A 1,090,592-nucleotide genomic window follows, 5' to 3' on the forward strand; every position below is an offset into this window, starting at 1 on the left:
ATATATAAAATAGACAGTTAGTGGAAAGCTGCTGTACAGCACAGGGAGCTCAGCCTGGTGTTCTGGGATGACGGTGAGGGATGGGGAGAGGAGGGTGGGAGGTGGGAAGTCCAGAAGGCAGGGGAGACACGTACACAGGCTAATTCACACTGTTGTGCAGCAGAAACAATATTATAAAGCAATTATCCTCCAGTTTAAAAAAAATATTAATCCTTAAAGAACTGGAAATAGAACTGCCATAAGACCCAGCAATCCCACTGCTGTGCATACATACCAAGGAAACCAGAATTGAAAGAGACACATGTACCCCAATGTTCATCGCAGCACTGTTTATAATAGCCAGGACCTGGAAGCAACCTAGATGTCCATCGGCAGACGAATGGATAAGAAAGCTGTGGTACATATACACAATGGAGTATTACTCAGTCATTAAAAAGAATACATTTGAATCAGTTCTAATGAGGTGGATAAAACTGGAGCTTATTATACAGAGTGAAGTAAGCCAGAAAGAAAAACACCAATACAGCATACTAACGCACATGTATGGAATTTAGAAAGATGGTAACAATAACCCTGTATGTGAGACAGCAAAAGAGACACAGATGTATAGAACAGTCTTTTGGACTCTGTGGGAGAGGGAGAGGGTGGGATGATTTGGGAGAATGGCATTGAAACATGTATAACATCATATGTGAAACAAATCGCCAGTCCAGGTTAGGTGCATGATACAGGATGCTCGGGGCCGGTGCACTGAGATGACCCAGAGGGATGGTACGGGGAGGTAGGTGGGAGGGGGGTTCAGGATGGGGAACACGTGTATACCCGTGGCGGATTCATGTTGATGTATGGCAAAACCAATACGATATTGTAAAGTAATTAGCCTCCAATTAAAATAAATAAATTTATATTAAAAATAATAAAAAATATTAAAAGCCAAAACATTTTAGTTTTTATTGAAAATTCATCCATTTTTTTCCTTTATTTATTTTTAACTGAAGGATAATTACAATATTGTGTTGGTTTCTGCCACACAACATGAATCAGCCATATCCATACATACGTCCCCTCCCTCTTGAACCTCCCTCTCACTTCCCACCCCAACCCACCCATCTAGGTTGTCACAGAGCCCCATTTTGAGTTCCCTGGGTCATACAGCAAATTCCCATTGACTATTTTTTTTTTCAGTGTTATCATGCTTTTATTGATCAATCTGTGCCCAATTTAAAAATAAACAACCAAAAAATACCCTTATCTAAAAGCAAACTTCAGGATGAGAATTAAGGAATATCTGATGTCTCTGAGGACAAGGGTCTGTGAAGTGGCGTATTGACAGCACTTGCAATTTGAAGGTTTCCTCCAGAGGGGACTCCATGGTCTCATTAAAATAAATAAGTCACATAAAGGTGTGATTTTAGTTTGGACTATATTTTCTTTTTTTAAAATGTTAACTATATTTTTTAACTATTTACCATTCACTGTTTACATATGGCAGTGTATATGTTTCCATGCTATTCTTTCCATCTGCCACCCTCTCCTTCCTATCCACCCCTCATATCCACAAATGTGTCCTCCACGTCTGTGTCTTCAAAGCTGCCCTGCAGGTAGATTCATCAGTACCATCTTTCTAGATTCCATATATATGTATCAATACGATATTTTGAAAACTCATCAGTTTTTAAATGTTAACAAATAACTAGAAGTTGTTCAGACATCTTTGTGTAGGCTGCCAGGGGTAGGTTGGATTCCCAGTTGTTTGTTCATACCCTTGAGTCTGCAAGATGTAGTTTATTTCCCCACTCCACTGATGCTGGATTATCCTTGAGACTTGCGTTGGTCCATGGATGCAGTGTGAGGAAGTGTGTGTCTGTGTGATTTGGCTTGTCTTCTTTCATTTCTTTCAGAATCTGCCAAGAAAGTGTGTGCTCTGAAGAGTGCCTGTTCTAGACAGAGACCCGAGGGGCAGACCTGAGATACATTTGTTCCAGGTGATCCACAGTCCCATCAGGGAGAAAGATAAAATCTTTCTGGTCATCAGCTGCTGAGATTTGGAGGTTATTACAGAGCAAAACCCAACTATGCACCACCATTGGGTTCCCATCATTGTCAAACCACTCAGGCAAAGGACCCAGCAAGCGGCTGACACGTAGTGTGTACTTGAGAAATGGTTGCCCTTGGAATTATTCTGGGCCTGACACATCTCCAGGGCCTAACAAATCATTTAAGTTCGGCTTAAGCCAGTGTTTTGTAGAATGTTTGTTTTGTGTCGACTTGCCCTCTGAGAACCTTGAACACGCCCGTCTCTGCTACCTCTCATCTCTTATGTACCCACAAGGGTAAACGTCACTTTCTGTTGTGTCATAGAATGACAGATTGTAACATGAAGGGGAAATGCACGGTAAGCGGTGGTGTCATGATTTCTTGCTTGGGAGTTTTTAACTCTGTCTATTTTGATACATGTGATAGAGTTTAGATATTAAGGATTCAGATGGAAACGATTAAACCGCTCAGCCCTAGAAAAGTCCAGCAGGACAGTGAAAGGAATTTAACAACAGAAACAAGAAGTTGTCAGGACAGAGCCAAGGCGGAAGCAAGAACCAAGGGCTCCTGGATCCCAGAGGGGACTACGGATGCTGACCTGAGCTGGGGAGTCATCTCAGGGGCCAGGAGGATCAAACTGGGCCTTTAAGAGTGAATAGCTTTGGGGACTTCCCTGGTGGTCCAGTGGTTAAGAATCCACCTGCCAAGGCAGAGAACATGGGTTTGATCCCTGATCTGGGAAGATCTCACATGCCAGGGAGCAACTAAGCCCAAGCGCCTCAACTACTGAGCCTGCACGCCTAGAGCCCTCACTCTGCAAGAAGAGAAACCACTACAGTGAAAAGCCCACGCAGCATGACAGAGGCCCAGTGCAGCCAAAACTAAATTGATTAATTAAAAAAAAAAAAGGATTGAGTAGGTTATGTAAAAAGGTGGGGGTGGCATTCTAAGAGGGAGAAACATATGCAAAGACATGTCGACGTGGCCCTTAGTGTATTCAGACAACGGAAAGGAGTGGAGGTAGATGGTGGTCAGGCACCAGTGGGACGGGGCTAAGGACACAGTGTCAGGGAAGCCAGGTCCAGCCTGTGGACTGTCTTGGATGCCGTAGAGGTTTGTTTCCAAGCACGGCCGCCTGCAGTCAATCCCCTTGTTGGAGGCACGTGCTACTTACCCATCCCAGAGGAAGTCTGGGTCTCTGCACCTTGAATCTGGGCTGCCTTGATGTGCAGTGCAGATAAGTGATAGTGTTTCAGTTCCAGGCACTGGCAGTTTGCTTCTTCTCCCCTGGGAACCCAACCATCATTCTGTGAAAGCCTGGTGGAGAGGCTGTATTCAACAGCCCTACATTCCATTCCAATCGCCAGCTATGTGATTGCGCCATCTTGAATGTCCAGCCCAGCCAAACCTCTGATGACACCATCCCCAACCAACATCTGTTCCCCTAAGTGCAGATCGCCTGACCATTGAGCTCTCAGAATGTTAACTGATAATAATGAATTGCCTCTTGAGTCTCTGAGTTTGGGGTCGATCAGCTGTGTAGCAATAGATAAGTGGAACAGACGTCAAACAAATTGTCCCAGAAATCATTTGTGATGATTGCAGGTTGGTGACTTTAAAGAACTGATGAAAGGAACCCTGAAATGATGAGGTGGGCAGAGGATAAGCTGGCAGTTCTCCTGCTCTAGTGGGGGAGTTTCAATTAGAGTAGCTGTTTCCCTCAATTTCCTTTGTCTCTGTTGCTATTGTACCACACATTTCCCTCCCCATGCTAATGTCATAAGGAAACAGTGTGATGCTGAGAGAGAAGCTAGGCTTTGTAGTCAAGGGAGATGCAGTAACAAATTCCACCGATGTCTCCCGTGAAGTCTGAGATGGAGCAAGTAGCTTACTGAAGCAGACGGTTGGTCCCCTGCCCAGACGCCCTTTCTGGGACTAACCTACCCATGCCGAGATGCTAAGACTGTTGCCTTCCAGTTGATCTCTCCTCTGCAGGACAGCCCTTGGCCGATGGGGGCTCATCTTATTCTGAAGTTACTGCCTCCCACACCCCTTGGGAGTGGCCCCAGCCAATGACTAACCAGTACAGGTGTACAGAAATCTGGCAGCTGAGTTTCGAGGGTTAGATAACTCTGTGCCCCAAGCCTTCCCCTGCACCATGGACCAGGCTCAGGAAGTAGGCTTCCTGAGTTCGCAGCTTTCCTAGCTCTTTCCTCTTCTGCATCTTACCCCCTCCACTCCCTTACAGATTTTTTTTTTAAACTGAAAAAGATCCCCTCAGTAACTCTGTGCTCCGAATTTTGGTCTCAGGTTCTGCTTCTGGGAATCTCAACCTAAGAGACACACTCTCCCTTCTGTTCTCTTTTTCAAGCCCCTCTTTTCCAGAACTGGCTGAGATGATCTATTACTATGGCCTGGCATTTTATATACACCTAGTTAATGCTAACAGATTTCTTCTCTCCTCTTCCTCATTTGAACAGAGTAGACAAATGCGGCGAAAGTTCTTGAAACCCAAAGTCCTCAAATGAATTTTCCATAATCTTTGTATAATAAGCTTTTTAGAAAAATAGGCAAGTGGGAGCACTGATTTATAAAAAATGGGGAGATGAAGGCCTAGTTGGTGGAGCTGTGAGGATTAGTTGAAATAAAGGCTCCTCTGTCCATGGAATTCTCCAGGCAAGAATACTGGAGTGGGTTGCCATTCCCTTCTCCAGGGGATCTTCTCGACCCAGGGATAGAATCTGGGTATCCTGCATTACAGACAGATTCTTCACTGTCTGAGCTCTCAGGGAAGCCGGAAGAAATGTCTATGGACCTTAAATTGAGATGCTTGGTACAGAGTAAGTACTCAGTGAGTGGAAGCCGCTGCCCTTGTATTTGACCAGCCACAGGGAGCGAGGTCAATCCTTGCTTTCCAATCCCTGTGTCTGCGGCCAGCAGAGTGCCCAGCACAGAGAAGACACCCCTGTGTTTGCCCAAGTAAACTGCAGTGAGTGTGGAAGAAACTGTAGTTTATAAAGATGAGCCTTTTTCACAGTGCCACTCCGTGTGGGATTTGGGTCATAAATCCACGCTGAGTACTTCTCATCATCGTGGGCAGATTTCTCTGCCAGGGTCACAGATATGCAGACTCCTTTGCTTTGGTCGTTAACACAGTTTATTATTGGCACACTTATCAGTAAAGCATACATAAAATACAGCTGTTTTATAACACACGAGCCACTGAGTCTTTACATGTATAGAGGAACATATTAATATGCGAATGGAAAAATTAGTTCTTTTATAAAGTTTCACATAAATACACTGGGATTGCCCCCAAGGGAAAGTCCCCATAAAAGAACCAGGTGAGGGCTTTACAAAATATTATACAGGAAATATACTATGAAGAGAAACAACAGTCAACTCAGATACAATAAAAAAAAGAAACCCAGAAGTTTCAGATTTATTAAACTGCCCACAAAATTAATGGATTACATGGCTTGAAAATATTTGGATCAACAGCAATTATACAAACAAATACATTCTCAAGGGGCCAGGTGCCTTTCTTTACGTAAAAATCTGCCTTGGTGTCTCTGATGACAAAAGGTCATTTCTTGTTTCTGCACTCAGGCTCGATTGAACCAACTCGGGCTCGAGGACCAACTGACATTAGCTTGGCCATAAATTACCCTGCTGGGCCCTCTTCGCTGTTACCCAAAGAAAGAAAAGGTGAAAGAGAGAGAGAAAAAAATAAAGGTACGTTTAAATTACTTTTCAAAAGCGGATTTTTTTTCCTTTTCTTTTTTTACTGAAACAAGAAACTCTCAGATGCAAGTCAAAAAGCAGAAAATATTTTACAATATTAAAAAGTCATCTGTAGTTGGATTCGGCATAGAATGGGATCCTGAGCACTGAGGGTTTACTGACAATATGGCCTTCGTTGGATGGTTGGATGCGGGGTTGGCGAAGGGAAATTAACAGACATGGTTCAAACTGAGCCAGGAGAAGCGTTAGCATTTGCTCTTGTTTTAATTATCATCAGTGCCAGTATCTCTGTTACCTGCGAAGGCCTCCAGGGAGGGGTCATGGAAGTTTATTCGGAATGGTCCTCTCAATTAAAAAAAAAAAAGGAAGAAAGAAACTCAGATCATTGTGGTTTAGAAATCGGTATTTGCGTGGCAAAGTTTTAACGTCTTGCTCCTTCCTCTCCTGTAAGTAAGGATCTGAAATAGTGAGCGTGACCCACGGGGCTATGGACAGTGGATTCTGGAGCCGGTCACTCTTACTGGGAAGCCTGGGGCGGGGGGTTCTCTGATTTGGTCTCCTGAGTGGCCGGAGGTTTACTGTTCCATGGGCTGCTGTTCCCCAGGGCGGGTGAATTGGTGAAGTCCTCCTCGTCGTCCATGCCGTTGGCCGCATCATACTGCGTGTTTTCTAATCTAGTGATTAGCCTTTCGTCCTCGTCCCCAAACTCACCTCCCATCAGAGTTGGCTCTCCTACCACCATCACATCCTGTGAACAGCAGCTGACATTATTACAGGGAACCTTGGGAGAGAGAAGCCCACTTAAAACACTAGCGGGAGGAGGCGCTGGGGGACCTGGGTCAGACACACCGTGTCCTGTACACCGGGGCCAAGTCTCAGTGTCGGGGGGGCCAAGACGCATATTGGATTTCTACAGGAAATAAACATCGCCTCCTGACGGGAAACAACCACGCGAGTTTATGTCCTTAGTGTGCAGCCTGACACCGGAGAACGAGCAATGCTAGCAATCTGCAGAAATAAAAAAATGGATTTTTCAAAATTAAAAAAATCCACGCTTTGCAACTTGCCGACACTGGGGACTTTTGAGAGGGCAGTGGGCGCTGTGCGAGACCTCGGAAACGCCACCACCTTTACTGAGGGTCTCGGGACGGCTTTGCAAACTACTGAGAATAGCAGCCAACGCCGGGGAGGAGGCGGTTCTGCCGTCTTCACGCAACTCATTCTAAACGGCATTTTCTCTGTCCCAAGGACGGTATATGTTTTAATTGAAGACAGATCTCTCTTTTTTCCTACTCAGCCAGGCCCTTTTACACAGCCAACATCCTTGACATTCTGCTACTTAATTATGGTAATTAATTTAGGTAAAGTTTTCGATAAAAACAATGTTCACACTGATTTGACAATTTGCATAGCTAATTAAGTCATTAGCAAAAACCTGCTGATTGCCAACAAGCCCTGAATTTACCATCTGTTATTCCATGGTGCCTGTCACCTATCCCCACAAAGGCAACCCCACCACCAATCTGGGCAGTAAAGAGAACCAGTCTGTCCAGCTGGTGCCATTAAAGAAAGATGAAGAGAACTAATGATAATTATATCGATGAAGCTGGTCGTCATCAGAGATGGAAGCGTGCAAGAAGAATCTATCTAATCACTCCTTTAAGTACAAACTGTCCTTCCATGCAAACAAGGAAGGCACATCCTAGGGTTGGGAGCTTGGCAGAGGCCACCGCTGCAGAGGCTCGAGGACAGGGGAGAAGAAAGCCTACCCAAGGCATTGCTCTGGCCTCCGTGTTCCAAGGGGGCCCTATGGGCCCAATGGCTGACCTGGGCACAGCACAGGGCATCTGTCAGGTGGATCCTGCTCTGCCAACTCTGAGCAACAATCTACTTAAGAGTGCCTGACTGCCCTTGGCCTCGGCTGAAGCTGAAACATCAAGGCCAGCCAGATGCTTTTGGAGATATAAGTAAGCATTTGCTGATATGGGCGTGAATTTGCCTTGACAACTGGGCAAACGTTCTTTCTACTGGGGCAAGAGAGGCTGCCTGGGGCAGTCTATGAGTGGAACACTGCCTGTGGTCAGGAGAAAGGTCCAGCTGTCCCTCCAGGGCCCTTCTCAAATTTTGAAGGTGCCCATCGAACTAATCCCTTTGTGACCATCTGGTTTGTTTTGGAATGGAAAACCTTGTTTGTCTGATAGATCGATTCCCCTCGAATTAGAGGGAAGATAATCAATAGGTTTCACACTGTGTTTTCAGACTAATCACTCTTGCGAATTGATAACAAGGATGTTAAAGAGAAATGTCCCAGATGAAGTAAATGGCTCAAAGGTGACCTGAGTAGAGTCAGCCATCGACGTGCCGGCAGGGTGTTCAACTATGAGTCCCTACGAACATCCTTATGATGCCACCAGGAGCTAGACGTGACACTGACTTATAAGAGACTCACAAGGACTCCTGAAATGAGATGTAAAACAGACACAGAGTTCGAGTGTCAAGAAAGCCGATGGGACGTTAAATGGAACAGGGCTTTCACCTGACCCCTTGGGGTGTTGGGGATTCAAAAAGCGCCCTTCATTGCAGGCCCTCAGGACACTGTGCCTACAGTCAGGAGCAAAGGCAGGAGGCAAGACCAGGTTAAGATGCAGCAGAGCGCCACACGAGGGTGAACCCCAGCTCGTGACCTGTGTGCGGCACCCTTTGAAGGGCTGGGAAAACACAAGCCTTAGGTGTCACAGGGCAGGAGAAGAATGTTAGAACTGACGCGTGGGTCTGCGCTAGTATTGTGAGCCCAAGGTCAGCGAGAGAGGCTGCGGGAATGGGAGGAAGTAAGCATAATTTGGAAACAGAAGAAGCCGACTTAAACGTGATATTAGCCAAGAAGTTCCCAACACTCCAGATGCCTTCACTGTATCAGCAAACAACAGCCATTCCAGAAAAGTCCTCCGAAAATAGTGGCTTGAATCTCTTCAAATGGGGCTCATGCAGGCTCATAGTATGTTTGGTGTATCTTTGTTCCAGGAACAACTGGAAAAGATGCCCAGGCATAGATATTTTGGAGCATCTGAAATTTCAGAGAGATGCCATGTTTGCCTTACTGATTATAAAACATATCCTTAGCCAGATGCATAATCGTGGGTCTACGTATGAGTGTGTGTGCACACGTGTGCATGTGTGAGTGATGAATAAATGGCAAATTATAATAAAACAGACGTGTGCTAAGGACTTTGTATGCACCTAGAGGCTTGAGGACAGTTACACAGTTATGCACAGGACTCTAGCTGGCTCTGCTAAACCTCCAGGCTAGGATGTGTGTTCTCCACTCAGGTGGGCTTGACTTGCTATCTTCACAAAATGAGTGGAGACATAAGACACATTTTGTGTGCATGCTCAGTCGCTTCACTTATATCTGATTCTTTGCGACCCCATGGACTACAGCCCACCAGGCTCCTCTGTCCATGGGATTCTCCAGGCAAGAATACTGGAATGGGTTGCCATGCCCACTTCCAGGGGATCTTCCCAACCCAGGAATCAAAGCTTCATGTCTCTTGTCTCCTGCATTGTCAGCCGAGTTCTTTACCACTAGCACTGCCTTGGAAGCCCAGTGCACATTTGGGGCTCCTTCCAACTGGGGGTGTTGGCATCGTTTTCCCCACACACCCCCAGTCTTTAAAAATCCCCCCACATCATTCAACATCCACAGTGAGAGCTGAACTTCCTGCCCTGTCTTGTGGGACCGCCCCGCCCAGGAGGCGATATTGGTCCACCTGAGGGTAACCCATGTGGTCTCAACTCCCCACAAGGCAGACCCCTCTGCTCCTTGCTGGAGACCCTGGGATGCCACCAGCTGGTGCCCATGTACCTCTTCTCACTAAGCCCCCGAGCGAGGACCACCAACCTCTGAGGACGGGGAGGGACTCCTTTCAGGGCCCCTCAACACTTCTGCTTAAACTGGCCAGCAGGGGTCACTGCTGTGGACTGACACCGGTCTCCATCCCTCCCAGGGTTGAGGCTGCGGTTCGGGGTCGCTCCTAGCCCCTGCTCTTGGATGGAGTGAGACGCAGAAGCCAAGGATTAAACCCGAGCCCTTGCCGGACACACACGCTGCCGTCCGGCCACTAGGTGGACCACAGCCATGGCCGTGGTAACACGACCCCCTGTCCGTGTCTTCAGATAGGGCAGCTAAGGCCAGCAAGTGGCATTTCTAGTTAAACAGGAACGGGGTGTGAGTGATTCAGGACACACAAAAGATGTTATCCTTACGAGCCAGTCGGTGCTTATCATCTGACATCCAACCAGCCAGGGGACCTACAGAAATGGACACGTTTGCCTAACCTGGATGACTTCCCTGTTTCTCTCAGCCATCTCTAAGTTTCACTTAATGAAAACACGCTTCACTGCATGGTGAGGATACTGCTAACATTCTTCTTGCACTTTCTCACGGTGCCTTGCTCTTGTCCGAAGGGTCTTAACTCACTAAAGACCCTCTCAACACAGGCATCTTCCAGCAAAATGCAATGGTTGGTTGGAAGGACAAGAATGTAATGGAGTAGAAAAAGTTAGGTGCTCTTTAAAAAAAATTGCAATGCTTCTGACTGGGCCAGGTATGTGAAAATACATGGACAGGTAGCTGCTATTCTGTACCCACGGCAGACATCACTAATGGATGGCCTACCACATCCAGTTCAGGCTCAGAACCTTTCTGGACACTCTACCCTGTGAGTTGACCCCAGGAGACTGAGTTGGCAGGAGAGAAGAAACCTCTTCATCGTCCCTCCTTTAGATAGCCAGCTCTTCAATGATGGAGCTTGGGTGTCTTTTGGTTTTTTTTTTGTTTTTTTTTTTAAATTTTAAATCCAACCAGGCGTTGGATTACCAACACCTGCTGTAGTGTAGGGCACACAAAAGGAGCTCAGAAAACGCTTGGTGAACCGCTCTGAATTCTTGTAGTCCCTGTGCCTTTAAGTAGCTATGTCAGAGTTCCAGAAATCCCTGGAATGTTCTTTCAATTGTTTGTGGAAACTAACAACCTTTAGTTTCTAAAACTCTCAGATTAAATGAATGAATAGGCTACTTGTGTATGCTTTGGGGGCTGATTTATTTACACCTGGCCATTTTTTTTTTCTATTCATTTTCCATTTAACCAGCAGTGGGTATAACTTACTGGCACCTTAATAAGAAGACTGCTTTTCTCCTTTGATTTCCAGCCCCCTCACTCTTCAGGGATGATAGCCCAGTTAAAAACAGAGGTGACTCTGGTTTTATCTAAAGACTGAAATTCCTAACGCTCTTAAAATTAAAATGACACCTACCTCACAGGCTGGCCACTCTCTCATGACCCTTTCTTTTTAATGTACTGGGGAATGGCAACCGTACCCTCTGTCTATGGAGGACAGGAGGGGAGGCCAGATAATTCTCCGATACACTGGTGGGGTTGGGTTTAGCCGAAGAGAAGTGACCAATGGGACGTGGGGGCAAGTGGGTGGGGGGTCAGATTTGAAAGCCACACTTAGAAGTAAGTGGAGAACCTTCTGGAAAGGATGGTCCACTCTCACATGGACAGGAGACACAGCAGGATCAGAACCTGAAGGAAGAGGACCACAACCAAATCCTAGAGGGGAGACGAGTGAGAAAGAGGGGAAAGGTTAAAAAAAACTGCATTGGAGGTGGAGGGCAGCTACAAGAAAGGGCACACTCTCAAAGACACAGGGTCCAGAGGGCACTTCTGATGCACCATGAGAATCCCTGGGTTGGAAGGAAGGACAGTTGAAAGCCTGGTGAGGTAATGTACCAAGGGCACAGAGAAGGAACACCCGCAGGTCACTGAAGAGGCAAGATGGGCTTCAGGGAACGTGAGAACTTGTCAGTAAAAGCGGTAAGTGGTCTAATTCTGGGATGAAGAATTCAGAGTCTAGAAGGAATCAGGAAGAAAGGAGAGGACTGGGGAAGAAATCAAGAGGAGAGCAAGAAAGGTCCCATCTGCCTGGTTTGCCCTTCTGGGGACACCCTCGGCTATGAGTCTCAGAGTTCAAAGAAGCCCCCTTCTGAGCGGCCCATTTCCTTCGTCAAGACCCGGAACTGAAAGAAAAGGGTCAAGAGGTCAAGACAGTTCAGACCAAACCTGCGGCTGAACCTCCCTCTAAGCTAATGAAACAGGGAAAACGAAATCCACTGAGCTGCACTGGCCTTGAGTTAATTACCTGAGTCTTAAGATAAGAGGAGATGCCCATGTCTGGGGTGGGGTGGGCAGGGCTGGGGACAGTCAAATGACAATCTTGAGTCTGAGTGCCAGGAGCTAGCTTTCCAGTGGAACACAGGGTCCCAGCGATGGTGCCCAGAGCCCCTTATCTGCCACCAGGCACATCGCTCAGTGATATTTTAATTAAACCTTAGGTGACATATCTCCTGTCTGCGACTCTGACGGCATTTTCATTCCTGTCCTGCTGCAGCACAGACTCTGCGTATTGCTCTCTAGTTCCCAGTTTGCAGGGGCTGGTTTTCAGGACAGAGTCCTCCCCCTTCCTCCCAACTCCTGTCCTGCCTTCCCCTTCCCCAACCCCGCCTCCCGCCCGCCCGGCCCAGAAGGTCTTTGCAGCTAAGAGTCTTTTCCGCGGGCCCCCCTGGAATTGGGAGACGGTAAAGGCAGGAATTGCAGCCTAAAAGGAAAGCGAGACTTACAGGTACCTGACTGGACAGACTCAGGTTGGCGGCCGTGGTCTTCTTCTTGCTGCCGGTGCTGTTGGCGGCGTTCCCCGCGCTGCTGTTGGAGGTGCTGCTCGTGGAGTTTTTCCTTTTCCTCCGTTTGGTTGTCGGTTGCCTTGTGGGTTCTGCTGCAATATGGAAAATGGAAGGGGGATCAGTTCCCGGGCGACCACCACGGTCCCTCCAGTGACGCCGTTTTTGTAAACTGAAAAGAGTAGACTATTGACATTTTTTTCCCCGTGTTTTTTTTAACTTGACAAAACCCAAAAGGAGAAATCTGATGATCTAGTTTTAGTACAAAATGATGGAAACTCTTTTCTTTACCATGTCTATAAAATGATTTGCCTTTAATTGTTCTTTCTGATTTCATCTATATGTCTTGTGCTCAGTCATGTCCGATTCTTTGTGACCCCATAGACTGTAGCTCACCAGGCTCCTCTGTCCCTGGGATTCTTCAGGCAAGAACACTAAAGTGAGTTGCCATTTCCTACTCCAGGGGATCTTTCTAACCCAGGGATTGAACCCAAGTCTCCCTCTTCTGCACTGGCAGGTGGATTCTTTACCACTAGCGTCGCCTTGGGAGCCCATCTATATGTCTGGAATCTATGAATAAATCTTAGGGGTGAGTTATACCCCTATCACAATTTGAACTTAAAATATTATTACCATTATGAATTTTGAGAAAAAATTTTTATGGCCTACCTTATTTTTATAATAAAAGGAGGGCTCTGAGAATCCACCTGCAGTGCAGGAGACCTGGGTTCGATCCTTGGGTTGGGAACATCCTCTGGAGAAGGGACAGGCTACCCACTCCAGTATTCTGGCCTGGAGAATTCCATGGAATGTACAGTCCATGGAGTTGCAAAGAGTTGGACACAACTGAGAGACTGTCATGCTATTCACACTGAGATTCCTAGGGAGCCTCCAAGGCCTGAGAAAAGTGTGTGTGTGTGTGTGTGTGTGTGCATACGCACGCACATGTGTGCATTCAGTTGTATCTGAGTCTTTGTGACCCCATGGACTGCAGCCCACCAGGCTCCTCTGTCCATGGAATTTTCCAGGCAAGAGTACTGGAGTGGGTTGCTATTTCCTACTCTGGGGATCTTCCCGACCCAGAGATGAAACTTGTAACTCTTGCACTGGCAGGGGGATTCTTTACCACTAGCGCCACCTATATGAATTTATTAAATTAGGGACCCAGTGAGTAACAGCAGCACCTACTGGCCAAGTGTTATATTGCAGCCAAGCTCTATTACACCTTGAAATGATGAAGTAAAAAGAAGTGTCCATCCAACCAGCCATTGATGTAGAACTTGGGGATTCCCAAGCTCAGGAGAAATGCCCATGGTTTGCACCCTGGTGTTTAAAGGATGCAACTAACTTGAAAATTCCTGGGGGGAAAATGTTTTAATATGCTATAATCAATATATTAATGAAAAGAAACTAGACCTCTTCCAGAAGGTTTAGAAATAGAAAAAATATATATATATTTTTGAAACTGAAGGATGAGGCAAGATTTTATTGGAAGCGTACAGACTTATGGAAATGTGTAGTAGGAAGAATTTCATTTATTTATTATGCATTGTGAGCATGACTCAATGTTTTCATATTCCTGACATTTTCTGTCATTATTTTATATTCATAGCAACTCTATTAGTTAGGTGCTATATAATCTTTGTTTTGAGAATGAGAAACTTTCAGAAGCCTGTTCCAGGCACTTACTAAATGAATTGGAAATGGTATGTAAGAGCTAACCCTATTCTAGGTCCAGCCCTGATGGGAAGAAGGTAAGCTAGGGCCGTATTGGAATTAAGTGAGCGGACCTTTGGCATTTTCTTGAGACATCTTTGCTGCTTCTATTGGACAATGGGGTGAGTTTGTTTTAAGGCTCATTTCAAAGACTACTGGGTCCATCATGTTATTCCTGACTTGATGAAGAAGTAGAAGGTTTCTATTTATACACTATTTTTTCTTTCATAAATATTTTTGTCTTAATGTCTGAAGATACTCATTGACAGAGGGTATCTACCGTCCCTATCCATGGAGAGTATGGATGCTTATTCTGAAGGTTATCGAAACAGGAAACAGAATTGTTCCAACTTAGGCAGCTGGAGGTGAGCTGAGTGGTACAGTCTAAAGTTAAGCGAATACCCCAGTTTTCCCTGACCAGCGTCTTCTTCCTTTGACTTGAAATCTGCTGCTTTTATTTAAAAAAATTGTATTTTTTAATGGAATTTTGGGAAAATATGCCTCAAATGTCTGCTCTGTGTTGCTCCTACTGGCTGTACATAGCTGTAGGATTAGAGTCATGAACTGAAGACACAAAGACTTATTGTGACATAGGTCTCTATTGATTAGTCTTGCGCTAACTTTGGCAAGCTCTACTTTAAATCTCAGGCCTATTATACTGAATGGGAATAACAAGAAATATCTCATACCTCACAATAACGCTAGTGAAGATTCAATAAAAAAATAAAGGTCTGAGAGACTGTGATCTATGACTGTTTTCATGCAGTGCTGTAAGCAGAGTGGCTTGGCCAGTGCCTGGCATCTTGTAGGGGCTCAATAAATAGTTGTTGAGTTAATGACTGAATTAATGAATAATATATGAATTATGGGGCTTCCCTGGTGGCTCAGATGGTAAAGAATCTGCCTGCAATGCAGAAGACCCCTGTTCAATCCCTGGGTCAGGAAGATCCCCTGGAGAAGGGAAAGGCAACCCACTCCAGTGTTCTTGCCTGGAGAATTCCATGGATGGAGAAGCCTGGTGGGTGACAGTCCAAGGGGCGCAAAGAGTTAGAGATGACTGAATGACTAATACACACACACACACACATACACGTCATATGAATTATATGTGCATATATCAGGAAATAGAAGTTTTCAAGACCTGGAGTGAGTGAAATTTTTTCCCCATAAAACCTTATTGATATTGAAAGAGAAAATAAGACCAATTTAAGCACATTTAATATCTTTGAAAAATAATGTTCTAAATGTCGAAAATTCCCCTAAGATGGGGATGCAGCTATTCTATGTAAAGTAATGCTCATTTTCCCAGCTTTCTAAACATGTGCTTGATTATATTGACTATATCCTCTTTATTTAAAACCCCTGGCCAATTACCAGTGGAAGGTGACCATTATATTTCATGATTCAGAAAGCTATGTGCCTCATGTTAATAATTACTCTTCATAAAAACAATTTTTAGCGAATGGATACATTTTGCTTTTATGATCAATGAGGCTCAGCACACGCCTGGGAGTGAAAATGTATTAGATAGAAAGACAATTAATGATGACTCGAAGCAGTAATTTCAGAACCCCAGCAGGAGACTACAGTATCTAAACTGCATCCTAGGAAAGTGGAGAAATGGGGTCTTTTATGTATTCTTTTCATGATCAGAATACCCTTTGATATTATGTATCTTTAAAAATAGGGCAAAACTTTCTCCTCCTTCCTTCCCTTTTCTCTTCCATCTATTCCTTCCCCCCTCCCTCCCTTCCTTCTTTTTCTCTTCTGCCCATCCCCCCATTCTTCCTTTCTTCTTCCTTCTCCCCCTTTCTTTTCGTAATTTCTACCATTCTTCCAAGGACAAAGAAAACTAAAGTAAGCCATCTGCGGTCACCAAAGTCTTGTCCAGTGGAACGACCACTGGCCCGGGAGACAGTGAACCTTGGTTCTCATCTCGGCTTTATCAACATCTCAGTAACATTAAAGACATCAATTTCCTTCTGTGAGTTTCTGTCCTCCTAAATCTAGCAAGTGAGAAGACTGTGGAGCATGGTCACCACGTCGAAGAAGGATGTTTGCCCTTCACCAACTCAATGTCTTTGGATCCAACATCACAGTCAGAACATCCCTTATAAACTACTTTGCCTGATACGTTTATAATCACTCCCTTTTCCTATCCCTTCATGTCCAGAAGCAGCCTCGGAAAAAGCATGTAGGTGGAGAGTGAAGAGCGAGGCCGTACCTGGCGGGGCCACCATCCGCTGCCACTTCTGAAACAAGCAGGTCTTCAGGCAGTCCCGTGGACTGAGATTGTAGGTTTTATGTCTGGACATCAGTTCTTGCATTGGCTCCAGTATTACACACAACTGCAAGGGGTTCAAAGACAGGGGCTTCACTACTTGATAATATTATTTGCAATAAATAATATTAACAGCTGGAATTCATTTCGAAGCTTAAAGACACTTTTCTTCCCTCCTGCCCACCCCCACCATTTTTTATTTTTTTCTGTATAAGTGTGGAGGAAAAGAAATATTACCAACATTTGATAATGCTCACTCTCTTTACTATCATTTATAATATCATATTACAGCTGAGTGTGATTTACACACACACACACACACACATATTTCCCCACATATTCTAAACTGATGGTTGGGTGGATATACGCAGTTCTATTATGAAATGACGTGATTCTCTCTGGTTAAAGAAAAAAGCTCTTTCATATTAGCACAGCATGCTCAGATTTCTACTCTGGCTTCTGTTGTTTTTCCTGTTTGCATAACCACACACTGTGAGTTACAATGGCAGTTTATGTAGATTTTGTGGCAGTGAAGGTATCATTCAAGCTTTTGAGAACAAAGTGGTAACTTCAGGTACGTTTTTTGATCCTAATTCTTATAAAAAACCATGATGAACACGACTTCATTTTTATCCATGGGCTCATTTGTATTTTACACAAGATGTGCAAATTGGTAATGGATGGTAATGTATACTCCCACATATATTCAGTGTGGAGTTTTTGCCCTGGTTCTGTACGTAGTCACGCTTCTTGCTTCCTTTAGTTAGACCTTTCAGCTCTACTGCAGTCCAAGACATCTGACGACAAAGATTAATGAATGAAATAAGAAGGTAAATCCAGTTAGGACTGCCCTGGACTTTTCTGAATCCCTTCTCAGTTGGAAGCTTATCAGAACACTGCTGCATTGAGAGAGCTGTTGCTAAGAGGGCAAAGACCACAACTTGGAACAACGCATCCGTTGCTGTTGCAACAACAGCAATATGAACATTGGCAACGCATCTGTGCACGCATGCTAAGTCGCTTTGGTGGTGTTCAACTCTTTGTGACTCCATGGACTGTGGCCCGCCAGGCTCCTCTGTCCATGGGATTCTCCAGGCAAGAATACTGGAGTGGGTTGCCATGCCCTCCTCCAGGGGATCTTTCCCACCCAGGGATTGAACCTGCAGCTCTTACATCTCCTGCACTGGCAGGCGGGTTCTTTACTTCTAGTGCCAACCAGAAAGCCCTGGCAATGCACCTACCCATGTGAAAAGACATTATTTTATTATGAAAGACAGACTTTCAATCTCCGCCTTCATCCGCCCATCTTTTTTACCACCCTTTCCCTTCTGCCCTGTCTCATCTGAGTATTTCCCTAGAGGCCACACTTCTTATTGTCCACTGGGTTCCCTCAACCTGGAATTCTTCCCTCCTCTCTTCCTGGTTTATGCCCACTCATCCTTGAAGGCAGAGTCCCTTCTTCTGTTATCCCTTCCTCCCCAGGACTGTCCACTTCTTCCCATGTGGGCTGAGCCGAATACCTCTCCAGTTCTCCACAGCACATAGCTCCTTCTGCTCTATGAACTAATTTACATTTTGTAACCATCAGCTTCCAAGTCTCTTCTCTACTTGACTTTGAACTCTTTGAATGCTGAAATGAGACTATGCCTTTTATCTCTGTGTTCCTAGACTTGGCTCAAATGAATGGATGCATTGAAAGAGTGTTTCTCAGAAAGACTGGAAAACCTTTCTATGCCAATGTTCCTCAAAGTCTAAGGCACACTTTTATCAAAATCAGATGAGTTGATTGTTAAAAATGCAGACTTCTGGGCTCTGCCCTTTCTGTTTTACTGAATCTGGAGGTGGGGGCCTGAATCTGCATTTAAAAAGAGCATTCCCTCATCTAATTCTGATAAGTATTACCCAAAGCTGAGAGCCACTGCCCTGCAAATGCTGGGTTTTAGCAGAGAGAAATACAGAAGCAAGCCACGCACAGATCTCCAAGGGTTTTCTGCTCAAATTTCCTTCTCTTTTCACTGCCCCCACCCCACTTTCCCTCTTCTCAAGTCTAAGCATGATAATCAAAATTGTCGTCATCTAGAAAAATACCTTAGCCCTTCCTAGCTATCAATGATCTAAGCCAAAACCATTAACCCCACTTAAGGGCCAACTGTAATCTCCTTTCATTTGCAGTTTCTTCGGGAAAAGAGACTAAGATTTCACAGCTTGAGCGACACAGGTACAGTGTGATTCAGAGACAAAGTCACTAGTGCATGAGGCTGCAAAGTAGTGAGGTCTGGGTCAGTTCCCATCCGTCTTCAGTTTGCCTGTCTTCCTGTTGACTTGAGAGTCCTTTCTGAAACCTTTTAGAAACAACAGACTGGTTCCAAACTGGGACAGGAGTACATCAAGGCTGTATATTGTCACCCTGCTTATTTAACTTATATGCAGGGTGCATCTTGAGAAATTCCGGGCTGGATGAAGCACAAGCTGGAATCAAGATTGCCAGGAGAAATATCAATGACCTCAGATATGTAGATCACACCACACTTATGGCAGAAAGTGAAGAAGAACTAAAGAGCCTCTTGATGAAAGTGAAACAGGAGAGTGAAAAAGTTGACTTAAAACACAACATTAAAACCAAGATCATGGCATCTGGTCCCATCACTTCATGGCAAATAGATGGGAAAACAATGGAAACAGTGAGAGACTTTATTTTCTTGGGCTCCAAAATCACTGCAGATGGTGACTGCAGCCATGAAATTAAAAGACGCTTGCTCCTTGGAAGAAAAGTTATGACCAACAGAGACATTACTTTGCCAACAAAGGCCTGTCTAGTCAAAGGTATGGTTTGTCCAGTAGTCATGTATGGATTTGAGAGTTGGACTATAAAGAAAGCTGAGTGCTGAAGAATTGATACTTTTGAACTGTGGTGTTGGAGACTCTTGAGAGTCCCTTGGGCTGCAAGGAGGTCAAACCAGTCCATCCTAAAGGAAATCAGTTCTGAATATTCATTGGAGGGACTGATGCTGAGGCTGAAACTCCAACACTTTGACCACCTGATGCAAAGAACTGACTCATTGGAGAAAACCCTGATGCTGGGAAAGATTGGAGGGAGGAGAAGGGGACGAGGAGAAGGGGACGACAGAGGATGAGATGTTTAGATGGCATCACCGACTCGATGGACATGAATTTGAGCAAGCTCCAAGAGCTGGTGATGGACAGGGAGGCCTGGTGTGCTGCAGTCCATAGGGTCACAAAGAGTCAGACATGACTGAGTGACTGAACTGAACTGAACTTGAAACCTAAAATGTTAATAAAGAAAAACCTGTGAAAGAGGGAGGGTTCCTATACATTTAAGTCCATATTCTGGTGTGTTTTCCTCCACTAAGAATTCTTTATTGGAAATCAAAATATGTGTGCAAATTATAGACACTCTCAGGTCTTCCCTTGTCACTCTAAGCAAACAGAGCGAAAGGTTCCACATCCTCTCTCCACATGCAGATAAGACTGCATTATCCATCAAAGAACTACTATTAGCTTCAGACAGGGTCAGAAGATATTTGGATCAATTATTAAGTTAGAACAGTAAGAAAAGCTTTCAGAGAAATTCTAAGGACGGGGAAAACTTTTTCTTTTAATTAGGAAATGTTGTAAAGATTTTAAAACCATTTCCTTGTGGTCAATTCCCATTCTCGAGAAATTGATTTACAGTGGATATAAAATTTCATGGATGGAGTGGAAGAAACATGGACTTAAACTGAGAAGTCTAGGTATAATCTTATCTTTGGCTGAAACACTAATCATGCTGGCACTCGGCTTCATCTGTAAAACCATACATATCTCGGACATTTGAAAAAGTTGAGATGATACGCCTTGACACGTAAGTTCGACAAACAGTAGATATGATCATATATTAACAAGCACAGCACAGATTGCAAAACAAAGCACATTTCTATTACGTTAAATCAACAAGCATTTATTGAATTTCCTCCTAAGTTTCAGGCACTCTGCGTAGGAACTATGAGAATGATGGGAGAAGGCAATGGCACCCCACTCCAGTACTCTTGCCTGGAAAATCCCATGGACATAGGAGCCGAGTAGGCTGCAGTCCATGGGGTCGTTAAGCGTCGGACATGACTGAAGCGACTTAGCAACAGCAGCAGCATGAGAATAATACAGTCTTGGTCCCCAAAATTCAGTCCCTTAAAAATGATTTTAAGTATATTAAGAACACTATCCTATGCTTGCACTCAGCTGCTTAGAAAATCACATCTTCCTGAAGCAGATAGTTTCATGATTGCAAGTTAGATGGCAAATACTTTTATTATATGACAAGTTACCTATCTGGACCTAGAACGGGTTGTCAGCATTGAGCATGCTAAGAAATGGAAGAGTTGTATTTATCGTGAGAACTCAGGAGCTCGTTTTCTCTTCCTTTCTCCCCCTTTCCTCCTGGGTTTTTGGGCAATACTTCTTTCAGATGCTAATCCTCAGGATTTATCCCTTCCCCTTTCATGTAAAAATATCTTCCCATCGCTGTAACTCACCCCAAAGGAGTTTGCATCTCTGAATACTAATAAGGAATCCCCAAAGCCATTTTTCTTCTAGCGGAGGGGTACCAGGCTGGAGAGGCAGCGCGCACCGCCCCTTATTCATGTATGCAAATGAGTCTCCCCGCTCTGGGAGCCAAGCGGGCGCCTCTGCCCGGCTGCGTGCTGTAGGTGGCAGAACTAACTCAGACAAAAGCCTCCTTCTCAGGCAGCAAGCCAGTGCATCTTGGCAACAGCAGAAGCCTGAGGCCTTATGGAATGTGATCGGGAAGATGGTTCGTTGAGTAGGTTCCGGCAGTCACTCGCTAAATCCTTCTGGAGCCAGGATTCCTATTCTCCTTGAGGTCTCAGATCCCCTTGAGGATCTGGTGAAGGCTATGCAGCCCGTCTTCCGAATTTTGCACAAAATATTTGGAGGTTTATAAACCCTCTTACATTCCCATCCAGTGACTGTAGGTAAAGAGTCCCCTGTTTGTAACATACATGTACAGACTATGTAAGAGATTATACAAGAAGAGACAGATTTCAGAGGTGCCTTTGCCCCCACCTTCCACACACACACACACACACACACACACACACACACACCACTCCAGCCTCAAATGCATATTAATGGAACTGAGCAGACTAGCAAAGAGTTCTCTGATTTTAGAGAACAACGTTATCTGCAAAGTTGTGTCTGCTATAAAGTTCCCAGTCCCGGTCCCCCTGCTCGGAAAGAAAAGATTCAGACCATGACATTTGCAACACTGCATTAGCCTGCCTGAGTCTGGTCTCCACCTGCGGGGCTGCTGGAGGGGTGAAAGGATCTAAAATAGAAGCAGAGGCTAGGAAACTGAGACTCGACCCTGGCGCTCAGAAGAAGGCAACTTAAGAACAGAGAAACTAGTTTCCCCTACAGAGATGACATAAACTGACTTCCTGACCAAAGAACAGCCACCCAGAATCTGCCTCCATCCTTGAGCCAATGAACTTGTGCCTGGGATGCTGGCTACACTCCTGCCTGCTTTGCACTCCTTGTCCACAAACACAGCCCGCCTCAAACCCTTAACTGACTTGCGGGAGCTGGCCACAGCATACCGTTCCCTAGTTGCAGTTTCTCCGCTATTCCTGAATACGCTCAATTTCTGGTCTTTTGAGCTTGCCTCAGTTGACCTCTTTTTTGTTGTTTTAAGGTTTCTCGAGGACACTAGGGGAAACCCAGGACGTTGTGTGAGGGAACAGGAGTCAGCAAGGCCTGAGATCTCTCTGAACAGGAAGCCCCCAAACTGGTATTCATTGCCTGGTCCAGTTAAGATCCCAAAGAAAACCACTGGCCAGCCTGGCAAAGTTCTGAGGATGCTTGGGCAGACTTAGAGTTTTAGGCTGGGCTTGTGCCCTTGATCCTTCCAATTTCATTTTCTGGGATTATGGCCCAGCACTGACCCTCTGTTACAAAACCCAAACCTATAACCACAGCGATGACTTGCTGAGGGAATGAATGAACGGGTGGATGGATGAATGCATGTTGAACAGATATCGTGGCCAGATTTATAGCGAAGAGTCATTTGCTAGTGCCAGACAAATTAGGCATTGTCCTCTGGGCTTAGAGGTGATGAATTTGTCCGTTTAAAGCTGACTGATTGCCCTGTCTGTGCAGAATGCTTTGCACATGTATACATACATATATGCAATCACTACATGTCCTGGCTGAGCCAAGTGACCTTAGCTCAGCCCCAGACTCCTGCCTTTTCATAGTAACAAAGAGCCTAGCAAATCTGGACAGCATGTCCTTTTGTTTTATTTAAATATAACAGTTCTCCCAGAGAAATTTGATTCTCTTTAGCCGTACATAACTATACACCCATACTCTTTCTTTTTGCTTATCTCCTGATCTGAACCTGGGAATGGGTGGTGCTTAGTACAGTTGAAAATGAAATGAAATATTAGTCGCTCAGTCATGTTGGACTCTTTGCAACCCCAATACTGTAGCCCGCCAGGCTCCTCCATCCATGGGATTCTCCAGGCAAGAATACTGGAGTGGGTTGCCATTCCCTTCTCCAGGGGGATCTTCCTGACCCAGGGACTGAACCATGGTCTCCTGCATTGCAGGGAGATTCTTTACCATCTGAGCCACCAGGGAAGCCCTGGTGAGTTGGTGCTGGATTACAAAGCTGATGCCTTGGGATTGGCCTTTGGCTAACTCCCAAAGATGGGTTCTGACCACCAACATTTTAATTCAGTCTTTCTGGATGATGGATGACATGCTCTGAGCTTGAACCACCCACTCTTCGTATAGGGTCATGGTGATCACAGCAGCTCAGGCCATTTTCATGTTGTTCTTGCCTTAAAGACCTTCTTCCCTCCTTCTCAGTCATCTTAATGGGATATTGGCAAGCTACAGCCAGTGGGTTTACTGTGACCAAGCCTTCGTATTGTCCTGAGCTGCTTCTGTGTTGCAACACCACAGCTGAATAAGTACAACAGAGTTTATGTGACCCATAAACTCCCAAAATATGTACTATCTGGCCATTCACAGAAAGGTTGCTAACTTCTGTCCTAAACCAGTGCTACTCAAAGGAGGTGCTGTGCAAACCATTCGCTATGTGTCCTTGAAGGGATAATGAGCTCGAGGCAGAGCATAACTCAGTTCATTGCTTCCTTCATTAAGAAAGTCTTGTGTCAAAAAGTAAGTCAGATGAACTAAACAATGTATTCAATAAGGTGGTCGATTCACATTCTAAAGCGAGCTCCTTCCTCTGGTGTGGATCACTAAGAGTTTGCAGTCTGGCCCTGGTCGGCAAACCATATTTGATTAACACAGATTGACTATTAAGGTTCTCCAAGGTCCAGCCCAGAGCTAATATCTGTCTCTGACCATCCTTGCTTGCAAAGGACTCTTATATCTGCAGCACTTATTACTAATCTATGTACATCCCAGAGTTTATATTTGCATTGGGAATTTTCCTTTCTTGTGGATTTGTTTCATCGCCTTATCTATGGCAAGCCCTACTCCACTTTTCTCTCTCTTTTATTTAACACGGTATGAGGCATACTCAAATATTTGTTGAGTCATACCTTAATAATCACTGTGGTGTATCTAACCTATGTCTGTCTCTGGAGTATGTACCTGCCATATATTATATCATTAACCCTCACCACTTCCTGCTTCACTTTTAACAGGTGAGAAAACTCAAAGACTCAAAGCCATTAAGTCACCCAGAGTTGATATTAAAGAGTGTGATTCTTATAATGTATCGAAGCTTATATAACCATCTGAAGAGCAGAGAAGAGGCTCATAGTCAAGTTTGCCTGACTCTAGCCCTGCGCTCTTAACTAATTACTGCTCTGCTGTCTACCTCTCTGACTATGAATGGCCTAAGTCTCTGCCAAGATACCAAGTTCCAAGGCTTTCTCTGTCTTTTATATTGTTCCTTGTTATTGTGCAAGGAATAATGCACAGAGAGGTGTGTCTATATGGAGACAAGGGTGATACAGAGGGGTGCAGACTTTGGTGCCAGATCCATATGGATTCAAACCCACATGTCTGCCATTTACTACTAGCTGTGTGTTCTTGGCCAAGAATTTCAGCCTCTCTGAACTGCAGTTTCCTCATCTGTAAAATGGGGACACTGACGCTTATCTCTGAAGATTTGTAAGAATACATGTAAATCCTTAATGCAATGCCTGGATTGAGGTGGGTACTCAAAAGATGGAAATTCACATTATGATAAATACTGGCTGCCTCTATGGTGCAGTCCCACTGAGCCTATAGATCAATGTGTGATGTGATTGGTTAGCTAGTTGGGGAAGTAAATCACCTTATTTCCCTGAGACTTAGGGGCTCCAGATGCTCCAAGGGATGGTAATCAGGCCAATGGTACATGGAAATTTAGTAGCTAATGTCTCTAATAATTGGGCTTCCCTGGTGGCTTAGACAGTAAAGAATCCATCTGCAATGCAGGAGACTCGGGTTTGATTCCTGGGTCTGGAAGATCCCCTGGAGAAGGGAATGGCTACCCACTCCAGGATGCTTAGGGCTTCCCTGGTGACTCAGATGGTGAAGAATCTGCCTGCAGTGCAGGAGACCCAGGTCTCTGATAATAACGCATTTTTAGCGATAAATACAAAATGTTCAAATCCACAGACCAGAGTCCTTTTTTTCTTTTCTGTTTCCCCCAGTAACTTACTCTTCTGGGTAACTCTGAATTAGAAAAATATCAGCGGATAGGGGAGGGCTGGTTAAGAACAAGTTCTTATCTAAGGGTGAAGGAGCCTCTCCTAATTAAGAAACACAGCACAAAAAGAGATCTCATATAAAACAATAGAAAAAAAAAATAACTTACAGAATCTAGAAGGAAACAAAACAAGCAGATAATTCCCCTAGAAACAGATAAGAATGAATAACAGGCACCCACAGGAGTAAAACCCACTCTGCCTTCAAGGATGAAAACCAGGGGAGGTGGGGGAAAGGCTTTCCCTGAGAAGCTGTGCAATTCCAAAACATCAGATTATGATTCAGGTTTATTTCCTGATAGGATTAAAGGTAGATTGACTGTCAAATTCAAAACATCCTCTTTTTTTTTTTTAATCTGAAGATTCAACCAGGGGAGGCTTTGCCTTTTCTCAATTGTTTTGCAAATTGATTACTCAGGGAAGTTATCACGTCTGCCAGATATGGGCACCTCTCTGCATGTCTGCACGCTCTGCTCAGTCAGCGGAGGGGGTGCAGAGGACCCCCTCCAGTCTTGGAGGGATGGGAGGGACGGTCCTCTGCCGGAGCAAGGACTCACACATGTGCATTTCAGAATCTGTGCCTTGACCTCAATTTTGAGGCCATGAGGAAGGTGACCACGGAGGCCACTGGCTGCTTCTCTGACCCACCCCCAGGGGAGAAGCGCTCGGTTATTTTCCTGAGCTGCAGAGCCAAGCTCAGGGCTGGTTTCTGCTGTACCAGTCGGGCCCATGATGAGATGGGCCAAGATTTCGAATGTTTATTCTCTTTCCTTCGGACCGTGGACTAAATCCCTCCACCCCATCATTTGGCACGGGCACCCCTTCCACGCTGCTCTGGTCATTTGTTTTCTTGTCCTTAGATCCACCCCTTCCTCCCTGCTCTCCTGCAGAGGACAGAACCCTGCATATTATTTCCCAGCTGCTTTTGCCAACTGGCCTCGGGTGAGGTTGGGCCCGTTGAAGGAACCAGGGCAGACTGGGGGGGACGTGGGTTGAGCTATTTGAGTGGGGCTGCCATAACCAAGGAAGGCAAACCGGGTGGCTTAAAACAACTGAAACTTATTCCTTCTTAGTTGTGGAGGGCGGAAGTCTGAAATCAAGGTGCTAGCAGGGCTGTGCTCCCTCTGAATTTTCTAGGGAAGAAGTTCTCCTTGCATCTTCCATCTTCCGTTGGCCCTGGCTAGCCTTGGTGCTCTTCGGCTTCAGGTTGCATCACTGCAACCTCTGCTTCTGTCTTCGCCTCGCCTTCCCCCGCCCCGTGTCTCTGTGTTCTTTCCTCTCCTTGCAAAGGCAGTAGTTGTAGGATTTCCAAACAGTCACATCCTGAGGTTGGAGATAAACATGGATATTGGAGGAACATCACTCATGGTACGGCATGGGTAAAGGTAAGTAAGGGTGTTTCTTGTCCTTTCTGAGGTTCAGATGGCCTCTCCAACAGCTGTCACCAAGGTCCACGATGGTCCCAACTTCTACCACGTGGCCTGACAGGAAGCCCCCTTGCCTTTCTTCCCAGGAGGGCAGTAAATAGACTCACGGCTGCCTCATCTTCCCCTGGTGGCTTTTCTAGCTCTAACACTTCTATCAATAGCTTGCCGTATTATATCTCTATTAAATTGCCAGCTGTGAGTTTTGTTTTCTAGGATAGATTCTCATTGGCATTCATGGTTTATCAGATATTAGGCCATATCTAAAAGGTGTGTTCTTTCCTGGAAAATTCCATGGACAGAGGAGCCTGGTGGGCTGCAGTCCGTGGGGCCCCTGAGTCGGACATGGCTGAGTGATTGAGCACAGAAAGGTGTGTGGAAGCATCCTGGGTTAGGGGTTAAGCATGCATCTGTGTCTCTGGTTCAAATGGCAGCTACTTAGTAGTTGGATGACCTTGGGTGGGTTACTTAAACTCTGAGTGTTTGAACTTCTCCATCGGCAAAGTCAGGGTAACAATGGTATCTAATGGTATCTGATTAGGATGTTAGGAGAAACAAGAAAATCCACATAAATTGTGTCCCTAGGTTCTAACATGTGGAAAGTGTTCTCTATACATGTTTATTATGATGGGGCTAATCATCAATCTGTGAGGCAGGGGCTTCATGGAAGACATCTGGAAACTCGTCAGAACATACCTAATAAAATTTAATGGGCATTCCCTGCTCAGTGTATTAGGCTGGCCGGAAAGTCTGTTTGGGTTTCTCTGTACTGTCTTACAGAAAAACTTGAACAGACTTTTTGGCCAGCCCAATGTATACACATATATACACGCCGGTTAATTATTAGATCTTGGTGATACAACGGATGTTTAAAACATTCAGTCCACATGCCTTTCCTATAAGTAACTTGCTTTGACCACTGAGGCTTTGCCACACATATCATATTCATGTGCTCCACTAGCAGCTCTAAATCTGAGAGCACAGGAGCTGGAATGTTTCCAAAGGAAAAACATGACATCTGCCTGGAACTACCCCACCATCATTAATAAATACCTAATGAGTGGTGTCGGTTACCTAGAGGGCTCTGAGCAAATTTTAGGTACATTCTAAAAAACTCTTATTGCACAATTATTGTGCCCTCAGGGGGCCCCCCAGGTGGCTCAGTAGAATCACCTGCCAATTCAGGAGACGTGGGTTTGATCCCTGCGTCAGAAAGATGCCCTGGAGAAGGAAATGGCAACCCACTCCAATATTCTTGTCAGGAGAATTCCATGGACACAGGAGCCTGGTGGGCTACTGTCTACGGACGGGGTCACAAAGAGTTGGACACGACTGAGTAACTGAACATGTACACATATACATAAGCACTGAAAGTAAAGGTCAGTGGCTCAGAATCTCTAAGAGTCTCTTTATTGTCTGTTACTGTGTTAGGGTTCTCCAGAAAAATACACAGAACTAAGAGGGGATAAGGGTGAGTATACGCATGTATTTTAAGGAACTGGCTCACGTGACTGTGGTGGTTAGCAAGTCTGAAATCCATAGTTTCCAGAGCTGAAATCTTAGGCAGGAGTTAAAGCTTCAGTCTCGAGATGGAATTCCCTCTTCTCCAGGAAACCGCAGCTTTGTTTTTAAGAACTTCGACTGATTGGATGAAGCTCACCCAACAGTAATCTATTTCACTTAAAGTCAACTGAGGGCTGTTGTTGTTCAGTCGCTAAGCCGTGTCAGACTCTTTGTGACCCCGTGGACTGTAGCACGCCAGGCTTCCCCGTCCTTCACTATCTCCTGGAGTTTGCTCAAACTCATGTCGATTGAGACAGTGATGCCATCCAACCATCTCATCCTCTGTTGCCCCCTTCTCCTCCTGCCTTCAGTCTTAGGGCTGGATGATCACCAATGCCAACCAGATGCGAATAACTTTACAGCAAACCCTAGATTAGCCTTTGATTAAAAACTGGTACCTTAGCTAATCTGAGCTGAAATGTGACCCCCTCAAATTCCTACATTGACGTCTTAACCCCCATTGTGACTATATTTGGAGATAGGGCTTTAGGAGGTCAATAAGGTTAAATGAGCTCATAAGAGTGGGGTTCAAAACTGACGGATTGGTGGCCTTGTAAGAGGAGGAAGAGACATCACAGATATCTTTCTCTCTCCACGGCCACCATGGACAACAAAGCAAGAGGGAAGGCCTCTGCAAACCAGGAAAAGAGCTCTCAGCAGAAAGGGAACCCTGCCAGACCTTGATCTTGGGCTTTCCAGTTTCTAGAACTGTAAGAAAATAGATATCTATTGTTTAAACCACATAGTCTGAGGTATTTTGTTAAGGCAGGATGACTGTCTTAGGTCTGCCTAAAAGACACAGAGAACTATCATAGCCTCCCCACTACACTGCAAGGAAGTGGAGACCTGGGAAAAGATAAAATAAAAATCATTTTATTTTTAAAAATAATACCCAGTACCGAGCAACGAGTGTAATATCTGTGGGTGGAATGATTCCTTGAGTCCATGAATACCATCGAATGAAAAACAAAAAGGCAATCAGACATCAGAAAATGAGTCAGATAATTTTTTAGTTTATTTTTTACCAGAGTACAGAAGCCCCACAATGTGTCAGTTTCTGCTGTACAGCAAAGCGAATCAGCTACATGCAAACCGATATCCCCTCTTTTTTGGATTTCCTTCCCATTTATGTCTCCACAGAGCACTGAGTTCCCTGGGCGATCCAGTAGGTTCTCATCAGTTATCTATTTTTTTTTTAATTTTATTTTTAAACTTTACATAATTGTATTAGTTTTGCCAAATATCAAAATGAATCCGCCACAGTTATCTACTTTATACATAGTGTCAGCAGTGTATCTATGGGTCAGATCTTGCTTCATCCACTTGGTATTTATAGTAACTGGGGTACCAGGGATGTGGGGGTGAAACAGCAGATACAGCCTCTCTCCCTTGAAGCTTACTGTCTAGATGGGAGACAGATGATTAACAGGAATCCCAAACAGGCTGCATATTATGGAGGAGAGGGGCAAGTGACACCAGGAAAGGTCGCCAGGAGGCACTAATATTTAAGTTGAGATGAGTCAGCAGCCAGCCAGGTGAGAGAATGCAGCTAGGACAAAGGTTAAGGTGAGCATCTCGGGCTGAGGAAATACACACGGGTATGCAAGAGAGAACACAGAATTAGAAACTGCAGCATGAGGGTGTCTGGGCTGACACGTGTGGGCTACAGTGGACAGGCAGGCAGGGGCCAGGCTCGCCAAGGCCCCAGTTTCCGCCCCACAGACAAGTCGGGAGGGGCGACCGGTGTGGCCTCCACAAATGCCACCTGGCTGAACCCTGAACCGCGATACGGTAAATATCACGCTGTTCTTTCATCCGCACTTCCTGAGCCTGAGGAGGGCCTCATCGACATTGGGATGTGGCTGGTATAACAAAAGCACCAAATGTCCCCAAAGGGGATCACTAGCTGCTCGGGCTCCAGGCAGTGGAGACTGCCCGCTCCCCCCAAGCCGATCCGTGTTGATTGCCGCACTGGGAGCATTTGCACTGGTCCATGCAGTTCCTCATTGGAAGGACTGATGCTGAAGCTGAAGCTCTAATACTTTGACCACCTGATGCGAAGAACTGACTCACTGCACAAGTCCCTGATGCTGGGAAAGATTGAAGGCAGGAGGAGAAGGGGACGATAGAGGATGAAATGGTTGGATGGCATCACCAACTCGATGGACGTGAGTTTGAGCAAGCTCCGGGGGTTGGTGATGGACAGGGAGGCCTGGCGTGCTGCAGTCCATGGGGTCGCAAAGAGTTGGACACGACTGAGAGACTGAACTGACTGATGGGGTCCCTCATTGGAAGGACGTAGTTTTTGTCACATGTTGGTTATTTTCCCCTGGGAACTGAGAGACTGTGTTATTGTGCTGAAGCAATGTTTACGCACTGGCATTTATGAATGAGTCCTTATAATCTCAATACTGTGGGTGGGGGAATTCAGATTTGGTCCTTGGGAGTTGTCAGTCACAGGTTGCAAGGAACACGGCCATCTGTTTGTGCAGTTAAAACCCCGCTTGAGCATTAACTGCGTGTGTACCCTTCCCTCCTGCCCTGCTGCAAATACCCCAGAGGCTGTTAAAGACAGCGTTGCATCATGGGGTTTGGGGTAGCACTCCCACGGCCACTGTCTGGGAGGATGCCTGGGCTCCCTCTGGTCGGGTTGGGCATGTGGACTTGTCTGTCTCAAACCTGGGCACCCAGAGCACAGCTTTCTGTGCGGTGCCTGCCTGGGAGCTTCTGCCAGGCAACAGAATGTCCCAGCCGCTCCGCCCTGACACACAGGGGAGGAGTGATTTCTTAGCTGCCTGACTGCTCCTCAGGCACCGCCTTCATCACACCTGTGGAACCTTGAATCAGCAGGCATTTCCCTGCCCAAGGGTGAAGAGGGGTGGGTGGAAACCAACATTCGTGTTGACAGTGGCAGTGGTCTATGAAAATGGAGCTGGAAGAGGCTGGAGTCCACTCACTCAGCACTTAGGTGTTGAATGCATACTGTGTACCGCACGTTGCACTAGGCGTTGGGAATGCAGTAAACAGAAATAAAGAAAACCACTCCCCTTAAGTCAGTCACTCAGTCGTGTCTGACTCTGCAACCCCAAGGACTGCAGCACGCCAGGCCTCCCTGTCCATCACCAACTTTCGGGGTTTACTCAAACTCATGTCCGGTGTCGGTGATGCCATCCAACAATCTCATGCTCTGTTGTCCCCTTCTCCTCCTGGCTTCAATCTTTCCCAGCATCAGGGTCTTTTCAAATGAGTCAGCTCTTCCCATCAGGTGGCCAAATATTGGAGTTTCAGCTTCAACATCAGTCCTTCCAATGAACACCCAGGACTGATCTCCTTTAGGATGGACTGCTTGGATCTCCTTGCAGTCCAAAGGACTCTCAAGAGTCTTCTCCAACACCACAGTTCAAAAACATTGGTTCTTCAGCACTCAGCTTTCTTTATAGTCCAACTCTCACATCCATACATGACTACTGGAAAAACCATAGCCTTGACTAGACAGACCTTTGTTGGCAAAGTAATGTCTCTGCTTTTAAATATGCTGTCTAGGTTGGTCATAACTTTCCTTCCAAGGAGTAAGCATCTTTTAATTTCATGGCTGCAATCACCATCTGCAGTGATTTTGGAGCCTACTCCTCTTAAGGAACTACATTCTAGTGAAGGAGACGGATACATTTTAAAAGCAAAAGATACATGTTAGTGAGGAGTACCAAAGAGGGAGAAAAAATCGAGGAGGGTGGAAAATTTGGACATTTTAGCTAAAGTCACTGTGCTTAGAAGATTCATAGCTCTGCAGAGTCTCAAGGCTTAAACTCTTGGGTGTGTGAATATGTAAGGTTATGGCAGAGGGAATTAAAATCGCTAATCAGCTGATGTTGAGATGGAGAGAGTAGTCTGGATTATCTAGATGGGTATAATTTATTAAAAAAAATTTTTTTTTTAATTTACTGGAGTATAGTTGCTTTGGGCTTCCCACGTGGCACTAGAAAAAGAACCCACCTGCCAATGCAGGAGACATAAGAGATGTGGGTTCAACTCCCCTGGGAAGATCTCCTGGAGAAGGAAATGGCAACCTGCTCCAGTGTTCTTGCCTGGAGAATCCCATGGACAGAGGAGCCTGGCTGGCTGCAGTCCGTGGGTCCCAAAGAGTCTGACACGACTGAGTGACTAAACCCCCGCCACCCGTTCTCTTCATTTGCATCTCTGTTCCTGCCCTGCAGATAGGCTCATCTGTACCACTTTTCTAGATTCCACATATATGCATTAATATACGATGTTGGTTTTTCTCTTTCTCACTCCTTTTCATCCTAGACTCTGACAGGATCGCAGCCAATAGCAGGCGCTTGATAAACATCTAATTGAAGATAGGGATTATTCCAAAGTCCACATTCCTTCTACCACCTTCCTCAGCTGTGGCGAAGTTATGCCTTCCTTGAGCACACCGGTTTTGAAATCAAAATTGATTTAAAAAGAATCCTGCCAAGACCATTCTCCTGAGGCCAGCACTGGGCTCCCAGTGCCTCTGTGACCTCCCTGGAACCCGTGGCTCCCAGTGGTATCTTTCGGAAGCAGCCTGGGAAGTGACGATTTCCTGGTCTCCCGTCTCTCTTCGCTATCTGGTGTGAAGTTTCAGAATGACATTTCCTTCCTCTTAATTTCTCCAAAAGGCCAACAACACGTTATTGAGGAGTCCTGCGTCCAATCCTAACACCCGATGCATCTGATAGGAAAGCCGCTCGCTGCTTCTGTTTGTGCAGCGGAGACATCTTATCGCTCCTCCTGCACCTCGAGTTTCCATTATGAAATGCATCTCCATCACTCTTCACCTGTGTCCTTGGCAGCTTCCTCAGGTTCACGTGGCTTCTCAAACACTATTCCTCTTGTTCAAGTTCTTCAGGGTCCAAAATAAATCATCGCCCTGTCGCCCAGACTTGCACGTGCCCCACTGGCGTGCAGCTGAGTAGACAGATGGACGTAGGCAAACCAGGGATGTGGTTTAGGAAAGCCATACTATTGGAATACCTTTTATCTGGGAGCCTTCTGTCCCAAAGTACCCCAAAGAGATGCGGTTTTACATCACTTAAGGAAACATGCCAACGGATCGTTTTTCCTGCGGACAGTTGGCAGCTCAAACTATGACGAGCAGAAGCGCGCCTAAAGGTGAACCCAGCACAGTTTTCATTTAGGGATGACAGGCTCTAGTAAAAGGTTGTTTTTAAGGTTTCATGCTGGCTTAGCATGATCCTCTTGGGCACTAAAAATAAACAGATTATACAGAGCTAGGGTTCTGGGGGAAAAAATTCAGCTTCCTTTACTACCCTCCTTTTTATCCTCCCAACTTTCCTTTTTAATTTGTTTCTTTTAATTTTCAGTATGCCAAAAATAAGGTTTTCAGGAGCATAACAAATTATGGATTTCAGGCATCACAATATTTTCTCCAGGTGCACACACATACACACACGCAATGCACACTTACACACATGCACACACATGCACACACTGCAGTGTGGAATATACACACATACAAGGCACATGTACATGCATATACACGTGCACACACGTGTACACATATATGTGATATACACACGTACACATTCTTTTAGGTTTCTATGCCACGGCTAAAGCACAAACGCAGTGTTTTTCACAGAACTGGTGCTATTTTTAGACTAAATTGTAGGGAGTCTGCAGCTCTAATAAATGGACAAGAAGCACAGAACTCCAGCGCATCGTAACACACCAGCGTGAAAGCTAGCCTGGCCTTCAGCCAGTGAACTGTGCTTAGATGCTGTAGCAGTGGAAGTAAGAACACCTCTTACAAAGGAATGATTAATAAGCTGACAAACTTCCAGGCATTTATTTCCTATTCTTTAGTGCCAGCAATATTCACAGTAGCATGTTTTCAACTTTATTAGTAAAATCTCCCAGCCTGATGCGCCTTGGCATGTTCATGGAGGGCTTCTTAAATCTGCTGCAAATTATTTGGACAGGTGAACATTTGATAAACATTCCTTTTTCTCTGTCACCCTAACAGAACTTGTGTGTTTCTCTGACTCCATGACAGGTGGCATCGAACAATACCCTTACGTTTTCCCAAACTTGACACGAGTGGAAATCTTTTCCAACAGAGGGATTAGCGTCTGCTGGTAACTGACCCCCGGCCAGTGAGTGCAGCTTCCTGGGTCACGTCTGTTTCAGGGAAGCTCTGTCCTCCATGGCATCTGCCCCTCTGTGGGCACTTGGACCGTCTTTGGAGGTCAGCCACTTCTGGGGGCTTCCCAGGCGGCGGTAGTGCCAGTGCAGGAGATGTGAAGGACAAGGACTGACCCCTGGGTCGGAAGATCCCCTGGAGGAGGGCATGGCACCCCACTCCAGTATTCTTGCCTGGAGAGTCCCATGCACAGAGGAGCCTGGAGGGCTACAGTCCACGAGGTCGCAAAAGAGTCGGACACGACTGAGCACTGAGACCAGCTGGTTAATGGTTCCCAAGCCCCTCTTTGGGATAAACCAATGATATTAGTCATCAGGGAAGATGATGTAAAATGATGTAATGTAAAATTATGGGATGGAATGAGGGTGATCAACTTCTTCACCTGGGACTGCCTCAGATTTCAAACCACAAGTCCCGCATCCCAGGAAACTGCTCAGTCCCACTCAAAGTTGGGTGTTGGTTACCCCAGATGGTAGAGTCACCAGCTTGAGTAAAGGAAACCTGGAGGGGCTGGGGTGTGGGGTCAGACCCAGTTCCAAATTCCAGTGGCCCCTGTCAGCTCTGTGACCCTGGGTGACCCGTTAACCTCTTCAAGCTGCTGTGTTATCAAAATGGGGTGAAAGCCTAGTCTTAGGGTGCTGTGAGGTTTAAGTAACGTAAGATATTTAAGTTGTAGAACCCCATGCCCTGGCCCATTCCCACTGCCACGATCATTTCTGAAGTTATAAAAGTATCATGTCGGCAAAAATAAAAATAACTGCTACCTCATCTGTTGGATGAGACAAGGTCAAATCTGCACATATAGGGAATAATGAACTGTATCTATCTAAAACAGATAGCTAATAAGGACCTGCTGTCTAACATAAGGGACTCTACTCAGTATTCTGCAATGATCTATATGGGAAAAGAATCTAAAAAAGAGTGAATATCTGTATATGTATAACCAGTTCACTTTGCTGAACACCTGAAACTAACATACACACAGAGAGAAATAACGAACTTTAGAGCCGGGGTTGGGGCGCTCTTAGGTGGTTTGTGATGGGCTCTCGGAAGTGGGTTCTAGAAATGTGATGGCAAACGACACAGTCAAATCATGTGGTCCATGGTGGTCCCTTCCTCTTAACTCCCAGGCGATTTCCCCAGGAAAGCAAGACTTCAACCGACAAGTCCGCCTCATTCACCATCTCCTGGCTGGACAGATGGTGCTTATATAAAAGACCCTGCCCTCCACTAAAAAATTTTATTTTGGGGCTACATAAAAATGACGATGACTGGGAAGTCACCATTTTTAATTAAATGTATTCAGAGAGAGTACAGATTAATGCCTCTAACCAAGAGAGTATTGAATGCTCAGAGGCCAGCTCATGCCTGCTGAAGCAAAAATCTCCCTAGCACTGGAGCTTTTAAGAATTGCTATTTCCTGCATTAATAATACTCAAAACCACATTCATAACAATATAATTAGCAACACAGTTCCTATCATACCGCACGTGAGGACTCTGCATTATTAATTACACCAACAGAGCCTTCGCACAGAGAGCCAAGCTCTAATTTTAGCTTTCAAGGTAAATGAACCTAAATGTGGGGGTCGGGGGAGCCCCGCAGAGCAGGGTGCCCGGCGCACAGCTCCCATCTCTCTGGTGACCACTAAATAATAACGAATGCCCTGTCCACAGCGCCTTGGGGAATGACATAGGTTTCAAAGTCCAAGCTTGTGTGAATTTGGCTGCGCTCCCAAATTTTGTACATGGGAAAATATGACGAATATCCGAGCAGTGCTTATTCTATCTAAGGCTCCATTTTTAAATCCACAGGACATCGTGATACATGTCGATGGATGAGCTGAGCAGGAAGGCGTTCCTGAGGGTCTTAGAGACCACGTCTTACCCCGGTGGGCTTGGCGCACTATTTCCAGTGCCTCCTTCAACACTCTGGGTGACTTTGTTAGACTCTTGCCTCTGGTACCAGAAGCACTCGGGTAAGGAAGATGCGTATTTTGTCATCTCTGGTTTTGCTAAAGGCCTGTGCTAGTCCTGAGAAAGGAAATAACAATGCTGAAACTGTTGTTTAGTTGCTACGCCGTATCTCTTTTGTGATTCCATGGACTGTAGCCCACCAGGCTCCTCTGTCCATGGGATTCTCCAGGCAAGAGCACTGGAGTGCGTTGCCATTTCCTCCTCCAGGGGATCTTTCCGACGTAGGGATTGAACCCGGGTGTCCTGTGTTGCAGGTGGATTCTTTACCACTGAGCCACCAGGGAAGCCCATTGAAACAGAGCAGCTCTAACTTATATTCCTTGTGCAGCTTATAAGGGCACCCATTTCTGTATATCTTCACAGAAGTCTTACCCTCGAACAAATGTTTGCCAATTGGATAGATACAAAATGATAGGAAATTGTTATTTTCATTTGCTATCATGGATTACGAACAGCACAGCTCAGCTGAGATGGCAACAAGGAGGAGGATGTTAGACCCAGAATGAACTAGGGCAGGATCAGAGGATGCTTCTGGGGGGTGCCCTGGCTCTCCACCTGTCTGCAAGGTACCTAGCTGCCCTCATCAGCACCTTCCCCACACTGCCCTTTACTGTGAGATCACTCTGCTCAGAATGCCCAGAGTAGGCATTTCTCCACCAGAATCTAGCCCTTTGGTGTTTTCTTACTCTTTGTGTTCCATTAAAAAGGCTGTAATTATTTAAAAAGACTTCTCCAAGGATCTACCAGAGATTAGATGGACACTAGGCTAGCTTCTGAGGATGCTGAAATAAATAAGCCCTGTTCCCTAACTCAGAGGAGCTCAAAGCCCAGTGAGGAAGATGGACAAGTGAAAACAAAACCACTGAATATAATTCACTGTGAAAAGCAAAAACATAAATGAGACCTCTGTATACGTCATAAAGGGCTTATTCACTAACTCACTCCCGCCTGACAATGCACAAGCAGGTTAAGAAAAAGCAGTGTCTCCCACTGTAACTTTATGTTCCCATGCAGTATGAAGAGGCACTTCTGGTCTGGATCTGGGTCTTACTCAATGGGTGAAACCACAGTGACCTGACTCCCAGCACGTCGGTCCCCTTAACACTCAGGATGGGCGTGGCTGAGATGCCTTGCTCTCTTTTCTGTGTGAGGGTCAGAAAGGAGTGCCCACAGGAATGGAGCTGCGGAATGGACTTGTGGGCACGGCAGGGGAAGGAAAGGCTGCACTGAACTGAGAGCGTAGCACTGACGTCTGTACACTGCCACGTGTAAATTGGGGCTTCCGGGGCCTCAGGGGCAAAGAAGCTGCCTGCCGACGTAAGAGACAGAAAAGGCAAGGTTCGATCCCTGGGTCAGGAAGATCCCCTGGAGGAGGGCATGGCAACCACTCCAGTATTCTCGCTTGGAGAATCCCGTGGACAGAGGAGCCTGGAGGGCTACAGTCCACAGGGTCGCGAAAGAGTCAGACATGACTGAGCACTGAGTACCAGCTGGTTAATAGTCTCCAACCCCCTCTTCGGGATAAACCGATGATATAACTTCTTCACCTGGGAGAACCTCAGATTTCAAAACCAGAAGGTCTGTTGTGTGCGGTGATGCTATGCGAAGGCTAAGGATACGAGAAACAGTTACTTCTCTCAAGGAAGTTAGCTCTCAGAAAGACAGACTAGCGAACAATAATGAAGTTACACTGTGAGAAATAAAATAGAAATAGGTTTAGGGTGTAGAATTGTTGGGAGCTTTCCAGGTGGCTCAGTAGTAAAGAATCTGCCAGCCAATGCAGGAGACTCAAAAGACAGATTCCATCCCTGGGTCGGGAAGAGCCCCTGGAGGAGGAAATGGCAACCCAGTCCAGTATGGTTGCCTGCAAAATCCCATGGACGGAGGAGCCTGATGGGCTACAGTCCATGGGGTCACAAAGAGTTGGACACGACAGAGCACACCTGCACGCATTCACATGTGAAATAGATGGCTAGTGGGAGCTCAGCTCAGCGCTCTGTGATGGCGTAGAGGGTTGGGATGTGGGGGGCGGGAGGGAGGCTCACAAAGGAGGGGACACATGTATCACAGAGCTAATTCACGTTGTTGGATAGCAGAAACCAACACAACATTGCAAAGCAATTATCCTCCAATTAACAAAAATAAAGGAGACCCCAAAGAGGAAGGTCCATTGAGCTAGGTTTTGAATGTGAAAAGGAATTTTCCAGACAGAAAAGAGGGAAAATCACATGCAGACATGTAGAACATCAGGCCATAATATTAATGGCATATTTGAAGAGTGTCTGACATGACTTAGTGGTGGGGAGTGGGGGGAGCAAGACTGACAGAAAATGAAGCCCAGGGCCTATAACATGTGTATTATCAATATTTCCTATTATATATTTTGCATATATTAACAAGTATTTGGCAAAAGAATAAAAAATATCCCAGGTTGAAGTAGTTTGGAATAAAACATTGAATGAATTCAGTTCAGTTCAGTTCAGTTCAGTCGCTCAGTCGTGTCCGACTCCTTGCGGCCCCATGAATCGTAGCACGCCAGACCTCCCTGTCCATCACCAACTCCCGGAGTTCACTCAAACTCATGTCCATCGAATCAGTGATGCCATCCAGCCATCTCATCCTCTGTTGTCCCCTTCTCCTCCTGCCCCCAATCCCTCCCAGCATCAGGGTCTTTTCCAATGAGTCAACTCTTTGCATGAGGTGGCCAAAGTACTGGAGTTTCAGCTTTAGCATCATTCCTTCCAAAGAAATCCCAGGGCTGATCTCCTTCAGAATGGACTGGTTGCATCTCCTGAAGCAAATTCTCTGCAGGAATTCTCAGAGCCATCAGCTGAATTCCCAAGAGAAAGTGACAGGCTTTCCCAAATTTATTACTAGGTTGAATCCTTTAAAACAAAAATCAAATTTGCCATTTTTGTAGATAAGAAACAGTCAAATAGTGGCAATTTTATATGATTCAGCCTAGCATTTTACCACCAGGCTCTTTGATCAGGGACTTCTGTTTTGGAGAACAGTTTGTAAAATACGAATAGAAGTGTTTTCCCATCCAGAGCAGAACCCCTCGTGAAAGCGGAATATGTCATATTTTCCTTGTATACCGTCCCTACTTCTAGACTAATTGCTGTTTAATAAAAACTTTTGAAATCAGGCTGTCTGATGGACTTTTCTCCAGGACAAGAAGATCTACCTACAAATAGCAGAAATGTTTCCAAGTCACCCCTTAGGTATTTGAGGGCATAATATGCAAAAAGGAGAATCGGATCAACAGACAGCCCAAGATCAACAGACTGGACTCAGTGTTTGCCATATCACAGGCCTCACCCCTGAATATTCGTTGGAAGAACTGATGCTGATGCGGAAGCTCCAATACTCTGGCCACCTGATGCGAAGAGCTGACTCATTAGAAAAGACCCTGATGCTGGGAAAGACTGAAGGAGGGAGAAGAGCGCAACAGAGGATGAGAAGTTTAGATAGTATCACCGACTCAATGGATGTGAGTTTAAGCAAACCCTGGGAGATAGTGAAGGACAGAGGAGTCTGGCAGGCTACCGTCCATGGGGTCACAAAGAATCAGACATGACTCAGGATGGAACAGCCACAAGAAAGGCCTCACCCCATCCTGAAGACCAGAGCCAAGTAACAGACTCCGAAACTGTGTGATCCACCTGGACCACACGAGCTGGGCGCTCAGGGGAGCTGGGCTGCTGCTCAAATGCCCAGGCGGCCTCCACCACTGGCCAGAAGACAGAACCTCTTTAAGATGCTTTTGCCTCCAGTGACACAAAAGTCCCTGCACCCTGGGTGAGAAGGCGGAGCAGTGATGTGAAGTACAGGCACACGTGTGACCCCAGACTGGCCTGGGTAAGGACATGTGTCCTCATGGAAAAGGAGCCCGTCCAAGGGTGGAGGGGCTCCTGTCTGCCAGCCTCCGGAATCACGGGCCACCGATGGCTCGGGTGATGGAGCGTGGCTAGAGGACGGGGTGCCAAGGCAGCTGAATACCCTCCTGGGGACTTGAGGGGGTGGAAGGAAGGCCTAGACAGGGAGCACAGGTCAGGAGTCAGACATGTCTGCTCGTTAATCCTGTGCCCCGCCTTATCGCTGTGTGGCCTTAGGCCAGTTACTCAGTCTCTCTGTGCTCAAAATGCAGCCTCCTTCTCAGGGATGCTCTGCAGTTTAAACAAGATGATGCATGTAAGGCACCAGGCCCAGCCCTGAGCTGACGCGTCGCCAGTGCTGTGTCACCAATCCTGTTACTCCAGGTTTGTTTTGGTTTTTCTTCTGAAGTCATATTTATACATTGCCTTTTTGGAGATTTTTAAAAAGTTGATTTTTTTTTATTGTTATATGACATCAAAAATCATGTTTGCATGACTATGGGTCTATTTTTTCTTTTTTTTTTTAAGGATAGAGAGACTATCTTCCTTTTGATTCCTAGAAACATCAGTTTAAAAAAATTTTTTTCCCACCTAAATGACAATATAAGAAAACCCCAGGAGACTTTGTCAGGGACAAAACAGTTTACTTTTCACTAACAACTAGTTTCTCTTGATCTTCCTTCTTTTAGAAGGAAAAGCGTGGATTTCCTTAGTTTCTTCTTCCTGCGTGAAGACCTCGAAATAGACACACTGCAACCCGAGAAGTCATAATTCCAGGGGGAAAATATATTTCAAGGAAAAATTCTCTTAAATCCATGACAGCCTGGTCTGTCTTTCCTTCTTCGCTTCTTTACTGAGAAAACTGAGTCTGTGGCTGACAGCACAGAGGGTGTTGGGAATTCGGCATATCAGTGTCTGAGGCCAACACTAGCCATTCTTGGGATTTCCTGGTGGTCCAGTGGCTAATACTCCATGTGCCCAATGCAGGGGGCCTGGGTTCCATCACTGGTCGGGGAACCACACAAGCCATGACTGGAACAAGAAAAAGATCCCGTGTGCCACAATTAAGACTGAGTGCAGCCAAATAAAATTTTTTTTTTTTAAGAATAAAACAAAAAACCTCTAGTCCCTCTTACTGTTTTCTGTGGTTATTGTGCTGTGCGTAGCTGCTCTGTCCTGTCCAGCTCTTTGCGAAATCACAGACTATAGCCCGCCAGGCTCCTCTATCCGTGAGGATTCTCCAGGCAAGAATACTGGACTGGGTAGCCAGTTCCCTTCCCCAGGGGATCTTCCCAATCCAGGAATTGAACCCAGGTCTCCCACACTGCAGGTGGATTCTTTACTAACTCAGCCACCAGGGAAGCCCTTATGTGATTACAGATCACAGCAGTTTGCAAAGAGCTTTCGTGGAGGGTGGATTACTGTTCCTAATATTCCCCTAACCACCCAGAGGGGAGGGGCAATGAAGATCCCTCCTCCTTTTACAGGCAGTCAAATCGAGACGATGATGTTACGTGCTGCCCTGACCAGCGGTGATCAGGACTGGGGTGGGATTCGAGTCCGGGTCTTTTCCTGTCTGTCCCTGGCTGCCCTGGTTTCTGAAGCCCCTGCTCCACTGAGTTGCCTACAGCATAGTGCAGGGAGTTCCTTATTACAGGGGTCACCCCGACTGTTGAGGGAGGAAGCCCCCTTTCATTTATATCATGTCACCTGGTCCCTTTAACATCAGGGCTGGGGACAAGGGACATGGGCATGGGTGATATAGCATCTTGGTAACCGAGGAGGCGGGTTGTGAATGTGACTTGGTGAGCACCTCCCCATGAGTCACCCCCAAACCTCGCACTTGCTGGGCTAAAGTCCTGGGATGTCTCATCTGCTTTCTTAACACAGCAGCAGAAGAAAGAGGGGTTATTCTCTGATGGGCCTGGACTGCATTTCTAAGCAACAAACTCCGTTCTGCTTTCTCCCAGCATCAAGGAGGCATTAAGAATAAAGATGTGAATGGATAAAGAAGATGTGTAAATGGAATATTACTCAGCCACTATAAGGAATGAAGTAATGCCATTTGAAGCAACATGGATGACCCTAGAGATGGTCATACTGGGTGAAGCAAATCAGAGAAGGACAACCATCATGTCACTTATATGTGGAATCTAAAAGAAATTATAAAAGAAAAGAAAAAAAAATAAATAAAAGAAATTATACAAATGAACTTCCTTACAAAACAGAAACACTCACAGACTTAGAGAATAAACTTATGTTGCTGGGGGGAAGGGTCGGGGGAGGGACAGTTAGGGAGTTTGGGATGGACATGTGCACACTGCTGTATTTAAAATGGATAATCAAAAAGAAAAGATAATAGACAAGGACCTACTGTATAGCACAAGGAACTCTGCTCAATATTATGTAACAACCTAATTGGAAAAATAATTTGAAAAAAGAATAGATACATATATATATATATAAAACTGAATCACTTTATTGTATAACTGAAACACATTTTTAATCAGTTATGCTATAATGTCATGTAAAATGTGAAAAAGAATATATAATTCACAGGGATAAATTAGGATTTGGGGTTAACACATACAAACAAAAGTGAAAGAGAACGTCGCTCAGTCGTGACTGACTCTTTGCAACCCCATGGACTATACAGTCCAGAATTCTCTAGGCCAGAATACTGGAGTGGGTAGCCTTTCCTTTTTCCAGGGGATCTTCCCGACCCAGGGATCGAACCCAGGTCTCCTACATTGCTGGCAGATTCTTTACCAGCTGAGCCACCAGGGAAGCCAAACAGATAAAAACAACTATACATAAAGTAGATAAACAGCAAAGTGCTACTGTATATCCTCTAATAAACCAGAATAGAAAAGAATCTTCAAAAGAACACATGTATCTATATAACTGGCTTACTTTTCTGTACAGCAGAAATGAACACAACATTGAAAATCAACTATATTCCAATTAAAAAGAAATGACAAAAGACTGACTTTGTGAGCTGGGCTGCTGAGCATTGCATATGACTAAGAAATGAAAAATCCCTGCTCTGCACCCAGAGCCTTCCAATCCTGCTGCCTGGACTGTTTCTCTTTTCTATTCACTAGAATGAAATCAGGCAAGCCTGAGAAGGAAAAGCTATCATAATAGCAAAGATTCAATGGGAGAGGAGGAATGCTTATCCTAAAGCTTCGTTCAACGTGCCTTTTCCTTTTCCCTTCCCACAATTCTCATCCAGGTCAGTACAGATGTTTATTCCACCCATTTGTGAAGCACCAGCCATGTACACATACAGCATCAAAAGTGGATTTTCTAGAGTCAGCCCGCTCAAACCAGCTGTGTGACCTTGAGCACAAAACCTTCTTGAAGCCTCAGTCTCAGTTTCCTCATCTGAGAAATACCAGCTTGTGAGATTGAGTCAGTTAATCACTCACTCATTCATTTATTCCTTCACTCACTACATGTGTACTGAATACCTGCCGTGCGCCAGACATTTGTTATTTCTTTGCTCATTAATCATTTACTGAGCTACCTACTCTGTTTACTGGGCACCTACTACATGCCAAGCATTATTATTATTAAACACTACGGGGTTTATTTTTCATTTGACCATCAAGACAACCCTGTGGCAGTTCCTTTCATTATCTTCATGTTACAGATGATGAAATGGGAGCAAAGACAGTTGAAATAACTCAGGGTCACATCACCAGTGAGTGGTTGAACTGGGATGGGAATTCACACTCAGTCGTCCTGTGCCGGGCCTGGAGAATAAAGCACACCACTTGGTCCCTAATCTGAAGATGCTCACAGCTTAGTAGCGAGACAGGCGTGAAAGTGATTGTGATATGTAGGCACGGGTTCACGACAGAGCTATGACATATGGGGGGAACTCAACCCGTCTTAGAGATGGAGGTCAAGGAAACCTTAACAGATAGGGGATTTCAAGTGAAATCTTGAAGGACGTGTGTACTTTCTCGATGAAGGAAGGGAGGGAAGGAGGGGCAAGGCATTTCAGGTAGAGAGAGAAAGGGGTACAAAGCACAGAAAAGATCAGACGCGTTTGGGAAACCGTCAGGGGTTCAGCAGGGTTGGAATGCGGGATATTTACAAGAAAGAGGAGGGACGTGAAGCTAAAAGGATGAGCAGGGGCTTTAATTTTCTCTGGTCACATACACAGACCGGAGCAGTTGCCGCCTTCCTCCACGCCGGTAACCATGGTGATGACGGTGGTGATGATGATAATAGATTAGATTTACACGACACCTAGCAGTTTATGAAACACCACCACATACATTACAGTGTAGCATTTGATCCCACGAGGAAGGCAACACAGGGAGTAGTTTTAATCCCCCTGTTCCACAAAAATAGTTTAACCCCCAGTTGCTTACAAGAGTTTGTCCCAAATGTACTCAGCCACCCCCAAAGGCAGTGTTTTTTATTTGTTTGCTTTGCATTTGAAGTCTAGGAGTCTACTGTTACTTCTCTTATCCAGTAAGAGAAAAAAAAAATCAATCAGATCCACTAAAAGTTTGGAGTTAATGTTCACCAAATAACCATGTGCTCCCTTGAATCTCCTAATCCCTGCCCCCTCCCCCCACCACCCCAACTTCCAGTTGAGCCAAAGTCACATGACTAATTCTGACCAATGGGCTGGGACTAGAAGTGAGGTGTCATTTCAGGTTAAAGTAGTTACTTCCTTTCTTTTAATTGCTTTTCACCTGACATAAGGACATCTTATCTTCTAGATGCGATAGCTTCAAGATGGCAGAGGGTGGCCAGCTCAAGCTGGAAATAAGTCTTTATTGGGTCAAGCCAGCTGCAATTTTGGGTCTTATCTTTACTCTGACATAGCCTAACCTGTCCTTCCTACAACAGTTTTCCAATGTTGGCATTTATTCCTTACCTTCTATTAGTCTTTATCTCAGGCTGACACATATCTTCTAGAGAACAGAGACAAATAGAAGTATTTGAGAAAGCATGCTATTGCTAATCTCACAATAGGGTTGGCTGAGCTCACTTCTCTTTCTTGCTCAAAAGTCTTCAAAGATTTTCCACTGCTCCAGCTGACGTCTGAATTCCTGAGCCTGGCAGGTAAGATATTTTGTGATCTACTCATCTTTGTATTTTATTTCCCACCAGAATTTCCTCCCCAATTTAATTTCCTGCCTCAGTGCACCACATAGAGTCCCTGCATATGTCCTTCAAGAATTATTTATAGTCCTCCTTCTCCTACTGGATTGTAAGTTCCTTGAAAGCAGAGCTGTGGCAATTGTTTGGAAAAAGAAATTCTTCCCAGGAAGAACTTGGTACAAAAGGAATGTGCACGAGACTGAATGCCTTGGAAAAATGAATCTGTGAGAAAGGACCACTTTGCTTGGGACACTTTTAGACTCCCAAAGCAGTCTAGCTGATTTTAAAAATGATGTCATTTAGGTACTGATGAACCTATTTGCAGGGCAGGAGTACAGACTCAGATATAGAGAACAGGCTTACTTATGGAATGGTGGTAGTAGGGGAAGAGAGAGTGGGATGAACTGAGAGAGTAGCATTGAAATATAGATATTACTATTTGTAAAACAGATAGCTAAAGGGAAGGTACTGTACGACACAGGGACCTCAGCCTGGCACTCTGTGACCATCTAGAGGGGTGGGATGGGATAGGATGTGCGGATACCTATGGCTGACTTGTGTTAATGTATGGCAGAATACCGCAAAATACTGTAAAGCAATTATCCTTCAATTTAAAAAAAGAACAAGAAGGAACCCACCCTCCTTTCCTCTCTTCCTTCCTTCCCCAGTTAGTCTGAGATCCGGGCAGGCTTTATATTCTCTGGGCCTCGTCATAGAACTGAGGACTCTTGTTTTTTCCTGATACCTCCCAAGGCATGCAAAGACCTAGTGGATAAAGATATCTCAGTACAAAATAGATAAAACCATATCCAAGTACAAAAAGCATCCCTTGCACTCTGTTATTACAGTAATAACATGGCTGGTACTTTCTTCCCAACTTCTCCCCGTGGAGAATTGAAAAGGCACGCCACGTGAAGGTTCAGCAGCATCAGAAGGCATACACGATCAGCATAAACGTCTCATTCTAGATGAATCCACTTCAATTATATATTTAATTCAGCTGAGCACTCCCCAAAGAAGGGTTATTCTGTATTCACCTGCCAAAGTATTTCTGATAAGCTCATGGGGACAAGGATTTTCCAAAATTCATGCAACCTTTCTTATATTAATGCAGAAGAACTTGAAGGTTATTAAGTCCATGCTTCTGACAGCCCCTGCAGTTACAAATAAAGCAGCTAATGAGAAGAAAAACGGCCCCTACCGCCTTATTTCCTAATCCCCAGCCATCTTTACGCAAGAGTGCTGTGACAAATGGTACTTTTCACCTTTTTAGCACGCCCCTTCTCCGATTACAGATATAGATGGATAGCATGACCACAAGAGTTAAACTCCCCGAAGCAAATGACTGCTCTAGCACCCACCATATGCAATTTGGGTGAAATTTCCAAGTGCCAAATGAAATAATTGCAACAGGGAAGTCTAACTCGGCAAGTGAATTTATAAAAATTAAAAGGTCTGCGAGGTGATGCTCATGGACCCATTTGTCACATTTTTCCTCATTAAGATTTAATTGAAATGAACTCTGGTAACTGTAAGAAAAGTTACATTCTTATTTTAGACTAGCCGATACAAGAAGGTAATCTTTTAAGCGTCCAGTTTCCATTTGGGGTCAGCTCCATGCCCTGGTGTTTCACAATGGACACTCGCGTGATCATACCAGTGAAATTCAAAATACAAGAAATATCATTATTGCTACCAAAAATGCAGTCAAGTTTTGACATTTCAGGAGCCCGGGTGCCTGTGTTTGAAGGCGCAATTAAAACAGCTTCCGAACCAACTTGAAAATGTGAATTGGCCCCCTACCATGTAAAACTAATTTAAAGGAAATGGAGAGTCAAAATATTGTCAGCTAACATAATTACCTTATATAGACGAAGTCATTCATTTATCTGTACTTCAGTGTAATTGTAGAAGTGAGTGTTAGTGTAAAACACACTCTTATGTCTACATAAGGGGTGGGGGAGGATTTGAATATGAGAGTATCCTCGTCTGGACCCTGCTAGGCTGCTGATGCATAGAATGTCATTGAACAGCTTGCCAAGTCGTGTGATAGTGCTGGCTACCAGGAATCTCAGCTTCACACTGCTGTCTTTCCCACCAACACTGCTGATTGAAAAAATAAATTCCCAAATGGTCCATGTCAAGGTCACCAGCCCCACCCCCACCGCTAACCCACTGTATGTGTGCCACACTCCAGGGCTGTCTGACACTGCTGCCGTGCCATCCTTCTTATACATGATATACTTCCTTTGGGTTTCTAGGTCTTTCTCCCGATTGCCTCCCTCCATCTCTGATGGCTTCTCTTGGGTCTCCTTTCAGGGTTCTCTCCCTCCAGTGTCGGTCCTTCTCCAACTTTTCTGCTCCAGGTCTACCTGCCTCCTTGCTCAAGACCTTCCCACTGGAGTGGGTTGGATAATGTCCACCAAGGGAATGTAAGTTACTGCAGCCACTATGGAAAACAGTGTGGAGAGTCCTTAAAAAACTGAAACTAGAACTAGCATATGATCCAGAAATCCCACTCCTGGGCATACATACCTAGAAAAAACTATAATTCAAAAAGATACATGCATCCCAATGCGCATCGCAGCACTATTTATAATAGCTAACACATGGAAGTAACTTTTATGTCCATTGACAGATGAATGGATAAAGAAGATGTGGTGTATATATATACAATGGAATATTGGTCATCAAAAGGAAATGAAGCAATGCCATTTTCAGCAACATGGATGAACCTAGAGCTTATCATACTAAGTGAGTCAGAGAGAGATGAATACCATATGATATCACTTATATGTGGGATCTAAAATATGATACAAATGAACTTGTCTATGAAACAGCAACAGACTCACAGACACAGAGAACAGACTTGTGGTTGCCACAGGGCAGGGGGCTGGAGAGGGATGGATTGGGAGCCTGGAGTTAGCAACTGCAAACTATTATATGTAGAATGGCTAGACAGCAAGGCCCTCCTCTACAGCTCAATATCCCATGATGAACTGTAATGGAAGAGAATATAAAAAAGGATGTATGTGTATGTATAACTGAAACACTTGGTTGTACAGCAGAACTCAACACATTGTAAATCAACTATACTTCAATTTTTTAAAATGAAATATTAATACACACACATTTGTGTGAGATTCAACAGACATGAATTTGAGCAAACTCTAGGAGATCGGGGCTTCCCTGTTGGCTCAGATGGTAAAGCATCTGCCTGCAATGCAGGAGACCCAGATTTGATCCCTGGGTTGAGAAGATCCCCTGGAGAAGGAAATGGCAACCCACTTCAGTACTCTTGCCTGGAATATTCCATGGACTGAGAAGCCTGGTAGGCTACCATCTACCTACCAGGCTTCTCAGTCCATGGGGTCGCAAAGAGTCGGGCATGACTGAATGACTTCACTTTCACTTTCTGGGAGATAGTGGAGGACAAAGGAGCCTTGCATGCTGGAGTCCATGGGGTCGCAAAGAGACAGAGCTTAGTGACTGAACAACAACAATAAATGTCTCTCCACTCCAGCATAAGTATATGAAAGCTTGAATACCACTTTCCCTGCTCACCTCTGTAATTCCAGCACCCCACATCATGCCTGGCACCTAGCAGGCATCCTAAACATTTGCTACCAGAGTCGAGGAATGCTCAGCACATAATAAGTGATCAGGATATTCTGGTCATTAATGCTAAGCTTGGCGAGAGCAGCAACACACCTTCATTTTTATAATCCCCAGGCTTTGGAATACAGAGAGAATAAGAGATTATCTTGTGTATTATCAAAGGTAATGACTATTCTTTTGACTCCATCCAATAATCAGCATTTTAAGTATATCAAAGGTATTTTTCTCTATCATAAAACCATAGACAATAAAGACTGTTTATACACACAGTCATTGCCACAGCTAGAGATTGCCTAAAGCTACTGGGAAATTAATAAGGAAATAATAGTTTTCAGAGGGGTGAAAGACCTCTAATAAGAAAAAGCTAAGTGAGCACATGTAGTTAAAAGTTGAATCAACTGTATGTAAATATAGTTATCAAAAGCATGGTTATAACTACTTTTAAAAAAATGAGGCAGTCATTTTTTTGATTTAAATTGATCCCCTTATCAATTTATAGCTATGCCTAATGAAGTAAGATGCCTGATACTTTTAAGAAAGAAGGAATAACATAAGAATATTCCTTAGTCTCAAGTTGGGGGGAAGGCAAACTCTAGAGTTTTCTAGAAAATTCTACATCTAGGAAAACCAAAGTTAACCTTTATTAAATTTTTAAAAAGTAACTCTATGTGCTAATATTATCATATCCTAGATTATTCCAGAGAGTCACATTAAAACTGTGAAAATACTTCCTTTTCCTAAAGAATTTACAGAATTTTCATTAGTAGACAAATCTCCCTCAGGATTCCAGACATTGGTTTCTATGTGTGCCTCTGAACATTAGAATATTTTTGTATTAAAAACCTCTATGCCATGTTTTAAGAGGCTCTTTGGGTGTATGTACTGAACTACAAACCACAGTGTTATTAAAAACATTTAAAAACATCTGCTCAGAGAGTCTAAAACAACACAACAGAAAGACTAGAAGGCAGTCACAGCACCTTAGACCTGATCTTGTGAAGTATGAAACCAAAGATCTCCTTAAGGACAGGCACCTATGTATTCCCTGAGGACCCTGAGTCAGTGATGTTCTTTTGGCAGCTCTCCAGATTTCTTCCTCCTAGAATTCACAGACTCCCTGACAATGAATCTCGGTGGGTAGCAAAATGGACTGAATGCTCAATGGACGAGATGGTCCAAGAATTAACACCTGTGAGTGTTTCGGCTTTGGCTCCAGGCTCCCTGTTTCTTCCTGGGCTTCATCCTTCACAGTGATCTTCAAGGTTGTAATTGCCAGGTAGTCAGATGTTAAGAAGACTCCCAACTTATATTCAATCCCTTTTTGCCAATCTGCTGCTGCTACTGCTAAGTCGCGTCAGTCATGTCCGACTCTGTGCGACCCCAGAGATGGCAGCCCATCAGGCTCCCCCGTCCCTGGGATTCTCCAGGCAAGAACACTGGGGTGGGTTGCCATTTCCTCCTCCAATGCATGAAAGTAAAAAGTGAAAGTGAAGTCGCTCAGTCGTGTCCGACTCCTAGCGACCCCATGGACTGCAGCATACCAGGCTCCTCCGTCCATGGGATTTTCCAGGCAAGAGTACTGGAGTGGGGTACCATTGCCTTCTCCGTTTGCCAATCTACCTGTCTCAAATACCTTCTAATCCAACATATCAAAAAACAAACATGAAAACAAAAAACCAACTCAGTGACCCTCTGCACTCAGTCCCCCACCCTGACACCCACCCTACACAAAATCTTCGTCCAGTCCCTGCTCAGTAAAGGTGTCCAGCACCCAGCCTGTTTTGACAACCAGAGACAGAGCAGATACCTCTTTCTCCCTCACACCTTTTATCCAATCTAATCACTAACTTTTCTTTCCTCAGATCTTTCAGATGCACTCATTTCTCTGTGTTCTTCACCTTCAACAGCTTTGCACTGATTTAGGGTAAAATTTTGAACATCATAGGGGTCCAGCTCCTGCCTCCAGCCTCAAGTTGAACCATGCTCTCTATTTGGCTGTTTGGGTTCCAGCCACATTCAAATTTTTTAGTCCCTGAAATATCACTCTATAAAAGCCCCCTGCCCATACTGGGTCTTTATTCATTTTGGGAGAGTTTCCCCTCCATTCCCCTTCTACCTCCAACCTCCATGACTTCTACTTTCTCTCTTCCGACATGTGCTTTTCTTTCCTAGACCTTAGTGTGATTATAATTTTACATTCATGAGTGTTATTCATTCAGTGTGTATCTTTCCCATATGTTAAACTGTACTGACCTCAGGACCAACTAAATAGACCAATTACCTAGAACAAATTTAAAAATTTATCAAGACACTACCCCTCCAAAAAAAAAAAAGTCCCAAGCCCAGATTTTTTCACGGGGGAATTTGTCCAAGGTAATTTCATACAGAACTTCTGCAATAGCTTTAAAAGACAAGTAACTTCAATGCCACTTAGATATTCCTGGAAAAAAAAAAAAGAAAAAAGAGAAATATTTCTAAAACATTTATGAGGCCAGGTTACCAACAAGCCTCGGCACTGAGAACAAACATCATAAAAGGAGAACTTTAGTTGGATTTTTTTAAGACTGATGCAGAAATTGTAAATAAATATTAACAAATGGAACCTATGACACACCAAAAGTATTTGTCCCAAGTAGAATTTGTTCCAAGAATGAAATGATAATTTACTAAGAAACTTATCAAGGTAAAATAGGTTTGCACACAGAAGAATTGCCCTGAATCCACTCTCAGCTCTGCCAGTTATTGCTTGTCTGATCTTATTCAAGTTATTTAACCTCTGTAAATGTGAATGTTTTTTTTTTTTCCACTTTAGAGTGAAAGTACTAATAATACTGAGTTCTAGACTGGGTAAGGATTAAGTGAGTTGATACATGTAAAGATCTTAGAATACCACTTTGGATAACAACTGCACCAAGTAAGCACCAATTACTTTTATTAATATATCTAATCACAATAATAAAAAGAAAAATAATATCATCTCCTTGGACACTATAAATACATTAGATAAAATTCAATGTCCTTCTGTTTCTTTAAAGAGCTCTTAATAAAATAAGAATAGATAGATATTACTCTAACATAAGAAATATGTCTATCTCAAATCATAAGCCATCATCCTGCTTAATGAAAAAAATCTAGAAGTGTTCCCATTAAAGTCAGACACAAGATAAGGGTATCAATTATCCTATTATTTAACACTTTTCTGATGGTACTAGCCAATATAATTAGAAAAAAGAAGAAAAGAAAATATAAAATTGGACAAGGCTTTGTAAAATCACCATAATCTGCAAATGACATAACTTAGCTGGAACACCCACCCAAGAAGACAAACTGAAAAAAAAGTTCCTGAAACTATTAAGAAGATTCTCTATGATGCCTAGGAATAAAATTAATATACAGAACTCAATAACTTTTATAAATACAGTGAAACCAATTAAACTATAAATGAAAAGACCATATTTATGATAATGAACCCAAAACAGACAGAACCAAAAACAGATGTAGATGCAAAGTTATCAAGAGATGTAAAATAAAATACATGTCTGTATCCATATACAAAATAAAATACATGTGCACATACATGCAAAAAAAAGAAAAACCCTCAACACTTTACCAGGGGACACAAAAAGGACGTTAATATTGGAAAGGCTATCCAAAATTATGGGTAGAAAGACCAAAGGTCGTAAGGACAACAATTTCTCCAATGTTAATTTAATTAACTCCAATGTAAATTTAGTTTCCGTCTAGTCAAAGCTGTGCTTTTTCCAGCAGCCATGTATGGATGTGAGAGTTGGATTATAAAGAAAGCTGAGCACAGAAGAATTGATGCTTTTGAACTGTGGTGCTGGAGAAGACTCTTGAGAGCCCTTGGACTGCAAGGAGGTCCAACCAGTCCAGTCCTAGGTGTTCATTGGAAGGACTGATGTTGAAGCTGAAACTCCAATATTTTGGCCTCCTGATGTGAAGAACTGACTCATTGGAAAAGACCCTGATGCTGGAAAAGACTGAAGGCAGGAGGAGAAGGGGATGACAGAGGATGAGATGGCTGGATGGCATCACCGACTCAATGGATATGGGTTTGAGTAAACTCTGGGAATTGGTGATGGACAGGGAGGCCTGGTGTGCTACAGTCCATGGGGTCGCAAAAATTCAGACACGACTGAGCGACTGAACTGAACCGAAATTTAGCTTCTCCAATGTATATTTAATAGCATTCCAATAGAATATCAATAGATTTAGTTTTAATTAGATAGGCTAATTCATGGCCTGTATGTAGGTCAAGAAACAATAGTTAGAAACAGGCAGGGAACAATGGACTGGTTTAATATTGGCAAAGCAGTACGTCAATGCTGTATATTGTCACCCTGCTTATTTAACTTATATTCAGTGTACATTATGTGAAATGCTGGGCTGGGTGAAACACAAGCTGGAATCAAGACTGCTGGGAGAAATATCAACAGCCTCAGATGACACCTTCCTTATGGCCGAAAGCAAAGAGGAACTAAAGAATCTATTAATGAAGGTGAAAGAGGAGAATGAAAAGCTGGTTTAAAACTCCACATTCAGAAAACTAAGATCATGGCATCTGGTCCCATCACTTCATGGCAAATAGATGGGGAAACAATGCAAACAGTGACAGATTGTTTTCTTGGGCTCCAAAATCACTGCAGATGGTGACTGCAGCCATGAAATTTAAAGACACTACTTGCTCCTTGGAAGAAAAGCTATGACCAACCTAGAGAGCATATTAAAAAGAAGTCAATCCTAAAATAAATCAACCCTGAATATTCAATGGGAAGACTCATCCTGAAACTGAAGCTCCAATACTTTGGCCACGTGATTCGAAGAGCCGACTCCTTGGAAAAGACCCTGATGCTGGGAAGGATTGAAGGCAGGAGGAGAAGGGGACGACAGAGGATGAGATGGTTGGATGGCATCAACAACACAATGGACACGAGTTTGAGCAAGCTCCAGGAGATGGTGAAGGACAGGGAAGCCTGGTGTGCTGTAGTCCATGGGGTCACAAAGAGTTGGACATGAATGAGCGACTGAACAACAACAAATACACTTTTAAAGTTTAGATGAAAAAAAAAAAAAACAACTTTAAGAATTCTATAAAGAAGAATAATGATATAATCTTAATTCTACTAGATGCTAAAGTATATTGTAATGGAAAGGTAATTTTTAAAGCTTGCTTTTGGGGACTTCCTGGTGATCCAGGGGTTAAAACTCTGCTTTCACTGCATGGGGTGAATTTTCGATCCCTAGTGGGGGTAATTAAGACCCCACATACTGTGTGGCACAGCTTAAATAAATGAATAAATGTGGTTTGGGATAAAGAAGATAAAGACAGGTTAACAGAACAGAAATTAGAGTTTATAAGTAGGCTCAAATAGTTAGGGCAAAGAGTGAGTGAGTGAAGTCGCTCAGTTGTGTCCGATTCTTTGCGACCCCAGAGACTATAGCCTACCAGGCTCCTCTGTCCATGGGATTTTCCAGGCAAGAGTACTGGAGTGGGTTGCCATTTCCTTCTCCAGTAGGGCAAAGAAGAAAATGCCAAATTGAAATTTCAAATCAGTGGAGAAAATATGCATTAACTAACAGAGAGTGTTTAGACAACTGACTAATTAAATAGGATCTTCAGGCCAGATGGTAAAGAAATCTGCCTACAATCCAGGATACCCAGGTTCAATCCCTGGGTCAGTAAGATCCCTTGGAAAAGGGAATGGCTATCCATTCCAGTATTCTTGCCTGGAGAACTCCAAGGACAGAGGAGCCTAGTGGGTTATAGTCCATGGAGTTGCCAAGAGTCAGACACGACTAAATGATTAATATTTTCACTTTCACATTTTATACCCCCCAAATTCCATGTGGATCAATTATTTAAACATGAAAAAGTCCCCCAAATTTTAAAAGTGGCATTAGAAAGCATAGAATGTATTTTAATTATTACTAGCTCAGAGGACTAATGCTAAATATGAAACACAAAACAAAAGACATACGGGAAATACTGCTTCATGTGACACGTCAAAAACATTTGGATAAAACAACTTTATAGAAAATTTTAAAAATCTCAAAAACTTGTAATTTCAATTATATCATAAAAAAGGGTATACTTCTTTAAATTATAAGAAAAGAATAAGCCAAAAGAAAAATGGGTAAATTATATGAACAAATAATTCACAAGAAAGGAAATACAAATGGCTCTTAAGTATAGGAGAAGATAATAAATCTCTCTTGTAATAAGAGAAAGGCATATTACAATGAAAATGAGATACCATTTTTCACCTACAATATTGGAACATAGAAAAATTTGATAACCTTTAGTTGTTGAAAAGTGTGGAAAATAGTCATTTTATGTGCTGCTGGGGAAAATGGAATCTTGGTACAACCTCTATGTTGAACAGCTTGACAATATCTATCAAAATTGCAATGTATGTGTCTTTTGACCTGGAAATTTTACTTCCAGGAATTTCTTCTATGAATTTAGTCTTTTAGTTGCTCTTGAGTAAAATCAAATATGAGAAGACATTTGCACATCATTGTTAATAATAGAAAAAGATTAGAAATAACCCAAATGTCCATCAACAAAGTACTTGGAAAATAAATTATATCTCTAGAGTGATATACCTCTTTAGAATATATCTCTGTTGCTTTTATAAACAGGATCACTGCTCAGCTTTTAAAACAGTACGAACACTATATTACCATTTGTGCATACATGCATGTGTGTGTCTCTGTGTGTTTAAAACAGTATATATTTAAAGTATATGCAGAGAATATTCCAGGAAGAAAATGCAAGAAACTGACAATGTTGGTTGCCTCTAGGGAGGTGAACAGAGAGGTTGAAACTAGGTGTAAAAGGTATATATTTTAAAAATATTTTTACATTTTAAAAATTTTACAATATATATAAATACATTATCTATTCAAAATATAAATAATTAGTTTTTAATGATGTAATGAGGGCTAGTTAAAAGACCTACAATGCCTGACACAGGGTCAGCAGGCAATAAATGGCTGTTACGTTTGCTATTATTATGTTAAATAGCAATTGGAAGATGATGGTGGAAAATGGAAAAATCATGGAGTCAAGTGATTGTCTGTCTTGGATATGGGGTGCCCTGTCCCCAAGTATTTGGAGAAAGCAACGGCACCCCACTCCAGTACCCTTGCCTGGAAAATCCCATGGACGGAGGAGCCTGGTAGGCTGCGGTCCATGGGGTCGCTAAGAGTTGGACACGACTGAATGACTTCACTTTCGCTTTTCACTTTCATGCATTGGAGAAGGAAATGGCAACCCACTCCAGTGTTCTTGCCTGGAAAATCCCAGGGATGGGGGAGCCTGGTGGGCTGCCATCTATGGAGTTGGACACGACTGAAGCGATTTAGCAGCAGCAGCAGTCCCTAAGTATTAGAATGAGCCATATGAAATAGCCAATATTTAACAGCATTTGACCTGCAAAAATAGCAAGTTCATATAATTCAACCCCAAATTGCTTTATTCTTTGTAAATTAGACTGTAGGTGATCATGAGAATCATGGTGACCATTAGTTCAATTATTCCTCATCATTGAAACTTACCCAGTTTTCAATTTGGAGAGTTAGAATAATAGGAATACTGAACTACATGGATTAATTTGGTTCCTGTATTTTGGATAGTGAGTAGCTTGAATTGGATAAGGAAGAATTTATTTAAATTTTTTTCCCCCAAAACTCATTGCTGTTGCTGCTGCTAAGTTGCTTCAGCTGTGTCCGACCCTGTGCTACCCCATAGACAGCAGCCCACCAGGCTCCCCCATCCCTGGGATTCTCCAGGCAAGAACACTGGAGTGGGTTGCCATTTCCTTCTCCAATGCATGAAAGTGAAAAGTGAAAGTGAAGTCGCTCAGTCATGTCCGACTCTTAGTGACCCCATGGGCTGCAGCCTACCAGGCTCCTCTGTCCATGGGAGTTTCCAGGCAAGAGTACTGGAGTGGGGTGCCATTGTCTTTTCTGAAAACTCATTGATTCCTGAATTAAGATAACAAGTTTGGACGCTGAGAGTTTGGATAGTCAATGAGGGGTATCTGTTTTGCAGAAGAACCTTACAGCTTTCAAAGCATTTTATTATAAGTGACCTCACATATTTCTTAATCTATGGAGGTGTTATTCCAATGCCCATCCCATTTAACAAAAGGGGAACTGTTTCTGCTTTCAATTGCAAGCCCGTGCTAACAATGCAACACAACTGGTGTGGAGGGACCTGACAAAAGACTAGACCTCCTGTAGGACAGGGCACCTGTTCAATGGTAAGACTACAGGTCACGTCTCTTCTAACGCAAACACTTGTCCTTCCTGCCTTCTGTTAGTGAGATATCAAAAGTCCGGAAGCTCAGAATTATGTGTCAATGGTAGTAACAGAACTAATGGCTCAGTTGTGTCTGAGTCTTCGTGGCCCTATAGACTGTAGCCTGCCAGGCTCCTCTGTCTATGGAATTCTCCAGGCAAAAATACTGGTGTGGGGTGCCATTCCCTTCTCCAGGGGATCTTCCTGACCCAGGGATCGAACCTGGGTTTCCTGCCTTGCAGGCAGATTCTGTACCACCTGAGCCACCAGGGAAGCCCACAGGGAAGAGTAACAGCACTGGTCAGGGTGGCTACTGTTTTGCATATGTTTGTAAATTCTGTTAATCAACAACAAGAAAACTCTAATTTTTCTACCTAAGTTTCCCCCTCATGGTAAAACCATTGAAGAATAGATAGGTGACAGAAAACTCCTTCTGTAGGTAAAACATAGGCAGAATCCCAAAGGGACATCAAAAAGGGAAGAAGGAAGACAACCACTTTGATCAATTTCTAAGGCTACAGACATTTATTCTACAAAAGCCACATTGTGAAGCTTCTGGAGGTGAGGCTGCTCTTATGCCCAAGTTTCCATACTGATCTAAGGCTGTACTGAACCCAAAAGGGGTCAGTTCATCCCTCCCAAATCTTGGGAACACGCAGGAAGACAGGAGGGGGAAATGAGTTGCCTTCTCAGGTAGACTTCCAGTCTTAGGTTATGACTGACCTAGGAAATCAGAAGCAACATATATGAGATTCTCACGAGCACAGAAAAATTCAGTATCAAATAGGGAATCTGTTGGCTGGAGACCACAGTAGACCCAGGTATACAACAGGTGCTCAGGAAACATTTGTAGACTGAACGTGCCAGAGTAGACCCTTGTATACAGTAGGTGCTCAGTAAACACTTGTAGACTGAGTAGGACCAGAGTAGACCCAGGTATACAATAGAAAGTGAAAGTGAGGTTGCTCATTTGTGTCCGACTCTTTTCGACCCCGTGGACTGTAGCCCACCAGGCTCCTCCATCCATGGGATTCTCCAGGCAAGAGTACTGGAGTGGGTTGCCATTTCCTTCTCCAATACAATAGGGGCTCAGTAAACATTTGTAGACTGAATAGGACCAGAGTAAACCCAGGGATACAGTAGGGGCTCCGTATATGTTTGTGAACTGAATGGATGTGAATGAGTCCTGAAAATGGGGAATCAAGACAGAAAGCAAACCATAAACCATGCTATACTAATAAGTTGGCAGACCTCGGCCAACCTGGAACCTTTTGAGTGTAGCTTCCTCATTTCTAGCATAGATTCTTTAATATTTTATTTGTGGTATGTGTTAATATTTCTACTTTGTGCTCCTCCTTTTTAGAAGGCTTGAGTAGAAGTCCTTAGAAGTCACGCACATCTCCTGTGTTTTATAGATGAGGCACAGTCATCAGATAACGTTAATGACATCCCTCCCCTCCCGTCCCCGACAGGATTGTTTATAATTGCAAATAAGAACATCAGATCCTTAGAGAAAAATGCTGCAGGTGCTCAGTCTGTAGTGTCAAGGATGGTTAACAGCCTTCACACAAGTGCCCTTGATATTCCAAGGAAACACTTGGATTTGGGATTTTATAAATGGTTTCCTCTTTAAAACTTCCAGCTGATCAAGGAGCACACCTCAAGTTGAGGAGACTTACCATTACTAGCTCTCTATGCAGGGGCGAAGAGACAAGATAGCCACTCTCAGAACACCTGCATTTCAGTAACAGGTATGAGGGGGGAGAAACAACAGAAAATGGAAACTGATGATTACGCAGGACAATTCAACTGATGAAAACTGCTACGGGGAAAAGAAGCCAGGTAAGAGGCGACAGAAGATAACTAGGGTGGGGAGTCCTCTTTAGACTGGCTGACCAGGTGAGACCTTTTGGAGGAGCAGACGAGTCCTGAGACCTGACTAATAGGGAGAAGTGAAAGTGTTAGTTGCTCAGTTATATCCAAATCTTTGAGACCCCATGGATTGCAGCCTTCCAGGTTCCTCTGTCCATGGAATTCTCCAGGCAAGAATACTGGAGTGGGTAGCCATTCCCTTCTCCAGGGGATCTTCCCGACTCAGGGATCAAACCCAGGTCTCCTACATTGCAGGCAGATTCTTTACCATCTGAGCCACCAGGGAAGCCCATGCAAAAATCTGGCTGAAGTATCCCAGGCAGTGGGGTTGACGATGATGACATTGACGACAACGGTATTTACTGAGGACTCACTACATTCCAGGCTTTATTCTGAGCACCAGCGCCATTTTATTCAACCTTCTCCATGACTCTTTGAGGTAAGGGACTATTATTATTTCCATTTTCTTGATGGGAAAATCTAGGCACAGAAAGGACAGAGAGTTGCCTGTGGTTCTATAGCTAAATGATCTGATAGAGCAAGTTAGAGCCCCTGCTATGTGGGAAGGAACTTAGTAGGTTGGAACAGCAAAAGTCAGGCCGGGGCACTGGAGCCAGCTCTGAGATGAACTTGAGGAGGTCAGATCCCATAGGGCCTTGCAGGCCAGTGTCTATTCTATGAAAGTGTTTGCCATCCAAGGCATCTGTTGACAATTATCTGTTGACAGTCTGGCAAAACAGCCTGGACATCTCAGCAGAAGTGGCTGACCAAATCTTCAACCCAGCTCATATTAGCAGGTGATACTTCTGCAACATGAGAGTGGGTGGGGTACCAGACCCACACAGGATCCCACCCAGCCTGGCAGTTTACCCACTGAATGACCTCAGATGAGCCCCAGAACGGGATGAGTCTCAGTTTCTTCTGCAAAATGAGGCCATGCACACCCACTTCCCAAACCAGTTGTGAGGATTAAATAAAAGCAGAGAGAGAAGAACGAAAAGGTGAAAGTGTTAGTCACTCAGTCGTGTCTGGTTCATTGAGAACCTACGGACTATAGCCCACCAGGCTCCTCTGTCCATGGAATTCTCCAGGCAAGAATACTGGAGTGAGTAGCCATTCCCTTCTCCAGGGGATCTTCCCAACCCAGGGATCGAACTGCGGTCTCCCGCATTGCAGGCAGATTCTCTACCATTTGAGCCACCAGGGCAAGTTTCTGTCTAGCGCCCACTGTAGGCACTCAACAATCCTAGTTCTCTGCCTTCCCTTTCTCCTTAATTATGGTGCACACCCTCCATCCATTCCCAAGCTGCTGATGAAGATCAGGACTGGGGGCTTTAACCTCACCTGCCTTCCCTCCTTTCCACATGCTTGTTTATTACCTGCCTCCTCTGCTCTCTGAACTCTGCTAGGGACAGACAGTGAGGTCCTGCAGCCTAACAACAACTGCTCCCTCTAAGGAATGGGAGTTTCCTGTGGGCAGTGACACGGTGCCCATGCAAAGTTGGACAACAACGGAGACCAGGCACGGAGAAAGGTCTCGAGCCTCAGAGCGATGCCGAGAAACCGGCCCCTCTTCATGTTCAGGCTACTTTCCTGGATGTATGCATGTTCTCAGTTGCTCAGTCGTGTCTGACTCTTTGCGACCCCATGGACTGTAGCCCACCAGGCTCCTCTGTCCATGGGATTCTCCTCGCAAGAACACTGGAGTGGGTGCCATGCCCTCCTCCAGAGGATCTTCCCGACCCAGGGATCAAACCCACATCTCCTTCATCTCTTGAACTGGCAAGCGGGTTCTTTACCACTGAGCCACCTGGGAAGTCGGCCCTGGCTGTGCTCTTAAAATAAATTCAAACAGCTCTCCTCTTGCTTCCTGGTCTGCATTTTCCTGACGTGTTTGTGACCCATTCTAGACAATTAGAGGCTGAAACTCCAATACTTTGGCCACCTGATGTGAAGAACTGACTCACTGGAAAAGACCCTGATGCTGGGAAAGATGGAAAGTAGGAGGAGAAGGGGGCGACAGAGGATGAGATGGTTGGATGGCGTCACCGACTCAATGGACGTGAGTTTGAGTGAACTCTGGGAGTTGGTGATGGACAGGGAGGCCTGGCGTGCTGTGATTCATGGGGTCGCAAAGAGTCGGACACGACTGAGCGACTGAACTGACTGACTGAAACAATTAGGAAGGTTGTTTCTCAGGACCCGGAACTCTGGGCTCCGTCCTGCATTTCACTTTGCAATCCCTTATCCATTTCCGCCTAGAATCTCACTGCCCACCTTCCCATCTCCCCTGATTTTCAGTGTCTTGTTAAATGACAATTTCTTTCTCTTTCTCTAGTACCTGAGACTTGGAAATTACTTTCTTTAATCCAGCCCTATTTGTACCTTTAAGGGCAAGCATTTTAAAAGCACACATGGCTCTAAAATTGTTTTCAGTTAAGACTGCCCTGTTAGAATACTGTGTGTGTGTGTGTGTGTGTGTGTGTGTGTGTGTTTTCCTTTAGTGTACTGGTAGCCATTGCTTCTGCCTGACTTTAGGAATCCGTGTTTTCTGGACACTGGGCTATCTCTATGTTATGATTATTTTAGCTCTTTAAGAGTGAACTGCTTTAATCCCCTGATCACGCAGTCACGTGAGCTACTTTTCCATCTCCAAACGCAATTAAAAGTGCCCTTTGGGTGTTCCAAGTTTTAATCATTCTATGTGTGCAGGTTTCCTGGGCTCAGAAGGCCTTTCTCGGCCTCCTCTTGGATGGAGCTTTTCTCCAAGGAGGGGAAGGCGGAGCGGCGGAAAGTCAGAATGAGGTGGGAGGCCAGGCCCCTCAGTCTTAAGGCACCGTCTCTCCTGCAGGGGCCAGAAGCCAGTCCCCAGCAGCAGTGGGTGGGGTAGGACGCAGGCTTGGGGCCGAGCCAGGAAGCGTTGCCGCCAGGACCAGCTTAGCAACCTTAGGCACGGACTGACTTTCATCTGTAAAACGTGGATAATAATTGCTGTCTCATCCTTTTGCTGAGAGCACAGAGAAGTTCCTGCCTCACTAACGGTGTTATGATGGTCCCAATGGTGCTAAATGGTCTCTGAATCCATTCCACGTCTGACGCTCTAAGCCAGTGCTTCTCCAACTGTGGGTCACATGCCCTTGACTAGTGACCACATGCTCCGTGAGTCGGACAACACCCGAACCCCTTCATAGCCTGGTCAGTGGGTTGAGTCCACTGCGTGAACTTGGATGAACTTGGATATCCTGGTGATGTCCAACTGCTGTAGTCATTTTAAGGCTTTTAATTCTCATTTTCTGAACTTATCACAAACTGATAATGAACTGCAAGCCTGCGGCGATCCATGCTTTAGGCTGTGAGCCATTGGAGGATCATATGAAGCAGGTGCTGTGGGAAGCCCAGGAGATCTGCTGGGATGGTCGCCCCCTCACCACAGCCCCACACTTCAGTGCTTAGGAAGCCTGTGCTGCTGGTCTGCCTGCAAGAACAGTGAACGGTCGGCCCAGGTGCCAGCCCATCACCATGGTGACTGCCATAGTTCATCTCGGTCTCTGAGCAAGGATCCTGTTCCACCCTCAGGTTTGGCCTGGCATGTAGACAGGAAAGGGGGTTGGATTGCCATCCTTTCTCGTGCCATAAAACCAAGGAAAACATCCTGGCTGGCAGTCAAGCCTCAAAAAACAGCAGCAACAACAGAAACTTTTGGCAGGATTTCCAAGGGCTGACTCCTGCCACGGTCACTCTCCCCACAAAAGGCCACTTGGGGTCATTCAGTTGAGGGTCATTTTCCAAAGCAAATTGCCTAGTTCTTCCAGGCACTGGACGATACTCCTTTGGTATCAGTACAAGCTACATGCAGGGACCAGTGCTCTTTAGGGCCTAACAATCACAAAAATATCTTCATTCACTTGGGAAATTAAAGGTACAGGGTCAGAAAACATTAACGGTGAAAACTCAAGCTTTCAAGGCCAGTTGAGGATACTGCATTTTTGAAGGGATAGACTTAACAACAACAAAAGGTTATAAATAGCATTGAAAACACCCAGTGATGATGGTGAGATGTTTGTAATAAAATTTCTATTGAAAAGGGAGTTTCAAATATTTGGCACGTGCCTCAAACTCTTTCCTGCCCCCGTTCTCGGCAGCTGTCATTTGCAAATCCCTTCTCTCTTTTTTTTTTCCCTATCATCTGGGTTCAGAATGTCAGTGTAGAATTCAAGGCCATGACCGATGTACAGGAGATGATAAATGGAATGGGAGTTATTTGGCTTCCTGGTGTAGTCATTTCGAATAACATGTGCTCTTCACATGCATTATCGTTTTAACCCTCGCCGGCAGCGTGATTCTTGCTATTCACAGTGTACGTAATCACTCACATGTGAAAAAACTGGAGATCTGAGAAATTAAGGCGGTCAATCAGTAGTGACCTTGGAGTCCTGACCCACTGCTCTGGACAACACAGGAGGGGACTAGGGTTGATTATGCTCCTTCTGTATGCTGTGTGCATGTGTGCTCAGTCACTGTAGTCATGTCTGACTCTTTGTGACCCCATGGACTATAGACCGCCAGGCTCCTCTGCCCATGGGATGCTCCAGGCAAGGATCCTGGAGTGGGTTGCGACTCTTCCTTCCTCCAGGGTATCTTCCTAACCCAAGGATCGAACCCACATCTCCTGTGTCTGCCATACTGTAGGCTGATTCTTTACCCACTGAGCCACCTGTGCCAGGATCTTATAGTTTGTAGCTGATCTAATCTTATAAATCGTAATTTGTGCCAACCTGTGAGACATTATTCTTCCTGATTTTCAGATGACGAGGGTGGGGTTCAGAGAATTTAAACTTGTTCAAGACTGATATAGGTCATAAGGGGGCTAGGATCTGGACCCACATTGCTCTGATGCTGAAGCACATCTGTTTTACTCACTACGTGGCCTCAACAGTTCAGCCTCTGCAGAGAACACCACTGAGAGCAAGACATGGCTAGGGCATTTAGAGGAATGGTATTAATGACAGCAACAACTTGCATATGACTCAGTTTCAACATTTAGAGAAATGATTAAATTACCCTCACACTGGTATTTGCAGCTATTATAAATGGTTTATATGATGACTATGTAGAAACAGGCCAAAGTGTTTACCAAATAACATTAAGAAATCGTATGTGTACTGATTACATTAATGCAAAAATTATGCATATAGATGGATAAAAAGTAAGATCCACAAAGAAAATAGCTTTTGGCTGGGATACAGGACAATAAGATGCTTTAGCATTATTAGTTCCTCAGTCATGTCCAACTCTTTGTGACTCCATGGACTATAGCCTGCCAGGCTCCTCTGTCCATGGAATTCTCCAGGCAAGAATTCTGGAGTGTGTAGCCATTCTCTTCTCCAGGGGATTTTCCTGACCCATGGATTGAACCTGAGTCTCCTGCACTGCAGGCGGATTCTTTACCATTTGAGCCACCAGAGAAGCTTAAGATGTTTTAAAGTTGCATTAAATAAAACAAAATACTTAAAGAAGTGTGTGCATTCAGGCACCAGGAAAAGCTGGCCAAAGAAAATAGGCAAAAATAATCACCCACTAAGAAATGTGTCCTCAAGAATTTAAAGAAGATATTTCCAAAATGATGAGATGGCCATAATGGCACTTAGGGCAAAAATTACATACTGATTCAGAGCAGTTTTAGAGTAAAAGCTTTGGGAAGTCTGAGTGCTTTAAGTGGAGATTCTGCATACTGGAGTGATCCAAAGGCCCCGTGCCACGTTTCTTTCATTTCCTCAATGCATTCAACTCTGCTTCTTTTTAGATTTCATGGTAAAGTTCTAGGTAGCGACTTTGAAAATGAATCACACATTGTTTTTTAGATGCTGCAGGGCAAGTGAATTCATCTGAGTTCTATTACTTTGTGTGTGTGTGTCATTCAAAATCCAGCCTTCCATTCACCAAACTCCCATCCACCAATCATCCATTCAAGAGGCATTTACTGGGTGCCTACCAGTTTCCCTGATGGCTCAGACAGTAAAGAATCCCCCTGCAATGCAGGAGACCTGAGTTCGATTCCTTGGGTCAGGAAGATCCCCTGGAAAAGGGAATGGATACCCACTCCAGTATTCTTGCCTGGAGAATCCCATGGATAAAGGAGCCTGGTGGGCTACGGTCCATGGGGTTGCAAAGAGTTGGACATGACTGAGCGAATCACTTATCGTGATCTAGACCTTGTTAGGCCCTAGAAATATAAGACAGTCAACTTGTCCTCAGGTTCCTCTGAGTCTCACACAGGAAACAAGGAGAGACTAAACATGGAGACAAACAGGCGCATGGAGAGACGATTCCTATGCAGGATCTGCCAAGATGTAAGCCCATATCACAGGGGCAGGTGCCCCCACTGAGAGTCAGAGAGAGATGCTCAGAAGAGGGGATGGACAATGGGTCCTGAAGGATGAGGAGCTAGACTGGGGAAATCGGATGGAAGGGAAGGGTAGGAACCGCAGTCCAGGTAGTGAGCCATACTGTGCCAAGGCATGTAGGCAAAAGAGTATGGCCAGTTTGGGGATGGGCAGGTGGTCCGGTGGCTACAGGATGACACATAAGTGGGGAAGGGAAGTGGACCAAGGCTGGGAAGCACAGAGGCCCCACCGTCGAGGGCTTTGAGAGCCAAAGTCGGGAGCAGAGCACTTGATGGGCACACTAGAAACTACATAGGTGCAGCCTAAGTCATCTGCTGAGACCGACATGAGTGCGTATTAGGAGCAGAGGAACATTCTGGGGTGATCTGAGGTCCCCAGCTGAGGCTGGGCAGTGTGAACCGTGAACAGACCTACCTCTCACAGTGTCTTCAGCTCCTCACAAAAGGCAATGTGCCTTATCCATCCTTATCAACACCACACCTTGTTCCTTTTGTGCCCGGGGCCTAGTAGATGCCACCCAAAATGTCTCTTGGCCAGATGATTGACTTAAAATTTAAACACAAAGCCAAACTACCCCACATTGTCAAGGGATAAAGTGCTGTTATCCTGCGGTATCCAGTGGGCAGAGATTGTCTGTTTCTACTGTTGACAGCAGATGAGTGAAAATGGCACATCCCACTTACGGCCAAGGCAGAAATTCGCGGGGGTTTCCTTTAAATGCTTACGGACAGGGTTTCTGCATTACCAACCTTCATTCTTTTTATGGGATAGGAAATGAAACAGACGTCAGTTATTTCAGTTTCAATTTTAAAGTCTTATCTTTGAAGCTATTTAAAGAAAATAAATCCTCCACACAGTAAACATTCACATATAAGAACTGCATATAAGAAATCTGGGATGGTGGCAATTTCAAACCCTGAGTTAGAAAGGGTTTACACTTTCATGAAATGGAAATAAAGAAGGATAGGACTTCTGGGTGTTCTGACCAACTGGAACTCTTCTCATAAGCTCTGAACACAGGGGAATCTGATGAATGACTTGATCCCACCGAGAAGAAAGGACCAGAGACCCTACAAGAGCGTGCTTGCAAAGAGAAGGGAGCTTCACATGAATGTATCTCACTGGAAATCAGTTAAGGGGGTGTTACACCCCATTTCCTAAATAGGGAAACAGGCTCAGAAAGGTCAAATAACTTCTCCAAGGTCACACAGCTAGCAAGCGGCAGTCCTCAGATATATACTCTTGTCTGTCTGACCCTTACACCCAAGTTAAACAAGCTTAAAATTTACATTCCAGTCATATGAAGCCAACTTATTGGAAAATACCCTGATGCTGGAAAAGATTGGGGGCAGGAGGGGAAGGGGGCAGCAGAGGATGAGGTGGTTGGATGGATCACCCAGACAATGGACATGAACTTGAGCAAACTCCGGGAGATAGTGGAGGACAGGGAGACCTGGTGGCGTGCTGCAGTCCAGGGGGTCTCAAAGAGTCGGACTCGACTTAGCAACTGAACAAGTGAAACTGCCTAGAATTCAACCATACCCCCAGTTTTATCCATCCTTCTCTGATGCTACTCCTGGATGGGACCACATACTCATCTTTCAGAATCAATTCAAGAGCCAGTTCCTCCCTGGAGACTTGGCCTCCCACTCCCACCGTCCAACAGTCTCTCTGGTCTTTGTGCCTGGAGTCAGACTGTGGGTTCTAATCCCTTCTCAGCCATTCACCGGCCCTGCGACCTTGGGGAAGTACCTCCCTAAGCCTCAGTTTCCTCACCTGCAAAAAAGGGCCAACAAGAGTCCCATAAAGTTGTGAGCATTAAAAAAAACAAAATAACTCCTTGCCCAGAGCACAGCAGCATGCCTGGCATGCAGGAAACACTCAGTGATGTTAGCTAGCATTTTGTGCATTGCTGTAACCAGGAAGATGTCTCTCCCAGCAGAGTCTTTTTTCTTTCTCCCCTACTAGACAGTGATCTCCTTAAGGATGATGGATAAGTGGTGTCTCATAGATGCTTGTGGGATGAACCATGAATAATGGCGGAAGGAGGATGTGGCGTGGTCGGGGTGGGGGGGGGCGTGGCTGGGAGGGGTGGGGCGGGGCGGGGTACTGATGAACTCCACAGGCAGGTCTCATTGACCTGGACCCCCCATGCTTCTCCAAGGACACCTGGCCTTCCCGTAGACCAAGCTCTTCAGAAGACTGGAGGGACAGCCTGTCTGCTGCTGTGTCCAGCAAACATGGCACAGAACACATGCCTGAAATCCCACCTGCTTCTCCCCATTCTAGATCTAGCGTTCCCTCCCCAGAACACACTGATTGAGGGGCGCCATCACCCCCATGATAGTAAATTCCTTCACCTCCAGGAGACGGTGGACACGTTCGTGAAACACACCACCCAGTTTCCGGGACTCCTAACAACTGCTCACTCTGCATGCCCGTTCCCAGCCCGGCCGCAGCCAGGAGAACTACCCCAGGGACACAAGGTCAGTAAGCCCTGGCCCCTCGTAGGTCATAAGACGGCATCCAGGGGAAGCGAGGCCGCACGTGGTCAGGACGCCATCCCTGCTCTGCCTCCTCAAGCCTCCGCTCTGCTCTGCCCGGACCGGCGAGCCGGCTGGCACACCCCCGGGCACCACGCCCCTCCAGCCTTGATGTGCTGGAGTGGCTGAGGGAACGCAGGCAACCTGAGAACTCAAATTAAAGGACAACAGCCGGACTGTGACCACTTCAGAAACATCAGGTCCACAGAGTCCCCAGCAGCTCGCTGCCAGCTGCTCCAGCAACGTCATCCGTGTTCACATCTCCGGAGCTGGGCTATGTGCTTCCCCAGCTCCTTCCTCTAACTGGGGAAGCCGCCTCCTTGTAAACCCTCCCACAGGCCGCCGGGAGAGCGATTGGGAATTTCAGGCAAGGCTGGGTGATCATAACTGCTTACCTCCTGTATTGCTTAATTTTGGTTCCTGAAAGACAAAGCTTATTGAAATTTCAGATGTCTGAAGTATTTAAAAATCTCCTATCCCACCTTTCCAAAGCAGGGCGCATTGATGTTTAAAATTCTTCCTGTGATTCAGAAGGCCCTGGATTAGTATTTGCCCAGATAAAATGTCTGACTTCTTCCAATGCTGCGTGTGGCTAGTGAAATTCCTGGCTAACTCCGTTGAAACAACTCTTCAGGTGACTTTCTGAGGCTGGAGCCAAAAGCCCATTTCCTCAGAAGGATGGGAGAGCTTTTAAAGTAGTTTTTATAAATAAAATTATTTTCTTTCCTCTTTTTTTTTGGCTGCTCAGCATGTGGAATCTAGTTCCTTGACCAGGGATTGAGCCTGTACGGTTTGCACTGAAAGTGTGAAGTCGTAACCACTCTGGACCATCAAGGAAATCCCAATAAATGTATTTTCTTACTGCTCAACTGTTTTGCAAATATTAGGTGATAAGAGTACTAGGAAAATGTTAGATCCTGGTTCTAAAATGAAGAAATTAAGCTTTATTTCTCATTCTTGGTGACCACTGACCAGGCCAGGTCTCGTCATGGAAGCCCTGTGCACTGGTTTTGGGCTCTGAGTTTGAGATTCTGCTCAGCCATGACCTGCCAAGTGGTCCTCAGCTGCCCTGAGGGGTTGTGGATGGGAGGTTGGCTTCTACGCTGACCACCTTCCCCGCGAGACCCACAGGTCCCTCCCCAGGCTCTTCTCATGGGCCTTCCAAGCCAGCACACCTCTCCCTGCCAGCTTCGCCCACCAGCCCGTGACGACTACCCTAGGAAGGAGGCCACAGCTCCATGATGGAGGTCCATCCCCTGGCACACTGCCAGGAGGACAGAGTGGGCTCAGAAAGTGTCCTGAACCAATCAATAGGTGAGTAAGGGGTCGGGTGAGTGGAGGCAAGAAAAGCAAATGGCCACTGAACCAGGATGCATGAGCCTGGGAAGCCAAGTGGTGTTGGGAGGACTGTGAGTGAGAGGAGAGAGCCAGAGTCCATGTTGCTCCAAGGAGTTCCCAGCTGGAGGACAAAGATGACACATAACAGGCGCTGGGTAAACTGTGGCGACAAACACCAAGTGGGCACTTTCTGGCCGAGACCTTGGGCTACGCCCTCTGTGTGGGTTCTCTCTCTTAATCCTCACATTGGGCTTCCCAGGTGGCTCAGTGGTGAAGAATTCACCTGCAGTGCAGGAGAGGCCAGAGACACGGGTTCGATCCCTGAGTTGGGAAGATCCCCTGGAGGAAGAAATGGCAACCCACTCCAGTATCCTTGCCTGGGAAGTCCCATGGACAGAGGAGCTTGGTGGGCTACAGTCCATGAGGTCAGAAAGAGCTGGACACGACTTAGCAACTAAACAACAACAACAAATCCTTACACTAAACCCTACAAGGAGCTGACATAACTTTTGGTGAAGGAGATTAAGGATCCAGTGAGAAACACTGACTTCTCTGTCAAGGCAGGAAAGACATGATCCAATTCCTATCAATATCATCATTCTATGAGAATACTGTTTGCAGCAACAGGGATTGACCTAGAGAGTGTCATACTAAGTGAAGGAGGTCAGACAAACTAAATATCATAGGCTGCCACTTATTTGTGGAATCTAAAAAAAAATGATGCAAATGAACTTACTTACAAAATAGAAACAGACTCACAGACATAGAACACAAACTTACAATTGCCAAAGGGGGCAGGTTTGAGATGAGCAGACCCACACTACTGTATATAAAATAGATAAACAACAAGAATGCATTGCATAGCACACAGGACTGTATTCAATATCTTGCAATAACCTAGAATGGAAAAGAATCTGAAAAAGAATATATATATATATATATATGCATGTATCACATATATTTATGAATCACTTAGCTGTACACTTGAAACTAACACAAATTGTAAATCAACTATGCTGCTGCTGCTGCGTCGCTTCAGTCATGTCCGACTCTGTGCGACCCCATAGGTGGCAGCCCACCAGGCCCCGCCGTCCCTGGGATTCTCCAGGCAAGAACACTGGAGTGGGTTGCCATTTCCTTCTCCAATGCATGAAAGTGAAAAGTGAAAGTGAAGTCGCTCAGTCGTGTCCAACTCTAGCGACCCCATGGACTACCAGGCTCCTCCGTCCATGGGATTCTCTAGGCAAAAGTACTGGAGTGGGGTGCCATCGTCATTACAAAAATAATTTTTAAATCATCATTGTACATTCTTACTAGAAAGGCAGTGTTTTGCCATGGAGCACATAGGTTCTAGAGTTCAAGTTCCGGTCTGTCATTTGGGGGCATAAAGCTGGGTGACTGATTTTATTTCTATCCCCTGTGCCAGCTCTTTTACGGGAAAGTGAAAGTGTGCACTGTTTCACATGGGCCACTGTGGAGTCCAGCTACATCGGGACAGCCTGCAGTACTTCACTTTAGGTGGTAGCCTTGGAAATGCATCTCTCTGTTGCCCCAAACCATACATGGTTCCCCATGTCATTATCAGCAGAGGGCCTGATGCCATTCCCTCTCTGCTGGTATGATGTCCTTACTCTTTGCAGGCTGCAATCAAAAGACTGCAGACGTGGGGACCAGTGAACCTTGCTGATCCCACGGTGAAGGTCACCATTTTACTGATGACAACAGAGGAGCTGGGTGGGTGGGGCATGTAGGGAGGAGGGAAATTCAGCATTTATCACTGTGTTAAATGCAGCTGAAATATGTAAGAGTCTGTTCAAGATCTCAGCAGAGACTGAGCGACCGAGTCTAGGATGGACGCCAAAGTCCCAGATTCCTTGGAGGTGTCAGCTGAGGACATGTAGTGTGGGACTTCTCTATCTGCTTAATGAGAGGCATCATTAGATGGTTCAAAGGAAATCTCTCCTGGCCCCTGACAAGACACAATGCCAGGTGGTGTGGGGCCGCCTTCTGAATTCCTGTGGCTGGAACAGCACCGAAGACCCCCATGTCCTACCGGCTCTGTGCCAGCAGCCCTTACGGGAGCCAGTGCTGAACGCAGAGCCTGGAGGTTGGGGAGAACACAGCCTCATCTATCCCGCTGAGAGCTCTCTCCTCAGACCCCGCCTCCTGGGCAGACCCTGCTTTCCCTCTGAGCAGGAACCAGGGGGCCGTTCAGTGGGGAGTGCCCTGGCTGAGGGCGTCCAAGATGGCGGGCGCGTTGGCGTGAAGTGGCGAGGAGTGAGGCTGACTCTGGGTCTTGCCACAACAGCTGGATTTGGTTCTGGGGCATCTAAACCGAATAGAAGACTCTTCTTCCTTTACTCAGGACGGAGACCCTGCTATCCTCATGTTTAATCCTTTCGGGGGTTCCTGGCCCCGGTACCCCGGCCAGCCAGTTGCTCCAAGACCTGGCTCCCAGCTAACTCTCTCTCCCTCCTCTCCTCGGCCTCTCCCTTCACATCTCAGCATCACCAACTGCTCGGCTTCCCATTCCCTAACCTGTGCTCCTTCCGCTCCCTCTGATGGAAAAGGCCTTCCTCCTCCTTTGGCTTTTCTTTGTTGATTCTTTCACACTCTGCTCAGGCATCACCTCCTCCATGAAACCTTCTCTGGTTGATTCACCAGAGATATCTATCTTGTACTCCCTTAACTCAGTCTGGAAACTTCTATCATGATATTCACCCTTTCATATACAATGATCTCTCTTTATAAACCCTCATAGGGGAGGGTTTCTTCATAACGGGTGCCATGACTTTTGTCTTTGAATCTTCAGCATCTAGTTCAGGGCCCGTCACATTCCAATGAGGGCACAATTTGGAAACATTTGTGAAAATCATTCTTCACTTACAGAACAGAAAGTCCTGCCAAAGTATTTCAACATGTAGAAGTATGCAAACTTGATTGAACTTAGAGGACTGTGAATTCAAAATAAGATTCACAAGCCTGCCCTTAAGGATAAAGAAATTATCCGTATATTTTTTCTAGCCTTTGAATTTGATAATATCAACCATTTTACTATTTTTGAGCTGACTAAATCCTACAGCACTGCGGTTTTCCTTCTTGTTTAATTGACATTTTTAAAAGCTTAAAGGTGAATTTACTATGAATCTGATTCTTTCCACCTCTCAGAATCAACTGCCAAATAAATGACCACATTCCAATGCTTTCATCTAATAGTAAATATAAGTTTTCAGGTAGATAAAAAGGAAAAGAAACAAGGCACAGACACTCCAATGGGGTGGGCCCCTGGAGAAGCAGGGCGATGTGGAAGCCAGCAACTCAGAGGCAAAGGGATGTGGACCGTGGCCACTGCCTTCCTGTTCGTTCTGGAAGGCAATGCTGGCTTTATGAAGGAAACCGTATCCTCTACTTGCAACGTGGTGACTGCCATTCCACACTGAAAACAGCATTGACATATATACACTGTGCACGTGTGTGTGCAAAGTTGCTTCAGTTGTGTCTGACTCTGTGCAACCCTGTGGACTGCAGCCCGCCAGGCTCCTCTGTCCATGGGATTCTCCAGGCAAGAATACTGGAGTGGGTTGCCGTGCCCTCCTCCAGGGGATCATATATACACCACCCCGTGTAAAACAGACAGTTAGTGGCCATCTACTGTGCAGTACTTCAGTGCTCAGTAATGACCTAGAGGGGTGGGGGTGGGTGGGAGGGGAGCTCAAGAAGGAGCGGGTATATATACACACGCAGCTGATTCACTTTGTTGTACAGCAGAAATCAATGCAACATTGTAAAGCAATTATACTCTGATCAAAAGTAAATTTAAAAATATAACTAACACTGATTTATAAAAATGAGTATAGAATATTTAAAAAAGAAACAGTATGATGTTTGTTACCCTGACCAACTTTACTGTAGTTTTTATAAATATAAAAACTATATAAAGATGTTTGTTTCCAGAGGCCAACTCTGGAGGCTGTATTATGTGGGCAGAGAGTTTTGCCTAACATTTAATTTTTTTTTTTAATAAAAATTCACTGTATATCTAAACCAGAAAACCAATTGCACGTTACACAGAGAGTCCCCAACAAGCCTTAGAAATAAATGTCTGTGTTCCAGCACCGAGGTGAGTTTCTTCAGGGGACACTCTCTGGAAGGCACACTGAGCCCCTCCTTACACGTGAGGAGTCCCTGGACACAGACACAGAGACTATGAACTTGGCAACAGTACATTGGCGACTTGAGACAATCAGAAGGGACACAGCACCGAAGCATTTGATGAGAGAGACATTGCCAGCCTTTGAATAATTCATTCTGGGAGTCATACAAACGTAGCGAAGATGCCCCACCCTGACAAAGTCTAGGCTCAATGCTTTTTGTTAGTTAAATCCAATCATCCATTGATCACACACACACACAGGCACACAGAGTGGTGTAAGACATACACATTGTGCTGCTATTCACAGTCGCCAGGGCCTGGGTACAACCTAAATGCCTATCAGTGGATGAATGGATAAGTAAGATGTGGTACACGCATACAGTGGAATATTGCTCAGCCACAGAAGGGAATGAAATAGCGTCATTTGCAGCAACATGGATGGAGCTAGAGACGATCATACTAAGTGAAGTATGTTAGAAGAAGAAAGACAAATACTTCTTAGAATAGAGAATCACATCCATGTGGCATCTAAAATAAGACACAATGAACTTATTTGCAAAACAGCCTGACAGCTATAGAGAACAGCCTTGGGATTGCCAAGGGAGACATGAAGTGGGAGTTCTGGATCTGCAGATGCAAACCGCCATACACAGAATGGATAAACGACAAACTCCTACTGTACAGCACAGGGAACTGTATCAATATCCTGTGATAACTATAATGGGAAAGAATACGAAATGAAAGAGAATGTATATATATGTATAACTGAATCACTTTGCTGTGCAGTAGAAATTAACACAACATTGTAAATTAACTATACTTGAATAAGATACATTTTAAAAAGACATATGTATTGTGCTAGATTACCTCATTTTAATTCCTTGGTTCAAGATACGCATAAATCTCTAAAACACTTTTCAAACTCAACGGGAAATACCTCAGCCCATTGGTCTTACCCTGAGGTAGTTGAGGGTGAAATTTGTCAGCCCCATCCTGGTGATGTTTTTGGACAGCTGATCCAAGACCTGAGGATCTTGTGCCTAAACAGGAAAAAGAAAATCAAATATTTTATCCCCTCAAGACAGTATCAAGGAAGTCCCGACTGTGCTACTGCTGCTAAGACGTGCATCTTGCCAGTTTTTCTCAGAGGGTAGGTTGCTGGAGATAATTTGTTTTACATTTTGAAGATACTTGCATATAACGCTCAAGGTCACCTTTGGATCAATGGTGCAAGACTCATTGCCAGGGAGAACTGAACTGAGTCAGATGGGAGAAAGGACTTTATTTCCTCTGTGAGAGGCCTTGTGTCTTCCAGAGGAGGGTTATTAAGCCCGATCAGGACATCTCCAGGTCCCTGGCGCCCCCTTAACTCTGAGGGGAGGTGGGGTCTGGGTTTGGCAGAACCATGTTTTAGGGCTTCCCAGATGGTGCTAGCGGTAAAGAACCTTCCTGCCAATGCTAATGCAGAAGATGTAAGAAACTTGGGTTCGATCCCTGGGTGGAGAAGATTCCCTGGAGAAGGAAATGACAACCTACTCCAGTATTCTTGCCTGAAAATTACCATGGATAGAGAAGCCTGGCCAGGCTACAGTCCATGGGGTCGCAAAGAGTTGGACATGACTGAAGTGACTTAGCACACACGCACACATGCTTTAGGACTGGCCTTTGCTGTGGGTTATGATAATAGTTTTTTTTTTTTAAGATCTTCAAAATTTTTTTTCTAATCTCTATTAATTATCTACTGATGTTATTTATGGGGGGAGGACACCTTTCTGTTTTATTTTTGACCACATCATGAGGCATGGGGGATCTTTGTTCCTAGACCAGGGATCGAACCTGAGACCCCTGCAATGGAAACGTGGATTCTTAACCACTGGGCCACCAAGGAAATCTCATGACAGTGTTTGTAGCCGCTGGGAGTTGAGTCCTATACTTGAAAATTTTGGAACTGCCATGAAATATATTAATACATATATATTAAAAATGTCTAACTCTCCTCTCCGTTAAGCTGAGGCTACAAATAGATGTCCTCAACAACTTTAATCCTGAAGGACCGTAAAGGTATGCATTCTATTTTCAGAAATATCAGCCACATTAAAAATATCAAGATGTCATGTTTCATGGGCCACCCCCAGTGTTCTGTTTGGCGAGAAAAGAAAACAGATTCTTTCTGGATTCCGTTGTAAGGTGAGTCTCTTAGTCACTGCTCTTTCTTTCTGTTTGTTTTCCCTTCTTTCTTGATAGATATAAACTCTTGATAGATATAAACTCTTGCTAAACAGAGGAAGTCTTAAGTAAACATCTTCTTGCCTCCGGGTCTGCATTCCTGAGACCATCTAGGTTATACCAACATCTTAATTTATTCTTTTTCTGTACTTAATTTCCCTCAGAGTAATGCAACCAATTGGCTTTGTGTAGATAAATTAAAAAAAAAAAACTAATGTAGGTGAAAATAGCTTGCCATTTTTCATCTCAATTTCTGAAAAGAGGGTCCTCTGTACACATGCGTGCGTGCATCCTAAGTCACTTCAGTTGTGTCTGACTCTGAGGCTCTACGGACTGTAGCCCACCAGGCTCCTCTGCCCATGGGATTCTCTAGGCAAGAATACTGGAGCGGGTTGTCAATCAGTACTGGAGTGGGTTGCAATTACAACTGTGATTGTATTCTCTTTTCACCACATCGGGTCTTAAAAATCAGGCTCAAATCTGATTTTGCTCCAGAGCATTTTCTCAGAAGCTGCTGCATCGTGCACTCTGGAAGAAGCATTCATTAAGTCAGTGCCTGGTGATTCCTTCTCACGGGACTGACCTGATGAGTTTCTGTCAGGGCTTACCATTAAAACATCTCTCTAGATTGGCATCGAATCCACCCTCGGACCTTCTTGATGTCCAAGCAATTTGATATGATTTACAGCCAAATGCAATCAAGAGGAACCCAGGTCTTCCTCGGGTTTCCAATGCCGTGGTTAGGAAGTGTGTGCACACACATCAGCGGTGTGTGAACCCCACATCTTGTCAGATGGTTCCAATAAAAACTGGAAACTGTTTTCCTACTCCTTGTTTTATTTCTCTCATTTATACATAACAGGTTTATTAGCCCAGGCTGAGTGGTACTTGATAACAAATGCGTGGAATTTAAGAAAAGTACAGACTGTTTATTGAGGTAACCTCCATTTGGAGTTTAAAATAATAAAGTAGGAAAGGAAATAGTCTCACAATTTACCAAACTCAGAAACAAAGGAGGGCAAAAGGGGCCTATGGATGAAAATGGTTGATGAGAAAACTCAAAATTTAGAGTTAATCGCCTAAAGTGTGAAGTTTCTGGGAGCCCTTTCACAGTGAGAAAACAGGGCTTCTCTTTTCTGGGTAAGATGAGGGGATGAAAGGGAAGAAAGTGAAATAGAAATTAAGTACTTACGTGCATGGCTAGAATGCTTCTTGGGACTAACTCTCTGTATTGTCTAATGGTAAAGTGCCATGTTTTTATTCTCATGAGGTCGTCAAAGGTGAACTCCAAAATCAGTCTGCCTTCTGTACACACCTGGAAGGGACAAACAGGAGGATCAATGGTTATGCACTTGGTGATCGCGACGTTTTTGTAATTCACATGTCAGCCACTCAACGCGGTCTCCCTGACTCCTCTTGGCAGGTGCTCGATCTTGGCAAAAACGTGGCACAGGTGACGCATCCATGGAGCAAGGTCTCAGCTCTGAAATTAATGGGGTCAAAGGTCAGCACAGCAGCTCACCAGCCATGAGCTACTGGTAACTCAACTAGTTTTGGCAGAAAGTCCACGAGCCCCTATTTCTTCATTTGTAAATATGCGAACAAAACCCATCTTATAGCGATGCTGTGTCAAACACTCCTGGTACATGTGTCCCCCATAACATTAGCATGCTTTCATCTCCTTTCTCCTCCACTTTCATCATCCTTCTAGACTAAGAGTTTGAGCTCTGTTCTAATCTCGGTTATCCTACTCTGGGAGAAAGTACCTAATACAAGTATTTCGTGTAAATATGAGTTACTTCAAGCTCACCCAGGCAGGAGGAGAAGGGGACGACAGAGGATGAGATGGTTGGATGGCATCACCAACTTGATGGACATGAGTTTGAGCAAGCTCTGGGAGTTGGTGATGGACAGGGAAGCCTGGCATGCTGCAGGCCATGGGGTCACAAGGAGTCGGACAGGACTGAGTGACTGAACTGAGCTGAACTGAAGCAGAAGAAGTTTTCATTTCCAAAGAGAAATGTCAGAGGGTGGTGCTTAACCCAAGGCTGTGGGTTATCAATTACAGATGTTTGGAAAGAAAGACATTTTAGAGTAAATTCCTTGAATCACATTCTATTAGACATGACGAATTCTGCTTGTATAACGGGCCAGGCTTTGGGGAGCCAAATTAACCTAAGATAAATGTATATTATTAATGAAATATAGTGAGTCTTATAGAGTGATCAGAGACAAGGTAGCATTTTTATCTGCTTTTGAAAGTCAGATGATTTTTGGCATGCAGTTCATTTTTCTTTTTTTTTTTGGCAGCTTACAGGATCTTAGTTCCCTGATCAGGGATTGAACCTGGACTCATGGCCGTGAAATGGCCACGTCCTAACCACTGGACTGTCAGAAAATTCCCTAGTTCCTATTTTATTCACATTTCTTCTCACTGGTGTGCTGTGTGCTGTGTTGCTCAGTCATGTCCAACTCTTGTGCAACCCTTTGGACTGTAGCCCGCCAGGCTCCTCTGTCCATGGGATTTTTCAGGCAAGAATACTGAAGTGGGTTGCCATTTCCTTCTGCAGGGGATCTTTCCGACCCAGGGACTGAACTTGCATCTCCAGTGTCTCCTGTACTGCAGGCAGATTTTTTACCTACTATGCCGTTGGTGAAGCCTTTTTTTCACTGTTAATGACTTTGAAATGAAAGAAAATGTGGGGAAGTCTTACGCCACTCATCCTATCTCACCTCTAAGATGGGAAGCAGTGACAGGATATTGGTCCAGTTTAAATAACTGTAGCTCGTTATTCAGCCCACGTTTGCCTAGAGAAGCAGTACAAAAATAGGAGGCTTTGGCACCAGAAAGTCCTAGATTCAAATCTTGACTCTGTTTTCCACTTATTTTGCAACTTTCAGAAAATCAAACAGATTCCATAAGTTTCAGTTTCCTCATCTGCAGAATAAGGATCAGAATACCGCTAGATAGGGATATTGGGAAAGTATATTAAGTGAAATTTTGTATATAGATTGCCTAGTATTGTTGGTGTTGTTTAGTTGCTAAGTCATGTCCAACTCTTTGTGACCCCATGGAGTGTAGCCTGTCAGGCTCCTCTGTCCATGGGATTCTCCAGGCAAGGATCCTGGAGTGGGTTGCCATTTCCTTCTCCAGGGGATCTTCTTGACCCTGGGATTGAACCCATGTCTCCTGCATTGGCAGGTGGATTCTTTACAGCTGAGACACCATGGAAGCCTGCCTGATATTGTACTTGACAGTAAATGATAGTTTAAAGATGAAAGACATGCAACCAAAGAACACAGAGCCTTAGACCAGGGGTTATTGTAATGTCCTATCTGAGACCTGGGCAGTTATGAGCAGTGTATCTGGGGCTCTTCTGGGAAGAGCTAAGCCTCCACCTAACACTGAGATTCCCACTCACTTTCTTGATTCAACCAGAACAGCTTCAGTTTTATCTGTTTTAAGTAGTGGACCTCTGATCAAGCCTGACTGGAGAAAGATTTCTTAGGCTAAAAAAAGTACAAAACTTTGGAAATCATTGCACTTATACTTAAAGAAAAAATAACAATCAACTGAATAGGGAATATGATCATTTTAGAAATAGTCTAAACTATAGTCCATGAAGATAATTAGCAATGTAAATCATTCTTTTGGGCTTCCTAAGGCAGCGGTAGTGGTTAACCACCCGCCTGCCAACGCAGGAGACATAAGAGACACGGGTTCAATCCCCGAGTCAGGAAGATCCCCTGGAGCAGGGCACAGCAACCCTCTTCAGTATTCTTGCCTGGATAATCCCATGGACAGAGGAGCCTGGCGGGCTACAGTCCATAGGGTCAAAAAGAGTTGGACATTACTGAAGTGACATAGTACAGCACGTCAACCTTTTATGAAATCTTAATAATCACTTCAAATTTCTTTTCAAATGAGTCAGTTCTTCGCATCAGGTGGCCAAAGTATTAGAGTTTCAGCTTCAGTATCAGTCCTTCCAGTGAACACTCAGGACTGATTTCCTTTAGGATGGACTGGTTGGATCTCCTTGCAGTCCAAGGGACTCATTTGAAAAGACCCTGATGCTGGTAAAGATTGAAGGTGGGAGGAGAAGGGGACAACAGAGGATGAGATGGTTGGATGGCATCAACGACTCAATGGACATGAGTTTGAGTAAACTCTGGGAGTTGGCAATGGACAGGGAGGCCTGGCGTGCTGCAGTCCATGGGGTCTCAAAGAGTCGGACAGGACTGAGCAACTGAACTGAACTGAATAATCACTTCCTTCTTTGGGAATTTTATACCAAAAACCATCAATTACTGAACTCCAACTATGTCCTAGGCACTGGGTTAGGTGCTTCCTAGTCTCTCTAATTTAAAGAACTATTTTCTTTAAACAAGCAGAACACCAAGTGCAGGAGAATTAGTAGTAACCTGTTGATAGAGCATGACTTAAGAAAGATGCTTTGAAAAAAAAAAAGAAAGATGCTAATAACACCTGCCATTTTCATTTCATCAAAGGTCTCAGAAGCACTGTCAGATAATTATTGATAATCTGGGTGAAGGCCTCTGACTCAGATCCGATTAGCACAAGCTGTGGGTAATTCCAGGCGTTTGGGCTGCTTGCCCTCAAACTCCTCGACTGAGTGGTCTTCAGAGCCTCGTTTCTGGATCTTCGCCATGAGAGTAGAGTACAGTGAAATGGGGGAAGACTTCAGCGTCCCCACACCACTCCTCCAGAGCCTTGCCCGCCAGCATCAGACTTAATGTACCAAGGTTTTCCAAAGAGTTGCATGGAGATTAAGCCACACAATTCTTCCCTGTTAACAGGACAGAAGCCACCAGCAGGGGAGGCTTTCCCAGAAGAGAGGTGACTATGGCCAGACATGGGCAGAGAAATGTCTTGACAATACAGGACAGGGATATTTGGATGCCATAATCCTTTTCTTTTAAAGAGAGGGGTTATTGGATGTTTAAGCAAATATTAGCCCAGTTAAATGTCATGCTTTTTTTTTTATTATCTAATCTATTTGTTTTGTGTTTATGAGACAAAAACCTAAGGCAGAGACAGGTTCTGGTTTACTTCCACAGGAATAGAATTTCATAAGGGGAGGCCTGGGTGCAGTTCTTCTGATGAATTACTCAGCTGGAGAATCTCTAAGGCCATGTTCAACTGTGTTCTTTGTTTATTGTGATGCAGCAAACCAGCTGAGGACTCTTCTTGCCATCAAACTGCTAAGGGCCTCCGAAAAGAAACATTGCAACAACCTTGGATTCCTCCTTTCTCAGCTAAAACCAAGGACTCAGGTTTATCCGGGACATAACATGTGCAAGAGAGGAATTCTGAGAACTGAATCTAAGTGGCTGTGTTGAGTGTTTTCTTTAAGGGAAACTAAATGACTGAAGTGGGTGAAAGTCACTCAGTCGTGTCCGACTCTTTGTGACCCCATGGACTGTAGCCCGCCAGGCTCCTCTGTCCATGGAATTCTCCAGGAAAGAACACTGGAGTAGGTATCCATTCCCTTCTCCAGGGGATCTTCCTGACCCAGGGACTGAACCCAGGTCTCTGGGATTGCAGGCGGATTCTTTAGCATCTGAGGAGCCCTGGTGACTTCTTTGAATGAAAGGATGGGAGACAATTTGATCAATGCTGACCTTCCCCAAGCAATTCTTCCCACAGCCTCCTCCCAAGCCCTGCTCATCCTCTCCACGCCCTGCCCTCCTCATGGAGGTCAAAGGAAACTGAAGGTTTTGTGATTTATTTTATTTTACATGCAACAATCAGAAAATGAAATAGAGATGCTTAAGAAAAAAAAATATACATATATATATATATATATATATATATATATATATATTCCTTGTTTGGAATAGTTAAAAAAATGAGCATAGCTTACGAAGAGGAATTAATGTTTCCTCTTTTCAGAAAAACTCTGTGCATTCCTCGTAATCAATACAATTAATGTAGCTTTTATCTAAAGTTGGCCTTTAAAAAAAAAAAAGCTGCCTTTCACTTGGAATCCAAATTCAAAAGGGTCCCCAATTAAGAAAACATTTTCTGTTGTGCTGAATTCATGTTACTGTGAGCTCTGACATTTTGTTTCTGTGGTAACCAAAATCAGCTGATTAGTTGGCATGGCAACAGAAAAGATGTAATCCCAGCAGACACACTCTAATCAATGCCCCCAGCACAGATGGTCTCCGGAGGATCAACAAGAAAGAGGCTGGCAGGCATTCAGTGCATCACGTGTTGGCTTGAGACTAGGCCAGGAACAAGAGAACTAAAAAAGAACATTTCTCAAACTAACCCGTAGCTTTTTAACCCTTTTCTTTCTTTGCCTAATCGTAAGGCAATACTGACCATGTCGTTGTATAACAAAATGATTCTCATGCAGCTTTTACGAAATACAATATGCTTGTTAGATGGGAGTGTTCATTTAATTTTTCTTGGTCTTTATGCTTAGAACAGTTTGCATGGACTAAGGCTTTTAGATTAACAGTTGCATAAAGCTCAGTGTATCTTACTTGGAAATGTTGCACATGTCAATCCATAGTGGTTTAATTGCTAAGTTGTGTCCAACTCTTTGTGATCCCATGGACACCTTTGCCCCTCAGGCTCCACTGTCCATGGAATTTCCCAGGCAAGAATATTGGAGTGGGTTACTATTTACTTCTCCCGGGGATCTTCCTGACTCAGGGATTGAACCCGGGTCTCCTGCATTGCAGGAAGATTCTTTACCTACTTAGCCACCAAGGAAGCCCATAGGTAAATACATATATATATATATATTTATTAGAGTGATATACTCATTGATATAGTAATTCCATTAGAGTCAGGATGAGAGCATAAAGGGCTTTCCAGGTGGTGCTAATGATAAAGAACTTGCCTGCCAGTGTAGCTGGATTTAAGAGACACAGGTTCAATCCCTGGGTTGGAAAAATCCCCTGGAGTAGGGCATGGCAACCCACTCCAGTATTCCTGTCTGGAAAATCCCATGGACAGAGGAGCCTGGCGTGCTACATTCCATGGGGTTGCAGAGTCAGACACGACTGAGCATGCACACAAGAGTATAACATAATAAGAATGATGAACCAACTGTCAAAGACATCAGTGAGGATTCATATTGGAAAAAAAGTGAAAGTTACTCATGTTTGACTCTTTGTGACCCCATGGGCTGTAGCCTGCCAGGCTCCTCTGTCCATGGGATTCTCCAGGTAAGAATACTGGAGTGGGTATCCATTCTCTTCTGCAGTGGATCCTCCTAACCCAGGGATTGAACCCAGGTCTCCTGCATTGTGGGTGGATTCTTTGCCGTCTGAGCCACCAGGGGAGTCCAGGAATACTGGAGAGGGTAGCCTATCCCTTCTCCAGTGGATCTTTCCAACCCAGGAATTGAACTGGGGTTTCCTGCATTGCAGGCGGATTCTTAACCAGCTGAGCTGCCAGGGAGGCCCACACTGGTTGGTATTTCCATGGTACTTTTCCACAGTATTAAATCATTTCACAGTAAATAATTGAGATAAGAAAAGACCATAGCCTATGTTTATAGAAATGATAAGGAGTCCAATAATGGCTGTAATTATGGTTCCAGTTTGTGAACCCCAAAATGATGCAACATGTACCCCAGAGAGGGTCCCTTCAGTATTGGCCAGAATTCACATCCTCAAATATAATTCAAGGGTCTTTAATTCTGAAAGCCTTGGGGATTTCTCTTCTGATTATTAAGCTTTGCTTCCAATTTGATTCAAAGTTGAATACAGAAAAGAAAGCTTTCAGAATATATGTGTAAAAACTCTCATTACAGCATCTATAGTGTTCCTAGGGTCAGGAAATTGCAAAACATGCTTTGTGGTCCTGAGGAATATTAAATATTACTGTTGATTAGGGCTGTGGCTGATTTTTGATTCAGCAGTTGACCACATTTTCATAAAAGCAACTCAGAAATGCAGAGTCAAACGCTATTTGGAGAATTAGAGTTTATTGATAGTCTAAATTAGAACAATGCGAAAATGCCTGCACATAATGTGCTAAGTGATACCATGTACTAATAGCAGGCTCCCCTTTAAAAAAAAAAAAGCATCAGCTACCAAACTATTTTTCTTTGTGGTACTGAAAGGTCATTAGATTTCTGATTTCTACTAAATCACCATATTATTTTATTACACAAAGATGAGTTATTTTTAATTAATATAAGAACAAAAGAAAAATTGGAAAGATTCTTTGGGTAGTATAATAATCACCCAAGGAGCAAAAAAAAAAAAAAAAAAGAAACGCTTTGGAATATTCTAAAAATAAATGTGCATAATTAGCATCTGGACGAAGGCCACACAGCTAAGCTACATTTCCCAGAAAGTGATCTTTTTCATCACAGCATAGAAATATTCATTACTGGGGCTGGCAAAAGTATTGCCACGGAGTAGAGTCAGATGGGCGATCTAAATAATTAAAGCTTGAAACCCAGAGAGCTGAGTTCAGGAGAATGTCCCCATGTGGGAGGGGGTGCCATGCGAGAGGGAGCGCTCCAGCAGGGAGGAGGAAGCAACAGAGGAGAACCTTGGTTTCTTAATTTGAATGGTAAAAAAAACCACCTTATCAAGTCATAGGAAGAATGGGATTCTTTTTGATTTAAAACCAATCTGGCATGTACAGCACGATATCTTCAGAGCAACTATGTTCATTTCTGAAAAAGTTTTGGTCTGAGAAAGACATGGAGGAAATATACGAAAGGCTCATTGCAATATGCATTTTTATTTTCAGTGGCTACAGGCTTTGGAAGTAGCTCCTTCATTACAGCCAAGTTTAATTATCACGGATTTCTTTTTTCTCTGAAGGCATAAGGAACTGGTGTGTTTTTCTTGAATGACCTAAAAGTCCACTAGTGTTAGTGTGTTGAGTGGCTCAGTCGTGTCTGACTCTTTGTGGCCCCACTGACTGTAGCCCGCCAGGCTCCTTTGTCCATGGGATTTTCCAGGCAAGAATACTGGAATGAGGTGCCATTTCCTTCTCCAGGGGATCCTCCTGACCCAGGGATCGAACCCGTGTCTCCTATGTCTCCTGCCTTGGCAGGCGGATTCTCTACCATGAGCGCCACGTGGGAAGCTGTAACACCATGTATGTGTGTGTGTGAGTTGCTCAGTCACAGAATACTGGAGTGGGTTGCCGTTCCCTTTTCCAGGGAAAGTAACGCTAAGCTTACACAACAGATATGGAAGCAACAGAAAAAGGCTTTCCCTGCAGTGCTCGGGCTTTGTAATTCTAGAAATGGCTCCTGTATCCACAGGTGATGTAAATGTTTGGTGTCTTCAAAAATAAGTGAGTCATGGACAGAGTAAACCATCACCCAGGTGACCATTCCTTTGCACACAACAAAACTCTCAAGACCAGCATGCTCCATCACACGCAGTGGGAATCTTCCTTAGCCCAGACTGACAGCTTTTCTCTCTGCTCAATGGTTAAAAAGGGAAAATGGGAAAAAGCCTCCTCCTATTCCACATTTAAAATGTCTGTGGATGATAATCAAGATACCATAGACTCAACGGCACTGGATGATTCGTTTTTGCATTTATATAAGCATTTCTTTGCCTGTCGTTTTTAACACCCCTGTGGGCACCAGAAAGGTGAAATTGCACCAAGATCAAAGAATACTTTAAATAATAAATGTTTTATATCTACTCTTTCAGCAAAATAGTGTGTAAGTAGGAGACACATCTTCAGTTTTATAATTTAGGCTTCCGCAATTAACCCTGATAATTCAGCTTCTCTTAACTATAAAGAGAAGGTTGTCATTTGTGTTTTCAGCTAAAATAAAGAACTGGTTTTGTTGATGTTACAAACTGGTTTCACACTGAGTCTTAGTCAAAATGCAATGAACTAGTGTTCATTAAAATAAACTTCCATTTTCCAGATTCTTTGACTAAATATTTATTCTTACTAATTTTTCTGCTTGGGAGATGATATAAAGGGATTGTCTATAGCTTTCCATTTATATTTTTATACTTTTGTATTCCTTAAAGATTATGACTAGTTGAATTGTGGTTTGTTGATTTTCCCCCTGCTTCTTAATATTTGAATTTAGCCTTAAAAACTTTAATTTCAGTAACACAGCACAAATACTGACTGCACAATAATAGAAGAATGTTCTTTTAGTTGTAGGATATCCCTGAGTATCAAAACCGAAATTCTATGTAATGTATATCATCATGGGCTATAGTGAATAATACACAGTATCTTTCGAGTGTTGTATATTTGAAAGTTACTAATAGTCTTTAACACATTACTGACCAGAGACATATTAACACCACAGGCATTAGTTTCTAAAAAAAAATCCCCCAGTCAATAATATGTTAAAGGGCTTCATCACAAGCAAGACATTTTAAGCATGAGTAGTGGCTGGATGGCATCACTGACTCAATGCACATGAGTTTAGGTGAACTCCGGGAGTTGGTCATGGACAGGGAGGCCTGGCGTGCTGTGATTCATGGGGCCGCAGAGTCAGACACGACTGAGCGACTGAACTGAACTGAACTGGGTGATGGATGGGGGTCTTCCCTGGTGGCTCAGACAGTAAAGAATCTGCCTGCAATGTGGGAGAGCTGGGTTCGATCCCCGGGTCAGGAAGATCCCCTGGAGGAGGGATTGCAACCCGCTCCAGTATTTTTGCCTGGAAAATCCCATGGACAGAGGAGCTTGGGGGGCTACAGTCCATGGGGTTGCAAAGAGTTGGATATGACTGAGTGACTAAGCACAGTGATGGTTGTTAACTAAACTTATGAGTAATCACCTCACAATATATACATATATCAAATCAACGTGTTGTAAACGTAAGACTAATACACTGTTAGGTATAAATGGTGTAAGTGTTAGTTGCTCAGTGGTGTCTGACACTCTGTGAATCCATGGACTGTAGTCCGCCAGACCCCTCAGTCCCCAGAATTCTCCAGGCAAGAATAATGGAGTGGGTTGCCATTCCCTTCTCCAGGGGATCTTCCCAACCCAGGGAAAAACCTGTGTCTCCCACCTAACAGGTAGAGTCTTTACCAGAGAAACCTGTTAAATGTCAATTATATCTCAATTAAAAAAAAAAAAAAAGAAAAAACCCACCAAAATTGTAATTTAGTAGCCTACGTTTGATAGGCAGCCAAAACTCTCTTCTCTTTCTTGAAGGTTTATCCTGTTTGACTTTCTTGGGGTCTGTATCAAATGCACAGGGCTCCCCCAAAGAGTCTTGCCAGGTTACAAACCAAAGAGATGACCTCACAGGGCTGTTCGCATCTGACATGTGAGAGGTCAGCTTAAAGTTCCAGAAGAAAACCCTAATCAGTATCCTGCAGCACACCCAGAGGAGAGCAAGCCGTGTCGCCGAGCCCAGCCCGTACCTTGGTAAACATGGGCTTCCCATGCTGGGTGACCATCGCACACTGGTCACAGTCCACGGTGATGGACGAGTTGTGGTAGGACTCTTTCGAGTGTTTGAGAACGTAATACAGGTCGGTCACCCCTCCTTCAAACACAGTGCTAAAATAACGAGGGATGAGGGTCCTGCCGATAGCTGGAAGAGACATGCAGAGAAACAAACCATTAACAATAATATCCGGATGGTCCCATATACCCCACACCATGGCCAGACCTCCAACTGGATACAGATCATACCAAGAGGCAAATTTTTTCTCGTTACCAACTGCCATATCCTTTATGGCTTACAGGTAATAAAATAAAATCTCTATTCACAAAAAATTTATGCAACCATCTTTCCAGATTTGGCATTCATCAATAATTTAAGAGTTAGTACTTAAAACATAAAGGGGGAAATGCTGATGACTTTTGACCACATAGATATTCTTTAAGTTAACATATTTTCAAAAAATAAAACATATCCAATTCACTTGGACTTTTCAATGGATTGCACACCGGTTACTCAATCATGTTTTATTAGTAGTAGTAGTAGTCATAGTAATATAAGTTTTGATAATGTAATGCTTTGTGGGCTATGAATTATTTTTGGGCTTCACTCACTCATTGGATCTTCAGCACAAAGTCAAGAGAATAAGGAACTATAAGAAACACAAAGATTATTACAAAAGAAAGTTATTAGGAATGTTTGAAAGACACGTGACTTATGAGTAGATAACTGGGGTGTCTAACGTCAAATCTGCAAATGCCCGTAGGAGTTTGGGATGGACATGTACACACTGTGATATTTAAAATGAGTGACCAGCAAGGCCCTACTGTATGGCACAGGGAACTCTGCTCAACTTTGTGTGGCAGCCTCGATGGGAAGGGAATTTGGGGGTGAATGGATATTATGTATACGTATGGTTGAGTCCCTTTGCAGTTCACCCGAAACTATCACAATATTGTTAATCAGATGCATTCCAATATAAAATAAAAACTTTTAAAAAATCTGCATACATTGAAACACTTTCCATCACCATGTCTCAAACTGCTTTAATGAATGGATATCTTTAACAAGTGATCCCTATCTGTATACAAAGAAATCCATACCTACATGAATGTGCACTGCTCTATCTGCTTCTGGAGTTGAAAGAAAATCTCTTTCCAGAATCAAAGGGCCATCTTAAGAAAACCTGATACCTTCTACTTGGTCTAGATTGGTCTCTTTCATTCTGCATGTCCTGTCCTGTCCCATTTTAGTTTGAGCGGTTCGTAAGTAGCTGGGTCTCTCTGATATATGATGCTTAGAAACAGCTAACAAGCCCTTGCTTTAGCAGAGATTTCAAATCCTCTTACCCTGAAAATCCCAACTCATAATATCAGGAATTTTGCCTATGTGCAGATTTTGAGGCAAAGTACTAAAGCACTCTCAAGTGATTCAAGGTTTTAATAAATCTCTTACATTCACTATATAAGGCTTCCTGAAAGACAAAAATAATATTTAAGATAAATACATTACCAAAGAGTGCCTTAGTAGGAAAGATCATGCAATCATAACTTGAATGCTTAAAAATGTTTAATTTCATTTTAAAAGAATCAGTATTAATCCATTTCGTATGAATCTATATCTCTTTTGTACACGGATTTGGAAAAATACTATGAAAAGAATACTCTGCCAAATGTTTTCTGAAGTGATCGCTAAAGAATCCCAATGTGAATGCCTAGTCTCTGAATAATTTATATAGTTGTTATTGCTTCATATTTACTGCAGTGAAATCAATCAACAAGTGTGTGCTGAATATTCCAGGATCTTTGGCAATTTCATCCTAAGTAATCCTTATACATACACTTCCTAAATACTGCCTAATCCCCAATAGTGCATGCTTATTTGCTAAATATAAAATTCAAATAAGAGTCATTTGAGTCCGTCATATCCTTAAACATATGCATAGCTGATATGTCATAAAGAAAACTTTGCTAATATGAAAAACCTTATTGTACTTTGCTAAACAGCTAAAATTAATTAAATGCATTTCAAATATTCCAAGTTAAAACTAATTACCATAAATCAGCTCTAGCAATTTTGACATTTTGGGATATGTACTGTGGAAAGTAAACACACACCATAAAAATATAGATGTAGGGTGAAAATATTTCACTACAATATCCAAGGAATTGTCACATTAAAAAGGTTATGCAAATGAACATCACTGGATTAGCCACATTATCATTTATTCATGAATCATGCACAATTTAATTTCTCTGTAGTAGTGTTTGCTATATGTAAGCATTATTTTCATTCATAGTTTAAGGAAATTCAAATCGGAAAAAAGTTCAAAATTCCTTAACTTTCAATTGAAATTTTTCAATCTTTTTTTTTTGTGATAAAAGTCACATAAAACACAGCATACTATTTTAAAAGTATGTTCACTTTGCTGGGCAGCTCTCACCATCACCCACCTCCTCAAGTTTTCACCTTCCTAAACTGAAACTCTGTCCCCTTTAAATACTGGCTCCCCTCCCTGCCTCCTGACCCCTTGTTCCCTGGCATCTAATATACTTTCTGACTCTATGAATTTGACTACTCTAGGTGACGTGTATAAGTGGAATTATAGAGTATTTGTCTGCATCTAGTATATTCTCTCTGACTCTAGATAATGCACAAGCTCTATACTCAATAGACATAGAGGGTGTCGACTTTGCTTCACTGAATCCTTTCTGTCACTGAAGGAAATGATTGTTAGGGATACCTGAGGGTTGTTTTCAGTCCCGAGTCCTTTGTGGGACTAGCTCTACCATTTTCCCACTGTCTGACTTGGACCGTCACGCACAAGGCTCTGGTATCCTCCGTGGTAGACTAGCTACTCTGATGACCCCAGTGAATCACAGCAGTGGGATTCACAACCTTACGTATGTAGCCTCCTCTTTTCAGATCAGGCCTGGATCCTGTGTTCTGCTTTCATAAATAGAAGGTGGCTTACTTCACTCTGTATAAGCTCTAGGTTCATCTGCCTCATTAGAACTTTTTTATGGCTGAGTAATATTCCACTGGGGCTTCCTAGTGGCTAGTGGTAAAGAATCTGGCTGCCAATGCAAGAACACATAAGAGATTCAGGTTCAATTCCTGGATCGGGACAATTTCCTGGAGGAGGGCATGGCAACCCACTTCAGTATTCTTGTCTGGAGAATCCCCATGGACAGAGGAGCCTGGTGACTTCAGTCCACAGGGTTGCAAACAGTGGGACATGACTGAAGCAACTTAGTAAGCACACATGCGATATCCCACTGTGTATATGTATCACAACTTCTTCATCCATTTATCTGTTGATGGACACCTAGGTTGCTTCCATGTCCTAGCTATTGTAAACCGTGCTGCAGTGAACACTGGGGTACATGTGTCTTTTTCAACTACAGTTTTCTCAGGATATATGCCCAGTATTGGGAATGCTGGGTCATAGTGTAGTTTTATTCCTAGTTTTTCAAGGAATCTCTGCACCATTCTCCATAGTGGTTGTATCAATTTGTAGTCCCACCAACAGGGCAAGAGGGATCCCTTTTCTTAGCACCTTCTACAGCATCTGGTTTTTGAAGATTACACAGAGTGAAGTAAGTCCAGAAGGGAAAGACAAATATCCTATATTAATGTATTTATATGGAGTCTAGAAAGAGGGTACTGTTGAACCTATCTGCAGCAGAAATGGAGAGAGAGACACAGAGGACTGACTTGTGGACACAGTGGGGGAAGGAGGGGGGGACGGATGGAGGGAGCACTGACATATGTGCAGTACCATGTATAAGACAGACAGTGAGAACTTGCTGCATGATGCCGGGAGCTCAAACCCTGAATTCTGTGACAACCTGGGGGGGGGGGCGGAATTAAAAGGTGTTTGCTCCTTGGAGGAAAAGCTATAACCAACCTAGACAGCATACTAAAAAGCTGAGACATTACTTTGTTGACAAAGGTCTATCTAGTCAAAGCTATGGTTTTTCCGGTAGTCAAGTATGGATGTGAGAGTTGGACCATAAAGAAAGCTGAGCACCGAAGAATTGACGCTTTTGAACTGTGGTGTTGGACAAGACGCTTGAGAGTCCCTTGGACTGCAAGGAGATCCAACAAATCCATCCTAAAGGAAATCAGTCCTGAATACTCACTGGAAGGACTGATGCTGAAGCTGAAGCTCCACTACTTTGGTCACCTGATGCAAAGAGCTGACTCATTAGAAAAGGCCCTGATGCTGGGAAAGATTGAAGGCAGGAGGAGAAGGGAATGACAGAGGACTGAGATTGCTGGATGGAAATCACTGTCTCAACGGACATGAGTTTGAGCAAGCTGTGGGAGGTGGTGAAGGACAGGGAAGCCTGGCGTGCAGCAGTCTGTGGGGTCGCAAAGTGTCGGACATGAGTGAGTGACTGAACAACAACAGAGCGGTGGCATGGAGTGGGGGGAGGGAGGGAGGTTCAAGGGGGAGGAGACATGCCTATATCTGTGACTGATTCATGTTGATATATGGTAGAAACCAACACAGTATTGTAAAGCTATTATCTTTCAATTAAAAAAAATAAATTAAAAAATATATAAAGGTGGCACGAGTAACCTTGTGTCTGTTGGGGCCCAAACTTGAGAAGGCCTAGACGCTTCCACTTTGAGCTTAAGGGAAAAACTGGTTGCTATGTGCAAAGTCCAACTACTCTTTAAAACTGCCATCCTGCAAGAAGCCCAACCTAGCTGCGTGGAACAGTCGCATGAAGGGAAGAACAAAGGACAACATCCCCAGTTGAGCATCCAGCCAACAGCCAGCAGTAGCTTGCACGAGGAAGGATGTTCTGGACACTTGAGCCCCCAAAGAGCTGCCTTGAGTGTGTCTCACATGGATCAGAAGCAAGCTGCTTTCCAGAGACTTTGCCCAAACTGCAGAATCATGAGTGAATAAAACAAGCGTCTTGGGACATTCCTAAGTCAGTAATGGATAATCACAGCAGACTTTCAATCTCTTAGGCTACAAAGATGGACACATTAGAATTCTTCCCTGGAAGAGGATAGTTTTGCCCCTAAAAGCATGTGAATTGTAGAGATGCTGAATTCTGTACAGAGGAAGCAGATAAGAGACACTGACTCTGTGGACTGATGTGGGGCTCATCTTAGCTGAGACAGAAGCCAGCTCCATCTCTTGGAGGTCCCACTTATGTGAAATATGGACCCCCACTTTTTTGCTCGAGTTTGTGTTAGATTTCTGTGATTAGTAAACAGAGATATCTTGATTAATGTTGTCCTGTTTCAGCATGGAATAAAGGAGGGGACACACAAAATAAAGAGGAAGTGATAAGAAAAAGTTGTCAAAGACTGTATCTGTATTTTAATTGTTGCTGTTACAAACTTGGGCTTCCCTGATGGCTCGGTGGTAAACAATCCACCAGCCAATGCTGGAGACACAGGTTCGATCTTTGGGTTGGGAAGATCCCCTGGAGAAGGAGATGACAAGCTAATCTAATTTTCTTGCCTGGGAAATCCCTTGGACAGAGGAGCCCGGGGGGCTACAGTCCATGGGGCCGCAGAGTTGGACGTGACTTAGCAACTAAACAACAGCAACAAACTTAATGCCTTAAAATCCATCTGTCTATCTATCCTCTATTATTTATCTATCATCTATTACTTATCTTATAGTTCTGACAGTCTGATGTGGGTCTTGCTGGGCCCAAATTAAGGTGTCAGCAGGGCTGTGCTCCTTTCTAGAGGCTCTAGGGAAGATTCACTTTTCCTGCTTTTCCAGCATCCACAGCTCTCTCTTACTGCCTGACTGTGGCCACTTTCTCCATCTTCAGAGTCAGCAATGGTGGACGGCCTCTACGTGTCTCATCCTTGCCTCCTCCTCTGCCTCCCTCTCCCACTTCTGAGGACCCTCATGAGTGCTGTGTGCACGTGTGTGTGCTCAGTCACTTCAGTCGCTGAGTCTTTGCAACCCCATAGACTGCAGCCCTCCAGGCTCCTCTGCCCATGGGATTCTCCAGGCACAAATACTGAAGTGGGTTGCCATGGCCTCCTCCATGGGGATCTTCCTGAGCCAGGGATCGAACCCAGGTCTCCTGCATCTCCTTCACTGCAGGCAGATTCTTTACCCACTGAGTCACCTGGGAAGCCCCCTGAGTGCACTGGGCCCACCCAAATAATCCAAGATCATTGCCCACCTCAAGATCCCTCATGTAATCGAATCTGCAAAGTTCATTTTGCCAAAAGGTAACGTCTTCATAGGTTCCAGGGGTTAGGACTGAACTTTTCTGGGAGGCTGTTATTCTGTCTGCCATCAAAGAGCTTCTGTTCTACCAGGGAGTGGAGTCAAAAATACAAGACACGCATGCACACTAGATACATTTAATGTACAATGAATGGGAAAAGAAACCAGAAGAAAGAATTGCATGTGTTTGAGGAACCGGCTCTATAACACATTCATTGATCTCCTCTATAAACCTTTACTGAACCCAGAGTAGGTGCAGAGCTCCTTGGCAGGTGCTGGAAACACAAAGATAGATTTTTGTCCTTGTCTTAACACCTCATTTCTAATAACAAATATCTAAGTATCTGTAACATAATGTAAAAATAAAGTTAAAAAATAGATTTGTGATTTTGAACTTTGCTGTTTTCTTCTGAATCCTGAATTTGATGTACAATTTTATTACTTTTGAGGCACTAAGATTAAAATGTCCTTTTAATTTAATAAATGGTGCATCTGCACTGCACAGCCTAATATAAATGGCTTTAAAGTGAACATTTCAGATTTAGACCCCGTGGTCCCCTAATTCATCAGCCGCACCAATTCGGAATCTATTTAAGTTGTGTACTGTCCCACTCATAAGCTATACCTATGCTTTACATTGATACATTAATCCTTGGAATAGAAAATAATTTAAATATTGATATGATAAATCTACATTTGTGCCTCCATGAAAGGGATTGTATCTTTCAAATATACTTGAAAAGAGATTAAGATTCTAATAATTATAAAAGTGATTCTATTTTTCTAACACATTTAGGTCAAAGCTCCAAAAAACTGGAAAGAGAAAGTATGGAGAGTCAGATAGCATGAGAAGATTTTCTGTGACATGTGAGTGGAATACTGTATATGTTGTTTATCCATGTGTCTATGAAACAGAAAAGAAGATCACAGATTAAATTATTCAGGAGTCTGAAATGTGTATAAAGAATGTTTAAACAAGGCTCTACCTTGTAGGTAAACATGATTAGTTCAGAATAGCTAACAATTTGTGTGTGTGTGTGTGTGTGCGCGCGCGCGCGCGCACGCGCGTGGGCGCTATTTGCTCAGTCGTGTCTGACTCTGTGATCACGCGGACTGTAGCCCATCAGTTCCTCAGTCCATGGGAATTCCCAGGCAAGAATACTGGAGTGGGTTGCCATTTCCTTCCTCAGGGAATCTTCCCAACCCAGGGATTGAACCCCGGTCTCCTGCACTGCAGGCCGATTCTTTACCATCTGAGCCACCAGGGAAGCCCATTATCGTAAGGTAATTTGGGTGCTGAGCTCTGAATTCCAGTTCCTTGGGAAGTTTTTCCTTGTTGTTCTGTTTGTCCCCAAGCATTGGCCCTTCTTCCCCAGAAATTCTTGCTGTGAAAATTGGAGGGCTGATGGAGCTGTGGAGGCAGGATCTAGCTTCTCTTTTTTTCTCGTAGGGGTTACTTGTAGACATTAAGCTGATACCTGTAGATATTAGCTGATTTCCCCCTATTTAGAAACCAAATGGTACACATTGGTAGCTCTTAATCACTGAGAAGATATAAGCATCTGCCTTTTGGAGCAGTTTGTCTCTACTAATAATTATGAAATGTTTTTCTTAAACTCTTGAGGATGTTTAGAAGGAATTCACATGAAAGAAACTGTAAGAGAAAAATAATCACATGAGAAAACGTTCAAACTAGTAACCAAAACACATATTAAAATAAAATTAAAAAGATTAAAACATCAACCTGATGAGGTTGTGGTGAAATGACCATACTCAGATACTTCTAGGGAAATCAATGTAACAATTACTCCTAGTCTGGGGAGTGTCTAACTCTCAGATAGTTTATGAGATGTGATGCTAAGCTCTTGGTAAAGATCCTGGCTAAACTGAGGTTCTAATGTTCAGATCTTAAGTGCTCTGAAAACCATTGTCCAATGTGAAGACCTTTTGGTTTGGGGCCATCCCTTATATTCTAAATGTCTATAACTTCACCTTTCAAAGAAAAATCACTCCAAAAAATGTAAAAGGTTGAGGATCCCAGTGAAAATGGGGAATAAGAGCAATGCATATAACTAACAATATATTAGGACCACTTCACCCTTGACAATTATTTAACTAGTGATTTTCTACCTCATTGGAAAAGGAAATCATGCTACCATACTGCACATTAGTGCTTTTAATTAGGCATAGTTAATTATTATTAAGCAATTGAGAACTATGATTTTTAAACATTTTTTCATAAACATGACAATGGATAAACTGATGGCCTAAATCTGAGTAGTTTTTATAGAGTTGTTCTAAAGCTGCAGTACCTCAAAAATTCAAAAGGAAAGTCTACTAGAGATACCACTACATCATAAGTGCAAAATTCTACTACATAATACACGTGAAGATTCGGTCAACTTTAGACTTCTCTGAATTCAGATATTAGTAAATGCATTATGCTAACAGAACGGGAGTGCTCCTAGTTCTGAAGTAAACAACACTGATGTTTTTATTTATGGTACTTGTGACTTCATACATGGTAGCTCAGTTGTGTCCGACTCTGCAGCCCCATGAACTGTGGCCCACTGGAGCCTTTGTCCTTGGGATTCTCCAGGCAAGAATGCTGCAGTGGGTTGCTGGTTCCTCCTCCAGGGGGTCTTCCTGACCCTGGGATTGAACTCGCATCTCCTGCGGCTTCTGCATTGACAGGAAGATTCTTTACTACTGAGCCACCAAATATAACTATATAACCAAAACAATGCAATTAAAACATACTTGAACTTTGATGGGGGTGATACAGGATTAAGGCAGATTCCTTTGTCTTGATGAAGGTAAATCAAGCCCAAATCACTTGACTCATTATTTTCATTGTCATGTACCTTTAACTACTTTTTGTAAACAAAGCAATCTGATTTAAACATTCTTCTTTCTTGCTATTTCAAAGATTCTTTCATTCAATATATGTTTATTAAGTACCTGCAATGGGCCTGACATTGTTCTAGGTGTTGGGGATAAATAGCAGACAGTGGGAAGACAGAGAATAAAATTGGTAGGGAAGGAAGGCAGGCTGGTTTAGGTTGGCTGGTCTGCAAGGCTGCAGTGGCGAGGTGTTGATGGACTGAGTCTAGGCTGCACAGGTCATGTGAGCATCTGGGAATGAAAAGGTCCTATAAGGCAAAAGCCCTAAGACAGAAACGAGCTGGAACTGAACGAGCCTGGTGTGTCCCAGGGTCAGAAGGAAGGAAGTGTGGTGGGACCATAGTCACGGAGAGTGAGATGACAGGAGAGCTCAGAAAAGGAGGTGGGGCCAGACTCTCCAGAACCTTCTTGGCTGCTGCAAAGACTGGCAGCTCAATCTCAGTGCAGTTCACCTGACCTGCCTCTTGAGAAACCTGTATGCAGGTCAGGATGCAACAGTTAGAACTGGACATGGAACAACAGACTGGTTCCAAATAGGAAAAGGAGTACATCAAGGCTGTGTATTGTCACCCTGCTTATTTAACTCATATGCAGAGTACATCATGAGAAACGCTGGGCTGGAAGAAGCACAAGCTGGAATCAAGATTGCCGGGAGAAATATCAATAACCTCAGATATCCAGATGACACCACCCTTATGGCAGAAAGTGAAGAGGAACTCAAAAGCCTCTTGATGAAAGTGAAAGAGGAGAGTGAAAAAGTTGGCTTAAAGCTCAACATTCAGAAAACTAAGATCATGGCATCTGGTCCCATCACTTCATGGGAAATAGATGGGGAAACACTGTCAGACTTTATTTTCTTAGGCTCCAAAATCACTGCAGATGGTGATTGCAGCCATGAAATTAAAAGATGCTTACTCCTTGGAAGGAAAGTTATGACCAACCTAGATAGCATATTCAAAAGCAGAGACATTACTTTGCCAACGAAGGTCCGTCTAGTCAAGGCTATGGGTTTTCCAGTGGTCATGTATGGATGTGAGAGTTGGACTGTGAAGAAAGCTGAGCACCGAAGAATTGATGCTTTTGAACTGTGGTGTTGGAGAAGACTCTTGAGAGTCCCTTGGACTGCAAGGAGATCCAAGCAGTCCATTCTGAAGGAGATCAGCCCTGGGATTTCTTTGGAAGGAATGATGCTAAAGCTGAAACTCCAGTACTTTGGCCACTTCATGTGAAGAGTTGACTCATTGGAAAAGACTCTGATGCTGGGAGGGATTGGGGGCAGGAGGAGAAGGGGATGACAGGATGAGATGGCTGGATGGCATCACCGACTAGATGGTCGTGAGTTTGAGTGAACTCCGGGAGTTGGTGATGGACAGGGAGGCCTGGCGTGCTGCAATTCATGGTGTCGCAAAGAGCTGGACACGACTGAGCGACTAAACTGACTGACTGACTGACTGACTGACTGAAACAGCAGTTTCAGGCTTTAGCCAATGATGTGATCAGACGGACTTACTCTGTTTTTCAATGTATTATATTATATTATGATCTGATGAAGTTGCTGCTTTTAAATGTGTCATCCACCTGTCAACACAGTTTCAAAGTGCCACAAAATTTTTTGTTCCTCCCAGAAATCTAATAGGCATTTTTCTTCCATTTTCTACCAGAAGACTTCTATACGACACCACCTAGCAGAGATGCTGGAGGAACAGTGCAGACTGATAAATCTCATCCCGCTCTTAGGGAGCTTTTGGTCAAGTGATTCTTAGAGCTATGAGTTCATTAATTAAGGACAAATATAATAGGATGCAACTCACGGCTCATTCTTGTTCTCCGTTGTTTATTCATTCCAGACACACAAATGGAACCCATACATATTTGCTGAATCAGTGAGTGCAGTCCATGAATGGATTTACAGTTTAAAAGTTCCAAGAATTTACGTGTAAGACTTGCCTCATTTCACCTCATTTAATTCAACCAGTGATTGAGGGTAATCAGATAACTTTGGTTCATGATTTTTTTCAGCTATACCACAGAGTGTTTTTTCTCACTTATGTGCCTTTCATGATGGGCAAAATTCTTTATCTCTTTGTCCCACAGTTTTGATAATGACATTGTGCAAGGGAAATCCACAGCCACTGCGGCACCTCTTACCACGAACCAGTACCCTATAGGTATGAAATTTAAACCCTTGAATAACTTCCAGATTAAATCCATGTCCTAGTTACTGTGCCTCATGGACACAGGCCAGTGTTGATGGGAAGAGTGAGGCGTCAGAGAAACACCCGAGCTGAAGGGTGAAAGTGAAAGTCGCTCAGCTGTATCTGACTCTTTGCGACCCCATGGACTATACAGTCCATGGAATTCTCCAGGCCAGAATACTGGAGTGGGTAGCCTTTCCCTTCTCCAGGGGATCTTCCCAACCCAGGAATCGAACCCAGGTCTCCCACATTGCAGGTGGATTCTTTATCAGCTGAGCCACAAAGGAAACCCAAGAACACTGAAGTAGCTTATTCCTTCTCCAGCAGATCTTCCTGACCCAGGAATCGAACCGGGGTCTCCTGCATTGCAGGTGTATTCTTTACCAACTGAGCCATCAGGGAAGCATGGACACAAATCAGACACGGGGAACCAGAGGGAAGAGAGTAGTCCTGGCCGAGGAGACTGCATGCGTGTAAGGAGCGTGTGCATTTCCCAGGATTTGGGCTGCTGCCTTCTTTTAATCTTTAAAAATTAAAAAAAAAAATTAAAGTTTTCTTTTTAATGTAAACTGTTTTAAAAATACTCATTGATTTTGCTTCTGTTGTACATTTTGTGGCTGTGAGGCATATGGAGTCTTAGTCCCCCCACCAGGGACTGGCACCTTCTGCATTGGAAGGTGCAGTCTTAACTATTGCGCCATCAAGGAAGTAGCAACCAGATCTTATATGTTTATACTTCAGAAGAGTTTGTCTGGATGAACTGTTACATAACCATGACATTTTCTCACTCTTTCCTCAGGACAGTATGATAGTCTTTTAGTTATCCAAACTTTATAATGTAGTTTACATCTGGCAGATTTATTTCTGCCCTATTATTTTATTTCAACATTTTCATAACTGATACTGATACTGTTTATTTTTCTAGATAAACTTGAAGATAATTTTGCAAGTCCTGCCCCCCTACCAAGAAAAATTGGAAGGAGGTTTGTTTAAATTGAATTTGCTAAAAAATAACTGACTTCTTTAGAATACCCAATCATCCCGTACAAGAAGATAAAATGTTCATTTGTTTAAATCTTTATTTCCACCTCACAATAATTCTGTAGCTTTCTATAAGTAGATATCTAACAGTGCTTGAATATTTTAGTTATGCTGAATGGTTAATGTTTTTTCATTATTTTTCTGTCTGGAACACAGACATTTACTTCAATGCTCTTACTATTTTAATAGTCTTTTGGAAGGTTGCTTTGATTTTTCTAGGTGAAGAAATCTATGTATTTCCTTCTTTCTAATATATTTATATCATTAATTTCTCATTTTACTACAATAGTTGGAATAGCTCTTCCAGGACAAAAGGATAAATAATGAGGCGAGTAGTAGGCTGTCTTTCTTTCCCCTAATTTTTTTGAGCATTTCCTCTAAGAAGGGAAGTACTTTTTGTTGATTTGAGATCTGATCATTTAACTTATTATGGAAAGAGAAACAAATTATTTTTATAACTCTTGTGTTTATGATTTTGTCCTTTTTAATCCTGATGAATGTCTAATTTGATCAAGTGCTTCCTTGCTTATTATTGAGTTGGTTGTTTAAGTTCCTTTAGAAAATTACCTATTAATATATTTGCAGTTATTAAATAATTTTTGTACTTGATATAAACCTTTCTCTTGTGCACACACATATTTTAAATAAAGTTTTGCATAAATTCATGATTTTATTAATTTCTTTAACAAAGACCCATGAAAGCAGGGCTTTATATGAGGCACTCGCCTAGTACTAAATTAGAATGATGGAGCAAGAGAAGACCTCACCTTTAGTCCAGTGACTCCAGCATTTTCTAATTCCAGTGGGTTTCTGAAGATCTTAAGAAGCGCCCCCTAGCTAGTTCCATACTTCAAAAATACTATTAAAAAAGAATATGTTTAGCATGTTTCTCTGATTTGAGTAAAGTGAACTCAACTCATGGTGATACTGCTTAGCTTCTGATTAATGATTATGAATAACACTTAACATATGTGGGAAAAATATGGTACAGTATACTAACAATTATTTAATAAATATAATAAGATTATCCATGATTATATTTCACACCCTCACTTTATAGCAGAAAAATCTGATGGCTAGAGAAGAAAACTGCATAGCTACTTGGAGCCAGGGTAATATAAAGTAGAATGCTTATTCTTTTTAATCGACCAAACTTTGTTTGTTTCTATGCCTGAATTTAATTTTTATTAATTTTTTAGTTACATAAGTGATCTACATGCAAAAAATTAATACAGTGTGGTTGCAGAGAGTCACTAACTGTTCACTAGATCTGACTTCTTTTTCTAGGCGTAGAGTAGACCTCATTTCCTAAACTCTCTTACAGCTGAGAGGCTGCCTTATGACGGTGTTGTAACCAATGTCCAACGGATGTTTCTATTCTTTTCATTTTTTCCCACCAAGCAGACATCAAGGAAGACTATTCAACTTTCAGAAATAATGGATGAAATCATTCTATGTGTAACTGATAAGCTCTTTCCCAGCTCTAACAGCGAGGTGTTGAAGACCCAGGAGGGGATTCCATGGACCCCTGATAGTACACACTTTATCCACAACTTCACCAGCACTGAATATTGTCATCTTCTGCAATTTTTCTGCCATTTAGGTCACAAAGCATTTCCCTTACAATGTGACGACCCTCAAGTATGCAAAGTTTTATGTATGTGTAGATGATGAAATTAAGTAATTAACCACAGACTTCCAACTCATGGGGTTAATGTTCCAAGTGAGATATCCATATCTGACATTTTCAGATGGTTTGCCATTTTCTGGAATTTTTTTTTTTTACCCCAAACCCCTTCACTTTACTAAAAGAAAAATAACTCCTCTAAGCTAGAAAAGCAAAAAAAAAAAAAAAAAAAAATTCCATCCCTTGATTTTTCAAAGGTGCCAAACATCAAGAATTCTTATGAAATTATTTCAATATGATGATTTATTGGAACTGCTCAAACTCAAACCCATGGGGACACCATAAGTCATTCAGTTCTGTATTTTAATATCAGCACAGTTCAACTGAGTTAGAGAAAGGCTGCCAGAGAAACAGACATATGTGTGTGATTTCAAACTTAATCGAAACCAGGACTCGGCAACCTTTAGCAACGCCAGGAGTGGTGAAAGAGACCATTTCCTCTCTGTAGAGACAGGCAGACACGGGGAAACTGGGCCCGTCCCCAGGACTGGATATTACACAAGACGTTCCCTGTAAGGTGTTAAGTGGTCACTAAAATAGAAGCTAATAAAACATGACCCTTTAAAGTGGATTTTGAAGTCACGGGAAAGGTGATAGAATTAAAATAATAAACTGGCTGTCCCCACCGTTCTCCCAACTCCATTTCAGTCTCACCCATTCCCTTAGTGTTTCCAGGCTCAGCACACCTTGAAACCATCATTCACATGGCGTCCTTTGCCTGCAACACCCTAATCTTCCCTCTTCTGCTTCATCCTAAGTCCTAAGCAACCTTAATTCTCAGCTCAAGGACCACATCTTATAGTGCAGCGTCCCTTTTTCCCTTCTAATTTTCCTCTTCTGTCCTTAATACTCTTCTTTAAAATTATTACTATTATTTTGGCTGTGCCCGAGGCAAGTGAGATCTTATTTCTCAGATCAGGGATCAAACCTGTGCCCCCTGTGGTGAAAGGGCAGAGTCCCAACCACTGGCTCCCCAGGGGAGCCCTTCTCCTTGGCACCCTTAAAGTGATTTAAGCTTGGATGCTGTAGTCAAAGTTCTGAATTCATTGACTCCCTTGATGACCTTGAACAAACCATTTATGCCCTTCACAGCCCAGTTTCTTCATCTGTAGAAACGGGAATAGAAGATCTACACATTCATTGAGCAGTTACAGGTATTACTAGCATCATGCATGTAAAGTATTTGGCACAGAGTTGGACTCTGAAAGCGTTTAATGCATGTCATTGTTCCCACAATGCTCCGCGTGTGCACAGACCATACGGCTTACCCTGCAGCCCTGGAATCCTCCACTTTATTGTCTTTCCATCAGTGACTGAGGTTCCCTGAAGGCAGAGAACATTCCTCCATCATCTTAGAATCGCAGCACATTTGGGATGTGAATAGCTACTTAAGAGATGTCTGGCAAGTGGATGAAGGTAGACTTGGCATGTCTGCATAGAGAGGCTGCCAGCCCCAGCCTGGTTACATGTACACGTGGGGTTTTAATGCAGAAGTAAAGCCACTTTCAGAGTTCAGGGCTGGAGAACCAAAATCAGAAGGAGAAGAAAGGAAGGTTTTAAGGTCCCATGTCTGGAATTTTCATATCTGAATGTTCTGGTCCAGATAATTAAGGATCAAAGATTAGTCATTTTGAGAGATTCGTCTTGGGATTAAAGCTAATTTTGCATTTTATAAGTAAAAAAGTGTCTCAATTGAGACTCCTCAGTCTGAAGGGGCTTCACCCTTACCGTATCTGTGGGACTGATTTATAAACATCCAAGCTCCATAAACAAAAGCAGGCCTCTTTAAAAAGGAAACTAAAGGGAAAGAACCCTGGAGAATGGGAACGACAACTCATTCCAGTCTTCTTGCCTGGACACAATGCCATGGACAGACGAGTCTGGTGGGCTATGGTCCATAGGGTTGCAAAGAGTCGGACATGACTGAAGCGACTTAGCATGCATGCATGCAAAGGGAATGAAAGAGAGAAGGAAAGGAAGGAAAGAATGGAACGAAGTCAGGAAGGCAGAGAGAGAGAGAGAAAGAAGGAAAGAAGGAAAGAAAGAAAAAAAGGCCCCATCTGCAGGCCAAGTCAGCATTCCAGGGGCATTTTACAGGGATGTAAAAATCCTTGGAAATGAGAAGCAGTGAAAGAGGGTCAGCTTCGCATTCCACAGAAGTCCACTGGGGGCTGTGCTTCTGACCCTTAGACGGTGTCTACAAGCAAAGGAACAACGATTCCGACAGTGAATTCAATGCTGTGTAGGCTCTCTGGCAGCAGCGCTTAACAGCCCCACTGCACCCACCCGCGTCTGGTGAAACCGCGTGGGCGCCAGCTGTTGGAGTCTGACACGCTGAGTGCAGGTTTCAGAGAAACCCGAGGATTTAGGCAAGAGAAGGCAGCTTTTGAGTGCTCTGTGGGTTCTGGGATGGGTCTGATTTGCCTGAGCCTTGGTACCCAGTTACCAGCATGATGCTAATATCTCTTGTGCGTTAAACAGCATTAAAAAAAAAAAAAAAAAATCCCCTCACTACCCACCATCATCCAATAGCCCCTCCCTGGCTGCTCAGCTCCTCTCAGTAAACAGACTGTGACTCGCCTCCCCTTTCCCCAGGCTGAAAGGACACTTCTGGCGTCTGCACTCCATTGCCCCTGCGAGGAGAGGTCCCACCTCACAGGGAGACGAGGGTCCTTGGACCGCAGGGTCTGGAGCTGGGCCACTGAGCCCTGACAGGCACATGGGTCTCTCCTCTCTCTCACTCCTCCCTTTCTCCTCTGTCACTATCAAGAACTGACAAAAAGGCGCAGGGATGCTCCTGGAGCTGTTGCTCCAAGGTCTCAGTAGCCCTGAGCTCTTCCGAGGAGTGGGCCATGGGGTCAAGAGTGTGCACTTGGAGCCACCTGGCCTGAACTTGAATCCCAGCTCCGCTGCTGTGTGACCTCGGGCAAGTGACTCAGTCACCCTGAACTCAGATTCCTTATTTGTCAGATAAGGATGCGGACAGGGCCAGCCCCACAGGGATGCTGTGCAGAGCAAGTAAAAGCAACCACAGAATGCTCTCCCCTCTGGCTATTAAGTAATTATTAATCATATCCTAATTAATTTTTCTTCATAGCATTGATCACGTATTATATTTGTGTAGTATCTGCTCCTTCGCTGGAATGCAAGCTCCAAGAAGGGAGAAGCTGTGTCTGTTTGCTCCTGGCTGTATTGTCTCAGAACCCAGAGCAATATGGAATAAAGAGTAGGTACTTACTATTTATAGAATGGCTGAATTTTGCATGGGCGAATAAAAAGACATCAGGCTTCCTAGGTTGTGCTAGTGGTAAAAAAAAAAAAAAACCTGCCTGCTAATGCAGGAGACATAAGAGACACATGTTTGATCCCTGAGTTGGGAAGAACCCCTGGAAGAGGGCACGGCAACCCACTCCAGTATTCTTGCTTGGAGAAACCCATAGACAGAGGAGCCTGGAGGGCTATCGTGCATGGGGTCACAAGGAGTTGGACTTGACTGAAGCAACTTAGCATGCGCACACGTTAAGACATTACTATTATTAGTACTATTATTAGCATGCCATACAGATTAAATAGCATGGAGTGTGCCTGAGTACTGAGGTTGTGTTCAACACAGCGAATAAAGGCTGGAAAGAAAATAGGGAGGAGATGGTGGAGAAACGCAAGGAGGAAGAGCAGACACGTTCCCGAACAACTTCTGCACGGGAGGCAATGAGGCGAACGTGAGGCCAGCATCAGGGGAATGGGTGGGTGGGCCAATGCCATTGAAATCCTTGGCCAAACACCCACATGTGAGCGGTGCTTGAGGACCAGGGAGACAAGGAGAACTTGTGTTGGGTGGGAGTTACTCCGGCTGCACAGGAGTGGCAGCAGGTTGGCGGCGTTTGGGATCTCGAGGCATCTCCTGAGCTCTTTCCCAGGCTAGGGAATCAGGGGTGCAACTGCCTGCTTAGTAAAAGGTGCCCAGACCTTCCCATAAAGTGAGCTGGCGCTCACCTCATCCTCTCCCTCGCAGGTGGTTAGAGAAGAATCAGCTTGGGGTAGATGAGAGACCCAGCTGTGAAGCCAGACAGAACAGGGCCAAACCTACTTCTGTGGCTACAGGCAGCCACGGCGTAAGACAGTTAACGAGAATGGATCCACTTGCTCCTCGTCTCTGTAGACCCCTCCCCCTCCACATCACTGTAGTTGTTCAATTGCTAAGTTGTGTCTGACTCTTTGCGACCCCAGGGACTGCATGCAGACTGCCAGGCTCCATTGTCCTCCACTATTTCCCCGAGTTTGCTCAAATTCATGTCCATTGAGTCCGCGATGCTATCTAACTATCTCATCCTCTGCCATGCCCTTCTCCTTTTGCCTTCAGTCGTTCACATAATCAAGGTCTTTTCCAATGAGTTGGCTCTTTGCATCATGTGGCCAAAGTACTGGAGCTTCAGCTTCAGTATCAGTCCATGTCCCTACACATGTGTTATGTACCTTGGTGGCTGGTCATAAGCTAGTTCCATGGAGATACTATTACTTACTTTCTAGATGACCTTGAGGATTAACTGAAATAGAAAAAGGCACTGAATATCTAGCTGAGCTCCCAGGACTCAATAGACTCCGACAGGTAGGGGTACAGAGTTGGGACCTCACACTCAGCAAGTCCTCAGGACTTACTGAAGATGAGAACAAAGGTTGAAATCCAGATAACTCATCAAAAATCATATAAATCTCTCACCATCAACATAATACTTTGGTCACCGGACGCAAGGAGCCAACTCATTGGAAAAGACCCTGATGCTATGAAAGATTGAAGGCAAAAAGAGAAGGGGGCAGCAGAGGATGAGAAGGTTAGGTAGCATCACTGATTGAATGCACATGAATTTGAGCACACTCCAGGAGAACAGGGAGTGTGGTGTGCTGCAGTCTTTGGAGTCACAGAGAGGCAGACACGGCTTAGAGACTGAACGACAACAGCAACAACCAGAACCATAACCATCTACACACACACAAAAGATGATTCTAAGTGTTTTCATGAAAGGAACTTGCAAGATGGCTGCTTTTAAGGACAGAGGGGCTCAGGGTCTGTTCCCACCTTGCTCTCTCCTTTTCTAGCAAATGCAGAGCTAACTGTATTCACTGGTCTGCACTTCCAAACTTGTCCAAGATCCCAAAGATTGAAAACAGCAGAGCACAGTAACATGGGTACATTTTTCTTGCCTGTCTACCATTATTGTCTCAGTCTTTGGCAACTCTTTGTATTCTTTTCATGGTTTACGTTGGAATGACAGCTGGCCGGAATGACAGAATGTACCTGGCTACTTTAATAGCATCTCTACAAAATTCTTCCTCCTTCCATATCCCCTTCTCTCCTTCCCCTCTTCCTCCTCTCTCTTTCTTTCCTTTCCTCCAAGGTTTGTGTTTTCAGAACTTCACCCCCTCCCCCAGAGGGAACATTTTAGCAGCATGGGTTTATGACTACTGTAAAGAAGAAAGTTTGAAAGGCAAAGTCAGAGACGTGATTCCCCAAGCTTTATAACAAACTCCTGTCAAAACATAACAGAAAACCACAGCCAGACATGAGCCACGATGACAGAATGCAAGACCATAAAGATGATGGAGATCAGATGGGACAGGCACTTTATAGAAACAAACACCTTCCTCGCAAACAGACAGAGCAGGCATAACACTGAAAAAACCCTTCCTGGAAAAAAAAAGGTCTGAAGAAATAAGGACAAAAACATAAAATTCAAATGACAGCCCAGCCCAAGGAGATAAACCCAAGGCAGAAAGAATCCAATTTTACTAAATCAAACCGACATCTCTTCCTGACTTTAATTGACCTCAGTAACCTGGATCCTAAACAAACATAAAATTAAGAAGTCGGTAGCACCCACGGGTAGAAACGGACCATCCATGTGTAGACACTTGAAGTTTCACTGTCTCAGGACTTTCTTGGTTCTGTACAGAAACATGAACTCATTCACTCTGTGGGGGGTGGTGGCCACAGCGCCCAGTGTGAGGTCGACTCAGTGTTCCTGAGAGCACCCGTGGGAGGTTCAGAGTTGAGGTCTGCTCCAGCCATCAAATATCAGTTCAGGTTTCCATGGTGCTGTCATCATTGGAAAGAATTGAGCACAGGAAGGGAAGTGAAGCTAATGGATGCAGCATCCCAAGGCGCCAAGGAAAGTTCTGTCTCCTGTTAAACTGGAAGCATTACCATGGAGGAGGCACCACAATGACTTCTATTACCAGAAGTCCCTTAGTCATCAAGGCATGTATGTTTTGAAAAAAATCTCCCCATAGTCTCTCTGGTTTTCCTTTGCTGGACATTCTTGCTGACCCTTCTTCCTTCCTTTATTTATTTATTTTTCTGGGTAACTCTTCCTCTTCTTTAGCTTCTGACTTGGGAACTATTTCTTCCAAGGAGGAACTACTTCTCTGATTTCCGCAGGTCAAGGTGGTTCGGTCTGTCTCTTGCAAATTCTTTTGACAGCCTCTCCTTCTCTGTCATAGGATTTATCGTATCACAGTGGTTCTCCAACAGACTGCAACTTGGGGAGCTTGTTGAGATAAAGATTCCCAAACTTCACCTCCAAAAGCATCTGTTTCAGCAGGAGTGGGATGCGGTCAGGGTCTGGTATTTTTTAACAAGTATTCCAGATGCTTTGGTCACAGATAATCCCTAGAGCATATTCAGAGACTCTGGTTTATCTGACTTCTCTCTGAGTCCTCTTACTATGTCGGGTCCATGAGAACAGAAACCAGATCTGCCGAGTGTCACACTTGTGTCCATAGGGTTGATCTGAGCAATCAGCTTTCAGTAACAGCCACTCTTTTTGTTGCTGTTCAGTAGCTAAGTAGTGTCTGACTCTTTGCGACCCCACGCGCTGCAGCATGCAGGCTTCTCTGTTCATCATCAACTCCCGGAGCTTGGGGAAACTCATGTCCATCGAGTCGGTGATGCCCTCCAACCATCTCATCCTCTGCCGTCCCCTTCTCCTCCTGCCTTCAATCTTTCCCTGCATCACAGTCTTTTCCAATAAGTCGGCTGTTTGCATCAGGTGACCAAGGTACTGGAGTTTCAGCTTCAGCACTAGTCCTTCCAATGAATATTCAGGGTCGATTTCCTTTAGGATTCACTTTTTTTGATTTCCTTGCAGTCCCAGGGACTCTCAAGAGTCTTCTCCAGCACCACAGTTCGAAAGCATCGGTTCTTCGGCTCTCAGCCCTCTTTATGTTCCATCTCTCACAACTATACATGACTATTGGAAAAACCATAGCTTTGACTATATGGACCTTTGTCAGCAAAGTGATGTCTCTGCTTTTAAGTAGGTTTGCCATAGCTATACTCCCTATCTATGTATGTAGGCATGTAGATGGCTGTGTATCTGTATATGTACATGTATACATAGGTATGTGCATATGTCCACACACACACACACACACATATAGCCACAGAGTGAATATGGTATGGAGCTGTGTTTGGTAGGGTAGGTAGGTAGGTTACCATACCTACGTGTGTTTGGTAGGTATGGAGCTGTGTTTGGTAGGGTAGGTAGGTAGGTTACCATACCTACGTGTGTTTGGTAGGTATGGAGCTGTGTTTGGCAGTCCTGTGTTTCACAGAGATGAGAATGATCGTGGCATGGAGTGCTGAGGAGCAGTATATCATAGCCTCTGGTTGTCATCACTGATTCTTCCATCATGTATTGCCAAGAGAATGGACGGATTCTCAGAAAGCAAAACCTTCCACTTACTGGTGACTAGGTAAGAAGTGGCTGGCTCTATCCTGCCAGACACTCCACTGGGCTCCCCCTGCTGAGTCTCCCTGGGTGCAGACCCTGCTTAAGGAACCTCAGCTCCACCCGGTGGGAGTGTCCCCTGGTGGCACTTCTGCTGAGAAAACAAATACTTCAGTTCCAAACAATCAAGACTGCGGTGGGGCCACGTGTTGAGATAATTCTGGGAAACAGATTTGAAAGACGAGGTCTCTTTTCTATCAGTCACATCCCCAAACTGTTATAAATCTGGGACTGCCCACACTCCACTTAACATGTTAGAATACAATTGAGTGCTGAGCTTTACTCCAGGTTCATTATAGTGGGGACTTTGCATGATGAATGTGTTGGAGATGAGGGGCTTGCAGTAATCCAAGAAGGCAATTCCCAGAGCCAACAGGCCATTGCGAGCATGTATGAATTGATAACCAGAGTGATCACTCGTGCAATTTCAGGCTGTGGAGATACGAACAATATCTCGCTAGTGGATAATATCAGTTGTCAAGCATATGTTTTATAACCCCCAGGACTCCCTCTTGTTTTTGCAAGCTGCTGGTGGATATCTTCGATTTTTTTTTTCCTAGCTGCATAAGACTTTGGAAAGGTTAGATTTCTTTTTTTTTTTTTTCTCCCTTTTTTTTGACCAGAGAGGTTAATAGTAGAGAAAATGTAAGCAGAAAAAAGAAGTGAAGACAGAAAAAAAATTATGAAGAACCATTTCATCAGCCCTTTAAACACCACTGAAAACATTTCAAATGGGTATTTTAGTATCTGTAGTCAATGTGACAAGAAACCTGCATACGTCAGAGGCACTGCTTTCTCTGCCTGAAAGATTATGAGGGTGAGATTTAATTGTCACGACATCTTTTAGCCCTGGTGTCTCAGGGTTCTGTAAGAAAGGAACCATGTCTGTTCACCTCCACATCTTGAATGCCCAAACCAGCACCCTGCACAGTTGCTAAATAATTTGTGTTCGTTCATCACCTTGGGTTTCTTTTTTTTTTAAATTTATTTATTTTAATTGGAGGCTAATTACTTTACAATATTGTGGTGGTTTTGCCATATATTGACATGAATCAGCCATGGGTGTACATGTGTTCCCCATTCTGAACCCCATTTCCTCCTCCCTCCCATCCCATCCCTCAGGGTCATCCCAGTACACCAGCCCTGAGCACCCTGTCTCATGCATCAAACCTGGACTGGTGATTTGTTTCACATATAATAATATAAATGTTTCAATGCTATTCTCTCAAATCATCCCACCCTCGCCTTCTCCCACAGAGTCCAAAAGACTGTTCTTTACATCTGTGTCTCTTTTGCTGTCTTACATATAGAGTCATTGTTACCATCTTTCTAAATTCCATATATATGTGTTAGTATACTGTATTGGTGTTTTTCTTTCTGGCTTACTTCACTCTGTATAATAGGCTCCAGTTTCATCCACCTCATTAGAACTGATTCAAACACAATCTTTTTAATGGCTGAGTAATATTCCATTGTATATATGTACTACAGCTTTATTATCCATTCATCTGCCGATGGACATCTAGGTTGCTTCCATGTCCTGGCTATTGTAAACAGTGCTGTGATGAACATTGGGGTACATGTGTCTCTTTCAATTTTGGTTTCCTCGGCATCACCTTGGGTTTCTAAGAGTTGGAAGACAGGAACTGATCAGGTAGACTGGGATTAGGAACCAACCCAGGCAGATATGACCCAGGAAAAGGGGTGAGTCTCTGGGGAAGGTGAAGGTGAGTGACATGAAGCAAGAAGGAAGGAAGTTCTCTTAAGTCTGTGCTTCTGTTTCTGCTTTATATATAAAAGACTTGGAGAATAAAATATAAAATAAAAACTTAGAGAATGACCATATGGTTACCAGGAGGGAAGAATCAGGGGGCAGGATAGCTAGGGAGTTGGGGGTGGACATGTACACACTGCTATATTTAAAATGAATAACTAACAAAGTCAACAAAGTCCTGTTGTACAACACAGGGAACTCTGCTTAATGCCATGTGGCAGCCTGGATGGAGGGGAGTTTGGGGTAGAATGGATACACAAACCTAGACAGGATATTAAAAAGCAGAGACATCACTTTGATGACAAAGGTGCATATCATCAAAGCTATGGCTTTTCCAGTAGTCATGTATGGATGTGAGAGTTGGACCATGAGGAAGTCTGAGTGCTGAAGAATTGATGCTTTCAAACTGTAGTCCTGGAGAAGACTCTTGAGAGTCCCTTGGACTGCAAGGAGACCCAACCAGTCAACTCTAAAGGGAATCAATGGTGAATCTTCATTGGAAGGACTGATTCTGAAGCTGAAGCTCCAACTTTTTGGCCACCCGTTGTGAAGAGCTGACTCATTGGAAAAGACCCTGATGCTAGGAAAGATTGAGGGCAAGAGGAAAAGGGTATGACAGAGGATGAGATGGCTGGATGGCATCACCGACTCAACAGGCATGAATCTGTGTAAACTTCAAGAGATAGTGAAGGACATGGAAGCCTGGTGTGCTATACTCTATGGGGTCACAAAGAGTTGGACGTGACATAGCAACTGAATAACAACAACAAATATGTATGGATGAGTCCCTCTGCTCTCCACTCAAAACTGCTGCAACATTGCTAATTGGCTATACTCCGATATAAAATAAAAAATTTTTTAAAAAGAAGGTCTGGGTTGGAATTAAAAGACTTGAATGCTGTGGAAGAGGAAACCAATAGCTGCCTAAGACTAATACAAAAATACAGGCAGGGAATAGGTAAGGAGGGTTTTCTGAATCAACAGGGAATTGGCATTGCCAGGGAATGTTCTAGACTCTTGAGGGTTCTTCTTTGTGGAGGAATCTCCATTAAAGTGATATGCCTCACATCTCTTTGCCTCTTTGCTTACTCCACCTGGGTGAAGCAGGGGCATAAGAAATCTTACCAAAGAGTTGAAAGTTCAGAAGGCAAAGTTAGGCATGTGTAGCCCTCTTCATTCTGCTTCCTTCTCTTGGATACAAGCTCTACAGGGAATGTGTGTTCCACTCAGCTCTTGTAGCGCAGAATCTTCCCTCTAGGGTGACAAGCAATGCTGGTGATGGCATGAGTAAGTCGACTTGTTCTTGGACTTAATTTTAGGAAATCCATTTGCCTGGGGATATACAGTATGTTCTCCAAAGAGTATCTGTACCAGAATTATAAAGTCATCTGCATCTGGCATCTCCTTTGTCTTACTTCTCAATTGGTTTAGAACTTTTAAGTGTTAAAAAAAAATGTGTCATTTATTGGAATCTCAATTCACTGGACAAATAGTTGGCAGGTAGCAAACATTTCAACCCAATTTGATTTCACAAATGCTTTTCACACACCCACTACGTGTACAGCCCCATGTTGCCTTTCGGAATGTTTGCAGCAGTAACCAAGACAAGATTTCAGGCCAGGGTACCATACGACATTCTAGACTTGAGGGGGGGAGCAGATGTCATCACCGCTGACTTAACGGCAAAACCCACTGCCCAGTACCCATGATTAGATACGCAAGCGCTTTGGTTGACCTACGTTTCACATTACAAGGCGCACTTGCAGCTCCAAGAGTGTCTTATAATGTGAAGCCCTTGAAAGCAAGAACTCTGCCTTAGTCTTCACCTTGCTCTCAGTGTCTGGAACATGGATTAACCTAGAACATCATAATGGAGTTGTTGGCTAGATGGATGGATGGATAAGTTCTACTGGATATGGGAAGACTTGTGTTGTGAAGAAGGTAAAAATCACCTCCACCTCAAGTGATCAGAGTGACAAGTCAGAGAGAGAGAGAGAGTTTGAGCTCTTCTAACAGTTGCACTCTAAATAGATCATGCACATTTAGAAGATGTTTTCAAAAATAGTAGAGATTCTTTCTAGATAAAGAATCATGTTTCAACAGTAGGATGCTTTGAAACAAAAATGAAGGCTGCTAGGTAGGTGGATAAAAAATGTATGCAAAGATCTCCTGCTTCTTCCTTCCGTGAGTCTTTTCTTCTGGTCAGATGGTTAGGGAAGAATTAGCGGAACCATGACATTTGCTTTTTGATGGGGAAGATTATTTTTGATTCTCTAAATGACTGAGTCAGGTATGAGTAGGAGAATGCCAACAGTGAATGCTTATTTAAATTCAGAGAAACCACAGATTGAATTGTATGTCTCAAGGGGAACAAATAAAGACAAAAAACAAAAACAATGACTATCTGGCATATAGTGTGCCTTTGATTATCTCTTGCTTGAATGACATAAGTGAAATAGACACATGCTTAGAAAAAGAAAGCCCAGACAAGTAGAAATCGCAAAACACTGAGATGAGGCAGTGGTTCAAGTTACAGGCAATAGCTTTGGGGTATCTTTTCCTGCACACCCAAAGTCCCGGCGTCTTCAGGAAGCCTTGGGAATTAAAGGCAAAATAGCAAGAAGAACAACAGCTGTTGGCTAACTTCCTATGGCAGTTTTGAATGAAAGCTTTCGAGTTCAGCTTTTGCTCTGCAGACAGAAGTTATGAAGGGTTTTGAACCTTGGAATGGATCTGGATTTAAATATTTCCCAGCTTTAAATTTCCATGACTGCTTTTGGTAACAGCCCAGTAATGCTTAATTTTCTCTGTTAATACATGCATCAAATCACGGAGGAACTAAGAAGGAATTTTAATGGATCTGGTACGGGGTGAAAGCATGTGTTAGTTAGTGGGGAGAATGCACACATCTCTGTGTGCAAAAGGAGTCATTTGTATAATTTTTGAGACTTAATGAAAACCTCTACAAAAACAAGGTCATATAAAAGCTATTGTCCTGAGTCTATAACCTTGTATAATGATCTAAATTCTGATAACCTATCATTCTACCAATCTCCCATTTTACCACGTTTATTTTTCTACGCCTACCTCTAGACAGTTCTAACCACCTCCCAAAGATGGTAACTGCTCCATTTCCAAGCCAAATATATGACCAGAATGCAAGTTCCAAGAGGGAAGACTTTTTACCTCTTGTTCCTTCTGTATCTCTAGGGCCCAGACTATTTCCTGGCACAGAGCATGGACTCAATAAATATTTGTTGAATAAATAAATAAATGATGATAGCTATGAATTTAGCAAAAACAACACTCACTGAAAGTAACCAGAGGAAAGCAAGGGGGAGAAAGCCATGCCAAATAATAAAAAGGACAAAATGTTCTGCAAAGAAATGCCATTTTATTGCTTCTAAACATGCTCTTTAAAATCAATGGCTATCAAGTGCTACCAATTTATGTGATACTTAGAGATATTAATACTTGCATAGATTAGTAAGGCCACATTTATAATTATCATGTGGCATATATATCTAGAAGTGGCTTAAAGTACTGGAAATATTTTTTTAAGAGTTTAACACCCCAATCTAAAGAGTCTCTTGATGAAAATGAAAGAAAGTGAAAAAGTTAGCTTAAAACTCAACATTCAAAAAACGAAGATCATGGCATCCAGTCTCATCACTTCATGGCAAATAGATGGGGAAACAATGGAAACAGTGACAGACTTTATTTTGGGGGGGGGTGGCTCCAAAATCACTGCAGATGGTACCTGCAGCCATGAAATTAAAAGACACTTGCTGCTTGGAAGAAAAGCTATGGCCAATCTAGAAAGCATTTTAAAAAGCAGAGACATTACTTTGCCAACAAAGGTCTATCAAATCAAAGCTATGGTTTTTCAAGTAGCCATTTATGGATGTGAGAGGTGGACTATAAAGAAGGCTGAGTGCCAAAGAATTGATGCTTTTGAACTGTGGTGTTGGAGAAGACTCTTGAGAGTCCCCTGGACTGCAAGGAGATCCAACCAGTCCATCCTAAAGGAAATCAGCCCTGAATATTCATTGGAAGGACTGATGCTGAAGCTGAAACTCCAATATTTGGGCCACCTGATGTGAAGGACTGACTCATTTGAAAAGACCCTCATGCTGGGAAAGACTGAAGGCTGAAGGAGAAGGGGATGAGAGAACATGAGATGATTGGATTGCATCACTGACTGGATGGACATGAGTTTGAGCAAGCTCTGGGAGCTGGTGATGGACAGGGAGGCCTGGCATGCTGCAGTCCATGGGTTGCAAAGAGTTGGACATGACTGAGCGACTGAACTGAACCAAACACCCCAATCTCCTCTACCATGGCATACAGAAAGGCAAAATTGGAAATAGTGACAAAGTTTATTTTCTTGGGCTCCAAAATCACTGCAGTGGATGGTCACTTCAGCTATGAAATTAAAAGATGCTTGCTCCTTGGAAGGAAAGCTATGACAAACCTAGGCAGCATATTAAAAAGCAGAGATGTTACTTTGCCAGCGAAAGTCCATATAGTCAAAGCTATGATCTTTCCAGTAGTCATGTGTGGATGTGAAAGTTGGACCATAAAGAAGGCTGAGTGCTGAAGAACTGATGCTTTTGAATGTGTTGAAGAAGACTCTTGAGAGTCCCTTGAACTGCAAGGAGATCTAACCAGTTAATCCTAAAGGAAATCAAACTTGAATATTCATTAGAAAGAATAATACTGAAGCTCCAGTACTTTGGCCACCTAGTGCAAAGAGCCGACTCATTGGAAAAGACCCTTATGCTGGGTAAGATTGAAGGCAAGAGGAGAAGGAGATGGCAGAAGATGAGATAGTTAGATAGCTTCATTGACTCAATGGATATGAATCTGAGCAAACTCCAGGAGATAGCAGAGGACAGAGAGCCTGGTGTGATGTAGTCCATGGGGTCATAAAGAGATAGACATGATTTAGTGACTGAATGATAACAGTCTTCTCTACAGTTGCCAGACTTTCCTTTGTTTATTTTAAAGCAAACGGGTTTTAGTCTCGTGGAGAAAAGAACTTCACACTACATCAAATTAACAGGATCCTGAATTTGAGGTGTTTAAATAGATTATATTGCAGCTGGTAATGTGATGGTAGTAACGTAACTGTTGTTATCCAAACCCTTTCTGCCAGTTTTAGCTTCCCAAAAGTATCAGTCCTACTGCTATTAGAAAGCTGTTCATAGCTAACTAAATTTAAGTTCTTCTCAGGTGCCGGTCATTGGATTAAGTTTGTTTGTTTTAACTCTATTATTTCCTCTAATAGTCTCAATGACATTACACAGTAGTTACTACTATTATCTGAATGTTTTACATAAAGGGGCCCAGGCTCAGAGAGGAATGAGTACCTAGAATGTCTGACCCCCAAATCGACCAATCAATAATATTAATCCATCTCATGCCGCCTCTTTTATTGTGTAGGAAGGTTATATGTCCCTCGAGTTTTTATTTAACTTTATGCACAAACAAACCTCCCAGCACACCCAGAATGGTGTCAGCACATAACGGATGAATAGTGAAAGTTTTGCTAGATGATGCCACTGTGTGAATAAACGGTACAATAGCATCAGAGCAGATCAGTCGCTCAGTCGTGTCCGACTCTTTGTGACCCATGAATCGCAGCACGCCAGGCCTCCCTGTCCATCACCAACTCCCGGAGTTCACTCAGACTCACGTCCATTGAGTCAGTGATGCCATCCAGCCATCTCATCCTCTGTCGTCCCCTTCTCCTCCTGCCCCCAATCCCTCCCAACATCACAGTCTTTTCCAATGAGTCAACTCTTCGCATGAGGTGGCCAAAGTACTGGAGTTTCAGCTTTAGCATCATTCCTTCCAAAGAAATCCCAGGGCTGATCTCCTTCAGAATGGACTGATTGGATCTCCTTGCAGTCCAAGGGACTCTCAAAAGTCTTCTCCAACACCACAGTTCAAAAGCATCAGTTCTTCAGCGCTCAGCCTTCTTCACAGTCCAACTCTCACATCCATACATGACCACAGGAAAAACCATAGCCTTGACTAGACGAACCTTTAGTATAGTTGACTATTTTTTAAATATTAAAGAATCTATTTATTCGGAAAGCATCTCAAAGAGAATACAATAGTATCTTTTGGAGATGGCACAAGTCTACAGGGATCTTAAAGATCACCTAGTCTAACCATTTGCCAAAAGTGTCTGGCCAAGTTCAATCGTCTTTAAAATCTTTCAGTGGCTCTCCCATTGTTTTCAAGGTGATGCTGTTGTTGTTCAGTCGCTAGGTCATGTCCAACTCTTTGCAACTCCGTGGACTGTAGCATGCCAGGTTTTGTCCTTCACTATCTCCTGGACTTTGCTCAAATTCATGTCCACTGGGTGGGTGATGCTATCTAACCCTCTCATCCTCTGCTGCCTCCTTCTCCCTTCGCCTTCAATCTTACCCCGTGTCAGGGTCTTTTCCAGTGAGTCGGCTCTCCACATTAAGGTGAAATGCAGACTCTTTAATATGATTTCCAAGGGTCTTTCATGATGGGGTCCCTGCTTATCTCTTTGATCTTGTTTCTTACAAGTTCCCTGCATCCCCTGTTCCTCCTCATCCTCTCCTTCCTCCTCCTTGTCCCTACCATTCACCCCCCATCACAGAAAGACGCACAGTCTTGGCACTAACAGAATGTTTTCCTGCTCCTCTAAGTCTGACAACTCTCCCTTGCTTCTGCATTTTTAGCTCATGAGATTCCATCTGCCTGGAATGTCATTACCTTTCTCTGGCTAATTTCTTCCTAAAAACCACCTCCAGGACATTTGGAGAAGGCATCTCTTAGCAGTGCTTCTGCCATTTCTTCTGCTCTCCAGTAAGAGACCACAGCTCGCATTGCACTGGACAGTTTCCTTGATTCCCACCTGATCCTCTTTGAAGGCTGGAACTACAGCTGTTCTGATGCTCTGTCGCTGCAGGACCAGGGACAGAGCCGGCTGAATGAGCTCTTGGTGAATGAATGAGTTGGACCCAACAGCCAGGATTTCAATGCTCGCTGGGTTCTTGTCCATGGATACATCAGCGTATCAAGTGGGGAAAATGCAGAAGCAATTAAGTCTTTGTGCAGTACAGTCTTCTGACTTCTGGGAATGGCGTCCACCGGGGTCACAGTCTGAGCTGCCCTGAAAACTCATGGAGGCTTAACCACAGTCCCAAGACGACTCAGTTCTGTGGCTTCTCTGAGCCATAGGAAGCCAGTCTTGATGTGGGCATGCAGCTTCACCCGTGTTAGCATCTTCTGTTGTAAAGAATGGGCTTCCCAGGTGGCTCAGTGGTAAAGAATCCTCTTGCCAATGCAAGAGATGTGGATTCGATCTCTGGGCTGGGAAGATCCCTTGGAGAAGGAAATGGCAACCTACTCCAGTATTCTTGCCTGGAGAATTCCATGGACAGAGGAGACTAGTGGGTTACAGTCCATGGGGTCACAAAAGTTGGACACAACCGAGCATGCATGCATGAACGAATGATTGTAAAGAATGTCCGAAAGCTTCTTAGGAAGGCACATCTCTCGGGCTCCCCACATCTACATGGGATCCTCATTCCCTTCTGCTTTGTCCCAGGATCACAGCATGGCCCAGTTGGAAGGGTCTGTGCAGACCGTCTCGCTCAGCACCCTGATTCTGATATAGGCTGATGTAGGCCAGGGAGCTGGAATCCCTCAACATCGCACGATAGTGGGCAGGACCCTGCATATGTGTACCCAGGTTTTGTGCATTATCTTAAATTATTGACAGAACAGCTGTATGGGATGGTGTCTGTTATTAACCCATTTGTACAAATGAAGGAGGTAAGGCTTAAAGATGCTAAGTGGCTGGTCTAAAGTTCCACACCGGCTAGAACATCTAGTGCCTGGTCTCCATCCCCTACTCCAAACCACTGCCTTCCAATCAGAACACACATCAGTTACCGGACCACCCAGAGAATGTGAGATTTAAACCTCAGCAGCAATCTAAGCCCCTGGGTTTCATTTGCCCTGTCTCATTCTTTCTCTGTTTTGCATTATAACAGTGTCACTGAACTTCCTCTCAGTGCACTGCCTTGGGAGACATGTCACCGTAAAGCCTAAAGTATGAAGTTGGTCAGGAGTGACCAGCTTATGTTGACAGCTTTCAGAAGCCCTGATTTCAAAATCCTGCTTGCTCTGTGTCCCAATCCAGTACTTGGAACCAAGGCAGATTCTCAGGGAAAGATCAAGCAAGTACAACATGTACCCTTTTCCAGGGCACTCGGGGCAAAACTGCACTGGGTTGCAGATTATCACAAACCTCTCTTCATGTACGAGCTGTGTGACCTTGGACAGGCTGCTTCTCCTCACTGGGCCAGTTTCCCCATCTATAAAATGGGAGTGGTAACAGCCCTCCTCTCGAGTGTAGTGAGTGTTCGATGAGGTATTTGGAAGACAGATCATCAGTGGAGGTCAGTTAACCACGTGTTTAACACACAGGAGCTTCAGTGCAAGACCTCTCCTGCCTCCTACTCTGAACAGATGCCTATACGTGGAAGAAAACACCGCAGAAAACAGATCCTCTTGGATGGCCGCAAAGGGAGAACCAGATTACAGACAGGACTCACCAAGAACAGCAAGGAGGCTGGGCACAGAGAGCTGAGTCTTAGCCTTGTTAAAGGCTGCTGCTGCTGTTTAAAGAGAGCTTCCCGGGTGGCGCTAGTGGTAAAGAACCCGCCTGCCAATGCAGGAGAACTAAGAGACACGAGTTCCATCCCTGGGTTGGGAAGATCCCCTGGAGGAGGGCATGGCAACCCACTCCAGTGTTCTTGCCTGGAGAATCCCATGGACAGAGGAGCCTTCCAGGCTACAGTCCATTGGTTTGCAAAGAGTTGGACACAACTGAGCCGCTGAGCACACGCTTTTTAAAGAAACTCTCCTGGGAGGCTCTCTGAAGAAAAAAAAACACCCACTCTCCTCAATGTCTCCCTCCCCAATGTCTGCGTATCTGTAGTCATGAGGGCTTCTTGGCAGCGAGACAAGCCCATGAGTCATGTTGAGAGCCCAGTGCCTAAAGGATTATTCCCCTCGGTGTCATGCCCACACCACCATAATTCCGCGTTCCATTTGCTACTTCATGTTTTTAAAGCTTCTGGAAAATAAATAATCACTGAGAGGTCTAGAAATGGATATGGATGTCATGGGTGTGGTTCCTATTATTAGGGCAATGTGCTTCTGTTCTCCTCCAGCCTAGTAGAATATGGGTGGTGAATGCTGAAAGTATTAGGTTCATCCATCCAGCCCATCCTTCCACACAAATGACTGCTCCACTAGGAGCTCCCTGGGACCTTCCTCTACCTTCTGGAAACAAGGGAAAAAAACCACAAAAACTAACATTCATCGTCATCATCATCACTACTGTTATCACTATCATGATTATTTTTAGCTGCTTCTTATTATTACACATCAAGTCATTTACCTTAATTATCTCCATTTGATTGATGGAGAAATCAGTACAGACTTCTGATGGAGAAAGATTAGATGAACTGTTCAAGGTCACACAGATACTAAGTGCCCAGGAGTTAGGATGCCCAGTGCAGTAGGCTGCTTCCCAGGTGGCTCAGACAGTGAAGAATCTGCCCACAGCACAGGAGACCCAGGTTTGATCCCTGGGTGGGGAAGATCCCCTGGAGAAGAGAATGGCAATCCACTCCAGTTTTCTTGCCGGAGAATCCCACAGAGGAGTCTGGTGGGGTCCCAAAGAGTCGTACATGACTGAGCAACTAACACACTTTTGCACAGGGTGCCTCCAAGATGGCACCCAGCTATCCTTACCTTCTGGTGTTCATACCCGTGGGCAATCCTCTTCCCTCTAGTGTGGGCTGGATTTAGTGGCTTGCTTCTGGCAATACACCAGATTGTGGCCGAGGGGACGGGACATCACTTCCGAGGTTAGGTGACTAAAGGACCGTGACTTTCATCATGGCTGGCCTGTATTGCCTGCTCACCCTGAGGAAGCCAGCTGCCAGGTGTGAGCTGCACTATGGGAGGATGTTTCTGGTTTGCAGACACCAAGGACATAAATCTGCTAGCAGTCATGAGAGTGAGCCTGGAAGCAAATTCCCCCCAGTTGAGTGCTGAGATGAATGCAGGCCCAGCTGACATCTGGATTTAAGCTTTGTGAGGAACACTGGTCCAGAGGCACCCAGCAAAGACACACGGGGATCCCTAAACTACAGAGACTGTGGGATAATAAATGTTCGCTCTTTCAACTGCTCTGTTTTGTGCTAATGGACTACACGTGTGCTACGTGCTAAGTCGCTTTAATCTTGTCTGGCCCTTCATGATCCTATGGACCATAGCCCGCCAGGCTCCTCTGTTCATGGGATTCGCCAGGCAAGAATACTGGAGTGGGTTGCCATGCCCTCCTCCAACCCAGGGACTGAACCCACATCTCTTATGCCTCCTGCATTGATGGCTGGGTTCTTTACCATTAGCATCACCTTAGCAATGGCACCCTACTCCAGTACTCTTGCCTGGAAAATCCCATGGACAGAGGAGCCTGGTAGGCTGCAGTCCATGACGTCGCTAGGAGTCGGACACGACTGAGTGACTTCACTTTCACTTTTCACTTTCATGCATTGGAGAAGGAAATAGCAACCCACTCCAGTGTTCTTGCCTGGAGAATCCCAGGGACGGGGGAGCCTGGTGGGCTGCCGTCTATGGGGTCGCACAGAGTTGGACACGACTGAAGCGACTTAGCAGCAGCAGCAGCAGCAGCAAAAATCAAACTCTTACACCAACTTAGTTTGGTTGGAAAGGAAAGTGAAGTCCCTCAGTCGTGTCTGACTCTTTGCAACTGCAAGAGTACTGGAGTGGGCTGCAATTTCCTTCTCCAGGGGATCTTCCTGACCCAGGGATCCAACTCAGGTCTCCCACATTGCAGGCAGATGCTTTACCCTCTGAGCCACAAGGGAAGCTAGCTTGGTTGACCTCAAAGCTAAAGCGCTGGGCTCTTCCTCTGTGTCATTGTGTCCTTAGGACACCTGTCTTTGCGTTGTAATGTTGCAAGTCATTGCTCTGGGGACCTCATCCCAAGGATGACCCGCAATGGGGCAAAACACAAAAAGACTGGGAGTTGAGAAGGAGAAAAGAAAGAGTAGAGGGAAGTTGGTTAAGAAATCCCAAAGTCTGACCTTCTCATGCTCCACCATTGCTGGGCTCTAAGAAGGAGCCCAGATGTGCACAGTTCAAGAATTGAGATACGCTGAGTCTGCTGCTGCTGCTAAGTCACTTCAGTCGTGTCCGACTCTGAGCGACCCCATAGAAGGCAGCCCATCAGGCTCCCCCATCCCTGGGATTCTCCAGGCAAGAACACTGGAGTGGGTTGCCATTTCTTTCACTTTGGGGGCTAGATTGTAGACAGGGCATCATATACAGTTGCAGTATATGGGCACTGCTCAGAGGGGGAAAAAAAGTGAAAATGATGTGTTAGTCACCCAGTCGTGTCCAACTTTTTTTTATCCCATAGACTGTAGCCTGCCAGGCTGCTCTGTCCATGGACTTCTCCAGACAAGAATACTGGAGTAGGCTGTCATTCCCTTCTCCAGGGGATCTTCCTGACCCAGGGATGGAACCGGGGTCTCCCACATTGCAGGCAGACTCTTTAGCATCTGAGCCACCAGGGAAGCCCATAGGCACTACAGTTGGCAAGGGCGAACCGAAATTGGCTATATCCTCCTGAAGGGGATTACCTTCCAACTCATACGCGGGCTTCCATTGGCTGTGGTCATTACTTTGTCTTATTAATAACAAGTGGACTAGGACAGGACTTGTGGAACCTAGGAGTAGCCCCAGGAAGCTGCATGGTGTCACTCAACGGGGCTTCTCCTGGTTTATTTTCCCTTTGAGTTAAAGTCTTTGTGAACATCCCAGGCAGTCTCAAAGATGGTAATGATCTAACCAGAGGCCAGACAGAGGTAAATTTGGTATTGGTGGTGGTGTTTCAGGAGCTTTACTTGATCTGAAGCTTCAAAGCGGGAACTGGGTGGCATTCCTTTGGGGAGCCTGATAATAGGTGGGAGTCAACGAGAGAGACCCACTGAGAGTACTTGAGAGTGACAAAGGGGACCGCCTTCAGAGCTCCCTGCACAGTATGTCTTTCCAGCACCTGCAGACTCCACCTCCAGGGCCAGAGTCCTGACGACTCTGTCCTTCTAAGAAGAGGGTCATGCCTTGTTTCCTTCAGGGGCAGAGAGGATCCAGGTGCAGGAAATGTGTGAGGCACTTCCTCTGGTGCACTGGCTTGGGGTGCAGGGCAAGTTGGGTTGTGCATTTGGACATAAGCCAGAGGAGGCAGGCCCATTGCAGGGTCTTAGGAAAATACTGGGGCAGTGGGTAGACACAGGAAGACTGAAAAGCGTTGGATATCTGCAGCTGCTGTTCAGTTGCTCAGTCGCGTCTGACTCTTTGAGACCCCATGGGCTGTAGCCTACCAGGCTCCTCTGTCCATGGGGCTCTCTAGGCAAGAATGCTGGAGCAGATTGCCATTCTCTTGTCCAGGGGATCTTCCCAACCTGGGGATTGAACTTATGTCTCCTGCATTGCAAGCAGATTCCTTACTACTGAGCCACTTGGGCGCGCCTATATCCTCCATCCAAGTTCTTCTCTCTACATCCTGAATCTATATTCAAGACCCACTTCGGCTCTCAGCCTTTAGGGGCTCTCACGTAATGGACCTCACCGGACACATGGGACTCGAGGGGTTTCCAGTTCACTGCCCGGGGGTGACCAATGACAGATGCCTTGTGACCTGAGCGACATCGCCTGCGTAGCAGCACCGCCAAGCATCCTCCCATGTTTCCTCAGGCCTCAGTGCTATACCCGTGCTGCACCTCCCACCAGGACTGCTCTCTCTTCCATCTCCCTTTTATCCTCCTCACAGTTATTTATCGTTCTGGCAAACTCCTACCCATACTTCAAAACCCAATTCACAGACCATTTCTTGCAGGACATTTTTCCTGACATCTGGTGACCCACCCTCATCCCAGTATCCCAGGCTCTGTCAGAAGAGCCACTGTGTCCTCCCATAACAGCAGGTATTTCCTCTCACACAACATGCATTGTGCTGTATTATAAGGATCTGTATTTATGATCGCTCTTTCCTATTCACTGAGAATTATAGCTGAGAGCAGGCATTTCAGTATCCCAAATGCACACTCCAGGGGGTCAGAAATATTCTTTAAATGAATATATACATGTAACGGGAAAGCATGGGAGGAAGAGCAACCCCATGAAGAAGGTCTAAATGGTTTGTCCCTGAAATGTGCCCGCACGTAGAGGCATGGCGCTCTGCACTTTTTAATGAATTGCTCCTGAAGCCGTGTACAAGCCCCTGTGTCCTTGTCTTTTGAAGTAATGTGCTGCCTCCAGAGTTAATAATTAGGAAATATGAAGATGTAGAAACAAAGAGTCGGTGTTGGGCTGGGGAACTGGCAACGATTTAGACTACTTCTGCCACGCAGCAGAATCACTGGACTCCCGGTTTCCTGAAGGACACAGATAAAGGCCTGACACACATCCCTAAGTTGGTTTTACAGAATGCAGACCCCTCCCGAAGAAAACTTTTGACCACAGGAACATAGACTGACTGGTTAAAACTAGAAGGTTAGTGATGCTTGAAATTCCACCTTGATGTCAACCAATCAGAGAACTGTCCACAAGCCGATTCCACCCTGCTCTCTCAACACTATAACACTCCTCACTACAGCCTTTGGGGTGGGTCACACAGTCTTAATGGCATTAGCCCACTGTGGTCTCCTTTGCCTGGCAAAGCGATAGAAGCTACTCTTTTCCACTTCATCCAAAACTCTGTCTCCATGTTTCTATTTGGAACCTGGTGAACAGAGGCTGAGTTTCAACATCTCTACACATTCCACTGAAGGTTCAGAGAACTGGGGTCTGAGGACTGGCCTGGTCACCCAGGCCCTGCAGACAGGAGGCCCAAGCAACCGATGTGAAATGAACACGTGCCAGCGATTTACTATTTGGATAATGTCCCTTCGCTGTGGTCTGTGCATGTATCACTGAAGAAACACACCTTGGTCCCCGGGTGGGTTATAAAAGCCCAGGGTAGCTTAGAAAGGTTCCTAAACTGGCCAAAAAGTCCCCGAGCTTTGGGTTAAACACAAGGAAACGAAGAGGAGGCTCTGTTCACAGTGTTTGGAGTTTAATGAAATTGGACGATACGGCTTGCCTGGCACCCTCTCCAACTTCTAAACCCTCGTAAACTTCACAAGAATCAGAAACAGACGGTTGCATTCCTCTGATTCAAGTCATCAAAATATTGTATTGTAAGGATTATGTGAATTCCAGAGAACCTTAAAGAAAAGCATTTCTCTATCTCATACCCCCAAAACTCCAAATAGGATCCTCACAGCAGGGGAGAGTGTCATCTGACTTAGAATGTCTCGGGGCGGTTCGCCACGGCTTTAGCGACAATGGGAGCCCTGGCCCAAAGTAATTGATTCTGACTCAAATTAACAGCCAGCGAATTTGGTTCAGATTGATTTGCCAAGCTCCATCTTCCTAATAATCATAGGAAGAGAAAAATAACTTCAGGGGAGGCCTTTCTCAACTTTCTCACTTGACAAAATTCTACACATCCTGCAATGAGTCAATCCTTTTTAACCCTTTCCCCCAACATCAGGAAAAAAAAAAAATAACCCTCTCTCAAATGTGGCTGCTCATGTTCCCATCCTTTCAAATGGCCATCACAGGGAGCGCGAATAAATGTCAGCTCTTGGACTTCATTCAGAGGCTTGTAGGCAGTGCCTGGGTAAGGCTGAGAAAAGGTTCTGGAGCTAATGTAGGATGTCATGTGCTAGCTTTAGTTGAGAGCATGAGACTGACTTGTGATGTTCACTCTGGATGCAGGTGGATGGAGTGATGGGAAGCTTGCCGTGAATGTACTGGTTAGTGCTGCAACGCAGTCATGCCCTGAAATGGTACCGAAAACACGTGGGAGTATTTATATCTGCATCAGCCACGCTTTCCAGTTCTTGTGTTGGAGGAGAAGGAAGGTGGGACGAGAAGCCATTCTTTTAGAGACACGTGCCCTTGCCCAGAACACAACGACAACGTGTTCTGTGTGCCAACAATGTGGCTTTTAAAAGAGTAAAACCAAATTCTGCATTTGCATAAAGCTTGATAAAAAAAATAAAGGACAGAAAAGGTATGGATGTAACAGAAGCAGAAGATATTCAGAAGAGGTGGCAAAAATACACAGGAGAACTATACAAAAAAGATCTTCGCACCCCAGATAATCACGATGGTGTGATCACTCACCTAGAGCCTGACATCCTGGAATGTGAAGTCAAGTGGGCCTTAGGAAGCATCACTATGAACAAAGCTAGTGGACGTGACGGAATTCCAGTTGAGCTATTTCAAATCCTGAAAGATGATGCTGTGAGAGTGCTGCACTCAATATGCCAGCAAATTTGGAAAACTCAGCAGTGGCCACAGGAGTGGAAAAGGTCAGTTTTCATTCCAACCCCCCAAAAAGGCAATGCTAAAGAATGTTCAAACTACCGCACAATTGCAGTCATCTCACACACTAGCATGGAGAACGCAATGGCACCCCACGCCGGTACTCTTGCCTGGAAAATCCCATGGGCGGAAGAGCCTGGTAGGCTGCAATCCATGGGGTCACTGAGAGTCAGACACAACTGAGCAACTTCACTTTCACTTTTCACTTTCATGCATTGGAGAAGGAAATGGCAACCCACTCCACTGTTCTTGCCTGGAGGATCCCAGGGACAGCGGAGCCTGGTGGGCCGCTGTCTATGGGGTCACAGAGAGTCAGACATGAATGAAGCAACTTAGCAGCAGCAGCACACACTAACAAAGTAATGCTCAAAATTCTCCAAGCCAGGCTTCAGCAGTATGTGAACTGTGAACTTCCAGATGGTCAAACTGGATTTAGAAAAGGCAGAGGAGCCAGAGATCAAATTGCCAACATCCACTGGACCATCGAAAAAGCAAGAGACTTTCAGAAAACATCTACTTCTGCTTCATTGATTACACTAAAGCCTTTGACTGTATGGATCATAGTAAACTGTGGAAAATTCTTTAAGAGATGGGAATACCAGACCACCTTACCTGCCTCCTGAGAAATCTGTATGTAGGTCAAGGAGCAACAGTTAGAACTGGACATGAAACAACAGATGGTTCCAAATTGGGAAAGGAGTAGGTCAAGGCTGTATATTGTCACCCTGCTTATTTAACTTACATGCAGAGTACATCTTGTGAATTGCCAGGCTGGATGAAGCACAAGCTGTAATCAGGATTGCTGGGAGAAATATCATTAATCTCAGATATGCAGATGACACCACCCTTATGGCAGAAAGTGAAGAAGAACTAAAGATCCTCTTGAAGAGTTGACTCATTGGAAAAGACTCTGATGCTGGGAGGGATTGGGGTCAGGAGGAGAAGGAGATGACAGGATGAGATGGCTGGACGGCATCACAGACTCGATGGACATGAGTTTTGAGTGAACTCCGGGAATTAGTGATAGACAGGGAGGCCTGGTGTGCTGCGATTCATGGGGTCGCAAAGAGTCGGACACGACTGAGCGACTGAACTGATGAAAGTGAAAGAGGAGAGTGAAAAAGTCAGCTTAAAACTTAACATTCAAAAAACTAAGATCATGGCATCTGGTCTCATCACTTCACGACGAATAGAAGGGGAAACAATGGAGACAGTGATAGAGTTTATTTTCTTGGGCTCCAAAATCCCTGCAGATGGTGACCACAGTCATGAAATGAAAAGATACTTGCTTCTTGAAAGAAATGCTATGACCAACCTACACAGCATATTAAAAAGCAGAGGTATTACTTTGCTGACAAAGTTCCATCTAGTCAAAGCTATGGTTTTTCCAGTAGTCATGTATGGATGTGAGAGTTGGACCGTAAGAAGGCTGAGCACCAAAGAATTGATGCTTTTGAACTGTGGTGCTGGAGAAGACTCTTGAGAGTCCCTTGGAGATCAAGGAGATCCAACCAGTCCATCTTAAAGGAAATCAGTTCTGAAGATTCATTGGAAGGACTGATGCTGAAGCTGAAGCTCCAATACTTTGTCCACCTGATGTGAAGAGCCAATTCATTGGAGAAGATTCTGATGATGGGAAAGATTGAAGGCTGGAGAAGAAGGGGATGACAGAGGATGAGATGGTTGGATGGCATCACTGACTGGATGGACATGAGTTTTAGCAAGCTCTGGGAGTTGGTGATGGACAGGGAAGCCTGGCGTGCTGTAGTCCATGGGTTTGCCAAGAGCCAGACACGACTGAGCGACTGAATGGACTGACTGAATGACAAAAACCTATTTCTGTATAGTCAGCAGAAGCACAGTTATCACACAGGCACACACTCCACTTGGCGTGCCCAGCCCCTTCAGCTTGCTGTGCCGAGACTGTTTGGGCATCTCCATTTTCTGCCAGGTTACACCCATCCTTGCCAGCATCAGCTTTCCCCCTTTTCCCTTCGGGTAACTTCTCTTTCTTCTTTGCAGGGACCGTTTTAGAATTAAATGTTCATGTCCTGCTTAAAATACCATGATTGTTTATGAAAAGTAACTGTAATAAAGCTGGATACAATTAAAAGAAAAAAAGAAATTCTGCCTTGTCTTTGCTGTATTATCGCCTGACTCTGCTCTGCTCATTCAACTTTGTAGCAACACTTCTGTTTTAATTGTTGTTCCTACTCTCCCATCAATTAGAAAACCAAGAAAGCCTTTCGGAAATGTGTTTTCCAAAAGGAAATATGATTTCAAATCTGGGCTCACGGGTTCTGGTATGAGTGAAATTCAAGAGCCTTGCTGCATGGGATTTATCATTCCCATATATGGGATTCTGATTATCATTTGTCATGTCTTCGCTTCGCAGATATGTTCCAGATAAACAGATGCTCTTACTAAGAAGTGGCTCCTTAAGACTGGAAGAAGCATGAAGGTGCTTAGTCATCCAGAACTTTTGCAGGGTTGAGGGTTGTTTTATATAGGAGCAGACGTATCATAAAAAGCCATTATGAATTATTAAAGTTCCCATTGACTTACACTGAGGGTGAAATCCTGAACATCACGAGCATGTTATTCCCATTTCACAGATGAGAATACTGAGTCTCAGGGAGTGTTTAGGATCATACTAGCATATCAAAGACAGAGCTGAGATTCCAGTCTGCCTGGGTCCACAGCAATGTAGACAATCCTCTGTCATTACCTGCTGCCCCAGCCATCCTGCATTTGCTTCTTTTCTCCCAAAGTTACCAGATCAGAGAAATTGCAAGTGGAGAGACACAGAGATCATGCTTAGCAGCCAAGAGGCCCATGGTAGCCAGCCCATGGGAGAGACCGTGGCCAGCCCACCAGTGTTATGTTTCTGGTGGGGCTCTGATTATTTAGGGGATAAGCTGATCCCTGGACAATGCTGCTGCTGCTAAGTCACTTCAGTCGTGTCTGACTCTGTGCGACCCCACAGATGGCAGCCCACCAGGCTCCGCTGTCCCTGGGATTCTCTAGGCAAGAATACTGGAGTGGGTTGCCATTTCCTTCTCCAATGCATGAAAGTGACAAGTCAAAGTGAAGTCTCTCAGTCGTGTCCAACTCTTAACGACCCCATGGACTGCAGCCCACCAGGCTCCTCCGTCCATGGGATTTTCCAGGCAAGAGTACTGGAGTGGGGTGCCATTGCCTTCTCCATCCCTGGACAATAAGATGCTGTAATTCATCTGATGATGCTTCCTGCTGTATGACAACTTCTATTTGTGTATTTTGTTTTCAACTCTGCATCTTTATTCTTGGAGATTAATAAGATGAATCACTTTATTACAGCAAATCCTCTTACATTTTGACAAGGGGAGTGCAGAGTAGGGGTGGGGGGAAGCGGACAAGAGCGGGAGTTTGAATTGGGGAGAAGCCTAGACCCTACAGTGATTTTAGAGAGAGATGACATTTTTCTTTAATTAATTTATAAATTATCTGCAAGCTCAAACAAGAACAAAAGGCTCTCAAGTAGCTTGGAGTATTACAGCTCATATATGTCAAAGCGGTTTAAACAGGATTTGCACAAAGGAGAGTGGAGAAGCCTTTTAGAAGGAAAAGCGATGTAATTGCACTAAGAATTTAGGAAGCACTATCTCGCTGCAGTCAAGTTTATTCTGCAATTTGCACTCCCTGATAACAAAGAATTTCCAGATAGAAGTCCGGTTGGATCTGCTTTAATTGAAATCAGAAACCCCCAACTGATTACCAGCAGTTTGGGTGCTGAGATTCCTCAAAACCACTTTGCTCTGGGATAAATGAAAGTGCATTCTGCTTGTTGCTGTAAATCACTGGGTTTGGAAACACTTCCGCAGCCCAGCCCAGGCCAGGTAAAATATTCCCAGACTCTACATTGGTGGAGCTTAAATGAAGGAAGTTTCAGTCACAAAACCTGAGTTGTTTCTCAACCTCACATAAGGAATCCCAGTTCTCTGTGAGAAAGATCTGAATGCTCCATGGAAATTCTTTCCTGAGTAATTCCTTTTTCAGCATCCCCTGCCATTACAGAGAGGAAGTTTGTTTGTTTGTTTGTTTCCATTAAATTTTTTTTTAACTTTTTATTTTGTACTAGGATATAGCTGGTAAACAAACAATGTTGTGGTAATTTCAGGGGAACAGCAAAGGGACTCAACTATACGTACACATGTATCCATTCTCCCCCAAACTCGCCTCCCATCCAGGCTGCCACATGACACTGAGCAGAGTCCCCTGTGCTATTCAGCAGGTCCTTGTTGGTTATCTTTTTTAAATATAGTGATGTGTACATGTCCATCCCAAACTCCCTAAGTTTCCTCCATCCTTTCCCCTGGCAACTGTAAGTTCATTCTCTAAGACCAAGTCAGAGAGGATGGGTTTTGATTGACAAAGGCTGCCATATCTTGCTTTTAAGCAAAGATGTAGATCACTCTACAAAGTTAACTACACCTTATTCTTTAATCTCACAAATATTTATGGAGTGCCCCCTCTGAGTCAGATGCAGGGCTGGTTACATGATCAACCAGTGTTCCCCATCTACCCTCATAGAGTAGAAATCTACAGGACAATGAGCAGGTGATGACACTCATGAGTGTAGAGTCACAGATTGTTATAAAAATTGCCGGGGGAAGCCTGGACCCTCACTGGGAGAATAATGATGAGATTTCAGGAAGACGGGAGTGTTGGAGGACTTCCCTGTGGTCCAGTGGTGAAGATTCCACCTTCCAATGCAGGAGGCTCAGGTTCAACACCTGGTCAGGGGACTAAGATCCCACATGCCCTGCAGTGCAGTCAACAAGTTAAAAAAAAGAAAAGAAAAAGATGGGGGTGTTGGACAAGCCTCCTGTCTGGGAATAAGATGGTAGGAACAACAGCATGAGGATGAATTATTCTTCCACATCTTAGCTGTTCAGCCCTCTTCTTCCATTTTCCTACTGAGAGCCAGCCAAGATGCAGCAAGCATGGCAGATGCTTGAGATGAAAGTTGAACAAGACCTGCCCTCCATCAAAGGAGAGGGGCCGAGCATTTTATACTCTGCAGCCAGGTGCCAGGGTTGAAATCAGGACTCTGTTATGTGCCAGCCTGGACACCTTGGGTGAGTGACTTCACCAATCCCTGCTTCTTTTCCTCTTTTTAAAAGAATGTTATGGCACTCACCCCATGGGGTCATAGGATTATAAGGATGAAATGAATGAATATACATAAAAGGCTTGGAAACAGTCCTTGGCGTTTATGAAAGGTTTTGTGTCTGCAGACATACATGGAGTTTGCAGACTCATTGGAAAAGACTCTGATGCTGGGAGAGATTCAAGGCAGGAGCAGAAGGGGGCGACAGAGGATGAGATGGTTGGATGATATCACTGACCGGATGGACATGAGTTTGAGCAAGCTCATAAAGATAGTGGAGGACAAGGAATCCTCGTGTGCTGCAGTTCATGGGATCGCAAAGAGTTGGACACGACTGAGCGACTGAACAACAAGGGTGGGGGAGGTATGAGGGGGTGTGGATGATTACATAAATCATTCACTGAGGGAAAAGGCTTTATAAGTGAAGCATCATCCAAGTGCAAAGAAGGGAACAGTGGATTTTGCTAGAAAACATGTCTAAAAAGGCTCAGTGTTGCAGGAAAGAAACCCATTATGCCACGCATGCAAAGAGAGCTCTGTTCTTTGGTTTACCATCTTATGGCTTCGTTTTCTTCATCTGTGTGATGGGTGTGATGACCTCTTCGGAGGCTGTAGCTGAAGCATGTCATCAGAGTGAGGTTCCCTATGCAGCTGCACGAGGTGTCTGGACGAATCGCTCCACAGATCTTTGTTGGAGGATCACACAAGAAGGGGAGGAAGCCACCTCGCCCAGCTCTGCTAGAGCCAGCTCTGGCTTGCTCAGAGCTCAGCGAGTACCTGAGAAGGACGGGGTCCTGTTTTAAAACAAAACTTAAAGAACTTCCTGAATGAAAAGGAAGTGGGTGCAACTTTAATGATAGCCAACAGGGCAGCCTTTCCTTTTGTTTCTTTTTTGTGACTTTAAAAGAATTCCAGATACATTTGGATATTTTTGTTTGAAATGTAGGTGATTTACAATGTTGTGTTAGTTTCAGATGTACAACAAAGAGATTCAGCTGTATATATATGTGAATGTGTATAGATATTTGCTCAGTCGTCAAGTCGCGTCTGACTATATATATATATATATTCTTATATTCTGGGCTTCCCTGAAGGCTCAGATGGCAAAGAATCTGCCTACAATGCAGGAAACCCAAGTTTGATCCCTGGGTCAGGAAGATCCTCTGGAGGAAGTCATGGCAACCCACCCCAGTATTCTTGCCTGGAGAATTCCATAAACAGAGGAGCTTGGTGGGCTACAGTCCATGAGCTCACAAAGAGTTGGACACAACTAATACTTTCTTATGTTCTAATACACTCACACATGCATGCACATGTATGCACACACACACACACACACATATATCCTTTTTTGATTCTTTTCTCTTATAGGTTATTACAGAATATTGAGTAGAATTCCCTGTGCTATACAGTAGGTCCTTGTTGGTTATCTACTTTATATATAGTAGTGTACATGTGTAAATCCCAGACTCCTAATTTATCTCCCGCTTTCCTCTTTGGGAACCATAAGCGTGTTTTCTATGTCTGTGAGTCTGGTTTGTAAATAAATTCATATAAGTGATATCATATGGTATTTGTCTTTCCTTGATTTTCAAATTAACTTTCATTGTTTCTGTGTTCTGTGAAGCCCGTGCACACTGCACTTTGAAAGTTTGCATGTTCCTTCATCTATCTGGCAACATTAATCCGCTGAGCTCCTTCTGTGGCCAAGCACCGCGCTGGGCATCCGAGCACAGAGGCAGGCATTTTACACTTTCTGCATGCAAGCCCATTATTTGATGCTCCACACACGTAAGGGAAGACTGTTTCAAGAAGACAAGAATGTGTGCTCTGTGATAGAAGCCAGCACAGGATTTTATGGGAGCAAAGAGACAATCTCCTATTTGGAATTTGTAAGATGACTATTTAAATGCCTTATTCCCTTGTGATGCAAAAGACAGCAGTAAGCTCAAGCTTGGATTCTTCAACTTTGGAATGTTTCAGAGAAGAGTTTGAGAAAAACTTGAAAAAGTTTGCAGAAGGAGGAAAAGAGACTAAAGAAGAATTATAATCCTCACTTAGTTTCACAGTTCTCACCCTGAATAGTTCCACGCAGAATTAGTTCTAGGGAAAAGGTTTCTAACATTGTCTGGCAAAACAAACCAAAGAAAAATAACAACAACACGAACCACCTCCCAAATTTCTGTTGCCATGTGAAATAGTTTAGAGGTTAAAAAGTTAATTGTGCTAAATTGGGCTAAATAGAAATTTGGCGTAGGCATGCCTTGGCTTCAGAGAGAACTATAAGACAAAACTCAAGGGGAAGTGTAACATTCTAAATACAACCCTGGCAAAACAAAGCTTTTAATGAGAACAAGACAGCTATTATGATGGAAAAAAAAAGAAATATACAGAAAGTTTGAACCAAATAATTTTTTTTCAAATATTGAATTTAGCTTACATTTTACATTAAATTCATCCTTTCAATTAATATGTAACTGGAGACTCAGAGGAAGTAGCACAGAAAGCACACAGAAAGGTGCTTTCAAGGCACACACAGTCTGTTAAAATACTGTAGATGCAAAGATGACTAAAAGCATCCATTATCCATCCGTCTCCAAAGGACGTTACAGTCGCCTCACTTTGTACAGTTAGTTAAACCTCAAATTTTTATCTATGTATCTACCTATATAGTCATTAATTATTTGTTAACAGCCACTATGTGCCAGCCTATTTTATTTACTTTGTAGCACCCTATACTTCGGCCACCTAACGTGAAAAGCCAGCTCACTGGGAAAGACCCTGCTGCTGGGAAAGACTGAGGGCAGGAGGAGAAGGAAGCGACAGAGGATGAGATGGTTGGATGGCATCACCAACTCAATGGACATGAGTTTGAACAAACTCCAGGAGATAGGGAAGGACAGGGAAGCCTGGCATGCTGCAGTCCATGGGGTTGTAAAGAGCTGGACACAACTTAGTGATTGAACAACAACAAATTTCTCTTTTACGAGTACTTATCACAATTGGAATATACTAACTACTAGTATAATCAGCCATTTGGTATCTTATCACTCTTTTCTTCTATAAGGAATATGAGAGTTTAGCATCTCACCTTGTGGGTCTGCAAAAACATGCAGAATAAAGAGATGAAAAAACAGAATAGTGAAGAAAAACCACAGAGAACAGTAATATGGCCAAGTAAATGCAGTAATGGAAACTCTAGATGGTTAAGGGATTTTAAATAGTTAACGGAAATAATAAAAATCTCCTAAGTGTGCTGAGTTGTTAGAAAGGCTTCAGAGATGGTCCTGACTCTTTAAGGAGAAGGAAGACGCCACAAGGACAAAGCTAGGGATGTGCACTCATCCCCTTTTCTTCCCTATTGTTTCCCAGATCCCATGAGATAAAGGAAGATACTAGTAATATTTTTGGATTATTTTATACCAGTCAGGTGTTATTAAAACCACTTGTTATTTGTGAATTAATTTAATTCTCAGAGTCTATGAAAATGATATTACCATGATCTCAGGCTACATATATTGAAACTAACCAATGAAGAGCTGTAGTAACTTGGCTCAGATCTTACAGCTGCAAGTAACAGACACAGGACTCAAATCCAAATGGTCTTGCTTCCAATGTTTCTCCGGACAATGCAGATTCTACTTTAAAGGGCTCCTAATGAGTGGCTTATCTCATATTTTGTACCCAAGATTCACATTTGGAACTGGTTCTTCTTAGGAAATACTGCCATTTTAGTTAAAATTCAGCCATGATGTCTAGATGATAATATTGCTTTCATTTAAGTTGAGTCTCTTTCCACTTGAGGCTCAGAGCGGTCTATGCAATGAAGCCAGCCCACACTACACCACTGTTCTACCTGGCAGAGTCCAGCTCTAGTTCTCAATATCAGGAAGTTAACACAGAGCATAGTCTACACCATTGTCTTAAAATGTGTGTGCTGTGTGTGTGTGTGCGCGTGTGTGTGCATGCACGTGTACACACGGGTTGTTCCTATCCCAGCACTGCATATTTAGGACAGACAGAATACCAGTCCCACATGACAAAGAAATCAAAATTATGATGCAGATCATGATAAATCTAGAGAAAAGAAGATATAGATTAAAGTAATGAAGAATTCTTATACCAGAGCATGTGTGTGAATGTAGATATGTGAATGGGTAGTGCAGGTGAGGGAACACAGAAAACTGATAGAAAAGTAATATTTAAAAATGTAACTAGAGAATAAGAACTTTCTTGGGGTTAAGACTAAGAGTGACCAGAGAGGGAAGGGACCTGATGTAATGAAATTTACGAACAGGCGATTCTCAAGTGGAATAAAGGAAGAATTGCTTCACAACCTGACTGCCAGAGCTGGTCTCAGCCCCAGAAATCAAATGGCCTCAGAAAAGAGAGTCTCTTAGATGGAAAATCTTAGCAGTTTCAGTACAGAGGAGAGCAAAGAGGTCGTCCCTACTCCATCAGGACACCTGGAAAGTCTGCATTGCCCAGCAAGATCGATATGACCATGAACTACACAGTAACCTTGGAGATAAACCATAGAAAAAGAATATTTGTAACACATGTATACCTGTGGCGGATTCATTTTGATATTTGGCAAAAGTAATACAATTATGTAAAGTTTAAAAATAAAATTTAAAAAAATGCCCTTAAACACCCCCCCCCCCAAAAAAAAAATAGAAGAGGAAAAAAAGAGAGCAAAGAAGGTAAAAGATGAAAGGAAAATGCACTTCTAAGAAAAAGTAAATAAGAAGGACAAAATGTCCCATAAAAATTCATGAATTACAACAGCTTGATAAGATTATGAATTTAGTAAATTAAAAATTCAGAAGCAAGATGAAAAAATGTCAGATGGAGATAAATTAAAAATTAAAAAGAAAACACAACAAAACAAAATAGATTCAAGGGATTAGATCTGACAGACAGAGTGCCTGAAGAACTATGGATGGAGGTTCATGACATTGTACAGGAGGCATGGATCAAGACCATCTCCAAGAAAAAGAAAAGCAAAAAAGGCAAAATGGTTGTCTGAGGGGTCCTTAAAAATAGCTGAGAAAAGAAGAGAAGCAAAGGCAAAGGAGAAAAGGAAAGATATACCCGTCTGAATGGAGAGTTCCAAAGAATAGCAAGGAGAGATTTAAACAGCCTTCCTCAGTGATCAGTGCAAAGAGATAGAGGAAAACAATAGAATGGGAAAGACTAGAGATCTCTTTAAGAAAATTAGAGATACCAAAGGAACATTTCATGCAAAGATGGGCACAATAAAGGACAGAAATGGTATGGACCTAACACATGCAGAAGATATTAAGAAGAGGTGGCAAAAATATACAGAAGAACTGTACAAAAAAGATCTTCATGACCCAGATAATCACAACGGTGTGATCATTCACCTAGAGCCAGACATCCTGGAATGTGAAGTCAAGTGGGCCTTAGGAAGCATCACTACAAACAAAGCTAGTGGAGGTGATGGAATTCCACTTGAGATATTGCAAATCATAAAAGATGATTCTGTGAAAATGCTGCACTCAATATGTTAGCAAATTTGGAAAACTCAGCAGTGGCCACAGGACTGGAAAAGGTCAGTTTTCATTCCATCCCAAAGAAAGGCAATGCCAAAGAATGCTCAAACTACCACACAATTGCAGTCATCTCACACACTAGCAAAGTAATGTTCAAAATTCTCCAAGCTAGGCTTCAGCAATATGTGAACAGTGAACTTCCAGATGTTTAAGGTGGATTTAGAAAAGGCAGAGGAACAAGAAATCAAATTGCCAACATCTGTTGGATCATTGAAAAAGAAAGAGAGTTTCAGAAAAACATCTATTTCTATGCTTTATTGACTATGCCAAAGCCTTTGACTGTGTGGATCACAATAAACTGTGGAAAATTCTTCAAGAGATGGGAATACCAGACCACCTGACCTGCCTCTTGAGAAATCTGTATGCAGGTCAAGAAGCAACAGTTAGAACTGGACATGGAACAACAGACTGGTCCCAATTTGGAAAAGGAGTATATCAAGGCTGTATATTGTCACCCTGCTTATTTAACTTATATGCAGAGTACATCATGAGAAACGCTGGGCTGGAGGAAGCACAAGCTGGAATCAAGATTGCCGGTAAGAATATCAATAACCTCATATATTCAGATGACACCACCCTTATGGCAGAAAGCCAAGAAGAACTAAAAAGCTTTTTGATGAAAGTGAAAGAGGAGAGTGAAAAAGTTGGCTTAAAACTCAACATTCAAAAAATGAAGATCATGGCATCTAGTCCCCTCACTTCATGGCAAATAGATGGGGAAACAATGGAAACAGTGACAGACTTTATTTTCTTGGGCTCCAAAACCACTGCAGATGGTGACTGCAGTCATGAAATTAAAAGACGCTTGTTCCTTGGAAGAAAAGTTATGACCAACCTAGACAGCATATTAAAAAGAAGAGACATTACTTTGCTGACAAAGGGCCATCTAGTCAAAGCTTTTGTTTTTCCAGTAGTCACGTATAGATGGGAGACTTGGGCTATAAAGAAAGCTGAGCACTGAAGAATTGATGGTTTTGAATTTTGATGTTGAAGACTCTTGAAATTCCTCTGGACTGCAAGGAAATCCAACCAGTCAATTCTAAAGGAAAACAGTCCTGAATATTCATTGAAAGGACTGATGCTGAAACTGAAACTCCAATACTTTGGCCACCTGATGCAAAGAGCTGACTCATTGGAAAAGACCCTGATGCTGGGAAAGATTGAAGGCAGGAGGAGAAGGGGACGACAGAGGATGAGATGGTTGGATGACATCACTGACTTGATGGATGTGAATTTGAGCAAGCTCCAGGAGTTGGTGATAGACAGGGAAGCCTGGCGTGCTACAGTCCATGGGGTCAAAAAAGAGTGGGACACGACTGAACAACTGAACTGATCGGGTGATAGATTCTACCCAAAAACGTAGTATCAGAGGTTCCTTGAAAAACTAAAAATATAACTACCACATAATCATGCAATCGCACCCCTGGGAATATATCTTTGACAAGATATGTGCACTTTAACTTCCATAGCAGCGCTGTGTACAGTAGCCAAGACATGGAACCAACCTAAATGTCCATCAACAGATGCATGGGTAAAGAAGATTTGGTACACATACATAACAGAATACTACTCAGTCAAAAAAAAGAATGAAATAATGCCATTTGCAGCAACATGAATGGACTTGGAGGTTATCATACTAGATGAAATAAGTCAGACAGACAAAGGCAAGTATCATATGATATCACCTATACGTGGAATCTAAAAAAAAATGATACAAATGAACTTATTTTCAAAATGAAAACAGACTCAGACTTGGAAAACAAGTTTATGATTACCAAAGGGGAAAGGTTCAGGGGAGAGAGAAAGTAGGAGTTTGAGATTAACATACAATAACTACTATATATAAAATAGATGAACAGGAAGGACCTACTGCATAGCACAGGGAACTCTACTCAGTGTTCTATAATAACCGATATGGGGAAAGAATCTGAAAAAGAATGGATGTATCTACATAAATGTGGTCCATTTCCTCCTCGAGGTCAGTGATCCCCCTCCACATGGCCATGAACAACCAGTTGGAGTAGTTTCTGCAAGGAAACCCAGGGACCTTTGTTCCATAGTGTAATCATGTGTTTAACCATTGCCCCACCTAGACTGTGGGCTCCTGAGAAGCAGACTTCCTCACTCTTCTTTGCATCCCCTTGGAAGAGTACAAACACTTAGTAGGCGCTCAGGCCTCTTCCCAAGTGGTGCTAGTGGTAAAGAATCTACCTGCCAAAGCAGGAGACCTGGGGTTGATCCCTGGGCTGGCAAGATTCCCCTGGAGAAGGAAATAGCAACCTATTCTAGTATTCTTGTAGCTCAGCTGGTAAAGAATCCGCCTGCAATGCAGGAGACCTGGGTTCAATCCCTGGGTTGGGAAGATCCCCTGGAGAAGGGAAAGGCTACCCCACTCTAGTATTCTGGCCTGGAGAATCCCATGGACTGTATAGTCTGTATAGTCCATGGGGTTACAAAGAGTTGGACACTACTGAGCGACTTTCACTTCCCTTTCCTTTTCTAGTATTCTTGCCTGGAGAGAAGCCCAGTGGGCCACAGACCTTGGGGTCCCAAACAGTCGGACAGGGCTGAGCACACACACACACACAAAGAGATAAATGGTATCAAGATCAACACAGTGTTTCATTAAGGCTTAAGTCTGAATAAAAAGGAAAACTTGGAGGGGGCAAGGTGGGAGAACTTTATCTTCTTTAGCTTTCCTAGAAACCAAGGATATTCTCCTGCTCGAACTGAAGACAGAGCCACCTCCAAGGGAATACCTTTCAGATCAAGGGTATCATAGATTTTTATACTTATTACAACAATTTTCCGGTAGATGGCAGTAAGCCGTCTTGGTCTACACAGTCAGTTTATTACTACAATTTTCAAACAGATGGAGATAAAAGTATCTTGAGGGAGAGACACTGCTTCCTGATTCCCATGGAGACTCCATGTGTATACCTGCAGTGCCCAGGGCAGGAACTCAACATACCTATGTTCAAAACCTCACTCCTCTGATTGCTAGCTGTATGATCGTGGAAAAGTAATATAACTGCTTCAAGGTTCAAACTTCCTATCTGTAAAAAGGCTTAATAGAAGTTCCTATTTCATAGAGAGGGATCGAGGAGTTATTAAACAATACAAGTAAAAAATTAAGCATGACTAACTGGCACAAAATAAGACCTAAATGGTATTTTACATCATCCTCACCAAATTATTATTACTGTAGTTAAATTGTTTTAAAACCTGCTTCCTTTGTATTTTTCAACCCAAGAAGTTAAATCAGTCTCAAAATAAGTAGAGTATGCAGATCATGCCTAAAAATACAGCAATTATTTCAAACTGATAAGATATATTTTGTATTTTAAGCACTTCAAAGTGTGTTGTCTATTTCAAGTATTTGAATACAGGCATCTTAAAATAACTTCTGCATTTTGGTCTTGGGTGGAAAGTGATTAGTGATTTTTTTTTTTTTAAAGCTGCCCAGTGATTCAGCGCATCTCACAAATAAAATGTAAGGAATTTATTTACTGTATCGTGTGCTCAGTCACTCAGTCGTGTCCAGCTCTTTGCGGCCCCATGGACTGTAGCCCACTGGGTTCCTCTGTCCATGGAATTTTCCAGGCAAGAATTCTGGAGTGGCGTGCCATTTCCTCCTCCAGGGGATTTTCCAGACCCAGGGATCGAATTGGCGTCTCTTACATCTCCTGCATTGGCAGGAGGCTTCTTTACCACAGTCGCCACCCGCAGAGCCCATTTACTGTATTAGAGTATATCATTTCATCTGTTGACTCTTTCCTTACAGATAGCTCTGTGATGCCGTCCGAGAAATTACGTTTTAGCGCCTTGGCATAAACGGCATCTTCCCCTGTTCTTTCTCTGATATCTCCTCAACAACAAGCAACCTTTCCAAGTGCTGCTTCTCGAGTAATTGTTTTTTGTCAATGTTTTGTCAACTTGTCAGTTGCTTCCGCACAGTTTACGAGCCTTCACACAGCGCAGCTGTCTACGGTCTGATGGAGAAGTGCATCCCTTTGGGATGGCAGCCCTGTTTGAGTGAGTTCTGTTCATGTCCAGGATGATAGAGAGAGATTCCATGGGAGATTTATTGCCACTCTTTTGGCAGATTCAGATTTTGACAGAATTTCTTTGAATACAGAATGCCGACCAGTGCAGAGACACGAATGGATGGGGCCTGTGCTTCAGTATTTCATTTCAAGCTCCAGGTGTTTCCTTAAGGACAGGTTGGTCAAATGCCTTTGGCCCCTCCTGCCAGCAAGGTACCAGTTCTCACCACCAACCTCATCATCAGCATTTCCCAGGAGCCAGTTTTTGTTTTATACTTTCTGATAAAGCTTCTCTCTTTCATAATCCTACATTTCAGATCCCCATAACGTTCTCTTGATAAACTACATCTTTTCCATTCACCTTCCATATCAGATATTCAGACCAATTAACCTTCCTGACACTTTTTTTCCCCCCTTTTTCATTCTCACCATCACTCTGTTACCATTCTAAGTACCTTCCAAAAATCTAATTTGCTTCCAGTGGCTTGCCTGATATAAAGGCATAAGTACAAACACTTAATTTGAGGAAAAAAAATCTTACTACATTGAAATAAAGCAACTTTCCATTCTATGCATCAGTTGTGTTCCATTTAGGCTGTGACCAAAGGGAGAAGGGTGGACAACTGAAGGCCATGTAGAAAGTAGAGCATCTTTTAGGCAACAGATTAAACCCCAGTGATTCAGACCCCACCAATTCAGAACCTAAGTGAATTCACAGGGGTGGTCAAGGTTTCCTTTTATAATAGTTATAAAAGAGGATCATTTGGGCAGCTCCAAAGTATAAGCAGGGCTTCCCAGTTTGCACAGGGGTAAAGAACATGCCTGCCAGTGCAGGAGACACAGGAGACGCAGGCGCAGTCCCTGGGCTGGGAAGATCCACTGGAGTAGGAAAGGTCAACCTACTCAGGTATTCTTGTCTAGAAAATTCCATGGAGCCTGGTGGAGTCCATGGGGTCGCAAAGAGTCAGACGTGACGGAACGACTATGCATATGCACGAGTACCCGAGTAATTACCATGAGAACCAAACAGGGCGACTGCCAGAGAACCCAGCTGCATTAAGAAGGGGGCCCCATTCAGGCTGGAGCCAGGGCTCACATCTTTGAACCCTTTATTAGCGATTCTACAGACAGAAGGAGGTGTCTCTGAAGGCTCTTTCCATCCCCGAATTTTGCTATTCTGTGAAGTAAGCAAGCATCTGAGGACTCTAGCAGCATCAAAACAGAATATGTAAAATCAGTAGGTTAGGGACTTCCTTGGTGGTCCAGTGGCTAAGACTCTGAGCTCCCAACACACGGGGCCTGGATTCGATCCCCGGTCAGGGAACAATATCCCACATGCCTGCGGCAACTGGCGACCCCGAGTGCCACAACTAAGACTGAGAACAGCCAAATAAATAAATAAATGTTTAAAAAATCAATAGGTTAATTACCAAATGCCTTCACCTTTTCATCACCGTGCCCGTTCAAAGAATGGCTTCTAAATTACTATGACCTTCTCACCTCTTAATTTTCAAACAATAAGTTATACTTTGGAAATCTCTCTACCCTTTCTCTTTTTTTGTCTATTTCCCTGGTTCTCACCTTGATTTAGAGACCTGTAAATTCTGTATGAGGTCATTCTTCCCAGATCTTTACCCCATTTATACAAACACATACTGTGCCATGGGACACTGCAGAATCTTCCAAAAAAGTAGGCAGAGCAAACTTGCCCACACCATGACTTGTGGGCCTGGCTGTGTGACTTGCTTTGACCAAAGGAATGTTGCTGGTTTGACATGGCCTCAGGCATGTCTGTCATTGCCGTAAGGAGAATTGGGTCTGGGTAGCCCCTGGCCCCTGAATGAACTTGACCTACATACTGTAGTCAAGCCCTGCCTCTCCTAGCAGGGATGGCAGAGTTACAGCTGACCCAAGAGCAAGAAATAAATATTTGCTCTTTTAAGCCACTGAGATCTGGGCTTTCTATGCACCGTTATCACAATGATAGCTAACCCTTCCCTGGATTTTTATCAAGTGAAAACAGACTGAACCGACTTGCATCTCCCTGTTCGGGTTCTTCCCCAGTTCACACATGGGGGAGGTATTGTTTGTACAATAGACAGTACTTCAGGCATTAAGAGAAGAAGGGGGAAATGGTGCAGCTGCTTTGGAAGAGTCTGACAGTTCCTCAAAAGGTTAAACATGATTCAACAGCACCATCACTAGGTACCTACTCAAGAGACACAAAAGCACATGATGTCCACACATGAACTTGAACACGGGTACTCAGAGCAGCGTTATTCATCACAGCCCCAAAGAAAACAACCCAAATAGCCGTCAGCTGAGGAGTGGACAAATAAAATGTGGCCTGTCCACCCAGTGGACAAAGATCTGGTCATCAAAAAGAATGAATAACTGATAGGCACTCTAACACGGGTAAACCTTGAAGACAAGCTCAGGCAAAGAAAGAAGTGAGTTCCCAGGACCACATGCTGTGTGCCTCCATGAATGAAGTGTCCAGAATCCATTGGAACAGAAAGGAGGTTAGTGGTTGCCAGGGGCTGAGAGAAGGGAGAAAGGAATATGACAGTCAATGGGTATAGGGTGTTGGGGTGTGAAGAAATGTTCTAAAATTGATTGTGATTATGGTTGCACAGCTCAATGGATATAGTAATAACCACTGGATTGTGTATTTTAAATAGGCAAATTGTATGACATGGTTAGGGCTTCCCTGGTGGCTCAGTGGTAAAGAATTCGCCTGCCAATGCAGGAGATGCACAAGTCTCGGGTTCGATCCCTGGGTCTGAAAAATCACTGGAGAAGGAAATGGCAACCCACTGCAGTATCCTTGCCTGAGAAAACCCATGGACAGAAGAGCCTGGCAGGCTATAGTCCACGGGGTCGCAGAGTCAGACGTGACTATGTGACTGACAACAAGTTGTATGTGCTGTGCTGTGCTGTGCTGAGTCCCTCAGTCGTGTCCGACTCTTTGTGACCCCATGGACTGCAGCACGCCAGGCCTCTCGGTCCATCACCAACTCCCAAAGCTTGCTCAAACTCATGTCCATAGAGTCAATGATGCCATCCAACCATCTCATCCTCTGTCGTCCCCTTCTCCTCCTGCCTTCGATCTTTGCCAGCATCAGGGTCTTTTCAACTGAGTCAGCTCTTTGCATCAGGTGGCCAAAGTATTGGAGTTTCAGCTTCAGCATCAGTCCTTCCAATGAATATTCAGGACAGATTTCCTTTAGGATGGACTGGTTGGATCTCCTTGTTGGCCAAGGGACTCTCAAGAGTCTTCTCTGACACCACAGTTTAAAAGCATCAGTTCTTCAGCCCTTAGCTTTCTTTATGGTCCAATTCTCACATCCATACACGACTACTAGAAAAACACAGCTTTGACTAGATGGACCTTTGGCAAAGTAATGTCTCTGCTTTTCAATATGCTGTCTAGATCTACACCCTAAATCTATTTGTACTATTTTATTTACCACAGTGTTACTTCATTATTCTTCACTAGTCTGTCTTCCTAAGAGGTAACTTCCTTGAGAGAAGTAACTGTTTCTCGTATCCTTAGCCCTTCACATAGCGTAACCGCACACAACAGACATTCAATATAGCTCCGCAATTCAAGCAGCTGATCTCAACTGTGGACACACGGGGACCTTAAAAGGCAGAGGCCCTTGTTTTACGAATGGTGAAGTTCGGTCTCCGAGAGGACTAGGTAATTGCTGGAGGCCCCCGGCTAGTAAGTGTGCCAATCAGGACTGAAGTTCAGAGCCCCAGCCTCAGATTCCAGCTCCTTTTCCTCCCTCATCAGCAGTGCAGACATTTCAACTAGATCTGATGAGAAACTTGAGTAGATGAGAGTGCTTCCCAGCTATTTATACCCCAGACTTTTCTGGGAGGAAAGGAGCATCTCAGATGCATGCGATGCATAACCTTAGGTGAGCAGGCACGGTTCCTGGCCTGTCTCATCTGTCTCAGTTGTCCAGCTTGGCAAGCCTTCTTGCCAACTGGTACCCAGAAAAACCGTAGAACCCCTCATGTGGTCATCTTTCAGAGTGATTAATGTACACGGCTTCCTTTCATGTGTCTGCCAGGCAAGTGAGAAAGATACTCCAGAGTCTGGTAAACACTATGCAATGCCTTTCACCTTGACACTGGAGCTTATAAGCTGATTTGCAGACTCTTAGGAATAAAGTACAGAACCCACACAAGCCCAACATTTTAATGCAAAGAGACTGTATCATATTTAATCACTCCTCTCAATTTTCCTCCTTTTTTTTCTTCCTTAGAACTTCTCTATTTTTTTAACTGAGAACTCCTCCAAATCACTTTAGTTTTTCTGAACCCAGCCATGGCTGGAGCCATTTCATTTATATTTATAGCTAAATTCCAACTGCATATACTCCACACATGATTAATTCACAGATGAAGGGCTCTGAAGTTTGAACGTACTCAGTAAGTACAAAGCAGGGCAGAGTTTAAAAATGGGAGCTGAAGCCAATAATTTGAATTTATAAAAAAAAAAATTCAGAAATCACAGACAGTCTCTGGTTTAAAAATTTATGATCCCTTAGAAAACTACTTTTTTATGTAGAAAAGGAAAATATTAATCTTATGTTAACTAGGCGATGGCAAGAAGCCAAGTCTCAGCTTCAGACTTTCTTTCTTTGTATCTTCCCTTGGCATTACCCTAGTGGGAATGTTACCCAGAACCCTCTGCTGTCAGATGACTATAATATTTGGCCTTCAGAGTGAACTGATATGAGAACTACAGGTCTAGCTAGGTTTATACTGGGAATGAAAGACTCCCATTCCTCATGATGAAGTATACGTTTGACCAAAATGTTCCCTGTAAAATATACGACCAAAGACTAATCGCATTCACATATTATGAACTTTTCACTTTCCTTAGGTTTCTGAAGACACGGAAAGGTTGGCATAAATTAAAAAAAAAAGAAGAAGAAAAAAAAAAGAAGAACATGTTTAGGTAAAATATATGACCAAAGACTAATTGGGTTAATGTGTTATAAACTTTTTACTTTCCTTAGGTTTCTGATGACACAGACAGGTTGGCATAAATTTTAAAAAAAGAAGAAGAAAAGAAAATGTTTAGGGACTTCCCTGGGAGTCCAGTGGCTAAGAATCCACTTGCTAATATAAGGGATATGGGTTCAATTCCTGGTCCAGAAACCGAGATCCCACATATCTTGGGGCAACTGAGCCGTTGCACCGCAAGACCGAGTCCATGCTCTGCAACGAGAGAAGCAACTGACCACAATGAAAAACCTGTGGTCTTTTCTAGAGGAAGCCTTTGTGCAGCAGTGAAGACCCAGCACAGCCAAAAACAAATAACTTTAGAAACAGGTGTTTAACAGATTCCCCTTATACAAAGGGCAGACAAAGCATAACACATCTGCATTTGCCAGAGTAAGTCAGTCTAAAGCGTGCCTCCTTCACTCTGCTTTTATTGTATGTGCATTAAGACCTAGGAAGGAATCACGGGAGCAGCTGCAGACCCGGACTGCTCAGGTCTCAGCTCTACCACTCACTAACACTTTTAAATTCTGTGCCTCAGTTTCCTCATCTGTAAAATGGGATGCTAATAACTGCACTTGCTGCAAGGGGCTTAGAATGGTGCTTTGCATATAGAAAACACCGAATCAGAATTCACCTCTTCTTTTTCTCATCATTGCTACTAGAACTTAGAGAGTAGCATAAGATGCAGAAAATTAAACTAATTAATGAACGCCGTGCCATCAAAGTACCTGGGAGGTGAGGGTTATTTGGAACAGTACTTTAAGGGATTTATAAAGCTAGTGGCTGTAACAGAGAAAATATCTGTGGTAAAGAATACTTATCTTTTCCCTTTATCCTGTAGATGCCTGACTGGGAATGTGTGTGTGGGGGTGTCTCACTTTGTCCCCATTTCTGCTCCCAAGTGTGACTCTTGTCCTGGTTCTTTCTGAAATTACTTGTTAACAGAGGCAAAAGCACGCTTCCCCCGAGTGAAAGTTTTTCTTCTCTTTAATCAAATGAAGGAATGTTTAGAAGCACAATCTCCATGTTGATGTATGGCAAAACCACTACAATATTGTAAAGTAATTAGCCTCCAATTAAAATAAATAAATTTAAATTTAAAAAAAAATAGAAGCACAATCTCTGGAACCAACACGCCTAATTTCCAATCCTGGGCCCACGACTCTCGTACGCTGTGTGACCCTAGGCAAATTTGCTGATCTCTCTGTGTCAGATTCCCCTTTCTGTACGATAGAGATGATGGCGGAACATCCCGGTGAAGAAACGGGAAGCTTCAGAGAGATGATACGCACTAAGCAGTCAGAACTGGGCCTGCGATAGAGTCGACTCTCAGCAGCACATTTGCTGTTATTATTATCATAAACCTTCACATCTTGACAGTCTGCTTGGTGGAATTTTTTCACTCATCCAGTAAACATTCATTGAGGGCTAACCGTATGTTGGGGTTCATGCTGTGTGCCAGGGTTACAGAGAATCTAAATTCAGGACAATTTCTCTAAGATTATGTTCGGAAGGTGAAAAATATTTCCCAATTCTTTCACTAATACAATTAGTCATTAGCACAATTTAAAAGTAATATGTTCTAGAACTCTACTGATAACATTTAGTTGCTGTAAATGTTTGTCTATGTTTTAAAATACAAACAAACAAACAAAAAGAACACAAAAACCATGTTCTAAAGTACCAATGGGCTTCCCTGGTGGCTCAGCTGGGAAAGAATCCGCCTGCAATGCCGGAGACCTGGGCTCGATCCCTGGGTTGGGAAGATCCCCTGGAGAAGGGAAAGGCTACCCACTCCAGTATCTGTCCTGGAGAATTCCATGGACTGTATAGTCCGCGGGGTCACAAAGAGTCGGACACGACTGAGAGACTTTCACTTTCGCTTAAAATACTAAACCTGCGATGTATAGCAACAGTTGCTATCTTCCTTTTAGCATTGAGTTATGACATGTCTTTGCAAGTGGACACGCCGAAAGATCCCAAGGTTTTCAGAGTCATCTCAAAGGTGGTGCCTCCTAATATCTGAATGCGTATGTTCCTACAACATTGTCATGTAAATGTCCACTCTCTTTATTCCTACAAGACACAACACTTTCCACTCAATTCAAAGTTGTGCTCCCCAAATCAATATATAAATCCCTTCTGGAAGTTCTAATTCCTTCATTCCTATTTATGGGCCACCACATTCATGGGTAATTCATTTTTGCCAACTTTCCTCCCACGATTTTCCTGTGCCCTTATACCTTCCAAGTGTCATAAATTCACTCTGTCAACTTAGTTGAAATCAGCTCATATTTTCTCTGGAGACTTTGGGATAATTTTTCTTCCTGTGTTGTTACAAAGTTTTGAGAATGACTGTGTTATCTGGGGGGGTTCCCTGATGGCTCAGTGGTAAAGAATCCACCTGCAATGCAGGAGATATAGGAGATGTGGGTTTGATCCCTGGGTCGGGAAGATCCCCTGGGGGAGGGCATGGCAACCCACTCCAGTATTCTTGCCTGGAGAGTCCCATGGACAGAGGAGCCTGGTGGGCTACAGGCCACTGGGTCTCAAAGAGTTTGACATGACTGAAGTGACCGAACATGTACCCACATGTTATCAAGGTCTTAGGATACACACTTTCTTTTTAATTCCCCACCAGGCCTCAGACATTCATCCCTCCCATGACTTTAGATTCCACTCTGTGCCAGGCACTTGCCTTATGGTGGTGGTGATGGGAAAGGTAAGATTAGCATTAGATGTGACGGCTCCTAAGACAGGTGCCAACTTCACTGGGACTTTGTCCCAACCTCAATATGGGTGCTAATCAGTTGTGTATTTTAAGCACAATTGTTTGCTATTACTTAAGTCAATAGCTCTCATGAGTAAATCAAAATGTTTTAAGGTTTCCATAACTCTCTTGACTGTTGAAGAATTGATGTCTTCAAATTGTGGTGCTGGAGAAGACTCTTAAGAGTCCCTTGGATAGCAAGGAGGTCAAATCAGTCAATTCTGATTGAAGAAAAACAATATTCAGGGTTGAAGAAAATCAACCTGATTGCTTAGGTTGATTTTTTTCAACCCTGAATATTCATTGGAAGGTGATGTTGAAGCTGAAGCTCCAATGCTTTGGCCACCTGATGCAAAGAGCTGACATTGGAAAAGACCCTGATGCTGGGAAAGGCTGAAGGCAGGAGGCGAGGGGGTGGCAGTGGGTGCGATGGTTAGAGAGCATCTCTGACTCAATGGACATGAATTTGAGCAAATTCTGGGAGATAATGGAGAACAGAGGAGCCTGGCAGGCTGCAGTCCATGGGATTTCAAAGAGTCGAACAGGACTTAGTGACTGAACAACAACAATACATACCCAAAGCATCTGAAACTAATGAACCCTGAAGAAATAAAACACCCTGGTCGGAACTTAAAAGCCCCGTAGACTGGTTGATCCCAGGACCAAGAATAAGAACATCAAGTTTGAGCCCAAAGATATTGCTATGTTGCTGAGTGAGAAGCCGTGCACAACTCAATGTATAATGGCCAGGCTGGTAAAATTTTTACCCCACACACCCCAATCACTTCCCCCAGGGAGCTGCTGAGGGTGGAGCGGACCTCACAGGCACATATCTGGCAGAGATGCTGAGCTGCCAGACCCGGGTACCACTTCGGGAGTGTCCCCAAAGCTCTGCTGTCTGGGCTTTGGGAAAGAAGAAACAGCTCTAAGGAAGCCCTACTCCAACACTCCAGGTGTGGAGCAGGCAGCCTCAGGAAGCCCCACTTTTCAAGGGAGCGGGCAACTCCTGTGGCACTTGATATTCAGGCGTTCACACGGCTCCCCCGAGGACACGGTTTTTATTTTTAGAGGAGCCTCCGTTTGCTGACTGCCGTGCAGGGAACACTCAGGAGGCGCCATTAGCAGTCACTTGTTTCAGTAAACATTGGATGTAACATATGCCTCTCAAGTAATGTGTATCCAAACATACAATTTACAAATAATTAACATCATGTTAATTAGTCACATTAATTTATGCCACTTTGTGGAATTATTTCCTCAGAGTGTTTAGGAACGCTGCCAGGAGCTTGAGCCAAACCGTGTGGAAATGTGCTTGAAGTTAACGCTTGGGAGTGGCTGTGAGACACAGCTTGAGCTGCTAGTGCCCGGGGCCCTGCAGCGGATCGGAAATGAACTGCCTTTCGGTTGCCCTGCCTTGTGAAAACTCAGTCCTGCGGGTGCCCTCTCACCTTTCCTGACTCGCACCTTCTTTTTCATTCTTAGGTTTCTGCTGATTGTGGGTGACTGCCCCCCGTCCCCACCATCAAAAACAAAAACAAAACCACCGGCAGGGACACACAGGTGGGACTCAGCAAGCCCCCCGGTGAGTCTTCCACGTGGTGATGTTCTGCCCACCACTGGGGCTTGGTGATGAAAACATCAGCGCAAAACAAACCCGGAATTACGTCCTGTAAACACACGCTCTGAGACTGTGGCCTGGCAAAAGCAAAGTGTTAATATTCCAAATAAAGGGGCATCCCTGTAAAGTCTTCACCTGCCTTTGAAACACCGCCCCCCTCACAAAGATCAGACCCCACTCTCCTCAAAGGGCTTAAAATTCAGGGAGTAAGAGGGCTACAGTCAGCTGAGGAATGAAAAAGGAAGGTTTAAACAAAACAGATTTTGTAAAATTTTGCAAACGGAGTGCAAATAAGGTAGGAAACATGAACACACCAAACAATAAGATCAAGTCAAGGAAATAGTGCCGAAGGACAGGAGGGGATTGGGCTCATTTCCGGGGCCGAGTCCTGGTGGGAGTAAGGCAGCTTCCTAACGTGGCTGGTCTGACATGATTCAGGGGTCTTTGAAGCATGTCATGATTGCTCCTTCTCAGATCTGGCCGTTCTTATCAGTGACTCCACTGGTGATTGTATCTAAGGTTGATTTCATTGGGGGAACTAAACTGATAAAAGGAGATGGAATTTGGAACTCTTCCTTGAACTTCACAGTATTAATTCTGGAAAGCCCCAGATAAACCTTGGAACGTCCTCTGTTTGGGGTGATCCCTAAAGGGCTGATGATTCTAAATGAATGACGCGCAGCAATACTAAAATTCTGTGATTGAGTTATACTCCCAAGGTCCAAATATGAGCACAAAGAACTTTATGGAAATTTAATGCAGACAAGCATTTGAATGCGAGAATACTGACCAATATGTGAACATTATGGACAAGAGAAGGAACAGGAATCCAGGAAGCTCTCTTGAAACACTGTATGTTAGTGAAAACAAGGTCAACATGATGCCTGCTCTCTAAATCCCTGCTTTATCTCCTTAGTTGCAGAATAGGTCACTGCAAGCTGCCTTACTTCATTGAAACAGCAAGAAATTGAGAGCAAGTCAGCGACAAAATGATGGAGCATCCAGAGGGCTAATGAAGAGGCATGTAAGCTGTTATTAATAGCACTCAGCATCATTCTGGTCCTCAGGGAGTTTAATAATCTAGCGGGAGAAGCAGATGTGTTCCTTAAAATATATATATTATATAATTTTAATGCCAGTAAGATACTGGGTTGGCAAAAAAAATTCATTCAGGTTTTTCCATAAGATGTAATGGAAAAATTCATATGAAATTTTTGGGTAGCCCAATATGCTATAAGTGTAAAAAATGAGGCTCAAAAATGTATTGTGGGACCCAAAGGAAGCCATGATCCACTCAGAAAGTTAGAGACATTTAGCTCAGAGAAAGTTCCTTTCTTGATATTTCACCCCTGCTGCCTAAAGAGATGCATTCTGAGCTTTATTTCCATGTGCACACATGGATATGTAAAAATAGAGGGTATTTTTCCCCATGAGAAACCCTCGATTCATTGGTATGAGAACCACATTTAATCTATAACTTCTCCCAAAGTCTTGATTAGTAACAACATATTTTAAGTGTTGCTTTTTAAATTTTATTTAGGGCCTATTTGATTCACTTTAACCTTGATTCAATTTGGTTCTCTTTAATATTTATCCAATAATGTTTCAGAATCCCAAAGAAGTGAATACATGAAAGTTGTTCCCTAATGTCCAGGAAACCATTGAGAATATAAAAGCAGCAAAAATCATCCTAGGGTTTAAGGACGTTCAGAAACTTCAAAGAGATTCGAATGAAATCTGCACCTATTTTGCCCAATCTGAAATTGCGCTCGGCAGGAGAAGTGCTTCTCCCCATGTGCAGATATCAGAAAACGCATTTGAAAAAAATAGATCCATATTTTAATTAAAAGGGGCCATTCTGAGCCCAGCATGTGGAAATGTGGCATTAATATTTGTGACACTAGCCATGGGGGACGGGGTTGCAAAGAGGGTCTTGCCTCAGCAGCAGGAAGTCAAAGTGGATCCTTCTTGAAACCCAAGTCTCGCAGACATTAAGGGGTTTGTTCTTGCTTTAAAGTGCTCCCCAAGGACAAGGCATAGTGTTGGCAGGTCCAGAGAACCATTAGGAGGGCTACGGTGGGATCAAAGTTTAAGCAGGATAGTGCTTCTGCAGAACAAAAATGTGACGGATGTAGATGAGTGAGAGTTTGCATGGGTGTGTGTGTGTGTGTGTGTGTGTGAGCGACAGCCAATGACTCTGCCTATCAAGCAAACACAAGAATAAGTGTCAATTCCCAGTTACACAAATTTTAAAATGAGTATAATTTGCTCAACAGACTTCAGAAATGTGACGGTCTACTGAATACTGATGGTGTTTACTGGCATGATTTGTTCGATGGAGCATGACAGCCTTCCAACAGCCCCCTAGTTGGCATTTAACAAAAATGCACATATTCTGCCAACTTTCGGCAGCCACTCCTCAAAGCTGTGATGTGGACATCAGCCATCAGGGCTGGTAGCCAGTCCCGGCCCACTCAAGGCTGCCAGGCTTATGAACATGTACGTTTAAAATGGAACAGGTAAAAGAAAGCCACATTTGTGTGCACGAGACAATTTTTCTATGTCAAATGGACCCTTTCCTTCTCGTAAAGAAGACACTCATCGGTCTGTGTGTAAAACATCTCTTAAATGTAACCTGGTGCTTACGTGCTTGGCATCACATGGCCTTGGCTTATTTGTTAATGGAGCCCCAAGAGTTCAGTTTTGAGCCCCGTGGCATTTGAGTGTGGCATTTAGAGCCCCTATCAGCCAATGCCTTCTCTAGTCAGAGGGGAACAGGCCAGGAGAGGTAAGGGCAGGGCCTCTGAGCTTAGAATTTCACTGGGGTTGCATGTCCAACATGGCAGGCACCAGTGAGTTGTCACAGGTGGCTGTTGAGGACTTGAAATGTGGCTGGAGAGACCAGGGAACTGAAATTTTTGTTTAAATTTAACTGATGCAGAGTCAAATTTAAAATTTTAAGCAGTGCAAAATACCTTTCCATCAAGCATGGCTATGATGCTGGAATGATCCGTTTCCATCCATGTAGCGATTGTATCACACACGATAATATAGTCATTTCGTAGTTGAGAGAGTGGGGAACATGTGTCATTTCTATGATACTACCACACACTGTGTGTTCGTTCCTGTCAACACATCGATTCAGCTTGAATGGCTTTCCTTTGCAACAGACAGCATTATAATATGTTTATTTAAATATTTTATGCAGACAGCATAAATAACAGGGGTTTCTACATAAATCATAATTGAGAATTAAAATAATGGTGCTAGTTGTAAATCATTACATTAATTTCCAGTTAAAACAAATAAGTAGAGACAGATTTTAAAGTGTATAAGCTGATGCAAATCTAGGGGCAAATTACAAGCCCCTTCTACAACCAGAAAAGTTAAGACAAAATGGACTAAAAAAAAAAAAAAATCCCACCCTTTAGACTAAAAGAAGGAATACCACAAGTTTCAAGAGGTATGTTGACTGTGATTTACTGCAGCAGAAAAGAACAAAGCTGATTGTTGTATAAAAGTTAAATGTAATAAAATGGACAATATAAAAAGACATTTTCAGCAAATATCAGTAGATTTGAAAAGAGCCCCTGCCGCAAAACGTGAACCAAAAACGTTGCTACTAGAAAAGATGGTTCCTAGAAAATTTTAAATTACACATATAATCGGTGTGCTATATCAGTTAGATGGTGTCACGGGCCCAGCACACACTCAGTCTTCAAAGTCTGTCCTGAATCTGCTTCCATAGCCATTGTCATCCTACAGGTGTTGTTACAGGGAAGAACTGACTCCATGTTGGGTCTGTTTCTTTTACTTTTGCTTCTGGAATCTTTTGTTCACCAGAAGGATAATGTCCACACATATGGCCTGCCTTGGGGAGCCTTAACCAACTGCCTGAATGTTAAAACCAAACTGCCTTTGTTCAAGACCCTGTCCACCTGTGAGTGGCTACAGGAAAGAAGAGATAAACACACCCCTTCCCTGATGTTGGCCATTTCAGGAGATATTTGTAAGACTAATGGCCTTTTTACTTTACTCCCTCCCCTTCTCTCCCTCTCTGTTCTATAAAAGAAAGTGGCATCCAGAGAGTGATGACAAGATGGTTATTTTGAGACATTAGTCTGACCTCTTCTTGGTCTGCCGGCTCTCCGAATAAGGTCGTATTCCTTGCCTCAACCCCTTGTCTCTTAGTTAACTGGCCAAAAGGTAAAGAAACTGCCAAGAATTCCCCTGCAGTGCAGGAGACTTGGGTTACATCCCTGGGTGGGGAAGATCCCCTGGAGGATGGCATGGAAACCCACTCCAGTATACTTGCCTAGAGAATCCCATGGACAGAGGAGCCTGGTGGGCTTCAGTCCTTATGGTCCCAAAGAGTTGGACACAACTGAAGCCACTGAGCACGCAGGCGTGCACACAGCAAGCAGGGTGAGCTCAGACTTGGTGGCACTGTCCCCCATCACCTCTTACTTGCCCTGAGCTGGACACCACCTCACTGGCCTTCTGGCTTCTCTCTTGCCTCCTTGTAACCCATTCTCCACATCGTGATCAATGAGATCTTTTAAAAATGGAAATCAGTTTTCTCATTCCCACCACACTCAGAAAACACACAAGACCCACGACAAAGCCTACAGGCCCTGCATAAATGGCCAATGTCACTTCTAACTGCCTTTCTCCCTGCATCCTCCAACCACACTGGCCTTCCTTCTGCTTCTTGGAAGGTATCCCAACTTGTCCCCATTTCAAGGCCTTCGGACCCACTGTCCCTTCGTCTGAAGCCCTCTTTCCTCAGCTCTGTATATACATCGCTGATTAAGTAAATAAAAGGGATGTCAGGGGAAGAGTGAATTGGGTTAGACATCGGAATTTCCTCCATCCATTTCTTGTCATAGGCATTCATGCATTATTTCAACAAACAAACTACTTAATTCCTACACTTTGCCAGGCACTAGTTAGGAGTTGGGAAGCCAGATGTTTTTCTTAGAAAAATGTCTCTCTATAGGGAAAAAAAAAAAAAAGGGAAAATGGCTTCTGTTTGTGTCTTCTGTTTTCCTAAATTTTAGGAAGACTAAATTTATCTACAGCAAAGTTCTTCCAATGATGTTATGTTATCAGTACATGGAGCAAAAAAGACAAAACAAAAACTAGGGCTCGTAAGCAGAATATGAAAAGTTAATGATGTTATGAGTCTCAACCCAGAATGAAAACAGAAAACAGAAACTGCAATCTGGGCATCGGATGGAAGATGTCAGCAGGGCAGGTTCCTCTTGGGCAGGGGCCGTTATCTTATTACGTTTTGTGTCCTCCATGCCAGATCTGCAGTAGGAATTCAATAAAATTCCTGCTAAATTGAAATCATCACTTACAATAAGCCCTTAATAAGACTGTGAATTCCTTGAAGGCAGGAACTGTGGTGGTCGGTCTCTGCATCCTGGAGGCCTTCCTTTTAGGTACCCAGAGTCTCTGCAATTGTTTATCTGCATTGTGGTGAAAACCTCAAGTCTTGAACCTATCAGGCAGGTGACAGAAAGTGTGAAAAGCAAGCCAGGTGTGAGACATCACAGAGTGATGGAAATCAGGAGACTGGGGCAAGGTGCCCCATCTTCAGGGACCCAGTGTTACCAGATCTTCTGATTCTGTGTTTCTTTCAAAAGCCTGCAATTTAGGTTTTTACTTGAAACCTCCAATTTCTAAATATTGGCAATTATTTCAGAATGTCTGAAAGGACTTTGCCAGTGGACACATAGGCAGGCCACTCTGGGCTCCTTGGGTGGTCCGATTGTGATCCTGGTGTTATGAAAAAAGGGGACAGGAATAACCACTTGCTAACATCCATCCATGTAGTAAGTCCTGCCCTGGGACTTTCTTTTCTCTTCTCCTTCTGTCTCCCAGCTGCCTGAAAAGCACATCTCATTAGCTCTCTTTACAGCAGAGACGAGTAGGACACAGAAGGGTTAAGCATTGTGTTGGCCCCAAAGTTCATTCGCTTATGCTTGGAAGGGGGAAGGAAGGCTGTGAGGGGGGACGGTTAGGGAGTTTGGGATGGACAAGTACACTCTGCCATATTCAAAATGGATAACCAACAAGGACCTACTGAACAGCACAAGGAACTCTGCTCAACGTTATGTGGCAGACTGGATGGGGAGAGAGTCTGGGGGAGAGTGGATGCCTGCATGTGGATGGCTGGCTGAGTCCCTTTGCTGTGCACCTGGAGCACTGTTCTGAATTAGCTACACCCCAATACAATATAAAGAAAATTAAAAAAAGAAAAAGCTTGTTCAGATTTCCCAAACGAATCTTTTTGGCCAACGCAGTAATTCATCCAAGGTCACACAGCCAGTAAGTTGGTGTGGCAGGGGCTGAAAATCAAAGCCATTGATCTTTCTAATACACTGATTTTCCTTCTAACTCTCTAATTATAGATACCAGACTGGTTCTTAAACAAAGAGAGGAAAAATAAAACTCTCTTTCTAAAAGGCCCACCATGTTGGCTTGAATTTTAGGATGGGGTCATATTTTAAACATGACCAGGAGCACCACCCAGACACCCTCCAAAGAAAGACACGTCCTTAACTATGTCAAGGTTCTGCTGTACCTTTCTCAAGTACAGCCAAAGGGTAAACAGAAAGACCTAAACTGTACAGAAAAGGTCTGAGATACACTTGGCAGTTTGATCTTTCTCTCTTTGGTTTTTGCAGAGTTCATTTTGCAGACATGTGTTTCTGCTTAGAAATGCACAGAGGTGGATAAATCACTGGATTGGCGTCTCTGGAGCCAGCTCCATTAACTTTCCTGGCATGATCTCACCACTTAAGTCAACATGACTTAAGAGTTTATATAACATTTTATTAGGCTTTAATTCCATACTTTTCCTGAATTTCAATGTTCGTCTGTTAGTTAGAAAAGAAATGCTACTCGCGACTCAAAGACCGAAGTTTTCTAGCTTTGTTATTAATTAATTTCTTTGGTTAATTTGGAGTAGTCAGGAGGGAGAGAGTTATGAACACTTCTAAAGAAAAAAATCATATATATATTATATAATATTCATACACACATACATACATGTATTTAGAAGGTGACAATATAATCAGACTTCTGAGATGAGTAAATGGACAGAAGTTTAAAGTTCAATGTGAAAAATAAGACTGGGGTGGGAGGTGGGAGGCAGGAGGGGGTTTCAAGAGGGAGGGGACATATGCATACCTATGGCTGATCCATGTTGATGCATGGCAGAAACCATTACAATACTGTAAAGTAATTAAAAATCTAAAAAAATTTTAAAAATAAAATAGGATCATTTTATTGTGATTATATTCTTAGGCTTCCCTTGTGGCTGGTAAAGAATCTGCCTGCAATGCGGAAGACCTGAGTTCAATCCCTGGGTTGGGAAGATCCCCTGGAGAAGGGAAAGGCTACCCACTCCAGTACTCTGGCCTGGAGAATTCCATGGACTGTATAGTCCATGGGGTCGCAAGGAGCAGACACGACTGAGCAACTTTCATTTTCACTTCACCTGTGCCATGTGATTTCATGACTCTGGTGATTATATTTGACTAACTTTGTCTTCTGACTCCTGACCTCTTTTTTTAAACCAGACTTTTAATAACTATGTAGGTCAGAGTTTTCATTTAAGGAGAAAAGGAAATAGTATGACCAAAACTAGGCTTCCCTAGTGGCTCAATTGATAAAGAATCTGCCCGCAATGTGGGAGACCTGGGTGTGATACCTGGGTTGGGAAGATCCCCTGGAGGAGGGCATGGCAACCCACTCCAGGATTCTTGCCTGGAGAATTCCAAGGACAGAGGAGTCTGGTGGGCTACAGTCCATGGGGCTGCAAAGAGTCGGACATGACTGAGTGACTAAGCACACACATGACCAGAACTCAACTAATTGGAAACGCATCTTTCGGACAGAATCATTAGACGAGTGGACCTCAGCAAGTGAGAATTTTGCTCCCCGGGGTACAATTAGCGATGTCTGAAGACATTTTTGGTGGTCAAGATTTGGCGGTGTTGCCACTGGCCTCCAGTGGGTAGATCAAACCGCAAAACCGAGAAAGTGTGATACGAGAGTTTGCCCTGAAGAGAAAGAGATTATGGAGGTATCTTTCATCTCACAGGGAAAATAAAGCACTTGTTTCTCCAGTTCCTCTGGTGAAGAAATCTTATTTTGTAGCTGATATGGGCAATGCCTCTTGCAGTTTCAGAGAAGGCATGGAATTCCAGAAGCCTGAGCACAAGACCCATATTTTGCACAGGCCATCGAGTGGTCTTAGGTGAAGCCTTTTAGCTCTTTGAAACTTAGCTTGTTTATGTATCAATGGGGCTGCAGATGATAATAAGAGCTGCCCATCTGATCTCACAAGATACTGGAGAAAATTCAATGAGATGATGCCTATCAGGCATGATCAGATGTCACCACCACCACCACCATCAACACCATCTTTATCATCTTCAACATCCAGATGGACCACAAATGTCCATATTAAAGTAACAGCTTCCTTTTTCATTCATTCTTTCTTTTTCATTTATTTATTCAGCAATTATTTACTGAATTATTCATGTAGCACCTGCTACATGCTGGGCATCCTGCTAAATTCAGGGATTATAAATATGAGCAAGACGTTCAAACCTTATTCCCTTGCTGCATCAATTCCTGTTCTCCATGATCTTATGATCACTGGACAGAACAAGAGAAATAAATATGGGAATGGATGTAGAAGAGTCCTGATGCCTTATCACATGGTCCCTTTCATAATCGGCGAGCCTCAGAGAAAGATGTAACTGAGTTCAGGAATGGCTGGAGAGATGTATGGGACTGGCTTAGGAAACAGGTTGCATCAATTATTTGGAGTTTGGCCCAATCAGATTCAGGCACAGGCTCACTTTTCCAGAAGAACCAGGAAGACAATCATTGTCCTAGAAAGGATTATAGAGAACACTTCCACAGGACAGCAGGGCTCCTGTGGATGCAAATTTAATTCTCCTGAACATCTGAGAATAGACTTCTGATTTTAAAGCTAAATGACACCCTATCCAACCAGTCCATACTAAAGGAAATCAGTCCTGAATATTTATTGGAAGGACTGATGCTGAAGTTGAAACTCCAATACTTTGGCCACCTGACATGAAGAATTGACTCATTTGAAAAGACCCTGATGCTGGGAAAGATTGAAGGTGGGAGGAGAAGGGAATGACAGAGGATGAGATGGTTGGATGGCATTAACAACTCGGTGGACATGAGTTTGAGTAAGCTTCGGGAGTTGGTGATGGACAGGGAGGCCTGGCATGCTGCAGTTCATGGGGTTGCAAAGAGTTGGACATGACTGAGAAACTGAACTGAACTGAACTGACACCCTATCCTTCCCAACCTTCCCTCCAACACCCGGGAAGCTTTACCTCCCAACGTGGAACATGAGGTGTGTTCGTGTGCGTGTGCATTTGTGCATTTAGTGTGTCTGTTCCCACTGCGAGACAGTGACTGCTGTTGCTGCTCAGTCGCTAAGTCATGTCTGACTCTTTGCGACCCCATGGACTGCAGCATGCCAGGCTCCTCTGTCCTTCACTATCTCCTGGAGTTTGCTCAAGTTCATGTCCATTGTGTCATGCCAGACAGTGAATCAAGGAGCAAAAGGAAAGGAGAAAACAGTCTGGAGAAACAGCCTACTTGTGCCAAGTACCATCACCATGGCAACGGTTTTCAACTTCGAAAACACATCAGAACCTTTGGGGAAACTTTATGGAAGTATGGAGGCAAAGCACAGTGGTTAGGAAACAGAGTGAACGGGCTCAAACGCCAACTGCCACTGACCTTGTATGGACCTGGGGGCAGGTTGTTTAGCTTCTCCATGCTGCAGTTTCTGCATCTTTTATGGGGATAATATTGCCCATCCATAGGGCTATTGGGAGGATTCAATGAGATAATTTACACAGAACAGAACAGAACAGTGCTGGCACCCAGTAAGTGTTTACGTATAGCTGCTCTTACTGTGCTGCTACCATTTTTAACATTATCATCATCATCGTCGTCATCACCATCATCATTACAAGAGGCCCTGGGTTCTAGCCCAAAAGCATTCCATCACTTTTAAGGAATGAGGGACTAGGCATCAGTATTTTTTTCCAAAAGCTTCACCCGTTTGAAAAATCACTGACTTAGTATGCAGTTGGTTTTCCATAGCGATTGAAAAATAAATAAATGATGGAATGAAATACATCCAAGTGCCATGGAAGAGATCCAGAGTAGAAACTGAGTCAAGACAGAGTGAGGGCCAGAGAGATCCCTTGGCAGCTGGAAGACTGACCCTGCAGGATGTTGGCAGAAGGGCTCAAGGAAACATCTTCCCTTCGAACTTTAATTAATGTGGCAGGTGACGCTCATTCTTGGAAACTGTCCACATAGATTCTAGCCTTCAGCCAAGGGAAGCCCCTGATGAACTCTTGGTCTCCTTCCAGCCTTTCAATTATTTATTTCTCCTTTTTCTAAGGAAGAGGTAGAAGGGGAGAAGGTACCTGATGGCTAGGAAACTCGAGATTCGTTCTGTGCAAGTTCTGGTTGTGACTATCTTTCTGGGTCCACTTCACTCTGGAAGAGTTTGGTTGGCACCCCAACCCAGGCCTTTCCTAACCACTAAGTCTGCCCATCCCATAAACACACTGACTCTGGACCTTCAGCACATGCCACAGGGGGATTAGATTCTTCTTGATCTTTGCCCCAAACACAGCACAGAAGATGCTCAGCAATCTCTGTTGAAAGATGAAAACAATCCAAGCAAAACAGAGTATGGATCTTGGCTCCATAGTAAGTATTGGGACTTCCCATGGGGCTCAGTGGGTAAGAATCCCCCTGCCAATGCAAGAGCCACAGGAGACATGAGCTCGAACCCTGGGTCAGGAAAATTCCACATGCCACAGAGCAGCTAAGCCCATGCACCACAACTACTGAGCCAATGGTCTAGAGCCTGAGCCACAGCTAGTGAGCCCAGGTGCAGCGACTACTGAGGCCCTTGCACCCAAGAGCCCACGCTCTGCAACAAGAGGAAGCACCGCAGTGGAAAGCCTGTGCACTGCAACTAAAGAGTAACCCCTTCTCACTCTAACTAGAGAAAGCCTGCCCAGCAATGAAGACTCAGTGCAGTCAAAAATCAAAATAAATTTTAAAAATTATTTTAAAAAATAAGCATTGGCCATAAACTTCTAAAACCCCTATCCCTGATTGTTATAAGCCCATCATCTCCCACACCATGTCTTGCATCAATTAACATCTGGTGAGAATACATAGCAAACAGTGAGGAAGATGTTTAGACTTTATGTTACAGAGTTCTATTTTTGTTGAACAAGAGGATGATTCAAAAGATTACAATAACAAACAGAGAAGAGTGCCTCTCCCACCAGGATCTGCTACTAACTAGCTGGACCCCAGAAGAGAACTTGAATTACCCCAAGCCTTCGTCTCTTGGAGCCAAGGAATAAAGAAAAGAAAGCTTTTCTTCTTGGAAGCCCAAAGTGCTTCCTTTTGTATGTCTTCCTTGATTCTCATACTTTCTCTTAAAAGAGAGAAAGGCGAATATCCTATGATATTGCTTACATGTGAATTTATCTGTGAAACAGAATCCCTCATGGCTCAGTTGGTAAAGAATCTACCTGCAATGCAGGAGAGCCTGGTTTGATTCCTGGGTTGGGAAGATCCCCTGCAGAAGGGATAGGCTACCCACTCCAATATTCTTGGTCTTCCCTGGTGGCTCAGCTGGTAAAGAATCCTCCTGCAATGCGGGAGACCTGGGTTCTGTCCCTGGCTTGCGAAGATCCCCTGGAGAAGGGAAAGGCTGCCCACCCCAGTGTTCTGGCCTGGAGAATTCCATGGACTATACAGTCCAAGGGTTGGCAAAGAGTCGGGCACGACTGAGCAACTTTCACTTTCACTTCATGCGAACCAGAAACAGTTACAGATGCAGAACAACACGGAAGCCCGATGTTTGGTGTTAGGTTTTCATTGTCATTTAGTCACTAAGTCATGGCCCACTGGTTTGCAATCCCATGGGCCCTAGCCCACCTGGTTCCTCTGTCCAAGGCATTTCCAGGCAGGAATACCAGAGTGGGGCACAAAGAGTTGGACACAACTTGGAGACTGAAAACAACATTCTTGGCAGACAGGTAGGGGCTGGAAGGACAAAATGACATGAGGCTTATATAAAAGTGAGAGAGAAATGAGAATTCAAAAAGATTTGGGACATGAAATTAGGGCAGAGCAGCATGCCAGGGGTGGTGGGTCATTTGATGAGGCCAGGAACATGGAAGTGAAGGTGGGAACAAAGACCCCCGTGGCTGATCTGAACTAAGAGCTCTCGGGTTTCCATTTCATCTGTTACCAATGAGTTTTCTTTTTCTTTTTTTTTTTTTCAATCAAAAAAGACCACCCAATACCTCACCACTTTCACAGAAGAGATTTAAAAAAAAAAAAAGTCTGCTATTCAAATGTGCATTCCTGTGGTGACGGTCCTTTCCACAAGGCGTAAAACAATGGCCCATATTTAATTCTTTTCTACCTTTCCCCATCTTTCAAGGGTCTTCGTGACAATAGATGCAGAGTGGAGGCACACTTGTACTCTCTGCATGATTCCAGAAACTTCCGACTGGCTTCTTTGCAGAGATTCCCAATCTACTGTGCTGCGCCTGCCTTTTTTTTTTTTTTCTTTTTTTACAGCAGTGAGAGCTAAAATAGTGAGAATGCCCTCATCAAAAGGACGCCCTAAGATAATCCACATAACTAGAAAAGGTGCTGGCTTTTTCCATTGCAACTAAGGAGCTAATGCAATAATCACAGAGCAAAATAAGTGGGAGACAGCAGGATGCCTGTGTGTGCAGACAGACAGAGCCAGCAGAACAAGGAGATAAAGGAGCCTTGGGTGTGGGCACAGAACCCAGGGGAAGGGAGTTCTTGGAGGGTCTGTTGTTCATAGGAGTCTCACCCTTTCCCCAGGGCATGGGGCATTTACGACCTTAGACGCTGGTGGCTCAGATGGTAAAGAATCTGCCTGCAATGCGGGAGACCAGGGTTCAGTCCTTGGATGGGGAAGATCCCCTGGAGAAGGGAATGGCAACACACTCCAGTATTCTTGCCTGGAGAATCCCATGGACAGAGGAACCTGGCGGGCTACAGTCACAGGGTCACAAAAAGCGGGACACAAGTGAGTGACTAACACACACACGCTCCAGAGCGAAGCTTCAGGGATGCGGAGAGTTTTGAAGTCTATTTCTATTGACATTTCTGACAGTTGAAAAACAGAAGTCTTGAGACCAACCCACACCTGAAAGAGTGAGAGAGGATCAGGTGTGGGAGTTTGAGCCCTAAGAAAGGGCAGGGGAGGCTGAGTGCCTTCCTTCTGGGTGACCAGCCAGGAAAGGACTGCTTGGAGAAAAACTCCAGTACTTGGGCCACCTGATGTGAAGAGCTAACTTCTTGGAAAAGACCCTGATGCTGTGCCTGTGTGCCAGATAATCAAAGCGGGGATGAAGGCAGGCGAGTAAAATAGTTCTACAGTTCAGTTCAGTTCAGTTGCTTCTCCTGCTGCCCTCAATCTTTCCCCAAATCAGGGTCTTTTCAAATGAGTCAGCTCTTCACATCAGGTGGCCAAAGTATTGGAGTTTCAGCTTCAACATCAGCCCTTCCAATGAACACCCAGGACTGATCTCCTTTAGGATGGACTGGTTGGATCTCCTTGCAGTCCAAGGGACTCTCAAGAGTCTTCTCCAACACCACAGTTCAAAAGCATCAATTCTTCGGCGCTCAGCTTTCTTTATAGTCCACCTCTCACATCCATACATAACCACTGGGAAAACCATAGCCTTGACTAGATGGACCTTCGTTGGCAAAATAATGTCTCTACAGGTGCTGGCTTAATGCCAGTGTTATTGAGCCACTCAACAGACCGATAAATCCGAGAGATGAGGGGTTAAGGCAAGGAAGAGACTTTATTCGGGGAGCTGGCTGACCAAGAAGATGGCAGGCTAGAGCCTCAAAAAAACCATTTGTTGGGGTCTGGATGCCAGGTTCCTTTGTGGAGTCAGAGAGAAAGAAGCAATGAGGAACTGAAGTCAAAAGGCGGAATAGAGAGGGAGAGGCAGTGGGAAAGTAAAGTGAAAGGGTCTCCAGGCTTGCAAAACATCTCCAAGGGAAGGGCCAGCCTTTGCAAGGGGTGTGTTGTTGTTCAGTCGCTCAGTCGTGTCCGACTCTTTGTGACCCCATGGACTGCAGCACGCCACGCCTCCCCATCCTTCACTATTCTCCCAAAGTTTACTCAAACTCATGTCCATTGAGTCGGTGATGCCATCCAACCATCTCATCCTCTGTCACCCCCTTCTCCTCCAGCCCTCAGTCTTTGCCAGCATCAGGGTCTTTTCCAAGGAGTTGGCTCTTCCCAGCTGAATAGGGTCAGATCATCTCTCTATGAGCTGAATAAGGCACTTTAGTTTACAGTCGGGCAGGGGGGCAGTGTCCTTTGAGGCAGGCCATTATGTATGATGATAATAACAAAAGCAACAAAAAGGAAGTCAAAGAAACAGTTTCCAACACGGAGTCAGAACTTCTCTGCTACACCAGGACTTAGGACCCCGTGCGTGGGGACTGCAGGAGGGTCAGGGCCGTGAGGGAACAAGCCTCTGTCCACATTGGCCAGGCCAACCCAGGATCTCTGCTTGGAATATTTGCCAAGCCCAGAACGTGAACCCTCCCAGCACCCCCACCTCACCCACAGACTCTGAAGGAGAGTGAAGCAGCAGCTGCGGGTGGGGGACAGACGGAGGTGAGAAGAGAGGACAGTGCCTTCCTTGCCCAGTGCATCTTTCAGTCTGAACCAAGTCTGAGCTGCACAGCAGAGAAGATCTAACTGGAGCTCAGGATTTGGCTGTTACTCAACACTAGATGTTCCCGCAGGTGAACTGAAACTCAAAGTAGCTGAGTCATACCTGAGAGGGAGCAGACCAGATGAGGCTAGCTTTCTCCAGGGACAGAAGGAGGAAAAAACCTGCAGTGGGTTGAATAGCAGCCCCACCCCACTCAAAAGTTAGGTCCACTTGGAACCTGTCATGTACAGATGTGAAAGCTGGACCGTCAAGAAGGCTGAGCACCAAAGAACTGATGTTTCCAAACTGTGGTGCTGGAAAAGCCTCTTGAGAATCCCTTGGACTATAAGGAGATCAAACCAGTCAATCCTAAAGGAAATCAACCCCGAATATTCATTGGAAGGACTAATGCTGAAACTGAAACTCCAATACTTTGGACCTCTGATGTGAAGAGCCGACTCATCGGAAAAGACCCTGATGCTGGGAAAGACTGAGGGCAGGAGGAGAAGGGGACCACAGAGGATAAGATGGTTGGATGGCATCATCAACTCGATAGACATGAGTTTGAGCAAACTCCGGGAGATAGAGAAGGACAGGGGAGCCTGGCGTGCTGCAGTCCATGGGGTCGCAAAGAGTCAGACGTGACTTAGTGACTGAGCGACAACAACATGGAAAAAAGGTGGTGTTTGCAGATGTAATCTAGTTGAAGACGCAAGATTATCTTGGATTAGAAAGTGAAAGAAAGTGAAGTAGCTCAGTCGTGTCAGACTCTGCAACCCCGTGGACTGTAGCCTACCAGGCTCCTCCCACCATGTGATTCTCCAGGCAAGAATACTGGAGTGGGTTGCCACTTCCTTCTCCAGGGGATCTTCCTGACCCAGGGATTGAACCCTGGTCTCCTGCATTGCAGGCAGATGCTTTAACCTCTGAGCCACTAGGGAAGCCATCTTGGATTAGGGTGTATCCTAAATCCAATGATAAGTCCTTATGAAAGGTTAAGAAGGCAAAATGGGCTCAGAGACACTGGGGAGGGGTCCATGTGAAGACAGGGGCAGACAGAGGAGCAATGCGTCTACAAGCCAAAGCTTGCCAGGAGCCATCAGGATCGAGAAGGGACACCTAGAAGAATCTCAGAGCCTCAACCCAGCAGACGCCTTGATTTCGGCTTGAAGCCTCTAAAATTGGGAGAGTAAGTTTCCATTGTTTTCAAGCAGCCAGGTTTGGGGTGCTTTTGTTTGGAAGCCACAGGAAACAAAGACGCCCCGGGGTAAATTTGAAGAGACGCTGGGAAGGGCCTGACAAGCTTGGGCCACACAGGAGTTATGGGCGGGGGGATAGTTACCTGCCTAGGTCTGGCTCAGGGAGTGCAGTAATGAAGAGAAAAAGGCTCTCCAAAACCAGTCACGGCCCCAGATTGCTGCCCAAGGCAATCAGCTGGCCAAGGGGCAGGGCTGAGAAGGAAAGAAGGCCTCCCGGAGCCTGGAGCTGACCCCCAGTTTGCAACCTCACAAGGGGGTCTTGCCGCCTCGCTGAGGCTCCCTTTCTGGCCCTGGAGGAAACCAGGCAGCTCTGCTGAGGCTGGAATCCACACAAGCAAGGGAGCTCCCTGCCAGCAGCGGGAGTCCCTCCTCTGCTGGTCCTCTGGGTGGGTCGCATTTCCTTTCTACTGCAGAGATGTCTGCTGAAGCTCAGGTTTCGGGCTTTACTGTGGCTTTACCGAGCACCCTCCTGGTAGACGACCCTTTTATGGAGTCAGGCTCTTACAGAGAAAATCCACAATATTTCACAAAACCTCCGAAGTAGAAAGACCCGTGGGTCTTCACACAACAGCAACCTGGAAACGCGCCCATCCAAAGCAACGCTGCACTCTCTCCCCCTTGACTCGATTTGAAAAACAGGCGGTGGTTGTTTTCTCACAGAGCCTCATTGTGTTTTTTTTTTAAATAGGAGAAAGGGGCAAAGAAAGGGACCTTATTCCATCCACAAGGGTTGGATGGGGGCTTTTCCCTTTGAGTTGGGGGTGGCGGGGGCGGCGGCTGGAGGGGTGGGCATGAGCACAAGCCGGTTAGTTAGATCCTGAACACTCTGTCTGTCTGTCGGACTAAGATCACTCAATCTCTCCTCAGTTTTGTTCGGAAAGTGAAGCACAGAGAGGGTGAGTGATTTGTCAAACGACACACAGAGATAGGAAGAGATAGCACCTGCATCTCAGCCCAGAACTCTTCCATCTCTAGGCTTGGTCTCCGTGATCTGGGGGTGACCTTTGTTTAGTATCTGACAGTACAAAGGCATTTCCATCATACCATGGGGGCTTCCAACTGTGGCTGAGCAGCGATGGGAGGTCCGGTATTTCTTGGGCTCTGCAGTGTGCAAGCCCTGGGCTCCATGCTTTTCCTGGGTTTTTCCCTACTGCCCTCCTGACAACCCCCAGGTATCACTTCCATCTTAGGGTTCAGGGAGCTGAAGTCGAGTGTGAGCATGGGCTTAGTCTGGTCTGATTCTTTCCGATCCTTTGGCCTGTATAGCCTGCCAGACTTCTCTGTCCATGGGACTCCCCAGGTAAGAATCCTGGAGTACTTTGCCATTTCCTCTTCCAGGGGATCTTCCCCACCCAGGAATCAAACCTGTGTCTCCTGCATTGCAGGAGGATCCTTTAACCGTTGAACCATTGGGAAAGTCCAAAGTCGAAAGAGGAGCAGGATTTGGCTAGTTTCCAGCAGACCTGGGATCTCCATTTTTTTCTTTTAATGTTTACTTAAGTAACTACTTGCATTTTCTGCCCCCTTTATTTTTTTGTTGTTGTTGCTTTATTTTTATTTTTAGGCTGTCTCATGTGACACGTGGGATCTTAGTTCCCCTACCAGGACTGGAACCCATGTCCCGTGCACTGGAAGAGAGGAGTCTTAACCACTGGACCACCAGGGAATTGCTCCATTTGGTGTTCTTTCTGGTACACTTGCCACTCCGACCCCCCACAGAGCAGGTCAGAGGCAGAAGAATTAATGAGGGCTTTGCAATCAGGCAGAGCTGGTGTCAGGCTGGACTGTGGGCTCAGACAACTCCCAGAGCTTTGTTCTCTCTCAGCTATAAGGCTAACTCATGGATGGCATCGGAGAGGGAAATGGCAACCCACTCCAGTGTTCTTGCCTGGAGAATCCCATGGACAGAGGAGCCTGGTGGGCTACAGTCTACAGGGCCGCAAAGAGTCGCACAGGACTGAGCGACTAACAATTTCACTTCACTTCTCTTCAAAGGGTTTTGGTACTTGGTGGAACCTTTCAAGGCCATCCCACCGTTGTTCTCCTCTGAAGTTCTGCCCTAGTCCCGGTGCCTGACGATCCATCACATGCAACCATATGACATGTCTTGTGTTTCTGGTTATTTCGGGCTCCCTCCATATGGGTTTATGTAAATGATGTGGCAGAAGGAACTTTGTACTCAGAGAGATTTGGGCATGCATCTTCTTAAAAATTATTTATCTGTTTATTTTTGGCTGCACTGGGTTTTCATTGCCACGCGGGTTTTTCTCAAGATGCGGTGAGCTGGGGTCACTCTTTCGTTGTGGAGTGTGGGCATCTCATTGCCGTGGCTTCTCTCCTGGCAGAGCACAGTCTCTAGGGTGCAAGGACTTCAGTCGTTGTGACACACCGGCTTAGGTTCCCCGCAGCTTCCCTGCAAATTTTGGGAATCTTCCCAAACCAGGAACTGAACCCGTGTCCCCTGCATTGGCAGATGGGTTATTAATCACTGCGCCACCAGGGAAGTCCTGGGCAAGAATATTGCCCTGTTCAATTTTTGAGCTCTGCAACCAAGGGGCATGTGTCATAGCCTCTGGGTGCTTGCTCTCCTCCCCTATGAACGGGGTGGTGATATCTGCTGTGTTAGGTTCTCCAGAGGACTGGGCAGAGTTTCAGATGCAAAGAGCCTCACCTAGCACAGACTAGGTGCTCAGAAATGGTCTTCAGTAATGATGTATCTGCATGACGCACCTGGGTGATTCCACTATACATTGAAAATTGCAAAAACAACAAAAATACTGGCAGTGAAACTCATGACAGTATCAGATTCACATCGGATATTGGCAGACGAGTAAACTATTCAGGGCAAAGAAGGTTCAAGTCATTTAAAGGAATGAGATCAGGGACTTCCCTGATGGCCCAGTGGTTGAGAATCCGCCTCCCAATGCAGGAGACGCGAGTTCGATCCCTGGCTGGGGAAGTGGGATCCCACATGCCAAGGGATAACTAAGCCCTCCAGCCAAAACTGGAGAGAACCCACGTGCTGTAACGAAGATCTCCCATGCCACAATGAAGACCCAGCACGGCGACATAAATCAGTATTTTAAAAAATTAAAGAAAAATAAAGAACTGAGGTCATGAAACCCATGAGGATTCCTCGAATGCTGGGATGGCGAGGACACAAGGCCTGGACTCTGGTTCTGAGACTGAAGGATCAGACTGGCAAGATTCATCTTCTTTAACCTTGATTTCAGTACCTGGAAAATGAGGATGACAGCACCCACGTCAGGGAGGCCCCAACTAATCACACGGGATAAATCACACTTAGCATCTGGAACAGAGTCAAGGCTGGTAAGTTAAAGCTACAAATGTGGCTGATTTTTCAGGCTCTCTCCCGGATGATTGACTTTGCTAAGGAAGCCTCAGTTTTCTCATCTCTACAGTGATGATCACAAGATTTGTCTTGTCTCCTTCGAATGAGATACTTTGTCCTGCAAGTTTTGAGTGGAAAGCAAATTCTGGACACAGTTGAGTAAGAGCTTTGAGATGTCTTCTTGTCCATCTGATCTTCTCTTTTCTTAGTAGATTTACGATTGGAATATAGTAAGAAATGGACACACGTGCTTCTGTTGATGAAACACTAATTCAGTACATTTATTTATTTACAAGGACTTCCCAGGTGGTGCTAGTGGTAAAGAAGTTCACCTGCCAGTTCAGGAGACATGAGAGGTGTGGGTTTGATCCCTGGGTCAGGGAGATCCTCTGAAGGAGGCCATGGCAGCTCACTCCAGTATCCTTGCCTGGAGAATCCCATAGACAGAGGAGCCTGGAAGTTTACAGTCCATGGGGCCGCAAAGACTCGGACATGACTGAAGATGAACACTAATTTAAAGGTATTAATGGCCAGCACTTTGCAATTCTCTACAGGGAACCTAATGCTGTCTTAAAAACTGCATACCTGCTCTTACATTTACTCTCACAATACCCTGTAACCTGGGAGGTGTAATATTTTTTAATATCCATTTTGCAGCTGAAAAGTATAATAAGCATCAAGTCCACACTCTAGGCTAGGATCCGGGCTAAACATTTTTCAGGGATTATTTTACTCTCTGGCGTTGTGGTTCTGTGACCACTCATGCCCAAATTCTGGAGACAAATACCCTGAGTTTGAATTTGGGCTCCTCCATCCCAAGATATTCAATCTTTGGGTCCTTATCTACACAGTAGGCATAATAATAGTACTTACTTTACAGAATTGTTATAAAGACTAAATGAGTTAATACAAGGAAAGCTCTTAGATAAGACACATATTAAGTGCTCCATAAATGTTAGCTGTCATTGGGATGACTGTCTTTCAATGAGTAAAATATCGAACGAAAGCAATTGGTAACTAAGCAGCAAATGCCAAGAATGCGAAAAGCTCAGGCTCAGGTTGGAAGAACTGCTTCAGGAGACGCCCAGACACATTGTCCAGCCCTGGCTGTGACGTATGGTTCAGATCAAGAAGCACCAGCTAGTCACCATGTCACTTATCCAACCCACCCAGTTTATAAAGGAGAACAGGCTGAGATTCAGAGAGGGTGACGGGTTCGGTGTCACGCCGCAATCAGAAGTGTGAGCGCCAGCACGGAGACTGAGACTGACCCCCAGCCCAGGCGTCTCCGCGCCTCTGGACTTGCCCTGGGCACGCTCCTCCCAGCCCCAGGGCTCTCTGTGGCCCATGAGCCCCATCCACGCCTCTGGACTTGCCCTGGGCACACTCCTCCCGGCCCCAGGGCTCTCTGTGGCCCATGAGCCCCATCCACGCCTCTGGACTTGCCCTGGGCACGCTCCTCCCGGCCCCAGGGCTCTCTATGGCCCATGAGCCCCATCCACGCCTCTGGACTTGCCCTGGGCACGCTCCTCCCGGCCCCAGGGCTCTCTGTGGCCCATGAGCCCCATCCACGCCTCTGGACTTGCCCTGGGCACGCTCCTCCCGGCCCCAGGGCTCTCTATGGCCCATGAGCCCCATCCACGCCTGTGGACTTGCCCTGGGCACGCTCCTCCTGGCCCCAGGGCTCTCTATGGCCCATGAGCCCCAAGCCCACGCATCCATGTCTATTTTCCCTTCTTCTCTCCTGATCCTGTATCATCACCAGAATATAGTATGTTGCCCATTGTGAGCTTCAATCCTTAAAAAAAAAAACAAAACAAAAAACCCTCTTTATAAAAGGTGTTATGCACTGAATGTTGGTGTCCCCACACCAAAAAATTCATATGTTGAAATCCTACCCTTGGGCTTGATGGTATGAGGATGTGGGGCCTTTGGGAGGTAATCAAATGATGAGAATGGTACCCTCATGAATGGAGAGAGTGCTTTGTAAGGGGACGAAAAGACTGAAGCTTTGGGGACTTCCCCGGCAGTCCATGGTTAGGACTCCGAACTTCCAGTGCAGGGGGTGCTTGTTCGATCCCTGGTCAGGGAACTAAGATCCCACATGCTATAAAAAACCAAAACAAAGAAACAAAAAGAGCGAGAAAGGAAGACTGAACCTTTCCCTCTGCTATGTGAGGACATGGGGAGAAGGTGGCCATCTCAGAAAAAAGAGGGTGAATGTTGACCAACTGGAGGGAGAGTCATCTATCAGGATCCCCACAATTCTGGAAGCAAGATGCTGTTCTTGGACACAGAACTGAAGGTCAGGCTAACTGTGTGACTGGACTAGGATCTCATGGCCAAGAGGTGACAGCACTGGGACGCTAGCCCAGAATTCCCAGCTCTGGTCCTTTGCCCTCTGCCATGCTTCTCTGACAGCAATGACCCTGCCTCCCAGGTTGGTCCAGCCTATGGATACCAGTTTCCTTCATATCCGCTGCCCACCCCCAAATATGCAGGCATGGTGGCAGCTGCCTTCGGGGGAGCCAGGCCACCTGCCTGGCTCATCCTAGGCTTTCAGTCACCTAAAATCTGGACCCTGATTCTTAACCAAGTTCTTGCAGTGTAGACTCCTGCTGATTATCCCCTAAAAGATAAATGGAAGTATCTACCTTTATCCTTTTGTAATTAAAAATGCATTTTTATGTCTATTGATAAATATAGCTCTATATTTGATCTTTACATGGACCCACAGAAGAAGGTTTGGAGAAGGCAATGGCTACCCATTGCAGCATTCTTGCCTGGAGAAATCCCAGGGACAGAGGAGCCTGGTGGGCTACAGTTCATGGGGTCACATAGAATTGGACACGACTGAGCAGAGGAAGGTTCATAATGTTCTCTCCTTTACAGAAAACACATGTGAGATTCAGAAAGATGAAGTGCACTGCATCAGTTGTCAAAGGCAGACAAACCTGATAAGTGACAGAACCAGAATTCCAACCCAGCTATTCACAGAAGTCCTAATGTTTACTACCTGCCATTGGCCTGGACCGCTGAGAGCTTTGTCAATCTTCATTTTCAGCACCCACATTTCAGGCAGCCCTCTTTCCCAGGTTTCTGTCATTACTAGTGTGATAAATCTGTCTCTGTGTCTTCAGATATAGCTTTTTGTTTGTTTGTTTGTTTTTGGCTGTGCTGGGTCTCCATTATGGCACAGGTTTAGTTGCCTTGAAGTATGCGGGATCTTAGTTCCCTGACCAGGGCTGGAACCTGTGTTCCCTGCACTGGAAGGCAGATTCTTTACCACTGGACTTCCAGGGAAGTCCCTGCCTTCTGAGTCTTGATCAGAGGTCAGCAAACTAGGGCCTAAGGTTCATGTCACATACTGGCTCATCACCTGTTTTTATAATGTTTTATTGGAATATAGCCGTGTACATTTATTCAAGGATCTTCTAAGCCTACTTACATGCAATGATACCAGACATGAGTAGGTATGACAGAGACCTAACAGTCTGTAAAGCCGGAAGTATTTCCTCTCTGACTCTTCATGAAAAGTTTTGCACCTTCTGATCTAACTCATTGATGAAGCTGAACAGAAGCAGCCTGAGATCTGCCCTGTGCCCACCACTGGAAACCTTTGCAGATGGCTTGTGATCAGCACTCCTTAGAGTCAGAGCTTGTCCAGAGTCAAGACACAATTTAGTGATATACACCCACCAGCATCCTCTGTCTAGGGGATTTTTCCAGCAACAATATTGGAATGGGTAGCCATTTCCTTCTCCAGGATATCTTCCTGACCCATGGATTGAACCTGAGTCTCCTGCAATGCAGGTAGATTCTTTATGGCTGAGCCATGGGGAAGCTCCAATATATGCCAGTGCAAGAAAAATGGCAGCCCCATGAGTCAAGAGGCTATTCTCCACTAACATAAGCCACATGACCTCAAATGGCATTTTTTTGCAAATCTCTAATTTCAGGGGTGGACTGCCCTGTGACTCCACACACAAAAATTGTGAGTCTTTGCCAATATACTCTCTGCCGACCACCTTCCAGGGTGGTTCTCAAGGTGGAGTCACAGACAGTGGCCTCCCTGGGATCTGTGAGACTGCTACAGTAACTCGCCAATAACAACAGTTCAAATCCTGACTCTCACGGCTCATTGACTATTAAATAAAAAACAAGCCAGTTCAAGTTCATGGTAAAACATCACCCAGTGCAATTAAAGACTGCAGACTCTGATCAAAGGAAGCTCCTCTCAGTGGACCTCCCAGGTCCACTGCTTTCCACCTGCAGACCTTAGGCTAATACTCTACCCTAGGCAACAGGAGTCTTATCTATAAAATACAGGTAATGATAATACTCACCTAAAAAGGTTTTTGTGGCAATTAAATTTGTTAAAATATGTCACTCAGTAAGAGATCAAACCAGTCAATTCTAAAAGGAAATGAACCCTGAATATATATTGGAAGGACTGTTGCTGAAGCTCCAATATTTTGGCCACTTGATTCGAAGAGGCAACTCTTCGGAAAAGACCCTGATGCTGGGAAAAATTGAAGGCAAAAGGAGAAGGGGGCAGCAGAGGATGAGATGGTTAGATAGCATCACCGACTCAATGGACATGAATTTGAGCAAACCCCGGGAGATGGTGGAGGATAGAGGAGCCTGGTGTGCTGCAGACCATGGGGTCACAAAGAGTCAGAGGTGACTTAGAAGCTGAACAACAGTGAGAGAATGTTTGAAAAATGAAAGACGATCAGTCGTGTCCGACTCTGTGCGACCACACGGAGTGCAGCCCGCCAGGCTCCTCTGTCCATGCGAATTCTCCAGGCAAGAATACTGGAGTGGGTTGCCATGCTCTCCTCCAGGGGATCTTCCCGAACCAGGGATTGAACCCAGATCTCCTGCATTGCCCATGGTTTTTTTTTTTTTTTTTTTTTACCATCTGAGCCACCAGGGAAGCCAGAATGCTTGGCCTGTAGGAAAGGCTATACGCAGATTCGCTATTGTTATTTATCGAGTGTGTTGAATATGTAATTGTATTATAAGAGCTGTGCACGGATTACCTTGAACCTGTAACCCTGAATTGCAGTGTGTGGGCTCCTTTCCGAGAAGGAGGAGTTAGTCACAGCTGGTGTGTGGGGGATGGTGCAGAACCCACAGCCTGTGTTATCTCTGTGATATTCAGAAATAGATCTTTCACTGGATGATATCATTACTCAAATACTCAAAAAAAATTTTTTTTAAAGTAGCACACACACAGAAATAAGAACTTTGAGTTTAAACCCAATTTTCTCAACTTTCTCTAAAAAATTTGGAGGAGGGCTTATCCAAATCATAGATTTACCCCCTGAGAGCACGTCAACCATGAGAACATCACCTGTCAAATGGATGTCGGGAGGAAAATTCTGGCAAATCGCTATCTTGGGAATTTAGACTCACACTCCCTTTCAGTCGATCATGAGTTTCTTCATCTGCACAGAGCCAGGCTCCAGGTTTGTAGTGAGAGAGAAACGAGATCCTCCGTGTACAACCCACTGCCCAAAATGGGGGCTCCTGGCACCCCGAGAGCCCTCGGCTCCCCTGTTGCTGTCCCTCGGCATCTGGATTCCCTCAGCAGCCAGAACCCAAGCCTATTCTGGGCACAGGTCAGTCAAGCCCCCAGAGATGGAGACCAACCTACAATCAGAACCTTGGGCTTAACATGTGCGAACGGATGAACATCCTGTCCTGACTCTGGGAGCCCAAGTGTCCAGCAGCCCAGACGGAGGGGCCCGGTGGGTGACTCCTGGAGCCCAGTCCCTGTCCCACGGCAGGCAGGGTCCACGCCACTGAGAAGCACCCAAGAGCTCAGGGACACCGTGGAGCCCAGAGGTCCTCCTGCGTGCCAGAGGCCATCAGCACAGAGTGACTCGGCGAGCAGGCGGGTGTCTGGAGCCGTGGTTAGATGACACCAGCCAGGTCCAGGGGCCTCCCTGGTAGCGCCGTTGGTAAAGAATCTGCCTGCAATGCAGCAGACCCCAGTTCAATTCCTGGGTTGGGAAGATCTACTGGAGAATGGATAGGCTACCCATTCCCGTATTCTTGGGCTTCCCTTATGGCTCAGCTGGTAAAGAATCCACCTGCAATGTGGGAGACCTGGTTCAATCCCTGGGTTGGGAAGATCCCTTGGAGAAGGGAAAGGTTACCCACTTCAGTATTCTGGCCTGGAGAATGCCATGGACTGTATAGTCCATGGGGTGGTAAAGAGTTGGACACGACTGAGTGACTTTCACATACACACACACACACACACACACACACACACACACACGCACACAGAGCCAGGTTCAAGAAGTCAGTTGCTTTTCACACAGGGCAAAAGTGGGCTGCAGCCGGCTTGCTGTTGTTTTAATGACTCACCATTTTCTTAGTTTCTGCAGGAAAAATGATGCCTGGGATGCACTTCCAGAGCTGCCTCCCAGCTCCCTGCCCGGGTGCGTGGAGAGGACCAGGACTTCGGTGACAGTGACAAAGACAGCAGTGACTGTTTGGCAGTTACCCGGTGCCTTAAAGACGCTTCCTCATTCATTACTCAGAGCTACCCCTTATGAGGAAGGTGTCACTACCATCCCTGTTTTACAGCAAAAAAAAGAAATAAATAAAATAACTCAGAGATGTTAACCAACTGGCCTGTGATCACACAGCCTGTAAGTGACAGAACCCAGTTAGAAATCAATTCGAGTTCAGAACCAGCAATCCTAGCCTCTATCTCTAGTGATTCCCAGGATAAGCATGCCCCCCCAAACCAACATTCTCTAGTGGCCAAGTCAGAGCAGGAGAAGAGCAGAAGGGAAGGGAGCCTGGTGGAAGTTGCTTGAAGTCTGGCAATGTCGTCTAAGAAGATGCTAAGGCTGGCGGACAGCACCCCAGGCTCACTGCCAGACAGGCAAGAGTTAACAGTAGGGCAACTGTGCCCCTGTTGACTTGTGTTCCAGTTTCTTTTTTCAACTATCCTACTGGGAAGGACTGTAAGCCTTTCCCGCTCCTTATTAAAAACAGAAAATCTGTTTAGGCAGCAGCTACAGAACAAAGACAGATAGATAAGATACACAGGAGCAAAAAGGAGCCAGGCTACAGGCAGCCAGCATCTGTGGAGGTGGGGTTTGCATCAGCCATTCAACAGGCTGAGGATCTCCAGTTAAATCCCCTGACTCTGGCAGGGTTAGGAAAATAAGAAACAGTGGAGAGACAATAGCACGTTTCATTCTCTACACTAACAAGGAGAGAATAAGTCCTTCAGGGCGGCGGGGGTGGGGGGTGGGGGGAACCAAAACCAACTACTGCCTTCTTTCTTTCCCTTCCTTCCTCCCTCTCTCCCTTCCTTCTTCTTCCAACTCATCACTGAAAATTCTGATTTGTGACTAACAGGGTTTTGATTCTGAAGTGAAAATGTTAGTCACTCAGTCCTGTCTGATTCTTTAAGACCCCATGGACTGTAGCCTACCAGGCTCCTCTGTCCATGGGATTCTCTAGGCAAGAATACCAGAGCAGGTAGCCATTCCTTTCTCCAGGGGATCTTCCCAACTCAGGGATCGAACCCAGGTCTTCTGCATTGCAGGCAGATTCTTTACTCGTCTGAGCCACCAGGGAAGCCGTGATTTTGAAGGATGGTGGTAATTACCATGATATTCCTTTTCAGGGTTAAGGACATGAATCTGTTTCACAGTTAATATCTTTGCTTACAATCTATAAATACAAACTTTTTATGTGATACGCTCTTCCTACAATACCAGTCCAACGTCTTCAGCATGGGTATAATCTGCTCAAAGATTGTGTTGAAAACCCTTGTGGTTACTTATAAACTAATCAGTGAGTAGATACTTATTAACTAATCAGTGAGTGAATGAATACATGAATATCAGAAGTAGACGGCCAAAGTCAAGGTTATTTCTGCAGCACCTCCCCCACTACCCCTGCTGGATTTGGGGCTGTTGTTGTGCATCACTTTTAGATTGGGTAGCAATAAGAAACACTCAGGTCTTCTCAAAACCTGTGCTCAGATGCTCGGTCCTGTCTGATTCTTTGCTAACCCACGGACTGTAGCCCACCAGACTCCTCTGTTCATGGGATTTTCCAGGCAAGAATACTGAAGTGGGTAGCCATTTCAAAACCTAAGGTCTTCTAAAAACCTTCTTTTCACACACGCCCTCTGTTTAAGAATTCATTTTAGGTAGCTCTGAAATTTGTTGCAGTAGGTTTTGTGAAGTCATCAGAATTTTGCAGAGGTGGTTTCCTTATGCTGCTGAGTGTTCTGTTTTTCTTTGCAGTTGACGAGTAAGTCCTGGCATGAGTAAACTGTTATACGGGAACATCTGACCATATCTGGACACGCTGTGGTTGCACAAGTGATGGGGTAATTGGCGTCTAGAAGCCAGGGATGCTGCCAAACAACCTACATTTCATAGGACCTCTTCCTTCTTCCAGCTTCCCAGGTGCTTCAATGGGTAAAGAATCCACCTGCAATGCAGGAGATGCAGGCAGACATGAGTTCAATCTCTGGGTTGGGAAGATCTCCTGGAGGAGGGGATGGTAACCCACTCTAGTATTCTTGCCTGGGGAATCTCATGGACAGAGGAGCCTGGCGGGCTACAGTCCATGGGAGTGCAAAGAGTTTAACATGACTGAAGTCACTGAGCATGCATTATCATCCCCTCCTTCACCTCAAAATATAAAACTATCCACACCAAAAAGCCCACAGTGCTGAGGCTGAAAAACCAAATTACCCTCACAAGAGGTCTTGTTGAAGAGGAAGGGAACCCTGAATATCAAAATGAGGACACCTCTTCCTCTTCTGCACGCCTCCCCTCCTTGCAGAGAGGCCTGTTAAATTCCATGGGATCTCTGCCCAGAGCACAGAAAGAGCTCACAGGAAAATTAGAGTGAAGATCAGTAACAGTAATGATAAAGACCCACATTTGTACATCACTTTACTGTCTACAGAGCACGTGCCCATAGGTTAACTCAACTGCAGCTGCACTGCTGAGGAAGCTGGGAAGGTTGCCCCAAGAAGATTTCCCATTTTATGCATTTCCAGAGTTAACAGTTTAAAGCAAATTAGAAATAGCTTAAATGAAATACCTTTGGTCAAACAGGAAAGCAATTACATGATATTACATGATAGGAAATTGTAATAATCCATCCTAGGCGTCTTCTTCCGAATCTCATGCTGGTTGCAGTTCTTGCTGGCATCTCTGCTGATACCCAACCGTGGAGGTTGTCTTTGGTCTTTGAAATGCCAAAGATGAGAGCAGTCACCGCGGGGAGGTGATTGGAGGAGGGTACCGAGGTGTTCCCAGTGGTAAGTTGTTGTTCAGTCGCTAAGTCGTGTTCGACTCTTTGCAACCCCATGAACTGCAGCACACCAGGCTTCCCTGTCCTTCCCCATCTCCAGGAGTTTGCTCAAACTCATGTCCATCAAGTTGGTGATGTCATCCAACCATCTCATCCTCTGTCATCCCCTTCTCTTGCCTTCAGTCTTTCCCCATCAGGGTCTTTTCTAATGAGTCAGGTCTTCGCATCAGGCAGCCAAAGTACTGGAGCTTCAGCATCAGTCCTTCCAGTAAATATGCAGGGTTTTTTTCCTTTAGGATTGACTGGTTTGATCTCCTTGCAGTTCAAGGGACTCTCAAGGGTCTTCTCCAGTACCACAGTTTGAAAGCACCAATTCTTCAGTGCTCAGCTTTGTTTATAGTCCAACTCCCACATCCATACCTGACCACTGGAAAAACCATAGCTCTGACTGTACAGACCTTTGTCGGCAAAGCAGTAAGTTAGAAGCACCTATCTTTTGTTGTGTTCCCGGGTAATGGGCTAGACTGGGACTTGGTTTATATTTTATCCGTACATACTGTATTATTGCTTTGGCCAAAAAGTTCAATCAGGTTTTTCTATACCATCTTATGAAAAATCTGAACAAAGTGTCTGGTCAACCCAATAATTTCATTTCTGGGCTGTACTTTTTGCAAGGTAGGGATTGCCACTCACTCATGTACATATGGATGAGGAAACCGAGAAGCTGAGCGATTGCCTCACACGAGCAAACGATGCAGACACACAAACGGCAACAACCGTGATGCAGGCTTTGCGCCTCGGTCTGCCCGCCATGCCACCCCCACGCCACCCCCACGCCACCCCCACGCCACCTCCATGCCATCCCCACGCCACCCCACGCCATCCCCACGCCATCCCCTGGCCTGCCCCCGGCCCCCCACGCCCTCATCACCTGTAATAAAGAACTGCATTTCTTGGGAACTGCAAATGTGTGGTACCTTGTACACAGGAGGGATTGAATTAGTATTTGTTGTGGCTGTCATTTTTCTGGATAAAATTATAGAAGAAATAAAAGTCTCATCTTTTGATAGCACACACACACACACATCTTGTTCTTTGTCAACAGTAAAGGAATGGTGGAGGGCTTTTGTTTTCATTCAGCACTATGATAGCAAAATACCTAATTTATGAACAAGGAACCCCAAAATGAAGACCTCACTGGCATTCACGTCTACATGTAAGGAAGCTCCGTGAACCATGAGATGGTTGGATTTCTGCTAACTTGTGCCTACAATTCTGAGATTGTCGTAGCATTTCCTCTGTACCATGGATGTACTTGTTTTTTAAAACTCTTCATTTTGAAATAATTGTTGGTTCATCTGCCATTGTAAGAAACAATACAGAGAGATCCAGAATAGTCTTCCCTCCATTCTCCCCACTGGTCTCCCTGGCAGAGCCCAAGTATAGGAACGACTGCATCCAGGGAACTGACATTGGCTTTGATACCTCAGCCCCACCTGAGTCAGGGCTCACCACTTGTACAAACATTCACACATGTGTGTGTGTGTGTGCATGCTTATTTTCAGTCACTCGGTCATGTCCCACTCTTCGAAACCCCATGGACTGTAGCCCACCAGGCTCCTCTGTCCATGGGATTTCCCAGGCAAGAATGCTGGAGTGGGTTGCCATACCCTCCTCCAGGAGACCTTCCCAACCCAGGGACTGAGCCTCCATCTCCTGAGTCTCCTGCATTGGCAGGCAGATTCTTTACCACTGAGTGTGACCTTAATCTTATGCAATTTTATCACATGCATACTTTTTAAATTTTGTAATATGGTAAGTACTCTATGCAACTTCCATAAAAGTCAAATAGTGCAAAAACAATGATGAGTCACATTCCTAAAATAGATACAGTAGTTCAAAAGATTCACTGAAGATGTTCTCTGCCAGGCACTTTCATAAAATAAAAAATATTAGACAGGAAGAGAAAAGAAGAACTCAGCTCCTGCTGTCCTGGCACTTCTGGTCTCATGGGAAAGGCAGGAATATAGATAATTATAGAACCCAGCAAGTGCAAAATAAGTCTTTCAACTGCAGTTGACCCTGAACAACACAGGGGATCGGTGCACTGACTCCCAGTGCAGTTGAAAACCCACAGAGAACTTTATGGTCAGCCTTCTGTATATGCAGTTCTGCCCTGGCGGGATTCAGCCAGCCGGGGTCATGTAGTACTGCTATGCATATTTGCTGAAAAGTCCACGTGTAAGTGGACCCATACAGTCCAACCCCATGTTGTTCACGGTCAACTGTTGCTGCAAAAATAATCAAGATGAATAAAATTATATATCTTGGTAGTTATTATTAAAACGTTGGCCGTGAGCCCAAAGTCACTTAAACCCTTAACACTATATACATCTTAATATATTAATAGTGCCCATGCAACATATGTTGAACATTTAAAAATATGAGCTCTAATGATCTATCAAGATGATATCTGTGTATCTTTTCCCATTGCAACAATTTAATTCAATATGTTAAAACATAAAAATAAATCAAAGCCAGACTTGACTTATTTATACAGAGATTTCCCCATTTCTTTAGTACAAGATTATTTAGAATCCCATCAAATACACGTATCTGTCTGTGCTTAATTAAACAAAGATGTTTGTCAGATTAGGAAGGACTATTTGGCATATTGGCAGATGCTCATTAAGCTTTTATTAATGATAGGAAAATGAACGGTATATTTCATACCCGCACGAACACCTCTGTTGGGAGAAGTCAGTGTTGATAACTGAGTATCATCACATCCTGGGACTTCCCAGGTAGCGCTAGTGGTAATGAACCCGCCTGCCAACGCAGGAGACTTAAGAGATGTGGCTCCATCCCTGAGGTGGGAAGATTCCCTGGAGGAGGGCATGCAACCCACCCCAGTGTTCTTGCCTGGAGAATCCCATGGACAGAGGAGCCTGGCGAGCTGTAGTCCATGGGATTGCAAAGTCAGACTGGAGAGTATTTCGTCTCTTTCTGTATCACATCCCTCTATCCCTGGAGAGTGGAGAGGAAGTTGAAATGGTTTTACCTGGGAAGGACTGAAGTACAAGAAGGCAAACCCCCAGGTGTGGATCACATGCCCACTGGTGACACAGGCTAGACACCATGGCAAGTGCTGTCGGGACCACACAGAAGAGGAAACTTCTATTAACTAGTGAGCCTCGTTCACCTCCTATGACATAGATGGGTTTCTCAGGTGGCGCAGTGGTAAAGAATCCACCTGCCAATGCAGGAGACACAAGAGACACAGTTTGATCCTGGGTTGGGAAGATACCCTGGAGAAGGAAATGGCAACCCACTCCAGTAAGATGATGCTGTTAAACTGCTGCACTCAATATGCCAGCAAATTTGGAAAACTCACCAGTGGCCACAAGACAGGAAAAGGACAGTTTCCACTCCAATCCCAAAGAAGGGCAAAGCCAAAGAATGCTCAAACTACTGCACTCATCTCACACGCTAGCAACTTAATGCTCAAAATCCTTCAAGCTAGGCTTCAACAGTACGTGAACTGAGAGGTTCCAGATGTACAAGCTGGATTTAGAAAAGACAGAGGAACCAGAGATCAAATTGCCAACATTCATCAGATCATAGAAAAAGCAAGAGAATTTTAAAAAAAACCAAAAAAAACCATTTACTTCTGTTTCATTGACTACGCTAAAGCCTTTGACTGTGTGAATCACAAGAAACTGTAGAAAATTATTCAAGAGATGGGAATACCAGACCATCTTACCTGCTTCCTGAGAAACCTGTATGCAGGTCAAGAAGCAACGGTTAGAACTGGACATGGAACAACATATTGGTTTCAAATTGTGAAAGGAGTATGTCAAGGCTGTATATTATTTAACTTCTATGCAGAGTTCATCATGCAATATGTTGGGCTGAATGAAACACAAGCTGGAATTAAGATTGCCAGGAGAAATATCAACAACCTCAGATATGCAAATAATATCACCCTAATGGCAGAAAGTGAAGAGGAACCTAAGAGCCTCTTGATGAAGGTGAAAAAGGAGAGTGAAAAAGCTGGCCTAAAACACAGCATTCAAAAAACTAAGATCATGTCATCCAGTCCTAACACTTCATGCCAAATAGATGGGGAAAAAATGGAAACAGTGACAGACTTTATTTTCTTGGGCTCCAAAATCGCTGTGGATAGTGACTGCAGCCATGAAATTAAAAGATGCTTGCTCCTTGGAAGAAAAGCTATGATAAATCTAGATAGCATATTAAAAAGTAGAGATAACACTTTGCCTACAAAGGTCCGTATAGTCAAAGCTATGGTTTTCCCAGTACACATGTACAGATGTGAGAGTTGGACCATAAAGAAGGCTGAACACCAAAGAACTGATGCTCTCAAACTGTGGTGCTGGTGAAGACTTGAGTGTCCCTTAGCAAGGAGATCCAACCAGTCCATCCTAAAGAAAATCAGTCCTGAATATTCATTGGAAGGACTGATGCTGAAGTCGAAGCTCTAATACTTTGGCCAGCTGGTGAAGATCTGACTCATTGGAAAAGACCCTGATGAGGAAAGATTGAGAACAGGAGGAGAAGGGGGTGACAGAGGATGAGATGGTTGCATGGCATCATTGACTCAATCAACATGAGTTTGGGAAAACTCCAGGAGATGGGGAAGGACAGGAAAGCCTGGTGTGCTGCAGTCCATCAGATCGCAAAGAGTCAGATACGACTGAGGGACTGAACGGCAACCAATATTCTTGCCTGGAAACCCAAGGACAGAGGAACATGGTGGGTCACAGTCCATGGGGTCACAAAGAATTGGACATGACTGAACATGTGCGCGCACACACACACACACACACACAAACACACACACAAACACGGCAGATGCAGCACTCTGCTAAGTTCCAGAGATGCAAATAGCCCTAAGGATTTATCAGTAGCTTCGAGAACTACACAGTCTAACTAGTGAGCCAGCGACTTCGCTGGTGGTCTAGTAGTTAAGACGTTGCCTTCCAGTACAGTGGGTGTGTGTTCGACTCTTGGTTGGGGAGCTAAGATTCCACATGCCTCAGAAAAAAACAAAACATAAAACAGAAACAATATTGTAACAAATTCAATAAATAATTTAAAATGGTCTACATAAAAAAAAAAAAAAACTTAAAACTTGGAAATAGGTTAAACAAGAACCCCAAAATAAAATGTCAGGAATAAAGTTTAAATATCAACAATTATAATAAATATGATTAAGCTCATCTATTAAAACTGTTAGATAGGATTTAAAGGAACCAATACAGTTGTATACTGGTTAGAGGACAGAAGACAGTCGGAAAAAAGGCAATGAAAAAAGATATGTAAACAACTGCTAATGAAAGGAAATACAACAACAACAACAAAATCTTATAGTAAAAAATAAATAACAAGCCAGAAATGAGAAGCATTTCAAGGCAGGTACAAGAATGATATAAGGCCTGGTTTTATAGAAGCATGCGATCTAAGCCATGACAGTTTCAGGAAACCACAAAGAAAGGAGGAACTTGAGAGCCAAGTCAGGAAAGGGTTCTTGCACGTGGTGGTGTCTCTGTGTTTGGTGATGGGGTGCCCAGAGCTGGGAGCAAGACGGAAAGCAGGACAGAGACCTGCCTCTGGGGTTTGAATCCGAGAAGCTGAACTCCGCTTCTTGGCTCCTCTCTTAGCAGTGAGAGAGTTCCTTAACCTCTTGGAGACTCAGTTTTCATCTGTAAGTGGGGACAGGGTAGTGGGCATGGGGTAAGGTCACGGTGAGGTCTGCATGTACCTGTGATGCGCTTGGCATGTTTAATCAGCTCTGGAGGAAGATCGTCACTAGGTGTGAGGTTGGGGGGAGAGGAGGTAGAGTATGCACGAGGGTCAGAAGGATGGACAGAGTTCAGGGGGCCTGACGTGGGGCCGTGGACCTGAACATCTTTCCCAGGCTGTGAAGGGTCATTTGTCCTCATTCAGTTACGTGGAAACAAATGAGCACATAAAGTGTGCATAAAGTGTGGTCACAGAAGTTATTGACAACCAACTGAACAGAACGGAGAAAAGCACTGAAGTCTGTGGGAGAGAATTGCACAAGATAGATGGCAGGAGGGAAGGCTGGATCCAGCAGGAAAAGTGAGTGAAGCCGAGAGATACTCGCTGGGGAGAGAAAGGGAATGCAATCCACACGCCCCACATTCAGAGCTTCAGCCTAGCAGCCTGGTGACGCTGGTCCCTGTCAGGCAGGACCCCTCCTTGGGAAAGGATCTGAGAACTGGGCAATCTGAGTTTCTAGTTGATTCCATATAGCTCCAGAATATGACTTGTTTTTAGATCAAATATCTCGTTTTCTATAATTACATACTCCAATAGTTTATTATTGGAGTGCCAACTCCAACTATGTTTTTATATTTTTATATTTATTACATGATTAATGGCAACCCACTCCAGTATTCTTGCCTGGAGAATCCCACAGACAGAAGAGCCTGGCGGGCTACAGTCCACGGGGGCGCAAAGAGTCAGGCATGACTGAGCGGCAAACATACACCCACAAAGTTTATTATCCAAACTGAGAGGCCTTTGTTCTGGCAAATGTGAAAACAGCTGGGATGCCAGGAAAATGGAGAGAAACTGAAATATCCAGCAAAACCAGAGCGTGTGTTCCAATTTCATACAACCCACGTAAATAACTTAATAAATGATATTACATTTCTATTTTTTATTCTATTATAGAAACACTGGGAAATGGCTGGAAATATTTTCACTGTGTTTGGTGGGTATATTGGGGACCATGTGAATCAGAACGTGGATCTCTGTAAAATTGATTCTATCGCTCTACAGGCCACAGTGAAGGATGACATCTTCGTGGCCTTTGTCTTCACCACGGGAATGCAGCAAAGGTCAACTCAAGAGTTAACATTTGTTGAGCAATTATTTTGCGCCAGGCCTGCTGGTAAATTCCGTTCTTTTTTCACAGCTGCGCTGAAGTGTAATTGACATACAACAAACTGGACACGTTACTGACTTGGAGGGATTCTTAACCCCATGTGGCCATCAAGTGTCGAATTGATGTGCCTCAAATGTATAGTGTGTGACATGCAATGTTGGGTGCTGGTAGGGTTTCAGGGGGGTTCAGGGGGGCACCTTGTCCTGGCCTTCAGGTTTCCAAGTGGAGTGAGCCTCTTTAGAGTAATGCCCTGTGTCTCTCTTGGGCCCCCTTCTCACCCTGTCTCAGGAAATGTGGAATGAGTTATTTGGTAAACTCTGCAGGAGATTTTGAGAAAATCCAGCTTGGCCTCAGCCTCTCTTCTATGGAATAGACCTGCAAAAAGGACCCATTCCCTGCTCCTCTGCTGTCTGCTTTCAGGGCAGGGCCTGGGAGAGAGATGGATAGAAGAATTAGGAAATGTTAGCCCTGCTCACAGGGGATGGGTAAGCGTCTTCTCTGAGGATCCTAGGAGAAAGTCCAGTTGATTCATCGGCCTGAAGTCCCATTTTCTAAACTAGACTTCATCTTTTAAGGTATTAATACTAGCAATTTTTTATTTCCATCTTCTTGAAAATGAAAGTCGCTTAGTCATGTCTGACTCTTTGGTATCCCCTTGGACTGTAGCCCACCAGGTCCTCTGTCCATGGGATTCTCCAGGCAAGAATACTGGAGTGGGTTGCCATTCCATTCTCCAGGGGATCTCTCTGACCCAGGGGTTGAACCTGGGTCTCCTGTTTTGCAGGTGGATTCTTTATCATCCATCTCCTTGAGTTCTCTTTATTGTCAAACAAGTATAGAGATGAACATGATGTTTATTAGGCTTTCCCAAATCTCAGTGGTGGCAAATATAAGAAATATAAAACAGGGTCTCTGAGCTTATCACCAGGTTGGGGCAGGAAAACATATACACACACACATACATACACACAAACTTATAAAATTGAAAAGATATGAAATAAAACATTGCATTATTTCAGTGCCTTGCGGTAATGTAAATGGCATTAAGGTGAATTTTTTAGACCTTTCCTCTTTCATCCTTTTTCATTCATATGGTCAAGAACTGCAAAACAATGCAAAAAACAAAGTGATTTTAGGGGAGTGACTGCAACTGAATGCTTCTTTTAATTGTGGATGCTGTGACGTTGTGTAGTAAAGAAAGGAAATAACAGAGAAAAAGGAGAGAGTTGGGAATGAAGGCGGAGGAGAGAGAAGGGAACTTTTCTAGGTTGAGAGAGAATAATGATGATGACAATTAATAATGCTGAGCATAACACTTCTCAAGCATTTGCTATGGCCAGGCACTAATCTTCTACCTTTATGAACTCATTTAATCCTCACAACAATGCTGTAAGGTCGATACTATTATCTTTCATGTCAATTTCAAAGAGGAGCCAAATGAGGCAGACAGAAGTTAAGTGACCTTTTGGCAGTCCACGTGACCTTCAAGGAGCAAGAAATGAGTGTCCCTGGGCTGCCTTCAGTCCAGCCATGTGCTTCTAAACCTTTACACTCTGCGGCCACGGAGCAGGGTGGTCAGGCAAGGAAGTGCGAGCAGGAGGAGGGGCATGAAAGTGATCCAGAAGGAACAGCTGATGGGAATAAAGGACCGGAGGTGGGGCAGGCAAAGAGGATACCTGCCAACCAGCCTGACCAGAGTGGAAGGTAGGCCCCTGCCACTCTGAGCCTGGCAGTCTACAGTCCACAGGGTGGCAAAGAGTCAGACACCACTGAGCCACTGAGCACAGCCCAACATCTTCTAAGGACACAGACCATCCCTTCTCTACTTGCATGCTCTCTTTCTTGTCCCTTTCCTTCAATCAAAGCTGATCTTAACTTCCACCTTCTTCTAGACTCAGTGACGTGGAGGCAGGGAAACACCATATCTGCTCCTGGTTTATCTTTCTTTTGCTAAGTGTGTTCAAAATTCACCTCTAGGAATGAGGGCCGATATTCGGCTTCTTAGAACTTTACTGTGGGGGACTTCCCTGGTGGTCCATGGTTCAGACTCTGCACTTCCAATGCAGGGGGCACAGGTTCCATCCCTGGGTGGGGAACTGAGTCCTACATGCCACATAGTTGGGCCAAATTAAAAAAAAAACAACACTTTACTGCGTAGACAACTAAAATAGTCACCATTTGCAGGATCCATACAACATGCTGGGAGGCTACACAGAGGACTTATTGCTGACAACAGAGAGCACTTGGGAAGGTTTGTTTCTAGTTTAGAGGTAGGAGATGAGACTCAGAAAGGCTAGGGAGTATGCCCAGTGCCGCACGCAAGTAGGTAGAGAGGCATGGATCGGAATCCTGGTCACTTCTTCTCCAAAGCCATGCTCTTGTCCCTTATTGAACACTTAGCTTTTCGCCACTGTTTTCACAAGTGGCAGAGGATATAGAAGAGTGGGGGGAGGGCAAATGCAAAAGGGAGAAAAAAAGAGAGAGAGCGAGAAAGACCCTCATGCAATCCAACGTACTGGCCATCTCCTATTTTATTCCTTAGAATCAACAGTCCCTGACTATTATACAGCCAAAGAGGGCAGAAACAGCCACTCACAGTCCAGTTATGTGGTAAACCTGAGAACTTACCATTAAGATGAAAAGTCACAAGACAATAGAACTTTGGTGGGCAGAATTCTCAGATGCGCCACAGGACTCTGGTCCTTGCTTATCAATACAGTACTAATCCAGGTGCAGCTGCAAAGAGATTCTGCAGATGTAACTGAAGTCCCCGTTAATCAGCCTAAGATATGGAGGGTATCCAAGTGGGCTTGACCCAATCTCATGAGCCTGTTAAAAACAGAATATTTTCTGGCTGGTCACAGAAGAGGAAAAAGCTGAGAGAGACCCTGGGACAGCAAGGAGATCATACCAGTCAATCCTAAATGAAATCAACCCTGAATATTCATTGGAAGGACTGATGCTGAAGTGAAAGCTCCAATACTTTGGCCACCTGATGCGAGAGCCAACTCATTGGAAACGATCCTGATGCTGGGAAAGATTGAAGGCAGGAGGAGAAGGGGGCAACAGAGGATGAGATGGTTGGATGGCATCACCGACTCAATGGATACGAGGTTGAGCAAACTCCAGGAGACAGTGAAGGACAGGGAAGCCTGGTGTGCTGCAGTGCACTGCGTTGCAGAGTCAGACACAACCGAGCAACTGAACAGCCAAAACCCTAAAGCCACAAGAAGTCAAATTCTTCTAATAACCTGAACGAGCTAGGAGCCTAACCCAGCTGATACCTTGACTTGGGTCTTGTGACAGCCTAAGCTGAACCCATCTGATGGGTGTCTTATAAAACCAAGGCATAATAGATGTGAAGGAAATAGCAACCCACTTCAGTACACTTGCCTGGAAAATCCCATGGACGGAGGAGCCTGGTAGGCTACAGCCTATGGGGTCGAAAAGAGTTGGACATGACTGAGTGACTTCACTTCTACATTAAACCATTGTTTGTTGTAATTTGTTATACAGCAAAAATATAAATAAGTAAAAGAATATAAGAATTTCACTGTGATAATATTCATTATTGAAATGCACTCTGTTCCTCATTTTAATAAAATGTGTGCAAACCTTCTGCAAACCTGAGAAATGGGGAAACCTTTTCTACTTTTAGCCGCATTAAGTTTAACCATCTAGAAACATAGGAGACAGCTGCCTGTTTGTAAATGAAGACGTACAGTAACATGCAGACTAATTTATTTCCCAGACGGTATCTTTTCAAAAAAGTTTTAATGTCATTTTGAACATTGCTTGTCAACATGTTTATTTTATACAGAGAGCAAGGAAACAGTTGTGTAGGACAGTTGATGGGATTTGAGTCTTAAAGAAGTAAAAAGTGTTTGTTCCTATACCACAATGTTTTTTAATCTGTCAGGAAAAAAAAAAAAAAGGCCTTAGAAACAAGTTAAAAAGTAACAAGAAATGAGATCCCAGTTTAGGTTCTGTCAGCCTTCAAATCTGGCTATTTCGTGCCTCTGAGGATGAGAGTCAGAGATGGGGAAATGGGTGCAATGATGTAGAGGGAGGGGAGGACCAAGATCTACCCAGTGGCTCCTCCCTCATTGACCACCTGAAGCTCCACCTTCTCACTGACCATTGAGCCTCATCACGAGATGACTATCAGGACAACCAATATTTTATAAAGCACTTAGAACAGTAACAGCCATGGGCAGATGCTCAGGTAATGTCGATTCCTGCCCCTCTGGACTGCTGCTGCTGCTGCTAAGTCACTTCAGTCGTGTCCGACTCTGTGTGACCCCATAGAGGGCAGCCCACCAGGCTCCCCCGTCCCTGGGTCCTGGTTAGCTGGAGATGCTGCTTCCCCACTCCTGATGTTTCTTTCCTGTGGCAGCAGCTCAATTAGCTCAAGACTCTGGGCATGCTCAGTTCATCTGAGCTTTCTCCTCCTTCAAGAAGTCAACACTGGTCAGAACAGTCATCATTGAAAAGTCTACAAATAGCAAATGCTGGAGAGGGTATGGAGAAAAGGAAACCCTCTTACACTGTTGGTGGGAATGTAAGTTGGCTCAGCCACTGTGGGACACAGTAAGGAGGTTCCTCGGGAAACTAAAACCATAATCACTGTACGATCCAGCAATCTCATTCCTGGGCATGTATCCAGGCAAACTCTAATATGAAAAGATACACGTACCCCTACGTTCATAGCAGCACTACTCACAGTAGCCAGGACACGGAAACAATCTAAATGTCCATGGTCAGATCAATGGATAAAAAACATGTGGTACATACACACAATGGAATATTACTTGGCCAATAAAAAGACTGGCATATGCCATTTGCAGCAACATGGATGAACCTAGAGATCATCGTACTAACTGAAGTCAGTCAGAAAGAGCAAGACAGATACCATATGATGTCACTTATACGCGGAACATGGCACAGATAAGCCTGTCTGACACAGAACCAGAATTATGGACATGGAGAGCAAAGAGACGGTTGCCAAAGGCGGGGAGGGGGAGGGGGTGGGGACGGGATGGAGTGGGAGTTGGCACTGGTGGATGTAAGCTTTTGTGTGCAGAATGGATAAACGAAGTCCTACTGTACGGCACCCTGAACTACGTTCAGTACCCCACGAGCAGCCATAGTGTTAAAGACCATAAAAAGTGAACGTGTATTTACGTAAAACTGAATCACTTCGCTGCACCCCAGTAATTAACACGACTTTGTAAATCCACCATGCCTCAATGAAAAAACAAATAACAAACAAGCCAAAGGAAGTCAGCTGATCCTCCAGGACCAACTCAGCTTCTATAGGAGGTTTGCAAAAATCCAGCCTTACTGCACCTGGTTCTAGGGCTCAGAATAAGGAGCCCACTTGGACAGTGTACCTCACGACAAGCCCTCCGATCTGACCTCTTAATCAGAAAGGTGATGTTTCAGCCTATTCTTCAATGCTCTATTTTCTTACTTGTTGAGAACCAAGATGGGAAATAGGATGCTTGTTATTGGATTTTCTGTTCTGAACTCCCAATCACAACCCCCCAAACTGTAACTCATCTCTGTTTTATTCTGAGGTTCGTGATTGAGCAACTATGCTTCTAGACCATTCGCCTTAGTGGGTGTTCAGCTTTAGTTGCAAATCTCTCTAATAAATTACATTAAGAAGTTTTTGTCTTTGTTTTTTCTAACAAACTCACCCAACCTGGAAGCTCTACATTCCAAAGATAAATGAGAAGTAAACTTAAATAAATGCTTACAGGGTCCAGAAGATAATAATATGTCACTTTAAATAATCCATTACAAAAGCAACAATGCATTTATCTCCAAATATTTCTCTTTTGGAAAATTCCACTTGAGATAACTGTACAGCTGGACAGTGTCACATAGGGCTACTTCCTGCCTCAATACTAATATTATGCTTTCCCCAGCCCTAAGAGCGAACGTAAGTAGTTTCAAGTATAAACCGCTGCTGCTGCTGCTGCTAAGTCGCTTCAGTCGTGTCTGACTCTGTGCGACCCCGTAGACAGCAGCCCACCAGGCTCCTTCATCCCTGGGATTCTCCAGGCAAGAACACTGGAGTGGGTTGCCATTTCCTTCTCCAATGCATGAAAGTGAAAAGTGAAAGTGAAGTTGCTCAGTCGTGTCCAACTCTTCGAGACCCCATGGACTGCAGCCTACCAGGCTTCTCTGTCCATGGGATTTTCCAGGCAAGAGTACTGGAGTGGGGTGCCATTGTCTTCTCCACTTATGGTTATTATGAAATACTGACTGTATTCCCTGTGTTGTACAATATATCCTTGTAGCTTATTTTATGTCTAATAATTTGTATCTCTTAATCCTCTGTGCATGCATGTGTGCTAAGTCGCTTCAGTCTTGTCTTACTCTTTGAAACTCCATGGACTGTAGCCCGCCAGGCTCCTCTGTCGACAGGATTCTCCAGGCAAAATACTGGAGTGGGTTGCCATCCCCTCCTCCAGGGGACCTTCTCAACCCAGGGATTGAACCCGAGTCTCTTATGTCTCCTGTGTTGGCAGGTCGGTTCTTTGCACAATCTGAGAAGCCCCCTCAGTCCTCTGCACCTGTAATACTCCTTCCTCTCCCTACTGGTAACCACTACTTTGTCCTCTGTATCTGAGTCTGCTTCTTTTTTGTTATATTTACTGGTTTGTTGTATTTTTTAGGCTCTTAGTAGAAGAAATATCATCTTTCTTTTCAAATATCAAAGAAATAGTATCTTTCTTTGTCTCTCTGACTTATTTCACCTTGTACAATGCTCTCCATGTCCTCACATGTTGCCGCAAGAGGCAAGAGTTTGTTCTTTTTTATGGCTGAGTAATATTCCATTGTGCATATACACCACATCTTCTTTACCCGTTTATCTGCTGATGGAAAAGCATTATCTATTTTATATAGGAAGTTCCAAACAAACTAGGAACATTTAAGTCCAAAGTGGAAGAGGAAGACAGGCCGCCTCCCAGCCACGGGTGAGGATGTTTTCCACTTTGGACTTTCTACCATGATGTCTTTATTTTAGGGGCCAGTAAGTTATAGCCTGGGGAGTCAGAGGCAGTTCATCATCTGTTTTTGTAAATAAAGTTTTATTGGAACACAGCCATGTCTATTTATTTCCATCTCATCAAGGGCTGCTTTCTGCCTCCCTGCTACAATAGCAAGGTTGTTTTTTCTTTTCTTTTTCCTGTCCCAGGAGTTGAGACAGAAAGTAAATGGATGTTGAAACCCAAAGTATTTGCTGTTTGGCCCATTACAGAAAGAAAAAAAATTTCAATCAGCTTCAGTTAATATTTGTTGTTGGCCTAGAGGTCTGAAATCATATTTTTAATAAGTTTTTCTCAATTATCAGTGATAATGTATGGTGGAGATGTTATTAAACCCCAAACCCAAGAGTTCAGTTGTCTCTACTGGACTCAAACCAGCATTGACCCAATTTCCACTTTTCTTTGCCTTGGAGAGCAAATTTAAAAGAAAGTTCAGCTACCTTAAATAATAACATGACACTTTTTCAAAGTGTTTTTTTCCCCCACATAAACAAGAAATATAACTCTGTCAGCAGCTCAATAAGCCAAACTATGATGAATGGGCAATCAAGGAATATATACATATTTTGTAGAATATTCTTGATGAGTTGAATTCTACCTGAATCCAGCCATTCTTCATGTGTTCGTTCTTATTACAGTTGGACAGAAATAACAGCAGTCACGTTTTCTCTCCTCATAGTCATCTGACTTGGATTTCTGCTCACACGCATTGAAAACGAAAACGATACACATAGCAAAACACACACTCCATCTCAGCTGAGCTGAGCTTGCTTTTCATCATGAACGGTGCTGTTTTATTTGGCGCATTTGCGTTACATAATTAAAACCAGATAAAGCAGAGATCAGTTGCTAACAGGCAAGCTGCCATAGAGAATAGAAAGTTTATATCTGTGACGAGCACATCACATTAACTGTGAAAGACGCGGCCACTGTTTCCCAAAGACGGACTCTCAGTTTCTGTGGAAGAGCGTTCCTGCGGTTAAGTGCTGACCCCACCAGGACTAAAATTCCTTACCACCTTTCTTTACGTCTAGGCAAGGCCCTTCTGGTGGCTCAGTGGTAAAGAACCCGGCTGCAATGCAGGAGCTGCAGGAGATGGGACTTTCATCTCTGGGTCAGGAAGACCCCCTGGAGAAGGAAGTGGCAACTCTCTCCAGTATTCTTGCCTGGGAAATCCTATGGACAGGGGAGCCTGGCAGGCCACAGTCCATGGGGTTGCAACAGGGCTGAAGCTACTTAGCAGGCAAGGCCTTATGACCCATTGCTGCCAGTAGAATGTGAGAGAAGTGAGGTGTGTACTTTCCAAGCTGAATGGTAGGAAGGGATGTACCTTTTTCACTGTATTTCACTTCAATCCTGGAAGGAATTGATGACCTAGAGGCCTGAGGGTGATGGGGCAACAAGACAGGAGTTGGGGTCCTCAGTGAGCAAGAAACACATTTCTGTTGTGCTAAACCACTGAAATCTGGGGTTTTCTCGGTTACAGTGGCTAACGTTAATTAATACACTCATCCGTAATTCTACTTTATTCTATCATGCCACCTCCCTAATGTGAACAATTCCCAGTGACTGTGATAGTCACCTTCTTCTCCAGGGGACACTTCCCCACCTTTCTGATTAATTCTACTCGTCTGTTCTTTGTTAATTAGAGCCAGGAGGCACTTGGGAGATTACAGTCCAACCAACTGCCTTTACAGTTTAGTTAACTGAAGTTTATAAATGACATAGAGCAATTCAGTCAAGGTCCCATTGCTTGTCAGTGGCAGACCTAACTTTAGTGTTCAGTGTCCTCATGCCCCCAGAATTCAGTGTGTTTTTTTTTAACCTCACCATAGTATACCTTTGTGATCTATTAGTTTATACTTGGAGAAGGCAATGACATCCCACTCCAGTGCTCTTGCCTGGAAAATCCCATGGACAGAGAAGCCTGGTAGGCTGTAGTCCATGGGGTCACTAAGAGTCGGACACGACTGAGTGACTTCACTTTCACTTTTCACTTTCATGCATTGGAGAAGGAAATGGCAACCCACTCCAGTGTTCTTGCCTGGAGAATCCCAGGGACGGCGGAGCCTGGAGGGCTGCCGTCTATGGGGTCGCACAGAGTCAGACATGACTGAAGTGACTTAGCATAAGTGGAGTATAATCTTTAAACGTTAAGAGTTACTATATTGTACACCTATAACTTACATAATATTGTACAGCAATTATATTTCAATAGACAAAAGATAAAAAATAAAACAGATACTGTTTCTGTGGTAAACAGGTGATGAAAGGGAAAGATATTTGCCAGCTGCTAATGAACAAAGTTTGACACCCAGGAGACCAAGTTCTAATTTTGGTTGTGCTGGTATGGATGTGATCTCACTTGCCTCATTTAACTTCAATAGGCCTTTGTTTCTGCTTCCCTAAAATGAGGGAGTCGGACGAGATTACCTTGAATACCCTTTACATCTCTCAGGTTCTTTTTAGACTGAAAAGCTAACTGCTGGAGAAAACGTCAGACTTGGACCCAGAGGGCACAGCCCTACGTCTTGCCAGGTATGCCATCTGGGATAAGTTACTTAAATTCTCTAAGTCTAGCTTCTCCAACTGTTCGATGAGCCTAATACACTTTATCTGACAGGATGAAGTGGGATACAGGATGTGAAGATGAGTGGCAGGGCCACCCCCGGATCTTGATGTTCCAGTGTGGTGCTGGTGTTCAGTCCCTAAGTCGTGTCTGACCTTTTGCAACCCCATGGAAAGCATGCCAGGCTCCCCTGTCCTTCACTATCTCCCTGAGTTTGCTCAGGTTCACGTCCATTGAGTCGGTGAAGCTATCTAACCATCTCGTCCTCTGTTGTATCCTTTTTGAAGGCAGGAGAGCCTTCAGTCTTTCCCAGCATCAGGGTCTTTTCCGATGAGTCGGCTCTTCACATCAGGTGGCCAGAGTATTGGAGCTTCAGCTTCAGCATCAGTCCTTCCAATGAATATTCAGGACTGATTTCCTTTAGGATGGACTGGTTTGACCTACTTGCAGCCCAAGAGACTCTCAAGAGACTTCTCCAGCACCACAGTTTGAAAGCATCAATTCTTCACCGCTCAGCTTTCTTTATGGTCCAACTCTCACATTTGTCCGTGACTACTAGAAAAACCATAGTTTGGACTAATGTGGACCTTTGTAGCCAAAGCGATGTCTCAATTTTTTAATCCACTCTCTAGGTTTGTCATAGCTTTCCTCCCAAGGAGCAAGCGTCTTTTAATTTCATGACTGCAATGTGAGTCGAATCCAAATCCATGGCTAATTTAAGGAAATTTCCTTCACTTCAGTTATCCTAATGTGACCATTAAAGCTGCCCCAACCCCTTAGAATCTAGAAGCTTTTTCCTGGAAGTGATCATCAAAATCAAGTAATTAAAAAATGTAAATGTGGCTGATCAAGGCTAAACACAAGCTCTCAAGGATGGAATTTCCATGGGGCAGAAAGTTCTAACGGAGGAGCAGCCATGAATGGGGATTCCCCCAGTCCTTTCGCTAGATGCTTGGAGACCCAGAGTCCAGCTTCTCCCTTCCTTGTGGCTGTTCCTTCATCAGAGCCCAAGCCCAAATCCCACAGCCTCAGAGAGCACTGAGCCGCGCGTGGGTGAAAGCTGATTACCTCCCTCGTGCCAGGCACTGTGCTAGCCTCCGAGGGCATTTTTCTCACTGTACATTTACAGCCTTTCTCTGCAGTTGGCATGACGCTTCTCATTCTCACTGATGCTGAGGGGCTGAGGAGGCATGGGCCTAAGTAACTTTCCTAAAACAAAGCCTGCAGGGAGGATTGTTCGATTTCACAGAGACTGTGCTTCTGTTCAAATCTCAAGAGAAGTTAAAAATCTTTGGGTGGATATGAATAAGTGAGGCAGGATGTCTGAAATCAAACTTCCCAGTGAACCTGAAAATCAGATCTGCTTCCCCAAACCACGGGACTCTCTTCTAGAAGATGGATAAGACAGGAAGACAGTCAGAATGCAAGTCAGGAGGATCAGGTTGTTCTTGACCTTGGAGCAGAGCCACGCACACTGCACCTGAACCCTACATGTTTTTGAATGAACGAATGACTCGATGAAGGATTGGTTTATATTTGAGTTGCCAGGATCATACTGGTCCACGGATAAGATAAATCTTGTGCTGCCTTTTCTGTTTGTGTTTTTAGCACATGTCCTAGCTCTTTGCCACAAATCACATTTTTCTGTCCTTATTCATCCAGATTTCAGCCTTTGGAAGCCTGACCTTCTATTTTCTTTGGCTTCCTACCTTTCTTCCCCACTGCCCTTCATCTTCATCCCAAATGCTTTCAGGAAGAAAGCCTCAGATTTTCTTCTCTTTTTTTCCCTCCACTGGTGGAATATTGGGTGAGAGGAAGGACTTTTTGTTTTTATATACATTTAAATCCTATGACTTTATAAACTTAAAAAGAAACATGAGTTCATTAATGTAACACCATGTGCTTCTTATTAAGGGTCCTATTTTCAGTTGTGGGAATAATAATAATAAGGAAGATGGTGACTTAAGACATACATAAACTAAGTCTGGATTTCTTTAGAAATCAAACAATAGCAGACCCTATTGGGAAATATATCCACCCATACCAAAAAATGCTCACTCATTCATTCAAGGAGTTTCTTTTTTTCCCCCATTATTTCCTTTGTTCAGGGAGCTATACTGAGCCTGGATCGAAAAGGAGACTGGGGAAAAAGTTAAAATGTGAGAATATGTGACTCTAGGAACTGACTCAGGCGTTTTCAGGATAGGCAAGTTAAGCGTGGAATTAACCTTGTTCATCATAAACAAAAACGTGAGGAGTAAACAGTTGAGTGGGAGACCTTCTTCAATTCAACTCATATTGCAGATATAAATACTGGAAAGAGTCTCATGCTTGTTCAGCATCCAGTAAGTGTCAGGCACTGGGCTGGATGTGTTTATATTAAATTTTAGCTGCAGACTCAGACTTTATGAGACAGATCGTAAAAATGAGTAATCAAGACTAAACTGAATTATTCCAAGTTACAAGGTGTGGAAGGGCAAGAAAGGGGATTTGAACTCCGGTCCTTGGGGCCCCGAAACCCCTTGTTGCTACCGCAACCCCTCTGCATCCAGGAGTGATCTCTGTGCAGCAGAAAAACAAGAGCGGTTCCCCGGGAGCTGGATACGGGAACTTGGTAAGAGGACCGTCTTTTCCATCAAGTATGTATTGGCTCAGAGATCCCCCACCCCACCAAATTCAGGCAGGTGTTTATGCAGCTGCCAGCTCTGCAGGGCAGCTGCCTCAGGCCCCACAGCCCTAGGCAGCCCTGCATCACTGCGGAGCTCGCGGGATCCTGGGGCTGCAGGAATCGCCCAGCGTAGCGCACCCCTCGCTGTCACTGCGTATGAGGACGGCACCTGCCTTTAGTGAGCTTCGAGCATGGGCCAGTCATGCAGAGCTTCGATAAGCTCTCTGCCTACAGGATTTTGTTTCACCCCTTAACCCTTGGAGGAGGCACTACCATTCTCATTTTGAGTTTATTGTTAGTAAATGAGGAAAGGGTTGCTGAGGAGTCTGCTTTCCAAGGTCCACAATTTGATTGATAGTGAAGTTCGGAGGTGAGCCTGGCTTTGCCTCCTACCAAAATCGGCACTCATTTTTATTATTATTATTATTTTAAACTGGAAGATGAGCGCTTTACAATACTATGCTGGGTCCTGCCGTACTTGCCCATGAGTCCGTCATAGGCGTACACGTGTCCCCTCCCTCGTGAACCTCTCTTCCACCTCCCACCCTGTGCCACCCTTCTAGCTTGTCACAGAGCACCAGTTTGAGCTCCCTGCATCAAACAGCGAACTCCCACTGGCTATCTATTTTACAAATGGGGCTGTATACGTTTCAGTGCTGCTCTTCCAATTCATCCCATCCGCTCCTTCCCCCACTGTGTCCAGAAGTAAAACCTGCATTCTTAATCCTTAATCTCTAAACCTGATAACTACATGCAACTGACACACCAACCCAGATGTTCACAAATGGTCTCTGTGGCTTTGGGGAGCAGAATTCCAGGTGGGACGTGACCTGGGACAGGGAGCAGAATGGAACCCACCGAGAACAGGAGAAGCCAAAGAGGGTCCAGATGGGACCAGAAGGAATTCATAAAAATGTTTAGGGAAGGATTGGAGTTAATGCATATGCTACTTTTGTGGAGGATGAGATGGTTGGATGGCATCCTTGACTCAATGGACATGAACTTGGGCAAACTCCGGGAGATCGGGAGAGACAGGGAGGCCTGGTGTGCTGCAGTCTACAAGGTCACAAAGAGTTGGACATGGCTTGGCAACTGAATGGCAGCTGTGGCTTTGTCTGTGTACACACACACACACACACGCACGCATACACACTGCAGTAGGCTGTAGATACAATTTCTCTTTACTAATATTTGTGTCAATGAAGTTCTGAGTTGGAAGAGCCCATTCAGACATTGACAAGGAGAGGTGCATGGGCGAGGGCAGACCAGCCAACAGGTGCGGGCACCTTCCCAAGGCCAGGAGAAGCAAGTTGAGCAGCCCATGAACTTGTTTGCTGAGAGTCCACATGGGGCCTTTTCCAACCGCACAGGCTGCTCACTATGGACTCCGTGTACGGGGGCTGGATTGCCCTGGTTTACGGATTTCTTTGGGGAAGAGAAGGAGAGGCAGACCAAGGAGGGACTCAGTGCAAGGATGATGGGTGAGTAATTCCTGGGGAAATTATGAAGAAAGGAGAAGCCTAGCTTTAGATCTATAAGAGGGAATCAAGGAAAATCGCATCCCTTTTGAGCAAGGCTGGAGAGAGGTTTCCCCATTACCCCCAGGGATGGTGGGAAGGCGCAATCACCTTGGCGCCACGGAGGAAACTGCAGCAGACGTGAAGGACCACGTGAGAGTTAAGGCGGCTTAAACGCAGAGAGTGGCAGAGGCCGCGGGCCGCTGCTGCCCCCACGCTGGACGGGTAGGAAATTGTAGGTTTTTTTTTTTCCTTTTATTCCATTTTCTTAAAAAAGCACAGACCGGCATTTTGCTCTGTAGCTATAATGACTGTTACAGCACTCGATTAGAATACGAGATCTGATAATAATTTTAAAAAATGATAACGTAGCTTTGCTTCTCTCAGCATCTTGAGTGATTTGCCCAGGAGACAGTGTGGGGCCTTTTCAATCCGGTTGTGTTCAAAACAGAGAATGGGCTGCATTTCAATGAGGTATGCGCTCTATGTAAAGTTCTCGGCTCCAAGTCTGCAGGCACAGTGTTAGAACAACAGGGTCTCAGAGCCTAAACTCAGAATCTCTGCCCCCTCTTCTTGCCCCTAGCAATCCTTTTTTCCTCCTAACATACACATCTTCAAGTCTTGATATGTTATTTTTGTGGCTTTTCAAAAATGAGAAACAATATATTAGATGTCTAGCTTTGGATTCTGCATCAGGCAAGGTCGAGTCTCAGAAACAAAACCCACTTTAGGAATCCCAAGTAGAGGGGGTATAGCACAGCCATTGTTCTCACAGATGACAGAGGAGCCAAGACAACAACTCAGGGGCAGAGAGTGATCTAGAAATTACCCATAGCAGGACCATAGCCCGTCTGCTTCCCGTAAAAATACAAGAGTAAGATCTCTAAAAGAGGAGTGAAACAGGAGGGAAGGGGGCACGGCACAGTCTTTAAAAGCATGACATAGCCATAGGACATGACAAAAGCTGGGTAGAACCAGTTAGGTCCGAGACGGCGGAAGATTCGACTTCCAGTGGACCCTGAGCCTCTTTATACGCTCACTGAAATACATTGGCTAAATGACAGTCCCAAGGTTAACCACAATAGGTCAGAAAGTGGACAGTGGCCCAATTCCTGGAAATCACCACTCCTTCCCTGGAAAAATTGGAATAATCCTCCCACCTGTCTTCCCAGGTGAAAGTGAAAGTTGCTCAGTCGTGTCCAACTCTTTGTGACCCAACTCTTTGGACTATATAGTCCATGGAATTCTCCAGGACAGAATACTGGAGTGGGTAGCCGTTCCCTTCTCCAGGGAATCTTCCCAACCCAGGGATTGAACCCAGGTCTCCCACATTGCAGGCAGATTCTTTAGTCACAAGGGAAGCGCCAGGTGGCACAGTGGTAAAGAACCTGCCTGCCAGTGCAGGAGACCCAAGAGACTTGGGTTTGATCCCTGGATCAGGAAGATCCTCTGGAGAAGGAAACGGCAATCCCCTCTTTGCCTGGAGAATCCCATGGACAGAGGAGCCTAGTGAACTATAGTCCATGGGGTCACAAAGAATCAGACATGACTAAATATACACACACCCGCCCCCACCCATTAGCCTTTGGAATTACCTAGCCCATAAGAACTAACCATACCATATGCTGAGGCCTCTCACCTTCTGATATGACCCACACTCTGTCTGTGAAGTGTGTGTCTCTCTAGATCAAACCACTTCTCACCTATCACTTTGTCTCTAAATTCTTTCTGCGACAAGACATCAAGAACTCAAGCTTCACTACATTCTAAGACCTGGTGCGTGGTCTTAATTAAAAGACATGGGTTCAAGTCCCAGTTTGGATTCTGGCTGAGTTCAAGCCCTGGCATGTGGGTTTGGGTCCCATCTGAGGTGCATGGATGGTTTCAGCCCACCTGAGCTCTGAGGCCACAGAGGAAGACAGGAGTTCTGGATGCAAGGTCTCCTGGTAGGAGCAGGAACCACTCATGATCTGTGATATGGAGGAAAGGGAAATTGCAGAAGAACCAACTCATAGAAGAGATTCAGCCTCTGCTGGAGACAATGTCTGCATCAGCCAGACATTACAGTCACATATGCAGAATAGCCTGTGAGCCTCAAAGGCAAGCACCAGCCAGGAGTCTGGTGGTTGCCCCAGGCCTTAGATGTAATAGATGCAAGCTTGATCAACCTGGGTTCAAATCCTGGCTCTCCCACTTATAAGATTTCTGATTCTTGTTAAATTACTAAGTCTGGCTCAGTTTTCTCATCTACAGTATGGGAGGAAAAAACTCATCCACACAGGGACAGCACAAAGATGAAACACTGAAACGTGGCTTAAGCCTCCCTGCACTCAGGAAATGACTAGCTTCTTACTGTAGTGCAGTCTTCTCTGGGTTGCAGATAAATTATGATGCATTCGGAGAGCTAATGGTTTCTATTTGCTCATCTCCCTAAATCACTCACTGTATATTGTACAACCTAATGGAATGGACTGTGTCTGGGGGGAAAGTTCTAAGAGCAGTTAGGCCTTGATGTTGTAAATATGAAAATCTATTTGCAGAGCTCATCTTCCTTAAAGCCATCCCTCCTGAGAAATTAACAGTAGAAAGCAGCTTCCGAAGGAGGGTGCAGAAGGGGCTGGCCCAAATTGGGTGAAACCCATCTGTGCAATTCATCAACTTCAGTTACCCACCCAAATAAACAAAGATGGTTGGGCTAACCTCCGTGGCCAAGTGCTCTTAAAACAAGGACAGGCTGTCTTCACTCTCTAACTCATCACCAGGATGGGTGTTATAAACAATGCCACACCAGCTACTGCCAAGATTTCCTCATCAAGTATCAAAATGTACTTGGAAGAGCTATGGTTTTTTGCACCTGCTGTAGTCATCTTGGGAGTTGGGACGGGTCCTCCTAAGTGAGGACAGCCTTCAGGCTCGGGGGGAAAAGGTCAAACAAATGTAGATGCTAGCAATGAAGGCTGATTAGAAACTTCAACCTGAGAACTGAGGCCTGAGAAACTTACAGGAGAGAGACAAAGTCACTGAGAGATCTCAGTTACTGCTTCAGTAACTGAGATCATATTGGGGTAAACTTCCTAAAGTTTTACACAATGGGATTCTAGAGATGCTTTAACTATAGTTTAAAACAAGTTTCTTACTTGTCCAGAAAGAAGCTTGAGTCAGATGGCCAGTTTCCCCCAGGTGGAAAAGCAGTTATCTTAGATTTCCTCTTATGCCCTTTAAGTAGAAGCACCTTCACTGCTATTTATTAATCTATACAATAGGCAAATCATTTCCATTAAGGATTTCCAAGTCTTGAGGTGTAACTGCAGGATAGGCATTGTTATCTAAATCTTAGAGATGAGAACACCAAGATGAGAGAACTTAGGTGCATCTGCTGCTGTTTCTGCTGCTAAGTCACTTCTGCTACTGCTGCTAAGTCGCTTCAGTCGTGTTCGACTCTGTGCGATCCCATAGATGGCAGCCCACCAGGCCCCGCCGTCCCTGGGATTCTCCAGGCAAGAACACTGGAGTGGGTTGCCATTTCCTCCTCCAATGCATGAAAGTGAAAAGTGAAAGTGAAGTCTCTCAGTCGTGTCCAACTCTTAGCGACCCCATGGACTGCAGCCCACCAGGCTCCTCCGTCCATGGGATTTTCCAGGCAAGAGTACTGGAGTGGGGTGCCATTGCCTTCTCCCTAAGTCACTTCAGTCATGTCCAACTCTGTGCGACCCCATAGATGGCAGCCCACCAGGCTCCGCCATCCCTGGGATTCTCCAGGCAAGAACACTGGAGTGGGTTGCCATTTCCTTCTCCAATGCATGAAAGTGAAAAGTGATAGTGAAGTCGCTTAGGCATGTCCAATTCTTCACGACCCCATGGACTGCAGCCTACCAGGCTCCTCCATCCATGGGATTTTCCAGGAAAGAGTAATGGAGTGGGTTGTCATTGCCTTCTCCCTTAGGTGAGTCATCCAAGGTCAAACAGCTTCCATGTAGCAGAAGTGTGAATCCAATGCAGGCTGTTGGTCTCTAAGGCTCTGAGGTCCTTCCTCTTTCAGCTGGACCAAGTGTAGAAGAAAAATGTCACCTGCCAAGTCAGCAACAAAGGAAATTGCTGCCGTCAAGCCAGCAGCCACTGCAGCCACCCCCAGCTGCGCACCCTGAGGGGATTCAGAATGGAGAAAAGCAGGATACTGACCCCAGATACGGAAGGCGCATATCAGAGCGATGATTTCAGTGAACCCAGATTCTTACATTTTCCCATACATAGCAAAGGGCTAAATTCATTAACTTGAGATATCTGATTTTCTTTAATTAAGAGTTAGCTTTAGGTGTTTCAACCATCTAGTATTTTGTTGGAAAAAAAAAAAAAAGCAAACCTATATATTCTGGTTCCTCCTCTACTTCTCTGGAACAGTCCCTCAGAGCAATCTAAGAGGCTGTCATCTGGGCTTAGTATTCGTCTCAGTCATGTTTGAATCTTTGCTACATCATGGACTGCAGCCCACCAGGCTCCTCTGTCCATGGGATTCTCCAGGCAGGAATACTGGAGTCAGTAGCTGTCCCCGTCTCCAGGGGATCTTCCTGATTCAGGGATCGGACCCACATCTCCTGCATCGAAGGCAGATTCTTTACTGTCTGAGCCACCAGGGAAGCCCTCTTCCGGGCTTATGCCCTCAGAAATTTTGAGGAATAAAACACAATTCTCAGCTTTCAGGTCATGCATGCTTTTCCCAATGGACAATGCTATGTCTCTTTTGTGAGAAAATATTATTCAATCATTCATTCATCATTAAGCAAATAGCTAATGAAGGCTAACCATGTATATGGAACAGTCCAGGGCTCTGAAACATCAAGAATAAGCATGGGGTGGAACAGCTGTTCAAATGTAGGTCACCTGCAGTAAGTGCAAATTCTCTGTCCTGAAGGGAAGGAGGCTCTTCTGCAAGTAAGGACTGTGTGTGCTTGCTCTTGTTGTTCAGTCGCTTAGCTGTGTTCGACTCAGTGACACCATGGACTGCAGCCTACCAGGCTCCTCTGTCCATGGAATTTTACAGGCAAGAGTACTAGAGTGGGTTGCCATTGCCTTCTCCACGGATGTGAGATTTGGACCATAAAGAAGGCTGAGTGCAGAAGAATTGATGCTTTGAACTGTGGTGCTAGAGAAGACTCTTGAGAGTCCCTTGGACAACTAGGAGATCAAACCAGTCAATCCTAAAGGAAATCAACCCTGAATGTTCATTAGAAGGACCGACACTGAAGCTGAAGCTCCAGTACTATGGCCACCTGATTCGAAGTGTGGACTCGTCAGAAAAGACCCTGATTCTGGGAAAGACTGAAGGCAGGAGGAGAAGGGGACAACAGAGGATGAGATGGCTGGATGGCATCACTGACTCGATGGACATGAGTTTGAGCAAACTCCAGGAGATAGTGAAGGACAGGGAAGCCTGGCATGCTGCAGTCCATGGGGTCACAAAGAGTCGGACACGACTGAGCGACTGAACGACAACCACCTTCTATACTCTGATCTTCCCATTTTCTCATTCTAAACTGAAAGGGAGAAGTTAACCCATTTTCTTCTCATGATGAAGATCATCAAAAGGAGTTTAGGTGTCTGACAAATTCAGGTTCCCATTCCTTCTGTTAGGGAACCCCTCTCTCTTTAAGTTAATGATCCTTTGAGAAGCTGCTTCCTGTCCTGAGCTTCGTCTCTTTTCCCTGCCGGCTAGTTATCAACACTGTTGTGGTTACGAAGAGTTGACTGCTTGACCTTTTCTCTTTGATATTCCAGCGACCTTACCATGGCCTTGGTGACATTCTGAGAATCCCAGGATCTAAGTATTCTAAATATTATGTGAAAGAAGCACCCTTTGCTTCATCATGAGAGCCAGAAACATGTATTTGGAGGGAGAAATCTTATAGGAAAAGAAGCCTTATGTGTTATCAAAACATCTCTGTGTCTATAAACTTCTGTAGTTACACATCTTAATTTGATAAAGCAGAAGTTGAATGTAAATACACTGACTCATGCCTGGGGGATATAAAGGAGAAAACAATCTTCTGTTAATTGCTGAGACCCTCAGAATTACCACAGTTGATGTCTTCCTATCAATTCTCTTGCTAATACACAAGTAAATGAAAAGTTAGGTACAATCTTGTCCTTAGGGATCTATCAAGTCTAAATCAAAGAGCACCAAGGAAAGGGGTTACCTCTAACCCAGCCTCCGAACGTGGAGATAAGCAGGAACTGGTGCTCTGAGCATGTAATATTTATAATGCCATACAACTTTAATTTTTTTCTTCTTTGCTGTGGAAAGACAGAAATCTACTTTTTTTTTTTTCTCTCTCTCTCTTTCGGTAAAGCTCAGCACAACAGGAGGAAGGGAAAAAAAGTACTAGGCCATTTGGGATTTTCCACTGCCCCCATCAGTCTAGTTAGAGAGTACAGTGAGGACATGGAGCCAGAAAGAGGCACAGAGATGAAGATTTGTCAGTTGGTGAATTTCAGAGATGTTTCAGGGTTCTTAAGCCTGATGCTGAACCTGTGCTAAGCTGGTGATCATGCCTGAGTCCCTTTTGCATTCTTTATGGATACACAAAGCGGTCCTGACATGTTAGTTGCTCAGTCATGTCTGCCTCTTTGGGACCCCATGGAGTGTAGCCCACTAGGCTCTTCTGTCCATGGAATTCTCCAGGCAAGAATACAGGAGTGAGTAGCCATTCCCTGCTGCAGGGGATCCTCCCAATCCAGGGATCAAACCCTGCATTTCAGGCAGATTCTTTACCATCTGAGCCACCGGGTTCTTACACAGACATATGAAAATTTGAGACTGATGTCTGCTCTAGAAATCAAAGACAACTGTTCCTCACTGTGAGCACGGGCATTAGTTCTTCTCTTCCCTGGGGTAGAATTAGTATAAAAGTATTTATCTCCAAATTTCCTCTCCTCACCTCCAAGCCCCATTAATTTTTACACTGAGAATTAGGTAATTCTCTGGGCCAGACCCCCTGTAATTCTCAAGGAAAGTGGACAAATGGATTTCAGGGACCTTGACTTGGCTTATTGCAGGACATTGTCAGGGAGGCTGCCATAACATGAGACACACGGGGAATGAGTCCCAGAGAAAAACCAAAGACCTGACTGTTGATGAACCAAAGACCTGACATGATTTTATTTGAGACTCATCAATCTGGGGACCTACGGAATCTTTAGTGAGAACCAGGGACCTGTTGCAGCCCTGGCATCTTCCAGAACTCCTGTGCCCTGGCACTGGGGGTACTTACTCCCTAGAGGAATGATGTTACACTTTTTGTGGCCTGCACCCCTTTGACACCCTGACAAAAATCTATACTCACTGGACTTAGAAAAGTTCACAGACATACTAATACAAATATTTAAACATTTGTATATATTTTTATAACAGAAATCTTAGCTCATTAGTAATACATATTACAAAGCAGTTAGTGTAAGATGGTGGAGTAGAAGGATGTGAGCTCATCTGCTTTGGTGAGAACTCCAAATTTGCAACTTGCTGCTGAACAGGAGACTGTTGGATCCCACCCCCCAAAAAAGACATCCCACATCCAAGGGAAAAGGAGAAGCCCCAGTAAGATGGTAGGAGGGATGCAATCATGTTTAGAATCAAACCCCATATCCACCAGAGCCTCTCAGAGGGCTCAAAAAAACCCTTGTGTGCACCAGGGCCCAGAGATTCCACAGAGACTGAGTCAGACCTGCCTGTGACTGTTTGCATGTCTCCTGCAGAGGCACGGGTCAGCAGTGGGCACAGGTCAGCAGTGGGCATGGGTCAGCAGTGGGCACGGGTCAGCAGTGGGCACAGGTCAGTAGTGGGCACGGCGGGGACAGGGGCTGTGGGTGCAGCAGACCTGGGAAGCACGACATATGGCATAAGCCCTCTTGTAGGAGGTCGCCATTAGCCCCACTATAGAGCCACTGACCCACGAACTGGAGAACAATTTTACCAATGACATTCTCACACTGCTATGAAAGTTCTAGGACTCACAATGGATTTCTAACTCTTGGGATCCAACAAAGGGACTGAGAAACCCCAGGGAATTTGACTTTGGAGGCCAGTGTGATTTGATTGCAGAACTTACCCAGGACTGGGGAAACAGACTCTTGGAGGGCACAAACAAAACGTTGTATGCACCAGAATCTGGGAGAAAGTAGCAGTGACTCCACAAGAGACTGAGCCAGACTTGCCTGGGAGTGTCCAGGAGTCTCTGGCAGAGGTGTGGGTTTACAGTGGCCTGCTGCAGGGTCAGGGGCACTGAACAGAACAGTGCTGGCATAAGTCCTTTTGAAGGAGGTTGCCATTACCCCTACCATAGTTTGGCCATGGCCAAACAGTAGGGAGGGAACACGGCCCGTCAACAGAAAATAGGATTAAAGATCTACTGAATATGGCCTCACCATCACAATAAGACCCAGATTCCCCCACACCTAGTCCCTCCCACCAGGTAGATTCCACAAGCCTCTCATCCTTCTCCATCAGAGGGCAGACAGAATGAAAACCACAATCATAGAAAACTGACCAAACTGATTACGTGGACCACAGCCTTGTCTAACTCAATGAAACTATGAACCATGCCATGTAGGGCCACCCAAGATGAACAGGTCATGGTGTAGAGTTCTGACAAAACATGGTACACTGGAGAAGGGAACGGCAAACCACTTTAGTATTCTTGCCTTGAGAACCCCATGAACAGTATGAAAAGGAAAAAAGATATGACATTGAAAGATGAACTCCCCAGATTTGTAGGTGCCCAATATGCTACTGGAAAAGAGTGGAGAAGTAACTCTAGAAAGAATGAAGAGATGAAGCCAAAGTGAAACAACGCCCAGTTGTGGATGTGACTGTTGGGAAGTAAAGTCTGATTCTGTAAAGACAATACTGTACAGGAACCTGGAATGTCAGGTCCATGAATCAAGGTAAATTTGAAGTGGTCAAACAAGAGATGGCAAGAGTGAACATCAACATTCTAGGAATCAGTAAACTAAAATGGATCAGAATGGGAGAATTTAATTCAGATGACCATTATATCTACTATTGTGGGCAGGAATCCCTTAGAGGAAATGGAGTAGCCCTCAGAGTCAACAGAAGAATCTGAAATGCAGTACTTGGATGCAATCTCAAAAATGACAGAATGATCTCTGTTCCCATCCAAGGCAAACCATTCAATATCACAGTAATCCAAGCCTATGCCCCAACCACTAATGCTGAAGAAGCTGAATTTGAACACTTCTATGATGACATACAAGACCTTCTAGAAGAAACACCAAAAAAAGATAGCCCTTTCATCACAGGGGACTGGAATTGAAAAGTAGGAAGTTAAGAGATACCTAGAGTAACAGCCAAGTTTTGCTTTGGAGTATAAAATGAAGCAGGGCAAAGGCTAACAGTTTTGCCAAGAGAACGCACTGGTCATAGCAAACACTCTCTTCCAACAACACAAGAGACAAATCTATGCATGGACATCACCAGATGGTCAATACTGAAATTAGATTGATTATATTCTTTGCAGCCAAAAAAGGAGAAGCTCTATACAGTCACAAGAACAAGACTGGGAGCTGACTGTGGCTCTGACCATGAAGTCCTTATTGCAAAATTCAGACTTAAATTGAAGGAAGTAGGGAAAAATGCTAGACCATTTAGGTATGAACTAAATCAAATCCCTTATAATTATACAGTGGAAGTGACAAATAGATTTAAGGGATTAGATCTGACAGGGTGCCTGAAGAACTATGGATGGAGGATTGTGACACTGTACAGGAGGCAGTGATCAAAACCATCCCCAAGGAAAAGAAATGCAAAAAGGCAAAATGGTTGCCCGAGGAGGCCTTACAAATAGCTGAGAAAAGAAGAAAAACAAATGGCAAAGGAGAAAAGGAAAGATGTAGCCATCTGAATGCAGAGTTCCAGAGAACAGCAAGGAGAGGTAAGAAAGCCTTCCTAAGTGATCAATGCAAAGAAATAGAGAAAAGCAATAGAATGGGAAATACTAGAGCTTTCTTCAAGAAAATTAGATACCAAGGGAACATTTCATGCAAAGATGGGTACAATAAAGGACAGAAATGGTAAGGACCTAACAGAAGAAGAAGATTTTAAGAAGAGGTGGCAAGAATACACAGAAGAACTATACAAAAAAGATCTTAATGACCCAGATAACCTCAATGGCGTGATCACTCACCTAGAACCAGACATCCTGGTGTGCAAAGTCAAGAGGGGCTTAGGAAGCATCACTACAAACAAAGCTAGGGGAGGTGATGGAATTCCAGCTGAGCTATTTGAAATCCTAAAAGATGCTGCTGTGAAAGTGCTGCACTCAATATGCCAGCAAATTTGGAAAACTCAGCAGTGGCCACAGGACTGGAAAAGGTCAGTTTTCATTTCAATCCCAAAAAACGGCAATGACAAAGACTGTTCAAGCTACCACACAATTGCACTTATCTCACATGCTAGTAAGGTAATGCTCAAAATTCTCCAAGCCAGGCTTCAACAGTACATGAATCGAGAACTTCCAGATGTTCAAGCTGGATTTAGAAAAGTCAGAGAAACCAGAGATCAAATTGCCAACATCCGTTGGATCATAGAAAAAGGAAGTGAATTCCAGAAAAACATATACTTCTGCTTCATTGATTACCCTAAAGCCTTTGACTGTGTGTATCACAACAAACTATGGAAACCTTTTAAAGAGATGAGAATACCAGAGCACCTTACCTGTCTCCAGTGAAACCTGTTTCCCGTTAGAACTGGACATGGAACAACAGACTGGTTCCAAATCAGGAAAGGAGTACATCAAGGCTGTGTATTGTCAACCTGCTTATTTAACTTATATGCAGAGTACCTCATGTGAAATGCCAGGCTGGATGAAGCACAAGCTCGAATCAAGATGCCGGGAGAAATATCATTAACCTCAGATATGCAGATGACACCACCCATATGGCAGAAAGTGAAGAGGAACTCAAAAGCCTCTTGATGAAAGTGAAAGAGGAGAGTGAAAAATCTGGTTAAAAACTTATTCAAAAAACTAAGATCACGGCATCCAGTCTCATCACTTAATGACAAATAAATGGGAAACAATGGAAACAGTGACAGACTTTGTTTTCTTGGGCTCCAAAATCATTGCAGATGGTGACTGCAGCCATGAAAAGACGCTTGCTCCTTGGGAGAAAAACTGTGACAAACCTAGACATCACATTAAAAAGCAGAGATATCACTTCGCCTACAAAGGTCCGTCTATCAAAGCTGTGGTTTTTCCAGTAGTCATGTATGGATGTGAGAGATGGACCATAAAGTAAGCTGAGCACCAAAGAATTGATGCTTTTGAACTGTGGTGTTGGAGAAGACTCTTGAGAGTCCCTTGGACTGAAAGGAGATCAAACCAGTCAATCCTAAAGGAAATCGGTCCTGAATATTCATTGAAAGGACGGATGCTGAAGCTGAAACTCCAATGCTTTGGCCACCTGATGTGAAGAACTCACTCATTGGAAAAGACTCTGATGCTGGGAAAGACTGAAGGCACGAGAAGGGGACAGCAGAGGATGAGATGGTTGGATGGCATCACCCACTCAATGGACATGAGTTTGAGCAAGCTCTGTTAGTTAATGATGGACAGGGAGGCCTGGCATGCTGCAGTCCATGGGGTCACAAAGAGTTGGACACAACTGAGCGACTCAACTGAACTGATTATGTGTTCAAGCCACTGATGGGCTCCTAAGTTATAAGTTTTGGACCTTAAGTTACAAATCCATTCTAGAGAAATCTATGAAATAATCAAAGCTAACTACTAAGCACTACTTGTAAAATAATAATAATAATGAGTTGGGAAGAGATTATGGGGAAAAAATTGAAAAACCAAGTATAGAAATTCCTAAACAGGGAGTTTTTTGTTCCCCCATCCAAATTAGTACCAAAAAGCTACGAATTTCATGCATTGATAAAAAAAAGAGTTATAATCATGAAGCTGAAGCTCCAGTACTTCCACCACGTGATGTGAAGAGCTGACTCATTGAAAGACTCTGATGCTGGGAAAGATTGAGGGCAGGAAGTGAAGCGGGTGACAGAGGATGAGATGGTTGGATGGCACCACCAACTCAGAGGAGTGATTCTGGGCAAGCTCCAGGAGACGGTGGAGGGCAGGGGAGCCTGTCATGCTGCAGTCCATGGGGTCGAACACGACTTAGCAACTGAACAACAAACAACAACCTTTGTTAAATAATGATCATGTTCCTGTCATTGTCCTGAGTGTTAGCTGTACCAGTTCTCTAAATCTTCCCAGGGTATGGGTACTTCATACATGTGAGCCATATAGAACAGATAGAAAAAGGCTATGCCTCTAGGCTGTATGATGCTAGACCCTCCAGGATAAATAAGCTGCTATTAGTGTTTGTGCTGGGTTTTGTTTTCAGGTCAGAGCTTATAACACATATCCCATTAATAGTTTTAAGCCAGGTGTGTCCTCCTAAGTTTTGGACGAACAGGAGAAATGTCTTGCAGGAGGTAGCGTGTAAGCCATTGCAGTAAATCATTGCCAGGTGTGAACAGCTCAGATGTCTAATTTAGTGTTTTGCTTTTTTCACAAGAAGCACCCTTCATTAGGGACTTCCCTGGTGGCTCAGACGGTAAAGGTATCTGCCTACAATGTGGGAAACCCAGGTTCGATCTATGGGTTGGGAAGAAACCTTGGAGAAGGAAATGGCAACCCATTCCAGTACTCTTGCCTGGAGAATTCCATGGACAGAGGAGCCTGGTGGGCTACAGTCCATGCAGTTGCAAAGAGTCAACAAGACTGAGTGACTTCACTTTCACTTTCACCCTTCATTAAAATAAACATGAACCACAACGATACTTTTCTTTTATGCAGTGAGTCTTCTCTCAGTCACAGGTTATAGCACCAGCTGTTATGGGTCCATGTTCTTTTTTTCTTTTTTTACTTTTTATTTTGTATTGGGGTATAGCCAGCTGATTAACAATGTTGTTAGTTTCAGGTGGACAGCAAAGGGACTCAGCCATACACACTGATGTATCCATTCTCCCCCAAACTCCCTTCCCATCTAGGCTGCCACCTAGCAGAGTCCCCTGTGCCATACAGTAAGTCCTTGTTGGTTTTCCACTTCAAATATAGCCATGCGTACATGTCCATCTATGGGTCCATGTTCTTAAAACAGAGAGGAGAAAGGCTGGAGATAAGGAGGCAGTGGATACAGAGAACATCTCTCCTGAGTTTCTTCTCAAGATCGGAGCAAAAGTGTGAACGTGAGAGTAAGTATGGCAACATGTTTGTGAAACGCTGCTTTCACAAGTGACTATCGGGGTCAGAAATCCATTAAAATCCTTCCAGTAGGTTATCCCAAATGTGCAGACCAAATCCTGGCTAAAGAAGCTTCCTCGCAGTGTGGGCACTGCGCTAAGCTCTGCAGCTTTGGGGCAGAATAAAAGAGAATGCATCCCAGCTTAGACTGGTTGGCCCCAGGAGTGATCCATGCAGCTGTAGTTTTTCAGCTTTTGCTGACTCAGTGGCGTGCTGTGACCAGCTACGAGGCAATTTACACGATTCAAAGTTGGAATGATTCATTCTGTGTACGTATGGCGGGGGGCTTGAGGTAATTCCCATCCATTTGCATCTCAGGCTGCTGCCTTGGGAGGGAGAGCAAAGGCTGGTGTGTCAGGTCCCCTCCTAAAATTGCACCTTGCCCTGGTTAGTGTCAGCATGGGAACACGAACCTCAGCAGAAAGATAGAAAATACGTATGCTTGTACGGGAACTGATGCAGTCATGTTCTGGTGGGGCACCAGGGACCTCTCTACAGTGATCAGGGGTCCTCATGGAACTAGAGACACATCAGGAAAGGTGACAGATTTAGTAAGAAAACAGTTCTCAAAGCCTTTGAAATAGTGGACAGTCTTATAAAACCTCACCAAATGGGAGGGAGGTTTAAAAAGGAGGGGTTACATGTATACCTATGTCTGACTCACGTTGAGGTTTGACAGAAAACAACAAAATTCCGTAAAGCAATTATCCTTCAATAAAGAAATAAATTTAAAAAAAGAAACCCCAAAAAACAAAAAAAGCCTCACCAAAAGAAAAGTCAGACCAAAAATTCATAGTGCTTTAAAGTATATCTAGAACGTTGACTCATTGAAAAAGACCCTGATGCTGGGAAAGATTGAAGGCAGGAGGCAAAGGGGACGACAGAGGATGAGATGGTGGATGGCATCACCAACTCGATGGACATGAGTGTGAGCAAGCTCCTGGAGTTGGTGATGGACAGGGAAGCCTGGCATCCTGCAGTCCATGGGGCCGCAAGTTCGAACATGACTGAGTGACTGAACAACAAAGAGAGTTTTTAGTATATGCACAATCGGAAACAATTAGATCAGAGATTGGCAAATGTTTTCTACAAAGGGCCAAACAGAAAATATTTCAGGCTGGCCATAGGGTCTCTGTGAAGACGGCTGCCCTTGCAGGGGGAAAGCAGGCCCAGACAAACGTGAATGACTGGGCATGGCTGTGTGCCAATAAGGCTTCACGGATGGACATTGAACCGCGAGTTTCATATGACTTTCAAGTGTTGTGAAATGCTTTTCTTCTTTTGATATTTTTTCCCCAAGCACCTAAAACGTACAAACTCTCAGTCAGGTTTGAGCTCACTTCTCCAGTGAACCACAGGCCAGCTTCTTCAGGAAGTGGGGAGGGGGTGTGGAAAAGGCCGTTACAGCCTCCATGGACATCACAGCAACCAAGCCCAGAACAAGCTTCGAAGACTACCGAGTGTTCCATCTCCATCTTTAGTAACACCGAATTGCAAGCTTTCAAAAATCTTTGCACCACGCCATGTGCTTGCCCCAGCAGATCGCTACCCTCCCCAAATAATTCATGAATTCATCTTTTTCCCCCAGGTATGTCACTTTCAGTTCAACCACCAGAAAGCCTTTGCTGAGCACAAACTATACGTGTGGCTAATAGTGACCTGTGGCCTCCACCTGCGACTTCACAGGTGCTTTTTCCCACATTTGGCCACTGAGCAGAAGTTTCTAATTACATTTCCGGGATGCTCTGCACCCCAAGGCTAGATCTGTGGGGTTCCCTCAGCATGGATTGATCCAGCCTCCTCCATGTGCAAATAACTAACCTCTATCTACCTTCCCAAACCAGCTCGACGACTGGATGCTCGGGGAGGCCTCCTGGGCCCACCAGCATCTCTCCCTGGACCAGAGCAGGAGGTTCTGCATGCTCTCTCCGGCCTCATCCTATGCGTTCCTCAGAGCAGCTGGAAGGACTTTGGAAAAACATAAATCAAATCAAGTTACTCCTCTGCTTAAAACCTTCCTATGACTTTCTATTAAACTTAAAATGATGACACCCACGCCCCACCATGGCCTCTGAAGCCTCATGAGACCCAACCTCTGCCCACCTGTCTGATGCTTATCAGCATCACTTTGCTTCGCCTCCTCCACTCTCGTCTCAAACCCACCACCTGTGCACCTGCCATAGGGCCCTGCACTCGCCTCCCTCTGCCTGAACCCTGACAGCACTGGCACTGGGTTTATTTGCCTCCTGGCTCTAGGACCTCCACAGAGAGGCTTCCTGGTGCCCTCAGCCCAGTTCTGGGAATAGGCTGGTGGGAGAGACAGACAGTGCTCCTGTTCTCATCCATCTGACATTCTAGTAGGAGCAGACAGAGAGGAAACAAGAAATACACAAGTAAGATTGACCTAAGCAGTGCCACGTAATGTAAAGAAAATAAAACAAAATGATGTGACCAAAATTCTCTCACCATTGTAGAGCCAGCCTATAAAAGTCCTTGGAACACTGGCGGTATTACGTAAATGTTAGTTAAAATTGGATTCCTCTTTGTGTATGCACATTTTTTTAAAATATTATTTTATTTTGGAGTATAGTTGATATTGTACAGCAAAGTGATTCAGTTATACATACGCAAGTATCTATTCTTTTTCAAATTCTTCTCCCACGTGGGTGGTTATAGAACATTGAGCAGAGTTCCCTGTGCTCTGCAGTATGTCGTTGTTGGTTATCTACTTTAGATATAATCATGTGGACTCTTTTTTTAATGCTAAAACAAAAAGGATTATAATTTATGCACTGTCCGATGTTCTGCTTTTTTCTGTTGATGATATATCTTAGACAGTTTTTCCCATAAGCTCACGCTTATGAGAATTGAATCCTGGTGATAGATCATTTCTTGTTTTTTTCTCTTTTTTTGGTAATTCGAAACATCATTTCACTGAATATTATGAATATATATATATATATATGTAGTGGGCACCACATTAGTGAAGAACATTCCTAGGGGGCAAAATTGTTGAGTCAAAAGAATATAAGCCATATAATTTTGCTAAATATTGCCAAATTATCCTCAAAAATATTGCCATTTGAATGCCCACACACTCCCAGTGCACAACAGTAATGCTGCTTCCATGCACTTCACAGGTCCCTCTGTTGTCAAACGTTTGGTTTGTCAGTCTGATAGATGTCTGCTGGTTCCATTTGATTTGCATGTCTTTAATTATTAATTGATGCTTTTGAACTGTGGTGTTGGAGAAGACTCTTGAGAGTCCCTTGGACTGCAAGGAGATCCAACCAGTCCATCCTAAAGGAAATCAGTCCTGGGTGTTCATTGGAAGGACTGATGCTGAAGCTGAAACTCCACCTGATGTGAAGAGCTGACTCATCTGAAAAGACCCTGATGCTGGGAAAGATTGAAGGCGAGAGGAGAAGGCGATGACAGAGGGTGAGATGGTTGGATGGCATCACCGACTCAATGGACATGAGTTTGAGTAAACTCTGGGAATTGGTGATGGACAGGGAGGCCTGGAGTGCTCCAGTCCATTGGGTCACAAATTGTCAGACACGACTGTGTGACTGAACTGAACTGAATTATAATGAGCCTGAGAATCTTTCCATATGTTTATGGGCTATTTGCACTCCCTTCTGAACTGTCTTTTCATATATCCTTTGCCCTTTATTCTTAAGTTGTTCACCTTTTTATTATTCCTTTCTGTGGATTCTTTGTGAATTAATTTGCTTTATGATTCATATTACAAATATTTCTTTCACATTTGTCATTTTTCCTCTCACATTTATTTTTTTTATTTATTAGTGTATTTTTATTTGCCCTATGAGAAAGTTTTTTATTTGTATAAATGCAAACACACTATATTCCTTCATGGTTCCTTGGCCATGATTGTTTTTCGTGTAGTGAGGATCTTAGTGTCTCATCATGAATGAAGTCATTGTGCTAGTCCTAGTATACAAAATGCCACAGACTGGGTGGCTTTAAATGGCAGAAACTTATTTCTTCCAGTTCTGGAGCCTAGGAGTCCAATATCAAGGCACCAGCAGATTCAATGTCTGGTGAGAACTCCCTTTCTAATTCATAGACAGAAGTCTTCTCCCTGTGTCTTCATTTGGTGGGAAGGACATGAGCGCTCTCTCTTATTCCTCTTGCAAGGGCACTAACTCAATCCACGAGGGCTGCACGCTTGTGACCTAACCAACTCTAAGAAATGCCTACCACCTAATTCCATCACACGGGGGATTAGCTTTTAACACATGAATTTGGAAGGCCACAAACCTTCAGTCTATAGTAGTTATGATAAAAACAGAATTCCTAGAGTTGGCAATTAAAGGCACTTACAGAAAACTAAGGAAGTCTTTCCAGTCAATGATGAAATCTCCTTCTTGATGTCTCTGATGAAAAATTGGTCAGTTTCTCCTTCAACCATCATGGTGGCTCAGAGGGTAAATTTCCTATTTTAAGAGGCAGCCCTTTATATTGTTAAACAGCTTCTTATCCATTTGTTCAAATAAGAGGTAGAGGAACCGTGGTCCAGGCAGCGGAACAGGGTGCACAGAGGTCAAGCACAGGAGGTAACAGCATCTTTGGGGGCTGCTCATCCTTCAGCTTCGATGTGAGCTAGTTCCTCCTAAAATGAAGTCCAATGCTGTCTCCTGCTGATTGATCATGGCTTTGTAATAAAGTGAACCCATTCGAAATAACAGATTCTGCCAAGCTTTGTGGTCCACGCTGCAAAAATCAAACCAACACTCCCTGATAAGGATCATTACGAACTAATTTTGTAGTAAATCATGGAGAATGTTTGAGATGGAGAAGTCTATGGAACACCTAGAAATAGACACTGCACTAAGAACTGTGAGAGAGCTAAGGGAATGACTCCGACCTTCAGAAATAAAAGCTATGGAGAAGAGGAACAATGAAGAAAAGGCCAAAGACAGACTTATAGCCTAAAAGGATCATTATTCCCAAGAAAAACTTCAATCTTTCATTGCTCGCTTCTCTCTCCTCTGGGAGGAAAATCAGGAGAAATCCCTGAGAGGCTGGAATTCCCATGATGCACTCTGTTCCCAAGGTGGCTGATGCTGCATCCCCTGATAACACATGGATGCAAGGGTGCCAGATTCAGCAGGTAAAGGGGACTTGCCCTGCGGTCCAGTGGTTAAGACTGTGCTTCCAGTACAGGGGGCACTGGTTTGATCCCTGTTCAGGGAACTAAAATACCACATTCTATGCAGCATGCCATATATATGTGTACATATATACATATATATAATACATGTATGTATGCAGGAGTCAACAAATAAAAATGCAAAACATGCAGTTAAATTAGAATTTCAGATAAAATAATGGACTAATTTTTAGAGCAAAAATGTCACAAATATTGCAAAGATGCCCTAATTCGATCTGGCAACCCTCATGAATGGTAAACTTATTTTTATTTTGTAAACTCCACATTCTATAAAGATGGTCATTGGGGTAACTCCAAATTTACAAGGTCTTTATATTATCTGTTAAAAACACTTGGTTGCTGTGTAAGAAGACATTCTTGTCCTGAGAAGTTCCAAACGTCTTAGGGGAAAAAACCTAACCACAAATTTCATTTGTATATAAACATATTCTGATCTGAGGAACAATTACCACATGCTTTCCCACTGGAAACTTTCAGTGGATTAAAAAAGATCACTGTATTTGTTCTGTTTCTAGTGGCAATTTGTATTCAATCACATCATGCATGCAAAGCTGGTCATGAGTTGGAGAGCAACACGCTATGCTGGGGAGAAGCCAGACTATGTAGTGAGAAGTCTGTGGAAACCTCTTATCAGTAACAAAGTGGGAAGTGGTGGTTGTGTAGTCACTAAATCGTGTCCAACGCCATGGACTGTCGCACTCCAGGTTTCTCTGTTCCACAGGATTTCCCAGGCAAGAATACTGGAGTGGGTTGCCATTTCCTATTCCGGGGGATCTTTCTGACGCAGGGATCCAACCCAAGAATCCTTCATCTCCTGCATTGGCAGGCAGATTCCTTACCACTGAGCCACCTAGGAAGCCCATACAAGGTGGAAAGACTTGAGGTGAAAACAAAACCTCATTGAATTGTTAACTACAGCAATCATTTCTGACTTCCCCTGGACCAGTTTGAATACAGACGCAATCTAGATAATGCCTTCATAAAGAAAGTTAAAGCCCCCTGCTGAATAGATATGAATAAATGTCCTCATCAGCTTCCACCAAGTAAAGGCACAAATGAGTGAGAAAATCACAGTCAGTGTCGAACAATACTAATATAAATAGCTCTCATTTCGCCTGAAGTGTGTTTTATATATATTAACTCATTTGTTACTTACAACAGTCCCGTAAGGGAAGAACTCTTATTACTTCCACTTTACTGCAGAGGAGCCTAACTCACAGAAGAGTTAAATCATGACCCCAGGGTCATTGTGCCCACCTGCAAGTGGCCAAGATGAAATTCAAAGCAAGGCAGAGAATAGGATGCTTGCTTTCTATGAGGCGGCTTGTTCCTCAGATTATCTGACAAGGGAAAGACAAAACAGAATGACAAACCAGAATAGCCACATGGAGCAAATCTAATGGCCTCTCCAGAGGTCTTATTCTGATTATATCAGAATCCCCCCTGGCAGCCTCAGCCTCCACGGTGAAGACCTCACTGCTCAGTAGACAGCCTGTCAGCTGACAAGCATCACGTTTCTCTGAGGACCAGCCTCACCACCCATTATGCTCCCAGGCGTGAAGCAAAGCGGATGACGAGGGGAGAGTGGATTAGATGGCTGAAACTCACGCAGTAGCCACGTGACACACCACCCTGAATTGCCTGAACAAGCCTGCATGCATGGTTCTAACAGCACTAAAGCTTCCATCTGTTCCCCTTCCTCCACGGCCTCTCTTTCAGGGTACTTTCAAGAGGTAAGCAAGAACAAAGTGAAGGTGAGAGAAGCTCCTATTGTGTTTTAGGCATTGTTGGATTTTATCTTCCTCTCCAAGCAAGGTCTGCTTCCTTGCCAGCAGACCCTGGGAGGTGGGTTAGCATCTCTCTACTTCATTCTGGAGATGAAAGGAATGGCTGATGAGGTCTAGATGCCTTCTTGGTCTGCACAGGGACTGAGGTGTGAACCCAGTCCCAGAGGTGTTTTTGCACACACACACGCCCCCAAAGGAACACTAGCAATGTGACTATGGCTTCCTTCCTTCCTGTGACTTAAAAGGCTTGCTGCATCTGCCCTTGATGACCTTCCAAGCCCTGTCCCTCCCACTGTGCCATACTCAATTTCTCCCAGTCCTTGGATGTCCAATGTGCCTTCTCCATGGTCTGATGCAAATAATTCTTCCATATGGAAAACTCCTTCCCTCCACTTATACTGAATGGTTAAGTTTAAACATGGTACCTTCTAGAAAGCCATTCTCAATCACAAAAACATTCTGGATTCCTTTTCCTTCCTGTGTATTTTTATATCCTGAGTATCAGTGAACCCACATTCATTGGGCATCTTCTGTGTGCTAAGCTCAGCCATGTTTGACTCTTTGTTACCCAGGCCAGAATGGAGTAGCCTTTCCCTTCTCCAGGGGATCTTCCCAACCCAGGGATCGAACCAATGTCTCCTGCAATGGCAGATGGATTCTTTACCACTGAGCTCTCGGGGAAGCCCAGGTGTAGGTGCGATGTAAACATGCTAGGGTAGAATGGTGTGATGTGTGGGAAGCACAGAGATTTTCCTAGACGAGAATATCAGTGGTCTGTGTGTGTGTCAGTAAAATGACCGTCATGGCCAGTTTACGTTCTCTGGTCACCTGATGGGCAGAGAGCAGTTGCACAGGAGAACCTTTATGAGAAAGTTTTCCCATGAAAGGGAAGAAAATTTCCCTTTTGGTTAAATTAACCAGGGTTATTTTCTTTTGTTTGCAACCCCAAACTATAACCTATCCATATAGCTATTTACTGTTATTATGATTATGACTGCTACTGTTATTATGATTATTAGAAAGGAGGGTTTAATTAACATTATTATGATGATTATTTTTGATGCTATAACCAGACCACAAATTTCCTGTGTAAATTGGCAGTAGATACTAAATCAAAGGCAAGCTTCATACATCTCTATTCACTTTCACATTTATGCCCACACCTGCTCTCTCTCTCTCTCTCTCTATATATATATATATATATACATGTTTACATAGCTTGTATGATTTATAGGTAAAGACTGGATAAGGTTCAAAGCAAGAAAAAATTTACAAATAATATACTGGGCTTCTGATTTAATGTCTATCTTCAAGGTCAATGACAGTCACATAAAGAAAAATCTCTGATCAAATATTAGGGGGGGAGAGAGATTAATTAAGAATTTGGGTTTCACATATACATTCAACTATATATGGGCTTTTCCAGTGGCTCAGCAGTAAAGAATCCGCCTGCCAATGCAGGGGACATGGGTTCAGTTCCTGGTCTGGAAAAATTCCACATGCCGCAGAGGAAGTAAGTCCCTTTGCCACAATTACTGAAGCCTGAGAGCCCAAAGCCCATGCTCCATAACAGAAGAAGTCACTGCAATGAGAAACCCATGCTCTGCACCTAGAGAGTAGCCCCCTCTTGCCACAACTAGAAAAAAGCCCGTGCAGCAAGGAAGACCCAGCACAGCCAAAAGTAAGTAAATAAACAAATTTTTTAAAAAAAGACTAGAACCAGTCTTGTGACTTTTCTGCCTCCCCACAGCAGACTGAATCAGCGTCCACATCCTTCACATCCTCCCTGTGTTAGAATCACACATCCATGTGGCATCTGACTTGCTGGGTCTCCTATTGGAGTTGAGTGGGGTGTATTTTCCCACCCTTTGAGATTGGGCATGACCCTGTAACACCCTTGGCCAATAGATAGTGATTGTGAAATCTCAGGGACAGAGCAAGTTCCCCTCTCTCCTTGACCTCTGATAATGTGCTATGAGAACCACTGACCCAAAGCTGCTGTTCCAAGGAGGGTGAGGCATATTAATGCCCAGTAGGTGGGCCTGCAGCCGAGCCTGGCTGAGCTGAGCCTGACGTAGGGCTGCCCTACCCTACCGCAGATCCAGGAAGCAAAAAGTAAACAGCTGGTGCTTCAAGTCACTGGATTTTGTTGTTGCACAACAATAGGATGATATAGCTGAACCATATATCACTAGCCCTTAGCACATATTATATGATTCCTTGAATGACTATAAATCTCCAAAGTTGATGTCAGGGTCTGATCCACTGCTGTTCCCTGCACTCTTTAGGACAGTGTGTAACACATAATATTTAATGGTCTATGAGTCTATTGCATGAGCTGATTGTACTACTCTAGTCCTCTGTCACCAATAAGATGTGAGTTTAAGAGAAATAAGAGATCCTCCATTAAAAGGGGTAGACACAATACATATGGGATGTTCTTCCACTTTTCCCAGTAACTGTATAATCAATTTTTTTTTAGTGAATCAAATAAACAGGCAAATCTTACGAACCAAAGCTCTGCTGCCACTTTACACACTGTTTGAGAAATTCCCTGGCGGTCCAGGAGTTAAGACTCTCACTGCAGTGAGAGCGCAGGTTCAGTCTCTGGGCAGAGAAGTTCCCCGTGCCACATGGCACATGGTGTGGACAGAAAACCAAAACAAAGCAAAGCTGTTGGAGAAAATATTTACTGCATTTTTGAATGGTGGAGGGTCCAAAAAGGCCGGTCAAAATAATTCTGAATTTGTGTATTCCTTTATTCATGGAATAAGCCTTTTGACAGAAACCTGACTTTCTGCAAAGATCCTGATGCTGGGAAAGATTGAGGACAGGAGAAGGGAACAACAGAGGATGAGATGGTTGGATGGCATCACAGACTCAATGGATATGAGTTTGAGCAAACTCTGGGAGATGGTGACGGACAGGGAAGCCCGGCATGCTCCAGTTTATGGTGTCGCAAAGAGTCTCAAAGGACATGAGTTAGAGACTGAACAGCAACAAAGCACCATATTATCTTCTTGAGGTAGGAAGAGCAAGCTCGTGGTTCTTGGCCTGAAGTCCTTTATACTGTCCTGGGAGACACAATTCCTTGGACATCTAAACTTTAGTGTATCAAGAATTTGGCTAGATAGAGGGTTCTCTCCAGTGGGGTATAAAAGAAGAAGCATCTAACTAGGACCTCGGAGAAATCAGGAGACTTCTTGAAGCAGGTTGAGCTGGTTGAATTTTAAATGATGAGAAAGAGACAGCTGAGTGAATAATAAAATTGGAAAAGATAAAATAAAATCGACAGCATCTCTTCTCAGAGACATCATGGCTGGCAGGGTGACAAGGATGGCTTGGTTAGGAACCAGCTTATTCCTCCAAAGTTCGCAGTTGGAGCACAAGGTCTGTTCTGTCTGCCTTCAGTGGCTGTGATTCTATCTTCTCCATATTCCTCAGCCCTCTGGGAAAATGATTATGCTTTTTACTTTGGCAAGTTCTCTGGGAGAAAGCAAAGTCTGCAATGTGTGCGTGTGTGCGCAGTTTCCCAGTCGTGTCCTGCTCTTTGTGACCCTGTGGACTGGAGCCCACCAGGCTTCTCTGTCCTTGGGATTCTCCACAAGAATACTGGAATAGGGTACCATTTCCTTCTCCAGGGGATCTTCCCAACCCAGGGACTGAAACTGAATCTCCAGCATCTTCTGTATTGGCAGGCAGATATATTACCACTGAGCAACTTGGGTTTAGACAAAATATTCACAATTTTGATTTATTTGCCCTCTATTGTAAAATTAATGATAATCCTATTGTACTTAATATAGGGGGCAGAAGCTGTACATGGAAGTCTGGGAACTAATTTGATGAGACAAAAATTTGATATTTTGTGAATTATCTCACAACTCAAAAGACAATGCTGTGGGTCATCTTATGTCACTGAGAATTTTCAACTTAACATCTGTGACATATAAGAGCACCGTTATCTTTCTATTATTTACATTTGGCCAAATAACTGAGCATGATAATAAAATAAAATTCTAATTTTGTTCTCTAACTATTTAGAGGAAGGAAAAAAACCCTATAATTAAAATATTATACAAAATGACCAATGGATGCGGGGATAACGTAAAATAAATCCCAGAATTTAATGAGCTTTTTAATCATCACTAGTTAAGACAATTGCTAGGCCCTGTTATTTTCAGTAGCAAGCTCAAATCATTTCACGTGATAATTTCGAGGGTTAATTGTCTCAGTTTATTCAATGCAATCTTCTCCACCAGCTTTATTTTTATCTGCCAGTACACCAATATGCTGTAATTAGCATAAATTAAACTAAATGAATTCTGTGGGTTACTAAATTATTTTACACCCATCTTTTTTTATTTTCCTCTCCAAACATTTAAAGGTTAGGGATGGGTGAATGGTTTGATGGCAAATTCCAACATCCAGCTGCTCAGGTTCAGCTCAGAAGAAGAAAAAAAAATGCTTAAAAACTGAATGATTGATTTTTAGAAATCTTGAGTAGGAAAATACATCGTGAAAAATGTCATCACGCAAGATGTTGTATCATTATACACTGACCTTCACAGAGGTCCACAGGACTCATGGCTGGAAAGTGGGGAACTCGACATGCAAACTTAGATAATGTAGAATGAGAATGATTCAAGCGTGTGCCTCAAAAGAGCGATTTCCAGGGCTGAGACCGACACGTGGTGACCTTGGATGGCTACGGGAACTTTTGTGCTTAACAAAGTGAGTTTTGTCTAATTTAGAAACCTGGTTCCTTTAACTCTGCCCTATTGGTGGTAACCCATCTTTCACTGAGAACCTCAGCACAGATCCCCTTGACTTCCAGTCAACTTTAGAAAGTTCTACAGAATGGTCAGCCACTGCTCAACCTTCTTATTGTCTACCTGACCAGTAACCAGGATGACACTCCTCCAGGGCCGCTGAGCCTCTGCCCCACTGACATTTCCTGCCCACACTTCCTTCCTGCCTTGGACCCTCCCTGCTCCCCCTTTCTACCTCTGTCCTGCAGGAATTCACCTACCATTTATTACCTACCATTTTCCTCCTCTGCAACTCTCACCCTTTTCTTACTATCTCCTTCCTCAGCCAACAGCATTTACTGTGCGCCTATTAGGTACCAGATTCTGGGCCTTGTGCTGGAGATCCATTATTGGACAAAATAGAAATGGTGTCTGTTTCACGAAGAGTAAAGTCAACAGGAAAGACGGTAATTACAGTAAGTCCCCTGCGTACGAACCTTGAAGCTGTGGACTTTCAAAGAGCCGAACACGTGTTCACACGGCCCATCATGGATGTTAGCTGACGTGTCCGGTGCACACTGTCACACGTGTGTGCGTCCTCAACCAGTGCCTGTGCTTTTGTGTACTTTACTGAACTGTGCTGTGTAGAGCACTGTGTCTTTATTTCAAGACAAGATGCCCAGAAACAAGCATTAAAGCAGAGCAATGGACCTGCTGCAGGACTACCCAGGAGCCACTGGATCGTTTTTTAAGACAGTAGATAGGACTGAACCCACCAAGGAACCAGAACCTGTGCCATCAACATCCAGTGGAGTAATCTTGCCACTTGCCCTGGTCTTCTGTTGCTGACAATCCTTCAGCTCCACTATTTCCGACCTCCTCCCCTCCTCCCCCTTTCAGTACCTCTTCTTGCCTGTTCACTCCATGCCAGCCCCTTACATGCCAGCTGTTGTGCTGGACTTTTCAAGGTACTGTGCTATAAGATGACAAATGATCTCTTTATTTTTTAGTTTGTTTTTTTATCTATTATTTGTGTGAAAAGTATTATAAACCTATGCAAGTATCGTACTATACAGCTGATCATGTTAGCTGGGTACCTAGGCTCACTTTGTTGGATTTCCAAAGTGGACTTAGGCATGCGCTTTTGGGACAGAGCTCATTCATATGTAGTGGACTTGCTATATGATAAAGCCATCAACATACTCCACTCGGGACAGTAGAGATTGTAAGAAGAGGGGAGGGCCTCTCCTCCCCCCTCAAGTCTCCTTTGTTCTCTCTGGAAGCTCCGTCTCTCCACTACACTTGCTTTACTCCTGAATGGGAGGGTGAGACAGGCATGACCTTGGTCTCCATGGGAAGGGCACATGTGAAAATAGCAACGTGCTCTACAAACCCTCACTCTGCAAGCCACCTCTTCCTGCCCTAGCACCTCCAACACCTTGCAAGCAAGAGCTGGCCAATTTCTTCTTTGCTCCCAAACTACGGGTCTGGATTCAATGGCAGCTCTTCCTTGGAACGCATGCTTGGTCCAGGTCCAGGCCCTTGTACGGAAGGCATTCTGTGATATGTATGCTAAATCACTTCAGTCCTGTCTGACCCTGTGTGACCCTATGGACTGTAGCCTACCAGGCTCCTCTGTCCATGCAGTTCAGGCAAGAATACTAGAGTGGATTGCCCTGCCCTCCTCTGGGGGATCTTCCTGATCAACCCCACATCTCTTATGTCTCCTGTACTGGCAGGTGGGTTCTTTACCACCAGCACCACCTGGGAAACCAATTCTATGAGAAGCAGCTTATTAAATCCATCACCAATTTCTCATTTACTTGATCAGTGCCTCCTTCATAAAGATGCTCAGTAAATATTTCCTGAACAAACTAAATGAATAAATAATGTGTTAAATTAATGAATTGTTTTTAACATTATGATATCTACCAATCTGGTAGATGATGTTTGAGTAGAAACTTGTGACCACATGAAACTATTCTGGAGTGCATAAGAACAGAAAGAAGTTCTGAATTTATCATGAGTCTGCTTCAAGGCCAAAGGGATCTCAATCTGCCAGTTGAAAACCAACTGCCCATCATAAAGGGGCCTCGGGTCCCAAACACCTGACTAGAATGCTCATTTCATGAGCATTCCATGGGGTCTATCTTATCCACTGCTGAGTCCCTATTACTTAGCACCAAAAGGTGCTCATAATACTTGTTGAACATATTAAATGAAGGAGCTAAAATAAACTTGGGACTTATAAGACATATTTGTTTGTTAAGGGTTTCTGTGCAGGAATGTATCAGCTAGTGGCCTGCAGACGTGTTCTGTTGGATCTGAAGCTTGTTTTTCTAAAATTTGAATTGTTTACCAACATGGAGAATTTGACAATAGGAAAATATCTGACATTTAAAAAAATTTAACCTTTATATTTTTGAGAAAATATGAGAGAGAATCTAGAAATAGCGCTAGTGGGAATAAAACCAGGAGCCATTTGTTTAGAAAGCTCCGGGGCCCATCTCCTTTGAGAGGGGCATGAACTCTCCACCTCACGGAGGTCCACACCTGGCTGGCCTCATGCATCCATACACCCCGGAGGTTTTTGGTTCTGTGACTCTGATCTAAACAAGCATATTAGAGGAGAAGCAAGAGAGATCATTCGTGGTTAGGTGCCCTAAGGTGCTCTTTGATTCTTAATAATTTATAGTTGAAATCCTTTGTCTATTTTCTAACAGAGTTTAAAATGGAGAGTGATGGGATGGGAAGAAAAACCACTTTAAAAAAGTCTCTGCCTTTACAAATAAAACTCAAAATACTCTCCAAGCAGCCAAGTAAGCTGAAAACAGGGTGGGGTGCGTTAACTTGTTCTCCACGTGCTCCCTGCTGGCCTGTGGGGAGAAGGGACAGCCATGACTACAGACAGTCTAGAAAAAGCTAGAAGGACGTCTGGTTTGACAGTGAGATCCACCGACACCTCCAAAAGTGGAGTGGTTTCATTCAGAGTCTGGCGTCCGACAGTCAAATCCTTCTCCTTTGGGTTAGACCTGTCAGTAACATAATGAAGTGAAAATTATTGCGAGTCTGAAGAGAATCCAGGCTTCCTGAGAAATCTGGAGTCATTTATGTGTGGGTAGAACACTAGAAGGTGGCATGAAAGATAAATACTCGCGATCCAGACGGAAAAAAACAGACACCCAAGTAGAAAGCAAGCTCAGAAAGCCATTCCCTAATAGTTGACAGGATGGTTTTCTTGAAAGCTTTTTTAAGAAAATAAGAAAAAAAATAAATAAACAAAAAACAAAACCGTGTCTCCAAGGATATTTTATTGGATTTGAATTAGGACAAAAGTCTCAGCAACTTATCCTTAAGCAATATTCAAGCTGAGCTTTATCATGATGCCAAGAGTTGTTCTTGTTTAATTTTTTCCCTCTTTTTGTTTCTAATCCACTGTTTATTGGCCCAGAACCATCTCAAAATAATAGGTTGAGTCAACAGGGAAAGACGCAAAACTGAGGGCAGAGAGCAGTGGGCTCAAGAAAGGGCCAAAAAAGCAACTGACTCTGCCCTTAGTGCCGGAGGCTGGGCAACAATCTCACTGCACATAGCCAGGGATCTAGACTCCAGCAATCTTGTGAAGTATCCCTGGCTATGTAGGTGCTTTCTGAAAAACCCTACAAAATAAATTTCAAAATATGTATTTACCTATCCATTCATTCAACAATGTTATTGGGTACCAGGTCCCATGAAAGTCAATACTGAAGGTCTTACAATCTAGGAGAAGGTATATACGTATAAACCAATACCTATAAACCAATACCTATATCAATACATGATAACTGGTATGCTAGAATTACTTCCAGGGCACCTAAAGTACATGGCAACAAGGGAGTGTTTGGTCAGGGGAAAACTTCTAGGAGCAGTGTACCAGGTAAAAACGAAAGAAAAAATGGTGCCCAAGCAACGATCATGGGTACTCCTCGTTTGTCCATCTTATATGATGTGTTGTGCTTAGTCGCTCAGTCATACCCGACTCTTTGAGACCCCACAGACTGTAGCCCGCCAGGCTCCTCTGTCCATGGGGATTTTCCAGGCATGAATACTAGAGTGGTTTGCCATGCTCTCCTCCAGGGGATCTTCCCAACCCAGGGATCCAACCCAGGTCTCCCTCACTGCAGGCACATTCTCTACCATCTGAGCCACCAGGGAAGCCCATCTTACATAATAGATATCTACTTTTTCCAGGCACTGTGCTTGCCAGTGCTCTAGGCTCTGGTGCCCGAAGGTGTTAAAAGCATACAGCTTCACTGGGCAGTTTGAATAGCCCAGGGAAGTTGGGATGGACAACCTTGAGGGACGATGTGATGAGACAAAGATGAATGGATAGGCAGGGGCACCTTCCCTTAATAAATAACTTTATTTATTAGAAATAAAAAGATGACAAGCCAGATAGGGTTTTAGAAAGATCTCTCTGAATGCTGTATAGAGAATGGACTGCAAAAGGCAGAGACTAGGGGCAGGAGACCAATTAGGAAGATGGTCCAGTCATTCAGGTGAGAACAGATAAGGATTTGATTTCAAAATTCACTGTAAGGCTACAGTAATAAAGACAATATGGTTCTGGTATAAGGATAAACATATAGATCAACTGACTAGAATTGAAAGTACAGAAATAAATCTTCACATTTACTGTCAATAGACTTTAAATGAAGTAGTAGAGACAATTCAGTAGGGAAAGAAGTATTTTCAACAAATGATGCTAGGTTAACTGGATATTCACATAGAAAAGAATGAATTTGAACCCTTAAATCATATCAAACATAATAATGAGCTCAAAAGGAATCATAGATCCAAAACAGAAAACTTTTAGAAGATAACATAAGACTTTGGTTTAAGCAAATATAAATTGCAGCAAGATCTTTTTGACCCACTTCCTAAAGTAATGAAAATAAAAACAAAAATAAGCAAATGAGACCCAATTAATCTTAAAAGCTTGTGCAAAGAAAACCATAAACTAGACTAAAAGTTAAAAGAACTCAGAATAGAAGAAAATATTTGCAAGCAAAGCAAACGACAAGGGATTAATGTTCAAAATATACAAACAGGTCATGCAGTTCAATATCAAATAAACAACCCAGTCAAAAAAATGGGTTGTTCAGTCACTAAGTCATGTCTGGCTCTGTGTGACCCTATGGATGCAGCATGCCAGGCTTCCCTGTCCTTCACTGTCTCCCAGAGTTCGCTCAAATTCATGTCCATTGAGGCAATGATGCAATCCAACCATCTCATCCTCTGCCGCCCTCTTCTCCTTTGCCTTCTTTCCCCATATCAGGGTCTTTTCCAGTGAGTCGGCTCTTCACATCGGGTGGCCAAAGTATTGGAGCTTCAGCTTCAGCATCAGTCCTTCCAATGAATATTCAGGACTGATTTCCTTTAGGATGGACTGATTGGATTTCCTTTCAGTCCAAGGGACTCTCCAGAGTCTTCTCCAACACCACAGTTCAAAAGCATCAATTCTTTGGCACTCAGCCTTCCTTATGGTCCAACTCTCACATCTGTACATGACTAGTGGAAAACCATAGCTTTGACTGTAGGAACCTTTGCTGTCAAAATGATATCTCTGCGTTTCCATAGTTTTGTCGTAGCTTGGGCAAAAGACCTAAATAGACATTTCTCCAAAGATGGCCTACAAACACATGAAAAGTTGCTCAGGATCACTAATTATTAGAGGACTGTAAATCAAAACTACAATGATGTATCACTTCATACCAGTCAGAATAGCCATCATAAAAATGTCTGCAAACAATAAATGCCAGAGAGAATGTAGAGAAAAGGAAACTCTCTTACATTGTGGGTGGAAATGTAAATTGATACAAACACTATGGAGAACAATAGGAAAGTTCCTTGAAAAATTAAAAATAGAGCTACCAATAGTAACAAGGCAACTATTGGGCATATACCCTGAGAAAGCTATAATTCAAAAAGATACACACACCCCTATATTCATTGCAGTACTATTTACAATAGCCTGGACATAGAAGCAGTCTAAATGTACATCAACATAGGAATGGATAAAGAAGATGTGGTACATATATATACAATGGCATATTACTCAGTCAAGAAAAAAAGGAACAAATTGTGACATCTGTAGAGAAGTGGATAGACCTAGAGACTGTCATACAGAATGAAGTAAGTCAGAGAAAAGTAAATATAGTACACTAATGCATAGATCATGAGAAATGCTGGGCTGGAAGAAGCACAAGCTGGAATCAAGATTGCAGGGAGAAATATTAATAACCTCAGATATGCAGATGACACCACCCTTACGGCAGAAAGTGAAGAGGAACTAAAAAGCCTCTTGATGGAAATGAAAGTGGAGAGTGAAAAAGTTGGCTTAAAGCTCAACATTCAGAAAACTAAGATCATGGCATCTGGTCCCATCACTTCATGGCAAATAGATGGGGAAACTGTGGAAACAGTGTCAGACTTTATTTTGGGGGGCTCCAAAATCACTGCAGATGGTGATTGCAGCCATGAAATTAAAAGACGCTTACTCCTTGGAAGAAAAGTTATGACCAACCTAGATAGCATATTCAAAAGCAGAGACATTACTTTGTGAACAAAGGTCCGTCTAGTCAAGGCTATGGTTTTTCCTGTGGTCATGTATGGATGTGAGAGTTGGACTGTGAAGAAGGCTGAGCACTGAAGAATTGATGGTTTTGAACTGTGGTGTTGGAGAAGACTCTTGAGAGTGCCTTGGACTGCAAGGAGATCCAACCAGTCCATTCTGAAGGAGATCAGTCCTGGGGTTTCTTTGGAAGGAATGATGCTAAAGCTGAAACTCCAGTACTTTGGCCACCTCATGCGAAGAGTTGACTCATTGGAAAAGACTCTGATGCTGGGAGGGATTGGGGGCAGGAGGAGAAGGGGACAACAGAGGAAGAGATGGCTGGATGGCATCACTGACTCGATGGACATGACTCTGAGTGAACTCCAGGAGTTGGTGATGGACAGGGAGGCCTGGCGTGCTGCAGTTCATGGGGTCACAAAGAGTCGGATACAACTAAGTGACTGAACTGAACTGAACTGAATGCATAGATGTGGAATCCATGGTACAGATGAACTTATTTGCAAAGCAGAAATAGAGACACAGACGTAGAGAAAAGATATATAGACACCAAGAAGGTAGGAGGGATACGATGAACTGGGAGACTGGAGTTGACATATACACTACTATGCATAAAAAGATCACGAATGGGAGCTGACTATATACACAGGCAACTCTACTCAGTGTTCTGTGCTGACCTAAATGGGAAGGAAATCCAGAAAAGAGGGGATAGGTGCACACATACGGCTGATTCACTTTGCTGTGTAGCAGAAACTAGTTGTAAAGCAACTACATTCCAATAAAAAGTTTTGAAAATTTTTTAAAAAGATTCTTTAAATATAACATCAAAAGTACATCCCATAATAAATCAATAATGTGTACCTCATTGGATTACAAATTTTTGTACTTCAAAAGAAATTATTTAAAAAGTGAAAAGACAACCCAGAAACATGGAGAAAGTATCTTAAATTGTATGTTCAATAAAGGACTTTTACCCTGAATATGTAAGTAACTCTTATAGCTCAACAATAGAAAAGACTAGTAACATAGTTGATAATGGGCAAAAGATTGAGTACACACTTCTCCAAAGAAGATATGTAAATAGTGAAAGAGTCAGTTCCTAGGTAGGTTGATAGGAAGTCCAGGGTCCCCGAGGAGGAGAGGGGGGTCTGGGGCTCTCAAAAAGGAGATAAGGGTCTGGAATTCTCAAGGAGGAGAAAAGGACAAACGTCTTTTTTTTCTTTACATTCCTTAGTCTTAGTCACATAAAATGTTTTTTCCTTTAAGCCTGGAACTGATGATTACACAACAAACAACTCAGTTTAAACTCTCTAATAAGGATTATATAACAACAATGTATCCTGCTTGAAGACAGTTTTTCCTTCCTGAAAACCTTCTGGTTAGTCCTGTTATCTTAAAATTATTTGAGTGGGTCTAGTAAGATCTTTACAACCTTGAGATAGTCTTTTGATTTACTGTAATAACCAATTAAAAAGCATATAATTCCCTTGCTAACACTAGTGAGGGGGGCACTCTCCATTCCCCTTCTGATGTCTGTGTCAAAGGCTTTCTCTGTCCATTTTTATACTTTAATAAAGCTCTGCTACACAAGCCAATGGCACCGCACTCTAGTACTCTTGCCTGGAAAATCCCATGGACGGAGGAGCCTGGTGGGCTGCAGTCCATGGGGTTTCGAAGAGTCGGACACGACTGAGCGACTTCATTTTCACTTTCATGCACTTTCATGGAGAAGGAAATGGCAACCCACTCCAGTGTTCTTGCCTGGAGAATCCCAGGGACGGGGGAGCCTAGTGGGCTGCCGTCTATGGGGTCACAGAGAGTCAGACACGACTGAAGCGACTTAGCAGCAGAAGCAGCAGCTACACAAAATCTCTTGAGTGATCAAGCCTGCTCCCTGGTCCCAAAGCTAAATCTTCTTCGGAGATCAGGAATCTGACACCGTTCACCGTAACCTATCAGTAGCCAGTAAGCAGATGAAAACAATGTCCAGCATCAGTAGTCACTAGGGATACACACACCACACCCACTAGGATGAGTGCAGTCAGAAAGAAAATCACAAATGTTGGAGAGAACGTAGAGCTCTCAGAACCCTGAAGCTTGCTAACGGAAACATAAAGTGACACGAAAACAGTCTGGCAGTTTCTCAAAATGTCAAACATAAAATTACCATATGACCCAGTAATTCTACATTTATGCATCTATGTAAACATATATATATATATTTCTACACAAAGATTTATACACACATCTTCAGAGCTTCATTATTTATAATAGTCAAAGAGTGGAAATGACCCTGAAGTCTACAACTGATGAATGAACTTACAAATGGCAGTGTATCCATACAGTGAATTTATACAATGGAATGCTGTTTGGCAACAGAAATGAATGAAGTCCTGATATTAATACACCCTACAACATGAATGAATCCCAAAAATATTGTTAAGTGAAAGATGCTAGATACAAAAGGCCACATATAACACAATGCCATTTATAGAAAATGTACAGGAAAAAAAGTATACCTTTAGAGACAGAAAGGAAAGGAATATGTCAAGGCTGTATATTGTCACCCTGCTTATTTAACTTATATGCAGAGTACATCATGAGAAACGCTAGGCTGGAAGAAGCACAAGCTGGAATCAAGATTGCTGGAAGAAATATCAATAACCTCAAATATACAGATGACACCACCCTTACGGCAGAAAGTGAAGAGGAGCTAAAGAGCCTCTTGAAAAGTGGAGAGTGAAAAAGTTGGCTTAAAGCTCATCATTCAGAAAACTAAGATCATGGCATCCAGTCCCATCACTTCATGGCAAATAGAGGGGAAACAGTGGAAACAGTGGCTGACTTTATTTTTCTGGGCTCCAAAATCACCGCAGATGGTGATTGCAGCCATAAAATTAAAAGACGTTTACTCCTTGGAAGAAAAGTTATGACCAACCTAGATAGCATATTGAAAAGCAGAAACATTACTTTGCCAACAAAGGTCCGTCTAGTCAAGGCTATGGTTTTTCCTGTGGTCATGTATGGATGTGAGAGTTGGACTGTAAAGAAAGCTGAGTGCCGAAGAATTGATGGTTTTGGACTGTGGTGTTGGAGAAGACTCTTGAGAGTCCCTTGGACTGCAAGGAGATCCAACCAGTCCATTCTGAAGGAGATCAGTCCTGGGGTTTCTTTGGAAGGAATGATGCTAAAGCTGAAACTCCAATCCTTTGGCCACCTCATGCGAAGAGTTGACTCATTGGAAAAGACTCTGATGCTGGGAGGGATTGGGGGCAGGAGGAGAAGGGGACAACAGAGGAAGAGATGGCTGGATGGCATCACTGACTCAATGGACATGAGTTTGAGTGAACTCCAGGAGTTGGTGATGGACAGGGAGGCCTGGCGTGCTGCGATTCATGGCGTCACAAAGAGTCAGACACAACTGAGCGACTGAACTGAACTGAACTGAACTGAGAGGCAGCAATGCAGAGTGTACACATTTCTTAAACAGTGGTATTATTGGGGGTGATGGAAATATTCTGAAATTGGATTGTGGTGCTGCTCAAACAGCTATGTAAGCAAAATTTTAGAAATATTGAGTTGTATACTTAATATGGGTCAAGTTTATGGTGTGCATAAAATAAACAGTAAAGACGTTAAAAAAAAAGATGAAGAATGGAGGAACGTGATGTGAACCAACAATAAAAAAAAAAAAAGCATCAGCAGAATTTGAACTTGGAAACAAAAGAGATATAAAAGTGTGTGGCAGAAGAAAAAAACTGTAGCAATGAAAGATTGAAAACAAGGATAATACTGATGGATCAACTTAATTGAGCAACTGTTATGTGTCAGACACTGTTATGTGTCTAATATGAATCACTGCATGGTTTTTGTAGAAACCTTATTGCTGCTTCTACTGCTGCTAAGTCGCTTCAGTTGTGTCCGACTCTGTGTGACCCCACAGAAGGCAGCCCACCAGGCTCCCCCGTCCCTGGGATTCTCTAGGCAAGAACACTGGAGTGGGTTGCCATTTCCTTCTCCAATGCGTGAAAGTGAAGTCACTCAGTCGTGTCGGACTCTTTGTGACCCCATGGACTTCAGCCTACCAGGCTCCTCCACCCATGGGATTTTCCAGGCAAGAGTACTGGAGTAGGGTGCCATTGCCTTCTCCAGAAACCTTATTAGGTTGGGACTATTATTACCCATGGGATTCCCAGGTGGGTCAGTGGTAAAGAATCTGCCTGCCTGAAGACGCGGGTTTGATTCCTGGATAGGCAAGATCCCTTAGAGGACGAAATAGCAACCCACTCCAGTAACCTTGACAGGAAAATCTCAAGGACAGTGGAGCCTGCGGAACTACAGTACAAGGAGTTGCAAAGAGACAGACATGACTAAACACTGAACCCATTATGATCCATGCTTTATATATGAAAAAACCCTGCAGAGGCACAGAAAGGTTAAGAGATTTTCTGGCAGTTACACAGTAAGTGGTGATCCAGTGACACTGTCTGTGACCAGAAGAAGGATCAACTTCACAGGCCACCCAGGGAATTCCTTATAATGCTAGGTCATCCGTTATTTCCACAGGTTATCCACACTGTGATCTTGATCCACATGGCAGGGAACATGCACATCTCTTCTTTTCTGGCTGTAGATTCTGGCCGGAGCAACTCTATCCCAGCTTTGCCATTGCCTTCTGTAGGGATGTTCATTTACATATTGATGATCTCTGCCTGAGATCATCAGAAATGCCAAATGGTAGGGCCAGGACAACAGCCAGAGAGAAATTAACAGCAGTTAGGACTCATTCACTACTGAGAAGATATTTAAAAGGCAATTAACAGCTTCCTCCTGACAAGCAGCCAGAAATTGCCATGGAAAAGTTCACAGGGTGGAACACAGCTTCCTCTGCACAGGAAGCAGGAAGCCATCTCCTATCTGTCACGTGCTAAGAGGTTTCACCTTGAGAAATTGGTTTTTCTTTGGTCACTAGTCCAACCTGGGTACTAAGCTGCCAGAAGATGAACTGGAGAGGAATAAATACCAGGCTGCCATGTTTCTTAAGCAGAAATTTTACTTGTGCAAGGAATGCACAAGCAAGCGTTGCCTGCCTGCTGACCCCAGGCAGGTGTGAGACGGCCGTGTAGCTGGACTCCAAACTCAGTCCAGGCACATCTTTCCAGGGAGGGCATCGTGGTGTGGGCAGTGCTCAGAGACCAGCTGACTCCCCAGAGGCCTTTTGTCCACGTGGGGCCCTTCCACTGCTGGCCCATATTTCTGTGTGTCCTTGGGTGAGGACCATTATCTTTCTGGGCAGAAAATAAGAAGACTGCGGCAGATGGATGCCAAGATCTCTTCAAGCTCAAAAGTTCTTTTCCCAATGTAGAGTCTGAAACAGACCAGCCTGTTAACTGGGGGGTGTCCTCGATGCTCCAGTGCAGGAAAAAATAACAATATAAAGCCTGGCTCTTCCCCTTATGGTTAGAATAGTGTGTTGGTTTCCCGTGGCTGGCTGCTGTCACATATTACCACCAACTGGGTGGCTGGAAACAGACTTTTTCATTCCCAGCCGTAGAGGCCACAAGTCTAAAATCATGACCTCCTGAGGGCTGGTTCCTTCTGCGGACTCTGGGGAAGAATGCGTTTCAGGCCTTTCTCCAGCTTCTGGGGCTGCTGCAGACCTTGGGGCTCCTTGGCTCAGAGGCACGTAGCTGGAACCTTCGCCTCTGTCTTCACAGGGCTTCCCTGTGGTCCTCCCCGCTGTGTCTCAAACCTCCTGCTCCTTTCGCTCCTGGGAACACCTGTCATAGGATTGAGGACGCTCGCTAAATCCAGGAGTCCCTCTTGAGATCTTTAACTACATCTGCAAAACCTCAAGGGGCCTCCCAGGTGTCTCAAGTGGTAAAGAATCTGCCTGCAACTCAGGAGATGGAAGAGACCCAGGGTCGATCCCCTGGAGAAGGAAATGGCAACCCACTCCAGAATTCTTCCCTGGAGATTCCCATAGAGGAGCCTGGTGGGCTACAGTTCACAGGGTCGAAAAGAGCTGGACACAACTGAGCAGGCACACATGCAACGACCTAATTTCCAAATCAGGTCACACGCATGGGTACTGGGGCTTAGGCCTTGAGTGTATCTTTTAGGGGTACAGAATCACTTTGCTAACAAATAGCTAACACTTAGTGAGATTTTATATGGACCCTATGTGTCTCAAGGGGCTTCAGATGCATAACCACATTTATTCCATATGACACAAAACTTGGTGGTGATGGTTCCTGCTCAGTTGAGTCTGACTCATTGTGACGCCATGGACCATAGACTGCCAGGCTCCTCTGTCCATGGGATTCTCCCGGCAAGAGCACTAGAGCGGGTTGCCATTTCCTTCTCCAGGGGATCTTCCTGACCCAGGGATCAAACCAGAGTCTCCTGCATTGACAGGCAGATTCTTTATTACTGATCTACCTGGGAAGCCAATAAAAACTTACACACATCTTATAAATGAGGTTACCAAGAGATTGACTAACTGGCCCTTGTCACTCAGTGAGGAGGGGGACAAAAGACACCACCCCAAAATCTGCCACTTTGTCATGCTGCTGCTGCTAAGTCGCTTCAGTCGTGTCCGACTCTGTGCGACCCCATACACGGCAGTCCGCCAGGCTCCCCCGTCCCTGGGATTCCCCAGGCAAGAACACTGGAGTGGGTTGCCATTGCCTTCTCCGCCACTTTGTCATATGGGTTGTTTTAACCTGAGGGCAGTTAAGGCCTAGCAGACTCAGGGGAAGTGTTTATTTTTAACCTCTCCCTTAACTGCCTAAAATAAATTTAGATTGAGGGCTTTCATCAGGAAGAGAGCTAATACCAAAGATAATTTTTTATATCAGAAAGTCTTATCCACATGGCATAGAAAACATTGGTTCACCAAACACTCATCTTCCTGAGATATCTATGCCTCGCCTTTGAGACCCTGGGCCCTTGTCCCCTCCTCCTTAGCCCAGGGTGGTGTACAAGCCTCAGTCACCTGACTGTCAGGAGGAGCGCATGTCTTCGTGGGGCCTCTGTGCATAGCAGATTAAACTGGTCTGAGCTATGAGACCAGCCAAAGAGCCTAGAGGGACAGAAGGAAAAAGTTTTCCTCTCCTACATCCACTATTCAGCAAGGCATGTAGAATGCTTCCAGAGCACCCCTGCAAACAAGGTCTCGACGCTGCCTCCCACAGAGGCACAACGAGACAGAGTGCCAGGTTAATGTAGATTATAGGGAACATCAGATTTCATTCGTTTATTATCAAACAACACAGGAGGCGCTTCATATAGACTTCTTGATTAAACAAATGCCTGCAATGCCATAGACTTTTTATTGGACACTGGGGTAGAGATGTTAACAAGACTGCAGTAGGATCTGGAAAAATCAGAAATGGCTTTCCAGGCATAAAAGAAATGACATTTTGCCATTTGCAGAAACATGGGTGGACTTGGAGGGCGGTATGCTAAGTGAAGTAAGTCAGAGAGAGAAAGACAATTGCCATATGCTACCACTTACATGTGGAATCTAAAAACACACAACAACCAGTGACCTTAACACAAAAGGAGCAGACTCACAGATACAGAGAAAAAGCTGGTGGTTGCCAGTGGGGAGAAGGAAGGTGGGGAGCAGTCCAGGGGTGGGGAACTAAGAGATACAAATTATTAGGTATAAGACAAAAGATATATGGTACAACATGGGGCATGCAGCAACATTTTACAATAACTATAAAGACTGTAACCTTTAAACACTGTGAATCATTATACTATACACCTGTAACTTATATTCTAGGCAAGAACACTGGAGTCCATTGCCATTTCCTTCCCCAGGGGATCTTCCCAACCCAGGGATCAAACCCAGGTTTCCTGCATTGCAGGCAGATTCTTTACCATCTGAGCTACCAGAGAAGCCCACTGTACAGCAACTATACTTCAGTAAAAAATAAATTTTAAAAAAAAGGAAAAAGAAATGACTCGAGCTAGGCCTAATTCTTTGAGAGTTCCCTGGATCGCAAGGAGATCAAACCAGTCAATCCTAAAGGAACTGGAATTCAGGAATCAGTCCTAAATATTCATTGGAAGGACTGATACTGAAGCTGAAGCTCCAATCCTTTGGCCACCTGATGTGAAGAACTGACTCACAGGAAAAGACCCTGATGCTGGGAAAGATTGAAGGCAGGAGGAGAAGGGCATGACAGAGGATGAGATGGTTTGACGGCATCACCGACTCAATGGACATGAGTTTGAGCAAGCTCCAGGAGTTGGTGATGGACAGGGAAGCCTGGTGTGCTGCAGACCATGGGGTCGCAAAGACATGTGTTTGACCCCTGGGTTGGGAAGATCCCCGGGAGAAGGGCATGGCAACCCACTCCAGTATTCTTGCCTGGAGGATCCCATGGACAGAGGAGCCTGGCGGGCTACCGTCCATGGGATTGCAAAGAGTGAAACACAACTGAGTGACTAACACTCGCTAATACTAATATACGGATTAATTTGAACTAAAGGCAAGTGAGAAGAAGCAGATCCAAGCAAATTTCTCTTTCTTCCCCTCTTTGCTTACAAGTATATACTAGATGTTTCTTAACTATTCAAAGTCATGGATGGTTAGGTTAGTTTGAAAAAAAGAAAGGCTAAAGGTAAGACAAAATCATAGTTAATAACTTTAGTTGCTTCATTTTTTGCCTGAACTGGTGGTAAATAATAATGATAACAATAGAGATGATGACTAACTTCATTTCTCTCTCATTTCCACTTCCCTTTCTACTGGGACTAGAAATAGGTGATCAAGGACGATGACTCAGCACAAGAAACAATAGCTCTGCTTACTCTACAAGTCGGAAAATGCAGGCCTGGTTAACTGGGTGTTGATGGAGAACACTGGATTGCTACCTTGAATACCAAGCATACCCTGACCCCGCTGTGCACGTGAAATGCATTCTGTAAGGAGATGCAAATAGCTGCCTATTGTCATTACTCACTGACTAGCTTCCATTGGCAGGGAAGTTTCCCCAGGGGAAGAAAAATGATTCCAAAGTATGATTAAAACTCATACTTTAAGAATCTTAATAATCATATCAAAAAGACTTCTGTGTTTTTCCAAGTCTGTGCGTTTAGCTACCCCGCAGTCCTGCAAGTGAACAAAGAATACATATGATCATCTTACATTCATTTACCACCTCGTGTCTATTATACCAAATATATTATTTGATAATCACTTCCCCCTTTGATGAATGGATTGTGTTGCTTGATACTTTGCCCAAATTACTCTGCCAGTGACACTGCATGTACATTTGTCCCCTTTAAATATTCCTGAGAGTAGTAATGGGGGCCTCCAAGGCTCAAAGCACTGAGAAGATCCTTTTTGCTGTTATTCAGTCCCTAAGTCCTGCCTGACTCTTTTCGACCCCATAGGCTGCAGCATCCCAGGCTCTATTTTACCCCCAGATAGGACTGCCAAGATTAACCAAAATATCAAGTTCCTTTGCTTTAAGCAGGGATTTAGAAACAGTGATAACAGTGCTTATCTGCTGCAATCAGAAGCTCTATCTTTCAACAGCAAACAATGGGAAAACAAGTTCATTGTTATGTAATAAATGCAGTTTGGTAGACAAAAATCATGTGAAATGTAGAACCCAGTGGGGGATTAATAAAGACATCCAGGTAAGTTTAAAAATGCGAATAATTAAGCAACATCATTCTTTCTGAGAGGAAAAAAAAAAAAGCAACTGAGCATGTGAGTTTTACTTGGGGGGGGGGCGGGGGCAGTTGGTGGTAATGGTGCAGGCCGTCCACCCACTGGAGAATTATTTATTCAGCCTGCTTTGGTGCTGAGCACTGTCCCAGCTACCGGGAAACAGAAGAAATGGAGGAACACAGAACACGGATCCTGTCCTCAAGGGGTTGCCAATCGAGGCGGGAAATTTTTTTATTATGTAACTATTTGTATATATGTAACAGATATGATTTTATGTAGATGTACATGTGTGTATATTCTTCAGTCCACTTAATAAGCTGTCTAATGCAATGAAAAGGAAAAACGAAAAAAGTTTAAGAGAATTTTCAAGATAAGATTGAGTCTAAGAATTTTAAATGGCTTTAAACCAAATGCTATTCTGACAACTTTTACTCTCACTGCTATCTTTAGACACAAGACACATGGGCAAACATTGAGATTTGCATATTCAAGGCAGCCAGTCTGGATATGTGTAGTCATTGACCTAATGGCTGCGCTATAATTTCTCCAAGTATATTCTATAGCTCATCATCCCTTGAGGGGGGAAAAAAAATAAGGATGGGGAGGGAGGTATGATCAACTTAACTGGGAAATCATTGAAAATTTTCTCTCCATCTTAGAGATTCATAACAAATCCACATATGAAAAACTAGGTGAGGTATTGCATCAAAGAACCTAGTATAATTTATGAAAACCAGACTTTCCCAAACTTACCTCCTACGGATAGAATTCCTTGTGTAGCACCTATTTATTGGCATTCCAGAACATTCTCTCAGAAATACTGCAGTAATAGATAACAAACATGTATCTATTGCTCTTAAAAGAATATCTGTAGCCTGCTTGTACTGTTGATCCCAGTGACACCTTCCAGAGATTAAACCGTCATATCCTGCCGTGTGCATTTGCAGAAACTAATGTTTATATATTGAAGAAAACTGTGACGATTGAACCTCAAAGTAAGTAGGTATGTAAGAGGGAATAACCTGCAGTATGAAAGGTTATGAGTAAATGCACAAGGAAAAAAAAAAGATTTTATATACAGCAGCCAATCTGTTGTTAAAGAGGCTTTATGATCTGCTTGGTTTTCCTTATTCTTTTCTTCTCGACATACACATGATTCAATTGTTTTAGTCAATTCTTTCATGATAGCTTGGTTAGTGTCAAGTTGTAGACGACTCTGTCATAGAAAACAGCAGACACGGTCAGCTAAAGGAAGCCATGCTTTTCAACCACAAAACAAGTGCCCGCAGAGAAGCACAGGCAGGTCCTTAGCTTGATAAGAATATATTCATAAGATCAATAAAGTAAGTCAAAATAATTTTATTTCCACGATGTTAGTTCTACAGAGAGTGAGTATAACTTTGGCCTTTTGTTCTTCGATAAGGCCTTCTGTAGCACAAGAAAAATCACTTAAAAATAAGTCTCCTTCTCACAGGGTCCTAGGTTTCAGCTTTGCAACATGAGTAAGTGCTAGAGTTCTCCTGTACAGCACAGGATCTCCAGTTAACAATACTGAGTCCTACATTTAAACATTTGCTAAGAAGATGGATCTTATATGAAGCATTCTTATCCTCCCAAATGACTAAAAATAATAAACTATAAAGAGGCATGAGAAAGCATTTGGAGGTGACAAATACGTTTATAGCATAGATTATAATGATGGTTTCATGGGTGTAGCCTTTCCTCCAAATTCATCAAATCGTACACATTAATTACATACAGCATTTTAGATATCAATCATATCTCAATAAAGCAGCTTAAAAAAGGAAATAGACTGACACGAAAAGATAGGGTATGCACCAAATACATATCTTTATACATAAAAATAAGTAAATTTTATGGATATACATATTCGCCATTGGCCTTCCCAGGTGGCTCAGTGGTTAAAAATCTGCCTGCCAATGCAGGAGACACAGGAGATGCAGGTTTGATCCTTGGGTTGGGGAGATCTCCGGGAGAAGGAAATGGCAACCCCTCCAATATTTTCGCTTGGGAAATACCATGGATAGAGGAGCCTGACAGACTATAGGCCATAAGATCACAAAGAATCAGATTCAACTTAGCAGCTGAGCACAAGTGCATTCTCCATTACTCATACAATTGATCTGTTGGAAAACACCAGTGTATCTCCCAATTCCGCCCTTCCTGCCCCTGACCTATCATAGTTCAGTAAATTTAGTAAATTCTCTCCACTAAAAAGATGTTCATGTTTACAGTTATTGTTACTATGAGTAGCGTTTACTGTGGTTTTACATGGTAACACAAGTAATGCATTTGTAACAGCATCTGGCCCATGTAAAGATCCCCTGAGTGTTGGCTGTAGTTATAATTTGCCAGCAATTTGAAATTCAATTCCTCTTTCACGCCTCACAACATTATCAAGTAGACAGTATTGTTCTTCCCATTTTATGGATGAGGAAACTGAAGATTAGTGACACAAAACAGCTTGAAGCAAAAAGCAACCAGATCCTCAGAATTACTTTATGCATGATCCAAGGTCAATTTAAATACTTATTTTCTTATAACTCATTAAACTCCAACTGTTACAATGAGAAAAATTAAGAGCGGAGGAGTTCAGCAGCTCCTTCAAGGTCATGTGGAGTCAAAAGTGGAGCCTGGTGTGATGGCCAGTTTTCTGTGTTAATGTGGTTTGTAATTCAAGCTAACACTAAGTTAAGGTCCTTGGGAAGTTCACTTCCTAGATGTGAGTAAAGGCCCTCATCAGTTGACTTCAAGTAAGGGAGACTGTCCTAGTCTGGATGGGCCGAATTGTATTAGCTGAAAGTCCCAAAGAGCAGAAATCATAGCCCTCAAGGAAGAAGAAAGTCTACTTAGGGCTACAGCATCAGCTCACACCTGGCAGTGCCAGCCTGCCCTTCCCAGGGGGCCCACCCTGTAATTTTTGGGATTGCCAAGCCAGCCCCCACAATCACATAAGACAATTCCTTACAATGAATCTCCTAATGTGTATCTGCTACTGGTTCAGTTTCTCTAGTTGAAACACTTGGATTAAGACCCAAATCTCTGTGTCCAGAGACAGAGTTCAGCTCTGAACTATTAGCACCACAGTAACCATCAAAACTCAGCTTATCTCGGTCAAAGAGGTCTTGGCCTATTGACTTAATTATGAGGGCTTCCCTGGTGGCTCAGTAGTAAAGAATCCACCTGCCAATGCAGGAGACATGGGTTTGATCCCTGGGCCAGGAAGATCCCCCGCAGAAGAAAACGGCAACCCACTCCAGTATTCTTGCCTGGAAAATTCCATGGACAGTGGAGCCTGGTGAGCTTCAGTCCATGATGTTGCAAAGTCAGACATGACTGAGCGCATACGCCACTGCCAACCGTTAAAACTCAGCTCGTTTTGGTGAAAGAGGTCTTGGTTTTATCAGAACCCTATTGGCTTAATTAAGCAGCTTTAATGAGACCCACCAGGAGTAAATAATACAACTGTTCTTTAACCTGTAGAAATGCTACCTTTCTTGTACTAGTAACAGTACACAAATAGTAATAGTAAATTAACATTTACTGAGGAAGTACCACTTTCCAGCAAATGATCAAGATCTTTGAAGTCATAATCTTATTTCATGGAGATAGAGAGGTGGGATCCTACTCAATACAAGGATGAATTTTCTAAGCATAAAACCAACCTGGGCTGATTTGAGAGGTGGGAAGCTTTCCATCTGTCAAGGTCTGGAAACTCAGATTCAAGGCATTTTGCAAGTTAGGGAGGGAATCTGGCATTGAATGGTAGCTAAAGATGACAAACCATAAGCTCCCTTATTCCAAAAACTCTGTCCTCTGGCCATTTACATACTAAGCCTGCATAACATTATTTTTAAATTGCTGATAAAACTGTCCTCAAAGACTGAGTGCATGCAGACTTGAATTTCTGGCAAAATTAAATCAGTGAACCTTATCTCTACTTTTGTGGCCTCCCCCAATAAGGGTGTCTGCAAAGATCCATAAACAGGCACGAAACAAAAATGCAAATTAAACCAGAGTCAGTTCTCAATTATCCACATTGATAGATAGAGCAAATGGACAGATAATCCAAATCAGCAATCAGTGGCAAATTTTTTTACATTTGATTTTTAAATCCTGCACTCTACTGCTCCATGATTAAGAGGTGACTTTTGCTGGGAAAAAAAAATCCACTGCCTTGGTAGAATTTTGCTTCCCTTATTTTTATTTTTTTAATGTTTGAACTGAAATATTGTTACTTTACAATGTGCCAATCTCTGCTGTACAGCAAAGTGATTCAGTTATAGACATACAGACGTTCTTTTTGTATATCCCTTTCCTTTACGGCTTTTATATAGTTCCCTGTGCTATACATTAGGACATTGTTTTTTATCCGCTCTAAATGTAACAGTTTGCATCTACCAGCTTTAAATCCCCGGTCCAGCCCTCTCCCCCACCTCGATCTCCCTGGAGACCGCAAGGCTGTTCTCTATGCCTGTGGAGTGAGTGAGTGTCAGTCGCTCAGTCGAGTCCGACTCTTTGCGACCCCATGGACTATATTCCGCTAGGCTCCTCTGTCCACGGGATTCTCCAGGCAAGAATACTGGAGTGGGTTGCCATTTCCTCCTCCAGGGGATCTTCCTGACCCAGGGATCAAGCCTGAGTCTCCTGCATCGCAGGCCGAGCCTCCCACCTTGCTCCTCTATCCCTGGGAATCTCTGAGCAGGGAGACTGGAGTGGGTTGCCATCTCCTCCTCCACTACGTCTATGAGTCTGTTTGTATTTTGTAGATGGGTTCGTTTGTGCCCTATTTTAGATTCCACACGTGAAGGACATCATCTCTTTGTCTTTCCGACTCAGTGTGATAATCCCTGGCTGCATCCATGTTACTGCCAGTGGCGTTATTTCATTCTTCTGTGGCTGAGTAATATTCCCTTGCATAAATCTACCATATCGTCTCTACCCATTCATCTCTTGATGAGCATTTAGGTCATTGCCATGTTTTGGCTATTTTAAAACAGCATTGCTATGACCTAGGCATATAACCCACATCTTTTATGTCTCCTGCATTGGTGGGCGGGTTCCTTTTTTGTTAATTGAAGGATCACTGCTTTACAGTATTTTGTGGTGTTCTGTCATATATCAACAAGAATCAGCCGTGGGTACACCCTCCCTCTCGAACTGCCCTCCATCTCCCTACACATATTGCCCTTCTAGATGGTCACAGAGTCCCTGTTTGAAGTTCCTGAGTCACACAGCAAATTCCCATTGGCTATCTATTTCACACGTGGCATTGCAAATTTTCACGTTACTCTCTCCGTATACGTTACCCTCTCCCCCGCCCCTCCCCCCGTGTCCATAGGTCTGGTCTCTATGTCTGTTTCTCCATTGCTGCCCTGCAAATAATTTCATCACTATCATCTTTCTAGATTCCACATATATGTATTAGCATATGACATTTTTCTTTCTCTTTCTGACTTACTTCACTCTGTGTAATAGGCTCTAGGTTCGTTCACTTTGTTGGAAGCAACTCAAACACATTCCTGTTTATGGCTGCATAGTATTCCACTCTATATGTATACCACAGCTTCTTTATCCATTAGCACCGCCTGGGAATCCCAGCATATGGATTAGCAAACCTAAATTGTGCAGCTTCTTACTTTGTCAGAGATAAGACACCTTACATCTTAAATACAGCTCACACCAAACCTATTCACAGGGGAAGACTTTTCATCTTACCTTGTCCCTGAAACTCTGCATTTGTTCCCTTGACAGGGTTAGGCTGCAGGACAGTCAGTTTCTAGACGGTCTAAGCCAGAAGACTAGAGAGTGAAGGCACAGTGATCTTAGAGGTAGCTTCAAAGAATTTTGAGGAATTGAAGATAAAGTAGGAATTCATTGCATCCATTTCCTGCATCGCAAACCATGGCTCAGCAAAGAGAGAAAAAGCTTACCTTCATTTCCTCATGTTTCAATAAATAATTAAAACAACATAAAACAGTTCAAGACAGAATGAAATGCTGTGTCCTGGACTAGAACGTGGAAGGCAGAGATGCTCATCCGAGTCTGTCAGTAATTACCTGAGACAGTAGGCAAATCATTTGATTTCTCTGTTTCCCAGTTTCTGTATCATAGCAACAGCTACTACTTGTGGAAAGCTATCTTATGATGTCTTGGTAACTTTTTAAAAATCACTTTTGCAATTTAACTCAACAACCTTGTAAGTTAGGTGGGACGAGCAACCCCGTTTTACAGATGACAAAAGAAAGGCATAGAAAGTAATGTGCCCGAGGCAGGCGCATGGAGTGGGGTCAGATCAGATTCCAACCCACACGCTTAACCATCACACTACACTGCCTCTCTGTCAGAAAATGTGAGAGTTAAATTAGGTGTTCTCTCCGGATCCTTTAGCTCTTATATTCTGTGATTCTACAACAGAGCAAACTATCTATTAAATAAACAATTTTAAAGGGCTAGCCTCAGAGGGGATGTCCATTTCCAGAAATATGTCTCCTTCAAAACCCAGATGGAATATTATCTCCTCTGCCCCCAAGGCGCATGGCACAGTATAGCCTCTGTGAGATGAACACTGCTCTCAGTCTCAGCTTTGGCTCTCATCACACGGCATACACTATCTATCACCAGCTTGTCCTTCTTACCTATTTGGTTGTTGAGTCTTCCAGATCAAGACTGCTCAATGCACATACATGTTCTTGTCACTTCATGAGCTGATAGACATTAGGAGTTTTATTCTAGAGGAACAGGAGGGGAAATCCAGAAATCTAAAATGATCAGCAGATGGTAACACCGCATGTCTTTGGAAGAATCAGAAGTCTGAGGTCTGTTTCCTCCGCCTGAGAGATCAAAGACTCCGATTTCGATAAGGACTTGTCCTGCTCTGTCCTTTGCCAGTGCTTGTCCACATGTAGGAGAAGCAGAATGGCTTCTTGGAGAATTCAAGGTCACCACTACCTAGTCACTGGCATGCACTTGAGTTATTAGTGATGGAAGCAACTACTACATAAAATATCTAACAGATAGATAGAGAAGGGAGGAGGGAGGAAGGGAGGCAGAGAGGGAAAAACAATATAGAAATGAACAATGGGCAGACTCTGTATAAAACTCACCCACACCCTGAAGCAACCAGGCTGGGAGCCCAACCCTTCTCTACAAGAGCAACCCAGGAAGTCAGCCTGCTACAAGCCAGGCTTGCAGGAAGCCTGATTGCTCTTTCTCTTGACAATCCAAGAAAGCGAAACAGTAACTTCTGGAACAATCGGTTTAAACCAGCCAGGACTCAATTAAAACTGACTACTTGATTGCTGATTACATTTTGTCCCCACTTCCAACTTAGGATCCAGCATGAGAAAGCCAAACAGCACCCCCAACCAACTTGGGATGACCGCCTCCAGCTTCCCCAGGGCACGCGCCTCTAGCCAGGGCCGGCAGGAAACCTTCCTGTTTCCCACTCGGAAGCTTTCCCACTCCTATACCAGAACTCAGGTGCTGGTGACTGATTCTGTTACTGGAGCAGGCTTTGAATCAACATCCTTTGCTTTTCTCGTTTGGCTTATATATAGATATATTGGGTTGGCTGAAAAGCTAATTTGGGTTTGTCCATAACAAAGGATGGAAAAACCTGAATCAACTTTTGGGCTGACCATATAGAGATATACGCTGGTGCTTCAGTCATTAGGTTGTGTCCAACTTTTTGCAACTCCATGGACTGTAGCCCACCAGGCTCCTTTGTCCTTGGGACTTTTCCGGGCAGGAATACTGGAGTGGGTTACCATTCCTTTCTCCAGGGGGTCTTCCCCACCCAGGGATTGAACCTGGGTCTCCTGCATTGCAGGTGGATTCTTTACCAACTGAGCCACCAGGGAAGCCCATATATATATACATATATGTAAACACACACATATATCTGTATACACATATAATTTTATTCATATATATACATGTGGATATATATCCCACACAACCAATGAACTATAGTTTGTCTAATATTTTTCTTTGAACATATTCTCTAGAAAATTTTAAATTTCTTTTTAAAGTGCACTTTCACACTTCCATCTTAAACAGTGATAAACTAGTAATTTTCTAATCAGTACTAAATGTTTGCTAAGTTAAATCTCTTGATTCAGTTACCGCCTGGAAACATGTCACATCCTGCCCATTATTTAGTGCATGTAGCTTAGCTGAGTGAACACTGAGTTCAGGGGTAAAAAGCCTTGTGTTTGCACTCAGTTCTAACACTCACCTGCTCTGTGGACTAGGACAAGTGATCTAACCTCTCTAAGTCTTGGATTCTCACCTGCTGAATTCCTACAATTCCAAACTAGTAGGGTGATGGTGAAGACGACATTCCAGGGTACCTATGAAAATGCCAGGCAAAAGCTAATGCTCAATGAATACATGTATGTTCTAACAAACACAAAATAACAGGAAGTTATGAAAAAAACTGCAGCATCAAAATGAGGTTCCTTGAGTTTGTTCAAAGCTAAATTAGTATGTGGAGTCCACCATTGGTCAACTACCCAGCAGCCAGGAAATGTTCATTTAAATGAAGTAAAGTGCTGACAATGAAAAGCTATTTAAACCACATCAGATGAATCACATGATATTATGTACAAGGAAGGCTTTGAGCAGAAGGAGGACCAGCCTGAGGGTCATTTACAACCAAACTGTCATTACTGGTAACATGTGTTCAATGCCTATTTAAGGTGTTTTTGAATGTCGCTTAGAATTAAAGCAAGTAAAGAAAAAATATTCATCAGATGACAAAACAGTCCTAAATCCATCCTTGGACATTTTCCAGAAAAGACTGGATCTCTTTCAAAAGCCTTAGATAGCCGCTAACAGTAAGAAATCTGGAACACAGAAATTGCGTACATATATTATAGGTGTACACGTGTAATTATTTTTTAACAATGTTCGTGATAATGTGGGTCAGCTTGCTTTAGAAAAATAGCATAATTATGGTAGTTTCTCTGTGCTCTGTTGCTCTGTCTTGTCCAACTCTTTGCGACCCCATGGATTATAGCTCACTAGGCTCCTCTCTCCATGGAATTCTCCAGGCAAGAATACTGGAGTGGACAGCCATTCCCTTCTCTAGGGGATCTTCCCGGCCCAGGGATCAAACCCACATCTCTTGTGTCGCGTGCATCAGCAGGCAGGTTCTCTCCCACTGAGCCTGTGGTAGTTTGCTGGTACGTTATTTCATAAGTAAACGCACAGATTGATGAATCAACCGAAATGCATTTAAACGACGGCCACGGCTGCTCAGTTTTCTCTTGGGGGAACATAGAAGCAGAACCACGAAGACAGGTGCTCCCGGGGGCACGGATTCCTAATTCATTGAGTCAAAGAAGACTGCCAGGCCACCAGAAATAGGAAAAAAAGTGCCCCCGGGGGAGGAAGAGCAGAAGTCCTATTCCACAGAGAGAAAGAAACTGCCCTGGCAATTTCCAAAGCAAGAAGCTGGCGTACCGGGGTGATACAGATAGAAAGCCAGGCCAGAGGCTGTCTCCGTCCATGGAGCCCGCATGCAGGTCGGCACACGCGCCACGTCCCCCTCCACGAACGTGGACCAGCAGGATGTGGGAAAGCAGGCAGGAGGGGCTCAGGAGCCCTCTGCCCCAGGCACTCCTTGCCAATATTCTCAATTCTTCTTCAAACACAAGAGATACCTTTCTGCTCCTAAAGAAGAGACACCTGTGCACCATCTCATGAAGTCTTTGTTTTGCCCTTCCAATAGCCAGGGTCTCTTTTCTTATATTTCCTGCAGGCTAAGTTTCTATCTAGCAATGCAGGTGTCATTTCTCATGTCTTCCTGCACGAAGATGCTGTCTCCACTGCTGCGTTTTCTCTGGCTTTCCCATTCAAACAAAGTTGATAGTTTATTCCTCCCCACCCACCCCACCCCCATATTTTGCCATGCTTCTTTTCCTTCTCTCCCCCCGTATCCCATCTTTTTTCCCCTTTCATCTCATGTGCAGAAGTAAGTAATAAACACGACTTTCAGATGTCCACAGAGGGCTTGACTCCCCCAGGGGAAATCTTCGCTCTTTCTCCAGTGGGATTTCATAAGGCAGGCATTTCCTGTCAGTGGCCCCTTCTATGGCCAAGATTATTTAGAAATAAACCTTCCTGAGCTCCCATGTCATATACTTCTCGGTAAAATTTGGGCTCGGTAATAATAATAATAGTGGGGGCTCCTTCTCACATTAACATTCTCTTATTATATGTTCATCCAGTTTACTAAATAGGATTTGCTCTCACTTTGAAAAGCAAAACAAAGAAGTTAAAAACGAAGGTGCACCCACACTGGGGAAATTGGGGTGTTTCACGTTAAGAAGAGAGGTACGTGTTGCTGAGTCGTGTTCAGCTCTTTGCAACTCCACTGACTGAAGCCCACCAGGCTTCTCTGTCCATGGGCAAGAATCCTGGAGTGGGTTGTCATGCCCTCCTCCAGGGGATCTTCCTGACCTAGGGATCGAGCCTGAATTAAACAGTTCAGGATAGTGTCAGACAGAGCATGAGTATCAACACCAAGTAGGATTAAGTACTCAAAAACCTAGCAAGGTAAGAAGGGAAAAAAACGTTATGACACCTTCAAGTCAGTCAAATATAGATAAATATAAAATTAGAAATCTGTACATAGACTGTATATACGTTGATGGCATAATCAGTAATCAATGCTGTATTTACAATGTGTCATTGTCACACAGCAGGATAACTAATATAACATGCCTATCCCTCGTACTGATGTAATTTCTAGCTGACACAACATGAAAATACCCCAGGACCTCAATCTCCGAGGGGAACCACTGGAATGGCCTCCTTTGGAGGGCCACTGGTCACATGATCACTGGCATCCCTGTATCCCTCAATGGGTACCGTCAAAGGTTTGGGCAAGATGAGAGCACAATAAATATTTGCTAAATAACTAAAGGAGAGACCGTGATGATCTCACGGACAAGCTGAGGAGAGAAGAAAGAATTCGCAAGCAAGGCTCTGCAGGACTTTTTGCCTCAGCAGCATGCGTGCAAATAAAGCACTAAACTCCACCAAGAAATTAAAGCCACATTTAAAAAAAAAATCAAATGAGATCCTTTTTTCATTGGAAAGACTTGCATTTAGATCTATGGTCTGTTAATGTGTGAAAGCTGGTCTATGTCATCAGTAGCCAGATCCTAAAAATGCAGAAAATTCCCTGAATTACACAGAAAAGGCAAAAGTCGTCAACTTGCTGAAAATTAAAGCATTTTCCTTTTCGTACTATATTTCAGATGATTGCGGCTTTCAAAGCAACTTCATCTTTCACGTTAAGAACACAAACACAAACCCTCTAGCCCTCTCTGCTCATGCTGTGAATTCTGTTTCTCATGTTAAAAGAGGTTTTTTTATAAGTCCAGCCTTGATTTATCTCCTCATTATTATAAGGCTACATTGTTTAAAGGTAACACGTATGTTTACAGAGGATCGGCCAAGGTAACAGAGCTGGGTTACATGGAATTCAGTCCACAATTCAAGTTGAAAACTTACCATTTTCTCTTTGAATGGCAACTGAAAGAAGAAAATACAAAACCACCAGCTCAGTCAGGGAGCAGGAGGGGGAGGAGGGGAATTAGCAAATCTCTGAAAAATAAAGCCGCATAATCTGCTATATTTCAGGCTGCCTTTATCCTCCAAATCCCCCATCTTTGTTTAAGCTACAAACGGACTCTATAAAAATCAGCTCACTGGCCTCCCCTATTATACACCTCCCTGCACAAATCAAATGAAGCTTTGGCTGAAAAGCTGATAAAAAAAAATACACTACCACTGACACACGAGCAAGCTGATGTATTTAAAAAGTGGTTATCATTTCTAATTCTTTCCCTTCTCTGCAGGGACTAGATCATCTTTCTAAGGAGCACACACAGCTCTGGCACGGAGCACACTTTGCCTCTGCGTTTGTTTTCAATTGGGATTTTCTCAGATCACCACTGCACAAAGTGTTTCATCATTAGCATCGATTTTTAACACCTTGGGAGGAAAGTGAACAGTGGTTAGTGTAACTGTTTAATACCAGGGCATAACCAAGACTATCTTCTAATATTTGCTCTCCTGATCGAGTAATTTCCTGGAGAAACAAATTCCTCTTGGGCTGAAAACCACTCTGGCAAGGTATCATCAAGTACTTGAGGTCTAGGCTGTTTTATTTTCGCTTGTTTTTTTTCTATTTATAATGAATTCCAATTTCTGAACAGCAACATTGGAATGTAACAGATCCTTCTTGGCATTTTTTTTTTTTTTTTTTTTGGTCCTGGCTTTTCCCCTGATTGCTGGCAAATTGAGCAGGGGCTGGGGGATTGTGGAGGGGGTATTCAGTGCCTGTCTCTTTTGTAGATCTGCTCTAAATCCGGGACCCCTACCCAAATCTCAGTGCCTGCTTCACACAGTGCCACAGTGTCAGAAATCTCTGCTTCACGGTCATTACCACGGTTACAAGCGTATAGTGTCTAATCTTTGCTCTGTAACACTGAATTCCATGAAAGCAGAGACTCTTACTCATCTTTGATACTCTGTGCCCAGCCTCATGAGCTGGGTGTGAGAAAGACTCAATAGCTGTATCACTTACCCCATTATAGATTTTTTCATAATAAGGTTAGCTAATATTGACAGAGTATGTACACTCCAAACCAAGCACTTTACATACATTAATCCCACTTACTGCTCTCTCCAACTCCATAAAGCAGTGACTAATATCATCTTGTTTTTCAGATGGAGGCTTAGAGGGGTTAAGTCATCTGCCCAGACACATGGGATAGAGTCAGCATTTAAATTCACACAGGTTGCCTTCAGAGCCCCAGGGCTGACCCCCTAGACTCCCACCCTGGGCCAAGAAATCCTCAGCATAAGAGGGTCAAGTCTCCATTTCAGGGTAAATGGTACTGAAACCTTGGCTCCAGGTGCTAAGCTCTTTGTTCTGAGACATCCTTCAGGCACACAACTATCCTGTTCATGAAGAACTGTCACTGTCCTCATCCCCTCTGATTGTCAGGAGCACGGCAACCTGGAGTTCAAGTGAGTCCTCGGAGGTAGTAGGGAATGTCAGAAGCCAAGCTTAAAGCCCTGTCTGTTGGGCAAAGCTTTCCCAACGCTCCCCCAGGGGAGCTGGAATTGGAGGGAGGGAGGGAAATTAGGGAGAAAACAAAAACAGGCGCTGCTCTTGGTCATCAGAAGGAATCAGGGAGGGAAATGACAGAAGGGAAGTAGAGGGAGTCAAACAAAGCAGGCTGCAGGGTTCACAGGCGGGACTCAGGCGGGCATTTGTTGAACCAGAGTGGAATGGAAGGGAATAGAGTGGATTAGCCTGGAAGAGAATGGGTGGAGGTAGAATGAGGTGGAACAGACCGGTTTGAAACAGACTAAAACACGTGACCAGCTTTGCCCCTGGCACGTCTGTGGACGTGTGCAGTTGCTCAGCTGTGTCCGACTCTTGCAGCCCCGTGGGCTGTAGCCCAACAGGCTCCTCTGTCCATGGGATTTTCCAGGCAAGAATGCTGGAGTGGGTCATCATTTCCTCCTCCAGAGATCTTCCTGACCCAAGGATTGAACCTGTGTTTCCCACATCCCCTGCATTGGCAGACAGATTCTTTACCACTAAGCCACCTGGGAAGCCCTTGACACATAGGTTTACTCATTGCTGTGAACTGAATTGTGTCCCCCAAATTCATATGTGGAAGCCCTAACCAGGGCTTCATCACACTTGGTGTGATGATATTTGAAGACCTTTAGGAGATAATTAGGATTAGAAGAGATCAAGAGGGTGGGGCCCTCATAACAGGATTAGTGCCCTTATTAGAAGAGGCATTAGAAAACTTGCATGCCCTTTCCCCCCTGCTGTGTGCATGCAAAGAGGTCATGTGACCATGAGGCAAGATGGTAGCCAGGAAGAGAGCTCAGGAATCAGAAGTCAGGAATCAGACTGGCTAGAACTTTGATCTTGAACTTGCTAGCCTCTAGAACTGTGAGAACATTCATTTCTATTGTTGAAGGCACCCAGGCTGTAGTATTGGGTTGGCCAAAAACATCATTTGGACTTTTCCATAAGACAGCACAGTAAAACCCAAAAGAAAATTTTGGCCAACACGATATTTCACTGTGGTACCCCAAGGTGACCAAAATACTCACATTTTCCTAAAAGTCTTTGTGAGCCTCCTCAGCCTGCTTCCATTTCCAAATCCCTCATCCTGGCCTAGGCTGTCTTCAGCTTGTAACATTCTCCAAGAAGGTTTTTTTTGCCCATTGGGCCTGCTTGCTTCCATTCTAAAGCAGTTGGTCTCAGGAAAGCAAACCAATACAAGAGGGAAGGGATATGTGCATATTTATAGCTGAATCAGGTTATTTTACAGCTGAAATGAATGCAACATCATAAAGCAATTATCCTCCGATTAAAAGATAAAGTTAAAAAAATACAAATCCAAAGCTGCTAAGTTGCTGCTAAGTCACTTCAGTCGTGTCCAACTCTGTGTGACCCCACAGACGGCAGCCCACCAGGCTCCCCCATCCTTGGGATTCTCCAGGCAAGAACACTGGAGTGGGTTGCCAATCTGAGGCAAATTCAAACTCCTTTTTTAAAACTCACATGATGTAAGAGACAGAGGCAACCCCAAACTGGTGCTCTGTGAAAACCTAGAAGAGTGGAATGAGGAAGAAGTGCGGAGGGAGGGCTTCCGAGGGAGGGACATATGTATACCTATGGTCGACTCATGTTAATGTATAGCAAAAACCATCACAATACTCTTAAGTAATTATCCTCTAATTCAAAAAAAAAAAAAACACTCACATAGGTGGCCTTTCAAGCTGTGGGTGGAATTTGCAGAATATTCAGGAATTCAGAGGCCTTGCCTTGAAAGGTAGATCCGATTCTTCAAAGCAATTTAGTCTGAACTATTCAGCCTACCCCGTGGTACAATGGTAAAGAATCCACCTGCCAATACAGGAGCCAAAGGGAGACACAGGTTTGATCCCTGGGTTGGGAAGATCCCCTGCAGGGGGGAAATGGCAACCCAGTCTAGAATTCTTGCCTGGAGAAGTCCATGGACAGAGGAGCCTGGTGGGCTATAGTCCACGGGGTCGCAAAGAGTCAGACACCATAGAGCAAGCACACATGGATTTAAGCTATCAACCTTGAGTTGCTCAGATTCTCTCTCTCATTATGGATTTGAACCTGCTGCACAGAGGGAAGAAAAGTCTCCTTCCACAAAGAATGTTGTTTCAGGACACCCGGATTTACGATTGTCACCTCCCAGTCATGCCTTTTCAAAAGATTGAGACTTGGCTGGAGCCTTTTCACATAAATGCAAATACAATTATTACTTACGCATGTCCATACATCCCCAAATGGTAAAGGACAATACCACGCACTCACATAACAGTGCCTCCCTTTTCCTGCCCCGCCGAGCTCCGAATGTTACTTCGTTAGTGTGGGTTTGATCACAATGCTCTCTGCCACCACAGCTTCTATTCCGAAACCCAAGGAGGTCGCAAATGCTTTTAATATATAATTATTAACCTACATCAAGCAAATCGGAGTGGCTCAGTATACTGTTTTCCTACTAAATCTGGCCCCTCATTAATAACCTTAATTATTGTGCATGGACAGAACAGGATTTGTAGAGCTCAGAAGCCTGAAACTGCTATGGCAAAGTCATTACCATCTGCAGCTACAGTTCTATACAGAAGTCAAACTGGAAAATGTGAGAAACTGCCTAACACAAGAGTTGTATTTTGATAGAAGAAGACCGGGAGGATGCTTTCTCATCTATTTGGATGAACCAATATACACATCTGAAGAATCGGCTGTTAGGGACCAGAATGGAGCAGGGGCAGGGGGGAGGGGATAGGAATAAGGGATGCATTTTTCCCTGAAAAGGGGATTGTCAACAAAGCAAAACCAATGTAAGCTAAAAATGAACACTCTGCCCTTAGAAAACCAAATTATGCAAATCCATCCACTTTTACCTAGCTCCTGCTTCTCTGCACTGGCGAACTTTTCAGTCTGGGGACAAAGGCACAGGGGGACGTTTGTAATCCTCTGGGTTAGGTGCTGAGGTTACAGAAAATCACAGTCAAGGAAACCAGCCTTGATTGGAACCAGATACACCAGATTTTTAAAAAACCACTGGAACAAAAAAAGTAAAACTGTGAAGTAGGACAAGCATCAGACTCAGGCCACCGCTCAGTGCAGTGTTCAGATGCGATGTAACAGCGCGGCAACAACAAATGGTCCAAACCAAATGAATTTCCCTGGACGTGTGGACATATTTCCTGTGTCTAATATTAATGCTGGACTTCCCTGGTGGCTCAGTGGTTTAAAAAAAAAATCCACCTGTGAGGCAGGAGACACAGGTTGATCCCCGGGTTGTGAAGATCCCCTGGATAAGGAATTGACAACCCACTGCAGCAATTTTTACCTGGGTAACTCCTTGCACAGAGGAGCCTGATGGGCTATCGTCCACAGGGTTGCAAAAGAGTCAGACCTGACTTAGTGACTAAACAACAAGAACAATAATAAAGTCAGGTAGGGATAACGAGGGGTGTGATCTAGTCCCTCACAATCATCGGGTGCCCTGGAGTGGCTTAAACTTTAAACCTGGGGCAGATGATGTGAGCAGCATAATTCAGATGAATCTGAACAAATTTCCAATTACTGTACAGGAAAACTTGGTGTCTGATTCTTGAGCTGTTCTGGAAGTTCTCGGCAAACACAAGATGCACAAATACCATCTAGGAATTGGCCTTGGAGTGGGGAATCTGGCTGTTGACAGATCAAGCAATGGCACTGAATTATAAAACCAAACATTGACACCTCGGGGTTTACTGCATCTGCCTCAAAGGGAAGCTCTGGGATATAATGGAATAACAGAGGAGAAAGCCGTGTGAGATGGCAGCAATGGGCGAAAATTATTTGTGTGGCACCAGTGAACCCAGAATCTGCTCGTTTTCCAGCGATCCACTCTTACGACAAGCGTGGCTTGTGACGCGGCAGACGTGTCCTGATACGACGCTTACGCTGTCTTATCTATTGTACGCAAACCACCCTAGTCATCGAGGCAGTAATTAACTTCATTTTGAAGTTGCCTAATTACCATGTTTATTCTTCACACTCTCATCACATATTGGCTTATTTTTTAAAAAATATTATTATTAGTGGTAACAGATAAAATCTCCCTGTCTGGGCAAGATGAAGCTGCAGAAGACAATTTGTTATGTTACAGAGGCAGCCTGGCACAGGGAGAGGAGAACAGAATTAGATTCAGGAGAAACAACCTGAGTTGAAATGTTGACTTGGCCTTTGTTTTCTCATCTGATAAATGAGACTAATGATACTGACCTTTACAGAGTTGTTGGGTGGATTAGAGAGATGAGATGCTTTATGTGATACTGTAACCAAGTTTGTGGCCCAGAGGCTCTCCTTGAACGGCTGTAAGGATAATGATGATGACTAATAAAGGCGGTTCATTAGGTCAGATCTTTGAAGCAGGATGTGTGAAAACTCACACACTGGGGTAATTCATCCAACTACAGTATATTCAATCAGGCTGATTAAGTCAATTAAGGAGTGAGTGAGCAAATAGATGAATGAATACAAGGAAGATGGTGATTTAAGGAATACAGCAACATTGCTCATCACTAAACAATTCAGGCCTTGAACCACTGGTCCCGAAAAACAGTGCCTGGCACTCAGAATTTGTTGGAGGGAGTTAAAGAAAACATTGAAAAATATTCCCCAAAGGAATTTGCTGTATGTCTCTGGGAAGTCAACCCAGGGCTCCGTGTCAAACTAGAGGAATAGGATGGGGTTAGAGGTGGGAGGTGGGAGGGAGGTTCAAGAGCGAGGGGCATATGTATATCTATGGCTGATTTATGCTAATGTATGACAGAAACCAATATACTATTGTAAAGCAATTATCCTTCAATTAAAAACAAAGAAATTAAAAAGTATTCCACAATGGGCAACTATACTCCAATAAAAATTAATTAAAAACAATAAAATTATTGATATTAAAAAAATAAAAACAAAAACCATTTCCCAATGAACATTGTTACACTGCGGAGCACCCTTTCCTGGCCATTTGCCCTTACCTCATTCTACGTGGGCTTCCCTGGTGGCTTAGCTGGTAAAGAATCTGCCTGCAATGCGGGAGACCTGGGTTTGATCCCTGGGTTGGGAAGATCCCCTGGAGAAGGGAACAGCTACCCACTCCAGTATTCTGGCCTGGAGAACTCCATGGACTCTGTAGTCCAGAGGTCACAAAAAGCTGGACATGAATAAGTGACTTCACTTTCCACACTGTGTGTGTAAGTATTTATCCACACGCAGCCCTTGCCTAACCACCCACCCTACTTCTGTCTGTCATCAGGGGCCTTTCCTCTGGTACTGCCCACACTGCGATGCACCCTCTTCTCAGTTTGCACCAAAGATAAGGAAGAGCTGGTCTCTCTTTATACGGACTTAGCCATGCAGTGAGCTGCTGTCATATGGATACAAAAGAATGAGATGAGTCATCATTTCCCCAACTTAAGGGCTGGTCAGGTACCCAGTTTGTTTTGATCCACGTGAAGGCTTTAGCAGCAGTCAATGAAGCAAAAGCAGATGTTTTTCTGGAATTCTCTTGCTTTGTCTATGATCCAGCAAACACTGGCAATTTGATCTCTGCCTCCTCGGCCGTTTCTAAACCCAGCTTGTACCTCTGGACGTTCTCAGTTCACGCACTGCTGAAGCCTAGCTTAAAGGACTGGAGATGCACAGGGAGGCCTGGCGTGCTACAGTCGATGGGGTCGCAAAGAGTCGGATACGACTGAGCAACTGAACTGAACTGAACTGAAGACCTGCAAAGAGCTGATTCATCACAAAAGATGCTGATCTGGTAAAGACTGAAGGCAAAAGGAGAAGGGGACAGCAGAGAATGACTCTGCGTTAGTGACTAATGGGCATGAGTCTGAATAAACTCCAGGAGATGGTGAAGGACAGGGAAGCCTGGCGTGCTACAGTCAATGGGGTTGCAAAGAGTCAGACTCAACTTAGCAACTGAATGACCACAACAGCATGTACTTGGGGGAGAGCAAACAATGATGCGGCTTGCAGTCATTCCTGTTCTGTGTGCTCCAGGTCATTCTTCTCTGCTCTGATGTGGTGGAAGGTGGGGCGTGGAGTTAAATGGTCCTGGAGGACCTGTGAGAAGACAGCCTCAAACTGAATCCCCAGATGAAGCGGCTGCTGTCCCCCACCCCAGGGGCCAGATACTGGGAGCCACGCCTCCTCTCTACCTTCCTTCCCTCCTTTTAGAGATGGGCGGGTGTCCAGGGAGCTGGACCTAGGCAGGTGCAGGCAAGGGGCCAGAGACTCCACAGCAGGAGGCCAGCCCCCACTTCCAACTTCTCCCTCCCACCAGGCACCCTGAACCTCAGCTCTGGGCGGGAGGGGTCCCCACTACCCACCCGCCCTCTCTGGCCTCAGGCCCGCACACCTCTCACATGCATTGTTCTGGAACATTCCAACCTTCTCAGAGGACTTCACAGATCAAAGGCAATCAAATAAAATCCTTCCAGATGGAAAAGTTAATACTCCCCACACAGTATTCCCGAGTCTGTCCACACAGAAAGCCAGAGTCCGACTTTGACATCGTCTATCTGCCTATATATTTTAAAGGCTCTCTCCACCCTCAGCTTTGATTGGATGCTTGTATCTATACTTGATCTTATGTAACATTTCTGGAGCACTTTGCATTGAATAAATAGGGCACTGAACAGGAGGGGATTTAATAACTTTAGTAGAAAATACAAAGAAACACACTGAACTGAGTATAAGAAGATCTGGGAAAACAGAATCTTCCTGAAGCAAGCAAGATATCAACTGTGCAAGTTTGGGAACTTAATCTATACTTTACCTTTAAATTCTGAAACACTGACAGTGCGTTCTTCAGTTATTATTTTTTTTAAAGAAAACAAAACCAGCCAATGAACTAACAAGCACCCAAACCTCTAGAATTTGCCTCCTTTTGTCTTTAGGAAGTAATATAAAATAGGTCAGAAACTCAAATCAACAGAGACCTCTACACAAAAATATTTGCTATCAAACATTTAAATTAAAAAAAAATTTGTTGGGTGTTTCCATGAGATCTTAATTTTGATTTAATCCCTTAAAACTGGAATAACAAAAAATATTTGTTAACCAATTTATGCATGCATGGATGCTAATTTGCTTCAGTCTTGTCTGACCCAACTTTTTCCAACCCCATGGACTGTAACTGACCAGGGTCCTCTGTCCATGGGATTCTCCAGCCGAGAATACTGGAGTGGGTTACATATCCTCCTCCAAGGGATCTTCCTGACCTAGGGATGAAACCCACATCTCTGTCTCTTATGTCTCCTGAATTGGCAGGCAGATTCTTTACCACTGGTGCCACCTGGGAAGTCCCAACCAATTTATGCTTGGAGTCAATTTTAAATATAAACATTAGCAATATAGATATTTTAATAAGAGTAAAAGTAGAAATTAAACTGTAATTTTTGCAGTAATAACTAGCACAGCTAGAAGTGCAGGAACATGGACTTCCTGATCTATTGCTGATAGGAGTGTAAACTGATATCAACTTTAAGGATCAAATTTGGCCACATCTATTAAAAGTCTTTAATTATAAAAAATATTTTTAAAAGTCTATATTATGTCTATCCAGCAATTTTTCTTTTGTGAATAAATTCCAAGGGGAAAAAATCTAGGTTTATTCACAAAGATTTAGTGACAAGATGTTTGGTAAGACACAGCAAAAAACAATACAAAAAAAAAAAAAAAAACAGTACAAAAAATTAAAACATGGTAAATAGTCAGTAACAGAACATCAGTTAATCATATGAAACTCATATATAAAATAGAATATTACATAGGCATTAAAAGGGATATCATAACAGAAAATTTTATGTTAAAAAGATGCTGATTGTTTATATTGAGCCAAGGGAAAGACAACTTACAAAAAGTCCATGCCCTTACCATTCCAATTTTGTAAAGAGAAAGCATTTGAACATAGATGACAAAGATTGGAAACATAAGCTAAATATTAAGTGATTTGCCTCTGAGTTATGATAATTTCTATTTTTTCTTTCTTTTTTCTTCTTTTTCTTTTTCTGTATTTCAGAATTGTCATCAATAAGCACATATTGCTTGTGGTTATTTTTTAAACAATTTATACTACCCAGAAAAGGATTTTAGAGTAAGGATTTATCTCTTACCATGATTCGATAATGCTTATAGACAGCTAGTTCCTGTAGTCATTTAAATGAGTTTATTTCTATCCCAGCTCACATTCAGTTTAATTTAATAGTTAAGATTAGTTGTTAACATATATACACTTGTTGTTTTTGTTCAGTCAGCCAAATCGTGTTGAGTCTGCACTCTCATGGACTGTAGCCTGCCAGGCTCCTCTGTCCAAGAGGTTCTCCAGGCAAGAATACTGGAGTGGTTGCCATTCCCTTCTCCAGGGGACCTTCCCAGACCAGGGATCAAATGCACATCTCCTGCATTGACAGGAAGATTCTTTACCACTGAGCCACCAGGGAAACCCCAAACATACGCTGCTGCTGCTGCCGCGTCGCTTCAGTCGTGTCCGACTCTGTGTGACCCCTAGACGGCAGCCCACTAGGCTGTACTGTTTATAGAGTAAATAACTAATGAGAACTAACTGTGTAGCACAGGGAATGCTATTCCATATCTGTTGTGACCTAAATGGGAAGGAAATCCAAAATCCAGAGGATATACATACACACATATATAGGACTTGCCAGGTGGCGCTAAAGAACCCACCTGCTAACGTGGGAGACATAAGAGACACGGTTTCAACCCCTTGGGTTGGGAAGATCCCCTGGAGGAGGAAATGGTGACCCACTTCAGTATTCTTGCCTGGGAAAGCCCATGGACAGAGGAGCCTGGTGGGCTGTAGTCGAGTGGGTTGCAAAGAGTCAGACATGACTGAAGCAACTCAGCACACACACACGTAACTGATTCACCTTGCTGTACAGCAGAAACAGAGCACTGTAAATCAGCTACATGCCAGTTAAAAAGAAAGATTAGTCATTAAGTTCAGAGGTCTAGAGTGAGGATTTTGGGCTCCCTTTAGAATATCCTACCCATGGTATCAATGGTCTGATGTGGCAAATTGTTTGGAAGGAATCTACAAATGGGACCTGTCACTCAGAATGTGTATCAGGGAAAACAAAGATTAGGGATTTCATGAGCTGTGTCGCTGGATACACCACTGCCCCTCACCTAGTTTCTCACCACCAAAGGGAATGGTTCAATTTTCATCATCCTCAGACCAGTGTAATGACAATGCTGTCATATTGTTAAAAATGAAGAAGAGGAAGAAGACACAGAGTGGAGGGGCAGGCAAGGGGGTGGCGCTTAACGATGAAACATACAAGGAGCATCAGACACAGGAGATGATTTTCTTCAGCCTTCATACGACACATTGCCCGAGACTAGAAGCTCTCAGGCAGACTTTATGACTTTTGATATTTTTTTCCTGCAGGACATAAAATTAATTTGTACGTTGCTGCACAAACCCACACTTACTTGTATCAAATGGAAAGGCTCTTTCGTTTTCAGAAACTATCAATGAAAACTTTGTATGGCTACCGGTGTCCTCAGAGAGAACTGAAAATCTGGCTTGTATGTATTAAGTACAAGGAGACACAGAACATTTGGCAAATTAATGAACAAATGTTAGGAGTGTTAAGTGTAGAACGAATGAATATGTGAAGAGATGAAGTTAACATTTGTGGTCCCATATTGAATAAATTCTTATCATGGATTGTTTACCCATAGGATATGCAAATCTTCTCCATGCAGGCTGGGACAGTTCTAGTAATTTGGGGTTCTTTGATGAAGGGGAGTAATTATATATTCTGGATCCAATTCTTCTAAACTGGAAAATCCTTATCACTTGGGGCATCTCGCCAAAATTTTGTGGTAGAAGAAATTAAAAATTAATTTTTAAAAGGAGAGAGAGAAAGAAAGATAAAGAGATAGACTGAAAGATTCAGACTGCCTTCCAGTTTTCCCAAATGAAACTTTCCTGTGGGGTCTCTTTAATTAAACCAATCTAAGGGACGACCAAAGTAATCATCCTTTAGAATGTTGAATTTTGCCCACTCTATCAGTTTCTGAAACTCCTTTGAGGATATAAAATTTTTAAATTTTCTATCACAGGTAATTTTTTTGAAGAAGTTTTTTTTCAACAAGTGCAGAGCAGAAATGAAATTGTTACTTTTTTAAAATACACTAAAGCATAGCACTATTCATAACAGGGAAAATATGGAACACGCCCAAGTGCCCACCAGTGGATGAAAGGATAAGTAAACTGTAGTGTATATATACATATATATGTACAGACTTCCCTCTTGGTTCAGATGGTGAAGAATCTGCAGGAGATCTGAGCTCAGTCCCTGGGTTGGCAAGATCTGAAGAAAGAAATGGCTACCTATTCCAGTATCCTTCTTGCCTGGAGAATTCTATGGACAGAGGAACCTGGCGGGCTAAAGTCCATGGAGTTACAAAAAGCTGGACATGACCGAGCAACTAACACTTTCACAAGAATACTACTCAGCCACAAAAAAAGGAAATCTTACTATTGGCTACACCATGGATGAAAATAGAGGGCATTATGGTAAGTGGCAGAAAGTGAAGAAGAACTAAAGAGCTTCTTGATGAAAGTGAAAGAGGAGAGTGAAAAAGTTGGCTTAAAGCATGACATTCAGAAAACTAAGATCATGGCATCGGGTCCCATCACTTCATGGGAAATAGATGGGGAAACAGTGGCTGACTTTATTTTTCTGGGCTCCAAAATCACAGCAGATGGTGATTGCAGCCATGAAATTAAAAGAGGCTTACTCCTTGAAAGGCAAGTTATGACCAACCTAGACAGCATATTAAAAGGCAGAGACATTACTTTGTCAACAAAGGTCCGTCTTGTCAAGGCTATGGTTTTTCCAGTGGTCATGTATGGATGTGAGAGTTGGACTATAAAGAAAGCTGAGAAGAAGAATTGATCCTTTTGAACTGTGGTGTTGGAGAAGACTCTTGAGAGTCCCTTGGACTGCAAGGAGATCCAACCAGTCCATTCTAAAGATCAGTCCTGGGTGTTCATTGGAAGGACTGATGTTGAAGCTGAAACTCCAATACTTTGGCCACCTGATGCGAAGAGCTGACTCATTGGAAAAGACCCTGATGCTGGGAAACATTGAAGGCAGGAGAAGAAGGGGGTGACAGAGGAAGAGATGGTTGGGTGGCATCACCGACTCAATGGACGTGGCTTTGGATGGACTCCGGGAGTTGGTGATGGACAGGGAGGCCTGGCGTGCTGCGGTTCATGGGGTCGCAAAGAGTCGGACACGACTGGGCGACTGAACTGAACTGAACTAATGGTAAGTACAATAAAGTCAGAAAAAGACAAATACTGTATAACTTCATATATATAGAATCTAAAAGACAAAACAAACGAGCAAACAAAACAAAACAGAAATAGATTCACAGATACAGAGAACAAACGTGTGGTCACTAGATCCGGGCAGGAATGGGTGAAATAGGAGAAGGTGGTGAAAAGATAAAAACGTCCAGTTATAAAATAAGTAAGTCACGGTGATGTAATGACGATGTCATATACAGCCTAAGGAGTATGATTAATAATATTGCTACAACTTTGTGTGGTGACAGATGGTTACTATCCTTAGCATGGTGATTTATTTGTAACAATATATAGCTATTAATCCACCATGTTATACACCTGAAACATATATGCTCTGTTTTTTATGAATATACTATTGCATGCCAAGTATTCTTCAACAACAACAAAAATAAACAAAAAAACCTATTTTTCAATTAAGTTGATTGCATTTTATATCTGAATACAAATTTTCCTACCTTGAAACATTAAAATTAAAATGAACTGATGTGTTCATTACTTGGATTAAACGAGGAACATGAAATTAAAGATTCATGGGATAACACGGTTCAACACGTGTGATTAGTGGAAATAAAACGTTTAAAATGTTAAAGTTGGAATTGGAGACAGGAAAGGGCTGGCCGAGATTTCACGGTGCAGTCTCAATAAATATTTCTTGGTTTGGTCTCATGAGCACTAAACCGGGACAGCTAACATTTGAAAGAAATCAGCTTTGTTTTTGAGTCTCTAAAAAAGCAGTTTTCAGCGTTTCTTCTGCTGGCAGACACCCAACTGTTTAAATTCCTCTTTTGTTCTGTTGCCTTTGGTTATATTACCTCTTACACTGCCCTAAACAGGTCACTTGTGAGCCCTGGAGGCTTGGAGGTGTCTCGAGCGACGCGTACTCTGCTATCAGCCGCTTAGCTACATCGTGCATCCTTTGCTCCTTACCCACGGATCAGTCCCACCAGGGCTCCAGTAGTGTGAGTTGTTCTTTTGATTGTCCTTCTGTATCCTTTGCCCTTCCTGCTGCTCAAATCAGCACGCTAGGGACAGACTCCCGAGCTTTCAGCATCAGTCTGATTTTTGTCTCATGCTAATGCTGTGCTTGTCTAAAACCACTCAGGGACATCTCAGGCACCACCCCTCCTTGGGCTTGTCTCTGCCTTTGGAGAACTATATCCTGCAGGACATTTACTGATGTATACAAACAGGCATTTTTTCCTCTATAGAAAGATGTCGTCATCTGTCCATCTGTCCTAGAGGCATATTTTCATTTATAGTTTGATGGACATTTCAGTCCTATTGATGACTTGGACTATCTCTTTAATGTTATCTCTGTGTTGTATTTATACTTAAAAAAAACCTTATCTTTCTAATCCTAAATGTAACATTCTGTAACAAGTCTAAAATGCACAGCACATCTGAGAAATGCCCGGTTATGGAAGACTCTCCCTATCAGAAAGGGCTGGACCTCAATTCGGTCCTTTAAAAAACGCATCATGGGAATTCCCTGGCAGTCCAGAGCATAGGACTCTGCACTCTCGCTGCTGTGGAGCTGGGTTCAATACCTGGTTGAGGAACTAGGACCCCACAAACCAGGCGGTGTGGCCAAAAAAAGAGAGAGAGAAAAATAAAAGGAGTCCCATACGTAAAAAGGAAAAAGTATCAACTTCCTCAAATTATCAAGATCAAAAGCATACTTTGATAATTGATAGTAGACATAACCAAGTTTTTCAAATTCTATTTCAGTTCGGATTCATATACACAAAGTCATGGGACCTCTGTCCCCTCCAGGGAAAGTGAGTTCCACCTCTACTCTGAGACAGAACTTTTCACTTTGGAAAACTGATTTTTTTTTCTTTTTCAAGATCTTCCTTTTAGAGTCTGGTGGCTTGTCAGTGTGTTACTTTCATCACTAGTTCTAAAGTATTCATTTAACTAGTTCTGGTTTATATCCAACTAGTTCTGGTTTATGCACCCAACAAATACTATGCTGTGCTGTGCTTAGTTATTCAACCGTGTTCCGCTCTTTGTGACCCCAAGGACTTTAGCCTGCCAGCCTCCTCTGCCCATGGGGATTCTCCAGGCAAGAATACTGGAGTGGGTTGCCACGCCCTCCTCCAGGGAACCTACCCAACCCAGGGATCAAACCCAGGTCTACCACACTGCAGGTGGATTTGTTATTGTCTAGCCACCAGGGAAGCCCAACAAATACTATTCTGCACAAACTGTGTCTTCAGATGAAGCAATGGGTAACAGTGATGAAAAGATAAAGCCGCCACAATCACTGTCTGAGGACGTCGGCAGTGAACTTCTAGCCGAAGCTTGTGTAACAGATGACTGAAGGCCACGTGATGGAGGAAAGGGCCACGTGGCACCAGCATGTACAGAAAGGGGCGATGGAGCCTCTGGAGGGAACTAGGGAGAGAGGCAGGCTCCGAGGGGAGAGCACTGGTACCCAGGCAGAGAAGACAAGAAACTCATCCAAGCTGGTGCATTCTGTTGTTGTCCAGTCGCTCGCCCAGTCATGTCCAGCTCTTTGCCACCCCATGGACTGCAGCACGCCAGACTTCCCTGTCCATCACCAACTCCCACAGCTTGTTCAAACTCATGTCCATTGAGTTGGTGATGCCATCCAACCATCTCGTCCTCTGTCATCCCCTTCTCCTCCCGCCTTCAATCTTTCCCAGCATCAGGGTCTTTTCCAGTGAGTTGGCTCTACCCATCAGGTAGCCAATGGAGATTCAGCTTCAACATCAGTCCTTCCAATGAATATTCAGGACTGATCTCCTTTAGGATGGACTGGTTGGATCTCCTTGCTGTCCAAGGGACTCTCAAGAGTCTTCTCCAACACTACAGCTCAAAACCATCAATTCTTTGGCACTCAGCCTTCCTGATGGTCCAACTCTCACATCCGTACATGACTACTGGAAAAATCATAACTTTGACTAGATAGATCTTTGTTGGCAAAATGATGTACCTGCTGTTTGCCTGAGAGACACATGACAACTCTGTGTTCACTTTAATTTGTCTCTTCTCCCGAGAGATTGTATTCATCCTTTCTAACTTGCTCAGAGAGGTTTAATTTGATGTCACTCCTGCAGAGATTGGTTTCAGCCTCCGATATTGCTCTCACAGCATTCCAGATATTTTGCCTGCAGCACTTATCACAGTTGAAATTAATTCATAATGAGTGTTTCTTTGTTAGCTCTCTATACCTCAAGAATCTAAAGCCTAAACAATCTAGAATTGTCTTGGGTCTAGATTATAAACCTCATGAGGGCAGGAGCCCAGGCAGTCTCATTTACTGCATCTCCGGAGCAAAGCAGGAGGGGCACCAAGGAACAGGGTAACATTCTTAGTCAACAAGCACATGATGAGTAAGTGCACTGATTGTCACATGTCACAGCCTTGGGTTCTTTTGGCTCCAGCTGGTGTCACCTATAGCTTACAGGATTAAACTTGCAGAAGAAATCACTTCTCCCAGGTCCTAAAGGGTCAGCAGAAGGAGGATTCAGAACCTTACAGACAAAGGACATGTGGCCAAAGTTTTTCCTTCTCGATGAGCCGGTGCATTAAGAAGCAAGGAATAGGGACTTCCCTGGCGGTCCAGTGGCTAAGACTCTGCCTTCCAATGCAGGGGGTTCGGGTTCAGTCCCTAGTCGGGGAACGAAAATCCTACAAGGATTATGGCCAACAAGCTAAAACATAAGACAGAAGTAATATTGTAACAAATTCAATAAAGACTGTAAAAAAAAAAATCAGCAAAGGATAATAATGGAATCAGGTAGTTCTCATCACATTTTGTATAGGAAAGCTTCTGCCTGTAATGCAGGAGACCCAGGTTCGATCCCTGGGTCAGGAAGATCTCCTGGAGAAGGAAATGGCAACCCACTCTAGTATTCTTGCCTGGAAAATTCCATGGACAGAGGAGCCTGGTGGGCCTGGAGTCCATGGGGTCGAAAAGAGTCGGACATGACTGAGCAACTTCTTTCTTTCTTTCATTTACTCAAAAACCTAATAGTCTTTTAAAAACCACAGAGCAGTTCCTTAGAGCCAAGTCCCAGTTCATGTGGGCTTCCCAAGTGCCTTAGTGGTAAAGAATCCATCTGCCAAGCAGGAGAGAAAGGCTGGATCCCTGGGTCAGGAAGATCCCCGAGAGAAGGAAATAGCAACCCACTCCAGTATTCTTGTCTGTAAATCCCATGGAAAGGGGAGCCTGGTGGGCTACTACCTGTGGGGTCGCTAAAGGGTCGGACACGACTTAGTGGTTAAACACCACCACCCCTTACTTTGCCTGGGTCAGGATGTGATTCTTCTACTCCCTTCCTTCCTCACTGTCCTTGCTCGCCTTGACCTCTGTCCACATGAACTCTGCCCTCTGTTGCTGTCATGCCTCTCAAGCTCCATAGCAGGAAATCACCTCTCTTCTTGGGCTTCACCTGGCACTTAATACTTCCTTGATGATATTGGCCAGAAAGTGGTGTATCATAGCTATGAACTTGTCTCATTTCCCTGGTGGGCAGACTTCTAAGATAACCCTCAAGATTCTCACCCCCTTGGTGGGCACACCCTCCATTATCTTAGCCTCCCCACCCCCAGCCACTCTGTGTGTGAGTAGCACTTATGACAGTGATGAGATGTTGCTCCATGATTATGATACATCAGATCACAGGGGGATTGTGCAGAGGTTAATAAAGTCCTTAAACAGATTAAGTTATCAAGAAAGAGACTCTTTTTGGTGGGCTGACCTATTCAAGTGAATCCCTCATGTCAGAAGGGAGAGAGTCTTCTGATGGTCTGAAAGACCAAGTCTCCATGTTGTGCAGGGGACACATTTAGGACCTCTGCTGCTGCTAAGTCACTTCAGTCGTGTCCGACTCTGTACAACCCCATAGACGGCAGCCCACCAGGCTCCCCTGTCCCTGGGATTCTCCAGGCAAGAACACTGGAGTGGGTTGCCATTGCCTTCTCCGTAGGACCTCTAAATACTCTCTAATAACAGCCAGCAAGAACAGGGGGAACTTCAGTCCTACAGCCACAAAAGAACTGAATTCAACCAATAGTCCTGAGTCTCATAAGGGGTCACAGTTCCAACTGACATCAGTTTCAACCCTATGAGACCCTGGGTAGAGGATCTGGTTAGCCAGTGCCTGGACTCCTGACCCTTAGAAAACGTGAAATAGCAAATGTGTATTTTAAGCTGCTGCTGCTAAGTTTGTGGTCATTTGATAGCTGCGGCAGAAAACGGAAACACCCGTTCGATAGATGATTTCTACTTTTTGGCACACCACTGAATTCAAAGAATTTAGGGACATTTTATATTGTACTTGGCTCTGAACTATTTTGAAGATGATCCAAAGAACAACATTAAATTATACCTGGTCCCCATAAACCATGTTTATAAACCATGAAGAACTGTTAGCTGGACACTAAGTGGAATCTTGTGTTTTATAAAGAGTCGAGAGAAGTGAATTCGATCCTGGCTCTATCACCAAATAGCCAATTGCCTTGAATAAGTCCAAGCCAAGTCAACTTCTTGGTAGGTTATCTGTCAATATTAAAATAGCTACTTGTATTCATTGGAGGTGCTGAAGCTGAAGCTCCAATACTTTGGCCACCTGATGTGAAGACTAATTTAATTGGAAAAGACCCTGATGCTAGGAAAGATTGAAGGCAGGAGGAGAAGGGGACGACAGAGGACGAGATGGGCGGATAGCATCACTGACTCAATAGACATTGAGTTTGAGCAAGCTCCAGGAGCTGGTGATGGACAGGGAGGCCTGGCTTGCTGCAGTCCATGGGGTCGCAAAGAGTCAGACATGACGGGGTGACTGAACTGAACTGATACTGTTGGTAAAATCTCATGCATCAGGGGCTGCATGTATTCTATTTACAAATACCACCCTGCCATAGCCAGATATACTTTATGCTCATTTTATAGATGAAAATAGTGAGGTTCGGAGAGATTGGGTATAATAACCAAGGTTATGGGTTACTGCAGGATAAGGTCATAATTTGGAGGCTCTCTGTCTCACAGGTCTGGGCTATTAAAGTGAGGAGTTAATATAAGACCTTCTCCATTTGGGGCTTATAGCTCAGTTGGTAAAGAATCCACCTGCAATGCAGGAGATGCTAGTTCAATTCCTGGGTCAGGAACATCCGCTGGAGAAGGGATAGGCTACCCACTCCAGTATTTTTGGGCTCCCCTTGTGGCTCAACTGGTAAAGAATCTGCAATGTGGGAGACTTAGGTTCGATCCCTGGGTTGGAAAGGAAAGGCTACCCTCTCCAGTAGGAGCTTCCCTTGTGGCTCAGACAGTAAAGCGTCTGCCTGCAATGCGGGAGACCCAGGTTTGATCCCTGGGTTGGAAAGATTCCCAGGAGAAGGAAATGGCAGCTCACTCCAGTACTCTTGCCTGGAAAATCCCATGGATTGAGGGACCTGGTAGGCTACAGTCCATGTGGTCACAAAGAGTCGGACACGACTGAGCTACCGAACGACTTCTCCACTTGGATCATTCTAGAGATACAGACATAACGTGATTTCCACAGACAAGGCCCCGAGAAGACTCCTCCCCCCCACCTATAAATCAGTCACATCTGAGTTCCTGGCAGTGCAAACATGTCCAGGTTTAGACAATGACACAAACCCAGTGCCCAGGCAGGGAGGCTGCACAGATTTAAGGACCTGTTTACTGAGAACAACGGAAAGGAAGTCAAGCATGAACTTTCTGAGCTTCAAAGATATTCTCAGGGCCCATTTGGGAATAAGCATAAATCTTCAAATTTATCCAAAGTTTAGCAAATTCACAATGACAAATGTAACAGTTCCTCTAAATTGAAGTTCATCTCTTGGCAGTTTTGGAGGCTTGGAGAAAATGCCAGCAACACGGAGTTGGAAGGAAATAAATCTTTAGATTCCCTGAAAACATAGATAGTTATTATGGAAGACATATGGAGGATCCCATACTGTGCTGAAAAAGAAAATTTATAAATGTCAGCTTTGAGGCAGCAACGCTGGAAGGATTGAAGTGCTCCGCACTTAACTCTGATGGGCAAAATTATGCTGGGGGTATGTGTTCCCATGAAGAAAGAATTCTTCTTAACCTGTGCTGTTTCTGGGAGGAGCGATGAGGATAGAGAAGACTCCAGAATTCAGAGCAAGAGGTTAGTTTTTTTGTTTTTAAATCGAAACAAGTAACATTTAACAGATTTAATTTTCTTGGCCTCTAAAATCACTATAGATGGTGACTGCAGCCATGAAATTAAAAGACACTTCACCTTGGAAGAAAAGCTAGGATAAACCTAGACATCGTATTAAAATGAAGACACATCATTTTGCTGACAAAGGTCCATACAGTCAAAGCTATGGTTTTTCCAGTAGTCATGTTCAGATGTGATAGTTGGACCAAAAAGAAGCCTGAGCACTGAAGGATTGATGCTTTCAAACTGTGGTGTTGAAGAAGACTCTCGAAAGTCCCTTGGACAGCAAGGAGACCAAACCTGCAAATACTAAAGGAAATCAACCCTGAATACACATGTGAAGGGCTGATGCTGAAGCTGAAGCTCCAATACTTTGACCACCTGATGCGAAGAGCTGACTCACTGGAAAAGACCCTGATGTTGGGAAAGATTGAGGGCAGAAGTGGGCAACAGAGGATGAGATGGTTGGATAGTATCACCAACTCAATGGACATGAGTTTGAGCAAACTCCGGGAGATGGTGAAGGACAGGGGAGCCTGGCACGCTGCAGTCCATGGGATCACAAAGAATCGGACAAAACAGAGCAGTTGAACAACAACAACAGCAGCAGCAGCATTTAAAAATTCTCTACTATTTAAAAAAGATGCTGAGAAATGGGAAGAAAAATGGACCTCAATATAGACACTGACAGCAAGTGAGTTCAGTTCATCTCTACAGTACAAACGATCAGCATAATACCTTCTTCCGGGCTCATAGCAAGGATGGAATGAAGTACTACCATCCAATCCCACTCAGCAAATATGAGCCATGGTCCCCCTCTTCCTCCCTTACAGCCAGAGGCCCTGAGGGTGCAGAGGAGACCATGGTCCAGTCTTTTCCCTCCATGAGCTTTCAGATGCTCCTGATTTATGAAAAGCATTTATAAACTGCAAACCATGATCAGAATACTTGTCATTTGAACTCATCCACCAACCCAGGAGGTTACTGTTGGCCACATTTGAAAAACATCAAGGCAAGAATCCACGAAGTATCTCTCTCTCTCTTTCTTTTTTAGCAAATTAGAAGATCAGAGCTAGAATTACTTTGGCCTAAAAATTGGAATCTGTAACTGTCTTCTTTTTTAGGCAAAACCACAGTTAATATTGGAAGATCTTGATTTTTTTTCCCTTTTCCAAAGGGAAAGAAGTAATAAATAAAACTGGAATGCAAAACCAGGGAAGGTAGGAAGAGAAATGGTCTCATACACATTTCTCCTTTCCCTGGGGATGGGTCTTCTCTTTGCTCCCTGGAGGTTCTGAGCAGGGATGGTGCCAATTAAACAGTGCCCAGTCGGACTTCTCAGGGGGCACAGTGTGTGTAACGAATTCTCCTGCCAATGCAGGAGATGCAAGAGATGTGGGTTGCATCCCTGGGTCAGGAAGATCCCTTGAAGTAGGAAATGGCAACCTGCTCCAGTATTCTTGCCTGGGAAATCCAATGGACAGAGGAACCCAGTGGGCTATAGTCCATGGGGTCACAAAGAATTGGATGTTACAGCATGCATGAGTGTGCACACACACGCACACACACACACACACACACACGGTTGACAACAAAGCCCAGAGCTGAGACTAGAGAAAATACAGTTGGAAGTATCAGCTGTCAACAGATGCAATGGGACCTCAGGAAACAAATTATGAACATCTGCATCACCGACTCGATGGACGTGAGTTTGAGTGAACTCCGGGAGTTGGTGATGGACAGGGAGGCCTGGTGTGCTGTGATTCATGGGGTCCCAAAGAGTCGGACATGACTGAACAACTGAACTGAACTGAAAAATGTGTGACTTCTCAGAACTTCTGTAACTAATGTCAATGAGGCAATGTTGAAGAGGAGTCTGGATTTAATAGATCTTTTAATATTTTCACAGCTGGGCCTGCTGGCATGGAGCTGGTGGGCCATTTTCTTAACTAAGGTATGGCGCTGGTCTGACATTAGTTTAACAAGGTAATTATCAAGTGAAGAATAGCAGCCGCACTGCTGTGAACCTGAATAATAACGCTCATAATTACTGATTTTGGGCCCATCTTTTAAAAAAATAATAGAGCACTATGTACTAAAGCATTTTATAGGAAATACATTCAGGTACAATGTCTAGAAGTATGGGGAAATATTAAAGATGTAATTAGCAGTTTATTTACATAATCAGTCAAACACCCTATATCATTTCTCTTATGGTCCTATTGAAAAGAAGCAAATAAGCGTGGGAACATTAAGTTAGGTCGGGAAGTTCCCTTGGAGAAGGAAAGGGCTACCCACTCCAGTATTCTTGCCTGGAGAATTCCAGGACAGAGGAGCCTGGTGGGTTACAGACCATGGGGTTGCAAAGAGTCTGACACAACTGAGCAATTATCACTACCATGCAGGCAACCTGGAAAAAGTTGATAAGTATTATTATTTTAAAGCTTGAAAGTTGAAGTGTCCTAAATGCCTCAGTTGAAAACTGAATAAGTGCTATTGGCTTTATCAAATGCTAGCTGTCCTTCACACGTATGATGTGACAAACATTTCCAAGGGAAGTGTTTCTTGGGCAAATACATCTCTCAGGTAACTAACTTTAATCTTTGGAATATATTCAAAGCTTTCATTAATTCTGAAACAACACACAAATAGCCTTTTATTGAGAAACATCTTAAGTGGTTGATTTTTATCTGGAATATGAGATCAACATGGAGATAGCATATATGTCTGTAAGGCAATATCTTCTCAAGCATTACTGACTAAGCTTCCTCATAATTTGATTTTATAACTTCTGTCTTTCCATTGTCCTCAGTAGAAGTAACCCATTCTCACATAGCAAATGACGTGTTTTTCAAAGTTAAAAAAAAAAAAGACAATCAAATTCCAAATCAGATTATTCAAAGGCAGGATTAAGTAAGACACATATATTTTTAGAAAAGTCTTTAAAAAAGTAATATAATGCTCTGATTGCTGTATATAATATGGGACTTTGTCTCATGAAAAGGGAGTGGCTTTATGACCAGGCTCACAGGTGACCTTCTTCCTCCTTCTACAGATCTTCAGAATGATTATTAAAGTTGATTACTGTCAATTTCAAGTCCTCCTGACTTATTGAAAACCCAAAGATAATGCTGCATGAGGGAAGTTCTCATCAAAGAATACATTAAAGGCAGCACCAACTGGGAAAGGACCAACTTCATAAAAATAAATAAGCACATTATAATGGTTATTCGAAGTGAATTCTCTTGGAATGAATAATAAAAGCAAAATACAAGTAGGCACTAAGTTCTGTAAGCTCCCGAATTTAAATATTCCAAAACAACCACCTTGATTAAACAGTAAATAATGAAACACACCCCAATGGGTGATTTTGTCTTGGAACCTCTATATTCTTAATAAAATACACATGAACATTGTTTAATACGGTTGTAAGAGAATGCTAATTTAACCTGACTTCAACAAATGTTTATTTTATCCCATTTGCATAAATAAGGTGCCCTCACAACCTGCAAGGATAACATAATAGTGAAGATGAAACTATACACTGGTTTGTGGGGGAGGGTGCTTCAAGTCAGCTGATGTCACTAAATAAGAGCTTCACAAACCAGTATAGTACCAAGGAAATACCACGTACATTCCAGCTTAACACTGAGTTTTCAAAATGTTTTATGTTGAAAATAATATCAATGCGACGTTTAGATGTAGAATCTAAAAATGTGATGGTGAGCATTAAGAAGAACAAGTTTATAGGGCTTCCCTCTGGTGCAGTGGTTACGAATCTACCTTGCAATGCAGAGAACACTGGTCCGGCCCCTGGTCTGGGAAGATCCCACATGCTATGGAGCAACCAAGCCCACGTGCCACAACCAGAGAAATGCCCTCGTGCAACAGTGAAGACCCAGTAGCCATACATTCATTCATTAATTTCTTTTTAAAGAACAGGTTAATAGACAGAGGCGTATGGCAGCAATAAGAAAAAAGTCCAGCTAAGATCCGCCAATAGTCAAATCCTAGAAGCAACAGCTCACTAGACTTTCAGCTCCTCCCAGACAAGAACTTTTGCTCATCCATCTTCTTATCACAAAGGCACAGGTAGATGACACCTGGAAAGTCCTTGAGAAAAGTTAAATAAATAGGTATTTCAACTGCAACTGTGTCCAGAAAGATGCATTGAATAAGGAGATTTAGGTACGGTTGTTGAGGGCTACTTATTCTATGAAATTTGATGACGCAATCGGACTTACCAGGAAGGCTGGCAGACTGTGTACTGAAATACTCCACTAACCTATGGCCCGAAGCATTAAAGCAAAAGAAAAAAAGCAATTGATCCTAGTATTGTCAGATCAGATCAGATCAAATCAGTTGCTCAGTTGTGTCCGACTCTTTGCGAGTATTGTATTAATATCTAACCAACCTACAACCTAGTATTGTAGGTTGTTTAGATACTTTTTTAATTAATTTTTATTGGAGTGTAGTTATAATGTTGCATTAGTTTCTGCTTACAGCAAAGTGAATCAGCTACGCTGATACATATGTCCCTCTTTTCTGGATTTCCTTTCCATATAGGTCACCATAGAGCACTGAGCAGGATTCCCTAAGCTATATTCTCATTAGTTATTTATTTCATACATAGTATCAGTTGTGTGTACATGGAAATCCCAATCTTCCAGTTCATCCCAGGCCCCCTTTCCCCCTGCTGGTATCCGTTATGTCTACTCTCTACACCTGTGTCTCTATTTCTCTTTTGCAAATAAGATCATCTACACCATTGTTTTGGATTCCACACACATGTGTTATTATATGATATTTGTTTTTCTCATTCTGACTTCTTTCACTCTGTAGGACCGTCTCTAGGTCCATCCTGATGTCTGCACATGGCACAGTCAGGTCCCTTTATGTGGCTGCGTAATATCCCACTGGGTATATGTACCACACCTTTTTTATGGGTAGATATGATTTTCATTTGTTGTTTAAAATGTTAAGTCTAAGTCTCAGATCTGTTTATGGACAAACTTCCAAATTGCTCTGTGACTTTTCTGTTACTCTACAATACAAAATGAGTCACTACAGCTAGAGATTTTGATTGTAGAAATGTATTAAAACATGAGAAAAATTGTATGTACAGTTAACGTGCCTGTGGGTTAAATAATCAGTTCCCATGGACCATATTGATACTATTTATGGACTTTCTGGTGGCTCAGCAGTAAAAAATTCGACTGCAATGCAGGAGCCCATGGGTTTGATCCCTGAGTTAGGTAGGTACCCTGGAGAAGGAAATGGCAACCCACTCCAGTATTCTTGCCTGGGAAATCCCAGGGACAGAGGAGCCTGGCAAGCTATAGTCCATGGGATTGCAAAGAATCAGACACAACTGAGCAACTGAGCAGGCACACACCCTTGCTCTATCATCTGTCTAATCCACAAACACTTACTGAAAACTTAATCTTTGCAAGGTATCCTGGTAGCATGTTTTCTGTCATGGCTTCAAAGAACCAAAGGTTTTAGAAGGTTGGAAAGACCCCTTTACCAATTTGAGTCTTTTTCTCCTGGAAGCAGATTTGATTACCTTCTTCTTTATGCCCCAAGGACTTTGTTAGCCTTAGGCTTTCACTGTGGGGATATTATTGCACTGGAGTTAGTTGCTTATCTCCATCTTCCGTGTTAAACTGTAAGCTCCTTTCAGGCAGGTGACAGTTCTCACTCCTGTGTGCTCAGTACCTGCCCAAGTGCAGCATAGTCAACTGTGGAAGGTCTGCAATATGGACTTTGGATTCAAAATCAAGCAGGCTTTAGCCTGCTGCCCCCTCTCCCTCCCCACCACCCTACACCACGCCCCCGCTGCTGAGGTGTTTTATTCTTTAGGTAAGACTCATGAGAACAGTTGCTGAATGTAAGCAAAGGCAAGACTCTTGTGCCTAACAGGGCCAAGTAACACTCTTAGAGATTTTCCCATATAATGTATAGTGTTCACACTCCATTGGAACTGCTCTGGAATTGTCTAGATTTCATATTTGAGCATGAACTGGGGTCCTTTGGTAGGGCTGCCAGCTTTAAGAAAGAAAGACAAGGGGCATCTAGTTAACTCAGATTGTTAGATAAACAACAAGCGATTTTGTAGTATTAATTATGTCCCATTATTGCATTTGTATACTTTAGATTTTATCTAGTGACACTACCTTCAAGATGAAGAGTAAATTGGATGTGGAGAGGGCCACATAAGATGTTTCTTAATAGTTTTTTATTGAGTAGAACATTTATCTTCTCCAGCTCCTGACAATAAATGCCGGTAGCATCACCTATCACTGTGATAGTGAAAAGTTGGCTACATTCATCCTGTTACCCACCATGAGGTAGTGCCATATTGGTTTGAGAACCATAGGGAAGCAAATGAGAGTGGGAATATACCCATGAAACCAAGAGTCAAGAAATGTACGTACCAGTACTCCATAGATATCAGTCACACAGTCTCAAAAGTGAGACATCCTTGTCCATTTCTTGGCTAGAACCTCCTTTAGACTTCTCAACCAAGCTCTTGAGAATAGTTATAAGTCTGACTTGCTTAAGCTGTATAATATTGACAATGGATTTTGGCCCCATGAGAAAAGATCCAACACTCCTCCCAGATTTCCTAACTGCTTGACTTATAAAGGGAAAATAAAGTCACCAAACCCCAAAGGTCAATTATAAACATGAGGATAATTATGCTTTCAACTTAAATAGCACTTTATGTAACACATTTTTCTGCCCATTATGTCATTTGATTGTTAGTGTGGGATTTATTAGCAGATGAGTGAATGGGAGATATGCTGAATCTATTGCTATAACCAATTTTCATTTCTTGATATCATCAATTTGAAACCACAGATGAGAAAAGATTCAGGCTCATCTTTCCCTTCAGAAGTCTGTTTGTTCCTTTATCAGTTGTAGGCTTTCTCTGAGGTCTTTTTTTAAAATATATAACTAATCCTAGATTTTGCATTAACATTGCGAGAATATTTTCTCTTTGTGCTACTTAGCAGATTGTGTTAATCTAAGGCAAGAGTTTTTCATTAAATGAAATTAAAAGTCAATGAAAAAAATAGTGATGAACTGCCTTCCTCTCAAGACTATCTACCCCACGATGACAACGCCTGGTGAAAGCAGGAATTCAGTGCATTCTGAATGCATGAATCAATGAATGAGTGAAGAGAAAAATGAACTTAAATGAATGCCTGCTTAAGTAAATGAACTTAATTTACTCCAAATCTTGCCAGCCAATAAAGACTTCTGTTGAAAAGGATAACTCACTAGAATTACAATTTCAAATACTAGACCTTTCCAGAAACCCTATAGTGCAGCTCCATCAGAGAATAGCATTTTCTTGAGTTACCTGAGGCAAAGACAATGATGTCATTATGTAATGGAAGTGCCACAAGCATCCAGTAACTAACCATCAGGCACCATTCTGAAGAAGTGCATTCCTTCCTCTCTGATTAATTTTTGAATGCAATCGCAGTTCCCTTCCTTTCGTCTGGTCCTCAGCAAACAAGATATAGAACCCCAAAGTGCCTAGGACAGAGGATGGCACTCCTTGGTCTCGGAGCAAAATAAGGAGTGGAAACGTCACCTTCTGTTGGACAAGTGTCATCATTGTAATAGTTTGGCATTTGTTTATTTAAGTCATCATCTTCCATTAGTATGAATTTTCTCCCAGTTAGTCATTAAATTCTCAAGGTTTCCCTATGGCAGACAAATTTGATCAAGCTTTGCCCAGAGCCAGAGATTTTCCTACTGTGTGTTAAATGATGAAAAGAATAAAGGGAACTATCCTTTATATGTATGTCAAAGTGAAAGTGAAAGTTGCCCAGTCGTGTCCAACTTTTTGCAATCCCATGGACTATACAGTCTGTGGAATTCTCCAGGCCAGGATACTCAAGTGGGTAGGCGTTCCCTTCTCCAGGGAATCTTCCCAACCCAGGAATTGAACTGGGGTCTCCTGCATTGCAGGCAGATTCTTTACCAGCTGAGCTGCCAGGGAAGTAGTATTAATGCCAAGTGACTGGCATATCATAGGTTCAACTCATTCTCTTATTCATCCATCCATTCATTTATCCAAGCAATAAACATTTGCTGTGCGTTTTTCATGGACAGCACTAAGCTAAGGTATCTGTTCAGTTCGGTTCAGTTCAGTCATTCAGCCGTGTCCGACTCTTTTCGACCCCATGAACTGCAGCACGCCAGGCCCCCCTGTCCATCACCGGGGAGATCACCAGGGAGAAGTGATTGAAGATTAAGGTGTGTGTTATTTAACCTTATTTAATCCCTGGTGGCTCAGTTGGTAAACAATCTGCCTGCAGTGCAGGAGGCCTTGGTTCAATTCCCGTGTTGGGAAGATCCTCTGGAGAAGGGATAGGCTACCCACTCCAGTATTCTTGGGCTTCCCTTATACCTCAGCAGGTAAAGAATCCACCTGCAATGTGGGAGACATAGTTCCATCCCTGGGTTGGGAAGATCCCCTGGGGAAGGGATAGGCTACCCATTCCAGTATTCTGGCCTGGAGAATTCCATGGACTGTATAGTCTATGGGGTTGCAAAGAGTTGGCCATGACTGAGCAATTCTCACTTTCATCTCACTTTAAACCTTCACAAGTATCTTATGATGTTGGCATTCTGATCACCTTGATGTTATGTATAAAGAAACTGAGGTTCATTACCTCACACACCTAATTTCACACAGCTCTGGTGGAGCAGAGGCTAAAAAGGACCCAGAATCAGGGATTTTGAACTCTACCTCCTTAAATGGAAAAAAAAAAAAAAAGAAAAGGAATGAAGAATTTTCAGAAAAACAAAATTACTTCACAGAGGAAGAACCCCTGGACTAATTGGCGTATGCCTCTCGAGGAAGCTACGGGTCTCTAAATGCTAGCTACACAATCCTATGACAAATTTTGTTTTCTTGGGTTCCCAAATCATTGCAGATGGTGACTGCAGCCACGAAATTAAAAGATGCTTGCTCCTTGGAAGAAAAGTGTGACAAACCTAGACAGTGTGTTAAAAAGCAGAGATGTCACTTTGCTGACAAATCTCCATATAGTCAAAGCTATGGTGTTTCCGGTAGTCATGTATGGATGTGAGAGTTGGACCATAAAGAAGGCTGAGCACAGAAGAATTGATGCTTTCAAATTGTGGTGTTGGAGAAGACTCTTGAGAGTTCCTTGGACAGCCAGGAGATCAAATTAGTCAGTCCTAAAGGAAATCAACCCTGAATATTCACTGGAAGGACTGATGCTGAAGCTGAAGCTCCAATAGTTTGGCCACCTGATGCAAAGAGTTGACTCCTTGGAAAAGACCCTGCTGCTGGGAAAGATTGAGGGCAGGAAGAGAAGCGGGGTGACAGAGGATGAGATGGAATACATAGAATCTAGAAAAACGGTATTGATGAACCTATTCGCAGGGAAGGCATGGAGACACAGATGTAGAGAATGGACTTGTGGACACAGCGCGGGAGGGAGAGCGTGGGACAGACAGACAAAGTACGCTCTGGGGTAAGACGGAAGCTAGTGAGAAACTGCTGTGCAATGCAGGGAGCCCGATCTTGCACTTTCTGATGACCTGGAGGGATGGGATGGGGAGAGAGGAGGGAGGTTGGGGAGGGAGGCGATGTGTGTATGATTATGGCTGATTCACACCGTTGTATGGCAGAAGCCAACACAACGTTGTAAAAATTTTTTTTAAATAAAATATTCTTTAGTTGAAGAATAAAAACAAGAAAGAAAATATATAGGTGTACTACTAAAAAAACATACTCATGTTCATATCCTAATAGTTATTAAGTGTTGTGTCAAAATGCTAATTCAAGGAATCATTTTCCCAGAAACATATTTTTAATCATGTAAGGTGATATTGCAGGGAGAAAAAGAAAGCGGGGGGAAATGTTTTCAGAATTCCGATATAGCAAGCACAATAAAAACACAGCTGGACAAGGTGAACCAATATGAACCAGGGGAAAAAAATATAGCAACCAGAGATAGGCAAGCTACTCGGGCCTTATAGAATTTCTCTACCTTAAGGGCACACATCCAAATGCACCTCACATAAAAGCACATATTACAAGACAAAACTGAAGAACTGCATCAATATTGCCATCAGAATTTTCAGAATAAAAGGGAAACAGGAAAAAAAATGTAAATGAGAGGTAAGATGTGTAGAAACTGCTCCAGAGAGGGGCCGATGTGCAGGTCTTCAAACATCTAGTGGGATCTGACGACTAAGGAAAGAGCACGGAGAGTGATGGCATGTCCCCGAACAACTTTCTGCTTTTGGACGGTGAAATAAACCCAGAAGCCACAGAGGAAACAAAACAGTCTTCGGCTCATGTGACTGTAAAGGTGTGCGGTCCTGCCAGAAACTTTACTCTGGAAGGAACGTGGGACTCAGCATAATATGAGTTGTGAGACGGCAAATTACTGGGACCCGTCACCCTCAAATTACAAACCATATTTAAAGGATTAGCGATGACTGTGTTATCTGAGTTGCCCTCGATCTCAATCTAGAGGCCGAGGTACGCTCATTGGAATTCAATTGAAAAACAACAGCTGTTTATGGAGCTGTTTTCTGTGTGCTGGAAACTCTGCTAAGAAATTTACATGCGTCATCTCGTCAAACCCTCGCTTTGCAAAGGAGGCCGCTGATGCTTCAAAAGTGACTGGGACCAAATCACACAGGTAGTAAAAGACAGGGTGGCTCAGTGGTAAAGAATCCGCCTGCCAACGCAGGAGACGCCGGGGACGTGGGTTTGATCCCTGTATTGGTAAGATTCCTCTGGAAAAGGAAATGACAACCCACTTCAGTATTCTCGCCTGGGAAATTCCATGGACAAGGGAGCCTGGCAGGCTGCAGTCCATGGGGTCCCAAAGAGTCAGACATGACAGAGCATACATGCATGATCTCTGTCCAAATGAGTTGAAGCTGGGATCAAGTAGTTTGATAGTAATCAAGTAAAAGACAAAGGTGGGTCTGAATCCAGGTATCAGACCAAGAACTCCTGCCTGAACCACGCTGCTGCTGCTGCTAAGTCGCTTCAGTCGCGTCCGACTCTGTGCAACCCCATAGACGGCAGCCCACCAGGCTCCCCCATCCCTGGGATTCTCCAGGCAAGAACACTGGAGTGGGTTGCCATTTCCTTCTCCACCTGAACCACGCACCTCTCCCTAAAAATAATGAGGGAGATAAATCTTTTTTTAATAAAACTGGGGGCCAATGAGAAGTGCCCCCAGATAAGATGGCATTTTAGTATTTGTATCAGCCCTCCCCACCAAATTTCCAGAACAAGGCCAACCTGGACATAGTGTAGAGTTTGGAGTCTTCAGCCCCAAAGCCCAGAGCCCACACACACTCAATCACTCTTCACTTCCTCTCCCACTTCACTCACCAGTGATGACTGTGGGTTTTCTGCAGTGGAAAGCCTGGGAGGAGGTGGTCACTTCAACGCTGCATTTCAGCAGGAATTGCCCAGCAAAGCTGTCTGTGGGCTCCCTGCTGCCCAGCAAGCTCTAGGTACTTGACAAGGACTTGACCACGGCAAGCCTCTCCAATGCACAGAAGCTGCACTGACGCCCAAGCTGTGTGTTGTTATCAGTAATAATAGTGGGGACTTCCCTAGCAGTCCAGTGATTAAGAATCCGCCTTCCAGTGCAGGGGACATGGGTTTGATCCCTGGTCTGGGAACTACGACCCCACATGTCACAGGGCAACTAGGCCCACCAGCTACAACTACTGAGCCATCCCCCTCCAGAGCTCAGGCGCCACATGTAGAGAAGCCCGCACGCCACAGTGAAAGATTCGGCATGTTGCAATTAAGACCTGATGCACCCAAAGAAATAAAAAGTGAAAGTGTTAGTGGCTCAGTCATGTCTGACTCTTTGCGACCCCAAGGACTGTAGCCCACCAGGCTCCTCTGTCCACGGAATGCTCCAGGCAAGAAAACTGGCGTGGGTAAGCAATTCCTTCTCTAGGGGATCTTCCCAACCCAGGGATGGAACCCAGGTCTCCTGCAATGCAGGCAGACTTTCTACCCTTTGAGCCACAGATGAAGCCCTAAATAAATAAATAAATATTAAAAAGAATACGAGAGCTGACTGCTACATTGTTCAAACGCTCCAAGGGTCTCTGATCATCTTATCTCCTTTAATTTTTACCATAAACCAGTGATGGTAGTATTGAGTCCATTTGAGGAAATAGAGGTTCTCTTTAATAATCAAGGCATAAGTTAAGACCCAAGAATGTTCACATTGAATCCTTGTGTGCTTTCTATTGTTGAATATATCCAATGGCCTCCCAGCCTCTCCACTGTCTCCATGGAACACAGGAGAACTTTCTCCATGCATCTCTCCCAGCAGAGAACCCTTTCCTGAATGAACTGGCAATCACGTATTTCCTATAGATGAAGAATACAGCCATCGTGGCCCTGGACGTTAGCCTAGGTCTCTTTAGGGGGTTAACCAGTGTCTTCACCAAAAGTGTCTGTGCTGGTCACCAGGAGCTGGGGAGACTGTGCCCACAGTTCTGCTCTGTGCCCAGAAAAGGTGCAGAGGAAAACTGACCCTTGCTTGATGCTGACAGTGAGCAGGCAACCTAAGAATGATCACTTCCGTACAAGATGGAGGAGAAAATCACGCAGCACCTTAAAATTGCAAAACGAGCGTGCAGAGGGCTCTGCCATCCCCTTCCTCTTCTCACTTGTCTTCTCCGTCAAATAAGACACATTATTATTTGCGACTGGTGTTTTCAGAAATGTGTGAATTGACACACATTTCTTCCCCCTTGGCAGTGGGAGATGAAAGGGTAGGATGGGATGGGGTAGGGTGCCCTGACTCTGACTTTGGAGGTGGTCAGCCTGAGGCCTCGCAACTCACCAGCTGGGGCTCTGGGGGCGGAGGAAGGGTCCACTTCTGGAAAAGGCACTCTTCAGCTCTCCTGATCTTTAACTTGGACTTGCTGACCAGGAAGGAATCTCTTCCGCCTGGCCCTCTTCCCCATTCGAGAGTCCACCACACCCAAAGAGAAACCACCTCCCTGGACTGTGGGTTTCTCCAGCTGCTGGGAAGATACCTTCAGGATGGCTCCCGAGGCAGCGGCAGGCACATAACCTTAGGCGCTGCACAGCCCGATGGCAGACCTTTTCCAGCAACTCTGTTCCTCTGGGTCCTCTCCTCATCAACTACACACCAGCCTTCTAGGAAGACAGCAGCAGTCTCCATCGGCAGTTCCGATCATACCCGATCTGAGGAGGGAGGCCACTCCCATCAGGAGAGTAGGGACCCGGGTGGATGGAGCAACAGGGACTTTCTAAAAGGCAGAGCAAATGGATTTGGCCGGCAGGCCAGTGGTTAGGACTCCTCAGTTCCAATGCAGGAGACAGGGTTTTAATCCCTGGTCAGAGAACTAAGATCCTGGATGCCACACAGCCAAAATATAAATAATAAATGGAAGAGTAGTGTATCTTCCCAAACATAATTACTTCCTGAATTATTATATGATTAGGTTTCCCCCTCCCAATGCAGTTCAGTTCAGTTGTTCAGTCGTGACCGACTTTGAGACCCCATGGACTGCAACACACCAGGCTGTCCATCACCAACTCCCAGAGCTTGCTCAAACTCATATCCATCCAGTCGGTGATGCCACCCAACCATCTCATCCCCGTTCCAACCGTGCAACTTAAAATAGATCCAACCACACCCTAGAACTTATTTGAAAACCAAGCAGAGCACGTTGGTTTGAGTTCTCCCCATTTAAAGAAGTGCAAAGAATTTTCCCCCAAAATGTCCATTCATAGAGTCATTCAATGAGTATTTATGGGGCACCTGTCTTGTGCCAGTTTCTGTATTAACTTGATAATTCAGCAATAAATAAAACAAAGCCCTGGTGCACAGAGAGATAACATTCTAATACAGGATGACAGGCAACAAATAAACAAGTAGCACATATTACAGGATTTACGGTAGCTTTGAGACACGATCTATTTGAGCTGAGAGACCCTCTGAAAACACAGAGATAGGGAGGGAGAAGGAAAAGTTTTTTTCTAGTAAGGGTTAAGTAAACCTCACCTGGAATATTTCTTGGTACTTAGAATGAAAGTAATTTGCAGAAATGTCTTACATATATAAATGTAATAGCCAAGTCCTACTTTCTCCCTCAGAAATACACAGCTCTCAGCTCCCTGCAAGGTGTCAAGAAAAGGCTGCAGCCCCCAGCACGGGGCCAGCGTGCGTTTTCCCTGCCCAGCCGGCACAGTGTGCCTGGACCGCCAACGGGTTAAGGTAGCCTCAAGATGCTCGGAGCGCTGCATAAACAGCGCGTGTCAGACGTTCCAAACATCCTTCATCTTCCCTATCTCCCGGTCCTCGGCTGTCAATCAGCTGTCACTAGCCCGCACATCAGCAAGCGTGCGCACATCACCCGACTGTCAGCAAAGCAGCTGATGAGACTCGGCTCCAGACTGTCAATCATCTTTGTTTCTCTCTGCCGCTCGGGAAATATTTTGGCTCAGAGGAACAAAGAAGCCTGGGCAACAATGGTTCGTTGTCAGGCAGGCACTCCTGTACGTGAATATAAGATCTTCAAAGAGCCCTGATCATGCCTCACTGCCCGCCTCGCCCCCTGCCCTCCCCGCACCAAATGATGTTGGGGTCAGGAGTGGACAGATGGAAGATTGAGAATCTGTTTTATTAGTAATTCTAGTTCCCCGAGCAGACCCTGATGGATTCACACACACACAAATAAGCACAGGAACATGAAACAATGATAACTTGAAGTTATCTGAGCTTATGCCTCAGAAAAAAAATAAGGCTCGGAGGATGGATGACTGCTTGGTTCGCAATTATTCATCATTGATCAGGCAGGCTGAGAGAGAGAGTAACTGTTAGATTGCTGAGTTCATTCATCTCCCAGGGAATTCTGAGATAGTAGCTTCGACTCTCCCACTCTCTGGGGTGTGAGGAGGTTGGGAGCACCCACGCTCAGAAAAGCCAGGGAACTCATTAGGACCCCGGTGAGGTGGGTCTGCTGGTGCTTGCAACAGGCGTCCTTATGTCGAATGTAAAGACATTCTGGAGCAGCCCCTTGTCTGGCAGAGAAGCTGCCCCTCTCATACAAAACACGTACTGAACATGTCCCCTACCTCTAAAAGCCTGCAATATACAAATCTAAAGAGATGCTCCTGGCTCTGAACTTCCGTCGAGCAAGCTGTCCTGCTCCCCACCAGTTTGCCACTTTTGCAAAATCACCATGCATGTATTGGCATAATTAATCAACTCATCTTGCAATAGATCCAAATACTAAGTTATCTGAAGCCCTGTAGCATCAAGAAAAAAAAAAAACACTTATTGTACGCTAATTGCTTTGCAATACATTTAGAAGCCATCAGATCTTTTCATGGTGTTTATCAAGACTGCTATTACCTATCAATTACCCAATGCTCTGAACCGACCCGTTTGTACATACTGTGACCGCTCCCATTATCAGCTCTGTATTTGTGACATTTGGGATGCTTTACCCTCTGACAGACAGATCCTTTCCTACTGCGCAATGCTGATTTCTGAAAACGCATCTCTCCTGATCTAACTGGACATTAATTGCTTTTGTGCTGATGTATCTATGCCTCTCAGTCTCCCAGCATAACTAGCAAATCTCATCTCTGACAAGTTGGTTGAACCTAATCAGGACAGATCAGCTGTTACCCAAGGTGCCACGGGCTGTAATTTGTGGTTCTTTACAGAGTTATCACTCGCTGGGAAGACAAAGAACTAAAAATTCTGTCAACAGGAATCCCAAAGTGTGTGTTCCAAGCAGCTGTGGGCTCCCCCGCCCACAAGAAAACATAGCACTTGTCAAATAAATACTTGAGATAATTGATAAGAGGGGATTAGAAGGATGTGGCTGATACCGTGACTGTAAGACTTTTTTTTTTTTTTTTTTTTTTTAAGGAAACTTCAGTAGCAAAACGGTGCATGTGAAGTATGAGTTGTCAAGGATAAAGAAGGTTTGCAGGGAAGTGAGGGGTGACAACTGTCCACAATTCAGCTCCCACCAGTCATTGGGGAACTTAGTTCACATCTGCCTTGCTCTCAAAACAGGCAAATGCCTAGACATCCTAAGTTGCAAAGGAAACAGCGCGCCGCCTCTGAGTCAGGCTGCTGCCCTGTGACAATGCCTTGATCAGAGGCAGGAGGGCAGGGAACACTGTCAGCCTGTCAGCAGCATTCTATTCTCTGAAGACCCCTGTGGTTTTCTTTCAGGCGCAGGAAAAAAAAAAAAGGAAATATTAGAGAAAATAAACTGCTTTCTTACTGTATCGCTTTGGTCCATCTTCCAAACAAAATGAAAGGGTTAATGTGGCATCATCTTCAAAAAACTCGGTGGCAAACGCGTCCCACCAGAGGTTGTCGCTGTCCTGCAAAGAGACAGATCATTTATTTAGCAGGCAAGAGCGGAAAATAGCTCAGAGAGGAGCTGAGAAAGGGAAAAAGGCCAAAAAACCCAGTCACCGGTGGCTTGGGTCTCAGCATATGTGTGTGGGTGTTCTGGAAGGAGTGTGGGCGGGTGTGTGGTCACTCTTCAAATTAATTGCCTCAAATGGGGATGGAATTCCAATCCAATAAACAAGCTAATGCAAAGTGAATGAAAATTAATTCTGGGGGACATATTTGGGGAGATTTAATAAACGTATTTTGGAATACTGTGACAGTTTTTAAGAAAAGGGTTTGCATTTAATGTAAAATGTACTCAGCCTTTTTTCTCTTTCTTTCACTTTGCTCTTTTAAGAGCCAGACTTTACAAACAGAAACCACAATATTACAACAGGTTAAGGAGACTACATTTTTTAAAGATAATTTATTTAAAGAAAAAGAAAAGATTGTGTGTGGCTTGTGGCATTCCTCCATGTAAATATCCCTATGAAAGACACAGGTATTGCTACCTGGATTTATGTAGAAAGATGAGTTTGTGCACAAGCAAACATCACATACATGAGGACTATTCTTGAGGATTGGTTTAAGATGACAGGCAATCACTAGCTCGTTATTAAATCAGTTATTAACAACAGAACAGTCCGGCAGAATGCAGGCCATCCACAGGGGCTCTGCTCGTTTGTCTTGGGTGGAGAGTTTCCCTTGTTCGTCCAGAAAATACTTTGAACTTGACCAAGTTGAAGACCGTTAATGTCACTGCAAATCTTCAAGGGCAGGAGAAGGGCTTCCCCAACAGGGACTTGGGGGGATTATGCATATTGTTGTGTTTAAACGGTGGGGGGGGGTCCTAACTGTGCCTCATTCTCTGCATAGTGCTCGATTTACTCCCAAGTTATTTTTTAATTTTAATTTTCGTTCATCAATTTTTATTGAAGTATAGTTGCTTTACAATACTGTGTTAGTTTCTGCTGAGTAGCAAAGTGAATCAGCTACACATATAGATATACCTTCTCTTTTTAGGATTTCCTTCCCATTTGAGTCACCAAAGAGAATGGAGTAAAGTTCCCTGTACTATATCGTAGGTTCTCATTCGTTATCCATTTTGCACCCAGTATGAATAATGTGCACATATACACATGTGCATATAGACATATATGAGTGCTCAATAGTTGATACTTCCAAATTGTGCTGCTGGAGAAGACTCTTGAGAGTCCCTTGGACAGCAAGGAGATCAAACCAGTCAATCCTAAAGGAAATCAACCCTGAATATTTATTGGAAAGACTGATGCTGAAGCTGAAGCTCTAATACTTTGGTCACTTGATGCAAAGGGCTGGCTCATTGGAAAAGACACTGATGCAGGGAAATATTGAAGGCAGGAGGAGAAGGGGATGACAGAAGATGAGAGAGTTGGATGGCATCACTGACTCAATGGACATGAGTCTGAGCAAATTCAGGAGATAATGAAGGAGAGGGAAGTCTGTCATGTTCTAGTCCATGGGCTCACAAAGAGTCGGACACAATTTAGTGCCTGAACACCAACAGCAACGTGAGACTGCCCAGGTGGCTCAGCGGTAAAGAATCTGCCTGTCAATGCAGGAGATGTGGGTTCAATGACTGGATCAGGAAGATCCCTGGAGGAGGAAAGAGCAACCCCCTTCAGTATTCTTGCCTGGGAAATCCCATGGACAGAGGAGCCTGGTGGGCTGTGGTCCGAGGGGCTGAAAATAGTTGGACAAGACTGAGTGTACACATGGCGTGCATTCACGTGTACACACACACGCATGTGCATGTGTACTTTTGTCACCTGGTGTGAAGAGCCAACTCACCGGAAAAGATCCTGATGCTGGAAAAGATCGAAGGCAAAAGGAGAAGGGGGCAACAGGAGATGAGACGGTTGGATGGCATCACTGACTCAGTGGCGATAGTGGAGGAAAGAGAAGCCTGGCGTGCTGCAGTCCATGGGGCCGCAAAGAGCTGGACACGACTGAGCAACTGAACGATAATCTGTGTCAATCCCAGTCTCCCAATTCCTCCCACCCCACCCCCTGCCCAATTCATTTTTCTACATCTTTGGGGAGGCAAGGACTAGGGTTCAGGAAGAAGGAAGGGTGATGGAAAGGTTCATATTTTGTCTCAGTCTGGTTTCTTTTCAAGCCCTTCACTCTACTGCTCCATTGTCAGGACTCATGCTCAGGAGGAGGCTCGAACCGTGCAGTAGGGCAGGTGGTATTATTAATACCTCATTGGTGGATCTGTCCTGTGCACAGCCCTCAGAGCAGGCACATCCTGACACCTTTTCCCAGCTATGTGAACTTGAACAGCTTATTTTACCTCCGTGAGCCTATTTCCTTACTTGGAAATTAAGGATAATGATAATGCCAACAATAATACATATCTCAACCAGAAGATACAACAACAGTTACATTAATAAGTATCTTGCACAGAAGATGTGGCATTTCAGTAAGTCAGTGGCTGTAATGTGCCCAGCAGAGTGCTGGGAACACAGTGAAGATCAATGCAATGCCACATTCGCTTATCTACCATCTTTAATGTCACTTCTAAGGGATGAAGCATTTCATGTTCTGAAGAACTCTACATCAAAACTGTTTCCAAATTGAGTATGTTTCCAAATCACTTTGACTGTCTGTAACCCATTTCTTGGCAACAATACCTGTCTGTGACATAGTGGAAACTTATGAATGGATAAAGCATTGTGAGATAGATATAGATATAGATATGACGGAATATTACTCAGCCATGAAAAGGAACATACTTGAGTCAGTTCTAGTGCAGTGGATGAACCTAGAGCCTGTTATACAGAGTGAAGTAAGTCAGAAAGGGAAAAACAAATTTCATATATGAACACAAATATAAGGAACCTAGAAAAACGGGACTGACGAGCCTATTTGCAGGGCAAGACTAGAGACACAGACATAGAGAACAGACTTTGGACGCAATGGGGCGAATTGAGAGAGTAGCCTTGAGATACATACACTCCTGATGCTAAGTTGCTTCAGTCGTGTCTAACTCTTTGCAACCCTACGGACTGTAACCCACCAGGCTCCTCTGTCCGTGGGGTTGTCCAGGCAAGAGCACTGGAGTGGGTTGCCATGCCCATTCCCAGCCTTAGGATCGAACCCATGTCTCTTTTGTCTCTTCCACTGACAGGCAGGTTCTTTATCACTAGCGCCACCTGGAAGCCCATATAATTGCTGCTGCTGCTGCTGCTAAGTTGCTTCAGTCGTGTCCGACTCTGTGCGACCCCATAGACAGCAGCCAACCAGGCTCCTCCGTCCCTAAAATAGATGGTCAGCGGGAAGCTGCTGTATGGGCCGAGGGAACTCAACCCAGCGTTCTGTGACAACCTAGAGGGGTGGGATGCTGGGGAGTGGGGGGCGGGGAGGTTCAGGAGGGAGGGGACATACACTTGTGTACTGGTGGCTGATTCACAACGTTGTATGGCAGAAGCCAATACAATATTGCAAAACAATTATCCTTCAATTAAAAAAAAGAAAGAGAGAAGTTAACCAACTCTCTTTTGCTTGCTATTTGTTCAAAGACCTAGGGACTAAATCAGTTCCTCCAGCTCCATCCTCCTGTCATCTCACTCTGGGTTTCTAGCCCTTTTGCTAGAAAGTGGACCAGTGGAAGGTGAAAGCCCAGGGGGCACACAGGCTGATCTGAAGTCACTAGGAAAAAAGAAAGGGTCCAGGCTGTCAGGAGGTGGGAGGATTGTCCATAAGCAGCCATTCAGTTTCCGCAGGACCCAGACAAGGGAGTGCTGGCAGAAGTCAAGGGGTGGGTAAAGACCTCAGAGCGGGGGATGACATTTGATTCAAACCAACTGTAATGGAACATGAGATGACTCAGTGTCTCGGGAAATGTCAGGGCAGGTTTGGCAGGAGAAGGCTACATCAAATGACTATACACACACACACACAAAACCAATTGGCTTTGGTCACAGATCTTGGGAGAACATTCCAAAAATAAAAAAAATACATAGTTTCACAGGACCAGACACATCATAGGTACATAAGAGAACACACACACATGTGGGCTGAGAGGATGAAGGAATAGACGAGAAACGGGACTTCTTTTTTGTGCCATCAAAGACAACCCAACTCAAGAAACTCACGTTTTTGTGAGGTCTAGATGGTCGATCCTACTTTATCTGTCAGTCAATACTTTTAAACAGGCACAAAAAAATTTTGGGACACTATTTTTAAGCTCCAGTTGTCAACTGCCCCCCAACACACATATACAAAGTTTTTAAATTAGTCCTTAGTTATGACAGAAAAATTCTGATGCAAAGAGGGGATTAAAAAGTAGTATTTTTAAGAAAAAATTAGTGAATGTCAAGTACAATCCAGGCTCCGCTTGGCTTTTTTTCTGAAGGAAGCAGATCATGGAAAGAACGTACATAGCAGCGGGGGGCGGGGGCACTGGGTTAGTAGTACCACCCGTAACTCAATATTTTCTAAGTTTTTTTTTCCCATGAATTGAACCATCTTATATTCACAACTGCCCTAGTTGTTCCCAAGGGGCACAACAAGCGGTCTTTAGAGAGAATTTATACCTTTGACCTCTATGTTACATTGGCTTCAACATATAAATTCTGCCTCTTATTCACTGATGACCTAAGTCAAAACCTCAACTTCCTTGCCTGTATTTATTCATTTGCAAACTGGGAGCAGTTATTGCAGTGCACTGTGGAGCCTAGGGAGTAACTGTCCGGCACATAATTGTTGCTCAATAAATGGCAGCTATTATTATTCATTATGGTCTTCTTTGATGCTAAGATATCTGTAAGTAGAGAATCTGAATTTCAAAAAACTTAAACTTCTCAGTCAAGATCATCAGCTAGAAAGTGGTGAAGTGAAAGTTCCCATGCTGTGGTTTCCTTAGTCTACACACACACACACACACAACATGGGAACTTAGCTTCACCACTTTCTAGCTGATGAAAGTCTGCTAATTCTAGCCTATTTTTTTTAAATGGATTTAATCTTTTTAGAGTAGTTTTAGTTCACAGCAAAATTAAGAGGAAAGTACAGAAGATTCCCACACCTTCTTGCTCACATACATTCAGAGCCTCGCTCACTATAGCAGTGGATTTGTATAATTGATAAACCAGCCCATGTTTTTTACCAAAGAGTTCTGTTCAAAAAGTGATTTTCACCTTAGATTGAAGACAACAAGCAAGAGTAGAAGAGGCTGGCACTGGCTGCAGGACATTTTGCTCGAGTGGATCTCCTCCAGTCCTTCCAGATTTTGCCCCCTTCTCTCACCTTCATGTGCTTTTTTCTGAAAATGAACCTCCTCTTTACCCCCTCCTGCCATTCACCGGTTAGTATAGTTCCTGGGATCAGTGAGGCAATTTTATGGAAGAAATCTGCATAGTAGCTAGGCCAGGAGTCCAGGGAGCAGCAGAAATACTATAAAAACCCATGCTGAACCAATGTGAAATTTCTAGCAGAAAATCTAGCAGTGTGACAGGTGGAATCTCAGTTCTCAGCCACAGAGCTGAGCTAACAACCTCATGAGCTGTGGGCAATGGTAAAAAATCAGTGCTTCCATATTCGATTTCTAGATGTCAGTCATCTAGATGGCATGACCCTTGCAGACAAAGGCAACAGGGCTCTGCTTGACCACATGTGAAAGAGACCAAGGAAAGGTAACAGAAAGTGCCTGGGCACGATTCTGCCTTTCTATGCACAGGCTGTGGAAAATTCTGAAAGTGATGGGAATACCAGACCACCTGACCTGCCTCTTGAGAAATCTGTATGCAGGTCATGAAGCAACACTTAGAACTGGACATGGAACAACAGACTGGTTCCAAAGAGGAAACGGAGTACATCAAGGTTGTATATTGTCACCCTGCTTATTTAACTTATATGCAGAGTACATCATGAGAAACGCTGGGCTGGAAAAAGCACAAGCTGGAATCAAGATTGCCGGGAGAAATATCAATAACCTCAGATACGCAAATGACACCACCCTTATGGAAGAAAGTGAAGAGGAACTAAAGAGCCTCTTAATGAAGGTAAAAGAGAAGAGTGAAAAGTTGGCTAAAAGCTCAATGTTCAGAAAATGAAGATCATGGCATCTGGTCCCATCACTTCATGGGAAATAGATGGGGAAACAGTGGAAACAGTGTCAGACTTTACTTTGGGGGGCTCCAAAATCACTGCAGATGGTGATTGAAGCCATGAAATTAAAAGACCCTTACTCCTTGGAAGGAAAGTTATGACCAAGCTAGATAGCATATTGAAAACCAGAGACATTACTTTGCCAACAAAGGTCTGTCTAGTCAAGGCTATGGTTTTTCCAGTGGTCATGTATGGATGTGAGAGTTGGACTGTGATGACAGCTGAGCGCCAAAGAATTGATGCTTTTGAACTGTGGTGTTGGAGAAGACTCTTGAGAGTCCCTTGGACTGCAAGGAGATCCAACCAGTCCATTCTAAAGGAGATCAGTCCTGGGTGTTCTTTGGAAGGAATGATGCTAAAACTGAAACTCCAGTACTTCAGCTACCTCATGCGAAGAGTTGACTCATTGGAAAAGACTCTGATGCTGGGAGGGATTGGGGGCAGGAGGAGAAGGGGAGGACAGAGGATGAGATGACTGGATGGCATTACCGACTCGATGGACATGAGTTTGAGTGAACTCCGGGAGTTGGTGATGGACAGGGAGGCCTGGCGTGCTGTGATTCATGGGGTCGCAGAGTCGGACACGACTGAGCGACTGAACTGAACTGAGCTGATGCACAGGCTAGCACTTCTGCCTCCTGATTGCAAACGTGCTGCCTCCATCAGCAGAGAAATGAATGATCCAGGAAGTTCCATTTGGAGCAGGCTGCATGACCAAGTCCAGTCAGCTGACCAGTAAGAGGCTGCATGTGGAAAATTTCCAAGGCCTTTTAGCAGCAAGGATTCCACAGAGGCACTCGCAAAGCCTGGTTTCCCCTAAGAGGTGAGGGCAGGCAGGATGCTGCCAACTCTCCATGAAGGCAACCCCTCAATTCAAACCAACATGGAGATTAACCAGGAAAGGCCTTGAGACTCACCAGTGGGTCAAGATCAACCTCTCAAGATTCAGTGGTACAGGTTATGACAAATACCCTTAAAAACAAACCAAGAGCCGGAGGTTTTGTTCTGGGGTATGTGGGGGTGGCCATGCACACCAGGTACTGCCAGATACAATAGATACAATATTTGGTGGATATATTGTAAAACACATCCTATCCAGGTGTGTTCAGTTCCTTACACCTGTCCAACTCTTTGAGACTCAGTCGTAGCCTGCCAGGTTTCTCTGTCCATGGGATTATCCAGGCAAGAACACTGGAGTGGGTAGCCATCCCCTCCTTCAGGAGATCTTCCTGATCCAGGGATTGAACCCACATCTTCTGCATCTCCTGCATTGCAGGCAGATTCTTTATTGCCGAACCATCAGGCAATCCAGAAAAAAGCCATTATTATCCTTCTGGGGAGCAGCATAGTGAGGAGTTGGCCTGTGTGGAGTCAAAGGACCCAGCAGCTTAGCTTTTCAAACCAAGGGCCCTTATTAACCATTTCCTGCCCCCTCATTTTTGCATATATTGTTCTTTTGGACGGGCATGTCCAACAAAGACCAAGTCTCAGTCCTTGGATTCCTTTTTCCCTGTCTTCTGTGCTAGAAAAGCTCGACACCTCTACCCAGTTAGAGTGCGGATCAAATTATAATTGAATCACTGCCTTGAAATATACTGGCTTGGTCAAAAAGTTCGCTTGAGTTTTTCCTTAGGATGGTACAGAAAAACCAGAATGTACTTCTTGGGCCCAATATGTTTCTCTAACCTTGTGACTGCCATACTAGGTGCCTAAGGAAAAGTGAAAGTGAAGTCGCTCAGCTGTGTCCGACTCTTTGTGACCCCATGGACTGCAGCCCACCAGGCTCAACAGTCCATGGAATTTTCCAGGCAAGAGTACTGGAGTGGGTTGCCATTTCCTTCTCCAGGGGATCTGCCCAACCCAGGGATGGAACCCAGGTCTCCTGCACTGCAGGCAGATGCTTTACCGTCTGAGCCACCAGGGAAGCCAAAGGACCTGGTATTAAGTGTCTCTCCATCCTCAGTAGGTCTCCCATCTACAGCTAAGCAGTAGAAGAAATGGAGAGGCCATACCCACATAGTGAGTAAGATTCTTCCTCCAAGACTGGAGGGAATCTTAAACCTAAACTCCGTGGCTAGGGGCCCAGGACAGCATACAAGAGGGCCTTTCTGTGTCACATCACTGCTGCCTCCCTTGTTATCCCTGGACGCACCAGCCACGCACGTGACCAGTCCACACGGTTGCAGGAGGGACTTCTCACTCACACGCTGTTCCACTGAACCACCTGTGGGTATTTTTCTTGCTCTTTTCAGTGAAATGTTCGTTAAGTGAATACACTTCATTGATTGTAACGCAAATAAGAGACTTTTTATTTTATCAATTTTTAAAAAACATAGAATATGATGAAGACTCATGGGCCCATTATCCAGGTGGTTTGATAATTTAAATAATAGTTTAATAATTAATCATTATTAAAATAATATCTTTTTTCCTTTTTAAAAGGAATGAAAAATTATAAATAAAAAAAGATGTCCCAGGTATCCACAGCCAGCTCTGTTTTTCTTTCCCTTCCCCCAGGCTCCCATAAACAACCATCTCATGAAAATCATATAGCCCTTCATAGTCCATCTTTTATGTGAAAGTGAAAGTCTCCCAGTGATGTCCGACTCTTGGCAACCCTATGGACTATATAGTCCATGAAATTCTCCAGGTCAGAATACTGGAGTGGGTAACCTTTCCCTTCTCCAGAGAATCTTCCCAACCCAGGGATCGAACCCAGGTCTCTTGCATTGCAGGTGGGTTCTTTACCAGCTGAGCCACCAGGGAAGCCCATCTTTTGTGTATATATATATGCATATATATATACGCACACACACATACATAACTCCATTCACATGCAGTCCTGTTTCCTGCTTTTAATATTTCATTTAAATGATACCATACATTATGTTTCCTTTTGTAAACTTGCTTTTTTGCAACACTGTGCTTTGGAGACCTCTCTATTTTATATATTAGAGTCTCTTCTTTCCTTATATAAGCTAATGGTAGCAACTGAATGAACAGAATATATTTTATTTAAGCATTTTGCTACTAATGACCTCTAGACAGTTTCTAATATTTTGCCATCACAACAATGCTGCAGGCAGTATTTTTGCATGTCCTGCTGTGCCAACGCGTAAGAACGTCTCGGGGTGAAGTGGCCACACCGAGGCATAAAGTGTGTGCTTTTCCATTAGCAGATCCCTGCACTTCCAGGTTGAAGACTTGTGGTCTGAACTTGCACAGGTAGAGTTGAAGCAAAGAGCATTTCTAAGTGATGTATTTCAGCGGGATCTAACAACAGTATCAACATAATTACAAAGCAGAGCCCAGCTCTGCTAGGAAAAGGATGAGCATCCAAATGTCCTAAGAAGACGCAGTGATCAAATACCAGCACTCATAAAACTTTGCTTATCATTCTCTTAAAGGCAGAGTGTATCACAGGGCTTCATTAGCCAAAAGGAGGGTTTCTTGCCACAACACAAGAAAGGAAGCACGGTTGCTAGGGTCTTCCAAAGTGCCTCATGAGACAGGATGAGTGAGGACCAAAGGCCCCAACATGTGGGCACAAAAGTGGGGAATGGGGGGCACCTAATTCCATACGCCCTGCCACCCGGCTTCTCATGGAGGTCACACCTCCCTTTTCCAAACAGAGAGGTCCTTTCAAACCTTGCTGTTGCTTAGTATCTGAGCAGCGCTTATTTACTAGTTAGTGAATATTAATAAGTAAAGAGTGGATTCTTTTCCCTAAGCTGGAAAGTCACAATAGCAGAGTGCAGCCTCCAGGTAAAGAAAGACGAAATTAACTCAGCCTGAGCTCAGGCATGGAGCCTGGTGCTGACAATCCCTGTACATTTTAATTAGGTAAAAATACCAGTGGCGCTTCTCCACTCTAAATAATCCCCCATATGCATTTCTGCGACGAAAGCCCCCGGTCCTTCTGTCTCATCTCACAGGTGAGCCCGCGTAGCCCCGGCAGCCAGATCATATACCGGGAGGAGAGATGCACTCGGGTCAAATAGCAGAAGAGTGTCTTAATTAGATTCAAAAATCCACAAACACATTTTGCTCCCATCCCGGATCCGCGTCCACTCCCGTCCATGTCTCTCTCCACCAAAAACAGGATCCGGGTGCCAGGGTTGCCCCCCGGGCAACTCTAACTTCAGTACTGACAGGTTATGTGGGATTTTTGCCAGAGTAATTATTTTTCAATTCTACAATAATGAGAAATTACCATGGCAACCACTTGTCACGTGGCACACATACACCCCCTCCGAAGAATGAACTATACATAAAGCTGTTGTTTGAAAATTGTATGTTTTTTTTTTTTTGCGTTTTATTTTTTATGAAAATAAACTTAAACAGGTCAGAGTGGAGAAAGGGGTATGAAGGGGTCTGGAAACAGGAGGATGAGGAGGGCAGCAGCTTTCTTCTGTACCTTGAGACTTCAGAAAATGATGATACCTCATCTCACAGCCCTACCGTCTTGCACAGAGGCACATACAGATAGCACGCTATTCATTTGTCTCTGACCACTGCGGTCACTCCCATCGGACACGTGTCAGCCAGCTTCTCTCATGTGACTCCACGACCGAAGCGGACATGCACTTGGCCAGACTTGCTTTCTCTAAATGTCTCTGCCCATCACAGGCATGTTTTGAGACAGAAGACCTTGACAATCCCAAATCTCCCGCCTTTCCCTTTTTAGAGGAGGCCCCTCTCGGACTGAAGAGGGGTGCACGTCTTTCATTTTCTCGATCAATAAGGTCTTGCTTCCACCAATTTCACCAAGCCTAGGAGTCTTGTATCAAACCATGTTTATGTCAAATTAGCTACATTTAATAATATGGTCATACAGAGTGAAGTAAGTCAGAAAGAAAAAAACAAAAACAAACATTGTATATTAACACATGTACATGGAATCTAGAAAAATGGTACAGATGAACCTATTTTCAGGACAGGAATAAAGACACAGCCATAGAGAACAAACGTACGGATGCTAAGGAGGGAAAGTAGCGGGTGGGATGAACTGGGAGATTGGGACTGACCTTTATACACTATTGATACCATGTATAAGGTAGATAACTAATAAGAACCTTCTGTAGAGCACAGGGAAGTCTATACAGTGCTCTGCGGTGACTTAAATGGGAAGGAAATCCAAATCAGGGGACACATGTGTACATACAGCTGATTCACTTGACTGTACAGCAGAAAATAACACATCATTGTGAAGCAACTGTACTCCAATAAAAAAAAATTTTAAGTAATAAGAAACAGTTCCAGCGCAGTTATTGCAAGCTGGCCACCATCCTGAGCCAACGGAAAAACATAAATTCCTTGAAACCTCACAGGGAGCCTAGCAGATAAGTCCTACTATTCATTCCAAGATTGCAAAGCTGACAAGTAACAGAGAGATTTCAAACTCCGGCTCTTGAGTTGAGGCTCATATAACCATTCTGCCACTCAGATATTCCTTTGTCCAGAATACTGTTCTTCAAAATTTCTACTGTCTTCTTAGTTGTTTCAATATCCAATTAATGCACTGAATGTTTGAGGCTTCATCTTGTGAACAGACAGCCCAAAGCAAGGTTTTCCACCACATTGATGGAATTCTACATTGAAGCAGAGATAAAAGTGGTAAGATCACTTGCTCTCACCAGCTGGTAATTGCACAAGCATGTAATGGACACACAGGATTTTAAATCCTTCTTTTTTATTTAATGTTATGGATTTTTAAAAAATCTCACGTCCCTGGGGTTGTAGTTTTGATTTGCTTTTTTTCTCATGGTCAACTGGGATTTGTTTATTCTCAATTAAATTGTATTTTATTTACCAGTAAACATTAGTTACCATTTTAACAGAGAAATTCTAAAACAGCGGCATGCTACCAAGAGAGTAAATCACATGTCAGGGTTTCACTCAGAATTCAAGGCTTCCTTTTTAGAAAGTACCTCCTGCATTTCACTCCCCTGGGCTGCTGCCTTGGGAAAGATATGTATTAAAACAGGCAGAGAGACAGAACTTGGCATCTGGCAGAAATGATTCTACAGCCATAGCTACGTCAATGCCTCCCCTCGCCCCAAACACCTGGAAAATCCATGTATTTCCATCTCCATCCTTGACCTACAAAAGCATTAATTAATCGTAAAGAGTCCAAAGAGAAAGGCTACTTATAATAATCTAAAAATAATGAGTAAAATGTATACAGTTGAGGTACCAAAAATAAGCTTTGAACTTCTTGCAATTATTATGAATCCTGGTGGCTCAGATGGTAAAGAATCTGCCTGCAATGCCAGAGACTGGGGTTCATTCAGTCCCTCACTCAGGAAGATCCCTTGGAGAAGGGAATGGCTACCTACTCCAGTATTTTTGCCTGGAAAATTCCATGGACAGATAACCTTGGTAGGCTACAGTCCATGGGGTCACAAAGAGTCGGACATGTCTGAGCAATTAACATTTTCACTTCACTTTTCATGAATTGTTTTTAATAGTCTTTTTTGATTAATTAATTTATTTTAATTGGAGACTAATTACTTTACAATATTGCAGTGGTTTTTGCCATACATTGACATGAATCAGCCGTGGGTGTACATGTGTTTCCCCATCCTTAACCCCCCTCCCCTCTCCCTCCCCATCCCATCCCTCAGGGTCATCCCAGTGCACCAGCCCCGGGCACCCTATCTCATGCATCGAAATTCCTATCAGCTTTATGAAGGCAGGATCACTACCTGTATCTGTGCATTGGCTAACATCTGGCAGGCAAGCAACAGATAAGTATTCGATTATTTGATTATTTAAATTATTTCTTTTAACAAACAAATACTTGTTTAATTTAGAGCCAGCATATTCTCAAAACCCTAAAGAAACACAATCGCATCTTCACGATGCTTGGACACATCTATTCTCTTTTTTGGTTCACGTGTCTATTATTAATAAGTGGGGTGTTTTAAATCTTCACAGAGTGACAATGTGAGGGCTTAAGAGTTCCACAAGGAATTACATTCTAGTCCTCACAGTATCCCTATCAAGTTGCTACTTTTACTATCTCAATTTAAATGGGGAAACTGAAGGCCCAGGAGCTTAAAATATATACCCAATGGACTTCTCTGATGACCCCGTGTCTATGACTCTGAACTCCCAACACCCAAAGCTGGGGGCCTGGGTTCGATCCCTGGTCAGGGAACTAGAGTCCACGTGGTCCAACTAAAAGTTTGCTTGCTGCAGCGAAAGATCTTGCCTGCCTCGACTAAGATCTGCTGCAGTCAAGTAAATAAAAATTAATAATCAAATATTTTAAAAGATATGCATCCAAGGCCACAGACTAAGTAAGAGGCAACCGTGGGATTTAATGCCTGAACACTGTGATTCTTAAATGTGTGTTTCTATCTGCAGAGCTTCAATGCCTTGTTCTCATCTCTTATTCTGGTGTGAAGGACTAGTATTTTCATCATAATTAAATTTCCTCTATTAGACTCCAACCTGGAAACGTGCACTCTGACATATCAAAAATCATACACTAGAGACCCCGAGCAAGCTCATTTTGCCAATGACGTCATGAAGAATTACTCTGGAAGCCTGGGTCTCGCTGGGGACAGACTGGGCGGCGAGCTCACGTTACATCACACCCTCTAGGTGTGAGAGGGCCTGAGTGGCAGGGCGATCTGATGAGGCAGCGACTCGTGTATCTTGAGAAAGTCACACCATAAAATCAGGCCCAGATTATCTGTCCCAACCTAAACACAGCAGACAGCAAGAGAACATTTGTGGAAAAGCCTGTGAGATGCAAAAGCTTGTTTTTGTGACCTGCCCAATTGCATCGGAATCAGATGACAGGGATCACTCCTGGAGTCCCCACTGAAAACTGGAAGCTCGTGCTGGGACCGAAGCGAGGAAAGAAAACTGGTGTTTCCTCTCTCCTTCCGTGGGAACAGGGAAAAGGATTTTTGTTCACAAAGATAAACATAATCTCAAAACTCAGAAGGAGGATACTGGGTTTCTCTGGACCATGGTCGAAGGCCTCCCTGCTGTCCTCAGTTTACCCATCTGTTTATTGGGGTCTTAGAGCCCTCTGAGGCTGTGTCTGATCACAGCTCCCAGCTTCTCCCTGGGGCTCCTCTAAGTCCACCTGCCTCACAGACTTCCCCATCTGTTAACCAAAGACCGAACACGACCAAAGCCAGACCTGCCCCTATTTCTCCACACTCCAAACCTATTCTCCCCACTCTTTTCCAACTCAGCAACGTCACTCCAGATTGCTATTCTCAATAGCAATCTACTTTTAGCCCAAACTTTTAGGACATGTTCTTTTTTTCTCTCTCTCTTTCATCCAGGATACTCTGATTGAAGTTTATTTAACAAGTCAACGACAAACAAAACAAAAGAGGACATGTGCTCGATCCCTCTCTTTTCCTAAGCCCACACCTCCAATCCATCAGCAGTTCCCACGCATCCATTTCCAGCCTACAACAGGGCCCATTCACCATTCTCCTTCTCCACCCCTGCTCCTCGTCTGGATCTCCAGTCCCTCCAGCCTGCACAGCAGCGCTGGCTTCCTAATATTCCTTTCTGCCAGAAGCCTGTTTCCCTATACAGTAAGTCCCCTACATACAAATGAGTTCCATTCCGAGAGCGCGTTCCTAAGTCCACTTTGTAAGTGCAACAAAGTTAGCCGAGGCACCCAACTAACACATTGGGTTATACAGTACTGTCCAGGAATAGGTTTATAGTACTTTTCACATAAATAACACACAAAAGACAAACGCAAATAAAGGAAACATCGTTAATCTTACAGTACAGTACCCTGAAAAGGACGGGAGCACCAGCTACCTCACTGCCACAGTCATGCCTGCTTGCGGACATCCTGGGCTTGGAATAAGGACACTGACTACTGTACTCTACACTGAACTGCACAGTGAAGTACACAAAAGTACACCCACTTGCAGAGGATGCACGCACGTGACAATGTACGCCAAACACAAGAACTAACTTAACATGGTTGGAGACGCAAACACACCTTGGTATCTTTGAAAGTTCAAACTTTGAAGGTCTGTATGTAGGGGATTTACTGGACCTGTGCTCTTCAAAGAAGCGTGATATTTGAAAGACACCCACTAGATTACATCACTTCCTGCTGAAAGCCTCTCGTGGAGTCCCGTGGCTGCTTATCGCCGTAGCGCACCCTGTCCTTCATGGCTGGGACTTGGTCTCCTCCCTGGGCTCAGTTCACCTCACTGAACACGGCTCACAGATCTGCTCTTGCCACAGAAACCTTCCTTCTGACCCGGGACCACACTCTTGGCCAACACAGAGCCCTCAGCAATCGCTCTTCCATCCACAAGTGGACACCTTTCCTCTACTTGACGTGTCTTTCTCTTCCTCGTCATTCAAATCTCAAGTCCTGTGTCACTTATGAATCTGCCTGCCAATGCAGGAGACGGAAGTTCGACTCCTGGGTCGGGAAGATCCCCTGGAGAAGAAAATGGCAAGGCACTCCAGGATTCTTGCCTGGAGAATCCCATGGACAGAGGAGCCTGGTGGGATACAGTCCATGGGGCCGCAAAAGAGTTGGACACAACTGAGCAACTAAACAGCAACAGCAACAATCCATAGGAGCTAACCTTAAAAAAAACCCAAAAAACCCAAATCTGTCAATGTTTTTTCTCTGGGAAGTCCTTATCATTTGCTTTTGTCTATTTGTTTGTTGTCTTCCTAGCTACTGGAAAATATAAGCTCCTTGGGAGAATAGAATCCTGCTGCCCACTATGCTGTAGACCGTGATACCTGGTGCTCTGCCTGGGGGCTCAGATGGTAAAGAATCTGTCTGCAATGCAGGAGACCAGGGTTTGATCCCTGGGTTGGGAAGATCCCCTGGAGAAGGAAATGGCAACCCACTCCACTATTCTTGCCTGCAGAATTCCATGGACAGAGGAGCCTGGTGGGCTATAGTCCATGGATTTGCAGAGTTGGACATGACTGAGCAACTAACGCTGGTACCTAGTAGGTGCTTAATAGAAGACAGCTTGAATAAATGAATATATGAAAAAAACATGTGTTAAGCAAGAAAAGAGAAAAATCTATCAAAGAAATCAATTGCTTGAACTTCCACAGGGCAACTATTCCCAGACCCAGGCTTGTCACAACCCAGTTGACTTCAACAACATAATAGAGTCCTAGAAACTTACCAGAATCTTTATTCCCTTTAATTTTTAAAATAAATATATGCCATGAATTAAAAGCATTAAAAAGCATTCATGCCCTTTGACTTGGTAATTCTATTTCTGGGAACCCATCCAAAGAACATAATCCAAAAATATGTAAATGCTTTATATGCAAAAATATTCACCATAGGAGCCTTCATAATAGAAAGAAAACCAAAAAACTAGGAACAATATGCTGCGTTACGAGGGAGAAATGATACCAGAAATCATGATTTGGACACTAGAAAAAAAATAGGAATCTTTAAACTTAATGTTTGCTCATGGTTTATAATAACGCAAAGGCATGCTTAGGTTATAATGTAAAATAAAGACAGGACGATGGATACACAGAGCTGTGTGGCCGAATGGAGGGTGACAAAGATGCAGAAGCAGGCCTGGGGCCTGAGTCTGTGAAAGAGATGGCCTTGCTGGGGAGAAGGGGAAGGGTGACCATTGGAGAAGTAGTCTTGATTTTTCATATGTAAAATTAAATTTGATTCCACTTCACATTATCAATAATTTGGCCACCTGATGTGAAGAGCTGACTCACTGGGAAAGATCTTGATGCTGGGAAAGACTGAGGGCAGGAAGAGACAGGGGTGACAGAGGATGAGACGGTTGGATGGCATCACCAAATCAATGGACACGAGTTTGAGCAAACTTCGGGAGACAGTGAAGGACAGGGAAGCCTGGCGTGCTGCAGTCCATGGGGTTGCAAAGAGCTGGATATGATTTAGTGACTGAACAACAACAACACATAATCAAATATAAATTCCAGATGGATCAACCATAAATAATGAAGAAAAACAAAGTTTTCAAACAATTAGAAGCAAAGAGAGATTATTTTGTATGACCTCACAACACGGGGGGAAATCGGTAAACAAACACAAGGACAAACCGTATGAGAAGCAGGGGATCCATGTGAATCCATCAACATTTCCTGTGACAAACATTTCATGGGACAGAAGACGTTATAAACAGGCCACAATGTAAGTATGAGCTAGATGAAGATCAGCCACTAGAATACACAACAAACTGTCAGAAATCAAGAATCAATAAAATATAAAAGAGCAAAAAAGTTATGGAAGTACCATTCCTAGAAAATAAATAAAGCAATGAAAGGCTGTTCTATTTTGCTTATAGCCAAGAAAAGGTAAACTAAATCTAAGTCCTTGAAAATCCATGAGATTGTCAAAAAAAAGAGTTAAAACTGAATGATACCACACACGTCGCTCGAGAGCAGTGGAAATAGGAATTCTCATATGCTGAGATCACTTCTCAGGGTCTGAAAGCCCCAACGCATGAAGTGGACAGATGTCTGCATCCCCGCCCGCTCAGCACATACCGCCCTCCTGGACAGACTTGCCCTTCACCCCTCCATTCCTTCACTTACTTGCAACACTCTTCTCACACCACACTCTTCCACTATTTTCCAACTATCTTGACTCGTTCAACCTCCACCAAGTCTGGCCTCCATCCTGAAACTCACCAGGATTTCTGAACTATAGAAAAGTCTCTGTTTTCTAGGCTGAGGAACAAAATTTTCAATGACTGTGAGCCTCATGCTGACAGTGCCTGTAGTACAATAGTTTGATTTCATTTTACATGATGTCTAGTTATGGCAGTCACGTCTCAATGACTGTAAAGTCATGGATGTGAAGTGAAAGCCACTCAGTCGTGTCCGATTCTTTGCGACCCCATGGATTATACACTCCATGGAATTCTCCAGGCCAGAATACTGGAGTGGGTAGCCTTTCCCTTCTCCAGGGGATCTTCCCAACCAAGGGATCAAACCCAGGTCTCCTGTATTGCAGGTGGATTCTTTACCAACTGAGCCACAAGGGAAGTGCATGGATAGAGACATCATATACTTTGGGTTGCTCTTTGCTTTCCGTTGCTTACCTGGCGCACATTTATATGTTTAATTATGACCCAAACACTGGGCATTGTCTATTTCAGGCTTCAGAGCACGATCAGGTAGCTACTATTATTCTCCTTTTACAAATGAACAACAAAAATGCTCAGAAAGGTTACTCAGTTTTCCCAGTCACACAAATGGTACATGTTGATATCAGTGATCAAAGCCATGTTGCGGTTCCAGAACTCATTTCTTGTAACTGATGTGAGAGAAAATATCCGTGATAAGTCACATGTAAGACTCGTGCATGAATGTTCATTGCTTCACCATTCACAATCAGCCAGAAATGGAAACCATCCAAATGTCCATCAACTGATGAATGGATACACAGAGTGGTATCGCCATATAATGGAATACTTTTAGCAATGAAAGGATTCAAATATTGCTAAGTGCTTGAATATGGACCACAAAACCATCATACAAAGAGAAAGAAGCCAGACACAAAATGCCACATGTTGAATGATTCCATTTGGATGAAATATCCAGAATCCCAGCTCTGCTACTCACCAGCTGTGTGATCTCAGGCAAATTACATAAGCTCTCTGTGCCTCTGCTTCATTGAGTGTAAAACAGATGTAATAATTTATCATTCTCATTGTGAAGATTACACTAGATAATACATGGACCAATGACTGGAGTAACGCCCAATAATGGGCAGTATTACTAAGTGGTAGAGAAAGTCCCAAGGTCAGGGTTGGGTGGATATTAAATAATAAATATCAGCAGTGCATCTTACATAACAGACCACACACTACAACCTGACCTCCAGGGGCTGGATTCCAAGGCCAGCATTTCTATGCTCTATAATTCTAGGCAGGTTATTCAATCTCAGTTACCTTTGCTGTGAAGATGAGAATGATGATGGTCTTGGTACCTTGTAGGAGAAGGCAATGGCATGCCACTCCAGTACTCTTGCCTGGAAAATCCCATGGATGGAGGAGCCTGGTGGGCTGCAGTCCATGAGGTCACTAAGAGTCGGACACGACTGAGTGACTTCACTTTCACTTTTCACTTTCATGCATTGGAGAAGGAAATGGCAACCCACTCCAGTGTTCTTGCCTGGAGAATCCCAGGGACGGGGGAGCCTGGTGGGCTGCTGTCTATGGGGTCGCACAGAGTCGGACACGACTGAAGTGACTTAGCAGCAGCAGCAGTGCTGTTGTGAAGATTAAACACACTGATACATTGATGTGCTTGGGCTTCCCTAGTGGCTCAGTGGTGAAGAATCTGCCTGTAATGCAGGAGATGTGGGAGATGCAGCTTTGATCCCTGGAGAAGGAAATAACAACCGACTCCAGTATTCTTGCCTGGGAAATCTCATGGACAGAGGAGCCTGGCGGGCTGTAGTCCATGGGGTCACAAAGAGTTGGACACGACTGAGGGACCGAGGCACGCACACTGATGAGCTTAGCATGGTGCTGGCACACGAGACGTGTTTTAGTTTTGTTATTTTTTACCTACCATTATTGTTTCGGCCATCAGTGTTAGGGGGCATTAAAGACACCCAAGATAGAGATCTCCAGCCTCAGAAAATGTATTATCCAATAGCCTAGCTGTCCCAGTATCGCCACTGACCACAGATGCACACAAGGATGCCCTCCTCTGGCTGTGTCCCTCCTCAGCCCGCCACGTCTGCAAGGGTGGGATCGATGCCTTGTTTTTCACCATCTCCCTTGTGCCTTGCACAGAGCCTGCCTGGGAAAGAGCAAGGGTGTGCTACCCACCAAAGTGAGTTTTCAATGCAGATTGAAGGGAGAGCAGCTCCTGCTTTGCACGCCAGCCTCAAATCCACACTTGCACGTGGTTCAGGCTAATTTGCATCTCGGCATCTCAGAAGGCTCTGCATTTAGCTACTCAGTTTGCTTCCTTGTCAACTGGATATCACAACTTGCAAGGCAAAAGGGAGCTTTAGGGAACGCTGGCTTGCCTCCCAGCACCCTGATTTGGGGCCTGCAGGATCTTTCATCTTTTCCTTCCATCTCCATGGAAGACAGAAAACTGGGTTCTAATTCTGATGCCAGTAATTCTTCATTGGGTGACTTCACACAAGCACAAATCAAAGAATGTTTAAGTCTTCCAAATGTCCTTGGAGGATGTGCTTGGACCTCCCTTTTTCCATCTGTCAAATATGAAGATCTAAGGATCCTTCCAAAGGCATCCTGCCAGAACACTCACTTCCTCAGGGATTTGTTTTTCACCAAATGAACCTGCCCACCTTCCCTACTCTTGCGTTCAGGGAAAACATTTTTGGGGTATCTTGGTCAGGGCTATAGTAAAGGCAACATTGTCAGCAAAGGGTATATAAAGGGAAGATTTCCACTGCCTCCCAGGGTCCAAGAATAGTCACCATAAGGATGGCAAATGGATTTTAACCCAAGTGGCCTCTGATGAATGGGTTATTGCTCACTAGGACTCTGAATCCATTCTCACATGCAACAGATATTTATTGAGAACTTACTATGGGCTAGACAATGTCCGAGGCATTCATGAGAAAGCAGTGAACAAAAAGGACGTAGATCTCTGTCCTCGGAGAGCATGAACCGTGGCTGTTGTTCGTTGCTTAGTCGTATCCAACTCTTTGAGACCCCATGGGCTGCAGCATGCCAGGCTCCCCTGTCCTCCACCATCTCCCAGAGTTTGTTCAAACTCATGTATATGTATATGTACATACATATGTATATGTGTATATATATATGTATGTGTAAATATATATATCCAGTAGTGGATGACACATAACAAGCAAGATAAATAAGTGACATTTACCATTTCTCAGATTGACTAGTGCACAGAAGGAAAATAAGAAAGCAGGAAATGGGGACAGAGTGTGGGGGTAAGGAAGGGGCTGTGAGACCTTAGACGGGGCGATCATGGATAGCCTTGCTGGGATGTCCCTCTCTTTCTATGAAATTGGATTATAGTTGCTTTACAGTGTTGTGTTAGTTTCTGCGGTACCACAAAGTGAATCAATTCTGTGTATATCCCTCCCGTTTGGACCTCCTTCCCACCCCCATCCCCCTCTCTGGGTCATCACAGAGCACCAAGCTGAGGTCCCTGTGCCAAACAGCAGGTTCCCACTAGCCATTCTCCCAATTCTTCCCACCCTCCCCTTCACGCCTGTGTCCCCCATGTTCATTCTCTACACCTGCATCTCTGTTACTGCCCTACAGATAGGTTCATCTGCGCCAGTTTTCTAGATTCCACATATATGCGTTTATTATTGTTGTTCAGCCACTAAGTCATGTCCAGCTCTTTGCGATTCCATGAACTGCAGCAGCACGCCAGGCTTCCCTGTCCTTCACTATCTCCCTGAGTTTGCTCAAACTGATGTCCATTGAGTTAATGATGCCATCCAACCATCTCATCCTCTGCATTAAGATACAAATATTTGTATTTCTCTTTCTGACTTACTTCACTCTATATGAGAGACTCTAGGTCCACCCACATCTCTACTAATGATCCAACTTCATTCCTTTTCACGGCTGAGTAATATTCCACTGAATGGCCATCATCAAAAAATCTGCAAATGATAAATGCTGGAGAGGTGTGGAGAAAAGGGAACCCTCTTGTTCTGTTGGTGGGAATGTAAACGGATACAGTCACTAGGGAAGGTCTCTTGAGAGCCAGGTTTATTAACCTCAGTGCCACTGACACGGGGCTGGAAGCTCCTAGGTGTGGGAGGGGGCTGTCCTGAGCATTGGAGGGTGTTTGACAGCATCCCTGGTCCCTACCAAGAGATGCCATACATGCCCCTCAGTGTGACAACCAACAATGTCTCCAGACGTTGCTGGATGTCCTCCAGGTTCAATACCACTGGTTTAGAGTGAAAACCTGAAGGAAGAGCAAGAAAGAGCCATGCAGAGGTGTAGAAGGATCCCGAGTCAGGCACCGGAGACAGAGGAGTGAAAAAGATTGATTCTCCCTTCTCTCCCCATCATAGCCCACTTACATCAAACAAATATCTTCTCAAGTATACTTGTTCTTAAGAGAGTTCTCTCTTTTTTTAAATAAATAAGTAAAAGAAGATAAGATAAAGTAAACTAAAATAAACTACAAAGATATATTATGCAACACAGGGAATACAGCCAATATTTTATAACTATAAACAGAGTATGGACTTCCTAGGAGGTGCTAGTGGTAAAGAACCCGCCTGCCAATGCAGGAGACACAGGAGACATGGGTTCCATCCCTGAATTGGGGAGATCCTCTGGAGGAGGGCAGAGCAGCCCTCTCCAGTATTCTTGCCTGGGCTACAGTAACGGGGGTCTCAAAAGAGACACGATTTAGAAACAAAGCATGCACGCACACAAATGTAGTATAACTTTTAAAAATTATAAACCACTATACTGTACACCTGTAATATGCAATATTGTATATCAACTATACTTCAATAAAAAATTATAATTAAAAAAAAAAAGAGAGAGAGGTCTTGGTCCACAGAAGTGAGGAAACAGAAGGGCCCCACCCATGAGGTCAGAAGAAGGTGCTGCATTCAAGAATCTGAAAGGGGGGCTTCTTAGCCAAGTGCTGAGAGCAGAAGGGAGGCCAGAGACGAGCCTGGTGAGGGCCCGGGCTCTCCTCCTGCAAGCAAGACCTCCTAGGAGAGTTTTAAGCAGGAAAGAGTCACGATCAATTTAGATTCCAAGAACCTCCTATGAAAAGACTGTCACTCCCTGGGTGAATTCCTTTGCTACACGGGGCCTCAGTTTTCTCATCTGTAAAACTGGGGATGGGGGCAACATGAGTAGCTGCTTCACGGGTTTGCTGTGAGGTATTATTAAGCGAGAGAATCTATGCAAAGCATTTACAGCCCTGTCTAGAACGCAATGCACACTTGATCATAACCTTAGCCTGGATAAAGAGCACGCTCCTTAAGCAAATATCGGCTCTTCTTTGCTTCCCTTTCTCTTGGAAGCTTACCAAGACCCAGTGAAATTTATTGTAGGTATAGCTTTCTTTCTTTTATTTTAAATTTTTTTGGCCATGCTGCTTGGCATGTGGGATCTTAGTTCCCAGAGCAGGGATTGAACCCATGCCCTCTGCATTGGAAGCACAGTCTTAACAACTGGACCACCAGGGAATTCTCAGATTTAGCTTTCACATCCACCCACCCCATCCCTGCCTTTCCTGGGCCCCCACCCCTGACCTCGGGCCTCTGCTCCCAGGACCCTGTGTTCTGCTTCTATGGCACCACCTGCTTGCCAGCTTCTCTGCACACCTGGACTGCACATTTTCTATCAACAGCTTTTATTGGGGCAAATACTTCCATTTGAAAACAATGTTAAAGAGACCTTCTATTTCCGTAAATACCGTTAAGGCCTCTCAGTTCTACCTTGAGAACGGGTTCTAAACCAATCAACTGTCACCTCTGGGGGTCATCCAACCACCCCCCCCTCACCACCACCTAATGACAATATACTACTGTCTTTCCATTTCTGGCCACACTTTACAACTTGCAGAATCGTTGTTCCCTGACCAGGGATCGAACCTGCACCCCCAGCAGTGGAAGCACAGCATACTAACCACTGGATGACCAGGGAATTTCCTTTACTGCTTTCTTATCAGCCATATAGTGTTTACATGATGCTTCTACCTATAAATTATTTCTCCCCAATTCATGGTCCAGAGTATTTCCACCAGTTGACAACTGCAAGAGTTGTACTTCCCAATCCTCCTGCCCCCAACCCCTCCGCTCCCCCACTATCTTCAGCAGCAGTAATTCCATCCCTCTTAACTTGGATACCAGCACCCACACAGAGCCCAACACTTAGCAGAGAGTGACTCCTCTCTACCCCAGTCAGCATCCTTTGGAGGGGCTGACGCAAACTCAGTGACGTCACATACTGTATCTCATGTGATTCTCACACCAAGACATTAATACTAATAACACAGGTGTTTTGTATATGAGCAAGCTAAAATGTGCTCCAAGTTTCCCAGAAACCAAATATCAAAACCATTAGCTACATACGAATCTCCTGACTTCCAGTGGCTAGACTTATATTTTAAATAAAATTGCTATTTGCCAAAACTTTAAAATGTTTGGACTCAAAAGATGCAGCGTAAGTATATACACAAAAGTACTGCCTGTGTGTTCCTGGACTTGTTGTCATCAATAGTACCATGGTAATAGTAGCAAAAAGAATAAATAGCCAGCAATCGCTGAACACTTTATCTGGACAGACAGCGTGCTGGGCGCTTTACAAAACTGCTGCTGTTGTTCAGTCGCTAAGTCATGTCTGACTCTTTGCGACCCTGTGGATTGTAGCACATCAGGCTCCTCTGTCCTTCAGTATCTTCCAGAGTTTGCTCAAAATATGTCCATTGAGTCAGGGATGCCATCTAACCGTCTCATCCTCTGCTTCCCTCTCCTCCATTTAGCCTTATCTTTCCTAGGATCAGGGGGTTTTCCAATGAATCAGCTCTTTGCATCAGACTGTCAAAGTATTAGAGCTTCAGCTTTATCATCAGTCCTTCCAATGAATATTCAGGGTTGATTTCCTTTAGGATTGACTGGTTTGATCTCCTTGCTGTCCCAGGGACTCTCAAAAAATCAATTCTTCAGCACTCAGCCTTCTTTATGGTCCAACTCTCACATCTGTACATGACTACTACAAAACTAACTCATTAAGTTCTTACAACATTCCTATGAGATAGGTATTACTGTTTCCAACTGACCGATGAAGAAAGTAAGACTTTTGACCAAGGCCACTTCATCAGTACATGATAAAGGTAAAATTCAAACCTAGGCAGTTGTGATATTAATTTTATGTGTCAGTTTGAATGGGCACTGGGTGCCCAGATATTTGGCTACACTCTATTCTGGGTGTTTCTGTAAAGGTGCTTCTGGATGAGACTGAGTAAAGCAGATTGCTGTCCTGATGGGTGGGCCCTATCCAATCAGTTGAAGACATAAATGGAACAGAAAGGCTAAGAGGGAACTTCACCAGCCTGTGCTGGGCCATCAGTCATCTCCTGCTCTCAGACTGGAGCTTTAATTGTTGGCTACCCTGATTCTCAGGCCTTTAGACTCAGACAAGAGCTTTCCTGGTTTAGCTTTCCTTGGTCTTCCGCCTGTCAATTCACCATGCGTATCTTGGGGCTTGTCGGCCTCCGTAACCACATGAGCCAACTTCCTGTAATAAATCTCTTTCTATGCATACATATATCCTATTGGTTCTGTTTCTCTGGAGACCCCTGACTAATATGTTGGTATGCACCTAAGCCCTGGTCTGTTTCCATTCTCTGTATTAAGTAGAAATAGAATTCCTTTTACTCCAGGTGGCAAAGGAGCATTAATTATCAATAGGCTGCAGCAAGGGACTCACTAACACATTTCACTAGATGTAATTTGCTTTGTTCCAACATCTCAGAAGCAGGTTTTCCCCCTGCTCGCCTATATTTTAGAAAATCACACTGTAGCAGGGATCTGAGAGATGACTTTGGATTTCTAGGAGCTTGGTGGGCACTGGCGCTCTGACACACCCCGCATAGATGACTGTGGAAAAGTCAGATGACCTCTCTAAGGAGGAAGAACGTGGATGATATACACCTAGGCCCCCCATGTGAAGCTTAAAACAGATCAGGAATTGATTATTTCTAATTTCTTTCATTCATCCCCAGACCACAAAAAAAGTTAGCAAGCAAGGGGGACTGCCAGCTTCAGGAGCAATGCACCATGAAAAATAGATACTAATTCCATTTCATCTGATTCTTGTCCAGTCATCTTAACTGAAGGCTAAAAATGATTCTGCAGTAATAAAGGGAATTATAATACACGGTTGTGGAAGCTTGGAGAGCAATTCCAGCACTGAAGCAAGCGATTACACATTGCTACAAATTAAAAACTCGGAGAAAAAGAGGGGAGGGAGAGGAAGGAAACCAAAGAGCACTCAAATCCCTCAAGAAACACTATTTAATAAAGCAAACTCTACTTTCCATAGAATTCCAATCAAGGGGCATTTTGGCCACATGGAAGCAATTAAAGACATCTATGATTTAATGAAAATGCGAAAACCGAGGACAAAACAACTTCATAACATGAGGCTACGTCTCAAACCCCTGCCCCCAAAACCGTAGGACGGAGAATGGCTGAAAAGCCGGTACCAGTGACACAAGCCTCAGATCAGCCCGCGTCACAGTCTCCCAAAGTCCAGTCTGCCATTTGCTGGAATGCAAAGGAAACAGAGCTTTAGGCAAAACAAAGACCAAGCATGACCGCGCCGAGCATGACTGCGCCGAGCATGACCGCGCCGAGCATGACCGCGCCAAGCCTCCTCCACGCGTGGCCTTTGAGGCCAGGGCTCTCAGGAGGAGAAAATGCCTGTGCGGTCTGGCTCCCCACCTCTGGCCTTGGTGCTCAGCTGGCCCCATTCCTTAGCAGAATGTGATCATCCTGGAGGCTCCCCTTTGCCAGCCATAAACACCCAACATAATTTTGATTTTAAGCCAATGCCCTCACACAGAAGCATACATAAGTCACTTTCCTGTGAACTGGAACTCTTTTGGCTTCAGGTGATGAAAAAGGAGACAAGTTTATCTCACTGACACCATCCCCTCTCCTGGAGCCCCTGGACCTTGCTCTGTGGCTTTTCCCCTCAGCTCCCAACATCTTATGCTAATGTCTGCTTCAGGTCTTGTTTCTTGATGTTCCCTCTGCCTGTGGGGCTGGTCTTCCAGCTCTCCAAAGATTTGAATCGTCCACTTACTCTACATGTTATCATGTCTGATTTTTTTCTTTTTTGAGCACTTATCACCATCCAGAACCTCTGCTATTAACTCGTGTACTTCCTGATTTAACCTGCCCCCCTTGACCAATCTCTCCTCTACATCATAAACCATGAGAAAGCAGAAGTGTTGATCATTTATCTCTTTGCCACCACGTTCCCCACTCCCAGCACAGTTCCTGGCAGACAGAGGGCACTTAATAACATCAGTACAATGCATGCATAAAATGGTGTGTTGTTTGGAGTTTCTGAATTTGGGGAAGCATGGCTTTAGCCAAGAAGCATCTAATTTATTCATTCATATGCATCCATTCTTTCAATATCTGTTGAGTACAAGTATGTTCCAGGAACTAGGGATACAGCGAGGAATTAAATCTGGGTCCTTGCCCACAAGGAGTTAGGAATGGAGATGAAGAGAAGAGGAGGCAGCCTACTGCAGCAGGATGTGAGGAGGAGAACATGTCAGGGTACCAAGAAGGGGCTGGCACTTGACCAGTGGTAATGTCACCTGGCCTGAGGAGTGGAATTGCAGAGGTCCTTACTGTTCAGTAGGTTTGTTGTTGTTCAGTTGTGTCCAACTCTTTGCAACTCCATGGACTGCAGCACTTCAGGCTCTCCTGTCCTTCACCATCTCCCAAACTTTGCTCAAACTCACATGCTTTGAATAGGTGATACTTATGCAACCACTTCATCCTCTGTTGTCCCCTTCTCCTCCTGCCCTCAATCTCTCCCAGCATCAGGGTCTTTTCCAAGGAGTTAGTTCTTTGCATCAGGTGGCCAAAGTACTGGAGCTTCATCTTCAGCATCAGTCCTTCCAATGAACACCCAGGACTGATTTCCCTTAGAAGTGACTGGTTGGATATCCCTGCAGTCCAAGGGCCTCTCAAGAGTCTCCTCCAACACCACAGTTCAAAAGCATCAATTCTTTGGCACTCAGCCTACTTTAAGGTCCACCTCTCACATCCATACATGACTACTGGAAAAACCATAGTTTTGACTATATGGACCTATGTCGGCAGAGTGATGTCTCTGCTTTTTAATAATGAAAAAGTGTTAAGTAGTATTAAGAAGGTGGGCATGTTAATTTCTTGTGACTGCTGTAACCAATGGCCACACGTTGGTGGCTGAATACCGCAGAAACTTGTTCTTCCACAGTTCTCAAGTCCAGAATTCTTGAGTCAAAGTGTCAGCAGACTTGGTTCCTTCCAAACCATCAGGAAGCATCTGCTCCATGTTTCTCTCCTAGATTCCCGAGGTGGCCGGCAACCCTTGGCATCCTTGGTTTGCAGGCATGTCACTGATTTCTGCCTCTGCCTTCACATGGCCATCTCCTTGTGTGTCTGTCTCTATGTCTCATGAAGACACCAGACGCTGGGATGTAAACCCACCCGAATCCAGTGTGACCTTGTCTTAACTAGATACATCTTCAGAGACCCTGTTGCCAAAAGCTCACGTTCTGAGACTCCGGGATTTGGGAAAGATGGGTTCAAGGAGGACACAGTCTTCAACCCAGGGCCGTTGGCTACACCTTCCTTAGCCTTTGATTCTGGACAAGAGAATGCCTTTCATGAGCACCGTTTGTCTGACGGATTTAGTGTGACAGGATTTCACTCTCCGCTGAGCACACGGGTCTGCCAAAGTGTGAGGGGTGACCCACATTCTTCTTCTGCCTCTGATGGAGTCAACCTACCGGAGGGAAGAGGGGCGAAGTAGGTCAAGGGCTGCGTGCCGCCTGGGCGATGCCGTCTCCCTTGCAGCCTCCCTCAGCTGAGGGCTCCATCGCTTCTGCCTCTGCTTCATCTCTCGGTCTCGGTTCAGCCAAGGGGGCGGGGGCTTTTGGAGGACATTCGACAGGAGGAGTCATTGTGAAGCCCTCGGGGACGCCGAGGAAAATGCCACTGATTAGCGTGTGGCCCTTGAGATCCCAGCCTGGCCTCTCTGCTGTCCCTTCTGGTATAAACATAGCCTGGCTCCCAAGCTGTTGCTTCTGTCTTCCTACTCCATTTCCTTTCCAAGCCATCACCTTAGCTCTTCTCAGGGATGGAGACCGAGGTCCCTGAAACCCAAAGAGAAGGCCCCAGTCTGGAGACAGCTAACTCCAGGTTCCCTCATTGGAGAGGATCGCAGCCACTTCCAGGCAACCCGCGTCCCAGATGTGCCCCTGAACAGCCCCGAGGTGAGACTCAGTAGAGAGCTGGCTCACAGGAACCCCACAGCCCAGAGTCCAAAGCTGAGCCCTGATCTTCATTAGCGTCTCGCTCTAGAGCAATGGCTTAACCTTCTTAGTGGCCATTGCCTCATGGATGCCAATTCCTACCAAATGGGGGTTAAAATACATATTACATTTTAAAACAATGATGCATACAGCACAGTTCAAGACACACTGGGGCTTCCCTGGTGGCTCAGAGGTTAAAATGTCTGCCTGCAATGCAGGAGACCTGGGTTCGATCCCTGGGTCGGGAAGATCCCCTGGAGAAGGAAATGGCAAACCACGCCAGTATTCTTGCCTAGAGAATCCCATGGACAGAGGAGCCTGGTGGGCTACAGTCCACGGGGTTGCAAAGAGTGGACATGACTGAGCAGCTTCACTTTCTTTAAGACACATGGGATGTGGTCAATAAATGTTTTTTGAATTGCACGAAGAAAATCGAAAGATCTGATAGAGCTAATAAAGTTGCAAGAGAGAGAGAAAATATACTGGATTGAGGTCTAGAAAGAAATACCTGTATTTTCACTGATGTACAGATTCAGTTTTCCTCCACGGCTGGTGCCTCCCCATTCTTCAGGTAACTTAAATGCTACCTTCTCAGAGAGGCCTTGCAAACCAGGTTTACCTGGAAGAGGACGTCTCTCCTCTAGACTCAGTCCACCTTTCTCATCCCCTTCATACAAGTAACAGTATCTGTGTTTGTTTTATTTGCTCCTGTATCTATTGTCTGTCTCCGGCTCTAGCTTTTCCTAATCCCAGTGCCTCGCATAGGGCAACACGCCCAGTGACATTTGTCAAAAGAATGAACGAGGAAAAAAGTTAAATCCTGTGACAGCAAATGGAGATCCTGCCTTAGTTTCATCATTTTAACTGTTTTAAAAAGACATGGGAGAGAACTGTGAATTTGCAGAAGAAAATGAAAGAAGGCAGAAGAATTTCACATTTAATTTCTACTTGTGGGATTATCGCAGCAGGTTAAGAACAGTAGGAAACTTGTATTAGTATATAATCTAGAATAAATATTCAACTGATGCCTGAAATTCTGAGACACTTCGGGTTGTTTGTTTAGTAATTGAACTGAAGTGGGGGGAGAGAAGGAAGTGACAGCAAAATTAACTCACCCCAGTTACCCCTTTTCCTTGGCTACTCAACACCTGAATGTCCTAAATATGTCTCTTAAAAAAAAATGGCCTTCAAACATTTGAGGACGCAGTCATGGCCCCCACGGCCCTTCCTCATCTCCAAACTAATCACCTTGAGACTTCCAACTCTTTCTCAAAGGACAGAGCTTCGTTTCCTCTCATCATCCAAGGTGGTGGGGCTGAAGTCAAAGAGATATTTAACTTGCCACCCAGCCGCCTTCCTATGTGGTAACAGTCTGCGTGAAAGAAATAGGCAGGTAAACCCGGGCCATCTGTGCTTCGAAAGTGCGTTTAGATTTCCATAAAGCCATAAAAGGTTTCAGATGACACATTTGCTTTAAAAATGACAGATTCTTAAATGAGAGTGATTTCAAGAAGCCCAGGCATCCTGTGGTGCACTTGCGGAGGGAAAGCAAATTGCATAACTGCGGCTCATCTGAGCAGCGGTGAGGAGTCCTGCCAGCAGTGGCCCAGGTTCAAATCCCTGGGCCACCTAAGCCAAGTTCTGCAAAGAGACTCCTCTCCAGCTCACTACCCCCCACAGCTAGATGGCCAGGCTAACTCATCCATCCCGTTGTGTTTCCCTGAAAAAATGGAACACAAAGAAAGATATAAAATGAGCTTTATGAAAGCCATACATTTGTCCTAAATGTTCCCTCCTCTGAGCAGGGACACAATGAGATGGGGATGAAAAAGCTTTAGCCTGGGAGTCAGGTTCTTTAGGTCTGATTTTACAAGGGGAAGGACCCACAGCCGTGAGCTAATTCAAGTCTCTCGTTTTCCATCTGAGGTCATTGACACTGAAGCCACCTTCATTATGTAATGATTCATGTGATCTTGAATGAGTTGCTAAGACTCGCTGGCCTCAGTTTCCTAATCTGTAAAGTGGAGATGATGATCATATTATCACTTAAGAATCAATGCTTTTGGGTTGTGGTGCTGGAGGAAAAGACTCTTGAGAGCTCCTTCGAGAGCAGGAGATCAAACCAGTCAATCCTAAAGGAAATCAACCCTGAATATTCACTGGAAGGACTGATGCTGAAGCTGAAGCTCCAATAACTCGGCCACCTGATGCAAAGAGCTGACTCACTGGAAAAGACCCTGATGCTGGGAAAGACTGAGGGCAGGAGGAGAGGGGGGTGACAGAGGATGAGATGGTTGGAGGGCATCACTGACTCAATGGATATGAATTTGAACAAACTCTAGGAGATAGTAGAGGGCAGGGGAGCCTGGCGTGCTGCAGACCATGGGGTTGCAAAGAGTCAGACACGACTTAGCAACTGAACAACAGCAAAAACAAATAGTTGTCATGATTCAGTGACATTGGAAAACGTATGTAACGTGCTTGATAGGGAGAAAGCACTCCATAATAGCCAGCTATTATTATTTTTCATTCAAATAGTGATTGGCTTTGTGCTATGTGTCAAACACTGCTTCAAGTAATGAGGATATAGCAAGAAATGAGATAATCCCTGACTTTATCCTCCTGAAGGCTTCTGGGAAGGCAGACATTAAAACACAAATTCACAGACACTGTTGATTATAGTTAGATGAGCACTGGGGCTTAAGATCACACAGCTAGTTGCTGGTTCACATGAAATTAGAATTTAGGTCAAAGAGCCCATAGATTTCTAATTTTCATGAGTGTCACTGTGACCATCCCACCCTTGTCAGCTGTACCACGAGGGAAGCTTTGTGAGATATAATGCATGCAGGCTAAGCCGTCCCTTCAGTCATGTCTGACACTTGTGATCCCATGGACTGAAGCCAGCCAGGTTGCTCTGTCCGTGGGATTCTCCAGGCAAGAATACTGGAGTGGGTTGTCATGCCCTCCTCCAGATGATCTTCCCAATCTAGGGATGGAACTCAGGTCTCCTGCATCTCCTGCATTGGCAGGCAGGTTCTTTACCACTAGCGCCACCTGGGAAGCCCAGGAGATATAACAGCAGGTGCGTTAAGAAAAGTTCCCTCTCCTAAGTGTTGATGAGTCTGCAATGGAGTCCTAACTCAGCTTGGCCACTTACTTAGTGTCTGATGTTGGCAAGTAACTTAACATCTGTGTTTTAACTTCCTCATCTATAGAATGGAGACAATAACATTACCTATCTCACAGAACTTAAATTCTCTATGTACACAAGAAAGAAATAAGAACAAATGGAATTTATTGAATAATTACTATCTTCCATGTCTCAGTTCCCAGGCCCTCCCTTTAAGTAAGATACGGATCATCTGGAACTAAGTCTGTGGCCCAGCATGGAAAAGCAGATAAACTCTTTGGAGATGAGAGAGAAAAAAAGAAATACTGATTTCAGAACCAAGCGGGATTATACTGTTTTAACCCAAACTGGACTGTACTCTTGACAAGCATGGAACCTTTTATTGAGTTGTGAAACTCTCTAAGCCTCAGTTTCCTCATCTGTAGACTGGGGCTGGTAATTTCCACCTTGCAAATCTGGCTTGAGAATTAAATAAGAAAGTACAGATAAAGCACTTAGCATAAGGATGCATGCAGTAAGCTTTCCATAAATGCTAGCAATTCTTAAGAAGAAGAGAGGGAGTTAAAATATAGGAGTTCAAGACACAAATCATGTCTCATCTCTGCTTAAATGCCCCCAGGAACTTCTCAATCGATGCAGAGGAAAAGGCAGCCGTTAGAATAGCCCACAATCCCCAAACAGCCAGCGGCCTGCCTCCCTCTGTCCTGCCTCCCCACACTCCTTTCTGCAGTCACTCCACTCAGGCCAGCCCCATGCCTTAGACACACTACCAGGCCACCTCAGTACCTTCAAACCAGCAGCCTTCCCGTAAAAAGCAGAGTAACCCAGTGATCTAGAATATGGGATTGAGGATCAGAAGCTTAGTGTTCAGTGTTGCCAAGTTAACCTGCCATCTGCGTTTCAACTCCTTCACCCGTAAAATGGAAATAAGAACACCACCTACCCCATGGAAATTAACCTCTCTCTGCAGGCAAGGAAGAAATGACAAAAGCAAATTAGTAAACAATTACTAGCTGCTAGTCTGCCTAGCTGATATATGCTATCAGCACTCTGCACACTTTGTATGTAATCCTCATAAAATTTCAAGACAAAGCAACACTCGTCCCATTTTACACATAAGGAAACTGAGGCCGAGAGCATTAAAGCACATCCAGGACTCAGATCCAAGCCTGGCTGGCTCCAGAAGGTTCTACTCTCCATGCAGATTTGGGGTTCTACACTCCATGGAATGCCAAATTTGTTCATACTTTCTCGATATGGGTTCAGATCCCAAAGTCACCAGAATATGCTACTGCTAAGTCACTTCAGTCATGTCCGACTCTGTGCGACCCCATAGATGGCAGCCCACCAGGCTCCCACATCCCTGGGATTCTCCAGGTAAGAACACTGGAGTGGGTTGCCATTTCCTTCTCCAATGCATGAAAGTGAAAAGTGAAAGTGAAGTCGCTCAGTCGTGTCTGACTCTTAGTGACCCGATGGATTGCAGCCCACCAGGCTCCTCCACCCATGGGATTTTCCAGGCAAGAGTACTGGAGTGGGGTGCCATTGCCTTCTCCAAGGGACACACATTTGTCTAGTGTCCCTCTGGGCCTGGGTTTTCCATCTTTCACTTGTCCAGAAGGCACATGTGAGCTAGACACACCATCTCCTCTCCTCTCCTCTCTTGCACAGCAGAGGTCAAGCGGGCAGCCCCACCCAGAGAGGAAGGAACTCGGCCCGTGTGGGACCTGCATAATGCAGCAGCTGTCTCGTACACACGTGGGATAGAGACCCCAAAACACTTATCATGTGACTTAAGCCCCCAAACATTTATCAAGCACTCAACCCTAACCCTAAAGGAGATCAGTCCTGGGTGTTCATTGGAAGGACTGATGTTGAAACTGAAACCCCAATATTTTGGCCACCTGATGCAAAGAGCTAACTCATTGGAAAAAACCCTGAAGTTGGGAAAGATTGAAGGCAGGAGGAGACAGGGACGACGGAGGATGAGATAGTTGGATGGCATCACCAACTCAATGGACATGAGTTTGGGTGGACTCCAGGAGTTGGTGATGGACAGGGAGGCCTAGCGTGGTGCAGTCCATGGGGTTACAAAGAGTTGGACACGACTGAGTGAGGAACTGAACTTAACAACCTCACAACACATGAGTGAATGAATAAAGTAAAAGAGCAAAGCACGTCTCTGACAGTGTTAAATCTTCATATTTTTCCTTCCTCCCCAGACAAGTGTCCATCACCTCCTGCCTGTGATTCAGGCAGGAGCTGAGGGAGAGCCTTGCACCTGTGCACCTGCGTGCCAATCACTGGCTCAGAAAGTGTTCACCAGAAAGGCCAGGCTGCTGGAAGCACCAGGGCCCGGTGTCCGGGTAAGCTCTGCGTGGGGCGTGCTTTGTCGCCCACGCTGGAGCAGCTGGGAGAACGGGGGAAGGTACAGAGCCAGAGCTGGATGGGAAGCCTCTAAACAAAGCCCTATTCCAGTTTGGCTTGAAACAAAGTCACAGCAAAGAGCGTCTATGTGCTTCTACGTGGGGCTGAAGGAAACCAAGAGGTTAAATCCACTTCAATAACAAAGGGGGCACAGTATGCAAGAGCTCTTCTTCATCAGAACTCAGTCAGGGGATGCCCATGCCCTCACGGTCATGGACCTGAAACTAGATTTTTTTTTTTAACTTGTCTTCAAGGCCCTTGTGACTAAAAATGTGAATCTAGGCAGATCACCAGCAGACAGGGAGATACTTTTCAGGCCTTGTGCATGGACCAGTGCTCGCAGCAAACATGCCTTAAGATCTGCCTTTTGCCAGCCACTTGACATTAGGTTGTGCTTTTTTTTTCAATTGGAGGACAATCGCTTTACAATGCTGTGCTAGTTTCTGCTGTACTATGAAGCGAATCAGCTCTATGTATACATATATCCCCTCCCTCTTGGACCTCCCACCTCCACCCCCACCCCCAAACCCCACCACTCAAGGTTATCTCAGAGCTCCAAGCTGAGCTCCCTGGCCATGCAGCAGTCTCCCACTAGCTGTCTATTTCACACACGGTAGAATGGCAACCCACTCCAGTGTTCTTGCCTGGAGAATCCCAGGAACGGGGAAGCCTGGTGGGCTGCTGTCTCTGGGGTCGCGCAGAGTCGGACACGACTGAAGCGATTTAGCAGCAGCAGCAGCAGTGTGCGTATGTGAGTGCTACTCTCTTGATTTGTTCCACCCTCCCCGTCCCCCCAAGCTCTTCACTTCATGTCTGCAAGTCCTTTTTCTACATCTTGTCTCTATTCCTGCCCTGGAAATACACCCATGTGTGCCATTTATGGAGGTTCCTTAAAAACTAAAAAGTGGAACTACCCAGCAATCCCAGTCTTGGTCAAATACCCTGAGAATATCATAATTCACAAGGACACATGTGCCCCAGTGCTCACTGCAGCACTATTTACAATAGCTACTGTTGCTGCTGCTAAGTCGCTTCAGTAGTGTCCGACTCTGTGCGACCCCAGAGACGGCAGCCCACCAGGCTCCCCCATCCCTGGGATTCTCCAGGCAAGAACACTGGAGTGGGTTGCCATTTCCTTCTCCAATGCATGAAAGTGAAACGTGAAAGTGAAATCACTCAGTCACGTCCGACCCTCGGTGACCCCATGGACTGCAGCCTACCAGGCCCCTCCATCCATGGGATTTTCCAGGCAAGAGTACTGGAGTGGGGTGCCGTTGCCTTCTCCATTTACAATAGCAAGGACATGGAAAGAACATAAATGTCCAAAAATAGCTGAATGGATAAAGAAGATGTGGTACAAATATACAAAGGAATAGTACTCAGCCATTTAAAAAAGAACAAAATTTGTCATTTGTAGAGATGTGCACGGACCTAGAGTCTGTCATATAGAGTGAAGAAAGTCAGAAAGAAAAAAACAATTATCGTATATTGATATAAAGTTTATCAATCACTAAAGTATACTGTGGTGCTGGAGAAAACTCTTGAGGGTCCCTTAGACAGCAAGGAGATCAATCGAGTCAATCCTAAAGGACACCAACCCTGAATATTCACTGGAAGGACTTCTGCTGAAACAGAAGCTCCAATAATTTGGCCACCCGATGTGAAGAGTCGACTCACTGGAAAAAACCCTGATTCTGGGAAAGACCGAAGGCAGGAGGAGAAGGGGCAGCAGAGGATGAGATGGTTGGGTGGCATCACTGACTCGATGGACACGAATTTGAGCAAACTCTGGGAGACACTGGAGGACAAAAGAGCCTGGCATGCTGCAGTTCATGGGGTCACAGAGTCGGACGCAAATTAGCAACTGAACAACAGAATGCCACACTGCCTCCACTCCAGGAACAGTGGCAGGGACGGGGATGATGACATGACGCTGACAATGATATAGTTACTGTTACTGAATGGTTACTGTTACTGTGACAGGTGCCAAGCACCACTGCCAAATACTTCACATGCTTTGTATCATTGAATCCAGTCAACAACAATGTGAGGCTCGTCCTCTATCATCCCATTTTACAGATGAAGTCACCGAGGCTTGGAGAGACAACAACTCATCCATAGAGACCTGCTCTGATAACCCCTGCCGTGTCCCTCTAATTTGCTCCACTGCCTGGACCTCAGTTTTTGGACCTGGAGAATTGTGGGGTTTGGCACCAGCGAAGTGATTTCCAAAGGAGCGTATCATGCCAGCCTTCCAGTCTTGCAGACCTCAGCCAGCCTTAGAGGGACACAAGATGCATTTCTCTTTCTCGGGTCCCAGAGGCTTGTCCCTGCCTTCGAATCGGCAGCAACAACAACCTCAGAGTGTTTCCTTCTTTCCTCCATGACGAGGAGTGGCTCAGGACCCAGGAACTGCTTCAGAGGCACAGGTGGCCAAAGGCTGTGCAAAACAAGAATACTGTGTTTCCTTAAGCCCACGCCTGATCCTTCTCTCTATTGGTCAAAGCCTTGAACAGAACCCCCTACTCAGAAAACAAAGTTCAAATTCCTCAGTATGCTCTCCAAGGCTCTCTGGGGTCTCATCTCAACCTGCCAGGGAAGCCCATCAATCTTTCCTTCAGATTCCTCCCAACGCCTCTATCCCCAGCCTGTTGTATGCTTCACACACTTCTGCACTTGTTTTTATTCTCCCCAAAGCAGTGACAGAAACATCCATTTCCACCCCCCACAACTTTCGTTACTTTAACACTAAAGCGGTGTTGAAGATCTGGCTCCCTGGGCATAGACTGCCACGTCCCTTTGCTCTGGCATCCTCAGATACACTCCAATCCCCCATGCTGTCTAATTTTCTGCAGTAAATGGGTGCTGTGATCTGAATGTCCTCCCAAAACTCATATATTAAAACCTAATGCCCAATATGATGGAGGCAGGGCCTTTGGGAGTTGCTTAGGTCATGATGATGGAGTCCTCGTGAATGGCTTTAGCACTCTTATAAAAGGGACTCCTATGTGGAGTCAAAATGAAAAGACAGTACTTTGCAACTGGGAGAGAGCCCTCCCTAGGACCTGGCCATGCTAGCGCCCTGATCTTGGTCTTCCAGCCTCCAGTGTCATGAAAAGTAAACTTCTTTTGTTTTTAGGCCACAAGGCTTATGGTATTTTGTTACAGCTGCCCAAGTGGAAAACTGAAGGAGAGAGTTATTATCCAGTTGTTAATATCATAGAAAGATCATAAGACCCAATAGTGAATGAAATAAGCATTATGTAAAGTTATACATGTACATATGTAATGATGTTGATTTTGCACAAATATATTTATTTTTTAAAAGCCTGGAAGAAATTCTCTGGGTGGCTAAAATAAAGGTAACACAAAGAAAATGTCTGTTGGCATGAAAAACACAGCTCCATCCAAGACTCCCAAGGACCCCAGGCCACAGTTGTCCCCGGTGCTCAGAATATGTCAGGACCAAAGAAAGCGCAAAGCAATTGCAACTTTCCTCCAGCCACTTTCTGGGTCTCAGTCCCACCACGGGCCACAACAGAGCAGAAGGGGGCAGGGTCAGCTCCCAGGAGAATACCCCATGCTCTGCCGAGACACAGAAGGGCCGTGTGGTGAGAGGACACGTCACCAGAATACACAGCAGCAGGGGCCCACCCCAGCTCCACAGACAGGCCAGAAAGGGCCGTGTGGTGAGAGGACACGTCACCAGAATACACAGCAGCAGGGGCCCACCCCAGCTCCACAGACAGGCCGGAAAGCTATGTGCAAGCATCACCTACGTTGGTTCCGGTGGCAGGGCTGCCCCGGACCAAGCAAAAGGCAAAGACAACAGTTTCGGCAGTGTTCCTCCGATGAAAATGAACTAGCCAAGCACGTGAAGCGGTTCCTGCAAAATGCAGGATAGATAAACGAGGCAGCGTGGAAAATACACTTGCTGGTTGGCTTTTTTGAACACTCCCTGGCCTTCGCCCTCTACTCCCACCCCAGATGAGAGAGAGAATGGCCCAGCTCCTCTGTCGTTTCTCAAGAATCTACATTTCAGGGTCTGTTCCTGGAACCACACTAGAACTTTTTGCTTATCCTGAAAGGTTAAAAACTCTGAATGACCCCTAAAGGAGCTTCATTTGTCTCCTCAAGTTTTGAAAGCAAAACTCAAGGGACTTTCCCCAACATGAATTATGCAGAAGCTATGATAAAATGAGATTCCACCTGCTGCTAAGGGACTCGCCTTCGAAAAATGTAATCAGATGTTCATTTCCTGATATTAACGACCACTAAAAGGGAGCTCTGATTTCTGGAACAAATATCTTAAGAAGGAAGTTTCAACATATACATTTTAATTGAATTTCTTCTCAGCCAGAATGCAACTGACAGAGGCCTACCTTCATCATGACCCGCAGGCTTCTACAACTCATGAGTCGGCCAGTCTACTAGCAGGACTTTGCTAGGTTCTTAAGACTCTTATCAACCACTCAGGTTTCCAGGGAGACTCATTAGTGGAGCTGCAAATGCTGCTGTTGGCATCATTATCCACCAGGAAAGTTTGGAGCATCTGCCCTCCTATATGTATTTATTTGTTTACTGTCTGTCTTACCCCCATCTAGAATGCGAGCTCAACAAAGCAGACATTTTTATTTGGCATGCTGTACCCCTCAGCTGCCCAGCACTTGTGGGCTTCCAGTACACACCTGCTGACTGTTGAAGGGGACCAAATATGGCACCCAAAAATACGACACTTTGGCACAAGGCTTATTTAGAACTGAAGGCAACTGAGAAGAAGCGGATATAAGAAAGCTTTCTGCCCTCCTCCTATGAGATCTGCCTTCCAATGCAGGGGATATGGGTTCGATCCCTGCTTGGGGAACTAAGATCCCACACGCCTTGGGGCAACTAAGCTTCCACTGTAACCACTGAGACCACGTGCCGAAACAAGAGATCCCACAAAGAGATGCCGCAACAAAGACCCGACACGGCCAAAAATGAATACATACATAGAAGGACATACATTTCTGAAGGTTTCCCCCTCTCCTGTCTTCCAGAAAGGACAGAAGTTAATCACCAAACACCACTCTAGACCCTTATTAGTACTCGAGGAACCTATGTAACAAACTGCTACCTGGCTCTTCTCTTCCGTGAGTTCCCATGTATTTGCTGTGGTTCAGCCACTCAGTCGCGTCTGACTCTTTGGGACCCCGTGAACTGCAGCATGCCAGGCCTTCCTGTCCCTCACCATCTCCATATATTTACCTTCCCATAGTTTTCTGCTCCCAGAAATTCAAAGTTCTTTTCCTTAGTCTTGTCAATTGTCTACAAATGTATGTTCCTATATTAAGATACTACATAAGCCCAAGTTCTAACCACCTCTTTGAGTTAGTCATCCCTGAATGGTCCTATTTGTATGCATGGTACACACTGAATAAACTCCTACTTTTCCCTTGTAAATCTTTCTCTAGTGAATCAGTCTAATTTACAAGGCCTTTGCCTGACAACCTAAAATAAATAATGGAAAAATATAGTTCTCCTCCCCTACAGGCTGACCCTCTCGTGTACTGAGAAACTGGAGCCTGGGGATGCAAACAGGTCATACCAGGAATACATTTTTGGCCTCTCTGGCTAAGTGACTGTATACATATAAACACACACTCAAACAGAGAAAGAATCCTTAGCAGTGCTTATAAAGTGTAGATGGGGAAGGAATGTGCTTGGTTGGGTAAAAGATTCTGTGTGTACTTTTGTTAGGGTTTGTCTGTGTAAGATCATGCCTCTTTGGGAGAATATTTTTGGTTTGCATATTGTCAACCTTCACTTGGCTTCCCTGGGGGCTCAGTGGTAAAGAATCTGCCCACCAATGCAGGAGACATGGGTTCAACCCCTGAGTCGGGAAGATCCCCTGGAGAAGAAAATGGCAATCCACTCCAGTATTCTTGCCTGGGAAATCCCATGGACAGAGGAGCCTGCTGGGCTACAGCTCATAGGGTCAAAATGAGTGAGACACAGCTAGCAACTGAGCAAGCACACACACACACCAGAAAAACTAGAGGCACCTGCCTCTCCTCCCACACCAACTGGACCTCAAGTCCTGCATGAACCTGTCCCTGGTGGATGTGGACTGATGCCCAGGACCCCTCCGCCTCGGTTTTCTTGCCTCAGAGGCGGTTTGTCTTACAGGTGCTGAAAGGGAGGGAACCCACTGTTGATATTTAAATCAAGTAAGTCACAAGACAGAAATGAAAATCTTCTGTGTAAGACAGCTTGATTGTTTTCAAGGCTGCTGTTCAGGACAGAAGACGTGCCAGGTGGGGAAGCAGCATTCATTCACGTGTTCCCTCTTTTATTCCAAAAATGCATATGGAGCAGCTATGCAATGTGAGGGATTGTGCTAAGAGCTGGGGACACAGAGGGAACCTAAAGACACAGCCCTGCCTCAGAAAGTATCTGGTCCAATACTGTAAAGCAAATATTTTGCAATAAAAAAAATTTTTTTTTTTTTATTTTTTAAATTATAATTTAATTTTTAAACTTTACATAATTGTATTAGTTTTGCCAAATATCAAAATGAATCCACCACAGGTATACATAAAACACTTGAAAAAAATGTTTGGTCAACAGAGAACACAGAAGAGCAAATAGGTAATAATCTTAGGGTGCCACAAGATTTATTATAAGCAAAGCAAAGGATGCCACAGAAGCAAACAAGGGCAAGCCTTCCTTCAAACCTACTTTCGCCACTTAGGAGGCCCATGACACTGGCAGGCCATCACCCATCGTCAAGCTGTGATCTCACGACTCAAAAAGGGGAATCCTTTCACCGCTGTGCAAGACTGCTGTGAGAGTTCAGCGTGCTTCTGGGTATAAAGTGTTCAGCGAAGTTCAAGACCTACTGCAAGCACTCACGACATCATAAACATTTATATCAGACAAGGAGGTGTCGGGACCTGCCTTCAGATTTGCTTCCCGCCATTTAGGATTGGGTGCGTGGGTGACTCAGTGGTAGAATTCTAGCCTGTCCCACGGGAGGCCTCGGTTTGTTTGCCAGTCCACACAGCCACAGTGACCCCTCTTTAGGGCTTTCCAGATGGCGCAAGTAGTAAAGAATCCACCTGCCAATGCAGGAGATGCAAGAGACGTGGGTTCGATCCCTGAGTTGGGAAGATCCACTGGAGGAGGAAATGGCAAACGACTCCAGTAATCTTGTCTGAAAACTCTATGGTCAGAGGAGCCTGGAGGGCTACAGTCCATGGGGTCACAAGGAGTCGGCCACGACTGAGCACACAGGTACAAGGTCAAGTTCATTTGGGACTGAGTGTAACTAAGCTCAGATACGGATGTTTCATCCTCCTTCTTAGCCCTGGGGTGCTGCCTTCCTCGGCTCCTGACTGGAGTTCCCTGTAGTGAGAGCTTCCCAGTTGGCACTAGGGGCAAAGGACCCATCTGCTAATGCAGGATGTGTAGTTCGAACCCTGGGTCCGGAAGATCTACTGGACAAGGAAATGGTAACCCACTCCAGTTATTCTTGCAGAGAATCCCATGAACAGAGGAGCCTGTTGGGCTACAGTTCATGGGGCTGCAAAGAGTCACACACGACCGAAGTGACTGAGCACATGCACATTCGGTGGTGAGGTTTGGACACTGGGGTGGGGATCAGGAATGGAGACCCAGATAGATGTGTGCCATCTGGCTTCAAGACATCCCAAGAGGTTCCCCAACAGCCTTTCACTTGTGCTGAGTGTGCCTGAGGAGCTGTGTGCGATCCTGTTAACGTGAGCTTATAATTTCCATGGGGTCATGATCCAAGGAATGGCTAAAGAGACTTCAGACGTGGGGATGGAAAAGGGGTCCTCTGTGTAGTCAGGTTCCTCCACCTCAAGCAACCCACATGGATGCAAAATCAAAGTCAGAGGAAAGTGCTTGCTATGCTACATTTTTTTAAAAGACTTATTTACTTATTTGGCTACACAGGTCTCAGCCGCAGCCTGCAGGATCTTCATGGTGGCATGTGGGATCTTTAGCTGCAGGGTGTGGGATCTAGCTCCCTGACTGGCGATGGAACCGGGGTCGCCTGTCTTGAGAGTGCCAAGTCTTAGCCACTGCACCACCACGGAGATCCCTGTGCTAATTCTTCAAACGCTGAGTCTTCCTGTCCCTGGGAGGTCTACCGAATGAGCTCTACTCAAGTGTCCAAGAAACCAGGAGACTCCAAGGGGCACCTTGGATCCTAGGCTAGTCTTCCCAAATCTGTAGCCCCCCCCAACCCAGCCTCTCCCCCTCCCACACACACACCCTGGCTCTGGGTCAGCTTCCGCTCTCTTCTGTAATTCAGACGCTCAGCACACTGCCTGGCACGATGGCAGATGCAGGCTAAGCACTGGTGGATGGATGGCTGAGTGGGCACAGGAATGAATGTGCGAGCAAAGGGAAGAAGCACCTGGGATCTGGCGCTGTCTGGCATCAAACGACAAGAACGGTCCGTCCTGAAGCCCAGGCACATGCATAGGATGGATGTCATCCTGACACTGCTGGCTGCAAAGGGGCGCCGCTGTGCAATTAACTCTTTCCCTCCCAGCCTATCGGGGATGGGGAGGGGATAGGGGAAGCCCACTGAGGCAGAACCATTATGCCAACAGGAGGTGGGGTCCAAAGAGCAGCCAGACCGGATTTCATTTTGAAATGTACTGTAAGATTTTTTTCTTTTTTTTTTTCTGCTGTTCCAGCCACAGCAGCAGCAGATTTACGCTCCTAATTATGCTTGGCTTTGGTTAAATTAGTTTGCATTCCCTGAGCGTACACTGGCTGGGGGGAGGGGCAGCAGGCAGGGGAAGGAGGTGGCCATAGAAGATGCCAAGAGGCAGGGAGGATCTTCTTGGAGGAAGATGCTCACTCACAGCAACGGGACGACCAACCAGGCACCAGGCAGCCAGCCCCACTGCACAGGGGCCCAGGGGTCCCCAAGGGGCAGAGCAAGTGGTGTTCCACCTAGAGCCCCCATTCATTCATTCATTCCTTCACCCTGCCAGTATTTACGAAGAGCCCACGACAGACAGACGTCGAACTAGGAGATGAAGGAAACTGCAGTGAACTCGACAAATCAAGACTCCCTGACCTCCTAAGCTTATATTCTAGAAGGGAAGCGAGACAAGACACCAGCAAAAAGTTAAGCAAACCTTTTCAACTCTAGGAAATCAATGTATTAATAACAAGTAAAGTGATAGGGAAGGACAGCCCTATTTTGTTTTTATTTATAGTAGCAGTTTCAACCAGCAATAAAACACTAATAAACAACTACTATTAATCTGTTTACTCAATGTTTACTACAGTCTAGACAGTCTTTGCGACCCCATGGACTGTAGCCTGCCAGGCTCCTATGTCCATGGAATTTTCCTGGCAACAATATTGGAGTGGGTTGCCATTTCCTACTCTAAGACATTCACCAAAAGTTTCATTTAATCCTCACAAAACCCCAGTGAGATGGGTGTAGTTATTCCTGTTTTACAGATGAGGAAACCAAGGCTCAGAGAGTTCTAAACCTTATCTGCTGGAAGACACACATCAGTGTGTGACCTCAAATGCAATGTTGCCCCCTGATGTCCTTTTCAAAGATCTACAATCAAGAATAACAGCCAGTGATTAAAGCCCCCACTAAAGAGCAGACACAGAATCCTTGCCACATGTCTCTCCTGTCAGCGCTTACCAGCCATGTCCTACAGACTGAGAGCCTCATTGACTTAACTTACCTGCTGCCTGATATAACTGGGAAGGAGTGAAGGCAGGGTTCGCACTTACTGCTGTGTGACCCTGCAATCTTCTGGCCTCCCCAGAACATAACACAAAGCAGTCTGATGGCTCGAATCTGCATTTTCCTTGATAACCAGGAGGAAAGTTTCAGGTGTTAGAACATCCTGGAGTCCCCATCCACTGACTCACTCACTGAATGCATGAGATGATGGCCCTTTGAGCTGTCTTTCTGTCCCAGCTAATCCAGACCTAAACTCAGCACTCTTACAAAGTTACTTTCAGGAATGAACCAGAAACAAAAATGCCTTGAACCCAAAGCAATGTGGCCATCACGAAAGGGGTCTCTTGTTAAACTGCACATCCTTAGTAGACACAGGCAGGCAACTCAGCACTTAGCACTGTGTGTAAATGAGAGCTGTGCACACCTGCACACCAGCCTCTTCTCAGCATCCTTTCTGCTCAGTGGACTTCTCTTCTCTGTGGAAACCCCACTGCCCAGCTCCTGAAATCCATTTACATAGCTACCTGTCATCATCAGCTGCTGGGGTAGCTCTCTCTGATGGATGGCCAAGCAGACACCCCACTTACCACCACAGGGAAGGGCACTGCAGACTTTTCATGACAAAACCTGTTCTTTGTGCTTTAACATCTTGCCTGTTTCTCACACTTGCAGTGAACGCAAACCTGAGAGGGGGATTGTCGAATCAAGATTCTTTTTTAAACAGAATGCCATGACAAATAGAAGCAGCTGGTTTTGATTTATAAACACTGTAATCTTCCCCGGGCCCTAGGTTTCCTTTCTTTCTTTCTTTCTTTTTTTTTTTTTGACAACATCCAGATCAGAACCAATTTAATTTTGAAAAATAGCTAATCAAGTAATTTGTTGTAGCACTTTCCTCCTTCTTGCTGTTGCAGAGGGGGTTGGGAGTTGCATACGGATAAGCTGACACTTCATTGAAGATTACAAACGGACCCTTTAGGTATCATGAGGTGCTCACCTGTAACAACTTGTGTACATTCATTTCACCAACTAACGTGAGCGTTCCAGACAGTCACATGGAGCGGTGTCCACTTGCATGGCTAAAAGCTGAGGCTGCACGCATTTTTACATGTAATATGTCTCTCTGAGTCTTTTTCATTTTTTTATTATAAGAGGCATTTTTAAAAGTTTTTAATTTATGTTTTTTGTTTTTTATTGAAATTCAGCTGATTGACAATATTGTTTTAGTTTCAGATGTACAGCAAAGTGATTCAGTAATACATATATATATATTCTTTTCATATTCTTTCCCCTTATCAGTTCAGTTCAGTTCAGTCACTCAGTCCCGTCCGACTCTTTGTGACCCCATGGATCGCAGCACGCCAGGCCTCCCTGAACATCATCAACTCCCGGAGTTCACTCAAACTCACATCCATCGAGTCAGTGATGCCATCCAGCCATCTCTTCCTCTGGCGTCCCCTTCTCCTCCTGCCCCCAATCCCTCCCAGCATCAGAGTCTTTTGCAATGAGTCAACTCTTCACATGAGGTGGCCAAAGTACTGGAGTTTCAGCTTTAGCATCATTCCTTCCAAAGAAATCCCAGGGCTAATCTCCTTCAGAATGGACTGGTTGGATCTCCTTGCAGTCCAAGGGACTCTCAAGAGTCTTCTCCAACACCACAGTTCAAAAGCATCACAAAATACTGATTATAGCTCCCTATGCTATACAGTAGGTCCTTGTTTATCTATTTTGTTGAGTTAGACAAAAAATTCATTTGGGTTTTTCGTAAGATGTTTTGGGAAAACCCAAATAAACTTTTTGGGCAACAAAATACATATAGTAGTGTGTATATGTGCATCTCAAAGTTCTCATTTATCCCTCCCCACTCTCCCCCTTTGGTAACCATATGCTTGTTTTCTATGTCTTGGGTCTATTTCCGTTTTGTACATAAGTTCTTTTGTGTCTTTTTCTTCTTTTTAGGTTCCACATGTAAATGGTACCATGTGATGTTTGTCTTTCTCTGTCTGGCTTACTTCAGTAAGTATGACAGTCTCTAGGCCCACCCATGTTGCTGCAAATGGCATTACTTCATTCTTTTTGTGGCTGAGTAGTACTCCATTGTTCATATACGTATACCTCACATCTTCCTTTGGAGAAGGCGATGGCACCCCACTCCACTACTCTTGCCTGGAAAATCCCATGGACGGAGGAGCCTGGTAGGCTGCAGTCTATGGGGTCGCACAGAGTCAGACACGACTGAAGCGACTTCACTTTCACTTTTCACTTTCACGCATTGGAGAAGGAAATGGCAAGCCACTCCAGTGTTCTTGCCTGGAGAATCCCAGGGACGGGGGAGCCTGGTGGGCTGCCGTCTATGGGGTCGCACAGAGTCAGACACGACTGAAGCAACTTAGCAGTAGCAGCACATCTTCCTTATCCATTCAGCTGCCAATGAATCTTTAGTTTGTTTGCATGTCTAGGCCATGGTAAATAGTGCTGGGATGAACACTGGGGTGTAAGACTCTTAGGAGACGTATGTAGATGAATTCCCAGTATTGGAGGAGGAAAGTCAGTTGAACAGTGTTGATACTATAATTTCTTACACTCCCACACTAATGAGAAACATACATGCTAAATAGGAAACAAAACAGGCATGGCTTTGAGAATTTCATGTATTTTAAGACCATTATGGTCATCCTGGGCTTTTCATCCACTAAACTTTAATGAGTATTTACTGAATAACAGGAACATACACTACCCTCGGAACGCACGTCTTAGCAAGCACAATAAGGTGATCCGATGACTTTTACTTAGCAAATACCTACTGTGTGCCAGGCTCTAACTGCTTTATCACTATTTAATCCTCATAACAGCCCTATGAGATAGGTACCGATTTGCACCTTCCATTTTTTTTTCCTTTAAATCTGATCTGACTTGAGTCCCAGCCATGAGCTTCTATTTCACTCTAACATGTAGGAAAGAAATAGTCATAACATCACACAGGATGAATTTCTCAGAACTATTTCACATTCTAAAGTGGATCGAAAGTGTCATGGAGTTGAAAACTGCTCCTGGTCTAGCAAGTCCCTTTCCCCAGAACCAATTATAATTACTCTTTCTGAGCAACACCTCATTTCCTTTCAAAAGATGCATTGTGATTCTGGGAAAGACAGAGCCCCCAGACATTCCCTGCCAATCTAGGCAGAGAAATCTGGAAACCTAGCATTACTCCTGGCCATCATATCCCTGTTCCCTCTTGCTTACTGTGACCATCAATTCAATTTAAAACTCTCTCTGCTTAGGGGCTTCCTGGTGCTCCAGTGGCTAAGAATACACCAGCCAATGCAGGGGACATGGGTTTGATCCCTGGTCTGGAAATTAAGATCCCACATGTCATGGAGCAACTAAGCCCACCCACTGCAACTTCTAAAGCCTGCAAGTTCTGGGGTTCTCATACCACAGCTAGAGAAAGCCTCCATGCAGCTATGAAGAGCCCATGTGTGGCACTGAAGACCCAGTGAACAGTCAAAAACAATAAACAAATAAATGTTGTTGTTCAGTCACCAAATAGTGTCTGACTATTTTAGCTGACTCATTAGCAAAGACCCTGACACAGGGAAAGATTGAAGGCAGGAGGAGAAGGAGATGACAGAGGATGAGATGGTTGGATGGCATCACCGACTCAATAGACATGAGTTTGAGCAAGCTCTGGGAGATGGTGAAGGACAGGGAAGTCTGTTGTGCTGCAGTCCACAGGGTCGCAAAGAGTCAGAAACAACTGAGCGACTGAACAACAAAAAAGTCCAATTTTTTGTGACCCCATGGACGGTAGCCTGCCAGGCTCCTCTGGCCATGGGATTCTCCAGGCAAGAATACTGGAGTGAGTTGCTATTTCCTCCTTCAGGGGATTTTTTTCCCACCCAGAGATTGAACACCCCATCTCCTGCTTGGCAGGCAGACTTTTTTTTTTTTTTTTTTTTTTTACCACTGACCCACCTGGGAAGCCAAATAAATAAATACATAAAATTATATATAAAAACATACAGCAGAGGAAGAACACTCTTTTAAAAAAGTTCTCTCTGCTTAGCACAGCAGGCAGGATTTATGAAAACTCTTGCAAGAAGCTTTGTTGAGAGAAAAGCAAGAAAGAATGCTACAGCACATTCTATGACTGTACTTTGAAGGCATTTTCCCCTTGCTCTGGTAGAAATAAACATGGTTTTCAGGGTTTAAATCTCAGCTCTGCCCCATGCTTGCTGTGAGAATGTGAGTGAGTTACTTAATGTCTCTGGGCTGTCACCTCATCTGTAGAAAACATAATCCATAGATTTTTACCAAAATGAAGTAAAATTAAATTATGGGGTTACAATGTAAGTATGATGATCCATCGTGGCCACTTCATAAACATTGGGTGTCCCTTCTCTTCCTCCTCTTTCCATGTGTATTAACCTATTTTGTCTTTCTAGAACAATTTGCTACTGTAAGTTTCATGTATTAATGGGTTAAGTGTCCTGTTTTGTTTTTTTAAAAGACATTCTCCAAAGTCCTAGGAGGGATGTTCTGTTCCTATTTTATTTATTTATTTTTAATGGAAGGATGATTGCTTTACAATATTGGTTTGATTTCTGCCATATATCAACATGAATCAGCCACAGGTGTACCTATGTCCTCTGATCCTATTTTATGGGTTTACCAGGCTGGGGTGATTCCCAGCCAGGACACCCATTCTGTCCCATTCTGCTGCCTCCAAGGGGGGCTAACATTTATCTTCTCATTTATTTGTTAGGGAGTAAAATACTTTCCATAAGTGCAGGAGGGATGCACCCACCTCTCTGAGGGGTCTTGGAAAGCAAGCCTTCCTCACCCCAAATGGAAGGAGCTGGGCCCCAAAGCAACAACGCCCCTTGGCCAATGTGTGTCGCTGTGACAGGTTTTAGGGTTATGTGAGTAGAGGGTGGAGGTGGCTATTTTCTCTGCACATTTCAAGCGTTTGATTTTCCAAATCAGGAAACTTCATTTCTAAGTGTGCTCGATCGAATCTCTACGTTTCCTTCAGATGACAAAAGGAAAGCAGCTGAAAACTGGCATGCGCTTGGCCTTTAATTCGAGCTTTTGTTCCCCTTTTCTTGGCCCTTGCGGTTTAGGAGATTAAATGCCGCTCTTACCCTGCCATCCCTACTCCTGCCCCCCACCCCCTCCCAAAAGCAAAAGCAGTATCAAAGCGCCCTCTAACCAGGCAGGGCAGGATGCGCCTGGTGACTTTACAGCTTCAATGTTGAATCTTCTGGGTTCTGCAGGCGTACATCAAATCCTCAGAGTTCCTTCAGGTGGTGTTCCGTGCTTAATTATATGTAAAGGTTCTGTGGGTGGAATTCCATTTGAAGCCCAAACCACCAAGCCATCAGTCTGTCATTCCAAGTTTCTTACTTTTCATCACTTGAGTCTTTACCTAGGATGTGATTTTCTTCAGGTTAAGGGAATTTTTGCTTGTAAGTACTCATAAATGCATGCAAAATGTAGCATGTCTTACTCATGGAAGTAAAGACATCTGAATAGATCTCAATCTTTCATGTAAATAATTCACAAATGATTACGAAGAGATTTGTAACGGCTGCTCTTCTTGACCTGTGTTTGCAGATTAGGTCACTCTGCCAGGGCAGACAGGATCCACAACACGCTTTTGGAGCAAGACTGTGTGAAGCATCAGTGTGAACCACTGTGGAGGAGGACCACCATGGACTGGAAATGCAGAGGGGTGGGACTCAATGGAGGAGGCAAGTCATACTCGCATTTTACAGATGTGGAAGCTCACTGAGGCCTTGAAAAGCTCCACAGGATGATCAGGGCACTAAAAGCACTGGTCTGGGACCTGAGTCTCCTTTCCTCACAATCTCAATAAATTCTTCGTTGCAACAGCCAAACACCATAGCTGCCTCTTTCAATAAATATGACCATATCCAAAATCCACTGGAAAACTTTCGGGAGAAGAGTCTTAGCAAAAAGCAGCAGCAGAAAACAGCCCTTTTATAACCCACTAAAGACCTTAAAGCCCATGGCAACAGAACAAATGTGTGGCCTCCAGTGGATTAGGCAGGGTGATGTTGATGCCCCGGGCAGACCTGACATGGTTTGGCTTTAAATACCAAGGTGAAGTCTGCACATGCGGAAGGTACCCTGGGTGGCCAAAAGAGGGAGTGGGGAGATGCCCATTTAAAGGAAGAAGTGAAAAGAAACTGGTAATTTCAGGACGACCATCCCAAGTTGGCTGCCACTCCTTATAGACGCCAATCTGCTCAGCCGACTCTCTCTTTTATGGAAAATGCACATCTCATCTTCTCATACCTTCTGTAATGCCCCTCCACGTTCCTTGTCCTCCTTGCTTTCAGGATATTGACTAAGAGTTCAGGCTTCTAAAGTAGACACTCTGGGCTGTCCTAGGTTTCCTACTGGGCTATGTGGCCCTAGGCCTGTTACTTAACTTCTCTGTGCCTCAATTGTTTCATTGGTCAAATGTGAATATAGGAGCAATTACCTAACTGGATTGACAGCATCAATAATGAGTTAATATATGTAAAGAACTTAAAACACATACTAAATGTACGATCATCTTAGCTAGATCAAACCAGTCCATCCTAAAGGAAATCAACCCTAAATATACATTGGAAGGTCTGATGCTGAAGCTGAAGCTACAATACTTTGGCCAACTGATGTGATGGCAAGCAAGACATTGGAAAAGACCCTGATACTGGGAAAGACTGAAGGCAGGAGGAGAAGGGGCTGACAGAGGATCAGATAGTTGGATGGCATCGTTGACTCAATGGACATGAGTTTAAGCAAATTCTGGGAGATGGTGAAGAACAGGGAAGCCTGGCATGCTGCAGTCCACGGGGTTGCAAAGAGTTGGACATGACTGAGCAACTGAACAGCAACAAAAGTATCCCCCAAATGTTTAAAGTCTATTTAAAATAATTAACTGGTTCCTTTACTATCTGACTTATCAGATACTTCAATATATTAGGAAACACTATGAACCTTCCCCAGTGAGTGTGACTAGGAAACTGAATAGCTGTTAGACTCTCTTGGGCTCTAGTGTTCTCTTGAATAGTTGGGAATAATAATAATAACAGTAATAATACTACTAATATTTTACAGAACCTCTGAGCATCCTGGTTAATACTGCAGCCCCATGAGCCAGGCTTCCTATTCACATATTAGCATCAGCACTTAAAAGCTGTCCAATCTTAGGCGAATTGATTTAATTGTATCTTAGTTTCCTTAGTTATAAAGTGGGATTAATTATGCTCCTTCCTCACAGGGTTATTATGAGAATTCAATGTGTGTATAGAGATGACTCTGTGGTTGGTGCAAAGTAAACTGCTCAACGTCGTACCCTTGAGGCTTCTTGAAGGCTTTGCGGCCGTTATTTCTCTCCATAGCAAATATGATCATTTGTGGTAGTAACTGCTATCATTTTATAGAATAACTGGCCCGGAACTCACAGTTAGAAGACAACAGAGTCAGAACCATCTGGGAGAAGGTCCAAGACTCAGGATCTTGGAAAGAAGCAACTCCTAGGACCCTGAGTGATGAGATCTTGGGAGAGGGAGGAAGGTCCAGGGGCTAAGAGAAGGAATCTAAGAACATGAGGACATAGCATCAAAACTGACCTTGGTTGAAACTCTGCAATTTTACAAACACTTTCCTGGTTGTTATTAATAACTGCCAGGAAAACTTGGTAGACAGGCCACTTCTAATAAAACCATAAATACCGCTCTCTCCCCACATCTCCTAGGGACCAGTGCCCAGTAGACCTTTCTCTGTCCAGCATTCTCTGTAAGGACAAAATTTGCTCCTGAATGTCCAGTTTCCCCCTAGAACATAGAAGGATCCCAGCACACTTTTCTTCCTCTGCTTCTGCCCTGGGATGCTGGACACTGTAGTCTACACAGCAGGTTCTTATTCCTTATCTATTTCATATAGTAGTGTGCACATGTCAAACCCAGTCTCCCAATTCATCCCACCCCTCCCTTTCCTCCCTGGTAAACATAAGATTGTTTTCTACATCTGTTTTGTAAATAGATTCATTAGTCCCATATTTCAGATTCTGCATATAAGCAGTATCACATATAAGCAGCATGAATTGACCACGTTCTCTTGTGAACTCAGTACTATGGTGTACACCCCTTGCTTAGTCCTTGGCATACAGGTAGGGTTATCAGATAAAACATGGGATGTTGGGTTAAACTGGAATTTCAGACAAATTAAGATTTGTTTTTGTCTAAGTATCCCATGCAACATTTGAGATATGCATATGCTAAAAAAGTACTTGATGTTTATCTGAAATTCAGTTTTAACTGGGCATTCGGTATTTTTTATTTGTGAAATCTGGCAGCCCTACAAAGAATATAAATTGTGTTTCACTGGCTCGCTTTGTTTAAATAGTATTACACACAGTGTATCAATAGTGTATGAGTAAATTAAATGCCCTGTGTATGAATAAATTAAAATAGAAAGATTGAGGTCCAGAAGAGGAAGTGGCTGGACTTCTGGGGTTCAAATTAGAATGGCAGACCTCAGAAATGAATTCAGGCTTCCAGAACCTGTCAGAAAAAAAATTGTGCAAAACTTTGAAACAGACCAGAAGGACTCAGGAGTTTCCTATCCATCTGGGTTCTCTCCATCTCTGAGTTATTCTAGCTCTGTTGTTGTTATTTAGTAACTAAGTTGCGTCAGACTCTTTGCAACCCCATGGACAGCAGTATGCCAGGCTCCCCTGTCCTTCACTATGTCCAGGAGTTTGCTCAGACTCATGTCCATTGAGTCAGGATTGTTACCTAACCATTTTGTCCTCTGCTATTCTCTTCTCCTATCCTCAATCTTCCCCAGTATCAGGGTCTTTTCCAGTGAGTTGGCTTTTCACATCAGGTAGCCAAAGCACTGGAGTTTCAGCTTCACTTGCATGAGGTTAATTACTGTGCTATGGACAGACCCATCTCAGCATCTATGTATAAGCTGACATCAGTGTTCCTTCAGGACACTTAAGCATGTCGTTCTTTCAATTCTTCTTCGAACTGGTCATAACATCTTACCAGTTCCCTCATTTACTAATGAGTTAAATTAATCTTTAACATTATTATTATTTGGCATGCATATTTCATATTTATAAGATTCACTATTTTACCTGTTATAAAAAAGTATTCTTCTGCAGTGACATTCTTCTCTGGACAGTGAGTTTGGAAAGAAGCTTAAATGGTAATTCCTTTCGTCACACCCTCTCCTTTCCACCCTGTGTCCACACTCCATTCTCCACATCTGTGTCTCCATTCCTTCCCCGCATATAGGTTCAACAGTACCATTTTCCAGATTCCATATACTTGTGCTAATGTACGGTATTTGTTTTTCTCTTTCTGACTTACTTCACTCTGTGTAACAGGCTTGAGGTTCATGTGCCTCACTAGAACAGAAAGTAGCAGCACTGACATATATGCAACATCAGGTGTGACACAGAGAGCTGGTGAGAAGCTGCAGTGTAACACGCGGGGCACAGAGCCCGGCTTCTGTGATGACCTAAGTGGGTGGGATGTGCGAAGGGAGGGAGGTTCAAGAGGGAGGTGATACATGTAAAATTATGGCTGATTTAAAGAGGAGCTAAAGAGCCTCTTGATGAAGGTGAACGAGGAGAGTGAAAAAGCTGGCTTAAAACTCAACATGCAAAAAACGAAGATTGTGGCATCCGATCCCATCACTTCATGGAAAATAGATGGGAAAACAATGAAAACAGTGAGAGACTTTATTTTCTTGGGCTCCAAAATCATTGTGGATGGTGACTGCAGCCATGAAATTAAAAGATGTTTGCTCCTTGGAAGAGAAGCTATGACAAACCAAGACAGCATACTAAAAAGCAGAGACATTACTTTGCCTACAAAGGTCCATCTAGTCAAAGCTATGGCTTTTCCAGTGATCATGTACAGATGTGAGAGCTGGATGATAAAAAAGGCTGAGTGCCAAAGAATTGAGTCCTTCAAAATGTGGTGCTGGAGAAGACTCTTGAGAGTCCCTTGGACTGCAAGGAGATCAACCAGTCCATCCTAAAGGAGATCAACTCTTAATATTCATCAGAAAGACTGATGTTGAAGCTGAAGCTCCAATACTTTGGCCACCTGATGTGAAGAGCTGACTCATTGGAAAAGACCTGATGCTGGGAAAGATTGAAGGCAGGAGGAGAAGTGGGGGACAGAGGAAGAGATGGTTGGATGGCATCACCGACTCAATGGACATTGAGTTTGGGCAAACTTGGCGAGATAGTGAAGGACAGGGGAGCCTGGCGTGCTGCAGTCCATGGGGTTGCAAAGAGTCAGACATGACTTAGTGACGGAACAACAACAACAATGGCTGCTCTGCATTGTTTTATGGCAGACACCAACCATTATCAAGAAATTTTTCCCCAATTAAAACTAAATTTAAAAAAAATGATAATCCCTACAAGTGGACTGGGTGGAGAGGAACAGAAGAGAATACATCTCGAAAGGTAAATCTGATGGCAACATTCCCCGGAAAACTTTTTCCTGATTTTTCCAAGGATGAAGCCAAAACTCCCCATCCTGGGGGCAGTGCTCCGTGTCCCCCCACCCCTCACCTTTGTGTGCAGCAGGACTCTCTCCCACCCCCATTATGAGGCTCCCTCCAGTTCTCCCCAGCCCTGTCAGTCTACTTTAGATGGATGCCCATCCTGGGGGCTCCTCAGAGCCCCTTGGGCTCCACGACCATCACACTTTTCTCAGTCAATTGTCTGCAGCCTGCATTCTATGGCACTTGGTGAGGGTGGGGTCCAGAACCTGCTTTGGTTGGTTTACTTGTGCATTACCAACTCCAAGCAGAGGGGCTTGACTCACAGAGACACTAAAAAAAAAAAAATGCTAAGTGAATAAACGGCGCCAAGAGCATAATAGAATCACTGGCACACAGAAGAGAAGGAAGCCGAGGGAGTGAAAAATAGAGGACGAATGCACGCAGATTCACATCCGCTTTATTTCCCTAGAAAAACACTTTAGGAGAAAAATCACTAATCCCCTTGTCCCCTGCCACCCCAGGTACTGATCCACTCTTACCCAAGGATTCCCTTCTATCTGACTACACAGAACTAATTATTACATTATTCGATATCATAGCATAGCAATTTTTATTACTCTTTCTATGAAACTGAATTATAAAATTGTGCACCTAAAATTTCTGCGTTTTCTAGTATTTCTTAAAAAAAAAAAACAGTTCCCTATTTGAAAGGATGAAAGAAAAAATACATTTCTGAACCTCAACTGGCCATGATCTGGAAAAAAGCCAATCCATTTAGGAAAGGTGCTCCCGGGGAAAAGGCGAACTCCCAATCCTGTGTAATGTGTCGTCCCATCTCTGCCTTCAGTTACCAATTAAAAGCTTCCATAGAATCTCAGGTTCCTGCAACCGTTCCCCAGAGATAACCTGGTTTCCAGCCCTCTTTCCAAAGTGCGCCCTCCCTGGAGGTTGTGCATTCCATTTGTAAGAGTCCCTCCCTGGACAGCCTCATGCCGGTGAATTAGCTAGATGGTGTTTACTGCAGAGATCTGAGTCTCTGAGAGCATTAAGGATGGCCCTTCCCTACCACCCACCACCCCCACCACCAACCATGCCATTTCCCCTGTGGGTACAAGCTGATTCCTTCCTGTGGACAAAGCGAGCTGCGACCAGGTGTTGGAGGCTCTCTCCGACCTGTACTTCTCTCTGGACGAGTCACAGCAGGTCCCAGGGGACAGCAGTCACTACACATGCCTAGTGATCAGTGGTCATTCAACAGCTACTATCCCCTGTTCCTTGTATCAATGAACAAAACCTGCTGGCCAAAGAACCCTCTCCCCCAAACAGGCAACGGGTAAGCTGCAGTCAGGAGGTGGGTTTGGCCCTTCTGGAAGGGGAACTTGGGGTGACACCCAGCTGTGGGGAGCAGGAGACTGAAGGATGGGTGTGCATCTCGTTGACGGCTCTCACCAGTGACTTGCACTCCCTTGACTCTAACACCTTTCAGAACACAAGGCACGTCTGTATCAAGAGGCACACTCAAGTACAGAAAGAATTCTATCAATGAACAAGAGTTAAAAGATCCTGAGCATTTATCACATGCCCAGCACCCTATTAAGTGCTCTCTCTGCATCTTCTTATCCCCTCCTGGCCAGGCATATATGGCATGAACAACTGTCATCCTCATTTGAGAAATGAAGAAAGTGTCACGAGGATGTTTTGAAACTTCCCCACGGTCTTATAACAAGACGGTGGCAGCAACACTGTTCAATCAAACCAAATGTTGGGACCCCCGACTCTGGAGAAGGGAACAGCTACCCACTCCAATATTCTGGCCTGGAGAATTCCAGGGACAGAGGAGCCTGGTGGGTTACAGTCCGTGGGGTCGCAAAGAGTCAGACACACTTTCTTTCCAACTCTTAACAATTAAGCTGTTGTATTTGTTTGGAAATTTGGTGCCACAGATTTTATTTCTGCCATCTCATTGATCTCCTGATAATACTCTGAAGTAGTCAATTCCTCAAAAAGAATAAGGAATGTAAGGAACTTGCCCCAGGCCACACGGCTGCCAGAAAATGAAGGAGTGGCTTTGAATAAAGGTTTGCCCATGGTCAGCTGCTGGTGGAACTGCAATGGGCACGGATGGGAAGAGTGGACGAGGACTCCAAGGAAGAGGGTCCAGGGCTGGTGTGAACTCCTGATGTCCAGGAGCATTCAGCTCAGGCCAAGGTTTTAAGGGGAAAACCTCTGAGCTTCAGGAACCTTAAATAAGACGATCTTTGCATGCTTTCCTGAAACTGGAACTGAGTCATGAAACAGTCAGGAGGCAGTCACTTGGCCTAAAGGTCCCCTTCACCAATGGCCTTGAAAAAAAATACATTTTGTGTCCCATGGCTTAAAGGAAAGGCTGTGTAAGACTGGTATCCTAGAGAGATGGTTTGAAGCAGTTCTATCTCAGGGATTTCCCTGGCAGCTCAGTGGTCAGGACTCTGCAATTTCACTACTGGGATTTGATCCCTGGTCAGGGAACTAAGATCCTGCTAGTCACGCAGCAGCACAGCCCCAAAACATCAGCTTTGAAGCAGTTGTATCTCAGTCTGGGGATCCTGCCTGTTGGATCACACCAGAATAACAGGAACTACTGTGTGCTGAGGAATATCACTTAGTCTTGATTCAAGAATCACTGAACCCTTTCACTCATGACCCATCTCCAATCCCCTTTTTGGTTTGAAGGTTCCCAAGTCTACATTAAGTCATTGACTCAGATAATTGAAATCATCAATTTCTCGGGAATCAGATAGAAGAATATGATGGCTCTTGATAATCTAGAAGAAAGCTGACTTTCCAGGAAAGGAGGATTTGGGGGAAGAGTTGGAGCAAGTGTAAATTTGTATCATTTAAGAAAAACAGTTCAGAGTTAAAATTATGAAAGAGGGTTTGACCTCAGGGCAAAGTTCCTTCTTATTTTTAAATTAAATCAAAGCAGTACACACTTGGCTAGGTGTGTAAATCTACCAGATTGCTATGGTTCCGAAGCCCTCACGTATAACTAATAATGTTTCAACCCCAGGGTCATGAAAAAGAGGGCAAAAATGGAAGAAGAACTGGGCTGAAGTAAGAAAGTCAGGATTATGACTCTACGGTTAAGTCTTATTGTTTCTTGACCCAACTGCATTGCAACTTCCTCATCTGTCAAAAGGAAATAACCCTGCTTACCTAGGTTTGTTCGTGTCCTGAATGAGAGAGCACTCACTTTTTAGCACAGTGCTGGGCATAGGGCAGTTGCTTATGGAATACTTAGTTAAAATACAATGCTTGCTGTTATTTTGATTTTTCTTACTAAGTAATACAGGTCTGAAATAGTTTTTGAATCAGTCACACAGAATTGACAGTGTGTTTTACCTTTGAGAATTGTTGAGGTTACTGGAGGAAGCAAGTAGACTCCTGAAGACTGAACTGATTTCATCACTTGATTGAGTACACTTGGACTATAATTATAAGTTGCATCTTGGAGACAGTTGGCAAATTTTTATTGATCTATGTAAATGTGAAAATTGAGATGATATATATTTTTATAGAATTAGATGTTACATATTTTACATAATGTAGAGTATACCTACATGGATACATACATATAGATATGTACGTGTATGTACACATGCACACACACAGATGCAGAGAAAGAGTGTGCGTGTGCTCAGTCACTTCAGTAGTGCCTGGCTCTTTGTGACCCTATGGACTGTAGCTCCAGTCTCCTCTGTCCAGGCAAGACTACTGGAGTGGGTTGCCATTTCTTCCTCCAGGGGATCTTTCTGACCCAGGGATGGAACCCACGCCTCCTGCATCTCTTGCATTGCAGGTGGATTCTTTACCCACTGAGCCACCTGGGAAGCCCACAGAGAAAGAAAGGGTGAAATAAAGGGAAAGAGACAGAGATAAACAGACCTTTGCCAAGGCTCCACCCAGGAGTGGACAAGATGTAAAATAACAAGTACAGAAGAACCAAGTTCCCCAAGTTACCCTTTGCACCTCACTGCTGACTCAGATTCATTGAGGTTGATTCTGCAACACACAAATGCTACTTCATTCTTTCACTTACGCAATAAAAGCAGTGATTGGTCTTCAAGGAGGCGTGCTCCCAGTAATAAAGGATGATTCTAAAGCAGGAAGAGAAAGCTCAATGACGACCCTTAACCTTGAGAATAATGTAGAAGCACACCTGTGCCAGGGCAGCAGCGGGAAGCAATAGAAATCGCTGAGGACTGTGGGAAACTGGAGCCTCCCATGGAAAGAAGGCGGCCTCCACTCGATTCTTGCCATGTGGGAGGAGACTCAGGTCTGTGTTGAGTCTTTCTGTTTTGTTTTATTTTGTTTTGTTTGTTGTTCATGTTTTTCTTTGTTCTTTCTACTTTTTGTTTAGAAGCTATAAACCTAGACGTTATCAGTCAGCTCTGGTTATCATAACAAAGTATGGTTGATGTGGAGGCTTCATAGAAATTGATTTTCTCATGGTTCTGGAGGCTGAAACTCCAAAGCCAGGGCACCAGCGTGGTCCAGCTGAGATGAGGGCTCTTTTCCTGGCTTGTCGATGACCGCCTACTGTGTCCTCACACGGTGAAGATGAAGGGGGAAATCTCTGGTGAGTCTTCTAGAAGGACACTAATCTCATCATGAGGGGCCCCCTTTTCGACCTCATCTAAGCCTAATTGCCTCCCCAAGGTTCCATCTCTGAGTACCATCACACTGGCGTTAAGACTTCAACATATTAATTTAGGAGAGGGGGAGACACATTTAGTCCATAATACTGTATTTGAATATTTCTAAACACTGGATAGACCAACAAAATTCATTCTACATCAGCAAATGCCTGTCTGACTCAAAGCCACTGATGCTTTTGAATTGTAGTACTGGATTTTTGAGAGTCCTTCGGACTGCAAGGAGATTAAACAAGTCAATCCTAAAGGAAATCAACCCTGAATATTCATTTAAAACGACTGATGCTGAAGCTGAAGCTCCAATATTTTGGCTGCCTCAAAGAGCCAGAGAAGGCAATGGCATCCCACTCCAGTACTTTTGCCTGGAAAATCCCATGGACAGAGGAGCCTGGTGGGCTGCAGTCCATGGGGTCGCTAGAGTCGGATACGACTGAGAGACTTCACTTTCACTTTTCACTTTCATGCATTGGAGAAGGAAATGGCAACCCACTCCAGTGTTCTTGCCTGGAGAATCCCAGGGATGGGGAAGCCTGGTGGCCTGCCGTCTCTGGGGTCGCACAGAGTCAGACACGACTGAAGCTACTTAGCAGCAGCAGCAGCAGCAGCAGCATACAAAGAGCTGACTCACTTGAAAAGACCCTGATGCTGGGGAAGATTGAGGGCAGAAGGAGAAGGGGACAACACAGGATGAGATGGTTGGATGGCATCACTGGCTCAATGGACATGAATTTGAGCAAACGCCAGGAGATAGTTGAGGACAGAGGAGCCTGGTGTGCTACAGTCCATGGGGTTATGAAGAGTTGGACATGACTTAGTGACTGAACAACAAAATTCCACCATCCAAGCTTCTCCATGTTGTATCACTGGAATAACAACACTTACACATGTGCGCGCGTGCACACACACACACACACACACACCACACACACCACAAGTCATACACCACCCACTTTGGAAATTTTGTCAAACGCATATGCAGGGAATCCACCCTTTTCTGAAGAGAGAGGGATGGAAAATAATGTGGAGACTCAGGACCAGCTAGTTTCCTTGATTGGAGTGGTGGGAAAACCCAGGTATGGTGAGAGATGAGATGAGGGATGGGGGTGAGGTGGGCTGGAAATTCGCATTCACTTTGATTCAGGCTGATTCAAGAGGCAATTGGGAACCATTGCCTAATTCTCAAGAGGGAAAATGGTGTGACAGCAATTAAGGCAATGTTCAACTACATGTAGGATCAACTAGAATCAGAAAAGCCTACAGAGAGAAAAGGCAGGAGGAATATTGTGCCAGACAGTATTCTTAGGGCTGTGCTATGGGGAGGAATTATTCTGAGGCTTCATTCACGTGTGCTGATTTCCAGCATGGGGACTGCCCTCCTGCTGCTCAGACACTTCCCTGCCCGACAACCTGCTTTACATCACCTATGATGCAGTCACCAGGTCTCACAGCCTCTGTGAAGCTCTCAAGATTACTATTGCTATCGTCACCTTCCCCAGACACACACTATGGGACCTGTTTCTATAGACCTCTCCATAATCTTCATTGTAACCCCACAAGGGACACTACCATTTTGACTTGTCAGCATAAGAAACTGAGCCACAGGCAAGAAAAATAACTTTCCTAATATTTCCCATTGGCCTAGCCATGACTTGAACCCAGAGCTGGCTGGTTTTAGTCCCTGAGCAGCAGGTGAATCCCTTCTGCCTTGACCCCCTCTGTTTCTTTGGCCCAAAGATGTCCTGCCCATCTCTGGCTCAAGGAGAACGTTGCCTCTACATCCTTGGTAGCACTCACTGTATATAATAACCATCTGATTCCACATCCTTTTCTCCCCTGGAGACTGTGATCTCCTTGAGGACCAAAAGCAGGGCTTCTCCATCTTTGTGTCTTCTGTAGCTCACAACACACACTCAGTAAGCAACAGAAGAAGGTGTGAATACATGTCATCAGACTGGTCTGAGTTCTGTACACCAAGAGGGATCTCAGGACACAGATGGTCTGTGCAGCTTCCCCTGCTTTAAGGGGAGGGACTGTGGCAGAGGGACCACTTTATGGGTGATTCCCCCCCACCAATTTATATGAAAACTCTTTCTATAGCAGTGTATCAGGATTCGGGAGAAAAGACAGCTACGTCTTGTATCCAAACTCTGGATCCTCAAGGACACCGGAAGCCTTCGAGAACCTTGCACAACTGTTGGAATGTGCAGCTCTTTGGTGTCGAGAGGAAGCCCTGCGTGGAGGTTCCTAACTTGGGGTCAGCAGACAAACTGCCTGGAGTGTTCTCCCAGCCTCCTCCTCTCTGACTTGAGTCACTGAGGATAAGCGGCTTCACCCGTCCCGGTCCCCAGGTTCTCATCTATAAGAGTGCTAATCTTGAAAACACGTGGGTTATTTTCAAATATCTTTTGATATTGATTTCTAACATAATTCCACAGCGAAAAGAGAACAGACTCTGTATGATTTCAATACCTTTTGATAATGAAATTTTTGCGCCTTGTTGTATGTCCCTGGATACGTTCCAATGTCTCCTAGTTTACAGTCTATGGGAACTTGGATAGAGTTTGTATCCTGCTGTTGTATGAGAATTGGATAAATCTTAATTATGTTCAATTGGTTCATAGTGCTTTTCAGGTTTACTATATCCTCCACTTTTATGTCTGTTCATTCTATTAATTTTTGAGAGTTTGATATTGAAACTCCAACTAAAAAGCCTAATATATCTACTTAAAAAATAATTATAATACATAGCGAAACTATATGTAACTTTGTTCTGTATTTTCCAAGTCTCCTGTAAATGTGTTATCATATTTCAAAAATTAAAATACCATAATAATAATGATATCACAATTTTAAAAAGAAAAAAAGAGACAAAAAAGAGGGTAATAACAGAACTATACCACAGTACTTCTTTGAAGAACAAACGAGTCAATATATGAAAAGCATTTAACAAAATGCTTCATGCAAGTTAACCATCACTAGCATATAACTATTTCAAATTTCCTCAGTGCAACAAGACAAGGATTGGCAGTCCAAAAAACTGGTTTTGGGCCTGAATCTGTCCCATCCTGGGATGGCATTGACGAGTCCCTCTAACATGGGGCTGTGGCCCTGTTTTAAGTTTTCACCCCTGCAATGTCAACCTAAGATATGTGTGTCATTTCATCATTCCATCTGCAGACCAGGAGTGAATTCCTGCCTGTGTACTTCATGGGGTTAAAATGTATTGTGATCATGTCTTGAAAGAAGGTAAATAGTTATGGTCTTATTCATTATTATATCCACAAGTAGAATATTTCAAGAGCCATATGGCCTTAATTAATCATGGATAATACTCAAAGTCATCCTTCTAACCAGGAATAAAGCTGGATGCTAAAAATAGTATCCACACAAAGATGAAATACAGCAAAAACATCTCTCAGTGCATCAGAAACAGCCTTCTGCAAGGATGGGAAGCACGCTTTCGCTCATACTTTCCTTGCTTCCTTCATCCTCTTTCTTCTTGCTCTCTCACTATTCCTGCCTTGCCTCGCATAAATTTCCCTGAGGAATACTAGCTATTGGTGAATCACGACAGATTATTGGCTGCTTACAGCTAATGAGCTATTTCATTTGCTACACTGTAGAAAACCACCCAATCTTTCATTCTGATTCTCATGGTGGACCGAGCTAGAGAGGAACAGAATGCCCCCAACCTCCACTGCTGTAGTCTTTAAATATTGCATTTAGAGAAATGCAGACAGCTAAAAATATAAGACACAAAGATCAGCTTTCTCTTCTCCCACATCCAGTCTTGTTTCACCCACGTCTTTCCATCCAAATATTCACTTATCTGTCACCCTAGTACAAAAGAAATTGCTGAAGTATTGAATATACAGCAAAAAACTAAAGACTACTCAGAAAGTATAGGCCTTATCAATGGGGAACTTTCCTCCAGAATTTAGATATTTCAGTGAACCTATATAAAGGGAAGCTAGGCTTTCTCCAAAGCATGTTTCTTCTCCCAATTCCATATGTCAAATGAGTTTCTATGCTTAAAAAAGTGAGAAAACAGATAACTCTAAATATCCAATGTAGTCGGTATAGTCATTTAAAAAGAAAAATGAAGAGGAAGAAAGATCAGAAGGTTTAGGAAGAGGAAGAAGAGGAAGAGAAGTAAAAGGAAGGAAGAAAAGAGAAGAGAAGGGGGAAAAAAAAACCCTCAAGATCCCCAAGCTAGTAGACATCTCTTTCTTTAGAAACGCTGCTCTAGAAAACTCCTGTATCTTTAATTACAGCAAAATACCAGCAGAAACTTCTCTTTGTCTTTGGATCTCAAACATGACTCTGGCTAGAGATCCCCAAAAGAGTCATAGATAGAATTTTATTAGTTTCAGCAACACAGAGACATGGTGGTTCAGCAAAGAGGCAGAGAGAAGCAAGAAAGTCCTGATTGGGGGCAGATTTTATGAGTAACCAGTGGCACCTGGGAGTCTAAACTTTAGTGCAGTTGCCTCTTTTGAGATTATATTTCAGAGACAGAACATGAGATGATTATGAACACTTCATCTTTTTGTGTCTTTTAAAGCTGCTGCCAACAGAACTTTCAAAGAAGAGACTTAAGATTCAGTTTTGATGTAGCAACTTCTATGCCAGAAGCCAAGGTCCATGGAACCCCACAAAAATAAAGGCCATCAGTATTTGGAGGCTTTGACCATGGAGATTAGCGAGAAGGTAAAGAAGAATATTTGCGTACAATCTGCTAGTTTCAGGAAGACAGACTCTCTCCCCCAGTTGCCAGCATACTTTGTGAAGCATTTGAATGGTGTATTTTCCGTGTCTGTAACACAGGCCCTTGAAGCCACAGATGTAGCCAGTCCTAGTTTGCATCTCTGGCCAGCTCTCCCCAGAAAATCCGTGCTCTTTCTGCAGTATGGGATTGTCCCTCGGATGTAACTGTCCATCTTAGAGTAAACTGACGGACCCCTTTTTGCATCACGTCACCCTGTTTCAAGTTCTTCTCCATGGAACATAAGCCCATGAAACGTGTCTTTTCCAGGTCAGGATTTTTTTTTTTTTTTTTAAATGGATGAGTTTCTCTTTCTCTCTTGGGTTTCTACTTGTTCAGGCTGAAATCACTCAGATACTAAAGGACAGCAGAGCCACAGATGGAAGGACCTGGGGTCTCTGAATCCTCATGTCCAGAATGCAGCAACACTGAACCAGATGTAATCCAGAAATTGGCATTTTGAGGCCGCTTGGGCTTCCCTGGTGGCTCAGATGGGTAAAGAATCTGCCTGCAATGCAGGAGACCTGGGTTCGATGCCTGGGTCAGGAAGATCACCTGGAGAAGGAAATGGCAATCCACGCCAGTATCCTTGCCTGGAGAATTCCCCGGACCGAGGAGCTTGGTAGGTAACAGTCCACGGTGTCACAAAGAGTCGGACACAACTAAGAGACTTTCACTTTTCTTTCACTTTGTTATGCAGCTCGTCTTACGCTAACTAATGCACTATTTGTGTATATAAACTTGAACTGCATTTTTGTTTAGCGTGAAGGTTTAACTCAGCTCATATAATAAAAAATGTAAGGCAAATCTATTCAACAAGCAGACAATTGAGCACCAGTGCTAAAGGCTGATGAAGAATCAGGGTGAGTAGCTGCTGGAAAGGTCTCCAGCGTTCTCTGAGACAGAGAGGAGTTGAAGGCGGGTTAGGCACAGCTGCAGACAGCTATGCGCTAAGACCTTCAACTCTCCACTTCTCAAAGAGGCTGCAGTCATCACCATTATTAGGGAATGGGTCTCTGTCTCTCTCCACTGGGATTTACAAAGACTGAGCAAAGAGCAGTGATCAAGGTCAGTGCCTTGCAGGCACAGTGACAACAAGCCTTGTACCTGAACCGTGTAGGTTCTCAGCTTTGGGAAATGATCTTAAATCTCTATTGGCCTGTCAAAAAAAAAGAAAAAGAACTACATGGGAATCGCTGATAAACTGGTATTGATTTTCACAGATCACCCTTGTCAAAAGGATTTATTGATGTGTCAATGCGTGTTGCTGAGAGGATCATAGCAGGATGGCTTTGAAGGATTTATAAGAAATCTAGAGGCTTTAATACACTCGGCGGTAAATAACTAACAAGTATTGCACGTATCGATTCTTGTCATGTGGTCAATGCAATCTTTAGCCCACTAATTGTCAGTATTGACAAACAGTTCACGATCTAAATGAGCAGCTGGACACCCGCTCCAAGCAGAACATTTCCAAATGGCGTTTTCCCTGCTATTCTCAGCCTAACGTTCATGGAGCAGCCTTGCAGGTAATCGGCTCTAAGCAGAGGGAAATGTGTGGTAATTAATTCTTCCTTGCTGTCAAATGTCCCCAAGGGAGAGGGGAGGGAGGAGAGTCTGGTGGCAGCACACCAGGCTGGAACCCAGTTCCCTGATGCATGCACAGCACTATCCTTCAAGGCTCATCTCAAATGTCTCTTCTTAAAAGTTGCTGTTTAAGACACCAAATCACGTCCAACTTTTTGAAGCCCACCAGATTCCTCTGTCCATAGGATTTCCCAGGCAAGAATATTGGAGAGGGTTGCCATTTCCTTCTCCAGGGGATCTTCCTGACCCAGGGATCAAACCCATGTATCCTGCACTGGCAGGCAGATCCTTTACTACTGAGCCACCTCGGAAGCCCCCTTCCTGAGGGAAACCTTCCCAAATCATGCCGCCCACAGGGGTTTCTACCGCTTCAGCCCCATGACAGTTCCAGGAAATTAATCACACATTTTCCGTGTTGAACTTTATTGCTGTTGTTCCGTTGCTCAGTCCTGTTTGACTCTGTGACGCCAAGGCCTGCAGCACACCAGGCTCCCCTGTCCTTTACCACCTCCCAGAGTTCGCTCAAACTCATGTTCATTGAGTCAGTGATGCCATCCAGACATCTCATCCTCTGCCACCCCCTTCTCCTCTTGCCCTCAGTTTTTCCCAGCATCAGGGTCTTTTCTAGTGAGTCTGCTGTTCTCATCAAGTGGCCAAAGTATTGGAGTTTCAGCTTCAGCATCAGTCCTTCCAATGAATATTCAGGGTGAATTTTACTACCTATGCTACATTTTTCTATTATGACTACATCTTGGTTTTCCAATTCTGTATGAGCCTTTTAAATTTGGAAAGAATACATGGGACCTCATGATAGATCTCACTGAGGTGATGAATGCTATTAGTGGTTGCTCGGGAAAAATTTACAGTCAAATGAGAAAGGTTTCCAGGGGTTTCACTGAAGGTCTAAGGAATCCATGAGCTCCCAAAACAAATGAATTCAGGTTCAAATCCCAGTTTTACTACCCCTACTGCAGAGGTCTGGCCACAAGTAAGTGTCTCAATCTGTCATTCTAACCAACCTCAACTCAAGAATAATCAATTACAGCAGAGGTTTGTTGTAAGGATTGAGTGGACTGATGCATGGAATATGCTGAGCATGGGATATCTACTCCAAAAAGTCATTGGTGTCATTTAAGTTTTCTATGTTCATTTCTTCTTTCATGCTGCAAACATCTATGGAGCCCTTAGCAGAAGTCACATATAGACCCATTACTATGTCCCAGGGCTCATCCATCCATACCAAGCCAAGCCCCTTATTTATGACAGTTGCTCAGTTCATGGTTTTTAATAGATTGATGGGGATTTTTACCACTGGATAAAACAACCTTTAAATTATTCCACTGTATTAATTTTACTCAAGTATTCACATAGTACTGTTGACTAAACTTTTCAATGGTGTATTACAAGCCTTTGTCATAGGAGGAGGCGGATTCCTCTACCCCAGCCACCTGGCCCTGAGACTGTACAATGTGACTGACCAGGTCCTTCTCTACCCCATCGATGATGTTTATACTGGAATGTGCCTTCAGAAACTCGGCCTTGCTCCAGAGAGACACAAAGGCTTCAGGACATTTGATATAGAAGAGAAAAGCAGGAGTAACACTTGTTCCTATGTAGATTTGATGTTGGTACATAGTAGAAAACCTCAAGAGATGACTGATGTTTGGTCTCAGTTGCAGAGTGCTCATTTAAAATGCTGAATTATGTGCAAGCTACATTTTACATAGAAATGTATCTCAAATAGTTCCCACTTGTGTTCTCTTCCATTAGAGGTCATTTCTATGTAAAACCATCAAAATTGCCTTTATAGGTCATGTCCATTTGACGGCCTCTAAACCTTTCAGTTCAGACAGTCTGCCTGCAATGCGGGAGACCTGGGTTCGATCCCTGGGCTGGGAAGATCCCCTGGAGAAGGAAATGGCAATCCACTCCAGTATTCTTGCCTGGAGAATCCCAGGGATGGAGGAGCCTGGGGGGCTACAGTCCACAGGGTCGCAAAGAGTCAGACACGACTGAGCAACTTCACTCACTCATCATATACTAATTAAACTTGAAAAAGTCCTTTAGAGAAGGGCATTTATCAGACCATATTTTCTGCAATGATAATTGGATACAATCTGTTATTTTTGTAAAATTACATCGCATTTTAAATAGAGCTAATCCATCCCTAAATGCACACTTCTCTCCCTTAGACATACAAGTTAAGTTTAATAGAGTAACCATTTCATTTATATTACAATACAAAGACATGTACCAACGTATATCTAGGCCTGCTGTAAAAGATTTTGTTCTCCAGTGGGGAAGAATGCTATAAAAATGCAGTTATGAAGAGCAGGTACAAAGAGCAAAGCTATCTATATACATGCATATTTGATCTGTAAAGGAGCTTTTCTTAAATTTGGAAGATTGGCTAATGATCACAAAAATATTATAATTTTTTAGTTAATAAAATTATCAGAACTCATTCATGGGCTAATAGAAATCTTTCCAATTACTTTTCTTCTAGGCACTCAATCCTTCTTCAAGAGAAGAAGAGCATAAAACTACTACAATATTTCATATTTCATTATTAGGAAAATGCACCACAATAATAGCTTTCACCAGAAGATTTCTTCCAACGAACACTAAATGTTATGCCAACATTTCCTCATTAATTTTCTTTATAATCTAGCAAGGCGGTCAAGAAGTAAAAATTGATATTCAGATTCTGCCAGTGGGATCTACAGTGTAGAAGGGGATGTTGATGAGACACTTCTGAGGCTAGATGTACCTCAGTTTACTCATTTGTAAGATAATAATATTTGCATCATTTAACATGAGATGGTTGTGAAGATTAAGTGAGTTAGGACACAGAAAGTGGTTTAGACGAGATCCCAACACGTAGTAAACATTCAGTAAATATGAGTGATATTTATACTGCTATTGGAATGCATAGTGCAAGTGAGAGAAAGTCACCTTCACATTTCCTCTGGACACATCACACCCAAGAGAGAAATAAACATCTCAATTTCACTCACCAGCACCTACTGAATAATGCTGCTGCAGAATATACCAAACACCTATAAAGAGAGGACTCTACATTTTACAGAGCACTTCTCATTCACAAAGTAATTTTCGATACGTTGTCTTCTATGACCCTTACAACCAACCAGGAGGTCAGGAAGACAAGGTTATTATGTGTAATAAGTGAGAAAGGAAAGAACCAGAGAGGATAAATGACATGCCCAAGGTCACCAGCCAGTTAGTGCGTGCATGCTAAGTCACTTCAGTCGTGTCTGACTCTTTGTGACCATATAGACTACAGCCCGCCAGGCTCCTCTGTCCATGGGATTCTCCAGGTAAGAATACTGGAGTGGGTTGCCATTTCTTTCAAGACAAATGCAAAACCAATTTCATTACTGTGGAGTCCTTTCCACATGCAATGGATATATCTACAGGCTTTTCTTCCTACCCATACTGATCTTTCTAATAGCATTAATCGATTTTCTTCTGGAAGATTAACTTTTGCCAACGTGTACAGGCCCGGTTGAATAGTAAACACACCACCCACAGAAAGTAAGCGAGTCCTGCAGGCTCTTCTCTGAGGTCTTCCTCGTCCCGACCCGGTGCAGTCATGTGTCAACAGGGAAACCTAGATTCAGTTCTGGATTCTCTCCTATGACTTTGAGTCTTGAAGAGCAGGGCACAAGGTTGGCAGAAAGGATGATCTCAACCCAGTGACGGCAAGCAGTTATGATCATGACGCTTCTGCTGCTGTATCCAGTGGTGTCCTCTGGTTCTCAACTCTCCCAAATTCCTCAAACTTCCTGTCCATCCTCAGAGAACCCCCTGTAATACATTGTCTTCTTAGGTTCACAAGAGTCACGTTCTATGTTCTGCAACTTAAGAGCCTAAGCTAATGCAACACTGTTGTCCCTTTCTCTCATCCATCCCACCAACAGACACATCCTGACAATCATCAGGTGCCGGCTGCCATGCTAGGAATGGTTTGGAATACAATTGGGATGGGGGAAAAAAGCAGGCACCTAAGAGAGAGTTTAAAAAAAAAAAGATAAAATGAAGTACCGCAGTCAGGGATACAAAGCGAAGGGCATCAGAAAAATATGCAGATCAAGCTAAGTAGAGAGATAAAGAAGGCTTCCTGGAGAAGGAGGGGCTTCATCTAGGTCCTGAAAAATGAACAGATTTAGCAACCTGTTCAAATATTTAGAGTCGTATATTAGGAAGAAAAAAAAAATCATCGGTGCTCCATTCAAAAGCAAATTTATTTTCCTTTTAAGAGGCAATGAGTGATTGATGGAAAAGCAGAGCATTTGTGGAAATATGATTCTATATATTCAGATCATTCAAATGTGTTACTTAACATTTGTTCATATCGAGCCTGAAAATTACCACAGAGCAGGAGAACATGAACTTTAACAAACATTTTAAATTGTAAATAAAGAGCAAAGTATTGTGTTTTTCATTGCCTTCAGGATGAGAGTGTAAAATCCTCCTGGGTTTTGAACCAGGTTTCCAACTGAAAGCTAGAGTAGAACTATATTGGTTAGTATCATAAGTAGAATAACGACTTCAGATTGAAAAAGCAAGTCTATAGTATTCCTCACACTAGTGACATTATTAGGGGTGAAGAGCCATAGACTAGCCTCTTTTAGATGTTTCTCCTAGTTTAAAAAGATTTACACTATCCAATATATTTCACTGAAGTCTGTAGTAGCCTTGATTTTTTTATTTAGGTTAAATAAATCCAAAATGTTTCTACTGAAGATCATATGGTACTTACTGATATCTAGTATCCCTTCCAGCAAATCTTCTGTTTTCTCAAAGCTATACTGTAAGATCCTCCTTCCACAGGACCTTTGCACAGGCTGTAGTTTCTGTCCCAACCACCCTGTTCCCTCCCCTTCTCTTCTTAACTGTGTAGCCCATTCTTCAAGCCTCAAGCCCAGGCATCATTCTTGTAAAGAACTGCTTTACCCTGCCCTCCAGCGCTAGATACCACTTGTCCTCCCATAGACCACTTTGCTTTTCCTTCATAAGGTGAAAAAGTTATGATTACACACTGTTGATCTGTTGCGTGTGACAATTATTTGATTAATGATTCTCCCTGCAGGTTTCGGAAGAGCACTGACTAGTGTTATTTCCATGGTGTCAGCTTCAGTGAATGAATGGCTAAGTGAACACAGTTCTTTCTTCTTCTTTGTTTAGTAGTTAAGCAGTGTCTGACTGTTTTGTGACCCCATGGACTGTAGTCCATCAGGCTCCTCTATCCACGGAATTCTCCAGGCCAGAATACTGGAGTGGGTAGCCTTTCCCTTCTCTGGGGGATCTTCCCAACCCAGGAATCGAACCCAGGTCTCCTGCATTGCAGGCAGATTCTTTACCAACTGAACCACCAGGGAAGCCCATAGTGTGTGTATCTATTCATTCCAAACTCCTAATTTATCCTTCCCCTTCCCCCTTTGGTAAGCATAAGTTTGTTTTCAATGCTTGTGAAGCTATTTCTGTTTTATAATTAAGTTCATTTTTATTATTTTTTTTAGATTGGACATGTAAGTGATGTCACATAGCATTTGTCTTTCTCCTGATTTACTTCATTTAGTATGATAATCTCTAGGTTCCGTCCATGGTGCCACAAATGGCATTATTTCATTCTTTTTTATGCCTGAGTAGTATTCCATCATATCATGTTGCCTTTTCATACTGTTCATGGGTTGAGTGCAGAAGAATTGATGCTTTTGAACTGTGGAGCTGGAGAAGACTCTTAAGAATCCCCTGGACAGCAAGAAGATCAAACCAGCCAATCCTAAAGAAAATCAGCTGTGAATAGTCATTGGAAGGACTTGTGCCGAAGCTGAAGCTTTAATACTTTGGCCACCTGATATGAAGAGCCGACTCTTTAGAAAAGACCCTGATGCTGGGAAAGATTGAGGGCAGGAGGAGAAGGGGATGACAGAGGATGAGATGGTTGGATAACATCATTGACTCAAAGGACATGAGTCTGAGCAAACTCTGGGAGATAGTGAAGAGAAGCCTGGTGTGCTGCAGTTCATGGGGTCGCAAAGAGCTGGACACGACCTAGTGACTGAACAACAGCAGTATTCCATCATGCACATACACAGCATCTTTTCACCCATTCCTTGGCCAATGGCATTTAGGTTGCTTCCAAGTCCTGGCTTTCGCACTACGAACACTGAGAATGTGTGTATCTTTTCAGATTAGTCTTTTCTGGAGACATGCTTAGGATCGAGATTGCTAGATCACACAATAACTCTATCTTTAGTCTTTTAGGGAAACTCCTGTTCATACATTCTTTTTCTGGCACCTGTCACCCTAATTTTTACTGGTTTCTATCTGCATCGTCTACAAGACTGTGAGCTCCTTAGAAGAAGGGGCAGGCCTTACCTACCTTGGAGTTTACATTTTGGGGCATGGTGCCTGGCACACCTTCTGTAAACACTTGTTCAACCGAGATGCTGCAAATCGTCCTTTGGGGAAAGGACTGATACATCGACAGATTCAATTCAAAATCTTGAACTTGACAGAAGTGAATCTTGCTGTTTCATTTTCTCCCCAGCGCAGCTTCCTACTCTTTTCTGACATGGAGATGTAATCCCTGTTTTCTCAAGTCTTCTACTTGGTTTGATGGTACAGGTGTGAATAATGTGCTGTTCAACCTCTTGTTCATATGGCTAATAACGTTTAAGAACAGCGGACCAGTCACTAAATGCCACTCTAGCAAATGTCATGTCTCTCTTCTTGTTTACAATTCTTTATCTCTTATAGGTCCCATGGGGATATTCATTTCCAAGCCCAATCTGAATTATTTTTGCAAGTCAGATTTTAGGAGATCTGAAGACCCAGCACAAAGGCCTGGTCACAATAAAAGCAGTCAAGCCTGATCTTCGAGTTGTTACCTAAACCAGCATTCAAACGTGTAATTTATTGCTCTAGAATAATAACACATATTTACATAGCACTTTCTGTGTACAAGACACTGTTCCAAGGACTTTATATATACTGGTATTACTTTTTTTAATCCTCACGTAATCCTCCTATGAGGTGGTTATTATGCCCATTTTATGGATGAGGAAAGTGAGGCACATGGAAATTCAAAGGAAATATTCCTGCTCCAGAATCTGTACCATGCTATACTGCCTGTGTGCTGTGCTCTGCTCAGCTGCGTCTGACTCTTTGTGACCCTATGGACCAGGCTCCTCTGTCCATGGAATTTTTCAGGCAAGAATACTGGATCAGGTTGCCATTTTCCTCTTCCATTTTCCCAACCCAGGGATCAACTCTGCGTCTCTTGAATCTCCTACATTGGCAAGTAGATTCTTTATCACTGTGCCACCTGGGAATACTGCCTCTAGGAAACTGCTTACTTAAACTATCTGCAGCAACTCAAGAGTTCTGTTTTCCATTGCTGCATTCAAAAGTTACCCCAAATTTTGGTGGCTTAAAACAACAGCTGTTTTATGAAATTTCGTGATTTTATGGTCAGTGACTTAGCTGGGTGATTCTCTGTTCCATTGAGGACCAAACCGATCCAAAGAAGGTGGTACTGGGCTGGAGTCAGGTCCATCCACCTGAATATCACCCTGTTTGAACCAGTACTGAAAGGTCCTTGAGACTTCATCACCTGCCTGGCCCCCAGATGGGGACGGCTGGAAGGTGGTCTCTGCTGAGTCCTCTCCATCTCCTTGAAGTGCCAGGGCCTCTCTCAGGGTCCCTTAGCTGGGTAGTCACACGTCTCCAGGGAGACTCAGAACAGGGACCAAGCTGAAAACTATCATTCACCTGCAGACCAGGTCTAGCTGGCACCACGTCTGCTGGGGGTGCCTGTTCAAGGCAGGCACAGGCCAGCCTGGATTCAAGTAGAGGGGAAACAGACCCTGCCTCTTGACAGGAGAACCATCAGCAAATGTGTGGCCACCTTCATTTACATAGCATCCCCAAAAGGGTTGGCTTTTAGAAGGTTAAGCCAAAATACAATATTGTATATTTTGGTCTTTATTTTTGTACTTTTTCAAAAAGTTATTATTCATGGGAGGGAAAGGGAGTAGGGTAGACCCAGAGCCAGGAGTTCTTTAATCGGGCTTTTCTCTCCACGTTTTCTCATACCCATCCTAGAGAGCAATGCTGGCTCATTACGGTGAGGGCTCAAGTTCCGCTACAAGGGACAAGTACACAGTGCTCAGAGGTTAGGAAACTTGACACTGAGGACTTGGGATTAAACTGCAGAAATGTGTGTTTTCTTTTGATTTAACTCAACTAAATGGTCTTCCCTGGTAGCTCAGAGAGTAAAGAATCTGCCAATAATGCAGGAGACCCGGGTTCAATCTCTGGGTTGGGAAAATCCCTTGGAGAAGGGAATGGCAACCCACTCCAGTGTTCTTGCCTGGAGAATCTCACGGATGGAGGAGCCTGGGGAGCTACAGTCCATGGGGTTGCAAAGAGTCAGACACGACTGAGCAACTAAGCATAGCACAGCAAACGGTAACTTCTTCTGGTTTTATGGGCTCACTGATGGGAGTGAGAGAGAAGACGCAGAGCGTCGCACACAGTTTAGCAAGAGGCTCCTTGAAGTTGCTAAGAGCTGGGGGACGAAGCACCGCCTCCTTGGTGCCTCTGTCTTCCCAGTAGTAAAGTGAATGGTTAGTATTCTCCAAACTGTTCGCTTTTTGCTTTTTACATTTTTATTGGAGTACAGTTGCTTTACGATGTTGTATTACTTTCTGTGGTTCAGCAAAGTGAATCACATCCATATACATATACCCCTCTGGTGGGATTTCCTTCTCATTTAGGTCACAGCAGAGTCCTGAGTCGAGCTCTCCGTGCTACCCGGTAGATTCTCGTTAGTTATCTGTTTTATGCATAGCAGTGTACATATGCCAATCTCAGTCTCCAGTTCATCTCACTCTCCCCTCTCCTTCCTTGGTGTCCACACATTTGTCCTCTACCGGCTTTTCAAACAGGTTCATCTGTACCATTTTTCACCCTCTTAACACTGTTGGCAGGAATGTAGACTGGTGAAGCCATTGTGGAGAACAGCATGGAGGTTCCTTAAAGAAACTAAAGACAGAACTACCATACGACCCAGCAATTCTGCTTCTGGGGCATAAACCAGGAAGAAACCGCAATTCCAAAAGATACATGTACCCCAGTGTTCATTGCAGCACTGTCTACAATAGCCAGGACAGGGAAGCAACCTAAACATTCATCAACAGAGGAATGGTAAAATAGATGAGACACATGTATACACTAGAATATTACTGAACCCTAACATGGAAGGCAACTGTCATTTTCAGGGATGCAGATGGACCTAGAGACAATCCGACACAGTGAAGTAAGTCAGACAGAGAAAAATAAATATCATGTATTCTCTTGAGAAACATGTATGCAAGTCAGGAAGCAACAGTTAGAACTGGACATGGAACAACAGACTGGTTCCAAATACGAACAGGAGTATGTCAAGGCTGTATATTGTCATCCTGCTTATTTAACTTATATGCAGAGTACATAATGAGAAATTCTGGGCTGGAGGAAGCACAAGCTGGAATCAAGATTGCTGGGACAAATATCAATAACCTCAGCTATGCAGATGATACCACCCTTATGGCAGAAAGTGAAGAAAAACTAAAGAGCCTGTTGATGAAAGTGAAAGAGGAGAGTGAAAAAGTTGGCTTAAAGCTCAACATTCAGAAAACTAAGATCATGGCATCCGGTTCCATCACTTCATGGCAAATAGATGGGGAAACAGTGGGAACAGTGTCAGACTTTATTTTTCTGGGCTCCAAAATCACTGCAGACGGTGATTGCAGCCATGAAATTAAAAGATGCTTACTCCTTGGAAGAAAAGTTATGACCAACCTAGATAGCATATTCAAAAGCAGAGACATTACTTTGCCAACAAAGGTCCATCTAGTCAAGGCTATGGTTTTTCCAGTGGTCATGTATGGATGTGAGAGTTGGACTATAAAGAAAGTTGAGCGCCAAAGAATTGATGCTTTTGAACTGTGGTATTGGAGAAGACTCTTGAGTCCCTTGGACTGCAAGGAGATCCAACCAGTCCATCCTAAAGGAAATCAGTCCTGGGTATTCATTGGAAGGACTCATGTTGAAGCTGAAACTCCAGTACTTTGGCCACCTGATGCGAAGAGCTAACTCACTGGAAAAGACCCTGAGGCTGGGAAAGATTGAGGGCAGGAGGAGAAGGGGACGACAGAGGATGAGATGGTTGGAGGGCATCTCCGACTCGATGGACATGGGTTTGGGTGGACTCCGGGAGTTGGTGATGGATAGGGAGGCCTGGTGTGCTGCAGTTCATGGGGTTGCAAAGAGTTGGACATGACTGAGTGATTGAACTGACTGAATGCACATATGTGTAATCTACAAACTCATGTTCTTGAACTCGATTTGTAAAGACACAACCAACACTTTTTTAAATGATGCAGCATAAAAATAGAGAACAGAGGGCATCTTATGCAACGAGACAGAGTGTTGGATCTTCAGCTTCAGTTGCGGTTGCCTGTCTGCATGATGTGTGTGTGCGATGCTGCCCCCCAAACATATTTCTTCCCGTAGGCGGCAGACAGAAAAGTTTGAAAGCCACTGGGCTAGCTGATCTTCGTGATTCCTTCCAGATCAAAAAGACAGGATTCTAGGAGACATCATTTCAACCATGATTTTGTATGAAACAGAGGCTATATCTCACTTTCTTTGAACAAGACTTTGAATAAAATGACTATTTGTTCTAGCACACTTGACATATTTATCATCTTATATATTGTTATTCAAACTCAAAGAATATTCTCTACCTTAGGTTAAATTTTTGTCCAGAAAAAAAAAACAAACAAAACTTTCCTGCACCTAACCTTCCTGCCCTCAGGACAAAAATCTCTGCAACAGCAAGTATTCCCAAACCCCAGCTCATAAATCCTGTATTCATTTCAGGCAATATTTTTGAAATGAAATTTTACTACCTCAAAAGCATCAGAACCATCCTTCCAATTTGGGATATAGCATGCACAATTCAATTTTTATTCAATGTAATGATGTCTAGAAATTAAACCTCAAGAGAATATCTTAAAACACAAGTGTGAGCAATACTACATCAATTCTTAATTAATGCAGAGGATACAACCTGCAGAATTAAAGAAATGATTTAGGGACACACATATCAGATCTAGGAGAAGGTTATGGCACCCCACTCCAGTATTCTTGCCTGGAAAATCCCATGGATGGAGGAGCCTGGTGGGCTGCAGTCCCTGGGGTCGCGAAGAGTCGGGCATGACTGAGCAACTGAACAAGAACAATGAACATCTAGAAACTGGCATTTGGGCAAATAGTCCATGAAGAGTTAAGTTAAAATGAGCTTTCAGGGGAAATGTATCACACTGTTGGCTCAAAAAAATCTAGAAATGACGTGACAAATATTTTTTAGATTCTTTTCAGGAAAATTTTCTGATTTCAACGTTCACATAATAATATATTTATAGGGCACTTTACTTTTATAAAAGCACTTATTTTCACTCACTTCCTCAAAAATATTTATTGGGTGCTTGCTTTATGCAAGGCTCTGCCCTGGGCAGTAAAGAACCAGACGAGGCCCCCTGGAGTTTACAGCTTAGTGGATGGGGGTGACAAGACAGAATGGAACCAGATCATTGCAGACTGTGATAAGTGTTATGAAGGGGGAGGGTGGGGGGAACAGCTTGTGAAGATCAGAGATGACTTCAGATGCACAGGTCAAGGGACTCTCTCAGGAAGTGACATTTGACCCGAGACCTGAACGGCAGGAAGGAATGAACCCCCAGCAAACACAAGGGCAGAGTTTTCCTGGCAGTGAATTTACTGGGACTAAGATCTCCAAGAGGAAACAGGCCTAGCATGTTCTCCAGGAGAGATGGACAGGCACAGAATAAAGACTCTCACATACCCAGCACTTCCTTTCCACACGGATATAGTGCATTTAAAGACCTCATTCTTAATCCTCCCACTCCACCCACTGTGTGCTTGCTTAGTCACTCAGCCGTGTCCAACTCATTGCGACCCCATGGACTGTAGCCTGCCAGGCTCCTCTGTCCATAGAATTTTCCAGGCAAGAATTCTGGAGTGGGTAGCCGTTCCCTCTCCAGGGGATCTTCCCAACCCAGGGATCAAACCTAGATCTCCTGCATGGCAGGCAGATTCTTTCCCAGAATCTGAGCCACCAGGGAAGCCCAACTTCAAGCCCTATTTGTCCCATATTTTGAGGAGTGGGGAAGAGAGAATTGAGAAAAAAACACAATAAAAATTTTTTCTGCATAGTACATACTTAAAATAAGCTGATAGGCTTTTTTTTTTGGCTGTGCTGGGTTTTTTGCTGAGTGGAGGAGAGGGGCTACTCCCTAGTTGCAGTGTGGCGGCTAGTCTGATAGTTCTGAAATCTGATTTTTAAAGTCCCTTTAGGACAAAGATCAGACTGATTATGTGTGCTTGTATAAGGAATTGTTTTTTCCTTTCCCTTGAGCCTGATTTTTCCAGATGCCAAGTTTCCATTAGCAATGATCTTGTCATGCTCTAAATATTTAGGTTTTGTTTTAATTTCTTAATCGTTATTTGATAATTTAAAAATGGACTGACTAACCACCAAATGCTTTACAGCTGCAAAAGAAAAAAAAGACAGAAAGCAAAAAAACTCTTTTTGTCAAAAGAGGATGCCTAAGTCTGGAACTGAGAGTTGTTCGTGTTGCTCAGTCATGTCTGACTCTTTGTGACCCCACGGACTGTAGTGTGCCAGGCTCCTCTGTCCATGGGATTCTCCAGGCAAGAATACTGAAGCAGGTTTTTACACTGTCCTTCAGGGGATCTTCCTGACCCAGGGACTGAACTTGGGTCTCCTGCGTTGCAGGCAGATTCTTTACCATCTGAGCCACCTTTGTTAACAGAAGATGCCTGAGGCTAGACCTGATTTTCTCCAGAGTATTTTAGCAGTTCGGCACCTCATCCCTCCTCCCTCCTCACCACTCCCTGCACTAGGCGGACAGCAAAGGACTGGAGGCAGTTAAAGACGCACTCGCAGGGCTGTTCCTGGAGAAGGCACTGATCTAGCTATCCTGAGGGTTTTAGTGTTTCAGGGTCATGACTGCTGTTTTGGTTCTGGCTTTTCAAACAGTCTGAACACAGACCACAGCCTTTTACATGGACTATTTGAAAAAATTTTTATCTTTGGTACCTGAGAATGGAAACCATTCCAATGTTTCAAACAAACAAACAAAAATAATGATAAAGAAATTATATGTAAAAAAAAAAAAAATCACTGAGCAAATCCCCTAAGCTCTTTAAACCTCATTCTCTACAGTGAAACTCAGGGCTGCTCTTATTAAATAATGAAATGTAACTGCCGGAAGGAAAGCATCCTAGAATTCGAGTCCGTTCTGAGGCTTCAGACATGTTCTTCTCACTCTCTGGGAAGTTCTAGTCACTTTCTCCATCTGATAAGTCTGTAAAGAGCCTTCAGATAAGGTGGTTTTAGTCCCAAAGGGACCGGGACTGAAATCTCTGCTCTCCTACTTCAAGAGCTCATTTGTCAAAAGATTGTAAACCGAAGATTAAACGAGGCCACCTGGATGTACTGTGCGTGTGCCCCTGAGCCCTATCTGTGCCTAGGACCTACTGAAAGTGAGAGTGTAGTCACTAAGCCCTATCTGTGCCTAGGATCTACTGAAAGTGAGAGTGTTAGTCACTAAGCCCTGTCCCACTCTTTGTGACCCCATGAGCTGCAGCCCTTCAGGCTCCTCTGTCCATGGAACTTTCCAGGCAAGAATACTGGAGTGGGTTGCCATTCCCTTCTCCACAGGATCTTCCTGATCCAAGGTTCAAAGCTGGGTCTTCTGAATTGCAGGCAGATTCTTTACCATATGAGCCACCAGGGAAGCTCAGTCTGTTCCATGAATATTAAGAACTATTTTTACAGTAGATGCTCTTGTCAAAAAAATTTTATTGAGGTACAGTTGATGTACAATATTATATAAGTTTCAAGTGTACAATATACTGATTTACCATTTTTAAAGGTTATTCTCCATTTAAAGTTTTCATAATATACTCTTGAGAGTCCCTTGGACTGCAAGGAGATCCAACCAGTCCACCCTAAAGGAAATCAGTCCTGAATACTCACTGGAAGGACTAATGCTAAAGCTGAAACTCCAATACTTTGGCCACCTGATGCGAAGAACTGACTCATTTGAAAAGACCCTGAGGCTGGGAAAGATTGAGGGCAGGAGGAGAAGGGGACGACAGAGGATGAGATGGCTGGATGGCATCACCAACTCAATGGACATGGGTTTGGGTGAACTCCGGGAGTTGGTGATGGACAGGGAGGCCTGGCATGCTGTGGTCCATGGGGTCGCAAAGAGTCAGACATGACTGAGCAACTGAACTGAATATACTGGCTGTCTTCCCTGGTCATAGATGCTTTTTTATCTGGTATAAGAAGGCTTGGTAGTTGGTAAGTGATTGGAACATTGGTTGAAGCTGAGAGAGCATGGCCTGCCAGCACTGAGCATGTGCATCAGCCATATGTTTCTCAGAAGGAAGGAAGCAGGTCACCCAACCTTGGCAAGTGGGAGATGCCTTGTAATCACCAACTGGGTTTTTTTTCAGGTCTGATCTTCTCTTATCCTCTACGCAATCTTAGTTCTCTGTGCTCTGAACAACTAGATTTCTTGGGCACATACAGTCTATCAGGCAATATTCTCCATGTTTCACAACAGCCCATTTCAACAGGCGTTGGTGTCCTTGTGGACGCCACACAGGTGGTAGCCTCAGTGATGACCGTGACACTGTCTAGTCCAGCTCCAGAGTCCACGTGGCCTTGCTAGCGCCCGGGCCCTGCACTCTCTCCATCGGGATCCTTCATACACCGATCTGCACCCAGCTGGTCTGTCTTCCTGGACAGCTGAGCCCCACAGGGTGAGAATCACCTCGGATTTTGATACGCCACAGGCACTCAGTCCATTTGGAGACTGTCTATTTCCAAACCCTTATTTCCACGGATCAGAGAATGAGGTCAAGAGAGGGTTAGTGAATTGCCCAATGGGCACAGCGGACGTTAGAATGCGGTCTCCTCTCTCTGCCACCACTTTCTAGCCATTTCATCAAGCCACGCTGGTTTCTCTGTTTAATATCATCTTCCTACTCATTTGACACCTTGTCTCTGAAGTCACAGCCCCAAACTCCATCCCCCATTAGGTCTAAAATCGGTTTCTCTGAATCTGATTTAAATCTATAATGCAATGAGAATTTTAAGAATTTTTTTAACTGAATACTAAAAGCATCCAGATAGAAGACACGATACAGAAACCCAGGTCAGCTGAGCTGGTATCTGTACCCCCTAACCCCAGTACTTGGCTTCCTAATGATCTCTCTGACTAAGGTTCTGCAAAGATGCATCTTTGAACTGGAAAAGAAAAACAAATAAATAAATAACTAGCTCCGCTGATGAGCAAGGTACTGCAGCTGCTGAAAAATCTCCCACACCTAACGCACCGTCACATCGTCATCTGCGATGTTTGTTTCTTCTTCCAGCCGAGATGGAGACAGAACGGGATTGTGCTTCCAGTGTACAATCTTACCTAATTATGCCAGCTGATCACTTAAAAGTAATGTTTGCACACAGATCGGGAAGACGCTTATAAGAACCAGCTGGTTGATAAAGGCTATAAGTGAGGATTTGATTCCTTTTCAAAGACGTGTTAACTATTTACATCTATTTTTAAACACCACATCACAACACCAGTAACTGGGTGGCACCGTCAAGGGATGCTGTACTCGAGTTCCAAACTTAGAGATGAGCATACTGCTCGCCATGTAAGAAGTAGGATGCTATCTATCCCTCACTGCTTTACCACATACATCTGAAGGAGGACTGACCACTGTCTTTCGGTTTTTAGACACAAATGAAAGCCTAATGAGAATTAGGGCTTCCCTGGTGGCTCAGCTGATAAAGAATCCACCTGCAACGCAGGAGACCTGGGTTCGATTCCTGGGTTGGGAAGATCCAGCTGGAGAAAGAAATAGAACCCACTCTGGTATTCCAGCCTGGAGAATTCCACAGTCCACGGGGTCACAAAGAGTCAGACACAAATGAGCAACTACATTTCCTTCTAATGAGAATTAATCTTATCTCGCGAGCACATGTACTTTCTTACAAAGCAGAAGGGTACAAGCTAATCACTGCCAGCTTCTGGGCATAGAAGACTAGTTAGAATACTGACAAGCCACTCACACATCATTACGTCATGGGCAAGTTGAGGTGAGTTCCTGTCCCAGAAGCTGTCTTAATTAATCCATATAACACTGTTTTATTTCATCCAGAAAACAACCAAGTGTAGTATTATCATCATCATTTTTTTTAATTTGAGGAATCTGAAGTGAGTCTCTGTCCAAGACACAATGTGAAACGTGAACTGAAACCTGTGTGATCTCAACTTTGCCCGAGCCTCAAAATCTAAGTCCCTTCTTCGTCTCCATACTCTCACAGCCCAGAGTTTGGCCATCTTTAATCCATCCAATGCTTAAAGCATTCCAGAGCATGCTCATATGACCGAAGGCGGATTTCCTTACCTCAGCAGACAGAGGGCATCTCAGTCTGATAACCACACGAGGGAGACAGAAAAGCAGAGCAACACATGCCAATGGGAACGCGCTGGCACTGGGCAGACTAGGTGCAGTGCGATATACGGGGGATAGGGCGCCCCTGGTGGCTGAGAAGGTAAAGACTCTGCCTGCACTGCAGGAGCCCTGGATCGATCCCTGGGTCAGGAAGATCCCCTGGAGAAGGAAATGGCAACCCACTCCAGCATTCTTGCCTGGAGAATCCCATGGACAGAGGAGCCTGGCGGGCTACGGTCCACTGGGTCCCAAAGAGTTGGACATGACTGAGTGACTAACACACACACACACACTCCAGAGAAGTATTTGCAGCTCAGTAGGAGCTGAGATACTATGTCTGGGAAGTTCAGAGAGGGCAGGCTTCCTGGAGAAGGTGGCTGTAGAGAGAGGCTTTGCCGGGAGCCAGCGTGAGGAATTCCACCCATGGCAAAGCTCATGAGGAAGGAGGCTCGGCATACACAAAGGCAGGATCAAGCCTCAAGAGTCCCCCTGGAAATTCTTGAGCATCTACCCTCAAAACCAGAGTCTGCCTACTTTACTGCTTTGTGCTCTCACCTACACCTCTGACTTTACGGGGGGCTGTCCCCCACCACCTCTCTCTGAAAGAGTTAAATTACAGCTCCAGTTAACAAAGTTCCTGGGCGTGATAAGAGTGTTTTAGTACACGACCATGAGAGGCATGAGATGTTCTAAACTGTCTGAATACAGATTCCTTTGAGCAGTTAAAAGATTGATTAGAAATTGTATTGGTGAAGGGTTTTTCACTTGTTGGGCCAATGTTTGCTGCTAAGTTTCCATATCCCTTACCTGCTGTGTCCCTGGCAGTGTATTGATTAATATAATTGGTGTAAGTAGTAGCTTTAATGATTGTAACCTTGGACCCTTGAGTTAATTCTTTGTCTTGTTATAGCCCACCACACCTTTGCCCTATACGAATGCAACTTTATCTAATGCTTTTGGAGGGTGGCGCCTGACTAATCACCTTGAGAGAAAAATAAGTTTTCTGAAGAAAGGGTCTTAAAATGTTAACAGGCCTCCAGGCCAGAAGATGGTGCAAATCACCTAAGCTTTTGCATATGATAAGTTTGCAGGAAGAAAGCCTGGCTTACTGCTTGACTCTACCCCTTCCCCCATTATCCTCTATGCATAACTTAAGGTATAAAAACTACTTTGGAAAATAAAGTGCAGGCCTTGTTCACCGAAGCTTGGTTTCCCCATGTCGATCTTTCTCTCACCTTCTGGCTGAATTATTTAGCCTCTTTTCTCCACTGAATTTTCTCACTGAGCTATCCTTATTTAGCCACTCTTTATATCCTTAATTAATGTTTAATTAAGCAATTGTTTCCTGATCCTCGCCGACGCCATCCCCGCTTTGAATTCCCTGGATCCACCGGGGCTGGACCCCGGCAAGCCTTGAAGAATGATAAGTTCACTAGGCAGATAGTGTGGGAAGGACACTCCAGACAGAAAGAAAAAAAACTTTGTGGCATAATGAGATGTCAGGACTTGAAGTACACAACTCCAGTTATTTTTCTTAAGTATGAATCCTATACGTGGTCATTCATTGAGTGAAGACTTACACCAGAAAGAAAAAATAATAGTGAAAAAAAATTAGCTCTGAGATAGGAGCTAAGGTTCTCCAGATTAGTGATGCCAAGCGTGAAGAGCACTCAAAGACCTTGATCTTCCCTGAGACTTTAAACCTCCAAGGCAAGTGCGGTACCTTGAACATCTATTGGCTGTGTCCTGTCTGTGATCCACCTAGGTCTTCGGGTGACCATATAGTATCCAAAATAAGACCAATGTAAGACCTTGAGGGTGATGCAATGTTCATCAAAGCAAGACCTTGAGATAAAGAAGTATTCATGTCTGAAGGAGATGAGGATGATACACAAGGCAGGTCTAGTTGTGTCCTCATAGTGAGATGGAGGGACCACATTTCTCTAAGAAAATAGGAAAACGCCCTGAGCCCAGCTCCACGATTTTTGGCAAGGGCCTTCACCCTCTGTTATTTGTTTTTTTCATATCTACATCATGGAGTTGTCATGAGAATTACATGATATACGAGCTTCGTTATATAGCCAAATTATTTCCCACAGAGATTAATAAATAGCAATTTTCTTTTCATTTTCTCTAGAATGCCTTAATATAATTAAAGCACTCCAAATTTAGTTTACTTATGAATCACCCATAAAACTGATTTTAGACATGTATATGTATGAAGCTCACATATATATTCATTATATATTATGATTATTATTTATATATAAATTACTGACATCTGTAATGTTAGTTTAGCTCTAATGTTCTAGCTAATCTATTTATGGATTATCAATTAATAAAGGAATATGTAGAAAGAAGATAGATAGAGCAAGCTAGCTATAACATTAAGAGAAAAACAATACTCAGATCAGAAATGAGCAAATTGACTTTAAATCACATTTATGATGAAATAAAAGTCATCAGAGCACATCTATTACCAACAGTTCAGTATCTATAGGCTTCCAGCCTTAATTTCAGCATAAACAAAAGAAAAAGGATAAAAATTAAACTCAGTTCAGGTGATCCTGGCCATTTAAAACACACAAGTCCCTATTACAATACAGATGACAGTGATTTACAATTACTACTTCCACAAATCTGAGAATTTTGAAACTTACACCCCACCCCTAGAATATGAATATTCAGCAGCAAATGGATGGATTACATTCTTATGCAAAGGCCATCACCTTTCTGGTGAGCAGCAATTCCTTCTGCCTCCATCTGGTGAGCAGGGCTCCTCCCACAGAGGGTTCTTCAAGAAGCCTTTCCTACAACTGCCAAAACTGAACTCTAATGCACACCTTCAAACAGGAAAATTCTCTCTCTAAGCCTGTTTCTGATTCATGAGCTTATTCATTTGACTGCAAAGGCTTGAGAAAAATCTGCTTTTTTCAACAAGCATAAACATTCTGGGAAGAGTCAGGACAATAGGAGGAAAAAGAGAAGGGATAAACACACACACACACACACACACACACACACACACGGAAAAAGTACTACGTTAAATGCCAATGGCAAAAGTTAGGGAGGCTTGAAGCCTGACATTTGAACTGCAAGGACTTGACTGGTGTTTCAAGATTGATTAAATACAGAACTAGGCTTGATGGGTGGAATGGTTCAATCATAATCCTGACCTGGAGAAGGGACCTACAGGAAGGTTCTCGGGGGTGGGGGTCACGCAAGAAAGCACAAACCCATCCACAGAAAAGGCATTTAGAGAATTCTCATTTACTATTCATTTTTACATCGTGCCATATTTAAAGGAGGGCTCATAAGATAAAAACAGCACCCCCCACCACCAGGAGCCAGAATCCAGATCTGGAGATGTGGTTAGAGAATCTCCTTAGAGGAACGGCCCATGCCCCTGGCCCACACAGAAGGCAGCTCCACTCCGGATCAAAGTGTCTGCCCCTCAGTCTTGTCTGATGCTTTGCGACCCCGTGAACTGCAACCCACCAAGCTCCTCTGCTCGTGAATACTGGAGTGGGCAGCCATTCCCTTTTCCCGGGGATCTTCCCAACCCAGGGATCCCACCTGGGTTCAAGCTAGGGAACCTTCAAATAGATGGAGGGCAACATAGAAATGGCCAATGTGGAGAGGCTGGGTGGGGGCTGATGTTTTCTCAAGGAATTTGGAGTTATAAAAAGTGCAAGAAATAATTACACAGATGAATCAAAAATTCTTTGCTCTTCAACATATTCAGAATTTTTCTACCCTACTTGGGAAGGAAAAAAAAAAAGAAAAAAGAAAATAGAATGAACACCAGGATAATAGATTAAAAAAAGTCTACAGTTGTCACATGCTTGGCAACAGGTCTGCAAGGCTTTCAATTTAGTTCATAAGATTTGCTAAGAGGATTAATGCTGAAGATTCTTCATTTTGAAAAAGGTAAAAAAAGAGAAAGAATCTGGAATATGAATAGATCATGAAAATGCCCTTGTCTGCACACAATTCAATATTCACATTTTACCTGAATTGCAAAATCAAGATTATTTTGTTCCTATTCTAAAATTGTGTACCTATGTCTTACCTTTGATAACAGGAGGAGGAGGAGACAGAAATCACAAAGCTTCAGGCAAAAGCCCAGATTTATTAGCATCTGGGGTGTAACCCTGTCCATGTGACACACCATGGTTGGTCCAGACCTCAAGACCCTTCAGTGACTTTCCCGTCTCTTAAGTCCTAAGTTACACACACTGTCCCATCAGGCAGAAATAGCTGGGTTTCTTCCCTTTGACTCTTGACTTGCCGTCTCTTCCTGGAATCTTTCCGTTGCCCCAGTCCCCACTTTGGCCAAATCATTTCCTTTCCTTCCCATCCCAAGATTTTAGTTTCTCCTCTTTCCAAAGATGGTTCCAGCTCTCTGTCTGCTCTCCAATCTTTCCCTTCTAGGAATCCCTCCACACCCCTTCGTCCTTACAGGCAGTTTTTCTTTTTAAACCCATCTCTTTTTTTTTTTCCAATTTATTGGGCTGCCTTGGGTCTTAGTTGCAGCAAGTGCGGTCTTCACTGAGTCATGCCAGATCTTTTCTAGGAGCGCACAGGCTTCTCTAGTTGTGGCCGGCGGGCTCAGCAGTTGTGACTCTCAGGCTTACTTGCTTTACAGAATGTGGGATCTTAATTCCCAGCGGTGGTGGTGGTGATTTAGTTGCTAAGTCATGACCGACTCTTGCAACCCCATGTAGCCCACTGGTCTCCTCTGTCCATGGGATATTCCAGGCAAGAATATTGGAATGGGTTGCCATTTCTTTCTCTAGGGACCTTCCTAATCCTGGGTTCCAAATCTGAGTCTCCTGCATTGCAGGGTGGATTCCTATCCACTGGACCACCAGGGAAGTCCCCTTATAGACACTCTTTATATGTGCTGCTAAGTCCCGTCAGTCGTGTCCGACTCTGTGTGACCCCATAGACGGCAGCCCACCAGGCTCCCCCGTCCCTGGGATTCTCCAGGCAGAACACTGGAGTGGGTTGCCATTTCCTTCTCCAATGCATGAAAGTGAAAAGTGAAAGTGAAGTCGCTCAGTCGTGTCCGACTCTTAGCGACCCCATGGACTGTACCCTACCAGGCTCCTCCATCCATGGGATTCTCCAGGCAAGAATACTGGAGTGGGGTGCCATTGCCTTCTCTGCTTTATATGTGCTAAGTCACTTCAATTGTGTCCAACTCTTCATGACCCATGGACTAATATAGCTTGACAGGCTCTTCTGTCCATGGGATCCCTGAGCCAAAAATACTGGAGTGGATTGTCATGTCCTCCTTCTGGGGATCTTCCTGACCCAGGGATCAAACCCACATCTCTTACGTCTCCTGCACTGGCAGGTGGGTTCTTTACTACCTGCACCACCTCAGAAGCCCAAGACATCACCTTAAGAGAAAATCATTCCCAAACTTCTAATCGAACAGTTCAGCCTGCCTGCACCCTGGGCCTGCAAGGATCTGCATATTAATACTTCCTTCTGTAAATTCCTTTCCTCGAGCCAAGCTGATGGACACACTTTTTTTTCTCATCCCCTGCACTTGCCTGCCTTAGGATTTTGCCCCTATTTTCCCCCTAGTCTTAGATACACCACTCTCTGGCTCACTGGGTGTACCTTTCTGGATCGCTCTGGGCAGGCAAACTTGCAGCCCTTACTCTGTAACCTGCCTCTTGATGTACAATCATGTGCTCGGATAAGGGGTGCATAGTCCGTGCGTGATTTCATCAGGGGGTTAGAACAGACAACACTTCAGAATCCCCTGAAGGCTTTTCCTGCATCTCAGACTCTGGATAGAACATGATAGGTATCAAGAGGTAGTAATACTGGGTTGGACAAAAAGTTTGTTCAATTTTTTTTTTTCATAAAATGTTATGGAAAAACTCAAACTTTTTGGTCAACCCAATATATTGACAGTGGGAAAAAAAAACAAACCTAGAAACTTCATTTTAGGGTGTGGCAGGACCATGTGCATTCTTTAAAAAGGCTATCTGAAGAGACAGAGAAGGAATAAAAGAGGTGCAACTTCAGGGATGAAAAGAAGCAGAAGAGGTGAGACGGGTGAGATCATTTCATAGATTTTTGGAAGCTAGAAATTGAATGGAGACATAGTAAGATCTTCACTAAAAGTGGGGACACCTGGGATATGGCAGCCTGCAGAGAGAGATACCAAAGAGAACTGAGACTGTCTATCGTACAGATCCTCAGAGAGGCTCAGAAGTCGGATGTGTGCCCGAAAAAGGCAGTGAAGCCTAGAACTGGAAACAAGAGCTCTGCTTACAGAGCACTTACAAGATCAGGTCCCCCTCCATCCTCCCTCCTACCTACTCAGAACTGCTAACTGCCTTCCACCAACAGCAGATCTCATACACCTAAGCAAGGAGCTGGAAAGTTCCTGTTTGGAGAAATTTAAAGGATCTGGAAAACAAGCTCTAGAAACTCAGGTGGGTGTTACCAGTGAAAATGCCTGCTGCCTACCCAGTCCCTCCGTGGTGAGACCACAAGGCAGAAAGATTTACCTGCCCTCAGAGCTCGTGGGCTTCCCAGGCGGCTCAGTGGTAAAGAATCTGCCGCCAATGCAGGAGACAAGAGATGCAGGTTTGATCACCAGGTAGGGAAGATCCCCTGGAGGAGGGCATGGCACACCACTCCAGTATTCTTGCCTGGAAAACTCCACGGACAGAGCCACCTGGTGGGCTACAGTCCATGGGTCACAGAGTTGGGCACAACTGAAGTGACTTAGCGCCACAGAGCTTGTAATGAGCTTTGGGGGCAGAACATTTTGAATATCGAAGGTTAACCAAGGAGTCACAGAGTTAAGCAAAGCTACCAACATGAAGCAGAAATGAACACCGAAAAAATGAAGAGGAAATGCAAAGGAAAGAGACAATGCAGGAAGCAGAAGAAAACTTTTTTAAAAAGTACTGTTTAATTTTTAAAACCATGTGTCTATAGGCTGCTTGAATAAAATATGGGTCAAGATGAAAATAGAATGCATTCTTGGGAGGATAACAGACATGGGTTTAAAATATGATTTCCATGTTTAAAATCTATGTGTGACATTAAAAAATAATTGAGGCTCTCTGACCTGAGTTCTTGCATCTATGAAATTACTATGGTAATATCCCAACTTATGGGTTGTTCTGAGGATTAACAGGAGCGATGAAACACAGAGTGTACTCTCTGCAAAATAAATGATAGGCACCGAGAGAAGTTTTTATTTCCACGAGTTCTCACCATTTTTGGAGTGCCAACCCCCTCGGAGAACTTGATAAAAGCTCTGCCTCCTCTCAGTGGAAAAACAAATACATCTATCTGTACAGATAAGAGTTTACACATAATTTCAGAGGCCTCTCAGACTCTCTGAGGCTCAAAGAAAAAAACCCTCTCCCCAGGTTAAATAATTGATCTAAATGAAGTCTTGAAGGGCATGTATGTTCCTTTTCATTTCTTTTAAATCAATTTCAATGCTCAGCAAAAGAGGCAACTCAGTGAATTGGGTAAGAACTGAATCTAATTGTGTCTGTGTCAACCAGGAATGATTCAGCACAAAGAACATGAGAAGGGTCCACGGACCTGAGGAGAACCAGCGGAACTCCCAGGACCATTCTTCCATTCTGTCCATGAAAGGAAGATGGCTGATCCAATTAGCCTTTGCTGACCTCAGACCTGACGAGGCTTATTATTTCCTTCAGCGACAGGGCCTAGGGTAGGGGTTCCTAATGGTTCTGGCAGAGCGAGATTCTAGAAGACCTCGTTTCCTCTCTCAGAAAGACCCATGGCTCTCCCAGAAATGCTGAGCAGTCTTTTCGCAGAAGGGACTGATGGCCTTCATGGAATCTATTACTGAGCAATCAAGCAGTCATTAAGCATTTATGCAATGGGGTTGAATAAAAAGATACAGAATGTGTGGGCTGCCTGACCTGGTTTTAGATCCTGGCTCCATTAGTCCTAAGCAGGATGGCCTTGGGCAGCTTAGCCTCTCTGAGCTTGTTTTTCTGTTTTGAGTGCTTTAAAGGCCTTAAGGAAAGACTGTACCTTCCTCTGGAGGAGAAAAAGCAGCCAGGAGACTGGTATGGCTGGAGTACACAGAGAGGGAGAGAGAGAAAGTCACAGTGAGTGTAGAGCTCCAATACTTTGGCCACCCGATGCGAAGAGCTGACTCAATGGAAAAGACCCTGATGCTGGGAAAGATTGAGGGCAAGAAGAAAAGGGGATGACAGAGGATGAGATGGTTGGATGGCATCGCCCACTCAATGGACATGAATTTGAGCAAACTCCGGGAGATAGTGAAGGACTGGGGAGCCCAGCATGCTGCAGTCTAGGGGTCGCAAAGAGTCAGACAACACTTAGCAACTGAACAAGAGAGGAGCCCGGTCCTATAGATCTCAGTGCTGTGCTGTGCTGTGCTGTGAGAAGTTGCTTCAGCCATGTCCAACTCTGTGCGACCCTATGGACTGTGGCCTGCCAGGGTCCTCTGTCCGTGGGATTCTCCAGGCAAGAATACTGGAGTGGATTGCCATTCCCTTCTCCGGGGGATCTTCCCAACCCAGGGATTGAACTAGCATGTCTTACGTCTAACCTGCTTTGACAGGCGGATTCTTTACCACTGGCACCATCTGGGAAGCCCACAGATTTCAGAGGGAAGGGCAAAGACTGGAGATTTTCTTCACAGTAATTAATATGGCTCAGTGGTAAAGCATTTGCCTGCCAATGCAGGAGACACAAGAGAAGCGAGTTGGATCCCTGGGTCGGGAAGAATCCCTGGAGAAGGAAATGGCCACCCACTCCAGTATTCTTGCCTGAAGAACCCCAAGGAGAGAGAAGTCCGGTGGGCTACATCCACAGGGTCACGTAGAATCAGACTGAGCACACACGCCTGCCTCTGCCTTGAAGCAGTATGAGAAGCTGTTGGAAGGTACCAGAGAGAAAAGACATGATCTGACCTATGTCTTCAAAAGCTCACTCGGACTATTGTGTGGAAAGGATTGAGGTGGCATCCTTTGCTGGTGCCTACAGTCATCCTCATCCAGAGGCCGGAGGCAGGGATGAAGGCAGTGATGAGAGTGGTACCCGACCCAGGAAAAGTCAGACTCAGGAGAGCGTGTCCCTGAGTGTTCCAGAAGGAAAGAAACAACCAAGGAATCCTAGTATCCGAGGACAACGTCACAAGAGAGCGTGGCTTCTGCTATAAACGATGTGACAGAGCAAACGTGCTAGCTGCCCCTTCTTCCTCTGTAACTGGCCCCCTCCTCGGGGTGGGTGGAGGAGGCCAGTGACTGCCTGGGGCGGGGGGTGGGGGGGTGGGGGGACGGGGCGGGAAACCAGTCCATATATTCTAGTCTCGCCGCAACAAGTGTGCCCGTGTGGCCAATGGGTTAAAGTCCATCGTGCATCCTTGGCAGACGTCCTCAGAGAAGGGGGCATGCCCTCCCCTTTTGCCTTCCTCTCCGCCTCTTGATAAAGGATGTCCAGAGCTAGAACAGCCGTCTCGGGTGGAGTAGGACCTGCGTGTTGAAATTGGCAGCTCTCAGGAAAGAAGCCTGGGTCCTCACCTATCCTGGTGGGCCTACACCAGCCCCGGACTGTGGGCAATAACTCACAATAATTCACATGGACAATAACTGAACTTCCAACTTGTTTAAAACACTATAATTTGGCAGATTATTCTATCACTCACAGTTGCCCTAATCCGAACTGAATCAAAGGATAATTAAAATAACAACAGCTATTCTTTGATAAGAGGAGAACCTTTTTCACATAAATGCTCCATCATTTTATTTTTTTAATGTATATATTTATTTTTGGTTGCACCACACTTCATGTGGTAAGGATCTCAGTTCCTTGACCAAGGATCAAATCTACACTTCCTGAATTGGGAGCGAGGAGTCTTAACCACTGGGAAGGGAGTTTCCAATGACAACTTTTAATATGTTTGTTGAATGCTTGCTCGGTTCCAGGTAATGTGGAAAGTACTTGACGTCACAAGATGTCAAAATGCATGTGATCCGATGGCATTGCATTTTGACATCTTTAATGACACTGAAATGTAATGGAACTCAGGTTATATTCCTTAAGCTAGATTAAAAACTAGTTTTTAAACTATGCCATTCTTTAAAGAAAATGTTTATGACTTTGGCTTTTGCTAAGCATGCTGACACTAACTCATTTTTACCGTGTAAGGTCAAAATTCATAGTGAAACAAAATAATATGCCTTAAGGCTTGAAATTGATTAGAATAGAAATAAGGAGCTGATTTTGAATTTTTGAGCAGCATTTTAATTATCTAACTCCAAAGCTCTGAGAAAGACTACTGCCCGGACGCAGATGATAAGAACTGAGGGTCTCTGTCGGTATCATGGATACTGCTGACAAATGAAACGTGAGTGACATAGGGTGGGAACGAGGTTGAGAACCTCTCTCCTTCCTAGAAAGCCGAACTTCAGGACCATTGGGAGAATTTAGAAAAATCCTGTAAGGTGAGGGACTCAGGAAAACTTACCTAACTGAGCACCTACTGTACAACTTCAAACTTGAATGTTTCTTATTTCACGGCTAAGAAAGTAGAACTAGTGATGAAAGATCAGATAGGATAAACCTCAGACTGGGGTTTATTAATAAATGCTGCCTGGATGAATAAACTTTGCAAGAGGTCACAAACCTAAGTGTTTAGCTTGTAATGTGTTTTTGGGGAAAAAAATGAACAAAATGTCAAATTTTCACCACCAGGATTTCCAGACTCTCTTGCAAAATTAGATCTAGCTCCACAGGGCCATTAGGCGAACATGATGTGGCTTAATTAGAATAGAGTAGGGATTGTTCCCTTCACACAGGGCAGTGGTAGGCAGTTTGGGACAGAATGCTATCAGCCCACTGTTGTCTTAACCCCTAAAGGCACCAACTCTAGAAGGTAAGATCCCTAAGAGAAGGGTTTGTCTTGTCCACCATCCTATTTCCAGCGTCTACACAGCAAGTGGCAAATGGGATTATTGACTGAATGAATAAATGAATATGTGTGTGTTCAGTTACTAAGTCATATCTGACGCTTTGCGACCCCATGGACTGCAGCACACCAGGCATCCCTGCCCTTCCCTATCTCCTGGAGTTTGCTCTAATTCATGTCCATTGAGTCAGTGACACTATCTAACCATCTCATCCTCTGCCCCCTCTTCTTTCTTTGCCTTCAGTCTTTCCCAGCATCAGGGTCTTTTTCAATGAGTAGGTTTATATTCTCCCTGAATTTCAGAAGAGGAAGTTGAAATTCAGAAAGGCTAAGTGACTCACCCAAAATCACAGTGAAGTCACTCAGTCGTGTCCGACTTGTAGTGACCCCATGGACTGCAGCCTACCAGGCTCCTCCGTCCATGGGATTTTCCAGGCAATTTAAACCTTGGGCCCATTGGCTTGGCTTCTATATCACAATGACAATGAATAAAGAAGCACTTCTTTCTAGCATCTCCTGCATTTAACAATGGCAGCACGAAATGGCCACCCACTCCAGTATCCTTGCCGGGAAATCCCATGGACAGAGGACCCTGGCGGGCTACAGTCCAGGGAGTCACAAAGAGTCTGACACAATTTAGTTACTAAACCATCACCACCATGTTTAAAAATATGACCCTTGATTTTGACAATCAAGGTCACACGTATATAGCCATGAAATACCTAGATCGCAAGTTTACAACTTGAGATTTGAAAACTTACTTACCTATGTATGTAGCCACCATCCTATCGCAATGTGAATCGTTACATAACCCTAGAAACTTCTCATCAGTCAATCTTACCATCACTCCAAAGGTCGCCCGTGTTCTTCTCAACTGTCATAGATAGTCTCCTCTAATTTTGAATTTCATATAAAGGGGATTCTAATTCATACTTTTTTTTTTCCTGGCTTCTTTCATGTAACATAACATTTTAAGATTCTCTGGTGCCGTAACCTGATTTCACGAGCACACCAGTGGCTCCCTTTGGCCGTTAGAGATACAAGACCCATGTCACTGAAGCCTGCAGTCTGAGCTGTGCACCGTGACTTAGGAAGCACGCTTGGAATGTGAGTGCACTTCTTGGTGAGTATTTGCAGAAGGGCACTCACTGCAAAGCCCGCAATGCACACTCAAGTCACACCTGGCCTCCACCATCTCCCTGCCGTACCAAGCAGGTAACTTCCAGGGGGAGGACTGTAATCTGTTCTCCATGATGCTAATAAATGGTTCAGCTGTCCGGGCACTGAGTGAAGAAAAAAAGCAAAAACATAGTTCATGCACTTTGGAAGAACTTAGCGACAGGCATGGCCGTATCAGTGACTTGGCCTCAAGAGGCTTCATTTAACTTGGTGCGTTTTTTGTTTTAATTTTTTTTTAATTTTATTTATTTTTAAAAGTCTTTATCGAGTCTGTTGCAGTATTGCTCCTGTTTTATGTTTTGAGTTTTTGCCTGCAAGGCGCACGGGATCTTAGTTCCCCAATCAGGGATCAAACCCGCACCCCAGCATTGGAAGGTGAAGTCTTACCCAGTGGACTGTCAGGGAAGTCCCTTTCATTTTTACTGAAATGCAGTTGGTTGACAATGTTGTGTTAGTTTCAGGGGTACAGCAACGTGATTCAGAATATGTATTCTGTTTTTGCATTCACTTCCATTGCAGGTTATAACAAGATATTCGGTAGAGTTGGAATTGTGCTGTGAGTGAGAAAGTCCCACACAGGAGCCAAGTAACATTCCCAAGTGTGTCCTGCAGGCAGGACTCAGAAATGCCATGCTGACCATGAGTGCGGATGGAAGGCAGAGAGGACTACAAGCTTCTTGAGCTTCTTATGTTCCAGACACTCTGTGCAATGAGCCTCACGTCCATTTTCTTATTTAAATATGAAGACGTTATTAGACTTGATTTGTAGATAAGGAAACTTCTTTTCTGAATCTAGCTCCTTATGAACAGGTCCACTAATAGTAGACACACACACTTTTTTGAAAGTGGTCAACATTTTCTTTTAATTAATTAATTTAATTAAAATTAAAAGAGGCTTGCTTTCTTGGAAGAACAGTTGTGACAAACCCTGACAGAGTATTAAAAAGCAGAGACATTGCTTTGCTGACAACAGCGTGTATAGCCAAAGCTATGGTTTCTCCAGTAGTCATGTACGGACGTGAGCGTTGGACCATTAAGAATGCTGAGCGCCAAAGAGTTTTTGAATCGTGGTGCTGAAGAAGACTCTTGAGAGTCCCTTGGACAGCAAAGAGATACAACGAGTCAATCCTAAAGGAAATCAACACTGAATATTCATCAGAAGGACTGATGCTGAAGTCCAGTCCTTTGGCCACCTGATGTGAAGGGCTGACTCATTAGAAATGAGTCTGATGCTGAGTCTGACCTCAGACTCTGAAATGAGTCTGACCCTGATGCTGGGAAAGATTGAAAGCAGGAGGAGAAAGGAACAACAGAGGACAAGATGGTTGGATGGCATCACTGATTCAATAGAAATTACTTTGAGCAAACTCCAGGAGATCATGAAGGACAGGGAAGCCTGGCGTGCTGCAGTCCATGGGGTCACAAAGAGTTAGACATGACTTAGTGACTAAACAACGATCAAACATTTCTTGGAGCTCACTAATTCTCTGGATTGAAAGGGATATTAAAGGTCCCCTAAATCTTTGTATATTTAATACTTTCTATTACCTTTTCAATTTAAAAAGTACTTGCAAAATCATCTCTTTTATCTTTCCAGCAATCCTATCATAAAGGAAATATTATAGATCCAGCAATCCTATTACTGGGCATATATCCCAACAAAACTATAACAGGAAAAGATACACACACTCTTATGCTCATAGAGGCACTATTTACAAAAGCCGAGTCATGGAAACAACTTAAATGTCTGTCAACAGATGAATGGATAAGAAAGATATGGTATGTATATATAATGGAATATTGAAAGAAAGTGAAGTCGCTCAGTTGTGTCCAACTCTTTTTGACCGCATATACTGTAAGTTTATCAGGCTCCTCAGTCCATGGAATTTTCCAGGCAAGAGTACTGGAGTGGGTTTCCATTTCTCAGCCATAAAAAATAATGCTGCTACTGCTACTGCTGCTGCTAAGTCGCTTCAGTCGTGTCCGACTCTGTGCGACCCCACAGACGGCAGCCCACCAGGCCCTGCTGTCCCTGAGATTCTCCAGGCAAGAACACTGGAGTGGGTTGCCATTTCCTTCTCCAATGCATGAAAGTGAAAAGTGAAAGTGAAGTCTCTCAGTCGCATCCGACTCTTAGCGACCCCATGGACTGCAGCCCACCAGGCTCCTCCATCCATGGGATTTTCCAGGCAAGAGTACTGGAGTGGGGTGCCATTTCTCAGCCATAAAAAATAATAAAATAATGCCATTTGCAGCAACATGGATGGATTTTGCGATTACCATACTTGGTGAAGAGGAAGACAAACGCCATATCTTTTATGTGAAATCTAAACTAGGACACAAGTGAACCTGTTTATGAAACAGAAACGGACTCACACCAGAGAGAACAGACTCGTGGTTGCCAAGGGGGAGGAGGTAGGGTAGATAAGGATTAGGATATATAGAATGGATAAGCAACAAGGTCCTACTGCATAGCACAGGGAACTATATTCAGTATCCTGTGGATAAATCGTTATGGAAACAATTATGAAAAATATGTATATGTATAACTGAGTCACTCTGCTACATGCAGAAATTAACACAACATTGTAACTCAACTATACTTCAATAATTTTTTTTTTTTAAAAAGAAAGAGAATAGAATTACTTCAAATTTGAGGAGTTAAGGATTTAAGAAGTTAAGCAACTTGCTGCAACTCATCAACCAATGATAATGGAGAAGTTAGGCACTGGACCCAGTGAATCCTCAGCACTGAGTGGTAAACTTGAAAGGGACATGACTTTAAGTGACAAAATGTAACCTAAGTTTATACATGTACTGTGTATGATCGCAGTGATGTAAATATACGCACACCACACATTCTGTTATGAATGAGACTGAGTACAAGTTAATGCAAAAAATGCAATTCTCATCTTTCCCAGCCATTGAATGTTTCTAGGAAAATCTCCATGGACAGAGGAGCCTGGCGGGCTACAGTACATGGGGTCACAAAAAGTCAGACACAACAGAGCAACTAAGCACATAACATGTAAGAGAGCAAAATTCATAGAAGGTCCACACTGGGGAGAGAAAAGGGTCAAAGAGCGAACCCCACCTACCATGTGGCTTGAGTCGCACATCTATTAATCCTGCAGGAAGGTAGTTTGGGATTTTGAGTGATAGGATAGAACAGTGGTTCAGAGAAGGCAATGGCACCCCACTCCAGTACTCTTGCCTGGAAAATCCCATGGACCGAGTAGCCTGGTAGGCTGCAGTCCATGGGGTTGCAAAGAGTCGGACACGACTGAATGACTTCACTTTCACTTTTCACTTTCATGCATTGGAGGAGGAAATGGCAACCCACTCCAGTGTTCTTGCCTGGAGAATCCCAGGGACGGGGGAGCCTGGTGGGCTGCCGTCTATGTGGTCACACAGAGTTGGACACAACTACAGTGACTTAGCAGCAGCAGCAGCAGCATAGAACAGTGGTTAGACCATGACCCCTGACCTCCATCTCAGACAAAGGTGCCCAACTCACAAAGACTACCAAATGGATTATAGCACTTGGCAGAGTATAAATGATACACACACACACACACACACACAAAATATGTGAAGCTCTTGATATGTCCATTCTTATTGTCTAAAAATGGACAAAGACATCTCCTTCTCTTCCACTTGAGGAAGTGGTATGTTAGCTCATTTTTCAGCTCACAGCTCCCTGACCAACCCCTCAAAGACCCAGCCAGGAAGGAACTGGTACCAGGAATACAGCCTCAGTGAAGAGGATCCAGAGGTATGCTGGGGTGCAGCAGTGTTCCCTGGTTTCAGCACGCACGCTCAAACCCAGGCTCCATGAGACAGACCACATCCCATGCAAACTCATAAACCTGTGAAATTGTGTTTTGATTGGGTACACCACATATGCCCTGTCTTATCTACCCGAGTCCCTAAGGAAAATTATAGAATATCATTTTTTTTTCTTAGCTCTCATAGAAAAAGATTCTGTTATTACATTTTTTAAAATTCAGGGCAGGCATAACCATAGCTCTAGCCCTGACATTTCTGAACAGCCCTGAATTTCCAGGGAAAGCCTAGCTAACACAACCAGTATACTGAAGTCTGTTTTAGAACATAGAAAATGTGAGTAGAGTCCTAATATCCCAGGGAAAAAAATCATTATTTCCCCCTCAATATCTAAAGCAGATGAACCAAATATTAAATTAGATGATGACATGATTTATTCAAACTCTCCCACCTGCTGCAACTCCTTTTTCAGTGGCATTATCCACCAGTGTGCACCCACCTCACAGGTGCTGATAATCCTTTAGAACACGTTGCCCGGGAGTAAGATTCTAATTCTCACGTGGTTACCTTTGAATAATACCTTTCCATTCTGACCACAAACAACACCCACTGAAAATACCCACTGTGTTGTATATTACATATTCTAATCTAGATTTAACAAGGGCTTTTTTTTTCCCCTCTCCCTTTACCCTTCTTGAAGACAGGATGGAATATGTGAAAAATGTTTCGTCAGTTCTGAAGCCCTGCACAAATATCAGTTGTTGGGCTAGAAAATCAACTCTATATTTATCCTTGAATCAAACAATCTCAAAAAAAAATTCAGAGTTAAGAGGAAACTAGGAGGTCACAGAATCCAACCTCCTGTTTTCAAGTGGGCCCCCACAAATGAAAACCAGATGACATTTTCAACAGACCACTTTCAAATTAAATGTCAGCTGCATACGATGCAACTCAAAACATCATAAACTTTTAGAACACAAAGCTCTTCCCCATTTTCTCCAAGAGGCCATCAAGGACCACATGGAATTCATATACGCATCCTGGAAGTCTATAAAAGGGGATCGCTGGGTACCTCTTGGGGAACTCATCTATTTTCATGGCTTTGGTGAGCACGTTTAAGGCTATAATCTTTCCATGTGCTTTTGAAGAGTCACCTTTGTAATTCTACTCCACATATTATTTTTTACTCCTGGTCAACAGATATAAAGCATAATAAAGCAATCTAAGCCCAGAATTCCAATTGCTGGTTGAGAATTTAAACCTTTGGCTGCCAGATACCTCCAAAGCGCAAATTAGAGTGGTTTCTTGACCTTGAAGAGGCATGTTCAATGAAAGAAAAAAGAAAAGAAAAATCACACAATGGGTGGGACAGAGAATGTCAGAAAGATAAAGAGAGAAACAGCAAAAAGGAGCTGACCCAGCAGCAAAAAAAAAACAAAAAAAACTAACTTACAAAATAGGTCTTATCCAGTGCAGCTTTTCATCAATTAAAAAAATTATGTTCTAAATAGCTATTTAAAATATATAAACAAGTTGACCTATATTTGTACACTTCCACTAAAGCATATTTAAAGTTGTGTAATATCAGATCAGATCAGATCAGTCACTCAGTCATGTCCAACTCTTTGCGACCCCATAAATCGCAGCACGCCAGGCCTCCCTGTCCATCACCAACTCCCGGAGTTCACTCAGACTCACGTCCATCGAGTCAGTGATGCCATCCAGCTATCTCATCCTCTGTCGTCCCCTTCTCCTCCTGCCCCCAATCCCTCCCATATACACATTGACTAGAGTACTCAAAAATATTCTGAATATGCACATCACTGACTTTTGAGTGGAAATTTAAAATTTAAAAAAAAAAAAAACCTTCACAAACATCCTCATGTTTGACACTCCACACAGCAGCCCTTGGGTAGTGAATATTGTTAAGACATCCATCTGGGGACTTCCCTGGTGGTCCAGTGGTTGAGACTTCATCTTTCAATGCAGGAGGTGTGGGTTCAATCCCTGATTAGGGAGTTAAGATTCCACATGCCTTGCAGCCCCAAACACAAAAACAGAAAAGAAATACTGTAACAAATTCAATAAGGACTTTAAAAGATGGTCCACAATAACAGCAAAATATCTTAAAAATAAAAAATCCCCATCTTAGTAACAAGACACGGAGCTTGAACTCTGGAGACCACGGCTTGGAGTCTTTTTGTTTTGTTTTGTTTTTTATTTTTGGCTGTGCTGGGTCTTTGTTGCTGTAAGTGTGCTTTCTCTGGGTGGGGACAGTGGGGGCTACTCTAGAATTTCAGTGTGCAGTATCCTCACTGCGGTGGCTTCTCCTGCAGTAGACTGTGGGCTCCAGGGGTTGAGGGCTTCAGCAGCTGCAGCATGTAGGTTCAGTAGTTCTATACACCAGGCTCTAGAGCTCAGGCTCAGTAATTGTGGTGCACGGGCTTAGTCATGCTGTGGCATGTGAGATCTTCCCAGACCAGGGATTGCCCTGTGCCTCCTGCACTGGCAGGGGAATTCCTTACCACCGAGCCACCAAGGAAGGCCCTGGATTCATATTTTTAAAACCATACCAATTTCTCTCTGCGAAGGACAACTGGGCATGGAGTTAGACTCCCAGGCTGGAATCTAAGCTCTCAGCTCTCAGCACCCAGTTTTCCTTACCTGCTGTACAGCTGTGGTGAGGAGTATGTGAACAGACGTATATCAAGTTCATGAAACCTAGCGGAGTAAGTTTATTATAAAAGGAAACAGTTATCATTACACTTCAACAAAAAGGAAACATTGCAAAGAAAAAAAGAAAGTCTACCATAATTACATCACACCACCATCGTTTTTTTTTTTTCGTTTGCTGTACTTTTCCCTTTCCTCATTGTTAGCATATTTGCAACCATTCAGTATATACAAATCTGTACTCTATTTCTCAATAGAGCATAAACACTTTTCTCACAAACGCCATGCGCAATATCTACATCCAGTAAACTTATAAGTGATCATTTCCTTAGTTTTTAAACACCGAGATTGTTTCCAATTTTAGCTTTAAAAATAATGGTGTAATAAATGTCTTCCTGAATTTAGCATTTCCACACACTGGGCTATTTCCTAAGAAGGGATGTTTCATATGTGTGCTTCTTCAGAGTTCGAATCATGTCTTTCCTCTTTATTGTTAAGTCCCCAGAGACTAGCAGAGAGTCTGGCTCAAGAACGAGTTGACGAATGAATGAATGACTTCAACACGTTATACATTAAACATGGGGTGTAAATGTACAATATCGCCCATGAAAATGTAAATGCCAAGTATTAACAACTATAGAATGTTTTCATTCCATACATTACTGAAGGCATTATCAAATGGCATACTTTTTTATCAAAATCTTAGAAAAAACTTTTTTATAATCTTATCATTTTTTTTTATTCTGGGCTTTGCTGGGTCCTCGTTGCCGTGTGGTCCTTTCTCTAGTGGCAGCTAGTGGGCAGCTGCTCTTGGTGGGCAGCTGCTCTTGGTTGACTGGCTTCTCTTGCTATCTATGCAGCACGGCCTCTAGGGTGTTTAGGTGTCAGTAGTTGGAGTTCTGACGCCTAAACACCCTAGAGGCCATGCTCCAGAAGGCGATGGCACCCCACTCCAGTACTCTTGCCTGGAAAATCCCATGGGTGGAGGAGCCTGGTAGGCTGCAGTCCCTGGGGTCGTGAAGAGTCAGACACAACTGAATGACTTCCCTTTCACTTTCATGCATTGGAGAAGGAAATGGCAACCCACTCCAGCGCTCTTGCCTGGAGAATCCCAGTGACAGGGGAGCCTGGTGGGCTGCCATCTATGGGGTCACACAGAGTCGGACACGACTGAAGCGACTTAGCAATTGGAGTTCACAGGCTCTAGAACACAGGCCCAGTGGTTGTGGCAAGCAAGCTTTGCTGATCTGCAGTGTGTGGGAACTTCCCAGACCAGGGATGGAACCTGTGTCTCTTGCACTGGCAGGCAGATTCTTTACCACTAAGCCACCAGGGAAGCCCGATAAAATTTTGTTTAAAATTTTTTTATTATTAATTTTTGGCCCCACCGTACAGCTTGTGGAATCTTATTTCCCTGACTAGGGATTGAACTCAGGCCCCAGAAGTAAAAGCATCAAGGACTAACCACTAGACCACCAGGGAATTCTGCCCCCCACCCTCCTACCCAATGCCCAATATTTTATTTCTTCAGAAACCAAGGTGCTGGCCTCTTCTATGAGGACCAGTTAATAGTGCGTAAGCTAGCAACAGGTCTAGAGATAAAGTAAATCCTTTCCTCCTCTCCGTTTCCCTGGCTGCCTCATTTCAAATTCCTTGGCCAATGACATCCTTTCACTATAAGGACATCCTTTTGCTCAGGCTTTATTTACATTTCTGCAGTTCCACATCTGGAAAAGAGACTTTAAAACTTGACTTCACAAGGACGCGTGTGGCTCCCTCCTAGCCCTTTATACAGTAAAGATATTAAGAGTTTGTCTTTTACTTTTCTCATATTTTTTTTTTCCTAATTCTGCTTTTTTATTGTGTAATTGGGATAAGTCCTCAAGGCACAGAAGTTTTTAATTTTTAAGAAATCAAACTGATTGACTCTTTGCATTCAAGAAAATATTCCTCCTGCCTTGGAATAGGAACACAGACATAGAGAACAGACATGGGCAAGGCATGGGGGGAAGGAGAGAGTGGGATGAATTGGCAGAGTAGGACTGACATATACATGCTGCTGCTGCTGCTGCTAAGTCGCTTCAGTCGTGTCCGACTCTGTGTGACCCCATAGACGGCAGCCCACCAGGCTCCCCCATCCCCGTGATTCTCCAGGCAAGAACACTGGAGTGGGTTGCCATACATGTTACAGTGTGTAAAATCGATGGCTAGTGGGAAGCTGCTGTATGGCAGAGGGAGCTTAGCTCAGTGTTCTGTGATGACCTAGAGGGATGGGATGGGGAGGTCGAGGGTGGGGGGAGGTCCAAGAGGGAGGGGATATATGTATACATATAGGTGATCCTCTATAAACTACCTTTATCCAATGAGGTAGGTGCTTTCACCCACCTTCCCAGGTGGCACAGTGGTTGAGAATCTGCCTGCCAATGCAGGAGGTGCAAGAGATACAGGTTCTATCCTGGGTCGGGAAGATGCCCTGGAGGAGGAAATGGCAACCCACTCCAGTATGTGTGCCTGAAAAGTTCCATGGACAGAGGACCTGACTACAGTCCATGGAGTTGCAAAGAACTAGACATGGCTAAGCACACACACACACACACACACACACACACACACACACTCACACAGCTGATTCATGTTGTTGTACAGCAGACACTAACACAACATTGTAAAGCAATTACACTCAGAAAACAAAATTTAAGAAAAGAAAGCATTTCTCCGGTCTTCCTATACTTGAATCTTGATGGCGAGGACTTCCTGACAGTGATTCAAAATGCTCCTTCCCTAATCTTATTACCGAGCGTCTCTTCTCATCCTCCAGAACCTCTGAAAACATTGCTTTTCCCTGACGTCTACTGCCTAATGTCTTCTCCGCCTGCATTCCTTTAATTTCAGACTTGATACTGGATTAAACATTCAAAGCAAATGGAATGTGGCCTGTGGCTAAAGGTACAAGGGGGAAAACTATGTCACGTCATGTGTCTGCTAATAGTGGGTCAAGAGCAAATACCTATAAGCAGATGCAGGGGGATCCGTGGGCCACCGGGGGCCAGTTCACTCTGGCTCTTTAAGAGTTTCTAGGGCAGACTTTGGATGGTGGCCATTCTAACCGGTGTAAGGTGATACCCCATTGTAGGTCTGATTTGCATTTCTCTAATAATGAGCGACGTTGAGCATCTTCTCATGTGTTTGTTGACCATCTGTATTTGAGTCAGGGAGGTAGATGAACCTACAGCCCGTTATACAGAGTGAAGTAAATCAGAAAGAGAGAAACAGATACAGTCTCTTAGCGCAAATATATGGAATTTAGAAAAATGGTACTGTTGAACTTATTTGCAAGGCAAGAATAGAGACGCAGATACAGAGAAACTTGTGAACACAGCGGGGAAAGGACGGGGTGGGACAATTGAGAGAGTAACACTGAAATACAGACATCACCGTGTATAAAACAGATAGCTAGTGGGAATTTGCTGTATAAATACAGGGACCTCAACCCGGTGTTCTGTGACAACCTAGAGGAGTGGGATGGGGTGCGGCGGGGAGAGGGAGGCTCAAGAGGAAGGAAATAGTTGTATATTTATGGCTGATTCACGTTGTCGTATGGCAGAAACCAACATAACATTGTAAAGCAATTGTCCTCCAATTAAAAATAAATTTAAAAAAATAGAGGCTATACAATAGACCCATCCAGTGAATGTTTCTGGCCAGCCCCAGCTGAGAGGTGCTTTCCTAAGATTTGGGGTCTCAACTGCACCATGCTGTAAAGTCCGAGAGCTGAGTTGGTATCAGGCCAGTGGTATTTGTTCTTGAAGCTCTAGAGGGCCTCGTGGGAGGAAAGTGGGGTACCTGGGATGAGCAGATCCCCTGGTTTCGAGTTCACATGTCGAGCCTCCACAAGAAAGAGCAGCTTCGGGAACCACAGCCACACTGAGCTCAGGCCCCTGACTGCATGTGAGGATGCTACGGCCACACGTGTTTCCTCTGAGCATGGGTGGCTGGGTAAGCCTTGTCAGCAACAGCTTTCCCTATCTAAGGAGCCCAGACAGCAGCGAGTCGGGGCCACTTTTCTCCCTTGTGTTCCTTTAGCACAAGCACAAGGGCCTGAGACATGTCAAGTGCTCAGTGAATATTTGCTGTGGTTGGCAATATTCCAGATCATATAGGCTATTTGCAAAATACACGATTACCTGTTATTCTGCATTCACTGTTTCTTCTTCCAGCAACATTCTATATTGCTATAGATATATATCTATAGCAATAGTTATAGGTAGAAACAAGGAAATCAATAGTATTAGCTTAAGAAGTTATGTAAATTTACCATGGGCCAAGAGCTCAGCTAGGTGACTTCTATATACTTGTCTCTTTCAGTCCTTAACTTTCAGGCCAGGTAGGTATTGCTAATTCTAGTTTATGAGGTCACTGACAAGGCAACTGAGAGCCAGAGGAGTCCGTTTGCCCCAGAAGAGATGAGCCAATACTAAGCAACAAGACTGGCTTTTAAGGCTTGTCTTTCTGGTCTCAACACTCATACTTTTTCTACAACATCGCACTGTCCCTAAGACTTTGGCCCACTCCTGACATTCTGCCTATTGTCTAATACACACAGTTTGCCAAGTTAGTTTGATGAGAAATCTCCTCATGTAACAGGTAAGTCCATGAGGATGGCTCATCAGTTTTAAGTTTCAAACAGCTAGTAGCCCAGTAGTTGAAGGTTTTATAAACAGAAGGTGAAGTATGTTCTTCCTTGTGCTGTGGATATACAAAAGATCAAACTCTCTAACAGAACTGGTTGCATTTTAACTTATTGGCAGTGGGGCTAAAGATTCTCTATGTTTTGTATGGCCTGACATGCATAGAAATCAGACTTTTTGAAGGATGTTTTGTTACCTTCTGCAGTAGTTTGAGAGAGTGTTTCTAGAGCTATAAAAGCACTGAATATGTAAATTTTGGAAACACTTATGTTAAAAATACTGAAGAGCCACCACGTGTAAGCCTTGCTCAGAGCAGGTAGAAGGCGATCCTGCTTTTGCAGTTGGTAGATCCTCAGAGCTCTTTACTAATTCCACCGTGCTATTTACATGACAATGGAGCCCTTCTCTGTATTAAGATGCTAAAGCCACACTGCATGGACAATGCAAATGAGTCAGTGAACAGTGCTTTGTCATAAAAATATATAATTTATTTCAGCAGTTTCTGTGAGTTTTTGATATCAAAGTGTCTTTATGACGCTGACAGTCATCAAGCGGATGTTTGTCAAAGTACATTCCCCAGATGTCTAAATAAAACAGTTTTTGCTTTGATGAGTTTTACACTGAGAGCTGGAGAAAGATTGTACTCTATTTGAATTTTTCTACTTGTATAGTACATGTCACGTCTTTCTTGTTTCAATTCGCCTCTCACCCCAAATTTGAATAGTTAACATTCTATTAATTGTTGAATCCCAGTTTACAAAAAGCTCTTACAAATGTTTTTATAAGATAAGGGAAGGAATATGACAGGCAGGGAAGTGTTTTAAAAATAACAGATTCAACTGATACATGGGCAAAACCAAAAACACAATTCAGAAGCAAGAAAATGTAAAGATTAACGACATACACAAAAAATATGACCCTCATTAGTAATTCTCATAATGCAGATGAGACTATTAATGCCAAATGGGTTTTGTCAATTAAGTCAGCAAAGCTTTCTTTTAATGATATTTAACAGAGGCCTGGGTGTGGTCAAATGGCCAAGCCCATCTGTAATGAGCTAATTGCATGACCTCATGGGGAACTCGGTATTGTCACACCTTATGAAGAGTTTCAGGCATGTCCACACTGACTGTAACTCCCTTGAGGATGTGATCCAAATTATGGGGGAAAAAAAACCCTTTTAACTGAAGCTGTTCACTATAGTGCCATTAAAATAATAGCAATTGTTAAAACTCTAACAAGGGGACTCAGCCATACACATCCCTTCGCTGTCCACCTGAAGTTATCACAACATTGTTAAAGGGCTATACTCCAATATAAAATAAAAAGTTAAAAAAACAAAAACATTGACAAGGAAGAATATCCTCTACCCCTTTCACTCCAGCTGCTATGAACTTTAAGTCTTTGGAGGTTCAGTTGATTTTTCAAGAGAGGCTTTTTTTTTTTTTTTTTTGCAGGTAATTGGAACTTGGAATCAGACCCACATACAATTACTCTAAATAAAATAAATACAATTGATTGCAAAAAAAGAAAAATGAGCAATAAATGGAATCATCTTAATGACTGAAAAAACTACTCAGCAAATGTGAGAAACATTCTCTGAGAAATTCTTTAAACGCCGTATTTTAAAACATTTGTTATAACAAACGCAAGTGAAGAAAGCAAAACATAAGTGTATAGCACAAGCACCGTCCCCTTGAGAAAAACTAGAAGAAAAATGCTGGGAAAAAAATAAGCCAAATACTCAACTGTCAAGGTCTTTGAGTGATGAGATGCTGGATGGCACTTATATTTTAAATCTAGGCACTTGTCTCTCCTTTCTTATACTCTACAAGAAGATACTACACTAAAATAAAGTACAAAGTAAATTATAGAAAGCAGAAGAGATGGAAAAGAATTATGTAAAGGGTCTGAGTGACAAGTCACCACTAAAAGCTTAGCATTTCACTCAAAACTAAGGCTCCATAACATGGCTCCACACACAGAGATTACCCAGTCTGGAGAAGCCCATGTATATACAAGACAATCACATGAATGGCTTTTTTACCCGAGCTAATTTGAAATTTTAATATGCTAAAACAATGTCAAGAATCTTGGTATTCAAATATTTGGCAAGACTTTCTGCAGACAGCAGATGTATTCCATGTGTTTCCAGAGAAGTAAAAATGTACACATGGGTGGAAGTCGCTAGAAGGCAGAGTCCAGATTACCATGGGAAAGAACTGTTCACCTTTAGAGACACCCCACCAAGGAGCGGGTGGCCTAATCCTCCTTAACTTGAACAGGTTTGTAACAGAGGCTGCAGGGCCATGTGCTAGAATGTAGGAAAAATCATTTCCTTCCTAAGCCTTCTCCTTCCTCCATCTCACTAATCCCCGCTCAGTAAATGCACCAATACACACGTAGGTGCTGAAGATACATACTGAGATCTTCTCTTCCCTGTGCCAACCACATCCAGTCCATTAGCAAAATCCATCTCAAATTCAGCCACTTCTCCCAACCCCACTGCCACACTCTGGTCCAAGCCAGCATCTTACTTTCGAGAATGGAGGAGCCCCCTAACTATCTACACTCTTTCCCTATTCCCTGAAATTCACTCTTGGTACAACTGCCAGAATGATATATCTATCGAGTAAGTGGGTTTAAACCCCTCCCACTTGTAGCTTTCCGAAGGCTTCCCACACCACAGTTAAATCCCAAATCGAAACTCCCTTCCCCAGTCTACGAGGCCTAATGAAATCTGGCCCCCAAGTATCTCTTCAGTCTAATCTTGGGCCATGTGCTTCAGCTGTCTTATCTGGCTCACTGTCTTTCTCTCCCTTTCCTTCTGTGTTTGCCCTTGACCACCACTTAGAATGCTCCCTGCCAGACGTTCACAGGGCTGGCTTACACTTGCACATACATCTTTGCCTAAATTTCAGTATCAGCTTGCCAGGAAGGACTTCCCTGACCACCGCATCTTAAGTTGTCCCTAATATATTTTCTCCCATCAGCCTCTTTTCTTTCTTCTTATTACTGAGATCACTACTTGATATTTTCTCATTGATTTCGCCCAATGCAAGCTCCATAAGAGAGGGACCTTGTCAATTGTATTCATTTTGTTTTATTCAAAATGCTTCATATAAAGCAAGTGTCTAGCTAATACAGATGGAATGACTGTTTGATATCATTTTTGTCATTGTTATTTAGTCACAAAGTCATGTCTGACTCTTGCCATCCCATGGACTGTAGCCCGCCAGGCTCCTCCATCCATGGGATTTCCCAGACAAGAATATTGGAGTGGGTTGCCATTTTCTTCTCCAGGGGATCTCTCTCCCCAGCTCAAAGATCAAACCTGATTATTCTGCATTGCAGGTGGATTCTTTATGTCTGAGCCACCAGGGAAGCAGATACACTTTACCAAGAATTCCACAACAGGAAAAGCAACACAGAGGTTCTAAGGACCCTAGTGGCTCACTGCGAAGCCTTCTCAGAGAGTTGTGTGACCTCCTGCAAGCCCTTCTGGCCCTACTGATGATGTATTGATGCATTTTTAACTCCATGAAATGGAGCCATTTCACATTAGAGTGACTGATGGAGACTTAAGTGACATTTGATGACACAAATATTTCCTGATTGTCAAAAATAACACATTCTTGAAGTGTAGCTATTGAAGCAGAGCTATCAAGAATGTGAGGACACTTGTCCCTAATTTCCTTCTTCTCATTCTTCGACTATTTCATGGATCCTGTTTCCTACTGGAGAGGCAGCATCCTGGAAGTAGGCACTAGCTCTCAGCCCCATACTGCTGCATGTTATATTTGGTCCCACCTAATAAGCAAGCCAGTCACATAGTGGGCATGTGCAGATGGGTGAGTGATCTTCAAAAAGTGTGAAAACCATCCTTGTAACAATGTTCTCCAAGAGTATAGGGCCCTTTCAGCCTAAAAATGCAAGAAATATGAACGAACTTTGATTCCACTCACCCAGCTGTTCCATTAGGCATGAGGTTACCTAGGACCAAAGAATGTTCAAACAACTGCACAGTTGCACTCACCTCACACTCTAGCAAAGTAATGCTCAAAATTCTCCAAGCCAGGCTTCAACAGAACATGAACTGTGAACTTCCAAGTGTTCAACCTGGATTTCGAAAAGGCACAGGAACCAGAGATCAAATTGTCAACATCCATTCCGTTCAGTTCAGTTCAGTCACTCAGTTGTGTCCAAGTCTTTGTGACCCCATGAATTGCAGCACACCAGGCCTCCCTGTCCATCATCAACTCCCAGAGTTCACTCAAACTCATGTCCATCTAGTCGGTGATTCCATCCAGCCATCTCATCCTCCGTTGTCCCCTTCTCCTCCTGCCCCCAATCCCTCCCAGCGTCAGAAACTTTTCCAATGAGTCAACTCTTCGCATGAGGCGGTCAAAGTATTGGAGTTTCAGCTTTAGCATCATTCCTTCCAAAGAACACCCAGGGCTGATCTCCTTTAGAATGAACTAGTTGGATCTCCTTGCAGTCCAAGGGACTCTCAAGAGTCTTCTCCAACACCACGGTTCAAAAGCATCAATTCTTCGGCACTCAGCCTTCTTCACAGTCCAACTCTCACATCCATACATGACCACTGGAAAAACCATAGCCTTGACTAGACAGACCTTTGTTGGCAAAGTAATGTCTCTGCTTTTGAATATGCTGTCTAGGTTGGTCATAACTTTCCTTCCAAGGAGTAAGCCTCTTTTAATTTCATGGCTGCAATCATGATCTGCAGTGATTTTAGAGCCCCCCCCCCCCCCCAAATAAAGTCTGACACTGTTTCCACTGTTTCCCCATCTATTTCCCATGAAGTGTTTGGACCAGATGCCATGATCTTAGTTTTCTGAATGTTAAGCTTTAACAACAGAATTCCAGAAAAACATCTACTTCTGCTTTATTGACTATGCCAAAGCCTGTGACTGTGTGGATCACAACAAACTGTGGAAAATTCTGAAAGAGATGGGAATACCAGACCATCTTACCTGCCTACTGAGAAATCTGTATGCAGATCAAGAAGCAACAGTTAGAACTAGAAATCGAACAACAAACTGGCTCCAAATCGGGAAAGGAGTACTTCAAGGCTGTATACTGTCACCATGCTTATTTAACTGATATGCAGAGTACATTCTGCAAAATGCTGGGCTGGATGAAGCATAAGCTGGAATCAAGATTGCTGGGAGAAATATCAGTAACTTAAGATATGCAGATGACAACACCCTTATGGCAGAAAGCGAAGAGGAACTATAGAGCCTCTTGATAAAAGTGAAAAAGGAGAGTGAAAAAGTTGGCTTAAAACTCAACATTCGGAAAACAAAGATCATGGCATCCAGTCCCATCACTCCATGGCAAACAGATGGGGAAACAATGGAAACAGTGAGAGACTTTATTTGAGGGGGTTCCAAAATCACTGAAAAGACCCTGATGCTGGGAAAGATTGAAGACAGGAGGAGAAGGGGACGACAGAGGATGAAATGGTTGGGATGGCACCACGGACTCAATGGACATGAGTTTGAGCAAGCTCCGGGAGTTGGCGCAGGACAGGGAAGCTTGGCATGCTGCATTCCATGGGGTCGCAAAGAGTCAGACATGGTGGAGTGACTGAGCTGAACTGACTGAACTACCTAGGACCTTGGAAGGCAGGCAAGGTTTTACAGGTGGGGAAACACGAAGGCAGTGCTAGAAAGGATGAAGACCTTTGGAGCTCTGCCTGGGGTAAGCGCAAGAGGTCATTTCAGTTGCCAGTGGCCAGTTTCATGCACAGAAAACCACCTAGCCACAGGCACCGGGTAGTAATGAAAAGATCACAGCCTTTGAAGCCCCATTGGCCTGTCTGAATCATGGCTGTACGCCTACTAACTAGGCTCTGTGGACAAGCTATTTATTTTAGCTGAGGTTCAACTTCTCCTGTGTGCAAAAATATTATGGTAATACCTAAATCACAGGAATATCCAGAAGATTAAGTCAACTGATGTAAGAAAAAGCTTCTAAAAGCATCCAGTGGATGCTTAATTTACATGAGCTTATTTCCTCCTTCCTTGAGCAGAGGAGGATGCTGTTTTCACTGCATAGATTTCAGATGTCAAATTTCCCACACTGCAGAAATTTCAAAAGTCTAAGTATCCAAACGAAAACCACCCTGTCACCCCAACTGACCATTTCCTTCATGTTCCCACTCCAAGAACTATTTCTAGAATGAGAACTCCTTTTGACAATGCCTTCTTGATCTCATCATGAAAAGATGAGAGAGAGGTCCCAGCAAATTTCTGGAATAGATGGAAGTAAGATGATGGAGCCATTATAGGAGAAGCACCAGATGGTGAGTTCAGGTTGGGATGTGGAAAACTTAGGGTGTCTGTTCAACATCCAAACAGACATTTTCAGGAAGTGATTGGGGGGATATGCAGGTCTCAAATTCTGGAGTGAGTTCACGTCTGCAGATAGGTGCGATGGTACAGGTGTCTGTTAAAAGCATAAGATTGTGTGTATGTGTGTGTGTGTGTGTGTGTTGGAGAAAATATGTGTCAAGTGAGAAGAAAATTTCAGAATGACTATTCTAAGAAATACCCTCATTATGCAGGAGTGGAAGCAGTGGGGACTGAGGAATGTCTAATATTCTTGGAGTTGGAGGGGAGCTGATATTTAACAGTTGCCAATCTCTATGGTGTGAATACTCTAGATAGTCATTTCCGAGCTATCAACATGACATGGAGGGGCTCACAAAGTTCCATGAAGAATTAACCACTGACTTTCACAAACAAGTATGAGCCATATAAGGCAGGAGGGGGAGGATAAAAAGGACTGAACATGAAAATGCCCAGGGGAGTAGAAGAAAAACTAGGATGACCGTACCATGAAAGTCAAGGGTCTTGAGTCTCTCAGTAGGGACTACTGCAATCACAACAGAAAGATCCAGGAAATAAACACAAAAGTATCCTTTTGCCAATATGTGGGTGAGGCATATCCTTGAGAGGTACATTCAGCAAAGGGGGAAAGGGGAAGAAGCCCAGCTTCAGTGGCTTGGCAGGGAACAAATAGAAAGGGATTGGAGACAAGTCTAGAAAAGCCTTTCAAGATTCTGGCTTAGGAAAGGCAGGGGAGACATAAAGTGATGCTGACGGCGGGCGCAGGGTCTATCTGAGTGCAACCTAAGAGGTGTGAGCTCCTAGAGAGAGTATGGCAGTCAGAAAATGGTTGAGGACAATCGCCACCCATGTCGACTGGCCAAGGAGCAGGTAGGGTGGTAAAGAGCACCACCATATGCTAGAGAGAGAAAGAGACTTCGGGGAATGTTCTATCTGCTCTGTTGTTATCATCTCCAGCAGGAAGGAAATCGGGATGACCAGGCTTGGCTGCTGAGATCAGAGACAGTTGGGAGAAGCCCTGACTCTATCACGAGTTCTCAGGCAAGACTCACCTCCACAGCTTTAAAATGCAGATGATAATAACCTCATCTCACGGGGTTGTTTTGAAGATGCAATTATCTAGAACGTGTAAAGGACCTATCAAAGTACCCAGACTAGGGTGGACCCCAGATCCATTTTAGTTTACTTCATCCCTTTCCACGGGCAGTAAGACATTTAAACTAATATTACAAAGATATCCTGTGCTCTTTCCTCATCAGGGAGGAAGGAAATGTGCCTTCTGCTGGGTAAATCATACAGTTTCCAGGGCATAAGGGATAAACAGGATGGGCTTGCCTCCCCCCTCACACACAACGACAGCGTAGTGAGGCGGGGACATTCACACACGTGGGCTGAGCCAGACACAGCCACATGGAGGCAAATCCATTCATAAAACACTTGAGGGTCATCTGGACAAAAGATGTTACATGAACGTCTGTGCTCGTTACCAAGTACATGTTCTATTGGTATGAATCACGAGAGGTTATGAAGTCGGTATAACTTCAGAAGATCATACCTAGGAAATTAACTTGCTCCAGCTTTTCCTGCTTTGACATTAGCTTTTATGATCTCATTTCTTATACGAACTCAATACTAGAGTAATATTTGCTGTAAACCCCTTAAATAGTTCCCTGGGGGCTGAAAACTTAACCATATTTATTTTCCTACAGTAAATATAAGAAAGTTAGGCAGTTACAAAAGTGTAAAAGTCAGTCACTAATATTTAAATCAAACAAGCTGATCCAAATATTTTAAGTAACAGTGGTTACTGCACCCTGGATTTCATATAAATATTGAATTAGGCTTATTTATATTAGTTAGTCAGAATTTGGAAAATGGAAAACGGAAAGGTCACTTTAAGTTTAGTGAAAACTTGGGCCCAGAGTTCCATAACAGGATAGGTAGGCATCATTTCTCAGTAGGGAGAAACCAAAAGCAAGCACTTGGAGCTTCCAGAAAACACAGTCGTTGTTTTTACAAGTACGTATGCACTGTTATTCTTCCTGCGGCACGTGGAATGGGAAGATTTCCTCTTGTGAATGATTCTGTAAGGTTTAAGAAGCCAAATTTCCGTAATTTTTAAAAGTTGTCAGAATTTTGTTAATGAATTCATAACTATATCCTATTTGTAAAAAGATGTAATGTCAAATAAATCAAAAGTCACAATTGATATAACTTGCTGTTGTGGATCCTTCCATCCATCTAAAATAATGATTATTATCATTTGGTGATATAATTTTGGAGTTAATCCTTCCAGATATTGTTGATTTTCCTGCACCTTTAAATATATTTTACATCTATGTATATGATTTATGTTCAAAATAGTTATGCATTACATATAAGTGTATATATATATATGTTATACAATTATATATATATTTAAAAAACTGTTTTTGATTGGGTACAGTAATTTATCCATAATACACTCTATGTTTTCTGAAACGTGCCATTTTTTTTTTACAATAAACTATTATCTTTCAGGACTTTCTGTCAATGCATTCTATTAATATATCATTCCATGAAATATCATATTTTACTATGTACAGAGGCACATAATTTTTTAGGTTTTGCCCTATTCCTGAAGAAATATTTGCAACATATATATATATATAGTAATATATATATATTGGTTTATAGGGCTTCTCTGGAGGCTCAGCTGGTAAAGAATCCGCCTGCAATGTGGGGGACCTGGGTTCGATTCCTCATTTGGGAAGATCCCCTGGAGAAGGGAAAGGCTACCCACTCCAGTGCTCTGGCCTGGAGGAGTCACAGTCCATGGGGTCGCAAAGAGTCAGACACGACTGAGTGCCTTTCACTGCATAATCACTATTCGCTGTATAAACATAAATGTGCTGTGTGTGCTAGTCGCTTCAGTCATGTCCAACTCTGCAACACCAGGGACTGCAGCCCACCAGGCTCCTGTGTCCATGGAATTTTCCAGGCAAGAATACTGGAGTTGCCATTTCCTCCTCCAGAGAATCTTCCCAACCCAGGGACCGAACCCACGTCCCTTGTATCTCCTGCACTGGCAGGCATATTCTTTACCACTGGCACCACCTGAGAAACCCAAACGTAAACATATGTGTATGTATATGCATGTAAATGCATGTATATGTATGTATATGCGTGTCTATGTGTGTATATGCATGTATATGTGTATATACATGTATGTGTATATATACACATATGTATACATCTCACTTCTAAAATCAATAAGAAAAAGAAAACCCACTAGACAAATTGGCATAGGGAGTAGCCAGTTTGCAGAAGAAAATACAGATAAAAATATGCTCCTTCTCAATATTATCTAGGGTAGCACTCCTGAAAAAGTCCCCAAGATCATTTCAGGGGAAACATGAGATCAAAACTCTTTTTGTCATATTTTACCTTATTTGTCTTTTTCCTTGTGCTGATATTTGCAGTGATACTGTATAGCAATGTTGGAAAAAAATTGGAACCTTCGCACAAAATCAAAGCACAGCATCAAACTATACAGGAGGAACTGTATTCTTTACCACCTTGCCCTTGGAGTTAAAAAATATATATTTTTTGAAGAAGGAATAAAAATTATAAATTGTATTATATCTCTACCATTGAACACCAGCCTCTCTATTTTTCTGTGTGACAGAATGAGACAGATGAATACTATCTCTAGGAAGAACAGTTGTGTGATTGTGGTAAGCTTAACTAGTGGCTTATTTCATTCAATTCTATTTCAGGTCAAAGAACAACTGAAAACTAGTTATTTAGAAGCCTATTTGGCAGACATTTTCTCAATGAACAAAGCGAACTGATCACTTTAAACAAAACCATTGATATTTGTTGCCAATGACAAACTTTGAACTTTTGAGCAAAAATTAAATTACAGTAAACATCTGCCACTGTGAGCTTGATAGCTTTCCATTATTAAAGACTCTTCTGATGAGACTGATGGTGATATTAACAAACGTGATTTCTTTTGCTATTGCATAATGAGAAGTGAACAAATGTGGAAGATTTGCAAAATTCAGTGAACCAATATTTTCCAAATAACCAGTGCGTGACATAAATTCACGACTGGGTACACCATTCATAGTGCAAAACAGAATGATGACTTTTAATATTTAAAAGATGCAAAGTTCAATGATATCGTTTCAGATTCTACATTGAAATCTATCTTTAAAGAAACTATTAGGTTGCAAAACTATTAGGTTGGCCAAAAAGTTCTTTCAGGTTTTTCCATAGGGTAGTATGGACGAACCCAAACAAACTGCTTGGCCAACCCAAAACCACTTGTAGAGTTTTGGTATGGGAACAAAGAATTATTTCAAAAGGCTATGAGAATATCCCCCCTTTCCCAGCCACAAATTTATGTGACGCTGATCTTTTCCATATTTCCTTCAACTAAAACAACCTATCAGCAGACTGAACACAGCAGCTGATGTAAGAAATCACCTCTTCCATTAAGCAAACATCAAAAGATTTGCAAAGATGCAAAGAGATGCCCGTCTTCTCACTTCTAATTTGTTCGAGAAAGTGTAATTCTATTTAAAAGCTGTCATCCATGTTAACTTCCCTCGTGGTCCTGTGGTTGAGACTCTGCACTTTCAGTGCGGGGGACATGAGTTCAGTCTGTGGTTAGGGAGCTAAGATTTCATATGCCTCTTGGTTGAAAAAATAATAATAATAATAAAGGGCTTTTCTGGTGACTCAGACTGTAAAGAAATTGCCTGCAATGCAGGAGACCAGGTTTCTATCCCTGGGTTGGGAAAGTCCTCTAGAGGAGGGAATGGCTACCCACACTAACATTCTTGCCTGGACAATTCCATGGACAGAGGAGCCTGGCAGGCTACAGTCCATGGGGTTGCACAAAGTTGGACATGACTGAGCGACCAACATTTCTCACATTAATTAAAAAAATGTCATCATGTTAACATGTAATAGGTCTACGACTGCCACTTCTAGATAAAAAATATTCTTTTAATTTCTCAGCTTTAATTTATCACATGGTAAAATCTTGATAGCTATCACCCGCAAATACAAAATCTCCTAGGGGCCCTCAAACATTTTGAAGAGTGTCAGGAAGCCCTGAGAACAAAACCTTGGAGAACTTCTGATCAAGAAGATGAAGGTTAAACTTAGAAACAAGTTTTTGACCCATCAGCTTAGCTAAAATTGTCAAAATGAATAATAATAAACATCAGTAAGGGTAGAGAAAGTGAATCTTCTTATACTCTGATTGCTAAACGGATTATAAACTGGTGCAGTTACTTTAAAGGTCAATTAGGCCAGGTCTGTTTTAGAGGTTGGCAAACTTTTTCTATGAGGAGCAAAAAACAGGGGGAGCCTTATTTATATTTAACAGCTTATTTTTATTTTTAAATTTATTTTATTGAAGTATAGTTGATTTACAGTGTTGTGCTAATATCTACTATACAGCAAAGTAATTCAGTGATGCATATTCTATATACATACGCACACACTCATTTTCATTTTCTTTTCCATTATGGTTTATCACAGGAGAGTGAATATATTTCCATGTTCTATATGGTAGAATTTGGTTGTTTTTCTGTTCTAGGTATCAGAGCAGATCAGATCAGTCGCTCAGTCATGTCCGACTCTTTGTCACCCATGAACCACAGCACGCCAGGCCTCCCTGTCCATCACCAACTCCCAGAGTTCACTGAGACTCACGTCCATCGAGTCAGTGATGCCATCCAGCCATCTCATCCTCTGTCGTCCCCTTCTCCTCCTGCCCCCAATCCCTCCCAGCAGCAGAGTCTTTTCCAATGAGTCAACTCTTCGCATGAGGTGGCCAAAGTACTGGAGTTTCAGCTTTAGCATCATTCCTTCCAAAGAACACCCAGGGCTGATCTCCTTCAGAATGGACTGGTTGGATCTCCTTGCAGTCCAAGGGGCTCTCAAGAGTCTTCTCCAACACCACAGTTCAAAAGCATCAATTCTTCGGCGCTCAGCTTTCTTCACAGTCCAACTTTCACATCCATACATGACCACAGGAAAAACCATAGCCTTGACTAGACGAACCTTTGTTGGCAAAGTAATGTCTCTGCTTTTGAATATGCTATCTAGGTTGGTCATAACTTTCCTTCCAAGGAGTGTCTCTTAATTTCATGGCTGCAGTCACCATCTGCAGTGATTTTGGAGCCCCCAAAAATAAAGTCTGACACTGTTTCCACTGTTTCCCTCCTAATGCACTGCTCCCCTGCCTTCCCGCCTTGGCACTTGGCAGTCACAGCCCCGTTCTCCGTGGCTGTGAGTCTGCTTCTGTTTCCTGGCAAAGTTCACTGGTGTCATAGTTTAGATCCCACATCTAAGTGATGTCACACGGCATGTCTCCTTCTGACTTCACTTAGTGTGATAACCGCTAGGTCCATCCATGTTGCTGCAAATGGCATTATTCCATCTCCCACGGCTGAGTAATATTCCGTGTGTGTAGCATATATACACATAGTCATTCAGTTACCCAGTCACATCCAACTCTTTGTGACTCAAACTCCTGTCCACTGATGCAATGATGCCATCCAACCATCGCATCCTCTGTCGTCCCCTTTTCCTCCTGCCTTCAATCTTTCCCAGCATCAGGGTCTTTTCCAATGAGTTGGCTCTTTGCATCAGGTGGCCAAAGTATCAGGTTCAGCATCAATCCTTCCAAAGAATATTCAGGGTTGATTTCCTTTAGGACTGACTGGCTTGATATATATATATATCATATACCACAGTTCTTATCCGTTCATCTGTCAAAGGACATTTAGGTTGCTTCCATATCCTAGCTATTGTAAATAGTGCTGCAATGAAGATAAGGCACATGTATCTTTTCAAATTATAGTCCCCCCCCGCCACATATAGGCCCAGGAGTAGGACTGCAGCATTATATGGCAACTCTTTTTAGTTATTTGAGGACTCTCCATACTGTTTTTCATAGTGGCTGAACCAGTTTACATTCCACCAAGAGTGTAGACGGGTTCCCTTTTCTCCATACGCTTCCCAGCATTTGCCGTTTGTAGACTCATTAAAGATTTTTTTATATTTAAAATGTATACACTCATGCTTCAGTTACTCTGCTCTTCAGTACCTTTAAAGAAATGCTCACATCTTTGTACCGTTTCAGTTCAGTTCAGTTCAGTCGCTCAGTCGTGTCCGACTCTTTTCCACCCCATGAATCGCAGCACGCCAGGCCTCCCTGTCCATCACCAACTCCTGGAGTTCACTCAGACTCACGTCCATCGAGTCAGTGATGCCATCCAGCCATCTCATCCTCTGTCGTCCCCTTCTCCTCCTGTCCCCAATCCCTCCCAGCATCAGAGTCTTTTCTAATGAGTCAACTCTTTGCATCAGGTGGCCAAAGTACAGGAGTTTCAGTTTTAGCATCATTCCTTCCAAAGAATACCCAGGACTGATCTTTAGAATGGACTGGTTGGATCTCTTACATGCTAAATACTGCCCTAATCACTTTACACATTTAGCCCATTTAATTCACACAACAGTTCTATAAAGTAAATCCTGTTGGTTTCTTTATTTTCTAGATGAGGAAAATGAGGCCCAGAATGGTTATGTAACACCTAAGACTGCACAGCTAATCCAGGGATGTTTGCCGCAACATTACTTTGCAAAGCAAAAAATGAAATGACCTAAATATTTACAGACATTAAAAATTATGTCTGTTCTGGTTGGTGTCTCCCCTTAATAGACCTTCCAAAATTGAGTGGAATGAAATTTCTCATTTCATTTCTTGGTTTATTCAAATTTTCTGAGTACATTTGAGGTCCCAAGTTCCCCTTAAACATTGTACTGACTGCCAGGCCATGATAATCCTGGTTCTTCTTAATCCGAGGGAAACATTATCTCTGGAATTTATGGCATTTACTCTTTCCTAGCCTAGGTTCTCGGAGAAGGCAATGGCAACCCACTCCAGTACTCTTGCCTGGAAAATCCCTGGGACAGGGGAGCCTGGTGGGCTGCCGTCTATGGGGTCACACAGAGTTGGACATGACTGAAGCGACTTAGCAGCAGCAGCAGCCTAGCTTCTATATCCTGGTCGACCAGCAGTTCTTTAAGGATTAAGAATGAATGGCTCTTGGGGACCTCCCTGGTGGTCTAGTAGTTGAGGCTTTGCCTCCCAATGTAGGGGGTACAAGTTCAATCCCTGGTCAGGGGGCTAAGATCCCATATGCCTTGTGGCCAGAAAGACCAAATCAGAAATCAGAAGCAATATGGTAACGCATTGAATAAAGCCTTTAAGAATGGTCCACATCCCCAAATCTTAAAAGAATGAACCACTCTCATTCCTCTTAGCATCTGTCACCATCTCTGTCAACTCCACTGTTACTATTCCTCTTTTTGTAATTTTATTGAGGTGTAGATGATTTATAACATTGAAACTGTTACCAGTCTTGCCTAAGCCACCATCATTGCTTTTCTGAGCTGAAAAGTCTCCAGGTTGATGTACCTGATCCTATCTTTTCAGTCACCAAGTCGTGTCTGACTCTGCAGACCTCATGAACTACAGCATGCCAGGCTCCTCTGTCCTTCACTATCTCAGAGTTTGCTCAAATCCCTGTCCATTGAGTCAGTGATGCTATCTAACAGTCTAATCCTCTGTGGTCCCATTCTCCTCCTGCCCTCCATCTTTTCCAGCATCAGGGTCTTTTCCAATGAGCTGGCTTTTCACATCAGGTGGCCAAAGTACTGGAGCCTATCTTACCCACCTGCAGCCTTGTTTCCTCCACAGGGTCCAGCGTAAGCTTTATACAAAGTTCAATTCAGATCAAAACCTCCACTCAGCAGCTTCCAGCAGCTAGTCACTGCATAGAATTGCAAATCCTCACCAGGGCCTTCAAAGCTTGACTTCCTGAATTCATCTCCTATTGAGGTCCTGGCTAACTCTGGGCACCCAGTTCAGTTCAGTTCAGTCGCTCAGTTGTATCCGACTCTTTGCGACCCCATGAATCGCAGCACGCCAGGCCTCCCTGTCCATCACCAACTCCCAGAGTTCACTCAGACTCAAGTCCATCGAGTCAGTGATGCCATCCAACCATCTCATCCTCTGTCGTCCCCTGCCTTGCCATTCCCCTGACAAAGAAATTTCCTCTGTAGACCCTTTGTACAGGCTGCTGCCTCTGCCTGGATGCTCTTCCCCACAATGTTGGCAAGGCCCATTCTTCTGTCTCACAGGAGTCTCTGCTGCAAAGGTCCCTGCTCATCCTACCTAATCAAACAGACGGCCTCCACCAGCTCCTTCATCCTCTCTTCCTGCCCTCAGTTTTGTCTTCTTCAAATCACCTATCAGAACCTAACACGTCTAGTTTTTATGCTTGTTTACAACTGCTCTCTCTTCAGCCCAGTCTAAAATAGTGCATGGGACATGCTGCTCAATACTTACATTGACAGAATGAGCCTCAACTTCCTTACTTCTAAAATGGAGATACTACTGTCCCTTACAGGACTGTTATTAATAGCAATTACTGCTTATTTCATCATGAAAATATGGCAAGTGATGCCAGGCACGCTGCTAAACAGCCTGCCTGCATTATCTCACATAATCCTGACAACAACTCACTGAGACTGATATTGTCATTATCGCCCACTTTGCAGGCGAGGAAACTGGGGCACAGAGGGCATGAGTCACGTGCCAGGTTCCCAGTTCTGCACGAACCACGGAGGGAATAGTCAAAGCCAGGAAGGAGCTGCCTCCAGAGCTAAGTGGAATGCGGGAAGGCAACAGGCTGAGAGCTCGGTGCTCTCTATAAATGCGAGAAATTACCGTTCACATCACCGAGGGCAACGAGGGCAGTGGGCAGGATGCTAAAAGGGCCCCGGGGATGGCGGTGGTCCTCTTCTGGGGGAGCTGAGTCTCAGTGGGTCAGCGTGACTCAGAGGGATCGCTCAGGTGAAGAAAGGACTTCCCCCACCAGGGACTTTCTTAAGCACAGCCTAGGAAGGGTGTTTGCTGAGTCCGTTCTCTGATCAGATAACAATTTGACACTCACTCTTCCATTCTCTGCTGGCACCAGACCCAGTCCGTGACTTTTCATCACCCGTCGGTTATCTGTGTGGCCTGGAAGGAACTCCGGGTAAGGTACAGGAAAAAGGTGGGGGTATTGTTGGGGCTTCCTGCTGGCCAGCACACTGGCCTATTGTTGGGTTTATTTTTTTAGACTATCACATCACAGTGATTTCGGCAACATCCTTTTTCCATCCTGGACCTGATACAATATTTATTGAATTCTACAAACTGCGTCAATAGACAATTCTTTCTGTATCATTGCCCACGTTTTTCCTTTTTCAAAATCCATTAAAAGATTTTGCTAATTGCCCTGTGATCAACCAACCCTTCAAACTTGAAATCATAAATTTTTTAAAGAGGCCTCCAGTACAGCCTTGCTAACCTACTATATATTTTTTTAAACAAAGAAAACGGCATTTTTTGAGATTCCAATGTGTCAGACACAAGGCTATGTGTCATCTTATGAAAGTCCTGTCACACCCCGCAACCATGAATATTTCCCATTTTACAGATGAGGACACTGAGTTAAGAATAAGAGATGGGCTGGTCCCCTCACTAAGTCACAGATGTGTCCTGTGATCCCTGGAGATCTGACTACAGACTCTATGCTTCAGAGAAGTGACTTGCCCTTAAAATATTTTGCCACGTTAATTTGAGATCAATGGGGTTCTGGGAGTAAGGGCTACACAGAGCAAGGACCCTATTCTCCCTGTCTACACTGGTTGTATGTGTGGGTGACTCACCCAGGTACCAGAACCAATTAACCAGAAATGAAACCGTGTTTTGAAAGCCATGAGCAGTATGGCAACATTGAAGCTGCCACAATGCTTCATTTCTTTCTTCTCCTGATTATTTTGATTTGATTACGGAGTGAGCCTTCACAAGCAAATCAGCATCGTGAGAACTGTTCTTTGCATCCTCAATACGTTCACATCCCTTTTCCCTACGACTGTCCCTTTGGATTCTTGAGCCGTGCAGAATCACAGACTCTAGAGACTAAGTATAGACAGTGTGCAGAGCTGGGAGGGGCCGTCTTCATTTCATTCAAAATAGGAAACTGAGGTCCAGAGGAGAGGGTGCCTGTTTCTGGGCCACATAGTGACTTGGTGGCAGAGGAGTTACTCGAGTTACCTTTGTTGAAAACCTGCCTTGTGTTAGACACGTTGCATAATAAAATAACAATAATCATAGCAATATTAAAAATAACAATAGTGAATATGTATCCAGTTCTTGGGCTTCCCAGGTGGCACTAGTGGTAAAGAACCCACCTGGCAACGCAGGAGACGTAAGAAACACAGGTTTGATTCTTAGGGAAGATCTCCTGGAGGAGGGCATGACCACCCACTTTAGAATTCTTGCATGGACAATCCCAAGGACAGAGGAGCCTGGCAGGTCACAGTCCATGGAGTCGCAAACAGTTGGACACAACTGAAGCCACAGCACACACGCAAGTACATCAAGCTCTTACCATTTGTCAAGTACTATGCAAAATGCTTTGGAGAAGGCGATGGCACCCCACTCCAGTACTCTTGCCTGGAAAATCCCATGGACGGAGGAGCCTGGTAGGCTGCAGTCCATGGGGTCGCGAAGAGTCGGACACGACTGAGCGACTTCACTTTCACTTTTCCCTTTCATGCATTGGAGAAGGAAATGGCAACCCACTCCAGTGTTCTTGCCTGGAGAATCCCAGGGACCGGGGAGCCTGGTGGGCCACTGTCTATGGGGTCACACAGAGTAGGACATGACTGAAGCGACTTAGCAGCAGCAGCAGCATGCAAAATGCTTAATGCAATTAAAAAAAAAAATTTAGTCCTCTCCACCTTGGAGACAAGTACTCTAATTATCCCCACTAGACAGGTGAGAAAACCTCTGAGAGAGACCACTCAGTCATGGAGATAAGATTCAAAGGCCCAGGCCTGTCTGGCAACATGGTCCTTGCTGTGCTATAAACATGGGGGAATCCACACGGAATGAAACTCTCCAAAACCCTAACTGAGCCACAAAGGACCTTCTTAACTATGGATTTTTTTCTGAGACAAACACTGAGAAAGAGAGATGGGTTTGGGGAGCCCAAGAAATAACATTTTTCACCATCCCCACAGGGACTTTCCTTTCCCTGCTCTTTCCTGTAACATTTAAATAGAAATGGTGGTGGGTAGGGGGACCTCCTTGGTGGCTCAGTGGTTAAGACTCAGAGTTTCCAATGCAGGGGGTATGGGTTCAGCTCCTGGTCAGGGAACTAAGATCCCACATGCCAGGTGACATGGTGAAAAAAAAATTTTTTTTAATACAAATGGGACTTATTAATTTAAAAAAAGTGGGGGGGGGGCCATGAAAGCCTTTTCAACTAAGTTTGGAGCCTTGATCATTTAAGCACAAGGAGACCCACTGTTACACAGAAAACCCTCTCCTATGAGCAGATATGTGATTCTCACAGCTCAGAGGATATCTATTGGATGTGCATGCATGCTAAGTCTCTTTAGTCGTGCCCGACTCTGTGCAACACGATGGACTGCAGCCTGCCAGGTTCCTCTGTCCATGAGATTCTCCAGGCAAGAATACTGAGTACATTGCCATGCCCTCCTCCAGGGCATCCTCCCAATCCAGGGATGGAACCTGAGTCACTTACATCTCTTGCATTGGCAGGCAGGTTCTTTATCTCTAGCGCCACCTAGGAAGCATATCTATTAGATGGGTCATGGAATTCTCCAGGCCAGAATACTGGCGTGGGTAGCCTTTCCCTTCTTCAGGAGATCTTCCCAACCCAGGAATCAAACCCATGCCTCCCGCATTGTAGGCAGATTCTTTACCAGCTGAGCCATCAGGGAAGGCCAAGAATACTGGAATGGGTAGCCTATCCCTTCTCCAGCAGATCTTCCTGACCCAGGAATCAAACCAGGGTCTCCTGCATTGCAGGTGGATTCTTTACTAGCTGAGCTACCAGGCACCTAGGAAGCCCATCTATTAGATGAAAGTGAAAGTCGCTCAGTCGTGTCCATCTCTTTGTGACCCCATGGACTATACAGTCCATGGAATTCTCCAGGCCAGAATACTGGAGTAGGTAGCCTTTCCCGTCTCCAGGGCATCTTCCCAACCCAGAATAGAACCAGGGTCTCCTGCATTGCAAGCAGATTCTTTACCGGCTGAGCCACCAGGGAAGCCCATCTATTACATAGAGACCGCAAAATCTCAATCAAAATGATCTATCTCTGCTCAACCCTAAAGGAAACAACACCTATTCATCCCTGAATACAGATGGCTGGTGTGGTGCAGTGGTTTTTAAACACCTACATCCTCATAAACAGGACCTAAAGGTCATCATTCATCAGCTATGTGACCTCAAGCAAATCACTAAACGTCTCTGATCCCATTTGTTCATCTGGAAAAGCACACGTGGACTGAACAAAATCATTGGTCCCTTCCATCCAAATGCTCTATGGTTCCTTGACAGAATATTCTAAAATGAGCTCATTGAAAAGGGCACTGGTTTCATGAATAGCCTATCCAGTGAGAGGCTTTATAATGCTGAAGCAATATTGGCAGTGATCCCACATCTGTAGACCAAATCACTCTTGGTGAATTTATTTCATATCCAGCAATATATTGACCTTGGCAACACGGGTGTTCTTTACCACTTGGATCCATATCTTGCCAGTGGAGAAAACTGGATACCCCAGGATATGGCATAACTGAAGCTATAAAAAAAAATCAGTGTAAAATAATTTTCCCCAAAAAAGCAGGCATTAGTCTTGAAACAAGAGTTTTTAGCTTAAAGGTAATAAGCATGTTAACCAAAAAGAACCACCCACCCCATGTAATCACCTTCATTAGGGCAAGGAGGTTTCTCCCTTATGTGAGTACCAGTCTATAAAGAACATACATATTAAAAATAACTGCTGGACTGTTCATAAAATTGCTTGTCCTGCAACTGAATTCTTACTGTTATCTTTTTCTACAGATAAGGAAACTCAAGCACTGACTCACTAAGTTGACCAAAAGAGAGAAAAAATGTGGAGACTGTGAATCATGGAGACTGAAGTGAGTCAACACTCCGCCAACTATACCCTGAATCACATGAGGCAGTTTCTCATCCTCAGCACCACTGATACTTGGGGCTTGATGATTCTCTGTTGTGGGCACTGTCTTGGACATAGTCTGATGCTCAGCAGCCTCCCTGGTCTCTACCCATTAGATGTCGATAGCTCCCCACTCTAGCTGTGACACCTCAAAGTGTTCTTGGTGAGGCAAACTTGGCCTCCAGTGAAAGCCAGAGCCACAGATGTTCAAAGAATTCAGGGTGGGTGATGACTCTTCAGCTGCCCTCAGGACTGAGGTCGAGCTCAGGCTCCGATGACGCCACTTCTAACTTTCTGGGTACTCAGTTGAGTTCAGTTCAGTTCAGTCACTCAGTCGTGTCCAACTCTTTGCAACCCCATGAATCACAGCACGCCAGGCCTCCCTGTCCATCACCAAGTCCCGGAGTTCACCCAAGCTCATGTCTATCAAGTCGGTGATGCCATCCAGCCATCTCATCCTCTGTCGTCCCCTTCTCCTCCTGCCCCAAATCCCTCCCAGCATCAGGGTCTTTTTCTCCTTCTAATCACAAGTATTATCATGCTGAACCTCTGTTTTAATACTCTCAAGTCTTTTCCTCATAGGTTATAAAGTAGCAGACAGCTTTGTGTGGCTTCCAGATGGGACTTCAGCCCCAAGCCTGATATTTCTGCCACATGGTAGCAGCAGACACTTCCCAGGCTCACCACACAATGCCTCGCCTCCCTTGAACATACCTGTTCCCTCTGCCTACAATGCTGTTCTTGTCTTCCCGGACAGAGTGCATCCTTCTAAACCCATACACCTGCTGTGAATACACATTCCTGAGAACTATATCTGGGATGCTGCTACAGTACACAGGGAGCTCAGCCTGTTGCTCTGTGCTGACCAGGGTGGGATGGGGTTGGGGTGGGGGGGATGTATACATATGGCCGATTCATGTTGTTGTACAGCAGAAACTATCACAATCATTCTCCAATTAAAAAAAACAAAAGAACTGAACTGACTCCCTGTTCAATTACCACAGCAACGGACTCCATCGAGCTCCCCCACCTCCTGAGACCTCAGTTTCCTCATCTGTAGGCTGGGCACATTGAAGCCTCACTCTCATGTCCGCTATGAGAAGTAAAGGACGTCAGGTGACTGCCACCTAACAAGTCCTCAGTGAAAAGTTCCTTTATCTGGCTGTTCTTACCAATCTTTGAAAATGGCTTGACAGAGGACCCACTGTCTGGACTATACAATCTTCACACATTTAATATACAGAAGTGGACCTGCAAACCTTCATGTCATTTTTTTTTTTTGGTGAGAAATTCCATTTTCCCCACTTTGGATTATTATATTTTTCCTTTAAGTACTTGGAGCTAGGAATACAAGTTGGATTCCAGGGTAACTATAGAAACAGCCCTATCTTGTGTGAATCAGAGAGCCTCCAGCTCTGGTCCTGGGTGAGTTCTCTCCAAACAGTGCTATCTGCAGCCCACACTCTTTGCCACCAACAGGAGTTTTTTTCCAAAGGCTTCCCGTTTCCCACGGGAATATAAGGAAATGGGAATTATTAAAGCAAGCGATAACAGGAGAGACAGGAACAATGCCCCAGTCCTCCGCCCCCAAGTCCAGCAAACTCGAAGTTCTTTGTGTTAACACTCAGAAGGATGCCAAGCCCAGCAGAGATTGGTGACCAGCAAAAGGAAGAGGACCGGGAAAGGGAAGAGGATACACAGGGTCACGGGCAGCTGAGCCGAGGGGCCATTCATCACCAGCCCTTCCCAGGCAGCATGCACGCTTCCAGTCACAGAGGGCACCAGCCCTGGCTGGCCAAGGACAGTGCAGTGGGGGAAGAAAAACAACCTTGGCTTTGCTTCATTCGTTAAGTGAACAGATGCCTTCAGAGTATTGATGTACGGACTAACGATTCCAACATTCAGCGCGCTGAGAGCTTACACGCTTAAAGGGCAAGAGTTACACATCAACAAGTTATTAATTTAACTCCTCTTTGAAAAGGTGCCAAAGGGAGAGAAGGAAGGACCCAGGGAGCATGTCATGTTTGCGCCTGTGTAACTTCAGCCCCTACTTTCTTAGCCAGTGGATCTGAAACATCAGGGCATTCTGAAAGTGCAGGCTCAGCAGCTTATTACCATGCAGATCCCCTGGCCCCCTGATCAGCTGTTCTGCCTCCTGAGGTCTCGGTTTGGGCCAGAGAAGCTTCATTCTTCCTGATCACCTACCACATCTGGTCACATGACCGTGTTCTGCCCAATAGGGTAACAGAAGTGACGTGTCCCGCCCCAGCCCTGGCTCTCACACCCCTCGCACCATCTGCACACCCCATGGTTGTTGGCTGGTTGGATGCAGAGGACCCAAGGGAAGCCTTGGGCAGGGGAGGCAGTAGAGCTGCTCAAAGAGGGGGTCCTGGAACCAGCAAGTGGATCAGATTCCCATCCCTCTGCCCACCAGCCACGGGGACTGTCACAGGAGTGAGAGAGAGGAAGAGAGGTTAAAAAAATTTTTTTTTATGAAGGTGCTGAATTTTGAAGTTTTTCTTAGAATAGTTAGTCTCACTTTATGAATCTACGCTACTCTTTTCTATTCTACATTTTAAAAAATTACTTGTTTTTATTTATTTGGAGGCACCAAGGCTTAGTTGTGGCATGCAGGGTCTAGTTCCCCGACTAGGGATTGAACCCGGGCCCCATGTATTGAGAGCGTAGAATTTTAGCCACACTAGGGAAGTCCTTATTCTACAATTTTATTAGGTTTTCATTCTAAAGATCCGAGTTACAGGTTTTAAGGGCAAAACTGGTAAACCCAGAAGAAAGTCAAGGAGTGATTCATCACATTAAAATCCAATTCCATCCTCAGATATGAGAATGGACACTCCTTCAAATATAACAGGTCTCTTGGACTTTGACTGCACATCCAAGACTATGCCTTAAACCTCTACTCATGTTGGAGCCAAACTAATACAGCAAATGTTAGACTCAAGCAAAATGTATGGACTAAAGACTAAGGTAGGTAATTATGCAGAAAGGATTAAAGGCCCCTCTCAGGAGATACAAAGCACAAAGGAATACAAAGAAATCTGCCACAAAGACAGAAACTGAGGAACCATAACCATCTCTTTAAAAATGGTCCATGCCTACGGGACTCCCCTGTGGTCCAGTGGTTAAGACTTTGCCTTCCAGTGCAGGGGGTGTGGGTTCAATCGCTGATCAAGGAGCTAAGATCCAACACCAAAAAAACAAAACAGAAACAGTATTGTAACAAATTCAATAAAGACTCAAAATAGTCCACATCAAAAAAAAAATCTTAAAAAAATAAAAATGGCCCATACCTTGAGTTCACTTGGCCATCTTGAGACCCCTTTGCCTTCCCTACTGCCTCCCACCCTGCCACCCTGAGCAGTATTTAGAAACTGCTGCTGCCAGCCCTGTTGCAGGAGTTTCGCACAGCGACTGCATTGATTATTCTGATGTTTAGGGACCTGGGACTGGCCTGGAGGTGGGCTCAGCTCCACACGCCCTGCTATGCGGCCGGGGAGTCTCCGCCGCCAGCCCCCAGGGTGGTGAAGAGACTGCAGCCTCCAAGAGAAGGGCTGTTCCCATCTAGGAAATGTGTCCTCCTCACCCATCAAACCAGTCAATTCTAAAGGAAATCAACCCTGAATATTCATTGGAAGGACTGAAGCTGACGCGCCAATACTTTGGCTGACTGACGCTTAGAATTGACTCATTGGAAAAGACCCTGATGCTGGGAAAGATTGAAGGCAGGAGGAGAAGGGGACGACAGAGGATGAGATGGTTGGATGGCATCACTGACTTGATGGACATGAGTGTGAGCAAACTCTGGGAGATGGTGAAGGACAGGGAAGCCTCGCGTGTTGCAGTCCATGGGGTGGCAAAGAGTCGGACACAAGCAACTGAACGACAACTATGAAACTAAGACTTCAGATGGAGGAAGAATACCTCCAACTCCCCTCTACCCCTTTGGCCCAAGTCAGCCTCACACCAAAAAAGCAGTTGACTAAGGACTCGTGCGTCAGCATTCCACCACGTGGCAGTCTCCAGTCACACTGGAGGTGATCCAGTTTGAGTTTGGAAAAGGGAAGGGCCGGGGCATGCATCCCAGAGAGCTGAAGGATGGAATCTTCCACTCACGCTTCCAGCCACACTGGCCTTCTCACTGCCCCCGCCCCCCGACACTCCAGATTCATCCCCACCTTTGTGCCGGCTGCTCTCCGCCTGGAGTATTCTTCCCCCAGATCTCCCCGGGGTCTGGGCCCCTGCTTCCTGCAGGTGGCCTCTGCTCAGAGACTTCCCCTATTCACCCTTCCCAAGTCAGCTGCCCCACCCCGGTCTCTCCAACCACTAGTCCGATTTTATTTTCCTCCAAAGGCCTTATCACCACATGGAAGTATGATAATTGTTGTTCTAGCCAAACAGGATATCTACCAGGGACCGGGTGATAAGAGCTGCAGAGAAAGGAAGGTGACTGTGCAGAATTTTTTATTTTTTTTCCTAAGTGCCATTTAAAAACAATCAATACACAAAACGGCATCAATATGGAAAATACACTTGAAGCAAGGTTAATGAAAACACAGATGATAAAGTAGCACACTTTACTACGACACAAGGATTGGGGTATAATAGGCCAGCACGAAACTTTTAGGGGATGCAGTAATAAGCGATAGCTCTCTTTCACTTTTCAAAATTCTGTGCACTACTTCGTATTATTTTATCAGGCTTAAGAATACATTTGAAAATAAATAAATACATAAATCAATTAAATCTAATAAATAAAGATCACTGCAACATTTGGAGAGACCATAGAGGCTGTCTAGTCTAATACTCTGATTTGCAGATGAAGAAACTGAGCTTCAAAGGGAAGTGAATTGCTCAAGGTCATACTCAAGGTTAGTCAATGAGGAGACAGAATTCAACACAGAACTTGGACTCTAGGCCCAATGCCTTCTTCACTGGACTATGTTTCATAGCCACAGTTTCAAAGGAGTCTTTTAAGAAGGAACACATCCTTTGTCGGAGGATGAAGACCAACACTGTCATAAGCGTGCAGAGTCTAACGCAGAACCATTTCTTGTTCACACGGGGCACTGCCTGCCCAAGACCTTCCACCTCCATGCTTGTCTTTAGCCTGGTCCCTTCACCTCTCTGAAGCCCTGTTTCCTCTCATGGGATGACGATGGTCATGATGGTGATAAGAATAAGGATGAAGAAGAGGATGGTGATGTTACGGCTGATGCCGATGTTGGCGATGACAACTGGTACCACCACTGATCGGGCACCGTGCTCCGTGCCTCATTGTTTCATTTAATTCTTAACCACACTATGACGTGGGCATAGCCATCATTATATTGTTATTGTTGTTGTTGTTATTGTTATACTTTCATTAGGTGAGGAAGCTGAGGCCTGGAGAGGTTAATGAACTTCCCCAAAGACACTCATAAGTATTAATATGATCTTAACTGGAAATTAATCTCAGGCAAGCCAGCTCCAGAGATAGAATTCCAGTACACAGATGGCAAAAATCCTAAAAAGTAATTCACAAATGACTGAAGTTTGGGAAGAGGTGGATCATGCTCTGCTGACTCCTCTGAAATGGAGGTGCTGATATCGACCAAGCTTCTTCAGAGAGGAGGGCTGCTGGGGGCTTCATGCCTTATCCCCTCAAAACCCGTGTGTTGACATCTTCACCACACAATGTGGTGGTATTTGGAGATAGAGACTTTGGGAAGGTGATTAGGTCAAGAGGGCGGAGCTCCCACAATAGGATTAGTGTCCTCACTGGCTTCCCTTGTAGCTCAGCTGGTAAAGAATCTGCCTGAAATGCAGGAGACCTGGGTTCAGTTCCTGGGTCGGGAAGATCCTGTGGAGAAGGAAATGGCAACTCACTCCAGTATTCTTGCCTGGAGAATTCCATGGACAGAGGAGCCTGGCAGGTTACGTCCATGTGGTCACAAGAGTCGGACACAACTTAGCAACTAAACCAGCACCGCCACCTCACTGGAAAAAAGAGACCAAAGTAGAGCCTGCTCTACCAGTTGTGTGAAGCTACACAACAAGGTGGCTAACCACAGTCGGGAAGAGTGTCTCATCAGAAGATGTGTCTCATCAGACCCCAGGCCTGCCAGTGTCTTGATGCTGGACTGCCCAGACTCCAGATCTGGGAAAAATAAATATGTTGCTGAAATCACACACTCTGTGGTATTTTTGTCACAGCAGCCCCAACTATAAAGAGAAAGTGAAATCTTAGGTATGATGGGGCTTCTAAAACTACCATGGGGGACTTCCCTGGTGATCCAGTGGTTAAGAATCCACCTTCCAATGCAGGAGACTCTGGTTCAATCCCTGGACAGGGAACTAAGATTCCACATGCCTTGGGACAACCATGCTCGCGTGCCACAACAAAAGATCCCTCATGCTGCAGCTAAGTTCCGACATGGCCAGAAGAATAAATATTTTGAAAAATAAATAGAAAAATAAAACTACCATGTTATATGAACACTGTGTAACAGTAAAAATCCTCCTAATTCTAACAAAGGCCTGATAAGGTAGCTATTGTCATTGTGCATGCATGCTAAGTCACTTCATTAGTGTCCAACCTTTTGCGACTTAGGGACTATAGCCCACCAGGCTTCTCTGCCCATGGGACTCTCCAGGCAACAATACTAGAGCAGGTTGCCATGCCCTCCTCCAGGGGGATTTTCTCAACCCAGGGATAGAATCCACATCTCTTACGTCTCCTGCAGTGATAGATGGGAGACCTGGGTTCGATCCCTGGGTTGGGAAGATCTCCTGGAGAAGGAAATGGCAAACCCACTCCAGTATTGCTGCTTGGAGAATCCCATGGACAGAGGAGCCTGGTGGGCTACAGTCTACAGGGTCACAGAGTCAGACACGATGGAGGGACTTCACTTTCACTTTCACTTTACCACTAGCACAACCTGGGAAGCTCATTATCGTTATCACTTTGCATCTCGAAATGAAGAAACAGACTGTTGGGTAACCTGACCATGGGATGGCTGACCTGAAATCCAAATGCAGACAGTCTGGTCGAAGGCTGAATCTTAACCACTACACTGTGAGTGTTTCTACTAATAAAACATCATTCTTACTGAGGCCGGAAGTGTAAGTCACACGGATACAGTCCAAGCACTTCGTCCCTTGAGTGTGGAGCTTGTCACAACTGATACACAGGCGTTCACTTCTGCAGTGATACCTTCAATCACCCTCCATCTTAGCAATCTGAAGAAGACACAGCTTTTTGGTTCCAAATTTAGAAGGGGTCTAGAAGATTAAATTGGAGATTCTAGAACAGCACTCAGGAAGGTCTTTGAGTCTGTTTCCCTACCTGCAACCTTTTCTCAACCATACATCTCAGTCTTAGGGACTCGTCCATTCAGACAGTGACAGGAGCTGATGTGAGCTGGAATGCTGACCAGCAACAAGACTGGAAATGAGTGGGCTGCTCCCCCATCATCCCTAGAGGCTTAGCTGAAAAAAGCAAGTCACTGGATTTCTTACAAGACAGCTGTTGGGGCAGGCCCCTACATTCAGAGGAAAGTAGGAGATGCAGAAGATGAGGTGGATTCAAGGTGTTGAGAAAATGAACCATGCCCGTATCAGTATGAAGGACATGCTGAGAAAGACCAGGCTCCACACAGACAGGCATCACGCATTCACCATAGGAAAAGGACTGGAAGTCTCACAACCAGATTCAGAGATAGTCAGAATTAGAAGGAAGCCCGCATGTCACATTAGTCCAACTTTCTAATCTTGGGTAAGAAAAGTGACCTGGGAGATGAGTAGCTCCTGCAAAATCACATAGTTGGTCGGGGGCTTGACATCTTAAGGATGTTAAGGATGGTGTGTGCCAGTGGAAGGTGGGCACACATAAGGGCATGGTTCCCAGTGGGCCACTACTTCTTCTTCTTCTTGTTCAGTTGCCAAGCCATGTCCCATTCTGCGACCCCATGGACTGCAGCACGCCAGGCTTCCCTGTCCTTCACCATCTCCCAGAGTTTGCCCAAGTTCATGTCCACTGAGTCATGATGCCATCGAACCATCTCAACCTCTGTTGCCCTCATCTCCTACCTTCAACCCTTCTCAGCATCAGGGTCTTTTCCAATGAGTCCGTTCTTTGCATCAGGTGACCAAAGTATTGGAGCTTCAGCTTCAGCATCAGTCCTTCCAGTGAGTATTCAGGGTTGATTTCCTTTAGGATGGACTGGTTGGATCTTGCAGTCCAAGGGACTCTCAAGAGCCTTCTCCAACAGTGCAGTTTGAAGGCATCAAGTCTTCGGTGCTCTACCTTTTTCACGGTCCAACTCTCACATCCATGGTTCACTCCTACTCCCCTTAAAATGACTCCTCCACCAGGCACAAAGACGCCTTCTGTTCTGGCCACACTACCTCTGCTGCCCACCTCCCTCCTTGAGTCCACTTTGTATCCACAACCCTGACCCCCTGGGTTTCCCAACTGAGGGCCTTCCCACACCCCACTTTCCCAGCCTTCACTCAAGCATCCACACACTTCACTACGCGGTGGGTGAAGGCAGCACAGATCAGTGATCTTGGTGTAACATCTTCAGGAATTTCGTGAAAGAGTGGTTCATTTCCAGTTAAATAAGTTATATTAAAAACGACCGTACTGAATGCTCTCAACTTCCAAGTTATTTCTTTCCATGTTGCTGTTACTGAGCTTTTGGGATTATTCATGTCTACTGTTCCTATATGATAGATACCCCCCATCATGTGGGCAGCTCTTCCCGATGCCACGTTTAATGACCGCACATCGGTAACTTTAAATTGGCCACGGTGGGAGTATTTACACCACAGAAATCAGTCCGTGTTATAAATCAGGACTTGGTTTTTTTTTTGCTTTGTTGATTGTCTAGACTTACAAAAGTGATCGATAAATCACTGACAGTGAAGATTAAGCATGCGTTTCTTGTTGGTAGCCATCACACTGTGACTAGCACATTTGAGGAAATATCCTTCCAGAATTTAAAAACCCCTCTTCCCTGGTGGTTCAGCTGGTAAGGATTCTGCCTGCAGTGTGGGAGACCTGGGTTCGATCCCTGGGTTGGGAAGATCCCCTGGAGAAGGGAAAGGCTACCCACTCCAGTATTCTGGCCTGGAGAATTCCATGAACTGTATAGTCCATGGGGTCACAAAGAGTCGGGCATGACTGATTGACTTTCACTCACTCTTATTCAGAAGAGAAGTAACTCATGCCATTGAGGAAAGAGAAATTCAGATAGTCATCTCTGTTGTTTCACTTTCTTCTTATCCATTAATGTGAAAGAAAGTATCAGTCAACTTTCATATCAAAACCACTCTTGTCGATTATAGTTTGGCTATGAATACAAGAGTCCAGCACAAAACAGTGAAAGCATTTGGGAGAACCGATTGGTTCTCTGGAATCTATGACAAAGAGTATTGTATATTTTATTATTATTCATAAACTCGGAACTATAAATATTTCTCTCAGTTAAATTTATAATAAACATACGTATATATACATATGCTTCCTTCTTTTTTTTTTTTTAAAGAAAACTAGTCATTGGAAACAAACTAAATGTCCATCAACAGTGTAATGCACAAAGATGTGGTACATACGTACAATGGAATATTCAGTTCAGTTCAGTCACTCAGTCATGTCCGACTCTTCGAGACCCCATGAATCGCAGCACGCCAGGCCTCCCTGTCCATAACCAACTCCTGGAGTTCACTCAAACTCATGTCCATCAAGTCGGTGATGCCATCCAGCCATCTCATCCTCTGTTGTCCCCTTCTCCTCCTGCCCCCAATGCCTCCCAGCATCAGGGTCTTTTCCAATGAGTCAACTCTTCGCATGAGGTGGCCAAAGTATTGGAGTTTCAGCTTTAGCATCAGTCCTTCCAATGAACACCCAGAACTGATCTCCTTTAGGATGGACTATTACTCAGCCATAAAAAGAAATGAAGTTGGGTCATTTGTAGAGAAGTAGAGACTGTTATTGGAGAAGACAATGGCACCCCACTCCAGTGCTCTTGCCTGGAAAATCCCATGGACGGAGGAGCCTGGTGGGGTGCTGTCCATGGGGTCGCAAAGAGTCGGACACGACTGAGCGACTTCACTTTCACTTTTCACTTTCATGCATTGGAGAAGGAAATAGCAACCCACTCCAGTGTTCTTGCCTGGAGAATCCCAGGGACGGGGCAGCCTAGTGGGCTGCTGTCTCTGGGGTCGCACAGAGTCGGACACAACTGAAGCAGCTTAGCAGAGACCGTTATACAGAGTGAAATAAGTCAGAAAGAGAAAAACAAACAACATATATTAAAGTGTATCTGAAAAAACTGGTATAGACGACCTTATTTACAAAGCATAAATAAAGACACAGACATAGAGAACAAGCATGTGGATACCAAGGGGGAAGAGTGGGGGATGAATTGGGAGATGGGGATTGACATATATACATTACTGCTGCTGCTAAGTCACTTCAGTCTTGTCCGACTCTGTATGACCCCATAGATGGCAGCCCACCAGGCTCCCCGGTCCCTGGGATTCTCCAGGCAAGAACACCGGAGTGGGTTGCCACTGCCTTCTCCAATGCATGAAAGTTAAGTCGCTCAGTCCTGTTCCACTCTTCACGACCCCATGGACTGCAGCCCACCAGGCTCCTCCGTCCATGGGATCTTCCAGGCAAGAGTACTGGAGTGGGGCGCCATCGCCTTCTCCGATACACACTGCTATGTGTGTATAAATAACTAATGAGAACCCGCTGTACAGCACAGAGCTCAGTGCTCTGAGTGACCTAAATGGGAAGGAAATCCAAAACAGAGGGCAGATTTGTAGCTGGTTCACGTTTATATAAAGCAGAAACTAACACAACGTTGTAAAGCATCTATATGTCAGTGAGTTTTTTTAAAAAGAAGAAAACCGGTCATTAAAAAGTAACCCACACACCAGGCTGTCACTCCTACACGTTCTCTGGGTCCTGCTCAAATGCTGTCTTCTAGAAGAGGTCTTCACTGATCACATTAGCTGTACCCACCACAGCTACCCCCAGGGGCTCCACGTTGTCTCCACAGTATCTCATCACTACTTACTACTGTATTATGCATGGATCTGCTTACTTGCTTGCCATCTGGTTTCCCCACCAAACTGTGAGTTATAAAACAGCAAACAAAACGCACTTTGTTCTGTGGACATTGCTTCTTTCCCCCACTGGTGGTGGTTTAGTCGCTCAGTCTTGTCCGACTCTTGTGACCCTATGGACTGCAGCCCACCAGGCTCCTCTGTCCATGGAGTTCTCCAAGCAAGAATACTGGAGTGGGTTGCCATGTCATTCTCCAGGGATCTTCCTGACCCAGGAGTCAAACCGAGGTCTCCTGCATTGCAGGCAGATTCTTTCACCCCCCCCCCCCCACCCCATGCACTGAGAAGAGATGTCTAGTATACAGCAAGCACTTAACCAATATTTTTGAAAAAAATGAATGAATTCAAATGGTTTTCTCAGATTCTTAAGTAAATTCATGGCATCGTTGGTTACAAGTAAATGTAGATAGGGCTCCTCAGATGGCATCATGGTAAAGAATCCACCTGCCAATGTAGGAGACACAAGAGACACAGGTTTGATCCCTGAGTGGGGAAGACCTCCTGGAGAAGGAAATGGCAACCCACTCCAGTATTCTTGCTTGGAGAATTCCATAGACAGAGCAGCCTGGCAGGCTACAGACCATGGAGCCACAAAAGAGTTGGACACGACTGAGTGACTGAGCACACCCACACAGATGCAGATAAGCACTCCAGACCCCTCTCATTGTGTTACAATCAAGAGGAACATTTGCAAGTAGACTGGAAATCAGTATAAGGAAAGCAAAAGATTTTACAGCTTCTGATCACCGTTGTGAAACTAGCCTCTGTTACTTTACTGTCAGTATTGTTCAGCAAAAGATGACACGACCTACACAAATGTTTATGACTTCTATAAACAAAGCACGGGAAGCAGATGACCCATCGTACTGGAACCAAAATCGCCCAGATCACCTGTGGGGTAACTTGCCACATCCTAAGTGTTCCACAAACAGCGGAACAAATGGCCAAGGAGGGCAATCGGCCAGCGAGACGCTTGCTCGCTGTTTAGGGAGAGTCAGATGAGTCAAGAGGTAGGTTGGTAAAAACGCCGTGAAGGAGGCTGGCACATGTGCCCCAAGGGTGCCTTCAGGCCTCTGAGGATGTTTAGCCCAACAATGAGAAACACCTAGAAGTGTGGGCTAATTCAACTCCCAACATTTGGAGAGCGGAGGACTGTCTTAGGAAAGACTGAACTTGGTCTCTAAGAGCTTAGAAAATGACTTATGATTGAAAGCGCCTAAGACTTCAGTTTAATCTTTTCTATTCCTCTCAACACTTGGAACCTCAGACAATAGGTTGAATTGCCTCAAAAAGAGGTGGGCTTCTCCACATGGGAAGTGCAAGAGCAGAGGACCAGAATGGGGTACGGCTGATTGAAAAGAGAATCTGACAGCCAGTTAACCCTGGTGATGTCAATAGTCTCTTCACTGGGAGACCTTGTGACGAAACCCCGTCTTTGTTCTGCTTTCAGTACCTCACCTCATGCCTTAAAAAGATAAACAGAAACCAAATTGTTTTAGTTCTAAAAAAGTTTTCTAAAAAAAGAATTAAAAATAAAATAAGCAAATCAAAGGATAGTTTAATATTATTTTATATCATATTCTTTAGTCTATGTTTAGTCTTTAAACTTAATATTCTGGGAAAACAGCAGTGGCGGCAGGAAGGTAATTTTAAGTGATTTTATTGAGGTATAATCGACAAGCCATAAAAATGCACATGTTTTCATTTTTAGTATATTTACCAAGTTGGACATTCACCCTCATAACCGTTTCCAGCTTACTTCCCTTCTGCCCATGGCAGAGACTCCTGTTCCCACCCCATCCCACCCACATAATCATATAATACATGGTCTTTGGTGACAGACTTATTCAGCATAATATTTTTGAGGTTCATCCTTGCCAACAGTATATATTAGATTTATTAGATTCCATTCCTTTTTATGGCTTCAAAATATTCCATTGTATGAATATATCACATTTCATTTATCCATTCACCAGTTCACAGACATTTGGGTTTTTTATGTTTTTTGAGTCTTACAAACAATGATAGCATCATTTTAAAATATCTCCAACTCCCCACATAAACCAGACAGAGTTGGGCAATACCAAAAACCCATGGAAAACACCACAAAATTAAACAACAAGACCAAAAGCACTTTGGTTATGTATCATGGTAAAACATAGGTTGGAGAATACGAAGGTCTCAAAATCCAATTTTATATCCTATTTAATGAAAAAATGTTTAGAACATATTTTAAGCTGAAAAAGCAGATTGCAAAATAATGCTTGCCGTAAAATCCCAAATATTTCTATCTCTGTATATAATTCCATTAATTCTAGAGTGCTCACTTTTTTCTAGTATCAGTGGCCCTGGGCTCTGAAGTCTCAGTGCGTGTTTTAGAATAAGATTTTATCATTTCTGTCAAGCCATCACTGTCACTGTGCATGTGCCAATATCAAAAACAGAAACATCAGGATTTTCAGATTGGGTGTGAATGACTTGGGAGAAAATGAAAGCCAAAAAGGATCAATTTTGAACCTCTCAGAATCAAATGGTTCAAGATCAGAATCAGGGAGATTGTGCACCCAGTAAGGTGAGCTAGGTTTCTGAACACTGAGTTCAAAATTAGGTGAGCTCTGTGTCACTGGGACTGATGCTGAAGCTGAAGCTCCAATACTTGGGCCGCTTGATGGGAAGAGCTGACTCACTGGAAAAGACTTGATGCTGAGAAAGACGAAGGGCAGGAGGAGAAAGGAGGCGACCAAGGATGAGACGGCAAAGGTTGGATGGCATCACTGACTCAATGGACATGCATTTAAGCAAGCTCCAGGAGATGGTGATGGACAGGGAAGCCTGGTATGTTGCAGTCCATGGGGTCGCAAAGAATCAGACAAGATTAGTGACTAAACAATAACAACAATGTACTGAAAGTCTGCTCGGAGCTCAGCACCAATGGCCTTTTTTAAACGGGTTATTTTGAAGTGTGCTGTCTCACCAGCGTTCCTGATGGCCCAGAGACGATACAACATGGAAACCCATGGACAGCTATGAGTCAAAGAACAAAATGCCAGGCTCTGAATATGAACACTCTTAGGAACATCTAACCAATGTATTTCATTTATATTCCCGTTTATGTACGCACGAGTGAGGTTGGATTTAACAAGGCAAAGTCTGAAAGAGCTTTCTCAATAAGCATATAATAAAAGTTTTATGTGATAAGAAAAGGTGACATGCACTCCAAGACACAGCAGGTAGAACAGACCATGGGCAACCTCAGGACATTGGTGTTTTCAAAATCAGGGCAAGGAAAAGCAGAAGAAAGCCAGGACTCATCTGATGGCCCAGAAAATGTGCCCCCAAAATACCCAACAGGTATTCACTGGAAAGTGAGGCAGACCCGTTTGAAAATACCCACTGGAAATGATAGGGAAAACACCAGAACATTGAAAGCAAAAATGTCTATTAACACTATGCAAGGAAGAGGGTTGTGAGTAAAGTCAGGGTTTCCAGGCTGGTGGCAAAATTCTAACCTTCTAGCCAAATAATCTCATTTTAACACCTTATGCTTTACAAAATTAATGGACTGATTTTAAAAGAAATTTTTAGAAATTACCATGGTTACTTGATAAAAGCAGACTCCGTGCCTTCCTCCAGATCTGCCGTATCAAAGAACTGGAAACCAAAGCCGAGAAATACTAAAGACTGTGCAAGTATATGGAGGAAAACCTTATGATTCATTTTAAGTTATTTTTGAAAACTGACTGCATTTTAGAGAGAATCAGATGTTTAGCCAGTACTAATATCTCTTCAAATTTTATAAAAGAAAATTTTGTTCAATAAGTGTCTCCATCTAGAGCCACCTCCTAATCTAGACTGAGACGGGGGAGGCCTGTGTTCTTGGTGGTGACTCAGAACTCACCACAAGGATCAGGGAGGCCTTAGAGAGGGGAGACATCCTGCCGTGAAAGCCCACAGCTCAGGACAGGCCATCTCCAGGGAAGACAGTCAAAGGCAGAGTCTAGCTTTCAGAGTGATGCTTCCTTATGAAAGCAGCCACCTGTAGCCACGCCCTCATCCACATAAAGAGCTCTTTGTTCTGTTCCGTTACTAAGTCCTGTCTGACTCTTTGTGACCCCATGAATTGCAGCATGCCAGGCTTCCCTGTCCTTCACTATCTCCCTGAGTTTCAAACTCACGTCCAGTGAGTTGGTGATGCTACATAACCATCTCATCCTCTGCAGCTCTCTTCTCCTTTTGCCTTCCATCTTTCCCAGCTACAGGGTCACTTCCAATGAGTCAGCTCTTCACACCAGGTGGCCAGAGTATTGGAGCTTCAGATTCATCATCCTTCCAATGAATATTCAGGATTGACTTCCTTTAGGATTGACTTGTTTGAGCTCCTTGCTCTCCAAGGGACTCTCAAGAGTCTTCCCCAGCACCACAATTTTCAAAAGCATCAATTCTTTGGTGTTCAGCCTTCTTTAAGGTTCTGCTCCCACATCCATGCATGACTACAAGTCCCCAAAATACCTCACATCCTCCTCTCATTCCAATTTGAAACACTGAGAACCCTTAGTGGTAGATAAAAGTTGCATTATAGGAGGACTACGCAGTTCAATGAGGGAAGCCAGATGCCCAGAAGCAGTGGGCTGGAGCTATGATCCATATCTTTGCTGTGGTCCTGCCACCCTCCTAACGGGCCTTTGCACAACCAGTTCAAAGCCACAAAATCACCTTGCATGACTGTGCTTTAGAGGCACTGAACATTTGGGTAAACTGACTATGGAGACAGAAATTCTTAAGTATGCTTCCTGCAACAACTTCATAAACATTTAGTATTCGAGATCTATTTCTTTCTCTGAAACACCTACCGAGTTGATTGATAATTTATGCAAGGATGATGTTCTGCTACATTTAAATCTAGGGTGCATACCTCTGCCCTAACACCACCTCTAATTTTCCATACCTCATTTTCCTTGAAGGAGTCAAAATTAGGCAGATACAAGAGAGCTATACTAGCTAAAGCCTGAAGTTGAAAAGATAAAGAGCTGCTAGGGTCACCTGAACGTCACCATATTGCACCTGCTCTGTATAGTATTTTTCTCTACTAATAGACGATTAAATGTAAATCCTAATGTACATTCTATTTTACATGCAATGTGGGTTAGTTACTGTTGCTATGGAAACCTTCACTTTTGCATTTACTGATTTTAATTCTGTGACATTTGCTGACTTTAGTACAATGTAAAGTTTATAAATATAACATACAGGTTTGCAAAGGGTTTTTTCGAAGTATTCAATTTGCATAGGTAATTCCATCACAAATCTCTAGCTACTTTAAGGGAAAAAGCATGAAACAGATGCCAACTAGCAGTAATCAGCAAACAACAGGCTATTTCCAGAAATAACTATTTGCATCGATCCTCGAAAATCTCCTTTCAGTCACCAAATGCCCCATCCGTTGTATAAATCTTCTAACCACTGATTTTAATGATAATTTCCCAGTGTGGAATGAATAAAGTAATTCTGTTTATTGAAAACATTTTCAAATGTTACCTCATTTTACCTTTAACAAGAGACAGGCCAGATATAGTTTAAAGAAATGACCTTGCTTCAGGGGACAGTTTCAATTCAGGGCAAACAATTCTTTGACTTCCACCTGGACATTCAAGGGATCATTCCAACAAACATCCTATTTTCGTTCTCCTTCCTAGCCTTAACCATTTTTCATCTTTGAAACCTAGTATAGTTCCCGTATGTGGAATAAACACATACTCTGTAAATGACCCTAAATTTTTTTGATTCTTTGATTATTGCCACTTACCAGGTATAGAAACTGAGATCCATAATCATTATGCAAAAAAGTCAAAAGTCATCTAGCAACTAACTTAAAAATTAAATACGTACATAAGAACTGACAACATTCAAGATGGATATTCAATACTTTTGAGGTATTCCCATAGTCATGGGTGAAAATCCACCTCACTGCTATCGACTCATAGAGAAATAAATATTTTGTGAGTTTACCCAGGGAATGTCTGGAATCAGGTTGTGTTGTTGTTTAGTTGCTAAGTTGTGTCCAACTCTTTTGCAACCCCATGGACTGTAGCCCACCAGGCTCCTCTGTCCATGGAATTCTCCAGGCAAGAGTACTGGAGTGGGTTGCCATTTCCTCCTCCAGGGGATTTTCCTGACCCAGGGATCAAACCCGTGTCTCCTGCCTGGCAGGCGGATTCTTTACCACTGAGCCACAGGGAAGCCCTCTAGAAATATAAAAGAGAGCATATATCGGAAGCATTATAAATGGTTTTGTGAAAGTCTGCACATTCAAGAAAAGGAACAGATTTAACTAATATTTATTGAGCTTTCGTGTTGAGTCAAACACAGCTTGGCAAACTCAGGGCAGTCAAGTTTCTACAGTTGTACCTGGCGAAGGGAAGAGGGAATGAAAGAAAACTGTGACACCGTAATTAAGGCTGATGGGGAAAAGGAAGACAGGCCGGCAAAATGGCAAACGGGCTTAAGAGAATCACAAGGGCTTTTCAAAGATAAGAGGCACTTGAGAGAAAACAGGGCCACTAATAACCAAGAAGAAACAGGGAAGTAATGAGACTCGGAAATGGGGATGAGAAGAAACCCTTAATCAATCCTTGCTTAAAAAAAAAAAAAAAAGAATGTTGAACAAACTGATAAGTGATGAAGATGCTATGAAATTAGACGCTCATCAAAAGTAGGCAAAGGGAAGGGGTTTGGGAAATGCACACCTCAGGGGAGGCAGAGAAGGCTACGGAGGAATTCAACAAAATTGATGGACATGACAGATGCTGCTACTGCTATTTCACGTGGATTCTGGAAAGCAGAGAGTGAACATCATTGAACTGCACACTGATTTGGGGCTTGAAGGCACAGATGTGTGCTATTGGCAAGAATAAGCAGAGATAACGTCTGGAAAGGGTCCCTACTCTTATTCCCAGGACCTCAGAGTTAGGTTCAAGACCTCCCCTACCTAAAGCCTTCCATCGGCAATGCATCACCAACCACTGTCCCTCCACATTCATCTGACCCCTTTATGGGCTCCAAGGTGATCCAATTCGTTATTACTATTTACCTGAAAACCTGTAAATATCCTTCTCTAACTTGTTTTCTTGCAGCTGCTATGAAATCCCCCCAAATCATTCTGCATTCAGCAACCTGAGTGATGTTTTCAAAATACCATTAAAATGACTGTATTCTGTGGGCATGGGGCGCAAGCATGGAACACCGTGAGAATAGAATGGTGCCTCTTTTAAGGATGCAACTCTCAGGCTTCCCTGGTAGTCCAGTGGTAAAGACTCCGCCTGCCAAGGCAGGGGGCCCGGGTTCAATCCCTGGTCGGGGAAGATCCCACTTGCCTCGGGACAAGTACACCGTGTGCCGCATCTACTGAAGCCCCTCCCACACACACTCCTGTGCTTCACAGCGGAGGAGCCGCCACTGAGAGGCCCGAGTACCACGTGATCAGTAACCCCCTGCTCGCGGCAACTAGAGAAGGCCCACGAGCGCAGCAATGAGACCCAGTGCCGCCAAAAGCAACAAATAAACAAATCTAAAAATAAAAGCAGGCAACTCTCTGCACGCCTGCAGAGACTTCCCGGAGCGGAGCGGAGCCGATCACATCCCATCCCTGCCCCAGACCGACACCTCTGTTCCCTCCAACTGGAATGCTCTTTTTCTTCCTCAACACATCCACATCCTCGAATCCCTTATGAGACCAGTTCAAATCCAACCTTTTCCATGATACGTGCTCAAACTTTCTACTGTATTCATTATATTCTAATCACAGTAGACCATTTTAGCACTACCTTTAAAATTCTACTTCTACAGTGATAAGAGAACAGGCTCTGTATGATTTCAATACCTTTAGACCATGAAGTTTTTGTACCTTGTTTTAGTCACTGGCTATGTTTCGGTGTCTTCTGGTTTATAGTCTATGGGAACTTGAATGGAATAGAACCTGCTGTTGTGTGAAAACTGTATTAATCTTAACTATGTTGAATTGGTTCATGGTGATTTTCAGGTCTACTATATCTTACTTTTTTGTATATCCCTTTGATGGACAGGGAGGCCTGGCGTGCTGCGATTCATGGGGTCGCAAAGAGTCGGACACGACTGAGTGACTGATCTGATCTATGAATTTTTGTTTTTGATATTGAAACTCCAACTAGAAATCTTAATTTATCTACTTGAAAAGTAATTGTAGTATATCGTGGAACTATATGTAATCTTGCTCTGTATTTTCCAAGTCCCCTGTAAATGTGTTATCATACATTCATAATTTAAAAAATAAAAAAGAAAGAAAAATAAAGCAATTACAAATTTAAAAAAATTATTTATGTGTTCAGTTGATGTATCGTGAGTATCCATCAGATTTTAGGTCCTATGTTAGACACTCGGTGACTAAATTTTTTTTAAAAAATAGTCTAATTTGTACATCTGGGCAATTTCCACACTGCAGAAAAGGCAATTTGCCAGGGAAATAGGAGGAGGGTCTGAAATTCCAAACCCTTTGCCAAGACCTTAGGGGCACGTGTCTGCCAGGAAGACCAGAAAGTTTTCCTTTTGCACAGAGGCTTACCCAGGGAGAAGACCTTTTTAATAATTCACATAAAGTATAGGCCACGAGGCCTAGGAGGACAGGCCCTGTGCTCATCCATGTGGAGCTCAGTTATTAATAAAAAGTGAAAGTGTTAGTTGCTCAGTCATATCCGACTCTTTGCAACCCCATGGATGTAGCCCATCAGGGTCCTCTGTCCATGTAACTCTCCAGGGAAGAATACTGGAGTGGGTAGCCTTTCCTTTCTCCAGGGGATCTTCCTGACCCAGGGATCGAACCCAAGTCTCCCACATTGCAGGTAGATTCTTTACCATCTGAGCCACCAGGGAAGCCCCCAGTTATTAACAGTTGTGTTTAAACTTCTGGGCCCGCTTCTTTTCTCATAGCCTTTATCCAGTCAAGAAAGGTCTCCGGCATCACTTCTGCACAGGGTCCTGTGTTCCATGTTGCTGATACAATGATGAGCCATGCATGGTCCCTGATCTCAAGAAGGCCAGGATCATGTGAACTCATGGTAGATTCTCTTTGTACATACGCTGGTTCCCACTGAAGACCCAAAGTCATCACCAATGAAAAGGTTTTGGTTGTGCCTCATCTTATGACCTGAGGCTTGCTTGAACTTGCCCAGGCCTCAGTTTTCCCACCTATAAAGTGGGGCACCACCTGCAGAGTTAGAATTGAGGGTAAAGATCACCTCTGGGTTTGGGTGATCAAGCCATAGTGTGACTCTTGCCTGCTGTGAAACCCTGGGCTAATTACAAAGCCCCTCTCAGCCTCAGTTCCCTCATCTGGAAAATGGGGGTAATAACCCTACTGACTACACTGCTGTGCAGCTTAATTGAGGCAGTAAGGTTAAAGCACTCAGCTGGGAGGCTGACAGGCAGAGACACTCAGCAAACACGTGTTGTGATCATCACTGTTCCTGATCTTGAGTTTCTGAGATACTGCTTTTTTCTCACCCAGCTCCCTGCCTTCAGTTTTATGAATTCCTAATCACCCGAGGCTTTGTGTGACCTGTTTTCTTCCTAAATGTCTCTTAATATTGTCTAGCTCAGAGTGGGAGGAGGGGGATTTTTATTTAACTAAGATTCGTTAAATGAGAAAAAAAATTACAAACATTAATACGGTGAACTCCTTGGTAAGGATGAAATTTTCTACCCTATACACAATTTCTCATGGCCGAGGGCCCCCAAAAAGGATTATTTTTGCACATCTTGACTTCTAAGTAGTCTCAGAGGAGTTCCCTTTTCTTTCCTCCTCACCCAAGGTCTAGGTTATAGTAGATTAAAGGACCTGGTTGCAGCCATCACAGGGGCATGAATGCTGCATGAATGATCTCCCTGTCTGGGGATGTTTAAGCAGCTTAGTCAGCATCACTAACTCAATGGACGTGAGTTTGAGCAAACTCCAGGAGATGTTGAAGGACAGGGAAGCCTGCCATGCTGCAGTCCATGGGGTCACAAAAGACGGATACAACTGAGCAACTGAACAACAGCAAAGCAGCTTAGCTCGTCTAAAGATCATCAGATATAGAGTGTCGTCTTAAAGTTAGCAGTGCCCTAGATTAAACCATAAATATGAAGACCATAAGTGTTCTTATCGCAAAAAGAAAAAAATAAAAAGGAAGCTTTTGGAGGTGATAGGTATGTTTATGGCAACCCACTCCAGCGTTCTTGCCTGCAGAATTCCATGGATAGGCCATGGGGGTCGCAAAGAGTTGAACACGACTGAGCAACTAACATAACAATAGCAAAAGATGTGCTTGTGGAATAGATTATAGTGCTGGTTTCACAAATACACACTTACCTCCAAACAACAATGAAACATATGAATATTTAGGTCACCATTGACAATATAACATAAGCAACTTGGCGTGTGAATGGCCGTGTGTGTCTCAGCACCTCAGTCTCTGCTAGGATAACTTCCTCCTCGCTGCTCTCAACAGACCAGGCTTGCCCCTCCTAAGTAGACGTTCAGCTGACTGGCTTCCCCATTAGGTTGTGTGCATCCTGAGGGCAGGGCTTTCTGGTAGACCTCTGCCACTGAGCCCATAATAACTCAATAGTTGATAGAGGGTGGAATGAGCCAATGCAGTCCCATCTTACACACCCAGGGTGTCATGAATGTTTCTTTTTAAATGGTTTTAAAAGTGAAACAGCGTCCAACTCTTTGCCACTCCATGGACTATACAGTCCATGGAATTCTCCAAGGCCAGAATACTGGAGTGGGTAGCTCCTTCCTTCTCCAGGGGATCTTCCCAACCCAGGGACAGAACCCAGGTCTCCTGCACTGCAGGCAGTTTCTTTACCAGCTGAGCCACCAGGAAAGCCCAAATAGTTTTAAAATCAAAGCAAAACTAAAAGTAACAGCAGAGTCCTTTCTTCTCTCTTCTTCCCCTGACCCTGTTAAAAAAAAAAAAATCACAGAAACTATAGAATTAGGACTGGAAACCATTCCCCAGCCTTCTCTCCCCACCTCCCCCGATCTCCTGTTGTGCCAGGAGTATCTGGTGGCGCTTCAAGGAGGCCTTGGGAGGCCTGATGATATTATATATGGCTGGGCTCCCTGGAAATACAATGGGGCAAATTAAGGCGAAGTTTTCAGTGTCTGACTATAAATGTCTTGACATATTTTCCCTTCAGATGAACGCCTAGAAATAAAATAAACTATACTTTAATGTTTATTTGTTTCAAGTACAGTATATTTTTCAACAGACAAATGTGAAGTTTTGAGTCCAGAAAAAAATAGGTTTAAATCACCCTCATAGCAAGCGATTTTTAAAATAGTACTCATTTCAAAGCAGTTTAATGCACTTAGCCAACAGGTGTTAACAGTCTTTTCAGAATAACCTAACACCTCAAGCTTTATTTTCCAGTCTTGATTCAGATGAATTTTAACTTTTCTTTAAAAAAAGAAAAAGACACCAAAAAACTAACGGGTACTGAGAGCCCCAGTGAACTCAGTAATTTGGAGACATCCTGCATTTGCATTTTGAGGTTCTTTTACGATGACTGGAAAAAAACAATCCCTGGACCTTCTTTCGTGTGCAGGTTTTAAGACAGTGGTGTCCAGGGGGTGAGGAGGGCAGAGTGGAGCTCAGCTCCAGCCTGTGTGTGCAGAAAAGCAAGAAAAGTCTTGCAGTGACTCAGCTCCCCCCAGTGAGGGAGGCGGGGAGCAGAGGGCGGGAGGCTCAGTGGGAAGTGTCAGCAACATGCGATTCACCTCCTTTGTATGTTTCATGGGGGAGATTAAACACAGAAGCAAAGAGTCCATCTAATGGGAATCCGAGCAAGAACAGCGGGGAACGAATGCCTTGCAGTTCCTATCTCCTGGAATCCGGGACTGTCAGAAGAGGAAACAGGCTCCGGAAAGGGGAAGATTCATCTGAGGTCACAGGCTCAAGTTTAGGGAGGAAAGACAATGTGAGAAGAGGCTTAAAAAAAAAAGCATTCTGGAAACGAGCAATCTTTGGCCCTCTGTGACATGAAGTCCCAGGTAGGGAAGGGCAGGGCGGCCACACCCCCTCCCGGGACCACCTGGTCCTGGCCGTGTCCCTCCTCTGTCTCCCCGAGGTTCCAAGATGCTCCTTTGATGTTGACCTCTGGCTCTGCGCATCCTGCACTAAGGAACTGAGGCTCAGAGACTCATGTGACATGGCCTGGGGGGTCGGGTGGGGGGAAGGATTTCAACCTTCTGCACCTTCTCTCTCCCCAGGCAGGCTCTTACTGGACTCCCTGCCACCTCCCTCTGGCGTCCTGGTGCCAAGCTGGCTGCCAGGTAAGATCTATGTGTGTGTGCCGGGGGGTGCCTTTCCCAGGGGCCACAGCTCATCACTTCCGATTTTCCAATTCTGTCAAGGCAGGAAGAAAAGCCAAGGCTGGCGACCTTGGGGGCCCACCAGCTGCTGAAAGTTTAGTAGACCCACCACAGCCTCACTGGTGGACAATGAAGTGTCCCCAGGCAAGTTACATAACCTTGGCTTACGGTAATTTTGAGTCTTAAAAATGCCATGAGACTCTATCCTTTACTTCAGACACACTAGACTAAAAATAGCTCAGCTGGCCAGTAAGTGTGTGTCATTTCTCCCTATCCACTGATCCACGCCCCTCAGCGGACAAACATGCTCCCAGACAGACCACCAGTCCACCCTGCACAAAGCGGCCAGAGGGATCCTGCTGAAGGGCACAGCACACAGGTACACTGCCCAGGCCAAAAGGTACCTGTGATCAGTTCCCTTTGCCCGGTGGTAGAAGCCAGGATTGGTGGAGTCCTTCCTACACAGTAGTGATGTGATGGACCAGCTGGTTTAATAGCCTAAAGCTCTCACATCCCGTGAAATTCCCTAAAACAAAACCTATCAGGGGAGGACTACTCTTGCATCCTTTTCCAGATGAGGAAATCAAAGCACTGAAAAATTAAATGATCATGCCGGGGTCCTGCTCATATCACCATGCTGAAGTCCAACAGACAGTCTCCAAAGGATAGAGACCAGTGGCCTCACTGGACATAACAAAGCTCCACAATGGGCCCTCACTTCCTCTCCAGGTCTATTTCCTACCATAGTCCAACCCCACCCTACACATACGTATGTACTCATACACACACCCTGGGGCTTCCCAGGTGGGAAAGAACCCGCCTGCCAGTGCAGGAGATAAAGCAGACGTGGGTCTGATCCCTGGGTCAGGAAGATCCTCTGCAGAAGGAAATGGCAACCCACTCCAGTATTCTTGCCTGTAAAATTTCATGGACAGAGGAGCCTGGCGTGCTGCAATCCACGGGGTCACAAAGAGTCAGACACGACCTAGGGACTGAACACAGCACGTACACCCTAGACCTTAGTCCCTAGCTGTGCTCACATCCGCACCCTTCCTCAAACAGACCATCGCCTCTGGAGACTTGCTTTCTATGCCTGTGCCTTTCTTTCAGCCAAAAGCAGCCTTCTCACCACTACTCTCAAATTAGCGAAATTCCCATTTATCCCTCCCAAGATCCTCCTGCCCCACAAATCCCTACTGTGGCCTCGCTCAGCCCTTTCAAGTCAGGCATGCAGCCCTCTTCACCTCCAGACCAGTAATACCACATACGGTAGACTTCAATATCCAGCAAACACATCAGCATGATCGTGGTGACAAACACCGAGAGACCACAGGCACCATGAGCATCACTAAATAAGAGTTAGCTCACCCGAGTCTCATAAAAACCCTATGATGTAGATTGTATCACCATCCCACCTTACCCGTGAGCACAGAGGGGTGAACTAACTCACTCCAGGTCACACAAACAGTAAGGAGGGAAACAAGTCTGTTGGACTCCAGAAGTGAATCATTCAATGTTCATGCTGTGGTAGGGGACATAGTCTAGTGGCAGGCCATGACTGCTCTGTCCTAGAGCATATGCCTGCAAAGCTGATCTGTAAAATGCAGGTGCGTTAGTTACTCAGTCATGTCCTACTCTTTGTGACCCCGTGGAGTGTAGCCTGCCAGGCTCCTCTGTCCATGGGATTCTCCAGGCATGAACACTGGAGTGGGTAGGCATTTCTTTCTCCAGGGGATCTTCCCAAACCAGGGATCAAACCCAGGTTTGATCTGCATTGCAGGCAGATTCTCTATCGTCTGAGCCACCTGGGAAGCCCGTAAAAGGCATATCACCCACGTGAAAACAGTGATAACTCAGAACCTAGTTACAAAATGATGACCACTGTGAAATCTGCCTTTAAAAAATGACTGCTACTGGTCACCAAGTCTGTCAATTGCCAAGATGGATAAAACACGAATAAGGTTGTACCTGACCCCAAGGATCTCTTCGATCCAGTGAGGAAAATAAGGTAACATTACATACATCTCATAACATAGCCCACTTTATGAAATATCACTTTTGTCCTTGAATTGAACATTTGTCCTTCAAACGGTATCATAAATTAACTGGCTGTATGCCAAACTGCTGGTTCTAGATCAGCACTAGCTCTTAACATGAATTCAACCTCCCTCTTCCCAGTAGGAATTTTGCAAAAGTCTTTTGATTTACAGATATTGCACAGGGTTGTGCTGACTGCCTTTGGACTCAATACAAGAGAAAAAAAAACACAGGGAAAAGGATCTGCTCTCAAGCTAAGAGGGAAAAGCTTTCTTAATAGGAGACAGGGAGCCCTGGGTGCAAGCTTTCTAACTAGTATTAAATCACCATGGTAATCGCCATAGACATTATGGCTAACTTCCTTATATCAGAAGCCCTCCATCTTACTAGGGTCAAGATTGATTAAGAATACTATTTCCTTGAGTTCAAATCAAGGTGCAAAGAAGCCAGAAAAATTTTTTAAATATGTCTTCATGTTCAGTTTAAAAACAGAAACATTTGTGTAAATAATTCAGACAACTCAAAATCATATTTTAAGATTTAAGAACACAGTGAAACACTCATAATTTTAATTAAAAGAGCTGGATTCAAAAGGGTGCTCAGTATGTCCCTAAGCATATAAAGACTGATGCATATATGTATCTACACTAGACTGATATGCTATAATGTTAACAGCAATTTTTGCGTGGTATAACTAAAGACAATTTTTATCTACCTCTTTGTACATTGTTATAGTTTACAGATATTCTGTTCCGCACACACCAAGTTCTTAAAATCAGAAAAAGTAGATCTTTATCTTAAAACATATTCAACTTTAAATAAATTGGCAAGGAAAACAGTCATTAATTTCAAAGCAATAAAGCTTAGTCATGTATCTTTCAACATCAATAGCGTCATGCTTTTGGACAAATTGGAAAACTGGAAAAGAAGAAAGGGATTTGAAAAGCAGAAGTGTTTACAGAGTTGAAGTGCAACTTAGTGATCAGTCGGGGTGTTTGATAAGGTCACTTTCGGAGTGGTACCTGGGTAGCCAGTGTCATGCTTTAGAAAACTGAGAGCACTTCTGAATCCTCAGCACGTCATCGTTCAGCTAAGCACAACCTGTGTCTGGTTTCAGAAAATCCACAATCTCCACAATCAGACGTTTAGTCTAGATGATCACTTGGATCTAATTCCAGCCCTGCAATTCTGGGATTCAGCCAACGGAGAAGTCATAGTCTCTATCTACTGTTCTGTTTAAGAACCTTTTAATGGCAGGTGATATGCACCAACTGCTTAGTTTTAATTTCAAGCAGAAGTTTCAGCCAACTTCAGTAGGATAATCATGGCCAATGTTATAAGGCATAGAGGTGTGTGTGTGTGTACTGCCAAATAGTTAGCCTTGTTTATTAGTCTGACTTTTGCTTATCTACACAGATTTTGAGTCTCAATATCAAATCCTATGAGTCCTACGAAATGAACCATATTTGGAAGTAAAATTTAACAAGCACTACTCTCTTAGAAAAAATAACATATAGGGACTTCCCTAAAGAGAGGTTCAGTGGTTAAGAACCCACTTTTCCATTGCAGGAGTTAGATTCCTGGTATGGGAACAAAGATCATCCTGCATGCTGCATGGTACAGCCAAAAATAAAATAAAAATAAATAAAATAAAAATTTGCCCTTCCTACAATAAACAAGGTCAATAGATAACCAACAGAAATCGGAATAAAAAATTGAAGATCTACAAAAAATATAAAACAAATAAATTCAAATTACATTTTATTTCATATATATAAAACTAGAATACAAAACAATGTAATGTTTAAGCTGGGCATCCCTGGTGGCTCAGATGGTAAAGAATCTGCCTGCAATGCAGGGAGACCCGGATTTGATCCCTGGGTCAGGAAGATCCCTTGGAGAAGGGAATGGCTACCCACTCCAGTATTCTTAACTGGAGATTCCCATGGATAGAGGAGCGGGCAACAGTCCATGGGGTAGCAAAGGGTTGGACACAACTGGGCCAGTTCCACTCACTAATGTTCAAGCTACGCAATCTATTTCTCTCGAAAGTTAATTACAAATGATTACTAATGTGGAATTCTACATAAAAATCACAGGCGGCCTAGTCAGTGAAATGAAAAGTAGGAAGGTATGCATGCGTACATTAAGGAATTCACTAGGAAAAGTCAGAGAGATTGGACACTGAAATTGATGAGACAAATCTACACATGACAACATGTGGTCACACGCACAAGGAAAGTGGAGGCAGGCAGCTTAACTTCCCATCACCATGACCCCTCTGGCCAGAAAGATACCCGCACGTGCTATCTTTTAGATACTGTTTAGAGCATCACCATTTCCACCCGTGTATATCACCCCGTGTTAAGGAGGAAGCCGTAAGGTATCCTGGTGGATCAGCTGGCCGGGCTGTTACCAGTCCAGACACACAGGTGGGGCTGTAGGCTTCGCCCAGCGCCTGACATAGCTCCCTCGCAGAAGTCTGGGCCAGGCTGCATTTGGAGAAAGTGTGCCTCTTTAGACAAAACGACCAGTCAAGGCCAGCAGATGTGCACTCTCCAGCCCTCCTCGGGGCCCCTGCTGAGATGGCCCTGCAGAGGCACTGCTGAAGGGGAATATTTCAGTGTCCTGTTGACCCCCCGAGTCCCTAGCTAGAGCAAACCCTGAACACAGATTGTTTTCCAACAGAAAGGACTGCATATGTGTTCCATACAATGGTCATTTCTTAATCTTGACACTTGGTATGTCGAACCCGTATCTCCCGCATTGGAGGCAGACGCTTTACCCTCTGAGCCACCAGGGAAGCCCTTGGTATGTCTAAGAAATACTTATAACTCAGACTTTGAGGGATCCATGGCCACCAGAAACTGTGTGATAATTCTCACTAGTCAATGATGATATAGCGTCCTGATGGTACCATTACATGTTATAAGAACCCCAAGCCCACAGATCCTACAACATATCACTGAAGTTTCATTTATCAAATTAAAATATGCTTATGTAAACCACATAAGACATATTTTTAAAGATACCTTTATGGCCACCAGAGGAGACAGGGGAGGGCAAGGAGTATGGGATTAACAGATACATACCATTATACATAAAAAAGATTAACAACAGAGATTTACCATATAGCACAGTGAATGATAGCAATATTCTGGCCTGGAGAATTCCATGGACTGTGCAGACCATGGGGTTGCACAGAGTCAGACATGACTGAGCAACCTTCACTTTCACAGTGAACTACATTCAATATCTTGTTATAACTTATAAAGGAAAAGAATACGAAAAATGATAGATAAATAGATAATAGATATAGATGCTTCCTAGGTGGCTCAGTGGTAAACAACTTGCCTGACAACACAGGAGACCCGGGTTCAGTCCCTAAGTTGGGAAGATCTCCTGGAGAAGGAAATGACAACTCACTCGTGTTCTTGCCTGGGAAATCCCATGGACGGAGGAGCCTTGTGGGGTGGTGGGGAGTGGAGTGGTTAGACTCCATGGGGTAACAAAAGAGCCAGACGTGATTTAGTGACTGAGCATGAGCACGGATAGATATAGATATACAGATATAACTGAATCACTCTGCTATATACCTGAAACTAACACAGTCTGTAAATCAACTATACATTAATAAAATATAAGTAAATACTATTAGGAAATCGTTTTTCCTAATAGGGGACTGGAATGCAAAAGTAGGAAGTCAAGAAACACTTGGAGTAACAGGCAAATTTGGCCTTGGAATATGGAATGAAGCAGGGCAAAGACTAATAGAGTTTTGCCAAGAAAATGCACTGGTCATAACAAACACCCTCTTCCAACAACACAAGAGAAGACTTTGCACATGGACATAACCAGATGATCAACACCGAAATCAGATTGATTATATTCTTTGCAGCCAAAGATGGAGAAGCTCTATACAGTGAGCAAAAACAAGACCAGGAGCTGACTGTGGCTCAGACCATGAACTCCTTATTGCCAAATTCAGACTTAAATTGAAGACAATAGGGAAAACCACTAGACCATTCAGGTATGACCTAAATCAAATCCCTTATGATTATACAGTGGAAGTGAGAAATAGATTTAAGGGCCTAGATCTAATAGATAGAGTGCCTGATGAACTATGGAATGAGGTTCATGACATTGTACAGCAGACAGGGATTAAGACCATCCCCATGGAAAAGAAATGCAAAAAAGCAAAAGGACTGTCTGGGGAGGCCTTACAAATAGCTGTGAAAAAAAGAGAAGTGAAAAGCAAAGGAGAAAAGGAAAGATATAAGCATCTGAATGCAGAGTTCCAAAGAATAGCAAGAAGAGATAAGAAAGCCTTCCTCAGCAATCAATGCAAAGAAATAGAGGAAAACAACAGAATGGGAAAGACTAGAGATCTCTTCAAGAAAATCAGAGATATCAAAGGAACATTTCATGCAAAGATGGGCTCACTAAGGACAGAAATGGTATGGACCTAACAGAAACAGAAGATATTAAGAAGAGATGGCAAGAATACACAGAAGAACTGTACAAAAAACATCTTCACGACCCAGATAATCACAATAGTGTAATCACTGACCTAGAGCCAGACATCTTGGAATGTGAAGTCAAGTGGGCCTTGGAAAGCATCACTACGAACAAAGCTAGTGGAGGTGATAGAATTCCAGTTGAGCTATTCCAAATCCTGAAAGATGATGCTATGAAAGTGCTGCACTCAATATGCCAGCAAATTTGGAAAACTCAGCAGTGGCCACAGGACTAGAAAAGGTCAGTTTTCATTCCAATCCCAAAGAAAGGCAATGCCAAAGAATGCTCAAACTATCGCACAATTACACTCATCTCACACGCTAGTAAAGTAATGCTCAAAATTCTCCAAGCCAGGCTTCAGCAATATGTGAACCGTGAACTTCCTGATGTTCAAGCTGGTTTTAGAAAAGGCAGAGGAACCAGAGATCAAATTCCAACATCTGCTGGATCATGGAAAAAGCAAGAGAGTTCCAGAAAAACATCTATTTCTGCTCTATTGACTATGCCAAAGCCTTTGACTGTGTGGATCACAATAAACTGTGGAAAATTCTGAAAGAGATGGGAATACCAGACCACCTGATCTGCCTCTTGAGAAATTTGTATGCAGGTCAGGAAGCAACAGTTAGAACTGGACATGGAACAACAGACTGGTTCCAAATACGAAAAGGAGTACGTCAAGGCTATATACTGTCACCCCGTTTATTTAACTTCTATGCAGAGTACATCATGAGAAACGCTGGGCTGGAAGAAACACAAGCTGGAATCAAGATTGCTGGGAGAAATATCAATAACCTCAGATATGCAGATGACACCACCCTTATGGCAGAAAGTGAAGAGGAACTCAAAAGCCTCTTGATGAAAGTGAAAGTGGAGAGTGAAAAAGTTGGCTTAAAACTCAACATTCAAAAAACGAAGATCATGGCATCCGGTCCCACCACTTCATGGGAAATAGATGGGGAAACAGTGGAAACAGTGTCAGACTTTATTTTTGGGGCTCCAAAATCACTGCAGATGGTGACTGCAGCCATGAAATTAAAAGACGCTTACTCCTTGGAAGGAAAGTTATGACCAACCTAGATAGCATATTCAAAAGCAGAGACATTACTTTGCCAACAAAGGTTCGTATAGTCAAGGCTATGGCTTTTCCTGTGGTCATGTATGGATGTGAGAGTTGGACTGTGAAGAAGGCTGAGCACGAAAGAATTGATGCTTTTGAACTGTGGTGTTAGAGAAGACTCTTGAGAGTCCCTTGGATCGCAAGGAGATCCAACCAGTCCATTCTGAAGGAGATCAGCCCTGGGATTTCTTTGGAAGGAATGATGCTAAAGCTGAAACTCCAGTACTTTGGCCACCTCATGGGAAGAGTTGACTCATTGGAAAAGACTCTGATGCTGGGAGGGATTGGGGGCAGGAGGAGAAGGGGACAACAGAGGATGAGATGGCTGGATGGCATCACTGACTCGATGGACGTGAGTCTCAGTGAACTCCAGGAGTTGGTGATGGACAAGGAGGCCTGGCGTGCTGGGATTCATGGGGTCGCAAAGAGTCGGACATGACTGAGCGACTGATCTGATCTGATCTGATTAGGAAATCAACATTTTGCATGACTTTTTTGACTTATTTTGCAAATGGGACAGAGAATCAGGGCAGCATAATCATCATCACCATCCCCCTTTCTACCATCATCATCACAGTTCCCACTTATTGAGCACTTACTGTATACCAGGCATTTTTACACGTTAGCCATTCACCTGCCAACTTAAAACTCAGGCTAAGAAAACAAGGGTTCAGAACAGTTAAATGACCTCCCTAAGATGACACAGCAAACAAGCGGGAGAGCCAGGGTTTGGCTCAAAATCTGATTTTTTGTAAGCCATTTCAGTACAGATCTTTACATTCCATGCATGCTACTTTTTTCACACCAAAAGGGAAAAAACAAAAAAGTTGTGTATGTTTCCTGACCAGAAGTTTCATACATGCACACAGTCTGACTGGGTTCAGGATGTTTCTCGTCTCGGTCTCTCTCTTTGACTCTGTCATATGTACATGCCCGCATTGCACACAAACACACCCAAACACATCACCAGGTCCTAGTTAGGCTCAGTGGTAAAGACTCTGCCCGCCAAGCAGGAAACGCAAGTGACACAGGTTCAATCCCTGGGTCAGCTTCCTGGAGGAGGAAACGGCAACCCGCTCCAGGATTCTTGCCTAGAAAATCCCATGGACAGAGGGGCCTGGCGGGCTACAGTCCGTGGGGTCACAAAGAGTTGGACGTTACTGAACACACGCACAACATATACTATTATGTTCCCATATTTTCTGTTATGCTAAACACTTGAAAAAAGCTAATTCATGGCCCTGAAAGCACTTTCTCAAGACACAGAGTGCTCCAGGAAATGTAAGGTATTATCACAATTCACATCATAATTCATGGCTGTGAGCCCTCCGGTAGATCCAAGGAGAGGAAGTGGTAGAAAGAACAAATGAGAAAAGTATAAATGTTTTTCATCAGAAGTCGGGAGATTCCCAACAGATTCATACCACCCAGAGGGCAAAGTTCTCAGTTCAACACTGCCTGCCTTCACAGAAGAAATTCTTTTCAGGCTCCTTTTTTTTCCCACCTGGTAGATATAGCAGAACATTCTGTGAATTTTCACTCAGCTGTTAGGTTCATAGATTCTTTTCCAACTGGAGCTACAGATGATTGTTGGGAAGATTCAAGGTAAAATCCAGTGTCAGTGTAGAAAGTCCTTGTTGTCAGTGTCCAGTCACTCAGTTGTGTCCAACTTTTTGTGACCCCATGGACTGCAGCCTGCCAGGCTTCCCCGTCCTTCACCATCTCCCAGAGCTTGCTCAAATTCACGTCCAGTGAGTCAGTGCCATCCAACCATCTCGTCCTCTGTAGTCCCCTTCTCCTGCCTTCAATCTTTCCCAGCATCAGGGTCTTTTCCAATGAGTCAGCTCTTTGCATCAGGTGGCCAAAGTATTGGAGCTTCAGCATTCGTCTAGCCAATGACTATGCAGGGTTGATTTCCTTTAGGATTGACTGGTTTGATCTGTTTGCTGTCCAGGGGATTCTCAAGAGTCTTCTCCAGCACCACAGTTCAAAAGCACAACATAACTTCCTTTATTCAACAGATGAATTTTGCATATCAACTATGTGCAATGAGGCACTGGGCAGACAATTACAAAGGAGATGGCTGAGCCTTTTGTCCTCACATGGTACACATTCTATTGAGGATAAGCAGACACTTAAATAAACTACAAGCAAGAAAATACCAGCTTGCTATAATTCCTTCATAAAAAGTGATCAGGGCATGGGATAGAAAGTGAGTGAGGATGTATGTCTGGCAAGAGGCAATTTTAACTGAGGTGATTAAGGGAGTCTCTCTGTGACAGGGGTTGATCCGAAAAGGCCCTACTAAGTGCTAGGAATCTCCTGTTTCATGGTTATTACTTTCTTTGGGACATTGAATCAATTACCTGCAAATCAGGCCAACACCATGCCAAATTCCAATTCATTTAGATTTCCCAATACTCACACATTCAAAAAACTAGATCATGACATCTGGTCCCATCACTTCATGGCAAATAGATGGGAAAAAATGGAAGCAGTGACAGACTTTATTTTCTTGGGCTCCAAAATCACTGCAGATGGAATTAAAAGATGCTTGCTCCTTAAGAAAAAAGCTATGACAAATCTAGACAGCGTATTAAAAAGCAGAGACATCACTTTGCTTACAAAGTTCCATCTAGTCAAAGCTATGGTTTTTCCAGTAGTCATGTATGGATGTGAGAGTTGGACCATAAAGAAGGCTGAGTGCCAAAGAATTGATGCTTTTGAATTGTGGTGCTAGAGAAGACTCTTGAGAGTCCCTTGGACAGCAAAGAGATCAAACCAGTCCATCCTAAAGGAAATCAACCCTGAATATTTATTGGAAGGACTGATGCTGAAGCTGAAGCTCCAGTACTTTGGCCTCCAGATGAGAAGAGTTGACTCACTGGAAAAGATTCTGATGCTGGGAAAGATTGAAGGCAGGGGGAGAAGGGGCAGCAGAGGATGAGATGATTGGGTGGCATCACCAACTGGATGGACATGAGTTTGAGGAAGCTCCAGGAGTTGGTGACAGACCAGGAAGCCTGGCATGCTGCAGTCCATGGGGTCGCGAAGAGTTGGACACAACTGAATGACTCAAAACAACAACAACAACAATACTTATAAGTGCTATCAAAAAGGAATCTGTATATGCATTCTCCTGCTAAGCGCAAGAGTGTTGAGGTACAGACAAGCTTGGCATGTTAATGGATCCAACTAAGTCTCTTTTGGCTGGAATTTGCTGAACATCCATCAGGAAGCAGGAGATCAACAGTCTTCAACCAAGAGTGTGGATTTTAGAGCTTATTCCAGTGGGAGGGGAGCTGGAGAGTGATGTGCTCTGATTTCTGCTTCAAAAATATCACCTTGGCTGCTTATGGGAAAACAGATCATGTATTAGGAAGAGGGAGCAGAGAGGATAGTTAGGAGATCATTCAAATTCAAAAAAGAGCGTGGGGACCTATGGTGTCCCCAGAACAAGGGTGGTTCCCCTTCTTCAGAGGAATCTACAACTGTGGATGAGATGGTTGGAAAGCATCATTGATTCAATGGACATGATTTTGAACGGACTCTGAGAGATAGTGAAGGACTGGGAAGCCTGGTGTGCTGCAGTCCATGGGGTGGCAAAAAGTCGGACATGACTGAGCGGCTAAACAACAACCACATCATTAATGCTCAGCGTTGTTTTTAATTGGAAGGCTGAAACTTCAAACTAGATTGGTTCATAGTGGTGCTGGAGAAGACGTTTGAGAGTCCCTTGGACTGCAAGGAGACTAAACCAGTCAATCCTAAAGGAAACAGACCTGGAATATTCATTGGAAAGACTGATGCTGATGCTGAAGCTCCAATACCATGACCACCTTCTGTGAAGAGACCCTGATGCTGGGAAAGATTGAGGGCAGGAGGAGAAGGGGACGACAGAGGATGAGATGGTTGGATGGCATCATTGACTCAATGGACATGAGTTTGAGTAAACTCCGGGAGATGGTGAAGGACAGGGAGGCCTGGCGTGCTGCAGTCCATGGGGTCACAAAGAGTCAGACATGACCGAGTGATTAAACAATAATAAGAACAAAAACTGTCAGTGAAGTGAGGGCAAGGGGTGGCTGTCAGGGTTCCATCAGGGAGTAGGAAGCCTTCGCCAGCAGACTTTGGGTAGTCAAAATATCCAGACCCTGGAGACACCCACGTATAGACTTGGTCTTCACCTCTCTAAGCCTCAGCTTCCTTATTCGTTAAAGAAGAACCAGAACACAGGCATCTGGGGCTGGCGAGTGCATCACAGGAAGAGATCATTTTATCTCTAGTCATGGGCAGGCATTTACTGTAAAGACGGTAGCCTTGTAGGGGGCTAAAGGAGGCTGCAGGGTTAGGACCACGAGGAAAACTGATGTGGACAGGCTGTCTCTTAGCATCAAACTAGAACAAAGAGAAACCAATACAAGTTGGAAGGGCTCTTCCCTCTTTGTGTTTCGTTTTCCTACGATTCTTAATTGATTCCCTGCAAAGGAAGCCAACATCATGCCAGATTCTAATTTACTCTCCTAATCTTCTATCCCACCAAAGTTGGGTTAGTTTTTCTACTCATCCCACTGATGTTTAAAATAATTAAACCACCGTCTCCCACAGAGTAGACCTGAGACAAGTCAAGCGCTGAATGGAAACGTAAATATTTTAAGTTGAAAAAAAATTAAACTCTTAGATAACTATACATAGTATTCCACAACAATTCCAGTGGCTCTTCAGATAAGATCACGTCAATGAATACTGAAACTATCCATTCTTCAGTAGATAGATGTAATTGCAGTCTCTTTTTTGATAACCGGGGTATATGCTGCAGCTCTGATGCCATCCTTTGGAATTTCACATGGGCCCTTTTGAAATGAGTCAGACATTTGAGAGGCAAATAGTCCAACCAGGTGAGGTAGATGGGGTCAACTTTCCAGCCACTGCCAAAGTCAATCTATCCAAGGAAAAAATGTATTCAACCAATACATTTCCACAGGCAAAACTAGAATCCTCTCTAGTATTTCTTATCTCAGAGAAGTGCTGCAGTTAAGAGGATAACTCCTAAAACTGAACTACCATCCGTGCGACCTTAGACAATGTACATAACCCTTAGTTTTCCCTCATCAGTAAGGCTGCACAGGTTAGAAGTACCAATTTGAGGTGGTGATTATGAGGGTGACGTGAGTTGATCTACAGAACGTACTGAGCACCTTGGGAACCCTCCATAGATATTAGTGACTATCATCATGACTACTTTTCAGAAAGGTGTGCATCTTTCAATAGTCAAAAGCACAGTGTATTAACCCAACAGTGCAGTTCAGTCGCTCAGTCCGACTCTCTGTGACTCCATGGACTGCAGCACGCCAGGCTTCCCTATCCATCACCAACTCCTGGAGCTTTCGCAAACTCATGTCCGTCGCGTCGGTGATGCCCTCCAACCATCTCACAGGGGGCTTCACTGTAAGAGTTGGTGTTGTATTCTGCCCTTGGTTACCAAATGGTAAGCTTCTAAACACAGAAAATGTCTTAATAGTCTTTGCATGTCCAGACATTGATACTGTCATTGCCTGAAGTAGGAAAATTCTTGAAGGAATGACTGAAGTTTGTCTCAAGTATTAATAGTTGCCTGTGTTCAGATGCACGTGGCCAGAATTTAAATGTAAAAAGAAAACCTAAGCTCAGATTGATAAGAAAAAAGGAAAGAAAAAGAAAGAAAGGAAGAGAGGGAAGGAGGGAGGAAAGAGAAGAAAGAAAGAGGAAGGAAGAAGAAAAAGGAAAGAGGAAAATAGCTTGTTTAGGAAATCACAAAGATATATGTAATACCTACCTTAGCTGAAAATGTTTTTAAAGCCCCGTTTTCTGCTACCTTCAAAAAGAGATTGTTTTTCCAGATCAATTATATTCCGCGACCCACCAACTGAATCCAAATAAGTAAGTTTATGAATCTTGTTCTTGAGAATATCTGGCGTTGTTTGTTTTATGCTGTGTTTGCTCGCTCGGAAAGGGGGTGTTCTGTGTCCCACACGAAAATGAGTTCACGTGGACAAACGTAATAAAAGGAGATTTATAGCCCTATCTCCATACAATTTAAATTAATTTCTTTCTGAAACCCAAACAAAAAGCTAAATGCGTAAAGGATGCATACTGTTTAAATCCTATATCATAATTTACACACCAAAAGGGGGGAGATTTAAGTATGCATTGATTTTAGGCTGATAAGAATCTGTGTAGAATGGTGTTGAGAGATTTCTTTTTTTCTTCTTGGCCTCCTACGAATAGTTAGTTTGCAGCAATTTTTAATTAAAAACAGTTCCCATAGTAAGAAAATGGAAAAAAAAAAAAAAAAGACTTCAGGAAAATAAAATCAGTACAAGAGTCCTGCAATTTGTTTTCTGAGGCCTTGTAGAGATCTTGAAAAATAAGAGAGGTTGGGAGTTCTCATTTTTTTAAAAAACTTCAGTTTTGGTTTCATTTAACATTTTCAAAATAGCTTTCCTTACCACTACTAACCCACCCTCCGCTCCCCACTCCTCACCACCCCCCTTCGAAAAACTTGGAAAGTTCTGTGCTTAACACTGAAAATCATTCATATGCCTCAGAGTAACAGCACCATTTTTCTTTCTAAATTTCTAAGGGGAAAAAAAGGAAAAAAATCCAAGTTTATCACAAAGCAGTTTTCTTTTTTTTTCCCCCACCTATCCAAAATACCTAATCTCATTTTAACTAGGCTCCATCTGAACATCAATGATACTCAGCTAGCCCATGAATAAACATGATGTTACAAGGGAAACCCTGTGACTAAAGTATATAAAAATGCAGCTGAAAGAAAAGCCTGAGAGCCCTCCACCCCCTTCCACCCCCTCCCCGGGGAGCTGGAGAGTTGAACTGAGGCGGGGCTAAAGCAGCAGATTTAAATTTCAAGGTCTTCAAATATTTTCGACGTTCATATTAAATCCTGTAAAACTAAACACCGTAATTCTGAGAAAACCCTTGTGTCCGCGGTGGCTTCCCATTGTAATCACCGTCTTCTCTTTGGGAGTGGAATGTATAATACTGATACAAGGGGAAAAGCCCTCAAAACAAAAGAAACACATCATGGTACCCACACTTTCCCGATGGTTGTGGCATTTCATCAAAATCAACAGACTGCCAACATGAAAAAAAACTATATACTTACAAACCTCTTCATTGGAACAGAGATATTTTTGGTCTTTGAATGAGGAAATAAGGTATAGAAAAGTTACCTACAGTCACCAAAATTTTTATAACTTGATTAAAGTTCCTTAGATTCTATAAAAATCCGACATTACTGAAATCCTTTCACTAAAAATGAAGGTCACTATGATGATCTTATATTTTACCTATATTTTTTTTTATCTTGTAGCACAGACCTCAGGAAGTGAAAATAACACTGCTTCTTCTATTATTATTGAAGCATGTTACAGAACAAATTCTGAAATCTTTAGGACATAGTTTTATGTCCTATCTGATTATACTGTGTGCAGCGTTAAACAAAAAATTATGCAGTTCTGTTCTCCCAAAAATACATGTGAGACAGCAAGATCATTCCAATAGTAAATGAATTTGCGAAGACCTCAGGTCAATTCATGGTAACATACACAATGGAAAGCCGTAGCCCTCTTCGTACTGGCTAGGATACAGATCAACATTGAGGAAAAACTCCAACAGTTTCTCTTAATTTCAACTAAAAAGGGGGGGGGGACATCCATGCATTTCTTTATGAAATTCCACTGAGATTCTGGTGTTGCAAAGAAATTTTTATTTCCCAGAATAGCTGGCAGCATTGAAAACATATTTATGTTGTATTGGTTTGCTTTGTAAAGCGTTCATATTCCTTTAAAAAGAAATGAGATCCCATAATTTCTTAGATACTTGCGTTCCCTGGCCACAGAGATTAGGGATCTAAATTGCCTCATGATAAAATAAATGTGGAGAGGTGGAGATGAGCAGTTTTAGGGCACTGGGAAGTTGGTCCCTAAAGGAGACCAGCACCCCCAAAGGCAGGTACCAGCACCCCCAAAGGCATCAGAATTGTACTTCTCAGGAATGATGCCAATTTCAGTGACACCGGGCTTCCCTGGTGGCTCAGAAGGTAAAGAATTAATGACACAGCTGAACTCTCTCTGCTCTGTCATTTACAGATTCATGATCGCGTGTTCACAGACGTTTCTTGTACACCTACTTTGTCCCAGCAATTGCTTGCTTCCAGCGCTGGCCTTAAACAAGACTGCCAGGGTTTCTCTCTGCAATATTTTCTCCACTATGACTCTGTTTTCACATTACCATTTGCAATTCTGAACTAAATACCGTGAGCCAAGAAATAATGTCTTTGCTCATTACTCTGGTTCATGACACTTTGTTCATACTGAAGGAAACCAAACCCTGGACTTCGAAAGAATCTGGATTTTCAAATTAAAGGGGCCTTGCAGGGGATTTGCTGATGAGGAAACAAGATCCATGCCAACAAGTTAGTAAGTGAAGAAACAAGTTTGAAACAGGATTAACTCCCAATCCTGGGTTCTTTAAGACTACCCAGCTCCTGAAGGGCTCTGACTGGATTTAACTGGAAGAAATGCATCAATCCCAGAAGAGAATGTTCTGGAGGGGTAGAAAAAAGCAGGAAGGTAGGTGGGCACCATGCTTCTTCTTCACGACTTTCTTTCCTTTCCATAAAGAAGGATGTTTCCAGGAAATTTCTGCAAACTTGGTTACAATTTTTTTCATCGCAAATGGGATGTGCTACAATTTCTTTCTAGGCAAGTGTACATTCAAAAAGGAATGGAGAGTCAAGCGTGTTTCCAGGGGTGTGTGTGTGAGTGTGCAAGTGCGTGTGTACACGTGTAAGGACTCGATGAAAAACACCAAGTAATATAGAAGCAGGAACCAGAAGAGAGAAAGAAAGAGGGTCGGCCTCTCTTGCCCAAAATGGATGGATGCACAGGTTACATTCTAAAAGTGATCTGGCAACCATCTATTTGATTTTTGTGTGTGATTATAAACTGATAACTCTTTCTGGATATTACTGTACTTTATTCCAGCCCATCTCTCCCTAGGGTTCAGAATAACTTCATCATAAATAATCATCCTTGGTTAAAGGCACAATGCAACTTTTTCAAGAAAAGTTAGTCTTTTCTAAACCCTGTTTTTCCGTTACAAACTTTGACCAGTCTAATACTGAATGTTAAGATTTATGTATCTTAGGAGTACTTATTTGGTTCTCTCCTTTTTTTCATTATGAAATGAAAGCAAACTTATGGCCTCGGGTTCATGACATCCTTTACTGCTTGGCAAAGCAAAACGGAAGCGTCAGAGTAATTATTTGGATAATTACTTTAAAAATCTAACTAAGGGAAGAAATGTTTAAGGTAGGCTCTAGAACATTCAGTTCTAGAAACAATTTTCCATGCTTTTTTGTCAGTCAGAGAGCTTTTAAAACATCTTTAAGATCTGTCATAGGAAGATTTTCTTTTCTAGTTTCTCGAGCTACGAAGCAGCTTTTCTACTTAAAAGTAATACCCCAGGATCCAAAAGTTAGGAATTCCTGACTTTAGCTCTAACAAAAGATAATGTGCCATTTTTAAGAAACATGCCATGAATGAGGGGCTTTCAAAGGTTTTCTCTCACATGTGAAACAAATGTAGGCACCTTATTGCATCCTACAGATTTTTATGAGGACCAGCGTAGAGAAGTCTTCCAGATGAGTATGCTAGCTCAGAACTGGCCAGGTGATAATTAAGGGACACGGGAGAACACACATGTCTGAGAAATCTGCCTGCTCCCCTAACAGAGAAGGTTGTTGGGAGGAAAACCTCCTCCTACAACTCCACAAAAACTTTCTAAGATATAAGGTGAACACGGTTTGTTTTTAAATCCTGCTACTCTTCAACAATCGATCCATCAAGGCCCCTGGTCTCTTTTTTTAAAAAAACTAATCATATTTCAAGACATTTTTTTACCCCAAATCTGTGTTGCAATTATGTGTGCCTGAACTAGAAGACATTCTCTATCCTCCTAATTTAGAAAGCAGGCTGTGACAACCAACAGTTTGGGTAAGAGTCGAAGATTCCAATACACAGTTGCAAAGATCAGAATGACATTGAAATATACAAACTGTAACATACAATTTCAACAACACACATATATCATTTATATCCAAAGGCTCACCACCCTTTGCACAAGAGTTTACACTTGTGTCAAAGCTACTGGCTCTTGGGAAGAGCAATAGTATCAAGTATATGTAACATCTATGATGTATTAACACATAAAGAAAACAGCAGTGATAAAGACAGCTCAGCTACTTTTTTTTTTTTTCTTAAATCAGTCCTAGTCCAGCAGTTAGCCAGTCAGAAAGCGGGTCACATCTTGTTAGCTACATTAAATACATTAAACATCAGGAGTTCTCCATGGCTCTATTGACAATTCAAGCAAGTGTATTTTGGGCTCCCATCTAATCATACAACCTTAACTGAGTCCCTCTTTGGAACTGAGAGTCAGTCTTCTACCTAAAATTCTACCAATGCTAGTCCCCAAAAGCTCTTTGCCAGCGACCCTCCAGGTATCCATACTCTGCAGAAAGGACAAAATTCCCAGTGATTTCTACTTTCTAAAGTGACTCTGTGACAAACTCCTTCTCAGAACACTTCAACACAAAGCCCCAACTTATAGGCAAAGGGGCGGCCCAGCTGTAGGACCTGTCAGCTCAGCCAGCACTGAGGAGAAGTCAGCGGGCATTAAATATTTAAATTGCAGGAGGCAGCCTGGAGTTTTTGCATTTACAAAGTTCTCAAAGTCCTGTCTCCCTTGGCTCCCAGAGTTGCTTGCAAGGTGAGGCTCCTCTCTCAGGCACCAGATCACAAAATTTGCCAAAAACTCAAGCTGATTTGATTTCTGAGCCAGCTCTGGTGGAAGGGAGAACCCAGGAGACATCCCTACCCTCCATGGGAGAGAGTCAAGAACCCCTCGCCCCCAGCAAGTGGTTTCTGAATCTAACAGGGAAATAGACGATCACGTCCCTCCAGGGCCAGTTCTGAAAAGTACCACGGGTGGCTATACTGCCCTTTTCACCTCGATCCTGATGACTTTGAAAAGCAAATGCAGGTCAAAGCAGACTTCCTCTGGGATTTGCTTTAAAAAAAAAAAAAAATGATTTTGCTGGATGCCAATGAGCATGGAATCTCTTAGAACTCTATCTCAAGAAACACTAAGAGGGGACCGACGCGGAGCCTGCAAGACGCCAGAGTTCTGGGAAAGCAGCATTTCTGGAGACCCGACAGGCGAATCAAGTGCTGGGTTGTCTATCTCAAGATTCCACCAGAAACTGTCCCCACCTTCCAAGAGTTGCTGTGCAAGAAACCCAGCGTTCAAACTCGTGGCTTCATCCTGGCGCTCATTTCCACGTACGCGGTAGGGTCTAGTGGGACACTTCCCGCAGGATGCAGCCAGCCACGCTCGGGCACAGTTTGGGGGAAGGAAAAAAAAAAAAAAAGACAGCAACACACACCCAAGGTTGAAGTCCTTACCTCTGTGCGGGACTGCAGCCTCTTGTTCATCTCATAGATTCGGTACTCTGGTTGTACCATATAGGGTGTGTGTCTCCTATAGAACGGTCCGAAAGGAGAAGAATAGAAGGGGTCATGTGGTGTGCTGGACATCTTGCCTGCTTGTCGAAAATCAAGCCAAACAGAGTATCAGTAACGTCCATGCAGAGCACATGGGCTGTGTTCTTCCCACTACAAAGTAGCCGCACGCACACGCTCGCACACACGCGCGCGCGCGCATACACACACGCACGCACACACACACACACTCTCTCTCACACACAGAGGCAGGCAGGCAGGCTGAACACAGTGGCTGGGAACTGCCGTGGGAGCCTCTATAGCGAGAGAGACCGGAGAGCGGGCGGCAGGGAGGAGGGAGGGGGGAGGAGGGTGGGGGGAAGAGGGAGGGGAGGGAAAGCCGGAGAGCTGGAGCTTCAGAGAGGGAGGGAGGCTGGGAGAGAGGAAGGGAGGGAGGGAGAGGGGAGTTGGATGGCTTTAGGCATCACTGCTTGTTTTTAAAGAAGCAGTTTGTGGAGAGGTCATTTCCTGTCCGCACCGTAGACTAGTTCAAAAAATATCCTTCTCCTCGCAGTCTGACAGAGGTCTAAGGTTTGGTGGGGTTTTATTTTTTGCTTTCCCCTCCAGCCAGGACCCTTCACGACCTGATGGCAGAGCTTGTTAGCATATAGGTGGTTTAACCGCTCCCAGCTGAGCCCTCAGCCCCAGACAACCACAGCCATTGTCATGGATCAGAGAGGTGAGGGCTATAAAACACAGAACAGTGGGTGTCCGGGTCCCCCAAAGCTGAGCTGGTGGTTCACTCCCAGGCAGGCTTCCCTCTGCACTAAGCTCCCTCTGTAGTTTGGTTTTCCTTGCAGTTTGAGAGCTTGGTGGAGTCTTTGCATTTCAGTCCCTCCCTTGGAGCCCCTTCCTCCCCTGTCTGGCACTTTCTTTCCAGCCTACTCCCTCTCCTTCTCCCAAAGCTTCACTCAGGCTGTTTTAAGGGGGCCTAGATTCAGGTCACTGAAACATTTTCAGGTTAAAAATAATGAGTATTTGGAATGTGGAATGCCCAAGAAACACCCATGGTGCAATGGTCTTCTTTCCCTAGGAGACAGAATAAAGGAAATAAAATCTCCCAAAGCAGACCTCCAAGTAAGATGGGAAAAGCAAGACAGAGAAAACTCCTGCAAAACATGTCCATGGAAAATTCAGTTGAGTAGGAAATTGCGAATAATTGAATGGTTTATCCCCAAATAACATGCCCAACTCTGATGGAGACAAGGCCTTTATTTTCTAAGATGGGTTATGTCCATGAATCTTTTCTCAATCATGGTATATGATAACTGGAAGAAAGCCTGCACCACCCAGGAGAGGAGAGAGAATGTCTATAGTGATGAAATGATATATATGACAATCAAATTCTGCTGGAACCAATGATAACCAGACATCTACCCCTTAAACAAAGCTCAGATATAAAAGCACAGAAAGTGTAAATGTTTTGAGCCAGTATCTAGCTAGGTCAGTGGTATTAAAGAAAGAAAGCAGAGACTACCAAAAAGCTTGATGCATGTAAGACTTGAATGTAAATGCATGCAAATGAGACATTTCTTCTTTTTAATAAGCAGGTTAATTAACTTTCTGCCCCAACCATGGCTTGGGGTATCTGCAAGTCACTAGCCAACAGGGGATAAGGTATTGCTAATTCTGCAATTTACACTGTTAAGAATACTCAGGCATCAAAATGCCTCCAAATTGTGGTCTTGATTTGTCCTCCATAACTGCATGAAATTTTTGCAGAGTCCACCTCAAACTTACAATGCAACCCAATACAGTAACTATCTCTTGCCAGGATGAGATTAGGGAAGCCCTTACATACACTAAGGCTGGTTGGAAGGCTTCCTTCCAGAGGACCCCAGGGCAGGCCAGCACACTGGGTTTCAGGTTTCATTACAAATCCAAAAGCTGGACCAAATTTGCTGCAAGGTTTGTCAAAACACACAACCTTCTAAAGACAGGATTTCAAACAAATTTGGCTTGATTTATGTTTTGGAATGATGGCCACTGCAAAACCTAGCCGTTGCCTGTGTTTAAATTCCCCAACTCAATGCGGCCCAAGAGTTCAGTGCCGCCCAAGTTTGTGTTTACGTTGGAGAATTAAAGTAACACCGAGCAGGCCGGTGCAGTCCCATACTGATCAAAACTGGGAAAAGCTCAACAATCCATTTAGGGAATCCCTTTCTGAGTAAGGTGGAGTTTTGCTCTCATTATTTCTTATAGACCGTTCCAAACGGTTATTGGAAATATTTCTTCCTGTTAATACCTAAAGATTCCAAGTTCGGAAATATCTGATACTGTTCACACATCCACAATTCTCTTCTGACTTGGGGTTCATCCTTATTACAAGCCGAAGGTTGATTATAGAAAGGGAAGTAAGCTTGCCCACGTTTTCCCTTCAGTGTTTTCTCCACTGTCAGCGGGGTAATGCCCAAGCTCATTAAAACTTTCCTCTCTCTGCCTCTCCATCTCCTTCTGCCTGTCTCTGTGTCTCTGTCACACACACACACACACACACACACACACACAATTTGTTTATTCGTTTGCTATACTCAATCTGCCTATAGTTACAATCTCATTTCATGCTGGCAAGTATTGGCCCTTTGGTCCCTTGCTTACCTACAAACCCCTACTCACCCTCCTCTCCAATTAAAGTGGCTCCTGCTCTGTGAACCTTGTTTCTTTTTTCATTACCCATTCACGGATGCGTTCATTCCACACATACTTCATTGGCATTGGAAGACGACACAACTGGAACACTGGCCAGAGAACATCTCAACCCCGGTTCCACCACTTACCTGTCTTGTGAACTTGACCAAGTGCCTTCATCTCTGTATGCCTTGGGAACCTTATTTTTAAATTGGGAAAAATAATCGTAAGAATCCATAAGACTGCTGCAATGGATTAGATGAGATGATGCACCAGAATGGATTAGAGCCCACACATATGACTGCTCAAAAATGTTACTATTAGGTACCTAATATATGCATAGGTAGGTGCTAGGAAACATAATTTCAAATTGTAGTGTATGCTATGAAAGAAAAAAAATGAAAGAGATAAGAAATATTCAATAATGTCCCCCTTTGCATAAACGGTATTTTCTATATTCTTCTATTGGAGAATTTATACATAGATGTAGTAATTGCTATTTTTTTATGAAGTCCTTACTATGTGGCAGGCACTGTGCTGACTGGTTTACGCAAACATTCTTTACTAATCTCACAACAAACCTGTGATTGATGGAATTACTGTCCCTATTTTACAGATATGGAGACCAGGACTTGGAGAGGCTAAGAAATACCTTCAAGATCAAATAAGGACAGTGACAAGATTCATACCCATCTGCCTGAGTCTTAAGCATTTTGCTACTTTGAACCTAGGTCCATCCTGCTCATCTTTAGAGCCTCGCTGTTCTTTATCCCCGGTAGCCAGCAGGGTACTGAGCCCTTGGGTAGGTACCCAAGCCATGCGTACAGAATTAATTAGAAAAAAAGGCAAGAGCATGAAATGGCTCTCATCACCTGGATTTTAGTTTTCGTCCTGCTCAGTGTCAGACACCCATTGTCCCCACTTCTACCCTGAAGGCTTGCCAAACTACTTCTGCTTTTTTCATCGTCCGAATCTTCCAGCACGTACTCTCAAAGTCACACCGTTAGATATTTAATCCTTTGCATGATCAAGTTACCTGCTTGGTTTTACCACTTCCCTGCTTCTTTTGTTTTTCTGGCTTTTCTTACTCTTTTCTTAAAATTTTTATTTGATATTGGGGTATATTTGATTTACAATGTGGTGTTAGTTTCAGATGTACCGCAGAGGGATTTAGCTATACATATGCATATGTTGTCATTGTTTAGTTACTAAGTTGCGTCCAACTCTTTTTGCAACCCCAAGGACTGCAGCCCGCCAGGCTCCTCTGTCCATGGGATTTCCCAGGCAAGAATACTGGAAGTGGTTCTACACAAGGATCGAACCCTCATCTCCTGCTTGGCAAGCGGGTTCTTTACCACTGAGCCGCCAGGGGTTCCCACATGTGCATATCTCTATTCTTTTTCAGAATCATTTTCCATATAGGTTATTACAGAGTACTGAGCAGAGTTCCACATGTTGTCCAGTAGGTCCTCATTGAGTATCTGTTATACATATATGAATATATTTGTGTGTCTATGTTAATCCCAACGTCCTTATCCCTCCCCCACCACTAAGGGACCAGCTATGACTCATCTTATTCTATCACAGCGTTAAGCCTGAGAAGTGAAAGAAATGTGCTCATTTGAAGCCTGTAAATCAACTCTTTTGGGAAACCATAAAGAAATTCAAGAAGCAATGTTTGTATACCGTAAGAGTGAACACGTCTATCCCCGGTGCAACACCTCTATTACCCCCCAAATTGAACCATGCTAGTTTGCATATAATTTTGCACGCTGTGTTGAATATGCCCCCAAAGTCCTCTCCACAGACATTCAAGATGCCCTAAAACCTGGTCTGACCTTTGAGTTGGCGGCTTCATCTTACTATAGTCACCCTGGGTCTAACCCACAGAGTTTGTTTTTCCCTTCACTTGAAATACTTGCCAACAGCTTACAAAAACAAAGACTTTCATGTAAAATCCAGATTTTCCTCTTCTCTTGAAAAGAAGCTCTGGCACCCCTTGGCGCCATCTCTGCCGGCACGGCAGCATGCAGTAGGACCCGTTAGTACCTGTCCGTCCTCCGTGGTTTCCATCACCACAGTCTTCACCAGCTTGTGTCCCTAATTTCCATTTGCCTGTCTGACTCGTCTAGATATTGGAGTCATCCAATTGCAAGGGCTTCAGTTCCTTCTGCTAAGCTGTGTTTGCTTTAGAAAGCTGGCTTTCTTACCACTCTTTTGTTGTCTCTCTGCCTTTCCTTGTCTATATCTGTGCCTTTTATTTTTTCTTTCTGCCTCTTCATTCCATAAGCATTTAGCTAACATATACATGCAAGATACAGCTGAAATGTGACGGGCAGATAAAATAAACAGACATGAATATTCTCTTAGAGGATGCACTTTGGAACTTCAGTGACTTGGCTTGAATCTTGCATTTAGCTGTGTGATCCTAGTCACTTAACTTCTCTGTGCCTCGGTTTCCTAACCTGTGAAATGGGCTAATAGCAATCCTAGGTTTTTTATGAGAATTAAATAAGTCAATAAAAGTTCAAAATTAAACCATACTAGTTTGCATATAATTTTGCAGGTTGAGTATTGAATCACCCCTAAAAGTTCTCTGAACAGACATTGAGGATGCAATAAATTGACTGGAACAGTGCTTGGCACTTGGTAAGTATTCATAGTTGCTACTGCTATTATTAGAAAAAGTACCAGGGATTACTCAACCTCAGAAATACATGTAAAATGACACTGTGGAGTGTGAAGGACAGGCTCAGATAGGAAGTAGGCATTAACACTAGAGATAAGGCAGAAATAAATCTAAGGCATCTTAAGGTAGGTATCTTCAAACCCTATCAAAGGAAAGCTAAATAATGTACAAAGAGCCTTCAAGGAAGGAGGAATGTATTCAAACTAGTAAAGTTAAAGAAGGCTTCACAGAGAAGTTGGCATCTGTGTTTATCCTTGAAGGATGTATCAGAGAGACAAAGGTGAGAGTCTGCAGAAAGTCATGACAGGCAGAGGGGACACTAAAGAAATGAAGATATTTGACATCAAGAAAAGTCAAGAAACTTTGCAAAAGTAGAAATAGTGAAAATTGTTGATGCCTCTAGAAGGCCTTAGGTACCATTTTAAGAAGTTTGCAGTCTGTTGCATGGATCCTGGGGAGCCAATCAATGACAAGATAAGCCCTTGGTTTGAGCGAGAGGACATACAGATATGAAGAGGGTGGCTGGGACTCAGACAGACCAGAGACTGGAAGGAGGCTCTGGGAGGCTAATTTCAGCCCCAGGAATCCCTAAAACAGTTACTAAGTAACTTCTCTCTGGAACAGAGGAAACAAGACCCCAAGGGGATGCTGAAAACTTCTCTGCTTGCTTTTGGCTATCACCTGAAAATAAGATGATTGATGACTTTCTAGAACTCCTAAAGGCTGACTTCTCATCTGGATCAGTTGTCCTGATTCAGGCATTTAAAATTTATAAGTGGAGTCAGTCTGCAGCTCAGGAGAGCCTTGCTGATGGTTCCAAAGAACTTGGAAATCTGTCTCAACCTCGAAACTTTGGAGACATCTTGAATTTCCTTTTTTAGTGATGTCTACAGTCATTCTCTACCGTTCTCTTGCCTAAACTAAATTCACTAAGTATTTGTCGTGGCCAAGAAGGCTTCCCTGGTAGCTTGGGCTTCCCTGGTGCCTCAGACAGTAAAGAATCTGCCTGCAATACAGGACACCCAGGTTTGATCCCTGGGTTGGGAAGATCCCCTGGAGAAGGGAATGGCAACCCACTCCAGTATTCTTGCCTGGAGAATCCCATGGACAGAGGAGCCTGGTGGGCTACAGTTCATGGGGTCAGGAAGAGTTGGACAGGACTGAGCTGCTAAGCACAGCAGAGCGTAGCGCAAGAAGGCTGTAGCTGCTGAGAACAGCTCAATGGTAAAACCCAGCCCCACAGCATCGACCACCCAGTATTCACTTCGTCATTCCGTAAGTCCATGGAATGACATCCATGACCAATTATCTAAATGTCCTATCCATGGGCCATCACTTTCTATCACTGAATTCTGTTGGTCTGGTCTCTGTCATTATTTGTAATGATGTCTGTATTGGCTATTTCCTTTCCTCTTGCTTGTGTCTGCCATGAAATCATAAATTCCATGAATGCTGCTGATATGTTGGTTTTAGCCACGCATGTGCACTCAGAATTTAGCATGCTGCCTGGCACTTGTGGGTGCTCAGTATATTTTTGTAAAATAAATAGGTAAACACTTATCAGAATGAATTCGATGAGCTATCCTAGCAATTTACATCCCTTAATTCTAGGCCAGTCTGTCCATAATATATAGATAAAAAGCTATTATAGACGGATGTATAAAAGCTATTATTCATTCATTCATTTACTCACTCAGAAAGCATCTAGTGGGCATTTATTACAAGTCAGTTACTATGCTAGGTCCCAGCCAAACAAAAATGGGCAAATTTGATAACTGAAGAAACTCCATTTTCAGAAGCCTCTACCCCCATAAGCTTCTCTGTCATCATCTTAAATTGTCCAAAAGACCTCAGAGCTGCTGTTGAGGCTTCTGTAATCTACTACTGACCCATGCCAGACCGTGTGGTCAAATGTCAAAGACATTGCACTCTGAATTCAGTTTTGTCACTTCCTCATTGTGTGAATTAGATTTCACACAATTATTAAATCTCTGAAGTTAGCTTTCGTTTTCTTTATTTGTAAAGTAGAAATAACAGCACTAATTTCATGGGGCCATTATGGGAATTTAGGAAGAATACTTGCTACTCAGTAACTAACCCTTACACAAGTTTTACGAAGCTTGAGACATTGTTCCATGTGCTTTATGAGTACTAACTAATTCAATCCTTGCAACAAGGATCACTCTTATTTGATAGATGAGAAAGCATAGACATAGAGAGGCTGAGTAACTAGTCCAGGGTAACCCACATGGTGGTGGGTGGGGTGGAACTGAACCCTGGCATTCCGGTCCTCGCTGTTGAGGCTCTCAGCCAATATCGTCCACAGCCTCTTGTCCATCTGCCCCCTAGGTTGTGAACCGTTTGAAAACAGAGAACAGGCCTTTTCTAGTATATAGTAAGGCTTCGCTGGTGGCTCAGACAGTAAAGCATCTGTCTGCAATGCAGAACACCTGGGTTCGATCCCTGGGTCAGGAAGATCCCCTGGAGAAGGAAATGGCAGCCCACTCCAGTGCTCTTGCCTGGAAAATCCCATGGACGGAGGAGCCTGGTGGGCTACATTCCATGGGTTTACAGAGAGTTGGACACAACTGAGTGGCTTCACTTTCACTTTCAGTATATGGCAGCACAGACACGCAACATCCTTTGCCGTGAAAAGAGGAAAACGTAAATGTGAACACGAACGCAGTGCATCATTTGGGACTCTTTGTCATTGTTCAGTCGCTACGTCCTGTCTGACTCTCTGTGACCCCGTGGACTGTACCCTGCCAGGCCTCTGTGTCCATGGAATTTTCCAGGCAAGAATACTAGAGCAGGCTGCCACTGCCTACCCCAAGAGGTCTTCCCAACCCAAGGATCAAATTCGCATCTCTTGCTTCTCCTGCATTGCAGGTGGATTCTTTACCACTGGTGCCACCTGGGTGGCGAGTATTTCACACGTGCCTGAATGACAGCCTGCACTGGTGCAATCTCTATTACACAGACTCTTTTCTAACATACTAGGAATTATTATCCAGAATTATTATTGCCCTCTGTTTTCCCAGACCTTACTTTCAGTGCCACTTCCCTGCCCCCCACAGCATCTGCGCCCCCCTTCACCACCCTATCTGCCAGAACCCCCTTTGCTTCTCTAGATCTCAGCCACAGACCTTGTGCTCCCAACCCATGGGCTTCCCAGAGAGACCGCAGATTGGCTGCCAACACCCTGAAGACAGCAAGGCTGCCCAGTCCCCCAAGGCCTGCCAAGGACAGATTCTACCTGCAACGTGGACCCAGAGAGTCATTCTCGAACAAAGGAACCCCAGAGGCCTGAACTTACTCAGAATTGACTTCTGCGTCCTTCTATTATTGGGACTGACATTTGAAGTGTGAGTACGTTTTTCTTTCATAAAAGCCCTACCCTAATCCAAGATCAAACAGTTTATTTTGGAAAATAACTGTACATAATGGTACATTTTCCAGCCCCGGCCAGGTCTCCCTGTCATTTGCCATCGCCTTTGAAGTGCTTAAGAGCCGAGGTAACTTGGGGTGGCACCTGGGCTCCTGACAGTGACACGGGTGTCTCTGCCGTTTGCTGGGGACGCGTCACTTGCCCCTGCTTTTATCATCACTCTTTTTCTTCTCCCTGTTTCGTTTCCCAAGTGAATTGTCGTCGCCTAGTCTTCTGCCCTTCGTTTCTAAGGGCTGGGGAGGACGTTCTTATGTGAATGGCCTTTAACTCATCCCACTGTTCCCCCAGAGTTGGTATTTGCATTATTTCTCATTTTTCTCTAATGTAACAATCCCTGCATGAATATTCTCATTCTTTCCCCCTCCCCCAGGCCTATGAAGGTATAACTGATCAGTAATAATCATATCTCTTTAAGCAGTGCAATGTGATAATTGGACGTGTGTATACATTGTGAAATTATTCCCACAATCAAGTTAATTAACACATTTGTCACCTCACACCTTTTGGTTGGTGTAATGATTGTAGACCTTTTTGCACACCCACATTTATCCACAACAAAATTCTAAAATAAAATCGTCTTAAGGCAAAGGGTATGGACTTTATAAACCATTAGTGACATGTTAGTAGCTCAGTTGGTAAAGAATCCACCTGCAATGTAAGAGACCCTGGTTCGATTCCTGGGTCAGGAAGACCTGCTGGAGAAGGGAAGGCTATTCACTCCCGTATTCTTGGGCTTCCCTTGTGGCCAGCTGGTAAAGAATCTGCTGCAATGCGGAAGACCTGGGTTCAATCCCTGGATTGGGAAATCCCCTGGAGAAGGGAAAGGCTGCTCACTGCAGGGTTCTGGCCTGGAGAATCCCATGGACTGTATAGTCCATGGGGTCGCAAAGACTGAGTGACTTTCATTTCACTACCAAATTGCCCTATAAATGAATAGGAGGGATGGAGTGCTACCAGCAGTTTCTAATTTTGACTTACTATGGAGGTGAGCATGATAGATGCTTGTGAAGAAAATTCATACAGGTCTTCAAAGTACAAAGGAAAAAGAGACGTGTACCTGGCTTTCTCTGTTGCTTTCTCTGTTGACCTCTGTTGACCCAGCAGGTCACCTCTGGGTCAGCCCCCCCAGCTGTCACACATCTACTGGATGCTGGTAACAGGGCATCCTCTATACAGGACTGTGGCTGGCAGACAAATCCCTGACTCTTTCACAATCATAAGAATACAGAACAGTGACTATCTGGCATTCATCCTTCAGGCTTGGTTGTAAATGTCACCTCTTTAGAGGGAATTTCTCAACTCCCCAATCTATATTTCAGCTTTTTATTGCTCTCATTAATAAGACTCAGAGGCCCTGAGTGCTCTGCATAGGAACTAGCACCCTCAGAGTACTTTGTACTTAACACATCATGACAAACCAGGTCTGGGTACAATGACTGTGCTCAGTAGCTCGGTCATGTCCAACTCTGTGACCCCATGGACTGTAGTCCACCAGGCTCCTCTGTCCATGGAATTTTCCAGGCAAGAATACTGGACTGTGTTGCCACTTTCTGCTGCAGGGGATCTTCCTGACCCAGAGATCAAAGCCATGTCTCCTGCATTTCCTGCATTGTAGGCAGATTCTTTATCCACTGAGCCAATTGGGAAGCCCAATTGATTATTGGTATGTTGTAAATATTTCAAAGTCTATAGCATATCATGAGAAGTGTTATCATTTACAAACTAATTTCAAAGTGAATTGATCTTGAGAGTCCCTTGGACAGCAAGGAGATCCAATCAGTCAATCCTAAAGGAAATCAGTCCTGAGTATTCATTGAAAGGACTGATGCTGAAGCTGAAACTCGAATACTCTGGCCATCTAATGCAAAGAACTGACTCATTTGAAAAGACCCTGATGCTGGGAAATATTGAAGGCAGGAGGAGAAGGGGATGACAGAGGATGAGATGGTTGGATGGCATCACTGACTCAATGGACATGAGTTTGAGTAGGCTCTGGGAGTTGGTAATGGACAGGAAGGCCTGGCGTGCTGCAGTCCATGGGGTCACAAAGAGTCGGACACAACTGAATGATTGAACTGAGCTGAACTGATAGCATATTGTGAGAGGTGTCATCATTTACAAACTAATTTCAAAGTGAATCCATGTTTTATATACATGATGAACTGTATGCTCAGTTCAGTTGAATAAACCTCTGTTGGCACCACAATGCATCAGGTACTAGTCAAGTATCAAAGACTGGGATGCTTAATTTTATGTCAACTTGACTGGACTAAGGGGTGCACAGATATTTGGTCAAACATTATTCTGGGTGTGTCAGTAAAGGTGTTTCTGGATGAGATTAGCATTTGAATTCAAAGACCGAGTGAATCGGATTGACACTGATCTACGTGTCTGCTTTTGTGCCAATACCACACTGTTTTAACTACTGTAGCTTTGTAGTATAGTCTGAATTTTGGGACCATGATTCCTCGAGCTATCCTAATGACTGCAAATAAAGTCACTGTTGTAGTTGTTGCTAAGTCATGTCAGACTCTTTGTGACCCCATGAGCTGCATGCAGCATGCTATGCTTTCCTCTCCTTCACTATCTCCTGGAGTTTGCTCAAATTTATGTGCACTGAGTCAGTGATGCCATCCAACCATCTTATCCTCTATCGTCCCTTTCTCCTCTTGCCCTCAATCTTCCCCAGCATCAGGGTCTTTTTCAATGAGTCAGTTCTTTGCATCAGGTGGCCGAGGTAGAGGAGCTTCAGCTTCGGCATCAGTCTTTCCAATGAATATTCAGAGTTGGTTTCTTTTAGGATTGACTGGTCTGATCTCCTTGCAGTCCAAGGGACTTTCAAGAGTCTTTTCCAGCACCACAAATTGAAAGCATCAAGTCATTAGGCTTAAATATATTATGACTCTATTTCCAATAACCTAGAGAATAATGATGGTCCATGACATGATCGTTCAAGAGAGATTTGCAACATCACCTTTGGATGCTCCTGTGCATCCGTGCTAAGTTGCTTCAGTCGTGTCCGACTCTTTGTGACCCCGAGGAGTGTAGCTCGCCAGGCTCCTCTGTCCATGGGATTCTCCAGGCTAGAATACTGGAGTGGGTTGCCATGCCCTCCTCCAAGGGATCTTCCTGACCCAGGGATTGAACTTGTGTCTCTTATGTCTCCCATATTGGTAGGCACGTTCTTTCCCACTTGTGCCACCTGGGAAGCCCTGGATGCCCCTAACCACCCACTTAAGTATCTGGGTGACCATGCATATAATACTTTTAAACCTTTTTTTTTTTCAAACTAACAATTAAAGTGAGATTGGTTGGTTGCTTCCAGTGTTACTGGACAAACGGAAGAAAGAAAAAGATGAGCTCAGAGCCTCAGATTCTCCATTCAAGTGCCATGTAAATGACTCAAACCCTTCTATATGTGTCCCAAAGGAGAGGCTTATCTCCTATAGCTGCAGGACTGAGATTGCAGAAAACCAAACCCAAAGTCTCATCCAACCAGCCAATTACAATCTGAAGAGAGGTTCAGCCTTGTAGATGGATTACTGTTAAAGTGAGGACCCCGACTGGGAAGAAATGGAACCCTGAAAGTTGGGATGGGGATGTGTGTGAAGACCTTGAGGATGCTGGGGACTTTGTGCCCCTAAATTCTGATGAATCTTCTTCACTAGTTCAAGAGGTTTCTTCATCCCCAGTGAGGACTGCTTCTCCACCCCTGGCTGAGGGGGTAACCCTGCATGGTCTGGGGAAACAGTAATGACCAGCTCTGAGGCAGTTATGTGAGACAGCCCTGATTCTCCTCAGGACCAACCCCCAACCCTATGGCATGCTTCTAGACCCATAACTAGACTCAAGTCCGCAAGTCCTCAAGGTGAGGCGCAAAACATGACCCATGAAGAAGCACACAAAACGGAAAAGACCTACTTGAGTGTTCTTTCTTCTATTAATTTTTATTGGAGTATAGTTGCTTTACAGTGTTGTGTTAGTTTCAACTGTAAGCAAAGGGAATCAGCTATACATATACCTATTTCCCCTCTTTTTTTTGGATTTCCTTCTCATTTAGGTCATCACAGAGCACTGAGTGGAGTTCCCTGTGCTGCTTAGGTTCTCATTAGTTATCTATTTTATACATAGGATCAGTGGTGTGTGTATGTCAGTACCAATCTCCCAATTCATCCCATCCCCCTTTTCCCTCTTGGTGTCTATATGATTGTTCTCTGCATCTGTATCTGTTTCTGTTTTACAAATAGGATCACCTATACCATTTTTATAGATTCCACATAAATGTTAATACATGATATTTTTCTCTTTCTGACTTACTTCACTCTGTATGACAGTCTCAAGGTCCATCCACATCTCTGCAAATGACACAACTCCATTCCTTTTTTATGGCTGAGTAATATTCCACTATATATATATATATATATATATATATATATATATATGTATATATATATACCACATCTTCTTTATCCATTCCTCTATTGATGCACATTTAGCTTGCCTTCATGTCCTGGCTATTGTAAATAGCACTGCTTGAGTTCTCTAACTTATATAGACACAATCTGAGGGATATGAGTGGGAATGGGTATTAAGGGTGTGGACTATTGGTGGAAGAATCATAAAGTTAGATCAGGCCAGGCATTGATATGGGCTCACGGATCTGAGATTCTGTGCTTCGTATTGTAGCTCAGGGAGTTAGAAGGGACTCTAAGAGTTTTGTTGCTTGGTTGGCTGGCTGAAACGTGGACTTGGAAAAGGTGATCAATGGTGGGCAAACTAGAAATGCTGGATCTTCCTGAATTTAATGTAGGTAAAGAGATATGTAGTTTTAGGGACTGGTGTGTTAAAGTGGATTTGTCACTTAAGACCTACCCACTCACCTTGTGAGGGTCCAGAAGACATACATTTCACAATTACTGTGAGAAGTAAAGTTGTTTTGTTTTTTTTTGGGGGGGGGCTCTAGCATCCTGTAAGATCTCTGATCACTTTTCTATTTAGTCTAGCCCTCACAATGTGAACCACAGTCCCTGAATCGGGAAATCTAAATGCACTGAAGGTAACTGGACTCCAGGATCCTATGGCCAAATGGAAACATTCAACTACCAGAGGCGAGATGGGTCTGGTTACCATCATGGGCAGAGGCGTCAAAACACCAATCAGAAGAGTTTAACTCACCCAACCTGTGATGTTGGCTATTGATCACGTGGTTCCTAGCAGTGACGTGGGAAACCTACTAAATTCTTACTTGCCCTGAATAAATAGCAAAGTTCAAGGTGAAATGAACAGAACTTCAATTGAGTCATAAAGATAGAGACTCACAGCCTCTTCATTAATTCCCAGACTTGAGCCAGTTGACAGACCTGGAATCTCTAAGATTGGTCCTTTTGAGGAAGGCTCCCAGTACACTGCCAAAATTTATAATGTTAATCATTCTCCCACCCCTCCCCAAAGGGATCTGTGAGTTTTTATCATGGTAAGTGTGTATTATAGAAGAGGAAATAACCAGACTTTTAGGGGATACTGAACTGAACTAATTACAAGGAACCCAAAACATTACCAAACTCCAGTAGCTAGTGGCTGCTGTTGTTGTTGAGTTGTGTCCGACTCTTTGTGACCCATGCACTGCAGCATGCCAGGCTTCCCTGTCATTTACTGTCATGGATTCTTTTCCAGCTGAGCTACCATGTAAGCCACTGTCTCCCGGAGTTTGCGCAAATTCACGTCCATTGAGTCAGTGATGCAATCTAATCATCTCATCCTCTGTCGTCCTCTTCTCCTTTTGCCTTCCACCTTTCCCAATATGAGTCGGCTTCTCTCATCAAGTGGCCAAAGTATTGGAGCTTCAGCATCAGTCCTTCCAGTGAATATTCAGGGTTGATTTACTTTAGGATTGACTAGTTTAATCTCCTTGCTGTCCAAGGGACTCTCAAGAGTCTTCTTTAGCACCGTAATTCAAAAGCATCAAATCTTTCGTGCTCAGCCTTCTCTGTGGTCCAACTCTCACATCTGTACATGACTACTAGAAAAACCATAGCTTTGACTATACCAGTTAGAGTAGATTCTTATTTAGGTCATGTGATCAATGAAATTTTAGCTCAGGTTCATCTCATGGTGGAGCCATGGGTCCCCAGTCCATACCTCAGTTTTGGAATGCATAATTGAAATAGACTTGCTCAGCTACCAGCAAAATTCCTACATCATTTCCCTGACTTGTGGATGGAGGGCTAGCATAATGGGAAAGACCAAGTGGAAGTCATAGAACAGCCTCTGCCTACGAAGACAGTAAAAATGAAAGAAATGGTACATTCTTGGAGATTAGAGTCATCATCAAGGACCAGAAAGAAATAAGGATGGGGATTCCAACCACATCCCCATTGCACTTGCTTATTTGGTTGGTGCAGAAGACAGATGGGTCTTGGGGAATAACACTGGCTTATTGTAAGGTTCCCTGGGTGGTGGCTGCAGTTGTAACTGCTGCACTAGATGCTGGGCTTCCCAGGTAGCAGTCGTGGTAAAGAAACCACCTGCCAATGCAGGAGACGAGAGATTCAGGTTCGATCCCCACATTGGGAAGATCCCTGGAGGAGGGCATGACAACCCACTCCAGTATTCTTGCCTGGAGAATTCTATGGACAGAGGAGCCTGGTGGGCTATGGTCCAAAGGGTTGCAAAGAGTCAGACAGGACTGAGGCGACTGAGCATGCACACACAAACCAGATGTCGTTTCATTGCTGGGGCAAATTAACACATCCCCTGGTACCTTGTTTGCACTATTGATCTGGCAAAAAAATTTTTTTCTATACCTAACAATAAGCATCACCAAAACCAGTTTACTTCCGGTTGGCAAGGCCAGCAAGGCACCTACACTGTTCTACCCTAGAAGTATGTGCACTCTCCAGTCCTGAGCCATGGTTCACAGGGATCGTCCTCACCTTCCCCCACACGATAGTAATCCGGCCCATTATGTTAGTGACATGATGATTCATTCTTGTGAAGCATGGGCAGCAACTTCTCTAAACTTATTGTTAAGATTTCTAGAGATTTCTAGGGTCCCAGTGGGATGGGGCATGTGGAGTTATCTTTTCCAAGGTGAAGACTGAGTTCTTGCATTTGCTACAAAGGAAAAGATACAATGCCAATAGGGCCTTTGGAGGCCACGTGTTCCTCATTTGGGTGTGTTACCGTGGCCAGTGTACCAAGTGACTCCTGAAGCTACTAGTTTTGAGTGAGACCCAGAAGGAAAGAAGGCTCTGCAACAGGTCAGGACTGCCATTCAAGCTGCCCTGCCACTAGGGCCACATGGTCCAGCAGATCCAACGATGCTCGAAGGGTCAGCAGCAGGTAGGGATGTTGTTTGGAGCCTTTGGCAGGACTCTCGAGGTGAATTGCAGCACAAGCCTTTAGGACTGCGGAGCAAAACCTGCCACCTTCTGTGAATAACTACCCTCCTTTTGAGGAGCAGCTCTTGGCCTGCTACTGGGTCTTGTGTGCATGTATGCGCAGTCGCGCAGTCGCTCAGTCCAACTTTTTTGTGACCCCATAGGCTGTAACCCACCAGGCTCCTCTGTCCATGGGATTCTCCCAGATGGAATACTGGAATGGGTTGCCATTTCCTCCTTCAGGGGATCTTCCTGACTCAGGAATCAAAGCTTTGTCTCTGGCATCTCCTGCATTGGCAGGTGGATGGGGCTTCCCTGGTGGCTCAGAGGGTAAAGAAGCCTACAATGCAAGAGACATGGGTTTGATCCCTGGATCAAGAAGGTCCCTTGGAGTAGGAAAAGGCAGCCCACTCTGGTATTCTTACTTGAAAAATCCCATGGACTGAGGAGCTGTCTAACTCTCAAGCCTGAGAGAAGGACATATGCAAAGTCACAGAAGAAGGCAGAGGGCAATGAGAAACTTCAAATGCCTAAAGAATGAGCACAGCAAAAGAACACAAGCAAAAAATTAAGGAGGCAAAGGAGACAACATTATTCACATACAGTTTCTGGCATGAAATAACAGAAATGGTATGAAAATGGTATTATTTTAAACCATATACTGCTTTCTGGTTCCATTGATTAAAAAAAAAATACAGGATGTCTTATTGGTGATGGATGATTCAATTCAATGATCCAGGCTATAGTCAGACGCCTACAGTGTTTAGGGGCTTCCCTCATATCCCACTTGGTAAAGAATTCGGGAGCAATGCAGGAGACCCTGGTTTGATTCCTGGGTTGGGAAAATCCACTGGAAAAGGGATAGGCTACCCACTCCAGTATACCTGGGCTTCCCTGGTGTTTCAGCTGGGAAAGAATCCACCTGCAATGCGGGAGACATGGGTTCGATCCCTGGGTTGGGGATATCCCCTGGAGAAGGGAAAGGCTACCCAATCCAGTATTCTGGCCTGGAGAATCCCATGGACTGTCCATGGGGTCACAAAGAGTGGGACACGACTGAGCGACTTTCGCTTTTACTTTTCAGTGTTTAGGGTTGAGCACCGAGGGTCGCAAGATGAATGCCCTCAAGGAACTTACAAGGTTGCTGTGTGATGCACAATGGAATTACTGAATGGTCAGGATAGCATTGGAGGGCACTGGGAGGATGGAGTAATTCATTCCAGTCCCTGGGAACTAGGGAGTCTTCCCATAACAGTGAGCACAACTCTATGGGTCTTTTCATATTGGAAGCATCATATACACTCTTACTCATTTCTTGTACTGAAACTGCAGCTCCCTTTCCCTGGAAGAGTTGCTCAAGAACTGGCCAAGCGTTGCAGAAAGGAATCAAGTGAGATATCACCTGAAAAAGTAGACAAAAATCTCATAGCTGTTTCTCATATTATGCACACGTGCATGTGTGCTAAGTCATTTGGGTCACGTCTGACTCATTGCAACCTTAGGGACTGTAGCCCACCAGGCTCCTCTGTCCATGGGCTGCTCCAGGCAACAATACTGGTGTGGGTCACCATGTCCTCCTCCAGGGGATCTTCCTGACCCAGGGATCAAACCCACGTCTCTTATGTCTCCTGCATTGGCAGGCAGATTCTTTACCACTAGTGCCACCTGGGAAGCCTTATATTACATACACTATATCTAAATAAGACTGAAGGATCCTTTTCAAGTTATTTAATAGTTTTCTAATTATAATTGTAGTAATGGTCATTACAGGATTTTTTTTGTTTTTGTTTAAAGGGTTGTATACTCTTCTCTGTATTATACGGCTTTCGTTTTGAAGTATAGTTGATTTGCTGTGCTAGTTTCAGGAATACAGCAAAGCGCTTCAGTTACATGTACATAACAAATACATACGTTCTTTTTCAGATTTTTTCCATTATAGGTCATTACAAGATACTGAATATAGTTCCCTGTACTATATAGTAGGTCCTTGCCATTTATCATCTCACATAGAACATTTTAAATATTAAGAAAATTAGAAGACAATAAAGAGGAAATTGGAAACCAGTAATTCTACCACCCAGAGAAATCATCACTAACACTTTGACATATTTTTTCCTGCTATTGTTTATGCATATGTAGATTATCTTTATATATGACTGAGATAGGGCTTCCCTGGTAGCTCAGCTGGTAAAGAATCCTCCTGCAATGCAGGAGACCTCAGTCTGATTGCTGGGTTGGGAAGATCCCCTGGAGAAGGGCATGGCAACCCACTCCAGTATTCTTGCCTGGAGAATCTCCATGGCCAGAGGAGCCCAGGGACAGACTGAACACTGGTGAGCTACAATCTATGTGGTCTCAAAGAGTCAGATCTGACTGAGCAACTAAGCACGGCAGAGCACAGCACAACTGAGATTATGTATAAAAGTTTGTATCTTTTTCACATATATATGACCATTTTTGTATATCATTAATATTAATGTATTTTCTTATTCACTAATCTTACAATATTCTAGTTTATGAGGTTATCATGATTGATTGAAACATTTTCTTATTACTGGATTTTTAGGAAATTTCCAATCACTTGCTTTTTGAGTAACACTGAGATGAGTATTCATTGTAAATCTTCAACCTTTATATGGTTTCCTTTAGGCTAGGTCCTCTGAGATACAGACACAAGACAGGATTAGAAATGTAGGAGATTTATTAGGGGAAGCGCCTGAGGGAAAATGAGGAGGGAGCTGGCAGGAGGCAGGGAAGAGCTATGCCAACAAGTTCATTGGACCTTGCCTGCGAACGTGCTCAGTAGTATCCAACTTTGTGACCCCATAGACTGTGTAGCCTGGAGGCTCCTCTGTCCATGGGATTTTCCAGGCAAGAGTATGGGTGGTGGTGGTAGTGGTTTCGTCGCTAAGTCGTCTCCGACTCTTGCGGCCCCAAGGATTGTAGCCTGCCAGGCTCCTCTGTCCGTGGGATTCTCCAGGAAAGAATAGGGGAGTGGGTTGCCATTTCCTCCTCTAAGGAATCTTCCCGACCCAGCGATAAATAGCAAGGACCTACTATATAGTACAGGGAACTATATTCAAAGCCATGCCTGCATTGGCCAGTGGATTCTTTACCAGTGAGCCACCTGGTAAGCCCCTCAATGAACCCAACTGAAACCAAAGTTGCCAGCAGAGAAGTCCCCCCATCTCCTTGCAGGAGCATCCTCCGTATGTATCTCTGCTGCTCTCAGCCATTGGCTGGCGCCGCCCACGGCCGGGGGCGGGGCCTGGCTGGGCAGCAATGGTGGATCTAGAGTACCGCTGCTGGGGCTGTCAATCAATTCTGCTCCTGGCATTCAGAGAGCTGAGAGGCTGAGAGGGACCTCGTCATGGCTGCCATGGGAGACAGTCCCATGAGCAGTCTAAAAGTAAACCCACTTTCAAGCTTTCTGCATAATATTAAAAATTATTTTCCTATTTGTTAAACATTCTGCATTATGAATACCAAATATTTTATATATATAAAAAAACCTCCACAACGTCTCTAATTTTAGGACCACGTCTTCCTTCTCAGAGACGCCCTTTATGGTTGGATTCTTGACACCTCTTAGCAAAGTCCTTGCCATCTTCTGACCGTTCTCTCTGCTTCTAGACATTTTGTTAATGTTTCCAGGTTCACATTCTGAAGTACTGCCCGTCAGGACTTCAACTTCTCTCTTTTGGGAGGTGGAGGCGGGGCACACCATTCAACCTGTAATGTTGGGATACTATAGAAAATTTCCCCAGTGAACAGGAAGAAGATAATAACATTAGTTTTAAGTAAAAGCTAAATGTATTCCATTTAAAGTATTGTTTATTCTAAGATTATGTCTCCCTATCCTTTCAGTATTAAAACATTATTTGTTTAGTAAGTGATAGAATAAATAATATAGGACTCTTTTTTTCAGAGGAAAGAAATGAAATGCTGGCCAATTTTACAAACATGTTTGAAATTCTACATATTCAAAAAAGAATTAACTCCAAAATCTGCTGCTTACATGACCTTATTAGGAAAACAAATTGCCTTGGTGTCTAAGAAAAATGTATTCTCTGTGTTTAATTTATACCTGAACATTAACTAATGCCAAAGTAGGAGTTTTAAAGGATTAAAGATAAAACAAATAATTATCTCATTTATTTCTTAGTAATATAATTTTGGAAAAATCTTCCTAAAATTATTATATACAAATTTTTAGTGATAATGATGGGCTTGAGAAATCTTTACTATTTTGGGGAATCATTTTGTAACACATAGACATAGCTTTTGAAAATTAGGTTCTAAGTTCAAATTATTTCAAGACTTGATTATCATAGTTGTCAGGACTGAAAAATTGCTTTGGAAAAGCACATATCATGCAATATGTATTTGGGAAGATGTTTATGGTTATTGATAACAGATACACAAATTCATATTTTAAATAGCATTCTTGATAATGTCATATTTGGAGTTGGGCAGATGAGCCATCTTATTATTTTTAAACCCTATGTATTTATCTTGATTTGTGGATTCAATAAGGTGACAGTGTAAATTCCATGAAATATTACTAAAGCTAAATTCCTTTCGTATTTTTGGTTAAAATTAGAAAATCACGGAAGGGACCAGCGGTGGAAGATAAACTCAGTGGCAAAGGTGGGATGAGAACAGCTCATTTGCATATTTGCAAAATCTCTCTGCACCATGAGCATTTTAATTGCTGGTGAAAAAATAGCCATTTTTACAGTGGACCTGGCGCGTGTCATGTTAATCAAGGGATCACAGTCTGCGTTAAGAGTAATAAGACACACTGACATAGTGTACCAAGTGATACGATGTACTGAGAAGGGCATATCACTTCTACGAAGTTCTTGCCAAAAAGTGGAAAACCTTAGACAGATCACGAGAAAATATTAGATAGACTTAAACTGAAGGACAGTCTACCAAATGAGTGATCACTAGTCTTTAAAGCTGAAAAACAAAGACTGGAAACCATTAGAGATTGAAGAAGACTAAGGAGACGTAACAACTAAATTAATAACTGGATTTGGATATATTAAAAAAAAATTCTTTAGTAGTGAAACTGGAAAAATTCAGATTAGGGCTGTAGAATAGGTGATGGTATTTTAACAGTGTAGTTTCCTGGTTTAGATCACTGCAATATGATTCTGTAAGTGTTAATATTAGGTGAAGCTAGGTAGAGCATATATAAGAATTCTCTGCATTATTTTTGCAACTTTTCTCTAACTGTATTTTTTTAATTAAAAAGAATAAATATAATAATAGAATTTGAATCATTACTTTCCAATACCTGGAGGAATTTTTGCCTCATCCATGAAAGAGATCTTGCTATGTAAAATTCTCAAGCTGTATTTTCTGCTCCAAACTATGCTTCTGTGCACCTATGCTTTTCCATCAGCTACTTTTACCATCAGGAGTTCACTCCAGCACATTTGACTGCATCCTGGGTGTAAAGGCAACTGATGCTCACAGTTGTTGAACTGAATGCCATCATTACCAACCTACCTCTCCTTCTAGGTGATTGAGTTCAGTTCAGTTCAGTCGCTCAGTCATGTCTGACTCTTTGCATCCCCATGGACTGCAGCACGCCAGCTTCCCTATTCATCACCAACTCCCGGAGCTTACTGAAATTCATGTCTATTGAGTCGGTGATGCCATCCAATCATCTCATCTTCTGTGGTCTCCTTCTCCTCCCACTTTCAATCTTTCCCAGCATCAGTGTCTTTTCAAATGAGCAAGTACTTTGCATCAGGTGGCCAAAGTATTGGAGTTTCAGCTTCAGCACCCGTCTTTCCAATGAAAACTCAGGACTGATTTCCTTTAGGATGGACTGGCTGGATCTCCTTGCAGTCCAGGGGACTCTCAAGAGTTTTATCCAACACCACAGTTCAAAAGAATCAATGCTTTGGTGCTCAGTTTTCTTATAGTCCAACTCTCACATCGATACATGACGAACACTTTCACAGCATCACCTTTTAGGATTTAAAACAGCTCAACTGGAATTCCATCACCTCCACTAGCTTTGTTTGTAGTGATGCTTCCTAAGGCCCACTTGACTTTGCATTCCAGGATGTCTGGCTCTAGGTGAGTGATCACACCATCGTGATTATCTGGGTCATGATCTTTTTTGTATAGTTCTTCTGTGTATTCTTGCTACCTCTTCTTAATATTGTCTGCTTCTGTTAGGTCCATATGATTTCTGTCCTTTATTTTGCCCGCTTTTGCATGAAATGTTCCCTTGGTATCTCTAATTTTCTTGAGGAGATCTCCAATCTTTCCCATTCTATTGTCTTCCTCTATTTTTTTGCCCTGATCACTGAGGAAGGCTTTCTTATCTCTCCTTGCTATTCTCAGGATCTCTGCATTCAAATGGGTATATTTTTCCTTTTCTCCTTTGCTTCTGGCTTCTCTTCTTTTCACAGCTATTTGTAAGGCCTCCTCAGACAACCATTTTGCCTTTTTGCATTTCTTTTTTTGGGGGATGGTCTTGATCCCTGCCTCCTGTACAATGTCCTCTGTTCATAGTTCTTCATGCACTCTGTCTATCAGATCTAATTCCTTGAATCTATTTGTCACTTCCACTGTATAAACATAAGGGATTTGATTTAGGTCATCCTGAATGGTCTAGTAGTTTTCCCTACTTTTTTCAATTTAAATCTGAATTTGGCAATAAGGAGTTCATGATCTGAGCCACAGTAAGCTCCCAGTCTTGTTCTTGCTGACTGTATAGAGCTTCTCCATCTTTGGCTGCAAAGAACATAATCAATCTGATTTCAGTGTTGACCATCTGGTGATGTCCATGTGTGGAGTCTTCTCTTGTGTTTTTGGAAGAGGGTGTTTGCTATGACCACTGTGTTCTCTTGGCAAAACTCTATTAGCCTTTGCCCTGCTTAATTTTGGACTCCAAGGCCAAAATACCTGTTATTCCAGGTATTTCTTGACTTTCTACTTTTGCGTTCCAGTCCCCTATAATGAAAAGGACATCTTTTTTGAGGTGTTAGTTCTAGAAGGTCTTGTAGGTCTTCATAGAACCGGTCAACTTCAGCTTCTCCAGCATTACTGGTTGGGGCATAGACTTGGATTACCGTGATATTGAATGGTTTCCCTTGGAAACGAACAGAGATCATTCTGTCATTTCTGAGATTGCATCCAAGTACTGCATTTCAGACTCTTTTGTTGACTATGAATGCTACGCCATTTCTTCTAAGGTCATCTTTCTAAAGGTCATCTGAGTTAAATTCCCCCATTCCAGTCCGTTTTAGTTCATTGATTCCTAAAATGTCAATGTTCACTCTTGCCATCTTCTGTTTGACCACTTCCAATTTGCCTTGATTCATGGACCTAACATTCCAGGTTCCTGTGCAATGTTGCTCTTTACAGCATCGGACCTTGCTTCCATCACCAGTCACATCCACTACTCGTTGTTGCTTTTGCTTTGGCTCTATCTCTTCAATCTTTCTGGAGTTATTTCTCCACTGATCTCCAGAAGCATATTGGGCACCTACCGACCTGGGGAGTTCATCTTTCAGTGTCCTATCTTTTTGCCTTTTCATACTGTTCCTGGGGCTCTCAAGGCAAGAATACTGAAGTGGTTTGCCATTCCCTTCTCCAGTGGACCACATTTTGTCAGAACTCTCCACCATGACTCTTTCATCTTGCGTGGCCCTAGACAGAATGGCTCATAATCGAATTGAGTTAGACAAGGCTGTGGTCCATGTGATCAGATTGGTTAGTTTTCTGTGATTGTGGTTTTCATTCTGTCTGTCTTCTGATGGAGAAGAATATGAGGCTTATGGAAGTTGAACTTCTTCTAAAATGTTCTCTCAGATGTATGGTGAGCCCTAATTAAACTTGCCAAAAACCCATAGACAAAGGACAGGTCCTGTATTCTGACATTTCTTTTGAAGTTGAAGAAATACATTCCAAGATGTCAAATAATTTGCACCCTTTTGAGTAACTGACTCAGGCTTGTCTGTTTCACACTAAAGGAACATTTGCTCTGGCTCTTCTCCTTAGCCACATCCCTAAATTTAGTAGCTATAAAAGTATCGTTCTGCAACATATTCATCATGGTGCCCAAGCTGAGTTATCTAAATCAGCATCAATGCTAAAGTCTGTGCAGAAGACTGGGCTGACTGTGTTCTTACTCAAGAGTGTTCTTTTTAAGTAGGTCATTGTGATGGTTAATTTTATCTTTCAGCTTGCCTAGGAGACAGTATACCCAGATATATAATTAAACTTTATTCTCTGTGTTTCTGTAAGGCTGTTTTTAATTGAGATTAACGTTTATGTTGGTGGACTTTGAGTAAGGCAGATTGCCCTCTGTGATGACAGAGTGGGCCCTGTCCAATCAGTTGAAGACCTCAATAGAACAAGAGATTGGCCTAGGTGGCTCAGCGGTAAAGAGTCCACTTGTCAGTGCAGGAGACATGGGTTCAGTCCCTGGGTGGGGAAAATCTGCTGGAGGAGGACATGGCAACCCACTCCAGTATTCTTGCCTGGAGAACCCCATGGACAGAGGAGCCTGGTGGGCTACAATTCATGGAGCCGCAAAAGAGTTGGACGCATCTGAAGTGACTTAGCACACATGTGTGCAAGTGAGAGAGAATTCTCCAGTAGACTTGCTGCCTTTGGACGACATCTGCAACACCATCTCTTTCTGCCTGAGAGGGATCTATATCTATCTCTATCTCTGCGTGTGTACGTGCTTTGTCACTTCAGCTGTGTCTGACTCTTTGCAATCCTAATGACCACAGCCCGCCAGGCTCCTCTGTCCATGGGATTCTCCAGGCAAGAGTAGTGGAATGGATAGCCATGCCCTCCTCCAGGGGATCTTTCCAACCCAAGGATCGAAACTGAACCGCATGTCTCTTAGGTCTCCTACACTGGCAGGCAGGTTCTTTACCACTAGCACCACCTGGGAACCCCATCTCTAACTCTACATCTGTCTATAGCTGTAGATGTCCCACTGGCTGTCTGGAGAACCAGAGTTCTGATAGAGGCTAATAGACTTGTCCTGTGTGTTCTCGTTTGTTTTCTCTTTTTTGTGGTGTGCTGTGTCGTATGTGGGATCTTAGGTCCCCAACCAGGGATCAAGCTTGTGCCCCCTGCAGTGGAACCATAGAGTCTTAACCACCGCACCACCAGGGAAGTCCATCCTAAGTGTTCTTTATATAAATGGGTTCCCTGGTCGTTTGCCTCTTGCCCACCACAGTCATTTGGGGGAGAGGCCAGAGGGCAGTATAGTTGGGGTATCTCCAAGTTTATCTATAATTACCTCATGATACTGGTACACATTCCATTGATTAACTTTGAAGCTTCCGCTTTGAAAATGGAAAATACATTTCTACATGCAAGGAAATGGCTGAAATATTGACTAATGTGCTTTAAATGTAGACTCCTCCTGGTCTACTGGTCATTTATTGGCTAAACATCCAGTTAGCACTAGCAACGTTTAACAAAAATAGGAAAGAAACTGTAGGTTGTCACTTACTTTTCCACTCCCAGGATGGGTATGGGTTACTTCTTCTCTCCCGGTCATGGAATAATTTTAATTTTGCCTGTGGTGTATTTACTGCAGCAGTGTATTTCCTAAGACAATTAAGAAATTTTGGCAGCCCTTTTTAGTCCCCCCATAAATGGTAACAGTGTTTTCTTAGAATTCCCCTTTGTGTCAAGCTTCAATAGTCAACGTGGTCAGTGACCCAGATCTCAGATCACATTCCCTTGAGAGGCGTATATTCTTCTGAGCTTAAAATCTTAAAGACATTTTTCTTTCACCATTAAGGTCCTCTTACCAAATTCTTTGTTTCAGCTTCTGCTACATTATGATCTAAGAATCCCAATTATTTTGCTTGATGGGAATTTTAATGCATCAGTTTCAGGAGCTTTAAAAATAAGTTCATTGTCTACTGGAACCTAATTTGATTACTCTTTTTTTCCCCCCTAACATGGTTCTTATAAAGAGGTTGAAGCCATACAATTTTGCTATTTAGAGGATTCAGCTTAAGGTAACGGTCAAGTTGAATAATTCAAGATCAAAGGGTTTGGGGCTTCCCTGGCGGTACAACAGTTAAGAATCCACCTGCCAGTGAAGAGGAAATGATTTTGATCCCTGGCCCGGGAAGATTCCACCTACCACCTGGCAACTAAGCCAATGCGGAACAACCACTGATTCTGATGCTGCAGCTACTGGAGCCTGCGTGCCTACAGTGTGGTCTGCAGCAAGAGAAGCCACCGCAAGAGAAGCCCGTGCTCGGCAATGAGGAGTAGCCTCTGCTCACTGCAACTAGAGAGAGCCTGCCTGTAGCAGTGAAGACCCAGTGCAACCAAAAAGAAATAAACAAATTTTTAAAAAAGAAAAACCAAAGCCTTATGTCATGAAACTTTTTCTGTTTTCTTCACTCACCTCCCTTTTCCTTACACTCTGCTCATGAGCATGTGGCTGGCAGCAACTTGACTCCCAGGTCCCTGGTGGTTCAGATGGTAAAGAACCTGCCTCCAATATGGAAGACCTGGGTTTGATCCCTGGATCAGAAAGATCCCCTTGGAGAAGGGAATGGCTGCCCACTCCAGTACTCTTGCCTGGAGAATTCCATGGACAGGGGAGTGTGGAAGGCTACAGTCCATGGGGTTGCAAAGTATCAGTCGTGACTGAGCAACTAACACAACATTTTATTTTATTAAGGGAAGGACGTGCCAGGGCAAGCCTGCCTGGCAGATGGGGTTCTGATTGCTCTCGGATCTATGGTTCCTCTGGCTTTTATGTGCCAGTCTCTCCTAAGGTGGCTGAAGCTCAGCCTTTCTCATTCCATTGCCTTGGGAGCACTGAAAAAATGCTAAAAGCCTAGACTTGCTGGGCCAGAGCCTTGAAGAAGTCACCAGAAGCTCCTCACAGGGTCTCTGCCACCTTGTGAGCTTCACATGGCACCCCAGTCCCGAGTATGTGCTAAGTCGCTTCAGTCATGTCCAACTCTTGTGCAATTCTACGGACTGCAGCTCTCCAGGCTCCTCTGTCCATGGGATTCTCTAGGCAAGAATACTGGAGTGGCCTGCCATGCCCTCCTGCAGGGGATCAAGGGATTTAACCCATATCTCTTACATCGAACTTGCACTGGCAAGCAGGTTCTTTACCACCTGGGAGCCCAGGACTGGGGACACAGCTTTTCTCACTTGCTATGGGAAACAATCTCTGAAAGTCATCTATAAAATTCCATGTAAGAGCCACCTTTTAAAAACGAGACATTTCTGGCCTCTTTCTTTTACCAGACACAGTCTCTTCTCCTTCTGGACATTTCCTCCTCTGTAAGCAGTTCATGGTTCAGTTGAAGGTGTTCTTCACGGGAAAGGGTGTGAACTGGGCTGCTTGCACTGTGACTGCCCCAACTCTGCCTGCCTTCCTCTAGTGGCAGCTTTGGGAATGGCAGGCACACAAATGCAAATTATAATTCCCACCACATAGTGCCCTTGTGTAAAATCTTCCAGTCTTTCCATCACTTAGAATAAAACCTCATTATTTACCAGACTGAGCAAGGCTAAGCACCATCTGGATTCCATTTACCTCAATGACCACTTCTACTTTTTTGGTTCTCTCAATACTTCCGCCTTCATTCTAACTTCAAATATTACAAACTAGCACAGGCAATGGCACCCCACTCCAGTAATCTTGCCTGGAAAACCCCATGGACGGAGGAGCCTGGTGGGCTGCAGTCCATGGGGTCGCTAAGAGTCGGACACGACTGAGCGACTTCACTTTCACTTTTCACTTTCATGCATTGGAGGAGGAAATGGCAGCCCACTCCAGTGTTCTTGCCTGGAGAATCCCAGGGACGGCAAGGCCTGGTGGGCTTCTGTCTATGGGGTCGCACAGAGTCGGACAAGACTGAAGTGACTTAGCAGCAGCAGCAGCAGCACAGAATACATCATGCAAAAAGCTGGCTGGATGAAGCACCAGCTGGAATCAAGATTGCTGGGAGAAATATCAACAGCCTCAGATATGCAGATGATACCACTCTAATGGCAGACAGTGAAGAGGAACTAAAGAGCCTCTTGATGAGGGTGAAAGAGGAGAGTGAAAAAACTGACTTCAAACTCAACATTCAAAAAACAAAGATCATGTCATTTAGCCCCATCATTTCATGGCAAACAGATGGGGAAAAAATGGAAAGTGACAGACTTTATTTTCTTGGGCTGCAAAATCAGTATGGACAGTGATCACAGCCATGAAATTAAAAGATGTTTGCTCCTTGGAAGAAAAGCTGTAAGAAACCTAGGTAGCATATTCAAAACCAGAGACACCACATTGCCAATAAAGGTCTGTATAGTCAAAGCTATGATTTGTCCACTAGTCATGTGTGGATGTGAGAACTGGACCATTAAAAAGGCTGAGCATCAAAGAATTGATGCTTTTGAACTGTGGTGCTAGAGAAGACTTTTGGGAGTCCCTTGGACTGCAAGGAGACCAAACCAGTCAATCCTAAAGGAAATCAGCCCTGAATATTCATTGGAAGGACTGATGCTGAAGCTGAAGCTCCAATACTTTGGCCACCTGATGCGAAGAGCTGACTCACTGGAAAAGACCCTGATGCTGGGAAAGATTGAAGGCGGGAGGAGAAGGGGAAGATACAGGAATGAGATAGTTGGATGGCATCACCAACTCAACGGACATGAGTTTGAGTAAACTCTGGGAAGTAGTGGAGGATCGGGAAGGTGAGCATGCTGCAGTTCACGGGGTCGCAGAGAGTCAGAAATGACTTAGTGACTCAACTGCAACAACAGCTACCCTTGGAGGCCTTCCCTCTAAGGGTGGCATGTGGTGCTAGTGGTAAAGAATCTGCCTGTCAATGCAGCAGATATAAGAGATGTGGGTTTGATCCCTGAGATGGGAAGATCTCCTGGAGGAGGAAATGGCAACCCATTCCAGTATTCTTGCTGGGGTTGCAAAAGAACCTGCAAACCACAAAGCCACCCTTAGGATTTTTGTTCTGCTTGCTTTTTACTCTCTGGGGGTATCTTTCTCATATTCTTTAAGCCCAGCTTCTTCTCATCACTCGGATTTCAGCTTAGATACAACAACCTCAGAGAAATCTCCCCTAATTGGTTACCCAGTCTTTCTTCATCATGTGGTCATATTTTATTAAGCTGAATTTTCATGGTAGTCATTGATACTTGACATTTTCTTGTTCAGTCTTGTGTTTACCTCTTTTGCAACTTAAATGTAAGATTCATTCAAGCACAGTGATTATTTTTTTACCTCTGTGTTCCCAGAATTTATAGTAGTACCTGGAACAGAGCAGAGAAAGGCTCCAGTATGCATTTATTAATGAATCAATCTTGCTACTCTCCATCCAATATCTGCAGCAGAGAATTAATCAATTGTGGTGATTTTTTTCCCCACTGCATATTATAGCATCAAAACGACAGTTTGCTGGAGATTCTGAGTTCAACCCACATGCAGAGGTAAATTCCAGATAAAGAGCTACGTGTCAAGAAATATAGAGATGATATTTAAAGGTGAAAATTCTTATAACATGGCAATAGGAAAAAATATTTCAATGACGAAAGTATTCCAGAGTCAAATATAAGACTCAGAAGCTGGTACAGAAGGGATTGTCAAGTCTGGCGATAAAATGTTAAAAGTTTGCATGGCACAGTAAACCAAGATAAACAGTAAGTGAAACATTTGATGAAAATATTTGCAAAATAAATAATGAAGGACTAATAACCTTAAGTTTTAATTGTCACAAATCAATAAGAAAAAGAAAACAATATAGAAAATAGAGATTAGATTTTCACAAACAATTCACATGATACAGATGGCCAATGATAATGGGGAAAGGCATTTAACCTTACCTAAAAGCAAGAAAATGGAAATCAGCATAGAATTTGTTTTTCCTACTAGATTAGCGAAACAAAAAAGATTCAGTGCTCTTGTGAATGTGGAGAAATGGCCAAAGTTATGAGGTAAAAAAGAGTGAAAGTGTGAGTCGCTCAGTCGTGTCCAACTCTTTGCAACCTCATGGACTGTGGCCCGCCAGGCTCCTCTCTCCATGGGATTTCCCAGGCAGGAATATTGAAGTGGGTGACATTTCCTTCTCCAGGGGGTCTTCCTGACCCAGGGATTAAACCCAGGTTTTCTGCATTCTTCACTATCTGAGTAACCAGGGAAGCCATCATGGAAAAGAGTATAAATGTGTACTGCCTTTTGAAAGGCAATTTGTTGGTACCTACATCTGGTCCCATCACTTCATGGGAAATAGATGGGGAAACAGTGGAAACAGTGTCAGATTTTATTTTTCTGGGCTCCAAAATCACTGCAGATGGTGACTGCAGCCATGAAATTAAAAGACGCTTACTCCTTGGAAGGAAAGTTATGACCAACCTAGACAGCATATTCAAAAGCAGAGACATTACTTTGCCAACTAAGGTACGTCTAGTCAAGGCTATGGTTTTTCCTGTGGTCATGTGTGGATATGAGAGTTGGACTGTGAAGAAGGCTGAGCGCTGAAGAATTGATGCTTTTGAACTGTGGTGCTAGAGAAGACTCTTGAAAGTCCCTTGGATTGCAAGGAGATCCAACCAGTCCATTCTGAAGGAGATCAGCCCTGGGATTTCTTTGGAAGGAATGATGCTAAAGCTGAAATTCCAGTACTTTGGCCACCTCATGCAAAGAGTTGACTCATTGGAAAAGACTCTGATGCTTGGAGGGATTAGGGGCAGGAGGAGAAGGTGACGACAGAGGATGAGATTGCTGGATGGCATCACTGACTCGATGGACGTGAGTCTGAGTGAACTCTGGAAGTTGGTGATGGACAGGGAGGTCTGGCGTGCTGCGATTCATGGGGTCGCAAAGAGTTGGACATGACTGAGCGACTGAACTGAACTGAACTGAACCAAAATATACTGCATGTGACAATAATTTCATACTTGTGAATTTATAATAATTGACATTTCTTTGAATGAGACTGAGATTAAGTACTTTTCATGTTAATTACTCATCTCTATATTATTCTGTTCTGAACCTGCTAGTTTATGGCCATGACCTACTTTGCTACCATCAGATTGTTAGCTGAGAAAGATTTGGAGGTTCAGAGAAACACAAAAAGGGCATAAAAATTTACTTCTTCACACACTGATCACTGAACTCCTTTACCTTTTCCCTTTCAGTACTGGAGCCAGTTGTACTGAAACAATCATATAATGACAATTGTTTCTCAGCAGTGGCCCCATCCTAGAAGCTTGCATCCCTCATAACTTTAAAAAGGATAAAATGATTGCAGTCACATGCTCAAGAATTGTAATCCATCATGCATGTTTTAATTCAATGAGTAAATATTTATTGACAGGGCTTCCTTGGTGGCTCAGTTGGTAAAGAGTCTGCCTACAATGCAGGAGACCTGGGTTCAATCTCTGAGTCGAAAAGATCCCCTGGAGAAGGGAATGGCAATCCACTCCAGTGTTCTGGCCTGGAGAATCCCCTGGAGAGAAGAGCCTGGTGGGCTACAGTTCATGGGATCACAAAGAGTCAGATACATCCGAGTGACTAACACTTTCACTTTCTTCCAGGTACTGATTTAACCATCCTTCTTCAGCCCTTTTGCTCTCTCTTATAAAACATTACAAGCCCTTCAGAAGCAATGACAGAGGAACGGAGGTGAGTGATCAGGGACCACAAAAAAGATGCCTGAGTGAGCATGCAGTGACATCTGAGCCAGAAGGAAACTTCTGTTATTAAACATTTTTAAAGCAGAACCTCAAAAACTCTAAAATCGTTCATGTATTGTTCAGTCAAGAAAATAAAAATTAACAAGATGCAATGTGTAGAATGTTTCCACTTTTGATAAAAAGTATAAATATATATGGACTTTTATACATATTTATGAATATATATGCATATTTATAGGACTGAATCTGACCAGAAAATGTTCTGGATACCCCAAATTAATTTTCTTAAATGGTGGCAGTTCAGACTACTTACTTTCATTTCTCTTTTTATTATTTTGGTTTTCTAAATTTCTGCTACCAATACAGAGTACCCCAATAATCTCAGAAATTAAAAAAAAAAATCCCTTATCATGAGCATGAGTAGTTAAAAGTGAGTTCTATTAAAAATGTTGTTTTCTTAAAATTCTTTGTCACTTCCTAAAATTATGAATTGTAATTCATAATTATAATTCATAATTTTTATGTTTAAAATCCATAATTTTATGTAAAGTCTCTTAGCTACTCTAAGCCTTAGTTTCTTCACTTGAAAAGAGCAATAATAAGTAATGCATATGTGTGTGCTAAGTTGCTTCAGTTGTGTCCAACACTTTGAGACCATAGACTGCAGCCCGCCAGGCTCCTCTGTCCGTGGGATTCTCCAGGCAAGAATACTGGAGTGGGTTGCCATGCCCTCCTCCAGGGGATCTTACCCACCCAGGGATCAAACCCTGATGTCTTACATCTCCTGCTTTGGCAGTCAGTTTCTTTACCAGTAGTGCCACCTGGGAAGTCCCAGTAAGTAAAAACTACTCCCATGGACTCTTAAGCTTGAATTCAATAGTATCAAGTAGGAAAAGCCCCTAGAACCAAGCTTCAGGTTTAGTAAATATCTCAGTGTTAGTTCATTTCCTTTATGTTAAAGTCCTATAAACATTAGGGTCTCTAAAAGCCATAATAATACACCCAGGAGTTTCCAGAATAGTCCCAGTTTCAAATATTCCATCCTATCGTCAGACAATGTTTGTTGGTTTTTATTTCAGATTCATGATTTTCATTAGGCTCATGAATTTTTGGTCATCTTATCACAATATCTAATAGTTTTGAGCACTTACTATGTCTATCCAATCTGAAATGAGAAAAAATAGCTTTGAGAGCATGACGCATGGCTGCCTGAAGCTTTCAGCCTCGTTCATAGCCAAAGCCTCTTATACAGTTAACTGGAATGTTATCTGCCTTCCTTAATGGATAGGCAGCCTTAGTTAATTGGAATGGTAAAACTGCTCTTCAATGAATATGTATTTTTCAATCCCAGTGATACTAAGAATTAAATATAAAAAGGAAAAGTCCTAAATGCACTTTATAAAGTAAGTATGACATTGATACTGAAAATTCATAAAATTATTCAAAAAGTTAAAAAAAGAAAAATAAGTATTCACACTAAAAATTTTCAATGAAATATTAGCAAACAGTCCACTAGAACTATACATTAAAAGCATGTGTCCTTTTTTTGAGGAATGTAAAAGTGGCTCATTATTAAGAGTTATCTTTATAAAATTCATCAAATTAAAACACCTGAGAGAAAAATCATGATTATATACCAGAGATGCAGAAAGAACATTGCCGAAATCCATTTACAGATTTTAAACATTGATATATTAAATTAAAAAAAAATGATAAAGTAAGAATTATTAGATATTTCCTTATCATATGTAAAAATTAATGTTTTTGTTGTTATTTAGTTGCTCAGTCATGCCCAACTCCTTACGACCCCAAACACTGTATTTCCCAAGCAAGAACTCTGGAGTGGGTTGCCATTTCCTTCTCCAGGGGTTCTTCCCAACCCAGAGATCAAACCCACGTCTCCTGAATTGGGAGGCAGATTCTTTACCACTGAGTCACCAGGGAAGCAAAAATTACATACATAACCTTAATAATAAAGCCAGAGATTTTCACTAAAATTAGCCTTGAAAAGAGTGATATCCATCATCTTCATATAAATACCTTCATGTAATCCATTGTATGTAACATTTATAATGACTAATACTTCCAACAAAGTGTTACATAGCAATGAATTTCACTCTTCTTGTTCCAGCTTCCTGAGGAGTGGAAGAACCTGATTTTGTTGCTAAGGTTGTGTGTGCTATTTTTATATTAGTTATATAATAAAACAGAATATTAATATAACAGAGGCATTAAGATAATATGTGAGAGTAAAGTGTTAGTTACTCAGTCCTGTCTGACTCTTTTGCAACCCCAAGGACTGCAGCCTGCCAGGCTCCTCTGTCCATGGAATTCTCCAGGCAAGAATACTGGGGTGAATAGCCATTCCTTTCTCTAGGGGAATGGCTTTATATAATTAATATCCTTTAATATCTTAAATAAAACTCCCAAAGTAGACTTAAACTCTACTGTTCCTATATAGAGAGGCTATTTTTGCCTGTCAACTTACAAAGATAATACAACCCCAGTAGAAATATCAGCTGATTTTTTTCTGAAACCATACAAGTGGATTACAAATTCCATTTGAAACTATAAACAAACAAGAATAGCCCCAGAAAAACCCTGACACTGAGGAACTCCATGGATGGTAATCCTATCATATATGGAAACCTACTACCAAGCTTTGGTATATCTAAAATTGGTGAATAGACAGGCACATCAATGAAGCAAAGAGAAAACAAAGAAACAGACAAAAATTACAGCTGTAAATTTAGTATGTGATACAGATAGCTTCTCAAATGAGTGGAGGAGAGATTGACTTTTTGATAAGTAACATCAGGATCATTGGATAATCAGATGAAAAAGATAACCATGTATCAATTTCTTCCACCATACACCAGAATGGATTTCAGATGGATAAGATATTTAAGTGTGAAAAAATTAAAACACAAGCACTGAACAAAACCATGAGTGAATTCCACTACAATTTAGGGTTAGAAAAATGTTCTTATTATTCAAAATCCAAAAGAACTATAAATAAATGTCAAACTATAAAAAGAAAAAACAAGTTTTCGTGTTAAAGATGCCAAAAGCAAAGGGGGAAAAGTCAAACTGGGAAAATATTAACTCCTTGGTTGTGATGGTTTAGTTGCTAAGTCATGTCCGACTGTTGAGATTTCATGGACTGTAGCCTGCCAGGCTCCTCTGTCCATGGGATTTTTCCAGGCAGGAATATTGGAGTGGTTTTCCATTTCCTTCTCCAGGGGATCTTCCCGACTCAGGAAATGAACCCATGTCTACTACACTGCAGGCAGATTCTTTACCATTTGAGCTACCAGGGAAGAATCATTAACTCCTTGTAGAACAACAAATATATATTTATAAACATTGCTAACATACATTTGTTGTTGTTGAGTTGCTCAGTCATGTCTGACTCCTTGCAACCCCATGGACTGCCACATGCTAGGCTTCCCTGCCCTTCACCATCTCCCCGAGTTTGCTCAAATTCATGTGCATTGAGTCCATGATGCCATCCAACCATCTCATTTTCTGTTGTCCCCTTCTCCTCCTGCCTCCAATCTTTCCCAACATCAAGGTCCTTTCCAATAAGTCAGCTCTTTACATTAGGTGGCCAAAGTACTGGAGCTTCAGCTTCAGCATGAATCCTTCCAATGAATATTCAGAATTGATTTCCTTTAGGATGGACTGGTTTGATCTTCTTGCAGTCCAAGAGACTCTCAAGAGTCTTCTCCAACACCACAGTTCAAAAGCATCCTGTGGTGGATTCATTTTGATATTTGGCAAAACTAATACAATTATGTAAAGTTTAAAAATAAAATTAAAAAACAAAAAAAAACAAAAACATCAGTTCTCCGGTGCTCAACCTTATTTATGGTAGAATTCTCACATCCATACATGACTACTAGAAAAGCCATAGCTTGACTATATGGACCTTTATCAGCAAAGTAATGTCTCTGCTTTTTAATATGCCGTCTAGGTTGGTCAAAATTTTTCTTCCAAGGAGCAAGAGTCTTTTAATTTCATGGCTGTAGTCACCATCTGCAGTGATTTTAGAGCTCAAGAAAGTAAAGTCTGTCACTGTTTCCATTGTTTCCCCATCTATTTGCCATGAAGTGATGGGACCGGATGCCATGATCTTCATTTTTTGAATGTTGGGTTTTAAGCCAGCTTTTTCACTCTCCTCTTTCACCGTCATCAAGAGGTTCTTCAGTTCCTCTTCACTTTCTGCCATAATCTTCATTTTCTGAATGTTGAGCTTCAAACCAACTTTTTCACTCTCCTCTTTCACTTTCATCAAGAGGCTTTTGAGTTCCTCTTCACTTTCTGCCATAAGGGTGGTGTCATCTGCATATCTGAGGTTATTGATATTTCTCCCGGCAATCTTGATTCCAGCTTGTGCTTCATCCAGCCCAGCATTTTGCATGGTGTACTCTGCATATAAGTTAAATAAGCAGGGTGACAATATATAGGCTTGACGTACTCCTTTCCCAATTTTGAACGTCAGCTAACATACATAGAATTACAAAAAAAAAATTTGTAAATACCTACAGTTTACAGAAAACAAGCTAGAGAATAAACAAATGACTCACAGAAAAATAAATATAAATGACTTGATTATGTTGCTGTTCAGTTACAAAGTCACATCCGACTCTTTGTGACCCAGTGAACTGCAACATGCCAGGCTTCTCTGTCCTCTGCTATATCCCAGAGTTAGCTTATATTCATGTCCATTGAGTTGGTGATGCTATCTAATTATCTCATCCTCTGCCATCCCTTTCCTTTCCTGCCCTTAGTCTCTCCCAGCATCGGAGTGTTTTCCAATGAGTCACCTCTTCACATCAGGTGATCCAAAGTATTGGAGCTTTAGCTTCAGCATCAGTCCTTCCAATGAATATTCAGGGTTGCTTTTCTTTAGGATTGACTCGATCATGTGAATGTTCAATTTCACTCATGAAAAAAGAGATCTGCTTCAGATTGACTGAGATGTCTTTTCTTAACTACTAGGCAGCAAATTCAAACTTTCTTCTGAGTTTTTGGTAAAAATCCTATGGTGGTGGTTTAGTAGCTAAGTTGTGTCTGACTCTTGTGATCCCAGGACTGTAGCCCACCAGGCTCCTCTGTCCATGAGTTTCCTAGGCAGGAATACTGGAATGAGTTGTCATTCCCTTCTCCAGGGGATCTTCCCAACCCAGAAATTGAACCCAGGTCTCCTGTACTGCAGGCAAATTCTTTCCTGGACTGAGCTACCAGGGAAGAATCTGTAGACAAGCCTTTTCAGGCAAATAAGCGCTTTCATATACTGCTTATGAAAATAGGAAATGGTACTATTCTTAGAGAAGAGAATTTGGCAACATCTAAGAAAATTTTATGTGCATTTAAACTTTGACTTTAACAACCCAATTTTCAGAAATGTATCCCATAGATACACTGGCAAAATAAAGGAAGGAAAGACAATATTATAACTTCAAGGGTATTTATTGCAGAACTAATTGTAATAGCAAAAACAGGAAAAAGACCCAATGTCCATCAACAAGATACTGATTGAAGAAATTTGTATGTATTCATACAATGCAGTAACATGCAGCTTTATAGACTCACAAGGAATAATCTATCTGCATGCTATACAGAGTGAGAGCCAGGATACACCATGGGAAAAGGCAAGGTAGGCAAAGTATGTGAATAGTGCTCTATTTTTAATCAGAGGGAATATGAATAGATGGATATATCTCCTTATATTAATAAAGAGGAAATGCTGGAAGAAGAAATAAAAGAAAATGGGGACCTATGAGGGGTTTTTGTAGATTTGACTCTCAAGCCATGCAAATAACTTACATAATTTAAGACAAAATTTAATTTTTAAAAATCAGTAAGGAAGAACACATAGTAAAATGAAACAGATGAACTTCACTGTGTATCCAGTTTGTGTCAAATCCACAAGAGAGAAAGTATTCCAAGTGATTGTAAAACACAGTAATTTGACTTTTCATCCCTAAGGAGATAAAGAATTGCACCTCCCACCCCCGTTGCCTATGGCAACATTATTTTGACACTGTTGTATTTGCTTTGAGAAATAATGCAATTGAGTAATTATGTGAATTGTAATTTTATCATAACTGTGAAGAAAGGACTATGGAACAAATGACTCATTTTATTCAAAATAAACTAATAGAAAAGAGAGAGGAAAGCAATCTTTAGGTTACAATAAGTTTAAAATACTTATCAAACTATAGCAATATATGAATATTATTAGATTCTGGCTCAGGCTAACAAAATGTTTTTAAAGAGATGATTTTATGAGACAATCTGAAATTTAATAAGACTGGACACTTGATATTAGTAATTTATTGCTAATTTGTTCATGTATAATAATAAAATAGGGTTATGTTTTTAAAGGTGCTTTTAACCTTTTTTTTTTCAGTTTTAGAATGATTTATTTTAGAGCAATAGGAGTTGAAGGGCTTTCTTGATGGCTCAGACTGTAAGCAGCCTGCTTGCAATGCGGGAGACCTGGGCTCAAGAGCTGCGTCGGGAAGATCCCCTGAAGAAAGGAATTGCTACCCACTCCAGTGTTCTTGCCTGGAGATCCCATGGACAGAAGAACCTGGCAGGCTACATACAGTCCATGGGGTTTCAAAGAACGAAACTTTCAAAAAGCTTCCTCAAATCAATGCAAATATTAATGGCGGTGTATAAATAAGAGACATAAACAAATTATTAATGCAAGAGGATCCCTACTGGTGGATAAGCATATGAAAACAAGTCTAAATTTATGACTAATAAGACGTTAAAATGAAAGTCATGAAGTATGAATTCTTAGCAATAAACTATGCAGTATTCAACACATTTCAAATTCTGAGTGTTTATGAGTATGAGCTTTTACCATTTTAACGTATATATGGGCATATTTGTATATAAAATGCTTTGACACTGAGGATTAGCTCATAATAATAACAGAGGGGGAAGTGGGTAGAAGTATGGATGAAATAAATTGGCCATTAGCTGATGATCTTTGAAACTGAGGGATGAATATCTGCAAATTTATTATTTTATCCATTCAATTTTTGTGTACGTTTAAAATTTTCCCCAAATAAAAAGAATTAAGTCATCATTACTTTGCAGAAATAAATAAATGAATTTGCTTGATTTATAAAGGAAGCATAAATTTATAAGAATGAAGCTAAAATCCTAAGGGACAATTAGATTTTGTGAATCTGTCACTTTAATAAATTGAATATGAATTATTTAAGGCAAAATACAACTCTTGAGTAGTGTTTTCTATGCGAAAGAGCCAATCTCAGGGACATGAAAATACACAGATAAGCTGTGCCCTGGAAGAAGGCAACTTGAAGTTGAATTCCTTCTCACCAGGAACCTGATTTAAAAAATACAAAGTATTTAGAACAATGCCTGGCACGTGGGTAACACTCAGAAAACTTAGGAATCATGATTATCATCAGCCTGGGCCATGGAAAGAGAAAGGACCTAGTTCAAATTTTGACCTCTCCATTTATGAACTGGGGATTCATTATTTGGTTCCATTTTAACAAGTGTATATATTTTATATATACATACATATATACATACATTACATGTATATATATATATATAGAGAGAGAGAGAGAGAGAGAGAGAGTATTTAATAGAAAATTTCTTCTGTGTGCTATCCCCTCAAAACTAGGACACTGCTCTTAAGGAGTTAAAAATCTGCAGTCTAAAGTAACGATTTCTTCAAAATTGCTAAAATTGCTGTTCCAATAAGCATGGATCATAATACTTTCACTGAATTAGTTTGCAAATGAAGTAAAATAGGTTCCAAGGATCTAAACAGAAAAATCCCCAAAGTGGGGGGAAAAAAATCTGTTTGCAGCATCCATTTAGATGAAACTAGCTTTAAAGGATATCGAAGTGCTAAGTTTTCTTCTTGGCTCACCATGCCAACTGCCGATGTTGATTTGCTCTCTGAAGGGACCTGCTTTCAACAAACTTCTGGTGCTTCCTAGTAATCCAAAAGGGGTTGGATTAATTCATAAACTGCAATTTGGATTTGTAAGTCAAGCCCTAGCACATTTTGTTAATGCGACCTGATCCCCAGAAGACAGGTACCATTCATCTTTCACTCATGCATTTCCTTCAGTAATTAGTTCTGACTGCTTACTATGTGCAAGGCATTGAGCTAGGACTCGGGACAATCACAAAACACAGACACAAAGGAACTTATATTCCAGCATGAGCAGACAAACAGTAAATAATCTACTTAATCAATGAATGAATTATGTTAGATGGTGAAATGTGCCCTGGGAAAAAAAATCAAAGAGCAGAGAAATACAAACACGGTGTTTAGTAATATTTATTGATTGGTTTCTTTATCTTTGACTATTACTGGTAAATTGTTGGCTACACTTCTTAAGCGAAATCAACCCTGAATATTCACTGGAAGGACCGATGCTGAAGCTGAAGCTCCAATATTTTGGCCACCTGATGCAAGGAGCTGGCTCATTGGAAAAGACCCTGATGCTGGGAAAGATTGAGGGCAAAAGGAGAAGGGGGTGACAGAGGATGAGATGGTTGGATGACATCATTGACTTAGTGAACATGAGTTTGACCAAACTCCCTGAGATAGTGAAGGACAGGGAAGCCTGGTGTGCTGCAGTCCATGGGGTTGCAGAGTTGGTCACGACTTAGCAGCTTACCAACAATGAACAACACCATTTCTCTGGAAGCCCCAAATTTCCTTTTCCTTTGTCTGGGCTCTTTTTAACTCTTTATTACTTTTTGTTAAAATGGTATATATGTTCCTGGGTCCAGCCACTCTTTGGGGTTTTCACTTCTTCTCTTTGAAGTCTCCATATACACCTAAAATTAACCTTTTCTCCTGTCAATCTCCTTTTTTTCCATTTAATCCACAGACCCCAGACACTGTACCTAATACAGAAAAGGAGAGTTTTTTTTTTTTTTTCCCTCCCCTGTCTTATATTTGCAAACTTATTTGCATTGGAATCTCCTGGAAATTTTGAAAAATTAGTGCCTAAGTCTCACCTTGATGGAAATGTATGTAGGTAGGGGCTGGAAGGTAATACTTTGTCAAGATCTTACATCTGGCTTCTGGCCTCTGTGTGCAAACAAGATGAGTGAATCTGAGGTCACCGCTTTGTACGGATGCAACAGATGATGGTCTTGTCTCCGTTTTAGCACTTCCAGTTGGTTTCTTTCTTCGAGCCTATTGCACAGTTTCCCAGAGGCAGGAACCTGCCTTTTATTTATTGGTTCCTCTGAGCAGGTACCACAATTACTCTTTCAACCATTAATGAGCAAAAAGGGCCTGAAGAGGAGGCAACTGGCACTATCTGAAGGTCTGCTTCCACTGCAACTTGGTTAGCCTTGCTGGGCAGAGCAGGAGAAGAAACAGAGTGCACATAACAACTGCTTATTATGTATCTGTTCTTTGTTCGCTGCTAGATGGAGAACCTAAACCCTGTTTCCATGGTTTGAAGGCCACTTAATGGACCAAAGAGCAGAATAAACATGGCATCAGGACCTCTCAAAGGACAAATGTCAAGCTTTTGTCTGGAACCACATGCCGTGGACTTGAAACAGGACTTACGGAGTCCACCTTGGGCTGGGAGGGCAGTTTCTGGAATAACTTTTCATGCTAAGAAGCTAAGAACTACACACAGAGATGAAAATCTCCCTCAATTAAATCCTTTCTGGGCTTGCCATTGCTCAAAAGACAAAGTCCAAATTCCTTGATTTGGCAGCTAAGGCCCCGCACAACCTGTCCCCGTGCGTTTGTGTCCCTGCCTTTAGACACGTGGGTTCTGGGTTCACTGTGCCTGCCTCACTATCCATCTTTTGGTTGACAGACACTACCGTTCCCTCCAGAGCCAGCTCGTTCATCTCTTCCTCATGCCGCCTTGATTCCCCATCAGAATTTACATCCCCACACAAATCCTCCATGACCCCTATACCATTCCATTGATTGGTTTACATGTCTTTCTCTCCTGTGAGGCTGTAAGATCTTTAATGGCAAGGTTATGACATATAGTATTTACCTTTGCAACTCCCAGAGCTAAAAACATGGTTCAGCTCAGTTCAGTTCAGTCGCTCAGTCGTGTCCGACTCTTTGTGACCCCATGAACCACAGCATGCCAGGCCTCCCTGTCTATCACCAACTCCTGGAGTTTACCCAAACTCATGTTCATTGAGTCGGTGATGCCATCTAACCATCTCATCCTCTGTCGTCATAGATACTTAAAAAAAAAAAAACTTTTCAAAATAAATGGCACTACCTACGAAGTGTTGAATGTGAACCTAAGCCTTCTAGATCTATTAATAGCTTCTTATTATTAACAACAATAATTTGAATTTCTCAGGAAACTCAGACAGGGGCTCTGTATCAACCTAGAGGCATGGGATGGTGAGGGAGATGGGAGGGAGGCTCGGGAGGGAGGCTCAAGAGGGAGGGGATATATGTATACCTATGGCTGATTCATGTTGAGGTTTGACAGAAAACAGCAAAATTCTATAAAGCAATTATCCTTCAGTTAAAAAATAAATAAATAAAATTCAGCATTGGAGGAATAAGGAAAATTACAGTATCAGGAAACAATCGTAATGTAGATTCTGTGGGCAGTTGGCTTGGTTTCTTCTTTGTTTTTAATTGGAGTGTAGCTGATTGACAGTGTTGTGTTAGTTTCGGGTGTAGAGCACGGTGATTCAGTTTTATATCTATATGTAGATATAGATATATGTATATGAAGTGAAAGTGTTAGTCACTCAGTTCAGTTCAGTTCAGTTGCTCAGTCGTGTCCGACTCTTTGCGACCCCATGAATCGCAGCACCCCAGGCCTCCCTGTCCATCACCAACTCCTGGAGTTCACCCAGACTCACGTCCATCGAGTCAGTAATGCCATCCAGCCATCTCATCCTCTGTCGTCCCCTTCTCCTCCTGCCCCCAATCCCTCCCAGCATCACTCAGTCATGTCCAAATCTTTGTGACCCCATGAACTGTAGCCCACCAGGCTCCTTTGTCCATGAAATTCTCTAGGCAAGAATACTGGAGTGGGTAGCCAATCCCTTCTCCAGGGGATCTTCCTGACCCAGGGATGGAACTCACGTCCCTTGCTTTGCAGGTAGATTCTTTACTGTCTGAGCCACCGGGGAAAAACCCAATTTTCAAATCCTTTTCCATTATATATTATTATAAAATACTGCATATAGTTCCCTGTGCTATAAGTGGGTCCTTGTTGTCATCTGTTTATATGTAGTGGTATATATCTGTTAGTCTCAAACTCCCAGTTTATCTCTCCTGCTCTGCCACCCTACCACTTTCCCCATTGGTTATCTTAAGTTCATTTTTTTATATGTGAGAGTCTATTTCTATTTTGTAAATATGTTCATTTGTATTATTTCTTTTAGGCTATACATATATGTGATATAATATGATATTTGTCTTTCTCTGATCTGGTTTCTTTAATAAGTCAGGGATAGCATAGGGTTCTCTTTGAATAAAAGAGACTTAAATGTATATTGCAATTAAATGCATTGTGTAAGCCTATTATAAATGTATCTATGAGATGACTGGGAAATCTGAGCATAGGGAACATTAGATAATATTAAGTTATTATTGTTGTTAGATATGAAAGCATTATTTTGATTATGTGTGAAACATTGTTGTTTAAGGGCAGATTCATGCTGAAGCTGAAGGACTGATGCTGAAGCTCCAATACTTTGGTCACTTGATGCAAAGAGCCAACTCTGGAAAAGACCCTGATGCTGGGAAAGACTGAAGGCAGGAGGAGAAGGGGGGACAGAGCATGAGATGGTTAGATAGCATCACCAACTCAGTGGACATGAGTTTGAGCAAACTCTGGGAGATAGTGGGTGAATGACAGAGGAGCCTGGTGTGCTGCAGTCCATGGGGTTGTAAAGAGTCCGACAAGACTTAGTGAGTGAACAACAGAAACAAGGGCAGACCAAAGAGGTGTAAAGGATTTTCTTTAAAATACTACAGCAAAATAAACACATAGTTATAGACATGCAAATAAAGCATCCTTGGGTTGTGTGATATAATAAAATATATGTTTAATCTTTGTCCTCTGTTCCTGGCACTGAGCACCTAGAACATGTCAGACTTCCTGAGTGATGGGACTGTTTTTTGTTTTCATAAAGAGCCCCTTTCAGCTGCACCTGGGTTTATATTAATGAGGTGGTTCATGGTGGTACCCTAGCTGGCCTCAGGATGGGGGTATGTCACCTAAGGAACTAACCGTATGATTAGAAAGTTGGAACTTTCCACCCCACCCTCAAACTCTGGGGAGGGGAAAGCGTTGGAAATTGAGTTCAGTTCCCAATAGCCATTGAATTGATCAATCCTGTTTACCCAGTGAAACTCCATGTAAAACCCGAGAACATCAGAGCTTAGGCAGCTTCCAGGCTGGTGAGCATCCTGCTGGGCAGGGAGGGTGGCACACCTGGAGTGGGCAGGGCTGCTTGCACCACCTGTTTCCTCCCACTTGGTCCCATGTCCCACTTCCATCTGGATGTCACTGGCTTCATTCATCATAATAACTGGCACCTTCCTGTTCTGTTTGTCATTTTGGTGACTTCTCAGACCTGATGGGGGCTGGTGTGGGAATCTCTGAGGCTGCAGTCAGATAGGCAAAAGTTTAAGAATTAGGGATCCCATTGGCAGCTGGCATGTGAAATAGGGGCAGTGCCATGGACTGAGCCCTAGACTTGTGAGGTCTGAGCTAACTCCTGGGAGTTAGTGTCAGGACGGAATTGTAGGACACCCAGTTGGTGTTAGAGAACTGGTTGTGGCTGAAAAGTGTCACAGGGTACTTATGGCAAGATGTTGATAATGGTTGACTTTGTGGGTACCTGGTAATTCCATGGCTGTTCCAAAGTGGTTGACTGAGGAGGCTTTACAAGTAGCCGAGGAAAGAAGAGAAGAAAAAGGCAAGGGAGAAAGGGGAAGATATACACAACTGAATGCAGACTTCCAGAGAATAGCAAGGAGAGATGAGGAGGCCTTCTTAAATGAATAATTCAAAGAAATAGAGGGAAATAGTAGAATGAGAAAGACTAGAGAGCTCTTCAAGAAAATTGGAGGTATCAAGGGAACTTCATGCAAAGATGGGTATAATAAAGGACAGAAACAGTAAGGACCTAACAGACACAGAAGAGATTAAGAAGAGGTGGCAAGAACACACAGAAGAACTATACAAAAAAGGTCTTAATGACTTGGATAACCATGATGGTGTCATCAGTCACCTAGAGCCAGACATCCTGGAGTGTAAAGTCAAGTGGCGCTTAGGAAGCATTACTGCAAACAAAGCTAGTGGAGGTAATGGAATTCCAGCTGAGCTATTTCAAATCCTAAAAAATGATGCTGTTAAAATGCTGCACTCAATATGTTGGCAAATTTGGAAAACTCAGCAGTGGCCACAGGACTGAAAAAGGGCAGTTTTCATTTCAGCTCCTAAGACTGCAGTACCAAAGGATGGTTAAACTACCATAAAATTACCCTCATTTTGCATACTAGTAAGGCTATGCTCAAGATCCTTCAAGATAGGCTTCAGCAGTATGTGAACCAAGAACTTCCGGATGTACAAGCTGGGTTTCAAAGAGGCAGAGGAACCAGAGATCAACTTGCCAACATTTGTTAGATCATGAAGAAAGCAAGGGAATACCAGAAAAAAAAATCTATGTCTGCTTCATTGATTACACTAAAGCCTTTGACAGTGAGAATCACAACAAACTGTGGAAAATTTTTAGATAAATGGGAATATCAGACCACCTTACCTGTCTCCTGAGAAACCCATATGCAGGTCAAAGAACAGCAGTTAGAACCAGACGTGGAACAACTGACTGTTTCAAAATTGGGAAAGGAGTACATTGAGGCTGTATATTGTCACCCTGCTTATTTAACTTTCATGCAGAATACATCATGTGAAATGCCAGGCTGGTGAAGCACAGGCTGGAATCCAGAATTCCAGGAGAAATATCAACAACCTCAGATATGCAGATGATACCATTCTAATGGCAGAAAGTGAAGAGGAACTAAAGAGCCTATTGATGAGGGTGAAAGAGGAGAGTGAAAAAGCTGGCTTAAAACTCAACATTCAAAAAACTAAGATCATGGTATCTGGTTCCAACACCTCATAGCAAATAGGGGAAAAATTGGAAGCAGTGACAGATTTTATTTTGTTGCACTCCAAAATCACTGCAGGTAATGACTGCAGACATGAAATTTAAAAATTCTTGCTCCTTGGAAGAAAAGCTATGACAAACCTAGACAGTGTATTAGAAAGCAGAGACATCTCTTTGCCAATAGAGAATCTTATAGTCAAGGCTATGTTTTTTCCAGTAGTCATGTATGAATGTGAAAGTCAGATCATAAAGAAGGCCGAGCACTGAAGAACTGATGTTTTTGAATTGTGGTGCTGGAGAAGACTCTTGGGAGTGCCTTGGACTGCAAGGAGATCAAACCAGTAAATCCTAAAGAAAATCAACTCTGAATATTCATTCAAAGGTCGACTGCTGAAGCTGAAGCTCTAATACTTTGACTACTTGATGCAAAGAGCCTACTCGTTGGAAAAGCCCTTGATGCTGGGTAAGGTGGAAGGCAAAAAGAGAAAGAGGTGGCAGAGGATGAGATGGTTAGATAGTATCACTGACTCAATGGACTTGAGTTTGAGCAAACTCTGGGAGATAGTAGAGGACAGAGGAGCCTGGTGTGCTTCAGTCCATGGGGTCACAAATAGTGGGACACAACTTAGTGACTGAAAAACAACAATATCTCATGGTAGTTCATTACACTTTTCTTCTACTCTTGTGTGTTTCAAACTTTTCTAACAAGAGCATTAAAAAATTAAAAGAATGCTCTTTCTAGATTCATTTATCTGTTCAAAGAGAGTATTTGTACAATGTAGACATCCTAGTATGACATGATGTTATCTTGTAATGATTATAATTTTCATCTGTTTATGACTGATGATGTTGAACATCTTTATGTGGGCATTTGTGTATCTACTTTTTCAAAGCAACATTCCAAGGCATTTTCCTGTAGGAAATGAGAACCTCTGTTCACAAATGGTCTTATGGAAGAAAGTTCATGGCAGCTTCATCCACAATAGCAAAAAAATTTTTTTAATCGGCAGACAAATGGATAAGAAAGCAGTGGTACATATACACAATGGAGTATTACTCAGCCATTAAAAAGAATACATTTGAATCAGTTCTAATGAGGTGGTTGAAACTGGAGCCTATTATTCAGAGTGAAGTAAGCCAGAAAGAAAACCACCAAGCAGTATACTAACACATATATATGGAACTTAGAAAGACGGTAATGATAACCCTATATGTGAGACAGAAAAAGAGACGCAGATGTAAAGAACAGACTTTTGGAGAAGGCGAGGGTGGGATGATTTGAGAGAATAGCATTGAAACATGTATATTATCATATGGGAAACAGATCGCCAGTCCAGGTTTGATGCATGAGACAGGGTGCTCAGGGCTGGTGCACTGGGATGACCCTGAGGGATGGGATGGAGAGGGAGGTGGGAGAGGGGTTCAGGATGGGGAACACATGTACACCCATGGCTGATTCATGTCAATGTATGGCAAAAACCACTACAATATTGTAAAGTAATTAGCCTCCCAATAAAATAAAATAAAATAAAATAAGCCACCCAAAGTCTACCAGCAAATAAAGAAATAGTGGCATATTAGATGATGGAATATTACTCAGCATTGAAAAAGAACAAGCTATCATTAATATGCAACATATTAATAAATGAGTCTTAAAAACCCTGTATTGAATGAAAGAAGTCAGATACAAAAGGATGCATATTGAGTAATTTTGTTAAGAATTTCGAGTTCAGGCAAAATTAGTCTGTAGGTATAGGAGTGAGAACAATGGTTGTCAGGGGAGATGAATGAACAAGGGTAGGAGGGAACTTCCTAAGGTGATAGCAGTCTTCTATTATCTTGTGTGGGCTATTGGTTACACAGGTGTATACATTTGTCAAAACTCATCTAATTCTACCTTTAAGATCTGTGTGCTTTACCCTGTATAATTATACCTCAATTTCAAGAAAGAAAGAGAAAAAAATATCCAACACAAAGGAATGTGTTGCTAGTAGTAGAATTTCAGAGATTAGCAACAGAGGCATTTTATGTTGGAAGGCCACACCTTCCAGGTCTCTCTGCCAGGTGTGTGTCTGGTATGGAAGAACGTGGGACCCCCTTAGAAATCTGAGTTCTGCTTTGCTTAGGCATCAGTGCAGAGCAGCAGGCCACCTCTGAGATCTGAATGAGATCTGAACTCCTCTTGATGCAGTCATGACCCAAAATTCTTACTCTAATACCATGGAAACCACACAAGCTTTCTCTGTAGGCTGCACAAGTGACCTCTCCATTGACGTCACTGGCAGAGATACTATTAGCTATAAGTGGGCTGTATTTGACTGCAAGGATCACAGTAAACAGGCATATGTTACTTCTCAATGTGCTAAGTCACTTGAGTTGTATCAGACTCTTTGCAATCCTATTGACTATAAGGGGAGAAGGCAATGGCAACCTACTCCAGTACTCTTGCCTGGAAAATCCCATAGACAGAGGGGCCTGGTGGGCTGCAGTCCATGGGATCGCTAGGAGTCGGACACGACTGAGTGACCTCACTTTATTTTTTCACTTTCATGCATTGGAGAAGGAAATGGCAACCCACTCCAGTGTTCTTGCCTGGAGAATCCCAGGGACGGGGGAGCCTGGTGGGCTGCCATCTATGGGGTCGCACAGAGTCAGACATGACTGAAGCGACTTAGCAGCAGCAGCAGAAGCAGCAGACTATAGGGAGCCAGTAGGCTCCCCTGTCCATGGGATTCTCCAGGCAAGAATACTGGAGTGGGTTGCTCTGCCCTCCTTCAGGGGATCTTCCCTACCCAGGCATCACGGCGTATCTCTTATGTCTCCTGCATCAGCAGGTGGGTTCTTTACCACTGGTGCCACCTGGGAAGCCCACGTTACTTCACAATACTAAGGGCTTATCCCACTAAGTTCAAGGTTCTCACTTTCTCACGTCGATGTACCTGTGAGATTCCTCTGGGAACAGGGACGAGAGGTCATTAACGAGAACGGCTAGGCGAGAACTGGGATTGTTTCCTCAATTTTGAGATGGCTATATATTCGGGGGTTTAATGCCCTAGAAATATATGACATTGGTAACATTTGTTTAGAACACAGCAAAATGGGCCTGCCATATCAAGGGACCTCAGAATCGGGGCTTAAATAACAGAAACTTATTTTCTCACAGTTCTGGAGGCTGGAAGTCCAAAATCAAGATGTTAGCAGGTCTGATTTCTTCTGAGGCCTCTCTCCTTGACTTAAATGCAGCTGTCTTCTCCCTGTGTACTCACGTGGTCTTCCTGCGGTGTGTGTCTATTTCTTAATCTCCTCTTCCTATAAGGACACCATTTACATTGGATTAAAGCCCACCCATAGTGCCTAATGTTAACTTCATTAGCTCTTTAAAGACCCTGTCTCTACCTATCATCACCTTTATACTGAGGAATTCAGCATATGAATTTTGGGGCATGCAATTTAGCCTATAAAATCAGAGGAAGTAGGCATTTGCCCCAGCTTGCTCATAAGAAAGGCAAATCTCAAGAAATTAAGGGATGAGGTCAAGACTGATAAGTAGGAAGGACGGTGTGGTGGACAACGTCCCTTGGGCCTTATCATTTGAATGCTGCCAGGCTGACCTCAAACTACTGATTCCTGAACCTCATCCACAGGGGACTCTCTCTGAAGCTTGGAAGCCCACTTTGTCTGACTCTGAGAAAGAGGCACCCGAAATTAGCAACCCCAAGGTGTAGTCCTCAATCCACTACTGACGGGAGCAGGTGTATAAATACCCCAGCCCCCTCACCCTTGAATGGTAACCTCTGAGATAAGCACTGATGCAGCCTTTCTCATTTGCTCAGAGAGATTCAGCTTTTGCTGGTCTCTGTGGTGGCTGGCTTGCTGGCATAACAGAGTTGGCTGCCTTCCTTTCTCTGCAGCACCTTCCCAACGAGTGTATCCTTTACCTGCCAAGTAAATTCCTTGACCTTGAGTCTTTGTGTCAGAATCTGGCTCTAGGGAACTCAAGCTAAGACCTTGAGTTTCAAATCTAAATCTTTCTATTTCAAGATCTGTTCTGCTGCTGCTGCTGCTAAGTCGCTTCAGTCGTGTCTGACTCTGTGCGACCCCATAGACGGCAGCCCACCAGGCTCTGCCGTTCCTGGGATTCTCCAGGCAAGAACACTGGAGTGGGTTGCCACTTCCTTCTCCAATGTATGAAAGTGAAAAGTGAAAGTGAAGTCGCTCAGTCGTGTCTGACTCCTAGCGACCCCATGGACTGCAGCCTACTAGGCTCCTCCATCCATGGGATTTGCCAGGCAAATCTCCGTCCATGGGATTTGCACTATAAATTACAGGTCAAGCTACTTGGAACTGTGTAATTTGACCATTTTTGACCTATAAAAATGACAATATTATGCAGTTCAAGGAATCAAGTGCGGGTGTTTGTATAGCAGATACATGTAAATAACCACATAAAAATGCATGCACAGAAAAAACAGGCATATGCGTGTGTGATATAAACATAAAATGTGCTTTGTAATATAAGGAGGCCACCCACTCTGTCTTTTTAAAGCCAAAGGTCTTCGTGTCTCTCCTCTTCTTTAAATCCTTCAGTAATTATATCACCACCACAACAGAATTCAAGTTCCGTAAAATGATACTGATATCCCACTATTTTCTGGCTCCAGGCCTTTTTCTCCTCTAATCTCTGCCCTCTTTGTTTTGTCCTCATATCACTAATCGGCGTAGAATTAAATAAAAAATGAAAGAGGAAACAGTGTACTATTTGGCAAGTTTTTACTCTTCCCCACTGGTAAATCCTCTTTCCTCTTTAACAACTCACCAGCCAGAAGCTTTTTCCTGGGTCCCTTTTCCCACACTGAGTGCATCCAACCCTCCCAGGACCACATCTCTGTCTTGGAGATGAATCCACAGTTGCATTAAGAACACTGAACTGCAGTATTTTCATCTGCTTGCCCATCTCTTCTCTCAGAAGACAAGCTTCTGAGGTCGATGCTTGGTTTTGACCGCTCGTATGTCCAACATCTCTCATAGCACCTGGTGAATGGTAGGAACTTATTAAGTGATGTTAAGAGATGTCAGAACTTGAACTTTGTTATCTAGGCTTTAGTAAAGCATCGTACAGAAATACATGAACAATACCCATGTCTTTAGGTTGCATAGAGATGATCAACTCAGAAGGCAAATTTAAAGATGTGTAACCTTATGGATAAATTAGTAGGAGTATAGCATTAATAGATACAGACTATTATACATGAAATAGATAGGTAACAAGAATTTACTACAGAGCACATGGAATTATAACAAATGTCTTGTAATAATCTATAATGGAAAAAAATTGGATATATACCTATATATAATCAGATTCTTACATATATATCAGAAATAAGAATATATATATCAGAAATAAGAATATATATATATAAAAGAATCTGATATATATATATATACCTCCAAATCATTTGTAGTATACCTGTCATTGTTCAGTTGCTAAGTCATGTCCAGCTGTTTGCAGTTCCATGGACTGCAGGCTCCCATGCCCTTCACTATCTCTAGGGTTTGCTCAAATTCATGTCCATTGAGTCAGTGATACAATCTAACCATCTCATCCTCTGTCATCCCTTTTCCCTCCTGCCTTCAATCTTTCCCAGCATCAGGGTCTTTTCCAATGAGTCAGCTTTTTTCATCACTTTGCCAAAGTACTGGTTTAGTATCCGTCCTTCCAATGAATATTCAGGGTTGATTTCCTTTATGATTGACTGGTTTGATCTCTTTGCAGTCCAAGGGACTCTCAAGAGTCTTCTCCAGCACCACAATTCGAAAGCATCACTGAAGCTAATACAATACTGTAAATCAACTATGTTTGTTTTTCAGCCACCCAGTCATGTCTGGCTCTTTTCAACCCCATGGACTGCAGCACGCCAGGCCTCCCTGTCCCTCAACTACCTCCTGAAGTTTGCCCATGTTCATGTCCATTGCATCGGTGATGCCATCCAGCCATTTCATCAACTATAAAGAGGGCTTTGAGGAATTACTTAATTTGTCTTTCTTTTCCCTGAATTAGCTGTTTAATTCAGTGCTTCACAAAGCTTGTATATGTAAATAAATATTATATTTTTAGAAAACAGGAGGTGATGATGGGAAGCCTTGGAGAAAGATAAATGCATCTACTCACTGTGGAGCTTCTCAGGGCCTGTGATATGCAAATATGTAGCCAAAACCTCTAAGAGGAGGTATGAATGACTGTATACTAAACTTGGGTGATCATCAAGTTCTTTCATCACATAAGATCCTGAAGACAAGCATATTATAAGATATACTTTGGGAAATGATAATCTTGTAATCAAAATAGATGTATATTTGCCTAATTTTGAGAATCAATAGACTCAAATTCTTATTTACTTCAAGATATGATTTTTTATATTTGACTTTAATACCAGTCACATGTTTTTAAAAGTGACTTGAATTTCAGCTCTTACAGTGTAAGCTATATCAGTCAATAAGTATTTATTGAGAACTTACTTTGCAAAACTGGGCAGTTCTAGCTAGCAAGCTTCTGAAGGTACACGTCAGCGTGTATGTCGAAATAAACGTGTCCTTTCTTACGCTGAAGTCTCATGTTCACTCACCCTTCTGAATTTTACATTCAAGAATTGCAATATTTCTTTTTTATTATATAATTTGAACTCTCTTTTCAGTGCAATTTCTACTGGACAGAGATCTGAGAATCTGTCAACTCAGTATCCTCAGTGTAAATGAGAACAGTGAGACAGAGGAGAAAGCCTGATCCAGAATTACAGAGCAGTTACAGAGGCAGGTGGGCTCCAGCTTAAGGCCAATCACCCTCCTTATTCTCACTCCACCAGCCTGGCCTTCCCTTTGCTCCACTCTGAGCTCTCAATGGCTTAACTCAAATCTTCAGGTTATAGAGTCCACATCCCTAGAGCCTGAAAGATTCTTGGTAGAATGTGAAGACTTGCTTGTAGTCCCAACACCCAAAACTTCAATCCACAGAAAGTGGCTGGAATGGAAACAAGCATGCTTTAAATCCCATCTCTGCCACAAACTAAACGGTGTGAATGGGACAAGGTCCTTAAACCCTGGGCCTCAGTTTACTCACCTCTTGAATGGGGACAAAACTACCGACAACTTCTGCAATAATAATGAGGTTGTGAGCGCTTGCTTAGTCGCTCAGTGGTGTCTGACTCTTTGCAACCCTTTGGAATGTAGCCCGCCAGGCTCCTCTCTCCATGGGCTTCTCCAGGCAAGAAAACTGGGATGGATTGCCATTTCCTCCTCCAAGGGAATCTTCCTGTCGCAGGGATTGAACCCAAGACTCCTCTGTCACCTGCACTGCCCGCAGATTCTGCCTGCTGAGCCATCGGGAAAGCCCAAGAATGAGGTTACAGGAACTGGGAATGAAATACTTGGCTTTGAGTGCAGCCCAGTAAGTAGCGCTGAAACTGAACATCCTTCAGATTATTTAATGAGTTCCCTAGGCTTAGTCTCATCCCCTGTGACACATAGGATCTCAGGCAAAGTTGGTCAGTACTTGGCCAGCAGGTTACTTCTCTTCTCAGCAGAACCCTTTCCTGGAGCTACTCTGGGAGAAGAGGGGAAAGAGAGAGAAAGCAAGATGCAAATTAACATCTCAACAAGCTGTCCCATTACACACTGCAATCCCTCATTGTTTCACTTTGTAGCTGTGTACTTGCCTTATTTTTAAGCCCTTTGAGAACAGGAAATATGTTGTGTTCCTTTTTGTATTATCCAAGCATATTACATAAAGCCGCTCTTAATACAGAGCCTCCCATATGCTAAGCACCTATTGCTTATAGTCTAGAAGGAGGAATAAATAAATGAGTGAATGAGACCCACAGCATCTCCATTCCCGTGCCGTCCTTCTCTAGCCTCATCTCCTGTGCGTCTGCCTGTGGTCTCACGTACCAAGCCTCCTCCCTTCCCTTTAACCATCTGCTTCTGTCTTCTACTGGGCAGTTTTGTTTTTCTCCTACCAGCATTGAATCAACACTTTCTACAAAACGATGCAGCCAGGCGACACTTGGGCAAAGAATTATCTCCAGCATCTTAGCAGATCCCAGCTAAATAAAGCACATCATACATTTGACAAAAATGCAAGATTGTGTCTATCTCTCAAGTCGGAGTGAATAGAAGGGCCTTGAGACATGAAGAAGAGGAGAAAAAAAAATATGTGATACTTACACACTGCAGATCATTAGGCCAGAAACTAGAAAACGAGAGTGATCTGTTAGTGAGGGATGTGTCACACCAGGAGTGCCTGCTGTCCGTGGAACACCCGTCTTCAGACCCAGCTCCTAGGCTATGAGGAAGGCTGCCAGCCCTGCCATCTGAGTCTCATTGCTGACACCTGGGTGCTGCTTTCTCTACTTTACATTTACGACCAAGTCTCTAATAACTAGTCTCTGGGACTTGGGCTCTGAAGACACATGTCTGTAATTTCTCTTGCCATCTTTCGGGAAGTGAAGGTTAGGTGTGGTCACCGTCAGGGGAACTGTATCAGGGCAGTCCTTTAGAAAGACGCTCCAAGGACACACGTTGCTGTTTCCAGGCTGGCTGGCAGCACACAGAACGCGTCCCTCTGTATACAGTCCTACCTACCGAACTTTGTCCCGGAGCTGGGTTCATTCACCTGCCACGTTTGCATGGCAGACTGTCACATACCTGGGTAACCTTCTAGTTGCTCTGACTCTGTAGTTAAGACCCAGCAAGTCCTCTCTCTGCCATCCAGGCTTTCGCATAGCAGCCTGAAGTATCAGTCTGGGAGACCTCTGAATTACTTGTCCCTGTGGGATTTCAGATCTTGGAGAACTTGAATTCAAAGTGCAGGTCCAACAGTAACAACTGAGCTGCCTAACATGTGGGAACTGGCTGAGCATCCCTTCCTGGGGCAGGGGACAGGGAGGACGGGGAATCGTCTTGTCCACGCCTGCGTGCTGAGTTGCTCTGTCGTGTCCGACTCTTTTCGACCCTATGGACGGTAGCCTGCCAGGTTCCTGTGTCCATGGGATACTCCAGGCAAGACTACTGGAGTGGGTTGCCATGCCCTCCTTAATTATGTCCAGACAAAATAATTTGTGATATAACGGAATGATTGGAAACAAGCCAAATGTCCCACAAGGGCTGAGTATAAAAACTATGGTGCACCCACACCTGGGGAGCGTCTTCTCCATTTCTGATTTTTCCTTTGCTGTGAAGGGCGCTCACAAGGACAAGCTCTATCCTTCTTGGTCCTCTTTTCATGCTTCCGTGGGAAAGGAGGAATGATTCTCAGCCCGAGCCGCCCTCTCTTAGGAATGAGATGTTCATAGGAGTCCATCTCCAAGAGGCGCAGAACCTGCCTGTCCAGCACTGCCTGGGGCTGGGTAGGAGACTCTGCATTGTTCTGGGGTTCAGTGTCATGAAGGCTGTGTGTGTGCTTGCTAAGTTGCTTCAGTAATGCCCAATTCTTTGTGACCCTATGGACTGTGGCCCACCAGGCTCCTCTGTTCATGGGATTCTCCAGGCAAGAATAGAGGAGTGGGTAGCCATGCCCTCCTCCAGGGGCTCTTCCTGACCTGGGATCGAACCCGCATCTCCTGCATTGACCGGCAGGTTCTTTAACACCAGTGCCACCCGGGAAGCCCTTAAGGAAGGCTGCTGCTGCTGCTGCTGCTGCTAAGTCGCTTCAGTCGTGTCCGACTCTGTGCGGCCCCATAGACGGCAGCCCACCAGGCTCCCCCGCCCCTGGGATTCTCTACCAGTCTTCAACTGTTGGCCACCTCGCCTGACAGCAGCCCCATGGGGGTGAAGGTGACACTTCTGTCTCAAGTAGCTCACAGCTCAGATAGGAAGGGTATTGTCTCTTTTGCAGGTGTTACCAAAGCTCCAATGTAATACCCTGGAATAACATGCAAGAAGCTTAAAGCAATAGGTATGTGTTTATTCATACGTGTTAATAGATCCAGAATGATAGAATGACATCATTATATGCTGTGATAGGAAAAAAATACGAAGTAGAATGTGTGCTGAGATTTTGGTTTTGTTTAAAGTACATACATTTACTTGCTTGTAACATTTCACAGTGGATCAAAGCCTGAAACCGTAGCACGAACCTTCAATATCATTTATCCTGGAGTGGAAGAATAATGAATGTTTTTAAAATACTCTTTTTTTAGATTACATGTACTTTTAAGAAGTCTGCAATAAAAGTATATTCCTATTTTATTGATTAAAAGTGCCAGAGTTATTTAATTCCTAAAAAATAGAAGCCATTCTCAAAATCATCAAAACACAACTGTTTCACAATTACCTTTTCATGAGCTCATCGCCTGGTTTGTTAGCTCAAGTCAGAAGCAATTGTATATTTGGTTGGGGACCATCTGGTGTCACTGACTTGCAATGGGCAAGTTTCCACAGGCCTTATATCCCTTTGAGTTTCAGAACAGTCAAGAGGGAAAAAAAAAGCTACTTCAAAATCTGAATAATTCTACATGCTCAGTATGTGTCAAATAAAAGAGAAGGAAGAGGGTGATTAATAAACAGAGCCCATGAAAATGTAGGACCATCTAACTAGAAAGAAACTTAGGGCTGCTCTAGTTTGGATGGAAGCCCTGGGCCGTTCCTTGTCTGTTTCCCCACGGCAGACGTTGGGAATTGATAGCTGTCTCTTTCAATGCCAATGTCTGTCCCGCTCCCATCCCGCAGTCCAGGAAGGCACAGTACACTTACCAGCCGCGGCAGGACCAAACGCACTGTGAGCCCATCTCTCCAGCGACTGAGCCCCTGCGCTCACGGATGAGGAAACTGACGCAAGAGTCAGTTAAGTGGTTTCTGGAGTCCCACCGCTGACAGCAGAAAGTGAAAGTGTTAGTGGCTCAGTCCAGTCCGACTCTTTCTGACCCCATGACCCCTCTCTCCACAGGAATTCCCAGGCAAGAATACTAGAATGGGTAGCCGTTTCTTTCTCCAGAGGATCTTCCTGACCCAGGGATCGAACCCAGGTCTCCCGTATTGCAGGCAGTTTCTTTACCATCTGAGCCACCAGGGGAGTCTTGATAACAGAACAAGATGCCAAATCTTCAGTTCACCCAGGGACAATGCTTTTACTGAGCCCTCTGCATGAGCAAATTGCTGTCTTAGGCCTTGTGGAGCTGCCTCAGTGAATATGGCATTTGTCTGCCCTGGAGAAGTTTACAGTGTACCCAAGGGAGTCTTTGATGCATGACAGAAGGTAAGAAAATCACGTAGAAAAAAAAATGACGTGTAATGAGAGAACATCAGAAAGAGGAAAAGAAACTAATTGTGATCGAAAGAATTCAGAAGCCCAAGGATCAACCCACTATATTGTGAAAAATGTGTACTACAAATACGAGTCTAGCTCATCAATAGGTGTTCAAGGAACACCAGCTGAATAAGCCAGTAAAGGAATATTAAAAAGGATATAATCTATAAGAATATTTATTATGTATTTAGGCTGCAAGATAAATATCCAAAATAAAAACACTACAATAAGCATGTATATTCATGAAAAAGAGTAACTACTATCAAACTAAGCATGATTGTTTTCCAATTTTCTTAGTGTTTGCTGTTAATTTGTTTGTCCTTACTAACAAATAAATTAATGAGTTAAAGAAAAATAATCAAAAATTAAGAAAATCTTTACACTAACTTATTTCTTATCCTTTATGAATGAGAAAAGACTATTCATTCACTTTTAGCAGTATAATAACTCAACATTTACTTTAATTACTTATTGGTTTTAAAATATTATTTAGAATATTCCTATTACTATAGAATCTCTAAGGATATGCCATTATAAAGTTTTGAAGCCTTAGAGGTGTTGAAAATACAATATAAATATGTTTTGATGACCAAAGAAAAATGTGAGACAGTATTTATTAAATGAATGAACTACAAAGATTAAAAAATCTTAATACATAAACAGCTTCTATAAATCAATAAGAAAAAAGATACGTTTTTTCCCCTAAAAAGTGTGAAAATCATAAATGAAAAAACAGAAAAGGCCATGGTCATAAAAGGAACGTCATTTCTGTATTAATCAACTAAATGGAAATAAAACAATGAGATGTACTTTTAATCTAATCAGATTTTCAAAGATTGAAAATTCTCACATGTTGATAAAGGGGTATGGAGACACCATTTCACATACCTTAGGGATTTGGCAACATGTATCAAACTTTAAATGTGCAAACTCTTTGATCCAATAACTTCACTTCTAAGAAGTTATCCAAAGGAATCAATAAAGATTATGTGAAAAGATGCTTAGTAGTAATTGTGAAAATAATAATGAAACAATAGCTAATATATATTGAACTAGCTACTAGTCACTATGATATTCAGTTTCCATTCATGACCTATTTTAGTTCCTAAACATCTTTGAGATGGATATTGGTATTATCCCCATTTTATAACTGAGAAAACTGTTTCTTAGAGAAGTTAAGAAATTTAACAAACTTCCTGGGGGACTGTGAACAAAAAGTCATTGCACCATTCTTTATAATGGCAGAAACTTGAGCACAACCTAAAATATTTGATGGTTAGTTTAATAAATTAAAGTACATTTACACAATAGGATGATACTACTGAAAAGAAGCTGAAGTTGAACGCTTCTATGAAGACCTACAAGACCATTTAGAACTAACACCCAAAAAAGATGTCCTTTTCATTATAGGGGACTGGAATGCAAAAGTAGGAAGTCAAGAAACACCTGGAGTAACAGGCAAATTTGGCCTTGGAATACAGAATGAAGCAGGGCAAAGACTAATAGAGTTTTGCCAAGAAAATGCACTGATCATAGCAAACACCCTCTTCCAACAACACAAGAGAAGACTCTACACATGGACATCACCAGATGGTCAACACCGAAATCAGAGTGATTATATTCTTTGCAGTCAAAGATGGAGAAGCTCTATACAGTCAGCAAAAACAAGACCAGGAGCTGACTATGGCTCAGATCATGAGCTCCTTATTGCCAAATTCAGACTTAAATTGAAGAAAGTAGGGAAAACCACTAGACCATTCAGGTATGACCTAAATCAAATCCCTTATGATTATACAGTGGAAGTGAGAAATAGATTTAAGGGCCTAGATCTGATAGATAGAGTACCTGATGAACTATGGAATGAGGTTCGTGACATTGTACAGGAGACAGGGATCAAGACCATCCGCATGGAAAAGAAATGCAAAAAAGCAAAAGGACTGTCTGGAGAGGCCTTACAAATAGCTGTGAAAAGAAGAGAAGCGAAAAGCAAAGGAGAAAAGGAAAGATATAAGTATCTGAATGCAGAGTTCCAAAGAATAGCAAAAAGAGATAAGAAAGCCTTCTTCAGTGATCAATGCAAAGAAATAGAGGAAAACAACAGAATGGGAAAGACTAGACATCTCTTCAAGAAAATTAGAGATACCAAGGGAACATTTCATGCAAAAATGGGCTCGATACAGGACAGAAATGGTATGGACCTAACAGAAGCAGAAGATATTAAGAAGAGATGGCAAGAATACACAGAAGAAATGTACAAAAAAGCTCTTCACGACCCAGATAATCACGTTGGTGTGATCACTGACCTAGAGCCAGACATCCTGGAATGTGAAGTCAAGTGGGCCTTAGAAAGCATCACTACGAACAAAGCTAGTGGAGGTGATGGAATTCCAGTTGAGCTATTCCAAATCCTGAAATATGATGCTGTGGAAGTGCTGCACTCAATATGCCAGCAAATTTGGAAAACTCAGCAGTGGCCACAGGACTGGAAAAGGTCAGTTTTCATTCCAATCCCAAAGAAAGGCAAAGCCAAAGAATGCTCAAACTATTGCACAATTACACTCATCTCACACGCTAGTAAAGTAATGCTCAAAATTCTCCAAGCCAGGCTTCAGCAATACGTGAACCGTGAACTTCCAGAAATGCTGGGCTGGAAGAAGCACAAGCTGGAATCAAGATTGCCAGGAGAAATATCAATAACCTCAGATATGCAGATGACACCACCCTTATGGAAGAAAGTGAAGAGGAACTAAAGAGCCTCTTGATGAAGGTAAAAGAGGAGAGTGAAAAAGTTGGCTTAAAGCTCAACATTCAAAAAATGAAGAACATGGCATCTGGTCCCATCACGTCATGGGAAATAGATGGGGAAACAGTGGAAACAGTGTCAGACTTTATTTTTTTGGGTTCCAAAATCACTGCAGATGGTGATTGCAGCCATGAAATTAAAAGATGCTTACTCCTTGGAAGAAAAGTTATGACCAACCTAGATAGCATATTCAAAAGCAGAGACATTACTTTGCCAACAAAAGTCCGTCTAGTCAAGGCTATGGTTTTTCCTGTGGTCATGTATGGATGTGAGAGTTGGACTGTGAAGAAGGCTGAGCGCGGAAGAATTGATGTTTCTGAACTGTGGTGTTGGAGAAGACTCTTGAGAGTCCCTTGGACTGCAAGGAGATCCAACCAGTCCATTCTGAAGATCAGCCCTGGGATTTCTTTGGAAGGAATGATGCTAAAGTTGAAACTCCAGTACTTTGGCCACCTCATGCAAAGAGTTGACTCATTGGAAAAGACTCTGATGCTGGGAGGGATTGGGGGCAAGAGGAGAAGGGGACGACAGAGGATGAGATGGCTGGATGGCATCACTGACTCGATGGACGTGATTCTGAGTGAACTCCTGGAGTTAGTGATGTTCAGGGAGGCCTGGTGTGCTGTGATTCATGGGGTCGCAAAGAGTTGGACATGACTGAGTGACTGAACTGAACTGAAAAGAATGAAGTGGATATCTATATATTGACATGAAGAGGGAACCATAATACATTATTGAGTGTAAAAAGATTACAGACACTATATATTTGTTTAATATACATAAGCATTTCATTTATGTACTTCAAACTATTCACTACAATTATCTTTAAGGGGAAAGATTATGAAATGTACTTCATAAAATGTGTATTATTTTAATTACAATAAATAGTATGTGATACTACTGATATTCTCCTGGAAGAAAAGCCCCTCTCTCTGAGTCCTATACCAATTGTGGAATATGACAAAACAGTAATGAAAACAGGGCCCAAAATAACATCACCATTACTATGAAGTTTGTATCAGAGGCTCCAGCCTTCCCCATCCCCCAACCCTGGGACACAGGTTTTAAGGCTAGGATTATTGCATGTGAGGAGTTAAGCCAAGATCACATCTTTCTCCTTTCATATTTACCAACCAGACTAAGTCATTTTTTGCCCTCAGTTGGGATAGAAAGAGTAAGGGGCCAGAATGAGATGAAGGTGATGATGGGCAAGTAAGATCAGGTGGAGAAGTGTCCCCTTCTTCCAAAGATTACCTGCCTAGGGTGGGCTGAGTAAGTGTCCCCAGATATACTCAAATCTTAAATTCCCAGAACCTATAAAAGGGCTTTTCAGATACAATTAAGTTAAGGATCTTGAGATGGGGAGATGATCCTAGAATATCCCCAAATGTGCCTTAAATGTAATCACATGTCCTGGGGAGGCAGAGGGGAGGTTAGAGACAGAAAAAAACCACGTGCCAACAGACACAGTGGGAGAGAGAGAGAGTGATCTGAGGATGGGGTACAGCAGCCTGAGGATGGGGTACAGAGGTCTGAGGATGGGGTACTGCGATCTGAGGATGGGGTACAGGGATCTGAAGATGGGGTACAGTGGTCTGAGGATGGGGTACAGTGGTCTGAGGATGGGGTACTGTGATCTGAGGATGGGGTACAGTGGTCTGAGGATGGGGTACAGTGGTCTGAGGATGGGGGGTACTACGATCTGAGGATGGGGTACTACGATCTGAGGATGGGGTACAGTGATTTGAGGATGGGGTACAGTGGTCTGAGGATGGGGTACAGTGGTCTGAGGATGGGGTACTGCAATCTGGGGATGGGGTACAGTGGTCTGAGGATGGGGTATAGCAGGCTTTAAGGACCAAGTACGCAGCCTGGGGTCCAGGACTGCAGAGGCCCCTGGAAGCTGGAAAAGCCAAGGCAATGGATTCTCCCCTCAGATCCTTCTCAAGGATCCAGCCCTGCCAACACTTGACTTGTGCCGAGCAGACTTCTGACTCCCAGAACTGTAAGCCAACATGTCTGTGGTGTTTAAGTCACTTAAGCCTGTGTTGTTACAGTGGCAACAGGAAACTGATACATGCTAAAAATTAAAAACAAAAAACTCAGTAACCATGTTTGCATAATGACCAAAAGTGTTCAGGGAACTCTGTCACTGTAATTTGGCATAAAATAATCAACATCCTGTCTCTTTCTTACAAATATTCCTTATGCTTAAAGAAGGGATTTCCTTCTCTCAAATACAGTGAGATATTTACCTGACCAAGTGGATAATGGAAAGAACATATCAATAAGTTGTCCAGATACTATAAACCCCCGAAGTTGAACATTTTACTATGTTGCTCTAAGCGTCTCTTAAAAGAATCATATACTCTAAGTCTTCTTCAATATATCACCCTGCACAGATTGGAGTCTTCATTTTGTTTGTAATTGAGGCTCATACATGTGACTGTGTAAAGTAGAACCTGTGTGCTCAAATGTCCATAATGTATTGAGATGTAATATCAACTATTACATCTATCAACTATCAATTATCAACTATTTCAAATCCCCCCAGAACCTCTATGGTGTCTTAATTCTCTGGCCAGATTATTCCAATTGTTTTGTCTTCTTCTTTTCTCTTGAAATCCCGATATGTCACCACACTCCTGCTTCTATGGTGTGGTTAGCTAGAGCCAGCACTTTTTAATTGCTATTTCCAATGTGCAACAAAACAGGAAATCAGAAAACCAAGCTTCTAATGATATTTTCTGAAATAAATAAGAACTCAGCTTTCTAAGATGCTGTCTGTGAGTACAGTGCTTCTATCGAGTAGAAAACATGTGCTTGGTTATGCAAAGGTCCAGTGGACCAATTACCGGTATCTGAAATGATCTGTTTGTCTGTCTGCCAGACTACAAGCACTCTGAAGGCAAGAGTTGTACCAGCCATAAATCTTCAAGTAGTACATATTTATTTTTTTAATATAAATTTATTTATTTTAATTGGAGGCTAATTACTTTACAATATAAAGTAGTAAATATTTAATAGGTTCCTACTATGTATTAGGGGCTTCCCAGGTGGCTCCATGGTAAAGAATCCGCCTGCTAATACAGGAAACTCAGGTTCGATTCCTGGGTCGGTAAGATCCCCTCCAGAAGGGAATGGCAACCCACTCCAGTATTCTTGCCTGGAGAATTACATGGACAGAAGAGCTTGGTGGGCTACAGTCTATGGGATTGCAAAGAGTTGGACAAGACTTAGAGACTAAAGAACAGCAACTATGTATCAAGCATTGTATAAAATGCTTAGAAATCTCATTTAATACACACACACACACACACACACTTCCTACAGTAGTTATCCCATTCTTATTTGACAGAAATGGAAACTGAGATCAAGAGATGAAGTGACCCATCCAGAACTAATAGGGAAATGATTCCTTGTTGTGGGCACTACCCCACACTGGGGTCCCTGTGAAAAATACAATTCCTAGCACTTAGTAGGCGCTCAGCAAATGATGTTGGAGATGAACACGCCGCATGACTCCAACCTCATCTCTCTTGGAGCGTATTCAGGAGAGTGCATGGACCGTAATACCCAACTCAAATGTTTGTGAAATGAAAACCTTGAATCATGCCTGTCACTGCACGCCTCTCCTTCCGATGGTGCAATGAAAGGGCAGAGCGTTCACCGCGGATTCCCGGGAACAGAAACCACTAACAAATGTATCTTGTTAGTCTGCTGTCAGGAGCAAGATTCTTATCAGGAATGTTGTATTTCTGAAGACACCAGAATAATTTCCTCCTAATAAATTTCCATCTTATTCAGAGAAGCTAAGATTCTGCCAGGAGCTCAGAGCCTCCTGGGGGCAGGGCTCCGGCAACTTTCACGGGCGGATTAGATGTGCGTGCACGGCTCTGAAAGGCAGGCAGAAACCCAGCCGTCAGGGCACGTGGGGCATTGAAACCAACAGCTCAGAAGCACACGCGGCGTTGGTCTGTCCCAGCACCCTTCTGACAGGACCTGAAATGTGGTGAACGGGCTTTCGTCCTTTTCAGCAGACGAGGAACTGAGTTTGTCTGCCGGATCTTTCTTGCAAAAAGAAAAGGAACATTTTCCTGTATCTTTTTTTGAGATTTGATTTGTTGAAGTTTGAAACACTGTTAATACTGCATTTTTATTTAATTTTCTATTTTTTCCCCATAAATTCCCTTTTACACTAGCACTTACTCCTGATAGGAGGGAATTTCCAAATGTCCTAATGGATTAATTCTTGCAAAGATTGTATGATAGTTTTAATTGTTAAATGCAGATGCCATTTCTTTAAATAGATAAATTCAGTCTCTCCCTTCACTCCTATGTTTTCAGTATCCCCCCTCCAATTTTCTAATAAATAGAACTTGAGTCTTAGATTCCTTTTCCTCTTTTTACTGATTCCAAGCTATATTTAAACCCTAAATTCTTTTCTCTATTCCCCAGGGATCACCAAACAGCCTCCTCTGAACAACACGAAGGCAATGAAGAGAAATGGGGTGGAATTTTTTCTTCTTTAAAAAAAAATACCATTCCAGCCAGCAAACTAATTTCATTTGTGATTTAGAGAGACTTGGCACCTTCCCCCTAGAACCCCCCTGGGGAAAAGGATGAATGGCCATCTCAGCATTGCATGAAAATTAGTATCAGGCCACAAATTATTTGACCCTATTAGAGTTTTCTTTTAAGTAAATTAAGGTTATATATCACCATCTTCCAAGAGGTTTAGGTGCTTTGAATCTTCCAAGTTAAGAGAATTTTCAAGATTTCCTGAAATCCAATAGTAAATATGATTCAAAGACATGGATGTTACAAACACAGCTTCCTTTTTGTGGCAGCCTCACTTTAAAAAAAATAATAGAAATGAGATGATGAATCTTATAACCAAAGGATTTTCAGCAAAGAAAAGAGATCATATGGTCAGCGAATTATGCATCAAGAGCCCACCACCAATTCCCTAATCCATCAGGTCACCAGAAAATTTAGGAGAATACTCTAGTGTGGGTGTGTGTGTGTGTGCGCGCGCGTGCGTGCACACTCAATTCAAGCAATCCAAAGGCAGTTAATATTTCCTCCAGCCAGACGCATTCATATTAATGTTCTGTCTATTTCTTCAGTAATCAGGTTTAAGCCCAATTTTATTGTGTTTTCTACATCGCCCAAGTAGCAAGTTGATATTAAACTCCAGTATTCATGCACTATTGAGGAATCTATACATTACTGCCCAGCATGGAGACTACATATTTTACATTTCCTCTTAATTTCAGAAATTTTTTTTTACTAGTTTAGGTGGAAAACCTACTTTATGGATAGTCCCCCACCCTCTGCAATGATTGCTTTCAGGGATCATCTTCATTCCATTTCCCAGCATTCCAGGCCCCGCCCCTCCCCATTTTTCTGTTGAAAGTTTCATCAAGATCTGTCGCCGCCTTCTGCTTACAGTTCCAGCTTCACTTACAAAAGGAGGTTTGTCCCTATAGCTGCTCTCGTTCCCATCTCCTCCCCCCAAGCCAATAGTAAATATGATCAATAGTATTTATTGATTATTTTAAAGTAAGAGAGAGGGGAGAGAAGAATCATGTGGTTTTTTCCTGCCTTTACACCTCTCCACCCATATCACCATTCCGAAAGCCCATCCATCACAGGCTACTGGCCTAAGTCCACCCTGGATGATATCAGGGGAGGAGCCCTGCACTGGGACTAAAGAGAATTAAGTCCGACGTCCTGTTCTGTCACCAACAGGCAGAATTAAACTTACTGGGACCTCAAGAGCAACTCTACACAAGGCTTAGACCTCAAGGGCATCAGTTCTTTGCAGTCCTAGGATGCTTCATGGGGTGGATACGGGTACTAACTCCATAACCGACCAGGAAACGGAGTCTCAGATTTTCTCAAGGGAGTCTCGGAGACTTGAAACCAGGCATCAGGACCCAATGCTGCTGCCTGCAAGCGGACCTCACTAGCCCCAGTGTCTGTCTGTGAAATGAGAATGTTGACCATTCAACCTCATTTCCACATTTCCTGGCAGCTCTAAGAGTCTGTAAAATGCTCTCTCTAGTTTTAAGTTACTTTTTAGAGGGCTTCCCTGGTGGCTCATATGGTAAAGAATCCAACTGCAATGCAAGAGACCTAGGTTCGATCCCTGGGTTGGGAAGATCCCCTAGAGGAGGAGATGGCAACCGACGCCATGAACAGAGGGTCCTGGAGGGCTGCAGTCCATCTGGCTGCAAACAGTCAGACATGACTGAACAACTAACACACGTGCTTGTGAAATTCTCTCTCTAGTTTTAAGTCAGATTTTAAAGAAGAAGCCAAAGATCTAGTCATGCTTCGTGAGAAACAGCTCCATGCTCAGGGTCTGCAGTGAAGTTCCCAGAGGTTTTATGTATATATTCTCAAGCCCAAGACGTTAACACAAATCCCAAGCAAAATGTAGGATTAAGAAAAGTGCCCAGTGCCAGCTGACATTATGCATGGTGAGATTACAGATGTTTTCATTCTTAATTTCTGTCTGCTGAAAAAACACATGCTGCATTTGTAAAACCTTACTTTTTCTAAATGTCTTCCATCAGAGAACTGTGTATAAATAGCATTTGCTCATTTTTCTAAAATATCATTGTTTCAACACTTAGAAAAATAAAGCTCCAGAAAGATATATAGCATGTTGTAGACATTTTCTCTGGGTAGTCAGGAGCTTGAAAGTCTTTTATTTATTTATTTATTTTTGGTTGTTGTACCTAATTTTTCCATGAATTTGTATGACTTTCATAAAAAAAATAAAGAACAATAACCTAAATAAATTAAAAAAAAAACACACACAAAGAAGAAATCTGCTCTTTTTCCCCATGTCCTAAATTCCTACAATTTCAAATTGAGGAAGGAAACAGGATGTGGAACTGTGGGTGGGAGAGAAATTTCCCTGAGATTTAAACCAAAATTCACAGATTCCTAAGGTGTTTAACTGAGCAATGTTGTGATGGGGAGAGAAAGTCTTGGAAATTTTCCCCAGGATTTTTCTCCAAGACAGCCGATGGCCTGAAAATGAGATTATAGAGTCTTTTTTCTTTTAATTACACACTGCAGCTTCATAATCTTTTCTTCAGAACTCTGAAATCCCAAGTACTCTGAAAATTTGGAAGACTTCTTTAAAACTCATATGGCTGCATATCTAACCAATACTGAGGGTCTTCACCCCACTTAGGGTGGTTATTAGTATGTTTTCCTGCAGAAATAGTCAGGTTAGGATACTAAGTCCTCATAACTTCTGCTGTTATCATTTGCTTGTTGTTTAGTTGCTAAGTCATGTCTGACTCTTTTGAGACTCCATGGACTGTAGCCCGCCAGGCTCCTCCGTGTATGGGATTCTCCAGGCAAGAATACTGGAGTGGGAAGTCATTTCCTTCTCCAGGGGATCTTCCTGAACCTGGCCTCCTGCATTGCAGGCGGATTCTTCACTGTCTGAGCCACCAGGGTTCAATGCTCTTTAAACCTGACAAGAGAACGTAGCTCCATCAGGTACCTTCCGTTCTCTCTCTTGACTTTTCTGCTAAGGATATTCCTCATGCCACACATGATATTGGACTTGTTGAAGAAAAACGATGCACAGTCTTGGGAGGATGGGACCTAGGGGGAGAACTTCTGTGAACAAAGCGAAATTTTAAGACCAGTGGAAAATAATTGTCAGATGAATACACCACTTGTTTTCTATCTTTGCTCAGAACACAGCCCTGCCTTTCAAATCGGAACTGCCCTCCTATGTTCTTGCTTTAAATATGCTTTGCTTTGATTGGTGATATTTTTCAAGGTGTTGATACACATAGAGGATGACAGAGTTGAGTGTATTTTTATAGATGGGTGCTCTAACCTTCATAAACATTCCAGGTGATTACATTCACTAGGATGCCAGATCACAGATCAAAAAGCAAAATCACTTTAAGCCTCCTAACTTGGGTAAATGAGTCTCTTTTATCAAATATTTATTTTTCTAACCTTGCAACACAAATAATGTAGTAGAAGAAAGATGTTTCTGAGGTGGTACCAATATAGAACAGGCTGTTCAAGGAGAAGTAGGCATTCATCTTGCAGTTGACATCTTTAATGAAATTGAGCAAATTCCTGGGCATTTTGTCCTATCAGACCACCCATCAAAGTAATATTCAGTCACAGATCAAGCCAGGACTGGCCTCCTGCTTACCTCAATGAGCCTTCTGTAAGTCAAGATAACAGTAAGTAAAGATCCAGTTTAAATTATTAAAAATCAGCCAAGGGGATTATTATGAGCTGAATGTTAATGTCTCCTCAAAATTCTTATATTGAAATTCTAACCCCCATAGTAATGTCATTTGAAGGCAGGGCCTAGTTTAGCTGAGGTTATAAGGGTGGGGCTCCCATAATGGGATTAGTGCCCCTATAGGAAAAGGAGGGAAGAGAAACAGAATCCTCTGTTTTCATCATGTGAGGGCAAAAAAGCAGCCCTTAGCAAGAGAGCTCTTACTAGGAACCAGATCAATCAGTCCCTTAATCTTGGATTTCCTGGACTCAAGAATTAGGAGAAAGAAGGTTTATTTTGTAAACCAACCAGTTTATGGATTTCTGTTGGAGAAACTCAAGTTGACTGAGACAGGGGTCTGTGCCTTCAGAAAAGGATTCACATGCTGACTTTTCCCAGAGCAAAATTTGGTGATATGACTTCTTGAGAGCTAATTGCCTTGTTTTTTTCTTTGATGCCAAACTTTGCAAAAACTAGAAAACAAGCAAGCAACTGAATATTACCTCTTAGCTCCACCAATGGGTCTCCGGATTGGTTAGTTTTCTTTTGACTCAGAATATGTGAGCCCCAGGGCTTGGTTTAAATACAAGGAAGGAATTGTGAAGAGGAAAGAATTGAAGGGACAGGGGCATCTTAGGAGAAAGAATTTCTAAGAAGAGAAGGTAAGGGATTTCCCTGGTGGTCCAGTGGTTAAGACTCCATCTTCCAATGCAGGGGACATGGGTTCCATCCCCGGTCAGGGAACCTAGACCCCACGTGCCTCGGGGCAACCAAGCCCCCATGCCACAACCATGGAGCCCACACACAGCAACAAAGAACCCATGTGCCGAAAAGAAAGATTCCTTGTGACACAGCCACAAATAAACGAACATTAAAAAAATAAATAAAAGCCATCTTCTTTAAAAAAGAAGAGAAGGTAAGAGCAGGGCCATTGATATCAAGAGCATCAGGAGTGTCTGGGATAAATCCTGGCTCTGAGACCTGAAGGCTGTGTGTCCTTAAGTTGGTTATTCACGCCCTCTGAGCAGCTTTCCCATCTTTGAAATGAAAGTATTCATTGTCCGGCAATACAAGGATTAAATAGGATCTTATATGTGACATAACAAGCAAAGTGCCAGGGACGTAAGTGAGAACTCAACAATTTGCAGTTTTATTATTTCCCCTAATACCCCTTCCCCCATACCTCCTGCCTTGCACTTTTAAGATTAAAGAAATGACAAATCATAGTCTCAGGCTTCCATTTGTGGGTGAGCAGAGCTAATCTCTCCACGATTCTCGCAGAAAGCCTCACAATTAAAACCTAAAATAAAACGTTCACACTCCAGATTTTATTTTAACCAGCCCACAAAATTTTTTATCCATCTTTGCTTTTCAGAAACCCTGCAGCTGATGGCAGGGAAGTCAGCAGAGCCGCCTTTAGATGTCTCAGGTTCTTGAATTTTCTGCTGCTCATTAGGATTCCATCTCACCCATCGCCTGATCCCGCAGGCCCCTGACAGCAAAGCCTGCCGAGCCGAGCCCGCTCTGGCTTTATTCATTTGTTCATCAAACATTTATTGAGCATCTTCTACATGCCAGGCTCCACGTTAGGCTCCAGACCAGCAGTGGATAAGACAGCATTTGTATTCTCACAGCGGGCAGGGGAGTCAGACATGTAAAAAACACAATGAAGAAGATGCAGTGATTGTTTATCAGGAAGCCAAGAGGGGAGGGCAACAGATGATGCTCTTCAAAGGATGGGGGAGGGTCAGTAGGAAAGAGGCTTTAGGACGGAGTACATGATGTGACTCATTGGAGGAGCAAGACTTGCCAGAAACCTCTCCCCTCAGGCAAGGACAGTCCCAAGAAAATGCCCCCTGTTTTTTCTCTCTCCTTTGTTCTCATCAGTTATCACTCCCCCTACTTTCTTACATTCACTGCCATATCTTTAGCATCTTAGAACAATGTCTGGCACATGCAGATGCTTGTCACGGTCTGAATTGTGTCTCTCCCTGCCCCATCCCCAAATCACATGTTGAAATCTTGTGTGCTGTGTGCTCAATTGCTAAGTCGTGTCTGGTTCTTTTGTGACCCCAGAGACTGTAGCCCGCCAGACTCCTCTGTCCATGGAATTCCCCAGGCAAGAATACTGGAGTGGGTAGCTATTCCCTTCTCCAGGGTATCTTCCTGACCCAGGGATCGAACCCATGTGTCTTGTGTCTCCTGCACTGGCAGGCAGGTTCTTTACCACTATCACCACCCGGGAAGCCCTGATGAAGTCTTAACCCCTCAAGGTGGCAGAAAGTACTTGGAGATAGGACCTTTATCAAGGTTATTAAGGACAAATAAGCTCATCAAGAGAGACCCTAAAACAATCTGACTGGTGTCCTTATATGAAGAGGAGATTAGGGCACAGGGAGAAGATGACCCCCTACATGCCAAGGAAAGGGGCCTCAGGAGGAAGCAACCCTTCCCACACCTTGATCATGGACTTATAGCCTCCAGACTTGTGAGGAAACAAACTTCCATTGGTCTGTAGTATTTCGCTATAGCAGCCCTAGCAATCTCATAAAATGTTCAAACCGTGTTTGTTGAGTAGATCAATGAGTAATGTTCATGTTATTGTAACTGAGTTAATTGGACCATAAAGAAGACTGAGCACTGAAGAATTGATGCTTTCAAACTGTGGTGTTGGAGAAGACCCTTAAGAATCCCTTGGACAGCAAGGAGATCAAACCAGTCCATCCTAAAGGAAATCAACCTTGAATATTCCCTGGAAGGACTGATGCTGAAGCTGAAGCTCCAATAGTGTGGCCACCTGATGCGAAGAACTGACTCACTGGAAAAGACCCTGATGCCAGGAAAGATTGAGGCAGGAGGAGAAGGGAACGACAGAGGATGAGATGGTTGGATGAAATCACTGAATCAATGGACATGAGTTTGAGCAAACTCCAGGAGATATGAAAGACAGGGAAGCCTGGTGCATTGCAGTCCGTGGGGCTGCGGAGAGTAGAACATGACTGAGTTACTAAACAACACCAAAGATACATACACTTGAGTCCTCATTTGGGTCAGAAGTACAGGGTGAGCTACCTGAGAAAGCTCTTGGGAAAATGTCAATCTTTGCTTCATCTGTACAGTTCCAGAACCCTGCAGAAAAATGGTGCTGGCCCTAGAGAGTCAGGGTGCATGTCCAAGGAACGAGTTCAGGGAGCCCACATGGCTGCATCTTCCCAAAAAGGGAGGATCAGCCCCTTCCTTGGAAACCTGAGTCACCGCATCTGAGAACTGGGCATGATTGTATGACCTCTGGCTTTCCTGCGTGGTGCTGGGCAGGGAAGAAATGAAACAACAGGTAACTCACCTCCTGCACAGACCCTGAGCCAGGGGCCGCTCTAAGTCTTGCATCAGTCCTGGGAGGCAGACCCTCAAACTACAAAGGAAAACGGAGTCCCTGAGAGGTCAGATGGCTTGCTCAAGGTCACACAGCAGGATACAGGAGGGCTGGGATTTGAACTCAGGCCAGTGGGTTCATAAGTACAGCCTGCAGGACCTACCGGCAGCTCATTGTCCTTGCTGTCCCTCCTGCCACTGTCCCTCCATTGCAAGGTGGCCAAAAAGTGCCAGACGAAAGAGGCAACAGATATCAGAGAGCAGAGCCTAAAGGCAGCTTTTCTGAGTGAATAACAAACATACTAAAAGGCTAGCAAACAGCAACTGGGCATCGCACCAGCGAGAGGAGAGTAGCTGTCTCTACTGGGAGGTGACGACAGAGCGTGGTCTTCGCATACAAGCCAAGGGAAGCAGCAAAGACCTCTGACTTGCCCATGGAACGAGGGATCCTGCTGTTCACAAGCTCCTCAGGAGAATGAGCTGTGACCATCACTGCTGTTAAGTGTGAAAAATGTTCCCCAGCTCCCTTCACTTGGCCCTAAACTCCCACCGTGTTCACTTTGCCTATTTACCACGTCCCATTTTCCCCTTCCGTTTAGGAAGGCAGACTGCTCTCCCTCCCTCCCTGTTTCTCTCTCCTGCTAATCCAGGCTCTCAGGATTTCATCCCCAAGAAGTTAATCAAAGGCATTTTCCCCAATAAATCAGTCTCCCTTAAGATGAATTCCAACGCCAGCTGTTCTAATCCCGTGTGTGTCCACCTGCTCCGCAAGAACTTTTACAACGGCTATTTGCATGTGAATGTTATCTGCTTTGTTACATGAACCTTGGCTTCAGCTCTAACTCTCAGAAGAAAGATCAAACGGGTTCGTCTTGGGAATCTGATCTGAATCGCTCCTTCCTTTTCTGGAAACGCAGACGAGCTGGGGCTGTGGCTGCATCTGGAAGGCCAGCCAGAGCTTCTCATAGAAGCCAGGGTGCCATCTGCCAGGCACAGTGACCAGCAGGACAGTGTGGGGGGCAGTGCCCAGGGAGGAGATGGCAAAACAAGAGCTGAGCCACCCTCTCCGCCCGCCACCCCGGAAAGATGTCAACTGGAGTCTACATCTAAGAGGGGCTTCCGAGGGAGCCTGTGTGTGCATGCGTGCGTGCTAAGTCGCTTCAGTCATGTCTGACCCTGCCACCGCATAGACTGTAGTTGCCATGCCCTTCTCCAGGGCCAAGGAAGCCTGCCTTCCCATGGAACAACAGACAGTGAAGGTGAAGGACAGTATCTTCAGTGGAGGTCTTTAACAGAAGGATTCAGCCAGGACTCTTAACACCATGCCACCTATATATATATTATGGGCTATTCAGTTCAGTTCAGTTCAGTCGCTCAGTCGTGTCCGACTCTTCGTGACCCCATGAATCGCAGCACGCCAGGCCTCCCTGTCCATCACCAATTCCCGGAGTTCATTCAGACTCACGTCCATGGACTATTACTCAGCCATAAAAAGGATGAAAGAATGCTGCTGCAGCAACAGGGATGGACCTGGAAATTGCCATACTAAGTGAAGTAAGCCAGACAGAGGAAGGTAAACGTGATATCATTTGTATGTGGAATCTACAAAAAAATGATACAAATGAATTTATTTACAAACCAGAAACGGATTCACGGACATAGGAAGCAACTTTACGGTTATCAAAGGGGAAAGAGGGCGATAAATTAGGAAAATGGGATTTACAGATACACACGACTATATGTAAAAATAAACAACAAGGATTTACTGTTTAGCATAGGTTACTAAATTCAATACAATAACTTCCCTTATGGCTTCCCTTGTAGCTTAGTTGGGAAAGAATCTGCCTGCAATGCAGGAGACCTGGGTTCGATTCTTGGGTCGGGAAGATCCCCTGGAGAAGGAAATGGCAATGCATCCTAGTATTCTTGCTTGGGGAATCTCATGGACAGAGAAGCATGGTGGGTTATAGTCCATGGGGTTGCAAGACTTGGATATGACTTAGTGACTAAACCACTAAACCACTATATTCAATAGTTTGTAATAACCTATAATGGAAAAGAATCTGAAAGAGAATAGATATACATACGTATATGTATATCTGAGTTACTTTGCTATATACCTGAAACACTGCAAGTCAACTACATTTCAATTTTTAAAAGTCATTAACTAATAAATAAAATCACACCATCATGGCCCTTAGACTCAACCCAGTTTCTTAACAATAAAGACCAATGAAGATTGAAGAAGATAAGGATATACCTATGGTCAAGAAGGAAAACACCTCATCAGAATTGTAATGAGCTCAGACTAGGGAAGTTTTTTCTCGTGAAAGAACCTTTGGTTAAAGACTAGCATTTTAGTCTAGTCTCCCTTTTTTTCTCTGTTCATGGAATCACAGATGTATTTTTTTCCCTTCAGAGTTGAAAAGAACCTTAGAAATGTAAACCATTCATAATATTTTGCAGAAGGAATTAAGCCCAGAGACTTACCCAAGGTCACTCAGCTAGAAAAGGGCCAGGCCAGGATCTGGTGTCCTGACTCAGCTTGGGTCTCTCAGATTCGAGAATTTCCAGACTCGGCTTCCTAGAAAAAGTAGCCCCCTCCTCCAGTGAGGAGGTATAAATCCCCCTCCCTCCAGATGACAAGATCCCATTTCTCTTGATCGGGCTTCCCTGGTGGCTCAGACGGCAATGAATCTGCCTGCAATCTGTGGGTCAGGAAGATCATCTGGAGAAGGGAATGGCTACCCACTCTAACTTCAGAGTATATGCTCATCTTTGTTTACTAGAGGGACTGGGGTTCAGAGAGTTCTCGAGACCTGCAGCAGGGCTCCAGGAGAGTGCATGAAGGGGCCAGATGTCAACCTCAAGGAGACTCACTCCAAACCCACCCCAGGCTGAATAGCGTCCCCCATCGTCTTCCGCCCAGATTTCCCCGTCACCTTTTGTGTCCTTGCTTGCAGCTGCTGTAGGTCTTTCAATATTGGCACTTGCAAGACCCTGAAAGGGAGCACCTCCTTACATTTTTATGTCCTGGGCACCTCAGCAGCCTCCCCCAAGTCCCAGCACCGTTGTCAAGGCTTCTTGCCATTGCACCCCTTATCCTTTCTACAGGCAGAAAGGTCTTTGCAGGATTTAGTTCTGTGCCCTGCTTAAATACATCACTTCTCCCCTTGGTTCCTTCACTCAGTGTATGAGTTCATTGAGGAGCCCCTGGAGAGGACAGGAGGTCTCCACGGCAGTGGCCCATCTTCACCCCCTTGCAGCTCCAGGGACACCCCTGGTTCCCTGAAAGCTTGATCACAACTCATCCCTCATTCTCTGTTCCTCACGCTTCTGTGAGCCTCTCCAGATGGCCTTTCCTCTGACATGCCTGGCAAAAGCTAACAGCATCACTCCTCCCTCCAGGTTTCAATTTTCTTCTGAGTGTCTGGTAGATAGGGGTTCCCTAACAAGAACAACAAGAAAAGACCTGATCCTAAGAGATAAATGGGGAAAGTGGGGGTGGGTGCCATCCTTTATCTCACCAAGTACCAAATACCTGTCTCCCACAATCTGCTCTTGACCTCTGTCTGCAATTTCATTCAGCTTTTCAGTCATTATCTTAATAGGCATCTACCCATCATTTACCAAAATGCAGTTAAGTGGGGTGATCATTTTTCTGAAGATAAAAATGACATTTCTCTCTTCTCTTTTTCTCTCTCTTAAAGGTGATGCTTGTCCATTATTTTAACTCAAGCTCTTTGGGGCTCTCCAGGATGGTTCCATGTTCTGGCTTTGTCTGTAAAACTTGGGGAGGCAGAGAGTTAAGCCATCAGCTAGAGAATTTGATCACTACAGACCTAGACTCCTGGTAGTTCAGAGAAAATGAAAACAACAAGTTTCTTTTAGCCTTAATTATCTGTGTAATTGCCTTAGCTCAGAGAGACAGAGGCTCAGACTCTCAAGAAAGGTGAATTTCTTTTCTTCAATCAACAACATTTATTATATGCCAACTGTATGAAGCAACTCTACATTAAGTCTTGAAGGGTACCCTGGAGGAGTATTATAGATGCTGCTAATGAACCTCTAAACAACCTAACTACAGAATCAAGTTCATTGGAATGCTTGATAAGTGCCAGGCAGTACACCAGCTGCAAGGATTCAATATGGGGAATTAAGGAGGTACCAAGCAAGAATAAAAGCAAGCCAAAAATGTGTGTTTGGTGGAGCAGTATCATATTTTGCAATACTGACATAAAGGTAGCAGGAGTTTAGGGGAGAAACAGTCAAAATGTAGAAGTTGTCAGCCAACACTTACTGGAAATTTACTCTATGCCAAGCCTTACCTCTTAGACTTTTACCCACCAATCATCACAGCTCAAATGCCACCTCTTCCATGAAGGATTCTGAGCCCTTAGACAAAAGGAATCATCCGCTACTTGGTGTTCCCAGGAAAAAGAGCTATTTGGCATTAACATCATCCTGTCTTGTGTGGAAACAAATTATTTTCAAGTCTGTATCAGCCACTAGCTCTTTCTTAAGGTTTAGGAAGCTTGCTTTACTCATGTCTTTATCACTGAGAACATTCAGCCCCATGACTTGCACAGACTAGTTTTCAGCTCAGTTCAATCATTCAGTCTTGTCCAACTTTTTGCAACCCCATGGACTGCAGCATGCCAGGCCTCCCTGTCCGTCAGCAACTTCAGAAGCTTACTCAAACTCATGTCCATTGAGTCAGTGATGCCATCCAACCCTCTCATCCTCTGTCATCCCCTTCTCCTCCCGCCTTCAATCTTTCCCAGAATCAGAGTCTTTTCCAATGAGTCAGCTCTTCGCATCAGGTGGCCAAATTATTGGAGTTTCAGCTTCAACATCAGTCCTTCCAATGAACACTCAGGACTTATTTCCTTTAGGATTGACTGATTAGATCTCTTTGAGGTCCAAAGGACTCTCAAGACTTTTCTCCAATGCCACAGTTCAAAAGCATCAATTCTTCACCTCTCAGCCTTTTTTATAGTCCAACTCTCACATCCATACACGACTATAGGAAAAACCATAGCTTTGACTAGATGGACATTTGTTGGCAAAGTAATGTCTCTGCTTTTTAATATGCTGTCTAGGTTTGTCTTTTCTTCCAAGGAGCATGCATTTTTTAATTTCACGGCTTCAGTCACCATCTGCAGTGATTTTAGAGCCCAAAAAACTAAAGTCTCTCACTGTTTCCATTGTTTCCCCATCTATCTGCCATGAAGTGATGGGACCAGATGTCATGATCTTAGTTTCTTGAATGTTGAGTTTTAAGTCAACTTTTTCACTCTCCTCTTTCACTTTCATTAAGAGGTTCTTTAGTTCTTCTTTGATTTCTGCCATAAAGGTGGTGTCATCTGCATATTGGACATTATTGATATTTTTCCCAGCAATCTTTATTCCAGCTTGTGCTTCATCCAGCCCATCATTTCACATGATGTACTCTGCATATAAGTTAAATAAGCAAGGTAACAATATACAGCCTTGACATACTCCTTTCCCGATTTGGAACCGGTGTTCCATGTTCAATCCTAAATGTTGCTTCTTGGCCTGCATGCAGATTTCTCATGAGCCAGGTCACGTGGTCTGATATTCCCATCTCTTGAAGAATTTTCCACATGTGTTGTGATCCACACAGTCAAAGGGCTTTGGCATAGTCAATAAAGCAGAAGTACATGCTTTTCTGGAACTTCCTTGTTTTTTTGATGATTCAATGGATGTTGGCAATTTGACCTCTGATTCCTCTGCCTTTTCTAAACCCAGCTTGAACATCTGGAAGTTCAGATACTGTTGAAGCCTGGCTTGGAGAACTTTGAGGATTACTTTTACTAGTGTGTGAGATGAGTGCAATTATATGGCAGTTTGAACATTCTTTGGCATTGCCTTTCTTTGGGATTGGAATGAAAATTGACCTTTTCCACTCCTGTTGCCACTGCTGAGTTTTCCAAATTTCCTGGCATATTGAGTGCAGCACTTTCACAGCATCATCTTTTAGGATATGAAATAGCTCAACTGAGATTCCATAACCTTCACTAGCTTTGTTTGTAGTGATGCTCCCTAAGACCCACTTGACTTTGCATTCCAGGATGTCTGGCTCTAAGTGATTGATCACATCATCATGGTTATCTGGGTCATGAAGATCTTTTTGTATAGTTCTTCTGTGTATTCTTGCCTCCTCTTCTTGAAATCTTTTGCTTCTGTTAGGTCCATACCATTTCTGTCCTTTCTTGAGCCCATATTTGCATCAAATGTTCCCTTGGTATCTCTCATTTTCTTGAAGAGATCTCTAGTCTTTCCCATTCTATTGTTTTCCTGTATTTCTTTGCATTAATCATTGAGGAAGACTTTCTTATTTCTGGACATGCACTCATCTTCTGTGAGAACTCCAAAATTACAACTTGCTGCTGAACAGCCATTGACAGGACAATGTTGGATCCCACCCAAAAAAGATATCCCACATCCAGGGGCAAAGGAGAAGCCCCAGAAAGATGGTGGGAGGGGTAAAATCACATTTAGAATCAAGCCCCATACCCACCAGAGATGCTCAGAGGGCTCAAACAAACTTCGTGTGCACCAGGACCCAGAGACTGAGCCAGAACTGTGTTTCACTGTCTCCTGTGGAGATACGGGTCAGCAGTGGACTGCTGCAGGGGCAGGGGCTCTGGGTGCAGCAGACCTCAGGGGGGTCACCATGAATCTCACCATAGAGCAGCCAGAACTTACACAGGACTGGTGAAACAGACTCTTGGAGGGCACAGACAAAATCTTGTGCACACCAGGACCCAGGAGAAAGGAGCAGTGGCCCCACAAGAGACTGACCCAGACTTGCCCGTGAGTGTCCAGGAGTCTCTGGTGGAGGCGTGGGTTGGAGGTGGCCCGTTGCAGGGTGGGGGCACTGAGTGCAGCAGTGCTTGCTTGCACGGGACGTTTTGAAGGAGGTTACCGTTATCTTCATCACCTCCACAACAGTTTGGCCTCAGATCAAACAACAGGGAGGGAACACAGCCCCTCCCATCAATAGAAAATCGGATAGAAGATTTACTGAGCATGGTCCCACCCATCAGAACAAGACCCAGTTTGCCCCTCAAGTCAGTCTCTGTCATCAGGATGCTTCCATAAGCCTCTTATCCTTATCCATCAGAGGGCAGGCAGAATGAAAACCACAATCACAGAAAATTAACCAAACTGATCACATGGACCAGCCTTGTCTAACTCGATGAAACTATGAGCCATGCTGTGTGGCATGGAGGTCATGGTGGAGAGTTCTGACAAAACGTGGTCCACTGGAGAAGGGAATGGCAAACCACTTCAGTATTTTTGCCTTGAGAACCCCATGAACAGTATGAAAAGGCAAAAATACAGCACACTGAAAGATGAACTCCCCAGGTTGGTAGGTGTGCAATATGCTACTGGAGGTCAGTGCAGAAATAACTCAGAAAGAATGAAGAGATGGAGTCAAAGCAAAAACAAAACCCAGTTGTGGATGTGACTGGTGATGGAAGTAAAGTCCATTTCTGTAAAGAGAAATACTGCATAGGGACCCGGAATGTTAGGTCTATGAATCAAGGCAAATTGGAAGTGGTCAGACAGGAGATGGCAAGAGTGAACATTGACATTTTAGGAATCAGTGAGCTAAAATGGACTGGAATGGGTGAATTTAACTCAGATGACCATTATGTCTACTGCTGTGGGCAAGAATCCCTTAGAACAAATGGAATAGCCCTCATAATCAGCAAAAGAGCCTGAAATGCAGTACTTGGATACAGTCTCAAAAATGACAGAATGATCTCTGTTCATTTCCAAGGCAAACAGTTCAATATCACAGTAATCCAAGTCTATGCCCCAACCAGTAATGCTGGAGAAGCTGAAGTTGACCGGTTCTATGAAGACCTACAAGACCTTCTAGAACTAACACCTCAAAAAATACGTCATTTTCATTATAGGGGACTGGAACACAAAAGTAGAAAGTCAAGAAATACCTGGAATAACAGGCAAATTTGGCCTTGGAGTCCAGAATTAAGCAGGGCAAAGGCTAACAGAGTTTTGCCAAGAGAATGCACTGGTCATAGCAAACACCCTCTTCCAACGACACAAGAGAAGATTCTACACGTGGACATCACCAGATGGTCAATTCCAAAATCAGATTGTTTATATTATTTGCAGCCAAAGATGGAGAAGCTCTATACAGTCAGCAAAAACAAGACTGGGAGCTGACTATAGCTCAGATCATGAACTCCTTATTGCCAATTTCAGACTTAAATGGAAGAAAGTAGGGGAAACCACCACACCATTCAGTTCAGTTCAGTTCAGTCGCTCAGTCATGTCCAACTCTTTGCAACCCCAACACCATTCAGGTATGACCTAAATCAAATCCCTTATGATTATACAGTGGAAGTGACAAATAGATTCAAGGGATTAGACAGAGTGCCTGAAGAACTATGAACAGAGGTTCATGACATTGTACAGGAGGCAGTGATCAAGACCATCCCCAAGAAAAAGAATGCAAAAAGGCAAAATGGTTGTTGGAGAAGGTCTTAAAATAGCTGAGAAAAGAAGAGAAGCTAAAGGCAAAGGAGAAAAGGAAAGATATATCCATTTGAACGCAGAGTTCCAGAGAATAGTCAGAAGCAATAAGACAGCCTTCCTCAGTTTTCAATGCAAAGAAATACAGAATAGTTTTAACAGCTTTTAATAGTTTTCAAGTTACTCTCGGGGCTTATGGCTTAAATCTCCTTCTATTTCCTCAAAGAGACTTGGAACATCTCTGCTCTGCTTTTTTCAGCTGTTACTTTCATATTTGAGCCCTAAGGACCATTTTATTTACCTTCTTTCCAAATTTGTGAGGTATCACATCACAGATCACAGATATGATAAAAATAAGAAATCAAAAATATTTGTTGACTGTAAGAATGTTACCAGGGCTGAAACTTCAACATGGTGATTTGAAGGTGTTGAGTTGGAATGGAAGGACATTCTAGTAGAGTATGGAGAATTATAAGAAAATGAACATGGATTTGAAAATTTTCTGCCATCTCTGGGTTGTTCCCTGAATCAATTATGATACCTCTGGGTCTTTGGTCCATAATGGCCGTTGGGGGATGGAGGTGAGGTGGGGACTGAGATGCTCTTGGCCAGCTTTTCCAGCTGCATATTTTCTATCCTTCTTTTAATATTTTAATATCTAACATGAAATGGTGGGAAGGACACTGGAAGAAAAAAAGTGATAATAAGGAAGCAAAGAAGGAAAGATGAAAGGGAGAGAGAGAGGCAAGAAGAAGGACTACACATTTGCTATCTAAATCCTGGATTCCAATCCTGGCTCTGCCACTGACCACCTATGATACTGAGACAAAATGTTTTTCTTGCTGTTCCAAATCTTATGTTTCTCCTTCAGGAGAACATGACTACTTCCCAAGATGGTAACTTACAGGACTGACCAAGAGAATATGTATACAAAAAGTCTAGAACAGAGATTACATAAAATGTCAGTCAAATCACTCTGGAAACCTACATGAAGCAGCAGAGTGAAGTTTTCCCAGGCACACACATGACACCATCACAACACCGACCATGCTTTACTATTTTTTGTCCAGGTCCTTGTCTCTTAATAGGCTAGAAATTCCTCCATGACAGTCACCGACCCATATTCATTCATGAACCCCTAGACCTGAGATGGCCTCTTACACAAAGGCAGTCTTTCCAAATATTTGCACAATGAATGAATAAATGTCATCAAAATCTCCAGACCTAACTAACTCAGAAAATGAAGACGTCATTATCATTCCTATTGTAAAACCTCTCTCTCACACTGGGTAAGCCTTTTACTTTCCGAAGCCCTGGCACATATGGCACCTTGGATTTGCACTCTACAATCCCCGGATGTGTTTACAACTTACCTCACCTGGGCAGGTTTTGCTGATTGTCTATGATGTACAATCACCCAAGAAGAGTCTCATGCATATAGGAACTGCCATATCTATGTGTTTCTTCCTTCCTTTACAGAAAGGAAGAGTAGAAGAGTGGTGCCCTGACTCCTAACTGATGTCAAAAACTACATTTCCTCCCACAACTTTTTGTTTTTGATTCCTGTCATCAATTATAACTTTACAGCAGAAATTGTTTCATTTTCTATGTATTTGTGAAGATTTTAAGAGTTATGAACTGGCTTCCCTTATGTGTGCACAGAAAAAAAAAAAAAAGTAAGAGGATTTATGGGAAGAGAATGAATAGGACAAAAAAAAAAAAAAAAGGTCTCAAAAGGAATTCAGAGTTTCAACTGGCTCTAAATGCTTCACGCTGAAGGCCAGAGCAGATTTCAAGGTTTAAAATTAATGTGTAATTTTTTCAGAGTCCTTTTCTTTGTTTTAACTTAAAAAAAGAATGCGATGTAGCAAGGTCAATGGACTTTCTCATTAATATCATTAATGTTAGTTTAATGAAATGCACAGAATTGTAAGTGCAGTTTTTTGTTTTTTTCAAATTTTGGCTGTTCTGGGTCTTTGTTGCAGCACATGGACTTTCTCTACTTGTGGTGCGCCAGGAGATTCTCTTGTAAACGAGCACGGACTCCAGAGCATGCAGACTCCACAGTTGCGGCAGGCGGGCTTTCTAGCTGCAGCATATGGGACCTTACTTCCTTGATCAGGGATCAAACCTGCATCCCCTGCATTGGAAGGCGAATTCTCAACCACTGGACCGCCAGGAAAGGCCCTTAAAAAATGCAGTTTTATGAGTTTTACAAATGTCTATGTATACCCTTAATAACTCCATTGCAACCAACATATAGAACATCTTCATGTCCTCAGAATTTTCCTTTCTGACCTTTTTTGGATCCTCTCTTACATCCTGTTTTCCAAATCAGGGGATCTAAATAGTTTGACTCCATGGATTATGTCTTAGAATCTGATGAAAGCTGTAACTTTTTCTGCACTGAGTCAGGGAAGTGGGAGTATATGAATTCATCACAGATTAAGGACCCCAGGGATGTTTTATTAATTCTTTTATTTGTTCATTCAAAAATCTTTATTGAGCACTAACTAGGTGCTTGGGAGCGCTGTTGGGAAGACAGTGGGAAAGAAAGATAGCATCATTCTTGCCTCCTGGATTCGCAGCAAGGAGATAGGTAAGAAATAAGAAAGCAAATCAATAAAGATAGAATTTCATACTGTGATAAATGCAATGAGGGCAACTGTCAACCCAGGTGTAGTGATAAAGGACAGCATGATGAGGCCCTTTTATAGATTCAAGGAAGGCCTGTGAGGAGGGAACTGTTTGGTGGAGACCTAGATGTGAAAGGAAGCTGGCCATGCAAAGAGGTCCAGCTGTTTGATTGCTGCCGTATCTGAATTATCCTTCTTTTCCCCTTCATCCACTCAAGGCTAGAAGCTGCATGCTTAGTCATGTCAGACTTTGCAACCCCATGGACTGTAGCCCATCAGGCTCTTCTGTCTATGGAGTTTTCCAGGCAAGAATACTGGAGTGAGTTGCCATTTCTTTTTCCAGGGAATCTTCCCAACCCAGGGATGGAACTCAGCATCTCTTGCATCTCCTGCATTGGCAGGTGGATTCTTCAGCACAAGCACCGCCTAAGAAGCCCATCCTCACAAATTCTATCCTAAAATACAGAATGGTAATTTCACCCACTTACAAAGCAGTCCAAATGTGAAAAGAAAATTAATATTTTCACATGACTTTATTTTTAATTACTATGAAAGTAGTTTTCTGTCAGTGCTTTCCTCTAGGAGTTTTACAGTATCTGGTCTTATATTTACATCTTTATTCCATTTTGAGTTTATTTTTGTATAGGATGTTAGAGAATGTTCAATTTCATTTTTTAAATATGTAGCTGTCCAGTTTTTCCAGCACCATTTATTGAAAAGACTGTCTTTTTTCCATTGTATATTTTTGCTTCTTTGTTGTAGATTAGTTGACCATAAGTGCATGGGTTTACTTCAAGAAAATTGAATTTTTAATTTAAAAACTACCAAAAAAAGAAATCTCCAAGCCCAGACAGTTTTATTGTAAAACTCTTCCGAATGTTTAAAGATGAATAAACAACAATTGTACACAATTTCTTTCAAACATAAAAGAGGAAGAAATAATTCTCAATTTATTGTATAAAGCTAGTATTAACAAAACCAGAGACAGTACAAAGAAAACTGCCGATCAGTATTCCTCATGCACACAAGCACACAAATTCTTAACAAAATATTAGCAAAGAGAATTAAGCAATATATAAAAATAATTATACAGCATGACTAAATTGGGGTTTCTTCCAGTGATACAAGGTTGATTCAATACTTTCAAATCAATCAATGTAATCTACCACACTAACAAGTCAAAGAAGAAAAAAAAAATCACATGATCCTATCTGTTGATGCAGGAAAAATATTCAACAAATTTCAACATCTTTTTATGATAATACACTTATAAAGTTAGGATAGAGGGGAACTTCCTCAGTTGATAAAGAACATCTTAGGTGGGGGAAAAAAAAAACTATTATCATTATACTTAAAGGTGAAAGGCTGAATGATTTGTCCTTAAAATCAGGAAGGCAAGGATCTTTGTTCTCACTACTCTTTTCAACAAAATGGTAGAAGTTACTCAGTGTCACAGAAATATAAAATAAAGGGCACATGGTTTATTTGGAAAGCAATAAAACTTTCTATTTGAAAATGATATAATTTTCTATATAGAAGAACCCCAGGAATTAATTTAAAAATTTCCTAGAACCAATAAGTGATCAGTCTGATCACAGGATAAAAAATAAGCGTACAAAACCAATTGTGTAGCTATATAATACCAATGAACATGCGGATACCAAAATAAAAAATACAATTCCACTTATATTAAATAAAAAATTAAGGAAATATTTAGATGTAAATCTAACAAAGCATGGGCAAAATTCGTGTGATGAAAATTACACGGCTGATGAACAAAATCAAAGCACTAAATAAATACAGAGACATCCTATATTCACAGATTGGAAAAAAACATAGTAAAGATGTCAATTCTTCTCAAACTCACCTATAGGCTTAACAGAATTCTTCTCAAAATTTCAGGAAGGTGTTTGTAGATATAGATGCAGATCATTCTAAAATGTATATGGAAAAATAAAGGAACTACAATAGCTGAAATAAGTTTGAAAAATAGAAGGAAACAGTAGACTTGATTTCAAGACAACTATAGAGCTATGGTAATCGTGACTATGTGATAAGGGTGGGCGTGAAAATGGACAGAAAGGTCAATAGAACAGAACAGAAAATCCAGAAATCGACCTACACCTTATAATCAACTGATCTTTAGGGGGGAAAAAAATGCCAGAGGAAAAATAGCCTCTCTAACAGATGATTCTGGAGCAGTTGAAAATGTATAGGGATAAAAATTAACCTCTACCTAAATTTCAGATCTTATACAGAAAATTAACTCAAAGATGGTTGTGGAATTACATGTAAAACCATAAAACGTATAGAAAAAAAATTAAGAGAAAATATTTGGAATTTAAGGCTAGAAGGAAAACTGATTAGCTTGGACTTCATCAAACTTAAAAACTTTAGCTGTATGAAAGACCCTGTTTACAGAATGAAAAGGCCAGCCACATTTGAAAGAAAATATTTGCAAGCCATATATCTGAAGAGGGACTAGCATTTAGAATATACAAAAACTCTCAAGCTTGATACACACACATGAAGAAAGTGTACAATCCAGTTTCAAATGGGCAGGATACATGAAGGAACATTCACGAGAAGAGATGTGTTGATTGTGTCTGACGCTTTGTGACCCCATGGACTGCAGCATGCCAGGCTCCCCTGTCCTTCACTATCTGTCTCCCAGAGATTGCTTACACTCATGCCCACTGAGTAGGTGATGCCATCCAATCATCTCATCCTCTGTCGTCCCTTTCTCTTCCTGCCCTCAGTCTTTCCCAGCATCGGTTTCTTTTACAATGAGTCGATTCATTTTTTTTCCCATTTTTTTCATTGTTTTTTGCATCAGGTGGCCAAAGTATTGGAGTTTTAGCATCAGTCCTTCCAAAGAATATTCAGGGTTGATTTCCTTTAGGATTGACTGGCTTGGTCAGCTTAGCTTAGCCATGGCCAGATTCCTAACATACAGAAACCTTGAGATAATAATGTGTTCTTTTAATGTATTAAGTTGTGGTAATTTGTTATACAATAATAGATAAGTAATGCAGGTAGAAACTTGATTGGAATATCCTTGCTTCAGACAACAATTATAAGACCTAGACAAAATGTTCTTTAAAATCACTATGAAATGAGTTAAATATATTTCAAACACTGATATCTACAAAATGTTTTCTTTTTTTTACTGTGGATATATTTTATTATTTTTTTGTTATAAATTTACTTATTTTAATTGGAGGCTAATTACTTTACAATATTGTACTGGTTTTGCCATACATCAACATGAATCCGCCATGGGTTCATGTTCCCCATGAACCCCGTGTTCAGGTGTTCCCCATCCTGAACCTCCCTCCCTGTACCATCCCTCTGGGTCATCCCAGTGCCCCAGCCCCAAGAATCCTATATCATGCATCAAACCTGGACTCGCGATTCATTTCATGTATGATATTATACATGTTTCAATGTCATTCTCCCAAATCATCCCACCTTCTCCCTCTCCCATAGAGTCCAAATGACTGTTCTATACATCTGTGTCTCTTTTGCTGTCTCGCATACAGGGTTATCGTTACCATCTTTCTAAATTCCATATATATGCGTTAGTATACTGTATTGGTGTTTTCCTTTCTGGCTTACTTCACTCTGAATAATAGGCTCCAGTTTCATCCACCTCATTAGAACTGACTCAAATGTATTCTTTTTAATGGCTGAGTAATACTCCATTGTGTTTATGTACCACAGCTTTCTTATCCATTCATCCGCTGATGGACATCTAGGTTGCTTCCATGTCCTGGCTATTATAAACAGTGCTGCGATGAACATTGGGGTACACGTGTCTCTTTCAATTCTGGTTTCCTCGGTGTGTATGCCCAGCAGTGGGATTGCTGGATCATAAGGCAGTTCTGTTTCCAGTTTTTTAAGGAATCTCCACACTGTTTTCCATAGTGGCTGTACTAGTTTGCATTCCCACCAACAGTGTAAGAGGGTTCCCTTTTCTCCACACCCTCTCCAGTATTTATTGCTTGTAGACTTTTGGATAGCAGCCATTCTGACTGGCGTGAAATGGTACCTCATTGTGGTTTTGATTTGCATTTCTCTGATAATGAGTGATGCTGAGCATCTTTTCATGTGTTTGTTAGCCATCTGTATGTCTTCTTTGGAGAAATGTCCGTTTAGTTCTTTGGCCCACTTTTTGATTGGGTCATTTATTTTTCTGGAGTTGAGCTGCAGGAGTTGCTTGTATATTTTTGAGATTAGTTGTTTGTCAGTTGCTTCATTTGCTATTATTTTCTCCCATTCTGAAGGCTGTCTTTTCACCTTGCTTCTAGTTTCCTTTGTTGTGCAGAAGCTTTTAATTTTAATTAGGTCCCATTTGTTTATTTTTGCTGTTATTTCCAATATTCTGGGAGGTGTGTCTTCTAACCACAATAATACCTAATTAGAAATTAATACTTGTAAGATTGTCACACTTGGAAATTAAACCATATATTTTTAAGTGGTCCATGAGTCAAATAATGAATACAAAATGTTTTTAGTCAAATAAGTTTAAGAATATATCAAAAATTATGTGAGGCAATTTGTGGTAAAAATATATCTGAAATTCTTATGTAAGAAAAAAACTCAAATCAACTATCTAGCTTCCAATCTTAAAAAGCTGAAATAAACAAGAAGAGGAAAAACTGAAACCCTAAGAAAGTGTAAGAATGGATAGATCATGGTTGATATCAATGAAATAGAAAACAAACAAGGAGTAGAGAATATTAAAAGATTAAAACATGAGTTTCTTAAGAAGATGAATAAAATTGATAAATCCCTATGGATGCTGTACAGTGAAAAGGAAAATATATAGATAACCAATCTACTATGAAAGAGAAGGATCTTCTGAAAATTCTATACACATGAAAAGGAAAATAGAACATTATGAATAGCACAGTGCCAATAAATGTAGCAATGTTGATAAAAAGACAAATACCTTAAAAAATACAACTTAAGAAAACTGACAAAAGGTGAATTACAAATCTGAATAGATATTTTTATTAGAGTAATTACTTTGTTATGAAAAATCTTTTTATACTAAAATATCTAGGAGCAGGTAATTTCTATCAAACAAGAAAAGGGCTCTACTTTAAAGGAGAAATGATAGCAATTCTATGCAAACTCATTCAAATGAGAAGAAGAGGATGGAACACATATTTATTTTGATACCAAAAGCTGACAAAAAATGTACAAGAAAAAAAATATACATCAATATCCCTTATAACATAGAGGCAAACATACTTAGAAATTGTAAATAATATAAAAATATAAACACATTAAAAGGATAATATATTATACTAAGTGGGGCTTAAGCAAGATTGATTTAACAGTTAAAAATCAAAGTAATTTACACTACAGAATAGAGAAAAGCATGGTAAACTCAATAAACGCATAAGATTTTATATTCAGTCATAATACTAACTCTTGGTAAATTAAAATCAGAAGAGAAATTCCTCAATATGTTAAAAGGCAAATATGAAAAATCTACAGCTACCATCATATTTAATAGTGAAGTATTAAACTTATTTATCATAAGTTCAAAAGCATTGTAAAGTTACTCATTCTCACCTTTTCCACTGAACAATGTACTAGAGGTCCTAGCCAATTCAATGCAGCAAGAAGAAATAAATAACACAAAGGTTAGGAATTAAGAAATAAAACTTCCTTATTTTAATTTTTATGTGGAAAATAAGTAATCAACCCCTTTCCCTCTCAAAAAAAACTAGAACTAGTAAGTGAGTTTAGCAAGATCTTACAATACAAGCAAGTTCAACATCCAATCACTACTTTTTTCCTATGTACTATTAACAAATATTTAGAAAGCCAAAAAAGTGTCCTTTTTTATTCTGCCAAAAAAGTTTTTTATTAAAAAATTTTTTATTCCAGTTACTAGTCATCATAAATACTTCAAATGTTTTGGAATTAATTTAATCAGATAGACAAGAACTCCTTTCTCAAAACTACAGAGAGAAAAAATTTTTAAGACTTATTTATTTGTTTTATTAATGACTGCACTGGATCTTTGTTGCTGTGATGGGCTTTCTCTAGTTGAGGTGACTGGCCGTTGGGGGGCTACCCTTCACTGTGGCACAGGCTCTCACTGCCACTGTTGCTCTTGTTGCAGAGCACAGGGCTCTACATGCATGGGCTCAGTATTTGCAGCTCATGGGCTCTAGAGCACTGGCTCAATAGTTGTGGCCCATGGATTAGTTGATGTGCAGTATGCGGGATCTTCCCTGACCAAGGATCCAACCTGTGTCCCCTTTATGGGCTGAGTGACTCTTCACCACTGAGGACCAGCAAAGCCCCACAGAGAGAAATTTCAAGTGATCTAAAGAAATGAGAAGATATGTCCTGTCTACAGATAAAAATGCTTAATATTTTTAAGATATTAACAATAGTTCCCCAATAATTCAACACAATCCAAATCACGATTTCAGCAGATTTCTAAAACAGAAATTTGCAAGCTATACGTAATATTTGGGCTTCCCTTGTGGCTCAGCTGGTAAAGAAACCACCTGCAATGCAGGAGACCTGGGTTCAATCCCTGGGTTGGGAAGATCCCCTGGAGAAGGGAAAGGCTACCCACTCCAGTATTCTGGCCTGGAGAATTCCATGGACTGTACAGTCCACGGTGTCCCAAAGAGTCAGACACGACTGAGTGACTTTCACTTTCACTTTCTTTTATACATAATATTTATACAGAACCATAAATGACCTAGAATAACCAAATCAGTCCTCAAGAAGAATACAACTAAAGGATTCATGCCATGTTTTCTAAGTCTACCAAACTGCTATATTCATCAGGAGAGTATAGGATTTCCAAAAGGATAGACAAATCAATCAATGGACCAGAATGAAATTCAGAAATTGATCCTTTCATGTGGTTGTTTAATTTCCCCCAAAGGTGCAAAGCAATTCAATACAGAAAGAAAAGTTTATTCAACAAATGGCACTGGAATGAAGAGATATCCATATAGAAAAAGAAATGCTTACATCTTACTTTATACCTGTATGCTGTCCTGTGCTTAGTTACTCAGTCAAGTCCAACTCTTTGCAACCCCATGGACTGTAGCCTGCCAGGCTCCTCTGTCCATGGAATTATTCAGGCAAGAATACTGGAGTGGGTAGTCTATCCTTTCTCCAGGGGATCTTCCCAACCCAGGAATCGAACCAGGGTCTCCTGCATTGCAGGCAGATTCTTTACTAGCTGAGCTACCAGGGAAGACCCTTATACTAGTATACACAAAGTTAATTTGAGAAAGATTGTAAATCTAAATATAAATATCAGAAAGGTAAGTCTTCTAGAAGAAAACACAAAAGAAACTGTTCACAGCCTTTAGGTAAGAAAACATTTCCTTGAGAGGACGTGGAAATCATGAGTCATAAAAAGGAAAAAAAAAAAAAGTTAAGTTGTACTTCATCAAATTAAAGTCTTCTATCCACCAGTTTGTGAACCAAGAACTCCCAGACATTCAAGCTGGATTTAGAAAAGGCAGAGGGACCAGAGATCAAATTGCCATCATCCATTGGATCATAGGAAAAGCAAGAGAATTCCAGAAAAACATCTACTTCTGCTTCATTGACTATGGCAAAACTTTTGTGTGGATCACAACAAACTGTGGGAAATTCTTCAAGAAATGGGAATACCAAACCATCTCAACTGCCTCCTGAGAAACCTGTATGCAGATCAAGAAGCAACAGTTAGAACCAGACATGGAACTGGTTCCAAATCAGGAAAGGAGTACATCAATGCTGTATATTGTCACCCTGTTTATTTAACTTATGTGCAGAGTACATCATGAGAAATGCTGGGCTGGATGAAGCACAAGCTGGAATCTATGTTGCCAGGAGAAATATCAGTAACCTCAGATATGCAGATGACACCACCCTTATGGCAGAAAGTGAAGAAGAACTGAAGAGTCTCTTGATGAAGGTCAAAGAGGAGAGTGAAAAAGCTGGCTTAAAACTCAACATTTGAAAAACGAAGAGCATGGCATCCAGTCTCATCACTTCATGGCAAATATATGGGGAAATGATGGAAGCAGTGACAAACTATTTTCTTGGGCTCAAAAATCACTGCAGATGGTGACTGTAGCCATGAAATTAAAAGACACTTGCTCCTTGGAAGAAAAGCTATGACTAACTTAGACAGCATATTAAAAAGCAGGAGGCGGTCCTAAGATGGCAGAGGAATAGGACAGGGAGATCACTTTCCCCCCACAAATTCATCAAAAGAACATTTGAACGCTGAGTAAATTCCACAGAAAAACTTCTGAATGCCAGCAGAGGACATCAGGCATCCAGAAAAGCAGCCCATTGTCTTCGAAAGGAGGTAGGAAAAAATATAAAAGACAAAAAGAGAGACAAAAGAGGTAGGGACGGAGCTCTGTCCCGAGAAGGGAGTCTTAAAAAAGAGAGAAGTTTCCAAACACCAGGAAACACTCTCACTGTCGAGTCTGTGGTGAGCCTTGGAACCACAGAGGGCAACATAACTGGGAGGAAAAATTAATAAATAATTAAAACCCACAGATTATGTGCCCAACGGTAACTCCCTCAGCAGAGAAGCAGCGCAGACGCCTGTACCCGTCACTAGCAAGCTGGGGCTGGGCAGGGAGGTGCAGGCTGCATTGCTTAGAGTAAGGACTGGGCCTGAATGCCCCAAAGGCAATCTGAGGGAACTACCGGGCTAGCAAACCAGACTATGGGATAGCTACCACGTGAAAAGCCCTAACCTAAGACACCGTCAGGCCCCCTCACACAACAAAGGACTGAGCAGAGCTGGCCGGCTGCAGACCAACCCCCTCCAGTGACAGGCAGCCAGAGCCAGAAGGGGGCAATCGCGGCCCCAGAGAGGCATTATCTACCAAACTGCAAGCAGGCTTCGTTGCTAACTAAGACTTCTTGGGATTCTGGACAGTCAACATCTGCCTAAGAAGGTGTGCTGGTTGTACACCCAGAAAACTGAGCTGCAGGGACAGGGCGGGGGGGAGGGGTGTGTGATAAGTCACAGCAACTGCGCTCGCCAAACACCTGGTCACCTAAGCTGCTTGGACCTGGGAAGGGCACAAAACACAGGCCCAGCCGAATCTGCACCTCTGAGGACTACCCGAGTCCCTGAACCTGAGCGGCTTAGACCTGTTAAGTGTGTACAGCCCAGGGCCAGCCTCAGACAGTTCCCGGAAGAGCAACCTAGAGCCTAAGCAGTGTAGACAGGGAAAGCACACATGCCATGAGCGGGGGCAAACCCAGTGTGGCCGAGACACTGCGAACACATGCCAGGGTTATTTGTTTGCAGTGTCCCTCCCTTCCCACAGCACCACTGAACAAGTGAGCCTAAAAAAGTGTCCACCACCACCCCCTTGTGCCAGGGCAGAAATTAGACATTGAAGAGATCAGCAAACAGAAGAAGCTAAAACAGAGGGAACCTCCGTGGAAGTGACAGATGGAGAAGTCTTGAGGCTACTGTAAAAATAAGACTGAAAACCAGAAGCAGGAGGCTTAAGTCCAAATCCTGAGAACACCAGAGAACTCCTCACTCTAGGGAACGTTAGTTGACAGGAGCTCATCAAACGCCTCCATAACTATACTGAAACCAAGCACCACCCAAGGGCCAACAAGTTCCAGAGCAAGACATACCATGCAAATTCTCCAGCAACACAGGAACACAGCCCTGAGCTTCACTATACAGGCTGCCCAAAGTCACTCCAAACCCACTGACATCTCATAACTCATTACTGGACACTTCATTGCACTCCAGAGAGAAGAAATCCAGCTCCACCCACCAGAACACCGACACAAGCTTCCCTAACCAGGAAACCTTGACAAGCCACCTGTACAACCCCACCCACAGCAAGGAAACTCCACAATAAAGAGAACTCCACACACTGCCAGAATACAGAAAGGCCACCCCAAACATAGCAATATAAACAAGATGAAGAGACAGAGGAATACCCAGCAGGTAAAGGAACAGGATAAATGCTCACCAAACCAAACAAAAGAGGAAGAGATAGGAAATCTACCTGATAAAGAATTCCAAATAATGATAGTGAAAATGATCCAAAATCTTGAAAACAAAATGGAATCACAGATAAATAGCCTGGAGACAAGGATTGAGAAGATGCAAAAAAGGTTTAACAAGGACCTAGAAAAAATAAAAAAAGAGTCAATATATAATGAATAATGCCATAAATGAGATCAAAAACACTCTGGAGGGAACAAATAGTAGAATAATGGAGGCAGAAGATAGGATTAGTGAGGTAGAAGATAGAATGGTAGAAATAAATGAGTAAGAGAGGAAAAAAGAAAAATGAATTAAAAGAAATGAGGACAATCTCAGAGACCTCTGGGACAATGTTAAATGTGCCAACATTCGAATCATAGGAGTCCCAAAAGAAGAAGACAAAAAGAAAGACCATGAGAAAATACTTGAGGAGATAATAGTTGAAAACTTCCCTAAAATGGGGAAGGAAATAATCACTCAAGTCCAAGAAACACAGAGAGTCCCAAACAGGATAGGCAAAACACCCTAAGACACATATTAAGCAAATTAACAAAGATTAAACACAAAGAACAAATATTAAAAGCAGCAAGGGAAGAACAAATAACACACAAGGGGTTTCCCATAAGGATAACAGCTGATCTTTCAATAGAAACTCTTCAGACCAGGAGGAAATGGCAGGACATATTTAAAGTGATGAAAGAAAATAACCTACAGCCCAGATTACTGTACCCAGCAAGGATCTCATTCAAATATGAAGGAGAAATCAAAAGCTTTACAGACAAGCAAAAGCTGAGACAATTCAGCACCACCAAACCAGCTCTCCAACAAATGCTAAAGGATCTTCTCTAGACTGAAAACACAAAAAGAGACTATAAACTCAAACCCAAAACAATAAAGTAAATGGCAATGGGATCATCAGTTCAGTTCAGTCACTTAGTCCTGTCCAACTCTTTGTGACCCCATGCATCACAGCACACCAAGCCTCCCTGTCCATCACCAACTCCTGGAGTTCACTCAGACTCACGTCTATCGAGTCACTGATGCCATCCAGCCATCTCATCCGCTGTCATCCCCTTCTTCTCCTGCGCCCAATCCCTCCCAGCATCAGAGTCTTTTCCAGTGAGTGAACTCTTCCCATGAGGCGGGCAAAGTACTGGAGTTTCAGCTTCAGCATTATTCCCTCCAAGAAATCCCAGAGCTGATCTCCTTCAGAATGGACTGGTTGGATCTCCTTGCAGTCCAAGGGACTCTCAAGAGGATAATGGTATTAGATAAACTTGTTCAGTTCAGTATAGTCACTCAGTCCTGTCCAACTCTTTGCAACACCATGAATCACAGCACGCCAGGCCTCCCTGTCCATCACCAACTCCTGGAGTTCACCCAGACTCACACCCATTGAGTCAGTGATGCCATCCAGCCATCTCATCTTCTGTTGTCCCCTTCTCCTCTTGCCCCCAATCCCTCCCAGCATCAGAGTCTTTTCCAATGAGTCAACTCTTCACATGAGGTGGCCAAAGTACTGGAGTTTCAGCTTTAGCATCACTCCTTCCAAAGAAATCCCAGGGCTGATCTCCTTCAGAATGGACTTGTTGGATCTCCTTGCAGTCCAAGGGACTCTCAAGAGTCTTCTCCAACACCACAGTTCAGAAACATCAATTCTTCAGCACTCAGCCTTCTTCACAGTCCCACTCTCACATCCATACATGACTACTGGAAAAACTATAGCCTTGACTAGACGAACCTTTGTTGGCAAAGTAATGTCTCTGCTTTTGAATATGCTATCTAGGTTGGTCATAACTTTCCTTCCAAGGAGTAAGCGTCTTTTAATTTCATGGCTTCAATCACCATCTGCAGTGATTTTGGAGCCCCCAAAAATAAAGTCTGCCACTGTTTCCACTGTTTCCCCATCTATTTCCCATGAAGTGATGGGACCGGATGCCGTGATCTTCGTTTTCTGAATGTTGAGCTTTAAGCCAACTTTTTCACTCTCCTCTTTAACTTTCATCAAGAGGCTTTTTAGTTCCTCTTCACTTTCTGCCATAAGGGTGGTGTCATCTGCATAGCTGAGGTGACTGATAATTCTCCTGGCAATCTTGATTACAGCTTGTGCTTCTTCCAGTCCAGTGTTTCTCATGATGTACTCTGCATAGAAGTTAAATAAGCAGGGTGACAATATACAGCCTTAACGTACTCCTTTTCCTATTTGGAACCAGCCTGTTGCTCCATGTCCAGTTCTAACTGTTGCCTCCTGACCTGCATACAAATTTCTCAAGAGGCAGATCAGGTGGTCTGGTATTCCCATCTCTTAAAGAATTTTCCACAGTTTATTGTGATCCACACAGGCAAAGGCTTTGGCACAGTCAATAAAGCAGAAATAGATGTTTTTATGGAACTCTCTTGCTTTTTCCATGATCCAGAAGATGTTGGCAATTTGATCTCTGGTTCCTCTGTCTTTTCTAAAACCAGCTTGAACATCTGGAAGTTCATGGTTCACGCATTGCCGAAACCTGGCTTGGAGAATTTTGAGCATTACTTTGCTAGCGTGTGAGATGAGTGCAATTGTGCGGTAGTTTGAGCATTCTTTGGCATTGCCTTTCTTTGGGATTGGAATGAAAACTGACCTTTTCTAGTCCTGTGGCCACTGCTGAGTTTTCCAAATTTGCTGGCATATTGAGTGCAGCACTTTCACAGCATCATCTTTCAGGATTTGAAAGAGCTCAACTGGAATTCCATCACCTCCACTAGCTTTGTTCGTAGTGATGCTTTCTAAGGCCCACTTGACTTCACATTCCAGGATGTCTGGCTCTAGGTCAGTGATCACACCATCGTGATTATCTGGGTCATGAAGATCTTTTTTGTACAGTTCTTCTGTGTATTCTTGCCATCTCTTCTTAATATCTTCTGCTTCTGTTAGGTCCATACCATTTCTGTCCTTTATTGAGCCCATCTTTGCATGAAATGTTCCCTTGGTATCTCTAATTTTCTTGAAGAGATCTCTAGTCTTTCCCATTCTGTTGTTTTCCTCTATTTCTTTGCATTGATCACTGAGGAAGGCTTTCTTATCTCTTCTTGGTATTCTTTGGAACTCTGCATTCAGATGCTTATATCTATCCTTTTCTCCTTTGCTTTTCGCTTCTCTTCTTTTCACAGCTATTTGAAGATCTACCCAGACAGCCAGTTTTCTTTTTTGCATTTCTTTTCCATGGGGATGGTTTTGATGACCTAATTGATATCTATAGGACATTTCACCCCCAAAACAATGAATTTCACCGTTTTCTCAAGTGTACATGTAACCTTCTCGAGGATAGATCACATCCTGGGCCATAAATCTAGCCTTGGTAAATTGAAAAAAATTGAAATCATTCCAAGCATCTTTTCTGACCACAATGCAGTAAGATTAGATCTCAATTACAGGAGAAAAACTATTAAAAATTCCAACATATGGGGGATGAACAACACGCTGCTGAATAACCAACAAATCACAGAAGAAATCAAAAAAGAAATAAAAATATGCATAGAAATAAATGAAAATTAAAACACAACAACCCAAAACCTACGGGACACTGTAAAAGCAGTGCTAAGGGTAAGGTTCACAGCAATATAGGCATACCTCAAGAAACAAGAAAAAAGTCAAATAAATAACCTAACTCTACACCTAGAGCAACTAGAAAAGGAAGAAATTAAGAACCCCGGGGTTACTAGAAGGAAAGAAATCTTAAAAATTAGGGCAGAAATAAATGCAAAAGAAACAAAAGAGACCATAGCAAAAATCAACAAAGCCAAAAGCTGGTTCTTTTAGAGGATAAATAAAATTGACAAACCATTAGCCAGACTCATCAAGAAACAAAGGGAGAAAAATCAAATCAATAAAATCAGAAATGAAAATGGAGAGATCACAACAGAGAACACAGAAATACAAAGTATCATAAGAGACTACTATCAGCAATTATATGCCAATAAGATGGACAACTTGGAAGAAATGGACAAATTCTTAGAAAAGTACAACTTTCCAAAACTGGACCAGGATGCAATAGAATATCTTAACAGACCTATCACAAGCATGGAAATTGAAACTGTAATCAGAAATCTTCCAGCAAACAAAAGCCCAGGTCCAGACGGCTTCACAGCTTAATTCTACCAAAAATTTACGGAAGAGCTAACACCTATCCTACTCAAACTCTTCCAGAAAATTGCAGAGGAAAGCAAGCTTCCAAACTCATTTTATGAGGCCACCATCTCCCTAATACAAAAACCTGACAAGGATGCCACAAAAAAAAGAAAGAAAGAAAGAAAGAAAACTACAGGCCAATATCACTGATAAACATAGATGCAAAAATCCTAAACAAAATTCTACCAATCAGAAGCCAACAACCCATTAAAAAGATCGTATATCATGACCAAGTGGGCTTTATCCCAAGGATGCAAGGATTCTTCAATATCCACAAATCAATCAATGTAATACACCACATTAACAAATTGAAAAATAAAAGCCATATGATTATCTCAATAGATGCAGAGAAAGCCTTTGACAAAATTCAACATCCATTTATGATAAAAACTCTCCAGAAAGCAGGCATAGAAGGAACATACCTCAATATAATAGAAGTTATATATGACAAACCCACAGCAAACATTATCCTCAATGGTGAAAAATTGAAAGCATTTCCCCTACAGGAACAAGACAAGGGTGCCCACTTTCACTACTACTATTCAACACAGTTTTGGAAGTTTTAGCCACAGCAATCAGAGCAGACAAAGAAATAAAAGGAATCCAAATTGGAAAAGAAGAAGTAAAACTCTCACGGTTTGCAGATGACACGATCCTCTACATAGTGAAGTGAAAGTGAAAGTGAAGTCACTCAGCCGTGTCCGACTCCTAGCGACCCCATGGACTGCAGCCTACCAGGCTCCTCCATCCATGGAATTTTCCAGGCAAGATTACTGGAGTGGGGTGCCATTGCCTTCTCCAGATCCTCTACATAGAAAACCCTAAAGATTCCACCAGAAAACTACTAGAGCTAATCAATGAATATAGTTAAGTTGGAGGATATAAAATCAACACACAGAAATCCCTTTCATTCCTATACACTAACAATGAGAAAATAGAAGGAGAAATTAAGGAAACAATTCCACTCACCATTGCAATGAAAAGAATAAAATACTTAAGAATATATATACCTAAAGAAACTAAAGACCTATATATTAGATCAGATCAGATCAGTCGCTCAGTCGTTGTCCGACTCTTTGCGACCCCATGAATCGCAGCACGCCAGGCCTCCCTGAACATCACCAACTCCCGGAGTTCACTGAGACTCACGTCCATCGAGTCAGCGATGCCATCCAGCCATCTCATCCTCTGTCGTCCCCTTCTCCTCCTGCCCCCAATCCCTCCCAGCATCAGAGTCTTTTCCAATGAGTCAACTCTTCGCATGAGGTGGCCAAAGTATTGGAGCTTCAGCTTTAGCATCATTCCTTCCAAAGAAATCCCAGGGCTGATCTCCTTCAGAATGGACTGGTTGGATGTCCTTGCAGTCCAAGGGACTCTCAAGAGTCTTCTCCAACACCACAGTTCAAAAGCATCAATTCTTCAGCACTCAGCCTTCTTCACAGTCCAACTCTCACATCCATACATGACCACAGGAAAAACCATAGCCTTGACTAGACAGACCTTTGTTGGCAAAGTAATGTCTCTGCTTTTGAATATGCTATCTAGGTTGGTCATAAGACCTATATATAGAAAACTATAAAACACTGGTGAAAGAAATCAAAGAGGACACTAACAGATGGAGAAATACACCATACTCATGGATCAGAAGAATCAATATAGTGAAAATGAGTATACTACCCAGAGCAAACTATAGATTCAATGCAAGCCCTATCAAGTTACCAACGGTATTTTTCACAGAGCTAAAACAAATAATTTCACAATTTGTATGGATATACAAAAAATCTCAAATAGCCAAAACAGTCTTGAGAAAGAAGAATGGAACTAGAGGAATCAACCTGCCTGACTTCAGGCTCTACTACAAAGCCACAGTCATCAAGACAGTATGGTGCTGGCACAAAGACAGAAATATAGATCAGTGGAACAAAATAGAAAGCCCAGAGATAAATCCATGCACCTATGTACACCTTATCTTTGACAAAGGAGGCAAGAATATACAATGGAGAAAAGACAATCTCTTTAACAAGTGGTGCTGGGAAAACTGGTCAACCACTTGTAAAAGAATGAAACTAGAACACTTCCTAACACCATATACAAAAATAAACTCAAAATGGATTAAGTATCTAAACGTAAGACCAGAAACTATAAAACTCCTAGGGGAGAACATAGGCAAAACTCTCCGACATAAATCATAACAGGATCCTCTATGATCCACCTCCCAGAATATTGGAAATAACAGCAAAAATAAACAAATGGGACCTAATTAAAATTAAAAGCTTCTGCACAACAAAGGAAACTAGAAGCAAGGTGAAAAGACAGCCTTCAGAATGGGAGAAAATAATAGCAAATGAAGCAACTGACAAACAACTAATCTCAAAAATATACAAGCAACTCCTGCAGCTCAACTCCAGAAAAATAAATGACCTAATCAAAAAGTGGGCCAAAGAACTAAACGGACATTTCTCCAAAGAAGACATACAGATGGCTAACAAACACATGAAAAGATGCTCAGCATCACTCATTATCAGAGAAATGCAAATCAAAACCACAATGAGGTACCAGTTCACGCCAGTCAGAATGGCTGCTATCCAAAAGTCTACAAGCAATAAATGCTGGAGAGGGTGTGGAGAAAAGGGAACCCTCTTACACTGTTGGTGGGAATGCAAACTAGTACAGCCACTATGGAGAACAGTGTGGAGATTCCTTAAAAAACTGGAAACAGAACTGCCTTATGATCCAGCAATCCCACTGCTGGGCATACTCACCAAGGGAACCAGAATTGAAAGAGACACGTGTACCCCAATGTTCATCGCAGCACTGTTTATAATAGCCAGGCCATAGAAGCAACCTAGATGTCCATCAGCGGATGAATGGATAAGAAAGCTGTGGTATATAAACACAATGGAGTATCACTCAGCCATTAAAAAGAATACATTTGAATCAGTTCCAATGAGGTGGGTGAAACTGGAGCCTATTATTCAGAGTGAAGTAAGCCAGAAAGAAAAACACCAATACAGTATACTAACACATACATATGGAATTTAGAAAGATGATAATGATAACCTTGTATGCGAGACAGCAAAAGAGACACAGATGTATAGAACAGTCTTTTGGACTCTGTGGGAGAGGGAGAGGGTGGGATAATTTGGGAGAATGACATTGAAACATGTATAATATCATATGTGAAACGAATTGCCAGTCCAGGTTTGATGCATGATATAGGATTCTTGGGGCTGGGGCACTGGGATGACCCAGAGGGATGGTACAGGGAGGGAGGTTCTGAATGGGGAACACCTGAACGTGGGGTTCATGGGGAACATGAACCCATGGCAGATTCATGTTGATGTATGGCAAAACCAGTACAATATTGTAAAATAATTAGCCTCCAATTAAAATAAATAAATTTATATTAAAAAAATAAAAAGCAGAGACATTACTTTGCCAACAAAGGTCCATCTAGTCAAAGCTATGGTTGTACCAGTCGTCATGTATGGATGTGAGAGTTGGGCCATAAAGAAAGTGAGTGCCGCAGAATTGATGCTTTTGAATGTGGTGTTGGAGAAAACTCTTGAGAATCTCAACTGCAAAGAGACCAAACCAGTCAATCCTAAAGGAAATCAGTCCTGAATATTCATTTGGTGGACTGATGCTGAAGCTGAAGCTCCAATACTTTGGCCACCTGATTCAAAGAGCCAACTCATTAGAAAAGACCCTGACGCTGGGAAAGATTGAAGGCAGGAGGAAAAGGGGATGAGACGGTTGGAAGGCATCATTGACTCAATGAACATGAATTTGAGCAAGCTCCAGGAGATGCTGAAGGACAGGGAAGCCTGGCATGCTATAGTCCATGGGGTTGCAAAGAGTCAGACATGACTGAGTGACTGAACAACAAATTCACCAGAAGGTATCATTAAGATAACAGTCAAGCCAGAGACAAGGGAAAAATATTTGCATATGAGTATCTGATAAAGGAGTTCTTTCAGACTATATGTATAAACTCAATGATTTAAAAATAGTTTTAAAATAGGCAAAAGATATGAATAAATGCTTAACTAAAAAAAGATATAGGAATGACCAGTATTTGAAAAAATGCTTCACCAACACTGTGAAGCATATAAATGAAAATAAAAACTATAATGACCTACCACCACACAAGGAAAACCAAAATTAGATAGATGGTAACATGAAATGCTGTTGAGGATGAAGAGTAACTACAATGTTAACATTTCTGATGGCAATGCAAAATGCTGCCACCATTTACAAAGTAAAAACTCACCTTGCCATTGATCCAACAATATCTCTCCTGGGAATTTACACAAAAGAAATTAAAATAAATGTTCACTAAAACCAGTGCATGGATATTCCTAGCACTTGTATTCATAATTGCTAGAAATTTGAACCAACCCCAAAACCCATCAGTGGGAGAATGGATTTTAAATTTGTGGTAAACTTATATAATAAAATACAATTTATCAATAAAAAAGAACAGACTACTGATAGAAATAACACAGATGAATTTTATAGACATTATATCAAGCAGAAACAGAAAAAAAGCTACACACACATGAGTACAAGAGACAAAATTAATCTGTGGTGACAGAAGTTAGAAAATGAATGACTCAATGTGGAGCATAAGGAAATTTTCTGGGTTGATCAAAAGATCCCATATTTTATTTGGGGTGTTTATTATACAATTATAAAAATTACTCAAAACTAATTGAACCAAATACTTAAGATTTGTGCAATTTATTGTCTGTAAGTAAAACCTCAATACAAAAGAAGCTAAAATAAGATTACAATTTCAATGAAAAATATTTCATATCTTCTTCAACATGTTTCATATCACTGATTTGCTAATAGCTTAAGTATAATCTGTTCAGAATTATTAGCAAAAATTGATGAAAAGTGATTTCTCAAGTTGTCTCAACACTGCAATTTTATCTTCCCCCATCCCAAGTTTCTTATGTGGTCTGCTTAGATTGTCCTTGTTTTAGGAGGAGATGAGATATCATCTCTTCCTCCTGGGTCTTCCTTTAGGCTGGCTTGGATAATATTATCTTTAATACAAGTTGGTTTCTTTACAGGAGTTTTTCCAAGTGCCTTGTCCATTTTGCAAAGGTTAGTTTAGTTATAATTTCTTGATACAACAAGGTACAGGAATCCCTCAATGTTCAAAATATGGTTAAAACAAATGAATAAAGAGTAAGTTCTGCATGCTACAGGGCCCTGGATCTCCCCATTAGGACTCCTCTCCACGTGTTAGTGACAGTTAGAGCCCCTGGCTGTTTCACGTGGGGACTTATGAAGGACCTCAGTGCTAGTCAGTATATTAAAAATGAGTAAAGTTCGTTTTATTCTGAAAAAGAATGAACACAAATGAGGGATTGATTCATATCCAGCAGGGCACTTATGCGTTCACTTCACTCTGTTTATCACCTACCTTGATTTTTTTTCTTTTTTTTAAATAAATATATTTATTTTAATTGGAGGCTAATTACATTACAATATTGTAGTGGTTTTGCCATACATTGACATGAATCCGCCATGGGTGTACATGTGTTCCCCATCCTGAACCCCTCTCCCACCTCCCTCCCCATCCCATCCCTCTGGGTCATCCCAGTGCACCAGCCCCAAACATCCTGTCTCATGTGTCGAACCTGGACTAGCGATCTATTTCACATACGAAAATATACATGTTTCAATGCCATTCTCCCAAATCATCTGACCCTCGCCCTCTCCCACAGAGTCCTTCTTCCCTTTGTATAGAAATATCTTTACTGAAATACAAATTAAGGTTATTCCTGGCCTTAATAGTTTATAAACTGTATAATGCTTATTTGTAATATTAAGCAAAAGAAAAGCTACAGAATATTTTATGATATTCTCAGGAATATATCATAATCAACATAGTAAAAAAGATTTAAAACATTAGTAAGAGTGATTTTCTTTTGTAGAATAAAGGCTATTTTCTCCCAATATATAGATTTTTCTTCCTGAGTTATGACTTTTGCACTGGAAAATATAATATTTGAAAAATAAATCCATTTATTAAATTAAAAAAAAAAGAATGAATCTTGTATTCACTTACCTTGATTTTTATGGTGACTTTCTATTTAGGTCTTGGGGACTTCCCTGGTAGCTCAGCTGGTAAAGAATCTGCCTACAATTCAGGAGACTCCAGTTCAATTACTGGGTCTGGAAGATTAGCTGGAGAAGGGATAGGCTACCGATTCCAGTATTCTTAGGCTTCCTTGGTGGCTCAACTGGTAAAGAATCTGCCTGTAAAGCAGGAGACCTGGGTTCAATCACTGGTTTGGGAAAGTCCCCTGGAGAAGGAAATGGTTAGCCACTCCAGTATTCTGGCCCTGAGAATTTCATGGACTGTATAGTCCAAGGGATTGCAAAGAGTCGGACATGACTAAGTGCATTCTACTTACTAAGGTTTTAGATCTTAGCTGCTCTGGTGAGTTTCTGTGACTCTCCAGGACTGATCAGATGCCTCAGGGTCTTTGCACAAGAAAACAGGCCATGATATTTCAAGATGAGCCTACTTGTCAACACTGATCAAGACAGTGGCATTAAGTACCTTCCTACCTTATTTATTCAGCTAATCACATTCCCTCTGCTGTTACATGCACAGGGGATTCAGTGGTGAACAAAACAACAAGATATCTCCCTACCCATGGTGGGGCAGACAGATGATTAAAAAATAAATGATGCAATGATAAGTATACAAGAGAAAAATAAGGCCAGAGAGGATGTGAAATATGAAGAGTAGGCTTGACAATATCATCTAGCGGTCAAGGAGTACCTCATGCAGAATGTGAGTTTGAGTCAAGATCAGAAGGAACCACATGAATACACGCAGGAAAATTGTTACAAAGAAAGGAAAGAGGCTCCTTGATAATGGAGTGAGGGCAGAAACAGGGAGAGAAGCAGTCAGGCTCAAGATCATTTTTCAAGTCCACAGATCTTTCTTGCAGATGGATCAGATATGAGAGACAGCAGGGATATGGAAAAAGAAGAAGAAAAGGTGGCTCTCAGCTTTCTGCTTTTAGCTAATCAGTGAATGACAGTGGCCCTTAGAGGGATGGAGAAAAAACACCCTGGCTGAAGAGTTCATATCTGACCTGGTAAATTTGAACTGTTAGGTATACAGCGGTCACCCATTTTTACTTTGAGGACATTCAGGCTCTCAGAGTATAATTTACTTGCTGAAGTAGATTGTCTATGTCTCCTCACTTGCAATGTGACCTTGAGACACTTATCATCAAGACAGGACTCTATTTCTCCACTCTTTGGATGTGGGCTTAGTTATGTGACTTGCTTTACCAAGTCAGGTGTCAGCAAATATGACAAAAAGTGGAGGTTTAGAAAGTCATGTTGCCTAGACCAGGACCTCCACCATGGGGATGAGCTGGGGTAAACTGTTGGAAGGTGAGACACATTTCACCCCATCACCCTAGCTGATATTACTGAGGTCACCTTAGACCATCCAACGCTATCAGACCCAGCCCAGACTAGGTGAGAAATCAAAAACAATGTACTTGAATCTCGAAATCGTCTGAGCAAAACTTAATTGATACGCTTATTTCAGATGGAGAGCTGGTGAGTGACCAAGTCAAGCCTTGTGGCTTTTTTCTCCTAAATTCACAGTTTCTCCATCATTCCTGTACTAATCTCTGAATAGTAGCTCATGCAATGAGAACCAGGAACATTCTGGGGCTGTGGCCTCCAAGCTGCCATCTTAAGCATGTATGCATTAAAATCCACACCCTTTGTTAATTGTGCAGTCTCTCTCCCTACCCCCCACCTCTCTCTCTGTTGCTGAGACAATGTTGCTGTAAAAGCAACCAACAGAAATCCAATTCAATCTCGGGGGAAATTTATAGAAAAAAAATCTTGCTATGCCAGTGCTTTTTCCATGGCAGTATGAAGCATATGGGATCTCAGAAGAAGCATCTATCACAATATGCTGCATTGCAGTGCAGGAATTGGCATTTTTTCCAATTTCTCAAAGCATTGCTAAGAGCAAACTAAAGGTATGAGGTCCAGGCTACTGTTGACATGCTGTCCCTTTCAAACCATTCTGCTGGCTTAGGGAAAAGGAAAAATAAAAAGCAAAAACCAAACAAAAAATCTCCCAAGGCCCTCAAATGTCGATCCCAGAAGTCTCTCTGAGCTGAAACTCGAACCTAGTGCATGTTCACAATAGCAAAGTGTCAAAGAGGGCCCCAGCACTGCAGGGACCCCAAACAAAACACAGGGGCTGAAGGACAGTATCCCAGGGCCCCACAAGGAATGGAAAGGAGGGAATACAACTGCCCACCCTGGCTTTAGAAATGAGGAGAACCGAGTTCCAGCCTTCCCTGTACTGCTACACAACTGCATGACATCGGACGAATCTTGTAACCACAAAGATAACCCATGAAGCCATCATTAACCACGAATACTCTAGCATGTGACTCTTCTTGGAGCGAGGGATGAGCAGAGGGCTGTGTCCCCAGGGAAGGGGATGGGAGGCTGGTACATTTTGATGTGATGGGAGGGGGAGTGGGAAGGTCTCCTGGCAGCTGAGAACACACGGAACTGAGGTCTCTCAAATTAGCCAGAGACCCACCGGGAGACTGTTGGGTGCTTGGTTCAGATGCTGAAAGGGAGGAGGGCAAGGACTGCGGGGCGTGGAGGGAGCCTTCCTGCTGATCACCACGCAGAAGCCTGGGACCTAGTAGATCCCATCCAGTGCCATGAGCACCACTTATCCAGTGAGGAAACCGAGTCAGAAGGAGGGAAGTGACTCGATCCCGCTCCATAGCTGGTGAGTGATGGAGCTTAGACCTAAACTTAGGCCTGCCTGTCTCTAAACCCCATGTCTTCCATCATTTTAATCTTGGAATATAAGACCGGAAAATGATGTCTGTGGATATCTTCTAAACTATCATGGAAAGGATAACAAGGCCCTTTCAGGCAGAACACAATGCTAGTTTATTATCAAACACCCTTTTAAGGGATGAAATGGGTTCTTCCTCTTCCTGCACCCATCAGTTGAGTCTCACAGCTCCTCTTTCCTCTCCGGTTCCTGTGATCGAGTGAGGGTGAGACAAAGCAGTGCCTGGGAGTGTAAAGGCCCAGAATGTTAGATCCTGCCTGATCGTCCCAGTGATCAACGTCTCAATACTGCAGCAGCACAGCCCTGGCCTACTGCCCAACTTCCCGGGAGATGAATCCTGACGCTTCTATAAAAGGAGAGAGACAACAGCCAGAAGTACTTAGAGGTGGGAATCATTGTGAAGAGAGGCCCACCCCCAACACCAGCTTCTTTTTAAAATTTTTTAAAAATTTAAATGAAATATAGTTCATTTATAATGCTGTGTTAATTTCAGATGTGTATATATATTCATATATCCTGGGTGTTGATTGGAAGGTCTGATGTTGAGGCTGAAACTCCAATACTTTGGCCACCTGATGTGAAGAGCTGACTCATTAGAAAAGACCCTGATGCTGGGAAAGACTGAGAGCAGGAGGAGAAGGGGACGACAGAGGATGAGATGGTTGGATGGCATCATGGACTCAATGGACATAGGTTTGGGTAGACTCCAGCAGTTGGTGATGGACAAGGAGGCCTGGAGTGCTATGGTTCATGGGGTTGCAAAGAGTCGGACATGACTGAGGGGGTGAACTGAACTGATATATTCTTTTTAGAATCTATATTACCATTATAGATTATAGCTTATTATAAGATATTGAGTATATTCCTACACTCTACAGTAGATCTTGGCTGATTATCTATTTTATATATACTAATATTTCATATATTATATATATATTAATACCAAACTCCTAATTTATTCCTATTCCTTCTTCCCCTTTGGTAACTATAAGTTTGTTTTCTGTGTCTATGAATCTATTTCTGTTCTGTAAATAAATTCATTTGTATCATTTTCTTAGATTGAGCATATAAGTGATACCATATGTTTGTCCTTCTCTGACTTATATCCCTTAGTATGTTTATTTCTGGGTCCCTCTGTGTTGCTGCAAATGGCATTATTTCATTCCCCAAATCACTTAAAATTATATTCCAAACCTTTTCATTAATACTTGACATTAAATGAAATGGTTTAGTTCCACCTATTTGTGTCTTGTGTACATCAAATTAACTGCAAAGCAACAGAAACATTACTCAGAATTTAAAGACTATAAATCCAAAAGTTTTCCCAAATAAAAATAGTTTGTATCCAGTAGGTGGGACACACATACCAAATGACCAATGAGATTAAAAAAAAAAAAAAAAAGAAACCCTTGATGGTAAGCAGAGGTCAGTGGGGTTATAAAGGGCAGCCCAGGTGTGTGTTAGGATGGAGTTGGGTGGTGGAAAGATGCAGAAGAGCAAAATCAGGGTCAGCGGGAGGGGCAGGGATGGAATGCCTGCCAGGAGTTTCAGAAAAGGTGAGCATACAAATCCAGTGAGGTTAGATGAGAGTGCCAAGAAAAGCTTTGCCAGAGAGTTCAAAAGAGGGAGAAACTGAATTTCAGCTTTATCACATATCGGACCTGTGATACTGGCAACATAACCTCCCTGAACCTCAGTTTACCCCTCCTGCCCTCCTAACAACTGGGAAAACGCTTATCACTTGCAGGGGAACTAGAGAAACAAATGAGATAATTCTGTTTCTCAAACTCCCCTTTTCAGAAGGACCAAGTGGAGGAGTCTGTCCAAAGATGGACCCTCAGAAATGCAAATCAAAACCACAATGAGGTACCATGTCACGCCGGTCAGAATGGCTGCTATCAAAAAGTTTCCAAACAATAAATGCCAGAGAGGGTACAGAGAAAAGGGAACCCTCTTACACTGTTGGTGGGAATGCAAACTAGTACAGCCACTATGGAGAACAGTGTGGAGATTCCTTAAAAAACTGGAAATAGAACCACCATACAACCTAGCAATCCCACTGCTGGGCATACACACCGAGGAAACCAGAACTGAAAGAGACATATGTACCCCAATGTTCATCACAGCAGTGTTTACAATAGCCAGGACATAGAAGCAACCTAGATGTCCATCAGCAGCTGAATGGATAAGAAAGCTGTGGTACATATACACAATGGAGTATTAGTCAGCCATTAAAAAGAATACATTTGAATCCATTCTAATGAGGTGGATGACACTGGAGCCTATTATACTGAGCGAAGTAAGTCACAAAGAAAAACACCAATACGGTAGTTAACACATATATATGGAATTTAGAAAGATGGTAATGATGACCCTATATGTGAGACAGCAAAAGAGACACAGATGTAAAGAAGAGTCTTTTGTACTCTGTGGGAGAAGGCGAGGGTGGGATGATTTGAGAGAATAGCATTGAAACATGTATATTACCATATGTGAAACAGATCCCCAGGCCAGGTTCAATGCGTGAGACAGGGTGCTCAGGGCCGGTGCACTGGGATGAACTGAGGGATGGGATGGGGAGGGAGGTGGGAGGGGGGTTCAGGATGGGGAACACATGTACACCCGTGGCGGATTCATGTCAATGTATGGCAAAAACCACTACAATATTGTAAAGTAATTAGCCTCCAATTAAAATAAATTAATTAATTTTTAAAAAGTAAGTGGATTGTTGTTCAATTGCAAAAAAACAAAAAAAAAAAAAAATGGACACTCAAGCTCCTTTCCTGAGTTTCTGGGGCCAGGGACAGTGATTTCAACAAGTGTTCCAGAAGCTTCAAAGCCAAAAGATGGGACTGGGGTTTTGTCTCAATTTTCCCTCCCATCTCCAGCAAGCTTCCACCCTAGTCACTTTGAATCCACCTCAAGATTCTCAATTTTTCTTATTTTTAACTCTTCACTTCGAAATAATATGACTCGTAAAAAAAGTTGCCAAAAGAATAATAGGAATCGTCTTATGCTTTACATTCGGCTTTGCCAAGTATCAGTCTTACGTAGCCATAATATTCAATACAATAATTAAAATTAGGACATCGACATTAATCCAATCCTCTATACTAATCCACAGCCCTTATTTAAATGCTGCCAGTTGTTCCATTCATGCCCTTTCTCTGGTTTGGGATCTAACCCTGGCAAATTCCAATAAATTAAATACGGTGTGAGGCTAGGAGAAAGCCTCTCTGAGACAAGTCCCCAACAGCCCTGTAAACAGAAAGTTCTTCAATTCCATTTTACAGGGACTCTCTAGAGAGCTCCCCTGATACCTCACATGGCCCTTATAATCAAGAAATCTAGGTAAACACTGAGATAACAATTTTGATGGTCTTGGCCCAGGCTAGTAGGATAAGTAGAAGCACACACACAAAATCACTATCAGTATATAAGCAATCAAGGAAAGGGTGGTGAACGGCAGAAGTAGGCTTCTGTAGACAAGAGCCTGAGACACTATGGGTGTTACCTTGCTCCTCCCTTGAGCAATGTCACCTCCAACCCTTACCATCCCCAGGCACAACCCTGCCTGCCAGACAAGGTCCATTCAATGGGGACTTCCCTGGTGGTGGTCTAGTGGTTAAGACTTTATCTTCCATTTCAGTGGATAGGAGTTCAATCCCTGGTCCAGGAACTGAGATTCCATATGCCTCTCAGCCAAAAAAAAAAAAAACCTAAACATAAAACAGAAACAACATTGTAACAAATTCAATAAAGTGTAAAAAGGGTCAACATTTAAAAAAAAAGATTCATTTAATGAGATGATGCGTGGAAAGGATTTAGTTCACAAATACACGAAGAGGACTCAGTGAATGTTGCTTCTAGTGTGTTTCTCTTCCCAAACCAGTCTCTTCTTGAAATTTTTTGATTCAGTCCAAGAAGGGCGACACTCCCAATTGGCAACCCCTTTCTGTTGTTTGAGTCTTTCACGTAGCTCTGAACACGTCTTGATTTAAATTGTAGTCATCTGTGTACTTCCTTATCTGTTAACAATTGCCCCAATTAGATTGTAAATTCTGATCCTCTGTTCCCTGTGTGGATCACACTGTGGGTAGCTGGCTTCCCAATGCACTGGGACATCCAGCCTGCAAATTCTCTTATTTAATTTACTGCCAACTCTCTAGGCTTTAACTTTTCTTAAGCATCTTCCCATAAACCTGCCACTCTGCTCATCGGAGGAGGCACCTGTTCTAAACTAGTCTCTTACAGGAGGCAAGTCCTTTCCTCTGTAGGAAAAAAGGCACGCCCCTATTCAGATAGACCTCTTATTAATGATGAGACTTCGGGGCACGGTCTGTATTTGGGGTACTGTCCGTTGGCCTTAGGTAAAAGAGAGACAAAGAAAGTTTAAGGAGGTTGATAACAGTTTCTAGCACTTCGGTGTTTCACATTTCGAAGCACTTTACTCAAATCAACTAATGAACACTTCAAATCACACAGCATGTAGTCTCCCCTGGGGATTTGGAGGCTCTAGGCTTCAATTCTGCAGCCAGAGACATGAAAGGAGTGGGCAATTTCAAGGTAACAATTGCATTTATGATTGCGCTCCTTTAAAGACAGGCGATCACATCTCCTGCCCTTCATTGAGCAAGTTCCTGGCTGGATGTTTGTTGACTGACTGAATCCCACTGATAGCAGATCCTTAAATGAGGCTCTTCCTCTGCCCTCCTCCTTCCTCAGGTCTCATCCAAAGGCACATGCCAAGTTCATTCTAGAAAATTCTTTCCAATGCTACATTAGATCATTTAGTGTAAAATGTCTAGGGCCAAAGTCCATTATAAAAATTAGGTGCAAGGTCTGAAATTTGTTCCCAGAAAAACACCAAGTGCGCACAGCATTTGCTTCAAATGTTCCTGTGATTTTTCAGCGCCCTCTCTGAAACCCAAACTCAGACTCTGCTTCAACAATTGTTTGGAAACAGCCAGCTTAAAAAGGATCACCTATGTCCAGTTCCGGAAGAAATAATCTATTCTGCCAAGAATACTTTGGTTCCACTGGTTTAAAAGCTAAATTTGTACGTGCAGTTGCCCTTTTCAGATGAGGCATCAGGAATATTTTAAAATGTTCTATGACCCTGTTTCGTTTAAATATCATTAAGTGAAATTGTGTGCTTTCCGGTCACAGCCATTTGCAATGACCTTGGGGACTTGTTTTTCTTCTTCTCAGTCTCATCTAATGGCAGAGCCTCATATTTGGGAAAATAGGAAAGGTTCTGCCTATCTTCTTAGTTAGAGGATGTGTCGTTAGGAGAGAAAACATTTCTGAAAAGTCCTTGACAGTGCCCACAGTGATGTTAACTAAATTCTCCATAAATATCCCCCAACAGAGCTCAACAAATGATGTCAAGAAGCCCTGACATCCCAACATCTAATTCCCAGCCTTATTGAAAATCAGGAAGGAAAATAAATTGTTGGCCTTTGATGGAAAAGAACCTCACTTTCTAGGAAAAGTGAGCATTTTGAGGTGGAGGCTTCCCTGGTGGCTCAGATGGTAAAGAATCTGCCGGCAATGCAGGAGACCCAGGTTTGATCCCTGGGTTGGAAAGATCCCTGGGAGAAGGAAATGGTAACCCACTCCAGTATTCTTGCCTGGAGAATCCCAAGGACAGAGGAGCCTGGCAGGTACAGTCCATGTGTCCCAAAGAATCAAACATGATGGAATCTGAATGACTAACATACATACTGGGAGAGAAGAAGGCAAAGAAAGATCAAAAGGAAGTTTGAAGCTCCTTGGGAGTGGCCCTCCAAAATCAATAGTTTGTATTTCAATAGCCATTCTTCAAATGCAGAAATCTAAGATTCTTTCTTAAAGACCTTCTCCAAGAAACCTAGACAGAGTTTGTTTATCATGAACACAGTATCGCCAACACTTGCACCAAGGGAGGGTCCTCACTTCCTGGTGTTTGGGGGCAGAAGGAAGGAGTAAGCAAATTTGCAGTCTGGAGAGTGGATTCCATGAACTAAAGCCAAGGATGAAAGGGTTTTCCACGTCCTCTGCAACTGATGTGGAAATCTGCCCCTCCAATGGCCCAGGGGACCTTGAACAACTGAGAGGGCCAGCTGTTTTTAGACAGAACAGGAACTTAGGAGTTCAAGGCTATGATTCTTTTCTTTTTAAAATTTTTATTGAAGTATAGTTGATTTACACTGTTGTGTTTGTTTCAGGTGTACAGCCAGTTTTTACACACACACACACACACACACACACATACACACACACACACACACACACACACACACACACACACATACACACACACACACACACACACATACACACACACACACACACACACATACACACACACACACACACACACACACACACATACACACACACACACACACACACATACACACACACACACACACACACACACACACACACACACACACACTGGAGTAGGAAATGCCAACCTACTCCGGTATTCTTGCCTGAAAAATTCCATGGACAGAGGAGCATGGTGGGTTACAGTCCATGGGGTCGGAAGACTGAAGTGACTGAGCACAGCATATGTATGTATATATACACACATATATTTGTATATATAAATATATATTTATGTATATACATCCCACTTTTTTATATTATTTTCCCATAAGGCCATTACAGAGTATTGAGTAGAGTTCCTTGTGCTATACGGGTGGTTCTTATTAGCTATCTACTCCAATACTTGGGTCACCTGATGCAAAGAGCTGACTCATTTGAAAAGACCCTGATGCTGGAAGACCCTGATGCTGGGAAAGATTGAGGGCAGGAGGAGAAGGGGACAACAGAGGATGAGATGGTTGGATGGCATCACCAACTCAATGGACATGGGTTTGAGTGGACTCTGGGAGTTGGTGATGGACAGGGAGGCCTGGCGTGCTGCAGTCCACGGGGTCACAAAGAGTCAGACACGACTGAGCGACTGAGCTGCACTGAGCTAGTGTGTTTGTGTCAACCCCAGTCTCCCAATTTGTCACCCCTGTCCCCTTTGCCCTCTAGGAAGCATGGTGTTAGTCGCTCAGTCATGTCTGATTCTTTGCAACCCCATGGACCATAGCCCACCAGTCTCTGTCCATGGGATTCTGTAGGCAAGGATATTGGAGTGAATTGTCATTTCCTCCTCCAGGGGATCTTCCTGACCCGGGGCTCGAACCCACATCTCCTGTCTCTCTTGCATTGTAAGGTGGATTCTTTACCACTGAGCCACTGGGATAAGTTTCTGGTGAGGATTAAATAAGGTAGTTAAGTATATGGAAGTATGCCTCCCTTGTTTCATAAAAAAGATTGCAGTGGTACACCTGCCCACTTCAAACACACATTAAATTTTTTCAAAAAAAAGAATTCAAATGAAAACTATTAAAAACTTAACTAATATGATTTTCAATTAAAATTAGATGTGCAATATTATATAATCATTTTTAAATTTACAGTTTGGGAAATATGCTTTTTGCTTTGGTTTTGTTTTTTTGGAAAAGAACTTTAAAAAATTTTTATTGGAGTATATAGATGCTTTGCAATGTTGTCTTAGTGTCAGCTGTACAGCAAAGTAAATCAACTGTATGTCCACATGCATTCCCTCTTTTTAGATTTCCTTCCCATTTAGGTTCCCGTTGAGTGGAGCTCCCTGTGCTATACGGTAGGTTTGCATTTTTATCTATACATACTAGTGTATGTATGTCAATTCCAATCTCCCGGTTCATCCCAAGCTGCTTTCCCTCCTCGACATCTATATATTTATTGTTGACATCTGTGTCTCTACTTCTGCTTTGCAAATACATTCATCTGTACCATTTTTCTAGATTCCACATATATGTGTTAATATGCATTTGTTTTTCTATTTCTGAAGAGAATATGTTTATATTTTAGAAACCACTTAAAAAAAAAAACTTCAGGGTAAATGTATTGAAAGAGATATGAATGATATGTCACCTCCACTTCCTGTGGAATGTGTGTGAAAGTTAGTCATTCAGTCATGTCTGACTCTTTGCAACCCCACAGAGTGTAGCCCATCAGGTTCCTCTGTGCATGGAATTCTCCAGGCAAGAAGACTGGAGTGGGTTGCCATTCCCTTCTCCAGGGAATCTTCCTGACCCAGAGATCGAACCCACATCTCTGACATTTGCAGACAGATTTCTTTATCACTGAGCTCCCTGCAAACATTAACTATTGCAGCCGCCAGGCAAGCTGAGGTGGTGAGCCCTGAGGGAACTCAGGAAGGAAAGAAAGCAGCCATCAAACTGTATCCACTCCCTACCATGAGCCCCAAGGGAGCCCAGGACGTGAAAAACGCAGGATACTGGCCCCAGATAGCTGAGGTGTATATCAAAGCAATGATTTCACTGAGCTCAAACTTTTGCATCTTCCTATATATAGCAAGAAGATCAGTCCTGGGTGTTCATTGGAAGGACTGATGATGAAGCTGAAACTCTAATACTTTGGCACCTGATGCGAAGAGCTGACTCATTAGAAAAGACCCTGATGCTGGGAAAGATTGAAGGCAGGAGGAGAAGCAGACGACAGAGGATGAGATGGTTGGATGGCATCACCGACTCAATGGACATGGGTTTGGGTAGACTCTGGGAGTTGGTGATGGACAGGGAGGCCTGGCATGCTGCGGTTCATGGGGTCGCGAAGAGTCAGACACGACTGAGCGACTGAACTGAACTGATACATAGAAAACCATTAAATTCCTTAACTTGGAATATCTGGTTTTCTTCAATTTACAAAAAAAACTTTTGATGATTAGACTACTTGCCCTTTGTTGCAAAACTTCTATTTAACCTGGCTCTTCCCCTCACCTCCTCAGAGGAGTTCTCTCAGGGTGACTTGAGATGCTGCCTCCCTGGTTTAAGTCCTAAGATTTCCACTGGATAAGACATAACTCTCAATTTTTACATTGGGTGTATTTTTTCAGTCAACACCACTCTATCCTAGGCCCCTGGCTCAGAGCCCATAAGATGTCATTAAATTTTTGTATCTCTACTTTGCTAATTTTCTCTATTTTTGAAAGTTCCTTTCCTTATTCCCTCCTCAGCTGTGGTTTCACATATGAACCTGTTTCTTATGAATTATGTCTTCATTTTATCCAAAGATCAAGATATTAACCTCCTAGAGCAACTCTCCCTAGCAACAGGCTGCTGCAGAGGTAAGTGAAAATATTGGCACCCATGCCTCTCAGCTTAGCTCTCCTTCACAAGATGGAAGGTGGCTGGTGCCCCCTTGAAAAGGTCATTTCTAATGATAAATCCAAATATAAGAACAATAAAGTTTACTCATTAAGCATGGGTTTCCCTGGTGTCTCAGACGGTAAAGAATCTGCCTGCAATGCAGGCGACCTGGGTTCAATCCCTGGGTCAGGAAGGTAGCCACCCACTCCAGTACTCTTGCTTGAGAATTCCATGGAAAGAGGAGCCTGGCGGGCTACAGTCCATGGGGTCACAAAGACTTGGACGCAAATGAGCAGCTAACCCTTTCACTCTCATTAAGCATAATTCTCAAATTCTGGTATTTTAAGATAACTGAAAATCTGAAGGCAATCCTAATGCTTTCTTTTTCTGGGGAAGAAGTGTGAAAAAGCCATGCTCAAAACTGAGAAGCTATTAATTTCCCTCTTCTCCTGTTTCTGCTATCACTGCAGATGGCACAGAGCGCCGAGCACTGCATGTGGGTGCCGTGCGTGCTTTATCTCATCACTGTACACAGTGGTCTAGGGGATGAGCACACTTAGCATCCCCGTTCTACCAACGAAGAGACGCGGGCTGAGGAGGTCAAGTCCTTCAAAGTCCTAAGAGCAGCAAGTGGGTAGAGGCCAGATTCAGATCCAGTCACTTCTCATCCCAAACCTGTCTCTCACCCTCACCCTGCCCTGCTTCATCAGCTCCACGGAAAGGAGCTGTGTAAGATTCTAGAATAGTTGACTCTATATTGATTTTCATAATATAAGGTTTTGAGTACAGTGAAGGAAATGGATAACGCAGAGAACTTCACCATTTTGGTCTCCCATTTGGAAAAGCAAGCAAGCAACCACACATACATACACATGTGTGTGCATGCTGAGTCACTTTAGTCATGTCGGACTCTGTGACCCTGTGGACCATAGCCCGCCAGACTCCTCTGTCCATGGGACTCTCCAGGCAAGAATACAGGCATGGGTTGCCATGCATACACCCTCTAAATTTGTGTGCTATATGCCAGATGTCAGGGATGCTAAAAATGATGAAGATGTCATTTTTAAAAAATTCACAGTGTAAAGGGGGGAAAGAAAAGTAGATGTTTACACCTTTATTTAGAAGTTGGGACAGAGATACAATTGTGCGTGTACTCAGTCGTGTCCTACTCCTTCTGACCCCATGGAGTGTAACCCGTCAGTCTCTGTTAGTGAAATTTTCCAGGTGAGAATGCTGGAGTGAGTTGCCGTCTCCTCCTCCAAGAGATACAATTATAAGAAGTAAAAAAAAAAATTCTTGAGGATGTCAGGAAAGCCTCCCTTGAAGAAGTATCTTCTTGAACTGGCTTCAAAACATGTCATCCTTCAGGAAAAAAAATGCACTAATGTAGAAGTCTGGGCAAAGGCAAAAGCCTGCAGCCCTGGCAGTAAGTGCATGGCATGTAAGGGCTGGGAGCAGAGATGAGGCTGTGGAGCAGTGGGTTGGTATCAGATCAAGAAAAGTATCACTTACCTTGTACTTTTCTGTCAGTTTCCAACTCATCTCTGCCAGACCACGTGCTATTAAATGTGGTTGTATCAGTATGGGTTGTTCAGAGAAACAGAACCAATAGGGTTTATATTATAATAATATATAATTACATATGTATATATTATATGTATTTGTAAGTTATATAATTGCAAATGTCTTTATATATGTATGCCATTATATTATGCATATAATTATATTATTATACTACATTTATAAAGAAATTTATTATAAATAATTGGCTCTCTTATTCATGGAAGTTAGAAGTCCTGAATCTGCAGAGAGAAAGCTGGAGACCCGGGAGAACAATGGCATAGTTCCGGTCCAAATCTAAAGGCCAGAAAAACCAATAGAGTAAATTACAGGTTCAGGTTTGAGTCTGAAGGCAAGAAAAGACTGACCATGTCCCCCCAGCCAGCCAGCCCCAACCTTTTTGGCACCAGGGACATGTTTTGTGGAAGACAGTTTTTCCATGGACGGTGCCCGGGATGGGAGGGTGGGTGGTTTCAGACTATCCCATTTATTGTGCCCTTTCTTTCTATTATTATTACAACTCCACCTCAGATCATCAGGCATTTGATCCAGGAGGTTGGGGACTCCTGCCACCAGCTCAAAGAATGTCACAGAGAGAGAGAGTGAATTTTTTCTTCTCAGCCTTTAGGTTCTATTCAGGCTGTCCTTCTAAGGGTTGGATAGGCCTGCCCACATGGAGGAGAGCAGTCTGCTCTTCTTAGTCTATGGGCTCAAATGCTAATCTCATCCAGACGCACCCTTACAGACACACCCAACATAATTAATTGAGGCAAGTGGTGACCCAGGCATCAGAGTGTCCTAATTTTATTTCTTGGAAATATGGTAACTGATGCTGAGAAATGTGTCTTAATGTGTTTTAAAAGCAGAGCCTTTATTAAACTATGACATACTACATATGCTTCCATGGTGGCTCAGCTGGTAAAGACTCCACCTGCAATGAGGGACACCTGGGTTTTTGATCCCCGGTTGGGAAGATACCCTGGAGAAGGGAAAGGCTACCCACTCCAGTATTCTGGCCTGGAGAATTCCATGGACTCTATAGTCCACGGGGTTGCAAAGAGTCCGACCGGACAGAGCAACTTTCGCTTTCATACTACATAAGCATTTGAGTGTTAGTATTTATTTCAGCAGAAAGGCAGTGGGCATGGTAGACAACAAATAACCTTTGAGGCCATGCACAAATCATGGTCAGTTTCCATCCTTCTGGCTGTTGCTTTAGAGGCTTGGTTTTCTTATCTATAAAACAAGGATAAGTACAAGTGATATGCGAAATATTTAGCAGCTGGTTTGTACAGGCACCCAGCAGTTAAAAGAGAAGTCAGCCATAGGGGAGGAGGGGTGTATCACTGTGTACCATCAGCATATCCATCCTAGAGCTGATGACGCCCACTTCACTGGAGAGAGTGGGGGTGAATTGGTGGAGAAATTGACACAGAGACACCTAACAATGGCCAGAGAGTCAAGAGCTCATCTTCCATCTTCTCGAGTCTTTGAAAGGTACTGTCTTTGTTTCCTAATCAAGCAGACATGGTTTCTCTCAACCTTGCCTCTCTGCAGCAGGCAGAGATGAGCTCATTTCACATAACCTCTGCGGGCTCTGCTTCTGGTCTCCACGGTCATTCAGGAAAAAGCAATTGGCTTCAGGTTTTATTGACAGAGGCAACGAAGGCTAAGGCTCATCCAAACAGCTTACCCTGATGTTTGGTTGACCTCAGGCAGCTAAGCTGTCTCTGTCAGAGGTCTAGGGGCTACTGAAGGAGGAGACATGTTCTTACAAAGAGCTCCCCTTTTTTTTGCAGCTGAAGAACCTTGGCATTCATATTCCAGGCTTCCACAGAGGAGCCAGTGGAGAATCAGGCACGGTTTTTTCCTTTCTCATCAGCCCTGTGCCCACAGCTTCAGAGCAGACAACGAGAGCCAACCTCTTACAACATCTCAGTTCAGTTCAGTCACTCAGTCATGTCTGACTCTTTACGACCCCACGGACTGCAGCACGCCAGGCTTCCCTGTCCATCATCACTTCCCAGAGCCTGCTCAAACACATGTCCATTGAGTCAGTGATGCTATCCAACCATCTCATCCTCTGTCACGCCCTTCTCCTCCTGCCTGCAATCTTCAAAGGAAGTTCATGGGGGAGGACTCTTATAGAAGCGGGCAGAGGGGAAGGGCAGCCTGTGGTGCTGAGGGGGCAAAGCTCTTATTTATCTCTGTGCTTTCCAAACTCTGAGGGAAAATCTTGGTTTTCTTCTATTTTACTACTCACATTACTTTACCACTGGTCACCAAATGTGTGAAATTTTGGTACCAAACAATTCTCCAACTGCAGAAGCTGGAGTCCCTACAATTTGATTCGATTCTGACACTACCTGGAGCTAGCACTGACTCTCCAAGGTTGAGGGCTCCATCCTACAAGACTGCCCATCCCCAAACATTTCAGATGCCAACTGCAAGTCCAGATTGTCACCTGCACTTGTAACCAACCAGCTGTAAGTCGGAGTTTCCCCAGACCTCCTCCTCAGGCCCAATAATTTGCTAAAATGGTTCACGGAATGCAGGGCATCAGTTTGTGGTGGTTTAGGTGCTTTAGTTGCTCATTTGTGTCCAACTCTTGCGACCCCATGGACTGTAGCCCGCCAGACTCCTCTGTCCATGGGACTCTTCAGGCAAGAATACTGGTGTGGGTTGCCATTTCCTTCTCCAGGGGATCTTCCTGACCCAGGGATCAAACCCAGAGCTCCTGCGTTGCAGGCAGATTCTTTACCAACTGAGCTACCAGGGAGGCCCTCAGGCAAGAGTTTACCTATTAGCTTAAAGTGTGAACGTATGAGTCCCTCAGTTGTGCCCGACTCTTTGCTACCTCATGGACTGTAGTCTGCCTCACTCCTCTGTCCATGGGATTCTCCAGGCAAGAATGCTGGAGTGGGTAGCCATTCCCTTTTCCAGGGGATCTTCTCCACCCAGGGATCAAACCTGGGTCTCCCGCATTGAAGGTGGATTCTTTACTGTCTGAGCCACCAGAGAAGCCCCACTTATTAGCTTACTGACTCGTTATAAAAGAGTACAACTCAGGAGCGGCCAGCTGGATTGGATGCACAGGGCTGGGTATAGGGGATGGGACACAAACTTCCACCACCATCTCCAGATCCACCGTCTTCCCAGAACCTCCACGTGTTCATCAACCCAGAAGCTCTCCAAATGTCATCACGGAGGATTTTTATGGAGGATTCATTATATAGTCGTGAATGATTACATCATTGGCCACTGATTAATTCAACTTCTGGTCTCTTTTCTCTCCCTGAAGGTCAAAGAAAATGGCTGAAAATTCCAACCCTCTGCTCTGATGCTTGGTTCTCCTGGCCGCCAGCACCCTTCCTGATTCTTTGCAGAAACTCGTCTCCAAGCATCTCATTAGCATACAGGAGAGAGTTATTATTCAGGGACTCCAGGGGTTTCAGGAGCTTTGTGTCAGGAGGCGAGGGAAGGACTGTGCGTGTGTGTGCTAAGTCACTTCAGTCATGTCCCACTCTGTGTGACCCTATGGATGGTCACACCAGGCTCCTCTGTCCATGGGATTCTCCAGGCAAGAAGACTGGAGTGAGTGAGTTGCCATGCCCGCCTCCAGGGAATCTTTCCAATCCAGAAATCGAACCCGCATCTCTTACGGCTCTTGCACTGGTAGGAGGGTTCTTTACCCATAGTGCCGCGTGGGAAGCCAAGGGGAAGGAGGGCAGAGACCAAACATGCGGTTCTTACTATGCCACAGGTGCAGTCTAATGAGACCTTGGTAAACTCAGCAGAAGCCAGAGGCTGAATGGCCCTTCAGAGTCATCCCCAATTGGCATAAGGAGCTGGCTCTCTAGTTCCCCAGGGCAGTCAGTCTTAGGATATGGGGTCCCAAGGGAGAGGGGCCACCTTGGGTGAAGCGGCTCTTGGTTGCTGAGAGCTGGCATCTGAGAGCTGTCACAACCTTCCCCCAGCTGGGGCCATAAATCTTTCCAGCCTGAAGGGGACGAGGGGCCACAGCACTGTAAACCCCACAAATGTTGCCCATTCTCCTATTCTCACCAAATCCGTTGCTCTCCTCCACCCCTACTCATGTAAACACCTCTCAAATGGGATCATCCATGAATGGCTGACTTCAGTCTCCTGCCCTGAACTCTTGCCTGCAGCTTTCCCCATTGTTTCTCAATGAAAAACCACACGCTAAATTGATGTACCCTCAGGGCTAAACTCGGCACAGTCCACACAACATCTAAGGTCAGGACTTCCCTGGCCCCGTGTAACAGAGGAAGAATCTGAGCCCCAGTTAGATTAGATAACTTACCCAAGGTTGCAGTTGCTAATCACCCGGTGTTCACACGTACCAGCAAGGCTGCTTTATCACAGATGGATCTCAAAGGGTGGCCTCGAAGGGAAAACAAGTCACAACAGGGCAGACGAGGGGGTCTGTGGGAAGAGAGAGCGTTGATCAGATGGCAGCTGCTGGGAGTGGCGAGGCTCTGAGTTACTTTTTTGTGTGTCCCCCCCAAACCACCCTAAATCACTTGGGCTGCAAGGAAAAGACACCGCTCTTGGCTAGATCTCCCTTTGGCCACTTCTAAGTCCCTCTGAGTTAGAGATTCTCTGTCACCACTGGCCAGACTCATCCTTGCCTCCTCCCACCGTGGCTCTGGAAGTCCACTACACAGAGTGGAAACTGTTAATCAAACATGTTAAAAGACTTGGCGGTAGGCACCCCAGATGGTGTGTGTGGGGGGCGGGACTTCCCCCCCTTATTGCGTGATCTTAGTTCCCCGATCAGGGACTGAACCTGGGTCACTACAGTGAAAGCAATGAGTCGTAACCACTGCACCACCAGGGAACTCCTCCCAGACACTTCTCAGCGCCCAAACTCCTGTAGGTCTACACTATTTCACTGCGCCTTGACAACCCTCCCCTCTCTGCTTTAGGGGCTGTTTCAGAAAATTATTACTATTATTACCATGAAAGGAATCCGATGAGGCAGTGTGTAAAATTAGAATGTAGAGAATAGACTCACTCTGCCCCCTCCCTCCACGCCCCAGCTCTGTCCCAGGCTTTGCGTTAAAGGGACTAAGGCAGTGGTGCCTACAACTGTTAGTCACTGAACTTATTTTTAAAAGAAAGAAAAGAAAAAGAGAAGCCTAAACGATGCTATTATGGTGGCTAATTAAATGTCTTCTTTGCTGGTACAATGCATTCATTTTTGAGGCTCATTACTTCCCACGTAGCTTCTTTCAAGAGCTTGGTTTAAGGTTTCATGTTAAGGAAACCGCAGAGCAAGGCTGAAAGCCACAGGCCATGTCACCACCAATGGCAGCCTGTGGGTTTGCCAGGAAAACTCCAGGAAGACAGCGTGATTATGGAGCTGCTCTTCTTCTGGAAGCACATGAACCGCAGAGAGGGGAGCCGCTACCCACTTCATAGGAGATTCCTCAAGTTTATAGATAAGGGTGTGTTTGCCTACCTAGCCTTTAGCTAATGCTCAAAATTCAGGGTGTTCATTTCCTGCTGAATATTCACTTATTCCTCAAAGAGACATGAGTTGCCCTAGGGGGTCCCAGATACTCTGATGGATGTTGGGGGAGAGGGCAGAGGGTCAGCAAGACTCAGAGGTGGCTCTGGAGCAAAGGCAGCGCAGGAGCTGGATCCGGTAGATCAGGGTCCTGGAGGCAGGAGACGGTTGCTTGGGGACCGTGAGCATCTCTTTCCAGCTTTGTGTGGTCTTGTTTTGTTCAATGAATTTGGCCACTGTGGGATTCTTTATGTCTTGCGTGCATGCTCAGTCATGTCTGACTCTTTTCGGCACCATGGACTGTAGCCCACCAGGCTCCTCTGTCGATGGGATTTCCCAGGCAAGTATACCGGAGTGGGGTGCCATTTCCTTTTCCAGGGGATCTTCCTAACCCAAGGATCGAACCCGTGTCTCTTGCAGCTCCTGCATTGGCAGGCGGATGCTTTACAGCTAAGCTACCAGGGGTGTTCAGCAGACATCACAATCAGAGTTTCTTCCCCAACCCCTATGGTAAGACAGTTACCTGCCTAACACTGGCTGGGCATCACTTTTTACCAGATAGAACCTGAGGCAGGGAGAGGAAGGGAGTTTATGCTGCATTCTTTAGTGCCAGCGTGCCAATCAGCACCCCATAGGTGCCCAGTAAATATCAACTATAATAGCTAAAATAGGGACCCTCAGACTTGTTACCTCCTCCTTCCTACATTGTTGGTAAAATGTACATAAAAGTGTAAAAGAAAATGCAGTTACAGCAACTCCCCTACATACCTACTAATTCCATTCCGAGAGCATGTTCCTCAGCCCAATTTGTTTGTTAGTCCGACAAAATTAGCCTAGGTACCCAACCTACAGAATCGACTATATAGTATTGTATTGTAATAGGTTTATAGTACTTTTGACATACTATAGGTTTATAGTACTTTTGACATAAGCAAACAGATATAAAGAGAACATTTCTCCTCTTATGGCACAGTACCTTGAGAAGTAGAGTGTAGTGCAACAGCTGGCGTCCAGGGACTGCTGTTGGGTGAACAGGCAAACGTCAGCTACATCACCACTGATTTTACACTTGTTCTGGGCATCCTGGGCTTGAAATAAAGATACTGTACTCTACAGTACTGTACCGTAAAGTGCACAGAAGCATAACCTCTTGTAGAGGGTGCACGCGTGCGACAGTGCTCACTGGGTACGTGAGCTAACTTATGTGGCTGGACACGCAAACGTGTTAGCAACTTGAAGGTTCATATGTAGGGGATTCACCGTATTCTAAAGCGAAGTCACAGAAACACGTGCCAAACCCTAGAAAAGGTAATCCTGGTTGTTACAGAGAAAACAAATGGCTCACATATTCTGCCTAGCGACGCTCTGTGTGCCCTCTTTTTCTAATCAGATTAGATACTGGACACGAGCCCTTCCAGATCTCCCAAGTGTGGCCAAGAACTGCGGGGCTATTTTGGACTAAGGTTCCCTAGTCTGAACAGTTAAAGATTTCATCCGCTACATAGACTTTTCAGGCGCTGAACAAAAACATTCATCCAGAGTGAAACTCTGCATGGTAAATATTTAGCTAAAGGCCAAGTCCAATTTCAACAGATGATACCAGCAAGTTAAAAAAAAAATCTGCTGACATTTGGAAATGTGCGTTGGCTAAAGCAAATAAGAACGACACTATATTTTCCCATCAGAAAATGATAGGACTTAGATACGAGAGTTGAGTGACCAGGGGTACTCGCCGCACTAAAGCAGTTCATTTTTAGTCTTACCTTTTTCAAAGTACCCAGAAAAAAAAAAAAAAAGAAACAAAACAAAACTGTTAGTGAGAGAAACAGCACAACAAGAACCCCTCATGGATGCTGTGCTGCAAATGTCCAGTTGTAATTACAGCAAAACCCAGTTCTGAATCCTTCTGCCACCCCCCGCCCCCCCTTTTCTTCCCACCCTCCACTCTGTAACGATGTGAATGCTCAAAAGTCAAGACTGGGTTAAGAGGCGACCAAAAAGAATGTTTTAGATGAAATCAGATGTGACCCCTGGAATCAGAAGCATTTGCTGAGCATGGTTTTAATTACAGGGGCTCCGTCAGCTTCCCAGCCCCGTTCTTGGTGCACCTCTAAAAATGTGCACGGCCTGCCAGCCTGCCAGCAGGAAGGGTTTATAGCCTCGCACCCCATTAAAAAAATAAATAAATCAGAAGCCCCTGAGGCAATCGCATGTTTGGAAGCAATGAAATTGCAACCTATTTGCCTTTTCTTAGACGTTTAAATTCCCAGCCCAGGCACAGCCTTACAAGCTAAGACTAGACCTTATTGTGAAGGAATTAAAATTCTTTAGCTCTGATGCAGTCTGGCTCATGGCATATGGCCCATAGCTGAAGCCCAAGGGCTCATCCTGTGTTTTCTGATCTCTCATAAAATTGTCAAGGCCTAATGGAAGGAAAGAGTTTTGCGTCTTAAAAAAATGTTGGTACTTCATTGCAAACTCAAGTTCTTTAAGCAAGGCAATTGGTTGAACTCTAAGAGCGAGGCCACTTCGAGATGCAAAGGAAATGAAGTCTGTAAATGCTGGAGCTTGGATCTAATATCACTGGGTGGGGTGGGGTTGGGGGTGAATTTCCAAGTCTCTGGGAAGGAAGACATGAAAGAGCTTAGGACTGAAAGCAAAGGAAGAGGCACTAGCCTCGGAATGGGAAAGAGCATCTAAAAATGTTTAGTTTTGAGAGAGAACAGTGCAAATCATCAGAATTGCCCTCTTCAAGTAGTTGAAGTTCGAAGTGTTGGTGTGATTGCTAATTTTAAGAGTCAACTTGGCTAGGGGATGGTGCCCAGTTATTTGACCAAACACCCATCTAGCTACTGCTGTGGAGTATGTTTTGCATATGATAAGCCATACCCTGGGTTAGATATCCTGATGATAACTCAGTCAGGAGATTGAGTAAAGCAGATTACCCTTCATAATGTGGATGGGGCTCACCCAGTCAGTCAAAGCCCTTAAGAGAAAACACTGAGTGCCCCTGAAGAAAAAGAAATTCTGTCAACAGATGGCCTTCAGACTCAAGGCTTCAACATCAGTTCTTCCCTGGGTCTCCTGCCCATGGCCTGTCTTATAGATTTCAAACTTACTGACCTCCAAGAGCCAGTTTCATAAAATAAGTCTCTCTCTATGTAAATGCACCTGCTTGGTTCTGCTTCTCTGGAGAACCCTGACAAACAGGGTTGGTATGTGAAGAAAGAGATCTAGTGTTTGGCAGGTCCACTAAGCCCTTCTCATGATTTCCCATTCATCTCTTAATTGGAAAGTAAGCAATTCCTCTGTTTTCCTGATTATAAAACTGAGGTTTTGATCTTTTCCAGAATCACAAAGCAGGAAAGTGGTAGATCTTATATTCACTCAGGTCTATCTTTCTCCTATGCCCATGTCCTTTGAAGGACATCACTTGGCTTTCCTCTAAGGCTTGAGGCCCGCACCTCCACAGAGACACAGCGAGAAGCTGATCTGTAGAGAGAAATCAGGAGAGAGAGAGTCCTAATGGCATCAAGGCCTTGGCTTCCATGCTCTCTGAGGCCAGTCCCACCTGCCCCTCCATACCAGGTACGTGCTTGATTTTTACCATCTTTATGGGGGTATAGCTGATGTACAACAGACCAAGCATATTCAAAGTGTACCATCTGACAAGTCTTGATATGTGTGTACTTCCACGAAGCCAACACCACAATTCAGATAATGGATATCCCATCACTCCCAGAAGATTCCTTGTGCCCTTTTGGAGGAAAGGGAAATTCCTCCAATTTCCCTTTCGTTTGTTTCTGCCAGCCACCATTGATCTGCGTTTAGTCGCTATATGTTACTTGGAATTTTCTGAAATATTATGTATAAGTCAAATCATTCCATACATTGTCTTTTTAAGGGGCAGGATGTTCTGGCTGTTTTCATACATCATAATAATTTGGAGATTCATCACATTGTGTTGATCAATAATTCATTATTTTTGATGACTCTAGTGGGACATGAATTTAATTCATTATTTTTCATTCCTGAGTACTAGTCCATCGCATGATTATACTACCAATTGTTTATCCATTCATTTACTGGTGGAACTCTGGGTGGTTTCCAGTTTGGAGGTGTCACATTCTTGTACAGGTCTTCACATGGACATCTGCAGAGGCCCAGAGACAATGACTTATTTTGTACTTTCCACAAATTCAGCCATGCTCTTACATGTGTTTATTTGCTTATCATCTGCAGTTGCTTTTAAATTAAAATAGTGGAATATGTGGAATATTACAACACCTGAAATGCTTATCTGACAGTTCCTGAACCTGCATTCTTATATAAATTCCTAGGAGTTAGTGATTAGACACAAAAAGTGTATGTTAGTGCTAGTCTTTTGTAGAAATGGCTAAACTGTTTTCCACAGTGGTAGAACTCTTTTACATCCCCATCAGCAGTACATTAGAATTCCAGTTGCTGCATATCCTTGCCAAAACCTAAAATACTTATTCTTTTTACTTTTAGCTATTTCAATATATGCGTAGGGGGTCTCCCTGGTGGCTCCGACAGTAAACAGCCCACTTGTAGTGTAGGAGATCTAGGTTTGACCCTTGGACTGGAAAGATCCCCTGGAGAAGGGAATGGCTATCCACTCCACTCTTCTTGCCTGGGAAATCCCATGGACAGAGGAGCCTGGCGGGCTACAGTCCACGGGGTCACAAAGAGTCAGGCATGACTGACTAGCATACATGTAATTTTTATTTTAATTTGCATTTCTTTGATACCTAATGGTATTGAAACTTTTCACATGTTTGTTTTTTGTTAGTATGTCTTTTTCGGTGCAGTGTCTATTTTAAATGTGTTTCCTATTTGAGAAAAGGAGATTTATTTTTTTATTTGGTATTGAGAGTTCTTTATATATTCAGGGATACAAGTCCTTGGGCTTCCCTGGTGGCTCATATGGTAAAGAATCTGCCTGCAAAGCAGGAGACCTGGGTTGGATCCCTGGGTTGAATCCCTGGATTGAGAAGATCCCCTGGAAGAATGCATGACAACCCACTCCAGTATTCTTGCCTGGAGAATCCCCATGGACAGAAGAGCCTGGAGGGCTACAATCCATGGGGTTGCAGAGTTGGACATGACTGAGTGGATAATCCCAAACACAGTCCTTAATTAGATAGGTGATTTGCTATTATTTTCTCCCATTGGCTTCTCTTATCATTTTCTTAGCAGGATATTATACAGAGCAAATGTTTTTAATGTTGATGAAAGCCCATTTTATAATTTTTATTTTATAAATCATGCTTTAGATATTATGTTTAAGAAATGTTTGCCTTACCCAAAATCATAAGACTTTCTTCTATAAGTTTTGTAGTTTGCAGTTTTACTCAAACTATTTGAGAATCATTATGAAAAATCATGCTTTAGATATTATGTTTAAGAAATGTTTGCCTTACCCAAAATCATAAGACTTTCTTCTATAAGTTTTGTAGTTTGCAATTTTACTCAAACTATTTGAGAATCATTATGAAAGAATAAAAAAATTTTAAAAAACACAATTTTTTGTCAAATGGATATCTAATCATGTTAAAAACATTTCTCCACTGAGCTGTCTTTGCATCTTTGCTGGAAATTAATAGATTCTATATGCATAGGTCAGTTTCTGGATTCTCTATCCTGTCTCGTTGCTCTATTGTCTGTCCTGAAGGCACTACCACATTGTTTCTATTACTGTGGTGGATTAATAAGACGCATTGACCTGGAGGAGGACATGGCAACCGGCTCCAGTGCTCATGCCTGGAGGATCCCACGGACAGAGGAGCCTGGCGGGCTGCAGTCCATGGCGCATTGCAAAGAGTCAGACATGACTGAGCGACTGAGAACAAGAAGACATAGAAGTCAGGTAGCAAAAGTCCTCCAATTCGTTTCTTCTTTTTCATACTTGTTTAGCTATTCTGTTCTTTTTCACTTAGAATCAACTTCCTAAATTCTACCAGAAAATTATATTGGGATTTTGATTATAATTGTTAAAGCTATAGATCAATTTTGGAAAAACTGATCGCTTAATAAAATAAAGTCCTCTGACCCATAAACACAATACAAATTTCCAGTTTTGTTTATGTTCTTTAATTGTCTCGGTTTTGTAATCTTCAGTATACAGGTCTTGAAACCACCAACTGATTGGGATAAACTATTCCTCTTGCACAAATTTGTAGCATCCCAAACCAAACAGCATTCTGTCTCTTCATTTAAAATGTTTGATACTTCACTAAGGACAAACTTTTGCATTAATTTTGGTATTTTAAGAGATTACTCTATAATATCATTTGCCTTTTTTTTTTTTTGGTGCTTCTTTAAGTTCCGGGACTGAGGTGAGTGTTTCATACAGTCCAGCCTCGCTCCAGCTCATCCTTGTTTCATATTCGTGCTGTCGCTTCAGTCGTGTGTGACTCTTTTTGACCCTATGAACAGTAGCCTTCAGGCTCCTCTGTTCTCAGGATTCTCCAGGCAAGAATAGTGGAGTGGGTTGCCATGCCCTTCTCCAGGATGTTTCATATTTACTGATGCTAATTTTTAAATTTCAGTTTCCAGTAGTCATTCTTAGTATATAGAGATGCAATCGACTGTTGTGTATTGATCTTGTATCCTACAAACTTCCTAAACTAACTTATTAGTTTAGACACATTTTCTATAGACTCATTTAGATTTTCTATGTATTGTAGCTGGATATGTTGCCAGTTTTCTGAAAGAGATTGAATAGAATTGTTATATTTTTCTGTTAAATCTTTGGTAGGATTCATTATGGAAACCATCCAGGCCTGTTTTCTTTGTGGGAAGGATTTTAACTACAAATTCAACTTTCTTAACAAATACAAAGTTTTTTCTCTCTTTTTCTTTCTTAAGTCACTGTGTGTGTGTCTGTGTGTGTTCAGTGGGCTCTTCTGTCCATGGGATTTTCCTGCAAGAATACTGGAGTGGGCTGCCGTTTCCTCCTCCAGGGGCATCTTCCTGACCCAGGGATTGAACTACCATCTCCTGAGCCTCCTGCATTGCAGGTGGATTCTTTACTGCTGAACCACTGGGGAGGTCCTAATATAACTTTATTATCATGCTAATTACTTTATTATCATGCTAATTACTGGAGAATCTATTTCTACGTCATGTTTCACATTCCTAATACTGCTAATTGACTGTTTCTTTTTTTTTTTTTACTCATCATTCACCTCTCTTCTAGAAAAGAAAAAAAAACGAACACTCTGCATGCATTGATTTTTAAATTGCTTTTCTGTTTTTTATTTCATTGATTTTTCAGTCAATTTTTACTATTCATTTTACTTTGAATATCATTTGCCCTTTTTAGTTTCTTAAGATAGGAAGATTTGACTATTTTCTTTTCTAACATAGGTGTTTAGTGTTGTAAATTTTTTATTTAACTACTGCTTTAGCTGCATCCCACAAATTGTATTATATGGTGCTTACATTTTCATTCATTTCAAAATAGTATCTAATTTCCCTTTTTACTCCTCCTCTTCCCTGATAGCTCAGTTGGTAAAGAATCCACCTGCAATGCAGGAGACCTCAGTTCAATTTCTGGGTCAGGAAGATCCGCTGGAGAAGGGAAAGGCTACCCACTCAACTATTCTGGCCTGGAGTATTCCATGGACTATAAGTCCATGGGGTCACAAAAAGTCGGACAGGACTGAGCAACTTTTACTTTCACTGACACTTGAGTGTGTTACTTAGTATCGTTATTTAGGATTTTTTCATATATTTCTATTTCTGGTTTCTAATCTATTACTGAACTCAGGTTTGGCTGCTCACCACTCAAAAGCCACAAATCAAGAGGCAAGTATCAGTAGAAGGGAAATTGCTTTAATTAGAAAAGTTGGCAATCTGGGGAGAAAGTAAAGTTATGTCCCAAGACCAGCTCCAAAGGTTCTGCTCAGCCATGACAGCTTTCAAAGGGAATATAAGGCAGGGCGGGAGGTGGAGTGGGGGGGGGGGCTGTCTCAGTGAATCACTGAGGCAGGAGTGTGGACTCTGCATCCTTCTTCACTGCATGCAGACTGGCTGACTCTTCAGATGTTATCTTGTCCTTGCAGGACTGAGGAGGGGGCTGCTGCATTCTTACTTCTCTTTATCTACAAAAAGAATCAACAGGTTAAACAAGGCATGGTGTGCATTCAGAAGAGCATAAGTTAAGAGCTAGGTTAAATTGCTTGGTGATCTGATTCTTACAATTAGGTTCTTTTAATGTTAGAGGGGAACAAGTATGTGCCAACAGGAAAGGGGCAAAAAGCTGCTTTCAATAAAAAAACAGTATGTTCAGAGATTATATTTTGCATGAATTGAATCTAAATTATTGCGAGTTTTTGTGACCTAGAGTACAGTCTATTTTGATAAATAGTGCACTGCACTCGAACGTTAATTCTGCCATAATGTGTACTATCAAGGTCAGTTAGGTCAAGCGACCATATGTGTTGTTCAAGTTTCCTCTGTCTTAATTTGTCGTCCAGTTGTTCTATAAACTACTGTAAGAGGATTGAAATTTCCTAATCTAATGTGAACTTGTCTGGTTCCCCATGCAGTTTATCAGCATTTGCCTCATGCATTGAAAGCACTGCTATTATGCACATAGATTCAAGATTCTCTGGTATGTTGGTAAATTTACAAAGCCCAATAGAACCGTCCTGAGGTCTCACCCTGTTTCTCCACAACTAGGAATAAACAATATGTATCCCAAACTATGCTGCCTTCAGAAAAAATTATTCAAACACATATTTTTAAGGCACATGTTTTCCTCTTTTTATAATATTTGAAATCTCACTGGGGAAGCAAGACCATGACACAAGAGGAGCAGTGCAAGGCCATTTGTTAATAGAAATATTCCTCAGGAGTCCAAACGGACTGGAGCTCAAGCAGCCCTGAGTCTTGCATGTGCGTTCATTCTTTTGTCCTTCTTTCCTCCTCCCGCCCTCTCTTTCCCTCCCCAGTTCCTTCCTTCCTTCCCTTCCTTTCGCATATCCCTTGTACCTAATCAGTGTTGCTTTCTTTGTCTAAAGAGGATGCACAGTTTATTCAAATAAGATCCCTGACCTCGGAGTATATAAAATGTTGGCTTGAAAGAAGTGGGACTTGAGTTAGGCCTTGAAAGACAATAGCTGAAGGATGTATTCTGTGGGATGAAGAACGTATTTGGTACATTCACTATAAAATGAATTCTGTGCTTGCTTGTAAGACTTGAAAATTTTACATCTTCTGTTTGATCCTTGTTGATCAAAAAGTAATGTGCTTTGTTTTTCCCCCATTGTTATTAAATCATATATACTTAATAAATGTGAGTTGAGGAGGAGATTCTAACAGGTAAACAAACATTGCTAATCACATCACGTATATATAGCACTGCAGACATTTTGGTGTTTATCTAACTTTTTCCTGTTTATTAAATGGAATCATATCCTGATCTTTTTCTTGATATTCTTTTCAGAATTTTCTATTTGGTTGTAATTTTTCAATAGTGGATAATAACAGTTTATTTCAAAATTGCCCCATACTTTCTATCTAGATTAACAAGTTTCCCTTATTTAAAATATTCTGACAGTAGATTTTTATGAATTCTGTCTTTGTTATTTTAATGTTTTATAGGTGAAGGGAACTTTTTGAGACCTTCTCAATTTTCAGACAAGAGACTGAGTGTGTGGGTGATTAACTGAGTTCTTAGAGCTACAGTTCTCAGTTACCATGCATGAGGATCACCTGGGGATCTTATGAAAATAAAGATTGTGGTTCATGTAGATGAAACTTATTTGCAAAGCAAAAATAGAGACACGGACAAAGAGAATGAACATATGGATAGCAAGGGGGTAGGGGGTGGAATGAACTGGGAGGTTGGGATTGACGTATACACACCACTGTCTATAAAACAGGTAACTAATGAGAACCTTCTGTGTAGCACAGGGAACTCTACTCTACACTCCGCAGTGAACTGGATTGGAAGGAAATCCAGGAAAGAAGGAATATAGCTGATATACTTTGCTGTACAGCAGAAACTAACACAACATTGTAAGACAACTAAACATCAATAAAAATCTAAATAAAAAAAAAAGATTATGATTCAGTGAGCTGGAAGTGGAGCCTGATGTTCTTCACTTCTGATGACCTCGCAGGAGATACAGATGATGCTCAAAATATGATCCATGGATCAGGTGAAGGATTTGAACCCTAAAATGTCCGTCTGCAGAGCCCAACCTGACCAACTGCTTAGTACCGACTCTCACCTAGGATAAGGCTCCAGGGATAACTAAGTCCAACAGGAGGAAGCTTTTATATGTAATTAAATTTAATTTGATTATCTTAGTTGGAGAATACTTTTGGAGATATGCAAGCTCTGGCTGAGTACCAGTATATGGAGAGATTTAAGGGAAATTCAGTAATGGAGGAGAGTAGCTATCATCTGACAACCTTGAAGGTCCTTCCCACCCCAAGGTTAAGGTTTCACACGTTGATATTGAATGCTTCAGTGTTTATCTGAATGGTTAGCTCCTTAGCCCCTCAAGATGCAAGGAGCCACTTTCTGATACAAATTGCATTTCCAGGCAGGAAAAACCAGATGAAACTAGTACATTTCTTCTTTTAACCAGACCTGGTAGGAGTTAGAGACCCAGGAGATGGCCAGAGTTGTCACATACTTGTCACATGAAAAAAATTCTCTCCCCACCTTTTTTTTTTGGAAAAATAAAACCTCACATTTGAGAAATTTTCAGAAATATAATTTGCATTTGAAGAAAATGTCAGAATTATTTAACACAAGAGGGAAGCAAAAGTAAAAATGTAAATGATGGGGGTCTCTTTACAAAAGGAAGATAGTGTCGCTTCTTAGTACAGACACATTTCTCTTTACAAGGTTTTCAAATGATAATGTTCTCCTTGAAACATGTTAAATGTCTGAGTTGTAAATTTCAAATTGTCACTATCTGATGAGTTCCAGCCTGAGAGACGAAGAGCCTGCTTGCTTTTCACGCAACCTGCATTAAAGTTACTGAAAGTTCCCATTTGGGGTATTGACTTTATTTAAGTTTTCCAAGCACTGGAGGCCCTGATCGGTTATTACCGATGTAGGTGTGTAGGTAAGAGGCCAGTGGTAAAGAACCTACCTGCCAATGCATGTAGACATAAGAGACGCAGGTTCCACCCCTGGGTTGGAAAGATCCCCTGGAGGAGGGCACGGCAACCCACTCCAGTATTCATGCCTGGAGAATCTCCATGGACAAAGGAGCCTGGCAGGCTGAGGACCAGAGGATCGCATAGAGTCAGTCAGGACTTAAGCAACTTAGGTGCATGCAGGTAAGAGGCAATGCCTTAGAGACACCTACCCGGTACAGTCCATCTGCTTCCAGGGTTCTGGACACCCATTTCCAGGGACCTGTCAGACTTCCCTCCATGGGCTGGACACCTGCTGCTCAGTAAGTCAAAAATTAAGCTCACTATCCACCTTCCCTGCCAAACCAGGTCCTCTTCCTGATTCTGAGTAAATTTGTTTCATGTCAGTTCCACTTCTACAAAAAACACCAGATTCTCCAACACCTGACCCCTACCTTCACATTAAGTACAGTTGATTCTCATGTTACAAAGGGTTCAAAAATTTAATCCCCACTGACTCCATCTGGTGGGGAAAGGAGTATGTCAAGGCTGTATTGTCACCCTGCTTATTTAACTTATATGCAGAGTACATCATGAGAAACACTGGACTGGAGGAAGCACACGCTGGAATCAAGATTGCTGGGACAAATATCAATAACCTCAGATATGCAGATGACACCACCCTTATGGCAGTGCCTCTTGATGAAAGTGAAAGAGAAGAGTGAAAAAGTTGGCTTAAAACTGAACATTCAGAAAACTAAGATCATGGCATCTGGTCCCATCATGTCATGGCAAATAGATGGGGAAACAGTGACAGACTTTATTTTTGTGGCTCCAAAATCACTGCAGATGGTGACTGCAGCCATGATATTAAAAGATGCTTGCTCCTTGGAAGAAAAGTTATGACCAACCTAGACAGCTTATTAAAAAGCAGAGACATTACTTTGCCAACCAAGGTCCATCTAGTCAAAGCCATGGTTTTTCCAGTAGTCATGTATGTATTTGAGAGCTGGACTATAAAGAAAGCTGAGCACCGAAGAATTGATGCTTTTGAACTGTGGTTTTGGAGAAGACTTTTGAGAGTTCCTTGGACTGCAAGGAGATCTAACCAGTCCATTCTAAAGGAAATCAGTCCTGAATATTCAATGGGAGGACTGATGCTGAAGCTCCAATACTTTGGCCACCTGATGTGAAGAACTGACTCATTGGAAAAGACTCTGATGCTGGGAAAGATTGAAAGCGGGAGGAGAAGGGGGTGACAGAGGATGAGATGGTTGGATGGCATCACTGACACAATGGACATAAGTTTGAATAAACCCTGGGAGTTGGTGATGGACAGGGAGGCCTGGCTTGCTGCAATCTGTGGGGTTGCAGAGAGTCAGACATGAATGAGCAACTGAACTGAACTGAACTGACTCCATCCATGTTCCCACTTATTTAGGATGACTTACTGCTATCCCATCAAGTTAACATGGGAATTAGCAACCCCATTTTACAGATGAGAGAATTGAAGCACAGAGAGATTATGATTTGTCCTAGATCAAAGAACAGTATTATTAAGCTGAGAATGAAAAAAAAAAAAAAAGAATGAGAGGAGAAGGGGAGGGAAAGCCCTCCTTGAAGATTTTATCCCATGAGCAATTTGAAAGGGTAAATGCATTTTAAGAATATTCAGGGGAAGCGATTAGAATTAGCAAGTGCAAATTCTTATATATATATATATATATATATAGAGAGAGAGAGAGAGAGAGAGAGAGAGAGAGAGTGCTAGTGTTCAGTCGCTCAGTCATGTCTGACTCTGCAACCTCATGAACTGTAGCCCTCTAGGTTCCTCTGTCCACGGGATTTCTCAGGCAAGAATACTGGAGTGGGTTGCCATTTCCTCTTCCAGGGGATCTTCCTGACACAAGAATCAAACCAGAGTCTCCCGCATACTGCATTGGCAGCTGGTTTCTTTAACACTGTGCCCACCTAGGAAGGCCATATATTTCATGATATATATGTTTGTGTTAGTCATTCAGTCGTGTCCGACTCTTTGTGATCCCATAGACTATAGTCCACCAGGCTCCTCTCTCCATGGAATTCTCCAGACAAGAATACTGGAGTGGGTTGCTGTTTCCTTTTCCAGGGGATCTTCCTGTTCCAAGGATCGAACCCAGGTCTCCTGCATTGCAGGCAGAGTCTTTACCATCTGAGTCACCAGGGACTACCGATCATTTTATATACATACATATATATACACACACACACACACACATATCATATATCTATATATGATGTATATGTGTATATGTAAGATGTTAATGAAAAAACAAGATCTGAATCACTTTGCTGTACACCAGAAACTAACACAACATCATAAATGAACTATATTTCAGTAAAATAAATTTAAATAGTAAAAAACCCACATTCAAGTATGATCTGATGATCCCTTTTTGAAACAATGAATTCCCCTTACACTATACAATTACATTTAGTCCAACATCAGCTCCTCTGCTTGCTGAAACATACCCTGGTTTGTTTTTGAGGAAGTTACCCCTTGCCTACCAGTAACCCAGAACCTTCTGGGAAGGAGCAGGTGCCAGGGTCCAGGCCACGCCTCTGGCTGGTTCTCTGGCGGCCACGTGTCCTGAGAGGCCCAGCCAAGGCCAGCAAGGCTGGCCTCCCAGGTTCCCCGTGTTTTTATTGCACTCTCCTTTTCTCCATCACAGAAGCTGAGATGACACCGCGCAGAGAGCAGAAGAAGCAGAGTTCAGAAATGAGGCCTCGCAATGCTTTTGACTGATGAGATGGTTAGATAGCATCATCGACTCGGTGGTCATGAGTTTGAGCAAACTCGGGAGTTATGAAGGACAGGCGAGCCTGGCTTGCAGCAGTCCACGGGGTCACAAAGAGTAGGATGCCACCGAGTGACAACAACAGCAACAACAAGGTTTTTGAACTTAAGTCAAACTTTTCTTAAACTGTAATCGACTCCTGGTACTTTGCAGTTACCTGAGATATCAGTCTCTCCCTCCTCTATCTTCTGCCTTCTTTTAAGCAACTTGAGTTGAGTTTTTTAAAATGGCCATTGAAAGACACCTAAATAGCATACCCTCTCATGGCTACTAAATGTGCAAAATTGTAAAAATAATCAAAATTTGGCAAGATTCTGGGGAATAGGCTCTCTCCTACACAACTTCCATAAATATAAGCTGGCATATACATATATGTATGTATATATATATGTGTCTGTATATATATATATACACATTATATATATAAGCTTAAAAATGTATATATACTTTAGCATTCAAAAATTCTACTTAAAAATTTTTATCATAAAGAATCAAGAATGTGTGACACAAATTAGTCAGAAGAAGCATCCACAATTGTAATTTATAACATCAAAAAATTGAAGGTAAGCAGCCAAAAATAGGAGAGAGATAATGAGACAACCACACAGCACAAACCAAGCAGAATTTAAAATAATACTGTGGGAGAATATTGACTTGTCGAAATGTTCATAGAATACCACTGAGTAAAATAAAGACTATGAATTATAGGTACCGTATTGATTTTGTTTGCTTGTTTTTAGCTGCTTAATTGTGTGTGACTCTTTGTGACTCCATGAACTGTAACCCTGAGGCTCCTCTGTCCATGGGATTCTCCAGGCAAGAATACTGGAGTGGGTTGTCATACCCTCCTCCAGGGGATCTTTCTGACCCAGGGATTGAACCCAGGTCTCCTGCACTGGCAGGTGGATTCTTTACCACTGAGCCACCTGGGAATTTCACTTTTGCTTATGAGAATGTAGATTTATATTCCTGTACAGATTATGAGGAGGGTATCCCCCTGTGTATTATCAGTACATTTCAAACTTTTTCCTTTGTGGTTATATTTATTTTAAAAATGTGCTTAATATCACAATTACAAAAATAACATTTAAGTTTTTTAAGGAAAAATAAATATTGCATTACAGAAAAATTATAAAAACCAAAGGAAAGACCCCATATATAAATCCATCAAGGGCATATAGTCATTCTTATCCTTATACAACTGGGTATCTTTTGTTGCAGGATTTTTCTAGTTACTTTATATTACAGCAGTTGGAATATATACACAATTTTGTGTCCTGTTTTTCTCAGGACATTTTCTGGTATTATTTGATAGTTTTGTTCGTATTTAGTGTTTTCCTAGATCATTGTCAGATATTTCTACCCATCATCCCTAGTGGTTATGTAACATCCCATGTTGGTTACCATTCCATGAATCTGTTGTACTTTTATCTAACCATTCCCATATTGTTGGACAGGGAAGCTGTATAATCTTTCAAAAATAAACTCTGCATCACTGCGTATTTTGGATGGTTCCCTTATGTGAAACCCCCAGAACAAGGCTCATTTCATCACCTGAGGGAGGGCTCTTCCAAAGGCACCATGTAAATGATGCAACTGCAGAGGACTAGTGGCCGTGTGCCCCGGTCTGCCTCGCACCAGACAGGCTTCTTACTGTCGGAGCTGTGAATGCAGCCCCCTCTGCCCGAGCCCTGCCGTGACCATTCTTTCAAGTGTGATGGAAGCAGAGAGCTAGTGACGCCCAGAAGGAGGCTGGGACCAGCCCAAGGGCCTGCTGGGGAAAAGTTCAGAGACCAAAGCTGGATAAGATCTTTGCAGTTACTCCTAAGTGCAACTTAAGGCTTAGTGGCCATTGAGTGAATCAATATCTGACCTGGAGCCTGGTTGGCTGAGGCATTGAGCCATTTCCTTGGGTCCAGGGCTAGAAAGTGGAGAGCCTGTAATGGATGGTTGCCGGTGTTGGGGTTGGGATTGTTTTTGCCCCTGAAGGAGGGAGGGTAATGGAGGAAGGTTGGCCTTGGGTCAGAAGGCTTTCGGTTCTACCAGCCAAATATATGACTCTGAGGTCTTCCTGACAAAATGGGGCCAATAATATCTGCCCTGCCTGGGAGGCTGAGAGCCATAGATGAGAAAATTGATAAGAAAGTGCTTTGTAATCTCTAGTGAAGTGTGCTGATGAGGGTTAAAGACCTTCCATGCTTGGTAAAGGTGAAAAAATGGCAAGGGTGCCTGCTCATCCTGCTTAATGGAAAAGGGGGGGATTTCTTCATTTATCCCACTTTTATTGAGTGCCTACTGCGTGTCAGGTCCTATTTTAGATGCTTGGGATACAAGAGTGGACAAAACTAGAAGGCCTTTCATGGAACTTTGCATCTGACCACGTGGAGACAAGCACTGTTATAAACAAGAGACCTTCAGAAAACGGTACCAAGAGAAGATAAAAGGCAGTGACGCGATAGAGATGCAGAACCAAGACGGGGCTTTCTTCTGTGAGCAGGGGCTCTCTAACAGGTGTGTCAACCTTGTGTTGAGTTCTGAAAGGCAGACAGCGGCAAACCAGCTGAAGATCAGGCAAGCTGTTCCAAGGAAAAGGGACAGAAACGACCAGCGCATGAAGTGGGGACAACCTTGAAGGGCGCTGTAGATCGAGTGTGTGCTCCCCCAAGTTCCTGTGTTGAAACCTAATCCCGAGTGTGATGGCGTTAGGAGGTGGGACATTTGGAAGGTGACTGGGTCATGAGGGTGGTGCTCTGTGAGTGGGATTTATGTCCTTATAAGGAGAGGCACCATGAACTAGATTTATTGCGATCATTTTGTAGTATACACATATACTGAATCATTTTGTCGTACACCTGAAACCAGCACGTGTACAGGAGACTCAGGGGTAAAGAATCCACTTGCCAACACAGGAAATGCAGGAGACACAGGTTCAATCCCTGGGAGGGGAAGATCCCCTGGAGAAGGAAATGGTACCCAGTTCAGTATTCTTGCTTGGAAAATCCCACGGACAGAGAAGCCTGGTGGGGTACAGTCCATAGCATTACAGAGATGGACAAAACTGACCACATACTCCTACACCTGAAGCCAATATAATGAAAGAAAAATAATGTGTCGCCATGAGCTGAAAATTGATGAAGATGGTTGATAGTTAATATGGCACAGGGGTCCCCAACCTCTGGGATCTAATGCCTAACGATCTGAGGTGGAACTGTAAAAGAAGTAAAGTGGAATTATAGTGGAAGTAAAGTGTACAACAAATATAATGCATTTGAATTGATCTGAAACCTCCCCCCAGCCAATACAGGGAAAAATTGTCTTCCATTGAACCTGTTTCTGGTGCCAAAAAGTTTAGGGATCACTGATATAGCATACCCTTCTCCCTACTTTGGTATATGTTTAAAATTATCCAAAATTAAAAGTTTAAAATAAAAATTTTATAATAACAAAAGAAGGAAGCCACAGAGCTTCCTTTCTCTGTCATGTGAGACCACCTGCAAGCCAAGAAGATAGTTCTCAGTAGAACCCAGCCCTGTTGGCACCTTGATCTTGGACTTCCAGCCTCCAGAGCTAAGAGAAAATAAATTTCTACTGTTAAGTCACTCAAAATGTGACATTGTGTTATAGGAGCCTGAGAGGCTGAAGCAAGCCCATAGATCTGTATCAGATCAGTGCAGTCACTCAGTCATGTCCGGCCCCATGGACCACAGCACGCCAGGCTTCCCTGTCCATCACTAACTCCTGGAGCTTGTTCAAACTCATGTCCATCAAGTTGGTGATGCTATCCAACCATCTCATCCTCTGTTGTCCCTTTCTCCTCTTGCCTTCAGTCTTTTCAAGCATCAAGGTCTTTTCCAGTGAATCAGTTCTTCGCATGTGGTGGCCAAAGTATTGGAGCTTCAGCTTCAGCATCAGTCCTTCCAGTGAATATTCAGGACTGATTTCCTTTAGGATGGACTGGTTGGATCTCCTTGCAGTCCAAGGGACTTTCAAGAGTCTTCTCTAACACCATAGTTCAAAAGTATCAATTCTTCGGTGCTCAGTTTTCTTTATGGTCCAACTCTCACATCCATACATGACCACTGGAAAAACCATAGCTTTGACTAGACGGACCTTTGTTGGCAAAGTAATGTCTCTGCTTTTTAATAAGCTGTCTGCTGCTGCTAAGTCACTTCAGTCGTGTCCGAGTCTGTGCAACCCCATAGACGGCAGCCTACCAGGCTCCCCTGTCCCTGGGATTCTCCAGGCAAGAACACTGGAGTGGGTTGCCATTTCCTTCTCCAATGCAGGAAAGTGAAAAGTGAAAGTGAAGTCACACAGTTGTGCCCAACCCTCAGCGACCCCATGGACTGCAGCCTACCAGGCTCCTCCATCCATGGGATTTGCCAGGCAAGAGTACTGGAGTGGGGTGCCATTGTCTAGGTTGGTCATTACTTTTCTTCCAAGGAGCAAGCGTCTTTTAATTTGGTGGCTGCAGTCACTACCTGCAGTGATTTGAAGACCAAGAGAATAAAGTCTGTCACTGTTTCCATTGTTTCCCCGTCTGTTTGCCATGAAGTGATGGAACCAGATGCCATAATCTTAGTTTTTTGAATGTTGAGTTTTAAGCCAGCTTTTTCACTCTCCTCTTTCACTTTCCTCAAGAGTCTCCCCAGGTCCTCTTTGCTTTCTGCCATAAAGGTGGTGTCATCTGCATATCTCAGCTTATTGATATTTCTCCCTGCAATCTACAAGTCTGTATAGGTTTGTTTATAACCTGCTCCTTGGTTAGCAGAATGTCTGTAGTTAGGTCATATGCTAAACAGGAGTGAGATTCCCCTCAAAAAGCAAAGACTGGTTTTTTTATGTGACACAAAAAGATTCTGCAATTTCTATGTTTAAAGCACAAATATATATATGATACATTACAAATACACAGTGTATCTGTGACATTAAAATTTCCTGGGAGGAGTTGATTAGGGAACCAATACCTTCAAAAGGTCCTTAAAGAGTCAATTGTGAGGCACTTTCCCAGTGATCCAGTGGTTAAGAATCCTCTTTCCAATGCAGGGGACGTGGGTTCAATCCCTGGTCAAGGGACTAAGGTCCCACAAGCTGTGAGGCAGCTAAGCCCCCATACCGCAACTGAGACTCCATGCAGCCAAATAAATAAAAATAAAACAAATAAAATAAAATTTGAAAAGAGTCTACAGTGAGAAGTAGACTGAGAAATACTGAGTTAGAGCCAGTCAGTGATAAGTTTTCTTTTACAGCAGGAACATGAATTTGAAATCCTCAGACATGGTCCTTCCAACATCACCTACCATGAGCTCTCAAGAGAGACGTATAGAAAACCAACATGAAAGAAGGAAGCTTGTTACTCGCTGAGACTTTGGTCATTCCAGCTAAGTTGTGAGAATCAGAAAATTCCCCCCAGAAAGAGGTTCAGTAGGAGAGAACTTACTTCTCCTGTCACAGAAATGAATCCCAGAAGTAAGTCAGTCCAAGACTGACATGGCAGCTTCACAATGACCTTGAGCACGTGGTCTAAAAATGGTTGCTTGAACTCAGCCATCATGTCTGAAGCCCAAGCAGCTGTAAGAAGGAGAAGCAGAAGAAGTCATATGTCTTTCCTTTGAGGACACTTCCAAGAATTGGTGCATATCACTTCTGTTTACATCCCATTGCCATTACTCAGTCAACATAACCTTTCCCAGTGGCATGGGATGTCAGAAATAACCTCTTTATTCAGGGCAGTTCAGCCCAGGTTGGATGCTGTTTTATTCAGGAAGAGAACAGATGCTGGGGGACCTCCAGCAGTCTCTGCCACAATGTGTAAATCTCCTGTGGACCCTCTGTCCTGGGCGGTCCGACCTATATGATGCAGAATCAGGAGGAGTCCTTGGCCTGGTGAAAAGCATTTCCTGGTCCTGTCCCTGAGGCCTTCCTCTAGTTGCTGATGAATTTTTTAAGGTGACAATGAAACAGTGAGATGCAGATGGCACATTTTGCTAAAGAACACTGGCTCCAGGTACCATTTTAATTTAAATATTGGAGAGAGAGACTGAGAAGGGAGAGAGAGAGAGGCATCATTATTTTTTCAGATTTCTTTATATTCTTTTACGACATTGTATCGCCCACTAGTATGATCTGATTAGCATTCTGGAACCTGACTCATCCTCCACACTCACTACTTTTTCTTGCCAGGGGTGGGGGAGGACGAAGAGGAGCCCAGGCACTCCTTTACCCTACAGTCTACTCTCTTCCACGAGGTGCCTGAAGCAGAAGGAAGACGAGGGGCGAAGTGTCGCGGGATCGGTCACGGGTGGTGGGATGTCTCCAGGGAGAGGTCCACAAGGCAGTGCATGGAGAAGTGAAGTGGCGTCGCTCAGCCGTGTCCGACTCTTTGTGACCCCGTGGACTGTAGTCTGCCAGATTCCTCTGTCCATGGGATTCTCCAGGCAAGAATACTGGAGTGGGTAGCCATTTCCTTCTAAGGGGATTTCCTCAACCCAGGGATCTAACCTGGGTGTCCCACACTGCAGGCAGACTCTTTACTGCCTGAGCCACCAGGGAAGCCTAGTTCATGGAGAGCCCCGACTAATTAAGGAGCAGATTCCAGAAGGGATCATGTGGATATTACGTGCTGAGTGCTGTCATCACAGTATGAGTGGTGACGAAATAGTAAAGAATCTGCCTGCAATGCAGGAGACTCGGATTCCATCCCTGGGTCAGGAAGATCCCCTGGAGAAGGAAAAGGCAACCCACTCCAGTATTCTTACCTGGGAAATGCTATGGACAGAGGATCCTGGTGGGCTACAGTCCATGGGGTAAAAAAGAGTCAGACACGACTTCACGACTTTACAACAATGACATGTGGATGGAAGGAAGAGAGGAGGGGCAGGATTCATAGATACTGTGATGTCAGAGGTGACAGAAATGGGAAAGGGACATTTAAAACAGAGCAAGGGCCTTAAGTGGTGAGGATGGGAGACACGTTTGGGGGGATGCTTCTTGTTTGAGGTGAAAGTCACAAGATGCAGAGAATGGTAGAGGTGGAGGGTGGAGGGGGAAAATCTGTTGCAGATGGATTTGCTTTAGGGAACGAGTGGCAAGCACGATTCCAGTTGCTTGGCTCTAAATGTCCTTTATGAACTTAATAGATTTTGGTCATTAAGAAACAAAGAGCTGGATCAAGAGGTGATACATAAGCACTGAACCTAGAAAGTTTTTGAGCCCAAGCGCCTCTAAACCTGGGAAATAACAACTTCGAGAGCTACAGGACATGGGGGGCTAGATGTTGGAGAACCCACTCCACAGCGTTGTTGAAACCAAGGCAGTACTGGGTTGAGTCGTGTCCCCCCAAAATTCACTTGAAACCCAAGAGTGTGACCTTAATTGGAAGTACAGCCTTTGTAGGCATGATCAATTCGGTGAAGATGGACTTGGGTGAGCCCTAAATCCAATATGGGAGGTGTATTTATAAGAAGGAGAAAAGGTATACAAAGATGAGCAGGAAAGATCATGTGATGATGAAGGCAGAGGTTGGAGGAAGGGTCTACAGATGAAGCAAGGTCAGCCAGCAACCAGCAGAAACTGGAACAGGTGAGGAAGAATCCTCGGCTGGAGCCCTCAGAGGGAGCACAGCCCTACCAACACCTTCATTTCAAATTCTGGCCTCCAGAACTATAAAGGGATAAAATTCTGTTGCTTGAGTGAATGAGCGAGTGTTCAGTTGTGTCTGGCTCTTTGCGACCCCATGGACTGTAGCTCACCAGGCTGCTCTATCCATGGAATTCTTCAGGCAAGAATACTGGAGTGGGTTGCCATCTCTTCCTCCAGGAAATCTTCCTGACCCAGGGATCAGACCACCCTCCCCCAATGTTGTCTCCTATGTCTCATGCATCACAGGCAGATTTTTTACCACTTGAGCCATCAGGAAATCCCTCTTAGGAATTGGCTTAGGCCTGTCTGCTTACGGTACTTTTAAATGCAGCCCAGAACGCAAGCACACCAACCCTGAGCGAGCCCCAGTGGCTCACCAGCACATCAGCAAAGGAGAGAGGTCTTGGGTCGGTGGTCCTTCCATGCAGGGTGTGCGCTTAGTCATGCCTGACTCTGCAACCACCTGGACTGCACCCCCCCCCCCCCCCCCCCCCCCCCCCCCCCCCCCCCCCCCCGCCCAGGCTTCTCTGTCCATGGAATTTCCCAGGCAAGAATACTAGAGTGGGTTGCCATTTCCTTCTCCAAGAGATCTTCCCAACCCAGGGATTGAACCCATGTCTCTTGCATCTCCTACATTAGCAGGCAGATTCTTTAACACTAGCACCACCCGGGAAACCCATGGAGGGATGGGGGTTACAGGGAAGCGACTTGACAGACCAAAGATGGAAGATGCAGAGGAGAGGACAGAGCCAGATTCACAAGTGATAGGACACACCTTCAAGTCCTGAAAGGCCACTGGATAAAGCACTCCAAGAACACAGAAATAAAAAGAAGCAAGGCACAGGCTGGCTTCGGTTGCCATGGCAAATGCACTCTCCCCCGCCTCACAATCCCCCCCCCCCCAACAATCCTGCCACTCCAGACTGTAAATCCTTCCATAAATGCCGAGCACATAAAAAGCACGAATGCCCCTAGTCATTCTTATTTACCACTCCTATTTTAGAAACAAAATTAATTTGTACAATGCATCAAAGTGAATATGCCCCGAAGTCTAGAAAGCCAGTGAGCTGGAGCATTCGCGGCTGGTTCCATCAGTTGGGACGCCATGAACGGTTCACGGGCTCAGGACTCGTCGTTTCAGCTCCTGTGGTTTGGTGTCAGGCTGACCTGTACCCTAGGATCCATGGGTTTCCCAGGTGGTGAGTGATGAAGAATCGGCCTGTCAATGCAGGAGATGCAAGAGACTCGAGTTCAGTTCCTAGGCTGGAAAAGATGGCTACCCGCTCTTGTATTCTTGCCTGGGAAATCAGGACAGAAGAGCCTGGAGGCCTACAGTCCATGGGGTTCCAAAGAGTCAGACACGACTGAGCACACAGACGTACACACACACAGGATCCTCATCTGCAAACGAGGGCACTGAATTGTCCAAGCCAAGATCTTTTCCGTTGGAAAACTCTCCTACAGGAAGGCTGGCCATGAGCAGTCGGTAGCTGAGAATGATCCCCTGACCGTCCTCTGTCTTGGTTGGGGCGCCCAGGGGTGCCGCTTTGCACCTCGCAGGACAGGAGGAGAAAGGGTAAATTGCAGAAGGATTTTACACACAGACTTCTCATGTGACCAAATGTCTAAGTCTACTTTTTGTCTATCGTGTGGGGCAAAACAGCATGTGTAACAGTGTTAGCTAGTGTTTATTGAGTCAGGCACTATCCTAATCACCTTTGATTTTTAACCTATTTTTTGATGGTTTTTTTTCGATGTGGACCATTTAAAAAAGATTTTATTGAATTTGTTACAAGGTTTTTTTTTTTTTTTTCCTGGTTTGGTGTTTTGACCTTGAGGTGGCTCCCCAACCAGGGATGGAACACACACCCCTACATTGGAAGGTGAAGTCTTGACCACTGGACCCCCAGGGAAGTCCCACCTTTGAATTTTTAAATGTTACCCTTCACCTTGTATCTATCAGCTGGATACTGGCATCTCTCCCACTTTACAGCAGAGGGCATTCGGTACAGTGGAGTTCAGGAGCTGACCCTACATGCTCTTAGCTACCATGCTCTACTGTCTTCCTAAATATGATTGGAGTAAAGGGACTTTATTTAACATCGAGAGATGATGGACCAGGTCTGACAGAGCAGGACCACGTCTGCAGTGTCGCTGATCACTGCGGCAATCAAACGTTTCTTAAAAACCAACTGCTTGGTAGACACAGTGGAGGAAGGAGAGGGTGGGTTGAACAGAGAGACTAGCACTGAAACATAAACATTACCATCTGTAAAATGGACACCAGTGGGAATTTCCTGTATGACACAGTGCTCAGGCCCAGTACTCTGTGACCATCTAGAGCGGTGGGAGGGGGTGGGAGGTGGGAGAGAAATTCCAGAGGGAGGGACTTATGTATACCTACGGCTGATTCGTGTTGTTGTATGGCAGAAAGCAACACAGTATTGTACAGCAATTATCCTCCAATTAAAAATAATTTTTTTTTTTTCTTTTAAAAAACCAACTGCATTAGGAGGCTCAAGGTTTGGTACTTTTCCAAGAAGAGTTAAGGCTGTTCCTTGCTCCTGGGGGCTGCTGGATGATCACAGATTTCTGGTTAAAGAGAAGCTTCTTGGAGATCTTGTCAAAATAACTAGCTTCCTGGATCCCCTTGGGGAGAGTGGATTTCTGCAGGTCTGAGGTGGAAATTAGTTTTAATGTGCTCCCAGGGGACATGCCGTGACCATGGACTGGTGCCCTGGAACTCCTAGATCAGCAAGTGGTCCCTTCAGACAACTGAAAATCCAAGGTCACACCCAGGCCATGTGATAACTAGCTCTTGTCCACAGGGAGAGTTTTTTTGTCTTTAGCCAACTTCGGTTTTCTCCCTTTCCCTTCATTCCGGGTGTGCCTGAGCTTGATTTTATAAGAACAATGACTCAACACTGACTCACATTCTCTTCCCAGCCACCTCTTCATTCCTGAACTAATTGGGGCCCTTTTCATTTCTTTACCCTACTCTAAAAGGAGTGTGTGTTGAGGAGTAAAACAGAGCCTTTCTTACTGGTGGTTCTGCTCTCAATTTTATATACACCCAACAAAATACTTGCCCTCACTCTTTTCTTCCACTTCAGGTAACGCAGTGTAAAACTCAGCCCCTTATCTAAGCTTTGTACATATCGATCCACAAAGCAGCTTTTACAAACTTCTTAAGTCTTCACCAGGGGGGGCCATATTTATGCCTCACAGTAACTATGATGGAAAAGACCTCCTTATTCCAGGTTGAAATGTTCCTAAATTCTTTTATCATGAAAGCTTTTGGGGATGGAGAGCTGAATCACTACTTCACTGTGTGGACGTGTTAGTGGCTAAACTTGGGTCCACTTACTCGATCTACCGACGCCAGATTGCAGTGAAGCAAAATGCAACGTTTATTGTAAAGGCACCCCTACAAGGAGGACAGGTGGCTTGTGCTCTAAAACCCCGAATTCCCTGAAGAGTTCCAGCAAAGCATTTTTAAAGGCAAGGTGAGGGGGGGGCGTCCCAGGACGTGTGACCAACTTGTGCACAGTTCTCAGGTTGGTTGATGGTGATCAATCCTTAGCACCAGAAGCTCTGGGGGCTGCATCTCATGATCATCAGGCAGCAGTAGTTGCGGTTGTTCAGTCACTCAGTCATGTCTGGCTCTTTTCGACCCCATGGACTATAACACGCCAGGCTTCCCTGTCCTTCACTGTCTCCCGGAGCTTGCTCAAATTCATGTCCTTCGAGTCAGTGATGCCATCCAACCATCTCTTCCTCTGTCGTCCCCTTCTCCTCCTGCCTTCAATCTTTCCCAGCATCAGGGTCTTTTCCAATGAGTCAGCTCTTCACATCAGGTGGTCAAACTATTGCAGCTTCAGCATCAGTCCTTCCAATGAATATTCAGGGTTGATTTCCTTTAGGATTGACTGGTTTGACCTCCTTGCTGTCCAACTTCTTCTATTTGGTGATGGGTTTTTTTTTTTTTTTCTTTTCAGGATCTGAACAACTCAGCAAATATGTACCAGATACTATTATTTAGATACTTCAGAGAGGAGCCAAAGCACAGGATACAGGGGCTGGGCCTGTCCTGGGAAGAACCAATAAGGTCTTGCTCTGTTAACAGATGCTCTGTCCATGATCAGCTTCGGCTTTTGTCTCTCTCTCATTCTTATATTCCTGCCCTAGATATCATATCCAGATGTGCTGTATCTTTGGTTATTTTGGACTTTTGGTTATTTTGGTGAACATTTAAACTTCAAAGGGAGAAGACTACCAGTGACCTACAAAGGTCCTTCTCTCCAGCAAGAAAAATAATTCAGGGAAGAGAACCCATAGCTTAGCAAATCCAGCCATGTTTTCAGAACATGTTCCGAGTTCCTGCTTCATGAGAATCCACATTTCCACATACTCGGCGCTATCTCAAATTCAGAAAATTATCTTTTCTTTTGGGAAGGATACCTCCTCCTCTATCTGCCAGTGGGATCTCTCTTCCTCCAGCTCCCCACTCTCAGTTACCATGTCCTGAGTGTTTCCTTCCAAAGGACCCCAGGCACCTCCAGTTCCCCATGTCCTGAAGGGAAACAACTTCTCTCCAGAATCTATTTCAAAACTCTCCTCACCTACTTGCTTCCTTGTAAGATTCCTTTTTTCCCCCGAAGTCCTCCTCTTTGGATGCTATGCTCATTCTCAACCATAAATGAACTGGGATAATTTATTATGTCCTTTTTTTCTAAATACTGAATTGGAAGGAACGCACTTATGCATGAAATGGTTTGAAAATGTGAAAAAGGGGAAGGGTTATACTGTTTCAATCCTCACTACCATGATTTTACAAAGAACACTTTAGTGATGACAATATCTGATCTTTATGTATACCTTTCCAAAGTGCTTTCACATATATGATCTCATTAAATTCTCACCCCAAAAATAGTAGAGGAAAAGTTCTACAACGAAAAGATCTGACTCCGAGCCCGCCCTTTACTTCTTACTAGCTTCCTGAACTTCACCACCAGGCATAATCTCTGAATCTAATCAAGATAATATAATGTTACCTCAAGGGTATTTAAGCTTCCGAACATATGTGGAAGTACACTGTAAGCCAATGGCCTCCAAAGGCCTCTAAGACTCTACCTTCTGTGAAGTTACACCTGGTAAGGTGTCAACTTTCTCCTGTGGTCCTACTGTGCATTATCTTATTTCCCAAGCAGGCAGTGTTAAAATGACTTTATCTAACCTACAGGCTCCTTATTCATTTCTGTGTTCTCTGAGTCTAGTGCCTTGCCATTGTTCAATAATAATTTATTCAATGAAAGGATGAACTTTTAGCAGATGGGGTCATTGGGATCATGTTTACATATCCATTTTCAGTTAAAACCCTTCATTTGGATTGGGGTCTCCTTCCCTAATTGTGTTCTGAGCTCTGATCAGAATGGAAGAGTGAGCTTGATTTTTCAGGATACTCAATAAAATATCTCCACACATCTGTTGAGACTTTTGCCCTTGATGAAAACAACAAGCATGATAAATATATGTATGTGTAGGGAATAATTATTCTGAGGAAAAAAGGGTGAGGAACTGAGTGAGGCTAAGAAATAATGACCTCTTGTTACTGAACTAAGGAAGAGCAGATAGCTAATTGATTTGCCAAGAAGTTATCCATGGCTGCAAGTTAACCTGGAATTTGATCTCTAGTTATAACACACGTGCAGCAAGATGAAACGTGAGGTTTTTCTTTTTTTAAGGCATCACTGCTGTTCAGCTCCTCCTCCCAAGAACTCTCCTAATTCATACATGAGTCTAGCTTCTCTCACTCGTTGACATTTAGTAGTTGAAGCCCGCCTCCAACCCATAAAATCAACCTGTCACTTTGGTGAAGTAACTCCCCTACTGGGGGGCAGGGGAAAAATCAACTGAGAAGAAGCCAGATGAGAAATGTAACCGGGGCACAACTTGACCCATCCTTCGCAACGTCTTCGACATCCACAGTTTACCTGATTGGAAAGCAGGATGCGAGGATGCCCAATCGCTTGCTCCTTCCAGTTCCGTGGAGCCAAAAGCTTCACTTGTGGCTACGCACGCCAGTTGCCTGCTGACCTTTTATGGGTTGCAACCCCGAGTGCTTGAGCAACTGATTTGTTCCAGCTGCAGCTATATTTTCTACCTTCCTTGTTACTTAATTGATCCTGGCTGTGCCTGGCCCTGGAAAGAAGCCCTCCTGGACCTTGCAACATATGCTATATATCCTGTATGTTCTCCCATGTCCTGACAAGGAACATAAAAATCAGAAACGGCAGGAGACGAGGGGAGGGGGGAGTCCAGTGGAACAGTATGAATGCAAATCGCTTGGCTTGTCTCCTGTGTCTCTCAACCTCTGTCCGCTGCTCCCTGGACCAACTGACTTTCTTCTTGCAGACAGCTCATCTCTCGAGGCAAATTATCTCTTCAGATTTTAAAAAACTGTAATCACCTACAGACTTTTACAGCCAGAAGAACAAAAACAGAACAACAAATGGTTTCCTTTCTCTTTGTTCTTTATGCCATATGCATTTCTAAGTTCTTTTCTTTTGCTTCCTTTCTATATATATATATATTTTTTTATTGAAGTATAGTTGATTTACAGTGTTCTAGGTGTGCAGCAAGGGGATTCAGCTATACATATACACACATATTATTTTTGATACTATTTTCCATTATAGGTTATTACAAGATATTGACTATAGGTCCCTGTGCTATACAGTAAACCTTTGATGTTTGGTGCATATCTATTTTTTTAATTAGAAATCTAGCATTCTATTCATACTATGTTAAACAAGTGGAATCAAAATGTCATACATTTTTTAGTTAGCAAAAATTCACAAGTTTTCTAAAATATATATATATTATGCATATATATGTATGTATACAAAAGCTTTTCTACTACACTTGATAAAGATTTTAAAAAGAACATCAAAGAAAGAAGAGATGAAGAAATTGGAAATCATTAACTAAATAAATGGGAGCACTAAATAGGAAATAGAAAAAGTGAAACAAAGTAGATAAAAGAAAAGATTACACTTCTAAGTTCTAAAGAAAACATTTAGGAGGCTCTTTTATTTATTGTACAACTTAGGTAAAGAATCTGCCTGCAATGCAGGAGACCTGGGCTCGATGCCTGGGTCGGGAAGATCCCCTGGAGAAGGAAATGGCAACCCACTCCAGTGTCCTTGCCTGGAGAATCCCATGGACAGAGGAGCCTGATGGGCTACGGTCCATGGGGTCGCAAGAGTCAGACGTGACTGAGGGACTAAAGCACCAGCACCAGCACCAAGGACCTGATGGAGCGTTTGCCTCCAGGAAAAGGGAACTGAGTTAGAGTTCTGGCCCTGTAGGAGCTCATAGTCATACAAGAGACAAAGATACAAAACGAACAATATCATGGGATGTGTCTTAGTCTAGATCACCAATTCCCAATACATGATGAGCAACCTCTGGGTCTCCCAAGACACTTCAGTGGATCTGCAAGGTCCCAGTGCTTTTTATCATGAAACTAACATGGTATTTGCCTTTTCACTCTCTTTCTCTTGTGAGTGTGAAGTGGGGTTTCCCAGAGACAATGTGACATGTAAAGTCACAATGGATCACAGAAGTAAATAGAACAATCAAGTTGGCTTCTGTTAAACCAGGCACTAAAGAGATGTTCAGAATGTAAAACAACATGCTCTCCTCATGATCATTTTCTTTTCCAAAATATAGCTGTCTTTCTTAAAAACGTTTCCATGATTTACTATTATTTTTAAATGAATTAACAAAGAATTCTCAGAAGCAATTTCTTATATAGTTACTGTTCAGTTGCTAAGTTGTGTCTGACTGTTTGCGACTCCATGGACTACAGGCTTCCCTGTCCTTCACCATCTCCCTGAGTTTGTTCAAACTCACGTCCATTGAGTCAGTGATGCCATCCAACCATCTCGTCCTCTGCCACACCCTTCTCCTCCTGACCTCAATCTTTCCCAGCATTAGCACAAGTACATGCACACACATACACACACTTGTATGTGTGTATGCTCTCCCAGTCGTGTCCGACTCTTTGCAACTCCATGGACTGTAGCTTGTCAGGCTCCTAGTCCACAGGATTTCCTGCTGCTGCTGCTAAGTTGCGTCAGTAGTGTCCGACTCTGTGTGACCCCATAGATGGCAGCCTACCAGGCTCCGTTGTCCCTGGGATTCTCTAGGCAAGAACACTGAGTGGGTTGCCATTTCCTTCTCCAATGCATGAAAGTGGAAAGTGAAAATTGAAAGTGAAGTCGCTCAGTCATGTCTGACTCTTCACGACCTCATGGACTGCAGCCCACCAGACTTCTCTGTCCATGTGATTTTCCAGGCAAGAGTACTGGAGTGGGTTGCCATTGCCTTCTCCAGGGGAATCTTCCTGACCCAGGGATTGGACCCACGCCTTCTGTGTCTCCTGCTCTGGCAGGCAGATTCTTCAGCACTGAGCCACCTGTGAAGCCCAGGGTCTTTTCTAGCATCAGGGTCTTTTCCAATGAGTCTTATCTTCACAGCAGGTGGCCAAAGTATTCAGCTTCAGGATCAGTCTTTCCAATAAATATTCAGGGTTAATTTTCTTTAGGATTGACTGGGTTGATCTCCTTACCATCCAAGGGACTCTCAAGAATCTTCTCCAACACCAAGTTACACAATTAGAAAGGAGCTCACGTACTGCTCTAATCCAGGCTATGGGTTTCAGAATCCTGTGTGTAAGCTCATCTCTCTCCTATTTTTTTGTGATTAATCTTCCTTTTCTATTAATGGATTTACTCTTTTATTATAACTTTTTATTGGATTATAGTTGCTTTACAATATTATGTTATTTTCTGCTGTACAGCAAAATGAATCAGTTATACATGTACATATATACACTCTCTTTTGGGATTTCCTTCCCATTTAGGTCACTACAAGGCATTGGGTTGAGTCCCTATCTATTTTATATGTAGTATTTTGCATGTCAATTCCAATCTCCCAATTCAATCCACTCCCCCAATTTCCACCCCTTGGTGTCCTTAGGTTTGTTCTGTATGTTTGTGTCTCTACTTTTACTTGCAAATCTGTACCATTTTTCTAGATTCAACAAATCTAGTCTTTTTAATGTCTATCATTCATTACTCTCCTTTGAGACCTATAAATATCCCCACTTATGTTTCACTAAAATGCGAGAACTGTCAAGGAATAGAGCACTATTCTTTCTGAGACAGAACTGCATTCATTCATTCCTTTACACATCCATTTAGTATTTATTGAACATCTATTTTGTGCCTGTTATTGTAATTGGTTCTGGGAATGAAAAGATGAAATACAATGTCTGCTTTGAAGGAGTTTCTGTTCAGAGAGACTCAAGTAACAGTGACACAGGGCCCAGCATGCAGAGATGATGTGAGGTACTTGTCCCTGCAATTTGATGACTGCTGGGGTTACAAATCCTCATGTATTTCCACAGTTCTTTTGCCCTCGTCCCATAGGGTTTATTGGAGGAGGAAATGGCAACACACTCCAATATTCTTGCTGGGATAATTCCATGGACAGAGGAGGCTGGCAGGTTACAGTCCATGGGGTCACAGAGTCAGACAGGACTGAGCAACTGAGCAAGCATAGAGTTTATAATTTTGCTGTGGCAAATATGTTCAAAGGATGAAGAGAAGAAAAAATCTTCCAGAATCTAGAGTAAGAAGCTGCCTAATTCTGTAGAGAGGAAAATGGTGAGGTCTCAATAGAAGAGGTAAGATTTAGGGTAGGTTTTGGAGGTTGAGTTGAAGTTTGCAGAGAAAAGGAAAGAAGAATGCTGCAGGTGGAAGTAGCTGCATGCTCAGAGACATGAAAACAAGAAATGGCCAAAAGGAAGAGAAATAATAGCCCAGATCTAAATAGTGATTGGCAGTATTGTCAGAAGATGATTGCTGATTAATGACCAAACCAATGCTCCAGGGCAAAGTGTTAGGGATGCCAGGGCGATGAGGGGTCGGGGGAGGTTGCTCCAAGCTCAGAGAAAGCTTCAGGTGCAAGGTCAGGTTAGAAGCAAAGAAAGAAATAGCTGCAAAGGCTAGAGAGGTCTGAGGCTTTGATTTTTAATCCATTGGGACATAATTCTTTAAACTTGAGTATTGAGGAAGTTGTCTTTCGGGTATTTGTCAGCCTGAGGAATGGGCTTCTTCCACTTCTTGGGGAAATAGAAGGGAGCCTAGGTATTTTTAATATAAAACTTTATGTTGTCTGTATAAAAGCTCTTAGGAGAAAGACTTGAAAATCTCATATGGCCTCAGCATCCCTGAGGAAATGGTTCAGACTAACACTTTCCGTTATACTGCAAGAGTGCTTTGAGAGCGAACACATCTGATGAATTCACCCTCGACTGCACCTGGCCAGGTATGGATCAGGCTAACCAGCTCCTCTTTCCTACTGTCAGCACAGAGAGAGGAAAATGAGATTTAAGTTCAAATGAAGTATGGCTGGGAAAAATCTGTATGTCAAATGAGGGCATCAGTAAGTGCCTTTTAAAAAAAAACAACTCTCATTTCATATCGGAGTAAAGCTGATTAACAATGTGATAGTTTCAGGTGTGCAGCCAAGTGATTCAGCCACACACACACATGTATCCATTCTCTCCCAAACTCCCCTTCATCTAGGCTGCCGTGTAGCACCGAGCGGTTCCCTGTGCTATACACTAGCTCCTTGCTGGTTATCATTTTAAATATAGCAGTGTGTACATGTCCATCCCAAACCCCCTAACTATCCTTTCTCCCCATCCTTCTCCCCTGTAACCAAAAAAATATATGGAATGCTTCACGAGTCTGCATGTCATCCTTGCGCACAGGCCACACTAATCTTCCCTGTACTGTTCCACTTTTAGTACATGTGCTGCTGAAGTGAGCACCTTTTTTGTTGTTCTTTTGGCTAAAATGATAAGAACAAAGAGTTCTAATGCTGTGTCCGGATAGAATTTATTTTAAAGCGGTTTGTTGTTGCTTTTTCATTTTGGTTTTTGCAGAAATTGTCACCACTCTCTCGATCCCCACTTTGCTGTGTTGGGATTGCCCAGAGTGTGTGTCCCATAAGAAGACTAGAAATATTTTTAAATTGAATAGATCTGTGATGGTTTTAGGTTCCCTGGCAAAAAATTTCGCATGGGTAAATCATTTTCACTGAAAAGCAGTTAGGAGAATAGGTGAAGAGAGGAAATGGACCAATTTTATTTTTCTTTTCTAACTACAGCGTCTTTAAAGACCAAAGCTGAGGTTTGCAACTGGCAGCTAGGAGAAGCTGACAGCTGCATCTTTTCAGATTGGGGCACAGACTACCCTCTAACTCTTTACTCTTGGTGCCTGGAAAATGTGACTCTGCTCAAAGATTTCAGGCAGAAAATAGTGTTTGTTTATTCTTCAAAGACTGCTATTGGCTTCTCTTGCTGTCTTTCTGGATGTGCCTAGAAGGGACCCATTGTGTGCAAAGCTTGTCAGCACCATTATTTGTGATTCAAAAGACGTTTATTAAGCCTCTGGTATAGACCTGTCCCTATAGTTGGTGACAAGGATGCAGAGACATAAGAGTTCTTCTTCCTGTCCAGAGGTCACCATGATTACTGAGGGAGTCAGGAGGGCCAGCTGCTGCGGGAGTGACAGTGGGGACTCCTGGCCCTCCCTGGGGTGTCAGGGAGGATGCTCTGGAGGAGGGGACAGCCTGAGTTGAGACAAGAGGGACCAGACAAATCATCAGAGACCTGGGAAGTGGTCACAGACCGCGAGAAAGATGACAAGAAATCAAGGGACAGTGTGGGATCTCCTGTAGCCACAGTAGCTTCCAAAGCCTGCAGCAAAGTACCTTCTGGTGAGCAAGGAGGGAGCATCTTGAGAGTTAGAGACATGAGGTGAGGGGCCTTAGCGTCAGGGGAGGTGGTGCATCCATCAGGGTCCTGACAAGTGCAGACAAAGGTCCACTCACAGAGCAGGGTTAAGGGATCAGTGACGCCGGTGGACTGCAAGCACCAGGAGCCAGATGAGGCCAGGACCACTCCCAGGGGAGGAAACAGTGAGACCGGGGCTGCGAGGACGGTCACCCACCAGGAGATGCTTTTCAGGGACCAAGCCGTAGCCGGAACTTGGGCGCTGCAACAGGGAGGAGATGGGAGGCCATGCCTTGAACTCTGTTTCCTGTAGACTTCCACCCTACCCAGCCCCTCCGTTGGCCAAAGTCAACCAGCGGCCAGAGGGCAGCAGAGCTCTGGGAGGCAGGGGTCAGTGCTCAGACACAGAGCATCCACATTATCATGTTCTGTATCTAAAGCACAATCACAGTCAGTGTTGACCTTCGCACAGATATGAGGAAGGTTATTTTATAAGTTTTAAGACATGCCAAGTGAAACATGGGGTTTAGATAAGTATTGCAAACACAGGTAATTATGATAAGCTTTTAGTAACAGCTGATGGGTTTCCTGTATTTTACCACATGCATTGCTAAAAACCACCTTCTAACATTTAAGACCTAGATCTGTTCTTCCTATAAGCCCTGGGATGTTTATTTGATTCAGTGACTATTTGGTGGGAATTCAGCTGAATTTTCCTTAGTGATTTACATATTCCTGTGAGGCACATTAGGGGGAATCATGTGAATGGAAGAACAGAATATGGAGAAAGAAAACATTTGCTGAATACTTACTCAGTTCAGTTCTGTTCAGTTGCTCAGTCGTGTTCAACTCTGCGACCCCATGGACCGCAGCATGCCAGGTCTCCCTGCCCATCACCAACTCCCGGAGTTTACTCAAACTCATGTCCACTGAACTGGTGATGCCATCCAGCTACCTGATCCTCTGTCCTCCCCTTCTCCTCCCGCCTTTGATCTTTCCCAGCGTCAGGGGCTTCTCCAGTGAGTCAGCTCTTCACATCTGGTGAATACTTACTATGTGCCTACAATCTCATTTCAACTTCACAGCCACCCTCTAATTTTTTCACACACTGTAGGTGAGATTACCTCAGAAGCTCCTTACAAACTCATGGAACCAGGATTCAGACCTGAGTCTTTGAGATGCCAAATCCCATCCTGTTTTCAGAAAACCAGTGTCTGTGTTAACCTGTCATGTGGTCTCATACACTAAAAGTTCCTGCTGGAAAACAGGCAAATTACCTTTTTTCTTTCTTCCTCCTCCCCCTCTTTCTTCCTTCCTTCTTCCTCCCTCCTCCACTTTCTTGCTTTCTTTCTTTCTTGCTATTATTTTCCAAACTCAGCATATCACAGGCAACAGTTTTTTCTTCTCCCATCTCTGATGCTTCCTTTAGAAAACAAATCCTATATGATAAATGGTATAACCTTTAGCTTAAATCGCTACTAAATAGATCAGCATTGCAGAAGCTCATTCCTACATAAGCCATCTGTGTGAAGAACTCCTATGACAAGAAAACAGGAGCCTGCTTTTAGAGGCTCCTAAGGAATAGAACAGCTTATTATAAAGAGTTTCTTTGCAGGGATCATATTTGCAAAACTTGATCTGAAAAGAACACAGTAAGGAGGGATGTGAATTCTATCTTACCTGTACTGGTTCCAGTATTATTTGAGTTTTAAACTTCTGGAAAATTTTATCTTCCATTGATTCACATTTTGCCATGGAATCCAATTCCTCCCTGGATGTTTCAACTGAAAAATCATCAACAGAACTATTAGAGCAACAGGAATAATCACTACAACCTGACCATTCACATAGGCTGAGGGAACTCAGTTTGAGATAAGTCAAGTTAGGGTTAAATCAGAGAGCGAAGACCAGATGTTTATACATGCTCTCCCTATTCATTCATTCATGGAAATTAATGCTTTAAGACCATCTGAGTTTCCAGGTGCTCCACAAAGCATTATTTACAATGCTGGTGCCCACTGAACACTTCTTCTTAAGCTTAAAATTGAAAGAACAGACTCAAGTCAAGGCCTCAGGATTGCACCCAGCACATCACAGGATACCCAACAAATGTGACCCTCTCTGAGCATACTGTCCTCATCACTCCTGCCAGATACACCCTAATGGTCATCTCTAAGATGGGGAAACAGTGGAAACAGTGGCTGACTTTATCTTTCTGGGCTCCAAAATCACTGCAGATGGTGATTGCAGCCATGAAATTAAAAGACACTTACTCCTTGGAAGGAAGGTTATGACCAACCTAGACAGCATATTAAAAAGCAGAGACATTACTTTGTCAACAATCCATCTAGTTAAGGCTAGGGTTTTTCCTGTGGTCATGTATGGATGTGAGAGTTGGACTGTGAAGAAAGCTGAGTGCCGAAGAATTGATGCTTTTGAACTGTGGTGTTGGAGAAGACTCTTGAGAGTCCTTTGGACTGCAAGGAGATCCAACCAGTCCATCCTAAGGGAGATCAGTCCTGGGTATTCATTGGTAGTACTGATGTTGAAGCTGAAACTCCAATACTTTGTCCACCTGATGTGAAGAGCTGACTCACTGGAAAAGACCCTGATGCTGGGAAAGATTGAGGGCAGGAGGAGAAGGGGATGACAGAGGATGAGATGGTTGGATGGTAGCACTGACTCAATGGACATGAGTTTTGGTGGACTCCAGGAGCTGGTGACAGACAGGGAAACCTGGCGTGCTGCAGTTCATGGGGTCACAAAGAGTCGGACATGACTGAGCGACTGAACTGAACTGAACAGTTTGAGCATCTTCTACCTCACTGAACTCTGATGTCACGTGCATTTCTTCTCCCATCTTTACACTTGTTCACTCAGTCATCAAATAGTCATCAAATGCTCACCATAGACCTCCCAGCCCATTCCTTCTCCACATGCAGCTCCCAGAATTCCCATGTCACACTCCAGCCACCACAGCCCTCTGTGACCCCCAACAGGCTGGTGTCTCTCAAGAGAACCTTCTGTCTTTGTAACATGTATCAAAATATAATGTTGATACGCTCTGAATTGGGCTTCCCTGGTGGCTCAGTCGGTAAAAGAATCTGCCTGCAATGTGGGTTCAATCCCTGGGTTGGGAAGATCCCCTGGAGGAGGGAACAGCAACCCATTCTAGTACTCTTGACTGGAGAATCCTCATGGACAGAGGAGCCTGGCAGGCTGCAGTCCATGGGGTCTCAAAGGGTTGGACACAATTGAGCAACTAAGCACAGCATAGCACCTTCTGAATCAGATAAATGAAGGTAATCAAGTTGATGAATTTGAGAAGGCATGAAAGGTGCACACCGTCACAGCTGGGTCTGACAAGGGAGCCATAAATGCCTTTCGGAGCAGGGCTCCAGCAAGTGTATGAACACATACAAAGTTTCAGGGTAACCTTTAGGGCTTTGTAAATGCTGTTCCCTCAGGCCACAGGGCCTCCAACCTGTTTGACCCAGGAGACCTCAAACTCAAGTTTCAGCTAAGAACCCAGCTACCTCGGGGAAGCTTTCTTCTTCTTTTTGAAGATTTTGAACATACATAAAAGGAGAACGAATACTGTAACAAACCCTGTCCATCCATCGACCAGGCCCAACAGTGTCGTCTCATGTCCAGTGTCGCTTGCTCTGGGGACCTAGGAGTGGGGAGCCAAGTCGGGTGGAGCTGGGATTTTGCCCGAAGGATCAGCAGGGAGCACTAGATGGGTTACAGACACAGAAATGACACGGTCGGACCTGCTTTCCAGGGAAGACCACTCTGATCTTTGAAGATGGATGAGAAAGGGGCAAGACTGAACTTGGGGATATCGAGGAAGAAGGTGCTGTTGGGAAGTAGGTGGAAACTTAAAACGCAGTGGGGGATGGGGCCCCTGCACAAGCAGATGCAGTGAGCTACAGTCGATCTGTGTAAGGCATGCCTCAACATCAGCAGGCTGTGGGGACAAAAGGTTCCAACCCGGGGAGTCTGAGAAGCCTCCTTGTAGAATGATATGGTGTGAGTGTGTTCTTGAAGCCAAGTAAAGACAAGAAGCTATAACTGTGCCTCCGTGCAAAGAGAGCTTACCCAGCAAAGAACATTGTTTATGGTGCATTGGTAATTAAACTTGACCCTCTCTTTGCTTCACTCCACCGACCTTCAGTTAAAAGGACCCCAGCATCTGCGTGTTGTTATTGTAATGAACAGCGTTTCCACCACCGCCCCTCATCCGAATCCCCAGCAAGTCTACAGGGTTCTCTAAGAGTCATTACTGTGGGTGCTCACACTTCCATCATAAAACCTCACATGAATGTTTCTCACAACCACTTTGCTTTCTCTTTGAGGCTGTTCAAATGTCAATGGTTTTAGCAGTGAGCTTAACCTTTACATATTTTCACCAGAGTCTCAGAAACACAGCCTGTGCTGGATTTTCTTCACAGCGGTGGGTGGGAATGTTTTATACACATAGTGATAAGCCAAGAATTCTGGCAGCACCATTGAATTGCCTTCAAGACATCATACATGTTTGAGCAGTTTCAATAAGGCAATGGGGCTCCATTGCATTCAATGCCAAGTATATAAGAATCATTCATTTATCATTCATTCAGCAAAAATTATTGTTCAGTTGCTTAGTCATGGCCGACTCTTTGCAACCCCATGGACTGCAGCACACCAGGCTTCCCTATCCATCACTAACTTCCTGAGTTTACTCAAACTCAGTTCCATTGAGTCAGTAATGCCATCCAACAATTTCATCCTCTGTAAGCCCCTTCTCCTCCTGCCTTCAATCTTTTCCAGCATCAGGGCCCTTTCCAATGAGTCAGCTCTTCACATCAGGTGGCCAAAGTATTGGAACTTCAGCTTCAGCATCAGTCCTTCTAATGATTATTCAGGACTGATTTCCTTTAGGATGGACTGTTTTGATCTCCTTGCAGTCCAAGGGAGTCAAGAGTCTTCTCTAACACCACAAGTCTTCTCTAATACCACAGTTAAAAATTATCAATTCTTTGGCATTCAGCCTTCTTTATGGTCCAACTCTCACATCCATACATGACTGCTGGAAAAACCATAGCTTTGACTAGATGGGCCTTTGTAGGCAAAGTAATGTCTCTGCTTTTTAATATACTGTCTAGATATGTCATAGTTTTCTTCCTAGAAGCAAGTGTCTTTTAATTTCATGACTGCAGTCACCATCTAAAATGATATTTGGAGCCCAAGAAAATAAAGTCTGTCACTGTTTCCATTGTTTCCCCATCTATTTACCATGAAGTGATGGGACTGTATGCTATGGTCTTAGTTTTTTGAATGTTGAGTTTTAAGCCAGGTTTTTCACTCTCCTCTTTCACCTTCATCAAGAGGTTCTTTAGTTCTTCTTGCCAAAAGGGTGGTGTCATCTGTGTATTTGAAGTTATTGATATTTCTCCCAGCAATCTTGATTCCAACTTGTGCTTCATCCAGCCCAGCATTTCTCATGATGTACTCTGCATATAAGTTAAACAAGCAGGGTGAAGAATACAGCCTTGGCATACTTCTTTCCCAATTTGAAACCAGTCCATTTTTCCATGTCCAGTTCCAACTGTTGCTTCTTGGCCTTCAAACAGTTTTCTCAGGAGGCAGGTAAGGTGGTCTGGTATTCCCATCTCTTTAAGAATTTTTCACAGTTGTAATCCACACAGTCAAAGGATTTATCATAATCAATGAAATTACTGAGGGCCTATTCTGGGACAAGCACTCTTAGAAGCCATGGGAATATGGGACTGGACAAAATAAAGAGCCTGTCCTCATAGAGATTAGATTCTAGTGCAAGAGACATATCATTGTACAGATAATGGATCAAGAGCTGATAAGTGCTGCATCAAGTTTGAATTGTGTTCAGAATTGGATAGAAGCCATTATTCCAGTGGCTTCCACCAAATGGAGAGGCTGCATTTGACGTAAGTGGTTAGGAGGGAGTGTCAGTTGTCTTTTCCACTTCAGAAATTCTGAAAGATAATTGACCTAAATGTGTCTGAGAATTTGCTTACTTTCTAAAATGTGTCTGTAGCTTCAAAATCAACACTGGTGGCACTTCCCCAGTCATTCATGGATTTTTGCCATGTAGGAAATTTTGAATCACCTGGTGTGCACATTTCCAGCTGAGGTCCAAGGAGGCAGGGCTGTCTTCCTGTCTTAGTCTCCATATCATAAACAAATGTCCTTTTTCAGGCCCATTTAGTGCAATGTTTTCCACATTTTTGTGCTTGTTCTTGGTGATTTGTGTTTGAATGGCCCCTGGAACATAGTGTTGAAGTGAGATGTAGTACTCTTAAGTTCAGGAAGGCGCAGTATGCCTTATGGAGGAAATATATGTTAGAATGAGCTTCGTTCATTTGCTGTGGTCTGAGTCTAGTGGTAAAGAATCAACAAATACATTAAATCAGGTGTTTTTAAACAAAAATGCAGATAAAACAAAGCCATATGATGATTAACTGACAAAACAATGCAGACTGAGCCTCACAGGACACTAACTTTATGCTTCCTCCAGGAGCAATGGTTCAGTACTCACCAATTTGGGTGTTAATGGCAACTTCATAGAACATTACTTCAGCAAAGAATAAGCATTGACTGTATCTCTCCTCTGCTTTTCTTTCTGCTGCCACCTACTAAGAGGCAACTAATATTGTTGAATATGGATTTAAGCCCAGGTCTACAAGTTATATGTGTGATATGGGGGGAGATGTTAATCTCATTGGGCTTCAGTTTATGATCTGTAAGATAGAAAGAATACAGGGTTATAAGCAGGGTTATTGTGAGGATTAAATAAAATAATAAATGAATGCTTATTATTTGGCAATAGCTACTTAAAAATATCATCTAAATTTTCTGCATTGAGGATATCTTGCTAGAGAAAATTTTATAATGGGAGATAATTACTTGAATATGTTTTTTTTTAAATAAACCTCTTTGTAACTGAAAAAATATGGCAATCACACACTCAGAACTGAAACATACAGAGGGACATGCATGGATAACGACCTCTATCTTACCCCCAGTCTCCCAGTTCTTCTCAGCGGCAACCATTGCTCACCATTGTATAAATTTCTAGAAAATTTATATGCAAACACAGGTCCTTATGTATATAAAAGATTTCAGAAAAAAAAGCTTTATTTTAAAACGTAAGAGTCCTTACAATTCTTCAGATTTAATAATCGATGGTTACAAGAACACTGGGTTTTTGCTCTATGATTTACCCCATGTTGCTCTCAAGAAGGGATTTGCCCCATCTGGACAAACGCCCCGTTAGAAGCAGTTAGAGACTGAGCCACTTCACTAGCGAAGGATGGCCATCTAGTTCTGGCTCCTTGGGTCCCCCACCCTCACCTCCACCATGCTGTCTCCATACCTCACTCAACACAGTGAATTATCTGTCTACTTGCACCCACTGCCTCATTCTTCCTTGCTCTGAGAACTCGCATCACTTCAGATATGAGTTGACAATCTGTTCCTCGGGATGACTTATGACTGATCTTACACAACCAGTGTACTCTCTCTCCCAAAAGACTAGTTTCAGAGTTACTATGTGACCCAGGTCCCCGGGGCAACACAAAGAGAACATTCTCCTCCTTGTTGGAGATTTGGGTGTGTGAATCGCTACAGCCATTTTCCATGTCTTCATAAGAGGAGGCCTTGCCGACACACTGGGTTTGGCCAACTGGAAAGATGAAAAAGAGCCTGGACCCTGGTGACACTGCTGAGTGCCATGTTGAGGACTGTGACCTTTCCCACAACAACCCTGTTTAGGCATTAAGTGTATGCTTAGGAAGGGGTGAGCAGAAAAGAAGGGTGTAAGATGATCAACCTGCATCTTACACAAATGTCTTTGGCTGAAGTATGGGGAGAGTGCTGGAGAGGATCAAAGCAGAGGGTGAAGGCTCTAGGGAAATCTACTGCAAGTGTCCAGTGAGAGGTGATGCTGATAGAGAGGAAGCAATGCAGTGAACCCTGGTGGGGGTGTGGGTCTCAAGAAAGAGGGAACAAATATGGACGAGGACTCAGATCCCCAGAGTGAGCTGTCAGACTGCCTTGAAAGCATGGTGACATGGCACTTCTTGAGGCAGTACCATCCCCTGAGATAAGGGAGAAACAGAAAGGAAAGGGAGGGGGTAAAATCAGGAGTTTGATTATGATAATGCTGAAAAAAAAGTGGTTTGAGACATATCAGATCAGATCAGTCACTCAGTCATGTCCGACTCCTTGCGACCCCATGAATCGCAGCACGCCAGGCCTCCCTGTCCATCACCAACTCCCGGAGTTCACCCACACTCATGTCCATCGAGTCAGTGATGCCATCCAGCCATCTCATCCTCTGTTGTCCCCTTCTCCTCCTGCCCCCAATCCCTCCCAGAATCAGAGTCTTTTCCAATGAGTCAACTCTTCGAATGAGGTGGCCAAAGTACTAGAGTTTCAGCTTTAGCATCATTCCTTCCAAAGAAATTCCAGGGCTGATCTCCTTCAGAATGGACTAGTTGGATCTCCTTGCAGTCCAAGGGACTCTCAAGAGTCTTCTCCAACACCACAGTTCAAAAGCATCAATTCTTCGGCACTCAGCCTTCTTCACAGTCCAACTCTCACATCCATACATGACCACAGGAAAAGCCATAGCCTTGACTAGATGAACCTTTGTTGGCAAAGTAACATCTCTGCTTTTGAATATGCTATCTAGGTTGGTCATAACTTTCCTTCCAAGGAGTAAGCGTCTTTTAATTTCATGGCTTCAGTCACCATCTATAATGATTTTGGAGCCCAGAAAAATAAAATCTGACACTGAGACATATCAGCTGAGGCCAAATAAATGACTGCATGTATGGATACAAAAGAGAAATATCCATTAGCTATATAGACCCAAACAAATATATGTAGATTTTCATGTTTTTAACTCTTCTGTATCATTCTGAGCCCTTGTACATGATAGTGATGGCAATGGTGATGATGGTGTTGGTGATGGTGGTGGTGATAGGAAACACTCGTTGATAATTACTCCGTTCTAAGCACTTTGGTGGGCTTCCCTGGTGGCTCAGTGGTAAAGAACCCACCTACCAATGCAGGACATGTGGGTTCAATTGCTGGTCTAGGAAGATCCCCTGAAGAAGAAAATGACAACCCACTCCAGTATTCTTGCCTGGAAAATCTCATGGACAGAGCAGCTTGATGGGTTACAGTCCATGTGGTTGCAAAGAGTTGGACACAACTTAGCAACTAAAGATCAACAACAAGCACTTTGGTACAGTATTTTACTTTTTTGTTACTAATTCATTTTAGGTCCAAGATCACATAGCCAACCAGTGGCAGAAACTTGGTCCAAACCCAGACAATGTGTTTCATAATGTGGGATGTTAATAATATTTCACTCATAGGTCGTGGTGAAGATTGCATTTAAAAATGATACCAACTTAGGTTTATGAAGCACGTATTATATGCCAGACACTGTTTTACGTGCTTTGTATGGATTAACTCATTGAATTCTTACAACATTAGGAGCTAAATACCAGTACTGTTATCCTCATTTTACAGATGAGAAAATGGACAATAATTTGCTTATATCTAAGTAATTCAAGGAGAAGGCAGTGGCACCCCACTCCAGTACTCTTGCCTGGAAAATCCCATGGATAGAGGAGCCTGGTAGGCTGCAGTCCATGGGGTCAGTAAGAGTTGGACACGACTGATCCACTTCACTTTCACTTTTCACTTTCATGCATTGGAGAAGGAAATGGCAACCCACTCCAGTGTTCTTGCCTGGAGAATCCCAGGGACGGGGGAGCCTGGTGGGCTGCCGTCTATGGGGTCGCACAGAGTCAGACACGACTGAAGGGACTTAGCAACAGCAGCAAGTAAGTCAAAGGCAAAATTAGGACCCAGGAAGTTTTTCTTCAGAGTCCATGATGCCCATGATGTTTTCTTCAGAGTCCATATGTTATTTCAGACTCACAAAGTGTCTAAGATAATTCTTGCTACAGGGCAAGCACAGGATGCCACTGTCCAGGATATTAAAACAAATTTGTCTCAGGACTTAACCAAAGACATTGATGCCTTGCAAAAGATGAGTAGCTAAGCCCATAGCTCCATTAAAGACTAAGTGCTAAGATATAAGAACATCTGTCACAAAGTAGACACCCAACAAATATCTGTTAAATGAATAAATAAATGAATGAGCTCAGGATGAGAGTAGCAAACTAATCAAAATGTTAAGACCTGTTCTGTCACTGTTCCTTGAATCAGCCTCTTGGAAATGTCACTTCTCTTCTTGGGTCTCAGTTCACTCACTTGTAAAATGTGTTGGTTGAACCATTAGGGAGGACAAATGGTCTACCTGATCCACACCATCATTTCCTTCTCCTGGCCAGACGTTGCTAATCCATCACAACACCATTTCCTACTCCTGATCCTTGGGCAGACATTCCTAATCCATCACAGCACCACTTTCCTCTATGCCCAAGACCACCTTCAAGGCCATGCTCTAGGAAATCATCCAGCACCACCATTCCGGGTTCAATCTGTGAGCAGACCCTGAACTCCATGACCTCTGAAGTCCTTCTCTACTCTGACATCTCATCAGTCTGTGAAAGAAGCCCTCCTTTTCTTAAGATCTTCTTCTGCAGGAATCTACTGCTTCCAAACGTCTTCATTCAACCCCAAATCTACAGCCTTGGCTGGATGGGCCTGCTGAGAGGGGAGAATAGGAACCACATGCTGACGGGGTGGTAATCTATTTCTGCGTCTGGTTGGTGATGTTGAAACTGCCGTGCCGACTCAGGGCCACACGCCGCTGTCAGCAGCATCCTTCATGAGAGGCGTTCCCAGAGTCCTCAGGAGTACTCAGCTTTTTTTTCTTTTTTCACAAGAATCCTGCCCCTCCTAAATTCCTTTCCAGTGTGCCTGTTCTCAGCTGCTGTCTAGAAGCCCTGAACAAACCTAAAGGAGAGGGCTCTTCTGACCCCCTCAGCCTCCCTCCACATCCCCAGAAAAATGGCATTCATCTTCTGAGGGTGAGGGGGAGGTTGTGGAGCCTCCTCTTGCTTCCCTCCGCCTTCTCTCGCAGCTGTATGCTGAGCCTTTAGTGAGCCCTTTGACCGGACACATATTTTCAACAGCTTTGGAGCTGTTTTGCACCATCTGCTTTTCAGTACTGAAATCAACAACTCTATCTTGGAGAAACATTTTGTATCTCTCCCAGTCCCCTCTCAACACTGAATGAAGACCTGCTCTTATTTGAATAAGGGGATAACAATATTTATAATATGGTTTTATACATGTGCGGACACCAAACCAACCAAATGAGTCTCGCTGGGTGCCTGCCATCAACCAGTGCCCCCACACACCGTGTGGATCGGCTACCAGGCCAGGGACTCAGTGGGAGAAGGAAGGACTGGAAGATCCTACTTAACTGCCAGCATCCTTTGTATGAGCCTCAGCAAGTCTTTTCACTACTCTGAGCTACAGTTCCTTCATCTGTTCAGTGTTTCCATGGAACCATTTTCTCGATAGGTACAGAAGTGAGACCTCTCATGATCTGCAGATAGGAAGGGACTGGCGAAGAGAAAGAATAAGATAGGGTGGTATAAGTATCTTACATTAGAGCAGTAGTTCTCAATCAGGGGACATTTGGCATGCCTGGAGATGTTAGTTGTCACCACTGGGGGACACTATGGCATCTAGAGGGTTGATCACAAAGATCCTGCTAAGCAGCTTACAATGCATAGGACAGCCTCACCCCCTCCCTACACACAGCAAGCAGTTCAGTTCAGTCACTCTGTCATGTCCGACACTTTGCGACCCCATGGACTGCAGCAAACCAGGCCTCCCTGTCCTTCACCAGCTCCCAGAGCTTACTCAAATTCGTGTCCATTGAGTCGGTGATGCCATACAACCATCTCATCCTCTGTCATCCCCTTCTCCTCCTGCCTTCAGTCTTTCCCAGCATCAGGGTCTTTTCAAATGAGTCAGTTCTTCACATTAGGTGGCCAAAGTATTGAAGTTTCAGCTTGATCATCAGTCCTTCCAATGAATATTCAAGACTGACTTCCTTTAGGATGGACTGGTTGGATCTCCTTGCTGTCCAAGGGACTCTCAAGAGTCTTCCACAAGAGCAAGCAATTATTCAGCACAAAATGTCAATAGCGCTTAGGGTGTGAAACCCTAGTTCCTAAATGAGGAGCTCTGGATCCTGGTCTCAACTCTGCTGTAAGTATGCTCTCTGATAAAGAAGCCCTTAACTTATCTGGGCTTCTGTTTTCTTATCTCTAAAATGAAGACATCGGCTTAGAATTGCCTGCCACAGAGTGAAGGAAAGTTGTAACACACTTTTCCTAAAGCTACAGTTATTTATATAGAAGTTTTGTCCCTATCACTGATGTTATACTGTGCTTTGTTGGAAAGGATGATAAACACACCCTTCTTTTAAGAATGACCGTGGTCGATAACTTGAAAAACATCAATGTATTTTTAGCGAAATGAAAATTGCAACTTCCACATCAGTTCCACAAACTTTAAAAATTTTGTTGATGAAATCAAATTTTGAGGAACTCAGCCTACATGATCTCAAAGGTCTCTCTGAGGGTTGACAAGCTATGATTCTGTTCAAAGTGATTGAAAGAAGACACTGGAAGGTTGATGATTCATGAAGAGGTATACTTTTCTGAAAAACATCCTGTAAAAAACCAAGCTTCATTCAGAAAACCAGGAGCTACTCTACGGATTCCAGGTATTGGAATTAGGAGGTTTTACAACCACTGGAAGAGCTGAGAAATGAAGGACAGAGCAGCCACCACTGAAAGTCACAAGAAGCTGCTGCTGACATCTTTGGTGTGAAGCACAGAAGCAGATGGTTCTCAAGAATTTGTAGGAAGACTTCTGCAAATTTCATCTTCCAAAGGACATCTACTTACACTGCCCCAAGGGAATCATGGTTTCTGCTCTTCAACCTTCCTAAGCTCTTGGGTTCTTCTTAATGGCAAATTGAGGGAAGCAGATTTGGGATTATGTGAAAGTTGGGCAATAAAGAGCTGAGTGCAGAAGAATTGATGTTTTCAAATTTTGGCGCTAGAGAATACTCTTGAGAGTCCCTTGAACTGCAAGGAGATCAAACCAGTCAACCTTAAAGGAAATTAGCCCAGAATATTCTTTGGAAGTGCTGATGCTGAAGCTGAAGCACCAATACTTTGGCTACCTGATGAGAAGGGCCAACTCATTGGAAAAGACTCTGATGCTGGGAGAGCTTGAAGGCAAAAGGAGAAGGTGGCGACAGAAGATAAGATGGTTAGATGGCATCACCAAGACAATGGACATGAATTTGAGCAAACTCCGGGAGATAGTGGAGGACAGGGGAGCCTGGCATGCTGCAGTCCCTGAGGCTGCAAACAGTCGGGCATAACTTAGGGACTAAACAGCAACAGCAGTCTCTACTCTTCCTCTGCGATGGTGGGGGGACCTTAGAAGGGATGGTAGGCTGACCACATTCAACACACACACACTAAACAGACATGCATACCATCTCATCTCCCACCCACTTCATTCTGCTCCATCCCTACACAGATGCCTGGGGTCAACCACACCGAGACCTGGACAGCTTGCCTCTGAATGCGTGCTTCTCAATTGCAGGAGAGAGGAATTTGTAAAAGGGGGGCTGCCATGAGTGAAACAGATCAACACTGTTTACAAAAATGCCTGACTTTTTAAATAATTCCTGGCTCGATTTGCAAAGATTGTTGAGATGCTTGTTGGAGTTTTCAATTCCCCATTAGCATTTTTAAGCCAACAAGTCCCCGAGATTCAAATCCTGTGACCAGCACATGAAGCTATAAAACACTGTTCTGCTGATGCAGTAATTGTCTGACATGGCTACCTGGTTCCAACTCCTGCTTAGTATGCAAATCTGCTCCAAGAATGCATTTGACAATCACTTTTCTGTCCGCAGAAACTGCCCCTTGACAGAAAATGTATTCCTAAAATGACTTTTTTTTTTTTTGCCTTTAAAACTAAAGCTTGCAAGTCCAGTGGTAGCTGAGAGCAACAACATATGCTTATAATTATGATTACCATCAGGGAATTCAACCTTACAGAGGGAAGGGAAAGAGGCCCGGCAAGGGGGAGCACAAAAGCTCTGAAATACGGCAGAGGAAGCACACCCAGCCAGGTTGGCTATTCTGGGTAACGGGAGAAACTTGATTGTGGAAACCAACACCGGTTTCCCTCCAGACTCGAAAGAAATGTTGCGTGGGCAGAATGAGAAATGCTGACAGACAAAATCAAGCCTTAGGGATTTGCCTTTCATGGTGGGCTAAAGGAGCCTGCATAAAAAGGCAGCCTTGTCCTGTACCTGCCCGCAGCATGGACCTTTATACCCGGTGGCCACTCACTCCAGCCCTGTACAACTGCTGTGCTACCCTGCTCCCAGAGAGGACTTGGGGTCCACTTGCTTCTACTCTGGTTCCCTAGCATATTTTTGGATCCCAAGCACGAGTTTGCACTCAAATAAGCAAGACTTTGCATCCCAGCTCTCAAGCTGCATGATTTGGGCAGGTAATGCAACTTCTCTGACCTTCAGCCTTTCAAACGGGGATGGTAACACCCACCTCCCAGAACCATGATGAGAATTAAATCACACAGACGAAGTAAAGGAATGTCTGGTGGCCAGTGGCCACTTAATCAGTGATGACTGCCGTTCATTGCATTGTTGGGTTGGCTTCTGAGCTTCTTGGTGTCAGCTACTACTTATGGCTCCGTTGTTTTTTTTGTTTTGTTTTTTTGTTTTTTTACATTTCAATTATATATTTTTAATTGAAGGATAATTGTGCTACAATACTGTGTTGGTTTCTGCCACACATTAGCATGAATCAGCCATTTGTTGCTGTTGTTATTCAGTCGCCAAGTCCTGTCTGACTCTTTGAGACCCCAGGGACTGCAGGAAGCCTGGCCTCCCTGTCCCTTACCATCTCTCGGAGTTCTCTCAAGCTCATGTCCATTGAATCTGTGATGCATCCAGCTATTTCATTACCCTCTTCTCCTCCTGCTCTTCTCCACCCTTCCCAGCATTAGAAGCTTTTCCAATGAGTCAGCTCTTCACATGAGGTGGCCAAAGTATTGGAGCTTCAGCTTCAACATCAGGTCTTCCAGTGAATATTCAGGGTTGATTTCCTTTAGGGTTGACTGGTTTGTTCCCCTTTCAGTCCAAGGGACTCTCAAGAGTCTTCTCCAGCACCGTAGTTCAAAAGCATCAATTCTTCAGTGCTCTGCCTTCTTTACGGTCCAACTCTCACATCCATACATGACTACTGGAAAAACCATAGACTTGACTATACAGAACTTTGTTGACAAAATGATGTCTTTGCTTTTTAATACACTGTTTAGGTTTGTTCTCCAGGAGATCTTCCTGATCCAGGAATCAGACCCAGGTCTCCTGCATTGCAGGCAGATTCTTTACCATCTGAGCCACCAGGGAAGCCCTCTGGTCTCTGGGAGGGGAATGCAGATACAGCCAATGTATAGCCTGGGTGGGGAGCTAACCCCCCATCTCACTCTGCTTTCTCCCTCAGCTCTTTCACCACTTTTTCCCATTGGCTGAAACTACCATGATGCTTAGGACAAGAGATCTTGCAGATGTAGTTCATACACAGTCCTGGACAGAGGTCAGGGTGGAAAAGCATGGGGAATAGATCTGGAGGGATAAGCTGTAAATATTCTGCACCCTTCTGGTCTCCACAAACCCTTAGGATGGATAACAGGACAGAAAAACGTGTAAATGCATAACTGCAACCCCGGAGTCGAATGCAATCTTCAACAGACAGCAAGAGGGAGAAACTAAGTTCGGTGGCAGAAGTAAATCAATCATCACCAGGAGAGAAGCATTTGCTTCTTACCTTGAAGCACGAGTAGATCATCATTTAAGCAGGAGAAGGAGTGATAATATTTTTGAATCAGCCAAGACACAGAGGTCTGAAACAATATAGAAAACTATATATTCATCAGGGTTAGTGTAGACTCTCCAGGGGAAGCAGGTAGTGATGAGGTCAAGGAGCTAAACCGGGGCCAGACCCTGGAGAGACCTGCAAGTACTTTATTAGGTAAAGAGTGTTTTGGTCTCCCTAAGGCAATGGAGAGACATTGAATAATTTTATAAGATTTTAATTTAAGAAACTTCCTTCTGGCAGTTGGGAAAATAGATTAGAGAAATATGATTTGGTAGCAAAAGATCTTTTAGGAGACTATTTCAACGGCTTAAGTGAGAACTAAGGATGATGTAGTGTAGGGAGAAGATCTGATAAAGCTCCCTGGATGCACAGGTAGAAAGTAAGCACGTGCAGATTCCTGGCTTGAAGTGGAGCCAGGACCACTTAGGAGGCGGATGACACAATGGAAAGCAAGGTCATCACTAATGGCTTGTGAAGACAAACGTGCTTAGATACCTAGATATTAGGCATTCGAAAAGGCAGATGCTTTTCTAGCAACATCACACCATTACATATTCTTTTCTTATCTCCTGAGAGAGAAGCTTGAGGAGAGACTCAAACTCGACGGGTGTTGTACATGGGCTTCTGAATCTAAATGGCCACAGGTTTATAAAATTGTAAGACTAGTACAAAAAAGAATTAGATAATGGACCAATACATAATAAAGAAAAGTTAAGTGCCACGGATGGACTTTCAAGCTGCAAGGAAAACCTCTGTACTCTCAAGAGTGAACTCTGAGTAGTTACAGACATAAAAATTAAAACTTGTCTCTAGGGGTCTTGTATGTATGATAAAGAAGGAAACGCCAAACTGACCAGGTTTGGGATTTATTCAGCTAACAAGCTCTGATTGAATACTTAGTATGTGCTAAGAACTATCAATCATAGTATTATATTAGGTAAAAAACCCACCTGCTAATGCAGGAGATGTAAGAGATGGGGGTTCAATTCCTGGGTCAGGAAGATCCCCTGGAGGAGGAAATGGCAACCCATCCAGTATTCTTGCCTGGAGAATCCCATGGATGGAGGAGCCTGGCAGGCTTCAGTCTGTGGGGTTGCAAAGAGTTGGACACAACTGAGAGACTGAGCATGCACATATTATATTATCAGTCTCTTTTGATGCTCATTAAAAACTGTTATTATTATTACTATAGTCTTCATAATACAGAAGGATTCTACTTTTTTTTCCTATTCCTGTCCAGGCTGGGTTGACATGAACAGCAATCAAGTTTTCGCACTGCCCAAATATGTCTCTGTAGCAAAAGAGACACTGATGTATAGATCAGTCTTATGGACTCTGCAGGAGAGGGAGAGGGTGGGAAGATTTGGGAGAACGACATTGAAACATGTATAATATCATGTATGAAACGAGTCGCCAGTCCAGGTTCAATGTACGATACTGGATGCTTGGGGCTGGTGCACTGGGACGACCCAGAGGGATGGTATGGGGAGGGAAGAGGGAGGAGGGTTCAGGATGGGGAACACATGTATACCTGTGGCGGATTCATTTCAATATTTGGCAAAACCAATACAATATTGTAAAGTTTAAAAATAAAATAAAATTTAAAAAAAAAGATTAAAAAAAAAAAAAAAGAAATTAAACAGGACCCAAATATCCCTCCACACTGTGCAACCTGACTGAGGTTGACATCTATCTAGAAAAAGAAGCATGTTTTGTTGTTCATCCATCCAGGAAAGTTGCCTCTTCCCTGATTCACACAGAGGCTGACCCAAATTCAAATCCCATTGAGGCCAGAGCTGCTCAGAAGATGAAGGAGGAAACAGAACAGGTTCTGTCTTGAAAGCAGGACTCCATCTTGGGCTGGACTGTGGACTTTGGGCTCTATGCCCAGGATCTACGGAAATGACATACTAACTGGAAAACCAGGCCCCTGGAAGGAAGAGCCCCATGGCTCTCCACTAAAAAAACACCCTAATTGTCTGTCTAATCCAATAGAATCCTACATTCTATTATGCTTATTGGGGTATGACCACAGGCCTATTGATAATTGTCTGCTGTTAACTACCTAGGCTTAAGGCATATGAATCACGAGTTAACTTGGATTGTCAGGGAACTTGGGGAGGTGGGTTTGGGCATGTACACTTAGGGTATATAAGGTTTTCACAGAAACTGGTTGGGGTCCTTGGCTAAGAGGAGACTCTGCCTTGGGCCGCCGGTGTAATAAGCTGCACTCCACCATCTGCACTGTCCTTCTGAGTGAGTTTGTTTCTGGGAACACATGGCTACAACAGAGACACTAGGATCTCAACAGTCTGTCAAACACTTCCTTGTCAATCAGGACCCTTCACTCCAAAGTTCCACAGGTGGGAATCTAGTCCCCTGTCTCCTGTTGACCTTTTGCTCTGAGTAGACTAATCACCCCAACCACAAAGAAAACTTCATGAAGGCAGCAGTGGAATTAAAAGGAATTTTCTAAGTGAATTGGGCAATAAAACTCTTTTGTTATGTTAATGAGATGCCTTTGGGAAATTCCCAAGGTAACTATGAGGGCTGGTTTCCAGGGGTACACATTCAGTTTCAGTTCAATTCAGTCGCTCAGTCACGTCCCGCTCTTTGTGACCACATGGACTGCAGCACACCAGGCCTCCTTGTCCATCACCAACTCCCAGAGTTTACTCAAACTCATGACCATCCCATCAGTGATGCCATCCAACCATCTCACCCTCTGTCATCCCCTTCTCCTCCCGCCTTCAATCTTTCCCAGGATCAGGATCTTTTCTAATGAATCAGTTCTTCTCATCAGGTGGCCAAAGTATTGGAGTTTCAGCTTCAGCATCAGTTCAGTCCTTCCAGTGAATATTCAGGACTGATTTCTTTAGGATGAACTGGTTGGATCTCCTTGCAGTCCAAGGGACTCTCAAGAGTCTTCTCCAACACCACAGTTCAAAAGCATCAATTCTTCAGTGCTCAGCTTTCTTCACAGTCCAATTCTCACATCCATACATGACCACTGGAAAAACCATAGCCTTGACTAGTCGGACCTTTGTTGGCAAAGTAATGTCTCTGTTTTTTAATATGCTGTCTAGGTTAGTTACAACTCTTCTTCCAAGGATCAAGCGTCTTTTAATTTCATGGCTGCAGTCACTATCTGCAGTGATTTTGGAGCCCAAAAAAATAAAGTCTGACACTGTTTCCACCGTTTCCCCATCTATTTCCCATGAAGTGATGGGACCGGATGCCACAATCTTAGTATTCTGAATGTTGAGCTTTAAGCCAACTTTTTCACTCTCCTCTTTCACTTTCATCAATAGGCTTTTTAGTTCTTTGCTTTCTGCCATAAGGGTGGTGTCATCTGCATATCTGAGGTTACTGATATTTCTCCTGGAAATCCTGACTCCAGCTTGTGCTTCATCCAGCCCAGTGTTGCTCATGATGTACTCTGCATATAGGTTAAATAAGCAGGGTGACAATACACAGCCTTGATGTACTCCTCTCCCTATTTGGAACCAGTCTGTTCCATGTCAAATTCTAACTGTTGTTTCCTGACCTGCATACAGATTTCTCAAGAGGTAGTTCAGGTGGTATGGTATTCCCAACTCTTTCAGAATTTTCCACAGTTTGTGGTGATCCACAAAGTCAAAGGCTTTGACATAGTCAATAAAGCAGAAGTAGATGTTTTTCTTGTATTCTCTTGCTTTTTTGCTGATACAGTGGATGTTGGCAATTTGATCTCTGGTTCCTCTACCTTTTCTAAATCCAGCTTGAGCATCTGGAAGTTCAGATACTGTTGAAGCCTGGCTTGGAGAATTCCGAGCATTATTTTACTAGTGTGTGAGATGAGTACAATTGTGCGGTAGTTTGAGAATTCTTTGGCATTGCCTTTCTTTGGGATTGGAATGAAAACTGATCTTTTCCAGTCCTGGGGCCACTGCTGAGTTTTGTACCAAGGGGTACAAAAACCTTGGTGAATAAATTTGAACTTTCAAGCCCTACCTTAGACCTCCAGGGAGGTGAGGCTGGAGGTTGAGTTCTATCACCACAGACCAAAGATTTAATCAATCATGCCTAAGTAAAGAAGCCTCTATAAGACCCCAAGAGGTCATGGTTCAGAGACCTCCAGATTGGTGAAGCAGAATATATCTATCACTGTGTTGACAGACTGGGGCCCAAAATCCATGGAGACAGAAACTCCTACATTTGAAATCTTTGAGTCTTTGCCCTAGGAATCTTTTCATCCAGCTACAGATTCACATAACCAGTTTCCTGAATTCTAGGAGCTGCCCAACAAAATTAATCAAACCCAAGAAGAAGGTCACAGAAGCCTCTATTTGTACCCAGTTGGCCAGAAGTACAAGTAACAACTGAACTTGTGATTGGCCTGAAGTGGGTGCAGAATTATGGGACAGAGGCCTTAACCTGTGGAATCTGATTGATCCTGTGACTCTTGCTGTTGCTGTTCAGTCGCCCAGTCATGCCTGACTCTTTGCAACCCCATGAACTGCAGCGCCCCAGGTGACCCTGTTCCTCACCATCCCCCAGAGTTTGCCCAAGTTCTTGTTAGTGTATTGGACACCTTCAGACCTGGGGGACTCATCTTTCGTTATCATATCTTTCTGGCTTTTTATACAGTTCATGAAGTTCTCACGGCAAATATACTGGGGTGGTTTCCATTGGATCACTGCCTTGTCGTGGTGAAGGGGCTTGCATAACTCAGTGAAGATAAGAGCCATCCCGGATGGACGGGTCATAGCAGAGAGTTCTGACAAAACATGATCCACTGGAGGAGGGAATCTGATGCTATCCCCAGCAAATACAGCAAGTCCCGTACATATAACCTTCAGGTTGTAGACTTTCAAAGATGTGAACATGTGTTTGCATCTCCAATCATATAAGTTAGTTCATGCGTCTGGCATATGCTGTCACAAGCATACATCCTCTGCAAGCGGTTGTGTGTTTTTACTTTATTGTTCAGTACTGTATAGAGTACAATCTCTTTATTGCAAGCCCAGGACATCTGGAAGCAACCATAAAAGCAAAGGTACGTAGCTGATTGAGTTGGGGGTACCTTGGCTAACTTTGTTGGTGTGTGTGTACTCAGTTGCTCAGTCATGTCTGACTCTTTGTGATCCCATGGACTGTAGCCTACTAGGCTCCTCTGCTGGACTTGCAAATTGGACTTAGAAGCACACTCTTGGAATGGAACTCATTCGTATGTAGAATTGGTGTTGAAGCTAGAATTGCAGCCATTAATGTAAACATAAAAGACCTCTTGGATTCAAATCTCCTTGTGTAGACTGAATAACCCACTTCCATAGCGTGAAGAAGACCCAGAGTCCTTGGAATGAGGCACTTGAGTTCAAAGTCTGGCTCTCCCTGCCCGTGCTGTGTGACCTGTCAGTCATCGGCTCTGTTTCTCCTTTTCCTGGGGAGCCAGTACTCACAACTTTGCCCAGCAAACAGTTTTTTGCCAGAAACAAATGAGATCATTGATACGGATGCAATGTATAGTAGGGACTCAATACATCAGCATTCTTCTCTCAGAGGAGACCAGATTAACCCTGCTGTCCATACAAACAACCATACCCTTACCCGTTATTTCTAATCTTGACCCTTTGGCATGTTTGGGGAATAGAACTTGTTGATGTTTGGTCATGTTAACAACATGGTTTTGTTTTACGAGCTGCCAGTGCTGGATGTGGTTCTCTGTGCACTTTCATTGTGTTTTTATTTGAGCTTTTACATAAACTTCTCTTCTGTGTTGATGTGACCTTTCAAACCCCGTCCTCTGAGCATTTGAGACAAGATGAGGACATGCAGAGTGATGAAGCTGAACTCGCATGTTTTTTCACTGAGAGGAAAGCGAGTCCAGGCAAATGGCTCCTGTGCCAGAAAAGCCTATTAAAATATTAAATGAGGAGTTAGTGACAGGTTTAACTAGCCTCTGGTGGCACACCTCCAAATCTTAACTTAGTAAGGTTGGTTTTGGCTGTAACAAACCAGCTGTCACAAGATGTGAGAGACCATTAATTATGTACAAGAGCACTGATAAATTAATGTCTAATGGCTGGAAAAAATTAGGAATTCTTATTTGTTTAATGTACCCTCTTCCCGCTTTCAAAGGAGTCCTGTTGGAAGATGACATTGAATGAAGTTTGTGGAGGTGTGAAAGCTGAATAAAATGAACCGTCATAAATGCATGAATGTAGCACTCACACCTAAAGACTGGGGGGCATTTCTAACAGGTAACTTTTGCAAGGGAGTGCCTCTCCAGGCCTCTTCCATCGCTGTCTGGGAGACCACTCTTAATGGGTCAGGCCAGCTTATAATACGGCCCTTCTTGTACTTCACTTACTTTGGATTTTTTCCAAAATGTAGCACCTTATCCTGAATATCTGCACTATAATGATGATAGCTACCATTTATTGAGCCCTTGTGAAATGGCATGGAGTTGCAAAGCCTGGGGAATTCTCCTAATAAAGTATGATTTTAATAAGACATAGGGATCACAGACATAGAAAACAAATATGATTTCCAAAGAGGGGAGTCGGGGAGGGGGGAGAGATATACTAGGAATTTGGGAATAACAAATACATACTTGATATCTGGTCAGCGTCAATGCCTAGTCAAATGTTGACATTTTCTACCATCTCCCCATGAGGTCTGATCACCCTGGTCTGCTTTCACCTAGAATCATCTTGAGTTGGTTTAGCAAGCTTCTCCCTGCTCCTCATGTTTCCTCTTGGTAACTTTCTACCCATTCACCCAAATCCTGCTCCTTGGCTCTAAATACCACCCCCCTTTTTTTTCCTTATTGCATTTGAATTTGAACCTGATCTCTCATACCTACTACAACCCTGCTGAAGTAGTCACTACAACTATCATGATAGTCCTAAATACAGTCTGCAGTACCATTTTACGGAGAAGGCAATGGCACCCCACTCCGGTACTCTTGCCTGGAAAATCCCATGGACCGAGGAGCCTGGTAGGCTGCAGTCCATGGGGTCGCTAAGAGTCGGGCAGGACTGAGCGACTTCATTTTCACTTTTCACTTTCATGCATTGGAGAAGGAAATGGCAACCCACTCCAGTGTTCTTGCCTGGAGAATCCCAGGGACGGGGGAGCCTAGTGGGCTGCCGTCTATGGGGTCACACAGAGTCAGACACGACTGAAGCGACTTAGCAGCAGCAGCAGTACCATTTTAAGAAGTGACAGAAAAATCATTTCTTTAACACTAGACACATATACTGAATAGCTATTGTGTATAGATATTGCTAAGCACAACTTGCTAAGCACAGTTTTGTGATTTGTAGGAGTGATTCTCAATGGGCAGACACACTGGGGAGACTGCGGTAGGTAAATTCCCTCTTCCCTCTATGCTGAGATGCTGTGGGTGATGGTTCCCTCATGAACTCTGTAAAGAGCCTCTCCTGCTAATGAGAGAATGTTATATCCTTCAGGGATGTCAGGTGGGGAAAAATTGAAGACCATCAACCTAAATAGAGTCAGGGCTAAGTTTCTCTTGTCAAATACAACCATCATTTGCTGGAAATGGAAGACTCCTGTGTGCTACTATAATCATACCTGCCAGACAGTCAGGAAAAGAATGACAGTACTCATGAGTTCCCATGGTGTACTAGTCTTTTTTTTGCAGCAGAATCACTCCGTCAATGCTGTTACACTATGAAAACTCCCAGATAGCTATGAGGTCTTCCATAAACCACTAAAGCTGAGCTTTCAGTAATTAATTTGTTCTTAATTCCTTAATAGAAACATGGAATCAGGTGTTTGTTTATTCAATGCCATGCTTGAAACCAAGCCCTATGGCAAGATTCTTAACCCAAGTGTGGAAGGTGTTGTTTAGCTGCTAAGTCATGTGCAATTCTTTTTAGACTCCTTGAGAGACAATTCTCTTGGGCTCTGAAATCACTGCAGATGGTGACTGCAGCCATGAAATTAAAAGACGTTTTCTCCTTGGAAGAAAAGCTATGACAAACCTAGACAGCATATTAAAAAGCAGAGACATTACTTTATGGTCCATCTAGTCCAAGCTATGCTTTTTCCAGTAGTCATGTGTGGATGTGAGAGTTGAACCATAAAGAAAGCTGAGCATCAAAGAATTGAAGCTTTTGAACTGTAGTGTTGGAGAAGACTCTTGAGAGTTCCTTGGACTGCAAAGGGAGCTAACCAGTCCATCCTAAAGGAAATCAGTCCTGAATATTCATTGGAAGGACTGATGTTGAAGCTGAAACTCCAATACTTTGGCCACCTGAAGTTAAGAACTGACTCATTGGAAAAGACTCTGATGCTGGGAAAGATTGAAGGCAGGAGGAGAAGGGGATGACAGACAATGAGATGGTTGTATGGCATCACTGACTCAATGGACATGAGTTTGGATAAACTCTGGGAGTTGGTGATGGGCAGGGAGGCCTGGTGTGGTGCAGTCCATGAGATCAAAAAGAGCTGGACACGACTGAACAACTGAACTGAACTGAGACATTAGCCTGCCAGGCTCCCCTGTCCACTGGATTTTCCAGGCAAGAGTACTGCAGTGCGTTGCCATTTCCTCCTCCAGGGGATCCTCTGACCCAGGGATTGACTCACACCTCATCCATTGGCAGGCAGATTCTTTACCACTGAGCCACCTGGAAAAATAAGTGTGGATTAGCAGATGGCTAAATTTGAATCTTCAATTTGCACAAGATTATGAGTAGTTTAGCAACCAAAATGTTGGCTAAAACACTCACTTTCTCAAATTTCTAGCTTGCACTGCTAAAATTCACAAACCCTCTTTAACTTTTAGGAAGACTGTTCGTGATGCACAGAGTCCTCTCTATGATGGTCAGATTTCTGTGTCAGTGTGGCCAGTCTAGTACACCCAGTGATTTAACCAAACAGTATATTGTCACCCTGCTTATTTAACTTCTATGCAGAGTACATCATGAGAAATGCTGGGCTGGAAGAAGCACGAGCTGGAATCAAGATTGCTGGGAGAAATATCAATAACCTCAGATATGCAGATGACACCACCCTTATGGCAGAAAGTGAAGAGGAACTAAAAAGCCTCTTGATGAAAGTGAAAGTGGAGAGTGAAAAAGTTGGCTTAAAGCTCAACATTCAGAAAATGAAGATCATGGCATCCGGTCCCATCACTTCATGGCAAATAGATGGGGAAACAGTGGAAACAGTGTCAGACTTTATTTTGTGGGGCTCCAAAATCACTGCAGATGGTGACTGCAGCCATGAAATTAAAAGACGCTTAGTCCTTGGAAGGAAAGTTATGACCAACCTACATAGCATATTAAAAAGCAGAGACACTACTTTGCCAACAAAGGTCTGTCTAGTCAAGGCTATGATTTTTTCAGTGGTCATGTATGGATGTGAGAGTTGGACTGTAAAGAAAGCTGAGCACCAAAGAATTGATGCTTTTGAACTGTGGTGTTGGAGAAGACTCTTGAGAGTCCCTTGGACTGCAAGGAGATCCAACCAGTTCATTCTGAAGGAGATCAGTCCTGGGTGTTCATTGGAAGGACTGATGCTAAAGCTGAAACTCCAATACTTTGGCCACCTCACATGAAGAGTTGACTCATTGGAAAAGACCCTGATGCTGGGAGGGATTGGGTGCAGGAGGAGAAGGGGACGACAGAGGATGAGATGGTTGGATGGCATCACCAACACTATGGACATGAGTTTGAGTAAACTCCAGGAGTTGGTAATGGACAGGGAGGGCTGGTGTGTTACGATTCATGGGGTCCCAAAGAGTCAGACATGACTGAGCGACTGAACTGAACTGAACTGAAGATAAACCACGTGTATAACAAGGTGAAAGTGAAATCGCTCAGTCGTGTCTCTTTGTGACCCCGTGGACTGTAGCCCACCAGGCTCCTCCGTCCATGGGATTCTCCAGGCAAGAATACTGGAGTGGGTTGCCATTTCCTTCTCCAGGGAATCTTCCTGACCCAGGGATTGAATCCAGGTCTCCTGCATTGCAGGCAGGTGCTTTAACCTCTGAGCCACCAGGGAAACTCATGTATAACAAGGTACTGATGTTTATTTATAATATGTTAGCACAGAGAAGAAATTGTTAAGGGGTCATAAAAAACTTAATCTCTTACTTTATGGTGTTTCTCTTTAAATGAAAGCAGAAACAAGGCAAGAGAGTGGAACTCTGGTCTACTCTCTCTTTTTTCCCCACACTAAACAGGGAATAGATCTGGGCAGGTGTTATCTGGGGGTGGGGAGGGACCCCAGGCTGATGTTCCCTAAAGATGCTTACTCCTTGGAAGAAAAGTTATGACCAACCTAGATAGCATATTCAAAAGCAGAGACATTGCTTTGCCAACAAAGGTCCGACTAGTCAAGGCTATGGTTTTTCCAATGGTCATGTATGGATGTGAGAGTTGGACTGTGAAGAAAGCTGAACACTGAAGAATTGATGCTTTTGAACTGTGGTGTTGGAGAAGACTCTTGAGAGTCTCTTGGACTGCAAAGAGGTCCAACCAGTCCATCCTAAAGGAGATCAGTCCTGGGTGTTCATTGGAAGGACTGATGCTGAAGCTGAAACTCCAAAACTTTGGCCAACTCATGTGAAGAGTTGACTCACTGGAAAAGACCCTGATGCTGGGAGGGATTGGGGGCAGGAAAAGAAGGGGACAACAGAGGATGTGATGGCTGGATGGCATCACTGACTTGATGGACATGAGTTTGAGTAGACTCCGGAAGTTGGTGATGGACAGGGAGGCCTGGCGTGCTGTGATTCATGAGGTCACAAAGAGTTGGACATGACTGAGCAACTGAACTGAACTGAACCTATGTTTGCCGTGAAGATACTTTGTAGATGTGGCTAATATCTAATATCTGTAATCAGAAGACCTTAAATAAAATAGATACCCTTGCTAATGTGGATAGGCTTGAGCCAATTGATTGAAGGCCTTAAAAGCAAAAACTTAAGTTCTTCAGAGATGAAGAAATTCTGCCTCCAGACTAACATCATTTTCTGCATATGTTTCCAGCCTGCCCTGTAAATTTTGGACTTTCCAGCTCCAACAATCATGGAAATCAATTCCTTAAAATAAATCTCTTAATATATAGACACACACACCTATGTAATGCATAGATATATATAGGTAATATATGTACAAACAATGTGTGTAATACATATTATGTGTGCTGTGTGTATATTTGCTATATATTATATTTCCTTTTCTGGAGAACCCTGCCTGATATACTACATGCATTTAAACCTCCGTCACCATCACAGAATTAACTTCTACAGTCTGAACCCCTTGTATTTTTTCTGCACCCAAAATCTAAACTTGCTTCTGATACATTTGCTCCTAACTACTTTTACTGTCTTACGATTTGGACTTGAAGTTGGATTCCACATTCCTTGCTGTGACCTTTTTGAGGAGGCTCTGTCTGCTTTCTGCCCAGATCCACTTGGGTCCTTTTAAATTTGCTGTGTGTCCTTCCCCAGGATTGTGGAGTGTTTTTACTTGTGAGGATCCATATATATAACTCTCCTCTTTGGGGGTCCTCCTTTGAGTGACTGAAGTCTCTTTCTCCACAAGCTCAGGAGCCTAGGTGTTGATATCTTGCTGTGTGGCTCTCAGCCAATGACTAGCTGGTGTGGGAATAAAAACGTCCAATTCCTGTGCTTTAAACTGGGGCAAACTCTAAAAAAGTAATTTACACTCCAGAGGTCCCCTATGGGATCCAACTGAGGCTGGGACTCTGCCTGAAACAGTATCCTTGCTTGATTTCCTGCCATTTCTGGTCCCGATTTTGCCCTGCCTCATCAGCATCTTCTAGAAATGCTTCCTTATCTCCAGGCTTATTTTTGGTAAACTCAGCCTAGGACACTCATTTCATCTTCCTTTCTCTGTGATCCAGATTAAAAAACAAAAACAAAAACTGTATTTTAAAAATTACTTTTAAGATGATATGTTGTATTTTCATTTTTATTCAGTTCAAGAAAAAAAAATTTTTCCCCTGACCCGAGCTAGAAACCACCCCACTTGCAGTGGTAGCACTGACTGTTAACCACTGGACCGCCAGGGAAGGCCCTGTGATCTGATTCTTATTCTAGTTATGTTAGCTTGGGAGAGCCTGAACAGATCGCCTGGGTCTAAGTCAGCAGATACATCAGTGAGGAGGGCAGTTTTGAGTTGTTTCTGGTACCATGAGTAGAATCTGGATGGATCTGACAAAACCTTAACTACAGACTGCAGAAACAAGGGTAGAATTGCAAAATGACACATTCCCAGGATCTCAGAGTTGGAAAGACCTAAAGATATTTATTATGAAATTAAAAGACGCTTAATCCTTGGAAGGAAAGTTATGACCAACCTAGATAGCATATTCAAAAGCAGAGACATTACTTTGCCAACAAAGGTTCATCTAGTCAAGGCTATGGTTTTTCCTGTGGTCATGTGTGGATGTGAGAGTTGGACTGTGAAGAAGGCTGAGTGCTGAAGAATTGATGCTTTTGAACTGTGGTATTGGAGAAGACTCTTGAGAGTCCCTTGGACTGCAAGGAGATCCAACCAGTTCATTCTGAAGGAGATCAGCCCTGGGATTTCTTTGGAAGGAATGATGCTAAAGCTGAAACTCCAGTACTTTGGCCACCTCATGTGAAGAGTTGACTCATTGGAAAAGACTCTGATGCTGGGAGGGATTAGGGGGCAGGAGGAGAAGGTGACGACAGAGGATGAGATGGTTGGATGGCATCACTGACTCGATGGACGTGAGTCTGAGTGAACTCCGGGAGTTGGTGATGGACAGGGAGGCCTGGCGTGCTGCGATTCATGGGGTCACAAAGAGTTGGACATGACTGAGCAACTGATCTGATCTGATCTGATCTGAAAGATATTTAATGCAAAGTTCTACCTACTCACGAATTCCTTTTTCAACCTCTCTAGAACATGGCCACTCAGATCCCTTTTGACTATTCAATACTTGTTAACGGAGAAGGCAATGGCACCCCACTCCAGTACTTTTGCCTAGAAAATCCCATGGACAGAGGAGCCTGGTAGGCTGCAGTTCATGGGGTCTCGAAGAGTCGGACAGGACTGAGCGACTTCACTTTCACTTTTCACTTTCATGCATTGGAGAAGGAAATGGCAACCCACTCCAGTGTTCTTGCCTGGAGAATCCCAGAGAAAGGAAGCCTGGTTGGCTGCCATCTATGGGGTCGCACAGAATCGGACACGACTGAAGCGACGCAGCAGCAGCAGCAGCGTACTTGTTAAAGAACCAAGTCTTATTGTTGAACAGTTCTGTCATGAAGTTTAATCTTATGCTGAGTGGATCTATGCTCTTATGAACTCTCCCCATTTAAACTAAGAAGTCTTTGCTGTTTATAAAAACTACATCACAAAAGGAAGGATTCCAGTGGTCCTACAGACTGGGCTCACCACAGCACGATTCTTTAATATGAAAATTCAGATGTTTTCTTTTATACTTAAGTTTAATCCTATGGTTTTTCCTGTGGTCATGTATGGATGTGAGAGTTGGACTGTGAAGAAGGCTGAGTGCCGAAGAATTGATGCTTTTGAACTGTGGTGTTGGAGAAAACTCTTGAGACTCCCTTGGCCTGCAAGGAGATCCAACCAGTCCATTCTGAAGGAGATCGGCCCTGGGATTTCTTTGGAAGGAATGATGCTAAAGCTTAATGATGCTAAAATGAGTGCTCAGTTGCTTTGGTCGAGTCTGACTCTTTGTGACCTGCTATGGGCTATAGCCCACCAGACTCCTCTGTCCATAGTTTTGCCAGGCGAGAATACTGGAGTAGGTTACCATTTCCTCCTCCAGGGGATTTTCTCAACCCAGGGATCAAACTGTTGTCTCCTGTGTCTTCTGCATTGCACGCAGATCCTTTACCGATGGGCCACTGGTTCATCCAAGACCTCTCCCATCTTTGCCTGTTTTCTGTAAGGGAGAAGGGGCCTCAAGTCCCAGGATGGGGAAGATAAGACATTTCAATGCTCAACAAGGCATAGGTTTGGGATTTTAAATCAGCAAACTTCAGAAAGGCAACTTGCATGTGTGCTGATAACATTTGAGAAGATCACAACTCTATCCAATAAAACTGGAGGATTCACAAAAGGGTGGACAGTATTTGTGCAACTGCGAGACTCAGGGTCTGCAAAGGAGCTACAGCATTATCCAGAGGAGGTCAACATCAAGGGTCTCTTTGCTGGAGGCAAGTTTGTTTTCTAGAAAACATGGCATTAAAGCGAGTGTTTATGTGGAGGCTGATTTCCCAAGGGTGTGTAACTCCTCCTTTGCTCACCTGAAGCACTCTGGGATGTTTGAGTTGAGTCCTGACTTAGGCTCTCGCTGCCTGGGTGACCATCATCAGGGGCTTCACTCGTTCTTTGAGAGATGCACCGAGGCTCATGGCCCTCAGTCCACCGTCCCAGTTCTTCCCATCTTCTGTCCCACGGCTTTGCTTCCCCTTCGTACCTGGGCTCCTCTCTGCACCTTGCTGTCCTTCAAATGGGCTTCCTCATCAAGGGCTGAAATTGGAGTGTAAATCAGTGGTCCCCAACCTTTTTGGCACCAGGGACTGGCTTTGTGGAAGACAATTTTTCCAAGGATTGGCGGGGAGCAGGGGTTGTTTGGGGATGATTCAAGCGTGTTACACTTATTGTGCACTTTATGTCTGTTATTCCATCAGCCCCACCTCAGGTCATCAGGCATTAGATTCTGAGGTTGGGGGCCCCTGATGTAAATGACTGTTAAATTCAATGCCCTTCCTCGGCACTCATAGGTTGACATGATTTGTGCCCACCAACAGTCTACCCTTAAGACCTCTGCTTCATTCCCCCAGGCCCCCTACTCCAGGCTCGCTATTCTCCCTGTTCTTGAAATATACCAGGCAACTCACGCCTCGGGGCTCTTGGATCATTCTCTTCTGCCTGCCAGTGTCTACCCCCACAGATTTCCATGGCTTCCTTACCTCCTGGAGACTTTTTCTCACATGTCACATTACTAGACAGACCCTCTCTGACCACTTTTGCACACTTCCTAATCCCCAACTTTGCTCTACTTTACTTAATGGTACTTATCACCTCTCTATATGGTTATAAAGTGTGTACACTTACTTATTTATTGTTTCTCTCCCCCTATGTGAAGGTACAGTTTCCCAGGTGGCTCAGCGGTAAATAATCCTCCTGCCAATGCAGGAGACATGGCTTCAGTCCCTGGGTTGGGAAGATCCCCTGGAGAAGGAAATGGCAACCCACTCCAGTATTCTTGCCTGGGAAATCCCAGGGACAGAGGTGCCTGGTGGGCTACAGTCCATTGGGGGCAAAAGAGTCAGACAAAACTTATCAATTAAACAGCAACAACAACCTCAGAATATAATCACCAAAAAAGCAGGATATTCGTCGAATTTGTTCATGGCTACCACCTGACAACTTAAACTATGTCTAGCATAGAGTGTAACTACTCAATAAATATCAATTTAATAAAAAAAAAAATTTCCATGTCACCAAAGTTCAGAGCATAGGTTATCTCTTTTTTGAAATTTTTTGTTTGCAAAAATCACACAATGCTTTTATATCTCTGCCCCTACTTGTATAGTTATCCTCCCTTAAAGTCAACGATATAATGATTTTCTTATGTATCATTCAAACCAGGGACACTTTTTGCATATACAGGAAAATATGCATAAATATATTCTTTTTAATATGGCCTTTCATATTCATATGGTCTACTATGAATAGTATTTTGCTAACTGAACAATAATGTGAAATTATTATCATATCAGTATAAATGAAAAGACTTCATTTAAAAAAATAGTTGCTTGGTCTCCTCTTGAAAGGGTGTACCAGAACTGATCTAACTAATTCCTTGCTGACTGACAGTTAGGTTATTTCTGTTGTGTATATTCTTTTCTCCTTCATTATTTTGACTATTTGCAGGTATTGGTTTGGATTGCACGAAATTGCTGATAGTGAACCATTTTGGGTTTACCTAAGCAATAGTGTCATTTGGTTCAACCTGATTTTTGTGAAACGGATAAATTGCTAGAAGTGAAATTCCTGGAATAAAGGTGATGGACATTTGTAAAATGAATCAATATTTCCAAATCACCCTTCAGGGAAAATGTGCGATTCTGGTTTCAGTGTGTCAGAATTCCTACTTCTCCGCACTCCCTGATGGCACAGAATGTAATTAAATGTCCCTAACTTTATCAGTGCCGTAGGTAGAAAATGGTACCTTGCAATATAATTTGCACTACTTTTATCGTTAGGCTGAGAATTTTTCTACGCATATAAGAACCAATTGTATTTCTGATTTTGTGGCCTTCTATTGAAATCTGTTTTTGTTTTAGACTTTTTCTTTTCTTATTGATGTGTGTGTGTGCTAAGTCTCTGCAGTCGTGTCCAACGCTTTGCGACCCACGCACTGTAGCACCCCAGGCTCCTCTGTCCATGGGATTCTCCAGGCAAGAATACTGGAGTGGATTGCCATGCTCTCCTCCAGGGGATCTTTCTAACCCAGGGATTGAACCCAAGTCTCTTATGTTTCCTGCGTTGACAGGCAGGCTCTTTATCTCTAGTGCCACCAGAGAAGCCCATTGATTGATTTGCAGAGGCTCTCTGTAAAGACAGGATCTCTGTATCTGCAATATGAGTTGCAAACATTTGCTCCTACTTTGCAGCTTGTTTTTTACTTTATTTTTTATTTCCATGGTTCTACTTTTATATTTATGTGGTTAGATTTATGAGTTTTTCATGTTGTGATAAAAAAAAACTACTTCCTCTATCCAAGATGATTTGTAAAGAATTTTCATATTTTCTTCTAGTGTTTTATGGTTTCAATTTGTATTGAATCTTTAAAAAATATGGACCCTACTTTGATGTATGAAGTATGGTCCGTAGCCAGTTACACATATTTTTTTCAGATGGATACCCAATTTTTCCCAAAACCATTTTAGATATCGTTTTTACCTTTTCTATATTTTAAATTTTCATATGTATTCAGGGTTATATTCTGGGATTCCTGATATATGTCACTACAGTCTGTCTATTTGTGTAGCTCCTCTGTCCATGGGATTCTCCAGGCAGGAATACTGGAGGGGGTTGCCATTCCCTTCTCCAGGGCATCTTTCTGACCCAGGGATCAAACCTGCATGTCTTTCATCTCTTGCAGTGGCAGGTGGGTTCACCACCTGGGAATCTCTATTTTAGAGGTTATGATATATTTAAAGTATATATTCATAAAGCTGTATATCATGCAAACATACTCTGTTTTTCTATTTGTTCAAGTTTTTATTAAGATGAGCTACTATTTTTAACATCTATTGATGCAATTCAATATCCTTTTAGCCTCTTTAGAGATTATCCTATAATTTTTCCCTTTTGATATATTCCTATGATGAATTGGGCTTCCCTGGTGGCTCAGATGATGAAGAAACTGCCTGCAATGCAGGAGACCTGCAGTCGGTCCGTGGGTGGGGAAGATCCCCTGGAGAAGGAAATGGCAACCCACTTCAGTGTTCTTGCCTGGAGAATTCCATGGACAGAGGAGCTTGAGGTGGGTGGGTGGCTACAGTCCATAAGGTTGCAAAGAGTTAGACACAACTGATTCATTTTCACTTTATGATGAATTATATGGATAGACTTCCTAACCTTTCAACATTCGGGAATTAAGCTTCAGTTGGTGCATTATATTTTCAAAGTGTTGCAGGATTCTGTTCATTATTGTCTTAGTTAACTTGGACAGCTATAAGAAAATGCCAAAGACTAGGTGACTTCAACAACAGACACTTATTACTCACAGTTTCGGAGGCTGTAAAGCCCAACAGGATCGGCTTGCTGGTTAACTCATTTTTAGACAGCCCTCCTCCAGACTTGTAGGCAGCTGCCTCTTCCTATGTATTGCATGGGAGAGAGAGAGAAGGAGAGTGTTCTCTTGTTCCTCTTCTTGCAGGGCACAAATTCCATCACAGAGACCCATCCCTGTGACCTCATCTAAACCTGATCACCTCCCCAAGCTCCCACCTCTAAATACCATCACACTGGGAGCCAAGGCTTCGGCTTATGAATTTTGGGGACATACAATTCAGTCCTAGAAGTTATCAATACATGTAAATTAGTTTGCTCTGCAATTTACTTCTTTTCTCTTTTTCTGTGAGGTTTAGGTTTAAATATGTTAATCTCATGAAAAGAGAGCTTCAAAAATGGTTTTATGTTTCTGTGTTCTAGAACACTAGGTTGGACTGGATTAACCTCTTCCTTGTAGATATGGTATCATTGTCCTGTGAAATCATCCAAGATGCTTGTTTGGGAGGATGTAGCACTTTGACTGTGCTCATAGGTTTAATGTACATTAATGACGCATAATGCCTCATTAGCCTTTATTAAGTCTGCATGTGTGGGACCCTAGCAAAACCCTTGAAAGACCCTAGAAATCCGTCTACTTGGTCATATGGTTTTTGTGCAAAGTAGTGTTTTTAATCATAATTGGCTAAGGCCTTTTGTGAAGGCCTCTTTCTTTTTCTCATTTTAGTTTTATTTATCTATTTATATATATTTGACTGCACTGGGTCTTCAGTGCTGCACATGGGCTTTCTCCAGCTGCAGAGATTGGGGCCACTCTCTAGTTCCAGTGTGTAGGCTTCTCATTGCACTGGTTTCTCTTGCAGAGCGTGGCCTCCAGAGCATGTGGGCTCCAGGAGTTGCAGTGGGCAGAGCGTGGCCTCCGGAGCGCGTGGGCTTCAGGAGTTGCAGTGGGCAGAGCGTGGCCTCCGGAGCGCGTGGGCTTCAGGAGTTGCAGTGGGCAGAGCGTGGCCTCCGGAGCGTGTGGGCTTCAGGAGTTGCAGTGGGCAGAGTGTGGCCTCCGGAGCGTGTGGGCTTCAGGAGTTGCAGTGGGCAGAGCGTGGCCTCCGGAGCGCGTGGGCTTCAGGAGTTGCAGTGGGCAGAGCGTGGCCTCTGGAGCATGTGGGCTTCAGGAGTTGCAGTGGGCAGAGCGTGGCCTCCAGAGCGTGTGGGCTTCAGGAGTTGCAGTGGGCAGAGCGTGGCCTCCGGAGCACGTGGGCTTCAGGAGTTGCAGTGGGCAGAGCATGGTCTCCAGAGCATGTGTGCTCCAGTAGTTGCAGTGGGCAAAGCGTGGCCTCCGGAGCTTGTGGGCTTCAGGAGTTGCAGTGGGCAGAGCGTGGCCTCCGGAGCGTGTGGGCTTCAGGAGTTGCAGTGGGCAGAGCGTGGCCTCCGGAGCGTGTGGGCTTCAGGAGTTGCAGTGGGCAGGCTCAGCAGCTGAGGCTCATGGGCTTAGTCGCCTTGTAACATGTGAGATCTTCCTGAACCAGGGATCAAACCCGTGTCCCCTGCATTGGCAGGTGGACTCTTTACCTCTGGACCATCAGGGAAGTCCTCAAATGTCTCTTTCCAAGCTGATTTCTATGTCACTCTTCTGGTTTTGGCAGGTGATGTCGGAGTGGCTGCAGGCATTTTTGGGGATCTTGCTAAGGGGAACACGGTAACCTCAGTAATGTGCCACTCAGATCCATCCTTCAGGAAAAGACTCACAAGAAAGCATAGTCAGGAGACAGTCTCTGTCTTCTCCTTCAGGGTCTATTTTAGACATAAAGAGACTTCTTGCTCAAGATCACTCCTCTCCCAGGACAGCCCTCTTCTCCAGTGACTGAGTGAGGAGGCATAGAGAGGCTCAGGCGCTCAGCTCAGTGCTGAGCCATCTCTAAGGCTCTCAGCATCACAGCCTCTGTGTTGTCCTGCTTCCTCCCCACTCTGGATGTTTATCCCTAATGAACACCTTGCACCCCTAACTGCCTCCCAATATCTGCCCCTGAATAATCTAATCTTCAACAGGAAAGTAGAGATTAGTATATATTTCAGTCAGTTCAGTTGCTCAGTCATGTGTGACTCTGTGTGACCTTATGGACTGCAGCATGCCAGGCTTCCCTGTCCATTACCAACTCCCAGAGCATGTTCACACTTATGTCCATCCAGTCAGTGATGACATCCAACCATCTCATCCTCTGTCATCCCCTTCTTCTCCCATCTTCAATCTTTCCCAGAATCAGGGTCTTTTCCAGTGAGTCAGTTCTTTGCATCAAGTGGCCAGAGTATTAGAATTTCATCTTCAGCATCAGCCCTTCCATGTATATTCAGGACTGATTTCCTTTACGATTGACTGGTTGGATCTCCTTGCAATCCAAGGGACTCTCAAGAGTCTTCCCCAACACCACAGCTCAAAAGCATCAGTTCTTCAGCACTCAGCTTTCTTTATGGTCCAACTCTCACATCCATACACAACTACTGGGAAAACCATAGCTTTGACTTGATGGACCTTTGTCAGTAAAGTAATGTTTCCGCTTTTTAATATGCTGTCTAGGTTTGTCATAGCTTTTCTCCAAAGGAGCAAGTCTTAATTTCATGGCTTCAGTTGCATTCTGCAATGATTTTGGAGCCCAAGAAAATAAAGTCTCTCACCGTTTCCATTGTTTTCCCATCTATTTGGCATGAAGTGATGGGACTGGAAGCCATGATCCTAGTTTTCTGAATGTTGAGTTTTAAGTCAGCTTTTTCACTCTCCTTTTCTACTTTCACCAAGAGGCTCTTCAGTTCTTCACTTTCTGCCATAAGGTCTGCCATAAGGGTGGTGTCACCAACATATCTGAGGTTCTTGGTATTTCTCCCAGCAATCTTGATTCCAGCTTATGTTTCATCCGTCTGGCATTTAGCATGATGTACTCTGCATCTAAGTTAAATAAGCAGGGTGACAGTATACATTTAGTTTGTTTTTAATGAAATACCACACAGACACACACACACTATGGATCTTCAATCACTTCTGTGTATTATATGTACATGTGTGTGTGTTTGACTGCATTGTGTCTTTGTTTGCTGCCTGTGGGCTTTCTCTAGTTGCACTGCATGGGTTCCTCATTGTGGTGGCATCTATTGTTGCAGAGCACAGGCTCTAGAGTATGTGGGCTTCAGGAGTTTCAACATGTGGACTCAGTAGTTTTGACATGGGGGTTTAGTTGCTCCAAGGCATGTGGAATCTTCCCAGAGCAAGGATCTAGCCTGTGTTCCCTGCACTGGCAGGAAAATTCTTAATCACTGGACCATCAGGGGAGTCCCTCTGTGTATTGCTTTGTTCTTGCTAGTTCATATGGTACCAAAATCACTGCAGATGGTGACTGCAGCCATGAAATTAAAAGACACTTGCTCCTTGGAAGTAAAGCTATGACAAACCTAGACAGCATTTTTAAAAGCAAGACGTTTTTACCTACAAAGGTCAAAACCTTTTACCTACAAAGGTCTGTAAACTCAAAGGTATGGTTTTTCTAGTAGTCATGTATGGATGTGAGAGTTGGACCATAAAGAAAGTTGAGCATCAAAGAATTGATGCTTTTGAACTGTGGTGTTGGAGAGACTCTTGAGAGTCCCATGGACTGCAAGGAGATCTAACCAGTCCATCCTAAAGGACCTCAGTCCTGAATATTCATTGGAAGGACTGATGCTGAAGATGAAGCACTAATACTTTGGCCAACTGATGTGAGGAACCGACTCATTAGAAAAGACCCTGATGCTGGGAAAGATTGAAGGCAGGAGAAGAAGGGGATGACAGAGGGTGCAATGGTTGGATAGCATCACTGACTCAATGGACACGAGTTTGAGCAAGCTCCAGGAGATGGTGAAGGACAGGGAAGCATGGCGTGTTGCAATCCATGGGGCAAGTTCATATCTCAGGGTAATCTCTGCTGTTTTTTCATATTCGATGCCAGGTAAGTATATCTAGTGGGAAGCGGAAGGACATTGTAAGTCACCATGACTGAGCGATTGAACAACAGTAGCAAGCAGATATGGTGTATAGAAACGGCTTACAATTTTCTTCCGCTTCCCAGTAGATATACTTACTTGGCATCCGACGTGAAAAAACAGCAGAGATTACCCTGAGATATGAACTTGCCCTATGGCACCCTGTTCTGGAAGTATGGAGAAGAAATAAAGTTTGAACTGTATGAAGCCAGTAGCTCATCTGTGGGAAAGTTTGCTGTCAAACATTTACCTCTGTAAGCAAAGAATTTCTTTTCAGTCAGCACCAAGTCAAAATGAAAGATTTCTCCTAGGAGGAAAATACTCAGTAATGCAACATATAAATTTATAAGAGTACTACACTTAAAAAAAAATCAAAGTATGCAAAATAGAACATACAAGGACTTCCCTGGTGGTCTGGTAGTTAAGATCCACCTTCTAATGCAGGGGACACAGGTTTGATCCCTGGTCGGGGGGCTAAGATCCTACTTGCCATGGAGCATCTAAGCCCAGAGGACTGCAGGTCCTGAGCTCATGACACAAAGAAGATCCTCTGTGTAGCAACTAAAACTCCATGCAGACAAGTAAATAAATAATTTTAAGAAACAGAATGTACCAGGATTCTCATGTGTAGGACACACATCAGAAGCAGTACTGAAAATAGAAAGAATATCTGCATTTTGGTTTTGTCTTCTGTGAGAAGATACCTTAGCAAAGCTGGGAGGTTGCAGACAAATGCCATGCCAAATTACCACCAAAAACTAAAAGAAATTGAACAAGAAAAGCATTCTACTGACAAGATTACACTTACTTATCAGTGTGTCAATGCATCTAGCTTATGAGTAATTCGGTTACGCAGTTATGCAGCTCAGTGGAACATTACAGTAATATAAAAATGCATTTGAATTGTTCTGGGGCTTCCCTGGTGACACAGCTGGTAAAGAACCTACCTTCAATGTGGGAGACCTGGTTTTGATCCCTGAGTTGGGAAGATCCCCAGGAGAAAGGCTACCCACTCTGGTATTCTGGCCTGGAGAATTCCATGGACTGTATAGTCCATGGGGTCACAAAGAGTCAGACACAACTGAGCAACTTTCATTTTCACTTTTCAGGTAACAACTAACATCAATCCAAACAGTGTTTAAGATTAAACACTGCAGAGGAAATCTTAAAATACCTGAAAACACATATCTTGCATATTAAAGAAACTTAATAGCTGTTTTCCCAAATTTGCCAATCATCCTGAAATGTTTTTATATTTTCAGTAATGAGCTGTGAAATTGAAAGACATTGAAAGAGACAATAACAAAAAACAAATTTAGATAAATATTGCTAGAGGAAATAACAAATTGATTTCTTGCCTTTCTGTAGAGAGTGGTGCTCAAAAATCATTTTTATATGAAGAGATCACAAAGTCTGTAGAACTGAAGAAGAAAATGTATTATAGACAAATAAATTAAATATTATGTTATTTATCCAAGCCTTGCAATATTTGGGTTTGTTGTTTATAACTTTTCCTTTTTTCATTTCAAATAAATGCTTCCTCTGATCTTTTTGTTTGCTTCAGAAACTTGTATATTTTTATAAAGAGAGTGACCAAATTGCTTAATTATTGTGACCCCCCAAACCAGAAGCCACTTCTGATCTTATGGGCGTGTGTTTGTGTATGTAGACACATATGTCTGTATCTAATGGCATTTGGCCTTCTGAGAATTTCTATTTCTTCTGGGGTCAATTTTAGTGATTTGTTTTTCTAGATAATCATTTACTTTATTCACCTTTTCCAACTTATTTAAACAGTGTTGAGCAATATAGTTTATAATTTTTCTATCTGTAATAATTTACGTCTTATGGTTTAATTAGAATGTACTTTCTGGCTTTTTTAAGTTATCCAATAAATTTATCTACTTATTGTGCCCTTTCCTTAAAAACTCAGCTTTTCTGTCTTAGTTCACCGATGTATTTGAAGAATTACTTTCTGCTCTTATTTTTCTCAACAGTTTTTGTCTGATGTGACTTTTCTAATTCTTTTGTTTTCACCCATTCTTTGTTTTAAATGTGTTTGTTTTATCATTATATGATTGGGTTTTGTTTTGTAATTCAATTGTATTTTTAAAACCAAAGTATTTAGCACTACTAAAGTGGGGAATAGGCATAAGATGTACTGTAACCAATATTTTGCAATAACTATAAATTGAAAATAACATTAAAAAGTGTATAGTTTAAAAAAATTATGACATTTGGCCTATATGTAGTTACTAATACATACATACATTTGTTTAGTTTTAATCTTGGCTTTATGGCACATTTTCAATTTTCATAGATTTTCTTTAATTTTTTAAAAAATATTTTCTATATTGTGTGTGTTGCATTCTTTTGATCATTTAGAAGGTTTGTAAATTCTGCTAGCACAAGTACAATTTCTATATAACTATAACAATGTAATGCATATAAGCCTTTTCTTTTTTTTATTTTTTAATTGAAATATGATCACTTTACAGAATTTTGTTATTTTCTGTCAAGCAGCAGCATGAATCAGCCGTAGGTGTACATATGTCCCCTCCCTTCTGACCCTCCCTCCCATCTCCCTCCCCTTCCCACCCCTCTAGGTCTAGGTTGATACAGAGCCCCTGTTTGACTTCCCTGAGACTCCTTAACAGCATCAATTGAATTTCTATTCTAACAGTGACAAAATTGATACATGACCACATTTTCCCTTGTCCCATCCTCCAATTTTAGTTGATTATAAGATACTTTTAATAAATTATCATCTTTAAAGGACATATTTTACTCTTGGTTATAAAGAACATGGAAATGAACATACAGTTCCTTACATTTTTTCTCACCCTTCTCTCCCAACTCCTGTAATTTGCATAGTGTGTACGCTGCTAATATTAATAGCATTCATATTCTATACTGATTTTTATTTCGTCTTTATTTTACTTCTAAGCATAATACTATGAGTTTCTTTTTATGGATTTCTTTGCTATGGATTAACATCTCTTGGTTGGCTAAAAATCATACTCCAGTAGTTTCTTCAAGAAGGGGTTACAGAAACTGCATGTTCAAAAGTTCTTCCCTGATGCTTTTTGTATCTGAGCTAGGTATGAAACTAATGGGTCTTATTTTATTTCCTTGAAGGTATCATTGTCCTCATGGTTTAATATTGAATTATGCTTTTTTTTCTGACACAAAAGAAATGCATTGGGGGAAATGGGATTCCCAGAGTCTCAGAAATTCAAGTCAATAAATTGGTCACCCATCTCTTGATAGATTGAAACTTGAAACCTGACGCAGTTTGGTTTCTTCCCAACTGATATTCTGTAATCTGGACCCAAACCCAATGTGCCCCTTTCCAAAAATACCAGCTGACTTGAGTTAGCAAAGTGGCATATTCAGTTCAGTTCAGTTCAGTTGCTCAGTCCTGTCTGACTCTTTGCGACCCCATGAACTGCAGCACGCCAGGCCTCCCTGTCCATCACCAACTCCCAGAGTTCACCCAAACTCATGTCCATCAAGTCAGTGATGCCATCCAGCCATCTCATCCTCTGTCGTCCCCTTCTCCTCCTGCCCCCAATCCCTCCAAGCATCAGAGTCTTTTCCAGTGAGTCAACTCTTTGCATGAGGTGGCCAAAGTATTAGAGTTTCAGCTTTAATATCACTCCTTCCAAAGAACACCCAGGGCTGATCTCCTTCAGAATGGACTAGTTGGATCTCCTTGCAGTCCAAGGGACTCTCAAGAGTCTTCTCCAACACCACAGTTCAAAAGCATCAAAAGGCACTCACCTTTCTTCACAGTCCAACTCTCACATCCATACATGACCACTGGAAAAACCATAGCCTTGACTAGACAGACCTTTGTTGGCAAAGTAATGTCTCTGCTTTTGAATATGCTATTTAGTTTGGTCATAACTTTCCTTCCAAGGAGTAAGCGTCTTTTAATTTCATGGCTGCAATCACCCTCGGCAGTGATTTTGGAGCCTAAAAAAATAAAGTCTGCCACTGTTTCCACTGTTTCCCCATCTATTTCCCATGAAGTGATGGGACCAGATGCCATGATCTTCGGTTTCTGAATGTTGAGTTTTAAGCCAACTTTTTCACTTTCCTCTTTCACTTTCATCAAGAGGCTTTTTAGGTCCTCTTCATTTTCTGCCACAAGGGTGGTGTGATCTGCATATTGGAGGTTATTGGTATTTCTCCCTGTGATCTTGATTCCAGCTTGTGCTTCTTCCAGCTCAGCGTTTCTCATGATGTACTCTGCATATAGGTTAAATAAGCAGGGTGACAATATACAGCCTTGACGTACTCCTTTTCCTATTTGGAAGCAGTCTGTTGTTCCATGTCTAGTTCTAACTATTGCTTCCTGATCTGCATATAGGTTTCTCAAGAGGCAGGTCAGGTGGTCTGGTACTCCCATCTCTTTCAGAATTTTCCACAGTTTATTGTGATCCACACAGTCAAACACTTTGGCATAGTCAATACAGCAGAAATAGATGTTTTTCTGGAACTCTCTTGCTTTTTCCATGATCCAGCAGATGTTGGCAATTTGATCTCTGGTTCCTCTGCCTTTTCTAAAACCAGCTTGAACATCAGGAAGTTCACAGTTCATGTATTGCTGAAGCCTGGCTTGGAGAATTTTGAGCATTACTTTGCTAGCGTGTAAGATGAGTGCAATTGTGCAGTAGTTTGAGCATTCTTTGGCATTGCCTTTCTTTGGGATTGGAATGAAAACTGACCTTTTCCAGTCCTGTGTAACAGGTTTTTTAAGATAAATTTTTAAATAAAATGTCCTGATGTATTTTGGGCTGTGCTGAGTCTCATTGCTGCCTATGGGCTTCCGCTCGTTGGGGCGAGCAGGAGCTGCTCTCTAGTTGCGGAGCACGGGCATCTCATTGCAGCTGCTTCTCTTGTTGAGGAGCACAGGCTCTAGAGTCTGTGGGCTCAGGACTTGTGGTGCATGAGCTTAGTTGCTCTTCAGCCTGTGGGGTCTTCTCAGGTCAGGGATCAAACCTGTGTTTCCTGAATTGGCAGGTGGATTCTTAACCTCTGGACCACCAGGAAGGTCTCTGCAGTTTTTTTGTGTGTGTGTTGTTGTTATTGTTGTTTGTTCTTTTAACTGCCTATTTTCCAAGTCAAATTCCCTATTAAAAACATCTAACACAAATCTATTTCAATGAGGCCCAGCCTCCTATCTTTTGAGGCTGTTCCTTTCTGTATTAAAGCTTGCAATTCTTCACTCCCCTACATAGCCCCTGGGATCCATCCAACCACAGGTCTTTACTCACACCATTTGCACTCCCTCCTTCACCCCATCCCAAACCTGCTCTGTGAAACCAGACGCCCTAGATTTAATCTGGTGGCATCACCTTTTCCCCCAGACTCCACTTATCCAGCTAGCAAAAGACCCACATGTAATTGCATGCTTTTCTGAAGCAGAGCCTGGCAGGAGTCTTGCATTCTTTCCCCCTGATGTGTCTCTGTTTTGACACCTGCGTTACTCTTCAAGGCTTCTCCAACTGGCTCCTTGGCTTTCGTTTCCCTTCACATCTCATGTGGCTTTTTTGAGTAACCCAACTGCCACTTTCTTTTTTTCCCTGGAAGAAGAGAACTGATTTAATTACTTCATAATGGAATGCATTTTCTCTTGCAAAACTGATTAGTTTCTCAACTGCATCTAGGAAATGGAAAAACAGATATATCTGGCATTGATTACCGAATGGCCATATTTCCTTGGTCCTATTCTGTGATAGGGAAAAAAAATTAGTGAATTTGGCAAAAAAGCAGTCTGGCTTTGATCCCGGCATCATCGCTTGCCCATGATATTTTTTGGGAGTGTGCACATTCAGAGATTTGATTGCCTTGTCGGAGCTAATGATTCGTGTCTTGTGTGCTACACAAGGTTATCACCGGGATCAAGCGAATGAGCAAAAGTGGGAACCATTTTGAAATTTTGGTGGATTGTATAAACAAAAGCTCTTGTCATAGAGGATAGTTCAAATCAAATTTGTAACTCTATCTATCTAGCCTTTTCCTTTCATCAATTTTTGTTTGTGTTTTTTAATGTACAATATAAGCTGGCAAAGTGCTAAAGATTCCACCTGTTAACACTGGAGATGCATCAGACATGGGTTCAATCCCTAGGTCGAGAAGGTCCCCTGGAGTAGGAAATGGCAACCCTGTCCAGTACTCTTGCCCAGGAAATTCCATGGACAGAGGAGCCTGGTAGGCTACAGTCCATGGGGTTGCAAAGAGTCAGACACGACTGAGTGACTGAGCACACAGCACACTACTCTTCTACAAACAAAATCAATGAAAGCTATTTAAAGTTCCATAAATGATAAACTCAACATATTCCAACTTTTGCTGAATTTGTGTTTGACACACCCTCTCCTAATACCACCGAATTTTAATCAGCTATCTTCCTTCTAAATGGTGAGGCAGACATTCTAAGCCTACTGCTGTCCACTTATTTCTTTAATATTAATTTAGTAATGAACTTGCTAGCTGTGGTCTATAATAAGCTGTGTCTGGCCTTGGATATGGAGAAGGAAATGGCAACCCACTCCAGTGTTCTTGCCTGGAGAATCCCATGGACAGAGAAGCCTGGTAGGCTGCAGTCCGTGGGGTTGCACAGAGTCAGACACGACTGAAGCGACTTGGCGGCGGTAGCGGTGGCGGCCTTGGATAAAGTTCAACTCAGCCTTGTTGCAGTGGGGCCCAGGAAGGGGTGTTTGTTCTATCACAAAGCCAGGGTATTGAACTTCAGCTTCTTTGATTCAGTGATGGTAATTCTAATTAATGATAATGGTTATGTTAAGTTTTTCTGGAGCTACATATTTAAACATATTGACTTATTGGCTAGCCTTGGTCTTTGTTGCTGTGTGGCTTTTCTCTAGTTGTGACAAGCTGGGGCTATTCTCTAGCTGTGGTAGTTGGGCTTCTCATTGCAATGGCCTCTCTTGTTCCAGAGCACGGGCTCTAGGGTGCATGGGCTTCAGTAGAGGACACTTCCAGGCTCTCGAGCGCAGGCTCAATAGTTGTGGTGTACAGGCTTATTTGGCCCATGGCAGGTGGGATCTTCCTGGCTCAGGAATCGAACCTGTGTCTCTTGCTTTGGCAGGCAAATTCTTTACCACTAAGACACCAGGGAAGCCCCTGAAGTTATGTATTTTAAAGAATTAAAGGAATTTATATGCTTGAAATGCATGGCCCATGGCCCTACTACTATGAAGTTTATTTCTCTTTGTGAACCTGTAGGCATCACCTTATTTTTAAAAGAACTTTTAAAAAAAATGCTTTATTTTTAAAAAGCACATTTTTGCTTCTCTGTTAGATTTTTAAACTTTTCTGAAAGTCAGTGATCTCTTAATTGATTTCAAAAAGTAACTTCCATTGCATGGTATTAACAGTAGAAAAACATGAAGATATTTAGTACCTATAGTCTTAGTTTATAAAATAGATATTAATTTTTTTGCACACATTTCTTCAAAAAACATACATATATGCACGTGGATTTTTTTTTAATGAAGTCTTTACTAAATCCTTCATCCAAGACTTAATTTATTTTTAAAATTTTAAAACAAAAGAATATTTATTATAGAAAATTTGGGAAGAAATTTAAGATGTTTTAAATCATCTATCAAGACACCTTCAAGAACTGAAAAAGACAGATTATCAAATGAAGAATATATTTGCAATAGGATTAATTGACAAATGACTAGAATAAAGAATATTTAAGGCATCATAAATTTATAATAAAAAGGACTGAATGAAAAATAGATTTAAAGAGTGTAAATAGGGATAAAACAGGAGCAGAAATATAAGTGGCTAAAAATAATACAGAGATGTTCAATCTTCATAGTAACTGGAAAAATGCAAACCAAAGTAAAAATATCATTTTATACCAAATTAATTGACGGTCTATTCTTTTTGAAAATTTTACAGTAAAAAAAATTTAAAAGTTTGAACAATGCCATATTTTGGAGATGTGGATCAAAGGGAATTCTTGTATATAGCTGTTAAGAATAAAAACTGGTATAGCAATTTTAGAAAGTAATGTGGCATTTTCTTTTCATAAGCAAATGTTTATCTTACCCCACCAATCAGCAATTTCCCTTCTTGGCATATACCCAAGAGAAAATCTTTTACATGTGTACTAGGAGATGTATGCATGAATGTTTTCTAGTAATACTATTCAAAATAGCAAAAAAATTGAAAATGTTCCACACTTCATTGCCAAGAAAATAGATAAACTGTAGTATAGTCACAAAATACCCTTTCATCCAGCAGGAAAAATTAGTGCACTATATCTAGGTATTACTTGGGGAACCTAATATACTATGCTTGGGAGGTGCAAACCATGATGAGGAAAAGGGAGCTGCAGAAACAATATACCAGAGTGAAAATAAATAAACAACCACGATCCATGCGTGCACCAAGTATGATGGTGTGGCAGAGCTGAGGGTTATAATCAGTCCAATTTTGTGCACACTGGTCACAGCTGTCAGAAGATAAATTATTCTATTTTTGAATAAAGAAAGAAAATGTAACTGCTTCCCAGGTGGCATTTCAAGTGTGTGCATGCTAAATTGCTGTAGTTGTGTCTCACTCTCTGCAACCCTATGGACTGTAGCCCTCAGGCTCCTCTGTCCATGGGATTCTCCAGGCAAGACTACTGGAGTGGGTTGCCATGATCTTCTCCAGTGGATCTTCCCAACCCAGTGATTGAACCCACATCTTCAGCATCTCCGGCACTGGCAGGAGGGTTCTTTAACACGAGCACCACCTGGCATGCCCTGATATTTCAAGATTGCTTACTAAATATATGATCCAAATACTCCATGCTTCTTGTCTTGGCTTCAATCCTGCTTGTCAGTAATTTCTCTTAAGTAGTTCCTTTCATTACCTGTCAACTTCTTTCTTCTTTAAAAATTAATTTATCTTTTAGTTGAAATATAGTTGATTTACAATGCTGTTAGTAATAGTTTTAGGTGTACAGCAAAAAGAAATGTCACAAAGCAACTGATCAATTTCTTTCTATCCCCTTTCTCTATCTAAGTCTTTCCTATTTTTAACAGCCCAATTCAACATGTTCACTAAAACTTTTCTAATCAAAGTCTATCTTTCAGTACTTCCTCAGTGGTCTAGTAGCTAAGACTCTGCACTCCCAAGGCAGGGGGTACAGGTCCGATCCTTGGTTAGGGAACTTGAGCCCACATGCCACAATTAAAGATCACGCATGCTGCAAGGAAGATCAGTGATCCCAAGTGTCTCAACTAAGAGCTAGAACAGCCAAAAAAAAAAAAAATAAAGTCTTCCTAAGAACAGACACTTAAGTGTGATAGAAATAAAAGGCACAGGGATATCTTAGGAAGAGCATGCGTATGTGCTTAGTCACTTCAGTCGTGTCCACTCTCTGCGACCCTATGGACCATGGCCCTCCAGGCTCCTCTGTCCATGGGGTTCTCCAGGCAAGAATACTGGAGTGGGTTGCCATTTCCTTCTCCACAGGAAGAGCACAGGACTGAAATAAATAAGGCATCTGATTGATACATGTGCCCCAGTGTCTTACACACAGTTCTACTCAAAATTTGAGTCCCTCCTTTTCCATTTCTTCCCTGCTTCTGCATTCCCACAAATTGTTGCTATGAAGCCCTCTTTTTGTTAAAAAAAAAAAATCTGTCTGCATTATTTGTATGAAACTTCCTAGAATTTTCCAAATTGTAGGTACTTTAGGAGGCCAGGCCCATTCTTGTAGCAGATGCTGTTGGTGCCTCATGAGATCCGGTGGGGTGCCCTGTGGGTGGTCATGCCCAGCCCCAGCTGCTGACAGCACTGTGGCTCCCACTGCCATTTTCTCTAAAGGGTTGCCTTTGAGCAACTTTAACTGCTTTGGAGTTAGACCTTCCTCACAGCAGCCAGTAGCCAATGACTTTTGATGCAGGAGCTGCAAAAGACCATTGTCTTAGAGAAGGACAAATTCTATGGTGCAAATTACCCTCTGGAACGTCCCCCCAGGAAAAGATTGAGGCTAGACTTGACCTTGCTTGGCTTCTTCCTCCCTCTCCTTCTTTCCTTGCTCCCTTATGTGGTCTCCAGAGAGCATACCATCAGTAAAATCACTTACAGAGAAATTCTCCTCTCAAGCTCCAGGAAACCCAACCTAATACCGTTATTTACTAAAATCTGTATCATCTAGAATGTTGAGCAAAATGATTGGAACAAAATAGAACTAAGTACCAGTTTTTTTAATTTATTAGTGATTTTGTATTAAAGTTTGCTGGAAGGAGGTTGGTATGTGTGTAGGAGAAAGAATTTTCTCGCTCTCCCTTTTTTTTTTTTCCTTTTATAGGTAAACGTATCCAAGGACTCTTGATTGTTAAAAACAGGACTCATTTCAGAATAATTTAAGCACAAAAGATAATGTATTGGTGCCCATAACTGCAAAGTCCAAAAGCAGCCCAAGTCACCATGGGTTAATGAGACTTTAAGGCACAGCTGAAGCCAGGGGCTCGGATGGTGGCATTTTTCATTTATCCCTCTTTTCTGCTGGCCTCTGTCTTTTTGTTTTTTGTCTTGTTCTCCTCCACTGTGTGTGATTTCCTTCATCTGGCCCAGAAAGGTGACTGTACACAGCTTCAACTTACTGCATCCTCACTCCTAATGAGCACAGAAGGAACAAACCTTCTCTTTCTTTGAGGAGCCATATATAAAATCCCCCCAAATATTGTCTGACTAAATGCCCATCTCTAAATAAATTACCATGGCCAAGTCATCTAGGCGGCAAGCACACTTGGGTCAGTCCCATTGCTGTGGTGACTGGTTGTTCAGTCGCTGAGTCGTATCCGACTCTTTATGAGCCCATGGACTGTAGCGCGCCAGACTCTTCTGTGCTTGGAATTCTCCAGGCAAGGATCCTGGAGTGAGTTGCCACTTCCTTCTCCAGGGGATCGCCCTGAGTTAGGGATCAAACCTGAGTCTCCTGCACTGGCAGGTTCATCCTTTACCACTGAGCCATCTGGGAAGCCCTGTTAGTACCATTAGATTTTTCTATTAGAAATTAAAATTTGAAAAGATGGAGAAATAAGTTTTGGCAGTGACATAAGAAGTTGAAAGTGCAAGAGATTAGGAAGTGTCCATGAGGGGGAGAGGAGGGTAGAGGAGTCATGTAGGAGCTGATGACGTACACATGTATGTGTGCATGTATGTTTATTGTATGCATACATGTTACATGTATGTGTGCATTCATTTTCCTTCTCGTAGACAAAGGCATAGGTCTCACTGGCAGTCAGCACAACAGAACTCTGAGGATAAAGGTAACCTTGAGCACCACCTAGTTAAGAAGGAAAAGAACTTGTTATTTCACTCATTAGTGGTTTAAGAGTATCACTGTAATTAACAAAATAAAGAAATTGAGACTTAGATTGTGCATTTTTTTTCTTCATGAAGGTCCTTTTATTGCAAAACCATAAATACACATGAAATCATATAAGCATACGATCTTCTCACCATTAAAAGTGTGTTCTCTTGTCTTGGCATCAACCAACTGGGAAATAGTGTCACAAGAATTCGGGGGCTAGGGGGTGCTGGATTCCGGGCTGGGGCTTTTGACAATTAAGGGAACCAAGTGGAATCTTCCTCTTCCCCCTGGGAATGTCCCACTTTGGGACAGGAACAGAGAAATAAAAACAGTAAAATTGAAAACTGAGCTGTTTAAAATTAAAATTTAAAACTTTGTCAAAATCTTTTTTTTTTCTTGTTCCTATCCACTTGACATTATATATTCGTTTTTTATTGCTGGGTAATGCATTATGAAAAGCACTGTGGTTTAAAACACCACGAATCTGTTATCTCACAGTTGCAATGGGCCAGCAATCTGGGCGGGGTCAATTGGGTTCTCTGCATAGGGTCTCACAAGGCTAAAATTAAGGGCTGCACTTTTTTAAATTTATCTTTTTTAAAAAATATTTATTTTTAATTGGAGGATAATTGCTTTAAAATATTGTGTTGATGTCTGCCACACATCAGCATGAATCAGCCATAGGTATACATATGTGCCCCCACCTTGAATCCCCCTCCTACCTCCCACCCCACCCCTCTAGGTTGTCACAGAGCATTGTGTTGAGCTTCCTGTATCACACAGCAAATTCCCACTGGCTATCTATTGTACACACAGTGATGTATTTGTTTCAAAGCTTCTCTCTCAATTCTTCCTCCCCTCTCCTTCCCCAGTGTGTTCACAGAATCTGTTCTCTATGTCTGTATCTCCACTGCTGGCTTGCAAATAGGTTCATCAGCACCATCTTTCTAGATTCCATATGTATGCGTTAATGTAAGACATTTGTTTTTCTCTCATTTTTATCTGAGGCTCAGGCCATCTTTCCAGCTCACTGGTTGTGGCCGAGGTCATTTCCATGAGGTTGCATGAATCCCTCCCTGTTTCTTCCCACTGGGGGCTTCCTATCAGGCCACAGTCACCTGGGCCTATCCACGGGCCCACTTACAACATGGCAGCCTACTTCCTCAAGACCAGCCAAAGAATTGCTCACACCCCAACTTTCTTTTCAAGAAGTTTTTTAAAAACTCCATCCTTAAGTCTCACCCACCCACAGCAATCTCTTTTTTGGTTAATTCAAAGTCGACCCATTTGGGATTTTAAATCCTTTTGCAAAATATCTTCACTTGTGTCATGTAAACTGCTCATAGGATGAAACCCATTGTATCTAGTCTTGTTGTTCAGTTGCTTAGTCGTCTCCAACTCTCTGCAACCCTGTGGACTGTAGCCTGCGAGGTCCCTCTGTCCATGGGATTTTCCAGGCAAGAATACTGGAGTGGGTTTCCATTTCCTTGCCCACACTCAAGTGGAGAGCATCTTCATCAGGGGTTTGGAAAACCTGGGGGCCATCTCAGAATTCTGCCTACCATAGTACAATGATCCAATGTGACACCATGTTAAATCTGAGTTTCAGATAAGCAACGAGTAACTTTCTAATATGATTTTTCTTACACACCCTTAATTCTGGAATGCTCAAAAATGTCTAAAATGGGTTTATAAGATCAAAGGCTCACCTACACAAGTGATGTAATTGAGCAGAGCGGGCCAAGTAGGAACTACAGCAGGGGTGCTCATGCCCAGGTGAAGGAGGCCAGGGCCCCACTACACCAGCTGCCTGTGGTCATGAAGACTCACAGGCCAAGTGGAAGGAACTTCTGATTCTTTTTTTAGGGAACAGAATTTTTACTTTCCTTTCTGCTTGAATTCTTCCATTCATCACAGTAATCCAAAAATTTCAAACATATTTCACAAGCTATTCAAAACATGTTTATGGACTGTAGTTTGGCCCCTGGAGGTCAGTCTGTGACCCATAATCTAAGATCTGGGGACTTCCTTGGTGGCCAGTGGCTAAGACTTTGCCTTCCAATGCAGGTGGGGGGTGAAGGTTCAATCCCTGGTTAGGGAGGTAAGATCCCACAGGGTTCATGGCCAAAAAACATAAAACACAAGCAATATTGTAACAAATTAGATAAAGACTTTAACAATCAGTTCAGTTCAGTTGCTCATTTGTGTCCGACTCTTTGCGACCCCATGAATCACAGCACGCCAGGCCTCCGTGTCCATTACCAACTCCCGGAGTTCACCCAGACTCACATCCATTCGAGTCAGTGATGCCATCCAGCCATCTCATCCTCTGTCATCCCCTTCTCCTCCTGCCCCCAATCCCTCCCAGAATCAGAGTCTTTTCCAATGAGTCAACTCTTCGCATGAGGTAGCAAAAGTACTGGAGTCTCAGCTTTAGCATCATTCCTTCCAAAGAAATCCCAGGGCTGATCTCCTTCAGAATGGACTGGTTGGATCTCCTTGCAGTCCAAGGGACTCTCAAGAGTCTTCTCCAATACCACAGTTCAAAAGCATCAATTCTTCGGCACTCAGCCTTCTTCACAGTCCAACTCTCACATCCATACATGACCACAGGAAAAACCATAGCCTTGACTAGACGGACCTTTGTTGGCAAAGTAATGTCTCTGCTTTTGAATATGCTATCTAGGTTGGTCATAACTTTCCTTCCAAGGAGTAAGTGTCTTTTAATTTCATGGCTGCAGTCACCATCTGCAGTGATTTTGGAGCCAAAAAAATAAAGTCTGCCACTGTTTCCACTGTTTCCCCATCTATTTCCCATGAAGTGATGGGACCAGATGCCATGATCTTCGTTTTCTGAATGTTGAGCTTTAAGCCAACTTTTTCACTCTCCACTTTCACTTTCATCAAGAGGCTTTTTTAGTTCCTCTTCACTTTCTGCCATAAGAGTGGTGTCATCTGCATATCTGAGGTTATTGATATGTCTCCCGGCAATCTTGATTCCAGCTCGTGCTTCTTCCAGTCCAGCATTTCTCATGATGTACTCTGCATATAAGTTAAATAAGCAGGGTGACAATACACCGCTTTGACGTACTCCTTTTCCTATTTGGAACCGGTCTGTTGTTCCATGTCCAGTTCTAACTGTTGTTCCTGACCTGCATACAAATTTCTCAAGAGGCAGATCAGGTGGTCTGGTATTCCCATCTCTTGAAGAATTTTCCACAGTTTATTGTGATCCACACAGTCAAAGGCTTTGGCATAGTCAATAAAGCAGAAATAGATGTTTTTCTGGAACTCTCTTGCTTTTGCCATGATCCAGAGGATGTTGGCAATTTGATCTCTGGTTCCTCTGCCTTTTCTAAAACCAGCTTGAACATCTGGAAGTTCATGGTTCATGTATTGCTGAAGGCTGGCTTGGAGAATTTTGAGCATTACTTTGCTAGCGTGTGAGATGAGTGCAATTGTGCGGTAGTTTGAGCATTCTTTGGCATTGCCTTTCTTTGGGATTGGAATAAAAACTGACCTTTTCCAGTCCTGTGGCCACTGCTGAGTTTTCCAAATGTGCTGGCATATTGAGTGCAGCACTTTCACAGCATCATCTTTCAGGATTTGAAATAGCTCGACTGGAATTCCATCACCTCCACTAGCTTTGTTCGTAGTGATGCTTTCTAAGGCCCACTTGACTTCACTTTCCAGGATGTCTGGCTCTAGGTCACTGATCACACCATCATGATTATCTGGGTCGTGAAGATCTTTTTTGTACAGTTTTCTGTGTATTCTTGCCACCTCTTCTTAAAGACTTTAACAATGGTCCACAAGAAAAAAAAAAAATCTGTAATCACCAAAAGAGAAGTCTGAAAAAACCTTCACTCATGCACGCAAGTAACTTTCACTAGGCCTGCTCACAACATTCTTCCATCCAAAGCTCAACATATTTGCATCCCTTTACTTCTTCATTTCATTTAGCCCCTGAGGTTCATCTCTTAAACAAAATTGATTTACCCCAACAGAAAAGTGATTTAAAAGTCCTACCAGGCATCCATAATGTCAGGAAAGAGCTAGATTTACAAATCCTCCAAAATGTACAGTAAATGCCAAATGAAAGCTTTCAACTTACCAATCTGTGTTTATAGGAAGCATAAATCAGTGACGAGGATGGAATGATCCTGACGTTATTATGATTAAGTTTTGATGTTTTAATTTGTTTTGTTTATATTTCCTTGCAAGTTTGACCTTCTCTTTATAAGTGGACTTCTGATTTTGATGACCATTTAATAATAATATTCTTATAAAAACTCAGCTGGTGGAGGTTTGGTTTAGGTATTCAAGCTCAGGGTATATTATAATTTAGAGAGTCAGTGAGACATTGCAGGGATTATTTCTAGACAGTTTTTTTGGATTTAATCCTGAGGATCAGTGTTCCCATAGGAGAGCGCATGTATTCTTGTTGGCACACCAGTTCAGTTCAGTTCAGTTCAGTCGCTCAGTCGTGTCCGACTCTTTGCGATCCCATGAATCACAGCACACCAGGCCTCCCTGTCCATCATCAACTCCCAGAGTTTACTCAAACTCATGTCCGTTGAGTCAGTGATGCCATCCAACCATCTCATCCTCTGTCATCCCCTCCTCCTCCTGCCCCCAATCTTTCCCAGCATCAGTCTTTTCCAATGAGTCAACTCTTAGCATGAGGTGGCCAAAGTACTGGAATCTCAGCTTTAGCATCATTCCTTCCAAAGAAATCCCAGGGCTGATCGCCTTCAGAATGAACTGGTTGGATCTTTAAAAACTTTTGAAAAATCAGTATTTACTTATTCTAATTTTCCTTCATATTTAAGGAAAACAAAACAAATGAACAAACAAACAAGCAAACAAACCCAGCACATGGAAATGGAAATTTAATGAAGATTATTGCTTAGGACAAGAGTCAGTTTAAATTTTAAAAAGCAAGTGAATGTAAAAAAAAAAAAAAATACTAAGAAGAGCATTATGAAGATGATACAAAAATACAGCCAAAAATCATAATGTTGGGAGGCACAGGATGGGGGTGACAGGAATATTGCTCTAGAGTTAGACATGGAATTCACAGTCTGGACAGTCCATGAAGTCAGCCTGAACACAGGTCTGGATCAGCTGGGGAAGGACCTGAATGTTCTAGCACAAAGTCTTCTACCTTGCACGGATTGTTTTCTTGTGGAACATAATACTCTTTGTGGTGTGTCATAGGGTTTCCCTGGTGGCTCAGTTAGTAAAGAATCTGCCTGAAGATCAGGAGACCTGAGTTTGATCCCTGGGTCAGAAAGACCCCCTGGAGAAAAAAATGGCACCCCACTCCAGTATTCTTGTCTGGAGAATTCCATGGACAGAGGAGCCTGGCGGACTACAGTCCATGGGGTCGAAAAAGTCAGATACGCCTGAGCAGCTGTCACTTTCACTTTCGTGATGTGTCGTGGGTTTTGACTGTAGGATGTGTTTTCTCTGGGGCTTCCCTGGTGGCTCAGACGGTAAAGTGTCTGCCTGCAGTGCAGGAGACCTGGGTTCGATCCCTCATTTGGGAAGATCCCCTGGAGAAGGAAATGGCAACCCACTCCAGTACTCTTGCCTGGAAAATTCCATGGACTGAGGAGCCTGGTAGGCTACAGTCCATGGGGTCGAAAGAGTCGGACACGACTGAGTGACTTCATTTTCACTTTCACTTTCACTTTTCTCTGGGGAGTCTCAAATTTTTGACTCAGAAGCCATTAAGGACCTGACTTATTGAAGGCAAGATGCAGATTTTATTTATTTTTTTAAATGTATTTATTTTAATTGGAGACTAATTACTCCACAATATTGTGGTGGTTTTGCCGTATATTGACATGAATCAGCCATGGGTGTACATGTGTTCCCCATTCTGAACCCCACTTCCACCTCCCTCCCCATCCCATCCCTCAGGGTCATCCCAGTGCACCAGCCCTGAGCACCCTGTCTCATGCATTGAACCTGGACTGGCAATCTATTTCATCTATGATAATATACATGTTTCAATACTATTCTCTCAAATCGTCCCACCCTCACCTTCTCCCACAGAGTCCAAAAGACTGTTCTTTACATCTATGTCTCTTTTTCTGTCTCACATATAGGGTCATCATTGCCATCTTTCTAAATCCCATATATATGTGTTAATATACTGTATTGGTGTTTTTCTTTCTGACTTACTTCACTCTGTGTAACAGGCTCCAGTTTCATCCACCTCATTAGAACTGATTCAAATGTATTCTTTTTAATAGCTGAGTAATATTCCATTGTGTATATGTACCACAGCTTTCTTATCCATTTGTCTGCTTATCGACATCTGGGTTGCTTCCATGTCCTGGCTATTATAAACAGTGCTGCAGTGAACATTGGGGTACACGTGTCTCTTTCATTTCTGGTTTCCTCAGTGTGTATGCCCAGCAGTGGGATTGCTGGGTCATATGGCAGTTCTATTTCCAGTTTTTTAAGGAATCTCCACAGTTCTCCATAGTGGCTGTACTAGTCTGGATTTCCACCAACAGTGTAAGAGGGTTCTTTTTTCTCTGCAGCCTCTCCAGCATTTATTGTTTGTTGACTTTTTAATAGCAGCCATTCTGACTGGTGTGAGATGGTACCTCACTGTGGTTTTGATTTGCATTTCTCTGATAATGAGTGATGTTGAGCATCTTTTTGTGTGTTTGTTACCCATCTATATGTCTTCTTTGGAGAAATGTATGTTTAGTTCTTTGGCCCATTTTTTGATTGGGTAGTTTATTTTTCTGGAATTGAGCTGCAGGAGTTGCTTGTATATTTTTGAGATTAATTCTTTGTCAGTTGCTTCATTTGCTATTATTTTCTCCCATTCTGAAGATTGTTTTTTTACCTTGCTTATAGTTTCCTTCTTTGTGCAAAAGCTTTTAAGTTTAATTAGGTCCCATTTGTTTATTTTTGCTTTTATTTCCATTACTCTGGAAGGTGGGCCATAGAGGATCCTGCTATGATTTATGATGGAGAGTGTTTTGCCTATGTTTTCCTCTAGGAGTTTTACAGTTTCTGGTCTTACATTTAGATCTTGAATCCATTTTGAGTTTATTTTTGTGTATGGTGTTAGAAAGTGTTCTGGTTTCATTCTTTTACAAGTGGTTGACCAATTTTCCCAGTACCACTTGTTAAAGAGATTGTCTTTTCTCCATTGTATATTCTTGCCTCTTTGTCAAAGGTAAGGTGTCCATATGTGTGAGGATTTATCTCTGAGCTTTCTATTTTGTTCCATTGATCTATATTTCTGTCTTTGTGCCAGTACCATACTGTCTTGATGACTGTAGCTTTGTAGTATAGGCTGAAGTCAGGCAGGTTGATTCCTCTAGTTTCAGTCTTCTTTCTCAAGATTGCTTTGGCTATTCAAGGTTTTTTGTATTTCCATACAAATTGTGAAATTATTCATTCTAGTTCTCTGAAAAATACCGTTGGTAGCTTGATAGGGATTGCATCGAATTTATAGATTGCTTTGGGTAGTATACTCATTTTCACTATATTGATTCTTCCAATCCATGAACATGATATATTTCTCCATCTATTAGTGTCCTCTTTGATTTCTTTCATCTATGTTTTATAGTTTTCTATACATAGGTCTTTTGTTTCTTTAGGTAGATTTATTCCTAAGTATTTTACTCTTTTCATTGCAGTGGTGAATGGAATTGTTTCCTTAATTTCAGTGTTTTCTCATTGCTAGTATATAGGAATGCAAGGGATTTCTGTGTGTTAATTTTATATCCTGCAACTTTACTATATTCATTGATTAGCTTTAGTAATTTTCTGGTGGAGTCTCTAGGGTTTTCTACGTAGAGGATCATGTCATCTGCAAACAGTGAGAGTTTTACTTCTTCTTTTCCAATCTGGATTCCTTTTATTTCTTTTTCTTCTCTGATTGCTATGGCTAAAACTTCCAAAACTGTGTTGAATAGTAGTGGTGAGAGTGGGCATCCTTGTCTTGTTCCTGACTTTAAGGGAAATGTTTTCAATTTTTCACCATGGAGGATAATGTTTGCTGTGGGTTTATCATATATGGCTTTTATTATGTTGAGATATGTTCCTTCTGTGCCTGCTTTCTGGATTTTTTTTTTTTATCATAAATGGATGTTGACTTTTTTTCAAGGGCTTTCTCAAGATGCAGACTTTAGTGGTGACAAGTCCTCTGGGGCAATTTGCAGCTCTGGAGGCCTCACAAGGCCAGGTCTGCACTCACTTCTAGGGACCTCATCTCACCCCAGATTTCAGTGAGCAAGGATCTTTAAGCAGGCCTTTCCCACTCTCCCACTCTCTCAGCTGAGATGTCCCTCAGGCAGTTTCCAAAAGTGTCACACAGAGAGTTATCACCTGGCCCAGTGATGCCACTCCTAGGTATATATCCAAGAGAAATGCTAACCTATGGCCACACAAAAGCTTGCACACAGATGTTCATCATGTTATTGACAAGAGCCAAGTGTGGAAACAGCTATGCATCAAAAGATGATTGGATAAATGCAATGCAATATATCCATGCAAGTAATATTACTAAAAAATAAAAGAAATAAAATACCAACATGTGTTATAGTGAGAATGAGCCTTAAAAACATGTGTGGTGAGAGAAGTCAGCCACAAAAGGCCACATATTCTATGATTCCACTGATATGAAATGTTTGGAATAGGCAAATATATTTAGAGACAGAACATAGATTCTTGGTGACCTAGGACTGGGGAGTTGGGGTAAAATGGGGAATGATTGCTAATGGTTATGGAGTTCTTTCTGGTGTGATGAAAATATCCTAAAATTGGTGGTGGTGGTGAGGGTGCAACTTTGTAAATATACTAAAAACTATTGACTTGTACACTTTAAATGAGTGACTTGAAAGGTAAGTGAGTTATATCTTAATAAAACTGTAACTTTATTTTTTTCAAGCACATCATCTCATGGCTAAGGGATCACAAACTCTTAACTCTCATTGTCTGCTCAGGATGGTGTTTCAAAGCTGCCCCCAACCACCACCATCTACCGTCTCTCCCCGCCTCCGCCCCATCTATTGTTGGCATCAGCTATGTGGTGTGGGATGCAGAGGGAAGTAAAGAGGAGTATGGGGCTGAGGTTGTGAAAAATGGAGCTCCAGGATTCTTGGGACTGAAATTTTTTTTGGAGGAGGGAGGCAAAGATGTATTTAGAACCAGGAAGCCCAAAATTTCCAAATTGAATAGCCTTCTTTTTTGTAAGAGAAGGAAAGGGAAACTTTTGACCATAAGGAGAAAAAAAGATCCTTAAAGCAACTCTTGTTTACTACAGAAATGTAAACAAAAAGAAGCCCATAAAATATAGCCATAATTTATCCCATGCAAAGATAATCACCACGTGGACCCATATTCAAAGAATCATATACATTAAGGGGATTTAACATCATATATAGCATTACCACAGAGAAGGCAATGGCACCCCACTCCAGTACTCTTGCCTGGAAAATCCCATGGATGGAGGAGCCTGGTAGGCTATAGTCCATGGGGTCGCTGAGGGTCAGACACGACTAAAACAACTTCACTTTCACTTTTCACTTTCATGCATTGGAGAAGGAAATGGCAACCCACTCCAGTGTCCTTGCCTGGAGAATCCCAGGGACGGGGAAGCCTGGTGGGCTGCCATCTAAGGGGTCGCACAGAGTCGGACACAACTGAAGCAATTTAGCAGCAGCAGCAGAAGCAGCATAGCATTATCATCTCACACCACCTCACAAAAGAAAAGTTATTTTGTTACTGTTTATTGATGGTGAAAATCCATGGGGTCAGAGTGCTGAGGCTCACGTGGAGACATTGGAGATGCAGTCACACAGGAGTGCGGTGCCTCTTCCAGGCTCTAGATGATGCTTGTGCACTTTGTGCGTGTGTCTTCTTCCCCTGTTGCCCACCGGCCTCCACCTTCCCTGGTCACCCCCACAAGCCCAGTGGGCTATGCAGCTCACACGGTCAGGAGCATATAGGTGCAACAATTCCTTTAGGACATGTGCCATGTATCTACTGTGTTGAAGGCCCTGTGCCCAGGTACTGAGTATGCATTTGTGAAATTTAAAAAATAAAATACAAGGAGAAATCCAAAGCAGATATCATCCCTATTTTCTTGGAGTCTGTATTTTGGTAGGGGAAAGCCTACTCTATTGCTAGATGTTTCATATGTGAAATTTTTTTAACTGAAACCTAATTTTAAAATTTGCTAGTGAATCTCTTTTAAAATAATGAATTAGAGTAGGTTCAACTTTATTTGTGGGAAACATCCCTCTCACTGACACTTGGAATTCGCTATCTTGGGTGAGAGAGAATGGGATTAGTTACAAGGAGAACATAGGAAACTGTAGGGAGTAGCCTTGCGTTTCTCCCAGACAGAGGAACATGAGCGGATGAACATTTTCTGTTGTAACGCTCTATTATAACTGACCAGAAGAAAAGCAAGAAGCACTGCTTTCTAGAATTCATGTAGTTGGTGATTCTGTGGGCTGATGCTGACCACAAAATGTACTATGGACCTTTTGCAAATACTTTCTACTGTAGTTCTTGAGAGCAAAATGATCTCCATTGCTATTAGCAAAGGAATGGAACAGGCGTGATTGCAGCAAGTCCAGAGGATCTTGTCTGAGGGGGTCCTTGGGCTAGGCATTCCAGTACAGATAAGACTCAGAACAGCCTGTACCTGGTGGGAGACCATGGTTGGAGCAGGGCAGGAAATGGGCCAAGTTATGCACAGATGCATCAGGAGATGAGGGTTTGATCCCTGGGTTGAGAAGATCCCCTGGAGAAGGAAATGGCAACCCACTCCAGTATTCTTGCCTGGAGAATCCCATGGACAGAGGAGCCTAGAGGGCTATAGTCTATGAAGTCCCAAAAGAGTCAGACAGGATTGAGCATGTGCACACTATATGATCCACAGACAGTATAATGCTTGCCTCACAGTCTGACCAACTGTTCAGAGGAATAATAACTTGCAGAGTTTCACCAAGAGGGTGAGTATCTTAGGGTAAAGATGGTTTGTCCAGTAAAGAAGGAAGTGGGAAGATGTCATTCCAGGCAGATGAACAGCAGGTACAAAGGCACATGTGTATATGTGAAGAATTCAAAGAATCTGCAGAACCAACCAGAGAGACACAGAGCCAGAAGGGTAGCTGGGGACTGATTAAGAAGAATCAGAAGCCACATTATGTTTGGATTTAATCCCAAGGGCTAGTGTTCCCAAAGGGGGACACACACAGCTTTGTTGGCATACCAGGTCATTTTAGAAAAAATTCTTAAAAATCACTCTTTTACTTATTCTGACTTTTCTTTGTATTTAATAAAAACAAAACACACACACAAACATGAAAATGGAAATTTAAAGAAGATTATTGCTCAGGACAAGGGTAAGTTGAAATAAAAATTAGTACGTGAACTTAAAGAAAATATTAAGAAAAGCATTGTGAAGATGACACAAAAATTCAGCAAAAAATCATAAAGCTGGGAGGCACGTGATGGAGGTGTGAGGAGTATTGTTCTAGAGAGTTAGCCATGGGAGTTATTAGAGAGGCAGGAGAGAACTTTGAGGACATTGTGGATGGTGCTGAGCTTTGCAGATCTCAAGAGCAGCAGAGCAGAGGATGACCTGTGACCAGGGGAGAGGAGAGGTGGGACTCTGGGTCGGGAGACAGAGGAGTGGTCCAAGAAAGAGACGGTGAGGATGAAACCACAGCAAGGATGGCGTTGATGGAGACAAGGGACAGATATGAATATGCTTCCCCTGCTTCCTATCAAAACAGCACACAGCTTGGCAAGCAGGCAGGAAATGAGAAGAGGATGCTTTCCCCAGATTATTATCATTTATGCTTCCTTCCCATTTATTGGTATTAAAGTCATAACATTGCAAGATGGTGATGTTTTCTCCCAGTGCCCGGAAGCAGCTGTTCTAAGTGCTCATAAATATCTTTGGGAAGGAATGAACCAGAGAGTTTCAAAATGGACTTTCTGAGTTAGTCATTACAGCATTTGGGCTTAACTGCCGGCCACTTATAACTGGCCACATGCAAAGAAATGCCACTTTGAAGTTCATTAGTTGCCCTCAACTATAAAAGAGGAGCCAAATCCTACTGGGTAGATTGATGGTTCTTTTAACCCCCCTCTTTCTTTGATGGCCTGAGCAAATCAAGATTCAACTGTTCCCACACTGGTGATTGTGGGGAGGGAAGAAAAGGTACCATGGTGAGTACCACTCCGATTTTTGCTGCTTGATATTCTTCTGCATTTCCTCTCCTATCAGAACCCCCCAAACCACCCTTCTCCCACTTTAATCCTTGAATGAAAATGAGTCTGACCCTACTCCTTGTCCTCCAGCCAGATACAAGTCTCAGGTGTGGACAATAAGAGTGTCTTACCTCGATGGTCAGAGTGACTGGTACATTGTTGTTGCTCGGTTGCTAAGTGATGTCTGACTTTTTGTGACCCCATGGACTGCAGTACGCCAGGCTTCCCTCTCCTTCATCATATCCCAATGTTTACTCAAACTTATGTCCATTTAGTCAGTGATGCTTTCCAACCTTCTCATCCTCTGTTTCCCCCTTTTCTTGCCTTCAATCTTCCCAGCAATGGAGTCTTTCCCAGTGAGTCAGCTCTTTGCATCAGGTGGCCAAAGTACTGGCATTTCAGCTTCAGCACCAGCCCTTCCAATGAATATTCAGGACTGATTTCCTTTAGGATTGACAAGTTGGATGTCCTTGCTGTCCAAAGGACTCTCAAGAGTCTTCTCCAACACCACAGTGGGAAACCATCAATTCTTCAGAGCTCAGCCTTCTTTATGGTCCAACTCACATCTGTCCACGAGTAGTGGAAAAACCATAGCTTTGACTATAAGGACCTTTGTCGGCAAAGTGATATCTGCTTGTTAATACACTGTCTAGGATTTGTCATAGCTTTTCTTCCAAGGTATATACAGAAAACTGAGTGCCAAAGAATTGGTGCTTTTGAACTGTGGTGTTGGAGAAGACTCTTGAGAGTCCCTTGGGCTGCAAGGCGATCCAACTAGTCCATTCTGAAGGAGATCAGCCCTGGGATTTCTTTGGAAGAAATGATGCTAAAGCTGAAACTCCAGTACTTTGATCACCTCATGCGAAGAGTTGACTCATTGGAAAAGACTCTGATGCTGGGAGGGATTAGGGGGCAGGAGGAGAAGGTGACGACAGAGGATGAGACGGTTGGATGGCATCACTGACTTGATGGACATGAGTCTGAGTGAACTCCGGGAGTTGGTAATGGACAGGGAGGCCTGGGGTGCTGTGATTCATGGGGTCACAAAGAGTCGGACACGACTGAGTGACTGAACTGAACTGACTGATATGCACACCTAAGCTAACACCACAAGCTCTGTTAACCAGGTTCATTCCCGGCACGTTTTGCTGGAACTAATCAACTGTAGAGAAGCACTTTTTCTACAGTAAGTCTCCTGCGTATGAAGCTTCAAGTTTCAAATTTTCAAAGATGCAAACATGCGTTCACATGTCCAATCATGAAAGTTAGTTCACTTATCTGGCATAAATCCACCTGCCTGGATTCTAGTTGCTTTAAGAACACAGACTGTCTTCTTGACTCTTTACATCTGTTCTCTCCTCTTTCCTCTGGCAATTGCATTTTACCTTCACCTACAAAATTGAGTGGGATTTTCCAGGTGGCTCAGTGATAAAGACCCCGACTGCCAGTGCAGGAGATGCTAGCTTCATCCCTCGATTGGGAAGATCCCATGGAGAAGGAAACGGTAACCCATTCCAGTGTTCTTGCCTGGGAAAATCCCAGGGACAGAGGAGCCTGGTGGGCTACAGTCCATGGGGTCACAAAGAGTCAGACATGACTGAGTGACTGAATTTAACTGAACTGAGAACACGCCCACACATGCAAAGTTGAATGCTGCATGAAGCATTTAGAAGGAAAGAAAAAGAAAGAAAGAAAGAAGGTGAAAGCAAGAAGAAAGGAAAGGAGAAAAAGAGAGAAGGAAGGAAAGGAGGGAGGGGTTGAAGGAGGCAGAGAGGGAGTAAGGGAGAAACACTGGTTGCCGCTTGGAGTTCGTTGGCATGGAAACATGATATACCTCTGAACAAAGATTCTGGTTCAACTGCAATACTGCTGTGTATCAGTCCAACGGAATACCCCCAGGCGGGGGTCACAAAGCATTACCAAAGAGACACAAGCTGAGGGGAAGTCTAGAACAAAGTTGGGGGGTAGTCCCTGGAAACGCAGAGACGTATCCAGTTCTGGAAGTTGAGGTCGTGGAGCTGAGTCCCAGCGCATCCGAGCCGGGAGAGGCAGCTGTTGCCTTTATCTCTATTGCTTAACCAGCAGAAATCAGGTCGTTTGCAGAGCCTGCCTGCCCTTCTATCCTGGAATAAGAAATATATGGCCGTGTGGTATTTCTGCATTCCAGGAAGATGCTTCTCTCTCCTGTCTCCTAAATGGAACCACTGGGTCTAAAAATGCTGCAGGAATCCAACATGCAAAGCATCAGCCCTGTGGATGCCTCTTGATTCTTTGCCTGTGCACCTCATTTTTTTCTGCCTCAGAAACCCTTTCTCTAGCCTCCCTTATCAAGCTGCTGAATTCCTTGTGCACCTCTTCAAACTGAAGGACATAGATTTATGGCTCCTCCTCAGAAACTGCAATAAAATCCAGGAAAGGTGAGGCATGTGGGAAAAGGAGGAGTCCTTCCATCTTGAGCATGCTTCTCAGTGAGTCAGCAAGCAGGCTGCTTTGAGGGAAATGGTCAGGAATATCTGTGAAAAACAGGAGCAGGGCCATCAAATAATGATGCTCTCAGTACTCGTTAAGATTAGAACCACCACAGGAACTCAACAAGGGCAATGCGCTTTTGCAGCAGGGAGATGGGTTTCTGTGTTGACAGAAAAAATCTACAGTGGTCATTTCAAAATGCTTTCTATTCAAAGTAGGAACATTTAAGTTGTAAATTAGTATAAAACTCAAATACTCACCTGCCTTTATAAAGACTCATCAGTAAAACTGTGTGAGCCCAGGCAGATGTGAAGGCATCAGATCACTACAGACTGGCAGTCCCTGGGATGGGGGGCACTGTCCTGTGAAGGATATATCAAAGGACAGCTTTAAAATCCACCAGAGCTGGGAGGATGGTCCTTCAGGAGGGAACAAGTGCATGGGGCGGGAAATCGCACAGACTGTTTGGGAAATGGTGACGGAGTCAGGAATCAGGTTAGGAGTCTGAGATGTGAAGAGTGGAAGAGAAACCAAAAGAAGTGGTCTGGGGTCAGGTCACACTATTTTAGGGAATTTGACTTTATTTATGGGCAGAGGGATGCCCAGGAAGGTTTCAGAGCAGGCCGTGCTGTCATCAGATCTATGCTTTTATTAAAGGTGCTTTTGAGACTTAATTTTAGCATGAATCTTGGTGCTTTTGAACGGTGGTGCTGGAGAAGACTCTTGAGAGTCTCTTGGGCAGCAAGGAGATCAAACCAGTCAATCCTAAAGATAATCAACCCTGAATATTCATTGGAAGGACTGATTCTGAAAGATTGAGGGCAGGAGGAAAAAGGGGTGAGAGAGGATGAGATGGCATCAGAGATTCAATGGACATGAATTTGAGAAAATTCTGGGATAGTGAAGGAGAGAGGAGCCTGGTGTGTGGCAGTCCATGGGGTTGCAAAGAGTCGGACATGACTTAGCAACTGAACAACAACAAGAATTTAGCAAGAATTCCAGGAAATTAACCCTTCTAAGATGATTTGTTCTAAATTTTTGTGGGAAATTGGCTATTCTAGGTACATGGCAGAAGTGCCGAGACACTTGCAGAGAGAGGAAGCCTTCTCCCCTGGCCTTATTCTCTCAGATATGGTTTTGCACTGCCCGAGGCTCCTCAGGATCGGGGAGATGTCTTCCGTTGTAGATCCCCTTCAGGAGCCCTCTTACATTGTTGGTAGGAATGTAAGTTGACGCAGTCTCTACGCAGAACAGTATGGAGGTTCCTTAAAAAACTAAAGTTAGAACTAAGGTATGATTCAACAATACCACTCCTGGGCATATACCCAGAGAAAACCATAATCCCAAAAGGCATGTGCACCTCAATGTTCATTGCAGCACTATTTAGAACAGCCAGGACTTGGAAGCAACGTAAATGTCCATCAACAGAGGAATGGGTAAAGAAGATATGGCACATATATATAATGAAGTATTACTCGGCCATAAAAAGGAACTAAACTGTACCATTTGCAGAGACGTGGATGGACCTAGAGAGTGTCACACGGAGGGAAGTAAGTCAGAGAAAAGTAAATATACTAATGCCTATATCTGGAATCTAGAAAAATGATACAGAGGAACACATTTGCAAAGCAGAAATAAAGATGTAGATGTAGAGAACAAACCTATGGACTGCAGGGTGAGAAAGCAGAGGTGGGATGAATTCGGAGATTGAGACTGACATATGTATTAACACACCACTGTGTATAAAATAATAGCTTCCCAGGTGGTGCTAGTGGTAAAGAACCTGCCTGCCAATGCAGGAGATGCAAGAGCTGTAGGTTTGATCCCTGGAAGTCAGGAGGATCCCTTGGAGGAGGGCATGGCAATCCACTCCAGTATTCTTTCCTGGAGAATCCCATGGACAGAGAAGCCTGGCAGGCTAGAGCCCATAGGGTTGCAAACAGTGGGACACGACTGAAGTGACTTAGCGAATGTATAAAATAGATGATTAGTGAGAACGCACTGCATAGCACAGGGAGCTCTCCTCAATACCCTGTGATAAACTACAGCGGAGAAGAGTCCCCAGAAGAGCGGATATATGTATACGTCTAGCTGATCCACTTTTCTCCACAGCAGAAACTAACACAACATTGTAAAGCAATTATATGCTAATAAAAATGTTTTAAACAATAAAACTTAAAAAATAAAAGGCGAAGCAGCCATAACCATGCCCTGTCTGTCGGCTCATCTGCAGGGAGCTGTCAGTTCATCATTCCAGAAGCTCAGATAGCTGTTTATAGACAAATCATATCTGCCTCCCTCTTAGAGCCCAGACAAGAGGTAGGTCAATCAATAACAGCATGAAATATTTAAATTAAAGGAAAAAAGAAAAAAACAGCTGCCTTTTTGGTGCTTGAAGCGTAGCAACATGATACAACATTGCTTAGAAATAGATTCTGGCTTTTGCAATCTCCTTGCTCTCGGGTGCAGGTCCCTGGGACGCTGGTCTGTCTGGGCTGCCATGACAGAATATCACAGAGGGGGTGGCTCCAATGACATTTACTTCTCCCCATTCCGGAGGCTGGGAAATCCAAGATCAAGACGCCTCAGACCTGGGTCTGGTGAGAGCCCGCTTCCTGGTTCCTAGGCGCCTGTTCTCTTGCTGCATCCTTCACGTGGTGGAAGAGGTGAGGGACGAGAGATGGATACTCATCAGAATCGTGAGGACTCCACCGTCATGACTGACTCACTTCCCAAAGGCCCCACCTCCAAATACTATCCTACTGGGGGTTAGGTTTCAACACAAGAATCTGGGGTTGTATAGACATAATAGACATAATCATCAGCTATAGACATAATCATTCAGTCTACAGCACCAGCCACATGCTAGTCCTCTGGTCTCTTAACCTCCCATTACTCCACTGAGGTCATGACCTCAATGACGCAATTCTCTATTTCCTCCCCAGTCCACCTAACGCTCCTGATTTAATTCCAAATGCTCCCTCACTTGATGCCTGTGCATGTGTGGCTCAGTCGCTTCAGTCACGTTCGACTCTTTGTGATCCAATGGGCTGTAGCCCACCAGGTTCCTCTGTCCGTGGGATTCTCCTGGCAAAAATTCTGGGGTGAGTTGTCACACCCTCCTCCAGGGGGTTTTCCCAATTCAGGGATCGAACCGGTGTCTCCTATGCCTCCTGCATTACAGGTGGATTCTTTACGCACTGAGCCACTGGGGAAGCCCCACGATGTTCATCTATCCCTAGTTACCCTTCACTAGCTTTGTCTAGACTTCCAGGTGTCTTGGTGGTAAAGAACCTACCTGCCTATGCAGAAGATGGGGGTTCGATCTCTGGGTTGGGAAGGTCCCCTGGAGGAGGGCATGGCAACCCATTTCAGTATTTTTGACTAGATCCCATAGACAGAGGAGCCTGGTGGGCTACAGTCCATGGGGTCACAAAGAGTCGGACATGACTGAGCAAGTAAAAACAACAACAACCATTGTCTCTCTTTGTCTGCTTCCAACTACACTTGTCTACTCTCAACCACCTTTGTCTACCGTCCATTTTCCTCTGTATCTCTAGCTTCCCTCATCTGCCTGTGATGACCCTCACTTTTTCTTTTGAGTCTTTAGCATTTCTTTTTATTTTTTAATGAAAAAAGTCAAGTTGACATGTTGTATTTTCATTTGTATTCAGTTAAAGAAATTTTTTTTTGCTTTCTTTTTTTGGCCACAGGACATGCAGGATCTTAGTTCCCCAGCCAGGTATCAATCTGTGCTCCTTGCAGTAGAAATGTGGAGTCTTAACCACTGGGCCACCAGGGAAGTCCCAGCATTTCTTACCACTGTCACATCCAACCCTACAATAAAATATCAACCATACCAGACATAATGCCTTCCCTGACTTGGGCATGTGTTCTGCTCAAAACTATCTTTGGAATGAAGGATTAGTATTAAACTCATAATCCATTACATTTACGAGCAACTTAGATTGCCCAAGTTATTTTACCTCACTGTTATTTAATCCTGGTAAACAATCCTCCAAAGAATGTGAAATTTCCCCCTACTCTCCCAAATAGAGTTTTCTTGGCTTCTGATGGTAAGGTATAGTTAGGTGTAAAAATAAAGCCCAGGAACATAGGATGACTCCTGCTTGCAATAAAAGACTCCATCTCGTGGTGTCCAATCCTGTGGGTGGAATATCATGCTCCTGGAGCCTCATTCTCTCAGTCCCACAAGGAAAGCATCTTACAGATGAAGAATCAGAAGCTCAGAGAATTCATAAGACAAACCCAAAGCCACTCAGCCAGAAAATGGCAGAACGGAGACCAGATACCAAGGTCCTTGTGCCAAAAACAAACTCTTTCACATTGTCACGTGCATTTCTTTTTCAAGGACATTTACATTAAAAAAAAATTAAAAGTTCATGTTCAAGGTAAAGAAAACATTTTCTACTGGAAGAAAAATTGTACCAGAGTGATTAAAGTTTCCATGGTCCCTCAAGTTACACTTTGTACTTTGAAAGGAATACCTGTCTCCAACACCAAAAAGAAAATAGGTCAGATACTGAAGTTATCCTCTGTCTATACTTTCCCTTCTATTTTATGCCTCTTTGTACTGCTGAGCACATTTAGCTCCCTTGAGTTAAAGCACCAAAAATGTGAGCTGTTCTGTTATGCAAATATCAAGGGGAAAGAGAGAGCAGGAAAAAGGCAGAATCTGCGATGGTGAAGGTTCTGGAGTCATTGGGCTTGAAGGTAAATAGAAAGATGAAGCAGTGACCTAGTTTGACCTCATAAGACTCTTAAGGATTGTGTTATAAAGTAAAACTAGAAGGGAAAAGGGAACTATTGTTGATGGAGAGCAAAATGGCATGGCAAAAAATGGTGGTGAAGGGAGGCGTTCTAACCCCAGCCCCATCTCTTAACTGTGTAAGCCACCTACTGATGTCTCAGTTTCCTTATCTCTGAAATAGGAATGATGATAAAATTGCACCCACTTCAGATGGGCAGGGAGGAGTCAAGGAGTTGATGTGTGTGGCGTGTGTGAAACAGCCTGGTGCACAGAGAGGGCAGCGTGAGTGATAGAGTGCCAGCGTTAGTGAGCACCCTTCCTGGGCACGTGGGCTTCCCAGGTGGCACAGTTGGTAAGGAACCTGCCTGCCAATGCAGCAGAGGCAAGAGATGCAGATTCAATCCGTGGGTGGGGAAGATCCCCTGGAGAAGGAAATGGCAACCCACTTCCATATTCTTGCCTTGGCAATCCCATGGACAGAGGAGCCTGGCAGGCTACAGTCCATAGGGTTGCAAAGAGTTGGACATCACCAAGCACAGACACACGTCATGGGCCATTTCTTGGGCTGGGTGACTGAGGCCACCTTGCCTGCAAGGTGCAGAGTCTCATTAGGTTTCCAGAAAGAGGAGCTTCTCATGAAGTACACAGGAAATGAAGAACAGGGATGAGGTGCTCAGCCAGGCCATGTGGAGGCTGGAACACTGCTCAACAATGGGAAATGCTCCCCTGGGCCAACTGATGACAGGAACATGGCTGAAAGGCTGGTCCACCCTTCCCCGGTCTTGTGCTCCACTGTGAGGGCGATGAATCGCTTCTCTCCGTAGTTAGGTCCCCAGAAAGAAGACACTACTAGAAAGAAGGTTTTACTAGTTCATTGAGTCAGCATGGGTCTTGGCAGTTAAATCTTACTCACCCAGGCTCTTGCTGCTGCTGTGTGTGCTCAGTCGTGTTTGACCCTTTACAACCCCATGGACTGCAGCCTGCCAGGTCCCCTGTCCATGGGGATTCTCCAGGCAAGAACACTGGAATGGGTTGCCATGCCCTCCTCCAGGGGATCTTCCCAACCCAGGGATCAAACCGAGTCTCTTGAGTCTCTTGCATTGGCAGGGAGATTCTTTACCACCAGGGCCACCTGGGAAGCCCCCCACCCAGGCGCTTGCTAATTCTACATCAACTACTAATGTGCCAAATCTCACCCTGATCCAGACACTGAGGTCTGGAGTTGAAAATCCCAGTATCGGCTTTCTTTTTTTAAAAATGAATGTATTTATTTTACTTGGAGGATAATTACTTTACTATATTGGGATTTTTTTTTTTTTTTCCCACATGTCAACATGAATCAGCCACACATCAGCTTTCTTGACTGGGAACCAGGGCAGGCCAGGTATACAGAGTACAGTAGATTCCTATCAAATGCAAAGTTCTTTCATTTTACCTTACACAGCCTTCTGAGGTGGGTATTATTAAATCCCATGTTTCAAAATGCAGCCCTGTGGGCATGGTTTTTTCAAGAGCGGTGATTAGCCATAGACTTCAGTGGTAAAGTTCACGGTCAGACCCTCTGTTGAACTTGAATTTGAGAAGAGTAGGAATTCTCTCAGGGATTCTAATTCTGGTGGGCTTTCACTTCACTATTCCTCAAATATGCAAAGTGGCAGAAATTCTGTGGCAGTATTTATGATGTTTTGATTTTTATTGTGTTCTTGATTTTATTATCACCCTTCCCAAGGAAAGGTAAACATATTCATATAAGAAAGGAAGATAGGGTTCAGGAAAAAGAAAGGCATTTTACAGCTGGGGCTTCCCCAAATTAAATGCACATCAAAATCACCTGGGAAACTTGTTTTTAAAATAACTTTTATTGTGGTATAATTTACATATCATAAAATGTACTCCTGTTAAGAGCACCATTCTATAATTTTTAGTAAATTTGTACATACAATCCAAGTGTGGCATTTCTGTCACTCCAAAATATTCCCTCATGCCTGGGAAGCTTTTCATTCTGATTTTGACTTTAAATCATTTTATCTTCAAGTTACAGAGGAAATCACTGTTAACAAGATGGTGTATATTTTCCCACACTTTTACTAATGTATTTATGCACTTACAAAAGTGAATAAGAGCTACCTATGTGTCAGACTTTTTTTTTTATTAGTTTTAAGAGAAAAAAGATTGTAACACACGTTTCCTCCCTGACCTGCCTTTTTCAGTTAAATGTGTCTCAGAGATCCTTTTAAGGAGGTTCATTGTACTCATTCTCTTGTGATGGCTCCCTGGTATTCCAGAGGATATATATATATACATACACATATATAACATAATTAATTTGGCCACCATTCCCCCTTTTTCAATGAAAATGTAGGTTGCTTCTAATTTTTTTTTTATCTTAAATAAAATTGCAAGAGTGTCTATGGACCTTGTCCATGTGCATCTGTGCGTTATTTCCGAGGACAAATTCCTAGAGGGACAAGTCGGAGAGGGATTATAAAAACAAACAAACAAGCAGGCATTCTTACACCTTTTCTTTCCCTTCTAACTCAGTCCTCCAAGTGGTCCAATTTACTGGATGTGGGAGGCTCCTGGGAACCTGTATTTTTACCAAACACCTGCCCTGGAGATTCAGATATAGCCATCCCAGCACCATCTTCAGACGATCCTTGTGGAGGGATTGTTTTAAGGTTCTGCAGTTAAAGAAATCAAGTTCAACTCCCAGCGCTATTGCCTTAAGTGCAGTAACCCTGGACGCCATTCATTCCTGCCCATCCTTTCATTCTGCATTTAGTATACAAATGCTGAGCACCATTTCGGTGACAAGTGTAATTCTCAGTCAGCAGGTAGGACAGACGCAACAACAAATGTGTGAATGTTGCACAGTGTCATGGATTCTATAAACGGGAGGGAGCTTGGGATTGACGTGTACACACTGCTATTTAAAATGGATAACCAACAAGGACCGACTGTGTGGTACAGGGAACTCTGCTCGATGCTATGTGGCAGCCTGGATGGGAAGGAAGCTTGGAGGAGAATGGATACATGTATATGTATGGCTGAGCTCCTCTGCTGTCCACTTGAAACTATCACAATATTGCTAATTGGCTATCAGTTCAGTTCAGTTCAATTGCTCAGTCGTGTCGGACTCTTTGAGACCCCATAGACTGCAGCACAATAGGCTTCCCTGTCTATCACCAACTCCTACAGCTTGCTCAAATTCACGTCCATCGAGTCGGTGATGCCATCCAACCATCTCATCCTCTGTCATCCCCTTATCCTCCTGCCTTCAATCTTTCCCAGCATCAGGGTCTTTTCCAGTGAGTCAGTTCTTCACATCAGGTGGCCAATTATTGGAGTTTTAGCTTCAGCATCAGTCCTTCCAATGAATATTCAGGACTGATCTCCTTTAGGATGGACTGGTTGGATCTCCTTGCAGTCCAAGGGATTCTCAAGAGTCTTCTCCAACACCACAGTTCAAAAGTGTCAATTCTTCAGCACTCAGCTTTCTTTAGAGTCCAACTTTCATATCCACACATGACTACTGCAAAAATCATAGCTTTGACTAGACGGACCTTTGTTGGCAAAGTAATATCTCTGCTTTTCTATACCCCAATAGAAAATTAAAAGTTAAAAAAAATGGAGAAAGCTAGTCCATTGTATGTTCAGAGGAAGGTGACTGGAGAAATTTGAGAAGATTTTGAAATAAAGAACACTTAGGGTGAGCCCTGAACTGGGGGAGGTTCTTGCCAAGCAACCAAAGCCAGTCTCAGCAGAGGAAACAGCAAGAACAACAGCCAGGTGCCACCATGCATCAGGATTTCCTAGGGTGCCTGGTGGGGATGAGGGCAGAGAGGAGGCTGGAGAGGGATGTGGGGCTAGGGTAGCCTTTGTAGCGTGTACCGGGTCCTCATGAAGGGTAGTAACATGACATGTACATGGAAGACTCACCTTTTAGCCCAAAATTTCCAGCAGGATGTGAAGGAGGAATAAACGGGCTTGGGCAGGGAGACTCAAGTCAGAGAGCCAGTTGATGTGAAGCCTTGTTGTCACCTAGGCCAGGACTCTGCATGGCCCTAACCAAGGTCCACCCCGACCAGGATCTAGGGTGAGAAGCCTCTAGAGAGCCGATTGACTGTTGTTGACATTCCCACCCATGAGTCCTGCTCTGACCCAGTCAGAAGCCTGACACCTAACGGTCTTTCAGCAACTGCGCTGTGGCAACTGTGGATTCCGGTTGAAAGCCGGGTGTGATGGTTCATTTTACATGTCAGCTTGACTGGCCCTTAGTGTCCAGATATTTGGTCAAATATTATTCTGGTTGTTTCTATGAGGATGTTTTTTGAATGACTTAACATTTAAATCAGTGGGTAAACCAGATGGTCCTCCACAATGTGGGTGAGCCTCATCTGCTCAGTTGAAGGCCTAAATAGAAAGACTCACCTTCCTTGAGCTAGAGGAAATTCCACCAGCAGCATCCATCAGACTTGAACTGTAGCACTGGAAGCTCCCTGGGTCTTCAGCCTGATGGCTCACCCTCCAGATGTGGGACTTGCTAATCTCCATAATCACATGAGCTAATTCCTTAAATAACCTCAGATATGCAGATGACACCACCCTTATGGCAGAAAGTGCAGAGGAGCTAAAGAGCCTCTTGATGAAGGTGAAAGAGGAGAGTAAAAAAGTTGGCTTAAAATTCAACATTCAGAAAACAAAGATCATGGCATCTGGTCCCATCACTTCATGGGAAATAGATGGGGAAACAGTGGAAACAGTGCCAGACTTTATTTTTGGGGGCTCCAAAATTACTGCAGATGGTGACTGCAGCCATGAAATTAAAAGACGCTTACTCCTTGGAAGGAAAGTTATGACCCTAGATAGCATATTGAAAAGCAGAGACATTACTTTGCCAATAAAGGTCTGTCTAGTCAAGGCTATGGCTTTTCCTGTGGTCATGTATGGATGTGAGAGTTGGACTGTGAAGAAAGCTGAGCGCCGAAGAACTGATGCTTTTGAACTGTGGTGTTGGAGAAGACTCTTGAGAGTCCCTTGGACTGCAAGGAGATCCAACCAGTCCATTCTGAAGGAGATCAGCCCTGGGATTTGTTTGGAAGGAATGATGCTAAAGCTGAAACTCCAGTACTTTGGCCACCTCATGCGAAGAGTTGACTCATTGGAAAAGACTCTGATGCTGGGAGGGATTGGGGGCAGGAGGAGAAGGGGACGACAGAGGATGAGATGGCTGGACAGCATCACTGACTCGATGGACGTGAGTCTCAGTGAACTCCGGGAGTTGGTGATGGACAGGGAGGCCTGGTGTGCTGCAATTCACGGGGTTGCAAAGAGTCGGACACTACTGAGCGACTGAACTGAACTGAACTGAACTGAAATCCTTAAAATCAATCTCTCTCTCTCTAGCTGTTTATATCATATGGGTTCCCTGGTGACTTAGATGGTAAAGAATCTGTGTGCAATGCAGGAGACACATGTTCTATTCATGGGTCAGGAAGATCCCTTGGAGAAGAAAATGGCAACCCACTCCAGTATTCTTGCCTGGAGAATTCCCAGGACAGAGGAGCCTGGCGGGCTACAGTCCATAGCGTCCCAAAGAGTTGGACATGACTGAGCCATGAACAGTTTTACTTTTCATTCATCTTATTGGTTCTGTTTCTTTGAGAACTATAACTAATACACAAGGAAGACAGTATGAGTCCTTATCATTCTCTCTGGGGCTTGACGTAAGATCCTTGTGGGATCATGTATCATTAGAGGGAGAACACAGAGAGCAGGATTCCCCTCTTTATGCTCCAGGGGCTTCCAGGCTCTCCTGGCAGCAATTTCAAGGAGGGATAGAGAGAAGCTACAGATCACATTCCAGCCCAGCCTGGCTGCCCCAAGGTTGCAGGTGATGGGTAAGCAATCTAGGGCCATGATCTGTCTCTCTGCAAGTAATCGTCTCCGTTGCAGCAGCTGTGAACAGATGTCTTTGCTGAACTCCTCCCGTTTCACTCTTTCTCTTGCTCCAAGACCTGATAATGGACTTATCCTGACTTTGTTATTTGTTTTATTTTGTTCAGCTATTTGCACAGTCACTCATACCTCAGAAGTGGGATCTGCATGTGGAAAATTCATTATGTTTTCTTCCTAAAGCAAAAGGTAGCAGTCATAGTAACATTTTTAAATAGCACATTACAGTGTACGAAACAGAACTAAGTTTAACGGATCTCAGCCTCAGTCATGTAATCTGTAGATTGGGGATAGTACTATAATAATAGCACTCTAGTTATAGGGATTAAATTAGACAGTTATAGGGATTAAATTAGAACATGCTTGTCAAGTGCTTAGCAGAGTAACTGGTATTTAATAAATACTGGGTGTTTTCCCTACAGGATCCCATGTGATTATTTTAATGAGCCTCTGAAGTCGACAGGATGTGTTCAATTAGCCCTGTTTCATAAATGAGGAAGAAGAAGCTGGAGGTAAAGCACATTAGTCACACAGCTAACATGTAGAAAAGCCAGGACGTGAATGCAATCATTTTGACTTCAACACTCTAATACCCATGCATTCAGCTTATAAGGCTCACCATTAACACAGAAAATACACACACACACATCAAAATCTCTGCAGATTGAGGAATAAAAATCATGTATTGCAGCAGTTTCCAGATCATACCAGATGAAAACTGAACATTGAACGATAAGTATTTAACAAAGGGAAAAAATCAACAGCTCTCACTGAGTTTCTCATAAAATCTTGAGTAGATCAGCAATGGCTGCTCAGGAGGTAAAGAATCCACCTGCAATGCAGGAAACCTGGATTCCATCCCTGAATCAGGAAGATCCCCTGGAGAAAGGAATGGTTACCCAGCTAGTATTCTTATCTAGTGAATGCCATGGACAGAGGAGCCTGGAGACCTATAGTCCATGGGAGTGCAAAGAGTCAGGCACAACTGAGTGGCTAACACCTTCACTTTCATGCTATCCCTTCAGCTGTTAGGCCCACACCGGAAAGCTGGGATCTGTCTGCAGCCCTTTCTTTTGTGAAACTCTGACCCAGTTTCCTGCTGCCCTTGCCTCCAGCAACGTCACCATGACTCCATGCTCCAAACTCCAAACTCCATCCGTCTTCATTTCTTCTAGCATCAGACTGTCCTCCTGAAACTCAAATCTTCTCACAGTCTTCACTGCTTATCAAAAATTGATCCCTTCCCACTACTCCTGGGGTAGAGTCCAACTCCCCCCACAAGGCTGACAAGGCTCTTCTCCATCCATTCAATCAACGAGTACTTTCTGAGCCCTGCTATGTGCTGGACAGAGCTCTAAGCTGGGGAAATCCAAATTTCTGCTTTCATGGAGCTTACACTCCAGTAGGAAAGATGACCTGTAAGCAAGTAAATGTAAATAAGCCAGATATCTGCATAGTACAGCCTGATACTAACTAGCTCCTCTTCCCACCATTGATGCCCTATATGCTGTTGCTCTGAACCCTATTTCTCTCCACCTCCAAGTACCTCATGTTCCCTCCTACCTTTGCGCCTACGTTCCTGCTTATTCCTCTGTCGGCTATGTCTCTGACTCATCTCAACTTTGCCAAACACATTTATCTTTTAAGGCACAGTCTATACCACCTCCTACATCAATTTTTCTTTTTAACTCAATGTAGTTACATATTTATATATGCCCTATTACTTTTAAAATTTGTTATGGTAGCATTTTAAATTTTACCTTTTTTTTTTTTTTTTTTTTTAAAGAAGAGAATGACTAGATAGGAGGTGCTAAGTATGACTGCAAAAAAGTCCGCATTTTTTTAAGCCTCCCCCCCACCATCCAAGGTTTGCAATATAACTTTCCCATTAAGAAGTCCTGTCTATTTCCAAACACCCTAAATCTGGACTAGATTTCTACTTCCTTTGGTCAGGAATGTGGCAGAAGAAATGGGTTCTTACTTCTGCTCTCTTGCGCCCTTGAGTCCACCATGAACACAAGCATGGAGGATGGTGGATTGGTTGACTTTACAGAGCAAAGGTTGTCCCAGCAGAGACAGGAAGGTCCAAGGCAGAACCAGTCGTACCACTCAGCTAATGCATTAATTCATTGTTGTTCCATCGCGAAGTCGTGTCCGACTCTGTGACCCCATAAACTGTAACATGCTGGGCTTCCCTGTCCTTCACTATCTCCTGGAATTTGCTCAAACTCATCATAAGCAGAATTAAATGTGTACCGCCCTACCCTCCCTAAGGCTTTGGAATTGTTTGTTATGCGGTGTTACTGTGGCCCTAGAGCACTGAGGCAGATGCTTCAGAGAATCCTCTCATCTTATTATTGCCCGTATCTGCTGCATCACTGGCACCATTTCACCAGTTCATTCCCCTAGTCCCTTTTTTAAATATGTTTTTCAGGCAGGCTTGTCTACCATGTATCAGGCACTAAGCTAGATATCTAGACTTCAAGATGAATATGATAGAGTATATTTTCTGCTCTATTGACAAGTGTCAATGAGACAGCTAACACATCTCTTTTCTCCTTGTGCATCTGTAGATGGAACTTCCCTAACTGCTCCATGCAGCCGGTTCTTCCATTTCGGTCCTCAGTGGGTTAAGTTCTTCTTTTTGTCCAGCCACAAACTCCCCAGCTTAAACGTGAGCACCTGTCTTCTTCCTCAGCTGCCTGTGAACTTGGGGAATAAAGTTCAGTATCCTCCTCACAAAAAACCCTTCATAAACTTAAATTCAGTCATTCAATCAAGGAAACAGTTAAGCCACTCTACATGTGCTGAAGATTTTATTTTGGGACATCTCTGTGGGAAAGGATGTTTGGGATTAATCGAGCTTTCTGGATATCTGCACAGGAGCACCAGAGTTTTATATATAGAACAAGAGCACCTGATCACAGCACCTGCAAAGAGAAATGACTCATTTAACCTCCCAGACTCCAATCAGAGACGGGAGGGTGTGGGGGCTGTGATGGCTGGCCCTGGGGCTGGTGATCAGGGCTCTGAAATGGGGTGCAGGAGGGGACCTCCCAAAGATCCCATCATGATGCTCTTCTTTCTCTGCAGTGCCCCCTCCTTCCCTCTTTCTCATGTTCTTCCTAAGACCCCCTCTCAGGTGAGCTTCTAAGTCACACACAAAGGCATACACCCCAGCACCCATTGCCTTGCATGTAATCTTCTACAATGTTTTAAGGGGCTGGGTTTTTCAGAATTTTTTAAACACCACAAAGGAATGTCTACTTATCTGTTTCTGCCATCAGAGTTTAGAAAAGCATCACCCCTGCAGAGATTTCATAAAGATTCACTTTCCTCGTTCTGCAATTTTAGAAATGCGATGAACTCTCTTCCAGTCTCTGTCCTAAACTCACAAGAGCAGAGAGGGCACCCCTGATTGGCCTTTGGAAACTTAAACACACCCACCGCATTCCTAACCTCTTTCTGGTCCTCTGTTCTTCACAGTCTTCCTCATCAACTGACTTCTATTGGCTTGTGTAATTTTAAAATTTCATTTTTTTTAAATTATTTATCTCTGGCTGTGCTGGGTCTTCATTGCTGCCTGGGCTTTTCTCTAGCCATGGTGACTGGGGTCTATTCTCCAACTGCAGTGCACGAGCTTCTCATCACGCTGGCTTCTCTTGTTGCAGAGCACAGGCTTCAGGGTGAGGTACCTTTGCACTCATCTCACATGCTAGTAAAGTAATGCTCAAAATTCTCCAAGCCAGGCTTCAGCAATATGTGAACCGTGAACTTCCTGATGTTCAAGCTGGTTTTAGAAGAGGCAGAGGAACCAGAGATCAAATTGCCAACATCCACTGGATCATGGAAAAAGCAAGAGAGTTCCATAAAAACATCTATTTCTGCTTTATTGACTATGCCAAAGCCTTTGACTGTGTGGATCACAATAAACTGTGGAAAATTCTGAAGGAGATGGGAATACCAGACCACCTGACCTGCCTCTTGAGAAATCTGTATGCAGGTCAGGAAGCAACAATTAGAACTGGACATGGAACAACAGACTGGTTACAAATAGGAAAAGGAGTTTGTCAAGGCTGTATCCAGGAGAGGGCAATGGCACCCCACTCTAGTACTCTTGCCTGGAAAATCCCATGGATGGAGGAGCCTGGTAGGCTGCAGTCCATGGGGTCGCTAAGAGTTGGACACGACTGAGCGACTTCACTTTCTCTTTTCACTTTCATGCATTGGAGAAGGAAATGGCAACCCACTCTGGTGTTCTTGCCTGGAGAATCCCAGGGACGGGGGAGCCTGGTGGGCTGCCATCTATGGGGTCACAGAGAGTAGGACACAACTGACGTGACTTAGCATAGCATAGCATAGCAAGGCTGTATATTGTCACCCTGCTTATTTAACTTCTATGCAGAGTACCTCATGAGAAACGCTGGACTGGAAGAAACACAAGCTGGAATCAAGATTGCTGGGAGAAATATCAATCACCTCAGATATGCAGATGACACCACCCTTATGGCAGAAAGTGAAGAGGAACTAAAAAGCCTCTAGATGAAAGTGAAAGTGGAGAGTGAAAAAGTTGGCTTAAAGCCCAACATTCAGAAAACAAAGATCATGGCATCCGGTCCCACCACTTCATGGGAAATAAATGGGGAAACAGTGGAAACAGTGTCAGACTTTATTTTGGGGGGCTCCAAAATCACTGGAGATGGTGATTGCAGCCATGAAATTAAAAGATGCTTACTCCTTGGAAAGAAAGTTATGACCAACCTAGATAGCATATTGAAAAGCAGAGACATTACTTTGCCAACAAAGGTTCATCTAGTCAAGGCTATGGTTTTTCCTGCGGTCATGTATGGATGTGAGAATTGGGCTGTGAAGAAGGCTGAGCGCTGAAGATGCTTTTGAACTGTGGTGTTGGAGAAGACTCTTGAGAGTCCCTTGGACTGCAAGGAGATCCAACCAGTCCATTCTGAAGGAGATCAACCCTGGGATTTCTTGGGAAGGAATGATGCTGAAGCTGAAACTTCAGTACTTTGGCTACATCATGGGAAGAGTTGAGTCATTGGAAAAGACTCTGATGCTGGGAGGGATTGGGGGCAGGAGGAGAAGGGGACGACAGAGGATGAGATGGCTGGATGGCATCCCTGACTCGATTGACGTGAGTCTGAGTGAACTCCGGGAGTTGGTGATGGACAGGGAGGCCTGGCATGTTTCGATTTATGGGGTCGAAAAGAGTCGGACACGACTGAGCGACTGAACTGACCTGAACTGACTGACCTTCAGTAGTGGCTCCTTGGCTCTAGAGCACAGGCTTGATAGTTGCTCCATGGCATGTGTGATCTTCCCGGACCAGGGATCAAACCCATGTCTCCCGCATGGGCAGGTGAATTCTTCACCACTGAGCCACCAGAGGAGCCCTGGTATGTGTGATTTTTAATCCATCTTTCCCCACAAAAGCTGGAAACTTGTTTAGTTTTTTGCCTGTTTTTTCATTTTTGTTAAAGTGTAATTTGCGTATAGTAAAATCTGCCTCTTTTAAGTGTAGAGTTCTGTAAGTTTTGATGAACACCTGGTCATGTATCCACTACCATTCTCAAGATATAAAACAGTCCCTCCCAAAATTCCTTGTGCCCTTTGTAGCCAGCTCCTCTCCCCACTCCAGGCCCTGGCAATCACTGGTCTGTTTTCTGTATCCCTAGTTTTACTTTTTCCAGAAATGTCATACGAAAGGAATTGCACAGCCTATAGCCTTTACAGCTTGTTTTATTTAACAGAGTACAATGAAGAGTCATCCGTGATGTTGCATGTGTAGGTCATATGGTCTTTTAAATGCTAATAATTATGACATTGTGTAGGTTTACCATAGTTTGTTTATTCGTTCATTAGTTTAAGGGCGGTTGTGCTGTTTTTCACTGGGCCTGCTGCTGTGAATATTTGTACACACACTGATTGGTAAGCATAAGCTTTCATTTCTGTTAGATAAATGCCAAGGAGTGAGATTGCTAAATCATACGGTAAGTGCATGCTTAATTATATAAGCGCCCAATTGTTTTCCAGAATTACTGGACCGTTTTACATTCTCAGGAGCATGTATGCGAGTTCCCGTTGCTCGCCCATCACCCAGTCCCCAGCGCTGGGTGATCACCGTTGTCGATATTCAGTGTTTTGTTTCGTTTGTCATCAGAATAGGAAAATGGTGGCGTCTTGCTCCGGTTTTGGTTTTCATTTCCCTGATGCCAAATTGATGCTTTTGAACTGCGCTGCTGGAGCAGCCTCTTGAGGCTCCCTTGGACAGCCAGGAGATCCAACCAGTCAATGCTAGAGGAAATCAACGCTGAATATACATTGGAAGGACTGATGCTGAAACTGAAGCTCCACTACTTTGGCCACGTCTTGCGAATAGTTGACTTATTAGAAAAGACCCTGATGCTGAGAAAGACTGAAGGCCAAGGAAGGAGTCAGCAGAGGATGAGATGGTTGGATGGCATCACTGACTCAATGGACATGAATTTAAGCAAACTCTGTGGGAAAGTGAAGGACAGAAGAGCATGGCATGCTGTATCCATGGGGTTGCAAAGAGCTGGACATGACTTAGTGACTGAACAACAGCAACACAATGACAAATTGTGCTAAGCATCTCTTTATGAATGCATTTCCTATCCATGTGTGTTCTTTGGTGAGATGTCTGTTTAATTAATTGCCAACTTTTATTGGGTGCTTATTTCCTTATTTTTATGAGTTTTCAGAGTTCTTTATTCTGGATATGTCTTTTATCAGATATCAGATTTGCAAATATCCTCTCTGTGATTTCTTTTGTTCTCTTCATGGTGTCTGCCAAAGAATGGAAGTTTTTTAATTTTGATGAAGCCAAGTTATAAAATTTTTAGTGGATTGTTTTGTAATTTAAAGTTACACTGATTTTCTTCCATGATTGCTTTTAAAAGTGTGTAGAATTAAGATCTAATTTTATGAGTGTCATCCATTAGGGGTTAATTATTATATGTGGTACAAGACATGGATTGGGGTAAATCGTATGGAAGTGCAGTTGTTCCAGTATCAACTGTGACCAAGAATTAGTTTCTATTTATTATTGTATCTTATTGCTTAGAACTGTGTCTGGCATGTAGCAGACATCCAAAAAATGAACTGAAGAGTAAATGAATCAAATTAATTTAATTCATAATATATATTTAACTCTTTAATTCACTTGAATTTGTTTTAATATACAGTGAGGGCTATGAATTTTAAAGGATTGATTTTCCCAATTATACCTGTAACACCAATATTACATACTAATTCAGATCAAATAGTCTTTGTTGAAAGAAAAATTATTTAGTCTAATTCTCTCATTCACTATATACTTCATTCACCAAACAGAACAAGACACAGAGTTAGACACCAAGACAAGGATTCTTTTCTTGGTTTGGTCACATTATGGATTCCTTGTTTAGAATAATGTATTTAAATTCATAAAATAAAATAGAGGGTTACAAAAGAAACCAATTATATTGAAATACAGTTTTCAAAACACTTAAAAAAATTTCAACACAAGTAATATATATGTTTCTTTATTTAAACATCCTAACACCATCTTGCAGCATAAATAGCAATTGAATAGCTCCCATAGTTTCAGAGCAGTGATGAGCCCAGGGTATTCTGAGATGTCTGCAATAACCTGTAATATGATATAAAAACACACTCTGGGGTTTCTAACTGTGGCAAAGTCACAGTTACTATTATATGATTCTATTGTGGCCCATGTCCACATTCACAATTGAAGGACATCCTGAATTTCTGTCAGAGATAAGTGAAAATAAAGATATATTCTGTTTCTTTTTAAATTCCCAGCCCCGTGAGTTTCAACCCTGGATAAAACTTCTGAGGCAGAGACACACACAGATGAATAGAATGCAGTCCTTGCTCCCAGGACATTCATTCTCCTGAGACGCAGAAGACACGTGAACAGAAGATTCTAAGAGATGCCAAGCTCCATCAGACTGGCTGAAAGTATGGCAAAAAAATCTACAGAAACGGGAAAAATACAAATCAACCCTGAAGGGACTCCAAAATCACTGCAGATGGTGATTGCAGTCACCAAATTAAAAGACTCTTGCTCCTTGGAAGAAAAGCTGTGGCAAACCTAGACAGTATATTCAAAAGCAGAGACATCACTTTGCCAACAATGATCCATATAGTCAAAGCTATGGTTTTTCCAGTAGTCATGTATGGATGTGAGAGTTGGCCCATAAAGAAGGTTGAGCACTGAAGAACTGATGCTTTCAAACTGTGGTGCTGGAGAAGACACTTGAGAGTCCCTTGGACTGCCAAGAGATCAAATCAGTCAATTCTAAAGGAAATCAACTCTGAATATTCATTGGATGGGCTGATGCTTAAGCTTACTGCTGCTGCTGAGTCACTTCAGTCATGTCCGACTCTGTGTGACTCCATAGACGGCAGCCCACCAGGCTCCCCCGTCCCTGGGATTCTCCAGGCAAGAACAATGGAGTGGGTTGCCACTTCCTTTTCCAATGCACGGAAGTAAAAAGTGAAAGTGAAGTCGCTTAGTCGTGTACGACTCTTTGATACCCCACGGACTGCAGCCCACCAGGCTCCTCTGTCCATGGGATTTTCCAGGAAAGAGTACTGGAGTGGGGTGCCATTGCCTTCTCTGATGCTTAAGCTTAAGCTCCAATATTTTGGCCACCTGATTAGAACAGCCAGCTCATTGGAAAAGATCCCGATGCTGGGAAAGATTGAGGACAGGAGAAGGGGACAACAGAGAATGAGACTGTTGGATGGTATCACTGACGCGGTGGACATGAATTTGAGCAAGCTCTGGGAGATAGTGAAGGACAGGGAAGCCTGGCGTGTTGTAGTACAGTTCAGTTCAGTTCAGTTCAGTTGCTCAGTCATGTCTGACTCTTTGCGACCCCATGGACTGCAGCACGCCAGACTTCCCTGTCCATCACCAACTCCCAGAGCCACTCAAACTCATGTCCATCATGTCAGTGGTGCCATCCAACCATCTCATCCTCTGTCGTCTCCTTCTCCTCCTGCCCTCAATATTTCCCAGCGTCAGGGTCTTTTCCAATGAGTCGGCTGTTCTAATCAGGTAGCCAAAGTATTGGAGTTTCAGCTTCAACATCAGTCCTTCCAATGAATATTCAGGACTGATTTCCTTTAGGATGGACTGGTTGGATCTTCTTGTAATCCAAGGGACTCTCAAGAGTCTTCTCCAACACCACAGTTCAAAAGCATTAATTCTTCAGCTGTAGTACATGGAGTCACAAAGAGTTGGACATGACCTAGCCACTGAACAGCAACAACCCTGAAGGGACATATTGAGCCCTGTCGTCATGCAGTCTATGTAGGAAAGAGCTGGGAGGTGGGGAGGAGAAAGGAAAGGATGAAAATCTCAATGACCTGTAAATCCTACCCCCAAGCCCCAATACTGAGCAATCAGAAGTAAGTTGGTTTTGAAAAGCTTGGCCATTGCTAAAATGGGAACGCTGGAAAAGGAGGTATTTCTGTCTGGGGTGGGTGATGCTCAAGGCAATCCAGTTCTTCTCCAGGTCACAGATCAGTCTCTTCTTCCTAAAGGATGAAACGATGCCTCTGAAATGTGGGCTGACATCTGGCCCCTGGCCCCAGCCATGGAACTTAAGCTGGGGAGAAATGTCACATGATGTAAGCAGGAAATTAGGACTTGGCATCAGACAGACTAGAACCTGAGCTGGTCACTTACCTATATGTTTGAGGTAGTGATGTAACCTAGTAAGTCTTTGCTGAGGAGACGATTTCTATGCCAACTGCATCTTCACAGAGAAGAAGTGAATGACAGGCTGGGGTAAGGGTGTTACTGAGTGAAGACTTCAGTGTTGAGAAAACCCACCAGGGAAAGGGTGACTTAAACCATCAGCAGTGTCCTCACCAGGGAACTGGAAGTGTGTGGTTCTATTCCTCTCTGGCTCTCACTTCCCATTTGGAATAAGGAATAAACCTACCCGTGCACATATTCCTCCATGTGGCAAGCTCTCTGGAGCAGGTTTCAACCCTGGACTTGGGGAGTGGAGGGAGGAGTTCTGCATATGTTTATCTGCTCTGCCTGGTGCGTGTGTGTGTGTGTGTGTGTGTGTTGATCAAAGTGCATTCAGGGTACAGAAATCACACCAGTTATTTGAAAAGAGGGAATTTAATATAAAGAATTGTTAACTAGGTATAAACTTGTTACCTAGGAAACTGAAAGGATAAAAGAGAACTCAAGAGTATCACAGAGATAGTAACTGCCAGAAGCAGCTACCACCCATAGGGCTGGGGGAACAGCAGGAAGAGGTTGGAATTATTAAACTTAGAAGCTTGGAGGAGGAGGGCTCGTGGAGCCAGGACCCAGACCACTGGGGAGGGATCTGCTAGGCTAGTGGTTTTGGGGACTGGTGTGTGAGGGGTGGGGGTTGGGGACTGTCATAAGGCTGCTTTGGAAAGCGCTAAAAAAAAAGCTGCAAACTAGATTCAACTGCTGCTGTAGGAAGACCCCACCGTTTATTCCAACCACCGCTGTTGGAATAAAGAAGTGAGGCTGGGGGATGCTCACAGGAATAGGAAGAAGGCAGGAAGCCAACAGATGGGAGCTTCCTTTTCCTTCCTGCCTCCTACTCTCTCTTTCTAGTGCCCTCTATTGGCAGATCCTAACGGGGAGCAGCTGATAAAGTAGAAACGCAGAGTCCCAGCCCCAGCACCAAAGGGCTGGGTATTAAAGAGTAGATCTGGAGCCAAGAGACAATAGCATATAACTGGCATAAGGGGTGTGTGTTAGAGAGAGAGAGAGCAGGCAGGGTGAAATAGGAAGTTTATCTCTGAAAGTGAAAAGTGAAAGCAATTGCTCAGTCGTGTCTGACTCTGTGACCCCATGAACTGTAGCCCACCAGGCTCCTCTGTCCATGGAATTTTCCAGGAAAGAATACTGGAGTGGTATCCATTCTCTTCTCCAGGGGATTTTCCTGACCCAGGGATTGAACTTGGGTTTCCTGCATTGCAGGCAGATTCTTTACCGTCTGAGTCATCAAGGAAGCACTAATAATTGGCGCAAGGGGTGTGTGTGTGTGTGTGTGAAAGAGAAAGAGAGATAGTAGTGGGAAGTAGGAAATTCATCTCTGCTTCTAGTCTGATTTTTATCATTAAGCATTTGATCCTCATGTGGTTTCAGTATTTATTCTCAACTGGTTAAAAATCGAAAAGGAAGAACATTCTGATTGATTACTCCCATTGTAAACTCCAGGAGTTTCCTTACCTGATTCTTGTTTGCGGTGAGAACAAAACTTAAAAACAGAAGTAAAATGCCTACTGTAGTTACTGCACGTACAGCAGCTATTCATTCTCTTTTTTTCTCATCCCTCTTCCCTTTAAAACTAATGCACCAGATAGAGAAAGTTCTTCCAACAAAATATTCTTTATATTATTAAAGGATTAAACAGTTGATAGAGATTAATGTTTTAAAAAATCTTTCACATTTATTCCATTTAACCCTGAAAAGAGCACTGTGGGCAAATTAGTTATTTCCATTTGACAGACAAGAAATCTACACCTCAAAGGAGTTGATAAATTACCCCAAGGGACAAAGCTGAACTGCAAAGTTAACTCTGCATCAGTGTTTCTGAAGTGTGGCCCTTTGACCACTTGATTGGAAACCCTTCTGACATTTCTTAAAATACATATTTCTGAATCTCACAGTAAATTTATGGATTCAGAATCTCTGGGATTCTTCAGGACTTCATATTTTTCACAAGCTACCCAGATAATTGTGATGCACAATGAAATTTCAGGCTCATTGCTCTAGACCATATGTTTCTCTAATTGGTGATAAGATGTATTCTGGCAAGGGCCCTTTAATTGATTTCCTGATAGTTAAGATTCTACTCCTGACATGATCCTCCATGATTTCAATATCCTTGTAGATCAATAATTCTCCAAGTGTGGTCCCAGAACAGCAGCAGGAGGATCTCATGGGAACATGTTTGGAGTGCAGATTCTTGGACTGCGACAGATGTGGGGAGGACCCAGGGTGTGGGGGAGACTTCCAGGTGATGGTGATGCAAGCAGTTTGTGAACTGTCATTCTAGAAGAGTCTTTCGTGGGATGGCTACTGAATTCTTTGACTTACTCCCCTTGAATGATCAATTGCCCAACCCTTACGGCAAAAAGTGAAGAGGAACTAAAAAGCCTCTTGATGAAAGTGAAAGTGGAGAGTGAAAAAGTTGGCTTAAAGCTCAACATTCAGAAAACGAAGATCATGGCATCTGGTCCCATCACTTCATGGGAAATAGATGGGGAAACAGTGGAAACAGTGTCAGACTTTATTTTTCTGGGCTCCAAAATCACTGCAGATCGTGACTGCAGCCATGAAATTAAAAGACACTTACTCCTTGGAAGGAAAGTTATGACCAACCTAGATAGCATATTCAAAAGCAGAGACATTACTTTGCCAACAAAGGTTCATCTAGTCAAGGCTATGGTTTTTCCTGCGGTCATGTATGGATGTGAGAGTTGGACTGTGAAGAAGGCTGAGCACCGAAGAATTGATGCTTTTGAACTGTGGTGTTGGAGAAGACTCTTGAGAGTCCCTTGGACTGCAAGGACATCCAACCAGTCCATTCTGAAGGAGATCAGCCCTGGGATTTCTTTGGAAGGAATGTTGCTAAAGCTGAAACTCCAGTACTTTGGCCACCTCATGCGAAGAGTTGGCTCATTGGAAAAGACTCTGATGCCGGGAGGGATTGGGGGCAGGAGGAGAAGGGGACAACAGAGGATGAGATGGCTGGATGGCATCGCTGACTCGATGGATGTGAGTCTGGGTGAACTCCGGGAATTGGTGATGGACAGGGAGGACTGGTGTGCTGAGATTCATGGGGTCACAAAGAGTCAGACACGACTGAGCGACTGAACTGAACTGAACTGAATGCCTCATGCCATTGGTTTTACTCTCCTAGACCTTGTCCTTATCAGGAGTTGTACACCCTCCAAAATCACCATGTTCTATCCCATTCTCATTTGTGTCTAACTTTCCAGTTCATTCTCTCTACTTCTCCAACTCCAACTCTTTTTTTTTCCTTAAAATTGAGTGTAGTTGCTTTACAATGTCGTGATAGTTTCTGCTGTACAACAAAATAAATCAGAGATATGTATACACAAGTCTTCTCCTCTTGGACATTGCTCCCATCCTACCTCTTCCCACCTATCTAGGTCATCACAGAGCACTGAGCTGATGTGCTATGCAGCGCCTTCCCACTAGCTATCTATTTTACATATGGTGCTGTACTTATGTCAAACCCAATCTCCCAGTTCATCCCACCCTCCCCTTCCCCCTGTGGCTGCACATACATTCTCTATGTCTGTGTCTCTAACGGATAAAGAATATGAGATATATATATAAAATGGAATGTTACTGGAATATATAATGGAGATACATATATATATATGATGGAATATTACTCAGCCATAAAAAGGAACAGCTCTTCAACCCCATGGGAACCTCCAATTCATTGATCCCATCTCCTTGTTATTCTCCTTCATGCTCACACATTGGCTTTCCAGGCTGGATATCAAAGCCCATCATTAGGTTATCCTCCTTGTATAGCCCCTCTACTCCCTTACCTACTCTCCTTCCATTGTCTTAAGCCTAGCAGAACCTCAGTGCTGGTTGCACTCAATGTTTTGCCTACTTTAAGCTTGCACTCAGAGAGCCAAACATACTAAGAGAAAATTATAACCAAACTGACAAATATCCCATTAAATTCATGGCCCCGAATCACAGTGAGCCTTGAATGCAGCCTGGAATTTCCAACTATCCTAACTGTGACGGGACTTAGGAGGGGGCTAAAGGATGTTGGACCAAAAATCAAGTAGAAGCACTGATGGGCAACATGAAGGAATCTCAGCTCCACCACCACTACTCTAGAAAATAGTTAATTTCTTTGAGTCTCAGTTTTTCATCTGTGAGAAAAGAGTGAAAATATCTTATTAAAAGTGGTGAGGTTTTGTGATGGGGTCAACACGTGATGGGAGCTTAGACCCCAGTATCTACAGTTATAATTAGAAACTTGTAGAATCCAGGAATTTCACAAAGGGCAACTTTGGCATTTCTGCACTTTTTGTTTAGGAGAAAAAAGAAAGAATCAGGCAGTGCCTAGTTGCCTGCAACTCACTTTTCACCACAATCCAGCTTGTAGAACAAATCCTGATCTTTTTAAGGAGAAATTAAGGTCCTAGGACCCTGATACCACACTGCAGTGCAATGTCTCTGCCCTGTCAGATTCATCCAAGCACACTGATTGTTTCCTTCTCCTGAGATGTGACAAAAAGATAGGATTTGCTTGAGATGATAAAGCTTGACTTTACAGAAATGTATTATTTTTTGCACATATTGACCAGAAGCATGAAAGAGAATGGAAGCTTGGGTGAACTAATCAACTGATAAGAGTTGAATAGATAAAATATTATGGGTGGCTCCAATCTTGCCTTGCTTGTGTTCCCTGAAAGAAGCCCAGCCAGTTTGTAGAACAATAATATTCAGTCCTGATGTTAGGGTCACCTAGAAAGCTTTTAAAAACTACCCACATCTGGGACTTCCCTGGTGGTCCAGTGGTCAAGACTTAACCTTCCAATGCAAAGGGTGTGGATTTGATATCTATTTGGGAAGCTGAGATCCCACATGCTTTACGGCCAAAAAACCAAAACACTAAGGAGAAGAAATATTGTAACAAACTTAATAAAGACTTAAAAATAGTCCACATTAAAAAAACCTTTTAAAAAATTTATTAATCTGTTTACAATTTTTATTTTTATTTATTTATTTTAATATATTGGTTTTGCCAATCATCAACATGAATCCACCATGGGTGTACACGTGTTCCCCATCCTGAACCCCCCTCCCGCCTCCCTCCCCATACCATCCCTCTGGGTCATCCCAGTGCACCAGCCCCGAGCATCCAAACAGATAAAAATTTTAAAAGATAAAAATTCCCATATCCAGGCTCCGTCTTAGATCTACTGAAACAAAATATTTGGGAGGTCAGGTTCTGGCATTGCTACATCATTTTTGCTTGTTTGTTTCCCAGATGATTCCACCAAACAGCCAGGATGAGAGTCATTGTGTTAACAGCGGACCAGTGGTTCTCAAAGTGGTGCTTTCCTGACAAGCAACATCAGCATAATCTGGGAATTTTTGAGAAATGCAAATTCTTGAACTGCACCCCCATCCCACTGAGTCAGAAATTCTTGGGTTTGTGTCCAGTGAGGCTTCTAGGTGATTCTGATGCGTGCTTAAGTTGGTGAACCCCTTGCTGCGGCAGTGATATAAAAAGAGTGTATATTCATGTGTGTCTGTAAAGAGGCATCAGAGTCTTCAAACTTTCATGTCGCTTCCAAATATCACACTGTCACATCTTTGATGGGCTCTTGTTTCTTACATTACTCACCTAGAAAATGATGCATTTGTAGAGATATGGCACCCACTGTCTAGAAACAGAAACGAAGGAAAGTACTCTCTGCACTACAGACCCACCTTCACAGAGCCCAGCACTGCCTTGAATGTACCTGTGTGTGACATCAACCTGCATTATCAAGCCATGTGCTTGTTAATCTTCCTCGGGTCATCAGACCTTGATGCTCTCAAAGGCAGTGATAACGTCTTACATGTATTTGGCGTCCCAATATCCAGTAAGAATCTGACAATGAAACAAAAGTGGGTCAATAAATAAATGAGGAAACAAATTGACTGAAGAATTGTTGTTGTTAAGTATTGAGTTGTCTCTGACTCTTTGTGACCCCATAGACTGCAGCATGCCAGGCTTCCCTGTCCTTCACCACCTCTCAGACTTTGCTCACACTCATGTCCCATGAGTCAGTGATGCCATCCAACCATCTCATCCTCTATTGTCCCCTTTTCCTCCTGACTTCAGTCTTTCCCAGCATCAGGGTCTTTTCTCATGAGTTGACTCTTTATATCAGATGGCCAAAGTATCAGAACTTCAGCTTCAGCACCAGTCCTTCCAATGAATATTCAGCACTGATTTCCTTTAGGATTGATAGGTTTGATCTCCTTGCAGTCCAAGGGACTCTTAAGAGTCTTCTCCAGCACTACAGATCAAAAGTATCAATTCTTTAGGGCTCGGCCTTCTTTATGGTCCAACTCTTACATCATACATGACTACTGGAAAAGCCATAGCTTTGACAACATAAATGATGTGCAAAGTCCCCTAAATACAAATTATGATCATCATCATTGTTTATTGAGCACCTCTTTAGAAAGGAATGCTTTCACCATGATAATAACCTCACATACATGACCTATTTAAACCCCACTGACACCAGGGTATTATTGTCCCCTTTGTACAAAGGGAAAGGTCTTAGACAAGTTATCAAGGACCATAAGACAAGTAATTGAGAGAGCTGGGGCAGGGGGGTGGGGCGGGGGAGGTGGGATTTGAAGTAAAGTGTCTCACAGCCAGTTTTAGTCACTGCTCTGTACTGCTGTAGGTTTTAGAAGAACCAGAGTCTGGTCATGGCTAAGCAATCACTCTCTTGGTGACCTTGGACAAGTCACTTCTCTCTGTGTCTCAGTTTTGCTCTTTGCTAAATGAATTTTTCTGATCATAGCAAGGACTTGAAGCATGGACCCCAAATTCCTAGAAGTGACAGAATTACTATAAGAAATCAATAAATCCAGCCATTTGGGGACTTAAGCCTATGCCTACATGCTAAATTACTTCAGTTGTTCCTGACTCTTTGTGACCCCATGGACTGTATTCTGTCCATGGGATTATCCAGGCATGAATAATGGAGTGGGATTCCATTTTCTCCTCCAGGTGATCTTTCTGACCCAGGGATTAAACCTGCATCTCTCATGTCTCCTACAGTGGCAGGAAGGTTCTTCATCACTGGCACCATCCAGGAAGCACCATTATGCTTGTATGAAGTGCTGTTTATTTTTTAATTATTGGAGTATAGGGCTTCCCAAGTAGTGCAGTGGTAAAGAATCCACCTGCCAACGCAGGAGATATAGATGTAGGTTTCATCTCTGGGTTGGAATGACCCACTAGAGTATAAAACGGCAACCCACTCCAGTACTCTTGCCTGGAAAATTCCATGGACAGAGGAGCCCAGCAGGGTATAGTTCATGGGGTTGCAGAGTGTCAGACACCACTGAGCATTCAAGCACACAGCATGGCTGCTTTCCAGTGCTGTGTTAGTAATGGTTTCTGCTGCAAAGCTGTGAATCAGCTATGCGTATCCGTCTATTCCCTCCTTTCTGGATTTCTGTCCCATTTAGGTCACCACGGAGCACAGAGTAAAGCCCCATTCTGTACAGTAGGTTCTCATTCGTTATGTATTTTATACCTAGTGTGCATATATGTCAGCCCCAGTCTGCCAGTTCCTTCCACCCCTGCTTCCCCGTCTTCTACCTCTGTGTCTCTATTTCTGCTTTCCAAATAGGTTCATCTGCACCACTTAAATGTATGAAGAGAGTATGGAGAACAGCATGCATTCCTCAACAAACATTTACTGAATGTCCACTGTAACTCACACCCTCTACTAAGTGCTCTGTGCCCAGTAGCTTCCTTCATGGACTTCCCACAGAGAACAGGAGACAAATACAAACACATACAGCAAGTAGAAAGGAACAGCGCTGGGAGTGCTAGGAAAACAGCCATCTCTCAGGGAGAAAGACTAAGGCGTGGGGAGGCTACTGTCTTGAACCGGTGATCAGGGACGGCCCCTCCGAGGTGGCGATAATCAAGCTGAGGCTGAGAGATGAGAAGGCATCCGCCAGCTGTGTGGGAGGAATGTTCCCATCAGGGACAGCAGTAAAAATGCCCCGAGCCGCTTGAATTCGAACATGTTTATTCCTAAACACTAAAAATAAAACCACTGTTATTCAAGGGCCGGGGATCATTTCTGAAGATAAAAAAGAGCTCACATATGGTTTTCACAGTAAGTAATGCTGATTCCCGTAGTAAACGAGCCCAATCTCAGCGGCTTAGCACTGAGCTCACTTATTCCTCGCATCTCGTCCAGACCAGCGTGGGAGTCTATGGGATGCTCTGGTCCATAGGGTCTTCAGGGACCCAAGCCCCTTCCAACTGCGGCTTCACTGGATTCTGGGACAGCCCTACTCCTTTTTTTCATATTTGTAATTGGAGGATCATTGCTTTATAGTGCTGTGTTGGTTTTTGCCATCCAACAATGCGAATCCGGTCATCATTCTATGTATATCTCCTCCCTTCCCTCCCCCACCCCACCCACCCCACCCCTCTAGGTTGTCACAGAGCACCAGGCTGGGCCCCATGTGTCATGTATCAGCTTCCTACTGGCTATCTGTTCTACACACATGATGGTGTATGTATGTCAATGCCCGTGTCTCAGTTCACCACATCCTCTCCTTTTCCCACTGTGAAAGTGAAAGTGAACTCGCTCAGTCGTGTCCGACTCTTCGCCATCCCATGGACTGCAGCCCACCAGGCTCCTCCTTCCATGGGATTCTCCAGGCAAGAATACTGGAGTGGGTTGCCATTTCCTTCTCCAGGAGATGTTCCCGACCCAGGAATCGAAGCCCGGTCTCCTGCATTGCAGGCAGACGCTTTAACCTCTGAGCCGGAGCGTTTCCCACTGTGGGACACCGCTACTCTTAACTGCCTCAACCTAGGAATGATACACATTTTCTCCGTTCACATTTACTCCAAAAGAAGCAGCCCCTCAGCCCCACTTAGCAAGTGTAGCATGGCACATCACAGTATGTGCCCTGCATACAAGCCTTCAAGTTGGGAACTTTCAAAGACGCAAAGTCGTGCTCGCTTGTCCAATCGTGTCGGCTAGGTCACGCGTCTGACATGCACTGCCACCTGTGTGCATCCTCTGCCAGTGGTCGTGTGCCTGACCGTACCGGACATGTAGAGTACAGAAGTACCAAGTCTTTATTTCAAGCCCAGCGTGTCCAGAAGCAACTGTAACAGCAGCGGTGATGTAGCTGGCACTACTGTATTTTCCAAAGTACTATACTATAAGACTGAAAAAAAAAATTTTTTTTTTCTTTGTTATGTGCTTTTTGTGCAAAAAGTATCTTAAACCTATTATAGTACAGTACTATATAGCTGATTGTGTTAGTTGGATACCTAGGCTAACATTTGTTTGTTGAACTTAACAAACAAATTGGATTTACAAATGCACTCTTGGAATAGAATTTGTTTTTATGTAGGGGACTTAATGTATTAGGAGTCTCTGCTTCAAAATTCAACCTACCAGTTTTTCAAGAGAAATACACACGGTCGCTAAGTAGATGAAACATGGAAATTAGACATCAGGGAAATGGGTATTAAGAGAAAAGAAACAAAAATATTCTTGTTAATCAAGTTGGCCAATTTGCTTAACATTAGAAATAGTAACTATGTATATGGAACCACAATGTTCATTAATTAAGAATAGTTTTCAAAGATAGTGACACATGCATTCTGTAGAGTTCTACTGTGTGATTGTTGAAAAGAATCGTCTACAGGGGCTGTCATGGGCGGATGTTTGAAATATATTAGGTGAAAAAGGAATGCAGGGAATAGAGTGGGTTCCACTTAGGAACAAGTGCATGCAATTTAAATGCATAAGTGCATGTTCTGGAAGAAAGTCCACAAACAAACTTTAACAGAAGTCCTTCTTGGTATGGAAATTGAATACAGGAGTCAGGAGGAAAAATAAAGTGAAAGAAAGGGCCTTTGCCCGTTTTGTGTGTGTGCTAAGTCACTTGAGTCACGTCCGACTCTGTGCAACCCTACGGACTGTAGCCTGCTGGTCTCCTGTGCCCATGGAATTCTCCAGGCAAGAAAACTGGAGTGGGTTTCCATGCCCTCCTCCAGGGGATCTTTTCCACCCAGGGATTGAACCTGTGTCTCTTAAGTCTCCTGCACTGACAAGCAGGTTCTTTACCAATAGTACCACCTTTGCTCATTATAAATTGGTACTATTGGGTTGCTTCGTGTGTTTGTTTTTAATATGAGCATGCATTATATTTGGAATTAAAGTGAGGGAGCGGAAAGAACAACCTAGTGTTGTGAACAGTTGTAGGGAAATCGCTATTATTAAATTCCACTAGTGGAAATATAAATTGCCATCTCCTTTCTAGAGGGAAATTTGGGAATACATGTGATCGAAAACTTTAAAAAAACATTCATACCACCTCTAGGGATTAAATAGGAGGAAATGCAGTGCATATCCACAGAAGTTTAGACCTAATGAATAAGGAATAGTTTTAAGAAATTATGCAGCATTTTCTCATAAACTAAGTAACTGTCCAAAAGAATCCTCTATACATAAGGTCATGAAAAGATGCTTGAGATACTCTATTGCTAAGGGCAAAAAGGAAAGCCAGCAATAGAATATATCATTTGTAATAGAAGAATAGTGGAAACAACTGCCATGTCCAATGTTAACTTCACAGCAGACACAAATATAGGGTTGGCAAGAAGTTTGTTTGGGATTTTCCTATAACATCTTATGGAAAAACTAAACAAACTTTTTGGTCAACCCAATAGTTGCTGTTGCTGTTCAGTTACTAAGTTACGTCCGACTCTGTGACCCCATGGACTGAAACACCAGGGGCCCTGTCCTTCACTACTTTCTGGAGTTTGCTCAAACTCATGTCCATTGATTCCATGATGCCATCCAACCATCTTATCCTCTATCACCCTCTTCTCATCCTTCCCTCAATCTTTCCCAGCATCAGGGTCTTTTCCAATGAGCTGGCTGTTCAAATGAGGTGGCCAAAATATTAGAGCTTCAGCATCAGTCCTACCAATGAATATTCAGGATTGATTTCCTTTAGGGTTGACTGGTTTGATCTCCTTGCTGTCCAAGGGATTCTCAAGAGTCTTCTCTAGCACCACAATTTGAAAGCATCAGTTCTTTGGCTCTCAGCCTTCTTTATAGTCCAATTCTCAATAGTACTCAGGAATTTAAAGTGATGCTATACTAAAATTTCTAGTGACATACAGTTTTCATTGAGTAGGTTTTAAATTAAAATCTCATTCTAAGTATAGTGATATAAAATATGCCTGTAAGATACATTTATTATATCTAATGGAATATGTACATGTATGTGTTTGTGTGTGTGTGTGTCTATTTTATGCTACAGTGATGAGTGAACTCATGTCAAAACAATTGGCCACAGACCAATGTGGAGATTGGTCACTCACAGGTAAAGAGCTTGGTAAGAGCCACTTCATCTAAAACCAATTTTCCTAGATCAGTGCTCTAAATATCTACAAGTAGTTTGCTAAAATTATCCCTCTTTCAGATGCTTTTCATTATTTATAAAACTGTGATTTTGATAAACTCTAATTAGATACTCTAAAATAAATCAAGATTTCTCTGAAGTTAGAAGTAACTTTTTGTTAAAAATACTTAAATAACAAAAAGATGGAAAGACAAAGAGTAAGATCCAAAAAGATGCAAAAGATGTTGAATTTTAGACAAACACATGAACTGACACATAACTCATGAGCAAATGTATTTTAGCCAAACCAGATTTAGGCAAATGAACCTATTTTTTTTTCCTTTTTCTTTATTTATCTATTGTGTTTTTGTTGGTTTCATTTCTTTCTTCCTTCCTCATTTTCTTCTTCCTTATCTATACTTCCTAATTTTTCTGGAGAGATATTAATAATAAGCTTTTCATGATTTTAATAATAAAGTTTTTTAAAAAGGTATTTTTTAAATAATCAAGGACAATTATCATACTGATTCAGTTCAGTTCAGTTGCTCAGTCATGTCCTATTCTTTGTGACCCCATGGACTGCAGCACACCAGGCTTCCCTGTTCATCACCAACTCCCACAGCTTGCTTAAACCCATGTCCACTGAGTCGGTGATGCCATCCAACTATTTCATCCTCTGTTGTCCCCTTTTCCTCCTGCCCTTGATCTTTCCCAGCATTAAGGTCTTTTCTAATGAGTCAGTTCTTCATATCAGGAGGCCAGAGTGTTGACGCTTCAGCATCAGTCCTTCCAATGAATATTCAGGACTGATTTCTTTTAGGATTGACTGGTTGGACCTCCTTGCAGTCCATGGGATTCTCAAGAGTCTTCTCCAACACCACAGTTCAAAAGCATCAGTTCTTCGGTGCTCAGCTATTTTTATGGTCCAGCTCTTACATTCATATATGACTACTGGAAAAACCAAAGCTTTGACTAGATAGACCTTTGTCAGCAAAGTAATGTCTCTGCTTTTTAGTATGCTGTCTATGTTTGTCATAGCTTTTCTTCCAAGGAGCAAACGTCTTTTAATTTCATGGCTGCAGTCGCCATCTGCAGTGATTTTGGAGCCCCAAAAAATGAAAGTCTGTCACTGTTTCCATTGTTTCTTCATCTATTTGCCATGAAGTGATCCTGCCATAATATGGTAGAGTAGAAGGATGTGTGCTCATCTTTTCCAGCAAGAACTCCAAAATTACAACTCGCTGCTAAACAACCATCAACAGGAGAATGTTGGATCCCACCAAAAAAAGATATTCAAGGTCAAAGGAGAAGCTCTAACAAGACGGTAGGAGGGGCAAAATCACATTTAGAATCAAAACCCATATTCACCAGAGGTGCTCAGAGGGCACAAACAAAACCTTGTGAGTACCAGGGCCCAGAGACCCCACAAGAGACTGAGCCAGACCTGCCTTTGAGTATTTGAGTGTCTCCTGTGGTGGCACAGGTCAGCAGTGGTCTGCCATGGGGACAGGGGCTCTGGCTGCCGCAGACCTGGGAGGTGCAGCATGTGGCATAAGCACTCTTGGAGGGGGACTTCTTAGCTCCACCATAGAGCCTCTGACCAGGTGACCCACAAACTGGAGAACAATTATGTAAAAGAAGTTCTAGCACTGTTGAAAAACATCTAGGGCCCGAGACAGATTTCCCAACCTGGGGATCCAGCAAAGGAACTGAGAACCCCCAGGGAATTTGACTTTGAAGGCCTTGATTACAGAACTTCCACAGGACTGAGGAAACAGACTCTTGGAGGGCACAAACAAAATCTTGTGCACACCAGGACCCAGGAGAAAGGAGAAGTGACCCCACAAGAGACTGAGCCCAACTTGCCTGTGAGTGTCCAGAAGTCTCCAAGGGAGGTGTGGGTTTACAGTGGCCTGCTGTGGGGTCAGGGGCACTGAATACAACATTCCTAGGAGCTGCAGCATGCTGGCATAAGTCTTTTTGAAGGAGGTCACCATTGTTGCCATTATCCCTACCATAGTTTGGCCTCAGGACAAACTACAAGGACGGAACAGAGCCTAATTCATCAACAGAAAATTGGATTAATGATTTACTAAGCTTGGCCCCACCCATCAAAGCAAGACCCAGACTCCCCCACAGCCAGCCCCTCGCAGCAGGAAGCTTCCACAAACTTCTTATCCTACTGATGAAAGGTGGGCAACTCTGGACTCTTGAGATCCAGCCCAACTATGATGCACTTTATTCTTCGAGCATGTTCCATGTAGTACCTACTGTGTGCTAGCGTTGAGGTCAGCGTCATTTGGGCACTCCCTTATTGCTGTGAGCCTGATGTGATGTCACCAGTGTGGCAAATCCCCTTTCCCACTACTGCCCAAGTGCTGGACTGGCAGTGGCCCTGGGGGTGTGCTCAGTCTGCCCAGGGCATCCATTTAGCTGATGGCATGCTGACTTCTATAGCTTCTACTAGGAATCTGGGAGTCATTATACCCGACTCATTAGCATTGAAAAACCATCTGGTGGTCATTAAAAAGCAAACATTACATATAATACATTAAGCTTGAGAAACAATTTAATTAACATCAAGGTCTAGTCAAAATCCTCCAAATAAGGGGGATTCCCAGATAAGGGGCAACTTTGCTTTTCCCTTTATCCCTTGAACAGATGAGGAATTATGTCAGGCTGCAGTCCTGCTGGCTCCAGGCAATGCCCCCTACAGAGTCATTTCAGAGCTCAATTCAGAGGTCATTGGCCAAACGGCCATTTCTTTCAGGAATCTAGGTAGTTGAATTTTTAAAACTGTTGATAGCTCTGTTTGTGAGTGGAACGATGCCATTTCACAGATTCCCTGAATATGCTGCCATGGGGGCACGATCATGCATCCCCCCAGCAGGCACACTCCCAATGAATTTTTACCCTGGGATTCCACGTGTTACAGTTGAAAGAGCTCTAGACAAGGAATCAGTAAAGTGTATCCACTTGGAGCAGCTCATTTTCCATGGTCTTAGGCAAGTTGCTCAACTTCTCAGACCCTTTCCCTCCTCTGTCAATAGGCTGTCTCACAATACCAGAGTCAAAGTAGCCCAGGCTCTATTTACCTTCCATGAAGCAGCATCTCAGAGTGTGAAGACTGCTCTTGAGAAAGCAGTTTGCACCCCAGTGTACTTAATAATGACACAATCAGAGGGCACTTTTGTGGAGCATCCACTTTAGTGGAGCATTTGAATGAAGTTAACTCATCCTATTTCAGACATGTGTACTCCTATTTCTAGACTCAGGTCACCCTCACCCATGATATCTTTCAAGGTATAACTCAGTGTGAGGAGACTGGGCAGATAGCAGGCTAGAGAATCCCCATTCCTAGGGTCCATCAAGTTCCTTCATGGCCCCATACAAGACTTTGGTTACTAGATTCTGGCTGGCCCTCAGGCATGAATCCCGGGACCCTCTCCAGGAATTCCACTCTTTGTGCATTCAAGAGGAATCCTTTTGTGCACAGACTCTGTGCTGTACACCCTCCAAGGACTGGGAATACACGGACTTGGAGCATGGTTCCTATTGTTGGAGAATTTGCAGGTTAGTGGAGAAAACCAACAAACAGAAAATGACCATCCATTGCAAAAATTACTGAGATCCAGAAAACAAAGCATGCTCCCATCCTCCGCCACTCAAAGGGTGGTCCTGGCTCCAGAGGGGCCACCACCAGCAGCACTAGCACCTGGGAGCTTGTTAGAAATGCAGACTCTCAGGTCCCATCAGACCTAATGAATCAGAGTCTGCATTTTAATAAGATTCAGGTGATTTATGTCTACAGTCAAGTTTGAGGGGCACCGCAGCAGAAGACTGAAGGAGATTATCAACATTCACAATGGTTAGGTCATGCAGAGCTAAAACCAAGATGGACTCAGGCAAACCAGAGCAGGTAGTCATCCTAAGCCACTGAACTATGACCTAAGGGATAAGGAGAAATTTTTAGGAAGACGTGAAGCCTGAGATGACCATAGAAAAGTCAGGTGGGTAGAGAAGGGTAAGGTGGGCAGTCAGTCTTAAAGCAACAAATGTGCTTGGTGAAGGTATATAGCCTTATCCCCAGAGGTCTAGCTTAGCATCAGATGCCTCAGGGGCTTGGGTGTGTGGGACCAGATGAAACAATCCAAAACCTTCCACCCACACTTCAGTGAAGTTACCCTATTTTTAGTAGTTGATTTGCATATTGAGGGTTCTGTTAAATTTTCATTATATATCTCCCAAAGTATTAAAAAGTGCTAAAAAGAAAAATGGCTTGAAAACTTCTGTTGCAGGGAGAAAAGTAAGGCTTTATAGCCAGGAAGACCTGGGCTTAAATCTCAGCTCTTTGGATTACTGGCTGTGTAAGTGTGTAAGTCACATAAAATCTTCTGAATTTCAGTTGCTCATCTGTAAAGTGGGGTCCTATTGAAATCCACAAATGACCCTCAGGTTTGATGGTTCACCAAAAGCACTCACGGAACCCAGGAAAGCTGTTATACTTGTGGTTATGGTTTATTCAAGTGAAAGGATACAGATTAAAGTCTCCAAAGGAAAAAGGTACTTAGGACAAAATCCAGGAGAGACAATGACAGGTTCCTATTGCCCTCCCAGCAGTGGCATCATATTTATGGTGTTTAGTTGCTAAGTCGTGTCTGACTCTTTGTGACCCCATGAACTGCACAATGCTAGGCTCCTCTGTCTTTCACCATCTCCAGGAGTTTGCTCAAACTTAGGTCCATTGAGTCAGTGATACCATCCAACCTTCTCATCCTCTGTCCCCTATTCTCCTCCTGCTTACAATCCTTCTCAGCATCAGGGTCTTTTCCAAAGACTCAGCTCCTCACATTCAGCAACAGTCCTTCCAATGAATATTCAGGGTTGATTTCCTTTAGAATTGATTGATTGGTGTGATCTCCTTGTAGTCCAAGGGACTCTCAAGAGTCTTCTCCAGAACAATATTTTAAAAGCATCAATCTGCAGCACTTAGCCTTCTTGATGGTCCAACTCTCACATCCCTACATGGCAACCAGTTCCATCACTTCATGGCAAATAGAAGGGGAAAAAGTGGAAGCAGTGGGGTCATGCAAGCAGCACTTAACTATCCCAGCAATGATATGTGACCACAGGGACAAACTATTGCTAACCAGAGAAATTCACCTGAGTCTTGGCGTCCAGGGTTTTTATTGGTGTTCCATCACGTAGGCTAATATTTGTCATGGTACACCCACATGACTGACCTTCACCAGGCCCTCAGGCTCCCCAGAGGTTGTACTCATACAGAATAGGTCCTGGAGAACGAAAGCTGGGGTCCATCACGTGTCACACCATTAACATAAGCTGTCTAAATGAGCTGATGTGAGTCATGGTCAGGTACACAAAGTCACTCTTACTAGGTAAGATAGTCCAAGGATTCAGACATTATGTTCCGGAAGCAGGTGAAGGGTTGTTCCTCTCTTTGGTAGGTGCAGGACTTGAGCACCCTGAGTCTGCTGAGTTAACCCTTTACCACACATGGGGATAATAACCTTCACCTTGCAGGAGACCAGTATTTGTGTTCTAACACACAGCATGCAATGAATGTAAGGAAGCCTTTATTATTCCCTGAATAAAAAAATACCTGTGTCTGCGCCTTTTCTGTATGATTTCACAGCTTTAAACATTTTCTTTTCCTTAGTCAAACCAGCTCTTTCCGGTTGGTAAATGTTCTGTTTCAAGCCCCTCCCCCAAGAAAGCCTCCCATCGTCATTTTTCTGGCTTGCTGTAGCTTCTTGCAAGCCATTTCTCATGGTGACTTTTTTTAAAAAGAAATATAGTATGCTTTTGAAAAAAATATATATGCTTATTGTGAATTCAAGCAATATAGAAAAGTACACAAAACAAAATGTCACATCAAATTAGCCCACTCAAAACTAACCATCAGTATTTTTAGGTGAATGTAATTCTATATTTTTTCTATATAGAAATATAAATAGATGATAGAACGATAAGATGTTTTCCTAAAAATATACTATAAAGTACCATTTTTCATTCAAAGTACTTGTTTTTTTTTTCAAATTTACCAAAATAAAGAAATGAAAACAAAATGGAAGGATTTGCTAGTCTTGAATCTTTACCATAATAGATATTTTAAAATACTCTAGTATTAAGAATTAAAATTATGAAAATCATAATTAGAGACATTAGGTGATTTTAAACTACAAGTTGCAATTTTCAGCAGCATTGATTGATTCACATAAATGATGAAGCCATTAGCACTCACAGGCTTCCTCCCACCATCTCTCCTACCACCTCCTGATTTTTGTTAGTTAGATGCTCGTTTTCACACTGTCAATGTTTGTAGTATTTGCATTCTGCTTTGTAAGAATCATTTCCTCACTATTTAGTATCAGGTCTATATATAACTGGACTCAATGCTCACTGTTACCACATCCTCCATTCCTGAGTTCTATATACTTTGATTCATCTCTTAAGTGACTTGATTTCATTTTTAAGTAATTTTTTTCCAGTAAGAACTCAGGGGTGCAATATTTCCTGAGCTGTGTGAGTTAGCTAAGAATAACTACTGTTGCCCTGTCCTTGAGCAATGTCTTGGTTATGCCTGGTATTCTTGACCACACTTGCCTCCAGAAAATACAGACACTGGTCTGTTACCTTTGACTATTGAATAATGCTGTGATTAGCCTCTGTCTCCTTCCTCTGGGACTTCCTTCTCCTTCCTGGGTGCCCGAAAAGCTCACTCTTTATCCTTGAATCTCAGCAACTGAATCAGGATATGTCTCTGCAATTGCACACTCTTTGTGCTTAAATGTCCTGCATCAAATTTCCTTGAAACAGAGCAAGTTCTCTTAATCTGCAGAGTCATGGATTTTTAAAATTATGTCCTTGAATATTTTTTCTGTTCTATTTGGTGTGTGTTCCACCTCAAGAACTACGTACAGACAACTCACACATTCATATATTTAAAGCCAGACCTCTCCTTGGCATTCCAGAATTAGATATCCAACCACCTGCTTGTATGTCCCCTTGAATTAAGAGACACCCAAAATCAAATTCGAGTTCCCATTGCAAGCCTGCTCCTGCCACAGTTTCCCCAGTCTCATAAATGGGAAATTTATCCTTCCAGAGGTTCAAGTCAAAAGCCTTGGAGTTACCCTGGGTTCCTCTCTTGCAGAATGGAACTTCCCCATATCTGATCCTTCTGCAAATCCTGTTATCTTCTCCTTCAATATATTAGATTCTGACCACCTCCTACAAGCCTCCCTTTACCCAGGTCTAACCCATTACCTTTTGCTGCAGATCTGGTGGTCACCACTGAACTGGTGTCCTGCTTCTACCCTTGCTCCACAACAATCTGTTTGCAACACATCAGTCAGAGTGATGCTGTTTTCCTCCGCTCAAACCCATCTATGGATTCTGTACGCAAATACCCATGATGGCCAACAAAGCAATACATACCTGGCTCCTACCTCTTCTCCAGCCTCATGTCCTAGCATCACCCCCATCGATGAGTCCATTGCAGTCGCAGAGGCCATCTTGTGCTTCCGAACTGATTGGGCACATTCTCAACCACCCTGTGGTCTTTACCCTCGTGTTCTCTGCCCCCAGAACTCTGGACTGGCTCCTGCCTTCAGTCAGGCCTCACCTGCAGAGTCAGCTTACCCCAGGGGTCTTCTCTGATCATCTGTGCATAATAGCGACACCTCCACCACCACACCCTCCATCCCTTGTGCCTTGTTTTCTGCCTTTCTTTAGCATCTATCACCATCTGACACGTTGACTTGTTTGTTTATTGTTTGTAGATGCGTTGAAGACAGAGACTGTCCACATGGACAGGCTCCATGTTTGTAAAGTGAATATGAATGAACATTGGATTTATCCTTTTCACTCTCCCTATCTGTTAGCAGCTATCTGATTTTTTTTTTTTGCTCTTTTTAATCTGCCTTCCTTGTGTTAGTTTTAAGTCTTTTCACATTTTCGGTAATTGAATTTTCAACGATGTCTGTTCCCTTTCTTCCTTTTTTAATTTTTTTTTTTTTTGGTTCTGTAATGAAAGTATATTTTATTTGACTATTTTTCTTCCTTGAGGCCACAACATCCCTTTTCATCATGTTCTATTGCTTTATTATGTCATCTTTGAACACTTGTTTGTATTGAATTCGCACTCTCATTAGACTCCTCAATAACTAGGAACACTGGTGGGCAATTGCCTTCTGTTTCTTGGGTTATGTTTTCTTCGAGACTGGGTTCTCAGTTACCCTTTGCATGCATTTTTCTTTCTGCTTTTTTATGTGGTTCATATAGTTGGAGAAGGAAATGGCAATCCACTCCAATACTGTTGCCTGGAAAATCCCATGGTCAGAGGAGCCTGGTAGGCTACAGTCCATGGGGTCACGAAGAGTCAGACACGACTGGGCGACCTCACTATAGTTGCTATGTGCCTGCTAGGTCGCTTCAGTCATGTCTGACTCTTTGTGACTCCATGCACTGGTGTCCACCAGGCTCCTCTGTCCATGGGATTTCTCCAAGCAATAATACTAGAGTGGGTTGCTGTGCCCTCCTCCAGGGGATCTTCCCAACCCAGAGATTGAACCCAAGTCTCCTATGTCTCCTGCATTGACAGAAAAAAAAAAATTTTTTTTTTAAACAAAATGGCTCTGGACAGAACTTCTTTTGCTCTGGTATTTTACTAGTGACTTTTCATTTTCTTCCTCAAAGGCATCCTTTGAGAATAGCTCTTGAGTTTCCTTTTGGTGTATCTTTTCAGGCTTCCCTTATAGCTCAGTTGGTAAAGAATCTGCCTGCAAATGCAGGAGACCCAGGTTCAATTTCTGGGTTGGGAAGATCCGTTAGAGGAGAGACAGGCTGCCTATTCCAGTATTCTTGGGTTTTCCTTGTAACTCAGCTAGTAAAGAATTCACCTGCAATGAGGGAGACCTGGGTTCAATCCCTGGGTTGGAAAGATCCCCTGGAGAAGGGAAAGGCTACCCACTCCCGTATTCTGGCCTGGAGAGTCCCGTGGACTACAGTCCATCGGGTTGCAAAGAGTCGGACATGACTGAGTGACTTTCACTTTCAGGAACCTGAGGCTGAGGATGGTGATGGGCAAGGAGAAGGGGAAGGGATACAGAGGAAAGGAGATCAGCCAACTAGTGTGGAAATTTCTGTCAGTCAGACAGAATCTGTCAGAACCTGGAGCAGTTGCTCCCACTTCTGAGCTTGTGCTGAACATCCTCTTCTGGTGCCCACTTACTTGGAAGGTGGATGAAAGTGAGCTATTCTATATTGGGAAAGACATACCTTTAGCTTCATTCTTGAGTCAGCCCTGGAGCTGTATTTCATCAGAGCAGATCGGCTTCTAATGCCTTTATTTCTGTGTCTCACTCAGATCAGATCAGTCACTCAGTCATGTCCGACTCTTTGTGACCCCATGAATCACAGCATGCCAGGCCTCCCTGTCCATCACCAACTCCCGGAGTTCACTCAGACTCACATCCATCGAGTCAGCGATGCCATCCAGCCATCTCATCCTCTGTCGTCCCCTTCTCCTCTTGCCCCCAATCCCTCCCAGCATCAGAGTCTTTTCCAATGAGTCAACTCTTCGCATGAGGTGGCCAAAGTACTGGAGTTTCAGCTTTAGCATCACTCCTTCCAAAGAAATCCCAGGACTGACCTCCTTCAGAATGGACTGGTTGGATCTCCTTGCAGTCCAAGGGACTCTCAAGAGTCTTCTCCAACACCACAGTTCAAAAGCATCAATTCTTCGGTGCTCAGCCTTCTTCACAGTCCAACTCTCATATCCATACATGACCACAGGAAAAACCATAGCCTTGACTAGACGAACCTTTGTTGGCAAAGTAATGTTTCTGCTTTTGAATATGCTATCTAGGTTGGTCATAACTTTCCTTCCAAGGAGTAAGTGTCTTTTAATTTCATGGCTGCAGTCACCATCTGTAGTGATTTTGGAGCCCAGAAAAATAAAGTCTGACACTGTTTCCACTGTTTCCCCATCTATTTCCCATGAAATGATGGGACCGGATGCCATGATCTTTGTTTTCTGAATGTTGAGCTCTAAGCCAACTTTTTTACTCTCCACTTTCACTTTCATCAAGAGGCTTTTTAGTTCCTCTTCACTTTCTGCCATAAGGGTGGTGTCATCTGCATAGCTGAGGTTATTGATATTTCTCCCGGCAATCTTGATTCCAGCTTGTGCTTCTTCCAGTCCAGCATTTCTCATGATGTACTCTGCATATAAGTTAAATAAACAGGGTGACAATATACAGCCTTGACAAACTCCTTTTCCTATTTGGAACCAGTCTGTTGTTCCATGTCCAGTTCTAACTGTTGCTTCCTGATCTGCATACAGATTTCTCAAGAGGCAGATCAGGTGGTCTGGTATTCCCATCTCTTTCAGAATTCTCCACAGTTTATTGTGATCGACACAGTCAAAGGCTTTGGCATAGTCAATAAAGCAGAAATAGATGTTTTTCTGGAACTCTCTTGCTTTTTCCATGATCCAGCAGATGTTGGCAATTTGATCTCTGGTTCCTCTGCCTTTTCTAAAACCAGCTTGCACATCAGGAAGTTCACGGTTCACATATTGCTGAAGCCTGGCTTTGAGAATTTTGAGCATTACTTTACTAGGGTGTGAGATGAGTGCAATTGTGTGGTCGTTTGAGCATTCTTTGGCATTGCCTTTCTTTGGGATTGGAATGAAAACTGACCTTTTCCAGTCCTGTGGCCACTGCTGAGTTTTCCAAATTTGCTGGCATATTGAGTGCAGCACTTTCACAGCATCATCTTTCCTTAAAAGTTTCCACCATTCATTCTCAATTAGAAGAGGGAAAGGAGAATATTCAGCTTGCATCTCCCTAGATTTGCATTGTCTGTGTAGTAATTGTTATACTCGTTTGCTGGGGCTGCCATAATAGCACAGTACAGTATGGCTATAGCCACAGAATAGGTGGCATAAACAGCAAATGTTTATTTTCTCACCATTCTGGAGGCTAGAAGTCCAAGATCGAAGTACCAGCAGGGTTAGTGTCATGTGAAGCTTCTCTCATTGACTTGCAGAAGGTTGTTTTCCTGCTGTGTCTTTTCCCTGTGCACAAGCTTTCCTGGGGTATCTTCCTCCTCTTATGAAGGTCACACAAAATTGATGATTTTGAATGGTGGTGCTGATGAAGACTCTTGAGAGTCCCTTGGACAGCAAGGAGATCAAACCAGTCCATTCTACAGGAAACCAACTCTGAATATTCATTGGAAGGACTGACGCTGAAGCTCCAATACTTCAGCTACCAGATTTGAACCACCAACTCTTTGGAAAAGACCCTGATGCTGGGAGAGACTGAGGGCAGGAGGAGAAGAGGGTGACAGAGGATGAGATGGTGGGATGGCATCACTGACTCAATGGACATGAATCTGGGCAAACTCTGGGAGATGGTGAAGGACAGGGAAGCCTGGCGTGCTGCAGTCCATGGGCTTGCAAAGAGTTGGACACAACTAATCAAACAACAACAATGAGACTGAATTATGGCCTCACCCTAATACTGTAATTTTAACTTAATCACTTCTTTTAAGATACGATCTTGAAATAAGGTCACATCCCGAGGTACTGGGGGTTAGAGCTTTGCACGTCAGTTGGAGGAGGAGGGGACACAATGCAGGCCAGAGCCCTTAGAGAGATTAGCTGACCTCCTGGCTACACTCTTGGGGTGAGAGCCGGGTCAGGCAGTCACCACTGTGCTCCCTGCATGTGGCTGCCCTTAGGAGCACCTGTTTCTTTCTGGGGCTGACATTGTTGGACTGTGGTGGAACTCTTTGACTTTTTGTTCATTTTGTTTGGAACCCATAGCGTGTGCTGAGGGGGAGTAGGCATTGTCAGTTCTGATTTGAGATTTATTTTCTGCTCCAAATCTGTATTTAGTGCCCACCAAGGACCGGGCACTGTGCAGTGATGCCAGGGCTTGGTCACAGCGTTAGAGTCAGCGCCGCCTGACTCACATTTCCTGCCTGGCACCTTCTCTCTCCGGAAGATCATGACTTATCGGGAGGAAATGTCCATGTCTCCCTCTTATCCGCCTCCATAATGAGCCCAGTTCTTTGCTTGGAGTGATGGATATTCAGTAGAAATCACTTAGGAAAAGAAATACAGGTAAAAACTTTAAATGGTACTGTCACAATGTCATTTATTCTTAACCCCAAAGAAAGAAATTAAAAAAAAAAAAAAACTGCCTAATTTTTTTTTCCTGATTTCAAAGGAGGAGTGCAGAAAAGAAAGACTCCCATCTGGCCAGGTTTTAGCTCTGAACACTTTGCATAATCAGTTAGAAACCCTTTGTTAATGGGCCAGATGGCTGTTGAACCCCAAAAGGAAATTAATATGTAGGCAATGGCAACTGAAGGGAGGAATTAGACATTCCTTTTTAAAGAGAAAGGACTTCAGCTGGAGCTGCCCTGTAGGTGTGGTTAATAATGGGTCATCGGTTTCCTAGCAACCAAGCCCTTTCCCTCTCGCAGGGTCTAGCAATGTTCTGCATAGACATTGAAGGATGCATCCAGCGCCCATAATGCCTTTAGAGCAACTGGAAAAGCCCAGAGTAATGAGGATGGATATTGAAAAGCAGAGGTATTACTTTGCCAACAAAGGTCCGTCTAGTCAAGGCTATGGTTTTTTCCAGTGGTCATGTATGGGTGTGAGAGTTGGACTGTGAAGAAGGCTGAGTGCCGAAGAAGTGATGCTTTTGAACTGTGGTGTTGGAGAAGACTCTTGAGAGTCCCTTGGACTGCAAGGAGATCCAACCAGTCCATCCTAAAGGAGATCAGTCCTGGGTGTTCATTGGAAGGACTGATGCTAAAGCTGAAACTCCAATACTTTGGCCACCTCATGCGAAGAGTTGACTCATTGGAAAAGACCCTGATGCTGGGAGGGATTGGGGGCACGAGGAGGAGGGGATGACAGAAGATGAGATGGCTGGATGGCATCACCGAGTCGATGGACTTGAGTTTGAGTGAACTCCGGGAGTTGGTGATGGACAGGGAGGCCTGGCATGCTGTGATTCATGGGGTCACAAAGAGTCGGACATGACTGAGTGACTGAACTGAACTGAACTGAATGAGGATGGGTGGGGATGGCCCTTGCCCTCCCAGCATGATTTACCTATTGCAGGTGATAGACCAGCCCTGCCTGTTTTGTCTTGGAGTCCGGACCTGAGCAGGGTGCAGAGTCCAAGATTGAGGGTTTAGAACTACTCATGGCACATAAGGAATGTCGAAGGCAAACCCAGGAGGTCTCTGTGCCTGTAATTGAGAGGGCAGCTCATCACAGTTGTTCAAGTTCAACATGTCTCTGGGGAACCACCTCCTCATGGTTTCTCTCCCAACACCAGGTCCTTCCCTCCTCTGCTCATTGCAGGCAGAGTCATCTTTGTGGAGGGACAGTCTAGCTGTGACTAGGTGTCATGACTTATGTCTGTCCCACGAGGACTTTTGTGATCTGGCCCTTGCTTTATTCTCCAGCCTGCTCACTTGTTCACGTGCCCCTGGCTTTGGATAGACCATACTACTGTCGTTTCTTGAACTCACCAGGATGTTTCACACCTTCTACTGTGCCTTACAACCTGCTTTTCTTTTCTTTTTTTTTAATGGTCTCATGAATTTGTTTTTTAAAGTTTAACTCAAGATCCAAATAATACCCACATAAAATTGCAATTGGTTGATAAGTCCTTAGTCTCTTCTAATACTTCATTGTCTCTTCTTTTTTCTCCTTCCCTTGAAATCAATTTGTTGGTGAAACAGAATTGTCTGTCTTCTAGAGACTCCCATAACCTGCCTTTCTTATGGAGGTTACACCTCAACCTCATCCTTGAATTTGCTCAATCCCTTTTTGTCATCCAAAATTCAGCTCACTCACAGTCTCTCCTTGGAAACTGTTCAGAACCCTCTTTTTCTCCTGAAGTCTGTCTCCTGTGCTCCCTGTCTCTGCTCCTACAGGAGTCTGGATTTACCCCTGTCTTAGCACTCAGGAAAATATACTCTAGTTGTCCATTTACTTATCTGTGTCCCCACCTAGATCTGAAATCGTCGAGGACAAGGAGCTGTGTTTTGCTGTCTCTATACCCAGTGCAAGGTTAGGATGCAGTGGATGCTAGATAACTGCCCAGTGGGTGAATGAGCTCAGGCCGACGTCAACAGTATGACTTGGCAACCGATCCAGGTTTCCTATCTCTGTTTATTGTTCCTTTCTACAGTGGAGTTCTACTTTTATGAGATGTCAGAACAGTATGGAGGGAAAGTCTATATTATGGCTTCAAGCTCCAGGCACGTTCACACAGAATATTGCAATCTAACTTCTCTGGGTCTGTGGTCTAGAAAGCATTCATGAGCAGGAAAAGAACCAAGAATTTCAACAATCAGAGCTTGTTCAAGAAACCTAAGATGCCATCTGAAGCCATCTGTCATCTAATGGAAGAGAGGGTTCTTCCATTAGAAGATGGTCCCAGAGATGTGTTTAAAACCTTCCATTTCTATGAGCACAGGACCCATTAAAGAAACCCATTGCATTTTTGAGCATGCCTCATTAGAGTCTGGGCTTCCCTGGTGGCACAGTGGTAAAGAATCCACCTGCCAGTGCAGGAGATGTGAGTTCAAGTCCTGAATCAGGAAGATCCCCTGGAGAAGGGCACAGCAACCCACACTAGTATTAGTGCCTGGAGAATCCCATGGACAGAGGAGCCTGGTGGGCTACAGACCATGTGGTTGCAAAAGAAAAAGAAACAGCAACTAAACAACAGCAATTCCAGCTCTGAGCCATTATAATTAAATCCAATTCATTCTTGTGCATTAGTTGTAGCTCCTTGCAGGCAAGAGTGCGTCTCCTTACTCAGTGGCTGAAATTTGCTTCAATGTACCTTCCCTATATTGATTTGAACTGAGTCTTCTGTAACAGTCCAGCCAAAGAGATTTCTTTCTTTCCCATTGCTCTTCACAGAGTATAAGACCATCTTCATGCCCGTTCTTGGCCTTTTGTTCTCTGGGCTGAACTCTGGGCCCATTCAAGTGCTTTTCATGAAAGGTGGTTTTCTGGTACTTCATCCTGATTACCAGCTTTTGTAAATATCATCATTACAGGTCCTGCTTAGTCAACAAGAATGTGCCAAGTATCAACTGTCAAGACTGTAAAGGTGTGAGATTTTATACTCTTTGCAAGTCAATAAGGTAACCTGCCACTGTTTCGTGGATGCTGGCAGAAGATAGGAGACTTCTGGGTTTGGGATGCAAACAGCAAGAGCAATGGCCAGAGTAGCAGGATTTTACTGCACCAGTTCTCCGAGCTCCAGTTGCCCCAGAGAGGTATGAAGGGGAGCAGGTAACATGTGAAATCATGGTGGGCTGTACTCTAGAAGAAGAATCATACAATTAGGAAGCCCTATCCTTTCTGTAATTGAGTGCAAACAAACCTAACTTTGCTCCAAGGGGTGATGCTGTCTTTCTCTTCCAAGGTCTTTTGTTACCCAAATTTTCTCAGAAAAAGAGCTCAGAACAGATGATTGTTACTACCTCTGTTTGCAAGCTGTGCAGAAATGCAAAATCTCTGTGGAAAACTGTTTACCAAAACCCGCTGTTGCATCAGAATTCAAGAGATGAACCAGTTCTATGGCTATGAGTGAACCATACAAAAGAGACAAGTTAGACGTCGCTCTGGTCTCTGGAAACAATGACTGCGGACATGGTTTTCAGGGGCCTGGAGTAGAAGAACCCGGACCTCAAACAAGCTGTGGCCTTGAATTATGGAGGACGGCAGCCAGCGGACACATGCCCGTTCCATCCTTATTTATGAGCCCTTTCCTTCCTCTACTGAAGTCTATATTTAGTGAAACAGGGGTCAAAACCCACAGAATCCCCTGAGGAATGGACTCCAGGTCCCGTGTGGTTGGTGACATTTTTATTTATTGCTTTAATTATGCCTATTGTAACCAGCCCACAAGACCAAGCAAAGGGCACATGTCTGAAAAATGGGTTTATTATGGAAATTGCTAGTGATTTTTTTGAGTGTGTGTGACTGTAACAGTATCAAGCCAGCTTAGTCCTACTAACAGTTGTGAAATTATAACAGCATGTTCTGCTAGACTTTTCAGGTCCATTTAGTCAGTTATTTGTCTCTGGCTTGAGGAGAACTTGGGTTTTATTCACTTATTTATTCAACTGATACTAAGAAGTATCAAGCACTGTGAGAGGTTCTGAAGGTAAAGTGATGAAAAACACTAAACTCCTGTGCACCTACATGGAGCTCCCATCCTAGTGGGGAAGGTGGAAGACCAACTGGTAACTAGACAGATGAACAACATCAGGTGGAGGTGGAGGTAAGGGCAGTGGAGGAAAGGAAGCAGGACAAGGGGATGGATAGCCGGGGAGGAGGGTGCTGACTGAGCAAAGTAAAAGTGAGTTGCTCAGTTGTGTCAGACTCTTTGCGACCCCACGGTCTATACAGTCCATGGAAATCTCCAGGCCAGAATGCTGGAGTGGGCAGCCTTTTCCTCCTCCAGGGAATCTTCTCAACCCAGGGATCAAACCCAGGTATCCCATATTGCAGACAGATTATTTACCAGCTGAGCCATAAGGGAAGCCCAAGAATTCTGGAGTGGGTAGCCTATCCCTTCTCCAGAGGATCTTCACAACCCAGGTCTCCCACAATGTAGGTGGATTCTTTACCAACTGAACCACAGGGGAAGCCCGGGCTTGCTAAAAGGAGATTTGCATACATGGAAAATGCTTGCCGTGCCAGGATCTGAAGGAGGAATATCTCAGAAAGAAGGAATAGCACATGCAGTCTTCTTGAGAAAACCAAGATTAAAGGAGCTAGAGTGGAAGAAGAAAGATAGAGGTGGTTGAAGATAATGCTTTGCTTTTCTCTGCAGCAACAGGCTTTATAGCATGTGGAAAATCTGAGCTCTTCTCCATAGAGAGAAGACATTTTTCCTTTGTCAATGTATTCATCCTTAAGAAATACAAACTGTCACACTGCAGCTTAAGATAGCTTCATGGAACTTTATTTATACTCAATATTATGTAATAACTTATAAGGAAATGAATTTGAAAAAGAATAATTAAGCTATATATATATTTGGTTTTACATATGTATTCAGTTATATATATATACATGTATATTATATAGTAAGACTGTTACATACAAAGGAATCCCATTCAGAAAGCATGTTTATAAGTCCATTTTGTTCGTAATTCCAACAGCTAACCTAGGTATCTAACCCACACTATCAGCTATATAGTACTGTACTATAATAGGTTTATAATATTTTTCACACAAAAGTAAAGTACAAAACACACCCACTTGTAGAGGATGCATAGACATGACAGGGTACATCAGACATGTGAGCTAACACGTGACTGGATGTGCAAACCCACGTTCTCCCCTTCGAAAGTTCACAGCTTGAAGGTTCACATGTAGTGGACTGACTGTAACTGAACTGCTGTGCTGTACGCCGGAAGCTTACATGACATTGTAAATCAACTATACTTTGATAAAAAATTAAAGATTAAAAAACCTTTATCTTATTCCCATGCTTAGAACTTTGCATCGCTTCTCTCTTGAATTCTTATTAAGCGATTTAAATACAAACAGGTGGGCAGCTCATCCAAACCCATTTGGCCTGTTCTCCAACCTTACCTTTTTCATGTGGTACCATCTTTATACCACAGGATCCAGCCTTAACTAAGTCCTTGAAGTCCCTACAAGAAGGCACCAAGCAGGATCGTCCTTTTGATGATACTTCTTTCTGGAGTGTCTTTTCTTTCTCATCAATCTGCTGTCTCACATGCATCCTTCAAGCGTCAGCTGGGATGTCACAGTTCAAGGAAACCCCACCTAAATACCCAATCTGGGGAGGAATCCCTGATCTGTCTTTGCTTTCCTCCTACATCTTTCTATTCCCAACTGCAATTGCTTTCTTGTGTGCGTTACATTTGATGCTGAGCTTCTTGAGGGGAGAGAATCTTGAATTTCATTTCTATGTTTCCTCTTCTTAATGCTTTTCATCGGATGTGCCTGATAATATTTTTGGCAGAATAGATAAATGAATGAATGCATGAATAGATTACATTTGAAGAATTTCCCCATTAACAGGAAGCATTTGAATACCTTCTTCCGGACCACTAAGCTGCTCTCATTATACTGAATACATTTACTTTTAGGCTGCTCAGAATATAATTCAACAGAATTGTTTTAAATCTATAATGCATTAATCAACCACATTTCAAACATTTCACACCACTACTCTCCTTTAATAATGTCAGAATCATTGGATATAATCTTCTTGATTCCCTTTTCCTCCTAAGAATTAAACCCACTATTTGTTATTCCAGGAATGGCTGTGTATTTCATAGCCTGGGAAACCCACTTAAGAGGGGTGAGCAGACTCTGAGACCCCCCTAGAGAAATAGAAGCCTTCCTTAGGTAGAAAGGTTCTTGGGCTATTTGGCAGAAAACTTAAATCTTTGACGTCTATGATCTCACTTACATGTGGAATTTTTTTAAAAAGCTGAACTCATAGTGACATAAAGTAGAATGTTGGTTACCAGAGGCTAGAGCATGAGGGAAGGGGGTGATGAAAAAATGTAGAATATTGGTTTCCAGGGGGTGAGGACATGGTTATAGGGAGTTATTGTGTAATGGGCACAGACTTTCAGTTTTATGAGGAAAGGAGTTCTGGAGATAGATGTGGTGATAGCTGCACCATAATATGAATGTACTTAATACCACTGTTCTGTACACCTAAAATGTTAGGATTGTACATTTTATGTTATGTCTGTTTCATCATAATAAAAAAACATTGGGGAAAATAGTGAAATTCAAAATCCTTTGCCAGTGTATCTCACAATAGAGGATATTAAGTGGTTAAATACAAGGCCCCCAAAGTTGCTGCTGCTCTAAAGACGTGTAATTCTTGTTACAATTTTGGATATTTCAGAAAAAGACCCCGAGACAAGCATTTGAGTGAGATAGCTTATTTGGGGTGTGCTGGGCATCCCAGTAGGGGCCCAGGGGAAATAACAGAGAGAAGAGAAGATGGTCAACAGAGAGCAGGCAGTTAAGCCAGCTACCCTGGAGGGTGCCTGGAGCTTCATCTCAGGAGAAACTCTGAGAAATGATGCAAAACATACTCCTCACAAGTACCTGGCTTCGCCGATGGCTCAGTGGTAATAATCCGCTCTCAGTGTAGAAGACTCAGTAGATGTGGGTTTGATTCCTAGGCTGGGAAGATCCTCTGGAGGAGGAACTGGCAACCCACTCCAGTATTCCTGCCTGGGAAATCCAATGAACAGAGGAGCCTAGCAGGCTACGGTCCATGGGATTGCAAAGTCAGAAAAGAGGAGCCATGCATGCACCACACACACAATCTAGCTCAAGGGGAGAGGAAGCTGGGGTATTTATACTACAAACACAAGTGTCATTGACTTGTGGGGATAACTTGGAGGTTGTTAATTTCTGGACATTTCATGCTTACCTCTCACCCTGACTTTGCAGTTGGAGTAAGACAGGCAAAGTTCCCAGGGACAGAGATGCAGATACTGGAGAGGGATACAAGCAGAATATCAACAGTATTCAGAGCAGTGCTATGCTCAGCAAGTGTCTCTCCTGGCTCTGAACAATTCAAGGGTCTATTCTAAGCTCCCATCTCAAACAACTCTCTTACCCAGCCAATGAGAATAAATGCCCACCCTCTGGAAGCCCCCAGGAGAGTGAACTTGGGTAGGACCCAAGACTCAGGTTACAGAGAGGGTTGCAGCACCAAGCAAGCCAACAAAATCCTTCTTTGGAGTTAGAGAAAGAGCAGGCACCCAAAATTCTAGAGAGCATGTCAAAGGCAAACAAAACTAAAATTAAAATAAATGGAAAAAGACTTTGCTTAAAGTGAACAGCAATGAATCACAGAAGTAATGGCTGAGAACAAAATCATGGGGACAAGATTATATAGGACACACACAGGAGGAATCAACCAGAGGAGACAGAAAAGCAGAGAAAGGAATCCAAGCGAGTCCAGTACAAGAGATGCTTCATTGATCCAGTTGGATCAGGCTTCCTCATAGAGCATTACAAAGGAGGACCCATGTATTGATATCAGAGCATCCTGGTACTCATGCCTGTTGTATCATCTGTATTTGGTTCTTTTTCCATAATAAAGGATTAGTCCTATTCAAGTATTCTTTTTATCATCTTTGTAAAATTCTAAAATAAAGAGCTATCAAGGTATTTCTGTGTTTGGATACCAAGTCTGGGAGGATCCTGTGTGATTTTTGTTAAGTGGAAGCACCCAGAAGCTGTAACCCACAAGAGCATCGCCACCCCCCCCCGCCCCGCCCCCATACACACACTCACACACATGGATTTCTGCTGTGTAGGTTGGGTGCACATCACAAAATGTCTCCTGAACAGCAGGGATTTTAATTAAATTAGAAGAAATCTAATTTGGCCTAAATTGGCTTGCAACAAAAGGTGTTAGGAACAGAGATTATTCTGCAATATAGATGCTTGCGGAAGGGACAAGCTCAACCCATTGCCAACTGTAATGAAAAGTCATGTTGAAAATATGAAGCCTTGTTGAAGAAGGCAGAGAGTCTGACAGTGCTAACCTGTGATATTCCGATTACAGAAAGAAGTTTATTATAAACATTCATGCCAAAAACTGCTGGCATCAGAAGGTACAACCATTGGTGATGATCTCTGATAACCTTGGGAGGATATAGAAGAGGAGGGAAAGCTAGCCATAACTACTGTGACTAGAATAGATTGGAAGAAAAGGAGCAGAGTATCCCACTTTGGACAGAAAGAGTAATAAGTATCATCTTCCTTTGTCCTTCTGAGCAGCAAACTTTGCTAAACTGAGAAGAAGACCTTTAGTACCAGGACTGAAAGAATGACCAAGCAGAACTCCAAAGGTCTAACAAAAGAGATAAAGAAAATTGAAGATCCCAGCAGAGGAGCTGCAGTTGTGAACCACGTGATCTAAACCGAGGGGAACGAGAGGGAACATTGGGAGGAGGGGTGATGGACCATGTGACAAAGGGAGGTTGTGAGTGTCATGGTGGGAAGAACAAGAAGCATTGCGAAGAAGGGAGTAAGTGGAAGGAGGGGGAATTTTGGTCATTGTGGGCTGCCAGAATTTACATTTTTATCAGTGTAGGACTCCTGGCAATAAAGCAAGGTCATGGAGAGTCTCTGAGAAAAAGGAGCCCCATTGTCTGGCTGTTGTTGGGTGGCTCATCTACAACGATGTTGCCCAAGACAATTGGAGGAATTAGGGTGGAGAAGAAAGTGGCTATGTAATTGCCAAAGTCTCCATGAAGAAGAAAAGAGGTCAGAAGTGAAGCGAACAAAGGCAATGAGGAGTGGTGGAGAGCGGTGTGGATGGATGCCATTCGCTTCAAAGGAAGAGGCTTTTATTTCCATGCAGATCAAAGATTAGTGGTCTGGAAGCAGCAAGGAGAACTTCCCCCAAACCTGTGCCCCCACGAGGCACGAGGTGTGGGACATAACTCAGCCTCCAGTCAAAGAGGAAGTACGTGTCCTCTCGGGTCCATCTGCTATGGGGTACCTTGGGGTCCTTAGTCCCGCCCTGCACAGCAGAAGATCCTGCAGGTGTTAGAGACGTACAACCAAATAAATGAAAGAGCTCATGATCCAATAAGTATGAGATATATTGCATGATTGACCTTCTAGGAGAAGCATGCTCGAACTAAAATATTCAGGAAAAAAGTCAAAACATCTTTTGTTGTAATGTTTTCCTGTTAATTTGACCACCAAATCATGGTCCTGGGGAGATAACAATTCAGCCTCACAAGATAGGTGTCCTGTGGCAAGTGGAGAAAGAAGAACTAGTGTAAGAAGGAAGAGAGAGATTTCTAGGAAAAGGCTAAAAATAGGGAAGTACAGTGTGGGCGGCACAGTCAGCCTTGCTTTTGCTGTGGGCGTGTGCTCAGTCATGTCTGACTCTTTGCAACCCCATGGACTGCAGCCCACTGGGCTCCTCTGTCCATGGGATTCCGAGATAAGAATACTAGAGTGGGTTGTCATTTCCTAATTCAGGGGGTCATCCCGACCCAAGGATCGAACCCACATCTCTCGCGTCTCCTGCATTGGCAGGCAGATTCTTTCTGCCTGGGAAAACCTGCCTGATTTCCAATCCCAGCTCAAGCATTTCCCAGTTTTATAAATTTGGGCAAATGGCTTGCTCTCTATGCCTCGGTTTCTAACTTACAGAAGACGAAGATGAAGAAGAGGGTTTAGAGGAAGAGGAGGAGGAGACTTATAGAGTAGGTGGTGGTGGCAATTAAATGAAAAGGGAATGCTTAGAATATGGAATGTGGCCCCAGGAGAGAGCTGGCACTACCATAGTTTACTTGCAACGAAAGGAGAGCTCCAAGGACAAGCTGATTCGAAACAGAGGGGCTTGCCAGAGAAGGTAATCCTAGCTCCAAAGGAGGAAGGCAGGAGAGGGAAGTCATAGATGAAGCTGAACTGGGTAGGAATGGGGATCCCAGGGGCATTTCCCCAGAAACTTTATTAAAAACCCTCCCCACCTGCACAGTTAGGGGCTGACAGTTTAACCATCCCATATCTACTGCTGGGTGGCCTACGCGAGGCAAGATGAACCTGCTCTAGCATGTTTATGATTTAAATTTCCTCGGATGTGAATTTTTCATTTGTTTCCTTTGTCCATTCACATATCAAGGTTTTACATGATTTTCATATCCAAATGAAAAAAAAAAAAAAAATCCCCATCTGCCTTTTGCTCTTTGCTCAGAGAAAAACCCCGAGCCGGTTCCATTCAAACCAGTCACATCAGTGACCTTGTCAAGGAGAGTACTGAGGCATAATCAATTTCTTTTTTAATAAGGCTAATGGGTGAGAAACACGGAGGCCTTCCTGGTTGGAGAATCTTTCCCTTGGCCTTGCAACTATTTTCTTCTCTTTTCACTTAATATCTTTTCAAATTACTAACCCAGGAGTTCAGTCCTCTCTTTTTAGCTGACAGTTTTGAATCAGGAATGTTGTACTGTCCACGTCTCTGAAATCTAATAAGATGGAACAAGCTTTTCCTGTTCTGTGAGAAGGCAGGGGAGGAAGCGGAGGAGACGGCTCCAGGCCACCACCAAGGAGCCCGGCCCCTCTCAGATGTCCTTCCTGGAGGAGACAGCGTGGATCTTTAGCTGATTATTCAGTGCCGAGCCTTAGAAAGCGTGGTGACAGAGCTTCAAAGATGACTTGCTGGGACTTCCCTGGTGGCTCAGCGGTAAGGTATCTGCCTGCTGATGCAGGAGATATGGGTTCGATCCTTGATCCAGGAACGTCCCACATGCCGTGGAGCAATTAAGCCCGTGTGCCTCAACTACTGAGCCTGTGCTCTAGAGCCTGGGAGCCACAACTGCTAAACCCACACTCCACAGCTACTGAAGCCTGCGTGCGCGACAGGCCATGCTCCACAAGGAGAGAAGCCACTGCAATGAGAGCCACAACTAAAGGGCAGCTTCCCCGTGCCACAGCTCGAGAAAGCCCACACAGCAGTGCGGACCCAGTGAGGCCAAAAGTAAATAAATGAAAATGTAAAACACAAAGATCCCTGGCCTGTACCTCACGCCCACGCAGGACCTCACTCTCTGTGATTCCTATGATATTCCCATGGATCAGAAGGAGTATATCCAGGTCATTAGCTTTGCTGCAGTAACAATCCCAAAATCTGAGTGGACAGAGACCACAAAGCTGCATTTCTCACTGATTAAAAAAAAAAAATTCAGCCTCTGGCCCAGGTATCTTTTTTAGGGCAACCATTCTCCACTGGATGACCTCAAATTCCAGGCTGTTGAAATGCTAGCATTCTGTGCAACCCCCTTGGGTAATTCAGTAGGGAAGCGCAAAACTGGGTAATGACACCTGGTCCTTTTATTGCCTCCACCAAGAAGAGACACTTCACTTCCATCCACAGCAGACCACATCACATGGCCTCACTTAGTTGCAAAGGAGCTGAGGACAGTAGTCCGTACACCAGGAGTGAGCTAGGACTGAACATTGGTGGGCACTGGTATCCCTTCCACAAGAACCTCTCAGATCAGATCAGATCAGTCGCTCAGTCGTGTCCGACTCTCTGCGACACCATGAATCGCAGCACACCAGGTCTCCCTACCATCACCAACTCCCTGAGTTCACTGAGACTGACGTCCATCGAGTCAGTGATGCCATCCAGCCATCTCATCCTCTGTCGTCCCCTTCTCCTCCTGCCCCCAGTCCCTCCCAGCATCAGGGTCTTTTCCAATGAGTCAACTCTTCACATGAGGTGGCCAAAGTACTGGAGTTTCAGCTTTAGCATCATTCTTCCAAAGAAATCCCAGGGCTGATCTCCTTCAGAATGGACTGGTTGGATCTCCTTGCAGTCCAAGGGACTCTCAAGAGTCTTCTCCAACACCACAGTTCAAAAGCATCAATTCTTCGGTGCTCAGCCTTCTTCACAGTCCAACTCTCGCATCCATACATGACCACAGGAAAAACCATAGCCTTGACTAGACGAACCTTTGTTGGCAAAGTAATGTCTCTGCTTTTCAATATGCTATCTAGGTTAGTCATAACTTTCCTTCCAAGGAGTAAGCATCTTTTAATTTCATGGCTGCAGTCACCATCTGTAGTGATTTTGGAGCCCAGAAAAATAAAGTCTGACACTGTTTCCACTGTTTCCACATCTATTTCCCATGAAGTGGTGGGACCGGATGCCATGATCTTCGTTTTCTGAATGTTGAGCTTTAAGCCAACTTTTTCCTCTCCACTTTCACTTTCATCAAGAGGCTTTTTAGTTCCTCTTCACTTTCTGCCATAAGGGTGGTGTCATCTGCATATCTGACATTATTGATATTTCTCCTGGAAATCTTGATTCCAGTTTGTGTTTCTTCCAGTCCAGCATTTCTCATGATGTACTCTGCATAGAAGTTAAATAAACCGAGTGACAATATACAGCCTTGACAAACTCCTTTTCCTATTTGGAACCAGTCTGTTGTTCCATGTCCAATTCTAACTGTTGCTTCCTGACCTGCATACAGATTTCTCAAGAGGCAGATCAGGTGATCTGGTATTCCCATCTCTTGAAGAATTTTCCACAGTTTATTATGATCCACACAGTCAAAGGCTTTGGCATAGTCAATAAAGCAGAAATAGATGTTTTTCTGGAACTCTCTTGCTTTTTCCATGATCCAGCGGATATTGGCAATTTGATCTCTGGTTCCTCTGCCTTTTCTAAAACCAGCTTGAACATCAGGAAGTTCACGATTCACATATTGCTGAAGCGTGGCTTGGAGAATTTTGAGCATTACTTTACTAGCGTGTGAGATGAGTGCCATTGTGGGGTAGCTTGAGCAATATTTGGAATTGGAATGAAAACTGACCTTTTCCAGTCCTGTGGCCACTGCTGAGTTTTCCAAATTTGCTGGCATATTGAGTGCAGCACTTTCACAGCATCATCTTTCAGGATTTGAAATAGCTCGACTGGAATTCCATCACCTCCACTAGCTTTGTTCGTAGTGATGCTTTCTAAGGCCCACTTGACTTCACATTCCAGGATGTCTGGCTCTAGGTCACTGATCACACCATCATGATTATCTGGGTCGTGAAGATCTTTTTTGTACAGTTCTTCTGTGTATTCTTGCCATCTCTTCTTAATATCTTCTGATTCTGTTAGGTCCATACCATTTCTGTCCTTTATCGAGCTCATCTTTGCATGAAATGTTCCTTTGGTATCTCTGATTTTCTTGAAGTGATCCCTAGTCTTTCCCATTCTGTTGTTTTCCTCTATTTCTTTGCATTGATCGCTGAAGAAGGCTTTCTTATCTCTTCTTGCTATTCTTTGGAACTCTGCATTCAGATGTTTATATCTTTGCTTTTCTCCTTTGCTTTTCGCTTCTCTTCTTTTCACAGCTATTTAGAAGGCCTCCCCAGACAGCCATTTTGCTTTTTTGCATTTCTTTTCTATGGGAATGGTCTTGATCCCTGTCTCCTGTACAATGTCATGAACCTCATTCCATAATTCATCAGGCACTCTATCTATCAGATCTAGGCCCTTAAATCTATTTCTCACTTCCACTGTATAATCATAAGGGATTTGATTTAGGTCATACTTGAATGGTCTAGTGGTTTTCCCTACTTTCTTCAATTTAAGTCTGAATTTGGCAATAAGGAGCTCATGATCTGAGCCACAGTCAGATCCTGGTCTTGTTTTTGCTCACTGTATAGAGCTTCTCCATCTTTGGCTGCAAAGAATATAATCAATCTGATTTCGGTGTTGACCATCTGGTGATGTCCATGTGTAGAGTCTTCTCTTGTGTTGTTGGAAGATGGTGTTTGTTATGACCAGTGCATTTTCTTGGCAAAACTCTATTAGTCTTTGCCCTGCTTCATTCCATATTCCAAGGCCTAATTTGCCTGTTAGCCAGATGTTTCTTGACTTCCTACTTTTGCATTCCAGTCCCCTATAATGAAAAGGACATCTTTTTTGGGTGTTAGTTCTAAAAGGTCTTGTAGGTCTTCATAGAACCGTTCAACTTCAGCTTCTTCAGTGTTACTGGTTGGGGCATAGACTTGGATTACTGTGATATTGAATGGTTTGCCTTGGAAACAAACAGAGATCATTCTGTCATTTTTGAGATTGCATCCAAGTACTGCATTTTGGACTCTTTTGTCGACCATAATGGCCACTCCATTTCTTCTGAGGGATTCCTGCCTGCAGTAGTAGATATAATGGTCATCTGAATTAAATTCACCCATTCCAGTCCATTTCAGTTCGCATAACACACTCACTACACAGAAATCCACAATTTCAAGTGCCTCCCATCCTCCACTGGGAGTATCAGCTGACACAACTGTATTCATTACACTGCCCCAAAGCTTTGGCTTATTAGCCACTGAGGCCAAAGTCCTCTGAGTCTAGAAACACCATTCCGACTCTCTTCCAGAACTCGAACACAAATTTTGGGTGTCTCTGTGTATATCCAGGCTTCTCTGGAGGTTCAGTGACAAAAAACCTGCCTGCCAATGCAGAAGATGTGGGTTCGATCCCTGGGTCAGGAAGATCTCCAGGTGAAGGGGAATGGCTACTCACTCCAATATTCTTGCCTGGGAAATCCCATGGACAGAGGTGCCTGGCAGGCCAAAGTCCATGGGGTGGTAAAAGAATCAGACACGCCTTAGCGACTAAACAACAAACAATAAAAACTGTGTATATCCTTTTGGGAAATCTCTTTATGTGCACCAGAGTTCGAGATGAGTTCTGTTCCTCCATGACCTCCTTATCGATGAATGTAAATAGTTAGCTTGGATTGAAGGGCTGATAGCAGAGGCATTGCTTGGGTAAATTGAATAGGATCTGTTTACTTTAAAAATTCCAAAGAAAAGTTCATAAAGTCAGGATTCAAAATAGACAGATTAGCAACATTCTCCAGGAGCAACTGAGATGCAAGCTTGTATACCAAAAATTCCTCCTTCTGGAACCTCAAATCCAAAAGAGAGCGAGGATCTTATCAGAATGTGTGAAAGTCCAAATATATCTCTGTGAGGAGTTCGCTTTACACACATAAGCAGTCCTGTGTGTAGGCTGGTCTGGAAGCATGCTGGAGACCCTGTCGTCAAAGGCAGATTCAACACGTTATTCTTAATGTTTTACGATAGGCACCACCCTTACAGCCCGCAGAGCAGTTCTGGAAGCTCAGAGAAATGACCAGCAGCCTCTGAAGGGGCCCTGCTCAGCTAGAGTCCTAGGGCCATGTCTTTTGCCATTGCTGTGTGTTCAGTCACGTCTGACTCTTGGCGACCCTGTGGATTGTAGCCTACTAGGCTCCTCCATCCATGAAATTTCCCAAGCAAAAATACTGAAGTGGGTTGCCATTACCTTCTCCAGGGGATCTTCCCGAGCTAGGGATCCAGTCTGAATCTCCTACACTGCAGGTGGATCTAAGTCAGTCAGGGTTTTCACCTTCACGAAATGCAGACATTTGAGGGGGGAAGAGGTGGCACGGTAGTAAAGAATCCACATGCCAAGGCAGGAGATGGCAGGAGACGCGGGCTCAATCCCTGCTAAGCACAATGAGGTCAGGAGCTATGATCGTCCAGATGCACACAGTTCTTCCTTGTCTTTCTTTTTTTTTTTTTTTTTCTTTTTTCCCCTGTAATAACACTCGTGGCTGAGAATAAAAGAGAAAAGGTCATTATCTTCAGTGTCTTTAGTGGCAATTACACACATGGCATAGGAATACACTTAACTCCATCTGTTCTTTCCGTGTGTCTCCTTAAGAGGAGTGAGGCTACCGTCATCATGGTTCCATCTCACCAGTGGAGCACCATCTTATTGGAATGGGATGGAAATTAAAGACAATCATCTCCAACCGAAGCTTAACAATTTCTTCTGCTTAAGGACCCGAGCAAAGCAGTACAGAAAGAGAGGGATAGGCAAAAATGGCAGAGGGTAAAATTTAAAGAACTCGACTCTCTCAAAGACCTGTAATATCTGAGCTTCCATCCATAGAGCATTGTGTACATTTACTGAGGGAAAGAAAATATATCCAACAAGTTCTTTGATGCTTTTTCTTTTCAAGGTCAATGCTTGATGCTGTTGCAATAACATTTACTCGTTGTAGAAAATTCAGAAAATACAGATAAGGAAAAGCAGGCAAATTTAAATTATTCATAGTCTTGCCACGCTGAGAGATTCCCTGTGGACTCCATAGATGCACATTTGCATTTGTCTCTATCTATCTATATATCTGTCTATCTATCCATATCTATCTGTATAGACATACACGTCTATCTACACATTCACATACAAACACCCAATTTTTACAAACTGTATTGTCATTTTAGACTCTCAACAATACATCTTTATGGTAAGCAATTCTAGTACTCATCAATATCCAGTTATCCTCTACTTTCTGACTCTCTAGATGACTTCCTTCTCTGTCCTTTGACATAGGATGCAGCCATTGACTTTGGCAAACAAAATGAAAGCTGAAGCTTCACGTGCCACCTGGAGGCAGAAATATCCTGAAATGCTAAGTCAACACATGGAGAAGAGCTTCCCTTGAGAGTGACCAGCTCAATATGGTCTTTGTTGTAAGACATTAAAAACTTAGGGGTTGTTACTGCAGCATAATTGAGTTTATCCCCACCAAAACAATCTTTAGCAGTGTTCTGACATTAAACATTATACTAAAAGAGCCTTAAAAGGTGGAATTATATTTTATCATGATTAATTCAACTAGACACTTATAGTTGAATATTTAAATTATTTCCAAATTATAACCAATTTTGTAAGGAACACATTTTTAGTCATATTTTGCTTATATTTATGATCATTTCCTTATGTTGCAACTATAGAAAAGAAAGCCATAGTTCAGAAAACATAACCATGAAAGTGAAAGTGTTAGTCACTCAGCTCTGTCTGACTCTTTGTGACCCCCCAATGGACTGTAGCCCACCACGCTCCCCTGTCCATAGGGATTCTCCAGGCAAGAATACTGGAGAGGGTTGCTATTCCCTTCTCCAGGGGACCTTCCTGACTCAGGGATCGATCGAACCCAGGTCTCCTGCATTGCAGGGAGGTTATTTACCACCCGAGCCACCAAGGAAGACCACATGGTTTAGTGCCAAGTCATCCTATTAAAAAAAGACTATTGGCAGAATCATCAATGGCATAAAGAGTAGATGGCTTATTTATGTGACATAAATATTCTATCTATCTAGTCATCTTTCTTTTAAAGATGAAAATGGTGCCCTATGGTTTCTGATCGCAATTCAATGAGTTACATACATTTTCATAATTGCATAGGTTATTTGTATTTTCTCTTTTGTGAACTTTTTAAAAATAATTTTCTTACTGATTTCTTGTTATCTTCCCACTTGTTAAGTATATAATTATAGATATTAGTGAAACAATGATACATTCATTAAAAATTAACCTTTGCCACATGCGGTCTGTACACATTTTCCAACCACTAATTTGGTTGGAAAAATTCCACTGTTATTTATGTTTTTTAATATACAGATGTGTTGATTGTGTTGTTTTTCAGGTTATTAGATTTATTACTGTTTTTCTTTAAGGTTTTGCCTCTAGTAGCATGTTATAAATATCTTCTTTATCTCCCAAATATAAATAGTCACATATTTTTTTCTAGTACTTTATGATTTTGTTTTTATATTTAAATCTCTGATCCATATGGTATATAAGTTGAATATGGAATAAAGTTCAGATCTATTTTTTCTCCAGATGGCTGGTTTTTCTAACACTGCTTATTGAAAAATCCTTCCTTTCCATACAAGTTTTAAATGCCACGTTTATCCATACACCAAGTTCTGAAGAATTTTTGAGACTGGACTTCTATCTTAGTGACCAGTCTGTCAATGTCAAAATTGGTATCAGGGTGCCTTTATTATTGTATCTTTATACCCTTCAATATCTTATATCATATTGATGTAATGTATAAATGTAATATTCTGCTATTCTTTGAGACATTTTCTTGCTTATTTTTAGTATTTATTTTTCAAATTGAATTTTTAAATTCCATTAGGATTTTCATTTTTCCAAGTAATAGAATTCAAGTCTTAATTTATGTCTTTCCTTCATTAATTCACTTAGAAGTATTTATTATTTTCTATGAGCCAATAATCCTTCTAGATATTGAGGATATAATAAAGAACAAAAAAACGGAATTCCTTGTTCTCAGGGAGCTTATATTCTAAGGAGAAAAATAAACAAGATGAACAAGTACAATAGAGCTTATTAAATAGTAGTAAGAATTACAGATGCTGAAGCTGAAACTCCAGTACTTTGGCCACCTCATGCGAAGAGCTGACTCATTGGAAAAGACTCTGATGCTGGGATGGATTGGGGGCAGGAGGAGAAGGGGATGACAGAGGATGAGATGGCTGGATGGCATCACTGACTCGATGGACGTGAGTCTGAGTGAACTCCGGGAGTTGGTGATGGACAGGGAGGCCTGGCGTGCTGCGATTCATGGGGTCGCAAAGAGTTGGACACGACTGAGCGACTGAACTGAACTGAACTGAACTGAAGAATTAAAGAGAAAAAAATAAAGTTGAAAAAGGAAATATGAAATATCATTGTCGATGGTTCATTTAGCTTTTCTTTGAAGCAGATGCTAAGAGAATCAAGGTTAAGAGATTGGGGAGGTAGAGGTGAGCCCGTGAAGAATGAAGTAGCTGGAAAAGGCAGAAACAGCTTCAGACAACAATGAAAATCTGATACCCATTTTAAAAAAGAGAAGAAGGAACAGAGAGGGAGGAGGAAATGAGTAAAAAGACCCTCTGACTGCCGGGGAGCTTTCAGAAAGTCTCAGTCGAGCTGATAGGGAGCCTCAGTGCAAGGACTGAGCTTTAGAAGCCACCCTCGTCTGGCAGAATTAGCCTTGAGCTGTTTTCAAGGGGATAGACACCCCGTCCGGCTCGCTCGTTTGCTGGGAGCAGCCCGGGGCGTGGCCTCCACTGGGCGGATAGATATCCAGCCGGAGGCGTGGCACATACAGGCATCGAGTTCTAAGGGGCGGAGGGAGCGCCGAGAGCAGACCCTCCATGGCCACCACGATGGAGGAAAGTGTTAGCGTCTTTGATAGGTTAGTCTTGTAGTGCACACATCTTCTTTATTTCATTCTTATTCATAAGTGTTCTAAAATTTGGGCTGATATTATTAATGGGCTGCTTTTTCTGTGTCATTTACAATTATTTGTTGCTGGTTTCCCAGGTGGCTCAGTGGTAAAAAATCCGCCTGCATTGCAGGAGACCCGGGTTCAATCCCCTGGAGAATGAAATGGCAACCCACTCCACTGGGGTTTCCAGTATTCGTGCCTGGGAAATTCCATGGACAGAGGAACCTGCAGGAGCTGCAGTTCATGGGGTCACAAAGAGGCAGACACGACTTAGCAACTAAACAACAGTATGCAAGAAACTTAAACTTTGGATATTTACTTTGCTGACAAAGGTCCTTCTAGTCAAAGCTATGGTTTTTCTAGTAGTCATGTATGAATGTGAGAGTGGACCATAAAGAAGGCTGAGCACCAAAGAATTGATGCTTTTGAACCCTGGTGTCGGAGAAGACTCTTGAGAGGCCCTTGGACCGCAAGGAGAGCAAACAAGTCAATCCTAAAGGAAATCAATCCTGAATATTCATTGGAAGGACTGATGCTGAAGCTGAAACTCCAATATTTTGGCCACCTGAAGTGAAGAACTGACTCATTGGAAAAGACCATGATGCTAGGAAAGATTGAAGGTAGGAGGAGAAGGGGACAACAGAGGACAAGATGGCTGGATGGGATCAGCAATTCAATGGACATGAGTTTGAGCAAGCTCTGAGCAATGGTGAAGGACAGGGAAGCCTGGCGTGCTGCAGTCCATGGGGTCACAGAGTTGGACATGACTGAGCGACTGAACAGCAATGACATAACATACCACCTTGCCGAATTCCTATTAAAATTCGGTTCTTAGGCTGTGATTCTTACATTATTAAGAATGGCATCCAAACATTTTTATCTCTTCTGAAAATTCTGTTTTATTTCTTTTCCTTATTGCCAAATCAAAATTGAAATATAGTGAGGGTAATGAAAATATTCATGTTCATGAGAAGCCCTTTAAGTTTTATCATTAAGGATTATACTGGATGTTCTATTCCAAGAAAATGTGAAAAAAACAATTCTTAGATCGATTGATCTAAATTGCCAAAATTAACTTAAGAAGTTGATCTAGGAACATTGTTGTCACACGCTTTGCTATAGAATTGCAGATGATATACTCATACATATACTGCCTTCTCCCTATCTGTGATCCTATCTTTGATCATTCCTCGTGTTTGTCATTGTGCTTTTACTTATTCTTTTTCTTCATTAGACTTCAAGAAGTTTCCTTCTTTTATGTGTTTTTTTTTCCCCCAAAAAAACCAGTTCTTGAAGTATCTATCATTTCTGCATTTTTTCTTTTCTAATGTATTCATTTCTGCTTTTATCTTCAGGATTCCTCTCTTTGTTCTTTGCTAATTTAATTTTCACAGGCTTTTAAAAGAGAAAAAAGTGGTATCTGTCTGTGCCTTTCATAGCTAACACCAGTCTAGCTGCATCTGTAATCATGATATTAATCATCGCAGGCAGGGGTCATGACAAACATGGAGACTTGGGTCTGCTGCCAATTGCCTGGGTCATGTCCCAGCTCTACCTTTGCCAAATGTATGACTTGGACAAGCAGATTCCACATCTGTAAAATGAGGATTATTATTATGATAAAACTTACCTCATAGGGTTAGTGTGAAGATTACTTGAGCTAATATTTGTAAAGATTTTGAAACAGGGCTTGGCTCACAGTAATGGCTATGTAATACATGAATAAATTACATTCATGCAGCACTTTATCCTTTGCAAAGCATTTTCACATTAATTTTCTCCCTTAGTTATCGGGACAACCCCATGAAGCAAACAGTTCTTGTCCCTACTTCATACATAATAGAACTGGAACTTTGACAAGTTAGTGAATGGAAGACCCAGGTCTTACGACCCTGTGATCAGTGTGTGACTTAAAGTCCAGATTACCTCTTTTATTTGTGGGGGCTTGGCTGGATGGAGAGAAGTTCATGTTTAGTCCAGCTTAAAGTACTGGCAACTCTTTCCAATTTTCAGGCCTTTGACTGGATGGCAAACCACCCAAGGCTAAGACCAACAGCTCAGTCAAGAAGTTTGGAGCCTCGCAGTCCTGAACCTGTGCAGCCAGTGGCAGCAGAAAAAGATCACACGAGACCTGCTCTAAGTGCAAGAGCTGTGAGTTCCAGTCCTGGCCCTGCTCTATCTTACTCCATGAGAATGAACACTGTACTTTGCTCTGCTGTCTCTTGATTTTCTCAGATTCCGGGGTCGGGAAAATAGTGTCTGCCCACTTGCATCCAAAGGCCATTACACGGTTCAAAATAAGCTGATGGCAGTGAAACATATGGAAAGCTTATAAAGTCTTCACACACGCAAGACATCGTGGGTGTGAAAGGTATCTGCCCTGCTGCTTTCTTTGCTTTCACAACTGAGAAGAGAAAACCAACTGTGGAAGCTGCTCTCAGACATCACGCCTGCCCCCAAATTCTTGTTTCCAGGAAACTTCCCTCTACCAAGAGCATCATTATCTTTGCACTGGAGGAAGAAAAAAAATCTGTACGGTTGGTGAACAGAAATCTAATTTCCAACTGGCTTCTCTTGGGCTGTCCACCACAGGTAACGGAACACGACACAATTTTGCACAGGCACTGTTTCCACAGCACACCCAAAACCAGCAGGAAAGAGACGGGGCCAAAAATTTCCTCTGGCGTCTAGCTCTTCACCACTTGAGAGCAGGGGCCACCTGGGGGAAACAGTCAAATACAGAAGAGAAGGAGACACATCTACTCTGGGTCATATTACCTGAACTGTTTCTGTACGTATATATTTTTCTAGACTCTAGGAATCATCCACTGAGACCTTTTGTCAGTTTAATTTATTGTATTTAGGTTCGTATTTCCCAACAAGAACTGAAACTACCTAGATTTTCTTGATGTTTGGCTACCTTTGATATTCCCAAGTTTGCTGGACAGGATTGGAAGGGGATATGCACAGTCCCTTGGATAAGGGTTTGGCAAGCCACTCCAGTATTCTTGCCTGGAGAATCCCATGGAAACAGGAGCCTGGTATGCTATGTCCATGGGGTTGCAAAGAGACACAACTGAGCATACATGCACATTGCAGCTTCAAGATGGGCTGGTGAGGGAGGGAGGTGCTGCCCTGCCCTTTGCTCCCAATGGAATCCCTTTAGAGCTCAAGCAGGAGAGGTGGGCAGCTGGAGTCCTTCTTCCTGCAAATAAGAAAAAAGAGAGAAGGAGAGGTTTTCAAAGAGCTGATGAGCTTTATCCATCATGAGTTTCATCCCTTCCTTGCTGTGTTGAGGGGAAGGAGGTGAAGAGGGGGAGAATTAGGAAAAGGAGAGACAAAGAAACCCATGCCCAGGACATCCCTGGTGGTTCGGTGGCTAAGAATCCATGCTTTCCCAGTGCAGGGAGCCCAAGTTAGATCCCTGGTCTGGGAACTAGATCCTGTGTGCCACAGTGAAGATCATAGATCCTGTGTGACACAAGTAAGACCAGGCACAGTCAAATAAAATAAAATAAAAATGAATATTAGAAAAAGGAGAAAAATAAATCCATGCCCGATCATTGCAGTAGAGGACTTTGCCGAGATTCATCATTTGAAGAGAGGGCAGCAGTGGTTTGTGGCCATCCCTGGATGCCAGTGATACCCCAATCAAGGTGGTAGGACGCCCAGAGCAGAGGAAAAATGCCCCCCAAGCTCTTCTGAAACTGAGGCTGCTCTTGACTAAGTTTAGATCATGTCCCTGATGAAGATGGTTCAGCTGCTCTGGCCTCCTCAGTCCACTCCAGAGCAGTAGATAGTCAAGGGCCAGCAAGACGTAGAAGGAAAGTACTGATTATTAGGTATGACTACATATCAGACACTTGTACGCACACGTGTGCACACACACACACACACAAAATCTCATCCAGTACATTAGAAAGTTCCATGGGGGCCAAGATATTTGCCTGTTTTGTTCACTATTCTATTCCCGATGCCTTACACATAGCAAGTTTACCAGAGATATTCTAGAAATGAGGAAATGAATCTTTAGAACTCAAAGGTAGTGGAATAAGCATTGATCTTGTTTTAATCTGGAGAAGCAATGTTTCAGAGGATGTTAAGGAGCAGACAAGCTGGGATTCAAATCCAGGTGTGTCTTGACGCCACATCTTTGACATCTTTCAGGATCGCAGGCTGTCCTCTGACAGCAAAGCAGGGTGTATGCGGAGAAGGTGAGGTCAGGGAACTTGAAATCATGTTCTACAAAGAATCACTGAGCAAATGAGGCTTTTATCTGAGAAAAGGAGCACCCCAAGCTAATAAGCCATGGAGAACCTCCTCCGCTTCCTGGGCTTTTGTCTTCCTTCCTCAGTGAGATGAAGGGATTGGGCAAATAATTGGCACGTGGGCCACCGATCCCCACTTCAACTCCTATGACACACATTACTCATTGGTCACAGCATTCTTTCCCATGGAACTTGGATGCAGTTTCATAAATATTCTCAACAGCACTCCATGCAGCCTCACCCATTAGTTAAACCTAGAGCCTATTATACAGCATGAAGTAAGTCAGAAAGAGACAAGCAAATCCTGTCTATTAATGCACATTTGGAATCTAGAAAGATGGCATCGATGAACTTATTTGCAGGGCAGCAATGGAGATGCAGACAGAGAACAGACTTACAGACACGGGGAAGCAGGGAGGAAAGAAAGGGAGTGGAGAGCATAGCATGGAAACATGTACACTGCTGCTGCTGCTGCTAAATCCATTCAGTCGTGTCCAACTCTGTGCGACCCCATAGACGGCAGCCCATCGGGCTCCACCATCCCTGGGATTCTCCAGGCAAGAACACTGGAGTGGGTTGCCATTTCCTTCTCCAATTTATGAAAGTGAAAAGTGAAAGTGAAGTCTCTCAGTCGTGTCTGACTCTTCGAGACCCCATGGACTGCAGCCTACCAGGTTCCTCCGTCCATGGGATTTTCCAGGCAAGAGTACTGGAGTGGGTTGCCATTGCCTTCTCTGAACATATACACTACCATATAGTGAAATATATAGCCAGTGGGAATTTGCTGTATGACTCAGAGAACTCAAAACAAAGCTCCGTAATGACCTAGAGGGGTGAAGTGGGGTGGGAAGTGGGAGAGAAGTTCAAGAGGGGGACAGATGGGTACTTATGGCTGCTTCATGTTGGTGCCTGGGCTCCCCTGGTGGCTCAGCTGGTAAAGAATCCGCCTGCAATGTGGGAGACCTGGGTTCAATCCCTGGGTCGGGAAGATCTGCTGGAGAAGGGAACAGCTACCCACTCCAATATTCTGGCCTGGAGAATTCTACGGACTGTATAGTCCATGGGGTTGCAAGGAGCTGGACACAACTGAGCAACTTTCACTTTCATGGCAGAAACCAACACAATATTGTAAATCAATTATCCTTCAATTAAAAATAAAATCTTTAAAAAGTTAGTGTGCATGGGAAAGGCTCTCTGCCTTCTCCAGACTGAGTGAGCTCTAACATTCCATCACTGTGTCTATCCTGCTGTGTATATAGGCTGGCACACTAAGACACCATGAGCAAGGAAAGTTTCCAGTCTCATCTGAAAGCAGAAGTATAAGAACGAACCAGGAAGCCTCCAGACTCTGGGGTTATCCTGGACTATCTTCCAGATGGAAAATAAAGTTTTAACTACAAGTCATCTAAATATTGTCAATAAAAAGATCCCCTTCTCTAAGATTAAGACAGTACCTATGACCAAGACTGTATTCCCAAGGCAAGCTAAAGTGAAAAGTTGGGACAGATTTTCGATTTGGCCTCATGGACTGGCTTATAGTCAAACATTTTCTTGAGTTACATATACAGTAAAGATTGCCATGAAATAAAATGACACACTGAAAATAACATTATGTGAGTAGTATCATGTCTGGATTTTAGCCAAGCTCAAGCAATATAAAAAGCTGTTTTTTATGGTAGCCTCATGGCTGGGTATCTGGCTTTTAATGGTTAGGAAGAGTAAGACACAAGATTTCATATTGATTTTTTTTCCAAGTGTACTTTTTAATAACACAAACAACCTTCAATAGTTCATGAAGTATTCCGCCAATGCCATAAAAATATAAAACTTAAATTTCTTATTTAAAAATGCTAACATTTGTTGTTCTATGTGGTCATTGGTTGCAGACAACAGAAATCAGCTCCAGTCAATGTAAATAGGAAGGGAATTTATAGGAGGGCATTGAGATATTCAAGGACTGGATATACATGTTGGAAAAAAAGGCACAGGAGATACTGATGGGGACTAAGAATAACCAGGATCCTGTCCCATCACCACAAACCACGTGCCCCCAACCCCCCACGCTGCTAGACTTAGTTGCCCTGGATGTGCACCTTTGCATCAACCTCCTGAGTCTAGCATAGCTGCCATTAATAAAGTCTAACTGTTCTTGTCTCTTCTGTCATCTCCTCCAAAATAAAAGTCCAGCAGTTTCTGACTAGTCACACTTATATCTTGGTCCAGTCTCTACCAATTAGCCAATTAGGATAGAAAACATCTGCCTGTCTTTGGGCTTCTGCTCCAACAAGAAAGTGTTCAGAAGCTGGGCAGCCTAAATGACTATAGCCCATAGCATCTGCTAAAATCAAATGCCCAGAAAGAATAAAAAATGAATTTCCTGTCAGTGAAATATCCCAATAACCAATAACTATAATTTATTGAGCAGCTGCTTTCTTCCAGACAAAGAGTCAGACATAGCTGAGCATGCACACAAGCAAAAAATGCACTAGGTACTAGATATAACCCTCCTTATCACATTTACATAACAACCTTAATGAGACAAATATTAGCATCCTCATGGTTAGGGCAAGGAATGAGTCATCCATTCAGGGTCACACAGGTTGTCAACACCAGAGCCAGAATTCAGCGGCAGTCTGTTCACACGCCCCTCACTACCACACCATTCTGCTTCTCTGTGACCATTGCAAGGGACCTGGATCAGGGCCACCTTGAGTTCTCACTACATATAAACCATTATCGTAGGCATCAGAGGGTACATTTCATGTAGCAAAGCCCATGTCCACCTCTAACTACAATATGGAGGGTAATAAAATACTTGCAAGAGACAAATACTAGCTAAGTCACGTGATAAAAATTCCTCAAGGGCAAAGACTGGGTCTTTCTTGCTCAACTTATCTCTCAGTGCCTCACAGTGCTTGGCCCCTAGAGAGCTCTCAGTAAATATTTAATAGATGGATAAAAATAACTAGTATTCATTAAGCCCTTACCACGAGCCAAGCACTCTGTCAAGCCCTCAAGAGGGAAGTAGGATAAAGATCTCCACTGTGGATGCTGCAGCTTACCCTGGGTCTTTGCCAAGGATCACAGGCAGGTGAGGAGGCAGAGGCAGAATACAAATTCTGCAGCCTGCGCCTTACTTATGGTGGGGGTTCAACTCAAGGTTGACTTCCCTCTGGAGATCATGCAGGGTACAGCAATCAGGGCTTCACATTTGCACCTCACGGCTTCCCTAGGGAAGAGAGGTCATCCCTTTCGATACCTCTGTGTCTTAAGAGAGACATAATGTCTTTCCCAGAATCTCCGCCTCCTCCTGCCATGGACCCCCTCTTAGCATCTGCAGGAACTGGTCAAAGAAAATGAAAATGTTAGCCCCTCAGTCATGTCCGACTCTTTGCGACCCCATGGAATGTAGCCCACCAGTCTCCTCTGTTCAGGGAATTCTCCAGGCAAGATTACTGGAGTGGGCTGCCATGCCCTACTCTGGGGGCTCTTCCTGACCCAGGGATCCTATCTGGGCCTCCGTCATTGCAGGCAGATTCTTTAATATCTGAGCCACCAGGGACGCCTATCATTGGTCCTGCCCATTCCTAATGGAGCCCTGCCACCAATGTGAAGATGTAAGTTGATTGGCTCCAGTCAAAGTTGCAGGTCAAACCAGGTCTGAGGAAGTATAAGGGGGTGGCAGGTAACCTTAACAGCGTCAAGCCCTGCATCTGGAGGTAGGTTCGACTTCCCCTGAAAGTAAACTGGTGGACACTCAGGAAGGGGTAATGGGCAGGGTGGATGCTCCGCAGGCAACTGACTGTGTCCACTGTGACTCCTCCTTTTCTAGGACAGCTCCCCACAACTCGCCGAACAAAGTCCAAATGCCTTGGCGATACAAAGGCCATCACCATTCGCCTTTGACGTGCCTTTCCAGGCTCACCTCCAGCACTCTCTGTCCTAGGCCCTCGCCTCTTAGAACTATTCACTCTTCTCCAAGGGTGTGGCTTTGCTAATCCACTCCCTCGCTTTTTGCCTGTCCCATCCTGTGCCTGGAAAGCTAGTAAGAATGGCGACTCAGGCAGGAACCGGTTTCTCAGCACCTTCCATCTCGCTCCACCAGCCAACCTGCGGCCAGAGCTGCAGTTCTCCAGTATCTCCATCGGGGGCGCTATGAAGGGTACGCACAGATCCTCCTCCATCCCGGTCCTGGAGCCTCCCAGACCCCATCCCCGACCCTACCCCCACCCCCGGGAGGAGAAACAGAGCCAGTGTTCGGAAAGCAGGTAGTGTGACTCTAAAAAAAAAAAAAAAAAGATAAAGATTATAGATCAATTATACCTCAATAATTTTTTTTTAATTTTTTAAAAATAAAATGAACAGTGAATGAATCCTAATGTGATATACTGTCTCAGCTCCCAGGCATTTCCTCCCCAACCCTTATCACTGTTCAAATTACATATCCAGTGATGCAATCATTTTCGTGGGATCTATGGCCCCATAAAAATATAAGCTCTGTGGGGGCAGAGACCGTGTCTCTTGTTCACTGGCACCTAACACACGCGTCTGATACATTCTGTGGGTTTAATAAATATCTGTTGAATGAATACAACGGCCAAGGATTTAAAGCTGCCTAAAATCTACACGCACTGTTTTTGTTTTTTTTTTTTTTCTTCATCATATCTATTTCCTTCGTCAAAAAATATGGCTCACAGGAACAGAGAAGAAATCTAGGCTTCATTCCAGACATCTTTTCACAGCTTCAGTTGCTGGAAAGAGGCAAAAACCCCAAGTCACATGACCTTGTATTTAGACTATTAATTTTCCCTAGGTCATACAAAAACAGCGATACTCTCCTTAATGAAATGCTCTTGTACTAATTTCTATTTGTATGCAAAAGACGTCACCGGTTTAACACATGGAGACAATCTCCCCTGCTCGCACACACCCATATCTGCATAGCAGAAGAAGAGGAAGAGCTTCTGATTTATTATACATAAACAAAATGAATGAGATAACATTTTATTAGTTGGAAACCATTACAAAAACAGCAAGAAAATGAGACAGTACAAGTGGAAGATGCCCTTATCAATAAATCCTCGGAAGTTTAGGACCCCGTACATGTTGCAGTAATAAAAAAGATAATTAAAAGGATCGAATGGCAGAGCTGTATCATTTCATCGAGAAAGCTGCCTCTCAACAATAGGAGACATCAGGGCAGTGATGGTCTGTGCGTCTCTAACTTTGGTGGAAAAGAAAGGCGTTTGAGATTCAAGTTGTTTCAGCAAATGTGAAAAGAATCCATTTTAGGTTGTGTTATATTGAAATCATGCAAATCCAAGCAAGAAACGGCTCCCCTTTAAAGTCAGCATCGTTTTTAAGTCTTGTTTCTAGTGGCGAGCAATAAATAGCATGATGAAATTAGCCATGTCCAGCCTATCAATTACGGTTGATATTATAACTAGATGAGAAAAACAGTTCCGTTACTCTTTTTTACAAGACAGTCTTGGTTTTTCTTCCCTTGACTAAGAATCTTCATTTCATCCTAGAAAATCCTTATGACACATTGCAAATACTTTTTATATAAAAGCATCCCAGGGAAACACAGAGACTTCAGAGGTTTTTTCATTTCCCAGGGAGCCATAGTCAGTTTTTAGAAAGTAAATTGTGTCCCTTCCATTCCACTCCCTCCAGGTCAAGGCTTCCCCTCCCCCACCCCGGTCAGTTTAATATAAGTCACTGCCTGGGCTTTGTTCTATGGAATAACATTTTCTCCTGGGAGTCGGTTCATGCAAAATGCTCCCCACCGAGAGAGTGGAAATTTTTCCATAAGACATTCTTTCAGCAGCTAGACCCTGGAGGAAACCTGATCAGAATGTTTAAAGTCTTGACTCGCCAGTTCTCCTTAACTCTCCCCACATTTCTCTGAGGGAAAAAAAAAAAAAAACACCTTAACCACATATTGAAGGTTTATAACGCCTGGTGACAACAGGCCCAATGAGCTGTGGGCTAATTCAGAAGGAAAACTGAAAATGAGTAGATAATTTCCCACACTTCTGCTTCTCTACACTGTTTTCTCTTATTTTGGTTTAGAATCACTCCGTAAGTCCCTAGACGGCTCAATTCAGAAACTTTTTTAAAACAACTGCCAGATATTCAGTAAGTTACGTGAAGCCAAGTGGCAATTTTTTCACAGCATTTTTCTGAACTCAGATGCATTCTCTGTAGTGCCAGTGACATAGATTTACCACCAGATCATACATGCGTTCCTAAATGGCATAGATCATGAGGAAGATTGGTTGTGGTTTTTTTAGAAAAAGTCTTAAAGCAATTGTAACTGTTGTTGTTTAGTCTCTAAATTGCTTCCAGTTCTCTTGCCACCTCATGGATTGTAGCCCACCAGGCTCCTTTTTCCATGGGATTTCCCAGACACAAATACTGGAGTGGGTTGCCATTTTCTCCTTCAGGGGATCTTCCTGACCTAGGGATTGGAACCTGAGCCTCCTGCATTGGCAGGCAGGTTCTTTATCACTGAACCACCAGGGAAGCCCCCGACTTTGTAACACACGCATATACATAGAATAGAATTAATATTGTAGTATGATGCAGTATCTATGTAATTGCCAACATCCATTGGATCATAGAAAAAGCAAGAGAATTCCAGAAAAACATCTACTTCTGCTTCATGGACTATGCTAAAGCCTATGACTAAGTAAATCACAACAAACTGGAAAATACTTAAAGAGATGGGATTACCAGACCACCTTACTTGCCTCCCGAGAAATCTGTATGCAGGTCAGGAAACAACAGTTAGAACTGGACATGGTTCCAAATTGGGAAAGGAGTACATCAAGGCTATGTATTGTCACCCTGCTTATTTACCTTAAATGAAGAGTACATCATGTGAAATGCTGGGCTGGATGAAGCACAAGATGGAATCAAGATTTCTGGGAGAAATATCAATAACCTCAGATACGCAGATGACACCACCCTTATGGCAGAAAGCAAAGAGGAACTAAAGAGCCTCTTGATGAAGCTGAAAGAGGAGAGTGAAAAAGCTGGCTTAAACTCAGCATTCAGAAAACTGAGATCATGGCATCTGATCCCATCATTTCATGGCAGATAGATGGGGAAACGGTAGAAACAGTGACAGACTTTATTTTCTTGGGATCCAAAATCACTGCAGATGGTGACTGCAGCTATGAAATAAAAAGACGCTTACTCCTTGGAAGGAAAGCTATGACAAACCTAAACAACATATTAAAAAGCAGAGACATTCCTTTGCCCACAAAGGTCCATATTATCAAAGCTATGATTTTTCCAGTAGTCATGTATGGATTTGAGAGTTGGACCATAAAGAAGGCTGAGTGCCGAAGAATTGATGTTTTGAACTGTGGTGTTGGAGAGAACTCGAGAGTCCCTTGGACTGAAAGGAGATCAAACCAGTCAATCCTAAAGGAAATAAATCCTGAATATTCATTGGAAGGACTGATGCTGAAGCTGAAGCTCCAATACTTTGGCTACCTTATGCAAAGAGCCAGCTCATTAGAAAAGATCCTGATGCTGGGAAATTGAGGGCATAAGGAGAAGGGAACAGAGGTTGAGATGGTTGGATGGCATCATTGGCTCAATGGATGAGTTTGATCAAGCTCTGGGAGATGGTGAAGGACAGGGAAGCCTGGCGTGCTGCAGTCCATCAGATCACAAAGAGTAGGACACAACTGAGAGACTGAACAACAACAACATTCTGTGTAACAGATAATGTAATATAAAGTAGTATGTATGTGTGCATGTATCTCTCTTTTTTTTTGAAAAAGTTGATGATCATGGAAGACTTAAAAGTAGCCTTAGAAGATTTGGAAAGCCTTTACTTTCCCCTCCTCTTTACTAGGGCTTCCCTGGTAGCTCAGCTGGTAAAGAATCTGCCTGCAATGCATGAGACCCTGGTTCGATTCCTGGGTTGGGAAGATCCCCTGGAGAAGGGATAGGTTACCCACACCAGTATTCTTGGGCTTCCATGGTGGCTCAGATGGTGAAGAATCCATCTGCAATGTGAGAGACCTGGGTTCAGTCCCTAGGTTGGGAAGATCCCTTGGAGAAGGGCATGACAACCCACTCCAGAATTCTTTCATGGAGAATTCCCAGGGACAGAAAAGCCTGGCAGGCTACAGCCCATGGGGTAGCAAGACTCAGACATGACTGAGTGACTGAGCACAGCACAGCATCTTTACCAAGGGCTTCCCAGGTGACTCAGTGAATCCATCTGCCAGTGCAGGAGATTCGGGCTCCATCCTTGAGTTGGGAAGATCCCCTGGAGGAGGAAATGTCAACCCATTCCAATATTCTCGCCTGGGAAATCGCTTGGACACAGGAGCCTGGTGGGCTACAGTCCATGGGGTCAAAAGGAGTCAGACATGACTGAGGATGCACACACACATAACCTTTTACCAGAAGATGATGGCAGAAATCTAACATTTCACCCAAGGCAGTGCCTGTCTTACAATAGACCTAGACAGAGCAGAAAAGAACTGGCTGACTTGAGACATCACCTGCTTGTTGGCCAAGGAGCAGAGGCTTGATGGTCCTGGGCTAGGCATTTTGTCATCTTTTCTCTTTATTGAGAGCATTGCTATCTAGCTTTTGAAAAATGCACTTAAATACACTTTACTAAATAGTATGTAGACTTACACAATGGAAAAATTTCAAAGTTTGCAAACTGGAAGAATAAGTGAGTGGCTCATTTAATTTATTTTAATCAGTTACATCAGGAAAATGCAATTCTATTGAAGGGAAACCTTTGCAGAAGCAGAGAGCAATTATGTTTTGCGTGCAGAGTACTCTTTTTAAAAAAGACCATGTGTGCAGCGTGAAAAAAAGCTTAGTGATGTCAATCATCTTGATTTCAAATTCCTTTAGTGCAGTTCTTAAACAGTGCAAAAATTATAGAAAGCAAAAATCTATTTCTCTCAAGATTCTGTGCAGCTGTTTTCTGCAATTCTTCAACACTCCTGATAGAACTGTGTTTGCAAAGGCACTGGTTTGTAAAAGTAAAAATTACTGCAGTAGTGCTCTTAGCTTTGTTTAAAATAGATATTTTCGCATGATATCTTGAAGAGAGTAACTCACCAGAGGCCCCTTGATCAGGTTAAACTTTGACTAAAGTAATGGGATTTCCCCTTAATAATTAACATCAACTTATACAAAAGAGAGGCTTAAAAGTTAAGAAATAGATAGCAGCCTATTTAAAGGGAATTTGTTAAATTGTTGAAGATGTAAGTGAGAGGCAGGTAATAAAATGTTGCAGGAAGCACGACATTTCTAAAGACACATCAAAATGCTGTCCCTCGAGAGGATGGAGATCTTGGCTTTCACAGGTTCGGGCAGTTTTAAAACGAAGTGAAAACAATCCTGTTTCCTTACCGCCTAATGCAAGTAAATCAACTGCGAGCTCAATATTGAGTTGAAATCTCTTAAGATACAGTGACTTATAACCTGTCCAGATATGATTAACAAAGACCTGTGATTAAAAATGGGAATATAGATGGTTTGTGACAGGTAAATCTCTCTAGTTTCAGTGTAGAAGTTTCCATTGTTTCCTAAATTCTTAGACTAGGGTCATTTTCTGGTTTGTAATGTGGGAACATGTACAGATTTCATTATTAGAAATTCCACCAGCAGGTTGAAACTTGGAACAAATACTTCAAGTCTCCTAGAAGAAATGAATAACCTCAAAGTGCAGTGTCAGCTTCATCACACAGGCAGCCTCCAGCTTAGACATGGACTGCAGTCCAGAAGTTCATTGGGAAGCTGACGAGTTAGCGTTCAGAACACATTCTCCCACTGAAACAGTTTCATCATCGTAGCTGCTTTCCTAAGGGAGCAAAAAATTCTATTTAACTCATCATGACTCAAAAGAAGGTGTTACTACTAAAGTAGCATTATTTTATTATTTTAATTTCTGTTATTATTTCATTTTATTTTTATTTTTTGGGCTGTGCTGCACAGCATGTAGGGGCTTACTTTCCCAACCATGGATCAAACTTGCCCTTCCTGAATTGGGAGCTTGGAGTCTTAACCACTGGGCCACCAGAGAATTCCCTAAAGTAGTGTTATTTTAAATGTATCATTTGACCACTTATGACACTATCATTGTAAAGAAATATATTTTAATTTTTAAATTAGACCAGTAGATATCTCCACTCTATTTCCTTAAAGGGCTAACAAATTACTGACATTAGCGGGTATGACACATCCGCTTGGGCTTCTCTGGTGGCTCAGATGGTAAAGAATCTGCCTGCCAATTCAGGAGACCCAGGTTTGATCCCTCGAGAAGGAAGATCCTCTGGAGTAGGGCATGGCAAATCACTCCAGTATTCCTACCTGGAGAAGTCCATGGAAAGAGGACCCTGGCCGGCTACAGTCCAGGGGGTCACGAAGAGTCATACGCAACTGAGTGGCTAACACACACACAACATGTCTCCTTGGGTCCTAAGACTATGTTAACCCATGGAGATTCTGCCATTGAAGAATAACAGAAACACTTTTAAAAAATGTTATTCATTACCCATTTATTTTGTATCAGAGACTACTATGATTGTACACCTGACCACTCATTAGCTGTGTGACCTTGGGCAATTTACTGACTCTCTCTGACCCTCAGAGAGCTGTTGGGAAAATAAGGTAATTTTTCTTGTTTATAATTTTTCGTTGCTAGTCCAGTTTCCACACCTCCAGGCTCCCCTGTCCTTCACTGTCTTCTGGAGCTTGCTCAAACTCATGTCCATTGAGTCGGTGATGCCATCCAACCATCTCATCCTCTGTTGCCCCCTTCTCAGGCTGTCAGTCTTTCCCAGCACCAGAGTCTTTTTCAATGAGTGGACTCTTTGCATCAGGTGGCTAAAGTACTGGAGCTTCAGCTTCACCATCAGTCCTTTTAATGAATATTCAGCATTGATTTTCTTTAGGATTGACTGGTTTGATCTCCTTCCATTTGAAGGACTCTCAAGAGTCTTCTCTAGCTCCACAATTTGAAAGTATCAATTCTTTGGCTCTCAGCCTTCGTTTATGGTTCAACTCTCATTTCTGTACGTGACCACTGGAAACACCATAGCTTTGACTGCACAGACCTTTGTTGACAAAGTGATGTCTCTGCTTTTAATGTCTGGCAGGTATCTTCACATATATCCTAGCGGTTGTCATTGGAGGGAAGGAAGGGGATTTAGCTTGCCCTCATCACCCACAGGACATTTGGCCATGTCCTAAGAGGTTTTTGGTTGTCATCACACTTCAGTTATTCTTGCCTGGAAAATTCCATGGACAGAGGAGCCTGGCGGGTTACAGTCCATAGGGTTGCAAAGAGTCAGACACGACTTAGTAACTGAACAACAAGAACAAATGGAACATAATGCCTGACGTACAATAGGCGCCCAAGAGGAGGTTGCTGTTTTCATAAAGGGGACAACTCACATGAGAACCAGCCAGGACAGGAAATCCAGCAAAACAACTTGTTCCCAGTGCTCACGGATGGGATGCCATCTTCGTAGGAATTAGGTCACAATTAGCTTCCCTGGTGGCTCAGAGGGTAAAGCGTCTGCCTACAATGCGGGAGACCTGGGTTCGATCCCTGGGTTGGGAAGATCCCCTGGAGAAGGCAATGGCACCCCACTCCAATGCTCTTGCCTGGAAAATCCCATGGATGGAGAAGCCTGTTAAGCTGCAGTCCATGGGGTCGCAAAGAGCCGGGAAATGACTGAGCAACTTCATTCATTTTTTAACTCCTTACAACACACACCTGTGCCCTCTGCTGTGTTTTCAGTCCTTTCCACATTTCTGATTGGTCCTTGGGGAAAAATGTACATTCAAAAGGTAATGCCATTTTTGTCCAGAACCTTCAGTTTTCTCTGGGTCACAAGAAACTGGTTGACAGGAGACTGAATAATTAAAAGAAAAAGGTTCAAGTTTTGTATAGAATCACTGTCTTATATTGAAAAATGACTACCAGTCTATCCATATGAGCCAGGATGGCAATTTAAATTTGCTTCTTAAAGTGAGGTTTAGGGTTAAAAAAGTATCTCATTTATACTCCATATTTCTCCTTTCAGGTTTTGTTCTTTTGGATCATAATGTGGAAGTGGACTGGGGGTACTGACCGCATCCTAAACTTACTGAAATAAAAGTTAAAGATTGCTTGCTTGGTTTTTGATGTTGTCCCTTTCCCCATAGGTAGATTAAAAAATATGTATCTCTATACCATTCAACCAACTCAAAATAATTATGACATTTCTTGATTTCACAATTCTGTAGCTTTAAGGGCATACGTTTCACAGTATTTTCACTCTCTTAACAGTTTGTGCATTTTCATTCCTCTGTAAGGTATGAATATATTACACTAAGAGATATTATATAAATGAGACCATTATTCAAAATGAGAATCTTCTCTGCTAACAACATCACTATTTGTAGCAATAAAAGACTAAACAAATGTCTCCCATGAGTGACTAAATGCAAAATAAAAAGTAACCACTCAACTTTAATAGTTTAAAAAATGCTATTAAACATAATGGCTTCTTGACATTCGAGTAGCACTATGTTTTAAGTGATCTTCATTTTTTAGGAACTACTTTATTTTCATTTAAAATATTGATGGCAAATCAAGTTCTCCAGAGTCAGGAGCCGGAGACGAGAAACTTTCTTAAGAAAACAAATGTTCATGGACTCCAGAGTTCCAAGGTGCTTTTCTTTTTAAACTTTGCTTTCGTTTGGTTTTGTTTTGGTGTTCTCCTGAGGCTATGTAATAACATCATATAAATGAACAACTTGAAAAAACTGACTGAGCAATCTTATTTCTGGAGATTCTCTTCAGTGCCTGGTGGTATGCGCTTTTGACCACATCCTGCCTTCCTCCCTTTAACCTTTAGGGGGCGCTCTCATCACTATCGGGACACCCGCAGAACAGCATGGCCCCGTGGGACCACCAGAGAACGAAATAGTCTTGCAAGGGAGCAGACAGGCAGAGGAGGAAGGAGGGGGAAGTGGAGGCTTCGAAGGATGTAGTGGCCCCTTTCCTTTCGAATCCCTTGCTAATCCGGAAGACTAGCCCTGGAATTAAGCTCTAAGGGAAAAGAAGGCAAGGAGAAAGTGGCAGGTACCCCCAGACCTGCTTTTAGCCTGGAATTATGTGAAGATTAACCCAAGCTGATCAAGTTAAGAGGAGAAAACTCTAGCTAGGATTAGTGGGCATGGAACTGACATTCCCTGTGCTGTATTGTGGGAATGTGGGGGTACATACCCAGGTAAGGATTTGGGGGTGGGGGTTGATGAGGGAGAAAAGGCACAGGCATAGTTCCCAAATGAGTAATACGTTGTTGCTCAGTCACTAAGCTGTGTTGGACTATTTTGGGCCAAATGGACTGCAGCACACCAGGCTGCCCTGTCCTTCACTATCTCCTGGAGTTTGCTCAAATTTATGCCCATTGAGTTGGTGATGCTATCTAACCATCTCATCCTCTGCCATCCTTTTCTCCTTTTGCCTTCCATCTTTCCCAGCATCAGAGTCTTTTTCCAATAAGCCGGCTCTTTCATCAGGTGGCCAAAATGCTGGAGCTTCAGCTTCAGCATCAGTCCTTCCAATGAATATTTAGGGTTGATTTTCTTTAGGGTTGATTGGTTTGATCTCCTTGCAGTCCAAGGGACTCTCAAGAGTCTTCTCCAACACCACAGTTCGAAAGTATCAATTCTTTGGTGCTCAGCCTTCTTTATGGTCCAATTTTCACATCCACACGACTACTGGAAAAACCATAGCTTTGACTATACATATAAATGAGTAATATGCTTAGGTGATTATAGAATGATGCCAGAGCAAAGCCCCTAACCTCTGCCTGCTCGACCCTACACTCTCTGAGGGCAGGGCCTGGGTCTGTCTTATTCCTGACTATGTTCCCAGTCTCTACAATAGTGTTTGGCACACAGCAGAAAGGCATCCCACCAACCATCCATTTACCACAGGAAAACATGACCAATACTTGCTTAAAGACTTTGAGCAACTCATCTAGCAGGAGCATTTTAGTTTTCTTATTATCAAAAATGTAAGAGATGAATTAAATGATTCTTTTGGCAACTTATAGCCCCATGAAGCTACAAAATATGCCCCTAAGTTAGGGAGTTTGGAATGGACATGTACACTCTACTGTATTTAAAATGGATAACCCAGAAGGTCGTACTGTGTAGCACAGGGGACTCTATTCAATCTTATGTGGCAGCCTGGATGGGAGTGGAGTCTGGGGGAGAGTGGATACGTGTGTGTGCATGGCTGAGCTGCTCTGCTGTGCACCTGGCACTATCACCACATTGCTAATCGACTGTACTCCGATATAAAATAAAAAGTTTTTTTTTAATTTGCTCCTAAGATTTAAGCATTTTTTGTTGTTGTTCAGTTGCTCAGCCATGTCCAGCTCTTTGAGACCCAGGGACTGTAGGAAGCCAGGCTTCCCTGTCCTTCACTATTTTACTATGAAAAACATAGCAATCACAAAACCTACAGACATGTGTCCAGAGATATGACAGCCAGCCCCCTGTTTCTTAATACATCACTTGGAGTCGCAGCTGGGAAAAATAAACAATATGCAGGTATTTGTCAAATTGTATATTTCTCTCCTATTCAATGCAGTACCTAGGTCCACCCCCATACACCATGAAAGAGATCTGAATTCTGGCTGCCATCCACTAGGGGTATTCTCATCTTGCTGGGGTCAGCAGCATTATTTGTCTGGAATTCTCAAAGATTTCATTCTTGGCTTAATGAACAGCCATATTCGATAGTGTGCAACAGGAAAAAATTGCCAAACCACGAAAGTCCCATGGAGAGCAAGCCCCCTTTGAGTGGCGTGGCCGTATAGCCAGATGTGCACAGGTTTTGGAGTCAAATCTGCCACAGTGTGAACTCTGATGGAATACTTGACCTCTGTGACTATATTCACCTCCTCTGTAGTCTGGTAATAGTTCCTGCCCCACTGAGCTGGGAAGATAAAATGAAACGATGTATGTAAAACATGTGTCCTAGTTAACACTCAGTGAATGGTAGCAATTATTAAGATCCCTTCACTTGTTCAGACACATCAAAAAGAAATGATTTAAAGGACAAAAAAGGAGGATGATGAACTGTAGTTGGCAGATGAGAAATAGAAAGGACTGAGAAAGAGACTGAATTTAGAGTCAGAAAATCAGGAAAACCTCTCCTACTTACAGGATATATGATCTTAGGCCAGTCACTTTATCTCTCGAACCCAGCTTCCTCTTCTGTAAAAATAAGATTAATCCCAAGCTCCTAGAAAGCACTTTGCAAATTCTATGGTTCTCTTCAGTTGTTCAGAGTCTTACTATTATTGCAGTGGGGCAAATGGTTCAAGGACACACTAATAACAGGCTTACAGAGCTTTGACATACCTGTGGACAGACGGGAAGCAGTAGCCAAGGATTTGCCACGTTGACATTCTGGAACTGGAGAGAGAACGATTTGTTTTTGTCTCTCTTGACAGTTGGGAAGCCAGGAAAGCAGAATTAGAATTGCAGCCAGTTGTAGGTTCTTCCAGAGGAGTGGCAGCCTGACCAAGATGGTGTAGAGGAAATTAAAGCATGCTTGTCTTGTGCTCTATTCAGAACTATTTCCTTAGATGTAACCATCACCATCTTTCATTTCAGAAGAAGCTCTTTCTATGATTCCAAGGCATCTTATGCCCACACACAGATTTAAGAAAGTCACATAGCAAAAGATGAGAGAACAAAACTTGAACAGCAAAGAAATTTCTTTTCAGCCCCTTTAACCGCATCGAGCTGAAAAGTGGAATGGCAGAAAGCAAGTCTTAAGTAAGTAAATGTTAGTTGCTCAGTCGTGCCTGACTCTTTGTGATCCCATGGACCACTGCCCACCAGGCCCCTGTGTCCATGAGATTTTCCAGGCAAGGATACTGGAGTGGGCTGCCATTTCTTTCTCCAGGGCATCTTCCCTGTCTTAGGTATACGCTAAGTGTATCAAAGTTCACCTTGAAGCTTACTTAGGAACTTGTCTTCTTTAGAGATGTTGTTATTCTCATAAAAGTTTCAAGGATCCACAAATCACTAGTTATACACCAGTCCCCACCAGCTTAGACAAATCCTGACATTCCCTGGCAAACCAGAGTGAGACTTGGGGTACTTTTCAGAGCAAGAATGACAAGCTGGGAGGAGCTGATGGTCCATTGGAAGGGCAGCTGGGGGCCATTAAACCTAGCTGGTCATTAATCTTCAGGAAATGCCCAGAGTCAAGGTCAGCATTGCTATTATAAACTAAAAATGAAAAGAAAAGGAAAAAAAAAAAGAAGGAAGGCATGTAGCTCTTTTTTATGGATGATACAGTTTCAATTGGCACATATTGAACATTTCTAGAGATTTAATTAAGCAATCAGATTGCTTGAGTGGTCTCGATATTCAGTGCCTTTTATAGAGTTCTTTAATGACTATGCATAGAATTATTCTGGATACTTTATGGACCATGGCAAGTGAAGTTGTATGCCTTCCCAGGAATGCGGTGAACCTTGCCACCAAGACTCTAGCGTAAACAAAGGTTTTTGTTGCTGTTGCTCTTGTTTAGGGGGTTGGTGGTGGGGTTCTTAGACTTGTGTCTAGGAAAGCCAAAAGAATTATGTGAAGATCATTTACTTACACCAAAAAGCATTTGACTTTGCCTCTAGGATCCATTTCACTGAAATAGTAGAACCGTTGTCTAGTGAGGCCAGGGGAGGCAGCAGACTGAATACTGTCCCATCGTTCATTTATTTTCAAGGGCACAGGGATGCAAACAATATTTTCAGCATGAAGGATATAACAATGAACAAAATCTGTAAGATCCACATCTACCCATAGGGCAGCCTAGCGCGGTAATTAAGGGAACTGACTTTGGAGCAACTCAGGTCATTTCATGTGCCATATGCTCAGTCATGCCCAACTCCTGGCAACCCCACGGACTGTGGCCCACCAGGCTCCTCTGTCCACTGGATTTTCCAGGCAAGGATACTGGAGTGGGTTGCCATTTCCTCCTCCAGGGGATCTTCCCGACACAGGGATCAAACCCGGATCTTCTATGTCTTCTTCATTGCAGTGGATTCTTACCCACTGAGCCATCGGGGAACAACTTGGCTCCATATCTTCACATGTTCACTCACTAGCTGTGAGGCATTGGACAGAGTCTTTAACCTCTCTGTGCCTCAGTCTCTTAAGCTTTAAAACAGAGCTAGAATAGTTCCCTCAAGGAAGTCCTCGTAAAGACTTCATATAAATACACATGAAAACACTTGGAATTAACAAAAGAAAGTAACATGAACTACATCAGTAATCTATCATGATGACATCCTGGTGCACAGAAATAAGACAAGATGAAAGGAAACAAATCAGTAAACAAGACATCTGTGAATGGTGATAAGTGGTATCAAAAATTGCAACAATGCAATGTGATTGGTTGTCGCTGTTCAGTCGTTCAGTTGCGCCTGACTCTTTGCAACCCCACGGACTGCAGCACACCAGGCTTCTCTGTCCTCCAATGTGGTTGAAGTGGGGATAAATTTGCTGGGGTATTCTTCTCTGATGCATGACATTTGTGACTAGCCCTGAATTAGCAGGGTCTGTCTTCCTGGGATCTGGAGAAGGGCCATGCCCAGTGGAGAAAACAGCAAGCTCAAAAGGCCATGAAATGGGACTGAGTTTGGAGTGAGTGAGAGAAGACCAAGGTGGCTGGAATGTGCTAAGGATCTAGAGAGTGACCCAGATGAAGTGGAAGAAATGACAGGGACCAACTCATATGTGGCACTGTAGACCAAGCTAAGGAGAGGAATCTGGTGACATAAAAAGTATCATCTGGAATCTCCACAACAACTATGTACATATGCCCGGCCTTGGACGCACAGCTACTTTACTGGCAGAAGCTTCACTGTGAACAATTCTAAAACATAAAGAGTTTGGGTTCCATTTTTGATACAATTGAAAACCACTGCAGTAGGTGGAAGGAGTAGATGTCTGATAATCAAATTTTGCGCATTTAAAAGCTAACCCCAGGGGCTATGCAGAGAATGAACTGAGTGTGGGCAGGGGTGGAGGAGGAGAGAAGAGTATTTCTGACCAGTCTAGATTTGTGGATTGTGTGATACTGCTCCGCTGAATCCATTTCAGTTCGTTGAATTTAACTCACATTGACTGAATACCTATGGTGTTTGAAGTTTGTATCAAGTGGGAGAAATACAGTTAAGGCCCCTGCACTAAAAGAACCTAGATTCAGTGGGGAGATGGACAGTAAGAGTAATAAATAATTTTATAAGTCCTGATGATTCTCTCCCAAAGCAAAAGAGTCAAATTAGGAGAGGAAGTCAAGAAAGGCTTCGGGAAGGAAATAACGCTAGAGGTGAAGCTTGAAATGCAAACAAGTAGAAATGAAACTCATCAGAGGTTGCAGAGTGATCAAGAAGTGGAGGTGTCAACTCACCTGTTGAGTAGGGAACTGAAGATTGATGAGTGGAGTTGGGACAGAGGCTAATCAGAGTGATAAATGGTTCACCTGGGAGAGGTTGTTGTTTCTCAGTCAGATTCAACTCTTTGTGACCCCGTGGACTGCAGCACACCAGGCTTCCCTGTCCTTCACCATCTGCTGGAGCTTGCTGAAACTCATGACCATTGAATCAGTGATGCCATTCCACCATCTCATCCTCTGTCGTCCCCTTCTCCTCCCGCCTTCAATCTTTCAAGCATCAGGCTCTTCATGAGTTGGCTCTTCACATCAGTTCAGTTCAGTTCAGTTCAGTTCAGTCGCTCAGTCACATCCAACTCTGGGACCCATGAATTGCAGTATGCCAGGCCTCCCTGTCCATCACCAACTCCTGGAGTTTACGGAAACTCATGTCCATCTAGTTGGTGATGCCATTCAGCCATCTCATCCTCTGTCATCCCCTTCTCCTCCTGCCCCCAATCCCTCCCAGCATAAATGTCTCTATCAGATGGCCAAAATATTGGAGCTTCAGCATCAGTCCTTCCAATGAATATTCAGGGTTGATTTGCTTTGGGATTGACTGGTTTGATCTCCTTGCAGTCCAAAGGACTCTCAAGAGTCTTCTCCAACATCACAGCTCAAAAGCATAAATTCTTCAGCACTCAGCTTTCTTTATAGTCCAACTCTCACATCCGTACATGACTACTGGAAAAACCATTGCTTTGACTAGATGGACCTTTGTTGGCAAAGTAATGTCTCTGCTTTTTAATAATGCTGTCTATGTTTGTCACAGTTTTTCTTCCAAGGGGCAACTGTCTTTTAGTTTGATGGCTGCAGTCACTGTCTGCAGTGATGTTGGAGCCCAAGAAAATAAAATCTGTCACTGTTACCACAGTCTCCCCATCTACTTGCTGTGAAGTGATGAGACTGCATGCTATGATCTTAGTTTTCTGGATGTTGAGTTTAAAGCTAGATTTTTCACTCTCCTCTTTCACCCTCATCAATAGGTTCTTTAGTTCCTCTTCACTTTCTGCCATTGGGGTGACATTATCTGCATGTCTGAGGATATTGATATTTCTCCCAACAATCTTGATTCCAGCCTATGATTCATCCAGCCCAGAACGTCACATGACATACTCTGAATGTAAGTTATATAAGCCAGGTGACAGTATACAGCCTTGACGTACTCCTTCCCAATTTGGGACCAGTCCGTCGTGCCATGTCTGGTTCTAACTGTTGCTTCTTGATCTGCATACAGACTTCTCAGTAGGCAGGTAAGGTGGTCTGATATTCCCATCTCTTTAAGAATTTTCCACAATTTGTTGTGATCTACACAGTAAAAGGCTTTAGCGTAGTCAAAGCCCAAAGAGAAAAAGTAGCAATTGCTAATAATTGTCCCAAATGGAGATGATTATTATTCACATATGAGTACATATGTCCCTATTATTTTGCAAAATATGGTTTAACTATAATTGCATGGTAGTCCTAATACAGTGTTTAATCTGCTTTTTTTAAAATCCAGCAATAGAGAAGCATCATTCCAGATGAAGGATCACATTTCAACTATATCATTGCTTTTTGTTTTGTTTCTGTTTTCAGTTTTTATTAAAGTATAGTTTATTTACAATGCTGTATTAGTTTCTGGTGTACAGCAAAGTGAATCAATTATATACACACGTACACATATGAACATACATATACCCACTCTTTTTTAGGTTCTTTTCCCATATAGGTCCTTATAGAGTATTGAGTAGAGCTCCCTGTGCTGTACAACAGATCCTTGTTAGTTATCTATTTTATATACAGCAGTGTGTATATGTCATTCCCAACCTCCCAATTTATCCCACCCCTTTACCCCCTGGTAAGTGTACATTTATTTTCTCTGTCTGTGACTCCTCTATTTCTGTTTTGTATATAAGTTTGTTTGGACCATTTTTTTTTTTTAGATTTTACATATAAGTGATATTATGTGATACTAGTCTTTCTCTGTCTGACTTGCTTCACTCAGCTTGTCTTAGAGAATCTCTAGGGCCATCCCTATTGCTGCAAATGGCACCATTTCATTATTTTTTATGGTTGGACAATACTGTCGTCTTTTTTTATTGGAATGTGGTTTTCTAGCATATGGATAGCCACCATATATTCAAATCATCACCTATTTCTGGAAATACCAGTTATTTCCAGTTTTTTTTTTCCCCAACTGCAATGTGTATGCTGTTGTTTAGTCACTAAGTCATATCCAGCTCTTTGCGACTCTATGGACTGTAGCCTGCCAGGCTCCTCTGTCCATGGGATTCTCCAGACAAGAACACTGGAGTGGGTTGCTGTTTCCTTCTTCAAGGGATCTTTCCAACCCAGGAATCGAACCCAGGACTAATTGGAGTATTGTTGTAACATATATGTGTGTGTGTATATATATATATATATATATATTTTTTTTAACTTTTAATACATGGAGTACAAAATGTTGTCCCAAATTCATTTTGATCATCTGTGGTATGTCAACTTGTGTGACCAAGGAATGCCCAGATTAAACATTATTTTGGGATGTGTCTCTGAGGGTGTTTCCAGATAAGACTGTCATTTGAATCAGTAAAGTGAATTATCATCCCCAATGTGTGTGGGCATCACCCAACACAGTGAGGGCCTGACTATATCAGAAAGAAGAAAGAAGTCCCTTCACCCCCACCCCTTGCCTCACTGTATGAGCTGGGGCATTTCCTTTCATTTTCTCCAGGCCTTGGAATGAGATTTATACTATCATCTCCCCTGATATGTGTAGGTATAAATATAGATATGGACATAGATATACACCACTATATATATGTGTGTGTGTGTGTGTGTGTGTGTATGATGCAGAGGATGAGATGGTTAGAATCACCAACTCAGTGGATGCAAATCTGAGAAAACTGCAGGAGGTAGTGAAGGACAGAGGAGCCTAGTGAGCTGCAGTCCATGGGTCACAAAGAATCGGACATGACTGAGTGACTGAACAACAATATATGTAATTCATTCTTTGTTTCTAGACATGTGTGAGCTGAAGCATGATCTCCAAAAAGATAAATTCATACTGACCCTCACTGAACGTGACTTTATTTCGAAAGGAATCTTTGCAGAGGTGATTAAGCTAAAGATCTGACATAACAAGGTCATTCTGGATAATGGCAAGCCCTGAACCCAAAGACAAGTGTCCTTACAAGAGCAAAGAGAGAGGAGACACACCAGAAGCAAACACACAGAGCAGAAGGTCTTGTGAAGTCAGAAGCAGAAGTGGGAGTTGGGCAGCTACAACCCAAGGGACCCCTGGAGCCACCACAAGCTGGAGGAAGAAAGAAGGATTAAGACAATAAATTTCTATTGTTTTAAGCCACTAAATATCTGGTAACTAGCTACAGAAGCCACATGAAACTATACACAGCCCTACAAAGGAGTCCTGTTCTGATTCCTCTCCCAGTCACTGTGAAACATTGCTTATAGGTGAGTGTTCCAGGGGCTGGCAGTCCACCTACTTAGATCCCATCCTATTCATTAAAGAATTATTTATTGAGCACCTACAGTATGGCAGGCCTTCTTATAGGGTCTGTGTCCATGTGTGGTCAGTCACTTCAGCTGTGTCCAACTCCTTGTGACCCCATGGACTGTAGCCCACCAGGCTCCTCTGTCCATAGAATTCTCTAGGCAAGAATACTGGAGTGGGTAGTCATGCCCTCCTCCAAAAGATCTTTCTGATCCATGGATTGAACCTGCATCTCCTGTATCACAGGCAGATTATTTACCCTCTGAGCCACCTGGGAAGCCCCATCCAGGTTCTAGATGAAAACAAAAGTAAGAAGACATGGTCCTTGCTTTTGAGAGGCAAACATTAGATGAACACCTACCAGCTAACCACAGGGTTACTATGGGTTCATTGACCGAGTTGAAAGCTTGGACCTTACAGAGTGGATGATGGAGCTCTTAGAAAGCTTTAGATGGCTATTACCCACACCTCAGCTTCCCCTGATACTGGACACCTTTCCTGCCATCTCTTCTAGGGCCAGCCTGGACATCTCCCTGTGGCCCGCTGCGAGTCCCCCAGCTCTACACCTGCTGGCCCTGGTTTTCCCCCATGACCATAAATAACATCCCTCCATGGTCACTGCCCCAGAGTAAACATCTGGTCTCAGCTCCTAGCCTCATCTGATATCTCAGTGGGGCCAAGGTGGTGCTACATTAATTAATTTTTTTCATTCAGTCAAGAATCATTTACTCAGCATCTATTATTTGCCAGTCCCTGGCTGTACAAAAATGAATTAAATAAAGTCTTCACCCTTAAGATATTTGCCAGCTATATTAGCCTGCTAGGGCTGCCATTACAAAATACCACCATTTATTTTCTCACAATTCTGAAGGCTGAACTTCCAAGACCAAGGTGTTGGCATGGTTGGCGTCTGATGAGGCTTCTCGCCTTAGGTTGTGGGAAGCAGCCCCTGACTGTGTCTCCATGTGGCCTTCCCTGGGTGAGTGCATGCTCATGGTGCCTTTCCTCTCCTTTTAAGGACACCAATCCTGTTGGATCAGGGCCCCACCCTTACGATGTCACTTAACCTTAATTAGCTCCATCAAGGCCCTCTTTCCATATTCAATCATTCTAAGAGTTAGGTTTTCAACATATGGATTTTGGGGAGGACCCAGTACTATCTCCAAGACCACCTAAGTGCAGAAGTGAAATACGTACAGACAACAGTCATAGCGTGGCACAAATCCTATGAATGTATTCAGTATTTCTCAGAGTGGAGCTTCTCACCAGTCTAGGTGGATCTTCAATGAAAAGAGGGAGGGATTCAAGTGGATGAGATGAGGCGGGGAATCCAGGCAAACAGAACAGTCTTTTCAGGACCTGAACAAGAAATGTGTGGTCTGCTGGGCAGAGGGCTGAAATACTAAGAGACAATTGGGGTATCATGGACTTGGGAGTCATGCTGTGACCTCAAGAAAACTCCTATCCCTCCTATCATCTCTGTCACTGTCTTGTTTCCTGTATTACGGTCATCACACCCTCCCTCCTCAACTCCAGTCAAAAGGTTAAATCCTGGATCTCAGTCCTAGAAATATTTAAAATACAATCACAGCCCTTTATCTTTTGTATAGCACTTTACAGTTTGCAAAGGCACCTTCACCATGTCATTTAACCTTTAAAACTGGAAGAGAACAAATATTATTATATCCACGTACATGAGGAAACCAAGATTCTAACACTAATAAAAATATTAGTAATAGTAACTTCCTTGGCCGAGGTCAGAGGGCTATGCTGGAGTTAGTGTAGAGCTGAAACCCAGGGGGTCTGCTTGCCAATCCAGTTTCTCTTTTCAACACTACCTGTACTTTTCTCTGCTCTTTATCTCATAGTATGTCACATTTCTCCAGTAACGCATCTACATCTTGACAGAGCTTTCTGGAAGTGATGTGTTAACCAACAGAAGAAACTCTCCGAGTGGGACTGCCGGGCCTGGCAAGATTTTTTTTTGGCCAGGCAGGCCTGTCAAAGTCCATCGAATCACACGTGGGCCTCACAAAGGCCCAATCCAGAGTGAAGCCCTTGGGGACAGTTTGCCAAAAGGAGCGAATTAAAGCACTTCCAAGTCAGGAAATGCCAGGCTGGGCTTTTCTGTGGTGTTAGCTTACTGGCCCAAAGCAGACCAAACAGTAATTTACCTACCGCCTGGCCCGTTACCCACAATCCTTCACTGGGCCTTCGTCAGTGTTGCCAAGATAACAGCTGTCACCACCATGGTCATTTTTAGTTTCAAACACAAACTTCCTATGGACTTGGCTGAAAGTCTGAGGCAGCAAAACTTTAAGTCACTGAAATGTGGGAGGAACAAGTTCCTTAAGTTTCCAATAAATCTGACACGTGAATCCTTTGAAAAACGTTGCCATTTGGGATGGACGTGTCTCTCAAATTCTTTCCTGTGTCTCTGTCTTCTTGGGTGATCCATGGAGTCTAATTTAGCTGAAGCTTTTCTGCGTGACTCAGGTGCCCGTGGCCTTCCCAACACACACACATCTGACTCCGAGATAAAATCTAAGCTCGTCTAGCTTGGGAAGATGCCTTCACTGTTCCCCCTAACCTACCTTTCTGGGCTCATGTTGTCTCTCTGCAGACCCTGTAATCCAGGAATATGGAAGTAGTCATTGTTTTTAGAACACTCACAGGACACACCATGTCCTATCTCATCTTTGAGTATTTATATATAGAATGGCTCTTATGAGCCCTTCACTCTTTTCTCTGCTTACAAAATTTTATTCAGCCTTGACTGTCAAGCTGGTCTGCCACCTCCTACATGAAACCTACTTCAAACCTCACAAAACCTCTCCCTTGCCATAATCCCAGAGTACTTTGCACAGACCGCTTCGTCACAAGTATTCATGTGTCTGACTCCCTCACTTCATCTTTGTACTACAGTGTCCACTTAGCACAGCCTTGGCCTAAAGTAGGTGCTAAATACATAGTCATCGTTGTGACCAAGTAAACGAGGACTAAACTCTTATTCATAGATATCGTTTATTTGGTGTTTGCTATGTGCCTGAGACTTCCCATATATGTCTCACTTAATTATTATAACAATCCAGTAAGTTCAGAGCTTAAAATCAAACTCAGCTCTCCTGTCTCCAAAATCCAGGCATTTCCTTTATGCTCCACAGCACAGCACATTCTGAACAAATCAACATTGTAAACCAAGAACAGACTGGGTGTTAATCAATTGGAGAGTGATGTGTGGCCTTAATGCCTTGCTGCTGCTGATAGTAAAGGGATAGGGTGGGTTGAATGAGACCAGGATCAAGGGTTTCAATAGATAGGAGGGTCTGGGCAGGAAGTAGAGGTCAGAAAGGCAAAATGGAGGGTCAGAGGAGAGAGCTGCTACCGGAAAAGGCAAGCAAGTATTAAAAATCCATCACATAGCGACAGACTTGTGGCTGCCACAGGGAGAGTGACGGGGGAGGGATGGATTGGAGGTTGGGATTCGCAGGCACAAATTAGTATATATAAAATGGATAAACAGTGAGGTCTTACTCTACAGCACTGCATTCAATATCTTGATAAAGCACAACAGAAAAAAATATGAAAAAATACATATGTATAACTAAGTCACTTTGCTGTACAGAAGAAATTAACACAACATGGCAAGTCAACTATACTTCAATAAAATAAGTTTTTAAAAAGATCTAGAGCTTAGAGAACAGACTTACGGTTGCCATGAAGGAAAGGGGTAGGGGAGGGATGGATTGAGAGTCTGGGATCAGCACATGCGAACTACTATATATAAAATGGATAAACAGCAAGTTCCTATTATACAGCGCAGGGAACTATATTTAATACCCTGCAATAAACCATAATGGAAAAGAATATGAAAAAGAATGTAGATGTGTGTGTGTAACCGAATCACTTTGCTGTACACCAGAAATTAGCACATTATAAACAACTATCTTTCAATAAAATAAATTTAAAACAGATCTAGTATCTATAGTGGAGAAGGCAATGGCACCCCACTCCAGTACTCTTGCCTGGAGAATCCCATGGATGGAGGAGCCTGGTAGGCTGCAGTCCACGGGGTCGCTAAGAGTCGGACACGACTGAGCGACTTCACTTTCCCTTTTCACTTTCATGCATTGGAGAAGGAAATGGCAACCCACTCCAGTGTTCTTGCCTGGAGAATTCCAAGGACAGGGGAGCCTGGTGGGCTGCCGTCTATGGGGTCGCACAGAGTTGGACACGACTGAAGCGACTCAGCAGCAGCAGCAGCAGTATCTATAGTAGGAATCCAATATTCAAACATTTACAGAGCTAGGAAAGCAACATAGATGATTAAAGTAAAACTGACCACTTTCACTGCAAAATCTTTTTTTTAATTTTTTTCATTTCTATGACTCACATGGCCCTTGGGTCTAACTTTGGTTTGACTACTTTTGAAAGCAATACATGCACAAGAACTATCTGACATCCCGCTACCTGCACACCAGAAAGAACAATAACACACGCATGATGAAAAGTGGCAGGTGATACTGCACCTCTGTGTGGAGACTAGCACCACACAGGACCGGGGGAACGAAGCACTGGCAGTGCGGATTCCAGGAGGGAGGTGAAGCCCGGTATTTCCAGATAGAGTCATATGCTAACACGTTTGAAGGGTTATGGGAGGCCCAGTTAAATCTCAAACTTTATTGGGCCTAAGTGTCAGTTGGAGACCTTGTTAAAACATACTGTAGCTTCCCAGGTAGCTCAGTGGTCAAGAATCAGCTTGACAAGGCAATAGACTCAAGAGACTCGGGTTCGATCCTTTGGGTGAGAGAATCCCCTGGAGGAGTGCATGGTAACCCACTCTAGTATTCTCGCCTAGAGAATCCCATGGACAAGAGAAGCCTGGTGGGCAGCAGTCTGTGAGGTAGCAAAGAGTTAGACAAGACAATTACAGGAAAGAAAAAAAAAAAGCAGATTCTAAGACCCCACCACAGGAGTTTCTGATTATCTGGGTGTCAGTGGATCAAAAAATGTACATTTTATACAAGTTTTCAAGTAAACTGATGCTGCCAGCCCAGGGGCCACACTTAGAACAGTACTGGGCAGCGTAGGAAAGGTGCCTACTCCAGTACTGGGCAGCCTATTTGACGCTTCTGTTCTAGAGATTTAGAGAAGGAAACTGGGAGCCGGAGACAGCCAAGAAACCCTGGTCCTGGGACAGAGGCTATTGTGTTACAGACACTTTAATGCTGCTCTGGGGAATACGCTTAAAGAGAGGGGTTAGCTATGAGACCTCCAGAGGAGTTCTTCTACCAAGACTTGAGGCTAGGGAGAAATCAAGAAAGCAAAAGATGCATGTAGAATTTATTGGAAATCAGAGAACCACAAATGGTATGGAAGAAGAGAAAGTTAAGAACCTGACATAATCTGGTTTAAGGTGGCAAAGTCCAAGGGGTGGTTCGCTGGCAATTTTTTAAGCCTAAGAGGGGGATTTGGGAAAAAACTGTGAACATCAGTTCTCTGTGTCCACTGAGGGTTGGTTGATAACCTGAGCATACAGAACAGCAGGATGGGCTGCAGAAGGAAAAGCACTGCAGCACCTGACAGCTGTCAAGGACAGGCACAGGCTGCCCTGGGACTGCTGGGTTCTTACAATTCAGGTCTTTAAAATCAGATGAATGACAGGCTCTGAGCACACTGAGAGACCCATCTCCCTGACAGTGTTTCTCAAAGTACCTGACTCAGGCCACTGCTAGTAGGGAAGTTTGAGTGCTGCAGAGACAGAAGTAAGTGACTCTGTGTCTTGAAGCAGGAGAGGTATTCCCTTTTCAATCCCACCTCCTTGTTGTTGTTGAGTCGCTAAACCATATCTGACTCTTCGTGACCCCATGGACCGTAGCATGCCAGGCTCCTCTGTCCTCCACTATCTCCTGGAGTTTGCTCAGATTCATCGCATTGAGTCAGTGATACTATCTAATCATCTCATCCTCTGTCGCCCTCTTTTCCTTTTGCCTTCAATCTTTCCCAGCATCAGGGTCTTTTCCAGTGAGGCAGCTTTTGGTATCAGGTGGCCAAAGTATTGGAGCTTCAGCTTCAGCATCAGTTCTTCTCCTTTCATTATTTGGCTATTTAAAGGAGAAAGCCTTTCCGAGGTGATGTCTTTCCCACCTAACACTGGCCAATAGGTTGGTTTTTTTTTTTTAACTGAGAGGCCTCTTCAATGGCAGAGCGCACAATAGCACTTGTGAAGGTTGACTATTATTTTGTTTCACAGTATTTGTTTCCTCTAAGATGAATAAGGCTAGGTTTCCTTTTAAAGTAGCAATGAACAGTTTCCCTCTAAATAATAAATTTAGGAAGGCAGCATCCATTGAATTATAGCAACCTATCAAGCCACAAATTCTTATGAGTGATTTCTGCAGGTACTATGTGGAAGGATGGTGTTTAGAAGTGAAAGTCACTCAGTTGTGCTCCACTCTTTGCGACTCCATGGACTATACAGTCTATGGGATTTTCCAGCCAGAATATTGAAGTACGGTAGCCTTTCCCTTCTCCAGGGGATCTTCCCAACCCAGGGATCGAACCCAGTCTCCCGAATTGCGGGCAGATTCTTTACTAGCTGAGCCACAAGGGAAGCTCAAGAATACTGGAGTGGGTAGCCTTTCCCTTCTCCAGGATATCTTCCTGACCCAGGAATCGAACCAGGGTCTCCTGCACTGCAGACAGATTCTTTACCAACTGAGCTATTAGGGAAGCCCGGTGTTTGGAAAATATTGATCAAATCTAAGCCTCTTCTTTACAAATGAGAAAACTGAAGCTCAGAAGTGTGAAGGACATCATCAGTTTCGTATAGCATTTACAAGTGGAGATGGGACCAGAGATGGGCTTGGTCAGGATGGAGGAATGGGAAGTTGGGGATTGCATCACATGTGTCTAAAGCATCTTTTTGTCTAGAAGAGTGCCCGGTCCACCTCGGCTTGTGACACACACCTGTTCCCAGTCGCCTAGTCATATATGACTTTGTGCAACCCCATGGACTGTAGCCTGCCAGGCTCCTCTGTCCATGGGATTCTCCAGGCAAGAATACTGGAGTGGGTTGACATTTTCTCCTCCAGGGGGTCTTCCCGACCCAAGGATCAAACCTGCATCTCCTTCACCGGCAGGCAGATTCTTTACCCATGAGCCACCTGGGAAGTTTGTAACACATACCGCCCTGGATAAAATGAACCCTATCCCCCCAGCACTGTGATCATCTCTCTATGTGACTTGACAAATGAGAACCTCTCTGTCCGGTCTGTAAAGTGAGCATTAATTTAGGATGCTACTTGAGCACAAAATGAAGTATTACACATGTACACATCTCATTAAATTGAAAAGGTCTCAGAATATAAAGGAGATAGAAACCCATACTGCTTCTCTTCACAATCCCCTAATATTAATAATTTAATGACTGAAAAGTAATATCAGTGTTTCTCAATGACCTTATCCTGTTTTGAATAAAAAGAAAATAATTAAACATAGCTTGCAAACATTGTATTATTTCCTGAATTGACCCTCCTGCATAAATTATTGTTCAGCAGTGATCTAAATTATATAATATTTTTACTAGAACTGTAGGCTTACTTTTTCAAGGTTTTCCTCATTAAAAAGGCAAGAATGATTCATAATTAGCACATTCAAACACCAGCTTTGGAGGAGATGACCTTTGATTGTGTTGTTTGGAGGCAAATAGGTGTTTCTAAGGCATTAGAGCAGATTAAGTTCTTTAGGAGATGTTCATTCTCCTAGAAGTAGGGTTCAAACCATTTTATGATTTATTAATCCCATCTTTCAGAGATCACTAAAAGATGAACTTCGGCTTTGTCTAAACAATAATAGATTCCTAATGAACATGGCCAAATTAATACGTTTTTGCCGTAAATGCATTCAGCAAGATTCAGTCAACATAAATGCAGTTTGGAAACTGAGATTATTAACAAACCTTCAAGTTCAGTTCAAATAAAGAGCCAAAAAAAAAAAAATGCATGTGCAATCAGCCCGCCAGAGATATTAAAGAAATGAGTAATTTCTAACCTCTGGTAAGTTAAACCTGTAACATCCATCCTATTGCACAAATAGATCATTTGGAAAGGTAAAGGTTACTTTCAGAAATAATAGTTGTATAAGGGTGTTGTGATCCCCAGTAAATTACAGAAGCAGACTCCCACTTTCCACACTGAACGGAACACTGGAAGAACCTATTAATAGCATCGTTAGTTTCAAGGAGGCAGCTTACATGGAATTTGGATCTTAATGTACAGAAATAGATACTCATCTACTTTCCCTGCAATGCAACAACTTTAATGGAATAATCTTTTCAAAATGAAAACTCTGCCTTAATGAAAGCCCCCTTTTTCACTGAAATAAGAAAGTGAGACAACAAAAGTAAGTCTCTTAATTTACATGAATGATCTCCTGGCCTCACCAGAAATGTATACTTAAGCCTGGAAATTATTTTGTTGGAAATGTCCATATTAAACCTCCTGCAGAATACATTTAGTTTTAGATAATACAAACCAGGAGACATTAAAAAAATTTTTTTTCTGAAAATGAAACTTGTAAATATTTATTTTAAAGGATCAACAGGGTAAGTTTTCTGTTGTCTAAGCAAATTTAATACCACCATGTAAAATAGCTGAAGTTAAAAATAATCAGTATATTTAAACCTGTAATATGTTAGGATTGTTAGCTACATTTTAGAATAGCAGACATTTTCATGCCCCAGGATCCAATTTTATAGTAAACTGATCTGCCCTTGAGAACAGAGTGTGTGTGTGTGTGTGTGTGCGTGTCTGTGTGTGTGAGGTGGGGGTTGGGGGGAAGAGGGATGAAGGGATGGTTTCATTGAATATCTGAAGGACATCTTTTTTTTTTTATCTTTGGCCTCATCACACAACATGTGCAATCTTAGTCCCCCAATCAGGGATCAAGTCCACACTCCCTGCTTTGGAAGAGTGGAAATCCTAACCACTGGACCACCAGGGAAGTCCTGAAGGACATCTTAAGAAAACATGATGGGGTATGTTCCTTGTGGAATAAGTTTACAATGTGGCTCCTTCCCCTACCCTGGGAATTGTATAATACGCAGCTTTTACAGCTAAATGTGGTGTCCCTGGTGCCAGGAAGGGACAGGAATGCTTTAAGGCATGATGTTTAAAGATGGAAATTGATCACACCAACCTTCATCCATTCACCCTTGCAATGAGACTTTGTAGAATTTCCTACCAAGAGGAGGGGTCTATTTCCTCAACCTTTGAATGTAGGCTGACCTCATGATTTGCTTCCACCCACAGAATGTTTCATGGTGGTGGTGTTGTGTTCAATCACTAAGTCATGTCCAACTCTTTGAGACCCCATGGACTGTAGCACACTAGGCCTCCCTGTCCCTCACAATCTCTCAGAGTTCACCCAAATTCATGTCCATTAAATCAGTGATTCCGTCCCACCATCTCATCCTCTACTGATCCCTTCTCCTTTTGCCTTCAATCTTTCCCAGCATTGGGAATTTTCCAATGAGTAAGCTCTTCCCATCAGGTGGCCCAAATATTGAAGTTTCAGCTTCAGCATCAGTCTTTCCATGAATATTCAGGGTTGATTTCATTTAGGACTGACTGGTTTGATCACCTTGCTGTCCAAGGGACTCAGGAGTCTTCTCCAGCACCACAATTGGAAACCATCAGTTCTTTGGTGCTCACCCTTCCTTATGGCCCAACTCTCATCCATACCTTGACTACTGGAAAAACCATAGCTTTGACTAGATTGACCTTCGTTGGCAAAGGAATGTCTCTGCTTTTTAATATGCTGTCTAGGTTGGTCATAGCTTTTCTTCCAAGGAGCAAGTGTCTTTTAATTTCATGGCTGCAGTCACCATCTGCAGTTATTTTGGAGCCCAAAACAATGAAGTCTCTTATTGTTTCCATTGTTTCCCCATCTATTTGCTATGAAGTGATGGAACCAGATGCCATGATCTTAGTTATCTGAATGTTGAGCTTTAAGTGAACTTTTTCAGTCTCCGCTTTCACTTTCATCAAGAGGCTCTTTACTTCCTCTTCACTTTCTGCCATAAGGGTGGTGTCACCTGTGTATCTGAGGTTATTGATATTTCTCCCGGAAGTCTTGATTCCAGCTTGTGCTTCACCCAGCCCAGCATTTTGCATGATGTACTCTGCATATAAGTTAAATAAGCGGGGTGACAATATACACCCTTGATGTACTCCTTTCCCTATTTGAAATCAGTCTGTTGTTTTATGTCAAGTTCTAACTGTTGCTTATTGACCTGCATACAGATTTCTCAGGAGGCAGGTCAGGTGGTCTGGTGTTCCCATCTCTTGAATTTTGCACAGTGTGTTGTGATCCACACAGTCAAAGGCTTTGGCAGTCAATAAAGCAGAAGTAGATGTTTTTCTTGTCTTCTCTCGCTTTTTTGGTGATCCAGAAGATGTTGGCAATTTTGTCTCTGGTTCTTCTGCCTTTTCTAAAACCAGCTTGAACATTTGGAATTTCACAGTTCACGTACTACTGAATCCTGCCTTGGAGAATTTTGAGCATTACTTTACTAGCATGTGAGATGAGTACAATTGTGCGGTAGTTTTGAACATTCTTTGACATTGCCTTTCTTTGGGATTGGAATGAAAACTGACCTTCTCCAGTCCTGTGGCCCCTGCTGAGTATTCCAAACTTGTTGGCATATTGAGTGCAGCACTTTCACAGCATCATCTTTTAGGGTTTGAAATAGCTTTACTGGAATTCTGTCACCTCCACTAGCTTTGTTCATAGTGATGCTTCCTGAGGCTCACTTGACTTCACATTCCAGGATGTCTGGCTCTAGTTCAGTGATCACATTATCATGGTTATCTGGGTCATGAAGATCTTTTTTGTACAGTTTTTCTGTGTATTCTTGTCACCTCTTCTAAATATCTTTTGCTTCTTTTAGGTCCATACTGTTTCTGTCCTTTATTGAGCCATCTTTGCATGAAATCTTCCCTTGGTATCTCTAATTTTCTTGAAGAGATCTCTAGTCTTCCCCATTCTATTGTTTTCCTCTATTTCTTGGTACTGATCACTGAGGAAGGCTTTCTTATCTCTTATCTCTTTCCTATTCTCTTTCCAAAGAATAGACTTGCTATTCTTCAGAACGCTGCATTCAGATATTTATATATTCCCTTTTCTCCTTTGCCTTTCACTTCTCTTCTTTTCTCAGCTCTTTGTAAGACCTTCTCAGACAACCATTTTGCCTTTTTGCATTTCTTTTTCTTGGGGATGGTCTTGATCACCACCTTCTGTACAACATCACAAACCTTTGTCCATAGTTCATCAGGGTCTCTGTCAATCAGATCCAATCCCTTAAATCTATTTGTCACTTCCACTGTACACCCATAAGGGGTTTGATTTAGATCATACCTGAATAGACTAGTGGTTTTGCCTACTTTCTTCAATTTAAGTCTGAATTCTGCAGTGAGTTCATGATCTGAGCCACAGTCAGCGCCCGTTCTTGTTTTTTCTGACTGTATAGAGCTTCTCCATCTTTGGCTGCAAAGAACATAATCAATCTGATTTCAGTGTTGACCGTCTGGTGATGTCCATGTGTAGATCTCACATGACGTGGGGCCAAAAGACAAAGTGAAAGTGAAAGTCACTCAGTTGTGTCCAAGTCTTTGCAACCCAACTGTACAGTCCATAGAATTCTCCAGGCCAGAATACTGGAGTGGGCAGCCTTTCCTTTCTCCAGGGGATCGTCCCAACTCAGGGATCAAACCTGGGTCTCCCACATTGTAGGCAGAGTCTTTACCAACTGAGCTGTCAGGGTCCCCATAGGACAAAAGAGAAGCAATATTGTAACAAAGTCAATAAAGACTTAAAAACAACTCACATCAAAAAATATCTTTTAAAAATTAAAAACAAAAATACATGATAACCAGGCACCTCAGACAGAGATGTCCTTTATCTAGAGTGGGACTGGTGTGTCAGCTCTAAATGTTCCATGAACATTAGTTAACGTACACCCAGTGCTAAAATTGGTGCTTTCCTGGCAGCTCAAAGAGTAAAGCATCTGCATGCAATGTGGGAGACCTGGGTTCAATCCCTGGGTCAGGAAGATGCCCTGGAGAAGGAAATGGCAACCCACTCCAGTACTCTTGCCTGGAAAATTCCATGGATGGAGGAGCCTGGTAGGCTAAGTCCACCGGATCGCAAAGAGTTGCACAGGACTGAGCAACTTCACCTCTCAGGTCTTAAAACAGATGGTGGACAGCTCTCCTGGAATTACCCACAGGGTACAATTTTTACTGTAGATTTGTTTCTCCTGTGTACCACCATTTCCCCCAAATTTTGCAAAAACACCTGGAATTTTACTCTATTCAGATTTTTTTTTTAACACTATGCTTTTTATGTTCTGGGAATCCTTTCCTTTTAATTTCAGTCTCATTAATAACAATTATTTAGGCATAATTATGAGCTCAGCTGGTTCCTTTGCTCATCAGTCTGTCTTGTATTCATCTTACTTTCTATGGAGCTAATATGCCAACTGAGATGCTGCCAGCCGTGAAAGGCAGACCCTCAGCCTCAGCCCCAGCCCTAGCAGTGGTCTGCAGAGTGGGGGCCTTTAGTATATCACAGCTAGGAGGCTAGCTGTAGACCCTGCCAGGTTAGTCAGTTTGGCACCTCAGCCATGTTATCAAGGTGCCAGAGGTCCCTCATTTTCCTGCTCTGCCAGGCTCAGCATAACCAGTGAGCTCATGATGGTTTTAAAACAGTGATAGCATTTCCCAGTGCCACTTTCAGGTAAACAGCATCTATGTCAGAAAAGATGTCTCCTCCCAGAGCACTCAAGGAAAATCTTTTCCAGAAGCAGCCTAGCATGTTTCCCCTCTCCCATCACTGCCAGCGAGAATGAGACCATTATGACTGGCTTAACCTAACCATCGGAGAAGGCAATGGCATGATTCAGCGCCTTGTGGCTGGAGGGGGGCTCACACCTTCAGTACATGTGTTTGTCTGGTACTTGGATAAAAGAATTCTGTTATCAAAATGAAAAGCGAATGACTGTTAATGGTGTTTCCCATAATACATTTAATTTTTTTTAATTTGTGCTAATATCCTCAAAAAAGTTGCACCCTTGACAAAGTTACTAGGATTTCTTTTTTTAATTTTAGAAAAGATCTTTGTCCTCAACACTGAGTGAGAAATACAGAATTCTCAGTTATGAATACTTTTTGACAATATTTTAGTCATTGATTTAATTTAGTCAACATCTTTAAAATGAGAGATCTATATGACAGCAAAAGTATGTATGGAATACAAACATCACAAGCAATGTAACAGATGAATGACTAAGTGGAGAAAAAAGTTGCAAATATCAGATAAGAGAATTTTTTAAAAGAGGGAAAAAATAGCAGTTCATATTGTGGTGTCTAAGTACTATTATCCACTAATAAGAATCAATAATGCCTGGAGAAATAGCTGATTCCTGGTCTGGGACAGAAACATAAGGAATAAATAGAGAAAGGTAAAGGATAAGCCTGAAACATTTGTCAAGTGAGAAATTAAACAGGATATTAAAGATGACTAAGGTCATATTTGGCTCCTACTGGCCAAATATGGGGTAACTTGAATGTGAATAAGGGTAGTAAATGCAATGGATTGAAACACGTCCATATATTGAAATCATATTTCATAATGATGCTTAAAAATTAGCAAAAATAAACAAAAACACTTTGGTTAATCATTGAAAGTAGCTAGGGCACAGACCATGTACTCTAAAATTTATAGTAAAAAAAGAGAGCTTAAACATGTATTTTGTCTTTTTAGTACAAATTATACTCCAGGGTAACCCAAAAGTTGATGAAATATTTCTCTCAGAAAATGATGAATGATTCAGCTGGAGCATCACCAGTTTACAGTGCTAAGTAAAGAATCTTGTCATTGACCATCAACATCTGACTCACATCACAAAGTGAGAATCAGCTATTAGTGCCTCTTGATAAAAAAAGACACGATGCCATCTATGAAATATTCTTGCAGAAAACTTGAACTTGAACCTCCAACTTCTAAAAAAGCCAAGCTTCCAAATTATAGGAAACACAGGGAACAAGGTAAATGATACCACAGGAGTGTAATCAGCAAAAGACATGCAGTGGAAAACTGCACAGAACAAACAACCCAGTTTCTTCTACAAACAAATTGCAATGAATAAAGGAGAGATAAAGGAGGAGAGGCAGATTAAGACTTAGAAGTTGTTGCTCATTCACTAAGTTGTGTCTGACTCTGCCACCCCAGGACTTTGAATCGGTGATGCCATCCAACCATCTCTTCCTCTGTCGTCCCCCTCTCCTCCTGCCTTCAATCTTCAATGGACATGACTTTGAGCAAGCTCTGGGAGATGGTGAAGGACAGGGAAGCCTGGCATGCGTGCAGTCCATGGGGTGGCAAAGTCAGACATGACTGAGCAACTGAACAGCAACCACGACACTGTGGACAGACTTCATCCAATCAGCTCAAGGGTTGTATAGATCAAGGAGTGACCTCTTTCAAGCAAAAAGGCATTCTGTCATCAGACTGCTTTTGACTCAAACAGCAACTCTTCCTTGGGTCTCCAGCCTGCCAGCCTATCCTAAACATTTGGGATTTGCCAATCTGTGAAATCCATCAATTGCTACTTTAATTAAATAAATAACAAATAAAATGCAAGCAAGTGAATGAATGAAAGAACAAATCAACAAAAGAGGGGGAAAAGAAACACAAGCAATTCCTGTTGGGTCTATTTCTCTGGAGAATCCTGATTAATACAGCAATTTATTCTTTTTTTTTTTTTTTTTTCTTTTTTCAGGAAGCTTGTAACTCCTTTTCCTCCTCTTTGGCACCTCAGATTTCACCATGTCTCCAGCCCAGGGACATTTTCCTCTGTGAGGACCTCGCTCTGCCTCCCTTTTCTCTCGTGTTGAGTTACTCTTGGATGTGCAGACTCTGTTCTGTTTCTTAAATTTTAATTAAATTAAATTAATTAAAAATCTTAAGTTTTTTACATCACTATCTTTTCTCATTCATTCTGGAAGAATTCTTTCACTCAGTCTTTCATGGTCTTCAGCCATATATGTGATCATTTTATTATTAGTCTTTTCAGTGTGTATGTGTGTGTTTTTTTTATTTCAGCAATCCTATTTTGAAATTCTATAAACTGTGTCCAGTTCAAACTACATCAGGATTCAAGAATGTACTATGTTGATTCAAATTCTTTTAACTCTTAGGATCTGTCTTGAGGAGTATTCCATTTGCAGTCAGAAGAAGCATGTTTATTGCTGTTGTTGGGTGAGTGAAGTGTTAGTCCCCCAGTCGTGTCCAACTCTCTGTCACCCCATGTGACCCCATGGAGCCCGCCAGGCTCCTCTGTCCATGGAATTCTGGAGGCAAGAACAGTGGAGTGAATGTCAGTTCCCTTCTCGAAGGGATCTTCCCAACCCAGGGATCAAACCCAGGTCTCCCACAGATTCTTTACCAACTGAGCCATCAAGGAAGCCCTGTTGTTGGGTGAAATATTTTATAAATGTCAATTCAATACAGTTGGTAGACAGTGGTGTTCAGTTCTATTTACTTGCAATTTTTTCTCCCTACCTGTTCTATCGGTTACAGAGAGAGGCATCTCCAACTATCATTACAGAAATATATTTTTCTCCTTCGGTTCTGATGGCTGTTGCCTTGTATATTGTGAAGCTTTATCTTTGATATATATAAACTTAGGATTGTTATGTCTTCTTGGAAAATTGACATTTTTGTCACTATGTAATGTTCTTCTTTATCCCTGACAGTTTTCTTTGATCTGAAGTCTCTAACATAAATATACTCTGTTTTTTTTGTTGTTGTTGTTTGTTTGTTTTTTGATTAGTGTTTGCATGGTATTCTTAGTATACCTATATCACTATATTTAAAGTGAGCTTCTTGTAGACATCATATAGTCAAATACTGCTTTTGAATTTATTGTGACAATCTCTGTCTTTCAGTTAGTGTGTTTAGACCATTAACAATTAATGCAAGTATTTATGTGTTTGGCTTTAAATTTCCATTTTATTATTTGTTTTTTTTCTGTTTCCTCTGTTTTTTTTCCCTTTTTGCCTATTTTCCACTCCTTGCTTTCTTTTAAATTATATGAACATTTTTTGTATTCTATTTTAATTTATCTATTGTGCTCTCAGATATCTCTTTGTGTATTTTGATTATTTATGGATGACAATATATATACTTAAGTTTAAACACTTTACGTAAAATCAGTATTTTATCATTTCATGTAGAATGCAGAAATTTTTCATCATATGAGTTCCTTTACCCTCTTTATTTTATAATGCTGTTGGCTTATGTTTTACAAATATTTACACTGAATACCTTATCGGAAACTTATAATTTCTGTTTTAAATAAATAAGCATTTCAAATAATGCAAGAAGAGAAATATAGTCTATAATATTTACCCATATATTTCCAATTTCTGTTGTACTTCTTTTATTTCTGATGTTCCAAGTTCCTTCTGCTATCATTTCCTTTGTCTAAAGAAATTAGACAATTTTAGCAATTCTTTTACAGCACATGTGCTGGGAACAAATTCTCTTAGATAGTTTTCATTTGAGCATGTCTTTATTTCATCTTAATTGCTGGAGAATATTTTCAGTGGATATAGAATTTTCTTTTTTTTTTTCCTTCAACAGTTTAGAAATATGTCACTTCCTTCTGGACTCTGCAGTTTCCAATGAGAAATCATCTGCCATTTGAATTATTGTTCCCTTATAAGTAATGCATCAATTTTATTTTCATTTTAAATTTTAATTTTTCATACAATTGCTAAAGGTTACACTCCATTTGGGCTTCCCTGGTAGCTCAGATAGTAAAGAATCCACCTGCAATTCGGGAGACTTGGGTTTGATACCTGGATTGGGAAGGTAGCACAGAGAAGGGAACGGCTACCCAATTCAGTATGGCTACCCAATTTGGTATTCTTACCTAGAGAATTTAATGAACAGAGGAGCCTGGCAGGCTACAGTCCATGGAGTCACAAAGAGTCAGACACGACGGAGTGACTTTCACTTTTTCACATTCCATTTACATTTATTACAAAATATTGGCTATATTCTCCATGTTGTACAATATATCCTTGAGCCTATCTTACACCCAGTAATTGGTACCTCCCTATTTTGCTTGCCGTCCACCCCTCGGTAACCACTAGTTTCTTCTCTATCTCTGTGGGCCTTCTTCTTTTCTGCATATTCATTAGTTTGTTGTATTCTTTTAGGTTTCACATATAAGTGATTTCATATAGTATTTGTCTTTCTTTGACTTATTTCACTTAGCATAATGCCCTTCAAATCCGTTCATGTTGCTGCAAATAGCAATTCTGAGGGAGTTCCCTGCTTGTCTAGTGGTTGTGATTCGGTGCCTTCACTGTCATGGCCCAAGTTCAATCCCAGGTCAGGGAACTGAGATCCTGAAGGCCACGAGGAGTGGCCAAAGATTTTAGAAAACTGCAACAACAACAACAACAACAACAAAAACCCATAATTTTTAAAAAACCAACTTTCTTCTTTCCAAATCAATACATATTCATTGTAGAAGAAATGCTTTTAAAAACTAACAAAAGAAAAAAAATTTCCTATCACCTAACCAAATAGAGGTGATTATTTTCCTCCATATATATATATATAATATATATGCTTTATTCTTGCCTTTACATCTTATCCTTCCTACTTTTGAATTTATACTGTGACATTTCTCATCATATTAGCTTTCATATCAGTTTCTATTCTCTCATAGAAACCATGGTCTCCTAATATTATTGAGGCTTCCAAAAAAATTCTCAAATGTTTTTTTCTGGGATCCAGTGGAAAGTCAGTTTGCAACAACTGTGCTTCTTCTGAGTTTTGATGTATGGTTTAGCTTACAATGGGCTTTCCTGGTGGCTTAAATGGTAAAGAATCTACCTACAATGCTGGAGACCCAGGTTCCATCCCTGGGTTGGGAAGATCCCCTGGAGAAGGAAATGGTAATGACTCCAGTATTCTTGCCTGGAAAACCCCATGGACAGGGGAGCCTGGCAGGCTATAGTCCATGGGGTTGCAGAGAGTCAGGACTGATTGACCAACACTTTCACTTTTAGCTTCATGTTCTTTTCGATTATATTTTTTCACATTAAATTTATAATGGATTTTCTAGACTCACTGTCCATGATGTCCCTGATAGAGCAAAGTTGATAGGATACAGACTCTAAACCATTTCCAGAATCTACTAGATCTTCATATACACTGATATATAAATCTATTGTGTTTAGAAGGTGGGTGTTTTGGAGGTTGAGGGGTGAGGGTTATATCAATGCTTTGATTGCAAGTAACATAAAGACTAAAAAATCAGCTTAATAATTGGAAATATCAAAGATAAGTTAGGTTTCAGGAATGGTAGGATCAGGGCTCTAGGTCCACTTTCTGCCTTTCTCTTAGCACTTCCCACCTCTCTGTAACCACTTTCATCTTTAGCTGGATTTTATGTGTGGCTGTGAAAGTTCTGTACACTTCACTATCCAAAAAAGCTTTGAGTTTCTTTTATCAATATCATAAAATCAAAATCTCATGCTGTACTTATATTGGACAACTCAAGTTACATACTCATGCCCTAGGTGATAAGGACATATGATAAGAATCTTCCAGATTTCATCTTTCACATAGTGTTAAGTGGGGTCTGCATCCCACCAAATCTAGACATATAATGGATATAATAATCTCCAGTATTCTGGCCTGGAGAATTCCATGGACTGTATAGTCCATGGGATCACAAAGAGTCGGACACAACTCAGTGACTTTCACTCACTCATGGATATAATAGGAGATATCCCTAAAGAGGAAGACAGGCTGGACACTGAATATCACCTCCCCTTCCTCCCCTAAAATTCGCTGTGCTGTGCTTAGTCACTCGGTCATGTCAGACTTTGCGACCCCTCCAGGCTCCTCTGTCCATGGGGATTCTCCAGGCAAGAATGCTGGAGTGGGTTGCCATACCCTCCTCCAGGGGATCTTCCGAACCCAGGGATCGAACCCAGGTCTTCAATATTGCAGGTGGATTCTTTACCATCTGAGCCGTTAGGGAAGCCCACACAAAGGTTATGGACACCTGTGTCTTTGACACTATGAGCCAATGGAATACATGTTCTGCCAGTCACTGCTCACACATTCAGTACCTTATTTGGGGAAACTAAGAGTGTGATAGCTGTTGCAATTTATCAGTCAGGCAGATTCCCCTGGTTTCATGTGTGTCTCTAACCGTTTTTCTTAATTCAACTCAGCAATCTTAGAGTTAACTAGAAATCCACGTTGGATTCTAAAAATAAGTTATCTGTTAAGGTCTATGGCAAGTTTGTTCTGAATTTTTCAGAAACTGAGCCAGGTGCTAACCATTTCAATCAACTTCAAGAAATTTAAGTTTCTTAAAATACTGTTTTATATCCAGCAATTTTTATTTATCCATCTAGTTAATTATTTCACAAAAAATGACCAGATGAGTTGCTCTTGTTCTTGTTCACAGTGATTAAATTTCTCATAATTGAGCCTCAAAGTTTGCTCTGAGATTCCCAGCAGCCAAAGGAAAAATGGTAACATACTCAATTTAGTTCAGTTCAGTTGCTCAGTCATGACCCCATGAATCACAGCACGCCAGACCCCATGAATCACAGCATGCCAGACCTCCCTGTCTATCACCAACTCCCAGAGTTCACTCAAACTCATGTCCATCGACTTGGTGATGCCATCCAGCCATCTCAATCTCTGTTGTCTCCTCCTCCTCCTGCCCCCAATCCCTCCCAGCATCAGGGTCTTTTCCAATGAGTCAACTCTTTGCACTAGGGGGCCAAAGTATTGGAGTTTCAGATTCAGCATCAGTCCTTCCAATGCACACCCAGGACTGATCTCCTTTAGAATGGACTGGTTGGATCTCCTTGCAGTCCAAGGGACTCTCAAGAGTCTTCTCCAACACCACAGTTCAAAAGCATCAATTCTTCGGCGCTCAGCTTTCTTCACAGTCCAACTCTCACATCCATACATGACCACTGGAAAAACCATAGCCTTGACTAGACAGACCTTTGTTGGCAAAGTAATATCTCTGCTTTTACATCATTCTAAATATCAATGTATACCAGTCCTTTAAAAGAACTTTCTCAGTTCAGTTCAGTTCAGTCCCTCAGTCGTGTCTGACTCTTTGCAACCCCATGAATCGCAGCACGCCAGGCCTCCCTGTCCATCACCAACTCCCGGAGTTCACTCATGTCCATTGACTCGGTGATACCATCCAGCCATCTCATCCTCTGTGGTCCCCTTCTCCTCCTGCCCCCAGTCCCTCCCAGCATCAGAGTCTTTTCCAATGAGTCAACTCTTCGCATGAGGTGGCCAAAGTACTGGAGTTTCAGCTTCAGCATCAGTCCTTCCAATGAACACCCAGGACTGATCTCCTTTAGTATGGACTGGTCGGATCTCCTTGCAGTCCAAGGGACTCTCGAGAGTCTTCTCCAACACCACAGTTCAAAAGCATTAATTCTTCAGCGCTCAGCTTTCTTCACAGTCCAACTCTCACATCCATACATGACTACTGGAAAAACCATAGCCTTGACTAGACAGACCTTTGTTGGCAAAGTAATGTCTCTGCTTTTCAATATGCTATCTAGGTTGGTTATAACTTTCCTTCCAAGGAGTAAGCGTCTTTTAATTTCATGGCTGCAGTCACCATCTGTAGCGATTTTGGAGCTCAAAAAAATAGTCTGACACTGTTTCCACTGTTTCCCCATCCATTTCCCATGAAGTGATGGGATCAGATGCCATGATCTTAGTTTTCTGAATGTTGAGCTTTAAGCCAACTTTTTCACTCTCCTCTTTCACTTTCATCAAGAGGCTTTTTAGTTCCTCTTCACTTTCTGCCATAAGGGTGGTGTCATCTGCATAGCTGAGGTTATGGATATTTCTCCCGGCAATCTTGATTCCAGCTTGTGCTTCTTCCAGCCCAGCATTTCTCATGATGTACTCTGCATAGAAGTTAAATAAGCAGGGTGACAATATACAGCCTTGATGTACTCCTTTTCCTATTTGGAACCAGTCTGTTGTTCCATGTCCAGTTCTAACTGTTGCTTCCTGACCTGCATATAGGTTTCTCAAGAGGCAGGTCAGGTGGTCTGGTATTCCCATCTCTTTCAGAATTTTCCACAGTTTATTGTGATCCACACAGTCAAAGGCTTTGGCATAGTCAATAAAGCAGAAATAGATGCTTTTCTGGAATTCTCTTGCTTTTTCCATGATCCAGTGGATGTTGGCAATTTGATCTCTGGTTCCTCTGCCTTTTCAAAAACAAAAGAACTTTCTACATGGCACTAAATATTAAATGAGTATAAATCCTATATGAAGATTCTGAGCATTATCTTCTTTGTCAACATTCCTGTAGGAAATGCAATTGTAAGGACATAATAACTATTTCTTATAGTGTATTTCAATGTACAATGAAATAAAATAGGATCATAATTAACAATTATTCAATGAAGGAGATTCTATGAGGATCTCTTTATTATGTATCACAAGTATTTGGCTGTCTTGTAATTTAATTTGATCTTAAGACAAAGTTTTAAATGTCTTGAAAAATGCTCAGATTCTAAATCCTTCAAATAATCTGTTTATTTCTTCACTCAAACTTTTGATGTGCTTTTATGATCTTTCATTCAACTCTTTCAACAGTATTGTTATTCCTCCAAATTACATTTCAGGAAGTGGAATCTCAGAGGAGTGAAATGCTTTGTTAAAGGTCAAACAGACAGTAATTGATTTGGAAGGGACTCAAACATAGGTGTTCTGATTCCAGATTAACAAATTTCATGTGTTAAGTATCTACCATGTACTAGGCAGTGCACTGGGGCTGGGAATAGATCAATTCAATTCAGCCTCTTAGTCGTGTCCAGCCCTTTGCGACCTCATGAACTGCAACATGCCAGGCTTCCCTGTCCATTGACAACTCCTGGAGCTTACTCAAACTCATGTCCATCGAGTCAGTGATGCCATCCAACAATCTCACCCTCTGTCGTCTCCTTCTCCTCCTGTCTTCCATCTTTCCCAGCAATCTTTTCCAATGAGTCAGTTTGTCGTATCAGGTGGCCAAAGTATTGGAGTTTCAGCTTCAGCATCAGTCCTTGCAATGAATATTCAGGGCTGATTTCCTTTAGGATGGACTGGTTGGATCTCCTTGAAGTCCAAGGCACTCTCAAGAGTCTTCTCCAACACCACAGTTCAAAGCATCAGTTCTTCAGCACTCAGCTTTCTTTATAATCCAATTGAAAATATAATACATACATGACTGCTGGAAAAACCATAGCTTTGACTAAATCGACCTTTGCCAACAAGGTAATGTCTCTGCTTTTTAATATTCTGTCTAGGTTGGCCATAGCTTTTCTTTCAAGGAGCAAGTGTCTTTTAGTTTCATGGCTGCAGTCACCATCTGCAGTGGTTTTGGAGCCCCACAAAATAAAGTCTGTCACTGTTTCCATTGTTTCCCCATCTATTTGCCGTGAAGTAATGGGACTGGATGCCATGATCTTAGTTTTCTAAATGTTGAGTTTTAAGCCAGCTTTCTTAGTCTCCTCTTTCACTTTCATCAAGAGGCTCTTTAGTTCTTCTTCACTTTCTGACACAAGGGTGATGTCATCTGTGTATCTGAGGTTATTGATATTTGTCCCAGCAATCTTAATTCCAGCTTGTGCTTCATCCAGTCTGGCATTTTGCATGATGTACTTTGCATATAAGTTAAATAAGCAGGGTGACAGTATGTAGCCTTGACGTACTCCTTTCCGTATTTAGAACCAGTCTGTTGTTCCACGTCCAGTTGTAACTGTTGCTTACTGACCTGCATACAGATTTTTCAGGAGGCAGGTAAGGTGGTCTGGTATTCCCATCTCTTGAAGAATTTTCCACAGTTTGTTGTGATCTACACAGTCAAAGACTTTGGTGTAATCAATAAAGCAGAAGTAGATGTTTTTCTGGATTCTCTTGCTTTTTCTATGATCCAATGGATGCTGGCAATTCTATCTCTGGGAATAGATAGTTGAATAAAATGTAATCCTTGTTATCAAAGAGTTGATAGAAAAAACAAATACACAAAAACATGATATTTGGGCTTCCCTGGTGGCTCAGTGGCAAAGAATCTGCCTGCCAATGTAGGAGACTTGGGTTTGATCCCTGGTCTGGGAAGATTCCACATGCCATGGAGCAACTAAGCCTGTGGGCCACAACTCCTGAGCCTGTGCTCTAGGGCTGAGCAGCTGTAACTGCTGAAGCCCGCCCCCAGAGCCCATGCTCTGCAACAAGAGAAGCCGCTGCAATGAGAAGCACAAGCAGCACAACTAAAGAGTGGCCCCTGCTCGTCACAACTAGAGAAAAGCCCAAGCAGCAACAAAGACCCAGGATAGCCAAAAGTAAATAAACAAATACAATTTAAAAAAAAAAACGTGGTGTTATATAACAGTCAAAACCCTCAGTTTTTACTCAACTGGTGCAATGCCAGTACTAGTGGAGTAGATTTGGGAATATAATATGCTGGATAAGAATAAATTCTTCTGTAATGACATCATTCAAGATGCTCCTATTCTAAAGCTACCATATGACTCAGCAATCCCACTACTAGGCATATACCCTGAGGAAACCAAAATTGAAAAAGACACATGTGCCCCAATGGTCTTTGCAACATTATTTACCGTAAGGAGGACATGGAAGCAACCTAGATGTCCATTGACAGATGAATGGATAAAGAATCGGTGGTACAAGTATACAGTGGAATATTACTCAACCATAAAAATTGATGCATTTGAGTCAGTTCTAATGAAGTAGATGAACCTAGAGCCTATTATACAGAGTGAAGTAAGTCAGAGAGAGAAAAACAAATATTGCATACTAATGCATATATATGGAATCTAGAAAGATTGTACTGATGAAGTTATTTGCAGTACAGCAATGGAAACAGAGACACAGAGAACAGACTTATGGACCTGGTGGGGTGGGGGGAGGAAGGATATGGTGGGATGTATGGAGAGGGTAACATGGAAACATTCACTACCATATGTAAAATAGATAACCAATGGGAATTTGCTGTATGACTCAGGGAACTCAAACCAGGGTTCTGTAACAACCTAGAGGGGTGGGGCAGGGTGGGAGGTAGGAAGGAGGTGACATGTGTATACCTATGGCTAATTCATGTGGATGTACGGCAGAAACCAACACAATACTGTAAAGCAATTATCCTTCAATTAAAAATAAACTCTTACAAAAGGAAAAAAATGCTCCTATTCTTATTTTTCTGCATTCGATAAAATATTCTGAGAAACATTAATGTGTCTCATTATGATTATATATTTTTTCATCTGATTTTTACTTCATGAATCTTTGTTTGTTGTTAGGTGTCTAATAGTTTATGATTCTATCCTGTGAATTGGAATTTTTATCATTAAAATAGTCATCTTTGTTTCATTTAAGGATAGATAAATTAATTAATTAAATTTTTTAAAGTGAAGTCACTCAGTCATGTCTGATTCTTTGATACCCCATGGACCGTAGCCTACCAGGTTGCTCCATCCATGGAATTTTCCAGGCAAGAGTAAATTTTTTTTAAAAGTTAAACAAAAAGAGTACTTCTGGGCATCTCTTCCTAATCGTGTTCTATATTATGTGATACACATGTTAGATTAAAAGGCAGCCAGTATTGAGAGAAACACAGATCAAAGAGACTCAAGGAATTATCATTTTATGGAGTTGCTGAACCTTTTTTGGAAAAATCAGAAGAGGGAAAGACATTCCACTTATCCCCAGGATTATAAAAATAACTGTTCCTGGCCATACTGTGAAAGAGCATTTGGTGGCAAAATGTGGTTCTGATGAGGAAAAGGTTTTCCAAGGTAAACGGAAGTATCACGGACCAAATATTTCAAATCTCAAGAAAACGGTTTGGTGATGGTGAGATTGTTGCAGGAAGGCGACCCCTTCCAGGGCCTGCGAGTGGCCTCTTGTCTACCTCTAGGAAATGAACTGTCTGAGGAGACATACATGCTGACAAAGCTAGAGACTTATTGGGAAGGGGCACCCGGGTGGAGAGCAGCAGGGCAAGGGAACCCAGGAGAACAGCTGTACCAGGTGGCTCAGTCTTGGGTTTTATGGTGATGGGATTAGTTTCCAGATTGTCTCTGTCCGATCGTTCTGACTCAGGACACTTCCTGGTTGTGCACGAATTGCTCAGCCAAGGTGGATGCCAGTGAGGATTCTGGGAGCTGGTTGGACATGCGGTGTCTCCTTTTGACCTTTCCTAAACTCTTCCCATTGGTGGTTCCTTACAAGGACCTCCTGTGGTAAAACAACCTGTGCACATGGTTACCATGGTGACTGGCCAGGGTGGGTAGTTTTTCAGTCAGTGTGCTTCCCCTAACGGGACTAGTGGTAGTTTCACATAAAGTGACCAAGTCGTGAGTGTTTTGCCTTGGAAATGGTTCCATAGACACCGGATGACTGTCCGTGAGGATGCCCAAAGGAATCTGACCTAGCGTCTGTCCTTTTCACTCCTGGTTTATAAAATAATTTTTCAAATCAAACTTCATGTGAAACAATATACAGAACTGATCAAAGGGGAACTACTCTGGTTTCCTGAATCCATTGTGGGGTACAAGGACCCCACCCACACTGAGTCCCCATCACCTCACTGACCAAGGCTCCAGGTGAGCCCTGAAGCACTATTTGAAAACTGGTTCTGCTAACTCAAAGGGTCACTGCTTCTAGGATTCTATAAAATAAGAGATAATGATTGGTTTCCCATGGTACTGAAGAAGACTCTTGAGAGTCCCTTGGACAGCAAGGCTATCAAACCACTCAATCCTAAAGGAAATCAACCCTGACTGACTATTCATTGGAAGGACTGATGCTGAAGGTGAAGCTCCAAACTTTGGCCACCTGATGTGAAGAGCCAACTCATCTGAAAAGACCCTGATGCTGGGAAAATTGAGAGCAAAACGAGAAAGGAGTGGCAGAGGATGAGATGTTTATATAGCATCACTGACTCCATGGACATAGGTCTGAGCAAAACCCTGGGAGACAGTGAAGGACAGGGAAACCTGGTGTGCAGCCCATGGGTCTCGAAGAGTCAGATATGACTTAGCAACCGAACAACAACAAACGATTGCTTTCTCTCCAGTGGCTGTAAAGAATATGCCATTAGCAGTCTTCCGGGAAGTCTAACATTAATCATTTACATTCTTCCTTCTTTCCTAGTTGGTCACTTCAGTGCTTCAAATGCAAACAAAGCAGACAGATTCTGGGAGCTCTGATGAAAAAGAAAATAAAAAACACCTCATAGTAATGACCCCTCCCAAGAAAACACCCAGCAATCTTCCAGCTACAGTAACAGTAATCCTCAACCCACTAAGGAATCTAATTGAAATATTGATTCTTCAGTTAGGTCTCCAACTTAAAATTCCAGAACCGAGAGCTGCCCACCACACAGACACCCCTTTCACAGAATCACATCGCAGAGCACAGAGTGTTTTCTTAACATTAAGCTTCCCCAGGCTTTCGTTTCAATTAGTCATAAAAAAAAGATCAAGAACGAAAAGTATTGTCGGAAAGATTCCAGTCAGTGTTTTATTGCCTGAAACTGTTCTCAGGATTAACCATTGCACAGCAGACAGGAAATTCTGCAGAAGGAGCAATGCTTTTCCCTTACAGATAGGAAGCAAAGAAAACAAAATTTACTTCCTTCTAAGTGATTTGTCAAACTGTTTGCCTTAAACAATCTCATTTGTGGCATTAATTTTTTTTTAATAAGTACACAATGGGCGCCAAGAAATTATCACAAATCCAACTTCTGCTATCCTTATATTTTCATTTAGGTTTTAAGAGCAACAAAAATCCCTTGACATTATTATCTGCTCTGAATACTAATTATGTCACTACAACTGTGTGTCTGCTAATCTTCCAGAAATAATGTGAGAATTACTGGGATGCGATAGGAGCAGAATGAAATTAGAAACATATTTTGTGAATTTGTCAAAACCACCAGCTTTCTGAGAGTGGTAAAAGCACACATTCCAAAATTCTTTCATAGAAGGACAAATTAGCACGATGAAGATCAATGATAATTCTTAATACTGCGCTTGGAGCACAGACCAAGTAGTTATAGCAAGGCCAGCATTCTGTGGCTTCTTTTATCCTTACAAAAAATTTAGCTCACTGCACCTAGGATTTTCATCTCAGAGCACCAGCTTCAACTCCAGATAAGACCTGTTTTTAATCATGCTTAACGGGCTTGGTTCCTAGGAGAATACGAATGAAGGTGCAAAGCTCCTTTCCAGCAGGGAGGAGAATAAACTTGTTCTGGGGACCAGGACCTAATCCGCCCCTCTGAGGGAAGGAAAATGTTTATTACCACACTCTGTCTGCCACCTCATCGGTCCCAAATATGTCTTGATTGAGTGTTGTTCAGTCGCTCAGTTGTGTCCAACTTTTTGTGACCCCATGGACTGCAGCACACCACGCTTCCCTGTCCTTCACCATCCCCCAAAACTTCCTCAAACTCATGTCCATTGAGTCAGTGATGCCATCCAACCATCTCATCCTCTGTTGTCCCCTTCTGGCTTCAACATTTCCCAGCATCAGGGCCTTTTCCAATGAATCAGTTCTTCGCAACAAGTGGCCAAAGTATTGGAGCTTCAGCGTCAGTCCTTCCAATGAGTATTCAGGGTTGCTTTCCTTTAGAATGTACTGGTTTGATCTCCTTGCAGTCCAGAGAAGGACCACAGGTGAAAAGCATCAATTCTTTGTGGTTCTGTCTTCTCTGTGGCCCAACTCTCACATCCATACATGATTACTGGAATGAAAGAATGACAATATTGTTATTCTCTGTTCATCCTGGGTGGAAAACAAGAGAGTCATGAGTTGTCATGCTTGGAAAAAGCTTTGTCACCATCTCCTCTTTCTTGTCTGTTTTGCAGATGTGGAAACCAAGGCCCACCAGGTTGCCAGAGGCACACACAGGGCCAAAAGGGCAGAGCCAGAATGATATTCATATTTATTTCCCAAATTTCTGATCAAGGCCCTTTCCTCTACTGCAGGTAGAGGATATTCCACTTCATCTTCAAAGTTTAGAGATGCTCCAAAAGTTTCTCCTCCTCCACCCTGGGCTCACCATGATGGTCCAGAGTCATGTCAGCTCTTTCTGGATGCCAGCTGCAGGCTCCAGGGATCTCTGTGTTTCAGTCTGGCCCACTCTGACATCTCCATGCTCCACTCAACTTTTCCAACTAAGCTCAAAAGGCCTTTTTCTTTACTGACCCCCCAGCATCCCATCGCATGCCTATAGCACTGCTGAGCCGCTCACAGTGTGAGGGCATGCATGGCAGACACACACACGCCACGTCAGTTCACCCACGCACCACTTTATCTGGGGGATCTGATGTGGCTGACTCTCCTTCCCACCCCTCTGCCTGGTTCCATTCAGCTCCACTGTCATCTCCCATGACTGTTCTCCTTCTACACCCCACACCCTGGATTAGGAATCTCTAGTCTCCATTCCCTGGGTCCTAGGATTCCATCATTGTCCCCACACTAAAGTCAATGTGCATGGTATGAAAGCCTTACATGGGCTTTCCAGAGTCAGCTGGGCTTGATTCCTCCCAATCATTTAACCAATGAGCATGCAGGCATCACGTGAAAACCCTGTCAGCTTACAAATATTGACACAAAGCGGTGACAGGCAGTTAGAGAATGCATCAGTTATTCCTCTTTTTTAATTTGCGATTTTTAAACTTTGGATTATTTTGAATATGGTGCACCTGTGCTCTTTCTAGTCTTCTCAGAGGAGCGGTGTCACTGAATGCAGGTTCGGCTGTTTGTCACTCAAGAATATAATGCTAAGAGACAAGTGTTGGATGGAAGGAAAGAATGACTTGATTGAGGAAGCCAGCAATCCTGGGGAAAAGGTGGACTCGTGTCCCAAAGAACAAACTCCCCATTGCTGATCGGGGGCAAGAGTTTAAAAGAGGAATTTCAGGGATGTATAAGTGGAGCAAGGGGGCTACTTGCAGAACAGAACAGTCAACTCCGACAGTCGTCTTGAAATTGGTCATGTGGTGGTCTGACGAGCATCAGATTGATTGTTTTAAGTACAGTTAGTCTTCAGTTCTAGGGTTGCTTTGTTCCCATTTCCTTGAGGCCAGTTCTCAGAAGTGTGGCAGTTTATATCATGGCTACAATCTGGTTCTCATGTCGTTAACTTCTTCCACCTGGTGGGGTTTTCAGTATCTACACAACAATCAAAAAACATAGCTCAGAATATCACCTGTAGTTCATGATAAGTAACTGAGTCCTTGATTCTGTTTAATGACTAAATTATTATTACTTTGACCTTCCCAGTTGGCTCAGCAGGTAAAGAATCCACCTTCAACGCAGGAGATGCAGGTGGAGGTAAGTTTGATCCCTGGATCAGGAAGATCCCTTGGAAGAGGGCATTGCAACCTGCTCCAGTATCCTTGCCTGGAGAATCCCATGGATAGGGGCCTGGTGGGCTATAGTCACAGGGTTGCAGAGAGGTGGACATGACTGAAGCAAATGAGCACTCATGCATTATTATTCTGTATTTCTTGACTATTTTCCTTTGTTTCTGTATTTTCTCATTTCTCTGATTAAATTTATTATTTTTCTAAAGAGGTAGGTTGAAGACATGGAGGGAGGGGCGGATCTATCCTGGAAAAGCCTCACAGGGTCCTAGTCTGTTACAGCAAAATAGAAAGGTTTAACATAATTCTGCTTCTTGAAACTTGATATTAGTTATGAACAACTATGTTTTTCTTTAAAGGGTTCTATCACTGAGGTCATAAAATGTTCTATCTGAGAAGAATGAGATTCTTAATTGTGTTTGCAATGAAATATATGAATAAATAAATAGAGCACATTAATATTGTATTAATAGCTGACTGTCTTCTAGGATGGGGAGTACTATGCCAAGTGCAGCTGGTTGTATTCTAAGTATCTTTTTATATATCTCTTTCTCATACCTGATTCCAGGCTAATTGCCTGATTCAGATCGTGTGGCCAGAGCCCAGCATAGTATCTGGCACATGTTGAAAACTCAATACTTTTTGAATGAAACATTTATGTAGTCCTAAACTCTCCGGAAAAACTTGGCTAAGGAAGATATTTTCCCATGAACCACTTTTCCTAATATTTCTTAACAGAAGTCAGTATGCATTTAAATTCAAGTCATATTACATTACCAAAAATGGTTTATCTCCTATAATGTCATCTAGTTGCCTGTGTCTGCCCTCTAATACCAGAACAGAATAACACTAATTGCTCTTCCAAATATTTAAAGACCATGGTTACTTCTCTGTCAAATCTGTATTTCTTGAGCCAAGTATTTCCCTATTCTTCAGTCATTTTCAAATACTATCATCAGGTTTTAACTCCTCTAAGCCTGCTCTTCAGGTGGTCAGCTCTCACTTAGGATGTACCAGCCAGGACTACACACAGCATTGCCTTGAACATCTGACCAGATCACAATTCAGAGGGCCTGTCACCTCCTATGATATTAACGCTATACTTCTGTTAATGAGGCCCCAGCGCATCAACATGTCCAGTAGCCACTAAACTATCATTATGTATCGTGATCACTCTCACTCTTTCCCCATTTCCTATTTTAAGAAGAGATGTATCTCCCACTGTTTAAGATCTCTCCCCTGAACTCATAACCCCATCTCCTTCTGCCTTTCCAAGGATTTCACACCATCACCCACCACTCTCCTTACTTTCTATACAACCTCTTCCTGTCTATAGTCCCTTTCAAGCAGCTTTCACCATGCTCAAGTCTCTCATCCTAAAAAAAGAACATGTATCTTCAAAGTTGTGTCTCCACCCCCACCACTTCTCTAAAACTCTCTTAGCAAGGTCACAAGTGACCTGAAATCCAGAAGATAATTCTAGCCTTCATTTTTTACTTCTTTGATCCTTCTGACACTATTGAAAATCACTCCTTCTTAAGACACACTCTCCTTGGTTTCCATGACATTGATCCTTCCAGATTTCCTCCTATCTCTGGACACACCTCCCTGTTTCTCTTTGTGGGCTACTCTTTTTCAGCTCAGACTCCAGATGTGTGTGTGCCTCGGTGCTGTCCCTTCAGCCTCTTCTCTTCTCAGGGCTCCTTGAAAAGCGTTATCCCTTTTCGTTATTTCAATTACCACCTAATGGATCTCAAATTCTATCTACTCCATTCCAGACCTTTTGCCTAAGCTTCAGACTTAAGAAAGTCAGAGTGTATTTCCTACTCATATTGTTCTTGCATATTCCACGAACTCTTGCAACTCAACATCAGCAAACTGAACCCAGCTGTCTCTACTACTCTTTCCTCCTCATCTCCCTGAAAGCCACGCAGTCTCCGAGAGACAGGAAGTGGGATGGGGTGTAAACAGATATAACTTGTTGAACAGGCTTCACTCATTGAGGTACAATCAGGCAAAGGTTTTACTTCTGCATCATCACTGAAATCAACCATTCCTGATCAAACCTCCCATCTTTGTTCTTTCTTGGAAGGTCAAGTACATTATATGTCTTACAGACCATGTTCAGTCGTAAGAATGACCACCTTGAGTCTCTGTGGCTCACTTTCAAGTACAATCTTTGTTTTTAATTTCTATTTGAATTTTTTAAATTAATTTTTGTAGAGTTGCTTTACGATGTTGTGTTAGTTTCCACTGTACTGCAAAGTGATCAGCTATATACGTACAAATATGCTCCCTTTTTTGGATTTCCTTCCCACTTAGGTGACCACAGAGCTCTGAGTAGTGTTCCCTGAGCTATGCAGCAGGTTCACACCAGTTATCTATGCTGTATATATATGTCAATCCCAATCTCCTGATTCATCCCAATCCCCACTGTTCCCCACTTGGTGTCCATAGGATTGTTCTCTACATCTGTGCTTCTATTTCTGTTTGGCAAATAAGACCACCTGCACCATATTACTAGATTCCACAGTTCAGTTCAGCTCAGTCACTCAGTCGTGTCCGACTCTTTGTGACCCCACGGACTGCAGCACGCCAGGCCTCTCTGTCAATCACCAACTCCCTGAGTTTACTCAAACTCAGGTCCATCACGTGGGTGATGCCCTCCAACCATCTCATCCCCTTCTCCTCCCACCTTCAATCTTCCCCAGCACGAGGGTCTTTTCCAGTGAGTCAGTTCTTCGCATCAGGTGGCCAAAGGATTGCAGTTTCAGCTTCAGCATCAGTCCTTCCAATGAACACCCAGGACTAGATTCCACATGTATGTGTAAATGTATGACACTCGTTTTTCTCTTTCTGACTTACTTCACTCTGGATGACAGTCTCTACGTCCATCCACATCGCTTCAAATGACCCAGTTTTGTTCCTTTTTATGCGTGAGCAGCATTCCATTCTATGCATGGCCCACACCTTCTATATCCATTCCTCTGTGGATGGACACTCAGGTTGCTTCCATGTCCTGGCTACTGCAAATAGTGCTTCAATGCCAATCTTTTTAAAATGACAGCTTCAGTCTCTCATTGTTTCAGTCTTCTCTCCCTCCCCAACCCCACCCCCTTACACCAGCCCTTTCTACGATGGATCCTGACCCACGGACCAGGGGCCTACACCGAGAGAGGGAGACAAGCCCTGTCCTCCCCTCTTACTTTACAATGTTCCCCTTTCTCTGCGGCTTCCGTGTTTCACTTCCTTCATCTGGGGTAAGCGCTTTCAAGTCACAGGGTGACTCTGGGCCATTAGCAATCATCACCGGGTCTCATTCTCCTCCCCAAAGTGAGACAGTTGCGTGAAATGACCTCCAGGACCCCTTCCAAAGCTAATATTGGCAGATTCTCTGTTTCTCTGACACCAGTATCAACTCATTTGTCCACATCGCCTTGATAATTTTTGAACTCCTAACTGTCCTGTTCATTACAGGCTCATAAAAACCATGGGCCCATTAGGCATGTTATCAGTAAAAGCAGGACATGAAGAGGCTGTGTCACTAGCCCTGGGAGCTCCAAACAGTCACATCAATGACCTGGCTTGTTAACATTCTCATCTCTGACACCATTGCCAAGGCTAGTGTATCATTCTGTATCCCATGTCACAAGTAGATCACATATATTTTCCGAAATCACGATCACATTTCAGGAAGGTAAGTTTACATTTTTACAATGTCCTTGACAGTAATTGCTTCCTTTACTCCTGAAATGGTGACCGATGGTCTCATCAAAATTCTATTTTTTTTTCCTTTTAAATTTCTTAACAGTCATGTAATAGTGTGGTTGTTTGGAAACCATCTTCCAGTCTTATAATATATTTATGCTATGGGATTACAAACACAAGAGCAATCTCATTGATCAAACTTTTGTCAGCGGTTGCATGGTTCCAAATAAGACTCCACGTCTAAGTGCTTTCTCCAATACCTTAAATCACAATCTCCTTGTGAAAACATATTTCACTCAAGGTGACAGCAACCACAAATTATAACCTTGTGTGTGCACGTATGTGAGAATGACTTACTTTAATGTCATTTAGCAGGAATACTGATGTAGCCACTTAAAAGGACAAATGGTGGTCCCCTACTCCACCCTTCTCGATAAATTCAAGGCTCCCAGTGGCAACATCTTTCATGTCTTTCAGCAATTTCTCCTGGTATTTGATTCAATATTTCTAAATAACATCTTTATAGCACTTGTTCTTGATTGTTCAACTTCAGACGTTATCTTTTGGTTCCTGAGTTACGATATAGGTTTGGGCGCTGTGACAGAGACTAAGACAGCAATGGCAGAGCCTTAAAATAGAAGCTTATCTTTCTCTTGTAAATGGCAGAGCACCAAGTTAAAAAGACTCGTATTCACCTGATCCAAGATGGCTTGTCACCATGGCTGTATTTCATCCAAAGGGAAGGGAGGCAAGGGAATGGAAGAGCATCTTTCTTCCCCTTAAAGACACCACCCAGAAAACACACATATCAATTTCACTTATGTCCCATTGTCCAGAACTTGGTGTCATGGCTCCCACAAGGAAGGCTGGAAACCCTGGTCTTTATTCTAGATAACCCCACTATTGACTAAAATCCTCTCGCTATGAAAGAAAAAAATATACGTTGATGGGCAACAATCCATTTTTTCCATGATTTCCTATTTTGGAAGGAGGATATTTTACCCTTGTAACTAAAACAGACACACACACCAATATGCAGGCTTCATCCTCATCCTCCCAACACAGCTGTTAAACCACAATTTTGGTTAAGTCAATATTTGATGTTTACATCATAAAATGTGATGAAGACTCTTGAGAGTCCCTTGGACAGCAAGGAGATCAAATCAGTCAATCCTAAAGGAAATCCATGCTGAATATTCATTGGAGGAACTGATGCTGAAGCTGAAGCTTCAATACTTTGGCCACCTGATGCAAAGAGCCAACTCACTTCTCCAGAGAAATCTACTGATGATCCTGTGGGAGTTCCCTTGTATGTAATGGATCACTTTTTCTAGACACTTTCTTTTAACATTTTGATTTTAATGTGTCTTGGACTAATCTTTGGCTTGGCATTGCTTGAGTCCCTTGAGCTCCCTGTACCTGGATGTCCATATGTCTTCCAAGATTTGGGATATTGTGAGCTATTATTGGGGCTCCCCTTGTGGCTCAGTGGTAAAGAACCCACCTGCCAATGCAAGAGATGCAGGAGATGCAAATTCAATCCCTGGGTCGGGAAGATCTCCTAGAGTAGAAAATGGCAACCCACTCCAGTATTCTTGCCTGGGAAATCCCACGGACAGAGGAGCCTGGGGGACTACCGTCCATGGGGGTCACAAATGAGTTGGACACAACTGAGCAGCTGAGCATGCAGCTATTATTGCTTTAAATGAATTTCTTCCCCTTTTCTTTCTCTTCCTTTGGGTCTCCCATGATAGAAATGTTTGCTTACTTAATGGTGTCCCATAATTCACATACGCTTTTTCATCCTTTTTTTTTTCTTTTTGCTCCTTTAGCTGCCTAATTTCAAATGATCTGTCTGTGAGTTCTCCATGTTCACTGACATCCGGGTTATCTGCAGAATTTGGTTCCATGCAGCCGTAGAAGCAGGGTTCTCATTTCCCTGCCGGCTGTCACAAGGGGCTGCTCCCAACTTCGAGAGGCTGCCCACGTTCCTTGGCTCATGGTCCACTTCTTTCGTCTTTAAATCAGCAACGGTGGGTCTAGTCCTTGTGGTGCTGCATCTTTTCTTCCCTTTTGTCTCTTCTTTTTGCCTTATCTCTCTCACGGACTCTTTTGCCTTCTTCCTCTGATTGTAAAGGCCCATGTAATTATATTTGGCCCATCTGAATAATCCAGAACAATCTCTCAATTTTAAGGTCAGTTGATTAGTAACTTTAATTCCAACTGCGAACTCCCTTTTGCCATGTGATTATAACAGCTTTAGTAGTAAAGATCAGGACTCCCATCTTTTAGGACCAGCTTACCTCCTAAGAGGTGATTCCTAAAACCTGATGTGAAAGTGAAAGCTGTGCTGGAGTAGCTCAGGGCTTGCGTTGCTCCTCCCAGGAAGCCCCAGGACAGTGGTTCAAAGCCCCACCCTACCCCACCCAAAAGAGGTTAAACAGAACATTTAAGGTCTTCATGCCTCCTTTTTTTTCCTGTGTATTTTACAGATAGGAAGTGAAGGTTCAGAGAGACCAAGTCATCACTCAAGATCACAATGCAGTTAATGGCAGAGCAATGAAAATAGACTTATTCATTCATTTACCCATTCAATGACACTTGCTAAGCCCTCCCATGCTAAGTGGTCCAGGGAGACAGACATGAAGGAAACCTGCTTCATCCACCTCTCAGGGATTCTTGTTTGTTTATCTGGAATACAAATGCAATAAATGTGTTTGCATGCTTGATGCTGGTTCAGTAAACATTTCCACATATTTTTACATAGAAATTGGTTTTTCCTAAGAACATCTGCTTCGGCTCAAAGGCAGCTGTCAGGGCGATGGGACCTGATGCACACTCAGGCTGTGTGTCCTTAGGGAACTCACTTAGTAATAGTGTTTACCTGGTAAAGTTACTATGAGCAGGATTGAGGTGATACATGTGAATCACTGGGAACTAGGATGTAACAAGTGCTTAATAAAGTCATTAATAAGTAATGACTGTCATCATTTTCATTATTATGAAACTTCATGAGTCTCAGTTTTACTGTTTATTAAGGGGCACAGTACTAATCATCTCATGGCATAGGTGGATGATCACCCTGTATAGTGCAGCTGTAACACATGCAGACCACACACAATTTGTTCAAACTCACAACTCATCCCGTCACTCCTTTCGGAGAAATGCTATTTACAGACGGACTAATTCTGTAGCTTGTACCTTCAATAAAACATTCATGGAGGGTCTTTGGTTGAGAAGAAATGTCACGGGGGTCAGGACTTGAGAGTTCTTCAGTGGATTTGAAAATACCTTCCTATGTGACTTTAGGCAAAGGGTTTGACCTTTATGATCTTCAATTTCCTCATCCACGAAGAACTGATTGCTCTAGAAAATAGTCTTTGTCCCCTGTTTTGTGTTTAAATTAACCACAGAGTTAAGCCATTCTCCAGGACCACAATCTCCTAAATGCACTAGATTTGCAAATCTCCTTCAACACACAGTTTTAGATGTCAGTCTCACCGCTGACTCCACTATTTTCCTTTTGCTGATAAGGCTGGTCCCCTTGGGGGAGATCTTGGCAAAACCAAAGGATGCCATGAGAAACCTGAAGGCAGCTGAGACCCTGAGAGACACTAGACAAATGAGAGGGAGCCAGATCCGAGAGAGAGGCTGATCCCTTCGGTCCAGAGCTGTGGCGCCGGGGAGGAAGCAGCAAGCTCAGGCTGTCAGAAGAAGCCATGGGAACACAAAACCTGAAGACAGACGAAGAAGGTAGGAGGAGGTGCGCTTACTATCTCCCACTGTCCAGTGATGTAGCACCCACCCCCTGAACTCGGTGCCCCCGTGTTAGGAAGCGGCAGGCCCCATGTTGAGGAGGGCCAAGGAGGCCAAGAACAGCACTGGAAGATCTAGAAAGAAAAGATTCCAACTGAATCCAGAACCAAGCAGAGAACCAGGCCAGGCGTGGGCAGGAGGGGCAGGTTGTCTGATAGTGAGAAGCCAGCATCCCCAAAGCAGGGCGAGGTTCTGACCTTCAGAAAGGGTTCCTTTGGTTTTGCTAGAAATGGAGACTTTTAAGCTATCTCAGATAATAAACCTTTATTGTTGGGAGGCAAAGTCAACAAAAGAGACTGGATCACAAAGGAAGCTAGGTCATTGTCTAAAATGCAAGGCATCACCAATCCCGGGCTTGGCCATTTGTTCTCTCCTTCTGCTTGTGTCTTCTTGGTTTGCATCACTGACAAGTTGGTTTATTTTTCAAGCAAGATTAAAGGGAGAAAGTCTAGCTGGTCTCATTAATTACCATTGCCCAAAGGCTTCCCTGGTGACTCAGATGGTAAAGAATCTGGTGCAGTGCAGGAGACCTGGGTTTGATCCCTGGGTCAGGAAGATCCCCTGGAGAAGGGAATGGCTACCCACTCCAGTATTCTTGCCTGGGAAATCCCATGGACAGAGGAGTCTAGCAGGCTATAGTCCATGGGGGTCACAAAGAGTTGGACACAACTGAATGACTAACACTTCTCAGGCCCATCTTCATCACGACTCAGTGGCCAGCCTACAAATCGGCAGCACTCTAATCAAATATTTACTACACATCCCATAAGTAAAAACTCCTTATTCAAAGAACAATCTGTGCGTGACACTCAGTTGTGAAGGTGATGTGAATGCAGATGTTGCAACAAACACACGTAATGAACATCCATCAGCAAATACAGCTAAAGAGACCCCACTGGGCCAGTGCATGCTGAGCCCTGGACTCGGGAAGCCCTCATTCTGGCCCTCGTGGTCCAATCAACGGTGGCACCTAAAAGGATGCAGATGCTACCTAACATATCACGGGGACTTGAAATCTTGGTTTCATGCACAATAGTAGGGGGAAGAAAGAGGGAGTAAGTGTCAGGACCGAAAGAGACAGAGGGTTCCGAGAGGACCCATCTCCATCATTCCCTCTGGTTGAGTTTCTCCTGGTCCCTCTGGGCATCCTCGCTGTGGTCACTGGAACCACAGCCTCACACGCAGGTGCACCCCTTCCTCTCCTGGTGTCAGCCGATGATGCCCGACAGAACCCTCACGCCTACAGGCTCGTTGTTTGGGAATCCAGCAGACCTGAGGTCTAGCTCTGGCTCAGCTGTGTGTCCCTACTAGAGTCAAACTTGCCAGGTTGCTGTGTTCTCATTTATAAAATTACATCGAGAAAAGTCACCTCATATGTTTCTCATGCATGGACCACTGCATTTGGAATCATTCTTTTCACTACTTTTGGTATGTGGTTGAACAGCGTTTAACTCTTAAAAGCGGTATTCATTCTGCAACAGAACGTGGATGGGACTTGGAACAGCGGGCATCAGGGACTCCAATGGCAGACACACGAAGGTAGAAGGGAGATGGTTTCAGGGTCCCTGAGGCCATGGGACTCTAGACTGTCTATTGCACAGCATCCTGGGGACCAGCCAGCGTGCTCATGCGAGAGGACCAGGGGTTATAATGTTGAGGCTATGGCAATGCGGCCCAGAGAGTCCTTGGCTGATGTAACTCTGCAGGGGCAGAAAGGTGCTTCCTCAAACGCTACAGAAGGGCTATGTCCAGCATCCCACTAAATTCCCAGGAGCACAGATAACACTCTGGGAGGGTTTCCCTTTCCTCCTCTGTACCTCCTGTCAGCAGGTTGACTGTCTGATGTCCAGAGTAGCACGGGACATTCAGGGAGAAAAGTGTGAGGCCTGGAGCACATAGAGCTGAACGTGATCTTCTCTCTTCCTGTTGAAAGACACATGATAGCTACAAAGGCAATGGTAGAAGAAAACAGGGGCTGAGAAAGCATTTACAGGTTGTCACGTTTTCTCTCCAAGAACCATTTTGGGGCAGGACTGGATGTTTTGGGCTGAGTCGACCTCAAGCTTCTAGGATAATTCTCTTTTTTGGCCATGCCATGTGGCTTACAGGATCCTGATTCCCCAACCAGGGACTGAACCAGGACCATGGCAGTGAAAGCACGGAGTCTTAACCACTGGACTACCAGGGAATTCCCCGGGATAATTCAAGATACGAGAGGAAGGGATACTGGCTCTTCCTCTAATGTGGATATGGAGGGTGCTGTAGACAGCTTGAATCTCAAAATCAAAGTGATATGAACCTTATGCATTCCCCCCAGTAGAAGGGGCTATTGCACTATTATTCTGGGGGAGCTGCAGGGATGTGGGTCTGAAGGGGCTGGTTGGATGGACTTTGCACCTAGCTCTCCAGTGGTCTGAAGTCCATTTAGGGATTTGCAGATGCTTCACTGTATCAAGGGACTGCCCTAGTGGTTCAGTAGTAAAGAATTGGCCGGCAATGCAGGAGCCATAGGAGATGTGAATTCAATCCCTAGGTTGGAAAGATCCCCTGGAGAAGGGAATGGCGACCCACTCCAGTGTTCTTGCCTGGAGGATCCCATGGACAGAAGAGCCTGCACGCCACTGTCCACAGGGTCACAAAGAGTCAGACACGGCTGAAGCAACTTAGCATACAGGCACACTGTACCAAGCCCACCTACGAGAGGGACTGATTCTCTTGCTTTGTTTGGGCTGGGCTGTGGTCGCCCTGACATGGACTAACCCAGTTGTCTCAGGACTGGCAAGGAACCTAGGCTAGAGACTGCAGAGCCAGCTGCATGGCTGCCTCTGGGAGTTTGGAGTTAACATGCAGCTTTGCTGATAGCAAGATGCCACAGAGCATGCTCAGAGTACTGGAGCTGAGTGAGCTGTGAAGGAAAGGCAGTTTCCATGCAAACTGAAAGCCGGTAACTTGCCCCCATCCCTTCTAATTTTACCTGGGTACTTAATTCATCACTTGCTCTATGTCTGAAGGCTCATCCTCTTCAAATCCTTTGCCCAAACTTAAGTATGGCAATAGTCAATCAGCAAAAAAGGAAAATCATAATGGAGTTAAAGCTCAAATTCTGCACAGTGCACAGCTGTTATTATTATTATTGTTTTGGCATTTTGGCTTTATTCATGAGCCACTTTACATCCTATAGAGCAGGCTGTTTAGGGTGACTATAATAAAATTCATATAAAGAAAACAGTTTAAATATCAGTCTAATTCATATTGATTAATTTAGCTCAAGTACAATTTAATTTTCTTCAATTTGCATTGCTGAGTGGCTTGTTATTTTCCTGGTCAAATAAATTTCTTTCTCACCCTTTCCTTGCTGTATGAGAAAATGGACAAGATACGATTATTTGGAACTTCCATTGACATTCTAGAAGCTGTCAGTTAATAAAATAGTTGTAAGCAAACAGAATAAAGGAGGAAGTGCTTTGGGAGAGATAATTTGTAATGTGAAGTTAAAATCTGAATTGGGAATCTAAGTGAGGAAAAGCACAATCCTAATATGTTGACCATGCTGGTGTTAGGTTGAATTCAGCGTGTTGTTTGCATATTCACCTGAACAAAGAATATAAGGGGAAAAAAAAACAACCACCATTTTTATCTATTATGTTCTGGGCATGGTGCATGGTATTTTGAGTATGTTAATTTTTGAGGTTATGTGTAAAGCCAACCTCCATGTTTCCTTAAAACAATTTGAGTGTAAATAGCGCTTGCGTTACAGAATGGGAAGATAATGTAGGTAGCTAAACCTTGGTCAGGTGTTTGTGCTTGATCTAAAAGATAGGAATGGGTGTATAAGACAGAGGGCCTCCACGTGGTGCTAGTGGTAAAGAATCCACCTGCCAATGCAGGAGATGCAAGAGACGCAGGTTCAATCCCTGGGTCAAGAAGATCCCCTGGAGGAAGAAATGGCAACTCATTCCAATATTCTTGCCTGGGAAATCCCAGGGACAGAGGAACCTGACAGGCTACAGTCCATAGGGTCACAAAGCATCAGACACGACTGAGCACACACACACACACACACACACATGTGCAAAGCAGAAACCCACCGTTAGTGACCTCACTGTGTGCGTTTTGGGAGTGAAACGGAGGCATTCGTAAAAGAAAGAATTGTCATGAGCTCCATGAAACCTTCAAAAGGATCATTCTAGAATAAATCAGAACATGGTACTCTAACCTTTAGTTTCCTCACCCTTAAAACTGGGGTGATAACAGGAACTTCTTAGGGTCATCATGAGGATTAAGTGAGAAATATACAGCATTTTTAGATGATGCATTTGCATAAAAAACTCTTCCCAGTCGCACTTCAACTAGCCAACTTATCCCTTTTTTCAGGTTCCATCGGAGCAATTGCTTCTTTTAAAAATCTCTCTATAACCCCCAGACTCTGGATTGGGTTCCCCAATAGTTGTTCCCACCTGAGCCTTGTCATGACCCAGCAGGGGCCTTATCACTATAATATAACTGTTTGCTCAATTATCCATCTCTGGGATTAACAGCTGAGCGCCTAAGGGCAAGAAATAAGCATCACGCACTATTCTATGCCCAGTGCCCAGAGCCCTGCTTAGTTGACAATATGAACTTCACAAATACTGGTTTAATATTTAATGGTAAACCCTTGGCCTTGTTTACTTCACCAACTTGTTATTATCATTTTGCAGATGAAGAAACTGAGTCTTGGAAAAGCTAAGTAAGTTAAGTCTAATTTACCTCTTGGGTAAATGAGGGAGCAGGATTTGAACCCAGGGCGCATGAGTCCAAAAACCACGCTTTCATCACTGTGTCATGTTGCCTTCTTAGACCAACACCTGCTGAGCGTCTCTGTGCTGGGTGCAGCACTGCGTATTTCCATAGTATCCATTTCCCCATTTTCTTCCTGTAATGTTTACGTATTTACTTATTTCCTAACGTATAGGTCACTGTGGCGGGTCTTTGCTGCTGCCCTCAGGCTTCTCTCCAGTTGCAACGAGTGGGGCCGCTCTGTAGTATTCAGGCTCCTCACTGCAGTGGCTTCTCTTCCTGCAGCGCACAGGCTCCAGTGTGCATGGGCCTCAGTGGTTTCTGATCCTGGGCTATGAAGCACAAGCTCAATAGTGTGACACACTGTTTCAGTTGCTCTGTGGCATGTGGGATCTTCCTAGACCAGGGATCAAACCTGTGTCTCCTGCACTGGAGGGAGAATTCTTTACCACTGAGCCACCAGGGAAGCTCATAGAATCTTGTTTCGACTCTGCAGCAGTCTTTTGAGTCAGTTGTATCAGTTTGCCATGTGACGAAATTTGGCTGGAAGAAATAGTTACCAGCCCAAGGTCACAAGGTTAGCAGGTGGCAGAGCTAAGATCCAACTCTTCTCCTTCCTCTACCTTTTCTAAATTCATCTTGTACATCTGGAAGTTCACTAACTGGTGAAGCCTAGCTTCAAGGATTTTGAGCATTACCTTACTGGCATGTGAAATGAGTGCAGTTGTACAGTAGTTTGAACATTCTTTGGCATTGCCCTTCTTTGGGATTGGAATGAAAACCAGTCCATCCTAAAGGAAATCAACCCTGAATACTCATTGGAAGGACTGATGCTGAAGCTGAAGCTCCAATACTTTGGCCACCTGATGCGAAGAGCCAGCTTATTGGAAAAGACCCCGATGCTGGGAAAGATTGAAGGCAGGAGGAGAAGGGGGAGACAGGATGAGATGGTTGGATGGTATCACCAACTCAGTGGACATGAGTTTGAGCAAACTATGGGAGGTGATGAAGGACAGGGAATCCTGGCGTGCTGCAGTACATGGGGTCACTAACAGTTGGAGACGACTGAGTGACTGAAGGCAATGGCACCCCACTCCAGTACTCTTGCTTGGAAAATCCCATGGACAGAGGAGCCTATTAGGCTGCAATCCATGGGGTTGCTAAGAGTCGGACACAACTGAGCGACTTCACTTTCACTTTTCCCTTTTATGCATTGGAGAAGGAAATGGCAGCCCACTCCAGTGTTCTTGCCTGGAGAATCCCAGGGACGGGGGAGCCTGGTGGGCTGCCATCTATGGGGTTGCACAGAGTTGGACACGACTGAAGTGACTTAGCATAGCATAGCAGAGGAAACAGCTGTGATCATGACTCGGGCATTCGGCAAGCCCCAGCGGCCAGACCAGAAAACCCTAACAGTCGGAACCAACACGAGATGACCAGACCTCAATGAATCAGACTTACTCCTGGAATGTTCTGACAGGCTTTGCTGACCTCAGACTTCTGCCTTGCTTCCCTGACTCCCAGCAACTGTGCCCTGCTGCTCTGGTGAGCTACTTATAGATCACCTGAAATATGTTTAAGAAGAGTTCATGTGTGCCTGTTGCAAAGCATTGTGGGAGGAATTCCTTTTCCCACTTCGAGGGAAAATTCAAGGGACAAAGGAAAATAAAATTGCTGGAAAAAAAAAAAAAAGTACATGACTTAGGGCATTTGAAATCTGCTTATAGATTAATATTTCTCTCTTTCCTCTTCTCTTTTTAGCTTCTCTTTCTAGTAACTGAATGCTCAGTAAAATATTTGGCCAAAGGCAATATCTTATTTACGTAACGGTCTTTTGTGTGCATGCTCAGTGGCTCAGTTACATCTGACTCTATACAACCACATGGACTGCAGCCTGCCAGGCTCCTCTATCCATGGGATTTTCCAGACAAGAATCCTGGAAGTAGGTTGTCATTTCCTCCTACCAGGGATCTTCCTGACTCAGGGATCAAACCCCAGTGCCCTACATTGGCAAGCTGGTTCTTTATCCACTGAGCCACCTGTAATGGTCTTTAGGTGATGTGTTATTTATTAATTTATTTATAATTTCTTTGGTGGTTCCGTGCAACCTGTGGGATCTTAGTCCCCTGACCAGGGATTGAACCTTTGCCTCCTGCACTGGAAGCACAAAATATTAACCACTGGACCACCAGAAAAGTTGGTGATGTGCTATTTTAGAAGTATTATGTAAGCTTCCTTCCTAGTACATAAGCTTCCTTCCTAGCTTTCTCCTTTTCATTGCTAAAGGGGAAAAGATTCAGCATCATAATTTGATAAAGAATTCAGAGCTCTGTAGCATTTCCTCGATGTTCAGTTCCTATTATGCCAAACTCTCCTCTCTTTCGCTAGTAAAATGCAACTAGCAGTTGTTTGGAGAAAGAAATGTCAACCCACTCCAGTATTCTTGCCTGGAGAATCCTGTGGACAGAGGAGCCTGGTGGGCCACCATCTATGGGATCACAAGAGTCGGACACAAGTGAAGTGACTTGGTATGCATGCATTCATTGGAGAAGGAAATGTCAACCCACTCCAGTATTCTTGCCTGGAGAATCCTATGGACAGAGGAGCCTGGTGGGCTCCCGTCTATGGGGTCACACTGAGTTGGACACGACTGAAGTGACTCAGCAGCAGAAGCATACTGTTGTATATCAGAAATGTCATTGGATAAGAATGAAATAGTGACTCCAGCTAACAAATGCTAGAAAGATCAAGTATAAAAAGGTTAGCCTAGAATTGAAACCATCATTTCTTTGGCATCTTGTCAGGCATCATGAAGAATAAAATAAAAACAAAAGCACCCAACATAGACATCAAATTACCCAAAAAGGAAAAAAGGAAATGATCAAAAGGAAAAGCAAAATCATCAAAAAAGCAAATCATCAAAAAGGAAAGGCAGCCTAGAAAGGCACAGTTCATGAACAGCGCAGTGCAGAGAAAGGGACTAGGAGAGGGTCAAGGAGGCCTGCCTGGGGTGCTGTGAGTTCAGGTTGCTATCATCAACTGCCACAGGCTTATGGCTTAAACAGCACGCATTACTTCTCACAGTTGTAGAAGCTGGAAGTCTGAGATCAGGGTACCAGCGTGGTCCTTCTGGTGAGAATCCACTTCCTACTTTGCAGATGGCTGTCCTCCTCACAGGGCAGAGGGGATAATCCTCTCTCTCATGTCTCTTCTTATAAAGAGCACTAATCCCATTCATGAGGGCTCCACCCCCAGGACATAATTACCTCCCAAAGACCCCACCTCCAAATATCGTCCTGTTGGAGACTAGGCTTCAATATGTGGATTTCGAAGGGACACATGCATTCAGTCCATAGTCTCTGGGCTCTAGAACCATCTTGGATGGCCAACTTGCTCTGTCCCACCCTGCTCTAGAACACTGCTTCCTCACCTATAAATGACCTCATAGATCCTTTATGGGATGCTGAAGTTCTGAATGCTAAGGGAAGATGACTGGCAGATGAAAGACAAGTGTGAACTCTGAGGAAGAAAGGACAGGGACTTCCTGTATAAGCAGGGGATGACGGTGGAGCAAATGGGACTTAAGAGGAATGGAGGCTCACAGGCCCCCACCCCCACCCCAGCGCCAGGAAGGAGGACCAGCGGGATGACGGTGGAGCAAATGGGACTTAAGAGGAATGGAGGCTCACAGCCCCCCACCCCCCACCCCAGCGCCAGGAAGGAGGACCAGCACACGAGAAGTCGACCCCCTGGTGTGAGACACAGACGTCCTGGAGAGCGAGCACCAGGAAGGGACAGAAGGAAGTAACGAGAGGAGATTCAAAGAGAGCAACAGGGTCAGGAGAAGAGTGCCGGGGAAAATCAGATTCCCTCGGCCTCCCCTCCAGTTCACCCTCTACAGAGGCTGCATGCACATTTCCCTATCATCCAATTATTAAGATTATAACACTGACCTGTGCAGAGTCTTTGGCATGCCTTCAGGTCGGTCGGTCACTCAGTTGCATCCAACTCTTGGCAACCCAATGGACTGTAGACCACCAGGTTCCTCAGTCCCCAGGATCCTCCAAGCAAGAATACTGGAGTGGGTTGTCATTTCCTTTTGCAGGGGGTCTTCCTGACTCAGGGACAGAAACTTCGTCTCTTATGTCTCCTGCACTGGCAGGCAGATTCTTTGGGAAGAATCCCAAAGGGATTCCCAAAGGAAGAATCCCACTTGGGAAGCCTGCAGAGTCTTTTAAAGGCCACCTATCGTCCTCAGTATTTAAACAAACAAACAAACAAACCTACTACCCTTCTTACCCTTGATTTCAAAACTCAATCATCTCTGAAATTCAAAGTTTATTCATACATATTTGGCAGCAAAACTTGATCAATTTTCTTTCTTTCTTGGGTGTGACTATTCAGTGTTAAAATAACGAATAGGATTATCACAGGGCACTGCCCCAGGCCCACTGGGAATATGTATGATTTATGCAATACAATTACCATATTACACTCTAAAATCCAGAAAATTCTAACTTCAACAGCACATCTGGCCCCAAGGTTTTTGAACAACAGATTGTGGGTTTATAGTTTCAAGATAAACATGGTCCCCAGTGGCCAGCCCCTGCCAACCCCACCCTCTGCAACCTCAAGCTCATTTCTTCCAGACACACGAGTCCTCACCATCATCCTATGCTACAGGTCCCCTCCTCCAGGGCTTGGTGTACTTTTCCCACCGAATGGAATATCTCTCTGTCACCCACCCTCCTTTTTTTTTTTTTTTTAAAGTTCTTAAAAGAATTTTTATTTTCTGTTTTTTATTGTGGTAAAAGTCACATAATATAAAGCATCCCATTTTAACTATATTTAACAGTCCAGTCCAGTAACACGAAGTATAGTCACATTGTTGTGCATGTCTCACCATCATCCTTCTCCCAAAGTTTTCGCCTTCCTACATTGAAACTGTCTCCATTAAACACTAAGCCCCCAACCCTCCTCCCCAGCCCTCAGCTCCTGGCATCTACTAATGTAGCTCTGATTCTATAAGTTTGACTGTTCTGGGTAACTCGTATAAGTGCAATCAAACAGTGTTTGTCTGTGCCTAATGTATAGTGGAATGCATTTTTAAGGTTAACTTAGGTGCAGACTGTACCTTATATTTTTCCCCATGAGGGCTAGACAGTAGGCCCTCACCAGCCACCTACTTCACACATCTTCATATCTTCCCAGGTGGCAGTAGTGGTAAAGAACCCACCTGCCGATGCAGGAGATGTAAGAGACACAGGTTTAATCCCTGGGTAAGGAAGATCTCCTAGAGGAGGGCATGGTAACCCGCTCCAGCATTTTTGCCTGGAGAATCCCATGGACCGAGCATCCTGGCTGGCTCCTGTCCATAAGATCACAAAGAGTTGGACACAACTGAGCAACTTTGCACGCACAGCATACATACATCAATCCCAGTTGCCCAGTTCATCCCGTTCCCACTCTCTTCATGTCCATATGTTTGTTCTCTACACCTGTGTCTCTATTTCCACCTTGCAAATAGGTTCATCCATACCATTTTTCTAGATTCCACATACATGCATTGATATACAATATTTGTTTTTCTCTTTCTGACTTACCACACTGTGTATGACAGCCTCTAGGTCCATTCACGTCTCTGCAAATGGCACAGTTTCATTTCTTTTTATGGCTGAGTAATATCTGATATGAAGATCTGACTCATTGGAAAAGATTCTGATGCTGGGAAAGATTGAAGGCAGGCAGAGAGGGGGACAACAGAGGATGAGATGTTTGGATGGCATCACCAACTAAACGGACATGAGTTTGAGCAAACTCCAGGAGATGGTGAAGGTCAGGGAAGCCTGGTATGCCACAGTCCATAGGTCACAAAGAGTCAGACATGACTGAGTGACTGAACAACAACAAATAGTCCATCATATACGTGTGCTGTATCTTCTTTATCCATTCTTCTGTTGAAGGACATTTAAGTTGCTCCCATGCAGGAAATGGAAGTGAAACAGGTCTGACTCACCTCTTTATCCAGAAGAATACTCTGCACCTTTCAGAGCGCATGCCACGGGCTTCTTCCTCTATAAAGCCATCTCTACCCTGTCTCTGCCCCTTCCCATATCCTAGACAAACTTAGCAACCAGCTCTTCTGTGCTCTTAACCGCATGCATGTTAGAACCTAGGCCACATTGATGGGGACCATCTGTTAATAGGTCAGGGCTCCTCCCTTGGCCTGTAGGTTCCTGATGATCAGGCCTGCCTTCCTGATCTCTGAGCTCAGCATCTGGCACTAGGGAATGCCTGATGAATCGGAGTGGGGCCTCAGTGAAGAGCAATCCACCAATCCATCACTCCATGAGAAGATGAACTGACAAGGTTCTTCTGACGTAAGACAAGTAAGGAAACTAAGAAGCAAAGGTAGAACCCTCCACCCTCCTGCCCTGGGGCCTGGGAATCACCATTCTCCTCTACAAGTGCTCCAATCCTGCCCCATCTTCCTCCATCCACACCAGCAGAGGCAGATCTGGGACACAGAACATTGAATCAAGCTCTCCCTAAAGTTGCAAAGACCTTCTCCCCTCCAGGCTCTCCCAAATGAAGACAGAGGCCAGGTGGTCCTCCTTCCAATGGAGGCCGGGTGTGCAAAGGAGATAGTTCATCAGGAGTCCAGATAGAAAATATCTCTGATTACAATTCCAAGATTCGAATACAGATGGGGTAAACAAGAGCGTTCAGAACAACAGTGATATTAGCCTAGAGCAGTAGGGCTTGCAAAGAATGTTTCCTTCCATTTTGTCACTTAAGTACATTCTCAGGGTGATGTAAATTACTCTGTATAGTAGATATTATTATTGTGCCCAATTAGTAGAAGAGGAAACTGAGGCTCAGAGAGAATAAGCATTCACAGTAAAAGTGACAAAGTTCATAAAGAAAGAAGCTGTGGTTAAAGGTAGGTTTATGGGCTTCCCTGGTGGCTCAGATGGTAAAGAATCCGCCTGCAGTGCAGGACCCAGGTTCCATCCCTGGGTCGGGAAGATTCTCTGGAGAAGGGCATGGCAACCCACTCCAGAATCCCATGGACAGAAGAGACCGGTGGGCTACAGTTCATGGGGTTGGGAAGAGTCAGACATGGCTGAGAGACTAACACTTTCCCTGTCACTTATGCGAAAAGCAGTCAGATTGCAAGGAGAGGGTATTAGCCAAGGACGTAGGCAATACAAGGACTTAAATTTGCCAGAAAAGACTCACAAACTAATGGCAGGAAAGGAGGTTATGGGACCACGTATAAATGTTCAGGGCTAGGATCCCAAGAAAGAGAACACCGAATCTGCTCATTATGAGAACCAGCAGTAGCAGAAAAGAAAAAAACAAACAAAAACGAAAACAAAACAAACACACACACACACACAAAGGGGGTGGCTGGGGACTCTGTGGCACCACACAGCTGACTCTGGTTTGGATTAACCTTGGATTAAAAGTAAGATGTGATTATTATCGAAAATTTAGAAAACCTAGAAAAGATTAAAAGAAAAAATTTTACTTAAGAACATTTTTAAACCACTCTAAAGTTTCATGATATAAAATCGTTTTCAATGTGGTTTTATTTTAAAGGACTTTTTTAACATGAAAGTTATCTGTTCACTTTCTCTGAATCAATGAATGATTGATTGATTGAAGGAATGATTGAATCAATCATCTTACTACACCCTCCTCAACACTAGGTTTTATTATTTCATTTTAGATATCAGATAATTTGATAGAGAAGTTTTGAAAGGGGAAATAATCCCTCACTATACTTTTATTTACATTTATTTGGTTACTTAGGAAAGTTAAAAAAAAATCCGCAATTATTCATCAGCATATTTCATATTTGTCTCTGACCTATTTATGTTCTTCTCTGCATATCTGCTAGGGTCCTAATATTTATATTCCCAAATTTATGTGAGTTTTATGTTTATTAAAACCTTACTGTTTGTTAAACTTCCTGCAACATTATCTCAGTTTTATTGATGGCTTTTTAATCTTGGTGATTTTTTTTTTTTTATGTATAAAGGTTTTAAATTTTTATGTAGTCAGATCTATCCATCACATCCTTGGTGATTTATTCCATCAATTCTAAGCTTAGAAAATTCTCCCCTTTGGGAGGTTGAATAAATATTCACATCTATTTTCTTCCAGATTTTCTAACAGTTAAGATTTTTTTCAATATTTAACTCTTTAACCCATCTGGAATTTATTTTGATGTTCCTAGTGAGGTAAGAAATGTTCAAAATTCTTCTAAAACATAATAAAACACTTAACACCTCACATGTTTGGCTGATATTAGCATAAACCTGGAAGGCCAAGCGGAACTAGCTTCAAAGGCTGCAAACTTCTTAAATAGAGTTTAGGATTTCCCTTGTAACAGCACAGGGTACAAAATATACATTCTTGCCAGTCATTACTGCAACTGAGTTTATCAGCAAGGAGCACACCCAGCATATGGTCTCTTTTTCATTATTAAGAAAAGTAAGTAATAAATAAGAGCCGGGGCTCCCACCAATCATTAGTAAATCCTCCAAAGAAAATTAAGCACATATTGGAATCCTTTCCCTAATGGGCTTGGGCAATCTCTCCGACTAAATCATTTCGCCAAAGAAAATTTCCCTTCCTTCCAATCACCGCCTCTCGTTAAAATCGAGGCAGTGACTCATTTTCAAAGAGCCCACGCGGAAGAAACCCGAGGACCCCGGTGTGATTTCTCGCCACGCTGGGGAAACATTTCTGCCGCTCCCTGCCTTCCAGCCCGAAGGCGGCCCCGTCTGGAGCTGCGCTGAGAAAGATTTGTGGCTTACGCTCCTGATGGACGCCAGAGTAATGGAATGGCTCTGTACTGCATCCTGTAAAGGCCGGCCAACAAGACATTGTGCTATTGACGGCTCGCATTATAATGGAGAAATATTAGTGGGGTATTTCAACAGGCACCCGGAGGAGAAACAGTAGCTATAAGAATGCCAGCGACTGCTTCCAAGGAGAGCGAAAGGAACAATAAAAAAAAAGGCGGGGGAGGGGGGAGCGGATTGGGAGCAGGGAGGAGGTGGGAAATGCCTCAGGGAGAAAAAAGAAAGTCCACTCAGAGAATATATGTTAATGCAAAGCCTGTTTGCACCAGGTTCTCGGGAGAAAGGCGCGGCAAGGATCCCGGTAGGTGAACTCTGCAATTACAGCATTATTAATTTATGCAGCTCTGCAGACCACACATGGGACTTCATGGTAATTAAGTTACAGATAAAGTCAGGTTAGTTTCCCTCTGAATATAAACAGTTGTGTTCTGTTTAACACACACTCAGGGAAAATTCTGTGGATTTTAACCAAAGAATTGTCTCTGGTAAACATATTTTCTATGCAGAACCTGTCATTAATATAATGTTAGGGGGAAAAAAAAGTACTGTCCAGCAGTGGATTTAGAAGAGGAGCAGGAATGATGGAGGCTCAGTCAGTCAACCTCTCCATTAAGGAGGAGGGTAGGGAGCCTGGAGACGAGAGGTTTCCTGAGACCCTCCTATGGAGTCTGCATTAGTGATTTGCAAAGGTTCAGGCAGACCCTGGAAAAGGCGAAAGTGTTAGTTGCTCAGTCCCATGGACTCTTTGGCAATCCCACTGGACTGTTACCCAGCAGGCTCCTCTGTCCATGGGATTCTCCAGGCAAGAATACTGGAATGGGTTGCCATTTCCTTCTCCAGGGGATCTTCCTGAAGCAGGGTTCAAACCCGGGTCTCCTGAATGGCAGGCAGATTCTTTATCCCTGAGCCCCCAAGGAAGATTAGCAGACACTGGGGATGAGGGTAGAATCCATTATCATGGTCACCTGGAATGCTCAGAAAAGGATTAAACTGAGACATAACCCTTAAAAAGTGGCATATTGGACCCTGTAATTTTACTTCCAGGAATTCATTATAAGTAAATAATCGCCCTGATGGCTCATTTTTTCATGTGTCAACCTGGTGGAACCGCAGGGTGCTTAGATATTTTGTTAAACGTTATTTATTGGTGTGTCTGGGGTTGTTTCTGGATGAAATTAACATCCTGAATAGAATAAAAGGCTGAGGAAGAAAGAATTCTTCCTCTGAATCTGTCTTTGAGCTGAGACATTGGTCTCCTGCTACAAAGATGTTCATCACAGTGGTGTTTATGATAGCAAAACTGCAATCAATCTGCCTTTTTCAAATAGCATTTTACTGTGAACAAATCTCTGTATCTGCAGATATGTGTGTGGACCTCATCTTTTTTTCTTATTTTTTTTTAATTGAAGCATAGTTGATTTACAATGTTGTATTAATTTCTTCTGTATAACAAAGTTATACATATAATACATTCAGTTTTGGATACTTTATAATATGCATACTTTAATGGTTTACTTTGGGGGTATGGCCAATTAACAATGCTGTGATAGATTCAGGTGAACAGCAAAGGGGCTCAGCCATACACATACATGGATCCCATATTCTTTTCCATTGTGATTTATCAAAGGATACTGAGTACAGTTCCCTGGGCTCCACAGTAGGACCTTGTTGTTTATCCCTTCTATATATAAAAGCTTGTATCTGCTAACCCCAACCTCCCATTCCATCCTTCCCCCAATGCCCTCCCCCTCGTCAACCACAAATCTGGTCTCCATGGTGAACCTCATCTTGAATGACCATGGAACCTCCCACTGATTAGTACATCATAATTAGTGTAATCAATACGTACAACAACTTAAGAATGATACTGTATAAGCTATTTATATGTTCACTAAGTTGAAAGGAACACATTTTAAACACCAAAATATTGTAAGATTCAGTTTCTGCTTGCTGAATCTCTCAGAAGTAACTTCTCCAGCAGTTCCAACAAAACTTTTATAAACATATTTGCTTTATGACCAATAAAATGCCTAATCAAAAGGCATTCTTTATTGTATCTATACTGTCATTTACATAATTGGATTTTATGCCAGATTCTCTAATTCATGACCCTGAGTAACCCACATATCAGATACATGCTTCAGGGACATTTTTCAAGATTGTGAAAAGCATGTATAGAAGGAAAGCCATGTAGAGTATACTAGTAGATCTAAAGAAAATGTTAAGTCACAGTTAGTTACCTATTCAGTTCAGTTCAGTTCAGGTGCTCAGTCGTGTCAGACTCTGCGGCCCCATGAATCGCAGCACACCAGGCCTCCCTGTCCACCAACTCCCGGAGTTTACCCAAACTCATGTCCATCCGGTCGGTGATGCCATCCAGCCATCTCATCCTCTGTCGTCACCTTCTCCTCCTGCCCCCAATCCCTCCCCGCATCAGGGTCTTTTCCAGTGAGTCAACTCTTTGCATGAGGTGGCCAAAGTATTGGAGTTTCAGCTTCAGCATCAGTCCTTCCAATGAACACCCAGGACTGATCTCCTTTAGGATGGACTGGTTGGATCTTCTTGCAGTCCAAGGGACTGAATTGATGCTTTTGAACTGTGGTGTTGGAGAAGATGCCACAGTTCAAAAGCATCAATTCTTGGGCACTCAGCTTTCTTCACAGTCCAACTCTCACATCCATACATGACCACAGGAAAAACCATAGCCTTGACTAGATGGACCTTTGTTGGCAAAGTAATGTCTCTGCTTTTTAATATACTGTCTAGGTTGGTCATAACTTTCCTTCCAAGGAATAAGCGTCTTTTAATTTCATGGCTGCAATCACCATCTGCAGTGATTTTGGAGCCCCAAAAAATAAAGTCTGACACTGTTTCCACTGTTTCCCCATCTATTTCCCATGAAGTGGTGGGACCAGATACCATCATATTAGTTTTCTGAATGTTGAGCTTTAAGCCAACTTTTTCACTCTCCTCTTTCACTTTCATCAAGAGGCTTTTTAGTTCCTCTTCACTTTCTGCCATAATGGTGGTGTCATCTGCACATCTGAGGTTATTGATATTTCTCCTGGCAATCTTGATTCCAGCTTGTGCTTCTTCCAGCCCAGCGTTTCTCATGATGTACTCTGCATAGAAGTTAAATAAGCAGGGTGACAATATACAGCCTTGATGTACTCCTTTTCCTATTTGGAACCAGTCTGTTGTTCCATGTCCAGTTCTAACTGTTGCTTCCTGACCTGCACACAGATTTCTCAGGAGGCAGGTCAGGTGGTCTGGTATTCCCATCTCTTTCAGAATTTTCCACAGTTTATTGTGATCCACACAGTCAAAGGCTTTGGCATAGTCAATAAAGCAGAAATAGATGTTTTTCTGGAACTCTCTTGCTTTTTCGATGACCCAGCAGATGTTGGCAATTTGATCTCTGGTTCCTCTGTCTTTTCTAAAACCAGCTTGAACGGTTCACATATTGCTGAAGCCTGGCTTGGAGAATTTTGAGCATTACTTTACTAGCATGTGAGATGAGTGCAATTGTGTGGTAGTTTGAGCATTCTTTGGCATTGCCTGTCTTTGGGATTGGAATGAAAACTGACCTTTTCCAGTCCTGTGGCCACTGCTGAGTTTTCCAAATTTGCTGGCATATTGAGTGCAGCACTTTCACAGCATCATCTTTCAGGATTTGGAATAGCTCAACTGGAATTCCATCACCTCCACTAGCTTTGCTCGTAGTGATGCTTTCTAAGGCCCACTTGACTTCACTTTCCAGGATGTCTGGCTCTAGGTGAGTGATCACACCACTGTGATTATCTGGGTCATGAAGATCTTTTTTGTACAGTTCTTCTGTGTATTGCCTCATAACAAATTACCCCAAAGTGTAATGGCTTAAAGCAACAAACAGTTGTTATCTCAGACTATCTGTGAGTTGAGAATCCAACCACAGCTCAGCAGGTCCTTTGGTTCTGATTTCTTATAGGGCTTCAACCAGGATGTGGGCCAGGCCTGCATTTATCTTAAAACTCAACTGGGAGTTGATCCATGTTTAAGTTCATTCAAGTAGTTGTTGACAGGAGTCAGTTCCTCATTGATTGTTGGCCTAAGATCGCTCTTTCTTTCTTTCCTGACCTCTAGAGAGCAGCTCACAGTGTGGCAGCTGGTTTCACCAGAGTGGGAAAGTGGGAAGGCATGAGAGAAGACGTAAGTCAAAAGTCACAAAACTTTTATAGGTAGTGTTTCTGCATTTAACAAATTAAAATTCATGACACCCAAAGCAGTGCTAAGAGGAAAATTTATAGCTATAAATGTGTACATTAAATTGAAAATCTCAGAACTAGGAAAAAAAAAGAGCTAACTAAATCCAAAGCTAACAGGAGGAAGGAAATAATAAAGATTACAGCAGAAATTAATGGAACAGAAAATAGGGAAACAATAAAGAAAATCGAAAAAAACCATAGCTGATTCTTTCATAAGATTAACAAAATGGATAAAACTTTGGCTAGAGTAATAGAAAAAGAGAAAAGACTCAAATCAGAAATGAAAGAAGGCAGCTCTCAACAAATTTTACTAAAGTAAAAAGCATTATAAAAGAATGCCATGAACAATTGTACTTCAACAATGCTGATGACCTAAACGAAATGGACAAAGTCCTAAAAATATATCTATCAGACTGAATTATGAAGACATAGAAAATCTGAACAAACATATAACTAGTAAGGAGATTGAACTAGTAATCAAATACCTTCCAACAAAGAAAGCCCAGGACCATATGGTTTCACTGGTGAATTCTACCAAACATTTAAAGAAAAATTAACATAAATTCTCCTCAAACTCTTAAAGAAAATTGAAGAGGGGGAAATGCTTCCAAACTCACTCTTTCAGGCCAGCAATACCCTGATACTAAAGTCAAAGATACTACAAGAAAAAAAAAAAAGGAAGAAGACCAATATCCCTGATGAGTATTAATACAAAATTCAGTTCAGTCCAGTTTAGTCTCTCAGTCGTGTCCGACTCTTTGTGACCCCATGGACTGCAGCACGCCAGACCTCCCTGTCCATCACCAACTCAAGGAGTTTACTCAAACTCATGTCCATTGAGTCACTGATGCCATCCAATCATCTCATCCTCTGTCGTCCCTTTTCCTCCCACCTTCAATCTTTCCCAGCATCAGGCTCTTTTCCAAGGAGTCAGTTCTTTGCATCAGGTGGCCAAAGTATTGGAGTTTCAGCTTCAACATCAGTCCTTCCAATGAATATTCAGGACTGATTTCTTTAGGATTGACTGGTTGGATCTCCTTGCAGTCCAAGGAACTCTCAAGAGTCTTCTCCAACACCACAGTTCAAAAGCATCAATTCTTGGGCACTCAGCTTTCTTTATGGTCCAACTCTCACATCCATACATGACCACTGGATAAACCATAGCTTTGACTAGATGGGCCTTTGTTGGCAAAGTAATGTCTCTGCTTTTAATATGCTGTCTAGGTTGGTCATAACTTTCCTCCTAAGGAGTAAGTGTCTTTTAATTCGATGGCTGCAGTCACCATCTGCAGTGATTTTGGAGCCAAAAGAATAAAGTCTGTCACTGTTTCCCCATCTATTTGCCATGAAGTGATGGGACCAGATGCCATGATCTTAGCTTTCTGAATGTTGAGTTTAAGCCAACTTTTTCACTTTCCTCTTTCACTTTCATCAAGAAGCTCTTTAGTTCTTCGCTTTCTGCCATAAGGGTGGTATCATCTGCATATCTGAGATAACTGATAGTTCTCCAGGCAATCTTGATTCCAGCTTGTGCTTCATCCAGCCCAGCGTTTCTCATGATGCACTTTGCATATAAGCTAAATAAGCAAAATTACTCAACAAAATACTGGTAAATCATATTGAATAGTACATTACAAGGATTTTACACATGATTAAATGGGATTTACTACTGCAATGCAAAGATAGTTCCATGTATAAAATTAATCAATGTAATATACCACATTAACAGAATAAAAGGGGGACACTTGATCATCTCAACTGATGCAGAAAATCATTGAACAAAATTCAACTTTTTACATCATTGAAAAACACTCAACAAGCTAGGAATAGAAGGAAACTACCTCAACATTATAAAGACTGTATATGAAAAATCCACAGCTAACATCATACAAAGATAAAAACATTTTCTGTAACATTAGGAATAAGATAAGGAGGCCCTTTTTGCTACTTGTGCTCAATATACTACTGGAAGTCCTAGCCAGAGCTCTTAGGCAAGAAAAGGAATTAAAAGGCATTCAAGTTGGTAACGAAGAAGCAAAACAATCTCTGCAGATGGCCCTAATTTTATGTGTAGGAAATCCTAAACATTCCACACACAAAAAAAAAACTGCTGGATACATAGTCAACACACAAAAAGATAGAAAAGTCAGTTCTATTTCTATCCACTGACAATGAACAATTTGGAAAGGAAATTAAGAAAATGATTTTATATACAGTAGCACCAGAAAGAATAAAATTCCTAGGAATAAAATTAACCAAGGAGGTGAAAGACTTGTACACTAAAAACAGCAGAACATTGCTGAAATAATTGTAGAAGACACAAATAAATGGGAAGACATCCACCCTTGTGGATTGGAAGATTTAATATTAAAATATCACTATACAAAACTATCTACATATTTAATAGAATGCCTGTAATAGAAAAATTTCTGCAAAAATAAAAAAATTCATGCTAAAATTTACATTGAGTCTCAAGAAAATAACAGATAGTCTTCTGAGAGAAGAACAAATTTAGAGGTCTCACACTTCCTAATTTCAAGTCTTATTATGAAGCTATAGTAATCAAAACAGTGTGTATTGGCATAAAGACTAGTATGTATACCAATGGAATAGGATGGAGCCAAGAAATATATAATTCTTCTTGTATATAATTAAATAACCTTTAACAAGGATGCCAAGACTCAATGGGAAAAGAATAGTCATTTTAACAAATGGTGTTAAGAAAACTGGATATTTACATGCAAAAGAATTAATTTGGACTCTCACCTTGTGCCATGTACAAAAAAGTGGATTAACTCAAAGTGGATCAAGGACATAAATATGTGAGCTGAACTACAAGACTCTTAGAAGAAAGCATAGGGGGAAATCTTCATGACATTAGACTTTGCAAAGATTTCTTGGAAGTGACACCAAAAAGTACAGACAATGAAAGTAAAAATATATCAACTGCAACTCATCAAAATTCAAAACTTTTCTGTGTCAAAGGACTCAATTAATAAGGAGAGAAGATAATCTACAGAATCAGAGAAAAGATTTAATAATCATTATTAAATTATTATTAAATTATTATTAAATCACTATTATCTGGCGTTAATACTCGGGATGTGCTCAGTCCTGTCTGACTCTTTGAGACCCTATAGACTATAGACTCTGTCCATGGAATTTCCCAGGCAAGAGTACTAGAGTGTGTTGCTGTTTCCTCCTCCAGGGGATTTCCTAACCCAGGGATCAAACTCATGTCTCTTGTGTGTCCTGCATTGGCTGGTGGATTCTTTAACCCTGTGCCACCTGGGAATCCCCTGTGAGATATCTAGTGCAGTCAAATTCATAAAAACAGAAAGACTGGTATTTTCCAGAGGCAAGGAGGAGAAGGAAATGGAAGTTCATTGCTTAATAAGTACACAGTTTCAGTTTTGCAGTATGAAAAGCTTTGCAGTTTGGTTGTACAGCGTTGTTAATATACTTAACATTTCTGAATTATACACTTAAAGATGGTACAAATGGTTAATTTATATTGTGTATTTTTTACTAAAATTAAAAGTGAAGTATTAGTCACTCAGTTGTGTCCGACTCTGCTGCTCCATGCACTGTAGCCTGCCAGGCTCCTCTGTCCATGGAATTCTCCAGGCAAGAATATGGAATGGATTGCTATTCCCTTCTCCAGGGAATCTTCCTGACCCAAGGATTGAACCCAGCTCTCCTGCACTGCAGGCAAGTTTTTTACCATCTGAGCCACCAGGGGAACCCACTAAAATTAAAACTAAAAATTAAAAAACAGGCCATCCAGTTAAAACTTAATTTCAGATAAATACTGATTGAATAATCTTTAGTCTAAATACAGTATGTTCTGGGGCTTCCCAGGCGGCTCAGTGGTAAAGGATCTATCTGCTTGCCAAGCAGGAGACGTGGGTTTGATCCCTGGGTTGGGAAGATCCCCTGGAGAAAGAAATAGCAACCCACTCCAGGATTCTTGCCTGGAAAATCCCATGGACAGTGGAACCTGGCAGGCTATAGCCCATGGGGTCACAAAAGAGTCAGACACGACCTGCCAACTAAACAACAGCAATAACAAACACAATATGTCCCAAATCTTGAATGGGACATGCTTAGAGGGAAAAATTATCCGAAATTCAAATTTAACTTGTATGGGACATACTTAGAGTAAAAGTATCTGAAATTCAAATTTAACTCCTCTATGAGAAGCAAAATTGTATGAAATTCTATTTTCATGTATAATGAGGAGCTAATAACTAGTAAATAGAGTTATAAAAGGGTTACAAAAATTGTTTTTTAGCTGTGGCAGCATTTTTACTTTACTGAAAACTTGAATTTATTATCCTACCATGCCATCTAAGTAAAAAATTTATAAGTCTTTCCAGAGAAAGAGCATATATATCAGAGGAAAAACTTATGTAAACGAAATCCCTGTAAGTTATAAGGATCAATTGTCTTCATCCATGAGCTATTGGTTTTGTTTCAAATTGGTTAACTTTTCAGTTGCTGCTATCATTAACTGTTAAAATGTAAAGTACTATGAGCTTAAGAGTTATGGTATGTCGAGGACACTTTTGTAAACCCCAGGTTGGGTAGCAGTACATATATCTATCAGAAATATTCTAGGATGGGTTGAGGGTGGGGAATTATAAGAAGGTGGTCAAAAGGTACACACTTCTAGTTATAAGCAAACACTGGATATGTAATATACACATGATGACTATAATTAACACTGTTTTATGGTGTATTTGAACGTTATTAAGAAAGGAACCCTGAAAGTTCTCATCACAAGGGGAAAAAGTTTTATATTATTTCTTTTTTTGTATCTTTACAAGGCGATGGACATTAAACATCATGGTCACCATTTCACAGTACATACAAGTCAAGTCATTATGTTGTCTACCTTATACTGATACAATGCTGTATGTCAATTGTATCTCAATAAAACTGAAATTTAAAAAAAAGATTATTCTAAGACTCTAGCTTCTGGGAACTCTGAGTTGGCACATAGCAAATGCTCAAATATTTGTTGATATGTTGAATAAATGTACTATCTGCTTTATGAATATTGTCACATCCAATTAACTGCCATTTGTAAACAAGCAGGCTAAGGTTTAGAAGTGTCAGATTATCTGCCTCTGGTTACCTCCTGCAGAGTTAGGATTTGTGCCCAGGAGTCTCTGGTGCCAGAAACCCAGCTCGCTCTTCACCACACACCACACGGCCTTGTGTTTATGAGACCAAACGCCAGAGCCAATGGCTAGTAATTCAACATGCCCTTCTGTTGGCATGATTCCTCAGGTGAAATCTCTGTGTCGTCATAGATTTAGTTTTTCATTGCAAAGTAGCTTTAAATATGATAAGAAGGTTTCTTGGCCTCCCTAATTAGACTCTGATGAACAATGCCTGAGAACCAAGTAATTAGAGACCAGGTAACTTTATGCTCAGTCACTCGGTCGTGTCCAGCTCTTTGTGGCCCCATGGACTATTTGGCCCACCAGGCTCCTCTGTCCACAGAATTTTCCAGGCAAGAATACTGGAGTGGCTTCCACTTCCTACTCCAGGGGATCTTCCTGACCCAGGGATTGAACCTGAGTCTCTTGCATCTTCTGCACTGGCAGGCAGACTCTTTTCCACGAGCACCACCTGACAGTTTTGTGTATCTACAAACCATTTTGCTGTTCCCCAGCATGTGTATATTATTTGCTATATGTTGGCATTGTGCTAGTGGCTGAGAAAGACACCCAGGAAGACGACCCTGGCCTGGGTGACCGTCCAGATGTGGGGTGACCGTCTGTGTCTGTTTTATACTTGCTGCCTCTTGTACTTGTTTATGCGTGAGTGAAGTCACTCAGTTGTGGCCAACTCTTGTGACCCCATGGACTATAGACTACCAGGGCTCTCTGTCTGTGGGAGTCTCCAGGCAAGAATACTGGAGTAGGTTGCCATTTCCTTCTCCAGGGGATCTTCCCAACCCAGGGATCAAACCTGGGTCTCCTGCATTGGGGGCAGATGCTTTACCATCTGAGCCACCAGGGAAGCCTATAGTTATTTATAGCATCCCTCATTTCATTATCTCAGAAGACTTTTGGCTTGGATGATAAATTTTATGATTCCTTACCTGTGCTAGAACTTCAAGGTTTTCAAAATCATTGGTAAAAGAAGGATTAAAGTACTAGAAAAAAGAAGTTACTAATCCTTTCTGTCTATGGCAGGCAGCTTCCGTAATACCTCCCAATCGCCCCTGCCTCCTGGTACCCAGGTCCTTGTGTCATCTCCTCTCTGAGCATGTGGAATGGACTTAGTGACTGGCTTCTAAAGAGCAGAACTTAGCACAAGTTATAAAAACAGAAGAAAACACTGGTTTTCAGGGGTCAGCTTGCAACCATTTAGTAGAATCATTCCATGTCACCACAGAGCCATGAATACAAAGTGTATAATCATGATTGTTGATAATGCCCAGGCAGATTTTACTTTCTTGGGCTCCAAAATCGCTGCAGATGGTGACTGCAGCCATGAAATTAAAAGATGCTCACTCCTTGGAAGAAAAGCTGTGACCAACCTATACAGCATATTAAAAAGCAGAGACATTACATTACTTTGCCGACAAAGGCCCATCTAGTCAAAGCTATGGTTTATCCAGTGGTCATGTATGGATGTGAGAGTTGGACTATAAAGAAAGCTGAGCACCAAAGAATTGATGCTTTTGAACTGTGGTTTTGGAGAAGACTCTTGAGAGTCCCTTGGACTATAAGGAGATCAAAGCAGTCAATTCTAAAGGAAATCAGTCCTGAGCATTCACTGGAAGGACTGATGCTGAAGCTGAAACTCCAATACTTTGGCCACCTGATGTAAAGAGCCAACTCATTGGAAAAGACCCTGATGCTGGGAAAGATTGAAGGCAGGAGGAGAAGGGGACGACAGAGGATGAGATGGTTGGTTGGCATCACTGACTGGATGGACATGAGTTTGAGCAAGCTCCGGGAGTTGGTGATAGACAGGGAGGCCTGGAGTGCTGCAGCCCATGGGGTCGCAAAGAGTCGGACACGGCTGAGCGACTGAACTGAACGGTGGGAGCACAGTAAAGCATGCGTTTTGAGACACTAGAACCATTGTACTTGTCTTTCACTGCTGTAACAAATTACCACCAACTCAGTGGCTTAAAACAACACAAATGTATTACAGTTCTGGAGGTCGGAAGTCTGACACGGGCCTCTCTGGGCTAAAATCAGGACATGGGAAGGGCTGCGTTTCCTTTCTGGAGGCCCCTAGACACTGGTCCCCAACCTTTTTGGCACCAGGGACTGGATTCATAGGAAACAATTTTTCCACAGACTGGAGGAGGGGGAGTCATTTCAGGATGATTCAAGTCCCTTGTCCTTATCGTGCACTTTCTCCTGTTATTACTGCATTGGCTCCACCTCACTTCACCAGGCATTAGATCCTTGAGGCTGGGGGCCCCTGTTCTAGGGGACAGTCCATTACCATGCCCTTTCCAGCTCAAAGGCCACCTGCTTCCCTTGTCTTGCGGCCCATTCCTCCACTTTCAAAGCCCACAGTGATGGTCTGAGCACTCCCCACACTGCATCCCTCTGACCTCCTCTGCTGCTTTCTTTCTCCTTTAAGAGGGGCTTCCCCAGTGGCTCAGTAGTAAAGAATCTGCCTGCCAATACAGAGATACAGGTTCGACCCCTGGGTTGGGAAGATTCCCTGGAGGAGGGCATGGCAACCCACTCCAATATTCTTGCCTGGAGAATCCCATGGACAGAAGAGCCTGGTTGGCTACAGTTCATGGGGGCCCGAAGAGTTGGACATGACTCAGCAACTTAGCACATGTACACATACGGGCCCACCCAGATAATCCAGGAAAATCTTTGCATTTTAAGGTGAGCTGATTATCTAATTTAATTCCATCCAACACCTTAATTCCTCCTTTGTCCATAACATAGCGTATGTACAGGTTCTGGGGATTGTAACTTGAACATTTGGGTGGGGGGGTGGTCATTATTCTGTCTACTGCAATTGTGTTTTCCAAAGTGTGTTTTGGGGAACACCAGTTGAGTCAGATAGTGTGAGGAAAAGGTTCCATGGGGAAACATGTTTGGGAAATGCTGCATACCATCACTTAGTTTTGGAACTTCACAAGAGAGTTTTATGATGAGGAAACCAGGCCAACTAACTGAAAGATACAGCACATTCCTTTTTCTCAAAGAAACTGATAACATGCGGGTGTCCACTGAGTACTATGTCCTTGGACTGCTATGGGGCCTTCTGGATTCTGGTCTCTGCTTACCACCAACTTGCTGTGAGATCTTGAACCAGCCCTGTAACCCCATCGACTAAATGAGGGGTGGACGGGCCACAGATGTTATTGGTTCTACTGTTCTAGGCTTCCTAGAATGATGGGAAAGTTTCCTTCCAAACCTGAAATTCTGATTCAATTCAGCAAATGTGCAAAACACATTACTCCACAGGGAGGAACACAGTTCACTTTGGGGAATCAAACAACAGTGAAATGAGGTTCTCCTTTCAAGGATGTAATTCTCCAGTGAGGGACACAAGAATGGAAGCACAAATCTCTGATATGCATGCAGGGGCCCTAACAAAAGTACATACAGAATGCCGAAGCATCATGGAAGATGGGTTGTCAGCTCCATGCAGATGGGGGAATGGATGGAATTTGCATTTAAAGGGCAGCAGGGGTTCACCCGACAGGGTTAGATGAGATAGAGACATGAGAGAATATAAATGAGGGAGTTCTTACTGTCATTTAGGAGCTATACTTGCCATGTGCTTTCAGTGGAGTCAACTGAATCCTTCAAGCCAAATGACTGGACCTGGATTCAGATCCGTAACAAATTACTCTTTCCCATCATAGACTGCAGCTTGCTCCTTGGAAGAACATCTGCGACATAGCTAGATAGCATATTAAAAAGCAGAGACATCATTTTGCCCACAAAGGTCTATATATAGTCAGAGCTATGGTTTTTCCAGTAGTCACATACAGATATGAGAGTTGGACTATAAAAAAGGCTGAGCACTGAAGAATTGATGTTTTCAAACTGTGGTGCTGGAGAAGACTCTGGAGAGGTGCAAGGTGATCAAACCAGTGAATCCTAAAGGAAATCAACCCTAAATATTCATGGGAAGGACTGCTGCTGAAGCTGAAGCTCCAATACTTTGGCGACTTGATGCAAAGAGCCGACTCATTGGAAAAGATCCTGATGCTGGGAAAGATTGAAGGCAGGAAGAGAAGGGAGAAACAGAAGATGAGATGGTTGGATGGCATCACCAACTCTTTGGACATGAGTTTGAGCAAACTCTGGGAGATAGATAGTGAGGAACAGGGGAGCCTGGCAGGTGGGGTCACAAAGAATTGGACATGACTTAGTGACTCAACAACAACATCAAATCATGAATATTCACTGGATGATTTCTGCCTGACATTCTCACAGAGTGCACTACCTCCTAACATCATCAAGTGCCTTTTGGAAACAGGTAGAAAGTGTCATCCCATCCCAGGGGCAGCCTTTCCTTGCTTTGGCGCTAAGAAAATAACAGGCATGATTTATTCAGGCTAAAAAATGTGCACCAAATTATAGACCTTGCTTTGTATGTCTTAAGGGGTTTATTCTTGTTTATTTTCAACAAAGGTGTATTATGTTTTTTTTCTCTGAGCCTTTTGTCAACAGCGGTACAAAGACAGCATGCGTGTTTCTAAATTACCCTTGCCTCTTGCATGACTGGGAGAGAAAATTATGCAGGTTGGGCATGTGTGCATTAACAAGAAGACAAGGAAGACGTTAATCGCTTTAATCTGGACATATTTTTTGAATCCAGTTTCATTTACAGTTGTGGGATTGTAATGGAAGGCCACCCATATTCAGTTGCTATTGCCGTTGTTTCAAAGAACAACAGAAAGGGCTCAAAAGGACAATACAAAAATGTGTTCTTGCACAGAAAACTCAGCAAAATAAATAAATAGGAACATAACAGTGGTCACACTTACCCAAATAGTTAGACCTCAGAAGAAGACCTCATACATCTCCATGGAGATGGGAATAAAAATAAAACCCGAGGGAGCTTGTGATTATAAAACTGCTGCCTTGCGCCAAGTATTGGGCTAGATGCTCTCCTTGTTGTGTTTAATCCCAAAGCAGTTCTCTGCAGTTGGCCAAACTCCTGTAAATCTACCCCCAGCAAGAACGTCACACAAGCCTACAGATGCAAATAGGCTCAAACCACGGTACTTACTATGCAACCGTGCCGGCCAGCCTGCGCCCTGTGGCCTCCTCTCTCAGATGCGGAGTGTTTCCTACACTCACAGCGTCCTTCTCAAGCTCCAGGCTCTCCAGGAAGCCTGTGAAAACATTTGAAGTCAGTCTTCCCTCAAACCCCCTCTACTAGCTCCCACTTGGGAGTTAGCTCGTATTTCTGCCAAGCATCTCCTCTGGGGAGCTCCCAAAGTGATCAGCTCTTAAATTGCCCAAGTGGGCCTTGTTTGTTGCTATTCTCAATACACCACAGCCATGCTAAGCTCTACACAGGAGTATGGGGACGATGCACAGTGGTCTACCCACTATGTGAATCACTTTGACCCCTGGGCCCCAGTAGTAAACCTTCAGGGCCATAATGAGACCAGATACTCAGCTTCCAGCCAACATCACTTCCAGTTTAGACACAACTTTCAGGCTGAGACCTGAGACTTAAAAGCCATCATCCCACACAGGCTCCAAGAATCCTCACCTTTCCCTCCCCATGTTGAGACACAGACATAAACGTCTGCTCTCATTCCCCTTGGATCAAACTTCCTCATGTCAAGTGATTCCTAGCAGGACAGGCCTATGGATTTGGTGGATCACAAAGGCATCTCTGAATGCCAACTTGGGCTCACGTGGGACTCCAGTTATATATAAATGAGACACATGAGTTTTAGAAAGGTTAGTAAGTTGACTCAGCTGGTAAAGGTAGGGGTTGATACTGGAAGCCTCATGCTGTGCTGTGCTTAGTTGCTCAATTGTGTCCCACTTTTTGCGACCCCATGGACTGCAGCTCGCCAGGCTCCTCTGTCCGTGGGGATTCTCCAGGCAAGAATACTGGAGTGGGTTGCGGTGCCCTCCTCCAGGGGAATCTTCCCAACCCAGGGGTCAAAGCCAGGTCTCCCGAATTGTAGTTGGATTCTTTACTGTCTGAGTCACCAGGGAGGCTCAAGAGCACTGGAATAGAGAGCCTATCCCTTCTCCAGGGGAACTTCCAGACCCAGGAATCAAACCGGGGTCTCCTGCATTGCAGGCGGATTCTTCACCAGCTGAGCTACCTGGGAAGCCTGACGTTGGAAGCCAGGTCTGCCTAACTCTAAATTACACCACCCCAGAAAACTCTTCAGTATGGCTCATGCAGCACCCCTGCAAAGAGCCTTTGGTTTTATCAAAGTGCAAGTCTTCTTGTTTTATTTCTGATCGTCAGGGTGCATCTCAGGGTTGAATATCTAGGTCCTCCACTTAAGATGTGGAGGTCTGAATTCCAGATACTTCAAGATAAGTGTTTTTTCTTTAAATCACTGCAGTATAGTTGATTTGCAATATTGTATTAGTTTCAGGCATACAGCAAAGTGCTTCAGTTAAATAGATAGAAATATTCTTTTTCAGATTATTTTCCTGTATTGGTCATTGCAAAATATTTAGTACAGTTCTATGTGCTATACAGTAAGTCCTTGTTGCCTATCTATTGCATCTTATATATGGTAGCATGTACACGCTAATCCCAAACTCCCAGTTTATCCTCCTCCCCTTTCCCCTTTGGTAATCATAGATTTTTTTTTTCTATGTGTGTGTGTTTATTGCTGTTTTGTATGTAAATTCATTTGTATCATTTTTTTTTTAGATTCCACATGTAAGTGATATCGTATGATATTTGTTTTCGGCTTACTTCATTTAGTATGATAATCTAAAATAATCCATGCAAATGGCATTACTTTTATGGATGAGTACTATTCCATTGTACATACACCGCATCTTCATCCGTTCACCAGTTGATGGACATGGGTTGCTTCCTTGGCTTGGCTTCTGTAAATAAGTGCTGCAGTGACCATTGTGCTACATGTACTTTTTTGATTTATGGTTTGCTCCACGTATCTGCCCAGGAGTGGGATTATAGGATCTTATGGTAGCTCTATTTTAGAGGATAAGTGTCTTTAATGATTTCTTGCTTACATATCATCAGTTAAGTAGAGTCTTCCCTTGAAGATAACTTGCCTGTGCACCGTTCAGGACGGCTCTTCACTTTCTCCTCTAGTGATTACGTGGAAGCTCTACAATGTTGGAATTCACATCATCATTGACCAAAGGCTCAAACTGTGGTTGTTCATAAATGTTCACATCTTTTGTACCTTCTAGGCAGAGTACAATATGCCTATAACACACAAAGATATCTCCTCAGTTCAGTTCAGTTCAGTCACTCAGTCGTGTCCGACTCTTTGCGACCCTATGAATCGCAGCACGCCAGGCCTCCCTGTCCATCACCAACTCCCAGAGTTCACTCAAACTCATGTCCATTGAGTCGGTGATGCCATCCAGCCATCTCATCCTCTGTCATCCCCTTTTCCTCCTGCCCCCAATCCCTCCCAGCATCAGAGTCTTTTCCAATGAGTCAACTCTTCGCATGAAGTGGCCAAAGGACTGGAGTTTCAGCTTCAGCATCATTCCTTCCAAAAAACACCCAGGGCTGATCTCCTTTAGAATGGACTGGTTGGATCTCCTGGGTGACAGCAAAAACAGCAGCAACCAGCTGACCTAGCCTATGTCATATTCGATTCTTTGCAAGACCATGGACTGTGGCCCACCAGGCTCCTCTGTCCATGGAATTTTCCAGGCAAGAATACTGGAGTGGATTGCCATTTCCTTCTCTAAGGGATTGTCCCCACCCAGGGATTGAACCCACATCTCCTGCATTGGCAGGCAAATTTGTTACCGCTGGAGATCTAATTTTCCACTTATGCAGGACTTAGGAACAACAAAACTAACACCATGTGGAAGCAGTTAGACAATTCAGAAAGATAGTCTGGCAGGACAGCAGCCTCAGTTTCTCTGAAATCTTCAAGTCAGTGCCATAAAAAGAAATGGAAGGAGAATGTACAAGATTAAAAGAGACTTGAGACGTAACAATGACACGTGTTGTACATACAGACGGTGATCAGATTCTGCTTTAAACAAGCCAACTAAATAATATCTGGGGGACAGCTGGAGAAATTTGAGCATGAATTCATTATTTGTAGATTTGAAGAAACTATCATTTGTTAGGTGTGAAAATCATGTGACATAGAAAAATGGCCTTTATTTTTTAGAAATGTAGTTGTTATGGCTGAAATGACATCATGTCTGTCATTTGCTTTAAATTTCAGGACAAAGTTAGACACACTATCAATATGGGAAAATGTAAACATTGTGAAATCTGCCTGATGGGTATACAAGAGTTCCTTATATCCTTCTTTCTACTGTTTGACATTGGTTCTAGTTATTTTTAAAGCTCTGTATGCCCAGCATGGCTTTGGGGTCTGGAGAAGAGGAAGCCCGAGTGTTCAGGGGGCCTCGTCTTTCTTGGTTGATTTGAAAACTCAGTGAGACCCTCAGGGTATCCTGGAAACTCGCTGCTGTGAGAGCATCCCACCTCCTGCTCATCTTATAGAGAAGCAATGGAATTCCAGAGAGGCCCCATGCCTTTCCCAAATCCCACAGCTTATAGGTCTGTGATCTGGAAGCAGAAATCCGATCTTCCAGCTGTTTATCCAGGATCTTTCCGCTAGAACCAGCGCTCAACAGCTCTGCAGGCTCTGAGCTTTAGACCAATGGCGGAAATGGAGCCAGATCTACAGAAACTTTTGCCCTTGGCCTCACTTAGACCGGCTGGTTCAAGGCAGGGCTGGGCAGGGTGCAAGCATTTTCCAAGATACTGAGTGACAGCACAAAAGGAAACACACAACGTGTGAGAGTGTGCACTTGAATGAGGGAGAGCAGCTCAGAAGGAAGGGCCGCATTGGGTTTCTTCTCCCTAACGAGAGAAGGAAGAGAGGCAGACCAAGCATGCCTCCCCTTTCTACGAGAGTCACTTAGCTTCCCTGATTGTCAGTTTGTTCATCTATAAAATGGAAATACAAAAGGGGGACCAGGGAAAAAAGCAGCTGCCTGTCACAAGCGATTGCACATAGTTGATGTTAAATAAATGCATTTCTGTCCATTTGCCTTTCCCTTAAAATGATGCCATCGACTTACACTGAAAAGAAGATGCTGAGCCTGGCATTGTGCGTCTTATCTATTGTGTGGCTGTTTAATAACTTCTCTTCAGGCATGCACATTTTCTCTGCCCACAGAAACATTTGGTTATCAAAATATGCACCTTATATGAACTGAGGGAACCAAAAAGGGGGCAAAAAAAAAAAAGATCTTCATTCTGTTGCCGCAATAAAGGTTTCCTTCTCTAGCGATAATGAACTCTGCATAATTAAAATCGCTCAGACGGCTGAACTAATTTTCAGACTGGAGGTTTCTTCCTGTAGCAACACTTACAAGCAAAGTTTCTACTGTGAATGAATTTAATCGTGAGTCTAATTACAATTTTAATGAATATCTCCAGCCCTGCATGTAAACTTGCTCTCTAAGGCTTTGCTATCTGTTAGGGTATTTTAAGGTCTTTTCATTTTTAATATAAAAGAATGTGTTGGCACAATGAACGTGCAGTAAGGAAATGTTCCTTCTGGTTTAGTTTGGTTTTGTTTTGATGATCAAGTGAGAAAATGTAAAATATCTGATATTTTAAAGAGCCTGTTCAGTTTGGGTATTTCACCTTTAGTTTTTGTGCAAAGTGTCTTCTTTTCTTAAGAATGAAGAGAACATGCAACAGCACCTGCATTCTGTTTGCAATTTAGCATGATTATCTCATTTCATGAATGTCCAGAAAAATCAGAATTCCAATTTGCCTTAGAGCTCAATCTTTTCTGGAAATACAAGGACATTTTATAAAGAGGTAGAAAAGAGGGAATGTGAACATTCTTTCCTTTAAAATACATTGAAAAGGAATGGGAGAAAATAATAGCAAACGAAGCAACTGACAAAGAATTAATCTCAAAAATAAAAAAGCAGCTCATGCAGCTCAATTCCAGAAAAATAAGCGACCCAATCAAAAAATGGGCCAAAGAACTAAACACACATTTCTCCAAAGAAGACATACAGATGGCTAACAAACACACGAAAAGATGCTCAACATCACTCATTATCAGAGAAATGCAAATCAAAACCACAATGAGGTACTGTCTCACGCCAGTCAGAATGGCTGCGATCAAAAAGTCTACAAGCAATAAATGCTGGAGAGGGTGTGGAGAAAAGGGAACCCTCTTACACTGTTGGTGGGAATGCAAACTAGTACAGCCACTATGGAGAACAGTGTGGAGATTCCTTAAAAAACTGGAAATAGAACTGCCTTATGACCCAGCAATCCCACTGCTGGGCATACACACTGAGGAAACCAGAAGGGAAAGAGACACGTGTACCCCAATGTTCATCGCAGCACTGTTTATAATAGCCAGGACATGGAAGCAACCTAGATGTCCATCAGCAGATGAATGGATAAGAAAGCTGTGGTACATATACACAATGGAGTATTACTCAGCCATTAAAAAGAATACATTTGAATCAGTTCTAATGAGGTGGATGAAACTGGAGCCTATTATACAGAGTGAAGTAAGCCAGAAAGAAAAACACCAATACAGTATACTAACGCATATATATGGAATTTAGAAAGATGGTAACAATAACCCTGTGTACGAGACAGCAAAAGAGACACTGATGTATAGATCAGTCTTATGGACTCTGTGGGAGAGGGAGAGGGTGGGGAGATTTGGGAGAATGGCATTGAAACATGTATAATATCATGTATGAAATGAAAAAAAAAATAAAAGGTTTGAGCAAAAAAAAAAAAAAAAGAATGGCTGCTATCAAAAAGTCTACAAGCAATAAATGCTGGAGAGGGTGTGGAGAAAAGGGAACCCTCTTACACTGTTGGTGGGAATGCAAACTACCACAGCCACTATGGACAACAGTCTGGAGATTCCTTAAAAAACTGGAAAGAGAACTGCCATAAGACCCAGCAATCCCACTGCTGGGCATACACACTGAGGAGACCAGTGTACCCCAATGTTCATCGCAGCACTGTTTATAATAACCAGGACATGGAAGCAACCTAGATGTTCATCGGCAGATGAATGGATAAGAAAGCTGTGGTACATATACACAATGGAGTATTACTCAGATATTAAAAATAGCTGAGTAATTTTTTTGAGTCAGTTCTAATGAGATGAAACTGGAGCCTGTTATACGGAGTGAAGTAAGTCAGAAAGAAAAACACCAATACAGTATATTAATGCATATCTATGGAATTTAGAAAGATGGTAACGATGACCCTATATTCGAGATAGCAAAAGAGACACAGATGTAAAGAACAGACTTTTGGAGTCTGTGGGAGAAGGTGAGGGTGGGATGATTTGAGAGAATAGCATTGAAACATGTATATTATCATACGTGAAACAGACCACCAGTCCAGGTTTGATGCATGAGACAGGGCACTCAGGGCTGGTGCACTGGGATGACCCAGAGGGATGGGGTGGGGAGGGAGAAAGGAGGGAGGTTCAGGATGGGGAACACATGTACATCCATGGCTGATTCATGTCAATGTATGGCGAAACCTATACAATATTGTAGGGCTTCCCTCGGAGGAGGCAATGGCATCCCACTCCAGTACTCTTGCCTGGAAAATCCCTTGGAAGGAGGAGCCTGGTGGGCTGCAATCCATGAGGTCGCGAAGAGTCTGAGCGACTTCACTTTCACTTTTATGCATTGGAGAAGGAAATGACAACCCACTCCAGTGTTCTTGCCTGGAGAATCCCAGGGACGGGGGAGCCTGGTGGGCTGCCGTCTATGGGGTTGCAGAGAGTTGGACACGACCAAAGCGACTTAGCAGTAGCATACAATATTGTAAAGTAATTAGCCTCAAATTAAAATTAATTAAAAAAATTTTTAATAAATAAAATACATTGAAAAGGAAAGCCGAGAGCAAAATTAAAAATAGCCACATTAAGCCACTCAAGTATTCAAAGATGCCTCTCTAACAAGAAAACAAATAAAAACTCTACCTGAATAAGGACAGTTACTTTGTTATAATGAAAAACTGGAAATCACCTAATGTCCAACAATAATTAATGAAATAAATCATCCTGTGTTTGAAGAATATGTGTTAGTGACACAGTGTTTTTTCTCTTTTTTTAAAATTTATATTGCAAAAATAATATCTGTTCATTAAAAAAATCAAATACAGGTAATTTAAAAGATTTTTAAAAATACATCACTCATGATCTCAGAACCTAAAATTAGGTATTGTTGAAGCTGGTGTATCCTCTTCTGGATGTTTATGTGTATCTACATATGTTTATGGGCTTCCCAGCTGCCTCAGTGGTAAAGAATCCGCCTATTAATGCAGGAGACACAGGAGATACAGGTTTGATCCCTGGGTTGGGAGGATGCCTTGAAGGTGGGCATGGTAACCCAGTCCAGCATTCTTGCCTGGAGAATCCCATGGACAGAGGAGCCTGGTGGGCTACAGTCCATAGGGTCAAAAAGAGTCAGATACAACTGAAGCAGCTTAGCACACACTTATATGTATATGGGCTTTGCAAGTGGTTCAGCAGTAGAGAATCTACCTGTCAATGCAGTAGACGCGGGAGACACAAGTTTGATCCCTGGGTCTAGAAGATCCCATGGAGGACGTCATGGCAGCCCATGTAGTATTCTTGCTTGGGAAATCCCATGGACAGAGGAGCCTGGTGGGCTACACTCCATGGGGTTGCAAAGAGCTGGACACGACTGGGTGACTGAGCATGCACACAGGTCTACCATTTCAGGAAAAGTCCTAATGAGCTCATCTTCCAGAAAAGACTGCTTTGTGTGTTTCCAAGACAGGTGTTCACTCCTAGTGAAGATAAGTGCATCCTAAATGGATTACTGTCTCTAAATCACCTAAGTCTCGAAGATCTGGGGAAGTTTTATTCTAGAAAATCAAGACCTCAGCTTTAAGCTCTATCTACCTCTCTTCCAGACTTCAGGCATCCCCAAATCCTGCTTGGTAGCTTCTTTGTATGAAGTGATTATGTGTTGGGGATAAAAACAACCTTCTGCAAATCCTCCCACGCCTTCCTCCTTGTGTTTGTCTTGACCCTGACTTTCCCTCACCACTCCCCAGCACTGCCATATGTGAGGGATTATTCTAGAACACAAGGAAGGAATGCAGGCCACACTAAACCCTGGGCAGGGCATGGGAAACTTCTTCTTAGAAGCAGCCGTCCTCCTAGGGCCCTAAAAACACACAAGATGAAACTGGGGGTTCAAACCCAGGTCTATCTGGGGTTCATGCTATAGTTCAAAGAAAAATAAATTAAAAAAATTTTTTTCAAATTAAATACATACTCACATATGGAATATGGGAACTGAGCTGGACAAAGAAAAAAATTTCAAAACAGAACTTATATTTTATTTAATCAGTTTTCTGCTCTCTCTAAAACCACAGATTCTAGGAAGCAAGCAAGCTGTCTCTGAATGAGAACTTGATTATTTTAAGGGTGACTATAAGCCTAATAAAATGGAGAAGGGAATAAAATTAAGCTTTCACAATCTAGGAAGTCTGGGGAAAGTGAATAACACAGCAAAAATGTAGAATAATTTGATGCCAGCCAAGAGATTTAGATGTGATTTAAAAATACAATCAAGACAAAAGGCACCAAACATCACAGCTACTGCAAAGCTTCAAGCTACTGAAATCTTTTTTTTTTTAATGTATATATTTTTTCAAAGTCTGGAATTGTCGTGTGCATGAACAATAAGAGAAGCCCAATAATTTATTTCAGCTGTTGAGAAACAGAGGCAAGGGGCACCACAGAGAAGCTGAACAGAGACCAGTCAAGAGGTCCAGATGGCAAGAATCTTTGAGTCTTGAAGGAACTGGATAATGAACTTTGTGAATCATCGCCATTATATTTATAAATCAAAGAGCAGGAGGTGCTCTAAATGCCTCTTATTTGAAGGGGTTTTGTCTTGCCTTTTTCTCTAGGTTTTTTTTTCTTTTTATGCAGTTTGAATCATATTATGAGAAAAATTCCACTCGAATGAGATACCAAGAAGCAGCATCCATTCGAGATTCAGATCCAGAAAAATTATACAACTTCAAATGCGGTCGGGGTAAAGCTTTGAAAAGTGCTAATGAGATTCCTCCAGGTTGGACCAGTTTCCGAGTTCTCAGGAGAGGCATCTTGGCCAGGCGTTACAATCTACTCTGGCTCAGGCGGAGGACTGCGCACGTGACCACAAGGGCTGGCTAGAAACGGGCTCCCTCGCAGGAGAGCCTGGGGCAGTCCCCTCTTTCTGTCCATCAGCTGCATGACCTGGAGTGGGTAAACTAATCTTTCTGACTATTGTAATCCTGAACTACGAAACCTGGAAAAGAGGCCTCTTAGGCCACTGACTTCAAATTTAAAAGTTACAAAGTGCCATCAATATATAAGCTAGCGGTTGCCAGAGGGGAAGGGGCAGTTAGCGAGTTTGCAATGGTCCTGTACACACTGTCATATTTAAAATGGGTAACCAACAAGGACCTACTGCACAGCACAGGGAACGGCTCAATGTTACGTGGCAGCCTGGAAGGGAGGGGCATTTGGGGGTGGATGGATATGTGTAGATGTATGGCTGAGTCCCTTCACTCACCTGAAACCATCACAACACTGCCAATCGGCTACTGTTGCTGTTGTTTAGCCGCTCAGTCATGTCCGACTCTTTGCGACCCCATGGATTGTAGCCCACCAGGTTCCTCTGTCCACAGGATTTCCCAGGCAAGAACACTGGAGTGGGTTGCCATTTCCTTCTCCAGCCAATCGGCTATACTCCAATACAAAAGTTCAAAAAAAAAAATTATATATATATATATATATATATGATGTTATCATTTTAACTGCTATTATTCTGAGAAAACTCCTAAAGATTTGGGGAGCAATAAAAATGATTGCTATGCCAGGCAATCCATGGGGTCACAAAGAGTTGAACATGAGTGAGCGGCTGAAAGGAACTGATGGCAGGCCATCTGAAATATACCTTGAAAAATGTTTTGAAATTATTAAAGATGATACAAATTGTGTTTAGGGTAAATCTAAGATATCAGAGAGGGGAAAACCATCATTGCTGAGCTTTCACAGTGTATCTGATGCTATGCTTAGGGCTTTGCATATGTTATCTGAGTTTAAGACTGATGAAATCAAGTGATATCTCAGCCTCATCCTTCCAACGGGAGAACTGAAGCCCCAGGAGACTGAACTATAAATCCAGGGTCTCCTTAGTGGGTGGTAGACAAGCTACAGTCCAACTCAGGAGGTTTGAATTCAAAAACTACCTACTTGACTAACACCAGATCCTGGCATGAAAGACAGAAAGATAAATTCTGGCAACAGAAGGCAGTAACAAGAGTCTTATGCAAACCATCAAGACCTGTAATGACTTCATAAATGGGAAGTCAGTTAAAGAGTGTGTGCGTGTTCAGTCATGTCTGACTCTTTGTGACTCCCTGGACTGCAGCCCAAGAGGCTCCTTCCATCCAGGCAAGAATATAGGAGTGTGTTGCCATTTCCTCCTCCAGGGGATCTTCCTGACTCAGGGGTTGAACCTGTATGTCCTACGTCTTCTGCCTTGGTAGGCAGATACTTTACCACTAAGCCACCTGGGAAGTGAAAGCAGAGAATCATAAAAATGATCCATGTAAACTTTCAATATTTTCCTTTAATTTAAACTATATAGCTATTCATCTGTTTATTATCTGGAAGTTGTTTAAGAAAAGAAACATGATTCTTGAAACATATTTTTGAAGCACGTGCATTTCATAACACAGTTGACTACCAATTCAATAGAACAGAATTCCACCCAGGGCAACTTTGGCTTCTGCTTGATGAGAAGATTGGGCTCTGATATTATATTTCCTTTTCCCTGTCTTCCTCATTTTTTGATTTGTCTATTTCTGTTATGGCCTGAAGGATTTCATCCTTGACACTAAGTATATATTGCAATAAATAGGAATCATTAGTTCATTGTTATACAACATCTTTCTGTAAATCATTGGCCCCTCCAATTTGTCTGGGGTCAGTTACTAAACCGTGTTCTTAATTATTCTCTTGTAGTTCAGAATTTTTCCAATGTTGTCAACCTCAGGCAACATTTTTCTCATCTCTTGAGATTTAGTCAATATTGAACTGAGAAGCAAAATCTCCTTTAATGTCAATGGTTTTTAATGATTATAGTCTATATATACTTTCAAGTATTTTATTTCTGAAATGAAACTCCAAGTTTATCTTTAAAACATTTTATAACCCTATGATCCATAACTTGGAACAAAGGAGTTGCATTATGTTATAAAGATCTGGCATTTATTTAAATCCCTTTCTTTACATTATTCATAACTAAAACATGAAGAAGCATATATTAGACCAAAGGTCTTTGAAATTAGGGTCAGAAATGAAAGGTAAGAGAAATTTTACATCACAGCTAGAAATTTTGTATCACACATACACACATGCCACACACATACACACATGTATAATAAAACATTTTCATGACGTGCCCTTACAACCTATAATTCACACTGTTATTTTCTATTCTGTTTCATTTTATTTTTAAAAAATTCTTTTCCCAACTTGGTAAATGTATTTCACGACCCACCAAGAGTCAAAACCCATAATTTAAAAAACATTGATAAAGCATAGACTTTGTAGGTGTCTATTTTCTTCAAGTGTTTCTTCACAGAATGTGTATGTTCATAGGGGGAAAAAATCAATTTATAGAATAATTCAGAGTCTGTCTGTGCTGATTTTTGTGAGGACTACTTATCTTGTAAAAACAACCAATTTATATCTCTTAAATCTCAGAGATTTTGCTTTTGCCCGTAATAAAAAGTCAGAATTTGGAATTCCACCTGAATTGCTACCAGCAGCTGCTGAAAATCATTGCTTGAATTTTGTGTTTTTTCGTAGCACTTGCTCTGTTACCATTTGCACCGTGACTTTCTAAGAAAACATCTCAGAACTCTATCAACCTTATGGGAGAGTTATAACCCCTAATAAAATTTTTCCTATTGATAAGTGACTTTAGCTCCTCTGTAGATTTTTAAACAGCGAATTGATCAGTGGGTAACTTGTGCCCTCCAGGGCCCACTGTCTGAGTACCATGGCTGTTTTCTGCATTGAAATCATCCATTTGTTGCTCTTAAGCTTCCAGTGCTGCCAGTTTTCTGGTGTAGAGTCAAGACCTTTTCTGTAACCGTTGGTCCACAGGTTGGTATTTGGTGTGTTTTTTCTTGTATAACCACACCTTTAATATATCTGATAAGTTTGTTTTATTTAAAGTAGAATGAGAATTTAAATGCACTTGGAAAGCCATGTGATTATAAAACCCTTCTAGATGTTACAATTTTCCCCCAAATATTTATAGTTATCTTATCATATCTAATTTGACTCTAGTTCCTTTTATACTTGATCTTAGCCCAAAGGTTGAAAAGTGAGGACTCTAGTTCCTTTTTAAGCATGCGTGCGTGCTAAGTCACTTCAGTTGTGTCCCACTCTTTGAGACCCTATGGACTGTAGCCCTCCAGGCTCCTCTGTCCAAAAGATTCTCCAGGCAAGAATACTGGAGTGGGTTGCCATGCCCTTCTCCAAGGGATCTTCCCAACCCAGGGATGGAACCCATGTCTCTTATGTCTCCTGCATGGCAGGCAGGTTCTTTACCCCTAGAGCCACCTGGGAAGCCTCTTTTTAAAGCAGCATCCCCCTATATCTAAATTATTCAACTAGATTTTCATAGGAACAGCTGTATTATTTTCACATCCATAGTGCATTGGCTTATGTAACATTTAACTATATGATTATAATAACAAGGGAACACTGCGTATACAACATTGGAGAAAACAAAAGTGACTCTGGATAAGTGTACAATTCAGGTGGGGGCATAAGTGTGCATGAGACTGCAGCAAGGAGTCTACTGGTGACGAGCATTCAGAGCACACAGAAGGAAGGGGGAGCGATGCCCAGCCCAAGAGCTGGTGAAGAGAGCTGCTGCTGGCCCACAGCAGCGGTTCTGTTCTTGCTCAGTTGCTCAGTTGTGTCTGACTCTTTGCCACCCCATGGACTGCAGCATGCCAGACCTCCCTGTCCTTCACTATCTCCCAGAGTTTGCTCAAAGTCATGTCCATTGAGTGGGTGATGCCATCCAATCATCTCATCCTCTGTCGCCCCCTTCAACCCCTGTCCTCAATCCTCCCCAGCAGTTCATGGGGCCACAAAGAGTCAGACAGGACTTTGCACCTGAGCAACTCAGATGGGGGCTTCCCTGGTGGTCCAGTGGTTGACACTCTGCACTTTCCCTGCCGGTGGCACAGGTTCGATCACTGGTTGGGGAACTAAGACCCCACATGCCAGCTGGTGAGGACAAAAACAAGAAGATAAAAAATAAAAGACCCAATGGGAGGAAACAGTGTGGATTCTTCAGGAGAGCTCAAATAGTAACACATGGCTGACAAACGGGGGGCCTACTAGAACATAGAGGAAATAGAGGAGAAAGCTCATTACACATGACGACGGCAGCTCCCCACACTACTGAGTCCCACAGAACACAGAGTCCACTAAACCTCCCTGAGTCATTATCTTTTCGTCACCTCCAGACTCCACCAGCATCCAGGTATCCTGATTTCCAGTTCTCATCCACTACACCACACACCCACCAGAGAATATTCTCCTCATGTGAGTGGGGCTTAAAGCAAAGGAGGAAATACAGATAGAGCTTAGAGAAAGTAAAATTGTTCATTTCTCCCAAATAATGCAGCCTACATACTTCACAGAATTAATGTTGACAGAATTCACAGAGTTTAGGGGAAAGCAAGTGCCAGAGCTCACGTGGTTCCTCCCAGCCATTTCAAAGCTCGCAATTTCTTTGCCATTGGTAACCTACCGTGGAGAATTCATGTCATGCCTGTCTACTCTGGTAAAACCTTGGAATGAATTGAATTGTTACAAAAAGGTGAAAATTAGGAATGCCAAGAGTCATTTGATGCAGCTAATTAAGAGTCATCATCTCTGCAGCTCTGCATGTGCTTCTGACTTTCTTTGCCTGTAAACTTAGTTTCTGAAGTTGTGTCTGATAAAAAGAAGCTTGAGAAAACCCTCTGCCTGTTGTCAAGGAGAAGGTTACCTCTTTACACTGGAGCGTTAGAGGGAAATATTCACTTTCAAATGATCTTTCTATTATTGGAATTATTTTGATCAGACTGAAAACCTGTAAGCTAGAATTTAATTCAGCTATGTGCTGGGTTAGGGGATGGAAAAACAAAAGAGATGGACCTGCTTCATCCATGACTTCCACCGTATTTAGATTAAAATCCAAGCTTCTCTATTTTACTACAACTGAAAAGAATCTCAGCTCCTTTCTTATTAATAGGTTGGCAGAGTCCTACTCCTCTGACCTCTCTCTTCCCCAAACATGTCATGCTTGCTCCCATGTCTAGGCATCTGTAGTTGGCTGATTCTGCTACCTGGAATGTATTCTTTCCCCAGCTCTCTATGTAACCTGGCACCTTCATGACATTCATAGAGCAGCTTGAAAGTCACCATCTCAACAGGTCCTCCCCGACCTACACACACCAGTCAGGATGCCTTCAGCAACAGGTAATAAAGAGGACCCAACTAGAAAGAGCCAGAACAAAGCTTTGGTAATTCATACAATACAGAGCATAGTGGAAGGAGAATTCTGACACTGGATATTCAACAGCATTAGGACTTTAGCAGAGACCCAGTCCTTTCCAGCTTCTCACTCTGCCATCTGCAGCAGCTCAGCAATCCTCCCGTCAGGGTCACAGGAGGATTGCAATTGCTCCAGCCATCACAGGAGGACACAAACGTGTCCTGTAAAGAAGACACGCATTTCCCCCCATGCAGCTTGTATTAGTAGGAAAACCTTTGCCCGAGGTCCCACAGTTAGCAGCTCTTCAATCCCAATGGCCAGGACCTGCTTTGCTGAAACCAGTCACTAGTAAAAAGGAAGAAACGACCATGATTGATATTAAAGGGGAGTCTGGAGAAGAGTCGCATTTCCTAAGATGACCAGAGGGTAAGCACCCCAGGAAAACGGAAGTTGTACCGGCTAGTACAGGCTAGCCGTGGGGAAGAGATTACTATTGAAAGACAAGCAGAAGCAGTGACCACAAATCCAATCCAAGATAGCGCTCATTACCCTCTAGAGCAGCGGACCTCTCAATCTTAGCACAGAACAGAGCTCAGCCTCTTATTTCTCTCGTTCGTTTATTTGCCTGTTGTCTGATGCCTGAGTTCCAGGAGGGCGAGGCCCTTGTGCATTGCTTCACCAAGCTGCTCCTTAGCACCAGAACAACGCCTGACACAGACCAGGCACACAGTGAATGTTTTTGAATGAGTGCGTGCATGCGTGTACCCACAGCCATGCCCATTTTGCCTTTGCACACTTTGTGGTGGTGTGCCACATTCAACTTGACAAGCAGAAAAAATCCACCAAGACTAAACCATCCCCACTTCAATGACCATAACCTTGGGAGACAGCCACTGAGCTCATAGAACACATCTTATGTGATTTTTAGCAAAGCTTACAGGGCGTTTAAACAGGATGCAACACTTTCTTCCTAAATTTTGCTCCTCCTCCAGCATTTCCTGATTCCATGATTATACCCAGATGCCCAAGATAAAATTTCACTACCTGATCCCCCCTTCTCTTTTAAAGACCCCCACATCCAACAGTCAAGTCCCAAAGAACTCAAAACCCTATCCCCTCATCTCAATTTTCGCTGTCACTGCTTTAGTTAGAGTATGTTAAATAAATTCTAAAATGCTGGTCAACTTTCAATCATACTTTGACTCCTATTTTCTTATTTCACAAGACCCAGCATTAAAACTCAGCTATAAGAAAAGGATCAGGCTCATTATTAGTTTGAATTACTATAATATACAGAACATACTCCATTTCTGTTTTTTTCCATCCTCAGTAAGGTTACACTTGAGAAGACAAGGAGAGAGAAAAGACAGTTTAAGCTTTTACTTTAAATGGCCATTTCTTACCAGTGGAAGAAAAAGCAAGAGCATAACTCAGGATTTTCAGCTTGATACTCAGCCAATTGTACAGAGTTCAATCTTGTAAAAATCCATCAGTATAGAAAATAAATGAAACAAAGGTAGTCCAACATCTTTTATAATTCTGGGATGTTAGCCATGGAGAATAGGCTGAGTGCCAAAGAACTGATGCTTTTGAATTCTGGTGTTGGAGAAGACTCTTGGACAGCAAGGAGATCAAACCAGTCAATCCTAAAGGCAACCAACCCTGAATATTCATTGGAAGGACCACTGCTGAAGCTGAAGCTCCAATACTTTGACTACCTGATGTGAAGAGCCAACTTGTTGGAAAAGATCCTGATGCTGGGAAAGATTGAAAGCAAAAGGAGAAAGGGGCAGCAGAGGGTGAGATGGCTAGATAGCACTACCAACACCTTGGACACAAATTTGAGCAAACTCTGGGAGACAGTGGAGGAAAGGGGAGACTGGCATGCTGCTCTCCATGGGGTCACAAAGAGTTGGAACATGACTAAGCATAATATTGCCAAGATCACCGAACAGTGTGCCATGAGGCCTGTAGAGGTGTTTTTGATGTCCCTGTGTCCCTCTCCTGATTCTCATCAAGATTGTTCCATTTCTATGGGCTTTACAGGCTAGGGTCCAGGAAAGATTCTATTTGAAAAGAGTTTCATGGTTTGTTTGTTTAAAAAGCCATTGTTTTATTATATTTTTGTCCCTACTTTTTAATAAAAATCAGGATAAACTGGAAAAGTAAAAGCCTTGACACAAGCAATAGGAAACTTAAGCCTCATATACATTGCTATCTAAATTAAGATGGAGTTCTTCAAGCATACCCAAAGCAGAAAGCTTTGCTTCAATTCAATGCTTAATGAACTTAGCTTGAGTCAACCAGACATGCAAGTAACTGTGAAAGAAAAGAAATGAGAGATTATGTACAAAATATCATTAATGATATATTATTGAAGATGGTGACTAAAAGTGAAAATCGTATTTTAGATTCTCAAATGGAGCTCCCACACTAACCTGAGTGTTTGTACCTTTGACACATCTGAGGTTAGCACATCCCTGTTTTCAGAAATGTGTGTGTACAAAGGGCTTCGTTGGTAGCTTAGATGGTAAAGAATCTGCCTGCAATGGAGGAGACACAGGTTCAGTTCCTGGGTCGGGAAGATCCCCTGGAGGAGAGCATGGAAATCCACTGCAGTATTCCTGCCTAGAGAGTTCCGTGGATAGAGAAGTCTGGTGGGCTACAGTCCATGGGGTCACAAAGAGTCGGACATGACTGAGCAACCAACACATGCACAGAAAACAGGAGAGTATCTGCAAAAACAAGACTGCTTCTATTAAATAAAGTCACGGGTTAATAACTGCCCCCAAGTGATGCATCTTGAATCTATTATTCTCAACATACACACCACACAACATAAGCTCTCTTTGGCTTTTGCTTTCACTTTCAATATTCATCTCACTTGGGTTTAGTTTCATCCCAAATCTGCTGTCTTTTATTAATTCTGGCCTTTGCTTTCACCACGAATTCTAATCATTTTGTTCATATGATAACACCCCGCTCCAAAAAACAGCTTAAGAGAATCATAGCAAATATTTCTTAGACTGGTTCTGCTCTCCCTTCCTCAAATTATTCAAAGTATAGAAAGATTCTGATCACCACAGTAAGAGGCCAACGAAAAAGCAGGGCTTTGTTATCAGGAAATACATCTTATGGAGATCCACTTGGCCTTGGCAATAATACAAACAAATATTAGAGCAAACAGAATCACCCTGAGGAAACATGATCTCCCCCTTTGAACATTACAGCAATGAGAAATCTAAGAAGCATTAATGACCAAATACTTCTATGGGCAGTGCTTAAACCTAATTTCCAGAGTCTCACTGTCTTCCTAGCCCTTCTCAGGCTGCGTTTCTTTGCTTCCTGAATCCTTGCAACAAATAGTCTTTCTCTCTGCAAACATTAGGCAATATAACAAACAAGCATAAACCACCTATCACGAACACTGCACAACCCTAAGTGCTATGGAAGAGATGCAGAGGTGAGCTTACCTGGGAATTTATTGCTTAGCAGGGAAGCTAATTCTTGTAATCTAGCAAAAATATAAAGACAAACCAGTGCTTAAAGAGAGAAAAAAATGAGGTTTTTTTGGACAAGGTAGCATGTGAGCTGGTTTTAAAAGATTGGTAAGATTTAGACATGCAAGGATGAAGGCATCCGTAGTAAAGGAACTCATGAATAGACATGCCAAAATGATAAAGCATAAAATAGTTCGGAAAAATGAAGCCTAGAACTTCAGCTTCAGAGCCTGAAAAACTCAGTTTCAAATCCGAGCTGATTAAGCCAGCTCAGACATCTTGGAGGCACAAAGGGTTATTTTCCTCTATGAAAGTGATAGTCGCTCAGTCATGTCCAACTCCTTGCGACCTCATCTTTTTCTCTCTTTAAGCATTGGTTTGTTTTTGTATTGAACCTGCATCTCCTGCTCTGCAGGCAGATTCTTTACCATCTGAGTCACCTGATGTTGAGATGTAGACACGGCTTTGGTCCTCTGAGGCAACACATTTCCTCCAATAGTGCCCCATTCTTTCCTTCCCTCCAGCACTCATTTCATGCCATGGTTAAGATCAGTTACTCGGATTTATAAAGCCACCTGCCCAAGGACACATACTTTTCAGAGCCTGAATTCAACCTGAAATCTCTTGAATTTCAAAACTCCCACTCAGCCAAGATCTGCTGCCTACATCCCTTCACCTCCTGCACTAGAATCTGTCTACTCTAGTTTTAACCATCTTGGGAGCTCAGAGTACACGCATCCCACCCACACCTTGCTAGGCAACCAGCAGCCTCGGGAAAACAGAAGACGTAGAAGCTTAATGTCACTAACTAACCTTTGTTCTTCTCTGCACCATTTTAAGTAACAAACAAATTAGTAGCCACTGCGTGCATTCCCTGGTCTAAGCTCATCACATGTTTCGGTTTATAATAGCACACAGAAAATACCAACTGAACACCCACCATCTTGGGCACAATAAACTAAGGAAAAGTATGCTTAGTACTACAATAATCTACATTACTGTGATACATCAAGATATTTTCAAGCACCATTTCAAGCTTCCATCTGTTTTTTTCTAGATTCGGTGGGGAAGAGAAAACAAAGATCCCAATTAAATCAACCCCCCTTGTAAATAAGCAGTAAGTCACTCCATAGTGAAAGAAGTTATTTTCTATGAAATTGTGTGAAGCCACAAATGCTGGCTCTTCCTAGGCATCACTAACATGTCATCTTAGCTCTAGCTGCTGGGTGATTTAAACAGTAAACATTTATTTCTAACAGTTCTAGAGGTTGGGAACCCCAAGATCAAGGTGCTGGCTGATGTGGTATCTGATGAGTGCCCTCTTCCTGGTTTGCAAATGGTATCTTCTTGATGTTTACTCACATGGTGGAGAGAGCAGAGAGCAAAAGAGAGAGAGAGAGAAAGAGGTGGGGGTGGGGAGAGAGAGAAAGAGACAGGGGTATTTCCTGTCTCTTACTCATGATCTAATTACCTCCCAAAGACCCCCACCTCTTAATGCTATTACATCAAGGGTTAGGATTTTAGCATATGAATTTTGAGGGGATGCAAACATTCAGTCCATAATGTATGGTCATTGCAATCACTCTACAGGAAGGCATTTTTAAAATCTTGTTTACATGTGAAGGTTCTAGCTCAAAGAGGTTAAGCAATGTGCCTAAGGTCATGTGACAAAATTAGTCATTAAGTGGGAAATTTAAACCTAGATGTGTTGAGCCCTAAATCCTACCTTCTTATAGAGCTGTATTCCCAATGCCAGTTTCTTTAGAATCTATCCCACTTCATCTCTCCTCTCTGACCTCTCATTTTTAAACTGTATTCTTGTTCTCCCCTAAACCTGCTGATTTGCCAAGATTTACTGGGTGCCTCCAAGGTGCTAAGCACTCTTCTACATGATTTATAAGTACAATCTCACTTGATTTTCAGAACAGCCTAAGGAAGTGGGCAAAGCTGGTCCTCAGAATGGCCATCCTGACTGTTTAGAGATAGTATCCATCTTGCCCGGTCAGTGACAAGCCAACCAGTTGTTAAATCCCTTTAATACTATTCCAAGGCTTTCCTAGTAAAGAATCTGCTTGTAGCACAGGAGATGCAGGAGACATGGATTCAATCCCTGGGTCAGGAAGATCCCCTGGTGGAGGAAATGGCAACCCACGCCAGTATTCTTGCCTGGAGAATCCTGTGGACAGAGGACCCTGGCAGGCTGCACTCCATAGGGTCGCACAGAGTTGGACACAACTGAAGCGACTGAGCACAAGCAGTGAGCCCCTGGAATACACACAGTAAATATGCCTAAGACATGAAAGAACAGAAGCTTTGAAAGGTGAGGTGACACACTCAAGGTCACATGGTTGGAAGGTAGCATCAGCAAGATTCAAATCCAGGTCACTTGGTGGCAAAGAGCATTCCCACTCCACACTCCACTTTTCTCTGAGGCCTCTGCCTACTGCAAAGAGGTCTAGAATCAAATAGTTCGTCTGCCTGTCATCAGTTCAGTTCAGTTGCTCAATCATGTCCGACTCTTTGTGATCCCATGGGCTGCAGCACGCCAGGCTTCCCTGTTCATCATGAACTCCTGGAGCTTACTCAAACTCATGTCCATCGAGTCGGTGATGCCATCCAATGACCTCATCTTCTGTCACCCCCTTCTCCTCCTGCCTTCAATCTTCCCCAGCATCAGGGTCTTTTCCAATGAGTCAGTTCTTCACATCAGGTGGCCAAAGTATTGCCTGGCATGTACTTAGATAAATAGGTAACCTCTACGAGTCTGGAGTTCCTCATCTGAAATACGAAGCTGTAACGTCCAACTCAAATATTTGCCACGAGCTCTAAATCTAAACAACTATGATTGGTTTGGCTGGCAAGTAGCAGGCACTGAATTATCAGTATGAATATGAGTATGAGTCTCTTGATGAGGATGAAAGAGGAGGGTGAGAAAACTGGTTTGAAACTCAACATTCAATTCAAAAGACTAACATGGCAGCTGGTCCCATCATTTCATGGCAAATAGAAGAGGAAAAGTGGAAGCAGTGACAGATTTTATTTTCTTGGGCTCTAAAACCACTGGATGGTGACTGCAGCCATGAAATTAAAAGAGGCATGCTCCCTGGAAGGAAAACTATGACAAACCTAGACAGTGTATTAAACAGCAGAGACATCACTTTTCCAACAAAAGTTTGTATAGTGAAAGTTTTTCCAGTAGTCATGTATGGATGCGAGAGATGGACTATAAAGAAGGCTGAGTGCCAAAGAATTTATGCTTTCAAATAGTGGTGTTGGAGAAGACTCTTGAGAGTCCTCTGCACTGCAAGATCAAACCAGTCAATCCTAAAGGAAATCAATCCTGAATATTCACTGGAAGGACCCTGATACTGGGAAAGATTGAGGGCAAGAGGAGAAGGGGGTGACAGAGGATGAAATGGTTGGATGGCATCACTGACTCAATGGACATGATTTGAGCAAAGTCCGGGGGATAGTGAAGGACAGGGAAGCCTGGTGTGCTGCAGACCATGGGGTCACAAAGAGTTGGACACGACCTAGTAACTGAACATCAGAGTTAATCACCTTAAACTACACATTGCTTTTACCACTGATGAACAATTTCTTCTTTCTGCCTTTTTTTTTTTTTTTTCCATTTGGTATTTATTTATCCATCTCCCTGAAGAACTAGGACTCTTTGACCCATGTCAGCATCCCCCATGGTACCCAATCAAATGCATGGAAAAGAAGATGGTGAAGCGGAGCAGAATGTAGAGGAGGGATGATCCAGATCTCCTGAAATGAGACAAGGTAGGGGGATGCGGGGCAGAGCCCAGGGAGGAGGTCTGGGGGCCAAAGCTCCAGACACTGGGTATGTCACCAGTATCCTGGGTGTCCTGCCTCAGGATAAAATGTTGGGCTCTAGTCTCCCATGGGAACTGGCAACCCACTCCAGTGTTCTTGCCTGGAGAATCCCAGGGACGGGGAAGCCTGGTGGGCTGCCGTCTATGGGGTCGCACAGAGTCGGACACGACTGAAGCGACGACTTAGCAGCAGTAGCAGTAGCAGTAGCAGTCTCCCACGGGAACGCTAATTAGCTGGGTGACTTTAGTCAAGCTGGTTTGCCTCTCTGGGCCTCAGCATCCTTGAATATGAAGTGAAGGAAATGCACTAAACCCAAGGATCTCTTCCAACCCTGGATTCCATGCCTTTTTGTTCCACCTCCAGACACAACACTGTCACCCTAGGCTTGCAGAGATCACAGGGCAAGGTCTCTGCCTGGCTCCTCCATCAAGCCTTGAGCTCTCCAAGAGAAGTACCATGCACTGGATTTTGTCAGCTGCTGCCTCCTTTTCACTTCCCACTGGACCTGGCATTATTTTGCTTAATGAGCGAATGAATGACCTGAAGGAGTGAAGAGTTCTGACAGCCCCAGAGCAAAAGTCTGGGCTTAGACAGAGCTGATGGAACAGCAACATGAGTGCTTCTGCTAAGAGTGGGTTTGAACAGACTGCTGGTGTGTCCCAGGGTTCGGGGACAGTCCCAGTTTTCACTTGTCCTGGTGCAGTTATTAGAACATTTCCTTTCAGTCTTACAAATGTCCCCATTGGATGATAAATGTAATGGTCACCTTGGAAATGAGGGAACCCAGGGTCCATGATACTGACCGTGTGCCAGTTGTATTGACCAGCTCTTTTAGTACATGTTCTTTGTCAATCTACCTCAAAACTCTTAATATAGCAGTTATTATCCCCATTTTACAGATAAAAATACTGAGGTTCAGCAAGTTTGTGTAAAGGCTGAAAACCTCAGAGCAACTAATAGGTGGTGGCTAAAAAGGAGCCAAAGTTCTGCTCTTTCTATTCTGCCACGTGGTTGGATCACAGGGTCAATGGGGAGAAGGAAGGGTCATGGTCCTGTAGACTCAGGGGGAGGAGGACCTCCCCCACTCATCTCTCCTGCTACATTCCCTCAACTCCTAATTTTTCTTTGCTGGATCCTCTCCACTCTCCAACCCTAGGGTGGCCACAGTGTCCATTTTAGTGAGGTGGGCATGTCTCTCCGTGTTCCACCCCTCTTCCCCTTCTTCCTCCGAAACTAAGTCTGCAAGAGAAGAACTGTGCTAGCAACTCAGACAGAAGCAATCACAGACTCCTTGAACATCACGCATCAGGAGTCAGGCTTCACGGTGCAAGGGAGGATGCATCCAGATGAGGGCTTCTCCCAGACACTGTGGGGATGGAGAAGGATGTGGACTTTTTGAATCCCTCTGCCTCGGTTTGAGTCCTGATCAGCCATCTCCTACTACTTGACCTGGAGCTAATAATTTAACCCCTGACAGAGTCTGCTTCTTCATCTGAGCAGTCGTCACATCACAAGACCTGTTTTTAACCAGTTGCTGGCTGGGAGTGGCACAGCGCAGGCTAGACCTTGGGGTCTTCAGACCCTACCTTTCCACAGACAGGGGCTTCCCAGGGGGCGCTAGTGGTAAAGAACCCACCTGTCAATGCAAGTGGATGTAAGACACACGGGTTTGATCCCTGGGTCAGGAAGATCCCCTGGAGGAGGGCATGGCAAACCCACTTCACTCTTCTTGCCTGGAGAATCCCGTGGACAGAGGAGCCTGGGGGGCTACACCCCATAGTGTTAAGAGACAGACACGACTGAAGCCACTGAGCATGCTCACGCACTCCATAGACAGACCCCCGCACAAACTCCTCCTCCATCTCCATAGCCTTCAGTGTGTCCTCTGGATGGAATCTGAGGACCCCCCTCTGTTTTCTGCCCCCCCATTCTCCCCACCACCACCCCTCATTTCACCCTCTCACTCTGAGTTCACAGCAACAGCCTCTGCTTTGCCCCATTCCCTTCCATCCACCAATTTTTTCTCCACTCTGATTCCAGATGGATTTCTTTTAAAGTGCAAATCTATTCATGTCACTTGACTACTTAAAATTCTTCAGTCGTTTCCTCTCGCCCTCAGAATCAGTTCAAACTCCTCAGAGAGAATCACAGGGCCGGGGCGCCAGCCTGTCCTCACCCCATGATTTCCTGGTCTCTGGCCACACTGACCACTTCTTGGTCCCATTTGGGGGCCACACACGCTCCAGCCTCAGGATTCTCATGATGCTTTTCTCTGCTCCTAGAATGGTCCTCTCCCCTGCCCATCCTCTACCCCACCCCACCCCCCACTCACTCCTCATCTAGTTAATTCTGTCATGTCATTTAAACCGTAGCCTTAACCTTACTTTCACACCACGTGCCAACCTAGGTCACCCCTTACAGATGTCGAAGCCCCTTGTACCCTAACCCTAACCCTAAAATTCAATCTATTTGGAATGACTGATTCAGCACCAGCCCGGAAGCTGCGTGGCAGAAGGGACTACGTCTGACTCTGCGTGTGTGTGTGTGTGTGTGTGCACGCATGAGCACACTAAGTCGCTTCACTCATATCTGACTCCGTGTGACCCTATGGACTGTAGCCTGCCAGGCTCCTCTGTCCATGGGATTTCCCAGGCAAGAATACTGGAGTGGGTTGCCATGCACTCCTGCAGGAAATCTTCCCGACCCAGGGATCGAATCCACATCTCTTATGCCTCCTGCGTTGGCAGACAGGTTCTTTACCACTAGTGCCCGCTGGGAAGCCTACATCTTGCTTTGCATCTCCCTAAATTCCTGCACAGTGAGGAGCCAGAGACAAGGCAAGAACTCCATTTATTCACCCACCCCCTCATCTGTTCATCCATCAGTGCTCTCCATTGTGGTGGAGTGGGCATTTCTCCCCTCTTCCCATCATCTTTTCTCTGCTACCCCACCAACTAAGCCTGTAAGAGAGGACTATGCTTTGTAGTTAAGAGAAGAGAAAGACTCACAAACTCTTCGAAGGTGCTGCACAGAGGAGCTGACTCTCACAGTGCAAGAGGTGAAATGCTGGGACTTCCTTGGTCCAGTGGTTAAGACTGTGTGCTTCCACTGCAGGGGGGCGTGGGTTCGATCCCTGGTCAAGGAACTAAGATCTTGCATGCTGAGAGACATGGCCAAAAATTAAAAAATAAGATTTAAAAAATTTGTGTCAATAAAAAAGAGGTGAAATATCTTAGACCGCCACCCCCCTTGCTCTGAAGCCAGGCTTTGGTGAGGACCTCTGCCCTCTCCCTTGCTCTCAGGGCAGGATATGAAGCCCCTCACTCTGTCCCCCAGCCATTCCCAACAGTGGGACCAGGCGGAGCAGAGACTAAGAACACAAATTCAAGGCAAGACACTGGGAGAAGGAAGAGGCTGAAAGAAAGACGCAGCAGGCTGAAAATGGCCAAGGGGGTATGTGAGAGAAGAGGGGAGAAAAAGGAAGAAACTCTGGATGGGTCCTGAGAGACTAAGACTGAAGTTTCCCACCCATAATTGGACTAGAGAAGCTGTCACAACCTCTACCATCCCATGGACTCCAGATGATTCGGAACATGTGTATTCCTTCAGCCTGCAGTAGAGGACCTATCCAGTGTTTGCCTGAATCCTGTGGATAAGTTTCAGAAGAAGGATGCCTTACATCCATCCCCCATGCAAATGACTGACCTAAATTCCCATAAAGTCAGAGCCCTAGGGCCTGGTTATCTGAGAGACAGAACCAGACAATGTATCCAAAAGCCTAATGACCCCTCCAATTAAGCTGTTATGGATTCAAATTTCCCATATCAATTCTCCCCAGAGTTTATGCTCTTAGAATGAAAGTGATGTTAAATATGCCCAGATGATCTTCAGTGGTCTGGGTTAAATATGCAAGAACCAAAACTTTATGTAAACTAAGAGCACAAGAACCTAAAGGAAGCCAAATATATTCCAAGGACAGTGTCCTGACCTAATTTCAAAAGGCAAAGGAGTCAGCTACAACTCAGAACAAACAAAGAGCAACACAATCTTCGACCATATTAAGGGAGGAGGGTGCCTCAGCTAAGATGATACACGATGCTTCACTAGCTTTTTAAAAAATGAAGCCTGTTGCAAAATTAGAATCTACCATTTGATTACAAGGGCTCAGAGGTTAAAGCATCTGCCTGGAATTCGGGAGACCCGGGTTCGATCCCTGGGTCAGGAAGATCCCCTGGAGAAGGAAATGGCAACCCACTCCAGTACTCTTGCCTGGAGAATCCCAAGGAGGAAGGAGCCTGATAGGCTACAGCCCATGGGGTCGCAAAGAGTCGGACATGACTGAGTGACTTCAATTCAATGTTAAGAAATAAAGAACATCCCAGGTGGCATAGTGGTAAAGAAACTGCCAGCCAAAGCAGGAGATGCTAGTTTGATCCCTGGGTCAGGAAGATTCCCTGAAGAAGGGAATGGCTACCTACTCCAGTATTCTTGCCTGGAGAATTCCATGGACAGAGGAGTCTGGTGGGCTACAGTCCACGGGGCTGCAAAGAGTTGGACATGACTAGACGACTGAGCACACACGCATAAAAGTAAATAGTTCTCAGATTTCACAAAGATTCTGACATCTTAAACAATGGTCATTTTTCTCTATCCCCAGCAACTTTTTATGTGTGTGTTTTATTTTTACCTAGAGAAAGAGGGTGGAGGGAGACAGAGAAAAAAAGAAAAAGAGGTATTTAAGCATCCTAAGCGACATCAAAGAGGAAGGGATACAACAAGAAACATATAACCCATGTAAAGAGCCCAAGAATGTGTTCTGAAAGGGAAGCCTTCATCTTTGAGCCAAGATGAAGGTTGCCCAGTGAATCCTATGGAGCCCTTCTCGGAATAAAGTTCTTAAATACATAAAGTAAAATGCATATGAGTACAAAAGAAACCAATTATATCAAAATGCAGTTGCCAACACATTAAAAACCACAAATTTGAGGTTAAGTAATGCTGTGCTTCTTTATGGAAGCCTTAAATAATAAATGGTGCACCTAATTGAAGTAGCAAATAAGCATGCATGATGCTGCAGGCTCTGGGCCACAGTTGTAACAGAATATGAGCGTATCCCTGGTGACAAAGGCATGGGGGTCTCTAACACTACTGTGGTTTGTTACTCACACATGCTGTTAAAAGACATCCTAAATTTCAGTTAGAAATGGTGGATAATGAAGTTCTCTTCCATCCACACTTACGGACTGAGGTTAGAATTTCTGCTTCAGAATCTGTAGAAAGATCGTCCTTTAGGACGGTATCTAGGAGAACTGACTTGTGTTAAGTGCCTACCAAGTACTATGCACTGGTCCATACAAAATTCTATATTCATCGTAATACCATTTTCCCCTTTACCTTGGCTAGAGAAGGGGGCAACAGAGGATGAGATGGTTGAATGACATCACCAACTTGATGAACGTGAGTTTGAGCAAACTCCAGGAGATGGTGAAGGACAGGGAAGCCTGGCGTGCTGCAGTCCATGGGGTCACAAAGAGTCAGACATGACTTAGTGACTGAACTACAACTAGCTAGAGGGCATTGAGAGGGAAAGTTTTGAAAAATAGGCTCCTCCGCTATATTGTGGCAATATTTAATAGGCAGAGAATAACCAGCTGAAAGTCTTATCCTTTATTAAGGTTAAATTCTACTGAACAACTCACTCCTGAATTCCCGGAGTCAACTCCCATTGGAATCCAAAAGTTGTGAACAAGAATTCCAAGCTTTTGGATTTTCTTCAAACTAGAAATATCTATGAGTTAAAAGGTAGAGACCACAAACAGATGTCTGGCACACAGAGTCAGGGCAGATAGCATGGGGAAGCTGCCCTCAGCAAACCCCTGGTGGGAGGAGCCAGCAAGGCTGATGGATAGAATAGGACGGAGGAAAGAGAATCCGGGCCCTGGATTCTGAGAACTGGGTGAGGAACCGTTTAGGGAGAGTGTTCTGTTGTCTTTTGTTTCACTTACATTTGCAGCTGATTGCTTGACTGTTATATTTGCAGGAGATGCTTTGAGCGGAGAAGAAGGACTCCCAAGGAGAAGAGGACTTCATAAGCCTTGACCCTCTGCCCATCAATGAGGCGCCAGAGCGTGGGATCGCTCATCCCCTTCCCCCGGGAGCTCTATTCCTGCAGCAGAAAATCGCACATGCAGCCAGCTTTACAGCAGGCTGAGTTGAGCCTCAGTGGGTAGATTCTGGATTCTCTCTTATTTGAGCCTTTTCCCTGAGTCATGTTAAGATATTTAAGAAAGACTTCAGCTTGTGAAATGTCTTTAATCTGAAAGCAAATGTTTTAATTGCAGGGTCAGAGAAAACCAAAGATTCTGCACCCATCCCCCCCCAAAAAAAGACTAAATAAAAATGCCAATTCTGTTAAAATTAAAAAAAAAAAAAAAAAAGCAACTGGTTAGGAGGGTTGTGAAGACAGATGGAAGCTCGTTATCTCACTGTTTTGTTTATTTGCTTATTTATGTGGACATCTTGGTGCAAGACAGGTTTTGAGGAAGAGTCTGTGTATCTGCAGGGGAATCTTGCACAGGACGTGGACATACAGTAGGGGGCTCAACAAACAGTTGCTGAATCCAAATGGATTTTCCTTAGAGTGAACTCTCTCCCTCTGACCCTGCTCTAACGCATCCTGCATTTTTGAGTTCACTGCGCATGCTTAGCTTGAGGTTACAGCGAGAACAAGGTCAGGGTTAATTAGGAACAGGCAACATTCCCATAGTGACAGAAGTCAGGACTTCTAAGGACAAATCCTTAGTGCTCATTACTCCAGAGCTCTTATTCCATGAAAGAGGGAACAGAAGCCTCTGGGGAAATGCTAAGACTTGCCCACTGGCTTGGAGAAAGCGGGGAGGAATTTAACCCATGAAGTCACTCAGGTTTCTTGGGCACTTTTAATCCATTCCAAAGCGTAGAATATTTACATGGAACCTAAGATAGAAACAAATCGGGAAATGATGCTGTAGCTGCAGTTTCTTCTCAAACTCCATGAATCTTCTCTCCAGTTCAGCATTTCCTTCTCCCCCTGGTTTGGCAGCAAGAGCGCATCTGAGACAGTGACAGGAATGATCTCCTTGGCAATTAGCAGGGGATTTCCCCCTGGAAGGGGCTGGGACCAGGCTGCAAAGATGCAGGTTCTATCCAGTCAAGATTGCCTACTGGATCAATAGGATCTAGGAAGGCACGAGTCCAGGAAGGCAAAGCTAGAAATTCATCTGTCTCAGGAGGCCCCACATGCACATGTAAAGTCAGATCCAAAGACAAAGGGGCCAGGAAGAGAGAGGGGACATCCCAGCCTGGGCAGAGGGGAGGGGAAACCAAGGAACAAATTCTGCCTGTGGGAATCATAGTAGCCCCCAGGCCAGGCGAGAGAACTTCAGGAACCTAAGGGAAGATGCAGACACGGCCACCAACAGTGCCTCTGCAGCCATCAATTCTAATCCTACAAGAACAATAGCTGTCATGAGTTGTGTCCCCAGAGCTTGGGAAAGGGTGGGAAAGCGTGCAGACTTGGGGAGGTGGAGGGAGGGGTGGTCCAGTAACCCACAGGGCAGGGTGAAGCTGCAGAGGTAGTAGGCTGTTGCCTTGGCGAAGCGATTGGACTTTCTCCTGAGGGCAGTGGAGACCCAGGGCAGGTTCAAAGCGTGGGGTCCCTGGTTTGAGGTGCTTTCTCTGAAGGCCGTGTAGATAGCACGTTAGCACAGTGATTCCCCAAGAACAGCCAGCAGTATCAAACACCTGAGAACCTATTAGAAATGCAGATTCTCAAGCTCAGTGAATCAGAATCAGGCAGGGACCTAGCAGCCTCTGTTTTAATGATGTGGGAAGCACTGGATTAGCCACTGCTCTCATTAGCTGGAACACCCAACAGGATACTGCTGCAGGGGCCCTGGGGAGTGCTGAGGGGACCTGAAGGTGGGTGGTGGTGGCCTTTGCCAGGGAAGGGTGTAGGTAGCATTAAGAGGCCAGAAGAACAAGTCCTGGTGACAAGGGAGTGAGGACAGAAGAGGCACAGGAAATTCACAGGCTGTTTGATTCCTAAACTGTTGTGAGGCGGTGCCATTTGCTTCAGGTGAGAAGGAATAAAAGCATGTTTGCTTAAGTCAGTGGTGGAGGGGGGTGGGTTCCCCATTCCTTCCTTCCATCCCCCATCTTCTTAGGCCCTCATTCAGTTTCATCCCTGAGCCATTCTAGACAACCTCGGAGGAGCAAAGACAGGAGACATCAGTGTCCTCCTGTGTAGTCGTCCCACGCAGGCTGCAAACAGTGGACCTCAGGAGACAAGTCTGCCCTGGAGATCAGCCTTCGGGAATCACCCGAGAGTGTGGTATTTACAAGACTGACCCTGGAGCTGCCTACCTGGACTCACCATTTCCAGTCCACCATTTGTTAGCAGTGTGACCTCAGGCAAGTTTCTCAGCCTCCACTTCCACATCTGTGAAATGGGGGTGGTGAGATCAGGATGCATATTTTAATTTTAGGATTATTAGGAGGACAAAATGAGTTAGTGAAGGTACAACATTTAGGACAGTTCGTGCAAGGTGATGTCAGTATCAATCACTCAACACTATTATCATTGACGTTATTGCTTTTATTATTCCTGGAAGTGGGAGATTTGAAGAAAGCAGGTCCTCCAGGATGGGAAGACTAAAGGGACCCTTCCTTCTGATTCTATTTCAGCAGCATCCACTCAGTCCTGACTCCTGGGGCCGCACACCTCTACCCTCCTCCATCTAGCCTGCTTCTTCCTTCTCAGCTTTCCCCCAGCAAGGGTGGCCCTTCTTAACCGGAATCGTTGAAACCATCCAAGGTCTCAGGACATATTCAGTGGGTGGCTCAGCTTAAAGACAAATTTTTAGGAGGAGAAAATGGTCTTTAATCAACATGCATGTTGATCACCTATGAGGCCAGCAGACCTGGGAGACAGGAGTCCTCCGAGCCTTCTGGCTGGTGGGTAATGCATAGTCCTTTAAACAGATCATATCAATACAGAATGAGAAGAGCTAGGAGGGGGCACAGGGCAGCAAGAGGCCTCAAAGGAAAGTTTCATCTCCAGCTAGAACTCTCCAGCACAATCCACTGAGCATTTTGTGTTCCCACACTGGAATTAACAGAGCATCACAGCTCTGCTAAGGCCTTCCCAGGTGGCCCAGTGGTAAAGAATCCACCTGCAATGCAGGAGACCCAGGTTTGATCCCTGGATAGGGAAGATCCCCTGGAGGGGCAACCCCCCTCCGGTATTCTCATCTGGGAAATCCCACGGACAGAGGAGCCTGGTGGGCTACAGTCCATGGGGCCACAAAGAGTCTCACCAGACTGAGCACACACCACACACACACAAGAACCCTGCTTTTGGAAAAGGAAATGCTGAGAAAGCACAAACTCATCTTTTCTAAATGTCCCATCTTTTCCACTCTGGGTTTAGGAAGCAGGGCTCCTTGGCAGGAGCAGAGGCAGCACCATTCAAGCTCTGAGTGGGTGGCTTTCCTGGAGCATCACGGGAAACAGAAAGCATCACAGGATGTGGGGCAGAACCAAAGCTGCGGCCTCCAGCCGCTGGGACTGATCACGCTCCCGGCTTCATCCGAGGTCAGCTGGAGAGATGGATGGACTAAAATAGAATCCCAGAATGGGTTCCGAAAACTAAATAGAAAGAGAGAGGCCCAGAGGCACAGACAGAACTCTCCAGGGATGAAAAGGTTGTGAAGAGAGGAGAAGAAACAGAGAGGAAGCGATAAAAGGATTCTCAAATAAGGAAACTTCCAAGGACGAAGGGCCTAAGAGTCTGGCAAATGATGGAGAGAGCTCATAACTTCTCTTCCTCTGGTCCACGGGAGCAGAGAGCTGATGATGAAAACTGGTACAGAGAGCTCGGAGAAGTGTTGGGAGAAGACAGTGTATCTGATGACCCAGCCCTAGGCTTGAAATTGGATGATGGTTCTCTCCAGCACAGCAGAGGTGAGTGACCCACTGATTAGGAAAGAATGTGTTCTGTCATTCCTGCAGGGCAAATGGCTTTTTTTTTTTTCTTTTCCAAACTCTGAGAAAGGATCCCTCTTCCCGCAGGTCCAGTCATCCTCAGAAGTCTCATGGGTAACACATGAGACGCATCTTGGCAAACCAGAGTCCTCGACAGCAACTCGTAACAGCACAGGCTCTTTATGTGGAAGAAATAATGAAACACCTTATCAGTGAAACAAAAGGCAATGTGCAAAAGGACTGGTGGAAAATGGAGGGAAATTGCTTCCTTCTGCACCCAGCTCACAAGCATAAGCCCTTTCCAAATTGGGTGGGAATTTTTTTTGGCTGTCCTTTTTGTTTAAAGTTGAATATATCAGATCACTGTTGCATTTCAAAAGGAATATATATATATATAATATTAATATTATGATATTAACAAAGAGATTTATGATATAAACATAGAGTAACTAGTGAATATGAGCTTCCCCGATAGCTCAAGTAGTAAAAAATCTGCCTGCAATGCAGGAGATGCAGGAGATGAGGCTTCTACCCCGGGTTGGGAAGATTCCCTGGAGAAAGAAATAGCAACCCGCTCCAGTATTCTTGCCTGGAAAATCCCCCGGACAGAGGAACCTGGTGGGCTACAGTCCATGTGGTCGCAAAGAGTTGGACATGACTGAGCATTCATGCACAGTGACTATGTCCCCAGACCATCAAAAGAGACACACCTCCCTCACTTCCTTTATCCTAAAAATAAAGTTTACTTTTAATTTTAAAAAGTCATAAATGCACACTATTAGGAAAAAATTACAGAAGGAAAAAAATGGAACCAGCCAGTCCACAATAAGAAAAAGATTACTTATATCCTATAAATCCTCCTAGTCTTTTCATCCCTATATACACACTCTTCCATTGTTAATTGCTTTTTCCTGAAAAAATAAGCAAGCATAGTAGCTACTGGGATTTTTTTAAGGATACAGTGAAGTGACAGTCACTCTGTTGTGTCTGACTCTTTGCACCCCCATGGACTGTAACCCGCCAATCTCCTCTATCCATGAAATTCTCCAGGCCATAGTACTGGAGTGGGTAGACATTCCCTTCTCCAGGGGATCTTCCCAACCCAGCAATCAAACCCAGATCTCCTGCATTGCAGGCGGATTCTTTACCAGCTGAGCCACCAGGGAAGGATAGACTGGATATAGGCTATTCCTGGCTGCCCAGCATCTGTTTCACCTTCCTTTGTTAACTGTGCCATATTATCTTTGGGGTATGATTCCCCATTGAGTATGTCTTATAGGAATGCCACTTGGAATGTCCTGTGCTCCCCTAACCATGGGGGAGGGAATCTGATGAAGTTAGGCCAGTTGAACGCTCCTTTGCTGAAATTTGCACCTTGAATAAAGAGAGACAGAGACAAAAGGAGAGAGGGAGGGAGGGAGGGAGGGAAGGAGAGAGGGAGGAAGGAAAAAGGAAAGAAAAAGACAAGGAAAAAGAAAGAAAGAGAAAGGAAGGAAGGAAGGAAGGGTTAAAGCTCATACATCCCAGTGCAACTTCCAAATAAGACAGCTGCACTGTTCCGGCCACCTCTATTCCCCCACTCTCCGTCATAAATGCCTTGACTCCTGAGCCCACTTTTCTGAACTGATAGTTAATCCTATGAACTCTTCCATGCCCTTTCTGCAAATTTCATTTTTGCTTAAGGCAAGAAGAGTCCTTTTCTGTTACTTGTAACCAAAGAATCCAGAGTGAAAATATGGCTAAAACACAGCATAGGGACAGGACACAACAGGGGAAAGTCTGCCAGCCACTTTGGTACCACTCACCAAGCACTGCTGCCCTCACCTTCAGTCAAGTTCTTTTGACTTAGAAGAATCAGTTCTGTTATGTCAAGACGCTAGTGTGGTAGACTGACTGCTTTAAAGACTTTACTTTTCAACCTCAACATGTAAACAGGTTCTTGACAATGTGAAATTTTAGCACTTCTTCAAAAAAGATAGAGTCTATCTCTCCACCCTTGAAACTAGGCTGGTGACTTACTTTGGCTAATGCGGCAGAAATAAAGACATGCCCTTTGGACACCAAGAGGACTTGGGTGCTTCCACTTGCTCTTTTGGATCCCAGCTGGCTCCAGGAGAATGAAGTGGGGGTGCTCTGCTTGACTGAAGAGTCAGACAAGAGATATCCTGCCTGAGGCCACCCTGGACTGGAGCTCCCAGATGACCCACCAACTGACCCTCCTGCTGACTGCAGATCCACGAGCTAGTCCAGCCAAGATCAGCCAAGCCCATCCCAGAGCAGCAGGATTACTCAGGTGGTTTCTCGACTTCTGAGTGCAATAAATGCTATTTTGGAGAGGGTGAGATGTATGGAAAGAGTAACATGGAAACTTACATTACCATATGTAAAATAGATAGCCAATGGGAATTTGCTGTATGGCTCAGGAAACTCAAACAAGGGCTCTGCATCAATCTAGAGGGCTGGGATGGGGCAGGAGGGAGGTTCAAAAGGGAGGGGATATATGTATACCCATGGCTGATTCACGTTGAGGTTTGCAGAAAACAACATAATTCTGTAAAGCAATTATCCTTCAATTAAAAAAAATTAAAAAGAAAAAATGCTATTTTGTTAAAAAAAAAAAAGTATAGGGACAATAGGGGCTCTTACATATATTAAGTTCAGTTCAGTTCAGTTCAGTCGCTCAGTCATGTCCAACTCTTTGCAACCCCATGAATCACAGCATGCCAGGCCTCCCTGTCTATCACCAACTCCCGGAGTTCACTCAAACTCATGTCCATCAAATCAGTGATGCCATCCAGCCATCTCATCCTCTGTCATCCCCTTCTCCTCCTGCCCCCAATCCCTCCCAGCATCAGGATCTTTTCCAATGAGTCAACTCTTCACATGAGGTGGCCAAAATATTGGAGTTTCAGCTTTAGCATCAGTCCTTCCAATGAACACCCAGAATTGATCTCCTTGAGGATGGACTGGTTGGATCTCCTTGCAGGCCAAGGGACTCTCAAGAGTCTTCTCCAAAACCACAGTTCAAAAGCTTCAATTCTTCGGTGCTCAGCCTTCTTCACAGTCCAACTCTCACATCCATACATGACCACTGGAAAAACCATAGCCTTGACTAGACGGACCTTTGTTGGCAAAGTAATATCTCTGCTTTTTAATACGCTATCTAGGTTGGTCATAACTTTCCTTTATCTGAACTAAATATAAGGAAATACATTCTGAAAATATCATTCAATTACTTGTGGGAAAAATACCATCAGTTGAGACTCCCAGAAATGCCATACAACACAGAATATCTCAGCTGCTTCAGCAGCTTGATAAGAACATGAGCCCTGGGGTCAGAGGACCTCATCCTGCTGTGCACTAGCCACGTAACATCAAGCAAGTGTGTCTCCGTTTCCTCACCTACAGGAAGATGAAAATAGTAGGATCAACCTCAAGGGTTAAATGACAAAGCAGTTATAAAGGTTTAAGGAGATATTTCCCATTGTAATGTTAGCATTATAAACAGCATTCGTCCTTGGCTGTCTGCTATTTAGAATCAGGAGGTTTGAAAAGAGTCAGTCTTTTTTTTACTCAGTTTGATCAATTTTGCTTTCTAATGGGAATAGTAGCTTTCACTTAATGTATACTGATCTAGTCAGAGTTAATTGTATCATACTGTTATATTTTCTATTTCTTTTAAATTCCTGCCTCCTTTTGGATATATTAAGTGTTCAATTTCTTCCTTTGTTATATATATATATTTATATATGTACAATATATAAATATCTATTCTAAGTGTGCATAATTTAAATATATTATTTGTAATATATATTTTATACATATGTACATACCATCATTCTTTCAGTGGTTATTCTAAAGACTGTCACACGCATTCATTGGATCATGGAGAAAGCAAAGGAGTTCCAGAAAAACATCTACTTCAGCTTCATTGACTACACTAAAGCCTTTTACTGGGTGGATCACAACAAACTACAGAAAACTCTTAAAGAGGTGGGAATACCAGACCACCTTATCTGTCTCCTGAGAAACCAGTATGTGGGTCAAGAAGCAACAGTTAGAACCAGACATTGAACAACTGACTGACTCAAAACTGATCAAGGAGTGTGTCAAGGCTGTATATTGTCACTCTGCTTACTTAACACATTCAGAGTACATCACACAAAATGCCAGGCTGGATGAATCACAAGCTGGAATCAAGATGGCCAGGAGAAATATCAACAACCTCAGCTATGCAGATGATACCACTCTAATGGCAGAAAGTGAAGAGGAACTAAAGAACCTCTTGGTGATGATGAAAGAAGAGACTGAAAAAACTGGCTTAAAATTTAACATTCAAAACCTGAAATCACGGCCTACAGTCCTATCACTTCAAGGTGAAAAGAAGGGGGAAATGTGAAAGCAGTGACAGATTTTGCTTTCATGGGCTCCAAAATCACTATGGACAGTGACTTCAGTCAGCTCCTTGCAAGAAAAACTATGGCAAACCTAGATAGTGTATTAAAAAGCAGAGACACTACTTTGCTGGCAAAGGTCCATATAGTCAAAGTTACAGTTTTTCCAGTAGTCATGTATAGATGTGAGCGTTGGACCATAAAGAAGGCTGAGTGTCAAAGAACTGATGCTTCTGAACTGTGATGCTGGAAAACACTCTCAAGAGTCCCTTGGACAGCAAGGAGATCAAACCAGTCAATCCTAAAGGAAATCAACCCTGAATATTCATTGGAAGGACTGATGTTGAAGTTGAAGCTCCAAAACTGGCCACCTGATGTGAAGAGTGATTCAATAGAAAAGACCCTGATGCTGGGAAAGATTGAGGGCAGGAGGAGAAAGGGACAACAGAGGATGAGATGGTTGGATGGCATCACCGACTCGATGGACATGAGTTTGAGCAAACTCCAAGAAGTTTATAGTGAAGGACAGGGCAGCCTAGAGTGCTGCAGTCCATGGGTTGCAAAGAGTTGAACAGGACTTAGCAACTGAACAACAATAACAGCAAAATAGACTCATCTCCCCAAGAGATAAATTTTGCCTTTAACATGCGGTAGAATTTAGAAGGTCTTCTCTTATGGAGGATAAACAAGTCTGATTACCAAAAGACAGGTGGTGGGGCAGGGAGGGATAAATTAGGAGTTTGGCAGATATTAACACTGTTCAAAACCGAATCACTTTGTTGTACATCAGAAACTCACGTAACATTGTAAATCAACAACATTTCAACAAAATACATACACCCATACAAGGTCTTCTCAGACATGGGCATTCCATGATTCTGTGGTTTTACTCAAATGAATAAAAGGTTAAAAGGCAAGGAACACAAACCTCACTACCACCCTTCAGGGTCATGTATGGGAGGGTTAAGTTTCACAAACTGTACGGATCAAAGCTTTCTAGGATATAGTGATGACTGTTGTGCATTTGCAAATCTCCTTTCTTCGTGCATTTGTACAAACCTGAATGTACTCTCATGAATGTTCAATAAACAGAAGCTTCATGTCCAAAGGAACCACAGAGCAGTGACAGAGGATGAAACAGAGTAAAAATGATCTGGAGGGAAAAATAGAGGCAATGACCTAGAGCCCAAGGAGGTAAAATGTCCACTCCAAAAAAGAAGGGCCCCTAAATACTCCCCCACCCCTCTTCCTCCCAGTTTGGTGTTGGTGTGGGGGCGGGGGCATGCAGGCACCAGCAGATCCTGGTTGCTCTGGGTGTTCCTGCTGGGGATCGAGGAGGTGGAGGTACCAAGACAGATGCTCGAGTAAGTGTGGGTGAGCTTGACATCAAGTTTATGAGCCAAATGGCACTTGCCGAGTTCCACCTCTCCAAATCCCATCCAGAAAGGACCCATGAACTCAGGCCATGCCCACCTTTGAAGGCTCTCCTGGCCCCCTTGATCACTGTCATCTTTTCTTCCTCTAATGAGAATGAAAGACTTTTGGAGGCTAAGCCTGGGCTGTCCTGTGAGACGTTGTGACTCAGGCTTCATCTTTGACACACTGCAGCTCCGCAAAGGCCACAGAGGTTCTTCTTTGTGTGTCCAGCTGTGCCCCCTGGCCCCAGCCCCAGGCTTGGAGCAGCCAGTGCACAGCAGGCTCTGGAGAGGCTGCGGTCAAAGACTGGACTCCCCTGGCTGGTCACACTCCCCTCACACGTGCATTCCGAGCAGGCTCCTTCATTCCCAAGTCTCTCTCTCCCAGGCTTTGGGCAGAGGTCTTCAGGCACCTCTGCCAAAACCTCCGTATGGGAGAGGGGGAAAGGAAACCTTGGAGACAAGTTTTTCCACTGTGAGTACCCAGTGTTTTTCCACTTTGAGCTCTCCTCACCCTCCTCACTCTCCTCCTCCACCCCAGGTTCATAAAACTGCTGGAGCCTTTTATTCAAAGCTCCCTCAACTACCAGATGCCCACCCCCACATCTGCGCTGATCTGCCAGACCCTCCATCAGGACCCACTGCAAGGTGGGAGGATGGCGGAGGGTCTTCACTTCCTCTGGTTAAGCCTCCCCCTTATGCAACCATTGCACACTCCCCTGTACTTCATTCTGGCTCCTTGATGCTTTAATCTGCAGCTCCTATACCCGGCAGCTCAGCACTCTCTGCAGCTCTGCTGAGCTCCTAACATAAATAAATGAATAAAATAATTACCCGGGATGAAATAAAATATCAAACAGAATTTCTGGTGTTGTCTTAGAATTCGGGCTGAAGCCCCAGGCTGAGAACAATAGGTGATGAAGAAAACACACTCCACATCCCTGCAAACTCGAACAAAATATGGGAGGAGTAGACCGCCCAGTCGCCACGTCTAAGAGGCAGCCAAACCAGGGTGTGGTCCTGCGACCACGGTCCACCTGCATCCCCAGCCTGGAGAGAAGGAGTGGAGTTGCAGGCGGGGCATGAGGGACTCTGGTCCCAAGCGTTGCCATGGCACCAGAGCAGAGCGTGATGACAGACTGCCTGGGGTAGACTTCCAGCATCCACAGCAGAGACCAGAGGAAGGACCCAAAGGTGAGGGGCTGGCTGCAGCTGCCAGTGATGGAAGAGCCCAGGGAGGGCCTGTCCTTCTGGAGTGTCACAGGCAAGACACCTGATGTTCGTTCCCAGGGGGACCAGAGCCACCTGGCCTTCCTCTTGAAAGGACCACTCAGTGGAGTGAGACCACCCTGGCAGACAGAGATGATGTGTGCTCCAGCATCAGAGGGGGAGCTGCGGGGTCAGGATTCTCAGGCGCACACCTGGAGCAGAGGAGAGCAGAAGGGAGGCCTCCAGCAGGAGGGCTGGTCCGCAGGAGGAACCAGCAAGTGTCCGTCAAGGCAGAACAGCTAGCAGCACCAGCTCCCCAAAAAGGTCTTCTTACACCTCTCATTCCTTCCCCATCCTCCTCTTCAGCCTGACTCAGAACAAGCAGTAGTGATCCACTGGGGAGTAGAGGAAGGAGGTGAGGAATAGAAGATCAAACCACAGGTCTCCTGCCTGCTTCTGGTCAATAGGGCCTTAAGCCAAGCCTGAGCCTTGAAGGACAGAGAACGCCTAAAACCGGACGAGGAACTGAAATTTTGACATTAAATTGGACTGGGTTATTTCTTACCTAAAAACTAGATGATTTTAAGACTCGAAACTTATCATAAAAGCCATAAAATCTGCTTGCAGAGTCTTCCTCGGGAAGCCTCCCCAAGCAGGTTTGAAGTTGTGTAGGTGAAAAATAAAGCTGTTTTCTGATCTTCCCTTACACAGTGTAGCCTTTTCCAAAGCCCGTTAGAGAAGCAAAAACAAATCTGAGAGGGAGACAGTAGAGCTGGAATCTGCTCTGGGAACTGCCAACCAGCGAGGCAGAAGAGCACATGGAGAGGGGAAGGAGCCACCTCTGTGAAGAGGGGACGATCATTCCAGGCTGAGGGAGGGGTGTGTGCAAAGGCCATGGGGCAGAACAGAGGAATCATGGAACCTCGAGCAGGACAGAGCACAGCAGTGATGTTGAGTCAGGCTGTGGGTGGTCCATGGTGAAGAGTTTGGTTCAATTCCCAGGGCATTCAGAGTTTAAGCCACAAAATGACCTAGTCCGAACTTAGAAGCTTAAGATTACTTTTTATATTGTTTGAGGAATAGACTGAGGGCAGGAGTATAAGCCCAGGCCTATAGGAAATCAACCCTGAATATTCATTGGAAGGACTTATGCTGAAGCTGAAGCTCCAATACTTTGGCCACCTGATGCGAAGAACTGATTCACTAGAAAAGACCCTGATGCTGGGAAAGACTGAAGGCAGGAGGAGAAGGGGACGACAGAGGATGAGATGGTTGGATGGCATCACCGACTCAGTGGACATGAGTTTGGGCAAGCTGCAGGAGATGGAGAAGGGCAGGGAAGCCTGGTGTGCTGCAGTCCATGGGGTCACAAAGAGTCAGACATGACTGAGCGACTGAACAACAACATTAGAAGGACACAATGCACTTTGTAGAAAAGGCACAGTAAATCCTCAGTGGTTGCTTTTCTCAAGTTTACAGACGCTGAAGATCAGAGAGACCAGTGGCAGTTGTTCGACAAGCTCTCAGTGACTAAAGTAATCTACTGAAATTTAATGACCAACAAAAACAAAAATTGGAAAATATATGTCCATGGTGGTCCAGTGGTTAAGACTTTACCTTCTAACGCAGGAGGTGTGAGTTCGATCCCTAGTCAGGGAGCCAAGATCCCACATACCTCGAGGTCAAAAAATTCAAAACCATAAAACAGAAGCAGGACTCCCCTGGTGGTACAGTGGATAAGAATCTGCCTGCCAATGCAGGGGACATGGGTTTAAACCCTAGTCCAGGAAGATCCCATATGCTGCAGGGCAACTAAACCTGAGTACCACAACTACTGAGCCAAGGGCTGCAACTAGAGAAGCCCATGTGTCTAGAGCCTGTGCTCCAAACGAGAAGCCACTGCGACAAGAAGCCCCGACACCACAACCAAGGGTCGCGCATATCCCCACAACTAGAGAGGGCCCATGCAAAGAAATGAAGACCCACCACAATCAAAAAACAAACAAAAATCCTCCACTTAAAAAAAAACAAGAATCAATATTGCAACAAAGTCAATAAAGACTCTAAAACCGGTTCACATCAAAAAAAAAAAATCTTAAAAAAAAAGGACTGTCTTGCAGGAAGAGCTGCCGTGTGATGAGTGCTATGTAATGCATTACACACTTGCACACGGCCATCCTCTCTAAAATGAAAGTCACTCAGTTGTGTCCGACTCTCTGTGACCCCATGGACTATACAGTCCATGGAATTCTCCAGGCAAGAATACTGGAGTGGGTAGCATTTCCCTTCATCAGGAGATATTCCCAATCCAGGGATCGAATCCAGGTCTCCTGCATTGCAGGTGGATTATTTACCAGCTGAGCCACAAGGGAAGGCCAAGAGCCCTGGAGTGGGTAGCCTGTCCCTTCTCCAGCGGATCTTCCTGACCCAGCAATTGAACCAGGGTCTCCTGCACTGCAGGCAGATTCTTTACCAACTGAGCTATCAGGGAAGCCCTCAGAACTAGATGTTAGGTGCAACAGTTTTCTCACCTCTTCTCCCTTTTCATACATATAGTTTCCAATCTCTCCTTAAACATAATTTCAGCATGAAAATGCACTCTGGTTTTTCACGAGCTACTTAAACCCACTTTAAAGATGTGTTTACACAACCTGCCACAAAGGAAAGAATGAGATTTCTTTCTTAAATAAAAAGCGTTACCAATTAGCAAAAACAAATGTTGTGATGCTTCTTCTCACCAACAGTTATGGTGAATAATTCACCTCTGGCCTGACACTTGTTGTCAGCTGACCCACACAACCCCACCACCAGCCCCTGAGAATGATTTTCAAGTACCTCCTGGTATTTGAGACAATTCCCCAGGAAGGCCCTCCCATTCCTATGCACTCCAGCCTAATTTTAATAGCTTCCGTACAACTCCAGGAGTTGGCGATGGACAGGAAAGCCCGGCGTGCTGGAGACCATGGGGTCACAAAGAGTCGGACACGACTGATAACTGAGTGTACATTGAAAACTCACCTTGCACCACGCAGCACACTAAGCACTTTACGTGTATTATAATAATCCATCATCACAAAGACTCTTTAAAGTAAGAATTGCAAGTATATATTCCTACTTTAGAGCTAAAGAAACAGAAGCACGGAGAATTTCAGTAGCATGCTCAGGTCAACCAGATGGCCAATGGTAACACCCGTGTTTCCTCTCCAAGTCCATCTGCTTCTGGTGCTCAACTTTTGAGTTTGAGACCCCTCCCTTGACTCCCAGCGCACCGCCCACCCAGGCCCGCCGAACGGGACGTTTACCTTTGTACACCTGAGCTCGTAGCCCTTGTCTGTCTGCCACAGGCACCAGCTTGGCCCCTGGCCTCACTGCCCACCATCATCTCCCATGGGAAGCCTCAGGACTGGCTCAGCACCTAAGCCACCCTCTGTGTCCATGTAGGGGCTGTGGGAATGAAAGAGTCTGTGTATGCTAGGTCATCTGATCGTGGCTTAGACAGCCCTGTCGTGTGCATCATCTCTCTATTATACAGTCAGTGACATCATGTTGCTACTTGAAATTAGCCCCCACCGGAGTATTTACTGGGGCTGTCACTGTCACTGGGGCTGCTAAGTTGCTTCAGTCGTGTCCAACTCTGTGCAACCCCATAGATGGCAGCCCACTAGGCTCCTCTGTCCCTGGGATTCTCCAGGCAAGAATACTGGAGTGGGTTGCCATCTCCTTCTCCAATTTACACCACAGAAATTGGCAAACACTATAAACCAGAGCTTTGTTGGAGGGAAAGAACACTAGCAGGCTGCTTAGGACAGACAGTTGGGGTCATAACAAAACCATCTCTTAGACAGTCTTTTCTTCATAGCCTTTGACAGACAAAGCATTCCTAATTCCTAGGACTCCCTCAGAAGAAGTCCAAGTGAAACTGTGCGTGTGGCAGCCAGGTCTTCTTGTCCAGAAGCAAATATCCTTCCTCAACCTGAGCTGCTCTCCTTGCGGCATTAAGAGAAAAAGGCCTGGAAACTTTTTCATGCTTTCCTACATTCTGTCGAGCTTGCAGTCTTGCTGGAAGGAGGGAGCCAATCTCAGGTGTTAAACGTCAAATTGCTTATGGGAACAGCTGCAGCTTTCAGCTGAGTAAGCAGGACTTTCCAAGGGTGGTGTTTTCCAGCTATGGTGCTGCAGCCAGTTAAAAATTAGTGCTAGGAAAAAAAAAAAAAAATAAAATTAAAAATATAAATGTTAGGGATAGAAAGTAAGAAACAAAAGGAAAACCATCTGATGGTTTGATAGGAGCCACAGCCAGCCACCTCTGTTACACTTTTAAACACACTGTAGGGTGAAGGAAAGGATGGGAATGAAGAAATAAGAAAGGCTACTTCTGAACCTTGGCTCTTTCACTGGCACATGTTCTAATGGGACAAAAAGGTAGGAGAGAAAGCAAAGATGGAATGCGTACAAAGGCGCAAACTCGCGTCTGAAGCAAAGACTCTTCTCTGTGTCAGGAATCCAGTGATGATTTCAGTCCAACAGTCACTTATTCCGTGTTCACTGAGCACCTACTATGTGCTATGCAATCCGTAAAGTAGAGTCGTGACCAGCAGAGGCACAGCTGCAGCCCTCATGGAGCCACCACAATCTAGTGGTGAATAAAACACTTCATGTGCAGAACTGATCAGGTGTGATGCTTGTTGTGATAAAGAAGATAAATGAGCCATGGGAACAAAACAGGGGAGGAATCGTGGCTGCTTCTGATGAAGGGAAAGAGTAAAGGCAAAAGGAGAAAGGGGTGGTTAAGGATGAGACGTATTAAGGATTAGATAGTATCACCAGCTCAATGGACCTGAATTTGAGCAACTCCAGGAGCGAATGGAGGAGCGAGGAGCCTGGAGTGCTGCAGTCCATGGGGTCTCAAGGAGTCAGACACGATTTAGTGACTAAACAACAACACCCGATGCAGGACGGGCCACAGAATAAAGTCCTGCTCACAGAGCGGGGAGGCGAATTTCTGGGAAGCCAAGACAGACAGGCTGACAGCATGACCAAGACTCATCTGAATCACTCTTGCGAGGGTCTGGTAAGAGCCCTGGAATGGAACAGACACCATGGGTTTGGAAATCAGAGACCTGAGTTCAAATCCTTACTCTCCCTCCAATAAGTTGAGTAAGTTACTGAACTTCCTTGAGTTTGGTACCTTCTTCATGTAGAAGGACGTGGTATTTACCTTCTAAGCTTACTATTTGGGTTAAATTACTGTTGGGTATAGGATTCAGCCTGGCACATGGCCTTATCACAGATCCTCAATTAGTGATAGCTAGATATAAAGATAGGAGAAGGCAATGGCACCCCACTCCAGTACTCTTGCCTGGAAAATCCCATGGGCGGAGGAGCCTGGTAGGCTGCAGTCCATGTGGTCGCTCAGAGTCGGACAGGACTGAGCGACTTCACTTTCACTTTTCACCTTCATTCATTGGAGAAGGAAATGGCAACCCACTCCAGTATTCTTGCCTGGAGAATCCCAGGGACAGAGGAGCCTGGTGGGCTGCCGTCTATGGGGTCACACAGAGTCAGACATGACTGAAGCGACTTAGCAGCAGCAGCAGCAGCAGATATAAAGATCAATCAATGAGAATTTTTTAAATTAAGGGTCTCTCAAACTGCACACACAGGCCGCTTGCTGAGTAAGCGCCGAAGTATCTATGAGCAGAAAGATTTAATGAGGCTTAGCGGTCCTGCTGTATAAGGTTACTGGAGAGTTTGCACAGCAAGAGGCTTGGAACGTGCCTGCATTAACCACACCCAGAGTTGTCAGCATGTTTGCAGCAGCGGCAGCAGTGGGACCACGCACTGTCTTTTGCCAGCTACCTCATCTTGCTTTACCCAAAATGTAGTTCCCACCTACAGTGACTCTTCCCAGATTTTCCCATGTGAGTTTCCATTTCACTCTTTTCGATAAAAAGCAATTAGATCAACGCATTTCCCTTTGTTTACAAAACGCTTCTTTTAAACAAATTCATGAACTTGGAGGGAACAAAAAAATCCATTGTCTGAAGACGTGTGCCAACTTCCTATTAGGGAAAACATGGTCACAACAGAGACTTTGTTCAGTTGCTAAGTTGTATCTGACTCTTTGCAGCCCCATGGACTGCAGCACGCCAGGTTCCCTGGTCCTTCACTATCTCCCAGAGTTTTCGCAAACTTGTGTCCATTGAGTCGGTGATGCTATCTGAGTCTGTGGTGTTCATTCTCTGCTGCCTTAAGCCCTCCTAAAAGTTTGAGTTGGAAGAGATGAATTCAATAGCTTCCGTAAAATCTGCCACCTCATTTTTCATCCCTCTGGTGATATATGTAAACCTTAAGAGTCTGCAGTACTTCTATCTGCTGGATTCGCAGCAAGGGTAATAGACTGAGATGCACTGTCTACTTTATACCTTCGCTTACCTTTAGCATCAATTATCAAAGACGATAACAAAATGCAAGTTGATCAATCTCCCCACTTTAATTTAGCAAGACAGGTCATAATGGCTTTGTTCCTTGGCTGACATGCCAGTGAGCTGTTTTCACATATTAATGTGACATGACTTGGAGGGTCATAATAACTATGACAAGATAAAGGGAATTAGTTAAAACTTAATTAAAGCCACGTGGATAGCAAGTAGAACACTGTAACCTGAATTCTTGGTTGCTGGATTGGCAGGGGCAAAAAAAAAAAAAGGAAGACGCTTTACAGCAAGCACAAGAGCCCCAGTTGACACAGCATGTCACCCTGGTCTGAAATAATCTGATCAAAATCAGAAGGAAATGATATTGGTGATTCTGGTACCTATCAGCCCACCCAGGACAGAGTAATAGAGCGAGGGTGAGGTTCTCCTCACCCCAAAGTCAGTTGTGATTGTTGTTTTTCAGTTTCTAAGTCGTGTCTGACTCTTTGCAGCACCCTGGACTGCAGCACGCCAGGCTTCCCTGTCCTTCACTATCTCCCACAGTTTGCTCAGATTCATGTCTGTTGAGTCACTGATGCTATCCAACCACCTCATCAGTTGTAACATGCTTATAAAAAGGCTGGTTCTTGGACTCTAATCCCAGACATTCTGATTTGATGAGTCTGGCAGGACTGAAATCTTCCTTTTCAGGTAGAACATTTCCGTGTTCAAGTTACTTCTAATAGAATGTGTATCCTGTTACAAAAGACAATATGTTGAGACACTATGAGGTCCTGCCATCTTTTACCCCCTCGTTTTAGCATCCATGGTCGAGCCTTGCCTGAACCAATTATGACTATCACGGTTGCAAAATGGTGGGGGTTTTTTTCTAATTTTTTGGTTGGCAGTTACTCCTTCTTTCTCTTTACCTATCAGTTAGAGTCTATTATTTCTTCTTCATTCTTTTTTTACTTTTATTAGTTGGGATTTTACTCGAGGGAAGACCTCTCCCATTGACTGAGCATGAGTACTTTATTCAGTGGGTGACTGACCCACTACCATGATGTAATTTTAATGCTCATTTGTAATGTCCCATGTTTGAGCAGAGGTAGCCCCTTACAAGTGGCTCCTGGAGCCTTTTAAGCATGTCTTTATTTTATCGGCAGCAAAATGTCCCAGGCTTATCTGTACTTCCTTGCCCAGCCTTGAAATCAGACATGTCTCTAAGGAGGCTTTATTCCTCTTAATGGGGACAGGACAGTAGCTGAAAATAAATTAAGGCACTGAGAAGGACTCGGCATCATTTTTGTGGTGTTCCAGCCAAACAGGCACACCATAAAGCTAATTGGGAGGAAACATCAGACAAGCTAAAACTGAGGGGTCTTCCAGCAGACAAGAGGCCTGCATGCGTTAGAGAGGTTGATACTCAGAAAGGCAGAGGAAACAAGACTAAAGGGACACAAAAACCAAATATAATATGTGATGCTGGTTTAGATCTTGACCAGAATCTTTAGAAATGCTATCTGATGAACATTTGGGGATAATTTAAATTGGGACAGAATTTGAATAAGGGTTATAGATTAGATAATAATCTCGTTATCCTTCAGTCACTGAGTCATGTCCAACTCTTTTCGACCCCATGGACTGTGGGCCCCCAGGCTCCTCTGTCCATGGGATTCCAGGCAAGAATACTGGGGTGGGTTGCCATTTCCTCCTCTAGGGGATCTTCTTGAACCAGGGATCAAACCTGGGTCTCCTGCTTCACAGGTGGAATCTTTACCGCTGAGCCACTCTGGAAGCCCAATAATATTGTATTAATACTAATTTTTATGATTTTGAGAGAAGGACAAATGTTGCAATATGTGGTGAAGGGCATGTAGAAATTCATGTATTATTCTTACAAATTTTCTGTGAGTTTAAATCTATTTCTAAAGTTTTTCTTGATGGACAATATGTTTTCACTGCCATACTGTTTACAATAGCCAAGACGTGGAAGTGACCTAAATATCTATCCACAGAGGAATGAATAAAGAAGATGTGGTATATATATATATATATATATATATATAGAGAGAGAGAGAGAGAGAGAGAGAGAGAATGTAATTGATGTAATATATTGTAATGTATGGATATAATATATATATGTAATATATTGTAATGTATTGATGTAATATATATATATATATACATATATATATATACTGATGTAATATATATATATATATATGATGGAATGTATATATTCCAAGTTTCCTAAAGTATGCTACTGGTCCACATATGAATGATATTTTACTCAAGCAGAGAAATTTTCAGTACTGATGTAATTATTAGATATAACAAGCACGTCTTCTAAGCCACATTTTCATAAATATTAGTATTTAGTGGTGGCTATGTTTAAAGAAAACTTATCAGTAAATGATAGCACAGATGCTAGGAAATCCCTTGAGATTCTTGGTAAGATGCAGATTCTATTTCGGCAGGTCCAGGGTGGAGCCTGAATGCAGCCTTTCTAAAAAGCTCACAGATGGTGCTGAGGCTGTAGGACTGTGGACCCCTCTCAGCGCGGCGAGGACTCAAGGCCCTGAGGAGAACGGCTCTCCACAGAACATTCCATAGAATTCAGTTTCTCTCCTGTGCTTCACCCCCTTGTTCATGTTCTGAAGGCAGCTGCTCACTGAAAGAATTTGCTAAGAAAAAAACAACCAAAAGAAAACCAAAAAAAAAAAAAAAAGTTTAAGAAATTCACAGCTCTACACTAGAGGTTGATTAGGGTCAAAAAAAAAAAGATATATTTAAACCTAATTAAGATAAAGGATCCCTCCTTAGGCTGAGAGAAACTCCAAGAGTGAAAGCTCTGAGGACGTGTCGACTCCTGTCAGACTTGTCAGAAAAATGTTTCATCAAGGAGACACACTGACAGCCTTGAAGGGTTGACAGCCCTGCCTGGTAATTCTTCAGGCAATTTTCATATTATAAAACTCAAGAAATAACACCTAATACTGATCAATTGCTTTAAACTTTAAACTTACAAAACCTCATGCAGGCATTAGCGCACCCAGGTTCTGACCTCTTAATCTGTTATTGCTCCTATCAAACCGGAGGCTGTGGACTGCTTCACAGTAGGGATCAGGTCTATCTCCCCAACATTTGGCAAAGGCCCTGCATCTATTCATAGCAGGATTTCAACAAATATTGGTGTGAAAAGAGATTTTTTTTTTCCTCCTGATCCTCAAATACATAATAGCACATTTCATTTCATTGAAGTTACCATCAATTATTATGATCCACTATGATTTTAAGTATCTCTAAGAAAGAAAAAAATGTTGGCATTTAAACCTCCTGCACCACTGATTGGAACATCCTAAATTCTGAGGTGTTAAAATGATAAACCTGCATCTTAGAAATTGACAAATATCATATATTAATGCATGTATGTGGAATTATAAAAAAAAAATGGTACCGATCAACCTAGTTCCAGAGCAGGAATAGAGACACAGATGCAGAGTACAGAAGTGTAGACACAGTAGGGGAAGGGAGGGGTGGGATGAATCAGGAGATTAGGTTTGATATAAATATACACATTACCATGTGCAAACTAGCTAGTAGGAGGCTGCCGTCTAGCAGAGGGAGCTCAGCTCAGGGCCCTGTGATGACCTCTGTGGTGGGATGCAGGGGTGGGAGGCAGGCTCAGGAGGGAGGGGATGTACGTATACATGTAGCTGATTTACACTGTTGTACAGCAAAAAATAGCACACTGTTGTACAGCAATTATGCTCCAATAAAATAAAAGAAATTGAGAGATGGTAATAGTTGTGTTTTCCTACAGGGTCACCCACCCAGCATAGAAAGAAAATAGATAACAGCCAAATGTTAGAGTTGCTGAAGATACCATAGGGTGGGAAAGAGACAAATAAGAACAGTGGGAGGTTTCTTTTGTATATACTGTATGACTATTTATGTCATATTCTAGAACAGACAAAGCTATAGTGATGAGTGAATCAAAGTTATATACATTTTTCAAAAGAAACCAGATCATACTCAAAATTAGTGAATTTCATTGTCTAACAATTATACCTCAATAAAGCTGATTTTTTAAATCCATTTTTTCCCCCCAATGAGTTGGGGCAGACAAGACTCTTTCTCAGACTGTAGTCCAGCTGGCAACCATCTTTTCTCAGGAAGAGCATCAACAGATCCCCGCCTCTATGAGAAAAAGCACAGGCCAAGTGACCAGCAGAATCCATGAGACAGTGTTCCAAGTTCAAGGACCCTTTAACAGCATAATGGAGAAGGAGGCGGAGAAGGAGGCAGAGAACGAGGAAAGGAAAGGATGCCATTACTGTCTTCTTACACAAACCTGTGCAGTAGCTAACAGGGGAACCCAGTGCTATAGAAATCCAGCGAGCAGGAATGCAAGGATCAATTGTACAGAAGGAGACTAAGAATTCTCAGCCCCTGGCATAAAAGCCTTGATTCAAGTCAGACACCTTTTGGCTAGGGGTCAAGAAAACACTTCTGTGTGTTGTCAAAGAAGACTGTTCCAACTGGTGGTGTTGTTCCGTCCCTAAGTCGTGCCTGACTGTTTGCCATCCCATGGACTGCAGCAGGCCAGGCTTCCCTGTCCTTCACCATCTCCCAGAGCTTGCTCAAACTCATGTCCATTGAGTTGGTGATGCCATCTACTGATCTTATCCTGTGCCACCCCTTTTTATTCCTGCCCTCAATCTTTCCTAGCATCAGGGTCTTTTCCAATGAGTCAGTTCTCTGCATCAAGTGGCCAAAGTGTTGGAGTGTCAGCTTTAGCATTTGTCCTTCCAGTGAACATTCAGGGTTGATTTCCTTTAGGATTGACTGGTTTGATCTCAACTGCTGTTCATATTAAGTGCCAGACTCCAGGACCTGGAGAGACAAATGTAGAAATCTGAAAGACCCCCAAATGAGGTCATCCCTACCTGAGTGAGCCACATGTCATCACAACTCAGAGTGATGGCCACTCCCCACGCTGCTCTGCAGCTGTCTTTATTTCAGCTGAAAGAGCATTTGTTGAGATTCTCTCTCTTAAGTAATAACCTTGGGCAAGTCACTCTGTCTGTTTCCTTGTCTATAAAATGATGAATGCAATAATAGTACTCACCTCACCTTGAAGTGAGGATGAAATCAGTTAATCCAGGAAGAGTTTGGAGCAGTGTCTGGTGCCAGGCAATCACTTCAATGAATGGTAGTTATTTTGACTACTATTATCTGATATATAATTGTGCATAATTGAAACTATGACATGACTCAGTGCTGGACTAGGGATTGTGTGACAGTTTCCGTGAGCTAGCAGGGTTCCCAAATTCCTGTGTGTGTGCTCGGTCCCTGAGTCCTGTCTGACTCTTCACAACCCACTGGACTGCAGCCCACCAGGCTTCTCTGTCCATGGAATGCTCTAGGCAAGAATACTAGAGCGGGTAGCCACGTCCTCCTCCAGAGAATCTTCCCCACCTAGGGATCAAACCCGTGTCTCTTCCATCTCCTGCCTTGGTAGGTAGATTCTTTACCACTGGCCACTGTGGAAGCCAAATTCTTATCCCCATTTTTTTTTAATTGACTTCCACTTTAACAGGGAAGGGCTTCCCAGGTGGGGCCAGGGGTAAAGAATCTGCCTGCCAATGCAGGAGAAGTGGGTTTGATCCCTGGGTCCAGAAATTCCCCTGGAGGAGGGCATGGCAACCCCCCTCCCATGCTCATGCCTGGAGAGGCCTATGGACAGAGGGTTCTGGCAGGCTGCAGTCCACAGGGTCACAAAAACTTGGACACAGCTGAAGCAACCCAGCATGCAGGCAACAGGAAAATGAAAGCAGCCAGACAAACCGCAGCTGCTATGAAGAGGGCAATTCCAGAAAGCCAGGAGGAGCATGAGCTTGCAGGAAGCAAGACCACTGCCGCTTCCCCTGAAGGCACCTCGCTGCAACAGTAGCTCAGAGACCAAGCTGCTGGGGCCCAGCCGGCCTCCTGGCAGCTCTGTGTCTGCTTTCAGGGGGGCGGATTGTGTGCTGCGTCATCCGGCTTGTGCGCAGAGACATTAGCCTCCGGAATCGGACGTGTCTGTTAACCAAGCCACGCGCCGCTCACGCCGCCAGCCCCTCGCGGCGAGCGCCCTCCGGAGCGGCGCTGCGGGCACCTCTCATCTGTCAGCTGCTTCGGCACGACATCATTTGGAAATGTGTAAAGAGCCCAAATTATCTTCTCCTGAGGTGACAAATCAAGTACAGGGCCCACAAGCCCAGACGCTTCCCACACCAAATAAACAGAACGCCACAGGAGCGAGGGTAGCCATCTCCCAACAGTTTACCGAAAACAAGTTTACTTCTTATCGGAAAGATTAATGAACAGGCTGTCCCCTCACCTCTGATTGTGGCTGAGCAGAAATTAGGGGCAGTTTTTAATCTATTCTGCGGTAACATCATCACGACAGGTCACCAAAGTTCATAAGCAAAGGGTCTAACGCTTCTCTGGGAAGTTATTTCCAATACCCGGTGGAAACTGAAGTCGCTCAGTCATGTCCGACTCTTTTCGACCTCATGGACTGTAACCTACCAGGCTCCTCTGTCCATGAGATTTTCCAGGCAAGAGTACTGGAGTGGGTTGCCATTTCCTTCTCCAGGGGATCTTCCCCACCCAGCGGTCAAACCCGCTTCTCCCGCATTGCAGGCAGCTTTACCGTCTGAGCCACCAAGGAAGCCAATACCCACCAATTAATGACAAATTATTAATCTATTCTCTGCTGCTGCTGCTGCTGCTGCTAAGTCACTTCAGTCGTGTCCGACTCTGTGTGACCCCACGGACAGCAGCCCACCAGGCTCCTCCGTCCCTGGGATTCTCCAGGCAAGAACACTAGAGTGGGTTGCCATTTCCTTCTCCAATGCATGCAAGTGAAAAGTGAAAGTGAAGACGCTCAGTCCTATCTGACCCTCAGCGATCCCATGGACTGCAGCCTTCCAGGCTCCTCCATCCATGGGATTTTCCAGGCAAGAGTACTGGAGTGGGGTGCCATTGCCTTCTCCAATACACTGCTGTTATTTTTACCTATATAAAATATACTAATATATTAGGTAGAGTAAAATGAATAAAAATATTTTCTTACTAAATAAGACTCTTGTTAGGTGGTGCTAGTGGTAAAGAACCAGCTTGCCACTGCAGGAGACATAAGAGACTAGAGTTTGATCCCTGGGTGGGGAAGATCCGCTGGAGGTGGGCATGGCAACCCATTCCAGTGTTCTTGCCTGGAGAATCCCATGGACAGGGGAGCCTGGTGAGCTACAGTGCATAGGGTTGCAAAGAGCCCGAGGGACTGAAACCACTTAGCACACACTCCCACATGCCATTGTTAGGCTTCCCTGGTGGCTCAGACAGGAAAGAGTCTGCCTGCAAAGCAGGGGACCTGAGTTCTATCCCTGGGTTGGGAAGATTCCCTGGAGAAGGAAATGGCAACCCACTCCAGTATTCTCGCCTAGGGAATTCCATGGACAGAGGAACCTGGTGGGCTACAGTCCATGGGGTCACAGTGAGTCAGAGCCTGCTGAGAGACTAACACTTTCCCTTTCATCCATACAGATATTTATTTATGTGGCTTATTACAATTGATGCCGTTTATCTTTCGGAAACTTTGCTGAACTTGCACCAAGGACCTCTCTGTTTATTTCTTCCACTTGATTCCCTTGCTTCCCTGTACGAGCTGGGGCCAAACCCTTGAAATATGGGGTTAGGAGGGGAAGATGCGAGAAGGGAAATGAGAAGCGGGAACTTGGTTGCCTTTAGGACAGATAACCAGCAGACTGAATGCTTTTGGAGGCTTGATCACAAAGTACAGCACCTGCTCTATCTCAAAATTCTGCCCAGAATGGTTGTATATTTCATGAAACTTCACATGGTTAAAAATAATCATACCCAGGGAGATTTTTTTTTCCACACGGAATATATAATGTGTTTTTCCTTAGAACTGCATATTCCATCCTCAAGACTCTGAATAAGTACAGGGGAGAGATCCATCCTGAGGAAAATCAATTTTGTGAGAGAAGGGAGGGATGGTGATGCCTCGAGACACAAAGGCAACATTTGCCAAGAATTCCCAGCTGGGGAAGGAGGCTGGAACCTTAGCCACGTCTCCACTGCTGATTTCGGTAATGGAATTCGGATACGAGTGGGTTGTCTGTATTATATTCATGTGTAAACTAATTTGAGAGGAAAATGATAATGAACCAGTACTGAAGTTTAGCCAGTAGTCTAGCTGATGAATTGTGCCCGCCTGACCATCCTGGAAATTCCAGGCACAGACAGGTGAAATGATCCTTTTGTGTGTGTGTGTGTGTGTGTGTTTGTTTTTCAATTTGAGATATTACTCCATGTCTAAATTATCCAAGCCACGCGGAGTCCTCACATAGCAAACATTCAAGATACATCAGCACACACGTAAAGTGGGCCTTTTTACAGAGGGCTGAGTGATCAACTGCCTGCGGGACACTTTCACTTAAGAGGGCACCAAGAAGAAAAAAAGCCTGCAAAAGCATATATACAGACGACTCATTGGAAAAGACCCTGATGCTGGGAAAGATCGAAGGCAAAAGGAGAAAGGGGCAGCAGAGGATGAGATGGCTGGATAGCACTACCCACTCGGTGGACATGAACTTGGGCAAACTCTGGGAGATATTGAGGTACAGGAGGACCAGGCATGCTGCAGTCCGTGGGGTCACAACAAGTCAGATACGATTTGGGGACTAAACAGCAGCATCAAATATATAAGCACTGTGCTGTACACCTGAAATTAATGCAAAATTATAAATCAACTCTACTTCCATTTTTTTTAAAAAAGAAGAAACTAAAAAGGAAGGGGAGGAGTCCAGACTCCTTGTGAACACTTCACTCCTTATACCAAAGAAAGCTTCAGCAAGTGGGAAGGAAGTACACACCTAAGATTTCTGACTGGAGTTTTAATCTGGGAAGCCCTATCATCCTGACGGTGTTCCTAGCTGAAACACGCTGGCCAAGCCTTTCTTGGTCTCATGCTTGTTGGTGAAGGACCCAAGGTCTGATTCTGCTCCTGAGAGCAGAGAAAAGCATTCAAGCACTGATTCCCTCTGTCCATGGCTGTGAAATCTTCCCAGGGACAGTTAGTATTAGTTGCTCAGTTGTGTCTGATTCTTTATGACCCCATGAAACTATAGCCCACCAAGCTCCTCCGTCCATGGAATTCTCCAGGCAAGAATACCAGAGTGGGTAGCCATGTCCTTCTCCAGGGGATCTTTCCAACCCAGGGATCGAACCCAGGTCTCCTGCATTGCAGGCAGATTCTTTACCATCTGAGCTACCAGGGGAGCCCCAGTGATTAGGAAGGCTTAAAGAGAAATCCATAGAGTGGGAATCTTTCTTTCTTCTCACCAATAAGATGAAATCAAGACAATAGATTAATCCCTCACAGTAACAACATAAGGAATTGTATTTAAGACGGGCATAAAAGCAGTGGGATAAGTGCCTCCCTAAAAGAATAAGAAGACATCATGCTGCTTAATGGGGAAGGAAGGTCTGGAAGCCAGTAATTAAATACACTGCATAAAGTGTTACACTCAGATAAGTGAAAAGTGCTACATGACATGAAAAAGGGTTCCACAACCCCTATACAGAAGTCATGCATGCCTCCATGAAAGGTGTCATTGGTTTGGGCTATAAATGACAAGCAGGAACTGCTCAGCTAGAGAAGCAGGGGAAGGACATTCTGGCACAAGGAAATAGCACAGCAAAGGCATCAAGGTATCTGAGTGCGGAGTACAACCCATGTCTTTAAATAACAAGCAGTTGTTGTTCAGTCCCTAAGTCATGTACAACTCTTTGCAATCCCGTGAACTGCAGCATGCCAGCCTTCCCTGTCCTTCACTGCTTTCTGGAGTTTGCTCAAACTTATGTCCATAGAGTCGGTGATGCCATCCAACCATCTCATCCTCTGTCACCCACTTCTCTGCTTGCCCTCAATCTTCCCCAGCATCAGGGCAGGCAAGCACAAGATGAAACCAAAAAGGTGGAGGACATTTTCTTGGGATCTTATTCACCATGGAATTATCCTAGGACTGAAGTGGAAAGCCAATGGGAATTTGAAATCAGGAGAGCAATAACATGGATGGGATCACTGGAAGCTGTGTGGAGCATGAGAGAAAGGGGAGAAGAAACATTTATGGAAGCTTACGTAATTGTCTAAGTCTGAGATGATACTGGCTTGATTTGAAGTACTGGCAACAGTAATAAAGAGGAGTAAATCAGAAAGACATGTTTGATTACAGAACATGTTGGCCAATTAAATAGGGAGGATGAGGGAGGAGAGGAGACATGAATGATAAGATTTTTATCTTGAAAGTTTGGGTGGAAATTGACATCATTTGTCAAGAAGAACAAGGTTTGGACAGATTGGGTTTGAGATGCCAAAGGAAAGTCAAGCATGATTGTCCAATAAAGAATGGGAAATATCAATCTGGTTAGTAAGTTTTATTTGTAGTGGGTTCTTACAATTTTATTTGGGCTTTCCTGGTGGCTCAGGTGGTAAAGAATCTGCCTGCAATGCAGGAGACCTGAGTTCAATCCTTGGGTCAGGGAAGAGCCCCTGGAGAAGGAAATGGCACCCACTCCAGTATTCTTGCCTGGGAGCTCTCATGGACAGAGGAACCTGGTGGGCTACAGCCCATAGAGTCTCAAAGAGTCAGAAATGACTGAGTAATTGATACTTATGACTTATTTAATTCCTTAGAAAGTTTGACAAGTATTCGGAGAGAATGAAAAATAGAATCTCTGTCCTCTTTGAACTTATGTTTCTACAAAATCTCAACCAAATTTTTGCCCAGTGAAATTCTCTCCAGACTCCCATTTTCCTTCATAACAAAGATCAGTTTCCATCTATAGGAGGCTTCCTTCTGTTCCCAAATCTCATTGTTTTCTCTCCCTCCTCTGAATCCTGCTTTCAAAGCGCCTGTTGACAATGCCTTTCCTTTGGTATTTATTTATACGAGACTTGTGCCTAATTTTGTCAGCTAAGTTTTCACAAAGATGTGCCTTGCTCTCCCCCAAATAAATTGGGAATATCTTTCAAGGCAAGAGCTTTATTTCCTTCTTGTTAACTCTAAGGATCTTGTATAACATCCATGAGAATGTGGCAGCTTAGTTGAGCCAGACTTCCCTGGTTTGAATCTCAGCTTTTGCACTAACTCGTTACCTGGGGCAAGTTACTCGCTCCGTGTTTCAGTTTCCTCACCTGAAAATGAAGGCAATCACCATACCTTCTGCTTAAAGTTGATGTGAAAATTAAGTGAAGTGAAAGTCGCTCAGTCTTGTCCGACTCTTTGCGACCCCATGGACTATACAGTCCATGGAATTCTCTAGGCCAGAATACTAGAGTGGGTAGCCTTTCTCTTCTCCAGGGGATCTTCCCTATCCAGGGATCAAACCCAGGTCTCCCACATTGCAGGCAGATTCTTTACCAGCTGAGCCACCAAGGAAACCCAGTGAGAATTAAGTGAGATGACAAATGTAAAGCACTGCCTGAGTTCCTAGGATGCAGTAAGAGTTCAACAAGCATTTGTGTCAGGATAAGTTCTGATGTGCAGTGTTAACAAAGCCTCAGTGTTTCCATGGCTTAAAACAAATGAGGATTTATTTCTTCATGCTACACACTGATCAGATCTATAAGAGATTTCTGCTCATCACATCACTCAAGGACCCAGGCTGACCAGCAGCATCATCTTGAATATTTCTGGTTGACAATGTCAGAGGAAAAGAGAGCCCTGAAGGTCTTGTACCAGTAAGGAGCTATTCCATAATGTAGATGACGCGCCACACTTCCACTCAAAAATCACTGGCCACAGAGGTCAGGTGGCCTCATCCAACCACGTGGGGATGAGGAAGTACAGTCCTATCATGTGCCCAGAAGGGGAGGAGTGAATCTCAGCTGAGTGTCTCTATTTGAACTGTGGTGTTGGAGAAGACTCTTGAGAGTCCCTTGGACTGCAAGGAGATCCAACCAGTCCATTCTGAAGGAGATCAGCCCTGGGATTTCTTTGGAAGGCATGATGCTAAAGCTGAAACTCCAGTCCTTTGGCCACCTCATGCGAAGAGTTGACTCATTGGAAAAGACTCTGATGCTGGGAGGGATTGGGGGCAGGAGGAGAAGGGGACGACAGAGGATGAGATGGCTGGATGGCATCGCTGACTCGATGGACGTGAGTCTGGGTGAACTCTGGAAGCTGGTGATGGACAGGGAGGCCTGGCATGCTGCGATTCATGGGGTCACAAAGAGTCGGACATGACTGAGCAACTGAACTGAACTGAACTGAATAGTCACCAAAATGCTGTTGTTGCTTAACTGTGTCCTTAAGACTACATGGTCAGATTCATCCTAGAGACTCCATTAGAGTTAGCTGCTAGCAACACCAGTAGCCGTGATGTTTTCACATGGACAGTGGAGAACAGGGGAGTAGATGAGTTTGAGATACGTTTAGAAAGTGCAATTGATACAAGCTGCTGATAGATTGGATTCTGGGGAAAGGAGAATGCATGTGACAAAGATGAATCCCAGGTGTCTGGCTTGACTAATTGGCAAACCACAACCACCACCACTGTCTCCCAGAACACCTTCAGTGACTCCTTAATGGGCTCCGTTTTATCTCCTCTTGACCTCTAGCGGTCCGTTCTACCCTACAGTGAGATTGATCTTTTAAAACCCAATACATGCAATGGCTTCCCTTTATTCTTAGGACTAAAGTCCAGTTTTGTTAATGAAGCCCTAAAGGATTCTGCACATTCTCACCTCAGCATCTTCTCCGGGTACATTTCACAACCTCTCTGCTTTGCTGTCTATACTCCAGCCCCATTGACCCTCTTTCTGTTTTTCAAACTCAGCCTGTTTCTCTCCACCCTGGGGCCTTTACACATGCTATCCCACTGCCTAGAACTCTCCCAACCACTCACTCCTCACCTGCTTGGGTAACAAGGCTTCAGATGCAACCTCCAGAGTTTACTTCCTCCAGATCCTTTCTGGACCCACTTCTGCAATTTCCCAGTACTGCTGGCTTATAGCACTTGTCACAACCATACTTCATGAGCTAATATAAAACCATTTGTTTTACATCTATCCTTCTGTTAGATGGAAACAGAGATTTTTGCCTCTTTTATTAACACTACTCTATTTACAATGGGGGCTTCCCTCATAGCTCAGTTGGTGAAGAATCCGCCTGCAATGCAGGAGACCAGGTTTGATTTCTGGGTCTGGAAGATCCCCTGGAGAAGGAAATGGCAACCCACTCTAGTATTCTTGCCCAGGAAATGCCATGGACAGAGGAGCTGATGGGCTACAGTCCATGGGGTCTCAAGAGTCGGACATGACTTTGTGACTAAACCACCACTATTTACAATACCTAACACAGCTCTCAAGTCATAATAGTGAAGTCGCTCAGTCATGTCCAACTCTTTGCGACTCCATGGACTGTAGCCTACAATGCTCTTCCGTCCATGGGATTTTCCAGACAAGAGTACTGAAGTGGGTTGCCATTTCCTTCTCATAAACACTTATTGAATGAATAAATGAGTGGATGAAGGGACAAATATCTTTTTAAACAAAATTTTGTGGACAGTGTAAAGTCAATATAGGTGTGATTATACAATATCCAACCATTCAACAGAGGATGAGCCAGCTGGATGGCATCACCGATTCAATGGATATGAGTTTGAGTAAACTCTGGGAGATAGGGAAGGACAGGGAACCCTGGCTGCAGTTCATGGAGTTGCAAAGAGTCAGATGCGACTTAGCAACTGAAAAACAACAGCAACCATTCTCTTATTTCTGGCCATTTAGATTGTTTGCAAATGTTTATTACCATGGTAAAAATAGAGATGTAAAAACAAACAAAAAAAATATTATTCAAGCATCTCTGATGCTAAAGTTTCTTTTAGGAGGGAAGTTTTACTTGGGAAAAATCTCTTGTTAAGAGTTTCAAGGTACAGTGGTATTCTAAGGGGTATATGGCAACTGGCCCCCAAAACTTCAAAGAAGAGGAGTTAACTGCCTTCACTGCAAGAGGAGATGACTTTTCTGATTGTTCTGAGAGAGAACGTGAGTGGGAGGGAGAGGAAGGAGGAGTAGAGAGAGTGAGGGGGGCAGCGTGTGATGGTGGGGATGGGTGGTCGTGAGCAGGGCCCTGCTCACAGGTGACCCATCAGACCCTGGAGAGCAGAAGGTGGCTTGTGGTGTACCGTCGTCCCCTTGAGCCTAGTTCTTGGGTAATATTTTGGGGTTTTTTCTCCTCCAGAACTGAAGGAACTGGATTTTATATCTGGATTGACATATGAAAAGAGAAGCTCTAAGGAAAGGAAGAAGAAGGAGGCAGACAGTCAGAAGACATCCTCGTACCCTAATTTTATCCTGAGCTCGAGGGGGCAGGGCAGGGAGAAGCCAGCTTACATCTGGTTGCAACAAAACCAAACCAAACCCTGAAAACAAACCAGTCTCTCTCTCTTGCAGTCTCTCCCACGTCCGAGAGTGTCTCCTTTACGATAAATTTCCAAAACTGGATAAAAGGTTAAATACATATTTAAGGTAAAATGACTTCTAGCAATTCATATTCCCACTTTTTTCCCCCAGCGGGAAATTCTGCAGCATAAGGCAATGTTGTCCTCAGAAATGGCTGTCTTGGATTACAAATTCCAGTTCCTTTGGTTAAAAGTCATCCCTCTTATACTCTTTAAAATGACACACACACAGTAAGCCCTTAATAAATGAGTATTGAATTAAATTCCTAGCACTTCCAAGGCCTGAAACTTGCCATTTTTTTATATGGACTTTTTATTCCCCTATCTCTAAGAAGGCTGCAATATGTCTTGATTTTTTAGATTATAAGTCCCTCTTCTGCTGACTTATAAATATCTCAAGTCTTCAGAATCATGTTGTGTAAGTTACAAGAATCTTGGTTCTGTGAATTTTCTAATTCTGTTAAAGTCTTGGTTTTTTTTTAAACATTTTAAAACACATACTCCTGAGTAGCATAATAAATTCACAATGATTACCTGAATCTTTATTAAATTCAAATAAGATTGTGCTTGTGTTTAGTTTGTAAAAATGTAGTTATCTGGGGCCATTACTTCTTTTTTTCCCCAATTTGATCCTTCTCTTTTTAGATTCATTAAAAATCTAACCATATGGTTAACAAAAGCAAAAACAAAATTGACTAATAATTTCAAAATTTGCCAAGGTGTCATTTTTTTGGAATGTATTGCCCCAAGTTAGAAAAAGAAATAAGTAGCTCTGACAAAAAGTAATAATAAGAACTTGTAATAATCAACTAAATACCACACGTGTGCCTGTTACTTGTCAGTTGCTAAGTCATGTCCAACTCTTTGCAGCCCCATGGACTGTAGCCCACCAGGCTCCTCTGTCCATGGAATTTCCCAGCAAGAATATGGGAGTGGGTTGTCATTTCCTTCTCCAGGGGAATCTTCCCGACCCAGGGATCAAACCCACATCTTGTGCATTGCAGGCAGATTCTTTACCACTGAGCCACAGGGGAAACCAAAATAGCTTTTTCAGTCTCTGTTTATACTTTATCAGTACTTAGAGTTTTTTTAATAAAAATTCTTCTTCTGCAATTAATCACTTGGCCTAATACTTTTGTGGTTGGCTTAGTTTGAGCATATAATGTTTTCAAGGGCACAACAATGTCACATTTAAGAACTTATTCTATAGTTATACTGTTATGAAGATTCATGTACAAAAATGTTAATTATGGCATTGTATAAAAAAGGCAAAAAAATCCATGTAAATCTCCAACATTGGGTGCTAGTTAAATAAATTAAATAAAGTACAACCAATAAAAAATTAGATACAATTACACAAGCCAATACAAAATGAATTATAAGATAGAGTTTAAGTGAATAAAAGCAAACTGCAGAATATTATGTATACTACATATTATATGCATAAAATATTTCACTTATAACAATTAATTATTTTCATTTAACACTTATTACTTTAATAATAATTTGTTAATAGTAATAACTCATATTAATTGTTTCTTCTAGGGAAGGCAGTAGGAGACATGATTTGGAGATGGGAAGAAAACATACTTTTTACTGAAATGTTTTCATTTTTTACCATGAACATATATTAATTTTCAGTTAAAAGACAACAATCAGATGCGAGGGGAGAAGGAACTTTGGGTCTATCCTTCATGAAGACAGTAAAAATCCCTATCAGTTTCAGCTCACAGTAATCAATTCAAGTTGTAATTAGCTACTATTTTATCTCTGACCCCATCAGCAACATGTCAGCATCTCACCAAATCTTAGTAAGAGTTTTAACCTCATGCCAAATAGCCATTTATTCCATCATTAATTCATTGAATCACTCAGTTCATACTAACCACTTGGGCCCACACTATGCTAGGCCCCATGTTGGAATGTAGAATACAGCTATCAGCAAGAACAAAAACAGGCCCCGAGCTCCTCAGACTCTGGGTCTAGGTGGAAAGACAGCCTTCAACATAAGGAATTAGACATCTGTTGACCAGCATTGGGGGTGCATATGGAGGGGCTTAGACCCCTCTTCACATCTTTGAAGACCTCTGGGGAAGGGATGGTTAAGCTGATATCTATAAGATATGCAGTGACCAGAGAGAGTAAAATGTGCCCAAGAAGAGATGAGCAAATGGTCTTTAAGAGATGGTTTCAGCTAAGAGGGAGATCTGCTTGCAAAGACTGAAGAACATTCAGCTCAGAAGGAAGGATAAGGAATGAGGAGGCTGGAAAGAGCCCTGGGAGCAGGTCTAGGAGACCTGAGCAACGTTAGCAATTCTAGACCTCACTCTAATGACAGGGAGGGCCACAGTAGGACTTTAAGCACATATAATAGTTCTAGGAAGAGCTGCTGCAACAAAATATCACAAGTGGGGAGGCTTAAGACATAGAAGCAACCTAAATGTCCATTGACAGGGAATGGATAAAGAAAAGGTGGTATATATACCCAGTGGGATATTACTTGGCTATTAAAAACAATGAAATACTGCCATTTGGAGCAATATGGATGGACCTAGATATTATTCTACTAAGTGAAGTGAGCCAAAGAGAAATATTGCATGATATTGCTTACCTGCAGATCTAAAAAGAAGTGATAGAAATGCACTTATTTACGAAACAGAAACAGACTCAGAAACGTAGAGAAAGAACTTACGGTGACCAGGGTGGAAGAGTGGGAGGAAGGGATGGTTAGAGAGTACATGAGACACACATGTACACACCACTGCGTTTACAGTGGATGAGCAACAGGGACCTACCGCACAGTGCAGGGAGCTCTCTTCAATGTCATGTGGCGGCCTGCATGGGAGGGAAGTTTGGGAGAGAATGGATTCATGTATACGTATGGCTGAGTCCTTTTGCTGTCCATCTGAAACTATGGCAAACATTATTAATCAGCTATATGCCAATACAAAATTTAAAATTAAAAAAGAAACCAAAGAAACTGGGAGGCTTAAGACAACAGAATTATTTTTCACAGTTCTCAAGGCTTAAAGTTTGAAACCCAGGTGTCCACAGGGCCATAGTCTAGGGGAGGAAGACTCCCCAGCCTCTCCCTAGACTTGCAGATCTTTGATGTTCCTTGGGTTTGATCCCTTGGTCAGGAAGATTCCCTGGAGGAGGGCATGGCAACCCGCTCCAGTACTGTTGCCTCGGAAATCCCATGGACAGAGGGGCCTAGCCTCTATTACAATCTACAAGGTCGCAAAGAGTCAGACACAACTGGAGCAACTTAGCATGCACCCAAGCTTGTAGGCAGATTCCCTCAGTCTTCACTTCTGTCACATGGACTTCTCTCTGTGCCCAAATGCCCCTTTTTGTCCAGGGACCCTGGTCATATTAGATTAAGGACCCACCCTCATCCTTGATGACGAATCTTAATTCAATTACATCGGGAAAGACCCTATTTCCAAGTAAAGGCATAGTCACAGATTCCACATGGACATGAATTTGAGGAGGACACTATTCAACCAAGTATAGCAGGGGAATGATATAATCTGATTTATATTTTAGGGACACTTCTGATGATATTAAGGATAACGATAGGGAAGGAGGAAAGAGATTAACTTCATAGATTTCTTTATTATTTTTGAAAGATGAGGTTCATTTTGAGACCCTACAGGAGTCAGACACTGAGCTAAGAGCTGTCTCCATAATATTTCATTCAGTCCTCACCTGGTCCTGTGAAGAAAATCAGAGAGACGTCGTCACAAGTCTACGGTCACACAGCAACACTTCACACACAGATCAGGCAGGCCATGGAACCAGCACGTTTGCCGTCGCCACAGGCTCAAGTCTGAGGACTTGATGAAGGCAACGGGGAGGCTCTGACATGGATTTCTTGGAGGTGGAGACCTCGGTGCACCAGCGGGGTCCTGTTGGCCAGCACACTCTCTGCTCCTTATGCAAAGCCAGGGCAAAAGGTGAACGGCTAACGTGTCCTAAAGGGCAGTCCTGCTGTAATGCCAGGGGGATCTGACGGTTCCAATGGCTGTGTCCACTGATCCAACGCCAGGTCAGAAATGTTCTTTTTGGAAAAGAAGGAAAACAAAAAACCTATGTAAAATCTGTGCTTCACCAATACGAGCTCATATTAAAATAAGCCTGCTTAAGATGAAGAAACTTGACGCCATTATCTAGAAATTCAGACAACAGAAATTAATTCAGAGGGAAAGGAGGTTAATTGGTGGGAACTGTTCAGATCCTAGCTGATATTGATCAGAAACGGACCGATGGGTCTTCTCCCCTTCAGCTGCTTTGCCTCCAGAGTCCACAGTTTTAAAGATAGATTGAAATTTTAAGAAAAGACAATGAAGACCAACGTTATTCTCTCTCAAGCTCAGTAATTTTCAGGAGGGCAGGCGATGGGGGTAGGACAAGTATTCTGGATAGCTTATAGCATTCATTCCCTGTCACAATTTTATAATCTCAAAATCTGACCAGAGCATCCAACTTTCCATTTCCCCTTTTTGTTCCATGTCTCTTCTCTGCCATACTAAAAGAAAAAGAAGGAAAGAAAGGGAGGGCAGGAGGGAGGGAAGAAGGAAAGGAAAAAACTGAAAGAAAACATGAAGGGTTTTCAAGTATACATGAATCCAAAAAGAAGGAAATAATGATCCAATCGATTATTCTGATATTTAGTACTTAAAAATAAAAATAATAAAAATGAAAAGGTTAAATCAAGATTCTATTTTAAGAACTATTTGCCTAAAAGAAAGAAGAGATGTGTTTAAAAGCAATTAATAAGCAATTTTTATCTAGGAAATGAGTGATTTTTGTGCAAAGAGGGGAAAAAAAAGGCTCCAGGCTTTGCCTCCTCTCCTAGAAGCATCCCATATTCTTAGATGTGACGTTGCCTTGGTAACCGCAACTTGGTGACCTCGTTATTTCAACCTAATCCTGCTTTGAAATTATAGTTGCTCCACCCTTTTGCCTGGCTAGCCTGATAACATAATCATTGTAAATGAGGATGGGAAAAAAACAGCAGGATACAGGCCCTCCAGTGACACAGGACCCGTCTCACCTTATCATGGAAATAGAGGAACAATTAAACGGCATGAATCTAAAACCCTAAAAGTGGATTTTCTTATTTTTCATTTGGCTTGTTATGCTTATTTTCAAAACCTACCAGTTGATTCTGTGTAGCAGGGTATCTTGATATTACTATATGAAAATGGAAATTTCCTACCTGTGTTAAAAGGAAAAATAGAAGAGAGCTAAACAGTCAAAGGTGAAGTTCTTAATTAGGCATTTGTTTTGCCCAACAGCCGAAGAGAAACAGGAATTGGAATATAATTTTTTAACAAGTAGAGTGACAGCATCCGGGTTTGTTTGCCCAGATTCACTTCCTCCAGCTAACGCCCCACATATCAGTTGTCGTCCTGAATTCAGATTTCTCTCCTAACAAAGGGGTCTGGGGAGACTGAACGGCTTAAACTCTGAAGGCAGCAAGTGTAAAGAGTTTAACGGAAATGGAATGAACTCATTTGTCTCAATGTACGTGCTTGGAGATCTCTGTTTGCTGGGAAACGGAGGGAAATTCCAGTCTCTTTCTCACTCATTTCCTCATTATATGCTCTAAAATGGCCAGAGTACAGGAGTGCTGGGTTCAGATCTCAGTAAAATTTTCACACTGCACCCAACTCATACACCGAGCAGTCTGGGGTAGCTGTGTGACCCTGTCTTTCAGGACTCTGAGCTCCCCCACAATTTCCCCTCCAGGAGATCTTCCCTGTATCTGACACCCCAGTTTTCCTGCTGTCTTTCCAAGAGATCTTCAACTGTGTCACTTGGGGATGGGGGTGGGAGGGAGTCACGTCACATGGATAGACCCACCCTCCGCCCAGTTCTCTTGGTGGCAGTGGGTCCACTTTCTCTGCCTCTCCACTGTGTTTTTACCAAAGAATAACACTTTGATGTTAACAACAGCATCAACAACAGCTCCGAGGTGAGAAGCAAGCTTCTGGTTGGGGTCATCAATTAGAGAGGAGCTTGGACCACATCTGGAAGTGCCCAGGGCATAATACCACCCTTGCTTCTAGTCCTCCTCCCTGCAGAAAGACAGCTGCCACCACCTATGTCTTACAAATGTCAACACCATTATGATATTGTTTTAATGATGTAGGAAAAGTTGTTGCTTCTTGAAAGAACTATGTCACAGATGCACTTAGTCACTATGTTATTCTGTCCTCCTGGACCAATTGTAGAACCAGGACCAAGGAATGTGCTCCACAGGCAGACACATCAAAATTCACTAGGAAAAGAAATTGCTAAACATTACCAGCTCTCCAAGGACATAATAGACAGTCTCAACAACAAGGGAAATATCCAAAATATAAAATTTAATAACACACACCCTTGACCTCCCAGATCAGATCTGAGTATAAATATGATATCATATTACCCTCTAAGTATTCATCAGATGGTGTGCTTTTGGCATAGAAGTTTCTTAAATGATATGAAAGGGGGGTGGGCAATGCAAATTCATTGGTACATCAAGCATCTTTGTAGGGATGATCAGAGAAGATGAATAAAATTATGAGAATCATGGTAGGATCGGGGAGGACTGATAATAGGCAAGTGTTAGGTTCAGGCTGAGAATAACTCAGCTAGTTATCATGAGGAGTCAAATGATAGCCATGCAAACATTCTTAGATGGAAAAAAATAGATCTTGAGATGACAAAAAAAAAAATTATGAGAACATCAGCAGCTGGGGGTGCTGCCTCCTGACAAGCAGAGCAATGCAAACCCAGTCTGCTAAAACCATCCTACTGAACCTAGTCAAGCCAGAAAGACACAAAGATGAAAAGGACAAGGAAGGTGGCTGGAGGTGGAGAAGGGAACCTGTGAAGAGCAGGTGCAATACCTTCCCAGCTTTGGGCAACGAGGTGATCTGGTTCATTTCTCATGGCTCTTCCTTCTCTTCTTCGCACCCAATGGACATGTGACTACCCACGTTGCCATGCCTTCCCCACATCTCCTCCCCCGACCTGAGATCGCCTCCCTCTCCTCCGTCACTCAGCTCCTTCCGTGTGCTTCAGCGTGCTTATCTCCCGTTAGGTGTTGGGTCTCTTTTCGGTCATCACCTCCTGCAGAAATCCTTTCTGGATTCTGCTCATGCTGCAGGCCGAGGGCTTTCCTGTCCTTTCTCTCCCTCTTGCCTCTGGATCCACCTTCCCCACGACCACCGTCACACTTTAAACATGCAAACCCTGTGAAGATAAGAACCGTGGCATTTTTTAAAATTAATTTTTTATTGGAGTATAGTTGCTTTACAATGTTGTGTTAGTTTCTGCTGTACAGCAAAGTGAACCAGCTATATGTAGACATATGTCCCCTGTTTTTTATTTCCTTCCCATTGTGGTCACTACAGGGTGTTAGTAGAGACCCCTGTGGTACACACTATGTCCTCATTACTCTCATTATTTTTCTGGTATCTGTTTTATCCATAGTATCAATAGTGTATATACGTCAATCCCCAATCTCCCAATCCTTCCCACTCCACTCCTAGTATCAATAGTGTATATACGTCAATCCCCAATCTCCCAATCCTTCCCACTCCACTCCCCCTTGGTATCCCTACGTTTGTTCTCCAAGTCTGTGTCTCAATTTCTACTCTGCAAATCAGATCATCTATACCGTTTTTCTAGATTCCACATATGTGTCTTAGTATGTGATATTTGTTTTTCTCTTCCTGACTTACTTCACTCTGTGCGACAGCCTCTAGGCCCATCTGTAGCCCTACAAATGACCCAATTTCGAGAACCATGGCGTTTATCCAGCCTCCAGCACATAGAGTAGACACTTAATGAATTCATTCATTTTTTTATATGTTTAACAAATATTTACTGAATATTTACTGAATTCTGTGCCAAGCACCGGGGTAGAACAGTGAACAAGATGGATAAGCTCCCCACCTTCATTTTTGGGAGCAGGAAAGACTTTTTTTAAATCAAGTTTAAAAAAAAATAAACAAAAACAAGATGGCTAAAGATTGCTATACATGGAATTTTAAAAATATAACAGGATGATGACATGGAAGAGGAAGATGTCTGTTAGAACCCACTTCTTAGGATGCTCGCAGAACTTGTCACCAGCAGCCGGAAGTCAAGCTCTGTCTTCGGCGGGGCACTCACCAAGGGCTGGTGAAGCATTGGGTACTGAGGTCCTTGGGGAAATTTCAGGTCAAGGAGGGGAACTCATTTGTAAACCAGGGATGCCAATCATGGGGGGAAGAGCTATGACAAACGTGTGGTGGAGAGGGCAAAGGAAGAGAGTACACTGAAGACCAGAGAGAAGTGCTGCAGAAGGGCTCCTAGTGAAAGAGACATTGAGCCTGGAGATTCCAAGCACCAACGATTCTGGGACCAAAATACCTGGGTTTCAGTACCACCCCCACCACTTGCTATCTGTGGCATGGATGAGTCACTTAATGGCTTGGTCTCCTCATCTTTAAGATGAAAGTATCCCTAATATTTTGTGGTTCCTCAGTCAGTAAGTCATGTCCAACTCAGGATAGCTATAAACTATTTGGGCTTCCCAAGCACTGCAGTGGTAGAGAATCTGCCTGCAGTGCAGGAGATACAAGATATGCAAGTTTGATCCCTGTGTCAGGAAGATCCCCTGGAGAAGGAAATGGCTAGCCACTCCAGTTCTCTTGCCTGGAGAATCTCCTGGACCAAGGAGCCTGGAGGGCTACAGTCCACGGGGTCACAGAGTGTCGGACACGACGGAGCGACTGACCGTGCACATAGACTTCTTAGAGCAGGGTGAGCACGCAGTGCGTGCTACGTGTGTTGACCACTGGCAACATTGTTCAGGAGGCATAAGAGTTAGCTCAGCGGAGAAAGGGAGGTGGAGAAAGCATTCCAGGATGAACCAGTATCTGTGGAGTGAAGGGAAGAATGGCAGTGACCCTAAGGGGCCAAGTCCGTCAGTCAACAGGCATCCCTTTGTCCGTGAGTGACCACAGGGGAGAATTTGCTGTGCCTAGCGCTGCCCTCTGCATTAAGGACAGAACCAGGAGACAGAGACGATGTGGTCTCTGTCCTCTGAGATACTATATTCAACAAGACTAAACACACGAGAGAAAAACTAAAGAAGGATCTGAGACAGCATATAACCAGTGCTGGACAAGGCAGACAGACTTCAGTGACAATGGTAAGAATAACAGGATTACAATAGTTACGTGTTTACAATTTGCCAGGCACTGAGCTAAACACTTTACATGCATTTCCTGCTTGAATTAGGCTTACGGATATCCGTGGTGTGACTTTTTCCAACCACAAAAGCTGCAGGAGGTTTCAGAAAAGGAAGCGATTGGCCTTACTGCCTCAGGGAGCCGGGAAAGCTTGAGCTAGGCTTTAAAGGAAGGAATAAATTTGAATCCAGGGATAGGTAAAGGAGGGACTAGGGCAGGGCAGTCTGATGGAAAGATTTTGTGAGCCCCAAATACAAGCCACGTGCGCAATTTAAAATTTTCTCATAGCCACATTTTTAAAAAGTAAAAAAAAAAAAAAATCAGATGAAATTAACTTTAAAATATATGTATTTAGCCCACTATATGCAAGTATTATTATGTCAACATGTAATCAGTATAGAACATTATTAGTGAAATATTTACAACTTTTTTCCTACACTAGGTCTTTGAAATCTAATGTGTGTGTTACACTTCCAGCACCTCTCAGTTGTAAGTAGCTGTATTTCTAATGCTCAACAGTCACATGTTGGACAGCACGGGTCAAAAAGGAAAAAAACCTGGACACCCCATTGTTCAATGCAGTGTTGCTTGCAATAGTCAAGACATGGAAGCAACTTAAGTGTCCATTGAAAGATGAATGGATAACGAAGATGTACTACATATACACAATGGCATATCACCCAGCCATAAAATGAATGAAATAATGCCGTCTGCAGCAGCACAGGTGTGCCTAGAGATCACCCTGCTAAGTCACAGAAGCCAGACAGAGAAAGACAAACATCGTAAGATACCACTCACATGCAGAATCTTTTTGCCTTTTCATACTGTTTACGAAAAGGGGAAAAATTGGGAAAGGAGTACGTCAAGGCTGTTGTCACCGTGCTTATTTAACTTACATGCAGGGTACATCATGTGAAACGCTGGGCTGGATGAAACACAGGCTAGAATAAGAATGCCAGGAGTAGTAGTATCAGTAACCTCAGATATGCAGATGACACCACTTTAAGGGCCGAAAGTGAAGAGGAACAAAAGAGCCTCTTAACGAGGTCAAAAGAGGAGGGTGAAAAAGCTGGCTTAAAACTCAACACTCAGAAAACTAAGATCATGGCATCTGGTCCCATCACTTTATGGCAAATAGTTGGGGAAAAAGTGGAAACAGTGACAGGTTTTATTTTCTTGGGCTTGAAAATCACTGCAGGTGGTGACTGCAGCCACAAAATTAAAAGACTCTTTCTCCTTGAAAGAAAAGCTATGACAAACCTAGACAGCATATTTAAAAAGCAGAGACATCACTTTGCAGACAAAGGTCTATATAGTCAAAGCTATGATTTTTCCAGTGGTCATGTACAGACGTGAGCATTGGACGTAAAGAGGGCTGAATGCTGAAGAATTCTGATGCTTTCCAGTCGCGGTGCTGAGAAGACTTTGGAGAGTCCCTTGGACTGCAAGGAGATCCACCAGTCAATCCCAAAGGAAATCAACCCTGAATATTCATTGGAAGGACTGGTGCTGAAGCTGAAGCTCCTGTGCTTTGGCCGCCTGACGTGAAGAGTTGACTCACTGGAAACGACCCTGATGGTGGGAAAGACTAAGAGCAGGAGAAGTGGGTGACAGAGGATGAGATGGTTGGATGGTATCACCAACTCAGTGGACGTGAATTTGAGCAGACTCCAGGCAATAGTGAAGGACAGGGAAGCCTGGTGTGCTGCAGTCCACAGGGTCCCAAAGGGTCAGACACAACTTAGTGCCAGAACATCAGCAGCAACACGCTGAGTCTAAAAAAAAATGATACAAATTTACAAAATAGAGATAGATTCACAGACATAGAAAACAAATGTATGATTACCAAAGGGGAAAGGGGTGAGGGAGGGATAAATTAGGAGGTTGGAATTAACAGATACATACTGCTATACATAAAATAGATAACCAACAAGGACCTACTGTATAGCACAGGGAACTATCCTCAGTATTTTAAAATAACCTATAATGTAAAATAATCTAAAAAAGAAAAATAAATATATATATATGTATGACTGGAATCAGTTTGCTGTGCATCTGATACTAACACAACACTGTAAGTCAACTATATTTCAATAAAATTTAAAAAAAAAAGAACTGGCATTAACAAGGTCTCACAAAGCCTCAGCCACTCGTATTTAATCTTCCCAATCATCCTCTTGGGAAAGTATTTATAATTATACCCATTTTACAGATGAGGACACTGAGACTCTAAGAGATGAACTCAACAGCTAAATAAGTGGATTGACCTAGAATTTAAACCTAGACCTGACTGATTTCAAGCTTGGGCACACCCCTAAAGCAAAGAGGGCTTAGGCAAACACCATTAGCTCATGCATTCTACAAAGCAAGATGGTGCCTGAACTCCAAGAAACTACACAGACCCTGGGGTCAACTTCTCAGCAGCTTCCTCTCACAGCTCACAGAGCCGGCTCGTGTAGCCTCCTGGACTTGGAGGAGGGAAAGAAAGTGGAAAAAAAAAACCAACTTTCCAATTAAATAGAAATCATCGAAGTTCTTGCCCTGCTCCCTAACAGCAAAACGACAAAAGGATATTGCAGGAGGCCAGGAAGAGCACCTGTGGTCCGTGAACACTGGACCTTTGTCGCAGGGACGTGACGATGAGGAAACAGTTGGCCGCTTCTGGGCCAGCGGAGCCAGAGCTTGCCGTACACCCACTGGGGCCTTGGTTTTGTTGTCAATTACTGTTTCTGTAACTATTACAAGAGGAAAGGGGGGGATAATCAGAATTAGCAGTGATTTATGACCTGAGAAGGGACGGCAGGAGGTTGAGATCTGTCTCCACGCGAATCCTCACCCTGCAGTCCTCTGGAGCCCCACGCCATGGGGTCCTGTAGGGAAAGGATGTTTACACAGTGGTCCTGGCAGGAGAGACACTTTTCCTTGTGCCCAGAGGGCAGGGCTCAGCCAACTTTCCACAGTGTGATCTGGCCCTGAGTGCTGCTGAGGCCCTATCCCCAGCGTGGGCAGATAATGAGCTTTTAGATTTTTATTTTGTTTATTTCTTGTTCAACGATTTCTACAGGGACCTCCCAATCTGCCCCTCCTCTGCCTCAAGCATCAGCAAAGCCCACCAGGAAAACTGCCGAAAGAGAGACTGCCATCAGCTCTTCTTCAGTGGGAATTTCCTTTGATAACTCCCGACTCTCTAAGACGAACTTTTACGCCACCATCTAAGGCATCTTGATGCCATGCACTTTCACTTTGCAAGACCTACTTTTCAAGTCAAGGGATTGCAAGGCCGCAATAAGTAGCAACTTCAGTGGGAGTGAAAAGGAAAGCCAACCAAGACCCATGATTATTGTTTCTCTCTTTTCTTTCTCCTTTGCTTTGGAGTGGGCACCGAATGCCCCGGTCCAGCTCGGGACGCTGCTTCTGGCACGGGCTCGTGGTCCACTCAACATTAATGCTGTGATCACACCTTCGGATGAATCTTGGAGCTAAAGGAAGAGACAAAAAGAAAATTTCATAAACCACCCCGAGTCTTGTAAGCTAAAGTGCCACACGGTTTCAGGGCTTCACCAGCCGGTCTCTTAGATCGCTAGCGACCCCAAGTGGCCAACTGCAAATGATGGTAATTTTTTTTTCTTCAGATAAGAAACCTAAGGCTTTTTTTTTTTTTTTTTTTTAACTCCCAAAGCTTCGTCAAATTTAAAAACTGGGGAGCTGGAAGATCCATGGATGTCACCTCATTTTACAGGAAGGAGAGGTTCAGAGAGGTAAATAGGGGTCCCAAAAGTCACACAGCATATTAAGGTCGAGTTGGGAAGCAGTACAAGGAAAGGTTGCAAGAGATTCTGTGGGGCTGGATTTTAATTCCTTAATGGAAGGAGGAAAAGGTCTTTCCCCACAGACCACAAAAGAAATGTTGCTAGTACAAACGAATTGCATGCTGAGGGGGTGTGTTCTAACAGATCTGAAGTTTCATTAGGTGCTCACCCAACACACACATTTCTTTTTTTCCTCTTCTATCTATAAAATGACCAGGGCACTTCAGCTTAATCAAGGCAGCCTGGGAGAGCAGAGGGAAGTCAGATTTGGGCAAATATGGGCTAGATGCTCGTTCCCAAAGCCTGGTCCTCAGGTCAAGAAAATGTTAGCTTTTGGTTCCCAACCTCAGATCAGCATGCTGAGTGGGTACTATCATTCTGCCCTTAGAAGCGAGCAAATGGAGGCTCAGGGAAATTAACTAACTCACTCAAGATCAGTCACTATGACAGTGCAAAGCTAATTCTCTGTAGGACTTTACCTACGAATGCCTCAATGTATCCATCCATCAAATGGGATAATAAAGCCTGCCTATAGAACCAGAAAATGCTGATGTGAGAAAGGGTCCTCAGAAGACCTCAGAGGACCATCCAAACAAAATGGACCCTTAATATACAAAACAGACAAAAATTAATCATGATAAAGTCCATCAGAGACAGCATGGGTGCTGTTTTAACGAACACCAAGTGGTTCCACTCTCCCTAAAATAAAACCTGAGATTTCTAAGGTCAAGTTTTCACTCTCCCCTCCATGTCCTCTCTCCCTTGAGGGTCTCACATGGTCCCTTCCTCCTATCAGGCAGCCGAACCCCTAGCATGACACCCTCTCCTCTTGGCAGTTCTGTATCAAGTATGCACAGAAATTCTCTTTGCTGTCGGCTCTGAGCACCATGGAGACAGTGTGGAATTTTCCCAATGCTGTTCCTACATTTGTTGCAGGAAAATAAGTTCAGTTCAGTCACTCAGTCATGTCTGATTTTTTTGACCCCATGGACTACAGTTCGCCAGGCTTCCCTGTTCATCACCAACTCCCAGAGCTTACTCAAACTTATGTCCATCCAGTTGGTGATGCCATCCTACCATCTCATCCTCTGTCGTCCCCTTCTCCTCCTGCCTTCAATCTTTCCCAGCGTCAGGGTCTTTTCTAATGAGTCAGCTCATCGCATCAAGTGGCCAACGTATTGGAGTTTCAGCTTCAGCATCAGTCCTTCCAATGATTATTCAGGACTGATTTCCTTTAGGATTAACTGGTTGGATCTCCTTGCAGTCCAAGGGACTCTCAAGAATCTTCTTCAACACCACAGTTAAAAAGCATAAAATTTTTAGCACTCAGATTTCTTTATGGTCCAACTGTCATATCCATACATGACTACTGGAAAAACCATAGTTTTGACCAGATGGGCCTTTGTCAGCAAAGTATTCTCTCTGCTTTCTAACATGCTGTCTAGGTTTGTCATGACTTTTCTTCCAAGGTGCGAGAGTCTCTTAATTTCATGGCTGCAGTCACCATCTGCAGTGATTTTGGAGCCGAAGAAGAAGTCTGTCATGGTTTCCACTGTTTCCCCATCTATTTGCCATGAAGTGATGGGACCGGATGCCATGATCTTCATTTTCTGAATGTTGAGCTTTAAGCCAACTTTTTCACTCTCCTCTTTCACTTTCATCGAGGCTCTTTAGCTCCTTTCCGCTTCCTGCCATAAGTGTGGTGTCATCTGTGTATCTGAGGTTACTAATATTTGTCCCGGCAATCTTGATTCCAGCTTGTGCTTCATCCAGCCCGGCATTTCACATGATGTACTCTGAGCATAAATTAAATAAGCAGGAGAATAGAAGGTGAATGAACACAGAGACTGAGGGAAACCTAAACTCAGTCTGATTTACAAAGCGTGAAACTCTCACCCAAATTTTGCCAGAAGTGGTTCTCTCCAGACCCAGCAAACCATGCTCTGTCCCAGGAAGGCTCTTAAATCAGAAACAGTCCAGGTAAATTGTCACAGTCCTACCAAATCATGTGGTAACATGCTTCTAAGTCCGTGAAAGACTCCTACTTTTTGGCCCAGTAATTCCCCTTCTAGCAGTGCCCCTGAATGGAAGAATCAAATAACAACGGCAGTAATTTAGACACAAACATCATCACCACTAATTCACTGTGAGTGAAAGTCGCTCAGGCGTGTCTGACTCTTTGTGACCCCATGGACGATACAGTCCATGGAATTCTTCAGACCAGATTACTGGAGTGGGTAGACTTTCCCTTCTCCAAGTGATCTTCCCGACCCAGGAATCGAACTGGGGTCTCCTGCACGGCAGGCAGATTCCTTACCAACTGAGCTATCAGGGAGAGATCTAATTTACTGTAATTACTTCAAAAAATGGAAGCAAATTATACAACAATTGAGCTTATGACTTCATCAAAAGATGAAATATTATGTAACCATCAAAAATGATGTTTCCAAAATATTTTTAATGACACTAAATGGAAAAAAAAGCACTAAGTGAAAAAAAAAAAACAGGATTCAAAACTGCTACCTGTTATGTGATCAAATATTTTAAACCAAAATAAGGAAAGTGTGAGTGTTGAGAAGAAAAAAGTGAGAAGAAATCTGCCAAAATGTTCACAGTTGTCAAGACCAAATGGTAAGATTAATGTGGATTTCCTTCATACTCATTGTTTTATTTTATTTTTACTATGAGTTTGCATTAATTTGCCATCTGAAAATAAAAGAGTCTTTCTTAAAGATATCGACACTGTAGCCCTCAACGCAGATGCATTTTCTCAGGCCACGTCCTCCTCCTTCTGCCCTGACCTCACCTTGCTTCCTCCCACCACTCTCTGGTGCCTCGTCCTCCACCTAAGCTGGGTGTTTGGGGAAGAGAGGAAGCAGATACAAATCAGGGGAACAGCAAGTACCATATTGCTCTCCCGCCCAGGAAAATGTTTAAAGAAAACTCAAGAAAATGCCAGTGGAACAAGCACCAAATAGAGCCCACATATCCACTCCCAAGAAGCAAGAAGGTTAAGTGGAATAAAGCACCTTCCAGTTTTCCTGAAAATATTTTCAGTGAAAATAAACCCTCAAAAGACGTTTGCTCCTTGGAAGAAAAGTTATGACAAATCTAGAGAGTGTATTAAAAAGCAGAGACACTACTTTGTGGACATAAGCCTGTATAGTCAAAGCAATGGTTTTTCCAGTAGTCATGTACAGATGTGAGAGTTGGACCATGAAGAAGGCTAAGTACCAAAGAATTGATGCTTTTGAACTGTGGTGTTGGAAAAGACTCTTGAGAGTCCCTGGGACAGCAACGAGGTCAAACCAGTCAATCCCAAAGGAAATCAACTGTGAATACTCATTGGAAAGACTGATGCTGAAGCTGAAGCTCCAATACTTGGGCCACCTGATGCAAAAAGCCAACTCATTGGTAAAGACCCTGATGTTGGGAAAGATTGAAGGCAGGAGGAGCAGGGGATGACAGAGGATGAGAAGGTTGGATGGCATCACCGACTCACTGGACATGAGTCTGAGCAAACTCTGGGAGATAGCGAAGGACAGAGAAGCCTGGCATGCTGCAGTCCCTTAGGTCACAAAGCGCTGGACACAACTGAGCAACTACACTGAACCGAACTAGTCTATGTTGCCCACTAATCTGGCCTCCAGCACTTCCTAATCACTGAAGCCAAATAGGAAGTTGACACTTGAGCAGACTGCCGCCTCCCTCCCTGAATGCCCAGTGTGTGCTGTTTCCCCATGTGTGCTGATGGCTGCAAAGGCAGAAGCCACAGCTGCTGCTCACACCAAGCCCAGGGCTGCTCGTCAGTGTTCAGAATGTGCTCATCAAGGAGCTCAAAGACACAAATCTCAAAGATGCGAGCGTCTATAGACACGCATTCTCTGTTAATAAAATGCACAAAAGCAGCCAGACTGTGGAGAAAAGGGGTTTACAGAGCTATTGGTAATCATCTTAACGGTAAATAAATACCTCTTTGCAATTTACAAAGCACTTTCATAAACTTTATCTCTTAACTCCCAGAACAGACATGTGAAATAGGTATTGAGTTTAATTCTCCAGTCTCGGCACCTTTCTGAGACTATGACCGGATGAACTAATTACTCAGTCCATAAAGGAATATGCCCGCTCTAACCCCAGAAATCCCAGATAGAGCTGCACTGTCAGAAGCGAACAGCACTGAGCTCTTCTCGCATGCCCTCAAAGAGACAGCGTCTGGACAGCAGCAGCTATAAATAACAGAGTGAGTTCACTGGGAAAGAGAAAGTATGGACTTTATTTTTCATAGTCCCACCTTTAATGAATTTCATTTTGTATCTGTGGGAATTTTTGGTTTTTGTGTTTTAAATATGAAATTTTGAATAGCTTAACTCCTGTGCCACAAATACCTGACACTAATTTTTTCAAAAAAAAGCTGCTAAAACGATCTGGGGAAAGAAAAGCCAGAAGATGGTTTATGCATCAAACCCTTTCCAGCCTGGCTTATTTTGAAAACAAAGCCACAGCTTGAGCCAAAAAACTCATTAATAAACTTGTTCTTACAACATTTCTAGACCAATTTTTCAATTTTAAATAAAGGCTTTGAAAAGTGAATTCAGGATGGTACCATTCTCCAAACTTTTCAGAATTTTTATATTATAACGTCTACCATTTATTTTAAAGTCCATCAGTGTAGGAAGCGTAGTGTGTGTGTCTGGGTGTGTGCGTGTTCTCCCATGCATGTGTCTGAATTAGTTTCAATTTCCCCCATACGGTAGGTTGGTTAACATTTGAAGAACCCTTCCCAGAAATATACACCCCAGGAGTATTAATTAACATTTCAAAGATCCTAATTAGAAGTCCCAACTCCAGAAGCTCCACGACAGTCATTTCAGATATCAGATTCTTAATCTAAAATATTGAGTTCATTCATTGCGCTCAAGGAATATTTGAAATAATTTCTCACTGTTGAAATGAATAGTGTTCAAACATGCAGATTGGTTCGAAATACAACACAGGTATCTTCATCTCAGCACAAATGGAGGATAAAAATTTGAGGAGCCCAACAGTCTACTTCAGTGGGGAGCCTGGCCTAATCTCATTTTAATAGTGTTACACCACTTGACTGAGAACTCTTTTTCTGATCCAAATGGAAAGCTAGCTAACCCTGCCTCTAGGCAGACTACTGCTACATCTGACTGTGGGAAACCTTTCTTGCAAGGTGCTTTTGAGCTCGTCAAAGGGTAGAGAACTGGGACTTCAGCAGGATTACAAGGTCATGGCTATGACTGCTATGAGATCTGCTTCCTAACAAATGTTTGCACGGCAGCAGAACTTACTTCAACTTCCTGATAACATCACCTGGTCCCAAGGTCATGGGGGAAGAGACTATGGCTCTCACTTACCTACGATCCTTGTAGGCAACTAATATCCACCAAAACAGCATGACAATTTCAAACAGCCCAACTGACAGGGCAGTCTGCAACAGCTGTTTGTCCTTCAGTCTCTTGGCCATGTCTGACTCTTTGAGACCCCATGGACTGCAGCACAGCAGGCTCCCCTGTCCTTCACTGTCTCCTGGAGTTTGCTCAATTCATGTCCACTGAGTCAGTGATTCTATCTAACCATCTCATCCTCTGCTTTCAGCCCCTGCCTTCAATCTTTCCCAGCATTAGGGTCTTTTCCAGTGAGTCGGTTCTTCGCATCAGATGAGCAAAGTATTGGAGTGTCAGTTTCAGCATCAGTCCTTTCAGTGAATATTCATTCAGAGTGGATTTCCTTTAGGATTGACTGGTTGGATCTCCTTGAAGTCCAGAGGACTCTCAAGAATCATCTCCAGCACCATAATTTGAAAGCATCAATTCTTCAGAGCTCAACTTTCTTTATGGTCCGACTCTCACATCCATACATGACTACTGGAAACACTATAGCTTTGACTATACGTACCTTTGTCAGTAAAGTGAGCTTAGACTAATACTACTGGAATATGCTGTGTGCTCTGTCGTGTCCGACTCTTTGCAACCCCAAGGACTGTAGCCCACCAGGCCCCCCATCCATGGAATTATCTGAGTAAGAATACTGGAGTGGGTAGCCATTCCCTTCTCCAAGGGATCTTCCTGACCCAGGGATTGAACCCAGCAGGCAGATTCTTTGCCACTCTGCCCCCTGGCAAGCACGGGAATGTGTTGGGAAGAGAACAATCCTTATGTCTCTGTACCCGCATTCAGTCCGTGTCCATGGGCACCCATCCTCCCCTCTATGGGGAAACTTGGGGAGGGCGTTTCTCTCTCTCTCTCTCTCTCTCTCTCTCTCACACACACACACACACACGCACCATGCAAGTCTCGAGATTCTGATGTAAGCCTAAATTATGGTCTCCAATCCATCTCTCACCAAATAATTAAAGATGGATTCTTGGGAGCCTGCCTGAACATCACTTAATAGAGTCCTCCATTCATCATTGGCTATTGATCCCCAGGTGTATCGTCCACTGGTCAGAAACCCAGAGAAGAGAAAAGACAGGTGTTCCCTGAGTCACTCTCAGAATGCTTTGCACCCATCCAGATAGTTGTTTCTAACAGCGTTTAATAACACTGTAAAATATTCACAACATAAGTGTAAGTGGGAAAAAAGCTTAGTTTTCAAGACGATATATAGTGTGGCTTCACTTTTGTTTTATAAATGAAAGAAAATATGCCCCAAAAGTGTATCTGCTAATTGCAGAGAGATGACACTACTGGAGATTTCTGTTTTCATCATTATAGTTTCAAAATGCTTTACAATGAACAAAAACACTATAACCAGATAAAAGATATGTTACTGTAAAAATTTAAATATTTACTCTTACCAAGGCAGTTTCTATACCAGTGACTTTCAATAGGAATATAATGCAAGCCACATATGTAATTTTACATTTTAAAAATAAAAAGACCCAGGCTACCTTCTCTATTTGATTTTCTTCTTTCTGCACTTTTGTTTTTCTGCTGTAATTTTTAAGTATTTGAGTTTGAACAGATGAGCTCTGGGGGGAGGGGGCTTCCACAATGTGAGGGGGAACCAAAAAAATTTTAAACCCGTGTATTTTCCAGCTTCCTGTCTTTACATGAAAATAAAGTATCGACACACACAAAAAAGTACAAAGAAACAAGTAAAATTAATTTTAATGATCTATGTAACTCAAAATATTATCCCTTGAATGTGAATTCATTGTAAAATTACTAGTGAGATCCTTTATATTCTCTCTTTTGTAATAAATCTTCAAAGAAACAGAAGGTGCATTTTACACTTAGAGGACAAGCTGTATTTCAGATTGACCACGTTTTAGGCCTCACAGCCACACGTGGGCAGTGTCTGCTGAAGTGGAGAGCACAGCTCTCAGCACCGCAACAGAAGGATCAGCATCCAAAGCATGACGTCAGGGGGTCAAGGTCTCTCCTCGTGTGCTTTAGACCTTGGCTTTCTCACATAGTCATTTTTTTTTAATTAATTTTCACTGAAGTGTAGTTGTTTTACAATGTCCAGTCAGTTTCTGCTGAGCAGCAAAGTAAATCAGCCATGTTGTTGCTGCCATTCAGGACCTAAGTCTTGTCTGACCCTTTGCCACTCCATGGGCTCTAGCCCACCAGGTTCCTCTGTCCATGGGATTCTCCAGGCAAGAGGACTGGAGAGGGGAGCCATTCCCTTCTCTAGGGACTTCTCCTGACCCAGGGATCAGCTATATGTATACATATAATCCTTTTTTGTTTTTTTTATTTCCTTTCCATTTAGGTCACCACAGAGCATTGAGTAGAGTTCCCTGTTTAGGTTCTCATTAGTCACCTTTAAAATTTTTTAAACTTTTTCTCTTATACTGGAGTATAGCCGATTGACAATGTTGTGGAAGTTTCAAGCGGACGTATTAAAGCTGGATGAAAAGGCCCCTGCTTAGAAAGTCCATTTTGTGGTTGTTGTTCAGTCGCTGAGCTGTTTCTGATACTGCAGCCCCCTTCTTGACCACTAGCGCCAGCTGGGAAGCTCCTTTGGCTGCTATCCGGAGGGTGAGTTGGAGCCAAAGAGAGAGAGGCAATGTGAGGACGGGTTAGGAAAAGAGAGTCACAGGCATGGGAGCCGCTGGATCCCACAGCTGCTGGAGAAAACGGACACGGTGAGCAGAGGTATTGCTGACGACACTTGGCAAGTGACGGGGGGCGGGGTGTGAGGGAGAACAAGGTTCCAGTCAAGGCTGACTCCTGCTGTCCAAGTCTGGCTGAGTAGGTGGACTGTTGTGATCGTGACCGATGGAAGCCCAGCCTGACAGCCACCAGCCCAAGGCCCACTTGACTTTGGACTCCAGGATGTCTGTCTCTAGGTGAGTGACCACACTTTCGTGGTTATCCAGGTCATTAAGATAATTCCTGTATAGTTTTTCTGTGTATTCTTCGTACCTCTTCTTAATATGTTCTGCTTTTTTTAGGTCCATAGAGTTTCTGTCCTTTATTGTACCCATCTTTGGATGAAATGTTCCCTTGGTATCTCCAATTTTCTTGAAGAGATCTCTAGTGTTTCCCATTCTGTTGTTTCCCTCTATTTCTTTGCATTGTTCACTTAGGAAGTCTTTCTTATCTCTCCTTGCTATTCTTTGGCACTCTGCACTTTAGAACACTTTTAGTTTCTAAGGCATTTCACTCATTTCCCACTTGTTTTTAAAGCCACAGTCCAACCCCTCCTCATGACACAACCCCTGACTTGTTCACTGCCCCCTACCTGCCCACCCTCAGCTCAGGCCCAGCTTTCCAGTCAGACCCACAGTTCTAGGGCTGCGTCACACCCTCTTCCTCTCTTGCCTCCCTCTGCCCCTCTGCACATGCTATACTTCCTGTCTGAAGAGCCCTCCCCGCACCTCCTTGACCTTGTTCGTCTCTTTTTTGCCCAGACTTCCCCTGGAACACTTTGAAGCCCATCCCAACCCCACCCCAGGCTGAGTGGGGTGCTCAATCCCTTGGAATCCTTAGCAACTTGTTCACACCCTCCCCTGGGCCTCCCCAGGCCTGGATTAGAAGGGTCTACCTGTGTCTGCCTGCCTCCCATTCACAAGACCGAGCAGCATGTGGGCACTTCCTGTCTTATTCACTCTGGGTTCCTTGCCCAGAGTCTAGCACACATGTTGGATAGATTAAAAGCATCTTGTACTTACTCTTGGTGAATGTGAAAGTCGCTCAGTCATGTCTGACTCTTTGCAACCCCATGGACTGTACAGTCCAGGGAATTTTCCAGGCCAGCATACTGGAGTGGGTAGCCTTTCCCTTCTTCAGGGGATCTTCTGACCCAGGAATTGAACCCAGGTCTCCTGCATTGCAAGTAGATTCTTTACCAGCTGAGCCACAAGGGAAGCCCAAGAATACTGAAGTGGGTGGGTAGCCTATCCCTTGTTGTCAAAGTGCTGCACTCTATATGCCAGCAAATTGGAAAACTCAATTTGCAGTGGCCACAGGACTGGAAAATGTCAGTTTTCATTCCTACCCTTAATAAAGGTAACGCCAAAGAATGCTCAAACTACTGCACAATTGCACTCATCTCTCATGCTAGTAAAGTAATGCTCAAAATTCTGCAAGCCAGGCTTCAACAATATATGAACCGTGAACTTCCAGATGTTCAAGCTGGTTTTAGAAAAGTCAGAGGAACCAGAGATCAAATTGCCAACATCCGCTGGATCATGGAAAAAGCAAGAGAGTTCCAGGAAAACATCTATTTCTGCTTTATTGACTATGCCAAAGCCTTTGACTGTGTGGATTACAATAAACTTTGAAAATTCTGAGAGGTTGGAATACCAGACCACCTGACCTGCCTCTTGAGAAATCTGTATACAGGTCAGGAAGTAACAGTTAGAACTGGACATGGAACAGCAGACTGGTTCCAAATAGGAAAAGGAGTATGTCAAAGCTGTACATTGTCACCCTGCTTATTTAACTTATATGCAGAGTACATCATGAGGAACGCTGGGCTGGATGAAGCACAAGCTGGAATCAAGATTGCTGGGACAAATATTAATAACCTCAGATACACAGATGATACCACCCTTAAGGCAGAAAGTGAAGAAGAACTAAAGAGCCTCTTGATGAAAGTGAAAGTGAAGAGTGAAAAAGTTGGCTTAAAGCTCAACATTCAGAAAACTAAGATCATGGTATCTGGTCCCATCAGTTCAGTTCAGTTCAGTTCAGTCGCTCAGTCATGTCTGAATTTTTGCGACCCCATGAACCGCAGCACACCAGGCCTCCCTGTCCATCAGCAACTCCCAGAGTCCACTGAAACCCACGTCCATTGTGTCAGTGATGCCATCCAACCATCTCATCCTCTGTCGTCCCCTTCTCCTCCTGCCCTCAATCTTTCCCAGCATCAGGGTCTTTTCCAATGAGTCAGTTCTTCACATCAGGTGGCCAAAGTATTCGAGTTTTAGCTTCAACATCAGTCCCTCCAATGAACACCCAGGACTGATCTCCTTTAGGACGGACTGCTTGGATCTCCTTGCAGTCAAAGGAACTCTCAAGAGTCTTTTCCAACATCACAGTTCAAAAGCATCAATTCTTCTGCACTCAGCTTTCTTTATAGTCCAACTTTCACATTCATACATGACCACTGGAAAAACCATAGCCTTGACTAGATGGACCTTTGTTGACAAAGTAATGTCTCTGCTTTTTAATATGCTGTCTAGGTTGGTCATAACTTTCCTTTCAAGGAGCAAGTGTCTTTTAATTTCATGGCTGCAATCACCATCCGCAGTGATTTTGGAGCACAGAAAAATAAAGTCAACCACTGCTTCCACTCTTTCCTCATCTATGTACCATGAAGTGATGGGACCGGATGGCATGATCTTAGTTTTCTGAATGTTGAACTTTAAGCCAACTTTTTCACTCTCTTTTTCACTTTCATCAAGAGGCTCTTTAGTTCTTCTTCACTTTCTGCCACAAGGGTGGTGTCATCTGCATATCTGAGGTTATTGATATTTCTCCCAGAAATCTTGATTCCAGCTTGTGCTTCATCTAGCCCAGCGTTTCTCATGATGTACTCTGCATATAAGTTAAATAAGCAGGGTGACCATATACAGCCTTGACGTACTCCTTTTCCTATTTGGAACTAGTCTGTTGTTCCATGTCCAGTTCTAACTGTTACTTCCTGACCTGTATACAGGTTTCTCAAGAGGCAGGTCAGGTGGTCTGGTATTCCAACCTCTTTCAGAATTTTCCACAGTTTATTGTGATCCACACAGTCAAAGGCTTTGATGGGGAAGCAGTGGAAAGAGTGGCAGACTTTATTTTGGGGGGCTCCAAAATCACTGCAGATGGTGACTGCAGCCACCAAATTAAAAGACACTTGCTTCTTGGAAGGAAAGCTATGACCAACCTAGACAGCATATTAAAAAGCAGAGACATTACTTTGCCAACAAGGGTCCATCTAGTCAAGGCTATTGTTTTTCCAGTAGTTGTGTATGGATGTGAGAGTTGGACTATAAAGAAATCTGAGCACAGAAGAATTGATGCTTTTGAACTGTGATGTTAGAAAAGACTCTTGAAAGTTCCTTTGACTGCAAGGAGATCCAACCAGTCCATCCTATAGGAGATTAGTCCTGGGTGTTCATTGGAGGGACTGATTTGAAGCTAAAACTCAAATACTTTGGCCACCTGATGTGAAGAACTGACTCATTGGAAAAGACCCTGATGCTGGGAAAGATTGAAGGCAGGAGGAGAAGGGGACGACAGAGGATGAGATGGTTGGATGGCATCAGTGACACAATAGACATGGTTTTGGGTTGATGATGGACAGGGAGTCCTGATGTGCTGCAGTCCATGGGGTCACAGAGTCAGACACGACTGAGCGATTGAACTGAACTGAACTGAGCCTATCCCTTTTCCAGTGGATCTTCCCGCAGGGGTCTGTTCCATTTAAGGCAGATTCTTTACCAACTGAGCTATCAGGGAAGCCCCTTACTTACTCTTGGTAACAGGAGTATAATAGGTTGAAGCATGTATACTACATCACTTCAGTCGTGTATGACTATTTGCAACTCCATGGACTGTAGACATGTAGACTGTAGACCGTAGTCTACAGTCTATAGACTAGACTCTAGACACCAGGCTCCTCTGTCCATGGGATTCTCCAGGCAAGAATACTGGAGTGGGTTGCCATTTCCTCCTCTTCCCTACACAGGGATGGAACTCAAGTCTTTTATGTCTCCTCCAGTGGCATGCAGATTCTTCACCAACCGCACCACCTGGGAAGCTCCAGATCCGAGTGGCCCTAAATTAAGTGACGAGTACCCTTTTGAAAAGAGGAGGCTCCTCAGAGAAGGCCCGGTGATGATGGAGCAGAAATCCAAATGATGTGTCAACAAGCCGTCCCAGAGACAGCTGGGAATTACCAGTCTCCTCTGTCCATGGGATTTCCCAGGCACCCAGGGATCGAACCCATGTCTCCTGCATTGCAGGCAGTGTCCTGCATGGCAGGTGGATTCTTTACCAACTGAGCCACCAGGGAAACCCCTACCAAAGGGTAGGAAAAACCAAGGAAGGACTCTCCCTCAGAGCCTGCAGAGGGAGTGGGCCCTGCCAACAACCTATTTTCAGAGCTCTTGCCTCCAGAATAGTGAGAGAATATATATATATATTTTTTGCTGTGTTAAGCAACCATGTGTGTGCCAATTAATTACAGCAGCTCTAGAAAACAGATATGGAGGATAATGAGAAATAGGATGTGATTGCACGTAGGATGCCTATATGATGAGTTAAAAAAACACCTTACTTATGCTATTGTTCAATTTGAGAAATTCCCATAAATGTCTAACCTGCTTCACGCTCTCTGCACTCCCACCTCCAGCTGGCTGAATCATCCATGATGGTGAAGTAACCATGTTGCTAGAAATAGGCAGGTTCATTTTCTTGACTGCCCACTCCCTGCTCTGCTACCTCCTGCTCCAGAGGTAGAGTCAGGTCAGATGTTGAGATCCTGTCACCCTGTGGCAGCTTCCCAACCCACACCCCCACCCCTCCACCCCTGGATCTCCTCCCAGGACCAAGTAGTACAGCCTCCTCCTCTCAGCCACATCTTCCCCTAGGGCAAGTTCTCAGGTCACCCTGTCTTAGCCCTGACCGCCCACTCTCCCAGGTAAGTGCTCCACACAGCACAGGCTCCAGAAAACAGAATCTGTGAGCACATGATGAGCAAACACATTTTCTACACTTTGCATGAGAATCACTGCTAATAATTGCTAATTTAGAGCAGCATTCATTAAAGATGGAGGATCTTTTCTTGTCTACCTACAACCCTTTTTCAGGTTCAAAATCTCAAAATCAAGCAAGGTGTCTCTAAGGATGCCATTAGTCCTCAAGGCGTTTTCTTATTTTCTTCAACTGAACCTTGGGAGTTATCTGAATAAGTATGAAGTTATCCTGGCCTCCACAAGTGATACATGGTTGTAAAAAGTCAATATCTAATCCCACCATAATTTATTTGCTAATTCCATTTAGGTAGGTAGTATTCCTACTCTTTAACTAAGCCAGCAGTCTCATCCCCACAAAAAAATTAGATTTCAAGAATGCAGGGAGGGCAAACCAAGTGATGAGCCCACATTCACAGAATCCCCCGAGAGCTCTTTATCACTAGGAAAATTCTATGCGAAAATAAGATCCACCTCCAGCAGTAATATTAACAGTCCTCCCGGTGATGCAGGAAAGGTGCTGTTGAGAACTCCAGGGTTTATTTTTGTAATTTTTGACACAGTTCAGTAATTTTCCAGAAGGTCAGAGAGCAGGTAGCAGATGGTTGGTTTCCTCTGATTTGCAGTGGTAACATCTTTCCGGCTGGTCTTGGTCTCTTTCCTCCTGCTATTTCTAATGCCTCCTGCACCCTCCCTTCCCACAGCCTCTCAGTCCACTCCCCCGAGATGCTAGAGCATCCAACGTCCACATTTAAAAAGGCCACGACTTCTTCAAACTTGCAAAATCTGAACAGCTTGGCGGGCATCCACGGATCCCACCCGGGTCCCGCCCACCCTCCGTCATCCTCAGCCAACCTCAGCCACTCTCAGCCACTGCAGCCAGCCCTTCCTCGAGCAGCAGGTGCACCTGATCTCAGACCACATCCGCGTCACTTGAATCTTCAGATCATTTCTCCCTTTGCCAATTCACAGCACCTCCTACACAAAGGGGATGTTTTGTTACTGCTTACACATGTGGTGCTCTAGCCCATTTCACATATTTTTAAACACTGTAGTCACCTTCCTTGCAAATTTGGTTATTATTTAAATAATATTTATCTAATTTCATTTGTTTTATTTTTATTGGTTTTAAAATCCTGAAAAGAGTTAAAAACTAAGCTGCTTAAAGGTAAGCAAAGCGTTAACATTTGTTGTAGAATGTCCTTGTTCTGGGAGACCCCTGCTGGAATATTAGGCTGTGACATTGCATCTATAGCTTTTTCTCAAATGATTCAGTTAAGGAAAATTTGTGAATATGAGAGGCTGAAGTGTTTTCCATTGAATTTTAGGGAAATTCCTGGTGGGACAATTGTATCCCAAATGAGATGACTTTGGGAGAAGCTGTGTACCTGTTAGCCTTTTGGGTCCTTATCCTGCTCCCTCCCACTCAGTATGTCTCTGAGAGCCCAGTGGATCAGATAACCAGACATCCCCTTGACTTTCCCAGCTCCTTCACACTCTCCAGGCTGACTTGATCCCCCTCCATTACAATAATATTCTGCCATAAATTGTCTTCATTCCTATAGTTATTGCATCTGAGGCTGCAGTCAGCTTCCCAGGAGGAATTTGAGAGCTCCCAGGCTACAGCATCCCAGGTGGTGCTAGTGGTAAAGAACCCACCTGTCAATGCAAGAGACGCAACAGACACGGTTTTGATCCCTGGGTCAGGAAGATCCCCTGGAAAAGGAAATAGTGATCCACTGCAGTATTCTTGCCTGGGAAATCTCATGGACAGAGGAGCCTAGTGGGCTACAGTCTATGGAATCAGAAAAAGTTGAACATGACTGAGCACACATGCACACATGTAATAATTCAATAATCCTTACTGCAATCCCATGAAGTAGATTTTATTTTATAGATGAAGCTTGGGATAAAAGGACTCAAAAGTGACAAGCCAAACATCAAAAAGCTATAGGCTAGGACTTCCCTGGTAGTCCAGTGGTTAAAAATCCACCTGCCAATGCAGGAGACAAGGGTTTGATCGCTGGTCCAAGATCCCACATGCTGCAGGGCAACTAAGCATGAGCACTGCAATTACCAGGACCCACGCTCTAGAGCCTGGGCTCTGCAATAAGAGAAACCATCACAATGAGAAGCCCGTCCTCCACAAGTAGAGTGGTCCCTGCTCCTTGCAACTAGAGGGGACTCACACACAGCAACAAAGACCCAGCAAAGCCAAACGTTTTTAACCCACAATCTAGAGAAACAATTGAGGCAACTCTATTGCAACAGAAGAACTTGGAACAATTGCACTAAAATTGTTTTCAAAAGGTTCAAAAGAGGAATGTGAGGTCATGGAAACTGTAACAGATGAGACAGCCTCATCTGTCTGAAGACTTGGGCTCCTCTCGTGACACCATGGTTTACTAGTTTTGTGACTGTTGTGGGAAACTCTCCAAAGGTCCATAGTGGGGTGGGAGACAGCTGTGCTTCCTGTCTCCTAGGCACATGTGCAGTTGCTAGATGGGGACCGTTGAGAAACGGAGTGTTTCCTGCCGTATCAGTAAACAAGGATGTCAGTCATCAGTGCTTCCAGCCCTCCAAATGTGACTTTTTGAGCCCTGAGGGAGAAGATTCTTGAGAGTCCCTTGGACTGCAAAGAGATCAAGCCAGTCAACCTTAAAAGAAATCAACCCTGAATATTCACTGAAGGACTGATGCTGAAGCTGAAACTCCGATACTCTGGCCACCTGATTCGAAGAACTGATTCATTGGAAAAGACCCTGATGCTGGGAAAGATCGAAGGCAGGAGAAGAAGGGAACAACAGAGAATGATATGGTTGGATGGCATCACCAAACTCGATGGACATGAGCTTGAGCAAGCTCCAGGAGATGGTGAAGGACAGGGAAGCCTGGTGTGCTACAGTCCATGGAGTTGAAAACAGTCAGATGTGACTTAACGACCGAGCAACAACAAGAACAAGGGCACCCAGGAAGGAGAGCGATGCTTGTGATCCAGCAGCTGTCAGGCTGCAGCCACTCCCTATGGTAAGCACCCGAGAACTCAGGATGTGAAAAATGCAGAATACTGGCCCCAGATAGCTGAGATGAATGCAAAAGGTATGATTTCAGTGAGCCCCGACTGGATCTTCCCTTACACGGAAAAGTGCTAAATTCCTTAACTTGAGATATCTGGTTTTCTTTAATTAACAATAATCGTTTAATGTTCAGGCTACCTGCCCTTTGTTGTAAGACTTCTATATAACCTGGCTCCTCCCCTCACCTCCTTGGAAAGAGTTCTTTCAGGTTCACTTGAGATACTGTCTCCCCAACCTGAAGTCCTAAAAATTTTAGGTTGAGACTATTTTTTTTAAGTCAACACTATTGATCTGGAAAGCAGAGAATGACATGTTCTCTGTGTCCCTTCCTGAAAGATATGACACACATCTGCAGTGAGAGAGAAAAATAAATACCGCCTGCAAATCCCCTGCCTCAAAGTCCCTTGGTTTAGAAATCTGCCTTTTGAGAGACTTCCCTCATGTCCAGTGGTTAAGACTCTACACATCACTGCAGGAGCAGAGGTTCAATCCCTAGTTAGGGAACAAATATCCCTCATGCCATGAGGTCAAAAAAAAAACAAAAAGAAAGAAAAAAATTTGCTTTGCTTACATATACCTTCCAAAAGGCAAAGTGTAGGTTCCAACCAAACGTCAACATGGGCTCACAATTTACGATCCTAGGGCAAATTTTAAAGGCGGCTGCATGTCCCCTACCCTTGTAGAACCAGCTGTGGTTGTTGAGTTGTGTCTGACTCTTTGCAACCCTATGGATTGTGGTACACCAGGCTTCCCTGTCTTTCACCATCTCCCCGAGTTTGCTCAAACTCATGTCCATTGAGACAATGATGGCATCAAACAATCTCATCCTCTGTCGTCCCCTTCTCCTCCTGCCCTCAATCTTTCCCAGCATCAGGGTCTTTTCCAATGTGTCATCTCTTTGAATCATGTGGCCAAAATATTGGAACTTCAGAATCAATCTTTCCAATGAATATTCAGGATTGATTTCCTTTAGCATTGACCAGTCTAATCTTGCAGTCCAAGGACTCTTAAGAGTCTTCTCCAGCACAACAACTTGAAAGCATTAGTTCTTCAGCGCTCAGCCACCTTTATGGTCCAACTCTCACATCCAGACATGACTACTGGAAAAACCATAGCTTTGATTATACCAACCTTTGTCAGCAAAGTGATGTCACTGCTTTTTAAGAACCAGTACTCCAAGGTTTTGGCTGTTGGCTTCTGGCAAGATTCTACTCTGTTCTTCTCCCTAGTCCCTCCCCACCCTACTGAGCAACCCTGAGGCTCAGAAACATTTGACAAGGGAATACCTCAACTCACTCCCAACAGGAGGTATTTATTGGATAGTAAGCCTGGCATTGTATACATCAAGCACTTTGAATTGGCTCTATCTCCTGGCAATCTAAAGAGTTAATCAAGGTCTAAGACAATGGCACCCCACTCCAGTACTCTTGCCTGGAAAATCCCATGGACGGAGGAGCCTGGTGGGCTGCAGTCCATGGGGTCTCGAAGAGTCGGACACGACTGAGCGACTTCACTTTCACTTTTCACTTTCATGCGTTGGAGAAGGAAATGGCAACCCACTCCAGTGTTCTTGCCTGGAGAACCCCAGGGACGGGGGAGCCTGGTGGGCTGTCATCTCTGGGGTCGCACAGAGTCGGACATGACTGAAGGGACTTAGCAGCAATGCAAAAAAAGAGAGATTTGTACTAGGTTAGGCAAGCTCTAGGCCACTGACTTTTTCATTGAATTGTGTCACTTGAGTTCACTGAAACTTGAGCTTGTTATCCAAAAACAACTAATGATATCTATCTTGACTATTTCAAGAGTCACCAGGAAGATTAAATTTGGGAGACAGCTCGGCATCACCATAAAGTGCTCAGATTCAAGATCCAGACTGGCTGGGTTCAAACTCCACCTCTGCTGCCTACAAGCTCCGTGACTGCAGGCGAGTAATTCACCCTGCCCATCCCACGGATTCCTTATCTGAAACAGGGGAAAATGAAGGCTTCTGTGCTAGAAGGTTGTCGTGACGATTAAATTGGTTAATGTACATAAAGCATTCAGCAAGGTGTGTGACTTATAGTTAGTGCTTATATCACTGGTAGTTAATATTATGTGAAAGCTTAAAAACTCAAAACTGAAGGGGAGCAGGGTCCTGTGGGACTCCAGGGCATGGAGGCCTTTTTATCCCCCATTCCTTGTAGGCAGGACTCCTGCCTCCACGACCTCCGCTGAGTTCCAAAGGGCTAATCAAAAGAGAGGCAGCCACAAAACCACCAGAGGAAGAGGCTCATCAAGTTTAGGAGACTACCTAAGACCCTGCTGCTGCTACTGCTAAGTCGCTTCAGTCGTGACCGACTCTGTGTGACCCTATGGACAGCAGCCCACCAGGCTCCTCCATCCACAGGATTCTCTAGGCAAGAATACTGGAGTGGGTTGCCATTTCCTTCTCCACCTAAGACTCTGCACACACCCTAATCTTGCCAGCAACCCCATCCTTTAGAAATTGCAGAAGAAAGAATACAAGACTGTGAACTGCCTTGATCCTTATCACATGCCCCTGCCTAAACATAACCTCTTCCTATTCACCGGGGAAGGGGGCACACTTCTTGATGTGCTAGCCTACTGTGTTGCCAGGCAAAGTACTAAAGTCACTCTGTTTTTCTCCTCCATAACTCTGTCCCTGTATTCGTGTTTGGCACTGGAGAACAGAGAGCCAAGATTTTGGCAACAAATCTGTCCTCCAGAGCCACTGATGCACTGTGAAAGGAGCCTTATGCACAAGCTTTCCATACATTTTCAAACTAGAACCTCAAAGGTTGCTTTTGGAACACTTCAAATACGCTCTGCCGAAGACACCAAGCCAAGTCCCCATTCTGCTCTCTGTCACCCTAAGCAGCCTAAGGGATGACCACTTCCTGAGGAGGGTGGGGATGACTGGAATCATGTGTTATAATTGAATGGCATTTTCCAGCAAAAATGGAGCTCTGGGGACTCCCCTGGCAGTCTAGTGGTTAGGACTTCACCTTCCAATGCTGGGGGTACAGGTTTTCTCCCTGGTTGGGAAGCTAAGAGCCCACGTGCTTTGTGGCTAAAAAAACAAAACATAAAACAGAAGCAGTTCTAGGGGATCTTCCCAACCCAGGGATCTAACTTGCATCTCTTGCATTTCCTGCATTGCAGGCAGATTCTTTACCTGCTGAGTCACTGGGGAAGCCTGTGCAATGCTGCTACATAGTATAAAAAAATTCAGAAGCAATATAGATTTGTTTAGATCAGACTGTCACACACACACACACACACCTCATCTCCACTTTATGGGCCTTGTTGCCATGGTAAATGCAGTTGTAGCAAAAATACATTTTTATACTTTGGTGAAAATTGGGTGGTATGGGGACTGTAGCCAGCCAGGCTTCTCTGTCCATGGAATTCTCCAGGCAAGAATACTGGAGTAAGTAGCTGTTCCCTTCTCTAGGGAATCTTCCCCACCTGGGGGTTGAACCTGGGTCTCCTGCTTTGCAGGTATATTCTTTCCTGTCTGAACCACCAGGGAAGCGCTCATACATGTTAGCAGCAGACCAGCTGAGGGGTTCCATCTCAGTAGGGAGATTTGTCCAGAAGAGGAGGAGGCAAATGAGGTTCTGGGGGGAATAAGCACAGTAGGATATAAGCTTGCCAGGCCTCCCCTCTCCCACCTTCTCAAAATCCTCCCTCCACCCCAGGCTCCTTTTTTTCCATCCCTTCAATTCCAGGCAGTTCACCTTCCACCTACTCCAATCTGCTTTGCTAGCACCGCTCATGAAATTGTTCTCTCTGGAACAAAAGAATTCTCTCCCTTTACTTATGAATAACATTAGTATGACAGAACATAAGCACTATCCTTTTTGTCATTTCAATCAAATCCCTAATTTGTATTCATTATAAAATGACTGGAAAAAATAGATAAGAAAATAAAAATTATTAAAGTTTTAAATCACTCGAATCCCACAACCCAGAGATAGTGACTATTAACATGTTGATGTAATCCTTCCAGACTTTCAGCAAACCAACACAGATATGCATATATATCCTTAGAAAACAATATCAGAATAGGACTATTTTAAGACCTCTTTGCTTTTAACTCAAAATATCATGCACAACTTTCCGTCTTAGTACATAAAAGCATGTAACAATCTTTATAAATTTCGCATAAACTATTGAATTAATTCTCTATTCCTGAACATTTAGGTGGTTTCTGCATGCTCGATAGTACAGGCAACACACGTGAGCGTTCTTGAACATACGTCTTCAGGATATTTCTTTAATCGTTTCTTTAGGATAAATGCTAACAAGTATCTGATTGTCTCATTTAATGTTGAGAGTCCCTTGATTTTTTTTACGTGTACAGCATAATAATTTGATTGATTTATTTTTAACTTTTTATTTTGTATTGGGGTATAGCCGACAAATAATGTTGTGACAGTTTCAGGTGAACAACGAAAAGCATGTATCCATTCTGCCCCCAAACTCCCCTCCCATCCAGGCTGTCACGCGACGCTGAGCAGAGTTCCACATGCTATGCAGTAGGTCCTGGTGGTAGGGTCCCTTGATTTTTAAGATAAATTTCAAATGCACTAGTTGAACTCACTCTGAATCTTATCTCCCTTCACCGTGTCACTCCCCAAATACACTGCTGACACCCTTTGCTTTTAACCCTCCCGTGCCTTTCCTCCACTTCACTATCTTTTCTCTCTTCTTTCTCCAGCATGAAAATGTCAGCTTCTTCTAGAAATCGTCCATCATCCTGATCTTTCACTAGTACAATCAATACTATACTATTGAAGACTACCCCTTGCAATCATCATCGTTATCATCCTCATCATCACACACATATAGCACTTATTTTGTGAAAGGCAATATTCTAAACATGATACACAGATTTGTTGTTTTAGCCTTTCAGCAAAATATCTGAAGCAGTGACTGATCCCAATTTTACAGATTAAAAAAACAGATTTAGATGGGTAGGTATGTCAGAATTTCTGAATCTATGAGTACTTATACACAGTGTTAAAATAAATAAGTATATGTGAATGTGTGAGGAGCTAACTCAAGGTACAATTGTTTCAATGAATCAATTATTTAAAAAAAAAAAAAGCCACTTAGAACTGCTGTCATTATCTAGAGAAAATAACTAGGAGATGTGATTAAAGGGAACTATGCAATTTAAGGTGAATCTATTTGGATAAAAAAGTAGAAATGAAGGTAAATTATGAGCATTCTAGATTAAAACTCATGTTCCCCAATCTTTAATTGTCTTTACACACCAATAAGAATTGAGGAAAATCCAACCTATATACGACATTTTAGTTTAAGTATCATGCCATTTCATCAGGTACTTATCCTATAATAAAAACCAGTGTTATTGCTTTATTTTACCCAGTTAGTCAAAAGGAAAATTGGAATCCCTACTCATAAGAAACAAAACCAGGACAACACCCATTATAGTTGCTAGGCATTTACATAAGCACCTTACATTTTTAAAGCATTCAACAAGTAATTAGTTGAACTTGGAATTGAATGTGTTTTTATTATCAGAATGTGGAAGTAAACCTTCCACTGAAGAACAATTAAATCTTGACCAAAAAAAAAAAAAAATTATTGTTAGTTGTTTAAACGTCAATAAAATTAAGACAACTTTTTTCCTTTCTAATTAGCTAACAAAGCCTGCATGACTTTCACTAATTCACTTAGTTTCTAACAAAGGTAAAATAATAAACACTTAATGAAGGAGCTGGCCTCTTAAATTGTGGGGCTCTGTGCCAAGAGGTGTGGGCACAGAATACGGATACATCCACAGCCCTTCCCCAGCACATCCATTTCTGAGGAGGAAATAAACATAACATTTACTCCCAAACAAGCACGATTACACTATGTACCAGACAAAATTGTACACGTTTTTGAAATAAAGAACTATCATCTACATAAAGGCCTTCCTTTTCACTTTACAACTTGTACGCCTTCTGAATTTTTCACTATTTTAATGTGTTCTGTCTTAGAAAAATAAACTTTTTAAGCTATTACATGGGGAAAATGGTACAGAAAAAGACAAAAATAATGGTTTGGGGCATACTCAAATTTGTGGAGAATTCCTATCTGCTACATTTGTGTATTCTGACAAAGGTGATTCTCGTCCAAAATATGTGTGTTAATCTCTCAGTACTTGTAATACTTCTAAAAAGTTTTCCACAAAAGAAATCCTAAAAGCCAAAATAAGTAAAAACTTGTCTGCCCTCTCCCTATTCTGATACACAGAGAGGCTACTGCTGCTGCTGCTGAGTCACTTCAGTCGTATCCGACTCTGTGCGACCCCATAGACGGCAGCCCACCAGGCTCTGCCGTCCCTGGGATTCTCCAGGCAAGAACACTGGAGTGGGTTGCCATTCCTTCTCCAATGCATGAGAGTGAAAAGTGAAAGTGAAGTCGCTCAGTCGTGTCCGACCCTCAACGACCCCATGAACTGCAGCCTACCAGGCTCCTCCGTCCATGGGATTTTCCAGGCAAGAGTACTGGAGTGAAATACTAATTTCTTTCTAAATCTTGATAAAGTTTTGTATTAATTTAGTTTTTAATTTATTTTTAGTTAAATTTCAATTTAGCTGTTCCTTGATAATTTAAATCTATTTGAATAGATAACGGTTCAAAATTCGAAAGGAACAAAAATTTCTCCTTCCACCTCAGTCCCCAGTCACCCAGTTTCCCTTCCCGAAGGCAACAACCAGTGTCACCAACCTCCTGTGTATCTTCCCAGATACCTTCTTAAAGAGTCAGACCTTAGATCTAACTCTGCCCCCAAGGCTAGAGAAAAGTCAATCTTGGTCATGTTAAAAAACAAAAATTGTAAGGTAATATCATGATTTTCATATAAATATGAAATGAACGTGTGTTAAAATTTTTATTATAATGTATTCAATGATGAACTAGCAAGGTGTTAAAACCAGTTTAAGGAGGAGATCAAGAACCACACCTATCTAGGCAGGTAAAGAATCCCAAGGTAAATTTACAGACATGGATCTGTCCACATAGCAATAATCAATTGCATCCCACTAGGCATAATTGCAGAGAAGGCAATGGCACCCCGCTCCAGTACTCTTGCCTGGAAAATCCCATGGGCAGAGGAGCCTGGTGGGCTGCAGTCCATGGGGTCACTAAGCATCGGACACGACTGATCGACTTCCCTTTCACTTTTCACTTTCACGCATTGCAGAAGGAGATGGCAACCCACTCCAGTGTTCTTGCCTGGAAAATCCCAGGGACGGCAGAGCCTGGTGGACTGCCGTCTATGGGGTCGCACAGAGTTGGACATGACTGAAGCCACTTAGCAGCAGCAGCAGGCATAATTGACTTGCATCTCTGTAAACAATAATCCTTTCACTAGCATCAGGTTGCTCCAACTTACAGAGGTGTAAAATAGCTCAAACTCTTCCCTGGTGGCAGTAAAGAATCTGCCTGCAGTGCAGGAGACTTGAGTTCAATCCCCTGGAGAAAGGAATGGCAACCCATTCCAGTAGTCTTGCCTAGAGAATTCTATGGACAAAGGAGTCTATTGGGCTATATATAGTCTGTGGGGTTGCAAAGAGTTGGGCATGACTGAGTAACTAAGCACACAGCATGAAAAATAGCTCAAAGTCAGTGAAAGACAGATAAACGGGAAGGATGTATTTACACAGAACACTGAGTCATCTTTGTCCATTTTGGTCTTTCACCATTTTTTCCTGACAGTCACTTTAGTAGAATCCCTACTTCCTCCTCTGAAATCTCCAGGAAGGTGCAGAGATCTGTCTCACAACAGAGAATTCAAGGCAACTCTTCCAGTCTTGGGTCTACACTGGTCACTGCTGATGTATTTGGTATCCTTGTCATCGTTCTATAAGGGAAAGGGTTCTGCTTTCCCTTATAGAACTACGCTTCCTGGACAGTTCATTCTGGGTTCTCCAGAAGCAGACCCAGAGATAAGGACTTGAGGGGAGGCAGTTTATTTAGGAGATGCAGACACCACTAGGGCAGAAGGAAGAAAGGACTGAAAGAAGGAAGGGAAGGCAGCAATTAAATGATTGGCCAAGTGGAGCTTAGTCCCATAGAAAAAGTCATGAGAAAAATTGCAAAATACCCTTCTCAGGGTTATCCTAACTAAGGGGTGAGGGAGCTGGGGTGTTGACACTCCAGCTCCCTAGAGTCATTAGAAGAGGGCTGCTCCCAGAGTATTAATTCCTTGGCACTTGGCTGACTCTGGTGAAGAGCAGAGCAGACCTCCATGAGAAGAATACACACCTATGCTGCAGAGATGTACATCTTGGCAGATAGAAGCCCGCAGGAACACGGGGAAGCAATGGGTCTGGAGACACGGGCAGAGTACCAAGAGCACCCACGTCACACACCAGGTTTGGATGTGGGAGCCTTGGCTGGGCCTGGAAACTCTGAAACCTAAACTCTGTGCCCCTCAGGTCTTCCCTCTTCTGGGGTCCTGCCCCTTCCTGTCCCAAATACTAGGAAGGTGCAGGGCAAGGATCTTCAGTACTTAGAAAACCACCCTCTCTTTTTCTAGTCCTGGGTCCACATCTCTTCTCTTAGAGATTTGGCCTTCCTGCTCTCAAGGGCTTTTACCTTTCTCTCAATTCTCGATGAGACCACCCAGGACCAATCTTGAATCTTTGAAGCACATTTCCCTGGAAGTGAAGAAAGCTGGAGTCTCAGTTCCAAAACAGAGAGAGAGGAGAACAAAGCACAAATTCATGTTTCAAACTTTATCCTCCACATAGGCACTCTGCTCCAAGCTGTTGCATAGAGAAGGAGTGAAAATGCAGCATCCTCTCTTCAACTACAGTGTTCGATGGCTTCACCCCTCTTGCTTCCAGGATGCGCCAAAGAGTAACAGAGCAAGAATTCAGTAAGCTGAAGACTGCTTTGGTCTCAGCAGCCAGCCAATGACAACCCCTTGCCACCCGCAGTGTTCAGACTGTATTTCTCAGCTTGTCTCTTCCTCCCCACCCTAAACCAGAGCTCTAGGGCATATTTCTCCTTAACCAAGGACTGGAAAGTGGTAGCTATAATTCCTCCCTTCTCTACACATTTCATTTTCTCATTATTTTAAGGTTATTTTATTCTTCTGTAGTCAACGGTGAGAAAAGAAAGTAACTACCATTTGTGAAAACCTAGAAAGGTAGGCTGCAGTCCATGGGGTCACTAAGAGTCGGACACAACTGAGCGACTTCACTTTCACTTTTCACTTTCATGCATTGGAGAAGGAAATGGCAACCCACTCCAGTGTTCTTGCCTGGAGAATCCCAGGGACAGGGGAGCCTAGTGGGCTGCTGTCTATGGGGTCATACAGAATCGGAAACGACTGAAGCAACTTAGCAGCAGCAGCAGCAGAAAGCATCAGCAGCTTCATACACATAACCTCTTAAAAATGACCACAACTCTGGCTTGTGGGAAGAATTACAAGGCAAGAACACTGAAGTCCAGAGAAGTTAAGAAATTTCCCTAAGGTCACAGAGCTACAGTGGGAACTAGAGTTCAAATCTACTCTATCTGACATTTTCCAGTCTACCATGATTGGTGTTTTCTTTATTGAATCCTGACTGGCTTTCATGTCTTCCAAGGCTAAAAGATCATGCAAGGATGAAAATAATAGAACTTTCTCTCAATTTTTTTTCAAATCCTAGAAGAGAATGTTTGAGTTCTTTCTATTATAATGATGACAAATAGAAAATAGAGTTGAAGAAAATTCATTACATCAATTAGTGGACGTCAAAGTCAGTTCTCCATGCTCCAGGAAGCAACATTCTGCCAAACAATTCACATTTTAATTTGACAGACTGGAGAAGAACAGTCTCCAGTGCCCTTCATCAGACAACACAAAAAGACGGTTCCTTCTACACAAAATTTCCTCTTTTTGTGTGTGTGTGTGCTCATGCGAGGGAGTAACTGCACTAGAAAGATCAGAGACTCTGCTGACAGACTGACCTGATAAGTCAAAGTGAGATCCTGAACTGGGCATTCTTTCAACCAAGGCATGCTTCCTGTGCTGTTCTGTGCTCAGTCGTGTCTGACTCTTTGCGACCCCATGGACCATAGCCCACCAGGCTCCTCTCTCCGCGGGATTCTCCAGGCAAGAATTCTGGAGTGGGTAGCCATGTCCGTCTCCAGGGGTCTTCCCAACTCAGGGTTCAAGCCCGTCTCCAGCTTTGTAGGCAGATGTTTTACTGTCGGAGCCACCAGGGAAGCCCAAGGATGCTTCCTGGCACCTGCTAAGTACCAGGCTCTTTGGGGCAACTGGTTCTGACTCATGACAGTATGAGGTAATAAACATGTGCTGGTTTCAGCAAGTTCGTAGCAATTTATTACCTCACAAAAGCAAACCAACACAAAGCATGAGAGCGGGCTGCCCTGAGGAAGCCCAGGCTGGAGACTAAATTTTGAGACTAACAGTGGAGACCCCTGCATGGAGGAATCATGTTGAAGCAGGAGACTGCGGGGTGAACAGGATCAGCCAGGAATGTGGGGGGAGGGAATTCCCTTGGCCTCATCCAAGTCTCTATTATCCCAGATGAAAAATGAGAATTTTCTCTAGACATCCAGCAATCCCCACCTGCCTTGACAGTTGTTCTGAGGACTAAGTGAGACAGTGTGTGTGGTGTGCTTGTTCCTTCTTTAAATTGGGGTATGGTTGCTTACAGTGCTGTAGAACAGCGTCAATCAGCCACATGTACACACGTATGCCCGGCCTCTTGGGCCTCCCTCCTACCCTCTCCATCCCACCCATCTAGGTGACCCCGGAGCACTGAGCTGAGCTCGCTGTGCTGTAGAGCAGGTTCCCCCTAGCTATCTATTTAACCCAGAGCAGTGCACACACATCAGCTCCAGTGTCTCAGCTCATCCCACCTCTCTCCCTTCACCCCCATGCCCACATGTCCATTCTCTACATCTGCATCTCTATCTCTTCCCTGCAAGTAGATACACCTGTACCATTTTTCTAGAGTCCATATATATATATATATATGCGTTAAAATACGATATTTGTTTTTCTGACTTACTTCACTCTGTATGACAGTCTCTCGGGTCATTGACATTGCTGCACATGGCAGAGTTTCGTTCCTTTTTATGGCTGAGTAATAGCCCATTGTATTTATGTAACACCTCTTCTTTATCTATTCATCTGTCAATGGACATTTAGGTTGCTTCCATGCCCTGGCTATTGTAAACAGTGCTGCAATGAATATTGGGGTGCATGTATCTTTTTGAACTATGGTTTTCTCAGGGTATATGCCCAGAAGTGGGATTGCTGAGTCAATAAAGGCTGGAGAGGGTATTGAGAAAAGGGGACCTTCTTGCACTGTTGGTGGGAATGTAATTGTTGGAATTGGTGCAGCTGCTATGGAGAGTTCCTGAACTCACAGTGTGGAGGTTCCTAAAAAAACTAAAAATAGAACTGCCATATGACTCAGAAACCCCATTTCTGGGTGTGTGCCCTGCGGTGTGCTTGACTTGGTGCAAACAACAAGCCCTATTACAGCAATGGTCGGCGGAGATGTTGTCACCAACAGTGTTTTACGAATAAAGTACTGCTACTGAATGGCTCCCAACGGTCAAAAAGTCTACCAATGAGCACTCCTGTCTGTAGAGTCTGCTCTTTTTACCCCTCCTCTGGCTGGTCCAGGCCCTTGCCTGGTCAGGCCTCCCTAGGCCTTCTCACGCAGGCAGGGGGAACAGGCTGCATGTACGTTCGTTTCTCTGTTCAAGCCAGCGTGGCGTGACTCACTGGCTTTCTTATCAGCAAGTAGCAAATCATTCTGCACTCAGCTCTGACAGCCCTGCTTTCTGATTCAGTTCACTCCCTTCTACCTAATTAAAATTCACTTCCCCAAAGCAGAGACTGTCACAGATCCCTCTTAATGTTCCCAATACCACAAAAAGTACCGGAGGGGCTGTGCCATCTCCCTAGCTCACACACAGCGGAGTCTGATGCACCAGTTCCTAAGCACCCTCCAGATGCCAGCTCAGGATCACAGCTCCTGAGACATCACCCCCACCCCAGGTATTAGAATGAATCATCTCTCCTCTCTGCACCTTGAAGCTGCTTCCACCATGGTGCTTATCAGACCATGTCATGATTTATTCACTGGCTTCCTCAACTAGCAACTGATAGTTGTTCTTGAGCTTTAATAGCATTTTGAAAGCCTACTGTGTGCTAGAATCTGGGTATACAGTGATTAATCCAACACAGCCCCTTCCACGCAGTGGTGGTGGGAGGATGGAAACAAGGGATTGGAACATGATATGGTAAGTGCTTTGATCTCTGTGTGCCCTAAATGCTTTCAATCTGAAGGATTGTAGATGGGTCCTTAACTCCCTGGAGAATCTAAAGAAGTCTTCCTGGAGGAAGCAACAGGGGATCTGAGAACGGAAGGATAAAAAAGGATCAGAGTGAAAGTGAAAGTGTTAGTCGCTCAGTCATGTCCAACTCTTTGAGACCCCGTGGACTGTAGCCCACCAGGCTCCTCTGTCCATGGATTCTCCAGACAGGATACTGGAGTGGGTTGCCATTTCCTCCTCCAGGGGATCTTCCTGGCCCAGGGATAAAATCCAGGTCTCCTGTATTGCAGGCAGATTCTTTAACACCCGAGCCACCAGGGAAGCCTGGAAAAGGGTTAGGCAGTGCTTTGGACTGAATTGTATCTTGTCCTTATGGCTGCTGTTCAGCCTCTAAGTCATGTCTGACTCTTTGCAACCCCATGGACTGCAGCATACCAGACTCCTCTGTCCTCCACTATCTTCCAGAGTTTGCTCAGATTCATGTCCATTGAGTTAACAATGCTATCTAACCCCCAAAATTCATATGTTGAAGTCCCAATCCTCAATGTGATGGTATTTGGAGGTGGGGGGCCCTTGGGGGGTGATTAGGATGAGATGAGGCTATGAGGGTGGGGCCTTCACAATGAAATTAGTGCCCTTACAAGAAGAGAAACCAAATAATTTGCTTTCTGTCTTCTCTCCCCACCATGTGAGGACACAGTGAGAAGGCAAATGAGGGAGTCTTCACCAGAAATCAACCACACTGACACCCTGATCTTGAACTTTTCAGCCTTAAGAACTGTTTCTGTGGTTTGAGCCGTCCAGCCTATGGTATCTTGCTATGGCAGCCTGAGTGGTTGGAGACACACAGGCAAAGAGTGATGGGCCTGGCGTGTCTGTCAGAAGCAACCACGTAGAGGAAGTCATGGTGGCATGAACCAACCCCAGCTATGGAGGAAGCTATCAGCACTTCATGTGACAAGTATGCAAAATTGAGATAAGTAAGGCCTGGGTGACAATTGCAGTAATGCCCAGCTAACAGGAATGCTCTTTCTCTGAGAAGCCGTATTAACCCACAGGAGTAAGCTCCCAGCAGCCACACTTCTGTCACATGACCTTCCTGGGTGCAGTTTATTGGCTTATGGTGCCCATGTGACCCAAGATGGGCCAATCAGATTCTCTTTGGTAAATTCAGTACTTAATGAGAATCTCCCAGTAAGACCAGGGTGTTCTCTTGAATAGAGATGAAAATGTAAAACCTACGTGGTGGCCACACACAGGGAAAAGTGTAAAGAGCTGTTCTCAGGATGTGACGAATAAGCCAATGGGCCTGATAAAGAAGAAACCAGAAAAAAAAAAAAAAAAAGAGAGAAGGCTATCTAGAGTCCATGAAATCTCCTTTCCAGTTCTTGCCTCTGGTCACCTGAAACAGCCCCAAAATCCTTCTAATAAATCCCCTCATTTCCTTTTATGCTTCAGCTGGTTGGACTTGGTTTCCATGATGTGCTACCAAAAATGTTGATGCCTCTCATGTCTCTGTCCAAGGCCCCCTTCTCCTGATCATCCTCTCTTTCTTCTTAGTTAACTATCACCTGGGCCCTGAATAAAAATACCACTTATATTCTCTCAAGTGCCAAATTTGCCTCCTTTCCTGGCAAATCCAACTGCCTCCTTCACACCTTCACTAGAATCAGCTAACGATATCTCAAACACATCACATCCACAAGAATTCTTTGATTCCACCATCTCTCCTAACCCTTTTCCCCCTGAGGTTTTCCCATCTCAGTAAATGACACTGGTGTCTACCATTCCTCAAGCCAGGCACTTGAAATTATCGTTGTTCCTTCCTTTCCCTCACTGCCCTCACCCAGCTTTGAGAAGTCCTACCATCTCTATTTACAAACTCTCTCAAACATCCCCTCTCCATCTTCTGCCTCCCCATCTTCACTATCCAAAACCCAAAGCAGCAAGCTCTCTTACTCTTCTTCCTCTATCTCCTAATTTTTCTCCCTCTGCCACTCTTCCTGACCGCCTCTCTTTTCTCCACTCCAACGAGCATGTACATACAGGCATTATACTCAGAGCTGCCAGGATAATCCTTTTAGAATATAGATCAGGTCATGCCATTCACCCATTGAAGACCTTATAATGGCTTCTGGTTGCATTTAAGAAAAAACATCTTAGTCTATGCTATCTAACCATCTCATCCTCTGCTGCCCTCTTCTCCTTTTGCCTTCAATTTTCCCCAGCATCAGCATCACGGTTAAATAGCATCGCCAACTCAATGGACATGAAATTGAGCAAACTCTGGAAGATAGTGGAGGTCAGGGAAGGCTGACATGCGGCAGTGCATGGGGTCCCAAAGAGTCTGACACAACTTAGCAACTGCAAAACAACAACGATGATCTTAGTCTACAAGTCCTAATATGATCTAGTTCCTGTATGACATTTTTCTTATTACTGTCTTCCTTACTTATCAAACTTCAGAAACAGGTTTCCATTGCTTTCTCTATTTTTTTCCTTTCAATATGTGTAGGTATTTTTCACCTCAGGTCCTTTACATCTAATCGTCCCACTGTATCTTCTCATCCTTCTCATCATTCAAAGTGAAAGTCATTCAGTTGTGGCTGACTCTGCGACCCCATGGACTATACAGTCCATGGAATTCTCTAGGTCAGAATACTGGAATGGGTGGCCTTTCCCTTCACCAGGGGATCTTCCCAACCCAGGGATCAAATCCAGGTCTCCTGCATGGCAGGTGGATTCTTTTCCAGCTGAGACCCCAGGAAACCCAAGAATACTGGAGTGGGTAGCCTATCCCTCCTCCAGCAAGTCTTCCTGATCCAGGAATTGGACCGGAGTCTCCTGCATCACAGGCAGATTCTTTACCACCTGAGCTATCAAGGAAGCCCAAGGCTTCATCATTCAAGGATCAGTTCAAATGGCACCTCCTCAGAGTGGATGCCCTGATCACACATATCAATCAGAACCAAGACTAAGTATCTCACATATCATTCTATTTCTTTCAACACTTGTGGAAGTCTGAAAAGATCTTGTTTATCTGTTGTCTACCTGTGCGTAACCTGAATTCTCCCACCAGAAAAGTAATCATGATGGAGGAAGGTCCTTGTCTGTCTCATTATCTCTGTAGCCCAATGTCAAGTCCAATGCCTGGTCTATAGTAAACATTCAATGAATATCTGTTGAGTAAATAGATTAAATCAAGGATAACACTGAAGTGTTGGGACTTCCCTAGTAGTCCAGTGGTTAAGACTTTGCCTTCCAATGCAGGGGGTGTGGGTTCTATCCCTGGTTGGGGAGCTAAGATCCTATGTGCCTTGGGGCCAAAAAACCAAAACATAAAACAAGTAATACTGTAACAAATTCAATAAAGACTTTTAAAATGGTCCACACCAAGAAAAAAAAAAAAGCACTGAAAACCTTAAATGGGCAAGAGACACGAAACATCTTTCATGTACCATCTATGTCCATGGCGACAGGATGGAGACTGGATTTAAGTGGTAAGGGTCCATGTTTTATTCCTTTTTGTACCGCCAATGTCTACCATGGAACAATTTGCTCTTCTATTATATAAGAATGAGATTCCCAAGCCACATCATTTTATCAAAAATCTCATTAAAAACAGACTTGTTTTTGTGTGTTTGGTTAGTAGAGGGAGAGTTAGAGATGTATGACACAAAAATATTTTTCTTGTATGTGTTTCACTAATAAAGCCATAATTTTAATTGAACATGCATTTTATTATGACAAAATAAATTAAATTTTTCAAAATGAAAAAAATTTAAACATGATCTGAGCTCATCTTTTTTTTTTTTTTTTTTTTGTAAATTCTCATAGTAATCCTTGAATTACAGAGTTTGGGTTTGAAGATGATGTAAAGATGACCTAGTTCAGTCATCTCAAAGAACAGATAAGATAACAGGCCTGGAGAAACTGAAGGTACAAAACCAGAACCCAAACTATAACCCAAATATCCGACCCTCCCTCCTGGACACCATCCAGTCTACCACCTTGATTGGGAAGGTGATACTGCAGGTGGAGTTGGCTAGATGGTGACCCAGAGCAATTCATGCATGTCAAAGCTGATAAAGAAGTAGAGACACAGATGTAGAGAACAAACACACAGATACCAAGAGGGAGGGGGGGGGTGAGGGATTGGAATTGGATGTGTATACATCAGTTCAGTTCAGTTGCTCAACTGTGTCAGACTCTTTGTATAAAATAGATGCTATGTTTAAATTGGTAGCTCAGCTGGTGAAGAATCTGCTTGCAATGCAGGAGACCCCAGTTCGATTCCTGGACCAAGACGATCTGCTGGAGGAGGGATAGGCTATCCACTCCGGTATTCTTGAGTTTTCCTGGTGGCTCAGTTGGTAAAGAATCTGCCTGCAGTGCAGAAGACCTAGGTTTGGTCCCTGGGTTGGGAAGATCCCCTGGAGAAGGGAATGGCTACCCACTCCAATATTCTGGCCTGGAGAATCCCATGCACTATACAGTACTTGGGGTTGCAAAGAGTTAGACATGATTGAGTAACTTTCATTTTCACTTATAAAATACGTACATAGAAAACAAATAAGCTAAAATAGATAATTAATACAGTTATCTATGTGTAAAATAGATAACTAATGAGAACCTACTGTATAGCCCAGGGAATTCTACTTAATGCTCTGTAGTGAACTAAATGGGAAGGAAATCTAAAAAAAAGGTGATATATGTATGTGTATGGCTGATTCACTTTACAGTACAGAAAAAACTAACACAATAGTGTAAAGCAACTATATTCCAATAAAAAATAAAACAAATAATTTAATTAATTTTTTAAAAGCCATTGGGCTCTTTGAATCTAAAACTTCAGGCTCTGACTTTTGTGATTTGTTTATTAACAGAAGATTTTCCGTAATCTAAGTTAAAAAGAATATTTCCCCCCAAAAAAAGAAAGCCAAGTCTTGCTATCCATTGGCAAGCTCACATAGAGACCTTTTATAGTCCACAACCAGATGTGTGTTTACAGAAGCCATCTGTTCTATCTGGGATGCAAAACAAGCCACATATAAAGGAACCCTTACCCCAGATCCTTCTCTGAATGGGAAAGGAAATAATAAGGTAAACCATAAAACTGAAGTCATACAGATAGGTGATTAGACAGATAACACAACAGAAATTGCAATCAATGGCATTAGATGTAGGTGTTTGATAAAAGTTGGTAGACAAAACAGGTGTTCAGACTGTGGCTCCATGTGTTTCAATTAAAAAATTCTCAGTAACTGAGGCTTCAGGGAAAGTCTGGTAGTTTGGAAGCTTTTTCCCAGAGTCGTGTTCACTTCATAGACATGTACTTCAATGTCATTATTTTGCGGCCTTTTGACTTCACATTCTAGCTCTCTTTTATTTACTTCCTATTATTGCTTAGAAGTTTGGAGCCTTCATTTAAACAAAAATTCACTTTGTTTTTAGCTACACTTATTCAGGGAAATAAACACCAGAAAAGCTGCAGTTGGCAAGTCTTCGAAAACTGCTCTGAATATCTTCTGCCGTACCAGCAGCCTGCCTGGAGCTTTACAACTGGTTCCCCTGTTTCAATGTTATTTTAGGCTGATTGACTGTAACGTGGTTGGAGTGGCACATTATTCCCCACGTGGAAAGTTCTCTTGATACATGATGTACTCAATCAAGCTATTAATCCAAATCTAAGGATGTGGCCAAATGTAGTTTCTGCTTAAAATCCTATTTACCACAGGCTTTTGTTGCTGTTCAGTGACTAAGGCATGTCCAGCTCTTTGCAGCCCCATGGACTGCAGCACACCAGGCTTCCCTGTCCTTCACTGTCTGCTGGAGTTCGACCAAAATCATATCCGTTGAATTGGTGATGCCATCTAACCATCTCACCTTCTGCCTCCCTGTCCTCCTTTCACCTTCAATCTTTCCCAGCATAGTGTTCTTAGTGTTATCAGTAGCCTTGAACCAGGAAGGATTACAATATTGTGAGAATTCACTGGAGAATTCCAAGAACCTTTCTCTACTCTTCTGAGTGTGTGTGAGCCACCATCAAGGCATTCTTTCAATCAACTTTTCCGGAGCCCCCATTCTGTGCCAGACACTGGGCTAAAGGCTGAAAATACCTAATGATTCATGATTACTTCCACAACTCCTGTCCCAGAACTCATCAACTAGTGCAAGGGGTTGGTGTAACAGCCAGACCCCAGGACTCTCACCTCCTGGTGTTCATAACCTTGTATAATCTCTTGTCCTTGAATGCAGGCAGGCTCTCTTGCTTCTAATCCATACGATACGGTAAAGATGGTGGGACATCCCTCCCAATGATTGAGTTACAACCTATAAGCCCCCTTTTTTGCTGGCTTGATGAAGTACAGGGCCATGCTGAGGAAGCCCACATAGCAAGGAACTGCAGCTAACTGTGAGCTGAAAGTCAGAACCTTCAGTCACACAGCCACAGGAAATGAATTCTGCCAACAGCCTAAATGAGCTCGGAAGTCGATTCTTGCCTAGTCAAGCCCCCAGATGACAGCACAGCCTGGCTGACACCTTGACTGCAGCCTTTTAAAACTCTGAGGACCCAACCAGGCCGTACCTGAACTCCTGGCCTGCAGAAGCTATGAAATAATCAGTGTGTGTTGCTTTCAGCTGCTCAGTTTGTGGTCATCTGTCACTCAGCACTAGAAAGTGAACACGGCAAACTATAGTCTGCGAGCCGAAGCTGTTCTGCTGCTTGTTCTTTGCAAGCCCTACAAGCTAAGGAGGATTTTTTCCATTTTGAAGTCATTAAAACAAGTCAAGAGAAGACTGTTTGTGACACATGAAAATTGTCTGAAGTTCCAACTTCAGTGTCCATAAATGAAGTTTTATTAGAAAACGGCCACATCCGTTCATTTATGTAGTCTCTAGGGCTGCTCACACGTGACAATGGCACAGCTCAGTAGGTATGGCAGAGACTAGATAAACCAAAAAGTCTAAAATATTTACTATCTGGCCCTTCTCAGAATAAAAAGCAGTGCTGGCCATTGATCTAGTGGAAGGACAGATACAGAAGAGATTAACTACAAGCTCAAAAGAGGCTTGAGAGGTGAGTCCTGCTGTTGAGTAAGAGAGTTTTCCAGATGGAAAGCAGAGGAAGGTCAAAGGCAGAAAACTCATGGAGCTAGGAGAGGACTGAATGATCACGGTGTACAAGGAACTCCCCAGAAGCCTGGAGTCCTGCTCAGCATCCTGCAACTCCATGGATGTTCTGAAGCCCCAGCGGAGTACCATTAGATCAGAAATCGAGCTTCAGGGAAATCATTGCCTATAGTCAGATCCACAGTTTAATCCGTATTGTTAGACTGTTCTCGTGGTGTGCCTGAGGCTATTGGCCAAGCCATGACACACAGGCTTCTGCCTAAATGAGTCTGCTAATACAACTGCCTCCCCACTTTCAAATGCCATGAAATCCACAAATGATGACTTACCAAAGAGGAAAACATGAATATTGTACTATCATTCTTGTTTGGGGGTGGGCAGGGGGCAGTGTTTCCCTCCAGTTTAGTAGCTACAGACCAAAGTCTGTTCCTTTTCTCATATGCTCTACTCCTATCTTCTTCTCTGACAATCAACATCTGTTCTTTTGTAAGTGGTACTGAAGTTTGAAACAAACAAAAAGCATATAACCAACACCACCTAGGGATGATCAGGTGGCCTTACAGGGTGAATGCGTCATGGTCTGGGCTGCAGGGAGAGGTTCCAGAAAAACATCTATTTCTGCTTTATTGACTATGCCAAAGCCTTTGACTGTGTGGATCACAACAAACTATGGAAAATTCTTAAAGAGATGGGAATACCAGACCACCTGACCTGCCTCCTGAGAAATCTGTGTGCAGGTCAGGAAGCAACAGTTAGAACTGGACATGGAACAACAGACTGGTTCCAAATTGGGAAAGGAATACTTCAAGGCTGTATATTGTCACCCTGGTTATTTAACTTATATGCAGAGTACATCATGAGAAACCTGGGCTGGATGAAGCACAAGCTGGAATGAAGATTTCTGGGAGAAATATCAATAACCTCAGATAGGCAGATGACACCACCCTTATGGCAGAAAGTGGAGAAGAACTAAAGAGCCTCTTGATGAAAGTGAAAGTGGAGAGTGAAAAAGTTGGCTTAAAGCTCAACATTCAGAAAACGAAGATCATGGATGGCATCCAGTCCCATCACTTCATGGCAAATGGATGGGGAAACAGTGGAAACAGTGGCTGACTTTATTTTTCTGGGCTCCAAAATCACTGCAGATGGTGACTGCAGCCATAAAATTAAAAGACGCTTACTCCTTGGAAGGAAAGTTATGACCAACCTAGATAGCATTTTAAAAAGCAGAGACATCACTTTGTCAACAAAGGTCCATCTAGTCAAGGCTATGGTTTTTCCAGTAGTCATATATGGATGTGAGAGCTTTCTATAAAGATAGCTGAGTGCCGAAGAATTGATGCTTTTGAACTGTGGTGTTGGAGAAGACTCTTGAGAGTCCTTTGGACTGCAAAGAGATCCAACCAGTCCATCCTAAAGGAGATCAGTCCCGAGTGTTCATTGGAAGGACTGATGTTGAAGCTGAAAGTCCAATATTTTGGCCACCTGATGTGAAGAGCTGAGACTCATTTGAAAAGACCCTGATGCTGGGAACGATGAAGGCATGAGGAGGAGGGAATGACAGAAAATGAGATGGTTGGATGGCATCACCAACTCAATGGACATGAGTTTGGGTAGTTGGACAGAACTGAGCGACTGAAATGAACTGAACTGTTCAGTCCAGCACAACATCCATGGCTGAAGAAGGGATAAGACTCTAACAAGCCTCTAATTACAGGGTGGTGCTGGAGACATGATTTCTAATTTTGCCAGTGATCCGGTCAGAAGATTTCTGAAGCAAAATGCACAGGAGAAAAGGAAAGATTTATTCATCTGAATGCAGAGTTCCAAATAATAGCTTTCCTAAGAGATTAATGCAAAGAAATAGAGAAAAACAATAGAAGGGGAAGATTAGAGATCTCTTCAAGAAAATTAGATACACCAAGGGAACATTTCAAGCAAAGAAGGGCTCAATAAAGGACCAGAAGTGGTACAGACCTAAGAGAAGCAGAAGATATCAAGAAGAGGTGGCAAGAACACACAGAAGAACTTTACAAAAAAGATCTTCACGACCCAGATACCACGATGGTGTGATCACCTAGAGCTAGACATCCTGGAATGCGAAGTCAAGTGGGCCTTAGGAAACACCACTATAACAAAGCTAGTGGAGGTGATGGAATTCCAGTTGAGCTATCTCACATCCTAAAAGATGATGCTGTCAAAGTGCTGCACTCAATATTTCAACAAATTTGGAAAACTCAGCAGTGGGACTGGAAACAATCAGTTTTCATTCCAATCCCTAAGAAAGGCAATGCCAGAGAATGTTCCAACTACCACACAACTTCACTCATCTCACACCCTAGCAAAGTAATGTTCAAAGTTCTCCAATCTAGGATTCAACATGAATTGAGAACTTCCAGATGCTCAAGCTATATTTAGAAAAGGCAAAGGAATCAGAGATTAAATTGCCATCATTGGTTGGATCACAGAAAAAGCAGGAAAATTCCAGAAAAACATTTACTTCTGCTTTATTGACTATAACAAGGTCTTTGACTGTGTCGATCAAACAAACTGTGTAAAATTATTAATAGATGGAAATATCAGACCACCTTACTTAGCTCCTGCAAAATCTGGATGCAGGTCAATAAGCAATGTTAGAACTGGACATGGAACAACAGAGGAGTTTCAAATAGGGAAAGGAGTACGTCAAGACTGTAGATTGTCACCGTGCTTATTTAACTTAAATAAAAAGTACATTATGTGAAATGCCGGGCTGGATGAAGGAATCTTTAATGAAAGGGACATCTTTTTTTGGTTTTAGTTCTAGAAGGTCTTGTAGGTCTTCATAGAACCGTTCAACTTCAGTTTCTTCAGCATTAGTGGTTGGGGCATAAACTTGGATTACTGTGATATTGAATGGTTTGCCTGGAAAACGAACTGAGGTCATTCTGTCATTTTTGAAACTGCAACCAAGTATTGCATTTTGGACTCTTGTTGACTCTGAGGGCTACTCCATTTCTTCTAAGGGATTCTTACCCACAGTAGTAGATATAATGGTCATCTTAATTAAATTTACCCATTCCTGTCCATCTCAGTTCACTGATTCCTAAAATGTTGATGTTCACTCTTGCCATCTTCCATCAAATTGGAAGTTTTACCAGTTCCAATTTACCTTTTTCACAGACTTAACATCCCAGGTTCAGTTCAGTTCAGTCACTCAGTCACGTCCGACTCTTTGCAACCCCAAGAACCCCAGCATGCCAGGCTTCCCTGTCCATCACCAACTCCCGGAGTCCACCCAAACCCATGTCCATTGAGTCATGGTGGATGACTCATCATTGAGTTGGATGGTGATGCCATCCAACCATCTCATCCTCTGTCGTCCCCTTCTCCTCCTGCCTTCATTCTTTCCCAGTATCAGGGTCTTCTCCAATGAGTCAGCTCTTTGCATCAGGTGGCCAAAGTATTGGAGTTTCAGTTTCAACATCAGTCCTTCCAGTGGAACACCCAGGACTGATCTCCTTTAGGATTGACTGGTTGGATCTCTTTGCAGTCCAAGGGACTCTAAAGAGTCTTCTCCAACACCACAGTTCAAAAGCATCAATTCTTCGGCACTCAGCTTTCTTCACAGTCCAACTCTCACATCCATACATGACTACTGGAAAAACCATAGCCTTGACTAGATGGACCTTTGTTGACAAAGTAATGTCTCTGCTTTTGAATATGCTATCTAGGTTGGTGATAACTTTCCTTTCAAGGAGTAAGCGTCTTTTAATTTTATGGCTGCAGTCACCATCTGCAGTGATTTTGGAGCCCAAATAAAGTCAGCCACTGTTTCCACTGTTTCCCCATCTATTTCCCATGAAGTGATGGGACTGGATGCCATGATCTTAGTTTTCTGAATGTTGAGCTTTAAGCCAACTTTTTCACTCTCCTTTTTCACTTTCATCAAGAGGCTCTTTAGTTCTTCACTTTCTGCCATAAGGGTGGTGTCATCTGCATAGCTGAGGTTATTGATATTTCTCCCAGAAATCTTGACTCCAGCTTGTGCTTCTTCCAGCCCAGCATTTCTCATAATGTACTCTGCAGATAAGTTAAATAAGCAGGGTGACAATATACAGCCTTGACGTACTCCTTTTCCTATTTGGAACCAGTCTGTTGTTCCATGTCCAGTTTTAACTGTTGCTTCCTCACCTGCACACAGATTTCTCAGGAGGCAGGTCAGGTGGTCTGGTATGCCCATCTCTCTCAGGTTACTATGAAATATTTTCCTTTACAGCATCAAACTTTACTTCTACCACCAGACCCATCCACAACTGAGTGTTGTTTTCACTTTGGCTCAGCCTCTTTTTTCTTCCTGGAGCTATTTCTCCACTCTTCTCCAGTAGCATATTGGGCACCTACTGACCTGGGGAGTTCATCTTTCAGTGTCATCTCTTTGCCTTTTCATACTGTTCATGGGGTTCTCAAGGCAACAATACTGAAGTGGTTTGCCATGAATAGTGAAAATGCACAAATATTTTAAATATTCTACAAATATTTACTTTTGCTATTACAAGGAATCCACACTAGAGGGAATACCATCCACTGAGTACCTATTGTGTGTCAGGCACATGACTCATCTTTTTACTGTACATGTAATTTCCATTTATCATCCCAATGGAAACAGCCCTGAAGAACAAGTATAATGGGTTCCATTTCCCAAGACTGAGGTTCAGAGAGCAACTGGACCAGGGTCACACAGCTGATAAGTGGTGGAGCCATGCAGGTCTGTTTGACAATAAAACTGTGCTTTTTCAGTTAAATTATGCTGCCTCTTCCTTCATATAGACTTCCCTCAAAAACAAAGAGAGGAGAGCACTGCAGCACAAGATCAATAAGTAGGAGGGGGAAGGAGAAAGATATATGTACAAAGTCAGTGGTTTACAATTTGGAGTCAAGAGCCCTGGAGACACAGAATGAGCAAGACCTTCACCTCAAGGGAAGTTCCTTCAGAACTGTTTTCAGAGATGGTCCAGCTCCATCCTGGGGATTTAGGCCTCTGAGATTCCCACCAAATCAAAGCTCAAAGCAGCAACATCTCAGAGCTGTGAAACTGAACTGACAGAAACACTTCCCCCAAGGGTACCCTTGGGGTAGAAGTAGGTGAAAATTTCTACTCCGTGACCCAACAGAATTTCTTTTCTGTAAACAATTTTCTGTATTTTTCCCCCTGACTACCAAAGACTCAAACACTTGCTCCTTGGAAGGAAGCTATGACAAACTTAGTGTATTTTTCTCAGCAAAGAGACATCACTTTGCTGACAAAGGTTTATATAGTCAAATCTATGGTTTTTCCAGTAGTCATGAACGGATGTGAGAGTTAGACCATAAAGAAGGCTGAAATATGAGGAAGTGATGCTTTCAAACTGTGGTGCTGGAGAAGACTCTTGAGAGTCTTGGACTGCAAGAAGATTAAATCAGTAAATCCTAAGGGAAGTCAACCCTGAATACTCAGTGGAAGGACTGAAGCTGAAGCTGAAGCCCCAATACTTTGGCCACCTGGTGCGAAGAACTGACTCATTGGAAAAGACCTTGATTCTGGGAAAGATTAAGGGCAAAAGGAGAAGGGGGCAACAGAGGATGAGATGGTTGGATGGCATCACCGATTCAGTGGACATGAACTTGAGCAAACTCTAGCAGATGGTAAGGGACAAGGAGGCCTGGCATGCTGCAGTCCATGGGGTCACAAAGAGTCCCGGACATGACTTAGCAACTGAACAACAATGATGGTCAAGTATATATTTATCTTTTAAAGAAACTTCTAGATTATTTTCTAAAGATGTGGCATCATTTCCCCCTTTACAAGTAAGGACTGAGACTTCCAGTGACTCTCCAAACTTATCAACACTTGGTATTGTCTTTTGAATTTTAGCCACTTCAGGAGGCACAGTTTTAATTTGCACTTCCCTGATTGGTAATGATTTGAGCATATTTTCACAGGCCTTTTGCCTATCTTTTTTTTTTTTTTGTAAAGTGTCTGTTTAAATATTCTGCTTAGCTTTAAAAAAAAAATTGGGTTGTTTAGTATTCTTGTTGGCTTGTAAGATTTCTTTATATATTTTGGTATAGAATTTTTGTTCCAATCCTTGAAAAAGATCATAATTAAAGGTTTAAATAGATACAAGGGGGAAAAAAAGAAATCAAGCTCAGGAAGTGAATGGCCCTGAGAGACATTCGGTGTAAACTGCACAGGTTCTTCAGCTGTGAAGACCAATGTTGGGAGCAGGTCCTGGCCTGGTGTCCCTTCCTACGTCAGTCTCTCTGCCTTTGATATTGGAAAGCAAGCTTCTATCTACTGTTTCCATTTAGAAGCATCTTTAGCATGCCTTCATCTTCTCTCACATGCCCACACACAGAGATGAAAGGAGAGTTCTAGCCCTCCCGTTCATCATCACCCCCAACAAGCTACCAAAGGGCACAGCTGTGATGAGCACAGGAGCTGTCACTGGCCATCAGAAGGAATTACAGACTGGTGTTAAGTGGGGGGATTTCAGGCAACGTACTTAATCATTCTGCTCCTCAGTTTTCCCATCTGAAAGATGGGAAGACAGTAATACTCACCTCATGGGTGGCTGTGAATATTAGAGTGAAGTCACTCAGTCATGCCCAGTTCTTTGCAACCCCATGGACTGTAGCCTACCAGGCTCCTCCGTCCATGGAATTTTCCAGGCAAGAGTACTGGAGTGGGTCGCCATTTCCCTCTCCAGGGGATCTTCCTGACCTAGGGATCGAACCCAGGTCTCCTGCATTGCAAGCGGGTGCTTTACCGTCTGAGCCACCAAAGGCCAATATTAAATGACTCAATTTATCCAAAGCACCTGGAACAGCATTTGGTGCTATGTAAACTTTTATTATCATGATTCTTTCTTTTCCAAGTACATGAAAGAGGCTAAATGCATGTTGACAGACCAACTGACGATATGGATACAGGAGGTCTAAGGTCATCATGATCTGATCCTGTTCCATTGCCAAACTTATTTCCCATTTCCCCCCTGCTTCTCGAGTCTGTGCTCCACCCTTGATTAGTCTCTTTCAGTTTTGTAAGCTCTCCATAGTCTCCTTACCTTTGACCTTTTCACCTGCTGTGCTTCTGTTTAGAAGGCTGACATCCATACCCTCCCCCCAAACATGGCTCACCTCACTGCCTCCAGGAAGCCTTCTTTGACCCCAGTCTCAAGCAGGTGGCCCTCTCTGCACTCCCATGCACCTCAGAACCACTACATGACATCACTTCACATTCTGTATTATGATTATATGTCTCATCGCCTCTCCCACTCTTGAGTAAGATGCTTGCAAAGGATCACGTTCATTGCTCTGTGTTCACTGGCTTCATTCTACCTGGCATAGGACTTGGCATATAGGAGGAGAAGGGGGTGACAGAGGATGAGATGGTTGGATGGCATCATTGACTCAATGGACATGTTGGACATTCCTGTCTTTTAATTCCATGGCTGCATTCACGGTCGGCAGTGATTTTGGAGCCCAAGAAAATATATTCTGCCACTCTTTTCACTTTTCCCCATCTATTTGCCATGAAGCGATGGGCAACCTGAAGAAGCAAGAACTACAATGCACCTAAGTTTGAGCAAACTCTGGGAGATCATGAAGGACAGAAAGCCTGGTGTGCTGCAGTCCATGAGGCTGCACAGATTCGGACACAAGTTAGTGACAGAACAGCAACACAGGTGTTGGATATGCAGATACTTTCGTTGAATGAATAAATGAAATGCCCACCAAGAACTGCTGAGTCACTACTAAGGGCGAGATTGGAAAATCCAATTAAAAAATCTTACAACTCAATTAAGATAAATCCTAAGTAGATGAAAAGTTAGTTTTAAAAACATGTATAATATCATATAAGAAACGAATCGCCAGTTCAGGTTCAATGCAGGATACAGGGTGCTTGGGGCTGGTGCACTGGGATGACCCAGAGGGATGGTATGGGGAGGGAGGTGGGAAGGGGGTTCAGGAAGGGGAACATGTGTACACCTGTGGCGGATTCATGTTGATGTATGGCAAAACCAATACAATATTTTAAAGTTAAAAAATAATAATAATAAAGAAACGGGAAAAAAAGATTCAAATACATAGGTAATTGTGAATAAAAATTAAACCCTCTTGTACCTGTCTCTAACCATGATGTCAAGGTGGCAAGGTAGTTTAAGTAGTGCTGGAAATACTACAGAGAACAAGGCCTTTTGCATGGTCCAGAAGTTAAAATTCATGTTTTATTGACGATAATTTTAATACATTTTCTCAAATTTTCACATCTCACACTTAGGATGCAACTTGTAAATAATGAGGTGTCATAGTTTAAGCAGAAGCATCTCTCTTTCTTAGTGGTACAGGAAATAATACTTCATTTTACAATCCATAGTGTTCAATGAAATCCATGATGAAATATGGGGAAAGGGGTCAAGGAAAACTCGTTGTTGTATATGCATTTCTTCCTTAGAGGAAACATCAGAGAATTTAAGAGCTAGATTTATGAGGACTTTGCTAAACTCTCCTGTAGCAAGTAATTAAAAATAAATGGTTGCAGGGATCCTAGAAAGTAACTCTGCCCCTCAATGCCCGAGGTGAATATCTGATGTGGTTTTATCTTGGCAGTCGATGAGGGTAAAACCTAAGAGATGAAGGGGCACAGGCTACAGTAACAACATCTAAACACTCAGTATAATATTTCACTCTCATTTTATGTTGTTCTACATGTAGATAATCTTGCCTCTTCCATTCTGATTTATGAATTTTGAGAAAGATAAAATAATTCACCTATCTTGGAAAGCTCTTTGTGACTAACTCTTTCCTTTGCCCAGTGATCATTCCTGTGTGTGACTACATTTTGAAAGGTGATAAACAATGTATTAGTTCCATTAAATACGCCTCTATATGAAATGAGAGTATTCCTTAAAGTGACATGGTTCCAGCTAGAATCACACGTTCTCTGCTGAGTGACACAGAACTTGGAGATGTATAGCACTCATCAGCATACAGCAACGCCCCACTTGGCAAGTATAATATTTAATTTATTTGATTTTTTAACTGATTTCACACTTACTAGGATTTTCACAGTACAGTCATGCTAATTTTTAAAAAAATAATATCCCTGTAATACCACATCAGATAGTGGAAATTAGATTCTTGCCAGAAACTGCTTTTTCAAAAATTGCAAAATGGAAATTTTGGAGGTAACTTATCCCATCTCTCTTTTTTTTTCTCTCTCTCTCTTTGTCTCTTTCTCTCTCTCTCTCTCTCTCTCTCACACACATACACAGCAAAGCAATGCTCTCATGTCAAGCTAAATCCATCTTATTTTGATAGTTAAACATATCACATAATTAGTATCTCTAATCAACACAGCCAATTTGGCTAATGCACACGGGGTGATTGGGTGTCTATGTGCTAATAACAGTGTCTGGGTATTAATGCCGAGAAAGGCTAAATGCCCTGAGAACAGACTTGGATTAACTATGAGCGTTTGCCTCTTGACTTTCCTAGAACTGTTTGGTTTCACCTCCATTTAACCTTGACATTTATAAAACAAATCTAAAGGTTTGACAAAGGGACCCAACTTAAAGACAAACCAGAACGTCAAAAATCCTATGTGTATTCCCCGAAGGCAGGGAAAGAAAATTCCACGTTGAGTGAGACTGTTTGACAAATAGGGACCCAACTTAAAGACAAACCAGAATGTCAAAAATCCTATGTGTATTCCCCGATGGCAGGGAAAGGAAATTCCACATTGAGTGAGACTGTTGTCTTCTTACAACACCTGGCATTTGACCTCATCCAGTAAAGATGGTTCAGGAATCAAGTAGTCTGGTATTAAAAAGACTTTTGGGTGTGTAAAAGAAAAAAACATATCTACTCGAGGAGTACTTAATTACCCACAACAAATATTCAAGGTATTCTGACCTTAAAGAGCAGATAGTGTCATATTTACCAAGTGTTCTAAGGAACACCACCTAGAGGAATTCTGAGTCAACATAAAATCATCTTTTCAAATAAGTTGGGAATTCTTGGATATAGTGCAGGTCCACCCACCTTTGAGCTTCACTTTGGGGATCTCCATCTTGAGGGCTCAAAAAAGTCTTGAAGCAAAGAAATTTATATTAATTTAGTTGACCCAATATTGCTTAAGTTTATTGGACTCCAGACCCATTTTTTGAGCAAGAATGTTTGGGGAATGTTAGTTAAATGAAAAGACAACCAGCAGGGATATCAGGAGACCTAAAGCCGAAGGTGAGCTCTCCCTTTTAGTCCCCTATCTACAGCCTAGAGTGAATCCTTTTGTGTAATTCATGCTTTCAGAAAAGGAAAGAGTTGGGCTAGTAAGCTCTGAGATCTCTTCCAACTCGTAAATGAAGTGATCTGAGAAAAGCTGATGATAATGAAAGTGGAGGATGAAGAAAATATTAGACATGCCCTAAAGGATTGGGGTGGGCTCTCCGGGTAACTCAGCTGGTAAAGTATCCTCCTGCAATGCAGAAGACCTGGATTCGATTCCTGGATCGGGAAGATCCCCTGGAGAAGTGATAGGCTACCCACTCCAGTATTCATGGGCTTCCCTGGTGGCTCAGACAGTAAAGAATCCGCCCTCAATGCCAGAGACCTGGGTTCGTCCCTGGGTTGGGAAGATTCCCTGGAGGAAGGCATGGCAACTCACTCCAGACTCCAGTATTCTTCCCTAGAGAATCCCCATGGACAGAGGACCCTGGTGGGCTATAGTCCATGGGGTTGCAAAGGGTCAGACAAGACTGAGCGACTAAGCAGAGCACAGCACAAAGGACTGGGATAAACAATGTGAGAATAATGACCAAGTAGATAAAAGGATGTGGTGGTGGTGCTTTAGTTGCTAAGGCATATCTGACTCTATGACCCCATGGACTGTAATCACCAGACTCCTCTGTCCATGGAGTTCTCCAGGCAAGAATACTGGAGTGGGTTGCCATTTCCTTCTCCGGGGGGATCTTCTCAATCCAGGGATCGGACCTAGGTCTCCTGCATTGCAGGTGGTCTCCCTCATTGCAGGAGGATTCTTTACTGACTGAGCCATTCATTCCCAAGAAAGTCTGACCAAGGAAACCAGGAGCAGGTCCAAATACTTGTCGAGGGAAATCCAGGTCAGACTCAGGAAGTCAAGACCCTGAAAAAGCAAACAGACAAAGAGCAAAACAAAACTGACCCAGGAGGGTGGATGAAGAGTCATTTGTATACGGGACGAAAGGAGGTTCACAAAATACCTCGACGTGAGGGGTTCATGAGTGAGACCAAGAACAGAGACTTGGCAAAATGTCAGCCTTTTCATATGGTGGTCAATGCCCTGGGAGCAGGAGTAGACGGGACAGAGGAGCTATGATAGGCTGGACAAAACTAAAACGACAGGTCACCCTTTCAGCAACATTCACTCAGCTTTTCGAATCTTTTCATAAGTCTGGGATGAAATCAAGTGTAGATTCAGTAAACAGAAAGAACAAAAGGACTTTGCTGGCAGTCCAGTGGTTAAGACTCCAAGCTTCCAATGCAGGGGGCACAGGTTCAATCCCTGATCAGGGAACTAAGATCCCACGTACCACATGGCACTGCCAAAAATTAAGTTAGAAAAAAAAGAAACAGAATGTGGTTAAGACCAAAGTTTTCCAGCTTCAAATCCCTGGGAAGCTAAGGGTTGTAAAAGTCAGAGAGGATCAGCAGGTGGCCTTTCTGCTAAAACAAGTGGGACTGTTGCAGCTGCTTTTACAAGATGCTGGGTAAGAGGCCATTTCCTGGAGAGAGAGTCTACAGGGACACAGTAAGGCAAAGGGTTAGCATAGGTTCAGTTCAGTTCAGTTCAGTCACTCAGTCATGTCCAACTCTTTGCGACCCCATGAATCGCAGCACGCCAGGCCTCCCTGTCCATCGAGTCAGTGATGCCATCCAGCCATCTCATCCTCTGTTGTCCCCTTCTCCTCCTGCCCCCAATCCCTCCCAGCATCAGAGTCTTTTCCAATGAGTCAGTTCTTTGCATGAGGTGGCCAAAGTACTGGAGTTTCAGCTTTAGCATCATTCCTTCCAAAGAAATCCCAGGCTGATCTCCTTCAGAATGGACTGGCTGGATCTCCTTGCAGTCCAAGGGACTCTCAAGAGTCTTCTCCAACACCACAGTCCAAAAGCATCAATTCTTCGGCGCTCAGCCTTCTTCACAGTCCAACTCTCACATCCATACATGACCACAGGAAAAACCATAGCCTTGACTAGATGGTGGTTTGGGGAAGGTAAACACGAAAATCCTTTCACTAGAGAAACGTCTCAATGTGTACAGCCAAGATTAAGCAATGGTCAGCAGAATCTTGACACTCCCGGGCTGTGCACCACTGTTGGAAAGAAATTGGGACACGATATACACCTGCGCAGTACGCACATCACATGTTACAGATCTGTGCCAATAAGTTGCATGAAAAGTACAAAATTTAAACCAATGAGGAAAAGTAAATAAAATATTTATTTTATTTCAGATTCCACACATAGTGCATATGTGTGGAATCTGAAAAAAACGGATATAGAAAAGTCTTATTTTAAAAGCAGAAATAGAGCCACAGACATAGAAAACAAATATATCGATTCATATGGGAGAAGGGGGAATGAGATGAACTGGAAGATTGGGATTGACTTAGATACACCATCAATACTATGTATAAAATTAATAATTAATGAGAAAAGTGTATAAACACAGGGAACTCTTCTCAAGTCTCTGTGGTGACTTAAATGGGAAGGAAATCCAAAAAGTAAGAACACTAAGAATTATGGGACTTCAGTATCTCACACTGTATGATTTGAGGTCATAAATGTGGCCACTTTCTGCTACCAAAACTGCTGGAATGCCTCCTGGACCACGCCATCCAGTAATACGCTCTGCAATAAGGAAAACGTGTATCTGTGTGCCCACGATGGTAGCCCCTAGCCCCACGTGACCACTGGGCACTTGAAACGTGGCTAGAGAAACCGAATTTTAAGTTTTATTTAACCTTAATGATTTAGTTTCAAATAGCTACATGTGGCTAGTGGCTACTGTGTCAGAGAGAGCAGCCCTAGAATAATGCCTTAAACAAATGTGTAACAATCACTTACTAGCAGCAATTAGCATAGTTTGTGAAGATTTGGGCAGACTTGCTAAAATTCCACAATATAATTTGTCAAGTAGACCTGGAATTCAACAAACCACAAAATAAAAGGATGCCTTTTAAGAGGCTTTAAGTATAGGATATCAGACTGTAACCAAAACAAAGAAAAGACACAGATACAAGTGGGTCAATGACCTGCAAAAAAAAATAGAGAATAAAAGCCCACAGGGACCACAACGCGCAGCAAGTGGAACGAGCCAGAAACGTGTCCAGAAAGAAGGTGAACGGGCTGAGCTGAGAGATAGGGGTGTAGAAGCACCAGCCAGGGATCCCTCCTCCAGTCTCGGCTTGCGTCTTTGGTCTGGCACTCTGACGAGGGATGAAAAGGAATTGGAGAAATGACCTGACTGTTGGATCACAGAATCACCATGGGGAAACACTGGCTGCATTGAGGCTTTCTAATCCAGAGAAATAGAACTCGAGGGTGATGACGTCTGCCTTCAGATACCAGAGGAGTCACAAGATGTGGCGTCTGTCAGATGGTCTCCATGGACACGGAGAAGAAAACTGCACTTAATATACAACTAGGAAGACATTTCATTTAGCCAGAAGGAAGACTTGTCTATCGGAGGTAACCGTTTAAACAGGGAAGCAGTTTCATTTAATCCAAAAGATGTTAAGCATCAGAGCCTGCGGGGACTGAGCCTAAAATATAAATAACACAGATTCTAAGCTGCAGGACCTTCACATGGAGAGAGTGGGGAGGGGTCTACACTGCCTCACACCCAACCAGCCAACACTGGGACAAACTTATTAGGAAGAGGAAGAGGGCTGTTGACAATCCCGTACTCGTGCCTTCATCCATTCTCTACAGAGGCAGCTGTATAGACATACCTCGTTGAATGCACTTTGCTTTACTGCATTTTGCAGATACTGCATTTTTACAAATTCCCCAGTGAGTCAGCAGTAAAGAATCCACATGGAAGGTAAGAGACTAAGGAAACATGGGTTTGATTTCTGGGTCAGGAAGATCCCCTGGAAGAGGAAATGGCAATCCACTTCAGTATTCTTGCTGAAAAAATTCCATGGACAGAGGAGCCTGATGGACTGCAGTCCATGGGGTCACAAAAAGTTGGACATGACTCAGCATGCACTCATGCATTTTTACAAATTGAAGGTTTGAGACAACTCTGCATAGCACAAATCTAGAGGCACCATTTTTCCAACTGCATTGGCTTAATTCATGTTTTCATGTCACATTTTGAAATTCTCACAATATTTCAGACTTTTTCATTATTATCATATTTGTCATGGTGATCTGTAATCAGTGATCTTTCTTGTTACTATTGTCATTGTTTGGGGGCACCACGAACCATGACACAGAACCACATGATACAGAACTTAATTGATAAATGTGTTATATGTGTTCTGGTGGCTCCACCAGTTGGCTGTTCCACCATCTTTCCCCCTCTCCTCTCAGGCCTCCCTATCCCTTGAGATACAATGTTGAAATTAGGCCAATAATAACCCTTCAAGGACCTCTAAGTGTTCAAGTGAAAGGAAGAGTCTCACATCTGTCACTTCAAATAAAAAATTAGAATGATTAAGCCTATTCATTGAGTATTAAGCTTAGTCAATGAGTATTGCATTGTTCTCAGTTGTGTCTGACTCTTGTGACCCCATGGACTGTAATCCACCAGGCCTCTGTCCATGGGATTCTCCAGGTAAGAATACTGGAGTGGTTTTCCATTTTCTTCCTCCAGGAGATCTTCCCAACACAGTGATCAAAACGTCTCCTACGTCTCCTGCATTGGCAGGTGGGTTCTTTACCACTGCACCATCTGGGAATGTGTGTAAAACATCAAGAGAGACCAAAATCTAGACCTCTTGTGCTAGTTAGCCAAGTTGTGAAAGCAAAGAAAAAGTTCTCAAAGGAAATTAAGAGTGCTACTCCATAAACACACACATGATAAGAAAGTAAAACGGCCTTATCACTGACATGGAAAAGGTTTTAGTGGCCTGGATAGAACAGCAAACCAGCTATAGCATTCCCTTAAGCCAAAACCTAATCTGAAACAAGGACCTAATTCTCTTTAATTCTATGAAGCCTGGGAGAAGTGAGGAAGCTGCAGAAGAAAAGTTTGAAGCTGGCAGAGTTTGATTCATGAGATATACGAAAAGAAAGCTGTCTCCATGACATCATAGTACAAAGTGATGCAGCAAGGGCTGATGTACTGATGGAAGGTGACACAAGTTATCCAGATACAACTCAGATTATTAATGAAGGAAGCTACACTAAAGAACAGATTTGCAATGTAGACATACAGTCTCAACTGGAAGAAGATGCCATCTAGGACTTTCATAGCTAGAGAGGAGAAGTCAGTGCCTGGTTTCAGAGCTTCCAAGAACAAACTGATTCTTGTTGGGGTCTAATGAAGCTCCTGACTGAAAGACAATGTCCATTTACCATTTCAAAAATCCCAGGGCCCTTAAGAATTTACCTTAAAATTACCCTGTCTGTGTGCTATAAAGGGAACAACAAAGCCTAGATGACAGCATGTCTCTTTACAACATGGTTTACTGAATACTTTAAGCCTACCTTTGAGAACTACTGCATAGAAGAAAAAAAGATTCCTTTCAAAATATGACTTCTCACTGACAATGCACCTGGTCACCTATGAGCTCTGATGGAGATGCATAAGATTCGTGTTATTTTCATGCCTGCTGATACAGTATCCAGGCTTCTCTGATGACTCAGCAGGTAAAGAATTCACTTGCATTGCTGGAGACACATGAGACTGGGGTTGGATCCCTGGGTAGAGAAGATCCGCTAGAGGAGGAAATGGCAACCCACCCCAGTATTTTTGCCTGAAAAATCCCATGGACAGAAGAGACTGGTGGACTACAGTCAATGGGGTAGCGAAGAGTCTGACGTGATGGCATGACTAAGCACACAACTCAGCGTCCATTCTGCAACCCATGGATCAAGGAGTTATTTCAATTTTCAAGTCTTATTACTTAAAACCTGCATTTCATAAAGTTAGTGAAGTGAAAGTCACTCAGTCTGGAGTAGGTAGTCTTTCCCTTCTTCAGGGGATCTTCCCAGCCCAGGGATCAAACCCAGTCTCCCACACTGCAGGCAGATTCTTTATCAGCTGAACCACCAGAGAAGCCCAAGAATACTGGAGTGGGTATCCTATCCCTTCTTCAGTGGATCTTCCCAACCTAGGAATTGAATCAGGGTCTCCTGCATTGCAGGTGGATTCCTTACAGCTGAGCTACCAAACACCTAGGAAGCCCATCTATTAGATGAAAGTAAAAGTCGCTCAGTCGTGTCCAACTCTTTGCAACCCCATGGATTATACAGTCCATGGAATTCTCCAGGCCAGAATACAGGAGTAGGTAGCTTTCCCTTCTCCAGGGGATCTTACCAGCCCAGGAATCGAACCAAGGTCTCCCACATTGCAGGCAGATTCTTTATCAGCTGAGTCACAAGGGAAGACTTTCCATAGTTATCGCTGCTATAAATAGTGATTCCTCTGATGGAGCTGGCAAAGACCATTTAAAACCTTCTGGAAAGGATTCACCATTCCAGATGCCATGAAGAGTATTCATGACTCACAGGAAGAGGTTGTTGATTCCCACTTGATGGGTGACTTTGAGAGTTCAAGACTTTCGTGGAGGAGTAACTATAGGTGAAACAGAAGTAGCAAGAGAACTAGAATTAGAAGTGACTGAACTTCTGATACCTCATGACAAAATTTTCACAGGGAGGAACTGCTTCTCATGGATGAGCAGAAAAAGTGGTTTCTTGAAATAGAGTCTCCTCCTAGTGAAGATGCTGTGAGGACTCTTGAAATGACAACAAGAGATTTAGAATTTAACATAAACTTAGTTGACAAAGCAACAGCTGAGAGAATTGACTCAAATTTAATTTGTTTGTTTGTTTGTTTTTTGGCTGAGCAGCATACAGGATCCTAGTTTCCTGACCAGGGATTGAACCTGTGCCCCCTGCACTGGGAGTTCAGAGCCTTAACCCCTGGACTGCCAGGGAAGTCCCGAATCCAATTTTAAAATTTCTACTGTGGGTAAAATGCTATCTAACACATCTGCATGCTACAGAAAAATCATTCATGGAAGGAAGAGTCAATCAATGCAGCAAATTCTACCTCTGTCTTATTTTAAGAAATCACCACAGCCACTCCAACTTCAGCAAACAGCACCCTGGTCAGTCAGCAGCCATCAACACTGAGGCAAGACCCTCCACCAGCAGAAAGATTACAACTTACTGAAGGCCCAGATGATGGTTAGCACTTTTTAAGAGTAAAGTAATTTTTAACTAAAATAGGTGTATTATTTTTAGACATAATGCTAATTCACACTTTACAGACTACAGTGTAGGGTTGTTGTTGTTCAGTCACTGTTGTTTTTGGAATCAGTCACTAAGTAGAGTCTAATTCTTTGCAACCTCGTGAACTATAGCACACCAGGCTCCCCTGTCCTTCACCATCTCCCAGAGTTTACTCAGCTTCATGTCCATTGAGTCAGTGATACTATCTAACCATTTCAATCTCAGCCATTCGCTTCTCCTTTGCTTTCAATCTTTCCCCAGCATCAGGATCTTTTCCAATGAGTTTTCTCTTCACATCAGGTGGCCAAAGTATTGGAGCTTCAGCTTCAGCATCGGTACTTCCAACAAATATTCAGGGTTGATTTCCTTTAGGGTTGACCGGTTTGATCTCCTTGCTGTCCAAGCAACTCCCATGAATCATCTCCAGCACCACAATTTGAAAGTATCAATTCTTCAACAGTATAGGGTAAACACAACTTTTCTATGCTCATGTGATTTGTTTTATTGCAATATTTGCTTTATTGTTGTAGTCTGGAATTGAACCCACAATATCTCTGAGGTGTGTCTGTCTGTACACACAAGCCACTGGAGGAAACAAAGCACGTTAATATAAGAGAGAGAAACTGGGAACTCCTAATACCCTGTGTTCAGGTAAACACTGGACCAGACTTATATGGAGGGAGAAGGCAATGGCAACCCACTTCAGTACTCTTGCCTGGAAAATCCCATTGACAGGGGACCTGGTGGGCTACAGTCCATGGGGTTGCAAAGAGTCAGACACGACTGAGCGACTTCACTTTCACTTTTCACTTTCATGCATTGGAGAAGGAAATGGCCACCCACTCCAGTGTTCTTGTCTGGAGAATCCCAGGGACGGTGGAGCCTGGTGGGCTGCCGTCTATGGGGTCGCACAGAGTCGGACACGACTGAGGCGACTTAGCAGCAGCAGCAGCAGCAGACTATATGGAAAGGCTCAAAGTCCAAAGAAGCCAGTAAGTCTCTCTCCCTGAACCTTGGGTGCCAGGGTCTGTGGGGCTGAGCTTTTCCTCTAAGAGCAGGGAGCAAGGCAGAACCAAAAGAGCAAGCAGGTCTGTCTAGGTGAGCTTGTCATCTGCAAGTGGGAGGGACAAGGAATCTAGCTGCTGATGAGTCCTGACCAGGGGTGACCATATGGTGGCCAATGTAATTAACCAGAGCAAAGTCAGGGAAACTGGATGCAGGGTCACCTCCCTTCAAGGTACTACATGCTTACCAGTTAAACATTAACTTTGCCCAATCAAGGCTCAGGCTCTACCCAATCAGACAGCATCTCCTGTGTTGAGGAGAATGAGTGAAGGTTCCTGCCGCAACTACTGCAATTATATCACACACATAATCAAGCGCTAATGAGAAATCAGAGAAGGGAGTATAATGGAGGCTGACTGCATATTATGCAACATTGAATTAATTTGAAGCTATGTGAATAAAAATATTAATAAAGTCCCAATTTATGCACAAAATTTGAAATTATGCAATTTTCAAACCATTGTTTAATTCATCAGGGATTGTTTATTTTCAATGTCATTATGCCAAGTGAATTGTAGACAGTGTTTACACTGCTAGCACTTGAGCTGGTAAACAGAAATACCCACCATTCTGCTCTCATTTGGGTTTGAGGCGCCTCACTGTTCCCTGGAGGGGCCCTGTGGATTCTGTGTGGAGAGGCACCTGCCCCCGCTTTGATGAGGGTAAAGGGCGTGAGATTGCTGTCTGTTCTAGTCATGACCCTCCCCGCCCCACCACCACCGCAGGCATTGCTTTAAAGATTCAACTTGCGTGCAGAGAAGGAATTGCTAGGTTTGCAGTAGGGCATCAGCATCAGGACCCACGGGGATGCCCCCCACCCAACATCCCACCAGGCACCTTGACTCTTGAAACCTAAGTTCCTTAAAAGGGCACAGCCCAGCCATGTCCACAATGTCAGGGGCCTGGGAGCCCTAGAGCACTTCCTGAAATCCAGGCTAGCAGAAACCATGGAGTCTGAGGCCAGCTGAAGTTACACTGTTCCCAAAACCGGTGCCAGCTGGTCCCGCCCAAGACCCTTCTCTCCCAGCATGTCAGGAGGCCTGGTTCCCAGGCAGTGCGCAAGCTCATGGACTCGCACAGGACTGGGGCTCACCGGCCAGGAGACAGAGGGGCCTGAAGGACTGCGGGGGGAGCCATTCAGATCCCAGCCGTCAGGAAGTCATTTTGTACAACCATGTGAAGAAGAGATATTTTTAAAAAGCATAAATTATTTTCAGTTGCTTTCTGATTATCCTGCCTTTTCTTATTTTATTGGAGTATAGTTCCTTTACAATATTGTGTTAGTTCCTGCTGTACAGCAAAGTGAATCAGCTACATGCATATGTATAGCCCTGTTTTGGGTTTCCCTTCCCATTTAGGTCACCACAGAGCATTGAATAGAGTTCCCTGTGTTATAGAGTCAGTTCTTACTAGTTATCTATTTTATCAATACACATAGCATCAATAGTATATATATGTCGATCCCAATCTCCCAATTTATCTCACCCACTCTCCCCCTGCCCCATCCCCACTTGGTATCCATGCATTTGTTCTCTACATCTGTGTCTGTTTCTGCTTTGCAAATAAATTCATCTCTACCGTAAGAAACAGCAATCCCACTCCTGGGCATATACCCAGAGAAAACCATAATTCAAAAAGATGCATTAACTCCAGTGTTCACTGTAGCACTGTTTACTTACAACAGCCAGGACTTGAAAGCCATCAACAGAGAAAGGGATAAAGAAGATGTGGTACATATACACAATGGAATATTACTCAGCTATGAAAAAGGAACAAAATAGTGCCTTTTGCAGAGACGTGGATGGACCTGGAGACTGTCACATGGAGTGAAGTAAGTCAGAAAGAGAAAAACAAATATCATATATTAACACTGGAAAAGGAAATGGCAGCCCACTCCAGTATTCTTGCCCAGAGAATCCCATGGAGAGAGGAACCCGGTGGGCTACGGTCTATGAGCTCACAAGAATCAGACATGACTGAGCAACTAAGCCTGTATTAACACACATGTATGGAACCTACCTTCTTCTTTCCCCGGAGACTTCACATCAGTGATCTTCTCATAGCAGTTAAGTCTTGGTGCCCCCTCCCTCCCAGCCCCACCCAGTAGTCTTGAATTGCCCCCCATCCTTTCTCAGCAGTGAAGACATTCTAGGCAATACTATAGGCACATCTGACTGTGTCTCTCTCTTTTAGTGCAAGAAACTCATCTTTAAAAAAATACATAAAAAATTACAAAATAACAAAAAACATCTTTTTTTAGGGGAGAGTTTTCGTAAGTATTAATGAATATTTAAGTTGTACGTGTCTGATATTTCTTAATACCAGTAGCATTAATTTATATTTTTGTAGCAACATGGTATTTTTACAAACAATCAGTGCTTGGCTCAGATCTCCACGAGGGCTTCATGCAGGGTTGTCCTGGGAGCCTGTGTACCTTGTACTGTATTTTTTAAAAGGTTACCTAGTGTTGCCCCTGCTGTAGCAGCTGAGCTTGTTCACACTCGTGTGTCAAGTTGGTGTGGCTGCAACAGTCCTCCAAAGAGTCACATTGCATGGGGTTGGAGTTGACGGTTCTTCTGATACGTAGACCCTGATCAGACCTGAGGGTTTATTTAGGGTTCGCAGTTTGACCTTTGGGCTTTTGGTTTCATTTTGTTTTGGTGCCCTTTCTCCATTTACAGCAAAATCAGTTTTGTGATAATTAAAACTTTCACTGATGTCAAATGGAGGAAAAGAACAGAAAAAAAAAAAATTTACAAAGTGATAAAACTGAAAACTGAGCTGTTTCAGTGTTGCTGTTTTTACCTGTCTGTTCTTGTCCAACAGGGAGAAGAGGAAGGGTCCACTTGGTTCCTTAAAGCCCCAACCCAGAACTCATCACCCTACCCCTCTTGCTTCCCAGTTGGTTGATGCCAAGGCTTTTAATGGTTAGAGGATCAGCTGTTGAAATGATTTCTTGTCAGTGTTGTATTTATGGTTTTACAGTAAAATGACATTTAGGAGGAAAAAAAAAGAAAGAAGCACCACCAGAAATTCTTTCATTAGATCTATGAGAAAATTAATCTTTTAATTATGTTAGTTTTAAATTATGTAAATTTTTCAAAAATCTATCCCTCACATAAACTGTCACTTCTGTGTATGGAAGCAGAGGAAGGACATTTCAGGAAGAGATAGGAATTGTTTGCAAATACATAGAGGCAAGAAAGAAATACAGGAAGGGAGGGAGGAAGGGAAAGGAAAGAAGAGGGTCTGGAATATTCAAGAAACGGTGGGATGTGCGGGAGGGAGAACAAGCCTTAAAAGATCAGTTGTAAAGCAGTGATTCCCCAAATCCAGTCCTCGTCTCAGTATCAGGCCGTGCTAGACTGTTCACTGATTCACAGTGAAGTGAGAACAAGGGCAGTGTTTTCTGTAAAGCTACATATTGTGATTGCTGTTGTTCTGTCGCTAAGTCATGTCCGACTCTTTCTGGCCCCATGGAAGGGGTAGCATGTCCGGCTCCCCTGTACTTCACTGTTCCAAAGCTAAATATATAAAGTGTTTAATATTTTCAAATTATCCTTTATTGTAAGCTCTCATCTTCCTTAATTTGTTGGCAGCAAAATATCTTGCAATGAAACATGGCAACAGGAGGTGACAGATGAAACGTATGATTCTCTAAAAATACATAAATGAACAAATTTGACTCCAGAACTTAAAAACTGAATAGGTTAATAATTAAGAAAGAAATGTGAAATACAGTCAAGGCTTGGGACTAATCAGGCACCAGACTTGTTCTATAAAATTGTTTTGCAAGAGAAGTACTAAACCTTATGTCAACTATTTCAGAGCTTAGAAAAATATGAGAAGTATTTCAGCTTCTTCTGTTGGATTACCATCATCCTGGTACTAAAACCAGATCCAAACACATCCATTGTACAGACATTATACAAACACTCATGCACCGCTTTGGCCAAAACTTAATTACAAGCATAAACAGCAAATTCCAAGTTGCAGGCACACCTCGTTTTCTTGCACTTCACGGGTATTGCACTTCCTACAAACTGGAAGTTTGTGGCAAGGCTGCACGAAGTCAGTCGATCAACACCATTTTTTTTCAGCAGCATTTGCTTGCTTCCTGTCTCTTTATCGCATTCTGGTAATGCTCAAAATATCTCAAACTTTTTCTGTATTATCTTGTTTGTTATGGTCATCCGTGATCAGTGATATTTGATCTTATTATAGCAAAAAGATTACGACTTGCTTAAGGCTCTGATGGTAGTTACCACTTCTTAGCAATAGTTTTGCACACGTAGCAGAATACAGTATAACGGAAACATAACTTTTATATTCACTGGGAAACCAAAAATATTGGATGATTCACTTTATTTCAATATATTCTTTATTGCAGTGGCCTGGAACTGAATCTACAGTAACTCCAAGGTATGCCTGTAAAATGTGAACAAACAAATCTGGTTTGTATTTTTTAGATATTAGGGGAAACATTAGGAGTGAGTGAACAATAGGAAAAAATACATTAATGAAATCCGCTATCATAAAAGATTAGGAAAATAGAAATATATGTATATAATTCTAAATTATCAAAAGAAGTATACATTATATATGTATATAATCATATGTACATAATTTTACATACATAATATATATTTCTTTTTTCATATCTGTATGTATATATACAGTAAGGGCTTCCCAGTTGGCACTAGTGGTAAAGAATCCACCTGCCAGTGTAGGAGATGAGAGAGATGTGGGTTCGATGCCTGGGTCTGGAAGATCCCCTGGAGGAGGAAATGGCAATCCACTCCAGTATTGCTCCAGTATTCTTGCCTGGAAAATTCCACAGACAAAAGAGCCTGGTGGGCTACAGTCCATGGGGTCACAAATAGTCAGACACGTCTGAGCAACTAAGCAACTGAGCACACACACATACATACAGCAACCTGTTATCAGTAGAAGACGCGTTGTGAATCCCCCAGCGGCCGCCGAAGCCCGTGTATGACCCCTGTGATGTTTCTCCCTGTGCGCGTGTGCGTGAAGCTGCTCAGTCATGTCTGATTCTTTGTGACCCTATGGACTATAGCCCGCCAGGCTCCTCTGTCCATGGAAAATTCTCCAGGCCAGAAAAAGTCGATGAGTGGGCCTTATTCTAGTGTTTCACCATAAAGTGTGATAGTTTCTGTTAGGCTTCCCTGGTGACCAGATGGCAAAGAATCTGACTGCAATGCAGGAGACCCCGGTTCAAGCCCTGGGTTGGGAAGATCCCCTGGAGAAGGGGAAGGCTACCCACTCCAGTATTCTGGCCTGGAGAATTCCATGGACTGCATAGTCCATGGGGTTGCAAAGAGTCGAACACGAACGAGTGACTTTCACTTTCACTATTATTCAGTATTTTGCAACAGTCCTGGTAATCTCAGTAATAGAAGACAAAAAGAGAGATAATTTTTTTAGAAAGAGACAAAGCGTCCCACATTTGTAGACAATACTATAACCTACCTAGGAACTCCAAGAACATCCATTTTCCAGCTGTATACCAGTTAGGGGACTATTGCATTATGAATCTGACAGACAGTGATGATACAGACAAAGTACAGTGAGATCTGAGCAATATTTGGATACAAGATTAAAAGATGCAGTTTTAAATGGAGGAGGAGGCAAAGAAGCAAATAGGAAGTGGAAGATTCAGGAATATTTGGGGTTTCCGTCATAGATAGTTGAGTGGAAACTGCTATCATTAGCTTGGATGAGGGATGGAAAATACACATCAGGTTTGGGTTCAGACAGGCTGACCAGTTCTAGACGGAGATGCCTTTGCCAACCAGTGGCCATAAGAGTTAGGCTGTGGGGGACAGATGATGGGGTTTCAAGTACAGGCTCTTCTCTCTCTAGAGCTGTCACCTAGGCACTTTAATCCCTCTGAGTCCTCCTTTCCTCATTTGAAGAACAGGGATACCAAATCCTTCCTTCCAGACTCTCAAGTAAAAGCATGAACAGAAAAGCACGTTGGTGGCCATTAAACACACAGGCGTGCACATACAGAGCGGGATTGAAGAAGCCCTCTGCACTTCAGTTAAAGCCTTCAGCCTTGTGAAGACAAAGTATGTCAATAATATCAACCCTTCCTGTACTTTGTTAACGTTTGGCCTTCTTGGATGAGAGTTAGAAGATAGAACACAATAATGAGAAATCAAAATGACTTTACAGAGTCAAGTTTTTAACAAAATCTATATTTTCTTAGTTTTAAAAAAATAAATTGGCTCGAATTGTCCTTCGGAAATCAATACGTTGCATTTACAGAGACACTTTAGGAAAAAGGAACAGTAGCTTTTTTAAGATCAATAGTAAATGATTTGATTCTCACCCAGACAATGAGGACATCCAAGTTAACTCTTGGGAGGTGGGAAAAAGTTGTCCTCAAAACTCCGGTCTGCCCAAGTCTTGCTCATCCTCAAGGCCAAGGGTCCCTGTCACCCTAAGTTAGAGCAGCGTCATATTTAAGAGCACATGACTTTTTAAGGGTATCAGGAAGTAATGGGTTCATGCTCCAATTTTATCACTTTTTAGCTTTGTAATCTGCAGCAAGTCATTCAGCTTCTTTAAGCCTTGATTTCCTAATTTGTTAAATGGGAATAATAACATATTTGCAGAGCAGAAATAGACATGCAGACTTAGAGAACGGAGGTGTGGACACAGCGGGGACGTGGAGGGTGGGACAAACTTGGAGATTAGGATTGACATATATACACTGCTCCATATATATTCATGGACGGAGGAGCCTGGTGGGCTACAGTCCACGGGTTCACAGAGTCAGACACGACTGAGCGACTTCACTTTCACTTTCACTTTCATATACACTGCTATGTGTAAACAGACAGCTAAGTGGGAACCTGCTGTGTAGACAGGGAGCTCAGCTTGGTGCTCAGTAATGACCTAGAGAGATGTGATGTGGGGGAGCGAGGCCCAGGAGGGAGAGGATACACACACACACACACACACACACAGCTGATTCATTTCATTGAAAGAAACTAACACAGCGTTGTAAAGCAGTTCAGTTCAGTTCAGTTCAGTCGCTCAGTTGTGTCCGATTCTTTGCAACCCCACGAACCGCAGCACGCCAGGCCTCCCTGTCCATCACTAACTCCCAGAGTCTACCCAAATCCATGTCCATTGAGTCGGTGATGCCATCCAACCATCTCATCCTCTGTCGTCCCCTTCTCCTACTGCCTTCAATCTTTTCCAGAATCAGGATCTTTTCAAATGAGTCAGCTCTCCGCATCAGGTGGCCAAAGTATTGGAATTTCAGCTTCAACATCAGTCCCTCCAGTGAATATTCAGGACTGATTTACTTTAGGACAGACTGGTTGGATCTCCTTGCAGTCCAAGGGACTCTCAAGAGTCTTCTCCAACACCACAGTTCAAAAGCATCAATTCTTTGGCACTCAGCTTTCTTTATAGTCCATTGTAAAGCAACTATACCCCAATAAAAAAATAACAATATCATAGCAACCTCAGTTATGGTTGGGATTTTGTTTTTAAATCCATGTATCTTAGATCAGACTTCCCATCTTAGACTCTCAGATGGAGAGCGTACACAGGAAGCTTTTAGAGTGTGCTACCCACAGTCAGAACCGATGGGATGCTGAGGGATGAAGGCCTGGATGGGGGACGTGCTGCACCAGGATGCAGCCACAGCAGAAGCCTCAGTTGATTCCCCGGGGAGCTCTGAGCTGGGACAGCCCTTTAAAGGGGTCTGGAACTGGGGCAAAGAGTTGGTCCTCTGTAGCCTGTGTTCAGGGCTTCCCTGGCGACTCAGTGGTAAAGAATCCACTGGTCAATGAAGGACACTTGGGTTCGATCCCTGGGTCAGGAAGATCCCCTGGAGAAAGAGATGCAACCCACTCCACTATTCTTGCTTGGGAAATCTCATGGACAAAGGAGCCCAGTGGGCTACTGTCCATGGGGTTGAAAAAGAACTGGACCTGACTTAGTGACTAAACAAAAACAGCAAAGCCCCTGTCTCTGCATCACCGGATGCAGGCCGCCTTCAAGAGGGAGAGTAACCCAAAGAGAGGCAGGTCTCTTTGGCTGATGACAGCTCCTGTGAACTACAAGTGTGTCAACACTAACTAGGAGCTGGAGAAATAGAGTTGAAAAGATTTCCCTGTGCTATATGGTTGATTCTCATTGGTTATCTATTTTACACATAATAGCATATACATTATACATGTATACGAAGAAGGAAATAGCAACCTACTTCAGTATTCTTGCCTGGAAATCCCATGGGCAGAGAAGCCCTGAGGGGTCTTAAAGAGTCAGACACGACTGAGCACGCCCAAAGATCATGCCAATAGTGTATATATGGCAATCTCTATCTCCTAATTCATCTCACCCACCTTTCCCCACTTGATGTCTGCTCTCTACATCTGTATCGCTATTTCTGCTTTGCAAATGAGATCGATACAATTTTTCACATACATGTTAATACTGTTGTTGTTCAGTCGCTCAGTCATGTACAACTCTCTGCAAGCCCATGGACTGCAGCATATCAGACTTCTCTGTCCTTCACTATCTTCCAGAGTTTGCTCAAACTCATGACCATTGAGTCAATGATATCATCCAATCATCTCATCCTCTGTCGTCCCCTTCTCCTCCTGCCTTCCGTCTTTCCCAGCATCAGGATCTTTTCAAATGAGTCGGCACTTGTCATCTGATGGACAAAATATTGGAGCTTCAGCTTCAACATCAGTCCTACCAATGAACATTCAGGGTTGATTTCCTTTAGGAGTGACTGGTTTAATCTCCTTGCAGTCCAAGGGACTCTCAAGAGTCTTCTCCAGCACTAGAGTTGGGAAGCATCAATGCTCAGCCTTCTGTATGATCCAACTCTCACATCCACACATGACTACTCATAAAACCATAGCTTTGACTATATGAACCTTTGTCAGCAAAGTGATGCAGAAGGTATTAAGAAGAGGTGGCAAGAATACACAGAGCTATCACATGTTAATGTATGATATTTGTTTTTCTCTTTCTAACTTACTTCATTCTGTATGACAATCACTGCTGTATGGCAGAAACTAACACAACTTTGTAAAGCAGCTATACTACAATAAAAAATAAATAAAACTGAAGAACTGGCAGGATGATTCTAAAAGGGGATTTGAGAGGTGCAGGGCAACATCCGCTATAAAATACGAAGGAAGCCACTCTCTAGATTGTAAATGACACAAAGGTAACCACCTTCTTTGCCGTTTGCTTTCCCTTCTGATGCTAGTTCCAGGCATACAGTATATGCTTAATGCCTGTGAGTTGAACACAGAGAAGAAGCATAATGTGTTAGTTATTATTATGATTAATAAGGGCTTCCCAGGTGGTCTAGTGGGAAAGAATCTGCCTGCCATGCAGGAGCCACAATAGATTTGGGTTCAATTCCTGGGTCAGGAAGATCCCCCTGAGAAGGAAATGGCAATCCACTCCAGCATTCTTGCCTGGAGAATCCCAGGGACAGAGGAGCCTGGCAGGCTCCATGGGGTCACAAAGAGTCAGACACGACTGAACAAGTGAGTGCAGCACAGCAGCATGGTTAATAAAACTTGCCTGGCACTTCCTAAAGGAAGGCATCTTGTACCCTCTTTACTTTGATCTTGTCTTTCCTATTCCCTTTTTCTATTCTACCTTGCTACTTCACCATTTTAACTCAACCATTAAATCCCACACCATTCCACAAAACATAAGATAACCCCTTAATTTTGTCTCCTCACATAGTGTCTGTAACTCTTCAGCTGAAATCTAGAAAAAATAAGGATCTTAAGAGTATTATCGTCAGGAAGAATCCAGACTTAAAATTCCAGTTATTTAACTTATATGCAGAGTACATCATGAGAAACGGTGGACTGGAAGAAACACAAGCTAGAATCAAGATTGCCGGGAGAAATAGCAATAACCTCAGATATGCAGATGACACCACACTTATGGCAGAAAGTGAAGAGGAACTAAAAAGCCTCTTGATGAAAGTGAAAGTGGAGAGTGAAAAAGTTGGCTTAAAGCTCAACATTCAGAAAACGAAGATCATGGCATCCGGTCCCACCACTTCATGGGAAATAGATGCGGAAACAGTGGAAACAGTGTCAGACTTAATTTTTCTGGGCTCCAAAATCACTGCAGATGGTGACTGCAGCCATGACATTAAAAGACGTTACTCCTTGGAAGGAAAGTTATGACCAACCTAGATAGCATATTCAAAAGCAGAGACATTACTTTGCCATCAAAGGTCCGTCTAGTCAAGGCTATGGTTTTTCCTGTGGTCATGTATGGATGTGAGAGTTGGACTGTGAAGAAGGCTGAGCGCCGAAGAATTGACGCTTTTGAACTGTGGTGTTGGAGAAGAATTCTTGAGAGTCCCTTGGACTGCAAGGAGATCCAACCAGTCCATTCTGAAGGAGATCAGCCCTGGGATTTCTTTGGAAGGAATGATGCTAAAGCTGAAACTCCAGTACTTTGGCCACCTCATGAGAAGAGTTGACTCATTGGAAAAGACTCTGATGCTGGGAGGGATTGGGGGCAGGAGGAGAAGGGGACGCCAGAGGATGAGATGGCTGGATGGCATCACTGACTTGATGGACATGAGTTTGACTGAACTCCAGGAGTTGGTGATGGACAGGGAGGCCTGGCATGCTCGATTCATGGGGTCACAAAGGAATGGACACGACTGAGTGACTGAACTGAACTGAGGAAGGTTGGGGGAGATGACACTGGTGTCTGCATAAAAGAACTTAAGGGTGAAAGCATTGGCCAAGAGTGGAAGCATTTTCTCATGAAATCATTCCCTACCCCGCCCCTCACAAACACCCAAGGGGGTAACTTCCCATTGTCAGTTCAGTCACTCAGTCGTGTCTGACTCTTTGCGACCCCATGAACCGCAGCACGCCAGGCCTCCCTGCCCATCACCAACTCCCGGAGTTTACCCAAACTCATGTCCATTGAGTCGGTGATGCCACCCAACCATCTCGTCCTCTGTCGTCCCCTTCTCCTCATTATACCCTGAATTCTCATTCAGGACTGATGCTGAAGCTGAAGCTCCAATACTTTAGCCACCTGATGCGAAGAGCCCACTCATGGAACAGACTTCGATGGTGGGAAAGATTGAAAACAAAAGGCAGAGAATGAGACAGTTAGATAGCATCATGGACTCAACAGACACGAGTTTAAGCAAACTCTGGTAGATAGCGAAGGACAAGGGAGCCTGACGTGCTGCAGTCCACGGGGTTGCACAGAGTCAGGCATGACTTAGTGACTGAGCGACAGTAACAATACCTCCACAGCAGCCTCAACTAATGCTTCCAACACTCACCACCCTTAGAATTACTCTTTCATTGCTAGGGCTCCCACTACATGTTGTGTGAGACCTGGGACCATGGGATGCCATATCTGAGACTAAGCAAGGATGCATACATATAACTACACCAATCATTTACAACAAGCGTCCTTTCTGATCAGCCCGGCCAGTCCAGTCCTGAATGCTCAGCATCCCAGCCATAACTAATGTCAAGAATTCTGAAAATCACTTTCCTTTGCCTTCAGGGCTTAGCACAGGTGCTGACAAATGACAGGTGCTTCTAATAGCTTGAAATGTGTACCCAAAATCTATGTGTTGAAAGCTTAACCCCTGCAACTTCAGAATGTGACTGCACCTGGAGACAGGGTCTTTAAAAAGATGATTAAGTAAAAATGAGACCATTGTCGTGGATCCTTACCCAAATTGGCTGCTGTCCTTAGAAGAAGAGGAACTTTGGACCCAAAAGGAGACAGCAGGGTGACTGAATGGGGAGATAGAGAGAAGGTAGCCGTCTCTAAGCTGCGGAGAAAGGCTCCAGAAGAACCAAGCCTGCCAACACTTTGATCCTGGACTTTCAGCCCTTGCAACTGTGAGAAACTAAATTTCTGTTTTTGAGTCACCCCAGTCTGTGGTATTTTGTTAGGGCGTCTTAGCAAAGTAATACAGTGCTTGCTGCTGCTAAATCGTTTCAGTCATGTCCGACTCTGTGCAATCCTATAGACGGCAGCCCACCAGGCTCCACTGACCCTGGGATTCTCCGGGCAAGAACACTGCAGTGGGTTGCCATTTCCTTCTCCAATTAGTACACTTTTATTGACTGATATATGGGTTATTTGGGTCTCAGGAAGTAAAGGGAAGACTTGATTATTTGTGATCTATGTACTGTAGCCTGCCAGGTTCCTCTCTCCATGGAATTCTCCAGACAAGGATACTGGGATGGGTTGCCATGCCCTCCTCCAGGGGGATCTTCCCGATCTAGGGATTGAACCTGAGTCTCCGGCACCACAGGCAGATCCTTTACCATCTGAGCCACCACAGAAGCCCCAATTATTTCACACACATTTCAACAAATATTTACCAACTCCTGCCATAGGCCCTGAGCTAGGCGCTGGACAACATCACAAAAATAAATAAAATGTGGCCCCACAACCCTGGTGAACGAACAATTGTCTGAAAAGAGTAAAGGAGAAATGTAAAACTGGGTGGACCCAGCTGGAGTGGGAGCTGCCAGCCCAGGGGAAGATTTCAGCCATGAAGGGCTCCTGGGAGCCCAGCTGTCTGAGGCTGGCAGGGGCGTAACGATACAGACAGTACGTTATCCCTAAGGCCGGGTGTGTAGACCCCAGGCATAAGACAGAACTTGGCCTTGCTCAAATGTGTCTTTTCAGATCCTCTGTCTCTGGGCTCCCAGTAACTGATCACCCAGGGGGTGATGAGACGATTCGAATATTCTGGGTCATTAAGGCTTTAAAAAGGTCATACGTCATAGAAACAACTCTCCACAAATGATCTAGCAAATTGAGCAGTTGACACTGGAAAAGCACCAGCAACCAATTCAGTTGCCTTGGTAACCAGGCCCCTCCCCAGTCTATGATACTCTCTCTCTCTTTTTTTTTTCTTTTAAACCACAAACCTATAAAGACAGCTAGACATAAGGGCAACATTTAGATTAAGTAGCTCCACCTTACAAAAGGGTCTTGGAAGAGTTGTGGGAGGGGTGTGCAGGGGCAAAGGAAGAGATGTTGAGGCAATAAGCCTAACTGCAATAACTAGAATGGTATCTAGGTCTGAGTTTTCTTAGGTTCTGCATTTTCAATTGACAAGGGTTCGCTGAGTGTAAACAATTTAAACGTCTGGGAGCCCAGAGCACCCCGTCGGATTTATTCCACCACTACCTCTGCAAGAAAGAAAACTCTGGCACCAGGAAAGCTCTTGCCCAAGTCAGGGGTTGGAAAATTAGCATGAGTTATGCTTGCTGCATTGGTTTAAACCCCTCTTCCCCAGCATCCAACCAAAAGGGCTGAGACCACCGAAGAGAATGAAGGTGGACCTAAGGAGAACCCGAGTTCTCTAAGCTTAGAAAACATGCCTTATAGATTTCTCTAGAACCTAGAGACCCTCACTATCTCATGTTTTTGTTCCAATTTTATTTATTTTTTAAATTAATTTATTTATTTTAATTGGAGGCTAATTACTTTACAACATTGTAGTGGCTTTTGCCATACATCAACATGAATCCGCCATGGGTGTACGTGTGTCCCCACTCCTGAACCCCCTTCCTACCTCCCTCCCCATCCCATCCGTCAGGGTCATCCCAGTGCACCAGCCCTGAGCACCCTGTCTCATGCATCCAACCTCGACTGGTGATCTATTTCACATATGATACTATATATGTTTCAACGCTATTCTCTCTAGTTCCAATTTTAAATAATTCTCTTCTCTCCTCTTAAACATGAGTCTCATATTTAAGACTCCATCCTTTGAGAGCATTAGATCCTCCATCAATTTTCTAAAAAAATAATTAAAACTAGAGTAAATGACAGTTTGTGTGTTTCCCCTAAACATTTTTTCGGTCAAATCTCCTCTTCTCTTTTCAGCCTGTCACTGTAATGACTTTTCCCTTATACCTTAATCCAATCTTTCTGTTAAAAAGTAAATGAACTGGCACTGGCCAAGGTCCTGAGCATGTCAAGAAACAATGATGGAGTTGAGCAGAAAACAGCTGGGAGAAAACTTTTACAAGACACAAATGGTATATTTTATCCTACAACGTAGCCACCTCCCTCCACCACCTCCAGTGCTCCCAGCCCTCCATCAGATGCCCCACTTCTCACAGACACTCCATCCATTGCTCATGAATCCAGCAGAAGAATTGAATTTTTTCACTTTTTTTTTTTTTTTTAACATCTTTGGTCATTGTATCTTATGAAGTCTTATGAACTGGAAAATATCCCCAACCTCTCCTTTTCTTGAAGTCAAGAAAATTCATAAAACAGTCATGCATGGGAATGCACCATTAGAAGGATGAAGGTTTTCATTCAGAGGGGCTTGCGGGTGGATCCACAAAGAGGTAAAGCCAGACAAAATCAAACAGCAATGCCAAGTTGCAAAACATTTGTATTCCACTGACCTCAGTAAAAGCTGTTAATAGACATGTCCTAATTAAATCACTAAACACTTAATACTTGTAATGAGCTTGGGGAAAGAAGTTCATTGTTTCACCTCGGCATGCAGCTTGAATAAAGTTTTTTTGTTTAATCTGGCTTTACCAATCCCACTAATGTGGGGCATGACAAAACCTCTGTTTAGAGAAATGGCTAGTTAGACTCTAAGAAAGGCAGTGTGATAGTGAGGATACTGGCTTTAAAGTCAAACAGATCAGTGTTCAAGTCTCACCCTACGACTTAGTGTAAGACACTTAAGCCCTCTGAAATGCAGGTACCTTACTGCCATGTGAGAGCAATCATATCCAGTTTGCAGTGTTGTTTTAAGAGTTATAAACAAGATTATACTGCTAAAGTGCCTAACACATTCCTCAAAATGAAAATACGAATTTGAAAAAAATACATGCACCCCAATGTTATCAGCAGAATTACTTACAATATCTAAGATATGGAAGCAACCTAAGTACCCATCAACAAATGGATAAAGATTTGGTACATATGTACAATGGCATACTACTCAGCCGCAAAACTGAATGAAGTTTTGCCAGTTGCAACAACACAGATGAACTTGCAGGGTTCTAGACTAAGTGACATTAAGTCAGACAGAGAAAGACATACTGTATGATACAACTGATATGTGGAATCTAAAAAATACAAAAAACTAATGAACAAAAAAAAAAAACAAAAAATACATATATAAGTAACAGCAACAAATAAAGTGCTTAACAGAACTGGACTGAGAAGACTCTCAATAAATTTTAGGAAAGACGATCATAGTAATGGCAAGTGAAGTGAAAGTCGCTCAGTCGTGTCTGAGTCTTTGCAACCTCATGAACTATACAGTCCATGGAATTCTCCAGGCCAGACTATGGAGTGGGTAGCCTTTCCCTTCTCCAGGGGATCTTCCCAACCCAGGGATAAAATCCAGGTCTCCCACATTGCAGGTGGATTCTTTGCCAGCTGAGCCACAAGGGAAGCCCTAGTAATGGCGGGCCACTATTTTGATGGTGATGGAGATGATGGTAAGGATGAGAATGAGGATGGTGATGCTGGAAAAACAGGACACAAACCAGCTATTATTCATCTGTACAGTCCCACCGAATAGGCTCCTCAACTTCCAGAGTTGAAAAAGTAAAAGCAAGTGCCACCCAGCCACCAATTCTGAGCCAGAGTCAGGACAGGACAGACTAGAGAGAGAACTGATGCTCACACAGAGGAGAGCTTTGCCTCCAATAATTATGTCTTCTCAGGGCAATGATCCCCCAGCACAATGTGTTCATAAATCAAGGCATCACTTACCGGGTCCATCCTCAGACCTGTCTACATTACAAAGCCAGCGATTGCGTGCCTGGGTTCTCATCTGTTTCAGCCCAGATGCTTTACAGGGATCTGAATCCATCGGCGATTTCTCAGCTCTCTGAGACAAGGAAGTCTACCTCAATACAAACTTGCAAAAATGAATCTTTGATGCTTGATTCATATTTGCATTAACAATTGGGAATAGAAATAGTGGCTCTTTGTAAACAAGAGGTTCAGTGGAGGCTGGGGAGATGGAAAACTAAGGTGAGTTTTGCATGAGGGGTGATGGTAATAAATGTCATCAAGTGGGAAATATTCGAGCCCTATTCTCAGAAACTGGAGGCAGTAGCTCAAGGCAGAAAAAACACAATAATTATATTGCTCAGAAGCTAACAGCACACATAAATCTGGAGCATTAAGCTCCCACCTATGGATTCCCTTTCCAAATAACATTTCGGCAGCATCGTTTCTGGGAGCTAGAATCCCCTCTTTCTGTCTAGAGATTTCAGTTAAATTGTGCCCCTGCAAAAGGTAATTACTATCAGACTTTTTTCTTGCTTTGCTTGTTTGTTTGTTTAGGCAACACAGGTCCCACAGTTTACCTGGTAAATTCTCAGTCACAAGGAAGGAGAAAGGCAGATGGTGCTTGGCTTAGGGTCTCTTTGCTGCCAGTGGCCAATGGGTGCGTGATTTCTCCCTGCTCCATCCCAGACAAGTCCCACTTGAACCTGGGCTTATGTCCTAAACCTCAGAAAAGCTCTGCTCAGGCAATTTCCAAGTTGCTAAACGGGTCTCCTCAGTCACCTGGCTTTAAGACGTCACTGGGAGATCATGCCGGCGTCTGAATGTATCTACGAAAATGCATTCATAATCTGTCACGCTGAAGGAAGGGATTGGCCTGTGTCTGGGAAAAGCTCAGTTTCACAGCGTGAATGCTGGAGAGACAAGAAGGAACCTTAAAGTCACACACTTCTGAAATGCAAAGACAAATGGTAAGCATTCCGTTTAGTGGCAGGTTTTACACTTTGGAGTAAACTGAAACTTTTGGATTTGGTAGCAATCATAGCTTCCTGGTGACTCAGACCATTAAGAATCTGCCTGCAATGCAGGAGATGTGAGTTTGATCCCCAGGTCAGGAAGATCCCCTGGAGAAGGGAACAGCAACCCACTCCAGTATTCTTGCCTGGAGAATTCCATGGACAAAGGAGTCTGATGGGCTACAGTCACGGGATCACAAAGAGTCAGACAGGACTCTTTCTGTGTTGAGACCCAGGACCAAACAGAAGCCAATGGTGTGAAGACACTGCGTGAGGGTCAGATAGAGAAGGTGCCTGGAGCTGAGGCGGGGCAGACCCATCCTTCCCCCATCTGATCTGCCCCCCAACTGGTTCCCAGTGCCCCTTGCTGTCACCCCACAAGAATATGATAACACTCAGAAACTTGAAAGAACATGAGGCAGGATAAGTGAGTCCAGGAGGGTAAACTGTGGAATATGTCACAATTGCATTTATTCTGAGGTCGTGTCAATATCACAGTTGGTTCAAAATCAAGACCCAAGTTAAACATAAACCAAGATCACCATCTCATAGAGCCTCTACTCCCACCAGAGTGGCTCTTCCGCAGCTACCCCGAGGTATTTTCTAAGGGACACCTTTGCCAAGCATGTTGTTGATGTTTAGTCCCTAAGTCATGTCTGACTCTTTGTGACCCCATGGACTGCAGCCCACCAGGTTTCTTTGTCCATGGGATTCTCCAGGCAAGAACATTGGAGTGGGTTGCCATTTCCTCCTCCAAGGGATCTTCCCAACCCAGGGATCAAACCCATGTCTCCTGCGTCCCTTGCATTGGCAGGTGGATTCTTTACCTCTGAGCCACCAGGGAAGCCTGAATTACAGCATGTCTTATAATTTCCTTATTTTTTAAGGCTGAAAAATATTCTTTTGTATGCAGACACCACACTGCTTTTAACCATTCGTCTGTGGATGGACGTTTAGTTTGCTTTGAACTTTTGATGACTTTGAACAATACTGCAATGAATATTCGGAGAAGGCAATGGCACCCCACTCCAGTACTCTTGCCTGGAAAATCCCATGGACGGAGGAGCCTGGTAGGCTGTGGTCCATGGGGTCGTTAAGAGTCGGACACAACTGAGCGATTTCACTTTCACTTTTCACTTTCATGAATTGGAGAAAGAAATGGCAACCCACTCCAGTGTTCTTGCCTGGAGAATCCCAGGGATGGGGGAGCCTGGTGGGCTGCCATCTATGGGGTCGCACAGAGTCAGACACGACTGAAGCGACTTAGCAGCAATGAATAGAGTTGTATAAATATCAGTTCTTGTCCCTGCTTTCGACTGTTGACGGTATATACTCAAAAGTAAAATTGATGTCTCCATTTTCCTGACTCCTGCTTCCATCTCTCAAATGGTGTTGATGCCAGGCCCAGAGAAGAGTGTCTTCTGGGACTCTGCAAACCCCCCAACAGACCAGGCTGCCACTTCCATTTCTGTAAGTTGTTGCCATTCAGTGGCTCAGTCATGCCCTACTCTCTGCGACCTTATGGACTTCAGCAAGCCAGGCTTCAGCCGTCTTCTTGAGCTTGCTCAAACTCATGTCCATTCTGTGAGCTGGCCTTTCTCAAAAGACCTTGGCTGGGAGGGGCCTGGAACTCTATGCATACATCAACCTGGAAAAGGGTATTTTCCTAAGTTTCCCAAAGTTTCTCTGGCTGCAACTTGCACATAAGGACTCATGTCCTTCCATGATCCTAACTGGATCTCATCTGGGTCCAAGCCGCGTCTGCTCCCCTCACCCTTGCCCTTTGCTCCAGGGCATCTTTGAAGAGCTGTTTCTTCCTGCCTCTCAATCCTAGCTCCTTCCAAGGGCCTCCATGGTCTTTCATACAAAGACAAATGAAAACATACCTTCTCCGATAAGACTTTCTCCTCCTAACTAGCATGATGCATCCAGCCCAGGAAATTTGTGTTTGAGAAAAATGTTGAACTCCTCCAAACCTTAAAATTCAACATTCAAAAAACTAAAATCATGGCTTCTGGTCCCATCATTTCATGGAAAAATAGTTGGGGAAAAAGTGGAAACAGTGGCCAGTTTTATTTTGGGGGGCTTCAAAATCACTATGGACAGTGACTGCTGCCATGAAATCAAAAGATACTTACTCCTTGGAAGGAAAGCTGTGACAAAGACAGTGCGTTTAGAAGCAGAGACATCGCTTGGACAACAAAGGTCCATCTAGTCAAAGCTATGGCTTTTCCAGTAGTCATGTACGGATGTGAGAGCTGGACCATACAGAAGGCTGAGTGCTGAAGAACTGATGCTTTCAAATTGTGGTGCTGGAGAAGACTTTTTTTTTTAGTTTTTTTTTTTAATTTAAATTTATTTATTTTAATTAGAGGCTAATTACTTTACAATATTGTATTGGTTTTGCCATACATCAACATGAATCCACCACGGGTGTACACGTGTTCCCAATCCTGAACCCCTCTCCCACCTCCCTCCCCATACCATCCTTCTGGGTCATCCCAGTGCACCAGCCCCAAGCTTCCTGTATCCTGCATCAAGTCCCTTGGACAGCAAGGAGATCAGACCAGTCAATTCAAAAGGCAATCAACTCTGAATATTCATTGGAAGGACTGATGCTGAAGCTAAAACACTTTGGCCACTTGATTCGAAGAGCTGACTCACTGGGAAAGACCCTGATGCTGGGAAAGATTGATGGCAGGAGGAGAAGCGGGTAGCAGGAGATGAAATGGCTGGATGGCATCATCGATTCAATGTATCTGAGTTTGAGCAAACTCTGGGAGATAGTGAAGGACAGAGGAGCCTGACGTGCTGCAGCCCATGGGGTTGCAAAGAGTCAGACATGACTTAGCAACTGAACAACGACTTCCAAACCATGTGAGAATCCAGTGCTAATATCCCACAGAGTAGGGAATCCAACCATCCCACAGTAAGAATTATCACTCAGTACTCTTTTAGAACAGTGAAAGTGCCCCTCTCTTGTGTAGCTGAAAGTCCTTTACAGACGCCAGCACTGAAGCTTGGATCAAAGGCAGCAAGCGCTCTTATTGATCAACACTTTCTGATAGGAAAGTCAGGGAGCTTCTGCAGCTCTGCTCGGCTTAGTGATTTCGCCAGGATTATGAAACACTTCAAAAGAATTAGGTTGAAAACATAAGGATCAAAAAGAGGCAAAAAAAATTTTATCCTCTGGGAATTCAGCAGTGTGTTCATTTTTTTGTTTGTTTGTTTGTTTTTTGCTGTAGCAAGTTGCCGAAAATTTCACATCTTACTTAAAAGCACAATTTTTTTTTTTTTGACTGCAGCTCGTGGCATTCAGGATTTTAGTTCTCTGACCAGAGATCAAACCCATCCCTCGGTGGAGCCCTAACTACTGGACCACCAGGGAAGTCCCATAAACACATATTTTTTTATCATGCCCTTCTGAAGGTCAAGAGTCTAACACAGGCCTCACTGGGCTAAAACCAAGGTGTCACAGGGCTGTGTCCCTCTTCAGAGGATCTAAGAAAGAATTTCTTTTTCTTGCCTTTTCCAGCTTCTAGGGGCCACCTACATGCCTTGGCTTGCTGGCCACTTCCTGCATCTTCAAAACCAACCAAGTTGCATGTCTCCCACCCTTCTTCTGCAACAGTGCTTCTCTCTGATTTTGCTTCATGTCCCTCATCCACTTATAAGGACCCTTGAGATTACATGGGGTGCACTCAGAAAATCCAGCATCATCTCCTTATATTAAGGATGAGGAACAGCAGCCTTAATCCTGCCTACGACCTCAGTTTGCCGTTGCCATGTAGCCTAACACATTCACAGGTTCCAGGAAATAAGACAGGGCATCTTTGGAGGACCGTTATTCCATCTTCCATAGAGGTAATGTAAAAGCTGAAAACGAGCCAGACACAAGCCCAAAGGAGATGCTAATTTTTGTGTGAAATCTTTTGTTCTTAAATGTTAGCAGCCAAATAAAGTTGTTGCTATTGCTGAGTCTATCAGTCATGTCAGACTGTTTGCAACCTTATGGACTGTAGTCCACCAGGCTCTTCTGTCCATGGAATTTCCCAGGCACAGTTAGTGAAGTGGGTTTTCCTTCTCCAGGGCATCTTTCCAACCCAGGGATCCAACCCATATCTCCTACATTGGCAGGCAGATTTTCTGCCACTGAGCCACAAGGAATGCTCACCAGATCAAGTTAAAGCCAAACAAACCTTGTTCAAGTCAGACTCCTCTAGAGCTCACATTTGCCTGTGGGCTGTAGCTTGTGACTTTTTGCCTTATTGTACACGGGCAGTGATTCCTAACCTTTTTTTCACTACCAAAAGCCCCTTTTGCTATCTCCTACCTAGAACCCCAGATTTTAATAGGGTCAAATAAATAAATAAATGCTATTTATTAAATAATGATTCATTTTCCAAAGTTTTATTAACCAAAGAAAAAGATTAATATCTGTCTTCTGTAAGAACAGTCTGAGATAGGGCTTATTAATAGTAAAAGCTAATGTGACTGTACAAAGAAATGATACAAATGAACTTCCTTACGAAACAGAGACTCACAGTCACAGAGAGTGGACTTACAGTTGCCGGGGTGGAAGGATGAGGGGAGAGATGCTTAGGGAGCTTGTGATGGACACATACCTACTGATTCGTCAGGTCTAGGGAGGTGGATGGACCCAGAACCTGTTACACAGAGTGAAGGAGGTCAGAAAGAGGAAAAACAAATATGTTGTTGTCGTTCAGCTGCCAGTCGTGTCTGACTCTTTGCAACCCCGTGGACTACAGCACGCCCGGCCTCCCTGTCCCTCACCACCTCCCATAGTTTGCCCAAGTTCATGTCCATGGAATTGGTGACGCCATCGAACCATCTTAACCCATACATACGGAATCTAGAAAAATGGTACGGATGAACCTATTTCCAGGGCAGGAACAGAGACACAGACGTAGAGAATAGACTTGGACGCTGTGGGGAAGGAGAGGGTGGGATGAACTGAGAGAGTAGCATTGAGACACACACACTACCATTTGTAAAACAGATAGTTAATGGGAAGTTGCCATGTAACACCAGGTGCTCTACCCTGTAACAACCTGGAGGGGTAGGATGAGGTGGGGGACGGAAGGGAGATTCAGGAGGGAGAGGACATATGCATGCATATGGTGTATACTTATGGCTAAGTCAGGTTGTACCATGGCAGAAGCCAACACAATACTGTGAAGCAAGTATCCTCCAATTAAAAAACGAAGTTTAAAAAATAATAAACAAAAATAAAGCAAAATAGATACCCAACAAGGCCCTACTCTACAGCACAGGGAACTGTGCTCAATGTTATGTAGCAGCCTGGATGGGAGGGGAGTTATAGGAAGAATGGATACCTGTGTGTATACGGCTGAGTCCCTTTGCTGTTCACCTGAACCTACGACAACACTGTTAATCGGCTATAGCCCAAAACAAAATAAAAAGTTAAAAAATGGTAATAATATTTAAAAAGTCAATGTAACTCTTTCCATATACCTCACCCCCCAAGAGTGTTCCTTGTTCCAAGACGAACATAGAAACTTCCATTACCATATATAAAATAGATGGACAACAGGAATTTGCTGTATGGCTCAGGAAACTCAAACAGAGGCTCTATATCAACCTAGAGGGGTGGCATGGGGAGGGAGGTGAGAGGGAGTCAGACTCTGGTGATCTGGATGAGGAAGACTCTGAATGTTTAGACAGCGATGATGACAGGGTCTTGAAACACAGGAGCCTGGAGAAGAAGCATCTGTGAAAGAGAGTCTGTACGATCCCAAGTCATCCTGGCCCGGATGGACCAGGAGCGAGCACAGACCAGCACTGGCAAAAGTTTCACCACCCAGAAGCAAGCAAAGCGTCTATCCCAGACTCCCAAGGATGACTCAGGGGAGGAAGATTCTGGCGCAGGAGGGTCTGTTGTGACGCCAGTAGACATAGACCTGAGCCTGGTTTCAAACATGTTCGAGTCCTTCAGTTCCCAAGATGGACTGGCAGGATCCACTTCCAACCTTTTCCAAAGCATGAGTGTGCAGCTCCCTGACAGCGCTGATCACAGACCCACAACTAAGCCGACGAAAGATTAGCCAGCCAACCTAGCCTCTATTTTTTCTTCTTGAATAAATATTGAGTTAAAAAAAAAAAAAGGCAGTGTAAATTGAGCACTTGCTGACTGCAGGCGCCATGCTGAGTGCTTTCTGTGCATTAACTCTCTGAGTGCTCACAGCAGTTCTGTGACATCAGGACTATGATTTTCCCCAGTTTTAATCAATGTGAAAATCGAGGCTCAAAGAGCTATGTCCTCAAAGTCACATGTTCAGTGAAAGGCCAAACCATAATTCAAACCCAGTTCTGACAGCAGGAACCATACTTTTAATCACTGTTATTCTGCCAATACACTCCTAACAAAAGAAAAAAAAATAGTTTCATGTGTTTGTGCTGCTGCTACTGCTGTCACTTCAGTCGTGTTTGACTCTGTGCAACCCCAAAGATGGAAGCCCACCAGGCTCCCCCGTCCCTGAGATTCTCCAGGCAAGAACACTGGAATGGGTTGCCATTTCCTTCTCCAATGCATGAAAGTGAAAAGTGAAAGTGAAGTCCCTCAGTCGTGTCCGACTCTTCAAGACCTCATGGACTGGAGCCTACCAGGCTCCTCCATCCATGGGATTTTCCAGGCAAGAGTACTGAAGTGGGGTGCCATCACCTTCTCCAGTCTGTGCTGCCTAATGGCAGGCAAATGGGTGTTAGTTTCTTTGGGGCATTGAGAATACTATGGTTTTGTGTCACTGTCGGGTCCTTTGGCCACCACAGAGGGCCATCCAGGAGTAGGGTTTGAAACAATTCAAGCTATAAAGCAGCGACATACAGATTCTCTTCTATCAGGGGAAGAAATTACCAAGGTCATCTAAAAATTATCACTTCAGAGCTACAAAAATTGCATAATAGATTGGCCATCATACACAGGAGACTCCAACCATGTGAAAAACAGAACAACAGCAACAACAACAACAACAAAACCTTAAAAGAAACCCTATTTCTGGAGAGACTTTCCCCACACCTTGAATTTCAGAGTTAAACAACTGCTGAAGACATCTGACTTCTTGACGGCTCCGCTGTCCTGGCCCCGCCCGGGGCAGTTCCTGATGGTTCCTGGAGGCTGCCACACCTGGAGCAGGTGGACCTCATCTGTCTTAGAGTTATCCGATGCGCAATGTGATTGAAAATGTAGTACAATACTGTATGTGCAAACACAAGCGCGGTCATCAGTCACCTCAGCTTCCCTGGTCCAGATGTTAGTTTCTGAATTTAGACCTGCAGAACTCAAACAAAGGACGGTCACTTAGGTGTCTCCAAGAGTCAAGTCCAAGGCTTAGAAATGAGTCCAGTGTGCGTATGTGTGTGTTGAGCCATGCCCCTCTTATCCATGAAAATTTCCAGGCAAGAACACTGGTGTGGGTTTCCATTTCCTCCTCAAGGGGATCTTCCCAACCCGTGGATGAAACCCGCATCTCTTGCATCTCCTGCACTGGCAGGCGGGTTCTTTACCACTGGTGCCACCTGGGAAGCTGAAATAAGTCTAGAGCCAGTCCTGAAGACAGATGGACGAAGGGAAGAAGCAAGAGGGGGGATGGATGGAAGGAAGGAAGGGAGGGAAGGAGAGGGAGAGAGAAGGAAGAAAATAACCATGTATCTTAATCAGGAAACACGCTGGAGCGCCAGTGCTTCATAACGAGTTTTCTTACTGCAGACACAGAGAAGAGTACACTTCCTTACCTTTTTTGGAGGTAGGTGGACTCATATAACAAGTCTGCTTTGACATCTTCAACTGCTGGCACAGCCCCCTCTGTGCTCTCTTCCCTTGCTGGGATAATCATACTGGAATCAGAAGGCTTGTGGTGAGATGGAGGAGCCATTCCACTAAAGCTTTGTTCTGCAGAGTGGTCCAAATGCTCAGTGGACTCGAATGAGCAAGAAATATACTTTGGTTTCTTAAGCCGCTGAGATCTAGGGGGTGTTTTATTAATGCAACATCACTTATCTTAACTTGACTAATACAAGAATTTAAAGGCAAAGCTTACCAGAGCCAACTTGCAACATATTTTAATGTTATGAAACGAAGTTGCACACTGGCTGGGACCTAATCAGGGATCAATAAACACTTGTTGAATATTGCCCAACTGGTTTCCCTCAGCCACTATTTAGCAGTGATACATCTACTAGTGATACCTCAGTTCTTATTCAAAATATCCCTCCCACTGCTCTCTACCTCACATCTCCCATCTTCCTTTGCCACTCAATAAATGTTAGCTATTGCTGGTAACGACAGTTACCATTTATTATTAACATTTATTAGCACGGTTAGCATTTTATTATTCCTCCCAACCTCCATCCTTACCATTTTAATTACAACCATTTCCCTCCCCTCACCCTGTCCCTGCTCCTCCCTACTCCCCAATTCTGCCCAATCTTCAACAGCCAGCTCAAGTCGCATCTTCTCCAAGATGTGACTTTTCCATCCAACTTGATCTCTTCAATCTGTTGTACATAATTAATGCTCTGAGTTGTTGTTCAGTCACTCAGTTGTGCCTGACTCTTTGCAGCACCATGGACTGCAGCACGCCAGGCTTCCCTGTCCTTTACCATCTCCCAGAGCTTGCTCAAACTCCTGTCCATCAAGTCAGTGATGGCATCCAACCATCTCATCCTCTGTCATCCCCTTCTCCTCCTGCCTTCAATCTTTCCCAGCATCAGGTTCTTTTCCGATGAATTAGCTTTTTGCATCAAGTGGCCAAAGTATTGGAGCTTCAGCTTCGGTCCTCCCAATGAATATTCAGGGTTATCTACCCAAGAAAATACATTTCCCTTCTACCTAAACTACTTCCAGTAGAATTTTTGTCACTTTCAATCAAGAATCCTGACTAATCCAAAATATTACCTCTGAGAAAAGCTTAATTCACAAGTTCGGCAAACTTTTCTGAGCACCCATTATGTGAAGTTACAGCTCCGGTGTAATTTCAAACACAGAATAGATGTGGGAAGAGATGTGATAAATGAAAAAGTTGTTCATATTATTTATCACTGAGAGGGACTACTAAGATACTCACATTTGCATTTGGAAACAAGATCTTGCAGCCAAAACCTGTGAGGCCAGAAGCAGAGCCTAAACATGGACCGGAGCCTGTAGTCTTCCTATGAACCCACTGTATCAATTTCACTCGCCCCATCTCCCAGTCACAGCCCATACACCCACCCAGCACTCCAAGCTGCCCAGATTTCAACACCTTTTGCAACAGAATGATAAGCTCACATGTTCACCAGGAGTATAGATTTTTGCACCCAGCATACTTGGAAAGCAGGATAAACCTGGGATGATATTCTAAATATTTAACAACCAGATCTGCATGGGCATGGAGCAATAGAACAGAGGCTGGTTATCAACAACTCTACATTCAAATATAAGTCTCAAGGCAGAGTGGGTGAAAAAACCAGGACTCCAGACCCCAGGGAAAGCTCAGGACTGGGGACTGAGAAACCCTCAGTGGGTTGACACCGAGGGAACTGAAGAAGAGACTTCTGGTTGTGCCTCAGCCCGTCCGTCACTCAGCCAGCCATCAACCGGCAGAAGGAACAAGCCTCTCCACCATGGTGTTTTTATAGGCTTCTGCTTCAAGTTAGCCCACTGCTTCATGAGATGTGAAAGTGAAGTGAAAGTCACTCAGTCGTGTCCGATTCTTTGTGACCCCATGGACTATACAGCCCATGGAATTCTCCAGGCCAGAATACCAGAGTGGATAGCCCTTCCCTTCTCCAGGGGATCTTCCCAACACAGGGATTGAAGCCAGGTCTCCAGAATTGCAGGCAGACTCTTTACCAGCTAAGCCACAAGGGAAGCCCAAGGGCTAGTTACTAGAGGCTGCTACTGCTGCTAAGTTGCCCCAGTCGTGTCCAACTCCGTGCGACCCCATAGACGGCAGCCCACCAGGCTCCCCTGTCCCTGGGATTCTCCAGGCAAGAACACTGGAGTGGGTTGCCATTTCCTTCTCCAATGCATGAAAATGAAAAGTGAAAGTGAAGTCGCTCAGTCGTGTCCGATTCTTCGAGACCCCATGGACTGCAGCCTACCAGGCTCCTCCGTCCATGGGATTCTCAGTGACCATAAATCAGAGTAGAGCCAACAAAAGCTGAGGCCCTCTACCCCAGGTCCCTTACTGTCTCCGCCGGATCACTATGCATTAAGTATTCCAAACACAGTCAAGACCTTGCATGTTGCAATTTCTGCATTTCAAAGAACCAGAGTCCAGCAATTTGTTTTTTTTTAAGGGCTCTAAACTAATTTAACTCTTCATTCAGACCCTTGAGGAAATAAATGGTGAAGAAGGCCAGTGAGTTCTCGATGAACAGCAAAATATTTTAGTTGTCCTTTGAATAGAGTTCTTTTGGTCAGTCTCTTTACTCATGCCGTCTCTCTCCCTTACCCAGTAGAGTCCAGAAAAATTCTCTCTCTGACAGTGACTCCTAAAAGCTTTCTTCTGCAAAAACAAATATCATAAAAAGCAGAGACATTACTTTGCCAACAAAGGTCCGTCTAGTCAAGGCTATGGTTTTTCCAGTGGTCATGTATGGATGTGAGAGTTGGAGTGTGAAGAAAGCTGAGTGCCGAAGAATTGATGCTTTTGAACTGTGATGTTGGAGAAGACTCGAGAATCCCTTGGACTTCAAGGAGATCCAAGCAGTCCATCCTAAAGGAGATCAGTCCTGGGTGTTCATTGGAAAGACTGATGCTGAAGCTGAAACTCCAATACTTTGGCCACCTCATGCAAAGAGTTGACTCATTGGAAAAGACCCTGATGCTGGGAGGGATTGGGGGCAGGAGGAGAAGGGAACCACAGAGGATGAGATGGCTGGATGGCATCACTGACTCGATGGACATGAGTTTGACTGAACTCCAGGAGTTGGTGATGGACAGGGAGGCCTGGCGTGCTCGATTCATGGAGTCGCAAAGGGTTGGACATGACTGAGCGACTGAACTGAACTGAATACACATGTATACATATGTATATGTATATATATGGAATCCAGAAAGATGGTACTGATGAACCTATTTGCAGGGCAGGAATGGAGATGCAGACACAGAGAACAGACTTACGGACACGGGTAGAGGTGAGGAAGGAGAGAGTGGGATGAGTGGACAAAGGAGCATGGAAGCATATACACTACCATATATAAAATAGGTGGCTGGTGGGAATTTGCTATACGACTCAGGAAACTCAAACTGGGGCTCTGTAACAACCTAGAGGGGTGGGAGGTACGAGGGAGGTTCAAGAGGGAATGGACATATGTACACATATGTACACATACAACATGTTGACTCATGTTGCTCTATGGTAGAAACCAACACACTATCGTGGAGCAATAATCCTTCAGTTAAAAATAAATATTTTTTTTAAAAAAAAGCTCCCTTCTCTAGCTCTAATCATCCCCTAACTCTCCCTGCTTTCCTTTGCCCAGAGTTTCCCAATCATCACAGAAGCTCAGAAGCCTTTCCCTCCTCCCCGCTTCCCATTGCACTGCCTCCTGCTGCCATCAGGCCCCACAGCAGCCTTCAAAAGAGTGGAAGCCCTTGCTGGAGACTTCCCTCTTGCAGCTGGGAGGACCAGGGCCTCTGTACCACCCAACTCACTCTCACACCCCACAGGAGGGAGGTTGGGAAGCCCCTTGCTGTTTGCAAAAGAAATTCAAGAGGAGACTCCCAGGAGTGGACTGTCCCTCTCTTTGTACCGTCTGCAGTTCAGGCCAACTTGCATGGTTTCCCCAGTGTTTCTCATCCCCAGTCCTTACAGATGCCTCATTTTGTACCTCGAGGCACCTTACACAACGCCTGCCAGCAGGCCTTCTAACCAGGGCCCGCTGTGTGGCCTTCGCTAAGTCATACCCCCTGCTGACCTGTGAGGATATCTACAAGGGACCGAATTAGTCTTTTTCATTCTCTTTTCATCTGAGCTCTGGAAGAACAAAAGATCTCGGAAGAAGAACATGCCACGTCTTGCCTGATTTAAGGAGCCCTGTCCTAGGAATTGGGAAACGAGTTGTGGTCCCAACCCAGCAATCACAAGCTGGATGACTCTGAACCCACCAGTTCCTTTCTCCAAGCCTCAGGAGGAGAGAAATGAAAGCAGACGACTTTTTTTTTCATGTTTTTTTATTTATTGGGATTGATCATATGATTGATTGCACTTGGGGGGAAAAAAAAAAATCCAGTGGCTAAAAAATGTTTGAAAAATACTGCAAGTTCCTTCCACCTCTCACTGTCCGATAGCCTGTGATTTCTCTCCACTGACCTCCGTTTGTAGAGGAAGTCTGCCACGGGCAATGTGTTTTCATTTTTGAAATCAATCAGAGAATGATAAGCAATCACAACTGAACTTTCTTAAGTGCTCTAATTGGGAGATGTCTTAGGGAAAAATCATTACCCTCGATGGGGGATTAAACAATGGATGCCATTTCCTCTCTGGCAGTGCTGGTCGCCCTGCTCAGCATCTCTAGGAGTGGCTATTTTTAAGTGGCCTTGGTCCTCTGGGCTCCAACAAAACCACTGCCACCACCCTGAGGACGAATGTCCTGTACTATGACCACAAAATAATCACAGGAGAAAACCCCATTCTCATGGGAGAATAAGATTCTGCAGGACACCTGAAGACCAGGGGCAGGCAGTGAGTAAGGGGGAAAGTTGGGGGTGGGAGGGGACTTGGTTCTTACCCAGAGGCAGGCAGCCAACCCATAAAACCTCCTCCTTCCATCCCTCCACCACCATTCACCTTCCCCTACTTTGAGCCTTCCACTGTCTTCAGCTGAGCCTTGCTGTGTCTCCCACCAGCAGTTCAGGCATTACTGAATACCAAAGTTTAGGAAATGCTCAAGATTTTTGTGCTAAAATTATAAAAGCAAAATGTAAGGAAGCATTCTGAAGGTCCAAAAAAAAACCCAATTTTTAAGATAACTTTGGCTCCTCTTTTAAATTATGTTTATAAGGAATTTAAAATAATATAGGACACCTTACATTATATTAAAAAATTAACTCAAAAAATGGGTCAAAGCTCTAAACATAAGAGCTAAAGCTGCTGCTGCTGCTAAGTCGCTTCAGTCGTGTCCGACTCTGTGCAACCCCATAGACGGAAGCCCACCAGGCTCCCCCGTCCCTGGGATTCTCCAGGCAAGAACACTGGAGTGGGTTGCCATGTCCTTCTCCAATGCATGAAAGTGAAAAGTGAAAGTGAAGTCGCTCAGTCGTGTCCGACTCTTAGTGACCCCATGGACTGCAGCCTACCAGGCTCCTCCGTCCATGGGATTTTCCAGGCAAGAGTACTGGAATGGGGTGCCATTGCCTTCTCCTAAGAGCTAAAGCTAGAAACGCTTAAAAGAAAATATAGGTCAAGATCTTCCGAACATTGGTTTTGGCAATGATCTCTCGGCTATAACACCAAAAGCACTGACAGCAAAAGTAAAAATAGATAAATAAGACTTAGACAAAATTTAAAACCTTTGTGCATCAAAGGACACTATCAACAGAGTGAATAGACAATCCATGGAATGGGAAAAGCATTTGCAAATTATAAATCTGATAAGAGATCAGTATCTAGAATGTATAAAGAACTCCTGTATGTGCATATCCTGTCGCTAAGTCATGTCCAACTCTTTGTGACCCTATGAACTATAGCCCACAAGGCTCCTCTGTCCATGGGATTCTCCAGGCAAGAATATTGGAGGGGTTGCCATTTCCTTCTCCAGGGGATCTTCCAAACTCAGGGATCAAACACATGTCTCCCATGTCTCCTGCATTGGTCCATGGATTCTTTACCACTGAGCCACCAACTCACCAAAAACAACAAAAAGCCAGTTAAGTAAGTGGGCTAGAACTTTAGGCATATTCCCAAAAGATGATGCACAAATGTCCAACATGCATGCATGTGAAGATGCTCAACACCACTACTCATCAGGGAAATGCAAATTAAAGTAAAATCTAGGTATCAGTTTATCCATTAGGATGACTACTATCAAAACATAAACAACCCTTCCGTTATTATAGCAAGTACTGGGGAGGATGTGGAGAAACTGGAACTCTTGTGCATTGCCAATAGGAATTCTAAATGGTGCATCCACTGTAGAAAGCAATATGATAGTTCCTCCAAAAATTAAAAATAGAATCACAGTATGAATCCAGCAATATCACTTCTTGGTATAAACCTAATAGAATTGAAAGTAAGTACTCAAAGAGGTATTTGTACATCAATATTTACGGCAACATTATTCACAGGGGCCAAAAGATAGAGCAGTCTGACCATCCATCAGCAGATGAATGGATAAACAAAAGTATGTACATGTATACATATATGGGCTTCCCTGGTGGCTAGCGGTAAAGAATCCACCTGCCAATGCAGAACGCACATTCGAGCCCTGAGTCAGGAAGATCCTCTAGAGAAGGGAATGGCAACCCACTCCAGTATTCTTGCCAAGGACATCCCATAGACAGAGGAGCCTGGTGGGTTATAGTCCACGAGGTCACAAAAGAGCTGGTCACTACTTAGTGACGAAACAACAACATATGTACATATGCATATAAAGAGAGACAGACAGACCGACAGATGTATGTACATACATATTTATATGAATGTTATTCCTTAAAAATTAATAAAGTTCTGATATATTCTAAACATAGATGAACCTTGAAAATATTATGGTAAATGACATAAACCAGCCACACAAAAGGAGAAATAATGTCTGATTCCACTTATGTGAGGTACCTAGGACCATCAAATTCATCAAGACTGGAAGTAGAAAGGCTGTGGCCAGGGGCTGAGGGGAGAGGGGACTGGGGAGCTGGTGCTTAACGGGTACAGAGTTGCAGTTTGGATGACGGGCAACTCCAGGCTGGAGCTGGACCGCGGCGATGTCTGCACCTCAACGTGCATGGACTTAATCCCAGTGAATTATATCCTCTAAAATGGTTTAAGCAATGGCTATTTTACCACCATGAAAAATAGTCATAATCTAAGGGAGAGACTGTCTGTAGGTGGGGCAGAGTAGCACTGGGTGTCTGAGCCTGGCTGGAGGAGGACTTTCTTGGGGCTAGGGGAGGACTTTCTCGGGGCTGGGGGAGGACTTTCTCGGGGCTGGAGGGAGTAAGGGCTGCAGCCCCCCAGGAGTGCCCGGGAAAGAGGCAGCTACTGCAGTGGAAGTGGTCACTTGCTGAGTGACTGATGGAGTAAATAAATACATTGAGGTGATGGGAGGCTGGTTTCTCACTGCCGCAGAAAGAACTTACACATATTAAGAGGGAGAAAACAAGAATGAACTTTGTGTTAATTGGTTTGGAACTGAAGGCATTGATGTAAATGCATGGTTTTCAGTAGGTATGTAGATAGATGGGTAGATGATAGGTAGATAGATAGGTAGTACATAAATGATATATCAATAGATGATAGATATGATAGACAATAGATAGATATGCTAGATAGGTAGCTGATAGGTATAGATAGATAGATGGGTGATAAGCGTATGTGTGTTAGCTGCTCAGTTGTGTCCTACTCTTTGCAACCCCATGGACTGCAGCCCACCAGGCTCCTCTGTCCATGAGATTTTCCAGGCAAGGATACTGGAGTGGGTTGCCATTTACTTCTCCAGGGGATCTTCCCAACCCAGGGATTGAACCCGGGTCTCCTGTACCGCAGGCAAATTCTTCACCAACTGAGCTGGTAGATAGACAGATAATACATGGATGATAGATCAATAGATAGATAGCTATGATAGATAGATAGATGATAATAGATGATAGATATGCAGACAGATAGATGATAGAGAGAGAGAGACATAATACAGAGATGATAAGTGGACCAGTAGAGAGACAGGTGGTAGATCTGATGGATGGATGGATGGATGGATCAGTTCAGTTCACTTCAGTCACTCAGTCGTGTCTGACTCTTTGTGACCCCATGAATCACAGCTCGCCAGGCCTCCCTGTCCATCACCAACTCCCAGAGTTCACTCAGACTCACGTCCATCGAGTCAGTGATGCCATCCAGCCATCTCATCCTCTGGCGTCCCCTTCTCCTCCTGCCCCCAATCCCTCCCAGCATCAGAGTCTTTTCCAATGAGTCAACTCTTCGCATGAGGTGGCCAAAGTACTGGAGTTTCAGCTTCAGCATCATTCCTTCCAAAGAAATCCCAGGGCTGATCTCCTTCAGAATGGACTGGTTGGATCTCCTTGCAGTCCAAGGGACTCTCAAGAGTCTTCTCCAACACCACAGTTCGAAAGCATCAATTCTTTGGTGCTCAGCCTTCTTCACAGTCCAACTCTGACATCCGTACATGACCACAGGAAAAACCATAGCCTTGACTAGACGGACCTTAGTTGGCAAAGTAATGTCTCTGATTTTGAATATGCTATCTAGGTTGGTCATAACTTTTCTTCCAAGGAGTAAGTGTCACCATGGCTGCAGTCACCATCTGCAGTGATTTTGGAGCCCCAAAAAATAAAGTCTGACACGGTTTCCACTGTTTCCCCATCTATTTCCCATGAAGTGATGGGACCAGATGCCATGATCTTTGTTTTATGAATGTTGAGCTTTAAGCCAACTTTTTCACTCTCCACTTTCACTTTCATCCAGAGGCTTTTTAGTTCCTCTTCACTTTCTGCCATAAGTGTGGTGTCATCTGCATATCTGAGGTTATTGATATTTCTCCCAGCAATCTTGATTCCAGCTTGTGCTTCTTCCAGCCCAGCGTTTCTCATGATGTACTGTGCATAGAAGTTAAATAAGCAGGGTGACAATATCCAGCCTTGACATACTCCTTTTCCTATTTGGAACCAGTCAGTTGTTCCATGTCCAGTTCTAACTGTTGCTTCCTGACCTGCGTATAGGTTTCTCAAGAGGCAAGTCAGGTGGTCTGGTATTCCCATCTCTTTCTGAATTTTCCATAGTTTATTGTGATCCACACAGTCAAAGGCTTTGGCATAGTCAATTAAGCAGAAATATATGTTTTTCTGGAACTCTCTTGCTTTTTGCATGATCCAGCGGATGTTGGCAGTTTGATAGATGTAAATGTGACTATGTGAGAGAGTGCCCAGAAACAGCAATATCCCAGTAACAATGAGAACACCTAGCGTCCAGATCTAGCTTTCTAAATGTCTTTTTTTAGTAAGAGGACTCAGCTCCTTGAAGAAGGGGTAGATTCCAGGCAGGACTGGAGGAAAACATGTACCAGATGAATCAGGAAATGCTCCAACAATGATGTGAACATTTCAAAGGACATAGAAGCCAGTTTGCAGGATGCTTCAGGGTTAAATCTGGAAAATTTTAGCATAAAAGAAAAAATGGTTATAGATTATCATCATTAAATAAAACAGGAAACCGTGAGTCCATCTGATATAACTAAAGAAGAACTGGAGAAAGAAGAGTTTGGTAGGGAATGGAATATTTACACAGATTCAAAATACCCTGCCCCCATCAAATGCTTATTTATTAAAAAAGAACAGGAGTAATATTTCAATAGATAAGCCTGGCCAAGAGTTCATTAATCAAGTGGTCAAGGTGAGTGTCATTACATTTGGGGCAAATTAAAGCTCTGCCATTTGCTAGGGTACAATGATGAGATAGCATCACTGTTTTTGATATTTCTGCCAAAAAAAAAAATTGTAGCCTGAACCCAGCTGCAAGGAAACAGCAAAACCTAAACTTCAGAACATAAAAATAAGTGTAAAATAAGTGACCTTTACTCTTTAAAAGTGTAAAGGTCACGAAAGTCAAGAAAAGACTGAAGAGTTTGCCTCACTAACAGTAAATGCGATGACTCTGAACTAGCTAGATCTGTTTGTGTCTGCAAAACTTGAGCAGTGTCTGAGGATTAAATGCAGTCCGTTGATATTAATTGTCTGCCTTTCATGATTGTATTGTAGTTATATGCAAAGATGTCCTTATTTGTAGGAAATAAACACGAAGTATTGGGAAGTGACGGAGCATCAGGGACAACTGTCTCTCCAGGGCTCTGGGGAGGGGATGTTCTTTTTCTTGTACTTGAAACATTTCTGCAGGTTTGAGACTTCTCAACATTAAAAATTGGTTTTAGAAATAATATTGGGTAATTCATGACAGCTTAAATGAAAAAGCAGGACATAAAATTGGGCATACTTGAAGAGTTAAACTTTCTTAAAAAGAAATATTCAAAGGAAAAAAGTCTTAAAATGAAAGAAGTGCAGCCAAAACAGAGTAGTTGACGATAACTGAATTATGCATGCTGCTTTTCTTTACTTTAGGTGTTATATTTCAGAGTCTGTAAGAAGCATGCATTTTTCATAAATAATATGCCTCTTTCTTTTGCAAAATTTAATACTTTTCCTTCTCTTTGATGTTCTGGTTTTCTAAGTATGGCTATGAATTAATTTGTTTTATTTACACTTTTCAAAACTCTGAGAAATCTATTAATACCTTCTAGCTTTCTTCAAAACAGAAAAATTCTCCATCATTTTGCCTTGAAGGGGTACTTCTTCTCCAGTATATCCAGTCTAACTTTCTGACACTCTTATTAGATGTATTTTTGTTTTGATCTAGCTTCCTTTTCTAATAGTTCCTCCTTCATACCTGCGCTCCATTCTGCTTACTTTCTTAGCTCTGTCTTCCACTCGATTATTATCTCTTCAAATACTCTAGTCTGTCACTTAATGAGACTTCTCAGGGGAAGCTAGTGGTAAAGAATCCACCTGCAAATGCAGGAGACAAAAGAGACAGAGATGTGGGTTTGATCCCTGGGTCAGGAAGATCCTCTGGAGGAGGAAATGGCAACCCACTCCAGTATCCTTGCCTAGAGAATCCCATGGATAAAGAAACCTGGTGGGCTACACTCCACAGGGTTGCACAGAGTCAGACACAACTGAAGTGACTTACCATGCACCACTTAATGAGTCCTTTTTTTCTCATTTCAGTTACTGCATATTTATTTCTTAAAGTTCTGTTTGTTTCTTCCTCAAATTTACTCATTCTTATACCATGATGCCCTGTCTTTACCTCATGGCTTCTATCCCTTCCTTTATCTCTCTGAAGATTATAAATGTACTTATTTGAAAGTCTTTCTTGGATTGTCTTATGATCTACGGTTTCTAGAGTATGCATTTTACCATTTCTTGCATTTTCTGACTCTGACTCTGCAGTTCACTTGTAATTTCTGGAGTCTGATGTCATTTTCAGCAGGAGGGGGCTTCCACTGAAGGGTCCTAACCTTCCTTCCCCAGATACTAGCTTCTCCCCAAAGGCTCCTGACCGTGGGGATCGCCCACTGCCTGAAACTCTGCCCTCCACTCCTAGAGGCACCCCCATCATGACCCTGAGACCGAACACTAGGTAGACCACATCCAGGGTTCCCGTGGCCTCTGGTCAACATATCTGAAGCTCCAGCTGCCCTGGAGATGCTGCGATGGAGCACAGGTGCACAGTCAGTTCCCAGCTCCGTCACTCGCCCTGCCACCTGAGAGCACCTGAACCTTTTTCTTTGCTTCCTAGGTGCTGAGTTTTGCCGACATGCCTTTCCTGCCTGAAACTCTTCCTTGTAAGGAATATGTGCCTTTGAATAGGTGCCTTGTCATCGTAGCCTCGTGCATATTAACTAAGAATCCTGGAAGAGACAGCAGACCCTCTATGTCTAGCACCTTCCTGAGATGAAAGTAAACTGTTATATTGGGTTGCATTCACTGAAGGCTAGTACTTTCACTTTCCACTTTCATGCATTGGAGAAGGAAATGGCAACCCACTCCAGTGTTCTTGCCTGGAGAATCCCATGGACGGAGAAGCCTGGTGGGCTGCAGCCCATGGGGTCGCACAGAGTCAGACACGACTGAAGCGACTTAGCAGTAGTAGTAGCAGAACCATCCCACAACTTAAAAAAATGGAGCTCACATAATCATAAGTACTTCTCACTCCTCCTCTTCATCAGTTTTCCTAATTTCACTACCGTTCTTATTCCTTCAGTTCAGTTGCTCAGTTGTGTCTGACTCTTTGTGACCCCATGGACTGCAGCACGCCAGGCCTCCCTGTCCATCACCAGCTCCCAGAGTTTACTCAAACTCATGTCCACTGAGTCGATGATGCCATCCAACCCTCTCATCCTCTGTCGTCCCCTTCTCCTCCTGCCTTCAATCTCTCCCAGCATCAGGGTCTTTTCAAATGAGTCAGCTCTTTGCATCAGGTGGCCAAAGTATTGGAGTTTCAGCTTCAGCATCAGTCCTTCCAATGAATGTTCAGAACTGATTTCCTTTAGGATGGACTGGTTGGATCTCCTTGCAGTCCAAGGGACTCTCAAGAGTCTTCTCCAACACCACAGTTGAAGGGCATCAATATTGTAAGGTAATTAGCCTCCAATTAAAATAAATAAATCTAAATTAAAAAAAAGAAAACAGAAAAAAAAGAAAAGCATCTTACTCCTTAGACTTGAATAAAGGCAAATAGAATTTTTACAATTCTGCCTCCACCTTTCAGCCTTTACTAGTTCAAGGGGAAGAGTCTGAGCCAGGTGTGGCCCCTCCCACTCCTCCCACACCTGCCGCAAGATCAGAGCTCAGGGCTGCAGGCATCAGGCCACAGTCGTCCACCTTGGCAAGGCTTTCCATCCTTGAACACCCTCGTTTTCCTCTTACAGTGCCAACTCACTTGAAGGCAAAGACTTTGCATTGCAAACACAAGTCTAAGGTCTTTATACCCCTCATCTCACCCAGTGCTCACAGTTCTAGAAGGAAGCTATTAGCATGTCCATTTTACAGATAAGGAAGCTAAGACTCAGAGAAGTCCAGGCACTCAGAGAGGGCATGAAGCCTGAGAATGCCAAAGTCGGGACTCCAAGCCCAGGTACTGCCTTTGGGTCCACTGCTCTTTTGATCTTCATGGCTTTTCCTTCTGAACATGAGCCAGGCATGTCTCCCTCTCTAAAAACTAAAATGTTCATCTCTAGTTTTCTCTCAAGCTTTTCCACTGAATCCTTCAGGAATTGACATATCAAATTTCTGAGTATCAGTCAGGGGATATGCAATCTTTATTAAATTAGCAAATGGCCAACTGAATAAAAGCTGTATTAAAGTGGTTCATAATGGGGCCTTCTGCTTTCCCTAATGAAGTTTTGTGTGTCCCTTCCTGAAAAAAGCTTGTGTCAGGGTAAGAGGTGACCAGACTCACTCACTTTTTTTTTTCCTGGGAAGAACCACTTAATACAATAAAACCTCAGACCTGTCAGAGAGTTTGTCTGAGTGCTGCTTCCTGGAAGAATTGTTTAAAGTTCTATTTACATTAAAACAACCATTAAGATAACCTCCACCCTAACTCTCAAGCCCACTCTCTATTGCAGCTGACCAGGGAGCAGGAGATACATTCCAACAGGAAGAAATCAGATGAATCCGACGGATGCTAAGTCTTCTGCCTTCCTACTTTCCCTCAGGGGAGAAAAAAATGAAGCTGCCTTTAACCCCACCACTGCCAGGTTTGAATACATGCCTTGGCATTTTAGCCTCATGCATATTGACTAAGAATCCTGGAAGAGACAGCTCAGATCCTCCACTCCTACCACCTTCCTGACATGAAATTAAAACCATTATATTGGGTAGTATTCACTGGAGGCTAGAACCATCTCAGGGATTCCCTTGTGGCTCAGATGGTAAAGAATCTGCGCGTGGTGTGGGAGACCAGGGTTTGATCCCTGAGCTGGGAAGATCCTGCGGAGGAGGGTATAGCTACCCACTCCAGTATTCTTGCCTGGAGAATCCTTGAACAGAGGAGCCTGGCGAGCTACAGTCCATGGGGTTGCAAAGAGTCGGACATGACTGAAGTGATTTAGCACACACGCACAGAAGCATCTCACGCATTAAAAAAAAAAAAATGAAATTTCCTTAATTACAACACACAAACACTTCTTACTCCTCCTCTTCATCCATTTTCCTAATTTCCCTGCAGTTCTTACTCCTTAGACTTGAATAAAGGCAAAGATAAATTGTCAACTCTACGTCCATCTTTGGGCCTTTACTCTTTCAGGACTGGTCCGTGTGCAGCAAGAAGTCACTCGTCAACCATCCCACTCTGCCTGCCTACAGCTGGACTTCCTACATTTCCCTCCTCCCAAGTTCAATTAGCTGATGCCCACTCATCCTACAAATTTCAAGTCAAAGCTCACCGACTCCAGGGAGCCTTCCCAGAGTTACCCTTCTGCTCCTGACTAGGAAAATTGTGTCCCCACAACACCTGTGCTTCCCTCCCTGGTAGGACCATAACAACACAGCAGGCACACAGCAACTAGAATGGCTGCTGCGGGCTCAACAGGTATAAATTCCCATCCGTTGTATTCTCTGATTGGAAAAATGACCTTGAGGAACTGACTCGTGGCTCTGCAGGAGAGTTCCACGACATCTAAAGGACACGGGGAGCTTCTTCACAGCTAAGGAAACCATCCACAAAATGAAAAGGCAACCTACTGAATGGGAGAAAAATATTTGTGAATCACATATCTGATAAGGGATTAATAACCAAAAAAATATTCTTAAAAAAACTCACACAATTCAACAGCAAAAAACCAAACAATCCTATATAATAACAAGCAGAGGATCTGAAGTCATTTGTTCAAAGAAATCCAAATTGCCAACAGGTAAATTAAATTTCCCTTATCACCAGGGAAATGCAATGAAGATCACAATGGGATATTGTCTCATATCCGTTAGAATGGCCATCATCAGAAAGAAATATCAGTGTTGATGAGGATATGGAGAAAAGGGAACCCTTCTGCACTGTTGGTAGGAATGTAAATTGGTGAAGCCACTACAAAAAATAGCATATACGTGCCCCAAAGTTGCTTCAGTTATGTCTGACTCTTCGCGAACTTACGGGCTGTAGCCCACCAGGCTCCTCTGTCATGGAGTCTCCAGGCAAGAATACTGGAGTGGACTGACAGGCGCGCCCTTCTCCAGGGTATCTTCCCAGCCCAGGGATCGAACCCGCTTTCTTACATCTCCTGCATTGGCAGGCAGGTCCTTAACCACTAGTCACCTGAGAACTCCAATAAATTCCCTGAGTCTATCTGCCTGTTTTGTGCCTGCACTACTATATGATCCAGCAATTCCACTTCTGGGTATTTATCTGAAGGAAGTGAAAACACTAACCAGAAAAGGTTTCTGCACTCCTATGTTCATTGCAGCATTACAAACAATAGCCAAGACATTGAAGAATCTAAGTATCCATCAATGGATCAAAGGATAAATAAAAGGTGGCAGATAGATATTGTTGTTTAGTCACTCAGTCATGTCTGACTGTTTGTGACCCCATGGACTGCAGCACAACAGGCTTCCCTGTCCTTTGCCATCTCCCAGAACTTGCTCAAACTCATGTCCATAGAGTCGGTGATGCCATTCAACCATCTCATTCTCTGTCATCCCCTTCTCCTCCTGCCTTCAATCTTTCCCAGCATCAGGGTCTTTTCTAATGAGTCAGCTCTTCACATCAGGTGGCCAAAGTACTGGAGTTTCAGCTTCAGCATCAGTCCTTCCAATGAATATTCAGGACTGATTTCCTTTATGATGGACTAGTTGGATCTCCTTGCAGTCCAAGGGACTCTGAAGAGTCTTCTCCAACACCGCAGTTTAAAAGCATCAATTCTTCAGTGTTCAACCGTCTTTATGGTTCAGCTCTAACATCCATACATGACTACTGGAAAAGCCATAACTTTGCTATACAGACATTTATCAGCAAAGTAATGTCTCTGCTTTTTAAAATACAGTCTAGTTTCGTCATAGCTTTTCTTCCAAGGAGTAAGCATCTTTTAATTTCATGGCTGCAGTCACCATCTACAGTGATTTTAGTGCCCAAGACAACAAAGTCTATCACTGTTTCCATTGTTTCCGCATCTATTCGCCATGAAGTGATAACCTAAGATATGCAGATGACACCACCCAAATGGCAGAAAGTGAAGAAGAACTAAAAAGCCTCTTGATGAAAGTGCAAGAGGAGAGTGAAAAAGTTGGCTTAAAGGTCAACATTCAGAAAACGAAGATCATGGCATCCAGTTCCATCACTTCATGGCAAATAGATGGGGAAACCGTGGAAACAGTGGCTGACTTTATTTTTGGGGGCTCCAAAATCACTACAGATGGTAAATGCAGCCATGAAATTAAAAGACACTTACTCCTTGGAAGGAAAGTTATGAACAAACTAGACAGCATATTAAAAAACAGAGACGTTACTTTGTCAACAAAGATCCATCTAGTCAAGGCTATGGTTTTTCCAGTGGTCATGTATAGATGTGAGAGTTGAACTATAAAGAAAGCTGAGCACCAAAGAATTGACGCTTTTGAACCATGGAGAAGACTCTTGAGAGTCCCTTGGATTGCAAGGAGATCCAACCAGTCCATCCTAAAGGAGATCAGTCCTGGGTGTTCATTGGAAGGTCTGATACTGAAGCTGAAACTCCAATACTTTGGCCACCTGATGTGAAGAGCTGACTCATTTGAAAAGACCCTGATGCTGGGAACGATTGAGGGCAGGAGGAGAAGGGGATGACAGAGGATGAGATGGTTGAGTGGTATCACCGATTCAATGGACATGAGTTTGGGTAAACTCTGGGAGTTGGTGACGGACAGGGAGGCCTGGTGTGCTGCAATCCACGGGATTGTAAAAAGTCGACACGACTGAGCAACTGAACTGGACTGATGGGACTGGATGCCATGATCTTAGTTTCCTGAATGTTGAGCTTTAAGCCAACTTTTCCACTTTCCTCTTTCACCTTCATCAAGAGGCTCTTTAGTTCCTCTTTGATTTCTGCCATAAGCATGGTATCATCTGCATATCTGATGTTATGGTTATTTCTCCCATCAATCTTGATTCCAGTTTGTGCTTCATCCAGCCCACATATCACATGATGTACTCTGCATGTAAATTAAATAAGAAGGGTGACAGTATACAGCCTTGACATACTTATTTCCCAGTTTTGAACCTGTCCATTGTTTCATGTCTGGTTCTAACTGATGCTTCTTGATCTGCATACAGGTTTCGCAGAAGACACGTAAGGTGGTTTGGTATTGCCCTCTCTTGAAGAATTTTCCATAGTTGTTTGTAATACACACAGTCAAGGTCTTTAGCATACTCAATGAAGCAGAAGTCGATTTTTGGGGGAATTCTCTTGCTTTTTCTATAAATCGACAGATGTTGGCAATTTGATCTCTGGCTTCTCTGCCTTTTCTAAATCCAGCTTGAACATCTGAAAGTTCTCAGTTCACATACTGTTGAAGCCTGATTAGGAGTATTTTGAGCATTATTTTGCTAGCGTGTGAAAATAAGTGCAATTGTGTGGTAGTTTGAACATTCTTTGGCATTGCCCTTCTCTGGGATTGAAATGAAAACACCTTTTCCAGTCCTGTGGCCACTGCTGAGTTTTCCAAATTTGCTGGCATATTGAGTGCAGCACTTTCACAGCACCATCTTTTAGGATTTGAATTAGCTCAGCTGGAATTCTATCACCTTCACTAGCTTTGTTCATAGTGATGCTCCCTAAGGCCCACTTGACTTCGCATTCCAGGATGTCTGGCTCTAGGTGAGTGATCACACCATTGTGGTTATCTGGGTCATGAAGATCTTTTTTGTGTAGTTCTTCTGTGTATTCTTGCCACCTCTTCTTAATATCGTCTGCTTCTGTTAGGTCCATACCGTTTCTGTATTTTATTGTGCCCATCTTTGTATGAAATTCTCCCTTGGTATCTCTAATTTTCTTGAAGAGATCTCTACTCTTTCCCATTCTATTGTTTTCCTCTATTTCTTTTCATTGTTCACTTAGGAAGGCTTTCTTATCTCTCTGTGCTATTCTTTGAAACTCTGCACTCAGGTGGGCATATCTTTCCTTTTCTCCTTTGGCTTTCACTTCTCTTCTTCTCTCAGCTTTTGTAAGGCCTCCTCAGACAACCATTTTGCCTTTTTGCATTTCTTTTTCCTGGGGATGGTCTTGATCACTGCCTCCTGTACAATGTCATGAACCTCCATCTATAGTTCTTTAGGCACTTTGTCTATCAGAGCTAATCCCTTGAATTTGTTTGTCATAACCATAAGTGATTTGATTTAGGTCATGTCTGAATGGTCTTGTGGTTTTCCCTACATTCAATTTAAGTCTAAATTTGGCAATAAGGAGTTCATGATCTGAGCCACAGTCAGCTCCCGGTCTTATTTTTCCTGACTGTATAGAGCTTCTCCATCTTTGGCAGCAAAGAATATAATCAGTCTGATTTCGATATTGACCATCTGGTGATGTCCACGTGTAGAGTCATCTCTTGTGTTGTTGGAAGAGAGTGTTTGCTATGACCAGTGAATCCTCTTGGCAAAACTCTGTTAGCCTTTGACCTGCTTCATTTTGTACTCCAAGGCCAAACTTGCCTATTACTCCAGGTACCTCTTGACTTCCAGCTTTTGCATTCCAATAGATTGCAAAAGATAGAAGAATATTATTTACAAAGAAAATGAAATCTTGCCATTTGCACCAACATGAGTGGACTTTGAAAGCATTATGCTGAGATAAGTCAGACAGAGAAAGACATACCATATGATCTCACTTATATATGGGATCTGAATGATGGTAGAAGAGATTGATGGTTGCCAGAGTTTGCGGGTAAGGGATAGGCAAAATGAGTGAAGGGGGTTAAATGATACAAACATCCAGTTGTAAAACATAAATGTCATGGGGATTTAATTACAGCCTGGTAACTATAGTTAATACTACTGTATTGCACATTTGAAAGTTAAGAGAAAAAATTATAAAAGTTCTCAGCAAAAGAAAAATAATTATAATTACATATGATGACAAATATTAACTAGGTTTTTTATCACCATATTATTAGGTGATCATTTCACTGTATATACAAATATTAAATCATATTGTTCACCTGAAACTAACGTTCAATGTCAATTATATCTCATTTTTTTATAAAGGCACAGAAAGGAGGTGTAAAACTTCATCGGAATAAAACTTTCATCAATGTGAAACTGCATTTATGGAGTACTTGTAGGGCATGTGTTAATGCTTAGTACATGCTTAAATTTTCCATCTTATTTAGCAAATCATGAAATCTTCAAACACTTGGAGGTATATATATTCACACCCTTTTCCATGAGAAAACAGATCAGCAAGGCTAATAACCTGCCCCAGCAGTGATGGAGCCGAGCTCAAGCTCAGCTCTAACTCCACAGCTTACATATGTTCCTTGTATTTGCTGTCTCTGGCTGTCCATTAGTCCAAAAGTCTCCTAGTCCGTGGCCCCCACAAAGATACATGCAGACAGCCCTACCCATCTGTAAGATGTTTGCTGTATTATTTAAGATATTCAGTTCTGCTAAGTAGAAATAAAAAACACAAAGAGAATAAACAAATGCAGTAAAGAAGCAAGCAGTCTGTGAGATACCGGTAGAATTCATTAGGCGTGTAAAGTGCATGTAGATACAGAAAAGCTACAGAGGAAATGTTAGCACAGGTGAAGGAGAGCACACGTGTGCTGAATGTAGAAGGGGATGAAAGACAGAGGCATCAAATTTCCATGACTCACTAAATATACATGAAGCACCTGAGGCTCCCAATGCTCACAGTGCATTCAGTATACACCAGGCACTCTACATTTACGAGGTCTTAAATCAGCCACCCACGGTGACTCCCGTTCTGGGCCCACGAGCCCTCTGCCAAATGAAAGAGGCCACAGCTGCTCATCAGGTGCTGAGCTTCAACTATGGGTCAGGAGTAACCGCCCCTGCATCCCTCCGACAGAACAAATACACGGTGTGGGTCCCAGGCATCTTCATCTGTCATCATCCCTCTTTAGCCCCCTTACCCTGTGGCTCGGTCCTAAAGAATCTGCCTGCAGTGCAGGAGATACGGGTTCGATCCTTGGGTTGGGAAGATCCCCTGGAGTAAAAACAGCAACCCGTTCCAGTATTCTTGCTTGGAGAATTTCATGGGCAGAGGAGACTGGCGGGCTTATAGTCCATGGGGTCGCAGAGAGTCAGACACGACTGGAGCAATTGAGCACCGCCCAGCATTCTTTAGCCTCAACTCTCCCCCTTGTAACCATTCCATCAGGCAGGAAGACTGAGGAAGCAGACAGAGCTGGGACGTGGGAGCACTGTATAAACCAGGGGGCAGGCAATATGGTCCTTGTCCCCTACTCGCTCCACGTCCTGAACCCATCAACTACTCACCCTGTTCCTCTTGCTTTGCACCGTGTGTTTTAAATTCCTGCACTAAACCACGCAATGGGAGCATCTTCACTTTGTCCTTGAGCCTTTCTGTTATAAGAGCTTTGCAACAGCCTCTCATAGAGTTAGCAGTGTAGCAAGATAATTTCCCAAGAGACACCTCTGGGCAATTCTTTTGTCTCCTCAAAGGATGCCCTTGTCATCGTGGTATAAGAAAGCAAGCAACGAATTTGGAGTTAGGCTCCTGGATTTCAGCCCAGCGTCAGCCACTATCCACCTCTTTAAGCTTTCATTCTCTCCAGATCTGTCGAATAAGAATGATAATCCTCTTCTTTCACACAGTTTTTGTTAAGATTAAATGATGGCATTTGTTAAAATACTTGCAAAACCATGTAACCTGTATGACTTTTTCCATGGCTCTCAGATAAAATGCTCCTGATTTTACATCTCAGTGTCAATGGGAACCCTAATCTCTGTCTTTGGGTGGCACGCTCATCCTCACTTGGAAATAAGAAGGTCGCGGGGCTTTCGCAGGAAACTCAAGGAGGTGCCTTGGGGCCTCAGTCCCTCCTGGAGCCCTCTGTGGGTGCTGAGCACTTAGTCACTCAGTCATGTCTGACTCTTTTGTGACCCCATGTACTGCAGCCTGCCAGGCTCCTCTGTCCATGGGATTTTCCAGGTAGGAATACTGGAGTGGGTTGCGGTGCCCTCCTCCAGGGGCTCTTCCCTGACCCAGGGATTGAACCTGAGCCTTTTCCGTCTACCTGCATTGGCAGGTGGGTTCTTTACCACTAGCGCCCCCTGGGAAGCCCCTGCGAAGTGAAGTGAAAGTAACTCAGTCGTGTCCGACTCTTTGTCACCCCATGGACTATACAGTCCATGGAATTCTCCAGGCCAAAATACTGGAGTGGGTAGGCTTTCCCTTCTCCAAGGGATCTACCCGACCCAGGGATCAAACCCAGGTCTCCACATTGCAGGTGGATTCTTTGCCAGCTAAGCCACAAGATAAACCTACCCCATAGAATTGTTTTGAGGATTAGACTGATTTGTAGATGCTTAGAATCTGGGTGGGGGTTGGGGGGAGCAGTGAATACACAGAAAACAGAAGGTTTCAGGGCAGTTAAAAAAAAAAAAGATACCACACTGATGGATATATCATTATATCATTACGTGTCATTATACACTTGCTGAAAGCCATAGAATGTACAGCTCCAGGGATGAGCCCCATGTAAACTGTGGTCTTTGGATAATTATGATGTGTTAGTGTAAGTTCTGGAGAAGGCAATGGCACCCTACTCCAGTACTCTTGCCTGGAAAATCCCATGGACAGAGGAGCCTGGTAGGCTGCAGTCCATGGGGTCACTAAGAGTCGGACATGACTGAGCGACTTCACTTTCACTTTTCACTTTCATGCATTGGAGAAGGAAATGGCAACCCACTCCGGTATTCTTGCCTGAAGAATCCCAGGGACAGAGGAGCCTAGTGGGCTGCCGTCTATGGGGTCACACAGAGTCGGACACAACTGAAGCGACTTAGCAGCAGCAGCAGCAGTGTAAGTCCATCAGTTGGAAAAGAAGTACCACTTTGTGGAGGATGTTGATATTGGGGGACAATTTGGAGGGAGGGGAGCAGGAAATATACGTAACATCACTGTACCTTCACTTCAGTTTTGCTATGAACCTAAAACTGCTCTTATAAAGTCTTAATAATTTTTTTAATTAACAAACTCTTGGAACAATTCCCAGCATGAAGTATACCAGAGCTAGCCATTGTTTGGGCTTCCCTGGGGAATGCACCTGCAATGCAGGAGACCTGGGTTCAATCCCTGAGTTTGGAAGATCCCCTGGAGAAGGGAAAGGCTACCCACTCCAGTATTCTGGCCTGGAGAATTCTATGGACTGTTTATAGTCCATGGGGTTGCAAAGAGTCAGACACAGCTGAGTGACTTTTACTTTCACTTTCAGCCTTTGTTTATTATTATTATTTACTGTTTTATATTGGAAGGAACAAGACAAGTAATAAAAATAATTTCTTTCTTTTCTGAGATGACAGAGGATGAGATGGTTGATGGTATCACCGACTCGATGGACATGAGTTTGAGTAGGCTCCAGGCACCGGTGATAGACAGGGAAGCCTGGTGTGCTGCAGTCCATGGGGTCCCAAAGAGTCAGATGCCATAAAGCGACTGAACTGAACTGAACTTACGTACAATAAAATGCACAAACCTTAGCTGTGCTTGGAGACCATCAGGACCAAGGCAGATATTTCAATCTTCCCATTAAGTTCCCATGTCCTTTTCTCAGCCAAGACTCCACCCACCCAGATTACATGATTCTGACTTTATCAGCATAGATGAGTTTTGCCTCTTCTTGAATTTCTAAGCCAGGTTATCCTGTCATGCAACAAGGGGCTTCTCAATGGCCAGATCCTTACAATCAGGTGTGCCTCCACTCTATATACTCAGAGAAGCAACGTGGAAGAATGGAGTAGGGAGTTCTCAGGGTGAAAGGGCCCCAGCTCTCCTCCACACTTCCCACTCTTGGTTCTGTCCAGCAGGGCAAGAACAGGGGCAGAAGCCTCAGCAGAACTGAGCTCCTGTAGCCAAGACAGAGACCGCTGCTTGAATCCCGGGTGTGATCAATAATTGATTCAGAGACTGTTTCCAATTGCACTGGAAATGCTGAGTGCAGACCTGAGTCCCAGTGCCCAGCGTCAGGCTGGGTGGCTTCAGGCAATGGACCCTGTGCCGACCTGTTAATAATTTCAACTCATTTCATGTGCATGGTTTGTTTCACCTCCCAAATAAATTAATTATGGAGACTTTAAAGGATTTTCAGAGGGAATCTTATTACTAACGGCATGTTCGGCCCTACCAATCAATAGTCCTTTTATTTTTACATAGCAAGTGGGAGAGTAAAAGGGTTTAAAAAAAAACTCCTTCCATTTCTCATTTCATCATCTCCAGCCTTGACATTTAATGCGTTCTCTGAAACATGTTGAAACTCCCAATGCTCACTGTGTGAACTTGAGCAACTGAGTTAACCTCTCTGGGTCTCACCTTTAGAATATCTTTGCTTTGCCCTCCACCTTCGATGCCCATCTCCTTTGTGGTCTGGGTGAGACACTCCTATTCATTCTACAAAACCCTGCTGTATTCACAATGGGCAAGAGTTTGGCCTGGTGATGAGAAGACCAAGCTTTAGAGTCAGACCATTCTGAATTCATGCGATGCTCCAGCAGTTAACTAGCTAGGGTGATGGTGGGCATGGGACTTAAGCCCATTTCTTCATCTGTAAAGCAGTAGCAGAATACATAACTCAACCCTGAATATTCATTGGAAGGACTGATGCTGAAGCTGAAGCTCCAATACTCTGGCCACCTGATGGGAAGAGCTGACTCATTGAAAAAAACCCTGATGCTGAGAAAGACTGAAGGCAAAAGGAGAAGGGGACAACAGAGGATGAGATGTTTAGACAGCATCACCGACTCAATGGACGTGAATGTGAGCAAACTCCAGGAGTAGAGAAGGACAGAGGAGCCTGGCACGCTGCAGTCCATGAGGTCAGAAAGAGTTGTAAAAGACGTAGCGGCTGAAGAACAACAACAAATACAACTCACAGGTGGTTATGCAGGATAAATGATTAAAATCATGTAAAGCCACTTACCACAAGCTGGGCATGTAATGTGTTCTCAAGGCCTGATTAGGTTATTATTACTAACACGAGGCACTTATTTTTTCTGGGGACAAGGAAGCCTGGCGTGCTGTAGTTCATCGGTTGCAAAGTGTCAGGGACTGAACTTAGGGACTGAACAACAACAAACATTCTTTGCACAGCCATCTATGGAGCGTCTACTAGGTGACAGTCACTTTGTTTAGACAGAAGCCTTCTATGAGCCACGACCCTCATCTGAATGACATTTCTCAACTTTCCTGCTTTATATTCCCTTATTACCATGGGTGTCATATCGTATGTTATATTTGGTGGGTTAGTGGTCCCTTAAAGGGCAAGGACTGGTCTTATTTGGCTTTGCAGCCACAGAGCTCAGCATGGTCTAAAAACGTGGTGCCAGTGGTCCCAGCACCCAGGAGGACCCCTGGCAGCAGATAACCCATGGCCCTTTGGACCAGTGAGGGCTGGAAGGCTGGAGAAGGCAGAGGCCAGATATTAGAGGACCTTGCTGCATGCTAAAGCACAATGAGGTTATTTTGTGGGCAAAGAGGTTCTTCTAGAAGGATCCAAGGAGAAGAGAGACACACTCAGACTTGCGTTCTAAAGCAGACACCTTGGGAAGCAGACAGAACATGACCTGTAGGAGACAGTCCAGGCTGGAGGAGGCCTGCAAGAACTGGGAGGTGGCCCGTGTCTGATTCTGAGCCTTGCTGCATCCACAAATATCTCACATGTGAAAGATGCCCAGTAAATATTTACTAAACGAGCCAGGAAATGAGACCTGGGAACACGGACCTCACTGAGGAGATGACAATGCGTGTGAGAAACTGCAAGAACCTAGACCAGTGCTGACCCAGAGGTTGTGAGGCTGGAAGTGCCTTCTAAGGTGGTGCTCAACAGGCACGTGTGTCCGCTGAGCTCTTGAGATGGAACTGGTACCATTGGGGGGCTGACTTTAATTTCAGTTAATTTTAACTTAAACAACCGCCTGAGGCTATCATAGCCCAGACCCCTACTAAGATTGGGACGGCATAAATGGAGAGGAAGTACCACCAGCGGATCTCTCATTTTGAAATACCCAAATCTCCAAGGTTAGTGTAAGTAGTATTTTTTCTTATACATTTTTCTTCATCACTACACCAACCAGGGTTTCTAATCATAACATAATTCCAAATAAAAATTGGATACCCCAAGTTCTGAGGGATGATGGTAATTATCACATCTGTGTGTGTGTGCGCTGCGTGCTCATTCATGTCCAACTCTTTGCGACCCCACAGACTGTAGCCTGACAGATGCTATATGTCCAGGATGGCAGTTAAGGGCTGCATTTGAGAACACAGGCTCTGGAACCAGATGGCCTGGGTTTAAAAGTTGGCTCTGATGATGCACATTCCTTGTTTCCTTCTCTGTAAAAGCATAATGTCCACTTCATGAAATTGTTACCAGGATTAAACTATTTGATACCTATAAAAAGCCTGGCATGTAAGTGCTTAGTCCATATGAGCTATATTTGTGGGCTTTACACACATTATCTCTTTAATGTCCTCAGTAACTCTCCAGACCAGGTGTTATCATTCCCATTTTGCAGGTGAGGAAGTATGATCAATGAGGATAAACTTAGATGCATATTATTAACTGAACAAAGCCAATCCCTCTGAACGGTTCCAAATATACACAGCCTGTGCTTTATAGCAGGTTCCTACTAGCCTGCTATAAACCACGGGCAACATATTAGCATATTTTCCCAGTCAGAAATTTTCTGCTTAGCAGTTAGTGGGAACCTGCCGTAAAGCACAGGAAGCTCAGCTCGGTGCCCTGTGATGACCTGGAGAGGTGGGATGAGGGGAGCGGGTGGGAGGGAGGTCCAAGAGGGACTGGTCGTATGCAGACATACGGCCGATTCATGGTGTTGTACAGCAGAGAGCAATTTTACTCCAACAAAAAAAATAAGTGCTGCTTGTATAGGTTATACATAGTAAAGGATCTGTTTTCAATGCAAATCCATCACACAATGATGAAATCAAAATAATAATAGCCAAAACTTCTTAAGGTTGTATATCATTTTTATGACTGCAACATGGCATTGTCAAACCTGTAATGTTATGTACCTTTTAACATATGTGTGTGTGTGTGTGTGTGCGCGCGCGCACGCGCATACTCAGTCATTCATTTGTGTCTGACTCTTTGCAACCCCATGAACAGCAGCCCACCAGGCTCCTCTGTCCATGGGATTCTCCAGGCAAGAATACTGGAGTGGGTTGCCATTTCCTCCTCCAGGGCGTCTTTCGGACCCAGGATTGAAGCCGCATCTTGTGCATTGGCAGGCAGATTCTTCACTACTGCACACGTAGGAAGCCCTTTAAACATATACCAGACTAAAAGCAAAACAAAACAAACAAACAAACAAAAACCACTGCCAGTTAAACAGCACTGTGGTTATTTATCACTCATGATTTTATTTGGAAATGCTTTTTAGACTCATCTCAATCTGAACTCTTACCTTCCATTATTCTTGTATCGACACAAAATGGAATATGTACACAAGATAAATTGCCTGAAGCATCGCTTAAGGTGGTGACACCCAGTGTTCAACTCTTCTAATCCTTTTTGGACTCAGAATAGATATGTTCATTTTTCCTTCCCATATAAGAGCATCCTCTGTGCCATTAAATGCATTGACGATACAGCATTTCTTGGAAGTGGTACACTGTTTTCTCCAGAGCTATTCTGCCATACAGCTGATACCCATTCTGTAAGTTTTGATGCTGAAATGTCTTTTACCAAAAGGTATCCATGGAAGGTTTCTCAAATGGCTACCAGGACTTAAATTCAATCTTTGAATACCCCTGGAATAAAAACCAAATTCATAGCTTTAGGGACAATGACGACAACTCAACAGTCACCTGGCCAAGATCTATTGTAATATTCCACTGATGGTGGGATATATCCCAAGTCCGGAGAAGTTAAAATATGAAAGAGTGTTTTGAAAGCCAATGAAATACAGTGTTTCAGGCACTTTCATTCATCACTCAACTTGTATTTATTATACCCTTATGACTTCTCTGGTGGCTCAGATGGTAAAGCGTCTGCCTACAATGAGGGAGACCTGGGTTCAATCCCTGCCCTGGGTCAGGAAGATCTCCTGGAGAAGGAAATGGCAACCCACTCCAGTATTCTTGCCTGGAGAATCCCATGGACAGAGGAGCCTGGCGGGCTACAGTCCACAGGGTCACAAAGAGTCAGACACGGCTGAGCAACTTCACTTATGATATAGCATAGGGCTTCACTGGTAGCTCAGCTGGTAAAGAATCCACTTGCAATGCAGAAGACCCCAGTTCAATTCCTGGGTCCGGAAGTTGCCCTGGAGAAGGGATGGGCTACCAACTCTAGTATTCATTGGCTTCCCTGGTGGCTCAGATGTTAAAGAATCTGCCTGTAATGCAGGAGACCTGGGTTCAATCCCTGGGTTGGGAAGATCCCCTGGAGGATGGCATGGCAACTGACTCCAATATTCTTACCTGGAGAATCACCATGGATAGAGGAGCCTGGTGGGTTACAGTCTACAGGATCACAGAGTCAGACATAGCTGAGTGATGAAGCACACGTGATATCACAGACAGTAAGTGAGGCAGAGTTACAGCAAATGCGTTATACAGGATTACAGTACAATGTCTCTGGAGTCATAAATGAGAGTCTCTTTTAACTCCCACAGCAAGCCTACAAAATTGGCATAGATACACTCATTTGAAAAAGGGGAGTGAAAGTGTTGGTCATTCAGTCATATCCAACTCTGTGGGATGCCATGGACTGTATAGTCCGCCAGGCTCCTCTGTCCATGGAATTCTCCAGGCAAGAATACTGGAGTGGGTTGCAATTCCCTTCTCCAGAGGATCTTCTTGATCTAGGGATCAAGCCTGGGTATCCTGCACTTCAGGCAGGGTCTTTACTGTCTGAGATGCCAGAGAAGCCCACGCTCAACTTACTGGTAAGGAAACCAGTGGTGGAGCTTGCACAGTGAATAGGGTCTTTCTTATACTTAAGTCTATATGCATTACATTAAAAACATTAAAAGAACATAATCTAGAACTGACCTAAACAGACCAGCCATTAGAAACCTATAAAGGTTTTCTCCAACTCTTTGAAAAAGGAATTGAAAATAAATATCAGAAGTCCACTGTGTCATAGTTATTGGATAAAACAATCCTCACACTGAGTGTCTTCAGTTCTTGCTCCAGAGCATGGGGTTGGAAATTCTCAGCTAAACCATTTAAAGTCACCAAAGAATATCTTGGATTTTACTGCAGATTGAAAATATAACTTGTATAGTTGTGGTAAAGAGTAGCCATTAAGAGCACAGATTTTAAAGCTGCCTGGGTCAAACTCTTGGCTGTACTACTTACCAGATATGTGACCTTGGGTAGGTTATCTTCATAGCTTAGTTTCCTCTTCTGTAAAAGTGGAAATGTTGATGATCTTATTTTCCTTATAAGCTGTGAAAGTGAAAGTGAAGTTGCTCAGTCATGTCCGACTCTTAGCGACCCCGTGGACTGCAGCCTACTAAAAGCAAAACAAAACAAACAAACAAACAAAAACCACTGCCAATTAAACAGCACTATGGTTACTTGTCACTCATAATTTTATTTGGAAATGCTTTTTAGACTCATCTCAATCTGAACTCTTACCTTCCATTATTCTTGTATCAACACAAAATGGAATATGTACACAAGATAAATTGCCCTCTGTCCATGGGATTTTCCAGGCAAGAGTACTGGAGTGGGGTGCCATTGCCTTCTCCAATGACAGTGTTAACTTAGTTAAAAAAGGATGTATTCCTACTGGGTTGCATTCCTAAGTCAATTTTTTCAAAGCCCATTTTTATATCTAATCATTCTATTCTACTGGTTAAAAAAAAAAAACTTCTGAAAATCGAAAACTCAAAAGTAAAAATTTCCAATTTTGAAGTTTGCTAATAAAAATTTTCGGAAAGATTTCATAAATACCTATTAATTTCACATGTATGAATCTTAATCATTTCCTCCATTAAATATTTGTGCTGGAATAAAAATGAAAATACTGACTCAACATGGTTACCTTATGCAGCCCTTAGAAGTTAAAATGTGCAAACGAATTGAGTTCTTCCATTTTATTTTTAAGATGGCTCCATTTCTTAGGACAGAACAATACAAATACAAGAAGCAGTTCTTGGGACCGGCTGAGACCATATTCATCTGCCCTCTTAAGCACAAGCTGTAGTAAAGGTTAAATGAGTTAATATGTATAAAACATTCAGAATAATATAGTATATGTAGTCAGCATAAGTATAAGCCAAAATATTATTATTCCAAAATATTTCTATACCTAGATTATTGTGTTACACTTGAATTGTCCAACTCATTGGAAAAGACCCTAAAGCTGGGAAAGATTGAAGACAAAAGGAGAAAGGGCAGCAGAGGATGAGATGGTTGGATGGCATCACCAACCCAATGGACATGAGTTTGAGCAAACTCCAGGAGATAGTGTAGGATAGGGGAATCTGGCGTGCTGCAGTCCATGGGGTTGCAAGGAGTCGGACACGACTCAGTGACTGAACAACAATGAACACCCAGATTGGCATAACATTATGCCTAAATGGTTGTCCCACTGAAATCCTGGTGTTTTGAAAGAGTGACGGAATACATCATCAAGTGAATGAACAGAAGTTGCTTTCACAAGGGGTGTTTCCGGTTAATGAGCAGGGTATTACCCTTGTGCCAGCAGAGATATACTATGTTCATCCCCAGGCATACTTATCAGCAAGTAAGTTTTGAAGCATGAGATGTAAAGGGATCTCAGAAATCAGAAATCATTCTGTCACTCACACACAATCCAGTTCAGATTTTAAAATACCTTGTTTATAGAAGCTCAACTCTGAGTTCACTTAACCTTGAATGAATACTTAAAACATTATTTTCTAGTGAAAGAAAAGTGATAAGCGTTAGTGACTCAGTCGTGTCTGACTCTTTGCAACCCCATGGACTGTAGTCCACCAGGCTCCTTTATCCATGGAATTCTCCAGGCAAGAATACTGGAGTGGGTAGTCATTCCCTCCTCCAGGGATATTCCCAACCCAGGGATCGAACCCGGCTCTCCTGCATTGCAGGCAGATTCTAGAGTGCCTCACGTCTCTTTTAAGTGGCATCAGAGGAATAACCTTCAATTAAACCTGAATGTGTAGAATGGAAATGCTTAAGATCAATGCCCACTCTTTTTATTACTTTATAATTAACAGAGTGACTGCTCTCCTTGACAATTACAGCTTACTGTGGGAGGGGAAGCCCCTCCCCGAGGATGGGAGTGGAAGAAGCAGGTGAAATAGACTGCAATCCTTTAGAAAAAGTCTTTAAGTGTCTTCTCATTTTCCTGAGGCTTTGTTTGAAAGCTTCTGCTGCTGCTCCATTTCAACTCATGTTGCATTTATGCATTATGAATTTGTTTTGCAATGAATTGAGAAGTGATCTGGGGCTTCCCTGGTGGCTCAGATGGTAAACAATCTGCTTGCAATGCAGGAGACCCAGGTTCAATTCCCTGAGCCTGGAAGATCTCCTGGAGAAGGGAATGGCAACCCACTCCAGTATTCTTGCCTGGAGAATTCCATGAACAGGGGAGCCTGGCAGGCTACAGTCCATGGAGTCACAAAGAGTCGGACAAGACTGAGAGACTAACACTAACTTTACCGCAGTTTTTAGAAATGTTTAAAGACGAAACCTCTTGGCTGCTGTCAGAGCACTGGAGGAAGCTGTGCTCTTTGGAGCTGCCCTGAGGAGTTGGCAGACAGAGGCCTGAGGGGAACAAAAGTCATAACCTGAAAGAGGAGAGGAGATGGAACATGAGATTTGGTGCCAGAGCATCAGAGGAACCTGAGCCCTGGTACCTGAGCCCTGGTCTGGAACGTGGGTGTTCACAGCTGGTTTTGTCTACCCAGAAACTTGTATTTAGTTCCCTTCAAAGAGTCCCTTATCTCTCATTCTCAGCTTGTGGATTTCCAGTGGGACTGATCACACCCATCCTGAGAATGACCATAAAATTTATCCTTCAAATAAATTTTGGGGACATTTTTAAGTTAATTAATTTATTTTAATTGGAGGATAATTACAGTATTGTGGTGGTCTTTGCCATACATCAGTATGAATAGGCCATAGGTGTACGTGTGTCCCCTACGTCCTGAACCTCCCTTCCACCTCCCTCCCCACCCTCTCCCTCCTGGCCGTCACAGAGCACCACTGTACATGCCCTGCATCATACATCAAACTCTCACTGCTTATCCGTTTTACATACGGTAATGCGCATGTTTAAATGCTCTTCTCTCAAATCATCCCACCCTCGCCTTCTCCCACTGAGTCCAAAAGTCTGATCTTTATATCTGTGTCTCCTTTGCTGCCCTGCATGTAGGACAGTCAGTACCATCTTTCTAGGTTCCATATATATGCATTAATATATGGTACTTTTTCTTTCTGACTTACTTCACTTAATATAATAGACTCTAGTTTCATCTATTTCATTAGAACTGACTCAAATGCATTCTTTTTTATAGCTGAGTAATATGCCTGGAGAGGGTGTGGAGAAAAGGGCACCCTCTTACACTGATACAATCACTATAGAGAACAGGATGCAGATTCCTTAAATAGCTAGGGATAAGACCACCATACAACCCAGCAATTCCACTGCTGAGCATGTACCCTGAGAAACCAGAATTGAAAAGGACTCACATACCCCAGTGTTCATTGCAGCACCATTTGCTACAGCTAGGACGTGGAAACAACCTAGATGTGAATGGAAAAGAAGGTTGTCAGGCATTTTCTTTAAGGTGACCTTAAAAAAAAGTAAGTAATTTTTTTAAGGTGACCTTATATAATTTTGAAATATTTATTTACTGACCAGCAAACTGGTTTTCTTCAATCAGCAGACCTATAAAATTGTTCTATTCAAAAAACTGTTTTCAAAAGTAAATATTCTCTTCGATAACTAATGAAAACCTACTGCATAGCACAGCGAACTCCATTTAGTGCTCTGTGGTGACCTAAACTGGAAGGAAACCCAAAAAAGAGGGGAGATACATACGTATATATACATATATGTACGTATGTTCAGCTGATCCACTTTGCTGTAGTGCAGAAACTAACACAACGCTTAAAGCAATTGTATTCCAGTGAAAATTAATTTTAAAAAGGACACTGCCAATAAAATATGACTAGAGTTTTAAAAAGTAAATATTTCTACTTTGTGTAAAATATGATCTTTTACATTTCCATTGGAGTAACACTTACAACACTGTGATAGCTTCAGGTACGCAGAAAAGTGAATCAGTTACACATACAAATATATCCACTCTTTTTAGATTCTTGTCCCGTATAGATCAGCGTATTCCCTGAGCTATACAGTAGGTCCTTATTAGTTTTATATTTTATAATAGTGTGTGTATATGTCAGTCCCAATCTCCCAATTTATCCCTCTCCCTAGAATCACAGATGTATTTTTTCTATGTAATATTTTCTAAGTATGCAATATTTTCTAAAAAAAATTGTGACAAGTAGAGTGAAATGGAAGAAACTTTCTTTACATTGATTTTCTGAACATTCAAAATAACAGAATAATTATTCTTAACACACAGAGTACTTAATTTCTTAACCATATCTGTCTCTAGTAAAATGTCAGTTATTTTCTGAAGAATGGATGGTTTTATCAGTTTTAATGTTTTCACACAATTGCCTGTCCTGCTTTTCCAAATTGTATTACATATTTCATAAACTTTGAAACTGTTGAAAGCTTCGGTTGACACTTGTTTGTAGATTTAAACATTTCTAATATCTGCTTATTAGTGGGCACTAAGAAAAAAAAGGCATGTTCTGACATGCTGAGGGTTTTTTATATCTGACCCTAGTTTAATTACAATAAATTGTGTGGTTCAGTTACTCAAACTGCATGTACAAAAACAATGTTTAAAATTTGACAGGCAAAGCTCTATTTTCATTAGTAGAATATTATAGCTTATTTGGATGCAATTTTGAATTATGTGTATAATTCAACCAATCCCAAGTAAAAAATTGCAATATAGGCTTTATAATTCAGCCTTCATAATTAAAAAAATACTATTTTACTTTGACATTGTGTTGTACCAATAATTGCATTTGTTTTATTATGTTAGCCAAATAATTTTATTTTCAATGTTTACTTTTTGAATGTAATTTACAAGAGTCACCATAATGCCATATAATTCACCCTCAATAGAATGAATTTCTGAATTTATTTAGTTTCCAATAATTGGGTGAAAAATTTAAACCTTTATAAAATTTAGCTAATGTCATCAGTATTCCAGAAACAGTCTGCTCCAGTTCCTGGGTCCTGAAGCGAAGACGCAAAACAAACCTTTACAAGCCATACAGACAGTAGTGCCAGCAAGAAATAACGGTCCTTGTGGCGTAAGCCCCTGGTGTTTTGTAGTCTTTTGTTTTCAAGGCATAACTAGCCTGGTGGTTCTCAAAGTGTGGTCCTCAACTCCTGTGAGTGCCCAGACGCGAGTACCCAAGAAGTCAAAACTATTCCGATAACAATACGAAGACGTCGTCCGCCTTTTCCACCACGTTGACATGTTAACGGTAGGAAAGCAATGGTGGGTAAAACTGCTGGTCCTCACCCCCAAAGCCTCGACACCACACTCTGCCGGTGTTCCCCGTATCTTGTACCCATGCAGCCAAGGTTTCTTTAAAAATGCAGATTTCACTTCATCACCTAACGAAACAGAAAAAAGGGCTAATTTTATAGGTCCCACTCGAGTACACATCTTCTCAATACTCTTTGTGACGAAATGGAAAGTGGGCAGAAAGCTGTTTGCTGAGCCGAGACGTGAGCAACGTCACTTGTGACTGAGTTGCAAGCTGAATTAGCCACTTTTTCATTCAAAAACCTGTTATATTTGAAAGGGTAACTGACAAACTGTGGTTACTCAGACTTGGTCAATTGTCAAAGACTTTCTTGCCAGTGCTAAACTTCAGTGACTATTAGAATTCAATTAATATTAGAATGTTAATGCTAGCATTAATATTAAAATGTTAATATTCAAGTGAATATTTTAATGTTTTTAAGCTTGTATCTGTCACTGTGATCTTGGCACTTTCTAATCAGGATTTTTTTCCCTGATGGGATCAGTGGTGATATTAATGAAGGTGGCTTTCTGATATTATGTAATGAAATATGTCACCATTCAGAAGATCTGTATAACTCAGTGAACCAGTATTTTCCAAATGACCAATTCTGAAATTGAAAAATTCATGGGTAAAAGACACTCAAAGTACAAGAGAGATCAATGAATTTTAATTTCAGATTCGACCTTGCAACTAACCTCTTGAAACCTATCACTGGTTGAATTTTTGTGTTACATCAGAGAATATTCACAAGTGTCTTAAATACTACCCACTTTCCAAACTATGTATCTTTGAGAAGCCAGTTTTTCTTCATAAATTTCAAACTAATATGTCACAGTGGAGAAGATGCATGAAATGTTTACCAAAGACCTAGAAGAACTAAAAAGCAAACAAACAGAGATGAACAATACACTAGAAAGAATCAGTAGCAGAATAACTGAGGCAGAAGAGTGGATAAGCAACCTGGAGGACAGAATGGTGGAAATTACTCCCACAGAACAGAATATAGAAAAAAGAATGAAAAGACATGAAGACGGCTTAAGAGACCACGGGGACAACAGTAAGCACACGACATTCACATTATAGGGGTTCAAGAAGGAGAGGAGAGAAAAGACCCAAGGAAATATTCGAAGAGATAATAGCTGAAAACTCCCCTAACGTGAGAAAGAAAACAGTCAATCAAGTCCAAGAAGCACAGAGAGTCCCAGGCAGGATGAATTCAAGGAGGAACACATGGAGACACATAGTCATCAAACTGACAAAAATTAAAGACCAAGATAAACTATTAAAAGAAACAAGGGAGAAATGACAAATAACATGCCAGAGAACTCCCATACGGTCATCAGCTAATTTTTCAACAGAAACTCAAGCCAGAAGGGAATGGCACAACATACTTGAAGCGATGAAAGGGGGGAAAGCTAAAAAATTTGCGCAAGAGACTGCAGAAGAAGATATGAGAATCCCACTGTCTTCATTAAGTCAGACATGAAAGATATTTGCAGAAACGTAAATCCATACGACTCTTCTCATTAATACTTCTGGTTTTAAAAATGAGTATTTTTCAATATGATTTAACACGTAATGGGTTTATCATTTTATAGGAACTAATACATGTGTTTAAATTTTGTTTCACTTTTATATGGAAATATCAAGAGATATAACATACTTGAACAAAAGCTCTTTGGAGTCCTCAATAATTCTAAGAGTATAGAAGGGGGTCCTGAAAACCAGTGTTTGAGAACTATGGCTGGACTGACACAGTCCCAGGAGGACCAGTGAGGAGACAGGAGCCCCATGGGAACTTGAACAGGGAAAGCTTAATATAAAGATTACTGACTCTGAAGAATTTCCCAACATCATAAAGGAGTAACTATAAACATGAACCTAGGACTCTAAATAACGCCCTATGGAGCTTCCCTGGCCATCCAGTGGTTGACGGACCGCCTTCCAGGGCAGGGGTGGGTGTGAGTTCCATCCCTCCTTGGAGAGTTAAGATCGCACATGCCCCATGGCCAAAAAAAAAAAAAGAAAACCCAAAAGGCATAAAACAGAAGCAACATTGTAACAAATTCAATAAAGCCTTTTAAAAAATGGTCAACATTAAAAAAAAAAATCTTTAAACAAATAATATCCTAGAGCTGTACAAGGGAAACTAAGGAAGGACAAAACCTTGCAAGAGAGAGCCCCTCCCCCATTGCTGGGGTGCCAGAGCTGTGGCTGCAGCCCACTAGATGGGCCTGCAGGTGAGCTCCACAGGGCCCAGGTGAGCAGGAAACACACCTCCAGAACACAGGAGGGCAGGCTGCAAGGTTGTCCGGGCAGCACAAAGCCTGAGTGCCCGGTGTGTTCTTCAGCAGGACTGTGTGAGGAGGTCTCCAGGCTGCGTGGGGCTGTGAGCTTGCAGAGCAACCGCAAGCTCTGGACTTGCAATGGAGGAACAGAGCTGCTGGCAAGGGTGCCTCTGAAGCAAGAAGAAAACAGCCACCTGGCACCAGGAAGCATCCTCTCCTTCCTGCGGTGTCTCTCCAGCGCCCTCTACTGACAAATCCTAATACTCTCTCTCTACAAAGAATACTTAACGCTTCATCATGGAGCTGGTAATATTCGAGGTGCATTTGGAACGAAGAGGTGATAAATCGATAGCTGACACACTGACTTAAAACACTCAATTCAGTTCAGTTCAGTCGCTCAGTGGTGCCCGACTCTTTATGACCCCATGGACTGCAGCACGCCAGGCTTCCCTGTCCTTCATCAACTCGCAGAGCCTCCTCAAACTCATGTCCATCACGTTGGTGATGCCATCCAGCCATCTCATCCTCTGTCGTCCCCTTCTTCTCCCGCCTTCAAACTTCCCCAGCATCAGGCTCTTTTCCAATGAGTCAGTCCTTCGAATCAGGTGGCCAAAGTCCTGGAGTTTCAGCTTCAGCATCAGTCCTTCCAATGAATATTCAGGACTGATTTCCTTTAAGATTGACTGCTTGGATTTCCTTGCAGTCCAAGGGACCCTACACACCACACAGACCTTTTTTTCCTTTTTTTACCTCTGTGAATCTTTCCAAAAAGAAATAATGCTCCGGGCACTACAGGTTAAGAAACACTGATCTTTGTATATCATAGATGTATTCTGAGGCTTCTGTCCTCCTTATACATATTCATTGTTGCTGAATTCCAAAATTTGCACGTCAACAATCACATCTGGAAAACACACGCTGCTTAGGAAGACTGCCAGGCACCAGCAGCAGCTGGGTGTGTAGATATGCGGGTTAAATTTTATAGCAAGATTTTTTTTTTTTTTTTTAGTGCAGGAAGGAAAAAAGAGTTGATGAATCATTAATAAGGGCAATTTAGCAAAATATATCAACAAGTTCTTGCATTCAGTGACAATGTTATGACTATGTTCCCATTAGCCAGAAATCTGGTTACATCGGCTTTAAAAAGGCCCAAATCACACATCTCCTGAACTCATGTTTCCGCAGCCTAGGAATAAAACTCCGAAAAGCTAGAGATACAGCACTGGCCAGTTTTCATTTCCCACAGAAAGCTGTCAAGGTCTTTCTCGTCCTTCAAACACTAGCTCAAACACAGTCTTCCCACCCTCCCTTTGCCCCCACACCAGTGGATCTCTCTCCTCTGGACCCGGGTTTTCGTGTTTATGCCTCCACTGAAGCACTTCCCCAGGCTAGCTTGTTTAGCAGCTAGTTTTGTCCGCATCTTTCTCTCCCACTGCACTGTGAGCTCCTCCGGGGGAAGGTCCAGGCCTCCCAGAGCCAGACCCATGACTTGATGCGGTAAGCCTGCCGCCCGTACGTCTTGAGCCAAATTTCTTCATTTCAAATGAACAGGAGCTTGAAGTCTCTGGATTGCCAAGGAGCCCAGCCACAGACAGGCACTCGGTTGCTTTCAGCTGTGACCAGTCTTCAAGGCATTTTGAAAACAGGGGTCTTCGGGGGGAGTCTTTGGAGCTGGGCAAAGAGTAAACAGAATTGATTGAGAATTCTGAAATGCAGAAAGTTTATAGACTAATTCAAAATCCAGAAAATACACTCAGGCACTACTGTATGCTGTAATTCTCTTGCAGTTTGTCTTCATTCATTGCTTCCCTTCTTCTCACCTCCCACCTCAAACCTCGATCCCTCATAAGCTAAGAAAGGACTATTTGGCAGAATCTTAAGATATTTTGCTGGAAGCATGCAATGCTCCTCATACCATTTGAAACTCTCCTAGAGTCTCTGCTGGTCAGGATCAACTAGATGATGAGGCAGTGACAAGTACGAATAAATTTCAGTGCTTTAATGCCCTGACAGTTTATTCTCACTTCTGTAAAGTCCACTGTGGGTCCTGGCAGCTCTCCAGGGCAGTTGTGTCTAAGGCATTAACTCAGTGGTGCAGGGGACTCACCTGGTTCCTCTGAGAGAAGGTGAAGAAGAGCATGGACATTTCATGTCTGCAGATCCTTTGCTGTGACTCAGAAGTGCCACATGCTCTATCAGCCGCAGCCCCTCACCCAGAATGAGACTGGTAACCCCACTAACAGGCAAAGAGGCTAAGAAGTGCTGTTCTGTCTGTGGACAGGGAAGGCGAGGAAACCAGTGGTCGTGAACTCTGGTTCTATCTACTTCCAAGGCTTCATAAGGATTTTATAAGTCAAGGCAGGAGGAAGGCAGGCTGGAAGGGGCAGCTTCTTCTCCCCACTTTGTCTTCTGTCCCAAGACACATCCAAGAAACCAAGAAAGGCGTCCTCAGCACTGGACGGCTCACCTGCTCAGAGCAGACAGGAGGGCCTCCTCCTCCCATTCTCATCTACAATCTTATTTTCCTGGAGGCACAGGCTTCCCTGGCGGCTGAGATGGTAAAGAATCTGCCTGCAGTGCGGGAGAACCGGGCTCAGTCCCTGGGTTGGGAAGACCCTGCAGAGAAGGGAATGGCAACCCACTCTGGTATTCTCACCTGGATGGACAGAGGAGCCTGGCGGGCTACAGCCCATGGGGTCACAAAAAAGTCAGACACTACTGAGCTACTAAACACGAACGCACAGGTGTTTGGACGGGTCATTTAGTTAGGAACAAAAAAATTAGGCAAAGAATTGGCCACTTCAGGCCATATGTCCTTGAAGAGTTCCATGACCAGGAAAGGAAGAAAGAGTTAGGTCTGAACAGTTTCAGCCCTCTTTCCAACTTCAGTAATTTGATTTTCATGTTATACCCCATTTTGACTATTAATATCATGACATCTTCCACAAATAGTCATTAAATACTCACAATATACCTGACTGCAGAAAATGGGGACCCAGGTGTTTTTTGAACCACTGTGATGTTTGAAATTTCACACTATATGCTCTTTGCTGCTAAGTCACTTCAGTCGCGTCCAACTCTGTGCGACCCCATAGACGGCAGCCCACCAGGCTCCCCCGTCCCTGGGATTCTCCAGGCAAGAACACTGGAGTGGGTTGCCATTTCCTTCTCCAACGCATGAAAGTGAAAAGTGAAAGTGAAATCACTCAGTCGTGTCTGACTCTTAGCAACCCCATGGACTGCAGCCTACCAGGCTCCTCCGTCCATGGGATTTTCCAGGCGAGAGTACTGGAGTGGGGTGCCATTGCCTTCTCCATATGCTCTTTACAAATCATAAATTATTTTACCCTTTTCACAACCTTTGGGGGGACTGTCATGATTGCTCCCATTTTACAGCCAAGTAAACTGAGGTTCAGAGAATTAAATCATATGACCCAGGTCATGGCAGGTAATAGTGGGGAAAGGAGATCTCCACCCACATCTGTCTGGCTCATAATAAGGGAATCCCACGTACTCACTCCAAATTAATTAGAAGTTAGAGGTTTGGGGCTTACAGCTTGATTTTTTCGACTCTATATATTTGAGGAGTATAATGAAGAGATTATCCATTGGCTGAAATAACTACAGTTCTATCTGAAATTTCAAAGAATGCTGATCGTAGCTTTTGTGTACTATTCCTTATGTCATCTGAAATTTGAAAGAATGCTGATCGTAGCTTTTGTGTACTATTCCGTATGTCACAATAGTCTTTTAAACTGCGTCAACTCCCCTTTCTCTCAGACAAGGCATTGAACATTATACCTTTCTGTTACATGGCCCAGAGACGGGAGCGAAACCCTACCCCGGGATTAAGCGAGATCGCGCTCACTTAACAAAGTGTCCATAACCAAGTTAGGCAGTCTGTTTTAAAAAAACAACAACAGCAAGATCAACTGTTACGTTGTTTGGCAAATTTGTAGAAAGTTGGATCTTTCTCTCCTAAAATGAATAAAAATCTGAAAAAAATAAAATGCTAATACTCTGGTAGATGTGTAAATGTTCCAAGCTGAGACGGAGGTGGAAATCCTTGTGTGTGCAGCAAAGCTGCAGCTTCCAGCACACACTTGTGAGCGTAACACACGCAATGGTGGATCCAGGTATGGAAGCCGCAAAACAAAAACCAATCTACAAACATCTTAAAACACTGGAAATTACTGGCAAAACTTGCAACCCAAAGACAAGGTGTAAGTTAAGATATTATCATATTTGGAGGCTTTTTGAGAACAAACCCTCCCTTATAAGAGATAAGCCTTCTCTTTAGGCCTTCCTACATTTGATTGTATACATATGTTCCTTAGCCATTACACACAAACTTAGGACCCCAGCATCTGAAGCAGTGCCTGGCACACAGGAGGCCCTCAGCAGACATTTGATGAATAAACAAACAACCAGATCAACAGAAAAGACTAGATGTGGCAGCGAGTGGAAATATTTCAAAAGCTGGAACAAAACTCTTCTTGGGGAGAGAAGTGCCTTTTCCTGGAAGATACAGTGATGGGACCTTTTTTATTCCAGTGGAATACCATTTATTATTGTTCTGTGGACATCCACCAAATCTGTCAGTTTTGTACCTATGCTCAGACGGTAAAGAATCTGCCTGTGACGCGGGAGACCCAGGTTCGATCCCTGGATCTGGAAGAATGATAACCCACTCCAGCATTCTTGTCTGGAGAATTCCGTGGACAGAGGAGCCTGGCGGGCTACAGCCCATGCAGTCACAAAGGGTCGAACACTGCTGAGTGCCTTTTTAATTTATTATTTATATTAATATTTTGGTTGAAGACATTTATTTATCTATGTTGGAGCATGATTGCTTTGCAATGTGGTGTTAGCTTCTGCTGTACAAGAACGTGAATCAGCTATATGTATGCGTATACACCCTCCCTCTTGAGCCTGCCTCCCACCCACTGCCATCCCAGCCCTCTCGGTCATCGCGGGGCTCCCAGCTGAGCTCCCTGTGTCACACGGCAGCTTCCCAGCAGCCACTTATTTTGTCTGTGGTAGCGCATATGTCTGTGCTGCCCTCCCCATCCACCCGTCCCATCCCTTGCCCTGTGCCCCGTGTCTGCTCCCACATCAGCATCTCTTTTCCTGCCTGGAAATAGGTTCATCTGTACCATTTTTCTCGACCCCACATAAGGGCATTAATATACTATATTGTTCCTCTCCTCCTGACTTACTTCACCTGTATTTCTGGCAGGATGGCAGACCAGGTACTTTGAATTACATTTCCAATGAAGAATCACTAAAATATGAAATGATATCTTTTTTAATAACATGATACCCATTTTCTTTCATTTATTGTTTGGGCCTCACCACACGGCTTGTGGGACCTTAGCTCTCTGACCTGGGATTGAGCCCTGGCCCCTGGCAGTGGAAACTTAGATTCCTAACCACAGAATCACCAGGGAAGTCCCTGAAATGAAATATTTAAAAAGCATCTTTTAAATGCATCACCAGGCAAACTGGGATAGAGGTAAGGTGTGTGGAGGGGCAAAAATAAACAAGACAAATGCAGGAGGTCATGGAGCTCTAAGACTCACTTTCACTGATGGTTTCTGCTACACCTACAGAGCTTGAACTTTCCTGGGCTGGGGGGCTGAAAAGTAGGAATGCGACAGAAAACATAGCCTGCTCAGGCTGGCCACTTCTTGTTATTGTTACCCCTTTCTAAGGTTGACTTCCAATTCCTACATATAAAGCTGGTATTACAAAGGGCTAGAACTCACTTGTAAAGAAGAACTAGAAATTAATTTGCTGTTCAGAGGGGAGTATCTGAAATGGGGAGCAGGGGAGTGGAAGGTCTTACAGCGAGACCCAGCTCTGTGACCCGTTTTCCCGCTGGGTGATGAGGCCTACTTGCTTTCACATGTTCTGAGCTCATTCCCCAAAACAGAATGGGGTGTGCTTAAATGTTAGCTCCGCTGAGAAGAGACAGAAGTCCCTTGATCAAGTAGACTTCTCATTCTTTATCATTGACCAGGAAGGGTATGGCCTGTTTGTCTTGATGCAGCCCTCTTCTTACTTGTCCAGTCAAAGTCATTCTTTAACCTAAGAAGGGAGGCATTCAGAGCAAGGAAACTGGCATGTTCCTGAGGTCTGGCTATGTGTGTGCAGGAACTAATGATATACTTCAGCACTTCACCCTACAAAGGACCTGCGAGGTAGGCACCGTAGTGCTGTTCACTTGCTAAGTCATGTCCGATTCTTTTCGACCAAGGTCCTTCACTATCCGTGGAGTTTGCTCAAACTCATGTCCATGGAGTTGGTGATACTATCTCATTCCTCTGCTGTCCTCTTCTCCTTTTGCCTTCAATCTTTCCCAGCTTCATGGTCTTTTCCAGTGAGTCAGTTCTTCACATAAGGGGGCCAAAGTACTGGAGTTGCAGCTTCAGCATCAGTCCTTCCAATGAATATTCAGGACTGATTTCTTTAGGATTGACTGGTTTGATCTCCTTGCAGTCCGAGGGACTCTCAAGAGTCTTCTCCAGCACCACAATTTGAAAGCATCGTTCTTTCACACTCAGCCTTCTTTATGGTCCAACTCTCACATCCGTACGTGACTACTGGAAAAACCATAGCTTTGACTATATGGACCTTTGTAAGCAAAATGATATCTCTGCTTTTTAATACACTGTCTAAGTTTGTCAAAGCTTTTCTTCCAAGGAGCAAGCATCTTTTAATTTCATGGCTGCAGTCACCGTCCACAGTGATTTTGAAGCCCAAGAAAATAAAATCTGTGACCGTTTCCACTTTCCCCCTTGGCAGGCATCAGTGCCCCAGTTTCACAGATGAGGAGCCTGGGAATCAAAGGCTGCAGTAACGAGTCCAAGTTCACATAGATAGAAGTGGGAAAACTTGGGAACTGGAGGCTGCCGTCCACTTCAGAGTCATGTTCCATCGTAGGTCTTCACCACTGCTCTGGAATCTAAGATGCTTGAAGGCAGGACCCATCTTTCATCACCAGGGCACCACGGAGCTCCAGGACAGGAGGCTGACCAGTAACCAGTAACAAATCTCTGATTCCCAGTGCTGCATCATGTCACCTCCCTGACAGCTCCGTAGACATGCAGCTCTGCCTTGTATTCACTTCCCACCCCAAGACGAGTCTTGCTGGGTTTGTTCCCTTGACAAGTACGTATTGTCTTAAAACTCAAAGTTCTCTTTCACATTTTATCCTTGTGTCCCTGGGGAAAGGTTTCTCATTTCCCTACTCAGGCAGCCAGTTTAGGGAAATCACACAGGAAGGAGACCTGCTTGTCCACAGAACTGCCAACCAGGAGCGTGAGCTACGTTTGGAATTCACAGCCCAGGAAACCATCCAACCTGCTTGCAAAGCATCACAGCGGCGGCTCAAAGAAAACCAGGTACAACATAATCCTCTTCTTGTACTCTCATTTACATCCTCAACATATTAATTTTCTTTGTTTCAACCTGAACCAAAGTCAAGGAAGTCTTCTTAGGCAGTGTTATTCACATGCATTAGCAACCCTAAAATGACAAAATGCTCTAATTCCATCCGCTGATAAAAGTAAATTTGACACCAACACTAAGCTGTTATTTTTCAAATAACAATGGTAACATTTAATTAGAATTTAACCTGGCTGCTTGCTTTCACTTAACAATGTACAGCAGAGTTCTCTGGCCAAAGGAAAGATTGACATCCAGCGTAAACACTGAATTTTAAAAAGAGCTGCTCACAAGTCTAATTATGCATGGTATCCTGCCATTAATTGCTAGCATTTCAAGTGGCTTGAAGGGTCAGCTGGTCTTTAGTCTTTCTTATTAAGATTGCAGGTTAGATTAAGTCTTTGTGGGGCTATTGCAGTTGCCTATCTGTAGAGTTAACGCTATGGTTTTTCCAGTAGTCACGTATGGATGTAACAGTTGGACCATAAAGAAGGCTGAGTGCTAAAGAATTGATGCTTTCCAATTGCAGTGCTGAAGAAGACTCTTGAAAAGTCCCTTGGACTGCAAGGAGATCAAACCAGTCAATCCTCAAGGAAATCAACCCTGAATATTCATTGGAAGGACTGATGCTAAAGATGAAGCTCCAATACTTTAGTCACCTGATGTGAAGAGCTGATTCATTGGAAAAGACCCTGATACTGGACAAGATTCAGGGAAGGAGGAAAAGGGGGTGACAGAGGATGAGATGGTTGGATGGCATCACCGATTCAATGGACATGAATTTGAGCAAATTCCAGGAGCTGGTGATGGAGAGGGGAACCTGGCATGCTGCTGTCCATGGGGTGGCAAAGAGTCAGACACAACTGAGTGACTGAATGACAGGAACACACAGTTGCCTTGTAAAGATTACTTCTGTAGGGCTGCCCTGGTGGTCCTGTGGTTAAGAATCCACCTTGCAATGCAGGAGACACAGTTTCAACCCTGGTTTTCCCAATCCAGAGGTCAAACCCAGCTCTCCTATAGCTCCTGCATTGCCGGGTGGGTTCTTTACCATTAAGCCACCTGGGAAGCCTGGGGTCAAGACCACCCTACCTGTAAAATACAGTAACCAGGCATGTTTGTCCAGGACAACAAACTTTAGATCTGTCCTTCAGCCAACATAGACATGACTAAAATCCCAGCTGGTCCATTAAGTCCTCTGCATGACCTCTCTGGGTCTCAGACTGACCTCTCTGGGTCTCTGAGTGTCTGGTGGGGATTAACTGAGATGATATACAAGGAAGATGTACAAAAATTGCCCTGAGATATTTGCAAAGACTTTATTCTCTTGGGTCCCTCCAGCTGGACCAGCCTCTAACACTGTCCTAATACATATTCTGTTCACAATCTGTCCCCTTGAGACCTGGATGTAGAAATCACTCTTTCCCCTAATAGAGAGGAAGAGGGGCCAGAGATAAAATGTCAGCCAGTGTGAAAAAAGCAGAGACATTACTCTACCAGCAAAGGTCCATTTAGTCAAAGCTATGGTTTTTCCAGTAATCATGTGCAGATGTGCGAGCTAGACCCATAAAGAAGGCTGAGGGCAGAAGAATTGATGCTTTTGAACTGTGGTGTTGGAGAAGACTCTTGAGAGTCCCTTCAACAAGCAAGGAGATCCAACCAGTTAATCCTAAAGGAAATCAGTCCTGCATATTCATTGGAAGGACTGATGCTGAAGCTGAAACTCCAATAGTTTCTGTCTGATGTGAAAAACTAACTCATTGGGAAAGCCCCTGATGCTGGGAAAGATTGAAGGCAGGAGGAGAAGGGGAGGACGGAAGATGAGATGGTTGGATGGCATCACCGACTCAATGGATATGAGTTTGAGCAAACTCCAGAGATAGTGAAGGACAGAGAAGCCTGGTGTGCTGCAGTCCGTGGGTCACAAAGAGTTGGACACAACTTGGCGACTAAACAACAACAGCGAAACTGTCCCCTAGTGTGTAGAGGTGACGGGGCCTTCAGAGATTAGTGATGTGTCGATAGGGGACTTTTCGGTCTAAACCGTTGTTTTTCATGTATGTGCTGTCATCTGTCCGCAGGAGGATCCTGCTTTTAAAATGTTGCAGGCTCCGTCGTGTTTAGGAAGGATCTACAGGAAGTGCACTACATACGAACTTTCAAGTCACGAGCTTTCAAAGATACGGACGTGCTTTCCATAATGACAGGCGTGAGTGAAATCACAGCTTGCCCTCCGTCTCCTATTGCTGACGACCCTTCATCCCTACCATCTCCCACCTCCTCTCCCTCCTCCAGGCAGTAACCCTTCTTGCCTGGTCACTCGATGCCAGCCCCTGGGGACCAGCTGCTGTACTGCACTGCTGAACTTTTCAAGGTACTGTGCTATAAGATTAAACGTGTTTTCTTTATTTTTGTGTGTTTGTTCTTTATGTATCATTTGTATAAAAAGTGTTATAACCCCATTACAGTACAGTACTATAGAGCCGACTGTGGTAGTTGGGTTCCTAGGCTAACTCTGCTGGACTTTTATAAATGAGCTCTCAGAAGGAAGTCCAATCGTATGTGGGGCACTTACTGTGCTTGTTTTTTTAACCTGACTTTCCACTTCAGTGAAGAAAGTTCGCAAGAGGAATCCAGAGGAGGAAGGGGGAGAGGAGAGGAGGAAGAAAGGCAAGGAAGGAGAAAGGAGTTGGAATGAACAGCAGCGAGTCTCCAGTGCCCGAGGTTACGTATCGATCTTAGACCTACTCAGAAAGCTGAGCAGAGGCCCCGCGAGAAAAAGAAAATCGAACCAGTTTCACGGGCTGGTTTTCCTACACCGGTCTTCTATTTGTTGCTGACGTCTGCCCCCCTGTGGACATTCTTCACATCGCTTGGATTTTCAGAAACGGAAGGGCTCACAGTGGAAAACAACGTTTTCAGAGCGTCCCCAGTGCCCCAAACAAAGAGCCTTGGGGATCCAGCCCCTGCCAAGACAGCCTCCTGTCCGTGTCCGCCCCCACCAGCCTTCATAGTTCCCCAATAACAGCCTTGATCAGAGACCAACCCTGGGATCAGACCTTTTCTCCTCAGCTGTGTGACTCTGGGCAGGTCACCTAACCTCTCTGAGCTTGTTCCTCATCTGTAAAACGGGCACAATAATAGCACCTACCTCCCGGAGCTGTTGTAGGGTTAAATGCCATAAAGCATGAAAACTGCCTTACAGGTTACACACCTCGATGGACTTCAGCTGCTCTGCGCTGTGTGCTTAGTCACTGCGTCGTGTCTGACTCTTTGTGACCCTGTGGACTGTAGCCCGCCAGGCTCCTCTGTCCTTGGAATTTCCCAGGTGAGAATACTGGAGTGGGTTGCCATGCCCTCCTCCAGGGGATCTTTCTGACCCAGGGATTAAACCCATGGCGCTTCCATCTCCTGCATTGGCAGGCAGCTTCCTTACCACTAGCGCCACCTGGGAAGCCCTCTCTGTAAATTCATTCTTTCTGCCTCTAAGATTAGTCACTAAGTTGTGGACAGAGGAGCCTGACAGGCTACAGTCCATGGGATTCTCCAGGCAACAATACTGGAGTGGGTTGCCATTTCCTTCTCCAGAAGATCTGCTTCTAAACCAATCATTTAATAAGAATTTTTTTATGAACTACATGGATGACAAATAAAGCAGCCTTTAAAAGACCTATAGTCAAATGGAAGAGAAAGAAATACAAATAATCGTGATATTTTTTATTTTGGCAAAGGCAGTGGTAGAGTTCAGGGTAGATTTGTGTCCTTAGCTCAGTCATGTCTGACTCTTTGTGACCCCATGGACTGGAGCCCACCAGGCTCCTCTGTCCATGGGATTCTCCAGGCAAGAATACTGAGTGGGTTCCCATTCTCTTCTGCAGGGGATCTTCCCGACCCAGGGATAGAACCTGAGTCTCCTGTATTGCAGGCATGTTCTTTACCACCTGAGCCATGAGTGATTTTGAGTTCCTCCAAAAAAGCAAACCTAAGATAAAGAATTGTAGGCATTGATTCATCTGGGGAAGTGGTCCTAGGGAACAGAGCTGGGGGTTTGGGAGGAGTGAAGAGAAGCAAGGAAGAAAGCCCATAGAAGGCGCTTTATCGAGTGGGATCTTGTGGACAATTGAGGCTTGAGCCCATGGGGACTCTCTAAGGAGCCACAAAGAGTGTGACTCGTATTGACTGCCTAGAAGACTGAAAAAGGGGACATTTATCCAGCAGCTCTTATGTCTCAACCGTCAAGATTGTCCCTTAGAGTGTTGACTCCCTCACTCTCCCAGGCCTGTGCGCCTGCAAGAACCCAGCACATCTCTGCATGGATCCTGAGCCCCAAAGTCAGGCACGCCCAGAGGCAGAGAGCAAAATCAGCGGGACAACTGAGGCAGCGTGGGCAACTTGCACCTGCCCAGAGCTGGTGGCCCAGGAGTGGCTGGAATAAATGAGGGCAGGCAGGACTCAAAGAATTGATGCCTTAGAACTTGATGCCAGAGAAGACTCTTGAGAGTCCTTTGAGCAATAAGGAGATCAAACCAGTCCATCCGAAAGGAACTCCACCCTGAATATTCATTGGAAGAACTGATACTGAACCTGAAGCCCCAATACTTTGGCCACCTGATGCGAACAGCTGACTCATCGGAAAAGACCTTCATGCTGGGAAAGAATGAAGGCAGAAGGAGAAGAGAGTGACAGAGGCATCACTGACGCAATGGACATGAATTTGGGCAAACCACAGGAGACGGTGAGGGACAGGGAAGCCTGGCGTGCTGCAGACCGTGGAGTCGCAATGAGTCATACATGACTTGGCAACTGAACAACACCAGGATGCAAGGCTGGGCACGAGAGACGTCCGATGCTGGCCCAGGGAATCACAGGCGCGGAGGACCGCCCTTAACACAGCTCAGCCTTCGGTCAAAGACCTGCGGTTTCATCACACAGAGTTTCCTGGAGTGAATGGCTACCCCAGGGTTAGACCACATTGCCCTCATCTTGGGGGAGGGGGACAGACTGCTGAAGGACTGAGCTGGGGCAATGCCAGGGGGGCTGAGGGCAGAGGTGGAGGAAGGGGGCGGTCAAGGGGTCTCTGCAGGAGCTAAGGTGGGCAGGGTTTGGTGACACAATAGTCACAGTGGTCGATGACTCTGGGTGACCCACGGTTCCAACCCGAACGCTACCATCCAAGGCAGAAAAGACTTGCCCCTCGTGGATTGCTATGGTTTCATTGATTGAGTACACATACCCTCCCCAACAAATTCCTAGGCTGAAATCCTAACATCTGATAGGATAGAATTAGGAGGTGGGGCCTTTGGGAGGTGCTTAGATCATAAGAGTGGAGACTTCACGAATGGGATAGTTGTCATTGTTCAGTTGCTCAGTCACGTTGACTCTTTGTGACCCCACAGACTGCAGCAGGCTCCCTTGTCCTCCACTAACCCCCTGAGTTATCTCAAACTCATGTCTGTTGAGTCAATGATACCATCCACCCATCTCAGCCTCTGTCGTCCACTTCTCCTTCTGCCTTCAATCTTTCCCAGGATCAGGGTGTTTTCCAATTAATTGGCTCTTCACATCAGGTGGCCCAAGTATTGGAGCTTTAGCTTCAGCATCAGTCCTTCCAATGAATATTCAGGACTGATTTCCTTTAGGGTTGACTGGTTTGATCTCCTTGCTGTCCAAGGGACTCTCAAGAGTCTTCGCCAACACCACAGTTCAAAAGCCTCAGTTCTTTGGCACTCAGCCTTCTTTATGGTCCACCTCTCACACCTATACATGACTATGGAAAAACCATAGCGTTGACCAGACGGACCTTTTTTGGCCAAGTGATGGCTCTGCTTTTTAATATGCTGTCTAGATTTGTTATGGATTTCCTTCCAAGGAGAAAGCTTATTTTAATTCCATGGCTGCACTCACCAGCCACAATAATTTTGGAGCCCAAGAAAATGAAGTCTGTCACTGCTTCCATAAGGGTAGAGCCCTTGTGACAGGGATTAGTGCCGTTATACAAGGCCCCACAGAGCTCCCTAGCCCCTCCTGCCATGTGAGAACACATTGAGAAGTCTGGGACCCAGAAGAGGGCCCTCCTCAGTTCTGTTGGCACCCTGATCCAACTTTCTTCCAGTCTCAGGCTCTAGGAAATAAAGTTTTGTCATCTGTAAGCCCTCAGCAGGCTGGCATCTCAGCATCCAGAATGGACTAAGACAGGGATGGATGCTGAGCTCTGACATAACATGTCAAGTTCCCTCTGGACACCGCAGTGGAAAGGGTCAATAAGCAGATAGGAACCGGAGTGTAGTAATTAGGGAAGCTTCGGCACTGGAATACGGAGAGACAGAACAGGAGGTTGAAAGGGACCTGGTGAGTCAGTTTTTTCTGTTGATGCCCACAAGTGACAGCATGATAGCTACCTGGTACCTGTGTTGGTGTGGGGCCCCTCGAGAGCCTGGGAAGTCACTGCTAGAGTCCTTCACACCTACCTCCAGCTTGTGACAGAGCAGAGGATGGAGAAGGAGATGAGCTACTGAAGACTGAGTCTCGTCCCTTCCCTTCTGTGTTAGACAGAGGAACCAAGACTCAGACTCGTGGGGCAAGCCAGAGGTGGCCACGTGGGAAGAAGCCAACGTCAAGGCCTCTTGGGAAGGACACTGCCCAGGAGAGGTGGCCTGGCAGGACGAAGAAGCCCAACACAGAAAGGTATCATGGCATCAAAAGGTGAGAACTATGGCAGTTTCTTCCCAGGTGGCTCAGATCATAAAGAATCTGCCTGCAGTGCAGGAGACCCAGGTTTGATCCCTGCATTGGGAAGATCCCCTGGAGGAGGGCATGGCAACCCACTCCAGTATTCTTGCCTGGAGAATCCCACTGACAGAGGAGCCTGGTGGGCTACAGTCCACGGGGTCGCAAAGAGTCGGACGACTGAGCGACTAACACTTTCACTTTTCTTTCACTTTCCTGGCAGCCTAGTGGCCAAGGGTTACTCCTGCTGGAGGAGAAAGCTATATTAAGGGTTGCTGGTTGTAGGCAGTGACCAGAGGACTCCAGCTGAGATGTACTCGATGAAATAATTAGCCTGTAAAACTGCCATTCCCAGACAGCACCTGTGGCTGAATATACCTGCGTCAGCCCAGCACACCCTCCTGGTCCTGCATTCTTCCTGGAACCAACTTACCAGCACCCTCGGAGGTGGATACGCCAGCCCTAACCAAGCCTCCAGATGAGTGTAGCCCCAGATGACATCTGACAGCAACTTCAGGGAGACCCTGAGCCAGGATCCCCGAATTAGCCACCCCCAAAACAGAAACTGAGGAGGATAAGAAATAACGGTTTTTTAACCCACTGTTTGTTACGCAGCAGCAGACAACTAGTAAATGGCTCCACCCACAACTATGATTCAGAATGGAGGAGAGTTCCAGGAAAGCGTTTTTAACAAACTCGTTAGAAGATCCTTCTGATGACTCAAGTCAGAGGAAGAACGGGACCAGAGCAAGGTATCTGGGGTCTTGACACTTGGTGTCTCTATGTTCAGTGCCTCCATGGAGCTCACAGCGCCGGGGTGCAACAGGCAATTTTGTTGGTCAGTCGCTAAGTCATGTCTGACGCTTTGCAGCACACCAGGCTTTCCTGTCCATCACCATCTCCAGGAGTTTGCTCAGACTCATGTCTATTGAGTCAGTGATGCCATCCAACCATCTCATCCTCTGTCATACCCTTCTCCTCCTGCCTTCAATCTTTCTCAACATCAGGGTCTTTTCTAATGAGTCAGCTCTTCGCATCAGGTGGCCAAAGTATTGCAGTTTCAGCTTCAGTATCAGTCCTTCCAAAGAATATTCAGGACTGATTCTCTTTAGGATGGACTGGTTGGATCTCCTTGCTGTCCAAAGGACTCTCAAGAGTCTTCTCCAGCACCTCAGTTCAAAAGCATCATTTCTCCAGTGCTCAGCCTTCTTTATGGTCCAACTCTCACATCTGTATATTACTACTGGAAAAACCATAGATTTGACTATAAGGACCTTCGCTGGCAAAGTAATGTCTCTGCTTTTCAATATGCTATCTAGGTTTGCCATAGCTTTTCTTCCAAGGAGCAAGTTCTTTTAATTTTATGGCTGCAGTCACCATCTGCAGTGATTTTGGAGCCTTAGAAAATAAAGTCTAACACTGTTTCCATTGTTTCCCCATCTATTTGGCATGAAGTGATTATTGCAACAGGCAAACATCCTTTTGGGGTCTTGGATTTTGTTTTTATTGAGATATAACTGACATGTAATATTGTGTCAGTTTACAGTGTGTGGCGTGGTGATTTGATACACTTAAATATAGCAACACAATGACCACCATAGCGTTCCATAAGGCTTCTATCACATCACGTAATTACCATCTCTGTGATGAGTACATTTAAGATCTGCTCTCTTACAACTCTGAAGTATAGAATACAGTATTGTTGACTATAATCCTTATCCTGTGCATTAAATCTCCAGAGCTTACTCATCTTCCCGTTGCAAGTTGTTTAGTTATGACTGTAGAATCTGTGTTTGAAGGAGCTAGGCAGTGTTCCGGGGCAGCGGTTTCTAAGAGTCACTGAAACAGCTCCAGAGGAACTTGTAGATAAGCCAGTCGCACTCCCAGCTAAGCTCACAGCACCACCAAGTGGACATTTTAAAATATGCACTGCGTTGTTAGTTTCCAAGTCTTGTCAGACTCTTCGTGACCGCACGGACTGTAGCATGCCAGGCTTCCCTGTCCCTCACTATCCCCTGGAGTTTACTCAAACTCATGTCCCTTGAGTCAGTCATGCTACCTATCCATCTCAGTATGTATAAAACAGATAACGAATAAGAACCGACTGTATAGCGCAGGGAACTATATACACTGTGGTGGTCTGAATGGGAAGGAAACCCAAGGAAGAGAGGGTATATGGATGTACGTGGCTGATTCACTTTGCTGAACGGCAGAAACAAACGCAACGTCGTAAAGCAACTACACCCCAATTTTTAAAAAAACAAACACCTCTCATCTTAGTGGTTTCCTTTTCTACACCTGCAGCTGCAGGCACCTAAAGCCCACTGTGACCACTGGCTGAAATGCTGATTCAGAGCCTGTTTCTCTCTCTCCTGCCGACCAGCTTTGCTGTTGTTTAGTCACTAAGTCGTGTCCGACTCTTTGTGACCCCATGGACTATAGCCCACCAGGCTCCTCTGCCCGTGGGATTCTCCAGGTAAGAATACTGGAGTGGGTAGCCATTCCCTTCTCCAGGGGATCTACCTGACCCACAGATCGAACCCAGGTCTCCTGCGTCAGGCGGGACAGCTAGTGGCCTCCTAAACGGCAAGCCCCTCTCCTCTGCCTCCTGAGAAGTCTGGTTTGGAAGATCATGTAGGAAAACTGTGAATTCAGAACAAACAACACCAAAAAAGTGATGTCGGAAAAGTATTTTCAAAATATTGAGTCAGCTTCTGCCCATGGAAATAAACTTGTTAAAAAAAAGAAAGAAGGAAAATCATTCTGCGTGAAATTTTTATTAACAAAAGTCTGCTTCTCCACGACAGGTATTTTTCACATTCCACGAGGATTTTCTCATATCAATAAGAACTGTTTGAAAATGTCATCTTTAATAGTGATATTAGATTTGTCATTAGCTAAGTTCTGCTAGTCATATATTTGCAGGCTGCTGTGGTGTAGTGACTGAGAGCGCAAACTTTGTAGTCTGAACGCCTGTTCAAATGCTGGCTCTCACTACATCCTGTGTACACTTGGGCAAGTAACTTCTCTCTATGCCTCATTCTTCTGTAAAATGGCTGTAAAATGGACACAAACACAGGAATTTCTTCAACAGAATTGCGAGCACTGGTTAATCCTTGTAAAGCTGGAAGTAAAGAAAGTGCTTGATAACGTTAGCTACAGTGATTCAGTTCAGTTCAGTCGCTCAGTCGTGTCTGACTCTTTGCAACCCCATGAACTGCAGCACGCCAGGCCTCCCTGTCCACCACCAACTCCCAGAGTCCACACAAACCCATGTCCATTGAGTCGGTGATGCCATCCAGCCATCTCATCCTCTGTCGTTCCCTTCTCCTCCTACCCCCAAATCCCTCCCAGCATCAGGGTCTTTTCCAATGAGTCAGCTCTTTCCATCAGGTGGCCAAAGTATTGGAGTTTCAGCTTCAGCATCAGTCCTTCCAATGAACACCCAGGGCTGATCTCCTTTAGAATGGACTGGTTGGATCTCCTTGCAGTCCAAGGGACTCTCAAGAGTCTTCTCCAACACCACAGTTCAAAAGCATCAATGCTTCAGCACTCAGCCTTCTTCACAGTCCAACTCTCACATCCACACATGACCACTGGAAAAACCATAGCCTTGACTAGATGGACTTTGGTGGCAAAGTAATGTCTCTGCTTTTCAATATGCTATTTAGGTTGGTCATAACTTTTCTTCCAAGGAGTAAGCATCTTTTACTTTCATGGCTGCAGTCACCATCTGTAGTGATTTTGGAGCCCAGAAAAATAAAGTCTGGCACTGTTTCCACTGTTTCCCCATCTATTTCCCATGAAGTGATGGGACCACAGTGATTACTGAGCAATATTTCATTGTTGGTCTTTTGAGTTGTTTCAAAGATTGCAAAAATTAACATATTTGTTATAATTTCTTGTTCTTTTTTGGCTGTGCTGGCTCTTAGTTGCTGCTCGGGCTTCTCTCTAGTTGCAGTGTGTGGGCTTCTCACTGCGGTGACTTCTTCTGTTGCAACCCCTGGGCTCGAGAGCACAGACTCAATAGCTGTGGCACAGAGGGTTAGTTGCTCTGTGGCATGTGGGATCTTCCCATACCAGGGATCAAACCCATGTCTCCTGTATTGGCAGGTAGATTCTTTGCCACCGAGCCACGAGAGAAGCCCTCCTTGTGCCTTTTTATCTTATTGAAGTATAGTTAATTTACAATGTTGTGTTAATTTCTGCTGTTACAGCAGATTGATTCAGTTATATACGTATGTGTGTGTGTGTGTGTGTGTGTATTCTTTTCCATTATGGTTTATCACAGGATATAGAATATAGTTCCCTGCACTAAACAGTAGGACCTTGTTGCTTATTCATTCTATCTTGTTTCTGATTATTTCACAGAATCTAAGATATGGGGCTACTAGATCAAATGCTGTAAAGTCTTAAGAGTATTGATAGAGATCCGATGACTCCTGAAAGCTTTGACGTGACCCTCCGACTAGCAGGACTGGAACACCCACGTCAGCACACGCATTGAAAATAGTTGCTGGTTTGTGTCAGGGAGGAAGAGAGTGTCCTCCACCCTTCTAGGTTCTTCTGGCTGGTCTAAGAATTAAATTGACATGAGACAGATTAATAGGAGAAAAGCAAATAAAAGTTTATTGACATGTACGCATGGGAGAGTCCCAGGAAAATGGCCAAAATGGCCAAAGTCCTGACCTTAAATACCATCTTCAGCTAAAGACAAAAGAGGACCTTGTGGGTAGTGGTTTGGAATATGGAAGGGGAGAAAGACAATCCATGTGAAGATGGAAAATAAACAAATGTTTGCTGGACCCTGCAGAGTCGAGGGACACGGAGTGGACTCTGGTCTCCCCCCACCACACCCAGCCCATATTCTTCTCAGATCTCTCTGGAGGCAGCTCTGTTCTCAGAACAAGCTCTTTATCTAGATTCTTTAGGCACCTGATTCTTCTTGTTTTTCATCGCTAAGACATGTCTGATTGTTTGCAACATCATGGACTGCAGCGTACTAGGCTTCCCTGTCCTCCACTATCCCCCAGAGTTTGCTCAGATTCATGTCCACAGGGTTGATGATGCTATCTGTCTTCTGTTGTCCCCTTCTCCTCCTGCCTTCAGTCTTTTCCAGCATCAGAGTCTTTTCCAATGAGTCGGTGCTTCGTATCAAGGTGGCCAAAGTATTAGAGTTTCAGCATCAGCATCAGTCCTTCCAATAGATATTCGGGACTGATTTCCTTTAGGATGGACTGGTTTGATCTCCTTAGGCTAAGGGAGAGGTCAAAAGAATGAAGTCCTAAATCTCATTCTTCTAAATCAGCCTAGGAGTTCCCTGGTGGCCCAGGGCTTAAGGCTCTGAGCTTCTAATACAGAGGGAGAGAATTCAGTCCCTGGTCAGAGAACTGTGATCCTACTTACCGCCAAAAAATATAAAAACAAGAAAACAAAGTTCAAAAAAAAAAAAAATACAATCAGCCAAAAAAAACCCTCCTGCCAGAGAGATACGTGTTGAGGTGACAGATCTTGCCCCCTTATGCTTAATGATCACTACTGCCATCTCGTTGATTCCGTTTGCATTTCTTCAATAATGAGTGAGGTGGGACATTTAATTTTCCTCTCAGTCAGATTTCTAGTTCAAACTACTTTATCCAGAGAGAACATAGTTTGCAAAACATTGTGGAAAGAAAATTCTCCCTGAAGATGGACCTCATATCCTGTGCTCTGTGACAACCTAGAAGGGCAGGAGGGGGTGGGAGGTGGGAAGGGGACCCAAGAGGGAGGGGACGTGTGCATACCTGTGGCTGATGCGTGTGGGTGTGTGGCAGAAACCAACACAGCATTGTAAAGCAATTATCCTCCAATTAAAAATAAACATATTTTAACTTATAAATTCTCCCTGAAAATGGAGCAAATATATCTTTGGGACACTGAGGCAGAGGGCAGAAAGGGACTTAGGAGTATTCCCTAGGACACAGTCTCTCAGTGCTAAGAACATTCTAGAAACCCATCAGGTTTCTATCCATAATCCCCTGCACATAGTCTGGTCTGGACCCCCAGATGGCAGATGCCTCTGGCTGAGATGGGCTTCTCTTAGCCTCCATGACGCTCTGTCCTTCTTTCTTTCTCTCTAGAATGCCCCAAGTAGCATTTATTTTACCCATACTAAAAGTCACAGGCATCACTCTGCTGACAAGTTCCATCTAGTCAAAGCGGTGGTTTGTGCAGTAGTCACATAGGGATGTGAGAGTTGGACCATAAAGAAGGCTGAGCGCTGAAGAACTGATGTTTTCAAATTGTGGTGCTGGAGAAGACTCTTGACAGCCCCTTGGACTGCAAGGAGATAAAACTAATCAATCCTAAAGGAAATCAACTCTGAATATTCATTGGAAGGACTGATGCTGAAGCTGAAGTTCCAATACTCTGGCCACCCGATGCGAAGCGCCAACTCATTGGAAAAGACTCTGATGCTGGGAAAGGTGGAGGGCAAAAGGAGAAGGGAAGGACAGAGGACAAGATGGTTGGATGGTATCATTGACCGAGTGGACATGAATCTGAGCAAACTCCAGGAGACAGTGAAGGACAGGGAAGCCTGGTGTGCCGCAGTCCAGGGGGTCACAAAGAGTCAGACACGGCTGAGCGACTGAACAACAACGAAATGGCAGTGTCACGGTAGAATTGATCTGTGGGGACAACATGAGACTCAACCTTGATTATGTTCCACCAACGGAAACCCAGGATCAGAGCCTTCCTGTCCATTTTTCCAAGCCCCTGGATCAGCTCTCGACTCCACGGTCAATGAAGCACCAGCCTTCAGGGTTTCCTTAGACACGATGCTTTAGCCTTTCCGTTTTCTGGGGTTGTAAACAGCTGCGACTTGAACAAGCTTGGAGCAGCCGCTGGCTCTCCCAGACTCTCAGCTGAGCCACCTGCCACGGACCATGGTCACACTGGGAAGGCCTCGCTCCAGCCCCTGGTCACTCAGCTGCACTGATCCAGCCCCTCACGCATGTCTGGAAGCGTGAGTGATGACAATGTCGCCACCTCCCTACACTGAGACGTGGACACTGCGCACTTGAGCACCAGTGACTGTGGGGGCAAATTTAAACTGCAGACATCAAAGCAGACTCTTCCCTGAAACAGGCCCACTACTTCCCCCTGAATGTGGTGCTTGCATGCTAAGTCGCTTCAGTCATGTCCAGCTCTTAGTGACCCCATGGACTGTAGCCCACCAGGCTCCTCTGTCCGTGGGATTGTCCAGCCAAGAATACTGGAGGGGGTTGCCATTCCCTTCTCCAGAACACTGAGGACGGGGAGAAACAAGATGGCAAACAATGCTTTCAGGGCTCGGGGGCATTGAACGTGCACTCTCCCCTCCTCTACCTTCTTAACCACCAGGGGCAGGCAGCAGGAGACAAAAAGGCCAGGGTGATGCAAGTCAGTTCCTTGAGGGCCAGGGAGGGAGACACATATTGCCCAAAAGCCACACGGGTCCTGGCCCCTGGTCCACACGGTGGCTGCTCACTCTTCACGTCCAGCCTCTCCCATCAGGTGAGTCCTTTGTCCTCCTCGTGCTGGGGTGAGGGCCTGAAGAGAGGGAAAAACTGGTTCCTGTGAAAACTGCCCCTGGGTGTGGACCCCCTAAAGGATATGTGAGGAAGAGCGGCCAGGATGCCCCAGGCTGACCTCTGAGCTGGTGAGAGCCCATCGGGGACAAAGCAAAAGGCTTCCTCTGGAGCATGGCCAGAAATGGGCACATGGGTCCAGGGACCCTCAGGTGTGCTCTGGTGAAGGCACTGGGAAAGGCTGCCCTCAAGAACGCTGCAAACCACACATCTCAGGTTAGCTCTCCAGAAAAGACTTCAGCCATAAAGTAAAGCTGACAGCAAAGCAGAGCCAAATGCCTGGTAGACTTTGCCAGATTCTGTTCAGGAAATAGAAGTCCCATATAAGCCAGCAATCCCACTGCTGGGCATACACACGGAGGAAACCAGAATTGAAAGAGACACGTGTACCCCAATGTTCATCGCAGCACTGTTTATAATAGCCAGGACATGGAAGCAACCTAGATGTCCATTGGCAGACGAGTGGATAAGAAAGCTGTGGTACATATACACAATGGAGTATTACTCAGCCATTAAAAAGAATACATTTGAATCAGTTCTGATGAGGTGGATGAAACTAGAGCCTATTATACAGAGCAAAGTAAGTCAGAAAGAAAAACACCAATACAGTAATTAACACATATATATGGAATTTAGAAAGATGGTAACAGTGACCCTATACGCAAGACAGCAAAAGAGACACAGATGTAAAGAACAGACTTTTGGACTCTGTGGGAGAAGGGGAGAGTGGGATGATTTGAGAGAATAGCATTGAAACATGTATATTATCATATGTGAAACAGATTGCCAGTCTGGGTTCGATGCATGAGACAGGGTACTCAGGGCTGGTGCACTGGGATGACCCTGAGGGATGGGATGGGGGGTGGGGAGGAGGGAGGGGGGTTCAGGATTGGGAACACATGTACACCCATGGCTGATTCATGTCAATGTATGGCAAAAACCACCACAATATTATAAAGTAATTAGCCTCCAATTAAAATAAATAAATTAATTTAAATAAAAAAAGAATAACATTTAGGAGACTCCAACAAAATACCTAAACTGAGTTAGGGACTTCCCTGGCAGTCCAGTGGTTAAAACCCCACCCGCCAATGCAGGGGACGTGGGTTCTCTCCCCGGTCGGGGAACTAAGATCCCACAGGGCAGCTAAGCCCGAGCACCACACCTGCTGAGCCCGCGAGCACTAGAGTCTGTGTTCTGCAACGAGAGAGCCCCGTGCCACAGTGACAGATCCTGCAGGCCGCAGCAGACACCCGACGCGGCTAAACATAAAACTAAACATTTAAAAAAGGAAACCAAGACAGAGGCGTCTACACACTCATCCCCTCTCTTCCCTGCTCTCCGATGTGGAAGTGTTAGTCACCCAGTCGTCTGATTCTCTGTGACCCAAAGGACTGTAGCCCTCCAGGCTCCTCTGTCCATGGGATTCTCCAGGCAAGAATCCTGGAGGGGGTTGCCATTCCCTTCTCCAGCAGATCTGCCCGACCCAGCGACTGAGCCAAAGTCTCCTGCACTGCAGATTCTTTACTGTCTGAGCCACCAGGGAAGCCCTCTCTGAAGCTTGCTCGAATCTTTGACCCCCACCACTCCACTGAAAGTGCTTGCCAGCGTCATCCGTGATCTCCCTGCCTCTAAGTCCAATGGTCTGTTTCTAGCGGTCGCCTTCCTTAACTTCTCAGCAGCATCTGGCCTGTGCATTCTTTCCACCTCAATATGCTTTCTTCACTTTACTCCTAAGACAGCACATTCCACCGATCGGTTGTTCCCTCCAGTGTCCATTCTGAGTTTCCCTCTTCTTCCCAATTTTAAGAGAGCTCAGTCCCTGGTCATCTTCTCTTGTCTGCACACATTTTGTTTTCTAGTGTCTTAGTTCAGGCAGCTGTAACAAACTACCTTGGATGGGGTGGCTTATAAATGACAGAAATATATGCTCTGGAGGTTCTGGGAGCTGGAAGCCTGAGACCGGGTGGCCAGCATGTCTGGGTCCTGGTGTGGACCTGCTTCTCAGCTGCAATGGCCGGCTTCTCGTTGTGCCCACCCATGGTGGTGATCAGAGCAGAGGGAAGCGAGGTGTCCAGGACTCTCATAAGGACACTAATCCCGTTCATGAGGGCTTCACCCTATGACCTCATCTCATCCTAATTATGGGGCTTGTTGGTCTAAGGGTATGGTTCTTGCAAGAATTGGGCTCATAAAATCGTCTCCCAAGGATATGAACTTGACTGTGTGACTAAGCACACATGGTGGATGAACCCTGAAAACATGCTAAGTAAAATCCACGCGTGTGCGCAGTCATGTCTGACTATGATCCCATGGACTGTAGAGCCTGCCCGGCTCCTCTGCCCATGGGATTTCCCAGGCAAGAATACTGGTGTGGGTTGCCATTTTCTCCTCCAGGGGATCTTCCAACACAGGGATCCAACCCATGTCTCCCACGTTTCCTGCAGTGGCGGGCGGATTCTTCATCCACTGAGCCACCCGGGAAGTAGAAGTAGTCAGACACAGAAGTCTACATCATGCACGACTGCATTTACATTCTGAAACATTTGGAACAGGTAAATTCACGCAGACAGAGAGCAGACTGTTGGCTGCCAGGGGCTGGGGGCGGGAGGAAGAAGACTGACTGCTTGGCGGCTAAGGAGCTGGATTTGGGGATGATGAACACGTTTGGGAACCAGACAGAGGTGGTTACAGACCACCGTGAACATAGTAAATGCCACCAAATCTTTCACTGTAAAATGACCAATTTTATGTTATATGAATTTTATTTCAATGAAAAAAAAAGTCTTTAAAAGAATTAAGGAGAGGACAAACATGGTAAAGGCCTCTGTGAACTGCAACCATCTGGTGACTGGGGTTCGGGCTCACTCTGATACCTACTGACTGTGAGGATGACAAGGCACTGCTGTGGGCCTCAGTTTCGCCACCTGTCAAAGGGGTCGCACTGCACCACCAATTCTCAGAGCAGCCTGTGTGAAGTCACAAGGAGCCCTGCTTCTAAACGCACGGGCCACCCTGCAGATTCCAGTACGCCTGTGAGGCAATCGTGCCTCTTGCCGCTGTGCTGAAAACACTTATTTCAGGGTTTGAATCCAACCCCCTTTCTAGAACTAAAGAGCACTGGCAGAGCTAAAGAGCACTGGCAGCCCACGATTCTAGTGCAGTCACCCATGATCGTTCATAAGATGCGTTTCAATTAGAGAAGACAATACCATAAACGAAGTGCATTTATTAGGAGGGTAAACACCACACCATCACAAGTGGGCACTCGGCAACTTCACAGGAAAAAGACACCTTGACAGAGTCCACAGGATTTTGCTTATACCACAGAAGGAGCTTTAAGGCAGATGAATTCGAGGCTACGAAAACTACATCTGTGATACAGGCACAACATTCAGAAATAAGTCAGGCTCCAAATGTCCCCATTCCCAACAAATCTCTGAACGAGTCGGTCAACAGCCACGGTCAGGGACTCAGACGCAGAGTCTCAAAAGCAATTCAATACGACACCAACGCAGAGGGGGTCGTCCTGAGACCTCCCAAATCTCGTGGATAACACTGACCCACGCTGCTGTCTGTGAGCCTCACATGCTTTTATTTCACACAAACTTGGATACCATCCTAGGAGAACAAATGCACATTAGGCGAGAGGAAAACAGGACTTAGAATCACATCCCACAAACAGGATTACAGAAAACAAGGGCCACACTCGGCTGTGCGGATGGACTGATGACTTTTCTGACAGACGGTGAAACGAAGCTTATGGAGATGCTGCGGTAAGCTCTGTCTTCCCCTCCGTGGTCACCACCTGGATTAGGCTTCCTGAGCTTGGTCGATTCTTCTCTGTGATCCAGTCATGGAAGGTTCTAGAACAAAAAGAAGAAAAGCTTTACATTCTAAAAGCAAAAATCTGGACACAGGCTTATCTTCACATCAGGGCCAAGCAGCAGCTTTGAAAAAGCCTCCAAGGCCTCATGGACACACACCCACGTCCCCAGTGACTCTAGGACTTCACTGACTGCAGTTCCCGAGTGGTTAGGATGTGCCAAGGTTTTCACTTGGCTATTTTCCTGCGTTGTTGGAATACAGTGATTTTATGTGATTAAAGAAAGATTTTCATGAGTTCATCCTAAGAGACATGGGCACCAGTCTGGCATTCTGTGATGACCAGGAGGGATGGGAAAGGGGGAGGAGAGGGAGAGAGGGGATGATTCGCATTGTTGTTACGGCAGAAACCAACACAACATTGTAAAATTCTTTTTAATATATATTTAAATTAAAAAAACAGAATAAATGGAAAAAGAATTAGAAAAAAAGAGAGAGAGACATGGGGAGAATACTTTATACTTTGTTATATTACCTCCCAGAAAGTTAAAAAGAGAAAAAATTATTATTATTTTCTTAACAAACATTTATGGAGCATCCATGGCTGTGCCATGCAATGGAAAAAGATATTTAAAAAAACACAGTACTGCAATAAAACACATCCGGTGCCAGGATGGGGCATTTAATCACCAGCTCTGTGTGGGGAGGGGTGTGGGTTGCCTGGGGGAGTTGTGTTCGGTGTGTGTGTGTTTGTGTCAGTCACTCAGTCGTGTCTGACTCTTTGTGACCCCAATGGACGGCAGCCTGCCAGGCTCCTCTGTCCGTGGAATTCTCCAGGCAAGAATACTGGAGTGGGTTGCCATTCCCTTCAACAGAGGATCTTCCCGAGCCAGGGAGGGAACCCAGATCTCCCGCATTGCAGGCAGATTCTTTACTGTCTGAACCACCAGGGAAGCCCTTTCACAATGTATGTGAATATAAAAACTCAAACTCTATACCTTCAATCTATATCATTGTCAGTTATATCTCAATAAAATCTAGCAGTTGCAAAAAAAAAAAAAAAACGAGGAAAGAAAAAGGGTACAAGGAATTATTAAGGTTTAATGATGCTGAAGCTGAAAGTCCAGTACTTTGGCCACCTCATGCGAAGAGTTGACTCATTGGAAAAGACTCGGATGCTGGGAGGGATTGGGGGCAGGAGGAGAAGGGGACAGCAGAGGATGAGATGGCTGGATGGCATCACTGACTCGATGGACATGAGTCTGAGTGAACTCCAGGAGTTGGTGATGGACAGGGAGGCCTGGCGTGCTGCGATTCATGGGATCACAAAGAGTAGGACACGACTGAGCTACTGAACTGAACTGAACTGAACAAGAGACTGATAATTTTTATTTTTTAATTTGGCCACACCATACCGCATGCGGGATCTTAGTACCCCTATCAGGAACTGAACCTGTGTCCCCTGCATTGGGAACACATAGTCTTAACCACTAGACTGCCAGGGAAGTCCCCTGGTCATTTTTAAAGCATTAACCCCTGCTGTTGAGAATATTGTCTGCTCTGACATCCCCCATCCACAGGTGGGACTGTGGCCCCTCCTTCACTAGAAAGTCCTCAGGAGCTCCTGAGGTCTTTAGTGCCTATGAGAAACCTGCTGGACCAGAGCTGACCTTCAGCTGTCCAGTCATTCGAGCTGCCACGGACCAGGGGCTGAGTAGGTACACGGAAGCTGTTGTTGCTGTTGCTCAGTCACTAAGTCGTGTCCGACTCTTTGTGACCCCACGGACTGTAGCCTGCTAGGCTCCTCTATCCATGGGGTTTTTCCAGGCAAGAATACTGGAATGGGTTGCTATGTCCTCCTCCAGAGGTTCTTCCTGACCCAGGGATTGAACTCCCATCTCCTGGGTCTCCTACATTGGCAGGCAGATTCTTTACCACCGAGCCACTTAAGAGGCCCCTGCTACAAGCATTTAATAAGACCAGGGTTATGAAGTCAAATGGCTTGGCACATAGGTGCTATGTAAGCGCTTGTTCCAAACATAAAAGTTGCAACTATCTCCCAATTCCATCTAAATAAAAGGCAACCTCAGACCAGAAGTACATCGCAAGCCTACAAACATCCCATATGAACACAGCCATCCAGGCAGCTCACCACTCACTCTGCTGGACAAGGTGGTCCCTGCTCCCTCATCATCGTCCCCAGGCGCAGCACAGCCCCCAGCCCCAGTGGGTGCTCAGCGAACATGTGCTCAACACCCCCTTAAATAGAGGGGTCTGGGGGAACTGAGATCCAGGTGAACACAAGCAAGCAGAAAGCGCATCCTCTCCTGACCTTCCAAAGCCACTCATATTCACAAAGGGCCTTGGGGGCCGAATATGATCTGGGGGACAAAGGACGCTTTTCTGAGGTTTGGCACTAATTCAGACACGTGGGCCCAGAGGTCTCACCCAGGTCAGCGGCTCACCCCATGCAGCTGTGCTTGTTAACAGAGAGAGCCAGTATTCCAGGCGATGGGCTCACACAGCATTTCTGTAGGTCAGACATGGGCTGGGAGTCTGTCCCACTCTACGACGGCTTACCCTCCCAAAGGTCATCATGGACCCCCATTGTACAGACTGAGAGGCTGAGGCCTAGAGGAATTGAACCACTCCTGGTGGAGGCGGAGGCACCATTAACCCCTCCAGCCTGCGAGGTTCACACAGAGTTGCGAGATGCCCTTGGAGGTCAGGACCTCATGGAGCAGCGAGTTGATTGATAAGCCAGGAGAACACGGGCCTGTCCTTTCACCCGCAAGAGGGAGGCACGAGGGCTGTGAGCTGCTGAGTCAGTGACGTGACTGCGATACTCACTCGACCAGGAACTCCAAGGGCGTCCAGGAGCTGAAGTCGGCTTCGGGCATTGACTTCCTGTTCACCGGGGTGTCCAGGGTGACCCTGCAGAGCAGAGACAAGCCTGTCACGTGTGTGTCCCCACTCCCGGGAGACGATGGCACCAAGGGTGACCACGCCGACGTGGACAGACCACTCGAAGCTCACCAGGGAGGCTGGGAAGCTGCCCCCGGTCAGAGACCACAGCCCAGCCCAGCCCTGAGCCAGCAAGGCACTTTGGGTAAGAGCCACGTTTTGCCTTTTTCTAAAACAGTCTTTACTGCAGTAAACTCTTTTTCTGCCTGTGTCTCCATTCCCTCTCTAAAATGCAGCAGACTCATTTCTCAGGATTTTTTTAAGTACGAGACAGCAAAAGAGACACTGATGTATAGAACAGTCTTATGGACTCTGTGGGAGAGGGAGAGGGTGGGAAGATTTGGGAGATTGGCAATGAAACATGTAAAATATCATGTAGGAAACGAGTTGCCAGTCCAGGTTCGATGCATGATGCTGGATGCTTGGGGCTGGTGCACTGGGACGGCCCAGAGGGATGGTATGGGGAGGGAGGAGGGAGGAGGGTTCCGGATGGGGAACACATGTATACCTGTGGCGGATTCATTTTGATATTTGGCAAAACAAATACAATTATGTAAAGTTTAAAAATAAAATAAAATTAGAAAAAAAAAAAAAGTGTAATAATAATATTTCTTTAAATATGGGGGGAAGACAGCCTCATCCTTCATTGTGTACTGTTTTCCAGGGAATCTTATGACTTTCAATAACAGAATACAGAATTCTGAAATGAATGACTTTCCCAGAACTTTCAGGCCTGGGAAATCACTCAGAATCATAGCCCTGGGACCAGGTCACAGAATCTCAGAATGAAAGGTGAGAGGACCGTCCAGCGCCCCAGCCCACCGACATCATCTTTCAGGACTAAAGCCAAGAGACAAGGTCTTTGGTCTGGAAATCCTTCCAGAAACATCTCCCAGAGTTCCCCAAATTCTCCCCAAATTCTCTTCCCACACCCACAGACCAAACAGGAGTCTTTCTTCCATGCTGACCTTAACATGACTTGAAAGACAGAGCTACAGATATTAAAATTAAATGTGTCCACTATTTCTTAATCAAGAGGGATAGAAGGACAGAAAATGAGGAAGACGCAGGCCAGGAAGACCCATCCCATCAGCTAAGCAACCATCCGGGAAAGCCCAGATAATCCAAAAGCCAAACAAGTGTCGTCAGGGCCTTTGACGACTCTCAGGGGCTGAGGTGACAGCACGCGCTCATCCCTGGTGTGGAGTGACTCCAGGACCCACGTTAACCCTGGGTAGGGGTCAGATGTGGAGGGACCCCCAGCCACTTACGGGAGCAGGGCGACGGCTGCAGCCCCGGGCGGCAGGCCACTGCTCTTCCCGGCCAGGCTCTGGCAGAGCTGGTGAACCGCGGCCTTGGCCATGCCGTAGCCGATCATCCCTGGGAAACGGGGAGAAAACATTTCAGGGACCACTGGCCACCACTGGCACATCCAAAGGGCAGCACGCCAGGGTCCCAAGGAGGCTGGGAAGAGAGAACTAGGGACATCTTTGGAAACTGGGAAGGACATAACCTACTATTCACCTGGCATTTAATGGTTATCAGAGAAGCCATGAGGCTAATCCTAGTTCTATTGCTAAGGAAACGGAGGCTTGGACAGGCCCAGGCTCACACACAGACTCGTACCGAGGCCAGCGGAGAGATGAAAAGCCAGGCAAGGGTTCTGAACCCTTGAATCCATAACAGCTTGTGAGCAGCCAGCATTCACCGCTGGGTGCCCTGTGGGTTGGCACAGCAGTTTGAAGTACAGGCTTTAGGGTCAGGCTGCGCAGGTCCAAAGCCCAGCCCTTCCCATTTACCACTGCAGAAATCCTGGGCAGCTTCTCAAGACCTTGCTAACCCTCAGTTTTCCCATCTGCAAAAATGGGAATAAAGTACTCAATTCTAGGCCCAGGACAGGGGAGCACCTCCATACATGTTGCCCATCATATTAACACAAGTGCTGTGCCCTGGGGTCCGGCTCCCATTATAGGACACCATTTGAATCACATGAGACTGCTTACACGTGGAATCTAAAACAGTACGGGGTTGGCCAAAAAGGGCCCTCAGGTTTTTCTGTAAAACGTTATGGAAAAACCCGAACGAACTCTTTGGCCAACCCAATACAAATAAACGTATTGACAACACAGAAATAGACACAGATGCAGAAAACAAACTTATGGTTATCAAGGGAGGGAGGTGGGGCGGGGTACATTGGGAGACCGGGACTGACACGTACACGCCGCTCTATGTAAAACAGGAAGGACAGGAGGACCACTGTACAGCACGGAGCACCGGACTCATGACTGTAATGGCCTACATGGGGGCAGAATCGAAAAAGGAGTGGCTATATATGTATATGCGTGTGTGTGTGTGTATATATAACTGATTCACTGTGCTGCACAGCAGAAACTAACACATTGAAAATCAACTAGACTCCAAAAAAAGTAATTAAAAAATAAACCACACTATTTGAGCAATCGCAACATATGCGTATACTTGCTTCCCATGGGCCTTCCTTTCCCCCACCAGTCAGTGAACGCTTGCTGACAGAAGCGAGGCGTGTCTTTCTTTTTTTTAACTGAAGTATAGTTGATCCATAATGTGTTAATTTCTGCTGTGCAGCAAAGTGATTCAGTTACACACACACACAGACATATACATACACACACATACACACACATACACACACATATACACACAAACATACACACACACATATACACACACACATACACACACATATGCACATACACACACATATACACACACATATACACACACATATACACACACATACATACACACACATATGCACATACACACACATATACACACACATATACACACACACATACATACACACACACATACACACACATATACACACACACACATACACACACACATATACACACACATACATATACACACACACATATACACAGACACATATATACACACACATACACACACATACACACACACATACATACACACACATACACACACACACATACACACACACACATACACACACACATACACACACACATACACACACATACATATACACACATACATACACATACACACACATATACACACACATACACACACACACATACACACACATACACACATATACACACACATACACATATACACACACACATACACACACACATACACACACACATACACACACACATACACACACACACATATACACACATACACACACACACATACACACACACATATACACACACATATACACATATACACACACATACACATATACACACACACATACACACACACATACACACACACACATATACACACACACATACACACACACATACACACACACATATACACACATATATACACACACATACACACACACACATACACACACATATACACACACTTACATATATACACATACACACACACACATACACACACATACACACACATACACACACACATACATACACACACATACACACACACACATACATGGTGGTGGTTTACTTACTAAGTCACGGCCAACTCCAGTGACCCCATGGGCTGTAGCCCACCAGGCTCCTCTGTCCATGGGATTTCCCAGGCAAGAATAGTAGAGTGGGTTGCCATTCTCTTATCCATGGATCTTCCCAACCCAAGCCTTGTACCCATGGTGCCTGCATTGCAGGTAGATTCTTTACCAACTGAGCCACCAGGGAAGCCCCATATATATATATACACACACACACACACACACATATGCATTCTTTTTTAATATCCTCTTCCATTAGGGTTTATTACAGGATACTGACTAGTTCCCTGTGTGATACAGAAGGATCCTGTTGCTTACTCAGTCTATACGTAACAGCTTATCAGGACAGGGCTCCATCTGTCCCACAGACACACGAGGTCTCTCTCGTCTCAGAAGCACCCCACAGCACCCAGCTGTAGATGCACTAAACGCAGCCATCACAGCAACAAAGAACATTGTTGGCTCATTGCTGCCAACGTCCCTCCGCCTTCAGAAAACCACTACTTCCAAAGGTCGGCCGCTCCCTAAAAACCCAGCAGGTCGGCTGTTTCAAGTACAACAGCTCAAGAGGCATCAGAGTCTGGTGGGAGGTGGGACTCACAGCCCAGAGGAGCAGCCCATCACTGAACCGCTTCCACAGTGACTCAAATTGCAAAAGAGGGTCAAGGTCTCAAAATTTTATTTAGAAGCACAAGAAGATTATTTCACCATGCCTGGTTTTCTTGGCTTAATTAGGGGCAGAAGGCCGACCATGGCATGAAGATCTAACAAACTCTGTAGCAATTAAAATAAACCAGTGGAAGGGTTGGGATGAGTTGGGAGGCTGGGATTGACATTGCATATACACCGCTGCTGCTGCTGCTGCTGCTGCTGCTAAGTCGCTTCAGTCGTGTCCGACTCTGTGCGATCCCATAGACGGCAGCCCACCAGGCTCCGCCGCCCATGGGATTCTCCAGGCAAGAACACTGGAGTGTGTTGCCATTTCCTTCTCCAACGCATGAAAGTGAAAAGTGAAAGTGAAGTCCGTCAGTCGTGTCCGACTGTGTGACCCCATGGACTGCAGCCTGCCAGGCTTCTCCGCCCATGGGATTTTCCAGGCAAGAGTACTGGAGTGGGGTGCCATTGCCTTCTCTGTGTATACACTACTATGTATAAAATAGACAACTAATAGAGAACCCACCGTATAGCTCAGGGCTCCGTGGTGACCTAAATGGGAAGAAGATCCAAAAGAGGGGGATGTATGTGTACCTATAGCTGATTCACTTTGCTGTGCAGTGGAAACCAAGACAACATTTTAAAGCAACTATACTCCAATAAAAACTATAACAAATAAATGAGTGAAAAATCACCACTCCAACAGCTTTAAACAAACCAGCGCATGAATTTCATCTGACTCTCTCTTCTCCCAGGACTCTCTCTTCATCCCATTCAAACAGCATGAAAGCAAGGAATCGGATGAGGGGGCAACAAGCCAGGAGCAACGAGTAGCCCCAAAGGTTTAAGTCCACAGAATTTTGTACACTGCTGGTGAGGATCATGTGCAAAACATGGGGAAAGAACGCACTTCATCAAGAAGATAAATAAGGATAAAGTGATCAGTGTAGTCCCTAAAGACTGGTTTCTAAACACAGCACAGATCCTTAAATGGTACAGGAGAGAGATCACCATCTCTTGGATACCGTTTATCCTCCAGTGGACTGTCCCCAAATAAACAACCTTGGAAAGAGGAGCTGGGGGCGGGGGGTGGTTCTCAGCGTGTTTCCACATGAAAACCTTTTCATCTTTGAATACCTCTTCTTGGGTTTTCAAGGACTATTAAGCCTGTTCATCACCTGCTTTCATAGACTTCCCCAGATTTTTCTGGAGTCTGAATAGAAGTGAAAAGATTTCATGACTCAAATAAGTTTAACAACATCTAACTAAAGAGCTAAAAGAGGAACAAACTTATCAACATCTGAAGAAGTAACTGAGCAAAAAGAAAGCTGGAGTAAATAATAACAGTTCACATTTACCGCTGACTCTCTGCAATACCTGTCTTAAACCATTTACATCCATTAAGATGTGTGCAAGTCCCAACCACCATATAAAGGAGGTATTACTGTTTCTTCTCATTATACAAATGACAAAACTGAGGCTCAGAGAGGTTAAGTAATTAGCCAAATATCACACAGCGACCAAACGGCAAAACCACAATACGAAACCAACCTGTATAGTTCCAGATCCTATAGTCTTAACCAGTATCAGAAACTATAAGCAAAGAATGATACTAATAAACCAAAAGCAAGGCTAGAAAGCTGTTTCGTCCTTCAGAAAAATTAGTGTTTCAGTCCTAGGGTTTTCTCTTTTCAATGTCAAGCTATTACTCATTTCTGTATTTACTCTCTCGAGTCTCTGATTTTAACAAAAATCAGATCTCAGCCAGACTACCAATGAACATTTACACAGTGTGAATTATTGCAAGAGCCATGGATTTATAAGATCACTTTCTCTGTGAAACCTAATAAAATGAGTGGCAAAAAAATGATTAATTTGTAAAAGCCTCACAGTTCAGTTCACTACACAAAAACTCAAAAAGATGCTCAAGGTTTCACCACTTACTAAAGAGGTCCAAAAACACTCCCCTCTTTTTTTATAAGAGTTTAATTTAGGTAGTGGAGACAGTTCCTGGCTCCCTGAACTATGTTCCCCACTCCCTGCTTAAACCCCTTTATCCCAATCCAAAGGGAGAGTAAACTGTCCCCAACCCCTCACTAAATTCAGATGGTGAAGTCTTAACCATCCCCTGCCCGCACTTCAGTACAAGTGTTAGTCACTCAGTATTCGGAGAAGGCAATGGCACCCCACTCCAGAACTCCTGCCGGAGAAATCCCATGGACGGAGGAGCCTGGTAGGCTGCAGTCCACGGGGTCGCTCAGAGTTGGACAGGACTGAGTGACTTCACTTTCACTTTTCACTTTCATGCATTGGAGAAGGAAATGGCAACCCACTCCATGTTCTTGCCTGGAGGATCCCAGGGACGGGGGAGCCTGGTGGGCTGCCATCTATGGGGTCACACAGAGTCGGACACGACTAAAGTGACTTCGCAACTCAGTATTATCTGAATTCTCCAGGCAAGAACTGGAGTGGGTTGCCGTTCCCTTCGCCAGGGAATCTTCCCGATCCAGAGACTGAACCTGGGTCTCCTGCATTGCAGGTGGATTCTTTACCATCTGAGCTACCAGGGAAAAGCCCATATTAATGAGGTGAGAGTCACTGCAACACCACCCATTCCCTGGGTGGGTCCCAGACATACACACACGAGACAAGCCGGTGCCAGAGGACAGTGGTCCTTGGCCAGCATGACCGTGAGGACAATGCCTGTGAAAAGATGAGGGGCGCTGCCCCTAAAAAAATGTGGGCCTAACAGGGAGCAAAAGCCACCCAACTGCAAACAGCCCTGGAGAGTAAAGGGCTCTAATACTCCCCCTCCCACACTCAGCACCCCAGCGAGTGAGAAAGTGTGAGCGTTCCCATTTCACAGACGGGGTAACGGAGGCTCACCGGGCGTCCCGTCCAGGGCGGCCCTGGCCCCTGCCAAGGTCAGGAGGCCTCCTTCCTTGAGGTGCTTGGTGGCCAGGTGGCTGGAGATGGTGGATGTCCACACGCTCTGCTTCCACATCAGGTCACAGTTTTTAAAGAGCGCTGAGCAAAGAGACACACGAGGTCAGCATTCACAAGGAAGAAACTGAAGGGTGAGCTTGACCCCCAGCACCCAACACTCCAGGAAACCCCCATGGCCACTCTGGGTCTGCAGGGAGATCTAACACACACACACACACAGCCCAGGGCTTGTGCTCAGAGATGCAGGTTCAAATCCAGGCCACGTGATCACCCAAGCCTCAACCTCCTCACCTACAAACTGGTTAGTGTTAGTCACTCAGTCATGTCTGACTCTTTGGACCCCATGAACAGTAGCCCACCAGGCTCCTCTGTCCATGGGATTCTCCAGGCAAGAATACTGGAGTGGGGTGCCATTTCCTTCTCCAGGGGATCTTCCCAACACAGGGATTGAACCCAGGTCTCCTGCGTTGCAGGCAGATTCTTTACCATCTGAGCCACCAGGGAAGCCAAACTGGTAAACATCAACCAATAAATGAGGACTGCTAACAGATAGGTGGGACTGGCTTTAATTCAAACACTGCCCTACTTTATAAATGGCATTAGGGGACTCCCCCGGTGGTCCAGCGGTTAGAACTCCATGCTCTCACGGCCAAGGTCTGGGTTCGATCACTGGTCGGGGAACTAAGATCCCACAAGCCACGTGGTAAGGCCAAAAAAATAATTTTTAAAATTACAAAAATACATAAAGGACATCAGATTTTTAAGTAGAACCTATATGTCTAAGTCAAGTTTTATCTGTGATAAAAAGATCTCAGGGACTATGACGACATAAAGAGGGCTTCCATGGAGTGACAGTGTTCTATGGTTGAAAGTTTAATGCCAACTTTGAAGACTCTTTAAAAGAAAGCTGAAATAACAACCATCTCGCATTTGTTTTAACCCTCTGGCCTCGCCAGAGACGTGAGGAGGAACAACTGGTAAGGGAGGTCACATTACCAGCTGAATGACCATCCCTTTCCCCCCTCACAGGATACACAGAACCCAGTGCACCCGTGACCCAGAGACAGAGCCCTCCTGATACAGAAGGAGGGTCTGCAGTGGGTGATGACCAAGGCACTGCATTTCCCCGTTAAGAAGAACTAGGGGAGAAAAGGGTGGACCCACAATTATAACTTCCTGTTCCCAAAATACGCAAAAGGCCAACAGGTGTTCTGCCAAGCCGATCACGGACAAACTGACAATTTCACATTTAGGTGTGGTTCGCAGGGAAGGAGAAGGAAATGGCAACCCACGCCAGTATTCTTGCCTGGAGAATCCCACGGACACAGGAGGCTGGCGGGCTACAGTCCACGGGGTCGCCAAGAGTCGGACGTGACTGAGCACACACACGTGCATGCACACACAGAAAATCAATTCCTTTTTAAATCACTCCGGCTGATAAATGTAGAAGCAATGATAGAACTGGAAAACTCCCATTTTCCAAGCCCCAGTGGAGGGACTGATTATCAGTGGATGTTTACAGCCACTAGTTCTGGGGAATTTGGGTTTCTCAAGGTGTTTGGGAACAGGATACTCATACATGATGCCAAAGCACAATTGCAAATAGAAAAATGGACCTTATGATGGAGATCTATTGCCTTAAGCCTGACCCAGCATCAAAGTCGGCATCACTCTGGATGGACGGCGGAGCAGGCCGTGGGATACGATGAGGACTCACAGGGGTGCAGAGTGAAGCCCACATCACTCAGGAAGCATCCTCACCTCCAGAGTATTTAACCTGAATCTGAGCAACTCTCCAGACCTACCTTCCAGCTCACAGGAAACACCAGGGACAGAGGAACAAGGTAAATGATACCGTAAAGAAACGGTCTGACACATTCAGGGTGGGGGCATTCTACGTGGAAACTGCTTTGGACCTGCCAAGCCTATCACGGGAAAAAAAAAAAATTCTAGATTGAGAGACACAAACAGTAACACAATGCCGTACATAAACCCTGATTAGAATAAATCTAGGGGAAACAGCTATGGAATAGACTGAGGTAGGTGGAACATGGGCTGGTACTATTAATCTCACAGAATTACTGGTAACTGCCTTAGGTATGAGAATGGTATTACACTAACGCGAGAGAATGGCCTAATCCTTGGAGACACATACTGAAATACAGTCAAGTGTCAAAGCACTTTCAAATGATTAACGACAGCAGCAAAAATACACACACAGAGGACACGTGTGCGAGAAAGCACGAGAATGTGAGTATGGCAAACATTAACAAGGACTGAACCTCGACAGGGGCATAAAGGTGTGCACTGAATGGTTCTTTCATCTTTTCTGTATATTTGAAAATGTTCACGAGAAAAAAATAGCAAATAAACTCACAGCTTCAACAAAAGCTCAGTTGTGAACTTCTGAATGATCTCTCCATTCCATTCACTTTCCCAGATCCCAGTAACGAGCCCTGAAAGACTGCGGTGGGGACCATGCTGACTTCGTCCTGTCTCCTTTTTAATCTCAAGGCCCCTCTGCCCTAACTCCTCTGAGCGTCCTCGCGTGCTAAGTCACTTCAGTCGTGTCTGACTCCTTGCCCCCTGTGGACTGCACCCGCCAGGCTCCTCTGTCCATGGGATTCTCCAGGCAGGAGTACTGGAGTGGGTTGCCATTCCCTTCTCCAGGGGATCTTTGTGACCCAGGGATGGAACCCCAGCCTCCTGCAGCTCCTGCACTGCAGGTGGATTCTTTACTGCTGAGCCTCCAGGGAAGCCCCCTGACCCCTTTTATGGGAGGTTTTTTGCTTCCTCTGTAGAACAGGGTGTTGATCCCCACCTTACAGCAACTAGAAAGATTCTGGGCGGCAGACAGGAAAACGTCCGGCCTGGCACATAGGACAGGCCCGACCCGTGCACCTGGACAAAGAGCAGAGCAGGTGAAAGATTAACTCAGAAAAGGACTCACACTTGGACTTGGCATTGCCCCCGGCCCATCCTCCAGCCACACAAAGGATCGCGTCCACCTTCTCTGTGCCCAGGAGCTTCCCCACCTCAGCTGTCACCTGAAACAGAGGACCAGAGAAGACGCACAGGTGGTAGGTAAACCTCGACAGGCTGACGCCTGCCGTTGCTATAGTCACCTCCACTGACCTTTCACTTCTTTGTAAGTCAGCTCACAGTACCTGGCAATTAACACTTTGAAAATCAGGTGCAGGACCAATTTACAATGAACATTTTGGACAGTAAAGCCTGACTGCATTTCAGTGTGATTTTTATAAAGCAACCTAGAGTCTTCTGAATATTCTAAAGGGTGGAGACGTACACATTCCTGGGATAAAACAATAAATAAAGTAGGAAAAGTTTAAAAAAAAAATCACACACAAATTCATGAACCATTCCACATTTTTTAAAAAATCACCTAGGATTTCACTGCCTATAGCTAGATTTCTGGTATATTTCTTTCCAGAATTTCTTTGCCAATCACAGAATCATAATCTGAGATAATCAATTCTACTCTCCCTCCAATACAAACATCCCATTAACTGTAACTCCAAAAAAAAAAACCAAAGCCAAAAAGAAATTTTTTCCTTTAAAAAAAAAGCAATAAAAAATAATTCACGGCAAAATGTTGGTAAGCAATGAATACATGGGGGTTCATTTTAATTCTCTACTTCTGTTTGATTAAAATGTTTAAGGTGTTAAAAACAAACACATGTCTTTTGTTATAGTTTATTAAAACAAAACCCTGAGTAGACACACAACCCTGGCCATCATGCATGAATCTTTTCCATATTTTCCTGGAATGGCTCAAAGGATCATACCCTGTCAACAACTTTGTTAAGATCAAGCTTCTAAAGAAGCAGCTTAACACAGGACAGTGGAATTCTCGCAGCAGTAACATTTCAGTCTCTGACGGCTTTCCCTAACAATTTCTGAGCCTCAGATCACTCTTTCAGGGGAACTGCCTGGCGGTCTGATGGTTAGGACTCCACGCTTCCACTGCAGGGGCATGAGTTCCATCCCTGGTTTGCGAACTAGGATCCCGCAAGCCACGGGGCATGGCCAGAAATAAATTATTCTTTCATAGAGACCGATTTGGCAATGAAAACCAATCTTTCCTCTCCTCTACATTCTATACCAAAATCTTTCAATTTAAGTAGATTCCTGACCATCCCTTGGCAAGTACCTGACATAACCCTGGTCTAGCTTTTGAGGTCTTCCTCCTGTTACCCCGGTTCCCTGGCTGCCTCCCCTTCATTTCTAAGCCACATCCCATTGCCAACAGCAAGATCTCATCTGCCAGCAGCTGCGTTATCTCCCCTGACCTCTGTACCCGCACACAATCTGTGCTCTACGTTTTAGGGAAGCACAATGCTCCTGCTTGATTCGTCTTTTTCTTTTCATTTACCACCTCTGTGTTCTATTTTTATAATAAAATTAAAATGAGGCATTTTAAAATTCCTCACCCTTAAATTCTTCCTTCTGCCTATCCAACAGTCTTCTATAGGTTTAGTTTTTTTCCCACTTCTTCATCTTCTGTCACTAGTGAATTTTCAGCCTAAGGGAGCCAATTTAAATATGCCTGCATGGGTGCTCATTCGTCGTGTCCAACTCATTGCGACCCCATGGACTATAGCCCGCCAGGCTCCTCTGTCCCTGGGATTCTCTAGGCAAGAGCACTGGAGTGGGTTGCCATGCCCTCCTCCAGCGAATCTTCCCACCCAGGGACTGAAGCTGCACCTCAAGTCTCCCGCACCGCACCGGCAGATGGGTTCTTTCCCATTAGCGCCACCTGGGAAGCCCTAATTTGCATGTCCTAAGGTTGGACTTCCTCTTCTAGAGCTTTAGATTCAAAACCTGGATGTCATGCTGTTTGTCCAGAAATTCCTGATTGAGCAACTAGGGGACGAGAAGGCGCAGGAGGGGTTAAAGATGTTAAAAGCTAAGCTTTTCCCAATCTTCATCCTAAAGATGCACCGTATAGTCAAGTCTTAGATGTGGACAATTTCACATCCGAAATGGGATGCAGACATCAGAGACCTGCAACTAGAGGAGCAAGAGAGACACTGGCTGCAGAGGACCATGGCTGCAGGAGCCGCAGCTGTCCACGCCCAGGGGCTCCCTCACATCTGGTTTAAGTTTTCATTGCTTTATTCACACGAAGCTATTCTGCTGAGAAGCAACTTTAACATGCAGTTAAGAGCACAGGCACCACCCCCTACCAGAGCCCAGGTTCAAATCCCGGCTCTGCTACCTACGACCTGTCTGAGCAAATACTTGGGGCTTCCATACCATTTCTAAAAGGGAGATACGATGAGACACTTGGTTTTGGGGTGTTAAAGAGATTAAGTGGCTTATTGCAAATAAGACACTTCTTACAATGTCTGACACACAACAAAGCCATACTGAGTTTTCCTGCTGCTGCTGCTAAGTCACTTCAGTCATGTCTGACTCTGTGCGACCCCACAGACGGTGGCCCACCAGGCTCCCCTGTCCCTGGGATTCTCCAGGCAAGAACACTGGAGTGGGTTGCCATTTCCTTCTCCAATGCGTGAAAGTGAAAATGAAAGTGAAGTAGCTCAGTCATATCCAACTCTTAGCAACCCCATGGACTGCAGCCTACCAGACTCCTCCATCCATGGGATTTTCCAGGCAAGAGTACTGGAGTGGGGTGCCATTGCCTTCTCCGAGTTTTCCTATTAAGTCCAATAAAACCAATAACATCATTAAGCACAGAAATCATTAGGAGGTTTCCTTGGACTGTGGGCTGCAGGGTTGGCATGAAGACCACAGATAGCACATCCTTCATGCAGCTGGTGGGAAGGGCTCTTCCAGAAATACAGATCTGCTTAAGAGCATCTCAGATACTTATACCAAGACATCCAACGAACTGTCAACAGTTCCTCCTTGGGGACACAGTCACAGGGAGAAAGAGGGATATTTCACAATTTATCTATATAGCTGTAGAGTTTTGCCTGACTTCTTTACAATACGCCTGGTCGGGAAGATTCCCCTGGAGAAGGGAGTGGCTAGCCACTCCAGTACACTTGCCTGGAGAATCCCATGGACAGAAGAGCCTGGTGGGCTACAACAGTCTACGGGGTCGCAAAGAGTCAGACGTGACTCGGAGACTAACATTGTCACTTTCACTTTATAATTGGAAACGACCTAGTTTGTTAGTATTCTTGCTTTTAGGGGGAGCTCCGCTTTCTGGAACGTATCTTCAATAAATAAGAGAGGGAGATGAAGATGTTCACCACAGTATTCTTAACATTAGTAAGTAAAAGAAGTTAGAGTAAAAAAAGAAAAATTGCAAAAAAAGTTTAAATGTACAAGCACAAACCAAAGAAACTGTGACCAATCCATACAAAGAAAAATTACAAGTTGACACAGAGGTGTTATTAAGTGATTTGAGAAAGAATTCAAGCTAAGTTAAATTGAAAAAAGAGAAGCTGACCATAGCTTATAAAATACGAATTTATCTCAACCTGTAAGACTTATAGTATGCAGAGGAAGCACAAGAAAATGGGCCAAAATGTGAACTAACTAGTGAGCTAACTAGACATGGATCATGGGCTACTTGTCTTTTTTTTTTTTTTTTTCCCACTTTTTCCAAATTTCCCTCGATGAGCACAATGGCTCTCATAATTAGAGAGGCACCTGAAAGACGGAAGGACACACCGCCCTGGAGCCCTCTCCCCAGGGCTCCCCACCCCACATGCAGTCCTTCCCTGGAATCACCTGGTCGGCCTGCTCCGTGAACGAGTCCGTCATTTTAACCACGACGTTGGCACTGGCCTCTTCGTTCTCCTGCACGTCGATGCTGGCAACCCACTGGAGGAAGGAGAAAACAGGTTTGGTCAAGAGGCAGTCAGGCATGACAGATTCATGCTGGAGTTGGAGACAGGTTAGAGGCTTAAGCGAAAACCCACTAGAGAAAGGACCTAGCAATTGACCTCTAGCATCCCTTGCAAGGCTTTCCGGCTTTGGCCAGCATACCCCTTCCTGATCCCCAGGCCAGTACACTGTACCTCCAAACACCTCTTCCCCTTCCACTCTCACCTCTGAAAGCTAAACCCTGCTGGTGCAGAGCTGCCCGAGACCAGGGATTTGCAAACCTTTCCTTAAAGAGCCAGAGGCTAAGTCTTTCAGGCTGTGAAGGCCATACGGCCTCTGCTGCAACTACTCAACTCTGCTATCACAGCTAGAGAGCAGCCACAGAAAACAGCCCAGCAATCGATGAAAGAGCCTGGCTGTGTGCTGAGAAGACATCAGTCACTGAATTATGAATTCTATATAATGTTCACATGTGGCTACTCTTCTTTGGATTTCTTTTCACTAATTAAAAATGGGGAACTCCTTTTTAGCTCTTGGGCTCTGTGATAACAGGCGCCAGGCAAGATCCAGCCCGTGGAGAACTGGAATTTTCCAACCCGTGTCCCAGGGCACGAAAGGATGACTATGGGCATGGATATCAGGTCAGAGTTTGAATCCTGGTTCTGCCATACAGCGACTCTCTCATCCACCCACTCGGCAGAGGTTCCTCCCATGCAAAATGTGGGCTGTCAGCAATCAACAGGGTTAGTGACAGAATTAAATGAAATGCAGGATGCTACGGTGGATGAGTGGCATCACAGACTCAATGGATAACGGTTTGAGCAAACTCTGGGAGATAGTGGAGGACAGAGGAGCCTGGCATGCCGCAGTCCATTGGGTCCCAGAGTAGGACACGACCGAGCGACTGAACAACATCGGCTGCTGACGCTTGGTGCTGACTCAGAAAGCTCCAGGGCCCTGCAGTCTGAAGGCCCCAGAGATAAACATCTCCCCTACAAGCTTTGAAGAACACAGCATCCATTCAAAACACTCACTGCTCTGTGTCACAGCGAGGAGGGTACTGAGACAAAGAAAGAGCTCCATCCCAGAGCCCCCAGAGCTCCCAGGAAGGAAGGGAGGGAAAGACAGAGCCACGGGTAGGTCAGCTCTCCAGATTGACCACGTGAAAGGACAGCCACCGTTCACCCCCCGCCCCCGCCCCGAGAGGAAGCACAGCCCCTGCACCTGTAACACACAGATACAGGAGCCCTGTATTTTTAATTGGAGGATAACTGCTTTACAATGTTGTGTTAGCTTCTGCTGCACAACAGCCTGAATCAGCTATTTGCTTTGTTTGTTCAGCTGCTCAGTTGTGTCCTACTCTTTGGAACCCCATGCACTGTGGCACCCCAGGCTTCCCTGTTCTTCACCAACTCTCGGAGCTTGCTCAAACTCGTGTCCACCTAGTCCTCTGTCGCCCCCTTCTCCTCCTGCCCTCAGTCTTTCCCAGCATCAGAGTCTTTTCTAATGAGTCAACTCTTCACATCAGGTGGCCACAGTATTGGAGCTTCAGCTTCAGCATCAGTCCTTCCAATGAATATTAGGATTGATTTCCTTTAGGATTAACTGGTTTGATCTCTAGGGATCTGTACCATTTTTCTAGATTCTCTATATACATGTTTTAACTCTGTATTAACGTTACTGGAAAGACTAAATGGAACTAAGACTATGGAGGGGCTCTGATGTGCAGGAGCTTAGTGCCTGGCCCTGGGCCGGCAGTCCTTAAATGTTCCATGGTCACCACCCACCCCTCCTGCAGACCTGGGAAGACATCTCAAGACAGGTAAATGGTGGGTATTCAGAACCCTTCGAAGCATATTCCTACACTAATACGAGATGAAAACCCTGGCTGCCTTTCTCCTTGGTCCCAGGCTGCTGCTGCTGCGGGCAAGTAAACCCCCAGTAAAGCTCCCGGAGCTACAGCGGGGGGTCTCTGAGCAAGAAGCCGCTGCAACTGAAGATACTGTGGGCGGAGTCTCCACCTGGAATTCGCGGGGCGGGCTAGGGGCAGAGGGCAGGGGGCAGGGTCCCTGGCTCGGTGACAAGCGCCCCTCCTACCCATGATGCCAAGTACTCCAAGTAGACTTTGCCAAACAAAAGGCATTTGCAAGCTTTCAAAATATCACATACAAGGGAAGCTAATGGAACAGGGATATATATCAATAGGGGGTTTCCCACGTGGCGCTCGTGATTTAAAAAAAAAAAACCATGCCAAAACAAGAGATGCGAGTTTGATCCCTGGGTCAGGAAGATCTCCTGGACAAGGAAATGACAACCCACTCCAGTATTCTTGCCTAGAGAAGAATTCCATGGACAGAAGAGCCTGGCGGGCTACAGTCCACTGGGTCGTAAAAAGTCGGACACGACTGAAGCAACTGAGCAGGTATATATCAATAACATATGTATATCAATAGTAGCTAACATTTAAATAGCTTTTACCAGCGTCAGGTAATTTACAACTTATGCGTAATGACACCGATTATTTAATCCTCATAACACCTCTAAGAAATAAATACAATTAGTACCCCCATTTTACAGATGGGGAAAGTGAGGCTCGCTAACATGAAGCGGTCAGTTCAGGGTCACAGGGCTAGTAACCCCAGTGGCCGTGAACAAGGCAGTGATTTCAGATCCTTCCCTCCCGTGACCTCTCCCTCCGGTTCTGGTCTGTCCTGAATCACGCCCGACACTCCGGACCGCGCAGAGGCCGGAGAGCAGAGCCCCCTGCGCCAGCCTCCCGGCAGAGCAAGGCCCTGCACCTCGGCCCGGGTGCGCACGCAGACGTGTCGACCTGTGCGAGCACCTGCGAGCACTCACGTCTCGGGGGGTTCAGCGGCCCCCAGCTCCCTTCCAGACCGCCCTGCATCGCGGCGCCCGAAGGCCCCTCCGCGCCAGCCCGCCGAATTACCCAGTTGCGGGCCCGGAAGGCCTGCACGCATCGCGAGCCCAGCGCGCCCCGGCCGCCGTACACCAGCACCCGGCGCGCCTCGCCCGCGGCCGCCGCCATCCCTCCGCCGCGTTCGGCTGCCGCTGCCGCCGCCGCCCGGATTGCGGACGCGGCGCCCCGCCCCGCCCCGCCCCGCCCGCCCTCCGGGCCAAGAGGGACCCGCGCGGCGGCCGCGCCCCAGCCCAGCCCGCTGCTGCCGCCTAGCGCGCGCCACCCGCCAGAGCTCGGCCTGCCCCCGCCCCGAGCGCAGGAGGGCACTCTTTATTCAGTAACGCCCTGGCGTGACACCCACTGGGAAACGTGATCTCCAAGTGCTGTTTCATTTTCCTTTGCACAACAAGCCTGAGACAGGTTGTGTGTGTGTGCGTGAAGAGATCTCCAAGTGGTGTGTGTGTGTGTGTGTGTGAGAGAGAGAGAGACATGATCTCCAAGTGCTGTTTCATTTTACTTTGCACAACAAGCCCGTGACAGCTTGGGTGTGTGTGTGTTGTATGTGTGTTGCTCAGTCGTGTCCGACTGTTGGGATCCCATGGATTGTAGCCCACCAGGCTCCTCTGTCCATGGGATTATCCTGGCAAGAATACTGGAGTGGGTTGCCTTTTCCTACTCTAGGGTAAGAGGAGAAGGGAGTGACGGAGAATGAGATGGTTGGATGACATCACCCACTCAATGGACACGAGTTTGAGCAAACTCAGGGAGATAGTTAAGGACAGGGAAGCCTGGTGTGCTGCAGTTCACGGGGTCACAAAGAATCGGACATGGCTTAGAGACTGAAAAAAGAACAACTCTAGGGGATCTTCCCCACCTGGGGATCAAACCTGTGTCTTGTCTGTCTCCTGCATTAGCCGGTGGATTCTTTACCACTAGCGCCACCTGGGAAGCCCTGTTATATGAATTGTCGACTAAAAAATATTTTCACAACCTGAAATTAGTTATTTTATTTGGTGGTCAAGTTTAGGACTCAGAACCTGGGAGACAGCATCTCAGTAGCTCTGAGAAAACTGCTCCCAGGAAGCAGGAGGGAAAGTCAGGCTACATATAAGTTTGCAACAAAGGGAGCAGGCAATCTGAACATCAAAGATCAGGTATCAAGTTAAGGAACTTGGCTTTCTATGTCTGGGAAGAAGCAAGCCTCTGTACTCACTGAATTCATTCCTTTCATATGCACCTCAGCTATCTGGGGCCAATCCTGTTTCCTTATTCACCTTGCTTCTTGCACTCTCCCAGCTCCTCAGCAGTTGGGGCTGGGGGAAGCCTGGGGAGGAGCCGCTACATCGACTGGATGACATGGGTCACAATTAGTTTTGGGAGCCCTCATTCACCTTTGGAGGCCAGCAATCACTGATGGCTGCTTCATTCCTTGTTTATTGATATGGCAGGACATATTTTCATTTCACAGTATGTTGTTCATTACCAGAAAAAAAAATTGCTATGTCAAGGTCATTGTGATGAAGAAGCATTTCAAAGACCTGATCTCCAGCCCCAACTCAGACCTTCAGTTTCCTCAGGAAAGAAGTGTCTGGAAAGGCCCGTCCCCTGCCCCCCACAATGGGTTGCAGCACCAGCAGGGGTGAGCCTGGTTCCCTGAACTCCTGTTGGTTAACAATGCAACCCCCAGGACCCCCTCCAGAGATCTGAGACCAAAGGAGGAATTTCACTGGGCCATGTCAACCCCACTCTGCCCCCAAACCTATCTGAGTGGCTGTTGCCAGCCTCACGTGACATGAAGTTGACATTCGGCAATTGTCTAAAAATTAAAACTTTAAATGCACCGTGTAAGATAGAAATTAGGGAATATTGCATTCCTTGTGCCTGTAAGTGAAAAGGAAGTGACATACCTTCACTACTCTGTGCTCAGTCTTTCAGTCTTGTCCCACTCCTTGCGACTCCAGGGACTGTAGCCGCCCAGGCTCCTCTGTCCAAGGGATGCTCCAGGGAAGAATACTGGAGTGGGTTGCCATTTCCTCCTCCAGGGGATCTTCACTATCAGAAGAGACAAAGACCCCAGCAGGGTGATGGGAGATTATTTGCTAAAACATTAGAAAAACACTTTCCCATTCAGATGACATGACCTGTGAAGGATAAAGAGGGTGTGTGTGTGTGTGTGTGTGTGTGTGTGTGTGTGTGTGTGTAAGTGTTAGGTCCAGGCTGCCCCAGCCATCTCAAAGCTGCAATTTTACCCACAGTGGATCCACCCAGTGATAAATTCAAGAATCATAAAAGCTTGCTTACGCATTTCAATTAAAAGGGTTGAGAACAGAGGTCATTTCATGGTGTTAATAACACTTCTAGGGGTTCTGACAGCAGTGACATTTCAGAGAAAGCAATGCCCAGGCACGCATCAAAGAGATCAACATCTGATACCACGCATTGTCGGCAACATTCAAAGGCTAGTCTTTCCATCTTTGTTTTCCTTCTACCGTTTGCATTTTGTGAGACTGCTTGTTGTCTCTTTAGACTCAGATCTACCTGATTTTGCCTGCTAATAGCTCCTTCGTCCTTAAGAGAGCCGCAGTAGGGTTATTCAAATACTCGAAATGAAGAACAGTTAAACTGTCTTCTGAAACCTTAGTCTAGTGGAAGATATAGGGTTACTTCCTGGGTAACACACTCCTCCACACTGCAGTCAGGTGAAGACGTCCCTGTAGACACTTCCCCTGTGGTTGTAGTAAACATGGGCTGTGGGGGCAGGTGCTGAGGGAGGACCAGGACACGCACCTGAACTCTTGAGCCGGCGTCTGGGAGAGCCAACCCTGAAGCAGTGGATCACCCAGTGTCTGGAAGATGCTGAGGACCCCGGGTGTTGCTGGGCCCCCTGGAGCATGACCTGCACTCAGCAGCATGCCTGGATGGTTCAAAAAGGCGTGGTACGGGCTGGCTTCTCTGCTCAGCTTCTCCTCCTTCATCCTGATCATCGTTGCCCTGGCACTGCCCCACTGGCTAAGTGGGAAAATCCTCTGTCAGACGGGAGTGGACCTCGTCAACGCCACGGATCCAGAGCTGGTCAAATTCATCGGAGACATTTACTACGGACTCTTCCGCGGTTGTAAGGTGCGGCAGTGCGGGCTGGGGGGCCGCCAGTCCCAGTTCACGAGTGAGTATACTGCGGCCGCAGAGCTGCTGTAGAACGCTTATTTGTAAATACTTGTATGGGGTGCGTGCACGCGCGCTCTGTCAGCCTGTCGAACTCTTTGCGACCCCATGGACTGTGGCCCACCCACCAGGTTCCTCTGCCCATGGGGTTTTCCAGGCAAGAATACTGGAGTAGGCTTGTGTCTAAATGCAGAATTGAAGAGCCGCTTCAGTCGAAGGCATGATGACAAAATCCACAGTAAGCCAAGGACTTACTCTTGTTCAGCATCAAGAAAAGATCTTTTTTTTTTTCTTTCTGCAGAGATTTGTAGATCTTTGTAGTTACCTCTATGAATAATCACTATTAATATACTGAGTGCTTACTTGTGTCAGACATTCTACAGAATGCTTTCCATGGCTTCTCTCTCTTAAGCCTTGTAACAAATTTATAAAGAAGGCATTGTTAACATTTCCATTTTGCAGAGGGTTACACACGGACACTCGGAGATTTCATTACCTAACTTGCATGAGGTCAACCAGCCAGGAAACAGTGTCAGACTTCAGATGCAGGCCATGCAACTGGGGTGCACTCAGCCAGTCTAGCCTGCAAGTGTAGACCAGCTGCTGAAATGAGACTTACACTTCTGTTTATATTAATATAAAAGTTTCAGAGTCTAAGAAAAAGCCAAAGAGCTCTACATCCGAGCACTGGAATCAGACTACCTGGGTTCAAAGCCCGAACCCATTGTTTCCTGGCAGGGAGAGCTCGGGCACAGCTGCTGTCTGTGAACTTGAGCAGGTACCGACCTGGCCAGGCGGACATCCAGGTCACGTCAGAGCCTCTCTGCGTGTAAACAGAGCAGGAATCCAAGCCCAGCGTATGAAGGGTCCTCTGGGAAGGAAAAGCCAACCCCAAAAGGCCAATATTCTGCATGTCTTCAGAATAAAACAGATTACCAGTAAGAACAGTAGCCTACAAATACATAAGTAACCCACATAATGGAAAAACAAGGGAATAAGGAATTTTATTCATTATTTGATTTCTATATGTCAGGATTTTAGTGGAGAAGGAAATGGCAACCCACTCCAGTACTCTTGCCTGGAAAATTCCATGGATGGAAGAGTCTGGTAGGCTACGGTCCATGGGGTCGCAAAGAGTCAGACACAAGTGAGCGACTTCACTTTCTTTCTTTAGCCAGAGTATCTTCTTAAACATATAAAGAGAGAAAACTGGAACCACTGACAAATAATACAAATTGGCTTCACTTATATACATGAAGGACATATATATACTAAAAATTGTTAGGTATAGCAATAAGAAAAATCTTGGGGAATATTTATATTTACCCAGAAATTAAACTGGACAAGGGATACTGAAAAAATAGCTAGGTCTTTTAAGAATATGAGGGGATAAAATATATCAGCAAATCTGATGGTGCTGTACAGTAGAAACTAACCACCACATTGTAAAGCAACTATACTCCCATAAAATGTAATAAAAAATTACATAGAAAGCTGAAAACACATTTAACATGAATAAATAAAAAAATATAACAAAGAAATAGGACAGGCTAAAAGGAAATGATGACAACTGTGTGCAGTACTCGGTTCTGAGCTGGGTCCATTTACTGTAAATGACGTCACTAGGATAATCGATGGAACTTGAACCGGGCATCAGGATTAAACACCAGTCATACACCAGTGTTGACCTAGTGATTTTCATAATTGTATCATGGTTGTCAAAGAGAATGCCCTTTTTGAGGAAACTGCCCCTGAAGTACCCAGGGTTGAAGGAGCAATGTACCCTCAAATGGTTCAGGGGAAAAAAAAAATTATTGGTAGCATTAAGGTTATTTCAAACCACTTATACAAAAAAAAAAAAGTGGGAGATGCACAATTTTTTAAACAGTTGTAGATAATTTGCAAAGTTTTTATTCTGTATTGGATATTCTCATCAGAAGTGAGTCTTGCTACCTTTAGTAAAAGGTGAAAGATTTATATGATTTGAAGAGAAAGCAGAGTATATTTCTACCTTTAGATGTACAGCTCCTAGAGCCAACATCATCTACCTGTGTGAGGTACCTAGGGGGTGCATCAAAGCCCACCACCCCCAATACGGAATCAGGATTTACCTACTACTATTCATAGAAATTTAAAAAAATCCTGCTCCTCGGGCCTGTGTGCAGATCAGGAGAATTGGGGGGTGGGTGTGAAAGTGCTTTGTAAACTGGAGTAGGAGGGTTTGGTTAGGTCTTGTAAGACAAACAGCCTCCATTCCCACCTTCAGAGGGGTCTCCCCTAGAGTCACCCAGGAAGGTCAGTTTCCAAATCAACCAGGGAGAAAAGCAAAGAGCTATATATACAGGATGACTTCCCAGCTAGTTCAGCAGTAAAGAATCTGCCTGCCGATGCAGGAGACTCAAGAGACCTCAGGTTCAATCCCTAGGTAGGGAAAATCCCCTGGAGAAGGAAATGGCAACCCACTGTAGTATTCTTCCTTGGGAAATCCTGTGGACAGAGGAGCCTGGTGGGCTACAGGCCATGAGGTTGCAAAGAGTTGGAACAACTGAGCGACTGAGCACATATATAAGCACTCACATATGCAGCACAATCATGATTAAGATCCTTGTTTATACCCAGACTTTCTGAAATAAAAGCAAAACAACCTAGCCATTTGAGTGGAAAGAAAGAGACAGATGCTTATTTAGCCACGTTCACATATTCACCCGTATTGTAGAGTATTTGTGGGCCTGATATTCGAGGAAAACAGGGATGAACTAAACAGAGGCGTGTCTGCCATTAGAAGCTTTCCATCCGGGAAAGAGAAAGGCAGTAAGTGATCCCTGAGCAGTGACACATGAGTGTTACAAGCTTCCTTCTTTGTTCATTTCCTTCATCCATTTCTGCACTGGAAAGGAGATCTTACTGATGCCCATCTAACTGATGAGGAAACTGAGGATCAGAGAAACCAATAAAGAAAATAATTTCTGTAAAAGCAGCTGATGTAATGCCTGAAAGGTAGTATGTGCTTGATCATTTTCAATTTGCTGGGGCCCTCGTCATCTCTCACCCCAAAACATTCCATCCACAGCCAGACCTGTAACTGACTTCAGCTCTCACACTTTTCTTATTACTGTCTATTTTAGATAACAGTCCTCTCTCAGATGTGTCTTTTGCAAATATTTTCTCCCATTCAGTGACCATGTTGTTGTTTTTTTTGACACTGTCTTTCATAAGGCAGAATTTTTCCACTTTAATGAAATCTAATGTATCAATTTTTTTTAAATTATTTTTTGCCTTGCTGGGGTAAAAAGGACTTCTGGACTTCTCTAGGGTATTACAAATTATGTAATAATAACATAATTATCTAATTTGAGATGCTGATAGGTTGATTAATCACTTCTGGGATTCAAGCAAGGTAGCTTTTATATGTACACAATAAGAATACTTATTCAAATTCAGGACTTGCCTGGTGGTTCAGGAGCTAAGACTCAATACTCCCAATATAGGGAGCAAATAAAGATGGAAGCTCCCACGTGCTGAAATGAAGATCTGACGCAGCCAATAAATAATTTCTTTTTTAAAAAGGAAAATTCAAAGTAAAGCTTCTAGAATTTCAGCTCTGCAAGCACTAAATTTTTACATCTTTGCTTATCCAAGTTATCTGATTTTCCTGCTATGCTGTGTGTGTGTGCTAAATCCCTTCAGTCATGTCTGACTCTTTGTGACCCCATGGACTGCAGCCCAGCCCACCAGGCTCGCCTGTCCATGAGATTCTCCAGGCAAGAATACTGGAGTGGGTCGCCATGCCCTCCTCCAGGGAATCTTCCCAACCCAGGGATCAAACCTGCATCTCTTACATCTCCTGCATTAGCAGGTAGGTTCTTTAGGACCAGTGCCACCTGGGAAGCCCCCATATCACTTCATATGCCCCAAAATGCCCTTGCCCATCATAGTAATGGTTATTTCTCGATTTTTTATTAGATCAAATCTGGAGATGGTTTCATACCAGTACATGGATATGATTAATTCTTTTCAAAAGCTATATTGTGTGAACTGTGCTTTAATTAATTAAATCAGTCTCCTATTGATTCATGGGCTTCCCAGGTGGTTCAATGGTAAAGAATCTGCCTGCCAATGCGGCAGATGCAGGAGACATGGGTTCTATCCCTGTGTTGGAAAGATTCCCCTAGAGGAGGAAATGGCAACCCATTCCAGTATTCTTGCATGGGAAATTTCATGGACAGAGGAGCCTGGGGGGCTACAGTCCATGGGGTTGAAAAGAGTTGGACAGGAATCAGCACAGCACCAATTCATATTTTCGTTTCTCTCCAACCTTTTGCTACTTTAAGGAATATCTGATACACACACACACACACACACACACACATACAGCTTTGAGCACATGTGGGAGTGCTTTTCCTAGAAGTGAAATTTCAGTGAGACATGCTGCCAAATTCCTCTCAAAGAAAGTTGTATAAATTAATATCACTACCAGGTTTGACAGCATCTCCTTCCCTATACCTTCGTCAACACCGTGTATTAGTGAACCTTTGGTCTTTGCCAATCACATAGGTGATGATTTTCTATTTTAAGTGTTTGGTGAGGATTATTATGCTGGTCATATGTCCTAAGGATTGCATGAGCAAGTAAGGGGATAAGGAAACAATTAGGTAATCAGGCACAAGCTACCACGTTTGGAATGAAAAAAAAAAATGCTGAGAGTCTGCAATAAAAAATAAAAATCTAAAGGACACTGAGATATAAGGAATGGAAATGAAAATGAGAAGTCCTACAGGGAAAAGTCCCATGGGAAGGAGTTCATTTTCCAGGGTAAAGTTTCTCAGGCCGAGGAGATAACCACATGAAGATAAATACACATGGAAATACAGAACTAAAAGGAAAATTCGATCAGAACTAAAGATGTAACTGTGCTGTGTCTGGAAACTTCTGAGTGGAAAGGACACTTTAAAGGGAAAAAAATTCTTGTTCTCAGACTTGGCAGACACCAGCCTTCTCTGAATAAAAATGAGCAGGTGAGCCAGCAAAGGAGCGGGGGGACGGGGTCAGGCAGAGAGTGGAGCCAGGAAAGCTTTGAGTCCTGGTTCTCAGTTGGGGTGGGAGACGGGCTGGTCAGTTTGGTGCCAAGCAGTGAAGCAGGGATGCGGGAGTGCACAGGATGGACCCAGGTTAGACCAGGAAGTGTTCAGTGGAAACCTCAGAGTAGTGGCAGAGGAAGGGGCTTGCCCAGGTGTTTTTATTTATTTTTTTAGCTTTCATCGTTTTATTTTTTTAAGTCTTTATTGAATTTGTTACATCATTGCTTCTGTTTTATGCTTTGTTTTTCTGGCCATGAGGCATGTGGGATCTTAGCTCTCCCAGCCAGGCATTAAACCTGCACCCCCTGAACTGGAAGGCCAGGTCTTAACCTACTGGACCACCAGGCAAGTCCCCGCTTTCATTGTTTTAAATCATTCATATATAATAACTGAAGCCAGTGACTCTCAACTCTATATACCATATGGTATATAGGACTATGCAGCTTCCCTGGTGCCTCAGACAGTAAAGAATCCATGTGTAATGAAGGAGACCTAAGTTCGATCCCTGGGTCAGGAAGATCCCCTGGAGAAGGAAATGGCTATCCACTCCAGTCTTCTTGCCTGGAGAATCCCATGCACGGAGGAGCCTGGTGGGCTACAGTTCATGGGGTTGCAAAAGATTTGGACAAATAACACTCTGACCCTGATGAAAGCTTTGTGATCGGCCTTCTTAGACTGCTTCTCGTGCCAGGCTCCTTTGCTAAAGAGACACCCCCTGGGGCTTGTGTGGATCAACTCACACCAGATCCCAGAGCCGCAAGGCTGATGCAGCTTAAACACCCAGCTGGGGAATATTCTGATTTTGCATCCACCCTAAGGAAGCGAAGGTTGTTGGGCAACTGATAAGGGGTAAATTTATCTGGGAAGTCTCTTGCTTTTTGGAAGCCCAGTGCTTGCTGCCTTGCCCTCACTCTGCTGTACTAACGCCTTCATGGTAAGCAGCCTGGGCCATGTACCCTTAAGCTGAGCTCTGAGGCTGATATGTTGGCTGTGTCTTGTTTCTGCAGTCTTCCCACACCTGGTGAAAGAGCTCAACGCAGGCCTCCACGTCACACTTCTGCTGCTCCTCTTCTTGGCCTTGGCGCTGGCTCTGGTCAGCATGGGCTTTGCCATTCTCAACATGATCCAAGTTCCATACCGGGCAGTCAACGGCCCTGGGGGCATCTGTCTATGGAATGTTCTTGCAGGTAAGGGAGGCCCCATGGGGAGAGAGATTCCTGCCCACATCACCAGGAGGCTGAGTTCCAAGCAGGTGGGCAGGTGTGAAGGAGTGAAAATACCCCACCTCAAGCTTCACTTCCCTGGGTTTGTTACCTTCTTGATGGGCACCAATGTCCTTCTTACTAAAAGTTGAAGAATAGGTGTCATCATGAAGAATCAGGTCTTAGTGTGTATGAGTGGCTGAGGACTTGGAGAAGCAAAGAGGTTGGGATGAGAGACAAGGGAAGACAGAAAGATGGGGGTGGAGAGATGGGGACCCTGGGACCAGTGGTAGGGGAGCTGCTGCCATGAAGCTGGAGGAAACTCACAAAGAACAGAGGAGAAGGAACCTGGGGGGCTCACAGTCCTTATTTTCTGTAACCCTCACAACCTCCCTATGTTTGTTGTTGTTATTCAGTAGCTAAGTCGTGTCTGACTCTTTGGGACCCCATGGACTGCAGCCCACCAGGCTCCCCTGTCCTTCGCTATCTTCTGAAGTTTGCTCAAATTCATGCCCATTGAGTCCATAGTGCTATCTAACCATCTCATCCTCTGCCACTTCCTTCTCCTCCTGCCTTCAATCTTTCCCAGCATTAGGGTCTTTTCCAATGAGTCACCTCTGTGCATCAGGTGGACAAAGTATTGGAGCTTCAGCGTCACTCCTTCCAATGAATATTCAGGGCTGATATCCCTTAGAATTGACTAGTTTGATATCCTTGCAATCAAAGGGACTCTGCCATATTATTAGACCCATAGTTACAGATGAAGAACCTGAAGCTCAGAGATGTTAAAAGATGCACTGAAAGTCACATAGTCATGAGCAATAGAGGCAAGATTCCAACCCAGGTATAACTGAGTCTAAGCCTTTTGTTTTTTCATTAATCCATGGTGTCATCTATGACCACCATGACCTATTTTCCAAGACAAAACCCAAGTCAAAAGATGTGCATAAGTGTGTGCAGGTGTGTTAATTTAGGAGAGTATATGGTATATAGAAATTAATTCACCTTTAGTTCAGCATTGAAAAAAAAATCACCTGTAATGAAAGTAACAAAATCGTGAAAATGATTTCAAAAAATCCAGGTCAAATGGTGAAGGTGTCCTGATGTCAATAAACCCTCACTACCTCACTACCTTATACAGGATGACCAGCAAGTATAAAAACAAGTGACGTTGATTTAAAAAAAAAAAAAAGAAGAAGAAGGCAAAATTGAAGGCAAAAGGAGGAGACGACAGAGGACGAAATGTTTAGATAGCATCACTGACTCAATGGACCTGAATTTGAGCAAACTTCAGGAGACAGTGAAGGACAGAGGAGCCTAGTGTGCTGCCCTCCACGGGGTTGCAAAGAGCTGGACACGACTTAGGGACTGAACAATGACAACAATGTTACTTAATCATGCATTAGAACCTAACGTCAGTAAATCAGTTATTACATACTTGCCTATATTTGCAGACTGTGACCATCGTGTAGAATTTCTTATAGACATGGCTCACTCCCATCTAGACTTGCATATCTCTGCCTGAATCCTCACAGTGACTGGCATGTAGAAAGTGTTCAATCTCACTCTTTAAATAAATGCTTATCTAGGTCAATTTCCTTCCTTCTTGAGGCAGTACTCTCAAGCTCATAGTATTTTTAAGAAGGCAATTTGACAAAACTTGACTCTTAAAAGGCATAAAAACATGAATAGCCTTTGATTAAACAACCCCAAACAGTAATTTATGCTAAGAAAATAACTGGAAAAGAGCACAAAAATATACATTAAAAGGTGTTTCTGGCAGCACTTTATAATATCAAAAATTGGAAGCAATCTAGAAATCCAGAAATGAAGTTACCCTTAATTAAACTTAATTAAGTGTGTCACTGGAATGAAGCATTATAGATCCATTTAAAGTGGTGCTGTAACAGAATATTTAGCAAAATGGAAAAAAAATATTCAAGTTAGAGAGAAAAAAATCAAGTGTAAAAGAGTAGGAGTACCATAATACTAATTCTGTTAAAAAGAGAGAAATGTAAAGAAATATACTAAAATGTTCCAAATGTTTTCATTTGACTTTTAGGGGAAAAAGCAAATTTGTCTTTTCATCTTTATGATTATCTTGGATGTCCAAGTTTTTTTCAAGGAAAGAATAATAATCTAAAGAAAGAGAATAATAAATGTGTTTTTAAAATATTAATTAAAATCAGGATAGGAGAAAAGTTGAGCAAAAGAGAGACATGGGGAGAGAAAAAGAACCAGAGAGAATCCAGAAGGTCGAAGTCCGAAGCAGCAGATAGGGAAAGACATGAAGTCTGCCCCTCTCTCCTCTCCTTTCCTGCTTCTCTTATCTTTCCTTATCACTAAGCTTGGAAGGAGGATATTAAAGAGGAGAGAACTGTCTAGCCCTCTGTTGATCCTCCAGTCCACCCCATAAGATGCTCTTGCATCTTTCCTTATAGCCTCAGGGTCTGCATACACAGGCTGAATTAGTTAGAGATTGAGCTTATCCAACGTGGGTAAGTGCCCTGCACTGGGTAAAGAAAAAATTAGAGGGCTTGAGGTTCAAAGTTGATCTGATAGGAAGCTGATTCCCACACCTCTTGCCCCTCACACAGTGAACTATCTGCTGCTTTTAAAAGCAAATCAAAATTTGTGTCACTCTCCAAATGTTTTAAGGGGCTTCCCTGGTGGCTCAGTGGTAAAGAACCCACCTGCCAATGCAGGAGACCTGGGTTTAATCCCCAGGTTGGGAAGATCTCCTGGAGGAAGAAATGGCAATCTGCTCCAGCATTCCTGCCTGGAAAAATCCCATGAACAGAGGAGCCAGGAAGGCTACAGTCCATGGGATCCATCGCAAAGAGTCGGACACACAAGCAACTTAAACCTCAAAAGTTTGTTGCTTGTGCCCCAGAAAAGCCACCTCACCTCTAGGAGTTGAACTGCGGAAAAAAGGGCTCTGTACGAGGGTGTACTTTCTGGGTTTCAGGCGGAGTCGTGGCCTTGGCCATCGCCAGCTTCATGACCTCGGTAAAATTCCACGACCTGACAGAACGAATCGCCAACTTCCGGGAGAAGCTGTTTCGCTTCGTGGTGGTGGAGGAGCAGTACGAGGAGTCCTTCTGGATCTGCGTGGCCAGCGCCTCAGCCCACGCCACTAACCTGGTTGTGGTGGCCATCAGTCAGATCCCCCTGCCGGAGGTCCAGGCCAAGATCGAAGAGGCCACGGTCACGGCCGAGGACATCTTGTATTAATAACCTGCACCTAAATCCAGGTTTTGGTGTGAATGGAAACCTCCCTTTTCTTTTTCCAGGGTTCGCAGTCCAGGATGTCTGTGTTACTGGCAGAAAGAATAAGGAAGTGGGAGGAGGGAGGGTGGTACGTGCACCAGAAAAGAAAACTTTCTGAATTTATAGCATCTCTGTGCTTCTTTCTCACTGATCTTGGAGTTAGAGACTGCCATTTGCCACCTGTCTGTGATGCTGGGCGATTCACTTAGTATCTATTAAATGGGAATATTAATGACCTTGCAATGTGGTAATGAGTTTTTTGTTGTTGTTCAGTCACTAAGTCATGTCTGACTGGCATGGACTTCAGCATGCCAGGCTTCCCCGTCCTTCACTGTCTCCTGGAGTTTGCTTAAACTCATGTCCATTGAGTGGGTGATGCATCCACCCATTTCATCCTCTGTTGCCCACTTCTCCTCCTGCCTTCAATCTTTCCCAGCATCAGCATCTTTTCCAATGAGCTGGCTCTTCACATCAGGTGGACAAAGTATTGGAAATTCAACTTCAGCATCAGTCCTTCCAATGAATATTCAGAGTTTATTTCCCTTAGGATTGACTGGTTTGATCTCCTTGTTGTTCAAGGGATTCTCAAGAGTCTTCAACACCACTGTTTGAAAGCGTGAATTCTTTGGTATTCAGCCTTCTTTATGATCCAACACATCTGTACACGACTACTTACCTTTGACTATGTGGACCTTTGTCAACAATGTGATGTTACGTGGATGATAGTCTTGCCAGCCTTTGTATACTGGCTGGCACCCTGTACATATAAGACAGTATACATTCCAAGAAATGTCTAGAGACTCTTGGTATATTTCACTCAATACTAGGAAAGATGCTAAGAGGAAGATGGTAATATGCCTGACCTCCAGAGACACCTAGTCTTTTCATAGGACACAGGAATCAGAGAGCAACAATAACAGTAAGAATGAAAATAACCACCTTTCTTTGGGGGCTTCCCTGGTGACTCAGCTGATAAAGAAACCACCTGCAATGTGGGAGACCTGGTTTTGATCCCTGGGTTGGGAAGATCCCCTGGAGAAGGGTAAGTCTACCCACTCCAGTATTCTGGCCTGGAGAATTCCATGGACTGGCTACAAAGAGTCGGACACGATTGAGCGACTTTCGCTTTCACTTTTCACTCTTCTTTGGAATGGCTACTGCCTGCAGTTCTAAAAGCTTTACATACTGTAAGTCATAGGTCCTCAGCACAAGTTTGTTGGTATAGTACTACTTAAGTCCCATTTCATAGATGGAGAAACTTAGGCATAAGGAGGTTGGATCACTTGCCAAGGTCAGGAATTAAATGGAGGGAAGTCTGAAGCTAAAGGGTACATGTTTAACCACTTGGCTAACCTGATGTTTGGTGTACAAACAATCGCAGAGCAATGAGATCAGTGTTCTAACAGTATATGGAGAAAGGACACAAGAAGGAGTTCATGCTTCGGGAGGGGATGCTGTGTGCGTCCCAGAGTTGACACTCGATCTAAACTCTGACAGAAGAGGAGACTTTTTCCAGTGGTAAAGGAAGCAAGGTTGGAGAAGGATTCCAGGTCAAGTCAGTAATGATAAGGAGGCACGGCATATGACATTACAAGTGTTAAGTGTGTTAGCCGCTCAGTCCTGTCTGACTCTGCAATTCCATGGACTGGATCCCCTCAGGCTCCTCTGTCCATGGGATTCTCCAGACAAGAATACTGGAGTGAGTTGCCATACCCTTACAAAGGGGACTTGAAAGTATGTGAATGCCCAGCAGGGTTAGAATATTGCTCTAACACAGCTGTTGGACAAACCCAGATGCTTGTATTAGGTTTTCCTAAGTGGTGCTATGACGATGGTTAATTTTGTGTCAACTTGGCTAGGACATGGTACAGAGATATTGGAGAAACACTACTCTAAATGTTGTTGTGAAGGTATTTGGCGGGAGGCGGGGAGGGGATGGGGGTTAAACAGTAGATTTTCAGGAAAGCAGATTGCCCTCCATAATATGGGATGGTCTCATCCAATCAGTTGAAGGCCTTAAGAAAGAGACTGACTCCCCCAAGGGAGAGGGAATTCTGCCAGCAAACTTCCACTGGAGCCAAACTACAACTCTTCCCTTGGTCTTCAGACTGCCAGCTTACACTATAGATTCTGAATTTGCCAGTCTCCACAGTTATGTGAGCCAATTTCTTGTAATCTCTCTCTCTCTCTCTCATACACACAGACACACAAACACATACAGACACACATACAAAGACACACACACAAAGACACACACATCCTATTAGTTCTGTTACTTTGGCACATGACTCTAGTACACAACTATTTGTTGTTGTTCAGTCACTAAGTCATGCCTGACTCTTTGTGACCCCATGAACTGCAGCACACCAGTCTCCTCTGTCCTTCACCATCTCACGGAGTTTGCACAAACTCATGTCCATCAAGTCAGTGATGCCATCCAACCATCTCATCCTCTGCCACCCCCTTCTGTTGCCTTCAGTCTGTCCCATCATCAAGGTCTTTCCCATGAGTCAGCTCTTCACATCCAGTGGCCAAAGTGTTGGAGCTTCAGCTACAGCAACAGTCCTTCCAAAGAGTATTCAAGGTTGATTTCCTTAAGGGTTGACTGGTTTGATATCCTTGCAGTGCAAGGGACTCTCAAGAGTCTTCTCCAACACCACAATTCCCAAGCATCAGTTCTTTGGCACTCAGCCTTCTTTATGTTCCAACTCTCACATTGTACATGACTACTGGAAAAACACACTCTGTTAAGCCTATTAATTCATTTTCCCATTATGCCAGCTGGGGTGAATCCTTTCCCAGCCCTCCTGTCTTCATGCCAGGTAAAAGTTATTCCAACCCCACCCCCCCGCAGATTAGCTTCCACTAAAATGACACCTGATATGGACTCACCCTACTTCTCTTAACAATGAACCTCAGAAAGTTTCCATGGAATCTCTTCTAATTGCTTGTGATTCCCTCTATGTCCTGCCCCTTTCAACCCTCTGTCCCCACCCCAGACACAGCTGCAGTCCTACTTAGCAGAGTGTTGTCGCTCATCAAATATGCAGAATGGCACACAATGGAAGGCAGGGAAAATGTGACAGGAGATGCAGCCAAAAGATAGAAGCAGGCTGCAGTGCTGTCTTGAAAACAAGTGGGAAGGTCAATGTTCTATCAAGTTTAACATGAAGTCCTGAGGACAGTTCTTTACAATCAATAACATAACAAAATTTGGGCAACAGTTTATATGATAAACATCTGAGGGTCATGGGACACGTATTCATTCATTCAACAAGTGCTGAAGTTTCTGCAAGTAGAACAATGAACAGACAAAACTTCCCGCCCCTGCAAGATCGGGTGGGTCTTGGTGGTTGGTGACTCATCTCTGACAGCTTGTGAGCTCCTAAAAAATGCCAGCCTAAGCCTTAGCTTTCACCCTGATCAGACTCAGTTCTGTGCAGACTCTCAGGTGGTAGAAGAGTGAATTTGGTTTTGCTTCTAATAGTAGAATGGCCTTATCAAGATGGCAACCTTGATGAAGATCCATCTGCTCCATGGTGTCAAAGGGCAGGCTTTTGTGTGAGTGTGTAGTTTTTCAGTGACAGGATCTACAGCTTTCCAAAAGGTTTCAGAAGTGTCTATAACACCCTAAAATTTTCAAACCCTGGTCCACCAGGCAGCAACCTTCATGCTTCTGGAGATAGTCGGGTTTGGTCTGAAAGGTGTCTGTCACGGATATCACAGGAGAGCTTCCTATATGGAATGTACTGAGTTTTGTTAGGAGTGAGGGGAGGAGGAGAGGAGACAATACACGTCTGGGCCACAGTGCACTCACATGAGACTCAAAGGTACAGAGAAAGTATCGCTCCTTTATTCTGACCGTAGTTAATCTGGTCATTTTATGAGTCAGGAAAAAATAATAAACGCCTAATTCAGTTTATTATTTTTCTTGAAGACTTGAATATTACATTTTATTTTATTTTTAAAATTAAATTTATTTATTTATGTTAACTGGAGGCTAATTACTTTACAATATTCTAGTGGTTTTGCCATACATTGACATGAATCAGCCATGGGTGTACATCTGCTCCCCATCCTGAACCCCCCTCCCCCCTCCCTCCCCATCCCATCCCTCAGGGTCATCCCAGTGCACCAGCCCTGAGCACCCTGTCTCATGCATCGAACCTGGACTGGTGATCTGTTTCACATATAATAATATACATGATTCAGTGCTATTCTCTCAAATCATCCCACCCTCGCCTTCTCCCACAGAGTCCAAAAGACTGTTCTTTACTGTATCTCTTTTGCTGTCTTGCATACGGGATCATCATTACCATCTTTCTAAAATCCACAGATATGCATTAATATACTGTATTGCTGTTTTTCTTTCTGACTTACTTCACTCTGTTAATAAGCTCCAGTTTCATCCATCTCATTAGAACTGATTCAAATGCATTCTTTTTAATAGCTGAGTAATACCCCATTGTGTACATGTACCACAGCTTTCTTATCCACTCATCTGCTGATGGACATCTAGGTTGCTTCCATGTCCTGGCTATTGTAAACACTGCTGTGATGAACATTGGGGTACACATGTCTCTTTCAATCCTGGTTTCCTTGGTGTGTATGCCCAGCAGTGGGATTGCTGGGTCATATGGCAGTTCTATTTCCAGTATTTTAAGGAATCTCCACACTGTTCTCCATAGTGGCTGTACTAGTTTGCATTCCCACCAACAGTATAAGAGGGTTGGTTCCCTTTCTCTGCACCATCTCCAGCATTTATTGTTTGTAGACTTTTTGATAGTAGCCATTATGACCAGCAGGAGATGGTACCTCATTGTGGTTTTCATTTGCATTTTCTTCTTTGGAGAAATGTCTGTTTAGTTCTTTGACCCATTTTTTGATTGGGTCATTTATTTTTCTGGAATTGAACTGTAGGAGCTGCTTGTATATTTTTGAGGTTAATTCTTCATCAGTTGCTTCATTTGCTACTATTTTCTCCCATTCTGAAGGCTGTCTTCACCTTGCTTATAGTTTCCTTCATTGTGCAAAAGCTTTTAAGTTTAATTAGGTCCCATTTGTTTATTTTTGCTTTTATTTCCATTACTCTGGGAGATGGATCACAGAGGATCCTGCTGTGATTTATGTCAGATAGTGTTTTGCCTATGTTTTCCTCTAGGAGTTTTTTAGTTTCTGGTCTTACATTTAGATCTTTAATCCATTTTTAGTTTATTTTTGTGTATGGTGTTAGAAAGTGTTATAGTTCCATTTCTTTACAAGTGGTTGACCAATTTTCCCAGCACCACTTGTTAAAGAGATTGTCTTTTCTCCATTGTATATTCTTGCCTCCCTTGTCAAGGATAAGGTGTCCATAGGTGCGGGGAGCCGGTGTGAGGACTTCCACCCGTGGCAAAGGTCATGAGGAAGGAGGCTCGATACATGCAAAGGCAGGATCCAGCCTCAGGAGTCCCCCTGGAAATTCTCGAGCATCTACCCCCATAACCAGAGCCTGCCTACTTTACTACTTTGTGCTCTCACCTACACCTCTGACTTTATGGGGGGCTGTCCCCCACCACCTCTTTCTGAGAAGGAGTTAACTTAGAGCTCCAGTTAATAAAAATTCCTGGGCACAACAAGGGTGTTTTAACCTACAAACTCCTCTGAAGGTTCTCTAGCCTGCCTGACAGGCTTGTCCGGCCACATGTGATTGCTCACAGCCTCCCAACCGTGAGAGGCACGAGATGCTTTAAACCTTCTAAAAACAGGTTCCTTAGAAAAGTTAGAAAACTATTAGTATAAGTATAGTGGGCTGATTAGAAATTGTATTGGTGAAGGGTTTTCATTTGTTGAGCCAATGTTTACTGCTAAGTCTCCACATCCCCTGCCCTTATACACATTAATGAATATGTAAAAGAAATAAGTATTAACCTTTGATATTAATCACGTTAGACCTTAGGCTAAGTAAATTCTTTCCTTAATTAAAACCCACTACACCCTCGCCCTATAGGAATGTAACTTTATCTGGTACCTTCGGAAGGTGGAGTCTTTTTTAAGAATAATCACCCCTGGAGAAATAAGTGACCTGGTTGACTGACCGCTGTCACAAGGAGAGGGTCATAAATTGTCAGCAGGCCTCCTGGCCAGAAGATGATGTAACACCCCTAAGACCTCTGTATACATTTGTATGAAGCACCTGACTTTGATAAAAGTCAGGACTGCTGACCCCGCGTGACTTTTGCATAACATCTCAGTGTATAAAAGTAGACCATGGAAAATAAAGAATTGGGATCAGTTTCTCAAAATACTGGTCTCCCCATGTCGCTCTCTCTCTCAAACTCTGGCTGAGTCTCCATCTGGAGCGCGGAACCCACCAAGCTTACTAATTATGCCTGGGCTTCTAAGATCCAACCGGGGAGGCCTCAGTGTCTCCTCTCCTTTGGGAGAATGGAAGGACGCCTGTGGCCTACGTAAGTGGTGCAAACTTCTTGTCTTGGAGTTTTATTGGTCTCCTGGTAAACCAAGCTACTCAGCCTCTTTTCTCCACTGAATTTTCCTACTGAGCTATCCTCATTCTATTACTCTTTATATCTCCAATTAATATCTAATTGAAGCTATTGTATCCTGATCCTCGCCGACGCCGTCCCTGCTTCAAACTCCCTGGATCAGCCGGGGCTGGACCTCGGCACATAGGTGCATGGATTTATCTCTAGGCTTTCTATTTTGTTCCATTGAGCTATATTTCTGTCTTTGTGCCAGTACCATACTGTCTTGATGACTATAGCTTTGTAGTATAGTCTGAAGTCAGGCAGGTTGATTCTTCCAGTTTCATTCTTCTTCCTCAAGATTGTTTTGGCTATTCGAGGTTTTTTGTATTTCCATACAAATTGTGATATTATTTGTTCTAGTTCTCTGAAAAATACTGTTGGTAGCTTGATAGGGATTGCATTGAATCTATAGATTGCTTTGAATAATATACTAATTTTCACTATATTGATTCTTCCTATATATGAACATGGTATATTTCTCCATCTATTTGTGTCATCTTTGATTTCCTTCATCAGTGTTTTATAGTTTTCTATATTTAGGTCTTGTGTTTCTTTAGATAGATATATTCCTAAGTATTTTATTCTTTTTGTTGCAATGGTGACTGGAATTGTTTCTTTAATTTCTCTTTCTGTTTTCTCATTGTTAGTGTATAAGAATGCAAGGGATTTCTGTGTGTTGATTTTATATCCTGCAACTTTACTATATTCATTGATTAGCTCTAGTAATTTTCTGATGGAGTCTTTAGGGTTTTCTATGTAGAGGATCATGTCATCTGCAAAGAGTGGAAGTTTTACTTCTCTTTTTCCAATCTGGATTCCTTTTATTTCTTTGTCTGCTCTGATTGCTGTGGCAAAAACTTCCAAAACTATGTTGAACAGTAGTGGTGAGAGTGGGCACCCTTGTCTTATTCCTGACTTTACGGGAAATGCTTTCAATTTTTCACAATTGAGGATAATATTTGCTGTGGGATTATCATATATGGCTTTTATTATGTTGATGTATGTTCCTTCTATGCCTGATTTCTGGAGGGTTTTATCACAAATGGATGTTGATTTTTTTCAAATGCTTTCTCTACATCTATTGAGATAATCATATGGGTTTTATCTTTCAATTTATTAATGTGGTGTATCACAATTATTGATTTGTGAATATTGAAGAATCCTTGCATCCCTGGGATAAAGCCCACTTGGTCATGATGTATGATCTTTTTAATATGTTGTTGGATTCTGTTTGCTTGAATTTTGTTAAGGATTTGTGCATCTATGTTAATCAGTGATATTGGCCTGCAGTTTTCTTTTTTGTGTGGCATCTTTGTCTGGTTTTGGTATTAGGGTGATGGTGGCCTCATAAAATGAGTTTGGCAGTTTACCTTCCTCTGCAATTTTCTGGAAGAGTTTGAGTAGGATAGGTGTTAGCTCTTCTCTAAATTTTTGGTAGAATTCAGCTATGAAGCCGTCTGGTCCTGGGCTTTTGTTTGCTGGAAGATTTCTGATTACAGTTTCAATTTCCATGCTTGTGATGTGTCTGTCAAGATTTTCTCTTTCTTCCTGGTTCAGTTTTGGAAACTTGTACTTTTCTAAGAATTTGTCCATTTCTTACAAGTTGTACATTTTATTGGCATATGCTATGCTAAGTCACTTCAGTCGTGTCCAACTCTGTGTGACCCCATAGACGGCAGCCTACCAGGGTCCCCTGTCCCTGGGATTCTCCAGGCAAGAACACTGGAGTGGGTTGCCATTTCCTTCTCCAATGCATGAAAGTGAAAAGTGAAAGTGAAGTCGCTCAGTCGTGTCCAACTCTTAGCGACCCCATGGACTGCAGCCTACCAGGCTCCTCCATCCATGGGATTTTCCAGGCAAGAGTACTGGAGTGGGGTGCCATTGCCTTCTCCGTATTGGCATATAGTTGCTGATAATAGTCTCTTATGATCCTTTGTATTTCTGTGTTGTCTGTTGTGATCTCTCCATTTTCATTTCTAATTTTGTTGATTTGATTCTTCTCCATTTGTTTCTTAATGAGTCTGGCTAATGGTTTGTCAATTTTATTTATCTTCTCAAAGAACCACCTTTTAGTTTTGTTGATTTTTGCTATGGTATCTTTTCTTTTTCATTTATTTCTGCCCTAATTTTTAAGATTTCTTTCTTTTTTTTTTTTTTTTTTTTTTTTTTCTTCCAATTTTATTTTATTTTTAAACTTTACATAATTGTATTAGTTTTGCCAAATATCAAAATGAATCCTCCACAGGTATACATGCTCTCCCCATCCCGAACCCTCCTCCCTCCTCCCTCCCCATACCATCCCTCTGGGCCGTCCCAGTGCACCAGCCCCAAGCATCCAGCATCATGCATCGAACCTGGACTGGCAACTCGTTTCCTACATGATATTTTATATGTTTCATTGCCATTCTCCCAAATCTTCCCACCCTCTCCCTCTCCCACAGAGTCCATAAGACTGTTCTATACATCAGTGTCTCTTTAGCTGTCTCATACACCAGGTTATTGTTACCATCTTTCTAAATTCCATATATATGCGTTAGTACACTGTATTTATGTTTTTCCTTCTGGCTTACTTCACTCTGTACAATAGGCTCCAGTTTCATCCACCTCATTAGAACTGATTCAAATGTATTCTTTTTAATGGCTGAGTAATACTCCATTGTGTATATGTACCACAGCTTTCCTATCCATTCATCCGCTGATGGACATCTAGGTTGCTTCCATGTCTTGGCTATTATAAACAGTGCTGCGATGAACATTGGGGTACACGTGTCTCTTTCCCTTCTGGTTTCCTCAGTGTGTATGCCCAGCAGTGGGATTGCTGGATCATAAGGCAGTTCTATTTCCAGTTTTTTAAGGAATCTCCACACTGTTCTCCATAGTGGCTGTACTAGTTTGCATTCCCACCAACAGTGTAAGAGGGTTCCCTTTTCTCCACACCCTCTCCAGCATTTATTATTTGTAGACTTTTGGATCGCAGCCATTCTGACTGGTGTGAAATGGTACCTCATAGTGGTTTTGATTTGCATTTCTCTGATAATGAGTGATGTTGAGCATCTTTTCATGTGTTTGTTAGCCATCTGTATGTCTTTTTTGGAGAAATGTCTATTTAGTTCTTTGGCCCATTTTTTGATTGGGTCGTTTATTTTTCTGGAGTTGAGCTGTAGGAGTTGCTTGTATATTTTTGAGATTAGTTGTTTGTCGGTTGCTTCATTTGCTATTATTTTCTCCCATTCTGAAGGCTGTCTTTTCACCTTGCTAATAGTTTCCTTTGATGTGCAGAAGCTTTTAAGGTTAATTAGGTCCCATTTGTTTATTTTTGCTTTTATTTCCAATATTCTGGGAGGTGGGTCATAGAGGATCCTGCTGTGATGTATGTCGGAGAGTGTTTTGCCTATGTTCTCCTCTAGGAGTTTTATAGTTTCTGGTCTTACGTTTAGATCTTTAATCCATTTTGAGTTTATTTTTGTGTATGGTGTTAGAAAGTGGTCCAGTTTCATTCTTTTACAAGTGGTTGACCAGATTTCCCAGCACCACTTGTTAAAGAGATTGTCTTTAATCCATTGTATACCCTTGCCTCCTTTGTCGAAGATAAGGTGTCCATATGTGCGTGGATTTATCTCTGGGCTTTCTATTTTATTCCATTGATCAATATTTCTGTCTTTGTGCCAGTACCATACTGTCTTGATAACTGTGGCTTTGTAGTAGAGCCTGAAGTCAGGTAGGTTGATTCCTCCAGTTCCATTCTTCTTTCTCAAGATCGCTTTGGCTATTCGAGGTTTTTTGTATTTCCATACAAATTGTGAAATTATTTGTTCTAGCTCTGTGAAGAATACTGTTGGTAGCTTGATAGGGATTGCGTTGAATCTATAAATTGCTTTGGGTAGTATACTCATTTTCACTATATTGATTCTTCCAATCCATGAACATGGTATATTTCTCCATCTATTAGTGTCCTCTTTGATTTCTTTCACCAGTGTTTTATAGTTTTCTATATATAGGTCTTTAGTTTCTTTAGGTAGATATATTCCTAAGTATTTTATTCTTTCCGTTGCAATGGTGAATGGAATTGTTTCCTTAATTTCTCTTTCTGTTTTCTCATTATTAGTGTATAGGAATGCAAGGGATTTCTGTGTGTTGATTTTATATCCTGCAACTTTACTGTAGTCATTGATTATTTCTAGTAATTTTCTGGTGGACTCTTTAGGGTTTTCTATGTAGAGGATCATGTCATCTGCAAATAGTGAGAGTTTTACTTCTTCTTTTCCAATTTGGATTCCTTTTATTTCTTTTTCTGCTCTGATTGCTGTGGCCAAAACTTCCAAAACTATGTTGAATAGTAATGGTGAAAGTGGGCACCCTTGTC

The 1,090,592-nt window shown here is 43.5% G+C and overlaps 3 protein-coding genes, 1 long non-coding RNA gene and 1 other non-coding gene across 13 annotated transcripts; 2 read left to right on the top strand and 3 right to left on the bottom strand.

The window, feature by feature from the left end:
- Positions 1-5,176: 5,176 nt before the first annotated feature.
- LDB2 (LIM domain binding 2) lies at positions 5,177-459,229 on the bottom strand. Of its 7 annotated transcripts, none has more exons than XM_027545088.1 (8): positions 458,852-459,228; positions 289,510-289,612; positions 87,275-87,447; positions 77,103-77,225; positions 74,641-74,724; positions 16,457-16,580; positions 12,466-12,611; positions 5,177-6,789 (listed from the first exon to the last, which is right to left on the bottom strand). In XM_027545088.1, exons 1-8 carry the CDS (start codon positions 458,981-458,983, stop codon positions 6,739-6,741), a joined length of 936 nt encoding a protein of 311 aa, XP_027400889.1. In that variant the 5' UTR covers positions 458,984-459,228; the 3' UTR covers positions 5,177-6,738. The 7 variants fall into 7 exon arrangements, with proteins under 7 accessions (XP_027400889.1, XP_027400888.1, XP_027400886.1 ...); XM_027545087.1 differs by having other exon boundaries at positions 12,460-12,611; XM_027545085.1 differs by having other exon boundaries at positions 5,177-6,529; positions 12,466-12,608; positions 458,852-459,227.
- On the top strand, positions 455,465-500,877 carry LOC113894543. 2 transcript variants are annotated; one of them, XR_003511613.1, is made up of 5 exons: positions 455,465-455,956; positions 462,192-462,377; positions 467,396-467,629; positions 490,671-490,758; positions 500,226-500,877. It is a non-coding gene; the product is annotated as an uncharacterized LOC113894543 (long non-coding RNA). The 2 variants fall into 2 exon arrangements; XR_003511614.1 differs by lacking the exons at positions 490,671-490,758; positions 500,226-500,877 and adding an exon at positions 485,072-485,444.
- Positions 500,878-613,613: 112,736 nt separating this feature from the next.
- Positions 613,614-613,720, bottom strand: LOC113894859. Its single transcript, XR_003511696.1, has one exon. It is a non-coding gene; the product is annotated as a U6 spliceosomal RNA (small nuclear RNA).
- A 432,825-nt stretch (positions 613,721-1,046,545) lies between these two features.
- QDPR (quinoid dihydropteridine reductase) lies at positions 1,046,546-1,067,175 on the bottom strand. 2 transcript variants are annotated; one of them, XM_027545091.1, is made up of 7 exons: positions 1,067,021-1,067,175; positions 1,063,978-1,064,070; positions 1,060,202-1,060,298; positions 1,057,192-1,057,332; positions 1,051,397-1,051,505; positions 1,050,012-1,050,095; positions 1,046,546-1,047,202 (listed from the first exon to the last, which is right to left on the bottom strand). In XM_027545091.1, the coding sequence occupies exons 1-7, from the start codon at positions 1,067,117-1,067,119 to the stop codon at positions 1,047,097-1,047,099; spliced, it is 729 nt and encodes a 242-aa protein (XP_027400892.1). In that variant the 5' UTR covers positions 1,067,120-1,067,175; the 3' UTR covers positions 1,046,546-1,047,096. The 2 variants fall into 2 exon arrangements, with proteins under 2 accessions (XP_027400892.1, XP_027400893.1); XM_027545092.1 differs by lacking the exon at positions 1,057,192-1,057,332 and having other exon boundaries at positions 1,067,021-1,067,162.
- A 2,239-nt stretch (positions 1,067,176-1,069,414) lies between these two features.
- On the top strand, positions 1,069,415-1,079,928 carry CLRN2 (clarin 2). The gene is made up of 3 exons (XM_027545413.1): positions 1,069,415-1,070,153; positions 1,076,238-1,076,417; positions 1,079,401-1,079,928. Exons 1-3 carry the CDS (start codon positions 1,069,901-1,069,903, stop codon positions 1,079,664-1,079,666), a joined length of 699 nt encoding a protein of 232 aa, XP_027401214.1. The 5' UTR covers positions 1,069,415-1,069,900; the 3' UTR covers positions 1,079,667-1,079,928.
- The last annotated feature ends 10,664 nt before the right edge of the window (positions 1,079,929-1,090,592 follow it).

This window comes from Bos indicus x Bos taurus, chromosome 6 (assembly GCF_003369695.1).
Source record: "Bos indicus x Bos taurus breed Angus x Brahman F1 hybrid chromosome 6, Bos_hybrid_MaternalHap_v2.0, whole genome shotgun sequence".
Classification (NCBI taxonomy): Eukaryota; Metazoa; Chordata; class Mammalia; order Artiodactyla; family Bovidae; genus Bos; species Bos indicus x Bos taurus.

Bases quoted from the DNA above. Each gene is read 5' to 3' on its own strand.
- LDB2 (XM_027545086.1), bottom strand. From the start codon at position 458,983: ATGTCCAGCACACCACATGACCCCTTCTATTCTTCTCCTTTCGGACCG. The intron at 87,448-289,509 runs GTAAGAAAGCAG...TGTCTCTTCCAG, and splicing joins AGATGGACCAAAGCGATACA to CTATCGGCAGGACCCTCATC. The intron at 6,530-12,459 runs GTAAGTCTCGCT...TGCTGTTCACAG, and splicing joins GTCTGTCCAGTCAGGTACCT to GATGTGATGGTGGTAGGAGA.
- QDPR (XM_027545091.1), bottom strand. From the start codon at position 1,067,119: ATGGCGGCGGCCGCGGGCGAGGCGCGCCGGGTGCTGGTGTACGGCGGC. The intron at 1,060,299-1,063,977 runs GTGATTCCAGGG...CCTCTGTTTCAG, and splicing joins TCACGGAGCAGGCCGACCAG to GTGACAGCTGAGGTGGGGAA. The intron at 1,051,506-1,057,191 runs GTGAGCCTCCGT...CCCGTTTCCCAG, and splicing joins CGCCCTGGACGGGACGCCCG to GGATGATCGGCTACGGCATG.
- CLRN2 (XM_027545413.1), top strand. From the start codon at position 1,069,901: ATGCCTGGATGGTTCAAAAAGGCGTGGTACGGGCTGGCTTCTCTGCTC. The intron at 1,070,154-1,076,237 runs GTGAGTATACTG...TTGTTTCTGCAG, and splicing joins CCGCCAGTCCCAGTTCACGA to TCTTCCCACACCTGGTGAAA. The intron at 1,076,418-1,079,400 runs GTAAGGGAGGCC...TCTGGGTTTCAG, and splicing joins TCTATGGAATGTTCTTGCAG to GCGGAGTCGTGGCCTTGGCC.